At 46.6% G+C, this 1,153,433-nt stretch overlaps 2 protein-coding genes and 1 pseudogene across 9 annotated transcripts; 2 read left to right on the top strand and 1 right to left on the bottom strand.

The window, feature by feature from the left end:
- Positions 1 to 221,562: 221,562 nt before the first annotated feature.
- SYS1 (SYS1 golgi trafficking protein) lies at positions 221,563 to 271,322 on the bottom strand. Of its 5 annotated transcripts, XM_069608178.1 has the most exons (4): positions 271,191 to 271,316; positions 255,220 to 255,398; positions 252,754 to 252,809; positions 221,563 to 222,227 (listed from the first exon to the last, which is right to left on the bottom strand). In XM_069608178.1, the coding sequence occupies exon 4, from the start codon at positions 222,170 to 222,172 to the stop codon at positions 221,702 to 221,704; it is 471 nt and encodes a 156-aa protein (XP_069464279.1). In that variant the 5' UTR covers positions 222,173 to 222,227; positions 252,754 to 252,809; positions 255,220 to 255,398; positions 271,191 to 271,316; the 3' UTR covers positions 221,563 to 221,701. The 5 variants fall into 5 exon arrangements, with proteins under 5 accessions (XP_069464279.1, XP_069464277.1, XP_069464276.1 ...); XM_069608176.1 differs by lacking the exon at positions 255,220 to 255,398 and having other exon boundaries at positions 271,191 to 271,311; XM_069608175.1 differs by lacking the exon at positions 255,220 to 255,398 and having other exon boundaries at positions 271,158 to 271,291.
- Positions 271,323 to 271,734: 412 nt separating this feature from the next.
- Positions 271,735 to 1,098,361, top strand: AFTPH (aftiphilin). Of its 4 annotated transcripts, XM_069608170.1 has the most exons (11): positions 271,764 to 271,958; positions 399,733 to 399,817; positions 461,411 to 461,495; positions 520,510 to 522,398; positions 780,983 to 781,134; positions 781,681 to 781,807; positions 782,804 to 782,860; positions 897,230 to 897,346; positions 964,363 to 964,423; positions 976,732 to 976,855; positions 1,097,230 to 1,098,361. In XM_069608170.1, exons 4-11 carry the CDS (start codon positions 520,542 to 520,544, stop codon positions 1,097,372 to 1,097,374), a joined length of 2,640 nt encoding a protein of 879 aa, XP_069464271.1. In that variant the 5' UTR covers positions 271,764 to 271,958; positions 399,733 to 399,817; positions 461,411 to 461,495; positions 520,510 to 520,541; the 3' UTR covers positions 1,097,375 to 1,098,361. The 4 variants fall into 4 exon arrangements, with proteins under 4 accessions (XP_069464272.1, XP_069464274.1, XP_069464271.1 ...); XM_069608171.1 differs by lacking the exon at positions 461,411 to 461,495 and having other exon boundaries at positions 271,735 to 271,958; XM_069608172.1 differs by lacking the exon at positions 399,733 to 399,817 and having other exon boundaries at positions 271,859 to 271,958.
- On the top strand, positions 1,094,483 to 1,095,166 carry LOC138467880 (small ribosomal subunit protein eS17-like; annotated as a pseudogene).
- Positions 1,098,362 to 1,153,433: the final 55,072 nt, after the last annotated feature.

Raw genomic sequence — 1,153,433 nt, 5'->3', positions numbered from 1 at the left:
GCGATGCGTCTCCCCCGAATGCCGTGTGTACCTTCAGCACCCTCTGCTGATACGCAACTAATGCTACCCCGTCTTCTGGGAATTTCTGCAATATAATTGTAGACATTATGGTAAAGGCCGCCATCCAGTTGTCAAAATTCCTTAATACTGGCCCCTTTTTCAGTAAGCTTTTCTCGTCCTCCTTAATGTCATCTAGTGCCACATTCATCCCCCTCTTTTGACAATCTAACAATGTGAAAATATCAATCAATTCCTCCATATTTTCTCCTTTACTTTGTCATTTATATACCAAGCCATTGCCTTCATTGACCTGACCTGTGCATCTTTACCCATGGTTGGTCTGCCATATTTTGTCATGAGTGGTCCCCCAACTTCCGCCGCTGCCCCTGGTGGTACTGCTCCCGGCGGTGGGTCCCGTGCCACTGGTGCCACTGGTCTCCCTGTTGGCACCACCGGTTGTGGGTTGGGTCCTTGTGGTGCCCCCCCTGTGTTTGGCCCTACTGGTGCACCTTGTGGCGCTGGGACTATTGGTGCCCCCTGTGGCACCGGGACCGGGGTTTCCCTGGGTTCTGCCCCTGCCCCCCCTGCCTTCTCTGTTTCTCCCTGCTCACCACCCCTCTCCATTTTACCCAAGCCCTTAAATGATCCCTTTCTTCGTCATCACTGCTCTCTTCAGTTGAAGAATTCCCTTGCTGCTCCTCCCTGGCTCCCTTATCACGTCTGCTCTTCTTGCCATTGGTTCTGGGCGATTTACCCGAAACCGTGACACAATTTTTTAACATTTTTACTATTTTATTCCCCAGATCATTATTCACAGTACCTTTGTTTTTCTCTTTTCTTTTCCTCCTCTTGGTAGGTGCCTCTGTCTGTTCCTCCAATCTCCTCGACTCCTCTCTCCCCCTCTTCTGTCCTTGCGGTACCTCGTCTTCTCCTTCACTGCTGCTGGGCTCTATGAACAGCAAGGGTGACATTGCCTTCGCCCTTTCTTCCTTCTGCATTATATCCAGCAACCATTGTGCCCCATACTCTTTCTCTGCCTTCTTTGCCCATTCTGAGAATTCTTGGGCCCTTTTTGCGCTTCCTTCCGCCATCCTTCTCGCCTGTCTCGCCTGTCCGCGGCAAAAGTGCTCTGTTCACTTGTGTCCTCGTGGTCCGGCGCACCGCCCTGTCTCCTTATCTGTCCTCTGGCTGGTACTTCTGCGTCGCTCCTGCTCCAGCACGGCTGGGCGAACTCGTAGCCACTGCACTTAGACCGAATTACGAGGATGTGGAAAATGTGTGAGCCCGCAAGAGCAAACGTTTTTCCTTCCCCTTATCCAGGCACTAAGAGCCTACCCGAGAGAGGTAAGCTTTTTACCTGGTTTGTGCCGCCTCTCCTTTTCCTGGCTTACTTATACACCCCAGGCCTTTTGTTCCTTCTTGGGGGCCGGGTTTCCCCCCGGCCCCTTGCTGTTATATTTTGCACCTTCCCCAGATGCTGTTTCCTGCCCTTTCCTGGGCTTTTGTTTCTTTTGGCACCATTTGGATGCCCCTTCCTACTGCTTTCACACCGTTTCCCCCCACCCCACGCCTAAACTCCCAGGCCCTCCATCGGCCCGCATTTCATGTGGCGCGGCCCGGGGCCTTGGGCAGACTTCGTTTTCGAGCAGTGAGACCACCCCAGGTGCAATGTCCGCTCGCCTGCGCGGTGGTAGCGGCTGCTCTCAGAGGGCCACATAAGACTCTGGGCCCACTGGCAGTGATCCATACACTTTCAGGTATTTGACTTTGTCACCGCCCTCACGCCGTGTACAGCGGCACATGTCAGGGGATCTGTATATAAACAACAACAAAAAAAGAACAAAGGGGGTACAAAATCTCTCTCTGTGAGTTCCACCGTTTCATCACAAACCCACACTGAGGTGGAGCGCAATTGAGTGCAGCAGGGGTCCTACCTAGGACAGCAATCTGCAAGCTGCCACTCAGCTTGCTAAAGGAAGTCACACCAATCAGAACACGTATGGGGGATTTCAGCTCATTCCTAGAGCTCTTGTGCACCCTGCCATTGCTACACCATACAAAGCAGACCTCAGAGTGCCACTCGACACTGGATACGTCATCACACCGCTCCTGACTGGGTTGCAGCTCCTACCAGGAGTGATCTGCGCCCTGATACTGCTTTCACCACGCACCTGGGCCCCGCCAAGGGTGCTGGGCATTGCATATTCAGCAGCTAAGTGGAAGAACAAGGGCATTCCTTCACCCACAGTGGAAGCAATAAATTGCACATGCCCACCTAACCTGGCTAGGTGAAGATGGCGAATGAGGACGAAGGTGCCCCTGTGGGTGCCCGAATACCATGCCCATTGATTACCCTTTTGCCCCTCCCATATGCTGATGTCTCTGGAACCGTCAGCCCTAGGTCCCAGGTGGTCCACCTGTGTGAACGCCTGGAACTGTTCTTAGCAGCAACATGTGAGGACAATGATGATACAAATAAGTCAGTGATACGTTATTCGGCTTGCCCCGCTGAAAGTAACATTCTTGAGACACTAAGACCTGCTGACCGGTCATTCAATGCAGCCAAGAAAGCGCTTCAAGAATGCTTCACATCCATTGCGAATCTTGACTACTAGAGGTCCCTTATGAGAAACGCTCTGCAGAAAGAAGGGGAATCCCTGGACCCCTATCATTGCAGACTACGATGAATGTGCATGGGCAGATGAAGAACACAAGATGCGTCAACAGGTAATTCAAAGATGTTCATCCGTTAAACTAAGACTACAAATACTGCGAGAGCCAGGGATAAGCCTGGTTCCGTATTCTAGAACTTGGACGCTACCACAAACTGGAGGATGTCAGGGCAGACAAGATGTGTGTCGCCATGAAGTCAACCAAGCTGGTAGAAGCCTGTGCCTTAGGCCGACAGCATTTCTGGAAAAACAGACAAATGTCCACCATGGAACAAGAAAGAAGAGCGAGGAAGTGAAATCACCCCGTGTCCCAACTGTGGCCATGACCTACCCCACTCTAACGACTGCCCGGCAAAAGGTCACACCTGCTGGAGAAGTGGGATTAAAAACCATTTTGCTCAAGTCTGTCATGCACCATCACTGTCAACACACTTACAAGGACAAGCAGGATCAAGACAGCAAGCTCAGAGACAGACATGGAAGGTTGCACTAGTCGAAGAGCCACCCCCAGACGAAGAACAGCTGGTGGAGGAGGAAATAGATGACGAAGATGTGCTCTTCATTTCCAGCATGTCTGAGCTGAAGGCATCATAACGACACCAACCTAAATGTACAGTTCACATTTGTAACTCCCAGACTCCCGTGATGATCGACACTGGGGTGTCCCTAAGCGTCATGGCAGACGAAAATTACCGCAGATTGACAGATGCTAAATCCCAAGAGAGAAACACAGGCATAAATATATACCTTTGGGGCGAAGTTCCTGTTGCCACTAGAGGGTGTCCTCATAGCGCCGGTTCTATATGAGGACACCAAAATCAGATCAAGATTCTTTGTCACCAAGGTGAGCAAAATCACAGTACTAGGATGTGCCACAGCAGTTACACTGCATATTGTAAACTTGGCCATCGGAGTGTACGTGCAGGACATTCAATCCCAACTGACCAGATATGCAAAGGTGTTTGCAGGCATACGAAAGTTCACAGGAGATCCTGTCCCCCTTCACATTGACCCAACGGTACAGCGGACATCACTAAAACACAGGCTGGTGCCGTTCCATTTAAGGGCGATGGTCGAGAAAGAACTCGAGAACCTGGTCTGCATGGACATTATCGGAGAAGTAGAAGGGCCGACTACATGGGTCTCCAAAATTGTGATCTCCGGCAAAGCCAAGCAACCAGACTCCATTCGAATATGTGTGGACGTGTGCCTCCCAAATAGAGCAATGAAAAGGGAAAAACACATCACCCTAATGCTTAATGACATCCTACCGGACCTACAGGGGGCAAAATTCTTCTCAAAGCTAGACCTGCAGTCAGACTATCACCAATTGGTGCTGGACCTAGCATCCCGCTACATTACCACGTTTACTACACACCGTGGTCTGTATAGATAGAAGCACCTCAATTTTGGCATTTCCTCAGCTGTGGAAGTGTTTCAAAACACGATTCGCTTGTGCACTGGCAGGGCTGAAGGGAGCCATCAACATAAGTGATGACATCATGGTCTACTCCAGCTCAGAAAAAGAACATTTGGAGAGGCTGGGAACGTCCTGGGTTGTATTCGGCATCTGGAGCTCATGCTGCATGAAGATAAATGCATATTCAGGGAAAGGAAATTCGACTTCTTTGGATTCATGTTTCAGGAAGACAGATCTCCCCAGACCCTGCAAAGGTAAAGGACATCCAGGAGGCAGGACCTCTCCTCTAATGCTTCGGAGGTACGCACCTTTCTTGGTATGGTCACATACTGCGAAAGATTCATACATAACCTCGCCACCTTGTCTGAGCCGCTTGTAACCTCACCGAGAAGGACTGCATCTGGAGATGGACTGCCCTGGAACAGAGCGCCTTCAAAGAAATTAAGAACGCACTCACAGAGAATGACACCATGGCATTCTTTGAGCTGAATAGGAAAGCTGAAATCATTGTGGATGCCAGTCTGTTTGGTCTTGGGGCTGTACTGACACAGCCTGATGACTGTGGGAATGTCCGTCCAGTAGCATTTGTGAGCAGAGCCCTATCTGCTATGGAACAGAGATACTCGCAAATAGAGCACAAGGCCCTAGCTGTAATCTGGGGCTGCAGACATTTCCACCTTTAAGTATATGGCATATCAGTGACAGTGGTCGGCGATCACAAACCCCTTCTCCCAATCATGTTTGGCTCTTCCTCCAAACCTCCTGCTCGGATCAAGAGGTGGCTACTCGCCCTGCAAGAATATGACCTTGAATTGGTGTACCGCCCCGGAAATGCTAACGCTGCAGATTACCTTTCCCGACACCTCATAGAGGCGAAGGAACTGGTAGAGGACGATGAAGGAAAAGAGACAGAGGAGTTTCTACATACCTTGCTGTCAGCGTCAACACCCGTCTCAATGCCCTCGAAGAGATACAATAAGCGTCAGCAAATGATGACTACTTCCAACTACTGAAATCAGCAGGGACGCGAGGAGAGTGGAAACGAGTTCTGGAGAAGTTGAACAGGCACACGTAAGATGCAAGAAGAGTGCTTGAACAAATGTGGCGGGTGAGGACCGAACTGCTTTACTGGAGTACCGCCTCCAGAGGCCATCGTCCAGCGATGCCCAAGGGGACTGTTGCCAGATCATTCAATCTGTAGCCCTGGAGTGATTGATGAAGAACTTGTGCTCGAAAGAAGGAGTAGAGCAAATGAGAGAGAAAACATCTGGAGGGGATTACTAGACCAGCATTTGGAGGGAGGAGACAGGGTGCTGATGCGGTCCAGGCACCCCATAGGGAAAATGTCCGTGCCCCATGAACCTACTACCATGGAAGTGATAAGGACCAAAGGTACCATGATTACCGCCTCAGATGGCCAAGCGACAGTAACAAGAAACTCCAGCTTTTCCTGGAAAATTGCGGATCCAGCGGATGAGGGAGGCGGTGACAGTCCCAACAATCAGCGTGGAGTGGATCCCCCATGTTGGCCAGGTCTAGAGAGTGAGGAATCTGATCTAGGCGAACCGGAATCCAGCGATGGCAAAGAAGAGCCAATAGACTAGGGGTGGGAGGTATGAGTTTGAATGAGGAAGAACCCGGATGTGAAAGACGCTATCCGGTGAAAGAGCGCCGCAGGCACCCAGCGCACATGAAGGACTTTGAGGTCAACCTCCCTTGATATCGACCTTAGGTTGTCTTATGCCATTGGTTATTTTTAATGTAGTCCTTTTATGGACCTTTTGTTTTTACCTGTTGGGGATATTGTAAGAATGCCCTGTTTGTATTATTTAGTTATGAAAAAGGAGGAGGGTGGTGCGTGTTCCTTTAAGCACCTCGTAACGTGCCAGGTCACGAGGCAGAGTTAATAAATAGGGCCGGGGCGAGGCACGGGGGTCAGTGCACACAGGCACCTGAAGCAGTTAAGCTGGTGTCCGTGTGAGTCAATGACGGGTGGCAGGCCTCATCTAGACACAGCACCCACAACAGACAATATATGTTCCCTAATGCAAACTGCGGACGTTGATTTCACTTGTTTTATCACTGACATTGCATAATATGAGCCATACCTTGGCACTCACTAATCTGCAATCATATTCACTGCCACACAGCAAAGAGCTGAAGCAGTGTGAAATGGGTCTGTGATAAAGGAAGACATTTTACAAATGCCAATTTTTGGATTAAGTGACCCAGCTTTCAGTTTATGAACTTTCTAAGGTGATCACGAGAATCAGTCAAGCTAAAAAGTGTGGCTTCCATAGTGAATATAAGCGTGCCCACAGCCGGTGCTTCCGTGTTCATTCTGCGGCAGACAAAGCAATACAGGGCGTGCACATTGTCAAGGGTAATGTTTTATTACCCTACGTACAGCAGAACTAAGAAAGGCAGCCAACACTGAGCTGAAGCCCTAAATGACTACTTAAAAAGTCTTTAAACTTTGTTTTATCATAGTCACAGGATCGCACCCTTAAGGTGTGACGACTTATTTCAGTTGGTATGGTTGGCATGTAAATATCGTTCATGTTTCGTAGGTATGGAAATTCAAATTGTACAATTGTGTTTCCCCTGACCATTTCCTAGTTGATGTGAATAGGTCGCTTCCATATACTCCCTGCTGCTCTGTGTACAGCGCTTCATGTTCCAGATGCTCCTGCTATTGAAAAATGTTCCCTGTAGAGCCTTTCCCTGTCCCTAGGCCCATCCTCTATCAAACACATGCACTCAGTGCTGGACTTTGGGCTGGATTTCTCCCGAGAAAATACCATGTAGCCTTCATTTGGTAAATCAGTTTAGTGGGTTCGGATGCCGGAATTCATTAGGACCATGGTCAAAACACTTAGTCACAATACCTTTTGAAGATCTGATCAGGATGCCTGTGAAAAGACTTGCTAGGATTGTACTCTGCAGGAAATATTGTAATAAAGCTTTTCAGGTTTAAAAGGTGTGCACCTTTTCTACTATGACACCAACATTATGGGAAACATTCCTCTCTTTGGTTATAATGCGGGTGTTCATGATTGATCTTCTGAGACAGAAAAAACGGATCTGCGTGATCTGACTGCGGCTGATTTTCCCACTGTAATGAAGGCCCCAACTTATATACATAAAGGTTGAATCAACAGCTGAATGAAGTGGAGACCCCCCCCCACTTAAACCTAACCAGAGAAATTCAAAGGGATTTATGTTGTGACAATTATGCGAAAATGGGGTTTTATAATGATACAACATACTAGAGTTCAAAGGCATTGTGTTTATAAAGTCGAAAATGGCATGACCATGTTGTAGAAAGGTGGCAAAGCACAGAATGGACAATGAGATATTCTATACATGGACATAACGTGGCTTGGAGCCATGGCAGTCGGACGTGCTCTGTGAGAGCTCCCGGCTGGTGCCACGTCGCCATCGAAAATGCCCGTGTGAACACCAGATTTAATCGATCTACCCGACCGCGACCGAGAGCTGAGTCGCTGCTGCATGCCTGTGCTGCATATCGAAGCCCCACTGATGCGGATCGCATAGATCCACCGACCGCGACGCACCAAGAGGGTGCGGGGAACAAGATGGCGGCCTCCTCCCAAGCCCGACACTGATCTTGGGGCCTGGAGGTTGGAGGCGGAGCGTCCCAGGTGCGGGACTCGGTCTGCGGGAGACAGCGACTTGGCTCCGGCGTCGCCCCTGAGGCTCACTGGCATCCTTCCGGGGCCCTTCTGCACTCGACGAGGGGTCGGGCTCCTGGGGCCCCTCCCCCACCTCCCCTGCTCCGGAGTCCGGCGGAATCGGCAGGTGCCATCCCAGCCCCGCACTCCAACTACTCCGCCGGGGCCGGCGTGCCCAGGACGTGGCCGCGGGCCTCCTCGCTTCCCCCCTCCCTCCTTCCGGATAATCTCAGCGGCGGCTCCCGTCTGCCTCCTGTCTTCGGTGGGGGCGGTACCCGCAGCCGCCGCGTCCACCAACAGGCCGAGCGGGCCCGGAGGAAGGCCAGCCGCAGCGGGCCGGCGTGGACGCAGCCCCCAAGCCAGCAACCCTGCGGGACGTTCCGGGAGGCCTCCAGCTTCGAACCCGGACAGGGGCCTTAATTTAACAGCCGCCCAGGGGCTGCAACGTGGACGCTCCTCGCCGAGCCCCCTCCAGCTGCACCCCCCCCGCCCCTGTCAACGGAGGGAGACGGTCCGAAGCCTGATCCTCCCCCTCAACAGCCCCCACCCTCTCCCCGCCAACTCACAGCTTCAGCGGGCGAACGGCGCCTGGAGCCGCCCGCTCTGGTGTGGACGGGGCCGGCCCGCCTCGGGGCCCACGGAGACCGCATCTTCCAACATAGCTCCCAGGGGGGGGGGGCCATCTCCGAAAACAAAGTGATCCTCTCATTTGCCTTCGTTGCCCGCCGCGGACCATGCGGTGGCCCTTGAGCACCTCAATAACCTCGGCACTCCCCCCCTCGATGCATTGAAGCCGCAGTCAGGAGACTCGGCCTGAGGTCCTGGGGTCCCACTGCTCGAAGGACTCTCCACGCTCCCAACCCTGCAGGTTGTGCCCGCATCGGGGCACCCATCAGCGTCTGCCCCGCACCCCCAGGCTCCTGGACTTCCTTTCGCAAAAACACGCTTCTGGCTCACTTCCAGAGGGGGGAGGCAACCTTTCTAAACCACTGCCACAAGGTAAGGCGGCACCTGCCGCATCTAACCCCACCAGGACGCTCTGCTGCCCTCCGGGCCTGGCTGGTTGCCCCCCCCCCGCCTCTGTCCTAGCTGCAGGGGCTGCTCCAGGGCGACATGTCCAAATCGGGTAAAGCCGCCAAGCAGTCTGACATTTCCACACTTTTAACCATGCCTACTGGGGGAGAAAAAAGCAAGAAGGGTGAGCGTATTGAGGCTGGGGCGGGGAATGGCCACCCTGATGACCAACCATCACAAGCGGTCACGAAGGCAGATCTCCAGAACCTTCTATCGGCCCTCACCAGGGAATTCCATAAGGGCACTGAAGAAGTCAAGACCCAAATTGCCCAGCTGGACAAGAGAGTGGGGGAGGTGGAGGCAAGAACCGAGGAGATTGAGACTACATTATGCGAGCAGAACTTTGAGATCGGAGAGGGAGCGGACAGGATTAGGGCCCTGGAGTGCAGGTGTGAGGCGCTGGAAGCTAGACAAGAGGATGCCGAAAACCGCTCGAGGCGGAACAACATCAGAATCTGGGGAATCCCGTCGGCAGTCTCGGAGAATGATCTCCCATCCGATGTTTCTGATCTCCTCCGCCACATCATCACCCTCCCAGATAACTCCCCCCTGGAGCTGGACAGAGTACACAGGGCTAGACCCAGGCAGAGTCCCAGCGGGGCGACCGATGTCCTGGTCAGGGTCCATTTCTATAAACTCAAGGAGGAGATTATGCAGGAGGCCAGGGCCATGGGTCAGATCCACTTCTGCGACTCAGAGATAGCCCTTTTTCAAGATTTAGCCGCATCTACCCTAGCCAAACGAAGAGCTCTGAAACCCATGGCTGACTGGCTACGGGAACGCAAGATCACCTATCACTGGAGCTTCCCTTCGGGCCTCTCCTTCACTTGGGAGGGAAAACCTCAGCAAATCCCATCTCCACGTGAAGCGGCAGCGTTTATGGACCCGGACATGGAAGAGGGGGTCCCAAAGGGCCCGGCCCGCTCCCCCGAGGGGGCTGTGGGGGGGACTCTCCGCCCCTGGTCCCGGGTGGTCGGTCGACGCAGGATACGCGGCCCTCTGGCAAGGGGGAAAAACACCAATACTCACTGAGAACCCGAACGGCCCAGATCCAAACTTATCCTCATCAAAGCCATACAGCAGCCGCCTGACCGCCCCCTGGGAGCCTAGTCTTTAAACCTGGAGCCTTGCAACCACCTAGCCCATCCGGGTCTCTACGGAGTGATCCTCCAACTTCACAAGCCGATTGGCCGGGGCAGCCGGCGGCACAATCTCTCAATCTTCAAGATCTTCACCACTATAGCATGAGACCTCCTGGTCTCCGACACGGATGGCGTCTGAGGCCCAGCCGACAGCCCTGTTGGTAGAAGGCTGGACTGGATACCTTTATCTGTTTGTTGTTTTAGGTTCTGTTCTAGTTTATGTTTGTGGTTCTCCTTGGTCAGGGGGAAATGGGCTGGAGCTCAGGCGGGTGGCGAGAAGGAAAGGACGGACAAAATTCAAGCTGACGATGCGCGCTCCTCTCTGCTTGGCATCTCCAGGGCAGCGGCGAAGGGGCCAGCCGGATCTTAGGGGTCCCCAGCTCCGCAATCCAAAATCCGCAGGGTAAAGTCTCTATCAAACCCACCCAATAATGTCTCAGCCGGATAGGGAACTTTCGCTCCTGACCTGGAACGTTCAGGGTCTGAATTCCCCCAGGAAAAGGAAGTCCGTGGAGCATAGGCTCACCCGACTGGCACCCGACATCATTTGCCTACAAGAGACTCATCTCCTCAGGAGCGACGAACGCCGCATAACCTTTCAACGCTACACCAAAAGATTCTTCGGCTCTGCGGATCTCAAGAAGAGAGGGGTGGCCATTCTGCTAAGCCGGGACTTACCCTTATCCAATATCACCACCAAGCGGGACCCCGAGGGTCGTTATCTCCTGCTAAAAGGCCTCCTGTTAGAACTTCCCATCACGATAGCCGCTATATACTGCCCAAACACCGGGCAAAGCACATTCCTCCGGAATCTCCTACCAATACTTACCGCCTTCATAGAAGGTCGCGTATTTATAGGGGGCGATTTCAACCTGGCTCCCGACCCAAACCTGGACAAATCGCTCCCTCCATCGAAAGAGGATTTCAGCAAAGCCCTTGCCATGGCGGAATTCCTAAGGGAGACTGACACTATAGATGTATGGAGACTGGCCAACGAGGGAGAAAGGGACTACACTTTCTTCTCCCACGTTCACCTGGGTCACTCACGGATCGATCTGCTTCTAATCTCAAGCATCCTCATACCCTGCGTCGAATCCATCCAAATCGGGCTCAGAGCCCTTTCGGATCATGCTCATGTTGAACCTGAGGGTATCAGGCCTCCCGGACCCTCCCCAGAGACAATGGAAACTGCAAGACCACATCCTATCTGACATCGCAATCAGAACAGAAATGGCAGAAACCCTCAAAAATTATTTCAGGGAAAACACCACCAAAGACTCCTCGCTGGCCACGATATGGGACGCTATGAAACCGGTCATCAGGGGCACGGCGAACAACTGCACAGCTCGACTCAGACGACTTGGAAAGCTGCAACAAGACGCACTTGAAGCGGAGGTGGCAGAAGCGGAAAACATCCTTAAACGAGGCCCGAACAGGAAAGCGAGCCGCATGCTCCAGAGGGCGAAACGCTCCTTAGAAATGCACCTGGCCGACAAAGCGGCCAGGGCGCTAACATACACTAAACAGTTTTACTATGTGCACAGCAACAAAGCAAACCGGCTCCTGGTCCACAAATTAAAAAAGCTACGAACGAGAAACCTCATCCATAGCCTCGGGGATGCGCAAGGGACCCTCCGTTACTCCATCAAAGAGAAAATTGAAATCATGGCTTCCCATCACAGAACGATCATGTCGGGTGCTCCCACGGCCGAAACAGCACAAGCCAAATATCTGGCAGAAGCACATATTGCCGCCCCATCCCCGCAACTTGAGGCCCTGGAGGCCCCCTTCTCGGCAGAAGAAGTCAGTGAAACCATATCTAAATTGAAAAATTCAACCCCTGGCCCAGATGGGCTTACAGCCCAATTCTACAAAAAATGTTCATACATCCTATCTCCCCACCTAGCCACCTTATTTAACTCATTCCTCCTCTCAGGCTCGACCACCCCCTCAATGGAAGAATCAATAACCGTACTCCTGCCGAAGCCTGGAAAGGATCGGAGCCAGTTCTATCACCCTTCTGAACTATGACGCAAAAATCTTCACCAAAACCCTCGCGAACAGGTTGGCCCCCCTGCTTCCATCAATTATCCACCCGGATCAGACGGGATTCATACCTGGCCGCTGCACCCATGATAATATAAGAAGAACCATCAATGTCATCGAATCTGCCAATAGGAGGGGGCAGGCATTGATGGTACTATCATTGGATGCACACAAAGCCTTCGATATGCTTGACTGGGGCTACATCCGAAACTCACTCACACACTTTGGCTTCGGCCCACACTTCATAAAATGGACACTAGCAAATTACCAACATCCCTCCACCAGCCTCAGAATGAATGGAGCTAAGTCCGACCCAATCAAATTCTCAAGAGGCACTAGGCAGGGGTGCCCCCTGTCCCCCCTGGTATTCGCCCTCTCCATGGAGCCATTCGCGATCAGGGTTCGCCACAATGCAGGGATCCAAGGTCTGGCAGTCAAGTCCCAAACATATAAAGCCGCCCTGTACGCCGACGATGTCCTCCTCACCTTAACCAAGCCAGAGGAATCCATGAAAGCCCTATGGAAGGAACTGCTAGACTTCGGGGAAGCCTCGGGTTTTAAGGTTAACCTTACCAAGTCCACAGCATTAAGCATCAACCTTCCTAGCCAGCTACTATTGGACCTGGAGAAGGAATATCAGATCCCCTGGGCCAGAAAGAACCTCCCGTATCTGGGGGTCCAGCTCCCCGTCGCTTTAAGCAGACTATACAGAGCCAACTTCCCGGCACTCCTGAAAGAACTCAAAGCCGATCTCTCACGCTGGCAAAAACAGGAGATCTCCTGGTTTGGAAGAATCACGGCCTTGAAGATGAACCTCATCCCTAGACTCCTGTCCCAGTGTGCGGCCATACCCACTACAATCCCGAAGCAAGAGATCCAGAAGTTACAAAAGAACATCATGAGCTTTATCTGGGAGGGCAAACAGCCGCGCATCCCGCGAAAGATCATGCTCCGGGGTCGGGAGACGGGAGGTCTGGGAGCACCCGATGTTGCAAGATATGCTCTGGCCGCTCAGCTCTCGTCGGCGTTCGCTTGGCTCCCCGCCGCCTCCAAGCCCCGCTGGCTGGAGCTGGAGGAGGCCTGGAGTCCAAGCCCAATAACCGCACTGCCACACCTGAAGGAACCCAACGCAAACAAGGGAATGGGTCCTCTGTCGGCAACTGAAAACACAGTAAGGAGCTGGAAGAAAGCGGCGCAACCATTGGACCTCCGCGGCACGACGGGCCCACTCACCCCGGTTTGGGGAAACCCAGAATTCACCCCAGGCTGTAACCCCAGTAACTTCAGGAGATGGAAAGATGGAGGACTGGAGAGGATACAAGATTTTTATGAGGAAGGAATCCCCCTAGACTTCGAGGCCTGCAAGGCAAAGTTCGACGTGCCGGAGAGCGAAAAATTCAGATACACCCAGCTCCGCCACTGGCTCTCGAGCAAGGAGATGAAGCGTCATGGAAGCAGGGCCCTTACAACCCTGGAACTCACCCTCACAGGCTCCCCGCCAAAGGGCAGAATCTCCACCCTCTACAAGCTCTTGGACAGAACAGACCCATACCGCAAAGAACCATATATGCTGAAGTGGGAAAATGACATCGGGAGGCCTATCGATTTGGAGGAGTGGAACCACATCTGGACAAGAGCAAACAGAAGCTCGAAGTGTGTTTCCAACAAGGAAGGGGCATTCAAGGTATGCTTCAGGTGGTATCGGACCCCAGAGACACTCAATAAATGCAACCCCACGATTCCCCCGGCTTGCTGGAGAGGATGCCCAGACAAAGGCACACTCTTCCATCTGCTTTGGTCATGTCCCTAGGCTATCCAATTCTGGAAATCAGTGCTGGATCACATCAAGAAAATCACAGGTCTCTCCATCCCATGGGACCCGGGCATCGCTCTATTGGGATCAAGCGGGGAGGGCCAATTCCCCCTCTCCGGGCACAGAGCAGAGTTATGCTCCCACCTGTTGACGGCCGCAAAAATCTCCATAGCTAGGCTGTGGAAAAATCCAGAGGGCCCAGCAGTACAAATGTGGTGGACGAAATGCTGGGACATAATCGCAGCAGAAAAGATAACTGCCCTCCGGTTCGGAAACAGAGACAAATTCTCCCAAACATGGGCTCCCTTTTTGGACTACACCCAGAAATTCCCAGGGTTGGCACGACAACCCCCCTCCCTACGATGGATGGACAAAACTGAATAAATACAGAGGGGAAAACGCAGTAGCAGAGGTACAGATTGGCCCAAGATCCCACCGGCTATTAAACCCAGGAATAACGCATCAAGGCCCGGACAATCTGTCGCTCACCGCCACCCACGCATGACCCAGCGCCTAAAGAACATACAAGGATCCCTTCTCGCCCACTTGTAACCTATCACCGCCCACTAGGGCTAAACTAACCGCTTGCCCTTCCCCTTGAACTGTCCCATGACCTGTTATTACTGTTGTTTTGTTATGAAGGACATTGTCCTTGTTGTTTTCCTACTAGTATCTCGAAGCTCAACGTCGCTGCTCGCAGCGCTCTTTATGTTCTCGCTACCACTCGATGCAATGTATGTACAAAAACCAATAAATATATATTTTGGAAAAAAAAAAAATCATTCAGGCTAAAATTGCCTTTAATGAAAATGCATGCAACCAAATGTGGCTTGAACAGAGGGAACTAAGGAGTGCTCAAAGTATGCAATGATGAGATCATTTTAAAAGTTGAGACGTTCAGGGACAATCATGCTATCAGAAACTTGATTTATGGACAGAAACCAGATTAAAGCGAGCCTGGTCGAAACCCTTATCTGAAAGAATCCAGCTGCACAACGATAAATTGATCAGAACACCGGAGGAAAAGACGCATGCCAGAGCGTTTGTCATTTTTGAAGGGTTTAGTCCAATTAATTTTAATTGCCCAATGAGCTAATGTTTGACAATGTAGCTGTTTAAGACTGTACAGGGAAAGGTGGGGGCACTTTGCTCCCTCCAATTTGCTATAAATGTGTCGGTGTAATGCTGAGAGGAGAGTTCTCTTGCAGGCAGGGAACTTGGGCACAGTGTTAGGGCTGCACTGTGTCAAGCTATGGTGAATAAACCCTTATGAACTTAACAGTCTCTGGGCTGATCCATTTGAGGGGTCCTTATTGAATTGTGTTGAAGTATGTGAATCCTGCACCCCAACCTCCTTGAGGTGCAGATACTTTGTCTTAAGGTATTCGAGGGCCAGCCCTGATCCTATAGGCCCATCAGAGGTCATTAGGTCCTCGATTACACCTCGGCCGGAAAGTTTGCATGAGAAATGTGCAAACCACCAAAGGTTCGCACATTTCCCATGCAAACACACGTACACAACACCTACATACACATACGACCCACCCACAACACACCCACGACACAACCCACACCCTCAACGCACCCCCACCCACACCCCCAACATAAACATACCCTACTTACTTTTTTCTTCACACTGAGTCCCTACGGCGTCAGTTCCCTTTCACTTCCGTGATCTTGAACCAGCGCCGCAGGTTTTTTTTCTGGTCTTTTTTTTACGGGGCTGCAGGGGTTTCCCCCGCAAATATATACTGTGAAGTATAGTGAGCGGAGTTTTGCGAGGGAAACACCCGCAGCACCCGTTTGAAAAAAAAATGTTTTCGGTTGTGCTATGGGGGTGTCCCCCGCAACACCCCGCTCACTATACCACACAGTATAGTGAGTGGGGTGTCGTGGGGGACACCCCCACAGCCCCCACATTCTTTCTTTTTTATACTTACCTATAATGCTACCACCAAAGGTTCGAACTTTTGGTGGTTCGAACCTTTGGTGGTAGCATTTTTAGGATTTTTTGTCCATGCAAACTTTTGGATGCGGTCCGTTTGTACAATTCCGAAAAACATTTTTATGGGGAGGTCAGAACAAACTTCCTACTGTGCCACGCACACCACACCGCCACAATGTCGCTAGTGGGATTCCACAGTAAATAATTTCCATTTCCAGCACTGCCCAAAATAAAACATATACAATAGTTAATATAAACTTTGGAAGAAAAAAAATACGACCATGTACCTCTTCCAGCTTTCTTCTCACTTGCCAGGTGAAATATCCAGTGATCAGTTTTGGCAGATGGCCTACAGACACTTGTCCTGTGTGCAAAAGGTTGTTTAAATCGTGCACAGCTTAAACAAAATTGTCTTTCTCTACCGGAAAGCCTCTTCATGGGCCTACTTATTCTCCTCTGCCTGCTTTCAAAAACCTTTTGTTCCCGCTCTAGCTACCTGCTGGACCTTGGCTCCCACCATAACTCCCAGGCCCTGTGCCCCTCAGCTCCTGACCCTAGTCCACAGCTAACCAGTCCATCCCAGAACAGGGCTAACTTCTTCCACTCTCTGCAGTTCCATGTAACACCACCACAACTTCTTAGTAGGGGCGGGCGCTTCATGATGCCAGGAAATCAGCAGTGGTCCACACCATAGACCCCGGAGACTGAGTAGGGAAATAAGAACAGACTCGCCCAATAAAAATACAGTGCCACAGTCCAAGTACGAAAACCTTGAGAAACATACTTGGACTATGAGAAAACTTGTATGGTAAGGGATGCTCTGGGCCACCAACAACCAAGAGGGATGCAGGAAAGAGAAATGGAGAGTGAAGTGTCACAGAATGACTAGTGTCCCCATTCTGAAACCACATCGGGAAAGAAAGACTTCAGCCATAGAACTGATCCACAAGCATCCGAGAACTACAACTGCCAAGAGAATGGATTTGTTGAGAGAAAAGTAACAACCCCATTAACTCAAAGACTTTGTCAAGAACTGATGATTTTTAAGGGTAGAGGATAATGCGTTGTCCTCTTTCATTTAAAGCCCTCCCCCAAGCCCGAACCTGTGCAATATCCCTTCGGCAAGGGGAGTGATGAATGGAGCGGACAGGGGGAGATTGACTGAGAGACTGTTGTAGAGCAACCAGCCAGAAGCTGACCATTGGAGCTCCTCTCCTTGAGCACTCCTATCACAGAGCAGCACACTCGCAGCATTGTTACTAAAATAAAGAACAGTAGAGCCACTTCATGGTGTCGAACCTCTTTATTTGATAAAAACCCAACTTCCACAGCAGCCACTTTCCCTCTGGTCACTGTGACGAATCTGGAGGTTTTGTCCCTTCTTCCTTGGGTGAAGCCACTCCCTCTGAGGCTAAGGAGGTGAGTCAACTAAGGAAACCAATCCCTAGTGGTTTGTGAAAGCAGAACCTCACTCGGAGTGATTCCCCATCCCAGTAAGGAACTTCCTATTACTGAGACATTGGGGGTCATTATGAGGTTGGAGGTAATGGAAAAACGATGCCAGTAAAGAATTACCGGCATCGCATACCGCTCCGGGCTATTCCGACCTAAGAACCCGGTATTAGAGGCACCGCTATTAACGGTGCCTCTACTAGCGGCAAGGGCGCGGGCACAAGTCAGGCAGACATGCAAATACCGGCATTATGGAGGCGCTAATAGGGGATACCGGCATGCCGGCAATACCAGCATCGTGAAGCACCCGTAAACTGCTATGTGCAGTGTTCCCAACTGCCACAGGTGCACACAATCAGCACGGGTGGAGGCAATGGAGTCTGGGCCAGCACAAAAGGAGCACACCCACACACCACACCCCTTCGCACACCAAAATGATTCCAATAGCAGTAGCAAAACTGGGGATGGATGACATGCTTGCATTGCTACACCAGCAACAACAACAACAACAACAGCAGGCACCACAGAGAAGACACAGGAGAAGAAGGAGGGTGAGACAGGCCCAGCATGCCCCATCAGTGCAGCCAGTGGTACCACGCAGGCAGCCCCCAATCCCACGCATCAGACCCAGTCCATTCAAACTAACCCCTGAGCAGATCCACACCCTGTACCGTCTGGACCAGGACACCATCACCACCATCGTAGACATGATACACAACGACATTGTCAGCCTCATAGAAATACACACCGCCATCCCCCCTCTACTGAAGGTAGTGTTGGTGCTCCACTTCCTTGCCACAGGCACATACCAGCACACAGTGGGGCACATGCATGGCATATCACAACCCTTATTTTCTCGCATGCTGAACCAAGTGCAGGATGCCCTCATGAAGCACACAAGTGACTACATATCCCTACCACGGACTCCCCAGGAGATATTTGATACAAAAGTTGGCTTCCATGCACTGGCAGGCATGCCAAATTGTATTAGTGCCCTCGACTGCACCCACGTGTAGTTGGTGGTCTCACATGCCATGGAGGTGGTGTAGCGCAATCACAAGCAATACCACTCCATCAATGTGCAAATGGAATGTGACCCAACCAAAATCATCACACATTGTTGTGGCCGATATCTCAGATAAACCCATGATTCAATGGTCCTGCGGAAGTCCACGATACCACGCTAAATGAACCAACATGCTGAACGACGTGCCTGGCTGCTTGGTGAGTTGCATGGCAAGCACATGGCAGTGTAATGGGGGTAGAGATGCATACTCCACCTGGGTGGCATTGGGTGTGCGACTGGACAATGCCCATACTGCAATTCACTATGCCCCAAAGCATCCCAGACTGAACTTGACACCTGAAATCAATATGAAAGACGTAAACTGCACAACAATGACAACATAGCAGTACTGCAACCATGCCATATTCATCAACACGTACACTGCACATCATCAGACCGTACCCTCTGCAACACAATGCAGCAACATGCTATGAGTATGTCCAATGTAAATGACCGCTGAACAGCACTACACCGGACATGCATCTATGAGTGCGCACAAATGAATCACACAAAGCCAATACACAGATTGTCATGGGCACACCACCACAGAAGCGCAGCATGCCAGCATGAGAACATCAAGCATGGAATGGCAAATCATGATGAGACTGGTGGCAACGGTGCCAGGATGAATGCATACGATTAACTACACATCACATAGATCATGGCAACTACTGCCATAGGCAACCAGAGTGCATGAACACTGGCAAGGAAGGGGAAACCCTGCATAACTTGACGATGCAACCCACACCTGTGGACCATGTGACGTCACACATTGTGGATAGTTGGAATGTCTCCATTCATGCAGGGATATGTGGATGTGAACAACAAATAACTGCAGGCATGTGAGTGATAAGTACAGGTGTCATTTCATGAAATCACTTACACATACCCAATGTTGCACCCATGCAGGTGATGCTGGCTATCCCTTGAAGAGGTGGCTCCTCACCCCTTGTCCGGAACCCGCAGAACAGGCAGGAAGAGGACTACAATTGTGCCCATACCATAACCGTGGGGTGATCGAGCAGACCTTTAGCCTGTTGAAGGCACAGTTTTGCTACCTCAGCAGGTCTGGTTGCGCACTCCTTTACGGGCCTGAGAAGGTGGGAAAGATCACCATTGTCTGTGCCATGCTGCACAAAATGTGCATCCAGAGAAAAGTAGCACTGCCACCTGACATTGACCAGCATGCACCGGGTGAGGATGAGGAAGAGGAAGAAGATGGGGTTGCACGTCAGGTAGGTGGCGATGCACAGGAGGGACGTGCTGTGCGCCAGAATGTGATAGACAAATATTTCTAAGACACATGGATGCGTAAGGTGCCATGGAGGTGGCACTCAGGGCACTGGGTGTGGGGGGGAAATGGACACTGTGCATTGTTAACCAATAAAGCACACATACACAATAACCAATGTCCAGTCGTTTGATTTTTCTTGACACAACGGGTGTATTAAACATGAAGCATATACAAAGTGCTGTAACCCTCCACCCCACACACCCTCTCCCCTTTCCCCCCAGAACGACCCCACACACCCTGGAAGCCCCCACCTGCCCCCAGAACTACCCCACACACCCTCTCCCCCTCCCCCAGAACTACCCCACACACCCTCTCCCCATCCCCCTCCCCCAGAACTACCCCACACCCTCTCCCTCCTCCCCCCAGAACTACCCCATACATGGTGTGCATTTCAATGCAGCATGAGTCTGCAACAGTTGCCATTACCAGACTGCCCCTACTTTCCATGTCCTATACCAGCCTCGGGTGGCGGCAAGTCTGACCGGCGCAAGGTCCACGTGGACCTGCACAGGGGGCTGGTCTGCGTGGAGCTGGCAGAGGAGCACGTGCTCGCTTGCTCCTGTCCCTGTGCGGGACGCTGGACCTCCATGGCATTTGCAATGCAGCTGAGGACCTGCCTCACAGCAGACAACTCATTGCAGATGCAAGTCGTACTCGCCTCTATCGCAACTTTAATGGCCGAAGTGTGTTTGTGGCACTCCTGCCTTGCCAGTGCACCTTCGGTCATGTGCTGTCCAACCAGCGCTGAGAGCTCCTCCCGGCGCTGTTCCATGAGTGCCATTCTCGGCTCTCTGTCCCTGACACCAGTGGAGGTGGATGCAGCATACAGCAAGGATCCCACATCATGTGTGCTCTCTGTGGGGCTCAAGCTCCCTGGCCATGACTCCCCTCCAGACTGCTCATGGCTGCTGGCGGTGGGTGTGCTGTGTGGGGTGAGGTGGGGTGACAGCTGCGGCCTGGGTGTGCCATGTGGTCCGGATGTTTGGCTGTGTACCTCATCGTCTGTCAGGGGTGCTGTGGCAGCTGCTTCACCAACAGAACTGTTGGCAGCAGACAGTGACCCATCTGCCACTGGCTCCTGTGCGGTGGTAGCAGCTGGTGTGGGCACTTTTGCAGTGTCAGTGGCCCTTTGCCGCCCCGATGCTGGAGCATCCTGTGATGCTTTGGCCTTCTGTGGCAGTCCAGGTTTGGCTGTGCCTCTTGATGTAGAAGGCCTGTTGCCTCCTACCGTGCCCTGGCCTTCTTACTGGGTGTCGTGGCCTGCGCCACAGAGTCCTGGCCCTCACCGTCAGATTGTGAGCCTGTGGGGGACAGAGAGAGGGACATCATCAGTGATGGGTCTACATGCATCATGCATATATTGGTATTGATGCAGTTCTACACATTTGAGAGGATTTGGTTTTGGAGTTGTGACATACAGGTTGCTTGCCATATGGGTGGGTCATGCAGGCATACGTCTGGGTCACACATGTATGAGGTGGTGTATGCTGTGTGACGTGCCTTCCAGTTGTGCAATGCGTGCAGTGTGACACATGAAGTTTACATGCTTGTGGGGTGTGTGTCAGGTATGGCTTTGAGGTGCTGGATGCATGTGGATGTGATGGTGCTGGGGACAGCCTATAGGCAGGGTTGTGTACATGTGTGTGTGATGGCCCATGCATTGGCTCATTTCACTGTCATATTTGTGGGAAATCATCATGCTTTGCATTACAGTGGTTTGTGTGGACACTCACCTCCATCTGCCGATGGCGGCGCTCCCCGCTCCTTTTCTCCCACTTCCTCAATTGACTCCATCCCAATTGTCCAGGCACATGTTTCCTCCCAGCGAGTCGTCTTGATTGGTGAGCTTGCTCCACCACATGTTGCCATGCTCTGGCTCCTGTTAGCTGCCAGAATGTTCCTACACATAGGGGCAGGTCTTCCCAGCGCTTACGTACATCTTTCACAGTGCGGGGGTGGTACTGACTGCACTGACTTTACGTGCCACCTCCTCCCAGATCTCCTTCTTCCTCATATTGGCAGGTCGACACATATCTGCCACAACATGACATCCCCATTTTCTGCAAGGGTGTCCGCAAGCATGTTTAGCTCATCCTCCGAAAAACGCACCTTGCGCAGGCACGCAGCACCTTTCTTGAAGTTGGGCCTGCTGTCGTGAGGATGCAGGTCCTGTGTATGGAGGATTGCAATGGATTTTGTTTTTCAAGATGGCCGCTGTGCTCTTTCCCGTTCCTGTGCGATGACGCTACTTCAAGTTCCGCTTATTTATGGGCACTGCAAATAGCGGTCACAGCTATTAGCGGTCACCGCTGATAGCGGTGCCCGCTAATGCCTTTACCATAGATGCCGGTAGTGCTGTCTGTGCTTTCCATGATGCTGCTAAGGAACATTTTTTGGACTTTAGCGGCATGCCGGTAATGTCGTTACTGGCATGGCGCAAAGCTTGTGCATGCAAACTTGTAATAGCCCTCTATTATCAGGCTCTTTACTACACGGACACAGTATTTGCTCCATGACGGTAAGGACTGTTACGTACCTCCAAACTCGTAATGACCCCCATTGTCTGCATACATGGGAATACCAGAAGTGGATCCGTCTGCCAGCTGTGGAACTACAAATAATGTAGGAAATACATTTAAAAAGTTGGCTCAAGGAAATGTTGGTCTTTCAAGGGGCTGGACAATCAAACATATCCCTTTCGTATCTGATAACAAGGATCAAAGGACTTACTCAATTGAATGGAGGAGAGACAACAGGCAGAGGCGAGCCTCCGATGTACCAACGTCATTGGGAGGCAGATCTATGCTGCCGAGTGGAGCCAGTTGTAGCGCAGAGAAGGACCCTGAGGAGGTCCAAAGAGACTGCAGCAGAGATGCCCACAAGGGAGAGAAACTTGGCAGACGGGTTACAGGGCTATGTGGAGTTGGCAAGGCTGAGTAGAGACAACAGAGAGGGAAGGCGGAGAAGGACAGTGGCAGAAAACTGAAGCCACCTCACGGGAGCAGGCCCTGCTATAGAGAAGGTATGCAGGCCTCTATAAGGTATTAGAAATGAAAGAATCCCTCAATTACATATTCGCCCAACCAGACAAAAGGCACAGAAGTAGCATATTGGCATCAAGCGTTTCAAGTGAAAAGTGGGCCCGCCCGTTTAGCATGCCCTTGAGCCCCTATAAATTTGATTGAACCCCTATAAATGTAATGCCCCCAAATATTTTATATATATTTTATATAAATCTGATAAGAATCCCGCTGTAGTGTGTATAACATTTGATAGAGATGTATTTGAGCCTCTTTGCTTTTAATTGAACCCTAATAAATTTTATGAGCCAAAAAAAGTATACACATTTTATATGAATTTTATATAAATTTGATAAGAATTCCATTGAATTTGATGTAAAAAAAAATGAGATATAGATTTACCCAAACCCCTTTAAATGCAATTGAACCCCAAAACATTTTATGACCCCAGTACATTTTATATGAATGTTACATAAAATAACCCCGACCCCCTCAACAATTGGGGAATACAGAAGGACATGGATCGTCAATATTGGATGTAGGGCCAGCTGGTGGGTATATTTTTAAAGTGTACACTTGTACCTTTTAGGGGTGTGACACCTAACCAGGAGTTAAAACCATGTGTTTCTGTTTTTGTCTGCAACCTCTAGCTGATAAAATGGGTGGCAATGAGGAGACAAGCTCTGGCAGACCCTGCAAATACTTACTGTGCTTGCTGCTCAAATTAAATTGAAAACCCGGGGAATCTCAATAATAGAGTGTGTAAGCAATGTATCTCGATAATGGAGACTGATAGTGTTAATGACGATGTGGTCACAACATTTGTGACCTGGGCTGATACCTTAGCCATTCAGGGCTTCACAGCCTTAGTGGTGAAAACATGTTTAAAACAACACAATCAAAAATGATGCGCCGGGCATAAAATTGGCAATAGGCAGCAGGAGGCTCATGAATGTTTGCAAATATCCTATACAGATAAATCACTACATAAAATATGCTGCACGTTGAGAACTAAACGTATTGTAAAAATTATGCATCTAATACAGCCGTCAATACAGCTAAGGGTTGGGAAAGGGGCGGAACAATGAGTGTCTAAAATGTTGTGTGTTATACCAGTGGTATATTAACCACTTTTGAAAATGAAGCAGTTTAAACAGGGGTGTCTGCTGTATGTTAGAAGTATAATTGAGAAAACTGTTTGCAAGTGGGGGGATTAAGTATATTTAAGCCATTACAGCAAAGAAATGTGCATGGTACCCCGTAAACTGACATATGAAGATTGAGAATGTATATAATTTACATGTATTTATGCTTATTTGCAGGAAATAAAAAATGAACACCTGTTGGGAAACTGCCAATTTAATGTGAAACCTGCCGGTGGATGTGCACAGCAATTAATGTTGGCTTCACATAAAGATCAACTATGCAGAATATCCCCAAGGATGTTACGTTACCTGCAAATACCACCATGGACATACAAACGTGAATGTAACAATGTGCTATGTATCGCAAACATATGTTTCAACAGATGCCACCCTACAATGGACATCTACTGGTGAAATCGCTACCAAGGGGTTTTTGAAGATTTAGGCTACCTGTGGAACTTTCATTGAAGCTGGGGGTATAAGACATGCAACATCATTTCCTAGCCGTTAAAGAATATTGACTCATTGTTAGGGATATTTATGAATTTCTATCAGCCACTGACATACTGTGTATGTTTGCTTATCGACACAGTGAATGACAATGACAAAGTGAGTATGAAGTAATTGAGCATACTGCAGAACTTGTAGTCTGATTGATAACCTTAGAACAGTAAACAACCTCAGATATTCAATGTGAATAAAAATCTGATGGTGTAAATCTGAATATAAATTTGATGTTGTTAATGTCAATGAAAATCTGTTGTTTATAAAATGTAGTTGTGTCTTTCTGTCCAACGGCTAGGGGGTAAACAGGTCATGCATAAAGTTGACCAAAATGTATTACGATGAAGGGGTTGTTGGTAGTTATGGAGATGTTGAGGGATTATATCGTAAACTGACAACTGATGGTGAGACTGTGTCAAGGAGTGTCGTCAAGACGTAGCTTTTGGATCAGGACTCCTACGCACTACACAAGCGGTCCAAAAACATTTTAACCAAAGAATGACCGTGGTGTTTGATATCAATCAACAATGGCAGTCTCATCTTATGCATATGAGCCAGTTCCAGGGAGACAATGATGGCTTCTGATATATTCTAGCCATCATTTAGGTCCTATCAAAATACGCCATTTTGAGGCTTTAAAAGACAAGACGTGAACCAGTGTAGTGATGGCTTTTGAATGCGTATTTAACAGCGGGCAAGTACCTGCTAAACTACAGACAGACACCAGTAAGGAGTTTCTAAATAAACCACTAAAGATCCTTCTAAAAATAACACAAACTTTTAAAACATGGATCTGGCATTTCTTCACAGCTCAAAACACCCAAAGATATGTGGATGTGTTACCCACATGCATAAATGTGTATAAAAACATATATCATAGATCTATTCAAACTACCCCCTACCTTTAACAGCCCACAATGCCTTGAAAGTGTGGAAAAAACTGTATGGCAAAAAACCTTTCGAAAAGGAGGCAAGAACTCCCCTTAAAAAGGGTGGTCATGTGTGGATCTTGAAACTCAAGGCAGTCTTTACAAAGGGGAATGAGCAGAACTAAAGCGAGGAGATTTTTATCATAGATGGAGTGGCTCTCTGAGGAGGTCTTTACTTATACAGACTAATCGATTACTTAGGAGAAGATGTTCAAGGTGTTTTTTATAGGGGGGGAAATCCAAAAAGTCAGCAAAGACCAACACAGAGTTTATAGCACAGAAAAATTCATTACTAGTATGAGGCCTTAGGAAACAATATCTAGTGAAATGGCAAGGGGTGGTCTGTAAAATTTAACAGTTTGGTAGACGGCAGTTCGCTAGAGGCCAAAGGTGTATAGTGGAAAAGTCATGGAGACTAAACCTTTTTACATTATGCTCCACAGCACCGTCTCCGCAGATACATGCCCAGGGAACAAAATATCCAACTTCACTGTGAAGCTGGCAAAACCCATACATTTGGAAGGACAATGGACTGTGGTGCTCACAGAAGTTCAATACATATATTCATGGGATACTTTAGGCAGCAAGGACACCACGTTTATCATAAAATTAACCAGCGCTCCAAGGCTTTCACTGGGACGGTTCGCTAAGGGGTACACAGGATCTTGTCAGTCATCAACAAAAGCATATCAACCATATCAGAGAATGATGACACAGTGTTACATCTAGACCTGCACCAGAGGAAAGTTTTTCTCCAGGGGCCAGACGCATCTGTCAGGTTTTCAACAACAGGGAGACTGTGTAACATACTGGGAGCCGTGCAACATGTTGGAAGTAGTAGCCACAGGACAATGGCAAGGCTGATATTAAGGGGGGATTTACATTTTACTGATTTACAGCAATATAGTGGAGTATCAATGGGTGAGGTAGATTTATATACCATTACTTAGAAACGTCGAGATCAGAGGTAACGACAATATTATGAACAATCAATACAGAAGACATGATTACGTCCCTGTGTGTAAAAACCATTTTGACACCATCAACATTCAGATAAAAGACGATCATGGGGAGTTTGTATCATTTAAATATGGACAAATCTGGCTGCGGTTGCACTTTCCGAGCCCTGCAGCTCAAAGACTAATACAACATTGTTACAATGGCCATGGCAAAAAGCTATGTGGACCCCAGGGCTTATATGGAATATTACAGGACCCAGGCCTGCTACGGCGATCAGCCATACTTTAATGGGAGCCCTGTGATGTGTGCAGTGGGACTCGGCTGTATCTTTAGAAGTCTATTTAGACGCGCAAAGCCCTACCTACACCACTGCTTTGAATGAGCTAAACCACACATGAAAACGGCTGCCACAAGTACTGCAAAAGACACCATGCAGAGTGTGACAACATCAGTTGGCAATTGTCTCACCAAACAGAAAAAGTAGGAGCAGGACGCAACAGGCTTCATTTATAGACCTTGTGGGAAGGTTAAGAGGAAGAGGTCCACATCACATCCACATGGCCCTCTGATACCCATCAAGAAAAGAAGCTCAAAGGCCTGACACAGACATCAAACTAAGAAGCGTGTTAACTCTAACACAAACAAAGGCAGTGATATCTCCTAATGAACAATGGCCTTCTTACATGGTTCTTACGTGGTGTGTGTGAAATCTGAGCTCTATCACTTCAGCGTACCACTGACCTAAATCAGCATCGAGAACAGTTTTGTCACGGCGTTGTCACTCCTGGCAGCGCTAACGTCCATAGCCCCCATAGAATTATTTGTATCGGGTTCGACTGACATGTATCTGGTGTAAGGGATCAATAGTAAGACTCGGACACAGTGGCATTATGGTGATTGTTAAAGACTTTTATCTATAAAGTTAAAGAGAGGGTTGGGGAAATTCTACCTATCCCTAACTCTAGGAGGGGTTTCGCTGGCTCAACAAAACTAAGGAACATCTGTGTCAGAATGTCCAAAACAACAAGTTCTTCCTCCTGTCTCCAAATTCTAAACAAAATCAACAAAGTTCTACCACTTAAAGGGGTTCTTCCCTTCCCCTGGATTTCTCTGTGTTTTTAGTGTTCTTCACTTTCACATTGCCATACTCCACAATCTCAAGGGGAATGACTCTTCCCCTGAGTTCCCTCCAGTTTACACAGTTCATCAGCTCAAGATATACGATTTCTCTCTTGATCTCCTTTTGGGTTAAACCATTACACAAACTAACAACTTGATTGCGTGCAAGGCCCAGACTCTGCATGCCTCGTTTACTCTCCTTCCAGGACTTTCTTGCTTGGTCAATTGAGTGCAGGTCCCAGACTGGCTGTATGCCTGGTTTACTCTCAGGGATGTCATTTAGGGGTCACCCGGGATCGCACTTGCGACCCCTGAGCTCTCCCTTGCCAACCCTTAAAAAATAAAATAAGTACAAAAATATATATTTTTTTACAAATTTAATCTCCTGGGCTGTGGCCAATGCCATGTGGCCTTGTTTCTAGAGTGGCTGGCTTTCTTGTTCAGGCTTCTTTAAAATAAAACTGGGGGTTCCACAAGTGTAAGAGCTGTGACCCTAAATAAGAAACAATAGGAATAAGAAATAATTTGTCTTTCTGGAATTCTATACAATAATTGCTAGACTCATTAAAGGTTTATTTCAGGCACATGTCAGGGGGTGACTCACTGATTTAGTCTGTTCTTAAACACCTCAAACCCACAATGCAGACAAAGGGCCTCATTACAACTCAGGCGTTAAGGGTTTAACGGCGCCGTCGGCGCCGTTAACCCTTAACGCCTGATTACAAGTGTCCCTTTGCGGGTTGGTGTTTAACGCCTGCTTTTAGCAGTCCCGCAAAGGGACTTTGGAGCTAATTACGGCACCGTAATTTACGGTGCCGTAATTAGCGCCTTCCCCATTCCCATTATGCCCTATGGGGGCAAAAATGGGAATGGGGAAGGGCAAATGGTGAATGGGGAATTACTCTCCCACTCACCTTGGAATGGGGCGGTAATTCCGCCATCCACCATGGCGGAATCGTAACCTTAGCGGCATGGACCATGGTGCTAATAGCACCATGGTCCTCCGCTAAGGTTGTAATGAGGGCCAAAATCCTCCAAATAGCATTTAGAGTAGTATAAGCATCCAATTCGGACTATGTATTTTTCCTTTTCGCAAGTTGCAGTTATAGCATGTTTTTTTCTGCCAATACATATGGTGATCCATTCTTTTATGAAATGTATTTCACGTTACAGGGATATTGTAACCATATTTTACATAGAGTACTTAGGAACAATCCTATATGACGCCAATTCCTGTTTTGTCAAGGGGTAAAAGGTTGCGTTGCATCGCTTCCCGTGATGTCACTTCAGGATGGGGTCAAATTATATCACTTCATGTGATGTCATCAGAGGTCAAGGGTCATGTGATGACACTTCCACTGCCCCTGGCATTTTGGTGAAATGACATCCTTGTTTACTCTCCTGCCAGGACTTTCTTATTTCATCACTTGGGTGTGGGTCCCAGACTTGCGCTTCTCATCAGTAATCACCTTCTCTTTAATATAGTTTCAAGATTCTTTAATTATACTTTTCATATATTGGGTCAGCGACTCCGCTTAATTCGTCTTAGTCTCTTTTTCACTCCACGTGTGGTGTTTATAAATGTCCCGGCACCCGGCAACCTTGTCCAACAACTAGAGTGCTGCATTTGCTTTCCGGTTCTAGTGATCGTCATTACTCCAGTCCTCTTTCTCGACTCAGTGTTATCAAGCAAAGGGGAATGTAAATACAGTTGGTGATTGGTCATGACTGGAGGTACTACAACCACTCTATGCCATACAGGAATAGGGAGGCAAGTGGGTGTTTCCAGAGGCTAAAGAAACATCAGTGCAATGCCTACATTTGACCTAGTGAGTCTACTCCACCTCCCAGAGGGTTGTCTTCCTTCATGTGGTCCTCCCACAGATAGCCACCCCCAGGGTCAAAGTCAGGTAGCTTCTGCCTTTCCCTGGCCACATGAGGGGGAATTTCCCCCGTGAAGTAGTGACAACCTCGCTAGATTCATCACATACCCTTCCCCTAATGTTACTAGTTACTTCTACACCTAATGGAAAATGGGAAAGGTAATCACATTCCCTTGATCTTTTCCTTTCTTGTTTTCTATACTGAAACAATAGGGCTACAAATCTAGAAACCAGTGCATTACTGGGGCATTGGTCTCTTTCCGGAGACTGATCCAGGTTAGAGGAGAATGATCAGTAACTAACCAAAATGTTCTCCCTGTAAGGTAATACCATAACACGATACAGCCCATTTGATAGCTAATGCCTCGAGTTCAACTGTGGCGTAGTTTCTCTCCCTAGTATAGAGTTTCCGGCTGATGTACAGAATTGGGTGCTCAATGCCATTATATTACAGGGAGAAAACTGCTCCCAACCCAACTTGGGATGCATCCGTTTGCAAAAGGAACTCCTTATTGAAGTTGGCTATCTTCAAGACTGATTTGCTACATAGAATTTGCTTGAGAGTGCTAAAGCAAGCTTGGTCTTCCTGAGCCCATTTTAACTTTTGGGACTCTGCATTATTAAGTTTGTCAGTAAAGCAAGTCGTTATAGAAGAATAGTTTGGTAGACATCTTCTATAACACCCCTCTAACCCAAGGAATGCCTTTAGAGCCCTCTTCCTATTTGGTGTTGGTGTTTCTTGTACCAATTTTACTTTTTATGTTTGGGGTTGGACAAAAACATTCCCCACAAAAGAAAGCAGGTATTTTACTAATGGTTGAGTAGGATGGTACTTTTTATGGTTAGCGGTGAGACCTGCCTTTCTTATGGGTTCTGTTATTTGCTAAAGATTATACATGTGTTCATTCCAGGTCTTACTGTGGATGACTATGTCATTGAGATAGGCGCCACAAAATGTATGGATCGAGTATTTGATCCATCAGTCTCTGGAATATGGTGGGTGCCCCATTGAGCCCAAAGGGAAGTACTTTGAAATCGTACAATCCCACAGGGGTGGAGAAAGCCATTTTTTCTTTATCCTCTGGGTTCACTGATACCTGCCAATAGCTTTGTGTTAATTCGATAGTGAAAAGGTAAACAGCGGAACCCAATCGATCAATCAAATCATCAATCATTGGCATGGGATAATTGTCGAATTGTGATATTGCGTTTACCTTTCGGAAATCTATATAAAATCTCCAGGAGTTATAATGCTTTGGAAAAAGGACTATTGGGCAGGACCAGGGACTCTAAGAAGGTTATGTTATATCAGATGCTAACATTTTCTTCAGCTCCTGTATGATCATACCTTTTCAGTTCTATGGGATTCTATAAGGTTTCAGGTTGACCACCGTCCCTGGGGGAGTACGGCTATAATGAAGACAAAAAAAGTTACTCTTCCAGGATATTACTAAAACATCTGGAAACTGTTCCAGCAGGTACTGGGGTCCTGTTTTTGGTTTTGCGAAAGATTTGAGGTAATTATAATGAATTATAATTGTTCTTTTATAATGCACTCAATACCAACGAGTGTTTTCTAAGCAATTAAGTTATTCTCACCTGTACCTCCTCTTAAACGACTAGTCATGACTACAGATGTAGATTTGACTGGGTCCTTTCTCCTCTCTTTCAAAACGTTAACATGATATTTGGATTTTAACCTGTCTATCTGGCTGAGAAACACGGTAGTTACAGGGACCTGCCTGTTCTAACATATCGTATGGACCATGCCATCTAGACAGCATCTTGTTGGACAATGATCTAAGTGTGGCCTTTTTACCATGGAGTGATTTTTGCTATTCATAAAGGTTTAGAGGACACTAAGAATCGTTCACGAAAGAACAATATTTGAATCTGAGGGATTCCACGTAATCTTGCAGACCAAGAACGGGAAACCTATGTCCGGGACCTTTTTATTGAGAGAACCTGGATGAGTGGACACTGCCAATTCTAAGTATTTCAAATCTTTTTAGTTGGTAACATAATCTTTCATCTTTTTTTGGTCATGTTGCCAAAATACCCTCACTTGCACTGTGAGGTGTGGACAATATATAAGACTGATACCTGGGTTGGGATGACCCAGACTTTGGAAGGACCTTGTGTGAGAGACTCAGCTATATTTTATAAATTCAGTTAACGTTTGTATTTCACAAACATTGTACAAGTAATTCAATATTGAGTTCTGTATTTCTTTATACAAACTTTGTACAATCATCAATGAGTTATCCAAAAAACTGGTGTTTATTTCAAAGACACAGGCTATCTAAAAAGTCCAATGCATTTTGGTCCTTGGGACCATCTTCAGGGACTAAATTCTACAAAGAAATTAAAATACACCATGTAATTGAATACAATTAAGATATTTGTTTCATATCTCTTCTGTATGTTAACATAATAACAAATATTTACCTACCTGTTGTGTCTTTGTTTGTATTGGCAATGCTTTATCAATTGATTTCTAGCAAGCTGTGTTTAGCATGTTTTCCCATGGTCTGTCTTCTAGACCTAGGATTTTCTTTCAAGACATAGGGCCTCATTACGAGGTGGGCGGTAAGGGATTACCGGCACCGGTAAGGGCACCAGTGCCGGTAATCCCTTACCACCCTACTACGAGTTCCCTTTGCAGGTCCTTCCTTAACGCCTGGTTTTACCAGGCATTAAGGACAGGACCCGCAAAGGGATACGAGGGGTCAATAACGGTACCGCAATTTGCGGTACCATTATTTCCACCTTCCCCCTTCCCATTGGGCCCTATGGGGGCTCAGATGGGAATGGGGAATGGTTCTGGTGAATGGGGAATTACCGTTTCCGCCGACCTCGGAATGGACCGGTAATTGCTCCATCCACCAGACCGGAGTCGGAACGTAATGAGGCCCATAGAGTGCAAAATATCTTACTGTCAATATGACTCTCTGTGTAACATGTAAATTCTCTATTTTATTCAGCGACTGTTTAAATATGTGGTGAAAAGCATGATATGCTTCAGCAATTTGTGGTGTCATCTGCCCAGGTCTCCTGTGATAGACATCACAGGGATTAGGATTTTCCCTCTAAATCCTAGAGTGCAAAATACCTTACCATCAATATGATTCTCTGTGCAATATGTAAATTCTATATTATACTCACTGAGTGTTGAAATATATGTGGTAAAAAGCATACCTTGTGCGGTCAGGCATGCTATTCTTTAGCTATTTTTGGTGTCATCTGTCCACGTATCTTGTAATGGACATCACAGGGATTGGCTAGTTTTTTATACAGTATGAGCTAATTGGCTATTTTTTTTGGGATATTCACTTACCTAACTGGTGTCTTCTAGAAATCCGGCCGGCACATGTGGGTTGCTGTAAGAGCAGATTCCTGTTGCCAGCACAGCTTTATTCTTGAAAATGGTGCCAGCGGATGCAAATGTGATGATGCCACCGTCCCGCCATTGTTTTACTGATTTTGGAGCCTGCGCTGGGTTCTGTACCTTGATTGTAGTCACAAGGTGCTGCCATAATGAGTTGTATATATATATATATATACAGTGCTATTATGTGGTGCTCCGTGTTTCAATGTTAATTACAAGGTGCTGCCATATTGAATTACATTTATGTAGCACTTTTATGTATGATGCTGTACACATGTATATGGTGATATGATGCATGTATTTGCTGAAATATAATTATGCCTCAGTTTTGCTTCACAAGTGGTATTACGAGTACTCTTTGGTTTATATCTTGGTGTGATGCTTAAAAGTAGATACAGATGTGTAACAATTCTTGGGCAAGTTGGTATGTTATAATTATGTGATCATGCTAGTTTAGCATACAAATAGTTCTGGCATACAATTTAATCACGCGGATCAACAGTATTGCATTTGATGTTATATAAAGGCTCACATTAGATAGAAACTGTATCAATTCTCAGATAATGACAATTTTTCATCATATGGCAACAGGAATATGATGATACCTTGTTGTCATAATCCTCGTATGGTCAGGCGTGGCGTACGATTCCACTATTCATTACAGTGGTATTTGATGTGATGTCATGCAATGGTTCATGGTACATTCAATTTGCGTTGATTTTGAGATTATTATCATTCTTTTTCACTATCAGCCTGATTCATGTATTATTTGCGCCGAAAAAAATGGGATTTGTGCGCCATTGTGCCCGTAAATCCCCATTTGTTAAACAGGGATTAGCAGGCAGAATGGCGCACAAATCCTGTTTTTCTTCGGCGCAAATAATCCATGAATCAGGCCCTATATACTTTGGTATCATCCTATCATAGCTATCCCTTATTTGGTAAGTTTGGTATGTCGTGGAGTCTTCCTTGGGTTCTGTTTGTAGCTGATTACTTAGTGGGATCTGGGATCTGGGATCTGGAATCTGTTTCTTCACTTATCAATGTTTCAGCTGTGTGTATGCCCCTGTGGGCTTTCTTCTAGTTATGCAGCGAAGAGATAGGATTTGAGGAGTTTTCGAAATAGTAGGTGGTTTCTAGTGTTACATATGTTCTTTGGTAAGTCGTTCCAAGCGTTTGGTGGGAGTTGAGAGAAAGAAGATCCTCTGAGTTTTCTTTTGTTGTAAGATTTCGGTTCCAGACGGCTGTCGTTGCTTGATCTGAGCATCCTTGTTGGATGATGTAGGCTTAATTTGTCTCTCAGGAACTCTGCGCCTAGGTTGTGGATTGCTCTGTGTGTGATGTATATTGATTTTAATGTGATTCTCTGCTTTATTCGTAGCCAATATAGTGTTTTTAGGGGTCCATGGGTTAAAATCGCGGCACAATTGGCCGTTTACACAGACAATCGCGGCAAAAGGCTGTGGTTTTGCCACCGCAATCCATGTAAAGGATGCGGGGGACACCCCTGCAACACCCAGACCCATTATACCATTTAAGGAGAGCGGGGGACACCCCTGCAACCTCCGCTCCCCTTAAATGGTATAACAGGGTACACCTTTACCAGGTCAATCCACAGCATTTTTGCAGCGATTTTTTGCACTGGCGACATTATTGCCACAATTTTATTACTGCATACCGTTTTTAGCGCTGGTGTGATGTGCTCTCTTCGAGGTAGTTTAAGGAGCAATCTGGCTGCCGCATTTTGTATGCGTTATAGTTTTTTTAGAAGTCGTTCACGCATGCCCAGGTATAGGCTATTGGCTTAATCGACTCTGGACATGACGAGAGGGATGATGGTGAGGGTTTTGTTGGCGAATGAGAGGAATGGCAGGATCCTTCTTGCCGCTCACAGGAGAAAAAAGCATTTTTTAGTAGAGTGTTTACTTGTGGCTCTAGAGTAAGTTTGTTGTCCATCAGGACTCCTAGGTTTTTTACAATCGGCGATGGGGTTGGGGTTTTACTAAGTTCCCTTGGCCTGGGAATGCAATGGTTGTCTCCTCTGTTTTTTGTGATGATCATTATTTCTGTTTTGTCTGGGTTGAGTTTGAGGTAGTTAGAGTTCATCCAGTTGAATACCTCGCAAAGGTAGTTCTTGAATGTTGTGTTTTCCTCTTGAGTGTCTTGTATTTTGAAGACTATTTGTATATCGTATGCGTAGTTGTAGAAAGTGAGGCTGTGTCTTTTGATGATCTTGATTAGTTGAGATAGGTAGATGTTGAATAATAACGGGGAGAAGGATGATCCTTGTGGTACACCGCAAGTGGATTCTCTTGGGTTGGATTTGATCCACTGTTGTCTGTTATTCACAGTCCTTCCAATCTCGTGATGAGGATGTCATGGGTAACTGTGTCGAATGCCGCAGAGAGGTCTAGAAGTATCAAGGCGGTACAGTTATCAGAGTCTGCGTTTGCTTTTAGGTCATCCCATATTGAAAGGAGTGCTGATTCCGTTCCTCTCATTGGTCTGAAACCAACTTGAGCCTGGTCTAGTAGGCACTGCTCTTCTATGAATTCTTGGGTTGTTTTGTATATGTATGTTTCAAGCAGTTTAGCAGCATATGGGATGTTGGAGATGGGTCTGTAGTTGGAGAGAACCTCTACATAAGCTGCTGTATGTTTGAGTTGCGGCCTGATGTATGCTGATTTGAAGGATTGTGGCACTTTCCTTGTTGAGATTGAGAGGTTGAGGACATTCCTGTGGTATTCCATGGGTGTTCCTTGTTTGCGGATGGATTTGTATATGTCCGTGGGGCGGGGATCCTCAGGAGAACATGTTTTGTTGCTTTGATTTATCAGTTTGACGAAAGTCTCCACTGATATTTCGGGAAAGCTTCATAGTTTGTTCGGGTGTTCCTCGTGAGGGTAGGTGGGTTCTGTAGTCTGATCTCTGGGTGTGTTTTATATGGTTTGTTGGATGGTAGTGATTTTAGTTTTTGAAGTGGTCAGCTAGGTCATTGCATATTTTCATCAATGGTATTGGCGCATTGTTGCAGCCAGGTGGGTTTTTTATTTCAGTTATGATTTTGAAGAGTTCTTTTTGGGTGTTTGGTGCTTTGAAGATTCGTTGTCGTAATATTTCCTTTTTGCCTTTTGTATTTCCTTTTTGTCTGAGCCGATCTCGTTGTTGAAATTTCAATTAATTTCCAATGTCGTTTTTGATCCTCCATTCTAGTTCCACTTTTTGTTTTTTTATTTTCATGGCGCTCAGTAGTGGAGTGAACCATTTTGCCTTTGATCTATTGCATGAAAGGGTGAAGGGTTTTTCTTTGGCGATTTTGCCAATTGTTGTTGTGATCCAGTTGTGGAGTAGGGTTACTTTTTTGTCCTTCTTCCATAGTTGTTGCTTGCTTTTTGCTGAATTCCAGAAGTTCAGTTAGGTTGGAGTTTTTGATGGCTTCCAGTTTCTTTTCATGGTGATTGGTGGTTTTTCTTGTTGCTTATTTATTGGAGTGGTCAGTATGATTATGAAGGGAATGATGAGGTGGTCGCTTCAGCGTATTTGGATTGGGGGTGCCGTGGCAATTCGTTTTTTATTGGCAAAGATTGCATCAAGTGTGTGCCCGGCCATGTGAGTCGCTCCTTTGACTAGTTGTTGTAGATGCATTGCTGCTAGTTGGCTTGTTAGAGATTTTTCTGTTGCTGTGGTTTCTTCTTCAAACCAGATGTTGAAATCTACGAGGACGATCAGATGATTATGTTCAGTGGCTAGGTTGGTGATTGCCTCCATGAAGACTTCTACGAATGTTGCATCGTAGGTTGGTGGTCTATATGTCAATACGAATTTCAGGTTTGTTTTGAGGTTTACTGATAGGCATAGGATTAAAGATTTGCATTTATCAGTGTTTAAAGGGTCTTCCAATTTGATAACCAGGTGTTCCGTGTGTACTATTTCCTGTCCACCACCTCTTTTGGTTTCCCTTTTTGCTTGAATGCATCTGAAGTTGTTGGACATGCAGTTGTTGAGGGTGATCTTGTAGTTATCGTGCAGCCATGTTTCAGTTACAAATAGGATGTTGATACCTCCGTCGCAAAGGAGATCATAGATTTCGTTAGCATGTTTGGATATTGACCTTGCATTGATTAGATTGCAGTGGATTATTTTGGTCTGGCTTTGTTTATTTGCTGTTTCTTGTTTTGGTTTGTGGATATATCGGGGAGCTTCTGTATTGTCGTTGATTGGATGAAGATCAGCGAAGGCTGCTTCTTAATTGAAGTGGTCTGCTAGATTGATAGTTGGGCTGTTCAATAGTGGTGCTTCTCTATTTATGCTGATTGGTTGAAGATTAGCGAAGGCTGCTTCTTCGTTGAATCAGTCTATTAGGTTAGTGGTTGGGTTGCTTACTACATAGCTTCGTCATCCAGTTTGGTATTCTGTGGGTATCAATAGTGCCCTTCTGTTCTTGTGATGTGTGGAGTGAGGGGGTTGAAGTCTTCCCAGTCTCTTCTTGAGTGTTCTCGTCTTCTTTCTGGCTGTTTGGGGAGGTTCTTTGTTTGTCTCGAGATGTCAGTGTCGTTGAGGTGTTGAGTCTCTGAGATTGTTGCGAGGTACGGTGTAATATATAAGGATTTTTCTCTTACAATGTTTGTCTGTTGATAGCGGTATTTGGCAGAGTGTGTTCTGCAATCGGGGTCGGTTCTACTGGGGGCAGTTGAAATTGTGCATCCGTATTGGGTGTTATATGTTCCTGCTCTCTTTCTCAGCATCCATTTCTGCGTCGGGGCATTTCCGGTCCTCAGTGGCGAGGGCTGGTCTCAGTGCAGAGTTTACAGGGCAGTGGCCATCTGTCGTGTCTTGTGCAGTATTGGTGTTTCCTCTTGTGTTGCTATGCCAGAGTCCTGTCTGGGGCTGTATGCCCTTACCATAGGGTGGTTAGGCGTATACCCATGGGGTTGCTATCCAGATAAGTGGGGGTGCTAGGATCAGGATGGTTCGGTTATTAGGCTATGGGAGGCTATGGGAGAGTGAATGGAGTAGGTTGGGGATTAACAGCTATGGAGGCTGCAGTGTGTTCTCGGTTCTAGGTTAGTCTGGAACTCAAATTAAGGTAGGTATCGATGGAGTGCCCAGAGGTTTGGGGCGACAGGAGAGATGGAGCCTATGTTTCACTAGTGTGGCCCTTTCTAGATAAGTATCAGCTCAGTATTGATATTGATATTGATATTTTATTTCTATCGCGCTCATACATAAGTGTTTCAGAGCACGACAAGGCAAGGGAGGGGAACAGGGGAGAACAAATCCACGATCTTACTAGGCCCAGTGACAATGAGAATGCACAAGTGCATGGGAGAGTGGGAGGGGAAAAGTGCATGGAAGGAGGGAGAAGTGGAAAGTGCGAAGCAAAGGAGAAACAGATAAATAAGAAAGAAAGAAAGAAAGAAAGAAAGAAAGAAAGAAAGAAAGAAAGAAAGAAAGAAAGAAAGAAAGAAAGAAAGAAAGAAAGAAAGAAAGAAAGAAAGAAAGAAAGAAAGAAAGAAAGAAAGAAATAATGAAGGCAACAAACCGTGGTAGTGCAGCCAGCAATTGGCAAGTACTAGGTTTAAGGCAGCAGACAGGGTAGGTCTGATAAGTGCAGGAAGAAAAAGGGGAGGGGCTGTATGGGTACAGATACAGACCCCAGTGCAAGGGGTGGCCCGGAGGCAGTGCGGGAGGGTAGCAGGGTGAACAGGTACCTGGGCCAGGAGGAAAGAGGGTGGCCAGGTACACAGTGCCAAGAGAGAACAGATCAGCAGGGGAGAAGGGGAGAGAAGGCAGAAGAAAAGAAGAAGGTCTTGAGGTACTTCCAGATGAGGTTCTCCTCAAATTTTAGAATGGCAGGGAGGCTGTTCCAGAGGGAGGCCCCAGCCAAAGGCAGAGATCTACCCCCAGCTTGTTTCTTTGAAAAACAGCTTACCCTGAGAGAGTTAGAGGTAGAGGAGCGAAGAGCTTGAGAGGGGAGGTATTTGCCCCAGAAAGCCTTGTGGACAATGCAGAGGGTTTTGAATTTAATCCTTGTATCCACTGAGAGCCAATGGAGGGATTTCGGAGCTGGAGAGATACGATCCCATGGCTTGAGGCCAAGGATAAGTCTTGCAGTGCTGTTCTGGATTAGTTGCAGAGGGCAGAGGGCAGAGAGTAGAGGCAGGTAGATTTAGAAAGAGGTTGTTACAATAGTCCAACCTAGAGAGAACCAGAGCTCGGGTGACCATGACCTTCTGGGGGAAGGAGAGGAAAGACAGAGTACCTCTGAAGAGGTGCAGTAGGAGGTTCTGACTTTTTAGAGACATCAGAGATGTGGGCGGAGAAGGAAAGTGTGGAGTCAAAGATGACCCTGAGGTTCTTAGCCCCGCAGGTGGGGCTAGGAGGGCCAAGGGGGGCGGCCAGAGAATGAGGGGATAGGATAGTGAAGGTGTGCCAATGAGGAGGATCTTCGTCTTGCTGGCATTCAGACAAAGATAATTGGTGGCACATCAACCTTGAATGGCAGTTAGGCAATCAGAGATGAGAAAGGGAGAGGAGGTGGTCGAGGGCATCCTGAAAATGAGTGAGTGTCGTCAGTGTAGCAATGGAAATTTGAGCAGAAAATGGCAATGCAGTGTGTGAGAGTTTCCAGGTATTGGTTGAAAAGCCAGGGCGAGAGGTTAGACCCCTGGGGAACACCACAGGTAGAGAGGAAGATAGATGATAGGAAGGACCCAAGTTGGACCTTGGAGGGTCGATCAGAGAGGACAGAGGTCAGCTAGGCCAGAGCCTGATCAGTGATACCCGGGTTATCACGGAGACGGTTGAGCAGGATGGTATGGTTGACCGTGTCGAAGGCAGAAGAGAGATCAAGGAGGATGAGGACAGAGGGAATGTTAGAGTAAAGGTTGGAGAGCAGATCTTCACAGATGTTCAGGAGAGCAGTTTCCGTGCTTCTGGCATCTCTGAAGCCAGACTGGTGGTCATGAAGACAGCCAACAGATTGGAATGAAGGTTAAGCTGAGAGATGGCCAACTTTTCCAGGAGTTTGCCCAGAAAAGGAGTAATGGAGATTGGGCGATAGTTAGCTGGACAAGAAGGATCAGCTGTGGGTTTCTTGAGAAAAGAGGATGCACAAGGGAGTGATTCAGAGGGGAGGGGAAGGATCCTGAGGCAAAGGAGTGGTTGCAAAAATCAGCAAGAACCGGAGCGAGTGTGTCAATGTGGTCCTTGATGGTTTTAAAGGAACAAGGATGAACCTGTTTTGACAAGGCTTCCATAGATCGGACTTGTCTAGCAACCTCATCAGGGGAGAAAAGAGGAAAGGACAAGAAGGATGGTGGGGGGGTGGCTAAAGGAGGGTCAGCAAGCACAGATGGAGAGGGGAGAGGAGGAGTCGGGTGGAGAGGCTGGACAGGATTTCCTGGGTTTTTGAGATAAAGTGAGAGGCAAGGGCATTGCAAAGAGCCTGGGAGACAAGAGGAGGGGTAGAGACTGCAGCAGGGTTGGGAGGTACGCCCACCCGAGAGAAATTAGGTGATTTGACCAGGAGGCCGGTAGATGGTAGCCACAGTAAGAGAATGGGTAGGCGAGATAGAGAGTCTACAGACAAGGCATTCAAAAGAGGAGTAGGTCTGAGTGGGATTGATAGAGACAGGAATCTACTCAGGAAAGATCAGGGCTACCCCCCCGACACCTGACCGGGAGGATCTGGGTGCGGAACAGATCTTGTAGCCATCAGGGAGGAGAGTGTCAAAGCTTGTGACAGAGCTGGCTGTGAACCATGTCTCAATAAGACCAAGGACATCAAGGTTTAGTTCTTTAAGGAGGCGGCAGATGTCAAAGAAGTGTTTGACAACAGAGCGAGAGTTGAGAGTGGCAATATGAAGAAGGTTGCAAGCCTTAAAGACCTTCCAGGGAGGGTTACAGATCAGAGGTATGCCCTGCAGAGGAGAAAGAGTGTCATGATGCCTACCTCCGGGGACCCAGACCAAGTCCAGCAACCCCGGAAGCAGGCATCGAGTTATTCTAAGCAAGCCCAACAACCCCTGCTAGGGGCTATTTGGGTGCAGTCCTGGCGCCTATGGCGCCAGGCTCATATGGAGAGTCAGTCCTGGCGCCATAGGCGCCAGGCTCATAGATTAAAACTTACCTGATGCAGACCATGCTGCAAGAGCTCCAAGCCAAAAGCGGCTTGGAAGGGACTACTTTACCTAGGGACTATTTTTTTACTCGGGTGGGGCTGGGGAGGAATACTTACCTGGGACTACTTTGGAGGCTATTTAAACCACGCCCGAAGAGCAGCACACGCTTCGCCTTATTCTGCATCCAGCAGCGTAACGCTCACTGTGCCTGCAAGTCTGCATCCAGCCTTCTGCCACACCCACCTCGAGTCTGGAGCTCCTAGAAAAAGGGAGAAAGAAGGAGAAAAGGTTAGAACAAGAGCAATACCTTTGATCCTTACCTGAATTCCCAGTCCATCGCACCTTCGAGCTGGAAGAAAGAAGTTATTTTATGCGCGTCGCCTCGCCTGCTGCAGCGCTGCGCTGAACTCACCGGCCTTCGCAGCATCTTCACATTCCATCGCATCCTTCTGCATGTTCCGCCGCACTCCGGCACCTAAGGGGAAAACAAGAACAGCAAGGTGAGCGCCAAGCAAACGAAGCTAGGTGGGACAGTCAAGTCCGTCATCTCAGAAGTACGCGTCACATTGGTGGAGACCGCAGCTGTCCATTTCAGATCGACACCCCTGTGGGAGCCAGGTGAGCGTAACAGAACGCGAAGCCTACCCACAAATTCCCACCCGGGCATTATGGATACCTCAGAAACTGACCAATTGGCCCAATTACTAGGGGAACTGAGGGCCGAAGTGCATTCCGCCCATCAAGAAACCAATGCTCTTAGGAGAGAACTGATTTCGTCAAAGGAGCGAACTGATGACCTTTCTAGGCAACTACTGCAAAGCCAGGCTGGACAAGCACCCCTACCAGGTCCCGGGGGAAATCCAGCTCCTGTGTCATCGAGTAACCCTGTGCAAATAAACCTACCAGGAAATATTCCATTAGCTCCGCCCGAACGCTTTGCCGGAGATCCCAAAAGGTTCGCTGTGTTTATGAACCAATGCCGCTTGCACTTTTTATGCAGACCTGGAGCCTTCCCAAATGATCAAGCCAAGGTAGCCTTCGTATTGTCATATCTCAGCGGCAGTGCAGCTGATTGGTCAATTCCACTAGTTACTCAGGATGACCCAATTCTTCGGGATTTTCAGGGCTTTCAAATGAGCATGGAAAGACTATTTGCCCAGCACTCCCAAGGACAGGCCCTGAATAACAAACTTTTGTCCCTAAGACAGGGTAACCAGGACCTTCTATCCTACATCGCGACCTTTAATAGGTTGATAGTGGAAACTGGATGGCCTGAGGTAAAAAGAATCACATTATTTCATCGAGGGCTTCGAGGAGAACTCAAGGATGTCTTGGCTCAAGTCGTGAACTCCCCTCAAGACTGCACTGAATATATAGACTTAGTGGTCCAGTTAGATCACAGACTTCAGAACAGAAAGGCTGATCGAGCCAAGTATGAGAATCGGGTGTTGGTCAAAACCCACGCTAACCCCAAAGGAGCAGATGCTTCAGAGCCCATGGAAATTGGAGGGGTTAAAAGACCCTTAACCCAGAAGGAAAGGGAAAGGAGACGGCAAATGCAATTGTGTGTATATTGTGGAACTTCTGGGCATTTTCTACGGGATTGCCCTGTAAAACCACCCAAGATGGTGGTAGGAGCTGCTGATAAAAGCCATATGGAGTCAGACTCGGGAAACGATCACGCCCGACAAGCATAAAGATCCGCTTGCCAAGCTTGAAGAAGGTTACTCAGACCTCGCATTTCATCATACCAATGGTCCTCGTAGATCCAAGGCAGCCATCGCGTATGCACGCAGATAGGGCATACATTGGTAGCGGGACCATAGGAAACTATGTGGACTACGAATTGGCTTCCAGGATGAATCTACCTCTCTGCCGAAAAACCACCTCAGATGTCATCACCACAGTCGATGGAACTGAAATTGCCTCTGGGCCTGTAACTCATTGCACCGCAGAGATGACACTATTGGGTCAGGATGGGCATCGAGAGACTATTGTGTTTGATCTAATCAAAGCCCCACAGTTCCAAATAATACTGGGGATACCTTGGTTGGAAACACATAATCCTTGTATTGATTGGTGAGAGAAGAGTATAACCTTCCCGGATTGTGCACAAACCTGTTACCCAAATAAAAATCGGAACGTAGGCCTGGCCACAGTAACCACAGCAGTCGTGCAACTACCTCCAGAATACCAAGAATTCCAGGATGTCTTCCAAAAAGAACAGGCAAACACCTTACCACCTCACAGATCGTACGATTGTCAAATCGATCTCATACCTGGTGCACAAACCCCTTGTAGCAGGATCTACGCCCTTACGGAACCTGAGAACCTTCACCTACGACAATACTTAGACCAATACCTTGCTAATGGCTTCATTCGCCCATCCAAGTCCCCTGCATCTTCAGCTTTGTTTTTCGTGCCCAAAAAGGAAGGTGACCTCAGAACGTGCATAGACTACCGCGCATTGAACCAGATAACTGTTAAGAACCGATACCCATTGCCTTTGATCCCTGAACTACCAGACCAAGTGAAGGACGCTTGCATATACACCAAGTTGGATCTCCGGGAGGCATACCATCTGGTACGTGTAAAAGAGGGCGACGAATGGAAGACTGCTTATCGCACTAAATATGGGTTATTCGAATACCAGGTGATGCCTTTTGGGTTGTGCAATGCACCAGCAGCCTTCCAATACTTCATGAACGACCTCCTTCGTGAACTCATTGACGTTTGTGTTGTCGTATATATTGATGATATTCTAGTATACTCCTCTTCAGAATCCGACCATGTGAAGCACGTCCGAGCAGTCCTTGAGAAATTGCGCCAGGACAAACTATATGCAAAACTGGAAAAATGCGTTTTTCATGCAACAGAAGTTGAATTCCTTGGGTTTATCCTGACCCCAAGAGGAGTCCGAATGGACTCACGAAAGGTAGACGCAATTCTTAAGTGGCCATCACCAAGTTCAGTTAAAGGAGTACAAAGCATGCTCGGCTTTGCCAATTTCTACCGCAGATTCATCCCAGATTTTTCACATGTTGTACATCCCATCACAGCACTCTTGCGAAAAAATAAATGCTTCATGTGGACTGAAGAAGCTGAAAATGCCTTCCAAGAGCTGAAAGCGAAATTCACGTCGGCACCTGTGTTAAAGCACCCGCGCCCTGAACTTCCATACATAGTGGAAACTGATGCATCAAGTCTAACCATGGGAGCTGTCCTGTCTCAAAAGGACCCTGAAACTGGCCAGCTTCACCCAGTAGCATTTTGGTCCAGAAAGGTCTCGGCACCGAGTTAAACTATGCGGTTACTGACAAGGAGTCATTAGCCATTAAATCTGCCTTCAAGGCTTGGCGGCACTATCTTCTCGGTGCCAGGCATACCATTACTGTGATCACCGATCACCGGAATTTACAGTATTTAAAGACCGCCAAGGCCCAATCGTCACGCCAACTGCGGTGGGCATTGTTCTTTGCCGAGTTCGATTTCGTGATAACCTATCGACCAGGTTGTAAGAATGGTAAAGCAGACGCCTTATCCCAAATAGGGATGGGAGAGGCAGAATTGAACCCAGAACCAGTACCTATAATTTCCGAACAAATGACTCTTGGCATGACTACTCTACAGACTCTAGAGGACATTCAAGTAAAGGTCCAGCAACTCTTTGATCCTACAGCCCTGCAGGACTGGGTAAAGAAAGGCCCGGACTACTCTGTCACCAATGACCTGCCTTATTACCAAGGGCGGCTATTTCTGCCACACAAGGAACTGCAAGAGCTAGTCATTTCCTGTTATCATGATACCATAATGGAGGGGCACCCAGGTATTGCAAAAACTGAAGCTAAAATTAAGAGACAATTCTGGTGGCCCACCTGGCGAAAGGGTATTAAATCATTTGTGATGTCTTGTGGCATTTGCACCCAATACAAAAGTCAAAAGAAAAAAACCAGCTGGTCTCTTACAACCTTTAGACATTCCGCCTACACCAAGGCACACCTTATCGTTAGACTTTATTACTGATCTACCCCCATGCAATGGATTTAACACCATTCTAGTTATTGTGGATCTTTTTTCCAAGATGGCCCACTTTATTCCTTTAAAGGGATTACCTTCAGCTTCAATCCTGGCCAAGGAGTTCCTCGAAAACATTGTTCGCATACACAGATTTCCGTCCGTATTGGTCTCTGACTGGGGCAGTCAATTAATTTCACATTTTTGGAAAAAATGTTGTCAATTGGCGCAAATCGATGTGAGGTTATCGACCAGTCACCACCCCCAAACCGACGGTCAAATGGAGAGGACCAACCAGACTCTCGAACAATACCTGCGTTGTATGTTACATCAGACTGAGAGTAATTGGAAAGACATTCTTTGGATCGCCGAATATGCATACAATAATTCAGTACATTCTGGAACTGGACAAAGCCCCTTTTATACCTTATATGGGCACCATCCTCGAACCTCAGACCTTGACTCACCCCAACACTTAGAAATGTCCGCAGTGGACCATCTGCACGCTACGATTACACAAGCCTTTAAGGAAGCAACTGCAAATTTAAAGCATGCGAAAGAAAAATACAAGAAAGATGCTGATCAACATAGAAGTGATGCTCCACAATACCAGATAGGGGACCAAGTATGGTTAGCCACAAAACATATACCTCTAAAGGGAACACAGACCTTTAACCCCAGATATTTGGGACCTTACTCTATTAAGGCCATTATCAACCCGATGGCTGTCAAGTTGGACTTACTTGCTAATATGCAAATTCACCCCGTCTTTCATGTGTCAGTTTTGAAGCCAGTGCAACCAGGGACAAGACTAACCAAGCCACCAGACCCCATCCTTGTAGACTGGGAACCCGAATTTGAAGTGAAGAACATCCTGGACTCCAAACTGATAAAGTCAAAACTTTTTTATTTAATCGACTGGAAAGGTTACGGACCACAGGAAAGGTCATGGGAACCTAGTGACCACGTTCAAGCACCCCGATTGGTGAAAAAATTCCATCGAAATTTCCCAGACAAACCGAAACCACAGGGAAGAACGACTTTAGGAGGGGCCTTGGGGGGGGGGAGTGCTGTCGTGATGCCTACCCCCGGGGACCCAGACCAAGTCCAGCAACCCCGGAAGCAGGCATCAAGTTATTCTAAGCAAGCCCAACAACCCCTGCTAGGGGCTATTTGGGTGCAGTCCTGGCGCCTATGCCGCCAGGCTCATATGGAGAGTCAGTACTGGCACCATAGGTGCCAGGCTCATAGATTAAAACTTACCTGATGCAGACCATGCTGCAAACTCACCTGATGCAGACCATGCTGCAAGAGCTCCAAGCCAAAAGAGGCTTGGAAGGGACTACTTTACCTAGGGACTATTTTTTTACTCGGGTGGGGCTGGGGAGGAATACTTACCTGGGACTACTTTGGAGGCTATTTAAACCACACCCGAAGAGCAGCACGCGCTTCGCGTTATTCTGCATCCAGCAGCGTAACGCTCACCGTGCCTGCAAGTCTGCATCCAGTCTTCTGCCACGCCCGCCTCGAGTCTGGAGCTCCTAGAAAAAGGGAGAAAGAAGGAGAAAAGGTTAGAACAAGAGCAATACCTTTGATCCTTACCTGTATTCCCGATCCATCGCGTCTTCGAGCTGGAAGAAAGAAGTTATTTTATGCACGTCACCTCGCCTGCTGCAGCGCCACGCTGAACTCACCGGCCTTCACAGCATCTTCACATTCCACCGCATCTTTCTGCATGTTCCGCCGCACTCCGGCACCTAAGGGGAAGACAAGAACAGCAAGGTGAGCCAAGGGAATACACAGAGGCAATACTAGTTACCCCCATAGACTTACCTGATTTTACCACTGGGGGTACTATTCCTCTTCACTGGTCGGCGCAGCTTCCACTGCATCCTCGCCGAACCCCGGCCCCTAAGGGGAAACAAAAGGACAGCAAGGTGAAACAAAGGGACAAACAAGGGGAAACCTCCTCACCACAATAGACTTACCTGATTTTACACCGGAGGCATTATTCCCTGAAACTTCATACTTTCTCTCAGCGCCTGAATAAGGGAGAAAGCAACAGGTTACATATGGACATTATTTTATCGAACTGTGTTGGATAATACAAATCCTTACCTGAATATTAACGGTTGCCATGAGGAACTCTTCGTTAGGGTCAAGCTGCAACCTGCAAGGAATCGGACAGAGTGAAAGTCAGACATTTGAACTCTTATGAACTACATACTTACGGCGTCTTGCCGGGACTCTCAGAGTCAATATTGTTCTGGAACTCACCAATTCCTTCGAGCTAGTGAAGCAACTGGTTATCTACGCGCCCCTGCGCTAAATGCAGGATGGAGAGCTCATCTTTCCAAACCATCAGGTGAGACTCTAAGAGGGGACATCAAAGGTGATCAGTGGGGAGATCAGCGGGAGTGGGGTGGGTTAACGCTAAACTCCACGGGTGGTTAATTCCCTTTCTCCATTTGCAGAAGAATATCCATACGGGCCAAGCAAACGAAGCTAGGTGGGCCAGTCCAGTCCGTCATCTCATCACTGCGCGTCACATTGGTGGAGACTGCAGCTGTCCAGTTCAGATCGACACCCCTGTGGGAGCCAGGTGAGCGTAACAAAGAGCCCTAGGAGGATCAGAGGAGAAGGAGGGCGAGGGCAAGGTGGCCAAGGGGGGAGAGGAGGGGACAGCAGGAGATGAGAGAAAATTGATGAGGCGAGGGAAGCGCCTATCAAAGAGGAGGAGATTGGCCTGAGGGCCTTGGACCATGACAGTGCCATTTAGGTAGACATTAATTGATTTTTCAGGTTCAGTAATTCCCCTGGAGGTGCAGTAATGCACAGAAGGTGCACCTACCTAATGGAATTGTCAGCGGCCAGGCACAAACTCCACACATGCAGGAAAACAACAGATGGCCAGAAGGGTGGAAACAGGACCTCACTCTCAGTGAAAAGCAGATGAACAACTCTCTATAGTATGACTCAGGCCAACTGTCACAGTATCACTACAGTGTGGCCCAGGCTCACATTCACAATAATATAATAGTGTGGTGCTATCTGGGTGTGAATCAAGCCAATATGAACAGTTTCTTGGGGTGTGACACAGGCTAATACTCACAGCACTATTACAGTGTGGTGCAGGCTAACAACAACTGTGCTATCACAGTATGGCACTTTCTAGCTATGAATCAACTCACTGTGAGCGACTTCCAGGGGTGTGACGCAGGCTCATATTCACAGTACTACTAGAATATGGCACTTTCTAGGTGTACATGAACTCAGCATGAACAAATCCCTATAATGTGACGCAGTCTAATATTCACAGTACTATTAAGGTGTGGTGCGGGTTAACATTCACAATACTATCACAGTATGGCACTTTCTAGATGTGAAATCAAGCTAATGTGAGCAATTCCCTGGTGTGTGACACATGCTAATATTCACAGTACTACTAGAATATGGCACTTTTTAGGTATAAATCAACTGAGCATGAACAACTCCCTGCAGTGCAACACAGGCTAGTATTCACAGTACTATTAAGGTGTGGTGCGGGTTAACATTCACAATACTATCATAGTATGGCACTTTCTAGATGTGAAATTGAACTAGTATGAGCAATTCCCCGATATGTTATGCAGGCTAATATTCACAGTACTACTAGAATATGGAACTTTCTAGGTATAAATCAACTCAGCATGGACAACTCCCTATAGTGTGACGCAGGGTGCTATTCACAGTACTATTAAGGTGTGATGGGGGCTAACGTTCAAAATACTATCACAGTATGGCACTTTCCAGATATGAAACAATTTAACGTGAACAAATCCCTGGGGTGTGACGCAGGCTAATATTCACATTAGTACTAAAATATGGCACTTTCTAGGTATAAATCAACTCAGAATGAACAACTCCCTATAGTGAGACGCAGGCTAGTTTTCACAGTACTATTAAGGTGTGATATGGGCTAACATTCAAAATACTATCACAGTTAGGCACTTTCTAGATATGAAACAATTTAACGTGAACAATTCCCTCGGGCGTGACGCAGGCTAATATTCACAGTACTATTAAAGTATGGCACTTTCTAGGTATAAATCAACTCAGTATGAACATCTCCCTGTAGTGAGACGCAGGCTAGTTTTCACAGTACTATTAAGGTGTGGTGCAGGCTAACATTAAAACTACTATCACAGTATGGCACTTTTTAGATATGAAACAATGTAATGTGAACAATTCCCTGGGGCGTGTTACAGGCTAATAATCACAGTACTACTAGAATATGGTACTTTCTAGATATGAAACAATTCAATATGAACAATTTCCTGAGGTGTGACGCAGGCTAATATTCACAGCACTACTAAAATATGGCACTTTCTAGGTATAAATCAACTCAGTATGAACAACTCCTTATAGTGAGATGCAGGGTAGTTTTCACAGTACTATTAAGGTGTGGTGCGGGCTAACCTTCAAAATACGATCACAGTATGGCACTTTCTAGATATGAAACAATTTAACGTGAAAAATTCCCTGGGGTGTGTTGCAGGCTAATAATCACAGTAATACTAGAATATGGTACTTTCTAGATATGAAACAATTCAACATGAACAATTCCCTGCGGTGTGACGCAGGCTAATATTCACAGTGTTATTAAAGTGTAGGTTGGCTTGCTAAGTGGTATGGGTTCCAGGGTAGAGTGATTGCTCTATCCTTCACCCTGACCACTCCTACCTTAATTGTAGCTGCTGTTTGAAGGCTGGCCACTGGCTTCCCCTGCTGAAACTTGCAGACATGACATGGAGCCGCCTTTGTAGGAGCCGTCCTTTGCCTTGGGGCCCTTAGCCGCAGGGGCTGCATGGGCAGAGGCATGCCCGGGTCCGAATGTCTCTTATGGAGGAATGGACCAATAAGGGATTGTGGGAGGGCTGGGAGGAGGGATGGGAGTTTGCGGAAGTGGGCAGGGGGAGAGGGATCAAGAGCACCGATGGCGCTGCTGGTGGTCTTGTAAAACCACCAAAAATTATTTTAGAAGTGCCTCTAGGGTCAAGGTCTTAATGCACAATCACCTTGGACTTTTTGGGTCTTCAAATGGCGCCGAGCCGCATACCTTACACATGGTAGCCTTGGGCTTTGTCATGGTCTCTGGAATGGACCAATCAGGGATCGTGCGAGGGCTCGGAGGCAGCATGGGAGTTTGCAGCAGCGGGCAGGGGCAGAGGGGACAAGAGCGATGACGGTGCTGCTAGTGGTCTTGTAAAACCATCAAAAATTATTTTACAAGTGCCTCTACGGTCAGGGCCTTAATGCACAATCACCTTGGACTTTTTGGGTCTTCCAATGGCACCGAGCTGCACGCCACACACTCGGAAGCCTTGGGCTTTGTTATGGTTTCGGGAATGGGCGCAATGAGGGATCGTGGGATGGCTGGGAGGCAGGATGGGAGTTTGCGGAAGCAGGCAGGGGGAGAGGGGCAAGAGCATCAACGGCACTGCTAGTGGTCTTGTAAAACCACAAAAATTATTTTAGAAGTGCCTCTAGGGTCAGGGCCTTAATGCGCACTCACCTTGCCCTTTTTGGGTCTTTATATGGTGCCGAGATGCATGCCGCACACTCGGTAGCCTTGGGCTTGTTATGGTCTCGGGAATGAGCCAATCAGGGATTGTGGGAGGTGGGATGGGAGTTTGCAGAAGGGGGTTGGGGGAAAGGGGCCAAGAGCACTGATGGCCTTGCTGGTGGTCTTGTAAAACCACCAAAAAGTATTTTAGAAGTGCCTCTAGGGTCAGGGCCTTAATGCGTACTCACCTTGGCCTTTTTGGGTCTTCAAATGGTGCTGTGCTGCACGCCGCACACTCGGTAGCCTTGGGCTTTGTTATGGTCTTCGGGAATGGGCAATCAGGGATCGTGGGAGGGCTGGGAGGCGGGATGGGAGTTTGCGGAAGCGGGCAGGGGGAGAAGGGACAATAGAGCCCTTAGCTGCACGCCGGACACTCGGTAGCCTTCGGCTTTGTTATGGTCTCGGGAATGGGCCAATCATGGATCGTGGGAGGGCTGGGAGGCAGGATGGGAGTTTGCGGAAGCGAGCTGGGGGAGAGGGGACAATAGCACCCACGGCGCTGCTGGTGGTCTTGTAAAACTAACAAAAATTATTTTAGAAGTGCTTCTAGGGTCAGGGCCTTAATGTGCACTCACCTTGGCCTTTTTTTATCAATGAATCTTTCCCAAAATCTGGAGCAATTCCACCAGACATGATGTTGTAGTATGTGCTCACTCTCAAATGTATACATGCATGTATTAGCATAGCTCGTGGCCATGGTGGCATGCATGGATGTCCCCGATACCTGAAGGTAGTGCTGGTTTTTAAATCTGAGATAGGAGTTTTGGGATATAAACTCAAGTAAAGACATGAGGAACTTTTTTGATGCTTTTAAGTCGCTAGCTTATAGTAATAACCATACTACTGATTCCTGTCATTGGGCGTGTGGTATTGAGGTATATAAACTCTGTACATCAGCAGTGAAGAGTATATCATTACAGCTCAAATTCATTATGTTTAGAATGTTCAAAAAGTTGGTACTATCTTTGATGTATGTGTCTGTTTGCTGAACGAGTGGTTGCAAGAATGAGTCAGGATATGTCCCTAATGGCTGCAGAATGCTGTTGGTTACCAAAATTATTGGTCATCCATGTGGTTATAATGTTTTTTTGTGGATTTTGGGTAAAGTGTAGAAGATTGGTATTATGGGGTGTGGCGCTGTGAGATAGTTGTGTGTTCTGTCTAAGATCCAACCTCTCTCCTCTGCGTTCATAAGTAGCATTTCGAGAATGTTTTTTGTTCCTGGTGTTGGATCTGAATCTATAGGGGCATATATGTTCCTATCTTGAAGTTGTGTTTCACATTCATTGTCGTAATCCTCTCTGTTGAGGACAACTAGTCCTACACCTTGGGGGCGTGGCTAGGACGGCCATGTAAAGGGACGTGCTCCGGAGGAGCTCCTTCGATCCTGTATTGATCCTGGGGAAAATGTGTGCGCACGGATGCCTGCCAGCGCTGTGAATTAACATCCGTGACTATGAAGGTGGGGGCCGTACTCTCTGAGCTTTTGGTGCACATGGGATGCACGGACACAAAGTTATACCCATTTGTATAACTGCAGGCCCCGACTCGAAAAATGGAAACAAAATGGCCGCAGGAACAAAGGGATCATCGAGGGTCATGGGCGCTCTGCAGCGATAGCTGATGGAAGGATCAGACGGTACCAGTAATGGATTTCAGGATCCTGTTTTAAGCAATAGACCCAAAGGGGCCGTGGTGTGGAGAAGCGGAGGAAAGAAGGTGGACTGCCTGGGACGCGCTTATGCTTCGCGAGCCGAGTGACAAGATCGAGACAGCAAGACGCCCGAAGAGGCGTGCGCCCGGAGCCCGAATGCGCATAGATGGTAACTGAAGAGACCCACCGCGAACTCGCGGCTAATGCTGGGACCGCAGTGAAGCCAGACTGAACTTGGAAGGTGCCCATGGAGTAAGGCAGAGACAGGGGCCACGACACCGAGAGTGTGCAAGTACGTGGGTGGACACAGCCCACTCTAAGGGTGAGGCGAGCGACCAAGACACACAAGGGCATAGCCGCTACAGCCCTATACTGCCAAGAGTGGTCTGGTGCCACGCAGACCTTTGTGCACGGGGAGGTGCAGCTGGCTTACGCCCAGACAACATGGCAGGATGTCTAATAAAGTTGTCAGACCCAGGACCAAACAGCCCACGATAGAGGCCTACACCAAGACGCCCCCAGGTGCGGAGGGAGGCAAAAGCAAGGAGACCCCCATGACAGAGGCGGAGGCACCGGGCACGATCCAGGAGGTGCTAGCAGCAATTGCAGAATTGAAAGTGGCCTGGGAGACTAAACTGGGCCAGGCAATGAACGAACTGAAGGTGGGCCTGGACCTCAAGATTGGTGCGGTCCAAGAGGAAGTGAACCTGCTGAGACTGGACGTGCAGACGATCGCGGAGCGCACTGGGAACTTGGAGAAGGAGATGGCCCCGAATACTGCGGCGTGCGCCACACATGGATCGGAGCTACATGCCCTCGTGCTGCGGGTGGGCAACCTGGAGGACAGAGCGGAGGAGACGGAAGGGCAGGCCAGACGTAACAACATACGAATTGTCGGTTTGCCGGAAGGAATGGAGGGGCCCAACCCAACAGAATATGTGGGAACCATGCTCCTGCAGGAGATAACTGGCAGGGCGGTGACCCAGGGGTTCGCGGTTGAAAGGGCGCACAGGGCCTTGACAAGAAGACCGCCCCCGGGAACCCTCCCGCGACCGCTGATCGCAAAAATTCTGAACTATCGAGACCGGGAGAAGATACTCTAATTTTTTCGGAAGGGAGGAACGATCGAAAGGGGGTCGGCAAAATCACGGCATATCCGGACTATACGCTGCACGTACAGCGAAGCAGGATGAACTTTGGGTCAGTGAAAAGAAGATTAAAAGAAGCAGGCCATCTTTATATGTTGCTTTACCCAGCCAAGTTGAAAGTGTTCTACAAGAACAAATCCCTGTTCTTTGAGACGCCGAAGGATGCAACGGAATGACTGGATATGCAGGGGCGCCCTCAGGAACCGGATATCCAGATGGGGGCTGCAGGAGATAAGTAGCATGCAGCTGTGTCCTCCTCGGGGACATGGCTAGGACATTGGAACTTGAATATAAAGTTCAATTAAGCTTGTGGGGAGTGCGCGGCAAGATAAGCTGGCGGGATCCGCTGGGCGAAACAACCCTAAACAGATAAGTGGGAGCACCTAGGAGGCATCCCTTGAACCCATTAGTAGTATACCTAGTTAGGTCACTGTTAGATCGGTGACGCCCTGCAGGGTACTAGTCCTCGGACGCCAGATAGGACCAGACGGGGGTGGGCCTGAGATCCAGGGATGGAGCTGGGTATTTGTTGGGGTAGAGTAGGGTGGGGGGAGGGGTTGGGTTGTGTGCAGTGGGGTGGAGTTGGGGTACATGTGGGGAGGGATTGTTGAGGCTGGGAAGGGTAAGAGTCGGTAATCGGGCCATCACGGGAAGCATCGGAGGGAGGAGTGGACTGGGAGAACACTGATTAGATGGCATCGGGTAATCTTAGAGTGGTGACCTGGAATGTGCGGGGCCTAAACAGTTACTTAAAATGCAACAAAGTGATGCTGTATCTAAAAATGATGCGTATTGATATAGCCTTGCTATTAGAGACCCACCTCACTAAGGAGAAGCTCGAGGTGGTCAGGAGAAAATGGAGGGGATAGTGTCATGGGGGCCACGTATTCGACATATGCAAGAGGGGTGGTCACATGGGTGGCACCGCACGTGCCGTTCCAGGTGCTCAGTTCAACAACAGACCCAGAGGGCAGAATGGTGGCGGTAACGGGACTCCTGGAGAACAGAGAGGTGCACATCATAAATTTGTACTCCCCTAACCATGATACAGCGGCTTACTTTAGGTCCCTATACAGTAAGATTAGCCCCTGGCGGGTGACGCGATAGTGTGGGGAGGGGACTTTAATTGTACCCTGAATCCTAGAATAGACAGGTCAGATGACAAATCAGGGAAGCCAGCGCCAGCGGCTAAAGCGCTGGGGACAATGTTGGAAGACCTAGGCCTAGTGGATGTCTGGAGGAAGCTGCATCCATTGGATAGACAATACTCGCACTACGCAGCACCACATGACTTGCACACGAGGCTAGACTATGTGTTTGCAGCGTCCGAGATATTGGGAGAAATGATGGGAGCGGAATATAAGGCTCAGGTATTATCCGATCACTCGCATCTGGTCGTAGAGTGGCAATATCAATCCCCCAGAGAACGCATCCCGACATGGAGACTCAGAACTTAGGTGTTACAGGACGCAGGGTTTCGAGAGGACTTGAGGGAGGCCATAGAGGAATATTTTGAAACTAACACGGGCAGTGTACGCTCTGTGGGTGCAGTATGGGAGGCGTTTAAGGTGGCGGTGCGGGTGGTCGCTATAAATCGAAATCTAAAGGGCTCCAAGGGGGCACTGAACGGCAACTTCAGGAATCAGAAAGAGAGGTGGAAGGTCTCATGCAAAATGAGGAGATAACCCGGGAGAACAGTGCCAAGATAAAAGACTTAATTTATGCAAATTAAATTACAAGAAATACACAGATAGACTACATGCAGGGGGGGATAAGCCGGGTAGATTGCTGGCCTGGCTGTATAAGAGCGAGACCCCCACTCAGTGATTAGAGAGATCAGGGATGCGGAAGGCCGAACCCGTAACACCCAAGAGGGGGTAAATGAGGAGTTCCTCAAGTATTATAGACAACTATATGAGGACACAGGGGAGGATATGAACCAAGACATACTGGGAACAATAGAGGATATAGGGCTGCCCACCCTGGATGACCTAGAACATGCAGATCTGGATGCCCCTGTTACCTCGGACGAGCTGGAAGTGGGGATCCAACATCTGCCCACATGTAAGGCGCTTGGGTCAGATGGGTTGCCTAGCGAGTTTTATAAGACATACAAGCAGGAGCTACTTCAGCCGTTGCTTGACATGTTTAATGAAGCCTACGAGCGGGGGGAATTGCCACCGTCCCTCCGCGAGGCAGTGATCATCCCACTTCTGAAACCAGGCAAGCCAGCCATGGAGTGCGGGTCCTATAGACCCTTGTCCATGCTCAATCAGGACAGTAAAATACTCACAGCAGTATTAGCCAATAGGCTAAAGAGGGTGATTGGTAAGTTGATACACCCAGATCAGACGGGCTATGTCCCTGGTAGGAATATCACAGACAACCACCGGAGGCTGCACCATGTCATTGATTACACCGGGGAAGACACAGGTGAGTTGGCTATCGTGTCGCTATGGTTGAAAGCGACCCTGAAAAGTTACGGAATGGGCCCTGGATACATCAGGTGGGTCCAGAAGTTATATAGCACCCCGGTAGCGAGAGTTAAAACGGGATCCACAATTTCAGAAAAATGGCAACTCAGCAGAGGGACCAGACAGGGATGCCCCTGCTCACCTATGTTATACATACTGACACAAGAGCCGCTGGCAATATGCCTGCGACAACAATATGGGGAGGTGGGGATTCGTACAATAAGTGGCATGCACCTGATATCGCTGTATGCAGATGACATGCTCCTCTATTTGCGCTGCCCGGAGGAAAACCTGCAATATGTACTGGAGGTGATGGATCGTTATGCCACCCTCTCAGACATATTGGTGAACCCCGGGAAGTCTAGTTTGTTCCCCTTGGGAAGGTATAAGAGTGTCCCGTTGGAGGGGCTGCCTATCCTGCAAATACCCTGGCAACCTGAGACATTTAGGTATCTGGGAATAAACATTTACGACAGGACGGAAACTGAGCACGAACATAATACAGAGAAAGAGATTGAGGGAGTTAAAAATAGTATGGTGTTCTGGTCTAGATTACCCCTATCTATGATGGGGAGAGCAGCGCTGCTCAAAATGGTGGTTTTGCCCAGACTCTTAAATTTGTTTGTAAATGTCCCGTATCTGATTCCCAGAAGTTTTTTCAAGAGACTTCATGGTATGTACAGGAGCTTCATATGGGGCAACTCCAGGAAAACAGTAGCCCTGTGGAAACTACAGAACTCGTGTGACAGGGAGGCATAAACTTGCCGAACTTTGAGCTTTATTATATGGCGGGGCAGCTGTTGTTTGTGGCCAGGTGGTTGTCGTCAGAGGACTCGGCAGAAGCTAGACTTTTGCAGGGCGACTTGGCTCCATACTTTCGGAGAGAGACGGTGTGGCTACAAAAGAGTAAACTGGTGGGAAGAGGGAGACTATTGGAGCTGGGTTGGGAGGTCTGACGCAGGATGTGAAGAACGGTGGGTGATCCGGATCCGCTCTCCCAGCAGGTTCCGCTGGTGGCGCTATGTGGAAACGACTCCTAATTGCTTGAAGTAGTCCGTAGATACTGGGAACTGATGGGCTTGGCCACCCTCTGGGATATATGGCAGGGGGGAGGTATTGGAATTCCAGAGTTTGCAGGAGGAGACAGGGGTGCATAGAGGCCAATATATAACTTACACCAGACTCACGAAACGGGTGAGGGAGAGGTGGTCTGAGATGGTGTTGGCGGAAGAACCTGATGCCGCCCTGGAAACGATGTACGATGTTTCAGAGGGCGGGCACGAAATATCCAGGGTATACGAGCTCCTGAGAGCTAAGGCTGGGAAGGAAATGCTTCAACTGAGGCAGGACTGGGAGGAGGAGGTAGGAGGACCCATGACAGAGGGGCAATGGGAGAGAGCTCAAAGGTACCATAAAAAGCTGTCCCGAAATGCGAGACTCCAACAGATCCAGTTGTATGTCACCCATAGGGCTTAACTAACCCCCGGGAAAATAGCCAGGTTTGGAGGCTCGGCCACACAGAAATGCCCCAGGTGTGGGGAGGTGGAGGCGGGGTTGCTACAGATGTTCTGGGCCTGTCGCGAGGTGCACAGATTCTGGGACGAAATAAAGACGAAGATGGCCAGTGGGGGAGTGGTGCTGGATGTGGGGTCGGCTTGGGCATGCATGCCCGGGATTTTTCCCAGGCCACACAATCTAAAGCACATAAGCAAGATGAAGGACCTGGCTTACATCCTGGCCAAGCGCAGGATCGCAATGGGCTGGAAGGCGGCCCACAGACCCAGGGTGGAGACATGGTGGGAGGACCTCCTGAGATGGGCGGAAGCAGAATCAGTAGTATGGTTTGAAGCCGTTCCCCGGGGGAGTGAGGAGGAAGTGCGCCCCTTGATAGCCTGGCGACAATTAGTGACCTCTATGGTAAACCCCCACCAGGTTAACCATGAAATAGAAGACTCAGATGAGTCTACAAGCACTGTGATTCCCAAAAACGCTCCCATAGATGACACGGATGAGCCGGCTCAAGTTTATGGGGTGGGTGGGGAGAGGACGGAGAATAACACTGTATAATGTGATGGTTTGATATTGATTATGTACGTCCCGAAAAGCTGTATTGTTTGTTGGTTTTGTTTGTTTAAAATAATAAAAACAAATAAAAAAAAAAAACTAGTCCTACACCTTTGTCTGCCGGCTTGAAAGTTAGTGTAGTGTCTGAGAATAAGGATTTGATATCTAGTTCTTTCCGGCAGAACTTAATGTGTGTTGGGCATCTGTAAGACAACTGTTGTAGATCCTCTGTAACCATTCTCTGAAATAAGGACACTCGTACATACGGAGGACTTCTTTGTATCAGGAGGGATTCATCCCTGTGAACTTCAGCACCTTTATGCATTATGCAGTGACTTAAGCTATCTATATAGCCTGGATTCGATAAAGGCAGCTCTGCCGAAACACGTGTCATCCACAAAGGCTCTAACATCACAAAAATAAACAGGAATTGATTAATCATCACTACTTGCCATTCCATTATTTTTCGGCGCACTATCAAGGGATAGCTCAACACAACCATTATACATTCTCTGAAATAAGTCAATAATTCAATAATGGGATAAGGAATAGGTGGAATGTCTCGGGAATGTCTCTGTCTCGGTAGGATAGCTCAGGTGAAACATGCTCACCTTGGAAGCAAACAACACAGAGCAAAACAGGTTAAATCCCCGGGTCCACGCTTAGAAACCTCTGGGTATTAAGCCCATTCTAAATGGCCTATCATATCTATCATTTCATTAAAGAGGTGCTATGTGGTTTGAACATCAGTGTTCTCAAAGTTCTGATGGGCAAAGAAAGCTTTAAACCAAAATGTCCTTGTATGAAATAATATATTGAAGCCTACAAAGCTCTCCCTTGGCGCCTCCTCAATTAGTTAATGTGAAGTCAATAATGTTGGTCAAACAAGGTTAGTGGTCTAAAGAGGATATGGTTGTCAAGCACAAGTACTTTCCCAAAGTGTGTGGCTGCCACACACACTAAACGTCAAATTATATATAGATAAGAAAGAATCTCTAATGCGCCAACCTGATTCTTGAGTTGTTTGATGGTGAGTCAATTGAAGAAATAATACATTGAAGCTTTTTGTCAGGATCAAAGAGGAAAATCCAATTTTATTTGTTTGCAAAAATAGAAAGAACAGTTGTGTGTTATATCACACCTTATATTTTATACTTTCATTCAAATTGAAATAGACAATGGATGTGCGTTTTCACAGTGTAGCTTGCAAAGCAACTAATATTTCCAAGTAACTTTGAAAGTAAATAGCTCTCTCAACACGGGTTTCCCCATTGATTGTAACAATGGTTCATCAGGAGAGACAGTGGGTATTCTAAGGAAAAAATGAGAAAAAGAAAAAGAAATAAGAAGAAATAAATAATGAATGTGAAGTTTAAGGCAATCAGTGGGCTATAACAAGTGATTAACAGTTCATAATTAAAGAAAAATTGTGCTATTTAGCTTCAAAAATAAAGTTGTTTACTCACCCTAATTCTTAATTCCAAAAGGTAAATCCTGTTGTATCCAGTATTTGTAGTTTAGGTGGTACTGGAAATCCAATTGGTTCAAAAAGTAATTAACCAAGTATTGTTCAGTGTGAGTCCATGTGAAGACTGGTTCAGGAGGATGATGATTGAGAAAATAGAGGAAAAAAGATTTCTTGAAATAAGGGTATTTTTAGTTTTATTAATGTCATGGAAAATTAATACAACATTTATGTCCTAAATACTCAAAGAGTGGTAGATATTTTGATGTTATATAAAGGCTTGGAAAAAGGGGTTAGGAAATCCTTGTGAGGATGAAGAACTTACCTAAAGTTATAAATGCTCACCGTGATAAGCGTAGAGATCCTGCTGTCCTGTTTGGATGCAGAGCATCTTAGTTATGATCTGAACGTTTTATAGCGGCAAAATTGCAGCAATTAGCGCGATAACATCATGTGCAATGTGCCGTAGCGTAGCGTTATGACGTCATTGCGCACCACATTTTTCGCGCCCATTTTAAACTATGTAAACATGAAAAATGAAAGGGACATTTTCATGTTTTTTTAAAGGTTTCAATTAGGGTTTTAAGTTGAAAATATATATTTTTATTAATTTTTTCCTTCATTTATTGAAAAGGCATCCAATGATATTTAAATCTCCTTCTAAGTGACAAATATTTATCTTTTATTTTAATAAAAAGAGAGGATAAAGATGAGACAAAATAGGTCCTTACTGGTGATTGAGATGTGTTGTGGATATAGATGCATCTAAGATTGGAATAACTGCATAGTGTGTATAGATAGCCATGATATAAGAGACGAGAAACAATTTATCTTATAAACAAGAAGCAGGTTATAATGGGGACAAAATTAGCAAAAAGAGAAAAGAAATTAGAAAGGAGAGATAAAATAAAAAGGAATCCCAAGGGGACAAAGCCCACTCTCCCCCATTTTCCACAACCCAAAGTTTTCGCCAGGATCGAACCCCTGAAACTTCCAGAACTGGATCGACGGAGGCCTCGAGACCCTGGAGCAGCTATACGCTGGAAACGCGCCACGCACCTTTGAACAATGTAAGGCAATGTTTCAGCTACAGGAAAGGGACATATTTACGTACTGCCAACTCCGCCACTGGTGCTCACACCCGCAGACCCTCGGGTGACAGTACGCCCCCTCACTGCTCTGGAACTAACACTGAAGGACCTGCCATCCTGGAGTAGGATCTCAACCCTGTATAGACGCCTCTTGGGGACTTCTTAAGCGCAAGGACACGATGCATGGCCCAATGGGAGGCCGACCTGGGTCACCCGATCGAGGACCAATTCTGGGTAGACATCTGGCCCTGCACCCATTCCTCATCTACCTATGTGACCAACAAGGAATGCGCATATAAGCTGATGCTTCGATGGTACTACCCCCCCTTAGACTACACCACATGAATCCACGGGCGGACCCTTCTTGCTGGAGGGGGTGCTCCCAGCCGGGTTCCTTTTTCCATATGTGCTGGGCTTGCCCAAAGATCCAACGATTTTGGGAACAGTGCCTGGTGACGATCGGACAAATTACGGGGATGTGACTCCCCCTTGAGCCCGAGACGGTCCTGCTGGGGGTCCCGACCCCGGGGGTCTACCCCTGCACTGGAAACAGAGCGAAACTAGTGACGCAATGCCTTTTGGCTGGCAAAATCGTGGTAGCCCACTTCTGGAAGTCCCAGGACGGCCCGTGCATGGCCCACTGGTAGGGTAAACTTTGGGACATCCTGATAGCGGAAAAAGTGACTGCAGCAAGTGGGTGTCTTGCATCGCTTCCAGAACCTATGGGCCCCAGTGCTGGAGTACGACCAACGATTACCCGCCTTAACATTTAAACCTTGCAGCACTCGATGGACTCTGGTAGATCAAGATCCCACCTGATGGACGGGGGCGGCGGTCAACCCTGTGGAGTGCGAGGGCAGGGGGGGCGATGGGGTTTGAGGGGGGGGAGAGAACATGAGCAAAAGAGAATGGTTATTGGTGTGAAATTTTTATGCAATGTGATATGTAAATTGTCCTGCCTTGGTTTACAATAAACATATTTTAAAAAAAGAAAGGAGAGATAAAGTCAAATTTATTGAAAAAAAGGGTTAATGTTAGGAAAGAAAAGAGAGCTAAATTTCACCAGTGAGAAAGAAAGTTTTTTCAAACATCATGATTATAGAACATTTATACTATAGCATATGACTGTCAAATTATAGCCAGTTAAACATCTCTGTGTCACAGTTTAAACCTGATATAAAAGTGTCCATTATACAAATCCATTTGGATTCACATTTTCGTAGAAGAATCTCTTTAGTTCCTCCTCTAGGGGGTGATGAGATTTTTTCCAAGCCAAATATTTTTAAATCCTCAATATTCAATGTTGGGTGGTCTGTGGGGACGTGAACTGAAATGGGAGATCTCAGGTGCATATTTCGAATGGCTCTCAGATGTTGGAAAATTCTGATTTCTTGTTTACGGATGGTACTACCAATGTACAACCTGTCACAGATGCATTCAATCCCATAAATTATATTTTTAGAGTTGCAATTTATGAATTATTTTAATGGTTTTATTTAGCCATTAGGAAGTTGTATTTCTTTTTTGCCATGTTGGACAAGAGGGCAAAGTTTGCAGTGTCCACATTTATAGGTGCCCATGATGGGTTTCTGAAAAAAGGCCTGTTTGATATTTGGTATTGGACTGAGAAAGCTTGGCTGATTAGGCGTTTGATAGTTGGTGCTCTCCTAAAACAGATATTTGGTATAATGTCCAAGTGTTTTTGTAGGCTTGAGTCCGTTAAGAGGATATTCCAATGTTTGGTTAATGTTTGTTTGAGTTTTTTAGTTTCTGTACTGTAGGTGGTGATAAATTTGGTGGTGGTTTCAATGGTTGGAGTTTTGGGTTTATCCGTTAGTAGGAAATCTCTGGTGATCAATTCCGATTTACTGATGGCTTCTTGAACATTTCTTTGATCATAGCCTCTTATTTGAATTTAATTTGGGTTTCTTGAAGGTTATCTTGACAGGCTGAGAGTGTGCTGCAATTTTTCTTGATCCTGAGAATCTCCCCATAGGGAATATGTTTTATTGTGTGGCTGGGTTGATGTGATGTTGCAAAGAGGAGACTAATCCCTGCTGATGGTTTAGTAAAGAGTTTGGTTTGGATATGGGAATTTTCCACGAATAGCTCCAGATCCAGAAATTCAATGTTCATTGCACTTGCTTGTTTAGTGAAAGATAGATTATAGTCATTTATATTGAGATAGATGACATGTTTCCAGTTGTTAAGAGTCTCCTTCCCAAATAATAAGAACGCCGTTGATAAAACAACCCCAAAATGTGATGTTGTTTTGAAAAGATGGATGTTTCCAAGCATGTTTCAGTTTGAAAAAGCCCATAAGCAGATTGGCGTATGAGGGGCAAATTTGGACCCCATAGCAGTGCCTTGGTGTTGAATGTATAGGTTATTGTCGAAGGTGGAGATATTGCTGTTAAGACAAAAATCTAACATTTCAATTATCATATTGTTTTGTTGGGAAAAGGATACTGATCTGGTTTTCAGAAAAAAAAGCATGGAACTTTCCAATCCCTTTTTATGTTGGATGCTGGTGTAAAGGTGGACTACATCCAATGTGACAAAAAGGTAATTTTGTTACCATGGAATCTGGTTTATTTGCTAAATTATGCGCTTTGTATCCTTGACAAATGAAGCTAAACCTGATGCTAAAGGCCGGAGATGAGAGTCAATATATTGCAAAATGTTTTCCGTTATGGAACCTATACTGTTGATTATGGAACAAAAGGTTGGAACATCTTTGTAAGTTTTATGAACTTTCGGTAAAAAATATATGGTTGACATGATGGAATATTTGCATTGTAAACCATGATATTCATTCTCAGTGAGGAGTTCTTGTTCAAACCACATCTTGATTTTGTTGTTCCATTCTTTTTCTAGTTCTGGTATTGGATTAGTAGTCAGTTTTTCATAACAGTCTAAGATGTTGAGCTGTTTTTGTCCTTCTCTTATGTAGTCTTTTCTGTTAATGAGTGTAATCTTACCTCCTTTATCTGCAGCCTGTGTCACTATAGTTTTGTCATCTGCCAAATGTTTGATGGCTAATCTCTCTTCCTTTGTGAGATTATTGGTTGATTTTGAGAAGTGATTCTTAAGGTAGTTGTTTCTGATGTTGTTGCTTACTGTTTTATGAAAGATGTCAATAACATTTTCACAGGAAAGCATGGGTGTAAAGGTAGATTTTGGTCTAAGTTTGGTTTCTTCCGATAGGAATGTTTCTATGCCTTGTTCTTCCAAAAATGATTCCTTTGTATATTGTGAATCTTCATCAATATTGGATAGATCTACTGTATCCTCAACCATTTTTCCGTGAGCTCGGATGGGATAGGAATAAAGACTTTTTCTTTTCTCATTGGTTTTTCTTCAAATATTTTTTTGAGTTTTAGTTTCCTGCAGAATTTATAAAGGTCCAGTTGTGACTGGAAGTAGTATCCTCTATGTGTTGGGCTGAAGGAGAGACCTTTGCTGAGAGCTGATGTCAAAGCCGGAGTCACTTGAAAATCTGATAAATGTATTATTAGGTCTATCTCGCTTTCCTTGTTTTTGAGATCTTGTTTCTACTCCTAGATTTTCTTTTGTGCGGTTTGCTTCCTCCTCTCTTGCCTCTGGGGCATTTGGATGAAAGGTACTTTGAGATTGTTGTTGGTTTGATGATGTTCCACGATAGGCTGTTTTTCCTGAGCGAGAGCTCTTTCTGTGCCTCATAAATTCTGTTTGGAACCACTTTGGTTGGGGTAAAATCTTTATCACTTGTAGTTTCTATATCTGAAGATGAGGGTGTGGAAGTATTACTTGTTTCATTTGGGTCTTTTCCTTTGTTATATTAAAATTTAGACCTGGTATCATATTTTTTATGAAATGTGAAAATTCTGTTGTTTATATAGTCATTCTCATCTCTGATGAAGGTTCTTTGTTTTTCATTTTCAATTCTTTTTCATAGTTTCCAAGAAATTCATCTACAATTTGATAGTTTTTTAATGTTATATCTGGACATTGTAGTTGTTTAATTGTTTCTTTCAGAGTTTCTATGTCTTTGCGTATTTGTTAATGCATTAGTGCCGATTGATTGATAATTTGCACCATCATCTATTTAGATGTGTTAGACAGAAGGTCAACCCATTCATTTAGTGCTGTTCTGTCATCCTCGTCAAATGATGGGAAGATACAGATACATAGACCTCTTGAGATCCGATTAACTTCCAAATACATTCTCCATGTTTTCATCTCCCACCATTTGTTGAGTTCCTGTTTACTAATATTTTCCAATTGTTCAAAAAGATATCTTAAAGATTGATTGTTTTTCAGTGCTGCTGCTGCCGCGCATGATTGGTGATGTCTAAGGAATAATTCTTTGGCTTCAGCCTCTCTGTTGTTCAATGCTTCCTCCATTTTTATTAGTGAATTAATGCGAGGGTCCGCCTGGAGGCTTTTGAAGAACTAGTATGAAATAATATATTGAAGCCTACAAAGCTCTCCCTTGGCGCTTCCTCAATTAGTTAATGTGAAATCAATAATGTTGGTCAAACAAAGTTAGTGGTCTAAAGAGGATATGGTTGTCAAGCACAAGTTCTTTCCCAAAGTGTGTAACTGCCACACACACTGAACGTCAAATTATATATAGATGAGAAAGAATCTCTGATGCGCCAACCTGATTCTTGAGTTGTTTGATGGTGAGTCAATTGAAGAAATAATGCATTGAAGCTTTTTGTCGGGATCAAAGAGGAAAATCCAATTTTATTTGTTTGCAAAAATAGAAAGAACAGTTGGGTGTTACACCACACCTTAAATTTTATAGTTTCATTCAAACTGAAATAGACAATGGATGTGCATTTTCACAGTGTAGCTTGCAAAGCAACTAATATTTCCAAATAGCTTGTGAAGTAAATAACTCTCTCAAGTAGCTTGTAAAGTAAATAGCTCTCTTGAACAGTTGGGTGCTACATCACACCTTATATTTTATAGTTTCATTCAAATTGAAATAGACAATGGATGTGCGTGTTCACAGTGTAGCTTGCAAAGCAACTAATAGTTCCATGTAGCTGTCATGACCCCTGCCCCTGGCCCTAATAGGCAAGGCATTGGGGCTAGGCTACGACCTTCCATCATGGCTTTAAAGGCCCTTCCATCTCTTCCAAGACTGTCCTGGAGTCAGTCCAGGCGCCTTTGGCGCCAGGCTCATATATAAAGTGAGGAAGACTTGAGAACTGGATTTGACAATGCACTTTTGTACAATATGGATGCCCCCGCATAGCGCAGTTCAATGAACCGTGCACTGCGGTCTAGTGTGTTAGGTGTGGTCAGGCCTAGGGATACCTGGGACACCTGGGGGCTATATAAACCACATCTGGGCAGAGAAACACGATTTGCGTTACTCTGCGCTCTGCAGTGTGACGTTCACCACGTTCTGCTCGGAACTTCGCCTTCCTTCCAGGAGCCGCGTCCCTGAAAGAAAGAAGAACATCATCAGTATAACACTTACCTGTGAGTGAATTCTGCTTGCAATCCATCGCTCCTTGGGCCCAGTGAACACAGCATCTCAGCGACGTTCCCCCGATCTTCGGAAAAGCTGCAACCTGAGAAGAAGATAACGAAATAGCATTAGTAAGCGTTTATACCCCAATTCCGGAAACAGCTAAAACAATCGCACGCTTCCCTGTGTTCGAGTCACTCTTGGTCAACATCCATTCCGGGCCATAACAATGACCTGCAATAGAGAGGAAACACAGGTTAGCACACGAAAAGTAAAGAAGCTGTTGCGTGCTACGCAATACTCACCGCTTACTACTTTCTCAGCCAGCATCCATTCTGGGACATCGCAGCGGCCTGCAAGAAAAAAGAGAAAGACAGGTCAGCACAAGAAAAGGCAGATAGAGCCGCGCATCGCGCTTTCACTTACCATCACATGCTTAGCCCCAAGCAGCATGACATCACTAATGAACTCTTCCTGCACATTTAGGAAGAAGGAGAGACATTAACAGGGGCAATTGGAAAGAAAAGGACAATTTGTACAAACCAGCAAACCTACCTTGACAGACTGGAGTCACAGCAGGTCTGGACTCTTAGGGCCCGCAACAGTGAAGCAACTAGGTCACGGTGCACCCACATCAACAACGCACCCCTGCACCGAGAGGCAGGACGGAGAGCGCATCATACAAGAAAGCAAGGTGAGGAGAGAACTGTGGGGAGAGTTGGGTCCACAAGGGAGGTGGGATCCAAACAACAAGAGACAGTAAGATTAAACCAGAAATCCCTGTATTTTAGGCCCGATCCTCAGCCGAACAGAGTCCCAGGGAGGGGTTTGAGATCGCAAGTGGTCCAGTTGGGCTGAGTGGCATCCCCGTGGATATCAGGTGAGCGTTACAGTAGCTTGTAAAGTAAATAGCTCTCTCAAGTAGCTTGTAAAGTAAATAGCTCTCTAAACACGTGTTTCCCCATTGATTGTAACAATGGTTCATCAGGAGAGACAGTGGGTATTCTAAGGAAAAATGAGAAAAAGAAAAAGAAAGAAGAAGAAAGAAATAATGAATGTGAAGTTTAAGGCCATCAGGGGGCTGTAACAAGGGATTAACAGTTCATAATTAAAGAAAAATGGTGCTATTTCTCTTCAAAAATATATAAAGTTGTTGACTCACCCTAATTCTTAATTCCAAAAGGTAAATATTCTTGTATCCAGTATTGGTAGTTTAAGTGGTACTGGAAATCTAATTGTTTCAAAAAGTAATTAACCAAGTATTGTTCAGTGTTAGTCCATGTTAAGACTGGTTAAGGAGGATGATGATTGAGAAAAGAGAGGAAAAAAGATTTCTTGAAATAGGGGTATTTTTAGTTTTACTAATGTCATGGAAAATGAATACAACATTTAAGTGCTAAATACTCAAAGAGTGGTAGATATTTTGATGTTATATAAAGGCTTGGAAAAAGGGGTTAGGAAATCCTTGTGAGGATGAAGAACTTAACTAAATGTATAAATGCTCGCCGTGATAAGCATAGAGATACTGCTGACCTGGTGGATACACAGCATCTTAGTTAGGATCTGAACGTTTTATAGCTGCGTAATCGCAGCAATTAGCGCAATGATGTCATGTGCAACGTGCCATAGTGTAGCGTCATGACATCATCGCGCACCATGTTTTTCGCAGCCATTTTAAATTATGTAAACAGGAAAAAAGAAAGGGACATTTTCGTGTTTTTTTAAAGGTTTCAATTAGGGTTTTAAGTTGAAAATATATATGTTTTAATATTTTTTTCACTTAATTTATTGAAAAGGCATCCAAGGATATTTAAATCTCCTTCAAAGTGACAAATATTGATCTTTTATTTTAATTTTAAAAAGAGAGGATAAAGATCAGAAAAAATAGGTCCTTACTGGTGATTGAGATGCGTTGTGGAGATAGATGCATCTGAGATTGGAATAAATGGGTAGTCTGTATAGATAGCCATGATATAAGAGACAAGAAACAATTTATCTTATAAACAAGAAGCAGGTTATAATGGGGACAAAATTTGCAAAAAGAAAAAAGAAATTAGAAAGGAGAGATAAAGTCAAATTTATTGGAAAAAAGGGTTAATGTTAGGAAAGAAAAGAGAGCTAAATTTCACCAGTGAGAAAGAAAGTTTTTTCAAACATCATGATTATAGAACATTCATACTATAGCATATTACTTGTCCAATTATAGCCAGTTGAACATCTGTGTGTCACAGTTTAAACCTGATATACAAGTGTCCATTATACAAATCCATTTGGATTCCCATTTTCGTAGACAAATCTCTTTATATCCTCCTCTAGGGGGTGATGAGACTTTTTCCAAGCCAAATATTTTTAAATCCTCAATATTCAATGAAGGGTGGTCTGTGAGGACGTGAACTGAAATGGGAGATCTCCGGTCCTTATTTCGAATGGCTTTCAGATGTTCGGAAATTATGATCTTTAGTTTACGGATGGTACTACCAATGTACAACCTGCCACAATTGCATTCAATCCCATAAATTACATTTTTAGAGTTGCAATTTATGAATTGTTTTAATGGTTTGATTTTGCCACTAGGAAGTTGTATTTCTTTTTTGCCAGGTTGGACAAGAGGGCAAAGTTTGCAGTGTCCACATTTATAGGTGCCCATGATGGGGTTTTTGAAAAAAGGCCTGTTTGATATTTGGTATTGGACTGAGAAAGCTTGGGCTGGTTAGGGTTTTGATAGTTGGTGCTCTCCTAAAATAGATATTTGGTATAATGTCAAAGTGTTTTTGTAGGCTCGAGTCCGTTAACAGGATATTCCAATGTTTGGTTAATATTTATTTGAATTTTTCTAGTTTCTGTAATGTAGGTGGTGATTAATTTGGTAGTGGTTTCAATGGTTCGAGTTTTGGGTTTATCCATTAATAGGAAATCTCTGGTGATGAGTTTCGCTTTACTGATGGCTTCTTGAGCATTTCTTTGATCATAGCCTCTTTGTTTGAATTTAATTTGGGTTTTTCGAAGGTTATCTTGATAGGCTCAGAGTGTGCTGCAATTTCTCTTGATCCAGAGAATCTCCCCATAGGGAATGTGTTTTATTGTGTGTCTGTGGTGATGTGATGTGGCAAAGAGGAGACTATTCCCTGTGATGGTTTAGTAAAGAGTTTGGTCTGAATTTAGGAATTTTCCACAAATAGCTCCAGATCCAGAAATTCAATGTTTGTTGCACTTGCTTGTTTAGTGAATGATAGATTATAGCCATTTGTATTGAGATAGATGACATATGTTTCCAGCTGTTGAGAGTCACCTTCCCAAAATGTCCTTGTGAATTTAAATAACTCAACTTTATTGTCAAACAGATTAGAGCTATATGTTGTGACAAAATAAAGTTCTTTTTTGTAACAAGGTTAATTCAGTTTGAGTAAAGTGTCTCTAAGATAGATTAGCCACTAGATTTTCCTGGGGTTCTGTCATGTCGCCACTTCCCGTCCAATGTCCCCTCCTGGACCTTTTAATTGAAGTACTAGAGGAGTCAGAGACAGATCTCAAATTGGACCGGAGACACAGGGTCTGGTCTATTCCAGTTTCAACAGCGCCAGCATCTCCTACCAGATGTCCTAACAAGGGTCCACTTCTCTAAAAGCAAAGAGCTTATCTTCCAGAAAACTAGATCACAACGAGGCATATCGTTCAGACGTAGCACCGTGATGCTGTTCCAAGATCCTGCACAAGGGAACATCCAAAAACATCATCAGATAAAACCACAGACTCAATGGTTAGCGAACAAAGGTTGGAGCGACCCATTCCATATTCTTTTTAACCTTGATGGGGTACATAATCAATCCGCTTCCCTCCAAGCAGTGATTGAGATCTTCAAGAATCCATGTGAAGAACTTAAAATATCAGAAGGTTTGGAATGCAATGCCCCTAAGAGTACCTGGTCCCAGGCGTGCTAAAGGAAGGACAGCGTAGTGACCGCAGGAGACCCTCAACAGACAGACACGAAAGGAGTGGCACTCGGAGGGGCCCACCTGAAAGTACTGGTTGGTGGCAAACAAGGAAATTAGTTCCAAATGATGTCGAACATGTTTATTGTTGCTAGTTATATAAAGGTCCATGGAATCGCAATTTAAGATTCAGTTTACGAGTGGACAGTGCATCAGGAGCACCAACCAAATTTCAGGAGTTTTTGAGCCTGCTGTGTACCCCAGACAGGGTGATATTTTATTATTTTTTGTGTTTATGCCTTTATCTTTTTTTTTAAAGGATACCAGCGCTGGTATTCTAGTAAGATGGTTTGGATGGAGCCGTGGGATCCATGTACATGCGTTGATCGTGGTGGGATGTGTCTCTGCATTTGGGTATTCATTGCGATTATTGTGAGCTAGTTATTGGGTTGAGAGTACCAGAATAGTGGTAATGAAGGGTAAACATGACAGGGTTGGGAGATCCAGAGATTTTGTCAATGAATGTGCAGGAACTTAACTCACGGAGAAAATGAAAGAGTGTACTGTCCAAGCTAGTAGACTAAAAGCTGATATTGTTTTACTTCAGGAAACTCACCTACTGAAAAGGGATTGGCCGAGACTCCACTCCAAATGGTTTCCACACCAATATTTTGCCTCACCATCTCAGAAAAAAGCAGGAGTTACAGTCTTGGTCAGGCCCTACCTCCGCATAGAAAAGCTGAGGGTGATTAAAGAGTAGGTATTTGACCCTCACATCTGTGTTAGGAGTAAGGACATGATCTTGGTCTCAATGTATGGTTGGAATCAGCACCAAGACAAATTTTATGCTCAGGTATTCCCTCATATTGCACAATTTCAACAGGGGACTTCATTGTTGGAGGGGACTTTAATGTGGTACTAGATGGGGGATGGATAGATAAGGTCTCACCACTGACGCAGATATGGTAAAATAATTTTCCCTTAAGGAAGCGATCGAAGATCTACAATTATTGGATATATCGAGGCATCTTCACCCTCACATTCGAGATTACACACTTTTTTCACATGTACATTGCTTTTTTCAAGAATTATTTCTTGGTTTCTCATTCTCTTCTCTCAGGCATCAGCGCTTCCAGCATAGAACTAGCAGTAGTATCGGATCACTCCCCAATTACGATGCATATAGATGCATATGCTGAAGGAACTAGGAAAACCAATTTATGGAAATTGAACGATTCACTTTTGACAAATGTGGCCTACTGCACATCCATTTCAGAGAGGATCTCCTTATATTTTCAAGAAAACAATACAGAAGAAACCTCAATGGCGACTATTTGGGACACCTTTAAACATACACTGTGAGGCGAACTAAAAAGGTCAGCCTCAGTGAGAAAATGAATATTAATGGCCCCGATATTGGAAGCTGAGCACAGGAACAAGATTGGCATTCTCAGTGCAAGAGGGATGGATCTCGGAGGACATACAGACATTTGGAAGTAGCAAGGCTGAATTGAAAGCAGTCTAGGCAGATGACATTCCTCATAAAAGGCTCCAAACCAAACATTTGTACTTTAGTACCTCCAATAAGGACTCACAAATCTTGGCATACAAACTGAGGACCCAGAGAACTAGCAATATAATCACTGGGCTACGGGATGATTTGGGCTGCTTAAATGATGACGAGCCAATTTGTTTGCAATATTACACAAAGTTGTTAGGTGGATGAGTTAGATAGTTCAATCCAAAAGGAAATTATTCAGAAGGTGCACCGTCCCTCGATCTGGGCAGAAAATAGACAGTTGTTTTAAAGCCAGTAACAGTAAATTAGGTCTCCCATGTCATTCGCACCCTTCCTGTTAGTAAAAGCACCTGGTCCTGATGGCTTCACAGCCTTATTTTATAAACAATTCTCAGCAATGTTATCCCCAAATTATTTAATAGCTTCACAGAAACCGGGGCAATTACGCCCACAATGGGGGGATTGTTGCTAACAGTATTAGGCAAGGGATGAAGAGTTCACTCAAAGCACCTCCTATAGTCCCATCGCAGTCCTCAATAATGACTCTCGAATCTATTCTAAGGTTTTAGCTACCCACTTGGCTGGTATTATTCCAGGTATTATTGGTAAGGATCAAACAGGTTTTATCCCATGGCGGCAGGCACCCAACAATATTCGGAGGTCTATAGATGTTATAGAATGGGCAAGACATAGTAATTGGGAATTATCCATGCTCTCCATCGATGCTGAAAAAGCATACGACAGAATGGACTGGGGATCTCTTTTGGAAGTGTTGGGGGGTTTGGATATTGGCCTCTTTTTATTAAAAGTGGGTTAGCCGGGGGGGAGCTGTTGCGCGGCGTTGAAGATGACTAATGTGCGGGCTCTGACAAGGTGGCCAGATCCTGGTACATATTGGCGGGTGCTGAGGACTACTGGTGGTCACATTACAGGAAAGGGGCTTTCATACCTTTCTGCACCGTTCGCCCAACTTAGAGCCCATAGCTCAGCTCCTCTCGAGAGATTCTGCTCCCTGTTTCAGTCCGCTGGCGACCAATGTTCCCGCCCGCTCCTTGGCTCCGGAGTGGTCGGACTAATCCCTGCGCAGCGCCGAGGCTGACGGGCCTGCGGTGGGGGAGGGGCCCACTTATATTCGTTCCTCGATCCTTCTGAATGCTTGCTACCGGGATATTATTTGCTTGCAAGCCCTCTCTCGGACCAGTGATTGGTGCTTCCTCATCCTCCCCCAAGCCCACTGACGGCCTCATTGGATGAATCGGCCTCCTTGGGTCGCCCGCGTTTGTGCAGCCGGAGGGACTGCCTGAAGACGGACTGACGGATGAGGCCGGGGTCGTGGACCGCCGCGGTGGATGTCCGGTGCCAGAGAGCGGGGGGAGAAGCCTGGTGCCGGCGCGTGGTGCAGCGGTACATCACATCGGCAGTGAGTCTCCTGCACCGTGGCCCCTGACACCCTGCGCCCTGCGGGAGGGCAGTCGCATTCATGTCCCTTACACCGCTCAGTGGGGGATGTCATTCATCCTGCACAGGCCTCCTGCAGCTCTCCTCACACTACGTTCGACAGGGGCTCTGGGGTCCCTCACGGCAGGGCGCCCCAGGACTGCTCCCTCATCCTGACTCTCTACTCCTCAATTGGCCTTTCTCCTGGGTGTCACCGGGCCGCCCCCCTTCACCGGTGCAGTTTCTACCCTGCTATCTCATCATAGGAGAACTAGACATAGGGCATTGCCCGATCATTTCCTCCCTTCACCCCTCCTATCATATCTCCCGGTGGACTCCATGGACTTGCTCCTCCTCATCTGATCTGCTGTGTGCTGATGCGGACTGGGGACCTGCTACCAACAGCTGCTTAGATACTGACTAGGCAGCCCACTGTCTTCACAAATGTTTGGCCTGGAGTGTGGGCGCCCTCGCTATGCCTTCAGGGCTGTGCCCCATCATAGGAACCCCTCCACCTCTTTGTCCTAGGTTGACCCTTTCATCCTGCGACCCGCTGCTTACTGCTGGATGATCCCCCCTCCTCTTCCCTTGGCCACTGCATTTACACAACCTCCTCCCTCACATGTACTAATTCTTCTAGCCCGTATAGCCTACTTGTTGGTACCCTCATGGTTGCCACCTGACCATCTTGTTGCAGTGGGAGCAGCTTTTGGAGATCTCCACAACTGGGGCCAGTCTGGCTGACACGTGGCGTGTCACCTGTTACTCCGTCTCGACGATTGACCCTCTTCAGTACTCCTCTTGGTTGTGTCCTTTCAATATTTTACCACTTAAGCTCTCCTACTACTCCTTGCCCTGCTGGCCTGCTCTTGCGTCCCAACATGACCAAGGGAGCTGGGAAAAAACAGAGGTCTATCAAAATGTTCACTAAAACATCACGCAGGCCACCGGATGAAGTACACAGCCACGGTTCATCCACCTCAGTACCCCCTGACCCTGGAGAGCCACAATCAATGATGGATTTCATGCGTGATGGATTTACCACCCTACACTCCAAACTAGATGACATGAATGGCACAATTTCCTCGATAAAGGCTCATATTGAAAAGATCAATGGCCGGGTAGCTGAGGTTGAGACGAGGGTGTGCTCCGTAGAGGATGATCTGGGCTCCCTCAGGGTGGAGGTCTCCTCCTTATCGAGGCAAGTGCATGAGATCTCTTAAAAAAACGAGGACCTTGAATCTCGCTCTAAGCGCAATAACCTTTGCCCATGGAGGACTATGTGGAGCACACCCTATTGTCGCTACTTGATTCACCCAAACTCTCGCCGCAATTCGTAATTGAGAGAGCTCACCGGGCTTTATCAGTGAAGCCCAGGCCTAGCGCACCCCCGCCCCCTATTAGGGCGAGTGTTCTTAACTTCCAAGATCGGGATGCTCTCCTCAGGGCAGCAAGGGCCAAGGGAGACTTTCTACTGGGATCCTCCAGGATTCACCTGTATCCTGACTTTTCAGTGTCTGTCCAACAGGAGTGCAAGACCTTCTTAGCAGTCAAGAGGAGGCTCCATGAGTTGGGTGTCAAATACTCGATGTTATACCCTGCCAAACTGAGGGTCGAACATTCCAATCAGACATTTTTCTTTACAATTCCGGAGGAGGCCTCCAAGTTCATCGAAGAACATTTCCCGGGGTGATGGCGCCCCATCTCCCCATGTTTTCATGGTTGAGTAACTGCTTGTACATTTGCTGGGTCCAGTTGTTTCCTAGCCCCTACTGAGGGGCGGCCCGCTGTTTCACCCATCTGTTCATTACGTCAGTTGCTCAGGTTTGTTGTCTAGCTCCCTATTACAGTGATTTCTCTGCCCTTTCACAATGCTTTGTTCTATGCACCAGGATTATCCTGCATTGGCCGCTTTTTCGGAGCATCACCACCAAGCCGGCTCACAGGCCCCCAGGCGATGATGCCACTGTTTTGGGTTTGGGTGTTGGTAATTCGGGTTGTCATTCCTCTGATTGGGGGAGGGATGTGAGAGGGGGTGGGGGTGGGAGTTTTGTTCAAAAATGCTTGATGTCTAGTGGGGAGGGGGAATTCATGGATGTGGAAAGACCAAACTATACTGGCTCGCACCAGGTCTGCATTTCCCTGGTTTTATGCCGCGGGCGACCTGGTCACCAACTCTGGTTGTTCATTCTGCACCCGTGTCCTAATGGTTAGCAACGACTTATTGTTTATGAGTTGGAATGTGAGAGGGTTGGGTAACCACAAGAAAATGCAACACCTACAGCTCTACACCGAAAGGCATGGGGTTAAAATCCTGTTCCTACAGGAAACACACGCACGCTCTGAGCAATGTCAAAAATGTGCTAAAACTTGGGGATCCCAGAGATATCATACTGATTACTCCACCCAGAACCGAGGAGTCATGACCCTGATTCACAGGAGCATCCATTTTCAATGCAAGGCCTCTCACGCCGCCCCCCCATTGGAGATGTATACTGCTTTATTGCACTCTCAAACACAGGGAAGTTCTATTACTTAACATCTATGGGCCCAATGTGGACAAACCTGAGTTTTACTTGCACTTGGCTTCCCTTTTAGCGGGCTTCCCTATTGTTCTGATCATCTGAGGGGGCGATTTTAATGCCATCCTCGATGTGGATCTTGACAGATCGGGCTCCAAACCCCGTCAACTATCCAAAGCAACCACCACTATTCTTAAATTGCTCCCTCAGCTGTCGATGGTAGATGTGTGGAGACTGATGTACCCCGAGTCTCGTTCATACTGCTTTTACTCCTCGGTACATGGCTCTCACTCACGCATTGATAGGTGGTTGATCTCATGCACACTGGTCAGGAATGTCCCACACCTATCGGTTCTAGCCAGGACGCTTTCCGATCATTCCCCGATGACCATATCCCTAGACTGGGGGCCAGATCTCAATAAAACTCAGCAATGGAGGATGTTAAGATGGATTTCTGAACTCTGTCCTGGAGGGGCAGAGATTCAGAAGGCCAGCCTAGTTTCTTGGAACAGGGTAACCTCTGGACAAGCCAGACCAATCAAGCTAGCAATCGCGGCGGTCAAGACTAGGTCTCAAGAGGGCTGAGGGTGACTGAAAGCCCGCAATGAGCACACAAAGCAAGGACACTTCCAAATTACTCCAAGCAAGTGTTATATTAAAAATATAGACACATTTATTACAAGGCCTTTGCAATATTGACCATAGCAAAGAATCACGATAAAACTCAAGTAAACCAACACATCACAATCAAATACAATATATATACAATACCGAAGGGTCTAAAGAGTTAGAAGCACGAAATATGCAGACCACCTAGATGGGGAGGAAATCAGGCAGTGCAAGTAATCGTTTAGACCCAGTTCGCCTTCAGAGGCCACCTAACTAGAAGGAAGTCTGACCCCTACGAAGAGTAGAGCCTTGTGCTCAAAAGTACCTGCACACGCTGGTGCCAGGGGCCAAGGGGAGTCCCTTCAAGGAAGTCAGGCAGTTCAGAGCGGTGAACAAAGGAGGGTGAACAGATCTCCGCTACTCAAGCGCGGCCTCCACTTGCGGGCAGAAGCAGAGCGCGAGTGCGAAAAAAGGTGTGCTGTTTAACACAGCGAGGAAAAGCTACAGGCTACTGCAGGAGGGCGACCAGTTCCTAGCGTTGCTACTCACCGGTCCCGATGCAGGCAGACCCAGGCTTCTCAGCGTCAGTTTTAGTGCTGGCAGGTTCAGATACGAGCAGGGGACGTCACAGCGTCATGTAGATTCTGCGGCAGCAGAAGTTAGAGTTGAGGATGTCCCAAACGCAGTGAACCCACACAGTTTGTTACCACAGCAGGGCAACGGAGCGGCCGTGTGTATTTCAGCCCAATGAACACTTCTCACTTCAGACCTGGGAATGCCAAGTGTACGAATCGTGTGAGAGTGCTAAGGACGCGGAATACAACACAACCTGACGGCGGTAACAGAGCAAGACTCCTGGGTAAACTGGTCAGTCCACTGGATGGCCCAGAGACGCTTCCGAAGGCTTACGTGCAGGAGATGATGAAGATGCCGAGAATAGTTGTTCCCACTATTCCAAAGGGTCGAAGTACCAGTACAGGCCTTCTCGTTCGATCAGAGGCAGAATGGTTTCACAAAGCAACAGCAGTGCAGAGGAGCAGTCCTTCAGCGGGTCACCAGCGATTCCTCAGTTCAGCCTCGTAGTTGCAGGATACTTGGCTCCTGTATTCCTTCGTTCGTGAGAACTCAGGAGATCGACCTGGTAGTGGTGTTTCCAGCCTCCTCTTATCCAGAGTTCCCTTCACGCCAAAACAGAGGGGACCCAATGGGAGATCTGCTCACAAAACACTCACACCATACGCGGACCTATCACGGACCACGGTGGTCCCAGGCATTCACGACACACTAGACTCTCTGGCACCCAGGATGTGTATTGGGACCAGACATCCCAGCCCACATCCTGGAGGAGCACACAAGGCCTGTAGAAGCCAGCAAAAGCATCTGTGTTTCGTGGGAAAGTACATGCCCAAATAAGGAAGGCCCCGGGTCGGCTTGACCTGGGGAAGGTGAAGGGGGCAAGACGGTCAGCGGGCAGGACAAAGAGCCTCGTGGTCTGGCCATTTTGGGAGCCAGGCCACCATTTTGGGCTAAGCGCGAGAAACGCGCTTAAACAGCCAAAAGGAGCTCAAAACACAAAGAAACGATCGCTGCCACCAGTCCGTCCGTGATTCACTTGCACCATTCGTTAACAATCCAAAGAGAGTGTCTAGGGCCTGTAGAAGACTAGAGACCCAAGAGAGCTGTAACTTAGCTTACAGTGCCCTCTTGTGTCATGTTGCGCGAAAGCTGCAACATGATAAAAGAACTACGGAAAACAACGTTTCCCGGTAATGACTGTCTTAAGGGCATGTCAGTTTCCCTGTAAGAATGGAGCGAAAGCCCAGAGGAGTGCGGCAGAAGGCTGCACTTCTCTGGCAAAGTCTAGATCATGGTGAAAACAACAGCAAAAAGTTTAGGGGTTGCCACATGGAAGGAAAATTACCCACAATTAAGAAATCTTTCCTAACATTCCTAACAGAGGATGAAACCTCTCTCCCTACGTGACACTGCCTTCAAGGCTGAGATTGAATCGGCTATAGATGATTACTTTGCTCTAAACACAGGATCTGTTTCCTCGCACGCCACTCTTTGGGAGGCGTTCAAGGCCTACATCAGAGGCATTGCTATTTCCCACGAGAATGGGATCCTTAAAGTGATCCGGAGGGACCTTCGTGGGAGCGAATCAACATTATCCACCCTCGAGGCCCAATACTCACTACATCAATCCCCCACTACCCTAGCGGACATAGGTGCTGAACTTGATACATTCCGCTCACATGCGGAACAGGAACGTAAATTTCTTGATAGCCCTGACCTGGCTCGTAGGTATGGGGAGGGGGAATGGCCGGGTCGGGTCTTGGCTCACTTGGTCCGCCAGGAGTTGGGCTCCCCAGGCATACTTGCTTATCCAAAGGCCCGATGGTACCCTAGCTACGTCACCACAAGACGTTAACTCCGAATTCCGCTTGTTCTACGAGTCTCTCTAATCTAAGGCTGACAGCGCTACCATAGACGAGGTTGATGCATTCTTAGATGGCCTCCCCCTCTCGACCCTATCTACTGATACCAGCAACCTTTTAGACACACCGATCACGACGGAGATCTCCTTGGCTATTGACTCCTCATCCCCGGGTAAAGCACCAGGCTCAGATGGTCTCCCTGTCGAATTTTACCAACAATACAAACCCTGTCTGATCCCCCATCTTCTGGCGCTCTGGGATGAGTCCTGCGGGACTGGTAGACTGCTCCCCTCCCTCTGTGAGGCCATAATTACTGTCCTTCTTAAGACCGGCAAACCCCATATACAATGCGGATCGTATCGTCCCTATCTCTTATTAACTGTGACATAAAAATGTACGCCAAATTACTTGCCCTGTGGTTGACACCATTCATGACACATATTATTCAACCAGACCAGGCGGGGTTTATTCCTGGGTGCTCAACCTCCCTTAATTTGAGACGCTTGTTTAATATCATCAGTAGAATTAACCCTAAGATTCAAGCGGTTGCCGCCACACTTGATATGCAAAAGGCATTTGATTCTGTATCATGGCCTTACTTGTGGTGTCTCCTCGAGAAGTGTAACTTTGGTCCAGTTTTCTGTTCCTGGGTGGCGCTACTTTACTCTGACCCAATAGCTAGGGTCCGCACTGCGGATAGATGCTCCCCTCCGTTCCAAATTGCCTGGGGCACTAGGCAGGGCTGTCCCTTTTCCCCCCTGATTGTTGCCATAGCCATGGAGCCATTTGCGGATATGATGCACCAATCCCATGCACATAGAGGTCTGCAAACTGCAGGGCTACCAGATATCATTTCACTATATGCCGATGATGTCTTATTGTATATCCGTTCCCCTGCCCTCAATCTAGCTCCAATCCTTGCAGATGTTCTTCACTTCGGGTATAGCTCTGGCCTTAAGGTGAATTGCACTAAATCTACTCTATTCCCCTTAACTGAAGTCACAGTACCCCCCTGTAAGGGTGCGGACGGGGAAAGACCACTCTGGAAACAGATTGTGTTGAAATCAATATAATTTATTAACTTATATGGTTAACCAACTGTGTCTTTCTGTAGGCAGACCGCTCGACACTCCTTTCCCAAAGGCAGTCTTTCGATAAATGAGGGTTTCAGCTTATGTTTAGGGAGACTTAACTGGCCGATGTTTCAGAATGTAAAGTCCAGGGACCAACTCATGGGCAGGACTCTACTCAAGGAAACAGTCATCCCTTCCATTCAAAAGGCAGAAGTGGTAATTTCCAACAGGCTCTCTCTCTCCTTTCCCAAATCTTAATGTGTTATTATTCACTAACCAAGACTTTTAATGTCCACTTCGGCCTTCCTAGTCAGTTCATTTTATCCGCTTGGTAAGCGCAGCATTTTACGTCTTCTCCTCCTCTCCTCCCATGTGGGAATCCTTCCTCTCCTCACCTCCTTGCTTCGTGCTTCGTTTTGCTGGGAGCGGCTGCAGGGATTCCACACTCCTCCTCGGTATTTAGCTTTGCTTCCCAGTCTCCACGAGACCGACTGTCTCCGGAGACTTCGCTCCTTCTTTAACAGTGCTCCGATGACAGTTGACAGATCACGGCCGGCTTCCGCCTACGTTACAAAGACTCCGCGTCAGCTGTCACACGGCCCGGCTCCGCCCTTCCAAGGGTGGGGGCCGTAGTGAGGGAGCGATCGCCGCTCAGCTGTTTGTACACGCGGCATGTAGCGTACACAGCTGACTTTCACTTTGTCGGGGTTTATCGACAGGCTCTGACAAAACCGCTCCCCATCAGGCAAACTTCTCATAAAATATAAACGTGCTCAACAGGAGCGCTTTAACTTCTGGTATTAGTCTCTTTCTCTAATACGCCCACTCATACTTGGTAGGTTCTTCTTGAGAATCTTCTTCCTCCTCATTTCTCTCTGTAACCTGCCGGCCAAACAAAAAAAACGAATAATAACAACATGACCCACGGAAAAAGAAAAAAACAGTATATTCAAGAAAAGCACCTCCTAGGCAATCCTTCCTCTCTCATAGGACCAGAGCCATGTCTTTCCCATGGAGACCCTCCCATAGTGACATCATGACCTCCGTGACATCACCATCCTCTCAGCCCTCCCAGCCTTCCTGGCTGACTGCACCATTACTTAATTGGCTCTGATCTGTGGCTTTTCTCCCTGATTTGTCACATTTGCCCTCCCTTAAGCCCTTACGCTCCGGAAGGGCATGTATCCTCAACAAGAAGTCAGCTTGCGACATTTTACTTCCAGACAGGTGGACAGTCTGGAACGAGCAAGGCTGTAATGACAGGAACCATCTCAGCACTCTAGGATTTGTCTCTTTGTTCCGGGATAACCATACCAGTGGCGCATGATCCGTAACCAGGGTGAACTTCCTGCCCAACAAATAGTATCTCAAGGACTCTATCGCCCACTTTACTGCAAGACATTCTTTTTCTATCGTTGCATACTTCACTTCATGCAGCATTAACTTCCTACTAATAAATAAAACAGGTTGTTCGTCTTTTCCTCTGTTCAGGAAGAGTACAGCTCCTGTGCCCGTTCCGGAAGCGTCTGTGTGTAGATAAAAAGGCACCTTAAAATCGGGGCAATGAAGAACAGCTTTGTCTGACAGGGCGGTCTTGAGTGCCTTAAATGCTCCTTCAGTTTCATTATTTCTCCACTCGCTTTTTGGTGGAGCATCTGATCTCAGCAAGTTTGTTAAGGGAGTTGCAAGAGTTGAAAAGTGTGGTATGAACCGACGGTAATATCCCACAAATCCCAGAAATGCCCTAACCTGCCTTGTATTCGCCGGGAACGGTAACTGCTGGATGGCCTCCACCTTTTCCTTCTGCGGCCTAATGGTTCCTTGTCCTACAAAATATCCCAAATACCTGGTATGGTAGTTTGCAACAATTGTTTTCTTTGGATTTATGTGCAACCCTGCTCCTTTCAGGCTTTGAAAAACTGCAGCTAGATGTTTCAGGTGGTCTTCCCAACTTTGGCTATAAACCACAATGTCGTCCAAATATGCCCCCACGTAACCCTCATGGCCTTTAATCAGACGGTTCATCAACCTTTGGAAGGTGGCTGGGGCTCCGTGAAGACCAAATGGGAGAACGGTAAATTGGAACAAGCCGCTAGGCGTGGCAAAAGCAGTCTTTTCTTGTCCTCAGGGAACAAAGGGATCTGCCAGTAGCCTTTGGTTAGATCAATTGTTGACAGGTACTTTCCCTCACCAAGTCTCTCCAGCAGGTCATCGATTCTTGGCATGGGATATGCATCGAATTTGGATATCTCATTCAATTTCTGAAAATCCATGCAAAAATGAATGCTTCCGTTGGGCTCTGGTACCATCACAAGAGGAGAACACCAATCACTATGTGAGGGCTCCACAACCCCCAACCTAAGCATCTCTTGTACCTCCTTCTCTACCGCTTGCAACCTGGCTTCTGGTATTCTGTATGGTCGTATTCAGATTTTCACCCCTGGATCCGTCTTAATGTGATGGCAGGTCAACGTTGTTCTCCCCGGCACCGAAGAGAACAAATCTGTATAAAGATCCACCAACTTGGACAACTCTTCTTTTTGAACAGGGTTCAGTTGCGGGTTAACATTCAAAGCCTCTTTTCCTACTGCTGCCTCAGAAGTTGGGAGGTACTCAGTCGATCCTTCCTCCAGATTAATCATAGCGACCATCACATCTGGCTCCACCCACTTCTTTAGCAAATTAACATGATATGTCTGAAGCGGGATTTTACTGTTAGGTTGGCGCACTTTATATGTCACTAGCCCCAACACCTTCTCGACAGTGTATGGACCCTTCCAAGATGCCAACATTTTGTTTTCAGATGTGGGTAGAAGCACCAGGACTTGATCCCCAAGTTGGAAACTACGCAATCGTGACTTCTGGTTGTAGTAATGTTCTTGCTTGCCCACAGCTTGTTGCAGGTTCTCACGTGCCACTGATTGAAGCTTGTCCACTCTTGCTTTTAGCTCTGATGCGTATTCCATTAGAGAGATCGCAGGGTGGGCCTGCTCTTCCTAACCTTACTTCAGGATATCTAAGAGAGTCCTCACTGGTCTCCCGAACAACAGTTCAAATGGTGCATACCCCGTCGAGGACTGAGGTGTATTCCTTAATGTCATTAAAATCCAGGACAGCACTCTATCCCAATTCCGTTCTGCGGGTTGTACAGTCTTCCTCAACATCTGCTTTATCGTCTGGTTGTATCTCTCGACCAGGCCGTCTGTTTGAGGATGATAAACGGCCGTTCTGAGCTGCTGGATGTGTAAGGTCTCGCATACTTGTTTTAACACCTCTGGCATGAAGTTACTGCCTCTATCTGTAACTATCTCCTTCGGAATGCCCACTCTCGATATAAACGGGACGAGTACATCGCATATCTGTTGCGCAGATGTTGAGCGTAAAGGAAAAGCTTCGGGATATCTGGTCGCGTAGTCGACCACTACCAGCAGATATCTGTGTCCTCTACTCGTGGGATCCAATGGACCAACAATATAGATTCCTATCCGTTGGAAGGGTTATACAATTAGAGGCATAGACTGGAGCGGAGCCTTGGTTATATTTGGTCGATTCTTTTTTTGGTATTCAGAACACTGCTGGAAGAAGCGTGCTATTTGCCCATATACCCCCGGCCAGTAAAACCTAGCCAGGATCTTCTGCGTGGTCTTTTCTACTCCCAGATGTCCCTCTCCTACTTGCAGATGAGCAACTTGAAGAACAGTTTGATAGTACTTGCTGGGTACCAACAATTGACGGAGGGTTACCTGGTTAGGGCCAATAGTCACCCTATAAAATAATCCATTCTCCTTAAGAAAATGGGGAGTTTTTCCACTTGCATCCTGTCCTGCTGAGTCTCTTGCATGCTTCAGGAGGGGGTCGAGTTCTTGGGCCATACAGAAACTATCCCCTTGTTCATCTAATCTCCAGTTTATAGCCACGGGACACATGTTCTTTGCGACCCATGCCTGTTTTTCCCTCCGTCTCTGGCTTTTGCTCTTCCCTGTCTTACTGGTTGGTGATTCAATTTCTTGGCCATAAAAAAGAGCCTCCTTTAACCATTGATTCTTGACCTTTCGAATAAGACATGGGAGGTCAGGCACATCAAGGCCAATTAACAAGGGTTCTGGCAGTTTAGGCATTATCGCTGCTCTCACAGTCATTTGTTCCCCTGCTAGTTTAACCTGGACAGCCTTGACTGGGTACTCTTTAACATCCCCATGCACACATCTTATGGAGATTCTTTCTTTCAACCTCTCAACTCCACCTACCAGCTCGGGGTTCACCGCCGTCTGTAAACTCCCTGAATCCAGCATTGCTCTGGTAGGACGCCCTTCGACCTCGGCCTCACATGCATAAGGATACGTGACCTTCCGGCTTGAAATGGCTTCATATTGGTTGACATGTTTGGTTGTCTCCAGAACCCCTACCTCCATTGGCTCCGCTTTAACTCTTCTTGGACATAGCCTTGCCAGGTGACCCCAATCACCACACTCGAAGCACTGTGGTCCCTTTGCACTTAGACTCGGGGGTCTAGTCAGCTGGGATGGCCCCGCGCTTTCACCACTGGACCGGATTCTCCCTCCTTCCCAGTCAGGTTTTTTTATCATCGAGTTTGGCCAATGAGAGGTGGATGCAGGTCGGAGGTTCATCCCCGTGTGACTTCCCCTGGGTTTAGGAGTGGAGGAGGAGGGGTAACTCATAAACTTCGCCTGACCGGCCTTCTGATATGCAGAGGCGACATTGACTGCCTGAATCAAAGTGGGCTTATGGTGTTGTCTCACCCATCTTTGCATTGGCAATGGTAAAGCCTTGATAAACTGCTCCAATATGACTTTCTCAGCCACTTCATGGGTTGTTGAGGTGCTTGTTTGCATCCACTTTTCCCCTAGCTCTTTTATCCGATAAAAAAGCTGGTGGGGAGTCTCTTCTGCCATGAGTTTAGCCTCTCGAAATTTGATCCTGTATGCTTCTTCGTCATGACCCAGTCGCTCAAGGACCACCCGTTTCATGTGACGTAGGCTGTGTCTCCTGCTGGGTTTGCCGCCTGGTATGCGCTCTGCATCTCTCCGGTCATCAGTGGTGTGATGTAGTGACACCACTTCTCGGCAGGCCACTGGGCGTTCCTGGCTACCTTTTCAAAATTGACAAAGAAGTGTGCAGGGTCCTCACCAGTAGAATATTTTTGAAGGACCGATGTTGGCACAGGAGTGTGGTTCCTTATGTTGGTAGCTTCCAACAACTGGGCTTGCTGGACCTGCAATGCCTGTTGGAAGGCTTGTCTGTTTGCTTGGGCCTGCTGACTTTGGAGTTGTAGGGTCTGCTGCAACAGTTGTTGGCCCTCACTCAGGGTCTTTATCAGTTCCTCCATCGTGTTCCAGTCTATCCCACCGCTGCCACCAAATTTGTAAGGGTGCGGACGGAAAGACCACTCTGGAAACAGATTGTGTGGAAATCAATATAATTTATTAACTTATATGGTTAACTAACTGTGTCTTTCTGTAGGCAGACCGCTCGACACTCCTTTCCCAAAGGCAGTCTTTTGATAAATGAGGGTTTCAGCTTATGTTTAGGGAGACTTAACTGGCCGATGTTTCAGAATGTAAAGTCCAGGGACCAACTCATGGCAAGAACACTACTCAAGGAAACAGTCATCCCTTCCATTGAAAAGGCAGAAGTGGTAATTTCCAACAGGCTCTCTCTCTCCTTTCCCAAATCTTAATGCGTTATTATTCACTAACCAAGTCTTTTAATGTCCTCTTTGGCCTTCCTAGTCAGTTCATCTTATCCCCCTGGTAAGCGCAGCATTTTACATCTTCTCCTCCTCCCCTCCCATGTGGGAAGCCTTCCTCTCCTCACCTCCTTGCTTCATGCTTCGTTACACTGGGAGCGGCCGCAGGGATTCCACACTGCTCCTCGGTATTTAGCTTTGCTTCCCAGTCTCCTCGAGACCGACTGTCTCCGGAGACTTCACCCCTTTTTTAACGGAGCTCCAATGACAGTTGACAGATCACGGCCGGCTTGCCGCCTTCGTTACAAAGACTCCGTGTCAGCTGTCACACGGCCCAGCTCTGCCCTTCCAAGGGTGGGGGCCGGAGTGAAGAAGCGATCACCGCTCAGCTGTTTGTACGCGCAGCTTGTAGCGTACACAGCTGACTTTCGCTTTGTCGGGGTTTATCGACAGGCTCCGACAAAACCGCTCCCCATCAGGCGAACTTCTGATAAAATATAAACGTGCTCAACAGGAGCGCTTTAACTTCTGGTATTAGTCTCTTTCTCTAATACGCCCACTCATACCTGGTAGGTTCTTCCTGAGAATCTTCTTCCTCCTCATTTCTCTCTGTAACCTGCCGGCCAAACAAAAAAAACGAATAATAACAACATGACCCATGGAAAAAGAAAAAAACAGTATATTCAAGAAAAGCACCTCCTAGGCAATCCTTCCTCTCTCATAGGACCAAAGCCATGTCTTTCCCATGGAGATCCTCCCATAGTGACATCATCACCTGCGTGACATCACAATCCTCTCAGTCCTCCCAGCCTTCCTGGCTGACTGCACCATTACTTAATTGGCTCTGATCTGTAGTTTTTCTCCCTGATTTGTCACACCCCCCCCGACCTGGAGGGTTTTACCTGGATTCAATCAAAGTTCTCCTACCTGGGCACCGAGGTGGCACGCCACTTCGATGATTTCTATGAAAGCAATTATGGGAAATACCTAACCGCTCTCGTGGGGAAGGCTTCAGGCTGGGCGAGACTCCCGATTTCCCTTGCAGGTAGGATTGGGATCCTGAAGATGATAGTGCTTCCGCAGTTACTCTATAGGTTCACTAATATACCCTTGTGGCCTGGTGAGGGCTTCTTCCAGGAACTGACCCGTATTGTTAATTGTTTTTTGTGGCACTCTGGAGCAGTTTGGCTTAAACTGGGGACCTTGTCTGCCCCCATTGATAGAGGCGGGCTTGCTGCACCTGATTGTACCAAATACTGGGTCGTTGCCCAAGCCCAATTTGCCTCACATTGGTTTAACACCTCAGATCCCCCTCCACACGTTAGACTAGAACAGCTGGAGATAAAGGGACGGGATGTCCGATCCTTAATTCTTGCACCTCTACACCCTGTGCGTAACTCTCACAACCCGCTAGCCAGTACATCGCTCGCCCTTGCCAAGATCTGGAAACTGACCAACTCACCCTACCCATTCCATGGTCAACTTCCCCTTTGGAATTTTCTGCTGGGAGTCCCACATATTCCTTCGCCCATGGTGCTCCGGTGGTCCGAGGCTGGTTATGAGTTGGGCCGCGATGTTTTTGCCCAGGATAACTTCCTTGAGTGGCCGGATCTCCCTCTGATGCTACGATGGAAACCGGCTGCGTGGCTCCAATTTTCGGGCCTCTGCCGCGTCCTTAAACTTAGATACCCCGAGTTTCCCACAATACCCCCTGACGATCCCATCCTGGTCGAGCTATGCAACGCGGCCTCCTTCAAAGGGAAGATCTCCAGACTGTATACATTTCTACAAAATAAATCCACTCCTTCATTTGATAAGCAGAAATGCTCATGGGCAGATGACCTAGGGTTGGAACTGTCGGACCAGCAATGGAATCATATGTGCGCCCGCACCCGGGAGGTGTCCTTTAATTCTCGTTTTAAATTAATTCAATTTAAAATTTTGCATAGATACCACTACACCCCGATCAGGTTGCACTGCATGTCCCCGGAACACTCCCACGAATGCCGGAGATGTGGGTACGATAGTGCCACATATATACACATGATCTGGCCCTGCCCCCACCTAGCTCAGTTTTTGGGAAATGGTCTGTACCACACCATTACCCACTCTCCACTGCAATGCCTGTTTCACGAGTTTCCTGGGTTGGGACGGGACGCCCAAAAACGAGCAGGTCTCTGCATGCTCCTCGCCGCACAGTGCATTCTGCTGGCTCCGCCCCAGATCTCCTTCACACACTCAATGGCTTAGATCTGTAACATGGGCATCGGACACTGAGGAAACTTGGTCCAACTAACAGTCTCTGCATTCTAGACCAAGGAACGTATGGTCACTGTTTCGCTCTTACATGGACCCACTGCGAGTGGACTCGGAGGGAACTCTCTCTACACCCTCATCTCCTGTCGTTACTGCTACCTAAACTGGTGTATCGCTCACGTATTATAATCAGCCCTAACTGTATCCTGTGGATTGTCAATTGTATATATATGTTATCGAATGTCTGATGTATTACTTGCATACTCTATTGTCATGATATCTGGTTTTGCTCTCTTCCTTGCTTTGTCGTCAAGCTAAAAAATAAAAGTTGTTTTTTAAAATAAAGTGGGTTAGACAATTTTGTTCATCCTACTACGCGTATTAAACTGAATGGAGCACTGGCGGGACCATTGAGCCTGCAGAGAGGGACCCGTCAGTGGTGCCCGTTTTCATCTGCTCTTATTTGCAGTTACATGTCTTTATAACAACACCTTTTATGTAGAATGCACATATACCGAACTTTTACAATGAAAAAACATAATGAATTTCTTTTTTGGGGGGGGAAACCCGTTTCCCACCCTTAAACACCCACCCCAAACTTTTCACCCCAAAGATTTAAAAAAAAAAAGCACCTTTCACAATTGCCAGGTTACCCCACACCCACATATATTTTCTTTATATTTTTTGTTATAAAAATGTTGTTATATGTGCATGTCTATATAAAGGTTTTGTTATAAAGACTGAATACCTTTGGAACCTCTAGCACGCAGGGTCCACTCATCTGAAGATATTTACGGGATAGAAATAGCAGGGTATCAGCATAAAGTAGTGTTATACGCGGATGATAGTCTCGTTTTCAATGCATGACTGCCAAACCATATTGCCTCCTATAGTCTCCCTATTAGATGCATCTTATCAGGTCTCAGGCTTTAGAATTAACTTTGCAAAGTCAAAGTCAACTATACTTAATATTTCGGAGAAGCCAGAGACAGTAAACAGATTGAAGGAAACTTTTGCTTTCCAATGGCCCTCGTATTTGTATTTGGAGGTCCAGCTCACAGTCAGATATGATCAATTATACTCCAACAATATCCCAGATCTTAAATCATCGGCTAAAACTGCCCTGGCATAATGGTTGAAATCAGAAATGTTGTGGTTGGGAAGAGCGACAGCAAGTAAGATGACATTGTTAACTAAACTACCATGTGCATTCCAGGCTCTTCCAATTTGGATTCCAAAAGGAGTAATCAAGGATCTCCAGAATTACATTTTTTGCTTCTTTCGGAAAGTTTCTAGAGCATATTCTAATGTGGTGAGAGAAAAAGGTGGCCTAGCGGGTCCAGACCTTGAAAGCTGCCTATGTGCGGCAAAGATATCTCCCCTATTGGATAGTAAGTCTGCAGCACAGGCTCCTAAACACTAGGCCAATATTGAGTAATTTATGATTGGGGTTCCCTTACATGAGTGGTGCTGGTGCTCACCTGTAACGAGAAAGAAGGAAGTTTGCTCACTCCATTCAACTGGGGTTAAACTGGATTACTGCGACCGGGTGGCCCGCACATTTTCAGTGACTACTTTTCCGTCCCCCCCTTACATTCATATGGAACACTTTGGAATTTCCTCCGGGTGACATACTGGGAGGCTGACCCGCTGGATAGAGGGTGGGTTGGCAAGATTCGGTCAACTGTTTGAAGAAGGTCAAGAGAAACAACCCAGTTTGAAAACTTGTTTGTAGGGCACCCTCCAGTTAGCAGGATTTCCTCACTCTACAAAGTGCTCAATGCCAGTAGGTTTAAACCACTCCACACATGTATGGCTAAATGGGAAGAAGATATGTACATCCTGATATAGAGGAACTAGCTGGTATAATAATTGGACAAGGTCAGGAAAATCATCCAGGTGTTTGCAATTAAAGGAGAAAAGTTCAAAATGAGTGTACAGGTGAGAGGCTACATAAAATTAACCCAGCGATACCCTCCCGTTGCTGGAGATGCGCACCCCCCCAGGAACACTCTTTCACGTTTGGTGGTCATGTACACCAATAAAGGCATACAAGATAGAGGTACTGGCACAAATTAAAAGGATTAGCCTAGTAGACTTATCAGTTGAACCCTGAGTGGTACATTTGGGAGATGTGACAAATCTAGCCAGGTCATCACTACTTCACCGGGGGAAATCTCCCCTCACATGGTCAGGGAAAGGCAGAATCTCCATTACTGTGACCCAGGGGGTTGATATCTGTGGGAGGACCACATGGGGGAAGAAACACCTTGGGGAGGCGGAGTAGACTCACTAGATCAAGGCAGGGATTTCCATGTTTCTTTAGCCTCTGGTAACACCTATTAGCCTCCCTATTCCTGTATGGCATACTGTAATGTGGGGTAGATCCTCCAATCATGACCAATCACCAACTGTATTTAGATTCCCCTTTGCTTGATAACACTGAGACAAGGAGGAGGACTGGAGAAATGAAGATCACTAGAACCAGAAAGAAAATGTCATGCTCTAGTTGTTGGAAAAGGTTAACAGGTGCCGGGATATTTAAAAACACCACGCCTTGAGGGAAAGAGAGACTCACATCTGCCAACATCAGTCAGGACACCGAAGGGGAGCATGCTGCAGTGCAGAGCGGAGAAGCTGCTGGAGGTGACATCTGGGGTAGTCTGGAAGCGGAAGGCTTGCCGTGCTTGTACCACGGACAGCAGGAGCTGTCAGATGAAGTAGGAGCCAAAGCGGGAACTAGAGAGCAGATGGGACACCCTGGCAGCCAGCAAGCAAGCTGCAGCGAGAACGGAGAGACGCAAAGGATACCGAAGCAGCCGACGGAAACTGGTGATCGTAGAGAACAAGGTTGGGATGCTGGGGTGCTTCATGGCAGATGTCACGTACCGTTGATGAACCTGGCAAGCCCAAACAAGGAAGCTGGAACACCGGTGCTATTGAGCAAAGAGACTAAGACGAATAAAGAGGGGTCGCTGAGCCAATATATAAAAAAGCATAATTAAAGAATCTTGGAACTATATAAAAGAGAAGGTGATTACTGATGAGAAGTGCAAGTCTGGGACCCCCACACCCAAATCATGAACCAATTAATAAAGTCCTGGCAGGAGAGTAAAGCAGGCATACAGCGAGAGTGGGACCTGCACCCAATCAAGACTGCTGAATTTGGAAAAGGGGGAAAGCAGTTCCCCGAATGTGTGGAATATAGGGCAAGGGAGTGTCCCTGCTCTTTTGCAGGTGAAGTCTGTGAACTGTGGTAAAGTCAAGAAAGCTCCGGGGAAGATGCATACCCCTTGAGTCTGTGAATTGTGAAACTGTGATGTCTGTGAACTGTGGAAAAGCTAAGAAAGTTCAGGGGAATAAGCATAACCCTGGAAGTTGTAAAGTGTGGAACTGTGAAATATGTGAACTTTGGAAAAGCTAAGACAGTTCAGGGGCAGAGTCATTCTCCTTGCGCCTGTGAATAATTATTCAACTGAGAAAATTTCAAGGAAAGGGTCATACCCCTTTACAATGTAGAATGGTATAACCCAAAAGGAGATCAAGGGAGAAATCGTATATTTTGAGTTGATGAATTGTGTAACCTGGAGGAAACTCAGGGGAAGAGCCATCCCCCTTGAGATTGTGGAGTATGGTAATGTGACAGTGAAGAACATTGAAAACATAGAGAAATCCAGGGGAGAACCCCTTTAACTGGTAGAACTTTGTTGGTTTCTTTTACACTTTGGAACTTAACGTTGGAACTTTGCTAAGGAGCTGCAAGTGATCAGCTAAAAGACATTTTCCCTTTCAAGTTATATTGAGTTTAGTGTGTGAGGGTCAGGTCAGGAGTTTGGACACAGGGCGGAGAACTTGTTGTTTTGTACATTCTAACACGGACGCTCCTCAGTTTTGCTGAGGCAGGGAAACCACTCCTAGAGTTAGGGATAGGTAGGATTTCCCCAACCCTCTCTTTAATGTTATCAATAAAAGTCTGTAACAATCATTATAATGCCACTGTGTCCGAGTCTTACTCTTGATCCCTTACAGATACGAGGATTCAGAGGGGCAATACAAATTGGTGGCAAAATCCTCTAAGCTGACAACCCGTTTCCTGGTAGCAGTGAGAGTAGAAGTGTCTCAGAACTGGAAAACCCCGGCCACCCCAGATATACAGGATTGATGGGCAAAATGATGGGTTGTAGCAGCATTGTGCAAAATGTAAGCTGCCCTCAAGGGGGAGATGTCGCAATTTCTAGAAGTATGGGGACCTTTTATTAATTCTGTAAGCCAAAATGATCACCCATTTATTGCAACATTGGCTGTTGAATTATTAAGCGTTGAGTAAACACCAGTACTGTTCCGTTTTTGCTTTGCAGAACATTTTATTTTCTTTGAAATGTGATGTAACTATCTTGAGTTATTTGATTCATACAATGAAAAATGATGGACACAGGTGAAAGGAGGTCATTCGCTCGCCCTCTATATTGGGCCTGATTCATGCAACGTTTTCCTATGGGATTCACCATTATAAAACACTTCCATGAATCAGGCCCATAATCTCACCATGGAGTATGTCCATGTGTTGGAATTCCCAATCAAATGTAAATGACAATAAAAAATGTTGCATGTGGTATGGACCTTTAATTTCGTACCCTCTAGTTGCCAGTCTTTCCTTTGCTGTCCTTCCTTTTTAACCTCATTGTGAACCTCTGACCTTTCATTTTTTGTTCACTCCAGTCATTTGGCCTCCATGTTTCAACATGCACTGTTTCTCATTCAGGTAAATGTCTCAAAGAGTCTAGAAACCTTACTTTCAAGTTACAGCAAGATGTGCATCTCTTTTCAATGTGGGGGAGGGAGTGAGTCCACGCACTGCAAACTAAGCTGCATCTAGGACCCTGTGCTTTAGGAGCGTTGCCTATACATTCCAGTAGCAGTGAGTCTCTCATTACTTAGGTTCTCACCGCCTCTATAAACAGTTCCCACACGTTGCAGCATGCAGCGCATTTCCAGTGGTCTAAGTGGTCTGCACCACTCACCACAAACCCCATCGCCACGCCTCTCCCATGCACAATACAAACCCCAAAACACATGTGCCTGCTGTTTAAAGGAACGTCCAGTGCAGTATAGGAACAGTAAAACGTAATTAAAAGAAGTAGAGGAGCACCTCTCCCGACCGCTCCCGTCCACTTCGACCACTGCGTATTTCTCAATACCCAGATTGTCAGTGTTTCTATGAATGGTTCTTCAAGTTCCAGAAGGCAGCTCTTTACTCTCAATGTTCAATCTTTCAATGCCGGTCGCAGTACCTTGGCCTCTTTCTCTGGGTTTCCTCCCACTGTTGATCGCGGTACCTCTCTGTGGATCTCGGGCCCATCCTCCAGACCTTCTCTCTCCTCTTCCTCTCTGCACGCAGCAAGACAGGCATGTGCCTGCCTCCAGCTCTGCCCGGCTGCCCCTAACAATCACCTCCTCTGGTTCTCCTCTGCGCCTTCGTGGCCTTCATCCCTGCACCTACATTGCTAATCACCTCCTCTGGTTCTCCTCTGCACCTTCGTGGCCTTCATCCCTGCACCTACATTGTCAATCACCTCCCCTGGTTCCCCTCTGCGCCTTCGTGGCCTTCATCCCTGCACCTACATTGGCAATCACCTCCCTTGTTTCTCCTCTGCGCCTTCGTGGCCTTCATCCCTGCACCTACATTGCCTATCACCTCCTCTGGTTCTCCTCGGCACCTTTGTGGCCTTCATCCCTGCACCTACATTGCCAATCACCTCCTCTGGTTCTCCTCTGCACCTTCGTGGCCTTCATCCCTGCACCTACATTGCTAATCACCTCCTCTGGTTCTCCTCTGCGCCTTTGTGGCCTTCATCCCTGGAACTACATTGCCAATCACCTCCTCTGGTTTTCCTCTTCGCCTTTGTGGCCTTCATCCCTGCACCTACATTGCCAATCACCACCTCTGGTACTCCTCTGCACCTTCATTGCCAATCACCTCATCTGGCTCTCCTCTGCGCCTTCGTGGCCTTCACCTCTGCGCCTTCGTGGCCTTCATCTCTGCACCTACATTGCCAATCACCTCCTCTGGTTCTTCTCTGCACCTTCGTGGCCTTCATCCCTGCAGCTAAATTGTCAATCACCTCCTCTGGTTCTCCATTGTGCCTTAGTGGCCTTCATCCCTACACCTACATTGCCAATCACCACCTCTGGTGCTCCTCTGCACCTTCATTGCCAATCACCTCATCTGGCTCTCCTCTGCGCCTTCGTGGCCTTCATCTCTGCACCTACATTGCCAATCACCTCCTCTGGTTCTTCTCTGCACCTTCGTGGCCTTCATCCCTGCAGCTAAATTGTCAATCACCTCCTCTGGTTCTCCTTTGTGCCTTAGTGGCCTTCATCCCTACACCTACATTGCCAATCACCACCTCTGGTGCTCCTCTGCACCTTCATTGCCAATCACCTCATCTGGCTCTCCTCTGCGCCTTCGTGGCCTTCATCTCTGCACCTACATTGCCAATCACCTCCTCTGGTTCTTCTCTGCACCTTCGTGGCCTTCATCCCTGCAGCTAAATTGTCAATCACCTCCTCTGGTTCTCCTTTGTGCCTTAGTGGCCTTCATCCCCACACCTACATTGCCAATCACCACCTCTGCACCTTCATTGCCAATCACCTCATCTGGCTCTCCTCTGCACCTTCGTGGCCTTCATCCCTGCACCTACTTGTTTGGCAAGGCTCAGCGGGTACGACATTCAGCACCATAACTGTGCCCCTTAGGGTCAGTCTCTCTGTGGCATTTCACATTGCCTCCATCCTTCATCATTCCGGCTTCTAATTATAGACATCATTGGCCAGCCAGCATCTGTCTCCAGGTACACCCTGCTGCACAGCCACAGACCCTGTTTTCACACTTACTCCCAGTCAGCACGTGCAGGGATTCTCTGCAGCGTCTCCCTCTTAGCCGAACCTCACCCCTTAACATCTCTTCCCGACTTTGTTTCTCCTTCCGTGGCATGAGTCTGCTCGCATAAACACAGACAACAGACTCAGGCATGCCTGATGGTTGACAGTGTTTCACCGCACAAATGTGCAGTTTTGATAAGAGTAATTAGCAGAACACTTGCATCTAGTGAAAAGGGAGTGTAGTCCCCAGATAAGCAGTCAGTGAGAGAATAAAGAGGTTCTGAGATGCCAGTCCCTGGATTCCCTTGTAAGGCCCTTGTGACTATAGTGGACTGGTATAGTGTGAGCAGAAAGCTACAGCTAAGTTAATGGATGCAAAGTCCTTTTTCGGTACAAAAGTTCCCCAAACGCACATGAAAATCATTGCGCAATTGCAAGCGGGCTCTGGACATGTCTCTGAGGCTAGTAAGAGTTCATTGTAATTCAATCCTACCGAGGAGCTGAAACAGAAGAATTGTAGCTAAGCAACCAGCAAACATGTTCCCTAGCGACTACTGCCTCATGAGAGAGCGAGAGGGAGAGAGCGAGAGAGCCATCGCAATCCCACAAACTTTTCAACCAACGTATTTACCCAACAAAGGAAGCTGCCTCAGGCAAGTAGTACTCTACAGTTACATAAGGGAAAACGAAAGCGATATAGCCCTATCCACACACCTTAAAGACTCTGGGTGCATGATGCCAGTGCTGTCCAGGCAGAGGGAGACCCCTGTTATCTGCAGACTGACACAAAACAACGGGACATGGGTTGTTCTCTGCTGTTGGTCATTGCAGCCATAATAAATATTTCATACAATTAGAGCACTTTCTTCTACAGAAGTTTCTGCAAAAGTGTATAAATAATTCCCATCCCTTGTAGCCCTGGTGTTATTTAGTGGGCTCAGAATGTGGATTTCTTTTGTACTGGCCATAAATTAGACAAACAAGGCTGCTTGGGACTGAAGGGGTTACACTCTCAGCCCAGTAGTTCCAGGTGTGATGTCATGCTGTCTGTTTATTGGTTCAGTGGCCCTGAACTGCAGTGTGGTGTGCTTGGCTATAGGCAGCAATAGAGTATCACTTGAGAGACTGGGTGGGAGTCACTGTTTCTTAGTGACTACTTGACTAACAGTTACCGGCATATCACAAGTTGCCGGGCATGCGCACACACACCCACCAGAAATGGTAATGCTGGCATGGCGGTATTACCAGCCTCAGCAGCCATCCGCCGGTATTACTGGCAGATTTGTGCCATTAATACTGATACCGGCATGACACTGCCGGAATAGCCGGAGTCTGGACCATCTGGTATTCCATTGCCGGTATTGCCGGCTGTAGAGTAGCAGCCAACTGTCCCTGCAGAAAGTTCCGCCCCTCTACTACCTGAATGCCGGAAGCCTGAAATTGTGCCATGTTTGACACCAGCAGTTGTGACTATTCCGCATCGAACCTTAGAGAAAAGGTATCCACTAAGAAAACCCTACCTGATGTATCCCTGAAGAGATGACAATCTCATGGAAGAGATCCCGGAAGGAATATGAAAATGAGAGAAAGAGAAGTTGGTGACGTCACAAAAAACAAGCATGACGCATTGAGAAGACTGGCTAAGGAAGAGAATGTATGGACATTATAGAAACTGATGACGAAGTAAAGAATCGAGTACGCTTTCATATGCAAAACGAAGATTGCATGTGTGAAGAGTACCGCAGAAAATGCAAGCCATTTGATAACTGTGCAGATGCAGCAACGCAAGTAATCATAGAAGCTGGCTATACGTAGTGAATAAACTGCAACAAATCCACACGCAGTCAGTGTTTTCTTAGTGCAGCCAAAAACATCCTTTATTAGTTATAAAGTACATGGACAAAGGAAGGCAGCAGCAGTTTAAAACAAAAAAGAAGAACGACGCGTTTCACCCTACTCAGGCTTCGTCTGGTACATATATATATATATATATATATATATATATAGGCTCTGGACATCGGTGTCACAATTCTAGTAAGTTGAAGCCCTGAAGAAGAAGGCTGAAGGCTGTGTCACAGCAGAAAAGCAGGTGAGAGCATGGAAGACTCGACAAGGGCTGTCTGGCCTGGTGTCAAGACTGGAAGCTGCCAAAGACTGGTTATCTATCCTTGAAGAATAGTGAATGTGAGTAACTGAATAATTCCTTGTTAAGGTGCAAAGAAAGAACACCATGAGTGCCAAGTTTATTAATTCTAGACAATTAAATGCAGCAAAATGGGCTGAATTGCGGTCTTCTGTCACGTGAGCCAAGGATGGAAATAGAAGTTGGGCATGCAGTCCGTAAATATGATAAGTGTGTGCCCATACTCCCTTATATTCCCAGAGACAAGAATACATTGCAAGGCCAAGTTCGAAGGCAATCCTTCATGGCAGACGGCATGGGTGATGAGCGATGTTGGGCTAATTGGGTGTGGGGACACAGTCAAGTCCACCTCGTGACACCTGGAGCATGAGCTTATGTGCTGCCAGTGAATAGAAAGTTCCAGAATGGCACAAGTGTCCCAACCAATTGTAGAGGGCCATATAATGAAGGGCCTTATAGTTTGAGAGCCAATGGTGTACCGTATTTCTAATAACTGTTGAAGATGACTTGCACTCTGGAGTTGCTTATTTCTGTCTCCTTTCTCTGTCCCGTGTTATGGTCTGATAATTTTCTGATCTCCTTTTCCCTTCCTCAGCTGCGCCCTGCCGAGCGCCCTTCTAAAAACGCTACTCTGAAACGTACCTGGCACAATGTGGAAACATCTGTGTTGTCAGCTTCCCTCCAGTCACATTGTGTCAGACAAAGTACCTGTACTTTAGCATTATTAGAGGACTCTTGCCGGGTTGTTGCCTGCTAGGCACTGCAAGGAAAAGAATCACATGTTTCAACCGTGGTTTTCGCCTGAACTCAGAGCTTTAAAACTCTGCTGTCGACAGGCTGAAAGAAAATGGCGTGCGGGCTACTTGATCACCGAAAAATCTGCCTTTTGCCTGGCACTGATGTTGTATCAAAAGGCAATTCTGGCTGCAAAAAAATCTTTTTTTAGTAAAAAAAATCTTTTTTTTACGATCAGGATATTCTCAAAGCCACTCACTGTCTTAAATCGGCCTCGCCAGCTGATGCCACCCCGCTACCCTTGCTCAAAGACATTTCGGGAGATTTGATCTCTCACATCACGAAGGGAGTTAACTTGTCATTTCAAGAGGGGTTTATTCCCAGTGCTCTGAAGCATGCTCGAGTGCTTCCTCTTCTGAAGAAGCGTCCCTCAACCCCGGCATGTTCGCAAACTTTTGCCCCATCTCTCTCCTTCTGTCTCTGATGAAGGTTTTGTAAGTTCTTGTTTCGCCCCTTCTTTCATCTTTTCTTGAAACCTCTAGGTTTTTTGATATTGTTCAGTCTGGTTTTTGGCCAGGGAGGGGCACTGAAAATGTGCTCAACTCTGTGCTGGATGACCTTACCCGCCTAGTCGATCAGGGTGGGGTGGGAGCACTTCTTCTGTTAGACCTGTCGGCAGAGTTCGACACGGTTGATCACACAGCTGTCGAACTCTGGCCTGGGGGGGCCACGTTTTGAGCTGGTTCTCAGCCTTCTTGGCTGATCGGTTCCAGTCAGTCTCCCTCCCTCCTTTCTGCTCGAAATCCATGCCAGTGTTCTGCAGAGTCCCACAGGGATCCGCTCTGTAGCCGATTTTGTTTAATATTTATATTCGTCCTCTCCTTGTTCTCATTTTGTTAGATGGCTTTGTTACTACTCCTTGGCTGACGACACGCAGATCCTGGTTCACTTGGTGCTCTCTCATCCTGACACTGCGTCTCGGCTTAGGAGTTGTCTTGAGGATCTAGGCGACTGGATGACTGGTAAATGGTTAGAACTTAACGGTAACAAGTCTGAGGTTCTTGTGGTTGGCACAGCCTTTCCACTTTCTTTTGGGACTCCCAATTTTTGGCCTGTGTCTCTTGGCCCATTTCCCCTTCCATCCCCTTTGGTAAAAAATCTGGGGGTGAAACTTTCACCCTCCCTGTCGATGGCAGAGCAGGTGGGTGCGGTCTGGAAATCTGGCCATTTCAAACTGCTGCAGAAGGTTCTCCCCTTCATTCCCTGTCACTTCCATGCCCCTGTGGTAGCGGCACTTGTCCTTAACACGGCCGATTACTGCAACTCACTTTATTTCGGCCAACCGCATCACTTGATAAATCGGATTGCGGCAGCCAGAGCAATCTTGCACCCTCTGACACCAGCACATCTGTCACCGCTTCTGAGACAGCTTCACTGGCTCCCGATAGAAAAGTGGATCCTGTTCAAATCAATGTGCTTGGCGGTTCGGGGCTTCTACAAGTTAGGGGCTGAGTACCTTCAGGAATAATTTGCTCATTATGTTCCTGCTCACTCGCTCCAATCCCAGTCTGCCCTTCTGTTATCGGTTCTTCATGTTCGACTGTCACGGACTGGTGGTTGCGCCTTTTCCGTGGCAGCTGCAAGGGCTTGAAATGACTTAGCCCGGGCTCTCAGAGCTACTGCCAACCATTTGGCTTTTTGTCAGTCTTTGAAAACCCTCGTCTTTTAGGTGTACATCCTGCTTAACCACTTCCTCATCTCTACTGCTTAGCGCCAAGATGCCCGCAGGCGTATGTGCACTGTTCAAATATACATAACATAACATAACACTAGGGGTCGACATGAGTTGTCCACCTGACTGTTTAGACCCAATCACAACCCGATCCCTTATAGAAAGTATAATGTTCGGGATGGAAATGAGCCTACCCCAACCCCGTAGGCGCTTCCAAACATGATGAATGCCATACGAGGCAATGTAACATACAAGGGGGGAGCAGCCTGCGCCTCCTGGTCCCATATCCAGACCCTGCAGCACATTGAAACATGGTGCATAGCACTAGAAATCCCCATTTTCCGCGACTCCATTTTGTATCAGGCCTAGAAAGGACATGGTGCAGGCTCGTGCTGATCATGTCCCGAGTTCGCACAGGGTCACAGAGCCCAGGTCCTGCACAACACGCTGGCTGCGCTCGAACCCTGTTCCCACGGAAGTCCATATCCCTCTCATCCCTTTAGTGTTGCAAATATTTAGTATCACCTCAAAGAATGTGCCCTGCAAAGAGCGTGAAACAGCACCAGGCTCTGCGCTGTGTCCATTCATCTCTACTATCCTGCCATCAGGACCCTCACCCCGACCCAGCCAGGCCGGAGCCAGCCCCACACCACTCACTCGACCCCCACACCTTTGAATTCTTGATAAACATTTGACTCCCAGGTTCTAACCTCCATAAAGTGTCCACCAATGATCTAAAGCCCACACAACTGTATTTCTCTCTAGCAGTCAAACACATCCCCTGTAACATGAGGTACCAGGAAAGGTAAACCAAAGATCAATCACCGGGGAAAGATGCTGGGTGCGGGAACAGTGGTATTAATTAAGCCCTGAATGTATGGGTCAGTACGACTGAATGTTATCCTCCCCCTCTCCCTGGCTCCATTTCCGGTGCTGCCCAGGTGCCTGCCACAATCAGTGAATAGCCTGTCTTAGTTTATATAGATACAGTGTGTTTTATGCATGCCCTGACCTACACCGCAAGGATGAGCCCAGCTGACCCACGTGCCTCAAGATCAATGGGAAAGAATCAGACAATTACGCCCTGTCATCCCCTATGGAGCAGGCCCATGTGTAAGGGGCCTCCAATGAGTGGCACCAAAGCGTCCTATATGTGTATGATGATTTTCTTGTTTATAACCCCATGTTTACTGATGTAAGACCAGAGCGCTCTTGAGCAGCAGAGTTCTTTGCTGGCACTTGTACCAAAAATCTCAGTTGGCTCACAGTATGTCCATTATCGTTAAAATACCTAGCAACGGCTGACATTCTGTTCTTGTTTCTGATGTTAGACTTATGTTCATTGATTCTGATGCAAATCTTACGTGAGGTCTCTCCAACGTAGTATTTGCCGCTGGTACATCTGATTGCATAAATTACATTCTCTGAAAGACATGTAGCGTGTTGTCTCAACGTACGTTTTTTGCCTGTTCGTGGATGTGTGACCGTGTTGCCTTTAATAATGTTGTTACAGTTCCCACAACTCATACATGGATGCGTTCCAGGGAATTTGTCAGGTCTCGTTGTGGGTGTCTTGTCTTTGGTGTTAACTAACAGATTCTGTAAATTACTACTCTTCTGATATGCAAATGTGGGTGGAGTAGGAAACAGATTTGCAGTTTGTTCGTCACTTGTAAGGATATTCCATCTATTGTGTTTTATCGCTTTGGTCCGCTTGCTTGTATTGAATATTTAGTTACAAAAACCAATTCGGGACTATCTTTCACAGGTTTTTTCACTAATAATTGCTGACGTTCTTGTGCGTCGGTCTTATTACGAGCAGTGGTCAAATCCGTTTCTGGATACCCTCTTATTTGCAATCTTTCCTGTAGCTTCTGCAATTGTAGGTGACAATCCTTGGGATCACTGACTATTCTTTTGATCCTTAACATCTGCCCGTAAGGTAAATTTTGGAGAGTCTTGGGAGGATGAAAACTAAGCCGGTGCAATAAGTTGTTCCGATCTGTAGGTTTTGTGTAAAGTGTAGTGGTTATTCTGTTTGCTTGGATAACTGTTTGTACATCGAGATAATGAACATTAGGATTGCCTATATCTATTGTAAATTGGGTGGTTGGTCGATTCCGTTGAGGAAAATGAGAAATTCTTGAAGATCGTGCTTGCTCCTTGTCCATATGCCAAATATATCGTCTATGTATCTGATCCATGTTTTCAGCTGATGTTTCCATCTTGGGTTAGACAATACATGTGTTGTTTCAAACTGATGCATGAAGCAATTGGCGTACGCGGGTGCCATAGTAGCTCCCATCACAGTTCCTGATACTTGGTTGTAGTATTTGCCATCATATTTATAGAAAGAATTCTTGGAGATAAAGTCAAGTAAAATGATGAGGAATTCTTTATTGGCTCCAATCTCAGTTGTTCTAAGTAAGAGGGCTTCTAAAGCTTGTTGTCCCAGGTTGTGCGGAATACTGGTATAAAGGCTGACTACATCAATCGTGAATAGAATGTCTTCTGAAGTAAGGGAAATAGTGTCTAGTATTTGGAGCAAATGTGTTGTGTCTTTGACGTACGTGCTTGTAGTTTTAATGATCGGTTGAAGAAAAAAGTCTAGGTACGTTCCAAGTGGTTGCAACAGACTCTTCGTGGCTGCCACTATTGGTCTTCTAGGCGGGTTGGTCAAGCTTTTATGGATTTTTGGCAAAGTGTACAAATAAGGCATTACTGGATATGAAGTGAAAAGGTATGCTCTCGTTTTTGTACTAATCCATTGGTCTTCAACTGCCTTGTCTAGGATTTCTGTTAACTTTCTTTTGGTCTCTGGTGTTGGGTCTTGCGGTAGTAGTTTATACGTGTTAGCATCTGACAGTTGTCGTAAACACTCTAAATTATATTCTGATGCATCTTGGATCACCATAGCTCCGCCCTTGTCAGCGGGACGGATGACTATAGAGTCATCGCTAAACAGATTGCGTATTTGTGATAGTTTGCCTCTGCTAAGATTAGATCTTTTAGGTGCTTGAAATTGCATTTTCTTCAGATCACTAAGTACCATTTTTTGAAAAATATCTATTGCCGGTACCTGTATTGGTGGACAAAAGGTACTGCTAGGTTTGAATTCAATGTACTCCGATGTCATAGCAGTGGCAGGTGTTGTACTCTCTGAAAAAATGTCTTTAACTTTAATTTGCGAATAAGTTTGAATAATTCAATTTCCGTTTGGAACTTATTAGTGCTGTAGGTTGGTACAAATTTTCGTAACCAGGACTAATGTCTGGCAGAGGGACTCCCAGGACCCCCCTTGTTAATTTTCATGTTTAAGTAACTTTGGGTCCCACCCTAAGTTACTAGGGGAATACAGACGTGGACCCCTTGCTCACTCTTCTTAGAGAGGCACAGATCCACCCTACTGATGAGGTCCAACCAGACCGAAACACGTGTCTGGGGTTTCTGTTGATACTCTTGTTCAGAGGAGAATTGCATAGCATTTCGGTGCTGTACTGCCCCAGGGCAGGACAAAGACTGATATGTTTGGGACATTTCTTCTCTGTGAAAGATAGCGAGCTAAAGACTCTGGGTACGTTTTTCGTAACGAGGACTAATGTCTGGCAGAGGGACTCCCAGGAACCCCCCTTGTTAATTTGCATGTTTAAGTAACTTTGGGTCTCATCCTAAGCTACTAGGGGAATCCAGACGTGGACCCCTTGCTCACTATTCTTAGAGAGGCACAGATCTACCCTACTGATGAGGTCCAACCAGACCGAAACACATGTCTGGGGTTTCTGTTGGTACTCTTGTTCAGAGGAGAATTGCTTAGCATTTCGGTGCTGGACTGCCCCAGGGCAGGACAAAGACTGATATGTTTGGGACATTTCTTCTCTGTGAAAGATAGTGAACTAAAGACTCTGGGTAAGTCTTTCGTAACCAGGACTAATGTCTGGCAGAGGGACTCCGAGGACTCCCCTTGTTAATTTGTTAGTTTAGATAGATACAGTGTGTTTTATGCATGCCCTGACCTACACCGCAAGGATGAGCCCAGCTGACCCACGTGCCTCAAGATCAATGGGAAAGAATCAGACAATTACGGCCTGGCATCCCCTATGGAGCAGGCCCATGTGTAGGGTACCTCCAATGAGTGGCACCAAAGCGTCCTATATGTGTATGATGATTTTCTTGTTTAAAACCCCATGTTTACTGATGTAAGACCAGAGCGCTATCGAGCAGCAGAGTTCTTTGCTGGCACTTGTATTTTGTACGAGTAAACCCTTGTTATCCTTGCAAACCCATCTCTTGGCTTATTTCCCTAGTGGGTTGTATTTACTCTGGAGTGTGCATATAGAGGGACTCGCCTTCATTTGGTGACCCCTATGAAGTGATTCCTCAGTCCTTGTACTTGCAGCGATATCCAGGTGGCCTCTATACGGATGGGCTGTGCCCACCTACAGTGACCAGTCCCCCAAAACATACATGTAGCAGAAGTGGCTCTTGTGGGTGCTGTCTAGTGATTATTGATTTAGCTTGTTGTTTTAGCTTGTTATTTTAGCTTGTTGTTTTCAGCGTATTTTTTGTATGTGCGGAGGAGGCCCAAGAGGGGCGTGTATGCTGTTTATGAGTGTGTGTTTAAGAAAGAGAAGTGTTCTGAGAATTAAATAAGGTGTTTCAGGGGGGTAAATAGACTTTAAGTAACTGTTTATTTTTTTGGTGGTGAATATTCTTTGACTGCACTGACTGATCACATAGTTATGACCATGATAGAGATGTTCTAAAAGGTGACGGGAAAGGGGGAAAATAGAGCAGACTACATTGTTTTCTTCTAAGGGGAGGAAAACATGTGAGCAAGAACATTACTGACACAACACAGACTCAGCATGGGGACAGACACCCTGCTAGACCCTATATGATGTGATGTAAGAGTTTGCCCCTACACTGTGAGAAGATCAAGAAATACCACAATCAATGGGTAACAGAGACTAAAGCAGAGTGGATGCCGCACTCCAGGCCAGAGGGGGGATCCTTCGATAAGTGTGCCTTAGACCATATGTCTACATACCTGACTGCCAAATATAAGGCGAGGCAACTAGAGAACCGGCAAGAAATATTGGATTTATGGAGAATGTTCGGAAACAGAGGCCCCAGAGAAGGGAGGGATAGCACCATACAATGAGACAGTGACTGACACGGGGGAGAGTGACTAGGGGAAAGAACAAACGAAGAAACTTTACCCATTATTAACGAAACCAGCAAAAGGATACGCAAATCCAACCTATGTGTCTGGGGGAGCAGTTTTAGCAGGTCCTGGTGCAGCCCCAACCCCTTCATATGTTTCACCCCCAACAGTGTCCACCCATACTGGGGTGAGCGCTAGGGACCTTGAAGTGGTGTTGTCCACAACACCCACAGAATTAGCTAGACTATGAGCAGCGTGTGAAGCGGCAAGAGAAACAAAAGTTCTGAAGCTACCCCCGGGCAGCCCTCCCCTTCTGCCCGGGGATGAATGGAAGTCAGGGGACTTTCTGTTCAGAATTGACAGTGCACCCATACAGGCTATACCTGGGGAAAAGGAAGGAGAGACAGATAGCTTGGGGTATGAGAATGTAGGATCCGCAAGGTGGGATGAGGAATACTGAGCGATTTTGATGATACGGAGGAAGGGGCAGTGGGAGGGGTTGAGCAAGTACCCCCGACCACACAGAGAGTAGAACGTTTGTGGGATGGGAGGTTAAGAGAACGGTTTGGGAAAATAGCTTTAGCAAAGAAAAAAAGAAGTGGCCTGAAAACTGGGAAAGTAAAGACAAAATTGCAAATTTCCCTGATCCACAAAGGCGCAAAGCGTCCCCATTATGTTCCTTGGGCACAGATGGACAAAAACAACCTCCTTAAATCCCTCCCCCCACTCACGGTGGGCACGGGGAAATTGATCTACGCATTTGAAAAACACTCTGCAGGGGTACCCCTCGCAATAGGAGACTTCAAAAGCCTGCTAGTATCCACAGTGGGAGATCAGGCAGAATCAGTGTGTGTAGAAAGTAGCAGCAGTATCAGTGACACCACCCCCAGAACAGATGGTAGCAAAAGAGTGTGCCTCCATCACCACACAGGCGAGGGTGGCAGCTGTATGGGCAGACAATGGGCAAGGACAGTGGGGAGGAAACCGACACTATACAGGACCCCAATGGCAATGAGGGCCACAAATCGGGTGAAGTGGATTCTGAGGGCAAATAGGAGAGGGTTTCGGGGGACAGAGACCAAGAGGTTGTGGACAGGGGCAATGCTGGTCATGCGGAAGGTGAAGACACTTTTCCAGAGAATGTCATAGCAGACAGGGAGGGTACTGCAACTACAATCAACACCCTTACGGAAACCCTCACCCCAGGAGCCCACAAAGGCACGCTCATTGATAGATCATGATCCCATACGAAATGCACCAGGCGTACACTCAATTTCCTCCCCAAATCCCCAGCCAATATCACCCGCTGCCACAACAGCAGGTCATGCAACAACACCAGACCCGCCCCAACTCACAGGCCGAGGGAAGCAGACACCCTTTGGCCACTGCACCTAACAGTGCCGAGGACCCCTATCAAGGGGCCACCATAGTAGGAGGCAACCCCTTCTTGTTTCCAGGGACAGACACCTATCCCAACTGGGACAGCCCACAGGGAGCACTTGCATGTCCAGTACTATTAATGACCTTGCACCCAGAAGAGGAACTACTGGTGGGGGCAGAGATAGGAAATAAGCAATTAATCTTCATGGTGGACTCAGGGGCAGAAAAAGCCCTGCATAAGCGAGGGTGATTTCCAGCTATCAGGAAAGACTCTCAACATGCAGGGGTTCTCTGGGTCTGTTACAGTTATGGTTCCATATACATAAGATTTAGATGTCATAATTGGAGGGAAGATCATGCAGGCACTCCTCCTCTATTATGAAAGCTCCCCTGTCAACTTACTAGGGAGGGACTTGCTCAATAAACTAAACATGACCATATCATTCACAGATAGAGGAGTTTATTTATTTTATTTACTTATGTGCATTTTTAAAGCGCACAACTGCCCTAGGGCATCGTGGCGCTGTTAAAGGAGAGCTTACTTGGCATAAAAACAGTGGGTGCTTGGTTAACAGTCATTGCTAATGTTCCAAGGTTACATAGGAACAGTGAGCATAGGTACAATTGTTGGTTACATCATTATTCATGTTTACATTGGCATGTTTACTTGAATAGGATAGTTTTCTGTGCCACCCGTGGCATGTGCTCCCTCCGGGCCATGCCAGTGATACATGCGGTGGCCAATGAGATGGTGGTGAGAGGGATACCTGTGAACCCAGATATGTCCATCTATGGTATTAGAGTGCTTGCCAGAGTGGTGCCCCAGATCACCAGGAAAGAATGGTGAAAGAATGGAGAGTACCTGCTGATTTAATTTTTCGACCTGTAGCACTCTCTGAAGTGGTTGCTGGTACTATCTTGTCCTTAGACCTAGAGAAGTTACAGGTGTCTGCAAAGAGAATTGTAATACTGGGAACCGACATACATGGGTGAAGGTGGCACACAGTGTTATGCATTGGCCCCAATATACCCCTACGAGAACTAACTGATGAGGACTTCTTTGAGGATGACAATAATGATGGATCGATAGTACTTGAGATATGTATACCTTGTGACATCATGGGACAATATCGAAAGGTGTAGAGCCCCCTTATGGCTATTGTTAGTGGGCAACCCCATTCTGTGATGGCGATCTGCAGCACGTTCCACCACACTGATGGCCCACAAATCCACATGATGTAGGGATGCTGAAAGAAGTGACGCCAGTAAACAGAACACTCAAACCAGGTGCAGTGTTGCACAGGGTCAAAAGTACCCCCTGTCCAGGGAAACAGAGGACGGAATTCAGGAAACATTACAGACCCTAGTACAGCAGGGGATTATTGGGCCCTCCACGTCCCCATGTAACACTAATATCTATCTGATCAAAAAAAAAACAGGGGAAGTTGGAGGATGATTCAAGATTTGCAGCCCTTAATGATATTGAACAGAAAGAGTTTCCGCTCAACCCCAACCTGGCCTCCATCCTGTGCAGCATCCCAAAGCAAGCCACCCATTTCACTGTGGTGGACCTAAAAAATGCATTTTCCTCAGTGCCCCTAAACCCAGGTTCACAGTATCTTACAGAATTTACCCTGGGAGGAAAGCAATACGAACACCATCGCCTGCCCCGGGGTAATGTCAAAGCCCCAGTATCTTCAATAGAATACTGCATGAGGATCTTGGAAATATTCAGGTAACCAGCATGATCATTCAATAAGTAGATGACCTACTGGTCTGCAGTGACAGCGAGCAGAGCTGTCGAAGGGTTTCCATTGCCTTGCTCCAGTGTTTAGCTCTGAAGGGGCATGAGGTGGATAAAAGCAAACTGCCATACTGTTTGCCAGAAGTGCTCTACTTGGGGAAGCTCATCTCCAAAGATGGCAAGAGAATAATACCAGATAAAGCCGCCACAGTACATGCCACTCCTAAACCAACAACCATAAAAGAGATGCAAATGTTTCTAGGGCTCTGCAATTATTGCAGAGCCTGGATTCTGGATTATGCAGCATATACCAAGCCACTCCTGCAAGGCCTCAAAGAAGCACAAAAGAGGGAACAACAATTCAGTGGACAGCAGACAAATAATAACTGGATTTAATGACTTAAAGGATATAATTTCAACAGCTCCAGTTCTAGTGACCCTGGACTACACATAGGAATTCTATTGATTTTCACATTCAAATGGCACCCTCATTACCGCAGCGCTAACACAGAAAACCTCCATGGTACTCAAGCCCATGGCATACTATAGTGGCATACTTGATTCTGAAATGCATGGACAGTTTGCTTGCGTACAAGCACTCGCTGCTGCAGCCTTCGCTGTTGAAAAGAGTTCCACTATCGTGATGGGGGCTCAAAAACTGTGCTCTAGAAGAAGGGGAAGTATTCTTTGCTGATGATCAGCGTCCTTTGACCAAGAAACAGGTGAAAAACATGTTGGGGCAGCTGTGGTGCGGTTGGAGGAGGGGCAATACGAAACACTCATCATGAAAAGATTACCAAGGCATTATTCCACACAGGCAGCAGAACTCGTATCACTGATTGAGGCCCTAAGGGCATCAAGGGGATGCTGTGTTACCATTTACTCAGACTCTGCATATGTCACCACCACTAAGCACGAAGGCCTATCCCGGTGGAGAAGAAAAGGGTTCAGAAGGGCAGATGGCTCCCTGGTAAAACATGCAAATCTACGAAACACACTGATTTCAGCCCTCACAGAACCCTCTGTAGTAGCAGTCATTAAATGTTTAGCTCACACTCAAAACACAGACAAAATATCATTAGAGAATGCCGCTGCCACCTATGCGGCAGCCAAAAAAGCAGCTTACTTTCCAATACATATGGGTGCAGAATATGTCCTAGCTACCCCAGAAACGTCCAAGACAGCAGACACATACACAGCCCTCCCTATAGCACAAATCAGAACAGGATCTATCGCTTAAACGTGGATGCATCCATTCACCCACAGATCTCCTGTGGCGACAGCAGGCAATGGGAAAAGTTGTCATGCGTGTTGAGCTACTACACACAGCATTCAAACAGCTGCATTTTCCATCCCACAGTTCCAAACAACACATTGCTGCTGAGCTTCAGGAAGATTGGTTCATTCCAAATTTGCAGGAGCACCTAACACAGATGGTGGTCCAATGTACCATATGTCAATGTCAAGTGTTCAGCACAGGGATGACATCAAGACCTTTACAGGGAACATTATCCCGCCCTGTGGGCCCTTTGCGTGAGCTGCACATCGATTATGCAGACATAGGAAAAAGGTGCAATGAGGCACGATACCCAATTGTGGTGGTGTGTCCATTCTCACGATGGATGGAAGCAGGCCCATGTGCTCACCCTGATTCCAAGTGTGCCACGTAATTCCTTGTAAGGGAGGTCTTCCCCCGATGGGCAGTATGTGATGCCCTATGATCGGACAACGGGACTCACTTTTTTAAACAAGTGGTTTCAAGGTAAGTGACAACCTTACTGGGGATCAAACACAAAAAGTGCTCCATTTACCACCCACAAGCGAATGAAGTGGTAGAAAAAAGAAACGCTCTCCTTCAAAGCAGACTGTACAAACTATGCAACACCCTAAAAAAGAATTGGGTGTACTGCTTACCCCTGGCATTGTTTCAGTTGCACACACAGCCCAGCTAGGACCACCACCTGTCCCCCCACTAAATAGTGACGGGCCGGCGCATTGGAGACACCACTGTCCTCAGTAATAAGAGCATCAGATGCTCACAGAGCTGCCACTATCTTAGGAGAGGAATTCAAACAATACTTCACACAACTCACACGTTCGATAAGATGCATTTCAAAACAGATCGCACCCCCTACACAGAAGACAGAGAAACTGCAACTACTTCCCCAACTGCCACCACCCCAACCCAACCTTTGTTGCCGGAAGAGTGGATCTATGTCAGATGTTTTGTCCAAAAATGGAACACACCCATATTCCACGGACCATATGAAGGGGTGTTTTCCACCCCTCTTTCAGTAAAATGGCTAAGATATTGGATCCACCTCTGAGATGTTCGCAAAGCACCAAGCAACACCACACAAGGCATACTGACTGAGAACCACAGTACTACCTCGACATAAGTAGCGCTACGCCAACTTTATCTGTGCATGTGAAATGAGATAAAAAGAACATGCATTGCTGCTAGAGCATGGTCTACAAAAAATTCAAACTCTCCCTCTCTTTCCATCTCTCTTCTTCTCTTTCTTTCTCTCCCTCCCTCCCTCTCCTACCACCCCCTGTTCCCTCCCTCTCCGCGGGTCTGATGAGCATGGAGATGGCACCACTGAGAGAATGTTCACATGTAGATAGCAGTAGTAGAATTAGCTGTGATTGTGGTTTGCACTTCACAGCAATTATATTTATGTTTTTAATGTTTGCATTGGGAATTTATTGGGGGACATCTTTTATCTAGGCTGAGCATCTAAAAGAAGGGGACAGGGGGCAAATGGACATGGGATGGATACAGGTGGACCTGGAATGAAAAGTTTACATCGAAATAAGACGAGATGTCCCCAATGTTGCTACATCAATCTTAATTGTAACTGAATTGTAACTGAAATGTCACCAGATACCCCAAATGCCACTTCTACACCCTCCCTAGTATTTAACTCCCAATAATCTACCTCAGTACCTAACATGTTGTTTATCTCAGCCCCTGACATGATTAAAGTTTTTTTCCCTTACTCAACCCTGAACGAGAGTATGAATGAAAGCACGTACACCTCTGTAGTGAATATTGAGCAATCTGTCGTGGTGGCAAACCACACAATGTATAATATCACAAATGCCACCTGTAGCAACTCCTAATCCATATTGTGAAATAGTTTAATGTTTCAGCTACTAAAGCTACATCTACAACGTTCGTTGGGTAACACTAGTATTTCTCAAGGAACAGTGTCGGGGGGATGTTTCCCTTGCATAGTAACAGAAGGAAATGACAGACACGGCAGCATAAATATGATGCATATCATGGTTTAGGATTGGATGCAGTGGAAGACCTTTGCCATCTCGAACATTCGAACAGTTGGTACTCCGATATGAGCGTGATGGAAAGGCGAACGACTAATGGGAGTTGCTACATTTGCTCCTTAATACTGCACGCATCTGGGGCACCCAAGGTTTTAGTACCACATGAGGTAGCATTAGTAGAAACACAATGGGGGTCATTACAAGGTTGGAGGTAGCCATGGTGCTATTAGTGCCATGACTACCCCTATACCGCATACCGGGTCCGGGTTCCCTGAATGGGGAATTACCAGGCTATTCCAACCTTGGAGGGCCCGGTAATTCCTCATTCAAGGAACCCAGACCCGGTACTTCCTCATTCCCATTTGAGCCCCCATAGGGCTCAATAGGAATGGGAACCATGCTAATAACGGGCCCGTTATTAACGGGCCCGTTATTAGCATGCTGGTCCTTTAGCGGCTCCCACTAAGGGCACCTGGTAAAACCAGCCACCCTTAGCGGGACCCGCTAAAGGACCTCATAATGTGGCAGTAAGGGGTTAATGGCACCGGCACCTTTACCGGCGCCGTTAACCCCTTACTGCCAAGGTCGTAATGACCCCCATGTCTAATTCATCTTCCTCTATGTAGGGTAAAAGGCACTTTTCAGGCATGAAGCGCCCATCTACAACTCGCTGATCCAGACAAACCGAAAATGCAAAACAAGTTCCACCAACTCCAACTGTTTCAAAGAAGTGCACCTACCTAGCCATACAAGGAGCAAAGTATATGGACAATAAGTGGCAAGAAACAACTCTCATGTGCAAAGCAGAAGGACTTGTCAGATACCCAGAAAAACACTAGCCCTTGTAGAACAAGCATGTGCGCAAATATGGACAGAACATGTTGCAAAACTGATGTGGATCACAGCAATTGAGAAGCCAGTGAAAGTGCACCAAGAAGAAAACTATGAACTGTCTCCAAAGGGTCAAACAAACGATGCAATCGAACACTGCTCGTTCCAGATCTCCGAAAAGGCACTGCAGTGCTGATGAAGTCTCCTTCCCATCGAGCACCAGTTGAGTGAAAAATGCTTTCTGGGGACCCTCCTGGGCCTGGCTTCACCATCTTTGTAGGCCCTTGTCCCAGCCCCGCACCTGCTTGCCTCCCCACCGCTCCACTTCCCTCTCCCTCCCTCTGCCTGCCTCCCAACCCCTCCCGTGATCCTGATTGGCCCCCTGCCTCCATCATGCTCTGTGTAATCACCACGCTTCACCCCCTGGCTGCCCCTTAACATTGAGCACCAGGTGAGTGAAAAATGCTTTTCGGGGACCTCCTAGTCCTGGTTTCACCATCTTTGTAGGCCCTTGTCCCAGCCCCGCACCCGCTTGCCTCCCTGCAGATCAACTTCCCTCTCCCTCCATCCGCCCGTCTCCCAACCCGCCCCGTGATCCTGATTGGCCCCCTGCCTCCACCATGCTCGGTATAATCACTGCACTTCACACCTCGGCTGCTCCTTCCCATCGAGCACCAGGTGAGTGAAAAATGCATTCCGGGACCCTGATGGGCCTGTCTTCACCATCTTGGTAGGCGCTCTTCCCAACGCCGCACCTGCTTGCCTCCCTGCAGCTCCACTTCCCTCTCCCTCCCTCTGCCTGCCCAACCCACCCTGTGATCCTGATTGCCCCCCTGCCACCACCATGCTCGTTGTAATCACAGCGCTTCACCCCTTGGCTGCTCCTTCCCATCGAGCACTAGGTGAGTGAAAAATGATTTCTTGGGACCTCCTGGGCCTGGTTTCACCATCTTTTGTAGGCCCTTGTCCCAGCTCCGCACCCACTTGCATCCCCGCAGCTCCACTTCCCTCTCCCTCCCTCCGCCCGCCTCCCAACCCACCCCGTGATCCTGATTGGCCCCCTGCACCACCATGCTCGGTGTAATCACCACGATTCACCCCCTGGCTGCTCCTTCCCATCGAGCACCAGGTGAGTGAAAAATGCATTCCGGGACCGTACTGGGCCTGCTTCACCATCTTTGTAGGCCCTTGTCCCAGCCCTGCACCCGCTTGCCTCCCCACAGTTCCACTTCCTTTTCCCTCCCTTCGCCCGCCTCCCAGCCTGCCTCCCAACCCGCCCTGTGATCCTGATTGGCCCCCTGCCTCCACCATGCTCGGTGTAATCACCACGCTTCACCCCCTGGCTGCTCCTACCCATCGAGCACCAGGTGAGTGAAAAATGCTTTCTGGGGACGTCTTGGGCCTGGTTTCACCACCTTTTGTAGGCCCTTGTCCAAGCTCTCCACCCGCTTGCCTCCCTGCAGATCCACTTCCATCTCCCTCCCTCCGTCCGCCTCCCATCTAGACATATTTGTGCATGTTAGCAAGTTCCACACTTACATAGAATTTTGAGGTTTAGTATAAACCACATTAGATAGAATTGTGAACATTAGTCTGCGTCACATCTAGAGAGAACTGTGAATGATAGCATGTGCCGCCACACTTAGCTGGAATTGTGAACATTGCCCTGCGTCTCATCTAGATAGGATTGTAAATGATAGCATGTGCCACACTTAGCTGGAATTGTGAATGCTAGCATCTGCCACACTTAGATGGAATTGTAAACATTAGCCTGTGTTGCATCTAGATAGGATTGTAAATGATAGCATGTGCCACACTAAGCTGGAACTGTGAACATTAGCCTGCGTCACATCTAGATAGGATTGTAAATGATAGCATGTGCCACAATTAGATGGAATTGTGAATGCTAGCATCTGCCACACATAGATGGAATTCTGCCCATCAGCCTGCGTTGAATCTAAATAGGATTGTAAATGAAAGCATGTGCCACACTTAGCAGGAACCATGATTCTTAGAACATGCCACACCTAGATGGAATTGTGAACATTAGCCTGCGTCACATCTAGATAGGATTGTGAATGATAGCATGTTACACACTTAGCTTGAATTGTGAACATTAGCCTGTGTCGCATCTAGCTAGGATTGTAAATGATAGCATGTGCCACACTAAATTGGAACCATGATTCTTAGAACATGCCACACCTAGATGGAATTGTGAACATTAGCCTAAGTCAAATCTAGATAGGATTGTGAACGTCAGCATATGCCACACCTAGATGGAATTTATGAATGCTAGCATGTGCCACATTTAGCTGGAACCATGATTGTTAGAACATGAGACACCTAGATTAAATTGTGAACATTAGCCTGCGTCTCATCTAGATAGTATTGTGAATGATAGCATGTCCCGCACTTAGATAGAACTGTGAATGATAGCATGTGCCACACTTAGATGGAATTGTGAATGCTAACATGTGCCTCACTTAGATGGTATCATGGACATTAGCCCGCGTCCCATCTAGATAGAAATGTGAATGTTAGCATGTCCCACACTTAGATGGAATCGTGAACACTAGCCTGAATCGCATCTAGAGAGGATCATGAATGTTAGCTTGTGCCACACTCAGATGGAATCGTAAACACTAGCTAGCCTCATATCTAGATAGGATTATGAAGGTTAACCAGAGGCCCAATCAGAATGAATAGTGAATGCTAGCAAGTGCCACACTTAGTTAGAATTAAGAAGGTTAGAAGGTACCACATTTAGAATAATTGACACCATTAGCCTCTGCCAGACCCAGACAGAATTGGGAATGATAGGAAGTACCACACTTAGATATAATTGCAAATGTTAGCATGTACCACACTTAGATAAGATTGTGAACAACAGCCTGCATCACAACTAGATAGGATTGTGAATGTCAGTCAGTGCCACATCTAGATATAATACCGATTGCTACCCAATGCCACTTCTAGACTGCATTGGGAACACTATCAAGGCTAAGATTTAGATTGAATTGTGATTACTAACATGCTTCACATATAGATAGGACTTTGAAGGTAAGCCAGTGCCACATTTGGATACAGTTGTGAATACTGGTACATGTCATATATAGAAAGTGTTGTGAATATCAGCCAGTATGGGATCCAGATAGAAACGCAGAGATATTCATTTGGATACAGTTGTGAATACTGGTACATGTCATATATAGAAAGTGTTGTGAATATCAGCCAGTATGGGATCCAGATAGAAACGCAGAGATATTCATTTGGATACAGTTGTGAATACTGGTACATGTCATATATAGAAAGTGTTGTGAATATCAGCCAGTATGGGATCCAGATAGAAACGCAGAGATATTCATGTGCCACATCTATAAAAATGTGGAAATGTAGCACATCACTTCTAGACAGCGATGCCAATAACCAACCCACTAACAATTTCACCCCTCTGCATAAACCCCTCATACTCTAACCAAACACAACCACAACCATAGAGCACAACAAACCACACAAACTTCACTACACTGCAACAACAAAACAAATCACACACAGACTCGCACAACAGCACACAACGGCTACCGACTGGAAAGCACCCAAAGCCCAGTGAACGGTGTTAACTGGGCTGAGGCTGCCAACAGCACATCACTGCTCTCTTGCACTTTTTCCGCTTGTTCCTACTAACTCACCCCCTTCCCTTTTCAGAGCCACCAGAGTACCAGGGGACCACTCCGGTGGTGATAGTGTGCAGTATAAATATCCTTTAACATTAACATTACTACTGGGTCTGTGGCCAGAAAGCGTACTTGCACCTTCCGCAACTTGGAGGGGCTACTGTTCGCTTGCAACGTGTTACGTTCACCTGTCTCCCACGGAGGCGCAGGTCTGGTTTGGAGTGTTGTTGCTTCTTCTATGGTGAAGCACAGGACCCGGAAGATGGACTGGACCGGACCTTCGAATCTGGCTTGTCGGGCTCGCAGGAATATCTTTCTGTATGTGAAAAGGGAGTATTAACAATCTGCAGGGGAAAGTATAAGCCTCCCGCTCCGTTCTCACCCCTCTACGAAACCCTCCTGCGACCCCCACGTGAAGTCTCACCTTAGGGTTTGAAAGGTTGAGCTCTCCATCCTGCTTCTCATGCAGGGGCGCATTGTATCCAGTTACTTCACTGGGATTTTGATTGTAGAGGGTTCAAGTTTTGTTTTCCCGGTATAGTACCGTAAGGATTCTGTTAAAGAGTATGATTACTCAATAATAATTGTTTGTTGTCTCTTTTTCAGGTGCGGAAACTATTCCGAGAAGAGCTGTGGAACCGAAGAATGAGACTCTGGTGAGCTTGATGAGAGTTCTCCCAGTGTCCTTGTATCAATGCGCTCACTAACGCTGATGTCTTTTTTCCCCATAGGGGCCGGGGTCCGGAAATGCCTGGATGCGGCACCGACCCGAAACGAAGCTCAATCCAGAAGAAATCAGGTAAGTCTTTAATGGGCGTTAGGGTAATGTCTTTTCATGCGCCCACTAACGCTGATGTCTCTTTTTCCCCATAGGGGCCGGGGTCCGGAAATGCCTGGATGCAGCACCGACCCGAAACAAAGATCAATCCAGAAGAAATCAGGTAAGTCTTTAATGGGCGTTGGGTAATGTCTTTTCATGCGCCCACTAACGCTGATGTCTCTTTTTCCCCTTAGGGGCCGGGGTCCGGAAATGCCAGGATGCGGCACCGACCCGAAATGAAGTTGGAATAACCCAACAGGTAAGCTTTGTAATGGAAATTAAGGTTTCCTTGTTTTCTTTCCCCTCTCACCTTTATTCTTGTCTTTTTCTCCCTAGGCGCGGTGATGTGGCTGCGAGTCCAGATGTCGCCGTAGAACGTGGTGGTACCTTGTACAGGTGAGTGAGATGCGGCGCTGCAGCGATCGATGCGATGTGCTTTTAAATGGATGTCTTCCTTTTAAGGACCGTTGGCGAGATGTCTCCGGAATGCGGATTTAGCAGGTAAGGACTCTTCTTTACCCTTTTCTCTTCTCTCTTTGCAGGTGTTCCAGGATGCTGGCAGGAGTGGCAGAAGACAGAATGCAGGAGCAAACACGGTGAGCGTCCAGCTGCTAGATGCAGAACAACGCGAAGCGTGAATTGCTGCTTGGGCGTGGCTTAAATAGCCTTCAAAGTAGTTCCAGGTATGTATCCTTCCTCTCAGGTATGTATTCCTCCCCTGACCACACCCGTGTGGTTAAGTAGTTCCAAACATAAAGTAGTCCCATTCAGGCCTCAGAAGGCCTGGATGTTGCAGCATGGTCTGCATCAGGTAAGTTAACACTAAGCACCTTTAACACAAAGTCCCCTTTTATGAGCCTGGCGCCTATGGCGCCAGGACTGTGGCCCGATATGAGCCTAGCGCCAAAGGCGCCAGGACTGAGTCCAAAGAGCCCCTACTTGAGGCTGTTGTGATTTCCCTTGAAGACATGATGTCTGCCTCTGGGTTAGCTGGGTCTTGTCTGGCACCTTGGAGGAAGGCATCATGACAGTACCCCCTCCCAAGGCCCCTCCCAAGGTTGTCCTTTCCGGGGGTTTCGCCTTGCTTGGGAATTTTCGGTGGAATCTTTGCACTAATCGCGGGGCGTGTATATGGTCACTTGGTTCCCAAGATCTTTCCTGAGGTCCGTACCCCTTCCAATCAACTAGATAGAAGAGTTTTGATTTTAACATTTTGGAATCCAATATGTCCTTACCTTCAAATTCTAATTCCCCATCGATTTGAATTGGTTCAGGTGGTTTGCTTAGTCTGGTTCCAGGCTGCACCGGTTTTAACAGTGATGCATGAAAAACAGGATGAATTCGCATGTTGGCTGGTAGATCGAGTTTAAAGGCCACCGGTTTAATTATAGCTTTGATGGGATAGGGTCCAATGTATCTGGGATTAAAAGTCTGCGGTCCTTTGAGAGGTAAATGCTTGGTTGCCAGCCACACCTGGTCTCCAATCTGGTACGAAGGTACTTCACTCCGATGTAGATCAGCATTTTCTTTGTATTTTGTCTTGGCTTGTTGCAAATGAGTTGTAGCTTCCTTGAAGGCTCGGGTTATAGTAGAATGCAAATGATCAACTGCAGGCATTTCCAGGTTTTGAGAAGGGTCTAGGTCTGAGGTTCTAGGATGATGACCATACAAGGTGTAAAAAGGGGTTTGTCCTGTTCCAGAATGTACAGAATTGTTATATGCATACTCTGCGATCCATAGAATATCTTTCCAGCTGTTTTCAGATTGATGCAACATGCACCGAAGATATTGTTCAAGGGTTTGGTTAGTCCTCTCGCTTTGACCATCGGTCTGGGGGTGGTGACTAGTGGATAAGCGTACATCAATTTGTGCCAGTTGGCAACATTTCCTCCAAAAATGGGAAATAAATTGGCTTCCTCGGTCTGAGATTAATATGGATGGAAAACCATGCATACGAACTATGTTATCCAGAAATTCCTTGGCCAAGATGGAGGCTGAAGGTACCCCTTTTAAAGGGATAAAGTGGGCTATCTTGGAGAACACATCCACGATTACCAAGATAGTGTTATATCCATAGCAAGGAGGCAAGTCGGTAATAAAGTCCATTGACAAGGTGTGCCAAGGGGCCGGTGGAATATCCAAGGGTTGTAGGAGACCGGCTGGCCTCTTCTTTTGACCTTTATTTTGGGCACAAACTCCGCAAGACATCACAAAAGATTTTATGTCTTTTCTCCAGGATGGCCACCAGAATTGTCGTTTGATCTTTTCCTCAGTTTTTGCGATACCAGGATGTCCTTCCATTAATGTATCATGATAGTGAGCAATGACCAATTCTTGCAGTTCTTTGTTGGGCAGAAATAACCGCCCCTGGAAGTACGGTAAATCGTTATTAACGGAAAAGTGTGACCTCTTTTGAGTCCATTCTTGCAAGGCTGTGGAATTTAAAAGTTGTTTAACTCGAGTTTGAACGTCCTCTATAGTTTGTAAAGAGGTCAAGCCTAAAATTCTTTGTTTGGGTATAATTGGTACTGGTTCTAAGTTTGAATTTGTTTCATCCATTCCAATCCGGGATAAAGCGTCCGCTTTGCCATTCTTGCAACCAGGGCGGTAGGTGATTATGAAATCAAATTCTGCAAAGAATAAAGCCCATCGGAGTTGGCGGGATGATTGGGCTTTGGCCGTTTTTAGATATTGCAAATTCCTGTGATCTGTAATCATCGTAATGGTGTGTCTTGCGCCGAGGAGGTAATGACGCCAAGCCTTGAAAGCAGACTTAATAGCTAGTAATTCTTTGTCGGTGATTGCGTAATTGATTTCAGGAGCCGTGAATTTCCTGGACCAAAAGGCTACAGGGTGTATCTGGTTAGTTTCTGGATCCCTTTGAGACAACACAGCACCCATGGCCAAACTGGAAGCGTCGGTTTCAACAATGTAAGGGAGATCTGGGCGCGGATGCTTCAATACAGGGGCGGAGGTGAATTTGGTCTTTAGGCCTTGAAAGGCCTGTTCTGCCTCAGGAGTCCATTCGAAACGTTTATTCTTCCGTAAGAGGGCTGTTATGGGTTGAACCATTCGAGAAAATTCCGGGATGAATCTTCGATAGAAATTGGCAAAGCCAAGCATTCTCTGAACCCCCTTAACAGAGTTAGGAGATGGCCATTTGAGGATGGCGTCCACCTTTCGCGAGTCCATTCGGACTCCTTTAAGTGTCAGGATGAATCCGAGAAACTCGACCTCTGTGGTATGAAAAACGCATTTTTCAAATTTCGCAAACAGGTTGTGCTGGCGCAATTTCTCTAGAACTGCCCTGACATGTTTTCTGTGTTCGGATTCCGAGGAGGAGTATACCAGGATGTCATCGATATATACGATGACACAAACATCGATAAGTTCCCGAAGAACATCATTCATAAAGTATTGAAAGGCGGCAGGTGCGTTGCATAATCCGAAGGGTATCACCTGATATTCGAAGAGCCCATATTTGGTGCGGAATGTAGTCTTCCATTCGTTGCCTTCTTTTATACGTACCAGGTGATAAGCTCCTCAGAGATCTAACTTGGTGTATATACAAGCATCTTTTACCTGGTCAAGAAGTTCAGGGATCAGAGGCAGAGGATAACGATTCTGAATCGTTATTTGATTTAGGGCGCGGTAGTCAATACATGTTCTAAGGTCGCCTTCTTTTTTCGGCACGAAGAACAGAGCTGAGGAAACAGGAGTCTTTGACGGGCAAATAAAACCATTGGCAAGATACTGATCTAAATACTGACGCAAATGAATGTTCTCAGGTTCAGTAAGAGCATAAATCCTACTACAGGGCGGTTGAGCATTGGGTACCAGGTCGAATTGACAATCGTACGACCGGTGGCGAGGTAACGTGTTCGCCTGTTCTTTTTGAAAAACGTCTTGGAACTCTTGGTATTCAACCGGTAGTTGTATTGTGGTGGAAGTTACTGTGGCCAGACCCATATCTGGATTTCTTGGATAACAAGTCAGTTCACAATCAGGAAAGGTTATTCTCTTTGCTCGCCAGTCAATTCGAGGATTATGTGTTTCTAACCAAGGGATTCCTAGAATTACTTGAAATTTTGGGGCCTTGATTACATCGAACACAATTGCTTCCCGATGTCCATCCTGTCCCACTAGTGTCTTTTCTGTAGTGGAATGTGTTACCGGCCCTGAGGCTATTTCGGTTCCATCTACTGTAGTAATGACATCCTTGTTAACTTTCGGACGGAGAGGAAGATTAATCCTGGAGGCCAATTCACGATCTACGTAGTTTCCAATAGCTCCACTGTCGATGTATGCTTTTATAGCATGCAACCGCTGAGGCTGTTTCGGGTCCACGAGCACCATTGGAATGACAAAATGCGAGGTCAAAGAGTCTGTTTTCAAGCTCGGCAAGCGGACCTCTACGCTTGTCGGGCTTGACCGTTTCCCGAATCAGGTTCTATTAAATTGTTGTCTGTGGCTCCAACCACCTTCTTAGGTGTCATTACCGGGCAGTCTCGTAGAAAGTGACCCGAAAGCCACGCAATAGAGACATAGTTGCTTTTGACGTCTTCTCTCTCGTTCCTTCTGCGTCAATGGTCCTTTAACACCGCCGATCTGCATAGGTTCTGAAACGTCGGTACTCTTAGGGTTAGCGTGAGTTTTGATCAGCACTCGAGTTTCGAACTTGGACCGATCTGCTTTTCTAGTTTGCAGTCTGTGGTCAAGTTGGACCACTAAGTCTATGTATTCTGCACAGGCTTGAGGTGGATTTACTACTTGAGCTAGAACATCCTTAAGTTCTCTGTGCAGGCCTCGATGAAATAGTGTGATCCTTTTATTTCCGGGCCACCCCGTTTCTACAACCAGCCCATTAAAGGTGGCAATATAAGATAAGAGATCTTGGTTACCTTGTCGTAAGGATAGTAGTTCGTTGTCAAGGGCCTGTCCCTGAGAGTGTCGAGCGAATAATCTTTCCATGCTCGCCTGGAAGCTTTGAAAATCCTGGAGAATTGGGTCATCCTGACTTACCAACGGAACAGACCAATCGGCAGCACAGCCACTGAGATAAAATAATACAAAGGCTACCTTGGTTTGATCATTAGGGAAGGCCCCAGGTCTGCATAGAAAGTGTAGGCGACATTGGTTCATAAAAACGGCATATTTCTTGGGGTCCCCCGCAAAACGTTCAGGCGGGGCCAAAGGCATGTTTCCAGGTAGATTGATTTGTACCGGATTATTCGAAACCATTGACGAGGCATTACCCCAGAACTAGGTAAAGGAGTTTGTCCTGCTTGACCCTGCAACAATCGTTTGGCCAGGTCATCAGTTCTTTCCTTGGATAAGATTAATTCTCTTTTGAGAGCATTAGTTTCCTGGCGGGCGGAGTGTACTTCTGCCCTTAATTCCCCCAAAAGCTGAGCCAGCTGGTCTGTCTCGGAAGTTTCCATAGCGCCCGGGTGGGAAATTGTAGGTAGGCTTCGCGTTCTGTTACGCTCACCTGACTCCCACGGAGGCGCAGGTCTGGTTTGGAGTGTTGTTGCTTATTCTATGGTGAAGCGCAGGACCCGGAAGATGGACTGGACCAGACCTTCGAATCTGGCTTGTCTGGCTCGCAGGAATATCTTTATGTATGTGAAAAGGGAGTATTAACAATCTGCGGGAGAAAGTATAAGCCTCCTGCTCCCTTCTCACCCCTCTACGAAACCCTCCTGCGACCCCCACGTGAAGTCTCACCTTAGGGTTTGAAAGGTTGAGCTCTCCATCCTGCTTCTCATGCAGGGGCGCGTTGTATCCAGTTACTTCACTGGGATTTTGATTGTAGAGGGTTCAAGTTTTGTTTTCCCGGTATAGTACCGTAAGGATTCTGTTAATGAGTATGATTCTGCAATAATAATTGTTCATTGTCTCTTTTTCAGGTGCGGAAACTATTCCGAGAAGAGCTGTGGAACCGAAAGAATGAGACTCTGGTGAGCTTGATGAGAGTTCTCTCAGTGTCCTTGTATCAAGGCGCTCACTAATGCTGATGTCTTTTTTCCCCATAGGGGCCGGGGTCCGGAAATGCCTGGATGCGGCACTGACCCGAAACGAAGCTCAATCCAGAAGAAATCAGGTAAGTCTTTAATGGGCGTTGGGTAACGTCTTTTCATGCGCCCACTAACGCTGATGTCTCTTTTTTCCCTTAGGGGCCGGGGTCCGGAAATGCCTGGATGCGGCACCGACCCGAAACAAAGATCAATCCAGAAGAAATCAGGTAAGTCTTTAATGGGCGTTGGGTAACGTCTTTTCATGCGCCCACTAACGCTGATGTCTCTTTTTCCCCTTAGGGGCCGGGGTCCGGAAATGCCAGGATGCGGCACCGACCCGAAATGAAGTTGGAATAACCCAACAGGTAAGCTTTGTAATGGAAATTAAGGTTTCCTTGTTTTCTTTCCCCTCTCACCTTTATTCTTGTCTTTTTCTCCCTAGGCGCGGTGATGTGGCTACGAGTCCAGATGTTGCCGTAGAACGTGGTGGTACCTTGTACAGGTGAGTGAGATGCGGCGCTGCAGCGATCGATGCGATGTGCTTTTAAATGGATGTCTTCCTTTTCAGGACCGTCGGCGAGATGTCTCCGGATTGCGGATTTAGCAGTTAAGGACTCTTCTTTACCCTTTTCTCTTCTCTTCTCTCTTTGCAGGTGTTCCAGGATGCTGGCAGGAGTGGCAGAAGACAGAATGCAGGAGCAAACACGGTGAGCGTCCAGCTGCTAGATGCAGAACAACGCGAAGCGTGAGTTGCTGCTTGGGCGTGGCTTAAATAGCCTTCAAAGTAGTTCCAGTTATGTATCCTTCCTCTCAGGTATGTATTCCTCCCCTGACCACACCAGTGTGGTTAAGTAGTTCCAAAGATAAAGTAGTCCCATTCAGGCCTCAGAAGGCCTGGATGTTGCAGCATGGTCTGCATCAGGTAAGTTAACACTAAGCACCTTTAACACAAAGTCCCCTTTTATGAGCCTGGCGCCTATGGCGCCAGGACTGTGGCCTGATATGAGCCTGGCGCCAAAGGCGCCAGGACTGAGTCCAAAGAGCCCCTACTTGAGGCTGTTGTGACTTCCCTTGAAGACATGATGTCTGCCTCTGGGGTAGCTGGGTCTTGTCTGGCACCTTGGAGGTAGGCATCATGACACAATGCTACAGTCGGCCCTACTGGTAGTACCCGAAGGACACCATAAGGGAGACCCTTGCCTGACGAAGAGCAAGCAGTGCCTGAAACCACAGAAGTAAAACCCACTATGCCACCTCCATATTCCGTATCCTCCCTGAAAAAGAATGCCATGATCGGCTCAAAAGAAAAAAGCAGTCATCAAATTACCTGTCTCAAGATTCATGCACAAATACCTGATGGATATAAATTGTACAGCTCAGTAGAGACATTTTTTGCATCCTTAGTGCCCAGCATCCAGACAAGGGCCAACACCAGATGGCTCCAAATTGTTGGATGGGAATTGATCCAGCAGGCAAATGAAACTGAAGGAGGGTTCAACGTCATTTAGGTGGAATTAAGAGCCCTTAGACTAATGACAATGCAGAATAGGTACGTTCCCAACTTCTTGACAGCAATGGAGGGCAGTGTTTGCAAAAAGATCAGGAGTTCATGTTGCACATTCCTACCTTCTGAAGATGCTGAATATGGGACACTATCACATGTCATTGCAGCAGTACATGAACTTGGGGTAAAAATGAAAAAAGAATCTGGGGTCCAAGAAGAAGATTGGTTTACTATGGCTTTCAGTTGGGTCCATTCATGACTCGGAACATTGGTGAAAATGCTGGTCCCTATCATCGTGGTGATCTTGGTGATTTCCTGCATGTGCCAATTGGGTCTCTGGTGCTGTGCCAAAGCAGTACCTAATAGTGCAACGATTATGTTGACAATTGAGAGATTTAATAATAAAGTACCTCATGATACACAGGAAGTAGAGATCCAAATTGAGCAGGACAATGACCCCAAATATTGCATGGTAGCCCACCCCATGGGTGATGAAGTAGATACCCTGTACCACACCACCATTGTGCTTCCCTCAGAACCCAAAAATTACAAGGAAGTGTGGATAGATTTAGCAGGGGATGGGGGGTGCATATACATGACCTGCACACCTGAACAATATGTGCAGCACGGGCAAAGTTTAAGGAGTGTCTTTAGGGCATGGATGCCCATAAAGGGCACACCGGCATGGTATGAAGCAGAAAGATGTGCAAATGAGAGGAAATATAGGGGTGGTGTATTTGTTACTGTAGAAGTAACAAAAGGGGGGAGTGTTGGGACCTAAATGAGCCTATCCCACTCCCCCAGGTGCTTCCAAACAAGACAAATGCCATACGAGGCGATGTAACATACAAGGGGAGAGCACCCTGCATCACCCGGTCCCATACCCAGACCCTGCAGCACATAGAAACACGCTGCATAGCACTAGAAATGCCCATACCCCGCAACCCCATTTTGTATCAGGCCTAGAAAGGACATGCTGTAGGCTTGCGCTGATCATGTCCCAAGTTCGCAAATGGTCACAGAGCCCAGATTCTGCACAACACACTGGCTCCGCTTGAGCCCTGTTCACACAGAAGTCCATTTCCCTCACGTCCCTTTAGTGTTGCGAATATTTAGTATTGCCTCAGAGAATGTACCCTGCAAAGAGCATGAGACAGCACCAAGCTCCACGTTGCATCCATTTATCTCCACTAACCTGCCATCAGGTCCTTCACCCCCACCGAGCCAGGCCAGAGCCAGCCCCACATCACTCACTCAACCCCCACACATTTGAATTCTTGATAAACATTCAACTCACAGGTCCTAATCTCAACCAAGTGTCCACCAAAGATCTAAAGCCCACAGACTGTATTTCTCTCTAGCAGCCACACACATCCACTGTAAAATGAGGTACCAGGAAGGGTAAATCAAAGATCAATCCCCAGGAGGAAGATGCTGGGTACGGAAACAGTGGTATTAATGAAGCCCTACATGTATGAATCAGTATGACTGTATGTTATCCACCCCTCTCCCTGGCACCATATCCTGTGCTGCCCAGCTACCTGCAACAATCAGTGAATAGCCTGTCTTAGTTGTTTAGTTAGATAGATGCAGTGTGTTTTATGCATGCCCTGACCTTCACCACAAGGATGAGCCGAGCTAACCAACATGCCTCAAGATCGACGAAGAAGAATTAGCCAATTACAGTCTGGCATCAACTATGGATCAAGCCCATTTGTAGGGTGCCTCCAATCAGTGGCACCAACGTGTCCTGTATGTGTATGACGATTTTCTTCTTTATAACCCCATGTTTACTGATGTAATGCCAGAGCGCTCTCGAGCAGCAGAGTTCTTTGCTGGCACTTGTATTTTGTACGAGTTAAACCTGGTTATCCTTGCAAACCTATCTTTTGACTTATTTCCCTAGCGGGCTGTATTTACTCTGGAGTGTGTGTATATAGAGGGACTCGCCTTCAATACTTAGATGTTCCCCGTGAGCCAACCACAACCCCGTAGGTTTTCACTTATTTTCCACGTAGTATGACATCACGTATGATGAGTTTTTGCTATAGAAGCATTGGTTTTTATGAACTGCTTCGAGAGAACTTGTACGACGTCCGTTGATGTCCATTGTAACTTCCTGTTTTAGACAATTGATATTAAAGCAGTAAACTAATCTAACTAATAATCAGACCTTCCTTAGTTGGTCTGATTATTTGGTGTAAAGAGGTACTCTGCAGCCCATCTACTGCATGATGCGCTACCCGTAAAGGGCTCTAAGCTCACGTGGTAGCAGTGGTAGGATGGTTCAGACCCATCGATTAAGTTAGCTCCAGAATTTCAGACGATCAGACATCCTCCACCATCTAGCCAGACGATTGTGGCGTTTCCTGTGGAGAGCGGGCGAATGGAAATCTTGCAAGTAAACTGGGCAGGTAAGCAGGGTCCATCTTTGACAAACTCCCTACCTTGTTCCCACAGGCGCTCTGTGGATGGAAGGCAAAAGTGGTTGGTTGGAGGAGGGGATGATACAGAGGGCCTTGAGTCAAACGAAAGAATGGTGAGTAGACTGAGGGGAATGGCAAATATTGTGTGGAGATAAAAAGAGAAGCACCCAAGAGCCTGACCCAAGGAGGTCGAGAAGAGGTTTTTTCACACTCCAGTAAGAGTCATTAGGCTACGTGTGAATAGGTTCATATAATGAGACGATTTAAATCCGGTGACAGAATATTTGAATAGTGTCGAGAGAAAAAAGGGTGATCACAGAGTATTTTTAGTAAATGTGTAAAGTCGACTAGTCTGTCTGTTTGTATTTGTGTTGAGTTAAGGTGTTGAAAAGTGATATATGTTGTAAAGAAATTGAAACAAAGTTAAAGGGACTATCTAGGGAAGTGGTTGGTACCAATCCAGAGATAGACAGAGATAATTGGAAAGGTAGAGGCTTGAGCAGCGATTTTTGGAGCACGCTCATATTTTCTGTTTTAAGAATATTGAAAAAGTGGCGAAAGTATTGTATAAAATCTGATAACTATTGACAGTCAATTGAGACCCGTCACAATGGGAGACATTCCCCGATGCATTTATGTAAGACATTGCCAAAGCACATGCCCAAGCTCAAACAGTATAGTGTGGAATGGGTGAAAGGCATGGCAGATAAGATGTTCATGCCGGGCCACAAGGGGGATCACTGTCAAAAAGTGTTATTGCAACACATGGCCACATACTGGCACGCTGCTTACACTGGAAGAAATTGGAGAAAAGGTTAGCTATTCTAGAGCTTTGGAAAATGTACCCAGAACAGAGAGACGATCCGCCATCTGAGGAGTGGATGCTTAATCAGTGTAATGAGGAAGGTGTCGAGCCTTCTGCTCCCCTTACCGCGCCTGAAGTGAAAGGCGCTAATACGGGAGAAATAGGGTTATATCCTTTAAAGGAACTGAAAGCAGCAATGGGGTATACTCAACCGATATACGAACCGCCCGCTTATAGCAGTGACGATGGTCCAGGAAGAGTATGAGAAAAGGGGAGATCTTCAATATCATACAAGATAAAGAAGAAAAGAGTGAGTGATCAAACGTATCGGCAGAAATAGAAAGAGATTAAAAGATGGAAAGGGGAAAAGGACAAAGCTGACGAGGTAGTGCTCGTGCAGAACGAATGGATGGGAGGACAGATATTACTCAAGCTAGATGGGAAAAGCATCAAGGAAGTAAGGCAAAGAGAAGATAAGGATGAACAGGATAGAAAAGACAGAGAACAAGAAAAGAGGATGAAGGAAGACGAGCATAAAAGAAAGAACAGGGAAAAGCTAGAACAGATGTATCAAGAAGAGCAAGAGAAGAAAGAGGAGTGGGAAGAGGAGCAAAGAAAGTACGACAATAGGCAGGGAACAATAGAAGATAGGGATAGAAAAGAAAGGAAGAGACAAGAAGAGGAAGTGCAGAAATTAAGGGACAAAAGGATACAGAGACGAATCGAAGAGGAAGAAAGGAGAGTAGGAGAGAGGAGAGAAGTGCAAAGGCAAGATGAGGAAAGTATTAGAAGGAAGGCAAAAAAACAAAGAGAATTAGATAAAGAATTAGATAAATTAGATAAAGACTAATTTCGAAGAGAACAGAACAGAACTAAGATAAAGAGTCAGAACGAAAGAGTCTCCTTGTCGGCCTCTACAACGACACACTCATCAAAGGCCTAAAACCAACAAGATGCCAAGGAGATCTCTGTCCCGCCCCAATCATTCAGGAAGGCGCCAAGGACTTGGCACCCTTCATTGCTACCCTGATCAATTCCTCGTTCAAGACCAGTTCAGTCCCCCACAACCTCAAGAAGGCCAGGGTTATGCCTCTTTTTTAAAAAAACATAGACCCAAATATACCTTCCAACTATAGGCCTATCACCCCTGTCCCTTCCTCTTCAAATTAGTAGATAGAGTGGCCTATCTACAAATCCAGAAACACTTGAAGGACAATAACTTACTTGGCCTCAGTCAATCCGGCTTTAGGCTGAGACATGGCACAGAAACAGCCCTCTTGGACCTCAAAATCCAAATGGATGAGGCCAAGGATAATGGTAACCTGGCCATGCTCCTGCTGTTAGACCTATCTGCAGCATTTGATCTTGTCGATCACCAGATCCTCACAGATCATTTGAGCACAGCGGCTGCATTCTCTAGTAATGCTTCTAACTGGAACCAGTCATTTCTCTCTAATCGTACAACCAGGGTCTTCACACCCTCAGCCTCAGCCGACCCTATCACCATCCACTAAGGCATTCCACAAGGCTCTTGTGTCTGGCCGATGCTTTATAACATCTTCACAAAATTCCTCTTTGGCCATCTTGATAATTTGGGTGTCACATACACGAATTACGCTAACGACACCCAAGTTCTCATTACGTTGACAGGGTGCTATGAAGATGATTCTAAACTGATTAATGACATATACTTGGAGATCCAGGCTTGGATGGCAAACCACTGGCTATGTCTCAACGATGAGAAGACGGAGCTCTTAATCGTTGGTTCACAAACACGTTTAAACAAACTAGACACTCGATACACATCCTCTGACATCGATGGGAACTTTATTAAAGTTTCCAAGGAAATCAAAACCTTTGGAGTCTACTTAGACTCCACCCTCTCACTCAAGAAGCAAGCGAGTGCCACCGCCTCCACTACTGCTTACACCAACAAGCTGATTAACGCTTGCAAATCATTTCTATCACCTAATAGCTGCATTATGCTAGCCAGGGCCTTAGTACTCCCCAAGATCGACTATTGCAACACCCTTTTTCTAGGTTCCTCTGAACAGAACCTCAAAAGACTTCAGGTCTTACAAAATAACGCCTTGAGATGTGCGTTGAACATCCCCAGATCCAACCACATCACCAGCTTTAGACAGGAAGTCCACTGGCTCCCAGTGCGCGATATAATTTCCCTCCCCACATTAGTCATTACCCACAAATGCCTATCAAACTCGGCCCCTGAGTACCTGTCGGACACATTTTCCAAACACCAATCAGCCAGGCCCACCGGAGCCCTGTACTCGCATTGCCTCACTATACCGAGATTCAAACTAAAAAGAGCTGGAGGAGCTAATTTCCCGGTACTGGCCGCCAAATCTTGGAACTCCTTTCCTCTCACCATCAGAATGGAACCCTCTCTCTGGACCTTCAGAGCCAAAGTAAAGAGTTGGCTCTTCGATAAGAAACACTAACTGATGGCCAATTTGCTCTACAAAAAACATAGGCGCATGTTCAATTCTTCGGTATCACTGTATGTAACACTGTCTGCTTGGCACTGTCACCCAAACTGTAACTTCCAGCGACTCTTCCATAGGATCACTTGCATTTATCTACATTCCCGACCATGTTGTAACCGCCGTTCGTACAGCACTTTTTGTTTGTTGTAATCTTTTGTATGCCTGTAACTCTATCTTAAGTTCCAGCGCCCAGTTGCCCTAGGGTTCAGTGCGCATTACAAATAAATAAACTAAACTGACCTAAACTAAACGAAGAAGGAGACAGCAGGACTTTGAGATTAGCCTGACTCAAATTGAGCCAGCACGGCAAAGCCCAGCAATACAATGGGACAGACTAGAAGAGTTCCTTCTGTTAAAGGGAGCAACATCAGGGGCATCTAGAGTAGCATTAGAAGAAGAGAATTTTGACATAGGAAGTATCGGAGATAGGATCAATAAAGCCTGTCAAGAATTAAAGGAAGGTAGCAAATCTGGAAACCGAAGGAAGGGAGATCAGTCCCTAGTATTCCAATCACAAAGTGAAGAAGAAAATCCATTTAGGCTTGAGCACAGAGCCTTGTCCGTAAACAGATTGACTTCAGATAAAGTCGAAGGAGATGAGAGTTACACTATTTGAGAACTAGACATGTCAGATGAGGAAAGAGAATCCTTCCTTGGGGAAGAGGGAGGGAGCAGGTATGCCCCTGAGGATAGCCTGAAGACGGACAGAGAAGTAAGATGGTCCAATCTTGAGCAACCTAAGGATAGGACGCCAGATCCCATAGCATATCCAGAGCATTCCAGAGGACAATCATATAGTGAGAAAGGAGAATCACTGCCATATGTGAGCAGGTTACGATTGCTACCAGCGAAGAGACGGGCAGGGACAATTGTCCCCGCCATGAATAGGCAGACGATGGGCGCAGACTTCAGGTTTACCCAGTTTCCCTTATTGGAAAGAGGGGGAGCAAGACCACAGTATATTTCATGGCCAACGATGGATAAGGATAATTTAAGGTGAAAACTCCCGAGTTTGACGTCGGGTTCTGGGAAATGGATATATGAGTTAGAAAAAATGACAGGAGGAAACACATAGGCCATAGGGGACATTAAGGTTCTCCTGGCAGCTATTCCTGGGGAGAGAGCTGATGACATATGGAGGAAAGCAGGCTATTCAGGTGCGACAGCACCAAATGCATCTCATGACGGAGCGCCATTCCATAATTGTGGAGCAGATGTTTGGAGGGCTCTTATGGTGCAATATCCCGATACATCAGATATGGGTGCAATTCTGACACGTAAGATGAAAGAAGGTGAAGACCCTATTGCTTACATTCAGGATATCCAAGAGCGTTGGCAACTTGAAACACGGGAACCATGGGGAAAAACAGTGGCAGTATTTTACCACATTCTATGTCAGGGATTGCCCGAGCAAGTGCAGAGGCAAATGAAGAAACAAGTGGGAATGGAAGCAAAGCCATGAGCTGAAATACAGTTGACGATAGTGCATCACTATCGGCTACTACAGGAGAAAAACAAGAGGAAAGATGAGGCTCGGAAAATAGAGGAAGCTAAATTAGTTCAGAAGAAACTGTCCAAAATTGCCATGGAAGGGGCGGTATTGACAAGCAGAGAAGGACTGGGAATGCAGCAAGCAGTGGGTGCATCAGAGGCGAATAATCAGTGCCAAATGGACCAAGGAGGAAATGGGTTCATGCAATGAGGGAGAGGTATGGGCTATAGAGGAAAGGATGGATTCCAAAACAATCAATTTGGGTTTCAAAATGCACAGTATGAGAATCAGAATGCGCAAGGAGAATTCAACCAAGGGGGACTAGTCAGGCGGTCTCCCCCTGTTTGTTGGACTTGAAGGATGACAGGGCACATTGCACACATATGTGGGAGCCAAACGAATGTACAGAATGGCCAATTCTCAGGAGGAGGGACAGTTTATCCTCAACCATATAGTGCACAAACTAGGGAAGGGTTTGCCCAAGATCAGACAGTGGGCCTCATTCCGAGGTTGGTGGTAGTCATGGCGCTATTTGCACCATGACTGCCACCAATAACGGGTCCGGCACTGGTCTAGTTCAATGGGGACTTACCGGTGAGTCCAACCTTTGCGGGACCGGTAAGTCCCCATTGAAAATGCCATTCCCCATTCTCATTTGAGCCCCCATAGGGCCCCCCATAGGGCTCAATGGGAATGGGGAGGGCACTAATAACAGGCTGGTGTATGTCAAGCCCGTTATTTGCACCCTGGTCTCTTGACGGGTCCCGTCCACAACGCCAGGTCAGACCAGGCATTAAAGGAGGGACCCGCTAAGGGACCTCGTAGTAGGGTGGTAAGGGATTAATGCCACCGGTCTCCTTACCTTACCTTGTGTGTCAGACACAAGCGCCGTAAATGTAACAGACACAGCAACCAGAGCAAGTGGAAATGAATCCACCACAAGGGCAGTTGCAACATGCCCCCATGCAGACACAGTAGTATAAAAACACTGGACAAACATTGACACCTAGAATAGGAGGTGCCACTGTGGTCGGAGGAAATCCCTTCACAGGTACGGGGGTATACATGTACCCACCATAGGACAGCTCACAGTGTTACTTGATGTGTTCAGTACTATCAGGGACACCTGACAAGAGGAACCAAGGGTGATGTGACGATAGGAGGCAAATCTTTTTCTTTTCTAGTAGACAATGGGGCTACTCGTTCATGTATACAAGAGGCAAAACATCCAATGTCGGGAATTGCCATGAATGAACAAGTGTTCTCTGGAGCTACGAGTCAAATTACTTTTACTGATGAATTACCAGTTTCTATAGAGGAGTGTGACATGTCTCTTCTATTGTTGTATTCATGACAGACACCAGTTAAGATTTTGGGAAGAGATTTGATGACAAAACTTAACATGACGATTTCATTCACTGACAAAGGAATAGTGTGTTCCACTCCCAGAATACACTACTTACATGTGGGTGCATTCATACTGGTGTTCACGGGGAAAATGGCTTTGCGAGGTGTTCCAGTAGAGCCAGACGTTTTTGTTTATGGGGTGAGCATTTTACTGACATGGCTACTTGATTTAGTGGGGAAGACTACATTCTTGTTCAGACCCCAGATACCTATGGGCAACGAGGGGGTACAGACTATCCCTATAGAATTAGAAGCAGCCATAGTAAGAAGAGAAAAGGTGATGCTCGTAGGAACAGATGATGAGGGTAGACCATGGAGAACAGTAACAGCTCTCAAAGAAGGGTACAGGTTGACTGACATTGCTGATGATGATATGTTTAGAGAAGACCCAAAAGACAAAGTGGCGTTCTTTATGAGCATTACATATTGGATTAGAATAAAGGAAAGGGAAATCCCACAGCGAATGGCAATAATGTGGCAGCGGCCAGCATTTTTTGAGGAAGACTACGAGAAGGTGCCAAGTGCCCTATGGACTACAGGCCCTTATGACATAGGATTATTAAAGAGAATAGGGGAAGTCAAAACAAATCTGAAGCCAGAAGCGATTTTACCTCGAGCAAGACAGTATCCCATGTCTTGAGAGGCTGATGAGGGTATATATAAGATCATTTCAGCACTGATGAAACAAGGTATTCTGGTGCAATCAGAATCATTGAGAAACACTGCAGTGTATCCTATCAAGAAATCAAAGGGAGTGTCGTGGAGATTCATACAAGACATGAGACCAATTAATCAGATTGTAGAGGCAGAGTTTCCTCTAGTTCCTAACCCGACAACGATACTATGCAGTATCCCAGTGGAAGCTCCATATTTCACGGTGATCGATTTGAAAAATGCGTTTTTCTCAATCCCCTTGAAGACTTGACTTCATTTACATTCTGCCAGACTCATCTGAAATACACTAGGCTGCCTCAAAGGTACTGTGAATCTCCATCAATCTTTAACAGGGTCCTCCAGATGGACCTAGGCAATGTTGATTTGAAAAGTATGGTAATAGCATACGTAGATGACATTTACATTTGTAACTCCACTGAAGATGAGTGCAGACAGGACTCAATTCAGTTGATGACTATTTTAGCAGACAAAGGATACAGGGTAGACAAGGAGAAGCTACAGTATTGTCAAGAAGAGGTGTTATACATAGGACAGTTGATTTAACATGAGGGCAAAAAGGTGACACCTGAAATAGCTGAGGCGATTATGAAGACTGCAAAACTGCACACAGTAAAAGAGATGTAACCATTTTGGGATTATGCAACTATGTTAGAGCCTGGGTGGTTGACTACAGTTCCTACACAAGACCCCTTTTGCAGGCTTTAAAGAAAGCACAAGTGAATGAGGTTAAAAGAGAATGGACTGAGGAGATGAAGGAAGAGATGAAGGAAGGGTTTGAGGAATTGAAAAAAGCAATTTGTACAGCTCCTGTTTTGGGAATTCTCAATTATGCGGAGGAATTGTACTTATTTTTTCACATGAATGGGACAGTCGTGACAGCAGTACTGACACAGGGGACCACAATGGGGTACAAGCCTCTAGCGTATTACAGTAGGATCTTAGACCCAGTTATGAAAGGACACTTCCTTGTGAACAGTCATTGGCAGCTGCTGCGTTTGCAGTTAAGAAGTCTACAAGCATTGTTATGGGCTGCTCTATGACTCTCTTTGTGGAGCATGCTCTGTTTGTCATTTTAGAGAAACCCAAAGGTACATTGACTTATCAGAGAGCCTCAGCCTATGAAGTAATGATATCAAATCCAACGATCAAAATTGTCAGATGTAAAATAGTGAATTCTGTCACATTGTAGCTGAACCAGTAGAAGAAGGCGATCATGTGCATGACTGTGCTAATTATGTTGAATTCTATGATGATATACCTCATGCGAAAGAAAATGCGTTGTCAGGAAGGGAAATTCTCTTTATTGATTGTTCTTCGAGAAGTGATCAAATTAGTGGAGAAAGGCAGCTATATTGAAGCATAGAGTAAATGATGAGTTTGAAGTTGTAGCAAGTGCTAGGCTACCATCTCACTTTTCAGCGCAAGTGGCAGAATTGGTAGTGCTCATTGTCGCTCACGAGAATCACGAAGTACAGGAAGTGATGGTGTACAGTGACTCCACCTATGTGACGTCAACCATACATGCAGGGTTAGCCTGTTGGAAAAGGAGGGGCTACCTCCGAGCAGACGGCACTCCAGTGCAGCATGCATCCTTATTGGACAGGCTTATTAAGGCACTACAACTCCCAGTAGCCATAGCGGTCATTAAATGCGCTGCTCAAACTAAGCGAACAGATTTTTATTTCTTGAGGGAACAAAGCCGCAGATGCAGAAGCCAAAAGGGTTGCATATTCTCCAGATATCTTGAGTTTTGAAACTCTGAATGTCAAGGAGCTGGCAGTCATGACTATGGTAATGCAAGAAGGGTTTAATCATTTGCCGAAGACCCAATTAATGGAGATTCAAGGGAGTGCGCCGCAGGAAGAGCAGGAGCTATGGAAACAGAAGGGGTGTTCTTTATCCCCCTCAGCAGCATTAAGGCAACAGGATAGCATGGGAAAGCTGGTGATGCCAGTAGCATTGTTAAAAGTAGAGCTTGAACAGCTGCATTACCCCGTGCATGTAAGTAGGGATAGTCTTGCCACAATGATTCCAGAAGACTAGTTGTGTAAGGAAAAAGGGGCTGCCAAGGTTGCAAAGTGGCTCAGGGACAGTTTTCCCGTTCAAAAACGGGTCAAAGACTACATTTCCCATGAGCCATGAGCCTTGGGAGTTCAGTCGGGCTGGCGCGTGTGCAGGCTCGCTCACGCTATTTAAGGCCCTCCCCGGCCTGTGTTGCCTGTTGGTGATTGCTGGCATGGCAGGCACGGGCCAGAGGAGAGCAGGTGTGCAGGTATTCTTGGAAGTCGCTGTACAGGACCCGGGCCATGCGGTGAGGTGGCGTGCTCCAGGAAGACTTGTTCCTCATTGGGGGACAGAGCAGATCACGGCAGTGTGTTCCATCCAATGCAGGATTAAGCATTGCCTGGGGTGCCCCCACAGGCTTCAGTTAAGTGCTACGGGAGTGTGAGGGTGATTGGTGTGTACATTCAGTCGTTACTATGCTACGACTCGCACAGTGTGTTGTTCTTTGGGCAGTTCACATCCTCTCGCTGTAAAGACTTGTAAGACATGTATGTGTTTCCCTGCAGAAGGGAGTCTCATGATCTCATGCTGGGCAAACCGCAGGAAGCAGAAACCTAGTGCTCTGAACATTAGAATGTTTTGGGGACATTTTCATATAAAGAGTGTGAGGGACGCTTATGTTTGTTTGTGGCTGCTTGCTCTTGTCCCATTCATGTTTGTGGCAAGCCGCTTATGTTCAGGGCATTTCTATGAGTAAACCTTTGCCTGGTGACACAACAGGAGGGGTAGGAGTTATTCTTATGGGAATACCACACTGCTGCAAGTTATCATTAATTGTTGCCTTGTGCATTTGTCCATTTCATGTTGTACGCTGCTGCAGTTATCTATGGGCCATCGCTAACTCATTTATGTGCTTATGTTTGTTGCTGGCAGTGTTGAACAAGTGAGGAATACATTAGTTGTGAAGCTATATCCTAGAAGGGTGTTAGCTAGGGTCAGGAGTAATAGGAGGTGTTGCACAGGTCTAAACAAGTGTGTTCTTAACAGGTTGTTTCTTCCCGTATGTTCCCTATACCTATCCATTTCAAGAACCCTAACCCTCTTTCCGGTGACCCTAACACCCCCTACCTAGCCACAACCTCCCCCTAACCGTCTTCCCCCCATTGGCTGCCTTGTGGTACCTGTATATGCTAAAATCAGGAGCCCGTGCCAACCAAGGTGGGAGGGGTCAACTACATTTGGCTTCCGTGCCTAGGAAGGAGTTGTGTGATACTCCAGGGGTGTGACAAGTTGGTTCCAAATTTGTTACAACATGTTGCATTCTTTGTAGTGAATTGCATAGTGTGTCAAATGTTTAGTGCTGGGCATGCACTGAGAAAGATTAGAGGAGTAATACCTCGACTGAATGGTCCTTTTCCACATTTAAATATTGATTATGTTGACATGTTGCAAGATTGTAATGGATATAGGTATCTGATAGTGGTGGTGTGTCCCTTCTCTAGGTGGATCGAGGCAGGTCCGTGTACACACCCTGGCGCTACTTGCTCAGCAAAGTTTGTAGTATGTGAAGTCTTTCCAAGATGGGGTGTGTGAAGTGCTGACATCCGATAATGGGACACATTTTGTTTATGTTTGTTTATTGAATTTATTTAGCGCTTTAAGCCATTTTGTCAATGAAGTGTTCAAGCAAATAGGACTATTATTGAGTATTAAGCACAAGTTTACTTCTGCTTATCATCTGCAGTGAATGGGATATGTGAGAGACTCAACGGCCTCCATAAAGAAAGGTTTGCCAAGATCAAGCTAACTTTGGAGAACGGATGGCTATATTGCCTGCCCTTAGGTTTATATGCTCTTTCCAACTCCTAGCCCCCCTGCACTGGAACTCCCTTCCTCTTGCAACCCGCTCTACCACCACCTTTTCCTCATATGCCTTATGGAATCAGCCTGGTTCAGACCACCTCACCCCCTCATGAACTACTAACAGGGAGGTGAATAAGAATGCCTCTTACACCTTAATCGAGGAGTGGAAGTGATGCGAAAACTACAATGAAACTGTTAGGTGATGAGCTGCATAAATATTTGAAATGTATGACCGCTCGCATCTCACTCATTTCAGATCAACTCAAGCAGCAGAGGGCTCGGTATCAGAACACAAATGAAAACGATCCAGCAACCGAATCTCCTAAACTTTTATTAGCACCCAAATTGTTGGTTGGAAACACCATTCTGATTAAAAATGTCACTAGAAAGTGGCACGAGCCATGGTTTAATGACCCCTTTTGCGTTGAAAATATAACCCCTCAGCAGTAAAAGTCCAAGGCAGACGAGCTTGGCTTCATTTGAACAACGTAAAATTGTACACCAGCGACACCGCCCATCCTACTGTTGCCCATCCAGAAGCAAGACAAGAAGAAGAATGACAGCGTGTGCAGACTTGATCGATGACAAAGAAGAAGGAAGAAAGAGAAACCAACTAGCTGATAATGCAGATTTTGTATGTGGACTAAGGTTCAGTTGGACACTCCTTATAGATATTATAGTAGGAGTGCAAACCGTTGCTGCGAGCTTTAGGAATCTTTTGGAAATTAACTTTAGAAAAATATTGATGTATCACAGATATGCCTGAACTTGATTTCGATTTCGAAGATTGGACACGAGAGCAATATCCAGACTTGTTTCTCACTGAGTATCTATTTGGTAAGCCCCATGGTGCTAACTGACAGGGATATGCAAAGGCTTACATTTTCTGTTTTCATGTTTATCCTTCAAGCTTATCCTGCTCTTTTCAGAAGAGACAATGATGTCCGCACTTTTTTACAGGATCCTAAGAATGGCCATGTAATCAGGAGACTGCTCATAGCAACAGTAGAAGAGATATTGCAATTGCAGGAGTAAAAAAGTATGTTTATCTTAAATGATCAAAGTAGAAATGAGGACTGATGAGGCAAACACGATTTTAGGGAATGAGCAAGCCCGGCCAATCCCAGGATGGAGAGACAAGTGGATGTCAATGGTATTGTGCATAGTATGTGCCTGCACAGTTCTACTCTATGCCTTTCTATTCCTTCTTCTCCACAATCGCTATCACATTAGTACTAGTACTTCCACTAAAGTAGAGGCCTCCATGATTCTCCCCACTACGGGAACTATTTCTGATTTGTTTACTTCCACTGAAGCAGAGGCCCCTACGATTCCCCCTGCTGGGAGAACTGTTTTTGACTTGCTTCATGAGTATTACACAACAAAGCATACATTTGGGAGACACAAGAGAAATGCAAAGAAAGATAATGAAGGCATAAAACCCTTATCTAGATAATAAAGCACATTTGGGTAATAACATGTGGTATCAACACATGAAAAAGGTGGGAGAGAGAACATCTAAGGAGGGTTGCTACATGTGTTCCCTAATACCTTATGTTTTGGGACCCTCTAAGATATTCATAGCCACAGAAGTATCAGTGAAAAAAGCCCATTGCCTGGAACATCTCGCACTTTGCCTGACAAGAGGACAGTTCCAAGGCAGAACAGCATCCATGGTGTGGATGGATAAAGCAACATCTCAAAAAGAAGAAAATTATGTGCAAGATTTAAACACAAGAGAGAAGCCAGAAACAAGGCATCAAATAATAAAATATGAACAGCCTGGAACAAGTGGAGCAGGAATCGAGATTGAAGAAAATGAGATTCTGCAATGCAAAGATAAGAATGGGAAGGAAATACGAGAATGTTGGAAAAGAGGTCAACTACAAATCAAAGGAACAGTGCTTACTCACGAAGGTTGGGCTGATGGACTGGTTGTGTGCAAAGCAGCAGCATTAACCAGACAATGGGAAGCAGTTGTGGCAGATGCAGAAAAAGAATGCGAAGATCAATGGCCAAAGATTGCAAGATTGTTGACATGGGTCGATGATAAAGGAGAACCATTGCAGATACTACCCCTGAAGACTGCGTCCTTATGTTTCAGAAATAATGGTATGAGGAAAGTTGGAGAGAATCGCCATTGTGGCCGAGTTTTTGATGTACCAGCCATGAAGGAAGAGACAGCCGTCCTGATGGATCATTATTGGAATAGGGGGTCCAGAGCCTACATGAAGCTGCCCAAGGACTGGGGAGGGACGTGTTCCTTGGTGCTCATCCATGTTCCTGTCCATGTTCCTGCGTTAGTGATTCCTCAGAGTGACCTGAACATTAGTGAATTAACGAAAGCAGATGCCCATTGAAGGGCGAGAAGATCGCTCGAATTTCTCAATTGAACAAAGAGGGAGAATTATTTCTCAGCAAAATCAATAGAAGGAAGCCTTTGATGCTATTCCACCTGGCACAGGTTGTTCAGCAAGACTGCCTCAATATTTACGATTATCTTTATGCCTGGGATCCAGACGTAGCCAACACCAAATGGTTACAGATTACCAGATGGGAACTTCTGCAGACCATCAACACCAACATACAGGGATTCCATGCTATCAGGGAAGAATTGAGGGCCATAAGATTAATGACCCTGCAGAACAAATATGTCCTTGACATGATCACAGCGATGGATGGAGGAGTTTGCTCCAAAATCGGGCCATCATGTTGCATGTTCATGCCTTCTCATGATGATGAGAATGGGACCTTGACAGAGGCCATAACGTTGCTGACAAAACTGCACAACAAGATGGAAGACGAGACAGAAGACATAGCAGATGACGGATGGTTTCAAGTTTCTTCAAGCAGTATTAGTGATGGTGATGTTTGTATTCTGTGGGATCAAGATAATAATTACAGAGTGCAAGAAGACAGCGAAGAAGCAGTAGGAAAGAAGATGATGATCGATGTTGAATAAGGGTTTGAACCCAAGGAATTGACAGATGAAGATATCAGAAAATGCATAGAGGCCAGCATCGCAGCACCTGAGGGAACGAAGTTCCTGTATCAGAAGAAACACAAGAAGTATGTGGGACGATAGGTCTATTGTAATCCGAATGGACAGTGCAGATACATGACCTGGAGTCTAGATAAGGGAGTAATTTAGATCTGCCCCCCAAAGAAGTTCTTCTTCAAGAGAAGAAATCAAAATGTGGAGAATAATTAAGCTGTGGTCGATGAATCAGCCAGATGAGGGAGTGTAGAGGAGCAGCCAACTGCCCCTGCAGGAAGTCTTGCCCCCCTACTACCTGTATGCTGGAAGCCTGAAATTGTGCTATGTCTGACACCAACAGGTATTCTGCATCGAACCTTCGAGAAAAGGTACCCATTAAGAAAACCCTACCTGATGTATCCCTGAAGAGATACAATCTCATGGAGGAGATCCCGAAGGAATATGAAAAAGAGAGAAAGAAAAGTTGGTGATGTCACAAGGAACGAGCATGAGGCACAGAGAAGACTGTCTGAAGAAGAGAATGTATGGACCTTATAGAAAATGATGACGAAGTAAAGAATTGAGTATGCTTTCATATGCAAAACGAAGATTGCATGTGTGAAGAGCACCGCAGAAAATGCAAGCCATTTGATAACTGTACAGATGCAGCAATGCAGATAGACAAAGTAATCATAGAAGTTGGCTATATGTAGTGAATAGACTGCAGGAAGAGCATATATATACATATATACATATATTTATATACTACAAAAAAAACTTTGTTGAGGGGACGTTATGGTTAAGTTGCCCTAACAAAAACCTGTACACTTCACTAAAAAAAAAAATATTCCTCCTCCCCTTTATGCTTCAAATTAAAACCGAAAACCCCCTGAAATTCGCCAGTTATGGTAAAGTAAGCCCCAGCCCTGCCACTGAGCGCCTGTTTGCGGACGCGGTTGGACACGATCAACATTACCCAAAGAGGTGGGGGATAGCTGAAAATGTACTATTGTCTTACACAAAAAATGTGCAACGTAGAAGAAGGACATAAAGATAATATAAGTAGTAATATGTATATATGGAAACCTGAAGCTGGGAAAAGAAAACAGCACATTTAATAACCAAGTAGAATAAAGTGAATAGTACCATAAAAAAGAAAGGATGCCTCCAGCGTAATCACTTCATAGAAACTCGGCAGCCTGGATAGACAGTGGACGGACGCAGTAGGACGAAGGGACATTACAGCAAAAGAGTGAGTGCAGGTCACTTTTTTATATGGGTGATGTTTTTTGTGGTATGTGGTGCACAAATAATAATTTCTTTCTGTTGTTTTGACTCAGAAATGGCTAGTACTTTGGAGTGGCCGGAGGAGTATTTCCCGCATGGGGAAATGTCTGAAGCCAGCGACAATAATGGTACAGAGTGCTCTGCATATGCAAAATAGTGACCAGTATTTTAGAGGCATCCAATTTATGTATTTTTTTTTTTAACAGACCAGGAAAGAAAAGAAGAAAGGGCAACAAACGGGACAGAAGAAGACAGGATAAAAAGGATAGAGCAGAAAATGGACATATTGAGCGACAATTTTCAAAGTTTACGGGACTTTGTGGTGGACTGTGTGAGAGGAAATGTTTGTTATCATTGCCCCACCTGCCCCCCTGCTTCTCCATCCCCAAATCTTGAACAGGAAAATAGACGTTTTGATGAAATATCCATCCCTTCTTCCCCTCACAAATCTTCTCCTCATAACCAGCCCGTGTTGAATCCTTATTTCCCCCATATTTGTTTCAGTGTCTGCTTCCCCCGGTATTTCTTTAGAATGATGTGTGTGTGTGTGTGTGTGTTTGAAATGTTTTTGTACAGTAGTTGTAGAGAAAGGGTTTGTGTGTAGAATTTTTTTTTAAAAAAGACGTAAAATGTTCGCGAACAGCGTGCCTGTTCGACCTATCCGCAAGGAATAGAATGTGGGTGCTTTCTAATGTCAAGTAAGACGGATGTGATGTGTGACTGCACCATCTGTTGAAATTGTGCATACCTAAACAGAAAGGGGTGTCCAAAGGATATACTACCTCGGCGTACCGCTTGGAAACGAGATAATACATGTTCGTAGAACACACTAGATGTCTGGAATGGATGTAAATGAGGAAAATGGGAGTGTGCGAAGGACAGTATAGCGGTCCGCATCGGGCGCAGCCAAAATGGTGCCGTCCGTAGAACAGGCACGGTGGCCGGCAAGTTCGTAGGCAAACAAAATGGAGTTGTCCTAAGGACACTGGAACTGTCCGTACAGTGAACATAGCATGCGTGCACATGCGCAGTAGAAACGTACATATTGCAAACATCACGTCTGTTCCTAACTGTCCATCTCACATGTGTCGCACTTTGAAGTAGTTTGAGAACCCGAACACTGTCCGTAGGAGACTTGTGCGCAAGCGCACGTTTGATTGTTTGCATTTGCTGATCAGGGGACTTTCATTACTGGGGCGGATGTGTTGAGGACGTCATCATGTGACCGCACCTACGCTGAGCGTGGGGACTAATTTCCGCGGTTGGTGTGCTTCCTCAACAATACAAATGAACTTGTAGACACAAGGCAAAGTATTGTAGAGTGTGAAAATGTAATTTCACACATCCTAAACAATAGGCCACCTCAGGACTTGCTGTGTAAAATTTGTGTACCGTTTTGTAGGGATGAAGACGGACACGAGGCACACCCCTGCACCCCTACAAAAGGCCACACCCCGAGCGCATCTTCATTGTCCTTCTAGCTATAGCAGATTGAGGTGTGTTGCCTTTACTGCTGTAGTGACCAAAATGAAACTAATCGGTATGGCTTCCATGGCTGCTGTTGGGTCATTAGCCTCTGCACCACCCCCAAACCCGCCACCACCACCACCTCACCAAGGGCCTGCAGAGAGATATATGGCTGAGGATGTAGAGATCGAGGAAGAAGAGGAGGAAGAGAATGAAGTGGAGGAACTCTGCACTAGGAGCACTCGGCAGGAGTCGTGGGTGTGGCGGTTGTTTTCCATTTATGGGAAAGTACCAAAAGAACGTGCAAACCTGGTGAAGTGTAACCAGTGCGAGGTGGTGTTGAGTCGCGGGAGATTTGGAGTGTACAGTTTTGGTACGACAACCATGAAGCGACACCTCACTCCGTTCCACACTGCAGACATTCGCAAGGTGGTGCCATGTGAAGAGTGTAGTCGTTTGAGTTCCTCCACAGCATCCTCGGTATCCGATCCTCCCACCACAAGAGACACTCCTGTGGGGGAGCGCCTCCCTCTAGCTGCCTCACAAGCCATTCGCAATGCTGTTGACCCTTACCTTTCAAAGGTGACAGTAGTGTGCACATATTGTGACGCAGTACTCTGCAGGGGGGAGAGTTTTCGAAGTGCTTTTGAGGCTGCAGTCACCGAGCACCAGAAAATCTGCTCCTTACCTAAATAAAACACACCCTAAATCTTTCTCTGTTCAGTTGCCCTTTTTTATCCCTGTGGCTGGTGTCCCTTCCTTACTCTCCTTTCGCCTCTTCTCCTGGTGTGCCGTGTGCTGTTAAGCAATGAACGTAAAAACAACAAAAGTTACACAAAAGGCTCTTTTCAGAGCCGCCTTTTTCAGTATAACAATAGAACTATGAAGTGATGACCGTAGACCCCTGCGGAGTGCTGAAAAAGTTTGTGGATAGTCATAGAGGAAAAAAGGGAGGGTGCAAGCAGAGCAAACGCAATAAAGTGTACATTGGGAGTAAGTGGCAGCTCTGAAAAGAGCCTTTTGGTGGTGTGTTGTGTGGGGCAAAAACAGTGGATTGGGGAAAACGGATTGTCAGATAGGTTAGTGTGATTGCAAAAGAGGTTGCAATGCATTTTGTACTTTGCGAAGAAAAATCTGATTGCCAGCATATGTGAGGTGGACTTCATCTCTGCGGAAAATGAAAGTGCTGCGAAACAAAATGTTTTCATTGTGGAAAGAGGACATGCCAACATCTCTTATAAATGCACACACAGCCTTATTCACATTGCGTCTCGCTTTCTCCATTTGTGGACCAAACGCAGAAGAACGCAGCCAAATTTGTCTTTGGGCAATACGGGAAAAAAGTATTTGACAATTTGGAAACATGTCCATGAGCTTCGCGAGTCCTTCCTTCATTGCAAATTGAAAAGAAATTCCAGATACATGGCCTAAACTGTTCCACAATGAATGATCAGTATATCTGGAGGACGCTCTGTCAGTAAAGTAACACAAAGAGGTACCAAGTCCAGCCATCTCATGCCGCGCACGCCATGCCAGTGCACTTCTGCATGTGGAAATCCAAGATTTGTAGATAAACTGCAGCTTTCTGCATGCACCTTCAACCAATGTATCCATGAGTCTCCCAAAATCCAGATAAGCTGTTTTCGAGCATGGAAAGCCATGGCTGTGTGGTGTCCTGTGAGGGAGAAGACGGTCTTACTAAAGTACGTCGGTCAGAACACACCTACTGAACTTTATGGACCAATCCCTAGCTCCGCTCATTCTCATTTACATGCGGCTCCACCCTTGAATCCCCGGTGGTGATATGTGCTGGCTGCTAACTACCTCCATGTTCGCGGACATGTACAGGATCAGAGCGTGACGACGGTACAGTAAAGTACTATTCCCCTTTTTCTCTGAAAAGAGCCGTTAAAAAAAAAAATTTGGCCAGATACCGTACAGACATCTGGTATTTTATGTATTTTTTTGTATTTTTTGTTCTTGCTTTAGTCTTGCAAACATTACAGAACCTTCTCTAAAGCAAGCCTTACATTCCAAAAGAACATTGCATTTCCCAAAGAAGATAGCGCAACACTATCTCCTTCAAAGTAATGCGCATTGCTTGAAGCAATGTTATCGTGGCTACCAAAAAACATACCAACTCGTAGCATGAATGCACGCATGCCGCAATTGATGATACACCGCCCGATGCTTTGATCTAGACAGAAAACAGAAGTGTTGTTCCATTGTACTCTTGGGAGTATAGCAGAAAAAATGACTTTCGTTGTTGGGAAGATGTCATGAGTGCTTCAACCAACTGTGCCAAATCTGCCAACAAAGTACGTGAAGTCAGGTATCCCAAATGGCAAGCACCGTAATGCAAAATTACCACATGAGGAGTGGTCATTCTACGCATGTCTCTACAAACTTGCAGAATTGCCGCAGCATTGGCATCAGTGTCAGCCCTCCACACCACCTCCACTCCTCGCACATCGAAATGGTGTGCCACATGTCTACTCTCGGCATAGTGTTGTAAGCCTTGCACAAAAATGTCTCCAAGCATCAAAACCCTGACCCTCTCCACCTCTGCCATCTTCAGTGTGTGCACCGTCTTTCCACACAAAAGAGTAATGTGAACATCTGATTGGCTGATGCCGACAGTCACCTTTCCATGCAGGATTTGCAGTAGAAACCCGTTTGTGACAAGCCCTACCAGCGGACAAGGGTTGCCTATGTGCGGCACGTAACTCTTACCCAGTCCTTCCACCCTTTCTGCAGTGGTACCAAAGCGAGTCCCTCATTGGACACAACTAAGCGGTCGCATAATCATCCACCAATCAAATAAAACATCGCTAATTTTAACTCTGTCATCAACATTGCGCACTTCAAAATTACTGTCGATGATTCTGAATGGAAGTCGAATACCATTGCAAAGCACCTACTTCACAAGCTACTGTGCAAGGATTGAGAATTTCTACATACAGCTCCATACATGACCACATGCATCAGTATAGAGTACAGGTATGTATATTTTAATCAGAGAACATGTGGAAGCCGTATGATTTAAATTAGACAAAGGGCCTCATTACACGGAAGGCGGTAATCCAGGGTGCTATTAGAACCCTGGACCATGCCGGTAAATTACTGGCACCGCCTTGGTGGAAAGGGGAATTACCGCCATATTCCAAGGTTGGCGGGGCGGTAATTCCCATTTCCACCATTGCCCTTCCCCATTCCCATTTTTGCCCCATAGGGCATAATGGGAATGGGGAAGGAGCTAATTACGGCACCGCAATTTTGCGGTGCCGTAATTAGCACCAAGGTCCCTTAGCGGGTTGGTTTTTAATGCCTCCAAAAAGCAGGCGTTAAAGCACCAACCCACTAAGGGACCTCGTAGTAAGGAGGTAATGGATAACGGTCACCGTTACCATTAACAGTGGCCGTTAACCATTACCGCCTTCCGTGTAATGAGGCCCAAAATAATGCCGCTAAATGTCCATAGGGAATACATAACAACGCTCCCCCTTTAAAGTGCAAGATTGCCGATTTGTCATTCACAAATTGCACGACTGCTTACTGTCTTCCGCATAACCTGTACATATGTTGCAAGCATGCCTATTTACAGCAGACCTCAATTTTGTATGTGAAAATATGGGAGTTCTGTACTCTGTACGGCCTACATCTGCTACTTGCAATGTGTTTGTATGAGAATAGTAAGCGCTCCCGATTGCAGTGCTGACATTTCCTTCTGAGGGTCTCCCGATTTTTCGACATCGTGCTTTTCATTAACAAGTACAAAATGTTTCCCCATCTAGTACTTTGTCCTATCACTTACAAATCTCTCTCCTGTGCATAGAACACTTTGTAAAGAACAAGGCATTTCCATACCCTTAAAAGATTTAGTTATTTTGAGGGACTTTCAAGTACCATATTGCAAGTACTATGCAAAGATTGCACAGAGTGAAGTGAAATGTGCACGTGCACTGGGTTGAAATATGAAAGTTCAATCCTCTGACGAAATAAGCACAAGTAATGTCTGCAGTATCATCACTGCTGCAAACACACAAAGTAATTGATTTTGTTTTTTTTAATTCGCAGTGAAGACTACTCTCCTGAGAATCAACAGCATCTACACTGCAGACGACATATCCGAAGAAACCTGGTCATCTTGCACAAAAAAGTAAGTACAGTACAACCTTTATATAGTAACTACTCCTTAAAGAGGCTGCGTGGGTTATTTGTTTATTTTGGGCATCAAAGCAAGCATTGATTTGTAAACCATTCTACCTACAAATATCCTTTTCTTGAACAAAGAGTAACAGGCAGAATGGCTGACAAACCCCTGTGTGTTTGGTACTGAAATAACATAGGTAATCCTTAGAAGGTTAGATTGTGAAAAGAAGTGGCTGTAGCAGGTTTTTGGCATTTCGGTTATTATTAATGGTTCTCGTCACAAGTAGGCCACTTTGTACTCTCATCTGAAGCACATTGTAGTAGTATAGATACAGTAAAGTAGCCTTACCAAATGATTGTTAGAGTTCACTGTACGTTGACACACCATGACAAAGAGCTTCCCCATCAGATTTATGCACACATGCACACTGCACACATACATTGGACAACAGACCAAAGTATATTTTTTTTCTCAACAGACACCAAAGAATGCCTACCAAAAAGCAACTGCGTAGAAAAGGAACGCAGAATTAGAGCAAAGAAAAATAGAGGTTCCCAATGTAAGAATCCAGCTGTTGTAGAGTTTGTAGAGAATCTTGGTACAAACCAGCTAAAGCAGTTGGGTAAGATAATAAAGGAAGTCTCAACTACCGAAACTGTACCTCCTCCTTCAAAAAGTGTCACAGAACACAGAAATGTTGTCAAAAAAACGGCTGCCAGTACAGCTAACAATGTTCCTAATAATCCTGTTAGTGTAAGAAGAACCCATAGTAAAAAAAGTATTTTAGGAAAAATGTTTCATCACAGAGTCCTTCAGAATCTACTAAGAAGAGGACCAAAATCATCCTCACCCCTTAAAACGTACCGTAGAAAGTTATTTCTACAAGCACTCGTGGACAGTGCAATCCTTCTCAAAAGGAAGGTGTTCATATTAGTGTTAAATAGGATGAAAGCACTAACAAAACTAAGTACCAAACTACAAAAGAAACTCAGCAATAAACGGAATGTGAACAAAAATAATTTCTTGCAAGTTTGTGGTGGTGAATGGAGTCACACAACAACCACAGAGCCATATTTTAATGAAGAAGCATGCAAACATAATCAAACAAACACAATTGCCATCCATAGCTGTGGACGAGGGTATGAGAAAATCAATACTACCATCATGGAACACACTGCTTGCAAAACTATCTCCTGAAAACTCAGAATTACCTCTCGATTCAGCAGAACCACACCGTCCAGTATACAAATGGCCATGCACATCAATGTGTGCCATTCCAAACAAAGCTTTCAAATCTTTACGTCAGTTCCTCAATCAATATGTAAGGTAAAGACAAAAGTAAAATGAAAGTGCTGCAAAATATGGATATTTGTGCAGTGCGGAAAGAAACAGGATTAAAATGACATTCATTAGCCTGCATTTCTGGGCCTATGTGCAAAAGTACCTTCCATGATATCAAAAGAATATCAGTACATCATTCCAATGTAAGAAATTTAGTGTATAAAATATACTATGCAAAAAGTCCAGCTTCAGAATTAGGCAATTTAAATACCACTCTTCTGCATGGTACACCCAAATACTTACAAGAAGAAATGGACCGTATTAAGTATTTTGGAAGTGAGAGCCACGTAGAAAATGCAACAGTTTTAGAACATAGTAGCGACAATTCTGCACATAGCAACCTTCTATTACACACATAAAGAAAAGAAATAGTAAAATTTAAAAGGTCATCGGCTGAAGTACCAAACCATGTGTGTGTGTGTTGCCGCAGAACGTTTTACAAAAGGAACACAAAAAATGTGGACGTAGCATACAAAATAGAAAACAATGAAGACTCTAAATGGGTTGAATTAGCTTTGTACCTTTTAGCTGAAAACAAATATGAAATAACTGAACACCTAATATGTTACAGTTACTGTACTGCAAAATCAGACAACAACCACACTCCTCCACGTGCTATTACAAATAATTTGGAATTGTTTCCATTACCAAAAATCCTGCAACAGCTCAATTTGTATGAGAGCATAATAATTCAAACAGCTCACCCATTTCAAGCAATTATACGCCTTCATCCAAAAACAGCAAAATTACCTTCCTCTGAATTGCTGAAATACATTTGTGGCAAAGTAGTTTACTTGCCATTAGATCTAACGTAAAAAAAATGTACACACTCTAGGAGTGGAACGTTCAATAGAGCATTCTTTAATAGTCTTGGTAAATGGAGTACCAACAAAGGAAAAACAAATTTGGCAACAATTATTGGATTTACAGAAAGTTAAACAAGCATTGCAATATCTAAAAGACAATAATGAGTACTACAAGGAAATAAATATTGATGAAAGCTTAAGGCCAACAGCTGAAATAATTCAAGAGCCAGCAGCCACTGGACAATTTGAATTTCTGGATCCAGCTACAGTATCCACTCTTTTGGACCATTACACAATTCATCCATTGCATTCCAATGAAAGCATAGATGATGCAATAGAAACTTACCAAATGCGACAAACCAAAGGGTCACCAATGAGTATTTGGGAAAAAAATATAGAAGCACATGCTTTTCCACTGCTATTTCCTACTGGCAAAGGTGGAAGATACGATGATAGACCCACTCAGATTGGGGCATCAGAATACCGCTCATTGCAAATGTATTTGCAAGATCCCAGATTTAGACAAAATGTGGAATACATATTCCACCTACTCTTTGAAAGTGAATTAGCAACACTATGTTATGGAGTTGCACACATTCTTAAATCTGGAACGCGCTTTCAAAATATGTCAGCTACGCAGTTAATACAAAAAGTACAAGAAAAAGATGAGGTTTTACAATCAAGTATAATAAATTTGTTTGCAAACATGCATGGTACAAAGGAATACTGGTTCAGATGGCACGGAGACGTGCGTTGCATGATCAGAAATCTTGGACCACCAACTTGGTTTGTTACGCTAAGTTTTGCAGAATATGCATGGGAAGATTGACATGAGTTCCCACGCATAGCAAACAGCAACAAAAACAACATAGAAATATTAACACCTGGAGAACTTTGCTCTCTAGATCCAGTTAATGTCTCAAGATAGTTCCATCATCGTTTCATTGCAATGCTACACTTTATTTGCAATAAAACTGTTCCTCCCCTTGGAGAACTGCAACACTTCTTTTGGAGAAAAGAATATCAAGCGAGAGGAGCACCACATATTCACATGCTGTTATGGATCAAAGGTGCACAGAAATTTGGGCACGACAGTGATAGCACTGTTTTGCAGTTTATCCAAAAATATGTGACATGTGAAATCCCTTCACAACAGACACATAGTGAGCTGCATGGGCAGATTTTACAATTTCAAGACACAAATGTGGCAAATATTGTCTCCGCAAATACAAAAACAAAGATAAATACTACACCAAATGCCGCTTTGGTTTCCCTAGACCAGTTACAGAAACAGGTGAAGTAAAAAATTGCATGTCTTCAGTTCGACATAGTGTTAAAGGTAAATCACCTAAAAACACGTATTAGATAAAAAGAAGGGAAGAATCAAAATATATCAATGATTACGATGCAATCATTGCCCTATTATGGAATGCAAACATAGATGTGCAGTACATTGCAGACAATTCAACTGCTGTTGCACAATATGTTACAGCCTACTTAACAAAAGCAGAAGAAACAGAGCTTTAAGACCTCTGGGATGACCTAGCATCAGACAAAACATTATCACAGAAATTGTGCAGCCTAGGCATAAAAATGCTCTCTCATAGAGAATGTGAGGCCTATGAAGCAGCACATCGTTTAACTGGCACTGCTTTGTATGGAAAATCAGACAACATAGTATGGCTCAGTCTTGGTCCTGCAAAATCTAGAAAAAGAGTGCTAAAATCATATGAGGACATAGAAACAATTGCCAGAAATGATCTCAACAGCCAAGACATTCTAAAAAACAATTTACGGGACACATACTATCCGAACAGGAGTACCACTCTGGAAAGCATGTGTCTAGACCACATAGCTCAAACCTTTGCATACAAAAATAATGTAAAACCCAATGAAAGCAAACGTAGATATAGAGTGACCGATTGTGAAGGGAGCTTAGTGAAACTTAACAAACAAAGCTTAATTAATCATGTGAAATTGTCATTAAAAACTCCTCAACAGAAAGATCTATATTACATGTCTCTGTTATACTTTTTCAAACCATGGAGAAAAGAGGAAGACATACTAGATACTTATGAGTGCTATGAAGATGCTTTCAAAGCAAATGAAAGCACTATCACCGATGTGAACTTTACGCAGTACAAAACAATGTTACACAATGAGCAGCAACAGGAAGAAGAACTTCAGGCCCAACTAGATAAAGACTCTTCCAACAGTAGTCAACCTTCTGTAACAGGAAGTCAAGAACTATTAGGACAACCACTAATAGAAAATGAGGCTGAAGTAGCTATGGCAGAAGTAGAAAACACCATGTATCAGTATGAAGAAGATACAGAAGACTTAACTGTACAACAAGCAAAACTTAACAACAATCAGCGCACCATTTTTGAAGACGTAACAAAACAAATTGTACATGGTATACAACACGGAAATAAAGAATGTACCTGCCAATATTACAAACCTATACTGTTGTACGTCAGTGGTGAAGCTGGATCAGGGAAAACATTCTTAATCAAAATCATCAGCAAGTTCCTTCAACAATTGACAAACAACAAACTGTCAGCTGTTGTTACAGCCCACAAAGGTTTAGCTGCCTACAACATAGGCGGTGTGACTTTACACTGATTACTACTGCTTCCAGTAGAGCATCAAAATAAATTAGACTACTACAAACTTTCTGCAGAAGCTGCAATGGAATTACGTAGAGTATTGAAACAAATGAAAATGCTACTAATAGATGAAGTGAGCATGGTCTCCAACCTAATGTTGGCTTTGATTCATCTCAGATTGCAAGAAGTACTTAAAAATAATAACGAAGAACTCTTTGCAGGGACACACATTATCGTTTTCGGAGATCTTCTACAATTGACACCAGTGAAAGGTCAACCGATTTTTAAAACCTTAGGCCACAAACTCTGCGGGAAAACTGTTGGTAGCATAGGTAATGTTAACCTTTGGCAACATTTCCAATACAGATAATTAACTGAGAACAAGCGGCAATCTGCAGTTCTCACTTATGCCAACATCTTAAAAAGTATTAGAGTTGGTGTATTATCACAAGAAGCACAAGCTGTATTTAAAAACCAGCATATACATGCACTTTATGGCGATAATGCATGTGCAACTGATGTTATGGAACAAATAGCGCACAGAACTGTCAATTGCATGGCCCTAATGCCAACTCTTGCAAGCTGTTTCAAATTCAATGAAACAATCTTAAAGAAAGAAATTCAAGCAATAATAGAAATTAGCGCCACAGACAAACTAGACGTACATGGTATGACAGTACCCATGTGTGAACAAGCCACAACAAGACTAAATAGTTTAGAAAATTCAATCTCCAACACAGCTGGGTTGGACAAAATATTGAAATTATCATTAAATTGTAGAGTAATGCATAAACGTAACCTTGACGTAGAGAAAGGGCTAGTTAATGGAGCACTGGGCACAGTTGTTGGCTTTCAATCATACCCACGTGATAGCAACATTCAGTTTGTAAATATTCACTTTGATAAAGTTTCAGAAGTGAAAAGGATAGGGCGCTCAATTTCTCGATTCCTTCTCTTCAAAGACATGTATGTACGTAGAGAGCAATTTTCTCTAACTCTTGCCTATGCAGTTACAATTCATAAATCCCAAGGTCTTACCCTAGAGAAAGCATTGATAGGTATAGGAAACAGAGTGTTTAAGGAAGGCATGAGCTACTTAGCATTATCACGCTTACGTACACTTGACAGTCTATTGCTAATAAACTTTGATTCAAGTAAAGTCAAAGTTGATATTCCTTGCATTCTAGAATACAATAGATTGCGTTCACTGTACACCCCTCATCTGAAACAATACCCTGTTCCAGTTAAAGTGAAATGTGGTAAAAGAAAAGTAAATGAAACAGAAATGCAACAGAATGCAACAGCAAATTCCGCAAAGAAAAGAAAAGAAGCTAAAGTTTCATCAATTGCCGCAAACATAGAAGAACCTATTAGGGAATGTAAACCAGGCGCGTCGGTAAAGAAGCGACAGAAAAACCGAAAAATGCACTCAGATACAGAACTTGCTGGCCCATTCAAATTTACAAATGAAAGTGGCGTAAGTTGCTATGAAAATGTAGCAATGAATATTCTATTTCAATTGCCACCAATTGTTAACAATATTTACCTGAACAGTACAGACCAATTGTGCTTGCAAATGTTAGTGCTACATAGAAATGCAACAAGCAATCCTGACAACACATACAGTGTTCATGGAGTAAGGCAACAATTGGACAACTGTGCTGGAATGGTGAAATTCACTATGAACTCACAAGAAGATCCACGAGAATTTCTAATGTACATACTATTAGTATTGGAAAACAAAAGCATACCTGTAAATGAAATCTTCCAAATTTCATACATGTGGAAACATACATGCACTCTCTGTAGCAAAGTGATACAGGAAGAAATCCCAAATGAGCGATGTGTATATTTCCATACCAAATAGTGAGAGCATTCCATTTCAGCAACTTGTACAAAATGCAAACCATGGCAGATTATGTAGTATTTGCAATTCAGACAATCGCTCCACCTTACTGATACAATCACATAGTGCCTACATAATACTTATACTTCTACGTTATAATGCAGATGGCACCAAAAACAACTGCAAACTGACTGGATTCACACACGGTCAAGTATCACTTGGAAAGAAAACCTTTACAACAGTAGGAATAATCTACCATGCAGGAGCTACAACCAGTGCAGGTCACTACACTGCATACATTAAAAAGAATTCTGGACGGTTTGAATGTAATGATAGCACCATTATTCTAAAGCACAGGTTGCCAGCTAACCTAACATATGCGTATTTAATGTGCTTGAAGTCAAAATGTACAAAATAATGTGTACTTTAAGATTGTCAACAAAGTATGTGAAAGACAAGAAACAGTTAGAATACGCCCACAGGTATCTCACTACCCAACAGGATGGAAGAATGGAAGAATGACACAAATAAATGATTATCACAGATCGTTGGAAACAAATGCAGAGGTAGAATACATCTATAGATATCTAACTGTTGTTAAAAATCGGCAGGAAGGCAACAAAGAAAACATTAATGGGAAAGATGGAGGAAACAAGATACTGCATACATTAAAAAGAATTTTGGATGGTTTGAATGTAATGATAACACCATTACTCTAAAGCAGAGGTTGCCAGCTAACCTAACAAATGCGTATTTAATGTTCTTGAAGCCAAAATTTATGAAATAATGTGTACTTCAAGATTGTCAACAAAGTATGTGAAAGACTACAAACAGTTAGAATACGCCCACAGGTATCTAACTACCAAACAGGATGGAAGAATGACACAAATAAATGACTATCACGGATTGTTGGAAACAAATGCACAGGTAGAATACGCCTATAGGTATCTAACTGTTGTTAAAAATAGGCACGAAGGCAACAAAGAAAACATTAATGGGAAAGATGAAGGAAACACAATATAACAACGACACAAATGAATGAGTATCACAAATCTGTAGGAACAAATGCACAGTTAGAATACGCCTACAGGTATCTAACTGTTGTTAAAAATGGGCAGGAAGGCAACAAACATAACATTGATCAGATAGATGAAGAAAACACTGAAAGGAAAAAATGAAGTAGTTAGTACCATAGGAAATGAAGGTTTTTTTTAATCCGACAAGGATTTTTTTCCCCAGACCCAAGGATTAGAAAAGCAAACACAGAAACTGAGCGCAATGCACAGTACACTGGTTTGTAAACTAAATATGAGGGTAAAAAAAAAAGTTAACTGACTATTATGCAATGTAGTAAATTAAATAAAAATGCAAACACTAACACACCTTTTTGTTTCATCACAGAAATAGAAAAAGCGATACTTCCGCCAAGTACGATAGCCAATTTAAAAAAAGTATGTGGATTCTGAACAAAGTAAGGAATAAGTATATTGGCAGGCATTTTCTACACAAGGTAATCTACACATCTAATCTATGGTAATAATATGCTGCAGTGCCTGTAGGCTGCCCTTCCATCTTCGGTGAGTAACCTACCACCTACGCCTTACAACCAAGGTAAAAGGAGTATAGTTCCTATCCACAACCATCGCTGCATATGGAAACCATGGTCCTTGTAAATTAGCTGCTTATAAATTTACTTTTCGGACCATCGTCTGCAGCCATGAAGTTAAGACACTAGGGCATCAACAAAACTAGCACATTCCACCACTCCCATATTGACTTGTAACTCCACTGCTTATGGCTTCAGTCTTGCGTGCATGGGCTTTAGCCATGCACCCAAGAGTGCAGGGTCTCCCCACAACCACCTTGGTGATGTGTGGTAGTGGGGGTTATTCTATAGGTGTGTTATCCTTCAGTACCTCTGCCCAGTGGCTTCCCTCCTAGTTTTATGTCTGTAGATCTTACATGGGATGGGTGTGCAGTGTCTTCCAGGTCTAGTACTTACCACTTTGTTCTTGGTTGCATGGCCTTCGGCCATGCACCCAAGACTACACGCACTCCCCACAACTTTCCAATCAAAACGCAACACTACGGGTGTATGCATGGGTGGCACATGCGGCGTTGGTTGTGGTCAGAGCCTACATTCTTGGAAGTAAGGCCTTCGGCCTTCGGCTGACGGCCATGCATCCAAGACCCTAGGCCCTGGCCACAACCACCGTAGCATGTGCCACCCATGGTGGCGTACTAATGAATATAATAATAGCCATTTCAAAAAATAATGCATTCATGGCATGTTGTCAATTTCAATTTTCCCTAACACCACACGTGTCCTTACAAATGTAACAACTCCCCCGTGCACTGCACGGGCTGAAATACTGGCCTTATTGGACCTCTCATTGTCTGTGCGTACAAGGAGGCCATAGGACATACATCGTTAGGTAGGTATAAGTGTATTATTGGGTGCATGGCCTTCGACCTTGCACCCAAGAGTGCAGGGTCTCCCCACAACCACCTCAGTGATGTTTGGTAGTGGGGTTTATTCTGTAGGTGTGTTATCCTTCAGGATGTTTGCCCAGAGGCTTCACTCCTAGCTGTATGTCTGTGGATCTTACATGGGATGGGTGTGCAGTGTCTTTCACGTCTAATACTTAGCACTTTGTTCTTGGGTGCATGGCCTTTGGCCATGCACCCAACACTGCACGCATGCCCCACAACTTGCCAATCAAAATGCAACACTACGGGTGTATGCATGGGTGGCACATGCGGCGGTGGTTGTGGCCAGGCCCTAAAGTCTTAGAAGTAAGGCCTTCGGCCTTCGGCCGACGGCCATGCATCGAAGACTCTAGGCCCTGGCCACAACCACTGTAGCATGTGCCACCCATGGCGACATACTAATGAATATAATAATAGCCATTGGAAAAAATAATGCATTCACGGCATGTTGTCAATTTCAATGTTCCCTAACACCACACGTGTCCCTACAAATATAACAACTCCCCTGTGCACTGCACGAGCTGAAATACTGGCCTTATTGGACCCCTCATTTTCTGTGCATACAAGGAGGCCATAGAACATACGTCATTAAGTAGGTATAAGTGCACTGTGCGTACAAGATGTCCATAGAAATAACATAATGACGACTGACCCCTAGAACAAATGCATTGATCACCCATATCTTAAGACTGTAGCCCCCCGCCACAACCACCGTAGCATGTGCCACCCATGGTGGCGTACTAATGAATATAATACTAGCCATTGGAAAAAATAATGCATTCACGGCATGTTGTCAATTTCAATGTTGCCTACCAATACGCATGTGCTTTCAACAGTTACAAATTTCCTGTCCACTACATGGACTGAAGTGTTACAAATTTCCTGCCCACTACATGGACTGAAGTGCTATCGATATTACACCCCACATTTACTTTGCGTACAAGGTGTCCATAGAAATTACATTATGACGACCGAAGAACAAATGCATTGATCACCCATGTCTTACTGTCTGAACATTTCCCAATGCTCTGTGAGACAGCAAAATAGTTTCATGAAAAAAGTATGTGTACGCTGGTTGTTGCTCCACTTTTTGCGGATCCAAGATGTCGGGCGCATCCAAACCATCTGACGCAGAACACATCTCACAGCAGCCAATGGGCAGAGACGTTGCGTGTCCGCGGTCATGACGCTAGCCCCTTAGCCAATCGGTATCTTGTTCGTCGACCGAACAGGGAAGTGTGACTGCAGAGCGAACATAGATATCACAAATTATTTCAGACCCACTTTTTGATAATTATAAAGAAACATACTGCACGGATGGTGACCACGCTTTCTGGACCAAGCCCCTGTACCTGCTGCAGATTTCGTCAAAATCCGTCCAGCGGTTTCACCTGTAGCCATACGCAAAGTTTTTCCCCCATTCAGTCTATGGGAAAAAAAGATGTTTTGGGACCCCCCCTATAAGTTTGCCCCCCCTGGCCCAAACATCTCCAAACTTTGCAAAAAAATTCAGGGTGGCCCATATACTGCAAGCAAAGTTTGGTGAGGATTCGTCCAGGGGGAGTGGAGTTACAAACCGCCCAAAAAGTGCTCTTCCTATGGAAACAGCAATTTAACCATAACTACACAGCCACTAACGTGGCCGTGTAATATATGATTTGGACATCAGTGTCACAATTCTAGTAAGTTGAAGCCCATGAAGAAGAAGGCTGTGTCGCATCAGAAAAGCAGCTGAGAGCATGGAAGACTCGACAAGGGCTGTCTGGCCTGGTGTCAAGATTGGAAGCTGCCAAAGACTGGTTATCTATCCTTGAAGAATAGTGAATGTGAGAAGCTGAATCATTCCTTGTTAAGGTGCAAAGAAAGAACACCATGAGTGCCAAGTTTATTAATTCAAGACAATTAAATGCTGCAAAATGGGCTGAAATGCGGTCTTCTGTCCCGTGAGCCAAGGATGGAAATAGAAGTTGGGCATGCAGTCCAGAACTATAAGTCTTTGCCCGTACTGCCTTATATTCCCAGAAACGAGAATACATTGCAAGGCCAAGTTCAAAGGCAATCTTCATGGCAGAAGGCATGGGTGATGAGAGATGTTGGGCTAACTGGGTGAGGAGATACAGTCATGTCCACCTCCTGATACCTGGAGTATAAGCTTACGTGCTGCTAGTGAATCCAAAGTTCCAGAATGTGTGCCAACCAATTGTAGAGGGCCATATAACGAAGGGCCTTATAGTTTGAGAGCCAATGGTGTACTGTGGTTCTAATAACTGTTGAAGATGACTTGCACTATGGGTGGGCATGAGTTGTCCACCGAACTGTAGAGACCCAATCACAACCTGATCCCTTATAGAAAGTATACTTTGATGTTCTCCTGAGTCAACCACAACCCCACATAGGTTTTCGCTTGTTTGCCATGTAGTATGACGTCATGTATGATGAGTTTTTGCTATAAAAATATTGTTTTTTATGAAATGTTTTGTGAGAGCTTGTGTGGCGTCCGTTAATGTCTGCTGTAACGCCCTGTTTTAGACAATTCATATTAAAACAGCAAACAAACTTTGCCGTCTTCCTGAGTTGGCCTGATAATTTGGTGTAAAGAGTTACTCTTAATCCCATCTACTGCATGAGGCCCTGCCCGTAAAGGGCCCTAACGTCGTGGCAATGGTAATTCCGTATGGTCCGGCCTCCGGCAACGGTATCACCGGCAACAGTGTTTCTGCTGATTGTACTTGGCCGGAATGGTCAAAGTGCCGGTAAATGCAATTACCAGTACCTTTACCGTATACTGGCAATCTCGCAATGAGCCAGAATGACTTTACTCATACAGAAATGCCTTATAAGCTTCATAGCTTATAGGAACTTGTGAGAAACAGTGGGATGTTGTGAACAATAATAAGAACATCATTCAAACTTATATGACACCCAAATATGTATTTTATTCTTAAAAAACATAGAAGTTTGAAGTAGGATTAATATAAGATTTTATATGATTCTGATAAAATACATATAAGAAAATCATTCAAAATGTGTGTATGGGTAGGAAATGTTGACAGGATGGGGAAGCTGGGACTTTCTGGGAGAAGGCAAGAGGATTGAGTATGTACAGACATAGTTCAGGCTAAAGTCTCAGGTTCTGTCTGATCTTTAATATCTTCACCAACCCCCTCCTCACCTGATGCCTTTAAGGTAGGGGTATCGTCTGTATCTGTGTCCCAGGAGTCATCCGAAGATAGCTCTTTCCTTCTCTCTCTACAATTATCACTGGGCTTCATACACGTCCTTTTCCCCTGTTTGGAGTGATGGGAGCCCACCCTAGGGCAGGGAGAAGCTTTGCCGAAAAACCCTGGCAGATGGTTATGGCTGAATGGACTACGAATCGCAGAATGCACCGTGTAGTTGATGAAGTGTTCTGTGATATCTCCGGGAGAAGTGCTGAATCCTTGGATAACACGGACAGATGGAAACTCAGAGACTGGAGGTGAAAAGGAAAGGAAGCGTGGCGTGCACCTCGCGTAGGATAGAACAAGCGTGCACAGGGAAGAAGGGGAATACAAGAGGTAGGCAAAGTAGAAGGCACAAGGAGTACAAGCCGTCCGAGAACGGCAGAAACAAAGGGTATGCCTTTTGGGAGCGGCAAGAGAGAAGACACACACACAGGAGCGCTGGATTACCTTCCGTAGCACTGGAAGTTGCAACGCGAATGCGTTAGTCGCTTCCTGGAAAATAAAGGCCGAAATGACTTCAGTCCGCAAGGCACTCCTGGGAAAACTAGTCCTTCCTCTATTGCTCATGGTGACATGGCCAGCAAGCATCAAACGTCTAGACCGCGTATAGCGTTCTCAGGGAGTAGTCCTTCCTCTATTTCCTCCATAATCTCCATGGCAGGCGAGCTGTGAGTTTCCATGGTAGGCGAGTCGTGACATAAAGACCCAGACACAGAGGATTTCCTCTGATTCATGTCTTCCCTAGTGGGGAGGGAAGAATCCAATCACATAGTGACAGGAAAATCAACATTATGTGGGTTAAGGTATAGTGAAAGAGGACCCTTACGGAGGGACAGCTCATGTATTTAGGTATAGCTGAGACAGCCAGGAAAGCAGAAGAATGTGTTATGCCTTGATGACAGATTACCTGTTCGGATGAGGGTTAGAAATAATCTATACCTAGGTAGTGACTGACGAAAGGTCAAGAAAGAGGTGTAAGCCCTTCAGCCAAGGGCATTCCTGTAGCCCTACATAAATCCAAAAAGCGGTATGATGGAAAACGTGGGAATTGCAGCACGATATACCTTGATAGATATCCTTGATCAAAGTGTTTCCCCATAGGCAGCAACCAACAAGAGTTGCATAGGTTTCTTCCATACCCCTTGGTAAGACTGGGAAGCGATTTGATTTAGCCCTGTGTGTGGATGGCAGCACAGGAAAGGGTTGCCCCTCGGGCAGCCAGGTTTAAGATGAATATTAATTATTAATTTAATTCCTAGTTGTCTTGACAGGTGCCATGTGGGAAACAACTTATTGGCATTTTGGGCCACTGCTGGCCGTACCCGGAGGGTCTCATGCACCTTATCATCTTTTTAACCTTTGAAACTTGTAAGTGAAACTAAATTTACTAAATATTTTCAGGAGAGGGTAGGAAGATTAGGATAGACAAGTGATAGTGGTGGAGGGGCAGGGTTATGTGTGGGGAAACAGGAGTGTTTTGAGGCTCTTTCTGAGAGAAGTGATGGAGGGTAAAGTGTGGATCTGAATGGTGGGGTGTTTCAGGCTCTGGGTGTCCACTGGGTAAATGCTTGATTTTGTGTGCACGTTAGTTGACAGAGTTGGATGCATAGGAGATGCAAATTCGCGTGTCTGGTGTTTTGTAGTGGATGGCTTTGAAAACAATACCAAGTCCTTTGAAGGCAATTCTCTGGCGTACGGCGGAGCCAGTGGAGCTGGGCGAGAGTTGAGGTGATGTGGGAATGTTTGAGTAGGTGGAGGGGTGAGTGTGGTATGGTATTGAATTTATAGAGCACGAGCTAAGGCCAAAAGCCATCTAGGCATAAAAGAAACAGACAAGAAAATGAAAGTGTCAGGAGACGCCCAAAAATCAGAAAAGTTCATTTTTACAGAAGCTTGCGAAATTAAAAATGATCAACAGTATCGCGGAGGTGCGCAGGAAGAGAATTCCACAGAGCAGGGGCCAGGACTGAGAAAGAACGTCCCCCAGCCCGAACCTGGTGACATCTCAGAATTATCAACAAAGTTTCTGAAGAAGATTGAAAAGTTCTGGCAGGCCTATAAGGGATCAGTTTAGAGCGAAGATAGTTAGCAGAGGCATTATGAATAGCACAATGTGCAATACACAATATCTTAAACTCAATACGGCTCCTTATGGGAAGCCAGTGCAGCTGGCACAGCCGACCTCAAGAGTGAGAAAGTCTTGAGGCCCCCAGAGCCAGCAATCTGCAAACGCTGAAGTAGGAAAGATGGTTAGCCCAGGTAGATGCCATTGCAGCAATCCACAAACCCCACAATGGAAGAGGTTGCTATCATGGGAGGGAGAAAAGGCAGAATTTCCTCAATACCTTCAATTTAGCGAAACCAGCATGTCAGACAGAGGAGATTTGAGCTTCTCTCGAACTGCAGGGAAGAGGTTTCACCCCCAGACTCTTAACTGATTTAGTGGGAGAAGGACAGGGGCCCAGAGAAGCTGGCCAACAGTCAGCACTCCAGGAGGAACTGGGACTGGGGGAACCCACCACAAGAACCCATGTTTAGTCACAATTCAATGTTAACCAGTTGATAGCCATCCAATTCCCAATAGAAGACAGACAGTTCTGTATCTTGGAAGGGGGTCCATCAAAGGGAAATTGAGATGGAAAAGAACTTACGTATCATCTGCATAGGTGTAGAAATGTACCCATGTTCTGCTTTAAGATCAGCTAACATGCGCAGATACAAATTAAAAAGAAGGGGAGACAGGGCAGAACCTGAGGAACACCACATTTCAACGCTAATGGGTCAGATTTGAAGGAAGCAGAGACACTGTCTGAAAACAGTCAGAAAGAAAGGAAGAAAACCACAAAAGAAGACAGCCAGATACTGACTCTTTCCAGACAATGCAGAAGAATCCCATGATCAATGGTATCAAAAGCCACGGAGAGGCAGAAATAAAGGAAGAAAACCACATAAGAGGACAGCCAGAGATACCGACTCTTTCCAGACAATGCAGAAGAATCCTCATGATCAATGGTATCAAAGGCTGTGCCGAGGTCAAGGAGAATCAAAACTCCAACCTTGCTGTGGTCCTGAAGCAGAGCAATATCATCAAGAATGGAGATCATCGGAGGCCACCAGAGGGCGCACAGGCAATGCCAGCTTGAGTGCCGTGCTCCTCTGTGGCTGGGCTGTTTAGGGACATGAGCCACCCCCTCATAGCCCACCCCCCAAGAGAATATACATATAGCGATTTTCGAAGGGAGCCCCTGAGGCACCCCAGGGTGAAATCTTGGAGTACGTCGACCCTGCGAAGTGGGAGAACAGGCGCATCCAGATCAGGCCGTGCAAGAGGAGGAGCGCACATGGAGGATACAGCCCCACAATGGTGGCTGGGAGCCAGGCGTGAAGCGGACAGGCCCGCCAAACCAGTGTAGGCCCAGGTGGGGGGAGAGGGTGAAGACCCCACCCCCCCACTCCCCTACCCCCGAGATAGGGCGAGAACAGAAGGAATGACATGAGGGCAGGCTTCCAGGTTCCCACACCGTGAGGTCTGGCGGGGCGAGCCGGTGAGGACAACGCTGGGCGAAGGAGAGTAGGAGAGTGCACCGTTGCCGACTATGGAGAAGATCCCTGTGGCCTCCGACGAGGGTGAAAGAGCTACCGGGCGGCCCCTGGAAACGTGGTCGGTGCCATTGGCTGGGTGCCTCTGGGCCGCCAGGAGACTGCAGGACCTACTGCAAGGTGAGGAGATCGGGGGGGAGCAGGCGAACCCCCCCCCTCGGGAGGACCAGAAGAACCCCTGACGCACTCTGGGCGCCCCACTCAGTGAAAGGAGGGGCCTTCACACAGCGTGAGGGAAAGGGAAAATCGAAGAAAGTATGTGCAGTGTCCGGAAGACAAACTCCCCAGTGGTCTCCACAGGACCTTCCCTGGCGGCAGTGGAGGGGGTGAAGAGCCACTCTGTGTTCAAGCCTGAGTGGGCTGTCCCCAGGAGAGTCAACAGAAGGGGGCCTGGGAGCCCCAAGAGCACCAACGGGGCCAAAGCCTCTAAGGACAGTCTAGCAGACGAGTCAACTGAGGGGAGGAAGCAGGACGGCCCCCCTCATTCGAACAATCTCCACATAGAGGTCCCGCAGGGGAAGCCCCCCCCCACTCTCCAGTACATCCAGGCTGAAAAAACTCCTGGACGTACAGAAAACACCAACTGGGGCTGCCCAAGCACCACAATTGGCCCTGTCCTACGCAGCCTAAAAGAGGGGGCAGGGTCATCCAGGGGAATACAGCCATTTTGGCTGATACCAGGCAAGGGAGACAGCAACTCCTTGCGCCTGCTGGGGAGCACCCAGAGGGGACACTCCCCCCTCCACAAAATGGGAAAATAGAATCTCGGGATTGGTCAAGTGGATCCCCATACTCCAGAACAAGGACCTACGAAAAGAGGCGGACCCCCGCAAACTAAAGACCTCGATAACCCTGGAGGAGGAGGAAAGGGAGCACCCCCCTGCAGCAAGAACACTCAAGGATGGGCAGAGAAGCGGGGTGCATAAAGGTGGGCCCTACAACCTGGGGGGCGACCCAGGACATAACAACACCTCCTGCCCAGCGGATTGAACTGCCACAATGAATCTGGGTGGGTGGTGGCCCGGGGACAGGTGCCCGCCCCGAGGGAGCCCCAAGTGGAATATACCCTGACAGAACAGTCCAAGTAAGGAAACTGTCCACCTCTAACCCCACTGGGGCCACATAGAAGCAACCCCCCACAGAAACCCATACTGTCATGAGAGAAAGTTACTAGAACTATCTACGCCAGAGCTAAATATCCCAGAGAATAGACAGGAGACCACATGAACTGGAGAGAGGCCTTGCAGGGATACCGCTTTCACGGAACAGGAAGCAACCAGGATAACCTGGATCAGAAAAGGGGACTAGTCCTACCGGGAACTGTTACGATGGATCCTTCAGCAATGGAAAAGGGCTTTGCCACGGTCCTACAAGAAATTAATATTGCCAATAAAATGGAAAAGATGGACCAAAGGGTGGCCAAGGTTGAGGACAGGCTACTACAGCTGGAAATGAACCAATCGTCGTCCGCGACCCAGGAAGCGCAAATAGATGTGAGGTTGGGGGCTCTGGAAAAAAGAGACGAGGAAAGGGCCAGGCAAATGGATGACTTTGAGAACCGAGAAAGAAGGAATAATCTTCTAGTTTTTGGGGTTCCAGAGGCGGAAGGTGAGACGGAAAGAGACATATGTCGAGTGGTGAGAGAAATAATCAATCTCCTCTTTGCAAATGAGCTAACCACCAAGCCACAATAGATGGGGTGCATAGGGCAGGAGGCAGAGCGGGAGGACCCCGGACCATCTTGGTATGCTTTCATTACTATACAGAAAAAACTAAGATGCTAGAGGAGGCCAGGAAAGCTCTGGATATTTCGTACAACAATGAAAGGATATCGATCTTCCAGGGTCTTTCTGCATACACTAGGGCCAAACGGAGAATGTGTCACCCCCTGACCCAATGCCTACGGGAAAAGAGAGTACGCTACAGATGGGGCTAACCGTTCTCCTTGACGTTCGAATAGATGGGGCAGAAAACAACCCTGGTCACAGAGGACGATATAAGAGGAGCAATTCAAGATTACGTGGAGGACCCAAACGCTCAGAGGTGGCCCACAGGGATGGTGGCAGAGGGGGCAAGTCGGCCGGAGAGTCCAAGAGACAGAAGAAAAATGATGGGCTTCAGGAAATTCAAGAAGCTAAACATGCCACCCCGACAACAGACAGAGGGTGAAGTATCCCGAAAGGATGAGGGGCGAGAAATCCAAGACAGCTACAGAGGGAGGGAGGGAGGAGGATTCACGTTATAATGTGCTGATTGCGATCTCTTGGAACAGCAAGTATGAGGGGTGTTCTGAAGGGATAGTTTGACACGGGTGGAGAGGGTGCTCAACGGAAAGAGTGCATCTAATGGCAGTCCGGCACAGGCAGGCATGCTGGTGGTCCGGTCAAATACCAGGAATGGTTGAACTAAATGGCTGGGCACCGGGGAAGGGGGGAGGGAGGATGGAGGGAGTTGGGGCCAAACAAGGTGGGGGTAAGGAGGGGGGGCAGTTGGGGGTATGTTTAAGTTTTACTGGGGGAATGGGGGGTGGAAGGGTGGGGAAGTGGAGGAGATCTGGGAGACAATGGTTTGGACGACATCCTGAGGACACTGGCCAACGTGAACCCTGGTTTAGAAAATGGTTGAATCTCCACTGGTGAGGGAAGTGGGCTCCCTAAACGTCAGGGGCTTGAATAGCCCCACCAAAAGATCCCTGTTAACAAAGGCATTTTGCCGGGCAAAATTGGACCTCTTCTTGCAAGAGACTCACTGGGCGAGGGGGAAAGAACCCAACCTTCGGTGGGGGGAGGGATCGTGGAGGTCATATGTGCATTACACAAGATCAAAAAAAGGGGAGTGGCTATCCTATTGGCGAGGGAGGTGGGCTTCTATGCGGAGGCAATGTTGAAGGACCCGGAGGGGCGACACTTGTTGGTGAGGAGTACTCTACAGGGCACTCCACTGACTCTGGTGGTGGTGTACGGCCCAACGAAGGCCAATCGCAGTTCTGGGTGGGGGTGAAGGAGATGCTCCAACTACTTGTACAGGGCACAGTGATAGTGGGGGGGATTTCAACATGGTTCTGGACCCCGTAATTGACAGGAAGAGACTGGGGCCCCACACCACCCGGGTGTTTGATGACCTAATGGCACAAAGGTTTCGCAAAGTCAACCAGGACCTGGGCCTGGAAGACTCACTCTCAGACCGTAGTGCTGGTGACCCCCACACACTTACTACTCTAAAATACATGAGTCCTTCTCAAGGATCGACTACATCCTTCTTGATGTATCACTGCGCCCATACGCTGCAGGCCACACAGAAGATCCAGTCCCTTGGTCAGATCACGATTTGGTCTGGGTTTCGTTAAAGGGGGGATGGAACCACAATCGGAGGGGACGTTGGAAGTGTAACGATACCTTGTTGAAAGACGAGGTGACTGCAAAAACGGTATTAGAGAAATTAGTGGAGTACTTTGAACTTAATGACAATGGGGAAGTCAGCGCACACACGCTGTGGGACGCCTTAAAGGCAACCATCCAGGGAGTCCTTATTATGTGCCCAAAATAAAAGAAAGAGGGAAGCCCAGGAGTAGACCCTATGAGAAAGAATAAATAAACTTCAACCGGGGGGGTCGCCAGATAGGTCCCTAGACTTAGACCGGGTATCCACTCTGGAGGAATATAGGCTTCAGCTGAAGGAACTTTTGCTGAACAAAACGGAGAGGAGTCTCTTGTTGCTCAAACAAAAATCATATGAAAAGGGGGATAAGGCTGACAAAATATTGGCATGGAAGTTGAGAGCGGCCCAGAAAAGTATTATGGTAAAAGCGGTTAATACTGAGCCGTGTAAACTGGGATATGACACAGCAAGAATTGGAGAGGCCTTTTGTCAATACTATGAAAAACTGTACCAATCAGAATATGGGGGGGGGGTGATGCCCAAATTGAGAAATGTTTACAATCTATCCCGGTACTGCCCCCAATAGCAGAGGAAGAGGTAGAGCAGGTGATTAAGGGGATGAAGGGAGGAACGTCGCCAGGGGACGATGGATTTTCAGTGAAATTCTACAAAATGTACCGTTCTACCCTGGCACCACATCTGGCGAAAGTGTTTAATGAGGTCCTTGAGGGGGAACTCCTACCAGAAACAATGATGGGGGCCATAATAGTAGTCTTCCATAAGGAGGGAAAAGATCTGATTGAGTGCTCCTCCTACCTGCCAAAATCGCTCCTTAATATTGATGTTAAAATCCTGGCGATGGTGGTTGGGAAAAGGATGGAGGGAATTATGCCTATGTTGGTTCACGAGTACCAGGTGGGCTTCATATGGGGACACCAGGGAGCGGATAATATCCGAAAAACATTGGACTTGATCCATTACGCTCAGGAAGCGGACCTAGATGCAAGCCTGCTCTCAATAGACTCTGAGAAAGCATTTGACAGAGTCGAATGAAGGTACATGGCACGTCTCCTCCAAAAGATGGGCTTCGGGGTCAACATCAGAAAATGGGTAGCTGCATTGTACAGGGTCCCAACAGCTAGCATCCAGGTAAATGGGGAGCTATCAACCTCGTTCTCCCTCTCACGGGGCACAAAACAGGGGTGTCCTCTTCCCCCCTGATATATACACTCACAATGGAACCTCTCGCGATAGCAGTGAGGAGTCACGCAGGTGTCAAGGGTATAAAAAGGGGTGAAGTGGAATTTAAACTCTCACTGTTTGCAGACGATATTCTGGCTTACTTGGTTGAGCCACGCCGATCACTCCCCCCTCTCCTGTCTTTAATACAATCTTTTGGGCAATTCTCAGGGTTAAAAATTAATAAATCGAAATCAATGCTGCTTCCGGGCGCACTACCCTTTGCTGGACTCGCTGGATAAGTTCAAGGGGATTAGTGTTGTGCGGGATTCCATCCGTTACCTGGGTGTCCTCCTCACCAGGGACCATTCGAGGCTAATCCCAGCCAACTATGATCCTGCCATGGCTGAAATCAAGTCGGACATGAAAAGATGGGGTACTATGATTCTGTCATGGTATGGTTGTATGACGGCAGTGAAAATGAATGTCCTGCCGAGACTGCTCTATCTCTTCACAGCACTTTCCACATGTATCCCTGATCAGACCTTCAGAAAGCAGTGTAAGACTTTATCTGGCAGGGTAAAACCCAGAGGACTAAGAGAACTGTCCTCACCCTACCCAGGGAGGAGGGGGGGGGTTCAGGTTGCCAGATGTTCACCTACATTTCTATATGGCCCATTGAGGGTCATCCTAGAACATATGAAGGAGGGGAAGGGCACCTACTGGGCCTACCTAGAGGACTTGGACACTCACCCCCTTAAGGTGCAGGACCTCCTTTGAGCTCCACGAAAAGCAATCCCGAATAAATTACTGAATCACCCAACATTAGGGGTGCTTTGGTCCATTTGGAAAGAGGAGGCTCAATCCAACCATCTGACAACTTGGCCTTCTCCGTTCACTTCACTCTGTGGTCCTACACTTGGGTTGGGCAACAGGGGATTAGAAAATCCTCAGGCCTGGTCGGATAAGGGCTTGGAATGGGTGTGCCAACTGTTCAGAGAGGGAGAATTCCTAACATACGAGGAAATGGTGGACACTTTGGGCCAGAGGACTATTTCCATATTTGAATATCTTAGGGTGAAGGGCATCCTTTGTGATCAGACCTGGGGACAAAAATGTAAGCGATCCCTGACTCCCTTTGAGAAAATGCTGGACTCTGCAGACTCGAGACAGGGGATGGTGTCTAATATATGTAAATTATTGAACACCAATAATTGCCAGAGAGGAGAGGGTTCCGCAATTATTGGAATAGGTTGGCAGGGGAGGTCCTCTCGGAAGAAGTGTGGAGCAAGATTTTCAAAATGGCCTTCCATGGAAATCTTTTTACAACAGACATGGAACATTACCTAAAAATTTTACTGAGATGGCACAGGGACCCTCAGAAGTTATTGAAAATGTTCCCAGGGGTCTCGCCCAAATGTCCGAGGGGATGCGGTTTGTTGGGTACGAGGGAACATATGTGGTGGCAATGTCCACAGATTCAGAAGTACTGGGAGAGCATGAGAGGTTGGATTGCAGAAGTCATCGGGGAAACACTCCCACAGGACCCTCTGATGATCCTACTGGGTCTCCCCCCAAGAGACTCGGACGTATATAGATACACCAGAATGTGGCAAACAATGCTGAGGGCGGTGAGGGTGGCTGTGGCGCAGAAGTGGAAGACCCCGGAGCCCCCGTCAAAGGAAGACTGGCTGAGAAAACTAAAGAATATGTTCCTCATGGACAAACTAACTGCTACGGTTAATGATGACTCGAGCACATTTCGATCAAATTGAAATGGGGTGAGACAATCATGGGGATGGGAAGTACACTGAAACAAGATGGCCGACCAGGCCCCGAGAAGTGAGGAGGAGAGCTCCATAAATGTAAAAGAAAGAGAATAACGGGTTGAAACTTTTGCAGGACGGGGGCCCACAACCCCGCATACGGGTATTGAATCACAGACCATTAAAATAACTAACTTTGGCCAAATCCTCAGGCACAAACGACAAAGCTTGCTTGAAGACCTAACTCAATTGTACACTATTGTTTGACAATCGCCAGGGGTTTCAGTTCAAGGAAACCCCAGTTGGGATGGATGGGATTAGGGAGAGGGGCGGACTAGTGAGTCGTCATGAGAATGCTGTGAGAGTAATAAAAATGGATCCTGTGGGCATAGTTGTTGTTTGATAAAAATGCTAATAAAATCAAAGTAAAAAAAAAAAGAATGGAGATCATCACTGAGTCAGTGCCCATGTGTGGTCTAAAGCCGGATTGAAACGGGTGAAGGAGATACTGAGCTCTGGCTGCTTCATTTTGTATGGCTTGCACGGGGGGGCTAGTGTGCTGTTGGGGGGTCCAGGAAGGATAGCTTTGCCATAGCCCAGCTTGGAGAGTACCAGTGCTTGGACAATAGTGCAGAAGACGTCAGGAGGAAGGATGTGTCGGATCTTTTATAGGAGGTGTAAATGTAGGTTGTACACTTTGGTGATTGCAGAATATGATTAGCTGTATAACCCTAGCTGTGGTACCTGTTACAGATGGCCTCAAGATCCCACCAATTCTTGAAGACAGTTCAAGGAGGATTTTTATTTTCAGAATAGTAAAGTGCTTGCTAAAGCCCACCCTTCTCTCGCTTTGTGTTGGCGTTCCCTAGTCACGGCGTTCCTCAACCCCAGGCTTCAAAGTAGAGATTGGTAACTCCTATTGTCTACGAAGCTAGTTGTGATGGACTAAAGGCAATCACTTTCTCTCTATAATTCCTCTGGGAACCATCTATGTGGAGCCTGACCCAAGTTTCCCAATGCAGTATAATGTAAGGGTTGGTGGTGTTCCAGACACAGATGCCCCCATATGGTCATTTTTTCCACACCCTTGTTTGTCTCTCCATTTGTCTCTCTCTCTCTCTCTCTCTCTCTCTTCTCTCTTCTTACTCCTCACTTCTACTCTATCCAGGTCTCTCCTCTCTTTCCCTCACATTATGTATTCCCTCTGTTTGATGTTCCTCTCTCTACCACCTACCTTCACCTCAGATCTTACCCTATTCTCTCCTTTCTACTCACCAATACTATCTCTGCTCCTCACTGCTACCAATCTCCCCTCTCTACAATACTTTTCTCCCATCTCTACTCCTCTCCCCATCTACTCCTTTCCCTCCTCTACTGTCCACCCACACCTTCTCTCACATACACTCATCTTTAACTTCCCCAGTCACCTTCTCATTCATTCTCTACTCCCCCTCCATTAGTCCCACTCACATATCTTGTACCACACTGAAACCACTCAAGGTACCACTTTCTCCCACCAATCAATGCCTAACCTTGCAGACTACTCCACACTCTTCTACACAATCCTTCCTCTGCTTGGTCTGTGTGTCCTCCTTCTCCTCCCAGGACTTCAACCAAAAAAACACACAGCTCTATTTCCTGTCAACTTTCATAACTCGCCCTTCCCTCTCCATTGACTCTCTCCCTCATCTAATTCTCTGGACCAACCGTGGGGTTTCCTTTCCCCAGGGAAGGTGTTACAGGTGAGAAAAATCATTAAAGGCTTATTAAGCACCACCCTGTTATTTGCATGCGGGTCCGCTGGTTCTTGACAATGGTGGCCTGCTACAGTGAGAATCAATTACACTGCCCCAGTTTGTGTTAGGTCTTTCCAGCATTTGCAGAATGACGGTTTGGCAAGGGGACCACTCTGTGGCCCCATCACAGGTATGAGTATTGTTTTTTGGGTAAGTGCATTGAGGTTGCTGAAAAGCTCTGTGATCTGCTGACACTGGAGTAGTTTCCCCTTTTTGGTCTGTGTTGTGTAGCATTTTGTCTCTGTTGAGTTGCCGTGTGGGCTGCTTGGTGGTCCTGCAGCACTTTGTCTCTTCCTCAGTAGGGTTGCTCTTCCACCACTGGGCATGATGCTTGTTCAAGTCCTACATTGCAAGAAAGAGACTGTCCAGCATTGTGCAGTACAGGTATGGACACGAGAAAGTGGTACTCATTTCAAACATGCAGGCACAGGTAGAAGGGACAGGGGCTATGGTCGCACTTTATCGAAGTTGATAGGACTCCGACAAAATGCACTAACAGTAAAATGTCTCCTCAGGTCATACTAATATTATTCCATCTTATTTGATTTGGCATGTGGAGGGGTTACAATGGTCTAAGTGCCGCTTACATCACAGGGACCCTGCTTTTCGATAATTGAATCCACCAGTGATTTATAGATTGGTTATGCATTTATATTCAGAAAATGTGATCAATGTTACGTTCAGCCATTAAATAAGGAACGCCAATCACGCTGTGGATTGTCCTGATTTTGTCTGGTGTATTGTTGACCACAAACTAGGAGGTATGTGTTTTATAACCCATAATCCAACAGGTGGAGGTATTTTACATAAACCATAAATGCCCCAGAGTCAGAGTCCACAAGAACCATCTAAATGGGGCAGAAGTAATTGAACTCAGTTCCTACCCATACTTCCCATGTACCCGGTAGTGCGTTGGCTCGGGAAAGCATCTAGCCCGAGTTCACACTAAAAAGGGGGATCTTTAGCAGGAGGGTGTTTGCACAATAATGTGGGTGTTCTGTTTAGTGCCTCTTTCATTAAATGTGTTAAAGACACAATGCGCATGAACGTGCTGCTGAAGGGGTATGTCACACACTGTCCTAGGAGAAAGATATAAATATGTGTTTTAATGCAATATACAGCACACTTCCTGAGAATAATTGGCTAAAAAACAGAGTGTTTGCAATTGTTTGCTATTAGAAATGCCTTGTCACATTGAAAACATGTCCCACTGGTTGCACAATGTAGACCAGTGTAGACACATAATAACATTACAGGAAAGCATGCCAGGCCACATTTAGCCACTTTTAGACATACCTAGACTGGTTGCACACAAATGCCAGTCGAAGCAATAACACTCATCAAGAAGATAGCACACATCAAAGCCCAGGTCTCTGTGGTCCCTAACAACATGGCCAAACTCTTTAAAATCTACACGGAACTGGTCAATCCTGTTGCGTTCTACACCTCTCCTGTTCCCTCGCAGGCCCTCTGTATGGCTCTGGCCTCTCACTTCTCTGCTAAAACTCAGGACATCCTGTCCACTATCTCCCTCTTCCTCTCCATCTTCCTCTCTCTGACTCCATTTGGCCATCTCTACCTCTCCTCCTCCTTTCTCCTCTTTCTCTCTGACAACACCTGACAAGGTTTCTAGACAAGTCTGATCCATGAAAGTGTCATCCAAACAGTTGCTCCTCTGCTCCTCCAGAACCATCAAGGACCACATTGACACCCTCTCTGCACATTGGCTGATTTCTGTAATCACTATTTTACCACTGGAATGTTCCCCTATCCCCTTAAATACGCCCTTGTGCACCCACTCCTCAAGAAGCCGTCTGCCGATCCTACCTGTCCGGCAAACTATCGCCCAATCTCCATCACCCCTTTCCTGGGCAAACTCTTGGAAAAAAGCTGGCCATCTCCCACCTTACACTCCACATTGAATCTGTTGGTTGTCTCCATGACCATCGGTCTGTCTTCAGAGCTGCCAGAGGCAAGGAAACTTCTCTCCTGAACAACCGTGAAAATCTGCTTTGTAACCTTGATTCCAGCCTTCCTTCTGTCGTAATCCTCCTTGATCTTTCCTCTACTTTCGACACAATCAAACACGCCATCCTGATCAATCGACTATGTGAGAACCTGGGCATCACGAATCAGGCCCTGGAGTGGCTGACCGCATTCCTCTTGGACTGCTCCTCCCAGGTCCAACTTGGTACCTTTCTCTCTGCCACCTCTCTCTCTACCTGTGGCATTCCCCAGGGCTATGTCCTCTCACCCTGGTTTTTGAACCTCTACTTGGCCCCTTTGGCTCACCTGATCTCTACCTTCTCCTCTAACTTTCAGTGTTATGCGGATGGCACTCGGCTTTTCTTCAGGCTCCTCTCATCTCTTGCTCATTCCTGACTGTCTATCCATGATTCACGATTGGTGCACCTCCAACATATCTACCTTACTGGCATTAAGATGGAGATACTTCACATTGGGACTCCTGCCCCTGTTTTTCCTCTCTCACTCTGGCCGCCACCTTGGGCCCTCTTCCTTTTCTGTCATCTTCGACTCCACTCTATCTGTCTCTCCTCTCATCTTGGACGTCACCAAGAAGTCCCACTCACTACCAGCTGCTCCTCCTCAAAGGGACTCTTCCCTTTCTCACTTTCCCCCAGAAGCTCAATGTCTCCAGAGCCCTGTTTCTCTCTAGGCTGGACTACTACAACAGCCTCTTTCTCAAGCTGCTTCCTCTACTCTCCGCCCTCTGCAACAAAATCCAGAACAGGATGGCGAGACTTATCCTTGGCCACAAGCCCCGGGATCATATCTCTACAGCCCTGAAATCTCTCCGCTGGCTCCCAGTGGTTGCAAGAATCAAGTTCAAAACCATTTGCACTGTCCACAAGGCTTTCTGGGGCCGGGCCCACACTACATGAAATGCTCTCTTCCAAAATACCTTTTTTCTTGAGCCCTTCTCCAGCTACCTCCAATTCTCTAAGGGCTAGACGCTTCTTCTGGCAGAGAGTGGGGGGTAGATCTCTCGCCTCTAAAGATGCCTCCCTCTGGAATGGCCTCCCTGCCCCTTTCACACTTTAGCAGACCACCTGATGTTCCGGAAACAGCTCAAAACCATCCTCTTCTCCTCTGCTTTCGCTCTCTCCATCCCCTGCTGACCTACCTGACCTACCTGCCTGCTGGACCGACTGGTTGCTTGGCTATCCTCAGAGTCTCACTGAGTCCAGGCTCTTTCTTAATCAGTCACCCTTGCACTGCCTCCAGCCTACCACACACTTAGGGACTGTAACTGTAACCCTACAGTCCCTTGTTCTCCTTGCACTACTCAGAGCCACACTGCCCTGGCTGCACTTACTCAGAGCATTACAGCCCTGTTTTCCCCTCCCTTCTTCCTTGCACTTCCCCCCTCCCTTTCCCCTTGCTTTTCTCATTCTCGTACTTGCACGATTTGAATGACACAATGCCTAGTAAGATCATTTGTCTTGTCCACCCTCTATCTTCACTCCAATGCTTGCCGCGCCAAGAAACACTTGTGTACAGGCGTGTTATAATAGACTTGTATCATATCATTTTATCACAGATGCTCAACAAAAATATACAATGCTGCAGTAAGAAATGGCTAGACTGGCAGCACGCAAATGCCAATCTAGCCAGGTAATTACACTTAGTGGGATTGCTTTATCAGAAATGTGCAGTTAAAAAAAAGTCATACCAAGCTGAGGAATAACTAGACTGGCTGCACCAACATGCCTCCCTAGCCACTAATACCACATATCATGCCTGCTTAGCCTGCACATGGACAACCATTATGATTTATCGCACAATCCCACCGCCCACACATCCCCTCTCCCTCCCATGCCCTACCCCAACCTCCAAAATCAGCTCCTTGGCCCAGAATTACCATTACCTTCATGTCCCTCTTCCTTGTCCCAGAGCTTACATTTGCGGCCCCTTGCCTCATAGGTAAGTACTGGGATGAGGAAGAATGGGATTAGGAGTAATGAAAATACAGGTAGCTAAGTCAGGCATTACCTCCATGTACTTCTACCTCATCCCAGTGCTTGTGTATGAGGCATAGAGCCTCATACAGAAGTATTGCCTCATACACAAGTACAGGGACAAGGTAGAATAGGGCTAGGAGTAATGACGATTACCAATAAGTAATTAAGGCATTAAATCAAGTAGGGGCGTAACAATATTCAGTTGACTGGGCTGCAGCACTCATCCCCAGAAATGTTGGACTATGCTGACTCAACCTGGCTGACCTTCAGAGCAGTTGCCGGACAGAACGGGACACAGATGTTAAATGGCACCTGGTTTTCGCTGTTAACAAGGGCCTAGCAGTTACTAACATAAAGCATTTCACTGTTAGTACCTGCATTCAAATGCCACATTTTTTAGGCAATTGAAATTGTGATGTGTGTTTAGTACTTTCATGCCAGGGAAGTGATTGGAAGGGTAGAAAGGGAACAGGAGACCGTTCATTCTCTCAACTGTTCATAAGTGGGTGCTTTCACACTTAAAGGAGAGAGTTAACTGCTTGTAACATTGAAGCTGCACTAGAATAGTCTCATTAAAATGTGTAAAGAAGTTAGATGCCCCCACACAAATAAGTTTTCCTCCCCCACCACCCGTGAAGTTAGCGCCTCTCCCAACATTTGAAGGATCACCCCCCCGAAATGTAGGTTTTGTTGCGCTCCTGAATACAAGCACAAACACCATTCACCATAGACAAGCATGCACACCCAGTCATCCTTACATTTCAGTGTGCACTCTTTCACCATACAGGCACACCCAGGCAGCCATTCATACATTTAAGTGTGCCCCCTTTCACCATGAAGGCACACCCAGGCAGCCACCCATACATTTAACATTTAAGTGTGCAACCTTTCACTATACACGCACATGCGCACACCCAGTAACCCATACATTTGTGTGTACCCTTTCACCATACACTCACACAGGCAGCCACCTCCACATTTAAGTGTACACCCTTTCAAAATACACTCAGACACGCACACGTCATGGGGTTGAGGGGGGCTCTATTACTTCAAAAAGAAATTGGGCCTCAGTATAAGTTTGCCGGTCCAGTAACAATGGTACCGGTAAGCTTGCGGGTATCGTTGTTGCCAGACCGGCAAACGACAAGTTCTGCTCGCGGGTGCCTTCCTGCCCACCAGGTCTGACCTGGCAGGCGTACCGGCATGCGCAAGCAGATCATGTCGGACGCACCGGCACCATTCTGAATGGTGCCGGAGCATCCAAGCTCCCCATTCCCATTGAACCCTATGGGGATCAAATGGGGAGCATTTTATTCCAGCGCACGCGAATGGGCTATTACCGGGTCCGGTGGGGCCGTAATGACCCAGTAATTACCCATTTGTGGGTGCCGGAAAAAGCGCAAGTTTGGCGGCAGCCTGCCAGCTTTACCGGCAAGGCTACCGCCAAACTTGTAATGGGGCTGATTGTTTCTTTTTTTAAATCATAGGGCTTCCCCACCCCATGAGATGGAGGCCTCCAGCCTGGGGTCTTCCATGTCATGGGATAGGGGGAGCCCTCGGAATTCAAAAATAAAGTTTCATTTTGTAGTCACTCTGTCTTTATAAAGATTATTCCTGTTACAGAAATAATTTCTTTATGAAGGCAAAGTGATTTCAAAAAGAAGTTAAAAAAAAGATTTTGAAAAAAAAATAAAATCATTTTTTTTTCCAAGTGGGGCCCCCTACCAGGACATGTGCTAGCGGGGCCCCCCGCACAACGGGGGACGCGGGGGCCCCTGTTACGCCAGTGATCAAACGTATGTGAAGACACAGCTGTCGCAGGTCCTAGTGTGCAGTGTTAGACAGGAGGTAAAATACCCCAAGCTGATGCAGGGCAAGAAGTGCAGATGGGAGCTGTGGTGCAGGCCGCAACTGGACAGGAGGAGCGCCCACTGCGGAAGGTCCATGCGGCGGACAGCAAGCGCAGGTACCAAGTGCTGATCCCACTCCTCGTAAATAGTCTGTGCAGAGTAACACAAATGACACGAATAAATCCTATTAATTCCTTCTCCACAAAACCAAAAGGGAAAGTTCTCTCACCTTCTGCCTGCATTGTGCATTACTTCCATTTCGAGCATCTATGCCACAGCCGTCTTGTGGTAAGACCCCCGCGGGCGCCATATGTAGTGTTACCTGGCGCAGCCAATGCCCTTGTTGGGGACGTCTGTGTCTGCAGAAGAAGAACGGAGAATGAACATATCAACACAATCGCGTGTCTTCGCACACGTGGGCAAGACGCTCTGCCTACTAGGGCACCTTACCATTGCCTTTCTCAGTTCATCTTTCATGTTTGTTTTTTTCCAGTAATGTTTCTCAGGTGAATGAAGCATCCAACACATTAATCTAAGCAGGGACGTCATTTCACCAAAATGCCAGGGGTAGCGAAGTGACATGACACGACCCTTGACCCCTGGTGACATCACAGGAAGTGATGTCATTTGACCCCACCCAAAGTGATATCGCGTGATGCGCTAGAACGCGACCTTTCACCCGTTGACAAAACAGGAAGTGCTATCACATAGCTTTGTACACTACAAGAAACATGGTTACGATATCACTATAATACAAGAATGGATCGCCATATGTATCGTGAAGATCAGTGTGTATAGGCCCATATTACCAAATTACTGTGAATGCAAGCAGACGTCCATGACCAAATGATAATGATGTGTTATTATATAGCACTTACCCTTAAGCGCTTTATCTAGAAAAAATATACACCCGATATCACCCAACCTGTGTTGGTACTCGTTTATCGACCTCAGAAGGATGAAAGGCTGAGTTGAGGCATTTAAGAACAGACTAAATCAGTGACTCACCCCCTGAAGTGTGCCTTAAATAAAACTTTAATGATCTAGCAATTATTGGGCCTCATCACGAGTCTGGCGGTAACCCTTAAATGCAGCGGTAGCGCTATTACCGCCACATTTAAGGGTCTGCCAGATCATGGCTTTGGCAGATTTCCCCCCAGCTCTGAGCTGGGGGGAAATCCGTGGCAAAATTGCTGATTTTTGGGGCGATTACCGCCGGCGGGAAATCCGTCGGCGGTAATAGCGTGAATTTTCCCCATTGGGCCCAATGGGGAATGAGGAATTCCCGAACGGGCCCAATGGGGAATGGGCAATAACCCTTCCGCCAAACCCGTGATCTGGCGCTAATAGCGCCGGGGGGTTTGGCGGTAGGGCTATTACCGTTACCGCCCAACTGGTGATGAGGCCCATTGTATAGAATTCCAGAAAGACACATTATTTGGTATTCCTAATCTTTCTTATTTAGGGTCAGTGCTGAAAGTGCTAGACTTGTGTCACTCCTTTTCTTCTTTTTCTTCTTTTTTATATAAGGGGCTTTAACAAGAAAGGCAGCCACTCCAGAACTAAAGAGCCACATGATGCTGGCCACAGCCCATGAGCTTGCATTACAAAAAAAAAAAAAAAAACCTTTTCTCTTTTCTTTTTTTTTCTTTTTTTTTTCTAGAGGTCGCAAGGGAGACCTCAGAGGTCGCAGTTGGACCCCTAAATGACGTCCCTGAATCTAAGGATTTTTATTTGTCATTGTAGAAATACATCACTGTTATTAAACAGCTGCCTGGGCACTGACTTTGCACATAAAAAAAGCCTGCCATTTGTATTTCATCCTTTCCGCGCCTTGAAACACTTGTGTATAGGCGCGTTACAAATGCCATATCATATCATATATCTTCCAATTCTGCAACCCTGTTGCTGTGAACAGTGAAATTGGAGGGGAAAAGTCTTTGTTAGTGCAACGTCTCAACTCTGTTAAAGGTCCTTAACGCTCCACATGTTCACATTTATTTTAAAATCTGGAGGAAAAGAAAAACATTTTCCTTCTTTTGCAACGACAACTCTGAAGGCAAATGCTCCATATGCGTTTCTCGCCCGATTTAGTGTTGCGTCTCTGTAAATTACATAAACTGTGTGTAGGTAAGTGGCTGCCAGCGGCCCATCATCACAAAGAACAGCGGTTGGCCAACAGGCAGGGAAGACAACCAATGGTTACGGATGCCTGCAGTGTGTCCAAGAAAATGACATGACCGCATATAATCCATGCAATTTAATCCATGTAACCTATTCCTGTGCACCCCCCCGCCCCGCCCCCCGCACCACCTCCCTACCTCCTTAACAATGCGTCGCGTGTCATTAGGTACTAGATGCATAAGTGTATCTGTGCCAACCACGCGACTGTCGAGATTTTCCAATTGCGCGCTGGGCCAATACTTAATGTAAACAATTCAACTACAAGTCCCAGAGTCCAGTAGTTAACATAAGGATTGGCTCGAGGTGTCCTGAATTTGAAATAGCTACTTGGCTTCGTGCTATGCAGTGAATCATTTATTTCATGTAGACATTAATCTGGATTTTCATACAATCCTTACTTTCAAAACCTTTTGGCCGAGCTATAAATTGGCGCACATTGTGAAAGGTCTGTATTTACACAACTCTAGTACATTTTCGTCATTTTCTCTCTAGTGCTTGCCGGCTCTGAAGAAGTTCAGTAATCAATACTTTTTTTTGTGTTCTACCTTTGTGCAGACGAAAAGCGCATTGTGTATCCCACACATTGTTGCATTTCTTAGTATTGTTAACACATTCAACACTCGCTTGCGGCTCTCATGTGTGTTTTTTCCTATTCAAACGGCAATCTCCCCCTTTTTTTTTTCCAATGTAACCTCTTTCTTATAACCACGAATGTCAACATACTTTTGAGCACCGTCATTTTTTTTATTTAGTGTCCAGCTACTTAGAAATGAAACTACTTGAAAGTAATGCAGCCATAGGTGTGGTAGTTTGCAGAGATCGCAAGTGGCCCATTGTCACGTGTGAAATAAACCTGTTCTTGCTTTTAGGCTAACTTCATATTAGTCTGTCACATGTAGTCCTGCGTTTATATGTACATGGCTACAAAATGGCATGTGAAAATACTTTCCCTATTGAGAACTCTGTTTTGGCATGTTTTTAAGAAACAGGATGGTGCATGGCCTGATGGCCCTGGCTGCTCTCCTCATCTCTGCTGCCTTGAAGCGACCTAAAACTCTTCCACCCCGTCACATCACGTAAGCCCAGTGGGGCTACGATGGTTTTGTGTGCCTTTTTACTGTAGGACAATGGCCGCCTCCTTCAACAGCATCTGTCGGCATAAACAGTGCTCTCTGAGCCCACACCCCTACACAGCAATTGGCTGCATCTCTGAATGTATGGGCAATCCTGAGAGCTGGACCCCAGTCCAAAGGTCCACCCTCTAAGCTCCTGTTACCGCCTGTCCGTCCGAGGCCGCTGTGCCGGCAACCCCCTCCTTTTCTCTACTTCTCTCCTTTTGGGCTTACTGCACAAAATTACCAAGACTCGCTTTTAAGTGGAAAAGGTTGCTTTAATGTAACAGGCCGCAGCTCACAAAACCACTAACCTCCCTTGCCTTACAGAGTAAAATATCCATTTTAACAATTGTTCAACAAATAAATAAATAAACAATTTCAATTCCCCAACAAATTAATAAATAAAGAATTTAAATGTCCCCCTTCCTGTTCCTTGTTCCATCCCTTCCCCTTAAATTCCTCTCAACCTTGTAGTGATAAACAGTACCCGCACCTGCCTGGGATCTAGCCCTTTGTGCAAAGTAAATCACCCCTAATTACCTTCCCACACAAATAAGGTCTAAGACGCACGATGAACTCTGTCTGGAAAAAAGCCAATCACACAGAATATATGATGCTTGCATTTATTATCTACAGTGTCTAATGAGAACTAAGCAGCAATTTACAATAATGTGGAAATAGAAAGTGCAAGCTATATAATGCCAATTATCAATCACAGATGAATATGCAATTATTTGGTTTTACGCTCTAATAAAATGTAGATGAAGGTACGATCTGATCACACCCAGGACCCTCGTCGCTACAGGTGCCCGGCACTCCTCGGAAGAGGAGGGGAGGACTGGCCAAGCCCCCACAGTCCTACACCAGAGCGGGGATGTGATGCTAGGAGTCTCGGCCCAGATAGTGCACAGCTGGTCATCCAGGCACTGTTCTTCTTGGTACGCGCGTCTTTCCAACAGCCCAGGATGAGTCCCCCCTTCCCTGGTCCAAGTATAGTTCTCTTATTAGGAGCTGCACGTCAATCATCATGACGTGTCAGCTCTTTGAGAAGCTTCTATGTTCACCCTTCCGGGCAGTAAACATGTTTTCGCTTGGAAAGTTACAAGACTGGAAACAGCCAGTCTTGGCTCCCAGGCTTCGGGCACTGTGTTTTGAGACGATCTGACATTCTTGCCTTATCAGTACACCTGACTCGCAGAGCGAAGACGAGCAAAGCTGTGCCTGGCTCCCAAGGGCTGCGTAGAGCCTCTTGCAAATGCTAGATGTTTTATGTCTTCAGAAAAGGCCTTTGCAATTAACCCCTTGCAAGCATGCAGGCTCACCCAGTTCGAGAGGCCTGGTTGATGTCAGCATTTTCCTCCATGCTTCGAATAGGCTCTAATACACACAAGATAGCTCAGTGGGTTAGTGAAAATGCAGGTTACTGCAAGCGCCTAGCAGCTTATCACGACTATCCTTCACCTTGCTTTCTCACATCTTCTCCCCGAGGCCATGCCCCTCCTTCTTCAATACCTGTTCCACCTCTTTGTACCCCGGGGTAGCCTGTTTGTTCAAACAGCACCACCCCCCTCCTTTACTGCGCAAGTACCCCATTGTGCTTCCCACACCGCTCCTCCAAAAGGCCATGTCCCTGGCACCAGAAAAAACCCTCCCCAACCCAACTTCTCCTCTACCTCCAACTCTTTACGATATCCTCCACAAGCAAGCGACCTACCATCCCAGAGGTAATACATGTTCCCCAATAACGACAAATGCACCCCATCCTCCCGGAATAATGAAAAATCCTTGTAAATTATCTCCAAGTACGGCAACGTTTGCACCTCATTTCTCTGTTAATCTTTTTCCTTGTCCTTTCTACTGCACCTTCCTTCACAGCCCCCGTCCATACTCTTCTTGGCAATAACTTGGTCAAACCAACCGCACCGTGGGCCCTATCTCCTTTAACCAACTCAGGTCCCTTTTCATCTTTTTTAGCAGTGACACCCCCGTATCCTTAACTAGATCGTTCTCCCCTGCATGCAAAATTATTGCCGCCGGAAACCCATGACGCACCCTCAAACCAGCTAGCATAGGCAGCAGTTGGTCCCACCTTACCCCGTACCCCACCATCTCACTAAAGCAATGTTATAGCTACATCCCAATTGGGCCCCAAAAATTATTTTTGCTGCATCTTTCCCTCTCCATTTCACTATGGAGTGTCCACATATCGAGATATGCAGCAACTCACCACTCCTCTGTGCCACATCTGAAAAAGAAAGAATTTTATGAGTCTTTTCTCCACCAACTGCGTTAGCCCCCCCTAATCTTTCCTTTATTAACTTGCTCCATTATCCAGTTCTCTAATATATCCCTTGTATTTTGCCGATTTCCATCGCCCCAACTCTTAACCTTCTCTTCATATAGACCCATCCTACTACCTTCCGATGCCGCTCCGATCCTAAAAGAATGAGTTCTAAAATCTTATTCTCTCTCCCCCCAAAGCCAACAGAGCCCTCCTCATGACCCCCAGAACTTGAACTGCCGTCACCTCAGACTCATGCTGGAATACCAAACCCTCTCTTCCCTTACATGTTTCCAGCCACGATGCTCCCACCTTCACTGGACACAACTACCTCTATCCAGAAGCACCCAAAAGCCCTTTCCTTTCTGATCCGTCTTAAATCTGCAGATATTTATGTCTATGCCTAGTTCTGATAAGTGTATCTCTTCCCACCATAGACCTTCTTCACTTCTTCTCCCCCCTACCAGTTTTGACACCCTAAATTCCTGCAAAGAACAACCAAATAAAACCGGTCAAAATGATGACCAGCGCACCGCCACACCCCCCCTTCCCCCAAAACCTTGGGCAACCTCACAACAGGGCCGCTGAAACTGGTCCCCTGCTATCCTTTCCCTTTACATATTTCTTTATTATTCTTTTTCTTTTGAAACACACCCTCTTGCCCTTAAAGCCCATGGCCATCCACTCACTGCACCCCGCCATCACCTGCCCACCAACCCACTGATGCCACCAACAATTTTGTTCTGAAAACCTGAAACTTCTCTGATGCTCCCCTTGTTATTATTTCTCTTTATTTACTTATTTACTTTCCTTACCCACTAAGAGACCTAACCCGTGTGGTGTAAATGCATTACGTATTCTTGCGGACATCGCCCTGTTCTCCTCTATCCATCATATGCTCTCCAATCAAGTACCCCCAACGAATGCCACAACTAACCCTTTTCGTTCCCATAATCATCACTTCAACCGCAAACTTTCTCCTCTCCTCTGCCAATCCATGTGATACCTTATAATCCTAAACCAAACCGAACCTCATTTTATTTGGGGCCAGCATATTGAACAGCATTTCCTGGCTATCTACCCACCAATGTACCCTTGTATGAGTACTCACCTGTACCCACCACAACCATACCCAATGGCTCCCGCTGCTTATCCTGCACCCTTCCTTGTTGCTTCCTCACTGCACCGGGGGCCATACCTGCTCCCTCCGTCCATGCAGTTATTCCCCCACGCAGTAACTCCACCCTTCCTCATTTTGTCAATGTAACCCTGTGTTCACCCTTGTCAATACTCTCTCTCACATGCTGTCCCCCCTTCCAGCTTGCCATACATGTGTCTTCTATCCATGCCATTTAATTTGCACTGCCCTCTGTGACACCACATCCCTTCCTCTAGGCCACTGCGCCCCCATGTTCACCCTTGCAAATGTTCCATATCATCGCTGTCTCCACCACTGCACCAGGGGCCGTCCGTGCACCCGTCCATTCCGTTCCATCTCAACGCTGTTCCCACCCACTGCAACAGGGGCCAACCATGCACACTCGTCCATGCTGTTCAAACCGCAAACCCTGATACTTCACGTAGCATCACTGCCCACTTTATCCCCTTTGCCCTTGTGTGCCGCTCTTCATCCGCTCCTTCACACATGCGCAAATCCTCTGATATAGCCCTTTTGCACCCCATTTGTATTCCTTTATTTTTGTAAATCCTCAAATCCTTTCCCTTCTTTTCCTTATACTTTTCCTCCTCTTATTATTATTATTATTTTTTTTAACCATCCTCACCGCCCCAGTGTCAAAACGTATAACTCCACACCGCTACAATGTTCGTCTCCTCCCATTCCTCTATCCTTCACTTTCTCCAACTTTCCCCTTTAAAATGACATTCTCTCCAACCTTGATCACTCGAGTTCCCCCATTGGTCTACACTGGCATAGGATACCCCGCATTCTTTCGGTGCACTGAAGTAATTCACTTACATGCCCTCCAACCATGGTAAATGGTAAATTAGTCTGAATTCTTCCACTGCCTTCTTAGGCACGACCCCCAAAGGGGACACGACCAAGTCACCCGACAAATCCTCAAACTGCCCTACCACTCTACCCGCTGCCACCTCCTTGTGCAGTTTCACTCCACCACTTCCAAATTCTCCCGAGCAGACTTCACATTTTCCACCCACCGCCACATCCTCGGACCCTGATAACCCAACTTAAAACCCTCGCAAAACCCTTCCCCCAACATCTTAGTCCCTTCCCTATCTGGGTTAAAATTGAGCCACTCTACCAGAACGGCAACTTTAACTGGAGTATAGGCCTGGCCCCACAATTCCTCGCCCTGCCCCACGACCCCTCCCTCTGTCACCTGTTTGAAAACATTGTGCCGTCCCGCACATTGGCTACACTCGTGTCTAAATCTGCACACCGTTTTCGTGCAGCTTTTCTTTTTGAATACCCAGCATGGTGCTGAAGGCTGACCCCTGCCTTCTCCCTCCTCCCCCTCAGAGGCAGGGCGACCATGAAAGGGCCAGTAAGGCACAGGTAAAGCACTTGCTGTATGCAGCATTGGTGCTTAATGCATAGGCGCCATCCACTGTAGCCATAGGTCCATGGCGATCTCTCCCCATACCGCCTGGCTGTCCTCACCCATCCTTGCCCTAAAGTCTTCATTGCATCTCACCCATGCAAATCCCACAAAAACCCGTAAATGCTTTTCTTATTACGTCCATGTATTTTAGCAATGCTACACACCTCTCAGGGAACCTTTCACAATAAACACTCGCATATATAGTAAATGTTGATGTCCAATTTTCAATTGTCACCGGTACCCTTGGTCTTGCGGCCAACTTCTGCTCTTCTTCCTTGGACCCTTCTTTCGCTCTCACCTCCCTGTGCAAGAGTTTAAAAACATCCACAAACTCCCAAGCCCATATTTTGTGTCGCCCCCCATCAGATGCGCGCCCAATGGCATTGTGATGCCCATATAAGGCATCCTCTTGTCCTTCTCTGCACCTTCCACCGTCCTCTTCTTAGGAACATCTACCAACCCTTGGGTCACTGGCTCCGCCACCTTGTCCGTTTGTACTTCCACCGAGGAGACACTTCTTTCATTCGCCCTCACCAATGCCCTTGCAGACACCCTCTCCAACACCCCATCCCCCTTTGCCCCAACCCCCGCCACTGTGTGTCCCCCTCCTAGTACCCAGCCTGACCCATGATGCTGACCACTCCCTTTCTTGCTCACCTCTTCCTGCCTCGCCGTCACCTAGCCGTGTCATCCTGGCCTCCACACCGACACTTCTCCTATCTGATAAACAGGCTCATGCTGTGGTCACAACAATCATCAGCAGAGTCTCCTGGCCAATCTCCCTGCTGTCCTCTCACACTCCTTCTACCCCGCCCAGTCTTCCCCTTCAAGCCTTACACCCCTCTGTGCCTTTTCTCTCCCCCGGAGCTCCCCTTGCTCCTGATCACCCCAATGCACAAAATTCTCTTCCACCAGTTCATCCTGCCGTTAAATACCATTCCTGTTACGAGCGTACGCTTGGGCCGGGCAGATCTTCTTCGGGCGAGCCTGGGGCATCCACCCTGATGCTCCTGTGACGTCTTCTCGGCGGGTCGCGCCAACCCCTTCCTGCTTTTCTCTTCTTGGGTGAGGGGCCATACTGCGCCCTCTGGTCTATCCTCTTCCACCTGCCAGAGGGGCCGCTCTCAAAACCTCTCCTTCCACCTCCTCTGTAACCACGGGGGCCGTACCATTCCCACCGCATACCACCCTATTTTCCGGGGAGGTCATTCCATACCTTCCCCTCCTTCATTATCTAACAGGGATAGAGTCCTCCTTCTCCCACCTGCACTCTTCTGCAGGTATTTCCCCCCCCCCCTCGGCCCCTCCGAACTGCCACCCCTCTTGGGTCCAAGCCGACCTTCACATCATCACTAGCCCATCCTGTGCCCACCTATGCCCCCATTCCTCCCCTGCTAGCAACCTCACACTGCTCATCAACTCCCGGCCCGCTACCTATTGACCCGCCATCTGCCCCCCCACTCCTAGTTGACCACCGGGGTATATTCTTCCTACTCTTTCTGGTCCTTTTGTCCCATACCTCCCCCTTCCCTGTGGCTGGGCTGCAAGCCACCACTGCAGTGAGGGACCCATCCGAAGCCTCTCTGCAGCCTCCCCTCCCCGGTCCCATTTTCCCCCATAACTTCAAGAACTACCCCTTTGATCCCCAGTGAATAAAGCTCAGCGTCTCCCTCAAAACTTGGGCGTCCACCAGGCCCCCAAACCCCACACCCTGTTGTGACATCCTGCTCCGGTGGTGAAATTAGCTTAAACAAATTCCCCGGCCCCTGCCGCACCCCAAAATATATATCCTCCTGAACCTAGGTATTTAGCTCTCCCTGCACTGCCTTGTACGTATGACAATTATAAGTGCCTGTCTATTAACTTTTCATCTAATGTTAAGAACCCTGATGGCAGTAAGGGGCCTCCCCCACTTGTAGTCAGAAGACTCCTACTATTTCCCTCCTGACCGAGAGAAACTTAATTGCTGCAATACCTAACCTAATATTGCGTCGTCAGTCCAAGCCACTCCACTTCATTATAACATTTTGCTCCCCCACCCTACCGGCAACTGGCAAGCAGCTCTAATTAATCATGTGCTTGCAGCAAAAATAGCTCTCCCGCACCTGGGAGTGTGACACAACACAGTTTCTTCCTTTAAAACCTGCTTATTCTTTTTTTTTAATTATTATTATTTATTATTATTATTATTTTGTTTATTAATTTCCCCCTGCCCCCCACAACCAGGCAGCACCAGGCCTGGCCCTTCTGCAGAAAAAACACCCAACACCTCCTGTCCCTGTGTGCCAAAGGAAGGGAGGGAAGCCGTGTACCACACTGCCCCCTAGTGGCCAAAGCAGTGCACCGCACTTCCAGACCAGAGGCAGCCGTAAGAATCCCTAAACACGACAAGCCGCGACCTGCAAGGCCACCCTGGGCCCTACTAAGAGCGCACCCGACCCACCCCAACCCCACCCCACTAACAAAATTGTCTTGGACCACAAGGAGCGTGCAGCGGAAAGCCCCCAGACCTAAATGTTGGCCCAGAAAATGCAGTGAAGCAAAGGGGGCCCTCACTCACAAGCACAGGTAACTGGGGGAGTGTGGGGGCAGTGTTTTATTTACAACACTGGCGAAATATAAATCTTTATATATATGTGTATGTATGTATATATATATATATATATATATATATATATATAAAAATATATATATCCCACCTGCCTGTGTACCCAGCCACCAACCCCTGTCTCAGGTCAAAGCAACCAAACGCCACCCAACCGTCAGGGCCCCACGGCAGGGAAGGCTTGCAACTGGACAAATGCGATGTCCTAACCGACGCTTGCTCTCAACCCTTCCCTGTCCCCTATATATCCCCACAGGGAGGTGCTCAATGAGCAGGCCAGCTCGCTGGCCTGTGCAGCGGCCAAAAACACCACAGGAGGGAAACTCTTGCACATTCACCCATGCCCCCCTTCTTCGCCGTTGCCCCTCCAGATCGGCCCCAGCCCTCCATCTGCAGCTGATTGTCTTCACAATCCAATGACCGCAAGAAAGGTAAGCGCTGCGGCCTTGGCTGCATGCGCGGAAACCTACTACCCCTACACCTACCAGCGGCTCCTCCTCATTTTGCCTCCTTTGCCCTCTTATCCTCTGCCTTGATCCCACAATCCGTCTCCTGTGCCTTTATAGTCCACACCTCCTGGTCTCTGCCATCCTGTTTCCCTGATTACTGCCTGACTTTCTTCTTGCTCCATGCATCTCCCTCCTTGCTCCTGATCACCGGTATCATGGCCTCTGGACTTTGTTAGCACTTGCTGTTACCTGTACCAACTTGCCGCTGTTGCTGCTCTCATGAACCTTTTGATCCTGTGACTCTCCAGCCTTATACTGAAGTTGGACTCCTTCACCTTTCAACTGCGATGCTGCTGCGGTTTCTGTTGCTTACCTGTGTGCTCAAATGTCCTCTTTTTCCTGCCTATTCCTGCAAATGCCCTTTTGGTTTTATTCCTGCTACTGTTTTCCTTCCTCTGCTCCTGTGCATCTGCTTTTCCTCTCTGTCCTCTGCCCAGGTTTGTGAGTTTACTGATGGTTCTGTCTCTCGTCTCCCTAATCTCCTTCCAATCCCACTGCCTTCCACTGTTTCTACCATACTGCTGTTCTTTCTACACCCTCCATTACTCCTTGTGCTCCCTGTACCCTTGGATTCTCCCATCCTGTCCCCACCTGCACCTTTCCTCACCCCCTCCCTTGAATTCCTTGCACATGCACGATCCTATTTGACACCTCTTGCCTGTGTGCCCCTCCTTTACTTGCACTCCCCTCTCCCCCTCCTTTTCTCTTTTGCCTTCCTGTTGCTACTTTTCCCCTGCACCAACAGTTGGCCTCCCTCCTTATGCAAAAGTTGGGTTATAAACCATCATTACAGTAAGGTCAGTGCCGCCTGGATGATTATGAACAGACTCATCCTAAAAAAGGGATTCTAGGAAATGTTGCCATCTAATTCAGTCTAATTTGGCCAAAGGTATGTACCACAGAAGGGTCTTGTTGGGCAACATTCTTTAAAGGGATGGTCTAGTAAAAATGTTTATTTAAAAAATAGATAGGCCACATAAAAAAAAATACTAGCATCCTCCGTTTTAAAACTTCCTATGTAAAATTTTGAGTTATTCAAGCTCAAAATTCGAAAAAGCAAGCACAGGGGCGCCGCCATTTTGTGAAATGGAGGCCCTCCTGTGCTGGCTTTTGCGGCACTAATGAAGGAAAAGCCAGCCAGCTGTAGTAAACAAAGTCTACCGCTAGGTGGCTTTCCCTTCATTAGTGCCGGGACTCGGAGGATGCGGACCGGAGACCAGAGCAGGAAAGCTGCAGCTGAATCTCGGTAAGTGCTATTTATTTTTTTTACAAAAAATAAGCACTAGCTGCGGTTTTTTTTCTAAGTTTTCCGGGCTGGAGGAGCCCAGAAAACTTAGAAATAAAACTGCAGCTTTAAAAACGTATTTATGTTTGCGGTCGCTTTTGAAGCGACCGCAAACATAAATACAACGTTAATGTGTTTGAAAACGCTGCGGTTTTAAAACCGCAGCGTTTTCCAACACAACCCCGTTGTGTCTGCCTGAATCTGCTTTTCCATTTGGGGCTCTCGGGCTCCCTGTGGGGAGCCCGAGAGCCCCAAATGGTAAAGCAGATTCAGGCAGACACACTACGCGGCATGTAAACATAACCGCGTGTGTTTCTGCCTGCTGTGGCTTTCACTTTGGGTCTCCGGTGCTCGAGCACCGGAGACCCAAAGTGATAGCCACAGCAGGCAGAAACACACGCGGTTGTGTTGGAAAACGCTGCGGTTTTTCTTTCCAAGTTTCTCAAGCTCCTACGAGCCGGAGGAGCCTGAGAAACTTGGAACGAAAAACCGCAGCGTTTTCCGAAACAATAACGTTGTATTTATGTTTGCGGTCACTTCAAAAGCGACCGCAAACATAAATACAACGTTTTTAAAGCTGCGGTTTTATTTCTAAGTTTTCCGGGCTCCTCCAACCCCGAAAACTTAGAAAAAAAAACGCAGCTAGTGCTTATTTTTTGTAAAAAAAAATAAATAGCACTTACCGAGATTCAGCTGCAGCTTTCCTGCTCTGGTCTCCGGTCCGCGTCCTCCGAGTCCCAGCACTAATGAAGGGAAAGCCACCCAGCGGTAGACTTTGTTTACTACAGCTGGCTGGCTTTCCCTTCATTAGTGCCGCAAAAGCAAAAGCCAGCACAGGAGGGCCTCCATTTCACAAAATGGCGGCGCGCCTGTGCTTGCTTTTTCGAATTTTGAGCTTGAATAGCTCAAAATTTTACATAGGAAGTTTTAAAACGGAGGATGCTAGTATATTTTTTTTTATGTGGCCTATCTATTTTTTAAATAAAAATTTTTACTAGACCATCCCTTTAAGCATTATCATTGGGTAAAACACAGGACTTCCCATCGCCTCTGATCTGTAGGTCTATGGTTAATACAGAGGTAGGGCAGCTGGTCAGGGACATGGATTTGTCTCTGGTAACAAAGAAAATTGACCACTCCTTGGTCAGCTGGCCCTGATGGACTCTGTAATGTTATCTTTAAGAGCGATCAAGAGTATTGGGCAGTGGTCCTGCGGCAAATGTTCACGCATATCTGTGAGACGGGCAAGATTCCTAGGACTTGGCAGCAGTCCATCCTTATCCCGATTCATAAGAAGGGTCCCCAGCATTTGCCAGAAAATTACAGACTACTGGAAATGCTGTACAGTGCCTCTTAAATATTTGCGATGTTGTTACTTGAGACACTGACAAAATGGGTAAACAAAATGTGCCCTTCTTAATCTCAACCAGACTGGATTTAGGAAGAACTGCTCTAAGAGCTACCCCTTGTGGGTCTTACTCATGTTAATTTCAGATACTCTACTGGCTCCGGATCAGGCACTGTACTTGTGTTTTGTAGACTATAGTTCTGCATTCGACAGTGTATATCGCGGGCCATTATGATCTAAATTGGAGAGTTGGGGAATAGACGACTCTGTTCTCTATTTCCTAAAGCTGTTTTATACAGACACCGAAGTACATATTCGCCTTTCACAAACTGGCAATCTGGGCACTCCTATCTCCACAAATGGAGGACTAAAGCAGGGTTGTGTTTTGGCCCCCACACTTTACAATCTGTATGTCTCTGATTTTGAAAAATGCCAAAGAGCTTTCAATAACCACCCCCCTAGATATGGCACTGAGGACATCCATTGTCTCACCTATGCTGATGACAATGTCATTTTTGACCGCACAGCCGTGGTGCTGCAACATTCTTTGGAGGCAATGGCTGTCTACGGGAGAGAACATGGTCTCAAAGTAAATACCTCTAAGACAAAAATTATGACTATTAGGAAGCAAGCGTACAGCGCTCCCAAATTTTGTCTGGAAAATAGATGGCCAGCCCCTAGAAAAAGTTGCTAAATAGAAATACCTGGGCATGACAATTAAAGCCTCGAAAGATCAGTCTCACATTGGATAGTCACCAGCAAGGTATGGAATAAATTGCTAGCTCTTAGGAGCATTGTCAATAGATTAGGTGGGGGGGTCTATAGAGGCCAAACAGAAGGTCTATAAGCAGTCTATCATTCCAGGGATCATGTACGCCCTTGAGCTACTTCCGGAGAGCTCTGTTGGCTGGCTGGAACAGCTTGAGGCGAAAATCCTTCGCTCAATGCTGGGCTTGCCATGCTCAGTACCAGTGCAGGCAGCCAGGTTAGAGCTTGGCCTATAGTCGTTGACCTCATTGTGGAAACTTGCTGTCTGTCGGTTGTGGGCCAAGATCACCTTGGATGTTAACTGTGATCTAAATCTTTTCAACCATTCAGTAGAACACTCACGGAGGGTGACCCGGAGTATGAGGTTTCAGGGCTTGAGAAAACTGTGATGTCCCATTTTTCAGCTATTGGACTCAGTGTTGTCCCTACTACAATGATCGAATTTCATCTAGCTAGAATTGAGAAGAAGACACAAGCCTATAACCGGGCTTTGATTACTGACCAATTGGCATTACGCTCCAGATACGTAAAATTCACCCATCAGGGCTTGCACAGAGATATCCCGCATAGATATCTGATTAAATATTGCTCACCTGGATCGGTACATTTTATACTTTATTTAAGGTTTTATATCCTACCAGTCCTGGCCTATACTGGGGCCTGGACGGGAATACCCTGAGAATCTAGAACTTGTAGGATCTGTGGCGCTATATTGGTGACTGCCCGGCATGTCTTGACCCAGTGTCCTAGACTGCAATCTATGTACCACAGGGAGTACGTGCCTTATCGAAATGTAAGCTCTGATCAATTCTGAAGCCTTCTGTATGGAGCATAATCACTTGGCCTCACTGCGATGGCGTACTACATCTGGGAAAAGGTGAAATTCAGATTAAGTGTTTGAGTTCCTTTGTTACTGTGGTCACTTTTTTCCTATATGTAAATGTTTGCAATGGATTTGATTAACTATTTTATAATGCAAAATGTGTGTTTTAATTTGTCTGTAAATTATTTTTATGTTTTTATGTAGTGTGAAAAGGTTAATTTACCATGTGAACTTAAATAATAAAAAAAGAAGAAACAAAACGTAGAGGGGGAGCAGGGGAAGTGCAGGTTAGGACGGAACAGGGGTGAGGAGTAAAAACAAAACAGGAGAGACAAAGCAAAACAACTAGGCCAGAGACTATTTGGATTGTGCAAGTGCTGTAGATAGAGGGGGTTGGGGGGGGGGAGAAAGCCGAGGAGGAAGAAAGAATGATAATGAAGAGACAGGCATCAAACACAGAACAAGAATGCTGGATAGCCGAAAGGGGGTGTAGGGTTGGGGAAGGCATCAATGCAAGGAGAGGGAGGCTAGAAAGGAAGCAAGACCAGATGACAATAGGGAGTCCTGCTTCACTACGGTGGCCCGTGACATAACACAGAGCAGCCAGCCTAGAGCCAGCAAGACCGGCACTCAGAACTCAGCAACCAGAAGCACAATAACTTACCCCTGGGGCTTCCAGCATTGGAGGACAAGTTAGCATCCAACCTCGGAATCGGCATCTTTCTGCCTTTGAACACTATTATCACAATCAAAAGGGCAACCAGAATCTCAGCCTTTGCCCTAGGATTATCAACAGAGAAACAAACCCAGAGGCCCAGATGAAGGCTTTTCACCAAGGAGCCGAAACGCCTGTGGTTCAAGCATAAGACTCTGCTAAACTATCCACCCAAACTTCTTAGGGGGCGTCTCCCCCTGGCGTAGACAAGCGGTTTGGTACTCTGTGGGAATATTTTTAACCCACCATAGAGCTGGCTACTTGAACTAGTCCCAGCCCGACAGCTAGCCTAGAGCTACCAGATTAGCCTGTATTCTCTACTTTGTTTCTTTCTTTTCCTGAAGACAAGGTGTATGAACACATCCTCACTTTGGATTAACACAAGAGAACATGTGTATAGGAATACTGTAGAAACTGTGCATACTACTGCCCCTATATGTGTGAACACTGTTACTGTGTCTTTTTGGTTGTCTTTCTACAAAAACATAAATATGAGGTAATATTTACTTCACAAACAGTACTAACACACCCTTGATTTATACGCTGTGATGTGGTCTAGTACTGTTTAAAACATTACAATATTCATACTCTGTTCATTTGTTGAAATATGAATATAATAGGTGTAAATCCAGTCAGAGGACTGGACCTGCTAAATAAAAGCAGGTTTTTCTGAGCACGAAAGTGGTTTCCAAGATGTGTGTATGAAATCTAGTTCTAGAGTAAAATAACCCTACTATTGGATACTTAGCTTACTCTTGAAGCACTAATTGTTAACGATAACTGATACAACACAGTAAACACTCCAATTAAGATGAGAGTATATAACATTTGATATGTGGTTGGAGCCCCCACTCATAGGTACTTGCATAACTTTTAATAAAGGGGAGTATTTACATAGTGTACCATTCATGAACATGAAATCCAAACAACTAGAGTGTCTACTATTGGACCATGTATAAAATACGTTGTTTGAGGTCAGGTGATGAACCGGTAAATCAAATTCTGCCAGCAAATCCCGCCATTTACAACCCAGGGTTATATGCTTCGATCTGTTTACTGCTTTCCTGATAGGCCATGCCTGCCCATGATCTTAGCAGTCCACATTAAAATCCTGGCCACCAAAAACCTACCCTTTGGGTGGTGCTGTTGCCAACAGCGAACAATATTAATAAGAGCCACCTTCAGCCCTGTGGTCTGCATGCCCGCAGGTGGATCGTACAAAGTGATCACTAGCAAATTCCCACCCCCAAAGGGAAGCCCAGTTATTTCTCTCTGTGTTTTCATGTTAAGCACTTGCACTCTATGAATTGTCTCGCAACCTAGTAGGAACGCTTTTTTATTGTTTTTCACTCCTTCTCTTCACTCACCCCCCCCTCTCTCCTGCGTTCGCTTTATATCACTTGCACGTTTGGAATGTTTGAAGACCTTTTAAGAACGTTTCTATTTTTGTTTTATACCCTTTCCTTGTCCCTTACCTCCTCCCCCTTGTTGTCTTGATGCACTTTGAAACACATTTTTGTTGTATAGTGCGCATTACAAACAACCAATAAATAAAATTAAAATAAATAAAACACCTATTGCTGTGAATATGTGCCAAGAAATAGCAAAAGAGTAGAGGAAAGCGATCAAAGTTGATGAAACAAACATTATGTCATTATCTCCATGTCGTTTTCGGAAAAGTGGAATTCAGAGACGAAATGGGAAAAAGGACTTCTAAGATGTAGTTTTAAAAGAAATGGTCATCAAACAGTTTTTTGATTTTTCGAGAAGCAGTAACAATAATGCACATTCAAATAATGAATCGTTCTTGCAACAGCTGCTTATCCACATCCCCATCCCCGAGTCTGCACACAAAGACTTATCATCCATTGATCATCAATCTAAACATTATATTTAAATAACAAGATCCCCATTGATCTATGAAAGAAAGTAGGCCTAAAGAGATTAGGAGACAGAACATCAAACGGGACTCCATCTTAACCATTTTGTATGATTCACAGTGAGCTCGTCACCAACGTAACAGAGAGAACTCCCCCATGCCTCAATTTATCTTCTGACCTTCTTAGTAATCCATATACACATATGCACGGCCCCACGTCTTGTGGGGTATAGTGCATGCCAGTAATCCTCCTTCAGTTATCTTATAAATGCCCCCAACTTCTCCTGGAATCCGTCAGGGTAGTTCTCTACACCTGCAAACAATCATTCCACGGAGAGTATGTGCCATACTTTGTGCCACCAGACATTTATGTGCTGTAGGTCAGGTGTAGTCAACTGTGCCCCAATGTTTCGTTTAACCACCAGTAAGAGTGTAGAGATAATTTTGCAGGTGACCGCATGCACGGTTTGTCTCCCAAAAGCAGCAATCTCAACAAAAGCAGTCCTGGATCCTAAGGTACTTGTAGACCTATTATGTTTTTGATGGCCTGAATAACCTCCCTACAATATACCTGGATTTTGGGACAGTCCACCAGATTTGCAATACTGTGCCTGTCACATCCCCTCCAGCAGTTGCTCATGGCATCACTTGAGTATTAACCCTTTATTACAGGGGTGATGTAGTTTAAGTATATTAATATATAATTGGTTTCTCTGAACTGTAAAAAGGTTGATGAGAGCTCAGTTTCTTTCCAAATCCTTCCTCATTGATGGAGCGATATTTTGGTTTTGAATCTCCCATTTCCCCAAATTGCCCAATTAGCGAAAATCGTCCCCTTGGGAGTACTGGGGGTGGCCATAACTTCCACAAAGGGCAATATGTTTCTTATCACCACCTGTTTTACCTTCAGTTGCAGCATCCAATGGTGTAATTGCACTTATTGTAGTCTATCTCCCTCTGTTAGGTTAAACTCTTCTTCACACTCTTGGAAGGATTTAATTTTCCCTGCTCTAAACACGTTGCTAATGCACCACCCTTTGCCATTTCTCCAGCAAATAAAGAAACCCTTACCCCAGGCAGGTGAGAAGTTTGCATTTGCATGGATGGGCGTGAGGGGGGAGGGAAAAGTGGTTAAGCCACTTAAGCCTATACACAAGTGTTTCAAGGCACAACGAGGCAAGGGAGGAGGAACAGAAGGGAGACAGACAATGGTCCTATTAGGCCAGGTGTCATTCAGATTGTGCAAGTGCATGAGAAGGGGGAAGGGTGAGAGTGCGGGGGGGGGTTAGGGGGAAGGACAGTGCAGTACATGGAATAAAAGAATAATTAACAATAAGTAAAAGTACGGCCAGCAGGTGGCAAGTGCAAGTGCAGACATCAGGTATCAAGTGCTGGTAGTGGGAATGTAGGGATACAGAAAATAGTCCCCAAGTGTGGGCGGTTGCCAGGAAGGCAGTGCAGGTGTGTGTGACTGGCAGGGGAGGGACAGGGGGGGGACCTGGGCCAAAATCAGAGGGTGGCCAGGTAAACCAGTGCGGTTTCAGCCAAGAGGTCAGCAGGGGAGAGGAGAAAAAGCAGAAGCAAAGAGAAAGGTTTTGAGGTGCTTCCGGAACCAGAGATCATTCTCCTCAAGTTTCAGTGAGGCAGGGAGGCTGTTCCAGAGGATGAGGGCGTGGGAGGGGTCAACTCTTTTTTGGGTACCACAGTGCTCTCCATAATGCTACTCCTCAATCCACTTCATCAGTTGCTCTCCATTATATTTCTGAGTCTAATTTACACCATTCACACAAAATTCTAATTTGTGCTGCTTGGTGATATTTCTGGAAATTGGGAAGAGCCATTAAAAGTGTATCTATTTTCACTTCTATGTTTGTATGTTATTGGTTTAGGGATCCTCGTTTCTGTAATGTAGATGTAGCAATGTCCTAGAATAGTATGCATGAGTTTCCAAATTCTAAGGGGCCATATTGTCTAGCTGCCCTGATGAGTGTCACTCGCGCTGCCGTCGGGATTTACAATCTTTGGCCGCACTGTGAGCTCTGTCCAGTTCCTGGTCTCCAGCAGGTCCACTAAACAGTTCCTTTTCTACCTTCTTTCAGAAATGTTAGCCTCATGTTTCCTCTCCTTAACCTGTTTTCCAGGTCTACACGTCTTGTCGCCAACTACTTGGTCAACTGTGATAAGGACTGAAACCCCTCCTGTGTTTTTGTTATCCTTTCCATCACACTGTTCTGTGACGTCTACTCTTTCCCCCAGGTCTTGCATCTCTGTTCTAAGCTCTGTGATGCTTTTATGGACCTCATTCTTGAAATTGACCATTTCTTGCGTTAAGGATTCTGGAAATGTCTCCACTGAGGACAGCAGGTCCTCTCTGGTAAATGCCACAGGTGTGGCAGGGGACAGAGGGTCTTTGAATCTGTCTTGGGACTGGGGTGCTCCTGAAATACTTTGGTTTGTAAAAACATCTCTATTTTCCCCTTGTTTTGCTTCTTGGCTGATTTATTCATGGGTTTACCACAGTGTGTGGCCTATCTGGCCTGTGAGTATATGTGTATTGGGGGAGATTGTTAAAGCAAGGTGCCAGGGAGCTCTGGTTGGGCCCTGTCTTGAAGGTTCTCTCCCTTAGGAGGATGGTAATCCTTATGAAGTGCTTTTGTGGCAAGATAAATAAGTCTCTCAAAACAGTTTCCAGACATTTTATTTAACAAGGATAAATTGTCAAACAACTGTTCTTTTCCTGCTCTCGTCACTATTTCAATGGTCTTTTCCATCTCCTTGGATTACTCTGCTTGTCATCCTTATTCCCAGTACCTTCTCAGCCCTTCTTCTGAAGGGGGTTGGAGTGCACTCCTGGGTGACTCATGCCAGGTTGTCATGTTGAGGGGCACCACCGCTCAGACCACGCAGCAGAGGAATGCATGATTTGGTTGGCTGCTTGGATTTGCTCTGTCCACATCTTTGTGCCGCTTGTCTCTCCAAGGAGTGGGGCTATGCTAGGTGCCGCATCAGTGTGCGCGAGTCCTCATCTTATGGTTTGTAGAGTACTCCGTGTTTATCTGACTGCATTCGCCCCTTCTGCCCTTCGTACGTGAGGTAAGACTTCAGATTCTTTGTCTGTCCTCTGATCTGGTGGCTCCCCTCAGTTCAGTGGGTTTCTGTCTGCCATCACTCATTAAGCTTCCAGATTAACCCTTACACTGAGGTTTACACCAGATTAATTGATAGCAGCTACATCTTCTCTTTCGTCAAACCCTGCCTCCCTGTCCACCTCTGTGAACCCAGTGTGGTCTTAGTTTTATGTTGTCAATAAATGCAATTTTTTTAATTTACTATGCCTTACTTTCTGGCAACTGTTTTCTTCTCATCACATCTTCATGGGTCCCTGCCCACTGCACCTTACAGCCTGCTTTTTCCACCTCAGCCAATTTCCACATGAAGCCTTCAGGGTTGGCAACCATCAGTCAGTGAGGGTTTCTGGAAAGACGGAATCAGTCAGTCTCATTCCAGGGGATCAATCAAAGCTCACCTACTTTTTAGTCATCTTGGTCCACCACCGACCACGGCCACTCTAATGGACATTATTAACAGAAGTAAAATACATAAGAGGAGTATGCCACGTACATCAATTGCCCATTTCTTGGAGCACACAAACACATTTAGCAGCCAGTATCTCGTATGGCAAGACCAATAACATCCTGGGCGATGGCAGATTTCAACAAATCCAGGGCAATGGTTTGCAAGGAATAGGGCTACTTCTTTGGGCGTAGGATGAGCCGCCTTATAAGTAGTTTCACAAGATAGTGTTTGGTGGAGCTACCAGGGAGGCACTTTGGGTTACCCAATGCATAAATAGTGAGACAGAGAAGGGTATGTCATGGGAGCAGTTGCAGGATTGGTGGAACCAAGCAGAGAGGGAACATTATCTTCGTATGTGGTGGCAGTGAACATACCAAAGAGCAATCACCTTCACAACCTAAGGTGCAGAGATATGCCTGCATAGGGAAAGGAGGCAAATGGGCCATCTGCAGGTAATAATGTCATTTTGGTGGCAGAAGCAGTGACCTTGGTTAAGTGGTAACCAGTTAGTCAGTGGGAAGGAGAAGGTACCAGAAGCATAATCACTGTGGATTCAGGAAGCGGGAGGCTTGTGGTGAAGGTGTTGATGGGGAGGTGAGGGGGGGGCACAAGTAGACAGGTCTGCACGTATGTCATCTGGCACTTCATTTAGGTGAAAACTGCTGTTCTGGCATGAGGGCTGCAAGGTTGCAGACATTCTGGATGAAGCCCCACAGGTGGATGGAACAAGTGTGGAACAGCAGGATGTCAACCAGCCAACAATGGCTACTGTTGTCTGCGGCACTGACAGGCCAACATGAAGATATTCCAGATGTGGACACATGGGACAGGGGACCTAGAGGACCATGCAGAAAGATGGCATTTGGAGGGGATGATTAATGTGTGTGATAAGAAGGAATGAGATAGAGACAAGGAAAGGCACGTTTGAAAAGGCCCCTAAAAGTGGAGGCATAGAAGGATGCTCAGGGCAGGGGGAAGTGATTGGGTAGGGTTGGTATAAAGGAAGCATGGGTTTAAGCAGATTGACAAGGATGATTGCTGGTTTGCGAGGGTCCAGGAGTGGCAATAACAGGAATAAGGATAATGTAATGGAGCTTGTGTTATGCTCACCTGGATCCCACAGGGGCGTCGGTCGGACCCGGACAGCTGCGGTCTCCACCAACGTGATGCGTAGTGCAGAGATGACTGTTTGGACTGGCCCGCCTAGTTTCGTCTGCTTGGCCCGATGAAGTATTCTCCTGCAAGTGGAGAAAGGGATTTAGCCACCTGTTGATTTTAGCAAGGACCCCCAGCTGCTCCCGATCTCCCCACTAGTCACCTGTGATATTTCCTTTTAGTAAGCTCACCTTATGTATTTAAATGAGGAGCTCTCCATCCTGCTTGGCATGCAGGGGCGCGTAGACACCAGTTACTTCACTGGCTTGAAGGTACTGGAGGAGTTCCGGCTATTGACTCCGCGGCTTATAAAGTTCAAAACAGTTCAATATGTCCGATGTTCACTCTTGTTTCATTCCCTTTTTAGAATTGCACTGGGTCCAAAAGAATATTGCCTGGAGGTAGCTGATGGCGTTTGGGTAAGAGTCTGTATTTCCCCAACACTGTCCGGTAAAGTTGCCTGAGTTTAATTTGTTCTTTTCTTTCCCTTTATAGGTGCGGCATATGAAAATGTGGCCTGTTAAAGGGTAATGCCTCCGGTGATAAATCAGGTAAGTCTATGGTAAGTGATGATATTTGTCGGCTTCCAGACTCACCTTGTTGTTTCTTTGGTTTTCCCCAGATGCTGGAGTTCGACGACGAAAAAGATGGAGAGAGCGTCGAGTTTAAAGATGCTGTGGACTGGTGAGCATAACGCGGCGCTGCAGCTGGCGATGCGACGCATGTTGGAATAATGTTCTTTCCAGGCTCTGAGACGTGCTGGGTCCGGAATCAGGTAAGGAATAAAAATGATGTTCGTTATCTAACCTTTTCTCCTTCTTTTCCCCTTTTCCTAGAAGGTCCGGATTCGAGCCGGACGTGGCAGAAGACTGGATGCAGGCTTGCAGGCACGGTGAGCGTTACGCTGCAGAATGCAGAATAACGCGAAGCGTGTGCTGCTGATCGGGCATGGTTTAAATAGCCTCCAAAGTAGTTCCAGGTAAGAAGTTCCCCAGAACCACACCAGAGTAAAAAATAGTCCCTGTAACAAAAAAAGTCCCATCCAAGCCTCACGTTGGCTTGGATTCAGTTGCAGCATGGTCTGCATGAGGCAAGTAATGTCTATGAGCCTGGCGCCTATGGCACCAGGACCGATTCCTATTATGAGCCTGGCGCCTAAGGCGCCAGGACTGAACCCAAACAGCCCCCAGCCAGGGCTGTTGAGGTTTTGATAAATATCCGGATGCCTGCTCCCGGGGCTGATGGACTCGATCCGGATGCCCGGGGGTAGGCATCATGACAGCTTGTGGGAGTACACGAGAATGGAAAGTATTACAGCTGGGTCATCTACAGAGCAGCTAAGGAAGTGAGTGGTTGGACTACCCCCACCAGTGATCCCGGCTCTTCTCCCCCACAGGTGAGGATGCAGATAGTGGTGTTTAGGGAGTTACATGAAGAGCAGTGTCCAGCTCACACTGTAATGGCCAAAGGATGGGCAGTTAGAACATGTGACTCAGGCAGACAATGAAGTGATGAAGGGGTTAAGGAAATTATGATAAACAGAGAATGGTCTGAAGAAGAGAAAGTGAAAGTGAGCAGTGTGTGTGAGCGGTCGCTGCCATGGAATGGCGATGAAAGGCATCAAGTACAAGAAAGGCAAAGCGAAAAGATTGGGGGATGTGATGTTGCAGGAGGATCCATGGTAGTGGACCCTTAATGCTATGAAGAGTCAGACCTGTGAAAGGCAGTTGAAAAGAGAATTGAGGGAGGGGAAAAATATAGCAGGTCATGCAGGCAAAGACAGTGTTTTTTTATAGGAGCAGAAGTATGCTCATGGTGTGTGGGTGTGGAGCTAGGGAGGGAGTGGTCAGCAGAGAAGCTGTCCAGGCTACTTACAGGTAGGGATTAGAAGATTTGATATGCAAAATTATCATTCCCTACAGAAGATTGCTAGCAATTGTTTAGCATTCTTTTAGGATTGGAGCAGCAACCAAAGAAGAGATTGGGTGCTTCAAGTGATTGATTAATGTAGTTGGGTAAATCATTTCTGGAAAATAAACATACGAACATATGGATCACCCATTCAAGGGTAGTGGCCAAAAGAGACTTTACCATACCAGCACGAATATGGTGAATATACCACTGCATGATCCTTGAGCCCATTTTTAACAAGACTAAAGAATGCCCCCAAAAAAAGACCATGTTTGGCAGAGGTGCATATCTGGGATAGGTATTGAAAAAATATAGAAGGCAGTGAAGAGGCTGTGTTGGATAAAGTTTCATCCACAACCTTTTAAATGGAAACAAATAACCACATGAGTGGTCCAATTACTTTCCTGTAACAATCTTCATGCTGAGACAAACTCTTTCTCAACACAATTCCAGTGGTATGTTATTGGATTTTATATTACTCTCTGCTAACATTTGCATGGTATCTTGGTGTTCTGTCAGATTAGTGGGGAAAGACAGCAAATGCAAGGGCGCTTTGTTTATCTGTTATTCTGTATTCAGTTACGAAGTTCCCACAGTACTTTGTGTGTGTCCGTTTCTAGGTGGTTCACACCGACAGCACGTGAAGTATCAGGGTTTAGAAGAGGAGGGCTTTATGTATGTAGCTGTTGGGATGGAAATTAACCTCTCCCACCGACCTAAGAGCTTTAGAGTAAGGCGAATCCCATAACCACACTTGCGATGTACCAAGGGGAGCGGGCGTGATAAGAAACCCTGCACAACCACAATATTAAATATAACTGCATTGATTTAGTGTGCACACATAAGGAAGCACCGAGTTCTTGTAGTTATGGTAGAAACATTCGTCCCTGCATGACCGTGCAGTAAACACAGGCCCGATGAAGAAACCTGAACCAGCCCAAGCACTGATCGTAGTAAGACCCGCGCTACCAATTCCCATAGAAACGTCCCTTTGTTCCTTAACTGTTGTGAATACTTGTTATTCCAAGAAGGAATCCGCCCTGCAAGGCTGCAAAACAGCACCAGGCGCCTCACGGTGCACATTCATCACAGCCAGGCCAAAGGCAGACCTCCAACCCCCACCCAGCCCACCAGGAGTCATGACACTCACAACTGCCCTAGTCCAAGACCCTTGAATTCCGCGATAGTAGTTGACCTCAGACCACCAACCATAAACACAGTGGTCATAAAAGCAATAAAAGAAAATGACCATTTCACCTTATTTCATAATGACACACTTTGTAATACGAGGTACAGGGAGGAATAAATTATAGTCCAACGCGAGGGTGGAATCTTTGGGTGCAGATAGTGCGATATGGAATGAGAGAAGAATGTGTGGGTCAGCATGATCCTAAGCCTCCCCTAGTGCCAGTCCCAGAGCTTCCCAGGTGCACATCATAATGATAGAGTAGCATTGTTTTAGAGCAGTAACTAATGAGGAACGTGACCATAATTCCCTGGAGAGATGAGCCCAGCTGACCCCACGTGATGGAAGACAGACGGACAGGGCTGGGACCAATAGCTACCTGGCATCTCCTATGGAGAAGGCCGCCCATGAAAGGGTCTAACCAACCAACCACATGTTTTTTTACTGTATATGTGACATCACGAATGACGATGCGTTTCCTTATAACCTTCTGCTTGTATTTTCCGGCAGAACGTTCTCGAGCAGCAGAGTTCTTTGCCGACCTATCTATTTTTGTGCAATTAAAAATGTGTTATCCTTGCAAGAATCTCTTAGCCTTTTTTCCCCTAGTGGGTTGTATTTTTTTTGATGTGAGCATTCAGGGGCGTGCCTTCATTTGTGGTGGCCCCGACATGGTCCCAGCAACCCCGTACCTGCAGAGATGTTCAGTGACCAGCCCCAAACACACGTACTTCTCAGTAGCCATACAGGAGCCCTATGTGCAGAATCCAGTCTGCTCTTTGGAGAGGGGCACGACTCTGAGGAGAAGTGCAGGCCGGTGTTGTTGGAACCCCATGACAGAAGAGTTCGGGTGAACACGCGCACATGAGTATAGCTTTGCAAGGGATAACAAGTAGGGGATAGATGTATGGGAGGGTGCGAACAGTGTGAACACAAAGAGATTGAAATTGGCATTGTGGCATAGATGTGGTTTGTTTTGTTTGTATTATATGTTTATGGAGCATAATAAGGAAAGGAAAACGGAATAGTAGGGAGCCTCCCCGAGTGAGGGGAGAAGGTGGCGCCACTCGCCACTCCTATTGTTTAACAAAGAAGAACAAGGGAAATACATAGGAGCCCCATATAATTAGAGGGGTCGGGAATAGTAGGGACTGTTATTTTAACTTGTTTTATTCACGTTTGTATTGTGTAGGGAGGAGGACCAGGAGGGGCATTGTGTGATTTTTAGTGTGGGGAGAGTGTGGTTTGTGAGAGTAGGTAGACTGAAAGGAAAACAAGGGGTTGGGGAAAGAAAATCATTTTTTTGGGACATTTTGTACCTAAGGGGGGGGGGAATCAAATGTGTTTTTGACAATATATAAAACTGTGTAGTGCATTAGCACGGGCATAGCAACAGCAAGGGCACAACCAACGCGGCTATGGGAGGAGAAACGCCCATAGAATACACGTGCAAGGCCCTGCCATTGTACTGTGACAGGATCAAGAAATATCACAACCAGTGGGTGACTGGGACAAGGGGCCCCACTCGTGGCCAGAGCAGGGCTCCTATGACACAAGTATTCTGGAACACATGTCCATATTTTTGACAACAAAGTACAAAGTGAAACAATTACAGAACAGAAGGGAAATATTGAACCTCCAGAAGATGTCTGAGGATACAGAGGAGGGGCACACAGTGATAGCAAAGACGCAGGCCTAAGTGAAGATGGGAAGACATCAGCAGGACACAAGGGAAGACCCCTTAGCAGCCTGTCCATTGGTGGGATACACAAATCCAACTTATGTGTCAACACCGGCAACATCCCCACCACCCCCATGTGTCTCCTCTCTGGATGTCGCAGCACATAGAGATGTTAATACAACAGACCTAGCGGTAGCACTGGCGTCGACGAGCAAAGAACTCGCCAGACTGCGGGCTGCACATGACGTGACTAAGGCAGACACACCAGGAGACTGATGAGTTGAAGTCAGGAGACTTTTTATTTAGGCTAGACAACACACCCATAAGAACTGTACAGGTAGAACATGACGGCGAAATGGATAGCTTGGGTTATAAGAATGTTAGTTCCTGTAGGGGACAGAAAGATGGGTGGAGCACGTTCGATGAGGTCGAGGACGATTAGGATGAGGAGGGAGAGCAAGCACCTCAATGTTCCCCTAGACTAGAGAGCTTATGGGGCGGCAGCTTGAGAGAGTGATTTAGCTGGATGGCAATAGCAAGGAAAAAGGCAAGTGCGAAGAAGGGCGAAAGAAGTAAACTAAAAATGCAAATGCCCCCAATACACAAGGGTACTGGGAGACCGCACTATGTGCCATGGACACAGATGGACAAAAATAACTTAATAAAAGGTGCTTCCGGCCCTTACAGTGGGTGTGGGAGAATGGATATATCAATTCTAAAAACAAAATGGAAGGGGTGCCCCAACCAGTAGGAGACATCAAAAGCCTATTGGCAGCCACCATTGGGAATCAGACTGCTGATGTGCAGGTAAAGGCGGGGTTCCCAGGAGTAACTCTGAGTAATAATGCACACGATGGAGCATCCTTTAATAAGATTAGAGCGAAAATATGGGATGCGGTGCGGCGAGAGTTCCTGGACACACCGCACTTGCAGTCTATTAAGCAATGTACCATGGGTGATGATGAAGATGCTGCTCAGTTCATTCTTAAGGTCCAAGAGAGTTGGGAGCAGAAACGGGTAATGCATGGGATCAATTGATACAGAGTCCGGTTATGGGAACAACACAAGTAAAACTGGGAATATATATATATGTTATATATATATATATAATGACCAATGTAGAGTTTGGTCAATGGAAAGTTGAATGTCCGAACAGTTCACCACCACAAGAGGAAGAGCTGGTCAGCACACAGCCCCTGACTCTCCTGCGGTTCCCCCCTCCAGCCACATTGATCACATAATAGACAGCCAGGGAGTCAATGAGCTAGTTACCCAATTGATAATACTTAACCCCTACTGCTACGTATGTCGATTATGATTTTGGAAGACAAAAGGTTTGATGCTTAGTTGGTACCAAGGCTTTGCGCTCCGCACTAAAAGCTTCTGAATTTCCTCATGTTGTACGTTCTGATGAAATCATTAATGCTGCTGGCAATGGGGGTACGTCAATACCCTACTCAGTGTCTTGTCCTCTGCTACTCTAGGTCCTATTTCTGATTAACATGATTGCCTGTTAAGTCAATGTACTCCTGTTAACTTGTTGGGTTTAGATGTATTGGGCAAGACGAGTTGTTCCATATACTGCTTCCAGGAACGTATATTTCTTGACATTCCCACTGATTAGAAATTGGAGGTTTTTTCAACAGGGATTGTTGGACCGGGTTCCTTCCACATAATGGTCCGCACATACAAAAGATGTTGGCTGTATGCCAAACCCATCAAATAACCTTGTCCCGAGCCAAACCCCTTCCATGTGTACTCCATCTCCAGGCAAGCAGAGGAAGGGATTTGCCCAGTTTCTGAAACGCTGCTTGAGCAAGGAATTATTGTGCCCACTTACAGCCCCTGTAATTATCCAGATTCTTCTAATAAAACAAAAACCAGTAAAGAGTCTATCGTTTTGTTCAGGACCTATGTGTAATCAATGCTGCTGTACTGGCCACTTTTTCAGTGGTTCCAACCCTGCCACCATCTTGTCTTGCATCCCAGCCACTGCCACACATTTTACTGTTGTCGCGATGTGCTTGGCTTTCTTCTCAATACCAGTACACCTGGGTAGTCAGTACTTGTACTGATGTATTGCTTCAGGGCCACCCCTTAACCGTTGCAGTTCCACATGCTCCTGCACAAGGGAAAGACTGAGCATGTATCCAACTCCAGACTCACCAAGTAGGAAACGCTTCTTATGCCTGCTACCAAAGTCACTCTTAGCCATTACTATGTTCCCAATACTTAACCTCTGCTCTCAGCTCCTTAGGATGGGGACCCGCATGACTACCTGCTAGTAGTATAAAACCAATTGCCCCCTCCCCATGCAGATTTGAAAGACATCCAACTGCACAACCCTGATTTAATCCCTTTTTGTGGATGTTTCTTGTTTACAGGATTGGGGATGACAATTTATGTCTGGATTTGCCATTATGTTCTCCTCAAAATGTCTAAGAAGCATATGGCCTGCCAAACGTCAAATCCTCTCAGGTAGCCAAACCGACTGGCCTTGCTCAAGCATGCCTTTTATCAAAAGACAAATGAGCAACCATTTACATGACTCCCGGTGTGCTCATGGGGTAGTTCATGGTTTTGGTGTCCTCTGGCAGCAAAGGGATTACCTGACCTCATTGGGCACCCAGACCCTGAATGGAAAATAGGTGTCCGCTCTGCTGCAAGCCCTACTGTTCCCTACCACCATAGCAATTGTCAAGTTTCATAGACACATCCCTTATCAATCCTTTACTGCTGCAGTCAACTCTCTAACTGATAAAGTCGCCCAAAATGCAGCCTTAAATAGGCCCCCGGCTCCTAATTAGGTTCTTATCTGAATTTGAGTCCAAAGGGCATCTATTGCCCCTGCTTCAAGACCGAGCACCAGAGCCTGAAAAGAAGTTCTGGTCTCGACACAGCTGTAAGTTGTCAGCTGACTCACTTTGGCACCTCACTGGTGGTGCCTAAAGTACTCTTACCGTACCTGGCCCAACTGGCACACTCCAGTGGAGGGGCAATGACTGATACTGTGAACCATGACTGGTATGCCCCTATGTTTACTACTGTGGTCCATGTCTTTTGTGAAAACTCTGCCATTTGCTAAGCTCATAATGTGGGAAGAGCAGTAAAAGCCAGGTAGTGCACATCTGGGTACCGGAAGGCCAGTTTTTTTAATATGCAGATTGACCTCATACAGCACCATGAAAGCAAAGAATACAAATACTGCTTCAAGGTAGTGGGCAGCTTCTCTAGGTGGTTGGAAGTGTGCTTATGCTGAAAAGCAGATGCTATTACTTTTGCCAAGAAACACTTGCTTGACTTCATTCCCGGGGCTCAGTTCCCACTCCTCATCGACAGTGATCGAGGTACCCATTTCACCAGGCAGGTGATCAGGGAAGTGTGCAAGGTTTGGCAAAATGGTGACACGACGACAAGACTCTCCAAGATCTGTCGTGATACCGGGTTTAATGGGCCCCAGGCATTGCCCCTTGCCCTGTTCAACATGCGCAATCACCCGCACCGCAGGCATGGGTGGTCTCTTCACAAGATCCTCACTGGGCACCCGATACTTATGGATACCTTACCCCAGTCATATCCTCGCTATTTGAACTTGCATCTGGAAGAGGATGGTCCCAAGTTACTGTTGAGTTCTTTTAACGATTGTTTGTTCTGTCCACGCTTATGTCAAGGCTTCCCTACCTGAACCGGGTACAGAACACTGCCATTTTATACAGCCTGGTGACCTAGTCTACAGCTGCATTCATCAACGGAAGACCGTTCTACAACCCAGCTGGCGAGGACCACACAAGTCATGCTCATGACCTTAACTGCAGTAAAGTGCAAGGGCGTTGCCTACTGGACCCATACTGGAAAATGCAGTCCGGGAGCCAGAGCTCCCAACAGCCACCATGCGGGAACCAATCCATCAGGAACCTGCACAGTCTGAACAGACAACTCCAAGTTCAGAGTGATCAACGACAGCATTGCCTTCGCCCTAGTCCGATCCACCGAACCATCATAAAGCAGGGACAGAGGCCGAATCCTTAACTCCCACTCTACCAGACCACAAAAGTCCTGAATCGCGGCCTGCAGCTGCCGAGCCGGTTCCACACAGTGGGGGTTTCTCCAGGAATAGCTGTTCAGGCTCCTCTGGCAGGAGACCGAGTCTACCCCAGAGTCAACACGGATTCAAGTTCCGCTTCCCAACTCCAGCCCCTCGCCACTGTCCCCTCTGGGCCAGTCTTTTCAGTCCTGGGGAGATTTTGCCTGTAGCTGTGAAGAGGTCCACCCAGACGCCAATGAGCTAAGAGAGAACTGTCAGCGTTTTCTGCAATGCACACACTGAACTGCCTGGAAGCAGGAGATTCTCCTCCCTAATGGGACAGTGCAAAGGCAGGATTGGGAAGACGTGCATGGCGAGATGCCCTCCCCCACAGGATTTAGTACCTTGTGCTACCACTTCACAGTTATCCATCTCAACAGTATGAGCAAAGTGCTTTTGTGGTTATGGTTCTATGGTTATCTTTGATATTGATGACCAGGACACCGAAAACTGCAGATCCAGTACCAAAGACTGTGCTTTTTATTACTTACTGTCTCAACTCTATCTTTTTAAACTGAACATTTGGACTTTTATCACAAACCTTGTTATATAAACTACCCCTGAACCGAAACATCCAGCTTTTGAGACTTTGTACACAACTATGGTGAAACTACTGCATCATGAAACAGACTGCATCAGTGCTGATTTTCTTTGTTCACCTCACTACGATTGCTGCTTTCAACACCACTGGTCACAATTACTTCGGTCCTTCAGCACACCCTTGGACTCACATGAAGAACACATTCCTTACATGGCATGGCAGCATGCCTGTGTGCAGAACATTTCTGAATGCTGGGTTTGTGCACACTTCCCTCATGATTTGATCTCTAGTTTTCCTGTAGCGCCAGTACCACTTAACTGGGGAGATAGAAGTCTACTAGGACCGTCAGCTGGTATCCCAGAGCTGTGGTCATCATTCCCAGATGGGGTTTACTAGTCCTCCAAATTTTCCCTCTCCAGATCAGTTATGATAACCTGCCGGACTTCATTTTTGCGCTACAGCTACTGGGCTTGCTGCGTTATTCAAGCCAGGGTACACTATTCATGGGAAGCAGTAAATGTCAGTATTAGCTTCCATCCAGCACCAGTGTGATCATTTATGTTGCTACCTCTGCATTTAATCCAGGCTTTTCCTTCACTGAATCCAGCTTTGCCATCTACTGCAGTACTGCCTTGATCCATGTGGTCAATGAGTATTCCTTGTTTCCAAGAAGTTGGGGAGAAGGTTATGTGGGTTGCATCTTATGGGTGATACGCAACTCCATAAAATTACCTTCTTCGGCCTGCCAGAGGAGCAGTTCATGGTGGTTTCACTATTCATTATTCGGGTAGGATACCCAATCCCCGGACGGGGTGTGAAATGAAACAGGAGCAATCTAGCGAAACTGCCCAGGCTGTTGGAGGAAGTTGCCCACACCATCCCCATCTCTCTTTTTCTACTGTCCCACGAGGTTACCATTCGTACCATGGTATTCCAAAACTGTATGCTTGGGGTCTCACCCTCCCTCTCCCTCTCTCACCCACCCACTATCTAAAGATCCCATGGCCCTAGCTCCCTCTCTGAATGGGCCGACCTTGCCTCATCCCTTTCAACCTCTTCTTCCAAACTCCTCCTCCTTGGTGACTTCAACATTCACCTCGACACACTTGAATCACCCACCTCTCAGTTCGGGGTCCTATACGACTCCATCTCTCACGATTCTTCCTTCCGGCCCCACTCACTCTACCAGCCACATTCTTGATGCCCTCATCTCTGGTGACATCCCCATCTCTAATCCGGTCACCACCCCCCTCTCCTGGTCTAAACACTCTCTCCTTTCCTCCCACCTGGGGGTCCTGTGGCCCTCTATCCAAGCCACCAACTGAACGGTCAGCCTCCTTTTTCGCCATCATTCGACCGATTAAGCAAGTGTTCTCCACCTTCTTCCCCCACTCATGAATCTCCTGACTGTGTTTGCTAACCTGCACCTTGCCATCTCCAACACCCTTGCCCACGTCACAAGGATCTGCCTAAAACCTGCCACCAAGCACAACAGCTGGTATGACTCTGATCTAGCCTCTCTGAAATGCAAGTGCAGAGTGGCTGAACGGAAGTGGCAAACCTTGGCCCATTCTCCGACAAACTGGCCCGTCACCTGCTCCAAAGGCAATATTGCTTCTCTATATGCTCCAAGAAGCGGGCCCACATAGAGGTCTGCATCTCTGGAGCAACTAACAACATGGTCAAACTTTTCAAAACTGCAAGTAACTCGCCAATCCACTTGCAGTCTTCACCTCTCTCCTCCCTTAGAAGGCTCTCTGCATTGCTTTGGCTTGGCTTCCCAGACTTCACATCCAAAACACAGGACATCATGTCCTCACTCTCCTCCATCCCATCTCCTTTCCCACACCTGCGTCCCCCTCACTCTCCTCCCTCTTGCCTATAGCACCGGATGAGGTCTCTAAAGGGATCCGCTCTATGAAGGCCTCCTAAATAGGTGCTAGCCCAGAACCATCAAGGGCAACATTTCCTCTCTTGCCCCAGCTCTTGCTGACTTCTGTAACCACTCCTTCGCCACTAGCTCTTGCCCTCAAGCCCTCCCTTGTGCACTCTCTCCTAAAAAAGCCATCTGCTCATCCCTCCTGCCCAGCTAGCTATCACCCTATCTCTAGTACCCCCTCCTGGGTAAACTTCCCCAACTGACCTGCCATACTGATCTTGTTGGTTGCCTTCATTAACATCAATCTGGATTCCGGGCATCCAGAGGTACAGACACTGCTCTCCGAAACACCTGTGAAACCATGCTTGCAAATCTAGAGCCCAACTCTCCTGCGGTTTTCATTCTCCTCGATCTCTCCTCTGCCTTTGACACAGTCAACCATTCCATCCTCATAAAGCAACTCGGATACATTCAGCATCACTGACTGGGCACTGCACTGGCTGACCTTCTTCCTCACCAACTGCCCTTCCCAGCGGCAACTGGGCCCCTTCTCTTCCTCCACCACCCTCTCTACCTGTGGCGTCCCCCAGAGCTCTATCCTATCGCCATGGCTCTTCCAGATCTATCTCGGCCCTCTTGCTCACCTGACCTCCTTTTCTCCTCATTTCCAGTGTTACGCCAATGACACACAGATTTCCTTCAAACTTCCCACTCTTCCTCTGCTCTCATCCCAGACTGTCTGTCCGCCATTCAGGCATGGTGTACAGTGAACGATCTCTGTCTCAATGCCAGTAAGAGAGAGATCCTCCTCTTCGGGGCACCTGTGCCCTCTTTTTCCTCTGACCCTCTGGCCACCCTCTTTGGGCACTCTGCCCCCACCATCTTGTGAGGCCAAAAACCTTGGGTCATCGTCGGCTCCGCTCTCTCCTTCAACCCTCACATTATGGACCTTATCAAGAAGTCCCACTTCCAGCTCCACCTCCTCAGAGGCATTCTTCGTTTTCTCACCTTCACCCAGAAGCTCAATGTCTCGAGCGCTGATACTCTCCAGGCAGGACTACTGCAAAAGCCTCCTTCTCAATCTCCCGCTTTCCTCCCTTTGCCCCCTCCAGCTAATCCAGAACAGGGCTGCAAGACTTATCCTTGGCCTCAAGCTCAGAGACTGGATCTCCCCAGTCCTAAAATCTTTCCACTGGCTCCCGGTAGCTGCACTGATCAAATTCAAGATGATCTGCCAACCTGGTGCCTTCCTGGTTGCAGCTCTTTTTCCCCCACATAGCAAGCCCCGCCCAACTGGTGCCTTTTTTCCCCCCCCAACTTAAGGAGGCCTCCAGCTTCTTTTCCTTTGCAGATGTGGAACAGGTGCAAGTGGATCTAGGTCAGATGGCCTAAGCCCCGCCCACCTGCTGCCTTCCTGGTTGCTGCTCTTTTCCCCTACTTAAGGAGGCCTCCAGCCTCTTTTCCTTAGCAGATGGGGACCAGCTGCAAGTGGATCTAGTTCACATGGCCTAAACACCACCCACCTTCTTAGCCCTGCTTCTTCCTTCCTGCTCTTAACTGTTAGATCAAGGGCATCTCGCCCGGGCGTCCGAAGCGAAGGGCAAGAAAAAGGAAATTCCTGTTTGACCTGTCCGGACACAGGGCCCAAACCCCTTCTCAGATAGCAGGTAAGCATGCACCAACATGTGTTTACTCCCCCGGTCCCCACAGACCATCCATCCCCACCCCTTATGCCCCTCCCCTTGTTGCACACGGGTGTTGCCCGTTTGCTTGATTCTTCTACCCAGCTCCCCCTCCAGCCTACTTCTGCAGGAGTCTGTCCTGACACATTCTGGTTTCACCATCATGGTCTTGTGGCCAATGCTGGATTTGACTTTTATAGACTTCATCAATTCACAGTGCGTCACCCTTTCTCAACTCTCATGCCGGACACATCTTGTACCCATGGTGGCCCTGAATCATGCTGTTCCCATCTTCATCTTGTATCCTGGCTTGCAACATTATGTGTTACTACAGACTTCATTCGCTCTCCCCTCTTGCTTCTCCACTCGTTTTGACTGCTTACTCTCTGTTCTCTCCTCTCTTCTCCTCCCCTTACTTTCTTCTATGCACTTACTCTATCAGAATCGTCCCTGGACCTAGTATGATAGCAACCTCATCTGTCTCCTCCCCCCTCCTCTTACTTGTTATCCCCCCCCCCCCAGCACTATCTGAAATGTCGTCAGGCCTAGTACGGTAGTCACCCATCTGTTTCCATTGCCTTCCCACTCTCCCCCTTCCTTATCTATGTCTTAGCTCTTGCATTATCTGAAATGTCATCAGGCCAAGTATGATAGTTAATTTCACATCCTTCCTGTTCATGGCTTGTAAGAATGTCATTGTATTTTCCTCTTTTTCCCTCCCTTGCCTTGAAGGGCTTTGAAACACATTGTGTATAGGCGCTATATAAATAAATTATCATATCCACAAGGCCTCCTGGGCTTGGGTCCACACCATCTCCAACTTTCCCCTCCCTAAAAACTCCCCTACTAGAGCCCTCCTCTAATTCCAACTCTCGGCCTGTCAAATGCTTCTCCAAGCAGAGAGTGGAAGTCCCTCTCCTCAACTGGTGCCTCTCATACTTTATCCGGACCAACTTATGTTCCCAGAAACTGCTAAAAACTCTACCCTTTTCCTTCTCTCTTCCCTGCTAATCACCCCACTGTTGCTGTGACTGGTAGCCCGATCCTCATGAATCTCACAGTACCCCAGGCCCTTCCTCTCAGTCAATACCAGCACCCCTCCCCCACTGCACTGAAGGCCCCTCTGTGGTGGCTCCACATCCCACCTTTGAGTCTCACCTATACCAGCACTTAGCCTGAGGTTCTCCTCCTTGGCTCCCCTTAGCACTCCCCTCCCAGTCCCTCCTAGAGCACTTGTCCACTTCTCTGTCTCCTCTCCGCCCCCCCCCCCCCCCCTTCCCCTGCACTTCTCCTCAATGCACTTGCATGGCTGAATACCACAAGGCCTATTAGGGCCATGACTGTAAATTACTGTTTTTGCCATTGTTATTATTTCCCCTGTTCCCTTCCCGTTTAGCCTTGTGGTGCTTTGAAACCCAATTCTGTTGTATGAAAGCGCCTTACAAATGTGCAAAAAAATGGTTTCAGATATCCTTCTCACCTCTAAAGGGAGCATGTGCTCTCATGAAAAGTGAATGTAGCACTTACATACCAAATTCCAATAGTAATCGAACTAATGTATCCTGCATCTGCCAGCCGTTGCCCTCCATGAGAAGACTGGTCCCAAATGACCTCTCATCCTTGGCCGCTTAACTACATCTGTACTCCATATTGCTCTGATACTCCTCATCTTCCTGAGTGTTTGTTTACTCTTACTCTGCAAAAGGTTTTGTACATGTATCTGAAAGAAATATGTAAAGCCTTCAAGAGGCACACAAATGTTGTACTTAAGGAAAAACCACAAAGAACCGCACTGTCCGGATGTACACTTACGTGATTATGTGCACCACGAATCAGAAAGTGGATGTAGTGAAGGTCTCCTAGGAGGGAATTGTCATAGAAAACATAAATGCTACTATTAATCGAATGCCTGTTATGCCTTACTCGCAAAGCTAAGCTTCACTTGAGTTTGCCATATTGGATCAGGTTGCCCTGTCTCAAACCAGCCTACACTATGCCGATGTTTGCAGGTCTTAATAGAATGTACTCCAGATAAGTGGCTAGAAGCGCCCAGCTTCCTAGATTGCATACTTCCGCTTTGGTCCAGTAAAGCAAGAGGTAGAGCACTTCCTCGCTGGGCGAGAGGTTTGCAGCACATAGAATTAGCAACCTTAAGCTTACCAGGCATTGCCTGGGACCTGCAAGAACTGTAGACTGCGCTAGATTCTGCTGACATGTTTTTTTAAAAAAAAATAATTATCTGAATCGGTCTGCTTCATTTGGCAAAGTACACTCTAGCCAAACGTGAGGACACAGTTGATGTCTATGTACTATATTATGAGAACCATTTCGACCAGGTTGGCGATGACACGCTTCATTTTATACCATCGTGATTGAAAGTGCTATAGCATGCCCCTTCCATAAAAACCCATGTTATGGGAATGAATAAAAGCAATGTATACCAGGGAAGGGTTGGCAGTAAAGTGTTCATTCCCAACACCGGGATTGGGGTGTTCAGTTTGGTCCTGTAGATGTCTGTATGCTGCTTTGCGGACATGCATTAAAGACTCTTCCTGAACTTATTGCTGGATAGTGCATTTTCTACAACAAGGCATAACTTAGGAAGTTTTGGGAATCGTAAAGAGCCATGAGAATTTCCTCAAAGTCTTTGTGAGCTTCAGCCACCAAATATCTAGGTTTGAGTGCAGCAGTGCATAGAATCCCAAACGGTTCATGGTTCCATGACACTGCTTGCCATCCAACAATGCATATTTATTTGCAGCTCAATGTGGCTTCTTTTAGAAGTAGGACCGAGCATGGCCAACACTTGACTCCTTGTGCCAACCATATTGACTATTTATAGTTATTTTTCTCTCGTCCGGTGGTTACATGCCTTACAGGAACTTTCAGTAGCATGTTTTATCACAACCCCATCCATCCTTTGATTTAAACACATTTTAAACTACAGTCCATTTGCCAAGACAGGACTGGGGTCTTTGAAAGTGGCCTCTACACAATCCCTAATCAGCAAATCTGATGGGCACCATTATACCACTAGCAGTATTGACACTGTTACTCGACTAACTGATTTAACATGGCAAATTAGCAACCTTAATGAACCCAAGAGCATTTTGAAGAAGAAAAAGAGCACTTTGGTGTACAATGTTCAAAACAATAATTACAACTAAAAATAAAACTGTGGGAACATTTTAAACTAATTTGTAAATGGACTTCTGTTGGTCAATTACAAACTTATTATTTGAGATTCGACTCCCTTTACTTCCATGATCGAGATTTACATTAAGAGAGCAAATTCAACAAAGGGATTTTATGAATGTTGTGCATTAGCAAATAGTTACTACAAGAGGAGAAACGATATTTCTAACCTATGATTTTTACAAAAATTATATATATATATATACATATACACACACACATCTTAAATCCAATATATAGTGCATGTATTAGTGAGAGTAGTAGAATAGTGCATGAAAATTAAGCTGGTATTTTATTTTAGCCTTTTTGCCTGAAGTTATGGCCAGGAACCTACACACTGCTGAGTGAAGTTATCCAATGAGGAGATGAACACTCAGCCAGGGAGGCCGGTGTCATAGTTGGACACCGGCTTTCTCATTCAAAACACCCAAGTCCGTGTAAAAACATGCATGAAAATCCAAGCATAAAGGAGGGGACGACTCATTAGATGACTAAGCAAAAACACAGCACATGCTGCTGTCGGGCATGAGGGGCAAAGCCACCATTCACTTTCCACTTAGAAAGGGGTGCTGATCGGGATGCAGGTGTAGATAGTAACTGAATGAAACACTCAGACAAGAGACCAAGTTAAGAAGTCCAGGAAAATAAAGTGGGGGTAGAAAGGAGGAGAGGGGCGCAGAAAAAGAGCTGGGAGAGACCTGGCTTTGAAAGTGCACCAACAGGAATTGCAGGCAACCACCTGGCATTGTTTCCTTAATGCTGAGAATCTTGATTGACCAAGACAGCTAATCCTACTAAGACGTGTATTGTGGAGGATCAGGGATAACAAAATGAAAGACTCAAGCAATTAATTAGGTTTCTGCACCTTTTCGATCTCAAATGGCAGACTGAAAGGCATTGCTATTATCATCTCACAATCCAAAGAAACAGAGATGGGAACTAAATTAATTTGAATGCATTATATATGCATAAGGCACACTATGCAGCAAGACCGTACCTTCATTTTTTTTTTTACATGTGTCCACCGAATGAACACAGCAAGGTGTGTCCAGAGAAGTGGTAGTTCGGATGCTGGTTGAACGTGAGCTGTAGTTGGAGGGGCAGCAGGGGGGGGTACATAAAGACTACAAATATATTCTGGCACACTTGGGGAGGTGTGGACTTCTAGCCAATCAGAGGGCTGGATGTGCAAGCCTTTACCATGAGGTAAGTTACACCTTGAACACTGATTGAATATGGACTCAGTGTGATATCACATTCAAAGTGCTACTGGTAATTAGAACATCCAACTGTGTCTTGAACAAGATGATTGACTAATCTGCGGGCTATACAAACAAGTATAGCCCGCAGATTTTATATAGCCCGTAAATCATATGCTCTGCTTACCTCCGACGGCATTATAGCCCCAAGTTAAATTGCTGGCGTTCAATAGCCATCGCTGCCACCATCACCACACCACCATTCGGTCTGTGTCTGATTATGCACCAGCAAGAGTTAACTTGCTCGTTGCTGTGCATGCGTGCCTGACAGGGCCGCGATCCCCCCACACAAAAGCAAAAGGAATTAAAGACTCTGTAAAGAACGAAACAACGTACCCTAAGCAAACCGCTACAGACAAAGGTAAAAGAAAATTAAACGTTTCTTACTAATGTCATTTTAAAACTCAATATTTATGTGCAAAACCACAGTTGCATTTCTTATTTTATATTTCAAACATATTTGAAGTTTACACCTGCATTCCCCTTCCTGCAAAAAATAAAATACAAATGCTGAAACCTACACATACATTTAACATTTGAAATCTCCACCTGCCATACTAACTAGCTGCCTGGTTAAACAAAACAAAAAATCCTTTCACCTGCATGTAGTTTCACCATTTAGATACTCCACCCTACAATGCTAATTAGCTCCCACTATCTTATATTAAAAAAGCCAAACAAGTAAATGCCTGCCGCATAGCAGTTTCTACTTTGTGCTCCTGCACTCTGTGTATATTTACTAAAAGCACAGATGTCATTTAACCACCTAGGAAACCAAACCCTAGACTAGTGGCTCAAGGAAGAACATGAAGAAATGCAGGAAACTATTAAAATTCCAAAAATACATTGTCTCTCAAATGTTGAATTAAATGCCCTAGCAATCAACAGATGGGAGGCCAATAAACAAACTGCACCAAATGGGCAACCGATCTATTCAAAACCTGCCTAGCACAATTCTAATTACCCTTGCATTTTGAAGAATTTCCACTACTGAACAACTTACTGCAGAAATGTTACACAGAAGTAAAAAATGCATCAGGCTCTGAATATCAGCCCGCAAGCCTCATGTAAACCCGGACTGGCCTATATAGCCATCTAAACAACCCCCCCCATTTTCACGAAATTTCAACTTGATGCATGAGGAAGACTTCCAGAGTGCCAACAATGGCTTCATTTCCATCATTAAAAAAGCAAGACGTGAGTGCAAAGATCAAACAACCCACAAACCATACATCACCGAAAATGATCTGCACACACACTAAAAAAAAGAAAACAAGTGGAATCTTCAATATAGATCATCCAATAACTCTGCAATATAAAGCGTGGTACGATATACAACTACATTTTACACAAAGGAAGGACAACATGCCCTACCAACTGATGCTTTCTGCATTCGCACAGACAAAACCGGCCGCAAATATGCCACATTAACATTCAATGAAACTAGAAAATAAAACATCAATCCATCACTGAAAAAAAAAACAAGATGCTCTTTGTGGTGCAATGTATTCCAGATGAGGAGGATTGCCCCATTAAATCTTTGCAATTCTATCTCCAAAAACGACCCCTAAACGCACCAGGTTTCTTGGTCCTGACTAAGAAAATGTCAATTGCTGAGGCCAAACTTAACCCCATCTGGTATACCTGCAGACCACTTGGAAAAAATACAGTGGGTTAAATGATGCAAACAATCAGTAAAAAAGCAGAATTATCTACACCAATCACTCCTTGCACGCGACGACTACACAGATTTGAGCCAATGCAGGTCTCGAAACTCGTCACATAACGTCCCTTACTGGGCACAAAAATGAATCCTCAATCAAAACCTACTCGACCCCACAATATTTTGAGAAAAGGGAATGGTCTGGACTTCTACATAATGTGGGAAAAGCAAACAACAAATCTTCAACCTTCTTTACTACCACAACACTAGAGACAGATAAAGCTACAACAACCAAGAAAAGGCAGTGTCCTGCACTGACACAAATCACAGACCAACCAACTGGAATAACTTTACCAGTTGAACTTCCAAGGACATCATCGAACCCTAATTCTCTTACTGCCATCATATACACTCCTGCAACCAACACAATGAAGAGATTTCCTAAACTTTCACATAAAACAGACCAACTAACTAGAGAAACTTTACCAGATCTACCAAACAACATCTGTCCATGATTTTCTAGCTACCACCTCAACCCCAAATTTGAACAACACTGGAATCTCTAGTCTTGTTCTACATGGCCAATTTATTAACTGCACCCTTAATTTGTATGGCAGCAGACACAAACCTAAAATAGATAGTTTTCTTTACAAAACTACCCTTTCCACCCGCTAAGCCTTTGCCCCAATAGAAACTGACAGCAACATTTAGGTTTCATTTATCATTTTTTTCTAATTTAATTGAATACTTGGGCAGCTCTGGCCATACCAGGCATTATGGTGCCACATATCTAAAGTCCCTCGAGTCAGTCTTCAGGGCCCATAATGCCCAGTATGACTCTCCCTACAGGTCTATAAAAGCTATAGCGGTTACAATGAAGGAAATCACCCAGCCACACACCTCCACAGAAGAGACTTTTGACAGATCCCAAATTCGCCACTTAACTAGACATGCATTTTGCAAATATTGCTCTACTGTGAAAGCAGAAAGTCTTTTTTTTAACAAATTATCAAACATGGACTCTGCAACTGCATTTATTAGCGGTTTGTCGAGTAAAAGATGACAGCCAAAACCTAGGAAGAAAGGAAACGATAACGCAGCAAATGTTACATCTGCATCTTTTTGAGCACACTGTCCACTGCTCAGAACAAACCAGTTCGACAGCTAATGAAATGTGAGGAGATTCATGTATTTCTAAGGTATCAGCCTTCAAGAACATATAAACATTTAGCATATATAAGAAAGAGATACATTCCAAAAAAATACAAGGAACACACACACACTGTAAATACAAATAATAAAAAAAGAGAAGTCTTTTCCGTGTATGGAATGGGGAAAACATTATGAGGCTGGAGAAACGAATGCAATTATGATGAATACATTTATAGATTTTCTCTAAAGTAGCTAAAAAAAGAAAAGAAATAAAGACAGAACACAACTAGCCCCAAAGGGCTGAAACATTAAAGTTTAGTTTCGAATTGTAGCAGTCCACAGTGGGAGTTCATTTAAAAAGAAGTAAACTCATTAAACTGACTTCTGAGCAGCGATTGAAGAGGTGCAGAGAGGCAATTCCATGTGAAAACAATTATATATATATATATATATATATATATATATATATATTAATGTACATAAATATACACAGCCCGCTCTGGGCAACATTTCCAACTCCAAAGACATTTCCTATCGAAAACAGCAATGCCAACTAGCTTCACGCACCCCCTCGGATGACAAAGGAACCAGACCCACTCCACCCTTTTCTTCATGTCCATGTAATAGGCAAGGATTCCCTGCATGTTTTAAACGTAGGTTTAGAAACATGCGCGTAAGGTTTGGGTGGCACATTGGTACAGTGCCAGGTATATCACTAAAAGCAAACACTTTCTCCATCGTGCCCTCTTCTCCCATGGTATGTCCACACCATTCCCCGGGCCTTCGCTTCGGACTCTCCTCCCAACCCCCTCACGCTCCAACCGCACCAGTGCAAAGTACTCATTCCACTTGCATCTCCCCCATCTCTTAACCCTGCCCGCTGTGCAAAACCCAACGTAATATCATGTGTGGTGGGGAAAACGACAAACCAAAATCAGCCAATTTTGTACGATTTCAGCTGTTTGGGAGGGCGCAAACGGTGAAGGAGGCTCTATAAACAGAAGAAGTCCAGCCACAGATGGTTAAGAACCTTTACGTGCAGGGGAAAAAGCTCATCTGAAATTTAGAAAAAAGTTGCAGATCATGGCTCATGGAATAGTAAGCTTTAGGCCACCTTTTCAATATCTGGTGTCTGGCGTTATGTACGAGGGTCTATATGTGGAGGATGGCCATAAACATATCTCCACTATTCATGGTAAAAAACATACACGTCCTTCAACGATGCCATCTGTCGCAGGGCAAACATCTATTCCCCCTGCCGCTGGCATGTGCTACATGCGTGATGAAAGGAGCCTTTGTGGAATCTTTGAAACCCTGAAACGCGAAATAACCAGTCACTATTTATTAGCAATCACACACAAAGTCGTAGGAATTGTGTACTTTTCAAACGAGAAGAGTGTAGAAGATAATGCCAAAGTGGATTATAAAAAGTGCTGCAAGACCCCAGCGTGGGAAAAAAAGGGAGGGAGAAACTAACGGTTTCTTCAGATTAACATTGTGTGTAAATTAAACTAGACACTGCTACTTCTACGAATTAACCATACATCTTTCTAAACCGAGTTTAGGGTGAGAAAAAGCTTTTCAGAAAAAAATAATTCTCTGTATAACCCTTCATAATTTATGTATGAAAATACAACGGAAGTCACAGTATTTACCAGTGAGTTTAGACATACGATTAAACGTTTGCGTCGCCATTGGCTGAAGTTTGACTGCGCTCAGCAATTCGACACATGATGCCACTGTGGGTAAAGGACCATCTTCTAGTGCCTGACTTTATAACTTAAGTCACCCACATGCATATTTTACACCCGGGGTACCTACATCTTATGCAATGAGTTAAAGCTACAGGAAAAACGTTTTGACTATTGAGAGGTGTCGGCTCTCATTTTAAAGTGCAAGTATTTATACGGAAAAAAAATCCCTAGAGCAATCAAATATAAATTACACAAAAACGATGGTATGTGGAAGTTTGAAGCAGGTCCCATCTTTCGAAGGTGAGAATACCAATTGCCAAGTAGAGTTCACAATTTTCCATTAGACCTCTATCAACAAGTCGAGGACTTGTAATGCCCCTTTACCAGCCAACTAAATACAGATATTGCAAAACGGATTTCCGACATAGGGAAACAGCATGGTTTATTGGTGCTTTGCAAAGAAAGCCTGGAGAAACTGTTCAGAAAATCCTGGCAACAGCAAACACTTTTTGACAGATAAAATCTCTTCGCTCAAATCCCATTTGCCTTCATTGTTCTGCACAAAGAAATCAGCTAGACGTCAAAGCGGCTGGAGGAAAAACAAACCCTCCATCAAAGTCGGTCACTTGTAGATGCTACGCTTTGGATAAAGCTGATCTCTGAAGGCATCACCCATCCAAGGCCACATTAAGGTCAGGCAGAATTTTCATATTAAGAGCCACGCAATGGTCCAGGGTTCTACTTCCATCATTTGTCAAAAGATTTGTGGCATGATTTAAACCTTTGTCTTTGAGGTATCAGAAAGAGTTAAAACAAAAATAATACATTGCATACTGTAGAGGCGACTTAAAATAATTATGAAAAGATCCAGTTTCAGCCGTTGAAAAAAAGAAAAATACTGTAGTGCTGGCTGTATATGCCATCAGGCCAGTAAAGAAGTCCAGTCTAAACGTTGGATTTGGGCGCAGAATTTAAAGGGATCTCATTCAGTTCGGTCCGCATGCAGAGATATTCTCCAATCACTGCCATTAGAGCAATACAGACAATATTCACAAGCCACCAGGATAAAGTAGCAGGGAAGTGAGAGTTGTAAATCCAGCATCCCAACAGGTGGAAAATGTGCACAGTTACTGTGAAGTCCAAACACTGCTTCCCTCTACGTATAAAGTACAGTAGGCCAATGGCACACGTTAATGCATTGAGGATAAAAGCCATGATGGAAAGTCTACCAGACAGTGACGAGAAGCCCAAAATGTCATAACTGAACATCTGGTCCAGTGAGGGGCTGTTTTGGACCAAACTGTCCACAAGCGCGATCCAGAGTCCAAGTGAGCTGTAGTAAACTGCTTGCATGAGGACGATCTGAGATATAATGAGGACAGGATCCCAAATGTAACTCCTGAACTGTCCCACCATGGTCACGGCCGTGGGCGATTGCTAGACCTCAGGTGGTAGTGGCCGCCAGTTTTTGCTGAATAGAAGGAAGAAACAAAAAAACAAGTTTAAAATAAATACTCCAACGTCTGAACAACATTTACCAACTAGGATAAGTCAAAACTACAATTATCAAGTAAATGTGCATTACCGAACAACTACATTTTTTGCTATATGTCAAGGTTGAAAAGGGATGCTAAGCAATGGCAAGTTCCCACGGTGTGGGAACTCCTGTCCCCTGCATGCCATCGCTGGCCGAAGTACAGCCAAACCATTAGGTCTAAAGTTAGCAGTCAATTTTTACAATTGCATGCCATTAATATCATGTTAGGTCATAATGTAAATTCAAAATCACATGAATACAGTTAATTGATCAACAAACAAATTCTTTTGTTCTCTCAATTGTTTTTTTCTTTTAATGTGGTACCCAAAGCGTTTCGAGTGGGAACACTCTTCATCAGGGGGTTTTTATGTACAAAGTTCAAACTGTTTCTCAAAGAAAGAAAAGGGAAAATAATTTCAGTGCACCATTACTGATCAGAGCATTCGTTCTTATTCAAATCATATATGCTTATGCAGCGATTCCATTTCATGTACATAATAGTTTAAATCATCCAAGCCTGTTAAATCACCTTTTATATCGCAAGATATCGGCAACGTGCCGTAACTGTGTGTCCCAGACTAACATTCTGCAATGCCTAATCTTCAGTAAGTCACCCAAACTGAAAAGATGTAATAAGAATCCCATTTAGCAAGCCAACATCTGTCATAACTGGATATGAAGTTATATTGACTCAGCCAGGGGAGAAATCTCACCTTAAATTACTGGGAAAGAGATTTTGTGTCAAGAGAAAAATACAGGGCCTTTCTGGTTCTTAATCTGTTGATTCTTGGAACCGCCGTTCTGTGGAGTTCATAAATGGCTATGTTTCAGCAGGTTGCATCATCAATGTAGGGAACTAAATGGTTAGAGGGCTCAAAGGTACTTACCGCGGGTTATGCAGTCCTTCATCTGTCCTAAGTAGCGTGTGTTTTGCTATTCTCTCGAGCGGAAGTTTGTCATGCAGTAGCGATCTGTAATATTAGTATAGGTGAGGACTAATGAGTATCACGCTCGAATCTGTGGCCGATTGATACACTTGTATTCTTACAAACTGTCGAAACCGGCGTGGGCAGGGTTCCGCGGTAGAGGGCGGTAGCCGCGTTGCTAGGGTCCATGGTAACCAAGTATACAAGCCGCGTCTAATGTGATGACGTGAAGGAAAATGTCTAAATAAACCAACACTGATATTCGTCTCTGTATAATTGCATAAAATGCACATGAAGTTATTTAAGTCATATGCATTTCATGCATTTATACGGAGACGAGTATCAGCGTTGGTTTATTTAGACATTTTCCTCCACTTCCTGAGGTCATCACGTCAGATGCGGCTTGTATACTTAGTTACCAAGGACCCTAGCAACGTGGCTACCGGCCTCTACTGCGGAACAACTCCCACGCCGTTTTGGACAATGAACTGTAAGTCTCCGATACACTTTCTCCAGTATTCCATCAGCCACAGAGTCTAGCGTGATATTCATTAGCCCTCACCTATACTAATATTGCATATCACTGGCGCATGACGTACTACGACTCGAATAGCAAAACACACTGTACCAAGGACAGAGGAAAGACTGCATAAGCCCCGGGAAGCACCTTTGAGCCCTCCAACTATGTAGTTCCCTACATTGACGATGCAACCTGCTGAAACCTAGCCATTTATGCACTCCACAGAACAGAGGTTCCAAGAATCAATGGATTAAGAGCCAGAAACGCCCTGCATTTTTCTCTCAATACAAAATCTCCTTCCCAGTAATTTAAGGAGATTTCCCCCCCTGGCTGGGTCAATGTAACTTCCTATCCAGTTATGACAGATGTCAGCTTCCAAATTGGGATTCTTTTTACATCTTGCAGTTCGAGTGACTTACTACGGAGTGTTACCTAGATCTTCTGAGATCAAAGGTGATTTAACAGGCTTTGGAGGATTTAAACTATTATGAATATGAAATAGAATCAATGCATAATCATATATGATTTGAATGAGAACAAGTGCTGGGAACAGGAACAGTATACAGAAATTATTTTCCCTTTGAAACACAGTTTGAACTTTGAACATAAAGACCCCTGATGAAGAGCGTAACCGCTCGAAACGCATTGGGTACCACATTAAAAGAAAAAAAACCATTGTGAGAACAAAAAAATGTGTCTAAGTTTGTTGATCAATTAACTGTATTCATGAGATTTTGAATTTACATTTATGACCTAATACGATATACAATTGTAAAACTTGACTCCTAACTTTACACCTAATGGTTTGGCTGTACTTCGACCGTAGATAGTGTGCAGGAGACGCGAGTTCCTACACCCCAGGAATGCCATTTTTTGCTTAGCATATCTTCACGGCCCATGTGCCAGGGTCGTTACTTCTCCCCTGCACCTCTCATACTACCAATTACATGAAACCAGTTTACAATAGACAATAACAGATATCATCGATAAGGGAGTGCTTTGTATACCTGAATACCAGATGTCAAAAAGGGAGCCATATTAAAATATGGTAGACATCACAAAGAACGGGCTGCACCTCCTCCCATAAATGAGATGGAAAAAAAAAAAAACACGACATTTTCAGGACTTTATGAAACTTTTTTCACAATAAAAAAAAAATGTGGCTTATTAGCATAACTAGAAGGTCCTAAGCATTGCAATGTAATCAAACAAAAACGGATTAGCTATGAAAAGGGAGTTGCATACATTGGTCAAATATCAGCTAGAACCACCAGAAAGCTGTGGTTATCATACATTACAACTGTAATGAAAACGTGCATGATAATTTGTAACTATTAAATGTTTCCAAAAAGTGCAATCCATCACTTATATCAATTCCTGGGTCGATCTAAAACGCACACCGAAAATCACAGGTTCCCAGCACGGTCCATTTAGCTTAACCTAGTCATGAAAAGGACTGAAAGCAAGACTTTCGCCAATTCACAGGATTGAACTTATCGTTGAATTTCAAAATGTAAATGCATCTTTAGGAAGTGAAACACTAACTTTCAATATAGATTGGGCCAAGTGAAAAAGGCTGGGGGAGTAAGAGCGAGCTGTGAAGAGGGAGGTGGCAACCAAGGACAGTGGAGAACGCCTGCTTTTGCCCGCTCTCTAACTTTCTGGTCCTTAGCTCAATCTCCCTCCACTCCACTGCCATCCATTGACGATGCTCTTGGGAAAAAGAAGAAAACAGAGGTGGGAGGAGGGGAAATGTGAGGGGAAGAAGGGGTTAGCAAGAGAGCGAGACAAAGTTAGGTGTAGGCCCTTCTTATACAAGCGTTACCTTTGACGATGTCATTTCATGCTAGGCATGAAATTACCCATTCCTATAGTAGTATTTTCTCAAGAGAGAATCAGGAAATTTGAGTGGGTAAAACTAAGCAAGCCGAAACCGCACACCGTGGAGAAATCCATTTTCTTTTCCAGGATCAGCGTAAAGTAAATTCTGGATTGGCAGAAACAAAGCATTTCTATTTCATTTTCCGCGGTTTGCTTGGGTTTGAAAGGCAAGGAAATCTGTGCACAGGAACTGAACAGCTCATCATAGTTTTCATGATCTTTGAGGTGCAATTGCTAGAGCGCTGTAAGAGGACCAAGACTGTTTGAACCAACACATATCCAGTCACCATGTAGGCTCAATGGATCCCAGCAGAAAGAGACCTTTTTAAGTGGCATAGCCCAGACACCAGGGGAAGTGTGCGAATGATTCCTCATGAGAAAACAAAAAAACTCTAGTTAGCTCTATGACCCCTAGTAGAGCACAGTTAGAAGTCAATCTTTGCCAAATCCATCGACAATGAGGCCTGCCTTATTCATGGAGTTTCAATGTCATGCCTGCATAATTTAGCCGTGGTGATGCATAGTAAACTATGAGAAACACCATAAGCACTAATAACCATTTGTTTGAGACAGGTCGATTGCTTGTCAACTTGGTCAGGCTTCTGAGAGGTACTCACTTGAAGGCATGACCGTACAGGATACATTTGTAGCCCTCACTGGGGCCTTGTCCAGACAGAAAAGAAACAGGTTTCAAGAGAGACTAAATCTAACTGACATCAAAACCTCTATGAGCCACCATAGAGGACAAATGGTGTCAGACACTGTCAAATACGTTTAATTTTATAAAATGTATATGGCACGTTTGCCAAAGAGCTGTATGGAGTAAGTACAGTACAAATAAATGTTTGACCAAAAATAAAATGATAGTTTTTACAAGAATGCATCAAGAAGGAGGTAGTGAAGGAAAGAAGATGTTCTTTAAATAATAAAGGAAAATTGCCAGGGGGCAAACAGCACAAACATGCAAAGAAAGAAAATTCTAAAAATGCTGGGGCGCAAGTAGCTCAAATAATCGCAAGCAATGCACAAGGCGAAAAAGGGACACAAAAAAGAAACTGAGATGAATACTGTAAAATGCGTGAAGGATTAGATCAAGAAACCAAAACAGATAGGTGGTGCCAGGCCATGAACACACAAAAAAAAAATAATACATAAAAAAAAGAAAGAATCCAATTGAGAAACGGACCCCAGTAGAGAGCCATAAACTGGAAGAAACAGAGGGCACATGCAATGGAGCGAGAACATATGCTCGAAGCGGAGCAGAATAGTCAAGGTGCAAGAGGATAAGGGTGACAGTAAGTAGTTTAGTAGCCTGAACATTGACGAATAATTCTCAAAATATTATAGAAAAAAAAAGTTAGCCAAGCTGGCAGAACGTGAAATATACAGAGAAAGACAGACAAAGGATACAAAAAGAACTCCCAGATTAAGATGTGAAAAGTGCGAAATAAGGAAAAAAAGACTGAGGAAGGGAAATTAGAAGAGGATGGTGAAGACAGAAAGGAAAAAAAAGATTAGAGTTTCAGACGCTTTAAGGTACAAGCATCCATATTTGGATGGCCAGGGGCAGGATGATAGAGGAGAAGGAAAGACAAAAACCACTGAGAATCATCCATGTAGAAATAGAGCAGAGTAAAAGAAAATTTCACAAGTATAAAAAGAGGAAATAAACGTAATGGGGCAACGACTCAGCCTTGGGTGATCCCATTTTGAAGTGCATAGGAAGAAAAATGACCACTCCAAGAAACTGAATAAGAAAGAGATAGGAGGTCAACCAATGAAGAACAGTAGCAGAAAATCCTAATGAAGAAAGTGAACAACGAATGGTACACCGTGTGTAGAGCAGCAGAGAGATCAAACAGACTTGATCGTCTAACATGACAAGCTGAAAGTAATTAATTAGTAGCACATAAAAGAGCAGGTTTGGTAAAGTCCAAAACACGAAAACTAGATTGGACAGAATAAAGCAGGAAATGTTGGTCAAGACTGGACGACAATAGCATGCAGACAACTCGAGAAATTTAGAGTGGAAATGGCAGAATGGAAACAGAAGGTAATAGACATTTCTTCTGATGGTTTCTTTAAGATGGGAAGAATAGCAGCCCGTTTGTACAACGAGGGGAACGTTGCATGCAAAGGACATACTTTGTGGTATGGAATTTAAAGCAGATAGACTTTGGGATTTATTAAGGACCGCAGGAAAATAATGAGGGGGAGGAAAAAGTTCAAATGATCTGTTATGGATTGAGATTTTTCATCATTATGTGCAGACTGCATCCAACAAACAGTACACCGGGGTCGGTGAGTTGGGTCTCAGGAGGTTGCTCTTTCACACGTAGGAGGAATCTGCCATTGGATGGCTAGCTAACCTAATTGGCCCCATGGCCTGTCCACAATGAACATTTTAAATCTTAACATGAATGGCACCTCATCACAGATTTATTTTTTAAGTTGTGTTCATCTGTACATTGTGTCCATCATGAGAGTTAGGGGCAGGGCAGAACCTAAATACCCCTGTGAAAAAGCAAGCCAGTCAATGACCGAACAAGCCTGGGGACAGAGGGTCAGCTGCCCAACCTTACTGGTTGGCCACTAGGACTGCCATTCAGCCAAAGCGTGTGCCCCCCTCCCCCCCACCCCCCAGAGGAAGCCAGAGTGCTAGTTCAGTAGCCTAAACCAGATCAGACAAACATCAACTGGCGAGGTGGGCTCACAGAAAGCCCACATGGTCAGAACACCCATTTTAAGGCCCCCTTGTGGTTGCCTAGATTAAGGGAAGCCATATGAATCAAAAATGACCTGGAGCTGGATTTAAATGTTTCTTTTTAAAACATTGGTAAACCCCAATGGCTACCAGAAAAAGCACACTGGGCTATGTGCGAAACCAGAAGGTGTCTCGCCCACTAGTCCCCAGGGATCTGTCATCCAGGTGGCCACAACACGGCCATCGCTTTTGGATCCAGTTCCTGCGGGAGGATCACGTGGGTGAGGGCTCTTCGGGGAGCAGGACACCAGATGGAGAGACGCGCTATCCCCTTCACCCCATCCTACCAAGAAGGATATTCAGGAACTCTACCCCCACCCCCTTTTATAACAAATACTTTCACACGGACAGCCTGCGATGAGGGACAAAACCCGAGCCGTATATACCCGACATGTCCCAATAAAATGGTCAGGCAATTACTGACCATCACACATACCTAATTTCCATTAAGCTTCCCCATAAGGATAAAAGGTGGAGCATGAGAGCACACACTGAGCGAGGCAAGGCACACAAGGAAACAGTAGTTCCGAGATGGCAGTTTAACGAGAGAAGACAGACGGCAAAATAGAAGGGAAGTTCCCTTGACCTTATCAACAAGAAACCGTTATTTTCCTGAAACCTTGTGCATAGAAAGCGTAAGACCAGCAAACAAGGTTGAAGAATCCTGCATTGTGTGTCAGAGGTACCCAGGGCCCTGCCGCGCCATTCAAGGGTAGAAGGAATAGCTGCTTTTGTACTGTCCTTGCCTCCAAGAACAAAACAGCATCAGTGAATTCAACACAGGCAGCGAGTAGGGGAGACCGATCTGTGTTGAAGCCAAGGTATGAAGCAGCAACACTGTATGCCGAGCGCTGGAATTAACAGAGAGCATATCAAGAAGAGAGAAAGTAATTGTCTGTCAATCGAAGTAGTCCTGCGACAGGATGAGCAAAATCCTGAGCACAGTCGAAAGTCTGATTTCTGAAATAAAGAAAGCTTGGAAAAGTAGAGAAAGTTGGTCCGAGCCCGGTGGAGGGAGATCAATTGAAAGCTTTGCGTTAAAGTGGGTCTTAGCCAAGGTGGCGCTGTTGAGCAGCCCAAGATGGCTGCTTAGCTAATGAGTTCCATGTGGTTCGGCAGAAATCCGCCAACATCTGCGCAACACGGCATCTCTGCAGGCCGCCATCGGCTGGAGTTGTTTGGGACAGTCTACCCGATCGATCCTGCAAGTTTCACTTTGTTTTGCCCACTGGGGGCCTAACTGTTGTGCCTGTTCCTGCGGCTGCCTGTTCGCGAGCGGCTTCCCCGGGACGCGCCTGGCTGCCCCGGCATTGGATTCTACGGGACCTGGCCCTCGGCCTGGCGGGACCGGGACGCCCAGAACACATCTTCATCGGCACTGGGCGCCAGGACCGGGCCCCGACGCGGCTGTGTGGGCCCACGGCCGTCTGCGGGCTGTTGTGGGCGGCGCCACAGGGGGTGTGTGGCTAGGGTTGGCCCGGCGCCGGAGTGCGGCCGCTATAACCCCCTCCCGCCTCCTCCCATCCCATTGCAGCCGGAGCCCCGGGGTGGACGTGCGCCGCGGGTGATCCCCACGAGCCGGGGCTCAGGCGAAGATACTCGCTGCATGAGCGCTGGGCCATGTCCCAGGCTCCAACTGCTTCCAGGTGAGGAGCTCAGGGGTGCGGGGGTGGGGGGGAGGGGAGAAATCATAACACACACGGCCGCAGAAATGAGGCTGTGGGCCGCTCCATAGTCTGCTGAGGAGCTCCGACACACACCGGGCGTTGGATTGCCTGGGGCCCTCACTTCAGTGCAGACCTGTATCATCTGGGGGAGGGATGCATGGCCTAGACACAGGTTCCATCCTGTCCATCCCGCATTCTCTGCTGACTCCTATCAAGAGCCGGTGTGGACCCCTGCCCCCCCCCCCTTCTGGCCTTGCCTGGACACAAACCAGGGCCCACCTCCCCTAGGGGCCACACAATCACCAGGCCTGTGCTAAGAGGGCCGCGGCCTCCCTGAGAGAGGGCGACTTCTGCACACTGGCCCCTGGGACTGGCGTCCACCCCACCCGGAGCTACTAGGGACATTTGCCTTCACAGCAGCGGGGGCCTGGAAGGCTTGGTATCATTATCTGGAGACTGACCAGATCCTCCCGGCCCTCATCACCTGTTCTCCCCACGGGCGCTTCCCGCAAATCGCATTGACATCCACCGCCATCTAGCATGCCGAACAAGCAGAGAGGGAGCGCCAAGGGGGGAGCCATGGATAAATTTGCAAGGGCCATCCCCAGGGCTGAGTCAAGTTCACCGCCATCCTTGCAGGAAGAACCTGAGGCGGATGCCAACACTGGAACATCGGGCCCTGACCTCACCACTCTCATGGAATCGATGGCTAAAAACTTCGCCTCCTTCCACGAGAAACTGGATGACATAAATGCCAATGTCGCCTCACTCAGGACACATGTAGACCAAGCCGGGACCAGAATTACAGTGGCTGAAAGTAGGATCTCTACAAATGAGGATGACATACACACTTTGCAGTCCACTGTTGCATCCCTGTCACGAGACATGAAAGCAGTGAAAGCCAAGTGTGACGACTTGGAGTCACGCTCCCGCAGAAATAACCCACGCATTATCGGCGTTCCCGAGAACGCACTCAATGGGCGCATTGAGGACGCTGTAGAGAGCCTACTCAACAATCTCCTGGGCAATCTGGCTCTGTCACCACATTTTACAGTCGAGCGCACCCACCGTGCGTTGTCCCCTCACCCCATCATCGCCAGGATTCTAAACTACCGGGACAGAGACCTCATCCTCTGCCTGGCACAGGAGAAAGGGGACTTGCGCTTAGAGGCCAACACCATCAGGATTTTCCCCGACTTCTCAGTCACGGTTCAACAGGAGAGACGCCAATTCCTCGGTGTTAAAAAACTGCTCAGGGAGCGCAATGTCCCATACGACATCCTATTCCCGGCTCGATTTAAACTTACCCACAACGGAAAACTCTACTTCTTTACAGTCCTGGACGAGGCGGTGAAATTCAACGAGTCGGAAATACCACTACACAATCCAAGGAATGACCCCGCCGACGCCATATAGCCTCAGACCACCCTGCTCGAAGATGCCCACACCATCTGGTGATCCTAGACTCACAACGCAACCATGTTAATGTTGTTCTTTGCCCAGTACTGATGCCTCCATGCTGCAAGTGGCCGGCCACCGACTATGCTCCGGATTGGTGTAACCAATTCTTCTTGATGCGTATGACCGCCACTTGCATTGAACTCTCCTACATCCGCATCCTTTTCCTTATGTACATGAGTACATGTTTGCTCCGGGGGCCGAACCCTGGATCCGCCCACCGCAGAAACCTACTGTGGACAGCATCCGCTGTCCGTCTCTGATGTTCAAGTAGCCGACCACACGGCAACAGCGCACCTCGCTGCATTTGCAAGGATTCTGTTTAGTTTTGTTTGGTTGCCACTACTGCTGGGCCCGGTTTGGACCGTGGAAGGGGTACGCCCACGTTGAGTGCTGGCTGTCGACCTACGGTGGAATGGTGGCATTGACTTAACTGAAGCCACCTGGGCTTGGAGAAACGTTGGCACTCATGTTGGGGGAGGGGGGGGGGGGTTACACTGCAAGTTGTGGGTGGGCAGTGAGGGTGGGTGGGGTGGGAGGGCAGCAGAACGGGTTTGTTGTGTGTTATGGGGAAAAATGGCAGAGGCGATTTGGCAGACCACAGTGCATCGGGATGCCCCTGTGGGGGTGGCCTCCGTCCAGGATTCACTATACGACAACTGTGGTGGGATGTTACTTGAATCACTGACATGCCGGTAACGACGATATCCTGGAATGTGCGGGGCCTAAGCAACAACACCAAGGCTCATAAAATCATGGCGTACGCCAACAGACACGGGTGTAAAATACTGCTTTTGCAGGAGACTCACTCAACGGGCCCCCTGACCAAAAGTATTGCTCCGACATGGGGTCCACATAGATATTTCACCTCATATTCCATGCGGGCTAGAGGACTGGTAACGATAATCCATAAATCACTTAAGTTTGTCCTCCACAAGAGCTACATAGATCCCAAGGGGAGATACAATGTATTACATTGCGCCATAGCCAACAGGGATTACCTGCTGGTGAATACATACGGCCCCAATGTCGATTCTCCCGAATTTGTGGACCAGGTGGTGTATATATTACTGGGATATGGGGTGCACATCATCTGTGGGGGGGGTGACATGAACTTTATATTGGATACCGCGATGGACAGGACTGGTACAGCCCCTAGATCCCGGTCTGGTGTAGCGTGTAGATTGCTGACCCAAAGCGCAACACTTAACATCCACGACGCATGGAGGGCCCTACACCCGCAAGCGCGAGAGTTTACTTATTATTCGTCAGTTCACGACAGCTCCTCCAGGATCAACATGTTTCTGTTGTCGGGCCCCATGATGGGAAAGGTAGTGGAAGCGCGGATACTTGCGCACACACTGTCCGACAGTTCGCCAATCTTGGTAACCCTGGAACTGGGGACACCCGCCCCTACTATCAACACATGGCGCTTCAAATCATCCGCTCTGCGGGACATAGTATTCAAGGCGGACATCCTCGCTGACATTCAGACTTACTTTGAACACAATTTGCCTCAGTTCACTACCTTTGGGGTCCGCTGGGACGCTTTCAAAGCATTTATCAGGGGGGCATCCATCTCTAGAGAGTCGGGAGTCCTTAAATCCATAAGAGCTGCCCTATCCCGCTCCGAAACTAAACTACATGACCTGGAACGTGCCCACCCGGCCTCGGTCGACACAAGTGTCCTCTCCCAGATCAGCAAGGAGCTCAAAACCTTTAATGAACAGGCCACTAGCGAAGTCCAGTACTTCAGTCGTCCACAGGCTGTACGTAAATAGGGCGAGGGTGACAGACCCGGCAAAACACTAGCCGCGCTGGCAAGGGGGGGGGGGGGGGGGGGAATGGGGCCACGCCCAAATAACCTGTGTCAAGGACAGTCAGGGGGTTAAAAAGTGGTCCGATCAGCAGATCATTGAGGTCTTCACAGGCTTCTACTCTGAATTATACTACCAGCCCACTGAACATAGTGACTCCCAGATGCGCGAGTTCCTGGATCAGATACCCACCACCATAGTCTCCCATGCCACTAGAGACCAATTGGATTCCCCCATCACTCTGAATGAAATAGTCGAGGCAATATCCAGTCTCCCTAAAGGCAAGGCCCCGGGTCCCGACGCGTTAACAGCTGAATTTTATCAGGAGCACGTGGCAATATTGGCCCCTGAACTGCTCGAGGTGTGGAATGAGTCACTCCGGCTAGGATCCCTTCCCCCCCGACACTCCGTGAGGGTGCCATCACGGTCCTGCGCAAGCCTGGTAAGCCTAGCAATGAGTGTGGATCCTACCGGCCCCTTTCATTGATGAACTTGAATACTAAAGTATTCGCTAGGGTGATCGCTAACCGCTTCCTGCCCGTGATGTCCTATATGGTACATGATGACCAGTCCGGCTTTGTACCCGGGAGATCTACCTCCCACAATATTAGAAGGCTTCTCAATGTCATGGCACGAATCGATCAGGGGGTGAGTGAGGTCGCAGTCACCTTGGACGCCCAGAAGGCCTTCAACATGGTATCGTGGAAGTACATGTGGCTGGTCCTTGAGACCATGGGCATAGGACCCAGGATGATCACATACATTAAGTTACCGTACACCTCCCCGGTTGCCAGGGTCCGTGTCAACTCCCAAACTTCCGATCTGTTCCCTCTCTTCAGAGGAACCCGTCAGGGTTGCCCGTTCTCCCCGATTCCGTTTGCCCTGGCTATCGAGCCCATGGTGGACTATATTAAGCAACATCACTCACGTAAAGGAATACCGCTACAGGGGGCCCCAGAAATAATCTCCCTCTACGCAGACGACGTGCTTCTGTTCGTCAGAGACCCTGATATCCACCTAGACCCTATCCTGCGTGACATCACTCGCATCGGTACATATTCCGGTTTCACAATCAATTATGCCAAATCCGAACTCTTCCCCATCACGAGCTCCACAGCGCGCCCTGATACCAAGCACCCTCTCCGTTGGTCCCCCGACGGGATTAAATATTTGGGAATCCAGGTGTCCCTGACCAAAGACACTCTCCTGGCTGGCAACTACTTGGCTGCTGCAGAACAGGCTGAATCCAAGATAACGCCCTCTCCCGCTGTCCCTAGCAGGTAGACTCACACTGGTAAAAATGATACTACTCCCTAAACTGCTGTATATACTCACACATGTACCTGTCTGGCCTGGTAAGAAATATTTTGCCAACCTCCACAAACTGTGCGCTCAGTTCCTGTGGCATTCAGGGGCAGTGCGCAAAAAAATGGCTCGCTATGACACTTCCCTATGAAAAAGGTGGTTTCACTGCCCCAGATATGCTGCAGTACTGGATCGCAGCACAGGCACAATTTGCTTCCTACTGGTATTCCCCCCCCCCCCCGCCCCCGACCCCCATGTCAAGTTGGAGGCCCTCGTGGCATCCAATACCAACATAATGTCCTTAATATTACATCACCAATACAAACCGGACTCACCTATTGACCCGGTTCGGACCACTGTGTAGGCTCGGGGACGGATATTCGCCACAGTTACCGAGGAACACCCGTACTACAAATGGCTCCCCGCCTGGCACTTCCCCGGGCTGGAACCCACAAATGACATGGCCCTGGCACGACACTGGCAGTCCCTGGGATACGAGGCCCTGACCGATTTTTATCCAGATGGCCAATTCATCACACCGCACACCTAGAAGCCCAGCCACTCAGGGTCACCGTTGGAGCACCTACAATTTTATAGGCTCCGTGCTGCCTTCCGCAATTCTTAGAGAGGCACAGCTCCTCCCTACTGATGAGGTCCAACCAGACTGAAGCACGTGTCTGGGGATGCTGTTGGTACTCTTGTTCAGAGGAGAATTGCCTAGCATTTCGGTGCTGGACTGCCCCAGGGCAGGACAAAGACTGATATGTTTGGGATATTTCTTCTCTGTGAAAGATAGTGAGCTAAAGACTCTGGGTAAGTCTCTCGTAACCAGGACTAATGTCTGGCAGAGAGACTCCCAGGAACCCCCTTGTCAATTTCCGCAATGCCTGACCTGGGTTTCCCGCTGAATACCCCCCCCCCCCACCACGAATCCGCTGGAATCTCCTACATCGCCAACTCTGGTGGGGCCCGCGGGGTGGTATCCTCATTGTATAAACTCCTCCTGACTTCTTCTCCACCACAGCCTTCTGGGGCCTGAGACAACTGGGCGTCCGAACTGGAGTTGGAACCCACCGACCAACTGTGGACGAAAATGTGCTCCCACACTTAGAGTTCCCTGAACTTTCGCTACCGTACTATTCAGTACAAACTGTTGAACAGGTTATATTACACCCCATGCAAGATCTCCAGATTTGCTCACTCCGACCCAAGGTTTTGTCCCCGCTGCAGTGCAGAGGATGCGGGCCATCTGCACATGTTCTGGTCCTGCCCGAGGCTGGTGGCATTTTGGGACGAGATCCTGAAAACTCTGTCAGAAATATGCGACATAGTCGTTGACCCTGACCCACTGGGGGTGCTGTTTGGGGTGTGGGGGACTGAGGGACCTAGAGGGGCCGCAACATTTTTAAATGTCAGCTTTATAATTGCCAAGAAGTATGTATTGCAGAGCTGGAAGGTCCCCCCCCCCCCTTACATTCCAGAAATGGCAGAACTTATTGACATGGTCTCGGAACTGTGAGGAGTACCACCTCACTACCTTCCCGGCCCAAAAACATCTGGACCCCCCCCTTTAAAGGGATGGTCTAGTAAAAATGTTTATTTAAAAAATAGATAGGCCACATAAAAAAAATATAATAGCATCCTCCGTTTTAAAACTTCCTATGTAAAATTTTGAGCTATTCAAGCTCAAAATTCGAAAAAGCAAGCACAGGGGCGCCGCCATTTTGTGAAATGGAGGCCCTCCTGTGCTGGCTTTTGCTTTTGCGGCACTAATGAAGGAAAAGCCAGCCAGCTGTAGTAAACAAAGTCTACCGCTGGGTGGCTTTCCCTTCATTAGTGCCGGGACTCGGAGGACGTGGACCGGAGACCAGAGCAGGAAAGCTGCAGCTGAATCTCGGTAAGTGCTATTTTTTTTACAAAAAATAAGCACTAGCTGCGGTTTTTTTTCTAAGTTTTCCGGGCTGGAGGAGCCCGGAAAACTTAGAAATAAAACCGCAGCTTTAAAAACGTATTTATGTTTGCGATCGCTTTTGAAGCGACCGCAAACATAAATACAACGTTATTGTGTTGGAAAACGCTTCGGTTTTTCTTTCCAAGTTTCTCAGGCACCACCGGCTCGGAGGAGCCTGAGAAACTTGGAAAGAAAAAACGCAGCGTTTTCCAACACAACCGCGTGTGTTTCTGCCTGCTGTGGCTATCACTTTGGGTCTCCGGTGCTCCCAGAGTTATGTTTACATGCCGCATAGTGTTTCTACCTGCAGCTGATTTCCCATTTGGGGCTCTCGGGCTCCCCACGCCCCAAATGGGAAAGCAGCTTCAGGCAGACACAATGCGGTTGTTTTCCGCAATGCCGCGTTGTGTCTGCCTGAATCTGCTTTTCCATTTGGGGCTCTCGGGCTCGAGCCCGAGAGCCCCAAATGGGAAATGCTAAATGCTGCGTTGTCTGCCTAAATCTGCTTTCCCATTTGGGGCTCTCGGGCTCCCCGTGGGGAGCCCGAGAGCCCCAAATGGTAAAGCAGATTCAGGCAGACACAACGCAGTTGTGTTGGAAAACGCTGCGGTTTTAAAACCGCAGCGTTTTCCAACACAATAACGTTGTATTTATGTTTGCGGTCGCTTCAAAAGCGACCGCAAACATAAATACAACGTTTTTAAAACTGTGGTTTTATTTCGAAGTTTTCCGGGCTCCTCCAGCCCGGAAAACTTAGAAAAAAACTGCAGCTAGTGCTTATTTTTTGTAAAAAAAATAAATAGCACTTACCGAGATTCAGCTGCAGCTTTCCTGCTCTGGTCTCCGGTCCGCGTCCTCCGAGTCCCGGCACTAATGAAGGGAAAGCCACCCAGCGGTAGACTTTGTTTACTACAGCTGGCTGGCTTTTCCTTCATTAGTACCGCAAAAGCCAGCACAGGAGGGCCTCCATTTCACAAAATGGCTGCGCCCCTGTGCTTGCTTTTCCGAAGTTTGAGCTTGAATAGCTCAAAATTTTACATAGGAAGTTTTAAAACGGAGGATGCTAGTATTTTTTTTTATGTGGCCTATCTATTTTTGAAATAAAATTTTTTACTAGACCATCTCTTTAACAGCCATCTTAATAATCTAGACACATCCTCCTCCGGAGACAACTCATCGCAATCATCTTTGTAAAGTGCCACAGCTCTAGACGTTTTTTTGATGCCGCTCCCATGACTTCCAACATGTTATTGTTGAAAATGCACCACTGTAATCAGTTGAATATGTATTTTGCTACTCCTGGCTGCTCTGATGTTTGTGTAAGCTGTTCACATCTGCCTTCAAAAATAAAAGTGAAAAAAAAAGTGGGTCTTACCCCGGCAGAGGGGATCCAGGGTGAACAGTGAATCACCCAATAAATTGTACATGTGAAATGATGAGATGAAGTTTGTCGTGTTGCATCAGGCCCTCTGAAAAAAGCGATTTTGAATGGCAGAGACCGTGGCGCAGAAGGCCCTGATGTTGAGGTTTTTAACTGCATCCTCATGCTAGAGAAGCCAACAAGTGTGCCAGGCTTGAATGTGCCACCTTGTCCCGTGCTTAAAGCGCAGGGAAGGGGAACCAAAGGCTTGAATATCCTGACATCATTTCTTGAGCACTTTTCTTTTGCATAGCATGGTTTCCCACACTGTTTTTATTCAGAAGTAAGGATTGGCAGAAGGTTTATTAATATAGGCCCTTTATTTTGACAGACTTGACTAGGACTTTGTTATTATTCGATGGTCGTAGCTTGCTGCAATCTTTAGATTTAAGATTAGATGGGTGTTTTTCAAACACAATTGAAGTTCAGTAAACACCCTCGAATTGTGATCACTTGTGTCTTACTGTTTGATACCATGCCTTCCTTACAGCTACCAATGCGGTTAAATGGCTTGCCACCATGGTGAAGGTAAAAATAAAAAGCACCATCAACCTATTCCCTAAAACCAATTTATAGTGCCACAATTGCACCAAGGCAGAAATCGTGTGTCCGAGAGGCCACTCAGTGTCACATATCTTGTATAAGGTAATAAGGGACACAATGGCAGGGGAGCTTCTCCTCTGGCCATCATAAAGATATTAACAAAAAACTAGGGCAATGCAAAAAGTGGCCACAGAATCCACAAAATAGCAAACCTGGCTTAACAGTAGGTAGAGCACTAAATGTAGGGGAAGGTAGTTGGGGTGGGGGGGGGGGGTGCAGGCGTCACACATTGAACCGAGGTGCAGAAACTCCCAGTGTAACTGCAATGCACAAAAGCTAAAGATGAATTTTGGTTCTGCTTAAAGATGCTCCAACTAAGTTTGCTCTAGTTCCACAAAAAGCTCAGCCACCAAAACGCCGACCCTTATTTCTAAATCAACCTCCCACCCCGAAAACCACACATGACATTTAAAGAACGCTCTAAGCTACCATCATAGCAAGTGCTCCAGATAAGAATTTCAGATGGGAGTATTTCACTCCACATATTTAGAATTAGGGAGCAAATGCAAATTCAAGAGAGTAAGAATTTATTCTCTCTTTCACAAGACGTAAAACGTATCTGGTGTTTGGAGGAGTCCCAGCATACAACCAGTAATAGAAATGAGCTGATACATGACTGCAGACCTTGACTAAACAATCAACCAGCACTGAGACAACTGGACCATCAAAGGCCGTGGGGTGAGGTGCGGTAATCAGCACAGTGGAATGGTTCCTGATCCATCAGTGTGCCAAAAGTCATGGAAATGCACAGGGTATGCTTCAGCTTGGACACACTATACCCATCAGCTTGCACGTGCACTTAAGCAGCAGTTTCTGGTCAAGTCAGTGTGGAGAAAAGTCCAATGAGGCAAGAAAACGAAAAGAAGCAGAGGTGATCCTAATTAGAATGCACAGAAAGGGCCAGTCCAGAATATGCACTGCGCCTGCAACTGCATGAAGCATGAATAGCCCCATTTCCTGGCTTGCAAAAAATTATAATTTACACAGCCTTTGCTAGAATGAGAGCCAACCTATCGAACAGTTGAAGTCTCATTGTATTATCAGCACTGTTGCCCTCTTATGGCAGAGTGCAGAAATCTGAAAACTTTTCCCCATAACAATTATTTTGGTTAAACCACATTGATGTCTTTTACTGTTGTATGAAATATTTCTTGAGACCTATGGAATGTGCAAGCAGTTTGCGTTGATGACCCAATTACATTGAGAGACTCACCCCCCCCCCCCAATTGGGTTTTCTCCCCTTTGGAATTCAGTGACAGCAAGGACTCGAGATCATCTACAAAATATAGGTTCTTCTGAATGACTTTGAAGGTTCATGCAACAATTGCGGGGAATCAACCATATTTAACAATGATTGTGACCACGTTGAGGGTTACCAAACCAGATCTAGAGCTTTCAATAACAGGAAAAAAGCGGACTCTTCCTTGGCAAGTGAATCTCAGATAATAATCAGATCTTTGCATCAAGTGCATTAACCCATGGGCAATGCAATTCTAGACAGATACCCAGGCAAGGCACTTTCAACTGTACATATTTGTCTAGTCTCCAAAGTCTTACCAGGTGCTGGAAAGCAGACTATAGAACCGCTGCAATCTGTAGGCTTCACTTTATACTGCTATCCCATTCCACTCAAATACGTATGTCACCTGACGTTTAACATGTCTTAAAGGCATAATCAAAGATTAGAACGATGAAAGGCTTAGCTAGCGTTGAGGGCCTAGACCCTGTTACCTGCAGGATGTATGCATATCTGTGCAGCTGTCCTAATGCATTTCAAACAGGAGTAGGATTGTTCTCAAAATACCTTTGCTTTCAAGGATAGTGCAATAGAATAGAGCACATTTTCTGGTGGTGCTACCTACCTTCAGAAAATGCAGCTCATGTGAAGACCTTGATCCATTCTATGTAGCCCGACATACGGAAAGGAAATTCAGGAGTGACACTGAAGAGTCTGTTCACAAAGCTCGCATGGTGTGCCCCCTTTTGGCCCATGCCATTAGGCACAGCCCTTTGGCCGCAGAACCCCTTTTGGCATAACCACAGTGACATGCAAGTTAATTTGGCGCGAGAGTGATTTGGCCACTAAATGGTGCTAAATGTCAGGATTTGTACTTTAAGTCACTGCCTTCTCCAACGAGACCTAGCATATTTTTAGCAGAATAGACTACTCCATTCGTAGTATGATTCATTTAACATTTTAAATTCTCAGCCGTATAAAAGTTGCCATATTGTAGACATTTCTACAAATCTAAATGCTGCAAGATACTAAATCATATTTTTGTTGAATAATCAGCCCGTCGTTGTGTACAGTAGGGATATCTCTGGGAGCTGCAATTGTAAAAATTGATCTTTGAAAGGGTTAATCTTTGCACCAGTGCATGGAATCCTCAAAGCTGTTGTCACAGGTCTCAAATTGTCTCTGCTAGAGCGGTATGTGAAAAACATCCGTAATATGGCATTGAAGGATTGCATAAACCAAATAATGAGCATATAAAAAGGGTGTCTAAACAGACTCATTGCGGTATGAGGCCTTTCCCCACTACGCACTGGCAGATCAGTGAGAACTGAGATGCCCAAAACATCAGAGTGAGGAACACTAGAAGGGTCACTATTTATTCCTACAAATGAATTCAAGCTCGCTAAGATCACAAACCGCATTCTGCATGCCGAAGGTATCGCCCAACAATGCAACCAAGTGGTTCTTTTTTCAAAGTGGAGCATTTACATTTAGGAAGGTTTGAGCATCTTTTGAATACACCAGTGTTAGCCTTGTGTCTGCTTATTGACAGGTGCCCAGAGTTCAAGTACTGTATCACACTAAATATGCTAATATTTTCTGCAATCAAATGTAAACATGCAAATTGACAAGGGGGGTACTGGGAGTCTCTGCCAGACATTAGTCCTGGTTATGAGAGACTTACCCAGAGTCTTTAGCTCACTATCTTTCACAGAGAAGAAATATCCCCAAACATATCAGTCTTTGTCCTGCCCTGGGGCAGTCCAGCACCGAAATGCTAGGCAATTCTCCTCTGAACAAGAGTACCAACAGCATCCCCAGACACGTGTTTCGGTCTGGTTGGACCTCATCATGTAGGGAGGAGCTGTGCCTCTCTAAGAAGAGCTAAAGACTCTGGGTAAGTGTCTCGTAACCAGGACTAATGTCTGGCAGAGGGACTCCCAGGACCCCCCTTGTTAATTATCAAATGTAAACATGCAGAATAGGCAGACGCACAAGACGTCCAGTCCAGGACTTGCCCACTCCCCTAATCCCTCCATCATGGTCCACACATAGTCTTCCCTCTGACAAATAGAATCACTGCTTCATAAAACAATTAGCAGCTGGGATTTATTAATTGTGGTAATGACGGTGCCGGTTCTTCTGTGAACCCATTCCCGGGAATTGGGACTTCCCGAATCCACTGCCCGATATCCTGGGCCGCCAGGACTTGTATGTCCCGATAGCACCGGGATATCAGTCTGCGGATTCGGTGGTACGAGGACGGCGGCAACCCGCCGGTAGCTCTGGGTGGTTACTGCCGTCCTCGTAATGAGGCCCACTGTTATAGTACGAGTTCTGCAACAAAAAAGTATCCCAAGAGAAATGATAATACAGATTGATCTCAGATTCTTAAATACATAAAACAAATCAAATAACCATGGTTGCATAGATGTGCTTTAATTTAATTCTCAGTCATTGGTACAAGATATGTTAATAATAATGTATAACATTTGTATACACGTACACTTTTTTCCATTTGCTTTGTGGACGGATCTGGTAAGGAAACCACTTTGGAAGCAGCTTTAGGGGTTGGTTAATGCAGAGTGAGTACTGGCAGAATGATTGTAATCCGTTTTTGGGCTGGTTTAGGTATCCTATTGGAGTGGTGCGAGTGGTTTTCTTCAATCGTTTTTGGTGAGCACTGTGTGCTAATCTGGTGGGTTTGTCTAGTGTTTTTTGTGGCTTCTGACCCTGTTTTTCAGTGCTGGCCTACATTCAGAGGGTCCAGTCCGTGGGGTGTAATCCTTTGTTTGTGCCTGGCCTTTTCCCAGTCTCACCCTCTCCCACTCTCCCCCTCCAACTCCAACTCCAAACCCACACACCTCCCCAGATTGGTACGTCCACCTAGTCATAAATGCCACACTTGGATGGAACTGTGAATGCTGAGTAGGTGCCACACTAACAAATAATTGTGGATTTTAGCAATTGCCTCACTTAGATGGAATTATGAATCTTAAGTAAATGCCACACTTGGATCGATTTGGGAATGTTAGCAAGCACCACACTTAGATAGAAATGTGAACCTTAGCAGAAGCCACACTCGGATGGAATTGTGAAAACTGGCCTGCGTCGCATCTGTACAGGAATTTGAGTGTTGGTGGATCACACGCTTGGATGGAGTTGTGGGTGTTGGCAGGTCACGCACTTGGATAGAATTGTGAATGCTAAGCAAACATGGACTCTCAAATCTAGGTACAGCCTCCCCTTTCTCTATTGTAAGGTGAAACATAATGTATTGGGATACCTGGGCCTCTCTCCCGCTCTGCAGGACTCTTGAATCTAGATGTGACCTCCGTCTCTGGCAGTTATATGTTGAGACCCACCTATTGTGGAACCTAGACCTTTCTCCCACTCTAGAAGACTATCATATCTAGGTATAGCTACCATCTTTATCTGCTATATGGTGAAACTTAGTGTATTGTGCAATTTAGGCATCTTCACAGCTTTGCAGGACACTAAAGTCTAGGTATGGCCTACATCTTTGTCTATTGTATGGTGAAACGTGGTGTATTGTGGGACCTGGGCCTCTCTCACCGTACAGAAATCTCAAAATCTGTGATAGTACTATGAATTTACTAGTCTTCATCACAGTCAGAAAATTGCTAGAAATGATTAGCATTACGTTGGCTCACACAGAAAATTGTAGTTAGGAACTATTATCATTGCACTGAACCAAACATAGAAAGTGCCCACTGTGATAGTACTTTGAATCTACTAGTCTGCATCACCTGCCTGTGCCATTCTCCTACAACTGGTTTACTAGGGTTCATGCTATGATACCGATTTATTTACATGCTTAGGAATTGTTCTTGCAAGATTGATTCAGATCTAGTAAGCTACCTTCTCTCACATCTTGAAAGTACCCCCTCTGATGCATGCGCTGAACAATTAGAATTGCCCTCACAACTAGACAATTCCGTAAGTTTCTTACCTAGGTTTTAAATCATACCTCAACCAACACGCTCACCTTGCATATCACTACACGTACTCTCTCCTCTACACCATCACTCAATAAGAGTGCAGCTATACCCCTCGATCAATTTCAGCCTAGCTGCTCACATACGAACATTAACAAACACCTCATCATTCTATAAAAAGCAGCTATACCCCATGACAAACAGGCCTAGCTGCACACCTAAGCGTCCTACAGGCCCAACGCAGCCAAAACCCTTTCCTGGTGTCCACCCGCCAGACTGCACACATTCAACTGACATCAATACTGGTTTATAGTGATATTTTCGAATGCCATTTTCTCAACACCAAATTTGCAGAATTTTTTTTTCCCCCCCCCCGAATGTTTTTTTTTAATTTTATTTTTAAAATGGGGGTTTCCCCCAAACCCCTGTTTTTTATTTACACTTTTTTTTTTTACTAACGAAACCCAAAAAAAACAAACAAAATAAAACATTCGAAAACAAAAAAAAATGTTAAATGTTTGACATAATGGTCATTTGAAAATATGTTTCCGAAAATATGACCCGGTACCATCAATACCACCACCAAGATTTAAATCCTCCAAGATCGGCGGTAACAGTTTCCCTGTGAAGGCCGCCAAACTTTGGAACTCACTACCAAACGAGCTGAGAGCTGATCTACCCTATCCACTCTTCAGAAAGAACCTCATCACCCACCTTAATCTATCCGAAGACTAATTCCCTTTCTTTAAACTGTTGTACTACATGACACCCCACCCTTGAGTATAAACTTCTGTATATTAATATGTAAATAAATCTCCTGTACATTTACTATATATGCATACCACTATATACCTTTGCATATTACAATGTAAATAACTTTGCCGAAATGTGTAATGGCACATTCTTAGCTTTACTTCTTGTCTATCTGATTTGCCTTTGTATACGGTTTACCATTATGCAACTTTGTAAGCTTTGCATATCCTTGCTGCGCCCTGCTACCTTTGGGTCCGGTGCGCTTTACAAATTCAATAAACCTAAATGCTAGGATGCAGCTACCATCAGGCAATTACATCAGCTGCACACATAACTGGTGCCCCCAAGCACCCTACGACACCTTATTCTCTCAACTGACCTGGACTACGGTCCCCGAGGGGGTTCAACCTACCAGCGCTTTGAGGTCATAGAAATTATATATAGAGCGCTATATAAATGCCAAATAACAAGTGACTCATTAGAAACTCACTTTCTTTACTCATTGCATACAGCATCTTTGAGTGATCACTCGGAGTAAACACTAATTTTAAAACGTGTCATCCACACGCATTTATGTGCTCAGCGTGAGTGCTAACAGTCAAACTAAATGTTCTCAGGCAGCTCAGCGACGTTATGCAGCATAACTTTAAATACAAGCCATTCTCTGTGTGCAGGAAAAGGAGGATTTACCTGCAACAGCGATGCGTCCCTCTCCAGTAATTGTGCACCAAAACATACTGGTGCCCATAGGTCCCTGTGCTCTGCTGGCCACAGCCAACAGGGCGTGCCAAAAAGGGGAGTTACACTGAATGAGCTGTGCCAAACCATCGAGCACGCTGAATGGCTCGCACCCAATCATCATGATCCGAAACTCGCATGGGCAGAACTAATGATGCCGACCCCAATGCCATCTACTGGTGGAAAGAGGAAGATCTTAATATTGTGACAAGCTAGTGTAAATGTATGCATTGAAAAATGAAATGTGCCGTAATTGCAAGAATGTCATGCGTAAAAAGGGGCAATACGCCCCTTATCTGGAGGGCTGAGATAGAAATGTACAAGATGAAGACAAATTCATTTATCTTTCCAACCTAAACAGTTAATTGCCCACGAGATAATTCAACATGTGGCAGCTGCTTATATGGGATCTTACTATATTGAGGAATAGAACAGAAGGTCAGCTCCATAGGCCAAAATGGCTGTGAAAATGGAACACAGATGGGGTTGTCTTTTCCAATACCACAAATTTCGTTTGGGGGTGGGGGATACACGTGTATACATTAGCGTGATGTGCAAATATTAGGAGTCAAGGATTGCCCTATTGGGCCCACTAGTTCACATCACAGTGAAAGAGCATGTAAAGACAATGCAGACTTTTGCTTCCACAAGTTGTGTTTCCATTGGTGAGGAATGAAGAAATCAAAGTTAACTAGCCAAACACATGAATAGCAGTAGTGGGGAAAATAGATTCAACATATATCTGGGTATCTATTCCCAACCAACCAAGGAACAAATGGCAATGGAGATTACATAACCAGAACAAGTTTATATTGGCTTGCAGGTGAAAGAAAGCTATTGGAACACACCCATTATTATAGGAAAGTGGGAGATGCCCAACGGTCCCTAAAATACATATATGGCTTGGAAAAGGCATATTGGCATCTGGAAACTGGGACAGAGGCAGGGTACGGTTGTGAAATACACTCAATATGTGCCAAACGACAAAGGGAAACACGGATTTACTGAAGGAGAGTAAACTCTGGGAGCTTTACTGAATATCAACACTGGATTCAACCCTAGAACCTCTGATGCCTTCATCTTCTCTTCCTACCTCTACCCTCCTTTCATCTTTGTGTCTCAAACAGTCTTATTCATAAGCAACACATGTTGGACTGGATGATCCTAGGCAGCCACCTTCTCTATAGCTTTAAAAGACACGGTCTATCCTAGTGGGGACTAGGTAAATCATGCCATCACTAAACTTAGGATATCCCAAAGCACATCGAGCCGTTCATGCATCCAGACTATACATTCACAATTTCATAATTTTCATCTCTCCACTCACTCTTTCCCTCAATTCCGACTATCCCTTTTTCTATACCTAGCCCATCTGTAAACCCTGATTTTAATTTTCCTCCAGCAAATTAAGTTCTGGTGATCCGTGGTTGGGGACAGAGTACGCCCTCAAATCTCAGACAATGATAGGCACCATTATGATGGCGATTCCATGCAATATAAAAGCACAATAAATTAGAGGAGTCAAGTTCATTTAATTCTGGCTAATAATCAGAAATAGGTTTGTTTTTATTTACTTTGAAGGAATCTTTGTTGCCCGATATTGTGCAACCTTTCTCTACTGCGTTAATTACGTAGCATACATCCATTTTTCTTCTGTAGGGCAACAATGTGCGTAGCCCTTTAGACCAATAATGTCTCTAAAGTCATTAAGTCCCATATATATTGGCAGATCACCTGCTGCATGAGGGTACAGAAAAATGAATGAATCCAGGCAATACAAAATAGTTTGCAGTCAGATATAGTTTTTCATTTGGAGAAGACATAGGCAAGTTATATTTTCTTTTTATGACAATGTAACTGAACATATCTCAAAGGTTTGTATAGATAAGTGACATGTGGTACAAAAAGAACCTGGCATTCGACACTTTCATTAACGAGACAGAAATGATCCAATTGTGGCTTAGAAACAGTCATATAATTGGCATGATGTGATGGTAGAGAACCAACTAGGAGATCAGAAAAAGAAAGGACCTAAGCATGTAACGTGCACTGCAATATTCCCTCCAAGTCAGGCAGTATATCTAAGCCGTTGCAGCATATAGCCATCCAACAAGGGTATAAATCAGGCCAGTACATGGAGATGAAATGCTGAGGAGGGGAAAGAGGCATGACACCATTAAAGTGTGCAAGCCCACAGACGGACAAGAAATACAAATTCTGAGAAGAGGATACAAATAAACAGAAGTTGAGTCCAGCAATCTTCACCAGTAACCTGACCAACACACCACTTCGTCCCTGTTGCCCTATACCCCCTAAAATCTGTTTTATAAGTAGGGCAAAGGAAGTGAAATTGTACATGGACTACAGTTTCAAGCTATCTTGTGGATCCTGAGGAGCAGTGAGGATCCTGAGGAGCAGTGACAGAATGTAAGTTGGTGAGGGTGGGAGAGCCTGCTTTTTATTAAACTATAAAAGCAAAAAGCAATTGGGTTTCTAAAAGCGAGATCTGCTAAATCGGACCCCACTCTCACAATGTTCCAAGACAAAAAGCGTATTCCAATCATGTGCCCTGTCGTGTCAGCCCACTGGCATCCTAGCTGCCCTGCAGTGCCAACAGAGCTGGGTCAAAGGTCACATGTGCATTTCTGACCACAGTTGCTGAAACACAACTTTCAGACAGAGATGGCCTTTTAACTGTACGCACCTCTGGTTCAAAATAGCACAACTGTGTACCCCAGCAGCAGGTTAATATATTTAGACACAGTGGCTACTGAGATTACACAATTATACAGCCACAAGCATTTGCTGTTATTTATTGTCAGATTGGTGAACGACGACTCAATCATGACAGGGCCAGGTGTCTATTAAGCGGTCTGAGTTGGGAGTACCCACAACAACCACTTTATCATCTTCCTGAGAAGGGTTCTCATCTTCCTCTAGGGAACAGGAACACTCATTTGGAGTTCCACTGGGAATGACAAAGTTACTCACAGTAATGACTACCTTTCTTCTAAGTCCATAGTCCCTTTCTCCCCCATACTTGTGGGACATTCCTTCCATCGGAACGGGACCAGAGCACTTTTGAAGAATCAAAAATTACTTTTTTCCTTATGCAGGGCCATCATACGTGACCCCGCCTTCCTGAGCTACGCCCGGCACATCACCCGTCAGTCCTTTTCTATCGCCAAAGTCGAAGGACCATTATCAAAATAGAGGATACTGGTTAGAGGGGATGGCGGGCGTATGGAGGAAAGTGGCCTGTGGACTTAGAGTAAGGTATTCACTACAGTGACTAACTTGGTCATACTCGCACATCCCGCCCACTTTCCTTCATACTTGTGGGAGATTCCTAAGCACTGACCAAAGGAACTCTGGGTGTATGGAAGGGTCCCCCATAGGAACACATTGTTAAGAACTGCCTGGCCAAATTGGGCATCAGAACGGGATCTCAGGTCAAGACAATGTCTGCCAAAAGCCAAAGGGGAAGCCCACGTAGCAGCCTTGGCTATTGACTCCCAAAGGACGCATTATTGGAAGGCAATAGCAGCCGCTTTGCCACAGACCAGACGTGCATGAATGCCCTTTGGGAGCTGAAGGCCTGGAGTTTTGTAGGCCTCGGAAATACATGAAGCTATCTAACGAGAGATGGATGCTTTCAAGGCTGGTTTCCCTTTTGGGTCACCAAACGTAACAAAGATTTGTGAAGAACTTCACAGTTTGCCCTTTCTGTTGTGGTAAAACTTCAGAGCACGTCTGACGTCTAGGTTGTGTAAAACCTCCACGACATCAGAGACCGGATTCAGAAAGAAAACTGGTAAAGATAGTGACTGGTTTTAATGGAATTCAGAAACATTTGGAAGGAAAAAAGGAGCGCGAAGCACAACCTTATCCTTGCAGAAAATTAGGAACAGATGCTCGATAGAGAGCTTGAAGCTCGCTTATTCTTCTCACAGATGTTACTTCACTGAAGGCGGCCACATTCTAGGAGAAAAAAAACGTGAGCTCTGTAGTAGCCATTGGATCAAATGGCTTGTGACCCAAAGCGGTAGGGACCATGTTTCGATCCCATTTTGGGTGAAGAGGCCTGACTGGCAGAAGCCAGTGAAATGCCTCTTGATTACCGAGTTTGTCAGAGAAAAAGAGCAATTATCTGTAGAAAGATAAGCTGCAATGGCTGCCAGATATGTTTAGATATAATGAACAAGACACGGTCAACAGAAAGCCATTTACTTTTGTACTGTGCTCCTGTAGAAGGCTTATGCGCCTCCTGCATTATGACCGCGTGGATTGAACCACCATTTTGTCACCTGCTGAAGTGATGTGTGTCACAGGTTTTAGCGAGGCCATTGTCACTAGAGGGATTGTAGCGGCTTTTTAGCCCCTTGACGGGGAACCTCGGCAGAGTCGGTTGTAGCCGACCTGGAGTGCTTTTCAGCCTTTTTGGTTTTTGCAGAAGAATTAGCCCTCAGTGAGGGATCCTCGGCAGGCCGTTGCTTGAAGACTTCAGGCCTTTGCCCTCTTTCATTGCCCCCTCAGCAGGACTGGCACAACCACAAGATTGTTTGTGGTAAAGCTTAGGGTCATGCCCGGTAGCCAGAGCTCCTAAAAAAAGGAGCACCTCGATCCCGCTGGTCTTTGAAAAAGCATCCGATTGGGGATTCTCTTGGTTTTACCCCGGTACCTTAAGTCACTTGGGATGGATGGATGGATGGATGGATGGGACGCGGATAGATGAATGAACGGTTGAATGGGACGGATAGAGGGAATGGATGGATGGAGCAGACGGATGGGACAGATCAATCTGATGGATGGATGTGATGGATGAATGGATTGATTGAACGGATGTTCACGTGCCTCGTCTCGGGCGCCTTAAAGATAACCATCATATCACATTGCTACGCTTACTCTCTACTAAACACCATCATTCAACTAGATCACAGCTATACCCCCCACCCCCCCTCGATTATTTCGGCATAGCTGTTCACGACCCCATGAACACCTCATCACCCTAATAAAACACAGCTAGCCAAGCACATTCTGGCCTAGTTGCACACATATGCGTCATTCAGGCCCTAAGCAGCCAGAGCCCAGTCTGGGTGTCCACCCACCAGACTGCACACATCCAACTGATATCTTCGGCACCTCACCGAATGCTAGGACGCAGCTACCATCCGGCAATTACAACAGCTGCGCACATATCTGGTGCACCCATGCACCCTACGACACTATCTCTCTCTACTGACCAGAACTACGGTTCCTGAGGGTGTTCAACCAGCGCTTTGAGGACATACCAAGGATATATAGAGTGCTATATAAATGCCAAGTAACAAAACATAACCTGACAGCAAACCTCCTAGGCTTAGTACGTTTAGTCCCAGACTGAGAAACTTCAGGAATCTCCCACCCTTCGGCTGAAGCAGGCCCAGAAGCGTTGGGCTTAGGCTTAGCCCATTGATGGGGAATGTCAGAGGAATATCCGGTCTTTGTGGTCCCATTGATCTTCTGTGATGGTCTGCAACGCCTCCAGATGGGACAATATACATCCTCCCACTGGAGTGGGACCGATGGAAAGCATCATGAAGAACCTCGTTTGAGAGCACGACCCGCGAGTATAAGCTGCTTTAGCTGGGGTTTGGCAAGGACCGACAAGGATTTAGCCATTTGCATGCTTGCCTTCGGTTTTTGTGAGCTCCTCATCAGTTGAGGAGTGGAACAGATTGGCGGGAGAGGTCTACGCCAACCATAAGGCCCTGAGCGGAAGTGGACACATGATGGGCCGCGGCCTTCAGCAGGTTTTGAGCCAGAACTTTGGCATCGGATAAGCCGCCCTTTGAGCCCGTCAGGAGGAATAAATTCCTGAAACTCGGCAAGTTCCTTCCACAGCTATTCAGCATTAGCCTGTTGCAGCTGAAGGGCTGAATTGGAAAATCCTCTTTGCCCCCACTGTCAAGAAGCTTCTCCTCTTTGGAAAGGACTCGGGACGCTGCCGTGGAGGATGGCTTAGCCTGGAGCGTAGCTGCTGCCACCACCGATGAGGGGAGTGGACATGCAGTCAAGGAGGTGTCTTTCGACGCGTGTAGTGAGCGTCAACTTTGTTTAGGTGCTGCCCGGAATGAGGTTTTTCCCCCAGACCTTTTGGGCTTTGGCCAGGACATCCTATTAAAGGAAAAGGCTGGTGCGCTCCTGCAACAACAGAGTAAAGGCTCCAGAAAGTACACCTTCATGTGGAGTGAAAGGTTTGGGTATTGGAATATCTTGCAACGCCATCATATCCACAACACTGTTGTAAAAGGTTCTAATAGAGCAGGGCGGGTCATCACTATCCTGGTCCGCTTGATCTTCATCCAGTGCGGCGGGAACAGAATCCTGATCCGCAGCATGTGGCACCTCAGTCCCAGAGGGCATACTGGACTATAAAACAGGAGTCTTTTGCACAGGTGACAGTGGAGTTAGTGCAGTTAGGGGCCCCACTGAAAGTGGGGGAGGAGGCACTATAGGGACCGGCAGAGGAATTGCCGGAGCAGGTTGCGGTTCACGTGGCTTAGGATACATTTCCTTGAATAGACCCTTAACCCCTTAAGTGCCAATGCTCGTCCTTTTTGCATAGACTTGCATAATAGCCTGGCACTTAAGCGGTTAAAGTATGCCTCCGTAGCATCTGAAACTTGCCAAAAACAGCATCCTCAGAAGAAGGCCTAGGCACTGGAGCGGGTAGAGGCCGCTCTAAAGGGGCATACCCCCAGGATTGCAGAGAGGATGGTTGCCAAGATGGCACTATTTTTACAATGGCTCAACACACTGTGCGATACTGGACCTTCCTACTACATGGGAATATGTATGATCAATACACCAAAAAAGGTCCTCTGGCAAATGTCACTACTCGTGTCCCCCCACTGCCCCTTCTTAGAAGAGTTTAAACCAAATAATAGCTCTTCCAATATGGATCAATTTCCTTCCAAAATACAATGTTATTATACAGTTCAAAAAATACATTTACAAAAGAATACATACCATATTTCACAAAATTATTAAAAGTCCATTAACAACATTGAACGTCAATTCGTATCAACAACTCAATTCATATAAAACAATTGATACACAAAATTATGTATTGTCCCCCATTGATTTGCCGGTCAGTATGACCTGGTACTACACAGCGTCGATCATAATGACTCCCAAGTCGCGCTATGTTTTTCGTAGCCCAACTTATAGGATTCTGTCCTGTGTGGCTTGAATTTGCCGGACATTCATCAGGGGCAAATCTGTGTGCACCTCAACTTAAAATCCTGTGTAATCCTGAGGATCCCTATGGGAGAAAAAGACACAATACATTCTAAGTGACTGGTCTTGTAATTAGACCTACCCCTTTCATCCCTCCTATAGGGGAATCAGGTTAGATATACATTTCTGTATCTGATTGTTAAGGCTGTAGATGCCACTTCCACCACAATGCAAACTTACGTGTTGCCGACTTTCCAATTTCAGGATGGAGGTCAGCTTGTCCCGTTAGGCCTCACCTAGAAGGATAAAAGCATCATCCACTTACACTGCAATAGTGTATATCATGTATTTGTAACCACTCTTATTCCTGCATTGATAAGCAAAAAGGAGACTCTTACCATATAATGAAAGACAAAAATAAAATCTGTAGATTAGTGCCGTCTTTAAGTTGCAGTATACTGCTAGAACAACTTCTAGTTGTGGCATCCCATTATTAGCATCCTGGGAACAAACTCCAAATAGCAGGTCAAGACCCCAGTACACTAGCGTCTTTTCTTAGGAGGCCTGCAAATATCCATAAACTAATAAGTGGAAAGCCCAGGGGACCAACATCTATCTGGATTTCTATTTCCCTATTTCATGCTAGGAAATCTTACCCTTTCCACAGTGGAACTCATCCTCGCTGAAAATCGCGGGAGAAAACCTGCACTTCTGCATTCAGTTAATTAACTATGCAATGAAGTAATCACGTTACGCGGCGATACCAATCCACATCGAATCCCGGCCTGGAGGCTATCAATTATGTGGCTGCTGTACTTGAAAAAAATCCAAAAAAAAAAATCCAAAAAAAAAAAAATCACAAATTGTAGGGAAGGCTACGGGACTTCCTTGCTCCCCATATGTGTCTCCATTTGGTTTAATGTCACCATGAGATACAATCTCCCTCGTTTTCACATTCAATCCATCCTATTCCTCCCACAAATGTTCGTGGACATTTAAATGGACAGGATTTTGAAACATATCCTCACACCAACACTCTCAAAGAGGCAATATTGAGCTGATCTGGCATCTTATCTACCAATTAGCAAAGTTAAAACACCATTTTTAGAAGTGCAATAATTGCCAAAACATTGTACCCCAAACCAGCCTGCAACACAGAAGGCTCAGATCTTAATACATATTGTATAGCGCAATACCATTTTGACATTTAGTAGGTATAGTCCTCAAGCAGTAAAAAACACATCCTAATACAAACAATACAAGTAGACAACATGCATGAATGTCTCCCCATCACACCCAAGTGTATTCTATGATTGATTGACAGTGAAAGCCTATGTTACATTGTGCCATTCAATATTCTCATCGAGTCCTCTTATGTGGCTCTGGATCAGGAAAATATGTTTCTGTTCAAGGTTTATCTATTTTCTGTTAACATCTTCCTGCGATTTCATCTTTATTTTTGATAGGATGGTCCAGTCAAATTCAGTAAAGGCATGTTTCTTCTCCGTAAAATGCTTAAGGGTGCCAAATCGATTTTATTTTTAACGCAACTCCTGTGTTCAATCATTCTTGTCTTGCATTTTTATATTCGTCTTCCCAATATAAATGCAAGGACAAGGGCAATTAATTATATAAATAACATTTTCTGTATTGCAATTAGTGTACTCTTTCAACGGTTCCAGGTCATTTAATCGCCTGCAATTTCATCCCGTCATTTCAACATGTACCTTCCATCGAAAATGCTCATTGTTTATTTTATTTTTTTTGGTAGTACCTTCAGTTTAAATATAAAATTGTCCCATGAATTGAAAAAAAAATGTGTCAAAGTTAACTGGATCCACATATACCAAGGGAGCCGACGTAGGAGGGAGCGAGACTGACAGTTGAAACCGAGCACACCAATTCTTTGGAGGGAGGAAAGGATTCTTATCCACATAACGTGGAAAAGGCTGCTCGGTGCCAACCGTTGAGAATGTTGCTGTGAGAATTAGTCAAAATGGCATCCGCGGACTGCGGGGGTTGGACCGCCATTTTGTTACTGCCTGAGGTGAACTGCGTCATAGGTGTCAGTGAGGCCGTTGTCACCATAGGGGTATCAGGGGACTGATGTTCCATTTTAGCCCTGTGACATGGAACCTCGGCAGAGCCAGGGTGCTAGCAGATCTAGCGTGCTTTTGCGACCCCTTAGAGACTGCTGAAGAAATAAAAAAGGTGTTTAACTGCCTCCTTTGCCCCCTCAGCAGGATCGGTTAGACCACAGGCCTGAGTGTGGGAAGGCTTAGGATCACCTCCTGCAGCCAGAGCCCTCGGAGCTCCCCCCCGATCCTCAGGGGTAACCGCGGTCCGTTTTGTTTCCTTAACGGAAACCTCAAGGCGAGTCTTGGTACACTTAGTTCCAGATTTGGAAACCTCAGGAATTACCCCTGTGAAAACAGCTGCAGAATTACTGGGCTTCACCTTAACCCCCAGGTGGGGAACCCCAGATGACGATCCGGTCCTGGCAGCCCCCTTAGGGAAGGTTAGATCCCTTTCACGACACCTCAAGGGAGATCCCTGGTACCTGAGCCACTTTGGCCCCTGCCGGAACCAGAAGGTCCCAGGAAGGAGTCCCCTGGCCAGGGTGCCTACAAAGGAAGGAACTTACTTTTTACTTCAATAAACTGCTGTAAATGTGGAGGATTAATCTGCTGGAACACCTCAACCCACCTGACAAGTTGACACTGGAGTCCCCCGACAGAAAGGGAGTCGCAGTAGAATCAAGAGTCCCACCGGTGTTCCGGGCCCAAGCACTCCAGAGAGTGGGGATCCTCCCTCGCGAAACGACGTACACATGAAGAACAGGACACAAATCCCAGACGCTCTGGCATAGACAGAAGAAAGTGGAACTGGAGCAGGAATATGAAGGACAAGGGACAAAAAAGTAATTATTGATGCTTCAAAAGTGCTCTGGGTGGGCCAGGGATGTTTATTGGTTGTGTGCATTTGTTAGTTTAATTAAAAGTCCTATTTTTAATGGAGCTTTGGTTAGACATGCTTTTATTTTAGAACCAATGAACTGCATATGCACTGACTCGCAGCAGTATAACCTGCCTTTGGCTTAGGTTACCAAATGAGGTGAAAGAGGTATATAAATCGGTTGTGTCGTTTCACCTTTATTATTTCGACCACTGCTGGTTGTGTAGAAGTGTGGGGCTGAGCGGGCCCATTACCCACTACTTATTACCTGTAAAATGAGCACTTTGTGCTGTCTAACATGCATTTTGCTTGCAATATACAAAACTTCCGCTTTAGGAAAGCTACCCGAGCAAAGAAATGTGCTTAAGTAATCTTGGTGGCTGTGTTTCTGAAGTTGAATATGGATGTTGGCCAGTAGCAGAAACATCTTAGTAAGGACATAATGAGGCACAAGCTTGGAAATGTTGGAGAATCATAGGTGCAGCTTGAGAAGGGCTTTCCAGACGTACGCTGTTATTTGGTTGACCCAAGCTGATAGACCAAGACAACTTGAAAAGTAAGAAAAGATATCCGATTACTGGAGTTTCTCTCAGGGGGAGGAGGGGAATGACAACACTATCCTGAAGAATCCACATCCTACGAGGCTCTGTTCAAAACTTTGCAGCTCAAAGATAACCAAAGATCACTACCTGCGCAGAAATTCTCATAAGCAGTGCGACAAATCCTGGATGTCGTCAATTCCCCCCTAGAGAAGCTCCTTCCTATGAGGCCAGGGAGGTGAGGCCGCTACCAGATAGTCCCCCTGGGAGTGGTACTCAGCGGGTGGATCTCATGGCAGAGGGAAGCCCCCCCATGGGATAAGTGACAACCTGGGGAGAACATGGTATGCCCATAGCCCACCTAGCCCTATTACACCTTCCTCACCAACCACCTACAAGACCATTCCTAGTGTTCCTATCGATCGATCGATTTCCTTAAAACTAGTAAAGTAGGAAGAACTGGGTCGAGGAAGAGTGTGTGCTCCTCAAGGGACCTATATGCCTAGGTACTGAGATGTGGAAAAGACCATCTGACCCAATGCAAGACCTCAAGATCAGGACTGAGATGAGGAAGAAGTGCAGAAGAATAAAGAGCACCTCTGTAAACCATACTGAGCGGTCTATTCTTTCTAGACTTCCTATTGGCTGAGACACATCTGAAATAGAACAGGGATATTCAAACAGAGAGAGAAAGAGAGAGAGAGAGAGAAAGAGAGAGAGAAATCCTCCATGGAGGAACTGGGAGTGGCAGAGCCCCGGGGAGGACCCGAATAAAGCAATCAAGGAGCTAATGCTTACCCATTGGCAGACACGTACCAGAGAGCTCCACTGTGGTTGGGTGTGTCTGGAAGCAGGACGAAGAAGCACCAGCTGATAGAGAGCTGGAAGGCAGGGCCCACCTTGGATGCAATGCCTGGAGCAGGAAGCCGCTGCAGAGCTTGGACGGGGTAGGAGGTATCCGAACTGGGGCGAGAGACCCAGAAGCAGCCGACAGACCGGTGAGCAACCAGAGGAGGTTTGGGAAACGAGGAGGCTTGCTGGGAACCCGCCCCCCTCCAGAGAGATTATACCACAGTGGGACACAGGTCTGGGACCCGTATCCAATAAGGAGTGGCATTTAGAGTAATTTTATTTCTGGCAGTGCCTGGGAGAATGGGAGACCAGGGCTGCCTAAACCACGAGCGAAAGAAACCAAAGGGTCCTGGGTCCCAAGAGAAAGAAACCAAAGGGGTCTGGGACCCAAGAGAAAGAATACCTGGCAGGATAGTGAACCAGGTACAATTACAATTATTGAGAATCAAGGAGAGCCAAGAATGAATTGGGATCCACACGTAATAACGAACGGCCTCCAAAATCATCATCATAGTCACAGTACCTTGCAGGATAGTGAACCAGGTGCACTGTAAACATGATTATATGGCATTTATAAAGTGCCTGCCTTCGGGCTCCCCAGCACTTAAGGGTCTGTATCTGCAACCCTACCGTCCCTTTTCTCTGCACGCCACTCGCTGGCTGCGCTTGCAAGCTAACTGCGCTTCCCCCTTCCCCTCCTCGCCGCACTTGCACAATCTGAATGACACAAGGCCTAGTAAGATAGTTATTTTGTCCTCCCTCCGTTTCCCCCTTCTTGTCTTGTCGCGCCTAGAAACGCTTTTGTACAGGTGCGTTATAAATGCCATATCATATCAATGTCCACCATGGAAAGGGAAAACATACTGTTTTCCCCTTCCCTGGCAGCCATTTTAAAAAAATGTTTTTGGAACAGAAAAAGGAACAGAAAAAAAAAAAAAAAAAAAGAAATGTGGGCCCCAGGGCTTATTGCTTAAACAGTGATTAGGGGTTACAACATCAAGCCCCAGAAAACGACAGTAAGCCTCAAAATGTGCACTCACCACTAGACACTGAATAATGGCAATCGACTCTAGGCGAATAAGATATGGTGTGCTGTGTTTATGTTCATGACGGAGGTGGCCAGTGACTTTATGTATGGATTGTAGCCTACACCTTAACAATTTTATCTCCAAATATAGACATACAAAAAAATAATCCATGAAATGCCCAGAGTGCTGGCAATCAATTAGCCTAAGACAGGGGGTCTACAACCTTTGGCTCTCCAGATGTTTTGGACTACAACTTCCATCATTCCCAACCAGCTTAGTTAATAGCCGGACATGGGAGGAATTGTAGTCCAAAACATCTGGAGAACCAAAGGTTGCAGACCCCTGGCATAAAGGGTAACAACCCGAACAAAATTCAGCCACTCCAAGCCGAAAACAGAGGTGTCAAAAAATACAAACAAATCCGGCAGACACTCCACCCCCAGAAAATAGATTACCATTGCAAAAAGCCATCAACTTGAAGGGGGGGGGGGGAGGGGCAAATACGAAATATCCATGGGAAACAGGAGACGGCCCTGCTTCCGTCATTACTAAGCCGTTAGGCAGTTCAATATTGAGTTGAAGGTCCACCAGGGATACAGGCCAAGACAGAGGTTATATACTTACTTTTCAGAACTACCAAGACATTGACCACGATGTTCAAAAACATTGTGCCCCCAAGCATCAAAACAGAGACAGGTCAATACTCAGTAACTTCTAGTCCTGTGATGCAGGAATGAGGAGCACGGCTGACTTTGAACAATCATCAGAGAGAAAAGGCATACATGGGCCCCATTGAGAAATCTGTAGTAATGTGGCAGAGTGCGCACAACTCCAAAAGAGCACAGATCATATTGCTATACTTGGCCATTCAGCCAACATCCCGGGGTCTAACAATCTACCAACAGAACTACCCAACAAAACCCCCTGTGCTACAGTGATAGGACTAATACTCAAAAATACATAAACACAAAGACCATATGAGTTTGTCACCTCAACCTAGGACAACCCCGATTAAAATGTGGCATTGTGGTAGATAATACGATATATGGCGTTTATAACGCACCTATCACAGGTGTTTCAAGGCACGAGGCTAGGGAGGGGGGAACAGAGGGGAGACTGACACCTGGCCTAGTAGGATCGTTGTCTATCAGATCACGCAAGTGCATGGGTAGGGGGAGGGGAAAGTGCAGTACATGGGAAAAAGAATAAACAATAAGTAGAAAACGGCCCATTGGTGGCAAGTGCAAGGATAAGTGCAGGCATCAGGTGGTGGTGGGACTGTTAGGGATGCAGAAAATAGTCCCAAGTGCAGGGGTTGCAGGAAGGCAGTGCAGAGGTGCAACTTGCATGGGGGAGGCTGGAGAAAGAGTACCTGGGCCCGAGATGAGAGGGTGGCCAGGTAACCAGTGCCGAATCAGTTTCAGCTAGGAAGTCAGCAGGGGAGAAGAGGAGAAAAAGCAGAAGCGAAGAACAAGGTTTTGAGGTGCTTCCAGAACCGGAGATGGTTCTCATCAAGTTTCAGGTAGGCTGTTCCAGAGGGAGGCCCCAGCCGAAGAAAGGAGATCTACAACCAACGTGTTGCTTGGAGAAGTGACTAACCTTGGGGGAGTTGGAGGCGGATGAGCGAAGAGCTCGAGAAGGAATATATTTAGGCAGAGAGAGTTGAAGGTATTGAGGCCCTAGGCCCCAGAAGGCCTTGTGGACAATGCAGACGGTTTTGAAATCCTTGCTCCCACTGGGAGCCAGTGCAGGGTTTTCAGTCCTGGAGAGATACGATCCCTGGGCTTGAGGCCAAGGACAAGTCTTGCAGTCCTGTTTTGGATGAGTTGCAGAGAGTAGAAGTAGGCAGATTTAGAAAGAGGCTGTTGCAGTAGTCCAGCCCATAGAGAACCATAGCTCTGGAGACAGTGAACTTCTGGGGGGGGGGGGGGGGGGGGGAGAGGAGAGGAAAGGAAGAATACTTCTGAGGAGGTGCAACTGGTAGTGTGACTTCTTAGAGACGGCAGAGATGGGAGGAGAGAAGGAGAGTGTGGAGTCGAAGAAGACTCAGAGGATTTTAGTCTCACAGGTGGGAGCAGAAAGAGGGCCAAGAGAGGCTGGCCAGAGAGTTCCCCCCCATTTCAGGTTACCGCCCCCTTTCTGTGTATAGGCCTCCATGACAGTTTGTCGTCCTTTTCCTTTCCGACCTTTCTCTGCCATTGAAGAGCAATTTTCGTGCCCAGCTTATTTGGCAATCATTGGTCTCTCCACTCTTCTTGTGAGGGTCTTAATCTGAGGGTCTTGATCTGCACTCCATCTAAGGCCAGCGGTCACCTATTGCTTTCCACACTCTAGGAGCAGGCTCTTCCCATCTTCTTGCATCTGCCGACACTGCTGTTCCAGTCCTGCAGCTCTTCACAATGACAGTTACTGTGTGCCACCAGTGTCAGCGCTCCTGAATACCTGTTGCGCCTCTATGTCTGTGCTGGAGCTGCGTGTCTATGTGCCACGGCTGTAGCTCTTCCGTGGGGTCAGAAGCGTGATGGCACTCTGGGAAGGTGGGTTCAATCTAGGTGGTGTGCACCCACTCACTTATGCCTGGGGTTGGCCAGGTGTTTGCCCCCAGGTCCGGCCAGGCCACTCTCTGGCGTATGTCCTGCTGTCTTTGTGGTGTCTGCCCAGAGCTTACAGGCCGCAGTCCGACCAGGCGTCAATCTGGCCGCCGGCCCTTGCACGCCAGCACGGCCCACCCAGTGTTTGTGTCCCTCAATTGCCTCCCGATGGTACTCCCTCTCCTCATTTGTGCGTTTCAGTCGCTGCGGTGGCGAGGGAGACAAAGATGGGCAAAAGGCGGGCGGGGGAGTCAGCTGAAGTCTGCGAGTTGGGTCTCGCAGTTGCGTTTGCACGAGCCACTGCTCTCTGTAGTGAGCTTGCGTGCTCCGCGGTTCGTGTTCTTCTCTCCCTCTGTGTCGGCTCAGCACTGCTCACAGGGGGGCGCTCAGTGTTGTGGCTGCCACCATGTATAGGGTCGCACCAACTAGCCACGTGGGTTTCCACTATATGTAAGGAGTGTCTCCATTCAAGCTTCTGCGTGCACCCTTTTTCGGCAGAACATTCCCTGGCAGCACAAGTCTTTGCTTGCAAACCTATTTTTGTAGAAATAGTTATCCTTGCAAGAGTTTCTTGGGCCTTTTTTCCTAGCGGGCCTATTTTTTCTGGTGTGAGCGTTTAGGGGCGTGCCTTCTAAACAAAGAAATAAAACGTATGAGGTCTTGCACTCAGTACTATACTTTTAAACAACTCACTTAAACTCAACACTATCCACACTAATGTGGCAAAACTTTAGTCAGAGAGCCCTAAACATAGCACACCCTATAAACTTGGCACTTGTCCATGCAGTAAAGTTTGCTAGTCATAAAAATAAGAACCAAACTGCGAAAGAACATACATGTTAGGGTAGAACACCAAAATTCCCATAAACCCATTAGGTTTTGTATCGCGCTATCCAAACCGGCCCGGAGGCATACGAGCGCATACGATAATACTTAAAAAAGAAAAATCACAAATGAACAGCGGACCTCACAGAGGGGACCTAAAGTCCCAATAAAACTGCTTAATAGGGGTGCTACTTAAAAAAGGTACACCTTAAGCTTCTTAAATTTAGCCAAGGATTTTTTCCTTCTGAGCTCATGTGGGATTGAATTTCATAGTCTGGGCGCTGCTGTGTGAAAGGCACACTTCTTGGTTTTTTGCCAATTTAGCTGTGTGTACCATAAGGAGGTTAGAATTATCGGATTTCTGATTTTTACCGCAGGTTTCTTGGTGATCCTTTCTGCAATATATTGTGGGTTTGATCCCTCTAGACATTCGTGGACAATAGTGAGCACATGAAGTGGATCCTGGCTTTCACTCACTGGGAGGCGGTGTAGACCCCTCCTAGCCTCAGACTTGATCTTGTTATTTTAAGTCCAACAAGTGCATGGACAGCACCATTCTGAATAACCTGTAGTATGGCGATTCGTCGTTGTTGGCTCGTATCAGCAATCTACTACAATAGTAGATCTTAGAACCCATTATAGCTCTAGCGATAGTCTCAGTGCTCTTGACGGAGAGGTATGGTTTTATGTGAGTTAGTAGTCCGATGTAATATGATTAAGTAGACTTACATGCATTCTCATATTGAGATTTTGGTCAAGATAGACTTCTGCGTGTGCCGCCCTAAAGGTGAGTGGAGTGGGCGAGCTGGGAGGGGTAATGTAGGCCGGGGGGGGGGGGGGGGAAGCACAGTGATCCATATTATCACTGCGCCGCGCCGTAACTGGTGTCGGCATTTTCAGCCGTCGCAGTTACGGCGGCGCAGTGATCACATAGATCCGTCCATTTAAGCACAAGTACAACGTCCCTAATTTGCCAAAAGACCCTCCAGCTACATCATTCAGATGGCGAGTTCAAAATGTCATGGCAACACCCCCACCTACCCTATCGGCACTGAAATTGTTCAGCTGTGCATCACAAATGCAGCCATCGCCCACATTAGAGCAATTCGCACTCCTATCACCGGGCCTTGCGACATCCCTAAAGCAGACCCGACCCACATTTGCTGACCTGGCCTGCAACAGGACTCATTCGCCGCTCTCTCTCTCTCTCTCTCTCTAAACAGAGGCCATTAGGCACAGATAGGTAAAAGTTCCAAAAACAGCCCATGACGAGCCACTGATGTCGGAGAAAAAAAAAAGAAAAGATTTTACTAATTTTTATTTTTAAAAACACAAAAAAACCCCCAAAAAAAACACCCTGCAACGCAGCCGCACCATCTTCAAGCACAGCCCAAACGCCAACAGTTGCTGCCGCACTCTCGCGTGGACAACTTTGACAGAGCGCACAGGCTCCCCAAGAGAGCTCTGCTCCAGCACGGCCATGCCGAAAGTGCGACATATTTCACCATACAGGAGAAACAAGTCGCCATTGCCTGATATCGCTGTAGAAAAGGCAATTTCTATGCCCCTGCTGATCACCAGGACTGGCGAGCTAACAGCACCACGAGCATCCCAAATGTGCTCCACAGCCTCGGCGTGGTTGCCCCCAGCAGAATAGAAAATGCCTCGCCTAAGACGTAGCCACTGCTAGACAGCAGACTCCACAGACACTGGACTGCCCTCTGCAGCCACTGCCACTCTCCTTGGAAGTGCCGTTAAACTGTCACTGGAGAGAGAGAGATAGATAGAGTCTCCTCCTTTTGTGGGGAGCAGATGTCCTCTTCCAAAACATTCCTGCCTTCTGCTGTGTGCCTTCCCCCCAGCACAGCCTCGGTCCACAACTCAGATAAGTTCTTTTAAGTCTCTCCGCCAGTATTGCGAGTAGAGTATACGAGTACAGAAGACACTGGGCCTCCAGAGAAGCGCAGTAACTTCTTACTAGTTAGGTCTCAGTACAGGTTGCATACACTTGATTCAGGAACAAAGTTAAGGATATTCAAGTAGAAGACTGGGAAAACATCCACCGGCACCCTATCTCTCAAACAGGCCACCACTAACTGCCACTCTTAGAACACCAGCAGATACACACACTCAACATTCCAGGAAAGACTGATGACACCACATGCACACAGTCCAGCAGGCAAAGAGGGAAACGCTACTCCCAACATAAACCTATATACACTTATGTATGTTCACCTATGTCAGTGCAACTTCCAGATAGGTCTTCACCAATATCTTCTTCTCTGACCAGATCTATGGACTCCTCACCTCATTCTATGCTCTCGCCTTACACATCCTCTCCCATTAATGGTGGCAACACATCCTCTCCCATTAATGGTGGCACCGAACAGGAAGTTCTCTTGGCGGGCTTCACATCTTTCAGGTGTATCATTAATGTCCATCAGACAGGCACTATCTTGGATCAGGGTCCTCAATCCAACCTCCTTCTCTTTGACCGGCGCTTGCCATGCCTCATCAACTTCTTTCTCACACCTGCTACTTCTTCCTCCACTCTGTCACCCCTCCTCCTACGGGTGCACCACGCCCATGTACCCCTCCTCTGAAAACCTTCAATGGTGGAGACCTTTTGCATCTTGCTACACTTGATACTCGTTCTGCCATCAAACACTCTGCTGACATCTGCCTCCTCCTTGAAGACATTGACCTTGGTATCCTTGCCCTTACCGAGACATGGTTCAATGCCAGCTCAGTCACTGCTTTGGACTACCTTCTCCCCAATGGCTAAGATCATCTCCAAGCATCGCCCTAATCATGCTGGTGGTGGAGTTGCTCTGATCTTCCATGAGTGGGTTCTTTCTTCCCTCATACTCACCCAGCCCTACTCTTCCTTTGAAAGCCTGGTCTGCAAGCCGGTCATCTCCTTCCTCCTCACTGACCATTGCCACTACCTACAGACCTACTGGCTCGACCACGCTTTTCCCCTCTGAATGGGCCAATTTTTCCTCCTCTCAACCACTTCTAAACCTCTTGTGGGCGATTTCAACATCCACTCTTCTGCGACCTCTGCACCTCGCTCTCCCTCTCCATTCTCCCTTCTGGTCAAATCCACTCGGCTGGACACACTCTTGGTGCCTTCATCCACACTGATCCCTCTCCACCCCACTCTCCTGGTCAGAGCACTCTTCTCTCCTCTGGGTCCTCTCGACCCTCTGACCGCACCTCCCCCAAGCCTTCCTACCTCAGTCAAGAATATCCACCCAAAGAAACTATGGTCTGCTGCTGCCTTCGCGTCCATCTTCACTCCCCCTCTCCACACTAAAGACTCTACTTCTGACGTTGCTCTCAGCAACCTCCATCTTACCATTACTAATACCCTTGACGTTCTTGCCACAGTCATGAGGATCCGCCTGAAACATGCCTCCAACCGTAATTCCTAGTACGACTCCAAACTTGCAACCCGGAAACGCAAGTGCAGAGTGGGGAACGGAAGTGGCAGGCCTCGAGCTCTCCCTCTGACAAACTGACCTGTCACTTGATCCAAAGGCAATACAGACTCTCCATCCGTGCCAAAAATAGGGCCCACATACAGGCTCGCGTCTCTGGTGCATCCAACATGGCTGAAATCTTTAAAATCTGCAGGGAACTAGCCAACCCTTCCGCAGTCTCCTGCTCACCTCTTCCCTCCCAGTCCCTCTGCAACGCACTGGCCTCACACTTCACTGCAAAAACTCAGGACATCCTGAGCACCCTTGCGTCCCTCTCACCCCTCCCCTGGCCCCACCTCCTATAGGTTCCCATCCTCCTCCTGCCTTGCTCTCCTGACACACCTGATGAGGTCACCAGAGTTGTCTGCTCCAAACAGGTCTCCCCCTGCTCTTCCAGAACCATTAAGGACAATATTGGCTCTCTTGCCCCCAGCACTTGCTGATTTCTGCAACAACTCGTTTGCTACTGATCTTTCTCCTTCTCCCTCAAGCACTCCCTTGTGCGCCCCCTCTTGGAAAAAAAAAAAAAAAAAATCTTTTGCAGACCCATGTTTTCCAGCTAATTATCGCCCCACATCCATCACCCCTTTTTTTGGAAAACTCTTTGAGAGCTGGTCTTCCCCAAACTGACCCAGCACACTGAACTCGTTGATTGCCTCCACGGCCATCAATAGGGATTCCGAGCATCCAGAGGCATGGAATCTGCTCTTCTGAACACCTGTGACAAACAGCTCGCATCTCTCGATTCCAACTATCCAGCTGATCTCTCCTCTGCATTGGATACGGTCAACCACTCCATCCTCATAAAACGGCTCCATGATACCGTAGGGATCTCGGAGTGGGCACTGAGCTGGCTGACCTCCTGCCTCAGTGACCGTCTGTGCCAGATCATTCTGGGCGCTTTCTCCTCCCTCACCTCCATCTCGACCTGCGGCGTCCCCCAGGGCTCCAACCTTTCTCCTTGGCTTTTTAACAACTATCTTGCCCAATATATATATTTATATATAAGGCGCTGCATGCCCATAGGCCTCAGAGTGCTCAAGAGACGGATGAGAGAGAAGAAGCATCAGTGAGTTAGATCGAAATTCTATTCAGGTAGATTAAAAAGTAATGTCTTCACAGGTTTCTTAAAGATATAAAACTGATCGAGATGTTTTAATGTTCAAGGGCAGAGCATTCCATTCACGTAGAACATTAAATTCAAAGCTGCAGTCGCCAATGTTTTTTAGACGAGTTCTCGGCTGATTAAGCTGGAGTTTCTTAGGAGCGTAACCCTCTGCAAGATTATTTCCTCACCAATCTATCAGTGAGGTAGTGCGGCGCATTAGCATTTATAGGCGAGAGAGAGGTTTTTATGCCAGATTCTCTGCTTCACCGGAAGTTTCTTCCTAAAAGCAGTAACATGATCCATTCTAGACAAGCCAAATACTGCCCTAACGGCTCCATTCGGAACAGTTTGTAGCCGATTCAGGTTTCCTTGAGATGTCCCAATCAATAGAGTATTGCAATAATCCAATCGCGAGTTTATTAATGAGGATGCCAGAAGAGATCTGTAAGTTAGTGTAAGGTATGGCCTGATCTGATGCAATAGTTTGGTTACATGTCCACAGGATGAGCAGATTTGCGAGACCTGTTCATTGAGAGGTTGGCATCCAGAATCACTCCCAGGGTTTCATATTTGCTCACAGGAATAACATTACCAGTCACCTCAAAAGATTCATACTGCTGGGCGAGGTTCAGGACTCGAGCCCATAAGAAGCTCTGTTTTAGAGTCATTGAGAGCCAATTAATTTAATGCACTCCAAGCTTGGATTTCAAAATAGATGCAATTGACAGGCTCTACATCCTTCTTATAATTGACAAAGAGCTCAAAAGGGATCTGGGTGTCGTCGGCATAATTTGCTAATTGAACAACACGATCCTCAAGAAGATCAAGAAAAGGTCTGATATAAATATTAAAAAGCAAGGGGGTCTAAGCTACAAGCCTGCGGAACAGTGCATTTGTTGGAAATAGCTTTGGCTTGAATCAGCTGCTGCTCTAGAAATTATGTGACCCAGAAAAGACGCAATCCAATTTGCTGCATTCTCAGAACAATTGGAGACAGTTAAAGTCAGACTGTGGTCGATATCAAATGCTGCTGAGAGATCTAATAATAATTGCAGCGCAGAAGGTCTTTCAATAATTCAAATATTTGATTTGAGGTCCAAAACAGCAGTCTCAGTGCCATGCTGGGCACGAAAATCGGATTGGAGAGTTTATGCTCCTCAATAAATGTCTGCAGCTGCACACAAAGATTTTCAATAGATATGGCACGTTAGTAATGGATCTATAGTTTAGGTAAAGAAAGTCCTTTTTCAAAAGGGAGGAAACCCATACCTCCAGAGCTGCAGGTACTGTGCCCGACAGGAAGGAAGAATTGTTCATTTTAGTGATCCACGGTAACAAAACATTCATGGAACCTTTTAATATATCAGACGGGCAGGTGTCACCAAGGCAAGATGTGGATTTCATGGTAATCATAATCTCCTTAATCTCTTCTTCGGTACAAGCATGAAATTCAAATTTCAGAGGATTAACAGACGAGATGTTATCTTGGTGATTTGCATTGATAGTATTTTTTGGTGTCAAGGTTGGCCAATTAATTGGTAACAGCTAAACGATGACCAGGTATTTTGTGTATAAATTCATCCTGAATTTGTTGGCACCAGACAGAGTACTTGGAAATAAGCGGAAAGGAGGATGTATGATTTTCAAAATCTCTACGAATTTTAAATAATTCTTTTGAGTTAGATTTAGCATTATCAATGCAAGCATTATAAAAGTTATGTTTGGACTCAATTATAACATTCTTGTACTCTTGGACAGATGTTTTACATTTTTCCAAGGTAATCAGACATGGGTTCTTCCTCCATTCTCGCTCATATGTTCTTTTAATTTTTCTTACTATAATCTTATCACAGAACCGGGTTTTGTTAGTAGTTTCAGCTTTCATCATCTTCGTTTTTTCCGGGGCCAAAATATTGAGTGTCATTGATGGCAGATGATAAGTGGCTGATTAGCTCAAACATATCACCCTTGTATAAGTCAATATCACACAATTTAGTAGACCTTGCTTGCACACATCATTTCCACCTTTTGCTCAAACTTCCAGTGTTATGCAGATGACAACTCTTCTTCAAACTTCCCTTTGATCCTCTTCTCACTTCATCATTCCTAACGTCCATCTGCCAGCCAGTTCTGGTATACTTCCAATGATTTCTGCCTCAATGCCAGCAAGATTGATTCTTTCCCTCACTCTGGCCATCTTCTCCTTCAGCTGGAGCCAGAAACCTTGGAGTCATCTTCGACTCCTCCTTCTCCTTCATCCCTCACATTCAGGACCTTGCCAAGAAGTCCCACTTTCAACTCCACCTCCTCAAAATAATTCTTCCTTTTCTCACTTTCCCCCAGAAGCTCAATGTCTCTAGAGCTCTGGTTCTCTCTAGGATGGACACTGTAATAGCATTTTCCTTAATCTACACTTGTCCTCTCCAAGACCCCTCCAGCTGATCCAGAATAGGGCTGCAAGACTTATCCTTGGCCTCAAGCCTAGGGATTGCATCTCTCCAGCGCTAAAAACTCTCCACTGGCTCCCGTTTGCTGCAAGGATCAAATTTAAATCCCTCTGCAGCATCCCCAAGGCTGTCTGGGGCCAGGGACCACTCTATCTGCCACTCGCTCTCACTAAATACTCTCCCTCCAGATCTTTACGTTCCTCAGGCACCAACTCTGTGTGTTAAACGCTTCACTAAATAGCAAGCTTGTGGCAAATCTCTTTGCTCAGCAGGCTCCCTCCTATGGAACAGCATCCACGTTCCTCTCCGTCTTGAGCCGGATCTCCTCAAATTACGGAAGCTCCTCAAGACTTTGCTTGTCATCTTCTGCTTCCCTTCCTCCCTCCTCTGCTAAACCTCACAGCGGCCGAGATGAGTGACCAGGGCCCTTATGGGTCATGGCCTCCCACACCCAATCACCTACAACCTCTGCCCCTCCGAGCGCTTTGCCTTGGCGCCCACTGACCTGCACTTACCTATTTTATTGGTGGTATACCACTCCACCTAGGCACTGACAGCTGCTCACTCCTTAGCACTTCCCAACTGATGCACCTAGCACTTACCTCCTACCCTCTACCCCTACTCTCTCTCTCTCTCTCTCTGCACCTGCACGTTCTGAATGCTCACAAGGCCTAGTATGTCCGCTTCTATCTTACAGTGGTGTATCCGATTTTACTCCCATGTTACCTCCCTGTAGCACTGTGGGCGCTTTGAAACAATTTACTTGTTGTATAAGCGCCTTACAAGTGCACAATAAATAAAATGAATAAATATGAAGATTGGTTGCATAGTTTAGTGATCCCGTCAGACAGGGAAAGAGTCTCCCATCACGTGCAAGAAATGAGTGAGGAGGCATGAGATGTGGGGTACCTTTAAGAAACTTTATGGATGATTAAACTGGAATGTGGTGCACGGCCATGTTCATGTCATACACTCCATCCACGTCAGCCTGCTGTATGAAAACACAATCAGTGGTACCATTTTACACCACAGAAAGTCTTGTTGTGCAAAAACATTATCCCGCGAACCATACGTTTCCACATGCAATACGTTTTCTTTGTGCTGGAAATGAGGAAAAAAAAAGTTTACCAGGGAACCCTCTCCTATATATGGTACTACTTCCAATACAGTTATTGCGACATCTTCCCTTCATAAACGCTGAGACCGTTGAATACAGGGGAGTATCCAGCATTGCAATAGTTGGGGGGAAAGAGGGGGACAAGAAAAAGTCCCATTACTTTTTGCTAACATTAGTGGCAGATGGAATTTTAACCCATAACAAAAAGAATAAAACCTACGAATCATTACAGATGCAGGAAACTCATCTGTTGGAGCGCTGTCCGGGCGCTCTCTGGAAAAAAAAAAATATAGGCAAATCTTCTAATGTGCCCATGGATTGCACCATGAGAAATGGCTTCACAAGTGGCATCATCAATCTTTGATACTTGGAGGCACCATGGAAGGGACTTTAAGTAAGCCAAGTGGCAAATAACTTTGGGGCGCAAAATACCTAAATTGCAATATTACTATATATGGAGCAACTCTGTAGTCATTACAAGGGTACATTTCTTTCGCAGTTTGGATTTTATTTTTATGACTAGCACACTTTAGCGCATGGACTTTTAGGTGCCAATTTTATAATGTGGGCTATGTTTAGGGCTCTCCAACTTAAGTTTTAGAAGTATGCCACATTTAGTGTGGATACTGTTGAGCTTAAGTGATGGTATGTTTAAGAGTATAGTATTGAGTGGAAGACCTCATGTTATGTTTTATTTCTATGTTGTGAAGGCACGCCCCTAAACACTCACACGAGATAAAATACAACCAGCTAGCGCAAAAGACCCAAGAATCTCTTGCAAGGATAACAAGTTTTATTTCTACAAAAATAGGTGCGCAAGCAAAGAACTCTGCTGCCTTGGAAAGTGCTGCCGAAAAAAGGTACTTGCAGAAGCTTAAAGGGAGACACAGCATCATGAGTTACCTCAATACAGATATTACAGTTTTGCTTTGCATTTCATGTGCTTAAATAATACTTCATTTATAGCAATGCCCTGGAAGCAAACCGCATTACATAATAAAGTAGCCTGCCATAATAAACTAACTATAAACGATATACACAGCAATATAATTATGTTAATATGAGTTTAACAAATGCCCCTTGGGTTTTAAAGCCATAGTTATTATTTCATAAAGCATGCCGCATTATGTATACTTCTCACTTCTGATCACTTCCTCCCATTCCCATTTCTAAAGGGACAAAAGTCCTGACCAATAGTCCACCTCCACCAACTGCCAACAGTGCCTAATGGCTCACATTGAAATGCTCTGTTGACACAGAGCACTGTGAGAGCCCCTCTGCTGCACGGAGCTTCTTGGGACATTGTCCTGGCAGCTGGACACCACGCCCGTTCGGAACGGGTAGGGTGTCCCGCTGACAGGACAATGAGCGTGCTGAACAGGAATTGCTGGCACAGTGGCCTACATACCGACCCTCTGAAGTTATTTTGAGGGCCGGGTATATGGTTTGCAGTGTACCCTGCAGATAGAAACAGTTTACGGCAGAGCAGTAGTGCAGCCTAAAAAATCGACTCCCCTACAAATGACAGGCCATCGTTTATGAAGTAGATGTTTGTCACTAGCGCTTGAGGGATGTGGAGCGAAGGTGTTTGGGCACACACAGAAGTGGACTCCTTTTTTAAAGGCAACCCTGAGACACTCAGGAGAGTCCGCCCATTCCACGAACCAGCAAACTCCCTATACAGCTATTGTTCTCACCTGGAAGATGGGCTAAATACACAAAGTTCAGACCTTGATCTTTGCTGGTTACGAATATCTTGGAGTATGTTACTCGTTTCAGGCCGGGTCCCACATCTTGTACAACCCGATAGTTCCACAAGCCACAACCAAAGGCACGGTCCACCTGCCGAAGGAAATGACGTGTTCGCGCAACAGCACAGACGTACACAACCTACTCAATCGTTGACTGGATAAGACGTTCCTAGCGATCCAATCAAAAGTTAGCCCGTTCTGGAGGGTTGGGCATTAATGCTAAATCCAGCAAACTCGAAGACGGACTCCTTATTGTCCGGGAGATATGTCAGCTTCTCCTTTTTACAGCAGTCTAGATTGCAAACATCAAGTGCGCATGGCGTAAACCGTACACTGTTTGGCAGCCATGTAGGAGTCAGGCAACACCTACCAACTTTATCAGTTTATTTGATTAGATTGTCGATCGATGAGGTATTGGCAACTCCGAAGTGTCAGTGATAATACCCATAGAAGATGCGCAGTTCCGTGTGTGTAGTGTCTTGTCTCCACTGCCAGCGTTGCCGGAAGTGATGCGGCGCAGGTGACAGCGCCGCTGCGGCCGATGGGATAAGCGGACAGGGAAGCTGTAGGAGGAAGGTGCCGGGCGCGAGAACACCTCCCCGCCTCCACACCCACCCCGCGCGTAACTCCCAGCTCACTCCGTGACGCACAGAGTGTCCGGATGCAGCTGTAGAGTGTATCTAAAAGGGCCCGCGATGCGCACCCGGCCCCGGAGCGGCGGAGGCGGAGGAAAGTTGACAGTGCCAGGTGAGAGCCGGTGTAGTGAACGAGAACCTCTCCTTGGGGAAATCCTTAGGGATTCATGCTTGGAGTTGCTTGCTCTTAAGTGAGGTTAGGTAAGGGCTGCAGGTGTTTGCCTTGGAAACCGAGGGGCAAGGGACAGGGTTTTAGTCTTGTGTGATGTGAATTACTGAGAGGACAGAGGTGTTTGGGTGACAGTATACCGCCTCTCCTCTGACCGCCTGCAGCCACTATCGCTGCCCCTGACCCCCACGTCGGGCATGTTCGCTCTCCAGTTCGTTTCCCTCAGGTGGCTGGTGATAGTTTCTCCGTGCTCGCGGTATGTTCTCTCGTTACCTCTGGGTAATGCCTGTATTCGTTGTTGACATTGGAGGTTCCTAGCTACAGTTGGTGCCAGCTCACCATTGAAGATAAGTAGAGGTTGGGGCCTTGAGCAAGCATGCATACTAATCGACATATTTCTCAGTGAACTGAATGTTAGCGCTGTGTAAAACACTAACACTTAATTGGTCTTTAAAAGCTCTGAGGTGACTATGTTTATTTTTCAATTAAAAGGTAATCCCAGGGTTGCATGCGAGCTTGCCCCCCCCCCCCGCACCTCTAAACCTGTTAAACGGAGAAATCGAACAGGACACCAGTTATTACTCCACAGGGTCACATTTTTGTTGCTTCTTATGCGACGCTTGATGGTTTAATCCGGTTACGAATAGATACGATTGTGTCCACGTTTTCAGAATTGGTCAACGGAATAGAAATAAAAGGCTGAACGATCAAAACTGTATGACAGACCAGACCGGCTGAGCCCCCAGCGAGGAATGCTCTGTAACAGAGTTGTGTGTGTGTGTGTGTGTATATATATATATATATATATATATATATATATATATATATATATATATATATATATATATATATATATATATATATATTTTTTTTTTTTTTTACCATTTATTTATTGCATTACCTAACTTCTGGTCGTTATAAGGCAGCGGCGGAACCAGCACGGTCTTGGGGATGCTAAAAATAAAAACAGTTGCAGTCAGAAGGGGAAAGGGGCGCTAAAGCAAGAACCTGTCAAACCTCACACCTGTGAGAGCACATGTTGTTTTAAGCAATCGTTTAATAGCATCAACATTTGTTTAGTGGCAGAGGACAGAATCCATCCCATACCCATTTCCCTCTAGGATGAAGCCAAAGACTTAATTGCTTAAAGGGATGGTCTAGTAAAAATTTTTATTTAAAAAATAGATAGGCCACATAAAAAAAAATGCTAGCATTCTCCATTTTAAAACTTCCTATGTAAAATTTTGAGCTATTCAAGCTCAAAATTCGAAAAAGCAAGCACAGGGGCGCAGCCATTTTGTGAAATGGAGGCCCTCCTGTGCTGGCTTTTGCTTTTGCGGCACTAATGAAGGAAAATCCAGCCAGCTGTAGTAAACAAAGGCTACCGCTGGGTGGCTTTCCCTTCATTAGTGCTGTAGGCGGAGGACGGGGACCGGAGACCAGAGCAGGAAAGCTGCAGCTGAATCTCGGTAAGTGCTATTTATTTTACAAAAAATAAGCACTAGCTGCGTTTTTTTTTCTAAGTTTTCCAGGCTGGAGGAGCCCGGAAAACTTAGAAATAAAACCGCAGCTTTAAAAATGTTGTATTTATGTTTGCGGTCGCTTTTGAAGCTCGGAGGAGCCTGAGAAACTTGGAAAGAAAAACCGCAGCGTTTCCCAACACAACCGCGTTGTCTGCCTGAATCTGCTTTACCATTTGAGGCTCTCGGGGAGCCCGAGAGCCCCAAATGGTAAAGCAGATTCAGGCAGAAACAATGCGGCATTGCGGAAAACGACAGCATTGTTTCTGCCTGAATCTGCTTTTCCACGGGGAGCCCGAGAGCCCCAAATTGGAAAGCAGATTTAGGCAGACAACGCAGCATTTAGCATTTCCCATTTGGGTCTCTCGGGCTCCCCATGGGGAGCCCGAGAGCCCCAAATGGGAAATCAGCTGCAGGTAGAAACACTATGCGGCATGTAAACATAACCGCGTGTGTTTCTGCCTGCTGTGGCTTTCACTTTGGGTCTCCGGTGCTCCCCTTGGAGCACCGGAGACCCAAAGTGATAGCCACAGCAGGCAGAAACACACGCGGTTGTGTTGGGAAACGCTGCGGTTTTTCTTTCCGAGTTGAGCCTGAGAAACTTGGAAAGAAAAACCGCAGCGTTTTCCAACACAATAACGTTGTATTTATATTTGCGGTCGCTTCAAGCGACCGCAAACATAAATACGTTTTTAAAGCTGCGGTTTTATTTCTAAGTTTTGCGGGCTCCTCCAGCCCGGAAAACTTAGAAAAAAACCGCAGCTAGTGCTTATTTTTTGTAAAAAAAAATAAATAGCACTTACCGAGATTCAGCTGCAGCTTTCCTGCTCTGGTCTCCGGTCCCCGTCCTCCGCCTACAGCACTAATGAAGGGGAAAGCCACCCAGCGGTAGCCTTTGTTTACTACAGCTGGCTGGCTTTTCCTTCATTAGTGCCGCAAAAGCCAGCACAGGAGGGCCTCCATTTCACAAAATGGCTGCGCCCCTGTGCTTGCTTTTTTGAATTTTGAGCTTGAATAGCTCAAAATTTTACATAGGAATTTTTAAAACGGAGAATGCTAGTATTTTTTTTTTATGTGGCCTATCTATTTTTTAAATAAAAATTTTTACTAGACCATCCCTTTAACTTCACTTTTAGATGGAACACAGCTCGCAACGATTAGCAAACCTATTTGGTGATGCTAAACATTCTCAAAATTGCGGTGCAAGATGGATGTTTTGTGCAAACGGTAAGGGCGAAATATTGCCCTCTGAGGAAGACCAGTTTATTGTGTGCGTCTGTGTAATAACTTGCGTGTTTCATGTCTGAATCCTGATAAGACTATTCAGTGCTCCAGATGGGGTGAGCAGGTGGGAGTATTGTACTCCCTATTTTTTAAAAGTTGTGTGTACAATTATAATTTTTTTTTTATGGGAGTACAAATGTAAGTCCAATTTCCAATGGGAGTATTTAATCCCTATATGGGGCATTTGTCAGATGTGTGTCTGTCTGTTGGAAATGTTCAGCACACTTCCCAACATGCTACAAACCTGAAATTTGGCATGTCGGTAGGTTCCACACTGTGGACAATATAACAAGTATAAAATAAACTTTGTTTTTATTTATTTTTTTTTTTTAGCGGTCTACAATACGGCTCTTCATGCTGTTCTAAGTTCATTGATTCTAAAGTTCAGCAGTTCATTGTTTATAAACTTTCCACGCTATCAACATTCTAGCTGACATTAGCGGCACTCCCTTTTGTAGTAATGTGCGTGACGGGGAAACAGTGCATGTCTCTTAAGTAGTGTTCGCTATGATATTTTATGTCCTTTTGTAACGCGCCTGTACGCAAGTGTTTCTAGGCGCGAGGGGGGGGGAAAAAGGACAAACAACGATCTTACTAGGCCTTGTCATTCACATCGCACAAGTGTGGGGAAAAGTGCCAAGGGGGGTTGCGGGTGAGGAGAAGTGCAAGTGACTCAATAAGTGCTGCGAGAGGGTGGCTCTTAAGTGCAAAGTGAAGACACTGTAGGGTCACAGATGCAGACCCTTAAGTGATGAGGGAGCCCAGAGGCAGTGCAATGGCAACTGGACATGCAGGAGCATGGGCCCGAGTTCAGGGGTGGCCCGGTGACCAGTGTTCAGAGCTATCAGGGACATTAGCAGGGGAAAGGAAGAGACAAAGCGGAAGCGTCTTGTGTTGCTTCCGGAACTAGAGGTGATTCTACTCAAGTTTGAGAGAGGCAGGGAGGCTGTTCCAGGGGCAGGCAACAGTCGAGGAAAGGGATCTTCCCCCAATTCTCTGCTTGGAAAAGCGTCTGACCATCAGAGAATTGGAGGTGGATGAGCGGAGGGCTCGAGAAGGAAGATGTTTAGGAAAAGAACGTTGGAGGTAGTGTGTTCCCAGGTCCCAGAAAGCCTTGTGGACGATGGCAGGGTTCTTGAATTTATTTGATCCTTGCAGCCAAAAGGAGCCAGTGCAGAGATTTCAGAGCTGGAGAGATACGATCCCTGGGGTTGAGGCCAAGGACAAGTCTTGCAGTCCTGTTCTGGATGAGTTTTAAAGGTCGAAGAGTAGACAGGCAGATTTAGAAAAAGGATGTTGGAATAGTCCAGCCTGGAGAGAGAACCAGGGCTCTAGAGACAGTGAGCATCTGGGGGAAAGTGAGAAAAGGCAGAATACCTCTGAGGAGGTGCAGATGAAAGTGTGACTTTTGGAGACGTCGGATGAGAGGAGAGGGTGAAGTCGAAGATGATACAAGGTTCTTATCCACACAGGAAGGAGCAGGGCCCAGGGTGGGCAGCCAGAGAGAGAGAGAGAGAGAGAGAGAGAGGAGAAAGGAGTGAGAAGGTGTCTCAATGAGGAGGATCTCGGTCTTGCTGGCATTAAGGCAGAGATCATTTGCAGCATACCATTCCTGAATTTCGACCAGACAATCTGGTATAAGAGAAGGAGCAGAGGTGGCTGAGGGGAGCCTGAAGGAGAGCTGGGTGTCACCTGCATAACACAAAGTTATAACAGAATGTAGCGATGCAGTGGGCCAGAGGGGCCAGGTAGTGGTTGAAAAGCCAGGGAGAAAGGTTAGGCCTCTGGCGAACACCACAAGTAGAGAGACAGATAGAAGCGAGGAAAGACCCCAGTGAGAAAGGTGGTCAACCAGGACAGGGCCTGACCAGTGATGACCAGGTTGTCACGGAGGCGATTTAGAAGGATGGCATGGTTGACAGTGTCAAAGCAGAGGATAGATTGAGGATAATGAGGAAAGGTGGAAGATTAGAGTCAAGATTAGAGCACACATTTCTGTGCTGCTTGCAGCTCTTAAGCCAGCCTGGTGGTCGCGGAGACAACCAACAGATTCAGTATGCAGATAAGCTGGGAGATTGCCACCTTTTCCAGGAGTTTGCCCAGGAAAAGAGTGATGGAGATTGGGCGAGAGCCAGAGAGGAAGGATCGGCAGAAGGCTTCTTAAGGGGGGGGTGCACAAGGCAGTGCTTAAGAGGGGAGGGGGAGGTTCCAGTGGCAAAGGAGTGATTACAGAAATCGGCTAAGGCCTGAGCCAGAGTGTTGATGTGGTCCTTGATGGTTCTGGGTGAGCAGGGGAGAACCTGCTTTGGCAAGACTTTCATAGATCAGACCTGTCTAGAAACATCGCCGGGGTGAGCAGGAGAAAGGAGGAGGGGAAGCGGCCGAACAGGGCAGTGGTGGCAGAGGAGGAGCAAGAGGAGGTAGGGAGAGTGTACATGATAGCCTGAGTTTTAATGGTGAAATGAGAAGCCAGGGCCGTGCAGAGGGCCTGGCAGGGAGCAGGCGAGGTAGAGACTGCAGCAGCATTGGTCAGCTCCTTGCAGATTTCAAAGAGTTCGACCGAGTTGTTAGATGCTGCAGAGACGTGACCTTGGATGTAGGCTCTTAGAGAGGATTGATTGATTGTTTATTTGTATAGCGCCTATACACAATGTGTTTCAAAGCGCTGTACTGCAGAGAGTCTGTACTGCCTTTGGAGCAGTCGGCAGGCCAGTTTGTCAGAGGGTGCGCCTGATGCCCTACACCTGCGTTTAAGGGTGGCGAGGTTGGAATCGTGCCAAGAGTTGCACTTGGAAGTGGGCTTCAAGTGGATCCTCATGACAGGGGCAAGGACAGTGTTGGAGATGGGAGAGGTGAAGGTTAGACCGGGCTGTGTCGAGTGAGAGTCCTCCAAAGGTGTAGGAGGAGGAGAGAAAGTAGCGGCAAAAGCCTCCACCGACACACGCTTCATGGGTCAGATCACCGAGAAGGTAGGTGGCGGTGCTAGGAACGGCTCGACCAGAGGGGTAGAGCGAGAGGCGGGAGTAGAGGAGGAAGTGGTCACTCTGAGAGGGGATTGATGATAGGCTTAGAGAGGCGGAGGTCTGAGGAGATCAGAACATCCAGGGTGTGCCCTGCAGAGTGAGTCGGGCCAGAGGGAAGAATAGAGAGAGAGAGAGAGTGGCAGAGATTGCAAAAGAGCCCCGAAGAGGGGTTGGTGGCATCCTGGTAGATGCTCAGGTCTCTGAGGAGAAGTTGAGAGGTAGAGGCAGAGGGAGGGAGGAAAAAACGCAGCCCACCCAGAGAGGAAGAGGGCGACCTGGCCAGGCAGCCTGTAGATAGTGGCCACAGTGAGAGAGAGGCCATGAGAGATGGAGTGCCTGCAGACCAGGCATTCAAAGGAGTAGTCCTGCGTAGGAATGACAGAAGCAGGGATCCAATCTGGGAGAATCAAGGATACCACCCCACCGGGACGGTTAGTTCTGGGTTCTGAGAGGATCTTGTAGCCATCAGGAATGAGAGTGTCGATTATGTCCATCACATCGTGGCAATTCTCTCATAACTACAGAAACTTCATTACCCACTGAAATTGTTGAATGTATGCCATCTCAACAGTACAAAGCTTACATGGTTCAGCTGTACAGGTATGGGTACAGCACTTCAAGCTTGCACGCTTCAGCCCTAAACATACAACACTTATGTTGAAGTCGCTGCTGCCTCGGCTGTGGATCGAGACACCAATAATGTTGCTGCACAGTCTCAGCGCTCCTACTCAAAGTAGCTGGAACTGGTTTACGGGAGTCATGCTTTTTTCATGGTTGGCTTTATGTGGCTTGCTCCAGAGTTGGAAATGAAGTGCATTTTTTCACACTAGCTCCTCAAGGAAAGACTAGCAATATTGTCTACAAAGAAGCATTGGTTTAGTTCATTAAATAAACTTCAAACTAGAAATGAAGTAGGAATTACTGTGCAAAGCATGGGTACACCTGCTAGTAAGCCGATGAAAATGTTTTAGCTGGAAAACGAAAATATTCTTATATTAGTTCTTTGCACCTCGTTATTCATGTACGTTAAAATGCACACGCTTACTTCTTCTAATCGGGCAGTAACAATAGTTTCTTCCTATGTTACAGCGTGCACTACTGGTACATGCAGCTGTGTAGATTAAAGCATGGGGCATGCTCTTGTGTCGGGTTCCTATTTATTTTTTAGGATTATTCGCCTATTTTTAGTGAGTAAAAGTGGCCGATACACCCCTTCTCTGTAGGGCTGAGACTACTCAATGGGTTAATGCACCGGCTGCAGCAATCTGTGAATCCAGCAGTTCCTTGTGAGAAACTAATAGGTTTGCAAGAACTGCGAAGATCTGCAGTTGCCTCATCACCCCGACAAGGTGAACTGCTTGATTCCCATCATAAGTAAACCAACGCTGACACTTGTGCTTACGTTTATTTTTCCTCCGCTCATTTGGGAGCAGTGAGGCAGTTTAATATATTCTGAGGCCTGAGTACACAAAGCAGGCTGCCATGCAGGAACTTGGAACAACATTGGGTGATCACTGATTGCCTAGCCTCTGACCCGCTTTTAAAAAATGGTTTTCTAGCACCCAAAATTTGAAGTTGGCTCTGCCCATGTTTGGAGGAATACTGTGCTTAGTTGATTCAAAGGTGGGTGGTGGCAGGTAACTTGTGATACTTGAAAAAGGTGCAACTTGAAGCAATTGGTCTTCATTTTTGTATTTTCTCAATTGCATGGGGGTGAGTGATGTTGACGGTTATAGGGTTCAGAGTTCGGGTGTAGACAGAATGACATTTCCCTGTTATTTCTTTTTTGTTATGCTCCTTTTATCTGAGCAAGGTTATGGTGATGTGTTGACTGCAATGGTGATTTTGTCTTCCATGTGGGAGGCAGTCTATGATGACTGCTTTTTATATGATGATGAAACGTTTTTTTAAAAGTTATATGTGCTTGTAGGTGTACCCTTTGAAGTTAGTGTAGGGGTGTTCTATTTATGGTGACTGCTGAGGCAGGCATTGATAGAGGGGGTGCTGTGTAGTTCAGTGAGCAGGGATGTACTTTGTCCAAGTGATGTAGCACCAGGGCTTATATGGTGGATCCGAAGCTGGTGTCTGGCAGGTAGGTCATGATATTCCACAAAGGGGGTGAGTGGGTGGGGTTGTGGGGGGTAGTTGTTCCCATGTCTGTGTGTATTGTGTTTTTTAATTTTTAGAAGTGTGCCGGTCTACATGGCACCCCAGCAAAATGGCGCTTGATGTCCGCTATGTGGTGAAGCCCTTGAGATTCATGGCATCCACCAGGTTCTGGATATGGGAGTGTTGGGTTTTGCTAAGGAACAGGAACAGTCTGTGTAGTTCAATTTGAGGTAGGCATTGGACGTTCAGGACTGGATCACTTTTGTAAGTGTTTTCATGGAATTTTGATGTTTTTCTGTGGAGTCTTCGGTATAATAATGATAAATTGTGGTGTTGCACACTTCAAACAATTTCGAGGTGCTGTCGGTACATGTTTGTCACTTCAATGCATTTCTCTCCATAATGTCTCCTCACTATGTTCTAGTTTCCTCACTTCGGTTTTGCACACTTTGCTTTGTTCTTTCTTTTTTTGTTGCGTCTTCTAATTTTATGGCAGCAGTAAGAAGTGATTAAGTTCACAGCAGGCTTTCCTGACATCTGTATCCTAACTCACGCTACACCTTTAGCACATAAGTGCTCTAAGGGGCTAGTTTTAGGGCCTATTCTAAAGCGTGGGACACTTTGACTATTTTTCAGAAGCTTGTTGGGACAAGGGTACACAATGTTGAACAATGGAATTTCCCATCAAAACCTCTGGTCACCCTAGATGGAATATGTCTGGGTGTGATAAAGCAGAAGAGCAATCACCAGTGGAAACATTGGGGCATGGTAGTCTGACGTGCGAGCAGATGAAAGTGAAATTTGCGTTCATGCTAAAGCAGGGTGTGCAGTGGTACAACCGTTGCTTTATAACAATGTTCCTTTTGCTTTTTTCTATTATAGGAGTCGCAATAAACAATTCATGACTCACATTTTCTGAAAACATACGTGGGTGTAAATTTCACAAATAATTCCAAATATGAAAATAAAAACACCATCTGGCACCTTTATGAAGCCCAGAGTGCAATACTTTTATCAGATTTCCAACAAATGTATCTCGGATTCCCCCCTTTTTTTTCTTTCTATTATTTTCAGCCTTTCAGTTTAAACTTCTAATTTGACATTTTGTTTACCCAGACCTTTGATATTGGCACAGCAGATTGAGACTAATGTCTGGGTAACCAAAATGTCAACGTGGACTATGTAGAACATTATCTTGTCTGCAACTATTGCTTTATTGGCTTTAACAGCTTATCTTAATCGTCTATAAAGAGGGCATCACATGTTATAACGGGAGCATTACATCTCTGAACTGTGCCAACCTATCTACACTCACCCCAAAAATGTCTCACCTATGCACAGTTGAAAAAATCGTGTAACTCTATATAACCCTCTTTTTCGTTTTACAGTTTCAACACTTATCTTACTGACATTGCGCATTGTTTGCATCTATTAGTGTTAAGAATACCCTTCCGTATCAGTTTGTCTTGAGGCGTTTTTAAGAATGTATCCCACTACAAAATGTGTATTTGTAAATAACTAATTTCTTTTCCTGTACATGGTCCTAACTACTTCAAATTGTCAGGAATTACACTCTTGTATTTATTGTAAGACCTCACTTTGTGGATCAGTTTGGATACACTTTATAAGCCAAGTAATTAAGGTTGAGCAGGGATTCTGACAGCTGTTTGAACTGCAAATATCCCCATATCCACAGAGACTTAACTAAGTTCGCTATGAAAAAATGTGGGCAAACATATGATAATACATGAGAAATGAGCAGTAAGACATCAAAGCACCCCCTAGTTGACTATACGCCTCTCTTGGAATGTTATCAAACACAAAAAAAGGAACGAATAAGGATCAGGAAAATAAATCCTTATGTTTGATGCGTTGGTGGTGAAGAGAAATGAGAAGACGACATGCTATAAAAACAGTCTTACGAGGATGCAGAAAAAGCAAAGATTGCAGCAAAGAAATATAGAACCTGGTTTACCGGTTACCAACAGGAATTAAATTGAAACGACTCTGAAAATATGTTGAGTCCTCTTGCGGGTAAAAAATCTGAAGATTCTGAACTCTGGTTAAAAAAAAAAAATCTGGATCAAATGAGATTGATGCCCAACAAAATAACGTCTCGGAAAAGATTTGAATAGAGCATTTTTCATCTCTGTCAACTCCGGTGGCGTCTACTAATATTCCATGGGAAATACCGAACAAGATTAACAATATTCGATGAAAATTACAGAGTCTTAGCCCGTCAGCGCCTGGGGCTCTCGATGTACTAACTAATGTAGTCCTCAAGGAAAATTGGGAGGAATGGGCACTTTTTATACATAAAGCGATTAAAAACATCACCAAAAGCCATGTGATCCCCAGCTCTTGGAAAACGGCAACAGTTGTTTCCATCTTTAAAAAGGAAAACCTGAGAAGCTCTGGACCTATTACATTGCTTGATGTGATTGGGAATGTTGGCTCTCTATTGCTGCAGAGAATCCATGAGTGAACCCCGAAAGAGGATTGCAACAACCCCTTTGAAACGGGGTTCGTAAACTAGATCGGCACAGTGAATATTTTTCTCCCGAGTATCCTAAAGAGGAGAGTTGCTGAAGGCAAACAAAGAATCTTAATGGCCTTTGTATACCTCGTTCAGGCATTTGACTAGATGGACCTTGAACAATGATGGCAAAAAGTTAAGTCATCAAGACTGCCTGAGGCCAACCTTGGATCCTATAATTGCCCTCCACTCTGGTACATTAGTTAGAGTACGTTTAAACAGGACATGCACTTTGTCATCTGATATATTAACAGCTAGAGGTGTTCAGCAAGGATGTCCTCTTGTGCCTTCCCTGTTTAATTGCTACCTTACAGACTTAAAAGGACAACCTCCACTTGTGTGCCGTCTGCATTTTGACATCATCCAGCAGGATCCTGGTGGCCCTGCTACCCTCCGCACTCCATCGGCAGTCTGGAGGATGCCGCACTCGCCACCTGCAATGAAGGTAAGCCATGGGGGCTTACTTCAGGAAAGCGCGATCAAGCGCAAGTTTTCGACTTGATTTACCATTAGACCCTTAAATCATCGCGCTGCGGAGAACCCGCTGCACCTTTTTAATAACTTGTTTGATCTGATGAAAATTGCCTTCTGCTTTGTTACATTGCATTTGCACTGCTAATGCCTGGCCATTCCATCATGCCGCCCGCACCGGAGAGCCTGGTGCCTTTGTTCTTCCTCGTGTTGTTGCTCCTGATTGACCTGGCTTTCAGTCATCCCAGCCTATGGGAAAAGGTGGCAGGCTTTGCCGGCCCTCCTCAAGGCCCACTCCAAAGGCCCCTGTCTGCTACAGGTATGCTTCCCACCTTCCCTGGTCGCCTGTGATGCTGTGCGTGCCCCTAAAACATGGGGTAGGCTCCGTGCATTTGCCACTATATCTGACTTTTGCATTTATGTGCCGCGGCTGCCCTGCAACATGGGTTAGGTTCCATGTATTTGCTCACCTTGCATCCTCTTTTGCACTTTGCGTGTGATAGTTTACCTCTGTATGTTCCGCTATGATGTAATCACTGTCTGCGCCTCTCTTCTGTAACCTGAAGCACTGTAACCAATCCCTTAAGTACAAGCGCATAGATATCTACCGGTTTGGTGCGCTATATAAATAATAAATACAAATACAAATTAGTCTTCCTTCAGATCTTTCCCACTAAGCACAGGAGGAGTCCGACTGACGCATCTCCTGTATGTGGATTATCTAATCCTCATAGATCTAAATGCGGCAGGTCTCCAGCGTCAAATCTAAGCTCTTGAGAGATATATCAGAAAAACAACTTGGAAATAAATAAGGAGAAAAAGAAAATATTATGCTTCGAGAAAGTGCAAAAAGAATAACGAAAAACTAGAATGGTATCTAGACTCTTCAAAGATCGAGCAAATAACATTTAAATATCTATGTGTGACACTGAGTAATAGCACAGTGGAGGTCGCGGCGCAGGTCTCTTGTCACGGCCCATACCCTAAAACATCAGGTACAGACCAACCTGCCTAAGGCGTTGGGTCCCATGGGGGCCTTAAAGGCCCCAAAGGATCTCGCAGGGGATTCCTGGACTCGGTGGGGAAGTCCTCATTTAGATTTATAATCCTGCGCAAGGCCGCTGTCACCTGAAGGCAGCAAATCCTCAGACTCTCAATACTTCGTCATGCAACCTTTGTCCAGGAGGTTCCGCCCCTGCAGAATATAAAAGCAGCAGGTTAGTTGTGCAGAAAACTATACCGTGTGGAAAGACTTTCGCATAGCACTGGCGCAAATCTTACCTAGGGAAGCCAGCTATCAAAGGACCTCGCTCCTTCTTGAGCACAAAGAAGAAACCTGTAAAGAAGGGTACAGAGTGAACTTTTACAACTTGAACTCTTAATCTATCCATACCATTGGAATAAGACTTACCATTGAGGCACAGTTGTCTGGAACTTAATAGGATCAGTGAAGCAACTAGATCCTTGAACTACTACGCACCCCTGCGAACAGTGGGAGGACGGAGAGCCTGCTATTCATAACACAAAGATGAGCTATAGCAGTGGGGGGTGCAAGAGGACGCCACGGGAGGCGGGAGTTGCCCTCATCCATCTGGTTGGGTAACCTGTGATTTAACTTTCTAGGTAAGCCTGCTTTCGTGACGAAGCCAGTGAGGAGCAGAAAACACCACTCATCACCGGATCGTCCAGCTCTGTTCGGCGCCCCGGTGGAGATTAGGTGAGCGTAACAGAACGCGAAGCCTACACACAAACCTCTACCTCTGTGCCATGGAAACCTCGTAGACTGACCAATTAGCCCAGCTTTTGGGAGAACTCGGAGCAGAGGTGCATTCGGCTCGACAAGAGACGAACGCTTTACGAAGAGAACTGATTGTGGCAAAAGAGCGCACCGATGATTAGGCCCGACAACTACTCCAAGCTCAGGCTGGCCACACGCCGTTGCCAAAAATGGGGGAGGCGGGATCAGTCCCAATCCAGTGCAAGTGGTCCTTCCGGGAGCCATACCTTTGGCTCCACCAGAACGCTTTGCGGGCGATCCTAAGCGGTTTGCGGTTTTTATGAACCAGTGCTGTCTACACTTCCTATGCAGACCAGGGGCCTTTCCGAACAATCAAGCAAAGGTGGCCTTTGTCCTTTAATACCTCAGTGGGAGTGCAGCGGATTGGTCCATTCCACTAGTGAATCAAGACGACCCCCTTCTTCGAGACTTTCAGGGGTTTCAGCAGAATATGGAGAAGATGTTTGCTCGGCACTCCCAAGGCCAAGCTTTGGATAACGAACTGCTCTCTCTTCGTTAGGGAACCAGGACCTGTTAACTTATATTGCGACTTTTAACAGACTAGTGGTGGAAACCAGTTGGCCGGAGGAAAAAAGGGTCCTGTTATTTCATCGCGGGTTGAGAGGCTAACTAAAAGATGTCTTGGCTCAAGTGGTCAACCCCCCTCAAGATTGTTCAGAATACATTGACTTAGTGGTACAACTAGATCATAGACTGCAGAACCGGAAGGCTGACCAAGCTAGATTTGAGAGTCGAGTGTTTGTGCGTCCAAAAAATACCACCGCCAAGACTACAGACACATCAGAACCCATGCAAATTGGAGGTGTGCGAGGACCACTATCTAAGTCCGAAAGGGATAAGGGAAGACAACAACAATTGTGCCTATATTGCGGCACAGCAGGCCATTTCCTCCGAGACTGTCCAGTGAAACCACCCAAGTAGGCAGTCGAGGTTGCTGATAAGGTTAGCACCGAACCTGAGTCGGAAAACTACTCAGCCCGGCAAGTGTAGAGGTCCGCTTGTCGAGCGAGAAGAAGGGTACCCAGACCTCACATCTAGCCTTGCCAATCGTCCTCATCAGTCCCCAGCACCCGTCTCGTATGCACACGGTCAGAGCTTACATCGACAGTGGAGCTATAGGTAACTATATGGATCAAGAATTGGCTTCAAGGATGAGTCTGTCTCTTTGCCCAAAGGCAACGACTGATTTAGTCACCACCGTCGATGGAACAGAGATCTCTTCTGGTCCTGTAACGCACTCGACGAGGGAGATGACGCTGTTGTGCCAAGACGGACATTGAGAAACCATTGTGTTTGACTTAATCAAGGCACCCCTAAGTGATTCTGGGTATGTCGTGGTTAGAAACACATAATCATTGTATAGACTGGCGGGAGAAGAGGTTGACCTTCGCAAATTGTGCTCACACCTGCTATCCAGAAGATTCCAAGGCAATTGCAACAGTGACAAGTCCGGGAGGTCAGCTACCCCAGGAATACCTGGACTTCCAGGATGTTTTTCAGAAGGACCAAGCCAACACCTTACCACCCCATAGACCGTATGATTGCCAGATCGACCTAATACCCGGAGCTCAGATCCCATGCAGTAGAATCTACGCGCTCACGGAACTTGAAAATCTTCACCTAAAACAATATTTGGACCAGTACCTGGCTAATGGCTTCATTCGTCCATCCAAATCTCTGGCGGCCTCGCCCTTATTTTTCGTCCCCAAAAAGGAAGGAGATTTAAGGACTTGTATCGACTACCGCGCATTAAACCAGGTGACAATAAAAAACCGGTGCCCCCTGCCTCTAATCCCGGAACTGCTGGACCAAGTAAAAGAAGCTCAAATTTACACTAAGTTGGATCTTAGAGGTGTTGGGTGTCCTGACCCACGTTTAAGCTATCATGCCACAACATTTGGTGCTGTGGGCTTAGAAAATTCAAGATGGCGGAAAACCCACATGTGCGCCGAAATCCAGGAAAGCTGCGCAGTTTGTGCGCACACCAAAATGGTTGCATCACTTGCCACCCACCAGTGCGAGAATGAAAGGCCGGGTTGCCATGAGGGAAATGAGTTGCCAAAGGAAAAACAGTAGCGCCGGTTAGCTTCAAAGCGCTTTAAAACCACCATTGGCCTACCCGCACAGTAGTCTGAAACCATTGGGAATGGCAATGCTGATTGCCAAATGCAACCTAGAATGGTGGGGAATTCATTTCTTAAATCTCAAAAATGGGTGCAGTACCAGTACTCACCACTATCCAAAAGCCGGCATTTTAAAACCACACCAGATTTTACCTTTTTGTGTAAAACTGAATGAACCCAAAGCAGGCTAAAGAAAGACTTACTGAGAGGTGGATACAATGTAAAGTGATATTCTGAAGTGACTTGAAGGTTTATAACAAGACTGGCTGAGCTGTGGATTGCAGCAGTTTAAGTTGCACTGGATTTAAAGACACTAAAATCGAAAATGTTTAGATTAAATGAGTGACCTATGTTTGGTGTCACATGCCTTTTGTAACTGTTTAAATGTCATAGTTTTAAACTTAGAATCAGCCTTCTAGCTGCATGTGTAAAATTGCAAGTTAATTTAAAAAGCAACAAAAAACATGACAGTTAGCTGAAAGTCTGGTTTAAGGAACTGAATTCTGCCTGGCAACTACCCCCATCAGGAGTGAAACTTGAGTCACAGCTGTGTTCCCAGGCCTAGCTGCCCTTTTGCTGCTCACACTAAGGATATGCCATCTATCTGATAATTGAATTACCTGTGCTCTACAGGAGCTCTGAACAAAGCCCTGTCCTGGCTCAGGCAAAGGTTTTATTGGCAGGAGTCGTAAATGGTCGTAAAAAGTGGCTTCCTCCTGAGGAAAGGGGAGGGGCACTGCCTGCGAGAGCAAGCTGGCTTGGCGGAACTGGATAAACCAGTATTTCTACCTTGTGCTGAGAGGAAACCACACCCCTTTGGAGCCAGAACATAACTCTAAAAAGATGAATAACTCATAGAGCAGACATGTGAAAATTTTATAAATGATACCATAATTCTTGTGATTTTTCTGCCCACATTTTAAGAGGTTTTTCGACCCGGTGGCATGTTCAGGGGGGTGTTAGCGGAAAAGTGGATATTACTCTAAATGTATGCATGTTAAAAATCTGAAACTTCATCAGTTAATGTCCATACTCCCTGCACACATGTATGTAAAGTTGGGTCAATGTCAGAAAGTGAAAAATCAGTTAAAAAGTCAATTATGTGCCATTTCTGAATGCAAGCTCTTAGAAACAGCAGATTTGGACAGAGACATGGCTAAATTCAGCCACACCATGTATATGTAATTTCAAGCAACTGTGTAACTGTGAAATATGTCTTTTATTATCAAATATAGAATATGTGCAATCTGACAGAGGAGTGTCCTATCTGCAAGCCATAAAATGACATCACTCTGACACAACTTAGCTTCGCCAATCAAATGATAAATGGAAGTTTGACCAATTAGAAGCTGAGAGAGAGGTAGGGTCAGTGATGCTAGAACACACCCACATTCTAAACACATAAAAGCAGACAGACAGGACAGATAGGGACCTTCAAATCCATCTGCCGCTGGAAGCTCTGCCGGAAAAATCCATACTTTACCTCCATCAAACCTCCAGAGAGCCAAACTAGAGACTTCAATCTATCCAGAACTAGAGACCCAGACCAGAGAACCAGAGAGAGCTGACCCAGATCACTGTGAAGTGCAGAGACCAGAGGCGAGTCTAAAACCCTGACCAGATCCGTGATGAGGCCCATTTCACTCAAGAATATAGTGTGAGTACCTAGAAAACTGTGCAGAACCAATCTCCTAGTTAAAATAATATAATTCAATCCTATTTTAATCTAAGTAGAACTGTCTCCTAACTGTCACCTGTCATTTGTAAAGCTGTCACTTGTCATTTTCTAGTTGCATGCTGCACTTGTCATTTTGAACTTTAAAATTTCAAATCTGAAAAACGACCTTCACAAAATCGCTCATATCTCCGCAACCGTTTGTGCTAGAGACTTGCAATAACTTTCATCTGAAAGGTTAGAATCGTGGCTTTCCTACGAACCTAGAACCGCATTCCTACCCCTTATAGTTTTACCGCAATCGCGGAACACGCATTCGCGTATTTTACCGCGATTTGCAAATTTCTTCACATGTAAAAACTGCTGCTGCTTGCCTTCCATTTGCCAGAAATTCGTTTAACCTGCTAACTATCCCTGCATCATTGCTAGTGTGAGCCTGGACTAACATTAACTAGATACCACTCACCCTGAACCTCTGAAAGGGAATTAAAAGCATTTCCAGCATATTTCTCATCCATTGCTAGCACATATCAAAGCATTTGGGCCTGTGTTTTCAAAACTCCTATCTGTTTTCTGTAAGCGTGCTTGGGGGGATTGAACTGAATTACATTGATTGCATTTCTGAGAACTGTGTGCTTTCCTCCCATTTCCTTGCATTGCATAAAGAGGGGGGGAGTGAATAGCCAGAGAAGAGTGATTACATTGTTTGGTTGAAATCATATTGAGTATTTTATGTACTGCATTCATTGAATATTGCATCCACCTGAGCTTACATAAAGCATCCTCTACCACATTATACTTTTGTTCCTATTTACCAGTGTGCTACCTTATCCATTTCATGTCAACTCATTAGTGATTATAAGAAGTGTGCTAGTGCCAGATTCTCCGTTGTTGATCTTTATCATATCAGATTAAGTGTGCTATTCAATTATTAATTTATTATAAAGTGTGATATATATATATTTTAAATTATCAAATAAACCTTTTAAACTTGCAAAACAGAACTACTTCTTGGCTCAGTGGGGTCAGGGGATTCCAAGAGAGGGGTGTTATATAGGGGTAGTCATCCAGAACGCATGAACTGGACATAAAGATATATCAATAAGGGTTTTCATTCAGTATTCTACACTAGGCGTTAACTTAGCTGTAGTGCTGAATTGAATCCTCTTACAAATTGGGGGCTCGTCCGGGACGTTGGGTTAGATTTACCATTTGTGCAGCTTAATACAGTGTGCGAACTGACGGGATCCATACATCCGGTCGGATCACCACGCTGCATTACGCTGTGAAGCATTCCTCAAAAGGGACACTCCAAGAAAAGTTCTGTTCTGCAAAAATAAAATACAAACTTCTGTAAGTCAGGACAGAGACCAATCTCTAGAATGACGACCTTAGTAGACATGAAAATAGCCAGAGAGCACCTCTTGCATAAGCTATTTGTGAGAGGTGAATGGACCGAACAGGGCCAGGATGTGTGGTTGCAGGCCATCACACAACAGGTCACTGAAACAGGGTCAGATATATATAGAGATCAGGGTCCCTTACATGTGGCCCTGAGTGAACTATATATGGCTCCTAAAGCCAAAGAGGAACACAATAAGATTGCCAGGATAGCAGCATACCTGTACCTATATATGGGAGACATGCAGGATAGATGTGCTGAAAGCCAAAATCTGGCAAATAGGCAACAGATGGCATTACAGAAGGCCCAATCTGATCTGGACTCTTCTGAGCAGAGGCTGCAGAGGAGCCAGGAGGCAGAAAATGATAGTAGGCAATATATCATTAAAATAAAAGAGGATATGGGCATCCTACAACAGGAAAAGACAGACCAGGATACCCGATTTCTGGCCCTGCAGAAGGAGCACCAAGACAGTTTGGACTCCTTACTGCAGAACCAGAAAAAGCTGGAGCAACAGATCAATTTCAACAGGGCATGCACAGAGCAGGTAGCCACCCTGCAAATCCAACTAGACAGAGAGAAAGAGGAGAGCAATAAACTGATTCTGAAAGACCTGGATACCCAGGCAGAGTTTGATGAGGAGCGCCAAAAAGCTGGTGCCCTACAACGGCAAAGGGACGACCTGGCGGCACAAATGCAGGCTCTTAGTCAGGAAAGAGACGCCATAGGCCAGGAAGTCTGCCACTTAAAAAAGGAAATTGAAGAAAATCACCTGGCCCTCCAGGGGTTGGGTGATCTCCAAAAAGAAAACCAGAACTTGGTAGAGCACACCAGAAGGGTGGAAGATGCTCTAGCAAGAAAGGAGCAGGCCAATAGGGACATTGCCCAGGAGGTAAACCTCCTGCAGCAAAGACTGGCCCAGTTCTCCAGGACCAACCAGGAAGCACAGAGGGAGAATGAGGTCCTCTGTCAACACAATGATAGGCTCCAGCAACAGGTAGCGATGCAGGAGAAACTGATAGAGTCGAGTAAGGCCTTAACAGAGGAACTGAAGGCACAAATGCAGGCTCTTGCATTGCAACAGGGAGCAGGGGCGGATAGAGATGAGGTTCGCTGGGAAATGGAAACTCCGGAGCATAACCTCAGGAGCCCTAGTACCAGAGGCCCTCATACCTCTCAGTCCCTGGACTCTGCCACCCCCATGTCCCCTGGTGCACATGAGCACAGGGCCACAGGGATGGCAGATTACTATCCAGCTAAAAGTATGGGGCTCATAGGCCAGTACCACTCGGGAATGGAGGGGTGGGCATCCGGGTATGGGCACCCAAGTACAGTACAGTTCAGTGGGGAACCCCAGGAGAGTAGGCCCATTAAGGGCATCCTGAAAACCTCTGCCCAGTTAGGTCAGTGGAGGGGGTACCCATCAAATCCTGGCAGCAAGGAGGAATCTGAAGACTCCTCTGAACTGCGCAGGACACAGGAGACCAGGTCCCCACATTCTGCCAGCCATTCCCAGGCTCGCAGAATCCGGGAAAACCTGGACGATCAGACGGGAACCTCTGGGAGCAGTGCCTCTGAGTCCGAGGATGAATGGACAAGGGTTACCCGAACCAAAAAGGCCAATAAGGCAAAAAGGGCCTTGCTTAAGGACCCCTTAAAGCAGATTAAGGCGATCAGGAGCGTCATCACGCCTTACCATAAGAACGCTAAGTATTCTGTTTGGGAGCACTTAGAGTTGTTTGAACAAATGATGGAGACTTTCCATTTGAAGGACAGCCAAAGCTGTATTCAATATGTAAAGTGGACATTCTCCCCGGAATACTCCAGTTTCTTTGCGGGGCTGGAGGACCAAAATCATTTAAGATGGTCCACATATAAGGCGGCCATCCTGAAACATTTTTCTGTTCACAGAAATCCTCAAGAGGCTCGCAAGGCAGCCTACAATTTGCAATGTGGGGAGGATCAGGCCCCACAAGAATTTGTGCAGGAGTTAAAGCGTGCTTTTGCACAGACCACAAGAAGGGTGCGCACAGATAGTAGAGAGTTCATAAATACGTTTTTCCATGCCTTGCCCAAATACATCATGACCCAGCTCGTGAGGGATTTTCACGAGAAAAGATCCTTAGATTGGGTCATTGAACAGGCTACCCGGATCTATGAGGTGCAGAAACCGATAGATAGCAAAAGTAATGCCCAGAAAAACCCCAAAGCCAACAGCACCCCTGCTGCTGCCAAGGTGGCAGAGGTAAAGGTCACCCCCGTTTTGGATTTGGAGATGGGGGGGCCTAAAAACCTACCTGCACCTAATAATGCTAGGCCCAGGAGGTCCTCGGGTCAGTCACAGACAGGGAGCCAAGGAGGCAGCCCCACAAATGGGGTCCCTCGCTCTCCTGATTATGTAAGTCCCCGTTACAAGGGAAATCGACCCATCCTGGGTTATGTGTGGACTCCTCCAGCCCAAGGGGGGGGGATCCAGCCAAGCACCTAACCCAGGGAACTTCCCTCCAAACTTCCCACAGGAGGGCAGAAATTTACCAAACCCTGGGCAGAACTTTTTCCCCAGATATCCACCCGACTTTCAGCCCCAAAACCATCCATCCTTCTTTCCCCAATTCCCTGAGCCCAGACCACTGAATCCGGGAGAGGGGAGGCCAAGGGTGGAGGGGTACCCAAATCTTCCCAACCCGGGGTATTACCAGAGGAGGGACAGCTACCCTTCCCGGGATCAGCCCAGGGGAGAAAACGGGGCCCCGTATCAGCCTGAGCGGGTTTCCCAGTTAGAGCGCCAGGTTCAAAACATGGCGCGGGATCTGGGTCACATACTGAGGGCTCAGCAGAACCCTCAGATCGGCATGCCGGCGAAGAACGCGCCCAACTCTGGACCTGGTGCTCCAGAACAATGACGGGGGCAGCACCCCGATAACACACCGGTTCCCAGGGAGGAGGCACAAAGGGAAGGGGGGTGTAAAGCCTTGGAGGAAGCTTCCTTCCTCACTTGTAAACAGCCCCTAGAAACCCAGGAACCGGAAACAAAATCTCTGGCCCCTGAAAGTCTGCCTCCTAAGGAGCAGAGGGGGGGTAGGAGAAACAAAAGACCCAAACAGACTCAGTTTCAGGAGGAGGTACAGATCTTCCAATTTGAGGGAGAGGGATCCTCAGAGGATCCTGAGAAAAGGATCTTCTCCTTCAGAGAGGGGGGAACTCCTCCCAAAGAAAAATGGGTCCCTAGGAATGCAAATCCAGACTGGGGAGATGTGGAGACTGAGCTACCGCCGCCCACCATCTCATCCCAGAACCAACAGCAAGAAAATCCCCGGGTTCAAACCCATACTGGGGACTGCCTCCAAAAAGGGGGGGGCGGCCCAGAACTGGAACCAGGGGAACCCACAATGGCTCTGATCTCCAGTTGCCAAATTTTTCTTTCAGATTCCCAAGACTCTCCACAGAATTCTGCCCAAATCTCTTCGCTAGCAATGTCCAAAACCAGAAAGTTAGCCCACCAGTTGTCCAAAAATGTACATTACCTGTGCCCCCTTGAGGAGAAGGAGGGAAGATATTATGCCCCGGTACAAGTACAGGGGCAGGGTACAATCTCGGCACTGGTGGACACTGGATCTCAAGCTACCCTTCTGTCCAGAAGGGCCTTTGACGAACTGAATGCAGGAAGGGGAGAGAATTACCAAATTCCTCTCACCTCTCTTCCGGGACAACTACAGAACTTTGACGGGAAGGAAATTCCCGTTGAGGGGACTGCAGACTTGGACATTAAAATTGGGCGACATAAGTTGAAACACCCGGTCATAGTTGTGACCCCGGAGGGCACCCCTTGTTTACTAGGGAATGACCTCCTGAGAAGGTTGTCACCCCTAATAGATTGTGTAAACAAGGTCCTCTGGACCCAGACTACCCGACTACCCGACCAATAAAATTAAAACAGAGTGTCAACCATGTTAGTTTAAACGGCACATGCCACATGGTTGAACAAAAATCTGACCAAGTAGAATTTCACTTCCAGAACAACCAGATTCCAGACGTGACAGTAATAGCAGTAGGACAACAGACTAGTGATGGGGGGTCCTCTCTATTTCTGAAAATCAACCTTCCTTCCAGTTTAAGGTGGTATTCCACGCTGGAAGGAAACACTCTGAAATTCTATACCAATCCACAATCTGAAACTCCCACTCCTATAGTCCAAAAAGATGTGAAATCAGCTCAGAGCCTGGCTGATATTCAGCAAATTGGAAAGCAGTTGTTCATCCCTGTTCAGTTAAATGATGGGAAGGACTCTGTTCTCGCTCGAGTGTGTGTGAACAACGGTAAGAGCTTCATCAGCGAAGCCATGTTTCGCCAACTCCCAAAAGATCCAGCCATTCCCACCCTCAAACTGATAGACAAATGGGAAATGGACCTGGAAGCACCTAATTCCAAACATCTCCTGCCAAGCAGGTGTATGCTCAAAATCTCCATTGGCAACAAGAGCATAGTCCACAATTGTTGGGTCGTGCGAGACGTCCCTGCCGCCTTTTACTTAGGCAGTGACATTCTCAATCGCTTTGCCATTAGTTTGGACCTAATAAACTTCAAAGCTTGGTCCCGATTAGCAGATAATCCCATGGGCTTTGATGATCCAGAAAAAGCATTTAGGTCAGCTCAATTGCTACCTTATGCAGTTGAAATTCAGGTTAAAGAGGAAGTCACCATCCCAGAAAGGACCCGACAATTCTCCCTGGAAGTGAAAGTTAAAAGGGGACAAGAGTTGAAAAACCCTGATGCTTACATACATCTAAATGCTTCTCTCCAACAGCAAGGGTTGGGGGTAAACCCAACACCATTAGTCAACATACAACATGACACCATTCCAATAGAGGTGGATAACAGCGACTTAAAGAGTATTACTCTAGCCGCAGGCACCATTATGGGAATGGCGGTTGATGACCGACATTTCTCCATTGATCTTAGAAATGAACTGTTAGGACCAATCCCCAAGGACTGTGTTGACAGTGACAGTGAGGACAATACAACACCAGACAGGATTTTCACCCGGCATGGGGGGAACTTCCTGGTGTACACTTCCTGCCCCTATGGTAAGGGAAGATGTGACGTGTGACTTCAGGAGGGATGAGGTGATTTTCCAGGTTCATGAAGGCTGCCTTGCCCACCTGAAGCCTCCGGTCCAAATCGGCACTCTGACCAGGGACTTCTCCACCCAGCTGGAGGAGGCCGCGGAGATAGCCAAACCAGAAGTCTTTCCAGGCATCAGGCAGATGGTGGAAGAGAGAGTCAACCTAGCTGATGCCTGTGTGACTCTGGAACAAAAGCAAAAGTTGAAACAAGTTTTCTTGGATTTCCAAGATCTCTTTGCGGTAGACTCATATGACTGTGGTCGCACTGACATCCACACAACAACAATCCCCACGGACCCTGGCATGACTCCTGTGTTTGTGAAGCAATATCGCTTGCCTCTCGCATCATTGGAGTCCCTTACTGAAATAATTAAGAACCTTGAGTCCCGGGGAATAATCCGTCCAGTCCACAGCACCTTCAATAATCCGGTGCTGGGAATATTGAAGCCAAACGGCCAGTGGAGACTCTGTGCCGACCTCAGGGAGCTCAACAAACGGGTCCATACTTCCCGATGGCCTCTGCCCTACATTGACCAAGGGCTGGCCCAGATTCAGGGGTCACAGGTATTCACTGCAATAGACCTGACCAATGGATACTGGACCGTGCCTGTCAGCAGGGAGGACCAATACAAACTGGCTTTTACCTTTGGGGGCCAGCAGTACACATGGACCCGGACTCCCTTCGGATACCTCAACTCCGGCAATGAATTCAACATTTTTCTACACAAGGCCATGCCCGACTTGGGTGCAAGGGGTAACCTGGCTTATGTAGATGATGTCCTCATCAAAAGCTCAACTGTTGAGGAACACATAGCGGAGATCCGTTATGTTCTGACACAGTTGAGGGCCGCCGGAGCAAAACTTTCCTTTCAGAAAGCACAGTGGTGTAAAACCCGTGTTAACTTCTTGGGGCATGAGATTACTCCTCAGGGTCTTTGTCCCCAGGAAAAGAAAGTGGAAGCACTTCAGAAACTGAAAGACCCCACAACTCTGCGGGAACTAAGGAGCCTCCTTGGACTGACTAATTACAGCAGAAAGTTCATTGAGGGCTACGCAGAGATCACCAGACCCCTGATTCATCTCCTAAAGGGGGGGGTCAAGTGGGAATGGGGTCCAGAACAATCCGAGGCAGTAAGACAACTCAAAAGAAGCCTCTCACAAGCGCCTTGCCTAGCTTACCCTGTCAGAAACAAGGAGTTCTTCCTGGAGACAGGGTTCTCTAATACGTGCTTGACGGCCGTATTATACCAAAAGTATGACAAGGTCAATAAAGTAATCTCCTATTCGAGCAAAACTTTATCCTCTGTGGAGGAAAAATTCAACGATTGTGAGAAGGCACTCCTGTCAACGGTGTGGGCATTGAAGAATTACCGCCCGTTTATCCAGGGGGAACACATCATAGTGGAGACTCCACACCAGCCTCTGCAATATCTCCAAAGTGATAGAATCCGGACCGGAAATGTGAGTAATTCCCGAATTACTTCCTGGATTCTGTCAATGCAAGGCTTTCCTGTGGAGGTCAGATATGGCCAAAACAAGAAGAGTCCCCTCGCGCAAGGTCTGGCTGACTTGCATGATTGTGCCAGAGAAAACTGTCTCGAGGACGAAAGTCTAAAAATAAAGGACAACATGGAGGCATACCTTAATTCCCCCCACAAAGTCTTTGAAGAGGACAAGTGTGAGGGAATGCCCACTGTCTATGTGGATGGATGCTCTTACCATGTTGACAACAACGGGGAGAAAGAACTGGTGGCCGGCGTAGGGAATGCATGGGTGAATGAGTTCCCAGAACCCTCCGCTGGATACAAAATTGGTCCCCGAAGTAGTCAGGTGGCAGAATTGATGGCTGTGCATCAGGCCATCCTCACTGCTGTCCAGCATCAACTCCACGAACTGGTCATAATCACAGATTCGGATTATGTACGGAACGGGTTCGTGGAGCACCTGGTTAATTGGAAAACCAGAGGCATGTTATGTGCTAACAACAAACCCTTGAAACATGGGAAGTTGATCCAAAACATTGATGATCTGGTCACCTCGAATGAGATGACCATCTATTGGGAAAAAGATCAAGGGTCATTCCAAAGTAGAGGGACCAGACAAAACTGGAAATGACTTAGCTGATCAGCTGGCCAAAACTGGGGCCATCCAAGGGGATCTAATTGAGATTGAGTCCCTGTTGGGGGAAATCCAGGTCACTGCTATCACTAGGTCCCAGACAAATGCTCACAACGACCTTTCAATTGCACAATGGAGTAAGGAGACCCCTGATGCTGATTTAATTACAGCTCAGAGGGGGGATCCAATAATTGGTACATTTTACCAACACCTTGAGGACCCTGAGAACTTTCCCCTGACGGATACCGATTACATTGGGAAAGAGGACCTAAGAGTGTTGATGAAATGTCCAAAAATGTTCCGGATCCAAGACGGTTTGTTGGTAAGGAAATCCAAAGCTGGCCACGATCAGTGGGTGGTTCCTACCTCATTCCGAAGCCTGATGTTAAGTCACGCCCATGATGCGGCCACTGCCGGTCATAGGGGGTTTCACACAACATTGGAAATCTTAAGAGAGGTTGCATACTGGCCACACATGGGGCAGGACCTCGACCAATACTTGAAGGGGTGTCTTGTGTGTGCACAATTTCAGCCATCATCCCTCACGCACCGCGCGCCTCTCCAAAAGAGGGGGATGACACTGCCATGGTCAGATTTACAAATCGACTTTGTAGGCCCTGTGATTCGCTCTGCTAGGGGGAATAAGTACATGTTGACTGTGACATGCTTGTTTACCAAGTGGGTGGAATGTCTCCCAGCCCCAAACTGCAAGGCAGAAACGGCAGCTGCCTTGATGATTAACCACATCTTTTCCCGTTTTGGTCTACCTCAAAGGATTGAGTCAGACAGAGGTAGCCACTTCACCAGTGAAGTAATGACAAAGATGTGGGAGATACTGGGGGTCAAGAGAAAGCTGCATATTGCTTATAGACCAGCTTCTTCTGGGGCAGTAGAGAGATATAACCGGACAATTGTGAGCATCTTAAAAAAGTTTGTGGCAGATTCTGGGCCAAGTTGGGATATCCGATTACCTCTGGTCCTAATGGCTATCAGATCTACCCCTTCATCTGCAACCAAAATGTCACCATTTGAGTTGATGACTGGGCGCAAGATGGTGCTTCCTCAGCATTTGCTCTACAGGACCCAAGAGCAGACACTGATAAATGCCTCCACTACTCATGAGTATGTAGAGAATTTAAGGAAACACCTCCAACATGCTTTTGCTTATGCTCAGCGGAATCTAGAAAGATCGGCTGATAGCATGAAGACCCATTATGACCTGAAAACTTCCAGGAAGGAATATCAGGTGGGAGACCGGGTCTATCTATACAACTTCCAAAGGAACCAGGCCACGCAGTGCAAATTTTTGCCTACATGGAAGGGACCCTTTGAAATCATAGACAAAATCTCCCCTGTGGCCTACAAGATCCGCATCCCCAAAGGCGGTTCGGCAGAGGGGGAAGACAAGTGGGTCCACATAAACCAGTTGAAGTGTTGCCATCCCAGGCACGCTCTGCAACAACTGGAGGAATCCTCTGGAATCCTAGCGGGTACTGTCTCAGACTAATTCAGTTCCAATCATAAAACATACCACATCTAGTCTCTAAAATATTGTGATTTGCATGAAACTGTCTCTTAGGTATACTGTTTTTTTTCAAAATAAGAATGTAATGTTTTGTTATGATGAAATGCATATGCTGCCCCACTATCTCAACAGTGGTGGAAAAACGTCTGAGTAGGTATTGCCGCTCTTCCTTTGTCGTCCTAGGAGAAGGAAAACCTGAAGACGGGCCAAGGAGGGTGATCCGGAGACCGGGAACGAAGATCCAATGGGCCCAGTGGACCGCCCAATATTCCCATCAGGACCGGCGAGGAGAACCGATCGATCAGTACCGGATGGAGAAGAAGATGCTGAACTGTGCCATCTACAGAGTAGGAAGAAGATTATGCAGACAGACCGGTGCGTGGGTCAAAACCCTTGGGCACGCGACTCCCCATCGACTCAAATTCAAAGTGCTGTCGCGTGGGGGGGCTTGTTGGGTGTCCTGACCCACTTTTAAGCTATCATGCCACAACATTTGGTGCTGTGGGCTTAGAAAATTCAAGATGGCGGAAAACCCACATGTGCGCCGAAATCCAGGAAAGCTGCGCAGTTTGTGCGCACACCAAAATGGTTGCATCACTTGCCACCCACCAGTGCGAGAATGAAAGGCCGGGTTGCCATGAGGGAAATGGGTTGCCAAAGGAAAAACAGTAGCGCCGGTTAGCTTCAAAGCGCTTTAAAACCACCATTGGACTACCCGCACAGTAGTCTGAAACCATTGGGAATGGCAATGCTGATTGCCAAATGCAACCTAGAATGGTGGGGAATTCATTTCTTAAATCTCAAAAATGGGTGCAGTACCAGTACTCGCCACTATCCAAAAGCCGGCATTTTAAAACCACACGAGATTTTACTTTTTTGTGTAAAACTGAATGAACCCAAAGCAGGCTAAAGAAAGACTTACTGAGAGGTGGATACAATGTAAAGTGATATTCTGAAGTGACTTGAAGGTTTATAACAAGACTGGCTGAGCTGTGGATTGCAGCAGTTTAAGTTGCACTGGATTTAAAGACACTAAAATCGAAAATGTTTAGATTAAATGAGTGACCTATGTTTGGTGTCACATGCCTTTGTAACTGTTTAAATGTCATAGTTTTAAACTTAGAATCAGCCTTCTAGCTGCATGTGTAAAATTGCAAGTTAATTTAAAAAGCAACAAAAAACATGACAGCTGAAAGTCTGGTTTAAGGAACTGAATTCTGCCTGGCAACTACCCCCATCAGGAGTGAAACTTGAGTCACAGCTGTGTTCCCAGGCCTAGCTGCCCTTTTGCTGCTCACACTAAGGATATGCCATCTATCTGATAATTGAATTACCTGTGCTCTACAGGAGCTCTGAACAAAGCCCTGTCCTGGCTCAGGCAAAGGTTTTATTGGCAGGAGTCGTAAATGGTCGTAAAAAGTGGCTTCCTCCTGAGGAAAGGGGAGGGGCACTGCCTGCGAGAGCAAGCTGGCTTGGCAGAACTGGATAAACCAGTATTTCTACCTTGTGCTGAGAGGAAACCACACCCCTTTGGAGCCAGAACATAACTCTAAAAAGATGAATAACTCATAGAGCAGACATGTGAAAATTTTATAAATGATACCATAATTCTTGTGATTTTTCTGCCCACATTTTAAGAGGTTTTTCGACCCGGTGGCATGTTCAGGGGGGTGTTAGCGGAAAAGTGGATATTACTCTAAATGTATGCATGTTAAAAATCTGAAACTTCATCAGTTAATGTCCATACTCCCTGCACACATGTATGTAAAGTTGGGTCAATGTCAGAAAGTGAAAAATCAGTTAAAAAGTCAATTATGTGCCATTTCTGAATGCAAGCTCTTAGAAACAGCAGATTTGGACAGAGACATGGCTAAATTCAGCCACACCATGTATATATAATTTCAAGCAACTGTGTAACTGTGAAATATGTCTTTTATTATCAAATATAGAATATGTGCAATCTGACAGAGGAGTGTCCTATCTGCAAGCCATAAAATGACATCACTCTGACACAACTTAGCTTCGCCAATCAAATGATAAATGGAAGTTTGACCAATTAGAAGCTGAGAGAGAGGTAGGGTCAGTGATGCTAGAACACACCCACATTCTAAACACATAAAAGCAGACGGACAGGACAGATAGGGACCTTCAAATCCATCTGCCGCTGGAAGCTCTGCCGGAAAAATCCATACTTTACCTCCATCAAACCTCCAGAGAGCCAAACTAGAGACTTCAATCTATCCAGAACTAGAGACCCAGACCAGAGAACCAGAGAGAGCTGACCCAGATCACTGTGAAGTGCAGAGACCAGAGGCGAGTCTAAAACCCTGACCAGATCCGTGATGAGGCCCATTTCACTCAAGAATATAGTGTGAGTACCTAGAAAACTGTGCAGAACCAATCTCCTAGTTAAAATAATATAATGCAATCCTATTTTAATCTAAGTAGAACTGTCTCCTAACTGTCACCTGTCATTTGTAAAGCTGTCACTTGTCATTTTCTAGTTGCATGCTGCACTTGTCATTTTGAACTTTAAAATTTCAAATCTGAAAAACGACCTTCACAAAATCGCTCATATCTCCGCAACCGTTTGTGCTAGAGACTTGCAATAACTTTCATCTGAAAGGTTAGAATCGTGGCTTTCCTACGAACCTAGAACCGCATTCCTACCCCTTATAGTATAGCGAATTTTACCGCGATTTGCAAATTTCTTCACATGTAAAAACTGCTGCTGCTTGCCTTCCATTTGCCAGAAATTCGTTTAACCTGCTAACTATCCCTGCATCATTGCTAGTGTGAGCCTGGACTAACATTAACTAGATACCACTCACCCTGAACCTCTGAAAGGGAATTAAAAGCATTTCCAGCATATTTCTCATCCATTGCTAGCACATATCAAAGCATTTGGGCCTGTGTTTTCAAAACTCCTATCTGTTTTCTGTAAGCGTGCTTGGGGGGATTGAACTGAATTACATTGATTGCATTTCTGAGAACTGTGTGCTTTCCTCCCATTTCCTTGCATTGCATAAAGAGGGGGGGAGTGAATAGCCAGAGAAGAGTGATTACATTGTTTGGTTGAAATCATATTGAGTATTTTCTGTACTGCATTCATTGAATATTGCATCCACCTGAGCTTACATAAAGCATCCTCTACCACATTATACTTTTGTTCCTATTTACCAGTGTGCTACCTTATCCATTTCATGTCAACTCATTAGTGATTATAAGAAGTGTGCTAGTGCCAGATTCTCCGTTGTTGATCTTTATCATATCAGATTAAGTGTGCTATTCAATTATTAATTTATTATAAAGTGTGATATATATATATTTTAAATTATCAAATAAACCTTTTAAACTTGCAAAACAGAACTACTTCTTGGCTCAGTGGGGTCAGGGGATTCCAAGAGAGGGGTGTTATATAGGGGTAGTCATCCAGAACGCATGAACTGGACATAAAGATATATCAATAAGGGTTTTCATTCAGTATTCTACACTAGGCGTTAACTTAGCTGTAGTGCTGAATTGAATCCTCTTACAGAGGGGCGTACCATCTCGTAAGAGTTAAAAGGGGGACGAATGGAATACCGCCTTCCGCACTAAGTATGGACTCTTTGAATATCAAGTGATGCCCTTTGGGCTTTGTAATGCCCCAGCAGCCTTTCAATATATGAACGATGTCCTTCGAGAGCGATCAATGTTTGTGTCGTCGTATTATATATTGACGATATCCTGGCATCTAACACATTTGCCTATAAGACCATATATGTAATTCTAAAAGTCCACAGGTGCATTGCACCATATAACCTGAAAATCCCTCAAAAATGTTAACATATTCAATATTTGGATCTACCTTATCATGACATTCAATAATATGTCCATATTAACCTAAAAGTCCATGGTGCGTCCATGCGTGCACCTTAACCCTGCAAATACTGAAAACTGTTAAACACGTCATGAATCCTTAACAAAAGTTGAAACCACATGTTGCACTTAAACATACCCCATCACCTTCACTGAGATCTACGGTTTGCCCGCAGAAGTATCCTTCGTCCGTGACAGCCATTGAAACAGGAGGCATTGTTTCTTCCATGAAACACTTTATCTTCTTTTAAACCGATGCTTGCATTCACACGCGATTCCTAAGGGCTGATTTACATCTCCTCATAGAGGTATTTCCGCATTACGCCATGCCGTCGGGGACCTACGCATGGCTCTTCCTTTAATGTACCATCACTCAGACAGGCGCTTCTCCAACGAGATAATAACATTAAACATCACCGCATTCAGCTCTTCGCCATCTCCCATCAACATTCCAGCACGTCATCATTATCTTGACAGCTGTTGAGCCAGAAAGAGCTCCACCATGGGACATTTTGCAACGTCCCATCCTGAAAGCTAACTGCCATTCATGGAATACTGAACCAGCAGGGTTCCATGCTTACCTCATACATTCTACTGTCTGCATCAGTGCACTTGATGCAGAGCAGCAACGTCCCAACACAAGATACTACAGTAAGGATATCAAACAATTTTGTGCTTTCATGTGGCATTTGTACTCCGAACAAGGCCCAGAAAAAGAAACCACCTGGTCTACTGCAGCCTGTAGATGTTCCACCTACACCCTGGCATACGTTGTCTCTTGACTTCATCACAGATCTACCTCCCTGTAATGGTTTCAACACCATATTGGTGGTGGTGGACCTGTTTTCTAAAATGGCCTATTTCATTCCGTTAAAAGGTTTGTCCTCCGCTTCAATTTTGGCGAAAGAATTCCTAGAACAAATTGTCCAGATACATGGATTCCCCTCCGTCTTAGTCTCAGATCGGGGCAGTCAGTTTATCTCACAATTTTGGAGAAAATGTTGTCAGTTGGCCAAGATTGACGTAAGACTTTCGACCAACCACCATCCCCAAACGGACGGTCAAACTGAAAGAACCAACCAAACTCTGGAACAATACCTAAGTTGCATGTTGCATCAAACTAAAAGCAATTGGAAAGACATTTTATGGATAACTGAGTATACCTACAATAACTCTTTGCATTCCAGCACGGGGCAAACTCCATTCTATACAATATATGGAATGCATCCACGAACCTCAGAACTCGACCCACCTCAACACTTGGAAATGCCTGCCGTAAGCAGTCTACACACAACCATTACCCAAGCCTTCAAAAGAGCAACAGAACATTTGAAGCAAGCTAAAGAGAGATGCAGGAAATTTGCAGATCAACATAGGATTGAAGCTCCGAAATACCAGATTGGAGATGAGGTTTGGTTAGCCTCAAGACATATACCACTAAAAGGAACCCACTCATTTAATCACAGGTATTTGGGACCATACACCATCAAGGACATCAACAACCCTGTGGCAGAGTAAAACTGGAGCTACCTCTGAACATGCAAGTCCATCCCGTATTCCACGTCTCCCTGCTGAAGCCAGTACAACCAGGAACTCGGATAACGAAACAGCCAAGACCCATTTTGGTAAATGGGGAACCAGAATTCGAGGTCAAAGACCTTTTAGACTCCAAGTGGGTCAAATCAAAACTTTAAGTCATGGGAACCAAGTGACTTTGCTCATGCACCACGCCTAGTGAACCGTTTCCATCGAAACTACCCAACCAAACCCGGACCAGTGGGACAAACCTCCTTGGGGGGGGGGGTGGGAGGCGGAAGGAGTGCTGTCATGGTGCATACCCCCAAACATCAGGTACAGACCAACCTGCCTAAGGCGTTGGGTCCCATAGGGGCCTTAAAGGCCCCAAAGGATCTTGCAGAGGCTTCCTGAACTCTGTCCTGGCGCCGTTGGCGCCAGGCTCATACTGCCATCACCAACATGGCATGCTTCAAACCCAATGAAGCATGTGTAAACCAATCTGAAGCAGGCTGAAGGGATTACTTGCCATGGGACTAATTGCTTGGGTGTGGTTGCTGGAACTACGAAGACTATATAAGCCACACCCTTGATACAGAACACACTTTGCGTTATTCTGCACTCCTGCAGCGTAACGCTCACCGTGTCTGCAGCTCCAGGCCAGCCATCAGCCACGCCCGTCCAGTTGTCTCGAGCTACCTGCAAGGAAGAGTGAGAAAAGAGCAGAACAAGATACTGACTCTTCATTGGAATAAGACTTACCATTGAGTCACAGTTGTCTGGAACTTAATAGGATCGGTGAAGTAACTAGATCCTTGAACTACTACGCACCCCTGCGAACAGTGGCAGGACAGAGAGCCCGCTATTCATCTCACAAAGGTGAGATATATAGCAGTGGGGGTGCAAGAGGACGCCACGGGAGGCGGGAGTTGCCCTCATCCATATGGCTGGGTAACCTGTGATTTAACTTTCTAGGCAAGCCTGCTTTCGTGACAAAGCCAGGGGGGAGCACAAGACACCACTCATCACCGGATCGTCCAGCTCAGTTCGGTGCCCCTGTGGAGATCAGGTGAGCGTAACATCTCTTTACGAGAAAAAACAAAGGCTTTGGCGATCCAGGCGAGTGTCATGGACAAAAAATATGGCAGTTTTTCTATACTTCCTGTCCTGAACTTCTATAAGGGGAAAGTGGTACCAGTTGTGATGCTCTGGCCGAAATTTGAGGGCTTATTCTGGAGGAGTGTTGGGCTAGCCAAACTCGACACTTATTGCAAAAGTATGCAGAGAACTGGGTTTGCTATCATTGCAAGCCGTGATTGATTGGAATAGTCTAGGCGTGTTTAGGAAAGTTTTGTCACCAAAACGCCCGAGAATATTTTGAGATCATAACTAAGGAGCTCAAAGGGGGTGCCAGTAAACTCCTGAATTGTTGGGTGGAGAGAAACCGAGCAAAACCTGTGGAAATGGGCTGCTCAGACGAAGATCTGTGCTCAAACCCTACAAGAGTAAAAAGGAAATTTGGTGATCACGACTGGATTGGTACACAAGAAGCTGCATCGTTTTATCAACTAAGAACGTGCATCATCTTACCAACTAACTGCAAACCTTCCATGGGTTTGTAACAAATTAAACCAGCCAGCGACCTACTAAGTAAAGTTCCAAAGCAGACCCTTCCGGGAAACCTTCTTAGGACTAGATTAAACTTACTTCCTACTAAAAAGATCCTTGCAAAGAGAGGAAAAAAAGGACAAAGTGAGTGTCAATTCTGTAAGGAATTGAACGCAGTTCAAAACGTACCTATTGCTGGATTGCCTGGGTGTGGCTGAGTTTAAAGAACTCTTCCTGGAATATCACTTTTTAAAGTGTCAGTCGTATACCACAGAGAAGTGGTGAACAGCTCTGTTGAACGGAGAAAAGACATCAATGGTGATTGCTGTGGTATCGTTCCTAAATAAGATTCTCCCACGTGAAAGAGACAATTAAGAGAGATCTAATGGAACCAAGGTGCTGGAAAAAAGAAAGTAGCAGGATTAAAGAATCTTTAGATGTGATGTCAACTGATCTATGTTGACAAATGAAATGTACAATTGAAAATTGGAAAACTAATTTTGTAAAAATTGTAATTCAATTAAATCCAACAATACAAAATAAAAATATCCCCCATATCTCAAATACTTTTAGGCCGTATGTAACAGAGTTAAATATCTGAATAGGAAACCTTTGGGATGTCCTAAACCAGCTTTTTAACAGATGTGGGTGGTTTGTACATTTGTTAAAGCACTAAAGAAATCGATGGCTATTTGAGATACAACACTTCTAATGCATTTGTGTTATGCAAGTTTACAACTGATATATTTTGGAAATCTAAATAAACCTTGTCTTTCAAAACCAACTTGAGCATTTACTATTACATTTTATTAAATCGGCTACTGTTCAACCTTTACGAAATGGTGCTCCACACCCACCCCCTCTTACCCCCTTCAGCGTTACAAACACATGCCCTGTGCAAGCATCAGTATGGTATGAAAGTGCAAGCGGAGAATACTGTTAGTGGAATAAGGGAACCCAGCTCTAATCCACGTTTGTCATTTAACAAAGGAAGTTCAGAGGCTGAAGTGGTCGATCACCCGACTGGGGATCAGTTCACAGCCTCCAACCATGAGGGAAAAAGCATCTGGCCAGCAGAATAAAACTTTAAATCCTTCTTAAGATCTCAGTTAAGATGCTGCTGTCCAATCCACGGACAGATGTGGAACAGACGAGGGGAGGTGTGCGCCAGTTGCCACAGCAGCGCATGATCCCGACTGTCTCCCATGTTGTGAAACATAAGCAAGTGTGGTCGAAGCCCAAAGCTTGGCTCATGTTTATGTAGAGAAGCTCAAGAGAAATTAGTCTCGGATAAGTCAGAAGCTCGGGGCGCTGGTCGACACTTGGCAGGATCTGGACCACCAGAGGCTTGGTCTGTGCCCTATTATCTTCAAATCAGTCTTCGAGGAAGAGAGGAATGTGTCACTCAATCGACAAAGGATATTAGTTTTGTTAGCCTCGATTCCTGCCTTAAAGGCCATTTCATCTGCGGACATAAAATTAGTCGGATGGACACCATCTGGGGAAATGTACGATACATTTTCCTTTTGAGGCTCATTGGACTATTAGCGTCTGCCAGGAAGATCTCCTCCTGAGTGGTTTTGAGACTTATTACCCCAAAGGTAGGGGGAAGGGGGTCAAGACAGAATGTGGGAGAACTTTAAAGTGCTTTTTCAAAGAAGGTCAACAGAGGGAGATGGATCAAAACACTGCTTCAAGTTGGGAATGGCTCTATAGCTCTTTCCCGTTTTCCACAAGAATGCGACCAGGCTTCTGATTGGCTCCTGGAACTCCAGAGGCCAAAATTCATTCTCAAACGTGGATTTACGATCTGTTCAGAGGGTCTGAATTTATTTTCCTACAAGAAACTTGGCTAAGAGAATCCCCAACCGTTGATGGGTATATTTCTCTCGGCACCCATGCAATGAAGGGTGACATAGGGCGTCCAAGGGGTGGGCTATTGTTGGCGGCCAAAAACAGGATACAGAGTGCCCTATTTTCTCAAAGTAAAGGTCGAGGCCCTGCAGATGACAAAGGTATTAGATATCCTCAATGGCACGAAGGTCGAGACACTCCTCGCAAACATCTATTATAATCCCCTCACTGAGGTACTTGAGAGCTTTTATAAATAACATTGAAAATGCCCTCTGGGAAGAAGATGGGGGTGGGGTCATTGTTTTTAGGGGGCGGGGGAAGACTTTTTAACTGCAAGTGTTTGATTACACCAGGGGAATTTGTACAATTGGAGGGGAGCGAAACAAACTGTGCGAGTGTCATTTCTATGAAAAAGGGCCAACATTGGGAGAGTGCTTTTTTTTGTCACAATGGGTATTTAGCCAATCCAACTTATTAGAAATGGCACTTTAAAAGCCACTCCCGCCTGGTCAAACGCCATCTCCTCCTCAATAATGGACTAAATTTTCATCAAAAACATCGATTTTTTTTTAACAATGGTGGGGGGTTTTGCATTTTGCAATCTAAGCTGAGTGACCACTCCGTTCTACTCCTGACGATTCAGCCCGTCATTCCACTACCCAAGACTGACTCAATGGGTGAGAGAAATCCAATACTTCTGGGGGAGAGGGCCGCCTATCCCAGCGAAGTAGGAATGTGGGGGAAACAAATAGTTGGCTGTTGACATGGTGGTCTGAGTTGGGACCCTTGGAAAAGATGGGGGTAACCTCTCCCTCCTCCTTCCATGAAATTTTACAGAGGTTGGAGGGGATAGATACAGTGGCAGCCCCCTTGGACCTCATATTGAGGGTAAAAGTAAAGCAATTGAGCAGGAGCTAGTTGAGAAGAAGCGGGCATTGAGAAAAGACATGAGGTTCGTAAAGAAGTCCTTACCTGAGAAAGTTGAGCATTCAGTGATAAAATCACTGAAGCAATAATACCGGTTATGGAACGGACCTAAAATACGGAAATATGTTCTTAAGAACCAAGTGATGCTGTCTAAGCTTGTCAAAGACTTTCAAGCCATCAGGTGGACCTTAAATAATCAAAATGGGAACCAAGCCCCATGGCAGAGTTTAGGGGTGGCAGAGGCTGAGTGGGTAAACTTCTTTTAGGATGAATTCAATGGCGGCCATAAGCTACCTGATCAAATTGGGGTGGGTCTGCCCCAAGTAGCACACTGGAAACCTCCATTCGATAAGGAAGATATCGAAATGATAATCGGTAACTTAAATAATTCATGGGCAAGTGGTCCAGACGGGGTAACTAACGAGGTTTTGAAAAATAAATCGGCATTATGGATGGATATTCTAAGCAATTTATTTCAGCAAGAGGCTAGACCAGGGAAGTGCCCCACCTCGTGGTGTGAGTTATCCTGATCCCCATTTTCAAAATTGACACCACATCTAAGGTCTTTGCAATTATTATATTGAAAGAGTTCAGAACCTGGGCTGAATCTACACATCGCTTTCACCCCCTGCAGGCAGGTTTCAGGAGAGGAGTTGGCAAGCTCCGGAAAGGCCCGACTCTTCAGGCATGCCTTTCTGTGATCAATGGCACTGCTCCCAAAAACCTTATGTAGCGGGCCGACCATTGACCTCTAAGTAACCTTTAATAATGTGGATCTCGACTTGGAAGTTGGCTAGCTTGGGCATAGACCCAGGTCTTCTGTCCATGATTTGTATGTTCTATTCTAATAACTCTACCAAAGTGAGACTTGACACCATGGGAGATTTGTCCAGACTTATCCAGGTTATGACGGGGGACCGCCAGGGCTGCGTGGTCACGGACACTTTTTTAATTTTTTTTACCTGTACATAACAGACCTTTGGGTGAGGCCATGAAATGGGGCGGGGGGAGGTTTGCCCCTAGATGGTTTGACTTGCAAGTGGGATGCATCACATATACTGATGTTATTCTGGTGGATTACACTCGGGCAGGGTTGCAGCGATGTTTGACAGGATTAACAAACTATCTGGCCGAGAATCATTTTACAGTAAATCCGGCCAAATCATGTGTCCTGTCGTGCACTAGTAGAAAAAACAGAGTTACACTTGGGAAATTAATCACACCCTCATTCAGAAAGTTGAATGTATCAGCTAGTAGGGCTTTGCAGTCTCCCATAAAGGGGAAACTGAGTCGAATAAGACGGGATGAGAGAGAAAGTAGTGGCATGCATGTCATTGGCTAAGGCAGTGAAACGTAGGCTCTGCGAATTTTCATTGTATCCCGTAATTTAATTCTGTAGGGCTAAGATTACACCAATCGTTCTTTGTGGGTGCAAACTCGACGCACAGCAGGCATATCAAGTTTTATGACACTCTGGAAGGGAGTATTGTGAAGAGAGCATTGGGCCTCCCTATCGGCCTTATTAGGCTGGAGTTGGGACTTGTGTCCTGGTGGGCGTGGTTGATGAAGCAGAGCCTTGCGCTATTTTTTTTCAAGATTTACAAAAGTAGAGAAGCCTCATATCGACCATCTTTATGCCATTATTGGAAAAGGTGTTAATCCCTTCATGACCAAGTTTAAAAAAAGGTGTGAGCTCTTTATGGACCAATTGGGCCTGCAGGACCCCGTATCGGATGCAATTCTAGAAACCAAGTTTAAAAGTTGGGATAATTTGGAAGACTTGCAAGATCTAGGGTGACTAAAAATAGCGGACAAAAACTACTGGAAACCAGACTGTATCTTAAAAAAATCCTGTTAGCTAAACTGAGATTTGTATCTCTGGTTTAGACTTAACTGCTTGCCAACTTTAGAAGCCATCAGGCTTAAATTGGGGATTTCGGATGAGCTGCGTCCCTGCAGATTCTGTGGCGTAGAAACAGAGATTGAGGCATCTGGTTCTCTTTTGCCCCCGGTGGATGGACAGTAGGATTGCTTCCTTCGAACCCTTCATAAATTCGTCGAGTGCCGTCATTTCTGTCGATTTCTGGCATCGCCTTATGATGACCGCCGAACTGTCATTTACACTGGCACTTGTAAAATTGGTGGCGACAATTTTTGACGTCCGCGATAGGCAAGCTCTGCGTAAGGAAATGATCGACAAATTCAGAATCTACTTTTATTTCTGTTCGGCACCAACGCAGTTATAATTTGGTTCTTACCTGACACATTGATCATATGAATAGCTTAGTATTTGTATGATTCCTCTTTTTTTGTTTCTTTTCTTTCTTTACGAGAGCAAAAGCAGTCTTTGGACATTAAACTCTGTATTACTTTGAGGGGGCCTGCCGACGATTGTATACATGTTAGAACAATCAGAGTTGTGCATTGCAATTCTCTTCCTTTTTTATCTTATTGTTTATTTCTATGCTCTTGGACAATTTGATTTTGTTCAACTATATAAAAGTACTTTGTGTACTATAAACATTAAACGTATTTAAAAAAGACACATACGCACTGAAATACCAGAGTTGGAAAATGTATGTTTTGCAGTTTGGAAGTAAGACAATTATAATACGTCCATGTGCAAGTTATTGTGAATCTCAGGATTGTTCCTTCCAAAAGGAATAGCTAAGGCATATAAAATGCAATTATGGCGATCTTCATGGGGTTGCGCCATAATACCCTACTTTTTACATTGTTTCCAACCCACAATATCTCCTCTCTGGACGGCTAGTGTAAAGTATTTCAAAGGTTGGGAAGTGGGGGTAGGGAGGAGATGCTGTTGAGTGGCTACAAAATGGCAGCAGCCTGAGAGAGCTCAAATAGCCTTTGATTTATCATGGTCTTCCTGATACTTCTGGCCCCAATAGCAGTGTGGCTTGGCGATAAGAAATGCTGCAGCATTTTGCCGTGCTCACCCCAGTGAGCCTGCAGGTGTGGCGCCACACCCACCCCCATAGAAGCAGAGAGGAGCAGCAGGAGGGCTGCGATGCAGAGATGACGGGCAGCTCTGAGAAGCCAGATTGCAGTGATTGCAGCTCTGTAAGGGAGGCCAACTGAAGTTGTGGGTTCCTTCCATGACGATTGTGAATACTCCATGTTTGCTGACACCCTCTCTCATAGTTGGAGGGAGATGCACGGTGAGGAGTGAGTGGTGCAGCATTTGACTTTTATTGCAGTAATGAACCTCCGCACCCCCACTTGGGCCAGATGAGACGTGAGACGCCTCATTAATATGTATACAGCCATGGGGGATAAGTGCACTGAGGCCCTGTCGCTGGGAGGATTGGGACATAGCTGTGCAGAATCTTAATTAAGTAGATCCGGATCCAAACCTTGCTGAGGAGACTCGCGCAAAGCACCACCCCTGCATCTCACTAACCTCAATGAGATCTTAACAACCAAGTGGAGTCAAAGGCAATGTAATTCCCTGTGCCACTGGGGAGGGACGACGAGACCATTCTGGGAAGCTTAAAGGAGTGGCTGCATGGCGCTCAACACAAGGACCCAATGTCATGCGTGGTGGCCTGGCGCTTGTTGAATGGATGGTCAATCCGCCATTGAGCCGGCACATCACGTTTTTCCAGAACATGTGGTGCCGGTCTAGTCATTTCCAAGATGGCTGCCGCCAACCCCAATATATATTAATCCTGAAGTAGCTAGCCGACACATTGCAACCCATGCTTTTCGCCCAGGGGTGAGACGCTGTCTTAGGTTCCCTCGCTCTCCTGCATTGCTCTCTTCTTTGCCCTGCTTGCTTCCTTCCACCTTGTTCTTTCCCTTTGCTGTTCCGGATCGCCATCAGATGGAGCTTCTGTCCCTCCCCTTCCCTCAGCTCGAACAGCCGCGGTACCCATGCTGCTCTTCTTATTCCTCTGCACTCCGCAGCAGCCTCTGACTGCAGTTCATTCTTCTGCTAGACTTCCACTTCCCTTGGCTCTCTGCTACAGCCAGGAGGTCCTCGCACTCCATGGCTCCCACGACTTTCTAGACTTACCTCAGCCATCACGTTCCAAAGCTCACATTGGACCACTCGTCATTTTGGAATCTTGGGCTGGAAATCGCGTTTGAAACTACACTCCCATGGGTTTTCCCCCCTCCCAGACTTTTCCCCCATTTGGCTACCTCAGAGAAGGGGCCGCTAGCCCGCCAACTCGCAAGGCAAGCATAGTGGCTTACCTCCGAGGTAGGCCATATCTCATCAAGAAGAAACGTGCTACGGGAAGGAAGAAAGGGAGAAACAAGGAATCCGCTTCCAGTCCTGAAGAATCAGGTGAGGGAAAAAGAGCTTTTGTTAGAACTGAGTGACGAAGTCGACAGCGTTGACACCAGATTGCGAGAGATAGAAATAGTGCAGTGACTGGCAGGGGAGACGGGAACCGTACCCTAAACTGTGACATTTGGAGGGGAGACTGATCAGTACCCAGACCCGATCCCCGGCACTGAATGGGCAAAATCTCTGCAGTCTTTTTCTGACCCGAGGAGAGGGCTTGATAACTTGCACGTGTGGGATTTGGTGATTACAACCGGTCGCTTCCAGAAGTGGCCCTACCCACCACTAATTATCTACGGCTGTGAATTCTGAGTCTACTACACCGCTGAGTAATCTGGTGAACACTAAGAAGCAAGGAAACATGACCATTTTGCTAGACACACGGCAGCTGCAACATCCCAGCCTCTAGAACTGGGCCCCTCCCAACTGGATGTCTCAACTCTTACCAGACATTGCTTGAGCTCAAGAACAGCACAGACAATCTTGGTGAGAAAATTGATGCCCTCACCTGTAAAGTCAATGTCTCCGCTGTACATGCCAAGCTCTGCCAAAGGCGGAGCAGAGGATTAGTGACGTTGAGGCCAAAGTTATCGCTTTACAGCAAGCGGTTGCTCTCCTCCAACAAACGGTCAAGCAGATGGCAGCTAAGAATGACGACTTGGAGGGTAGTTCCAGACGGAATAATGTGCGCATCCTCGGAGTGCCGGAGTCGACCCCTATTGAGAACATGGAAAAGTTTGTGAAGCTGCTCCTCGAAATCCTGGGCAAATCACTCCCCACCACCTGATATCAAATGTTCCTGGTGGAGTGGGCACATTGCTCCCTGCCCGCCAGGCCCCCTTCTTGGAGCTCCTGAGCTACCCATTATTGCACAAATCCTTTAATTACTGAGACTAGGACGTGCTTGGAGTCACCAGAGAGAAAGGTGAGCTGCGTTGGGGCGCAGCAACGATTTGATTGTTCCCTGACGTTAGCCCGCAAGAGCAAAGGAAGACTTTCAAAGAATACTTTACAGTGGAAAGACATCCGATACGCAATGTTATACCTGGCTATTTTCCGGGTATAACGAGCACAGACCGCAGGAATGAGTGCTCAACCGGTTCTGAGCCATCTTATTGGCTAACATCCTTCAGAGGTCGGTTAACTGAATATCGACTGAGGTATAATAATCAGTGTCTAGATGTTGGACGAACCATGTATGAAGCGCTACATAAAGTTAAATGCCTATCTGGATGATCACAGGGACAGGTTTTGCTCAGTCTATTTGAGCTACAAATGTAACTTTTGTTTGTTTTTGAACAGCGCTGAGTCATGTTTTGGATGTTTTCATTGTAGCATTGAAGAACACCTGTGATTGGTGTAATGACAATTGCTCACCCTTAAAATAAGACTCTGCGGCCACTGACTATTTATAGTAATGTACCCCATTGACTGCAAGGTTGAATGGATGTAAACTAGACCGTGCATAGTCATCAATTTACACACTGTTTTTATAATTGCAGTGTAAATTGAATTAGAAGTGTAAAAATGATCTGCCTCTGCATGATTGTGCACACAGCACCGGAACTCTGAAAAATACAATTGTGCAATACTGGGTTGCTTTCACTAGAGAAAAAAAGTATAATTTGTTGCAAATATTAATTCTCAATTGCGACTTAAGATGGAAAACTATTAATTTTACAATCCTAAAATGCTAGGAAAATATGCACAGTGCTTCTGTTTGCTCCATGAGCAGAAGCCGAATGCAAGTAAACCATTCCTTTTATCACCTTGTACAGTTTCTTTTTTTTGAAAGGCTTCAGAGAAATACATTCTGTTTCAGAGGCTTTTATCCATGGCTTGCAATAACATCCATGTCGCTAAAAATCAAAAGGAGCCTTCTGGTTTCTGTCAAGTAATTTGACCTTTGCACTGCCCTCTGCTCTAAACTTGTGTGTAAATGTACACCGGAAAATAACAAAGCTGTTGTATTTTTACAAGATTTTCATGCGTAAAAAGGCCTGGTACGCACCTTATCTGGAGGCCTGCTTACATCTGTGGATGTTACTTGAACAGTAACATAGTGAGGTAATAAATGGGTTTATCAATGAGAACCCACAATAATATGTAGATGGGGGAACTCAAGAAAAGGAATAGATAGAATCGATAAAGTAGATCTCCCAGATGGTATGACTTGGGGAGGAATGTGAGAGTTTGCAGCAGTGGGGATTAAGTTATGTGGGGAGGGGGTAGGCTCTCGAGTGAGAGAATTTTTAAGGGATATTTTGAAGACCCCACCGTGGAGATGGATTTCATGTCTGTTCGGAGAGTTCCAGTGATGAGGAGCAAGTAACCAAAAAGGGGCGGGAGCATAAGGTAGCACATTGGGGTCGTGGGATAGAGCGGTTGAGTATGGCTGAGGAATGAAGTGTTAACAGATGTGTTGGCATATGGCTATGGGATGCATGGTTGGATTTGTATACAAGGAGATGTTTGGTAAGAGCAGTGAGGTGGTGGGGAGGACTATTGACGGATCTGTGGGAGATTCGGCAGGAAGTTGGGTCACTGCAGATGTGCACCACGCTGTGTGGTGGGGAGACACGTGATCAGCTTGATGGGAGACAATCCAGGTGAGGTCTGGACCCTTAAGGCGTGGGAGAATAAGTATAGAAAGGAGGAATGAGTGGTCCAGTTTTTTTTTTTTGTTTTTTTTTCTCTACACCTTTTATTGGCATTTGTAAATTAAAAAAAAAAGCTTCACCATTCTTTATGACATACTGTTAAGGTATACAGGGGAGGAGTATTCCAGGGTAGACCGGGGGAGGGCAGTCACGGGTCAATGTTACAATGAGAGCGGTGGGTTAGACAGCTATTCTCTCAGTCCGGGGAGGAGCTAGACCATTTTCGTCTGCCAGCAGAGAGATGGTGGCTGCCTGGCTACTCCGGGAAATCTCTGCACATAGTCTAAAAATGGGGTCCAGATGCTTTAAAACTTGTTTCTGTTGCCAAAGAGGAGGGCTGTGATTTTCTCGGCTGCAGCAATATCCCAGCACTTTACCCACGACACATGGATCGTGTCGATGGGCCCTGCGGGAGTTTCCACAGCCTAGCAATTGAGATTTTAGTTGCAGTAAGTAAGTACGTGCAGAGATCCGCCAGATTGCCTGTCGTCGGGAATTGTCCCTGTTCTGTCTCTCCCTGCAGGACAATTCCCAGGTCCCACAGGATCGTTCGGCCTGTGATAACTCTGATCTGTTCCAGGACCTCCCTCCAAAACCTTTCCGCTTTTGGGCACGACCAAAGGAGGTGGAACAACGTTCCTGTGTTCGCGCAGCCTCTCCAGCAGTGTGGCGTTATGGTGGGGTTGGATTTGTGTAGAATGTCGGGTGTTCTGTACCACCTATAGCAAACTTTAATTAACCTCTTTATTTGTGACACGTTTGGAGGTGTTGTGGGTTCTCGCCCAAATGCGATTCCAGCTGGTCATGTCTAATTCTCGATCTATATCTCTCTCCCACCGTTTCATATAGGGCTCCTTAAAATCAGGATCTGCCCTGTCCAGTAACCTATACAGGGTCGAAATCTTCCCCCTGGGTGGGGTTGCGGTTAGTGTGCGTTCCAGCACTGTAAGTTCTCTGTGCCCATGAGCTCTCATCGAGCCGTGTGTCGGCCAATGTCGGAGTTGGGCGTAGCGGAACCTCTCGCATTCCGGAACCTGGAATTTCCTTTTGCAGTCCTCGAAGGTGAGTAGGGTGTCCCCATCGTAGAAGTCCGCCACTCACTTCAGGCCGCCCGCCTTCCATTTGGAAAATACTTTTTGCCCTCGTCCTGGGGTGAAGTCTGGGTTCTCCCAGACCGGAGAGAGCGGGCCCATCGTCCTCCTGCAGTTCCATTTCCTGGCCACCTGCTTCCAGCTATTCACTGTGTTCCTAGTCGTCATGAGGGGCCCGGCGTTTTTGGGATGCTTAGGCCATGTGATATGTGGTCCACAGTTTTAAAGGATGGAATAGTGAGGGAGAAAGAATGATGGTTGGCTGAGTTATTGGGAACAGTCAATGTTTTTCAGTAGAGGGCTTGCAGTGGCAACTTTGTAGCAGCTGGAAAAGCGGGGCGAGATTGTAGAGGGAAAAGGAATGAGTAGAGGTCGGTGGAGCCATTTCTCTTAAAATTGGGGAGAAAATGGATTGATGGGGGACAAGGGAAGAACTGACAGGAGGATGGGGGAAACTGTTTGCTTGGTGTGGGAGGTAAAAATTCAGAGAAAAGGGGCATGGTGTGTAGAATGTTGTAGATGGGTAAATGTATAAAGGGCAAACCTCTCCAGAAGGGGCACCTTGGCACTAAATTGCCTTTAAAAATGTAATTGCCCAAAGCATAGCTTACAGAGAGAAAAGGCTAGGTAACTTAATTTATCTAGGAAGCAAAAAAAGTTTAGGTTCACCAAGTGATCTTCAAAGGAACAAATAAGAGCGCATATTCCACACTTTTGCATCTTGAACTAAACCTCCCTCCCACTTATGATATTTAAATTTCGGGATGACCAGCAGATGCTGATCTATGTTGTCTATTTGGTTTTATATTGTAGCAGCAGACTTCTAATGAAGGAAGGTATTACGATTTTTGTACTAAACACATGGATTTTATGAATGTGCGGACACCAACCCCAGAAGTTTTAATCCTGGAGTGATGTCACTATGGTATGTGTGGAGATGGTGATGAAACTAGCAGGGAGAGTAAAGAAGCCTTTCTATATGAAGCTGTTATTTCCTCTTGTGGTGCCTCCGCCACACGCATATGCTAATGGCCTTAGGGTTTTTCTTTATATCACACCAGATAGAGGGTTTCCCAGTTCCATTGTTAAAGTCAATGCTTGCACTTAAGAACTGGGAAGGCGTGCCCCATTAGTTGCTGACTTAAACATAGTCTGCACAGATGGACGCATCTATATTGGAAAGGTGTGTTATAACCATCTTGCACAAATTATTTACAAAGTTTTTCTATGTATTATGAAACCATGTGTTAATATGGTAAATGAGTTGTGTATGAATGGTTGAGTGCGTGTGAGAGAGGGAGGAATTGCAATGGAGCATGTAATTGAACATATGTTTGAGAAAATCCTTTGTTTTTGTACCACAAAAATGTCTGAAATGTTGAATTAAAATTGTCATGAGAAAATAGTGAATGAGTAGCGGGTTGCCATGCTCAATCCAATGGTCCATTTGGTTGTACATAGATTTCTCTACATGTCTTGGAAACAGATTGTCTTGTGATATTGGAGGGCCATGGAAATGGAGGACCGACTTTCAGGACTATACAATGGGCTCTTTTGTTGTGTGGAGGTGGGAATTGCATGCCGGAAGACCTTTGTGGACCTCTTTGAAAATATGGGGTTGAGTGTCTCGAGCGTTTTAAGGGGAGCAGAACTGGGGGAGGAGCAGCTAAACTGGCTATCGGGGTTAGGATGGGTTGTTTCTTCTTGCGCAAGAAAACTGTTAATAAACATTTGCCTGTCCATCTGCCGAGAATTAAAAACTGTGAATGCTGTTTTTTTGCCATGTTAACACTTTAAACTCCACAAGTTTGGCCTCTAGCGGACAGTGAAGTTTTTAAAGAGTTGACGAAATATGGTCTCGGTGACTCAAAAGAAGCAATAACCTGGCAGCTCTTTTTGGATATTTTGTAACATAGCCTGGCTCTTCTTATAATGAAGCAGTAGATGGCACAACTTGCTACAAAGGAGTTAATCAATTGGACCTTAACTGAAAAGGTGACATAGGCCAAACATCTTTTGAGGGTTTCTAATGTGAAAAACTGCTTCTAGGTGACTTACAAATCTGAATCAAACCATACTGCTAAGTTACAAACTGTTGTTGAGGACGCAGGCAAGGCGCTAACGACCAATAGCTGTTACACCGGGTCTTGACAACATGCAAGTAAATCATCTGATGGCTGATTATTTTCATCCGAGAAATGCAGTTTCTTGCAAATAAAAATTTGTTTTCTGTCTAAGCTGCAAGTGATTTGCATGTATCCAGTCCATTATCTGCTTAGTACAAAGTTAAACAGTTGTCTTCTTCTGAATACCTAAGACAAAGAATCACTTGGGTGTCATCAGCATACATATAAGAAAGCATCCCAGAGGCACGGATCAGATCCACCAATGGCTTCATGTATATTTTCAATGGCGGAGGATTTGTGGAAGATCCCTGTGGTAATCTGCACTCAATAGGTCTCAAAGTTGGAATGGTGGCTGGGCGACTGTTGATTCGTTTATTCAAGAAAGATTTAATCGATTCCCAATCCTTGCATCTTAAAGTTTTAAAAGGTGCCCCAGCAAGATGATGTACGGTATCGAAGGCTAGAGATGCTATTCCAGTAGCAGCAACTGAAGCTGATATGCAATGCAGCCACCACCATAGATCCCATGCTTTTATGTAGGATGCAGTTCCACATGCACCTCAAAACGACGTCACCACAGCCTCCAATTGTTTGTCCCATCAAACGGCTCCCATATCCAGGCTCCATTTACTGGTTCTGCAGGATCCAGATTCTGCTTTTTAAGCAGAGGATTTACTGCTGCTAATTTGAAACGGTCCGGTACCGACCTAGAGGCTAATGAGCAATTGATAACTTTACTTGGATGTACTATTTTAAATGATCATAGGTCCCTATACGCCTAGCTGGGTAAGGATTGTGGGGGCAGCCCGCTGGTGTCTGATTGAACATAGTTTTAGTAGGGAAGTCTGTCACTCTTTGGAGAGAGTCGAGGGCTTTCATGGAAACATAATCATTTCGAGCACAGACTATCATGATAGCCCTCTGGGGGTGGGGGGGGGGGGGGGTTATAGAGGTTGATAATTTTCACCTAAACACAATGGAGCCTTCTTTTCATAGAAAGTTTAAGTTGGAATAATCATGCTATTTATAGCCAGAGGGTAACTAACTCCCTAAGCACCCTAAATAGACATTTGCTTTTTTTGAGCTTTTGAAGATGTGCTCTGTACAATAGATTTTGTAGATATGCAATCCCATGTATAGAACTGATAATGTGATCTTGATTGATGTCCCGCTCCACTATGCGATGTTTTAATTACCTTATGGTCTTCTTCACCAATCTGAATTGAATGTTGTACCATGGTTTACTTTTCTCCTGGGCCAGCTACATTGACTTCTTTTTAGTTGGAGCCAATTAACTTATTATTCTTAAAATGTTTCCATACAATATGGCCAGAAGTTAGTTCGAGGGGTCCTGACTCGGTATCCCTATATTCATATTTTTTTATTTTTTTTATTTCGTTTTTCAAATTTCAACATAACAAAGGTAATACAATCCATACTTGCATATACAAGTTGTCGTCTTAAAGATGCAACCATCCCAGCCTTCCCTGTCCTTCCCACCCCTGCTGCATCATTGTCAGGGTCATGCGTTTTTATAATACAAATGGGCTTGCCTTCAATTCAGCCCTTTAGAAGGATCAACCTGCATTCAGCAGCTTTACAACTTTGTCAATCAAAGTGGTCATCATTCGGGACCCAAATAAGAATCACCCCCCCCTGTTATGAAAACTAAGTTGAAGACAGCTTTTTCACACATCGGGTGGCTTTTAGCCAGAAACAATGGTGAATTTAAATGGCAGGTGCTAAAATGTTCATTGAATATATAGCACATTCTGTAGACGGAGAGCGAGTGCATAGCTTGTTTTGAAGAATATACTTTGGCTTAACTAAAGTCCATGAAGTTGTGTCTTCCTGTTCTAGCAGAGAGCAAAACAACACGGTAGCTTCCTGTTTCAACTGCAAACAGTAGATGCAAGTGCTGACTTCGCACCATTTGAGGGTTACATCTGATAAGGGGCCAAGAACAGGAAATAGGCAGACGCATGAAGCATGTCTGCAATCTTCAGTACTATTAAGCGAGTGATCGATCTATCTTTTCACTGAGCTAAAGCCCATTAAACATAATGAAAGCAGCCACTGAGCGAGTACGAAGCTCACTAAGAGGTGACCTATTTAATGGTTTGTACATAGAAGATCATATTTTCACAAACAAGCAAAGTGACACTCTGAGCGTGAAGACTTAACCTTCCAGACAGCGGATAGGACTTGCACACTGGCAGCGAGCCCAGGTCCCTTCTTGCGTATAAGGCGTGAGCAGAAAGAGGATGGAAGGGAAAATCGCCCATCGAGCAGCAGACTCACTGAGGCCAGCAGGGCTGGGGAAGAGTCCATAGCAGTGGCAGGAAGGAGATAGCCAGACCCAGCTGAGCACAACTCGTTAAACCTCAGAAGGCACGGTTTTGTTTGCAGCACATTCTGCTCTAAACGTGAGGGAAAAGTGGGGGCTTGATGAATGAATTCAGACTGAAGGCGTGTAGCATAGCATGTTGTAGCATAGCTCCCAGAGTACACATGCTGCTAAACTGAAACTACCACTTGTTCTATGTACCTGTTCACATATCCTCTTTGCTCACATAGCAGTCTTGTTCATTGGTGTTATGTTACATTATGTTTGCTTCTACTTTGGTTTGTGTGATGCGAATAAAAACCCTTAGAAGATAGGGTATATTATGTTAACCTCTCGTGTCAAGTGTATGCTTTAGAGTAATGTTCCAGAATGGTATTTCTGAGTTCAGGAACTTCACAAATTCCTGGCTGTATACGGCTAAACTTGTTGGTAAGCACACAAACCTAGGCAGGCCTGCCTTCTAGTACTAGGACACAGACTGGGGTGAATATCTGCATGTAATGATGGATGACCACGTGTCTGTTTTCACAGCCTCAAACAAGGTGGAGAGAAGGGACTCGTGGTCCAGCTTAATCCTAGGCAATCCCGTCAGGTGGCACCCGCAACAGATGGCATGTCTTAGCATTACTAATAGTTAAATAACCTCATGCCCCAGTCACGATAAATGGACCGGGCACATTTAAAAAAAAAAAAAAAAAAAGCTTTTTTAAGCAAAAGTGATTAGTTGGGTACAGAGGATGACTCATCAGATCAACACTCCCAACCATTGTAGAATGGCAATGTTCCAGTGGCTTCGAGCATCTCACTGTCGGCAGTTTATACCAACTTTGCAGTAGCCAAGCTAGGTGGGTTACCGGCAGAATTGCTCTTTACTTACTTAAAAACCCCAGCTAACCCCCAGCTAACAAGACAAATAACATCTATGCAACTCTCCTGATAAGGGGAAATTTAAACGCCATGCAAGATCATGCATACCAGTTTCCTGAATTGACCTTAACACACACATCATGTGTAGTGGTTTGGAGGTAATCTAGTTTATCCTCGGACAAGTGCTAGGCATGGACCACTGGCCACACCCAACCCGTCACTAGAATTCTTAGCCCGGTTTCATTAAAACCGTAGAGGCCCCTTTCTACAAACGGACTATCAATTGCTAGCTACACGCTTTGACACAGTGCGTAACATTGCAATATGCTGCGGAGCAAGGCTTAGTGCCTGCTCAGCAGCCACAAGGACCGATACACAGGAGGGGTGCATCTACAGACATTGAGAATTATATTAGGGTCTTGCACTTTCAGAAATGAAGACCTAACCGAGTGGTATTCATAGAGGCTAGGACAGCTGCAAGCCACAGCATAGGCATATGGCACTAGCCATGTTCCTTCCATTTGGCTGCACACTGCCTTTAGCGAGCTGTGACAGCTGAATCTCAATTTATAGCTGGCTTTCTTTACAGCTGATAGGCACGCTATTAATCACAACGCTAGCATTAATATTAGCAGACAAATCAAAGTGATTTTACCGAACCCAAGGGTTTGACTTTTTTTTTTATTTCCCGCAAATATATATGTGGAGGAGAACCCTACAGCCTCCCACCTCCACATATATATTATGGGAACACAAGGCACTGCTGTTGCCATGAACCTAGGCCTATCCCTGGTATCCAATAATTATCAAATGATTGAGAGCATAATTCTACCCTTATTGAAAGGAGTGCCTGCAAGGTTAGAGGTTCATGGAAAATTGTCCCAATTAAATGAGCAAGAAAAAATTGAACAATTTGGGGACATAGTGACATCCACTTATCAATCGCTAGGCAGGGATCACGTAGGTAGGAGACCTGCAGAGGCACAGAAAAAGGTTAACAAAGATGGCAAGCCGTATAAGGAAACGCACCACAAAGGGAGACCCTCAAAAGGACGGGGATAGTTTCAAGGTAAAAAGAGTGGTAAACCACAGAGGCGACAGCCTTCGGCAATGGAGGAAGAAAAATATCCAGCGCGGGAGCCAATTAATGGGAAAGGTACAGGAGATGGGGATACCATGCAGTGGCAAGGCACTGACGGGGGTGAACCATCTTTCGGTAAGCCCAAGGGGCAGTCCCATTTTAGACCAACTGACTATGATTTCAGAGATGGTGAAAACACATGAAAAGTGCACAAAAATATTGCATTGATGAGAGTTCATCTCCTTCCTCACGGGCAAGTACGACAGACTGTTATAAAACTGAGGGGCAGGACGTGAAAGTTGAGAAAACGCAGCAGCCCTACAAGCTTCACAGAATGCAGAGTCCACGCACTCGTCGAATTGTTCCCAAGACTAAACGACACACTGATTGGATCAAGGTCCTGTTAGACTCTGGGTCTGATATTTCCATATTTGAATGTGGCCACAAGGCACTGTTGGAGCACACAAAGGCACACAGAAATGCACAAAAAACTACACCCACTGGGTAGACCTTAGCAAATAATGAAATGTATTTTGTAACCATTCATCTGGAAGGTGAATATCCCAAAGAGATTGAAGCACTGTTTTGGCCTCAGTTACACATCCAATATAGGGGACTTTTAGCATGTCAAGATTGGCCACCATTGTATGAGACCAGTACAGAGAGGGAAAGAGTTGGCAATGCCTGCCTTTTCAAAGGAAGTGAGTGGGGAACCAGTGCAAAAATATGTATGAGACTGGGAAGCGCTGGCAGAAGAGCAGCAGTTTAAAAATAATGTAGGGCATGATCGGGAATGTCCAGCACATGTGATTCCAGTACTGAAACCACCCCAGCACAGAGGCATTATCCAGTTAAGCCACAATCGGTTGCCCACACGCCAACCATAGTGGACCAACTAATGGACCAGGGGTTAATTATAAAGCAAGCAAGCCCACATAACAGTCCAGGGCTTCCCGTTAAAAAACCTGATTGTACTTATCGTTTTATTGGGGCTTTTAGAATTTTGAATGCACGCTGTAAAACAGAGGCAGTTCAAAACTAAGAGTTCTAGACTTCTAGCCAATTTACATAGATGCAAATATAAAACCAACTTTGATCTAGACAATGGGTATTTCACACAACCTTTAAGTGTGGGAAGCCAGAAATAAACTGCATTCACTTTTAAGGGAACGCATTTCCAATTCACTAGAATAACTCAGGGGTATAAGAATTTGCCCAGCACATTCTCTTATTTTATTTTTTTAGTTTCTTTTTTTTTAAAATTTCTTTATTGGTTTACAAATGTAACCAAACTTCCAACATTATCAATGCAACAGTCGAATGCTTCCATCATTAATTCCCACCGTCCCCCCACCCCCACAAGACCACGATCTGTTCCTCAGACCTCGCTGTGCCAGCTTTCGAGCTTGGGCTGCCTGGGTCATCTGAGGTAGTTTCATCCACGCTGGGATGGAGCAAAGGCACCGTCCGCGCCACCCATTGGTGCAGATCTCTGCTGTTGTCCAGCCTCTGTTCCTGTAGCGCAGTCTCGCATTCTAAGATTTCGGCTGTCGCCCACCTCAGGAGGTCCCACCACCACTGTGCCATTCTTGGGTTTTTCGGGCTATTCCATCCCATGGCTATGCGTCTTTTTGCTGTTAAGTATATTAGGTCCTTGAGCTTATTTAGAGGCTTGTTTTTTCTGTTTCGTTTGTATCTGCCCAAGGTGCAAGCCGTTGGTGTCTGCACCTCCACGTCGATGCCTGCCCCTGCCACTTTTGCTGCAACTTGTGTCCAAAACTCCTGTATCACTGGACATTCCCAGAACATGTGAGTCATAGCAGCCCTAGGTTCGTTACATTTGGGGCATACCTGGATCCCCGCTCCCCCAAACCTTGATTGCTTCTGTCGTGAGGTATGCTCTGTTAGTTATGTAAAACTGGATGAGTTGCAGGCGTGCGTTCCTGGAGATCGTTTTGTGATAGTGGGTTATTTTCTCCCATTCCTTGTCATCAAATTCTAGGCTCGGTTCATGCTCCCACTTCGCCCTGCTTTTGAGTTCATGTCTGGTCGTACCCTCCGTTAGTGCCCCGTAAAGTCGAGCTGTTTCGTGACCCCCTTCAGCCACGTTTAGCATGGTTTCGATGACCTTGTGCTCTGTTACCAAGTTTGTAGCTTCTGGCCATCTGTCCACCATGCTCCGCACCACAGCTCTATGGAGCAAGAACTGCCCTGACGGCAGTCCCGTGGCCTCGTTGAGTTCAGCGAACGTTAGGATCTCTTGTTGTTGTACTGGGTCCCCCAGTGTCACCACTCCGAGGGGGTCCCATTGGCTACATGTTTTCTGTGTGTCCCCAGGGTCTATTAGCCATGATGGCTGCTATGGGGATTTGTGGAGAGTACGGGTCTTCTACTCTCACGGCTTTGCAGGTTCGTCTCCAAAGCTGGGTCCCTAGCTTAAACAGGTATGGGCTGTTTTGCAGTGCAGCAGTCGGGACCCAGAGCAGGTCCCTAAGTAGCAGCCGAGGCAGGGCTGGTTGTAAGTCAGGTGTCTGTTGTAGTTTCATCCGCCATCCATTTCACTATATGCTTCAGCTGACTTGCCAAGTAGTACAGTTCAAAGTAGAGGATTTTCATGCCTCCCCTTTCATAGGGTCTCTGTAGTGTCTCCAGCGCCACTCTGTGTCTGCCTCCCTGCCATAGGAACCATCTGCAAATTGTATTTATTTCTCTGAAGAAGGGAGGGGGGGATATTGAATAGGACGTTGGTGAAATTGTGTAGTAGCCGGGGCAGCACCGCCATTTTGAGGAGGCCAGCCCTCCCTGTCACAGAGCGGCATTTTCCCCCAGAAGTCCATTGATTTCTCCGGGGCGTCCTTGGCTCTAACAGTGTTGAGAATATGTTCTGTTCTGGGGGTTTGATGTATAGCGATTCCCAAGTATCTGAAGGAGGTTGTCTTCCATTGGAGGGCCATGGGCGTGGGGGGTCCGTATTCGTTGCCGCACAGTGCTGCGAGGGGGTAGAGGCAAGAATTGTCCTTGTTAATCTGGATCCTGTGTATCTGTGGAATCCGTCTAATGTTTCTAGGATATATGTCAGTAGGTGTTCTGGATTGTGTAGATATAGTATAGTAGCGTGTCTATCTCTATGCCCCCATCTCCATATTCCTGTCGTAGGTAAGCTGCTACGGGTTCAATGGCCAAGATATATAACATGGGGGGGATAGTGGGCATCCTTGTCTCGTGCCGCTATGGAGGGCCCCTCTATTGGAGTATGTTTTATTTGTGCGTACCCTGGCAGTGGGGTTGGTGGATACTAGCTGGGTCCATTTCAAGAAGGCAGACCCTAGCCCCATTTTTATCATGGTGGCGTACAGCCATTTCCACTGTACTGAATCGAAGGCTTTGGTAGCGTCTAGGGACGCCACTGCGTATTTCTGGGGTCTGTTTTCGGTGCTGTATATGACGTGGTGCAACCTGCGCAGCTTTTCTGTGATGGAGCGCCCAGGCACGTAGCCCGTTTGATTCTGGTGTATCAGTAGAGGATTACACAATCTCTGCGCTAGCAGGGCCGTTAGGATCTTGTTATCTACATTTAACATGGAGAGGGCCTGTATGAGCCGCACTGCTTCCCTCATGGTTTCTGGAAGGGCGCCAATCTCGTAAGCCTCATTGAACACTTGGGCCAGTGAAGGGGCTAGGGTATCCTCATAAGTCTTGTAGAATTCTCCCAGGAGACCATCCGTGCCCGCGTACTTTCCGGACGGCAGGGATCTAATGGTTGCCATCACCTCTTCAGGTGTGATGGGTTCATCTAGGGCTTCTGCCATCTGCGTGTCGAGTTTGGGTAGCTTAATGATGTCCAAGACATCGTCTATTTCGATGTCCGTGGGGGATTTGGAGTTGGAGGTCTTGGTAGAACTCAGAAAAGACTGAGTTTATTTCTGTTTGCGTGTGCGCTGTGGTGCCGTCTGCTTTGCAGATGTGACTGATAGGTGTCCGGGGGGGGTTTCCCTTTTATAAAGCCAGGCTAATAGTTTCCCGGGTTTATCCCCTATGGCATGGGTTCTCTGTGTGTTTAGCGTAACTTAATTTCCCCAGGGCCTCCCATTGAGTTAGGCAGGTTTGTCTAAGTTCGATCTCCCTCTGCAAGTGTTCTGGGGTTGAGTCGGCCTTCCCTTCCAGATCTCCCAGCTCTTTTGGTGCGTTCTAGTGAGGCTATGATGGATCTTTGGGCACCTCCCTCAGTTGCTATCATATCCCCCTTATGACCACTTTGTATGCTTCCCACACCGTGCCTATACTGTTCAGGTTCGACTACCAATATTCCTCTGTGCTTTCCCATGTGCTTGCGGAAGGCTGTGTCGCTCCTGAGCCTCCAAGTGGGCACTGGGGGCCTGGGTGGGAGCACCTCCCTGGTAATGCCAACAGAGAATGGTCAGATAGCATCCTGGGCAGATAGTGTGCGTGTGTCCCCAAATGTGGCCTGTTGCTCTTGGCTCACGATTATGTAATCTAGCCTGGTGTGGACTGCGTGCGGTGGGGAGTAGGAGTATTCCCGTTGTTCCGGGTGATGTTCCCTCCACAGGTCTTGGAGTAGAAGCTGCCGAGTTAGTGTAGTTAGTATTTTGGGCGGGTATGTTTGTCATCTGATCTGTCCTTGCGGGGATCAAAAGTGGAGTTATCTCCCCCCATATCATAGTGCTATCTCTGTAAGGGCTAAGGCGTGAGTATAGTGAGCGAAAGAAGACTGTGGCATCATGATTGGGTGCGTAGGTGCCGATTAGACATACCTCTTTTCCCTCTATGGTGCCGTGTGCCAACGCCATCCTCCCCTCGTGCGTTTTAGTGCCTATTAACTTGAGGGGAATGGTCGGGCTGATCCAGATCAGGACCCCTCTGGCATAGGCAGAGTAAGAGGATCCTATTCGGGTTCCCTGCCAGGTCTTGGCAATTGCTTCGAGTTTTTGAGTGTTTAGGTGGGTCTCTTGGAGCATGGCGATCCCAACCTTGCATCTTTTTAAATATGCTTGGATGCGGCGTTGCTTAACAAAGCTGTTCATGCCTCTGACATTCCATGTCACAATTTTGATTTTGTCAGCCATGGGTGCCGGGTGATTGGACGTTAGAAAGAGGGTCTCTCAAGGCTGTTCTTCCACTGTACTGTTCATGAGAGCTCCATGTGTTCTTGGTGTTTTCCCCCTTCAAATCCCCAACTTTAGTGCCAACTCCCACTTTCTCCCCCACACCCCCAATAACTTTAAACTCCCCAAACAAAAAACCGGGTCCATCGAGGTTACCCTCATTATGACTATCCTGTTTCCGCTATGTTTGACCGCACATGGTCTCCTGGTGCCCTATGGGCGGGTATATATACCCCGATAACTTCTGGGGGTAGAGGGGTGTTCGTCTTCGGTGTCGCTCATTTAGGAATCATTCCAGCTGCGCTTGACTTTGGCCATTTTGTTTGTGTGCCTTGTGGGTTAAAGGTCCTGCTTGCGGCCCTATCCTATGACTCGCCACAACCTCCGCCTTGTCTGATTGGCGTCTGGGATCTGCTCCCCGTCCATCCCTGCTCGGGCCTCTGCCGGGGTGTCAAAAGGGCCTTGTTGTTGTGTATCACCTTTTAGTCTTGCCGGGTATAAGAGCATGTACCGGAGTCCGGCCTTTTTCAGTCTGGCTTTTGTGTATGTAAATTGTGCCCTCTTCATCTGGACCTGGAAGGTGTAGTGCGGGTAGATGGCTATTTTCGCAGAGTGTCTCTGTATTTGGCCACCCGATCTGGAGTAGGCTAGAATGGTCTCACGGTCCCTGTAGTTAAGCACTTTTTCTATCATCGGTCTAGGCGGGGTATCGGGGTGGTTTTTTTGGTGAGGGATCGGTGGGCTCTTTCGATCGTGAAGCCTTGCGAGAGTTTTTCAGCCCCTACGTCCTGTAGCAAAAGGTTCTCTAAGTAGTTTGTGGCGTCTGATCCTTCGATGCCCTCTGGCAAGCCCAAAAGTCCTGTCCTAAAGGTTCTTCACCCTTTGCTGCAGCACGTCCACATCTTTTAGGAGCTGTTTTAGCTTCAGTGTTTTCTCGAACCTGGACTTCCAGTATGTCGGTCCTGCAGGCAAGGGAGCGAACGTCTTGTCGTAGTAGGCCCAGATCTATGGACACTGCGTCGATTTTATTTTCCATTGTTTGGAACATTTTGATGGCCTCCAGGATCTGAGTGTTGCTTGGTTCGGTTGTCCCCTCAGAAGGATCCGGCGGCGCCTCGGAGGTTGTCGTCTTTGCGGTTTCAGGTGCTGTGGGGCCTCCAGCAGTGTAGGTGTCCATGGTGGTTTGGCGCTGTTTGGCCCTTGCTCCTTTCGTGGACATCCCAGCCAGATTGCGGCGGCTTCCCTGGGCCTGCGCTGTGTCCCAGGGACGGGGGGTGTCTGTTAGACGGGGCACCTCTTACCAGTGCCCAGGGCAGGCCGCTCGGCAGTATGTGCACGTTCGTGCTGCGCTCGTCCTCAGTGCCCCCAGGCTGTAGGGGGGGGTTGGGTGGCGCTTAGGCAGCGGTCAATGCACAGGGCTCTGCTCCACCGCTCGCCTCTTCTGTTTCTCGCTTGCCACAGCTCTCCAGCGCTTGTCCGTACCCCTCCGGAGCGGGTCCCCGGCAGTGACTCTGCGGGCCCCTCACACGGCCGACAGGGCACTGCCTCTTCCCGCTCTTCGGGTGTTGCCTCTTACGCCGGGGGGGGTCCTCTGCCGGTCTTGACCTATGGATGTGCCTTTTCCGCTCTCAGATCACTTTGGAATCTGTGGGCCTCCGGTCCGCTCGGCCGGTAGCGGGCTGGGGCCACAGCTCAGTTTCAGCGCACGCAATGTTACGTGAGCTAATTCATGGGAGCTGCCATTTTGGGAGCGTCTCCATGGTGTCGCTTCGTGAGGTGTCTTGATCCCTGCAGGGCGTTCTCGGTCACAAAACTCTGTTCGGAGCTTCCTGATGTCGTCTGCGACGGGTCTGGTAGCTCATGGGTTTCTAGGTCTTCTGCGGTGCATGAAAAGCAGCTTCTCGTGAACGCATCGCACGGAGCTCACCCAAGACGCGTCCTCCTCACATGGCGATTAGCCACGTCCCGGCCGCCCAGCACATTCTCAAGTAGAATACAGAGCTTGCTCGTAGACCTTCCCAACTGTTGGCAACATGAAGATGATTTTTACATCACCCATGAGAATCTCAATGAGCACTTACAACAAGTAGACTTGGTCATTATTCACACATACCTGATTAACTTGAAGAAATTGAGAATAGATTGTGAGGTTACTGTCTTAGGGTTCACTCTTTCAGATGAGGGCAGAGGCTTGTCAGAAGATTTTCTTGAGGTGTGCAATGATACGGTCGCCTAACACACTTTATGCAATTTTAGTGCCTTTGAATTTTTTCAGATTTTATGTGTAACTTTGAGCTGGTGAAACCATTGTTTGCTTTGATATGATGGGCTATTTATAACGCGCTAGAGGCTTCTAAACGCGGACCCAGGGATTGAACCCATGTTGCTCTGTGTCGTCTTGCTTTCAAGGCGAGCACATTGCCCCTCAGCTATCTTCCTGAGACTTTGATAAAACCGAATTTCAAAGCAGCACACTGCTTGCCAGAACACAGTCACATTCTGCACCATGTGTGTTCATTAATGACTCAAACTGGTCCTTTGTAGGACCGAGATACTGAAAGATTGTTGGTGGGAGATGATGCTTTCACATGCACGGTTTGTAATCTAGGGGAGATTAACCCAATTGCATAGATAGCGTGACCAATACAAAGGCATTGCATACTAGATGGATTAAATGGTCAGCGTCTCAACATGCTCCAAATGTAAACTATCATTCTAAAGCAGCATTGCAAAGAATGAGTGGATTGATTGTCCGACACCTCAATGCCTGAAATACCATTGTTTGATTTGTTCCAAACATGCTGCTGCATGTGCAGCAGTGGTAGGACATTTTACACGTAAAGAATAATTTATATACACCGATATTGTAACAAAGCATCAGGGAGACATGTCTACCCAGACTGCAGAATTGCATGGATTGCCGCTTGCATTGCGCCAAGCAGACTCTGGGAAGCCCACACTAGTAGTTTCAGATTACATTGTCGGGGCTTACGAGACCGATTTGCATTGGTGGATTCAAAGTTACTTTAGAGACATTAGGCATACAACTATTGCTTCCAGGCAACTCTGGAAACAAGTTTGGGACCTTAAACAGACTTACCCTTTGGTATGGGTGATGCACACAAGAGCAAGTACTAAAGGGCACATAAGAGCGCGCAGTGAGGAAAAACGATAGCAGCCGTAACTCGCTCAGCAATTGCAATGGATGAGGAAATAAACTAGGCTTGTTTAGGTATTGTACCTAGGCCAAAAGGTTTCCCAAGTAATTACATTTATGACGTTCAGAATAATAAAGCAGTAGTCACAGTTCCTATGAAACAAGGGGATCCCATTCAAAGATGAATCCCGAATGGAGCAGACAGGGAGAAGCTGATTGCAGCCACACATGCTGGACTTGCATCTAACCATTTTGGAGGTAGTGCAACTGCACAGCTACTCCTTGACGGTTATTGGTGGCCAGGATTAAGGCAACAGGTTACATAGCAAACTGACACATGTCTGAAGACAACTGTGGACAACAGCAAAAAAACCTAAAGAGATTCCTTTGAGAAAGGCAACCTCGCCTTTTGAGATTCAATATCTGGCTCATGTAGGCCCACTACCAGCAATAAATAATTAAAAGTATATTCTAGTAATAGTTGATTCTTGCACTAGGTTCAAATGATGATTCCTCAAACGAAAGCAGACTGCATATCAGTCATACAGTCACTCCAGGGTGTAGTAGCCATGACAGCAACTCAAACGCTCCATGCTAATAATGGTTCAACTTTCACAGGGCAGGTCCCTGAGGAGGGCATTTGAGGCGTGGGGATTAGACGTGCGCTTTTCTAAACCCGTATCCTCCAGAGATGGAATAGGCTGATGGGATGGGCAACCACTCAATAATGTTGTGTCTGACTAAATGCATCCTTTCAGTGGGGGTAAAAATGTGCATCTAGTTTGCAGAAGTTTTAACTAATTTACAACGCAATCTCTATGCAACAGTAAGACTCTGCTTGAACTCTTGTTTGGGAGGAAAATGTTTATTCCTGCTCTGCACACTCACCCCAACACCCTATTTAGGCAAGAACAGCTGCTGGCGACAACGCTACTGAGGGAATCCCTCCAGGTGGAAGCTGCTGAGGCCAGTCCTGAACACTTTCAAAGCAGGAGATTGGGTCCTGGAGAAGATCCATGATGAGACTCTGTTAGACCCGTCTTACAGACCACCAGTGCAAGTAATCCGAGTGAAAGGTTCCAGAACTGCTGTCCTACCCGCAGTACTACCCAAGAGAGGTACCAGGCAAGTTTCTACGGATCACCTGAAACCCGCTCCACATGGTCACCAGTGTTTCCATGCAAACCTCCTCTCCCAGGCGAGGAGGCCGCAGAAGATGAAGGGATGGAGATCCAACAACTTATGATGATTAGCATTCAAGGTGAGGAAGAATATGCTACTCTTGATTAAAACGCCACAATTCAGGGAAGTACTGCAGGTCTGCCTATATGGAAGCAGAAAGCCTTTCTAGTTGCTAACGTAATGAGAGAATTCTTGTGGACAGACTTTCTGAAACGGTGTTATAAAATGCCAGCAGTATATTTCCTCCTAATGTGGCTCAGCCTCACTTTGTTTTTCATCTCGCTGGCATTTTCTGAGCAATGTTTCCACTCCACCTGCAAGCAAAGAAGTTGTTCTAAAGCCTTTAAGTTATTCACACATGTTAGAGAAAAGAGAGCTCCAAGAGCCAGGAACTCCAGCCTTCGATACAAAGGTTTCCTCTAACCGTGGGTCATGTGTGGATGCCATTGTTTAAGATATTTAATGGCCAGCCAAGCAGCTGCAAGTTATTGATATTTTATTTATATCGTGCTCATACACAAGTGTTCACACATTTTCTTTGATTGATGAATCCAGACTGTTTGCACCCAGTAATCCTGTGTCAAGAACATACAGAGAACTGTAAGAACTAGGCTGCAGCCATTTGTGCAAAATACGTTGTTTGACGTGTTTCATGTTGAGGATCTCCATGAAATGCGGTCTCATGTGTGTTATGTGCGATATTACAATGCCTTTTTACTTTTTACTTTTCCTGTGGCCCAAATAAACTTTCTGGGAACACTGTGCAGTGCCTTTTCAAAACGATAGTCCTGAATTCCAGGCGCAGTTCTCATATATTTCACTGAGACCATACCAAGCAGGGAATTACATGTTTGAAAATCAGTATAACTTCCCTCAAGCGCCACATAATGCACAGCATATGTATGTTGCAGATTCAGTCATTTTTGACAGAGAATACTTTTCAAACATGACTGAACAAATGTATGGCGGGAAGCTATCCCTCTATGGTCTACTTGGGGGCATCAGGTTTGGGAAATCAAGGTGTTCACATGTGGACATGGCATGTAGATTCCCACATTTTATTTTAATTATTTTTTTTAATTATAAATTCCTATATTAGTTCCAGATCACTTGCAGTAATAAGAACTTGAGCTTCTACCCAGACGGGAAGAAGGTGAGTTCTGGAGTGCGTCTTATAGAGAAGCAAAAGAGCGCAATGGCACCAAGCATATTACTTATGCATCAGGGAGACCTGTGTTATGGGCAGATCAAGCAAATGAATGCAATAAAAGAAAAGGAGGAACCAGTGTGGGTCCATATAGGGCTTGGAATTCCCATAACACTTCCTGATACAAGTTATATCAGTAGGTAAGCTGTGCCAAGGAATGCATTTGCAGCATCACCTTAGTGAGGTGCTACAATCGCTAGATTACTACATAAAAGAAGAGAACTGGAAATCTATCATGCAGTCAGCTACTGTTGTGAGGTGCTCATAGAGTCGGCGTGTCAGGAGAGCAGCTACCTGCACCACCTCTGACCCTAGAGTACATTGTGAGGTGGGACAAGCGCCCATGAAAGGTAGAACTTACACTTGGTCACAAGTAATAATGTTAAGATTTCATGCTCCTGTTTCTAATGATTAAGCGCTAGAGCAGGGCTTTTATGCACTAAGAGATGTCATTACAGATGTAGTGGGATTGGTTCAAAATGACTTATGATTATAAGTGACCAAGAAGCCGCAGGAAGTCTTTCTTTGGTAACAGATTTTCTGGACACTGTTAGCAGAGGGGTCCCAGATTGGAATGTAATTTCATGGCCAGAACAAATATATGCACTTAACTTGTCCAAGGTTGCAATACTCCAGGCTCTACGTCCTTGCTGCTTTGTGTACTTAGAGTTTTGCAGTTTCATCTGCTTGGGAACCAGGCGTGACTAATTGGATCTTGCATGGTGTGTTAAATATTCCCCTTCAGATGACACCTTCTATGGTATGTCAGTAACTGCATTCCTGGGGTAATGTGCACTGGTTAATGACACTTGGATCAGGGAAGATTGGTGTGTTGTATTCGCTTGCATGTGTGTCACCGTCAAGTGATTTTGCAATAGGGGTTCCCTATCTGGTCACTAAGTGCTGTGGGTTTATTCGGAATCCACCTAGACCATCCCAATTGAAATCTCTCCACTGGCCTAGTTTCAAGTTACGACCATTAGAATATCCAAGATTGAGCTTGCATATGGCACGGTTGCTAAACATGCATCTAAAGGTGTGCGGCATTGAAAGCTCAAGGCACACTACGCTGTGGTCAGACAGATTGCATATCTATTAGCCTCTGAGGACACGATAGAAGAGGCCATGCACTCTTTATTTGCCAGCTCACAGTTGAGTGGGCTCAATACTGTTGTTTTTGTGGTTGTAGCAGCTGCCACAAGAACTCTGCAAAAAGTGCTCCACACCTTGGACATGCTCATTAAAACGCTGACTTATTCGCTAAGTGCGTGGGGTTGTGGACTGCTGCTCATATTTGGAACCGGTCTTGTGGGTTGCTGCAGAAACGGAGTCATGGAGGGTTTCAACATGAAGTTTTTTTGAAGCAGCTCGTTTTCGGTTCAGAGCTGAGCTATGCAGACGCTGGGCTACCGGCAGTGTGCTCAATTTCAAAAACATTTCATTTTGTCATTGATCAGGAAGAAGTCTACAACATGCTCTTCGCTTTGGCCTGTGTGATGTGAATAAAAGCCCTTAGACGATAGGGTGTAATATTAAATATATTAACTTGATAACTTGTGTCTAATGCATCAGAATCGTATTTCTTAGAGTTGAAGAACTTCACAAATTCCTTGCTGTATACGGTTAAACTTGTCCTTAAGCACACACACACCTAGGCAGGCCAGTCTTCAAGAGCTAGCACACAGCCTGGGGTGAATATCGGTATGTAACGTCGGGTGACCACGTGTCTGATTGCACAGCCTCAAACGAGGCGGAGATAGGGGACTCGTGGTCGAGCTTAATCGTAGACAATCTTGTCAACCCCACCCCCTTGAATAATTCGAATACATGAGCCAACTCCAAACCAGGCCATCATTTAAGCATGGTTTCTGGGCTATTTTTATGCAGGGGCATTTCCTGTAGCAGTGCAATAGAAATCTTCCTGTGCCTAAGCTAATTGTATACAATTACTCTTAGCGTAGCCATTCAATCCCCTAATATTCTGCAACAGTATCCTTTGGTCAACCCCATCATCAATCAATGCAGACATAGCACCCCCCTTTATCTCTCTCCCCCCACCACTAACCACGTTGCACTTCAGACCATGCTGTGAGAGGTCAGCAATGAGAGGCAGACACAAAGTTGCAGTGGCACAACCTTGTTGACTTCAGGTAGCCCTTGCACCAATTTCCGTTTTGTTCAAGCTCCTTCCGTCAACCCCTCTTACAATGTCTCTTGGCAATGCTTGTTCCATGTTTTCAACTTCTGCCTCTTTGTTTCTTAGTGTCTTTTGGCTAATGACAATACTGTTTTCAGGGGAAATGCACCATGTTTGCCCTCTTGTACTGTACATCTACTTGGTCGGTATTCAAATCTTTCACTTCAGTCTTTTGACTTATGGCAATGTGATGTTTCCCCAAATTGGTATCCCTTCTAAGAGGAATTGTACCACTTTTGCTCTTGTCCTTTAAATCTACTTGGTCAGTGTTCAAAACGTTCACTTGATTGTCTGTGTGCCTGTCGAAACGCCCCAGGGTTACCACTTCCACTGGGCCATATCACTGGTATCTCCTGGTGTCTCTGACCTGTAGCACTTTGCAGCGGCACAGTCTTGCGTCGGGAATGGTTTCGGTAGCCTGTCAAACCCTCTCTCAGCTCCTCTGCCTGCCTCGTGCTTTCTTGCCAGTAAGGTTGCAGTCGCTTAGTTTGACAGCGCAGTGGCCCCCCTTTGCGGCTGCCGATGCCTTGGCGGTACTTCCCTGAAGCCCGTCAGTCTCCATTGGGTCTCCCGCCACTCCAGTATGTCAGAGTGACCAGTGGCAGTCCGGGAACACCTCCTTTCTTCAGCCAGATTCACTCCTGTGCGTCTGCCCCTCTCCGCAGCTTTACTTCTTGATCGCAGTTCTCCTTCAACTTATCTCTCTCGTCCGCACGTGTTTCTCTGATTTTAAATGTCTTGCGCAGTTAGTTGAATACAAACTGGACCGCACCTCACTCTTGGTATTACTGTTGATCCTCATTGACTCTATACTGCTCTTCTTCTTCGTCCCAGTACTTAACAGGGAATTGAAGTCCAAAGGATTACCATAGTGTTTGGAGTTCTTTAGTTGAACACCTGTGTCTACATAACATCATCCGATATTAAATGAGTTTTAGAGGGGTTATGCATGTGTGGACGATGATTAAAGTTCTGCTTAAGATTTTTCTAAGAAGTCGGTAGACCTCACAATTGAAGGGTTCTGAATACTGACAGCAGCCCATTAGAAACTCTGGAATTAGTGTTTATTCTTTCTCTGTCACGGAAAGAATAGTCTCTCCCTTGTCTGAGTCATCACCTCCCCTCGACAGCCATCCCCTCCCATGTCATACACCTTCAGAATTCTACCCCTACGGCCCGAATGATGGGATATCTTTTTAATGATATTTTATTTATATAGTGCCTATACACAGTGTTACAAATTAGGTAGCGGCTGCCTTCCACTGGCCACATGGGAGGAGATGTTAGGGGATCAGTGATTGACGCCACAGGATTCATCACAATGCATTCCATGCACATTCTCAAGCAGTCTCTATGATCATAGTATCCAGCAATGCACCATGAAACCCAATGCAAAAGAGATTCATAAACATGCCTTAAAATACCTGGCGCACCCCCAACACGCAACTTTCACTCCACAGCTATTCAAGGTATCCCCTTTTACTAACCCTGACCCCCGCTTGGCAGGAGCGACGATGCGTGCACCTCGGTCCACACCAAGGACCGTCAAAGTGCTTGTCGGGCTGCTGCCTGGTCAAAGCAAGCCAGAAGTGCCAGGTATCGACCACTGGCACCAGCTGCCAGCAATGAGTAGACCGTCTCCAGTCTAAGCCCCTAAAACTATATTCTAGCAGTCGGCGTTCATGTACAGTACGAAATAGGTTAATCCACGTGGTCCCAGTGTGATCCTTGTAGCAGCATCAGCCACAACATTCTGAACTGCACAACGCCTACAGCTTCCCCCAGTGGTTGATGTCGATTACCTCCTGAACACACCTGGCTATCCCCATCTCAACTTGCCATCTGTAACTCTGGCACGATCAGCAAGGTTCACAGTCCTTGTTCTCATGACTAGTGTCCACAGCTGGATCCTGAAAATGCTGTTGGACAAGCCAACAGTGCTCCCAATCTGGAGTCTCAAACCAGGATTTCCCTTTGTAAACCACCCACAACTTTTCCAGGTAACTCAACATATATTTTATCTTGTTGCCTCAGCCTTAACTGTATCATATTGTTTACATCTCTTTTTTAACCAGTGTGGTATAAGCTGGATATATCACCAAATCCGACCCCCCCGCACCCCCTCCACCCACCACCTCTTATTTTTCATCCCAGTCTGGAAAAACCAGAGAATGTACTCTATCTTTGCAGTTGAGAATCTTGGCATTGGTCATCCTTGGCTGCACCCCAGGGGAGCCTCCTATCCAGTGCCCTATGCAGTCTCTCTACAGCAAACCCCTGTGATAGTTTCTCTGGCCCCAAATCTTACAGCAATATGTTTTCAACAATTTGTTGGGTCATTGTCTTCATCGCCTTTGTTTTAATTGCATCCATCTGTTCGCCAGCTTTGTCTCGGAGGCACTCGCCCTTTCCAACAGCGCACTGAGCTCCTGCCACAACAGTGAGACTTCAACCCTCCCACCCCCTTCTATCCTATCATCTGTTCAGAGAGGACTGAAGGATGGCTATCCCACTCAAAATGAAATTTTCTTCTGGGGATGGGTCCTGCTGTGTGGGTTTTTCTTTAGCCATCTGCTGTCTGGTCCCACTGCTCGGCCTCTTAATACAGCTATCCCTCTTTGCTTGTTTACAACATGGGTCGGGAGGCCTGCATAGGCTTTGAGTATATTAGCTAGAGTATTTCACAAAGCTGGGAAATCTTTAGGACCCCGGTGTATCTCACATAGCAGTACTAAGCACTCCTCTCAAAGCCAACTCCCAAACGAGCACCACTGTCGGCAACCTTGCCGGTGTGGTCCCTGTGGTTTCTCTGGCCTCAAATCACATAGGCCCAGTCAAGTGGAGAGGCGAGGTGAGCAAAAACACCTGGTCTGGGAGCAGCTTTGAGCACAATTAACGGCCTGTGCTTTCGATGACCCCCAGGCATCCAAACCCTGACCCACAAATGGTCTTCCCCCCCCCCCCCACCTAAGGGAGGAGAAATCACACCTTGCATCAGATCTTCATCACCAAGATCTGTGTTGCACCGCGTGTATAATATGCACGCACTTCCAGGGAACGGCTGCTAAGATGGAAGTCCTCCTCGACTCTGTTCCAGTCAAGGAAAAAGAGGCTGCAGCTAGATTTGACAGATTTATATAGCATTACACCTGGCAGACTTGACTGCATTTGGGCGCAGATGGTATAAATAAACTAAATCCCCCCCACCTCATTCCACCATAATTTAAGAGGGGAAAGCAGTCTAAATTAGCACATTTAATTAAACGGTGTGTTCCACAATGCTAAATCGCATAAATGTTTAAGTTTGCATTGAAGAGTTCCAAAGTCAAGAGCCATAGACCACGGAGTGCGGGTCCCCTATGGAAATACATAAAGCTGGTTGAACCCGAAGCAAAACCTTATCTGCAGAAGCGTATAACTTGGGTGGTACTGTTCGAACTTCTGGGCTGGATGTGATGGTGCAAGACCGTGAAGTCATTTGAATATCAGACAAAGGATCTTAAACTAAAAGATAACGTCTCGACTAAAAGTAAAGTAGATTCTGTAAGTGGAGTTGTGATTAGAACCAGAGGATGACAGAGAGACTACCCTAACACGGGGACGTTGTCTCACTATGTTGCACACTAGGCACCTGCTCCAATCCAGCTCTTCTCTTTGGAGTCCCACCTTGTTTCGCTCGCACACAGCTTTTTAGCTGTAGTCCTTTTTGTCTTTGGGTGTACTACCTTCTTTTCACCTTTACACCTCGCTCTACTGCGTCCTCCCCTAGTCCTTTGTTCTGCGTTTCCATCCCTCCACTTCCTTTTATTTTCTCCTGGAGGTTATCCAAGGTGTCCCTCCTCACTTCTTTCTGACAACTCATTTTCAGCTTCTGGAAGTTTCTCCACCTCATTCCATGCGTCCTCTACCCGCACTTCGTTACTAGCCTCTTATTTTCTTACCTTTTTTCTTTCCTTGTCCATCTCTTCACTTTTCTTGCATGGCTGTTTTTTCTCTTCTCCACTTTCTTCACCCCTTTGGGAACCTCCCTTGGAGTAATTGAGTCCTACTTTCCCTCTCTTCACCCCCCTGGGCCCTTTCTTTCCTCCACTTCTCTGGAATTTCCTCCCTTGGCCCTCTTGTTCAATTCTCCCCTCCCCCCACATGGCCTGTCTTTACACGTCCTCCTGGAGCCTCCATGCAGCATTCTGTCTTCTTCTTACCCTAGCCTTCTAGGTTTCTATTCTTGGCTCATGCTCTCCTCAGTCTCCTGATTTCCCCAGGCGCCAGGGACTTTGCTCCAGGCAGCTCCATCCCTAGCTGCTTCCCTTCTCTCTCCAGCCAGCACTGAAGGAGCTCTTTCCTCCTACCACAACTACCTACTAGTCTTTGAGGTATTATAGTTATTCTCCCACCACACCCCCATCTGGTGGAGTGGGAATCTGGTGGTGTGATTTTTGTATAGGGAGCTGTGAATCTTCGTTCTCTATGCTGGGATAGGTTTGAACGACCGCTTTGAAAGCCATGTCCACTGTATTTGAGTTTCTAACTCCCTCTTCTTTTTGTAATCTCCCTTCCACCTCATTCCCCCCCCCCCCCCATCCCCCATGTGGTAGAGCAAGGTTAGGAAAGAAGGGTTTTATAAGCAAGAGCCAAAACCAGCTCCTGGTTTTCTGGCATCACGCAGTAAGCTGCTGCATGGGAGCCAGGAGCGAATACACAACGATCTGCAAATATAGCTTCCACATGAGATGCGCACTTTGACTTTTTGGCCATTAAGTACGAGCCTTTACGTTTAAATGTGTGCTAATTCTTCTTTATTAACCTTCTCAAACACTCAATGTCACACATTCGTTTTTGTATGGTACCATTTGGCCTTGGGAGTCAAAGGTAGCTCCTGTTGCTGGTTTCAAGCTTTGCAGGCTCTGCCAGGGTAGAAACAGGAGCTAGATGGCTCTCAGCGATGTCGAACCTTGAAGTGGAGCGGTTTAGCAGGAGTTGGCCCAGTTTGCTGTAGATGTGATGGACCTAAGCAGGAATTGTTAAGAGGCAGGTCCGAGTCAGGACAAGGAGTATGGATATAGGAGAGGACATGTTTAAGTGCAGACGCACCTTTGGGGGATATTCAGAGAAGCGTGGAGTTGGGAAGAAAATAGTAGTAGAGTACCTCCGCAGTGAGTAATGGTGACTTGCTTGTAGATTTCAGCAGCTGTATCTTTTGCAAGAGGAAGGAGAAATGTAGTGTCCATGCCAAGGCAAAACAGGTATTGCCCTTAGGACCCATTTTAAATGGGATGTCAGGTGCCACCACTTTTCAATTTGTGTACCATTAGCCCTTTTTGTCCATAATGGGCATCTCGCCTCCTTTTCCATTCCTGGTCTCTTCTGCATTTTTACTCCAACTACTTTTAGTCGAAACCTTCTCCTGAATACAAGTCCCTTTGACTCAACCATCCACCACATCATATATCACTACACCCCAAACTTGCATCCCATTTCTGTCTCTATTGCATGCTGGTCTTTTACCTTCCCCTCTTGGGCCCACTTTTTACTGCCGCTGCCTCTTGTCTTGCTGCTTTGTCGTTCTCCCACTTCGTCCATTCTATGCTGCCTCTCCTTTTCGTTCAATGCCATGTGTCATCTTTGTACATTGAGAAATTACTTTGCAGGTTAGAGGATATTTTGTACGCTGATTGGCAACAATAGAAGACTGTTTCCCTACCCTTGTGTTCTTTGCGGCTTTTACAATTATTTTAAACTTTCTTTTTATTTATTTTTTTAACACGGTTTTGCCTTCATTGTTTTTACATTGAAATTATTAAGTACTGAATGTTACATATGCAAAATGTTTAGAGAACAATTTCATAGAAACGTACAGTCAAGTGTCACGTTGTGCTGCCATGTTGAATCTAACATGGAAAACATTTATTTTGCAAAGCACTTGCCTGTTTAAGTGCATGAACATATTTGAAAAACGATTGCTCTAAAATGTAGAAAAAATTCTGTGTGCGCGTGTTTTTTACTGTCAAATATTGGCCTAATCTCAAATGGGAGTTCCTTCTCCATCACCCCATTGCTACAAAACATTCATTAACCTTTTCCCCTTCAGAAATGAACCATTTACGTAGTGCCTTTTTTTTTTTTTTTTTTTTTTTTTTTTTTTTTTTTTTTTTTTTGCTTGAATTGGTATGATTAAGGATACTACCTTCCATGGGTGTATTGCAAAAAATGTGGACTTTTCTCAGCATGAAAGTTCAGTAGTATGATCGTGGATCCTGTGGATGAGCATTGGTTATTGGATGGACTATATGTATGGAATTTTGTAAGGGCGCGCTCCTTAATCACCTCAACCCAAGCGGTCCCACTACTTGGTCAAGCGCATGTTTTGTACTTGAAGCTAGTTTATTGTACTGTTATCCAGGCACCAGTTAGATTGTACTGTAGAACCAAACTAACCCAAGTCTCAACAAGCCACATAAGTTGACATCTTGTATACATTTTTGCAATGGTTAAAACACTCCAAGACACTTTATTACAATCCGCCCCCACATGTGATTGGACAGAAACCTCTTAAAAGAAATCCCAGCTTTCTCAAATTCCTACATTCTCATTGGCAGCTCTTATCCTCCGAACTATCATTCAGCTCCTTTTGTAGAAAACACCTCTTCTTAGGATTCGTTTGTGGTGGGTCATGACATCCTTATTCAGTTATACTTGTGTATGCAAACATAATTCATTATTAGCAACTGGCACAAGACTATTTTTACTTTAATTTTTAATTGCACATGGTTTGCGTAAATATTTCAAGCAATCTGAGGAAGGCTGGGTAAATAGGTTCATGAGTTAGCGATACTATCTCATTCCCCAGCTCACTGGTTTCATTGTAACAGAATCTCTAAATAACTGCCACTTTATCGTACATAGTACATCTGAAAATAAAATTGAAACTCCTAGTTGGGCATAGACTCACCCTCTGTTTTACTGATAGCCAAAACAAATAGTGAAACCCTTTGTCATGCTCCCATGCAGCAGGAGATTACCGCTGCCGTCTGCGATATTTATCCAACTTTAAAACTCCTAGGCAGTTGCTGCAGTGAAAGTTGTGAAGTTACTTATTCAACCACCCCCTGGCCTCTGAAATCAGTTTCTCAACAAAGTTCACTTTGCAAACCACTCTGACTGACGTGTTTTGATTCATTTGTAAAACGCCCACTATATTGAGATTCATGAATTCCCCATATATTTGTATCACTGTGCATGTATGTTTAATACTGTTTCCTATACCAGTCCTCTTGCTTACGTATACATTAGTACATTAAAACCCTTCTATGTCTTAGTTTCCATGTACTTCAAAACAGCATATGTTTGAATCGCGTTTGCTACATTTGGTGGTTCAGCTATGTTATCTTTCTGTGCGCATGCAAGCTAATATGTATCAGCTATCTATCTATAATTTGCAACATCGCGCTAAGTTCCCCGCATCCCCAGTCATCAATACGGCATGCGCAACATGAAACCCCTCGTAAACATCTTGGGGAACCTTCCTGACCACCCCAACAAAGGGCTCTATCTTCAAGGACTTGGTGTCCTTGGGCTATGCTTTCAATTTTAGGTGGTGCAGGACTAATGAAACACATGGATAACATCAGCATTCCACTGTAGAGAAATTAAATCTATAGATGACAGATTGGCAAGACACTCAAGCCTATGATAATGCTGATGTGGTGCTCCCTACCTGCCCCCACTAACAGGAATCCTTCTCCCTAAAATAAGTAGATGGCAGAAAAACGTGAACAAAGTAGACTAGCCCAGTATTTTAAAAAGCAACTTTCGACTAGTGTGTGCTTTCCATTTTGGTATTCTTTGATTTTGAGACTCTGGGGTCAAAATTGGAATAAATGGAGCAGGAGCTTGACATAGCTCCTGGATGTCGAGGATTTCCTAACCAGGACTTGCTCATCATGGCCCAGGAGCTATTTGTCTCATGAACTAGGCCAGGACTGAGTATGTTTAATGGAGGACTTAAAATGAGCATGCAAGTAGGTGAATAAACGTGCAGAGGTTGAATAATGATACTTTTCTTTAGTGAGCTAAAATTGAGAGGAGTACAAGTCAGAATAGCCACTCTGGATGGCCTGAACAATGGTGGAACGTGCTTTCCCACCCCCTAACTTTGGTCTGCAGTCAAATGCATACACCACATTACCCTCTTTCTGTTGCTAGATTGTAGTCTTTTGCTTTATTCCCGACTGGTGAGGGTAAAACGAGGGGTGGGGGAGAAATCCCCCGCTGCTGCCCCCTCTTTCCAGGGACATAATGAGAACTCTTCTTTTTAAGGGGGTGTTTTTCATTGCATTCTGGGGTGTAGGATGTTTTAATCCGGCAACATCTAATTCTGTGAATTTTCGACCCACGCCCAATTAAGTTTTTTGTGAACATTGGGCCCTAAATTTAACTATATTGATTAATTCCTTACAGCATCCCTCCCCTTTCGGGACAAGATACGCCCAGAAGTTCTAGTTATTAGAACAATAGAAATTGATTGAATTAATTTAAATATGCACAAATTATACATCTATGAAACGGAAATATCAATGGTCAAAACAGCATTATTATGGAACATATCCTTTTAAGCACACGCATAACCGTTTGCATTATCCTGAGGGCGCATCTCCCATACGCCGAACAGTGTATGAGGCCTCTGGATAAAAGTGCCATTTTATAGAAAATTAAATCTGAAACTTCCCTGCCTATATAAATATTTCTACTTCTTAATTGAAACTAACCCCTGATGAACCTGCCTGGAATTCAAACTGTATTGTAGAAAACTCCAATTGCAAGACAAGCTACTTAATATTCATGTATGCAAATGTTTGCTAAATTTCCTTCAAAGGTTTAAGTATTCATTTACCATCTTCAGTGGGCATATTTAAAAGCAGGAAAATTTGTCGGCAGTTCACCATTTCACCCTTTTCTTGAATAGATCAGCACCACGAACCAAACTCTACTTGGTTGTGTGACCAGGAAATTTACTTAAATTACTTTATTTTTGTAGTTATTGTGGTGAACCAGAAGGAAACCTCTGACTACATGTGGTCATGATTTACAAATTATATTTAAATAAAAACCAAAACACCTAACTAACCCTATCACTATGAGGGAAGTTCCCTACTCAACAAAAAGTAACACTAAGGGTGCTTTTTGAGTCCAAATAAGTCTGCTGTCTGAAACCTAAGTGGCTTACTGGCTCTACTACTTTAGAAAAATACCAAACTGAAAATAAAAACAGGCTTGTTCAATAGCCTTGGTATGGACTTCTGCCTGACCCAATTGTAGTTGACTTATTCTCAGTCTTTAATATTCTTGTAGATTATCTTTCCAATTTTAGTACTAAAATCCTTCTCGAAAATCCACAACTATCTTCTGTAAGGTTTTCCCTCTTCCTCCGATAGGGAAAGAGTTTCTTAAGTTGAAACACTTGTGTTTAGGTGCATTATAAATGCCATATCATAAATGTTCCAATCCCTCTAGAATGACTTGACAATGCACTTTTTTCTTTCCGACCTTCGTAACGTTGGGACGTCCCAAAATCTGTTTGCTCTGTGGTTAAAAAGTCATCTCTCAGTTTACACTTTAGCTTGGGGTTCTTGTCCAGTCGAATAACACTGATCCCCGTGATTTATGCACTATACTGTCTGTGTTGCAGAGTATTCTGTTTTTCCTTTACTCAGTCTGAACATGGGACGTGTCTCTGTGCTTTCTTGACACTTGTGCAGATCGGCCTTTTAATCCCCTTAACCCAAAGCCGGCCTTCCACTTAATCGAGTGCACGGTTGTACGTAAAGCAAGTTTAGGGACTCGATGGTTCTATAGAATCAAATTAACCAGAGTCTCCCTGAACCACACAAGTTGACACTTTTTTTGTTTTTTTATATACATTTTGCAACAGTTAAAATGCTGCCATATATTTTATTGCAAACCACCCCCCATGCTTGGTCAAAACCTGTACAAAATAAATCCAATCTTTCTCCAGCATTGGATCTTTCATGGATTCAAATGCTTAGAATATTCCCCGTCGTCATGCTGGGAATCCTCAGTAAATTATATAGACCTTTACCATAGGAAAAATTTTGACACTTTTGTGTCCCATCTACGTCGTTTTGCCCCCGCGGCTCCCTCAGATTTCAACCGTCTTCCAAAGTAGTGGGATTACCTCGTATCTGCTATTTTTGCTAGGTTGGGCGTTCTTTTCCTTTGAAAATGTCTGGAAAGGCATTGTTTCGTCCGTGTGCTACATGCGGTCTTAAAGTGTATGAAGTTCATGGGCATATGAACTGTATTTACTGTCTTCACCCTCATCATTCGGCCGACACGTGTGTGATCTGTCAAGGCTTCTCCCAGAAGACCCTGAAGGACCGCAACAGACGCCTAGTGACTTGGCTCAATGACGGGGCGGGTGCGTACCCTGCATCGGAGGTAGGCTCTACTGCCTCGAGATCGAAAATCTCCGGTGCCCCCTCACCCCCCCCGACGAAGAAACCACATTCTTCGGAAAAAAAACCCTCTGATAAACATCCTGCGAGGGACTCTTCGAAGAAAACGTCCTCTTCGTCGTCCTCATCAATAAAGGAGAAGAAATTGAAATCCTCCTCGGGAGTCCACCATGGCTCTACCTCGAGTCGAGTGTCATCAGCCCACAAACCGAGTTCAAAACCGGCTAGTGCTCCACAAGGTTCTGCGCCGAAACCTTTGTCGACAATGGTCAGATCGTCAATGTCTTCTTTGCCATCTGTGCCTGCCCTTCCTGCGATCACTTTGGCGGGTCAAATAGCGGTTATGGAGAAGGGTGGGTTGGCTGCCGGAAGTTTTCGACCCGATCTTGCTGATCTTGCCTGAGGCCTTGTTGCAGCTAGAAGCGGCCCTTTCCATCTCGTCGGCGGATGGATGACCGTTGTCCGATCGTACAGCCAACTGATCTGGGGTTACGTGCAATCAGTTCGGGGGAACCCCCGAGTGGGAGTGCCATCCCAACCGCCTCTTCCTTGCTGAATCCCCAGTCTCTATTGTCCTTGGAGGTGTTGAACACGTTACAGAAGCTGTTACAGCGTCTGGACACGCAGTTGCCTCACACTGGTGTCCCGACGGTACCGCAGGCTACGCCGGTCATCGCCGAACCAGGCCCGGCTCCTCGCTCGACGACCAGAATACCTACAACTTGCCCGGTGGAGGAGGATTGTTCTCGCCCACACTCGGAGGAGGGAGAACTGTCGGAGTCGGAACGTGAAGGGTCCCTTTCAGACGTCTCATTGCCCCCTTAACGGACCCCACATGGGAGTCGGATGCGGAGTTGGAAACTCCTAAGAGCCCGGCGCAACCATCCCCGCCAGATGACATTGGGGCGTTCCATGCAATGATGGGAAAAGCGTGTGCGGAATTTGGCCTGGCGCCAGAAGAAGTGAAGATAAATTGTTTTCTTTTCGATCATATGGGCAAGAGAAGGAAATCGATGTTTGCTATCCCCATTTTGGACCATGTCTGGCAAGAGGGGTTGAGGACAATGCGTCATCCTTTCTCAGAACCAGCGATAAAAGGTTGGTTAGAAAAGAAATTCAAGGCTCCGGAGTGAACCCCCAAATGCTTGACGTCTCAACCTTCGCCAGATTCGGTGGTGTCCGCTGCTGCGGCCAGAAAAGCGAGGTCGCAACACAAATGCATGACCCCGCCGGACAACGATGCCAGGAGACAAGACGCGTTTGCAAAGAAGGTATTGTCAGTCGGTGCGACAACAGTGAAAGCAGCCAACTCCCTGACCATTATGGCACGGTATGATAGAGAGATGTGGCATCGCTTGGCTCCTATCTTAGACCATCTACCAGAGGAAGACAGGAAGTCCGCTATGCTACTAGTACGTGAAGGGGAAGAGGCTTCCGATCACTCCATAAATATCTGTCGACCTGGCGGAGGCCGGTTTTAAACAAATCAATAACGGCGTAGTGTTTAAGGAGGCAAGCCTGGCATAAGTGCACGACTTTTCGACCAGAGGTGCAATACAAAGTGCTGGACATGCCGTCCGAAGGGGAACAACTGTTTGGCAAGAAAGTGGATGAAGCCTTGAAGGGCATGAAAGAAGACTCTGACACTGCTCGGTCACTCAGAGCCCTCCAAAGTGCCAGAAATGTTTGTTCCTTTCGTCCTTTCAGAGGTGCTTCCGGAAACTCCCGTTTTGGATCACCTAGAGACCGAGGTTTCAGTCGGCCCTCCTACTCAGGCTACAGACGAGCAGCCCAAGCTACTCGTATAGGCAGAGATTACCAGTCCTCAAGAAGGAGAGGCTCCTACTCATCGTCGCGAAGGATCGACAGGCGAAAACCCAGAAATGACATGTTTCGAGACGTCCTGGGGGGCAGAGTGTCGCGTCGAGTGGGAACGCATAACAACGGACCAATGGGTTTTGGACATGATAGGTCTGGGTCACTCCCTACAGTTCAAGGACAAGCCACCACACATCCCGCCAGTGTTCTCGCCACAATCCCATCTTCAGATACTGGTGCAGGAAGTGAAGCTTATGTTGCAGAAAAGGGCTATAGAACTGGTCCCAGTGGCCGAAAGAGGAAAGAAAGTGTACTCCTGTTACTTCGTGGTCAAGAAACCCAATGGAAAATGGCGTCCCATTCTAGATCTATGGGCTCTCAACAAGCTGCTAAAGAATCTAAAGTTCAAAATGCTTACTCTGCAAGAGGTTATCCGATCGATACAACCGGGAGATTTTTTGTCGTCGCTAGACCTTCAAGACGCGTACTTTATTATCCCGATGCGTCGTCGACGCAAAAGATTTCTGCGGTTCGTCGTCGGGCGAACCCACTATCAGTTCAAAGTCTTCCCATTCGGCCTAAAATCGTCTCCCAGGACGTTCACGAAATGTTTGGCACCAGTGGCAGCCTGGTTACGGAAGGAAGGTCATCATGTGGACGATTGGTTAGTAAGGGGATTATCTCCGGAAAGGGCACGGGAGAGTCTGAATGCTACCATGTCCCTCCTACAGCGCTTGGGCTTCGTAATAAACTTCGAAAAGTCCTCCTTAACGCCATCAAGGTACTTGGTCTTTCTGGGGGCGGAGTTCCAGACGCAGACAGGATTGGTAAAACCATCCATCGAAAGAGTTTGGAAACTATGACACAAGGCACCGGAATGGAAAGTCGACACCAGAGTGTCGGTGAGAAGCTACATGTCCCTGCTGGGGACCATGGCGTCCTGTATACCCTTGATCAACAATTCTCTTCATGAGGCCCATTCAGGAATTCTTGACGGATCGATGGGCACAGAGTCAAGGTCGGACAAATTGACCATCAACAGCAAGCTTGTGCAGGCACCTCAGTGGTGGAGAATCTCCAAAAATCAACAAGAGGAGTGCCCTTACTGGAACCTGTGTTCCACATGACTGTGGTGACAGATGCTTCTCTGACTGGATGGGGCGCTCCTCTGGATTCCCTTCAAGTTCAAGGTCGGTGGTCATCGGAGTCCAGCCTTCACATCAACGTGCTGGAGTTAAGGGCAGTGCGTTGGGCCCTGAAGTCTTTTCTGCCACGCATAAAGGGATCTGTTGTACGGATAGTGACAGACAAAATGACAACAATGTTTTACCTGAGAAAACGGGGGGGTACTCGCTCCAGGACTCTGTCGACCGAAGCCCAGGAGATCTGGCATTGGGCCCTCCACCACAGGATATATCTATTGGCGTTCCACTTACCAGGAGTCAAAAATGTGCAAGCAGACTCTCTCAGCAGAGAGATGAATCGACTACACGAATGGGAATTGAACGTCCAACAACTAAACCGTGTCTTCGAAACGTGGGGTCGTCCGGCTCTAGATCTCTTCGCGACGAGAGAGAACAGGAAGTACTTAGAATACGCGAGCAGGAGGCCACAGCAAGACTCACTGGGGGGAAGCGTTCTCCTTCCCGTGGACGGACACGTTTTTGTATGCGTTTCCCCCCCGTTTCCGCTCATACGTTGGATGCTGCAATGGATTCACAGATATCCATGTTGGGTGATCCTGGTGGCCCCGTACTGGGTGAGACAAGTGTGGTTCTCCGATCTACTCCATCTTTCAGCAGCGGAGCCCATGAAGTTCCAGAGGATCCCGAACCTTCTGTCTCAGGACAAAGGGGTGGTTTGGCATCACGACCCGGACAGCCTCAGTCTAACAGCCTGGCTCCTGATTTCTCCGAGTTTGGTACGTTAGCAATTCCACCGGACTGTCGTCGCATTTTGCAAGCTGCAAGGGCGTCGTCCACGAACGCTTCGTATACATACAAATGGAAGAGATTCTGTATTTGGTGCGGGGATCAGCCAGGTTTGCGTCCACTTCACATCACACCGGAGCAACTTCTACCATACTTGCTACTCCTTGCTCAAAAAAGTTTGTCTTTTTCATCGATAAAAGTGCATCTGGCGGTCATTTTGAGATTTACTCGGAAGAGACATTCAACTCCATTATTTAGTGACCGGTTGATTAAACATTTCATGAAAGGATTCTTACGAACTTTTCCTCCAACGAAGAAGTTTCCTCCGATCTGGAGTCTTAACCTGGTTCTAGCAGCACTAATGAAGGCTCCTTTTGAGCCGATGTCATCGTCGTCATTGAAATTCCTATCATGGAAACTGGCTTTTCTGGTGGCTATTACTTTGGCTAGACGTCTGTCAGAAATACAAGCGTTAGTGATCGATCCACCATATTTTAGGTTTTTCAAAAATAAAGTCGTGTTGGCTACTAATCCTCATTTCATTCCTAAAGTCGCTACCATGTTCCATAAACACTCTTCTATGGTGCTACTGAAGTTTTTTTCCAACACCTTCGTCTGCTGCGGAGAGGGCTCTCCATACGTTGGACGTGAGAAGGGCTCTGAAATTTTACCTCCATCGCACTCAAAATCTCAGGGACACAAGACCGCTATTTGTGGCCTATGGCCCTTCGGCTAAAGGTAAAACAATCTCAAAACAAGGACTGTCCCGCTGGGTGTCATCTACCATTTCTGTTTGCCACTCAAAAGCTGGGAAACCGCTGGAAAGACGTCCACGAGCCCATTCGACGAGATCTGCTTAATCGTCTGCGGCATTGTTGTCCGGGATTCCGCTGGGAGATATGTCAGGCGGCTTCCTGGTCGGTACCACATACGTTTACCCGGCATTATTGCCTCGAACAACATGCTGAGGATACACAGATGGGTCGTGCAGTCCTACGGCCCCTGTTTCAATAAGTTAGGCCCCAATAACGGAGGTATATCCTTCGGCTAATGTACTTTAAAGTGTTGTTTTTTTTTAGCTGTTCATGTACTTTGATTTGAAGTTTAGCCATGGTGAATTTGCATTCTTGGTTATAGTGTTATTGGTTTGCATACACACCTCCAACTATGGGGCATACTGCTGTACAATCTATTCTAAGCATGTGAATCTGTCATGATCCTTGCTTCCAAGGGGTCAGGACTTGCCTCACATCCTTGGAAGCAGGCCCATAACCTTGATCCTGGGTACCAGCCAGTCCCTATCGGGACCTTTTGGTCCTTGTCCTGGCGCCAGTGGCACCAGGCTCATAAAGATGACCGGTCCCGGCGCTGGAAGCGCCGGGCTCATAATGCTTAAGAGTGCTTGAGTGGACCTACCTGCAGCAGACCATGCTGCTTACTTACCAGCTCGATGGTCTTCTGATCCTTCTCTGCCTGGAACTACTTTTCCTGTCTGAGTAGGGCAGGAGTCACTCCCTGCAATCAGAACACAGGAACTCTTTTCTTACCTGGGCGAGGCTGTGGAAGAAGACGCCTAAGCACTACAGAAGGCTATTTAAACCACACCCGATTGATGAAACATGCTTCGCGTTATTCTGCATCTGCAGCAGGACGCTCACCGTGTCCGCTCCAGTCTTCCTGAGATTCTTCAGCTCCAGTTCCTGGGAAAACGAATTCCTTACCTGATAGAGATCCGATCCTCAGCTGCACCTGCCAAGACAAAACAACAGGTTAGCAGAATTCAATTCGAGAGCAGCGCTCTTACTAACCAAATACGGCGGCATCTTCCAAAGCCTTCCGCCGGCATCCATCTAGCAAAGCTCTCTGCATCCACGATCTGCAAGGACAAAAGAGACATTAAGGCGTGCTTTTGAAACAAACAGCAGTCATTTTACTTACGTGCACCGCGCTTCATCTTCTTCGTACATACGCGCTTGCACGATCCTGGGCACTTATTCATCAGCGTCCATTGCACCTAACCCTGCAGGACAAAGACATTAGAAAGGGTGACAGCAACCGGTCATCTTTGCTACTCACCTGCTCGCCGCATTATTCCTCTACAATTTCAATCTTGACACCCTGAGACTGAGCAAGGGACTAAATTAAGGGTGCTCCTGTCATGATCTCTGCTTCCAAAAGATCAGGACTTGCCCGACTCCCTTGGAAGCAGACCCATAACCCCGGTTCCGAGTGCCAGCCAGTCCCAATTGGGACCTTTTGGACCCTGTCCTGGCGCCAGTGGCACCAGGCTCATAAAGATGCCCAGTCCCAGCGCTGGAAGCGCCGGGCTCATAATGCTTGGGTGGACTTACCTGCAGCAGACCATGCTGCTTACTTACCTGCCAGTTGAACCCCTGATCCTCTTCTGTTTGGGACTACTTTTCCTGTTGGGTGGGGCAGGAGCCACTCCCTAGGTTCAGAACACTGGAACTCTTCTGGAAAGCAGGAACTCTTTTCTTACCTAGGCGTGGCTGTGGAAGGAGACACCTAAGCACTACAGGAGGCTATTTAAACCACACCCGATGGATGAATCTTGCTTTGCGTTATTCTGCATTCTCTGCAGCAGAACGCTCTTCGTGTCTTCTGCTTCTGATCCTGGGCCTAAGGGAACAAAGGCTTACCATCCTGGAATCCAGTCTTCAGCAGCACCTGTAAAGACAAAGAAAGAACAGGTTAGCACTACGGTCTTCAGTGGCAGCGCATCTCTTACCTGGTCCATCGGCTGTCACCAACGCCTCGCGCTGCATTCCGGCATCTGAAAGACAAAAGAAGGTGCGTTTAAAGACATTGGGCAACTTTATTACTCACGTGCCATTACTCCTTCCCACGCCAAATCCAGTGGGTATTCCAGCACCCTTCAGCTTCTCTAAAGCTCCGAACTTGTACCTGCAAGATAAAAGGGACAGTTAGTGCGCATCGTGAAGCAGGCTACAAGCGCTGACTTACGTGCTTCCAGGCGCTTCTATTCCTCACGCGGGTTCGATCCTCAACTCTCATCAGCCCGCCATCCGCCATCGCCGGAACCCTGCAAAACAAGAGATATCATTACAAAAGACTTTTAAGACATTTGAAGTGCCCAGAACTTACCGTTCGTGCAGTTAACGACGGACAGCAGTCCTCTGAGGTCAAGAGGCCTGCACCCTTATCCAGTGAAGAAACTGGTTACGGCACCCTGCCCCGAGGCAGATGGAGAGCTCGGCGTTCACTTACCTAAGGTGAGGGTGTTAACCTTTGGGGTTCTACAGGAGAAGAGAAAGGGAAGAGGAGAGAGGCACCCAATAACCCCAGTTCATTAATCCCATATTTTCTATCTGCAGACATCTTACTCTTCGAGTCAGACATACAGTGCACAGAGGTCCAGCCCAAAGAGCCAACCGTGTGTTACACATCACCTTTGAAGATATGGCATTCACCCAGTCAAGACCGGCGCCTCTGCGGGAATCAGGTGAGCGTTACAGCTCCAATAACTATCAAGAAACCGCTCGTGCGGTAAACAGCGGTATCTTCCAACATCAACCTCTGCAATCAAGAGGATTGTCAGTGAACCAGTGAAGTAACTGGTACTTGCGCCCCTGCAAAGACGCAGGATGGAGAGCCCGGCTTTAATATATCTAAGGTGAGCAAGCCACGCCCTTGGTTCGAATAAGAGGACAGAGGAAGGAGAAGTTCAGTCAATCCAGTTCCTAAATCCTTGTTCTTCCGTCTGCAGACGCCTCACTCTACACGTCCGGTACATCGTGAGAAGGGGACCAGCCCTAGGAGAAGGCCGAGGTCTACAAGTCATACTAGAAGACACGGCGACAGCTCAGTCCAGCCCAGCGCCTCCGTGGAAATCAGGTGAGCGTTACAGAATCCATGAAAGATACCAATGCTGGAGAAGGGAATAGTTTCTTACCTGTAACTCCATTTCTCCAGCATTGGTATCTTTCATGGATTCACATGCGCCCGCCGGCCTCCCCTGGCATGCAAACCAGATGTCCCCCCCCCCCAATACTACTTTGGGGGTCGAAATCTGAGGGAGCCGCGGGGGCGGGGCTACTTATACCTCTGCGTCCGAGTGGCGCAGGCGTACGCGGCCCAAAACGACGTAGCTAGGACACAAAAGTGTTGCAATTTTTCCTATGGAAAAGGTCTATAATTTACTGAAGATTCCCAGCCTGACGACGGGGAATATTCTAAGCATGTGAATCCATGAAAGATACCAATGCTGGGGAAATGGAGTTACAGGTAAAACTATTCCCTTCTCCAATTGCCCCCTTCTTATTGGTCGGTTATCTTAACTACCTTCGTCAGCTCATGTGTACAACACGTCCCCTTTTAGGCATTTTCCGTGGTAGGGCATGACATCATCTCGGTGTTGCACATTCACATATAAACATAATTCATTACGAGTCCGAGCTGGCCTGAGACAATGTAACCCCGGATATAATTGCAAATGGTTTGCGAGAGTACTTCAAAAATATGGTGCGGGGAAGAATAAACTGGTTCCCTTTGAACTGGCAATAACCAGCTCACTCTGCCTCCCCTCCTGGCCCCCTCACCCCGGCTTGCTGATGTCCTCGAAACACTTTAATCTAAACGACTACCAATTCAACACGCATGGCCTCCGGTCACATCCTGAGAAAATGATCGAAACCCATGCAGTATCGATCAACTCTGGCCTCGGGCTTCCCTTCACCCCAGGTTTATTTCTGGTCAAAAGCAAATGGTTGAATCCCCCTGGACAATAAATACAGAGCTCCCATTCACTTAAAAGATTGCATCTTCCTTCTGTGATGCTGCCAACCCATAAAAAACCCAGGCCACACTATCTGCTTAATGTCTTTGTTACTCATTAGTTGTCCTTCAACCTCCAAACCCTGCAAGGCCAGTTTTTCCCAGCCACTCTGAATGCACCTCACAAACCCTAACTGCACATTTATGAAAAGAGCACGCTACATATAGATTTGTAAATTCCCCATATATGTAGATCAGTGCATGTCTTCACAGTGGGTTCTTCGTGACAAATCCGCTTCCTTGCATGCGCCTTTTGAAGCTCCTATCTGCCCAGCTTCTAGGCCTTTCGTGGCACACCATGCCCAAATTGTATTTATATTTCATTAGCAATTTTGACATTTATCTTGCGTGCAAATCTTAAATGTATAAACTTAAACGCAAAGTAACACTTAAAGTAACCAGTTTCCCCACTCTCATTAACTACACTGGATACATATAAAATTGCGACATCGCACCAATTTCGTCGCTCCCCCAGTCACAAACATGGCACGCGCAACGTGAATCCCGGGCCTTACCTGACCCCTCTGCCCCCAACACATTCTTGGTGGGTACTACAAATTTGATGAACAGTTTCTGTATCTTTTTGCACTCTTATTTAGTAAGTGGTGTGTGCCCGTCTCACTCTTAACTCTGCATAAGATGTTGGCTATTCTAGCCTTGTATTACATTGTTTATATCGCATTTCTCTGAGGATAAGATGGGACGCATGCCTGTTAAGTTCTCTTGACTGTAGTATTGGCGGCTATTCCAGCCTTTAAGTACAATGTTCGTATTGCATTGCTTGCTCTCTGGCTCAATGGGGCTGTGTGCCAGCTACAGGTAAGAAATCAAAAACAAAATGTATCTGTTTATGCGCTCTTTGAAACCAGCAGCCATGTATCTTGCTCGCCTCCACATGTCTAACGTTCCTTTCCCTGTCAGTACCTTTCGTGGCGGGAAAGATGCCTGTCGGCATGATCTCGAGATTTCGGGCTCCTCTTTACTTGCGAGTCTCGGCGTTGGCGGCTGAACACCAGACCCACCACTGCTCCGTGCTCATGCCACCTGGGAAGACATTTGTCTATCCGTCCTCTGTCTTGCCTTGACCAGAGCTTCTTGCTCGGTTAAGGCACCCGCTGTTCAGCGTCCAGCTGGTGGGTTTCTCGTTTTGCTAGTCCCTGCTGGCTCTGCTGCTCCAGGACATAGGTGCTCCGGAGGCTCACCTCTGCGTAGCGCATGCGTTTCTCCCACCGCAGGAGTTCCCTGTTCATTCACAAAATGCTTGCGTCTTACATACATCATTGGATCAAATGACATGTCATCTTCCTTAATTATGACACTCGGGCGAGGGTCTCCATTACCTTAAGCCAATAGTGTCACAGAAGGATCCTTTTGATAGTTTTAACAGGGAATGCCACTTTTCTTTCCTACATCCATATATGCAGAAAGGGTAGGTTTGACTGAGAGTTCCATATTGGAATAGGAGTCCTTGTCCCACAAACCCTTAGAGAGGGTCTTGCATAGCTGGCTCACCTCCCTAGCCTCAAAGCGGGTGGCTCTTCTCTGGGGAGAAGGGACAAATTGTCCAGATTCGTCACAGTATGCACACAATGAGAGACCCTTTATTCTTGCGTGCTTGCGCAATGCACAGAGGAGTCATGGGGAAAGTAAGGGGGTGGGTTCTCACCATATACAGACCATAGAATCTATTTGATGAAATCTATAATTCCAGAAGACCACACGCTTTTGAAATGTTTTCTAAGTTCCTAAGGTGTACGGTGAATTTATATACCCCCACCACTCAGTCCTTACAAATGAAAGGGTCCAGGATTTAATCTATTGCTTTCAGGGTATTCCCCCCAGAATTATATTTCCCTTGGTACTGTGCTTGCAAAGGGATTTCTTTTGGCTCTCGCACGTTAACACCCTCTTATGGACTGGTTTAACTCTCCATCCTTTAGAACAGGTGGGCATCAAGTGGTGTCGGCTTCACTTCACTCTGGTTCCCTTCTTTCTGAATTTGGGCCGGTTTGCTGTCTTTCCCACTGAAGAAGGCCTAGCTGACCTGGATTTTCACAATGGAGAAGCCAGTGCGAATTCATCAAGACAAGGACTATGAACTTAGTTTTAGCAATGATGGAACAGTTCCTGTTGGCGCAAACCTAGTGCAACCACACTGTTGTGATCCCTGATATGACAAAGTACGGCAGCGGTGATGGACTACTACTGGGTTTGTGGCCGACAAGCCTACTTGCACCTCCCGTGCTTCTGGAGGGGCAAGTGTTCACTGACCACCCTGCACTCAGTGCTCTTTGTAATTCTGGAAGAACACTAGAGGGGAGAAGAAATGCCTGTCGAGGTGCCAACAACCACTCCAGCACCTAAAGAAGCAGAAGGACACTTGAAGATCACACAAGAATTTGGTATGCTGCCAGAAGGACGATTTCAAGAGCGGGGAAGAAAGATGAGATAGAACTACATATCAAGACTCTTCCGCACTGCTCAGAGGGATACCTGATGAGTATAGACTTTTTAGCTCAGCAGAGACTCCTCTTTTTTGACTCCTGGGGTACAAGCAGCTACTAACGCCAAGTGGGTGCAGTAAGTTCGATGGGAGCTAGTCCAGCAGGCCAATGACACAGAGAATGGTTTCAACGCCATCAAAGTAGAGCTCCGTACATGGAGACTCATGACGATGCAAAATCATCGCTACATGTTGGATTTGCTAAGAGCCATAGGAGGAGGAGTGTGTGAAAAGTTGAGAAGCAGCTGCTGCACATAAGTACCCCTGGAAGCTGCTGAGCAATGGGTCACTATCCCATGTCATCGAGGCTGTGCAAAATCTAGGTGTTCAAATGAACAAAGAAGGTGGAGTTCAGAACACGGATTGGCTATTGCTTGCCTTTTATTGGGTCCCGTCATGGCTGGGGGCAGCAGTAAAAATACTGTATTCTTCTTGGTCCTCTTCTGCATGTGCCAATTCGGTCTCTGATGTGTCAATATAGTTAATAATAGTGCAAAGATGATGCTATCAATTGGGGTATCTAAAACATCTTGCCATACAATAAACAGCGAAACTCAAACTAATATCTCTAGGTTTGTAGATATGTCGGGTGGGGATGAGTTTTTTACTGTAGAATTAACAAAAGGGGGGAATGTTGGGAAGGAGCTAGTGTCTTCCCGCATCCCCAAGCACTTTAGAATTAGGCAAGACTTCTCTTGACTGCTTCTACACACTACAAGGGACCAGGGGGAAGGAAGGGCACTGGGAAAGCGCTCTCGTACAAATCTAATCATATTCACAGACCCGGGCAGGCTCTAAACGAAGGCAGCTATTATTTAAATATAAGGTGCAAATAACTATTGGCTGAATACATACATTTGTAAATGTTGAATCATTTGCAGTTCTAAAATCTTAAGCACGGTAGTGGCAAGCGCTCTGCTGGAAAGAATGCTGCCTGTGCTAAAACTAGACTACAGACGGTGTTTGTGCTTGCACTGCCAGCACAAAGGAACTCACCGTCTGTCAAAAGCTCATGCAGGCTAAGGGTCGATGCACAACATGCAGAATTATGAAAATGCGGTTTAAAGGAAATTACAGGACCAGATTAAAACACGAGTAGAATGACGGGAACATGTTTTTATATATAAATGTTCATAGGTAGCAAAATGAAGAAAGCATGATCTACAGTGTATTTTTTGCATAGGCTAGCAAATGTAAAGTAGCATCTCCTGACAGAAATCGCTGACAATGAAGAAAGGAAGACCTTGCAGCATCCCTTGATGAAGCCATGCCCTTATCCAGTGACACAACTGCAGCAAGCCATGAGTATATAAGCTCCTTCGTGGCTCCAGTTTGGGAGGAGAAAGGAACAGATGAGCGAAAGAAGACCTTTCAGGGAGCAGAGTTCTTTGCTCCATCCTCATTTCTGTAAAGAATAAACTTGCTATCCTTGCAAGATGGACTATTGGCCTTACTCCCCTAGAGGGGTGTAATTTACTTTGGTGTGAGCCTAATTAAGGGACACCCTTATAATTGGGGCCACACTCACAGCTTCTCACAGTATGCCGCTATTAATACAAAATGGGTCCAAAAGGAAGGTAATCTCTTCCATTCGCCTTTTGGTTGTCATCCATTCTCCTTTCCCTCCTTCATCCCATCCCTCACAATCTGTGTCTCTGTGTGTGTGTGTGTGTGTGTGTGTGTGTGTGTGTGTGTGTGTGTGTGTCCCGTTCCCATCTCTGGCGAAATCCGTGGATGGCTCCTCCCCCTTGATTCCAACAGTACCCCCAAAATGAGACTTCATTTCTGTATGCCCATCCAGGACCCCATCCACTGGCGTGAGGGGACTCTGAATCAGATCCTTCCACCTTTCTGCTGTGAAAATACCATTTAAACTAAGGTACAGGGATACCGGTAGTTTACCTATGCCTGGGTCCTCTTCCAGTTCTTGATGGCTAATGAATTTCCCTCCCTTCCACAACTGTCCCACCTGAGCGAGCGCTCCTTCAAACCATGACTTGTACCTCAGGAACTCTGGTATAGCATCTCTTTCCGGTGGAGCCCAAATATGGCTTATCGGGCAAGGCCATATTGTGATTCCACCCATCCTTCCTCCCATGTTCTGCACTGCCCAGTAGACCCCAAGAAATGGATGTTCTCGAATTCTCCTCGGGAGCATCTCCTTAGGTACCCAGAGCCATTCCCCCACCTTAGCTGGGAGCAGGTGTTGGTTCTCAAGGTATACCCACTGCCTCCCGGGGTCCTCCCTCAAATGAGGGACCATTGCCTGAAGTTGTGCGGCCCTGTAATATCGCATTGGGTCTGGGAGCCCAACGCCTCTGCAATCCTTTTGGCAATATTATTGTCTCATATCCCACCCTGGGTTTCTAATTCTGCCAGAGGAACCTTAAGATCCGTAATTTGACTTCTTTCAGGAGCTCCTCTTGGGCACGGACCGGCAGCATTTGGAACAGGTACAGTACTCTGGGGAGAAAGTTCATCACATTGAACCTCCCCATCCATGACAGATGTCCCTTACCCCATGTAACCATTTCAGTAAATAATTTGTCAAAGAGGGGGAGGGGGGAGGTAGTTAGCCCGTGCCAAGTCGTCCCCGGGTTTAACAATGGCGACTACCAAATATTTGCTGTTGAGCTATACCTGCGACCCCAGGGGCTCGAGTACCTCAACATTCCTAAAATCCTCTGCGGAGAAGGGAAAGACTTTTCTCTATTGACTCTAAAGCCTGAGAACCGCCCATACTCTATCATAAGGGCAGCAGGTACAATGCTGGTGAGGTTTGAATGGTGCAACATTGTGTATAGTCCAAGTTTGAATTCCCTATCTCCCACCCCTATGCCCTCCACCTGCTGTGCTAACCGTAGCCGTTCGGCCAGGACTTCGTCGTTGCAAATAGAAGAGGCGAAAGAGGACAGCCCTAAGAACTTCGAGAGCCGCCCGTTAAGTCACCCGTGCCACCGGAGCTACATAGAGCACTCGTATTCCTCTCAAGGTCTGGTTCCCAAACTTCTGCAAAACCCCTTATAGAAAGCGCCAGTCCACCCATTCAAACGCCTTCTCGGCATGGAGGGCCACCGGGTAAATGCGGTGTCTTAGGCTAGGTGTCGGCCCCCTGCCTACCCTGAATAAACCCCATCTGATCTGATTGAACCAATTTTGGCAGGAGGCCATCCATCCGTGTGGCCAGCACTCGGGTGAAAATGTTAGCATCGACATTAAGCAGCGAGAGGGGACGGTAGGACCTGCAACATTCTGCATCTCTACCCGCCTTTGGTATAACAGTTTTAAGTGCCCTCCCAAAAGGAGGGGCCCTCCCTGTGGTCAAAATGTGGTTGAAATGTTACACCAGACGTTGGGGAGCGATCCCGCAAAGGTCTTATAGAATCTAGCTGTGTACCCATCATCTCTATGGGCCTTCCCCAATTTAAGCCCCCCTATTGCCCTCAGTACCTCCTCCTGGGTGATATGCTTTTCCATTTTCACATTCTCACTACTTTGGAGACGGGGAGGTATCTTTGCCACAAGTATCTACGCACTTCCTCCTCATCTGTCCTATCCTCTGCCCCATAAAGGTGTTCATAAAATGTGGCAAACTCCTGCGTCACCTCCCCTGTCATTGTCTGCAGATGTCTCTTTGCATCACGAACCCTAGCTACCCACCTCTCTGCCCGTTGACCCCTAAGCCTGGCCGCCAATAAAGCTTTAGCCTTATCCCCTTTCTCATAGTACCTTTGTTTCAAAAATTGCAGGCTGGTAGTCCCCTTCCCTGCTTCCAGTTCTCTCAGTTCCTGACGCCTCTCTCTAGCTACCCCCAAGTCCTCCTTCCTCTCCCCTTCCCCTTTGCCCTCCGATCTCTGAAAAATACAAATATGTTCCCCCGAGTGTTTCGGCCTCTAGGGTCCGAATTCTTTTTTTGGCCACACCCTCTTTAATAATGAGGCTCCTCCATGTCGCCTCGGCCGCCTCCCATGTTATGCTTGGGTCCACCTTCCTGTGTCGTTAATACAAAAGAATGCATGATCGCCTCCTGCATTTTTTCTGCAAAGACTGCGTTCTTCAGCAGAACGTCGTTGCATTGCCGCAGCGATTCCCGAGGTCTCAATCCCATCCGTACGATACCTGTTTCCACCATATCCTGGTCAAACCAAGTGACTGGAGAGTGATCACATGAAATGGCCCTGCTGACGCTTCCCTGTCGCAAGAGCCAATAGTCAATCCTAGTTCGGGAACCATGAACAGGGGAGAAGATATAGCCCCTTTCCACAGGGTGACATTCCCTCCATACATTTACCAGCCCCTGGTTCAGCATGTACCCTGCAAATCCCCCATCCATTTCTCCTACTCCACCACCTGCAGAGTCCTCTCCCCACTATAATCCATAACATGATCTGCACACATAATGAAATCACCCCCAGTAGCAGGAGGCCCGCCACCTGGCTGAGTATCTCCCCCATGGCGACCCGTAAAAAACTACATCTGTCCCATATTGAGGCAATACATTGTCATATTTGATATTTCTGCATTAAACCACTAACTTCCTAAAATGGCATGTTCCTCACAAATGATCGTGTTACTGATCGGTTCATCAGATTGCTATTACACGACAAATCAATGGATGCTATTCTCATCTCGACACGGCATGTGATGGGTGTTCAATAGATTTGTCTTTTACTAACTAATACTTTTACACAGCAATTCCATTTCCAGCTCTGAACAACTGGCCCTCTGGCACGAATGATAGGACATGTGACTCATTAGCATGCAACGTTTTTTCATGATGATATTCATATTTGCCTAATTTACATCTTTGACCTATAGCAAAGAAAATTGATTTACATCCATCTGATGGAGCCTATCATCCTGAACATTTAAAAACAAAAGAACTGACAGTTCGTAAGTTACAAGCAATAAGGTGAAATGCAATCCAAATTTAAAATTCATAAGGCAGTTTTTTTTCCACCTCTCCCACTTTTTACAATATTAAATTACATCTTCAGTTTCTGGCTAGAACAGCCAAATGGTATCATGTACTATTCTTTTAGTCTCAGGACTGGGGCATCTCAGGACTGGGGCATTTATCCCCATGGTAAATGTACACGGCTGGCGGCTGGAGAGGGCTGTTTATAACCCAGTCACACTGAGTGATTCCAGCATCAGCCTCTTGTAGTCGGTGTGCATTTTCTCTCATGAGAGGTCTGGCTGATTGAAAGATCAGAATATTTGTGAGGGGACCGCTGCTCATCCCCTTCCAGAACAAATTAGTAGTTTGTTTAAGGGGATTTAGTCAGACCGATGGCGGTTGTAGATGGGTACCATTTTTATTTTGGTCTGCATGGTTTTGCTTCATGAAAATAAATGCCAGGCAGTCATCCGCTTTTATGGTCTGCTTCAAAGCCAATGTTCATACCTTTCTCTTGGTAATGCAAGACATCCTCCTTCCTTTAGTTGGGAGGCCATCTGGCAGTTTAGGCCTCATTTCACTCAGGTTGGTTTCATTCACAGTTGCAGCCTTTAATGTTAAAATAATTTTTCCCATTGCAATTATCATTTTAAACAGAACAACATTACCATTAGTTCTTTGTAATAAAAGTATTTCACAAAGCATATCTTCGTGATCTGTGTGCTTTATTCTAAGCTGATTTTCAATCTTGTACAGGGACACTGACTCCATGCAAGACCCAAATTTGGCTTTTTGTTTTCTTGTGTCATGCTAGAATGTTCATCTCTGATTGAACAGCTCTTCAATAATTTGCTGGATTCCTTCTGTTGCACAGCAATTCCTTTTTGTGCTTTGTCGAATAATGTTGATCATATATTTTTATTGTAAATGGGCTGCAAACTGCATATTTATTTGAGCCCCATATTTTTCAGATGCTGTGCGCAGGCCACAATTTGCAAGTTTTATTTTGAGGAGGCACGGTCTGAGACTATGAATCATCGGGGGCATTTCCATGGCAACCAATTCTTGATCTCATTTCCTTTTCATATGCTTCTGTTGATATTTCTGATTGTGGGAGGTACGATAACAATTGTTCTTTAATTTCCTGCATGCTACATACATGCTTAATTAAGCGTGTTGGCTATATTCCTAAATTATTGGCGCCGCCTATTATTAAAAAAAAAATATTCCTCAACTAGATTTAAGAGAACGTATGTATAATCTCCTTTATTTGTATCCCCAACTGGTATAGGGTACAACCAGGCATGGGTCCGTTGCTCGCTGTTGCATAAGGAACCAACGCATGTTTGTCAATGATTCAACACTTGGTATTATGTGGGTGCTGGAGCTCAATCCAGATTAGTCTGTAGGTAAACCCGTTGTGGTTCATGAATACCGCACTTTCAAATGGATTGTGTCCTCCCACGTATTCCTCATCTTTTGACACATGTTGTCCAGCTTCAGCGGAAAACATTTTCTTGGCAGAAGGTGCTGTGCGTTGACTTGAAGACCTCTGTCGAGGATGATGTCATCGAAGGCATATACAGCACGTGCAGCGCCCGTTGGCTTCAGTTCCGTTTTTCTGCGATAGCCATAGCTTCGAAGAAATACGGTGCGCTTCACATCTTGTGACGTCTTTGCTAAAATTTCGAGATCGAGATGCCTTCGTCATAGACTCAGAGTCTGGTTTTAAAAAGTGTTGGGATTCTCCTCTCCTCGGAGGGGCGATACTCCTCGTAGGAAGAAGGGCAAGTGTTCCAGATCGAGGAGTGCCGCACACCACTCTTCTTTGTCCTCGAAGAAGTCAAAGAGAAGGCACTGTAGGTCGCCTTTGCCATCGGACAATTCCCCAGAAAGAGTTGCTTGGCCGACCAAAAAATCCACTCCGGCCGAGTGGGAGGCCTTCCGAGCTGAGATGCTTAACATTTTTTGAAAAGCAAACGTCAAGCCATGCTCCTACTGTGCCTTTGAAAGAAGCTGGGAAGGAAAGGTCTCGACCTAAGGACCGCGCTGCCTCGAGCCCGGGACGAAAGCCCGATCCGCATCGTGAGACCCTGAGGCCTCCATCCGATGTGACACTGAAGGATCAATCGAGCTATAAACACAAATGGAGGTCGTCGACACCTTCAGCTTTGCCTCTGCCTAACTCTCGACATCAAAGCCAGCTGTGCCATCTTTGCCAGCTGCGCTGCCGACGCAAAGCGCCCCAGTCAAATCAATGGTGCCAATAAAGAAAGCATTGACTACTCAAGCGTAAAAGTAACTACTGGCAAAACCTATGTTCCACTACGTAGGAAATATTAAGTCTTTCTTCAATCTACGAAGAACAGTCTGAAGAGGGCTCCGTTTGGACTACAATATGGTACGCCTAATGTACCTGGGAAGTCTAGGATGAAGGACCTCCATGATAATCTGCAGACTGTAAGTGGGGGGTGAATATGTCGCCTGAACCAGAGGCTGGGGAGCATGCAGAGGCTTCCTACAGGCAGCTCATGTCAAAGGTGGTGGATTACATTGGTTGGAGTAGGCATCCATTACCATATGTACAAGTTGACCTTACTGATATTCTAGACAAATGTCCAGTCCGATCCCATTTTACCATTCCATATTGCCGTACAGAAAAGGGTGGCAGTGAACTGGTATGCACCGGAGACCAATTCCACTGTTAATAAAAACTGTACAAAGAAGTACTGCCCTTCCAGTAGTGACCCGACTACTTAGCAAAATAACCCACTCCGGAGAGTCTGGTGGTGCTGGCAGCTACTGCGGCATCAAAGCAGGCGGTGTACTCTACCATCCCTCCTGATGGGGACCACAAATGTGTAAATGGATGGGCAAGGAATGTGTCCTCTGTAGGGAGCATGGCACTAAAATCTGCCAACTCAACTTGTGCCCTCGCAAAGTTTACGTTCACTCTATGGGACTGCATTTCCATGGCAGCAGCACACAAGGGGGATGAGAGACAGCTTCTTAGCCATAGGTGGAGATGGCAAAGAGGCCATGTGCAAGTCTCTTCAATCGGGTTTGGATTCTTCTGATAGCATCAGCAGAGCCATGGCTACCCACACCGTTATGCACAGGTTTGTGTGGTTGAGGAAGTCTGGTTTTGCACCGGACGTGCAGTCCCGACTTCTCAACATGCCTTTTGATGGGTCTCACCTTTTTGGCAACAAGGCTGGCGTAGTCTTGAGGTTGCAGACCTCAAAGGCGGCAGCCAAATCATTAGGTGCAGCTTTTAAGCAACCTCAGCTTTTTCGACTTAGTGGGCAACTTTGGTGGGGTACATCTTTTCACTGCTACTCAGTTGGAAGGGTGAGAGGAATGGCCAGTCAAAGGGGCCAAAGAAAATGTCCTCGTGTTGGAAGAGGTACAAAGCCAGCTCAAGAAGCAGCTTCCTTACCCATTAGCAGCTGCATCAGGCGCCTCAAAACACATTTCAACAGTAGGGGGCAATGGCTGGACGTTACTTCGGATGCTTGGGCTCTAGAAACCGTGGCCCACGGTTACTGCCTTTCTTTTATAAGAAGACCTCAGAACAATCCACCGGGGAACTTCTCTTTGAGGATTCATGATCCGCTCCTTGTGCAGGAGATTTTAACCCTGTTAGAGAAAGGTGCTATAGAACCAGTGACTGTAGCAGAGAGGAACAAGGGATGGTATTCCCCTTATTTTATAATACCCAAGAAGGACGGAGGACTGAGACCCATCGTGGACTTGAGATACTTGAACAAGTTCCTCAGGAAGGACAGGTTCAAGATGGTCACTTTGACAGATCCTTCAGGCCCTGCAACTCCAGGATTGGTTGGTGCCATTGGACCTTCAGGATGCCTATTTTCATGTGCCAATCCATCTAGAGCACGGAAAATACCAGAGGTTCGCAGTTGGTGGTTCTCATTATCAATTTCGAGTTCTGCTGTTCGGGCCAACCTCTGAGGGTTTTCACCAAACTGATGGCGGTGGTGGCAGCGAGTCTCAAGAGAGGGAATTCACATCTACCCCAACCTGGACAATTGACTGTTAAGGCCTGTTCTCCCGAACAAGCCAGAGATCATCTCAGCCGTCACCTGGCACTGTCTTCAGATTGGGCTTCTCCCTCAATTACAAGAAGTCCCATATGTTGCCTTCTCACAAGCTCCAGTTCACCAGAGCTGTACTAGATACATCCCTGGGAAAGAGCTTGCCACATGAGATGAGGGCTCAGAACATTCTTCAGATGGTTACCAAGTTTCAGAATGCTCCCAGTCTACCGGCCTTCGATTCTTTGAGAAGGTTCGGCCTCATGGCAGCCTACATTTCTCTGGTGCCAGAAGCCCGCCTGGGAATGAGATCCCTTCAATGTGCTCTAAGAACTCAATGGTCCCAGTTTTCAGGAAAGCTGTTGGACCTACATCAGGTTCCAACCAGGGTCACACAGGATCTTCTGTGGTGGGCCTGTGACGACAATATTACACATATATCCTGACATAACTCTAGCATGGACATAAAACTATTAAGATGTAACTGCGGTAGTATATTGTAACTTTAAATATTTGCTCTGGTCACTGGTACCCTCCTGTAGTTGTGCAGACTTACTGAAAACAATAGTGTCTTAGAAAAATATTGGTTATTATGATTAATTCAAAATACCCACCCATAACTCATTCTATCCCTCTCAAGTTACCCCAAATAGTAAATCCAAGCTTTGTGAAAAGAAATGACCATGTGATTATTGTTCTGTTGTTGCACTTACTTATTTCATTCCACATTTGTCATGTTTCTGTTGGGTAATCCACAACTGCTCGGAGTCTCAACTTCAATGTATCTTAAATATATTCAGTGCTGTAGGAGTACAGTATTTGTATTACATGATTTATGCAAAAGGCGGCCTAAGAAGGGACTTTGCATTTTCATTGTGCATTCAGTTGCATTGCTCCTTTCAACTAAGAGTGGTGGTTCATAGGTAGCCAATGACCCTAAATCTTTGAAGCAATAGACTGTGAAATATCTCTCTGAGAAATTTAAAATCTGTGCTCGGGTGAATTCCAGCTATGATTGACTATATCCACTGTGACTGGTGCCAGAGAGGGCTGTGAACACTGTTAATTGAGCAGTCCATGCTCGATGAGTCTTCCTCTTGTGTTTTTTTTAAGTTCTTCTTTCCATGTCAGTGCTTCAGAGTTATTGACAAAACAGTTTACCCATCCAGCTCTTCATGTGGAGTGAAAAGTTGAGCCTTATGGCTATGGGAGAGGGTGCAATAAACCTGGCATACATACGTGTTTGAGGTTTTGCGCTCTTTCCAAAGGGAGATATAAATACGCTCCCTTTTCAAAATTTCCTGAAGTGCTTCAAAGCAGGGTTCATAATGATGCTAGCCACTATCCCCTTTCACAGTACAATCTCCTTACCCATAGGGTATTCAGGACATTTTGATTCTGAGTACTTGTTTGGTGAATAGTAGGTTAACATGTGTTGCACCAGAATAGCTTGTGAAGGTGACCTGTTGTGTTACAGTTTGTACCATAAATAGGATCTGGACTTCCATAGGCAGCACATATAGTACTTAAACGTCCTCTCAACCAAACTCTTCATAATGGAAGTCAATCTAGCCAAGTTTTGAGTAATCTGTAGCGTTCTTGCATAACTTGATAAGGTCACCAGACCAAGCTCTTGAAGTTTGGTTTGTCAGGATAAAGCTAACATGAAATGTACCATTAGGTGTTTGATTAGACACATATTCACGTAGACCTTCAGGATTGTTTGTAGATTTAGAAATCACTCCTGATATTATGAACTGGAAGATTTGGTTACAAAGTACAACTTGCCTTTTATTTTTTTTTCTAGTTTTGTTTCTCGCTTTGTGGATCCTTGGTCGATGGTAATTTTCCTAATCCAAGCACTTCGGAGAACTGGACTATCATTGGCTTACTTTAATTGTAAAGCCATGCTTCTATGATGAACTGAGTTGTAAAATATGTAGCAAGTGATCAATTCCACACTATTCTCTTATTGGAAGTGAGCCCAGCCTATTTAATCATTTCCACTCCTACCCAATTTATATTGTCTTGATAAACAATGGCTGCTGCTTTGGGTGTTCCCTGAAAATAACACAATTCAAATGGAAAAGTCCACCCGTAAGCAATGTGCGTAACTGTTTTGCAGCACAGAGCAGCCAGAATAATTAATTAGTCCAGCTTTGCCAGACCCCTTATAGATGTCCATTTGCCTACTTGGCATACTTGGAGTCGAGTACAATGGGCATTGAAACATCACTAACTTCCTCAGTTGAGTAATGGGATGTTTTGTAGCCATATATGTTAGAAACCTGCTTTAATGTTGTGTTCATGTATTTAATATTGGGCAAGAGACTGGCAGCTTCAACTTAATACTAACTTTACTCTTGGACACGTTTTGCTCATGGAATACAGAATTCAATTTTAGTCAACTTTCATAAGCAATGCTGCCTCAGAGCCTATTCTGTGAGAAGATATTGATGCCCACGAGACGGCCCTCCCTGCTTTTCGTCAGACTGCCAAAAATGAAAGTCTCTCGGTGTGCGTCCTGAGGAAATAAGTGGCCTCCCAAAGTAAAACAGAAAACCTACAATAGGAATGTTTCTCGCCTTGACATCTATCTTTCCCAACCGCCCTTTCTGTGAATCTTGTCTACATGGGAAGTCCTAGCTGGGCATCGGAGACGCAGTGCAAGTCGTAAGGGAAGTCGGAGTCCAGGAAAACCTTGATGGGACAAGCAGTTTATCTTATTTCTAGAGTACCCAACATAACGTGGATGTGAGGGCAAAAGGGGAGTGTATTTGGTCCAGTGTTCCTGATAACATATGGATATATGATATGATAGTTTATTTGTATAGCGCCTATACACAATGTGTTTCAAGTGCAGAAGGGGTGTCCTTAGTTGTAGGAGTATGATCACATGTGAATGTGCAAGGGGTTTCAGTTAGACGAGCGGAAAGTAGGAAAAAGACCAACGGCAGAGCTGAAATTAAATCTGTTGGAATCCAAGAAGCTGCAATGTCCAAACAGGTCCATGAGTACCAAAGACCCATGGAGATAATTCTCTGTATCATGTGAAGGAACGCACAGCATCGGGATGCTGCACGGCATCTGGGTAGAGTGCTTCATCATACAACTTGGCCGCCAATTATCGTGTGCACCATATTTTCAACTTGCTGAAGATCCCTTGAGATGGTTTTCAGGGGGCTTGGCAACAGATGGGTAGGGTGGGCCTTTTCCCCTTACAATCACTTTAGGACTTTGGTTCCTGAAAATCGGGCTACCCCATAGGGTACAGCTGTTTGTTCTGGAAGGAGGGTGAAAGAGTCTGCAGCTGGCTGCATTTTTCTCACCGCTGAAACTATTTACGGACAAATTCCTTCTGGAGATCTAGCTAGTTTGTGGTTTCTTTTTTCTTTTTCTTCCAGAAATCAGTTTGTCGTTGGTAAATTGACCTTGATTCAGAATTTCTTTTTAAAAATGTTTTTATATTTTTTTATATATAGGTTGGGTTTTATCACTTTAAGGGGCCAGAAGGAGGAGACTGACAACCAGGTGGCATAGTAATTGCTATAGACTTTTATTAGTCAAAATCTAGCTTTCCGTATCTCTTAGAGGGGGTTCCCTGCCTCAACTAAAATACCAAGGGTGTCGTCGGAATGTCTTTCAAAATCTATGGTCCACCGTCCTGTGTCTAAAGCCCTGCTTCTGTCCCTTACACTTAGAAATAAACTAAAGGTTATGCCAATGTTCTTGGTCCAGGAGAAGCACTCTCTTCTCCTGGACTAGGTATCGGTTCTGGTCGTGATTTGCCTTACAAGTTCATTACCAGTGGGATTATTCCCTTCCCTGGTCCACGTATTTCACAAAAGAATTGCCAATCTTGTAACACTCTGTATCAGAAGAAGCTGTTAGTCATCCCACGGGTAATGACACCCTTCCCTTGGTTTCTTTACTTGATCTGTTCCGCTTGTTTTATCTACCAGGAGAATGACTCCCTTCTGGTATTCAGGTTTTCACTGGTCCCCACAAAACCAGGGGGAATGACTCCCTTCCCATGGCCTCTACACTTTAGGATTTCCTAGCAACAAAGTTAACACAAACCTAGGGTCCTCGATCCAGGCTTTCCCCACTATGGCCCACTTGCCTGCCAAGTACTGCCATGAGGACGATATTTCAAATTTGTCGTCTTAGCTGCAGGTCCCAAAGCTGTTTCCCTGCTTCGTTTAGTTGACGGGCCTGGTTTACTAACCTGCCAAGCACTGCCACAAGTAAGATGCACTTGCTTTCTTATTCTCTTTTGGTGCGAGTCCTCCGCGTGTGTGTGTTTCTATTCTGTTCCATGGTCAGACTTGGTTTACTTGCCTGCCGGGTACTGACATAAAGATTAGTCAGAGTATTCTTTATTCTGTTTTTTCATTTCATTTCAAATTACGATTTCTTTTTTGATAAAACATTTTATTGGTTTTTGTCGAAACATAACATACAAATAACAAAAGAAAAAACATATTAAGTAAAATAACAGGGTCCTTTCGTCTTAATTGGTTACATTTTAGCATAAGTCCTACATGGCTCACACCCACAAAGACATTGTCAGTTAAACTCATCCCACACTGCAGGTACGCCTCAGTGGGTGTTTTCCCACTTCTGCCAGATCTTACTCGGCTTCTCGGGACATCCCCTTGCCTTGTGTTATCTACGATCCATTGCAATGCAGATATCCACATCAGTTGTCCATTGTTCGTATTCTGGTGTTACAGTGGAGCCCCATAATTGCGCTATGTTTCTTTTGATCAGTGCGACAGTGGTGGATAGAAACAGTTTCTCATATTGTGATAGTTCACCTTCCTCCTCCACCCCCAACAGTAGTAGTTTCGGGTCTCTGAGGATCGTTCTATTCATGACCTTTGACAACTCATTGCAGCACGCTTGCCAGTATTGCTGGATATGAGTGCATTCCCACAGGATATGGAAGAAGGTTCCTTACTCTGTTTTACAGCGCAGACATTTTGGGTCATTACTCTTGCCCCATTTGAATAGTGCCACCCTTGGGTGATTATATCCTGTGTAATATTTTTATTTGGATTAGTCTGAATCTGGATGATATGGCTATCTCCCGGGGGAACATTAACGCGTTGACCCACTCTTCTGTAAGTATGGGACCGGCATCCCTTTCCCATTTCGCTTTCAGACTCGACAGTTTGTTCGTAGCAAAGGAAGTTATGGCATTGTATAACACCAATGTTACTTTGTCTTTGATCTGCTCTGGGAATAAGTTGCATTCTATTGGTGTATATTCTGGCATGTCGGTCAAGGCAGGGAGTGGACCACCAGTGCATGCTTCAACTGTGTATAGTGGTTAGGGGTGTCATGGTATTAGTTTTATGACGGTACGATAACCTTCTTGCCAAATGACGGTATATCATGGTTATCGCGGTATAGCAGGTGGAGTTAGCTAATCTTAACAAATATTTTCTAAAAGATCATAAACTGTCAGATTTATCATCACAAACAAAACCAGGCACCCAGAACCAGAATTGGGCTTTTCAAACATACTTTCCACTGAAATGTCACCCCTTGCTTCCACCAAACACACGTGTGGAGAGGAGGAGGGGAGAGCCCTGCTGCGACTGGCAAAGCAAACTTAATAGCTTTTCTTACGTGGTCATTTAGGCTTTTGGCTCCCCCACTAGCTACTGGTGAAGATGAACATGTTGCCATCTTGATAACCTCCACGCCACAGATCAATCGAGGTTGATGGTAGTATACGCGTGTGCGCATGAACACACACACACACACACGCACTCTCTCTTTATGTGACAGCCTTTAGTTTACTTGCGGGCCAAAAGGTGTTCAGTAAACACGGACATGTCACCTTTGGTATGGCAGCAGTGAATACCCACAGAGATGAGTGAATTTTGCAGTGTGACTTATTATATGTAAATTCAGTGATAGAACCAGGGAAATCCCCCATTGTCATATGTTTAGCAAACATTATCCATTATAAATATATAAACCCCAAAGCCGCCATCCCAAAGTAAACCCTTTTCCTTCTTGGCACTGTATTTATTCTTCCTATTGCTAACATATTGATTGTGTCAGGCATGTGTGGTTCATGGAATGGCATTAAAAACTGCTCCAACTAAAACTACTTGGCAGATGGCACATCCAACAGTGCAAGACCAAGACTGCACAGCACTTGCTTTCTGCAGCCTTTCCAAATCAGACTGAAAAGCACACTTAACGGTATAAACGGTATACCGGTATAAACAATGTGACGGTTATTATTGGTCAATTAAGTGGTTCACGGTATCTTCAACGGTATACCGTTATACCGTTACATCCCTAATAGTGGTATTGCTCATTCTGGGGGAGATTGAAACTGGAAGCGAGATCTACAAATGGGATTGCATTGCCGTCTTTCACAGTGTCACCTATTTTTAATATCCCTTGGCTTGACCATATGGGCCATCTGGGGAGTTTGTTCACTTCTGGGAGGTTTCTGTTATCTCGTAATGGTTGCACTGGAGTCAGTTTTTGTCCAAATTGACATATTTGTGTGTGCCATCCCATATTTGCGTGATGTGTGATAACACAGTTGGGATAGTTGTCCTATTTCTTTTTTTTTTTTTGCCGTAAAGGTATCTCATGATGGGTCTTTGCATTCTATCGACCTCAGGTAGCCTATTGTGTGGTAGTGAAGCATCTCCATGGAGTTTGTTTTCAACTGCCATTTGGTTGGCCCAATAATATGTCTGTAAGCGGGGCAACCCTATCCATCCCTCCCATATGGATCTTTGGAGGGTTGCGATGCCAGGCGTGGGTGGCCCCCTCCCCATAATAGTTTTCTGAGAGTTTGGTCAATTTTCTGCAACTCACTTTGTGGAATGTACAGAGGAGTGTTTTGTAGTATGTATAAGAAGCGGGTTAGGGCTATCGCCTTAAAAAGCGCTGCCCTACCTAGTAGTATTAGTGGCAGGGATGTCCAATGTCGGACATCTTCTGCGAGTCTCCTCGCCACAGGATGTAGGTTTTTAGATACATAATCGTTGAGATTATTTGTGATTTGAATGCCCAGGTATTTAATTTGCTCCCTTTCTACTCGATAAGGGCAGTCAGTTGGCACTGTATCTGTGTCGGTTCCGAGTGGGAACAGTGTGGATTTGTACCAGTTGACTCTCGGACTGCTGAAAGCCCCATATCTCTCCAGCAGTTGTCACCACACTACAGGATACATTCGGGTCCTTTAAATATATCAGCAGGTCGTCTGCATATAAGGACAATTTGTCCTCCCAGCCGTCTGTCCAACGGAATCCTTCCCATGTCTTAGTGGATCTCAGCAGTTCAGCTAGGGGTTCTATCGCCAAGGCAAAGATCATGGATGACAGAGGACAGCCCTGTCTTGTCCCCTTCCCTAGTTCAAAGGGGGCTGATGCATATCCATTTACTCTTGTCACTGCCTGTGGAGCTTTGTATAGAAGCTTGACCCAGCTCCTGTATTGCTGGCCAAAGCCCATGTGTCGCATTATCTCCCAAATCGCCTCCCAGTAGACTGAATTGAAGGCTTTTTCGAAGTCCACTGCAAGCAAAGCTAAGGGGCCCCTGAGAGCAGATATCCTCTCCAGCGCTGAGTGTAGCCTGTGTATATTCATTCGGGTGGATCTCTGCGGCATGAATCCGCATTGGTCTGGATGAATCAGCGTAGATATGGCCTGTTGTAATCGATTGGCCAACACTTTTGCAAGCAGCTTGGCCTTGCTATTTATGAGGGAGATGGGCCTGTATGAGCTACATTGGTCCGGTGGTTTATTTGGTTTTGGAATCACTATTATGGTGGCTTTCCTAAGATCTGGGGGGAGGGAACCCTGAGTGCATGAGTTCTCGTACATCCTCAACAGGTGCGGAGTGATCTCATTCGCGCCGTTCTTCTTCCATACTTCGATCGGGAGGCCGTTTGGTCCCGGGGTTTTGCCGGACTGTAGCTCTGACATGGCTGTGGTTAACTCGTCCTCCGTAATGTTCTGCTCTATAACAATTCTAATTGGCCCGGCTTAAGGGTTGGGAGTGTAATGTTTTCTCAGATCGAGATGTCAATGGGGGCTGATGGTGCTTTTGTAGAGCTCAGCGTAGTAGGCTGCAAAGCCTTCTGCTATGTCTTGATCTGACTCTAGTGGTCTAGACTCCTGGGCTATGATTCTTCTTACCTGCCTGAGGACCTCATCCCTGTGTTCCAGCCATGCTAGCATTTTTCCCGCTTTATCCTCATCTCATACACCCTGGCTCGTATTGCTTGTGGGCCTGCTTCGCATTGTCTAGCGCTGTGTTTTGTAGTTTACTGTGCTAATTGGAGTGTGCAATGTGTTTCTGGTTGGTCAAGGGTCAAGTGTGTTGCCTCTGCACGATTCACTTGTGCCTCAGCATCGTGTAATGCTTTTAAATGTTTCTTCCTGTGGGCCGTGGACCAGGAAATAATTCTGCCTCTAAGCACTGTCTTATAGGCCTCCCAGAGTGTCACCGGATCATCTATTGAGCCCGTATTCAATTCAAAGTATGTCTTCGTGATGGTTTGGATTTGTTCACTAGGTCTGGGAAGCCTAGGTAGTAGTTATTCAGTCACCGGAGTGGTGGGGGTTTCGGTCTGCTGGTTCTGATCCCTAATATCGGGGGGGAGTGGTCCGATACACCTCTGGGAAGCAATTGTGCCTCATCTACTAAATGTAGGTCCACTGCGGGGAGGAAGAAATAATCTAACCTTTATAGCAAGGAGTGAGCTCCAGAGTGATATGATTATTCCCTTGCGTTTGGGTGTACATTCCTCCATACATCTCGGAGACCCATGGCATCAGTGAATGTCGAGTTTGGTGTGTATGGTGGGGTTTCTATTGCAGACGAGCTCTGTGTGCATGACTTCGTTGAAGTCTTCCCCCCCACGATCATAAGGTCTGAGTCTCCAGTGATTTTGGGTGCAATGTCGTTGGTGGAGTCAATAAATTTGGGGGTGCGTACATCGCTAGCATTGCTATGGTTCGCTCCCCGAGCGTCCCCGTTATATACACAAATCTACCTTCCGTGTCTTGGGTGACAGCCAAAAGGATGAAGGGAAGCCTCTTATGTATCAGGATTAGTACCCCGCGGGAGCCCATGGTGAACCCGTAATGCTATACGTTAGTTACTGCGTTTTAAATAAGGCTGTCTGAGCCCGCCAGTTGTTTCGGTTAGGAATACAGCGTCCGGGGAGTGGCGGTTTAACAGTTGTAATACTAGGCATCTCGTAAGGCCGCTTCTGAGCCCGTTTACATTACAGGTCATAAGCCTGATGGTTCTAGTGTCATTCCTATTGGTGGTGGTCATGATTTGGGGCAGGAGCAGGGTGTCTCTCCTAGTGTTTGCACACACAGTGCCACATTTCTGACTGCTGCGGTATTGGTGGGTGTGTTATGTTTCCAGGCGGTGTGTACTGCTTGGGAGCCATGATCATTCGCTAGTGTGTTGCACCTTGTTGGCACACAGCGTCGTGTGTAGTAACTCTTAGACCCAGTGTGAACCCAAACATTAGAACTTTATCAAAAACTTTAACCATGAACTTTCTGTCCCCCCCACCCTATACTTCGCCCTTCTCGAAGCATCTATCGCCCGAACCTTAAACAACTGCTTATGCCTGCCAAATGGCTGACGATCAAGTGAACAAATCCCCTGTTTGGTGTTGGACACCAAGAACAAACTGTGAGGGGGGGGTCCTCCTCCGTGGGTGCCGCCAAACAGTCTTCCGACCACATATGGTGTTTCGAGCTGTTTGTTGCGCTCCTGTTTACCCATTATGTTGCGGAAGGTGCGTGCTGCTTGCTAGGTGTTCGTCGTTTGTTGTCACCAGTTCTCTGCATTGTGTGGGTGCTCCATTGGTCGTAGTAGTGGTAGTAGTGGTGGTGGTGGTTGCCTCTCTTGCTGCACTCATGGGTTTCTTTGCCTGTTTCTCATCGTTCTCCAGTCTCCTTCGACATGCTGTTCCGCCCATCTCCAGGCCTCCTTTGGATTCGGGAAATGAACCGTTGTTCCCTGGTGTTATATTTTGAGTTGAGCCGGGAACAGAAGGCCATATTGCACGTTGAGAGCCTGCAGTTGTTTCTTTAACTGATCGAAGGATTGTCTCGCTTTTTGCACTTCCCTGGTATAGTCGGGGAAGAAAGCAATTTTCGCACCATTGTAAGTACGTGTGTCCTTGGCTCTTGCTCTCTGGAGCAGTGCGTCTCGGTCTCTATAATTGAAGAGTTTCACGATCACTGTTCGAGGCAGTGCTCCTGGGATTGGTTTTCCAGAAGGGATGTGGTGGGCCCTCTCAATTGAAAAGAATTTTGAGAAGGAGCCCGGTTCGAACATGTCTGTAAGCCATTGCTCTAGGAAAATCTCCATGCTCGGGCCTTCTGTATTTTCAGGTAAGCCAAGGATCCTGACATTGTTGAGCCTTGATCAGCCTTCGCTTTCATCCACTTGTTCTGCAATTGCTTTTAGGTCTAACTTGACACTGTTCAGTTGTTGTTGTAACTCCCTTATTCCGTCTTCTGCATCAGAGATGTGCTGTTCTGCCTCCCCAGTTCGGGATGTTAGCTTTTGTAAGTCATGACGTAAGAGTGGCACATCCATGCTTATGCCATCCATTTTTTGCTCCATGGAGGCGCGGGAGTCTGCAATGGCTCCCATGACGTCTTTCAGGGAGGTTGTTGTCTCTGGGCTTGAGGCAGTGTCGATAGAATTTGGCCTGTCCTGGTCCTGCATGACCATTGTAGTGTATTGATCCATTTTGGGCTGTATGGAGTGCTTTTTCACCTTGTCTTTGCCCATGATAGGTTAGTGCCACAAGCTTATCGGGTATGATCAGTCTTTACTCGGTGGGGCTTCTTATTTCTTTAATGCTTTTCCCAAACTGTGCTGACAATCCCGGGGTAGTTCAGGGAGGTCGTCCTGTTCCGGTCCATTAGACGCCAGTAGCACCGGTCTCTCGCTTGCGTATCAGCTAGTTGCTGATGGCACTGGCGTAATTTGCAGTATTCAGAATGCAGGTGTGCTATTAGTGGTACCATGACTCGCTGTTTACCAGGCTTCGCTCCTTGAGCGGTGTCCACCTCTGCGGCGGATTTGGTTGGAACACTGTCGCGATTCCCCCTGTGGTCTGGCTCTCCTATGGAGGCTACTGTTGGAGCAGGGCTGGGGTTCTCACGTGGGTCGGGCCATCTCCTGCGTTCTGCCCGATTCGCCCCCACATAATGACCCTTTTTTGGGATTTCAGCTGCTAGACCGGCAGGGAGCTGGGTGGCGGCCAGCAGAGGTGTACGCTGGTCTATCAGTGAAGGGGGGGGGGGGGGGGGTCCACAGGGTCACATACAGTCCCAATCACAGCCCTTTGATCATTACTGCTTCGGATGGTATGCAGTATACACTTCCACTCGCCACATCTGCTTACCACATCCGATTGCCGCCGTTTACGGTGCACCTCTTTGATTTGCCGCTGAGTAGAGCAATATGATTGTGGGGCTCAGCGCGGCCTGTAGGGTTTGCCACTTCTACTGCACGGGCTGTGAGTCCACAGAGGGCATTAGTGGCCACTTCAACACCTGCTCTCGTTTCTGTTCCCCTCTCGTGCTTAGCTCTGCATGTTTTCTATTTCTGCTGCCTGTGATGTTGCAGGTTGTGAGGTAGTTTAAGGTTGCTTGGCTGGCGGGGCGGCTCCAGGGTTCGTTTGTTTGCAACTTGCGTCGTTAGCACGTCCGGCTATTGTGATTCATTGCTTCAGGATCTGTCTCACCAGTTTCCAAGTCCAGTTTTTGGACATCTAGCAGTTGGGGTACCAGTGATGGCCCTGTGCAACCAGTGATAGTATGGCCGCGGGCTCCGCGCGATTGTATCCTCCTCCGCCTCACTGCACCAACAGGTCTTGCGGTCCGTTGTTTCGGCTGAATTATGGCTGGTGTCAATGTTCAGGGAGTTTTAGGCAAGTGGATCTTGGACCGATTCAGGTTGTTATTGCTGGTGGCTGGTCTTCCAGCCGTGGCTTCGTATAGTTCTCCTCTTCCCCGCCACCCTGGCCGCCTCTATTGTGCACACTGCGGGTACCTCCCCACTCACCCGCGTCGGGCTCACCGCCAGTCTGCCGTACCTTGTGTTCGGCGAGTGCTCTCTTGTTCGTCGGGACTGCCTCTGCTTCTGTTCTATGCAGAGTGTAAGTGGCTGGTGTGTTCCGGAACCTTTTCCCGAGCCAAGACAGCGTGAGTCATACACAGGTGCTGGGAGTGTAGGCTTCCGGCTCCTCCTTCAGCCCGCCACGCTTACCAGCGCTTCTCCTTTTCACGAAGGTTTGGTAGACGCGCTCAGTCTTCGCGGGTTTGCCGTGAGTTTCTTCCCCTTTCAGTTTGTGCCCCGGGTCGTGTACATTCGCCTGTCTCCTCCGCCAGTGCAGCCGAGTCCGCAGGATTGCAGCCTCCCGGATCAGATGTCCGACGTTGGTTCACGCTGCTCTTCTCCCCTTCTGCTCGTGCACCGGGCAGGAGGGGCAGGCAGCGGCTGGTCGCTGACCTCGGGGCTGGGTCACCGTCCTGTCTCGCTTCCTTAGCAGGAACATCCCCTTCACCACAGCGCAGCGCGCCTCAGGCCTGGGGAACACAAGATGGCCATCTTGGTTAGTGTTACTTCCCTTATTTCAGCTCCCGGCATCAGTTGGACTATCGGCCTCCCTCAGCCACGAAAAACCAGATTTGTGCGCTGGGCTTTCCACCATCCGTACGTTTGCTGATCTTGCGAGCACCATGTCGGAATCGGGCTGGATGTTGCAGGATTATTTGGCGGCTCACGGAGCAATGCATCTTCACGTCTGCATTGCTACGCAGTTGGCCACGCCCCCCAAAATTATGGAATTTATGATCTCCTCTCTTCAGAAAGTCTTTCCTCATAATCTTCCCATATGTTTTTCTATGAAGGGGGATCCTTTCATACCCGTGTTATTCTTGGTTTCTCTTTCTTTTATTTGTGACATACGACCCTCTCGTATCCCCACCAGCTGCCCCGGGGCTCCTGCTACCATCCAGGACCCTCATCGGGCTCCTTTCTGTCTTGGGTCTTGGACTCTGGTCTTCCGCTGCTTCCCTGCCTGGCTTCCCCCACTTCGGAGACACCGCAGCTACTGGCATTCTTTAGTACTTCTCCTGAGTTGGACTGTGCAGTTCGCCACCTTGTTCTGGTTAGGTAACTGCTTTGCCAGCTACTGGCTCTGTCCACCCAGCTTGGACCTTGCAGAGATGCTTCTGACCCTCACTGTCCCGGTCTTTCGCCTCTAGACTCTTGCAAGCCGGACCATGACCTTCCTGACGGCTCCTCCGAGGATGACTTGACCACCTTGTAAGTCCTTCTTTCCTTTTTATGAAGAATGAGCATTCGATTTATCTTTGCCTATTCAGGTTCTCACTGGTGCTCTTCACCGTTCCACACCTCCTCCTTGTCCCAGCACTTAAGTATGTCTTGTCTGGGTAGTCCCTTCCCTTGTCTCAGTAGGAGTTAGAATTTCAGCCCTACAAACACATCTGTCTGGGACATGGTACGCAGGTTTGTGGATTTGGGAGGTGTATAGGGTGTGGGGGGTGTTTTGGAATACAGCGTTCTCCTTAGATGTTTTCCCCTGTCCCCAGAGGGAAAGTCTCTTCCCATGAGATCCTTCCGCCAAGTTCCACCTCCTTGGGGTCTATTGGGTAGCGGCCTCACCTTCCTGCCCTCATGGGAAGGGACGCCCCTTCCACCACCCCGTCCCCCAGGAGAAGTGACGACCTCTCGGGGATTCCTCACATAACATATAGATAGGCTAGTTTGCCCATGCTTACAAATAAAGCAGAGTGAATTTCATACATTAAGCCCAATGCGCACTATTTCTGTTCAATCAGTGCTTCATATAATGAACATTTCGGTTCCCTGTGATATTAACAAATAACAAACATTTTTAAAGAAAAATGTGACTGAAAAATACAGAATATTTTTTGTTTATTATTTGGTGAGGTCCCCCTACTGTTTCCTTGTTTATATCCCCAACCTCCTCCCCACCCGTTTTAACTATCTCTATCTGATTAGTTAACAATGTTTATTTTTCTTTCATTTAGTATCATCACTGCACACCAACATTTCTTGATCTATTCCTGCTCTGAAAATTAGCCTTAATAGGCTCTTAGCAAAGTGAACGTCTATTCATTGTTGAGAAGTAGGATCCTTTTCATTTGTCTGGATCAACTGAACAGAGATCCTAATCCCAAACCTTGGGCAAATTATTAGGTACCATGTTGTCCTTTGTACAGTCGGTTTGGGAACATTTATTAATTGTCTAGCTTTTTATTTTATCATACAGATCTTCTGAGAGAGAAAAAGGGGGCGGGGGGGGCTAGGATTCATCTTTACAGTCCTAAAGAAAGATTATAATCGTGCTGGCTCAGACTCCCTTACCTCAGAGCTTGACTTTGAAACGTTTTACCAAAATATTGGTTAGCATGTTGAGACGGTCTCCAGGAATCCAGACTGCCCTTGGTGTTGTCTGTCTTGGAAACGGATAGATGACTGGCTCTCACCTTTGCAGGCAAGAGTCGTGGTGTATTATTTTCAAACTTTTATTAGTTTATGATTGTGGTGAATAGCTTATTCTTTATTGGTTTATAGTATTGTAGAAAACCTGATCCTCTTGTAAAATATAATTGCTTTTGGCATTAAAGGTTTAACCTCCCATTAAATGTCGGGACAATAGACTTCTACTTCACTCCCTCCGTATGCACTGCTTTGGGAGTGTGGCGGGGAAGGGGTGCCACACGTCTGCACACATGTTTCAATGGCAGTTTTGGATGAGTGCAATTTTAGATGAGTGCAGCATTTTGTGGGCACATGCACATGGCATAAAGCTATGATATTGTCAATATGATGCTGATCTGTTGGTGTTGGATGTTAAGAACAACCATTGATAGACTAGGCCAGAATGGCTGGGTTGAAAAGGCCACGGTTACTACGTCCAAAAGAAATCTAGGAGTGCAGGGGCTTAAGAGACTGCTTCCATTCTGACTGGTAAGATTTTACTTTGTCTTCTAATGCACATGTGTGTGGTCTACCCATTCTTGTGATGCTCCTTGTATGGCATCTGAATGAAGGGTTCTTTTCTTCGACCCCATACCACCCCTCCTTGGCACTTGGTAAGCCCCCCAGACCCCTACACCCACCTTTCAGGGAATTTTGCTATTGGGTTCTGGGTTTGTCTCCTTTTCCCTTTGCCCTGTCTGGCTAGACACATCATGGGTTTAGCATAGTTATGTGGGTTGGCCATTAGGCATGCTGGGTGAAATCTGTGCTTTATTCCTTTCAGACAAACCCTTCCCCTGCATTTCTTGGATGTCTGTGGGAATGATGAAAGATTTCCTCTGCTATAATAATGTCAAAAATAATTTAAAATCCCAGAAAATGGGGGTGAGGGAGGGAGAAACCTCAATATTCAAGGCTGGAATGAGGTGAAATGTCCAGAAAAGCCATTTCGATGAATTGGCTTGCAATGGAATTGCTGTACTGAGTTGGACACTGGGTGAGGTGGTTTGACGTGAGATGTAATAACATTTTTCCCACATAACCTTGCAGTTTTCTATTTTTGTTGGTTCTTCTGGTGCATAACTAGATTTCAGATGCCAATCCTCTTGCTTTCTTCTCCTTTACAGTCATCAGAAATGCAATTGATTGTGTCGGCGAACTTGAAGGGAAATAAAGGAAGGAAATACTTGATCAAACAGGGTGCCATTCCATGGCAGACCTACGATGGTGAATGATTAACAATGTTTTTTTCTGTATTTTTGTGCCTTGTGAAAAACCTGAAGGTATTTCCCCACCCATTCTTCCATTCAGGTGGCCTGGGATGGGCCATCTCTTTTGGATCCCGACCCAGGAGGCGGGCAAGGATCGCCTGAGTGGAGGGTCACTAGGGGTTGGGGAGAAGGACGCCCAAGGGCGACGCATTGGAATTTCCCCCAGTCCCAAATCTACCCCAACCTACTCTCCCTCCGCCTTTATGGGGGTATTTCCAATCTCACCCAGACCCATTTTCAACAAATGCTGTGATGAGGAAGAGGCAATTAAGATTAGTAAAGATTACCCATAGGAATAACATGGGGTTGGGGGGATGAGAAGAAGGGAAACCTACCCTTATACTATAAAGGTGTGTTCTGACACAAATGGAGGAGCGAGTAGGAGAGCGAGTAAAAGAGTGAGTTGGGAGGAGAGCCGAGACGCCAGAGCTGCCCAGCACTGGAGGCCAGAGACCAGGACGTTGAGAGACTGCAGTTCGCCGAAGCGTCGCAAGGAAGCTTTGTCTCCAGGAGCCAAGAAGGGTCTGTGTATGGGAGCAGCGAGGCGTGCTGGTCCCCCTGCAGAACCTGTGAATGCAGATGCTTGTTCCCCCTGTTTCAGTGAGTCGGCCCCCGGAGAGTCCGGGTCGCAGGCGGCGTGACCCTGACCTCGGCTTCACAACGGCTCTTCGGTCCGAAGTGCAGAAGTGAGCCCGGTGACTCTGAAAGCATTGCAGAGCCGGTTTGTGACAAGCGCAATACAAATTAACATTAGAAACGTGTAAGAAAGATGATCGCGTTTGTGTGAGTGTTCGATTGACGTTAAAAGGGAACACTTCAACCAAGGAAATGATACATGTAACAGTGTAAGCGGGAAACTGGGGAAACGCGCATGTGTGAAATAATAAATGGAATAAAGTTGGACAATGTAGTGATCCTAGTAAAAAGGGCAAGAGGCACGAGAGGAATTACTGTAAAAAGGGTGCGAATGACCAGGAAAGAAAAACTAGTGCAGTGTCGCATGAAACAGTGGGAGAAGCATGCAAGAGGCACAAATAAGTGAAGGAATAAAGGACCGTGCAGGAAGCACCTGAAGATAAAGTCCAAAGGAAAGTAAAAGTAAGAACAGAGGGCCAAAGGGTTGATGTGGTTGCGCTGAGGAAAAGCAAAGTACCTGGCGTTTTTGCAAGCCTCTGATTCTACCCCATTAGGGGATGGTGTGTAAGAAAGACTATAAGGAAAAGGTACATCACGAACAGCTGAATTGATGTTTGGAACTCGAGGGGCCCACGCCCTGTGAAACCAAAAGGAACTGTGATCTATTTTGTTGTGAGTCAAAATCTGCAAGAGGCCTCAGCTTGCGGAAGGGAACTCTGAGGTGCCTATTGAGGAAAGTAACTCGGGCACTGAAGGTATTTGAAATATGTAAGGGTCCTGTGGAGAAGGTCTGACTAACAGCCCTGTTGAGTGAACCATTCTTTGGGACATTGACCAATTTGCACCTGGTGAGAAGACCACTTGAACCCAACTCTGGTTTAGGCATTTTTGTTGAACCACTATTTTTCCTTTTGCAGAAAAGTTCCTAACAGATTTTTGGGAAGCGTGAGGGCAAGCATAGGTTTAGACACAGACCAACTTTTATTTTGGCCTATTGGACAACAGCAGCCATTAGAAACGTCAGTTAAGGGAACCATCCTTTTAGAGTTGGGGCCAGTCAGGCATTCTACCAACCCCAGAACCTTTAGTGAATAAAGGTTTTAAAACCAATGCTTTTGAGTCTGTGTCTCTCTTGATAACATGCCTCTGTCACAGCTACAGACCACAACTTAAATACTAGCAATAATGGGTAAAGAGACAGTCAAAACTGCTTAGCCTCACTAGGTGTCATGATCACCAGAAGGTCCATTGATTTGAAGAGCAAGCTGTACTGGCCTAGTAAAACCCTTCTGTCAAAGTGGGGCAATGGGGGAACATATGAAGTCCAATGCTGAAAAACTGCAGCATCTCCATGGTGACAATGGTTATTGCTCCGCGGGAGCACAGGACTGAGAAGTTTAATGCAACCTTTCTACACAGCCCCACACTACTAATATACCAGCAGTAATCCCAGTCATAAAGGTGGAACGGACACATCCTAACGGGTATACCACCTTATTCTAAGTATGGGGCGAGGGTAAGCTGGGTTACATCTAAGCTAGCTCACACCGCTTCCTAAAATCATAGTGGTACCAAAATAAAAGCCGGTCCAAACGAGATGCTATAGAAATGATAATGTAAATTCTCTAAACAAAAACATAGCCTACCCCTGTAAGTAAAACACAGAGAATGCAGACTTTGGAATAAAAGGGATACTGTGGTATGAAGATGATGGTGCACAGGCAATAATTGCAGCAGCTATATCAAGTTTACTGAATTCTTTTAAAAGGATTGAGTGGGTTCTTACTAGTAACTAGGGATGTTTAGGCAGACTAGAGGGACAAGACTGCTTCAAATACCCTTCAATGCTTGTCCTTGGGGCTCAGCAGTATTGAGCCAAGCTTCTAGGCACTTTCAATGGGTCAAATCTGCATTGACTTTTTGAATCTGCTGTTTCCAATGGATTGCAGTCGACAAGACATTAGTCTGCTTGAGACGGGCCAGCAATGCAGTGATCATATCAAATCTGGTGTTACGGGGACCTTCCCAGGCAAAAGCTAAGTCCTTTGTTCTGTACTTCCCAGCCAGGAAGGGTTCTGGCGAGCACTTGCGAGTTGTCCTCTCCTCCAATGAGCAGCAGGTTCCTCGGTACTAGTGGTATCGGCTTGCAGTTAATCTTTCAGTATCCCATTCTGGCAAGAGTTCTATTCTTAAAGGGCTGCTCTTCCCAGAAGGCCATTCAGCGGAAGGGACTCCCTGTCCTCTATGGAAATAAAACCACAGGCTTCACCAGAGAAAATGAACCCGCAACGCTGGTCCAATTTCGATTCCAGCCTCCCTGTATCTCTATTTTGGCAGCAGAAATCGGAGGACCTTCAACCAAGACTGCATTATGCTATTCCCATGAAAAGAAGGCAGAGCTCCTGAGCTCTCCCGCGGCTTTGGCACATCCTTGGGGATCGGGAGGGGGTATGAAGGACTGGGGGATCGAACCTGAAAGGTAGATTGGCCAGAACCATCTGGTTATGAGGGGAGCCTATGGTAGAGTAGATTTCCCAAAAAGTGAGCACATTTTCCAATTGTATTTTTCTTTGGTACACTTTAAAAAAAAAAAAAAAAGTTCAGACTTGCCAAACGGCCATCGTAGTCTTGTAACAACCATCTTGCCTTTTTGTGCAAAACATTTAAAGTAATGCACACGTCTTTGGCTGGCTCAGCAGTGGTCAGGCTTTTAAGCCTTCCAAGTTGCCAAGGAGGAGTCATGAGCCTGTGCATGCTCAATCGATTCACACGAAAACTGGGAACCATATCCCTTCTATTTATTTCCCTTGGCACGAACAGCCAGCGTCTATAGAAGGGAAGGCTGAGGGAAACTGTGGGTACTTTTAAATGAGGGTGGCTTTTGAACCATAGCTACTCTGGGAGCAAACCGCTACATTAGGATTTCTGGATGTTGAGGTTTGCTAGGAACCTTCTGGCAATGATGATTGTAGTGGTCTGTGAGGTAGGACTCCATTTAGTCTGCGGTTGGGCTCTTCATGAAGTTTATCTGCATAATCCATCTTTGGCTATCCTTCTCAATCTGAGCTGCCGTTACCTTGTGAGTTAATAAAGGGATGCATGAAGATCTTTGGAACAAACGGTGTAGTCTGATTACCGTTTCAGGTCTAATTTGGCCATTTTAGCCTTTTTCATCAACGAGTGCAGCTCCTCTGTTATTTATTGGGTGTTTTGGAGAGTCCAACTGCTATCTTATGGCGGCTTCAAAGCGCTTGACGTTGGACATTAATGTTAAACAACATAACGAAACAAGAGGCACGAACACAGCCCAAGGGTGCAGCAGAAAATAATTGCATCACTATCAGGAAGTCGGCAAACCTAACAATTTAAAAGATTAAGGAAACAAAGATTTTACATTTTTTACTAGAAATCGGTAGGAATTGTGGAATGTCAACTGTGAATGCTCGGTTGCCATAATATGACCTAACGTTCGACAATATGAAAATGAGAAACTCCCTTTAAAACAGAGCGAGAAATTCAAACTTGGTTACACAATTGCAGTTGGGGGGATGAATTAAAAAAGGAAAACCGCAAAGTGCGGAGCATGGTTAGATTTAGGTGCAGTTAAGGGGGAACTAACAGTCCAAATAGGTGCTTCTGCGGGCGGAGGGACGCCCACGTAAAAGGAAGGTGTACGTCAAATGGTTAAATTCAAGGTTGCAAATTATAAGTATTTGATATATGCAGATCTCATAATGTTTGCATTTCTTTTAGTTACTAATTTGATGTTCTAGTACTATGTTTAAGAAAACTCTCGATTTTGTTTTTTTCAGAACTTTGCCTTTTATTTTTTAATCACATACCATTCTGGCAGGCCATTACCACACGCTAGTTTACTTGGTCGAAAATATAATGGTGTTAGGATTTATTGTTCCCTCTCTTCAGAACAGCCGGTTTTTTTCCCCCCTGGAAATTGGCTTTCAGAAGAAGGGATTGTTCGTGCTTTAATACAGAAGTTCAACTTTGTGGTAGACTTGGGGATTGATGTTGATAAAGACCTTGCGTTTACCTGTTATTTCTTTAAAGATGGAGAAATATTAGTTTCAGAGCACTAACCTGCACTTGTGCCATTTTTTTTTTTTCTTTCCTGTTCTGTTCCAGTTTTACCTGTACTCGAGCCTGTGGGAGAAACCAAGCTTGCATATCAGTTTAGGCAAGTAGCAAAATGGAAACTGCTTTATTTGTCTTGTAAGATACAAGACCAGGTGCAACTTCACAGCACTTTAACTGAGCACAACCTGACGTTCCCTCCAGACCTCTTTTTATAGGGCACTTGTCAGGTGACCAATGCAAAACCAACTGGAATCTCACAAAACCTTTGAAATGGGCCTACACCGGGGGAAGAAGGCCTCCTGCCTCATGAAATCTCCTACAAACCTGTCCATAACGGTCTGTAGTCGACCCAGGTTCCTCTGTAGGTACCAACTGAAGGTGTTTACCCACCCCGCCCCACCTCTCATGACACATCCTTATCCTCAAGCACTTGTGCTTTCTGTTTTTTTACTAGTTTCTGGATGTTTTCAAAAGTTCTTGCCATGATAAAGTGTCTGCCTGCTATTTTTGAGTTGGTCTGCACTTGTCAAATAGCACAATATAAACCTAAACGCTCACTGTCCAAGCCAAATACCTAGAATGCACACAATAGAAATTGAGTCCGCTTGAATAAGCCTTTTAGTAGAGCGAAATGGCAATCTCACAATGTCGTGAAGTCTCATTAAAATGGACAAGAAACGAGACCTAAGCAAACCATATGCCCACATGAACGAAATGAAGATGTTATTTAGTGTAGGGACTGTTGTGTTATGGAGTTGCTGCCCCACAAAGGTTTGTTGGTGAATGTGCAGTTTACAAACCCTTATAACCTATTAGTAGATTTCCATCAACCTATCCTTTTTCATCCACTTGTTTACAAGCATGGAACTAGTAATGCCCAAGAGGGTACAACTTGCTCTGAAACACTTACAGCAGTGGCACTATTCAATGTAAAAGCACAATTAAATCTGTATGAAGTTTCAGATAAACTTGTAATAGCATAAAATGGCAAATTCCAACAGCCCTCAAAATATGCACATGCTTAATATTTCATGCATATATATTGACCCTGTCTCTGAGGTGCTCTCTTGAGGAAGAAGCACTGCAAGCTCCGTAGTTAATCCAGTCTTTGTGCAATCAACTAGCTTTTCTTTCACCAAGAAGATAAGAATAATTCAGTCTGATTGATTGAACTCTGTTAACACTGATCGGTTATGCACATTAATCTCGTCTCCCAAAAAATGTTCAGCTACACCAGCCCTTTGCTAACACGTTTTGAGAAGCTTACTGTACAACAGCTGCTATAACTAATGGCTAGACGGTATTGTACTAGGTCCTTCAGACCTGCCTAATCCTGGTCCGGTCAGAATTTCAGAGATCTTCCCTTGTTGGTTGCCCCAAAATTGATTTCGTCATTAATGCTTCTTTTAATGTTTTTTTCTGGCTTAATCCTATACTTGAGCTGATGGTACTCGCCTCTCCACTTGACGGAAAAAAAACTGTCCAAATGAGTCCTACTTTCCATAATCCCATGTCAGACTAAGATAATGGATAGACTGTATCGTCCCTGTTCAATTTAAGACCTTTTGTGGTGAATTTCTCCTTTCCGGTTGATCTTTAGGCCTGCTTCCTTCCTGGTTGGAGCACAGTCTGTGGTAGTGTATGTCTTGAATGACCCAAGATTTATTGTAAATGGTGGCAGAGCTCTTAGATCTTTTAGCACCTTCAAGCATCCAACTTTGCTGGGATGTTTTATTTTGACTGGACATCGGGTGAGAGTGAAGAATTGATTGGCATATATCCATTTATTTCTATACACTCTAGTTTATGCTGTGACAATTCGCCCATTTTTTAATGGATCTGGTGCCTGTTAATTGCCTAATGGATCTTCATTCAGTCCCATGCTTTTCATGCTTTATAGGAGGACATTCATTCTTTTGACCAACCCTTGTACGTGCATGCTGATGACTGTCATCTAGCCAACAAACGAACAATCTGACTGTCTGGGATCAGCATCTGGACTCTTCGGCACATGCATGCATAGTGGGGGTGGGGGGGGCGGCTTCTGGATGAACTTGAATCGCTTCAAATTCAATGCCATCAAAACTGGCGTACTATGTGGCAATCCGAATCCAGTCTTCTGCTGATTAACAACTGCATATCTAGCACATCCAGTTCCGGGATACTGGCCTTTGCTGCCTGTCAACCAGCCCCTGTATGCAACCTAGGAATGACTGTGGACTTTCTCTGAATCAGCAGGTCAGTCACGTCTCCTGCTCCTGTTTTTTCTGTCTGCAAACTGTGTGCCAATTTCTACTCGTTCTTCCACAAGATGCAACTGGTAAATGCATTTATTTCCAGCCGACTTGATTTCTGCAGTTAATCGATTTAGGACTTTTAGCAACAAATCTGCATAAGTCGGATGTATGAACAGTGGGATGCAGGGAACCCATAACCCATATCCCGGGTCGAACAATGTAACGCTTCACAAATTTCAACATGCAGCAGGGAATCCAGTATAGGATAACACATACAAACTCGGGGAGGACGGTTATTGATAAGGGGGTGCCTCATTCTGGGTCATATCAGTGGGTGCCGATAAGAGTTCAGATGAGGGTGTTCACATATACAGAAGCTGCACATTCTGGGGCATCAAGCGCATATATGCCACCTCCATATTTTGACAGTATGCTACATCAGATAACGCAACCTTAATTTTAGGGGCTGGGGTCTTCCACTAAGGCATTACAACCCTTTGTCGAGCCAGCAGGAGCCCTACCAATCGACAAGCAAACCCTGGTATGGGATAAGTAAATCCTAGCAGTGCCACCACTGGGTCCATTGGAATTAGTTATTTTATAATATGAAGGACCCCCACCAGAATGCAAATATTGAGTATCAAGCCCACCCCAGATTAACAAAGTCTGCATGTGGTCTTTTACAACTTGACATTCATGAGACATACTGGTAATATTTTTGCAGTTTGGCTAAGCTGTAATACAGCTGATGGATGAAGTTGAAATGTATCAGTTTATACTCGTCATTGAGTGAGACTTTTAGTCTGGCCAATGATGTACAACAAATCCTCCTGCGACATGTTTACGCCAAGACATCCCTCCCACTTATTTCGCAAGGATATGACCTAATCTGGGCATCTCGTATGAGCCTTTCTGATATATTCAAGACCATACGTTTCCCCCTAGGTCTGAATAGTGTCCTGCAACAGCGTAAATGTGGGTGGCTGTGACGTTAATGTTGGAAATACCGCAGAGTTCATATGATTCTGAAATTCATAAAGATATCCAATGAGGAAGTGTCCCCTCTAGGTTTGAAGGACTCTAAGGTTAAGAAGACCCCCTCTGGAAAAAGTGTCCAAACATGATTAATCTCGGTCTAAAGCGAACTTGTATATATGACCTCTCATGTGTTGTTCTTATCCCCCTACGTAGTTGACTAGCAACAAAGGGGAGTATAGGATACCAACTCGTAGCTTAGCCGTAAATCCGCCTCCAAGCTTCAATCGTGCATGCATCTATGTTTATCTCATTCCGCAGCAGATCTGGACATGCTATTGCTCCCTCTAGTTACACGTGTGGTCTGCCAGTCCTCTCTAGGTAACACAATGTCGGCTAATTTGCCCTCAATGCTAAATAGTATTTCTCATTGACTGGAAGTGCAAGGCCTCCTTTGGTTTAAGGCAACGCCAACTCATCCCATTTTATTCTTGCTTGTTGCCCCTTCCCAACAATATTCCCCTGATAGGGGGCAGGGAAGCATTCAAGCAGAACTAGAGGATTGTTTAGAAATGGGTATACAAATCTAGGGGTGGGGGAAGAAGAGGCTACATCTTTATCAAGGCAATCCTTCTAATCTGGGATATTGGCAGACCCCCTCCACCTTTTGAACTTGTATCTTATGCTTGTCTATTGATCTGCCATAATTCTCCCTAAATAGCAGACCATGGTCTCTCGTGATTTCTATCTCTGGGTATTTAATGTTGTCCGTCCCTTTACCATCTAAATCCCAAGTCCTCTTTGAATGTAGGAGTGCCATCTGTTATAGGGAAAATCAGACTTCCTATGATTGATGCATAACCCAGAGTGCTCCCCAAACCTGTTAACTTGTTGCATTATAGGGGTGATATTTAACTGCTGGTCTTTGATAAATAACATTTTGTCTGCATAGAGCGATCTGAGCAGTTTGTAGGTGTACGCTCTATATGCTTCTGTCACAACAAGGCCACTGAGCCAGGGTGTTCCACCGCGTCTCATTTATTTATATCCTCGCTGTCTGGGAGTTTATAGAACCACAATCCTGGAGCCAAATCTATTTCCCAGCCCTAATTGATTCATGACTGCAAATAAAAATGGCCTTTCTATTGTATCTAATGCCTTTTCAGCATTTGGGAGAACTGCAATAGCCCGGAACCTCCTGTTCTATCGATTTTTCAGTAATCTGAAAAACCTCCCTGGAATAAAGGATGATTGATCGGCCAGTGCGAGCGTTGGAATACAAGGCAGAAATCTATTCACCATCAGCTTGCCGTACAATTTAATGTTTGACTGTTCTCTGACGGTAGCACGCACAACAAGCCTTCACCTTTTATAGTTTGTGGTTTAAAGTAATCTTAGCTTCATTCACGCCTAATAGAGGGTTCTGTATTCAATAGTTTCTAGGAATACTTTTTTAAATTCAACAGTTATTCTGTCTGGTTCGGGTGCTTTTTTTTCTCATCCCTGAATTTCTGTAATTCTCCAGCATTGGATCTTTCATGGATTCATATGCTTAGAATATTCCCCGTCGTCAGGCTGGGAATCCCCGGTACATTATATAGACCCTTTCCCGTAGGAAAACTTTTTTGACGCTTATGCGTCCTATCCACCTCGTTTTGTATCATGCGTGCCCGCGCCGTCAGGACGCCATGATATAAATACAGGACCCGCCCCCGCGCTCCCTCAGATTTCAACCTACTTTCAAAGTAGTGGGATCCTCGTGGTTACTGCTAATCGAAATTAGGTTGTATTTTCGCTTCGGCGACGTTACATTCTGGAAAAAATATGTCCGGAAAAGCTTTATTTCGTCCTTGTGCGACATGTGGACTCAAAAAAGTCTATGAAGGTGATGCCCACATGGATTGTATCTACTGTCTCCACCCGCACCACACGGCGAATACATGCGAGATATGCCAGGGTTTCTCCCAAAAAACCCTTAAAGACCGGAAAAGAAGGTTGGTCGACTGGCTTAACGACGGAGCGGGTGCCTATCCGGCATCAGAAGTTGGCTCCACGGCGTGCAAACTCCTTTGGCCCAAGGGGTGTAAAGGGGTGTGCCGCGTACGGCATGTCACGCGTCGAGCCTCCCTCCCCCACCGCCACACCAGCCGAAAGTGACGGGGTACTTCGGATGACCAAAAGTCAAAAAAGCGGACTCTGGTCTTGCTACATGGAATACACCCTGCGACAGGGGCGTACAAGCGCATCGCACTAAGCACACAACCCCTATGCCAATTTCGACGCCTTCGTCGAAAAAGGCGAAAGCGTCTACGGGTCTGCCGAAAACTTTGCCTGTTCCCTCGCATCGTTCAGATCCAAAGCCTTCCCTGCATCTTCAGCAGCGTATTGCGACTGGGCAATCAAAACAAACCAAGGGCGCTACTCATAAATCTACACGCGTTGAAGTTCGGGAGCCCGACGCTTCAATGATTTCCAAGGCCTCAGTAGGCCCGAAAACTACGACTGGGCCTCTACCTGGAAAACCAACCACTAGGCCTCCTGGTGCCACGGACAGTATTTCTACTGCCGACAAATCGGAGCCTTTGTCTCACGACGATTCAGTGACTATCCAAAGTAGCATCGGAAGAATCGCAGCGACGGTGGGCCTTATTCTGGTTCCGCCTGAAGTGATGGGCCAAGCCACGGAAGATTTCGGCGGATTTGGTCCCCGATTCCGATGACACTTGCGTAGATAGCCAAGAGCCTCTCTCCGACACCCTGAGAGGTTCCTTACGACGCCACAGTGCGGAGAACGTCGTTTCTCCTCGCGTAGGCTAGTTTGAGTCCTCTAAATGGACTACAGATAAGTTCGAGGGTTATATGGATCGGCTGGAGCAGAGTATGGGTTCTTCTGATCATCCTCACCCGAAAAGGGCTCAGGTAGACCCTAACCCCCAAATTCAAGAAGTCCAGTCTCTTGTTTTCCAACAAGAAGACGTGGTCCATATGGACACATATAGAGACCTATATAATGAAGAAGCTTCTTTTCTCGAAAAAATATGAGGAAGATTAACAGGATATGACAGACAACTGGGAGGAAACCCAGCAGGAAGGTCCAGAACCTTGGACACAGCAAGATCAGGACACTGATATTTTGTGCCTAGACTCTCCTCCGTCCACCCCAGCTCGCCAGGCCTCCCCTGTGGATGACCAAATGGCTTTCAACTCCATGTTGAAAAAAGTAGCTGAATACTTCAAAATTGGCACTGAAGAGACGGTAGCTGAGCAGGATTTTGTGGAGGACATTATTAAGGAAAAACCTCCGGCGAGTCAATCCATCCCCCTCCGTAACTCTGTTAAGTGACGGGTAGCTCCCTCATTGGTCACACCTGCTCAGACACGGGCTGTGAACCCGAGAGTCGAAAATATTTTTCGGCATTCTCCCTCCGACCCTCTGTATATAAAAGGGCATGCCATCCCAGACTCACTGGTAGTGACTACCACTCGAAAAAGGGCAGGGGTACCCCTTGCCACGGGAGAATCACCACCGGACAAGGAGTCTAAAAGGTTGTATGCCCTGGGCAAACGTGTCGCATCAGCAGCTGCATCGCTAATAATACTACGCTATTAGCAAGCTATGCAGATGCCCAATGGAACTTGCTCCAAGAAGGCCTTCAGAAGGTTCCTGAACCCGCCAAGACAAAGCTTCTCGCCATTGTTGCGGAGGGAAGACTTGTTAACCAGAATGTGGTGAAGAACACCCTGGATGCTGCAGAAAAAGCAGGCAGGTCTCTTGCACAAGAGACTCTTCTGAAAAGACACGCATGGCTGCGTACATCGGGGTTTAGACCTGAGACTCAGGCCTCCCTCGTTAATAAACCCATTGAGGTGACTAACCTCTTTGGGAAAGCAGTGGATGAAGCGTTGGAGACAGCCAAAAAGGAGCATGAGACTATAAGGTCTCTGCACCAAATTACACAGAAACCCTCATCCCAGAGGGGTAATAACTGTCGGCGTTCCTTTCGAGGACAAGCCCGTGCTGGTCAAAACTACAGCACGGGTAACTTCCACACAAATGAAACCTCTGGAAGCCCCACTTACTACCCCTCAAGGGGTCAAACGCGGCAAAGGTAGAGGCAGAGGCCCCAATCCCAGAGGAGCCACAGCCTCTGGTCAGAAATGACCACCAAGTCCAAGTCCCCTCCCATGTCTCCCCGGACAGGGGGGGGGGCGATTAACAACTTTCCTCAAGGCATGGGAGGGGATAACTTCCGATCAGTGGGTCTTAAAGACGGTCGCCCACGGTTATTGCGTGGAATTCGCCTGATCGCCACAGTTCAGATCACGGCGCCTTTCACCGGACCATCTGGACATCCTGATCCAAGAGGTGGAAGCACTGCTGGGAAAGGACGCCATAGAAGCCGTCCCTATTCTTCAGGTAAACGAGGGTATTTATTCAGTGTACTTCCTTCTACCCAAAAAGGATCTCACCATGCATCCTGTTTTAGATCTGCGCCCAGCAAACAAGTTTATAAAACCCCAGAAGTTTTGCATGGTAACACTGCAGGAGGTGATACCATTGGTGAAACCCGGGGGACTTCATGACAACATTGGACATGAAAATGCATACTTTCATATTTCAATGTTGCCAGCGCACAGAAAATACCTAGGGTTCATGATACAGGACAAACCCTACCAATTCAAAGTAGTCCCCTTCGGCATCGCCTCGGCGCCAAGGGTGTTTACCAAAGTCCTGGCAGTGGCAGCAGCACACCTGCACAGACTATCAATCCCAGTTTATCCTTACCTCAACGACTGGCTCATTACGGGGGACTCGTTCGACGCTTGTTTTTCGAACACCCAAAAAACAGTAGATCTACTTCATTCTGGGTTTTTCAATCGACGAAAAGAAATCCAGCTGAGTCCCAAGCCAAGTAAAACAATTTCTGGGAGCGCTAATTCGGACGGAAGACTGTCTTGTCTTTCCCTCCAGCGAGAGGGTTCAGAACATGCTCTCTCGGATTCCTCAATATGTAGCCAGTCGGGAGGTGACGGTTCACAAAGCCATGCGTTTGCTAGGGATGATGGTGTCATGTATATACTTGGTTCCCCACGCGCGGCTGCGCATGCGTCCCATGCAAGAGTGGCCCAGTGGTGTCAGGCCAGCGGACAATGGGAAGATCTGGTAGTTGTCTCGCTAGCCCTCGTTCTCTCTACAGTGGTGGTCAAGAGAGAACCTCTTGAAGGGGAAGACCTTCACCACCCCTGCAGTGGAAGCCACTCTCACGACAGATGCATCTCTCACGGGGTGGGGAGGGCTCACCTGCTTCAGCAGACAGCACACGGAGTGTGGTCCCCTCCAGTGGCGTCTAACCATATAAACTTTCTGGAGCTATTAGCAGTGTTCAAAGCATTGAAAGCCTTTCAGGTGCAACTGCAAAGGAAGACAGTGCTGATCCTAACCGACAGCACTACAGCAATGTATTACCAGAACAAACAGGGAGGCACTCCCTCTCCAGGGCTATACAAGCTGTCCCAAAACATCAATAACCCAGTCTTCTGGAGATGATCGCAAAGGACAGGGCAGAGGTGGAGTGCGGTCAATGTTAAACTGCTAATAACGATTTGATTTAAGCATAGAAGATAACGTACGCTTGTACCTGAATATTCGCCTTAACGGCGTAAATCCTTTTGAGTAACATTAATCTGGATATAGGGATTATTTTCCCCTTGGAGTGCATTTGGGCTTGCTGTGTAGCAATACACAGCCCTGGTTCTGCTCGATTTTCTCTGTCCCAAGTGGCCTTGTGACGTCAGCCCGCTTGCACCTGAAATATCTGTTATATTGCTCCCTAATCCTTGTTAATACACATCCCCCCCCCCGTAATTCTTTTGTTTTATAAATTGTAATGGATTATTCAAACCGACCTGTGCACCCCTATACCTCACTTTTCTTCCTCATTACAACTCACCCGGTATGGAAACAACGGTGGCGATAAACCCGGTGCCACCGTTGTAACCATACCGGGTGATCACGACTCCTGCAGGCGGAGGTATCAATCCCGCCAGGTCTGACCAGGCGGGTTTAACACCGCCCGCCTGCAGGCGGACGTGGAAACACCGGCACCATCATGAGATGGTGCCGGTGTTTCCATGGTCCCCATTCCCATTGAGTCCTATCGGACTCAATGGGAATTTGGATTTACACCATTCCACCTCCGGAATTCCCGGGTCACCTTCCATAATACACAGGAAGGTATGAATGAAGCTAGTAACATGAGTGGCCGATTTGTAGACAGAGGCAATAAGAAAAAGATGTAGTAATGGCTTATAATCGTATTTACAAAAGAGGCGGGGGGGACGTGTCAAAAGTCAAAGTGCCCCAAAATGGAGACAAGGAACCCATTGGATTCATTAGCAAATTCAGTAACCAAGCGAATGAAATAAGACTGATCTTACAAAAGCATTGGTCCATTTTATGTGCTGACTCGGATATAAGGGAAAATATTGGTGCAAGACCTTTTGATGACCTTTGGTAAAGTAATCTCTAAAAGATTTAATATCTCCTAGTATGGTAGATGGGTCTAAACATCCTGAGAATTGGCTCCATGATTGTAACCAGACAATGGGTTTTAGTAAATGTAATAATTGCAAAATGTGCAAATATGCAGAAAAAAAGAGGCATGATCAAATATGGAGATAAACTCAATAAAATCTGGAAAATTAAACAGAAAATTACTGTAGCAAAATTTGTAGTCTATGTAATAGTATGCCCATGTAATTTAATGTATATTGGGTTAACCATTTGCCATTTGAAATTGCGCATTTTGCAACATTATAGAGCTATTTTAAACTTATCCCTTGGCTACACATTTTATGGAAAAACACTCGAGTGACGCCACGAGAATTGGGTTCTTTGCACTAGCCCATGTTCCTCCACACTAGAGAAGTGGTAATAGAGAAGGGACATTGAGGAAACTGGAATCAAGACTTATTATTACATTCAGTACGAAAAAACCTAATGGACATCATTCTGGTGAATACACCTGTTGGGAGACTAATATCTGAGATCACATTAGTTAGTACCCCTTAGTAGCCAGTAGTCCTCATCTCAGTGTTATTTGGGTCTGGAATTTAATTTGGAATGTGGCATTACTTGAGATGGAACGTGCTGCTTACATTCATGCACTTTGGCACTTAGACACTCTTCTATTATGATTCCATGGACCTGCTATTTTGCATATGCATTTAGCAATATGTTACATGAGGATATTCCATTACTATATATGTTATGGATATGCTAGATTGTCTAATGCTTAGATTTGAGATGCAATGTGCTGCTGATATTGAGGCACTTTAGCACCTGGACATTATGGCTATAATTCTATGGATTTGCAATCTGCACATGCATCTGACAATTATGTTGTACATAGACATTTATTGTTACATATTTTATATATATGCCAATAGATATGATGCCAAGATAGGAGATAACACTGGCTGCTGATATCCATGCATTTTGGCACTTGGACACTTTTGAGCGAAGACACTATAGATTTGCAATTTGTACATGTGTTTGTTAATAAATATGTTCCATATGGACATCATATTGCTACATATTTTAAAGGTTGCAAGTATGGATCTCTTTAGGTGACACCTACCCGTGCATTATGGAAATTTATAGTGAATGCTGGTGAAATGGTAAACACTGATTGTTGGCCCACTTGGGCGGCATTTTGAAAGTCGGAGCAGCTATTTTGGGAGATTCGTAAATGTTGCCTGCAAGCCCACTTGGGCGAAACTGAAACGGAGATTGCGATCTTTAAAACGTCAACACGCTTGGCCTGGATGGGGAGATTAATAGTTGCCAGAAATTTGTGTTCATGCTCCAGTATTTACGAGCTTTGAGCAAGTGCATTCCAAAAGACACGCCCATTTGGGCTTAATATTACCGCAAATGTACGCATGCATTACTAGAAAAGGAAAGGGAGGTTTGTTTGCTGCTCCTAGCTTGATGGTGACGAGAGGTAAAGACTGCCAGAGCCGCTGCCATGCAGGATGCACTGCATCGGTTTTTTAAATTGAAAATGAAGGTTTTATCTTGTGGGCTAATAAAATATAAATTGTGATACATTAACAGAAAAAGAATCACAAATTTGTCACATCAATCAAGAAATAAAAGATGAATAGAGTGATAATGAGCTGACTTGGACTAAAATGACTAGTACAATGGGGGTGGCTTGGTTTAACCGCATTTAAAGGGGAATATGAATAGGTCACATGACCGGAGTCATTTTGTCTGTTTCCGGTTTGATGAATTTAAAAACAACCCGATAGCTTTAGGCTGCAAAACTAGCCTGACGAAGTCCCATTGAAGGGATGGAACGCGTGGCAGATGAACAGCGGCTTTGAATCTGTATCACCAGTTCTGTAAATCCATGCTTACTCTATTGTTTTATGACTGTTTTATAAATAATTACGTTTTAGCACTTAAAGGGATCGAGTGCTTGTGGTTTTTTGGCTGGATTTAGAAGTTTGTGTTAAACATCTTGTCACACTCTTCTTCCAATTCAGCATTGTTTGAATACATTAACTGTATATAATTTGACTCTTGCACTGTTAATGTGTGTTGCCACTGTGGACATCTGAACATTTTCCCAAAAACGTAACGCCTTCTCTTTCTTTGATGCTAGAGAAGGATTACGCTTTGTATGAACTTTATTTCCAGACTTCTTCTAAGGGATGTTTAAGTTGGCGGTGTTCTAAAAGGCTATTCATAGTCTTAAGGTACAGCGACTGTTCCACACACCATAATGTACCTACACTGTGTTCCTGTGCAGGATCTTTTCCATAATTCATTTCACAGATGTGAATTGAGCAGGCTTGCAAGGAGGGACTAATAAAAGCCTGAATCTGCAGTATATGAATGTTACAAAGTGCAAAAAAGTAAATTATTTTTGTATTTCAGTTGTGAAGTTAACACGTAGCTTCAAAATTTAAAAGCATCAAATGCCCAATTTTGTGTAGTCATTTGTTCTTCTTTGATGGAGGACTTCATTTTGCGACTGATACAATTTTCTTTTTTCACTACCATCGACCTAAAGCTAATAAAATACATTGTGATCGACAAGCTCTCTACTTTCGGTTGGTTTTCTAATGTATTAGGCACTGCTAATCGGATTGGTCTAAGAAAATATTTGTTAATCCACACAATAGTCTCACCCTAGATCAGACGTCCTTCGAATCCCTGCACAGTTGCTTCTCATCGCTGCATATAGGCCATCCCTGCCAGATATGCAGCTTAATCTTTTGCTCCAGTGGCTCAAGGTTTTCCTATATTGTATTTCTTTTGTGTCGAGAGGAGGTTCCCCCATCTGAATCAAATGGTGATGGGTTAATTTCTTTTTCAAGCAAGTAGGAAATTTCTATCATTCAGAAATGAGTCGTAGTTTTTTTCCTTCATCTGCCACTCGAGTGTTGCATTTCTTTTATGCTATTTTTCAACATTTTGTATACTGGCCATGATCTCCCAGCATGAAGGTACGAAACCTTAGCGGCTGTTACAAGACTTATTTCTCTTCTCCCATGTAACATTCTTGGAGCACAGGAATGGACAATTCCATTAAATTTCATCCATCTCTATTTCTAGATTTAATTCCACGAACATGCAAGATATCTGAATGCCTTTGACACTACAGAGCTCAAAATGGTTCACCATTGACGATACAGATTGGGTAAGTTAGTTTTGTTTTGTTATGTCCTGAGCAGCCATTGATCATTGTTGCCAACTAGTCAGTCGGCCTTGACTGAAAAGGTGAAAGCTAGCAAATAGCACAGAAGAGAACTTGGAGAATGACCAGTGATGACCTGGGGCAAGGGTGGCCTGGTTATGGACTGAGTGAGGAGGGCTGGCTTATTAAAGGGACAGCGCGCTCAAAAATGTTGTCCCGATCGTAAAGGGGCATGTGTGTTTGAGCATACTGTGATCAATCGTAAAAAACTTTCCTATGCATCTTACCTTAGTTTTCCTCACTTTTACACATGCGAAAACAAGGGTTTGGCATGGCCGTCTTGTGCTAATCTTATCCGTTGCTGCATTGCCCGAAGGTTGAGTGCCCCTGCAGCACTAAATCATATCACCCTGAAGCTTCCATCACTATTCCAAACAATATGCTCCACCTATTTTCATATTGTTAGTGGACAGCGTAGCCAAACGTGCCCAGTCATCACCCACGTCATAACATCAGTTAACGCAGAACCCGGAAGATCAACACACATATCCTCACAGCGCGTCCCAAATCAGATTTTCAAACAATAATTGTAAAGAAAACATCAATACTCTATTTTGCAAGTGCTTTTATCAAAGAACGCTCCAAAAACCAACCACATTATCAAGTGCCACTGATTGAGACCAATAGTTGTGTGTCCTTAGGCTCCATTTTAAAATGACGCACCTGGTATCCCTTACGGGTGAAGATGTGGATTCGACCCATCGGCTTCTTGCTACACCTTAAACAATGACAGGTTGCTCCTTGTCGCTGGTACCGCCAAAGGGCATATTGGTCCCGGTCGATCGTCCCACATAAGGGTAAGGCAAATCGAGGCATTTAGGCGTATATGCCATTGTTGATTTGAAGAAGTCATCCCATGGCAGCTGAAAACTATGGCATTCACAGAACGGTACAATATATCTGTGTAGATATCAGAATAAAAATATATTTTAGCATCCGTTCTTTATTCAAATTCATCCTGTAATTCTGCACCGGATGAAACCGAATAACTAACACAAACCACCCACAATGAACACACACGAAGTTGACTTAATTGCCTCATAGGGCGTGACTCCATTCCCGCCCCCCCTCGACCCTAGATAGGGATGTGTGGTGTGGGCACAGAATCAACAGTCTTAAGTTATGACGAGAGGCGTCTCAGGAGTTCGGCCTAGCGCTTTGACAGCTCTGAGTGTTTGCACTTGTCACAATTGACAAAAATACAGCCAGAAAATGTTGTGTGGTTCGTTTTGACTCCTTATTATCAAGCTGACGCTTGAAGGTAGCAAGTCAAAATATTTAATGTCACTTCTGTTCTCTACCAGCTTTGATCATCATTAAACCTGCTATGATAACAGCAATAATAACGTAACATACTACCCTATATATAGAGAGCGTTATTGCATAAGCTAAAGTATGATTCATGTATAACAAAGTACAATTCATCATTCTACAATGCCAACTTGAGCAATCATGGAGTTCATGTTATGCTCGTCTAAGCTATGCAATAGTATGATCAGGAGTCGAGTGACATAATTAAACACGCTTTCAGTCTCATCTATGCAAAACAGTTCAACCTGCACACTTAAACTCACGCTTTCCTGGCCTTGCTGTTCGGCATGCAAAGTGACCAGCAAAGTGACCACAACCTGCTGCTTGGACCTGTGATGGAAGGCTCTTCCCAACCCCAGAATCTGGTTCTTCCTCTCCGTTAGTCTGTTGTGCTTTACAAACATGATCTAATCTCCATAAACTATGTGCGTCATTTCCTGGGCCTGGAAAGAATGTCTAGAATCTGAACCTGCTCTTGTGCTTTCATTTGCATTGCTTATATGGTGCATCTATGTAAAAAAATGAAATGACATGTGCTGCTATGGACCCTTGATTCATTCCATTAGAATGAATGGGCTTCCACTTGGCGAACAAGCAAAGCGCGGTGTTCGCTCCTAGCTTTTTGGACACTTTAACCGCACATGTATAGTTTGGTATCGTGCTTCCCGTCCATGGCTGCTTATCGGCGCCGAAGCATCTCTTGACTCTGATATGAGCTAGTCTAACACGGGAAGTTGCCACTTGTGTTTGGCTTTCTTCTGTTTGAAAGGGGGAACTGTTCACCTTTAGCTGACCCTAATGGCAAGTGTCTATCAGTTTGTAGCTAGTGTCTGGTTCTGTCTTTTGAAAGCCACGCTCGCGTTGTGTGTGAATGCGTGCTTTCTACCCAAAGAACATCCATAGCTTATTGCTATGATGGTGTCCAAAACCGTGTGTATTTTCAAGGCATTATATTTTCCTACCGCAAGTGCCTACATGTGTCTGTTGCCACTAACTCGTGCATTTCCTGCCTTGGCCTCTTATCTGATTTGCCAGGTGCGAAACTTAGCCGTTGAAGATGAGAAGCTGCTATTCTGTGGTTAGCCAGAGGAATTAATCATGTCGAGTTCATTGCACGGAACAAGCTATGCGTTTGCGCTTTGCTGAACCCACAAGCGTTATTCATCGGCAATGTATCATCTACAGCAAATGCCTACCTTTGTCTGTTGAATTTTCTCTATCGAAAAGCGAACCAAGTCCCCTTGGAAAACTTTCTGCCCCCCAGCCCTTTCAATAATGCAACTTTAATTGCACACCCTGATATTCCATGGGACAAAGTGGTTTAGATACCACTAGCCTACACACATGTGTGGTTTTGGGTCGTCTATGAGCAATCGTCACAATATGCTCCAACGAACAACCATTTCAGGCCAAAAATCTAATCCTTTACTAGTTCCTACTTAAACTAAACACAAATAACAATTATTTGACTTATGAAGAAACTGCGAGTTAGGCACTCGGTTTTTTAAATATGGCGCGGTATACGGAACAACGTATTCTGTCCCCTATTTTCGTCAAATGGCATATTTGAATGTCGCTGAATTTTCCCATATGCAAACAGAAAAATGTCCCCTTTTTTTTAATCGCAAAAATATGATGTATAGTTAAACCAACATTATGTTAGGTAGTTGAATTCTCTTGCCGTAACGCGCAGTGTCCGCACTAAACTTGCATATATTGAAACTAAATGTTCCAATGTCCACTCTCAACACAGTAAATGTTATCCTTTTTGCGGTATTCCACAGCTTCTGTCCTTCTAGCCTGACGATAGCTCCCTTTGGTCCAAGGTCAGAACAATTGAAGCTTGTTTTCAGCATGGATGTTTGGTAGGCTTCTTTTTTGTGAAAGAATGCCACAATATTAAAACATACCGGTCAAGATGCCGGAGTGTGAACTGATTAATGTATTCTATCCCCACAAGCATCACACGAAGTGACCTTCACTCCATGGAGCAATGAGCACAGCTGGCCCATGTGGCATTTTGAAAAACCCAAGAAAATTAAACCAATTGTTGACTGGCATCCACCAATGCCGTGCAATCTTGAATACTGTCTCACCCATCACTAGTGCAGGTTATGAACCTATATGTGATGTAATTCACAGCGCTGTGGTCTTTCCATAGGCAAAAGCATTAAATCTGAGTCTCAATGTTCACAAAGAGCAGCTACCTTTCGATGATTATTTGAGCCCTGCAATCTCTTTGCTTCTTTGACGAGAGGTTTGTATTCATTATGTTGTGAGCATAACATGGGACACTATCTATACCACCTGAGGCAGCCCTGTTTAAGTTCAAGCGTGACAGGTCACATTACTTGCCCATACCAGGTTAGTGGTATTCATGATCAGACTAGGCCTTGTGTCAATTTGCTGTGCGTGTGCATAGGGTAAGCGCGGATGAGCGTTAGACAATTTTTCTGATTCACTCCCTGATTTTCGAATGCGTATCCAGGAAAACTTACCCTTGTGCTCAACATTGCAGTAGTGCGCGAATTCACGCAATCGCGACGGTCAAGCAAAAAGCGTATCTTCATGGGAAGGCCGTAGCAAGTCAGGAAGGGGCCTGAGGCGATTAAGAATTGGTTCCCACCATTCCAGTAGGGTGTGTCCTTGGCGGCAGAACAGTTTTCGAAATCTGAAAACAGCTGCTGAGTGCAGGCCAACCCAGCCAACATAGAATTCATTTGGTAGACTCTATCCGTTGTAACATGAATCTCAGCAGCACGTAGGGCCTCCAAACCGGGTTCCATTACCGGGTTCCTGCAATGTGAACTTACCGGGTCATTCCAACATAGGAGCATCCAGTAAGTTCTCCTTGCAGGAACCATTCCCCATTCCCACTTGAGCCCCCATAGGGCTCAATGGGAATGGGGGGAGGTACCAACGGGCACATTAAAAGTGTCCCGTTGTTACCTCCCTCTTTCCCTCGTGGGACCCGGAAAAGACGTCTAGTTTTACCAGACGTCTGATCCGGGTCCCGCAAAGGGAACCTCGTAATCAGCCCTGACAGAATGAAGGGGGCCGGTCCCGTACTGGCCCCCTTATTCCGTTAGCTCCACGGTCGTAATGAGGCCCATTGTCTAAAATTGGCACAGTATAAAACTATGAATTGTATTCTCCATAACGGTCATTCGAGGAGAGTTGGACCTTGGGGTGTAATATTCAGTGACAGTTACTTTTCGGTTCACAGAGCAGGGGAAGCCATGACTTCAAATTAGTTTTTGGCGACAGTTACACAAGTAAAACCCATGCTACATGGCTCTGAAATCCTCATGTAACCTAGGATTCTTTTTGTGTCTGTCCAGAACAGACCACAATATCATCTGATGATGTGTATATGTGCGTTCTAAATGCCATAAGTGCTTCAAGGCTCGCCGAGGCAAGGGAGGGGAGACCGAGGGAAGACGGAGAAGATTTTACTAGGCCAGGTGACAATGAGATCGCGAAAGGTGGGGAAAGGAAGAGGGCAGTGGAGTGCATAGGATAAACAGTCGAAATAAATAAATAAAAGAAGACGACAAATAAAAAGCAAGGCCAGCAGGTGGAAAGTGCAAGGGTAAGTGCAGATAACCAGTGTCAATTGCTGGTAGGGGGCAGTTAGGGATACAGAAACAGTACCAGACTGCAAGTGTCGCCAGGGGGGGCAGTGCAGGTGGGCAACTGGCAGGCAGGGGACCTTGGGCCGAGATGAAAGGGTAGCCAGGTCAGACGGTATCCTGGCAACCGGCTCCGTTTCAGACCGCAGATCAGCAGGGGTATAGGAGGAGAAAAGGCAGATCGAGATAGAGGAGAGGAAGGACCCAAGTTTGAACAGGGAGGGTAGATCAGAGAAGAAAGAAGTCAGCCAAGCCAGGGAATGATCAGTGATACCCCAGTTATCACGGAGACGGTTGAGCAGGATGGTAGGGTTCACCATGTCAAAGGCAGAGTAGCGATCGAGTAAGATGAGGACATAGGGGGTGAAGGAATCAAGGTTGGAGGGCACGTCCTTGGGGATGTTCAGGAGAGCAGGTTTCTGTGAGTCTGGTGGAAGTACACGAAGCATCCAGTTGGATGTTAGTCTCCAATAAGGAGAATTTCACAAGGAGACTTGTTAATTAAGAGGCATTAAGTAAACGTTAATGATGACCTTGGACACAGTGGAAGGAGGCCAAGAGTGCCACCATTAATGGGAGAAGAAGAGAAAGGAGAGAGCACAGAGACCATATGTAGATTCCCTAGCTGTGGTAAGGGAACAACGGAGTATGTCGTTGAGGGTTTGCCTTGAGTTAGCACAGGTATAGGTATCCGCGATAGGGAGGCCTGGGTTGGAGACCAGGATGTCTTTCGTAAACTTCTTCCTACCAGATTTAGTGAGCAAGCAGCCTAGTCGATAAACAGTTACAAAAAATAGGAGACAGAGAGCACCATGGAGTTGGTAGGCAGACGGAAGAAGAGTAATGTTGGACGCAACTGGGAAAAACACAAGGGAAGGACACAGGGAGGGGTGCATGCAAAAGGAAAACTGTCACTGTATGGAAACCTACCAACAACAGGCACTTATTGCCAAAAACCTGACAGAGGATACATTGGAAAATGACATTTTGGACACAATGGTGTGCTATATAGAGCTATGGAGAACCCAGAAAACACACACATCAAAAGACTGAAATGGTCTCTTGAGTAAAAAGGGGCCCACTCGCAGAGGTGTTGAAACATAAAACACTGCTAAGGCAGAACATTCTGGAAGTTATGGGGTTGACACAGGTCAGTCGATTGATCATTGCTATGAAAATCTTACCCAGCATAGGCTTTCAATGCCAGTGCTAAGCACTGCATATGTCGATGTGGTTTGGGTCTAGAAGTAGGGTTCGACAGACACCAAGTCTTAGTGTCCCGTTTACTGATGGCAACAATCCATTTGCCCATCAGCATTTCAACAACTGAAATGGGCAGGGCAGCACGGTTGTGCTAGGGCAATTCCATTTTCAAATATATCGCTGATAGCAATCGCAGACGTGTCTTATGGTTCGAGGAACATTACTATTAATGAAGGGAAGGTGAGAGAAATACACTAATGAATCATACTCCAAATTTAATCTGCATAATTAAATACTTTTTAATACATTTTGTTGCATTGATATTGAGTGTAATACCATTCATTTGTTGAAGTACAATGAAAACCCATTGGGGAACATATCAAAAATGTTCTGATGCTTGTTAATCTGCTTAGAATCACATGCTGTGCATATGGTCCGACATCCAGTGGTAACCGCAGAGTATTGCATCTTGTCTTTCGGGGACCGAAAGGGGACGTTGGCATAGGCGTGTCTGAAACACTATCCCTATTGTGACGTCTAGTACCCAAAATCCCTCACGCGCTAAGTTCCCTTAGATTGTTTTTTTCCACCCAGATAACTGGTATCCCTATAGCGGAGCTCTTCATGAGACATACTGAATTGTCGGTTTTATTCCCCGTTAAGTCACTTCGCCCATCAAGAACATCTTCGACGAAGACTACGGGGGAATCGTCTACGGCTGTGGGTTCCGGCACCTAAGATCCGGCGTTCGTACTTCCACGTGGTCTGGCCTTCTGGCCGGCCTACACATTTTGGAGAGTGGGCTCGGGGTTTGCCATACTGTTATGTCTTTCCTTTTATCCACTGCTTTCCTTTTTGGTCTGGTCACCCTTCCCTTCTGCTATGGAAAGGACTGCATTTAGATTCTGCCCTGTGTGTAGGGTCAGATATCCGTGAAAAGACGAGCACACGTCGTGTAACGCTTGTCTCCCCCCTAGAGCACGACGAGAAGCAGTGTTCGGCGTGTAAACTCCTAAAACCGTTAAGGAGCGCCGGTTGAAGCGGTGGGCCGCGTACGGAATGTCATGCGTGGAGCCTCCCTCCCCTGCCGCGACACCAGCCGAAAGTGATGGCGGTACATCGGATGACCAAACGTCCAACGCGGACGTTATAGACCTTGAGGCCTCAACTCCGGTCTTGCTACAGGGACCACACCCGGTGACGGGGGTGTACAATCGCACCGCACAAAGCACACAACCCAAGCACCATCCTCGACGACTTCGTTGAAGAAGGCGAAAGCGCCAACGGGTCCGCCGGAAACTTCGGCAGTGCCCACAGATCGGTCTGATCCGAAGCCTTCCCCCGCATCCGCAGCAGCGCATGACTGGGCATAGCAAACATAACAAGGGCGCTACTCCCTAAATACACGCGCCGAAGTTTCTGTACAAGAAACTTTGATGGTTTCCAAGGCCCGTACAGGCCTGAAAACTACAAGTAGGCCTCTACCTGAGAAGCCATCCGCTGACCCTTCTGGAGCCGTGGAAGACCTTTTCACTGCCGACACATCGGAAGCGTTGTCTCCCGAAGATTCGGTGACTAGCTGTAAGAGCATCAATAGGATTGCTACGGCGGTGGGCCTAGTTCCGGTTCCGCCCACAGTTATGGGCCAATCCGCCGAAAATGTTTCCACGGATTTGGAAGACGAGCCCGAAGACTCTTAAGAAGAAAGCCAGGTACCCCTCTCAAGCACCCTGAGGAGATCCTCTCAACGCCTTAGGGCGGAGAACAGGGTTCCTACTGAGCTAGGTCCATTTGGGTCATGGACCACGGAGCAATTCGAGGGGTGTATGGATCGGCTGGAGCAGTTTTCTCAGGGTTTCTGATCAACCTCAACCGAAGCCGAAAAAAAACTCTGGTAGACCCTAACCCTCAAACACAAGATGTCCAACACCTAGATGTCCAACACCAAGTTGATTATCAAGGAGATGTCCAGATGGACACGTATAGAGACATCTATACAGAAGAAGGGAGTCCTCTTTTCTGGACAACTATGGGGAAGATCAAGGAGCAACAGACAACTGGGAGGACACCCAGCAGGACGATCACAACTCTGATATTGTTTGCCTCGACTCTCCCCCATCCACCCCGATTCGACAAGCTTCCTAGGTGGATGATCAAATGGCTTTCAACAACATGTTGAAAAAAGCAGTGGAATTCTTTAAAATTACCACGCTTGAAGCCTTGCCCGAACAAGATTTTGCGGAGAACATTATTAATGAAAAGCCTCCGGCAAGCCAGTCTATGCCTCTCTTGAGCTCTGTAAAGAGACGGCTGGCCCCTTCCTTACTCACACCCGCTCAGACTAGGGCTGTGAACCCAAGGGTCGAAACTTTTCCGACCCTCCCCCACCGACTCGCTTTATATCAAAGGACACGCATTCCCAGACTCGCTGGTGGTGACCAACGCTCACAAGAGAGCAGGGTTCCCGTTGCCACGGGAGTCACCCCCGGACAAGGAGTCCAAAAGGTTGTATGCCTTAGGCAAACTGGTTACATCGGCGGCAGCCTATAACGTCCCGATTGCCAATAACGCAACGTTACTAGCAAGCTACGTCGACGCCCAATGGAACCTACTCCAGGAAGGCCTTCAAGAGGTTCAGAAACCAACCAGAGCCAAGCTTCTCGCCATTGTCTCGGAGGGTAAACTTGCCAATCAGAATGTGGTAAAGAATACCCTGGACACCGCAGAGACAGCAGGCAGGTCTCTCGCACAGGGTACTCTCCTAAAGAGGCACGCGTAGCTGCGCACGTCGGGCTTCAGGCCTGAGACCCAGGCATCCATTATCAACAAACCCATCGAAGAGGCCTACCTCTTCGGGAAGGCGGTAGACGATGCGTTGGAGACAGCCAAGAAGGAGCACGAGACTATTAAGTCGCTGAACCAAATTTCCCAGAAACCCTCTTCACAGAGGGGCAGTAATTCTCGGCGGTCCTTTCGAGGACAAGCCCGCGCCGCTCAAAACAATTTCGGCACGGGCAACTTCAACTCCAGTCAACCGGCTGCAAGCCCCACTTACTACCCCCAGAGGGGTCAGAAGCGCGGAAAGAATAGAGGCAGAGGCTCCAATTCCAGAGGAGCGTCAACTTCGGGTCAGAAATGACCACCAAGTCCAGGTCCCCTCCCATGTCTCCCCGGTCGGGGGTGATGAACATCTTTCCTCAAGGCATGGGAGGGGAATAACTTCAGACCAGTAGGTCTTAAAGACGGTCGCCCACGGTTACTGCGTGGAATTCGCCCGACCTCCACAGTTCATACCGCCAAAACATTGACGCCTTTCACCGGAACATCTGCAGATCCTGATCCATGAGGTGGAAGCGCTGCTGGGAAAGGACGCCATAGAAGCCGTCCCGATTCTTCAGGTAAACGAGGGTATCTATTCAGTGTACTTCCTTGTACCCAAAAAGGATCTCACCATGCGTCCTGTTCTAGACCTGCGCCCAGCGCACAAGTTCATAAAGCCCCAGAAGTTTTGCATGGTAACACTGCAAGAGGTGATCCCATTGCTAAAACAGGGGGACTTCATGACAACATTGGATATGAAAGATGCATACTTTCATATTTCAATGCTGCCAGCGCACAGAAAATTCCTAAGGTTCGTGATTCAGGACAAACACTACCAGTTCAAGGTACTCCCCTTCGGCATAGCCTCGGCGCCAAGGGTGTTTACCAAGGTCCTGGCAGTGGCAGCGGCACACCTGCGCAGACTTTCATTTCCAGTTTACCCTTATCTCGACGATTGGCTCATCACAGGGGACTCGTTCGACGTTTGTTTTTCGAACACCCAAAAAACAGTACTGTTCAGCCTGGGATTTTCTACCAACGAAAAGAAATCCAGTTTAGTCCCCAGCCAAGTAAAACCGTTCCTGGGGGCTCTAATTCGTACGGAAGATGGTCTAGTCTTCCCTTCCAGCGAGAGGGTTCACAACCTGCTCTCTGTTTCCTCAGTATGTAGCCAGTCGAGAGGTGACGGTACGCAAAGCTATGCGTTTGCTAGGGATGATGGCGTCTTGCAAATACTTGGTTCCCCGCGCGCGGCTGCGCATGCATCCCATGCAAGAGTGGCTCAACAGCCAGTGGTGTCAGGCCAGCGGACAATGGGAAGATCTGTCAGTTGTCTCGCCAGCCCTCATTCTCTCTCTGCAGTGGTGGTCGAGGGAGAACCTCTTGAAGGGGAAAACCTTCACCCCTGCAGTGGAAGCCACTCTCATGACAGACGCATCTCTCACGGGGTGGGGCCCTCACCTGCTTCAACAGACAGCGCACGGAGTGTGGTCCCTTCAGGTAGCGTCCAACCATATAAACCTATTGGAGCTACTAGCTGTGTTCAAAGCATTGAAAGCCTTTCAGGAGCAACTGCAAGGGAAAACAGCGCTGGTCCTAACCGACAGCACAACAGCAATGTATTACCTGAACAAACAGGGGGGGGCACTCCCTCTCCAGGGCTATCTAAGCTGTCCCAAACCATCTGTATATGGGCTCTCAAACACAAGATGTTCCTGATATCCCAACATCCCCGAATCAAGGTGACTGGTTCCTGGTGAAGAAGGGGAGTCGGGGGTGGGAGGAAGTAGGGAGCGTTGACCAATTTCCCCGACCAAGTTATCCAGAGACCCTTCCCCTTGGATCGGTTCTGGGGGTACCTGGAGGCGTAATCTTGGCATTGGGCGTTCTCCTGAGTAGCGAACGAGTCGATCACTGGAAACCCCCATTCTGCGAAGACATTGGATGCAATGTCTTTGTGCAGTCACCATTCGTACTCTTCTGGCAGAGGAAAATCTCTGCTGAGTACGTCTGCCAGACGATTGAGTTCCCTGAGGGAGGCAAGAAAGCCTAACACACGTTATTGCTATGCCAGCAAATAGAAACGTTTTGTCATCTGGTGCAGTTCCAAAGGCATCAATCCCTCGCCTTCACACATTGTGTTAAATCTAACCCATCTGTTGGACTCTGGGTTAGTCTTCAATTCCTTAAAGGTTCACCTAGCGGCGTTGTCAGCCTACACCACCTCACAGCAGAAGGTGGTGTGGTGGAAAATACCTGTGATTAAAGCCTTTATGGAAGGGGTTAAAAGAATGGTTTTAACTAGGCTCATGGGACCCCCCTTTGAGCCTATGCATAAAGCTAGTCTGAAAGACCTGACTTACAAGACAGCCCTTCTAGTAGCTATCGCTTCTATCAGAAGAGTTGGCGAACTACAGGCCCTCTCGGTTTTGGACCCCTTTGTTACAGTCCACAAAGATGAGGTAGTTCTGCGCACACATCCCAGATTTGCGCTGAAATTTTTTTCGAAGTTCCATGTGAACCAGTCAATCGAACTACCCACGTTCTTCCAGAGACCTATTAACATGGCCGAAAGAAGCCTTCACACATTAGATGTGCGCAGGGCAGCCATGTTCTACATGGATAGAACTAAACCACTGAGGAAAACTAAACCATTCTTTGTTTCAGTGGCAGCTGGTAGAGAAGGGGACCCTGTCTCTAAATCAGCAATATCAAGGTGAATTGTCAAATGCATCACACTGTTATACTCTTGCAAAGAGAGAACTGCCCTTCAAGCCTAGAGCACATTCCACTCGAAGCACTGGGGCATCCATAGCATTCATTGCAAATGTTCCCCTAGAGTCCATTTGCAAAGCGGCAACCTGGAGTTCTGTACACACCTTTACAAAAACACTCATTCTAGGTCTGATTCTCAGGTGGGACAAGCAGTACTAAGACATCTTTTTGCTACTGTTCCTTCTCACAGCCCACTTCCAACTCCGGGTACTGCACGCTAGTCTATGCACAGCGTGTGATTCTAAGCAGATTAACAAGCATCAGAAGACATGCATTACTTACCGTAAAAGCATTTCTGATTGTATCTGCTTAGATTCACATGCGCACTCCCTGCCTCCCTGCTCGGGATGGAAGGAACATAGACTTCTTACTACTTTCTCTCTTCATGTACTCACTCACTATAGCTTTGGGCTCCCTCATGGCAGAAAAAATACAATCGGAGGGACCTTGGCGCGTGAGGGATTTTGGGTACACGACACGACACGATAGGGATAGTGTTTCAGACACGCCTATGCCGACGTCCCCTTTCGGTCCCCGAAAGACAAGATGCAATACTCCGCGGTTACCACTGGATGTCGGACCATATGCACAGCATGTGAATCTAAGCAGATGTAATCATCAGAAATGCTTTTACGGTAAGTAATGCATGTCTTATTGTGAGATATTGTGAAAACAGCTACTCATTATTTATATGGGGAAGTCGACTGTTCTACAAGTACCTCTTTAGGTGGACAGGACTCGTTTGCAATATTTTGTGGCACTGTATGTGTCCTAGGAACAACATCTGGATCGATTCTATTAGTATGCATGGCCAACGCATTCAATGTCGAATCTTTCACAAATTCGATTTCTATTTACTGGTATATTGGCTTGGCCACCCATTGTTTGCTTCGTTTTATGAAGGCCTTGAGGTAAAAGCATCCCGAAATTGTTCTGCAGTTTGCTTATTCCCTCCCAACGTTCTCATTGTGCGCAAGTACAGCTAGTCTTGTTCTGGTACATACCGTCTATGCTGAAATGCAACCTTTTGGGCCTGTACTTTAGCCACATATTGTGGAACACCTCCAAATCTCTGGTATGACAGAATTCTGAGAGTCCCTTCATGTCTCTTGAAAGCGTTTCATCGTATAATATCGCCTCGAGAGCTTTGTGTGGAGGTGAACATGGCACCAACCACTTCTTTTTGCGTTCCTGCTCCTCCGATAAAGGTCCATGTGCACATTAGTGAAAATGTTGGTTTTCTGTCCATGATTGTACGTTGGACCAATGGTGCATCAATGAATACTATTTTTAAAGTAGAATTGCTACAGACCATCACAATTTTTGGAACTCCACCAAAGATGGTTGCTGATGGACTGATACCATTAAGATTTTTTCCGAACCCTTTTTTTCTACCAGCAGCTGTAATTTTTTTGACTGATTTGGTAACGTGCCATACATCAAATTGATGACGAATGTGTGGAAACTGCTCTCGCATGGTCCTGTGTGTCATGATCTCTGCTTCCAAAAGGTCAGGGTTTTCCCAACTCCCTTGGAAGCAGATCCATAACCCAGGTTCCGAGTGCCAACCAGTCCCTAACGGGACCTTTTGGACCCAGTCCTGGCGCCAGTGGCACCAGGCTCATAAATATGCCCAGTCCCAGCGCTGGAAGCGCCGGGCTCATAATGCTTGGGTGGACTTACCTGCAGCAGACCATGCTGCTTACTTGCCTGCCAGTTGAGTCTCTGATCCTCTTCTGTTTGGAACTACTTTTCCTGTTGGGTGGGGCAGGAGCCACTCCCTAGATTCAAAACACTGGAACTCTTCTGGAAAGCAGGAACTCTTTTCTTACCTAGGCGTGGCTGTGGAAGGAGACACCTAAGCACTACAGGAGGCTATTTAAACCACACCTGATGGATGAATCTTGCTTTGCGTTATTCTGCATCCTCAGCAGCAGAACTCTCATCGTGTCTTCTGCATCTGATCCTGGGCCTAAGGAAAAAGGCTTACCATTCTGAATCCAGTCTTCAGCAACACCTATAAAGACAAGAAAGAACAGGTTAGCATTACGGTCTTCAGTGACAGCTCTTCACTTACCTGGTCCATCGGCTGTCACCAACGCCTGGCGCTGCATTCCGGCATCTGAAAGACAAAGGCTTACCTACTCTTCGTGCGCTCCGGAGGTCTTCACACTGCATTCCGGCATCTGAAAGACAAAGGCTTACCTACTCTTCGCACGCTCCGGAGGCCTTCGGCGCTGCATCCCGCATCTGAAAGACAAAACAAGGTGCGTTTAAAGACATTGGGGAACTTTAATACTCACGTGCCATTACTCCTTTCCACATCCAACCCAGTGGGTATTCCGGCACCCTTCAGCCGCCCCGAACTTGTACCTGCAAAATAAAAAGACCGTTAGAGCGCATCGTGAAGCAGGCAACAAGCGCTTACTTACGTGCTTCCAGGCGCTTCTATTCATCACACGGGCTCCATCTTCAACTCACTTCAGCCCGCCATCCGCCATCGCCGGAACCCTGCAAAACAAGAGACATCATTACTAAAGACTTTAAAGACATTAGAATTACTCGAAACTTACCGTTCGTGCAGTAAACGACGGAGAGCAGTCCTCTGAAGTCAAGAGGCCTGCTCCCCTTATCCAGTGAAGAAACTGGTTACAGCACCCTGCCTCGAGGCAGATGGAGAGCACGGCGTTCGCTTACCTAAGACATCTTACCCTTCGAGCCAGACATACAGTGCACAGAGGTCCAGCCCAAAGAGCCAGCCGTGTGTTACACATCACCTTTGAAGATACGGTATACACCCAGTCAAGACCGGCGCCTCTACGGGAATCAGGTGAGCGTTACAGAACGCAAAGCCTACCACAACTCCCGTCCAGGCGCTATGGAAACCTGGGATACCGACCAGCTAGCCCAGTTACTTGGGGAACTAAGGGCAGAAGTGCATGCAGCCCGTCAGGAAACGAACGCTCTAAGAAGGGAACTGATTATTTCCAAGGAGCGAACAGATGATCTCGCTAGACAATTGCTACAGTCACAAGCCGGACAGACCCCGTTACCCGCATCTGGGGGAAATCTTCCTTCTACATCCTCTATGAATCCAGTGCAGATCAACCTACCTGGGAATGTACCTCTGGCTCCGCCCGAACGATTTTCTGGTGACCCAAAGAGGTTTGCAGTATTTATCAATCAGTGCCGGTTGCATTTCTTATGCCGGCCAGCAGCCTTTCCAACTGATCAAGCTAAAGTAGCTTTCGTGCTTTCGTACCTTAGTGGCAACGCGGCAGACTGGTCGATCCCTCTAGTAAATCAAGATGATCCGGTCCTCCATGATTTTCAAGCTTTTCAGCTCAGTATGGAAAAACTGTTCGCAAGACATTCACAGGGGCAGGCCTTGGACAATGAGCTTCTTTCGTTGCGACAAGGTAATCAAGACCTTTTGGCTTATATTGCGTCTTTCAACAGACTGATAGTGGAAACTCACTGGCCTGAGGACAAAAGGATTACGCTGTTTTATAGAGGTCTACGCGGAGAGCTCAAAGATGTGTTAGCCCAAGTAGTGAATCCCCCACAAGATTGTTCGGACTATATAGACTTAGTCGTTCAAATAGATCACAGACTGCAGAACAGGAAGGCCGATCGTTCCAAGTTTGATGCTCGAGTATTTTCCAAACCGCCAACTCCTTCCAAAGGAGTAGACTCCGGGGAACCCATGCAAATAGGGGGTCTGAAAGGTCCTCTAACACAAAAGGAGCGGGAAAGGAGAAAACAGTTGCAATTATGCCTCTATTGCGGAAACTCGGGGCACTTTCTTCGAGACTGTCCGGTGAAACCTGCCAAGAAGGCAGTAGGAGCTGCAGTTACCAAAGTTACAAACTCTGAGCAGGGAAACGACCTCGCCCGACAAGAATAGAGGTCCTCTTGCCGAGCGTGAAAACCAGTTCCGTGGCCTCGCATTTCGTGATACCTATGGTCCTCATTAGCCCTGATAATCCGGATCGATTACATGCAATTGAAGCTTACGTCGACAGCGGTGCCATCGGCAATTATGTGGATCATGAAAGGGTTTTGAGGATGAATCTAACTCTTTGTCCCAAGGCTGTAAAGGACGTCATTACTACGGTGGATGGTACGGAGATAGCCTCCGGGCCAGTAACGCATACCACTCAAGAAGTGACGCTAGTAAGTCAAGATGGACACCATGAGAATATCGTGTTCGATGTGATCAAGGCCCCTCAGTTTCAGATTATTCTAGGAATACCTTGGTTAGAGAAACACAATCCTCTGATCGATTGGCGAGCAAGAATGGTCCAGTTTCCAGAATGTGTCTCTACTTGTCACCCTCCACCTGGTGTTGCACTGGCAGCAATTTCTTCAGAGACTCCCCAGTTACCTCCCGAATACCTAGAATACCAAGATGTTTTCCGGAAGGATCAGGCTAACTCTCTACCTCCTCATAGGTCTTATGACTGCCAGATCGACCTGATACCTGGATCTACTCCTCCTTGTAGTAGAATTTATGCCCTCACCGAGCCTGAGAACCTTCACCTTCGACAATACCTGGATCAATACCTGGCAAATGGGTTTATTCGTCCTTCCAAGTCCCCTGCTTCTTCAACTTTGTTCTTCGTTCCAAAAAAGGAAGGAGACCTTAGAACTTGTATAGATTATAGCTCCCTGAACCAGATCACCGTTAAGAATAGATATCCGTTACCTTTGATCCCTGAACTCCTGGACCAAGTCAGAAAAGCATGCATATATACAAAGCTGGATCTTAGAGGAGCTTACCACTTGGTACGAGTAAAAGAGGGCGATGAATGGAAGACGGCCTTCCGCACCAAGTATGGGCTATTTGAATATCAGGTCATGCCCTTCGGACTTTGTAATGCCCCGGCCGCCTTTCAATATTTTATGAACGATGTCCTCAGAGAGCTCATAGATGTGTGTGTTGTTGTTTACATTGACGACATCCTCGTTTATTCTTCATCGGAATCTGAACATCGGAAACATGTGAAAATGGTCCTCGAAAGATTGCGTCAACACAAACTTTTCGCTAAGTTGGAAAAATGTGTTTCAACGTGACTGAAGTTGAATTCTTGGGATTCATATTATCACCTGGCGGAGTGCGTATGGATTCAAAGAAGGTCGATGCAGTTCTCAAATGGCCATCACCATCCTCCGTAAAAGGTGTGCAAAGCATGTTAGGCTTCGCTAACTTTTACCGCAGGTTTATCCCCGAATTCTCTCGAATAGTCCAGCCCATCACTGCCTTGTTAAAGAAAAACAAACGTTTTGAATGGTCTACCGAGGCGGAACAAGCTTTCCAGGATTTGAAGACTAAATTTATCTCTGCACCAATCTTAAAACACCCTCGCCCCGAACTCCCCTACATCGTGGAAACTGATGCTTCAAGCCTTGCCATGGGGGCAGTTCTATCACAAAAGGACCCGGTAACCAATCAGTTGCATCCCGTGGCATTTTGGTCCTGCAAATTCTCGCCTCCTGAAATCAATTACACGATTACTGACGAGGAACTTCTGGCTATCAAGTCTGCCTTTAAGGCTTGGCGGCATTATCTGCTGGGGGCCCGACACACCGTTACTGTGATTACGGATCACCGAAACCTGCAATATTTGAAAACCGCAAAAGCCCAATCCTCTAGACAACTCCGTTGGGCATTATTCTTTGCCGAGTTTGACTTCATAATTACCTATCGACCTGGTACAAAAAACGGTAAAGCTGATGCCCTTTCTCGGATGGGAGTGGAAGAACACTTGATCAACCCTAAACCTGTACCAATCATTCCCGAACAAAGAATTCTGGGTGTAATCGCCACAGAATCGATAGAGGAAGTTAAGGATAAAGCCAGGCAACTTGTAACTCCAGCAGACATACAGAATTGGCATCTGCAGGGAAAGGACTTTGCAGTAAAGGACAACTTATTGTATTTCCAAGAACGATTATACCTACCCAGCACAGATTTACAGAAAAAAGTAATCTCTTGTTATCACGATTCTTTAATGGAAGGACATCCCGGTATGGCCAAGACCTCAGAAAAGATCACGCGCTACTTCTGGTGGCCGTCTTGGAAAAAAGATATCAGAGACTTTATAATGTCCTGTGGAGTATGCGCCCAAAACAAGAGTCAAAAGGAAAGACCAGCAGGCCTCTTACGCCCTATTGACATCCCACCTCGCCCTTGGCATACGCTTTCTATGGACTTCATCACCGATCTACCTCCATGCTCCGGATACAATACGATTCTAGTAATCGTGGACTTATTCTCCAAGATGGCGCATTTCATTCCGCTCAAAGGCTTGCCAACAGCAGCAACTCTGGCCCGAGAATTTCTCGAAAACATCGTCCGACTGCACGGTTTTCCTTCGGTTCTAATTTCGGATCGAGGTAGTCAATTTCTCATTTTTGGCGAAGTTGCTGTCGGTCGGCTCATATTGATGTGAGACTATCGACCAGTCACCACCCTCAGACCGACGGACAAACCGAGAGGACCAATCAAACTCTGGAACAGTATTTACGCTGCATGCTGCAACAAACTGAGAAAACTTGGAAAGACATCCTTTGGATAGCCGAATGTGCCTACAATAACTCTGTCCATTCGGGAACTGGGAAAACCCCGTTTTTTCTTTTGTACGGCAGTCACCCTCGAACCTCGGAGTTGGATCCCCTCCAAGATCTTGAAACACCAGCAGTAGACTACCTGCATTCTACAATCACCCAAGCCTTTAAGGAAGCTGTTTCTCACCTTCAAAGGGCTAAAGAACAATACAAGAAAGGAGCAGATCAACATCGGAAGGAAGCCCCTCAATATCAAGCAGGGGATCAAGTCTGGTTATCCACCAAATATCTACCTCTAAAAGGGCCACGCACATTCAACCCAAGATACCTTGGTCCCTATTCCATCACTACCATAGTAAACCCAGTAGCGGTCAAGTTGGACTTGCCCCCGCACATGAAGATACATCCGGTCTTCCACGTCTCTCTATTAAAACCCGTGCAACCTCAAACCCGACTAACCAAATCTCCAAAACCTATCCTAGTTGATGGAGAACTCGAGTTTGAAGTCAAAAGCATTCTGGACTCCAAGATCTCCAAATCTAAACTATTCTACCTAATTGACTGGAAAGGCTACGGCCCCCAAGAGAGATCCTGGGAACCTGCTGAATATGTCCACGCTCCTCGCCTAATCAAAAGATTTCACCGAACATTTCCTGACAAGCCAAAACCCCCGGAGAAGCCCGGTTTGGGAGGGGCCTTGAGGGGGGGGTACTGTCATGATCTCTGCTTCCAAAAGGTCAGGGTTTTCCCAACTCCCTTGGAAGCAGATCCATAACCCAGGTTCAGAGTGCCAACCAGTCCCTATTGGGACCTTTTGGACCCAGTCCTGGCGCCAGTGGCACCAGGCTCATAAATATGCCCAGTCCCAGCGCTGGAAGCGCCGGGCTCATAATGCTTGCGTGGACTTACCTGCAGCAGACCATGCTGCTTACTTGCCTGCCAGTTGAGTCTCTGATCCTCTTCTGTTTGGAACTACTTTTCCTGTTGGGTGGGGCAGGAGCCACTCCCTAGATTCAGAACACTGGAACTCTTCTGGAAAGCAGGAACTCTTTTCTTACCTAGGCGTGGCTGTGGAAGGAGACACCTAAGCACTACAGGAGGCTATTTAAACCACACCCGATGGATGAATCTTGCTTTGCGTTATTCTGCATCCTCAGCAGCAGAAGGCTCATCGTGTCTTCTGCATCTGATCCTGGGCCTAAGGAAAAAGGCTTACCATTCTGAATCCAGTCTTCAGCAACACCTATATAGACAAGAAAGAACAGGTTAGCATTACGGTCTTCAGTGACCGCTCTTCACTTACCTGGTCCATCGGCTGTAACCAACGCCTCGCGCTGCATTCCGGCATCTGAAAGACAAAGGCTTACCTACTCTTCGTGCGCTCCGGAGGTCTTCACACTGCATTCCGGCATCTGAAAGACAAAACAAGGTGCGTTTAAAGACATTGGGGAACTTTAATACTCACGTGCCATTACTCCTTTCAACATCTAACCCAGTGGGTATTCCGGCACCCTTCAGCCGCCCCAAACTTGTACCTGCAAAATAAAGACAGTTAGAGCGCATCGTGAAGCAGGCAACAAGCGCTTAATTACGTGCTTCCGGGCGCTTCTATTCATCACACGGGCTCCATCTTCAACTCACTTCAGCCCGCCATCCGCCATCGCCGGAACCCTGCAAAACAAGAGACATCATTACTAAAGACTTTAAAGACATTAGAATTACTCGAAACTTACCGTTCCTGCAGTAAACGACGGACAGCAGTCCTCTGAAGTCAAGAGGCCTGCTCCCCTTATCCAGTGAAGAAACTGGTTACAGCGCCCTGCCTCGAGGCAGATGGAGAGCACGGCGTTCACCTACCTAAGACATCTTACCCTTCGAGCCAGACATACAGTGCACAGAGGTCCAGCCCAAAGAGCCAGCCGTGTGTTACACATCACCTTTGAAGATACGGTATACGCCCAGTCAAGACCGGCGCCTCTACGGGAATCAGGTGAGCATTACACTGTGGAATTCGAAACGTGCCTTTCAGTGGCTATCGGGGCCTATTTGCATTCCCATCGATTGAAGATGTTCAATGGATTTCATTAAACCATGTTTCTCCATGGCCACAGAAGTACATTCAGACACCTGCACTATCTCCAAACTCAATTTTTTACTTTCCATGACTTGAAAGTGGTATGTGCAGTACTTTGCTGAAAATCCTGGGCTGTCACACTGTCTGTCGCCGAGCTAGCCAGAAACGTTTGCCAGAGAATGTGCTTTCAATTGACATCTGTTCAATTTCCCAGGCTTGTCTAATAGTGGGGAATAATAATTCCCTTTTGATATTTGTAGTACTGGGTTTTAGCAAGGAACGTCACTCCCACAAATTGACAGAAACTGGAAATCTTACAGAAAGTGGTCCGGCTGAAAAGTAAAGCTGCTGAACATAGATTTCCATCTGGCACTTTGCCCAGCATCGGTTGAGCGGACCATTAAAATGAATTATGGAGGTGGCACAGCTGGCTTGGATTTTCAGGATAGTGCCTTGTAATACGCGGGACACATTCACCAATGGCTACCTGCATATGTTGTCCTTCAATGTATGGACACATTTCAACTTCAATCTCTAGCAGTCAGCTGTCAAATACAATGTATTTTTGCTCCTTTCAGCCATTTGTCTGGCATGAATGTGGTTTTGACTCGACTGTGGTGGACAAATCGCCAAAACTAGGCAAACTGAAGTCGATATATTTAGCAAGTTCCTCCGTCAATTGCTTTGAAGCTTCAGTCACTGTTATTTCAGGTTGTGATATTTGCACACTAATTGGAGAAACTGTTAAATCAAATGTTTCTTGGGTGGAACATTTTTGGCAGGTGTAGATTGTGTCAAGGGGTCTGCGAGGAATTGCAATGGATCTTCATTGTATTCTGTTTTATCTTGTCGAGTTGTCACATGGTAGCAATGGTCCATGGACACTTTGCAGGGTTTAGCGATCACATTCCATTCAGTTTCCGTCCATTGGGCATAAGCATCATGAGTGCTTATTGACTCGACCACGCTGTGCCTCAAATAGTAGTTGCTCCGTTGTGAAATCTGTTTGGCAAGCAACCTCTTTGGTTTCATTTGTTGTCTGTCTTTATACTTCTCTTCTTTCTGGGCCTCTAGGAGATGTGTTGAAAAACATGCTCAATGTATAGCACACTAACCGCACGTAGCACTTTAAAAACAAAAACATATGAATAAAATGCCAGTCTAAAAACGTCCTACAAAACAAACTTGTTTGGTGGTTACCCTTTTCTTGCTTTTCTTTGAAACCGTGGGATTCTCTTCTGGTCCATGTGCCTCCTCTTCTAATTCAACAGCTCGTGTACATTACTTGAATCCGATATTCATTAAAAACATAGTCTATCATACTGGAAATTAAAATCTTTCTTGGCACAGAGCACTTAGACACATAGCCTCAAACAGTGTACATGATTTAATCATAATATATATATACGATTTTACAGAACCTTCCGAGATGTCACATGTACTTGATGCAAGATCACTGTGGAAAACGTACTGACTGTAATGTTGCCCTCAAACTTTTTTATAATATATTCTGCATTAGGGAGGAAGTGTAACTTTAGAACCAAAATCCTAAAATTTTGAAACTGTGCACGGTCAGATGCATTTCACTCTCTAATAATATCCTTTGTAGGATTTACTTTGATTCTTGCAAGGGAACTGTAAATAGGCATACCTCCTACTCTGGAGAAGTGATTGTAGTCGAAGTTGCAGCATCCCCCTGTAACAGTACTTGTTTTAGTACAGATGAAAACAGCGAAATGGTACGGTGACAAACCGATGAAGACGATGGTACATATAGAGGGCGCACACAAACATTTTCATTTAATTTGAAATTGCAGGCATAACACATTCTCATAAAGGACAAGTACAGTAAAATGACTTGATAGGCGAATGAACTTGATGTTGACTCCGGAAAAGAAATTGATGCAGAATCTTGCTCCTTCAGTTTCCGTGCATTGTCGAAAAAGTGGTACAAGGGAAAATCACAGTTGTATTAGATATGAGGGCAGATTCAACGCTCGAATATCACTTTGTGCATTTCGGTAGGACTCACCATTGGGACACTGGACGTGTCGGTGGTTTCGTCACTTGAGAGGGTCTGTGCTTTAATCACTGTGCTCTACGCAAGAAAAGGGACAAGTCAAGCAACAGATTACGAAAACCTAATGCGACTTTTAAAGGGCACAATGGCATTATTTTATAATGGTCATAATTGCTTGATTTATTAGAGGACCAAGAAAGCTGGGACCGATGTAGTGTATTGAAATCTAGTATAGTACACTATGGTAGCTATGGAAACTTTAGTAAGACACTTTTGAAGTATACACCGAAAGCTCAAATCCGTTCATGAAGTTACCATTTCAGTACCCTACCAAATTTAGATTGAGAGATCATAGATAGTACTTATTTAAGCAGCCCATTGTCCTACATAACAAACACACACAGCTAATTCATCATGCTGGATTTACCAGAGGCTGCATGTGCATAAATTCAGTTGGAATTGCATTTGGAAGCAATTTACGAAGAATTCGGAGTTGACGCTGTTTTGTATACTCGGATCGTTCGTACAGATCGTTGGTAAAGTGCTGGCTGCAGATGTGGAATAGATTTGCCCTTGCGTCCTTCAAGACATCCTGGGCTCTACTTTCAATCTCGTCCACCGGAAAACCACAATATTTAACCCATTTTCTTATTAAATCAATATCCTTCGGGAATGTATGCAGGTCCATGCCCGTACGTTTTGCATGGCTCATAGAAGGGCAACTGAGAACCATACAAGCAGGCATTCTTAGTCTGTAAGAGCTGCATAAAATATATAAATCATTAAAAAAAATACTGTATGCATGTGATTGATGTAATTTTATTTCAGATCTCTATGCAATATTATTTTTACTCAAAGAAGGAAAACCTGTGTAACACTGTCGAATGAACACAGCAATAACTGTCTTATAGAAATGATTGGTATACCGCAAATCGTAACGTGTTACTCGTCAGTTGAATGTTCTTTCAAGCATCAAAAGGGAACATGCATACAAACAAGGACTGTGAGAGATTCATTTCTATTACAATGGACATTGATGCAATGTTCTATTTTTTTAGATCAAAATACTTGAAACAGACAACAGTGAAGTCATTGGGCTAAATGAACATTACAATGCTCGGTATAATTGGTTAAAAAAAGTGCATCAGCAATCGATGAATATAGAGAAGTAAATCTGTGACCTACCACCCTTACCTAAACAAACAAGCTGATTAAGCAAGCAGGGGAGCAACAATCCAGGTAATAAGTTGCACAACTAACAGATACCTTACTGAGGACAGAGATGTACTCCTGTTAAATGTCAAGGTGTTTATAAAGGATTAGAAAAGATGGGTGTGTATGTGAATGTGTGACGTGTTTGTTGCAGAGTCTTGCCTAGGGGAGCCTGGAGACAACGGGTCTGGGGAGGCCATGAGAACAATGGTCACCGTGCAGAAGAACCTGGGTATCACTGATCAGGCCCTGGCTTGGCTGACCTCCCCTCCTCTCCTCTCCTCTTCCTGTTCAACCAATACCTGGCACTTCATGCCCACCACATTGCTGCTCTCTGCCCCAACTTTCAGTGCTATGCGGATGACGCTCCACTAATTTTCAGGCTCCCTTCCACCACCTCTTCTCCTTCTCTCCTCTGTCTACCATCCAGGAGTGGTGTGCCACCAATTATCTCTGCCTTAATGCCAGTAAGACCAAGATTCTTCTCATTGGCATATCTGCTCCCACCTTTCCTGTCACTCTCTGGCCAGCCTCTCTTGGCCCTCTTCCTGCTCCCACCTGTGAGGCTAAAAACCTCCAGGTCATCTTCCACACTTTCCTTCTCTCCTCACTTCTCTGACGTCTCTAAGAAGTCTCACTACCAGCTGCACCTCCTCAGGTATTCTTCCTGTCCTCCTTATCCCAGAAGCTCACTGTATCCAGAGCACTGGTTCCCTCTAAGCTGCAGTACTGTAACAGCTTCTTTCTAAATCTGCCTGCCTCTACTCTCTGCCCTCTACAACTCATCCAAAACAGGACTGCAAGACTTGTCCTTGGCCTCAAGCCTAGGGATCGTATCTCTGAAATCTCTGCACTTTCTCCTAGTGGTGGCGAGGATTAAGTTAAAAAACCCTCTGCATTTGCCACAAGGCCTTCTGGGGCCTGGGACCTCAATACCTTCAACTCTCTTCCTAAATATCTTTCTTCTCGAGCTTTTCGCTCACCCGCCTCCAACTCCCTCAGGGTCAGCGCCTCTCGAAGCAGCAAGTTAGTGGTAGATCTTTCTTCTGCTGGGTCATCTCTCTGGAACAGCCTCCATGCCTCTCTGAAACTTGAGGAGAACCATCTACGGTTCTGGAAGCACCTCAAGACCTTCCTCTTTGCTTCTGCTTTCTCTCCTTCTCTCCCCTGCTGATCTCCTAGCTGAATCTGAAACTGCACTGGTTACCTGGCAACCCTCTGATCTCGTGCCCAGGTCCCCTTCCCGCCAGTTGCACACCTGCACTGCCCTTCTGGCAATCCTTGCACTCAGGGGCTGTTCTGTATCCCTACAGCCCCTACTAGCACTTGACATCTGTTGTCTGCACTTACCCGTGGACTTTCCACCGGCTGGCCGCACTTATATTTATTGTCTTCATTTTACTGTTATTCTATGTACTGCACTGCCCCGTCACCGTTCCCGCCCCCCTACATTCCCCCCCCCCAAAACTTGCATGATCTCAGTCGCCTGGCCTAGTAGGATCGTTGTCTGTCTTCCCTCTGCCCCCTCCCTTGCCTTGGTGTGCCTCGAAACACTTGTGTATAGTCACATTATAAATGCCATAAAATATCAAGTGTATATGGTGTTTGGCATGTTAGCTGTTCACACCCACCCAGCCCACTTCCGAGTGCATGGCCACAGGTGCAAAATGCCATTGATACTGGAGGGGGGATGGATGGGCATGAGACGAGCGTCAAAGGCCCTGAACACTGCTGAAAGGAGACCCACTTTTGTGGATTGCAGGGTCGGGGTCTTGAAGAGCGAGGCCTGGAGACAGTGGTTCTAGGGAGGCCAAGAGAACAATGGGCACCGTGCAGAAGAACCCTTTTGAAGTGTACAATATGTGTGGCACTTTGGCCGTTCCCACCCACCCAGTACCGGAGTGGGATATAATGGAGGGGGATGATTTGTTGCGGACGAGGTGAGTGTAAAAGGGCACCAAACGTTCTTTTATGTCCTTCATAAACCATTGAGCGTGTTCTTGTTCACTGAATATACAAAACAACTGTTTGTATATGCTCATTTGTATTTTATTTAGTTTGGCGACAAGAGAAATGTATCCAATTTGAAGACTCAATTTATTCATCAGCGATCGATCAAAGTTAGGACAATGTAGGAGACAAACATGAAATAGTATTCGTCTCAGTGGTCAAAATGACATCACACCTAGATTACACTTACTCGTTACTTGGATTGCGAGGGCAAACTGTTGAACGAAGTTCGTGCAGAAGCAGCATCATATTCCTCAACACTGACCTAGTGAGGCAGACTGCCCTGAAGTCCTGCACCTCGGTAACGCATAGCGGAGGTGTCTTTTTCTGATTTGTAGACAAAGCATCCAGAGTTTTCTTTGCTGCAGCAGTTCTCCACCTCGGTTGGCATGACCTTGCAGCGATTGCAGGTACACCAGGTAGAAACGTCTTCCATGCGTCTAGGCTCAAGCCCATGCTCCGGTGATTAATCTTCCAAACTATCGTTCATTTCCATCCTGTTTCCGCATTTTTCTCTCTCAATTATTTCCTCCCGGGAATACTCAGGCTCTTACTGGTAGGGCTGTATTTCTGCCATTATACGACACATTTTTAAATGAAATACAAGTAACGATTGAAATCAATAGTAATGCTCGTGTAAGTATCTGTTTGCTGGACTTTGTGCTAACAAAAGCAGCTGAAGAGAGCAGAAACGAGTCGCAGGCAATCCAAGAAAAGACAATGAAATGATTGAAAAAGCAACTCTGATGTTGTCTGAGAAGGGGTCTGTTTTATACTTATTGAGGAAAGAGGTGTCCAGCCATTGCCATAGAGACATGTCAATAGCTTGCGCACAGAAAACCTTGACACGAGACGTGCATTCGGCTTTGTGAAAAGGGGCGTAAGCACCTAGTGATGCCAGCTTCACGGGCGGGGGATATGATTTAGTGCTGCAGGGGCACTCGACTTTAAGACGATGCAGCAACAGAAAAGATTAGCACAAGATGGCTGTGCCCAAACCCTTTTTTTTGCATGTGGTAAAATGAGGAAAACTACGGTCGATCAAAGTATGCTGAAAAACACATGCCCGAACGATCGAGACAATAACATTTTTGAGCACACTACCCCTTTAAGGAGTGAGGTGATAGTTGAGTCAGTGGCAGCGACAGGGAACAATTCCAGAAAGGTTACAATTTCCTAAAATAGAAATATATAGCGCTAGTTACTGTCAAAATGTATCAAAATATTTATCAAAGGAAAACGAGAGCTCTTTTCTTCAAAGAAGTAAAGTGGGTGTGAGTATTTTCCATAAGTCTCATTTATGCATCTATTCAGGCAAAATCGCAATGCAAATATTTTAACATTTGAACTAGTTGCTTAGCTTTGTCATTGACATTTTGACAAGCCTAAAATGTTCAATGTTGTTGGATCTGGTTGAAAAATGCAATTTTCGAGGGGATTGGGTCCTCCGACGTATTCCATATGTTTGACAGGTAATCACTACAGCTGTGCTGCTTTGGAAAATGTTCGGCATCTGCGTCCTGCGGCGATGGCGTCGATGCGCCGTCCCAGAGGACCTCCTCCGACGACTGACGTCACCCGATGTGATAAAACGACGCACGGCGCCCGTAGCCTCAGTTCTGTTTTTTCCACGAACGTGTTCGCTTCGTGAATCTCGGTACGCCTCGACTCTTTGGAGTTTCTGTTGTAATCTTCTTGGTTCTTTGAACCTATTCGGTTTTGTGAAAAAGCCTGTTCGTGACGATGTCTACCTCGTCTTCAACCCAGCGTCCGGGCTTCAAGAAATGCAGGGACTGTGGGTCCAAGATGTTGGTAACGGACTCGCACGACGCCTGCCTCTGGTGCCTCGGGGAGGCCCACGACACGGACGACTGTGTCGACTGCCAGTCGCTCACAGCCAAGGCCTTGCGGGAGCGCAAGAAGTTGTCAGTAAGGTAGGGTGTCTAAGCCCCGGAAGTCGAGGTCTGCGGGGCTTTCGACGGATGATTCGAGAGGCGACTCTCCGCATCTTCATCGGAGGTCCAGTGGGTCTCCTTCCAGGAGTTGGTCTCGCCACTCCTCTGCCTCTTCGAGGCATTCCCGGAAGCGCCGGCATCGGTCGCCTTCCCCGTCCTCTTCCGAGGACTCTGCCCGTCGGCGGGTCGCTTATCCCACCATGCAAGCGACACCAGAGGAATGGGCTTCCTTCAGGAAGAGGATGTTAGCGATTCTCGAATCGCAGGGCACCGGTCCGTCCGCGCCTCCGAGTGGGTTCGGTCGTGATCATTCGAGAGACACCGCTCGCAAGCCTTCGGGCTCGGGTGGTCGGCACGGTTCGCAGGAGAGGTCCCGCTCGGACAAGGGTAACCGTTCTCGCCATGCCCGTTGCAGGTCCCGGTCCTCGACGCGCTGACGCGTGATCCTGTGCAGTCTTCGAGGAAGACGTTGACGCCTGTGGCGCCGAGGTCGTCGACGGCTGCTCTCGAGGCTCCGCCTCCGAGGGGGTCGTCGACGCTGTCGGCACCTAGGTCGTCGAAGGACACGCTCGGAGCTCTGGCTTCGAGGCCTCTGTCGACGCCGTCGATGCTGGCGGCGCTGAGGCTGACGTTGACGCTGATTCACTCAACACCGATCCGGCGCCCTCAACGCCTTTCGTGGCGGTGGTGTCGGAGGGTCCCGTGGTACAGGGGAAGCCCCTAGAAAGGCTCTGGCTAAGGTCAGGTATAGCTTTGGTCCCCAAGTGTCTCCTCTCACCTCCTGGAGTACATTGCAGAGGGTGATGAGGGCTTGGTTCTGGTGCCAGATGAGCTTCTCTCGGGCCATTAGTCAATTTGATGACCTGAGGCAGTCACTGCATGATGCCAGTGGACTGGACACCTCTCCGGAAGTGGAGTTTTGTAGGCCTGAGCCTGGCACTCATGCCGATTCTTCGTACCGGCGCCTTATGTCTCGGGTCACCGAGTACTTGGGATGGTCGGCTTACCCAGGGGAGTTTGTTCAGGATGATCTTACGGACATCCTCGATCTTGGTCCCCCCACTGACCCTGTACTGCCGTTTCATATGGCTCTGCAGAGAAGGGCGGCGGCTTGGACTGCTCCGGAGAGTCTTCCGGCAGTGGGCAAGTCTTTGTCGCGAAAATACCGTCCAGCCAGTAGCTACCCCTGCTACTTGCACCCCACTCCGGAGAGTTTGGTGGTGCAGGCGGCTACGGCCCCGGCAAAGCAGGCGTCGTATCCTGCCATCCCTCCGGATAGGGATGACAAACGTTTTGATGGCTGGGCGAAGAAAGTGTTTTCTTCAGGGGGTATGGCGCTTCAGGCGGCCAACTCCCGTATGTGCCTTGTCTCGTTTCACGCACATTCTGTGGAACTGTGTTGCATTAGCGGCTGAACATATTCCTGAAGGGGGCGAACGGGATGGTTTCCTTGCTATGGTCCTGGATGGCAAGGATGCCATGTGTGAGGCCATTCAGTCTGGTTTGGACATGGCAGATTGTGTCAGGCGGTCCATAGCGGCAAGCAGGTTTGCGTGGTTGCGGAAGTCGGGGTTCGCTCCTCAGCATGCCCTTTGACGGTGAACATCTTTTTGGCAGCAAGGCTGACGAGAGCCTTGAGAAGTTGCAGACCTCCAAAGCTGCAGCAAAGTCGTTGGGCGCTGCAGTTCGACAACCTCTGCCTTTTCGTCCTAGGGGACAACAATGGAGGGGAGGTTCCGTTCGTTATTACTCATCCTTCAGTAAAGGGAAAGGAGCGGTCAGTCAAAGAGACCACCGTAGGAGTATGAGAGGTGGAAAACAGGGTACTTGAGGTGCCAAAGCCGCTCGGGCAGTTGCCTCTTGCCCTCAGGCAACACCGCAGCCGCTAGCACTCAGTCATGAGGCCATGTCCCATGGTTTGCCAGTTGGGGGAAGGCTGGCGCAGCATCTGGTAGAGTGGCGTGCCATTACTTCAGCTGTGTGGGTTCTGGTGATCGTAACCCACGGCTACTGGCTTCCCTTTTGGCAGAGGCCTCACGACAATCCACCTGGGAACCTCTTTGAAGAGTCCGGATCCGCTCCTTGCGCAGGAAATTCAAGCCCTGCTGGAGAAAGGCGCCATAGAACTGGTGCCTGTAGCGGAGAGGAACAAGGGATGGTATTCCCCTTATTTATTTCGAAGAAAGACGGGGGATTGAGACCCATCATGGACTTGCGCGGTTTGAACAAACTCCTCAGGAAGGACACGTTCAAGATGGTTACTCTCTCTCAAGTTCTTCAGGCCCTTCAACTTCTGGACTGGTTGGTGTCTCTCGACATCAAGGACGCTTACTTCCATCTGCCGATCCATCCCAAGCACAAGAAGTACCTGAGGTTCGCGGTTGGCGATTCGCACTCTGTTTCGGGTCCTGCCGTTTGGATTGACCTCCGCCCCGAGGGTTTTCACCAAGCTCATGGTGGTGGTGGCAGCGCATCTCAGGAAAGGGGGGATTCACGTGTACCCCTACCTGGACGATTGGTTGATCAGGGGAGCTCACCCGAGCAAGTCCTGGATCATCTGTCTGTCACCTGCCACTCCCTTCACAAGCTGGGCTTCTCCCTCAATTTAAAGAAGTCCCATTTGACGCCAACACAGCGGCTCCAGTACATCGGAGGAGTGCTCAACACATCCCTGGGGCTGTGTTTTCCTCCCCAGGTGAGGGCTCTTCACATTCAGCAGATGGTGCACAAGTTTCAACTTGCCCAGACGCTCCTGGCCTTCTTGTTCTTGAGTTCTTGAGGTTGCTCGGCCTCATGGCATCCTGCATTCTTCTGGTGCCAGAGGCTCGTCTGCGGATGAGATCTTTGCAGTGGGCTCTCAAGATGCAGTGGTCGCAATCTTCCGGAAGGATGTTGGACCCTGTTCAGGTGCCGCTCTCGCTCGCCCAGGACCTTCTGTGGTGGGCCGTCGAAGGCAATCTGATGAAGGGGGCTCCGTTTTGGCTTCCCTGGCCGGAGGTGACGATTGTGACGGACGCATCCCTCACGGGATGGGGAGCTCATGCCAACGAGTTGACAGTCAGCGGTCGTTGGTCTCTGTTGGAGTCCAGACTCCATATCAATCTGTTGTAGCTGAGGGCCGGCGGGCTAGCCCTGAAGGCTTTTCTGCCGACTGTACAAGGAAAGAGTGTCCTGATCCTAACGGACAAAACAGTGGCCATGCTCTACCTCAACAAAAAGGGGGGGGCAGGGTCACTTCCTCTGTGCAGGGAGGCGATGCAGCTCGAGTTCTGGGCCATCCAGCAGGAAGTTTTGATCTCGGCTGTTCATCTGGCCGGAGACTACAACGAGACGGCGGATGCTTTGAGCAGGCAGAGCACGATCTCTCACGAGTGGGAGCTGGGTCAGGAGATTCTCCTGGAGATCTTAACCCTTTGGGGGACCCCTCAAGTGGATCTCTTCGCTCCAGTGTCGACCGGAAGTGCGAAAGGTTCTGCTCGTGGGAATTTCCTCCAAAAGGAGCCTTAGGAGACGCGTTTGTGGTGGAGTCGTCATTCCCACTGCTGTACGCATTTCCTCCAGTCCCCATCATCCCGCAAGTACTGCGGAGGTTACGGAGGTTCAGTTCCCGGATGATCCTCATTGCTCCAGCGTGGGCCTGGCGGACGTGGTACCCAGACCTTCTCGACTTGTCCATCTGCCCTCCACGTCGTCTTCCCTACCGAGACTATCTGCTCTCACCGGAGGGGGGTCAGGTTTTCCATCCAGAGGTCAGATCCCTCAACCTTCACGCTTGGCTTCTGAAAGGTTGAGGAAAAAGGTTTGGGATCTCCCTGAAGACGTGTTGGAGGTGTTGCTCTCGGCCAGACGGCCGGCAACAAAGTCTCTGTACCATTGGCGTAAATTCTGCGACTGGTGCAGAGTCAAGAATGTGGATCCTTTTGAATGTGGCATTCCCATGGTTCTGTCTTTTTTGCTTTCTTTGGCCCACAGGGGCTTGCAAGTGGGTACCATTAAAGAATACCTGGCGGCGCTGTCCATATTTAAGCGCTCGTCTGAAGAATGTTCCTATTTTTAGATTCCTTTAATTTCTCAGTTTTTGAAAGGGCTCACTAATGTGTTCCCTCCGTCACCTTTTCTGGTGCCCGGTTGGGATTTGAACCTTGTTCTGTTTCTTATGGGTGATCCGTTTGAGCCTTTGCATTCTTGCCCTTTGAGACTGTTAACTCTTAAAACTGTGTTTTTGGTTGCGGTTACTTCCGCTCGCAGAGTGAGTGAGTTACAGGCACTTTCAGTTAAACCACCATTCACTGTGTTTCATGAGGACAGGGTTGTCCTTCGAGTTCTTCCTTCCTTTCTTCCGAAGGTGTTTTCGGTATTTCATTTGGGTCAGAAGGTTGTTCTTCAGGCATTCTATCCTCCTCCGCATCCTGGTAAGGAAGAGGAGAGGCTCCATAGGCTTGACCCTAGGAGAGCGTTGAGCTTTTATATTTCACGCATGTCCCGGGTCAGAGTGGACGATAAACTCTTTATTGGTTACGCTGGAAAGCGTTTGGGACAAGCTGCGACGAAACAGACTTTGTCTCGTTAGATTATTTTGTGTTACCGCTTGGCGGGTAAGGACCCACCGGCTGGCTTGCGGGCCCATTCTACCAGGAGTATGGCTGCATCTACTGCCCTACAGAGGGGTGTTCCTATTCGTAACATCTGTGATGCAGCCATCTGGGCTTCTGTACATACTTTTGTACGTCACTACTCCCTCGATTCCATCCGAGGACAGGATCTGCCCTTTGGCAAGGCAGTCCTTTATTCCGCAATTTGATTGGGCATGCTAAATTTGTGTTCCAAATTATTTTCCCACCTCCTTGCTTTGGTACTGCTTTGTCTGTCAAAGACATGGAATACGTCAGAGGACCCAATCCCCTCGAAGAACAAGTTACTCTCTTACCTGGTAACGTTCTTTCGATGGGATGGTCCGACGACGTTTTCCATATCACTCCCTCCCTACCTTCCCCGCTGCAGAATTTCTTATGCAATTGCAGCTTACGTTTCCGCAAGGCCTTGTGTGTCTGACTGGGAGAAGACTGGTGGCACACATTCTGGGGGAAAAAACTACTACGGGCGTTCTGCGTCCTACTTATCACATCGGAGGACGTCGGCCGTCGGAGGAGGTCCTCTGGGACGCCGCATCGACGCAGACGCTGAAAATTTTCTGAAGCAGCACAGCTGTGGTGATTACCTGTCACAGATATGGAATACATCATCGGACCATCCCATCGAAAGAACGTTACCAGGTAAGAGTAACTTGTTCTTCTCATTTTGGAAGTTTTTTTAAATTTTTGTAAAGAGGCAGTGAGCTGCAGCCTTTTATCTACTATATGAAGGTTTGCCTTTTTTTCCCTGCAAATACTTTGAATGCAAGAATCCCAAACATCTGTTGAGTAATGGATTTGTGATGATGCAATCAAGTATTGATCTGGGATCTTTCAGGATCTTCATGGGATAGTGTGCTTTAGCTTTAGAAAATGGACTCTGCATTTGATACTTTGTGCCAGGAAAATCAATATCTTAGTTGGCTTGCCATAAAAGACTTCCTCGCTCTTTCTTTAGAATTCAACATAAACCTGTTTCTGCATATGCTTTCTTGGTTAATAGAACTTTCATCTCCACCCTTTTGGAAGGTTGCAGTGGGCATGTAGTATATTTTGGCTTGAACCTCATTTGGAGTTTATGGACCTAGACTATGCACCTCAATAGCATTCGCTGTCCAGGTTTTCTGCTGTTAACATTATTAAACCTATATAAAGGGTAAAATGGAATGTCAAACTAAAAGTGACATGCATCCTTAGCTCACCCTTGATAATCCAGGCCATCCGTGTTCATGGAATATAATTGAAACATAAATGCAGTGTCCATTTAGATATAGGGGTCTGCAACCTGTAGCTCTCCAGATGTTTTGGACTGCAACTTCTATCCCTGATGGGTTGCTAAGGAGGATTTCGTCAAACCATGAATCCTTGTGTATGTGAATGATTACTTGGCAAATAGTATTGTAGTAGCAATGTGAGATTAAGGACGAGCAAAGGTTGAATTCTTTTTGCATCTAAGTTTCACAGCATGTAAGACTTGTTATTGTTTTTATATTGATAATTCTTACTCCTTAATTTGTGAATTGCTCAACGTTTGAGACTTGGTCCATTGTGTGAGCATCACTTCTTCGAAAAACGCCCCCCAGGTGATCCTCCCTCATATAGCCGCTCCCAGTGTTGGGTTCAGGTAGCGGCTGCCGCCCCCTGGCAACATAGAAAGAAGTAGAACTGAGAACATTGCTAGATTCATCACATAGGACTTTGGGGAATCCCAACACCTCACAGAATGAAAAGATGGAACCATTTAAAGAGTTTAAGCAATCCAGGAGGGTTGCAATTGTTTGCATTAAACTGATTTTCTTTATAAAAGGGAAAAACTGAAACGTTTAATTTTGTACCAAAAAGAACAGTCCTCCATTGGGAAAAGGAGAATTTTGTGTGAATTCAAGAACAAACCTAGTATAAACTGGGTTGGACATAAGGCACGCCGCGGCTCGTGTACTAAACTTTTTTAGTTATGTTTTTTCAAGAGCGGTAGGGCCAATTAGTTGAATAGGATTTTCATATGACTTTATTTTGGACTATAACATCAATCCTTCGTTTTTAATTGGCTAGCTAGAGAAATTCCCTCCTAGAAATGGGGCAAGTTAGGAGTTTGAGCCCTTTATTTTTAATGGAATCCAACATGATTCCCACTCACCCGCATCCTTCTGGTTCACCACACCATCCAATAATCTTTTCCCTACTGATGCAGGATTCAACTGCTGACAATATTTAGCTTCCAGGGGCCTATTTTCCTCATTCAAAGCCTATTTCTTTTAGCAAGGGCAAAAATTGCATCCAGCGGTATTGTTGCTCCAAATGCCCAACTATGTACCCGCCCATTGCACCTCGGTCCTCAAGAGTTGACGTTCCCTCTCCTCTGCCCCTGACAATACCAAACTATATATTCCAAACCATGATGGGAAAATGTACTCCGTGTGCATGACGAAAGATCAGAAATTCCAGAGAGGTCTAAATAAATACTCAATTATTATTAAATAAGGTGACTCATTGGTTACGTCATACTAAAGGCTGTTTAGCAGTGATACGCTCAGATGTTATTGATGCTAGACGTTGCCCAGACCCCACACACTCCACCTATGATTATATTCGATTGGTATTTACTTCAGAACAGTGATTGCACAGTCGCCTAGCTATAGGCTACTGCACACTTCCTCCTTTGGATTCCCACATAGAACTGTGATCATACCCTGCCCCCTCCTTACCACTGGAGGCTGTTTCTATGGGCCAATGCACAACTACTGGGTATCTCATTGACCGTAAGGTGGAACCGGAGTTTTGTAAGAAAGAAATCCTGAGGGAAGACTCAATCCACAGGCTAGCTGACCTATCCGAAAGGTTGTCTTTTATATGGGTGCATGTTGGTCTTGGATCTTCATGTAAAATGATTGCATTTAAGTCCCTTGGTCTTGGAAGGGGAGATGAGTGGGGGGGGGAACGTGCAACTGTCCTAACTGGTGAGAATTAATGCTCTTAAACCAGCCGTGGCAACTCCATCTAACCTGTGCTCTGATGACCTTGCTCTCTAATCTGGTTTATCCCAGACCTCCAAGCCTCTTCTTCGCTTCCCCCACACAAATGCCCTTTAACAAACTGTCCTTACTGCAGCCCATTCATACGTACTTAGACCGGGCAATGGATGTTTGTGTGAGGATTTCCTGGCCCACCCAGCGTTCAGAATAATCACCATACAGAGCTTATTTGATTAAATTGTAAACGTAGAACTCTAAGAAGGTGACCATGATCCCATCATTGCCAAATGACCTCTACTCTCAATTGGGCTTGTGATCAACCTCCTTATTGCCTACCCAAGAAGATAGCGCAAACCATTAATTTAAAAGCTGTTGGATGTCAGAAGACACTGACATTTTCTCTCCTTCCAGCAAAATATTTTCATCTTACTTCTCCTGGAAGAAAATGCTACATGTAATGCTGTATTATCCCCGCTTTATTTCTATGATAAATTAGTTAGGCTATTGCATTTGTTTGCTAGAATTGGAAAAGTAAACAAGAAACCAATTAACATTAAAGGCTGGTTTGACAATGACTGTAGGAAAGCTACATTTGGTATTTTACAGGAACTAAAAGCTACTAAAGGAAGAGACCCAGAAATTAATCTGGAAATTAAAGGACTATACAAAATGTATTGAAAGAAAGCTGATTATACTAAATCTCTTTGAGTATCCCTTATTGATGCAGCTGGGCTACACAAGGCTAGAGGCTTTTAGTTTATAGTCCAGACTGGCTCAAATCCTGAAAACTGCCACCTATCAAATAATATCCCAGTCCAGGCTTTGCCAAATTTTCAGTCCCTATATTTTTAAAGAGGATATTATGAATCCGATTGAGTCAATTTGTTGAAAGCTTTAATAATCTGACAAATTACCATGCCTTGCCTGCTTATCCTTATTGTCTTCACCACAATGCAAGTTGAGAGGACTTTCCTTTCTCAACAGAATAACAAACCCCCTGGCCATGATAATCTACCAGCAGATCTCATGGAGTAATGCCAACATCTGGGTCCCTTTTTTTAATATTAAAATGTTTCCAGCAAAATAAATGGAACAGATAATTTTCCCTACACGTTGGTGCAACAATCTATAAGAAGGGCAATGGAGAGAACATCAAACTACAGACCATCAGTAAGTCATTTGGTTAAAAAAAGCTGCACCAAAAGTATTGTTTTCCTACTGGAAGAATTGGTTAATCACCAAATTCCCTCAGTAGCCCAGGCAGGTAGTCCGCAAAGGTGTGTCAACAATAGGCCAGTCCTTTAGGCTGTTTCAGTTTGGCACATTTCAGGAGAATAAGAAAGGCCAAACTATGTACTTTGCTCTTATCGATCTACAGACAGCATTTGACAGTCCTCTCAGTTACTTGATATGCTCCAGCTTCTGCTCAATGTATGCATCTCTATGCAACCTTCATAAACCAATATTATGCAAGAGTAAGATGGGGCCCAAATGGTGAATGCTCTGACCCGTTAAACATCAATGTTGGAGTGAGGCATGGGTGTGTTTGCTGCTTTGCTTTTTCTCCTTTTATATGTTAATGCCATTGCCATTGCCGTTAACAGCTTGACAGCAGATGCCCCTTCTCTAATCAAAAATAAGTGGCGTTTGTTGTTTGCGTGTGACTCTATACTTTCATCTAAACCCCCATCTGCCCTATAACCACAACTCTGCTTTTTCAGCTATATGTAGGCACAAGAGCTTAACCAGAGCTTAACCATTAACATATCCAAAACAAAGGTTATGGTATGCCAACCCACGGGCCCTAGCCTTCATGCCCCACAAAAATTATTCCTAAATAATTTGTATCTAAATTTTGTCCTGGCCTTTGAATACCTGGAAGTCACTATTTCTAATAACCTGAAGTGGACTACCAGGTAGACGAGAGCAATTTAGCAGCGAAGCGGGGTGGCGGTGTTGCAAGCTTCTCCTCCCGTTTTGGGCTGCAAATCCACCTCAAACGCTATGAAAGTCTCTATAAAAGCCAAGCAATCTTAGCGCTCATGTTTGGAGCAAATCTATGGGGCCATGTGCCATGCTCCAAAATACAGGTGACTGAGAATACGTTTTTAAAACGCTAAATGTTCCTACCCTTTAGTGCACCCTCTAATCCTGTTTCCTTAAAACTAGGCATAACCGAGGTTAAAATGAAGTCTTGTTGAAACCCTTGGTCTTTTGGCGCAAGGTATGGGATATCGATTCATTAACTCTCTATATAGAGGGCATCCATGGTGTCCTGCAGTCTAATGGAGGAAAGTAACTGCCTTGGTTCAAATTTATTAAGCACATGCTCTTTGAGATAGGCTTGCAAGTTCTTTGGTATGAACTGTCCAAATTTGGTGCACTGTCTAAAACTATTCTAACAAATTGTTTTAAAGACTGGGTTTTAAAAGAAAAACTAGGTTCATGTTTCTCCCTCCACTTGTCATCAAAATGCATGTCAGTAAAAACTGCATTGCTTATTTACATGTCAGTTTTATATAAAGTTGCTAGATGCACATGGCTTAAACAAATTATGATCTCATTGCAGCCAGAAGAGAAGCCGCCCTCTTATTGAAATCAAAAAATGCTATGTCTGTGTTCTTTGCAGGATCAGCATTTTTAACAAATGCCTTTCTTAGGAGAAAGAAACCTGAGACTAATTGGCCAATGTTCTATTATGGTGATTTTATTCTTGAATCTGAAACTTCAGGCATTAATTGATAATGTACCTTTTTTTATATCCTGCTTTTTGTGAAATCCTTTAAATGCTTTTACGGTAGAAACCAGAATAAAGCTTGATTGAAAAGTATGAAGAAACTAGCAGCCTCTGAAGGATGTTTAACAATCGGACTTTGCAAAGCTGGCTGCATAAGAATTTGCAGAATACTTACTGTAAGGTTGCAGAAGTAAGGCTCAGACACAATGGTGGGATATTTTTTGGGTAGAAAATTCTATTGATCAAGAAATGGTTGGAAAAATGCCTCTATCCCTAAAACCAAGAGGGGTTTCCCTGCCTCAAAGAAAACTAGTGAAATGGTTAATGTCCAAAACTAAAAAGGCTGTCGCTGGTGTCTCAAAAGCCTACCTCTGTCCCCAACAAAAATAACCTAAATCGACTGTGCAAGGATTCACTTCCAAAAAGAGTGTTCATTGTAGTTTCGACAGAAAAGTTTCCAGTCTCTCAGGTAATCAAAACGGATTAAATAAACAATTTTAACAAAACATTCCAAGGCTAGGGTTGTGTTCCTTTGCCATGGACTTCCTGTTCTACTTTCCTTCCTTTTGGGCTCCTGATCCCCATGTCCTCTTGGGTAAATGTCACTGGATAATTTTCAAGACTATGCGTTTCAGATCCACAGTTATTTATCCCACCAACTTGGCACACCTCCCTAAAAAGCATTAGATTCCTTATAATTAGTCCTTTTCAGTTCCAGGGTTCCTGACTCTTATTCTTAAACTCTCATGTGTGTGCGGTTCACAGAGACTCAATGTTCTGAACGGCTTGGTTTACTGTCCTGCCAAGCAACTGCCCTCTCATGGACTTTCTTTCACAGTGCCCCAGGACCCTCTTAGTCTTTGTTACTTTAGGCTTTTGTGTCTCATGTGGGTGCGGGTTCCAGATTCCCGATGTAGTGTTGTATCCGCTTGGTTTACTCCCCTGCCAAGCATACAACTCTTCCTTGTACATTTCTTTATCAATTAGGGTCCCATACCCTGGCTTATACAACTTGCATGTGGGTGTGGGACCCAGGATTGCAATCTCTTCTCAGTGGCCAAGACCCTCTCATTCCAGCTTCTGCTTTCACCACCTTTCTTGCCCGGACCTCTAGCACCTCTCGGTTAACCCACATAACCAGTTTTTCTCTTCCGTGCAGGTACCAACATTTCTTGAGCAGCTACGTCCCTTCTCGAGGCTCTGGCAGCGTTTAGGTAACCAGCGGGGTCTGTGGCAGCTCTGCAGACGTCTGACTCTTTCCAGCTGTAGGTCCTCGCTGTGTCTCTCTCTTCCCCCTCTCAGGCATTTTGCAGAGGTTCGACTCGGCAGCAGCCTGAGTAGTCCTTCCGTCCTGGACCATGTTCGGATTCTCCTTCTCTGTTCACCGCTTTCCTTTTCGGCCCTAATCTGCTCGCCTGGTGCACGACTACCGCAGTTGCACCTTGCACAGGTCACTCTTCGCGTCTGATACCGAGACTGCTCACTCTGTTTCTGTGGAGATCTCCTCGGACTCCCCGGCCATCATCTTCACAGTACTTGTTTTAGTAGGATATGTAATATACTTTTGATTCTCTGGCATTTTAGTCTTGTCAAGTAGATTAGGTTGATTGACTTGACAAAAAAACACACCGGTTCTATCTAGAGAGGGGGTAGGAGGATTTGGCATTGGAGAAGGGGCTGGGTGTGTTGAAGCAGGGGTATGCCGTGTTTTGACACTGGGCTTCCCAAATCCTGAGAGTGGCTTCCTTCCCCATGTGATCCTCCCTCAGTGCACCACCCCCAGGGGGACTATTGTACCCTTGCCCTATTGGAAAGGACTCACCCTAGGGAAGAAGGGACGACATCCATCGATTTGACACACTACCTACCACTTCGCTGTGCAGGCTGCATGATACGATTGCTTCTACAGTATTTTTTGTATACTCTAATTCCTGGTCTGCTGAAGGAAAGGTTTTCACGGTGGCTCCTTACTGCAAGGACCTCTAATTGGTACTCAGAATGGTGGTGTTAAATCAGACTAGAGCTCAGCTCTTCTCTTAATGCCCACCAACAGAACTTATTTTTCTTGTTGCTTTTTCTCTGTTAAATGGTAAAGCAAATGTAGCCAATATTTGAATTTGTGATTGTTTTTTTCAATACAGATCGAACAAAGCCCAGTTCTTAAGTCTGGTGTTGATGGGTTATGTAGTGCTTACGTTTAAACCCTTTCTTTAACTTCATGTGATTGACATTTGGCCAAGTACTTCCGAGTCATGATTTATTTGGTGCAACATTGAAATGGATGAATAAAATTTTGTAGGCGATTGAGTTGACCTGACTATTTTTATAACTGGTAATACTTGGGTTGAACGCCTTGGGATAATCTTTTGAAGCCAGTTAAGTGGTGTAAGGTGGGGCCAGCCCCATTATTGCACTTGTTGCTGCAGTCATCTAATTCGAAGAGCTCATATAGTTAGAGAGCAAGACCCTGCATCATCTACAGTTTGAGATAGCTGGACATTCTTAAACTGGCTGTGCCTTTACCTTCTGTCCATTATTGTAACTGTAAGTATGGAGTGAGCCAAGATTTAGTCTAATAATTATTTCCAGTCTTTCCCAGACTACCCACTTTAGCACCCAATTTTCAAGACCTCTTTCAGTGGTCCCATTAAGGATAAGTTAGATGGTTGTATCGACATGCCAAGAAGCTGATGGTTGTTAGGAAAGATGTTATTTATGTGCAATTTTACCTCCATTTATAGACCCCCCAAAATCTTTTGCTTGTGTGTGGCTATCCTAACCTGACATTTTCCAGTGGAGCCCAGCCTTCAGCTGAACTCCCCTGGCTTTTGCTCACTTGTTATGGGGAAACTGAAACGTCTTTCAGACTCAGTCCTGGGGAACATTGTTTCCATTAGTCTTTGACTATGTTGCCATCTTTTGTGCACAATGTACCTTCCAGTACCGTGTACTACTGGGGTCCCTTCTTTTTTTTTTTTTTTTTTTTTAAATATATTATGGCCCTGGAAACTCTGAAATTATTTTTTGTTGATTGTCCGAGTGTGCCTGGGACGAACTGGTGGCAGCAGTTACTCTTAATGTATTTCTTCTTTTTTTATTTTTTTTGTATTATTTTTAAGATAAACAGTGCAAGAACAATACTTCTTTCAACAAGCGTTACTTCCCTTCTCATGTTTCTGTCATTGTGACTGTTACTGCCATCCCCTTTATGTCCCCTCCCTTACTCTTCCCCCCTGTCCCCAACTTCACTCATCTCTGGGTTGAAGGGCGGGAGGGGGGAGTCTTGGCTAAACCAGAGTGCCACGACTTTCGATTGCTTCCCGTAGTTCCCCTTCATCTTTTCGTTCTTTTGCAAGTTAGGGAACCCCCTTCCCTCTGACCAGGTCCTCCTCCCTCCTTCTCTTATCCCTTCAATCCCTTGTCTGTTCAGGGGGGGGGGGGGGGGGGTTTAGATCCTGAGTGGATGCCAGCTCATTCAGCAACTGCCCCAATCTACCACTAGTGTGTTTCCCCTTCCGGATCTTTGTTTAGATATTCCACTTCGGCTAGGCCCCATCTGCGTATCTCGTGTAACCATTGTTTCACTGATGGACCTGTTTGGCTTCTACCATTCTATTGCGATTCACCGCTTGGCTAAGGTTAGCGGGAATCGTGCCATTTAATTTGTTTTTGTTTCTTTTTGCTCCCAGCAGAAGTCCCCACAGGCACACCTCGTGGGTGCATTCATATCTACTCCCCAGCAGGACATTTACTCTGTCCACGACCTCTTCCCAGTATTTGGATATAATCGGGCACCCCCATACCATATGCCAGAACCCAGTGTGATCCTCGCTGCATCGTGTGCATGTATGTGGTACCGCGTGATTCATTGTGTGAAGCTTCTCTGATGTCTGATATACTCTGTGTAGGTAGTAGAATTGATTGAGCTGGAATCGTGCATTCCTAGATGTCTATTTAACCTGTTCTCACTTCTTTTCTGGGATAGGCGCTCTCGAGTCCCTCTCCCACTTGTTCTTAACTGCTAGTTCTTTGGCCTCCCTCACTCTCTGCAGTGCTCCATACATCTTTGAGATTTTACCCCCACCTTTCCCTAATTCCAATAGCGTCTGTATCAATGGATGCTCCTCTGGCTCCCCTGGGATACAGTCCCAGATTGCTGCCACCCGTCTCACCACCTTGGAATACGTGAGGAAGTGACCACTTGTCACATGATAAGTTTTCCTCCATTCCTCGAACGTCCGCAATTTGCCATCTCTGAAGAGATCCCCTAATGCAGTGCATTCTTTCCCTCAGTGTTTTGAGACCCATGTTTTACAGTGCCATCCTAAATTGTCAAACCCAATTGGCAATCCCCTACTTTATAGTTCTTTAGCCCGCGCTTTCTTTAGTAGTCCCCCCTCCCCCATACTGCTTGTACCACTTTAGACCACTGTGTCCTCTTTACCCCCATGTATCCCCAGTCCCTGTCTCTCTGGAGTTATTTCCCCCCCAGCAATCCTGTCAGCTCCTCGCCCAGCCCAGTTTGCCCTCGTGCCACAGCCTGTAATTGTGCTGCCATAAAATATAGTTTTTTTTGTTAAACTTTGGTTTTATTGGCAATTTTTCAGAAAAAGAAACAATGACAACACCGGGAGCAATATGAATATCACATTTAACATCATCAAACCCCTGGGGTCTCCCTCCCCTCCCGCCCCCTCTCCCCCACCTCCCCAAACCCGCCCCTCCCCCCAGATCAGTGTCCCATCGAAAAACCAACCGCAGGAGTTGTCATCAATACTCGTAGTTCGGTGCCTTGGAGCTGTGCTATGCATTCACGTAGATGCTGGCTTAGATGGATCCGCTGTCTCCCGGGCCGTGCATTACACCATTGTCCATGAGTGGTACTCTCTGGGCTCCATCGCCCTCACGCCCCATGTTGTCTTCATAATGTCAGTGAGCGTCCCACCCCCATGCCTGGTAAACTCCATACCAATTTGCCTGGAAGACGCTCGATTCGTTGTTTACCATGGCTTTCAGTTTGTCCATAAGGAACATGTTAAGTTTGTTTTAGCCAGTCTTCCTTAGATGGGGTCTCCGGGCTCTTCCACCTTTGCGCTAGGGCCACTCTTCCTGCTCGCAACATAGTCTTCCAGATTCTTGGGTACCTATATATTTCCGCCTCCTCCGGTGGGAGGCCCAACAACATCGTCAACGGATTGTGTGGGAGTAGTTCCTCAGTGACCTCTGCCATCCACCCCCGTACCTTCTCCCAGAACCACCACATGTGAGCCCCCGTCCCCACTTAGCCACATCCTCTTGGGCATCTGCGGGAGACCCCCCGAGAACATCTTGGATAATTTCAATGGGTCTCTATGCCATCCCTGTAAGATCTTAAAGTTGTGCTCCATGTCCGACGTGAATAGGTTCCCATGGAATGCTATTTTAAATACACTGGACCATGCGTCCTCCGAGAGAGCCTCTCCCGCCAAGTTATTCCAGAACCCACGAAACCCTCTCCTCCCTTCCAAGTTAAGTGTTCAATATCTGGTACATTTTGGATACTACACCCTTCCTTGTTGTGGCTGTGTCCAGTAACTTTTCGAAGGGGGTCAACTGTCTCCGCAGGTTCAGGCCCCAAGTCTGGTCACAGAGGATGCCCTTCAGGCACAAATACTCAAAGACTGAAAGAGACCCCCACCCAAACGCGTCTCGCACCTCCTTGAACAGTTGCCCCGCCCATTCCAACCCCCATCCGACCAGGACTGGACATTCCTGAATCCCCTGCTACCTAGTTTGAGCGGGTGGCCCCAGAGCGAGGACATCGGGGAGGGCCATGAGGTAAGGTGTGCTGTTGTGGGTCCTTCCTTCCAGATCGACCAAAGTACTCCCACGGTTGGGTGGGTCCGCAGTCTATTTGGAATGTGTTTATGCGGCAACCACAGAAAGTCGCATACTTTCAGAGAGTGGGCATCCATGTCCTCCAGATAAGAACAATAGGTGCCCATCCCCTCCTTCATATGCTCCAACAGGACCCTTAGCTGGGCGGCCCGGTGGTAGAGCAGGAAGTCCGGCAGCCCGAAACCACCCTCCTCCCTAGGTAACGTTCGAATGGCCTTCCCTATCCTCGGGTTCCGCCCTTGCCATACAAACTCTCGGACTGCCCTCTGTAGGCCTGCGAGAAGGGATCGGTACGAGAAGAAGTACCGGGTCCCGGACGCGGCCCCCTTGTGCCTTCGGGCACAGCCGACCCCGGACTCGGTCGTCTCCGCGGCGGCCATGAAGAAAGCGGGGGAGGCTTTGGCCTCTACGTCAACCTCTTCCCCCCGGGACGGCAAGGGAAAGAAATTGGACATGATGGGACGCAGTCATCTCATCTCATCGGCAGCGACGACGATTAAGGCTGCCAACGCCTTGGCTATCGTAGCCCGCTGCAACAGGGAGTTGTGATACAAGATCGCCCCCCTGCTGGACTTCCTACCGGACGACAAGAGGGGGGGGAGGCCCTAGAGATCTTGCAGGAAGGAGAAGTGGCATCGGACCATGGCATACGGACATCGCTGACACTGGATTTCGCCAGTTGGGCAACGGCGTGTGCCTTAGACGGTGTGGATGGCTCAAGGCAACGGACTTCCGACAGGACGTGCAGACCAGAGTTTTGGACATGCTGTTCGACGGGAGAAACCTGTTTGGGAAAACAGTGGACGATTCCCTACAAGCCATCAAGACGGACACGGAGACGGGCCGGGCTCTTGGTGTTCTCCAGCAACGACGGCCGCCCTTTTGGAGCACCGGAGGCAAGCAGGGTGCCTCTAAAGGTTCCGGCGGCGGATATTCCACCTACCGTCAAGTGGCCCGTTCGTCGTCACAGGAAGCCTACAGGGGACGAGGCAAGTCGGGCGGACCCCGCCGTCGTCGCCAGGTAGGACAAGGCGGCAAAGCCTTGTCGAAGCAGGACTGAACCGGCCGTGGGGTCGGGCCCCCACCGAAGCATCCCGGTGGGAGGCCGGCTGGTGAACTTCGTCAGCGTGTGGGAGTCCATCTCCACCGACCATTGGGTGCTGGACGCCCTGGCCCAGGGTCACGCGCTCGAGTTTCTAAAGTGCCCACGCGTCCCCCGTGGCCAGGAAGGAACATCACGTCCCTCAACTTCTCTTGGACGTAAAGGCGATGCTCGAGAAAGGCGCCATCGAGCTCGTCCCAAAGGGGCTTCGGGGCTCCGGAGTTTACTCAAGATACTTCCTTGTGAAGAAGAAAGGAGGATGGTGTCCCATCCTGGACCTACGACGACTTAACAAATTCATCAAGGCGCACAGAAGTTCTGGATGGTCACCCTCCAGCACGTCCTGGGTCAGCTGGAGGAGGGCGATTTCCTGTCGTCGTTGGATTTGGAGGATGCTTACTTCCATATCCCCATCCTAAAGGGACACTGAAAGTTTCTCAGATTCGTGGTCCAAGGGCGTCACTACCAGTTCAGAGCCCTTCCCTTCGGATTGAGGTCGGCACCCAGGGTGTTCACCAAGTGCCTCGTGGCTGCGCCTGGAGGGGATCCACGTCTACCCCTACCTGGACGACTGGCTCATCCGAGCAAAGACAAGGGAGCTCGCCGCGGAGCACACGGCGAGGACGTTCCAACTAGTCACAGACCTGGGATTCTCCATAAACTACGCTAAGTCCCACCTGGTGCCTGCGCAAGACGCACTGTTTCTGGGAGCGAAACTCGACACAGTGGCGCTTCTGGCCTCTCCGTCGGAGGAAAGGACGAGGGCCATCTTGGGCAAGGTGCAGCGGATGCTGGTTGCGGACGCGGCCAGGCTGAGGTCCAACAAATCCCTCCTCGGAATGATGTCTTCTTGCATTTATCTCATCCGCCTGTGCAGGCTTCGGATGCGCCCGTTACAGGAGTTCCTGGACGCTCGCTGGATCCAGACGACGGGCAGCTTCGAGGACAGGATCACACTCGACGAGAGCTTCTGACGAGCGATCCGGTGGTGGGGCACCCGCGCGCATCTGACGGCGGGCATGGACTTCCAGACCCCGGGCCACCAGAAGACAGTGACCACGGATGCCTCCCTGGAAGGGTGGGGAGCGCACACTGAAAATCTGCACGCGAGAGGCCTTTGGCTTCCGACGGAGAAGTCCCTCCATATCAACATCCTGGAGCTCCGTGCAGTGTTTTGGGCCTTCAGGTCCTTTCTTCTGTCCCTCAAGGGCAAGGTGGTGAGGATCTTCACCGACAACACCACCACCATGTTCTACATCAGGAAGCAGGGCGGTACCAGATCCCCAGCCATGTCCAAGGAGGCGCAGGATCTGTGGCATTGGGCCGTCGCCCAAGGGATGTTTCTGGTGCCGTTTCATCTGGCAGGAATAAAAAACACCATCGCCGACTCGCTCAGCAGAGAGCTGCGCTCGTGCCACGAGTGGGAACTACGACAGGATCTAGTGGACCGCCTCTTCCGACGTTTGGGCACACCCCAGATCGATCTGTTCACGACGGCGACGAACTCCAAGTGCCGGAGGTTCGCCAGCAGGTTTCCCCAGCCGAGGAGCATGGGCGAAGCTTTCTCGTTCCCCTGGGAGGGCCTGTTTCTATACGCGTTCCCTCCATTGCCGTTGCTGATCCGGCTCATCAACCAGCTCAAGAGGTCACGGTGCAGGATGATCCTCGTCGCACCTGCGTGGCCGAGGCAGATATGGTTCCCGGACCTTCTGGACTTGTCAGCGTCCCCGTCAATCAAGCTGCCAGTGGACGCGGATCTTCTCTCCAGGGAAAGGAGGCGCCATCCTCCATCACGACCCGAAGTCGCTGAACTTGCAGGCCTGGCTCCTTCAGCGTTAGAGTTTGGAGGATACGACATACCGGCCGACTGCAGAGAGGTTCTTGCAAAGGCCAGGGCGTCCTCAACTCTTAAATGCTACGGACACAAATGGAAGAGGTTCTCTGTCTGGTGCCACGCACAGAAGATCAACCCTCTACGGATTGCGGCTCCTCAAGTACTGCCGTACCTACTGTCGCTGGCCAAGCCTGGACTGGCGCACGCTTCCATCAAGATTCATCTTGCTGCGATCTCCCGATACACCAGAACCACGGGACGGATGTCTTTGTGGTCTCATCGTCTGGTGAAAGAATTCATGAAGGGACTGTTCAGGTTGTTCCCGCCGGTGAAGGCCCCGGCGTGGGAGCTCAACGTGGTGCTGACCAAGCTTAGGGGGCCTCCATTCGAGCCTCTGCACTCGGCTCTGTTGAAGTTCTTGTCGTGGAAAACAGCGTTTCTTGTGGCCATCACAACGGCGGGTGGGAGAGATCCAGGCCCTTCCCTGCAAGCCCCCATACTTGACTTTTCACGACACGAGGGTAGCGCTCAGGACGCACCCCTCCTTCATGCCCAAGGTGCCGTCGGACTTCCACCTCAACGAACCCTTGGTGTTGCCTGTTTTCTTCCCGTTGCCTTCGTCGCCGGCTGAAAGGACTTTGCACTCGCTGGATGTGGCTAGAGCGCTGAAGTTCTACGTGGACCGCACGAAGGGTTTTCGGAAGACGTCACAACTTTTTGTGAACTTTGGACTTGTCAATCAGGGGAAGGCTCTCTCAAAGGCTTCCATTTCCAGATGGCTTCCGGCTGTATCATGTACTGTCATCGGTTGGCAAACCGACCTCTGCCCGGCCGTCCGAGAGCCCATTCCACCAGAGCGATCGCAGCTACCACGGCGTTCCTATCTGGTGTGCCCCTGCTGGACATCTGCAGGGCTGCTACGTGGAGGTGGACGCACACCTTCATGAAATTCTACTGCGTCGACCGGGATTCCAGGGAGGAGTCCAGGGTCGGCCAAGCAGTGCTGCGCAACCTGTTCGCCTAAGGTGAGCCTGGTGAGAAGGTAAGAGATGCTTAATGTTGAGTTGTTGTATTGCTTAATGTTGAGCCTGTTGCCACCTCCCGTGGTTGTGCATGTGTGTACTGTTATGTATTCTTTTGTTCATGAGCATGTGAATCTATACCAGACCCCATGCTGGAGAAGGAACAAGTTACTTACCTGTAACTGTTGTTCTCCAGCATGGCTCTGGCATGGATTCACATGCGAACCCTCCCGCCTACCCCTCTGCGGCTCTTCACTTGGTCATACTGCCACTTCACGTGCTACCAAATCTGAAGATGGCTGCCAGAGGCGGGGCTTAGGGAGATGGCAGTCATTGGCTGTGGTCAGTATGACGCAGAGATCAGTGATTGGTTACTACTACGAAAGACCGATCAGAAACGAAACTGATACTGATTTTTCTTTACCGAGGATTCCCAGCCTGACGACTGGGAATATTCATGAGCATGTGAATCCATGCCAGACCCATGCTGGAGAACAACAGTTACAGGTAAGTAACTTGTTCCTTGCTCAATCAAGTGTTCGATCCATCATAAAACGGCGGATGAGAAAAACAATAAGGTATGAAGGAGAATTCCATTGGTCAATTGACCCGGTTCGCACACGAGTATAGAATCCAAACCCTTATTGATTCATTGTCAAGGAATTTCAGGACCGCTTAAGAGAAGTATAGTTTGAAGATGAGGCACAGCCCATTAAGGAAGCCAAATGGTCATGGCTTCAAAAGGCCATCCAAGACACCAATCATGGATTTATGAATAATGCCCAGTCACTCTGCAACCATACACGCTGAGAATCGCATGCCTGGAACAGTCAATGGTTTTTGCATCTTATGAACAAAGAGAAGGCCCATAATTTGGAGATATACAAGCATACAATCTAATATTCGTGCAAGAAACCTGGATAACCTCCCAACCAGTATGGCCAAACTATCAAATATGTTCGGTACCTGCCATAAAACAACCTAAAGGGAGACCCATGGCAGGCCTCTTGCCAGCTCTAAGAATGGACTTGCCTGAAAAGCTTTCCTCATGGTCTACTACCCACCCATGTTTGCAACTCCTAAAATTTGAAGTTGATGATCTTCAACACCCTATGGCTCAGATGGCAGCGATTCTTAACGTGTATGTGAATCCTGTCATAACTGAGGAGGCTTTTCTAAATCATGTTGGAACTTTTTGACAGCGAACCTACCATTCGAATGATGAGCATTGTAGGGGGCCTAAACACGCAATGTCTTACACTTAATGATGCTTCTATAGCACCAAAGGTGATCAAAAGTCTGAGAATTGTGCTTGACAGAAATATGACACTTCTGAATGGTGGCAGTGAGGGGGCTATTCCCCCTCGCCCCACCTGGAAAAGAAACCAATCGCAGGATTTTATTGATTACACCTTTTGTCTCCCATTTCTTTTAAATTTAGTTTCTTGATTCACTATCACTATCGTCCTGACCAAAGTAAATGACCATAACATATTAGATAAAACATGTGCTTCTTTTCCTGGGCCTCTGAGATGCTACTACAATTTCCTGTGCAATTAGAAATCGCCTCAAATGGACAGTAGCTACATTAGACTACTAAATAAATTGTGTTAAAATGAAAAATTTGCAACAGTTGCACACAATCAAGTAGATGACTGTTAACACTGTCTTTCTTCACTCAGGCTATAGATTAAAAGAATTATCCTATCGACCTGTATGTGTATGATCTCATCATTAAAAAAAGAAAATTACAAAAGAGAAGCGATGTAAGCAACATCCAAGCCAAAAATTGGGAACAACACGAGAAAATAGTTGCGAACATCAACACCAAATATAAACATTTTGTAACTCAACAGAAGTTTCTCAAAGTGAAAATGAGAAGATGCTACAAGTGATAGCGACCTAATCAGGTGCCCACACCTGGAGTCTCCTAAAAGGAGCAATAACTAGCTCTCCATCATACATGTTGAATGCTATAGAAGAGTAAGTGTGGGTTGAACATTTCACTGCACTGTTCACTGACACAGATCCCCGAACTTGGAACCTCCACAGTATAATAATCTTGGTGCTAATTGTGTGATAGGTATCTGATATACGCGAACAAATTAAAAAAACTAAGCTCTTCCAGAGCACCTGGCCCGGATGGCATCAAATGCAGTCATAAAAGCGCATCTAGAACAATGGTCACTGATACTTCATGAAATATTCCTAAAAATAGCACGGACGGGACTCATTCAATCATCCTGGAAACAGTCAATCTTAATACCTGTGTTTAAAAAAAAAAAAAAAAAAAAAGTAGCTCGAACTCAGCCAGCCAATTATAGACCTCTGGCACTCGTAGATACTCCTCGGGAAAATGTACGTGAGGATGCTTCTTGGAGACCTGAGCCAATGGCTCAAGACAAATAACATGGTTGACCCTAATCAATCTGGCTTTGTCTCTGGAATAGGCACAGCACCAAACTTGCTAATGAAATCAGCTTTGAAGCAACACGCGATAATGAACAAGAAATTGCTATGCATTGCGTTCATGGTTTACACCCTAGCTGGATGATATATATATATTGCTCACACAATCTATCCCCACATATTCTGTGCTCAAGCAAGGCTGCATATTCGCATCCACGCTGTTCAACTTTTATATCAGATAGTGTCAAACATCTAGACTCTACAAGACCCCCATCCCCTAATCAATAAAAATAGATTGGCGCAGCTTCTTTATACAGATGATCTCATAGTGATGGATCAAACTCCCATTGGCCTTCAAAGGGCGCTCACCGCCCTGGAAACGTATGCAAGAAATTAGAAAACAATACATCCAAATCTAACATCCTTTATAATTCAAGGTGGCAAAACTAGGACATTATTGGTCCATTGGCAAAAACTAGCTCGAACTTGTCAGAGTGCAAGTATCTAGGAATAAATATAAATGATTGCAAAGCGCAGTGCTTTAAGTGGTGTACGAAAGTGAGGGGGTGCCCTTATTTGGGGGTGTGGCTTGCCTGATGGGCGTGGTCTAAAATCTGAAGGCGTGGCCTAAAGAAGAGCATGTCAAAATGAACAGGGGTGGAGGGGCGCTGTTGAGCGCCGAACAAGATGGCCGCCTGAACGTGACTCTCCGCGGCAGGCAGTCACAGTATCCTCTTTTGCGGCTCCTTCGATCCGCACTGGACCCCGAAGGGCACGGCACGATCGAGGACGATCCGTGCTCCATCTGGATCGAACCCCGGCGGTAAAACGGGGCCGAGGACCCCGAGATCCAGTCATCTCTCAGCCCCTCCCCCACCTGCGAGGTGGCTTCGCGCCGACGTCCTTCCTTGGCTGCGGGACATACCGGGCCTCTCAGATTGCTGGAGCCACCACAAGCTCCAGCGAGGATCCTCGCCCACCCCCACCAGGGGTCACTGACTGTGGGGCCTCCCCCGGAGCCCGGACCCTGCGCTTCCTGCCATCGCGGAGGGGCGGCACAAATACTGCTGCGGCCGCGGCGCAACCCGGCACCGCCTCGTGGTGTGTCCTCGCCGCCGCTGTGGCCTGGCCCTTCCCGGACTGTGGTCCTGCTCGCCGTGGGGGCCGACGGCTGGAGGCACCCCCGGGGACACTTCTACGGAGGGGTCGAGCTGCGGTGCCCCCCTGGACGCCTAGCACCGCGCTCCCCCTGCTGACACACACTGTAGGGCCCCGGGCTTAATAAGGTACGTGGAGCGTGGGGGTAGGGCCGACCTCAGTGACTTGTGGCCCACCTTGCTGTGTGCTGGCGCTCTCGCCCAGCGCAGTTGGCCTCGCCCTGGAGTTGCATCGCCTGGGGGCACCTCTCTCCTGCGGATCTGGCAATTGACCCAATTGACCCAGTCACCCACAACATTATTATTATCTACATTGAGGGACCTCATGGCCTGAAAATCCCCGGGATTTGGTTAATTCTACATCGCTGTCCTGGAGTCTCAACCTGTCCATTTCATTGGGGGGCCGGTCGGGGCTCTTCCCTACCCCCTCCTATAGGCTCGCTTGAACTACCACCCGGCTCCCGCGGTGGCCACTACACACCACTGCTCTCGGCCCCTGGGTCGCTCTCACCTAATCTCTCCGGGCTTTTTCTTCACAGGCCCACCGACCGCCACGGTCCCAACATAACGGGCCTACAGTCGCTGACCTTCTCTCTGAAAATCACGTCCCGTGAGGTTCCCATACCTCCCTCTCTTGAGCTGCTGGGACCCCCCACTTACTCTATTGGAACTCCAACCTTGCCAGGATGACCAAGGGGGCCTCAAAGAGACAGAGCTCCATCAATATGTTCGTGAAGTCATCGGTAGGCCGCCAGAGGAAACCACCGAGCAGGCTCCAACGGCGTCATCATCTTCCACAGCTCCGGAGCCCCAAGACATGATGGATTTTATCCGGGAGGGCTTCACCGCACTCCACTCAAAACTAGATGACATGAACGGCACTATATCCTCTATCAAGGCCCATATTGAGAGGTCGGATAGCCGGGTGGCGGAGGTCGAGACAAGGGTGGGCTCCGCTGAAGATGCATTGGGTGCTCTGCGCTCCGAGGTCATCGCCCTTTCCAATCGGGTCCTCGATGTGGAAAAGAAGAATGAGGACTTGGAATCCCGATCAAGGCGCAATAACCTTTGTATCATCGGCGTTCCTGAGAATGAAGTTCATGAATCAATGGAAGACTTTGTTGAACATACATTGCTGACACTCCTCGATTCACCCAAACTTTCCCCGCAATTTTCCATAGAGCGTGCGCGCCGAGCCCTAATGGCTAAACCCAAGCCCGGCGCTCCTCCTCGGCCCATCATAGCCCGTGTGCTGAATTTTCGTGACCGCAATGCCCTCCTCAGGGCCGCGAGGCTCAAGGGTGAGCTCTCACTGGGCGGTGCGAGGATTCACCTCTATCCGGACTTCTCGGTGGCCGTTCAACGTGAGCGTAAGACTTTCCTGGCGGTAAAACGCAGGCTGCGTGATCTCTGTTAAATACGCCATGCTCTACCCCGCCAAACTCCGTGTAGAACACGCCAACCGGGTGTTGTTCTTCACTCTTCCAGAAGAGGCCTCCAAGTTCCTGGACGAGCATTTCCCAGGCTAATACCCCCTCTCTGTCCAAGGTCCTACTGCTACCCTCCAGCCCGGTCAAGGAGGGCCCGCACCCTGCCACCTTCCTATACCGGAGTCACACTGGTTTTCTATTCTGTAACCTGTTTAGAATGTTCATTGTCATTAATATGTGCCGCATTAACATGTGCAATATCTCCGCCCAAGCTACGTACAAGTTCTCACTGTTGGCACTTTTCATCTCACTTGACCTGCCGTGCCTGGAGAGACACGGCCAATTCGGCCTACAGGCCCCCAGGCGCTGATGACTTTGGTTTGGTTTTTGTTGGGGGTTTTGGGATTGCCATCCCTCTGTTTGGGGGGGGATGTGGGTGGGGGTGGAACATGTTGGGGGTTATCTTACAAAAAGCTTGGCGTTGGCAGCAATTACGGACCGCAATGTGGTACTCAACGACTGTTATTGCAGGGTGGCTAAACTGGCCCATTGGCTATTGGTACTTTCTCTGATATATTTTCTCTCGCATCAATGTCTGGGAGCGACTTGACTTTTATGAACTGGAATGTTCGGGGGTTGGGAAACTACAAAAAGATGAGGCAGCTACTGTTACTGGCCGAGCGTCATGGATCCAAGGTTCTCTTCTTACAGGAGACGCATGGCCGCACGGAACAGTGCATAAGATTTGCCAAATCATGGGGCCCCCACAGATTCTCCACCGATTTTTCTTCCCAAAGCCGCGGGGTCATGACCCTCATCCATAAGAGTCTCAAGTTCACTGTCATCTCCTCACACATAGATCCCTCAGGGCAGATATGTACTGCTTCATGCTATGCTTCAAAATAAGGAGATAGTCCTGCTGAACATATATGGTCCCAATATAGATGATCCAGAATTCTATGTACAGGTCACATCCCTTCTCGATAGCTTCCCCCTTGTCCCCATCCTCTGGGGGGGGGATTTCAACACAATTTTCGATGTAACCCTCGATAGGTCTGGGTCCAAGCCTCGTCAGCTCTCTAGAGCAGCCTACGCTGCATTATCGTCCCTTCCCCGTCTCGCCATGGTCGATGCATGGAGGTTCTTTTACACGGATTCCCACGTTTATTTTTTCTACTCTTCGGTCCATGACTCTTACTCCCGTATTGACAGGTGGGTGATCTCCAATGTTCTGGTTAAGAATGTCATACAGCTACAGATTCTCCCCAGGACCCTGTCTGACCACTCTCCTGTGACCATTACCATGAATTGGGGACCGGATCCGGGCTGTACCCGACGTTGGAGGCTGAAGCCTCTTTCCCTGCTAGACCCGGAATTTTGTTCTGAGCTCGAGCTATCTATCGAGGAGTTCTTTGAGATAAACACAGGTTCGGTAACATCACAGGCCATTCTATGCGAGTCCTTCAAGGTTTACATTAGAGGGATGGCACTGTCGAAGGAGAACGGTGTTCTCAAATCGATCCGTAGAAACCTCGCAGAGAGCGAATCCAAATTATCGACCCTTGAGGCTCAATGTTCACTCCACTCCACTCCGGGAACCTTGGCTGACATCGGGTGGAGCTGGATACGTTCCGATCCCTGGCGGAGCGCGAACAGAAATTCTTGGATAGCCCTGGCATGGCGAGGAGATACGGGGAGGGTGAGCGCCCTGGCCGATTTCTGGCGAGACTGATCCGTCACGAGATGGGGTCCCCGCATATACTTGGGATTGAGAGACCGGACGGCTCTATGGCTGTCGCCTCACAAGACATCAATAATGAATTTTTCAAGTTCTATTAAACCCTATATTCCAACTCTGATGAGGTGCCGGCGGTGGAGATCGACTCCTACCTCGATACCCTTCCTTTGACGACTCTCTCCGGAGTCCGCGGGTTCTCTTGATTCCCCACTTACGCTTGAGGAACTCTCTGATGCGATGGACTCCTTATCCTCGAGGAAGGCCCCCGGCTCGGATGGTATCCCAGTTGAATTTTATAAGCGCTACAAACGACTTTTGCTTCCTCACCTGTTAGCTCTCTGGGAGGAGTCGGTTGAAGCCGGGTTATTTCCCCCCTCACTCCGTGAAGCTACAATTACGGTACTCCTTAAACCTGGCAAATCCCCCTCACAATGCGGTTCATACCGCCCGCTCTCACTTATAAACTGCGATGTAAAAATATTTGCTAAGGCACTGGCACTCCGGTTAGCTCCCCTCTTGCCATCTGTCATCCATCCGGATCAGGGGGGCTTCATCCCCGGTCGCTCTACCTCCCTGAACCTCAGACGTCTCTTTAATATAATTAACAGAATAAACCCCGAGACACACGCGGTAGCGGCCACCCTCGACATGCAAAAGGCGTTTCATTCGGTTTCATGGAGGGACTTGTGGCGGGTCCTGGAGAGCTGTAGGTTTGGTCCCTCTTTTCTCTACTGGGTCAGATTGCTCTACTCCGACCCCGTGGCTAGGGTCCGTACAGGTGACCACTGTTCCCCCCTCTTCGGGATCGCTAGGGGGGACGAGACAGGGATGCCCCTTCTCTCCTCTGATCTTCGCTATAGCAATAGAGCCCTTCGCTGACATGCTCTGTCAATTCCACGCACATAGAGGACTCCGTACTGCAGGTCAGGCGGACATAGTGTCTCTATATGCCGATGACGCTTTGTTGCTTATACGCTCTCCCTCCGTCAACTTGCTCGAAATCTACACTTTTCCGTCTTACAGAATGCACTCTTTTCCCCCCCACCCCCCGGACACCCAGGGGTTCACATGGGCTCAGTCTACTTTCACTTATTTGGGGATCGAGATAACGCACCATCGAGCGCTGACATTCAACGAGAACTATCAAAAGTATCTCACACATTTGTCATCTAAGGTTCTAGCCTGGGACAAACTCCCAATATCCCACGCAGGCAGGATAGGCCTACTGAAAATGGTGGTGTTGCCCCAGTTACTCTACAAGTTCGCTAACATCCCCCTGTGGCTGGGGGGTGGTTTCTTCCGGGAGCTGACTCGCACGGTCAATTCCTTTCTCTGGCTTTCGGGCACGGTCCGCCTTAAACTGGACACCTTATCTACCCCTATGGCTTATGGGGGCTTTGGTGCCCCTGACTTGTTTAAATACTGGCTGGTATCCCAAATTCAATATACATCCTACTGGTTTGACGTAACGGTCCCCCCCCCCCCCCACATGTCAGACTCGAGAAACTTGCGGTCTGTGACCGTAACATTCGCTCCCTGTTGATACAGCCCACCCCTCTGGAGCTGGACTCCCAGAGCCCGGTTGCCTGCACGTCCCTGGCACTGGCCAAAACATGGAAATTATCTGGTACTGCTCACACCTTCCATGGTAACCTCCCTCCTTTGGAACTTCCTACCTGGGGTCCCACGGGTGCCATCGGCCATGGTCCAACGCTGGGCTGAGGCGGGATATGAGCTGCTGCGTGATGTGTTCGATCAGGGAATATTTGTCGAGTGGCCCGACCTCCCATTGCCCTGGAGAAGAGGCCGGAGTGTGTGGCTCCAATATTCATCTCTTCGCAGGACCCTTAAGCGTAATTATCCGATGTTTCCGGCTTTACCACCGGATGACCCTATCATTGAGGAGCTCACCTCCCCCTCGCCCACTAGAGGTAAAATATCTAGACTATACACCATGCTGCAATCCAGATCTATTCCAGAATTCACTAAGCTGAGGCGGGCGTGGGAGGTGGACCTGGGTGTTGAAATGTCTGATGAGCGCTGGGCGCACTTGTGTGATCGCATACACCAGGTGTCCTTCAACTCCCGCTTTAAATTGATAGTTTAAAATCCTACATAGGTTCCACTACACCCCGATCAGATTGCACCACATGTCTAGTGATCACCCCGCTAGCTGCCCTAGGTGCGGCCATGATGCGGCTGATTACATTCATATGATTTGGTCCTGACCCCACCTTTCACAGTTTTGGGAGGCGGTCTGCTCGACGGTGTCGGCCATACTCAACTACTCCATCAATCCCTCCCCGGTGGTATGTCTCTTTCACAACCTCCCAGGCCTCCCCTGGAACTCCAGAAAACTAGCGGGCCTCTGCCTGCTTCTCGCTGTTCGTTCCATCCTACTGTGCTGGCTTCGCCCCTGGCCTCCCACACACGCCCAATGGCTAAGAGCAGTCACGTGGGCTTCGGCCTCGGAGGAAACTTGGTCTCACCTACAACCCACTGACTCTAGGCCCAGGAATATCTGGCTCAGATTCCGATCTTATATGTCAGATCTGAATGTGACACCAGCCACATCTCCCCTAGCCACCTCTCCCCACCGACCAGGGCTCTCGCCTCCATCATAGCTCCCGGACTTTTTGTTGTTTGTTATAAAAGTGCCCAATAGCTGTGTTCATCTGTGATGTAACTCCTGTTTACCTGCACTGTATATTTATTGTACTTGTATTGTACCTGTCTGGCGCTGTTCGCCTGTCTTTTTTGCTGCCACGCTAAATGAATAAAAAGTTAAAAAAAAAAAAATGAACAGGGGTGTTCTCGTCTACATCCTGCAACACTGCTGGTACAACCAAAACGTGTGTTCCTGGGCAAATCATTTAATTGCACTGTTGAGGGTGAGGCTTTTTAAAAAGAGAAAGTTGACTGCTTTTAATATAAAATACAAGCAGTCCCTACATTCGGGGAGGGGGGCCTACCAACAACTTTTTTTCTCGGGGGATTCGACATAAAAAAAATGTGTATACCACTGCCATTGCCCAATGCGGCCAGGGCATGGTTGCAGAGCCCAGCGCCTGAACGTGGGTCTGCTGCTGACACAGTAAGGTGACAGGTGGAAGATGTTGGCTACGAAAGCGCACTACCGGGGGCTCTCATATCCCCCCACCCCAACAAGGAAACAGAAAAGTTTAAAATATGGTTCTGTCTTTAAATGCACTGGGGTGTCCTCTGGAGTGAAGGCCGTGATGCCTGCTCGCAGGGGGTGTTGTGTTAGAAATAAGAGACGGTTATGACTGTGTGAGGAAGAGAGCGTGGGAGCAGGGGAGGAGCGGTGTGTGTGTCTGGGTTCTGCTATAATGGCCCCTAAAATAACTTCCTAGGCTCCCTCCTTCCTTCCCCCCCCCCAACGTACTTATTCTGACATCTGTCTCTGCCCCCGCGTTGTCCCTCTCCTGTTGAGCGCTGCCGCCCCCCAGTGGTCCTGCTTCCCCTGTAGTCTCATCATGGGGTTAATGGGTCAAACATTAACATCCTTTTGTCTCCACTCCTGTTGTGCCTGTTAGACTCAGCCCTATACTGTAAATTTCACAACAGGGAGTGGAGACAAAGGGGTGTTAATGGTGGGTGGGGACGCTGAGCTGTGACTAACAAAAGTGCCAGCCAGCCCAGCTTCCCGCAAACTCGTTTGGGCAAAGCTGTGACTGCCCTGCACTTCTGTCAGCCACAGCTGACTGCCTTGATGACGGCGGGCTCATCTCACGTCGTGGCTGCGGCCGTGGCGGGACAATGATCTGCTGTCAAGGGGTGGGACCAGAGGGCCCCGGTAGGGGCCCGGCTCATCCTGACTTTTTGGAGACTGCCGGGGCCCAGCCCCAGCTGTCCCCGGCCCACTTAAAGCACTGGCAAAGCGGATACCCCTTATAAAGATGAAATGAAACACAAAACACTCATGTTATGCTCTCAAGCAAGAATGATCTATCGTAAATATGGCATATTCACCTTCCTACCAGTACTCCTGTTTTATGAACAAAAAGCAATCCCTGCATTAACATATGGTGCCCTATGTAAACCAGTCGATACTCCTCCATACTGGGACTACCTTGAGGGTCTTTTTTGGAAGACGATATTAATGTTACCCAAGAGCTTTCCTGTTTCCATAATCCGCTATGAATTCGGCATCACATCGCTAATAGCGGTAGTGGATTGGAACTCCCTTTTACTCTATGGGAAGTGCTTAATGAAGGACTCCTTTGATTCCACTAGTGTCTCCCTTATATCGCAGACGTTTGGGAATAATGGAAAAGATATGATAAATGTGTGGAAAGACAGCTGTATGGAAAATATGGCTGAAGCTGACACACTAGTACATCTTGACAATAAATCTAAATCGTGCCAAAAAAAAGTACTGGTTTTACGATTGGTCCAACACAAGATTTCAGTGCGAGCAATATCAAATCTGTAAAACTGGCATTTTCATCCCAAAATTGATTAATAATGATCTTAAATATCTGCAGAGGTTTCCGGATGTAGGCTATCACTCTAAAATAATGAGACTACGTTTCAATCTATAGCCAGCAAGAGTGGTAATTGCAATTCGGTGTTAAGATTGTGATGCAATGAATGGATGCAGATTCTGCAAGTCAGATAGTCTGGTCAAAACTTCGGAGCATTTAATGGTGCATTGCAAGGCACTATCCAGCCTAAGACTGGAGTTTCTTTTTCAGGTTTTTTAGTAAATATCAAATTCTAACACCCAGCATGATGTGGTCAACAATTATGGAGTAATCGAAGCGGTCTACTGTGGGCAAATCCCTTGCAAGCTAAAAAAACAAATGCACAAAACAAAATGCAAAAAGAAAAAATGAAATGGAGTGCTTGGGTGAAAGGCAGTCAAAACATCTAGCAATGTGTGAAATTAAATGCAAATATTTAGATGGCCAGTAAGACAAAACAAACTCCGAGGCCGTTTTATTTAAGGTTTTAAATCTTGAATGACAAATGATACCTACTATGAGTTCGTAATTTTAATTGATGAATTTGTGTTTTACCCACTTAATGACGTCCTGCAATGTTTTATTTTTTAATCTCAATTTAAATGTTTTGAACTGATGAATGCAGCTTTTATAAACAAATGTACAAATTTATAAACTAGTTATTTGAAAAGTTGTAATTGCAACTGAAACAAATAAGTCGGTCCTTTTTCCCTTTAGCCGAGAGGCACAGGTACAGGCTGAGCATCTGGAAGACTTGTGGATTCCAATAAAAAAAATACCATGAAGTACCTGGGGATACAGATACCTAGGAACCTACTTGAATTCTACATGGTTAACTACCCCCGCTGCTGCATAAACACTTTGGGGACATGGAGCTGTGGTGGAGGTTTACCTTGACATGTCTCGGTAGACTGTATGCAGTCAAAATAACACTGCTTCATAAAGTATTGTACTTTTACCAGGCGTTGCCTATTGCAATGCCATACTCTAATTTCGCAGAGATGAAGTAACGAATTAACAAATGCATATGGCATGGACAAAAACGGCGGGTGCCTTATAGGATGCGGATACAGCCAAAGAAATTGGCAGGGGTAGGGTTTCCAGATATGCGCACATACTATAGGGCAGCCCAGTTCAGGGCGCTGATTCCCCCCCACACCCGCAAGAGTGGATGCGCAGAGGCCATGGGTGCTCATAGAGAATAATACTCTGAGGAGGTCAGTCACTCTGGAAGAATGGCTCTGGGCGCCTCGGATGGCAGTTCCCCTGATGGTACATGGGCATCGTATTATTGACCTGCTGTGGGCATTATGGAGAATCAAAAGGGAAATGGGTGGAGTGCGACATGGCCGTCCTCATTGAGCCACAAGCAGTCTACGAGTGGCTATAGCAATAGAGGCCCATCGACGACTAAGCTGCCGACGAAACCTGTATCGTCCACGACACTTCAAACCTCGTCATCAGCCTCCACAAAATAATCGTCGACTGAGTCCCATCACTCGTCCACGAAGATCCCATCGATGGATAAACAGTTAACCGTCGACGAAGTCCTCGTCCACGAAGCCACCGTCGACGAAGCATACAACGCCGTCGATGAGTCAATTCCTTCGACCACGGAGAAAACAAACTCAAAACAACCGCCGCAGATGCCACTGTTACACCATCGAATTTAAAAACCGTGCCTCCTATATTAGAGACTCATGAACCAACAGGAGCACAACTATCTCCTTTAAGAGAGATGGCCGAACTCCCAGACCTCATTCTTCAGGAGGAGTTTTCAGACACAGAATCAGTTGGTGAGCAACCCTTTCTCACCCCCAAGGAAAACCGTCCTCCTGGCAACCAACTAGAGGAACCCGCCGATCCTTACGATCCAATACTCATGGAGTCGATGCAAAGGATCATTGACGAATTCAACAGACGTCAAACGGAAAAGAAGTCATCCTTACCGAAAGAGGTAACCCCTCCACAGAGGAACATCTCACCTCTACATGGCACACCTAGAGTCTCCTTCCAGGAGAAGGCCACATAAAAGGGCACGTTCACCTGAACCTCCTTGCAGATCCAGGAGCAGCACGCTCAGTGCTTCACCGACAAGGGTCCCATCTCCAAGATCATCGCCTAAGCCAAGATCACCTGTTCGAGATCCTACAATTATATCTTCAACCGCATCGGTCTCAGACTGGCAAGAAGATCCTTTCAGGGATTTTTCATACCCCGAGGAAGGGGAGATTACACATGAGCCTGACACTTGTAGCGAATGGGACCATTAGATAAGTGAAAAACCTACAAAGAGAGAGACTCCAGGAGATTCTTCACCACCGGACGATTTGGTATCTTGTCATACCATTATCGGCAAAGCTGCAGACTTATTCAATTCTTTACTACTAAACTAGATATCAGTAAGGTTAGGCCCAAGTGATAAAAAAGCATTGGTGGTGCAGTGCTAGGGGCGGAGCTTGGGGGGGGTGGCATGAATTTGTGTGGATATGAGTCATTGAAGTTGAGCGCGGCAGCTCATTTATTTTTGTTTTTCTTTTTGAATTGCATTGTAAAAGGCTCCGGTACTATCCCTGCAAGCAGGAACTTCCACAAGTATGGACGAAGGGGGAACTATGGACTAGGCGTAAAGTAGTCCCTACGGTGAGTAACGTTTTCAATCATTCTGATTAAAGGTCACTTAGATGAGTAAAAAGCAATATTGATCAATGTACCCTGTTTTTTTATAACTTGAAAGTTCTGCACTGAACTGGGAAGGGATTCTGGAGTAACCTCAATGTTGGAGTCGTAGGCCAAAGAAAAGCTTCGTAAACTGCACAGGTAATCCTAACCCGTCCTCAGATTGCTCCTTTTATGCAGAAAAAGGAAGACGAGTGGTGGGCAGACTGTCCATCCTGTTCTCGGGCGAACTTCAATCTGGATTTTCACAGTGAATTTCTGTATGCTTGTAAGGGGAACCTGACCGACTGCTTGCTTTATATCAAACCAGAGGGAAGATGCCCGTTATTTTTGGGTATTCAGTTGTCACCTATAAGCCAAAACTATTACATTACGTTACAGCTGGGAAGAGGCATGCGAGGAGAGATGCCGCTTGTACGTGGCGTTTGGCTGTTGACCCACGCGTTGACTGGCCCATGGCCTTGCTTATCGCTATGGCCATTCCCATCCACTTCCTGCCTCTCACCACCGAAAACACATCCTCCTGGGATCTCTTTGAGCTAAATTTCTCAAGACTTCCCATCAAACTTTGTGCTTTCCAGTTTTTTGTTTTCAAAGCGGTCAAAGTTCAATGGAGCTGTGGGTTTAATACAAATGCCTTAACAAGGTCTTCCTTCAGACACTCTATTTATAAGCACTATGCGTGTCCTTTACTGAAGCACTGTTATAAACCAGCACTGGCAAAGGCAACAGTTTTGCTTTATGTATAAGTACTAGGCATTTGACAGGTACTGCTATTATACACACCGTTTTGCATTTGCTACCGTCGTTGGCCAGTGAATACCACTACAGCATTGCCTGGCAAATGCCTTTCCCATGCCTGTCTAACTAATATACAAATTGACAGTGAATTGAATGAAGCTGTTTTACAAACGTGCAATTGTTTACCGATACCTGTGCGGAATGATCCTGCTCACCCAAAATAGTGTTCAGTCTGGGTGCATATAGCACATTTTCAAAGCTATTAGACTTCTAAAACTACGAGTGACATATCATGAATAATATATTATCATAAATGTGTCCTGTGGTAGGATACCTTTTTGTTGTACAATGTCAAAACGATTTGCTTTGTCAATGCTCGTTTTCTTTGTTTTTAAGATGAAAGTAAAGGTCCCTTCAGTGATAACTCCAAGCTAAACATGAAATAAAACTTAAAACTGCTTGGATGAAAAAGTAAATTCTCACACAACTGCGACAGTCATTGCGGGGAATTAGTGTTAAAACGTGAAGCACGGTAGTCCTTCCCCCATCACCAGATTCTCTTGTAAGTGGTCCCTCGCTCCTCGCACCAACGCACCCATTATTTATAAGCCGGTGAAGTTCCGACTGCATGCAGCGGTAATTCAATCCCTCAGACGAAATGGAAAATGAAGGTGTGTGTCTTTATTTTCCTTGAAGTTGAGTGATTGAATTACTGCTCCGTTTGTAGTGAGGCTCTTAACAGTAGATTGATAGTTGGCGTAATGGCAAACAACCAGTGTACTGTTTGGGTCCGCAACGAGCTTTTTTTCGTTTTCATTTACTTTTATCATGCTCCGTGTTGATTGATAGTCTTGAATATACAAATTCATGTGCATACAAATGTAAATACCGTAAAGCCTTCAGTGCTTAGGAGTCTGTTTAAATGAGTAACTATTAACAAGTAGAACCAGAACAGAAGGGTTAGCCTTGGTAAATGGTGCACAATTTCAACCTAAAGATCATGAGAAGTTCGTTTTTTTTTGATTTGTTAAATTCAAAAATACTCACTGACTGCACTCTTTAGAAAGGTCTACTACCCCGTCCGCCCCATTGTGCCCACCTTGGGTAATCATTTAAGGTGGTTTTTAAATAGTCCCCCAGTGTTTAGTAGTCTTTGCAGGTATTCTAGGTAAATCCTACTTGTTGTCCACTGTCTGTTTCCTTCTTTTAGGTGTCACACTCTCTACCTGTATGCCTCAGGGCCCGTTTGTTTTGCGCGGTACAAATTTAACAAAGTAAAGTTAAATGTTCAGTAAGGGTAGTTAGTCTATATTAAATTGGATCGCCACCCTACCTCTTGTTCCTCCCCATAATGATGCCCTTGTTTAGCAGGAACAAATGTAATGTAAAAATCCTTACCCACTACCCTTTCATAATTTAAATAGACTGTGATTTGCATGCAGATAATAGCCACTCTCAAAAGTGTACAAACATGATCAGCAATTTTATTTTTGGGTCTCCCAAATTTCAAACATTCAACAGCAGAGCATGTATTTTGTTCATTGCATACAATTTTCAGAGTTTTTGCATTTGTTTTTGTATTTTGTAAAGTTCTTTCTAATCCCCGGTACTTTCGATCATTTGCTTAAATAGCAGGGTTATAATTTTTTCGTTTCACCCTCAACTGGTTACTTTTCAGATGGCAGCACTGTTCCATCTCGTTTTCTTTGCAGCCTTGCATGAGCAGGATCTCCCATTGATTCTAGGGATAATGATCAAACTATCCATTTGACCTTGTTATATTTTGCAGTGCTTAATTTGTAAGAAAATAAACGCCACCAATATAATTGGTGTTCAGGCTGCAAAGGCCACTGGTTCATTGAAGGTTATGGATGCATGGTGTGATTTACAGCTACCAATCAATATAACATATTGTTACTTGAAAAAATAATATAAATAATTGTTTCTTTAAAACACATTATCGGTAATATTTTGCTCTGATCCCATGAGTGGCAAGTGGAATATTTTAACAATCTTTCAAAAGAAAATAAGAGCCAACACGCTTTCTTTCTATGGTAAATTATTGGACCAAGGCAGGCAAAATTATGACTGGACTGATGAACGTGCCTTTCAAACACTGCAGCAAGATTGTTCCTTGGTTTGGCGCTCATGCTAGGCACTTTCACTGACCTTGCCTTGTTGTGGCTGCTGGCTGGTGACTGTCCTGTTGTCAACCCACTTTGCTGGTTATTACAGTAGAGAATTTGCAGCAACGTTAAGGAGGTTGATTGCATGGCCAGCATCACAGCCCAACATTGTCACCTTCTAACTCATTGTTATTCAGGAAAATGGATAAATAGCTGTGCCCTGACAACCTGGGTTATCATGTTTGTGAAAAACAATGAGCAAAACCAGGATGAAGAGATCAAGATCAGTGCACACTGTTTTTATATTACTCGAACTGACTGACAGTTGAAATAATAAAGTTTCCATAACATCACAGCACAATCAAGCTAGGATTAGAAATAAGTGCCAGGGCTAAGCCCTGGCAAGGCCCCCCACAAATGAAGCACTTATGTGTTGTCGTATAATAACGGTACAGTGTGAGCAAGAACTGTATTTTCCAACTTGTATTACTTTGTACACCTCCCTTTTCCTTACTGGGAAACTACTGCAGTGATTCTGTTCCAAGTGAAGTAAGTTAATGTTTCTTAACCTTAAGACAAGCGATTTGCTCTCACAGCGGCCAAGGTAGATACTGTTCCCAAACTCCAACTGAGAAGACTCAAATCCATTCAGTGTTGTGATTTTATAGAGAATGATGTGCGCAGGAGGTGTTTCCATGAAGTTTTCATCACTGAAGAGATGTTGTCCTAGTGACAGGTCTTGTTTTTCAAAACCTATAACGGATCAGGGCACGCACCAAAGGACTCCATACAGGATGTAGTATTGCAGGGGTTCTCATGTGTAAAGATGAGTACCTCGGTTTTGCTAGTTTTGATTTTTAGTGAATTCTTTTCCATATCATCTAATCTTTAATGTGGTTGGATATTACGTTTACTGGAGAAGACCCGGTCACCAGAAACCTTTACTACAATTTGTGCATGTTCTATGTAGTTCATGAATCGAAGACAGTTCTGTCCAACTGTCCCGTGTAAAAATCATTTAGGCAAGAGAATGATGACAAACACAGTGGAACGCCACATGTCGCAGAGATGAAGGGGAAAGCACCTACATTGAATGAGTGTGTAAAAGAGGCAATTCGGGTTGCGGCTGACAGGACCTGAAATGGCCTTATTCCAGGATTCTTGCTTACCTGATCCACATTGGCTAGCCTGCCTGCTTGGAGGCTTTCTCCAAAGAACAAATGAGGAGCTCATGTCCCTGAAGTTGCAGAGCACCTGATGGGATCTGGTGGTGCCTCTCAAATGCTGTGGGAATGGTGACTGAGAAGTGAGCGGACAGGGAAGTCATCCCTGTGGCTCCAGAATATGTGACTTCTAGTGCCTACCAGGACACTTGGGGGGGTGGGGGGGGGACCATTGTGTGGAAAATGAGTGGTGGAATGAGCAAGATCTCTGGGCCTGTAGTCAAGGAGCAGGATAACTGAAGTCGGAAGTGCTTTGCTCTCTTGCTTTAGTGGAGCTCAGGTAGCAGGTGGGGAGAGTTAGAACTAGGTTACTCTTGCCTGCTGGGAGCACAGTTGCCTGAGAGGGAAAGATTAGAGTGATCTCTGGGACACCAAAGGTGGGTTACTCCTCTCACATGGATAGCCCCGCATCAGGCACCAAGAGAGTTGGTGGAACTAGTGGTAAGGCCGCACAATAGAGACCTGGATACTTGGACATTAATTGAACCCAGGAAGCAGAGTGGGATAGGCTTTGAAATGTGCATCATCCAAAGCTCTGTGTGTTGGGGCCCTTTCTCACTTTATGCCAGTGAACTGTGTTTTCCCACACTGCCACCATCAAGGCCTGGGGTTGCAGGCCCCACCTAAAGGATGCAGGCAGTCCTCAAAGATGAATTTAACAGAATGGGAGAAGCTGCAGCAGACAACCTGAGGCCTTAATAGAATTTCTTTGGGCATGAAGGAAGATCACTCACTTGTGTAGAATATTTGCGCATTTCTTCTTGCAGAGGGCAGACAATTACTGTGATTCACACTTGATAGTCTGGCTCTGGTCCACCATCCCAAGAAGCCTTCTGTAATTTGTCAACCAGAAACCTTTGGCACCAGTTCTTGGCTGAGCCTCCTTGAGTGAATTGGTACTAAAATCCAATAAATGTTTGGAATGCTTAATACCTACCCGACACTCAGGCTGTGATTCTGTGCAGCCCTTGAGCGCATCTCTTGTAACAATAATGAAGGACACCTCCTACTTTGCCTGTTATCTTTAAAAAATGACATTGATTAAACTGGAAGGATAGCAGCAGCATATTTACAAAAGGCCTAGACACAAATTAATGTGAATTCATGGGAGAAAATGGGTCCACACGCAAGTGATTTAAAGAGGACCTTTTGAACACACTAGCAGAGCTTGCTGATGCCAAACTAGCATGATGGACCTGGTTTGCACAATGAAAAACCTCAAATTGACATTGTAGAGTGAAGGCCTGAAGCCGAGTGGAGGCGTTGAATCTTGTGGGCTGTAATTAAGCAAATGTTTTAAGACCACCTTACCGGACATTGTTCAAAATGACCTGATTCTTGTAAAAGGGCATTCACTAGGTCTATTTTGTCAAGTGTGGTGGACAAGATTTGGGCCCCTTCCCGAGGGCTCCCACTGCATCAGCCTCAGTTTTCAGCAAATGAGGATATCAAACAGACTGGTGGTAAACCAAGCTTCTTGTATTAGACAGCATACAGAGTGGTGAGCTGTTGAGCAGGGCAAGTGGCCAGGCAGTCGGCACACAGTTATCCCGGGACCACCCCTAGAGCCCAGGTCACCTAGTACATCATAAGCAATCACTAATATATTATAGCTCTTTCACAATGGGGGTGTTACTTGGCACCATATTAGACATTTGGCAAGAACTGTCGACATCTCACTTGTCCGCTTGACACACAACCTTGCAGGGACATTGTGTTGTATTATGGATCAGCGACATTTGCAGAAACCCTACTATTGTCTCCCATATATGGTGCTAATGCTATACTTGTAGAGAATAAGCGGAATATAAGGTCTGATGTGTTGTGGGCATGTCCGGGGTGCTGCGTGTAAAGGGAGGCAGAGGGAAGATCTGATGCCTACATGTATGAGAGAGAGCCTAATGTTGTATAGCATAACAATCCCAGCATAATATCGCATCACAGTCCTGCCACATCAGCCCCTGTTTGGTCGTCCCTGAGACAGGGCGTAGATCACAGGTTGGATGATTGTAGTATAGCATCAAAGACGCCCATTACATTGGTGTATAGGCACAGGGATTGTCACAGAAAGGATGCTGCTTCATATACATAGCTTGTCCACTTCTAAGGTCCTAATTCAACAATTCATACAATTCAGTGTCTGACATGTGTCCTAAAACCTCTGTAATTTCCTGGTTATCGGAGCAGTCCTTTGAGTAGAGGGGTCTCTATTTCGAGTGGCAGCAGCCTGGCCTCACCGGGCAAGTGAGACACCTGTATAGCACAGCATGACAGAAGGCAGTGACTAAGAAACACTATAATTGCAAAGGCTGCAATTATAATAACAATCATTAAAATACCATGTATAATGAGCCCTGTTAATCGAGTGTTTTCAATCCAAGGTAACAGTGAGCCGGCATAACCTTTGTTTATACTGTGTAAGGTGGTACCAACCCCTTCGAGGTGTTTTATGACATCCTCAACCTTGGAAGAGTTATCGGGTACCCAGGTGTAGCATTCTAGCCCTATCATTTTATAGGTACCCCCTAGGGCAGCTAGTAAATAATAGAGCGCCATTCTATTCTGGAGGACCATGGTTCTGAGTGAAACCTGTTGGCTTTTAAGTATCTGTATTCCTTTGGCAGTGTTGTTGGTTACCTGTTCGAGGAGGAGTGATGGGGCATGAAGTCTGGCCCTGTTGGTGGTTGTGCCATTGCTCTGGATCGGGAACCCTAGGAGGCCTTTGAACAATGTCCAGGCATCTTGTTTGGATTGTGTGGGTGGTGAGTAGTAAGCTTCTGGAAAAAGGGACACGCAACAGATTGCTGGGTGAATGAACCCAATGGTGCACTGACCAGTTAGCTGGTAGCCATTGGTAGGCGCTAGCACAAATATAACCCTCTGTGGGTGTAGAGTGCTATTATTATAAAATTCTTATCTTATGACAGCTGCGTCATTATAGGTGGTGGTAACACCACTTCTGTTAAGGACATAGGTTGCTGGTCTATTACCCGTTGAAGACAGCGTGCCGATCGCGGTAAAAGAGATCAGAGCATGTACACTAAATGCGGTCGGTATATTGGGAGGCAAGTTATTGGCGTAGCTGGGGTAGACTAATCCCTGGGGAAAGGGATGGGCCATATTGGAACAAGAAGAGTCCTTGATCAGGAGGTCATAACAACATTCAGCAAAATGGAACAGGACGGTGATGAAGGGAATCCCCCACTGGCGTACATAGAATTGTCAGAGCATATATAGCAAACTGAGGCATTCATTAGGTCAGCGTAGACCCAAGAGAAGTTAAGGAACGTGTTGGTGTCTGGATGTAGGTTGGTGGATGTAGGGTGCAGCAGAGCAAATATTATGGTAAGGAACAGCAACATGTTGTACACAGTACATATTCAATAATACAGCCGTATTCCTAGCTTTAGCAGTGCAACCCTAGAGCGATTGGGCCCTTATGCCCAAAAGTTCCAAGTGTGGGTTGTTACAGGACCCGGTAGACAAGAGAGACGATGATGCAACAGTTCTGGATCTCTGCCAGGATGATGACAGATGCGTAGAGCTGGAAGATCAGTTTGCACTGCTGTGCACATTCAGCTGGCCTCAAACTCCCTTGGCTGGAGAACTTGTGCTCCTACACACCAGGTGTCGCTCCAGTCACGTGACTCGTGCATCCAAACCAGGAAGTGTATAATGGATGCAGGCAAGCGGTTCCATTACTCTGGTCTGTCGCAGCGACCAGAAGCGTTTTCAGATTGCGGCAAGGAGAAGTTGGTGGCCTTTAACACGCGGGCTCTAGTGCATCGCAATTTTGATTTCACGCTACAATGGGCACCTTTTGACTGCACTGGGTGACATGGCCACATTGGTCTCTTCCTTTCTACTCCACAGCATATCACTGAGTACATCTGTACCGGCTAGCACAAATGAATCTACGTGAAGAATTGGTTGCACCTCATGTTCTCACCGCAGGACTCCATTTGAGACTCTTATAGACTGCAGTTCCACGCCATGCGCTCAGTTTAGTTGATACATTTACACTCCCTTTCCTCTTCCTGGTTGTAAATGCATTTTTGTCCCCCTGTGTATGTGCTTTCGGCTTACTGGGTTTTGTTCCCCTTTTCGGATGATATATTTTCCATGTCTGAGGAAGTGATGGTGAAAACAGAGGGAGCACAGTCTGCAGCACGCAGGACAGGAAGGGGGTAAATCGGGGTGTACGTGTCTGTTAAGAGAGTGAAGGACTGTTTGGTGTGAGGGAGGATGCGGATAGGGGGGGAGTTGGGTTAATTAATTGACTATGCCTTTTTCTTTAAAAGGAGTAAGAGGGCCGCCAGGAGGGGGAGGTCATGCCACAAGGGACGGAGGAGACTGCAGGTCACAGGCCGGAAGAGGCGTTCGTCTGGGTGTATTAAATGGCCCAGGAAAACTGTACAGGTGGGCTGACGTGAATGGAAGCAGAAGCGACAGCTGAAGACTAGAGTTGCTGCACGCGAGGGAGCGGGTGAACCTGCCGAAAGATTGCAGTGACTGTTGGGGAAGTCGGAGGCCAGTGCCACGCGTAATGCCACCCACAATGAAGCAGGTGAGGCTGCCAAAAGGGAAAAGGTGGTTGGGGCAGAGAAAAGGATGAACTCTTAAGCGGAAGACCACCACTGTGGGATTTTTTCATAACCGGGACAGTCTTGGCCGGACCTTTACAAGTAGCGGACCACCATAGGAGAAATGGGACACTGGGCAGGGGTGAGGTAACCACCGTCCTACTACCAGAAAGTTGTACTACTTATAAGTAACCGTTAAGAAATCAAAATAAAGAACCGCGTACAACTTCCCTTGAGTCTTGCATGCTTTGTAATAAAACCAAAGGATTGACACCATGAACAGGGACCAAAGCCGTGTTCGCAAGGCTTGGTTGTCACAAAGATTGGGCTAAGTATTGGTTTAGCTTTGAAAAATAGATAAAGAATACAACATTTAACCAAGTATGGGTCACTTAAAATGCTGTTAATATTGGTTTTGCATTGAGTTGGTTGGCTGCAATCATTGTTTGTTTTTTGTATCATTGATAGAAGCACAACACCTGTCCAAATATTTACCATTCTCTTTTGCTGCCCTGAGTAAGGCTCGGCCCCTGGAATACCCCAGGTGGATGCAGCCGAAACCCGATTTGGCATTTTTTTTCTTTTTAAAATGTTTTCTTTTTAGGTTATGGACAACTTTGGGTGTTGTATTTTAAGACACCGTTTTCAGGTGCTGGGCCAACACACAAGTATGGCCTAATGTGTATGTCGTTTGAGAGATCTGTGATTGGGTTTTCAGTTTCTTTTTTTCTCTTTGCACAGTTTTGTGTCTGTTGATTTAGTGCACAGGTTGGTTGACTCTATACTGTTGGTGAAGATTCTTTCTGCTTCTCTAGCTAGCTTTGTTCTTTCGGGCAGGGTATGCTTGATGGTATCTTACATCACATGTGGTGCGAGACCTTATTTTAGAGAAATGTGCAGTTTGTTTTTGTTTGGTTTTTCCAATACATTTCCCTGAAACTTTAATCATTTTATTTTCTATTGTGTATTGTTGATTTAGTACAAAGAAGAAGAATAATATATTTTTATGAAAATCTCCTCTGTGAATATTCAAAACTCTGTGAACCATCAGACCTGTATGGATTATTTTGGGCCCTGCACTCCAGGTGCGCAGCGTTATGGCTGCTTGGTGACAGTGCGCCACCCGTAGGACACAAGGGTAGCAAAAACATTTGAGCGCAATGGGTGAGATGGGGGCTGCGCTCTGCAAGTTGTACCTCGGTACAGTTAGGAGAACTTTGTTGAGGAGTGCTGGATGCTGAGTCACCAGTGGTTTAGCTGCTGGGGACCCCGATGAGCAGCTGCAAGAGGGGTCTTTCTCCTGTACCCCTGCAGATTGCCCCTTTGCTGTGACTTTGGTGCTGGCGGAAGGCAGGTTCTTTGTCCTGGACCTTTTCCTTTTTTTGTCTAGTGGAGGTGCGGTTTTCACACACTGGCTGCGGTGTGGGTTGTCAGCAGGATCTGTAAAACTTTTCCTGCGAGGATTCAGGCATGATTTTCACTGATGCCATTTCAGGACCACCAATTTCCCCCCCGGCTGGAGGCTGTGGCACAGCGTTTCAGGTGGTCGAGATAGAGCTTCTTGAATTTGCTGGAAGTGAGAACTACTAGCATTTGTTTTTTTGAAATGTGACGCAACCAGACCATCATTCAGTTGGAAGTCAGAGTTCAGGGGAAGGTGGCGGAGTAACTGGAATTCTCATGGGCCTCCCCATGAGTATCTTATGAGGGGAGAGGCTATGCACTCCATTAAGAGTTTCTTGGGTCCATGCGAACAAGAGGGAGGGCATCGGGCCATTTTAGGCCCGTTTCTTGGCAGACCTTGGCAAGGGGGAGCTTCATGTTGAAGTTTCGGCATTCCACTGCCCTGCCGATTGTGGGTGAAAACTACAATGGGGGTGCTGGAGGATCCCTAAGGCACTGCAATTGTTCTGTACATTTTCTTCAGTGAAATAGGTGCCTCTGTTAGAGTTTATGAAAACTTGAAGGCCAAAACGTGTGATGAACACTTTGAGCAGTTTCTTGGCCCCTGTAATGGAATTGGCATATTTACTGGGGTAGGCCTCAGTCCATACAGAAAATGTGTCCGTAATGACAAGGAGGCACACTTTGGTAAGCTTATGAAGTCTATTTAGGGTTCCATGTAATAATGTCGCCACAAAAATCTCGCCATGCAAAAATATCGCTGCAAAATGGCAGTTTTTTGTGGCGACATTATTGCATGGAACATGCGGGGGACACCCTGTCCCCATATATATGGTAACCCATATAATATCGCTGAAACCTTTTCCCGGCGATATTATTTACGGCGACCATATATATGGGGATAATATTACCTGATGCCCTATTTAGAGATTCCCAAAGTAGCCCTAAGGGACTTCATGCGCTCCTGGAGTGGTTTTCACAGGCTTTCCAGCGTTGAATGTCAGACACGGTTGGTCAGTGAGCACAGTATACTGAGCAATGGCGTGCTTGGAGGCAAACAAATAACCTCTGAGGTCATCTTTCCTTTGCTGGAATGGGACACCGAGTGAGCAACACGTGATATATGGTAAGGGAGCTAGTGGGGCCACTAACTGGCCTGTTATCACGCCATAGGTGATCAGAGAAACAAACACTTTAGTGATTTTCCCAGTCCTGTTTCTCTTCCTTGGCGTCGGGGGGGGGGGGGGGGTGGGCGGTTGCATCTTGGAGGTCCGCCAAGACAGAATGAGATGCTAGGGGGTCCTCAAATGATAGGAGAAACAGCTGCACATAATCAGGAGCCGAGGGCTACGGAGGACTGATTTTTTTTCCTCATGGCCATCAGCCAGCGCATTACCCTGCAAGGTGCTGTCAGAAAGTAGAGTGTGGGCCTTGCACTTCACGGTGGCCAACTCAGTAGATAGCAAAATTGTACTAAGCAGGGCTTCAACATAGGGTGCATTGTGAATGGGCATACCTTGTGCAGTTCGGTAACCTGTTTCCAGAGGGTCCCGTTGTCGCGTGAGATACCAAAATCATAACATGAAGCAGTGTGTATATAGTGGCTGTGCGTTGTCTGGGGATGGTGCAAGCCCGTGTGAGGGCAAAGAATTCAGCAACTTGCGCTGATCGTACTGATGGGAGCTGAAAAGCTTTTAATACTTCATAGGAGGTTCAAAAGGCAAAAGCTGCCTGTATACTACCTGTTGAATCTCTAAGGCGAGACCTATCATCCAGGAGGATCAGGTCTGCATTGGTGAGGGCGATATCCATTAGGTCTGTTCTTGGTGATGATACAATATCAACCACTGTAAGGCAGTAGTGCAGCTGACCGTCCTCGGGTGTAGGCAGGAGGGAGGCCGGGTTGAGTGGGGCACATCTGAGTGATGTTGGTGGCAGAGAGGAGCAGTTTTTCATATTTGGTGAGATGTGCAGCAGACAGGTGTTGTGTTTTACCCCTGAGGAGGAGTGCTAATGCAGAGTGGCACTGCTAGGTTTATGTGGTGTCCTAAAGCGATGTCAGCTTTTGTAAGAAGGGCAGCAGCTACCGCTCTGATACATTTGGGAAACATGAAAGCAACCGGGTCTAACTGAACTAATATAGGCTTCCGGGCATTGTAGGTCCCTGTGCTTCTGTGGGAGTACACCTACGGCATACCCCCTCTCTCTCATATTGCAGAACAGGGTGAATGAATTAGAGTAGTCCGGAATGGTGGAGCAATGGAGAGGGCAGTCTGATATTGGTGAAGGCTGTGGAAGAATCAGGAAACTGTGAGCTTGTCAGGCTGGGAGTCCTGTAGTATCTTCTGAATAGGTGCTACAGTAGAGGCACAACTGAGGATACAGGGGCGACAAATTGCTAATTCCTAGAAAAGAACGCAGCTGCCTTTTTAGTAGTGGGCGTGGGACATTGTTAGATGCAGGATACTCAAGATAGGCAAGGCACCTGGCAACATGGGAAATGTGTCCTAGGTAGCATACTGTAGGCAGGCAGAGCTGCAATTTTGCTTTGAGCACTTTCAGCAGTGAGAAGCACTTCAGAGTTGGCGATGGAGACCTGAAAGAAAGGTGATGCTAACAGGAGGTCATCCATGTATTGGATCATAGTAGGCCCTCCCGGGATGGTGACATCCCAGAGTTCTTCCTGCAAAATATGGGACAATAGAGATGGGCAGTCAATAAAGCCCATTGGAAGGGACATGTAGGTGAGCTAACATGCCTTGTAAGTGAATGCAAAGAGATCGAGTCCTGGTGGATGGGGACAGAGAAAAAGGCAGAGGCGAGGTCAATGCAAGTGAAAAATTGGCTGTGCGGTGCGATACAGGAGAATGGTCAGGAACCACCTGATGTGAGGTATTACCGCTTTTATTAAGTGCGTGCAAATTGTGCGCAAAACTGAATTTGCCTGTGCCCTTTTCACAATTGGGAGAACCAGAGTATTGCCAGGGCTAGTGGTGTAGTAGAGGATGCTCTGATCAATGAGGGAAGAGATGACTGGCTTGCTACCCTCTTCTTTTCGAGGGGATAATCTGTACTGTGGCACACTTGACAGAGGGACCTCCCGGATTGAGAGTAATGCGGACAGGTTCAACAGAGAATGTGGCCTACCTCATTGGCATGTGCCACCCGGAGGGCCACTTGCACGGAGTCAAGAAGTTTTGTACCTGTGTAGCTTATGCGAGCGCGAGAAGTGCAGGAAGCTCTGGGTGAGTGGGTTGTTGGAGGATATGATATGGCATTTATAACGCACCTGAACATAAGTGTTTCTAGGCGCGACAAGACAGGGAGGGGAACAAAGAAGGATAAAATAACGATATTACTAGGCCTTCTGTCCTTCAGATCGTGCAAGTGTGTGAAAGAGGAAAGGGGAGAAGTGGCAGGGGAAGGGGAGGGGGAAGTATAGTTAACTCAAAAGTGCAGCCAGCGGGTGGTTCGTAAGTTAAGAGAGAAGGGACTGTCGGGTTGCAGATATAGACCTTTAAGGGCTGGGGAGCCCGGAGGCAGTGCAAGATTAACGGACATGCAGGAGCCTGGGCTCGAGTTCAGAGGGTGACCAGGTGACCAGCTTGCAGAGCAGTCAGCTGCACCAGCAGGGGAGAGGAAGAGAGAATGTGGATGCAAAAAGGAAGGTCTTGAGTTGCTTCCGGAATCGGAGGTGGTTCTGCTCAAGTTTGAGAGGCAGCAAGGCTTTTCCAGACATGGGCCCAAGTCGAAGAGATAGATCTGCCCTCAACTCTCTGGTCTGAGAAGCGTCTGACCCTCAGATTTGAGGTGGACGAGCTGAGAACTCGAGAAGGAAGAGGTTTTGGAAGATAAAGGTGGAGGTAGAGTGGTCCCAAGCCCCAGAAAGCCTTCAGAGTGTCTTGAAGTTGATCCTTGCAGCCACAGCGAGCCAGTGAAGAGATTTCAGAGCTGGAGAGATACAATCCCTGGGCTTTAGGCCAAGGACACCTCTCGCAGTCCTGTTCTGGATAAGTTGGAAAGGTCTAAGAGTAGAGGCAGGAAGATGTAGAAAGAGGCTTTTGCAATAGTCCAGCCTAGCGAGGACCAGACCTCTGGCGACAGTGAGCTTCTCTGGGAAAGTGAGAAAAGGAAGAATACCTCTGATATGTGCAGCTGATAGCTTGACTTCTTTGAGACGTTGGAGATGTGAGGAGGGGGTGGAGTCGAAGATGACACCAAGGTTCTTGGCCTCAAAGGAAGGATCAGGAAGAATGCCCATAGTGGGCGGTCAGAGATAGAAAGGAGTGAGCGGGTGTCCCAATGAGGGCGGATCTCATTCTTACTGGCATTAAGGCAGAGATCATTGGTGGCACATCGTTCCTGAATGGCGGCCAAACAGTCTGGTATGAGAAGAAGCAGAGGTGGTGAGTGGAGCTGGAACGAGAGCGGAGTGTCATCTGCATAACATTGAAAATTGGAGCAGAAAGTAGCAATGCAGTGAGAAACAGTCAGCTTGTCTAGATTGTGGAGCCTCTAGATGAATATCAGGAGGACAATAAATGGTACAATGTGTGTTGCATAGCAGATCAATACCCAACAGATTTGCAGATGAGCAAGGGCTTAACAGAGGCATGATGGAACCAATAGAAACAGACAAATCATTTGATACAGAGTGTGGAATAGTGGTGCCAGATATCCCAACAGCATTGGAAATGTCCTGTGCGTAACTTGGTTGCTCACAGCATTGACCGCCTGGCACCAGTGTCAAACAATTCACCTGCCCCTCTCACATTTGAGAGAAAGACCAAACCGGTCCAGTGGAAGCAGAGCAGCAGACAGCACAACAGGGGTCTGCTGCCGCAAAATAATTTTGTAAATAGTCAGTGCTTCACCTGTATTCCAGGCTGTTACGGTTTGGTTCTGGCTCTCGAACATAGAAAGTGAGGTGGCGATTGGGACACAGGGGGTGGTGCAGGAGATGGGGGAGGAGGGGAGGGCTCTGGAGGTTGGTGCTGGTGGCATGACAGCTTGGTGGGGGGTCCCTCTTGTGTGGAGGAGGTGGTCTGCGGGGTCTCAGGAGAGGCGAGCATGTTGTTAGTTCATCTAAAAGGTCTCCAGGTGGTGCTGTAGGTGCTTCTGAAAGGAAATCTTTATTGGTGTCTGCAGCAACACTTGGGTAGAGGCCTCTTTTGAGTGCGTTACTGTTTGGCTGGCCGGCAGGCCTTGGAGGGATGCTTGTACTGCTATTATTTCTCTAGCTTAGCCTGAGGGTTCCTCAGCGATCAAGTCTGACTGTCCTGCAATCTGTCTGTGAACACGCGAAATAAGCCGACCACTGACCATCAGACATCTTGGACTTTCTTTGTTCCAAAGCCTTGTGCAAGACAGCAACGTTATCTGCATGAATACATGAAGGCATTTGCCCCTACTGCAGGTGTAAGTGTTGTTGTGATAGCCCAAAACCCATTGCCCAGTCTAGAAATCAAGAGCGGGGAGACGCAAGGGGAGGTGGGGCTGCAGATAAGAGGGGTGGTGCAATCAATCTGCCGGCAATTGATATTTACCGATGGTGACAGCGTAAAGACAAACCAGAGAGGTGCTATCCAAGGGGAGACTAAAGCAAGCACGGATTGATAGTTTGCTGAATATAAAGATAAAGTAAGACACGAGGAACAGGGTTGCCGGAGCAATAACATTTGGCACCCAAATGGCAAAGGTCCATCAGCATCGACTCTTTAGCAGAAACTAGAACACAGATCTAGACTGCAATGGTCCGAGCGTTGTAGGAAGAGCAATGGAGGAGGGTGCCAATCACGAAATTGTACTTATGCAGGAACATTTTTCCCCTTTGTATGGAAGCAAAGCATGTAGGTATGTCTGTAGCATGGACAGGGCCTTAGTGAATTGTAGAAAAACATTCTGGACAGTGCCCACAATATATCCCAGAAAACAGTCATTTCATCAACCAAAAAATTACTGACAAGTAACCCCAAGGGAATATGTAAATTCCCTAAACAAGGCAGCTTGCAGGCATAAAATTAAAGACTTCTGGCATATGCCGTCTGGGATATGTGTGGTTATGACATACTACGGCGACCCTTTGAGTGGCAAAGGGAAGCCACAGCATGAAGAAAGTCCAAAAGAACCCAGCGGCAGAGAAAGAACACACAAGACATACCTGTTGGCTGCAAACCACAGGATTGCACAACAATCTTCCAGTGACGTCCCGCTGAGAAAGCACTCCTAATAGGCAACCAGGGGCAAATGCATCAGAACCTGCATCTGATCTTGGAGGCCATGCAACAACACACCTGGACACCCTAGTATCAACCCCCACCCCAGTCACAAATTGTGGCGGCACACAACCATGGGTGCAGTGACTCTGAAACTCACTCAACCTAGAAACTGCAGTGTGTCTCTATAGTTTGAAAACCAGAAATGGATTGTGAAATCACACAGTGGCCCTATGATTAATCGCAAGAAAACGCAATGAGGATCGAAACCTCTTCAACCAATGTGCGAAACAAAATGAACAGTTACCCAAACTGTTAAACCAAACCTAACAAAATGAGAATCAAAACATCCAATGCAACAAGCGTTACCAAACTTAACAGTAGTAGAAACAGAAGCAGTTTTAATCAGAACATGAGAAATGCACAGCAATGCTATGTACACGATAAACTGTGTTTACAAGAAAGGCCCTTTACAATAGAACTACACACAGACTTCAATCTGTAGTTCAGAACTTGTCTATCATGGTTTTGTTTGGCGTGAACATTTTGTGGAACCATTGGCTTCAATATGAGTTGTGGCTGCCTGCCAGCGCTTCTCTGCATTTAGATCGAGCTGCTCTGATACAGGGAAAAGGGAACATTCTGTGCCTCTGCGACTGCTCTGCTACAATATAGGGCACCTATCTGTTTACTTGACTGCCAAAATACTGTACATTGACTCGTAATCCTAAAGAACTCTCAGAATATGACAAAAAAACCTAGTCACACGATGGCTTGCGGCACTAATTCATGGTGACTCGATTCGCGCTCTACACTGAAGCCAGCACACAGCGCATAGAAGCAAAACAGACAGACCGTAGACCAACATGATGAATGCGACCAGAGATGAAAATATCTGCGGAGCAGCCACCTGCTCATTTACAGACAAATGAGTGAGAGTGAGTGAGCGAGAGAACGAGAGAACACAGCATTGCAAATCAACTTTTAGTCAAAATAAAGCGACAGAACATGTATTTTAATGATCAGTCAGGGGATCGGGTTCACTGCTGTGCACTACGCTGGAGATTCTCTGCAGACCTCTCGAACCATTTGGCAAATTTGCCGTCAACGGGTGTGCCGTGCTTATAAGGGCGCCCTCCAATGGTGACGACCTTGTGTTATTTGTTAGTTTTTCTTTGATACAAAAAAATAGAAACCTGTATTTGCGCCCTTTGCTATTGCTCTTTGTTATATTTCAAAATGTAGAGAGAAACTCTGGTTTGCTGAATTGAACAATTTGTTATTTGTATTTTTTCTTCAAAACTGGATTTTTGTTTAGTTGTCTGAAAAAACAAAACCAGAAAAAAATGGATTGTTTTTTTGAACATTTTCACAACCTATATTTATCAATAATATTGGTTCTTGATTTTCAAAGAAGATTTGCATTGCATTATTCAAACAAGAATAAAAAAAAGAAAAACCAATACTTTGTATATATTGCCCACATACTAGCATGAATGCACAAGATTTATGTGCTTAGTTTAAATAACATTATGAAATAAAGAGGCTCCAAAGGTGATGTAATTTGAAAGAGCACTCACTGTTTTGCTATTGCAGTTTTTTGCTTCTGAGTATGCTATAGTTGTTTGTTTGACAAAAGCAACAATTGCGTGCCGTAATGCTTGTATCTTTCACACTCTTGCTTCACAAATGATGATTTCAAGGCACGGTCTAGAAAGGATGAAAACCAAAGTGTTTTCTAATTAGAAATGAATGTTTGTTCTTTTTACTATATTTGTTATTTTCTATGTTTTAGGTTATGCTTCACTTGAAACCGCTTTTACGGCGTTGGCGCTAACTTTTAAATTTCTATAATAATGTTAGATGGTGCCTTACCTTCATTTGCTTCTGGTGTTCCTTTCGAATACGTGATTCTCGCGGCATGATAACCTGCATACTGAATCGGGAACTTCCGTATTTCTGTTGCTACAGGATCGCGGTCATGTGAAAAAATGTCACGTGACCGCTTTGCTACGAGATCACGTTCACGTAAAACATTGATGTCACGTGACCGCTATTCTTCTATTTTGGATTGGGGCAATGTATAATAGTGATTTTTTTCGTTAGTGATTAGATAGTCGATTCTATCGAAACATTTATACATTTATTGTAGTAGAAAATATATTTATTGAACCACATATATTATGAAAAATGCTCCCATAGTTCTATTAGATAATTGGTACAATTTCGGTCATGTTTAACATGTTGTCACGTGACCGCTGAGTGCTCTAATTATAGGGCATTTTCAGTGGGCCCTATTTTGTGTGCTTGCGTTTGGGCTGACTTAAATTTGTGTGGTGCACTACAAGATAAAAAATAGGTAAACAATTGTACTTTTTCTTGTCTCTGGTGGAGCACTTGAGTCTTTTTCCTGTTCTATGGATGTTTCCTCTCTGGCTGAACAAAAGTAATGGTAGTAGTAAATCATAGAATATGTATATGTTCAGTATCCGAATTCAAACCTGTATGGCAACTGTCCAGTGTACATATCCAGTAGGCTTCTCTGGATCTGAGAATTTTCTCCAGATTGCCTTCTCTTTGTGGCTTGGTTATCTTCTCTATTCCAAAGAACTTGATTTCCTTTATTGGTTTATTTGCATGTTCCGTCATGTGGTGGTAGCCTAATGGGTATCTAATGTCATTTTTGCTAATAGCTCTTAAATGTTCTTGTATTCTTGTTTTGAGTTTCCTTGTTGTACTTCCTACATATATTTTGTTACACATGCACGTGATGGTGTAGACTACTGTTTTGCTATTGCAGTTTATGAAATCCTTAATTTTGTACTTCTTGCCATTTGGCAGACTAATACTTTTTTTTCCCATTTTCCGAATGTGGGCAGTTGATGCATGTCCCACATTTGTAATTTCCTTTGAGTGACTTTTTGTTCCATAATTGGGTTAGGCCTTTTTCTTTTGGAAGCGAGAAATGTGAATGGCTCAAGATATCCTTTAGGCTTTTTGCTTTCTTAAACGTGATGTGGGCATCGTCCTCGATGTATTCTGCTAATTCTTCGTCAAGTTTGAGGATGTGCCAGTTTTTCTTCAAAGTTTTTTGGATTTCCTTAGCATTTGCGCTATATGGAGTAATTAATATAGGTTTTGGTTGTTCTTTTATGTTCCTTGCTTTTTTGTTGGTTAGTAGTTCTAATCTTGATTTACTTTTTTTTTATAGGTTTTGTTCAAAAGTTTTTTCGTGTAGCCTCTTTTTTGGAATTTATTGCCTTTTTTGCATGTTTTTCGTATTCCAACAGTTCTGAGCAGTTCCTTTTTTATTCTCAGGATTTCGCTATAGGGTATGTTAATAACTTGATGTGGATGATGACTTTTTGCATGCAGCACTGTTTCCAGCTGTTGGTTTGACGTATATTGTAGTTTGTATTTTTCCGTTTTTGACATATATATCTTGGTCCAAAAATTGGATGGAGTTGGGACTTTGATTTCATGTGAATTGGAGGTTATATTGGTTGGTATTGAGATAGTCGACATAGTTGTTTAATGTTGATATATTTCCGTTCCAAATCATGAGAATGTCGTCTATATATCGACCCCAGAATATGGTGGTGTTTGATATGGTAAAGGCTTCATGGGTCCAGGCATATTCTAATTCGAAATGGTCAACATATAGGTTGGCGTATGATGGTGCAAATTTGGCTCCCATGGCCGTCCCCTGTTTGTCTATATACTTGGTTGTTAAATAGAAAATATTGTTATTTAATGTGAAATTTAACATTTCTAGTATCATCTCATTTTGTCTGTAGTAAGAGACTGATCTTGCTTTCAAGAAGTAGTTGGTAGTTTCCAGACCTTTGTCGTGTAGTATACTAGTATAGAGAGAGGAGACGTCCAATGTGACCAAGATAGTCTTTTTCCCAAAGGATTTCTTCATTTTGTTGTATAACATGTTTGGTATCCTTTATAAATGAAGTTAGGCCAAGTACTAGAGGTTTCAGGTGTAGATCTATATATTTGGATAGTTGCTCTGTAATAGAGCCTATGCTGTTGATTATTGGTCTGCAAGAGGGAAACATTTGATATGGCTTGTGCATTTTTGGGATAAAATAAATGGTGCCCAGTAGATTACTGAGAATCTTTCTCTGTGTCTGTCAGTAAACTTTGTTCCGACCAATTTTTTAGCATTGATGTCCATTCGTTACAAGTCCTGTTGTTGGATTTGTCTGTAATTTTTCATAGCACGGTTCCTGATTAAAGTGTTCTTGCACTGCTGCTATGTAATCTGTGGTATTCATCAATACTATGTTTCCTCACTTGTCTGTTGTTTTTATGGTTATTTCTGGATTCATTCTTAGTCTCTCAATTGCTTGTTTTTCTTTCCATGTAAGGTTGGGTTTTTTGTTGCAAGATAGGTTACTTGAAAAGTACTTTGATCTTAGTTCACACAGTGTTGCTTTGTGAAATAGGTCTATAACATTGTCTTGTGCTAGGATCGGTACAAACGTTGATGTTGGCCTTAGTTTTGTTTCTGCACTCAAATCTGTGTCGATGTTCATTTCTTCCATGATCTTTTCCAAATTGTAAGGGTCATCCTCTTGTGTTAAGTTGAGAAGGTTCACTGTATTTTCTATATGTTGGATTGTTAGTTCTGATGGAACTTCAATATTTGCTTTTTTCTTGGTTGCACTTGTTTGGGAAAAATGTTTCTTCAATTTCAGCCTTCTGCAGAATCTGTATACGCCTGCATTGACTGTGAAGTAGTCAGATTTTGTTGAAGGGCAAAAGGACAGGCCTTTGTTGAGAATGTTGATAAGATCTGGTGTTGGCTCTAATTTGGAGAGATTTACCAGTTTTCTTGTGTGGTTGTTGGTTCTTGGATCTTGTTTTCACTCCTTCTCTTATTGATGCTGTTATTTGTATTGGTGCCCCTGCCCCTCCTTGTCTTTGTTTGTTCATTGTACCTTGGTTTTGTTGGTTTCCGGAATATTGTTGACTAGTCTTCATATTATTGTATTTGAGATATTCCTCTAAAAAAGCTGAGGATATTGTTTCTACATTGGCCTCTAATGTGGGTTACAGAAGAGTTGGCGGTTCAGTTTCTGTATCACTTGAAGATTCAATATCTGAAGATGGCTGTGTTGTTTCGCCATGCGATTGTGGTTGAGGTCAGCCCACAGCAAAACTCCTGCGCAGTTCGGCGAGAGACCATGGCACCATTCTGTGATGGCCAAGATCGCGCCCTTTCCCAAGGGCGCCCTCTGCATCAGCCTCGGTGTGCAGCAAATAAGGAGATCAGACAGACTGATGGTAAACCAAGCTTCTTGTATTAGATAGCAAATATACAGCATACAGAGTGATCGGCAGAACAAACAGCATGACAAGTGCACAGGCAGTTGGCACACAAAGCTCTCCCGGGTGCACCTCTAGAGCAAAGGTTATGTAGTATATCATAAGCCATCACTAATATTATAGCACTTTCACAATGATGGCACGATATTGCAGACATTTCTCAAGCACTGTCGTCATCTCACTTGTGACCCAGCATTGCAGGGACATTGTGTTATGGGTAAGTGAAGTTTGCAGAAACCCTGTTTCCCTTATAAGGCCTACATGTATGGGAGAGCCTAATGCAGTATAGCATAACAATCCTAGCATAACATAGCATCTCATAACAATCCTAGCATAACATAGCATTGCACCACAAACCTGCCACATCACACTGGAGCTTGTCGCCCTTCGGGATGTCCTAATAAAATGTCCTTGTATAGAATGAGGGCAAACCTGCTTAAAGCATTGAGCAAAACAGACTATTGCTTATCAGTGTCAATCGCTGCAGATATTTCAAAATATAGCAACTTTGAATCTACAAGAAATTCATGCATTGAAACCAATAACTGATTAACTCCAGCAAGTAAACGTATAATTTATGAGTGGAAGTTTTTTGGGGCTGATCATCACATGTGAAGGGAGCAAGTTTGCTGCACCAACTTCGGGCGGTAGCCTCATCGGCACAGGTCTGAAAGAATGTATGGAAACAAGGAAATAAGCAAAGAATGGCAAATAGTCCTGATGCAGCGGAAAAACCTACAGGGGAAGCGTGTGCGAGCGATGCTCCTTCCACATACTTCGGCTTCTTGAAATGCCTCTTCATAATTATGACTTTCATTTTGAAACTCAGTCTAGTGGATATCGGTGCTAACCATATCATACACTAAAACTGTTTGTGAAAATGTTATATACACCTGGGAATGGATGAGCTGTTAATCAAGCTCGGTGTAGGCCTACTATTAAATTAAAGAAGAGGTTCCTTTGTGGGATATATGACCTGCCCATTGTGGAAAGGGAAGTTTCACTCTGCAAGTGAAATGTTGGTGGGTGGAGTGTCTTGGCAAGGCTTAGGTTCGAGATATGATAGTGTCCCTGTGCTGCTCTGTGCGTCCTTTTACGGCTGGTATGTGATATGATGTGGCATTTATAACGCTCCTATACACAAGTCTTCCATGTGGTCTGGGAAGCCCTTCTTGTTTCTGCTTGTGGCTCTGCAGGGGTGTTGTCCGTTCTTCTAATTTTAAGGGGGTGATGCCTGGACTTCTTCAGAGAGTCCCAACTTTAATGTGCTTTCTGATGTCAGCCCTTCTGGAAGAGTGCTTGACCCACTTCAGCGTTATGCATGTGGTATAGGGGTAGCATTTGCCTCCGGATCTCCCTGCGGTTGCTGTGTGGGCCTCCTGTATCCTAAGTTGGGTGACTGGTGGTCGTCCGGTTTATCCTGCTTTGACTGCTCCCCCCCCAGATTGTCGGCTTTGGGTGGGTTTAACTTGTTATGGCCCCTGTAATATTCCTGTGTGTGGTGTAATGGTATGAGCCCCCGCCCCTGTTGTCCTATGTTGGCACTGAGCGCACTCGCGTGAATGCCGTTCTACTAATTGCTGCCCACTTCGTTTCGTTTTACTTCCGTGGGTTGCTGTGGCTATGGGCGCCTCTCAGATGGGCGGAGAGGAGACCTGTCGTGGGATTCCCTTGGGGCAGTTGTGCAGCCTATTGGCACTTCTGCAGGGTGGGAGCTGTACCTTTTTTATATTGCGACTTCCGGTCTCGTTGTTCTGCCCTTCCGCCTCAGTCCCTCTGCTGCTACGCCAGGCTCCCGTGGGGCTGCGGTTTCTTTCCCCACCCACGCCGATCCGGTATGCCGCGTGTTGTGCTCCTCACTGTTGCCGGTCCTGTTGCTGCCACATTCTGGGGGTGATTTGCATGTAACTGCCTTCTGGAGCCTGGACACAGATTGTTCCCCGCACTGCTGTGTCTCTGCTATCTGCTGTTCTGGGGGTGGTGGCTATCTCTTCAGCCGCTCCGCACTCAGCTCGGTCTTGCTGATCTGTGCGGGTCCTTCCCCCGCTCTTGTCCTCATCTCGTGCGGTCCCTCTTTCCCTGTATGCCTGCAGACCTTCACTTCTCCTATCCGGAGTTGCCTCACTCTTCCCGACTGCTGTTCCTTTTTCGTAGCATATTGCAGTGGAAGGGTGGAGGGGTGCGGGGGTGGGGGAGGCCTTTACGGTGTCATTTCTCCATGTGCTTTATTGTAGTTTCATGCCGTTGCAGCCCTGAGGGAGAGACGCTTACACACGTCTGCTTCCACCGGCCGCCATCTTGAAGTTCTAAATCCCCTTCTGTTCAGAAAAAATGCACCTCTGATGAGCCGAGAGATTCTCCTTGTCGAAAAAGATCAAAGAAATCTCAATCCAGAAATTAGTCCTTCATCCTCCAAGAAGTAGAAGAAAAGACGTTGTAGGTCTCCTACCTCGAGTAACTCCTCACCTGAAAGAATCGCATGTCCAACAAAGTCTGATTCGCCAGCAAAATTTGAAGAGTTTCTGAGAGAAAGGATGAAAATCTTAGAGAAGCCCCTACTCTCTCAGAAGAAAGACCATGTTCTGGTCGCTCTGCAAGAAGACAAAGGGAAGTCTAAAGCAAAACCCTGTGCACCCTCCAATCCAGGACGCAAGCTTGACGATCGAGAGCCTTTGAGGCCTCGAAAGAATGACCTGTGTCTTGACCTCAACCGGTCAAGAGTCCAGCCCTTCAAGGGCTTTGTCGAAGACCACTTCGATCACAAAATCGGTTTCATAGACTGCTTTGACGTCGGAACCTTCGACAACCATATCAAAGCCATCGACACTTAAGTCGAAGACTCTGACTTCATTGGCCACGAAGCCTACTCCGAAGACTTTTTTTGGAGCCATTGAAGGCAACACAAGAGAAATCTTATAAACCACTGCCACAGAAAAGATTTGTTCAAATATTTCTTCCATTTATGAAGAACAGGAACCATTTTACGATGATCCAGCACCGTTTGGCTTTTGGCCTTCAATATGGCATCCCAAGTGTGCTAGATGAATTTATTTCAGAGGAATCTAGACTTAAAGACCTTTATGAAGATCTAGTGTCAGCCAGTGGTGTTAGATACACTTCCTGAGACGGAATTTGGGAAGCCAGATCCTGCAGATCACGCTGATGGCTCATACAGAGAATTGATGAGCAAAGTAGTGGAATTTTTGGGATTGAGTAGACTTACTCCTCCTTTTCAACAAGATGACTTAACAGACATATTAGACCACAGTCCACAGAGGAACCCCATTTTGCCCTTCCATATTGCTTTTCAAAAAAGGGTTAAAACAATTTGGGAAATCCCAGATTCTAATTCTGCAGTTAATAAGGACTTTCCCAAAAAATATAGGCAATCGAGCAGTGACCCAGATTATTTAACCAAGCATCCGACTCCGGAAAGTTTGGTAATCCAGGCAGCCACATCCACAAAACAATCTGCTTATCCTACACACAGGGATGATAAACAGGTGGACGCTTGGGCGCGGAAAGGATTTACTGCCGGTAGCATGGCTTTAAAATTGGCAAATGCCACTTGGGCCTGGTCTAAATTTTCGTTCATCCTGTGGGATTGCCCATCAATGGCGGCTGACCACATCTGCAATGGGGACGATGGAGACGGCTTCCTGGCTATCAAGGATATTAAGAAGGCAATGTGCGAGTGCCTCCAGTCAGCTCTGGATACCTCAGATAGTATTAGTAGATTCAGTACCATGCTACATAGATTTGCGTAGTTGAAGTCTTGCACTGGATGTGCACTCTAGATGACTCAATATGCCTTTTGATGGCTTGAGGCTGTTTGGTAGCAAGGCTGATATAAATCTGGAACAGCTACATGTCACAATCACACTTTAAAGGAAAGGAAGAGAGATCGACACTCTTCCCCGAACCACAGAAGCCAAATGAACTCGACCCTCCCACTGTGGTTGGCACAGACGCCTGATATATAAAACAGGTCGCCACGTGGCAGCCAATGGGGGGGAAGAGGGGTTATGGAGAGGTTGTGGATAGGATGGGGAATCTAGGAACACCGGAAAAAGGGTAAGGAACTCCTACTTTGGATGGGACCGGGGAAACACCAGGAAAGAACCCTACTCTGTCCAGCATGTAACACTGTCCACGTATATAACCTGACTTCCTACCTAGTACACCTTAGTACATGTACTAACCCCTGTTGGTTCACAAGAAAACACATCAGGAAGCAACATGATGACAACAAACATTAGGAAAACTACCCATCATGATAGACAAGACACATGGCCCTTCGGGGAGCAAAGCAACATATAACAAAAATGATTTCCCTCCTGTACTAGTTTTCTGCACCAGTGAAGATTTGGTGAACTTGGTAAACGTAATGTCCATGTATCATATTGAGTCTTTTGTCAGTAAATCGTTCATTACTCAGACACTCATTAAAGATGCAGATTCACTATTGCTTGATACACACTGGGTTTGCCCAGCACAACCGTAAATGAGTGAACACCCTGGATTTCCCAACGCAGCAGTACATGAGCGCATACACTGTGTTTTCTCAGCACAACATTCCAAAAACGTTTGCCGCTACTTATCTTATGTCTGGGAGCCCCTCGGGACTTCCCAGACGCGACCCGCTGTAAATCACTCCCAACAATGTAAGCAATCACTATGCATTTCCCCGTACTTATCTTTGGTCTGGGGAGCCCCACGGGACTTCCCAGACAATGACCGTAAAGCCGCGATCCTTATCAGCACTCTCCTGCTCCTTCCGAAATGTGGCCGTCTGTAGTTCATGCAGTCTTGCTCTCCATCGCTCCTCTCCGCACGCGGCCTGCCTGCCTCCACGCTGAATCAGAATAAGCCACACCTGCACGCTGCCATTACCAGTTAATATGCTGTTCTTAATCCCAGACAGCTGGCCAAGCGCGTGCGCGTGTTGAACTACACGCAGACCCAGAGAATGCTGGGAATTGTAGTTTCTAGACCTTCCCAGCTTAAGAGGCATATCTAAACACTCCTCGTCTTTGCCAGCCCTGAATCCTGACACTACAGGTCTCGAAAGTGGCGGCTAAATCTTAGTGCTGCCATTAGACAGCCTCAGCATTCCTACTCTGGTGCATCATCTTGCAGGGGGTAAGTCCTTTCATTTCTACTCCTCAGTTGGGAGAGGACAAGCCAGTCATAAAGGACAAAGAAAATGCCCTTGTGGTGGATGAGGGAGAGGTGTTAAGTCAGCCCAATCAGCAGCAGCTATTCCCTCAGCCGCCTCGAAACCTCTGAGGCCTTAATCCACAAGACCCTAGTTGGAGGCAGGCTGTCATAGCATCAGAAAGAATGGCAAGACATTACTTCAGATGCTTGGGCACTGGAAATGGTAGCCCAGGATTACTGCTTTCCTTTACTAAAAAGGCTACTGGAGCATCCACTGGGGGGGGGGAACAGCTCATTGAAAATTCCAGATCTGCTCCTTATGCAGGAAATTTTGACCCTGCTAGAGAAAGGTGCAATCTAATCTGTACCTGCCGTGGAGAGGAACAAGGGTTGGTACTCCCTGTATTTTCAAATACCCAAAAAGGATGCAGGATTGAGACCCATCTTGAACTTGTCCTTCCTGAGGAACTTGTTCAAGTCCAAGGTGGTTACCCTTCCTCAGATCATTCAGGCCCGCCAACTCCAAGACTGGATGTTGTCATTGGACCTTCAGGATGTTCATGTGCCTGTCCATCACAAGCACAGACGGTACAAGAGGTTCGCAATTGGCGGTTCTCATTATCAATTTCGAGTTCTGCCATTCGGGCTAAACTTTGCCCCGAGGGTTTTCACCAGGTTAATGGCAGTTGTGGCAGCAGGTTTAAGGATAAGGGGATTCACCGCTACCCCTACCTGGACGATTGGCTGATCAGGGCTCATTCTCCCGAACAGACCCTGGAACATCTCAGCGTGACTTGCCACTTTCTCCACAAACCGGGCTTCTCCCTCAATTACAAGAAGTCCAATATGATACCGTCTCAAACATTCCAATTCATCAGAGCAGTCCAGGATGCCTCCTCAGGAAAAGCCTCACCACCAGAGTTGAGGGCTCATCACATTCTGCAGCTGGTCACCAAATTTCAGAGTGCCCAATATCTTCTGGACTTCGATTTGTTGATGTTGCTTGGCCTCATGGCATCCTGCATTTTTCTTGTGCCAGCGACTTGTCTGCGAATGAGATCCCTGCAATGGGCTCTCAGGACTCAATGGTCCAAATTCTCAGGCAAGATGTCAGACCCTCAGGGTCCGAGCAGAGTGGGACTGCGAGAACAATATTCTAAACGCAGAACCCTTTTGGCAACAATGGCTGGAGATAATAGTAGTGACGGATGCCTCACTCACAGGGTGAGGAGCCCACACCAACAATCTGACAATCAGCGGTTGTTGGTCTTCATTTGAGCCTAAACTACACATCAATCTTTTGGAACTGAGGGCTATCAGACTAGCGATGTATGGAGAGACAGAATGTCCTGATAATGACGAACAACACAGTGGCCACTTACTACCTCAACAAGAGATGAGGCGCGTAGGGTCACTATCACTGTGCTGAGGCAATGTAGCTCTGGTTCTGAACAATGCAAGAAGGAATTTGTAGCAGTTAATCTAGCCGGAGAGAAGAACACGGCAGTGGATGCTCTGAGCAGACAGAGCATGGTCTTCCATGAGTGGGAACTAACTCAGGAAGTCCTTCAAGAGATTGCCATTTGGGGAACCCCTCAAGTGGATCGGTGTGTGACTAGTGTCAACTACAAGTGCAAACTGTTCTGCTCCAGGGAATTTCCCCCAAGAGGAGCTTGTGTTCATAGTGGACTGGGAGTTTCCACTCCTGTATGCGTTTCCTCCAGTCCCTGTCATTCCTCGCGTGATCAGGAGGCTGAAAAAGTTCAGGAAATCCATTATCTTAATTGCTCCGGACTGGGCCAGGAGGACATGTTATCCGGACCTTCTGGACATGTGCATCTGCTCTCCAATAAGTCTTCCCCCAAAGAGAAGACCTCTCAAGAGGGAGAGGAGAGGAGGGTTGGGCTGTCCAGCCAAAGATCAAAACACTCAGCCTTCACGCATGGTTACTGAGAAGCTGAGATATAAGGATTGGGACCTCCCAGACAACGTAATTTAAATTTTGCTTTCAGCCGGAAGGCCAGCAACTAAATCCTTATTAAATCCTTATACCTCTGTCGTTGGAGCAAGTTCAGCAGCTTGTGTAGGGATAAGAATGTGGATCTATTTCATTTCGATACAGTCAGTGTTATATTTTTGGTTATAGGTCAAAGGATCGACTCAAAAGGATTGAATGACAAAAGGGTGGAATCAAAATGACTGAAAACAAAATGTTCGAAAAACTATTTTTTAACATTTGGGGGGATCCCCCAACCCCTGTTTTTGTGGTAAAAACTTTTTTTTACCTATACGGAAACCCCAAAAAATATATATAAATTAAAAAGAATTTGACCTTTTTTTTCAGTCCTATTGCTTCAGCCCTATTGCATTCGATCCTTTTGTAGTCGAAACTTTGACCGGACACCATATTTTCTACTTCACTTAACACTTTATCTGTAGCCCCAGATTTGCTATCTGGCAGTGCTTTTGATCTTCAAGCGCTCATCAGAAGAAACCTCATACTTTAAAGTTCCTTTTAATCATTCCGTTTATTAAAGTGCGTCTTCCTACTCCCTTCCAGGTCCATGTTTGGGATTTAAATCTTGTTTTAAAATTCTTAACATACATCCCTTTTGAACCCATGCATTAATGTCCATTAAGACTATTCACACTAAACTATTTTGCTAGTCGCAATAACATCAGCCTGCAGGGTGAGCAAATTGCAAGCACTGTCTTGTAAACCTCCTTATACCGTCTTCTATACGGATAAGGTGAATCTTCAAGTAAAACCTTTGTTTGTACCAAAAATAGTCTGACTTGTCCCAAAGGATAGTTTTACCAACATTCTATCCACCTCCTCATCCTGGAATGGAGGAGGAGAGGTTACATAGACTGGATGCCTGGAAGGCCCTCAGTTTTTATATCTTGCGAATGGCCCAAATTCACCAGGACGACCAATAATTTATCGGGTACACAAGTCATGAATTGGGAAAGCAGACTCTATCTAGATGGGTCTAGTCAAAATCCCACAGAGGGTCTAAGAGCTCACCCAACCAGGGGCCTGGCTGCTTCTTTCGCCCTTCAGAGAGGAATACCAATTAGACATTTGTGCAGCCACTTGGTCTACCATACACACCTTTTGTAAAACATTACTCCCCCAACCCTTTTCTATTCAAGAGGGAGCTTTTGGGAAAGCTGGCTTGCACTCTGTCCATGATAACTGCTGAAGACATCTAAATTATTTTCCCACTTCCTAGACTGTTACTGCTTTGCGAGGCTATCAAAAGATGAGGAATACGTGGTTACGTGGTTACACGGTTCCTAGTGACTGTTTCGACAGTCAAAGTTTCGATGGAATGCCAAAAGTTCCAACACAAGTGGCAAAAGTTTCAAATTATCTTTTTTTTTTGGGGGGGGGAGCGAACCCTCATATTTTTCCTTTTTTAACACTTAACTATACTAAATTAAAATAAACTCTTTAATATTAAATAAATTCAAAACTTTTTTTTCTGAACTTTTAACATTCGAAACTGTTTCGAAACTTTGACTGGACACCGTATTACACACTACACTCTGAGTCTTCTAAGGTCTCAGGAGGTTACTAGTAATTCTTTTATACATGCAAAAACAGAACTGAAACCAAGGAGCGCTGCGCTTGCTACATATACTGCGGATGATGTTGACGGTTGGACGGAGTACCTCGAGGGTCGCCTTCATCAACTCTACCACACAGCGCCCTCTGTCGAATGTTTTTTGAAGCTGGAAGGATATTTATCAAAAGGTGAGGAATACGTGGGAGGAACATCCGATCGAAAAGGTTACCGGGGGTAAGTAACTTGTTCTTCTGTAGCCGTTTCAATGTTTTTGGTTTGATATGGTGACACCCATTATCCTGTCCATCTGAACCAGCATTGTACTGGGTGTGGAGGGGATGCATGTGCTAACCAGAAGTAACCTGAAAATGCCCAAAACACGCCTCGTCCCCAACATAAATGGTTGTAATCAAATATTTAGCATCTACAACCCACCATCATCCACTTTGTTGTCTAAGAAAATACCATAAGTAATCCCCCCAACCATGGTAAAACACCGCCCTCTCACCTGAATGTCTGTGCCATTACCCAGTACAATCTTTTTCACTTTCCTACCAACACAAACGCAGGGACGTCATTTTAACTTAAAAATAAAAAAGGTGCTCCTGGTGTAGCGGGGTCTCCTGCGACAGGGTTCCTCGTCACACCAGGTCTGGTGGTTCCCGGCCCAGTCCTCACCCATCGGGGTGAAGGCTGGCCCAGGGAGGCACTCAGTAGGGGTTGGAGCTGATTGTGACATGTGGCACATGTCACATGCCACATTCAGTTCCAACCCCCTTCTCCCTTGGCTTCCTTGCAACTCACATACAGGAAACAGGAAGTTCTTGCAGCTTCCTGGCTCCTGTTTGTGAGCAGCACAGAGGAGCCTAGGGGGCCTGGAAGGACGGACGGAAGCTGCAAGAAAAAAGTCAGGGCTTATTGTTTGTAATATAATGTGTGTTTTACATGTGTGTTTTGCATGTGTGGATTGTATGTATGTGAATGGTGGGTGGGTGAGTGAGAAATGATGTATTTCTTTGAATATTCTGGGTGGGTGGTTGTGTGCCTGTGTAGATAATGCAATGAGTGGATGGAAGAGATGGTGTGAGTGACTGGTGGGTGAATGAGCATACATGTGGTAGTGTGTATTTTAATGTTCTGCGTGGGGTTTGGTGTGTGCCTGTGTGGTGTATCCAGTGTGAGTGAATGCGAGAGGTGATGTATGGGTGAGTGGCCGGTGGGTGAAACGGGGGGAGAGGTGTGTGTGTGTGTGTGTGTGTGTGTGTGTTGCGCTCAGGGAGACTGGGGATTGCTGGACATTTTTTGACACATCCTTTATTGACTTTGCATGTTTTACTGGTGTTTTTGGGCAAAGGCAAGTTTGTGCCCCGTTCCCTGGCTACACTGGCATTTTGGTGCAGTCAGTCGAGCCATTGCTTACTGTGGCATGACATTTATTATTCAGTATCTTTTTAAAAAAGCAAGCATGAGAAGAAGTGTTACCTTGCTAGACTGATGTTTTGGTGCAGTGCACTGTATATGCTTCACTGTAGCATGACATTTTATTAACTGAGCATCTGATGAATCGAGCAAGATGGGTGTTTTTAATGGGTCTAGACTGGCTTACATTGGAACCAGATTGGGCAGGTTTTCATATTGTGACATGTCACTTTCGAATGGATTGTGTCCGCTCACATATTCCTCATTTTATGATAATATATAGATCTCTCTAGCATCGCCACTTCTAAATTAAATTTTTTTGACCGAAGGCGCTTTTTGCAGATTCGCAGCATCGAGGTCCTTCGGGGGTCTCTGTCGACCGCTGATGTCATCATCAGCATGAATGGTGCATGCAGCGCCCGTTGGCTTCAGTTCCGTTTTTCCGAGCTTACGATTCGAGTAATTGCAGCACATTTCAGTTTTTCCATGAGAAAAATGTCTTCATGTACTCCTTCAAAACCAAAGTCGGTTTTAAAAAAAAATGGCATGACTGCGGATCGAAAATGTCCATCACGGTTCCTCACCACATCTGCCTGTGGTGCCTGGGCTCCAGGCACCATACGGACGACTGTGGGGCCTTTCAGGCCATGACAGAGAAAGCTCTCGGGGAGCGTAGAGGTAAACTGGTGGTGGGGGGGTTAGCATGGAAGTCTTCTTCGAAGCGGGAGAAAAAGTTCAGCGAGTCCAGAGACTCTTCCCAGCATAAAGTCAGAGGTCCCGATCGAGGAGTCGATCACTGCAATCTTCGTCTTCTTCCTCTAAGAAGGCAAAGAGACTCCATAGGTCTCCTTTAACCTTAAGTGATTCCTCCACAGAGGTTATCAGATGCCAGACGAAGTCCGATTCCCCGACAAAGTGGAACGCATTTCGTTCGGAGATGTTGCGAATTTTCGAGAATGCAGACTTGACCCCCGTCGAAAGAAATGCACAAGAGCCATGCTCCGATTGTCAACAAAAGGGAAGTTGAAGGCTACAACTTCGAAGCCGTGCTTAAAGCCGGTGCCAACGTCGAGAGTTCTCGACCCAACGAGAAGTCGTCGAGAGGATTGACAAGTCTAAAGCAGAGACCTATTTTGATTTTGGTTTCAACAAAAAAGCACATTGCGACGAAGACCTTGATGACTTTGTCGACTCCGTCGGAGTCAGAGCTGTTGGCACCAAAGTCGACACAGAGTAAACTGGATCCTTTCATCATGCAAGACCAGGTTTATAGACCTGTCCCTAAGAAAGACTATTTCAAGTCTGTCTGCACTTTATGAGGGAGATCAACCCTTTGAGGGTTCCCCTCCTTTTCGGCTGCAGTTTTGCACCCCCAATGTGCCAGAAAAATGCATGATTTGTACGACAACAATCTCCAGTCGGCTAGTGGTTTGAATACCTCGCCTGAACTGGAATTTGTCAGGCCTGATCCCTCGTAACACGCGGATTCATCCTACAGAAGGCCCTTGAGTAAATTCACTGGGTTTATGGGGTGGAGTAGACCACCTCTATCATACGAACGCGATGACATGACCGACCTCTTGGACCAGAGTCCCCCAAAAAGTCACTAATTTACCATTCCACATGGCCCTGCAGAGAAAAGTCACTGATAATTTGAAGGTAGGCCTGCAGTTAACAAAAACATTGCGAGAAAGAACAGGCCTTCCGGCAGTGACCCAGAATACCTGACCAAGCATCCCACTCCTGAAAGCTTGCTAGTTCAGGCAGCTACGTCAACCAATCAATCGGCTTTTCCTTCCATCCCCTCAGACAGAGATGACAAGAGGGTAGATGCCTGGGCACGTAAAGGTTTCACTGCAGGCAGTATGGCCTTAAAATCTACTAATGTGACTTGCACTGTATCTAGATTCACGAAGAAAGAGACTGCTTCCTGGCGATCATTAAAGATGGTAAAGATGCAATGGGAGAATGTCTCCAGTCATGTTTGGATACTGCTGACAGCATCAGCAGATTCATACCTGCTAGCACGCTATTACACAGATTTGCGTGGTTGAAGTCCGGTTTTGCACTAGACGCGCAGGCTAAACTGCTCAACATGCCTTTTGACGGCTCAAAGTTGTTTGGCAGCAAGGCGGATGAGAGTTTGGAGAAGCTGCAGACGTCGCGGTTAAGCCCCTTCGTGCTGCCATTAGACCACCTCAACAACCCTGTTCAGGCTCATCTTCCTGGAGGGGTAAATTCTTTCGTTTCTATTCCTCAATTGGAAGAGGACAAGCTGGACAAAGGGGCCAAAGAAGATTCCCTCATGGTGGACGAGGAAGGGGTGCCAAGTCAACCCCCAGCAGCGTCAACCTTAGCTAAGCCACTCTGAGGCCTTGACACACAAGACCTTAGTGGGAGTCAGAATTTCTCAGTATTTGAACGAATGGTGGGGCATTACTTTAGATGCATGGGCACTGGAAACGGTAGCCCAAGGTTACTGTCTTCCCTTTAAAAAAAAAAAAGCCTCCGGATCATCCACCGGGATACAACTATGTCAAAACTCCAGATCCGCTCCTTGTGCAGGAAATTTTAACATTGCTACAGAAAGGTGCAATAGAACATGTACCTGTAATGCAAAGGAACAAGGGTTGGTATTCCACTTATTTTCTGATTCCCAAGAAGGAAGGAGGGGTTGAGACCCATTTTAGGCTTAAACTTGAACAAGTTGCTTAGGAAGGACAACTTCAAGATGGTTACCCTTCGCAGATCCTTCAGGCTCTCCAACTCGAGGATTGGTTGGTGTCATTGGACTTTCAGGATGCTTACTTTCATGCGCCAATCCATCTCGAGCACAAAGTACCTGAGGTTCACGGTTCTCACTATCAGTTTCGAGTTCTGCCATTCGGGCTGACCTCCGCCCGAGGGTTTTCAACAAGTTGATGGCTGGTAGTAGCAGCAAGGCTCAGGAGAGGGGGGGAGGGGAATTCTTGTCTACCCCTATCTGGACGATTGGCTGATCAGGGCTTGTTCACCTGAACAAGCCCAGGAGCATCTCTGTATTACCTGCCACTCCCTCCACAGACTGGGCTTATCTCTCAATTACAAGAAGTCCAATATGATACCATCCCAAAGACTTATTCATTTTAGCTATCCTGGATACTTGCTCGGGAAAAGCCTTGCCACCCGAGGTGAGAGCTCAAAACATTCTGTAGATAGTAACAAAATTCCAGAATGCTCAGCATCTTCCGGCCTTCAATTTTCTGATGGTGCTAGGTCTCAAGGCATCCTGCATTTTCCTGGTGCCAGAGGCCCGCTTAAGAATGAGATCCCTTCAATGGCCTCTCAGGTCACAGTGGTCCTAATTCTCAGGCAAGATGTCAGACCAACTGCAAGTTCTGAGCAGAGTTGCTCGGGACCTTCTGTGGTGGGCTTGCAAGGGCAACCTCCTCAAAGGAGAATCTTTTTGGCAACCATGGCTGGAGATAACGGTAGTGACGGACCCCTTACTCACTGGGTGGGGAGCCCACAACAACGATCTTACAGTCAGCGGTCGTTGGTCTCCATCTGAGTCCAAATTACACATCAACCTTTTTGAGCTGAAGGCAATCAGACTAGCGCTGAAGGACTTTCTGCCCTCTGTACGGGGAAAGAATATCCTGATAATGCCGGTTAACACAGTGGCCATGTACTAACTCAACAAGAGATGAAGTTTAGGGTCACTACCACTGTGCAAAGAGGCAATGCAGCTCTGGTTCTGGCCAATTCAAGGAGTCTCTCTCTGTCCAGCAGATCACCTAGCTGGAGAGCAGACACTGTGGCGGACACTCTGAGCAGGCAGAGCAGTCTCCCACGAGTGGGAACTAGCTCAGGAAGTGCTTAAAGAGATCTTCACCCTTTGGGGAACCCCTCAAGTGGATCTGTTCGTGGCTGGTGTCAACCCGAAGTGTGAACAGTACTGCTCCAGGGATTCTCCTCCTAGAGGAGCTCTAGGAGACACGTTTGTAGTGGACTGGAAGTGATCACTCCTGTATGAGTTTTCTACAGTCCCGGTCATTCCTCAATTAAACAGGAGGTTGAGAACGTTTGGGAAACGCATTATCCTAATTGCCCCGGATTGGGCCAGGAGTACGTGGTACCCGGACCTTCTGGACATGTCCATCTGTCCTCCAATAGGTCTTCCAAGGACGGATTTTCTCTCGCAAGAGGACGGTTGAGCTCTCCATCCAGTGGTCAAGATATTTAGCCTTCATGCATGGTTTCTGAAAGGCTTCTGGATGACATGATGGATATTTTGCTTTCGGTCAGAAGGCCAGTAACTAAATCTTTTTACAGTTGATGTTGGCGTAAGTTCAGCAACCGGTGCAAGGTTAAGAAAGTAGATCTATTTCAGTGTGACCGACCATGGTGCTTTCTTTTTTGTTACTTATGCAATCTGGAGCCCCAGATTGCCTCCATTAAGGGATACCTAGCAGCGCTTTCCATTTTCAAGCGCTCCTTAGAAGAGGATTCTTATTTTACAATCCTGTTGTTTGTACAATGTTTGAAGGTACTTATAATGTACACTCTCCAGTTCCATTCAATGTACCTGTTTGGGACCTAAACCTTATATTAAAGTTCTTGACATGTATCCCACTTCAGCCTTTAATTTCATGCCTTTTAATGCTCTTGACATTAAAGACTGTTTTGCTTATCACACTAACATCAGCTCGCAGGGTAAGTGAGTTGCAGGCTTTCTTGCAAACCTCCTCCGACCACTTTCTATAAAGATAGTCATTCTCAGGTTAACCTTATTTTTTACTGAAGGTAATCTCGGACTTCCATTTGTCAGAGAAAATAACCTTGCCAACATTCTATCCACCTCCTCATTCAGGTAAAGAGGAGGTGATGCTGTGTAGACTAGACCCCAAAAAGGTCTTTAAGTTTTTATATTTCAAGAAAGGCAAAATTCCTCCAGGTTGATCAACTTTTTATCGGATATACTGGTCCCAAATTAGGCCTTGCAGTCACCAAACAATACCCAGGTGGATTATCCTGGCCATTGGCGAATGTTATAGATTAGCGGGTAAGGACCTGCCAGAGGGCTTAAGGGCTGATTCCACAAGGGGCATGGCAACCTCTGCGAATCTACAAAGGGATGCCCCAATAAATATTTGCTCAGCGGCCACTTGGTCGACTATCCATACATTTGTTAAATATTACTGCCTGGATTCTTCCTCCAGTCAGGGACGACTTATTGCGAAAGCCATCCTCCATTCGGTCCATGATTAAGACCAAATTAATTGATACTCCCAACTCTAAATTGTTACTGCTTAGGGAGTCTATCATAAGATGAGGAATATGTGGGAGGACAGAATCCATTTGAAGAACAAGTTACTTGCCCCTGGTAACGTTCTTTCGATTGGATGTTCTTCCCACGTATTCCTCATCGCCCCTCCCAGCCTACCTCGCTGTACATTTTACGTGTCATTACACTCTACGCTTTCTGAGAGAGCCTATGGTCTTGGGTACGCCTTAAAGCGAGCATAAGTATGGTCTTATATGGGAATACTAGCATATTTTGGTGGAGCCAGCATGGAAATGTATGGGCACAGCCAGCATAAACATGTTTTTTTATGCTGGCATATATTGCAGGGTCCGGCATGATAATGTATTGGGAAATGCCTTGTGCACTTTTGGTGAATTGCATCTATTGTACTTTTTTCTTGATTTACCCAACACCCTACAAAAACGATTGTTGGCCTTTTACCCACATTGTTGGCCTTTTACCCATATTTTCCCAACAATTGTGCTGTTTAATGCACCATTTTAACCCATTATTCAAACCATTTGCTCTGGGGAGGGAGAAGGATCCCTCCCCAGCCCACCCCCACCCGTGCCCCAACCAACCCATTTTCATTAGTTTTGGCTCCCTCGCTATGCTCAGTTGCAATCACATACTTGTGGCTTATCTTTACACCTTTGGTGGCTGGTATATTTGTGGACCAGGCACTGCCCCCCTTCTCTCTGTTGCGTTAAAGATTTAACCTTTGAAAAACATTTACTACTTTGACTTGCAGTAGTGCATGCCCCTGCAACAGCGTAACCATCATGGACATTGCGCATACGTGGTGGTCCAATCTGGCCTGCGGTGTCGTGCCCTGTGCTTTAAGGAGCTTGGGGGTGCAGGGGGCCCACAGCATGGCTAGCAGGTGAGCTGGCAAATTTTGTGCTACGTTATTGGGCACCACTGCGTATGACCAAGGGTTAGTGTGCAATGCACGCCTTGAAGTCTGCCAGCGAGTCCCTGGGTGAGAAGCAACTTGTGGGCGTTTTAAATTTTAAATAACTGTGGTGTTAAAGATGTGTGTGCAGCAATGATATTAAATTAAATGGTGTTTTTTTTTTTTTTGGTTTTTTTTTAGTCCTTTGGCACCCAGTATTACGGTTGGGTAATAACTATAGGGGGTCATGGGTATATTGAAAGAACCTTTCCCAGGTATTATACTCCAGCAAATATAACATGATCAGGTGCACTCCCCTCTGTGCACGCAGACCAGTCTAATGGGTTTCTTCTATCGTAGTGGTAGCTGACTCATAGATCTGACACTAAATCCTGGTCAATTTAATTTTAAGGCTTTGCTTGTGCAGCATTTTTCTCCTGGCTAAACAGCAGCGCACGCCTCTCCAGGTCAGTGCTTTTCTGGCTTGTTTAACACAGCAACGCCACAGATAACACTTACTTCCATGTCCATTGATCTATAGAGGTCGTACACTAGCTGTAGCCTGCGTTACAGATTTCGGTTACCCTGTTAAAAATACTGCATTATGTATGTTTTACATATAGATCCCACATCAAATCTGGAAAATGGCATTCCCCAAATGTGCAAGGAGGTGCTAGCTTCCCCTTCATTACTTCCAGGCATTGGAACTCTCTCCCACGTGCTCTTAGCCGAACAGTCACATCTCGCCTTCCGCAAAGCAATCAAAACCAGACTATTTGTGTAAGACCTCACCCAGCTAATCCTATGTGTCCGAATACAAACAGGTGTATCCTACTGTCATTGAGAAACAAAGCGATCCATTTTATGGAAAAGAGGATGTTATGTAGAATTTCAGAAGTAGCTCTATTCAAGAATCCAATTGTTGTAATGAATGATTCATAACCAAAATGGCAATTTCAATGATTAGCATATACAAATTCAATGATTCCTTTTTGTTAAAAGAAAAAAAAAATCTTTTTGTTTGTGGTTGGCCCAACACGTTTCAGTTTGATACTCTTCATCAGGGCCAGCAGATTCAACAAGTTTCACATTTATCTACAAAAAGGAAATTATTCAACATTTAGATTTCATTGTGAAAAACGAATATTTCTACGTTGTGTGTATCAAAAACTTGATATTCAAAGAAAATTGATAAGTCTCAAAGACATCCTGTCTCAAATATACATTAGATCCTAATTATGCATAACCATAGGTGTTGAATTTGACTATAAACTGTTGGAGCTACCTGCTGTAGTAGTATTCCTAGAAAATATGGTCCAACGTAATTCTTAAACATTTTTTTTACAATGACATGTTTCCAAAAAAATCTTTAAATGTGACCCCATAGATGGATCATAAAGATAAGCATGCTCATGTCCATAGTAGGTGTGTAGATCACCCAACAATAGAAGGGGTTATTCAAAGAAATGTTATATATCTTGTAGCACATTTGTATAGAGCAAGAACCATACCTAAAAAAAAAAGGTAGAAGAGGATGGGGTCGGTTGAGGTATTACTTAAATGGAAAGGTGACGAGCGTCAATACATGGGAGATTTTTCCCATAGCCAGACTAACCGAATGGTTATTGGAGGACTATGCTAGCAAAAATGTGTTTAAAAAGGATTAGATGCAAAATACAATCCTTGCATCCATAGAGCGTACTTGATAAACTAAGTTACATTAATAATAGAAATAGTGGGGCTCATTTCTAAAAAAAAATGCATGGTTCTAAATGGGCAGTACTAATAAAGTGTGTGCCTCTGCAAAATTGTAAAACCTAGGAAGTAACTGCAAAGGGGACTCACACTACTTCTAATGGAAAAAGTCAGATGATGTAGAAAACAGGATTAGCTCGCATTCAGCGTCAAATGGCGTCAGTATACAACATTGAGGTTCAAAGTCTCCTCATGCTGCTGAATTAGCTGTACTTGCTCTCCCAATCTGAAAAAAGCGAACAAACTGGGTTTAACAGTTGTATTTCTATAGAAATCACGGCTTAAAAGAAACCTTCCTAACAGAAAGCATGACCCATTCCAGACTTATCTGGAATTTCACAATGATTTGTAGACTAGAACTCTCGGACAGATTCCTGTGTAGATACGATCAGAAGGCGCTGCTTTCTATCCTTACTACTGTGTAAATGATATGTTTTTTTTTAACTATGAAGTCACCCGCGCATGTGTGAGTGACGTTGAATGTGATCTTAAGCATGTAGGTGAGTAGCTCATCACTCGTGCTGATGCGAATGACGAGCCTCTAATGATTCATCAGCGGGAAATATCACGCGCGCATACACGATAGACATCTCTATTTTTAAAAACAATTGTGAGTAAATGGTGCGCGGGATCGGGTTTATAAACTGGATAGTGAATATTTGTATAAATCAACAAAGGCAGGAAATTGCCTCAATGGGATAATAACAGCCAAATATTGTTGGTTTTAACAGAATGTAAGTGATCCTCATATTAAGAGTGGTGATTTTGGAAAAAGTAATCAATGTCAAAATGAGGACACTGTAGCAAATATTTTGAAAGAACTGACATAGTAAACTTGTCTAAGTATAGTAATTTATAACAGAGGCCAGATTCTAAAAGATGAGGAATGGCATTAGTTTGATAAATAAACCAATGAAAAAACATTTTATGTCTTGATTTAGTAGAATATCCAGATTGATAACCCACAGTTATATACATACACATTTGGAACTTTGTTATTTTACAATGTGTACTGATATTCAATTAACTGACCCATTTTAGTTGGGTGTACAATCTAATGTTTAATCAAGTTCACTATAACTATGGTAGTTTTATAACTGTGTTCTACCATCAAGATGAGGCATGGGTAGCTGATAATTAGGACACACTAAGGACCTACAGACCTACAAAAGTGTGTGATACTAAAAATCGAGCAATTGTTGTAGGAATGGATCCAGATTGTGAAGATAATTTGAACACACCATTAACAGTCTAGGAGTGTGTGTATTGCTGAACATAAATCAAACTATTTTTATAGAAAGGGGCCCCGATAGTAATCTTCATTTATTCCTAATGGGGTCATAGCATCCAATTTGTTTAATCCAAAACCGTTCCCTTTGGGCTAGCAGTTTAGGTAAGTTGCCTCCTCTGTTTAGTGGACGTAAAACCTCCAGCACTAAAAGTCTCATTTGCGATACGTTGTGCTTCATATCCCGAAAGTGTCTAAACACTGGGGATTTACAATTTTGTGACCTGAGACACGATTGTCCACCTGTCGTTCACTTTTCTGTTGGTTTTGCCAACATAGTATTTGCCACAAGGGCAACAAATCGCGTAAATGACATTCTTTGTATCGCATGTGGCAACGTTTTTTAGCATGATCTTCTTACGAGTGTTGGGATGCCGGATATGGTCTCCTTTTATCAAATTATTACAATGTAGGCAAGCAAAGGTACCTACTTTTGGTCTACATAAAGTCGTCTGAGATGTTGGTTTTGGTTTTTCAGCGTTAATCGGTTGATCTCTGAAGTTCCTTCTCCTTTTGTATGCCATCATTGGCGGATCAGGGAACAATTGTGTCAAGGTACTGTCAGATTTGATTAGGTCCCAATTCTTGTGTATAATTATTTTTATTTTAAAGCTCTGGCTCGAGTATTTAAGCGTATGGATCAAGCTTTTCTCTTCTTTCCTTGAATTGCCTGAAGTAGTACACTTCTGTCATGTGCTTCTGTACGTATAATGGCTTTGTCAATTATTTCAGGAGGAAAACCTCTGTCCACGAACCTGTGTCTCATGTAGTTACATTCCTCCTGCAGTATGTCGGTTTCAGAAGTGATTCTTTTAAGCCGCAGAAGCTGACTATAGGGCGAATTGTCCTTCAAATGTTTTGAGTGATGACTTGTATGAGGTAGGCAACTGTTCACATCTGTAGGCTTTCTGTAGATTTTGGTCTTAAGAGTAAGACCTGTTCGTTCCACCGTTGCATCCAAGAAATTCACGGGTTTTCCAATTTCCATTGTGAAGCTAATTCTTTGATTGCAAGTATTCAGGTAGTTCCAGAATTCCAAAGGTTCTGCTTCTGTGCCCATCCATATCCCAAATATATCATCAATATATCTCTGCCAACATTTTATCTTGTTGTTCCATAGTGGATTGTCTAGTACATGGGTTCTTTCGTAGTGATACCTAAAAATGTTAGCATAAGTTGGGGCCACTGAGGTCCCCATAGATGTTCCTGGAATTTGAAGATCATATTGACCATTATGTCTGAAATAGTTGTTGTACAGTATAATGTTCAATAATTCCAGAGCAAAGTTTTTGGGATATTTACTTGTCTGTGTGTTAGCAAAAAAACATTCAAGTGCTTCAATTCCTTCGGAATGGGGGATGGAAGTATATAAACGATTCACATCCATTGTGAAAAGTAACAAGTTCTCCTCCGTAAGTAGTAGTGATTGCAGTATTCTCAGGAAATGGGTCGGGTCTTTGAGGTATGTGGTGGTGGCTTGTACCGATGGTTGAAGTGCTGTATCAAGATAAATAGCAAGCGGTTGGAAAATACTATCTGTCCCTGCAACTATAGGGCAGAAAGGTGGATCATTCAGATTTTAATGGATTTTTTGGAGCCCATAAAACACTGGGGTTACAGGGTATTTCTGAATTAAATAGTCTGCTGTTTTTTCAGTGATCCAGTCCATTGTCGCAGCTTTGTCCACAGTAGTTTTGATGATCTTCATGATGCCTTAAACAAGGTCACTGTCCAGTGGTGTATATGTAAGAGTATCCTCCAGGAGTTTGGAGCAGCCAATGTCATAAAGTGAAGTGTCCATCAGGACTAGAGCTCCACCCTTGTCTGCTTGTTTTAAAGTTAAACCGTTGTCCTCTGCTAGTTCTTTAATTAGTTTCAGTTGATGTTTCCGGATGTTACATTTTTTGGGGGGAAATGTACTTGAGGCATTTCAGATCTTTGGTAGTTTTTTGTTTAAACAAGTTTATTAGTGGGTGGTTGACCTGAGGGTGTAAATTGCTTTTATTTTTCATCTCTAGGTATTTAGATCTAGAGTAATTGTGAGAACATTTGGATCTTTGTTTCTCGTATATATCCAGCCTAGGTACCAAGGCTGAGTTTTTCTCCCCTGCACCTAGAACTTAGACAATATTTCAATTAACTTGAAGTCTGTTTACCTTGGTGCGCAAGTGTTTTTGCCTGTTTTTTGTTCCTATTGACATTGAAACATCATGTGCAGCTTAAACTTGTAACCCTATGCTGCTATATTACATGTGAAACCAATCATGCATATCTAAACTCAAGTATGAGCTAATGCAACAAAGACGTTTTCTCTGTAAAGTAACTAAGCCATTTTCTTGCAACTTCGCTGCAATGCCTCCGGGCTGCTTGTGCGCTATATAAATGCAAATAAAATAATCGTGGCCAAATCATGCCTCTCTGCCTCGGTTCTTAAATCTGGCTGAAATAAGAGCAACTGGAAACACACTTGCTAGATGCATCAAAAAAATCTGAAAGTCGTTTGCCATCACTTCCTGTGATGTCACTTGGGGGTGGGGTCAAATTACATCACTTCCTTTGATGTTATCAGGCGGTCAAGGGTCGAGTGATGTCCCTTCCACTACCCCTGGCATTCTGGTGAAATGACATCCCTGCACAAACGTGCTGCTGTGCACAGCTCAGCTGCGTGAGAGCCCCTCCCCCTCTTAGCTTGTACGAGTTCAGTAGCGGGACTGGGTGACTGAGGAGGTGCTGCCGAGTGCAGATACTGCGTATGTATCCTTAGTACTTCGGAATTGATCCTCAATTTACCAACCTAGTATGGATGAAAGGCGGAGTAGGGCTTGTTGGTATTCGAAACGGCAACCGGCTAAACACGCATGCATAGATTTAACTAGCCTGTGGGCTACTAGAGCAGTGCCGAAGTGCTGCAACATCTTCTGAAGTAAGAACACCTTTTCCAGGAATTATGGGACAGTGTTAGAAGTCGGTGAACTGTGTAGCTGGTAGTTTGAACAAATATTAGACATTATCCACCATGGCAGATCAAATTCACAACATATGCCACCAGAATACCGCCTCAATTTCTAACGGTTTTATGTACTTTATCAGGTGCGATTTGAAAAGGGCAGAGAACAATTGATGAGTAATACGATGCTGCAATGATATTGTTGATATTTTTATTAGAAATATATGAAAGGATGAGAGTTGACACATTAATATTCACTTACTAAAATTACACATACTCTTTCAATATTTTCAAAAAGTCTCCTTGTAGAGTCCATGCTTGTTTGATGTCGTCTTTGCTCTTAAAATCCACATACTCCAGAAGAACCTCTGAAATAGCGATTCCACCAAGTACATGCATGGTATACCACAGATTGCACCATTTATTGAGACTACATAAAAAGTAAATTTATATGATTAAAGACATAATGGATGAAGCTCTTAACAAATGTTCATATTAGCTTTGAGACTGGTTATTAGCCATGGCAGTCCCCCTTACTTAGGCATTGCAAATAGCCTGACTGCCAACCACATGATACCAGGCTTGCGCATGTCTGTAGTTTAATGAGCAAAGTGCAAGGCAACATGTGTGCGTCTTTTTTTTGTTGTTGGTCAAAGTAGAATGCTTTAATTAGTTACTTCACTGTGCAGCTACAACTTTGAAACAGTGTCCCTTATTTAAACTGCACAATTCGGAAGACATTTTACCCAAGATTGCACCTTGGGCACTAGTCTGTCACAAAAGGAATGATTTTTGCCATTTGCGAATGTGGGCCACTTTTTCATTGTTGACGTGCTCGTTTTTAATCTCCCATTCCAGACCTCTGTAATACTCCTAATAAGATTAATTCACAACCATACATACTAGACCAAGATTCATCCATATTACAGGTGACCGATTGATGGATGGATGGCTGTCCTGTGTGATCGATATAGGCGGATATGGGATAGTACATTTTCAATTGAACAGAAAACTGTCAGTTCCAATGGTGGGAGTACAGTAATGTTTCACTTATATTTTAATGCTCTACTCAGTGGGGGCCAGTGGTCGAACAGTGCCTTGTAGTTCGTACATCATGGGGATCCGAATATGAAGACTGGAACTTGTAAGACCTGATGCCCTAAAGTCCTTTTCAAGACTGATAAATTGCTGAGGAAGATGCCCCACAACGATCTAAGAACACATGTCTAGACAAAAGCAATGTGACTTTAGTTAACCCAGCTGACAATGGCACCAAGTTGATATATCATCCATCCAAGTAGGAAGAGGAATGTCTTCTTCATTGCCACTGTCTTGAACCTGCCGTTCTTGTTCTGCCATTTTATCATCCGTGTACTACATTACGGGTCAAACCTCGGTGTGCAGACCATCAATGGTGAAGTTTAGAGGGTAGGCCAAAAAAATAATTTGGTGTTCATGACAAGTATGAAACAGTATAGAATAACCATATACTATAACTATCTCAGAACACTCTAAGAAAACCCACAGCATCGCATGGCTCTTTTTTTTTTTTTTTTTTTTTTTTTTTTTTTTTTCATTTAAACCGTGCAACTGTCAGTCCTTGAAACTATTGCACTTTAAAGGTCCAGCTGATATCTCAAGTCGCACTCCCACTGGTCTTAGTTGGGAAAAATAATTGCGGCTGCCAGAGGGTGTGGTGGCATGACGCGTTTCACAATGATCCCGTTGCATGTTCACATAACATGCACACTTACTAAAATGCATTTAAATAGGGGAGAAATCTATTGGTCATTAAACATTTGTCTGTCATATAGACATCACATGTTAAGAGTTCAATAGACTCATATGGTCTATGTATTTAAAGCATCACACAATGGCAGCCATCTTGGCATGTCTATTGCTAAATGTATTAGATATGCATAAATTATATATACATCGTTTTTAATGAGGCGTTTGATTTAAGTTCTAAGAGGCATCTAATTTACCACAAAGCCCCCGTCTTTGCCGTTCTTGTATTATTTTATATAGTATTTTGTTTATGAATTACATATTTTCAAATGTCAGCACAGCATGTCATGTGGATCCCCCGGTGTTGCCAGACATGTCCTGCAAATTATAGCCAACCTCATCCTAATTTTTTAAGTTGAATACTTTGTAATTTCAATGGCGTAAGCCGAAAATGCACTCCGCTTATATGCGACTGCTCACGATGGCAGAAAGAAACAATCGGAGGGACCTACGTGCGTGAGGGATCATGGGTATAGGGGACGTCACACTAGGGATAGTATTACTGGCACTCCCTATTTCGACATCCATTTTTGAGTTTCGAAAACAACTGTAATACTCTGCAGCTTTTACTCGATGTCGGGCTATGCATAGCATGTGAATCTAGCAAAACAGAAAGGGGATGGCTGGAAGGTTTTTAATTAATCATAACCAGGGGCAAAGTTCTGGGCAACCCTCCAGACCATTGTTTTTCAGCCTGCCAAGCCATTACAGAAGGGGAAAAACCATATGCAAATCAGGCTTGGTCCTACCTCAAAAGGGGCAGTCCAGCCCGAACTGCTAGGTCACATCCCTTCTGCATGAGACCACAAGCTTCCCCAGACATGTTTCAGCCTTGTTGGCCGTCATCAGTGAGGAGTAGCTTGGGTCTCTAGGCCCGGCAGACTCGGGACCCACGTCTGATTTGCATATGGCTTGGACCCCTTTTGCGGTGGCGCAGACGGGCTAAAAAACGGTGGTGTGGAAGGTTGCCCAGAGCGCAACGCCAATGGTACAGATTCATTCAAAACCTTCCACTCATCACTTTTGTGGTCATAGCATGTGAATCTAAGCAGATACAACCACCAGAAATACGATTACGATGAGTGATGTATTCCATAGACCTACATCAAATATGGGATGCATGTCACACATGGTTGCTATTCTTTTTAATTTGTTATTTTAGTAAACTGCACTACACTCGAATGTGCCCAAAATAATTCATTGCATGTGCGTAACGCCTGAGCATACTGGGTTGCTGTGATTGTAAATTGTCAGCTTGTCATGATAAAGTATCATGCATTATGGAACGTTTACTGATCAGAGCCGAAATGGGCTAATAACAAAATAGTGCGTATGCCAGATGTTGTATCTTTCATCCATTGGTGAATGTGTGCAGAATAGCCCCACCACATTGCAGTTCATGCACAAAACACTCATGGAACAATATTATGCTCCACATATCTTATGAATGAAAAGTGATTTACACCTTTCAAAATAAAAGTTTAAAGTGCTTGCGATTTTTGCCTTTTTTACCCTAACTAGGTTAACTTGTATGCTCAATGCACAGAAGCAATAAAGTGTAATGTGCTGTAAACCTGATGGAAAAAAGGGGGTGCGGGAGTTACAATCCCAAGCAGCATATTCCTAAGCATGAAACCTGACAAAATATGAAGATTGTGCATCATATGCATATATACAGTACTGGGTATTTCATATTTGGAATGCTGTTCTTAAATATCCAGTACGAAAATCCTTTAGTCAAGTACGAAAATCCCTTAGACAAGTATATACATTAGCGGTACCATGCAGCGTTGCACGGGTCTGTAGGTGACCAGCTGTTGGGGGTCTGATATAGCCTTGTGTATGTTTTGTGTCATAACTTTGTATTTTTGAAAATTTTGTAAAATCTTCAATCTCTGAAAATTGCTCATTACTGATAGCACAGGGCCGGACCCCGCTGCATTGCTATGCAGGTTGGATGGGTGGGGTTAGTCAAATTTCACTATCGTCGGTACACCACAGCCTGGTATGCCGGCCTTGGGCCAAAATTTCAACCCACCAACTATTATAGGGCTGGAGCGGACACCCGAACATACACACTTTCACAAATATATATATATATATCTCAATATGGTTTAATGATCTTCTATGTACCCAGGGCTCTCTCAGAAACCATTTATTTGCCTTCTGCCGAATTGCAGTCTGGTATTTGTAGTCTACCAGACAAGATCAGGGGGTGGAGGGGGTTATGCCACTTAGCTCCCTGGCCTCGAGGTAAGCGGTGCCCAAATTTGTCTGCAAATCCCTTTGCTTCCTGTGCCCTAGCAGTCGTTCCCACTCCTTCCTGAACTGCTCAGGCCTGACCCGTGATCGTCCGACTTGCCTCTTAGTATGCGCAAGCAGGGCAGCCCTCTGGCTAAGGGCCCAAGGCAGCCCCAAATAGGCAGCCCAGGTGTCTGCAGGTGTCAGCAGGGGAATCAGGCAGCCACCCAATAACAATCCTAGCCTAAACTGCCACTGATATCCTCAGTCCTCCGTCGCACATATAACCCAAATCAACCCGCTGTCCCCCATTGCCTGGCTTCCACCAAACGCAAAGCCCAAGAAACAGGACATCCGTGTGTACCCACATAAAACATCAGTCGCAGTGGCAAACCCTGCCTGTTCCCCAAGTAGCAGCCATCTATTCCTTGCTTCCACCACTATCCATCTAGGTGGTTGCAAAAGCATAATTCTACCTGCGGCCAACAGAAGCTGCTCGTGACAGTGTCCAGGCGTACCAAACAATTAAGTCTGCCAGTGTCAGATGGGGATGCAGGGAACAGGCAGCAGTCAACCAGCAGCGACAGAAAAAAGTGGGGTGTGGACAGGGGCGTCCAGCAACGACTGTGCCCACAAACTGGCCCACCTCTCTCCTACCTTTACTATCCCTACCACCAAATGGCTGGTAACGTGCATGTACTCGCTTATATTTTGCAACTGTGGCCCCACATAGATTCACTGAGCTATGAACTGTGTTGCCAAGCCATTCCTCACATCAAGAGAACTATTAGCAACCAATAGTTGGACCTTACTCTGTGCTTGCTAGAGAAAATTGCATATATGAGCCAGCACTGCTTCTAGGCTGAATTGTAAAGTATTATTGCGTCGTATGTAGACAGAATTGTAATAGTTTGCGACAATCTATTGTATAAGTTAGCTTTATCTTGCATCTGACCCGATTGTGTAAAAAAAAAAAAACTAACCCAACTCTAAAACCTGAACCTTCTGCATACAATTCTCATACAGAAACACACACAGCCTCTTCTCTGCACAGACACCTGCACATATTTCACCAAATTACAACAGACAAACCACACATAACTCTCCACAACAGCATACTGGGAAGTAGCACTGATGCAGAAACCGCACTTAAGCTCAGCGAGCGGTGCAAACCAAACTAAGCTGCCAACAGGACATCGCAACTCTCTCCTTTTCCCACTATACCCTATTAACCCCATCCTCCTCCCCACCTGAGGACCACTCTGTCGGTGACCGTGCGCGATACAAATACCTGTAATAGTAGCAATTTTACACTTTTGGCTTAATGTAGTCCTACAAGGATTTATATATTTAAATCACACTATGATATGATAAGTCATTTATAATGTGCCTGTGTACAAGTGTTTCTAGGTGCGACGAGGGAAAGAAGACGGAGGGAGGACAGGACAAACTATCAGACTCGGCCTTGTGTCATTCAGATAATGCAAGTGCAAGAATCAGAAGTGCAAGGGAAAGGGAGAGTGGTATTGCAAAGGAGAGGGAAGGGGAACAGGGCAGCAAGACAGAGCAGCGAGATATGATGGGCCTGGAGGCAGTGCCGGGAAGACTGATCAGGAAAGAACCTGGTACCCAGTGAGACTCTGAGGGTAGCCAAGCAACCAGTCTTTGCAGCTGACGGGTTGGTCAGGAAGTCGGCAGGTGAGGGTGAAAGAGAAAGCAGAGGATAAAAAATGTTTTGAGCTGCTTCCGGAACTTCAGGTGTTCCAGATCAAGTTTTAGAGGGGCAGAGAGGCCATTCCAGAGGGAGGTACCTGCGGGGCAGAGATAGCTTTCCCCTACTCTCTGCCTAGAGAAGCATCTGGCCCTTAGAGAGTTTGAGGTAGCTGAGTGAAGGGCTGGAGAAGAAAGGTATTTAGGAAGAGAGTTGGATGTAGTGCGGGCCCCAGCCCCAGAAAGCCTTGTGGACAATGCAAAGGGTCTTGAACTTGATCCTTGCAGCCACCAGGAGCCGATGTAGAGATTTCGGGGTTGGTGAGATACGGTCCCTGGACTTGGGGCCAAGGAGAAGTCTTGCAGTCCTGTTCTGGATTAGTTGCAGAGGGTGGAGAGAAACGGGGGCAAGTTGAGAAGGAGGCTGTTGCAGTAGTCCAACCTAGAGAAAACCAGGGCTCTGGAGAGACAGTGAGCTTCTGGGGGAACGTGGGGGAGGGAAGAGTACCTTTTGAGGAGCTGAAACTGGTAATGAGACTTCTTGGTGGCGTCCAAGATGTGAGGAGAGAAAATGAGTCGAGTCAAAGATGACACAAAGTTTTTTTTTTGCCTCTCAGGAAGGCGAGGGTAGAGGGCCCAAGGAGGGCGTCCAGAGAGGGAAAGCAGGAGCAGGGGTCCCAATAAGAAGGCTCTCGGTCTTACTGGCATTAAGGCACAGATTGTGGGGGCGCTCCAATGCTGAACCGCTGATACTGTCAGGAATGAGCGAGAGAGGAGGCTGAGGGGAGCCTGAAGGAGAGCAGAACCATGCGTATAACACAAGTTTGAGGAGAAGGTAGTGAGTGGGGCCAAGTAGAGGTTGAAAAACCAGGGTGAGAAGATGAGTCCTAGGCAACGCCACAGGTAGAGAAGAGGGGTGGTGGAGAGAAAGCAACCAAGTTCTGCCTGGGAGGGTGGTCCAAGAGGAAGGACAACCACTCCAGTGCCTGATCCATGATGGCCAGGTTCTCATGGAGACGATTGATCAGGATGGCGTGGTTGACCTTGTCAAATGCAGAGGAAAGATCATGAGGATGAGGACGGAGGGAATGCTGAAATCAAGTTTAGAGAGCTGATCATCACTGTGTTCCGTTCCTCTGGCTGCTATGAAGCCAGACTGATGGTCATGGTGACAACCAACAGATTCAGTGTGGAGAGTAAGCTCTGAGATGGCTAGCTTTTCCTGGAGTTTGCCCAGGAAAGAGGTGATCGAGATTGGGCGATAGTTAGCCGGACAGGTGGTATCAGCAGAAGACTTCTTGAGGAGAAGGGTGCACAAGGGAGGGCCTGAGGAGAGGGGAAGTTCCAGTGGCGAAGTGATTACAGAAATCTGCCAAGGCTGGAGCGAGGTTGTCAATATGGTTCTGGAGGAGTAGGGGAGCACCTGTTTGGATGAAACTTTCATAGATCGACTTGTCTAGAAATCTTGCTGGGTGTTGTCAGAGATGAGAAAGGAGGAGGCGGGGAGAGCTGGGCAGAGGGGGGCCAAGAAAGAAAGAAAGAGGAGCTTGAGGACAGGATGTCCTGAGTTTGAGGTGAAATGCGAGGCCAGAGTGATAGTGCCTGGGAGGGAACAGGGGAGGTAAAGACTGCAGCAGGATTGGCCAGTTCCTTGCAGATTTTAAAAGTTTGTCTATTTTGTTAAAAGCCGCAGAGTAGCAGGCTTCAATGTGGGCTCTCTTCCTGTACAGGTCAGTCTGTATTGCCTTTGAAGCAGGCGTCAGGCCAGTCTGGCAGAGGATGCGCCCGAAGCCCTCCACTTCCTCTCAACCATCCTGCACTTGCGTTTCAAGACGTGGATGTCCGAGACATGCCAAGAGTTGCACTTGGGGGTAAGCTTCACCCGGGTTCCCAGGACTGGGGCAAGGATGTCCAGGGTTTTGGGGATAGATGCAGATTAGAGAGGGCTGTGTCAGAGTGTGAGTCAGCTGCAGGAGGAGCAGAGAAAGTAGAGGCAAAGGCATCTACTGACACACGTTTCAGGGGCTGAATGACCACAAAGCTAGGTGGCATTGCTGGAGTGGGCTTTGCTTGAGGGATAGAGTTTCACGTGAGAGTAAAGTAGAAAGTGGTCAGTCCAAGAGAGGAGCAGTGAGGGGGTTAGAGAGGGCGATGTCTGACGAGATGTGATAGTCCAGAGTATGTCCAGCAGTGTGTGTTGGACCAGAGGGCAGAATGGAAAGAGGGAGCATCTTGCAGAGGTTGCAGAAAAGCCAAAAGGAGGGATTAGACTCATCTGGATGGATTTTGAAGTCTCCAAAGAGGACAAGTTGAGGGGTAGAGACAAAAAGAGGAGAGGTCAGCCCACTCAGAGGAAGAGGGCAACCTGGCTAGGTGGCTTGCAGATAGTGGCCATAGTCAGAAGCCAGGAGTGGGGGGTCTACAGACCAGGCATTCAAAGGAGGAGTAGGCTTACATAGGAATGACCAAAGTAGGGAGCCACTCAAGGACAGATTAGAGCTTCTCCACCTCTGGGTCGGTTGGTTCTGGGCTCGGAGAGGATCTTGTAGCTGTCAGGGAGGAGTGTGTCAAAACTTGTGACCGAGTTGGCCCTGAACCATGTCTCGGTGAGAGCGAGGACATTAAGGTCAAGCTCCTCGAGGAGGTGACTGATGTCCGAGGAGTGTTTGACAGCAGAGCGAAAATTGAGTAGCAACGTGGAGCAGGTTGCCACATTTGAAAGACTTCCGGGGTGGGGTACAGGCTTTAGGTGCAACCAGGCGAAGTGGAAGAGGGGCCAGAGAGTGGGCAGAGGTGGAAGCGAGGGGTGATGAGGAGCCAGCAAGGTGCTAGTAGGAATAGCAGGAAGATGAAGGAAGTTGATAAGACGCGGTAGATGACAACCAAACCGGAGGAGATTGGGCTGAGAGCCCTGGACCAAGACGGTACCATTCTGACAGACATTAATGATGACCCTACTATTGGAAAATATGGGGAGGATCCCGGAAGAGGGAAGATGGCTGTGAGGCCAGGCTGGCACCAAGTCCATTCCGTCCTCTAACGTTTGCATGATTGATGGCGGTGCAGCATCACCAATATTCATAGGCATACATTCCATTGTGTGTTGGTAGAGGGCAGCTCCTGAGGAAGGTAGGATTATCGACCAATCTCCTCATGACGCATGAAATATCCTTCCGCAAATGCATTTTAAGCAAGAAATACTTCACATGTTTAATGCTTCCAGTGTTTTACGTCCATCAGGAGGTAATTCCAGATTCCAGGAGAACTAGTTCCTCCTCTGTGCCAGAGTCTCTTGATTCGGGCAAGGATCTTTTTATTCGCTCGTGCAGATGCGAGTCTTCTTCCAGGGTGGTTGACCTCTAGGGAGGCTGATAAGTCCTTTGGTCCCCTCGAATCGGTGTGTGACGCACCATTGGCTATTTGTCTGGGGGTCTAGAATATCTTCCATATTTTTAAAAACACTGATGAAGCAGGCAGACTAGGAAAAGAAATGCCCATTACCAGGTCCAACCTTTTTATTATAACCTTTTTTGAGGTTGGCAAGCTTGCTCAAGTATTTGGTTTCCAGGATTTTACTCAGGTTGTCATGATGGGATTTAGTTTGCCTTGAAAAATTTCACTACAGATTGCTGGGTTTAAACAGTGAGCAGCGTTTATACTTTTCCAGCATATTTTGTTGGAACATTTCCTCTCTCAGGTTATTTTCTGGTGTTCATTACTTTTTTTTTAAAAGTCCAATGCCATTTTTCTTTAGCGCATTTTCTTTCAAGGGGAAGGGCAGTTGAACTACATTTGTATATTTCACTTTAAGATATATTTTCCCTTACTGTGCATATATTCATGGCGGCTAGCTTTTGATTTTCGTTATGGGGTAAAGTACCTGGACATATGTTCTTGCAGCCGTTTTTATTTCTCCTATTCTGTGTTGCTTAAAAGCGGTTAGTTGGGTTGTGCAATGTATCACAAGTCACCAAGAGACCAGACGTAAAACAAGAGGCTTGTACCATGCTGCATAACCAAAGTGTGTGATCCATGGCAAATCCCGCTGCACTTTGCCTAAAAAAAAATCAGTCTGATTGATAAATGTTTTTGAGCGATGGGTTACAAGTGTTTTTAAATGGGCACGGCCAGTGGTCTGGTAGTGTTCGAAAATGGACAAAGGGCACGTCTGAAGGCCATGGCTAGTGGTCTGGCAGTTTTCTAAAATAGGCCGTGCCCACTCGCCATTTCCAGTGGTGCGGAAAAAAGCTATGGAATAACGAAACCGTTTAATTCAAGGAAAAAACATTGGTTTCAGGTATGTTAAAATGAGAACTTATTACTATACTGTGACGAGGAAAGCATAATCCCAGAAACTGTGGTTCGGAAAGAAAAAGCATATATCACTTTTAAATTAGTCCAATCCCTGAAGAGGTGGAAGAACGTAACTTAATTGAAAGACTAACGAAAGAGTTCCAGAGAGAGGAACACTTTCACGTCAGCTGTGGAAAGCTCCCGAGCTGCATGATGTGAACCAGAGAGAGAGACTGGTATGCCAGCTGGGGAGTTTCCCAAGCTGCATACACCGAACCAGAGAGAAAGATGCTGGAACCCGCGAGATTCAAACTTGTGCAGCGTTCCAAACCATTGCGTTGAAACCAAGGGCAAGCAGAGAGCCTGAGAAAACTGAGTCGGAGCCCAACTCAAGGTGGTAGCAAGACCAGGGACAAGAATCCTTGGTGGGACAAGTGTTCCTGCAAAGTTGCCGATACCACTGACAAATGGAAGCCAAAGTTTGTACGGTCAAACGCTAAACAGCCGCGTTACCGTGAAGCAAGTAGAAACCACAAGCAGACACTCTCCCCAAAGAGGAGAGACGCTGACGGTCTGCATCTAAATGGGGAAATCTGGAGGACAGGGAAGACACCCAAAGAATCATTATTGAAACCAGTTAACTCGTCCCAGTACAAAACTGAAGGATTTGAATAGGAGAAAGAGAACCCAAGCAAGAGTTTAATGCAAACAGTCACAATTCACTTTTGCATTCGCTCATACATCGGATATGTTGACCTTCGATATTTCACACTGGGCCATATTTATTTTTTAGCATCCGAGTGTAAATTGTGCAATTGCCACATTTGTAAGATCCCGTAGGTGCCGGCACTTGCTGCTGAGATTGCTTTTGATAGAATTCTTTAAGTGACTAAGACTCCATTTTTGTTTCAAAGTGGGTGCTTTTCTACGGGATCTTACAAATGTGGCAATTGCACAATTTGCACTCAGATGCTAAATGGTACCAAACAAATTAAATTGCCAACTGGGAGAATGCAAGACATCAAACAATTCATCAACTGCAAAAGCAAATATGTGATTTATGCAATACAATGTTTGTACAATAAGAGAATTAAAAACTTGCATTATGGAACACTTCAGACCAATTAAAAATGGAGATGCCAGATATCCTATGGCTACCCATTGTATACAAGAACACAGCCAATTAGACATTAAGGACATCAAATTCTTTGGCCTTGAAAAAATTGAACAACCAGAAAGAGGAGACCACCGAGAACTTTTACTGCGGAGGAGAGAATCGAAAATGGATCTGTATTCTGGATACATGCCATACCGGTTTGAATACAGAACCTGAGATGGCCTATTGGCTTTGAGGGAAAGGAGGGAAAAAATGTGTAAAAATGTGCAATTTCATCTTTAAAAATGTTTTCTGTGTATGCTTACTTGCACTATATTCATTTCCTAATGCACAAATTTGTAGTTCTGAACTTTAACCTAAAGTGGGTCTCAAGACCACCCAAATATTGGTCAAATCAGAATATTTGCCGGGTGCTTAGAAAAACACGCACTTACATAATGGTACGTTTGAGAGTATCAAAATAGAAACACGATTTCTAGAGTTCTAAAGAGAATCGGGTACAAAAATCACTCAAACACCTAGAAGCGCACACTTAGTAGATCGAAAATACACCATTCCAAAATGGCTACCGCACGCATTGACACGTATGACATCACAGTACGCAAACGCGATGGCGTCATCGCGCGCTATGGGCCATAAATAGCGAGAAATCGAGTTAGCAAGATCCATCACAGATCCTGAAAGCATCAAGGTAATCGCACCTTGTTGTAGGTGACAACCTTAGGACAAGAAAAAAGGTAATATTCTAACTTCCTCTAGCCCCATCCTTTTCATTCTATTTTCGTTCGTTTTCTTACCTCTGATTTTCTGAATAGTTGGTTCAGAATAACAAACATGGGGAGGTTAGGTAACACTCCAGACAGCACATGTCAATACTTCTATTTTTAAAAATAAATCCCTATGTATATAGTGGGCTAATAAGCTTTCTCTTTCTTTTTGAATTGAGGTTTAGCAAGCAGACTGAAAATAAGGGGTTTAGTAAATAATCAGCCACTATGTGCACTCCTTCACAGATTCAACTTTCCAGAAATATCAAAATGTACCTTTTAAAAAGTGAATAAATAGCACAAGATAAATATCATCTAAAACCAAGAAAACAAACCAGGGTGAGTAGACTTATTTATTTTGAGGAAAAGGCCCCCTTTCTTTAATGTGATGTGTTTTATTGTGTTAATACTCTTATCATTTTAGAATATGAAACGAATTAGAAAATGTGTTTTTTTTTTTTTTTAAACTTTCTTTTGGTCTAGAATCTCTCCTTAGGAACCACAGCTAAAGTTGTGGGGAAACACGTGTTGGGAGATTTAGTGCAAAATACTATAAATCATGGAACTGTACATGTGTATGAAACTAATACATGGTAAACCACAACTAAGCACAAAACTGTGCACAATGGAATTATGCAATATCAACCGTGCATATGTTTAAATGTATGAAATGAATACATAAAGAATTATATAGATATCCAAAATAAACCTACCAAATAATAGTGAAAAATTGACAAATGTATTCCAGGGATCGCATTGTATATGAGTACCAAACATATGACTAATAACTTATGTGGCCTATGTAAATGTAAACCTAATATACTCTTCTACTAATCCTAATTTTGTTAATGCACCTGCACCATAAATTCTCCAATGGGTACTGCTCTCCTTAACAAATACCTCACTTTGCATACTGCCTGAATAATCCACCTCTAGTCTATTTTGCACCATCCTTTCTACTTCTGGGCTCTTGTTCTGCCTCCACCTCCTCTGGCCTTACCTAAACGACCCACACTCTGCCTTCCTTCTGTTTCCTTTCATACTGTGATCCTGCTGGTTCTGTTTCGCTGCCCGCTTTCATTTGCTGCAGTGCTAACCTGACTCTAGGCACCAGTCTGCTGATCTTTTCCCCAGGAGGTAAATTACACAGATGAGGTGTTTTAAAAAACATCAAGAGCCTCCCCTTTCTCCATCACGGCTTTCCACAGGTGTTTTGTTGGCAATTCAGTTTGGGGAGTGTTTGTGTCTGTCCTGCCTCCCTACAGTTGCTCCTCACTCCGTTTTTCTGCTGGCCCCTTCACCTGGGGTCAGTCTGGTTTGGATGTCTCATTGCTGTTTGGCAGGGAAATTCCAAGTCCTCCGGTCTTAGTTTTCGAAGTTGCTCCCAGGTGCACTTTGAAAGTTTGTATTCTGAAATGGAAAAGAGAAGAGCTCCCTCATCTCCCACCAGCCCCCGCCCCAGACAGGTTCATGAACTTGTCACAATTATTAGCAGCATTGTTTTAAGGTGAAATGCAGACACTTTCTGCAGGGCTCTGCAATCGGGTTCAACATTCTCTTTATAAATCCGTTTCACTTTTAGTCCTCTCTGGGATCATCGAGCCTGACAACCTCCAGAGGGCTTGATTCCCATTTTGAGTTAATAAGTCACAGGCCATGCTTTTGGCAGCCCCCCAAACCAGTTTTTAAGCCTGCGTAACATTGCTGAAGGGGAAAACCATATGCAAATTGGGCTTGTTTCCACCCCACATTTCAGTCATTAGTATGCCTTCTCCCAGGGTTGGTAACCCTGATTAACTCATCAAGAGCTTTGTGGGTGACTGTTCTCCATCGGTTGTAGGCCCTCAACATAGCTTCATATTAAATGCTGTGCATTGTGGCGAAAATCGCAGCTTCCTAGTGGAACTTGTTTACTTGCTTCAAAAAGTCTATTAGACAACAAGTCCAAAATTAGGTGATTTATAAAGCGGCTGCTCCCATCCTGGCCCAGAGCCAATTGTGGGAATCTCTGGGGAGAGTTGGGAAGGGACAGGTTTGTAATAGATTGGTCCATAGCTCGAAATTGGGGATTGGATAAGCAGGAGCTACAATCAGCTTCTGGATATCGAGCAGTAACTGGTAACCAGGAGCTACCACTGGGAACGAGGAGTTAGCACACAGTATTACGCAAACCTAACTTCAGCATAAAATGCAAACACATTGTATCCATTATTTATGACCTTGTGCTTTAAATGTCATACAGATGTGTCACCCTGTTTCTTTTTAAATTGTTCCAAATGCACAGAGTTGAATTTGCATCATTGTATTTGCTCTGCATTAGTTGTCCTGGGGAGCTAAAACTAGCTTCTGTAATGGTTGGATTTAGCCTCTTCTAAGCTATAGGCAGGATCTACGTAGCTCCCGTCTCCCCTCAACCTTGTGCCTTGTTGGTCCGTATGTAACCAAATTGGGACATCATTGAGATTATCCTAATAAGCATGCTAGCTAGTTAAGTACCCTATTCATGAATTTGAATTCTATGCTTGACTATAGATCTTTTATTATGCAGGGCACAATTGGAAATTTCATACCAGGTTTTGAGTTCGACAAAGCTCTGGTTTGGCAGAATTGGATGGTTTTTTGATTGCCAATGGCTCCTCACAAGGTGAAATAGGTTTGGGTTTTGACTGGTAGGTCTACTAATGAAGACCACTTTTGGCACCTTCTTTAAAAAATGTATGTGGGTGTGGTACTGTCCTAATCAAGGTTTTAACCTGGGTTCAGGTGGTATGTAGCTTTCATTAGTAGAAGCAAATGTGCAGTTCTCGAAGTAAAAGTGTAATGCTTTTTTCGAAAGGTCTCCAAGTCCTAGAGCAGGTTTCTGATGAGCTGAGTAAATGCTAGATAACCTTGGTAACTAGTTAATGTTTTTCACAACCTGCAGCCATGCATTAAATACCATACACACTGTTTTAATTTGACCTTGCAGTAGTTTTATTACGCTTCTATTAAGATGGTCTTAACTTATGAAAAGCCATGTATCTATTTTAAGATGTTTTCTGGAAAAACCTTTTACTGTCTTATTTTACTGTTGTAAGACTCATGGAAATCTGTTTTTTTGTTTTTAGGTATACATTAACATATACAAGCAAGCTCAAGTATGGAACCAGATATTATTCGTATGTACTCTTCCTCCCCTCCACCTTTGGACAATGGAACTGAAGATGACGATGATGATGAATTCGGAGAGTTTGGTGGATTCTCTGAAGTGGAATCCTCAGCAGTCGGGTTTGCAGATTTTGACACGCATGATTATCCTAATTCTAAGGAGGAATTCATACCTCCCAACCATTTTATCCCAATTCCTGGTTACTCCGATGGTAATGGCTTTTCTTCTGGCAAAACAGATGATGCCTGCTTTGCAGAACTTTCTGAGCCTGCTAGGGTAAAGTCTGAAATATTTGATACTGTTACGTGTAATGATATGACTCCTTCAAGAACTTTAAATTCTGCATTTGATGGCAGGACAAGTTCAGTCTGTGTAACAAAAAGAGTGCGACAAAAAGAATATTTTGTCAAACAGGAACGCATCTCCCCAGATGCTATTGGATCAGAGGCAAGCCTTTCTACCCACGACCAGGAAATAAGTAACTGTAATGGTAATAAAGTACCATGTCTAGAAATTCTTACAAATGGTTTTACAGTTTTAGACTCTGTGAACACTCAGGGAATAGAAGATCTGGACATTGTCAGTAATGTTAAGGGATTAAAGACTATTCACACTTGTAGTACTGAGGATAGTGTGGACACCGTACCTAGCAAGGTGTTTGACGGTTCCACCACTGTTTCAATTAAAAGCACTATACTGTTGGAAGAAACAAAACAGCAAGCACATAAAGCATTGGATGATGAAGTGCCAAAGAGCAAGGAAAACGATATCCTAAACCAAATGAGTGATGGAAGCCCTCAAAGGGTAATGTTGGTTCATGGAACTTGGGAAGATAAGTCAGAGCTGGAACCTGTACAACTTTCCCTTTCTGAAGACAATGCAGCATATCTTGAGGTAAACAATCCTGAGCTGCAGAATCCTTCCTCTTGTGGGAATGGAACTACTATTGGGATTGGCCAACACCCCACAAGTTCAAAGTCAAAAACTGAAGAGCAGGAATTGGAGAGTGTTGAAGGTATGGACAAGTTTAAATCTGAAAACAAAATTAGAAAAAATGTTGAAGCGGATGTTTCCATGATGTGTAGTTCTACAAATATAGTAAATGATTCTCGAGATAGACTTGAACAGGTTCCGACCAGCAGCAGTGTTCACACAAACATTGTCGAACTGGATGATTTTGGAGGTCTGACGAACAGTGATATTAACAATGACTTTACCTCTTTGTCTGTCACCAACGTTCATGATTATAACAGAGGCATTCCAGCTATACCTCCCCCTACTGTTGGAGATGCACAAATCTCTGAAGAAGTTATGTTTTTGGGAAGCACTTCTGAGCAGTTTCGACATGTCGGCAAACCTGAAGGGGCGTTTGAGTTTGCGGATTTCAGTGCTGATTTGCATCCTGAGTTCCCAGACTTTGATATGTCCAAGGAACAAATGTCTGATGCCTTGTCAGACATACATGGCATTGATGGTACCTTTTCTGATGTTGCAGTCATGCCTTCGATCCCTGTGGCTAAAGAGGACGATGTGGCGTTTGGGGATTTTGATTCTGTGCCAAAAAATCAAGGAGGTGACGTTCAAGATTTTCATGATTTTGCTGATTTTAGTTCTGCCAGCTGTGACCAAGCTGTTGAATGGAATGCTTTTGACGATGTACAGAAAGGGAGTTCTTGGGCAGCCTTTGCAGATGATTCTTTAAGTAATGTGGAGGAGCCCTGGCAGCCACATCGGACCGAGATGCCTTTTGTGCGTTGCACTGACCAAGTCGGTAAGAAGCCAGTTTCATCCACTTCCCATGAAACGGATCCCACTGTGCCTGGTCAAGATTCTGCAGCTGTGCTTCAGGTACGGTTTTCTTTATTTTATACGTTCATGTCAAATAGTGTTGAGGTATGTGTCGTCTCTTTTCACTTAGTGGCAATCCCTGATGTAACACTCACTGGTATTCACTCATCCTCCCTGCCCACCCCCCAACGTGTGACACGAAACGCAATGTTTATAGTTGATTTTCTTTTATTTAAATAAACGAAAATCAAAGGTGGTCCCCTTTATGGTGGGGAGGCCACCATAATCAGCACAATTTTATAATTCACCTGCCTATGACATCTCGTTAAAAAGGTGATGCACACTCAATTGTTGAATCAGCTGCATATATTCCTGAACATCTAATATTCCTAAGTAACACAATTCTATTTCATTTCCTTACATGCCACTTGTTGGCCAATATATTCAAATAATTCTAGCAGTTTTATTATTAGGAAATGAATGTGATGAACAATCGCACATTTTATAGCATTTGATTTTCTTCAGTGACAGTAACAAGTATTGGTAGCAGCAAAAGGTTGCATAAATAGCAATACCATCATCATTCACTAGAAATCAATCCCCATGTAAATATTGTGCTGTGGGTTGCTGGTATGTGCATGAAATTTGAATGTAAGCTGTAATGAAAGGCATATAATTCTGCAGGTTTAGACTCTGGATGCAGCGCTATCTGTTTGGAACGCAAAGGAAATTGGTTCACCCACCCGACACTTTGATGGTCTAATTCAGGGATGAATACCTCTCCCACTTCACTTTGTAACTTGGGCCCCACTAGTGTAAAGGCCTTCCCCCTACTGTGCAATGTCAAGAGAAAGGAGAGAATGTAATTTACATTGAATCATTTTCTACAGCTTAACTCCCTTCCATATCCCAATGTCTCTTTTTTAAATATCTATGGCCTTCACAAGTAGTTACTGAACAATTCTCTGTTGGGTTATTGAACGTGGCCATTCGATTCACAGCCTAAGTGTTTGACGACACCTATGAGAACATTCTGGGTACAATTTGATCGAATTTAATTTATAAAGAACTGCACTTTAGCTGCACAGGTATGTTATTGGTTCTACACTGTGCTGACAAACGCTATTGGTTCTTATTGCAATGAAATCTCACCTGGCATGGAGTACAGTTTGGAAGCAAAGTGTACTTCCACTAAAATATAAAAAATAATGTATTTGAAATGGGCTCACCCTAGTGGTAGTCCCCATCCCATTTCCTTTCCACTCCAGGGACTTGACTTAGCACAATGATTCTAGGCTACTTATCTAATTGGGGAATTTGTTTTATACTAATTTATAATAGTTCTTTAAGGCACTGTGCCAGAATGGACCCTCATGAATTTTTCAAAGGAACTTCCAGTCTGCTTCTCCTTGCTCTTTGAATGCAGGTCTGTTCCTGATACAAGTTTCCACATGGAGAATTCCTTTTCATCTCTAGGTGTTATCCATGTTCAGCACTCCTTCATTTGGAACACGTATTCCCCCCTTCTTGGAAGTTTTCAAAATCCCAGCTCTCCCTCATCCCCATGTGTTTCTACCTTTTTGTAGTGGTCATTTTAAAACTGATGCATGCCGGCAACAACACATCTCCTAAATTCCCACAGGTGTCCCAACAAAAACGTTACCATACATGTGTCGGTGCACTTACCTGGCCGCAAAGGGAAAATGCTAAACCACTGGTACGCCAGAGGGCCTAGGAAGGGGAAATTCTTGCGCAAATCACCTTAGAATGTATTACCCACAAGACCCGGAAACGTCCAAAATGTGGAGAAAACTAAATTGTCACCAGGAAACCACCAAAACACATCAGCAACAACACATGTCCTACCTTTCGAAGGGATTGTGTCCTCCGACGTATTCCTTATTTTAGATATCTCTTTCCAGCTTTGCTGGCCTCGGAAATTTTTTTCTCTAGAGGGCGCTGCGCATCGACGTCCGCCGAGTCGATGTCCCTCGACAGCCGCCACGTCGACGTCATCCTGCCTAAAAAGGCCGCGTGCAGCGTCCGTTGCTCAGTTCCGTTTTTCCATGCTTACTCAGTGCCTCGAAATATCGTTGTTCAGTTTTCGTAGAGAATTAATACAATTTCCTCGAGATATTCGATCCATACTCGATGGCTTCCTCGTCGGAACCGACGACCCCTCGGTCCGGCTTTAAAAAATGCCGAGACTGTGGGAAAAAGATGTCGCTGACTGACCCTCAGAGTTTCTGTGGTGTTTGGGAGCTGAACACCATTGTTCGGAGTGCGAGGATTGTATGTCCTTGACAGCTAAGGCCCTGAAGGAGCGTAGGGGGAAGCTGGAAAAAGGTAAGACTTCAAAAGCTTCTTCTTCCTCGACGAAGTCGAGACATTCGTCTCCTCGTCACCATTCGCGCTCCAGGTCTCAAAGCGGGTCCCATCACTCCTCGAGATCGAAGCACTCGAAGAGGAGACGTCGAAGATCTCCTTCTTCGTCCTCTTCCTCTGTTTCTCCTAAGAGAATCCCTTGCCCCACGAAACATAGTTCCCAGGCTGAATTGGAGGAATTCCGCAAAAATATGATGAGCGTCTTCGAGAAAGCGGCCTCGACCCCCTCGAAGACGGGCGCGAGCGATGCTCTGGTCGAAAGACCCGAAGGTCTAAAACGCCGCGAGTCGCAGTACCCGGCGAAGGAAGCTTCTCGAGTTGCGTCACGAACCCTCGAGTAAAGGTATGACCTCGAACCCTTCTTCAAACACCGGCGTCGACGCCAAGGAAAGTCACGGTTGCGGCGCACCCAGTGGCTATCCCCAGGTCTTCGATGACGATGGCGTCGAGATTGTCGACATCCTCAAGCAGAATCCCAATTCTATCGAGGACCTTGAGGCCTCCGCCTTTGTTTTCGACGCCACGTTCGAAGCCTTCGGCGTGGACGACATCGACGTTTTCGAGGCCGATTACAACAAGTTTGGCACCCTCTGCCTTGGAGATGGGTTTCACACCCTTTGTGAGTTCAGACCAATTGAGAACTATGTCCTCAATTATGGAAGAGGGAGAACTATCTGACCAAGAAGAGACATTTGAGTTGCAGGGATCTGCAACCCCAGTTCAAGAGGAGTTATCCTCAGAGGAACGCAGATTAAAGGAACTCCATGATTCCTTACATGAGGCAAGTGGGTTAGACACTTCCCCTGAGGTGGAGTTTGCTAGGCCAGACCCGGGGGAGCATGCTGAAACCCCCTATAGAGCCTTAATGGCCAGGATCACAGAATTTATGGGGTGGTCAACACCTTCACAGGCTTTCCAACAAGATGACCTCACAGATATTCTTGCTAAAGGTCCACAGGAGGATCCTGTAGTGCCTTTTCATAAAGCTCTTCAAAGGAAAATCATGACGTACTGGGAAACCCCAGATGTCGTCCCGGCAGTAAATAAAAAACTGTCTACTAAATACAGGGTATCTTCTGCAGACCCAGAGTTTTAGTCCAAACACCCATCCCCAGAAAGTCTGGTGGTACAGGCAGCATCTTCTACTGACATCAAGACTGCTTACCCTACCGTCCCACAGGACAGGGACGATAAAAAATATGATGCTATGGCAAAGAAAGTTTTTTTCGGCATGTAGCATGGCGTTAAAACCTATTAATGCTACTTGCACCCTTGCTAGATTCAGCCATACACTTTGGGAGTGTGCTTCTACAGCGGCTGACTGCATCCCGGAGGGAGAAGAAAGGGAGGCGTTCCTAAATATCATACAGGACGGTAAAGACGCTATGTGCGAATCCCTCCAGACGGGCATTGATTCGGCTGACAGTATCAGCAGAGCAATGGCGGCAAGTACAACAACCAGGAGATTTGCTTGGTTGAGAAAGTCTGGTTTTGCCCCAGATGTGCAAGCCACGCTCTTGAACATGCCATTCGATGGCTCTTCTTTGTTTGGGAAAAAGGCGGATGACCGTTTAGAAAAACTGCAAACATCAAAGGCAGCAGCAAAATCCCTAGGTGCTGCAATCCGTCAGACACCTTTTCGTTCCACAGGATCCTCTGCGAGAGGCAAGTCCTTTCGCTTCTACTCCGCATTCGGAAGAGGTAGAGGATGACCGGCTCAAAGGGGACAAAGAAGAACTACCCGAGGTGGACGGGGTAGATATTCAAAAGCCGCAGCAAAAGCAGGTGCCTCTTTACCATCGGCATCTGCATCAACCGCCCCAAAACCACTCTGAGGACTTCCCTCACAAGACACCTGTAGGAGGCAGGTTAACTCAACATCTGGCGGAATGGCAGGCTATCACGTCAGATGCTTGGGCATTGGAGACAGTTGCACAAGGTTACTGCCTGCGCCTCCTACGCATACCTCAGAGTCATCCACCGGGGGATCAGCTCTCAAAAAGCTCCAGATCCGCTCCTCTTGCAGGAAATTTTAGACCTGCTAGAGAAAGGTGCCATAGAACCTGTAGCGGAGAGGAACAAGGGCTGGTACTCCCCTTACTTTCTCATTCCAAAGAAAGACGGAGGACTGAGACCCATCTTGGACTTGCGAGAATTGAACAAATTCCTCAGGAAAGACAAATTCAAGATGGTAGCTCTTTCTCAGATCCTTCAGGCCCTTTAGTTCCAGGACTGGTTGGTATCTCTGGACCTTCAGGACGCTTATTTCCATGTGCCTATCCATCTCAAACACAGGAAATACCTGAGGTTCGCAATTGGCAACTCTCATTATCAATTTCGAGTGCTGCCATTTGGGCTGACCTCCGCCCCGATGGTCTTCACCAAGTTAATGTCGGTAGTGGCTGCAAGTCTAAGGGGGGAAGGGATTCACGTCTACCCCTACCTGGACGATTGGTTGATCAGGGCTGTATCTTCGGAACAAGCTCAGATCCAGCTAAATCACGTTTGCCACTCCCTTCACAGACTGGGCTTCTCCCTCAATTTAAAAAAGTCACAAATGATACCATTGCAGAGACTCCGGTTCATCGGAGCGATCCTGGACACTTCCCTGGGAAAAGCCTCGCCACCAGAGGTGAGGGCTCAAGATATTCTACAGATGGTTACCAAGTTCCAAAATGCCCAACGTCTCCCAGCCTTCGACTTTTTTGAGGTTGCTAGGCCTCATGGCATCCTGCATTTTCCTAGTGCCAGAGGCTCGCCTGAGAATGAGATCCCTCCAGTGGGCACTGAGAACTCAGTGGTCACAATTCTCAGGGAGAATGACAGATCTTCTTCAGGTTCCCGACAGGGTGGCTCGAGACCTTCAGTGGTGGGCCTGTCAGGAGAACATTCTGAAAGGAGAACAGTTTTGGCAACCCTGGCCGGAGATAACAGTCACAGATGCCTCACTCACGGGGTGGGGAGCCCACGCCAACGACTTGACCATCAGCGGTCGTTGGTCTCCATCGGAGTGCAGACTACATATCAACCTGTTAGAGCTGAGGGCCATCAGACTTGCGCTGAAGGCGTTCCTGCCATCTGTACAAGGAAAGAATGTCCTGATAATGACGGACAACACAGTGGCCATGCATTACCTCAACAAAAGAGGAGGCGTAGGATCACTACCTCTGTGCAGAGAGGCGATGCAGCTCTGGTTTTGGGCAATCCAAGAAGGAATTTCTCTATCGGCAGCACACCTAGCCGGAGAGAAGAACTTGACAGCGGACGCTCTGAGCAGGCAGAGCACAGTCTCCCACGAGTGGGAACTAGCTCAGGAAGTCCTTCAAGAGATCTTCGCCCTTTGGTTATCCCCTCAGGTGGATCTGTTCGCCACCAGTGTCAACAGGAAGTGCGATCTGTTCTGTTCAAGGTTATTTCCCCCCCGAGAGGAGCTTTGGGAGACGCGTTCATAGTGGACTGGGAGTTTCCGCTTCTGTACGCGTTCCCACCAGTCCCTGTCATTCCTCAAATGATCAGGAGGTTAAGAAGATTCCGGAAAACCATGATCCTAATTGCCCCGGATTGGGCCAGGAGAACGTGGTACCCGGACCTTCTAGACTTGTCCATCTGCCCTCCAATTCGACTTCCACTCAGAGAGAATCTGCTCTCACAGAAGGGAGGTTCTCCATCCAGACATCAAAACCCTCAACCTTCACGCTAGGCTTCTGAAAGGCTGAGGTACAAAGATTGGGACCTCCCTGATGATGATATGGAGGTGTTGCTTTCGGCAAGGAGGCCAGCAACAAAATCTTCATACCGCTGCCGTTGGAACAGATTTTGCAGCTGGTGTAGAGAAAAGAATATCGACCCCTTTTCATGTGGTACACCAATGGTTTTGTCCTTCGTACTCTATTTAGCAAATTCAGGCCTTCAAGTAGGCACCATCAAGTGCTATCTCGCAGCGCTATCCATCTTTAAGTGCACTGCGGAAGAACCATCCTATTTCAAGTTACCCTTGGTAATACAGATGATGGGCACACCTTTCGAACCACTCCTCTTGTTCGTTAAGATTTCTTACCCTTAAGACTGTTTTATTAATAGCACTTACATCTGCTAGAAGGGTGAGCGAGTTACAAGCTCTTTCTTGTAAACCCCCTCATACAATCTTTCACAAAGACAAAGTTGTTCTGCAAATGAAGCCTAATTTCCTCCCAAAGGTGGTTTCTGAATTTCATCACTCAGATTACCCTTCCATCTTTCTATCCTCCTCCTCATCCGGGGAAAGAGGAAGAGAGGTTACACAGGCTAGACCCAAGAAGGGCTTTAAGTTTTTACATTAGTACACTGGCTAGGATAAGACAAGCAGACCAGCTGTTTGTAGGCTACGCAGGTCACAAGCTGGTGTTACCGATAACTAAGCAGACCATTTCCAGATGGATCATTCTAGCCATTTTGGAATGTTCTAAACTGGCAGGGAAAGAGCCCCCTCAAAATCTTAGGGCTCATTTGACTAGAGGTATCACAGCTTCATCGGCCCTCAAAAGCGGAGTGCCGGTTAGAGACACATGTGCGGCTGCCACATGGTCGTCCGTCCATACCTTTACACGGTTTTACAACTTGGATTCCTCCTCCAGTCAAGAGACTAGGTTTGGAAGGGCAGTATTGCACTCTATTCATCAATAAAAGGAAGCATGAAGTCCCACCTCCAATAACAGAATACTGCTATGGGAGCCTATCTAAGATAAGGAATACGTCGGAGGACACAATCCCTTCGAAGAACAAGTTACTTCTTACCTTGTAACGTTCTTTCGATGGGATGTTCCTCTGACGTATTCCTTATCGACCCTCCCATCCATCCCCGCAGTGCTACTTCCCTTGTTGTTGCAGCTTACGCTCCTTCAGGGTGATTAGTCTAGTCCAGAAAGAATTATTGTGGGCAACAAAACGGAACTGAGCAACGGACGCTGCGCGCGGCCTTTATAGGCAGGATGACGTCGATACGGCGGCTGTCGAGGGACATCGACTCGGCGGACGTCGACGCGCAGCGCCCTCTAGAGTAACATTTTTCCGAGGCCAGCAAAGCTGGAAAGAGATATCGAAGATAAGGAATACGTCGGAGGAACATCCCATCGAAAGAACGTTACAAGGTAAGAAGTAACTTGTTCTTCTCTGTTACCGACGAAAACAGTTCCTCGCATGTGTGGGAAAAGTTGTAACTGAGCCCAGCTGGAGTTCCAGGACAGCCGGAGTGTTGGCCCTGGCCCTGAGTGCCTGTCTCCCATGTGGGTTGACCGTCCCCAAGCCCAGCGGCAGTCCTAGGGAGCCCCAGAAAGGTCCACATCCCTCCCCGGAGTAAAAAGCTCTATCTCAGCGCAGCTAGAGTTCCAGGACAGTCAGGGGTGATGTTCCAGCCATGGGCGCCTGTCTCCCATGTGGGTCGAACGTTCCCAAGTCCAGAGGCAGCCCCGTCAGGGTCCCCATCCCTACCCGAAAGGAAAACCTGTAAAGCAGCCCAGCCAAAGGTCCTGGTGGTCCAGTGGGGATTACTGGTCGAGAATCAAACGATCCTCGACCAGCAATCTGCTTGTGCTTTGGAAAGGGGAGAGGGGAGTGTTGCCCCTTTCCAGCGAGCCTCACTTGGCCAAATCGGGGAAAAAAATATCTGTGCAGGACGCGAATGCGTCTCTGCTAAACTTACATGCTGAAGCCCTTTGGCTTCCGCATGTAAATTTCATTTCCCGATGACGGCACACGTAGCGTCTGCAAACTTCATCATGGCAACCCCTAGCCACGGAAGGGGAAAGTACTCCCTTTGACAGCCTGGGGGTCGGATGCATAGAGGGAGCAGCAGGGGGGGCAATTCGCCCCACCCCTCCCAAAGTGAGCAGTGCAGAGGATGAGGTATCTCATCCCCCGCACTGGAAACATAGTCTGGAGGACGAGATACCTTGTGCTCTGCACTTAAGAGGTTCGTATTTGAAGTAAATGTTTGCATATAGTGCAAGATGGGATTTGTCGGTGGATAGACTTTGTTTACATTTCAGAAATAGTTGACCAGATTTATGAAACAATAGATCTGTTTATACGGAAGAATCCATCAAACATCAAAACACTATTTCATAAAACACATATTTATAAAAATATTCAGAAGTAATACATTTCATTGAACATCGTGCTGCACACAATAAATGAAACGGTCATATACAAAAAGTTATAAAATCCTAACTACATACATTGTCCACGTACCCATATATTAGTTGACATTTTTTTCTAAAACACAGCAAAAAAGCACAAGTAGCATTAATTCAATTTGCAGACAGGAGGAAGCATAATGAAGGACGGTATTGTACAAATTGGCAGTACCTTAATACTGGGAGAATTTTGTCCTTTCTTATTGTGTCCTTTCTTATTGGTGAATATGTGGGGCAAAACAAAATGTAACATATCTTCTGCAGCTTCATTAGAAATGGGGCATCTAGTATCCATTGGCTGACTCTGCCATTTTGCGGTTATCATTTTTATTGGGAAACAATTAAATCGGCATGTGTTTTCAACCATCTATCCTCGATCCTATCATTCCATATTAAGTAATCCTGGATAGAATCTATGGTGCTAATTATGGCATGCTTGCAGTTAGCAGTTGTGAAGAATTCACTAGATTCCCATTTATCTTTTACATAAAAATGAAATGTATCTTTAAAATATTTTAGTTGTGGTTTTATCCAACAAAACCGGTGACAAAACAGTGCTTGTGCATTAATTTGGGTAAAACTGGTTCTAATGTAACCCAACCAGGGAATTTTGGACACCCTCCTCTTCAAGAGCTCTTTGATGTACTGCGTGAGGACCACCTTGGGTTTTGACAAAATGCGCAACCAGTGGAACACTAGTTCAATGCACCACTCATCTTCGAGGAATCCTATACCCAGTTCCATATGTAGCTAGTGAATTATTAGGTGCAGATCTTGGTAGTCCTTCTTTTTTTTTTTTTTTTTTTTTTTTTTTAAACAAAAGATTTTTCTATGACTTGTGGCTCTGACAGATTGGAACTTCCCCCCCAAAAGTGTGAAGTATCATATCCAGTGGTTGACCTTTACACATAGATTTAAAACTGGTTATTCCCCCTATACATTGTTTCATCCTTGATTGACTGTTTTTAATATGGGTAGCGTTTGTTAGTTCTGGGGAAAAGCGCATTCCAAGATGGTCAACTTCAAATACCCTTGGGATGACCACGCCATTGCTTATAGTTCGATGCATCTGGATAGTTTTTTGCCTCCACCACAGGCCAGAACTGATTTTGCCACATTTACTTTTAGTTCAAGGTTGTTCATAAATTGTGTAACCAGCAATGAGTTTTTGCAAAGCTCTGTGTTCGTGCTATGAGGACCGTATAATCCTTGATGCACGCCTAAATTTACATTACAGTTGCCTTCACAATTTCCTTTGTCTCCACTACGTACATATGCCTGTTGTCTGTATGACTAGCTATTAACATGTTTAGCAATTCCAAGGGGAAATCTGAAGACTGAGCACGTTCCATAATTTGACCCGATCAACTTTATCGAAGGCTGTGCTCCGGTCCATGAATGCAAAGAATATGGGCTCCTTTTTTAATATGGACTGAGTAGGCAGCCAATAAATAACGGTTAAGTGCTTGATCACCTGTTCCCAGGCCTGGTCTAAATCAATATTGTATGATATATGATATGATAGGTTATTTATAACGCGCTTAATACCCAGAGGTTTCTAAGCGCGGACCCTGGTATCGAACCTGTGGTGCTCCCTGTTCTTCTGCATCCAAGGTGAGCACGCTGCCCCTGAGCTATCCTCCTGAGATCCGTATCTGTAAGGATATTGTTTCATATAACCCATTCCTGTTATCTTTCAAAAATTGTAAGTGGTGTCTAATAAGAATATAGGCCTGTAGGACAAGAAGGGGGGGAGGGGCTCCTGTCACCTTTTTATACATTGGAAAAAATAACTGCTAACTTTCATGATGGTGGTGAGGGGCGTGGGGGGAGATATCGTGTTAAACTCCAGAATAACATTAAAACTAATTGTTATAAGAGGTACACAAACCTCTGTCAGAACTTGGAATAGATCAGCCGGAATTGCTTTAGGCCCTGGAGAACAATTGTGTGCCTGGGCAACAGTGGCCAGCATCACCGTTTCCGGTTAGAATTTCCCGAACGTTTGTACGTAACATTTCTTCTGGTTCTGAGGTTCCTCCATAGAGCTTTGAGAAATGGTCCACCCATCCCCTATCCTCAGCGGTTGTCTGTGTAACCTTGAGAATGCGTTTATGTAACTGGCCATTTGCCACCAATTCCCCCAAGTTTTTTTGGGAATGTTTTCAAAGAGGACGCCTCCAGTAAGCCCTTCCAAACCAAATCATCCATGTCTAATTTCCGCCTTCCCAATGTTGCTTTATAAAAAGCTCTTGCCCTAATTATTTCTAATCTAGTAGATTCTGCATTCTTTAATGTGGCCAAAAGTAACTCTTGCCTACTTGCATACCGTATTAAACCAACCCCTCCCTACATTTTGACTTCTTCAGTGGTTGGTCTTTCTGAAAGGTTTTTGATATTTTCCCTAATAATTGAATACAAGCGTGAAGGATATCTCTGAAATCATTCACATTGCCCAGAATAGACATAAGCAAAGATAGGTTTAATGTCATCTCCTGGTGAATTGAAGATATATTAATCTTGGCACATGTAATTCTTCTCTTGCCATTCGAGGCGACTTCAACATTCTGGAGGTGCATTAGGCATTTCTGACTTCAGTTGTCGTTCCATTAAGAGAAATATGGACAGATCCCTTCAACGTTCATTAACTCTAAATTCTTAGCTATAATGCCACTGCCTTACAGAAATACAAAGATAGTCAATTGTGGGGGAGTCCTGCTCATTTAGTGGGCAACCAGGTATATCCGGATAGACTCTGCCATTTACCAAGTGTAGGCCCCATTCAATTATTTACATATAAACTAACAATCCATTCTCACAGTTGCGAGGCTCCTGCATTTGCGTGTCGGGAATCCCCAGCGAGCAGTCTTTTGCTTCATCAAGAATCCCTATGGGGGGAACACATTGCCAATTGTAACTTTAAAATCTTCCCCCAATTACAGGAAGGTATTTGTTTTTGTTAACACGTTGCCCTCTGTATCCTCTTTAAATCCAAAGAGCGGGTACTCTTTAAATGCAAAGAGGCGATTATGCTGATGAGTGTTAGGGGCTATTCTAAAAATTCACTATCGGTATGATTTCCCCAAAATTTTAGGTGAAACTTAACATCTGGAGATAATTATAAGGTAGACAGTATTTTAAATCTATTGGTGAGGGGTACCATCACCCCTCTATGTGCTGCTTACTGTATTTGAGTGGATTTTATTTCACTGCCCCTAGAGGAGGCTCCCAAGCTCATTGCCTGGGTAGGTAATCTCCTTGCCTTCAGGTTTGCAGAATGTGTTATCGGTGGGGGCTGGGAATACCTCCATTATAATGGAGATTTAGAGGAAGGAAAAGTAGGTGGATAAAAAAGGAACATGGTACCATTCTGCTTCTGTAAGCAGAGCTGTTCTATTTGGAACAGTTGCTGAGATTAGAATTAGTTGGATATTGGGGTTTGAAAAAAAGGGAACGCTACACAGTCCCATTTGATTTGTTGGAGTCTGGCCTACCCATTCGACTCTTCTTGCCGTAAGTATTCCTTGGAGGCCTATAGCGGGACCTGTCAGATTTTTGTTAATCCAATTGCTAGCCTTACTAATCAGGCAGTTGTCTCCTTATTCCCCCGGGATGTCAGTTATCTCAACTAATGGTGCTGCAGCTGGTGGAAGATTGAGTATCACCAGGGCTTCAATGCTGCCACTTGTATTTGGGCTACCGCTGGGACATGATTCTATTAAGTGCAGAGTATGCTTTCTTGTCAGGCAGATAGCTTCCTTAACACATATTGAATTCACCCCCATTTTTTCATTTACCTCAGTGGGTCTACTGCATACCGATAAGAATTCTCCCTGGAATGGCTTTTAGGGTGCCCAGGTATTTTACCATTTAGGTCTGCCAGCCTTTTTTAAATATTTCTTTTTGTATCCTCTATTATTGCCAGGGAGGTCAATATTGTTTGTTACAAAGGCCAGAAGGGATTGTCATTTTATTTTCCAATATCCCTTGCAGAAATGTAACTTCCCCTCTTGTATTAGATCAGTATCTACTACTACAGTTTCTTCTTCCTTAGCCATTGCTGATGTTTCAGAAGCCTTTTCTTTACCCAAAGGTGTACTTCTTGTGAAGGGTCTAAGGGTGAGGTTTGGATGTGAGGAGTATCCTTTTTGTCATCGGCTAATCTCCGATTCCTATAGCCCATAGGGTTGCCATCCACAGAAGAGCTGGGGGTAGTCGGATTTTCCTTCTCCTTAATCTGCCCAAGATATCCCTCACCCATGGGTCTTTCCACTTGTTGATTGGCTATTTGATTAGAATTAGGAGGAGTTCAGTTAGGGTTTTAGTTGGAGCCAATGAAACATGCTAAATCTTGCTTTGGGTTGCAGCTTCTATGGCTGTATCAGGTACACATATGTACCCCTACCCCAGGACCTAGATGGTCTCCCTCTTTGCCATCCCCTTTATATCTTGAAAATATCAAGGTATCAAAAAATATACAGAGGCGCTATTACATTCTGTGGTTGCAATGATCTAAAAGTGTATATACTGTTTTGCCAAATTTGGGTGTGATCAAAGGAGATTCACTTGTTTTCACATTTTCCTAAACTAGTGCAGAGTGTGCCACAAACTATAACTTTGTCCATGGTGTGTGTGTGGGTGTGTATATATGTATATGTATATGGTAAAAAAACTTTGTAAAGGGACGTTATGGTTAAGTTGCGCTACTAAAAACCTATGAAATTCAGTAAAAACCTTTGTTAAAGCGATGTTGTGGTTCAAAGTAAAACCGAAAAACCCCTGAAATTCGGAAGTTATGGTAAGATGAGCAACCATAACTCAAGCCACCGTGCACTGCTAACACTAACACCCAGGACATCAAAGATGACATCAGAAATGTCATTGATGACATCACATGTCTGGCTCTCCCTTTTTTCCCTTTACTGACATATCTAGGCCACATAGTTTTCTTCAGTAACAGTCAGGAAGTAAAAATTGAAAAAGTACTATATTTGTAGACTTAGGGTCAAGTCACATCATATGAAACATACATAGCGGAAGACACAGGCTTGAAAGAGAGCAATCCTTTCTGTGCATGAAGATAATCATTTGGGTTATCAGCACTTTCTCAGTTTTATTTTTATTACTCTACCTTCCCTGTATATGCTCATATTTGTATACATTATACGCACTCTCCTTTCCTTTGGGTGCAGTCACATCATGTGATACACATACATATGGTAAGTAGCAGCTTTGAAACCGAGCAATAGTTTGTCTGCATAAAGACAATCAGTTAGGTTATGAATTCTTTCTGCTACTACTGCTTTTTTGTTTACTTGACTGTCCCTGAATATACTCATATTTGTATGTGTTGTTGTCTCTTTGTGTTTTGTCTGTAATAATTATGTATTAAGTGGGTTTTATTATCTACTTATTACATGTTTCACAGTACGCAAAACTCTAATAAGAAAGCAGTTATTTCACTATTCAACATGGCAAGATTATGAATATGGCACCTTCATCATGTATGCTGCACACACTGCCTATGTTTCTGCATGAGTAGCTTAGTATACTGGATAGAACTTCATAATAGAATGCTATTTATATCAATGCATTGCTTAATGCACTAATTAGGTCATGATATTTATCCCAATGATCCTTGACAGTTTTTGGTCAGCATTATAAGAATCCCTTGTACAGAATTTTCATGAAAAGTAACTGCACATGTGATGTCATCAGTGATGTCATCAATGATATTTGTGATGTCCTCTTTGATGTCCTGGGCGTTCGTGTTAGCAGTGCACGGTGGCGCGAGTTACGGTTGCTCATCTTACCATAACTGCCGAATTTCAGGGGTTTCTCGGTTTTACTTTGAACCATAACGTCCCTTTAACAAAGTGTTTTCACTGAATTTCTTAGGTTTTTAGTAGCGCAACTTAACCATAACGTCCCTGACTTCATATACATGTAACATAGAACATACTGAACCCCCACGTAGTGATTTTGATGTCCGTGGACTACCGCCATGTCCACGGCCATATCGAGAATCTGAGCGTGGTGAATGTAAATTTAAATAGTGCCCCATTTCCCCTTTGAAGTTGGCTCTGAAAAGAGCCTTTTTTTTTAACAGATGCTTGACCTGTAATTTTGTATTTTTTTTTCTTGTTTTCTTTATTACTTTACTCCTAAAATCTTCACATAACCTTCTCCAAAGCAACCCTTACATTCCAAAATAGAAAGGCATTTCCCGTAAAAGATAGAGATGCCATCCTATTTAAAATTAACAGTATTACTGGCATCAATATTCTCATTATTACAGAAGAACATACCAGCTCTAAGCATGAAGGCCCACATGCCTCGGTTAATGACACACCTAGCAATGTGGCAATGTTTTGCTGAGGACAGAAAAACTGAACTATTGCCCCATATTGCCCTAGGTAGTAATCCAGAAAAAATTACTTTCGCATCTTCATTACGGCTTGAACCAAGCGTTCCAAATCAGCCAACAAAGTAGGGGCACTGACGTTGCCCAAATGGAAAGCACCATAGTGCAAAACTACCACATGCAGACTGTTCATCGTGGCCATATCCTCACAAACTTGTAATTCCCTGTACATTGCAATCAGGCACAGTGCTCCACACCACCTCCACTTCTTTCACATCGAAGTTCTTTTCAACATTCCTGCATCGCGCGTACTGTTGTAAACCATGCACAAACATATCTCCAAGCACCAACACCCTGACTTTCTCTACTTCTGCCATCTTCACCACACAGTCTCAACACAAATCCACAACCTCGACATCTGATTGGCTAATCCGTACAGTCTTCTTTCCATGTTGGATTTGCTGGAAAACCCCGGATGTAGCACGCCTTGTCCACGGACAGCCGCGGTGTCTGCGGACCGCGTAACTCTTCGACACCCCTTCTACCATTTCCACTTAACTCTCTGTGCCATTCCCTCATTGCATACAGCTAAGCAGTCACACAATACGAAGAACGTCCTCAGAACACCCCCATTTTGTTTATTTTCGAACATTTCAGGACAATTATCATTTCATTATTCAACATATTAACATTACAAATATTATACTTCATCTTGTACGCTGCACACAATGCTATGTTTCTCCATTAGTAGCTCGGTATACTAGATAGAACCCCATAACAAAATGCTATTTATATCAATGCATCGTTCAAAGCACTAATTACAGTATATTTATTGCAATGATCCTTGACACTTTTTTCGCAACATTATAATAAAAACCCCTAGTACACATCAGTGATGTCATCAATGACATTTGCGATGTCATCTTTGATGTCCTGGGTGTTAGTCTTAGCAGTGCACGGTGGTGGCGCGAGTTATGGTTGCTTAGCTTACCATAACTGGCGAATTTCAGGGGTTTTTCGGCTTTACTTGGAACCATAACGTCCCTTAAACAAACTTTTTTTATTAGCACGCAAACAATATACAAAGATGTAGTGTAAACAGCAAGTTCTCACAGATGGCTTTACACAGAATGTTGCAAAGTAAGCATTTATGCTCGTTCACAGTGAAGGTCAGCTGCTTCCATTTTTTTTCTCGCGGCCCGGAGAGGCCCACGACTCCCAGTATAAGGTTCTATTTTTTTTTTTTACCTTGACAGAGATTGTGCTGAAAGACTTCTTTTGAAGAAGTGTAGCAAAAACGTAAGACACGATAAAGATGAAATTTCTGAAACGAAACCACTTTTGTATATTATATCCCTTTGAGAAAGATCGTTGGCACACGCGGAGTCGTATTTTGGGACTGCACTACACTTGGACAATGGAAAATTCAATTATAATGTAAGTAACCCTTTAGATTATTTTATACCGGAATATAATAAAAATAGCGTGGTATTAAAGCCCGGTCAAGTTGTACTTCTTTGTTCAATGTGGCATATTGTTTTCTACCGCGCACTATCACCGCCAAATTGATCCCCTGTCGTTTAGAGGGCTCTGAAAAAGGCATACGACACAGGGTGGGTTAAATGGGAAAATATTATTTTATTATTAACATACTACGTTGGACTATCTTCGCTAGCAAATAGTTTCACGCCCTAATAAATAAAATTAATATTTTTAATAAAGATTGGCTGGTGACACTATTTTATGTTTTTTAAAACGGGTATGTTGCCCCATTTTGCCAATGTCACGACTCCAGCGGATGGATTTTTCAACTGCCAGGTGCAGCTCCATGTAAGCAACTTCATGACCCTCACCATTTTATGGGACAATCGCCAAGGAGCGGCTAGAAACAACATACCAACCATTATGGTGGTCTAATGCCTCGTTGTTGGAGCAACCTTCCGATTATCAGTGCAACCATTTACTGCTTTTATCATAAACCAACAGCCTATCTACCGCAAAGGAACAGCGCATGGCTCAAAATGAACTTTTGCTGATCGACAGCAGAGACAATTGCAAATCGCTGAATACTCACTAAACATTTCATGTGAAATAAATGTACTTTACCAAATGTACAATCCTGCTGTTTACTTTTAAACCACAGTTTCATATTCCGAATTGTAGCGCACTGTGTTTTAAGCTGATCTAACACCCTCCCTCTGTACCGCAAAGGAACATCGCGTGGCTCAACATGAACTTTTGCGGATCGACAACAAAGACAAATGCAAATCGCTGAAGTCTCTAAACATTTGATGTCAAATGTACTTTACAAAATTTACAATCTTGCTGTTTGCTTTTAAATCAGTTTCACATTCCGAATTGTGGCGCGCTGTGTTTTGACATAATGTGTGTTGTCACCGGGTTCTGTAAAGTCGCGTAGGACTGGAGACGACTTTGGCGCGTTTGACGCACCCTGTAATGTCACGGTGAGAGGCGGGGAATATGAATGCTTTCATAATGTCAGGCTTAGGGGCGGGAGATATGATTTAGTGTCGCAAAAGCAAGTCAGCCAGGTCAATAGCGCCAGTCATAGGATTATCACATAATGTCGGCGCACGCCAGCCTGATTTATCTTTTCTTTAGTGGACAAAAAGTCAGGTGAGGCCCATAGGAAATTGTACTATCAGCGGACAAAAGGAGGGTTTGTAGAACACTTTCAACCTGACAACGAACAATACAAACAACGTTCTCAGAACACCCCCATTTTCCGTAATTGCAACCATTTCGGGACACCGCGAGTGTTCTTAGAACACATTCAACTAGACAGATTACAATACGGACAGCGTCCTCAGGACACCCCCAGCTTGTGTATTTACGAACATTTAAATACACCGCAAATGTTTTTAGCTCAATTTTACCTTCCTTGCCAACAAAAAGGACACATACTCCGTCCTCTGAACAGCCCACCATTTAGTTTATTTACAAAATGTCAGGACAGCCGTGTTCTCCACGACAAATCGAACACAACAAAAGCGTATAGCACATAAAAAAACAAAACATTGAACCTATCTCATACTTCGCCACCACCCTCCCCAAACACTTACACACCAACACACTCCACTAAATGAATCCAAGTTTCACCGCGCTGTACGCGGTAGACGGCGAATACAAGATGGAGGGCGCCACAGAAAATCTGACGTGCTCCACGCCGTCCAATCAGCGAACATGTCGCATGTCCGTGGACATGACGCAAGCCCATGGGCCAATCGGGGTGCCGTCCGCAAAGCAAAAGAATATCACTAATCTTTTTGCCTTACATTCTGGTCATTTTTTAAAAAACTACTGGACGGATTTACACCAAATTTGCAAAAACACACTTTCGGGACCAAGCCGCCGCTCCTGCCGCAAATTTGGTGTAAATCCGTCCAGCGGTTCGGGCTGTAGCCGTGCGCAAAGTTTTTTCCCATGATGTCTATAGGAAAAAACAGTTTTGGGACCCCACCTATAACTTTGCCCTCCCTGGACCAAACCTCTCCAAACTTTGCAAAAGAATTCAGACTGGGCCATATACTTTTTTTTGCAAGTTTGGTGAGGATTCGTCCAGAGGGAGCGAAGTTATAAGCCACCCAAAAAGTGCTCTTCCTATGGAAACACCAACTTAACCATAACTACATGGACGCTACTGCGTCCGACATCTAGTGGAAGCTGCGGAGTATTAGTTTGTTTTTCGAAACTCGAAAATGGGCGTCGACACAGGGCGTGCCAGTAATACTATCCCTAGTGTGACATCCACTGTACCCAAGATCCCTCACGCGTCTAGGATCCTCAGATTGTTTTTTTCCGCCATACTGGTCGGAAGCATTTTGCGGAGTCCCCTAGCCTTAGCCATACTTTTGCTAAAATATTTAATTAGTTTACATCCTTCCCCATCCCAACTTCGACACTCGACGCCGGCTGGAGAAGAAATCGACCGTCGGCTGCTGCATGACGGATTTGGGCCTCGGAAGGCCTCTGGCCTCGGCCCGGGCTTCGGAAGGCCTCTGGCCTCGGCCCGGGCCTCGGAAGGCCTCTGGCCTCGGCCCGGGCCTTGGAACGCCTCTGGCCTCGGCCCTGCAAGTAGGGAGAGTGGGGGGTTGGACATAATCTACACTCTTGGTATATAGGTACACCTTATACATTTCCTATACTTATCAGCCCGCTGCCTCAAGGTGCGTATGGAGGGTACCCCTTTTCAATTCTGCCCCAAGTGCAATCGCAAATACCCTTGGGTCGACGGGCACACCGCGTGCAATCTCTGCTTGCCGAGGGACCACCCCAAAGGAAACTGCAGAGCGTGTAGTAGGTTTAAACCTAAGACACTTAAGGACCGTTCGAAGCGTTGGGCCCACCACGCCAGGCAGGCGCCCATTGCAGCGGAAGGAGCCTTCAGCGATGGCAGCGACGCCGTGCTTTCGGACGGCGAGGGCATTACGGCGTCGAAAGACAGCCGAGCGCAGGTCCCCGACCTCGGAAGGTCGTCCGACAGGGCGGCTATGGGGAAGACCCCAGGCGACACAGGCGCTTCACACACCACTCACACTAAACACAAGAAGTCTAACAGACTCGGCGACGTCGAGTTCTCGGAAAGAGGCACAAACAGAACGGTCCAAATCGGTGTCCTCTGGGCGTCCGAGATCGCCGCATGACTCCAGGCAATCGTCCACTCTTGCCAAGAGTGCCTCGCTCCCTAGGCTAACAGAAGTTCGATCGTCGGAAGACGAAGACGACTTCCACCCCCAGGCCGCACTCCAGGAGTCGGAGCCCGCAGACAAGATCAGCGCGGCCCCATGTTCGAAGGACAACGACTCTACCCCCGATCCTCGACGACAGGTGTCGAAAACCTCCGGAGCCACAAAGGGACAGGGAAAACACTTTTCCACTCACAGGGAGGGGGGAAAACAGCAGAAGAAGCAGCCTTTGCACTCTTCCACACCTGTGAAACACTCCTCTCCTCCTAAACCGGCAGACAAGACCAGGTCTGCTGATATTTCAAAAACCAGCAGATCTACTCAAGATAAATCTCCAAAACTTTCTGAGAGTCATTCCCAGTTCCACAAAATGGTCCAGTGATGACATAGAAAGGGTCATGTCAAGGATGTCTTCTTTGGCAGACTTTTACGATAAAAATCCAGACCATTTCCTTTCATATGATCCACAAGGGGCTACACCCTCAGGCTCTAATGATCCTATCCCCTCGAGTAAGAAGCCCCGGTTTGAGACACCGATGAGGTCTACAGACCCCTTCGAGGTACAACCATACTCACGGCCATACTCACTGTATCAAGGAGAGACTTCATTTGGTGAGGACCAAGATTTTGGCATGGTAGAAGAGCAAACCGGGACAGGCTACTATGGGGATGATGACCAAGAAGAGGAAGAGGAAGACCCTGAAGCCTACAGAGAAGGAAGCCCCGGTTACCAACTCCCCTGTCGATAACCAACCCCTCCTGAACGAGGTTCTCGCACGTGCAGCAGAACATTTCCATATTGACACCCACGGGTCCAGGAGGAGAGGGACTTCGCCGAGGAGTTAGTGGGAGAAAGGAGGCCGGTTGCCCAGACCATCCCTATCCTTAAGTCTATTCAGCGACGAATAGACCCGGCCCTGGTGAACCCGAACCTCACCAGAGCAGTCAATCCCAGAGTTGAAAAACTTTTCAGGGCAGCCCAGTCTGACCCTCTCTATATAAGAGGACATCTGAAGCCGACTCCCTAGTTGTCACTAGCACTCGTAAGAGGGCTGGAACACCCTTGTCATCGTCCGAAGCTCCTCCAGACAAGGAGAGCAAAAAACTATATGGTTTAGGCAGGAAAGTAGCCTCAACGTCCGCCTACCAGGCAAGGATTGCAAACTCCACCACCCTGTTGGCCAGCTACAACTGCCATCAGTGGGAAGAAGTCGCGGCACTCATAGCCTCTGCACCAGAACCCCAAAGGGCCAGTTAGCACGAATTTCCGCAGAGGGTGGAGCCGTGTCTGGTTGCATTTTAAAAGCAACTTTTGACGCCGCGGACAATGCAGGCAGATTGATAGCAGAAGGTACTGTTATCAAGAAACATGCGTGGTTACGGCAGTCTGGTTTTAAGGCAGAAACCCAGGCATCATTGTTGGACAAACCGGTGGAAGCTGATCTGTTTGGTAAGGCGGTCGAGGACGCGCTGAAGAATGCCAAGGACGAATACGAGACCCTCAAGTCCCTTGGCCAGTTAACCAATAAAACCCCTAACCACAGAGGGAATAGTAATTTTCGTCGCCCACGCGGCCAAAATTCCCAGAGAGGATCTAACTATTCCCAGGGGCAGGGTACACAGTGGAACAACAACAGCCAACAGTCTACCCAGGGTTACGGCAGGGGTAATAGGAGAGGACGTGGTAAAGGCAGAGGCAGCCCCAGTAAAGGAGGCGGCATGCCTCCACCAAAGCAGTGACGCTCAGTTCAGGGTCCCTTCTCACGCAACCCCAGTAGGGGGACGCATTTCCAACTTCACCCAGGCTTGGGAAGGGATCACATCAGACAGATGGGTGCTGTCAACAGTATCCACAGGGTACTGTATAGAACTACTGCAGCGTCCCCGGAACCATCCTCCACGACAAAGAGTACACTTTTTAGAATATCAGATTCTCCTCAAGGAGATCGCCATTCTGCTAGCAAAGGGCGCGATAGAACTCGTCCCGAGACACCAGGTAAACAAGGGTATTTATTCAACTTACTTCCTTGTGCCAAAAAAAGATTTGACAATGCGCCCAGTATTGGACTTACGGCCTGCCAACAAGTATGTCAAGCCCCAAAAGTTTCGTATGACTACGCTACAAGAGGTAATCCCCCTCCTAAAAAAGGGGGATTACATGGCTACCTTGGATATGAAAGATGCCCATTTTCATATTTCCATGTTCCCAGTGCACAGAGAAGGTACTTGCGCTTCAAGGTGGACAGTCGGCACTACCAATTCAAGGTACTGCCCTTCGGGGTAGCTTCGGCACCAAGGGTATTCACCAAGGTACTGGCCGTGGCGGCTGGACACCTACGCAGGGAGGCAATCCCGGTGTACCCTTATCTGGACGAATGGCTCGTAACGGGGGAAACCCCAGTAATTTGCAGGACAAACATTCAAAGGACTATCTACCTCCTCCACGAATTAGGCTTCTCAATCAACGAGAAAGTCAAGCCTGGTACCAAGCACCTCCAAACAGTTCCTAGGAGCAATCCTAGATACTCAAGAGGGGTTGACCTTTCCTTCAGAGGAAAGAATTCGGAATATACTACTGCAAATTCCGCAATATCAGTCAGGTCACCAAATAACGGTACGCAAAGCAATGCGTTTGCTGGGCATGATGGCGTCATGTATTTACCTGGTCCCCCACGCGCACCTGTGCATGCGTCCCATGCAGGAATGGTTGGCGAAACAGTGGTCTCAGGCAAGTGGTCAGTGGGACGATCTAGTGGTCGTTTCGCCGACACTAGTACAAAGCCTTCACTGGTGGACAAGAGAGAATCTTGCACAGGGAAAACCCTTTTACGATCCCGAAGTACAGGCAGTGGTCACTACCGATGCATGTCTGACGGGGTGGGGAGCCCACCATCTCCACCACACAGCTCAGGGTCTCTGGTCTCCCTCAGTCGCCAAGAACCACATCAACCTGTTCGAGCTTCTGGCAGTATTCACAGCGCTTCAAGCGTTCGAGCCCCTCTACTAAACCTGTCAGTGCAAATCCAGACGGACAGCACAACAGCCATGTTCTACCTGAACAAGCAAGGAGGGACTCGTTCACCAAATCTGTCGAAGCTTGCCCAGAAAATCTGGATATGGGCACTCAGACGGAACATCTTCCTGTCATCACAACATGTTCCAGGGGAGCTCAATTCCCTAGCGGATGCTCTGAGCAGAGACTCCCTCCCAGAGGAACACGAATGGGTTCTACACAGAGAGGTCGTAGAAAATATCTTCTCTCTGTGGGGTTTCCCCACTATAGACTTATTCGCCAAAAGCGAAAACAGACAATGCCCAGGATTTGCATCCAGGTTCCCCCAACCAGACTCCCAGGGGAACGCCCTGTGGATGAACTGGCCAGGGATGTTTGCGTACGCTTTTCCACCAACTCCTCATCAGGAAGGTGGTCAACAAGATGAACAGAGTCGATGATGCTCGTCCTAGTTGCTCCCATGTGGGCAAGACAACCGTGGTTCCCACACCTACGCAGGATGGCGGTGTGCGAGCCCATCAAACTTCCAGCCTGGTACAACCTACTGTCCCAGCACCAAGGTCAAACAGTGCATCAGCAACCCAACTCAAGGAACCTGGCAGCATGGCTCCTGAGGTCCTAGAGTTTGGACACCCCAAATTACCACAGAGGTGTATGGACATCCTAAAGGAATCTAGGAAACCAAACACAAGCCACTGTTACTTTGACAAGTGGAAGAGATTTGCTATCTGGTGCCAGAGTAAACAAATCAACCCAGTTGATTGCACTCCTTCCACTAATGTTACATACATGCTCCACCTGCTAGATGCAGGATTGGTTTTTAACTCACTGAAAGTACACCTGGCAGCCCTGTCGGCATACAACACTTCCCATAACAAGGTCTCGTGGTGGAAAGTACCAGTAGTTAAAGCCTTCATGGAAGGAGTAAAGAGACTTCTCCCTCCTATTTCAAACCCACCTCCAGGGTGGGACCTTAATGTGGTGCTATCTAAGCTCATGGGCCCCCCTTTCAAGCGCATGCATAAAAGCAGTCTCAAACACCTGACTTATAAAACGGCCTTCTTTGTAGCTATTACTTCTATAAGAAGGGTCAGTGAAATTCAGGCTCTGTCAGTGCAGGATCCCTTCTTTACTGTCCATAAAGACAAACTGGTTTTACGCACACACCCTAGGTTCTCAGCTAAGTTTATATCTAAATTCCACGTAAACCAGTCCATCGAGCTTCCAGCTTTCTTCCAGCACCCTCAAAGCTCGGCTGAAGTGAAACTACACACCCTAGATGTGCGTAGGGCGGTCCTCTACTATGTAAATAAAACCAGAACGCTAAGGAAAACAGATCAACTGTTTGTCTCCGTAGATACAGGCATAGAGGGGGATCGCGTCTCTAAAGGTGCCATCTCGAAGTGGATTATTAACTGTATCCAGCTGTGTTACTCACTCTCTGAAAGAACTCTGCCTTTCAAGCTAAGAGCCCACTCTACTAGAGGCATTGGGGCCACTCTGGCGTTCATTGCAAATGTATCCCTTGACACCATTTGCAAAGCAGCTACTTGGAGCTCTATTCACACTTTTACTCAGCATTACTGCATTGACACCCATTCCAAGGCAGATACACAAGTGGGACAAGCGGTTTTAAGACACTTATTTGCTCATGACCCTTCTCACATCCCACCTCCTTCAGGTACTGCTCGCTAATCTATGCACAGCATGTGATCTAAGCAGATTCCACAAGCCTCAGAAGGGATACATTACTCACCGTAATCGTATTTCTGATGCTTGTATCTGCTTAGATTCACATGCGACCCACCCTTCCTCCCCTCAGAGAAGGCGCATGGTTGCTTGTAGTCCTACCTTTCTATCTATCTGCTTGGATTATCTGTACTCCCGCTACTCCTCATGCTACCTCGTGTCAGAAAAAATACAATCTGAGGATCCTAGACGCGTGAGGGATCTTGGGTAGTGTGGACGTCACACTAGGGATAGTATTACTGGCACGCCCTGTGCCGACGCCCATTTTCGAGTTTCGAAAAACAAACTGTAATACTCCGTAGCTTCCACTAGATGTCAGAAATACGATTACGGTGAGTAGTGTATCCCATATATGTCTGTGTCTCTCTGTGTCTCTGCTTAGATCACATGTTCTGCATAGGCAGACATCTAGTGCAAGCTGCAGAGTATTAGTTTGTTTTTCGAAACTCGAAAATGGGCGTCCACACAGGGCGTGCCAGTAATACTATCCCTAGTGTGACATCCACTGTACCCATGATCCCTCACGTGTGTAGGACCCTCAGATTGTTTTTTTCCGCCATACTTGTCTGAAGCATTGCGCAGAGTTCCCTGGCTTTAAGCCATCTTGACAAAAAATCAATATTAATTTCTCTGTACTTTCACTCCCATGTCGAGACATCGAAGATCGACGCCGGTCCAAAGAACAAACAACCGTCGAGAGCTGCACAACGGACTTTGGGCCTTGGAAGGCCTCTGGCCTCGGCCCTGCAAAGAGGGAGAGTGGTGGGTGGAAACCTACTCTACACTCTTTATTTCCCTACACACACTAGCCCGCTGCCATAAGGTGACATATGGCGAGTACTCCATTTAAATTTTGCCCCTAGTGCAATCGCAAGTACCCTTGGGTTGACAAGCCCACCACCTGTAATCTCTGCTTGCCGAGGGACCACCCCGAAGCTAACTGCTGAGTGTGTAAGCTTTTTAAAGCTAAAACACTCAAGGACTGCTCCACTAAACATTGGGCCCACCACGCCAGGCAGCTCGAGGCCATGGAAGCGGTGGACGCCTCCAGTGATGGCAGCGACGCCGCCCATTCGGACGGCGAGGGCACAGGGGTGTCGAAAGACACCCAAGCGCTAGTCCCCGACCTCTGAGGATTGTCCGGCAGGGCAGTTATGGGGAGCGCACCCAGCGACACGAGCGCTACCCTTCTTCTACATCTAAACACACAAAGCCCAACCGAGACTCGACACTTGTGTCGAGTTCTCGGAAGAAAGAGGCACGTAGAGAGCGGTCCACCGAATCGGCGTCCTCTGGGTGTTCCAGGTCGAGATCGCTGCACGACACACGGCAGCCGTCCAGTTGCCAAGAGTGCCTCGCTCCCTAAAGTAACTGAGGTTCGTTTGTCAGGAGACGAGTCCGACCTCCATCCACAAGCCCCACACCCAAAGTCGGCTCCAGTAGCCCGTTCGGCGTCTGCCTCCAAGTCCCGACGTGCGCACTCTAGAGAGAGAAGGTACCCCTGAATCTCGATGCCTGGCGTCCAAAGATTCCGAAAAGGCCAAACCGTCTGGGAAACGCTCTTCCACTCACAGGAAAGGGGACAAACAGCAGAAAAGGTCTACTTTTTCAACTTCTGCACACCACGTACACAAGGACGAACACAGGCCGTCGTACAGGGACAAATCTAATACCCCTGTCCCTGTGAATTCACCCAGGTTCACCCCTCCCACTTCTTACGATATGAGATTAGAAGAGGAACCTCATCATGAGGTTGTCATCCCCAGTTCGAGAGAATGGAGCACTGAGGACATGGACAGGGTGGTGAGGAGAATGTCTTCCTTAGATAATTTTTATGAATAACATCCTCAGCATTTTCTTAGGTATACCCCTGACAATGCTACTCCTTCAGGATCCAAGGACCCCCAGCCTCTTACTAAGAGATCTTGGCTTGATATTCCAGCTAAGGGACTGTCTTCAGACCCTTACCATATTCAGCCTTACCAACAGTATGAGGATGACCCGGACGTTATGGTGCTGGGCGACCAAACTGGGGTTGAGTATTATGGAGATGACGAGGGCCAGGATGAGGACGACGAGGCGGAGGTCTACAATATGGACTCCCCGGTTAACAAGGAACCACAGGTTTCTGACTCCCCTATAGATAACCAGCTCCTTCTAAATCAGGTCTTGGCTAAAGCTGCAGAGCACTTCCACATAGATATGAAGGGGGCGCAGGAAGAGAGGGACTTTGCAGAGGAGCTAGTGGGGGACAAAAGACCCATTCCTATTCTCAAATCTAATCCAATGTAGAATTGATCCTTCCCTTCTCAATCCTAATCTCACTAAGGCTGTGAATCCCAGAATTGAGAAGATGTTCAGGGCCGCCCAGTCAGACCCTCTTTACATAAGGGGTCGGCTCAAGCCCGACTCCTTGGTAATCGCCAACACCAGAAAGAGCGGGGACGCCCATCATAATCATCGGAGGCTCCCCCAGACAAGGAGAGCAAAAGAATCTACTGTTTAGGAAGAAAAGTAGCCTCCACTTCTGCCTACCAGGCAAGGATCGCCAACACCACCACTCTCCTGGCAAGCTATAAATGCCACCAGTGGGAGCAGGTAGCTGCTCTCATTGACTCCGCACTGGAACCACTAAAGGGTAAGTTGGCCCAAATTGCGTCGGAGGGTAGAGCCGTGTCCGGTTGCATTCTGAAGACAGCCTTCTTTGACGCTGCAGATAATGCAGGACGGTTCATTGCAGAAAGCACTGTCATTAAGAGGCACGCTTGGCTAAGACAGTCAGGGTTTAAACCCGAGACCTAGGCAACCCTTATTGACATGCCGGTGGAACCGAATGTCTTGTTTGGCAAAGCGGTAGAGGACGCGCTAAAAACTGCCAAAGACAAGTATGATACTCTAAAATCCCTAGGACAGTTGACTAATAAGCCCACTAATCAACAAGGGAATAGTAATTTTCGCCGCTCACGCGGACAAAATTCCCAGAGGGGCTCAAATTATTCACAGGGACAGGGTACATCATGGGATGGCAACCAGGAGACTACCCAAAGTTACGGCAGAGGTAACAAGAGGGCCCGTGGTAGAGGCAGCCCCAGCAGAGGCGGCGGTACGCCTCCCACAAAGCGGTGACATTCCGCTCAGGGTCCCTGCCCATGCATCCCCAGTAGGGGGGCGCATTTCCAACTTCACCCAAGCATGGAAAGGGATCACATCGGACAGATGGGTGCTGTCCGCAGGATACTGCATCGAACTGCTAGAGCGCCCCCACAACCACCATCCACGTCAAGATACATTCACTGGACCACCAGAAGATCCTCCTTGAGGAAATCGTCAATCTTTTGGCAAAGGACGCGATAGAACTCGTCCCGGGCAACCAGGTAAACAAGGGTATCTATTCAACTTACTTCCTTGTGCCAAAACAAATTTGACAATGCGCCTAGTATTAGAAGTACGCCCTGCAAACAAGTATGTCAAGCCCCAAAAATGTCGCATGACTACTCTCCAAGAAGTAATTCCCCTCCTAAAAAGGGGGGATTACATGGCAACATTGGACATGAAAGGTGCCTATTTTCATATTTCCATGTTCCCAGCGCACAGAAGATTCTTGCGCTTCAAGGTGGACAGTCAGCACTACCAGTTCAAGGTTCTGCCCTTGGTATAGCCTCGGCTCCAAGGGTATTCACCAAGGTACTGGCGGTGGCGGCAGCACACCTACGCAGGGAGGCAATCCCAGTGTACCCTTACCTGGACGACTGGCTCATCACAGGAGAAATCCCAGTAATTTGCTGATCAAACATCCAAAGAATGATCAACCTCCTCTTCGAACTGGGTTTCTGTATCAACAAGAAAAAATCAAGCCTGGTGCCAAGCACCTCCAAGCAGTTCCTAGAAGCTGTACTAAACACTCAAGAGGGGTTGGCCTTTCCATCAGAGGAAAGAATTCGGAATCTACTCCTGCAAATTCCTCTATCAGCCCGGTCGCCAGATAAGGGTGCGCAAAGCGTTGCGTTTGCTAGGCATGATGGCGTACTGTATTTACCGGGACCACCACGCGCGCCTGCGCATGTGACCCATGCAAGAATGGTTGGCGAAACAGTGGTCTCAAGCAAGTGGTCAGTGGGACGATCTAGTGGTCGTTTCGCCAACACTTGTACAAAGTCTTCACTGGTGGACAAGAGAGAATCTGTCAAAGAGGAAACCCTTTTACGACCCAGAAATACAGGCCGTAGTCACAACAGACGTGTCCCTGTCAAGGTGGGGAGCACACCTCCTTCAACACACAGTTCAGGGTCTCTGGTCTCACACAGTGGCTCAGAATCACATCAACCTACTAGAGCTTCTGGCAGTCTTCAGAGAGCTTTGGGCGTTCGAACCCCACCTAATCAACCTGTCAGTGCAGATCCTAACGGACAGCACAACCGCAATGTTTTAAATAAACAAACAGGGGGGGTCACTCGTTCGCCAAATCTGTCCAAGCTTGCCCAGAAAATCTGGATATGGGCACTCAGACGGAACATCTTCCTGTCATCACAACATGTTCCAGGGGAGCTCAATTCCCTAGCGGATGCTCTGAGCAGAGACTCCCTCCCAGAGGAACACGAATGGGTTCTACACAGAGGGGTCGTAGAAGATATCTTCTCTCAGTGGGGTTTCCCCACTATAGACTTATTCGCCACAAGCGAAAACAGACAATGCCCAGGATTTCCATCCAGGTTCCCCCAACCAGACTCCCAGGGGAACGCCCTGTGGATGAACTGGTCTGGGATGTTTGCCTACTCTTTTCCACCAAACCCTCTCATGAGGAAGGTGGTCAACAAGATGCACAGGGAATCGATGACGCTCATCCTAGTTGCTCCCATGTGGGTAAGGCAACCGTGGTTCCCACACCTGCGCAGACTAGCAATGTGCAAACCCATCAGACTCCCGTGCTGGCACAACCTACTATCCCAGCACCAAGGTCAAACAGTGCTTCCTCAACCCAGCTCAATGAACATAGCAGCATGGCTCCTGAAATCATAGAGTTTGGACATCTCAACCTACCACAGAGATGCATGGGCATCCTAAAGGAATCCAGGAAACCAAACGTGAGGCACTGTTACTTCGATAAATGGAAAAGATTTGTTATCTGGTGCCAGAATAAGCAAATCAACCCGGTTGATTGCACTCCTTCCAATATTGTCACCTACATGCTCCACCTCCTGGATGAAGGTTGGTATTTAATTCACTAAAGGTACACCTGGTGGCGCTGTCTGCCTACACCACCTCCCACAGCAAAGTTTCATGGTGGAAAGTACCAGTGGTTAAAGCCTTCATGGAAGGGGTATAGAGACTCCACCCTCCAATTTCTAACCCACCACCAGGATGGGACATTAATGTGGTGCTTGCTAAGCTCCTGGGCCCACCATTCGAATCCATGCATAAAGCCAGTCTCAAACACCTGATCTATAAAACTGCCTTCTTAGTAGCCATTACATCCATAAGAAGGGTCAGTGAAATTCAGGCTCTGTCAGTGCAGGATCCTTTCTTTACTGTTCATAAGGATAGATTGGTTCTATGAACACAACCTAGGTTCACACCAAAGTTCATTTCAAAATTCCACGTTAACCAGTCCATTGAGTTTCCGGCCTTCTTCCAAGAACCCAAAAGCTCTGCTGAGGTGAAACTACACACTCTAGACGTGCGAAGAGCGGTCCTCTACCATGTAGAGAAGACCAGACCGCTAAAGAAAACACACCAACTGTTTGTCCCCGTAGATACAGGCAGAGGGGGAGATTGCGTCTCTAAAGGTGCCATCTCGAAGTGGATAGTCCATTGTATCCAGCCATGTTACTCCTGTTCTGAAAGAACTCTGCCTTTTACGCCAAGAGCCCACTCTACAAGAGGCACAGGGGCCACTCTGGCTTTCATTGCAAATGTACCCCTTGACACCATTTGCAAAGCAGCTACTTGGAGACTGTTCACACTTTTACTCAGCACTACTGCATTGAAACTCATTCCAAGACAGATACTCAAGTGGGACAAGCAGTTCTAAGACACCCGTTTGCTCATGGCCCTTCTCACATCCCCCCCTCCTTCTAACACTGTTCGCTAATCTATGCACAGAATGTGATCTAAGCAGATTCCACAAGCCTCAGAAGGGATAGATTACTCACCGTAATCTTATTTCTGATGCTTGTATCTGCTTAGTTTCACATGCGCCCACCCTTCCTCCCCTCTGAGAGAAGGCGCATGGATGCTTGTAGTCTTATCTATCTGCTTGGATAATCTGTACTCGCGCTACTCCTCATGCTACCTCATGTCAGAAAAATACAATCTGAGGGGCCTACACGCGTGAGGGATCATGGGTACAGTGGAAGTCACTAGGGATAGTATTACTGGCACGCCCTGTGTTGACGCCCATTTTCGAGTTTTGAAAAACAAACTGTAATACTCCGCAGCTTCCACTAGATGTCGGCCTATGCACAGCATGTGAATCGAAGCAGATACAAGCATCAGAAATACGATTACGGTGAATATATATATATATATATATATATATATATATATATATATATATATATATATATATATATATATATTATTATTAGCAGGCGTGTAGTCATGGCTAAGTTGCTAAACTTTAGGAAGAACACTTTTTCGGCGGCTTATAACTTTGCTCCTCCTGGAGCAATCCTCACCAAACTTGGCAAAAAAAGTATATGGCCGGCTCTGAATCTCTGCACCAAGTTGGGTGAGGTTTCGTGCAGGGGGGGGGGGGCAAAGTTATAGGGGGGTCCCACATTTTTTTTCTTCCATAGACTGGGGAAAAACTTTGCGCGCGGCTACAACCTGAACGGCTGGACGGATTTTAACCAAGTTTGCGGCAGGCCTCCCCTTGTACCCAAAAGCCTAGGGCTTGGGCACCACCCCGCAAATTGAATGCTTCCATGCACAGAGCTACTCGCATATACTTCATTTGGGGGTAGCTGCACAGGCGACTATCCTATTTTGGTCAGTGCAGGCGAGCTGCAGTGGGGATGGGGAGTGCATTGGATATACTGTGAGGATATTTCCAGTCAGTGTACTATGTTGTATTGTCTTCAAAGTCCCTACTTCTGTGTGTGCATGAATAGGGGCCTTGCACCTAACAGTGCGGCCAGTGGTTGGAAGTAGGTGTGAGTAAGTTGTCATGTGTGGGTCTGTTGGTGTACGCACTATTGCCTTCTCGTGGATGTGCAAGGACTAGGTTCTTGGGTAAATTGTCAGAGGCCATAGGCCTCCGCATGTACCCAAGAGGCTAGGGCTTGCTCACACCCTTGCTTCAAGGAAGGCCATTACGACATTGAGACATGGAAGGATTTTTTACTTGCACACTTTTGCTTTATGGACCATTCACGCAGCTACTGACATACTGCATTGGTGGTGAGGTGCACAGGGGACTAAATATTTAGGTCCGTGCAGGGAGACTGCATTGGGGATGGGAGTGCACTGGAGATGATGATATTCGCAGTCGGTCTACTATATTGTGTTGTAACTGCAAAGCCCCTACTGCCTTGTGTGCATGGCTATGGCCCTTGGCCCTAACAGTGTGGGCACTGGTTGGAAGTAGGTGTGAGAATGTTGTCTTGTTTGGGTCCGTCCGTGTACCCATACGTACCTGTAGGCAGGGAAGCTCTGTGGCCACGTGTTCCCATGCATGCATCTATTGCCTTGTAGTGGGTGTGTACTGGGACTAGGCTCTTGGAGGCATGGGTGTAGGCCGCCGCATGTACCCAAGAGGCTACGGCTTGGCCACAGCCTTGCTTCAGGGAGGGCAGTAAGACATTGGCACATGAGAGGATTTTTTACCATCAGTTTTGTGGTATGAACCTTTTGCGCAGCTACTCGCGTATACTTTGGGATGGGGAGTGCATTGCAGGCAATATGTGGGTATTTGCAGTCCATGTATTATGCTGTGTTGTGCCTGCAAAGGCGTACTGGCTTGTGTGCATGGCTAGGGCCCTTGAACCTAACAGTGTGGCCACTGTTTGGAAGTAGGTTGAAAAATGTAGCCTTGTTGGAGTCCCTAAGTGTACCCATGTGTGCTGTAGTTGGGAAAGCTATGTGGCCATATGGTAGCATGCACGCCTCTATTCCTTTCTAGTGGGTGTGTTGAAGGAGTAGGCTCTTGGGTGCATGGGCGGAGGCCGTAGGCGTCCGCATGTACCCAGGAGCCTAGGGCTTGGCCACAGCCTTGCTTCAGGGAAGGCAGGCAGACATTGGCACATGGAAGGAATTTTTTACCATCAGTTTTGCGATATGGATTTTTTACGTAGGTACTCGCCTACACTTCATTGGCGGGCAGCTGTAGAGGAGACTATTTTTTTTTTGGTGAGTGTAGGCAGACTCCGATGGGGAGTGCATTGCAGACAATGAGGATTTTTGCAGTCGGTGCGCTATGTTGTGCCTCCAAAAACCCTACTGGCTTGTGTGCATCGCTGGGACCCTTGGACCTAACAGGCTGGCCAATGGTTGGAAGTACGTTTCAGAATGTTGCCTTCTTTGGGTCCGTTCTTATATTGATCTGTACCTCTGGCGTACACTCTTGGAAATATGTATGTCTCCTGTGGGTGCTCACTATTACAGAATGGTTGTGCAGGGCACTTCGCAGTTGGTACACCAGTAGAGGTAGCGTGAAGTGCCTGCACTTGCATATGATGTGCGTCATTGGTCTTGTTGACATTCAGGGACTGAGATGCCACCATTTGTTTCGTATGGTGTGCCTCTCAATACCATGTGCTTTGAGAGTGAATGAAGGTATTGTGACATGACACAAGTTAATCAGCATTACACATGTAAAATATGGATAGTGTAAAGACCAACCCACATACATTTGCAGCCGACAACACTATCAACGCTGTTAAGTGCAGCCAAATACAGGATAGTGCAGCCAAATACAGGATGGCAAGCCATCTGACTGTTAGCTTTGTTTTGCTTACTTGTTGAGATGGCCAACGAACACGGTTGGCGTTTCTACTGTGTGAAATTGTGTTGTGCGCATTGCTTCTAATAACTAAATGTGTGTGCGGCATGCACCATCACAGCAGTCACTGGCGTCACTGACTTTACTTGTGGACAGTCGTTCCTCACGGTGTGCACTCTAGGTATTTTCTTTATGTGCGTGCCAAGTGCAGCGCTCTGTCATGTGAGCTCCGGAAACGAAGAACATGAGCAAAAGCAGGCATATGCCACAGAGCATACAGTTCCAGAACATTTCCATAGTTTAGTAACACCAGTGAATTGTTGGAATTGCTTTATCTTGCTAGAGATTGTTAACGACATGTAAGTTGGCTGCATTCACCCCTTTGTTTTTGCAAATAAAATTCTGTGACCAGTGCCGTCTGTGCACTTCTGTACTTCTGTTCTCGTCTACCAAGGTGGGAAAAGGAGTACTTACTGGTGCGTGGTGGGCCGTGTGGAACAGCATATTTTCTTTGAAAGGTAGTCGAGGTAGCAGCTGGTGCCTCTGGGATACCTTACAGCATAAAGGTTTGCAGGTTGGTTCGTATTGCCGGAACCGCAAATGGACATACCGGCCCATATCGGTCGGGCCAGATAACGATGGAAAAGAAATCGCTTATGGTAATCTTCCAGTGCTTTGGTCTACCAACCATCTATTGGAATGTGGAAGGGGTGGCATGCGCAGTAAGGTCCAAGATATCTGAGAAGAAAGAGGAATAAAAGTAGATGTAATTAGCCATTATTAGTGGCACCGTACAGGACAAGACTTTGCGGGAAGGATGTCATGATAGCTGGCTGCCTCCTGGACCATGTACTGTTAGTGAGTTGCGTCATATGTTACCCCACTGTCTTACTCTGTTTTGTAGGTGATACTGTGATTGTACGGCTCCAAACAAGCAAAATGTCTTGGAAATGTTGCCACCAGATGCCCTTTTGCTGTTTCCTTTAGAGTGTGTTGTTCGACCCGTGGCACAATTTCTGTCTGCAAAGAAAGTAAGAAAACCAGAACTCTCATGGGGGTCACCTCGGCTTGCTGGAGAATGGAGGAGCTGCTTTGCTAAGATGTGCGTGAATGAAATGTGAGCTGTCTGTTTGTGCAGGTTGACCGCTGTGTGCATCTGTGGCCGTTATAACGTTCAGTACACTGAGGGTGCGTAGACCTAGTAAATGTGTCAAAGGGCATAGAAAGGGCAAAATATGGAGTGTAGCAATGCACGAGTGAACAGAAGGTGTTGTTTTAGTCCATGACTTGTGTTCCCTTTTCGTCTTTCCCTTTGTTTGCATTTGCAGGGGGTGGGGAAGAATGGTAGCAAAAGGAAGTACAATCACAGTTGCAATTTACGGGGAATGGTGGCCACATGGCACTGTAACTGTGCGTCCTTACTGCCGTCACAAAGCTCTGTACAATGACAGAGAGAAAGTGTGCGGTAGAGTAAATTGATAAAGAAGCATACAGAAGAGCAGCTTAATACTTTTTTTTCGTAATACATGTGATCTTCAGCAAATTCCATGCTTGTATTGGGTGGGCGACAAATGGCAGTGTATGGCATATGGGATCGTTGCACACTACCTTTGGGGCACATGGGCAAAGCAACTGCAGTGTAAGTTATGTTTCTTTTTTTGCTATACTTCAATACAATGTATGACCTTGGAGCTAAACCATGCTTTCCTTTCAAGGCTTTTACAATGAGTGTCCTAACCTATGTTAGGTTTCACTTTCCGGAGTATATGCTGGGGGTGAAAAAAAGAGATCAGCCCGCCACGTGTTTCGATTGTAGCATGCATTTCTCCAGCATGGGGTCTGGCATGGATTCACATGCTCATGAATATTCCCCGTCGTCAGGCTGGGAATCCTCGGTAAAGAAAAAATCAGTATCCGTTTTGTTTCTGATCTGTCTTTCTTAGTAGTAACCAATCACAGATCTCTGGGTCATACTGCCCCCAGCCAATGACTGTCCTCTCCCTAAGACCGGCCTCTGGCAGCCAGCCTCCAGATTTTTACCGCACGCTCAAGTGTTGGGAGTCCTCGTGCTTTAGCTTTCAAGTTTTTGCTGCGTTTTCGCGCTTTTTCAGGAGATTTTCTCATTTTTTCGGTTTAATCGAGCCTCAAGCTCCACCGTTTCTACTTCCGATAACGGGGATCCGTTTCGGAATTCTTCTGCGCCCCTCAAGGGTGAAGTTTTCGTCAAGTTTATGCTTCTTGGAGGATTCCGGAAGATCTGCGGCCTACCTCAACGGACATGGCCCAGGACAAGGGAAGCTCGACGCCCGGATCCAAGCTGTTCAGGTGCTGGAGCGTTTGCGATGTCTCTACTGCCTTCATGAGGACAAGACTCACGTGGAGAAGGACTGCGCGTTCTGCAAGAACCTTTCTGAACGGACCAAACAAGATCGTTGTTCCTGCCTCGCCGCCTGGCTGGAGAAGGGCACATCAGGTGAGAAGGCGAAGAAAAAGTCTAAGCGGGCTTCTAAGTCCTGTGAGGGCGCCCCGGCGATGGGGGCCCAACAGAAGGCCAAGCACCGCGAGTCCGCGGGCACCGGGAGCGCTGAAAGGTCAGGCTCTTCGGCTGCCAGGAAGGGCGCGACTTCCCCGGCACGTTCAACCACGAGCCAGCGCTCTGGTTCGGGGAAGAGGAAGTCCCAGTAAGCTGCTGGAGCTGCCCCAGTCGATCTCAGAGGGGGAGCGAGGCGCTGATTTCCCCCCTTCCCCCCCCCCCCCCCAAGGCGAAGGCCCAGGACACACCTAAGGTGGTGTGAGGGCTTTGATCCAGCCGGCAAATGCCTCTATCGAAGTGGTGACTGCGACCCTGACGAAGCCGGCTGAGACTACGCCAGTGGAAACGGTCTCTGGGCCCAGAGTATCCCTGCCACCGCGGAGGGAATCCTCTTTCCAGCCCATCGTTAAGACCCCCCGTGAAGTTCCCGGTGGAAAAAGAGGGGGGGGCGGTGGCCATTAGACTCGGAATCAGCCTCTGAGGAGGATCTGGTGGAAACCGAGAAGGGCCTCAACGAGATGTTCGAGAAGGTTCGATCCCAGGGGACGGTCTCCGCTGATGTGATCGAAGATAGCGACGATGGCGACGAAGAGGGCCCAGTGGAGCGGCCATCCTGTCCGTCGCAGCCATTACCCGAGCCCCAGGATAGCTCGGCGGCCATTTTGTTGGCAATCCAATCCTTATGTACCGAGATAAGGACGAGATTACCACGGACCCCGACGGAGGATCCAGAACCAGGCCCGTCGGGAAACCCTCAGAACAAGCAGAGGAGAATCCACCCCTCTGCCCTTCGTGCCCGCGAGGCCGGTGGACCCCTCATCCCCCTCGTCGGACCCTAGAGAGGATACGGCGACGGATACAGCGACGGGTACAGACGACGACGGCAGGGATGACACAACGGACATCCCGTCATCACCCCCCCTTGGGCTTCTCCAGCCGACGAAATTGGCTCCTTTCATGCCATGATAACCAGGGCATCCGAGCTCTTCCAGCTCTGCCCTGAAGAACAAAAAAAGGAAGGGGTTTCTCTACCAATGACGAGAGGCCAAGAGGAAGACGGTCCTCGCGGTGCCTTTGCTCGACTACATCTGGGACGAGGGGCTTGCTATCCTCAAGAACCCTTCCACTACACCCGCCAAGAGGGACAGGTACGAGAAGAAGTACTGAGCCCCCGATGCCGCCCCCTTGTGCCTCCGGGCCTAGCCCACGCCGGACTCTGTCGTCTCGGCAGCGGCCAAGAAGAAAGCAGCGGTGCGGCGGCTTCAACTTCCACTTCCCTGCCGGACAGCGAGGGCAAGAAGTCCATGGGACGACGAGTCATCTCATCGGCGGCGACGACGATTAAGGCGGCCAATGCCTTAGCGATCGTGGCCCGCTACGACAGGGAGCTCTGGTTCAAGATAGCTCCCCTGCTAGACTTCCAACCTGACGACAAGAGGTCAGAGGCCCTACAAATTCTGCAGGAAGGCGAGGTGGCGCCGGATCACGCCATAACGGTGGCAACGGACATTGCCGATACCGGATTTCGCCAGCTGGGCAACAGAGTTTGCCTCAGACCGCGAGGATGGCTCAAGGCGACAGACTTTCGCCAGGACGTCCAGACCAGAGTATTGGATATGACATTCGACGGCAACAACCTTTTTGGTAAGGTGGTGGACAAGTCGCTCCAGGCCATCAAGACTGACTCGGAGACGGCCCGGGCCCTAGGGGTACTTCAACAACGACGGCCCTTTCGGAGCTCCGGAGGCAGACAGGGTGCCTCCAAGGGATCCAGCGGTGGCTCTTCCACATACCGCCAGGTGGCCCGCTCCTCGTCCCAGGAGGCCTACAGAGGTTGCGGCAAGCAAGGGGGATCCCGCCGTCGTCTCCAAGGCCAAGGCGTCCTCCAAGCAAGACTGACCCGGCCGGCCGTGTCGTCGGGCCCCCACCGAAGCACCCCGGTGGGAGGCCGACTGACTAAGTTCGTCAGCGTGTGGGAGTCCATCTCCACCGACCGTTGGGTGCTGGACACCCTGGCCAACGGGCACTCGCTGGAATTCCAAAAGTGCCCTTGCATTTCGCCGGTGGCCAGGAAGGAGAATCACGTCCCTCAACTGCTGTTGGAGGTAAGGGCGATGCTCAATAAAGGGGCCATCGAGCTCGTCCCCGGGAGGCTCCAGGGCTCTGGAGTGTACTCAAGGTACTTACTCGTCTGAAAGAAGACAGGCGGTTGGCGCCCCATTCTGGACCTGCGTTGGTTAAACAAATGCATCAAGGCGCAGAAATTCAGGATGGTCAACCTCCAGCACGTGCTGGGACAGCTGGAGGAGGGCGACTTCCTATCGTCGTTGGACCTGGAGGATGCTTACTTCCACATCCCCATTCTAAAAGGACACACAGTTTCTCAGGTTTGTGGTTCAGGGACGCCACTACCAATTCAGAGCCCTACCGTTCGGATTAAAGTCGGCACCCAGGGTATTCACCAAGTGCCTGGCACCAGTGGCGGCGCGGCTGCGCCTGCAGGGGATCCACGTCTACCCCTACCTGGACGACTGTCTAATCCGGGCAAGACAAGGGAACTCGCCGTCGAACACACAGCGAGGACAGTCCGGCTGCTCACGGAACTGGGGTTTGCCATCAACTACCCCAAATCCCACCTGATTCCGTCGCAAGTAGCACTGTTTCTGGGAACGAAGCTCTATACAGTGGGGCAATTGGCCTCCCCGTCAGAGGAGAGGACGAAGACCATTCTGGGCAAGGTGCAACGCCTGCTAGCCGCGGACGTGGCCAGGGTGAGGTCCATTAAGTCCCCCCTCGGGATGATGTCCTCATGCATCTATCTTGTACCCCTTTGCAGACTTCGGACGCGTCCGCTACAGGAGTACCTCAACGCCCGCTGGTTTCAGGGAACGGGCTACTTCGAAGACAGGATCCCTCTCGACGAGGAGTTCCGTCGGGCGATCCTATGATGGGGTACCCGTGCTCACCTCACTACAGGCATGGACTTTCAAACCCCGGCGTTTCAGGAGACTGTTACTACGGACGCCTCTCTGGAGGGTTGGGGGGCCCACACTAGAGTTCTCCACGCAAGAGGCCTTTGTCTCCCGGAGGAGAAGTCTCTCCACATCAACATTCTGGAGCTCCGAGCAGTGTTCTGGGCGCTCAAGTCGTTCCTTTCGTCCCTCAAGGACAAAGTGGTGAGGATCTTCCCCGACAACACCACCACGATGTTCTACATACGGAAGCAGGGGGGCACCAGATCCCCAGCCCTATCCAAGGAGGCCCAGGATCTGTGGCACTGGGCCGTCGCCCAGGGGATGTTTCTGGTTCCCTTCCACTTGGCAGGAATAAAAAACACCATCGCCGACTCATTCAGCAGGGAACTGCGCTCATGCCACGAGTGGGAACTACGTCCGGACCAAGTGGATCGGCTCTTCCGACGATGGGGCAAACCCCGGATCGACCTTTTCGCGACGGCGATGAACTCCAAGTGCCAGAGGTTCGCCAGCAGGTTCCCGCAGCTGAGGAGCATGGGCGATGCTTTCTCGTTCCCCTGGGACGGCCTGTTTCTATACGCATTCCCTCTGTTGCCGTTGCTGCTCTGCCTCATCAACCAGCTCAAGAAGTCCAGGTGCAGAATGATCCTCGTCGCACCGGCGTGGCGGAGGCAGATCTGGTTCCCGGACCTTCTGGACTTGTCAACGTCCCCACCAGTCAAGCTGCCGGCGGATGCAGATCTTCTCTCCAGAGAAGGAGGCGCCATTCTCCATCACGACCCACAGTCGCTGAACTTGCAGGCCTGGCTCCTGCAGCACTAGAGTTTGGAGGGTACGATATCCCGGCTGACTGCAGAGAGGTTCTTGCAAAAGCCAGGGCGTCCTCAACTCTCAAGTGTTACGGTCATAAGTGGAAGAGGTTCTCTGTCTGGTGCCGTGCACATAAGATTAACCCTCTGTGTATTACGGCCCCTCAAGTACTGCAGTACCTACTGTCGCTGGCCAAAGCTGGACTAGCTCACTCCTCCATCAAAATATATCTGGCTGCCATCTCCCGATATACCAGGACTACGGGACGGGCGTCCTTTTGGTCCCATCGCCTGGTGAAGGAATTTATGAAGGGACTATTCCGATCGTCCCCACCGGTGAAGGCTCCTGCCGCGGCGTGGGAGCTTAATGGGGTGCTGACCAGGCTCATGGGGGGGCCCCATTCGAGCCTATGCATTCGGCGCCTTTGAAGTTCCTCTCATGGAAGACAGCGTTCCTCGTGGCCATCACCTCCGCACGACGAGTGGGAGAGATCCAGGCCCTATTTTGCAACCCTCCATACTTAACTTTTCATGACACAAGGGTGGTGCTGAGGACGCATCCCTCCTTCATGCCCAAGGTGCCGTCGGACTTCCACCTCAACTAGCCCTTGGTGTTACCAGTTTTCTTCCTGTCGCCTTCGACGCCGGCCGAGAGGACTTTGCACTCGCTGGATGTAGCTAGAGCGCTGAAGTTCTACGTGGACCGCACAAAGAGTTTTCGTTAGACGTCACAACTGTTTGTGAACTTTGGGTCTGTGAATCAAGGGAAGGCGCTCTCGAAAACTTCCATTTCCAGATGGCTCTCCGGCTGCATCATGCACTGTCACAGGTTGGCAAACCGACCGCTGCCTGGCCATCCGAGAGCCCATTCGTCCAGAGCGATCGCTGCTACCACGGCGTTCCTGTCTGGTGTGCCCCTGCTGGACATCTGCAGGGCTGCTACGTGGAGGTCGACGCACACCTTCAGAAGATTCTACTGCATCGATCGGGACTCCAGGGAGGAGTCCAGGGTCGGCCAAGTAGTGCTGCGCAACCTGTTCGCCTAAGGTGAGCCTTGTGAGGAAGTAAGAGTTACTTATTGGTTGTAATGCTTAATGTTGAGCCTTTTCTACCTCACGTGGTTGTGCATGTGTATACTGCTATGTATTCTTTTATTCATGAGCATGTGAATCCATGCTAGACCCCATGCTGGAGAAGGAACAAGTTACTTACCTGTAACTGTTGTTCTCCAGCATGGGTCTGGCATGGATTCACATGTGAACCCTCCCGCCTACCCCTCTGCGGCTCTTCACTTGGTCATACTGCCACTTTGCGTGCTACCAAATCTGAGTGTGGCTGCTAGAGGCGGGGCTTAGGGAGAGGGCAGTCATTGGCTGGGGGCAGTATGACCTAGAGATCAGTGATTGGTTACTACTAAGAAAGACAGATCAGAAACGAAACTGATACTGATTTTTTCTTTACCGAGGATTCCCAGCCTGACGACCGGGAATATTCATGAGCTTTTGAATCCATGCCAGACCCATGCTGGAGAACAGTTACAGGTAAGTAACTTGTTCCTTACGAATGTTTGCAGTGCCATTACGGTGAAGGTAGTACGATGTAAGAGTAGAGATGATAGTGCCGTACACATGATGCCGTGAATGCAGGTAAACAGGTTATGTATTGTGTGGAAGAAATGGCACCCGATGTCAACTGCAGTGCCTAAGGGGTAGGTGGGTGTGTTGTGTGGGGTTAGTGGTACGTGGATGTAGGTTTGTATGCATAGTTGTACAGTGCAGCGGCAATTGTGGTCAGGGTGTAGATTGAGTGCATGGCTGGAGTCCCTACACTGTACAGGGTGTAGTGAATCGTGTAGGGCGTAGGAGCAAGCTGCGTAGTCTAATATAGGTGTGCATTGGAAATGGTGACATTGCTATGTGTATAGCAGAAATAAGTTCACAAGAGAAGAATAATGGCAATCATTGCAGACTTACTGTTTGGATTGAGGAGGGCCTGTACTGTACTGTGCTTTGTGTTTTGAGTGTGAAATGTTGTGGTCCTGGTTGCTGCATTATCTGTGGAAAAAGAGAACATGTTAGAGTAGGAATTTCGTTAGTTTGCAGTCCACTACATAGTATACATTTTTTACTTTGTGGACCATGAGAACTAGTACTTCCTAAGTATTATGCGTTGAACCAGTGTACTGTGCAATGAGCACATTTCCTGTGTTCCTGTGCATAATCATTGGGTCTGTGGGTGGAAAAATAATCCACGCTGGATTAAAAAGAAAAAACTTCAAAACGTATTTGCTACTATGGTGCACAATGAATGATAGTTACCTTTGGAGTGGTTACAGCACTTTTTAAAGTGTACTCTTAAGTAGAAGGAAATGTAAGGGTTTACGATTTGTGGCCTATAAATGTTGGTATGATGGGTGGCGTTGTATAGCAGGTGGTATTTTGTAAATGTTTACCTGCTTCTTTTTTGTACCACTGTTTCTTTATGCGTTTGGTTGCTGTTGGTGGTTTGCAAGTATTGTTGCATAGTACTGTGCTAGTGCAGAATTCTGACGGTAGTTACGTACCTGTTGGCGTATTGTAACTGCTCATACTTTGGAAGTGTTTTACAATCTGTTTGTAGCACAGTATTTGTTGGAGGTTGAGTTGGGTTGTTTGAATGCTGCAAATAACATTGTCATATTCTGGTTGCAGTTAGATACCAGGTGGCGTATTCAAACTGTTTACAGTTTCCCATTTGTAAAGCGTGCATTTAGAAGGTTGTGCATTCCTGTTGCTACTTGGACATCTGTGTACATTCTGAAGTGGTAGTGTTCCATTATGTTTTTGTGATGATGGGTCCATATGTCTTGGAGTTGTATGACTATTCTTGGAGAGCTGGTGACTGATTTGCATATGTGGTGGTGTCTGAGGTTACTGAGGATAGTTTTGAAACCTCATACTTAGCATTTACCTTTCCACGTATCCTGTGGAAAATACTGCTACTGTGATTTGTGTGCACGTATTGTTTGCGAGTGTGTATTCATTGGGTTCTTTGGGGATAGAAATGTTCTACACGCACTTTAGTGCATTTTGTCAATGCTTGCAGTATGCTAAGTTGCTTTAGGTCGACGGTGTGGAAGGAATTATTTTTTTTTGTCCACTTACGAAGGTACTGGTTTATTGCTGGGGAGTAAGGTATAGTAGGTTTGTAAATCAATGAGTACATTTTGGCTCCAAGAATATTAAGTAGGCATTTTACAAGATTTGCAGGTAGTCTCTGCTTTGGACTGATGGAAGTATCATTGCATTCCCACCATGACCATTGCTTTCTAATGTATGCAGTACAGTGGCCTCCATTGTTTGATTCGCCTGTGTGGTAGATTATGGCTACTGTTGTGAAGGCTTTCTTGCCAAGTGATACCTGTCTCTGTGTGAAGGCAGTAAGTTTGCAGTTGTTCTTGGTTCCATCGGCATTGTATCTCGGGAGCATCAATATTACCTATTGACTATGTGAGTGTATGTCGCATCGAATGAATATCAGAATTGCACGACGTACACAACAAGCTACCAGTTGTTGGAATGGAGTCAGTTAGGTATTGATAAATACATGAAGCATTCGTTAGGGACTTGTTCCTGAATTACATGGTTGCACAGAGTGCATGTATGTTTCCATATATAGGAAATGTGAAAGATTCCATTTATGAGTGTTTTCCTTTTCAGTATTTGTAGTAAGTACTTTAGAAATTCCTGTGGATCTTCTTGGTTTAAAGTGAATTTCATCATTACAGCACTGTAGTTCAATTCTTGCCTTATTTCTGAGACACTGTAAATGGTGTCAAGATTACTTGCTGCATTTCTGTGAAGGACGAGCATTTGGCAAACACAACTGGTCTGCGCCATTTAAATAAATGTTTGGATGGATTGTGTCCTCGCGTATTCCACATCTTTGACATGTAATGTCCACAGCTGTGCACTTCGGAAACTTTCTCAGCAGATGGCGTCCTGCGTCGATGTCCCTCGAAGGCCTCCTTCGGCGTTGTCACTGGATGTTACAAATAGGACGCACAGCGCCCGTAGTCTCAGTTCTGTTTTTTCTGCGAACCTGTTGCTTTGTGAAACTCGGCACGCCTTGTTTGTTATCTTTATTGCAATGTCTTTTTCTTCGCCCCCTCCGACTCCGCGGTCTGGCTTCAAGAACTGCCGGGACTGCAAGTAGAAAATGTCGATCACCGACCCGTATCGCATTTGGTTTTTTTGGTGCCTGGGCGAGTCGCACAACACCGACGACTGCTCGAAATACCTAGTCGGTGACTGCCAAGGCCTTGCGGAAGGGGAAGATCCAGGTAGGTAGGGGCACTAAGCCTGTTAAGTTCCGAAAATCAAAATCGTCCAAGGCGGTTTCCACCGACTACTCGAGGGGCAATGCTCCACGTTGGAATGAGTCCCAGGGATCTCGGTCCCGGAGTGGTTCCCGCCATTCTTATTCGTCGTCCCGGCACTCTAGGAAGCGCCGTCACTGGTTGCCTTCCCTTTCCTCCTTGGAGGATGGTGCCTCGAGGAAGGTAGCACTCGACTCCGGAGGAATGGTCTGCATTTAAAGAACAAATTTTAGCGATTTTTCAATTGCAGGGCACGGGTCAGGGTCGCATCTTCTAGCGAAGTCGGCCAGGATCTATCTCGTACTGTGACTCGCACGCCTTTGGGCTCGGGTCCATGACACGACTCACATTGGGAGCCTTTGAGGTCCCGTACAGACAAGGGTTCGAAAAGTCGCAAGAGGCGTGCTTCTAGGTCTCGGTCCTTGTCCCCAGCGAGACCGCAGCAACCTGACGGCTCGATGCCGGCGTCTACTAGGTCGGTGCGTGTCCGTCTGACATCGACGCTTTGCCATCGTATCAGCACACTGCGCCGTCGCCACCTGTGTCAACGCCAAAGCCTTCAGCGTTCACGACATCGAGGTTGTCGACGCTTTCGACGTCTAAGCCTTCAGGTAGTTTGCGGGCAAAAATACCTGGAGTACCCCAACGTGGTGGATCCTCCTAGGAAGGTTACGGCGAAGTCTGTGAGGCCTGTTTTGGACTCCAGGTCCTCTTCTGTCACCAGACCTGGGTTTCAACTCCATCTGGCTGACATTTATGAAGAGGAAGAATGGTCTGAGTTTGAGGATCCTGGTGAACTTGAAGCTCCACTTTTTTTTCTGGAAACAGTCAGTTGGAGGAGTTGAGGCAGACCCTCTATGATGCCAGTGGGTTGGACACTTCCCCGGAAGTGGAATTTGGTCGGCCTGAGCCTGGGGCTCATGCAGAGTCTTCATACCGGAGGCTCATGGCTAGGGTCTCGAAGTATCTCGGCAGGTCCAGTCCTCCTGAAGAATTTGTGCAGGATGATCTAACGGACATCTTAGATCAAGGTCCATCCTCTGACCCGGTTTTACCATTTCATTTTACAGAAAAGGGTGGCAGCTGCTTAGCAGTCCCCGGAATCTCTTCCGTATGCAAGGCATAAATTAGTTTTCTGTACAATGTAAAAGGTTAGCTGCATGAATGGACACAAATAAATAGAAATTATAAAAAGGCTCTGAAAACGGTTGGTCCATCTGTCTCGTGCAGGTGGTAATGTGTAATAAAATCATAATCCTAAAGTAAAGCGAGCTCTGGAGGCTAACTACAGAGTTTGGCATCGCAGTAGATCTGTAGATGCACTGACTGGATCGACCTATTGATCACTACTTTCCTTAAGCATCTGGTTTGCTTTGTGTATTCATTAAGTAAGAAGAAAGACTATGCAGGGTGGATTGCGTAGCAGGCAGAGAACTGGGCAAACTAGGTGGAATATTGTAGTTTGTGGTCATCTCACTATCCAGGTACCTGGTATAAAGCAACAAGGTGATAATATAGAATGTCAAGGAGTATGGGTTCGCTTATGGGGCGAGCACCAGTTGCAAGATGTATGTAACCTGCAGGTTACAGAACTAGGTTTTCCATCAAAATCATTTGACAATGTGATCATGTACATTTTCCAAAGTGGTCCCTCGTCAATATGATGCATCTTCCCCAACAGAATGAAATATAATTGACTAACCTAAAATTTTACTGTAAAGCATGGAGATACTGTAATTATAATGGCTTACATTTTAGGAATGGAATTGCACCACTGCCTTTTTAAAAAAAAAAAAAAAAAAAAAATGGCACATACTGGTCTTTGCCAGGCAGGATATAGAAAGCTTAATGTTGTATCTGACCATGCATTCCCCTGTAAGTGGCATCTCCTGGCAACTGTAATGGATATGGCAGATATCGCTGCAGAGACACTCATTTCAAATCCTAATAAAGCGAAGTTGAAATTGTGGCGAATGGATTGGATTCGAACTATTGAACAATGCAAGCAGCATAATATCTATTTGTGAAATTGCAAAAATAGATAACGAATTTAAAATACCACAGCAATATTTATTGAAATTCCCAGTGCCCGAATATAGACAGATCTATCTGCGATTTCGATTTGATGTGGTTAAGACAACACAAATAATGGCACAACGTCGCCTAATAAAAGAATGAGTCTTGCTCTCGATTCTGCAATATATCGACGTGCAAGGAAGACCCTACGTCATGCTCTTTAAATTTTATTTTGAGCACTGCATCATTTTAACATCAAAAATTTTGTGGAAAAGATTGTACCATTCGAAATTAACTATGGTTCAGGTGGCAATAGCCAAGTTTATAAAACAACTCGAAATTGAAGCATGGCTGAAATAAATAGATACTTGGGCAATGTGCTAGATCAATTTTGCCACGGTGTGGATCATGATTCATGAATTGTCATTTTAAGATTGCAGTGTTTAGAGGGCGCTAGAGGGCCAAACAAGTTGGCCGCATCCTAGTGAGCTCCCACACGGCCTAAAATTAATCCTGCCTAATCCTTGTCAATCCAGATCTCCTCTGCCTTGACAACGGCATTTCCACCCGGCCAGAAAGTTCCCCTACTGAGACGCAGAAAACCAGAGCCAAATCGCACGATCCCAGAGTCTCCCGGACCTGGGATCGCAGGAGATGAGTGGGCCCGCCGGAAACCGGAAAGCGCAGTGACAATCCCAGCCCGTGAGCAGAGCGGCAGTGTGGGGACTGCGGACCCCTGCGGCGGATACGCGGGTTGATGCCGCGGTGAGCCCCCAGTCAGCAGCGGGCTTGAAGCGACCGCTCCCGCCCCCCCTCCCCTCCATCATCCTACAGCGCCAAGGGTGCCAGTGCACCATCGACAGGCGAGCCAGAGGGAGAAATCCGCAGCCCCGGAGGACACAGCCGGCGCTGCTGCCTCCTCGCCAGCACCCGAGGTACGCTGGGCGAGTTGGAGGCCGGCGCCGCTCCTGGAACCTTCCCCCTCGCCCCCACAACCAGACCCGAGACGCGGGGTGGAAAGGCCCAGGTCACAGAGCCGCGGCGCTGCAGCCCAGAAACCACGCATGAAGACAACTCCTCCTGCATCCAGAAGACCCGGGAGAGCAGCCAGTGGATACCGCCCGCCAAATAAACAGGTACGGGGCGCGCGTGAGGGGGTGGGGGTGCAGACAGCTCCAGCCAAAAGTTTACCATCCTGAGCACCCGCGAACTCGGAGCACCACAACCCGGATGCGTTGAGACCACGCTAGGACCCCCACCCCTGATCCATCCAGCTCGATCAAAGTCACACATAAATTCCCCCCCCCCCTGGCCAAAACAACCAGTCACTTGGACCCTCGCAGACTGGCGACTTGCGGCAGGCCTGGCCGCAAGCAAGTCTCTCACAACGGCCCCTCCTCCAGAGGCGCCCAATCCATAAAGACCCCCGCACAGACCTGGCGACCTGAGGAGCCCACTCAATCAGTCCCCAGACTCCGAACACCATTCTAGAGCGCACAAGAGGAGAGGGCAGAGTGCTGCTACAATCATATGCTATTCTCTCCGAAATCCCACCCTATGACTCTGGAAACTACGACTGCCCCCCAGGAGGGCAACAAATCGTGATCTCCCCCCAGGCAACTCAGCCACAACACCAGCTAACTCGAACCTCTCCTCCCAACTATAGTGGAGAAGCGGCCTTCACTTCACCCCCAGCGAAGCCCAAAAGAGCAGGCTACACGTGACTCTTGCTCCAGAGGTGGTGGAGCTCCCAGGTCTCCAAACACTAACAGTGAGCCCATATATACTTCAGTGGAAACAGTCTAAGACCAAAGTCAAGCTGCACACGCTAGCCCCACAGACGCATCAGGCAGCGAGGTGACCACCACACTCTCCGTAGCATAAACCACGCTCCCCCGAGGGGTAACAACCTCTACGTTGCCACCGCAGACCAGAACTGAAACCATCACCACAACACAGCAGGCTCAATGGGGAAGACAGATAGATCACAAAGGAAACAAAATTTTCGAGACAGGCACTGCCCCCAAAATTACAAGAGGAACCAAAAACCCCCACTGAACTCCAAATGGAAGAAACGACCGCCTCCACTGATTCGGTCTCGCTTCGAAGGTCTCGCTTCGAAGGTGGATCTCCTCCAGCACCGACTGGACACTCACTCTGAGAGGTTCAATGTGGTGGAACAACGTGTGTCCAGCTTAGACGATGGCACAACAAACCTGGAAACAAGACTCACTCAGTTAGAATCCCAAATGAAAACTACTACCGCCAGGTGTGAAGACTTAGAGGGCCGTTCCCATAGGGACAACATCAGGATCGTCGGAAGTGGGAAAAAACCACCTCGGAACGAAGATGGAGGACTTGGTCGAAGCACTGTGTACCACTCTTTTTGGCCACAAAGCACTCTCCCCCCTCTTTGTCGTGGAAAGAGCACACCGGATCCCCTCCACTAAACCCATCCCGGGTGGGCCCCCCAAGCCAATAATTGCCAAATTACTAAACTACAAGGACCGAGACTCCATCCTCCGCCTGGCCCGAGAGAAGTGGGAAATACAACATGATGGGAACAGAATCCACTTTTCCCCAGACTTCTCGCCAACAGTCCAATCCCAGAGAAAGATCCTTCACATCCACCCGGCAGAGGCTCAAAGATAACCAGATCACATATTCAATGCTGTTCCCAGCTCGCCTCAGAATCCAGCACGGAGGAAAGGTCCACTTTTTCCAAGCTCCAGAAGAAGCTAACGAGTTCCTAGATCAGGCGGGCTGCTCCAGACCTAACCCCACTCAGGCGCGCCCACAAAGAGACCGGAGCAGAAACCCTCCATAAACCAAATCGAAGACGATGGCACCAACACTAAGCAGGAAAAACATCTCATGTTCCGGAGAATATCGTTGCAGATAGGCACCCCAAGGCCGTGCACCATGGGAAGCCACCAGGGCCCCTTGCTTAGCAAGGTCAACGGGAAGCCCTGAACGCCCCTTGCACAGCATTTGTTTGTTTCACAGTTGTTATTGGGAGGGATTGCAACCGACAACCTGGAGACCCCAGGAACCGTCTCCTGCAACAGTTCACTTACGGGCCAATTGGGGGTTGCCCGTTGAAAAAGTTCACCAAGTGTAGGGGGGGAAAAAACTGCGCTGCCCACCCCATACCTCCCGCCGACCCTCCATCCCTCATCTCGCCACCAGCAAGACAGCACCGTCCAGGAAATAATTTTGCAAACAGCGACCCATTCGTTGGATCAAAGTTAACCTCAACAACACTGACTGATAATGGCCGAACAAAAGGCAACATATACCTTAATCCGCTCCATTCAAAGTCGCAACCTGGAACATAAGGGGGGGGGGGGGTTAACATCCCGTCCAAAACACGGAAAATCCTACAGTACTTGAGAAGACATGAGGTCGAAGTGGCTATGATCCAAGAAACGCATCTAATTCCCAGGAAAGACCACATATGGCCCAAGTCTTTGGGTTGCCACAGATACTTCTCATCATACTCGTCCTACTCCAGAGGCGTTGCAATCTTAATTCACAGAAGGACCAACTTCCGATTAATCAACACAGCGAAAGACTCCGAAGGTAGAGCTATCTTGGTGAGTGGCATCATAGCAGGCAAGAAGATAACCTTTGTCAACTCCTACGCACCTAATGTGGACGGCCACAACAATTTTGGCTGGGTACTATCTCATCTCCACCCAAGACACGACCACAACAATCTGGGGAGGTGATATGAACACGGTCCTCGACCCGGTCAGAGATAGATCACGGACCGTACCATAACCCAAATCTAAAGCCAGCCTTCAAATAGCAGAAATCTGCAGAGCATTTGATCTAAAAGATGCATGGAGAGCGGCTAACGGAGATCTGCAAGACTACACCTTCCACTCAGCGGTGCACAACACGAGCTCTAGAATCGACTACCTATTCACCTCAACAAATGGCCCACTAAAGAGCGGCCCATGTCACATCCTCCCAATAACTCTCTCCGACCACTCCCCAATAATCCTCAGCCTCAACTCCTCCCACCCTAGATCCACGCTGCAACGCTGGCGCTTCAAAACCGGCTCCATGCAAGACTAGGTATTCGTTACCGAATTGAGAGAAGAGATTAACACATTCTTGGAAGCCAACATAGGTTCAGTCCCCTCCGCCAGCACGATCTGGGAAACACTAAAGTGCTTTACAAGGGGAGTCTGCCAGGCAAAGGAAAACTGCATCCTCAAACTCATCAGACAGGAGCTGGCAGCCAGTGAAGATCTTCTTAAAAACCTCAAGCGGCAAAGCACGAGCTCAGACGACCCGAGAATAAAGGCCGCCCTGAAAGAGGAACTGCAGAAATTCAACACCACGGCAGAACGAGAAATAAAATTTCTAAACCGCGGCAGCCAAATCAGGTAGTACGGCGAGGGACAAAAACCCGGTGCCCTCCTAGCAAATTTAATAAGAGCCGACCGCAGGCTGACTCCCATCGAAGGTATTCGCAACACGCAAGGAGTGCTAATACACACAGACAAAGGAATGGCGGAAGAATTTAAACTCTTCTACCAAGATCTCTACAGTACCAAGCACAATAGAAACTCAAACACTCCGCTAGAGTATCTAGAATACACAGTTATATTGGGTCGAAAGTCATCTACGAGAGCCACTCGACGAATTGGTCACGCAAGAAGAGATCATAGAGGCCATTAAGACTCTTCCGAACTCCAAAGCCCCTGGCCCAGACGGCCTAACCGGGGATTTCTATAAAGCATTTGCGAATACCCTAGCCCCCCTCCTGGAAGCAGTATACGAGGAAGCTCTAGAAAAGGGTGCCCTCCCTCAGTCCACCTGCGAAGCCAACATCGTCCTCTTGCATAAACACAAGCCTCCAGAGGAATGCGCATCCTACCGTCCCATTTCCCACCTCGACAATAAAATACTAGCGAAGGTACTCGCAAACAGATTGATGCCACTGATGCCTTCTCTGGTACTCGCAGACCAGGCAGGGTTCATACCTGGCCGCAACACGACCTTTGGAATCGGGCAATTTGGCGTCATGGAGGCACTAGATCCATCCCAGCAAGCAATTGCTGTCCTACTTGATGCCGAGAAAGCATTTGATTCGGTAAAGTGGCCATTCCTGTTCACAGTACTCACCAGGATGGGTCTGGGAGCACCCTTCATTAAACTGGTATCCCTCTTGCACACCAAACAACAAACCAACATCATAGTGGGATCAGCAAAGTCAGCTACCATCAACCTGCAACGAGGTACCAGGCAGGACTGCTCTCTATCAGCTCTATTATTTGCCTTGGTAATGGAACCACTTGTCTCTAACCTTCGGGAACAGCGACAACACAGGGGACTCATCATAGGACCGCATAAACTTATCATTTCCCTGTATGCGGACAACGTTGTGGTGTTCATACGTGACCCCGCAGACAACCTGAACCCGGTCATGAGAGAGGTGATCAAATTCGGAGCAGCCTCCGGGCTGAAAATCAACCAGTCAAAATCTGTAGTGTTCCCACTGACCCCGGCGACTAAACCATTTGTGGACGACTTCCAGTTTACGTGGTAAACATCCAAGGTTCGGTACCTGGGAATACAAATGTCACAAAATCATCAGGAAGTGTTCCATGACTATGAAGAAGTCGCCAAATCATTGCTTGAGAAAGTGGCTCGTTGGAAGACCCTACCACTAACCCTCTGGGGAAGAGCCTCCCTAGTTAAGATGGTGATCTTACCGAAGCTTCTATACTTATTTACCAACATTCCCATATTACTACCGCAACCCTTCCTGAAGAGATTGGAAAGCATGGTCCTCGATCTACTATGGGCGGGCAAACCGGCCAGAGTGGCGCACTCAACAATAACTCTCCCAGTAACAAGCGGAGTTCTAGCTCTTCCAGACCTAGAGAAATACTTCTGGGCGGCACAGGCACAATTCCTCAGCTACTGGTACTCTACATAGGCAGTCAGACCTCACGTGCAGGTGGAACGGGCCCTAGCAACGCCCAACCTACTGAGTTTTGTCATCTTTGGCCGGATCCCCGCCAACAACACCATGAATGTAGTACTATCGACGTACAAAATCTGGAAGAAACTCGCCCGAAAATGAGGTGCAAACAAGGGACTCACCCCTCCTCCCCGTCATATTCATACCCGGAATCCCGCTGACATCGGAAAGGGTGTTCCATCAATGGCTGGAAAAGCTTGGTATAAACACCTTAGGAGACCTCTTCACTGAGGGCAGCTTCCTAACTCCAGAGCAGGCGGAATTGAGAGGCGGCACCACAGCGCTCGACACTTTCATCTATTTCAGAACTAACACACATTACAAGCACTCCTACCCAACTTCCCACGTCAACCTCCGAACTGGCAACTTCTACATAACGTAATACAAGCGCAGGGAGAAGGAAGGCTGGCCTCACAAATATACAGAGCCATCATCACCGACACGGCCTCCAACAACTCCCGAGCAAAAGCCAGATGGGAAAAGTCCCTTAGTATATCCATCTCAGAAGAAGACCGGTCTTTCATCCGTAAACAAACGCCAAAAATTGCTCTCAACACACGCCTCAAACTAATCCATTTCAACTTCCTTCACCAAACCTGTTATACACCAGCAAAAGCGAACAAACACCACCCTGAATCACCCTCAAAATGCGAGCGATGTGGGATAACGTCAGCCGATTTTTGTCTACCTCGCATGGGACTGTCCCAAACTGACTCCGTTCTGGAGCCAGGTCCTGGAGATAACTGGTGCAATCATCGGAGAAGCTGTTCAACCCGTCCACACGGCGGCCCTAGTGGGAATGACAAAAATGCTATTGGCAACAATAACTAAACTGGCAGGCCTACTGTTAACACTCGCCCGTAGGGGAGCCACCATAGCCTGGAGTCAAGGCCCTCTCCCCACAGTCTCCTCCTGGTGTAGGGACATCCTTTACTGCCAGGATGTCGAAACAGACTTCGTCAAACTACTACCTCTCCAAGCCCGCCCACCAGACATCTGGGGCCCGCTGATACTGTTTCTGATGAAGTAGGCCGAGGAAGCCCCAGCCTCCCCAGCCAGCACTCAATAAACAATGACCGCGCTTTTGCTAACAACTCAGCCCGGCACCCCGCATCACTCTGAGACGAAGAACTGGTTAGGTGCAGAATATACCAGCGAAGACACTAAACTCTATGGTGGAGAGGGGAATGGGAATGGCGCAAAGTTAATTCCACCCTAATGTGGGTGAGAAGTTGTATTGTGTTACGAAAAATCAAAAATAAAGGTTTTTAAAAAAAAAAAAAAAAGATTGCAGTGTTTAGTTTTATATATTGAATTAAGTCTGGCATTTTATTGATACTTATTCACTGACTATTTTACATGATGTTAAAAATATGAAATTTGTTCTATTATTTTCTTTCTTCATGATCATTTTGATATGTCTTTTTTGTGAGGAAAAAAAAATAGAAAGCTTAATACAGGTATCATCCCAATTACTACTTTTGCAATTATTAGAAACAGAAATTCTTCCTTTGCACTCCAACACATGCCTTTGGCACCTAAGAGTGGAGGGGATGATAACTGCTGAACATTCCATTGGCACTTGAAGTGAACAGAGAAAAGAGGGTGACGAGAGCACTGAGGGAAAGAAGAATGCAGGGTGTGCTTTGCTTTCATTGAAGAGGGCTACTTAAATAGCTAACTTTGCTACACAAGTGTCCATTTGATTAGCAAATCTAGAGAGTTGCATAGCAAATTGCTATGCGACACTGCTTATTTTATGCCTTGGGGTGTTAATATATCTTTGTCAAAGAAATACCGCTCTTCTGTTAGTGAACCCAGCTATTTATCTCTTCACCCCACTCCCGCGAGTTTGGTAGTTCAGGTGGCTACAGCCACCTCGACACAGGCAGTGTACCCTACCATCCCTCCAGATAGGGACGACAAGCGCTTCGACGGTTGGGCCCGGAAGGTATTTTCCGCTGGGAGCATGGCATTGAAATTGGCCATCTCCACTTGTGCCTTGGCAAGGTTCTCACACTTTGTGGAACTGTTTCTTTAGCGGCTGAGCATATTCCCGAGGGGGAAGAAAGGGTTGGGTTCCTTGCTCTCATGCAGGACGGCAAGGATGCCATGTGCAAATCCCTTCAGTCGGGTTTGGATACGGCTGACCGTGATAGCCGATCCATGGCTGCGAGCACCGTTATACGCAGATTTGCGTGGTTGCGGAAGTCAGGTTTTGCTCTGGATGTGCAGGCCTATCTTCTCAACATGCCCTTTGATGGCGCACATTTGTTTGGCAGCAAGGCTGACGAGAGCCTTTAGAGGTTGCAGACCTTGAAAGCTGCGTCTAAATCTTTAAGGGCAGCTGTGCGTCAACCTCTGCCTTTTCGTCCTAGGGGACAGCAATGGAGGGGAGGTTCTTTTCGTTACTACTCCTCCTTTGGTAGAACGAGAGGGGCCGCCAGTCAAAGGGGCCAGCAAAAAATTACATGTGATGGTCGGGGAAATCGTGGTGCCAGAGCCGCTCAGGCAACTGCCTCTTTGCCTTCAGGCACTACCGCAGCCGCTTCCAAACAGCCATGAGGCCATTTCCAATGATTCGCCGGTTGGGGGCAGACTGTCTCACATCTCCAAAAATGGCGAGCCATTACTTCAGATGCGTGGGTGCTGGATACCATTGCCCACGGCTACTGCCTTCCCTTCCTTCAGCGGCCTCACGACAATTCACTGCGGAAACTCTTTGCAGCTTCCGGATCCGCTCCTTGCGCAGGAAATCCTAACCCTGCTGGAGAAAGGCACTACAAAACTGGTGCCTGTAGCGGAGAGGAATGAGGGATGGTATTCCCCTTATTTTTTGAAAAAAGAAGCAGGAGTGAGACCCGTCATGGACTTGCGTTGGTTGAACAAACTTCTCAGAACGGACAAGTTCAAGATGGTTACTCTTTCTCAAGTCTTCTAGGCCCTTCAACTTCAGGATTGGTTGGGGTCTCTGGACCTACAGGATGCTTACTTTCATGTGCTGATTAATCCCAAGCACAGAAAGTACCTGAGATTTGCGGCTGGCGACTTGCACTTTCAGTTTCAGGTCCTGCCATTCGGATTGAGCTCTGCACCGAGGGTCTTTTCCCAAGCTAATGGTGGGGGCAGAATATCTCAGGCGAGGGGGGATTCCGGTCTACCCCTACCTGGACGCCTGGTTGATCCAGGCGTGCGGTCCCGAGCAAGCATCGGATCACCTCGGTCTCACCTGCCGCACCCTCCACAGGTTGGGTCTCGCTGAATTTCAAGAAGTTGCATCTGACACCTTTCCAACAGCTCCAGTACATCGGGGCTGTGTAAGACACGTCCTTGGAAGTGCTCGCCTCCCAAGGTGAGGGCTCATCACATTGTGCAGATGGTGGACATGTTTCAACATGCCCAGAGTCTCCCAGCTTTCGAATTCTTAAGGTTGCTCGGCCACATGGCATCCTGCATTTTTCTGGTGCCAGAGGCCAGGCTGCGGATGAGATCCCTGCAATGGGTTCCCAAGATGCAGTGGTCAGTTCTCAGGCAAGATGACGGATCCCGTTCAGATTCCACCCTGTCTCCCAGGATCTTTATGTGGCCCAACGAAGGGAACCTGATGAGGGGGGAACCATTTTGGCAACCGTGGCCAGAGGTGACTGTAGTGTCAGACGATTCCCTCAAAGGATGGGGCGCTCATGCCAACGACTTGACTGCCAGCGGTCGTTTGTCTACATCAGAGTCCAGACTCCACATCTATCTGTTAGAGCTGAGGGCCATCAGGCTAGCCCTGAACGCTTTTCTGCCCTCTATACTGGGGAACAGTGTCCTGATAATGATGGACAACACTGTGGCCATGCATTACCTCAACAAAAAAGGGGGTAGGGTCACTCCCGTTGTGCAGAGAAGCAATGCAGCTCTGGTTCTGGGCCATCCAGCAGGGAATTTCAATCTCAGCAGTTCATCTGGCTGGAGATGAAAATGCGGCAGCGGACGCTCTGAGCAGGCAGAGCACGATCTCTCACGAGTGGGAGTTGGCTCAGGAAGTGCTTCAGGAGATCTTTGCCCTTTGGGGAACCCCGCAAGTGGATCTCTTTTCAACCAGTGTCAACCGGAAGTGCAAGAGATTCTGCCCAAGCAAATTTCCTCCAAGAGGAGCCTAAGCAGACGTGTTCATGGCGGATTGGTCATGCCCACTGCTAAATGAGTTTCCTCCAGTCCCCGTCATTCTTCAAGTGTTGCGGATGTTACGGAGGTTCAGTTCCAGCATGGTCCTCATTGCTCCGGATTGGGCCAGGAGAGCGTGGTACCTGGACCTTCTAGAAATGTCCATCTGCCCTCCACGCCTTCTTCCCTACCGAAAGGATCTGCTCTCGCGTGGGGGGGGGGGGTGAGGTAAGGTTCTCCATCCAGGGGTCAAGACTCTCAACCTTCCCGCTTGGTATCTGAAAGGTTGAAGTATAAGGATTGGGACCTCCCGGATGACGTGATGGAGGTGTTGCTTTCGGCCAGGCGGCCTGCAACAAAATCCCTGTACCGTTGGCGTACGTTCTGTGACTGGTGTAGAGGTCACAATGCTGATCCTTTTCAGTGCTCCATTCATATGGTTTTGCCTCTCACTTTCTTTGGCCCACAGGGGCCTTCAAGTGGGAACCATTAAGGGTTACATGGTGGCGCTGTATCTTTAAGCGCTCGTCTGAAAAATGTTCTTACTTTAAGAATCCTTTGATTTCTGCGTTTTTTAAAGGACTGACTAATGTATTCCTGCCGTTTCCTTTCCTGATGCCAGTTTGGGATTTTAATTTGGTTTTGAAATTTGTCATAGGTGCTACGTTTCAACCTTTGCACTCTTGTCCTTTGAGATTACTGTCCAAGACTCTGTTCTTGGTTGCGGTTACTTCTGCTCGCAGAGTGAGTGAATTGCAGGCACTTTCATCTAAGCCACCCTTTACTTTGTTTCATAAGGACAGGGTTGTAATGCGGGTACGTCTCTCTTTTCTACCTAAGGTAGTCTCTGAATATCATTTGAGTCAAAAGGTGGTTCTTCGATCTTTCTATCCTCCTCATCCTGGTAAGAAAGAGGAGTGACTCCATCGGTTGGATCCTAGGAGAGCTGAGCTTTTACATTTCTAGGATGTCCTGGGTCAGAGTGGACGATCAACTCTCTGTAGGATATGCTGGACATCAATTGGGCCTGGCTTTTACAAAACAGACCTTGTCCAGGTGGATTATCCTCACCATTACGGAGTGTTACCGATTGGCGGGTAAGTACCCTCCTGAAGGGTTGCAAGCTAATTCCACTAGGGGCGTGGCTACTTCCACACCCCTTCAGCGGTGGGTTCCCTATTAGGAATATCTGTGATGCAGTCACATGGGCTTCAATACACACCTTTGTTAAACATTACTCCATAGATACAATCCGTGGTCAGGATATGGCCTTTCAGAAGGCAGTTCTTTATTCTGCAATCTAATTGGGTACTCTAAATTCTTTTCCCTCCTCCATTTACTGGTAGTCTGTCAAAGATGTGGAATGCGATGAAGGACACAATTCATTCGAAGAACAAGCTACTTACCGACTAGTAACGTTCTTTCGATTGGATGTTTCTCCAACGTATTCCACATTGCCCTCCCAGCCTGCCCTCTGCAGAAATTCCTACGCGATTGCAGCTTCCGTTTCTGCAAGGCCTAAGTGCAGTCAACAAAGGCCTTTGAGGGACATCGACTCAACGTCATCGACGCAGGACGTCCTCTGCTGAAAAAGTTTCCAAAGTGCACAGATGTGGACATTACATGTCAAAGATGTGGAATACGTTGGAGGAACATCCAGTCGAAAGAACGTTACCAGTTGGTAAGCAACTTGTTCTTTTCCACAGTTGCTGGAATTTGGAATAGAACATTCATGGTTACGTTTGCATAGCAATTAACACCTGTTGTATTGGAACATTTGAATGGGCTAGGTACTTCTGTGTCTGAGCACTTTGATTGAAGGGTATGGGGTTTCTTTGCAGAGTCATTTCTTTTGTGGGTCGAGTTGGATATGGTTCTTTTTTTGACTCCTTTTGTATGTGCTTTTGGTAGTTGATGTAGTATCAGTTGCTTTTAATTTCTTTGATAGTACTGTTGCCAAAACATGTACAACTTCTGATTGAATGAGCCTTCTTTTCAAACTTTTTGGTTTCTGAGGAATAGGGTATATTTTCAGATGGGGTGTGTACAGTGCACAAAGTCTATGGTACTCTATGATACAAGGAATGTCTGCACTGACTGCAGTTGCATCAAAATTCACTAGATCAAGTCCTTCCAGTTCACGTAGCCGTGACAGTGCTGTATAACTCATGCCTTCTTTAAAGACTGTGCTACCAATATCAATCAATGCTTGATCTAAGGTTAGACCTTGCAATTTATGAATAGTCACTGCATAGGCTAGTGACAGAAAACTGTTCTCTACGTACATAAATGTCTTTGAAAAGATGGAATCTCGCCTTTGTGTCCTATATTTTTGACTTCTGAAAGTTTGTCAAACTTGATGTTTACAAACTGAATGCTGTTGGCATAGGTGTTGGCTTCCAGACATAACCACGGGACAAGTGCTCCATTAACTAAACCTTGCTCTACGTCAAGTCAATGGTACGCTTTAACATAACTCTACAGTTGACAAATAATGAACTTTTCTCTAAACCAGCTGTGTTGTAGATAGTCATCTATGTTTTGTAGTCGTACAATGCCTTGTTGACACATGGGTATTGTCATACCGTGTACGTCCAGTTTGTCTGTGGCATGAATTTGCACTTGTGGTCGTTTTTGTTTTTGCAGCATTGTTGTATTAAATTGTGCACAGCTTGCTAGAGTTGGCATTAAGGACATACAGCTGATAATTTTCTGAGCTAATTTTTCCATGACATCAGTAGCACATGTGTTCTGCCTGTACAGCTCATGGATGTGTCTAGTATTCTACTGGAAGGAGTAGCAATCGGTGTAGTGTGACTCCACCTATGTTGTAAGCAGCCAAACCTGTAGGGGCGGTTACATCAGCAGAAAGGTTGTTGTTAATTGTTGGAGGTATTTACTGATGTTTTTTTAATTTTTTACCTGACCCAGCTTCTCCACTTACATAAAGCAGTACAGGTGTGTAGTTGTCACAGGTGCAAGTTTTACTTTCGTCCTTTATGCCATGTTCAATGGTTTCACTTACTTTGACAAAAAGGTACGCTGTTTGTTGTTTAGTTGGGATTTCAGTACTGCCAACTCTTCTGCACAGGGCTCATACTGGAGCATAGTGGTGGTTACTTCTGTCATGGCTAATTCTGCCTAATTTGCTATGAGTGGCTTTCCAAGTGGTTCTTGGTTACCTGTTTGAAAAGGTTCACTGCTCTCCCAAGTGTCTACATTTAGTTGTGCTTGATGTTCTTCTTGTTGGTGTTCATTGTCCAATATGGTTTTGTACCGTGTAAAGTTTTCATCTGTAATTGTGCTTTCACTGGCATTGAAACCATCTTCATAGGAGGTGTAGGTGGCTAATCTTCTTTACTCCATGGTTTGAAAAGTTGCAGTAGAGCCATGTAGTACAGTTTTGTTGAGTCTGTACTGACAATTTCATATGATTAATTAGGCTGAGTTTGGTAAGTTTCACCAGGCTGCCTTCACAACTTTCCACTGTGTATCTACCTTTTTCCTCATTTGATTTAATGTTCTTTTGTATGCAAAGTTTTGGGCTATCGGGTACAGACACAAGAGTTCGGGTAGTTTGTGTCCATTAGGTTCTTCAAAATGTCCTGGCAGTTGGGGTCGCTTTTGGCTATTGTTTGTATGTCTTCGTACGATTTAAGTACTCTTTTTTTGGATGCAGCAGGACCAAGGCTTAGTCACACTGTAGATTTCCCTTATAAGGCGGTGCCGGTGAAACGGTCAGCAGGTTCGTAGCTGCCACATTCTCTATGGGACAGCATTTTAATGCCAAAGCTGTAACATTTCTGTGCCAATGATATGTCATTCCAGAGGTCTTTCAGCTCTTTTCTCTGCTTTGGTTAAGTCGACGGTGACATGACATATGCAACTGCAGTGGAATTGTCTGCAATATACTATACATCAACATTAGCATTCCATAGGAGGGCAATAATTGCATTGTAATCATTGATGTACCTTGATGCTTCGCTCCTTTTTATGCAGTATGTGTTCTTAGATTTTCCTTTCACACTGTGTCGAACCGAAGACATGAAGCTGTTTACTTGGCCTGTTGAAACAGTCTATGGAAACCAAAGCAGCATTTGGTGTAGTATTGTCTCTGTTCTTATATTTGTGTCGACAATATTTGCCACACTTGTCTTTGGAATTGCAAAATTTGTGCTCGTAGGTCACTGTGTACTTTCCGAAGGGATTTCGCAAGTGACATATTTGTGAATGAACTGCAAAACAGTTTCATCACACTCCTCACCAAATTTAGGAGCATTTTTAATCCACACCAGCATGTGGATGTGTGGTGCTCCGCTGGCTTGATATTCTTTTCTCCAAAAGAAGTGTTCCACTTCTCTGAGGGGAGGAAGTGCTTTATTACAAATGAAGTGGAGCATGTCAAGGAAGCGATGATGAAAGTAGCATGAAACATCTGCTGGTGTTCATGTCTACACTGGTTTTGTTTTTGTTTGCTTTGCATAGGAAAGTGTGCAAGTCTTAGGGACCACTACACACAATTAAGACTACAAGTGGTAATACAAGTTCACCTTTGGTACAAGCCTGTACTATGTTAAAGTGGTAGCAGTAGCGGAGCAGCCAGGCTTATCTCAAGAGAATATGAGCAGTAGCAGAGATTACACAAGGCGACCACAATTACTGCGACTCAAGCAAACACTGACTCATGGTTTCAGGTAAAAAATAGAAATACATTTATTTTTAACCCATCCGTAAAACACAACACGTCTATGAATTAAAAACCACACTGCAACCAACCAATTCTCTTGGCACAGAATAGCTCAAGGTAAGTACCTTATGTTTTGGCGGACCGGTGTTGCGAAACAAGACGTTACCGGGCACACATATAGATCACTTTTTGACAGCTTGGTCGTATTAAAGAAACGTGTATCCGCGGTAAGAAACGTTACCGGGGCCAAACACACTTAGCACCTGGGCTAACTAGAGAGAGTTGGGGGCAAAAATTATATGCAATACTTTTGTCAAGGCAGACCGAATCCGAGAACACTTGCTGACAGAAATTCAAAAGTCAATAGGTCGGAGCCAGTGTCAAGTGGAACCGGGTTCCTGTTGCTGAGGATCACACAGTCAGACAGTTCAAAATTCAACGTTGCCAGGAGTACTTGGATATCGTCGTTGGAGGAAGCAAAAGTTATAAGAAGGAGAAAAGACACGGGCAAGCCTTGGAAGAGGAGAAAAGGGATTCACCCTAGTTATTCAGGCAGAACACAGTACCTTTTTCTGTAAAGAAGTTGGTGCCATGGCAGTTGTTCTGTTGGTTTCCTACAGACCCACAGTTCCTGGAGCTTCGGTACGAAGGAGGACGTCTGGAGGGGTCTGCACCACACAGGGATGAAGCCAGCAGCAGCGATGGCGAAGAAAAGGTGTGCTCCTTTAAAACAGGAGAGGCTCTTCAGATGGCTATCCGGACCACTAGAGCAGTGTGCAGCGATCTTGACCACAAAGGGGATCCTCTGGCTATGGAAGATGAGCTGGGTAGCCCCACCAGGCTCAAGGGAAGAAGACTCCGCACTGGATCTTCTCTGGTCGTCGAAGGGTAGATGGCTCAGGACTGCAGCAGGGCTTCACCGGGACGGGGTAGTTGCAGCAGCCGGCCTCTTCTCCGCTTCTCTTCGAATCCTTGTAGTTCCAGTGGCGACTGGCTTCTAGCCCAAGAGACCTGCCTTTCATGCGAAAATCCCCCATTCACACAGCCTGGCTGTCAATCATGCATCAGGGGGGTTGTCCAGCCCGGACAACCATCTCAGCCAATCACGGCAAAGTGCGACTTGGGTTTCCTAGGATACTCTTTGCAGGGGGTGACTACACCCCTCCCTCACATTCAGCCCACCTAGATACCCAGGTTCCCAGAGGAGGGCTTCTTTGTAGAAGCCCGCCAAAAGACAGTAAACAAAGAAGGCAAACCTGGTTTGCTGCGCAAAGTAAAACACAAGAAGAACTTTAACAAAAAGAGATGGCGAATAAACCAGACAGGAGCCAAAAGTAAGAACATTTGGTCAAGTGGGTTTATGTTCGAGGCTAATATAATAGCCTAAAACAATACCAGGTTTATATAGTATAATAGCGGTAGAAAGGTTAGGGTAGATACCACTGCCACCAGCCAAGTCTAAATGTTAAAGGAGCAAAACAAGGCTCTAGGAGGTACAGATAAAAAGGGATACGGAGTAACCCTTTCCAGTACCCCATGTAAGATGGGGTGTACTGGATCTGTGGTTAAATGACTAGGTACAGTTAATGGCAACTTTACCCTTTTCTGGGGGACAGTAGTCGGCCTCAGAAAATGGAGTCGGTGGGAAGTCTAAAATACAACCCTGTGTCACTGCACTGAAGGTGCTGTGCAACACACAAAAGGGGGCTACTGAAGTGGTGTACTCCACAGTCCACAATCACAAAAACAGATGAAATACACATGGCAAAACGGGGATAAGAGTGGGGGAAAGCTCACTCTTATCAAGTGCAAATAAATAACCCCAGAAATCCAGCAAAGCTGCTGGGGGACTCACTAGGTGAGGGAAATTAGCCATAAAATGATAATTCTCCCTAACACTTCCCATGCATACTCTGCACAACTTAAAGTGACATACCATGTGTGTGGCCCAGGGTTGCGTAGCATACACCATACATCTGAGTGCCGTCAGAACCAGTACTCTTTCGTACCACGCTTGTTAGCCAAGAGATTTGTAATACTTTACTGTAAAACTTTGTCCTTCTCTTGCACCTTTTGAAGTAGTTGTGTAGTAGACATGTTTTAAAAATGGGAACCTGGTTTTAATGTGTGGGCAATTCCATATCATAGCGATGCCAGTTCATTTTCAAAGTGAGGTGGAATATGTACTCCATGTTCTGTCTAAATCTAGGATCTTCAGAATTCATTCATAAACAGCGATATTCTGATGCTGTTATTTGTGTGCCTCAGATCTTCCACCTTTCAGGAAGAGTAGAGGAAAGGCTTGTGCTTCCACACTTTTTTCCCCATATACTGATTGCTGCTCCTTTTGGCTTTTTTATTTATTTGATAATGTGCTCCGAACCCTCGGGTAACTGGGCGCAGCAGCGATAAGTATACTTTAAGCTTAGTTACAGAAGTTTTAAAAAGTACAATATAAACCAGGACCTTAGTCACCGCATGCAGGTTACAGAGGTGCAGGGGTGCTAAAGATCACAAATTGTGGACACCTAGTGCAGCAAGACTAGTGGCTAGGTTACAATATATATATATATATAATATTCAAAATATACAGTGGGTACAGTAATGCAGCAGTAAGAAAAGATATAAGTGTTAAGGAACGTAGTTTACCGTGAGGCAGCGATGGGTCCGGATTGGGCTGTTATTAGCGGTCATTTGTAGGTAGCCAATTTAGCATGTTACGTCAACATTTTTGGTAGGGTAGTTCTGATCTACGGGAAGTGCATTCCAAGATGTGGCCGCTTTGACCGGGAAGCTGGAACCGCCTGCTTTAGTTCATTTGAATCTCGGAATCTCAAGAAGGTGGGCATTGGCTGATCCTGTTGGGCGTGTAGAAGTTCTCCTATTTATTCTGTCAGGTATGGGGGTGCTATGTTGTTCAGGCACTTGGAGGTAAGGGATAGTTTTGAGAAGGATCCTGTCCTTTATTTCTAGCCAGCGGGCATCTCTTCTGAAATTGGAGATGTGTTCTCTGTTAATGTTTAGGGCTGCTCTTAGGACGTTATTTTGTAGTCTTTGAATTTTGTCTAAGATGTATTTGTTGGCGCTTAAGTACAGGGCATTGCAGTAGTGCAGTTTGGACATTATTTGTGCATTAGCAAGTGTGATGCAACTGGTTTCAGAGAGAAATGGTCGACCGGCTCGAATAAGTTTACAGGTATAAGCCGTCGAGGATGCTAGAGAGTTGACCTGTTTGAGTGTTAAGGTAGAGTCCAGGTAAAAACCCAACGTTTTTACCACGGGCATAAACTTAATTGTGTTGCCGTCAATGATGAAACAAGCGTAACTGGAGCTAAGCTTGTTTAGGTTGGACTCTGAGCTCAGGACCAGGCTCGGTTTTATCCTCGTTCAGGCAGAGTCCATGGTATGCCATCCATGCCTGAATGTGGAGGTATATCTTGTTTATCAAGGCTGTGTCCTCGACAAAGTTGCCCGAAAGGGGAATAAGGATCTGGGTGCCGTCTGCATAATTAGTGTAGGTGACACCCAGTCTGTCAAAGGGGCTTAGTAAAGATGTTATACATAGTGGATGAGACGCAGGAGCCCTGTGGCACACAACAGCAGATTTGGATGAGGTCTGTAGACGCTGATGGGGAGAAGATTCTCATCGTGCGGTTCGCTAGAAAGGACTGCACCCAAGTTATAGCATCACTTGAAAAATAAGCAGCCGGCTCAAGGTGTTTGCATAGGACTGCGTGGTCCAGCAAGTCGAAAGCCGCTGATAGATCAAGGAAGAGTAGCATAGGTGTTTTCCCATTGTCCTTCAGCTCATCAATTTGGGTCTTGAGGTCTATTAATGCCGTTTCTGTACCATGTTGTGGACGAAAGCCATACTGGCGGGATCCTAATAGATGGTTTGCTTCAAGGTAATCCTGGATTTGAAGGTAAGCTACTCGATAAATTATTTTGAGGAGGAAGGGGACTGTGGTGATGGGTCTGTAATTAGTTGGGATAGCATGGTCTAGAGTTTGCTTTTTCAGTAGTCGGGAGAACCATGCTTCTTTAAGGTTAATAGGCAGTGTCTGTCCTGAATAAGGCGTTAATGAGCTTTGTAATGAAAGGGGCTAAGTCTCTAGCAGCATCCTTTATAGTTTGTGCTGGGCAACTGTCGCCCTGGCAGTTTGAAGGCTTCAAGGAGAGTATTATTTTTTTAGTCTCTAGGATGGAGATTTTGGTAAATCTAAAGGGAGTGATGGATCTATCCGATGTAGTAGTAGGTTGCGGGGCATTCTGGAGCAGTAAGGATTTTTTGTTGGCTATTTTAATTTGGAGGGATGCGATTTTATTTGACAAGGCGTTTTGGATGTCGGTGCACCATTGCTTATCTTTGGGGACATTATCTATGGGGGGCCTGGAGTCTTCCATTTCGTGTAGAATGGAGAATAGTTCCTTGGTATTGGAATTGGTATTGGAATTGGCCTTTGATATTCTGTCATTGAACATGTTCTTTTTTGTAAGGATTATTTCTTTCTTATATATGTTAGCAAAGTTGGTTAGCTTAACTTTATTCTCGTTCGTGGGAGAGTGACGCCACGTGGCTTGTAGTTTTCGTTTTTGGAGTCTAAGTTCTTTGAGGTGAGGGGTGAACCAAGCATTAAGGTGTTCTTTTTGCCTACTTTTGCGTAGTTTAACAGGTGCAATGGTGTCCAGGGCCTTTGTCATAGTTATTAAAGACCTCCACTAGGTGGTTGGGGTCAGCATTGCTGTCGAGTGCATTGATTGATGGATGGATGGATGGAGGTGAGGCAGTCGTTTTTCTACTGTAATGTCCTTCTTGTGGTTTGGAATGGAGGTCACATGGCAGTGGCTTTAGAGCTATGAGGTTCGAGTGTGGAGGAGAAGCTGATAAGGTGGTGGTCGGTCCAGGATTGCGGGGTGATGGAGATATTACAATTCAACTTGGCCACCCAGTTGAGGACTATTCCTTTAATGTGGGTCAGGGTAAGAACTTTGTGCGAGTCCATGATCCGTCAGTATGGCTGCTACTGATTGGGCATGTTTGTTTTCATGGTCGGTGAAGTCCAAATTGAAGTCTCCCATCAGTAAAATCTGTGAGGATTCTTTCAGATTGTTGGCTAGAAGGCTAGATAAGTCCTCCTCGAAGGTTCCCAGTGGACCAGGGGGTCTGTATACCAAGTGAATGATTAGTGCCCGGTTACTAGATATGGGTAATTTTGGCTGCAAGCACCTCGCATGAGTGGTATGCCGGTGGAGTGGCAAGGTTAGTTTTGGAGATAATAGCAAGACCACCTCCCCTGGAATTAGATCTTTCTATTCTAAGTATATGGTAACTATCGGGAATGGCTAGCATAAGGGCAAGGCCTGCTGCATCGTGGAGCCAGGTTTCGGTTATTGCTAAAAGGTCCATGTTATCATAAGAAATGGTGTCTGCAATTTCTGTGGCATGTGCCACAAGGGATCTGGCATTAATGAGAGCTCCTGATAAAGTTGAGGTGATGCTTAGTTTGTGTGGGGGAGAATGTTTGATTTTGGGCCCGTTAATTCTGGTGGGAGTATAAATAGATGGTGCCTGCGAAGAGTTAAGTGATCTATGCCTATTTACCTGCTCAGGTCTGATCGTAGGGTCCTGAACTAGAGAGATGGCATTGAGTTCAGTGTGTTTTTTTTTTTAATGGAGTTACTGTTAGACTTTGATTCATAGAGCTGGGGAAGTCTTGATCTTAGTCTGTTATTTCTCAACTGAGTTGGGCAGGGTGTGAGCTTAACAAGGGCCATGATGGTGTAGAGGCAAAGTAAAAATAGGAGTGGAAGATTCAGCAGGATTTTTTTTCTGTTCATGGCTATATGTAGGGCACTTTGCTGAGGGAGGCTAATCTAGCAGATATTGACGAATCACAAACTGTCTAATAGACTAGAGGTAATGCAGTGCACAAGTAGACTGGGCAGATTTAAGCAAGTGGTGCACAAATTGGGCTAATTTGCTGGGTAATGCAATGCACAATAGGACTGGACATATCTAACGTAGTTCACAGTTCGGCTAGTCCACTAGGGTGATACAATGCACAATTAGCCTAGGTAGATCTGCACAGGTGGTTCACAAGTTAAGTTGATCCACTGAGGTAGTACGGAGCACAAACTACTAGGTTAATATAATTTGGCGATTCAATTTATGAAGCAGTTATGCAGTAACTAAGATAGGTACAAATGCAGTGAGTAGCAAAGGAGAATCGGTTATCAGTAGTGATTTATATGGATGCAATTAACAGAGGTACAGGATAGATGGTGTTTAGCACATGCAGAGAACATGAAATGTCAAAGTGAGCGGGCACGCTTGGGCCATGCTTCAATCTGAGGTTTAGTTTTGAAATTGTATGGACTTACTGCGAGAGAACGAAGTTGTGCAACTAAGGGGGTGCAGCCGTATGTGGCAAGGCAGTTTATGCATTCCGGCAAGACTGGGAGAAGGAGGATGCTGGGCGGCGTATCCTCGCCTATTCGCCGGATTTGCACGGTCAACAGTCAGATGTGCCTTAGGTCGTGCCTTGGTGTCAGGCCGGCGCTTGCCTGCCGGCGTATGCTGATTGGTCTAAGAGGAGATGACCAGCCAATAGGGAGAAGGAGTACACAGCTGATCATAATTGCTTGCCACATTTGATGTTTCTAGTGCATTGTGGATGGTGTCTTTGGAGTGGAGGGGGTGAATTGTATAGTGGTGTAAAATATTGGAGGCTGTACTAGGGTCTAGATGTTCAAATTGGCCACTTGTTGAGGAGTCCTGAATTATTTCGCTTGTTTCTCCCAGGTTTTCTTAAATGTTTATTTCCTTAAAGTATTCACTGTTTTCTTTAAGGCATTGCAATGCTTCCCTAACTTTGGTTAAGTCCACTAGTTGCTGCCAATTTCTTTTCTTTTGTAGGTACACCATTTACCAGGATAATCAAAGATTCTTGTATTGGCCTTTGGACTCGCTAGAGTGTTTACATTTTATTTGAGATCTAATGGTAAATAAACTACTTTACCACAAATGCCTCTTAGTAATTCGGTGGGAGGCAATTTTGCAGTTTTCGGTTGAAGTCGGATTATTGCTTGAAATGGGTGCACTGTTTGGATTATAATGGTCTCATACAAATTAAGCTGCTGCAGTGAGTTTGGCAGTGGAAATTGTTCCAAATTATTACTAATTGCCTGTGAAGGCCTTTGGTTATTGTCAAGTTTTGCAGTGCAGTATGTGCACAGTATGGAGGTGTTCATAATTTCGGATTTGTTTTCAGCTATAAGGTACAGAGCTAATTGAAGCCAGTGGGATTCCTCGTTGCCTTCTATTTTCTGCATTATATCTATAGTTTTGGTGCCCTTTCTATAGAAAGTTCTACGACAACACACACATACTTGTTTTTGCATTTCAGCAGATGTGCTTTTGAACTGTTGTATTTCTTTTCGGTATGCATGATATAAAAAGTTGATAGCTGCACTGTTGTCGGTACTGTTGACTGAAAATGCTGGAGTTAGTAAATGCTCTTCAGTTCCACAATATTTCCTTTGGATGTGCTCTATTTCATCGAGCACTTGTTTGGCTGTACTGTGTAGGAGAATATCGTTAAAATGTTGGAGTGCGAAAGCTGGACTTTTTGATAGTACAGTTTGTAAACTAGATGTGTTACTGTTGAATGGTGAGTTGCTAACATTTTGTTACAGTGGAAGGTGCTTCTTTTGCAAGCAGGTCCAGAAATACAGGCTACGGAATGTCCTCGTATTGCAGTGTAGTTGCGCACTGGACAGGAGTTCATAGTTTTTAGTATTTTTATTTTGTTGTTGCCTTTGACAAACTGAGGAATCGCTGCAAAGATTTGATTAAGCATTGGCAAACGTTACACATTGATGTGCTTCTTTTCACACCCTCGTCCACTCCGATGTAAGGCAATTTGGTTTGTTCTTGTTTGTATGATTCTTCATTGAAATATGGCTCTGTGTTGGTGGTGTGACTCCACATACCTGTACAGATGTAGCCAAAGGTATCAATGCTGACATTGCGTTTGGTTCGAAGTAGTGCTTGCAATTTACCAATTAATCTTGTTAGTGGTTTCATTATGTTCAAAATGACTATAACCAATTTGTTTCATGTGCATTTCACGGTCTAAAAGAGCTTCTAGGATGAGTTTTCTGCTGTATGTTTTGAGGGTTGAGCGTGATTTCTGCCCTCTATAGTTCTGAAGGACTCTGTGGTGGAACTTTTTTTGTAAAATTACTTTTTTAGAATGCTTGCTTGTGGTTACATTACCATTTATTTGTGGTCTCTTGGCAGAAGTGTGCGTTGCACTGTACTTGGTAGTTTTCATTTAATTCTCACATTTTGACAGATAAACTACACTGCCTTTACTGGTAGATGCATCCGTTTTTCTTAATGAGTGAATTACCTCTTCTCCTTCAACTTTCTGTTTACGTTCAGCTTGCAGTGCATGGCTGCTTTCTGTGTTTTTAGGTTGTGTGGCTCTCTTTCTGCGTTGCTTTCTACAGAGTTGCAGTTTGGTAGGCGTGTAGTAGCTTTTGGCGAAGAAAGGGAAGAGTGGGTGTGCAAAAATTGAAATGTATGTGTGCAATGTGCATGAGTGGGTCAAGAGGAGGGTAGGCATTTAACGAAGTGTCACTGTGCAGTGGTGTCAACTTCCGGTTGAGGACAGTATCTTACTATGTGGGGATTAGTCTAATGGTGGCGACATAAAAAACACTGATCACCTGTAGAGGTGTCATTAGTAACAATGAAGTACATACTGGTGGATGGCCGCACATCTATGTGCTCCAATACAACAATAGTGTACTTTTCTAGTAAGACATTCAACAGTATGATGGTATTGTACGCACTTTGTTGCTTGCTGAGGGTAGGTTTATTGCAGACTGTATTTTGAAGTGTACACTCCAGTGGCTTTCCGGAGAGAGGTGGGTACTGCACCTGTATAAGAATATGGTAACAAAATATGTTAGCTAATGGCATAGTGCTTACATTTGTGCAATACATTCTTCAAAACTATAGGGGATGTCTTGGCAGGAAGAGGAAGGGAGAGAGTGTGTGTGTGTGTATAAATGGAAGGGTTGCGACGTGAATGGGCACTTGGGAGCATAAGCATGTTTAAGGGGCTAGGTGGGTTATTTGGGAGTGTATTGTGTGACTTGTTATGAAACACGTGTGTGAATCAGTGTAGGCCTATTTACTTTCAAAATGCAGTACTTCGCATTGTGGAAGGATGACAAAGGTGCGTAAAGATGTACAGAGTGCAAAGTAGAATGTTTTTGTGTGCATTTGCATGTACTACTTTGGATATGTATGCTTGCTACATGAGTGCATGCATTGCTTTTGGGCTTTAATTTCCTTATGCAAATTTATGAATGTTACTGTTGTGTATGCACATACATTTTTTTATTGCGTATCTACTGTTATCTGACGTGCGGCAGGAATCTGTTATGCTTGCAATGTATGCACTTGGATTAGTTTGGCGGGAAAGGCTGCGTGATCATTTTGTGTGCGATTTTTACAAATTTGATAGGTGCGTTAATCGGGAAACGCATTGTAAAATTGACAGAACAAAAGAACAGAGTAACAGTTTCCATATACCAATTGCTGTTTTGGGCAAATGGCAACTTTGCCATCACCAACCACTGTTGGAGCCATTTAATGGTAGGTGATGGGAGAAATAACAGTACGATTTTTGATGAGGTTATGGAAATTCACTGCTAGGTACCCTGTTGCTACGAATTTATAATACAGTTGCTACTGTACAAAAATAGTAATAACTACTAGGCATGGTAATGGGTAGCGATGCTGTATGTGGGTGCAGAACTCTTCGATTGTTTTACAGTACTTTCCTGTGCAGGTGCTTTTGATTTACAGGACATTTGACCTCTGCGTGTTTAACGGTTGCTATGGGCTGTTCAATAGATGTGCGAGCGTTAAATGCACAATTCTTGGATGTAATTGGTGGATGTGTAAGTAATCAATTAACAGTAGCCAATTAGGGAGTGCTGGTAAGAGTATTGGAAAGGGAAGGACTGGCCCTGCTTTCCTGGGGTGCTGCCCTCGCGGTAGTTGGGCAACGCGCACGTGCTGCATGCTGTCCTTATTAATGTGCTCGTCATGGAAATGGGACTACAGATGATCGATTCTGGTGTATGTATGCTTTTCTCTTCCATGCTAGGATGTTCTTCTGTGCCTATGAAAACGGTTTTGTCAGTGGCGTTGATTATTTTGTTCCCCTATTGCAATTAGTCATCTGTTGCACTATCTACAAGGTACGCTGCAGACACTTGTGTAGTAATGTAAGGAGGAAAAGCAGAGGGCAAACCCTAACAAGGAGCACACAAAAAGGTGTTTCTTTACACGTCGCTTTAGCAAAATTAGAACAAAACACTTCACATCTTCCACCAAGACACCCATTTTCTATGATGCTTAAATGTTGTGCAGCCCCCCACTGGGCAATATGCTTGCGAAAGCCGCACCATTTGGAGGTGCGCACGTGCTACATCTGGGTCTTTTCAGCGTGGCTGTAATGGAAATGGGACTGTGTAGGAGTTGGGATTGGTAAATTTGATTTCCTGGGGTGTGGTGTGTAGCAACAGATTGTGCCAGAACGTGTGTTTGCAAATAGGATTGGCAACGGGTATGGTTGTGCCGTTCAGTAGGCGGACTATATGGCTTTTGGTCGACTCCTGGATACATTGGGTACAAGTTTACGCAGAACGCTGTGCACTGGCAGCACACCTTGGGTTCCATAATGTCGATTTGCACTGGCACGGAATCCGTGGGATGAAGTGGGTTCATGTGGGTCCTCTTTGTGCCAGTTTTGTGACGCTCGCTCATCCAGACATTATTGTTCATTGTGGAGGGAATAGTTTAGAGCAGGTTAGCGGCATTTCACTGCAGTTTGCAATGAAGGAGACATTTTGGCAACTTGTGGAAATGTTTCCAATTTCTTTCTCGCATTGCCCAGAGACAGATGTGGCTGCGTTCTTCCTTGTGTGGGCCACAAATGGAGAAAGCGCAGTGCAATGGGAACAAGGCTGCTTGCGTCTTTTTGCGCGACGTTGGCATGTTCTCCGTCCACAATGAAAACATTACGTTTCGTAGTACCAACATTTTACGTTCAGATGGAGTTCATTTGACTGATGCTGGCAATGAGCTGTGCTGTTTCTGCGTAACATCCAAAATGCAGTGCAGTGCTTCCTGCAAGTCTAGCAAGTATTTACCTTGTGGTTGTTCACTTCTAACGTTGCAAACACATACAGCACAAAAAGGCTCTTTTCAGAGCCACCACTTCGTTTTGCAATTGCATACAATGCTTTTGCTGGAGTCCCGCCGGCCATTGTTGCCATCTCTGTACGCGGCACTCACTTCTTTCAACTTCTATTTTTCAACGGTGCAAGGTGGGCCCCCCCCCCCAAACCCTCACCTCTCCCTCTCTTCTGGTTCTGTAGCATTTTCCCTGTTATAAGACACGCCACAAAAGCCAGCACTGTAAGGGAGATTTGGCAAAGGGTACCAATCACGGTGGTAAGAAATCGTACATGGAGAGTAGAAGATGTGGGGTGCTCCTCACTTGGGTAGGGGGCACTCTTTGTCATGCTCCCAGACCAAAGCCTCAAAAGCACTTCGAAAATGTTCCCCACTACACAGTACCACGTCACAGTATATGCACAATACAGTGATTTTGAAAGGTACAGGTCTGTTGTGGGGTGTATGTCTTCCAAGGCTTCTTGTGGGACGCGGTGGCCCACTGGAGTGTCCCTAGTGGTGGCAGAAGCAGATGAGGAGGATGCTGGAGAAGAAAATAACCTACTGCCTGCTTGGAAGGGGACAACCCTCCAAACAGCTGCCTTGTGGTACACTTTCAGGTGCTGCCGCATGGAGGTGGTGCTGGTGCTGTACAAGCCAGGTTTTCCACGACTGAGTACTCATTCAGTGCATTGTACCTGGTTTGCACAAGATTTTGGCACATCTCCAACGGTCCTAAATAGTTTCCACCCCCACGACTCATGCTGGCTGCAGGCAAAGGGGGTTCCTTCTACTTTATTCTCTTTTCCTTTTCGATGGCCCTCCACATTATGACGCTTGTTCCCTTGCTCAGGACCTTCAGAAGGAGCTCTTGGTGGTGAGGGCGTGGGTGCTCCTGAGTCAGAGGTGGTAGCAGAAGCTCTGGTGGCAATTACTTGGAGAGGTATTTTGCAGGCACATAATTGATGAGAAAGCAATTTCTGCACGAACCAATGTGCACCACCTCTCTTCTCTGCAAAGCCAAACAGGGATTGCAGCACACTTGGGTGTGCCCTTGTATGAGTGTTGTGGAGTACGTGCCACCACAAAGTGGGCCCCAGTGTTTCCCTACAATACCTACATGCAGAAGGAAGAGTGTAGTATCTCTGTAAGGGCACACTATCACTGTAACACTCCATACATTGCAGAAAATTGTCCTTTTGATGTGCACATATGGCTCGTGTCTGCCAAATAAGGGACCGTGTGCAGCATAGTTCCTTTACCATGGTGACGTCGCCATTGTTCTCCATTTGGACGCCTGTCTGCGGGACGTATATTGCCCGTAGTAATTTTGTGGCCACGTGCATTGCTCTCTTCTTGCCATCCCCCAACTACTTAAATGTACGGCACACGTGCATTGAACATTTGTACATAAGCTTGGTGTGAGCACGATACAGTAGGGGGAATGTTTACGTGCAAAGGTACTCGCAGGACGTGGGTGCACGCTTCCACCTACAACTACATCACACGGTTCTTCACATATCATGACCACGGACGGTGTTACCAGGCGTCGCAGGACGAGATACGCATGTGTGCAGTTGTGCCACCGAGGAACGTACAGTCCTGCAACTATTCACAGGCCATTCTGTGCATGCAAATATGCGACCCGTACTGGCGCTCTATGGGTGCGTTCATTGTGATTGCGCATAGGGCAGCCAGGTGCGGCAGTCGGATGACTCCTCCATTTTCCTCACTTGCAATCATTCCCACTAGTGCTGTGCCCTTCACACTTACAATGGCCTTCTTAAAGTATAGGAGAAGGCAAATATACAATCAGTATATATTAACATATCAATGTTTATTAGCAGACATTCATAGCTACTATTCGGAAAGGGAAGAGGGACCAGAAACGGATACATATACTGGGGATTTTGCCATTTGAACAAGCTGCTGGTGAGGGGAGATGGGATTGAGTTCTCATCAAAGCGTCTCTCATGACACGCAATTTGCAGGGATGCGGGGGCTGGGAAAGGGGGAAGGCGGGCATGTGCAAGTGGGGCAGTGATATCTTATTTTCCCCATAATATGTTCTTCTACAAAAAATGTCAAGGCGGCAAATTGGAGGAGCAATTCGTCCATTTTGGTGTCCAGACGGTGTACTTTTATATGTCCAGCGTTTACTTCAGTTTCGGTGGCCGTATGCTGCTGTGGAAATGGCACCGCTTCTGGTGTACTCCTTTGTATTCCCATATGTTCTGTTAAAGGACAAGAAATGTGGTTAATTTACATAAAGCACTACATTGTAATTGTCTTACTCTTGCCACCGCGTCCCCTACCTATAGGGTTACTATGCTCACTCATTTCGTCATGCGGGAAATTCTCCTCCAGCCCTTCTAGGGTGGTAGCCATTGCTGCGCACAAACAGAAAACATCATGTTTTCCTACTATTGTACACTACCGGGCCTGTGCACTTACAACACAAACTTGTGTACTCACCACGTTGCAGTGATGTTCTGCTCTCGGTAGTGGACGTCTCACCATCAAAGGACGAAGAGTCAGAGATTGAATCAGGTGTGCAGTAACATTAATGAAGGCAAGCAGTACTTCTGTTGTTGGTGCTTTCCATTTTGCTACATACCCTATGCCTTTGCGCTCTTTGTTGCGAAAGTACAGACTTTGTACAGCTACTCCATTTTCCCCTTCCCATTCACTCACTTGCTGCTGTTTCTGTTTTTTGTATTTGCTGCATGTTACCACTTTTTATGACCACCCCTCCCTTTCTCGGCACATTGGACTCCACCCGATGTCTGCAAATAGAATCTGTGTTCCTAACCACTGTGGCTATTAGCACAGAGCCACCGGCTTCAGTATGTTGTACAGTACATCTATACAAACTAAGCATATCCTGTTAAAAAGTAATGGAATTTAGTGAAAGAAACATTATTAAAGGAAGGCTATGGTTCAGTTGCGCTACTAAAACCCTATCACCTTTCCTGAAAAAACTGATGAAACAACGTTATGGTTAAAGCGCCCTACTAAATACCTATGAAATTCACTAACAAAAATCATTGTTAAAGGGACGTTGGGGTTAAGTTGCGCTACTATAAAACCTATGAAATTCAATGGAATAACGTTCCTACAGGGACTTTATGGTTACAGGTTTAACCGAAAAACCCCAGAAATTCGCCAGTTATGGTAAGGTATGCAACCATAACTCGCGCTACCACTTTGCACTGCAAGGACCAACACCCATGACCTCAAAGTTGACATGACAAATCTCATTGCCAAAGCAGTATATGGGTCCTGCTGAATTTTTGGGGGAAAGTTGGGTGGGGTTTCGTTGAGGTGAGGCAAAGTTATAGGCGGGGTCCCAAATAGTTTTTTGTCCCCCATAGACTCAATAGGCAAAATCTTTGTGCACGCCTACAGGCCGAACGGCTGGACGGATTTTAACCAAATTTGCGGCAGGAGCAGGGGGCTTGGTTCCGAAAGCGTGCTTTTGTGTTTTTGTTGGAAATCCGACCAGTACTTTTTCTTGAAAAGAACTGAAATGTAAGTCTCAAAAAATGTGATATATCTGGCTGCGCTCTGCGGACAAAAGTCTCATCGGCTTGCAGTACGCCGGAATGTCAGCAAACATTGGGCGTGGCCGGTGGTTGGCTGGAGGGAAGCGTGCTGTGCATTAACATTTTTGGGAAATGCTGCCATGGTTTATCGGAGGACAGTGCGGCGCGGAAAGGGCCTGGCAAACATACTTTACGCCATGTGGTGGTTGGAAGAAGGAATGGAAAGTGTGGGGGAGTGAGAAGTGGGTCATCTGAGATGTTATTGGGTGGAAGAAGACGGTGGTGTGTCTGCAGTATCCGTGCGTACTGCGGCAATTTGCGGGTCCCGCCACAGGCGACTACCATGTGTGGGGAATGTAGGCAGCCTTTGTTACGGCAGCTCGTGCCACAACCTCTTACCATGGTGATTGGTGGCAACTCAATTGCAGAAGGAGAGTGCATTGCACATGACATAAACATTGTAACCGAGCGCATGCTATGCTGTGTTGCGTGTGGAAAGCCCGTAGCCCCCTTCATGCATGGCTGGAGTCCTTGCACCGATAACTGAGCGGTTGAAGAAACAGCCACTTCACATTTTGCGTGGGAAAGGTCTCCCCCACAGCCCCTCTCTGTGCACAAAAAACAGGAGGGTACTACTTGGTCAAGACTAATGCATCCCACCCATCAAAGTAAAACTGCATCGAAGTTTGCAATTCAAATGAAACAATACACCAACGCACAACAAGCCTTGTGTTAGGGTTTGCAAGCTAAAGGGTTGGAAGAAATGAATTCGGAATAGGATCAAGAAGATAATGACTACAATCTGCAGGGAGAGGAGGTGGTACATATTGAGGCCCCTTCATTTTACATGACTCCGTTTGGGTTAATGTGGGTTTAATGGACACTGTCCAAAATTGCGACTTCCCATCAAGAAAGGCATGGCATTCTTCAAAGAAAATGACAGTTCAAATTGGAGATCCCCTCTTAAGGCACCTCGGGGAGACCATTTACAAACAGGTGATCTCTAATGAGGAGTAAACTGAGGGCAAGTAACCACAGGGTGCAGATGACCCCAAAGAATCCAGTGTTATTCCTTGGATTCCCCAGACAAAGAGCCACCAATTGGACATTCCTCTACAGAGGATCACTGTTCTTATAAAGCCCTATTAAAAATGGCAGCTTCAATATCCACCATCAGAACACGGGACACTAGGGACGAAAGACTTTGAGATGCAGGAAGAGCAGTCCCATTGCCCACTGCATTCCGCTGTTGACTCTGTCAAGCAGCAAATTAATGCAACACTACAGACCATAGTCTCTGTAAGAGCTGTAAATGTATGGCTAGACAGGAAATATAAGCTGCCACCTTCCGACCCAGCTTATATTGGAGGACACCTGAGTCAACTGTCCTCTCCAGGGCTAGAAATCGATGGCGGGACATCCCCCAGAGAAAGAGAAATACACACTACGCCATTAGATGTTAGTAGCTATCTCTGCAGCTTATAGTGTACGCATGTAAAATACATCTGTTATGGCACAGTACAATTGGGCAAAGTGGGACCATTTTCCCACTAAACAAATGGCGTCCATCATACAAGACGTGGAGCAAACCATTGTACATGAGGGACAATTTTCTGCAAATGAGACCATTAAAAATGCCCTAGGTGTGGTGGAGATGAACAGGTGGCAGGTACCAGGGGAAAATGTCTTAGAGACGCTCTTGGCTGTGTTAGATGGTTCTGCATGAAACCCAAGCAACCCAATTGACAAGCCACTAGAACAATCCTTCGTCTGGCAGATCAGTGAAAGATGCCCTATAAAAGTGCCCAAAAAAAGTGTACCACCTTTAAGCCTGTAGGGCAATTTACGGGTTACCCAGATTAACACCATGGGTCTTCCTCTAGTTGAAGAATGTTGCTGGGCCAATAGCCACAAGGTTATGGTGCACCCCAGCAGATCTCCCAAGACGTGCAAGAAATTCTGGATAAGACTTGTCTGGTTTCCCATCAGCTTTCTAAAAATCGCAGTGCAGATCTAGGTTTCCTAGTATGTACTAGGGGGTGCATCCTTCTCCTAAACAGCGACCCAATCGTGTAGGTACCCTCTTATGTTATCCCTGTAGGGGGAATGATACCCTATTTTGTCCCTAGTGATCTCCCATGCATGGACAAGTGGGTGTTGGACACTGTAAGATGGGGGTATTGTGTCACGTTTCTTGTCAGAGCTGTTCAATATACGACCCAGGCACCATCACATACCTATAAAACATGTCACTCTCTTTTTCAAAGTCGTCACTGTCCTCCTATAAAAAGGGGCCGTTGAGGCAGTGCAATCTCATGACAATAGTGCAGCAAGATCAGTATTTGACCTTTAGGCCATCAAACAAGTTTGTCAAACCTCAAAGGTTCTGCATGACCACCTTGCAAGAGAGAATTCCACTTTTGAAACGGGTTAACTTTATGGCACATGAAAGATTTGTATTTGTATTTTGTAATAGCGCACCTGGCTCAAAGGCATCTGGGCGCATTTCTTAGGTTACAGTAACATAGTATGCAGCAAAACAGGAAAGCAAAGAGCATATACTTTCAAAATACAAGATATTTACAAAATAATTATACAATAATTACAAGATCAGACACAGTGGCGAAGCCTTGCAGCGCAAGGTAACAGAAGCAGTGTAGGTAACAGAAGCAGTGTAGGTTATTATGGCCAATAAGACAGGTGGAGGCTTTGTGTGTCTTGTGCTTTGAGCCACAATTTAGCTTTATTCTTGAAAGAATGGAAGGAGGGTTCAGATCTAAGTGGATTGGGAAGCGAGTTACACAATTTGGTGGCAGGAACTGTCAAACTGCCCCCCCCCCCCAAGCTTTCCGAAGCTTGAACCTTGGTAGAGATAGACAGTGAGGCTTGGGCTGCTCTACGTGGGCGGCTGGAGTTGTGGGGTGTGAAGCGGTTCACCAGGTATTTTGGAACTTGGTTGGCCAGACATTTGTATGTGGGTTTTGAAGGAGATTATTTGGGAAACTGATAGCCAGTGTAGGCTACGTCTGGTGTCAGATGTGCTGGTTCCTCAGAATATTTAATTCTGCCTGATAGCGTTGTTTTTTGTTACCCATAGCTTGCTTAGGTTCCATTGACTAGTCCCCAGATAAAGCGCATTGCAATTGTTAAGTTTCGACATGAGGGTTCTGGCAAGGATGGCGCAATTAGCCATGGTAAGGGATGGTCGTCATGCTGTAATGAGTTTACATGTGTAGGTAGATGCTGAAATTACGGCATTGGTTTGTCTAGTAAGAGATAGGGTTGAATCGAGATAGATGCCTAGGGTTTTAGTATCATTGGATACCTTGATAGTATTTCTGTTGATGAAAGATTTGAAATCTGGATCTAATCGGTTTAGTCTGTGGTGGGAGCCCAGGATGAGTAGCTCTGTCTTATTGTCGTTAAGACAGAGCCTGTGTTGTGCCATCCATGCCTGGATGACCTGATGGACATCATTTAAGGCTTTGGTGTCAACTGTGTGGTCGCCGGTGATGGGGATGAATATTTGGGTGTCGTCTACGTAGTTGGTGTAGGTGAGACGCAGGATCCTTGACTGACCCCGCACAGGACTGGTGAGGGTTCAGCGGAGGCAGAAGGAGAGAAGACCTTTATGGAACGATTTGCCAAGAAGGATCTAATCCAAATGGTGGCTTTGTCTGGAAAGTGGGCTGCAGATTTGAGATGATGGCAGAGAATTTTATGGTTAACCAGAACAAATGCTGCTGACAGGTCTAGTAATAGTAAGAGGGCCAGCTTGCTGTTATCTTTCAGGTCCTCGATTGGAGTTTTTAAATCGATAAGGGCAGTTTCCATTCCATGCCTCGGTCGGAAGACAGATTGTCTGAGACAGAGTAATTTATTGGATTCAAGATAATCCTGGATCTGCAAGTAGCTCGGTCCAGGATTTTAAGTAAAAAGGGGACGGTGGTGATGGGCCTGTAATACGTAGGGGTGCTCGGGTCTAGGAATGGTTTTTTGAGTAAGGGGATGACCCATGCGTCCTTAAGGTTATCAGGGACGATGCCTGTGTTGAATGAGGAGTTTATAAGGGCAGTGATAAAAGGTGCTAATTCATGGGTAGCCTCCTTAATGATGGGGGCTGGGCACGTGTCACCCTGGCAATTGGATGGTTTGAGTTTACTGATAACGTTTTCTACCTCTTTAGATAGTGGTGAGAGGCTAAAAGGTGTGTGGGTGTGTGGCAGAGGGATGGTTTTTCCAGTAGGAATGCTGAAATGCAAGTCAGTCAGTAAGGTGCTTTTTTTGGCTTTTATTTTTGTTTATTTGTCGAAGAGCGCTTTTTGTATATTGGAACACCATGTACTGTCTTTAGTACAGGTGGGGCTAATGGTGATTCTAGTTCTTTAAGTATCTTTAAGAGCTCTTTGGTGTTGGATTCCGCTTGCAGAATACGCCTGTTATCAGTATCTTCTTTTGGCTTGGAAAATTGGCTCTTTGTAGTTGAACGAAGCTATGATCAGGTTGTCCTTGTTCGCATCGGAGGGATGGCTTTTCCATCGGGCCTCACCGTTTCTCTTATCTTTGCATAGCACTCTCAGGTGTGGCGTGAACCACGTGTTGAGGTGTGCACGAGGTTTAGGTTTCCGCAATTTAATTGGGGCAATAGAGTTCATGGCTTTGAGTATTGTTTTAAAGTATCGACTAGGACTGTGGGGTCCGTACACGACAGTGAGACATTGTTTAAAATGGGTAGGATAAGGGAGAGCAGTTTCTCCCTTATGCCCCTTTTATTTCTAGTGCTGATGGAAGGTGCAATGTTCCGTTTAGAACATTGGTTATTGGCTTTGATGTTGAAGGTTATCGTATGATGATCTGACCAAGCGCATGGCGTGTTTGACACTATGTTGATGCTGCAGTTCAGATAGACGAGCCAATCAAGGGTTCTCCCCTTGTTGTGAGTGGGTTCCTGAATGCGATGGGGGGGGGGGAACCTTGATCAGTTAAAGTACAATGTCCAAAGCTTTATAGTCGATGGGATCCTGGAAACCAAGATTGAAGTTCCCTAGTAAGATCATTTGTAAATTGGGGTTGGTCTTCGCTTCTAGGAGGGAGGTGATGTCATCTGCAAAGGTGGTGACAGGTCTTGGAGGCCTATAGATAAGGTGCAGGGTGGTGGTTTGGTTGGGTGAGAGAGGTAATTTGACAGACAGTAACTCTGCTGATGGAATCTGCTGATTAGGGTTGAGTCTAAGACCAAGGGAACTTCTGTAGATGAAGGCGATGCCTCTGCCTTTAGATTGGTTAGTATTACAGTTGCATCTAATGTCATAACCATTAGGGATGGCTAGGGAGAGTAGTGGTCCAGCTGCTTCGTTTAACTAGGTCTCCGTAATGGCTAGGAAATCTAGGTTTTGGGCTGTGATATCTGCAATATCCACAGCATGAGCAGTGAGCGACCTGGCATTGACAAGGGCACCCTTGATCCAAGTCTCCATAGACATGGATGATTTAATAATGTTGATGTTTGAGGAGACTATGGGGGAAGGGGGGTGTTCTTGATATCTGGTGACTTCGGTCTGTGGGTGAGGATTGCAGGAGTAGAGGGTGATTTCGCTGTGGTAGTGAGCAGGTGTGATCGGGCTACGCGAGAGAATCTGGCGCCTAGTCCGAGGTTCCGAAGATGCAAAGTGCATGGTTGATTGGGGGTATGTTTGGCTGCAAAGTTTTCCAGCCCTAAGGCAGGAGAGTTCAGGTATGGGTTAGGCGGTAACGCAGTAGATGTGGGCATGGTACTGATACTGTGCTGAAGGCAAGGAGTCGGGAAGGTGGCGGGGGTAATGCTCTGACGGTGGCGGACTAGAACTAGAGTTGCGAGCTGATCACAACCATAATGAGTTTAAATTGCACACTAGTGGTGGGCTGGAATGATAAAACACTATTGATGTTGGGGAGTGACCAGGCCAAAGATGATGTAGAGTGGCAGAAGTATGCAACATAATAGATAAGGCATGTACATAGTGAAATATAATCTATACAAGTGGACAGATCAACTTAAGACAAATGGGCAGTGCAACGACCAACAGCATATAGTCAGATTAATGGAGGTGCACAGATAAATAGGAGTCAGTCTATTGGGTGCTCAAGGCTCTACAATGCAAACCTAGATCAGATGGGTCCGAACATAGTAGTGGCTGAGGAGCACTGGCGTTCAGCTATGATGCATGAGAAGCAGTTAGTAGAACACAAATGAGTCAGCTGGGGCTCAATAGCAAAAGTGGTCAGAAAAACATATTGATACTATGAGACATATCAAATGCATTCTCCTAGGATATAGTTGGTCAAGTTGGCTCAGAAAGGGTGTTCAAATATAGAGGAACACAATAAGTACGTTTGGCTCAGATTAGCTCAGATCAGGCAAAAGGATACAATGGAGCACAACAAGTAGATACTGCTAGGTCGAATTGAGTAGGGTACAGATAGGTCATGTGGAAACAGGATAGCAGAACAATTTACTCAATTGTGAATTACACGGTGTACAGAAACGGATTCAATTCAGTGAACGAGGGAATGCAGTGTGCTGACGGTTAGTTCACACAGATGAGGGAGATACCAGTGGAGAGTATCGTGTCAAAGTCAATAGATTGGGATTTATGACGTTAAGTATGTAGGAAATGTCACCAAAAACGGGGAGTTCGCTGATGCCGGGTATGTGGGCTTGAGGTCTGTAATGAGTGAGTAAATATACACTGGAACAGGGAGCACACCGAGGAGGATAGAGTGTTGTGTGGGGCTCTCATGGTGTGCTGGGTACTGTAGGTGTATGAACCTACTGAGGCGTTGCAAACCGCAAGCTAAGCGCAGTATGCCTACTCCTCCAGCACGGGAGATGGTGTGCGGGCTGTCGCTTTACGGAAAGGTGCCTGCAAATGTGCATATACCAGATGGAAGGGATATTAGGATGGACGCTCACCTTCAGAGTACAGAGTCGTGACTAATGGCGGCGAACAGGAGGCAAACAGCCTTTTCCTCTGCCTTCTCCATAAGGCCAGCTTCCGCCTTACAGTGCATCCAATAGGCTGAAATACAGTCTATAACTTAGAAACCAAGGCAAGCAGCCTCGGTTCCATGCCGCGTTGTCGGCCATTTTAAGGTCAGGCGAAGACTCAGAGGCAACGCAGCAAAAGGTGAAATTAATAAAGAGGATATATTTGCTGGTCGTAGGCATTCAATAATTATGCAGCAGGTCTCACCCTGTGTGGATGCTGGAATCCGATGCAGGTCCAGCGCTGAACCTGATGCTGGATCCTTGTTATAATCGAGTTTGCTGCTCCTGCACGAGAGGAGAGCTCCTGCCCACTCCAATGCTGGTGATGGCACTTCTGTGAGGAGCAGGAGGCAAACTGGACCTTTCCTTGGCCTTCTTTGCAAGGCCGGATTTCGCCTTACAATGACTCCAATAGGCTGAAATACAGTTTGTAACTTGGCAACCAAGGCAAACCGCCTCGGTTCCATGCTGCATTGCGCCAGCCAGTTTAAGATCAGACGAAGGCTCGGCGGCAACGTGGCAAAAGGTGAAATGAATAAAGAGGATAGATTTGCTGGTCGTGCTTCCCAGCCATCGGTTACTTCTGGTTCAAGGTGGACCAAAGCCATTTTCAAATCAAGGTCCTTCCTTTTGACATAGCATCAGCATAACATTAATTCACAAAATGACGATGTGGTTGCAGTACATGCGCACAGACTGAGAATAAAGGTATGCCCCTACCTGGATAATTAGCTAATAAAAGGGAGCATGGCTTCCTGGGGTCTTCTCAACACCTATAGAGCAATCACCCTTCTCCACAACTAGGTTTCTACATAAACTCTCAAGTTCAGTCTAGCTCCCTGTAACATCAAGCGATTCCTGGGGAACAGGACTTAAACACACCCACGTTTATGGATTTCACATCTCAAGAAAGAGTGCAAGCTCTTCAGGCACATCTACCTTTTATCAGTCACACCTGTACATGACAGTGCAAAGGTATAGAAATGCCTACAAATGATGACTTCCTGTGTACCTCTAATTCGATTTCACCATCTGTACATGAACCCACTCCAAGAGTAACTTGTCATGTAATGGTCTAACCTACTGGCCAACTGGGACAATCTAATAATCATTATATCTCAAAGGGTTTGTATTAGCCCTAAAGTGGTGGACTCCTGCAAACATGGTAAAGGGCAGTCCTTTGGAAATTAACCTGTGCAAGTGACCTAGCAGATGCATCAATTTTGGGATGAGAAGCTCACTGCCAGTCTCTTGCAGTAGAGGGCAGGTGGGCCATTCCTCAAGACACTCTTCACATAAATATATTGTAATTGTTGACGGTGAAGCAAGCACTTGCAGCTTCCAAACTCTTCCCCTCCTCAAGAGTGTTCTAATAGGAATAGACAACACAGCAGCCATGTTTAACATTGCCCAACAAGGTGGGACATGCTGTTCAACATGGTCACAAATATCCCGGCAGATCTATTTGTTCATGAAGGACATGTGCATAGAAGCACTGAGTGCATTGTACGTGAAATTCCCTGACCGATTTCATTTGATGCCCAACTCCTCCTACAATAAATGGTCCATATGGAGAAACTTACATTGGTACGCATTTCTTCCTCTTGTGTGGCAGGGTGTGGAAATCGCAACTCTCCTGCACATATCAATGCAGTTGCTAACCAACTACACCCAATTGACAATATGTTATTACAACACAATCGTCAGAGAACACCTCCCAATTCACAAACAATGAACTTGGCAGCTTGGCTCCTGAAGTCATGGAGTTTGGTCACTTGTATCTGCTTCAACGTTGTATGTATATTCTTTGTGAAATAAGAAAACCAAACACCAGAAACTGTAAATTTAAGAAATGACTGGATTCATTATTGGGTGCAAAAGAAAACTAGTGAGCCCTATTTGATTGCAGTACTGAAGACATTACCTTGATTCTTTGTTAGAATATGGGTTAGTGTACAATTCCCTTAACATTCACTTAGCTGTTCAGACAGCATACACTACCTTACAACATAGGGTCCTGGTGGAAGGCTCCATTTGTTGGAGCTTTCATGGAAGCAGTAAAACTTGTATATCCACTCCTGATACGTTTTGCTCAAAGTTGGCATTTGAACTGTTTTGTGTATGGACTCATGGCCCTCTCGTTGAGCCTATTTCTAAAGCATTCCACCTTTTCTACTTGTACAAAGTAGCCTCCTAATAGCCATCACATCTATTGGAAAAGTCAGTGAATTCAAAGCTTTCGATAGATCAACATTCGGTTGCAGCCCACAAAAATAAGTTGTACGTAGAACACATGCCACTTCAGTTGGTTGAACTCGTACACAGGGAGAAGACAACTACATACACTTGACGTTCTTGGAGCAATTATTTTTTTTACTTGGACTGCAAAAAGGCACTGATCAAATCTAGACGGGTGTCTTTTGCTCCAGGGTGACTGCATGATCGGTTTTATGTGCTGTCATTAATGCTCCATATTGTACACAAACCCCTTGCATTCACTCTTAATGCTCTCTCAGCAAGGGATACTGGGGCACTTTCGCTTTTATTGCAAATGTTTCTTCAGATGCTAGTTTCAGAGCTGCCCCATGGATTTCAGTGTATAGGTTTACAGAAGATTTTGAGATGCAAAAGCACTGGTGGATTCACAGGTTGGGGCCATACTAAAGCACTTCTTTACCATTGTTCTTCAGCTCACCTTTCATCTTAAGTACTGATCACAAGTCTATTAAACCAATTCAGTCCTTCAAAGGCATGCCTTACTTGCACAGTAAGACTGTGGTGCTGAACCAGGAGCCACACCGTACTTACATTGTACGATGTAGGCAGTTGTCCTTTGACCAGGTTGAAGCGGGTCTGGGACAGGCATTGGGAGGAAAGGAGGGATGGCTCGGAGTGCAAGAAAGGAGCACGAGTGGAGCGCCAGCGTGTAGTGAATGGGATTCGTGACTGCAGAATGAGCAGTACACTAGAGGGTAGGCTGCTCTAAATCGGTTTCACAATGCTGAGAGAATAAAGCATTGGAAATAGCATGCTATCCATCTAGGGAACAATCTAGATTGTAGATTTTGTGGTGGCGAAGAAACATATGAAACCTTTAAGCATTTGGTGACAGTATGCCCATATTTTGAAAACAAGCGCGGGTTGTGCTTTAAAGACCTGGGTGTTGGCACCACTGGGGTGTTTATGGATGTGTTTTGGTGTCATCTGATGTGGGGCACAAATGTATCTTATTTTGTGCTTGAACAATTTCTTTTACATTTTCTCATCAAACAATTAAATATAAAGATTGGAACCAGTAATGTGTGATTCTATTTTATCTTTGATGTGATGGTTATTTTCTTTGCATTGTATTGTATTTATTGTATTTTATATAGCGCTTTTATCCAAAGCGCTTTACATAGAACAAGAAGTAATACATTATGAAGCAAAAGAATACAAAACATGAATCATGAAAACATGAATCAGAGAACAATGTGAAGAACAATGTGCCATGAACAGACAGTAATATAGGCATGCATGTAACTGGATAGAGATTATAATTAGCCATTGAAAGTCAGGCAGGTGACTGGAGGAGGTGGGATTTTAAGGATGTGCGGAAGGAGTAAGAGGTGGAGGGGCGAGGGAGACGGTTCCAGTGGAGTGGAGCAAGAAGTTGGAAGGAACGGAAACTGGATTGTGCACAAGGGGCAGGTAGGACAGTGAGTCGGAAGTGGTTGGCGGAGCGGAGAGAGGGAAAATGGAAGGAGAGGAGAAAAGCAAGGTAGGGGGAGGGTAAGTCCATAGAGCGATTTCAAGACGAGACAGAGGAAGTTGTACTTGAGTTGAGAGTGGAAGGAGAGCCAGCCCAGTGAGTTAAGGGAAGAAGAGATGGAGTTCTGGTGGGAGAGAAGACCGAGGGAACGGATGGCAGTATGATGTACAGATTTAAGAGGGGCAACCGGTGAGGAAGGGAGACCGAAGAGGAGCACAGAGCAATAGAAAAGTCGAGAGATTACAGAGGAAATTAGAAATTTGGTGGCGTGGAAGGTGAGAAAGGGATGGATTTTGCAAATATTTATAGAGGTGGAAGCAACAGGATCGGAAGGTAAGGGAGATATGGTGAGTGAAGGAGAGGTTGGAGTTGAGGTGGAGACCAAGATTTTGGGCAGAGGGGGGGGGGATAGGGAGGTGGGAAGAGAATGGAAGGAGGAGGAGGGAGGGTAGTAGCAGGAAAGAATAGAACTTCAGTTTTCTCAGTGTTCAATGTAAGAAAGTGGGAGGACATCCATGATTTGATGGCAGTGAGTCAGGATGAGAGTTTAAGATGTATGTCTGTATGTCGGGGGTGAAAGAAAAAGCTTGAGTGTTGGTGTAGAAGTGGTGAGATACATCAAAGGCAGAGATGATGGGAGCGAGAAGAGAGGTGTAAAGAGAGAAGCAAAAAGGACCAAGTACTGAGCTTTGAGGGACACCATAGTCTAGAGAGCAGGATGGGGAAGTGCTGCCGCTCCAGGATACCGCAAAGGTGCGGTTGGATAGATAGGAAGTGAACCAGTCAAGGAGGGAGCTACAGAGGCCAAAAGAGGAGGGAGAGTCGAAGTAAACAGTGATCAACTGTGTCAAAGGCAGCAGAGAGGTCAAGGAGAATAAGGTCAGAAGAGTGTTTGGAGTAGCGGGCTGTGAGGGAGTTAAGGACCGAGGTGAGGCCAGTTTCAGTTCAGTGGAGGGGGCGAAACCCTGATTGGGTAGGAGGGAGGAGAGAGAGGTTAGAGATGTAAGCAGAGAGTTGAAAGTAAACAAGATTTTCAAGGAGCTTGGATCGGAAGGGTAAGAGAGCGATGGGACAAAGGTTTGAAACGAGCTGAGGGTTTGCAAAGGGCTGCTTTAGAATGGGGATGATGATTGCTTGAAGGCGGGTTTGTGGGAGGGGCGGAAGGAGGTGAGAGGGGTAGAGTTGGTCAAGACTGGAGGAGAGAGTGGACGTGGCCTCATTCACAGAGAGAGAGAGGAAAAATGAGTGAGGGAGTTCATGCAGGTGTCATAGAAGAGTGAAGAATTAGTTACGCAGGTCACGTTGGGAGAAGGTGGAGGGAAGAGAGGGAGGGGGGAAGGGAGACAGAGTAAAGGATGGTCGGACAGATAGCTAGGGAGGTCAGATACAGAGGAAGCCGTGAAAGAAGAAACAAAGATTAGCTCCAGAGTGGAGCCAGGAGTGTGAGTGGATGGAGTAGGGAGAGGGGTGAGTAGGTAGGAGTCGTGTATTGAGAGGAGGGGTGGAGTTAGGTGAGTGGTGGAGAGATGGAGGTTGAAGTCGCCAAGCATGATCAGAGGTGTAGGACTAGGCGAGATGACTGATGAGGTGGTCAATGTCGTAGAAGGATCCAAGTGGCCCGGGTGGACGATAGATAATGAGAAAGGAAATGGCGTGTGGTGTGGTGAACATTTTATACATGTATTCGAAGGAGGGAAAGTCTGTAAGAGGTACATGACAGGGGGCTGATGGGAACTTTGGGTGATGTAGTAGACCAAAGCCACCACCACAACCGGTGGTGCGGGGCGCATGGGTGAATGAGGAGGAGGGGCAAGTGAGAGAAGCAGGAACTGTAGTGTTGTGTGGAGGGACCCATGTTTCAGTGATGCAGAGGAAGTGAAGGTTTAGATGCAGAAAAACGTCCAATACAGCAGTGGTCTTGTTGCATAGAGATCTTGCGTTCTATAAGGCAAGGTCAATGAAGTTGGAGGTGTCCACTAGTTGGCGATATGAGGTTGTGGTGTCAAGAAGGGGCAGTAGGGCGGTGCACCAGCAGGGGTTTGGGGGTTGAGTGACTGTAGAGTGTGGAGATGGTCATGGAGATGAAGCACAGTACTTTGAGGGAGGGCCAGACAGTAGATCAGGGTGAGGTGGAGGAAAACTGAGGGGGCAGGTGAGGGATGCCACATGCCTGAGAACCCTTAGGTGCGGAATTGCAGTGAACAGCGATGTCGTAGGTAGTTTTGCTTCGCTGTAGATTCGCCTGGAGTTGGGTCTTTCAAGGCATGTAGCGGGGGATCGGGGGGTTGACAGTAAGGGTGGTGGACTCGGCCGAGAGTTCAGGTTGTCTGATGAGAAGATGCACCTGGTGGTAGTGGGTGGGAAGAGAGGTATGAGGTGGAGTGGGGATTTGGATTGAAGCAGACCAGGGTAGTTGGGGAGGAGCCGAAAGCTCTTCCGGTTGGTGGGGCAGGGCCAGGATAATTATGGGCTTATAACAGCTAGGGAGGAGCTGGAGAGCTGGTCAGGTGGAGCAGGGACCAGGTTGAAGTGGTTGAGGGGGAGAAGTAGGAGGCCCGTCCTGAATGTTTGATTCCACAGGACTATTTGAGTCTTCAAAGAGCTTGCGTTTAACCAGGGTGTGAGGAAGCTGAGTGAGGTTGGGACCCCAGGTCTTGCTTACGTGTGTAGACCGGCAGGGTGATGGAGCAGGATAGAGGGTATGCTGCACATTACATGGAGGTTGAAATGAGCACAAAAAAACGCAACCCATATAAACGGCTTCCTTCCTTTAGGGTATAGAGCTGTCTATGACATCAGCCTGACATACACAATCCACCCTTTCTAACTTCAGGTAGGCACACAAGGTTTTTTAAAAAATATACATATTTTAATGTCTATCACATTGCATTTAAAACCATCATAAAAACGATCATACATTTGTAAACACAAGTGTTGTGTTTGTCTCTACTATACACCATTTCATTGAAATCAGTATGCTTTTAAACACATTCTGCCGTGTTCTTATACACGACTCTTGCAAATACCCACAAACCGGTGATATGTACAAGATATGATATAATCCCCTTTTGTAAGGAACACAGTGTGTCAACACTCAACATGTGTTTCTGGAATCTATACAGTTATTCAAATACAATTCAAATCAATTATCTTTTGTATTTTCATAGATTCTGTCTTCAGGACACATTTTCTTTCATGTCACGCAACCATGCTATGCGTGTTGCATACTACGAGCGAGGTATTCCCTCACAGATCTACAAAATTAAAAAAAGACAGACATACATATAAATATCTTGTGTGTACTTTGTGTAATGCATCAACAAGGCAAAAATGTCAAATACATGTTCTAACTCATCGTTTACAAAAAAAAGGAACGTGTCCCTGACTATAATTTCATCAGAGTACTCTCTTCAACAACCTCTTTTATGTTGAATATATACCTTTGCCATACTTATTTAGAACATCAACCAATTTTTCTTTTTACTTGATACTATGTTAAAAAGGTCTTTTTTCTCATGGCGCATTGCCATCATCGCAAATTCTAATACAACAACCCTGAATATCTATTTCTACTGGGGTGATCTCAAATACCTCTTATTTTCACTTTTCCCTTGAAGAAATTCTTCTCAATTTCAGGGATCTGTCAGTTCAGCAAATATTCAGGACTGCTGTCTATCTACAGTAAAACACACAATGCCACAAACGAGTTATAAACCCGTCTCTTTTTAAATCGTCTGCCTTGCCCCTTCATCACTGTCTTACCAAAAAGCTCTAGGCAAGGCGAGTGCATCGCAGCATATATTCATGATTTTATTCAACCGATTTTATTCAACCGTTTTTCTTAATGGCCGTCGGTCATCGCAAAGGAGGTCCCAGATAGTTAAACTTATAACAACAACATTTCTAATGTGAACAACACCCCTCACTCTGCCTTCTTGTGTATGTTGAAAAATTCTTTTTTACCTTTTCTTTTACAGCAAGTTTATTCCGTCTCGTTTGCCTGCGCGCGAGTGTTCGTCTGAACCGGGCAATCGTATCAGCTGGTGTCACATGATTATCTGCCCTATTCGCGTGATGGCGCGGTAGACTACTATATTCCCAGTGGATCATGGGGAAATGTAGTGTGCATCACAAAACTATATCGCCAATGCCCAGATAGCCTCAAGATAGCGCATAGAGAAGGGGATTACATCTACAACCCATACGACTAATAGTCTCGACCACCCTAGTGGCATAGTTTTCATACAGAGTGGCACAGCCCTTGAGCAAAAGTACGGCATAGTGTGTCTCAGTCTAATGTGTAGGTTAAACACAGTATGTGAATTTATCAGTTTTCATATCCAACTTCGGGCATGGATGAAGAAACGACCTATAGGGCATACATATGGGAGGAGACACACATTAAAGTATGCTATTACTGTGTTTAACGACCTACTTTCCAAGGAGACCTACACGCGGTAAAAGAAAAGGTAAAAAATAATTTTTCAACATACAAAAGAAGGCAGAGTGAGGAGTGTTAACATTAGAAATGTTGTTGTTATAGTTTTAACTATCTGGGACCTCCTTTGCGATGACCGACGGCCATTAAGAAACACGGTTGAATACAAAAATTCATGAATATATGCTGCGCTGCACTCGCCTTGCCTAGAGTTTTTTGCTAAGACAGTGATGAAGGGGCAAGGCAGACGATTTAAAAAGACGGGCTTATAACTCGTGTGTGGCATTGTGTTTTATTGTAGATAGACAGCAGTCCTGAATATTTGCTGAACTGACAGATCCCTGAAATTGAGAAGGATTTCTTCAAGGGAAAAGTGAAAATAAGAGGTATTTGAGATCACCCCAGTGGAAATAGATATTCAGGGTTGTTGTATTAGACGTTGTGATGACAAAGCGCCATGAGAAAAGACATTTTTAACATAGTATTAAGTAAAAAGAAAAATTGGTTGATGTAAATAAGTATGGCAAAGGTATATATTCAACATAAAAGAGGTTGTTGAAGGAGAGTACTCTGAAATTATAGTCAGGGACATGTTCCTTGGTTTCTTTTTTGTAAAAGATGAGTTAGAACATGTATTTGACATTTTTGCCTTGTTGATGCATTACACAAAGTTCACACAAGATATTTATATGCATGTGTCTTTTTTTAGTTTTGTAGATCTGTGGGGGAATACCTCACTCGTAGTATGCAACACGCATAGCATGGTTGCGTGACATGAAAGAAAATGTGTCCTGAAGACAGAATCTATTAAAATACAAAAGATAATTGGTTTGAATTGTGTTTGAAGAACTGTATAGATTCCAGAAACACATGTTGAGTGTTGACACACTGTGTTCCTTACAAAAGGGGAATATTGTATCTTGTACATATCACCGGTTTGTGGGTATTTGCAAGAGCCGTGTATAAGAAAACGGCAGAATGTGTTCAAAAGCATACTGATTGCAATGAAATGGTGTATAGTAGAGACAAACACACTTGCTTTTACAAATGTATGATCTTTTTTATGATTGTTTTAAATGCAATGTGATAGACATTAAAATATGTATATTTTTTTAAAATCCTTGTGTGCCTACCTGAAGTTAGAAAGGGTGGATTGTGTATGTGTCAGGCTGATGTCATAGACAGCTCTATACCCTAAAGGAAGGAAGCCGTTTATATGGGTTGAGTTTTTTTGTGATAGATTGTAGTCCTTTCCCATACGGCCCCTAAAAAAGAGGACAATACAGCTCTGGTTAGCTGAGGTTGAAATGAGCAGACGACTTTTGGGCTGTGGAAGGGCCCACAAATTGAAGTACATTACTGGTGGGAGATGCGCTCTGGATGCTATAAAGAGGGACCACAAGTTGTGGTGTTATACTGGTGAGAGGTGTGCTCTGGGTGAAAACAGTTAGGAGTTGTGCGGAGTAAGTTTAATGTGAGAAGAGAATCCCGAGTAGGAACATTGCTCAAACTGGGGGTCGCAGCGTAGGTTGAGTCGGAGTCCAGGGGGGAGCAAAGAGTGGGTCGTAGCGATGGAGTAGGGAAATGATGGAGCGAGCGAGCCAAGTGTCCACTATAAAATTGTAGAGTTGAGCCGGTGGGAATTGCACTCTGAAAGAAAGTCGTATGCTGCCGCACTGAGTAAGTACAGTGAGCCTTGGGAGAATGGAGCGCCGAATGAGTTGGGCGCCAAGGAAATGGTGGAGCGAGCCAACAGTCTCCTGCAAGTTGTAGAGCAGAAACAGTGGGAAATATGCTCTAAATGAGAGCAGAATGCTGCTTTGAGTGAGAACTTGGTGAGTGCTAGGATAGCACTGCATAGATTGAGTTGTGTGCCAGGGAAGTGAAGAGTAGATCATAGCGGCGGCGAACAGCAAAGTACTGAAGCGAGCCGTAACAGACTTTGAGGGATCCCGTTGCTCTGCTCTTCTTACTAGTGGCATCTATTACAGCTGCTGTGCAGGTGTGCTGCTCTTATTACCAGTGGTGATTTTTATAGCGGCTGTATATTGCCCTGCTCTTCTTGACGATGGTGACTTTGACAGCTACCGTTTGGTTGACCGCTGCTGGGCCCAGTGGTTCTTAGTTGACGGGTAAGAGCGCAGATTAATTGGAGGCTCCAGGGAGAACGAGGAGTGTGGAGGCAGGGAGCAGGGGAAGGGCTGATAACAAGATGTGGGTGTTACTGGTGCTCTTCTTACCGGTGGTGACTGACAGCTGCCGTGCCGGTGTCCTGCTCTTCTCACCAATGGTGACTTTGACAGCTGCTGTGCGGGTGACCGACGCTGAACCCAGTGGTTCTGATTTGACGAGTCAGAGCGCAGACTTATTGGAGATGGAGAGCGGGGGGGTGCAGGGGGGGAGGGCTGACAGCAAGCCATGGGTGTTAAGAGGATTGCTGCCCCCAGCACTCCTTACCGGTGGTTATTCGGTAGACTGCCGTGTAGGAGGACTTCTTAGGGTGATTTTGTGCTTCACTTTCCGGATGGGAGTTAACTGGAGCAAGGAGGAGGAGCAGTAGTCAGCCCCGTTATGCTGTACAAGCCATCTTGGCACGAACGTGGCAGGAGCGGACAGAGCTTCCAAGGATTCGTTCTGACAGATCGGCTCCGCGATTTTTGAATAAAAGTCATCCAGTGATGCCCGGCATGATCAAGGGCATAAACGTGTATTCTTCGTGCGGGCAAATTGCGGTTTAAATGGTTATCTTCGAGGGGATTGGGTCCTCCGACGTATTCCATATCTATGACAGTAATCGGCACAACCGTGCTGCTTTGGAAAATTTTCGGCACCTGCGCGAAGACGTCGATGCGCCGTTCTCGAGGACCTCCTCCCACGGCCGACGTCACCCGATGTGATGAGTAGGACACACGACACCCTTAGCCTCAGTTCTGTTTTTTACGCGAACTTGTTCGCTTTGTGAATCTCGGTACGCCTCAACTCTTTGGAGTTTCTGTTCATCTCGGTTCTTGGAACCTGTTTGTGTACGATTTCTTTGTGAAGATGTCTACATCGTCTTCCACACCGCGTCCAGGCTTTAAGAAGTGCGGGGACTGTGGGTCCAAGATGTCGGTCACAGACTCGCACAACGCCTGCCTCTGGTGCCTCGGAGAGGCCCATGACACGGATGACTGTGTCGACTGCCAGTCGCTCAGGTCGAAAGTGTTGCAGGAGCGCAAGAAGTTATCGGTAGGTAAGGTGTTCAAGCCCCGGAAGTCGAGGTCTGCAGGGCTTTCGACAGACGACTCGAGGGGTGACTTGCCGCGTCGTCGTCGAAGTCCAGTGGGTCTCGGTCCCGGAGTCGGGCCGGAAGCGCCGTCATCGGTCACCTTCCCCGTCCGCACCCGAGGACTCTGCCCGTCGGTGGGTCGCTTACCCCACCAAGCATGCGACACCGGAGGAATGGGCTTCCTTCGGGAAGAAAATGTTGGTAATTATCGAATCGCAGGGCACTGGTCCGTCCGCGCCTCCGAGTGGGGTCGGTCATGATCAGCCGAGAGACGCCGTTCGCACGCCTTCGGGCTCGGGTGGTCGTCGTGATTCGCGGGAAAGGTCCCGCTCGGACAAGGGGAATCTTTCTCGGCATGCCCGGTCCAGGTCCCGGTCCTCGTGTTCGAGACCGCGTGAACCTGTGAAGTCTTTGAGGAAGACGTCGACGCCTGTGGCGCTGAAGTCGTCGATGCCGTCGGCGCCCAGGACGTAGAGGGACACGCTCGGTGCTCCGCCTTCAAGGCCTATGTCGATGCTGTCGATGCCGCGTCTGTCGTCAACGCTGATTCGCTCGACGCCCTCAATGCCTTTCTGGGCTGTGTTGACAGGGGTACCCCGTGGCTCGGGGGAACCACCTAGGAAGGCTCTGGCAAAGGTCAAGCATGGCTTTGGTTCCAGTTCTGTGCCTTCTTACCACCATCTGGAATTCATTTCAGAGGTGGATGAGGGCTCTGATGATGGCACGGTGCCCGACGAGATTCTCTCGGGCCATGGCCAGATTGAGGACCTGAGGCAGTCCCTACATGATGCTAGAGGGCTGGACACCTCTCCAGAGGTGGAGTTTTGTAAGCCTGAGCCTGGCACTCATGCCGATTCTTCGTACCGGCGACTTATGTCACGTGTCTCTGAGTACTTAGGATGGTCTGCTCCCCCACCTTACGGATATCCTCAACATTGGTCCACCAACTGACCTGGTACTGCCATTCCATATGGCTCTGCAAAGAAGGGAGGCAGCGGCTTGGACTGCTCCGGAGAGTCTCCCGGCAGTGAGCAAGTCTTTGCCGTGAAAATACCACCCAGCAGTGACCCCTGCTACTTGTCCAAGCACCCTACTCCGGAGAGTTTAGTGGTGCAGGTGGTTATGGCCCCGGTAAAGCAGGAGTCGTACCCTACCATCCCTCCTGATAGGGACGACAAGCGTTTTTTTTTTTTAATATAGTTTTCATTAGCATTTTTTAAGGTTATTACAACAAAAATGTCATTTCAATTTGGTACCATTCCCAGAAAAAATGTTCAAACAATAACGCTTATACATCCACCCCCCTGACCCAGGATACAACCTCTCCCCAATATGACTGCACCCTCGGGCAAGACCACCACATGTGCATGTAATCTCCTTGTTTCTTTCGGCATTTCCAGCAGTGTGGGTCGTAGCCCGGGCTCATTCCGGCTATCAACTGTGGAGGATAGTGCCATCTGTGTAAAACATTGAGCTTGGTGTCTGTACTGGGGGAAGGTCGTTGAGCGGTGGACCCGGATGCACATTTTAGTCCACATTTTATCATCTATTGCCATGCCCAAGTCTTTTTCCCATTGTGTCCGTGCTGGGGGTGGATCCCTGGGTATCGAGAGCAAGAGACGTTTGTACAAACGGGATATGACCCCCCCCTGGAGCCCTGTGTGGAGATGATTGTTTGCTCGAAGTCTGTGAGTTCCCTCCCGAGTTTGTCCCCCCATGAGGGTTCAGAGAGGACTCCCTTCAGTTGGAGGTAGCGAAAAGGTGAGAGCTTGCCCAGCCCCAGGGCTTCCTTCAGGTCCAGAAGGGGCATGAAGGAGCCACCCACCCACAAGTGGCATGCCCTAACAAGGCCCGCCTCATACCACCTCTGATATGCGGCCGGCTCCGCCACCTTGGCTATGAATGGTGGTGCCCAAATGCAACTTAGTGGGGAAGGCCAGGTTGTGAGCCATCTAGAGTAACCCCCCTCCTTCCAGACAGACCCCAGGACACCCAATACCGGGTGGTCCAGAACACGCCTGCGGATGTGTGCTCTGGGGACCCACAACCACTCATCGAGCGTGACCGGGGCAATTAACCTATTGTCCAGTGCTACCCACTGCTTTTCTGACCCAGGGTTGAAATGGTCGACCAAAATCCTCAGCTGGGAGGCCCTGTGGTATGTATCGAAATCCGGGAATCCCACCCCACCGTCTTCCTTGAGTCTCGTTAGGACGTCATAGGAGATCCTATGTCCCCTCTCCTCCCCCCCAGAGGAACCTAAGCAGGGTGCGTTTCATTGACTGTAGGAACGCGGCGGGGACCTGAGTGGGGAGCATCTGGAAGAGGAATAGGAATTTGGGAAGCGCCACCATTTTGATCAGGTTGAGTCGTGCCATCCACGAGAACCCCGAGACCGCCCACCTCTCTACATCTCTTTTGACCTCAGTCCCCAAAGGGGTGAAATTGCTCAGGAAGAGTCCCTTTGGGTCAGGTGTGATTTGGATTCCCAGGTGCTGGAACCCCTCTCTCTGCAATTGGAAGGGAAGACCCTCCACATACTGTGTCTGGTAATCGACCCCCCGCCCCATAAAAGCCACAGATTTGCCCAGGTTGACCTTGTACCCCGAGAGGCTCCCATAACGCTCCAGTGCCCGCAACACATGAGGGATCGTCCGTGTCGGTTTAGTAACATAGAGGAGAGCGTTGTCGGCGAACAGGCTGATCTTACAGTGGGAGCCGCCCATCTGTACACCAGTGATAGCCTGATTGTTGCACACCGAGATCACCCAGGGTTCCATGACAAGGGCGTATATCAGGGGGGATAGTGAACAGCCCTGTCTCGTTCCTCGCTCTAGGGGAAAGGCTTCTGATTCCAACCCGTTGGCGGCCACCCCAGCCGTGGGGGTGGAATATAGTGCCGCCATCCATCCCAACCATCTCTGGCCCATCCCTATTGCCGAGAGGACCTCCCCCATGAAGGTCCAACTCACCCGGTCGAAGGCCTTTTCTGCGTCTAGGGACAGCAGGAGGACCCCCTCGTTCCGGGTTTCCCTTGAGTGCAGCACATGGAGGGTTTTGCGCATGTTGTCCGAGGCTTATCTGTTTAATATGAAGCCCTTCTGATCTGGGTGAACCAGGCGGGGCAAGCATTTCTCCAGGCGAGTGGCCAGGATCCTGGCAAATATTTTAGCGTCGAGGTTTAAGAGGGAGATGGGTATGTAGGAGCTGCGTTCTGTGGGGTCTTTTCCTGGCTTGGGGATTACCGAGATGAGGGCTTGTAGGAATGTGGGGGGGTCGTCTTTTTGTTGCGGATGTAGTTGAACAATTTGGCTAAGGGTTCCGTCAGCATGGGCTGGAATTGTTTATAGAAATCAGCCGTATACCCATCACCCCCGGGGGCCTTCCCTGCTTTAAGTGTCTTGATAGTTGCCTCCACCTCCTCCACCGTTATGTCCCCCTCCAAGCCTCTCAACTCGGCCTCCGATAAGCGGGGTAGCCAGTGTTTTTCCAGATAGGCCCCGATCTCCTCAGGCGATTACCCCTCTTGTTTTGTGTACAGGTCCCTATAAAAGGTTGCAAAGGAGCCCACTATCTCTGCCTTTTTATTGAGAGCCATGCCCTCCCCATCTTTAATGGGTCCAACCCTCCTCTCCAGTCTACAACCCCTAGCTCTACGTGCCAGTAGGGTCCCCACTCTATCCCCCTTTTCGTAGTACCTTTGTCGCGTATATCTCAATTTCTTGACCACCTCCCCAATGAGGACCGTGTGCAGAGCCTGGCGTTTCTCGCGCATTTCCGATAGGAGGGCCTCCCTGTCAACCCCCTCTTGGGTAAGCCTACCCCGCAGGCTTTGTGTTCAGCCCGTATCTTGGCCTCAATGAGCCCTCTCTCCCGCTTACGCCTAGAACCCTCGGCTATAAGGAGACCACGAAAGGTGGCCTTCGCCGCCTCCCACACTGTCGCCATATCCGTCTCCCCATCGTCGTTTATCTCAAAATACTCCTCCATTTCGCCTCTCAGGAATTCCCTGAAGACCGGGTCCCTCAGGAGCGTATCATTACACCTCCACTGGGCCGACCTGGGGGATAGGCGGAGCGACCAGTCCACCACAAGAAGCTCATGGTCGGACCATGTTATTGCCTCAACCCTCGTGGCTGTAGCCACCCCACTCCGAACTTTAGAAGTCAAAAGGAAATCGAATCTCGTGTAGGTGTCGGGGGGGGGGGGGGGGGGGGGGGAAAGAATGTGTATCCCCCGGGCTCCGGGTATGCTGCTCACCAGACGTCCTCCCAGTAGTGTTCCCTCAGCAGGGTCTGGAACGTTAGGTTGTCTTTGGTTATCCCTTTCGGTTCAGTTACCCTTGCCGTCCACCAGTCCAGCCCGGGGTCCATTATGAGATTGAAGTCGCCCCCCAGTATCATGGCCCCTTCAGCCCATTCATCCATTATCCCCCGGGATTTGGGTTAGCAAACCTATCTGGCCTGAGTTGGGAGCGTAGAGGGTGGCTAGGGTTATGCGTTCCCCTTCGTATGTACCCTTAATCCCCAGGAACCTCCCCGCCCCCCCCCCTGGTTTCTGTATTAGTAAGGTGGAGTGTTTTGCTCAAGAGAATCCCCACGCCTTCCTTCTTCGAGCTTCTGTGGGAGGCCCAGAAATTGTCACCGATGTCCTTCCCCCTGATGGGTGATTCCTTCCCCTGTCTGTAATGGGTTTCTTGGAGAAACAGCACCATTAGCTGCTGTTTGCGGAACATATTACTGGTCAGAGACACCTTGTTTTGTGAATTGAGGCCCTTGACATTGAGTGTGCCTATCTTGCCTTCAACCATTGTCGTGTAGGTAGTCCATCTCTAACTTCACCGTAGTATAATGCTTACGTATGGCCCACTGTAAAATGAAAGATTCCTTTTTGGACTGGCTAGTCCCCCCACTCCCCCCGTGGACCCCTCTAAGCGTTACCAATCTGGCCTTGATGATGGTCGTTCTCCCCTCCTTCCCCTTCCCCCTCCCCCCTGTCTTGAGGCGTTCGTCCATGTCACCCGATCTCCTTCGGGGACGGTCAACGAACCACCAAGGACTCTACCCCAGCCCCGGGTAGTGTAAACGTGTGGATAACCCATTCTCTTTAAATAAATCAGAATAAACGCGTGTGAACCTTAAAACCAAACTTGTGAGACGTAACCCTACTCCCGCGGTCCCCCGTGTCCCCAAGCGCGGGCCCGACGCGGAGGTCCATCGAACCAAACAACAAACATTATGAAAAGTTAGTCACTTCAGGTGATCCTCAGAGGCCGATGATGGGTGCCTGTTTTTTGAAACTTGCGCGCCCCCATGACCTTGGTCTTGCCACTGGGCTGTCCCAGTCTGTCGGGGCCCCGCGGTGGATTCCTGGCCTCACCCCCAGCTCCACCGGATGGACCAGCACAATCTCCCACCAGGTCACCAGTGGTACGCAAGATGATGTCCTCCGTCACCAGATGGTGTCTTTCCCCTCACCACTCGAATGCCAGGTAGAAGGGGTGGTCCCAGCGATATCTGACCCCCTTGCCCTGTAGCCATCTGGTAAGGGCTCCACATTTCTTTCTCATTGCGAGGGTGAGGGCTGAGAGGTCCTGGTAGATTGCCACCTTAGAGTCTCCGTATTGGATATCACCGAAGTGCCTCGCCCTCTCCAGGATCCTGGCTTTGTCCCTACAGTAATGCAGTCGGGCCAGCACCGACCTCGGGCCTCTACCACCTCTGCCGGCTCGATGCACCCTGTCAAATTTAATCTCGATGTCGGCCTCCGCCCCCATGACGATTCTTTTGTCGTGGACCTTGCCTTGCAGTGCCTGAGGGCTCTCCCCTTCGGATTCCACAAGGCCAAAAATACGCAAGTTGTTCCTCCTTTCCCTGTTCTCCATGTCGTCCACCTTGAACCGTAAATCCTCCTCCCTTCGATGTACCTTCTGGAACCTGGCCTCCATTTGCGTCTCCAAGATCGCAGTGGAGAGCTGGTTGTTCTCGACTCCCTCCACGCGGTCTTCCAGGGTGGTGACCTTAGTGGTAAGGTCGGCCAACTTAGCACCCATGTCGGTTCGAATCCCACGGATCCCCTCCAAGATCATCTGGATGTTATTTTGGATGGCCCCCAGGTCGGGAGGCGGCACCGATGGGGATCCGGCGGCCGTTTTGTCCCCTCCGGCCGCAAACTGATACTTGGAAAGGGCCTCTTTCCAACTCATGGGATCTTGGTTGAGGCAGAGTGTGTGAGGAGTGTTTTCCGCAGGGGGTATGGGGCTTCAGGCGGCCAACTCCATTTGTGCCATGTCTCGTTTCACGCACACTCTGTGGAAGTATTTCCTTGGCGGCTGAACATATTCCCGAAGGGGATGAACGGGATGGTTTCCTTGCCATGGTTCAGGATGGCAAGGATGCTATGTGTGAGGCCGTTCAGTCGGGTTTGGACATGGCAGATTGCGTCAGCCGGTCCATGGTGGCGGGCACCGTGATACGCAGGTTTGCGTGGTTGAGGAAGTCGGGGTTTGCTCCTGATGTGCAGGCCCGGCTCCTCAACATGCCCTTTGACGGGGAACATCTTTTTGGCAGCAAGGCTGACGAGAGCCTTGAGAGGTTGCAGACCTCCAAAGCTGCAGCAAAGTCGTTGGACGCTGCAGTTCGACAACCTCCTTTTTCGTCCTAGGGGACAGCAATGGAGGGGAGGTTCCTTTCGTTATTATTCCTCCTTTGGTAAAGCGAGAGGAGCTGCCAGTCAAAGGGGCCACCGTAGGAGTGCCAGAGGTGGAAAACAAGGTACTTGAGGTGCCAAGGCCGCTCGGGCTGTTGCCGCTTTGCCCTCAGGCACCGCCGCAGCCGCTTCAGCTCAGTCATGAGGCCATGTCCCATGGTTCGCCGGTTGGGGGAAGGCTGGCGCAGCATTTTGTCAAATGGCAAGCCATTACTTCAGATGTGTGGGTTCTGGAGATCATAACCCACGGCTACTGTCTTCCTTTCCGGCAGAGGCCTCAAGACAATCCACCGGGGAATCTCTCTTTGAAGAGTCTGGATCCGCCCCTTGCGCAGGAAATTCAATCCCTGCTGGAGAAAGGCGCCATAGAACTGGTGCCTGTAGCGGAGAGGAACAAGGGATGGTATTCCCTTTATTTTTTAATTTCCAAGAAAGACGGGGGATTGAGACCCATCATGGACTTGCGCGGTTTGAACAAACTCCTCTGGAAGGACAAGTTCAAGATGGTTACTCTTTCTCAAGTCCTCCAGGCCCTTCAACTTCAGGACTGGTTGGTCTCTCTCGACCTCAAGGAAGCTTATTTTCATGTGCCTATCCACCCAAAGCACAAGAAGTATCTGAGGTTTGCGGTTGGCGACTCGCACTTTCAGTTTTGGGTCCTGCCGTCCGGTTTGACCTCCGCCCCAAGGGTCTTCACCAAGCTCATGGTAGTGGTGGCAGCGCACCTCAGGAAAGGGGAGATTCAGGTCTACCCCTACCTGGACGATTGGTTGATCAGGGCGTGCTCTCCCGAGTAAGTCCTGGATCATCTGTCAGTCACCTGCCACTCCCTCCACAAGCTGGGCTTCTCCCTCAACTTAAAGAAGTCCCATTTGACACCAACTCAGGGGCTCCAGTACATCGGGGTAGTGTTCGACACGTCCCTGGGGCAGTGTTTTCCTCCCCAGGTTGAGGGCTCGTCACATTCAGCAGATGGTGCACAAGTTTCAACTTGCCCAGACTCTCCCAGTGTTCGGGTTCTTGAGACTGCTCCGCCTCATGGCATCCTGCATTCTTCTGGCGCCAGAGGCCAGGTTGCGGATGAGATCTGGGCACTCAAGCTCCAGTGGTCTGGTCCTCTGGCAGGATGTCAGACCCTGTTCAGGTGCCGTCTTCGGTCGCTCAGGACCTTCTGTGGTGGACTGACGAAGGCAATCTGATGAGGGGGGCTCCATTTTGGCTTCCCTGGCCGGAGGTGACGACCGTGATGGACGCATCCCTCACGGGATGGGGAGCTCATGCCAACGAGTTGAGTCAGCGGTCGTTGGTCTCCGTCAGAGTCCAGACTCCATATCAATCTGTTGGAGCTGAGGGCCGTCAGGCTAGCCCTGAAGGCTTTTCTGCCGACTGTGCGAGGAAAGAATGTCCTGATCCTGACTGACAACACGGTGGCCATGCACTACCTCAACAAAAAGGGGGGGACAGGGTCACTTCCTCTGTGCAGGGAGGCGATGCAGCTCTGGTTCTGGGCAATCCAGGAGGAAGTTTCGATCTCGGTAGTTCATCTGGTAGGAGACGAAAACGAGACGGCGGACGCTCTGAGCAGGCAGAGCGCGATCTCTCACAAGTGGGAGTTGGCTCAGGAGATGCTCCTGGAGATCTTCGCCCTTTGGGGGACCCCTCAAGTGGATCTCTTCGCCTCCAGTGTCAACCGGAAGTGCGAAAGGTTCTGCTCGCGGGAATTTCCTCCAAACGGAGCCTTAGGAGACGCGTTTGTGGTGGAGTGGTCATTCCCACTGCTGTACGCGTTTCCTCCAGTCCCCGTCATCCCGCAAGTACTGCAGAGGTTACAGAGGTTCGGTTCCCGGATGGTCCTCATTGCTCCGGCATGGGCCCGGAGGACTTGGTACCCGAACCTTCTCGACTTGTCCATCTGTCCTCCACGTTGTCTTCCCTACCTAGACGATCTGCTCTCACTGGAGGGGGGTCAGGTTCTCCATCCAGAGGTCAGGTCCCTCAACCTTCACGCTTGGTTTCTGAAAGGTTGAGGTATAAGAATTGGGACCTCCCTGAAGACGTGATGGAGGTGTTGCTTTCGGCCAGAAGGCCCGCAAAAAAGTCCCTGTATCGTTGCCGTTGGAGTAAGTTCTGCGACTGGTGCAGGGTTAAGAATGTGGATCCTTTTGCATGTGAAATTCCCATGGTTCTGTCTTTTTTGCTTTCTTTGGCCCACAGGGTTCTTCAAGTGGGTACCATTAAAGGTTTCCTGGCGGGGCTGTCCATATTTAAGCGCTCGTCTGAAGAGTGTTCCTATTTTAAAATTCCTTTAATTTCTCAGTTTCTGAAAGGGCTCACTAATGTGTCCCCTCTGTCACCTTTCCAGGTGCCCGGTTGGGATTTGAACCTTGTTCTCAAGTTTCTGATGGGTGCTCCGTTTGAGTCTTTGCATTCATGCCCTTTGAGACTGTTATCTCTGAAAACTGTATTTCGAAGGGATTGTGTCCTCCGACGTATTCCTTATCTTAGATAGATAGAAATCCTTCAGCTTTGCTGGCCTCGGAAAATTTTTTTTCGCCAGAGGGCGCTGCGCGTCGATGATCGCCGAGTCGATGACCCTCGACGGCCTCCGTGCCGACGTCGACGTCATCCTGCCTATAAAGGCCGCGCGCAGCGTCCGTTGCTCAGTTCCGTTTTTCCGCGCTTCGTTGTGCCTCGGAACACCGTTGCTCAGTTCTCGTCAAGATAACGTATATAATAACTACTATTTACCTCGATATCGATGGCATCCTCCTCCGACCCGACGACCCCTCGGTCCGGTTTCAAAAAGTGCCGAGACTGCGGGAAGAAAATGTCGTTGACGGACCCTCACAGGGTCTGTTTGTGGTGTCTGGGAATCACGCACCAGAGTTCGGAGTGTGAGGAATGCCTTTCCATGACGGCGAAAGCCTTGAAGGAGCGTAGGGGGAAGCTCGAGAGAGGTAGGTCAACTTTAACTTCCTCGAAAGCTTCTTCGGTAGAGTCGAGACGTTCGTCTCCTCACCATAAAAAACACTCTCGATCTAGATCACGAAGTGGCTCCCACCACTCGTCGACATCGAGACACTCGAAGAAGAGACGTAGGAGATCCCCTTCGTCATCTTCGTCGAGTTCTCCTGAGAGAGTTCATTGCCCCACAAAACGCAGCTCGCAAGCTGAGTGGGAGGAATTCAGGAAAAAGATGCTAAGCGTCTTCGAGAAAGCGGCCTCGTCCCCCTCGAAGACAGCTGAGGGTGATACCCCGGGTAAAAAACCCAAAAAATCTAAACGCCGCGAGTCGCAGTACCCGGCGGAAAAGTCAACCCGAAAGCGCCTCGAGCCATCGGGAGATAAAGCATCATCGACGCCATCGTCGAAAACTCCTTCGAAACAGAGGTCGGCGCCATCGACGCCGTTGTCGAAGGATTCATCGGCGCATCAGTCGATCGAGTCGACGCCGACGTCGACGCCGATATCGACGCCGGTGAAGGAAAGAACCACGGCTACTCCACAGCCAACGGTTAGACAAAAGACCTCCGACTCGACGCCGAGAACGTCGACGTCGTTCTCGAGCAAGACTCCGATCCTTTCGAGTTCTTCGAGGCCTAGTACACATTTCTCGACGCTTTTCACGGCGCCTTCGAGTACTTTCACGTCGGTGTCGACGACATCGACGTTTTCAAGGCCTGTGATGATGGCTCCTTCTGCATTGGAAATGGGGTTTATACCATTCCAAAAACCAATGTATCCCCCTTTAACCTCGATTTTTGAGGAAAGGGAGGATTCAGACCAAGATATTGATTTACAGAGGACCACATCACCAGAGCCAGAGACTTTCGCCTCTGAGGAAGGAAGATTAAAAAATCTTCAGGATGCACTTCAGGAAGCTAGTGGCTTGGACACTTCTCCTGAAGCAGAATTTATCAAACCAGACCCAGGAGAACATGCGGAGACTCCATATAGAGCTCTGATGTCTAGAATCATAGAATTTATGGGTTGGTCTGCACCTTCTCCTGCCTTTCAGCAGGATGACCTCACTGACATACTGGACAAGGGCCCACAGGAGGATCCTGTGGTTCCATTTCACTCTGCTCTACAGAGAAGGATTTTGACAAACTGGGAAACGCCAGAAATTATCCCGGCAGTAAATAAAAAACTGTCAACAAAATACAGGGTGGCTAGTTCTGACCCTGAATATTTGTCAAAACACCCTACTCCTGAGAGCTTGGTTGTACAGGCTGCAACCTCATCAGGCAGCACATCTGCATACCCCACTGCTCCGCAGGATAGGGATGACAAAAAGTATGATGCCATGGCTAAGAAGGTTTTTTCTGCCTGTAGCATGGCGTTAAAGTCTATTAACGCGACCTGTACGCTCGCTAGGTTCAGCCACACCCTTTGGGAGTGCGCTTCATCAGCGGCTGACTGCCTCCAAGAAGGAGAGGAAAGGGACGCATTTTTAAACATCATCAGGGATGGTAAAGATGCGATGTGCGAGACCCTACAAACTGGCCTAGATTCTGCTGACAGTATCAGCAGGGCCATGGCGGCAAGTACCACAATCCGCAGGCATGCGTGGTTGAGGAAGTCTGGTTTTGCCTCTGACGTGCAGACCAGGCTTTTGAATATGCCCTTTGACGGTTCTACCCTCTTTGGAAAGAAGGCGGATGACAGTTTGGAGAAACTGCAAACGTCCAAGGCAGCAGCCAAGTCATTGGGAGCTGCTATCCGTCAGAATACCTTTCGTCCTTCGGGATCATCGTGGAGAGGACGGTCCTTTCGTTACTATTCCTCATATGGAAGGGGCAGGGGACGACCGGCTCAAAGAGGCCAAGGAAGATTTACCCGTGGTGGACGGGGTAGGGGAAAGAAAGCCGCACCCGCAGGAGCAGGAGCCACTTTACCTTCGGCAACTGCATCAGCCGCTTCAAAACCACTCTGAGGTCTCCCCTCACAGAACACCAGTAGGGGGCAGGTTAACTCACCATCTGACGGAATGGCAGGCTATTACGTCAGATGCTTGGGCTCTGGAGACAGTGGCCCAAGGTTACTGCCTGCCCTTCCTACATATCCCTCAGAGTCATCCACCGGGGAACAACCCTTTGAAGCTTCCAGATCCGCTCCTCTTGCAGGAGGTTTTAGACCTGCTAGAGAAAGGTGCCATAGAACTGGTACCTGTAGCGGAAAGGAACAAGGGTTGGTACTCCCCCTACTTCATAATACCGAAGAAGGACGGAGGACTGAGACCCATCTTAGACTTACGGGAATTGAACAAATTCCTCCGAAAGGACAAGTTCAAGATGGTGACTCTCTCTCAGATCCTTCAGGCCCTCCAGCTTCAGGACTGGTTGGTATCTCTAGACCTCCAGGACGCTTATTTCCATGTGCCGATCCATCCCAGGCACAGGAGATACCTGAGGTTCGCAATTGGCAGCTCTCATTATCAATTTCGAGTTCTGCCATTTGGGCTAACCTCCGCCCCGAGGGTCTTTACCAAGCTAATGTCGGTTGTGGCTGCAAGTCTAAGGAGGGAAGGGATTCATGTCTACCCTTACCTAGACGATTGGTTGATCAGAGCTGTATCTTCGGAACAGGCTCAGAGACAACTAGATTATGTTTGCCACTTCCTTCACAAGCTGGGCTTCTCCCTCAATTTAAAGAAGTCACAGATGATACCATCACAGAGACTCCAATTCATTGGAGCAGTCCTGGACACTTCCCTGGGAAAAGCCTTGCCACCAGAGGTGAGGGCTCGAGATATTCTGCAGATGGTCATCAGATTTCAGAATGCCCAATATCTCCCAGCCTACGACTTTCTGAGGTTGCTAGGCCTCATGGCATCCTGCATATTCCTCGTGCCGGAGGCTCGCCTGAGAATGAGATCCCTCCAGTGGGCACTGAGAACTCAGTGGTCACAGTTCTCAGGAAGGATGACAGATCTCCTTCGGATCCCGGTCAAAGTAGCCCGAGACCTTCAGTGGTGGGCCTGTCGGGAGAACATCCTGAAAGGAGAAATGTTTTGGCAACCATGGCCGGAGATAACAGTAGTCACGGATGCCTCACTCACGGGGTGGGGAGCTCACGCCAACGACTTGACCATCAGCGGTCGTTGGTCTCCATCGGAGTCCAGACTACATATCAACCTGTTGGAGCTGAGAGCCATCAGACTAGCGCTGAAGGCTTTTCTGCCGTCTGTACGGGGAAGAAACGTCCTAATAATGACGGACAATACAGTGGCCATGCACTACCTCAACAAAAGAGGAGGCGTAGGCTCACTACCACTGTGCAGAGAGGCGATGCAGCTCTGGTTTTGGGCAATTCAGGAAGGAATCTCTCTATCGGCAATTCACCTAGCCGGAGAGAAGAACTTGACAGCGGACGCTCTGAGCAGGCAGAGCACAGTCTCTCACGAGTGGGAGATAGCTCAGGAAGTCCTTCAAGAGATCTTCGCCCTTTGGGGAACCCCTCAAGTGGATCTGTTCGCCACCAGTATCAACAGGAAGTGCGACAGATTTTGCTCAAGGGAATTTCCCCCGAGAGGAGCTCTAGGAGATGCGTTCGTAGTGGACTGGGAGTTCCCACTTCTGTACGCGTTCCCTCCGGTCCCTGTCATTCCTCAAATGATCAGGAGGTTGAGAAGGTTTCGGAAGACCATGATCCTAATTGCCCCGGATTGGGCCAGGAGAACGTGGTACCCGGACCTTCTAGACATGTCCATCTGCCCTCCAATTCGACTGCCATACAGAGAGGATCTTCTCTCGCAGAAGGAAGGTCAGGTTCTCCATCCAGCCATCAAGACCCTCAACCTTCACGCTTGGTGTCTGAAAGGTTGAGGTACAAGGATTGGGACCTTCCGGATGATGTTATGGAGGTGTTGCTTTCGGCCAGAAGGCCGGCAACTAAAACTCTATACCGCTGCCGTTGGAACAAATTTTGCAGCTGGTGCAGAGAAAAGAATATTGAACCCTTTTCTTGTGGTACACCTATGGTGTTGTCATTCTTACTTTACCTGGCTAATTCAGGCCTACAGGTTGGCACAATTAAGGGCTATCTCGCAGCGCTATCAATCTTTAAGCGCACTGCAGAGGAGCCTTCATACTTCAAAATTCCATTGGTAATACAATACCTAAAAGGATTAACTAATGTTTATCCCCCGAAACCTTTTCAAGTTCCCTTATGGGATTTAAACCTAATTTTAAACTTCCTAAAGGGTGCCCCTTTTGAACCACTACACTCTTGTTCATTGAAGCTTCTCACCCTCAAAACTGTTTTGCTAATAGCATTGACATCTGCTAGAAGGGTTAGCGAGTTGCAAGCCTTATCGTGTAAACCTCCACATACAATCTTTTACAAGGACAAAGTTGTTCTTCAGGTGAAGCCTAACTTCCTCCCGAAGGTAGTCTCGGAGTTTCACATCACTCAGAAGATTATATTACCTTCTTTCTACCCTCCTCCTCATCCGGGGAAGGAGGAAGAGAGACTGCACAGGCTGGACCCTAAGCGAGCCTTGAGCTTCTATATCAGCAGATTGGCTAAGATCAGACAAGCAGACCAACTCTTTGTAGGTTATGCAGGACATAAGTTGGGCCTTCCAATAACAAAACAAACCATCTCCAGATGGATTATTTTAGCCATTCTGGAGTGCTACAAATTGGCAGGAAAGGAGCCTCCTCAAAATCTAAGGGCTCATTCTACCAGGGGTATCGCAACATCCTCAGCCCTTCAAAGAGGGGTGCCAATTCGAGATATATGTGCGGCTGCCACATGGTCGTCCGCACATACATTTACCAAATTCTATAGCCTGGATTCCTCCTCTAGTCAAGAAACTAGATTCGGCAAGGCTGTGTTACACTCTGTCCATTCTGGAAGGGTAACATAACTTTTATTACTCCCGCCTCCAGTCACAATACCACTGCTATGGGAGTCTATCTAAGATAAGGAATACGTCGGAGGACACAATCCCTTCGAAGAACTAGTTACTCTTACCTTGTAACGTTCTTTCGATGGGATGTTCCTCCGACGTATTCCTTATCGACCCTCCCATCCATCCCCGCAGTATGACTTCCTGTGGGTTTGCAGCCTATGCTCCTTCAAGGTGATTAGTCTAATCCAAAAACATTACTGGGGACTACAAAACGGAACTGAGCAACGGACGCTGCGCGCGGCCTTTATAGGCAGGATGACGTCGACGTCGGCACGGAGGCCGTCGAGGGTCATCGACTCGGCGATCATCGACGCGCAGCGCCCTCTGGCGAAAAAAAATTTTCCGAGGCCAGCAAAGCTGAAGGATTTCTATCTATCTAAGATAAGGAATACGTCGGAGGAACATCCCATCGAAAGAACGTTACAAGGTAAGAGTAACTAGTTCTTTTAGTTGCGGTCACTTCAGCTCGCAGTGTGAGTGAGTTACAGGCACTTTCAGTTAAACCACCCTACACTGTGTTTCATAAGGGCAGGGTTGTCCTTAGAGTTCGTCCTTCTTTTCTTCCGAAGGTGGTGTCGGAATTTCATTCAGGCCAGAAGGTTGTTCTTCCGGCATTTTATCCTCCTCCACATCCTGGCAAGGAAGAGGAGAGGCTCCATAGGCTTGATCCTAGGAGAGCGTTAAGCTTTTACATTTCACGCATGTCCCGGGTCAGAGTGGACGATCAGCTCTTTATTGGTTATGATGGAAAGCGTTTGGGACAGGCTGAGATGAAACAGCCAAAATAATCCAGCGAGACAAAGTCTGAGTGTTACCGCTTGGCGGGTAATGAACCCCCCCCCGTGAACCCCCCCCCCCCCCGTCGGCTTGCGGGCCCATTCTACCAGGGGTATGGCTGCCTCTACTGGGCTGCAGAGGGGTGTTCCTATTCGCAACATCTGTGATGCAGCCACCTGGGCTTCGGTACATACTTTTGTACGTCACTATTCCCTCGATTCCATCCGGGGGCAGGATCTGGCCTTTGGCAAGGCGGTCCTTTACTCCGCAATTTGATTTGGCATGCTAAATTTCTTTTTTCTAAATTCTTTTCCCACCTCCTTGCATTGGTACTGCTTTGGGAGTCTGTCATAGATATGGAATACGTTGGAGGACCCAATCCCCTCGAAGAACAAGTTACTCTCTTACCTGGTAACGTTCTTTCGATGGGATGGTCCGACGTATTCCATATCGCTCCCTCCCTACCTTCCCCGCTACAGAATTTCATATGCGATTGCAGCTTACGTTTTTGCAAGGCTTTGTGTGTCAGACTGGCAGAAGACTGATGGCACACGTTCTGGGAAAAAACTACAACTGAGTCTATGGGCGTGGTGCGTCCTACTTATCACATCGGATGACATCGGCCGCCGGAGGAGTTCCTCTAGGACGGTGCATCAGCGCAGGACGTAGACGCCGAACATTTTCCGAAGAAGCACAGCTGTGGTGATTACTGGCATAGATGTGGAATACGTCGTCGGACCATCCCATCGAAAGAACGTTACCAGGTAAGAGAGTAACTTGTTCTTCTGCATGATTCAGCCTGAGGGGAGACGCTGGGTCAGGCTACTGTTGCTTCTGCGCCCCCTGGTGTGGTTGTGTGCTTTCTTTCTATTTTTTTTAAATTTTATAATATGCATATATTTTAATGTTACCCTTTTCTTTTATGAAATACAAGCTTTGTATTCTCTGTTTATACTATTGTTGTGTAAGGTTTCTTGCAAACCATAAATGCAACAATAAAAAAACAAAAGAAATAGAGGTAGGCTACAGGGAAAAGGAAGCGCCTGCATAAGAAAAACTGCAAGCAAGTATGCGAGTGCAGCAGAGGTAGGTAGCTGAAAGGGCTAGAGCAGAAATCCGGACCAGTGGCTTTCAGCGAGGGAGTGCTGGCATTGGGTTCAGAGAAAGAGAAGCAAGGAGGGAGGAAACTAAGGTACCTGGTACCAGTGCAACGGACAGACCTTACTGGGCAGTTGAGATCCACCATTGTATGCTGGCGTGTTATTTATCTGCTAGGGGGAATTGCCTCCGGAGATGGAAATGTTTCACCATCTTAAAGGATCCTCGCTGCTGCCATCTTGGAGTAGTGTCTTCGCCTGCATCACCAGCGGATTGATTTGGAATATACAGGTTCTGACACCTGTAATCTTTGTTGTCATCCCTGAAAGTTCACCCAATATTACACATAAATGACCTGAACATTCATGAAAAATGTTATCAAGTTTATGCAATTAAATGCCTAAGTGATGCTAAACAAGGCTTGTTTTTTGCATGGTGGGGGTTTTCACGTAGTGGCTGAAAAATTCCCTATTTTGCCCACAAGATATCAAAATGGTCTGCTTCGATTTTCAAAAACTTCATCGGGCAAACTATCGATTCAGTTTTTTGGCCTTACAAAGTAGGTTTCTGTACATGTGCAGTAGGCGCAGAGGCTAAAATAGAATACAGAAAAACACACAAACACACCTCTCGCCGCAATAAGTCATGCACAGAAGGGTTGGAGTGACAAAACCAAATGAAATGTAAAATGTTTTGTGAATTGATCATTGTTTTGTGAAATGTACAAGATGGGCTGCACCCAATTAAGAGAAGGCCACTAGGCATGCTCAGGACCGCAGGAGCAAAATTAAATCAAACCATTTGCAAAAGAAAAAACATTCCACAAAACTCATTAGATGATCCACCAAAACCAACACATTAAACAGAAACTGAAACCAGCACATACTAAAATTGTAATGTTTGTTTTTAGAATATAGTAATAGTTCCAATATATAACTTAAAAGCATACACCCTTGCTTATCTCCCAAAAGCCATGTTACTACCATCTTTGTCCAACATTTCTGGCAAAAAAGGACTAGTCGGTCAATACATTATTCGGATTGATTAATCCATAAAACAAAAATACACCATTAGCAATCCAACAAAATTCCCATGTTGCCGTAGCTATTCAGTTCATAGATAATAAAAAGGAGAAAAAATAATATAGAACAACCATCCTCATATTATCCATGTCATTAACACTCCAATTTGTTTAGTCAAATAGCACGTCTATGTCATGATCTCTGCTTCCAAAAGGTCAGGGTTTTCCCAACTCCCTTGGAAGCAGATCCATAACCCAGGTTCCGAGTGCCAACCAGTCCCAATTGGGACCTTTTGGACCCAGTCCTGGCACCAGTGGCACCAGGCTCATAAATATGCCCAGTCCCAGCGCTGGAAGCGCCGGGCTCATAATGCTTGGGTGGACTTACCTGCAGCAGACCATGCTGCTTACTTGCCTGCCAGTTGAGCCTCTGATCCTCTTCTGTTTGGAACTACTTTTCCTGTTGGGTGGGGCAGGAGCCACTCCCTAGATTCAGAACACTGGAACTCTTCTGGAAAGCAGGAACTCTTTTCTTACCTAGGCGTGGCTGTGGAAGGAGACACCTAAGCACTACAGGAGGCTATTTAATCCACACCCGATGGATGAATCTTGCTTTGCGTTATTCTGCATCCTCTGCAGCAGAACGCTCATCGTGTCTTCTGCATCTGATCCTGGGCCTAAGGAAAAAGGCTTACCATCCTGAATCCAGTCTTCAGCAACACCTATAAAGACAAGAAAGAACAGGTTAGCATTACGGTCTTCAGTGACAGCTCTTCACTTACCTGGTCCATCGGCTGTCACCAACGCCTCGCGCTGCATTCCGGCATCTGAAAGACAAAGGCTTACCTACTCTTCGTGCGCTCCGGAGGTCTTCACACTGCATTCCGGCATCTGAAAGACAAAAGCTTACCAACTCTTCGCACGCTCCGGAGGCCTTCGGCGCTGCATCCCGCATCTGAAAGACAAAACAAGGTGCGTTTAAAGACATTGGGGAACTTTAATACTCACGTGCCATTACTCCTTTCCACATCTAACCCAGTGGGTGTTCCGGCACCCTGCAGCCGCTCCGAACTTGTACCTGCAAAATAAAAAGACAGTTAGAGCGCAACGTGAAGCAGGCAACAAGCGCTTACTTACGTGCTTCCAGGCGCTTCTATTCATCACACGGGCTCCATCTTCAACTCACTTCAGCCCGTCATCCGCCGTCGCCGGAACCCTGCAAAACAAGAAACATCATTACTAAAGACTTTAAAGACATTAGAATTACTCGAAACTTACCGTTCGTGCAGTAAACGACGGACAGCAGTCCTCTGAAGTCAAGAGGCCTGCTCCCCTTATCCAGTGAAGAAACTGGTTACAGCACTCTGCCCCGAGGCAGATGGAGAGCACGGCGTTCACTTACCTAAGGTGAGAGCGTTAACCTTTGGGGATCTACAGGAGAAGAGAAAGGGATGAAGAGAGAGACATTCAATAACCCAGTTCCTTAATCCCATATTTTCTATCTGCAGACATCTTACCCTTCAAGTCAGACATACAGTGCACAGAGGTCCAGCCCAAGAGCCAGCCGTGTGTTACACATCACCTTTGCAGATACGGTATACGCCCAGTCAAGACCGGCGCCTCTACGGGAATCAGGTGAGCGTTACAGTCTATGCACCAGCCTGATTCAGATTTCTCATTTGGCTACCATAAAATGATACTTCATGCATGATCTAATACACCCCCCTTTTGATTTAGTTTCTTATATAATGCAGTTCCCTTGATAAACATCATAAGTTAATCGTACTTATTAGGTCTGCAGTATTACTTGATACTATTATAGTTTCTTTACTCCATATTCCTACTCGACATGCATTTGTGTCTTTACTTTGATGCTCCATTAGGTATGAAGTAGGCCTGGGCAATATATTGAGTTTTGGAGATGTATCAATATATTTTCAAAATCTATATAGGATGCGACGATATTGTTAACATTGAGATGTATACATGTACATTACATATGCCACAATTTCTTTTACAGTTTGATATTTACACAGCTATGTATTCTCAAAGAGGAACCCTGTATTTGCACTTTATTTTGATCAATGTCTTATAAAGGTGTTTGTGACATCTCACATGTAGTTGGTTGCTTACAACCGAGCATTTAACCTGCATAAACAATATCGAGATATATATCTTATATTGCCATTCAGCCCAAGAATATCGAGATATTATTTTTGGTCCAAATCACCCAGCCCTAATATGAAGTAGGAGTCCAATATGCACAGTGGCCACCTGGCATGAGGATGTATAAATAAAGCTGGTCTGTTGCCCAAATTCTTTTATTTTTTAATGTATTTTTCATAAAGTGGAATCGCTGTTTTTGAGCGTATATGCTTATAAATTGGACACAAGATAAGGGCACGTGATAACGTCTCAATTTCATGCGAACAGCGAGGACAACGAACCTCAAACATCATTCCATTGCCATCTTTCTGTAACCGTACTAAAATGTGAATGTTTTAATCTAGCTCTAGTGATGAAGTATCTATCTTCCTGTCTAACACCAATCAGTTAATGTTCCAGCAAAAACAGACTTGTTACAATTGCGTGAGATAAATTTGCAGGTTTCATCATTGCACAATTTTCTTTAGAATGTGAACTGGTTTCCAGTTATCGCCTAGCAAATATTTTCCATGCTTGCAAATTCATTCTCGGATCTCAAACCACTGGAGCGCATTTATTTTATTCCATATGCTCTTTATGTAAAGAATCCATGAAATCACATTTGGGTTATTCGGTTTCATTACAACCTGCATCATTTCTCTTATGAGCATGGCCTCCAGGTTAGGTTGATGTCCAATGCAGCATGGGCGCTAATTTTAACAAATCTAAATATTAAGTACCCATTTCCTCATGCATGGCTTGGGTAACCCCAATCATTTCCAGTAAAAAAACTATTTTTAAAATGTGATGTTCATATTTTGCAGGTCCCAGATACCAGCACCATAAACTGTTGCCTGTACAGCATTGGCGTTTACACCTTCAACCATGCATTCAAAGGTTGAATATTCAGGTGGTTTGTAATTCTAAATATTCATGCGAGTGCCTGTCCCCATTGAAGCCCTGTTTTTATAAGTGTTCATCCCCTCTCAATTTATCTGTGAATGTCCTCCAACGATAATTAAACATATGCACTCTTGAATTCTCCTATCAACTTCAACATTTATAGGGTTTTAGCCATTTTATCCAAAGACCATAACAGAAGAGTTAGGAACAATCATCTTAAGTACTCTACTACCCATAAAATGTACATACGTTTGAAGGATAATTTGGAGGGTCTTTGGTCTTCTTGCTATCATCACATCATTGTCCGTGTATGAAATGAGAACCATGCAATTATTTATTCATGGTACATCAGGTGAAGTTGTAATGAGAGCCTCCACGAAAGCATTAGTATACAGATGAAATAAAATGGTGTTCAGCACACAGCCCTGGCTTAGAACTCAATTTTATATTACTCAATTTAGTGCACTTGCCAGCTTTTACTATTCTGCTACTTTTGTATCATTAAACAACATAATTAACAATTTTAAGACCCTTGGAGGAATCCCCATTTTCATCAGAATTGGCCATAATTTCTCTCTATCCACCAATTCAAAGGCTGTGCTAAGGTCCATGAAGGCCAAGTAGATGATTTTCCTTCTTAATAGTGGATATTTGGTTACCAGTCGGTACAAATTTAAAGCTTTATCAGTAGTTCCCACCTCCCTGCTAAAGCCATATTGTGGCCTTTTTGGCGATCATGAGGCTGCAAAATCAGTCATGACAAAGGCATGCAGGGATTGGGGGTGGGGGGGGTCAACCCACAGATGCAAAAACATAGACAACTACAGATGTTGAGGGTGGTAAGCGTCGGCACCATAAAAGAAACGCACAAGAGTCGTAGGTATCCCAAAAGCAACTATATACAGGAAAGTGGGTTACTGAACTTTCAACTTGAAGAGCAGTTAATGAGACCTACACAGAGGGAGGTTCAGTACGTACTGTAGCAATGCAGCAGAAGGTCCTAGTGGCCATATCTGAATGAGAAGTGGATGGATGATGGTGATAGAAGCATGAACAGGTTTCATGGACCGGTTTGAAGCCGGAACACTGGTGTTTAGACCAATTCAAATGTCTACTACATCACAGAATATTCACTGTCATAAAGAATGGTACATGAAGGGCTTAAGGAAACCCTGTTGGCAATTTTAACTTTCATGGAACATGAAAGACCAGGAAAAAGACGCACAGAAGTGTCGGATTTGGAACCATCACAAAAGGAAGCAAGATCAGAGTTCCAACTGGATATACAAGTTGACCAATACCCGGATCACCATGATACAGGAGATGCTGATCAGGGGTATCCTGATTATAGTTCCAAATGATTGTCATGTTGTCCTCAAATAAGACCCACCCCTTACTCACGTCTTTTCCCACATAGGACAATTTACCAATACACAGACCCGATTAGCAGGGCTGCAGAGCGTTTGGGAATCCTCACCCAAGTGCCAGAGGTGAGTGTAGATTCCATTGAGAACATTTCTGAAGAGTAAAAATATATTTCTAATTCTTCCCTCACTAACCTCTATTAAAAAGGATCACTCCCAACTTAATAAAGCCAGTCAACCCTAAAGCAGTTTATCCCAGGGTGGAGATATGATATAAACCTTCTCCAACAGACCCAATATTCATCAACGGTCATTTAGCATCTGACTCTTTAGCTGTAACTACTGCCGGACAAAAATGTAATGTACGCATGTGGGTAACGGAATATCCTCCAGATAGGGAGACTACACACATTTAGTCTTTAGGTCGTAACGCGGCAACTTCTGTGGCTTAGTGTCACCATAGCCAATGCTATGGCACTCAGTCAGATATAAAATATCCCAGTGGTAGATCTGGTAGAATTAAGCAAACAATGTACTGCAGAAATTCAGTCCACCCTCCAGAAAATAATCAAGAAGGGAAAGAAACTGTTTAGCTCTTATTAAAAATGCACTTAACTTCAAGAATTGTCAGGGTTCCAGTTTGCAGGATCTGTAGTTATCGAATGCCATGCATGGCTGAGGGGGTTCAAAGCAGAAACCCAACCAACTGTGCCAGTAGAGTAGTCCCAGTTCTTTGGTAAGGCAGTTAATTGGGTGGTAAAAAGGACGAGCAGGATCACTATACCCTTAAAACTCGGGCAAATTTTAGGAAAGAATTTTCAATCGAAGTTACCTAGCTAACCAGCAGTCCTTTTGACCCATCTTTATAAACAACCATCTATTCAGCATAGCCAGCCAGCGGGTGCAAGTCGGTAAACAACCACAGCACCACCCACATCCCTCAGCCTTGTCAACAACGGAGTGGGAAATCGAAGAGGGAAAGGAAAAACCACACAAGGAGTGACCTTTACCTCAAAGCAATAATTTAAAGATAAAGGCCCACTACCATGCCACACGCATAGGGGGACGAATTTCATTCACTGATGCTTGAGAGGAAATATCAGATCAATGGGTGCTGGACACAGTAGCCAAGGGTTACTGCATAGAGTTAGAAAATAAATACCATGCAATCCTAATCAAAGCCCTACTGCATTTACTTTCTAGTACCCAAAAATGACAAAATAAAAACCATATCTAGAACTCTGGACATGTTTGTAAAATCTCAAAACTTGAGAATGACAGATACCTTCGGGTTAGGTGCTCTCTATAAATAAATGCTTCAAGAGGACCTTCAGCTCCTCGAAAGATTCATACTTATTTTCATTTTACCAGGTCACAGGATGTTTCTAAGGTTAAAGGTTGGAACACACCCATTATTGAGGTTAAGGTGCTTAAGGTAGTAGTAGTAGCAGCTCCCCTGCACCTCCAAAACATTGGTCTACCCTTCTCTGGGTGGTTGGCTAATTACGGGAGAAACACAAGCAAGTTGCTGTTCAAACCAAGACCGTACATCTTTTATGCCAACTAGGTTTTAAAGTAACAAACCAAGTCAAGCCTACAATTTCTCGGAGCATTCCTAGACACCGAACTAGCAATCGCATACTCGTCCCAATAAAGAGTACGGGCAATTTTAACACAAATTCCCTGCTATCAGATCCGTTCCCAGTCAGAAGGGTAACAGAACTCCCACGGATTATGGCTTCTTGCATCTACATAGGCCTTGTAGGCATGTTTAAATATGTGTTCCCCCCATACAACAGTGGCCTTTGCGGCAATGGTCACAGGTGTCTGGCAGATGGGACGATCTAGTGGTGTGATCAAGAGAGATTAGAAGTGCTCTGCATTAGTGGACGAATTCAAACCTCTTAAAAGGCAGGCCATTGATGAATCCATCAGTACAAATTAAGATTAGCACTGATGCCTCACTGCTCGACTGAGTGGTGGGGGCTTCATTTTCAAGAGCTTACTGCACAGGGCTATGGACACAAGAAGAAAATGCAACACACAAACGTGTTGGAACTCCCAGCAATAATAGGATGGTCCTGTTAACTTTTCAAATGAGACTCTACTACAGCAGTTGACTGATCAATACAGTCAGTACCGCAGCCATGTCTTGCATAAAGCAGCAGGGCAGGACAAACTAAGTGACTATGTTGCTACTAGCACAAGTTATGGGGCACTAGGCATCAAGAGAGGAATGCACATTCAAGCACATTTTTTCCCAGGAGATCAGAATTTCCTGGCTGACAACCTAAACCAGGTGCTTGTTACGCTCACCTTGTATCGACGGGGACGCCACCCAGCTGCCGGAACCCTGGTGCCCTCCTCGGTCGCTCCCGGGTATTATCAGCGGGGAGTTCTTTCTGGAAAACAGGTGGGCAATGTTCAAGATTGAGCAACTGGGGAAATAACCACCCAACACCCGGTATGCCCGCAGCGCCTCCCCGGGCCTTTCCTCACCTTGTTTTGGGCTTTGGCGAGCTCTCCGTCCTGCCTTCTTGGCAGGGGCGCGTTGTCCTCTGTGGGCGATTGCAATCGAGTTACTTCACTGATGCTGCCCCTTTGAGTCTCTCAGGTAGGTCTTATTACTGTTATTCTGTAAGCCTTTCTTTGAACTATTAATGATGTCTTTTCTCTCCCAGTAGGTGTGCGAGAGTCCGCTGTGGGCCGTTGGCTGGATTTGGGCTCACCTGCAAGTGATGGTGTTTCGGGAGCGCCTCGATGCGGTAAGTGGGTGCTATACATAGCGCTATGGTGCCATGCTTCTGCTAACCTGTTGTCTTTTATTCCCATTGGCTGCTGCGTTCACCGAAGCAAGAGGCTCCTAAGCGGTGCTGGTCGATGGGCGACTTGAGAGATAAGTTGCCGGCTCTGATGTAAATGTCTAATGTCTCTTTTCTCCCTTTTGGCAGGTTCGAAGATCCAAGAAGCTTGCTGTTCCTTGGGTGCTGATTGCAGTCTGCGGTGGAATCTCAGGTAAGCTGCTGAAAATAACGATGTCCCTTTGTTTTGCAGTGCTGGCTTTTCGAGGTTCGAATATGCTGCAGAACACGATGAGCGTCACGTTGCTGGAATGCAAAGTAACGCGACGCGTGTACTGGAGTTCGGGTGTGGTTTATATAGCCTGCAGGCATCCCAGGTATCACAGGGCCTGCCACACCCAAAATGCTAGACCGCATGGTTGTTTAGGAACTGAGCCATCTGGAGGCATCCATGTTGTTGCGCAATGCCCTTATGGGCCCTGATTACTGCTCTAGCATATGAGCCGGGCGCCAAAGGCGCCAGAACTGACTCCAAGAGTCTGGGGGCAAATGTAAAGGCCCTTGAGGGCCTGATGGGGGGGGTAGAAGTAGCCCACCTGGCCTGGCTATCCAGGCTTAGGGCAGGGATCATGACCGTGCTTAATCAAAACCATTCGTGGGAAATCAAAACATATGCACTGAAACAGAATTTTCAGATGTGTGGTCTGTCAACAGTAGATCTATTTGCAACAGCCCATAGCCTAAAGCGCCCAAACTTTGCATCCAGTTACCCAGAGAAGGGGTCACTAGGGGCTGCTCTATGGATAAATATGCTCCCCCTGCCCTCTCGACACATTTACTGCAGAAACTAGTACACAACTCAACAAACTCATGACTATAAATCCAATAATACCTGTGAGAAACCTGAGGGTATTCTCCCGGGCAGACCTCACAAATCCCTTATTCAGGTTGCCTGGGAAGGGCCGATGCTCTCAGACCCCTACCCTAGTGGCAGACGAACACCTGAATGGGTGAACTCGGGGAAATGGCCCCAGGTGAGACACGGTATTATACCGGGAAAAGGACAACGAGATCTCTGAAGTTTTTGTAGGCCGTACTGCATCTGCCTCCCTTCCTCCCATTGAATCTCTTACCCAAATCCCATAACTCTGTATATAACACATGCTCTAGTATCCCAAACTCTGTTGCACCCACAAACTCTCTCTCCACGCTCAGTTTTCCGGTTTCCTAACCAAATAAGCCCAATCGTTCTTCTCCACGTCCCGCTACTTATTCTTTTCCGAAGACCCAGTCTACTTTAACAAAACACTACCATTCCCACAGTACCCCCGGTTTATTTCATGATAATCCCGGTCATTCCTGTCTATCTAACAAATCCTATCAGTACCACCCTTCTGAGTTTATCAAATCCCCTGGTACAAGGGTTGTAATCCCATATATCACCTTTTCCCCATCCTACCCAGTAGGATAATTGGACACACTAACTCCTCCCTTTTCTGACTCAAACACTGTCTTACCCCCACGAAAGACAAACTCCTCCCTTTTCTGACTCAAACACTGTCTTACCCCCACGAAAGACAACGCACTAAAACTGTTTACCTGACAACCCAAAGGTCAGGAAAGGTCAGTCAACTGACCAGAACCTCACACCTGATGGCCCTTTCCTTTCTCCACAGGGATAACAGGAGGTGCGCAAGAGCACAATACGAGCAAGGCAGACCGCACGACGAGAGCTAACTCAGCACGGCAGTTCAAGAGGAGGAGATAGACTATGCAAACCGAGAGGGTGACAAGGAGAGAAGCGACCTTGCCCTTAGTGAAACCTCTGCAGGAGGAATCTTAAGACTGCGAACAATAGCCAGCATATGTTGCAGCAGATGTCAACCGTAAACAAGGCCCTCCTCTGCTGATAACCAAGGTGGGGAGAGACGCTCGCCTCACGAGAAGAAAGCCAAGCAGTTCATCACAGCCGGTGAGTCAAGGGAAGAGCCAATAAGAAACTGAACTGTGTTGAACGGCAAGTAATGTCTAATTGAACTGTGAAAATACAAAGGACTGTTGCTACCAAAAGGGTAAAACCAGCACAGCAGAGTCCGGCACCACATGGGTGCTCACTCGGGAAACGCTAAGCGATTCTACAGTTGGTTAAACTGTTTCCAGAAGGCCTTGGGAAAGGCGAGAAAGAGGTCAAAGTGGTCATACAGGGGTTTAGTAAAATCCTCAGTACAGTTGAAAGTCTTTGACCGACAGATGATTGTGAAGCTAAGGTAAGTGAATCCCGTGTCGTGAGAGTTGATTGAGAAAATATAGGATTAACTAAGTTGGCAAGAGTGAATCCGAAAAAGGGATGCCGATCAACAGGGGTGAAGTCTAAAGTCCAGATATACAGTGTGTTTACAAGGGTGAGCCCGGCAGAGGGAAGTCCACAGTGAGCTGTTTAAAAAGACATTAAGAATCATGAATATTGCAGATGGTATTGAGTTAGGAAGACCAACATTCGAAAAGGGTCTGAGCCCGGAAGAGGGGGAACCAAGGGGTCACCAGCCGTCACCTGAGGACTTGTGAATGCCAAAAGAGAGAGCGTGTAAGTGAGGGAGCGGTGAACTCGACCTGGTATGAAGGTAACATATTTTTGAATACAAGCAGACCAAACCCATTGGAGGGAAGCTGATACTCGCGAGGGGTCTGAGCCCGGAAGAGGGGAACCCAATATTGAGGAATTGTCACTCAAAGTGCAACCAGAAAATAATTTTTGCTGAACTTTCCTTTAATATTTTGAACCTGTCAGGCGAGAAAACATAACTACTGAAGGTTCTAATAGTAAGAACTTTTTGCAGAGCTGGCCCAGAAGAGGAGGATCCAGGCGTGAAAGGTCATCGCCCAATGTGCATGCAGAAAGGAACTTTTGTTAATTGTTTTGAAACACATCAGGTCCTTGAAGATAAGCTACTCAACCAACGAAGGTCCTGATGGATGAAGGGTGAACTGTTAGCTCATGCTGGGAAGGCTCAAGCGTGTGCTGTGCTCCAATCCTCCCTTGTACCTTTCATGGGGAAGGGGGACCCCAGCTACTACATCTTGACATTCTTTGTGAACACTTCCTTCTTTCTTATGAACATTATTGCACACTTGTTTTTGTTTAGCGAAAGGAATTGGCAATGGCTTTTTCTTAGTATAGGCCCTTTTATTTGACATGACACCACTAGGACTGCCTATTTTTTTGATGGTTGAAGCTTGCTCCCATCTTAGATTCAGGTTTAGATTAGGCATTTTTCCAACCTACCTATACAGTTCAATAAATTGCTTATCTCTTTACTGTTGCCACCATGAGTTCCTTACACACCAATGTCGGCAGAAACTTAGTACCCCACCTCCTGACTATGCCACTTAAACCTACTGTCATGCTACTTCCAGTACGAAATTTACTGACGCAGCAGCACGCACAACGAACACACACATGCCCGCAAACCATTCACTTGTCAGTTTGGCTCCTAAATTTCGGTCCCTTACAATTGCAAGCAGGGTATATGGATATATTAAGTTCAGAAAACCAAATACTAAACGCTGACTTCAACAAGTGGAAACAATTGGTCATATAATGCACAAATAATCATATCGACCCAATTGACGGTTTACCTGCAGACCATTTTATTTAGCTCCTGTATCTCTGATTTAGTCTAGAACTTCCTTAAAGTGTGGTAGAGTGCAACCAAAAGGGCAGGCCAAAAGGAGGTGGTTTGATCTCGCTTGTACGACCGCTTAAGAAGCCCTCTTGAATGTTCTAAAATCACTGACTATCTCAAGAGGGTAGATTATCCAGGCAAAAGCTCATTATCGTTCAGTGGTTGAGAAAAGAAAAATGGAGTTTGAGTAAGAGGCGTGGGAAGGTTTCTTAGAGGCATCCAGGACAAAAGAGACTAAAAGATTTTGGGAATTTGTAATGGGAGGGGGGGGGCTTGTCTACAAACCATCAGAAGGCCTAAGTGACGCCCATGTGGCAGCGGAAGCATTTGCATCCCTGTTTGGAGCTAGTGGAGCATCAGAGGATGGGAGGAATAGCACCTCAACATTACGCTTTAAAAGCAGAGATGTTTCACTGGCGATACGGGCACAGGCCTGTAACTGGGCTCATGGAACAGATGCGATACCAGCGGACTGGTTTCTTGACCAAATTGATATGAGCACCGGTGCTGACCATAGCTTATACCGCCTGCTTAATGTATGGCCAGCTTCCACCATCATGGCAATGGGCCATTATTTTTCCGAGCTTTAAAAAAAGGAGACCCCACTAGCCCGATGTCATTTTGACCCATATCCCTCTTAAACGACACCTTCAAAATCTTTGCAAGGGTCTTGCTGGGGCATATAGAGTCCTGGCTCTCAGAAGGGTCATTTCTTTCTGATATTTAGTTTGGGGCTAGGAACTATGGAACAGGGTCTTAATCTGTAATCTCCTAATCTCCAACTCTGTGTTCTGCAAGCGAGAGGCAGTTTATCTTGCTTTTATGGACCTAAGCACGGCCTTTAACAAAGTTGATAGAAAAAGGTTGTGGGCCGTGCTCGGGTCGTTGAGGTGTCCAGAAGACATATTGTGTTGAAATTCATATGGAAAACAAGGCTTGTGTTCGCATTGGTCCGGGGGTTGGGGGCAGTGCACAGAGTGTTTTGATGTCGGGTTGGGGGTCCAGCAGGGTTGTGTGTTGGCGCCAATACTGTTCATGCTAAATATCAATAGGCTTTTTAAGGCCCTGGTGGGTACCAGAGTGGACTGAGTCTGGGTTGGAGGGCTTTTCCGGTTACTGGCATGTGCCTATGATGTGGTTTTAATGCCCAGAATGTCAAGGGGCCTACGGGCCGTAAGTGATGCTTACTCAGCCTTTATGAATAGCCTAGGGCTAATAATTCCACCAAGTCAGCATTGATGATGCAGGAAGGAAGAGGCCAGCTAAGATGCGCCCTATGGTTTGTAACAGGGAAATCATCCCAAGGGTCAAAGCATTTCAGTACTTAAGGGGATGTGGGGGAGAGCAGATTTTCAGAGGCAGTCACGGGCAATGCACACATCAAAATAGTCTCTGAAAATTAGCCTGTATACAGCAGGAATTTCCCTTTTTTTTATTTTTTAAGTACGTGCCAGGGCCAGCCCCTGAAACCAGTTTGGAAGGTTTATGCAGCCCAGACGAAGGTGGTCACTTTATTTTGAGCTCCGTTGTGGGGTCACACGAAGGTGGCGGAACTACAGGTGAAAGAAAATAAATTTGGATGGAGTTTTGGGAGGATCAATGGGCTGCCGCAGACTTTTTTGGCTACGCCTATGGTCAAATGAGCACACAACTGTATGCCATTTTATCATTAGGAGCATTATGGGTAAGGAAAGCTGCCATAAAATCCCCCGGCTGACATACGTGAAGGAGTCCTTGCGCACCAGTAACGTTCAGGTTCTGTTCCCTCAAGATGCATTGCTGTCCACTATGCAACTGAGCGCCAACAAGCAGACACTGTATCGGGCGGGCACAGGAAAAGAATGAGAACATAGAATGCGCAACCTACTCTAATAGTCAACACATGCTGATAAGTAGGGTGTTTGATATCCAACCCTACCTTTTGTGGAGCCCGAAAAAGAAGGAAAGATGGCTCATAACATGGGCAAGGTTTGACTGCCTACAGCTAAGGGGAAATACGGTAAAGCGGCCCGGCTTCGCAAATGATCCCAGCTGGTGGGGCGGCGAGGGAAGAGACCTGAAGCATTTTGTACTGTTCTGTCTGGCATATGGGGATGTTCGACGGTCCACCATTTTGAAGGTGGTCAAGATCACTAATATTCACCTATATAGGCTGACATTACTCTTCCTTTTGACGGCTGAGTTTGTGCTGACAGTCTGGGCTCTTTTGTCCTATTTGAAGAGCTATGTACCTGAGTAAGGGGTTTTTACGTGAATAGAAAATGTTTTCACTGTTTTAAGTAATTTGGTCTTCATTTGTTGTATTTTTATCTGCAAAATGCCCTGACCATGGTAATGCTGTGTTTTAAAATGTGATGTAATGGCTATTGTTGATCCTTTTTTTATGTGTGATGTTTCTGTGTTTAATGGTTGTTTTAATACGAATAAACCTTGATAGATTGAAAGTGCAACTGGCAGCCTATGCTGTATCCCAAAACAAAATACCCTTGAGGAATGGTCCTGTGGTTAATGCTTTCATGGAGGAGGTCAGACTGATTCACCCACCAGTTGCTCATCCACCTCCCCTACACACAGTTCTGTAGAGACTCATGGGTGCCCCCTTAAATGAATCTACATACAAGGTTGCATTTCCAACAGCAGTCACATCCATTAGAAGAATAAGTAAACTAAAGGCTCTCTGTCACGAAACCTTTTGTCACTATTCACAAACAAGTCGTTCTGAGGCCTGTAGTGAACCAGGAGGAGGAGTTGGACTAAAATGTGACATGTTCAAGGGTGTTTATTTAAATAAGAAAAATGCTTATCTAACCCTACCTATTAAACTTTTGGAGCTCATGAAATGTCCAAAAGAAATAGTTTAGTCCAAACCCCCTTAGTATCTGGCCCTACCACTTAGAAAAACATTACCAAAATATAGACTAGAGCAATGGCCTCTAGTCTGGGGTTCTTCTCAGCCCAACTACTGTGATCTCTTTCCAAAGAAGTTTTTAAATGTTAGCCAATTTCTCACAACATGGTCTTCCAGCCTCTCTGCCGGTTCTGAATGGCCAGTCTTTAGTCTTAATGCACTCCTGCCAGATTGCTTTCTTTACATGGAAAAAGGGTCTCTTTAATGCAATGACTTGGTGTTTGACAAAAGCTCCTATTTTGGATTTGAGCATGGGAACCCTTCTGGTCCTCTTTGTTCCCAGTCTTACTCTATGTGGATTTTATTTCCAGGGCTCCCCAAAGTCCTTTGGCCCTCGACTCTGCTTGCTTCAGCAGGGCCTCGGTTGTCAAGCATTTGAGTTTCTTGGCTCCCGTAACACATGTGCTTCCCCAGCCTTGACTATCAGTCTCTTGGTTTCCCAGGGCTTCTCAATGCTCTTTGGCCCTTTGGTGGGCTTACTTTAGCGGGCCCTCTGTTAGGTCTCTGCCCAGATCTATCATGTAAGTTTTTCTGGCTCCCATAACCTTTCTGGTTTTCCATTCTCTGATAAAACAGCGGAGCTACCTCTCTGGGAGCGTTTGCTTCCCTTGACTTCCCTGCTCGGCAGCTGATTTGCTTCTCATGTGGAGATCGGGGATCTGATCTCTCTGCTGCAGTCTGGTCTTGGTGCCTGGTAACAGGCCCACCACTGCTTCTGTGCACTCATGCCACCAGGTGAGATGGTCTCCTTGCTGTCTCTCTCTCTCGCTTGACTTCAGAGTTGTTGCCAGCTTTCTGGTATCTTGCTAGCGATCAGCTCGCTCTCCACGCTACCGCCTACTCTGCTCTGCCCCTCCAGCTTGCCCTCCTTTCAAAGGCTTGCCTCTGCGTAGGATTCCCACCCCTCTATTCCATATTTCTTGTGGTTTTATTGACATCATTTCAACCGAGTGGTGTGGTGTTCCTCTTTGACTGTGGAGTTCAGGTTAGAGCCAGCATTACCTGAAGCCAAAGAGATTGAAGAAATGTCACTATTTGGGGAATCCAAAACAGGTCTTTCCGATTCCCATGTAGGCAGACAATGTATTCTGGACACGGAGTTCCTTACAGGAATGGGAGTCACTGTCCCCAAGGGGGGAGTCCCTCCCAGGGAGGTCCCACTTTCCCAGACCCCTAACGGCGGGCCTTGTTTAGCGGGCTCACCTCCCTAGCCTCAAAGGTGGCGTCTCCCCTCTGAGGTGAAGGGACAAACAGAGATTCATGACAGAACTCGTCCTCATTTCTTGCCTGAATACATTTCATAATTCCACATCAATCTGGGAGAATGAGCACTGCACATGCTAGATGTTGGTAGGGGATGTAATGTTTTTTTTTTTGTTGTTTAAATACTTTTATTGCTTTTTACAGATAACCATTTACAATTATACGCCATTACCCAACCGAACAAAAACAATTATAAATTTGGTCAAATGCTTTTTTCTCCCCATCCCTACTCCCCCCTCCCGGCCCACGTTACACTCACCACTTCTACCTTCCTTCCTGAACAATTTTCCCTGAGGCAGAGCGGCTATACATTGCCTCACCCTACCACCCTCAGAATCCTTGTTTCTCTTGCTCGTTTCCTGCCACACCAGTTTCCACATTAGCCCATTTCAATAGATCTCTATACCATCCTTGAGCAGATGGTCTCATCTTTGCTTTCCAACTCATTTGCATTCTCGGTTTAGCCAGTATATGCGCTAGGTCCTTTAGTTTGTGAAAATCCTTGTCTTTTCTTGGCCTAGGGGAAGCCACCCAAGGGGATCGCACATCCAAAGTAATTTCTGCTCTGTTCATGATTTGAGCCACTTCTCCCCAGAATTTACTATCGCTACACATGTCCAAAACATATGCGCCATCTCTACATTCACCATCCTGCATTTCGGGCATTCCTGGTCAAATTTAGCTATTGTATTTGGGGTCAGGTAAGCTCTATGGGTCACGTATAGCTGTATCTGTTGGAACCGTACATTTCTCGACATCGTTTTGTGGTATCTTTGCACTCTACCCCACATCTCATCTGAGATGGGCTCATCTGACATGGGCTCGCCCACCTCCCGTCTCCCACTTCTGCCTGGTTTGTACCACCTCCTTGCTCAGCTTAGTCATTAACAGCTCGAATATGTGGGAGACCTCATGTCCCCCTTCCGACGCATCGTAAATGTTTCTATGACCTCTAAATTGGAGATGACTCGCCATGTAATAGACAGTTTGATACCTCCCTGTTCATATGGGTTTTGCACTTTCCACAATGCTACTCTATTTCTCGCATTATGCCAAATGAATCTCCTGCATATACCCTGTACTTTCATGAAAAACTTCTTCGGTATTTCGTATGGAATATTCACAAAACAGTGTAGCAGTCTTGGCAGCACTACCATCTTTAATAATGCTGCATACCCCATCATGGACAACGGCAACTTAGACCAGAAAACCATATTCTTCTCAACCTCGGATACGTCTTTCTCTGTGTTTATGCCTATGTTCTAGTTCAGAGTCATGATATATACCTATCCCCAAGTATCTGTTTCCCATTTTATTGGCAGTACCGGCTGTCATGATCTCTGCTTCCAAAAGATCAGGACTTGCCCGACTCCCTTGGAAGCAGACCCATAACCCCGGTTCCGAGTGCCAGCCAGTCCCAATTGGGACCTTTTGGACCCTGTCCTGGCGCCAGTGGCACCAGGCTCATAAAGATGCCCAGTCCCAGCGCTGGAAGCGCCGGGCTCATAATGCTTGGGTGGACTTACCTGCAGCAGACCATGCTGCTTACTTACCTGCCAGTTGAACCCCTGATCCTCTTCTGTTTGGGACTACTTTTCCTGTTGGGTGGGGCAGGAGCCACTCCCTAGGTTCAGAACACTGGAACTCTTCTGGAAAGCAGGAACTCTTTTCTTACCTAGGCGTGGCTGTGGAAGGAGACACCTAAGCACTACAGGAGGCTAGTTAAACCACACCCGATGGATGAATCTTGCTTTGCGTTATTCTGCATTCTCTGCAGCAGAACGCTCATCGTGTCTTCTGCTTCTGATCCTGGGCCTAAGGGAACAAAGGCTTACCATCCTGGAATCCAGTCTTCAGCAGCACCTGTAAAGAAAAAGAAAGAACAGGTTAGCACTACGGTCTTCAGTGGCAGCGCATCTCTTACCTGGTCCATCGGCTGTCACCAACGCCTCGCGCTGCATTCCGGCATCTGAAAGACAAAGGCTTACCTACTCTTCGCATGCTCCGGAGGTCTTCGCCCTGCATTCCGGCATCTGAAAGACAAAAGCTTACCAGCTCTTCGCACGCTCCGGAGGCTTTCGGCGCTGCATCCCGCATCTGAAAGACAAAAGAAGGAGCGTTTAAAGACATTGGGCAACTTTATTACTCACATGCCATTACTCCTTCCCACACCGAATCCAGTGGGTATTCCAGCACCCTTCAGCTTCTCTAAAGCTCTGAACTTGTACCTGCAAGATAAAAGGGACAGTGCGCATCGTGAAGCAGGCTACAAGCGCTTACTTACGTGCTTCCAGGCGCTTCTATTCCTCACGCGGGTTCGATCCTCAACTCTCATCAGCCTGCCATCCGCCATCGCCAGAACCCTGCAAAACAAGAGATATCATTACAAAAGACTTTTAAGACATTTGAAGTGCCCAGAACTTACCGTTCGTGCAGTTAACGACGGACAGCAGTCCTCTGAGGACAAGAGGCCTGCACCCTTATCCAGTGAAGAAACTGGTTACGGCACCCTGCCCCGAGGCAGATGGAGAGCTCGGCGTTCACTTACCTAAGGTGAGGGTGTTAACCTTTGGGGTTCTACAGGAGAAGAGAAAGGGAAGAGGAGAGAGGCACCCAATAACCCCAGTTCATTAATCCCATATTTTCTATCTGCAGACATCTTACTCTTCAAGTCAGACATACAGTGCACAGAGGTCCAGCCCAAAGAGCCAACCGTGTGTTACACATCACCTTTGAAGATACGGCATTCACCCAGTCAAGACCGGCGCCTCTGCGGGAATCAGGTGAGCGTTACACCGGCAGCTTATGTATGGGTCTTCTAATGCACCGTCCCAAGGGGAATAAACTCAATTTCTGCGGATGAACCGTTATGCCCGATAGTGCGGAAAATTGTGTCGGCACATCCAGAACAAATTGTAGGTTCTCCTCCGGGTGCTGCAGATACAGGCGCATATAATGAAATCAAATGTCTACCTCCCGTAGTGCTTATACCCGCATTCCTGTATTCCTTCCTCGGTATACTGCGAAAGGCTCCAGCGATAATATGATGAACATCGGAGACCAGGGGCAACCCTGTCTTGTGCCCCTACCCAGCTGCCACTGTTCGGAAACAATTGAGCCCGTCTTGACCCTTGCTACCGGTACACTGTACAACATCTGCACCCATTTGATGTATCTGGGCCCGATCCCTTATTCTTCTAGGACTGCTAACAGCCAAGGCCATTTAACTGAATCAAACACTTTCACTGCGTCTAGCAACACTATCATCATTGCCTGTGATCCTTTTTGGGTGTAATCAACGATGTGATATAGCCTACGCAAATTATGGGTTATATTCCTGTGCGTAACGTGTCCGGTCTGATCTGCATGCACAAGTTTACTTCTCAGTTTCAGCCTATTCACCATGACCGTGGTGAGAATCTTCGCATCTTGGTTAAGCAGTGAGAGGGGTCAATAGGATCCGCAGTCTGCATCCAACGTATTTGGTTTGCGGAGTTGAATGGCTGCTTCTCGCAGTGACTACGGCAGCCTGCCTACATTTAGTGCCTCAGTCAACATTTCTAATAGTGGGGGAAGAATCTCCACTCTATATGCTTTGTTAAATTCTCCAGGGAGCTCATCGGCCCCTGGCACTTTATTGGCTGGTAGACTCTTAACCATAGTCCTACTCCTCTAACGTGATCGGAAGATCAAGGCTGTCTCTTCGAGACTGGGGAGAGTTTCATTCAATGCTTCCTGTATATCCAACTCATCTCTCTCACCAGAGTCTTCATACAACTGCAAATAATACTCATAGAAACATTTATTCACGCCCTCTTGGGTCTCTTGTAACTGACCATCCATCCCTTTCATTGCCCTTATTGTCTGCTGGGAGGTCTCATACTTGTATAACCAGGCTAACAGTCTGCCTGTCTTGTCCCCTTCCACATGCTGTCTCAATATATTTCTTATAACTCAGTTTGCTTAGCAGTTCCCAGTGATCTTTACTCTCCTTCTGATTCCTGGACACTTCTTTGGCCTCCTCTGGGGATCTATTACCTTTGTGCATAATAATTTCTAATTCTTCCTCAATCTTTTGCAAATCATGCATTATAACCTCTTGCATCCCCTTTGTTTTGGCAATGGCTGCTCCTCGCACCACCACCTTAAAGGCTTCCCACAATGTCCCAGCCAAGCGCACACTGCCGGTGTTATGTTCAAAATACTCTTTCAACTCCACCCTCAGATCCTCCAAAAAACGGATGTCCCTCAGTGCCTCCACCCTCAATCCCCCACGTCGGGATCCTGATCCTGGGGTGGGGTAAACCTGCCATGTCACAACCAGAGGGGAATGATCCGACGGCACCCTGGGTTTGTACGCAGCAACTGTGACCTCGTGTAATCTTTCTCCACCAGTGAACATAGTCTAGCCCCGTGTGTAGGTCCGGTGGGGCAGAATAATGCGAGTACACTCGAGCTTGTGGGCGTTTTGCCCTCCACACATCTAAATTGAAAGGCGTCCAACAACGTACGTCGTGCTTTAGCCATGAAGGTTGGGGTGCATAGTCTTGTTGTCCGACCTGTCTATCAATGGGTCCATAACACAATTAAAATGCCCCCCGCCTTATCACTGTGCCATCTATATATGGAGCAATCTTCGGGTATAGAGATCTGAAATAAGCCAGTGTCATGGTTCGGGGAATATACATTAAGAACACAAATGTCTTTACTTTCCAGCAACCCTCGTAACAGTACGATCCTCCCGTCTTTGTCTGAAAAGGACTGTGTGAGTTTGAATGGGACGTGTGGTGCTATCCAAATAAGAACTCCTCTAGCATAAGTTGAGTAAGCCACCTCCAGGGTCGTACCAATCCATTTCCGCTTAATCGTGTTCTGCTTCTCTTTCATTGGGTGGATTTCCTGCAACCACGTTATGTCTATTTTTTGTCGTCTCAAATAAGTCATTACCCGGTTCCTTTTCATGTTCAGGCCCCTTACGTTGCAGGTTGTTATTCTAAGTTCACCCATCTTCTCCAATATTGTCTTCCCTCTTTCCATCCAATATTCTTGTGCTTCTGCCCTGTGGTTTGTGTCTGTAAGCCTCCCCATCCCCCCCCCAATGACTACCCCAACACCCCTTATTCTCCCCCACCCCGATCCCCAACTTTTGCCCAGCTCCAAAACTGAATCTCAGGTGCCCCCACTTCTCCCCCTTTCCCCCGCTCATTGCTAGTACTCGGAGTGTAGCAGGAGGCTACTGTGCTACCAGTATCCTAACTAACCTAACTTTTGGAAATGGGCGATTCCAACACCACACATTCCTATGTGGCTCATGTGACTCCTGCATGTCGTTGGCAACAATTGACATAGTTACATAATTCAAATGTCTCTCCAGCCACATCTTATAACAGCCCATTGTAACATTAGAAAGCACGCCAAAACCCCCCATCACAGCTTCAGTTATCACTTCCTTCTGCGTCTGGTCACGCTGCTTCTCAGGCATGTTCTGCGAGTCCAACCATTTGTTCACATCGTCGGGGGTCTCGAAGAAAAAAGTGCGGTCCTTATGAAACACCTTCATTTTTGCCGGATACAGTAACATATATTTGAGATTGGCCTCCCGCAGTGTCCTCTTCACTGCGCCATAACTCATCTGCTGTTCCGGATATACTGTGATAGTCGCCCATGCTCGGTCAATGGTACCGCCTTTTCTGAAGTGTTCCAAGATTCTCTCTGTCCTTATGGTTCAATATATTTGCGATTATCGCTTGTGGCAGAGCTCCCTGAGGTGGTCTCATCAGTGCTCTATGTGAACCCCTGTGAGCGCAATCCAGCAACTATCTCTTGCAGGAGCATGTCCTCTATGTAGTTGGTCGGGTTCTGTCCCTCCTCACCTTCTGGGAATCGGACAATCCACACGTTATTTCTCTGTGCCCAGCCTCCCAATTCTTCTGCTCTGTTTTCCAAGTTTTGTACTTGTTTCAAGACAGAGGCTTCCTGAGAGTTGTCCTTGCAGCTGTTAGTGTTGGCTTTCACTTCCTTTTCCAACACTCCTGTGCATTCCGACAGTGTTCTGACGTCTTGTCCCAGGAGGTTCAGGTCTATTTGCATTGCATCTATTTTAAACTCCAGTGACATCTTCAGTTCTGCTATAGCTGGCAGTATTTTTGTCCAACCTTCCTGGTGTGTCCACTTCGCATGTCTTGTGCAATTATGTTTTCGTGTTCTCTCTCTGGCAAACATGTCTAGACTGTTTCCCTTTACATTTGCTTGCTTTAGACGTCATTGTAGGAACGCTGTGCCTTGGAGTCCCCCTTTGATTCTGCGTATTCGCAGTGCCACCTCCCGACCGTTGCTGTGCAAGGTTTGAAATACTGTTCGTATTGTGTACTCCGGTGTTTCTCGTGGTCAGACCTTAGCAAGTCTTTCCACACTTTCGCCCTCTTTATTGTCAATACCTGCGAGTTTTCAGTTCCATCTCTGTAGTCAGGAGCTTACAATACACACTCTGCTTGCGTTCCACACTTCTCTGAAACGTTCTGTATTGTACAGCCTGCTGTTCAGGTGCGACCGAGGCCCCTCCTAGCTGCAGGTTGTTGCCTGACTGGTGTACCCGGATTTACCTATCTTGCTGGTCCGGGACTCACCCTACAATGGGTCCAGCTCCAAGGCAAGGAACCTGCCGCTGACGACGGAAAAGCACAAAGAAAAATGGGGGAGGCAGCATGGTAACCGCTGCAGGGTCCTCTCCTAACTTGTTCCCTCCCCCCTGGGAAAGGGGAGGGGGCGGAACGGCACCAAAAGCACCACGAAGGGCAAAACAAAGGAAAGGGGCGGGGTGAGCCCGCTTTATAACAAGCAGGGGCCTACGGCAGAGACATCCAGCTCCTGCGTAGGACCCTGCAGACTCGCCGTGCCGAGAGGAAGGATTTCGTTCACCGGGCAGTTCCTGATCCAGAGGAAGAAAGTTTCCAGTGGGGTTGCTGAGCAGGAGGCCATGAGAATTCCCAACCCAGAGGAGGTTTCCAGTGGTGGTGCGTGTTTCAGCGTGGCGGAACTTCGCGGCAGCCAGGAATGGGTGGCGGGTAAGGAGCAGGGTTAGATGAATGCGGGGCTCGGCACTGGGGGTCTAGAGCAAGTTATTCCAAGGGTTAGAACAAGCGCTAGTAAAGAGTGTGCTTACCCTGCTGTTTTAAAGTTGAGGGCGTTGTGCAGCGATCACAGGTTGGTGCTAAGGCAGCAGGTTTTCAGCATGAGGAAACCAGGGTTGAGTAGTGGTTACCCAAGGGGGCTGGTTCGACGGCAGCAGGGTACGGCCACGTTGGCTACAATAGACCTACATCGGTTACAGGGAATAAATGGAAACCGCGCCAATATTTTGTAAACCAATTTGATAGACGGCGTTCTCGTGTAAACAATATATCGATAAATGCATGAAGGATAATTCGGCGGGGTATTCATGAAGACGCACATTGTCGGTGGCTAAACAAATCATAAAGAAGTGAGCGCTTTACTGTCCAACCGTTGATTGGAATGTGGCGCAGTCTGAATAACGGTGCAATCGCGTTTTCCGTTACCGTTTAATAATGTTGATGACTGGTAGTAGGTACTAGGGGAAATGTCCAACCCGCGTCACTAAGAGGGCTGTCTTTTAATGCGTTATGGTTGGGTATGGCGGGTGCGTGAACTGTGCGTGTACATCAAAGGGGTTTACGAGAACGGAGACCGGGGAGCGGCACGCATGCTGCCGCATATATGGCGTAGGCTACCTGCAAGGGATTATTGGGCACCGTTACATACGTTGCACATGTAAGGAGCGATTATAGATATGTCTTAAATTTAGGAAGGCTTGATTTACTATGGGGGGGACTCGTAGTTTTACATCCGTATGGCACCGCGCTGCATCTGGTCTTCTGGTGGTAGGGGCGTAGCCACTTAAGACGCCACTTTACGATGGCCGCTGGCATAAAATTGGGAGCGGTTATTTTTATAGAAGCGGTGGTAAGGTGCCTGTACAACGAAGGAGGTGGCGTGGTATTGGTAGCTCTGTGGGTAGGGAGCCATGCCATGTGCGGTGCGGCACAAGAATGTCGTAACTGTTGGGACAGTGAGGGTTTAATGCGCATGGTCTTTTCGCTCATCCGCTGTTAACAACAATGAAGTGCTACTAGAAGAAAGCTGTAGTGATTTTACCATGAACGGTGCCCGCACCACTTCCGCAGGCTGCTTTTCGTCTTGCCATCTGCCCCAAACTGAAGCATTCCCAGTACTGCGGCAATCCTGTGGGGGGAAACCGGAACACGCGGTCATGGTTTGTTTCTGACTACTCGTTTGAATACCTGTATTCATATGTTCAAGCCAAGCTCCTCAAGGGTTGAACGACTGAGTGGAGACACCGGGCTAAGAGCCAGTGAGATCAGCAAAAGTAAAGCAGAAAGTCTCTCCATTATTCCGTTCGGCACAGTCCAGAGAGAAGAATCAATCAAGGTTTAGGTCATAACAGTAACGGGGAGATAAAGGTGTCGCAAAAACAACAATAGGTTCAGTGTTAATTTAGCAGAGGTGTCAGTTGGTATTTCTGACTGTCCTGTAGTTTGCCATCCCACAGCCATACTTGCCAACCCTACAGAGTTAGGCAGTAGGGTAATGTTTGTTAAAGCTGTCATACCGCCTACAGATTGCAGTGACGGATCCGATTGCTTCTAACGTGGCAGGTACTTTATGTAACTCTAAGGCAAGCCCCAGCACAAAAGCATACATCGTGTTAATTAGTCTCTGTACAGTGGGGTGGCAGGTGATTACTTCGAGTTGGTTCAGACCAATCCACTAACCTGACAGCTGCATGACTCTGTCCTGCACTCAGGCCGTTACAAACGTTACATGAACCCCCAGTGTATGCAAGTGGCAGACCGTAACACCATCACACAACATCTGCCTTTCAGACTAAGGGGGGTATCAGTCTCCATGTTGTCAGTGTTCAACTTGCACTGCAGGAATACATATGTATTGCCCTGGCGGCTGCTACGGAGCAGTGGCAAATGTGGCCTACCAGCCCTGTGTGATTACCTTCTGCGAATTGTACCCATACACAAGTGTCCACAGGAGAATGTATGCACATTATGCTAATTTAGAACGTCCCCATGCATGTGTTCACAGGAGGGGATATGCAACATGATGGTCATTGATAACGCCCCCATGCAGAGATATGATGAAAGAACTATCCATTGCAGTAATTTTGAGGTGGCGTCTGGTTCGGGGAGTGTTTCAGGTCACCGCCAGGGGGCTTGGTATATTGGCCGTTCAGCAGCTTTGAAATTGCGGCCCGGCCACAAAGGGTTGTTGCATGGCAGAGTTATGGTGGGAAAAGAAGGGTCTTTGCAGTAGTTAGGAGCAAGGGTGAGGTGCACTCCCTAAGCAGGTTTGACTAGGGGAATAGAGCGACGGCCGGCACTGGTGGTGCAGAAATGGGAGCGGGGGAGCACTTTCAATGAGCACCGGGGAGCAGCGAGATACACGGGGACAATCAGTCGGTCTGGTAAAGGGATAAAGGCTTGTTTAACGATAGCTTGGTACCGTAGCATCAAGGTAGTTGCGTGCGAGCAAAGGGGTTGCACATCATTTTATGGGCCAAATATGGGATCCTGCATTCAGGAGGAGCCAGCTACTAGGTGCGTTCACAAAAGAAAGTGTAGGCCAGGTCCATGCAAGGGATGGCCAGGCGTGCTGCCGGCAGGTGGAAACGAGAGGTACATTCAACAGAAGCAGGCGCTTGCATGGAGGCAGCAGAGGCCTCGGGAACTGTGCAGCGTTTACAGAGAGGACGGCACCTCTTCAAAGGCAGGGAGAGCGAAGGGGCGAGGCGTGCTTCTCCCTAATGGAGACCCCTGTAAAGTGGCAGGGATTCGTGTAGGGTGAGGATGCAATTAGAGCCAAAATATTAGACTGGGTACACAGTTGGTAAAGGGTATTAACTGGGGCTGTGGCGAGGAATCGAGCACCTCCCCAGAAGCTCTGGGGGTAAGCCAATGTGTCGGTGTGGGCACGTTTGCCGGATATGGTTCAAACGCGGTAGCGGAAAATAGGACAGTACGAAAAGGGAGAGGGAGAAGCAAAGAGGCCTGTGTGCTTCGACCAGACGATGTAAGAGGCATTTAGCTTCCCGGGCGTATGACTGATGGTACAGGTTGTTAATAACAAGAGTACAACCGCTAGACCAAAGGAAATATCAAATCAGAGTATCAACGGGGGTGAGGTGGCTGCACCCAGTTTGGGGGCAAACCATCTTGGGGGCGAATTAAAGGTTATGTGGACTATTGCGGTGCCCAGTTTGGGCGCACAGCAGTGCAATTTGCTGCCGGGGTCAAGTCCTAATAATTAAAGTGGGGGGAATCATCAACGAATACAATGGGAGGTGACATCACCTGAAATTAGCATGTCAAGATGAAATATGCACATTTCAGTTTAGTTGCGTTACATAAATACCCAACTTGAACGGGGCGAATGGCAGTGCCGTTCAGAAATCCACACACACACAAAACCAAGAGAGGATGTTTTTGTCTAAAAGTGTGTTGAAAACAATTAAAGGGTGCAATATTCACCCCAAGAACCAATACAAAGGGGGTTCCCCAAATCTCGCAGTAGCGGAATGGGTCTTTTCACCGTCACTTGTTTGTAATTTTCACCATGTTATGTAGTGCAGTGGGGAAGTGCTGGCTGCAAACCTAACGACTGTGGTTCAAGGCCCGTACCTGAAGGGCCTAATTTGCTGAGATAGTGGGCAAGGAAGACATTTGGGGGCTCGACGTGGCTTCCGGAGCGGGTTTGAGCAAGCAGGTCAGCAAGGTAGGCACTGCCTTTCAGCAGGCCAAGGTCAATGGAGAATGTAGTAATTGTGAGAGCAGGGCTTGGGGAGCGGTGGCCTTGCTAACAGGGTACAGTGACGGTTGACCCGGGGGATAATATGATTGACAAAGGGGTGCCCAGGGGCCACGTGGCAGCCATTGTCGAATCTACAAGGTAAATCGGGTGAGGCATCATTTTCTAGGGTATGGCGTCTTAACAATAGGAGGGGGTACATCATTGGCACTGGGAGTGTGACGGTAACTTAACAAGGCAACAAAGCCGACTCAGCCTTTATCCCTCCGGCGTCACTAAGCAAGTTGCAGTGATCATGATTCATGGTGTAAGCAGCATTGAAAAAATCCGGCAAAGGCAGAGGACGCCGCTAGGGGCAGGAACGTGAGAAGAGGGGCAGAAGGCATAGGTGGTTTGAAGGGCTAAGACAAGGGAATAAAGGCTCAACTTAGTAAACCGAAAGGGTCTTGCTCTACTCTCGACCTGCGCCTCCTTCAGGGCGTTTCTGTGGGTATATCGGACCGGAAAAAAATGTGATTTAACATGCTGTTCCCTCTACTTCTCATTACCAGCATTGAAAAGGAGGAGGAAGCGCATCGTTTGGACAGTGGGGCATTCATTATTTCAAGGGCCAAGGTAGGCCGGACACCGCAGCAAGAGGAGCTGACGGCCGGCAAGTTCCGAATTCAGTGGCACGGGGTGCCAGGGATGAAATGGGCGCAGCTACAAGGGCTGCTGGTAAAATTGCTGGGTAGGCAGCAAAAACCAGATGTGCTGGTAATCCACGTGGGCAGGAACGATTTGACCTACTTGGGGAGCTGGGTCTTGGGAGGGATATAATGCTCTCTTGGCAGGAGATATCAGCACAACTGGGTGAAACGGAGATCGTGTGGTCAGAGGTGGTTCTCGGGGCAGAACTGAGCGGTCGAAAATTTGAGGAAAAAACTGAATGCTGCCATGGCAAAGTTCTACAAGGGCAGAAGCTTTCAACAAATCAGACATGGATTGATCAACTTAAAAACCTGGAGCTGTAAAAGGAAACAGGAAGGGGGGGGAGCCACGGTGGGTGGTAACCCACCTAGTGGCGTGGCGGTGTTTGGGCGACCAAACACAAATGACAGACTCCGGATGAGCCAGAAGGAAACCGGAATGGGTCTTCGCTCTTCCGGACCAGGGCCTCTAGGGGGGGCGTCTGGTGGTAACAACGAAGGCTCAGCTTCCCCCAAAAAAGAAACTCTGCTCTCCCCACCCACGGACACCTGCATGGGCAGGATAGGCTCAGGCACAAATGGTTGGGAGAGTTGGGCCTACTATGGAAACTATACAAAGGTATAGGGAAAGCAGGTGAGGTCGGACACGGAGCAAGCGTCACACTTACAGACTGGAGTTCACAAAATGTGTACAATGATTCTGTTATGGAAATAAAACTGCGGCTAAGTTTGCCATTTGAAAGTACTGTCTCATGCCAATTCTTTGCTTACAAGGTGCAGCAAAGGAACAAGCGAAAGATGGCTAATGGGTGATGAGGGCAAATGGACAAATGCAGGGGTTATGTCCATGCCCTGTGCCAGCGAGTCTGTATATCCCAATGTCTTGCCCTGCGAGCTGTTACTACAGGAGGACCCTCTTTGTTGTGTGATCCGGGTCTGCCGCACACCATTTAATCAGCAATCCTTTGGCGTTGTGCCGGTCTGCCATCCTGCCTCCTTCCACCGGCTTCTGTTTTGGCCGTGCGCCTACTGTGTGTGCGCGCTGTGGTTAACCTCATATGCGCTCCTCACAGTGCCTTGTTACTACCTTGCTAATCTCACCCTGCACGGCAACCTTCATCCGCTCTGACGCTGTCTGCACCACCTCACAGACACACTTTCAAGTCACTGGGTTTGTTTACTGTAAAGGGCTGCCCAGCGCTTCAGTTCCTCGGGGATAGATTGCCAAACTCCTCTCTCGTTCTCAGCGGGGAGCGCCTGTGTTCAGTATTCCGCATCCCTTTTGGGCACGAATGCCGCACCGTCAGCAATGTCAGTTTCGCAGTCGTGTGTAGGCCGGCTCCCTCCCCGTGTCTCTTTATCCGACACAATGTTACTTCTGTTCCCACCTCACACCGGAAATAGCATGATGCTGTTCGAACGCACCGTCACTCAGCTGATCATGAGAAACTGTCCATTTTGCAGTGGATTCTCTTTATTCCATCTATTAAACGGGGTGTCCTGGGCATCAAAGTACTCCACCGCACAGAACCACTGCGATTAGGTCCAGTGTCAGCTATCACTTTTCCAGAGCCTACCCCGCGGGCAAACCTTGGAACTCCAATGTCGATCAGCGCGTACACTGCTCAATCGTCCGTTGCTGAAAGCTACTGATCCTTGGGATTATCCCGCTTTTTGTTGCCGGCAGTATTCCTTCTTTGTTAGTCGGTTCTTGGGTCTCGCATCCACTAGTACGCTCCCGGTTAGTGACCGCGATCTGCCTCGTGGTCTTCTCTTGCTCTCCCAGTGCCATCTTTCTCACTGCAAACTGGGCACTTCAAACTTAGAACGCCCACATCTCGTTCTATGTACTGCGAATTCCACCGGTCTTGCTGCCGTAGTATTCCTTGGATGTTCACACGACTGTGGCTTTACTTAGAGACTTCTCTGTCGGCGTTAAACACTGCATCTTGTCAGGATAAAAGATTGATCCGCAGGAGCACACAGCGATCACAGCCTACTCCGTGACCATGTAGTCGCACTCCCAGGGATGTCATGTTTTACCTCAATTAAAATAATAATGAAAGACAAGCCCATTTTGCAGGGGGTAGAGATGGCCCAGTAACCAAGGCCACATTGCTAGATGGATTGTCCCGCTTATTCAACTCTATTATACACTAGCACATAAAGACCACCATTCACACCAAAAGCCCACTCCACACGTCGCACAGGAGTAAAATAGGCTTTTCTTGATAACGTGCCATTGAATGAAATATGTGCAGTTGCAATCGTTGCACAACTACACTGTCGATACACGGGCAAGAGCTGATGCACCAGACTGGTCAAGGGGTACTAAAGCATCTCTTTTCTGATATATACACGCTGTTCACCAGCCACCTTTAGGTGTTCCTAGCTAATCCGTACAAAGCATGTGAATCTAGCAGATTCACTATTTCCCAGAAGCAGACCTCATTTACACAGTAATAATCTTTTCTGTGGCTTGTACCTCTTAGAATCGCATACACCCTCCCAGAATCACACACGCCCTCCCTGCAAGGAAGCAACAGGTTTAGTGCGAAAGATGAACTATGATCGTGCATTTGCAACACACACGTCCTATCAGAAAAATATTCAATCTGAGGGCGTTGACACGGGAAGGATCCTGGGTGCCTGTACACACAGAATTCGGCTACTGTGACACCCATGTTTATGCCGTGTTTTTTTTTTTATTTGAGAAAATCTGCAATACTCGGAGCCGACCACTAGATGGGGTATGCTACAAGGGTGGAAATAGGGTTGTGTAGCAGGAGCCGACAGTTGCTCCTGGTTGCCTACCTAACTCGGGAGCTATTAAAGCAGACAGTTACTGTGCTGCATCCGCTTACGTTCATCAGTTGTCAATGGGTGGGGACCATACCCTTACCAGCAACACAGCACAGCCTAGGTGACAATTGGGCATATGTTCTGAGTGGGAAATGCACCGCAAAAGTTAATTGTTCTTGGTGAGACCCAGGGTGCATCTGGCACTGGATGCTGCAGGTTGGCACCCCGTTTTCACTTTTCTTTGCTCTGGGCCGTGTTCCCCTGATCGAACCCATTCTAAGGTGGACGCATTAAATACAGAACAGGACATCGCAACAAACTTCCTTTAATCACTCTTTGCTGTGGCAACCCAGGCTTTGTGAACTCTACACGCAGCACGTTTGCACAGCTTGCATGCTCCCACAGACTACGAGTATCAAGCCAAGACTCCCTTCCATTGGATGCCAGCTGTCTGTGCTACAGACAGTCCTCTCTGCCATTACACGTTTCTTCATGGGTGAAAGGCTGCATAGTGGAGTTAATTCTGTTGATTGAGGTGGATGGTGCTTCGTGTGATTGCATGAAGGACCACAGAACAACATTTCATGCTTTTGTTTGTGTTGGTGCTTTGTCACAAATGGCTAATGCATATACACCTGCATACACCTGCATACATTTGCCTCATTAACATAGTCTGCAGCGACTATGTGCCCCCTGTACTATTCCATACTATTTCATTCTGAACATGGGGAACTACAGAAATCGCTAGATAATCTGGACTCTAGGCTAATATTTTTACCATCTATGTAGAGTTAGTGACCATCTCCTCAAAGAATGTTTAGGAAAATAAGTAAATTGGGGGGCTTTGAAGTTTCATATGTTCAAGTCTTCTGTGCGAATGGACAAATGCCTCCTAGTTCTCACCCCAGGTTCCGCTCGCACAGCAGATTGCAGTAAAACCGATTCGGCAAGTGTTTCTTTGCAAAGACTTGGTGCATGTAAACTAATGAGCGGTACAAGGCATTTAATGTGTAATATTGCCACATGTCCAGTGCATTGCACAGACTGGGAAATGTCTTTGTTCCTGTTTCCAAGTGCCTTTCACTCGGTATTTTCTTACGGCTTTGCCGTAGATGGATTGAAAGCATACCCCTGAACATCCCATTCATTTGACCACACCAATCCCTCTTCCCTCTTGCACACTCACACTTACTTGGTACTTTCGTTACAATAAGACTATCGCTCTGTACCGCTTTAACATGTACTGTAAGTGCCGATGACCATACACTGTTTGAAACCAAATACTGCCTTGGTTATAAATTATAAAGACTGATGCGACAGGTAAGATCCTGAATCTGATAGCGAGATTCAAGGCCAGTGTCTACTGATTTCAAGGCGTGATGACTTCCGTTAGTAACACATGCCCTATGTGGTGTCCAGGTGTAGAATGTTTAGGGAGGGTTTGTAACAGAGGTGTACTGTTAAAATTCCTGAAAATGTTGCATTCTAAAGAGGATCCTTTTTGTAACCTATATTCGGCGAAAGAACAAGATCCATAAAATATTTTGACACCACCGTGTCAAATCTCCCTGCTGAAAGCAGTCCTAAATGAAATTGAGCAGCCATTGCTAACATACAAGTGTCCCAATCTATCAGGATATGGAGCACAGATTTACTTTATCACTCTCTACACCTAATGCGCAACCACTGCTAAGGGACAGCCTTACACGTACAGCTGGTTTCAAATTGGTGGAATTTAAAACATGAAAATCGCACTATAATTTGTGTAATCTGTCGACGGACTGATTCGGGAGGCCTGCTGCAAAACATGTCGCCGATCCGGAAAGCATTCCTGCTCCCAAAACTGGTGCCGATAGTGTGTACATGTTAAATTAGTGATAGTTCCCGATTGTGTCAGGGGATTAATCCTGTTGCAGAGGACCATGTGTTGGAGCTGGGCAGCAAATTTAGAAGCCGGTATGGGGGGGAAGGGCTTGTCAAATGTCTCCTCCAGTCTGCTTTAATGCGTTCGGAAAAAACACTTGTCTGCAGGAAAGATGACAATTGGCCCATGATGTCGGTCGCTGGTATTCTTGGAATAGTGCTCTGCTGCCATCTGGTGGCAATAATGAACAATTGTACTACACAAAGACTATATGGCAGGTGCTGATATCGGCGTCTGCAAACAAGTGAGAATCGTTATCGGGCGCTTTGTCAATCACACCAGGAGCTAAGTAGCTCTCAGCGCTCGTCAATTTCGGTCCTTGATGCTAAGCATAGGAGTCGAAGCGGATTCAAGCCACAGCAAACTTTTACTGGGTGCGCTTCTTCTTCTTACTGATAGATTTGTACCCATCAGTGGTGATTTTTGGATACGGAGGCTTGAGCCTCATTACTCCATCTTCTCGGGTTGAGTATGTAGTCGTGGGTTAGTATTCTTCCTGGTCTGTGTGGTCTTGTCACAGTAGGGCTGGTTTCACAGGGTCTTTGCAGTGAATACCTTTTCAGAAAATGCTTATTCGTTATCCTGTCCAGGTTTTCCGATCCAGAACAGAATGTTGTGTGTGAGGGAATATTAACTTTATTTTTTTTAATTGTACAATTCTTTCAACTTAAAAGATGTGGGCTCATAGACAAGGTGCCTCATAAATTCTGTCCGGGTTATACAACTAAATTCTAGTGGAATGATATTCACCAAGTGATAATGATGAAACTAGTTGTCGGCCTTCTAATGGATTTGAGCCCATAACAATGTTGATAAAAGAACAGTGGGTGGATTACGCTATAACCCTCCAAGGAGACCAGGAGCTCTCCATTGGTTGAGGAATTGCAACCCAATGTGGAGTACAAGAAGTGTGAGTCTTCATTAAAATCAAATGGGTGTAGATTTCGATGCTGAGAGAGCAAGAACACATTGTCCTGCACAGTTAATCCCCTCATGGCCTACATGAGTGATCTATCTTCTAAAATACATTTAAGCACATTAGGGGGAAGTAAAGCAAAGCCAAAGTCGGCAAGAAAAATGTCAGGGTAAAATGCCCTAAAACAAATGCATGTCTCTTTGATAAATAGAATGTGTATCTTTTGACTTGGAGGCCTTGGTCACTTTGCCATAGAGGGAGAACATGCATAAGATTTCAATGCCGAAAGGTATTCAGGTGTCAAATACATTCTTTAGTAAGAAAACACTCCTTTAAGTAGCACCCCTACCCCAAGGTAAGAGAGATGAAGTAGGTGTACAGTAGGAACACTTCATAAATGTACAACTTGAAGACTATTGTCTCGTAATATAAAACTCTGAGGAAGCTAAAGAGCAGACAGTTGTCAGGAGGCTAAATGTAACCCAAATAAATACATGAATGAAGGGGCCCTAGCAAAGGTACATAAGCGCATCATACACGCCCAGTACAGATCGCTTTAAAATGTCTACATTTACTCCCATTCATGATTGACGCAGAAGACCAGGGTATATGGACTGATTATGTTATGGATGCTCCAAGCTTATTCGGTCCTCATGATCTAACAGTCAGCGGTGAAGGATCATGGGAGTTCTAGTCCAAAACATCTGGTGGTCCATGGTCTTAGTAACCATGCGAAGTACATTCTTTCTGTCAATGATTATCAAAATGGCTTTTTTTGGCTTTTTATTGTACTGCCAATATGTTATCCAAATGCAGCAGGTTCAAGACGAAGATGTCTTTCTTGTGGAAACTGGACTCCACAAACGGAATACCCTCCACAGCTTGTAATGGCTCAAATAAAACCACACTGAGAAGAAGTTGCTGTCAACAGTAATTTTTGACCAATCAATTGAACAATAGCGAAGAAATATATGATCATCCTCTCGTTCCTTTCTTAAAGTCCAAAACTATCGTCAAACGATGCAGCGGCCAGGCCTTTTCAGTAGCCAGCCCTAAATTGTGGCAATATCTTCCTCTTTTCTTACAAAAGATCCAAGATTTCAATCTTTTCAAAGCCCACCTGAAGACTTTCTTGTTCAAATAGGTAGTGTTAATCCTTCCTTCAGTATTTGTAGTGCCCTGATTCCACTAGTGAGGGTCTGCGCTATATAAATAATTGATTATGGTGGCTTCAACAGCATACCCTTTTCATAGAAGCAGCCAACTGAACAAAGAGTACAGGGTTCAGCATCATTACAAGATTGCATAGTCATTTCATCAGTCTGAGTGCATTGAAATTTGCATAGGAGATCTGGACCATATTGATTTTCATGCAAAGTTCAGAAGGTCTGGGGAAAGGATGCTCGGGAAGAGGAGCCACTACTGCTAATTGGGGGTACTCTGGACACCTTACAACTACATCACCCAGTGGGAGGTGCTGTGGAAATTCTTCCACTCAGTAGGAGAAAGTAACAAGATACCAACTGGTGATTGTCACAGTTTTACATGGTTTCTGTGTTCAATTGATGGCAGACCATGAAAAATCCCACTACACCTAATAAAGACTAAATCTGACGATTTACTCGTGCTAAGAAGGTAGTAATTTCCCAGTACAAAAAGGAGCACTGGAAATGCAGCCTTGTAAGGAAAGTGAGAGCAGTGTCCGTTCAACTTAATCTTATACCAAGGAAAGACAGAACAGTACACCCTATTCTGCATTTTGAGCCGTTAAACAGATGGTTGAAGACTCACAAGTTCAAGATGACTACTTTACAAGATGTCAATCCAAGAATTCAAAGCTGGTTGCAGGGTTCGAAACAAGAGATCACCATTTCACATGAATTGGAAGAACGCAAGTGGGTGAAGAACAGGCAAATCTGAATAACCCTGAACAGGTCGTGCACACCAGAAAGTAGAAGTACCTATCGGTGGTGTATACTGTGCAATTCACGATCATGAAAATCTTGAAAATATAAGTGGCCGTATCTTTTAAGGTATGGATGAAGAGCTCTAACCTCCCATAACACGGGCACCAGCGCTCTCTGGCACATTTGGCCACTACTTTGACCCCAATTTATCGCTGGAATGTGCTGGTCACAGTTGTCGTATATTTATCATTTCGCCACTTGATGGCTTCTTGTCATTCAATAGGGAGTGAGGGGGGGTTGACGCATGTGCCTGCCCTGGCCACACACTGCGAAGAAGAGTGATGTAGATTACTTTTCAATCATAAAGCTATTCAATCACATAAACATTGCATTCAGTGACATTTATGAAGACCATGTTGATTGCCTCCCTGGACTACCGTAATAGATTGAGTAGTTCATCAGGCATGAACCCTGGTACCCAATTAACTCGGCAGTGTGTCGATCAGCTGCACCAATGTTGTATTTGTGCATGTGTTGGACACGGATTGTACTGAATTTTGTTATTTTTTGTATTAATATGTACTTTTTTATTTGGTGCTTGAAAATGCTTTCAGTATTTTTGTTTTTAGGCATTCCCCTCTATTTTCACTGTACCGGTCCTACACATAGTAAGCGCAGGGACTGCATTGAATGCATTAAGTGAATGGTAAATTTAACACCTGAGCCATTGAGATGTGATGTAGAGGTCATTTCAAGTACATAGCCTTTCAGTAACCTGAGTGGATTTGAGGTTGAACATTGTCCTATTCTACCAATGTTAGGTTGGGGACCGTGGTTTGAGCCCCTCAACCTGCTGGGCACCAAGTTTCAATCCTCTGCACCGATATGTTGCCATGATGGTAGACACTATTTAATCTGCTGTTTTTGTTTGTTAATGTATCCTTTAAAAAATAAATAAATAAATATATATATATATATATATATATATATACACTCTCTCATGCCAATGTTGGTGTAACAACTGCATTTTGGGCCTGGCTCCAGGGGTATGGGACTAATGGTGACCTATCCACCATCTGCTCTGTCTGCCATTAACTCAATCTCCACGTAGCAGGGAGTACACCCTAAGCCGCCTCCCCCTACTCCTTTACAGCAGAATTCCGAGAGATACTTGGTAGTATTTAAGCCATCCATTAAGGGTAATTTGGGCTGCCTGACAACCCATATTCCAGGCTGATCTTCAATGTGCAGCCAGAAAGAATGTCTTCCCACACACTCATTTGGAGTGCAGAAGTTTTACTTCATCAATGCTGCAGGCATTACATATTTGCCTATGCCTCCTATATACACAAAGCTCCCCTCTAGTAATAGCCTTTTGTGCTATGCGCCTAGTACTTCCTTAGGTTGGATGAAGTTAAACTGGGATCCTTTGTATGTCCGTCTGAATTTCTAGGAAGGAAAATGTGCAAAACGACCATAGTACTTTATATTAAACCATGGGGAAAGATGTTTAGAAATCAGAAGCACTTTTTCTCTGTTCAAGTATGTAGAGTTGTTATGCTTCCGTTGTAACATTATTCTAATATGAATATTGTGTTTCATTGCAGTGCTTGGGCAGAGCATAGGCTAGGCTGACCATGACTAATTCCACCTAAAATGATTTCTTCAAGTCGCGCTCTTCTGATTCAATGAGAACCGTACAAGATCTGGTCTTTGATCAGAAAACACAATCTGAACATGCAATGGCTCATTGAATTAGTCTAATGCTTATATTAATAAGTGGCTATTCATTTGTTAGGGTCCATGTCATAAAGATGCATTGTCTGCTTTCTTCCGTGCCCCAGCTCCCTCACTTTATGGGTGCACGCCAAGCACCTCAGAATCGGTTGTCCCTACACCCCACTTGTCATGATTTTTGTTAATAGATTGTGCAGCCTGAAGTGTTATCTGTGCCTATTAAACATTGTGTACCTTTTTGACGGAGGCTGCTTTACCACAGACTTATTTTAGGATAATCTCCTTTTTCGAGCTTCTGTGCCCTTATCCCACTCCCACCACATCCCTTGCTACCATGACGATCATTGAAAGCTTTACATGAGCCAAAGCCCAGCCATGCCCGCCCCCTCTGCCACACCACCCTCACCCTACGACCATCAAAGTGAATACTTCACATTTGTTTTATTGGATAAACGTTGCAGGCAAAAAAACAATTACACATTCCATACATTAGTCACAGCCCCAGTCTTTTAGATGACCATTGGTAGGACCTTCTAAACGTGAATTACCATGCAGCAAAATGGCCTCAAGTTTTCCTTGAGGTGCATCCGCTCAGTGGCCCTAATGGGGATCATTAACTGGACTCTGTTCGAGGATCTGCAAGACACTGATGATGAAAGTCAATGATGAATTTCCTTCCTTATTATGATAATTTCATGACCAACCATTTTATTTATTTGAATTTTTATAAAGTGCTACATGCCCAAAGGTCTCAGAGCGCACATGGAGACAGACAAGACGGATTAAAATAGCAAACTGATCAATCAGATGATTTTAACTAAGCAGTGGAGTCAGTCGGGAAAGAGGTTGAAGAAATAGGTCTTCAGCCTTTTCTTAAACTCGGTTGCCGCTCTGGCTTTTACCAGCCTAAACCTAGGCTGCACAAGTCTAAGTTGATCCTTGGATCTGAGGGTGTGTGAGGGTATATAGGGATTTAGGCGGTCAGTGAGCTATTTTGGAGCTATATTGAGTACACACCTGTGAGTGGGTGTAAGAATCTTATGTGTGACTCTATGCTTCACGGGAAGCCAGTGAAGTTCCAACCTGGAAGCTGTTATGTGAGCCTGTTTATATAAGCCAGAAATGGCATGAGCAGCTCCATTCTGAGCGATCTGTAGGGTGGATAAGTTGGACTGGGAGCATCAGCTCAGGAGACTGTTACAGTAGTCAAAGCGGGAATTGACAAGGGCAGAGGCTAGAATGGATGTACTATTGTGTGACATGAACAGCTGGATATTGCAGAGCGGTTTATTGAGGAGGCCACAAGAAGACCGAATAGGGGCGACATGCTGATTCATTGTCAGTTCGTAGTCCGTGACACCAAGGGTCTTCACCTTCTTAGCCACAGGGATAACCGTATTCGAGGTAATAATGCTGTTATACTTCAACGGTAAAGTTTGGGGCCAGATGCTACAATCAGTAGTACTATCTTTTTAGTGTTGAGGGCCAGAGAATTGATTGCCATTCAATCATGGATAGCGGAATAGATGGTATTAAGGTCATGTAGGTACTGGGCGTACAGGCCTGAGAGTTTCATGACGACCCGAGTGTCATTGGCGTAGTTGGTGTACAGGACACCCAGGCCGTGTAGAAGTCTCAGAAGGGGCATGATATAGAGGTTGAACAAAGGGGGTGAGATGCAGGAGCCCTGAGGAACGCCAAATGCGACAGGTGCCGAACTGGAACACGCCTCGCCGATGGTCATTCTAGCATTACAAGGGCCTAGAAAGGAAGTGACCCATTGTGAAGCCATGGTAGAACAGCCTACTATGGATTGCAGTCTCTCCACCAATAGAGCATGATCCACTAGATCAAACGCGGTGGATAGATCGAGGAGCATTAAGAGTGCTGGTTGGCTGTGATCACTAATATTCAACAGGTTTGCTTTAAGATAAAGCATGGCAGTCTCAGTGCCATGTCTGGCTCTGAAGCCTGACTGATGTTTTCCAAGGATATAGTTCTGTTCAATAAAGCTCTGGAATTGTAAGTAAGCAACCGTGTCCAGAAATTTGAGGAGAAACGGGACATTGGTTATGGGACGATAGTTTTCCACAGACATAGGATCAACGTTGTCTTTCTTCAAAAGCGGGGTGATCCATGCTTCCTTAAGGAAGAGTGGCACGGACCGCTCGGCAAATGAGGTTAACTAGCTTAGTCACCCAAGGACGTAACACATCAATACAACCAATGAAAAGTCCGGAAGGGCAAACATTCCCCTGGCATGATGTGGGTTGCATGCTAGTGACTATCTGGGAGATGACCGTCTCAGTGCTGAGTGTAAGTTACAATGAAGATGTGTTAAAGGCTGTGGGGAGTTTGGGTTCAGGAGAAGCAGATCAGGAATTCCTCACCAAGTTACGTGAGTTCCTAGTATTCTGAATGGAGCTTTGGTGGGAGGAGACGTTATCAGTAAAAATGTATGGATTGACCGACACCAGTCGGCGTTCTTCACAGGTCCAGCCATGGTGCAAGGCTTTCCTTTAAATTCATTAAAGATGGTGAACTGTTCCTTTGAGCTGGATTTAGTTTGTACAATCCTAGAATTATAGATAGATAGATTTGGCTTGTATAATGGCTTCCTTGAACTGTTTGACCACAAGTCTATAGGTGGCCACGGTTGTAGATGAGGGATTTTTATGCCAGTAACGTTCGGCTGACAGTTTGTGGTGTCTAAGGTGAAGAACAGTGTTAAACCCGCACTTGTTCAGTGTCTCAGTATCGCAACCTTTTATGGATACCAGCACCCTCCGAAGCAAAGCCATGGAGATGTGTTTTGGTCAAAGCTTAAGCATTTTAGTCCTTTGCTCGTCCAATGGTGCCTATACACAAAATGAGGCCAGGTATCTGCAGTCTTCAAACTATGCCTTTCTTACCATCCTTAACCTCATTTGTTCTGACTGCATTTCTATACTCTAAAGAGACCACTGTGTCTTTGTTGTCTGTGTTGATTAGTGAGGATTAATTGTTGGAACAGTTTGGTTGCAAGGTGTACTCTAAATCAGCCTTACCCATGAGAACGACTAATACTTATGCTCTGTTGGTTGTAGCCAACCGAGAGATTATGGTGGGTGATTTCTAGCAGGACTTCATTTATGGTCAGAAGGCAGCTTTTAGGTTGCTTTTAGGTTGCTTTTAGGTTGCTCGGGGTCTCCTAGAATCCTCCCTCCATCACTTGGCTATGGCTAGCCATGGTTTGCCTGAGGGTAGATATGCACTACTCAATGTGGATGAACGAGTTCATAGCAAATGTGCAGGATCTCCCATTTGTTGCAATACTCGATGAATCAACTGATGAAAAAATTAACAAAAAAGCCCGGCACTTAGGTGGCCAAGTCCCTGGCGGTCTTATTGAAACCTGGCTGAAAAGCATGCTGGCATTGTCAAAGTAGACATTACTCCATTTTAGAAACTTCACAGGCCTTGGAAGGTTCATGGCCAGCCGTGTCACGAGCTTTGACACTCTCCTCCAAGATGGCTACAAGAGCCTTCCTGCACCCAGGTCCAATCGTTCCTAGATGGGGTGTTCCTGATCTTCCCTGAGTTGACTCCTGCCACTGTCATTCCTACGCAGGCCTAATCCTCTTTCGAATGCCTCATCTGCAGGCTTGCTCTCCTAGCCATTCCCTTACTACTGGGAAGATCTGACCAGGTGGCTACTATGGGCCACCTGGTCAGATCTTCTCCTTCCTCTCTGAGTTGGCGGACCTCTCCTCTTCCCTCCTTGTCTTGACCACTCAACTCCTCCTTCCTGGAAACCTTAACATTCATCTGGATGCTTAATGTCCTTCCTCTGGACTCTTTCGTGACCTCTGCAACTTTCTCTCATTCTTTATCCCCCCCTCTGGCCCGACTCTCTGCAGGGCACACTGCATCTTCTGATCTCTACAGACCTTCCCCTTTCTATCAATCTCACCACTCCTCTCCTGGAGTGATCACTTTCTTCTTTCCTCCCAGCTCACTCTCTCCACCCCTCAGGCTAAACCAACTCCAGCACTGCCACCTACCTTCTCGGTTAGCTGACCCATGAAGCGTGTCAGTTGAGGCCTTCGCCGCCACTTTCTCATCCCCACCACCCCCCTTCGGCTGACTCGCACCCTGACACAGCCCTTTCTATTCTCCACTCTGCTATATCTGATACTCTTGATGCTCTTGCCCCTGTCATGAGAATCCGCTTGAAGCCCAAAGCCAAGTGCAATTCCTGGTACGACTCCGACCTTGTCACCCTAAGTGCAGGGTGGCTGAGCAGAAATGGCATGCATCCTGTAGATCCTCTGACAAACTGTCCTGCTGCCTGCTCCAAAGGCAATACTGTCTCTCTGTCCGCACCAAGAAGAGAGCCCTCATCCAAGCCCGCGTCTCTGTGGAATCCAACAACTCGGCTGAACTCTTTAAAATCTGCAAGGAGCTGGCAAATCCTGCTGATGACTCTGCTTCCCCTGTCCCCTCCCAGGGCCTCTGCACGGCCCTGGCTTCCCATTTCATCTCAAAAACTCAGGACATCCTGTCCTGTATCTTACTCTCCTCCTACTTCTCTTCCTCTGGCTGTCTGTGGCCACCTCTCCTACCACCTTCTCTGCCTCTCCCCTGTTCTCTGCAGATGACAGTTCTAGACACTTCTGACCTGTGAAAGTCTTGTCTAAGCAAGTTCTCCCCTGTTCCTCAAAAACCATCAAGGGCCACCCTCTTCTTAAGAAACCCTCAGCCGGCCCTGCTAACTACCGCCCAATCTCTCTCTCTCTCTCTCTTTCTCTCTCTCTCTCTCTCTCTCTCTCTCTCTCTCTCTCTCTCTCGGAAAAGCTGGGCATTTCCCAGCTTACTCTTCACACTGAATTGGTGTTGGCTGTCTCCACGACCATCCGTCTGGCTTCAGAGCTGCCAGAAGCACGGAAACTGCTCTCCTGAACATCCGTCAAGACCTACTCTCCAACCTTGACTCCATTACCCACTGTGTCCTCATCTTACTCGCTCTTCTGCCTTTGACACGGTCAACCATGCCATCCTGCTCAACCGTCACCATGATAACTTGGGTATCACCGATTAGGCCCTGGCTTCGATGTCCTCTTTCCTCTCCGATCGACCCTCTCGGGTCCAACTTGTGTTCTTCCTCTCCTCTAGCTCTACTTTGGTGTTCCCCAGGGGTCTAACCTCTCTCCCTGGCTGTTCAACCAATACCTGCCACGTCTTGCCCACTGCATTGCCGCTCTCTGCCCCAACTTTCAGTGCTATGTGGACGACACTCTGCTCATTTTCAGGCTCCCTTCCACCACCTCCGCTATCCAGGAGTGGTGTGCCTCCAACGATCTCTGCCTTAATGCTAGTAAGACTGATATTCTCCTCATCAGCACACCTGCTCCCTCCATTCCTGTCACTCTGGTCGGCCTCTTTGCCCTCCTCCGACCTGTGAGGCTAAAAACCTTGGTCATCTTTGACTCCACTCTCTCCTCACATCCTCACATCTGAAGTCTCTAAGAAGTCACACTACCAGCTGCACCTACTCAGAGATAATCTCCCTTTCCTCTCCTTCCCCAGAAGCTCATTGTCTCCCTTGCTCTCGTTATCTGTAGTTTAGACTACTGCAACAGCCTCTTTCTAACTCTGCCTGCTTCTACTCACCGCCCTCTGCAACTCATCCAGAACAGGACTGCAAGTCTTGTCCTTGTCCTTGGCCTCAAGCCCATGGATGGTACATCCCCAGGACTGAAATCTCTGCACTGGCTCCCAGTGGCTGCGAGGATTAAGTTCAAAATCCTCTGCATTGCCCACAAGGCCTTCTGGGGCCTGGGACCTGAATACCTCCAACTCTCTTCCTAAATATCTTCCTTCTCAAGCTCTTTGCTCACCCGCCTCCAACGCCCTCTGGGTCAGTTGCTTCTCCAAGCAACGAGTTGATGGTAGATATTTCTTCGGCTGGGTCCTCCCCTTGAATAGCCTCCCTGAAACTTGAGAAGAACCATCTCCAGTTCCGGAAGCACCTCAAGACCTTCCGCTTTGCTTCTTCCTGTCCCCCTCTCACCTGCTGATCTCCTGACTGAAACTGCACTAGTCACCTGGCTACCCTTCGATCTCGGGCCTAGGTGTCACGACCCGTGACCCAGAACACCACTGGCATGGTCACATGCCAGGTAGGGTTAGGGCTCGGGGTTCATTTGGGGCCCCAAGGGCCTTGCATTTTCACCGGGGACTCTCCTGGAGTCAGTCCTGGCGCCTTTGGCGCCAGGCTCATATTTGGAATGGGACTTGAAGGGACTACTTTTTATGTGTAGGCTTCCAGCCAACAGGGAGACACCCACAGTCTAGCCCCTAAGAACCACACTGTGCGGTGCAGAGTTTTGGGGTGTGGTAGCCCGGACTACTTTACCTGGACTACTTTACAGGGTAGGCTATATAAACCACACCCAAGCTAAGGAACGTGCTTCGCATTATTCTGCAGCCAGCAGTGTAACGCTCACCTTGTTCAGAGACCAGCACCCGGTGTTCCTGATATCGAGGACCTGCAGAGGAAACAAAAGAACATAATTAGCAGTTCCAGTTTACCTGCAGTCTTCCATCCTTCGCTCCCAGCTGCTCGCGGTCTTCCATCCCGTTGGTAGCATCTTCAGGACATCGCGCTCGCACCGGAACGAAGCACCTGGAGAGGAGAGAAAAAGGGACAATGTTAAACAGGTTATTCCCGGCAATCACAGCAGCAACCAAAATCTCCTCCCCTGGCTGGGCATATCTTGGCCGGTTCCGCTCTGGAAATCACTGCACGCCCAGAAAGACCATTGTAACCTGAAAAGGAATGAAGAATACAGGTTAGCCCAAAAAGACATTAGCGCTCCGCACTTCGCGCTCAACCTACCTTTCTTCATACGCTCCGCGTCAATAAATCCCGGCAGGAGCCGAACCCAAGCAGCGCACCCAGCAAACCTCTGCATACCTAAGGGGGAAAAAATCAGGGAAAGACATTAAAGAGGTAAGTTCGATTATTGCAGTCTCTGAGGGCCTTTGCTTTTCTTTGGGGCTATTAATGGCTATTAAAGACACTTGAATGGGTTGGCACCAGTGAAGTTAACTCGGTCACTTCAACCCGCAGGAACTATGCGCCCCTGTGCAGAAAGCAGGACGAAGAGCACGCCAGACATCATAACAAGGTGAGGAGGGGGCCATCAGGTCGAGTCCAAAGGGCTGGTGGGAGGAAACGAAATCTGTGCATAAGTCCAGTCCTCTTGTGTTTTCAGGTACACCTGCCATAGAAGACGACATCCCGAATCGAGTACATCGGGGGGGAATCCGGCAACCAGGGCATACAGGTGTCCCAGTGGATACCAGGTGAGCGTAGCACTAGGTCCCCTCCCCCACCAGATGCACACCTGCACTGCCTCCCGGGCAATCCCTGCAACTGGGGGCTGTTTCCATATCCCTACAGTCCCCACCAGCCCTTGACACTTGATGTCTGCACTTATCCCTGCACTTGCCACAAGCTGGCTGCACTTTTACCTACTGTTTCATTTATTTTTTGCTCTCTATGTATTGTACTGTCATTCCCCCACCCCTGCACTTTCCCATTCATCCCTCCCATGCACTTGCACAATCTCAAATTCACCTGGCATTGTACGATTTTGTCTCGATCTCCCTTGCCTCATCGTGCTTTGAAAAACTTGTCTTAAAGCGCGTTATAAATGCCATATCATCAAGGTCCCAGGAGCTCCGGGCACAACAGCCACCTTCTGGCAATGAATGCAAACTGGCTTGCCCAACTGAAAAAAAATGTTCCCTACCCCCTCAGTAACAACCTCCTGATCCTAAACTGTAAGGGTGACATCAGGAGCCACAGTTCACCGGTCTGTGGCAGGCTGGCTCTTTATGTTCACACTTAGCGACTTCTCTTTTCAGACCTATGGATGCTGTTTGGTTTTGGAGCTTCTGGCTTCCACTCCACTGGTTCCCCTTGCTCTACCGTGCCTTCAACTAGCGTCTCCCACACTTCTTCAGGAACTGATGAAGCTCCTCCAAATATAGGCAGCAAAATTAGTTCCTCATTTGGAAATTGGATGGAGTTACCAGTGAAAACATTTCTATTTGAAAGTGTCTAGACTGGTGTAAAAAGTCACTTGCCACCTCATTTCTGCACATAGTGAAGAGTCTAATCTCGCTCGCCATTGGCTAGTGGCAAGTGCAGATTGAGCCTTAGTTTTACTAATCACACATATTAAAACAGGCTGATCTTTTTTTTAAACCTTAAACATCCTCCAGAGAGACTCAAGATGATTACAAATGTGCACAGTTCATGGAATCCCTGTGCATGGGGGTGATTGGCTATGTTCTATGGATCTGAAGGGCTCTGAGCCATATGCAAGTATTTGGAAGCCACATAGCAATTTTCTTTGTTTTTACAGTGATCTATAATTTCCAATACAGGGTCTCCACCCCTTTGGGGCTGCACCCGGCTGCATGAGTCATTAACTAGATAATTCCATTGCAGATATGTTTTGATCTGGGTGTGGGGAGCACCTGGATGATAGGCGATTTATACCAATTCTCTGGATTTGGAAACCAGTGCTCTCTAAGCTCTTCTTGATGACCACCTCAACCTGAGTGCTCCAAGTCATATTCCAGATGTCCTTAACAAACAACATACAAGGATGGATAGGTTTTACCATATTTTCTTATGTGTAACAATAGTCTTCTTGGCCGGTTGTAGTGCATGTGCACTGAAGGGTGCCGCTAGGGTAGAATCAACAGTCCCCCGTACTCTCTAGCCCAGACGTCCCTTTTCCCAATTAGAAGTTTCTGAGCCCTACATCTAAAAATGGTATCCCCCTACTATTTGAGTCTACACTGGTTAAAGAAGGGCCTAGAGCCCTTGGCCTGCTCAGTCTCTCTCCCTCTGAGTTTTCTAAAAAGGCCCTTTTCCTAGGTTGAGCTGGATGCTCCCAGCATTTCATGCTGCTCTCTCATGCTCTTGTTCTCACCAGTGAGTCTCTCTCCCACGTCTGTTGTGCTTTGGGATTTGGTGGGACAACTCTTAAAAATACATAAGCCTCATCCCCTTTTCCGTTTTTGCTGCATTTTCTAAGCACCAAGCAGGAAAGCAACAGTCTGTTGTGCAGGCTCTCTGTTCCATAGGTTGTTAATGTCTATTTCTTCTTTTCTGTTGTCGTAATGAATGGAAGCTTCTGTGTGAATGCTGGATATTGATAAGCGGTTGTGCACTGCTGTGTTTCATACCCTCAGGATTTCTTGGCAGCTGCCCAGGGGTCTTCTGAATGGTTGTTTCTGAAATGTCAAGCTGTAACTGTATACCTGAAAGCCGGGTCTGGGAGCATTCAGGGACTTCCACAAGAGTTTCTGGTGTGCAAGTCCGACCCTGGTAGATGGGCGCATGGAAGAACCCCCTTCAAGGGGACCTGAGCTTGTACAACAAAAGGCCATAAGGTAGACAGTCCTCCCAGCACCATTTATCTTCTGTCACCCACCCTAAACGTGATGCCAGGTCAGTGCGAGCAGTGCATGTGTGACTGGATGAGAGACCAAAATAGGTTTTGCCTATGGATAGTCCAGAATGAAGCTGGCACCAAATTATATAAGCAGAAGTAAGATTCAATAAAGTAGCCGGGCCAGAATAAGTGTGGAAGGAGGGTAAGCAAGGGAAGACTCTGAGGTCAGCTGGTCAAGGCCTAGGATAGGGGAACACAGGGGAAACTGATCCAGGAATAAGGAAAAGAAAAAGGCTGGGCAGAGAACTACCACAACAGATACTAAGCTTCTCTTCAGAGAAAAGAGCATTGACACTCCAGATGTCCAGAAATGCCGGTGCATTTGGCTGCAACCGTGTGGAAATGAGGTTCTTCTGGCCATCTTCCTTCGTTGCCAGTGGCAACATCCATGCTTGGTGCAAAGTGCATGCAGGGAACGAAGATGCTGTCCCCTAAGCATGCACACGAGGCCCAACATGGTGGTGCCCGTACGTAGGGCTGCCAGCATAGTAGACTTGTTTGATCCTAATCGCTTCGACCCAATTGCCACAACTGGTAGAGCTGTGAGTAAGTGGACTCTGTGGCATTATGGAAAAAGAGAAGAGATCTGGCTAGCAAGTTGGTTGTATGGCATTTTAGTCAAGATTGTGGTACCAATATGGTTACACCACACCACAGCACATATTTAGAGGAGCCATGGGCTCTGCCCCCCGAATTCAATCACCCTGATTGGGGTAGGATCAGTACTGGCAACTACTCTGATAGGCCATCTTTCCTAGGTTGGGTGGTGTCCCTTCTCCCACTGGACTCTCCAGTCACTGATGCGGACACATACCTCCACCCTTTCTACCAAGTGTCAACCTCCCCCTTTTTACTTTCTAATTTTGAGCAAAGTCTTTGGGAGGTCTGGATGTTACACGCTTGACAGTAGTCTTGAGGTGTTTGTTGAACAGCCTGAAGTCTGTGCCCAGAAGCACTTGCTCCGATAATCTGGACATGTCTAACATTGGGATTGTACGTTTTGCCCAGCACACTAATCTTAAATTTGGGGGAAGGGGTATAAATCCAAATCTGTTTACTCCCCACAATCTGTGAGATGGGTCCGGGAGATGGCTCATCCTGGGGCACTAGGTTTGTTCAGATGGCTGTTCTACCCCCCAGAGTTTAATGAGGCCAATGAGTGTCGCCCTTGGATTTTCCTCCCTCCCACGTCCTCTCCCTCCCTCCCCACGTCCTCTCCCTCCGTCCTTCCTCTCCCGACCTCACACTCCAATACCTAGCTGCACCATCCGATTCTACTCTTTTCTTCCACTACTACTCTCCTTCGTCACGCTATTACTCTCTCTCCATACTAGTACTATTCTCCACTCACGCCTTCTCGGTCACTCTGTTCACTCATTCACTCCCTACTCTGCCTCTTAGTTCTACTTGGATGCTTACACTCCAACCCAAATAGCACTTTCTTCCACCAGCCAATACCTCGCCTTGCATACTCATTTCATAATTCTCCTTCTCGCTCCTCTGCATATTCCTTCATCCACCTGGTCTCATGTACCTCGTCCTCTCCTCCCTTGACCTCAACCAAACAACCCACAACTTTCCTGTTCCTTTTAATCTCCTGTCCTAGTCTTGGGCCATCTAACGGCTTGCTTCTGCCCAGGGGTCGGGTTACAAACGTTATACCTCAATGGTGGCCCTCTATGAACAAAGTTTGAGTACACGTGCCTGCTATCATTCGATAATTACAGTAGTTTGTTTAACCACTTAAGGGTTTTTCCGCCCAGTGCCAAGCCCCTTTTTTGGTGATTTGGATATGTCCCCATTCAATTCCTTGTAACATTTGTTACATGTGATATCTGGGCCAAATTTGGCCCTTTTTCTTACCGCTTGTAGGCGGTCATAACACCACCAAGTTTGCTGTATGGGGGTTAAAGAAAATAACCAAAAAGAGAGCAAATTTTGAGTTTTTCCAGGAAATGCCAATAAAATAAAAGAAGCCTGTGGTTTTTGTTTTTCCTTCTAAGAGCTAGGAACAAATGGTTTGCTGTCCTGAATCCACCATTCTCCAGCTTTCAAGAACAGGTTGAGTGGAAACCAAAAAAACATTTTTATAAGGTTACCATCAGTTTTGTGAGGGTTAGGCGATTTGTCCCTTTTTTTCCAATAGGACATGCGTGGACAGGTTGGAAGAGGAGGGTAGGAAAGCTGAATGGGAAGACAGAAAGGCATACATTTCTGAAAAGTAGACCATATTCCAGGTTTCATTTACGCAGGTAAGGCAACAACTATGTAGGTAAAATTCCCATAGTTTGGGGAAAAATAACAGGAAAAAAAAGATATGTGCTGAACATGGTTGGACCTGTAAGGTAATGGCTTCTGTGAATATTGAGAAAAGCAATACAGCGCTGCATTCCCAAGCCAAAAACTGAGCCATAGTACACAGGATTTTTATGCTGACAGCCTAAACAGACATACTTAGCATGTGTAAATAAGGAAACCAAATGTGGTGAGGAATGTCAAGCATATATATATTTTTTAAAAGGGGCGCAGGCAGACCTTTTGCAGGATAAGTGACTTGTGCAGGTTACAAAAGCGGACTGTGCCTAAAGCAGTGACTAAATGTAGGTTACATTTGGGAAATGAAAGGGTTGTGGAACAAAGTGCAGTAGCAAATATATGAAAACGTTATCAAAACCAAGAGAAAACGAATGTCCTACCTTCTTACAGGTGTCCCAACGAAAATGGTACCTCACGTGTGTGGAGAAGGCCAAACCACTGGTTCATCAAATGTCCTGGGGAAGACTGGATTTGGCTGTGTGGACAACCTACAGATTTTGGCTTGGGGTGTTGCAGCCACCAAGGAAAACTGGGAACCCCATGCATTTTTGAAAAGACACCCATAAACAGAGGTCTGTCTTGCACGAATCGACTTACAATTTACCCACAAGCCGCAGCAACGAACAGAATTTAGGGAAAAACAACATTATCAGACATTTGCCACCAGGAAACCCCTGAAACATGCCACCAACAACACATGGCCTACCATCCTACGTTCCCACAGGTGTCTCGTCGAAAACAGTTCCTCACGTGTGGGTCCACCTACCTGGGCACAAAGGGAAAAGGCTAAACCACTGCTTTCACCAAAGAGTTTGGGGAGACAACCGTCCTATTTGGGCCTGGGGTGTTGCAGCCACCAAGGAAAACGGGGAACCCCTTGCATTTCTGAAAAGATACCCGTGGGAATCCAGAGGTCTCACTTGCACAAATTCGTCTAGCATGTATTACCCACAAGGCCTGGCAAAGTCCAGAATTTAGGGAAAAAAACAATGTTCAGACATTTCCCACCACGAAACCACAAACACACCGGCAACAACACATGTCCCACATTCCCATAGGTGTCCCGATGAAAATGGTACATCACATGTGTTGGTGTACCTACCTGGGCGGAAAACTAAGTGTCGACCATCCACAAGTCCAACGGCAGTCCCATGGAGCCCGAGCAGGGTCCCCATCCCTACCCGGCGTAAAAAGCTCTAATGCAGCACAGCTGATGTCCCAGCCATGGACACCAGTCTCCCATGTGGATTAATCATACCTAAGCCCAACGCCGGTTCCGAGGAGGACTGGCCTGGAGGAAAATTCTGTACCTCAACCCAGTGAGAGCTCCAGGATGGTCAGGGGGATATGTCCCAGGCCTTGGGCACTCGTCTCCCATATGGGGTGACCTTCCCCAAGCACAGCCTGGAGCTACGGCTGGGCTGTTACAATTCTTCCCTCCAGGAAGGGACTGGGACCCTGCCAGGGCTCCCCGGGGCAGCTGTTGTACTTGGGTGTGGTCCATCAAAATGGGACACAGGCACCCAAGGCCGGTAACATCACCCTGACCATCCTGGAGCTCTAGCTGGGCTGCATTACAGAATTCACATCTGGGAAAGGATGTGGACCCTGCCGGGGCTCCCTGGGACTGCCGCTGTGCTTGGGGACGGTAGATTCACATGGGAAACGAATGCCCAGGGCCAGGGACATCACCCTGACCATCCTGGAGCTTTGGCTGGGCTGCATTACAGAATTCACCTCCGGGAAAGTATGGGGACTCTGCCGGTGCTCCATGGGACTGTCGCTGTGCTTGGGGACTGTCGACCCACATGGAAGCAGGTGCCCAAGGTTGCAGCCATCCCCTCCGACCATTCTGGAATTGTGGCTGGCCTGCGTTACAGCTTCTCCCACTGGGAAAGGACAAGGACCCTGCTGGGGCTCTCTGGAACCGCCCCTGGATTTGGGGGACGGTCAGCCCACACGGGAGACTGCCACACAAGACCAGAGACATCACCCCTGAACCTCTTGGAGCTCTGACTGCGCTGCATTACAGAATTTCCTTACGGGAAAGGATGGGGACCCTGCCAGGGCTCCCTGGGACTGCCACTGTGCTTTGGAACAGTCAACCCACAAATGGAGACAGGTGCCCAAGGCCAGAGACATCACCTCTGACCATCCTTTAATTGTGGCTGACCTGCGTTGCAGCTTCTCCCTCTGGGGAAAAAAACAGGCACCCTGTCGGGGCTCTCTGGGACCGCAGCTGGGCTTTGGGACGGTCAACCCACATTGGAGACAGCTGCCCAAGGCCAGGGAGTTCCAAAGCACAGTTGCAGTCCCAGGGAGCCCTGACAGGGTCCCCTTTGTAATGCAGGCCATCCAGAGCTCCAGGATGGTCGGGGGGGGGGGGTGCTGTCCCTTGCCTTGGGCGGCTGTCCCTAATGGGGGTTGATGGTCCATAAAACCAGCAGCGGTTCCAGTGACCCTCGGCAGGGTCCCTGCCCTTTCTCAGGGAAAGAAGCTGTAATGCAACCCTGCCAGAGTTCCAGGGTGGTAGAGTGTCATGTCCTGGGCCTTGGTTGGCTGTCTCCCATGTGGGTTGACCGTCCCCAAGCCCAGCCTGGAGCTCTGGCTGTGCTGCGTTACAGCTTTTCTCTCTGGGGAGGGCTGGGGACCCTGCTGGGGCTCCCTGGGACTGCCACTGCACTTGGGGATGGCTGATCCACATGGGAGACACCTGTTCCTAGGAAAACACTAATGTTCTGCTGGCATGGGGCACTTTTTGGCCCCCAGCCCACCAAAATACCTCCCCAGACTGCCCACACCACCAACAATCCAGCCCCAGTCCCACCCACCCCACTGACAATGGGCCCTAACCGTAGAATTAAAAAAAACGACTTCTATAACATAGAAGCTTCTCGCATAAACAAAAAAACCCCCCTGTAAACAAAACAAAAAACATTCATTTTCTGTGGTCAGCCCAGCAAAAACAAATCATTACTATTCCGCTCTGATTACCGATTTCCCCCCCCCCCCCCAACTCCACCTTTCAAGCCATCCCATGTGTTCTTGTGACCATCACCCCCCCCCCCCCCAGTAAAAACACGTGCCCCTTCCTAGGGGCAGATTGGCAGATTAAACTGACAATCTGCCCCCAGGGAGGGCTATATGAGATGCCCCCCCATCCATTTGCAAACATTCCTGGTGGTCTAGTGTGCCCCCCACAATAACTGCACCTAAAAAAGCTTTTTTTAAAATGTTAGCCCCTTCCCTAGGGGCAGATGGGGCCATTAGTGTGCCTATCTGCCCCCTGAGTGGGAAAAACATATTGTCCCATGCTTTAGGGGCTGGGGGGAGCCCCACTTCAAAACAGATCCCTGGTGGTCTAGTGGCATTGCTGGACGCGGATCAAGCGATCCACACCCAGCAATGCTTCAAGGAAGGTGTTGTTGGAAAGGGGAAGAGTCTCTCCTTTCCAACGACACCTCCCTCAATCAAAACGGCATAGAAATGCCTGAGGTCGAAGGGGTGGGGGGGGGACTTAACTTCCATTTCAGTGCTGCAGCTAGAAATGGCTTCCGTGGTGAAATTTACATTCATTGTCATGTCAGTGCGTATTATGCACACTGACGTGACACTGAAATCAAGCCCCCGGACTGTGAGGAGGAACCTCCTCCTCACATAGCCGGGGTTGGATTTAGAGTTTGTGCGATTGCTGCTTTTTAGCGATCGCACAAACACAAGTGCCAAAAAGGATGAACGATCTCGTCCTCGGCACTGGAAACGTAGTGCTGAGGACGAGATAGCTTGTCCTTGGCACTTAAGGGGTTAAGCTGTATCCAGTTCTCACTTTCGTTGAAAAAATGTAATTCGTGTCCGGATTGTTTATTTGGGACTCAAACTGTTCTGTCAATGCTGAGGTCATACTGGCGAATTGCCAATTTGAGATGCAGATGTCTGTAGTTCATCATCTCTTGGGTTGCTCTCGTGTTGCGGGTTGTACTTGGTAACGCACTTATTCAAATTCTCCAGCATTGGATCTTTCATGGATTCACATGCTTAGAATATTCCCCGTTGTCAGGCCGCTAACCCTCGGTATATTTATTAAGACGTTTTCCATTGGAAAAAATTTGACACTTCTGTGTCCCATCTATGTCGTTTTGGGCCGCTTACTCATGACCCAATAGGACGTACAGTATAAATAGCCCCGACCCCGCGGCTCCCTTCAGATTTCAACTGTCTCCAAAGTAGCGGGAGCACCTCGTGTTTTCTACTCTTTACAAGGTTGAACTTTGTCTTTCTTTCCCAATGTCTGGGAAGGCGTTGTTCCGCCAGTGTGCCACGTGCGGACTGAAGAAAGTCTACGAAGGAGATGGGCACATGGATTGCCTTTGTCTTCACCCGCATCATTCTGCGGACAGCTGTGAGATTTGTAAGGGATTCTCACAGAAGACCCTGAGAGACCGTAATAGGCATCTGGTGACGTGGCTGAATGAAGGGGCCTACCCTTCATCGGAGGTAGGATTGGCGCACAGTCTGACATCGAGGCCTAAATCTCCGATGATTCATCGCCGCTCTGTGTCTGCAGAGCCTCCGGCGAAGAAGCCACGTTCTGCAGAGAAACGTCCTTCGCTAGAAAAACATCAGGCGAAAGAATCTTCTTTGTCATCGAAACAAGGTTGTGTGGACCAGGACCACAAGGGAAAATCTTCCTCTTCATCTTCGTCAAAAAGACAGAAGAGACCATTTTAAGACCTCTTCCTCAGGGGGACCATCACAGGTCTTCCTCGAGTAGAGACTCGACGAAGCATAGGTCTAGCTCAAAAAAGGTGGGATCGCCTAAAGAGCCTGCGTTACAGCCACCGCTGTCGTCAACGGGACTTCCGTCATCGACAGGTTCATTACCACCGGCGCAGGCAATACGTGCAGTAGCTTCGTCAACCCCGGCAGCGACAGTTGAAAGGGCCCCGAGATCGTCGAAGGTGGACCCATCAGAGGTTTGGCAACTGGCAGTGTACGATGCAGTCCTGCCAGGTACCCTGTTACAGCAGGAATCAGCATTCTCAATATCGTTGATGGAGGAAGACTGCAAACTACTTGCTTGTCCTACTGATTTGGGCTTGCAAGGTGTTGGCTCATTTACGGTCTCGGGAGTGCAAAGTGTCCCCGTTCATCGTCTTTGTAAAATCCTCAGTCGGTGTTATCCTTACAGGTGTTGACCATGCTGCAGTCCTTATTGAGCCAATTGGACGTAAGGTTGCCCTCTATTGGTACACCTCCAGTGATGCAGGTGATGCCTGCCGACGACGAGCCAGGTCCCGCTCCGCGGTCAATGTCAACGACCGGGTTGCCGCCCTCCCGTCCGGTTAGCGAGGAGCCTCCCCGCTCACACCCGGAAGAAGAGGAGATGCAGGATTGTCAGACCAAGGGCCTAGAGACTTTCTCAGACATTTCGTTGTCTTCTTCGAGAGATCCTACATGGGAATCAGAGGCAGAAATGGAAGGTCCTAGAAGCCCGGTCAACTGTCACCGCCAGATGACATTGGCTCATTTCACGTGATGGGCAAAGCCTGTATTAAATTTGGTCTGACCCCAGAGGAAGAAAAGAAGGAATGCTTCTTATTCGACCATATGGGGAAGAGGAGGAAGTCCGTCTTCTCGGTTCCTATTCTGGACCACGTCTGGCAAGAAGGCTTGTGAACAATGCGCCAACCATTTTCGGAACCTGCAATCAAGGGCAGGTTAGAAAAGAAGTTCAAAGCCCCTGATTCTACTCCTAAATGTTTGACCGCGCAGCCCTCCCCGGAATCCGTAGTGTCGTCAGCGGTGGCCAGAAAAGCCAGATCTCAGCAGAAGTGTGCAACGCCTCTGGACAGTGAGGCTAGAAGGCAGGATGCTTTTGGTAAAAAGGTATTGTCAGTGGGTGCAACAACAGTCAAGGCGGCTAACTCTCTGGCTATCATGGCGAGATACGACTGTGAGATGTGGCATCGTTTGGCCCCCATCCTGGAACACCTGCCGGGGAGCACAGAAAAACAGCCATGTTACTGGTCCGTGAGGGGGAAGAGGCGTCAAACCACTCTATTAACATCGCTGTGGACTTGGCCGAATTCGATGTCAAGCAAATAAATAACAGATTGGTATTGAGAAGGCAAGCCTGGCTGAGATGTACAAACTTTAGACCGGAGGTCCAATAGAAGGTGCTCGATATGCCATGTGAGGGTGAGCAGTTGTTTGGGGGGAAAGTGGACGAAGCCCATAAAGGCATGAAGGAAGATTCAGACACAGCAAGGTCGCTCGGAGCCTTACAAAGTGGTAGAGCATTTTGGTCCTTTCACCGCTTCCACGGAGCATCAGGGAATTCCCGATTTGTGGCATCCAGGGACCGGAGTTTCAACAGGTGATCTTACTCCTCCCAAGGTTACAGATGAGCTGTCCAAGCGACACGAAGAAGCCAAGACTTCCAGGCCTCAAGGAGAAGAGGACAGTCTTTGTCCACCAAAGACACGCAGATAAAGTCCCAACAATGACGCGTTTCGACGAGTGGGAAAGTATAACATCAGAATGTTGGGTGTTGGACACGGTGAAACTAGACCACTCTTTGCAGTTAAAGAAGGTACCATCTCACATTCCACCGGTGTATTTGGTGCAATCCCCATCTTCACATATTATAGCAGCAAGTGGTGCTTATGGTGCAAAAACTGGCTATAGAATTTGTTCTGGTGACTGAGAGGTCTGGGAGTTTACTCCCGTTACTTCGTGGTCAAAAAACCCAACGGCAAGTGGCGACCCATTCTGGACCTTCGAGCTCTCAACAAAACTCTACAATGCCTGAAGTTCAAAATGCTTACGCTTCAGGTTATCCGGACTATACAGCTGGGGGATTTTCTGGCGTCGTTAGACCTGCAAGACGCAGATTTTCACATACCCATGCGTAGACGACACAAAGTTTCTAAGGTTTGTAGTAGGTCAGAGTCATTACCAATTCAAAGTGCTTCAGTTCGGACTAAAATCGTCTCCCAGGATGTTTACAAAATTCTTGGCTCCATTGGCAGCATGGCTCCAAAGAAAAGGTCATGTTTACCCTTACCTGGACGATTGGCTGGTAAGGGGCCCGTCGCCGGGAGTGGCGCAAATGCAGCGGTTAGGCTTTGCAGTCAACTTGGAGAAATCCTGCTTAGCTCTCTCAAGGACCTTGGTGTTTTTGGGCACGGAGTTTCAAACTCATTCGGGACTAGTGAAGCCTTCCTCGGAGAGAGTGCAAAAACTAAAACAAAAAGTGAAGGAGTGGAAAGCTGGCACCAGAGTGTCAGTCAGGAAATACATGTCACTGCTGGGGGCCATGGCATTGTGTATCCCGTTAGTGAACAACTGTCGTCTCTTCATGAAACCAATACAGGAATTTCTGGCAGACCGATGATCTCAAAGTCGCGGTTTGTGGTCCGACAAGTTGAGCATCAGCAGCGAGCTTCTACAAGCGCTTCAGTGGTGGCAGCTATCGGACAATCTGACGAGAGGGATGCCCCTGCAGGAACCAGAATTCCAGGGGACTGTCGTAACGGATGCATCGCAGACAGGATGGGGAGCCCATCTGGGATCTCTGCAAGTTCAATGGTCCCCAGGAGAGTCGACTCTCCACATCAACGTGCTGGAGTTAAGAGCGGTACGTTGGGCTCTGAAATCATTTTTACCACGCATATGGGGATCCGCGTAAAAATATTAACGGACAATACAACAACAATGTTCTACCTCAGAAAGCAAAGAGGCACTCATTCCAGAATGCTCTCGAGCGAAGCTCAGGAGATATGGCGTTGGGCCCTCGAAAAAGAAATAAGCCTAATTGGATTACCACCTGCAGGGGTGAACAATGTACAAGCAGATTCTCTCAGCAGAGAGATGAATCAACTGCACGAGTGGGAGTTGAACGATAAACAACTGGCGAACATCTTCAATGGGGTCATCCATCTCTGGATCTTTTCACAATCCGAGAGAACAAGAAGTGCAAACATTATGTGAGCAGATGGCCACAACCCGGCTCGCTGGGGGAGGCATTCTCCTTCCTGTGGATTGGCAAGTTCGCGTATGCGTTCCCTCCGTTTTCGCTCATTCGACAGACCCTCAAGTGGGTTCACAAATACTCATGTCGACTGATTCTAGTTGCTCCTTACTGGGCGAGACAGTCGTGGTTTTCGGACCTGCTCCAGCTGTCGTTAACAGAGCCAGAGAGGTTCCAGAAGACTCCGGACATTCTATCCCAAGACAAGGGAGCAGTTTGGCATCACAACCCGGACGCCCTCTGCCTGATAGCTTGGCTCCTGACTTCTCCGAATTTGGGGCCTTGAACATTGCCTCGGATTGCCGCCGAATTGTAGATGCAGCGCAAGCTCCTTCCACGAATACTTCATATGCATGTAAGTGGAAAAGATTCTGCATGTGGTGCAGGGATCAACCGGGGTTGGACCCCCTAAATATCGTGTCAGAGCAAGTTCTTCCATATTTGCTACACTTAGCGGAAGGAGGGTTGTCTTTCTCCTCCATAAAGGTTAATTTGGCAGCCATTTCAAGATTTACTCGTAAAAGACATTCAACTCTGCTGTTCAGCGATCGACTGGTTAAGCATTTCCTGAGAGGCTTATTTCAGACCTTTCCTCCAGCCAAAAAGTTCCCTCCTAATTGGAGTCTGTCTGGTGCTGTCTGGACTGATGAAGGCTCCTTTTGAACCAATGTCATCGTCATCCCTAAAATTATTGCCGTGGAAAATGGCCTTTTTAGTAGCTATCACTTCAGCAAGAAGACTGTCTGAGCTGCAAGCATTGGTGATTGATCCCCCATACTTGCATTTTCTCAAGGACAAGGTGGTATTGGCAACCAATCCTCATTTCATACTAAAAGTTCCAACGACATTCCACAAGCATTCTTCAATTGTGCTGCCAACATTCTTCGCGACGGCCTCTTTTGCGGAAAAAGCTCTCCATACGTTGGATGTGAAGAGAGCTTTGAAGTTTTATCTCAGTCGTACTCAAGATTTTAGGTGTACGAGCCAATTGTTTGTGGCTTATGGTCCGTCGGTAAAGGGAAAACAGATCTCCAAACAAGGACTAGCCCGCTGGGTGTCGACTATTGCTTTTTGCCACCCTAAGGCAGGCAAGCCTCTGGAAAGACATCCGAAGGCTCACTCCACAAGATCCACCTCGTCATCGGCGGCATTGTGGTCCGGAATCCCACTGGTGGACATCTCTCAAGCGGCATCCTGGTTGGTGCCTCATACATTTACTCTGCATTATTGCCTAGAGCAACAGCATGCAGCGGATGTGCAGATGGGGAGAGCAGTCCTGCGACACCTGTTTCAGTAAGGTAAGCCCCACATAGGGATGTATCCTCCTGTCAATGTACCATGATTGAGCTTACTGTCGATGTATCATCATTGGGGTTTTGGATTGCTAACTGCATGTGCGACTTTGGTAATATTGGTTTGCATTGCACACCTCCAGTTTAGGAGTACTTCTATATAGTCTATTCTAAGCATGTGAATCCATGAAAGATCCAATGCTGGAGAAGGGTGTAGTTTGTTACCTGTAACTCCATTTCTCCAGTGTTGGTAGCTTTCATGGATTCACATGCGCCCTCCGGCCTCCCCTGAATGCAAACTTGAGATGCCCCTACTACTTTGGTGTTAAAATCTGAAGGGAGCCGCAGGGGCGGGGCTATTTATACTATACGTCCTATTGGGTCATGCGTAAGAGGCCCAAAACGACATAGATGGGACACAGATGTGTCAAATCTGTTCCAATGGAAAACGTCTTAATAAATATACTGAGGGTTCCCGGCCTGACGGGGAATATTCCAAGCATGTGAATCCATGAAAGATAGCAACGCTGCAGAAATGCAGAGTTCCAGGTAAGAAACTACTCCCTTCTGTGATACAGGTATGTGGAAAGAAGACATGGTACTTGTTTCAAATATGCAGGTACATGTAGTAGGGGCACGGATTGGGGCTCTCAACTCCTGCGCCACGCCTCTGGGAATTGGTAAGCCTCCCACTCCAGGCTGAGGGGTCCCCGTTCCTGCTTAACCGGGTTGTACATGTCCTAGCATTCGATATGAACAAAACATAGTACTCAAACAGAATCAGACTCCACTGTATCAAACCCTTCTAATGAATGAAACCCTGCAATAGGTAAAACCCAATATACTCCCATTCAGTATCAAACGCTACTGTTTATAATCCTTCCAATTACAATAGAAAATGAATGGCACCCTTATTACGAGAAGAGCTGTAATGGGAAGATAATGCACACATTTCTAGTTATTTGAAGAACAGGGATGCCGATTTTGACCAGAAATGTTTTTCAATAACACATTTACAGATGGCGGGGGCATTACTGCGAAGTGTGCATGTACTATATCACAAAGAGGAGAACAAGTGATTAGCCAGTTTGAGGGTGTGAGCAAAGCGAGACACAGGCTAGGGACAAAACAAACAAACTGGTAACATTATCCTAGAGTGGACGTGCGAGTGATTCAAACTAAATATACCAAATGTATATTAAGTGGCTTCGTAAGGACTGGTGGGGACAGGTAGGGAAGAAGGTGGAGAGGGCAGGGAGAACCCTGCCTGAAGTTTACGCAGAGCTTTGCAGTGGCCCACAGACAGGCTGTCTTTGGTTGTGATGGGCAGCCGGTTCCAATAGAGTAGGGTGAGTAATGAGAAGAGTGGAAGCAAGAGGTGGCACAGGGCTTGCCTGGGACAGTGAGGTTGAGGACAGAGAATCAGAGGGAATGAGCTGGTAAGAAGACAGATGCAATCCGTTACTGAGGCGCAAGATTATTGATGGTTTTGTACACTAGAAGAAGAAACTTGAAAAGGGAGGGGTTGTGCATGGGTGCCAAAAAGCAGGGTTTTGGTAGGTAGAAATGGGGGAGGATCTGGCTAGGTTATTGCAAGTGTAAGTAGCGAAGTTGATTTTGTATAGAGGGCAGAAGGAATAGAGCAGAAATCCAAGGAGCAGCACATGCAGTATTATTTTTCTGAGCACAAGGTTGGCAACTCAGTTTTTTTGTAAAGTGGTTTGCTAAGACATCGACACATTTTTCAAATTTTGAGAGGGATGACGAGCAAAGGTGGTGACAGTGATGAATGGTTGCAGCGTGAGGCCTATATTAAAGGGGACCCCAAAGTTGGAGCCTTGTGCAAGGAAGCAAAAAGGTCAGGGAGGAAGAAGCTGGAAGGGGGCTGGGGTGGGCAGTGATTGACATTGTAAGATGGTAGAAAGAATGCATCAGTTTTTAAAGAGTTCAATATGATGCAGTGGGGAGCCATCCAATGACTGATTGCAGAGAAGATCGTTTATAATCCATTCCGAGATGGTGGAGTTGAAGGAGTTGAGAGAAAAAGATTTGAGTGTTGTCAGCAAAGAGTTGATGGCGAACGCCAAAGGACGAAAGGAGTCTTCCTAGGGCAGAGCTATAGAGGGTGAATAGCAGAAGTCGAAGAACTGAATGTTTGGGGACGTGGACAGGCAGAGGGGTGAAGGAGCAACTTTTCAGGTAGGAGGCAATCCAAGTAAGAACAGATTAGATTTGTGGAAAACAAGGTCCTGGAGAGCAAGGCTAGAGGAGTGGTTGATTATGTTGAATGGTGCAGAGGGGTCCAAAAGGGTTTATATAGAAGAGTTTGGAGTGTTAAGTATCAAAGAGCAAATTGGAGACTTGCAGGAGTGCAGTTTCGGTGGAGTATTTTCTACGGAAGACAGATTGAATTATATCTCAAAGGCCATTATCCTAAAGTTACGTAGTGATCAGGTTGAAGAACACCAAGTACCTTTCAATAATGTGGAACGAAGGAAAACGTGGACATTTGTGTCAGCAGAGGGTTTATTGCAAAGGGTTAGGTTAGTTTCAGATTTCAAGGAGGCAGTTAGGCTTCCATTGGTGAGGTATTAGAAGGTTAACGAGCTCCGATATGAGGGCAGGTGGTTAAGACTAGGTTGTTTACTGTTTGAGGTGAAAACCTATCAACCACGCAATATGGGGTAGTGCTGTGAAAGATGGATGCTAATTAAGTAGGAGCGGTTGGGGACAAGTAGTGGAGTAGAAGGGACAGGGGAAAAGATGGTAGAGAGTTGGAAGGTATGAGGAAAGCTTGGTGGAGTAGATGAAGGTTTGCGTGGTGATTGTGGCGGGAGACAAATAGCTTTACGAAGTAGGATTCGGCAGTGTCCAGAGGTGAAGGCATCAAGAGAATGTTTGGAGGGTAGGAGTACGTTTGGGTCTGTGATTGTGGTAGGGTCGACCCATGTTTGCTTTGACGGTCTGGATCTTAGCTGTTCGAGGGCAGAGATGGAAAGGGAGTGCCTATGCCTGCAGGATAGTGTTGATCAAAGGGGGAGTCATAAGTGTATAATGAAAGTGAAAATGTACAGTCAATGGGAGAGACCGGTCCTCACTTCATTAAGTTTAGGGACAAGAGTTCTGTTTACCTACAGAAATTGGAAATGGAGGAGTTTATAATAGGGGGAATAAACCGTTAAGAGGTACAGAATTAAGTGTAACAACTTAACGTATCTGGTGTAGATAAGATATGGCATTTAAAACGTGCCTATACACAAGTGTTTCAAGGCGCGATGAGGCAAGGGAGTGGAAACGGAGGGATGCTGGACAGCGATCCTACTACGTCAGGTGACAATGAGGACCTTGTTATGGAGTCGCTCCATTTTTCTTGGTCTTTGGGAGTCAAAGGGGGAGGGTGGGCCACACAGTTGCCTTCACCTGTTGGGATCTTTTCTGTTTCATTCGACGCGCATCACGTTCTAAAGTTTCTGTCTGCAGAGCTTTTTGAATCGCATGTTCAGCTTGTTGTAGAATCTGTTGGTCTCCTTTTAGATCTGTGCAGTTGAATTGAGTGGGGTATTGTCAAATTCTGTGTTCAGGCTTCAACTCGCACTAAAGATGCAACGTTGTCTTCACAGCAAAAGTTCTCCCATGCACATTTCTTATTGTTTTCGGTTTCAAGTGCTTGCATGTTTAACATTGGTTCACTTTATGGGTGATGGATATGGTCTACTGTGACTTGATGGTGGATATGGCTGCTTTAGGTGAACCGTGATTTTAGAAGTCGATGTCCAGTCAGAGACTGGGTTCATTGAGAGTGAACATTGTTTTGTGCAAGCTCTAACTACCATTGTAAGAGACCTGTTCTAAAATTTTCTTTCTTTCTCCCCTTTTGCATGTGGCTGTCATTGCAGTACTGTATGTACTATATATTAATAAAAGTCAAAATGTGGATTTGTGGCTTTGCGAAGCATTGTTTGTTATACAATTCCACAGAGTTTCACTAATTGCACCAAATTGTGCATAGTTACCTTTCACGACCCTCCGGACATTACTGGCTGCATGACATTTAGGCACTCAACCCATTTCCCCGGATTTCAGAACCTTTACACGTGACATAGTTGCCTGAAATCCGCAAAACATGAATCTGACACAAACAAAACTCAAGGTCCCTATTGGACCTCAAATCACGTTTCAAGGCCCTGGGATGCATAGGTTCTGAGAGATTTGCACCACACCAGGGTGAGTTGATGGGTGGAAAAAGCACAGAAGGTCCCAGTATGCAGCATCGCACCAACTCTCACCGCTCCCCAAAGTCTGCTCCGGGGTAGGTTAGCCAGCCACACGCACCCATTCTCATTGCAGTTTACTTCAGGGTGCAAAGCACATCAAATCATCACAGCGACCTACAAGATCATTGATTTTCAACAATTATGTCCGTCTCAGAACCTGTTCGCGAACAGGTCCTTTTTTGCTAGTATCTTAATTGTTCCAGTATGCTGGCAGGATGCCATTTATAATGCAGCAGCTTCACTGCTATCTATGGCACTCATCCAGTGGGCATGTCCTTCAGCAAGAACCCACCGGGATGTGTTGATTGTGTATACGTTACGTAAAATCAACATTTGCAATATCCGCCAACACTATGTACCCTTAGCCACAATAGAAGACGCTCTGGGTAATGTATTGGAAATTAGTTTCCATCCAAAGACTCCACGAAGTCACCCGTTATTTGAAGGTGCAAATAATGCTTCTAGCGGCCAGGTCCATTGAAAACTATCCTGGTGAGAAGAGTGGGAATTAAATCACAGAGAAGGGCAGCAGCCCAGCAAGGGGGTGGGGCACCGGTTCTTCACAGCTGTGACCAAAACCGTTTTACAGTGACACTGGATGTTTTTGCACTGTATCAGTATTGAGAACAGGTGACACGTGAACTTCTACTGTACCTTAAAGCAACTTGCAGTAGTCACCTGATGAAGTTCCTCAGCTATCAACACCATGGCCTAACTCGATGGTTCATGTTTTAAACTGTACACACGTTTGCCTTAACATTATGCGATTCGTATGTTAAATATATTAACTGAACGTTTTCACTGGAACGAGTGCACCCACAAATATTTTGATAAAATAAGGCACCAGTGGTGTCCCGCCCTAAATCAACACATACATTTTCCTTCAGTTAATATTCAAACCTTTGGATATGGTCCTAAAGTTCAGTATTAATGGTACAAAAAAAGAACTAAATAAAGTACTTTTGGAGCAGATCAAAACCTGGTGTCCTGTTCAATGGGTGATTCACTGGTATAGAGCACTGATTCCCAATTGATTTCTGGTGCGCCAGGCGAGTGCCCAACCCCTGCTTCATCAACTTTATGGGACTTGACCGGAGTTTGATACTGTCTATTGCATAAGACATCAAAGTTGCACTCTAATCCTCACAATTCATCCGTGTTCTGTGTGCAAAGAACATGCAGGTGCTTCGACTCCTTTTGAATGATGTGGTGGTTCAATAGTAGCATCTTGGAAGGATGGGTCTGAGGTGTGTACCGAGATAACTTGGGGGAAAAATAGTGCCAAGATGCGTTGGTGAGATGCTAGTTTTTGCTGATTTTAAAAAGAAGACATCAAGATGTACAGATGTCGCTCTCGAGTAAAGAAGGTGGTGCTGAAGCAAGACCTATGAGGATATATTGCTGATGCATTAGTTAAAAACATAGGTGATGCTGTGCTGCTGTGCCCTAGCAATTGCTGAACTTATCACTACTAGAAGCCTGCTAATGAATTTCGTCAGTTGGTGCCGAGCGAAAGCGATGCTGCCTTAAGTGTTCATAGTAGGGCAATCAGTGGATATGTGCAGTGAATATATGTGGCACTTGGTTTGCAGTGTTGATGTAGTCAACAACTGATATTGTGAATGCCGCCAAATCCAATCCTTTAAGTGATGTACACATGACTTTCTACTGCTAATTGAACATCCTGCTCCTGGAGTTAGCATTATTCTGATAGCCATCTCTTTTGCAGAAAAAACTGCCCATATCAATCCCACATTCTTAAGTTTACTTATGAGGTTTTGCAGTGCATCTTTCCTCCAGCTGCAACTTTTAGGTGTGCAATATATTATACAGCCGAAGTGTTATTATTTTTAATGAAACCTCACGCAACATTATGTGCCTTATATTCATTCCACATTCATCCAGTGCATTTTTGTTAATTCTGTCTGTCTGTTCTTAGATTTGTTTGGTCGTTGTGCTGAATTTCAATTCCAAATGTTTTTCTTCTCATTGTTTCAGAGCGCTTACCTTTGTGGGAGCGTTCACGTTTACACATCTATTCTGAAATCATCCTTCATCCCCTTCACTTACCTGCTACTGTGTGAATTAATTTCCTGTTCTATGTACAATTAATGACTGTATTCTAATGTTCAATTACAAATATAACATTGCCGTATTACCGAATGGCACAATAGATTTGTAGATTTGTCATTATGGTAGCTTATTTGTATTGGTTGGATGTTAAAAGAAAATAGACTACATCTAATTACTTGCATTAAACTTGTGTTTTTTTTTTAATTCCCTTTCCTATCAGAAAATCCTATTGTGTATATCATGTTTCCAATTAAAATGAAAGGTGTTACTTTTGTAGTAAACAGAACTTCGCCTCTTGTCTGCAGGGATTGAATGGTCTATCCCCTTGAAACATACTATTTGTAAGCCTGGATGCAGCTTTTTGTCTGGTCTCGACTTACTGGAAGTATCTTGTTTCCTCAGGGTAGACATAGGACTTTACTGAATGTGTGCCTTTTTGTTATGGAGAAAGTTACAATGATTTACTTTATGCGTTACATCATTTTGTATTGTCTTGCTTCTGTCCCAAATTATTTTAAAATCTGTATGCAAGGTTTTTTTCGGGTCATTTAAAAATGTGAAATCCCTTAAGTGCCAGGCTGTTATTGAAGTCTATGTAAAAAGGACGAGTATACTCGTCCTTGGCACTTAATTTAAAGATTTATGCTGGACTCTAGTTTGTGATGCAATGAATGAAATACAGAACTACACACTCCAAGCTTTGGTCTTCATACTATTGATTGGTTATATAGTAGATTTCAAATAGCTTTCCTTTACAATGAATGACATGAGTTTGTGTCAACGGAATGTGTGATGAGTCCCTTTTTTTTATTAAGTGACGTTTTTATTTTGTAGTCCATGGTTTCTTGTAAGACTACACATCATTGAAATTATTCATCTGGATTCTTCTAGTTTGTGTTTATTAATTTTATAATCCATCTCATTTTGTAATTGCTTTGCTTTTTAGCATGTGGTATTATGAAATTTGCTGTATTTTGATTCATTTGTTGCTTTTATGAATTTCATTCCAAATAAAGCATGTGGATGACTATCCACCAGTTACTGTCCTAAAAAACGCTTTCCAATTGCTGCCCCCTGAAATAATTCCTGCCGGATTCAGTTGAGAGACTATCACAAGAAACTGTCTAGGAGACATGGGTACAGTCCCTTGAAAGAATGTTCATTTAATACTGTGCTTTGAGGTACAATGCACATTCTGATGTGTGCCTTGACATACTGCTCTTTAGAATTTTCATACTGCTTCTTTGTCTTCAGCGAGTGCCCCCAGATGCCATTTGCCCAGCAAATAATGGGCTATCAGAAACTGTCCACCAGAGCTCAAGTCTTCAGAATGCATACAAGATTATGCACCTTTAAAAAAAAAAAAGGCATCCAAGCCCGTACTTCACCCAATGGTTGGATCCTGCGTTTGCTATGTGCACCTTTTTGTTTGACCTTGTCTTATTGGGGCCTTCAGTGGGACGGAGGCAGTGGTCACACAATGGCAGTGTGCAAACTTTTTAAAGGATTATGCAGAGATTATGGTGGCAGGCTACTTGATCAGCTATCCGTTATAGATTATCTTTATCAATATTTGATTTGATCCTCAACAAATATGTATTTACTTCATAAATAAATCCCTGGTGTCCTACCTAATTTAATAGCATGAATTGTAAATTTTGATTCAACTAAAACGACTGAAGTAAATGGAGAAGGCAAAGTGTAATTTGTATCAGACCAAGGGTTCTTGCTATCTGAGTAGCCTTTAATAATAATAATTTAGCATTTATATAGTGCTACAAACCCTCCGGTATCTGAGCGCTGCTTATTATTACCCATGGTGTGTGGTGCTCATTTATCGACATCGGGAAGGATGAAAACCTGAGTTTGGCCCTGCCAGGTTTCGAACCTGCGTTAGCAGGCTCTGCACAGATGTCAAAGCGAGCGCTCTACTCGCTGTGGTATCGGACCAGCTTTGTAGAGGTCTATTCAAAAGAACCGACTTTAACTGTAGTGTCCTTCTGTACTGCTATTTAGCTCCTGCTTCTACTCTGGAAGAGCCAGGTTAGCTTAACCAACCGCTTCTAGGAGCTAATTTTGGTTCCTCGGGCTGACTGGTGCCTTAAAACATGCATATCTGACATTAACATTTGAGAATTAAAGAGTTGAGGCACATCTAGGACTCATTTAAACAGAATGGATCACACATAATGGGCACAAGGTTTGTGTGCATCATGTGGCAGTTAGATTAGTAGTGCACTGTGAACTTACTCCTGCCTCGTAGGTGAAGACTGACACCCAGGAGCTGGTTTGAGGTCCTGCTGAACAAACCACCATTTCGAACCCGGCATTGGCTTATGTTGGACGTGAATATTTCTTCTTTCTCGTTGGTACTTGATGGCAGTGTCTGCTCTCCATTCCAATGTCTGCCTTGTTGTCTCATTATGATAAGTAATGCTGAATGATTTGTGGTTCCTCATGGTGGGATCTTTGTTTTCCATTATGAGAGTGCCTTATTGCTCCTGCTTGCATGGTGGTGGTTGGGGTTTGAGGGCTCAGGTTTCAGACTGGAGGATTGTTCCTTAAAGCAATAGTCAAGTGTGCAATGTTGCTGTCCAACAACACTGGAGGGGACAGTTTAGGTTGTATTCACATGTTTTAAAATATAAAAGGAAATCATGAAGAGGCGGACAAGAGGACCAGCAGCGCCAAAGACAAAGTAGGTGTTCATGTTCCAAATTACATTTTACAGCACAATCATCTTGCATCGAGCAAAGCTGTATTATCTATCATATTTTGGATGATCATGTTCTAAAACCAAATGTACATTCTCATTTCACATATGAAACCAAGGCTGTATAACTTGTATTTCATAATTTATTAGGATAAGAAAGTTGCCTTCTGTGTTCCTCTGCAAGGTATTGTCAAGGGAAAAATAATGGGGGGTTGGGGAGAAGTGGGGAGCCAATAGCTTTGCCTAGGTTGGCAGTTCACCCAGCTTGCTTGCAGCGATCTCCCCATGTACCCTGTATTTGTATTTAATTTGATTTCTATAGTGCCTTCGCAAAAGCACTGAACAAGTTTAATAAAAATCAGTACAATCTCTAAATCAGCAAACAGGAGGATTCAGTCAGTAATTGGAGAGAGCAAATGGAAGATGACTTTGTAAAGAGGGGGTAAAGCGAATAGATGGAGGAAGAAGAGTTCCAATGCTTTGAAACGAGAGGTGGCTCAGGGTGGCCAAGGAATTGATTCTAGCAATGCAACACACGGAGAGTAAAGTGATAGTAATGGAGAGGAATAGAGGGGTGAGACCAAGGAGGCACTTAAAGACAATTGAGAGGAAATGGAAAAGATAACGCTCGAAAGGAAGAAGAGACTAGAAAGCAGGGACGAGGACATGGAGGGGCCTGAGGGTTTGGAGAAGGGAAGATGTATTAATGAATTATAGACGGAGCAAAGGGGAGCAAGATGAGCTGCAGGAAGACCATTGGGGGGGGGGGGAGCGGAAGAATAATCAATACAGGGGAGGCGAGAGGTAATGAGAAGTTTAGTTACGTGGTACGAGAGCTAGGGGCCGCCACAACAGATATTAAAAGCATACCGCAGGATCAGGCAGTGTTTGAAATGTGGAGAGAGAACCAGAGAGAGGGATCAAAGATGGCTTGAGGAGAACCTCAATTTTATTAAAATGTTTTTATTGATTTTCCAACCATCCACAAATTACAATTCAAACACCACTCCCCCCCACCCCCGCCCCCACGACGCCCCACTTCTAGTGTTAAGAGTCCTCTTCTTACATTCCAGATAGTCACTGTGGGTTCATAGAATGTCCAGTGTTCTAATTTTGTAGGTACACCATTGCAGCATATAGTCACTTTGTAAGTACGACAGGAGCGTACCCCAATCCTGTTTAAAAGCTTTATGATTCCCTTGTAACTTGGTAAGCAACTCATGGTGCCAACAGTACAGACAGACGCAAGTGATCACAGTTCAAGGGTGTTTATTAAACTGTATAGGTAGGTTAGAAAAACTCCTATTCTAAACGTAAATCGAAGATGGGAGCAAGCTTTGATCATCAAACAAGGCAGTCCTAGTGGTCAAATAAAAGGGCCTATACTAAGAAAAACCTATTTTCATTCCTTACGCTAAATACAAAAGAAGTGTGGGATAATGTTCCTAAGAAAGAAGGAAGTGTTCACAAATAAGTCTGGGTTCAAGGTAGGATTCTGGAGCACAGCACACACTTGAGCTTTCCCAGCACGAGCCAGCAGTTCTGCTCTCAGCAATCTGGGCGTTCAGTGGTTGTCTCTTCAATGAAAATTCTCTGGCCTCCTTGGACCTGATGGGTTTCAAAATAATAAACAAAAAGTTCCTTTCTGTATGCACGTTGGGAGATACCTTTTCACCCCTGGATCCGGCTGCCTCTTCCGGGCTCAGACCCTTCTGTTATGGTAGCTTTCCTTTGTCTGGTTTACCGTGGCTTTCAATGCAGTTTTGTCTGTGACATTGACAAATCTCAATGTCTTTCAAGCAGATCACTGTGGACATCTCTCCTTCAGGTTCATGCTTGCCAACTTTGTCTTCAGTTTTTACGAGGCAGGATTCACTTCCCTTAGCTTCACAATCTGTCGGTCAAATGCTTTTGACTGTACAGAGGATATTACGGGACCCCTGTATGACCACTTTGACCCCCTTTTATTACCTTTCTCATGGTCTTCTGGTAATGGTAGTTTCAACAATCTGGTAATTGCCCAGAGGTTACTGAGTGAGCACCCACGTAGTGCCGGACTCCTCTGTTGCTGGTTTCCCCCCTTTCGATCAATGGTTCTTTGTACTTTCACAGTTCAATTAGCCGTTTGCTACTTTTCATTCAACACAGTTCGGTTTCTTATTGGCTCTCCGCTCGACTCACCGGCTCGGATGAACTGCTTGGCTTTTCTTCTCTGGAGTCAAGGTTGGTACCACAGAAACAAGTGTCCCTCCCCAGGTTGGTTATCAGCGAAGGAGAGTCCTGTGTACTGTTGACATTTGAGGCAACACCTGCTGGCTATTGTTCAGTGTTATGATTCCTTCTGCAGAGGTTTCAGGAGCATTGGTCGGAAAGGGCAAGGTTGCTTCTCTCCTCATCACCCTCTCGGTTCGCGCCATCTTTCTCCTCCTCTTAAACTGCAGTGCTGAGTTAGCGCTCTCAACGTGCGGTTTGCCTTGCTCGTATTGTGCTCTCGTGCTCTATTTTTATCCCTTCGGGGAAGGGAAAGGGCCGTCCGGTATGTGTGATTTTAGTCAATTGCCTGACTTTCCCCTGATCCTTGTGTTGTGATATGTCAGGCAAGGGGCTCGGCTCGGGTGTTAGGCTGTCGTCCTTCGTGAAATGTGAAATTGTTCGCGTCGGAAAGGGGGCTGGTTAGCGTGTTTGTGTATCCTACATGTTAGGTTAGAGAAAAGGTTCATAAGAAGGGGATACCGCGTTTCACCCGGCAGTGTCCCACTTCCACTCCCTGAGGACCCCCATCCAGGTGATCCTCTCACTGGCCCGCCCCCAGGATCTGGATCCAATAGCGATGGCTGTGTTCTGGCCACCTGGATGACTGATCCCCGGGGACAAGTCAGGGAAACACCTTAAGGTTTCTCACACTTGTAAGTAACTCATTCCAATGCCACAAACACCAAACTTTATGAAGCCACTCTTAACTCGTTGGGACCTGTTTCTGTTTCCAATGTTGAGCTATTGCCAATAAAGCTGCTATTATAAGGGTCATGAAACCACGGTTCTGGGATTTGGTTTAAGCCCTTGACTTTGGGGACCCACATACCACACATCCACACCCTCTTTTCCATTTGCTCCACCTCTTGAAACATCCCATGCAACTGCTGTTTCACATCCTCCCAAAAGGGTTGCAGTACAAGGCAGTCCCACCAAATGTGCCCTCAGTCCCCCACAGTCCTACATCCCCTGCACAATTTCCTGATACCAAACTGTACATTGTGTTCAGCTTGTCTGGCGTGTAGTGCCACTGAAATAAAACTTTAATCCACATCTCCCTCATCCAGATAGGGCACGTTAATTTCGGGATGGCTTCCCATAGGTGACCCCAGTACTCCTCAGGGATAGTCTCCACTAGTGTTTTCCCCCATTTTTTCCAGATACTTCCATTGAGCTATCTCTTCAAGGTCATTTAAATCTAAAGAGTAGCTGCCAGTTTCCCTTGATCCCGTGTGGGTCATAACATATCCCTCAAAATGGTGTCAACTGTCTTATAGCAGCAGCTCTAATCCGTGGATCGTTCAGCCAATGTTTCAATTGATTATACTGAAACCTGTCCCTTTTCCCAGATCACGAGTGCACTCATTGAATGTCTGAAGGGTCTGTCTCTTAAACATATCCCTTATTTTATAGCATCTAGCCCTTTTCCTCTCTTTAAACACCCTTTTTACCATTCCCGGAGGGAATTCCGTGTTCACAAACATTGGGAAATACGGAGATGGGTTGTCGGTGAGAGCCCCCCCACCCCCAAACCAACTAGTTCACTGACCCAGGCATTAGAATGTCTTTTATATTTAGCCACAAAAGCCCTGATGGGTATGAAAATGCCACTGCCCTATCCTGTCGGGCCCGACTGTCCGCAAACCACTCCCACACAACCCTCAATGGAGCTGCCTCGAAATATTTATAAAAATGGGGAAATCCCATGCCCTCTTGATTCCTCAGTGCTGTCAACGTAGACATTTCCACCCTCAGTGGTTTATTGCCCCATATATAAAGAGTTTTAGCGAGGGAGCAAAAAAAAGACCTTTGGGACCTTAATGGGCAACGCTTGCAAAAGATACTGTAGTCTCAGAAGCACTTGTATCTTTATTGTAGTCAGTCTTCCCAACCAGGAAATTGTTAGTGAACTCCATTTCATAAGATCGGTTTTAATCTTGGCCAGTAACTGAGGGTAATTTGCTGCAAACATCTGTCCCATCATTCTGGTGAGGGTTATTCCCAAATATGAAATTCCCTTATCAATACTCAATTGCGTTTGGGAACTCAACCTAGTCAACATATCTGGATTGACAAACAAGTTTAGCATTTCCGACTTCTGTCGGTTTACTTTTAACCCTGACACTAAGCCAAATCCCTCCAGTTACTTCAGTGCCAGCAAAGAGATTTCCGGATTTGATGGCATTTGCTGACAACATATTGGTAGCACTATTACCTTAGGCTCTTCCCCCTGCCATAGCTATCCCGTTTACCTGAACGGTTTCCCGGACCCTGGCCAGCAAGGGTTCTAAATATATGGTGTACAGTAATGGAGACGAAAAGCAACCTTGTTTAGTGCCCTGCCCAATAGTCACCTTATGAGTGTCCCATTAACTGCTAACCGAATTGTTGGGGAGATATAATTTGCCCTAACCATTTGAATATACTCCTTACCGAACCCCTTAACCTTCATTGTACCGGATAAAAACGACCATTCAAATGGATTGTTCCTCCCACGTATTCCTCATCTTTGATATATACATCCAGCTGCTTGGTGCTGCCTCTGAATTCTTTTTTCAGTAGAGGGCGCTGTGTCGAAGTGTGGTTGAGTCGATGTCCCTCCTGAAGCTTCTGTCTCGACAACGATTTCACCACCGGTATAAGTAGCACGCGCAGCGCCCATTGGCTTCAGTTCTGTTTTTCCGCGCTTCACAGCTTCGGTAACGTAACGTCTCAATTTCCAGTCAGAAATTCTTTGATAGTCTTCAAAACATTTTCCAGTGTTAGCCCCGATATGGCATCTTCATCGGCGTCATCTACTCCTCGGTCTGGTTTTAAAAAGTGCCAGGACTGTGGAGCTAAAATGTCTGTCACAGACCCGCACAGGATCTGTCTGTGGTGTTTAGGATCTAAGCACCTGTCCTCAGAGTGCGAGGACTGCTTGTTGATGACGTCCAAGACCCTGAGGGAACGTAGAGGGAAGTTGGGGAAAGGTAAGCCTCTAAAATCCCCTTCTACCCAGTCTAAACGTAAATCGTCAGATGAGTCGAGACAGATGTCTCCTCGTCACAAAAGATCAAAACGCGCTCGCTCTAGAAGTGGCTCCCACCATTCCTCATCTTCGAGGCATGGGAGAAAGAGGCATCACAGGTCAGTCCACTTCATCATCCAGTTCTCCTGAGCAAATTACCTGCCCCTCTAAGTCTAGTACCCCAGCTCAGTGGGAGGAATTTAGACTCTGTATGATGGTGTTTGAGAACGCGGCCTTGCCCCCCTCAAAGACACCTAATCGAAAGACATAAACATAATTCAGGATCACTATGAAACCCTACCTCACCAACTCAGGCCCGCTCAAACAGCCCCCACTCCAACAAACCCCTCCAACCCCTTATTCTCCTTCAGAGACATCACTGAACCAGAAGTCATCAACCACCTTAAACACCTTAAACAATCCATGTGCAAAGGGGACATCTATCCACCTAAGATAATCAAGGACTGTGCCGACTCCCTCGCCCCGCTACCGACAGCCTTCATTAATGCCTCTTTCAGAACAGGCATTATCTCTGCAAGTCTCAAAGAAGCCTGGGTACGCCCCCTCCTAAAAAAAACACCTTAGACCCCGCACAGCCCAATAACTAACGCCCCATAACCACCGTGCCTTTCCTCCTTAAAATCTTGGATAAAGCTGCCCACAGCCATATCCAACACTTCCTTGAAGCCAACGCTATTCTTGGGAAGACAATCTGGCTTCCGCAAAGGGCACGGCACTGAAACAGCCCTGGTAGACTTAAAAGACCAAATCACTCAATTCATGGATAAAGGCAAGCCAGCTCTCCTGTTAGTCTTAGATCTCTCGGCCGCCTTCGATCTTGTTGATCACAAGACACTTACTTCACACCTCACCCACTCAGCCAACTTTTCCAACGATGCAGCCCTTTGTGACTGCAATGAACGTATTCTGCAATACAGCTAGTGCAGCCCCCACCACCATCTACTGTGGAGTCCCACAGGGCACGTGCACAGCCCCCACACTGTACAACTTGTTCATGAAGCCCCTCTTCGACAAGCTTGATGCACTTGGCATAGCGAATACCAACTACGCTGATGACACTCAAGTACTCCTACCACACTCCAGCTCTTACAACCAAGACGCTGAAGCACTTCATCTAATCGATGCCAATGATCCAAGCCTGGATGGCGGCCATTGGGGCCAAGACCGAAATCATCCTTCTTGGTCAAAAAGCTACCCTAGCTAAACCCGACAACCTTTACTCCAACTTCACCATAGACCACACTATCATCCCCGTCTCCTCATCAGTGAAGACCCTAGGGGTGTACATAGATTCTATCCTATCCATGACAAGGCAAGTCAGCGCCATTGCCTCTGTCTCGGCCCACACCACGAAGCTCATCAACCCGATTAAACCCTATCTATCCAAGCCCAATTGTCTGTCAATAGCCAGAGCAACTATTGGCGCTAAATTAGACTATTGCAACGCCTTCCAAGCAGAACATATGCAAAAAATCTAAACTGACTCCAAATCACGCAGAACAACTTTAAAAGCTAGGCAAGTAGCACATTGGCTCCCTGTTAAAGAGCGCATTACATTAAAAATCCTCACCCTCGCACACAAATGCCTCACCCTCTCTGCTCCGTCATGCCTATCAGAGACTATCACAATATCCATATCTATATGACACACGAGAACCCGCTGCTCCAACCAACTGTACACTCCCCATATCAACAGGGCCAAAGCAGGTGGGATCGGCTTCCCCTATATAGCCGCCAAACTCTGGAACTCGCTCCCTACAGATATCGTAGCAGAGAACTCCCTCCCTGCAAATGTATTACCCCTGCAACTAAGAATCATTCTGTAACATGCACCACAATGCCCCCAGGCTGTTTGCTTGCTCTACAAATGCACCTCCTCGAGAGCGATCTATTCCCTCGAGTCGAGAGAAAGCCTCCTCCAAACATCAAAAATTGACATCACCACCATCGAAGACCTCAACGATAACGTCTAAGCCATCGCTGACATAGTCTAAACCTTCGAAGCCATCGACAATTGTGTCAAGGCTATCAACGTCAACATCGACAATTTCGCTGTTGTCGGTTCCCATTATGACACCTATAGCACCTTCATTTGAGAAGACATATACACCTCAGCCTCGCTCTGAGTATTTTAAAACACTTTCTTCAATTTATGAAGACGCAGAGGTTTCCTCTGAGGAAGAAAGGCCATTTGGACTGCAATACAGGACACCTTCTGTACCGGATGAAATCGTATCCGAAGAGTCTTGTATAAAAAAAAAAACTTGCAGGAGTGTCTTCAAGTGGTATTGACACTTCTCTTTAAGTTGATTTTGGTAAGCAGATCCAGGAGATCATGCTGAGGTGATGTATAGCCAACTTATGACGAGAGTCATGTAGTATATGGGTTGGTCCAGACCCACACCTGTTTTCAAACAGGACTACTTAACAGACATACTGGACAAGGGACCACAGGAGGACCCAATTGTCCCATTTAATCAGGCTTTACAGAGAAGGGTAACTTCTAATTGGAAAATACTGAGGTTGTTCCGGCTGTAAATCAGAAGCTTACAGCCAAATACAGAGCTTCTAGTTCCAACCCTCTGTATCTATCAAAGCATACCACACCAGAAAGCCTGGTAGTGCAAGTGGCCATTTCTTCAGGAAAACAGAATGCTTGTCCCACGATCTCGTAGGACAGCGATGATCAACGGTACAATGCTTTGGCCAAGAAGGTTTTCTCGGCCGGCAGTATGGCGTTGAAATCTGACAATGCCATGTGCACCCTAGCAAGATTTACCCACAACCTTTGGAAATGTATTTCTATAGCGGCTGACCATATCCCTGAAGGGGAGGAACGAGACGGGTTTCTTAATCTTGCCAAGGATGGGAAGGACGATATGTGGTCGCGACTCTGTTGACAGCATCAGCAGAGCGATGGCGGCTAGTACGGTAATCTGCAGGTTTGCTTGGTTGCGTAAATTGGGATTTGCCCCAGACGTGCAGTCCAGGCTTCTCAACATGCCCTTTGACGGCACGCATCTATTTGGAAATAAAGCTGATGAGAGTTTGGAGAAGCTGCAAACGTCCAAGGCGACGGCATAATCCCTTCGGGCTGCAATAAGGCAAACTCCAAAAAGCCCCACAGGTGTGCCCTGGAGGGGTAGGTCCTTTCGCTATTCCGCATTCGGAAAGAGCAGAGGACAGCCAGCTCAAAGAGGATGCAGAAAATTTCCCATGTGGTGGACGTAGAAGAGGTACTAGAACCACGACATCGGCGGCTGCCTTAACTTTAACCACTGTGTCAGCCGCCCCAAAACCTCTGAGGTCTTCGTGCACAAGACTGCAGTGGGAGGCAGGTTAACATAGCATCTGACAGAATGGCAGGCCATTACCTCTGATGCTTGGGTATTGGAAACAATTGCCCATGGTTAATGTCTACTTTTTTCTGAAAAAACCTCAGTCGTCCACCGGGGAACAACTCTCTGAAAGTTTCAGATCCGTTCTTTATGCAGGAGATTTTAGAGAAAGGTGCTATAGAACCAGTACCTGTAACGGAGAGGAACAATGGTTGATACTCCCCATATTTTCTAATTCCCCAAGAAGGACGGAGGATTGAGACCCATCTTGGACTTGTGAGACGTAAACAAGTTCCTCAGGAAGGACCACTTTAAGATGGTTACCCTTTCTCAAATCCTTCAGGCCCTCCAGCTTCAGGATTGGATGGTATCATTAGACCTCCAGGATGCTTACTTTCATGTGCCGATCCATTTCAAGCACAGAAGGTACCTGAGGTTTGCCGTTGGCGGGTCTCATTTTCAGTTTCGGGTTCTGCCATTTGGACTGACCTATGCCCAAAGGGTTTTCACCAAGCTAATGGTTAGTAGTGTCAGCGAGTCTCAGAAGGGGGATTCAGGTCTACCCCCTACCTGGATGATTTGGTTGATCAGGGCCAGTTCCCCATAACAGCTCCTGGAACATCTCCACTCCACCTGTCACTCCCTTCACAGGCTGGTCTTCTCCCTCAATTTCAAGCAGTCCCACATGATACCATCACAGAGACTCCAATTTATCAGAGCAGACCTGGATACCTCCCTGGGGAAAAGTCTTGCCACCAGAGGTGAGGGCTCAAGACATTCTGCATATGGTCACCAAATTTCAGAGTGCCCATCATCTCCCAGCCTTCGATTTTCTGAGGTTTGCTCGATCTCATGGCATCCTGCATTGTTCTGGTGCCAGAGGCTCGCCTGAGAATGAGATCTCTCCAGTGGGCTCTCAGGACCCAGTGGTCCTAGTTATCAGGAAGGATGTCGGATCTCCTACAAATCAGTCACACTGGACCTTCAGTGCTTGGCCTATCTAGAGAACATCTTGAAAGGAGAACATTTTTGGCAACCACGGCCGGAGATATCAATAGTGACGGATGCAGCACTCACGGAGTGGGGGGAGCCCAAGCCAACGATTTAACCATCAGCAGTCGTTTGTCTCCATCGGAGTCCAAACTACATATCAACCGTTTAGAGCTGAGGGCAATCAGACTAGTGCTGAACGCCTTTCTACCCTCTGTACGCGGAAAGAATGTCCTGATAATGATGGACAACACAGAGGCCATGTAGTACCTAAACAAAAGAGGTGGTGTAGGGGTCACTATCATTGAGCAGAGATGCAACGCAGCTCTGGTTCTGGGCAATTCAAGAAGGAATCTGTCGGCAGGTCACCTAGCCGGAGAGAAGAACAGAACGGTGGATGCTCTTAGCAGGGAGAGTACAGTCTCCCACGAGTGGAAACTAGCTCAGGAAGTCCTTCAAGACATCTTCACCCGTTGGGGAACCCCTCAAGTAGATATGTTAGTGACCAGGGCCAACAGGAAGAGCAAACTGTTCTGCTCAAGGGAATTTCCCCCGAGAAAAGCTCTAGGAGGCGCATTCGTAGTGGACTGGGATTTTCGACTTCTATATGCGTATCCTCCAATCCCCTTCATTCCTCATGAAATCGGTAGGTTGAGGATGTTCGGGAAATTCATGATCACAATTGCCCCGGACTGGGCTAGGAGAACGTAGTACCCGGACCTTCTGGACTTGTCCATCTGTCCTTCAATTCATCTTTCACAAAAAGAGAATTTTCTCTCGCGATTTGAGCGTCGGTTCTCAATACGGATATCAGGACTCTCTGCCTTCACGCATGGTTTCTGAAAGGTTGAGATACAAGGATTGGGACCTCCCAGACGACGTAATGGAGGTGTTGCTTTCGGCCAGAAGACCAGCAACCAAATCTTTAAACTGCTGCCACTGGAATAAGTTCTGCAGCTGGTGTAGAGATAGGAATGTCAACCCTTTCTTATGTAATACTCAGATGGTGTTATCCTTTCTATTACATCTGGCAAATCTGGGCCTTCAGATTTGTACCATCAAGAGTCTCCCATTTTAAAATGTCTCTAGTAGTACAGTTCTTAAAGGGTTTAACTAATGTTTACCCTCCTACCACGTTCCAAGTCCCACTTTAGGATCTTAACTTGGTTTTGAACTTCCTGATCAGCGCTTCTTTAGAAACTCTACATTATTGCCCATTAAGGCTTCTTACTTTAAAAAGTTTTTGAGTGGCAGTTACATCAGCCCGAAGGGTGAGTTACAGGCTTTATCCTGCAAGCCTCCTCATGTTTTTCACAAAGAGTAGTACTCCAGGTGAAGCCCACCTTTCTCCCCAAGGTAGTTTTCGAATTTCACATTACTCAGAAGATAACATTACCTTCTTTGTATACTCCACCTCATCTGGGAAAAGAGCAAGAGAGGCTTCACAGGCTCGATACTAGGCGTGCAGTGAGCTTCTACGTTTCTAGTTTGGCTAAACTACGACAGGATGACCAATTATTCGTGGGGTATTCGGGCCACAAATTGGGTCCAATGATCACCAAGCTAACTATCTCCAGATGGATCATCTTAACTATATCAGAATGTTACAAACCGGCAGGAAAAGACCCTCCAGAACATCTCAGGGCTCATTCGACCAGGGGTATTGCAACTTTGTCTGCTTTGCAAAGCGGAGTTTTGATAAAAAACTCATTTGTGCAGCTGCCACCTGGTAGTCTGTGCACACCTTTACTAAATACTACAGTCTAGATTCCTCCACAAGCTATGATTTTGCTTTTGGGAAAGCAGTGTTGCACTCTGTACATAAGTGATCACCTACATTTTACTCCCTCCTCCAATTTAAATAAATAAATAAATAGCAGTGAATTGAGTCTTTGACGTTTTCTCTATCAAGTGACACCTGTGAATATTATTATGTTTGTCTCTGTGGTATGAACCCCGATTGGTCTTGTCCTATTAGTTCCGGCAACAGTTCAGTCAACCTGCTTGTCAAGATCTTTGTATACAATTTGGCATCGAGATCAATCAGTGCTATTGGCCTACAAGAGCTCGGAGAGGTGGGGGTCCTTTCCCTGCTTAATAAGCACTATCATATTGGCTTCATTCATTGTCTGTGTAATATGTCCCCTTGACTTGAAGGTATTAAATAAGCTTGTAAGCCGAGGGGCTAATAAATCCTGATACTGTTTATAGAAGCCCTCTGGGTACCCATCCGGGCCGGGCGCCCTATTTTCTGGAAGGGATCTAATCGCTTTTCTCTCACCTCCTCTTCTCTGATGTCCTCATCTAGTATCTCTTTCTATCTCAGAGTTGTGGAAGCGAGACCCCGTAAAGAAATTCCTCCTGCTTAAAACTCGAGGGGTTGTCGGATGTATACACGATTTGGTAGTACTCACAAAATATTTCTCCTATTTCCTCGACCAGGCCTTGCCTCTCAACTGTCTACGCAGAAGCTGATCAGCCTTGTTGGCTTTCATATAATACCACTGTTACATATGTAGTAGCGCTTTCTCTGCCTGCTTTGTACCAAGCGTCTCTAATTGACCCTGAATATGCCTCGTAGCTCTCACCAATTTTTATTTTGCCCCTAAATTATTTCCTTGTGAACCTCCTTTAGTTTCCTCTATAGCGCTTTCACCTATTGCTGTCTGTTTTTCCCTAGCTGCCTTGATTGTGATCACCTGGTCCCTCAGTACTGCCTTAAATGCGCCCCATACTATCTCTGGTGTAGAATCTGGGGTCTCATTCTCTGCATAATAATGTTTTATCTTTTCCTTGATTAGCTCGACCTGGACCTGATCATGCAGTAATTCTGATGGGAACTTGCACTTCCCTCGACTCCTGGGAATAACCCAATGTAATCGACATTGACACAGGGGCGTGATCCGCTAGGGATATTGATCCCACCGCCACTTTATTTACTTTTCCCACCAAACCTGTGGAAGCCCAGATATCTTTCCTGGAGAGGGATGAATAAACATGCAAATAATACATTAATCCCTGTGCCTGTCCCTTTACTGCTCACCACTCACAATGGAGGGCCATCATAGTGATTTTGTAGCTTAAGAGCCTTGGAATGTGCCATGGTTTGTTGTGTAGATCTAGTGCTTCTGTCTATATGAGGCTCCCACTCCATATTGAAATCCCCTGCCAAGATGTGCCCTTTAGCAAACTCCTCCAGAAAACATCCTGACCCGTATTGGGGGCATATATTGTGGCCAGCGTGATGTTCAAATCCAAAATGATGTTCATAAACTGAGATCTCCACATCTCATCTAAAAGGGTTTCCACTAACCATGCAATGCTGTCAGCACCCCTGCCTTCTTTTCCCCAAAGTTTGCCTGATACAAGTGAGAAAAAACCCTTGATCCTCAAGTTCCCTCTCACTTTTGCGCATATTGGTTTCTTGATACATCATAATATCCGGTCCCCCCACCCAGCCTTCTAGCTTCTTCCTCCTTCCTCTTGACTGGGGTATTGAGTCCCCTTACATTAAACGGCAAGATCTTGAAGGACTTCCCCATCATTGTGGTCCCTGAATCTCCTCCTACCCCTTGACCATAAAACCCTCGTACTTCTCCCTCCGAAAACTTCCCCCCCCGGCCCCTCTCAAGCCCCCCGTTTCTCCCAACAAACCTGTAACACCCTCAACTTGAATTCCCCTCCCCCATCCATCCCCTCCCCTGAGGAAGGCCAAGGATCCTAGGATCGCCCGGATGCATTGTCCGCCACACCTGGCCCTCGATATAACCCAGAGAAACATTGTGGGGGATACTAAACCCAATTTAGGATTCCAAGCCCCACCATCCCCTCTTGGCCCCATGGGCCGCAATCTACGTAGAAACGTGTAAGTCTTACCCCAACACTGGGGTTCAAAGTATGTCTGCTTTTTCCTCCTGCAAAAGTCCATCCTAATATATGGTCCACCGATCTGGGTCCGCCTCTTTACTTCGAATCTTACTCCCTCCCCCCCTTTGCATTTCGATAGTTTTACACTCCCATGGCTTCTTGTGCCCTCGTTCTCCTCTCGGTTGCCCACCTCGGATGTCTGCACTTTCTTCCTGTAATTTAAAAATCTGTTCACCGTCTTTGCAGGTTGTAATCCTATGTTGGCGTCCATCCCAAATAAAAAAGGCCAAAGGGGAATGTCCACTTATACCGGACTTGTTTCTGGGCCAACATTTTTACCACAGGGCCCGTCAGTCTCCGTTTTTGAAGTGTGGATTGTGCAAGGTCTTAGTACAACTGAACTTCCTCTCCATTGATTCGCACCTGACCCGTTGTCCTCGCCATCCTTGGGATCTGCTCTTTTTGACCATACAATGTTATTGCCACTGGGTATCCCTTGATCACGAGCCCGGTTCCACTACCCTCTGTGGGCCTACTCTATGTATGCGGTCCACCTGGATCAAATCTTCATATTTGCCAAGATATCTGCAAAGAGTTGCTGGACTGCACCCTTCAAATCCTTGTCCACCACTGACTCAGATTCTTTATCCTGATATTTGATCTGCATGAGCGGTTTTCCAGGTCCTCACTGGATCTCCAAGTTATGTGACAGGCAAGATAGGTGTTGCAAAGCTTCGTCCTTCTGCATATCCTCCTCCATATTTTGGACAACATTTTCCAGAGTATCTGTACTCTTCTAGCTTGGCCACGTCGATTTTTAGCTCCCGCACAGTTTGCTTCATTTCCTCTTTCAAAGTCTCAGACTGGGGCTGAAAGTACGCCATAAACCGGTTCTGAAATTCTTTGAACCAGCTCTGCATATCCTCTTTGCGTAGTGCCATTGCCCCTTCCTCCCTAGTCCCCGACGTCAATGGAGTTTGCATGACCGGCCCCCCGGACCCACCCCCGCTTCTGGTCTGCAAGGAAATCTCTCACTTGGGAGGGTCTTCTGGGCTGGGCTGCCGACACCGCCCCCCTTGTTTTGGAAATATGGGCACAACTGGGTACTCCCTGGACTGCACTGGCTATTGGATCCTGCGCACTCCTTTACTGATGGAGCCTTTACTTCCACCAGCCAGTCTAAATCGGTATTCTGGAAACACGTTAAGTGGTGAATCCACTCCGCCCCTTCTAGTTCATGATTTCATGGGACTCACTTTAAGGCAACGTAATATAAGTAAGAGGGGAGGACCCCCTCTGGGCTCTCCTGATTGCCAGGGGCACCTTGTAGGCCCATGGCGTCTTCTTGGGGGCAGTGGGCCTCTTCTGGCTTTCCTCTGGGCGGATTCCCCTCTGAAATCCTTTTGTATAGTAGGGTGGGTACCTGTTCCTTACCCTCCTCTCCTCCAGCCACATGTACTGGGCCTGCTTCCTGGAGTTCCGCTCCAGGTTAGTATTTCCCTCTGCTGTGATGTAGTGTGGCCTGTTGACTCCCTTGCCTGCTCGCTTCTCCTCTCTCCACCTCCTGCACGGGACCCAGGCGCTGCCTTGTAGCCGCACTCCAAATTTCCCGAACCAGGGTACTTTTCCTTATCGCACCACACCCTGGTGAGATCTGTGCCGTCCCTCCCCCACCACGCGTCAGAACTTTCTCTTCCTCGCTGCAGGCTTTGCCTGTCCCTCGCTCCACATGCTGCTTCATGTAACTTCTTGCAGCTGCCCAGCACAACGCTTTACCCGCTCGGCTCTTAGCGTTTTCCTTCTCCTGCCACGTCTCTTTGATACAGAGTTTACTCCCTCCTTGACCATGTTGCTTTACTTTTGGCTTCAAATGCGGCCCGGTGGGGGACAGAAATTCGCGCACGTCCTCCTTCACTGGCCATCATCTTGGAATCTCCGAGAACCTCGATTTTAGAAGGATTGAGGAAGAGGAAAGGGGAGGACATGAAGTTTAAAATAGCAGAGAGGCAGGGTCCAGAGTGAAGTGTGATTTGCGTGCCGTCATCGGCATGAAGATCGAATGAGAGATTGTAAAGGGAGAAGAGCCAGGAGAGCGGGACAGTTTTTAAAAGCAAGGAGCGGACCAAGTATAGCGCCTTGGGGAAACCCCATGGAGATGGGGACTTGGGAAGAAGTTTTGCTAGTCCAGATGACAGAATTGTAGCGATGCAGAGATGGAATTGAAACCATTTAAGCACAGAACCAGAAAACCCTAGAGAAGTGAGGGTGGAAAGAAGAACCGAGCGGTCGACTGTATCAAATGCAGCAGAAAGGTCAAGAAGAATAAGAAAAAAAGAGAGCTTAGTGATGGGTGCTGAGGAGAGCATTGGAGACCTGCACAAGGGTAGTCTCAGTGCAGCGAGAGGGGCAGAAACCAGACTTGAGTGATGGAAAGAGGTCCGATTGGAAATGTAACTCAATACCTGAGCCACACAAGTATTTGATGAATCAAAAAATGTACAGTAAGCATTGAAAGTGCTGCAGGTTTGAGAGGGTTGAACGTATCATGTAAAGCCTAAATGATGATCATCTCCCATAGAAATTGAATATTCACCTACCCTCCACTCACAAGAAAGCCTGTAAAAGAAGATGCACAACTTTACATGACTTGTTTGAAATAAATGTCAGCCTTAGATATGTTTACCAAAAGCAAAGACTTCCGATGTTTCTGAACTCCAAAGCAATCTACAGCATACATCCAAGTTTAGGTGGGGGCATCATTGAAAAAAGTTGTTTTATTCCCTTCGAACACCAGAAATCAAGGCAATTTTGTGCAGTGGGGCAATATAAGAATGACTGATCGGATGTAGGTTGGGTATTGTGACTGGTCAGAAATGTGAGGCAGACGACTTGATAAAGGTTTTTCACAAGACGCCATTTTATTAACTTAAAAGGGTGTGATAAACGCCTCACTTTCCCTGAAACTAACATGGGTTTCCCTGCCTATGAAACTAAGACTAAAGGAAACCACTCTAATAAAAAAGGGTATCTGTCCCTCACTTATACGTGCAACAAAAGCATTTAAGGTATTCAAATGGCCGTTCAGATTCAACAAAATAATAATTGGAACCAAATACTCTTGAATCCACAGTCTGATCCCCCGCCCTAGAATTAAAGCAGACTTCCAAATAAAAGTTAATTCCAATAGTTCGAATCAAATGCATTGTGTCCTTCCACGTATTCCTCATTTTATTTATGATATTTATCTCTCCAGCTGCTTCTGAATTTTTTTGACAGAGGGCGCTGTGTGTCGTGGAGTCGATATCCCTTGAGGGAGCCTCCGTTCAATGTAATCGTCAGTATAAATAGCACATGCAGTGCCCGTTGGCTTCAGTTCCGTTTTTCCGAGCTAACGCTTCGAGAGAATTACGGCACGCTTCAGTGAAAATAGTTATTTTCGTTTAAAACATTTCTTAGTCAACTCTATTGACGCCCAAGCCCGGCTTTAAGAAGTGTCAAGACTGCGGGTCGAAGAAGTCTATCACCGACCCCCACCGCATATGTCTGTGGTGTTTGGGTTCCAGGCACCATACCTGTGACTGTGGCTCATGTCAGACGATGACCGAGAAGGCTCTCACGGAGCGTAAAGGTAAACTGGCTGTGGGGTGGTTAGCTTTAAAGTCGCCTTCGAAGAGGTAAAAAAAAGACTGAGTCGAGGGATTTGTCTTGACTCAAAAAATCAAAACTGTCTCGATTGAGAAGTCAATCGCGCCCTTCTTTGAAGAAGACCAGGAAGAGGCGTCATGAGTCACCTTCGACCTATAGTGAAAATCGAAGGCTGGAAGATGCTGGTCAATCTGGAATTTGGTAACCATCTGCAAAATCTGCTGAGCTCTCACCTCGGGTGGTGAGGCTTCCCTGAGGAAGTAGAGGACTGCCCCAATAAATTGGAGTCTGTGGGATGGTATCAAGTGAGACTACTTGTAACTGCGGGAGAAGCCCAGTTTTTGAAGCGTGGCAGGTTACGCTGAGATGTTCCCGGGCCTGCTCGGTTGAACGTACCCTGATCAGCCAATCATCCAGATAGGGGTAGACTTGAATTCCCCCCACCCCCACCCCCCCCCCCTCAGTAGACTCGCTGCCGCCGCCACCACCATCAACTTGGTGAAAACCCCTTGATGCGGAGGTCAGCCCAAATGTCTGAACTCAAAATTAATAGTTAGAGCCACCAACCGCGAACCTCAGGTACTTTGTGCTTGCGATTGATTGGCACATACAAGTAAGCATCCTGAAGGTCCAATGATACCAACCAGTCGTGAAGTTGGAGAGACTGAAGGATCTGAGAAAGGGTAACCATCTTGGACTTGTCCTTCCTGAGGAACTTGTTCAAGTTTCTTAAGTCCAAGATGGGTCTCAATCTTCAGTCCTTTTTGTGGATCAGAAAGTATGGGGAATACCAACCCTTGTTCCTTTCAGCTACCGGTACATGTTCTATTGCACCTTTCTCTAACAGGGTCAAAATTTCCTGCACAAGAAGTGGATCCGGAATTTAGAAAGTTGTTTCCCGGTGGATGTTCCCGAGGCCTTTTTGGAAAAGGAAGGCAGTAACCTTTAGCCACAATTTCCAGTGCCCAAGCATCTGAACTAATGCCCCGCCATTCGTTCAGATGCTGAGTAAGTCTGCCTCCCATCAGGGTCTTGTCGGTCATGGCCTCAGAGTGGTTTAGAGGCGGCTGATGCAGCGGCTGAAGGTAAGGCTGCCACTGCACCTCTCCCTCGTCCACCACAAAAGAATCTTCTCTGACCTCTTTGATCGGCTTGTCTTCTTCCAGATGAGGTGAAGAATCGAAAGGACTTACCCCTCGAGGAAGATCAGCCCGTATAGGGTTGTTGAGGCTGTCTAATGGCGGCGCTAAGGGATTTAGCCGCCGCCTTCGAGGTATGTAGCTTTTCCAAACTCTCATCCCCCTTGCTGCCAACAGCTTCGAGCCATCAAAGGGCATGTTGAGTAGTCTAGCTTGCACATCTGGTGCAAACACAGACTTCTGCAACCACACAAATCTGTGTAACACTGCTTGCCACTGTGGGTGTGCTGATGCAGTCTGCAGTATCCGAGCCTGACTGGAGACATTAACCCATTGCCTCCTTACCATCCTGACTCGTTGAAACACTTGATTTTTCGTCGGATCCAGAACTTTCTAGATGCAAAACAGTCTTCAAGTTCTTTCGAGGATTTTATCTTTGACTTCCCTTATGATGAGCGACTGGGGTATGGCTCTTCTGCTTGTCCTTCGAGGGGGTTGAGTCCGCATTCTTGAAGATTTGCAGCATTTCACTACGAAATACATTTCGTAGGACATCCAATTACCTCCCAGGTCTATGCAAGATTTAACTGCTTTTATATTTTCCTCTTTGCTCTTCTCTCCTGTTCACCAAAAACCATAATCTGCGATTTCTCTGTATTGATTATTAGATGCAGCCAAGGTAAATTTGCAGGGCATCAAGCTGTCTCTGTAACCCTATTGCAGTCTGGTCCAAAATTACGATATTGTCGGCATAGAGTAGTCTTCCGATATCAGTGTCCGCCAACTTTGGAGGAAAACAACACATTTGTAGGAAGGCATTATCCTTGTCTGTTGTAAACCGGTTGTAACGCACTGGAGCCAACGGGCATCTTTGTTTAACCCCGATGTTTATTGGGATCAATTCGGACAAATGCCTTATTATCCAATTTAACTTTGATTGACGTGTCTTTGTGCAGGCCTTTGATATTGTTCAGTATAATTTTCGGACACCTCCATGCCTCAAGTTTTTCCCATAGCAGCAATCTTTTAATTGATTTGAAGACCTTCAACAAGTCTATGAATTCTTTTTTTTACCTTTGCTCTGTACTGCTTTTGCTTTTAAGAGGTTTAGTATAAAGATGTTAGCAGAGGTGCCAATGGCCTTTACAAACCCCGCCTGCCATTTACCTTGATGACCCGTACTCACTCCATTGTGACAATGCTTTTAACAAGATTGACACAAAGATTTTTCCTGCGACATTGAGCATTGCAATTGGGCGGTAGTTGCCCAGGTCCGTTCCAAGTCCCTTTTTCAAAATCGGGACAACTACCGCTGTCTACCATGTTAGAGGAATTTGTGCCATTGCCAGTATCCCTCTTTATAGATGATGCAGATAAATGGCCCACAGTTCCAGGTTTTGTTTCAGCTGCACATTCGTCAGCCCATCTGGGCTCGGCGCCCTAGAGTTCTTCGGCCTCTTTATTAACGCTTCAATTGTTGATATTTACAAGTCCAACATCTTGGCTTCCATGTTGGGGTAAACCGGTTGTACCAAAGCTGCGTGTTCACTTTGGGGTATCTACTCCTCCTCATCTTGGGCATTTGTGTAAAATATGACCCAAGCCGTTGCCGAAATTGGGGCATCCATTTGATTTATTGTAGCCCGTATTGCCGTGGTGGTCTTGGCTTTTATGTTATCTAACATGCGCTGTGCATCTTGATTTGTCATTATCTTTCTATGTACCTTTAGCGAATTCGGCATCTTTGTTTTAATTTGTGTATTACCTCAGTTTTATTGTTTGAATTGCTCTGTTTTACACGCGTTATTTGTTTTTGTAAGAGCTTCTTCTTTTCCACGATCTGAATATTGTATGCATGCTTGTGTGACATTGATATCCGGACACCCACCCTGTTGTGTTCTAAATTCTTGAAATAACTGGGTATAGCTTATGCCTTTATCTATATCCTCTGTGGCGGATTTAATTAAGTCCATACATTTTTCAGTCAGCCTTAGCAACGTGTTTTGTTAAGTCTATTTTGGCCGAAATTTATCCTCACCTTTGCTTTATATATCACTGATGTCTCTTTATTTATGTGATTACAAACCATTCTTGGTTGGTAATTATCACTCTTCTTGGTTTCATGAACCTCCATGCTGTCAATAATTCTGCTCATGTCTGAAACGCTGATGTAATCCAAAATCTGTGAACTCGTGGTCCCCTTTCAAGTCGGTTTCCCCAGGATGATATCTTTCGTTATCCCATTCAGGATGACAGTCTCTAGATTGTAGAGCCTGCCTCCAGGTAATTCCCCTTTTTACCTTGTTAGATGATGCTGTAGTTTCTTCCAAAATTGGCTTATCACCATCAAGACATGAGCAGTTTAAGCCGCCAACAATAATTATGGGTGGATCTCTCCACTTTACTCTTTCTTCATCGATCCATCGATCAAATGCACCAAATCATCTGGCATGTTCTTTGTTCTGGCATCTGCCGGATTACAGTAAATATTACTATTATAAGGGTTCTACCCTTTTCTGCTGGTTCATTCTGGCAGCCTATTGCTAACAACTGCACGAATGGCGTGAGGTGGTGGCTATATATTTTCCACTCTAGCTCATTTTCTATTGCTACCATTAATCCACTCATCGTGCACCCCAACTGGTTTTTAAAAGCATGGTTTAATACCACCCAATAACCCTCCATTATAGGAGTTTCTTATAGCCATACTTCATGGAAACACAGTATGTCTGTTTCTGAAATTATCTCCTCGCTCGCTTGAAATAAGTGAGACAAACCTCTTGTGTTACAGTTCAGGATGGACCATTCCGGTTTCATTTTTGGCATTGGATGCTATTGTTTCTGCATTTACTCCACCAACATACCCGCCAGCCATCTCCAATTTGCCAAATCTCCATTGGGTAATGAATTTTGGTGGTATGAGTCTAAAACTTTCTCCTCTTAGACTTCCTTCTTTTAGCCCATTTCCAACAGATTTTGTTTTTTATTCATCTTCGCCTTTCTTTTTTCCCCCTCTGTTAACTTACTTATCTCTTCCTCTTTACTTTCTCACAGGTCGAACCCCATGGGTCTCAGATGGTGTGCTTCCTCCAGCAGCTGCTGTTTTATTAAGTTAGAAGCTAAGTGTAATTACACTTTATCGGTCTCCTTTTTATCTGGGAACTCTACCGATCTCAGGTCTTTAGGTGACACTAAAGAGTTTCTACATGGTGGAACAGCCTTATCACATTTTCTCTGTTCATTATTAGTCCATCGTCCTGATAGAGAGAGCTCTTAGTGTAGTGTTAAGTTCTTATCAAGATCCTTTTTTTCTGCACCTCCTCACTTCTCCCCATCTGTTACTTTTTTTAGGTGGTAAAATTAGGGACCCCTTTATCCTTGGCTGTGGATTCTTTTAACCTTCATTTTCTGTGGTAATCTCACTCTGCGCTTTGTCTACAGACGGAATTTTGTTAACTGGCATTTTCATATGTTCAGTTGTTTTTGGCTTTCTTTCGGTCTGGACCTTCTTTCGAGCCGATTCTTGTATTGCCACATGTTTCACAAGTTGAACCCCTTGTGATAGTTCTATTTTACCTTTATTCTTCTCACTTTTTCTTAACAATTCCATTTTAGATCGGGCGTTGCCTTCCTGGTCATTCACACTATCCTCGTCTTTAGCAGAGGTCTCTGCTTCCAAGTCTTTGTACCTGCTGGGATATTTAGGTGCTGGACTATCCTCCAGCTGACTGCTCTCTTCTTCTGAAATACTATAGGTCGAAAGATTCATCAGGTCACCTTCATCCGAAACTACTATGCTGATCTCTTCCTGCACTATATTGGTGTCCCCGATAGGTTTCTCCATATTAGTTTTTATCTCCTTATTCGTTTTTCCTACTGGCGCTCCTGTAGCCAGACTTGGAATCGAAAGGTTTTTAATAAAAGACAGACTGCTATTAGATTTCAGTTTAGTCAAAATGGTCTGGATTTTTGGTTTCTTCATCAGCTCTGTCTTTTTATTGATCACCTTGTTCCTCAGGACTGATTCATTTATTTTGGTGCTCCTTGCATTTCCTATTCTTGTTATATCGCTAGACAATTTGGGCTCTTGGGTGTTTTTTGCAAACATTTTGCAAATTTTTAATATTTGAATATTTGCGTTTAGACATATCCCTTCTTCCCCTTCACCCGGTTTACTGGGAGCCAGTTCAACTTCATTATCACCCCCTCCCCGTCCAGGTCGTCACCCCGCAGCCTCTTATTGCACAAGCTTGCCTTCTCATTTGTTGGCCTAGCCCTTGATAATCCTCTTCCTGCCCCTTATGCAAAGGCTGCTAACATTCTTCTAGCCTTTGATTTACATTGCCTTTGTTTTGGGTGCCTGGATATTTCTTAATTCCATCCTCATTTCGTCCTGATTGTAGGGGCGTAGGGGTGGCGAACTGCCTTTGATTGCTCAGGCTCATAGGGGCCATGCTAGCATTACTTTCCATTATAGGGTCATTTCCTTTATCATCTTCAGGGTGGGCGGGGGGGGACCCTGTCCAAATGATTATCTTGACAATCTTCTTTCTGTTTTTTCCTTTGATTGGATCCAAAATGCCATGCAATAGTTGGATCACCCCAGCCGAGCTGTTGTCTGTTTTTCTGAATCACCATAATGAAGCCCTCCACAAACGTCAATTTAGAATTGACCATCGTTAACAATGTGGAGTGATCTTTGACAGTTTCATCTAATCTCTTAGTTTCATAAATGGTGACATAATCGCTGTTAACGTTGCCACCAAATTAAATACCTTTTCTTCCAAGGCAGCTGCTTTATTTGATCGATCTGACCAATCCCTCTGGTCCTCTTTTAGTGCCTCAGCCGTGGAAGCTACATCTTTCATCAAGTGACTTTTCCTCTTGTTTATCTCGAACTCCTCATCCCCCCTCTGGAGTTTGCGTTCCCGAGGACATGACACTGACATATTCATCTATGTCCATGTAGCTATGCCTAATGCTCTTGCCAAGAATATTCTGATCCTAGTTTGTCATTATGCCTGAGGTTTCCAATAGCAGTTCATCTGATATTTCAACCTCCAGCGATCCTTTTCACCACTTTCGGCCGATTGGAGTTAAAGTAGAAACGCCTCCCACTTATCTCTCCACCGAAAGCCATGGAAGCCTGTTTCCAACTGTTCTTCTCCAGTGCGTCACCTCTTGGTTTATTATGTGAAGAGGTACCCAGACTGAAGTTATTGGTGCCATTATTCTGCCACCAGCCAAGCTTTCCCCAATCCGTCTGGGGTTTACCCTCAGGCTGTTCCTTCTGATCTGTCTGTAATTTCAGTCTCTTATTTTAAGTTTCTTTCATCTTTTCCAATGCTCCCTGGCGCTGGTCACTTATCAGCAGGGGGCTTATCTACAGACCCAATGCCTTAACTTGATTCGCCTCTCTACTTTCTTTTTCTGGAAATGTTTTGCTCCCCCCCCCCCCGTCCCCATGGGAGCACTAGTTGCAGATGCATCCTCCATCCTGTTACTCCTTTTTAGTTCATTTTCTTGACGGTGCGGCGAGTATGAGCTTTTAGGCCCTGTATCTTCTACTGGCTTCATATAGACTAATGGCCTACCTGTACCCTTGCCATCCGGAACATGCATTGACTTTGTGTACTCTAGAGATCCCAGGCCAGACGAGCTCTCATTACCATGGTTCCCGGTTGTGCAATTTTTATTTGCTGTTCTGTCTTGTAGTGTCCTTACATTGTTTAGCCCAATAGCTTCTACTGCCTCTTTCCCCTTTACCAAGAGGCCAGGACCCAACACACCCCTTTCACAATCCATCCCCTCCTTTGGGGGATCGGGGTACGCTGCCCTGCACGCACCTTCTCGGCACGCACATTTTAGTGGACGATGCACTCCTGGGTGAAGCTCCCCACTCGTGGGCTCCATTTCGCTGCAGTGCAAGTCCAATGGCACTGTTGTACAGCACCCAATTATGACAATGACATTTATAGGTACATTTGAACCTATTGTGCAGTTCTCCATTGGTTCACTTTTCTGAGCCTTGCTGCTCTCAGACTGGGACACCAGCACCATCCAAGATCCTATTGGGTGCTGATTTCGCCTGCCGGAAGTCTCCGGGCTCCCCAAGGCTCCCCCACTTCCTGGTTCCTCGTTTTATCGGATGGTGGTTATTCCAATTGCGACCTCATTCAGCAGCGGGGGTGATTGCTGAAAAAGCGCACGTTCCAACATTACTTACAGCTGCGAATAACTTTGCTTATGGTGTGTCGGGGGGGGATCAAAAGGAGTCTCCCGTGCGCACCAATAAAGATACTGTTCACTTTCTAACACGCTTCCCCCACAGTAGACTCCCCCGGGTATAGAGTCCACCAGGTATGTGCCATTTGGAATTAGATATGAGTTAAAACCAATCAATAATCCTGCCGTGTTTGTTAAACCTAATCTCACCTCGCCTGCGCCTATGCCTTCTCCTCACTGTCACGGCCCTTCCACCGGCGTGGCAGTCACGGCGGGAATTCCGTTAGCAGGAGTAGTAGAGTAGTAGAGGGGGGCTTGCTCTGCACTGGCAGGCTTGCTGTTCACACACAGCTCACACGCCGTAGAGGCAGTGCCACACTGCGGTCGCAGATCAGAGCTGAGTTCGAGGAAAGGACCTTGCACGTCTCTCAATGGATCGTCAAGTCGCACTGAACGCTGCAAAGCTACGTTAGCCGCTTCCGACAATCCAGTCCCAGCCAAACAGCAGAATTGCAAATTGAGAGACACCAGAAACTGTGGCTGCAGTAAATACAAATTCTGCAAGGAAGGACAGACCATCCAGCAGTGACCCGGAGTATTTCACTAAGCATTACCGTACCAGACAGCTTGGTGGTTCAGGCTGCTACATCTACAAAGCAGTAGGCTTACCCATCCATCCCTCCTAACAGTGATAAGAGTGGATGCCTGGGCAAGAAAAGTTTTCACTGCAGGTTGTATGGCATTGAAGTCGACAAATGTGACTTGCACATTATCTAGATTTATGTTTACCCTGTGGGACTGTGTTGCTATGTCGGCTGATCGCATCCCAGAAGGAGGGGAAAGAGACTGCTTCCTGGCAATCATCAAGGATGGTAAGGAGGCAATGGGTGAATGTCGCAAGTCAGGTTTGGATACTGCAGACAGCATCAGCAGATCCACAGCGGCTAGCAGTGTTACGCAGATTTGTGTGGTTGCAGAAGTCTGTTTGCACCAGATGTGCAAGCTAGACTACACAACATGCCGTTTGATGGCTGGAAGATGTTGGCAGCAAGGCGGACGAGAATTTGGAACAGCTGCATACTTTGAAGGCGGCGGCTAAATCCCTTAGCGCCGCCATTAGACAGCCTCAACAACCCTGTTCGGGCTGATCTTCCTCAAGGGGTAAGTCCTTTCGATTCACCTCATCTGGAAGAGGACAAGCCGATCAAAGAGGTTGGAGAAGATTCTTTTGTGGTGGACGAGGGAGAGGTGCAGCGGCAGCCTTACCTTCAGCTGCCTCTAAACCACTCTGAGGCCTTGACCCACAAGACCCCGATGGGAGGCAGACTTACTCAGCATCTGAACGAATGGCAGGGCATTACTTCAGATGCTTGCGCACTGGAAGCTGTGGCTAAAGGTTACTGCCTTCCTTTTTCAAAAAAGCCTCGGGACCATCCACCGGGGAACACCTTTCTAAATTCCAGATCCGCTCCTTGTGCAGGAACTTTTGACCATGTTCGAGGAAGATGCAATAGAAGATGTACCTGTAGCAGAAAGGAACAAGGGTTGGTATTCCCCATACTTTCTGATCCCCAAAAAGGACGGATGATTGAGACCCATCTTGGATTTAAGAAACTTGAACAAGTTCCTCAGGAAGGACAAGTTCAAGATAGTTACCCTTGTTCAGATCCTTCAGGCTCTCCAGCTTCAGGACTGGTTGGTATCATTGGACCTTCAGGATGCTTACTTTTTTGTGCCAATCCATCTCAAGCACAAAGTACCTGAGGTTCACGGTTGGCGGTTCTCACTATCAATTTTGAGTTCTGCTATTCGGGCTGACCTCCGCATCAAGGGTTTTCACCAAGTTGATGGCGGTGGTGGCAGCAAGTCTCCGGAGAGGGGGGGGATTTCACGTCTACCCCTATCTGGATGATTGGCCGATCGGAGTTCGTTCACCCGAGCAGGCCCGGGAACATCTCCAGCGTAACATGCCACGCTTCAAAAACTGGGCTTCTCCCGCAGTTACAAGAAGTCTCACTTGATACCATCCCACAGACTCCAATTTATTGGAGCAGTCCTCTATACTTCCTCAGGAAAGCCTCACCACCCGAGGTCAGAGCTCAGCACTTTTTGCAGATGGTTGCCAAATTCCAGAATGACCATCATCCGTCCTTTGATTTTCTGAGGTTGCTCGATCTCATGGCATCCTGCATTTTCCTGGTGCCAGAGGCTCGCCTGAGAATGAGATGCCTCCAATGGGCTCTCAGGACTTGGTGGTCTGAGTTCTCAGTCAGAATGTCAGACCACCTGAATTTCCTCCAAGCGGAGCTCTAGGGGGCGCTTTTGTGGTGGACTGAGAGTTTCCACTCCTATAAGCGTTCCCTCCGGTCCTCGTCATTCCTCACGTGATCAGGAGGTTTAGAAAGTTTGGGAAACCCAGGATCCTCATTGCCCTGGATTGGACCAGTAGGACGTGGTACCCTGACCTTCTGGACATGTACATATGCCCTCCAATACGTTTTCCACAAAGAGAGGATCTTCTCTCGCAAGAGGAAGGTCTGGTTCTCCATCCAGAGGTCAAGACACTCAGCCTTCGCGCATGGTTCCTGAAAGACTGAGCTACAAGGATTCGGACCTCCCAGATGATGTAATGGGGATTTTGCTTTCGTCCAGAAAGCCAGCAACAACGTCTTTGTACCGTTGCTGTTGCAATAAGTTCAGCAACTGGTGCAGGGATAAGTATGTGGATCCCTTTCTATGTGACACACCTACAATACTTTCCTTTTTCTTGAATTTGGCAAATCTGAGACTCCAGATTGCCACAATTACGGGTTACCTAGCGGTGCTTGCCATTTTCAAGGGATCTTCAGAGGAGGATTCATATTTTCAGATCCCTCTGATTGTTACGTTTTTGAAAGGCCTTACTAATGTATATCCACTAGTCGCTTTCAGTGTCCCTGTATGGGACCTCAATCTAGTGTTTTTAACATGCATTTCCTATGAGCCTTTAAGTCTCTCTTGACATTAAAAATAGTTTTGGTTATTGCAATAATGTCAGCCCTCAGGGTAAGCGAGTTGCAGGTCCTTTCCTGTAAACCTCCACATATGGTATTCCATAAAGGCAAGGTCATTCTCAAGTAAAGCCTTTTTTTTTACCGAAGGTAGTCTCTGACTTCCACTTGTCACAAAACATTACATTACCAGCTTTCCTGCACTATTTATACTGATGACTTCGAACGAAGGCCCTCGAGGGACTTCGATTCAACGACACTGTACACAGCGCCCTCTGTCAAAACAATTCTGAAGCTGGAGAGATAATTATCATAAGATGAGGATTCGGAAAACGTGTGAGGAAAATCCTGTCAAAAGAACGTTACCTGGGGTGAGTAACTTGTTCTTCTACTTCAAAAGACAACACACAAAGGTTTTTGCCTAATATCCAAGTTCTAATTCCAATAAAAAGTTCTTTTGCTTTTGGAGGGTTGCACTTGTTGTGATTGTATTATAAACCAACAAAGTTCATCATACTTCCAATGAATATTTCAATAGGATGTCCCTTCTTTTTACATACTACACATTTCTTAATGTACAACACCATTTTTGTTAGGATGGTTTTACTGTAGTTCATCAAACACATTAGTAGTGTTGCCACTTTTTCACCACAATGTAGTATTTCAATGTCTTCTTCCTGGTTCACTAACTTGCCAGGACTACCACTAACATTCACTTTCCTGGTGTACTCTCCTGCCAGGATGAATCTCCTAACACCACTAGAAGTACTCTGCGGTGTGGTCACTTCAAAACATCAGTGAAGTCTTTGACTTTCAATAACGTTTCACAAGTTCTTACAACAGGATGCGGTTTGTTCGAATGATTGGCCACATGCAATGCAGGTTATGTTCCTCCCCCCATTGAAACTCTCCCCATGGACAGTAACTTTCCTGCCAACTCTGGATTTATAAAATCACATCAGGTAACCTGTTAGTTTGTGAAGATATCATGGCTTTGTCGTCTTCTCCCCCGCGGCCGGGTTTCAAGAAGTGTCGGGACTGCAGTTCCAAGATGTCGCTTACGGACCCGCACGATGCCTGCATCTGGTGCCTCGGTGAGGACCACGCCATGGATGATTGTGACGATTGTTAGTCGTTAACATCGAAGGCCTTGTGGGAGTGGAAGAAGCAGCTTTCTGTTGGTAGGGTTTCCAAGCCCCGAAAGTTGAGATCCGCTGGGCTTTCGACCGACGATTCGAGAGACGACTCTCCGCGTTGCCGGCGTAAATCCAGGGGGGGTCTCGGTCCCGGAGTGGTTCCTGCCATTCCTCTGCCTCTTCTAGGCCCTCGCAGAAGCGCGGTGACCGGTCGCCTTCCTCGTCCGAGGACTATGCCCGTCGGCGGGTTGCTTGTCCCAACAAGCACTCTTCTCCTGCGGGATGGGATGCATTTCGCACGGAGATGGTGATTTTTCAGTCGCAGGGCTCCCTTCCGATGGCGCCTTCAAAAGAAGCCGGCAGGTGACGTGCTAGAGCCACCGCTCGGGTGGTAGGTGCGATCATCGGGCGCCTTCAAGGTCTCGATCGGACAAGGTGGATCGCTCTAGTCATGCCCGCTCCAGGTCCCAGTCCTCAACGCCCTCGAGACCGTCGGAGCCTGTGAAGTCTTCGAAGAAGACGTCGGCGCCATATCCGTCGAGGGACTCCCTCGAGGCTCCGCCTCCGAGGAAGTAATCGCCATCGGTGCTGAGGCCGTTGAAGGACACGCTTGGGGCTCCGCCCTTGAGGCCTGTGTTGAAGCCATCGGCGCCACGCTCGACGTAGATGCTGTCGACGCCCTCAACGTCTTTCGAGGATGCTTTATCAGAGGTACCCCGTGCTTTGGTGGAAACCCAGAGGAAGGCCCTGAAGAAGTCGGTGAGACTTGTCTTTGAGCCTTTTTCTGTGCCCTCCTCCAGGGATTTATTCCAGCCTCTGGATTATATTCCTGAGGGGGGTTTGGTTCCGGATGAGGTTCCTAATGAAATATTGTCTGGTCATAGCCAGATTGAAGACCTGCGTCAGTCTTTGCACGACGCCAGTTGTCTTGATACCTCCCCGGAGGTTGAGTTTGGCAGGCCTGAGCCTGGTACGCATGCTGACTCTTCGTACAGGCGGCTGATGTCGATGGCGACTGAGTACTTGGGGTGGTCTGCGCCACCAGTAGATTTTCTGCAGGATGACCTGACGGATATCTTGGACCAAGGTCCACCAACTGACCCGGTACTGCCATTCCATGTGGCCTTGCAAAGAACGGTGGCGGCGGCTTGGACTGCTCTAGAGAGTCTCCCGGCAGTGGGTAAGTCGTTGCCGAAAAAGTACCGCCCAGCCAGTGGCGACCCCGGCTACTTGTCCATGCACCCTACTCCAGAGAGTTTGGTGGTGCAGGCGTCTACGGCCCCAGCAAAACAGGCGTCGTACCCTACCATCCCTCTTGATGGGGACGACAAACGTTTTGCTGAAGAAAGTCTTTTCTTCAGGAGGGTATGGCTTTGAAAGCAGCCAACTCCGTGTGTCCCTTAGCACATTTCACTCACACTCTGTGGAATTGTTTCATTAGCGGCTGAACATATTCCCGAAGGGGAGAAACGGGATGGCTTTCTTGCCCTTGTACAGGATGGCAAGTATGCCATGTGTGAATCTGTTCAGTCGGGTCTGGACGTGGCAGACTGTGTCAGCCGGTCCATGGCGGTGAGCACCGTGATGCGTAGATTTGCGTGGTTGCGGTTTGCTCCGGATGTACAAGCCCGGCTCATGGGATGGGAGCTCATGCCAACGAGTTGACAGTCAGCGGTCGTTGGTCTCCGTCGGAGTCCAGATTCCATATCGAGCTGTTGGAGCTGAGGGCCATCAGGCTAGCTCTAAAGGCTTTTCTGACGACTGTGCGAGGGAAGAATGTCCTGATTCTGTCGGACAACACAGTGGCCATGCACTACCTCAACAAAAAGGGAGTGGGGGGGTAGGGTCACTTCCTCTGTGCAGAGAGGCAATGCAGCTCTGGTTCTGGGCCATCCAGCAGGAAATTTCGATATCGGCAGTTCATCTGGCCGGAGACTAAAACGAGGTGGCGGACGGTCTGAGCAGGCAGAGCACGGTCTCTCACTAGTGGGAGCTGGCTCAGGAGATTCTCCTGGAGATCTTCGCCCTTTGAGGGACCCCTCAAGAAGGATCTCTTCGCCACCAGTGTCAACCGGAAGTGCGAAAGATTCTGCTCGCGGGAATTTCCTCCAAGAGGAGCCTTAGGGGACGCGTTCGTAGTGGAAGGGTCCTTCCCACTGCTGTACGCGTTTCCTCCAGTCCCCATCTTCCGCAAGTGCTGAGGAGGTTTCGGAGGTTCGGTTCCCGAATGATCTTCATTGCTCCGGCATGGGCCCAGAGAACGTGGTACCCGGACCTTCTCGACATGTCCATCTGCCCTCCACGCCGTCTTCGCTGCCCTCCACGCCGTCTTCCCCATCGAGACGATCTGCTCTCACGGGAGGGGGGGGGGGGTCAGGTTCTCCATCCAGAGGTAAAGTCCCCCAACCTTCATGCTTGGCTACTGAAAGGTTGAGGTATAAGGATGGGGACCTCCCTGAAGACGTGATGGAGGTGTTGCTTTTGGCCAGAAGGCCTGCAACAAAGTCCCTGTACCGTTACCGTTGGAGAAGGTTCTGCGACTGGTGCAGGGTTAAGAATGTGGATCTTTTTTCATGTGCCATTCCTGTTCTGTCTCTTTTGCTTTCGTTAGCCCACAAGGGTCTGCAAGTGGGTACCATTAAAGGTTACCTGGCGGCGCGGTCTATATTTATGTGATTGTCTGAGGATTGTTCTTACTTAAAGATTCCTTTTAATTTTGCAGTTTCTGAAAGGTCTCACTAATGTGTTCCTCCTCCTCTCCTGCCCCCCGGTCACCTTTCCAGGTGCCCTGTCGGGATTTGAACTTGGTTCTAAAATTCCTAATGTGTGCTCCATTTGAGCCTTTCCATTCTTGTCCTTTGAGACTGTTGACCCTTGAAACTGGTTTTCGAGTGGATTGTGTCCTCCAATGTATATCTCATCTTAGATGTATTCCATCCAGCTTTCATGCTCTTTGGAATTTTTTTCGGCAGAAGGCGCCGTGCGTCGATGTCGTTAAGTTGATGGTCCCTCGAAGGCCTCCGTCGAGGGTGACGTCATCGGGATTCAAAAAGTGCAAATCGTGCGGGTCAAAAATTTCAATCACGGACCCGCATCGAGAGTGTTTGTGGTGCCTCGGAGAAGGCCACGACATGGAGGCCTGTACGAAGTGTCAGGCGATGACGGGGAAGGCCTTGCGAGAGAGGAGACGAAAGCTACAGGTAGGTCAAAAAACCGATCGAAAAACCTCTAGCGTCGAGTCGAGATCACGTGAGGAGAATTCTCCTCGACGCGAAAGGCATCGATCGAGGTCCCGTAGCGGTTCCCATCGCTCTTCGTCAAAAAGACTGAAGAAACAACGCCACAGGTCTCCCTCCACCTCGTCGTCGAACAAGTCTCCAAAAAAGATTAAATGCCCCACGAAACATTCTTCTACTGAAGAGTGGGAAGCATTCAGGGTCAAAATGATGGAGGTGTTTGAAAAAGCGAAGCCTCGGTCCGCGCCTTCTTCGGAAGCCGGTCGGGAGCGTCATCGCTCCGACACTCGCGCGCCCTCGAGCCCGGGTGATAGAAAAAGGAAGGATAGGGAACCTTCCAGGACACCGAGTGAAAAACGCTCGAGTCGACCGCTCGAGGTCATCGACGCCGTCCGAGACCCATCATACCTCGAAGGGAAAATCTTCGAAGGTCGCCTCGATGCCCTCGAAGCAGACCTTGTCGACGACCACAATGTCGTCGACACCGTTATCGACGTCCACGCCGAATCCCTAGGTGCCAAAAGCTCCAGCCAAGCCAAAGAAGCCAGAAAAAGAGAAGGATAAGGTTACAAAACCTGTATAGTCCTCAGAGCCAGGTACCAGACCTCTTCCTCCTCCTCTCCCAGAGAAGGTTTTCAAGCCTCTCCCCAGAAAGGAGGTTTTCAAATCCCTGACCTCAATTTTTGAGGAACAGGAGAGATCTGATGAGGAGAATGTACCTTTTGGGCTGGAATATGGCACCCCAAATGTCTCAGAATGCTTGATTTCAGAAGAAAGCAGAATGAGGGACTTGGTAGAATCATTACACAATGCAAGTGGCATTGACAAATCTCCTGAAAACAACTTTGGCAGACCAGAACCAGAAGAGCATGCCAGTCCATCATACCGTCAATTAATGGCAAAGGTAGTAGATTACTTAGGATGGGCTAAACCATCAGCCCAATTCATTCAGGATGATTTAACAGATATATTGGACCATGGTCCCACCGAAGACCCAGTACTACCCTTTCATGTAGCCCTGCAAAATAGGGTGGCCAAGAATTGGGAAACTCCGGATTCTATTCCTTCGGTAAATAAATCCCTCACCTCAAAATACCGCCCGGCCAGTAGCGACCCCGGCTATCTGTTGAAACACCCAACTCCCGAGAGTCTGGTCATACAGGCAGCCACAGCTTCTAAAAAACTTGCATACCAGTCTATCCCTCCAGACAGGGACGATAAGCGTGTGGATGGTTGGGCACGGAAGGTATTTTCAGCCGGGAGCATGGCATTAAAATCTGCCAACGCCACATGTGCCTTGGCAAAATTTTCGTACACTCTTTGGGAGTGCATTGCAATGGCGGCGGAGCACATACCAGAAGGGGAAGAAAGGGAAGGGTTCCTAGCCATCGTTAGAGATGGAAAGGAAGCCATGCAGGAATCCCTTCAATCTGGATTGGACACTGCAGATAGTGTAAGCAGGTCCATGGGCACTAGCACAGTAATGCGCATATTTGTGTGGTTACGGAAGTCTGGTTTCGCACCGGACGTACAGAACCGCCTTCTGAACATGCCTTTTGACGGGTCTCACCTTTTTGGCAACAAGGATGACGAGAGCCTTGAGAGGTTGCAGACCTCAAAAGCAGCTGCCAAATCTTTAGGAGCTGCTATTGGGCAACCTCAGCCTTCTCGTGCGCAAGGACAGTCATGGAGGGGAAGATCCTATCGTTACTACACCTTATATGGAAAGGCGAGAGGAATGGCCAGAAAAAGGCCACTCGTGGTAGACGAGGAAAACGTGCTAAACCAGCTCCAGCTGCAGCCTCTCTGCCGTCAGCGGCTGCCACATCCGCCACAAAACCGCTTTGAGGACTTGCATCACAAAACACCTGTAGGGGGCAGGCTGTCACAACATCTGCAAGAATGGCAAGCCATTACTTCAGATGTTTGGGCTCTAGAAATACCCCAAGGTTACTGCCTTCCTTTTATAACGCAACCTCAAAGCAATCCACCAGGGAGACACCCGTTGAAGTCTTCAAACCCGCTCCTACAGCAGGAAGTTTTAACCCTGCTGGAGAAAGGTGCTATAGAACCAGTACCTGCAGCGGAGAGGAACAAGGGATGGTACTCCCCGTATTTTTTGATCCCCAAAAAGGACGGAGGACTGAGACCCATCTTGGACTTAAGAAACTTGAACAGGTTCCTCAGAAAGGACAAGTTCAAGATGGTTACCCTTTCTCAGATCCTTCAAGCCCTTCAACTTCAGGTCTGGTTGGCATCATTGGACCTCCAGGATGCTTATTTTCATTTGCCGATTCATCGCAAACACAGAAAATACCTGAGGTTCGTAGTTGGCGACTCGCATTCAGTTTCGAGTCCTGCCTTTCGGGTTGACCTCCTCCCCGAGGGTCTTCACCAAGTTAATGGTAGTGGTGGCAGCGCACCTCAGGAGAGGGGGGATTCATGTCTACCCCTACCTGGACGATTGGTTGATCAGAGCGCGTTCTGCCGAGCAAGCACTGGATCATCTGAAAGTCACCTGCCACTTCCTCCACAAACTGGGCTTCTCCTTAAATTTCAAGAAGTCACAGATGACACCTTCCCAACAGCTTCAGTACATATGAGCTGTATTAGACACATCCTTGGGAAAGAGCTTGCCTCCCAAGTCAAGGGCTCAAGACATTCTTCAGATGGTTTCCAAATTCCAAAATGCCCAAAATCTCCAGACTTACGACTTTTTAAGGTTGCTCGGCCTCATGGCATCCTGCGTCTTTCTGGTGCCAGAGGCACACTTGAGGATGAGATTTCTTCAATGGGACCTAAAGACTCAGTGGTCCCAGTTCTCGGGTCAAATGACGGATCATCTTCAGATTCCGAACAAGGTCAGACAAGACCTTCTATGGTGGACCTGTACAGAGAACATCCTAAAAGAACCTTTTTGGCAACCATGGCCGGAGTTCACAGTAGTGACGGACGCCTCACTCCTGGGGTGGGGAGCTCATGCCAACGATTTGACAATCAACGGTCGTTGGTCTCCATCGGAGTCCAAACTACATATCAACCTTTTAGAGTTGAGGGCAATCGGACTAGCGCTGAAGGCCTTCCTGCCATCTCTCAGTGGAAGAATGTCCCGATAATGACGGACAACACAGTGGACATGCCGACCTAAAGAAGAGGTGGTGTGGGGTTGCTACCCCTGTGCAGAGAGGCAATGCAGCTCCCTGAGCAACTTCTTGACCCCGAGGAATTGGCACCTCTCCTGCTGTACAGCTATTGAAAAGTCAGGGAAAATCCTAATGGTATTGGCCTCAAATCGTAGCTCACCCTTCTCACGTGCCAGGCAGAGGATAAGGTCTCTGTCGCGGTCGTTTAGAATTCTGGTGATGATGGGCCTTGGAATGTCCCCTGGTTTGGGGCGCGGTGAGAGGGCCCGATGGGCGCGCTCCGCCGTAAAGTAGGGCGAGGGGGCTGGATTGCCAAGGAGATCTTTGAGCAATGTTTCAATGGCGTCTTCCATGCGGCCTTTCGGGGGGTTTTCGGGAACACCAATGATTCGCAGGTTGTTTCTACGAGAGCGCGATTCCAAGTCGTCGCACTTAGCTTTCACACTTTTCATGTCACGTGATAGGGAGGTGACCGTGTTCTGCAAGGCTAAAATGTCATCTTCGTTTGTCGAAATTCTGCTCTCCGTGTCGGAGATTCTGGTGGCCGCTTGGTCCACTCGTGTTTTCAGGGAGGCCACATTGGCGTTAATGTCATCCAGTTTCTCGTGGAACGAGGCGACGTTTTTAGCCATGGTTTCCATGAGTGTAGTTAGATCGGGGGCAGTTGCAAGGGGATGAGGGACCGGATCTGGTTCCTCCTGTAAGGATGATGTATGGGCGGATTCTGACCACGGGACACATTTGGTAAATTTGTCCATGGCTCCCCCTTTCAAATTCCCTCTGGATTTGTTGGGCATAGCCAGTAGAATTTCCGATGAGGCAAGGTTCACAGTTGAGCTGAGAAAGCAGGGCGGAGGTGCGGGGATACTGCGCTTGTGGCAGGGGAATGTTAATGGAGGCCAAACACTCAGCTGGTCAAAGGGGGAAACCCAGGTACAGTCAGGAGCTCCAAGCAAGGAGGCGCTGGCGTGTCCAGCAGCCACGGTCCACAGAGGCCCCCTCAGGCGCAGGTGATCTGGGCGTAGCGACCCCTTCCAGAGCGTAGGCCTGGGCTCCGGGCCTCTCAGGCGGCAAGACTAGGTGATCTAGGCCACAAGTGACTCGGCTCGGGTACACGCACCCCCCCCCTCCCCCCCTCTCCTCACCTGGGCGTTGGTGTCCGGATCAGGAGCTGCAGATATCGGGTGGGCAACCAGGCTCCTGCCCAGTCACCCCGCAGCCCAGTGAGGACAGGGCCCCAGCGCCGCCACGAGGGAGAGCAGCAGAGTTATCCCGGGGGGGTATGGAGCGAGCGCTGCGGCACAGTTGTGAGGGAGAGGGGTGGGGCCGCGCTCCAGCACAGGCCCCCCACGGTGATCGCCGGTGCTGTGGTGCACCCCAGGGAGGGGCGGCCGGAGCCGATGGTAGAGACCCCCTCACAGGGGGGGGCGCAAGGTAGGCGCCGCGGAACTGGTCTGTCGATGGAGGGTGGGGGTGCGCTCCAGCGCAGGTCCACGCAGCAGCCGCCCGTGCTACAGCGTACTACAGGAGGGAGGCCGCAGGCGATGACGGATTCACCCCCCCAGGGGGGGACTGGTGTAGGCTGCGAGCTGGAAAGCCCCAGGCAGTGATCAGGGGCCGCGAGTCTCGTGCCCAGTATTCACCGCCGGCCTCTGAGATCCGGCAGGGAGGAGGAGGCGGGAGCCGGACGCGTGCGAAGGCCCAGACAGGAGGCTGCCAGTCGGCAGAGACGCCCGATTCGTCTGGTTCCTGGGACCGTTTCAGGCTGGGTTTGCTGTGGCACAGGCAGAAAGGTCGCCCAAGTGAATCCAAGAAGTATTGGGCTGCAAGGATATTTAATGCCGCAGTTGATGGCGGATTTCGGCCGGAGCCCCACGGAGCTCAAGGACTAGGCAGCCATCTTGGGCTGCTCAACAGCGCCACCAAGCTATACTTTGTATATTTAAAATATCTTTTCATGATTTGTTGTGATTCAGAATACCCAGGCTAACCTATTGCCATTACTTGCACTCAATGACGCTCCCCTACTTGGGTTATCTATAAAATTGAATTAAATGATATCAAATCGATTGGGCATGCCGATCCAAGAAACGCTGCTTTTGTGAGGCTACCTGGTCATCTGAGTATGTGAGTCTATGTGCCCTACTTAAACCTAGTATTGCAGTTTCCACTTTTTCTGAAATCTCATTTCATTTTAGATAATGATTTGGCACTTTTGTATGATTACATAATCTGGTTTCTTGATTATAGTGAACCTCTATTCCATAACTTAGTTCCTCCAAATTTTGACATTTCATGGGTCAATCGTCCCAGTTCTGGGAAGAACGGGTTGCTGGGGGCATGGGGGACTCTGCTTTATAAGGCGCACTAGCTGGGTTACCCGGCGTTGGCCGTGTCTTGATCAAGTGGTGTCTCATGCGCCCTGGAGGATGTTGCTCTTGTCTGCATGTCTTGCTTCAGTTTGCTCTGCCATCGCATGTTTCAGTCACTTAATGGCTTCAGCACATTTGAGAAAATATCCAAGAAAGATTGATTGTGCTCTCTTCTCGTGAATGAACTTAGTAAACTGTACTTGCCATTGCCCTTATTTGAAGTACATTCTTTTTTTATTCCCTTTAAAACTGCTTTAATTAAACAGTTTCGAACTGTATACAATAGTAATACATTTTAAAAGAATAACCAACATATCGAACATTTTGCTTCAGACACTACTCCATATTTTGCCATCTAATACCTAATGTAGTGAATTGGGGTGAGCATTAGTAAATGAGGGTGTCTACGGAGTACGTTTCTTGCATCCAAACATAGACTACAAGCTTGCCCTAGACAATTGAGGAATCCATGCAAAATTTGTTAGCAGTGGGTTTCAACAGTGTGGATTGGTATAGCCGGACAAACATACACACATACAAACATTTAGCTTTATATATAAAGATTTTGAGTTTACTCCCCTCCCATTTTCCACGTGGAACTCTGGGTCTGATTTTTGAAACGTGGACTTTGCAAGCATATGCTCTCAAAGTTCCTTTAACTGGACTTTTTTTTTCAAAATTCTTGTAAAATAATAGTTTCTTTTTTTATAATGAAGTGAGGCTTCACACTAAAACTTTGATACTCTGAGATCTTAATCTGTGGATGCACTGCCTTAATCTGGAAGCCAGTCGGCTGAAGGGCTTTTATTTAACATGGATCTGTTTCTCCATGTTATGTGCCCACGCATGTAAAAGATCTCTGCTTCGATTTTTGCCAGGGAATTCTCATTTCTTGAGGTTTATAAAAATCCATGTTTCTTGGACTGATCACTTTATCACTCTTTAATGTTATTCGGCTTCAACTAAGTATACCAAGCTCATCCCAGGGCCCCATGTTAGCTTACTCTGAATAAGTGTAAACTCTTATCCAACCACTGGAAATAAAACCTTATTTAATGTACTATCTTGGTTTGTCAATTTTCTTTAATCTCTGTTAAAGTAACAAGATTTACTTCTCTACCAAAACATGTATTGCTATTAACAATACGTGTTAATTGCTTTATAGTCCTCGAGAGGTGTTGCCACCTGGAGTAATGACCCTTCCCCAAAACGTGGTGGTAGGTTCCATGATAATAACCCTGCCTATAAGGCTTTATTAATGCAGTAACAGATGCATGAGCAGAGTTAAGAAATAGTTATGTTACTTTGCATTTATATAGCGCCTTATGTACCATTAGTATGATCTCAAGGCGCTTGTAGGTTGAACGCCCTCGGGAACCGTGTGTGAGTGTGATTTTATCCAGACTGATTCCGGCTGCGTTAGGCCTGAGGAGAACGCTCTAGGCTGGCATGTGTGTAGCCAGCTGTGTTTAATTAGGATGATGGGGAGTATGAGGCAGGTGTTGATATGAGAACAGCTATACCGAATGTGTCGCTGTGTTCTATTTGAGTGGTGGTGTATAGAAGAGAGTAAGCGTGGAGATGTGATATGGTGGTTTACATTAGGTGCTTGTGATTTGGCGCGCTCCAACCATTTTTGTACAGTGTCCATTCCATGCTCTCAATCTGCTCCATGCTTTCCATCCGTTGCATGTACTCCCTCAGTGCTATGCTTTCTATCTATTCAATCAGTTCCATGTATTCCTTCTCATGCACTTCGTCTGATCTATGCATGTTACGCCCTCATAATCTGGTCCACATACTTAGTCCGTTCCACCCATTTCGTCTGTTCTAACCACCTTGTCTGTTCTACAAGCATCATCTGTTTTGCCCACTTCATACGCACCACACTCTTACTTCATACGCTCTACACGCTTACTTCATACGTGCCCCCTCTCTCCAACCGCTCCACACTCTTCGTCCGCCCTACGTCCACTTCATCCGTTCAAGCTGCATTAACCGTTCAACCCAAGTCATTCGATGCGTCCCATGCACTCCATCCGTCCCATGCTCTAGATTTGTCTATTCCATTTGTTCCGTTTATTCCATGCACTCTTACATTCGGCGCCATCTATCGTTCCATACACTCAGTCATCCATAACATGTATCTATACACTGTCATCCATAACGTATTCATCTTTTCTATCCTCTCGTCCACGTTATTCCTCTCGTTCATTTAATTTATTTCATCCATTTCATTAATTTCAACCACTTTACTGCTTTCATACAATTTGTTCCTTTCATCGACTTTACTCGTTCTATTCAGTTTGTCAGTTTTAATTACATTAGTTAGTTTTTGATTTATTGTTTGGATCATGATGCTAGATTGTTATTTGTGATATAGAGGTTTTGGGATAAGGTCATTGAATTGCTGTTATCCAATTTGAGTTAAGAGTCGATTTTAGGGGAAGAGCCATGTTATGAGTAATTTGCGGAAAGACATGAGGTCCTCTGTGAGTCGGATGTGGGTTGGGAGTGCGTTCCACAGAGTGGGGGCCAGGGCTGAGAAAGATGATCCACCTAACCTGACTGAGTTTGTTTTTGGTATGACTAGGGGGCCGGCAGAGCTTGATCTTAGAGTATGTGCAGGATGATAGCGTTTTAGTTTGTCTTGAAGATATTGAGGTCCGGTTTTATGCATTGCTCGGTGAAAGATGCATAAGCTTTTGAAGGTCATCCTTCGGGCAACCGGAAGCCAGTGCAGAGTTTTGGGGTGATGTGATCTCTTGGGCCAAGCGCTAGTAGTAGTTTGGCTGCAGCGTTTTGTGGTTTTTGTAGTTTAGTCAGTTGGTACGTGTGGACTCTGCGGTAGAGGGGGTTAGCATAGTCCAGACTTGACATAACAATTGATTGGACCGCGGAGAGTCTGTTGGGAAAGGAGAGGTATGGAAAAATGTGCCTCAGTTTTAAGGTGGTAGTGGCAGGACTTTGAGACGTTGTTGACTTGGCGCGAGAGGGTTGGGTCTGAGTCTAGGGTGCAGCCAAGGTTTTTTACTGAATTAGAGGGTGTCGGCGAGTTGCCCATGGCAGATGGCCAGGGTAGTGGATGTGGAAGAAGACTGGGGTTGCCACATATCATGATTTCCGTTTTGGAGAGGTTTAGCAAGACGTGGTTTGTGGTCATCCAGTGATCTATGTCGAGGAGGCGAGGTTGGGTTGGCAGTTGGGTTTTGAATTCAGGAGTTTTAGAATTAGTTGAGTGTCATCGGCGTAGTTGTAGCACAGGATATTGTGCGAACGTATTATTCGTGGGAGGGTGGCCATATAGAGGTTAAACAGGAGGGCTGACAGGCATGCTCCTTGTGGAACTCCAGTGTTGACTGGTCGGGCTTGGGAAGAAGAGGCGGAAAGTACGGTTATTTGGTTCCAATTATTGAGGAAGGATACTATCCATTTGAGAGCGTTTTCCCAAATTCCTAGGGAGTGGAGGCGGTCAAGGAGGTTCGAGTGGTTGATTGTGTCAAAGGCGGTGGATAGGTCAAGAAGGATTAGTGCGGCGCATCCCGCAGAGTCTGCAGTGTTTTTAAGGTCATCCCAGAATGAGGTTAGGGTGGTTTCGGTTCCGTGTTGGACTTGAAGCCTCATTGGGCGGGGTCTAGGAGGTTGTTGGCTTCGACAAAGGCATTTAGTTGGGAATAGGCGGTGCGGTCAATGAGTTTGGCAAGGAACCTGGTGTTTGAGATGGGCGGTAGTTTTTAGGCTCGAGAGGGTTGCCACTGTCTATAAGGCTTTATTAATGCAGTAACAGATGCATGAGCAGAGTTATGAAATAGTGGTGAAGATGGCCGAAAGCTAGCCAAGAATAACGTTTAAAAAAAAAAGAGGTAGTTGAAGAATAAGTGAGAGGTAGTTGAAAGATGGAAGAAATGACTGCAAAGAAATGTGAAATAAATGGGAAAACAATTTAAAGGGAATGTAAAGGGAAGAGCCACCGGGGGTGGAGTGAATTGCAGCATAACCTTTGCTGTGCACTGAACACTGGATGAGAACGGTACCTGACCCCCCTCCCCCCCACGATAAATCCCCCCTCCACACCTCCAAGTGGTGGAGGCAACAATTGATTGTGTGTCCCATAGCCTTGTAGTGTACTTGGCCCAAATTGGAGGTGAATCGGCTGCCTACACACAGAGAAACTTGTTTTTCTAAGGGGTGAGAGGCTGCATGCAGGGCGGCTGCATGGGAACCCTAGCACAGCTCGACCCAAAGCGCAGGCTGTAGAGCGCGTCTGGGTGCGGCCGGCTTGCCACCGGAACTTGAGCAGGCAGCATGGGGGCCCGACACCAGGGCCTGGGATGATCCGCAGTAGTTTCCATGTGAGTAAGCGGTGCAGCAGCCCATGGCCCTCCTGCAGACTGCAGACAGTGTATTCCCAAGCTGGGGATGCTGCCTCTGAGAGCTCAAGGAGGCAGCTGGAGCATTGGGATCGGAGAACTGCTTGGTGTAGCAGCTCCCTATCCTTCCACCCAGGGTTTTCAGGTTAGTCCGGAGTGGGAGAGGGTCCTATCCAACTCCTGCCTTCTGAGAGGGCTTTTGGAGTGCTTTGAGGGCCGACTCTGGGACGGTGCACCAGCCACACCGAAAGACGCAAGAGGATCGCTGAGGTCCTGCACTTGGTGTAGACCTAGTGGCGACCATCGGATACTGATCTCCTAGAGCACCAAGAGAAGGCTGGCTAGCCCGGCAAATGTGTGGATCTCGGTGCCGAGGGTTGAGAGTTACCATCTAGAGGCAGTAATCTGGCAAGAGGGTCAGGGAGGCTCCAGCAAGTTTGATACAAAGCATTTCCAGTCTGGCCTGTGGGTGAGCAGTGTGGAGCCATAGTGGGGCCCTCAAGGCATTGACGGGTCCCTGACCTGCAGTCCTTGCCAACAGCACCTTTTTCATGGAGTGGTGAATCCAAATTGCTGTGGTTACATGGGAGAAAAAGCTTAAGGTTATCCCAAGATCTATGCAGCAGCCCTAGGCAACACCACCTGGCATCCAAACATTGCTGAGTGCCTGGTGGGTTGGATTTTCAGTTCGCAGAACTATGCCACGAGGTTCTGAGAGTTACACCGCAGTGCAGGGACCACTCTGGTCCTGGCAGAGTCCGAGAGGATATTAGGAGTGGCAAGGGGTACACAGATATTCGTGGGGAATGAGTTGGCAGCTCTCGTTCCAGAAATGTCACTTTGTGAGTCCGCCTGCATTGTCCCTACACACAGTGCATAGAGCGGCAATGGCGGATTACATGGTTGACTAGAAAGGACATAGGAGCCCTCCTCGAAGAGATAAGGGGCATGCGAGCAGACATTGACCACAGGAGAAGCTAGATAAAAAGGTGGACTCAATTTAGGATAGATTTCAAGGTTGGAAGCGAACCGTACCTCGATCGGACACCTTGGAGATCCAAGTGGAAATGAGACTTTCAGAGGTCTAAAGAAGGGAGGAAGAGCTAACTCTGAAGATGGAGGACTTTGAGAACAGGCAACTCTGCAATAGCCTCAGGTTCTTTGGATTTCCTGAAAAAGGAGCAAGAACGGGCCATCATATGGTATATTTATGGTGTGATCAGAAAGTAGTTCGGGTATGGTGCGATGACTGAACCAATGATCGACAGAGCACACTGGGTGGGATGGGGATCGCAAGACCTGCACGCTGTGCTTGCCAGTTTCCATTATTACATGGAGAAGGCGAGGATACTTGAGAAAGTGAAAAGGGAAGGCTCAGTCATGTAGGACAGCGCACAGGTAGCAATATTCTAATACCTGTCAGCGTTCACTATCTAGATGCCGGCTGTGCTCCCCTCCAACTCATTGGCTAAAAGGAAAGTAGATGAGATGCTGGTGGGGCTACCCCTTTTCCATTGTGTTTGAATACGAGGGTCATAAGTACAAAATAGTCACTGAGGATATTGATGGGACACTTGGAAGAGGGCTCCTTCTGGGGAACACTGAAAAAGGGGAAAGCAGGAGACTGCATAAGAATATCGGGATCACAAAGGTTTAAGAAACTAAACCCCCCCCCCCCGTCCCAGCGACAAAAGGAATGTCCATGTTGGTGGTCCACTGGTGGTAAGGCGTTGTGAAGGGGGGGAAAAGCCACAGATGTGGCAGTGTGAGGGGAATTTGCCTTGCCACCTCAAAGGGTGGAGGGGGGTGCCGTGAGAATCAGGGGGCGGGGGGCATGGAGGGAGGGTCGGTTTATTTCCATCTACTAGAGAACTCGGTTGTGTTGCCGGGTATTGTTTCAGTGGTGCATTTGGGGGGAGGGGGGCTTAGAAGAGTTTGCGTAGCAAAGTTTGTATTCAGTGATCGACCAACTGCTGGTGGTTTGGTCATACGTCACACTGTTGGTGGTTCAGGAGTGGAAGCTTGGGGGGGTTTGGTGGGGGGTAATGGGGATGTCATAGTTGGGAGTGGACCTTTTCAAATGTTTGTTAGAACTGAGCCATAGCCCAGCTTTGAAGCAGCAGAGATGTATACAAGGGAAGATGGGTCTTTATGGAATGCAGGGAGGTGGTTTTCAAAGTGAATCGTCATTAGGGGTACTGGAATTAATTTAACCCTAGGCTCCTTAAATGCGAGAGGGGTGAACTCGCCAACTAAAAGGTCTCTACTACTAAGTTCCAGGGAGCGAAATTGGATGTCCTAATGGTACAGGAAACTCACTGGTTGAGGGGTAAAGAACCAACCGTAAGGGCTCATAAATACAGTGGGGGAAATCTACAGTGCTTCAGTTACATCCCACAAAAGGGGGTGGATGGCAATATATCTTTCTCCAGCATGGGGTCTGGCATGGATTCACATGCTCATGAATATTCCCCGGCGTCAGGCTGGGAATCCTCGGTAAAGAAAAAACCAGTATCAGTTTCGTTTCTGATCTGTCTTTCGTAGTAGTAACCAATCACTGGTCGTCATACTGACCACAGCCAATGACTGCCCTCTACCTAAGCCCCGCCTCTGGCAGCCATCTTCAGATTTTTACCGCACGTTCATGTGTTTGGATCCTCGTGCTATTGCTCTCGAGCGTTAGTGCTATTTTTTTCACGTTTTTTCTCATAAACTTCGTTTTTTTCAGTCAAAAGAGCCTCAAGCTCCACCGACTCTCCATCCGATCAACGGGGACCCGTGTCGGATTCGTCCACGCCCCTCAAGGGTGAAGATTCGTCGAGCTACGCTTTTGGAGGACTCCAGAAGTTTCTCAGGCCCATCTCGGTCATGGCCCAGGAGAAGGGAAGCTCGACGCCCGGAAAGCTGTTCAGGGTCTGCCCTGGATGCCAGCTGCAGAATGTCTTTAAGGAAGACGAACACTCCTTTTGTCTTTACTGCCTACATGAGGACAAGACGCACGTGGAGAAGGACTGTGCGTTTTGCGGCAACATGTCGGAGCGGACCATGAAGGACCGCCATCAACGTCTCGCCAACTGGCTGGAAGGGAAGCGCCCGTCCGGTGAGAAGAAGAGGAAGAAATCCGAGCGGTCTTCTAAGACCTTTGAGGACGCCCCGGCGACGGGGGTCCAACATAAGGCCAAGCACCGCGAGTCCGCTGGCACCGGGAGCGCCGAACGGTCGGGCTCTACGGGTGCCAGGCAGGGCGCACCCTCCCTCGGCACCATCAACCACGAGCCAACGCTCTGGGTCGGGTAAGAGGAAGGCCGAGCACCCGGCGAAGCTCCTGGAGAGGCCCCAGTCGAGCTCGAAGGCGGAGGGGGAGCGAGGCAGTGTCCCCCCCTCAAGGAGAAGGCGGTGAGCGCACCTAAGGTGGTGAAAGCCTTAATCCATCCGGCCAAGGCCTCTATCGAGACAGTCGCGGCGGCCCTGGCTCAGCCTGTGGAGGCTACACCAGTGGTGGCGACCTCGGGGCTCAGAGTCTCCCTGCCACCGCGGAGGGAGTCCTCTTTTATGCCCATCGACAGGACCCCTGTGAAACCTCCGACGGAGAAGAAAAAGGGGGGGCAGGAGGTCGTCGTGGATTCGGCCTCAACCTCTGAGGAAGAACTGATCGAGGTCTTAAGCCACGGCGTTGGCGTGGAAGAAGACCAGCCCGTCGGGAGGGATCCCGACGCAGGAGACGACTACATCGTCGAGGGTACCGACGGGGCCCCTGACCGCCCGTCGGATTCCCCTCTGCCAGTGCCGCAAGACAACTCGGCGGCCATTTTGTTGGCTATACAGTCCTTCTGCTCAGAGATAAGGACGAGACTGCCGTTACCAGTGGAGGAACCACTCCCGTCGGGGGACCCGGAACCAGGCCCTTCGGGCAGCCCCCCTCCTAAGAAAAGGATGATTCACCCTCCACCTCCTTTTCAGCCGTCGCGCCCGGTTCAGCCCTCCTCCCCGTCCACGACTCGAGGGGATGATACGGGAACTGACACGGCCGCGACGGGTACGGACGACGAGGTGTACGACGAGGATCTGCCGTCGTCTCCTCCCACCCGGGCTTCCCCGCCCGACGAGATTGGATCTTTTCACTCCGTGATCGCCATGGCATCCGAGCTCTTCCAGCTCTGCCCGGAGGAGAAGAAAGAAGGAAGGTTTCCTTTATCAGCGGCGCGAGGCCAAGAGGAAGACGGTCCTCGCGGTACCTCTACTGGACGATATTTGGGATGAGGGCCTAGCCCTCCTCAAGAACCCATCCACGACGCCGGCTAGAAGAGACCGGTATGAGAAGAAGTACCGGGTCCCGGACGCGGCCCCCTTGTGCCTCCGGGCACAGCCTACCCCGGACTCCGTCGTCTCTGCGGCTGCCAGGAAGAAAGCGAGGGGGGGGGGGGCACGGCCTCCACGTCGACTTCCCCGCCGGACGGCGAGGGAAAGAAATCGGACACGATGGGACGCAGTGTCATCTCGTCTGCAGCGACGACGATTAAGGCGGCTAACGCCTTGGCTATCGTAGCCCGCTACGACCGGGAGCTGTGGTACAAACTGGCTCCCCTGCTGGACTTCCTACCGGACAACAAGAGGGCGGATGCCCTGGAGATCTTGCAGGAAGGTGAGGTGGCGTCGGACCACGGCATCACGATTGCGACGGACATCGCCGACACTGGATTTCGCCAGTTGGGCAACGCGTGTGCCTTAGGCGGTGTGGATGGTTCAAGGCTACTGACTTCCGTCAAGACGTACAGACCAGAGTCCTGGACATGCCGTTCGATGGGAACAACCTGTTTGGGAAAACAGTGGACGATTCCCTTCAAGCCATTAAAGCGGACACGGAGACGGCCCAGGCGCTCGGGGTTCTCCAGCAACGGCGGCCGCCCTTTCGGAGCGGCGGAGGCAAGGGTGCCTCCAAAGGTTCCGGCGGCGGATTTTCCACCTACCGTCAAGCGGCCCGTTCGTCGTCTCAGGAAGCTTACAGGGGACGAGGCAAGTCAGGCGGACCCCGCCGTCGTCGCCAAGGAGGTCAAGGCGGCAAAGCCTCGTCTAGGCAGGATTGAACCGGCCGTGGGGTCGGGCCCCCACCGAAGCACCCCGGTGGGAAGCCGGCTGGCGAGCTTCGTCAGCGTGTGGGAGTCCATCTCCACCGACCGTTGGGTGCTGGACGCCCTAGCCCAGGGCCACGCGCTCGAATTTCAAAGAAGGTGCCCGCGCGTCCCCCCTGTGGCCAGGAAAGGGCTTCACGTCCCTCAGCTTCTCCGGGAGGTAAAGGCGATGCTCAGGAAGGGCGCCATCGAACTCGTCCCAAAGAGGCTTCGGGGCTCCGGAGTTTACTCACGTTACTTCCTCGTGAAGAAGAAGACGGGAGGATGGCGCCCCATCCTAGACCTACGACGGCTGAACAAGTTCATCAAGGCAAAGAAGTTCCGGATGGTCACCCTCCAGCACGTCCTGGGGCAGCTGGAGGAGGGCGACTTCCTGTCGTCGTTGGATTTGGAGGATGCCTACTGCCATATTCCCATCCTAAAGGGGCACTGAAAATTTCTCAGGTTCGTGGTCCAAGGGCGTCACTATCAGTTCAGAGCCCTTCTCTTCGGTCTACGGTCGGCTCCCAGGGTATTCACCAAGTGCCTTGCACCAGTGGCGGCGCAGCTGCGCCGAGAGGGGATCCACGTCTACCCCTACCTGGACGACTGGCTCATCCGAGCCAAGACGAGGGAGCTCGCCGTGAAGCACACGGCAAGGACCGTCCAACTTCTCACGGACCTGGGATTCTCCGTGAACTACGCCAAGTCCCACCTGGTACCCGCGCAAGACGCACTGTTTCTGGGAGCGAAGCTCGACAGTGTCCCTTCTGGCCTCCCCGTCGGAGGAAAGGACCTGGGCCATCCTGGGCAAGGTACAGCGGATATTGGTTGCCGACGCGGCCAAGGTGAGGTCCATCAAGTCCCTCCTCGGAATGATGTCTTCTTGCATCTACCTCATTCCCATGTGCAGGCTCCGAATGCGCCCGTTGCAGGAGTTCCTGGACGCGCGCTGGATCCAAACGACGGGCGACTTCGAGGAGAGGATCACACTCGATGAGAGTTTCCGACAAGCGATCCGGTGGTGGGTGGGGCACCCGCGCGCATCTGACGGCAGGCATGGACTTCCAGACCCCAGGCCACCAGGAGACAGTGACCACGGATGCCTCCCTGGAAGGGTGGGGGAGCGCACACCGAAAATCTGCACGCGAGAGGCCTTTGGCTCCCGACGGAGAAGTCCCTCCATATCAACGTCCTGGAGCTCCGTGCAGTGTTTTGGGCCCTCGGATCCTTCCTTCCGTCCCTCAAGGCAAGGTGGTGAGGATCTTCACCGACAACACCACCACCATGTTTTATATCAGGAAACAGGGCGGAACCAAGTCCCCAGCACTGTCCAAGGAGGCGCAGGACCTGGTTTCTGGTGCTGTTCCATCTGGCAGGGATAAAAAACACCATCGCAGACTCACTCAGCAGGGAGCTGCGCTCGTGCCACGAGTGGGAACTACGGCAGGATCTAGTGGATCGCCTCTTCCGACGGTGGGGCACACCCCAGATCGACCTGTTCGCGACGGCGACAAACTCCAAGTGCCGGAGGTTCGCCAGCAGGTTTCCCCAGCCGAGGAGCATGGGCGATGCTTTCTCGTTCCCCTGGGAAGGCCTGTTCCTATACGCGTTCCCTCCACTGCCACTGCTGATCCGGCTCATCAACCAGCTCATGAGGTCACGGTGCAGGATGATCCTCGTCGCACCTGCGTGGCCGAGGCAGATATGGTTCCCGGACCTTCTGGACTTGTCAGCGTCCCCGTCAATCAAGCTGCCAGTGGACGCGGATCTGCTCTCCAGGGAAGGAGGCGCCATCCTCCACCACGACCCGAAGTCGCTGAACTTGCAGGCCTGGCTCCTGCAGCGCTAGAGTTTGGAGGATACGACATACCGGCCGACTGCAGAGAGGTTCTTGCAAAGGCCAGGGCGTCCTCGACTCTTAAATGCTACGGACACAAATGGAAGAGGTTCTCTGTCTGGTGCCACGCACAGAAGATTAACCCTCTAAGGATTACAGCTCCCCAAGTACTGCCGTACCTGTTGACGCTGGCCAAGGCTGGACTGGCACACGCGTCCATCAAGATTCATCTTGCTGCCATCTCCCGATACACCAGAACCACGGGGCGGACGTCCTTGTGGTCTCATCGTCTGGTGAAAGAGTTCATGAAGGGACTGTTCAGATCGTTCCCGCCGGTGAAGGCTCCGGCCCCGGCGTGGGAGCTCAACGTGGTGCTGACCAAGCTCATGGGACCTCCGTTCGAGCCTCTGCACTCGGCCCTGTTGAAATTCCTGTCGTGGAAAACAGCGTTTCTTGTGGCCATCACCTCCGCACGACGAGTGGCAGAGATCCAGGCCCTATCTTGCAAGCCACCATACTTGACTTTTCACGACACGAGGGTGGTGCTCAGGACGCACCCCTCCTTCATGCCCAAGGTGCCGTCAGAATTCCACCTCAACGAACCCTTGGTGTTGCCTGTGTTTTTCCCGTCGCCTTCGTCGCCGGCTGAGAGGACTTTGCACTCGCTTGATGTGGCTAGAGCGCTGAAGTTCTACGTGGACCGCACGAAGTGTTTTCGGAAGACGTCACAACTCTTTGTGAACTTTGGACCTGTCAATCAGGGGACGGCTATCTCGAAGGCTTCCATTTCCAGATGGCTCTCCGGCTGTATCATGTACTGTCATCGGTTGGCAAACCGACCGCTGCCTGGCCGTCCGAGAGCCCATTCCACCAGAGCGATCGCAGCTACCACTGCGTTCCTATCTGGTGTGCCCCTGCTGGACATATGCAGGGCTGCTACGTGGAGGTCGACACACACCTTCACGAAATTCTACTGCGTCGATCGGGATTCCAGGGAGGAGTCCAGGGTCGGCCAAGCAGTGCTGCGCAACCTGTTTGCCTGAGGTGAGCCTGGTGAGGAGGTAAGATTTCTTAATGTTGAGTTTGATGTAATGCTTAATGTTGAGCCTTGGCCACCTCCCGTGGTTGTGCATGTGTGTACTGCTATGTATTCTTTATTCATGAGCATGTGAATCCATGCCAGACCCCATGCTGGGGAAGGAACAAGTTACTTACCTGTAACTGTTGTTCTCCAGCATGGGTCTGGCATGGATTCACATGCGAACCCTCCCGCCTACCCCTCTGCGGCTCTTCACTTGGTCATACTGCCACTTCACGTGCTTCCAAATCTGAAGATGGCTGCCAGAGGCGGGGCTTAGGTAGAGGGCAGTCATTGGCTGTGGTCAGTATGACGCAGAGACCAGTGATTGGTTACTACTACGAAAGACAGATCAGAAACGAAACTGATACTGGTTTTTTCTTTACCGAGGATTCCCAGCCTGACGACGGGGAATATTCCTGAACATGTGAATCCATGCCAGACCCATGCTGGAGAACAACAGTTACAGGTAAGTAACTTGTTCCTTCTAGCCACCTGAGCTTTAAGGTTTAAACTGAACTGATCTTGAAGGCAGCTGTGTTTTCATAAAGGGGAAGTTGCAGGGAAGTCCTGTGATGCTGGGATCAGTCTACTGCCCAAAGTTAGTTCACCTGCCATTTGTCGAAATTGAGGCTATTCATCATGGGACCCCTGATAATTGAGGGAGATTTCAATATGGTACTATACCCAATCAAAGACCGTAAGAGGATGGTGGAGACCCCGGCGGCCCTGATGAGAGACAACACTTCCATGTAATTCAGCAGGGTGAATAAGGAGCTAGGCATCTCAGACTCTGTAATTGAACCAGGGATGGGGGACAGACCAGACCCTTTACATATTCTCAGATTCATAACTCCTGCTTGAGAATAGATATAATATTAGTCAACAATACTTTGAAGGGGCAGGTAGTAGATTCCCAGGTGGCCCCGTTCCTTTACTCTGACCATGATTTGTTGAGTATTGTGTTGGCGAACTGGACGGCCCGAATGCAAACGGGCAGATTGATCTGCAATGATGGTCTCCGTAAGGACAGGGAAGTTGCGCAGGCCTTTCTCACTGACAGAATATTGTGAGCATAGCAATAATGGCAAGGCGGGGTTTCAATCACTATGGGAGGGATTTAAATCTAAGTCCAAAGGCCACTAGGCGCTGTGAATTGCTTAAGGATATGGTTACAGGTCTTGAATGACATCGGCTTTGTTACATATTTACACAATTATACACAAGTCTTGTATGACACTGATTTTGTTGCATAGTTATACATTTGCACATTATTACATTTCCTCGTTGCAACATATGGCAATTTAGCGTTTGGTCTATGAGGCAATGTGGCTAATGAAGGGGGTTGGATCTAAAGAGTAGAGTGTTTTCCTAAATGCCCAAAAGGAGGTCTCATTTGTCAGTTGGGTAAGCAGGGCATTCCACAGTTTAGCTGTTATTGCTGGGAAACTGGAACCTCCGACTTTGCCTTATGAACCTAGGGGGTAATAAGCAGATTTGTATAAACAGAGCGGGTTGGTCTATTGGAATGGGCTTTGCAGATGAGGTTACTAAGGTATTTTGGTGCCTTGTTCGCAATACATTTGTGGGTTATTGTCAGTATTTTAAATTTGATCCTATCATGGACAGGCAGCCAGTGGATGCTCCTTCTGATAGATGTGTTCATGGTTTGGAATATTGAACACAGCTCTTATAGCGTTATTTTGTAGTGTTTGTAATTTTTTTATATTTCTAGTACTTGTTCCTGCAAAAAGTGAAATACAGTAATCGATCCTGCAGAGTATTAAGGCCCTGGCCAAGGTGATGGAGTTTTGAGGAGAGGAAAGGTCTACTGGCTCTTATCAGTTTGGCCGTGTAAGCTGCTGAGGAAACGACAGCATTGACCTGCCCATTTAAGGTGGGTGATGAGTCGATATAAATCCCCCAAGTTTTTATTTCGTTGGCCACCAGGATGGTATTGCCATCGATGATGAATGACTTGTAGAGATGGGGGAGGTTGCTCAATTTGGTTTTGTTTCCGATGAGTATAAGCTCCGTCTTATCGTCATTGAGGCATAATTCATTGAGGGCCATCCAGGCCTGGATTGCGAGGTAGATTTTGTTCAGATTTTTGGAGTCTGTCATAGCATCCAGTGATTGTAATGAGTATTTGGGTATTATCTACACAGTTTGTATACGTGATGCCCATTTTATCAAGTTTGTCAAACGGGAGCTTGGTAAATGCATTATATAGTGTGGGTGATGCACACAAACCTTGTGGAACACCACAGATCAGAGAAACAGCAGGGGCTGCAGAAGTGTCCAAGAAGACCCTCGTGGTCTGATCAGATAGAAATGATTTAATCCACTTGATGCAATCTTGGGAGAATTGGGCAGCGGTCTCAAGGTGTTGGCATAAAATGTCATGATTGACCAAATCAAAGGCTGCTGAGAGATCTAGTAGGAGGAGGATGCACATTTCACCTTTATCTTTGTATTGTTCAATTTATGTTTTCAGGTCGAGTAGGGCTGTCTTTGTGCCATGGCCACTTCTGAAGCCTGATTGTCTTAGGCCCTATAAGTGATTGTCCTCTAAGTATTTTTGGTTCTGCAGATAGGCTGCGTGATCAATTATTTAAAGTAAAAAAGGTACTGTAGTGATGGGGTGGAAATTAGTAGGGATATTAGGGTCTAGTGTGGGTTTTTTAAGCAAAGGTAGAACTCAGGCTGTTTTTAGATCTTTCGGGACTGTTCGTGGTGAATGAGTTATTAATGAGGCTAGTAACAAAAGGTGCAAATTCAACTGCACATTCTTTCACGAAGGTTGCAGGACGGATATCGCCTTTGCATCTAGAAGGTTTTAGACTTTTGATGATGTTGATGGTATCTGAAGTTGTAAGTGGAGGGAATGTGTATTTGGTGTCCCATGGAGAGTGTAGTTGGCGGGGTTTCGTTAAGGCTAAGTTTAGATTTTTTTAGATCCATTTTCCTTTGTAATAGTGAGATTTTGTCAACTAGCGCATTTTGAATATTGGAACACCATAGTTCATCTTTGACAGAGTGATCTGGAGTGGGTGCTGGTGATTCCAGTTCACAGAGAATGGTGAAGAGCTCTCTGGTATTGGATTGGGCAGTTAAGATTCTCTGGTTGTAGAGTTAACTTTTAGATTTGATAATTTCTTTGTTGTAGTTGTTAGCTAGAGTCTGGAATAAGCTTTTATTTGCTTGAGTTAGTGATTTTAGCCATTTGTTTTCAGCAGATCTTTTTAGCACATGCAAGGCTTTGAGTTCCTGGGTGAACCATGGGTTGATATGAGCCGAGGGTTTGACTTTTTTTACATTTTCGAGGGGCAACCTATTCAATAGCTTTCGGCATAATTTCATTGTATTGGCTGACCAGGATTTGAGGGGTCAAGGATCGGGGTGTGGAGTGGTAACCTGTTGTCTCCGTTAATATTTTTTAGAGTTCTTAGATGGAGCCGTAAGTGTTAGCGGAGGTTGTTTTAGATTTTTGATAGTACTGATGGTGGTGTTGTGATCCGACCAAGGGCAATGGGATATTGGATTGGATGTTAGTGATGCAACTGGTGTCGGCTAGCCAGTCTAGGGTATGTCCTTTTTTGTGAGTAGGGCCAGAAATCCTTTGTGTGAATCCTTGGGCTTCCATAGTGTTGGCCATGAGAGCTGCATTTCTAGTGGATCGTTCAAGCCTAGATTGAAAACGCCCATGATAATCACTTTGGAGTGTGGTTTAATGTTGTGTGCCAAAAGTGTAGTGATGTCATCTTCAAAGCTAGAGATAGCACCTGGGGCCTGTAGATGATGTGAAGTGTAAGTGTGCAGGTGGGTGTGAGGGAGATTTTTAGGGGGATGACTTCACCTGTGGTGAACGGGGGTTCAGAGGAAATTCTTATGTTCAGTGCATTTTTAGCTACTAAGGCTGCTCCTCCTCTTGTGGTAGTTTTATCTTTTCTGTAGATGGTGTACCCTTCTGGGATGGCTAGGGAAAGAAGAGGTCCTGAGGCTGCGTGGAGCCATGTTTGTTACTGCTAGGAAATCTAGGCCATTCGTTTTTATAGCGTCTGCGATGTCCAAAGCATGAGCCGTGATGGATCTGGCATTAGTGAGTGCACCTTTTCTTAGTAAGGTCGTGTTAGTATTAGTAGGCTGCTTAGTGGGGATATCTTCAATGTGTTTGGCATTGTTAGCTGTGTTTGAGATGGATTGGGTAGTGGTGTGGGAGTTGAGTTCTTTTGTAGAATCTAGACTGTTAAGAGGGGTTGACTCGTTGGTCTGGGGTTTTTGTTGGTTATGGAGGGCAGACGTTATTAATTTATTCGGTCGGAATTGTGGGGAGCGTGCAGATAGTTTGTCTTCTCAAGAAGCCTGTAATGGGGCAAGAAGGCAAAGGTGGCGTGTGCGTCAAATGGCGATGCTGAGGCTGTACTAAAGTGACTCTGTACTGTCATTGAGGATAGACGATGGTACCTTGTGGGTCCATATGCTGGCAGTTAGGTGGAGAGGTCATAAGGTTGAGGATATGGTTTTGCATAGTCCTTGGACAATAAGTTGTCAGTTGAAGGTGGGAAGATGGGGAAAGGTGCAGTTTTGAGGAAAGGGGCAGGGCAGGGTATGGGGTGGTGACGATCGCATCGTAGGCGGGCTAGTCCCTTACCTATTTGGATATATGCGCCTGCGCAGCCGGTCATATCCATGGCAGGACTATGGAGGTGTTTCCATAAGAATGTAGGCTGATAGTGACAGTAATGTGAGCACAGGTGACAGTATATGGGCTGAATTGTCACTGACTACAATGAGCACTATTTTCAGGGGCAGTTGAGTAGAGTGGGCAGATTAGCGGCCAAATATCGATGGGCGCCTGAGTACCGAATCCTACCATGAGTATACCATGTAAAGGGCCAGCTGAGGTACTAATCCTTGGGAAGCAGCTAAATGCAAATTTCAGCGTGAGACGATGAACGGGTACCCTTCGGCGGGATACAATACTAACAAGAAGTACCGATTGCAGCATAGAACCGTCAGTGGGTGCATCTAAGGCAGATAACAAAACAAGCACTATGTGCTGATTGCAGCATGGGACCATGTGTAGTCATACAAGAAACAGGTTATAGTACAATAGTAGCGATAAGTCAGTCATCAAGAATAATGGGTGATAGGTGGCAAGTTACATCAAGGATTACCTTCAACTGTTCAATGGGTAATAACCAGGTGGTGGTACAAAGAAAACATTGGTGCAGCTGTTCAGTACTCCGAGGTAACACGGTAAGTAGCAAAGAAAAATATTACGCGCTATAGAGTGGTAGAATGAGGCGAGCAGTTCTATTGCTCTAGTACTGATACTAGGGTAGGCCAAGTAGCACGATACAATGAGAATAGAAGTGCGCTGGTGGACTTGCAAGGGTATGCTGTATTGGGCTAAGTGCATCAAAGACAACTCAGCATTAAGATTACATTAATGCAATGGGAGGGCACCATAACAAAGCATGAGGTAAAGTAATGCAGGCAGTCCTATGGCAGTGATTGGTTAAATGCACGTGGCTCAGGTAAGGCGGATTTACTTAGTGGTTACCGGGTGCGGTCGCGCAGAGGTCGGGTAGAGCAGATGGGCGTGGGTGGGGTAAAGGAGGCCTGTAGCTGCAATTGCAGCTGCAGGTGTTGAAAATGGCAATCGGGGCATTAACAAGGACAGGGGTGGTGCCTCACAAAGATGAAGTAAACATGTTTATTAGGCTAAGGCCGATATGAAATGCATTAGGCACGTATGCTGATCAGTGTCTGGTTGCCGTATGCTGGTGATTCTACTGTAAGCAGAGTAAGCTTACTTGGTTATCCGATGTAGATTGAGATATTAGAAGCATGCTTGACAAAAGTACAAGACCGGGACGATGACGGCATAGATTAGTGCTATCGGTAATACGGTGTTCATTAGTACCGTACTGTTGGCGCTATGTATTGTGTTCATATGATGGGAGGCCTGTAGGCGGGAAGATGTGGTGACTTAAAGTATGTGCTGACACAAGATATTGTCGGTTATGCCAGAGCGGACAGTTTGTCCAGATCGTAGGTCGCAAATTGGTGACAGTTATAAATGGAATTGTTTTTGTGTGGGCAAATGTTCTGTTGACGCAAATGTCGAAGGTGAGCTCTCATTGAATGGCGGATGGCGGAATAAGAGTAGGTGTGCGCCAGACTTGCGATCCTGGCGCAGATGATATGAATGGTTGGCTCATGGAAGGCTTCAGATGGTCAGACGTTGGGGAGGTTGGGGGGGTTGGTGTTTCAGTGTAGGAGCTCACCTGGATTGTAGGGTGCAATAGCTCCAGGGCACTCTGAGGCGAACAGGGGCAAACAGGTCCCTTGGTGCGGGCCTTCGGTGGTGGGCCGGCTTTGCCTGCCGGCTAACGGATTGCGCAGCTAAGAACTGCTGGTGCCCAATCGGGATCTCTGGTGATATTGCCGAGGGGTTAGCACTCCAGTGCGAACAAGTCAGCCATTTTAGAGTGCACTTTCAATTTGGAATACCCTGAGTGCAGTTAACTTAATAACGAGATAGCATAGTTTAAAACTATTTTGGCGATCTTGTTGCTGTTGTGGGGCCGTAGTGATGAGATCACATTCCGTTATGTCGATTATGATGGGAAAGGTATACACACAGCTGGTTGCTCACAGGCACAGATGCAAATGCCCGCATGGGTTTACCTTTTAGGTCTGGGCCGCAAGGATGCACTGGCTCCAGCCAAGTGCTCCTTAGCGCAAGGAGACTCCTTCCTGGTGAGGGACAGTGCGGATGCAGAAGGGGGGCCGACACGATCAGGAAGCCCATAAACTTGATGTATCAGACCAGAGCGACGGACATAGAGGCAAGTCTGATAACAATACTCTGAGAAGGCCTTTGATAGGGTTGAATGGCTATATATGTCAAAGGCTCTGGAAAAAAGGGAGTTTGGCGACATTCAGAAATGTGTTGCCACGTTGTACAGAACCACTAGAGCATATATGCAAGTGAATGGAGTGCTCACCGACCCCTTTAGATTGAGGGGAACAAGGCGAGACTGTCCCCTATGCCCACTATTGTATGCAGTAGTACTGGATCGGCTGGCAATTTTCTTTTGGTGGAATCCGAATATAAAAGGGATCAACTGTGGCGGAATAGATTTCAAGCTTTTGCTATTTGTGGGTAATATTTTGGCATTTGTGACAGACATATGAACCTCGCTTTGTCCCGAAGCTGCTCAGATTTCCTGGTTTGGGTAGCTTTCAAGGATTTAGATTAACACTGATAAATCCTGTGTAATGCCATGAAGCGCTGGAATGTTGTCGCTTGACTCTGCAGAGAGAATATTGGGGATGAGAATAGAAAAGTCTATTAATTATCTGGGGTATTACTCATTAGGGATACATTTGAGCTGGCAAAAGCTAATTTTGACCCGATGCTGGAAAGGCTGCGATCCGACTTTCAAAGATGTGACCTAGTGACATCTTGGTACAGTCGCATGAACTTGGTGAAAATGAATGTCCCGCCCCATTTCCTCATCTTTTTGCGGCCCTTTCGACAATTCTTCCGAATGTTTCTTCAGTAAGTTGAGTGCTCACGTGTCTAAATTCATTTGGCAAAATAAAAAGCTGAGGCTTAAAAAAATCAACTGACCCATCCGAGGGAATATGGAGGATTTGGTCTCCCAGTTTTCAATGGCTATTATTGTGCTGCACAACTGGGAGTAATGATAGAACATATGAAGGTTGACCTCTGAACATACTGGTCCTACCTGGAAGACTTAGAGGCTCATCCTAGAAAGTTGAGCGATGCATTATGGGTGCCACTCAAGGACATCTCTCAATTTATGGGGGAACACCTAACCCTAGGGGTGTTGTGGTTGACGTGGAAAAAGAGTAGGGTGAACGAAAAGCTGTGCTCATGGCCCTCCCTGATGACTTGAGTGGTGTCCCCCGATCAACTTGGCTCAGCAGAATTTCCAACTTTTTCAACAAAGGTCGGATTCGGGGTTGGAAAGACCGGGTGAACTCTTTCATAATGGTTGATTCTCGACACTTGATTGATTGATATTTTATTTCTATCGTGCTCGTACACAACTGTTTCAAAGCGTGAGAAGACTTGTTGAGGGTAGAGCTGCCGCATTTCACTATACCAGTTTTTGATTATATACGGTTGAAAGGAATATTGATGGCACAGAAGTGGCAGTAGGTCTTCTCGAGGGATCTCGCACCCTTCGAAAAGGTACTAGAAACAGCGATGAGCAGGACAGGTATTATATCAAGGCTGTATAAAGTTCTTAAGGAATGGGAAAGATCTATAAGGTAACGTTCCATGGGAGCCTATTTACTTCAGTATGGAACATCATTTTAATGTACTCCTAGGGTGGCCTAGGGGGCCCCTAAAGATCACTAAAATGTTTCCAGGTGCATCTCCCTTGTGCCCTACAGCGTGCAGCCAGGTGGGATCTCTGGCGCACTTAGGGTGGAGATGTCCAAAGGTGCAGATTTTTGGGGAGGAAATCTTGAGCTGGATCAAGGATTTCACTGGGGAGCAACTCTCCCTGAACCCAGTACAGTTACTGTTTGGCATTCCCTTAAGAGACTGGGACGAATACAGATTACCTAGGATGTGGGAGTCTATGTTGAGAGCTGGTAGGATAGCTATTGCCCAGAAATGCAAGAACAAAAGACTCCTGTCGAAAATGGAATGGGAGAAAAAAATTGTGAGACACAATGACAATGGAGAAAGTGACAACTATAGTCCATGATTAACTGGGTTTATATCATGAGGAATGGTGTAACCTTGGTTGCTAAATGGGAGGAGGGGAGACCATTGTGAAGATAAGGGGTATGGGAAGTTGTCAAACCTAGCGAAACCAGAGCTAGAATTAGGAGGAGGTGGTCAGAGGTGCTTTGGAACAGGGAAGCACGGCAACTGTGGATTTACATCCTGGGACATTGTGTCTTTGGTGTTTGTAAGGGGGGTGGGATCTGAGAGTAGGGGAGCCGAAGGAAACCTGCTGGCTGGAAAAACAATTTATTTTTTCATATAGGTCCTATTCCTAATTTTCTGCGGACTTTATAATGTTGCTGGTGTAAACTTTTGTTACCCTAACAGGTAGTGTAATGGTAAGTGGGTACGGGTGGAAGGGGAATGTCATTGTTGGATTACTTGTACAGGGTAACTGTGGAGTAATGTACGATGTTAAAATCCCAATAAAATGTTAGTTTAAAAAAAAGACAATGTAAAAAGTGAGACTAGTAAAGCAACCTAGCAAGAGATACAGGATTCAAAAGAAACAATCAGAAACAGAGTACAAGACCTGGCAAAACAGCAATAGAAAGTCAGTTTGGGGAAAAAGCAAGGTCTGTCATCTTTCAGTTACTCCATTCATGTGACTGGACTTCTAACTCCTGGTCAGGGGGTGGTTCTGACACACAGGAGCGATTTCCAACTCCTGCTCCATGAATTCCAAGTTCGACCCCCTGATTTAATAGTTTTACTCAGTTCGGCCTGATATTTCATGCTTTTTGTGGATGACACCCATATTTGCATCACTACTAATGGCCTTAACCATGATTTCACTACTTGAATCCGCTGTCTCCATGAAGTGTAATTGTGGATGCTTAATAACGGACTCCAGCTTTAGCCAAGTAAGGTGGTCATCCTTTTAGGGACAGAAAGCCGTAGCAGCCGACTCGGGTTGGCTGCCTCACTTGTTTGGCCTTCTTTCTAGTTATTTTTATAAAATAAAAAAGTAAGTCGATTAACAAACTGAAAAATGATCCTTTTTCAGACTTTGCTGAAAAAGATTGCCCCCTACGTAGATAAAAATGATGACCCCATTTTAGTAAGGGCTTTTATTAACTCCAAATTGGAGTACTGTAATTCTCTTTACTTGAGAATCTGTGACTACCAGTTGACACGACTGCAAAGGGTTCAACACACTGCAATAAGCCTTTTTTTTAACGTGGTTAGGCTGACCATAACGCATCTTTTCATCAATCTCTTCACCGGCTCCCAGTTCAACATAGGATTTCGTTGAAGGTGTTTACAGAAGTCTGATTTGAAAGGTATACACTCATTTTGTGGTCAATCCTCCGTTGATGACAACCAAAATGAGATGACCTTCCACCATTTTTAGAATATACTGGCATACCATGATTAACCCTGCATCTGGGAACATGCACTCCACAGCATCCCATGATGTCTACATTTTGGCAAGACACTATGCATGCAAATCATCGATACATGCTGCATGGAAATGTTTTGCATGGAGTGTTTACTGAAAAAGTTATACTCCAATGTCCCGTCCCCTTTCCTCCATACTTATGGCACATCTCTCTGTCCTGTGGGACGGGACCGGAGCACTTTGTAAAAAGCATCCAAAATGTGTCCTTCCTCTTTCTTGCGCAGGGCCCAGCACGCGGCCGTAACCCCGCCCACCTTTGCTCCGCCCGCGCATCGCCCATCAGTCCTTTTCTCCGCTCGTTCGGGACTGGATGCACTTGCATCCGCGGAAGATTTTCTTCCCTTTTTTCCTCTCTGGCTCTTGCTAGCGGTCGTGTACTAGCCTGTCTAGGTCGTTCAAACTAGACTTTCCAGATTGTTCATCGTGTCACCGACGCTTCGTGAGGGCGGATCCCCATCATCTTTGTTTAGAGTGTTTGGGTCTGGATCACCGTTGGGACTCCTGTTTTTACTGTGACTCCCTTTTGGTCCGGGCACTTCAGTGTTGGTTGGAGCTGTGGGAGGAGGTGTTCCGACAGACTCCTCCTTCGCATTTTCAGGCGTTCATCGACAAAGAGAAGAAACGCCCGGTAAGTTCTTTACTTTTCAGAGCACCCTGGCCGGGGGTACATTTCTGGGTTCCTCCCGGGCCAGGAGGGGTGTTGATCGCTCTGTCACCGGGGATTGCCCTGAGGTGCCCGTTGGGTCTAATAATTGTACCAGAGTTTTCTCCGAGGGTCTCCGTAAGGGGCCTGTGGATACCGGAGCACGCTCCGAGGCCCCTCTTGTGGGGGCTGCTTGTAGGCCCAGTTCTACTGAGTCGTGGGGTACAGGAGCTCGCTCTGAGGCCTCTATCGGCTTCCTTCAAAAATAAGACTGGGGTGCGCCCCGAGGCCTTAGTTGGGCTTGGTGTTACCGAACGGATGTTCGAGGCCTGTGCTTATAAGGCTGTTACCGGACCTGGGTCCGAGGTCCCTCGTACAGAGGCTAAAGCTACCAACATTTCTGAGAGGCCTGGCAAGGCCTGATCGGTGAAGGTTGTTTCCCACCGTTCCCGCACTTGCGGCAACACCAGATCTGTTGAGGGGGCAAAGAAGGAAAAATCTTCTTTTACCGGCAGTGCTGAGGTTCTTCCTGGGAAGGCTAGTTTGGCGATTGGTATGTCGCAGAAACATTCCAGGCCACATAGTACCGGTTGAGCCGAGGACCCTTATGTTGAGGCTAAAGTTAAGACCCCTGATCCATCAACGGGGACCCCTGCCTCACTTCCTCACGTGCCGCAGTGCCTCTCAGATGGGGACAAAATGGCGCCCGTTCCCGCCACGACCATGGCGGCCATTTTGAGTGCTACCCCTACAACTACGCCATCAGCCTCAGGTGTAGGGGTTGGTTCTGTGGGTGAACATAGTCCCTTGTGCGCATCCTTTTTCGGCCAGTTTATGACTGGAACGCTCGGATGCCCTTTTCGCACAATGTTTAGTTGCCTGCGGGGTCGGCACCTTTGATTTATGTGGATACGTCGGTGGAGGGGCCGGTGTGGCACCCTTCCCCGTTACGTCCCTCGAATTATTCTCCTCATGAGAGGCCTCCTCTGGTTCCAAAACGGTCCCCAAAGGGCTTTTTAGGGAGATATGTCCGCCCGTGCCTCCGTCTCCACCCGTTCCGGTGGTTCCACCGGCACCTCCCTTGCCTACGGTGCCTTCTCCGACTCTTCCGCCTTTGCCCCCATTGTCCCCCATGGACAAGGCAGCACCCACAGGATCCTGACCTGTCGGATGACGCGCAGGGCGATCAGGACAACGAGGACCTGCCCCGCTCTATTAAAGCTTTTCATGACTGGGTACTGGACATGATGTGCTTCTTGGATGTTTCTGTGCCCGAGGCACCCACTCCGCAGGAGGGCCTGCGTTCTGGGGCGTACACCGTGTCGCCCTTGGAGCGTACCGGCCTGTTCTTGCAGAAGGACTTCTGGCCGAGGACTGCAGGGTCTGGGAATAGCCACACTCTGGACTTTTTGTCAATAAAATTGATGCGCGATACAGGTTGCATTCTTCAGAAGAGGTGGCCCTGTCATCTTGCCCGCCCCCTTCCTCTACGGTAGTGACTGCGGCCACGTTACAGTCCAGGCCTGCAGCATCCTCTTCTACGACGGCTACTCAGGTTCTGGGAAAGGAAAAGCTCCTTGACTCCCTTGGGAGGAAGATTTTCGCCAACTCGGCCTTGCAGCTTCGGTAGGCCAATGCCGAGCTGGTGTTAGCCGGGGGCTAATATTCGGATGTGGAAAAGTCTGTCGGAGTTTGAGGGGTTCATCCCGGTCGAGAAGCTGGAAGACTTTAAAGCGGGATTATCTGACGCCAGGGTCTTGGCCCAGGATCTCCTGGAGGCTGCGCTCACCACGTAGACACCTCGGCTCGGGGCCTTATGCTGGGGGTTGATACCTCACGACTGGCGTGGCTGCATGCAACCACGTTTTCAAAGGAAGTACAGGACAAGGTGCTGGACCTTACGTTTGATAAGGAGCTCTTTCATTCTACAACAGATTTAGAGCTGACCAAGACGAAGGATAGCACACAGACAGCTAAGACTTTGTCGGTCCTGGTTAAAACCCCCTTTGAAACCCAGAAACCGCTGTCCCAGAGTCGGCACTCCTCTGGTTTCAGAGGCTTCCTTAATCGGAAATCTCGTAGGGTGGATACCCCTTTGTGGAATAACTGCCGGAGGCAACAACGGACTTGGTTTTTCTCCCGCTCCTCACCCTCCTCCTCAGGTTCGGGTGGCCATGCCACTGAAAAACCTGCAAAATAAGGGTTTTCTGCACTCGCACGAGACCCCGTTGGGAGGACGCAATGCGTCTCATTAGGAGGCGTGGCAGACCATCACAGAAGACAGATTGGTCTTGTCAGTCGCTCGGGCAGGCTTCCGCTTACCTTTACCCCCTACCCCACCCTGCAGCCCTCCTTTCCAGCTGACTGGATCGCCCTCCCTGAAAGCTGAGGTTCAGAAACTTCTGGACCTCAGAGCTGTAGAACCCGTTCCCCTTGGGGAGCGAGGGGAGGGCTTCTACTCCCGGCTGTTTACGGTGCCCAAACCCAACCAGGTTGGCCTGCGCACCATGCTTGACCTTTCCCAGTTCAATCTTTCCCTACCCCAAGAGAAATTCAAGATGATCACGCCCAGCCAGATACGGTCTTCCTTGCAGATGGGCGATTGGCTCAGCCTGGTGGACCTACAGGATGTGTATGTGCATATTCTGATTTGGAATCCACACAGGAGATATCTCCGTTTCTCTTTGGGAGAGGAGCACTTCCAGTTTCGAGTGTTTCCTTTTGGCCTCAGCTCAGCGCTGCGTGTACTCACGAAGATGATGTCGGTGATTGCGGCCTATCTTCGTCAGCAGGGTATCCATGTGGATCCGTTTTTGGACGACTGGCTCTTACGCAGCCCTAGCCCGTTGAAATCCGCGTGCAATATTCAGTTTCTCCTCCAGCTCCTGTTCCATCTTGGGCTATCGGTGAACTGGCGGAAATCTTCCATGACGGTCTCGCAGGACTTGATTTTCCTGGGTTTTCGCTGGAACACGATTGACTGCATAGTGTACCTGACCGGAGACAGAATGGCGGATCTGTTAGCCACGTGTCGGATATTTGCGCAGTCGGAGAGCATGTCGGCCTGATGGTTCCAGAGGCTTCTGGGCCTCATGGCCTCGTGCGTGTTGGCTCTTTCCCTTGCTCATCTCAAGATGAAGCGGACTCAGTCGGCTCTTCAGAGTTCTTGGCGTCAGCCTGTGGATCCGGACTCCAAGTTGATAATGATTCTGGCTTCCATGAGAGTGGACCTGGAGTGGTGGTCATCTCTCAGCAACCTGTCGGTGGGTGCAGGGTTTCAGGACCCAGCCCCTACAGTGACGATCACAACGGACTCCTCCCTTCTGGGGTGGGGTGCGACGTTGGATCTTCTTCAGGTCTCGGATCTCTGGTCGCCTCAGGACAAGTTCCTCCACATAAATAATTTAGAGCTTCTGGCGATCTTCCTAGCGCTCAGGGCGTTCAGACTGATCATTGCCAACAAAGTGGTCCGCATACGAACAGACAATGTGGTGTCGATAAGCAAGGGGGAACCAAGTCTCCCCCTCTCCTGGACCTGTCTGTCCAGATTTGGGAGTGGGCTGTACTTCATGGTGTTTGGCTGCTTGCAGTGAACATCCCGGGCCAGCTGAATGTCACAGCGGATGCCCTCAGCCGGCGACAATGGTCAGCTACGAGTGGGAGTTGAAGGCGTAGGTCCTCTCATGGATTTTCCTGCGTTGGGGCACACCGGAAGCGGACATCTTCAATACGCCGGTAATTAAGAAGCTCCCTCAGTATGCCTCCAGAGGGGGGCTGGGAGCCTCCTCTCTGGGGGATGCTCTCGAGATCCCATGGCACAACATGAGAGCTTACGCCTTCCCGCCTCTGCCTCTAGTTCACCGAGCAATTTGCAAGCCGAGGAACTCGGTGAGCTGTTCCCTCCTACTCATAGCCCCGTGGTGGCCGGCCAGGTTTTGGTTCTGAGAACTTCAACACCTGTCGGTGTTTCCACCGATCAGGTTGCCAGTGACTCCCGATCTTCTTCACCAGGGGGAACAGCAGCTGTGGCACCCCTCCCCACAATCGCTCAGCTTGGCGGCATGGTGCCCGAGTTCAAGTCTTTAGAACATCTTAACTTGTCTGCGGATAACATGCCCATTATCCAGGTAGCCAGGAAACCCTCAACTAGGTCCCAGTAGAGAAGCAAATGGCTCGGGTTCTGTCACTGATGTTTGGGAAAGCAGTTGGGCCCAAGGGGGGCTACGATTGACACAGTGCTGTCCTTCGTATCCTTCTTAACAGAGTCAGGTGTCCATGTTCTGTCATGCAGAACTTACCTTTCAGCGGTCTCTGCTTACCTTTCTACGGACCAATGCTCTTACTCTCTGTGTAACCCAGTGGTTAAGAGGCATTTTGCAGGGGGGCGCTGTTGCCCACGGGAGATGATGGCCGCTCCTGTGTGAGTTCCGGAGTGAACCAGGGCTGTAATGCAAATATAACTGTTCAACGGGTCCGGTTCTACTTCTATGAAACATGGATTGAATGGCAATCACTACTGAACGGGACTGCGAAACCTGGAAGCCAACGGTGAACGACTCTCCGAGATAAAGCACTATACGATCTCCACGGAAAGCAGGGAACGGAGCCTGAGGTCGAGCCGGAACTCGAGGGGTGGAGCCCGGCGGAAGTAGGCGCGCTCCGCACCCTGGACATCGGAGGCCCATCGTTATCGGGCCTGCAGCGGGTGCTCCGCTCCTCGTAGACCGCCTGCCAGGACCCCCGGTGGCTCCCATTATCCCCCCCCCTTCTGGCACCGCTGAACGGCTGGTGCTCGGCCCGTACCCGGCGGCGAGAACAACGCAAATAAGTGGGGCGGCGAGAGGGTGGTGGCAGCACTGCACTAGGCACAAACCCACGGCCCCCCGCAATATATTTGGGGCGAATTGAAACATACACGGCAGACAGAAACGTTTAGAAAGAATTTTGATGATTGGTGCATGGCACACAGTGTATACGAAGGCGGGAGGTGAGGCCCTTCAGGGACACTCCAGAACAGTATCCTCACAACTAGCGACCAGGGGGCTTTTGCGACAGACCGTATCGAGCTCCTACCACAGCACTGGTGCTGCGACACCCAATACGCACTACCTGAAACTAGCATGTTGACATCGACCCCACCCTACCCCCTGACCCCCTCTCTCCTACCCCCCCCAATCACTGATGAGACTTGCCGCGAAGCAAGTGCTGTGTTAACCTGATCAGGCCTGCTGTGGCCTGTGCACACTGGGAGCCACAACCACACATTGCAATTGCGGCCATATGCCGATCAGAGAAGGCAGAACCCGTTAATCCTGCTGAACAGCCGATCAAAAAAGGGGATAATGCCCAAGAATTTTGGTCATAAGAAGAACAAGGGAGCTATCGACAAATGCACCACGGCTATCCAGAAAGATCCAACACCCGAGATGGAGGAGGTAACGATCCCGCTCGACCAGCAGGCCCGCCGACCACGTTGATGGACCAGCAAGCGGTCTTCCTCGCAATGCAACAGGGTTTCGCAGCACTGAACGACGAACTTAACGGGATCACCGCAAACGTGGCGTCCATTAAAACAAAATTGGACAAAACGACAACGCGTATAACGGAAGCAGAAACAAGAATATCGGGCACTGAAGATGCCCTTGAAGCCCTGAAAACTACAGTATCCCCGATGGCGATCGAACTAGGAACGGTGAAGATTAAATGCGAGGACTTAGAAGCGAGGTCAAGACGCAACAATATTCGCATAGTGGGGGTGCCGGAGGAAGCTATGAAGGGCTCCAGGGAAAAGGGAATTGAGGCCCTCCTGTGCACACTGCTGGGGGACCCTGGTTGGTCACCAATGTTCATTATTGAGTGGGCTCATAGGTCTCTGGCCCCGAAACCGAAGCCGGGAGCGTACCCTAGACCAATCATAGCCCGTGTGATGAACTACAGGGACAGGGACCTGATACTGAGGGCGGCAAGGGAAAAGCAGGAGCTGAGATGGGAAGCCAACGTTATACAGATCTTTCCAGACTTTACACTGGCGGTGCAACAAGAAAGGAAGCAATTCAATGGGGTTAAGAAACTGCTCCGGGAACGGCAGGTTCAGTACGCCATGCTTTACCCGGCAAGACTTAAAATTCAATATCAAAACAAGATCCACTTCTTCACCTCTCCCGAGGAAGCCGCCAGCTCCATACACATATCACCACTCCGTCGAGGAACACTGAAGTTAATGAACTGGAATAGTCTTCACGGGTGCACATTAACAGAATGTTCAACTAATGATGCAGGAGTCCTGTAACATCGGCTCCCCTATTTGGGGGCAGCCCTATGTGGGGGCGGGAATGTCTCAATAAGTGCTATATGCTGCATTGCAATGTCCCCCGCTGGCAATAACAAGTGTGAGAGCAACGTATGGAACCGGTTACCCTTATTCAAGGTTTAGAAAGGCATAGGCCCTGGGAATCGCCGCAGGTCCCCCCTGTAGCAGGTGCACATGCAGTTGGAGGGGGGGAAAGGTTGGGATCCTAAAAGCACAGTTGAAGTTAGGGGAACTGTGAGGGAGGGGGAAAGTTTGACACGTTGGGCAGGAGTTATGTTATGGTGGGGAAGAAAGTAAAAAGCACACAGGTAATGTACACTGGAAACTTTGAAAGTATTGTAAAGCAATATTCGTAAACACACATTCACGATCGTTCTGTGTGGAATGGCTGAAACAGGCATTGATGATATTAAAGTAATGAGCTGGAATGTTCGAGGTCTAGACTCCAGAGTTAAGAAACGGAAAATTATAGCATACATTGACAGACTCCCAAGATTCTCTTCCTACAAGAGACGTACATTGGGCCACAACAGGAGGGGCCGCTGGTTCCGAATTGGGGAACACACCAATATTACACAACTTACTCGAAAAACGCTAGAAGTACAGCAATCTTGTTACACAAGACCTTGCGGTTCACGTGCAGAGAAGTTGAATGTGATTCTGGGGGGAGATAGGTGTTAGCACATGGTACTCTACGAGATAAAGAGATAGTCCTCAACATATACGGGCCGAAAATAGATGACCTGGAATTCTACTCTACAATCTTCGGGAAACTGGCAAACTACCCCACAGCCCATTTGATATGCGGGGGGACTTTAACACCATTCTTTTTTAATATTTTTTTTTTATATAGTATTTTATTGTTATTAACATAATACAGTGGTCACAATAACAAAGCAACAAGCAAACAAAAACAACTCCAGACTGTCATAGTCGTTCACAATCAGAAAAGGTACCCAGAACATCAACAGTTGAGCGATCACCTCATCACATGTAATAATGTATAATATGGTACAAGCATAAAACAAAGCACCCAGTGCACATTCCCCCGCCTGTACATGGGACACTCAGGCCACACCTTCCTCCCACCTGTCCCATATTTTCGACGCTTTGTTGGGACAGCCTCGCGCCGAGTAAATCCTACGCTCCATCATAGCGCATATGTCCATATCTAATTTCCATTGTTCCAGCGTTGGGGAGTCAGGGGCACCCCATTTCTGCGCTATATTGCGCTTAATCAGCCCCATCGCCGTGTGTAAGAGCAATCTTTCCCACTTATTAGTTTCTATCTCATCGGGCACGCCCAGAAGCAAAGCCCCTGGGTCCAGTGGTATGGTGCGAGTCAGAACTCGGGAGAGTTCCCTACAGCATGCGTTCCAAAAAGTTTGTATCTGGGGACACAGCCACAAAATGTGAATAAAGGTCCCTTCCCCATCCCCACACCGCAAACAGTTTGGGTTAGAAGCCCGTTTCCAGCCATATAGACGTGTCCTAGGGTAATAAACCCGATGTAGTATTTTCAACTGCACTAGTCGAAGCCTAGAGGAAATGGCGATTTCCCGGGGATGCATAAGGACTTGTATCCAATCCTCAGGATCTATCACCCCCACGTCTACTTCCCACTTTGCCTTTAGTTCATTCAATTCGGGGGTAGCAAAGGAGGATATAGCATTGTAAAGAATGGAAGTGCATTTGGTAGGGATATGCGCCGGAAGGATGTTACGCTCTATGGGGGTATAGTCCGGTAACTGTGTATCTGCTGTCAGGTAGGGTCTCAAAGCATGGGCGAGGCGAATGTAATGGTAATGTTCCGTATTCGGAATCTGGAATCGCAATTGTAGGTCATCAAATGAGGCCAAACCCCCCTGTGTAAGCATATCCCCAATCCTGGCAATCCCCGCGTTCACCCACCTAGGCCACGGCTCCAACTTCTGGGTCTCAGCTAGGTTGTTGTTCCGCCAGAGGGATTGTGCTCTAGTAGCTTTATTTTCCCACCCAATGAATCGGTGTGCCTGTCTCCACACTGTGATCATATGCGTAGTGGTTGTGGGCGGGGAGGTTCTCGAGAGGGGCTGATAGAGGAGAAGCAGGGGGTCAGTGTTGCGCATGGTGGCTATCTCAGCCCGTATATGGGGCAGGTCTCGGTCCCCGTGGAGAAGGTCATTAATCACCACCAGTTGTGATGCCCAGTAATACGTTTGAAGGCGGGGAACTCCTATTCCTCCCTCCCAAATGGATCTTTGAAGTGTAGTTAACGCAATTCGTGACTGGCCTCCCGCCCATATGAGGTCTCTGAGAAGTGTCTCCACTTGGTAGAACTCCGAATCGGGGACTTTAAGTGGAGCATTTTGAAGGACATAGAGGAATCTAGGGAGGGTCATCATTTTAAAAAGTGCCGCTCTTCCCATAAGTGTCAGGGGGAGGAGTTTCCAGTGCCGGACATCAATAATAAAGCGGTCTGTGATTGGTCGGAGATTGTTCTTTATATAGCTTGTTAAATCCCCGGATATCCATATTCCCAGGTAACGAAACCCCTGTCTTTCCACCCGGTACGGGCAGTCCTGGGGGATTGCCTGTTCCCCACCCTTCACCGGAAAGAGGATTGATTTCCCCCAGTTGATTCTGAGTCCGCTGAGTTCCCCAAAGCGGATTAACATTTGCGTTACAATGGCAGAGGATGTTGATGGGTCACCCAGGTACACAAGGAGGTCGTCCGCATACAGGGATGTACGATCCTCGTGTCCCTCCGGCCATCTGAATCCTCTCCAGGCGGAGTTTTGGCGAAGCCAAAGAGCTAATGGCTCGATAGCAAGGGCGAACAAAAGAGGGGACAATGGGCATCCCTGTCGCGTACCACGGCCCAGGGGGAAGGACCCAGAGGACCAGCCATTCACTCTCACTTCCGCCTTGATGTTAACATAAAGTAGCTGCACCCAGCCTAAATAGGCCTCTCCGAACCCCATGCGGCGCATCATTTCCCAAAGGCAGTCCCATCGAATGGAGTCGAACGCCTTTTCAAAATCGATTGCCAACAAGGCCAAGGGTTCGTTTATAATCGGGGATCTCTCCAATGCTAAGTGGAGGCGGCGCAGATTCATCCGAGTCGATTTGCCAGGCATAAAACCACATTGATCCGGATGGATCAGGGAGGATGTGACTAACTGCAACCGATTCGCTAATAGCTTAGCAAGGACCTTAGCTTCCCCGTTAATCAGCGATATAGGTCTATAAGAAGCACAATCATGTGGAGGTTTGCCAGGCTTGGGAATGACCACAATAGTGGCCTTGCAAAGATCTGGTGGGAGGGTACCCTGTTCCCGGGCAGCTAGAAACATCCTATGTAGAGGAGCGGCCATTTTGTCTACTCCTAACTTCTGCCAAGTTTCAACTGGGAATCCGTTCGGGCCCGGTGCCTTTCCCGACTGGAGCTGAGACAGTGCCTCTGCAATCTCAGCCTCTGATAAAGCAGAGTCCAGCTGGTCCCTCTGTTGCGCCGAAAGGGTCGGCAGCGTCACCTCATCCAGGAGGCAGGGGTTTAACGGTGAGGTCGGAGCCCGATACAAATCTGCGTAAAACTCTGCGAAGGCCTCGGCAATCCCAGAGTCCGAGTGTTGGGTGTCGCCCTGTGCCGTGACAATTTCCCGGACATGGCGCTGCCCCTCGTCTCTCCCCTGCAACCACGCGAGCAGTTTACCCGACTTATCCCCAAGTTCATACACCCTCGCCCTAGCCTGCCAATGGGCCTGCTTGGCGTCATCCATCGTTCTGTTACGGAGGCTCTCCTGGGCGCGCTGGAGGGATCGGTGGGTCTCGGGCGTAGGATCGGATATGTGCTCAATCTCCCTGTTTCTCACTTCCTCTTCGGCCTTTAATATTTCCCGGAACCGGGTGTTTCTTTTATGTGTCGTCCAAGAAAGGATTTCACCCCTTAGCACTGTTTTATAGGCCTCCCATAATATCACGGGGCTGTCCACCGACTTCTCGTTAATTTCGAAATATTCACCAGAAACTTCCTCCAGGCGATCTATCAGTTCCGGGCACCCCAGATAATAATTGTTAAGTCTCCACGTTCTAGGGGGAAGGGGACCCTGCATACGCAATTCAACTAAGAGGGGGGAGTGGTCCGAAATGCCCCGGGGGAGTAAATCTGCGGACATTGCCCTGTGGAGGTCGGTATGTGGCAAGAAGAAGTAGTCCAGTCTGGACATGGAGCCGTGAGCGCCGGAATGGAAGGAGTACTCCCTATCAGTCGGGTGTAACTCTCTCCATACATCTCGGAGCCCAAGGGCCGATGCAAAATTGGCCAATCTAGTCGAGGTGTCAGGGTTGCGATTTCGGAGATGGGAACGGTCAAAGTTATCATTCATGGTATCATTAAAATCACCCCCCAGAATGAACGTATCAGGATGGTGTTTCCCTATAAGGGTAGTAAGATCGTCCAGTAATTCCTGTCCCAACCCAGGTGGGGAATAAATTGCGGCAATGGCCATCGTCTGACCCCAGATGGTCCCCATGACGAACACGTATCGACCCCTTGGGTCACGCTCAACCAATTGCTGAGTAAATGGAATGCGCTTGTGTATCAGGATGAGGGTGCCCCTGGAGCCCATTGTGTACCCCGCCTGAAGGGCAAGGTGGTAATTAGTCCTCTGAAAAAAGGCACAGTGTGATCCGGCCAGGTGGGTTTCTGTCAAAAGGGCCACATCAGGGGAGTGTCTATTTAAAAATTGCCTAAGCAGGCGCCGTTTAATCCCGGACCCCATCCCATTCACGTTCCAGGTGAGGAACTTCAGGGATTTGGTGCGTCGCATGGGTGTCCCGTGAGTCTGTGCACAGGATATCTATCACACATGCCGGGGGTCTGTACGATTGTAACAATCAGTGAGAGATGGTGGAGTGGTAACTTCGACCAAAGATAGTGGTTCATGTCCCTTATAACCATATGACAGTCTTGAAGTAACAAACAAACTTTCAAACATTCCCAACTTACCCCCACCCTATACTCCACCCCAACACGAAGTACCTGTCGCCCAAACATAGCTGGACCTTCAACTTAAGGTAGCAGCTCAAAAACCCAGACCCTAGAGCCGGGTCTAGATGAACAAGAAAGAGGGGGGGGGAGGGAAAAGGAGAAGGAAAGGAGGAAGTTCGGCTAGGGGGGGGGTTTTCCGAGGCTCCTCCAGAGTCCCCTCCCATGCACCAGTGTCAACATCTTCCATGGTGGACTACTCATGCGTCCGGCTTAAGAGTACAGAGAAAGAATACTTCAGAGCGCTATTACTGGGCCAAAGGGGCGACAGTCCGGTCAACGTTCTCGCTGATCTGCATCGGGGTCCAAGACCCCCTGTCCATTCCTCTCCGGGTTTCCCCTCGGGGAGGCGTGCCTGGGCCTCGGTCTTCCTCTCGGTCTCCTCGGTCTCGCAGTCCAATCACCTTCTATATGGGCCTCCGCCCATTTCCATGCCTCTTGCGGGTCGCTGAAATGAACCGTGGTTCCACCATGATATATCTTCAGTTGAGCCGGGAAGAGCAGGCCATATTTCACATTTAGTTGGGCCAGCTGTCTCTTGAGTGGCTCAAACGATTGTCGTGCCCGCTGCACTTCTCGGGTGTAGTCCGGGAAAAAGGCGATTCGGGAGCCGTTATGGGTGATCGAGCCTTGTGCCCGCGACAGTTGCAGGAGGGCATCCCTATCTCGGTAGTTGAGGAAGCGGGCGATGATAGTACGTGGCGGGGCACCCGGGGGTGGTCTACCCGCCGGCATTCTGTGAGCCCTCTCCACTGAGAAGAACTTTGAAAAGGAAGTGGCCTCGAAGATGTCTACAAGCCACTGCTCCAAGAACAGCTCCATACACTGTCCCTCCTCCCCTTCTGGCAGACCCAGGATACGGACATTATTGCGACGGGATCGCCCCTCTCCATCCTCCACTCTTGATTCAAGGGTCTTAAGGCGGTTTAAGGCCTGGGACAATTGACGGTTAATCCCGCCTATATTATCTTCCACTTCAGAAATACGGTGTTCCGCCTCTCCCGTTCTAGAGGTTAGCTTCTGTAGGTCGTGGCGTAGGAAGGAGACGTCTGCCGCCATGCTATCTATTTTGGTCTCCATGGAGGATCGGGAATTAGCAATGGCCGCCATTACATCATGGAGAGAAAGAGAGGCCTCCCCATTAGGGGAGTTCGGTCGCGTTGCTGGGCCCGCCGGGGCCGGGGTGGTGGCGACGGCAAATTGGTCCATGCTGCTCTGTGTGGAGGGTTTCTTCTGCCTTTCTTTCCCCATAGTTCCGGGGAGGCGTGGGGCGTCCGGCACGGTAGGTCGAACAGTGCTAATTACGCCCTTCCGGATCTGCTCCGGTGTATCGTGTCGCAGCCCCGCAACAGGCCAGGTGGAAGGCCTCGGGGTCCTCCAAGCACCTTCCAACACGCAGGTCCCACGACTCCACCGTCTGTATGGGGGGGGAGAGTTAATCCCACCTACCTCTAGCACTGTCGGGCCAGGCCGCTGCCGTCCTCCACCACTGGGGCTGGGTCGAGACAGCCCAAGAGCAGGAGCCGTTCGTCCGGGCGACCTCCGGTTGTAAGAAAAGTCAGTGTCCGCTGCGTGTGCCGCACCGTACCAGGCCGCTTCAAGCCCCAATCAGACAGGAGGTGGTCTGCCCTCAAGCTCCGGTGGCCATCTTGGTTTCGCAGTTCGGGGCCCTCGGCCTTCAGTAAATTGCAGATTATGGCCCTCCCAACGGGCAGACGACGGCCCGGATTTCAGCCGATCGTAGCCCACAGCTTCACGGGTACAATCGTGGCGTTGATGTCGCTCGATGTCCCCAGGAATCAGGATAAAAGTACAGGATTGTGTCGGCGCTTACGGGAGCTCACTCGGCTCACGTCCGCATCGCTCGCGCGCTAGCCACGCCCCCTTTAACACCATTCTTGATGTGAATATCGACCGTACTTCGACACAAGTGAGAGCACTGTCCAAAGCAGCACAGACAATTATCACTCACTTGGCAGATTTGAGACTGAAGGATGCATGGAGGACTCTACACCCCTCTGTGAGAGGATACACATTACTCCACAGTACACGACATGCACTCCAGGATAGATGTTTGGTTGGTGGATAACACAGTATTATCATGGGTCACAGATACTCCCCAGGACATACTCAGATCATTCCCCCATACTGATGGCATTGCGAATACACGACGCCGCGGTAGGCAGGCCCCCATGGAGATTCAAACTGGCTGCACTACGAGATCTGGTCTATAGAAATGCAATGGACCAGCACATACAAGAATACTTTGATCTCAATGAGAACTCAGTGTCCTCTCTCGCGATATTGTGGCAAGCATTTAAGGTGTACATTAGGGGCGCATCCATATCAAAAGAAAGTGGCATCCTCAAAGACATTAGGAATAGATTGCCACGACTAGAAGCGCAAATAGCATCAATTCAAGCCCAATATGTGCTTACTCCAACACCACAACTCACTTTAGATCTAAAGAACAAGCTAGACGAATATACGGAGACAGCAGACCAAGAGATCTGCTACTTTGACAAACTGGCGGCTGCACGCCGCTACGGAGAGAACGAATGCCCGGGGAGGTTGTTAGCCAGAGCAGTGAGGGAAGAAAGTGGATCAACAGATATCCTATGTATACAAACAGTGGACGGCTTGGTCACCACCAATCAGGGTAAGATACGTGACACATTTCACGCATTCTATGAAGAACTTTACTCACCTCAATCCGACGGTACGGATGCGGAGATTGAACATTACCTCTCCCAAATCCCAACGAGATTACTGGCGGAGGATACCAGGGCGTTGTTGGAGACTCCGATAACTGAGGCGGAAGTTGTGGAGGCAATTGAGGCCCTCCCCAGCGGGAAGGCCCCTGGCACCGATGGCCTTAGTGCAGAGTTCTACAAGGAGTTTAAACATCTATTAGTACCCAGACTACTGGCGATGTGGACCGAGGCCCTAGATAAGGGAGAGCTCCCCGAGACCACAAGAGAAGCAGTAATAACCCTACTGCTTAAATCAGGGAAGCCCCCGGGTGACTGCGGGTCTTATAGACCTCTATCATTAATTAATATGGATGCAAAGGTCTTGGCAAAGATACTCGCCACTAGGTTAACACCTTTGATGCCATATATGGTCCATGAGGATCAGGCAGGGTTCATTCTTGGCAGGTACACGGCCACTAACATCAGAAGATGCCATGAGATCCTGACTACAACACCCTCAGATCAGCAAGCCTTAGCCGTGTCACTAGATATGCGCAAAGCATTTGATACGGTATCCTGGCCCTTCCTGTTCAGGGTCTTACGAAATTATGGGTTCGGTCCAAACTTCCTGAAATGGATACAATTACTATACACAGGCCCCCAGGCCAGAGTTAGAGTTAATGGCACCCTAACAGAAAAACTCGGAACTACGAGGGGGCGCTAGACAAGGTTGCCCATTGTCACCATTACTATTCGCCCTAATAATAGAACCACTGGCGGACATATTGAGGACTCGTTACAGCGCATACGGGCTAAGGATAGGGAGTAAACTACACGTTATAAATCTATACGCAGACGACATTTTGCTGTACCTAAAAAAAAAAAAAAAACAGACAGAACATTGGGGAGGGTCCTGGCAGAAGTAGAACGATTTGGTAGATTCTCGGGCCTACGACTTAACCCCAACAAATCAGAAGTGTTCCCCATTACTGAAAACACGAGTAAACCCCAGGACCTGCATGGCCTACTGTGGTGCCCGACACACATTCTGTATCTGGGAGCGTGTATTGCTAGGACGGCTCAATTGTTCCGAGCACTAAACTATAACCTGCTGGCAGACGCTCTATGTATGAAGTTAAAGAGTTGGAGTGCTCTCCCCATTTCCTTGATGGGTAGGGTCGCTTTAGTGAAAATGATAATTCTCCCAAAGCTTTTTTACTTATTTAGTACGGTACCAGTCTGGCCGGGGCGGGCCTTATTTAGCAAGATGTCTAGCGCATGTGTCTCATTTGTGTGGGGTGGTCACGCTAGGGTGAGCTGGAGGGTAATAACTGATGACTACCCAAAGGGTGGTTTGATGGCACCGGACCTCAAACTATACTATTTGTCTGCACAGGCCCAACATGCTGCCCAGTGGGCTACAATATTTCTTAACCCAGCGGGCCCTGTACCGACCCAGCCCGAAAAAGAGGCCGTGTTGGCACTCCACCAACTTACGAGGCCAACTCCCAAGCATTATAACACCCTGAAACCATCAAAGGTGGTGACTACGGAATGAGCCAAAATAGTTGAGATATTTGACACGGATAAGATATACTATCAGAGTATGCCGCTCTGGGGTGACCCCCAGACACCCTTCAGCATAGAGGGGGGAAGTAGCCCGCCATTGGTCCTCCCGGGGCATATCACAATGGGGTCAACTGTTCACGGATGGGCACTTTATTCAGTGGGATGATATCAAGGACGTAGTGGGGAATTTGCACGGGACCAGACAACAATATTCCCGTATACGAGCAGCCATACAAAGTATATGTCCGACATTTCCTAATGAACCAACACAGAACATGGGATTGGGATATATGTTCACGGGGGGGATCTCAAAAGATAATGGCGTCGGCACTGAATAAGATTATACTCCAAACACGCCCGATAGAGCAACGCACAACTAAGGCCAAGTGGGAACAAGACTTGGGAGTGCAAATTGAAGACGATGAATGGTCCCGACACTGTGCACTCACCAAACAGATTTCATGTAATTCTAGATACAGGTTAATTCACTATAAGATAATACAAAGAACACACCACACTCCTATGAAGCTCAAACGCATATATCCGACCATGACTGGGAACTGCCCGGGATGCAATGCTGAAAATGCAAACATTTACCATATGTTATGGGCGTGTGTAAAACTGAGGGGATATTGGGAGGAGGTGTGTCTGGCATTAGATGGGATGGCAGATTAACCAGTGGAATGGACCCCACGGATTTGCCTGTTGGGGGTAGTCGGGGAAAATGAACCCGATATGGCGGAAACTGTTGAACTTAAGTCTGCTCCTAGCCAAGAGGGCGATTCTGCTCAAAAGGAAAAGTGCAAATCCCCCAACCAAGGCGGACTGGGACAGAAACATGGCATGGGCAAACAATATGGAGGAACTATACATAGACTCGGTACTGCCTGTTTCCCGGCCAAAGAATATATGGGAAAGATACAAACTGTAACTACTTGAAAAGACCGAGCAAGAACACTCTGACTCTGAACAGTAATTGAAATTGTACAATGCATGAACAGATCAGTATTACAGCTAAGTGTTTGTATTAACTGTGTGCAACAAAAATAAAGAATTTAAAAAAAAAGAGGCATTTTGCAGGCTTGTCACACCTCTATCCTCCAATTCGTAGTCCGCACACGTTGTGGGATCTAAATGTAGTCCTGATGGCGTTGTGCCATAAGCCTTTTGAACCAATGGCCACGGTGGACCTCAAGTACCTATCCTGGAAAGTGTCCTTTTTGGTCGCCGTTACGTCAACAAGGCGGGTGAGTGAGCTCCACGCCTTGTCAGTGGAGCACCCCTTTTTGGTCTTTCACAAGGATAAAGTAGTCCTACGGACAAATCCTGCTTTCCTGCCGAAGGTAGTATCTGAGTTCCATCTGAATCAGTCGATCTCCCTTCCGGTCTTTTTTCCGAACCCTACCTCAGAGGCAGAAAGGGTTCTGCATTGTCTCTGTCAGAAGGGCTCTTAAATTCTATCTGGACATAACATCCGAGCTTAGGAGTTCTTCTCAACTATTTGTGACCTTTGGTAACTCTCAGGGTAAGCAGGCATCTAGGGCGACTATTTCCCGGTGGATCGCCGCCTGCATTACGCAGTCTTTCACCGTCGAAGGGCTGAAGCCTCATAAGAGTATTCATGCACACCTGGTGCGGGGCAAGGCAGCCGTGGTTGCTTTTCAGAAATGTGTCCCCTGGGAGTCCATCGATAGGGCAGCTACTTGGGCCTCCCCATCTGCTTTTTGTAAGCATTATTGTCTTGACATGAGCTGATGGTCAGTTTGGCCAGGCTGTGCTGAAGCACCTTTTTCAGTAAGGGGTATTTCCATCCACCTGTAGTTCCTGTTAGGAGTGCTTGGGAATCTCCCATAAGTATGGAGGAAAGGGGACGGGACGTAGGAGTATAACCAGGTTACTCACCGTAGTGACCACCTTACTCCTAGTCCATAGTCCCCTTTCCTCCATACGCCCGCCCGCCGTCCCCTCTAATAAGGTTCCTCTGTTATTGCTAATAGGTCTCTGACCTGGCGATAGAAAAGGACTGATGGGCGATGCGCGGGGCGGAGCCAAGGTGGGCGGGGTTACGGCTGCGTGCCGGCCCCGCGCAAGAAAGAGAGGAAGGACACATTTTTGGAAACATTTTTGATGCTTTTTACAAAGTGCTCCGGTCCCGTCCCACAGGACGAAGAGATGTCCCATAAGTATGGAGGAAAGGGGACTATGGACTACGAGTAAGGTGGTCACTACAGTGAGTTACCTGTTTAAACCTATTCAGGGAGGAACACTAAATCAACCTCCATTTTAGTGTCATGAACTTCACTATTCTAAATCATTTAGGAACCTTAGAAAATAGCCCCACGTGTTGGATTGTAGCATTCTTCCCAAGGTTCATTTTGTATGTCGCAAGTAAATTATTTTTATTTAACTGATGTTCTATGGTACAAGCTGCCTTCTTACTTAGCACACTTGGCCTTGCTACCTGGCAATTGGCCTTAGCTTTAACATACAGCCTTGTTGCCTGGCAATGTTTGCTGTGTTCTCTTCAATAGTACCATTACATTAGGATACATTAGTACATGGGTGGGCGCAGCAGCCAATCAGGTTGCTCAGATGCAAGACTGACTCTCATGGTCCAAGCCTGCGTTCTGAGCAAGCTTTAAGCTGTTTGCATGTGCTGCTATCTTGCCCCTTGTTCATCCCCCACCCCTGGAACCACTTCCTGTCTCCCCTTCCACATACCATTTGTTTCACTGAGCTACAGTGATGCTTTGTCGCTCCGGCCCGCCCACAAAATGGAAGAGGACTCCCAAATGGAGCCCTTCTTTCCAGTTCCATGATGGCCATATTGGGCAAGTATTTGGTTACATATAACAGTCGGAGACCACACAACCCTTTACTTGAACCCAATAAATTGCTACCAGCGCCCCGGTTCCTAGACCCTGGGTGCTACTAGCAAGAATGTGTGCGCAGGCAGATACGGCACCTGGGCCCATCGTTAATGCACTTGCTTCTCTCAGGCCTGAGCCGTTACCTTCTGATTTTTGCCTTCCAGCGTGGGTATAATTGCTATAAAAAAGCTAGTGGCACCTGGGGGGGGAGGAGCAGCAGCAGCTAGTCAGGTGGGCTGTACCTGCAGGTTTAAGCATGCGTTCGTTCCTTGACCCCACAGTCTCCCCTTTTGCCAAGTATTTTTCCCTTGCCTACTTTTTTGTCCTCACTTATGGGTCCCCCCCCCCCACCTAGTTTGCACATCCGCTGCTTCCCACTTGCCTGTCAATGCTCTCCTCGTCATGCCGCTGTCAGCTTGGCAATATAACTGGGAAAGGTAACTACTCCGTTAACTAGTTCCTCTCACCTCATTCATTTTTTGTAGTTTGTTTTAAAGGAAACGGTGCGTGTCAGAAAAAATGTCCCATTTCCTTTCACAGAAAATACTATATTCACCCTGCACACTATATTCACCCCGCACACACACACTGTGGGGTGTTTATAGTGTTAAAGACGCTGGCTGATGCGGACCCTGCCCAGTGTCGGCCCTTGCTTCGCTCAGAACTTCCTTGGCTCAGGCTTGTGGGCAGCTACTATCCCAGTCCACCCCAGCATAGGGTCGTAAACTCTACATCATTACAGCATTTGGAAACGGCAGGCATCGGGTATGAAGTTCACCATTAACCAATGTATTGGTTGTAGATTGTGCTAAAAAATGTCATATTGTTGTGCTGCAGAACAGCTAAAGAGATTTATGAAGACTCTTTATTAATGTTACTCACTGATTACAGACCGCAAACCTTAACTAATTACTGTGGTTGTGATGCATGCATTTCTATATACTACCTTGGATTTGTATGGCTTCAGGTTTCTCTTACTGTTCCACAGTGATGATTGTCTATTGCACAATACAAGCCGTGGGGGAGGTTAAATTAGAATCCAGTGAGAGTGTGTGAAATAAGGTGCTGAAGTGTTTCAGATCAGAGTAAAAAAGCATTTTATTTTTCACTTGAAATCTTTTTTTAAAACACACCCCAATAGAAATTCAAGACTATATATTTTTAAAAAATGTGAAAAAATAATACACAGACCAAATAAAGATGCGTTGTATCGCACTCAAAAACCTCACAAATAATAAAACATGACCTAATTTAAGTATAATGCTCATCGAATAGACCTGACCCTGCATGTTTCAGTCCTTCATACTGCAAATGTTGGACCTTCCTCAGGGGTACCAAGAACAAGATGATGTGGAAAAAGTAAAGTGTCAATTCAGAACACTGAATCCCACGGATGGAGTTAATAAAGCTCTTGGTCTGATGATCGAAATCCCGACACAGTTCTTCAATGTCCTGCAACCATAGATCATACTAAAAAAAGGAAGACCTATAGGTATAAAACCAAATCACTGAAACCTCACCATAAAAAACACTCCACCAATTGAGAAATCAAAAATCCACAAATGGACCATAACACATGCTTCCAACATAACATACCTTGTATATCTCTGCTGTACACCTCATTTGTAGTTCATTTTGGTATCAATTCAACAAAATAATGGTCACTTGTATATTTATATGCCCGTACTTGTGGGATATGTTAATACTAGACTGGTTCCGATATACCTCTTATCAGGGTTGTGGTGGTTGAGAGAGTTGGCAATGCATCTGAATGTGTGCGCATGTTTTTTTGTTTGTTGCAGGCTTCTTTACTTGGTCGCCTGGAGCGAATATTTCAGGTCTGTTTTCCTTCCGTTCTTCTCCCTGAAGTGGAAGAAACGGTCACGACTCTTGAGGTTTTGTTGGAGCATGGAGAAGTCCTGGCAAAATCGGGAGAGTCCTCGGGAGACAGCGGGTAAGCTTTTGAATGTGGTAAACTATTTGAAACTATTATCGCTTCTAACGGATAGGCAACAGTTGTTCCCACCATTTTGCAAAGTGTTCCATCCCATTTCGCTAACAATTGTTTGCAAGTGATTTTTACTTGATTTCGTTGGCCATATTTTCATTCACTACTTTTTCGGTAATGGGGGAAACTGCGTTCAATTTGACAGTATATTTTGTAAGTCTTCCCTGTAGAAATGTTGTTGTATCATTCTGTTTTCAGTGATGTCTGCCATTACCAGGTTGTAAATTAACACCAGGTTTATTGCTTATTTAGTAAATTAATAGGAATGTTGATCATCTCTTGAGTACGCAGGCTGTTATCTGGCTATTATGGCCCCTCATTTTACAACTACAATAATTTTACTGGCAACAAACCAACCATTTAGCTCTCTTGTATACGCCGAGTTGATACGCTAATAGGAATTACTAATGCAGTGGTCCTGTTGGGACCAGAATCAATGTTCAGGCCGTGGAGTGCCATGTTTGTTGATCTTATTTGTCATGATACACACAGGAGACAGCTGGACGTGTGGCTGGAGCTGCAAAATATCCATGATGGCTATGGGTTAAGGTACCAGTGGGGTGGCTCCCACAGCAACAAAATGCTGTTGTGCTCCCTTGGAATCGACATCAGGAATATTGTAAGTATACCATCGAAATGGCACTATTAAAGCTTTCTCGTCATTTAGAAGCCACTACCTCTTAATAACCAAATGATAAAACCCATTACATGTTTTAAAGGAATTATTTGCATTTTAAAACACTGAAAGCTAAATTTCCATAGCCATTTGAAAGCCCTTAAACTGTTTACAATAACGGACAAATGCTAAAGAAATGGTACTGCGAATGTGGCAAAGGCTGTATTTTCGCAGCAGGTAGTGGACCCCTTTTCCACAGTTTTTATATTCCTGGCAAAATTACAGCAGACGGATTTGGTGTGCCATTTTAACGTGCACTTCTAGCTATATCGCATCATTCCACATTCCTGGGTGACTGCGTTTTACCAATTGAGATTTCAGCATACTGGCATTCCCATATTGTTTAAGATTTCAGAATATTTTAAATAAATTATCTGTAACAAATGAAGGGATTGTTCATGAAATATCCTTGATTTTAAATGTTATTTAGAGAAGTTTTTCTGATTGTAAAGATTTAATCAGATACTCTGTTTTTCGGGAATGGTAAAATCAATTCAGGTGGTACATATTTAAGCAATATGACCCGAGCGGCGGGGGCATTACTGACTCAGGTAATGCCCCGGGGCCCATAGTTATAGGCCTGAGCGAAGCGAGCAATTTGTAGTTGCCAAATTCACCACTTGGGCAACTACAAAGCCCAAGGTATTCCATGTAGTGAAGCTTGCAATCCACTGAACAAGTTGGGTGCACGTTAAAATTGGCACAGAACAGCTGGCTCGCTTACAACAGTTTGCTAAACTGCACCTTCATTGGTGAGCAGAAAACGATGTGCAACAAATCACAAACAGAATTGTCCATCATTGTTGTTTTCCCTTGCATAGTCAATACGTGCTTAAGGAACATCCGAAATGTTATGTTTCAGAGTTTGGTGATGCGCGTTTGTTTTTCAGTAAAGGTGTATACAACTTAATATTTCTAAGTCATTTTCGTTTCCCACAGCTATTCACAGGTAACAAAAAGCAGCCGGTTATAGTGCCAATGTATGCATCTGGACTGGTGAGTACGGTTTTAGCTCTACTTATTTAATATGTTGGTTTGCTAGTTATGCATATACAGTGCTGGAAAAGGACAAAATGTACTATAACACCCCCCTTCGCACCAGATGGGGAGGTGCGTGCAGGTCTAGGGCCAGATTGTCATTAGTGGTGTGGGTGGGACTAGGGGCAGGGCATGTTAAGTGTCGAATGATGTGCATGCCCCGACTATATCATACTGGCTGCTTTGCATAAAAACAAAGTGCATTTTGGTAACATAGGAATGACCACTAAGTTATCCAAGTCTGTGCTAGTAATTCAAACATTCATTCCTTCTGAGCATGCAATGCACACTTGGAATTGTGCTAAATTCCTCTGTCAGAATAGTCACCGGGACAATTAAAATGTGTGCAACGCATGCAACATGTATACTGCTTTGGACAGTTACATTGCTTGAGTTTGGGCTGTTGAGCAACATTACTACTTTCAGATGCAGTCTGCGAAATTGTTGCATATCTCAACTGAGCTGTACGACGCACAGAAACACTGCGTCTTTATGCGTGCAGCTGAGTGGCGGTATGCAAAAGCACGGTAAACAATCTCCCCCGCTCCCAAAGTTGAGGGGGCCTGTGTCTGAGACACAGCAAGACTTACAGCAGTTAGTTGAACGGTGTGTTTCAGACAGAGAGTTCAGGAGACTCTCAGCAGTCTGGGGCAGAGAGTTTTCTCAACTTGAAGGGGGAGGGTTGGGCCTCGTGTGTACATGGAACGGCGCTCCGGCAAGTCAGTTTTTGCCAGAGTGTAGCTCTGTCTTGTTCCTTCCCAATTCCTTCCCTGTGCATGTATAGTATTAGTGTAAGTACAAGTGAAGAACAGGAAATGAAAAAGGGCGTTATCTTCCCTTTCTCCTTCCCACATTGATTTTATTCTGAAAAGTGAACGATTCAGTGTATGTCCAAAAATGTAACAATAATGCTGATGTGCGTTGACTGCAGCCTCATTTACTAGATCTGCTTAAACTGTCAGTAGTCACCTGTTTTATGAAGACCCTCTGTGTGTTGTGTTGAGCTACAGGATTCAGCAAGTCGTTTGATCCCTTTAAAGTTTTACTACGCATGATGATTGCCCTGAATTCAAGCAAACAAATGGATCTCTGTAGTAGTAAAACAAACGTTGCCTTCAAAAAGAAAGGAACATGCATAGGTTATCTATTAAAACCAAAAAAGAAATGTTATGATAGTCTAAGGCAGTTGGCCACAATTCTCCCCTGAGGATATTTAATTTGAGGCTTCATGAGCCGTCCAGCACCCTGCGACAACCTTCTTTATTTAAACCCATTACAAGATTGATATAGTGACATGCTATTTTTAATCAAGAATACAGATTTCTAACGTTTATGCCGCAAACCAATTAGCATTCATGCTGGAGACAATTATACTAATATAGAAACTATTATATTCCCTATCCTATCGGCTAACAAGGAAGTTGTAAAGAGCATCATAGAACCTCAGAATGTTTTCAAGTGGTCTAGAAATAAATTGTTTTCTAAATTTAAGAATAAAGTCTACAAGCTATACTTGGGATATACTTGGGATATGTATTGCAATACTTCGTTCGAGGACTTTGATCCATCTCTGGCAAACTTTATTTGCAGCTTTTATGAATGCCTGGTTGTAAGATTTCAGGCCAAAGCTTCTTTAAAAAGCCACAATTCACTCCCTTCTTCAAAAAATGTTTTTAGATTCCTCAGTGAACTAACTAATGTACTATATAGTTTTCCCTTACAGCTGCCCTTAAAGATGCAGCTTTTCTGGATGAATGTGCAGTTTTGGCCTTTCGTCACTTTGCCTTCTGTAGAGGGATGGATCCTGCACATGTACAAAGTTGAGAGTAGCCTTCTAGGCATTTTGTATTAAGTGAAGGTATCTTTTCAGAAATATTTGTTTTTCTACATTTTTTTTCCTGTTACAATCTTTGACACCCTAGGTCACCCCTTTCCTCATGTCACAATCTGCTTTGGTGTTTGGGATGGTTAAGTTGCCCAAGATTTGTTCTGGCCCTCCTTGAGTAGGTGTATGACTAGCGTTCCATAGGGAAGATTCAGTGCCTTCTTGATGTGGTTGACTGTGGAGTATACGTTCAAATGTCTATGTTCAGCCCCTTTTACAAGTACTGAACTGCATTTAAAGTTCCACCCCTCTTATGATAAAATGCAAACCCTAGTCAATCTCACTTGGCCAGTACTGGATATTTTTACTGAGATCAAAAATATTCTGCAGCATAGTCAAGAGTTGGTATTGCATTTTGCATATGTTTGAACTATGTTGGTTTTTCACACTACGCGTACACACCAAACAAAAGAGAACCCCCAGAAGCTTTTCCCCTCAATCCTGCTGCAGTTTCCAGGTCCCCACATTACCATAATTGTTAAGACCGAGCATTGTTTTAGATTCTACCATTTTGATGGTAAATATGGCAGCAAATCTTGGCTGTGGAAATTCATTAATTACTTGAAGGTAATCGCTATTAACGGTAGGAGATACAATATTATACGGTAAGTATTGTGACAAGTGGTTGCTGGAAAGGGCACAATATTGTTATATGCTCTTAGTAGTAATGTCCCATCTCCTTCCTCCATGCTATTTGGAAGTCATCCCTATGGGGAAGGGACCACTCTGTGTAGTAGTAATTGAAGTGTAACGGGAGCATGCACAGGCATGGTGCTGCCTCCTCCCCTCATGCGCTCAACCACTCCCAGCCACAAGTCCCTTTCTATCCATCGGATGGGTACCTGCAGTGCAAAGATAGTTTATTTGCAGGATTCTCCTACGCACCATTCTTCAGGCTGAAGCCATTGCTGGAACGCCTGTGCGCACACTGATGAACTTTCCTTTGCGTCCTCCAGGAGTTGACTGACCTGGTTTGAGGACATTTTTCTGGCAACTGCTCCGGATCACTTTAAGACCTATGTCAAGTCCAAGAGGGTGAGTATAACTCCATTTACTTTGGCACCTCAGACGAGCAATTACTTCAAGGCGTTTCCCAAAGTGGGCCCATTGCAATAAGCCTACCGTTACTCGCCTCAAGGCAGCTGAAAAGACTTCTATCAGTGCCTTTGCAGAGGATCCGTCTGGGTCTAATGCGGGTCTCGTCTCAAGGGAACCTCCGTTTTCGACGAGGCTTGTACCAGGGACTCGCATCGGTCAGAATCCTCATAGACTCTGCTCATCAGGCAAACATCCAAGGGCCTGCCGGCACAGTAGGCCCCGCTCCTCAGATCACTGCAGGGGGCAACACAGCCTCTATGGTGTCCAAGACCCTACCTCATCCCTAGCAGGCCATGGCTCTCCGCGTCAGTCTCCTGGATCGGATTGTGGCCTATCTCTGGGTGACGCATCTCCAGATACGTCCGAGCACATGCCGTGTGGTACAGATAACGCTTTCATCCTGGCTCTCTCTCCTTCCCATCTGGTTTGTTACGCCTGCATCTGCAGGTGGGCCGGAAAAAGCTGGATGCAAAAAATAGCTGCTGTCACTTGAAGAAAATTGAAGGTGTAGGGCCTATGTCACGCGTGCGTTCCTTGGCGTGCCCGGCTCACACCTTACCCCTACGTCACCAATGCTCCAGACCCAGTTGTTTTCCACCTACTGGCGGGTCTGAATTTTGCTGCACTCTGCGAATCCCACCTGTTTGGGATGTTACTTTCTGCTGTCCATCCCTTTTTCATTAGCGATTGGTCATTCATTTTAATTTTATTTTTTGTGGTGCTTTCCTCCAATGCATGCCGTATACGACAGGATTAAAACCGTGCATCCATTGTCGGAAGCAATTCTCGGCGGCCAATCCCCATCATGCCTGCATCCGGTGTCTGGATATAAATTACCCAGTGAGAACCTGGGTTTTTGGACACTTCTTCGGTACCAGTCCCAGCTGTGACATCGAGAGAAGACTTCATATGGAACTGGGAGGAGGCCTACATTGGTAAGAGGGAGGGGGACCATACCTTGAGGGGAGGTACGTGTTTCGGCACCGGCCTTTGGTACCCATGGGAAGACTGTCTCCTCAGTTCTGGGTTCTTCACAGGACCGTTTTAGGGGGAACCCTCGCGCAATTTCACCTGACTACCCATGGGTGTGAAAACTCAAGTACCTCCACATGGGAGAGGATCTAAAAAGAACCTCCCGGTACCGGAAACATTGTTTACACTGGACAAAAAAGTTACGGTACCAAGGAAAACCTCTTCTGCCTCAGTAATTGAAACAGGCAACGGTTTCTTCGAAGAGACGCATGCCTCAGGTGTTGACTCGGTACCTTCTGATTCCCCTGTATCTGCTACAGCAAGTAAATCTTCCAGTACTTCGGTACAGAAAGATAACATCCTTGGTTACTGCCTTTGAACCCTTGAGCTCCTTGGTATCGAAGAAGGCACATAAGTCCTCTCACAAGAGGCAAACACATTCCCACTCGAGATCCAGTCCGGTAGCACTTCTCCAGCTGTCCTAGGCACCGAGGGAAAAGGTCCTTCATCTGCTTCTCCGGGTCTAGATTAGAATGTAGAGGCCTGGGAAGCACAAAGTAAAAAGTCTTACACTAAGGCTACCTTGCTACTCAGGCAAGTAAATACTGCTACAGTTTTAGCCAAATTTAATATCTTTAATTGGGAGAACCCGGAGTGATTTACTGTTCTGCTCCCTCAGGAGGCCTCTGAGTTTTCCTTTTGGACTTCAGGCGGTAGAGTGGCGGCTATCCAACAGCTTCGTTGTTGAGGACTTCAATGATTGAACAGCCAGAGCAGTCACTAATGCAGTCTGCATGCGTAGACATGCATACTTATCAGCCTCTTCTCTACACCAGTATATTCAAGAGAAAGTTCTTGACCTTCTTTTTGACGCAATAACCCTTTTTGATCCCTCCAGTGATGAGGTACTTCACAAATGTAAAGCCATAGTCACTGTTGCTAAAACTATTAGCTCAATTTCGGTGAAACAACCGTATCAAACCACATCCTCAAGGGAATAGTGGCCCTTCTACATCCACAAAATCATATTCCTCTTCTAAGAAGAGAAGATCTAGACCTAAATCAAAGTCGGGCCCTCGCCTACCAATTCTTCGCAAGACCAAAAGAAGTCTGTTTGACTTCCCACGGATGTACATATCTTTTAGCAGGAAGGGTTTTCAACTTTCTTCCTCATTGGGAGAACCTCACTCGAGGCACAGGTTTTGAGTATTTTTTAACACGGTTACCGTCTTGCCCTTCCTGCTATTCTCCCATCCTCTCCACCTAAGTTCCAAAAATCATCCCCAGAGCTCCTGGTCAAGATTCAAAAACTTCTATCCTTGGGATCGCTAGAATTGGTTCCTCAAGAGGAATTAGGTCGGGTTTTATTCCAGTTCCTTTATTATCCCAAAAAAGACCTTCTGGATTCGGCCAATTGTAGATGTCTCAGATCTCAACCAGTTTCTGTTAATCAAAACCTTTTATATAGTTACCATTCCTCATTCTAACCTCTCTCCAATTCAACGATTGGATGGCATCTATAGATCTACAAGATGCTTATTTTCACATTCCCATCTTTAGAGATCACTGCCAGTTCCTGTGGTTCACCATAGGAACGTATCATTTCCAATTCACATGTCTGCCCTTCAGACTCCATTCTGCATCAAGGCTATTCACAAATGTTGGAAACAGTAGCAGCTAACCTTCGGTTAAGGACAGTACATCTATATCCATACCTAGACTGGCTTCTAAGGCCAGATCTCTGGAGGAATTGCTTCAAAAGATGCAATTAACATGCCACACTCTTTTCAACCAAGGGATTTCAATAAATGTGGCAAAATCCAAACTCATTCCTTCGCAAAGGATTCAATTTCTAGAAGCGGTATTCAATACTACTCTACGGAAAGCCTTCTCTCCCCCGGAAAGGTTGATTACAATTCAGCAAGTCATCTCGGTTTTCAAACACATCAGCTTCTAACAGATTGGTGGTTTCAAAGACTCTTGTGGCTAATGGCCTTTTGTATGAATCTAGTTCCCTTGGCAAGGTTTTTGTATGGGAACAGTTCAGTGGCATCTTGCCTGCAACTGAAACAAACTACTACATTCTCAAGACATGGCCTTTTGTCTTCTCAAGAAAAAGGGACTACATAAATGTCCTGTAACTAAACCATATTTTTCCCTCTAAAATCATTTCTTCCCTCTCCAAGGAAAGGTGGTTAAAATTCTCACGGACAATACCACTGCAATGTTCTATGTCAACAAGCAAGGAGGTACTTGTTCCCTTCCCCTGTGTCTCCTTGCAGAGAAGATTTGTTATTGGGCCATTCAGAATCACATTTTCTTGTTGGCCTCCCATCTGGAGGGAAAGAAGAATGTCCTAGCAGACAGGCTAAGCAGGTTACAGTCTGCTCTGCACGAGTGGGAACTGAAACTGTAGCGAAGAAGATATTTCAAACGTGGGGCCATCCAGCGGTAGACCTCATTGCCAATCAGCACAACACTCTTATGTCCTCAGTTTACGTCAAAGCAGGGTTAGGGTCTTCAGTCCCTGGGAGATGCCCTACACCTGGACTGGTCTAACATAGAACTCTACGCTTTACCACCTCTCCCACTGATACACAACATTGCTCAAATTCAAGATATCCCAGAATCTTACAATGATTCTTATAGATCTGGTCTGACCTGCCATATTTGTTTTCCAGACCTCCTGGAGTTAGAGAGGACCTCCAGATTGTTCAAACAAGCTTTATTCAGCATTGTTAACCATAAAAGCAATATTACAGTTAAAACAGTTAAGCAAGCTTAGAATTCATAAACAGCCATACAATACACCAGGTATTACAATTAAGAAATCCCTTATTAAATCTATAGTTTCATTTCTAATGCACACATTTTGCTCTTAACAATGCTGTGTACGTTTTGCAATAAAATAGATGTCATTCGGATCGATCGTACTCTTACAGAATGTTAAATTTGCTTTGATTTGCCTTACACCCTTTAACCTAAAAAAGATGGTCAAGGTAGCGTTTCCTAAGTCCCGGTACACGGGGCACAAAAGTAGAAAGTGCTTTGTTTCCTCAGAATCGCTGCAGATTTTACATTGGGTGTCAGAGGCTGTAAAAAGGGCTACTTTTAGTGTATCGATGCATAGTTGAAAAAACAGGGCTCGGGCATACCCCCAGGCGTTCTTCAATCTAAATGGGACTCAAAGCCCACATTTCCTTTTACCAATAAATATGGTACACCAGTCTTCAGTGCGGCACATGCCTTGTAAATTTTCCCAATGAAATCATCATTGCACTTAATTTGGGCCACCTTCTTCGAGATCATCAGCAGCCTCAGTCCAAAGGGTTGGTAAATTAAGGGCCTCAAAGCCTTTACGAATGCTCCTCAACCATGGGAGCGAATTTGACAGAAGAACGCTTTGCAGGCTCACAATTGCTTTCCTGTATTTAACAAGCTCCGGGGTGATCCACAATCTAACGCAATATTTTAGTGGTCTACTTGCTGCAATGTCACTCAGAGGCTTTGTCACATTCCAGTCTCAAGCTAGCCATTGGGGCGCCCTGCGGTTACATAAGTAGTGAGCTTAAGAAGTGGTTGTCCAGCACATTCATTTGTACGACTACAGAATTACCCCATAATTCAGCCCCATAGGGGTTTGCTGCCCAACCCTTGCTCTCTATAGATTAAGAGCAAGGGAAATTGCACCCTTTCCATTTGTGTTAACGTGGCGAATTCCACTACTATGCTTCTCTAGGGAGGTCACTGCCTTCGCACATTGAGCTGTCCATGTGACATCTTCCGTGAACCTAATCCCCTATTAATCATAATATACCATCTCTAAAATACACTCTTCTGTTAAAATCTTCAAATTGATTTTCTTACTGTTTTTAAGGCCAAACACCATTGCCTTGTTTTTTTCGGTTAAGCTCCATCGAGAGATCTTCGCAGATTTCAATGAAAACTCTACCGAAAAGGTGTCGGTTGTTTCCCATCCCAATCCCCACCTCACAGAAGCACCATTATTAGAATAAGGGATATAATGCAAGACCGCAACAAATTTGGTACACCCTTGTTTCGCAAAACAGACCACAATTTACATCTTGACACTGTCAAATGCATTCCTTAAGTCTTCGAAGACCGCATAAATCCTAGGATATTGCAAGGTCTCAGAATCTGTAGGTTTGTCACTCACACTTTCCTTCCCACTAGCCCACTCCTCACCTGATGATTCTGTGTGGGTCTTTACGGATTCGTCTGATGAGCTTTCCGGCTTTTCCCTCCAGGCTGTCTTTGTCGTTGTCTTGACGATCTTATTCTTCTGTTTGACGAAATAGGAGCGAGCTCCCCCGGAGGCCACCTTGCCTATAAGCAATTAACCCGGCAGCGGGGAACTCCGGGGAGCCCACCCCAAACCAGGGAAAAGCCTTGCCGAAAAACCCTGGAAGATTGTGTAGCTGTAGCTGGCAGGAAGTTGTTGGCGTGTGTCCGTACTTCAATAACCAGCATGCACTGGTAAGTGTTCTTTGTGAATAGGTATTACGGTCCAGTGCGGAACAGCACAAACAGTACAGTACTCCAAAGAACTTGGACAACGAAGAGTTCCCAGCAAAAAGGCGTCCGATGGCAGATAAGACGCTGAAGCAGGTGTGAGTATTAGAAGGCAGCGCAGAGCGCGTAAAGCAGCGGAAGCAGATAACAGACAGGAAAGCGGGATAAACGGGAGTAGGAAACCGCGAACAGCGGTAACGGAAAGACACGGGCAGACTAACAGGTAAGGAGGGCACAGGAAACGCAGAGTAACCACTGGAGGCAGAGCACAAGCGAGGTGTACTCACGTCGGCAGCAAGAAAGTGGCAACGCACAGGTGTTCTCCATTTTCCGGTACTTGTAGGCAGTACAACAGAAAGACTAGACCGCACCTTGCAGTTACTCGGAGTCTAGTCCTTCTTCCATATCGCCCATCTGCTCCATACTTTCCAAGGGCGATATATGACACAAGGACACATACTTTGCCAGACTTCGTACAGCTGGAAGCACTGGTGACTGTTCCAATGCCAGGCTGGAAACCGGCATGTAGATGGTTGATGGGATTGCCTTTTCTGGTCCAGTACTGTAGACTGTTCAGCAGTGTGCGCATGCATATACCTTCACAACTGCATGTAACAGCGAAATCGGTCTGTAAATCCCAGGCTTCTTATCTCCCTTGTTATACAATGGTATTATAATTGCCTCTCACCCTGATTGGGGCACATCACCCTTCCTTGCAACATAATCAAATACTCGGGTAAGCAAGAGGGCCCATATCGAAGGCTCATCCATTAACAAATCGCTGAGAATTCCATCTGGCCCTGGGGGTTTCCCACTCTCAAGCCCAATCATGGTCTCCTCCACCTCAGCTGTTTCAATTTTAGTGGGCCCTCATCGTGGTCACTACCACTCTGCTGCTCTGGTAAGACACATGGCTCGTCCTGTCCTTTCTTATACAGATTTGCAAAAATGGTTAAACCGTTCGGTTGGAGCAATCGGACTACAGACCGGTCCTACCAAAGTCACTTCACGCCCCCTGGACCAACCTCCAAAAATGTACCTGGTTGCCACATTTGCTATAAGACAGTTTGCCCTATTTGTTTTTAAAGTATTGTGCCTTTTTTCACAGCCACAACAGCCTTATACTTTGTCTGCAGGTTCTTTAAATTACACATGTCAACCACTCCTGCATTTGTAAGACAATTTAACAAATTCTGTTTTGCTACCAAACAGTCTTCACCGATCCACCTTCTCCAAATTGTATTTCCTAATACTGCTAGCTGGTTTGGTGAAGTATGACGACAAAGTCTTCACCATGTCACAGTATTATTCTCTAGGGTTATGGGGATTAGAGTCACCCAGACAAATTCCTTCTATATGTTGAGCAACGCTCGCAAACATTTGTGGTTCAACCACACTGTGGTGCAATTAAGACCATTTGACCACCTGCCTGTAATTGCCTATAAAAGTAACTGAGCTCCTCCCCCTCTTATCCCCACATGTTTGTCCCACCCCAATCAAACCTTAAAAAGCAGCTTAGTAGGTGGTGGTCACTATCTGATAGTCGTATGACTTCCATACTGATAACCACATCTAAGTATATCACATTTAGCAGAATATAATCCATTCGTGAGCTACCCTGTGAACCTTCGTAAGTTACTGATGAAGGCTTGTCTGGGGAGATCCTCCCATTGCATGAACAGAAGCCCACCACATATAATAACCTAGCAGCTTCAATAGCACCCGGGTGTAGCCTAATGTGTTTAACAGACTCCAATTTTGGAATCCCAAGTGCTACATCCTGGTCATCCCAGAGACCATTTAACACATCTATTGGCTCAAACTGCACATTGAGGTCCCCAATGCTGTGAATTTAAGGGGGTGCATTTTTTTAAATATCCCCCATCATTTGGCACATGTTCCTAAGGCTTTCATCGGGTACACCATCCCTGCCCCGGATTTCCCCCCCCCGCGCCACCCGATTTTCTGTTATTAATGTAATAAATCAGTATCTCCTTCCCCTTTGGGTTAGTTGCTTCCAAACACTGTAGGTCATTTGAGCCTGTTGACAACACTTTAAATGACAGATCCAATGTTTAACTAACTAAAATGGCCAGTCCTCATTTGAGTCTGCCTCTAGAGCCTTTTGTTGCACATAAACAGTACTATCTAAACCCATGTAGCTCCCGTTATCAAGGGATCTATTGTCTCAAATGAAAGGGCAGGTTCTCAATCCCTCCCATCAATTATTGAATTTGAAGGCTTGGTTCCCAAAACATTGCCTTCTCTCACTTACAATGGTCAGAACAAAATCTAACAACGTCAGCTTCCAGGAAAGTTTCTACAAGGAAGCAATATCATAGCAAATGGATAAGATTCTGTCCCTGGGCCCTGGACGGCAACCTTAATCCTCTAGAGGCTTCCATTGATAACGTCTTGTCCTTCATGTCTCATGTAGTTTCTACGGGTGTCAAAGTAGACACTTGCCAACATTACCTGGAGCATACCTAAACAGTGAGCAGAAGTCTGTTTGTAGGCACTTTGAGGGCATTATACGTTTACATCTGCCTGTTCGTGTACCACCACACCAGTGGGACCTCAACATAGTTTTGTCAGCTCGAATGCAAAAACCATTCGAGTCTATGGCATTATGTGAAATAGAACTTAGTAGCCATTGCTTCGGCTAGGAACCTTGTATAATATTCCATAAAGAAAAAAGTAGTCTTAAGTACGGTCCCCTCCTTTCTACCAAAGGTGGTTTCCGATTTTTCATTTAAATCAAGAAATCTGCCTTCCTGTTTTTCTTCCTAGACCTCATGCTTCCACGGCCGAGGAGACGATGCATAATCTAGACGTTGTAAGACTCTAACATTTTATTTAGATAGGACCAAACCGTTCAGGAAAGCAGACTGCTCTTCATTACTTGTGGTGGTCCCTCTCCTGGAAATAAGGCAGCTAAGCTTCCATCGCCAGATTGGTTGTCTCCTGTATCTCGAAGGCTTATGATATGAAAGGGATTGCGACCCTGCAGAGACTTCAGGCTTGTTCCACAAGAGCCAAGGCAGCATCATGGCCTTTACTAGGCATGTTCCCATTGCAGAAATCTGTAGAGCTGCTACTTGGGCGAGCGCACTGTTGCCTTTTGCAAGCACTGTGCTATGGATACATCCTCTAGAAATAATGCTAAATTTGGCCAAGCGGTGCTCAACGACTTGTTTGCTTGAATTCTGTATATGCTGTCTTCTCCACCCTTACTTATTTTAAGGCTTTTTAGTCTGGTCCCAACCAGTTGGGACGGAGGGAGAGCCCGGATGAAAGAGAATTTAACAATTACCTTCATAGTGATTCAGGTTCTTGGTCCGGGCTCACATCTTCAAAACACCCACCCACCCAGCTATCCTCAATAGTATTTACTTAATGTACCGCCATCAGTGTAACCAGGAACTGGGTGTGGAACGTTGGTGACGTGTCGGTAAGGTGTGGGAGTGGCGTGCAGGGACGCACGCATGACATAGGCCCTACACCTGCCATTTTCTTAAAGTGACAGCAGCTATCTTTTGCAGCCAGCTGTTTCCGGCCCGCCTGCGGATGCAGGCATACCCAACCAGTTGTGAAGGAGGGAGAGCCCAGACTAAGAACCTGGATCGCCATGAATGTAATTTTCCATATTTTTCATTGGTGCCGTCTGGTGCTTCAGGGATCCCACCTTTCCTCCATCAGTATAATGGTCACCCAGTGTGAGAAGGTATTCTGCCACTCATCTCTGTGCCTTTCAGCAATAGGGCCAAGAGATCCTCACCAAAAACCTCCACTCAATTAAGTCCCTCATCAAAGAAGTGCTGATTCCCGCTCCACATCCATTGGGACCCCATATTCAACCTGCTGTTCCTCAGTGACATCAGAGGTGCCACTGCCTCCTCAGTCATGGTACACAGGCACTCAAACCATGGTTCCACCTCCTACTCTGCACCTGGAGGATCCACTACTTCCTCCCCCGCCTGGTCCTACGGACAACGATGATGTAGCAGACGACCAGGGTGAAGCTTCGAAGGACAGTTAAGAGGGTACCCTGCATTCCAATGTAAGAGTACATGGGGATTCCCGTCCCGGAACTCTACAGACAGACCAAGGGGTCCTTTCTCCAGTCCCTTTGAGAAAGGGCACAGAGGTACGTTATACACCTTCATTTGGATGTGGGGGGAGAGGCCTAACAAATTTGGCAAAATACAGCTTTGGTCCAGCCAGTAGCAAAAAGTGTATATGAGGTACAGTACTCTCCCAGTGGAGAAGCTTTGCGTGATGGGCCATCCTCCATCTCACTCCATGATAGCAGCGGCACTCTTTTGGGAAAAGCAAAGGATAAACTAATTCATCCCCTTTGCAGAATCTTCTAGGGCGGGAACTCTTCCCCCAGCTTTATGCAGGCCAATGCTTAAGCGTTTATGGCACGAGGCAATCTTAAGTTCTAGAAAAAGCTGGGTGAATAGCCTGCATAGAAGCACAAGATTTTATGAATGGACCTGCACGGGACATGGATGTAGGTGTGTCAATTAGGCGTCAAGTGCTGCCCAAATCCACCAAGTTTCAATCTGGCATCCAGGAAAGTGTGGAGGTATATTAAAAGAAGAAACGTAGGGAACTTTTTGGGAAAATCACTCTTTAACCTCCGCGACTTTAAATCTATGTAACAATTCCAATGGTGTTGCAATGGTGTGTGCAGGAAACGGAGACTCAGAATTCCCCTACTCCGATTGTAAGATTAGATAAGGAAGACTGCACACATCTATTTACTGCGCCACAATTTGATTTGAATGAGTAACACTACTTATGTTGAAAATCGATTTATTGAAAGCCCTTCTTCGATAACACGTGTTTCGGCACATTCCCTGTGCCTTCCTCAGATCGGGGCAATGTTTCGATTTTCAACATAAGTAGTGTTACTCATTCAAATCAAATTGTGGCGCAGTAAATAGATGTGTGCAGTCTTCCTTAGCTGTATATTAAAAGAATGATGCAAAGTATTTGGCAGCTCTTACCAAACTCCGTTCAAAGCCTGGGTCTTCGGAATTATTTCACAGGCTTCGTGATCCCTGGAAGAGGCAGGACAGATCCGAGTGCTCCTTGAATGAAGCGTCTATGCCCCCTGATCCTCTCTCCACCCTCTACCCATGCCCCCTTTTCCCTGGGATTCTTCTACCAGCCTTGTCCACCTCCACGCCAGAATCAAAACAGTCAGTGATGGAAGGGTGCCGATCCACACCACACCAGTAGGTCGGGTACGTAGTCATCTTAGACTGTGGAGACCAATAACCTGCAACATCTGGTCCTTATCGGTGGTACACATGGGCAATTACCTTCATCTTTCTCCCAATCCTCCATCTGGCTTCATCCCCTCCTTCAAAGACCCTGACTCTTTCACAGTAGATATGTAAACTGCTGCTCATAGAAGCAATAGAATGGGTACCTCCCTCAGAGGAGTTTCATGGTTTTTATTCAAGGTTCTTCACTGTTCTGAAGAAATATAAGGCTGGCCTGTGGATGGTGCTAGACCTTCCCCCTTCAACCTTTTCTTACCCCAAGAAAGTTCAAGATGATTACGCCCGCTCTCATGCGATCATCACTTCAGTCAGGCGCCTGGTTAGTAGCTGTTGGCCTGCAGGCTGCCCATTTACACGTCACCATCTGGCCGCCTCCCTGCCGTTCTCTACAGGCCCATATGGTCATAACCACTGTGAGGGGGCACGAGTTATGCCACAAGCAGGCTCCCACCATAACCCTGAGGGCCTTAAAACCACTGCAAAAGGGCTCCTGGCACAAGACACCAGGCTCATATGTAGGAAGGAAGGGCTGTTCAAACTAGGTCCCATTTATGTACATGGGCCTTTAAATCCAACATGGAAGCACCCACACAGTCTAGTTCTAATAACCAAGCCATGCAGCCTAGTGTTTTGGATGTGGCAGCCCTGGAACTATTTTCCCTGGTACTACTTTACCTGGGCTATATAAACCACACCCTGACTGCAGAACACGCTTCGTGTCCAGCTCCTGGTCTTCAGCATCTTCCTGTAATCCTGCAAGAACAAGATTTATTCTGTCTTACCTGAGAAAACACCACCCAGCACTCAGCATCTCAACTGGGCTGCAATCTGTGGAAACGTAGTGAAGAAGAAACATCACTCACCTGTGAGTACTAGCTTAAGGACTTCCGGCGAACCACTACCACAGCTGCTGTTCGAACATTGCGACCTGCAGTAACAAGAAGGGGAAAAACAATATTAGAACGCGCACTTCCAAAACATCGAATTCCATCAGTCTTAACTGAATTCCATCGTGCTACGCCACGCTTCCATCCAGACCACCACAGCAACATCTGCAAAGGAAAAGAGACATATTCAGGTTCGCTTTCAATATTAAACAGCCGCACAGCTCTGTTCTTACCTTAGCGGATTCCGGGGGCCTGTTTTTCATCACGCTCTTTCGTAGCACCACAGCGGCCTGTGAAGAGAACAAGAAAACACATGTTAACTTTAAAAGACAATAAAGGCGGCGCGCTTTGCGCTTTCTTTTACCTAGAAAACTTGCCTCTCCATCCGGCACGGCAGCATTAAGACCTTTGCACCTGAAAAGGAGATAGACATTAACGAATTCCCACCATAAACAGAACAAAGATTTACAATTAACACACCTACCTGCCTACCAGCAGATTTCGGGTCACAGCAGGCCTGGGCCCAAGGAAGGCCTACTGCACCAGTGAAGCAACTCGGGCAGCTCGCCAACAAACGTCAAGCACCCCTGCACAAGAAGCACAGGACGGATAGCTCACCCTACAAATAACTAAGGTGAGAAAAGAACCCAGTGGGAAGGGAATCGGTCAGAGGGAGTTCAGATTCACCCATTAGAGACGGGAATCGCAAATCCTCCCTTCTGTAATTGCAGATTCATTATTCAGCACTGGGCAACCACGCATCCACGGTTCCAGATCTCGGAGCCTTCCAGACGCCCCCGGGGATATCAGGTGAGCGTAACACACATCATTATCGGTACAAAGCTTTGACCTTCGGCCTTAGCTCATCCCCAAGGGGTGTTCACCAAGCTGATGACATTCCTACGCCTGAAAGCCATTCACTTGTATCCTTGCTTGCACGACATTTGATCAGAGCCCAGTCTCCAACGCAAGCATCGGAGCACCTGCAAATCCTCCTAGATCTGATGTATTCTCTGGGCCAATAGGTAAATGTAAATCCTCATCCCGCTTCGGGAGAGAATTCATTGGCTTCATCTGTTATTCAAAGCTGGAAAATGTTTTCCCGATGGAAACCAGAATAAACATACCGGAGGCGCGCTCATTGTGCATTTCTCACGTGCCGACAACTTGGTGGTTCCTACTTCTGTTGGACTGATGGCAGCATGCGTCTTGCCGCTACCTATGGCCAGGCTGCAGATTAGACGCACTCAGCTACACCTGTTGGTGACCTTGTCCCAATTGTCAGGCATTCTAGTCGAAGCCTTGTCCATTCTATCATGTCTGCAGAAAGGTCTGCTGTGGTGGTCCGACAACAGCAACCTGCGGATAGTAACTGCTTTTCAGGACCCACTGCATCATTTCACCATAGCAACCAACTCCTCCCTGTCAGGGTGAGAAGCGACTCTGGGAGGCCTTCACATCCACGACATGTGGAAGGAGGACAACGCTAGGGACACAAACGCCTAAGGCAGCATTCCTAGATCTGTATGCTTTTCTGCACATGATGGCGGCCTCCAGGATGTTGATTCTGATGCACCTTATGGTAACAATGTTTTAAATCAACTGAGAGGCACCAAATATGTGAAGCTGTGTTCTCTAGCAGTGTTGTGGAAATGGGCAATGAGCCACAACATCTTTGTGCAGGCAACCCACCTGTCGGCGCATAAAAGGCCCAGATGGACGAGCTCAGCAGGAAATCTGACACCAATCACAAATGTGATTTGAGCTAACAAGTTCTGAGGAGATATTTACTTCAAAGGCCACCCCCTTGAGGATCTATTCGCTACACAATTGAAAAGCATAATGCCGCATGTAAGGGAAGAGGGATAGGTACACTGGGAGGCATGTTGTCGATATCATGAAACAATCTGTTTGCATATGTTTGCGACCTGCCCCTCTTTCCTCTGGTTCTGATGGTCTGACAGAAATTCAGAGCCTCCAGCCAGACAGCTCTCCATTGGCCACATTAGCATTGGTTCTCAGACCTACTGCTTATGGCAAGAGTAACCACGTCTCCCTCTCACCCTCCTTCCGATCCTTCTTCACCAACAGCAGGGCAAGGTGGTTCATCTCTGCCCACAATCTCTTTCCTTGGTGCTCTTGCTCCTGGAAACATTATCCTATGGCCACTTGGGGTGATCTCGTGACAACCTCGCGGTGATGGGAGTTTCCAGAAATCCTTCCACTAGCTCTGAAATAAGGGAAACTGGCTTCATTTCTGCCAATGGCTGCTGGACAAGTAAGAAGATCCCCTTCAGGCATACATAGACTACATATTTTCTTTGTTTATCAAACCTGATTCGAACAGGGACCCAAGTGTCTTCATACTGAACATACCTTGCCACGATTGGGGCTTAACACTCAAATGAGGACAGTCTAGTCTTTCACTAACTCAATAATGAAATGGCACTTCAGGGGGCTGGTCCATATGTTTCTCCCCACTCAAGGTCTGATTGTGAATTGGGACCTGAATCTTGTTTTGAAGGCCCTTGCACACAAGCCATTCAAACCAATGGCATCTATTGATTTACGTCTGGTCACTTGGACCACTACCCTTTTGGTTGTGATCACTTAAGCCTGCCTCATCGGCAAGCTTCAAGCACTGTTGAGGAACCCTACCTCCCTTCTCACTAGGACTAGGTGCTCTTGTAGACGCATCTGTCCTTTTTACCGAAGGTGGTTTCTGACTTCCATATAAATCAATCACTTTGTGGGTCTGCAAAATAAACAGCCAATCCGAATGGATCTTGAACAACCTAGGTGTTCGAAAGGGCCTGGAGGTTCTATCTCAAGAGTACTGGGCCTCACAGGTCTTCGGACAGGCTATTTGTCACCTTATATAATAGAGAGAACTGGATTTGTTGTGGTTCACTTTCGAAGGGATTGTGTCCTCAGACCTATTCCACCTCTGACAGTAATCACCACAGCTGTGCTGCTTTGGAAAATATTTCTGGGTCCTGCGTCGATGACATCGATACGCCCCTTCGAGGACCTCCTTGTTACGCTCACCTGGTATCCACAGGGACGCCACCCAGCCGGGTTACTCGCTGGTATACTTCTCAGCTTTTCCCAGATGTGGTCTGTGGGGAAGGTTCTGCCTGAAAATACAGGACAGTGTTCAAGACTGACCAACCGGGGTAAGTATCCTCCCTCCCTCCACCCCTGTATGATTTCAGCCCCTCCTGGGCCCTCTCCTTACCTTGTGGTAGAGTTAGGCGTGCCCTCCGTCCTGCCTTCTTTGCAGGGGCGCGTTGTCTTTCGTGGGCGTGTGCGGTCCAGTTACTTCAGACGCCGGCCCGTTTGATATTGTTCAGGTAGGTCTTATTGCTGTTCTTTCGTATTGTTGCTATCCTGCATGCCTTTCTTTGTTTAAAATGTCTTTTTCTCCCTTAGGTATGCAGAGCTTCCGCGTGGCGAACTGGCTTGGTTGAGCCCTGCTGGTAAATGATTGTGCATTAAGAGCTCTCTGATGTGGTAAGTAAGCGCTATGCGCAGCGCTGCAAAGTCTTGCCTTTGCTAACCTGTGTTTTCCTTCCTTGTAGGTCGCAGTGTTCTTCAGCGCGAGTGGAATGTCCAGAGTGGTGCCAGCTGAGAGGCGACCAGCCAGGTAAGCCTTTTGAGCAGGTCATAATTTGCAAATGTCTCTACTCCTTTCTTTAATGTTGCCTCTATCTTCCTCTTTCAGGTCATTCTGTCTGGGAGGTGTGCAGATTCGAGGAAGCTGTTCTCAGGAGCTGCGAGTGGCTAAAGATGAAAACTGCAGGTAAGATGCTGCTGCTGCTAATGATGTTCCTTTTGTCTCCTTGCAGGTTCTCCTTCTCCGAGGTTCGGGGGGAATAGCTGGACACGGTGAGCGTCACTTTGCAAGCTGCAAAGTAACGTGAAGCACGTTGTCTTGCTCAGGTGTGGTTTCAATAGCCCCAACAAAATAGTCCAGGTAAAGTAGTCCCTAGGCTACCACACCCAAAACACTAGACCGTATAGCTTGGTTCCTAGGAACCAAGCTATGTGGATGCCTCCATGTTGGCTGACAGTACAATAAAGTAGTTCCCAAGCACATTGTTTTTCATTGTGTATGAACCTGGCGCCATAGGCGCCAGGACTGGCCCCATGAGGGCTTTTGAAGAGGATGCCAGGGTCTAGAGGCCCGAGTCCTGACTCCACCTGGCCAATGGGTTTACCAGAGGGGGTTTTGGGCGAGGGTCGTGACACTCCTCTGCCGTCGGAGGATGTTATATTTAGGACGCACGATGCCCGTAGCCTCAGTTCCGTTTTTTTTTTCCGCGAACGTGTTCGCTTCGGAATCTCGGCGCACCTCGATTCTTCGAAATTGGTTGTTTGTGAAATATGGCATCATCATCTTCTACCCCGCGGTTGGGTTTCAAGAAGTGCCGGGACTGCGGTTCCAAGATGTCGCTTACGGACCTGCACAATGTCTGCCTGTGGTACTTCGGCGAGAGCCACGCTACGATGACTGCAATGAATCCCAGTATTTGACATCGAAGGCCTTGCGGGAGCAGAAGTTATCTGTAGGTAGGGTTTCCAAACCCCGTAAATCGAATTCCGCTGGGCTTTCGACCGACGATTCGAGGGGTGACTCTCCGCGTTGGCCTAAGTCCAAGGGGTCTCTGTCGCGTAGTGGTTCCCGCCATTCCTCTGCCTCTTCTAGGCACTCGCGGAAGTGCATTCTCCGGTCGCCTTCCCCGTCCCCCTCCGAGGACTCCGCCAGACGGCAGGTAGCTTGTCCCAACAAGCATTCATCTCCATCGGAATGGGATGTATTTCGTAAGGAGATGATGGCGATTTTCAAATCGCAGGGCTCCGTTCCGTCCGCTCCTTCGAGAGAAGCCGGCAAGGAACACGTTAGGGCCACCGCTCGCACGCCTTCGGGCTCGGGCGGTCGGCACGATCATCAGGAGCCATCTAGGTCCCGATCGGACAAGGTAGATCGCTCTAGCCATGCCCGCTCCAGGTCCCGGACCTCGACGCCCTCGAGACCGTTGGAGCCTGTGAGGCCTTCAAAGAAGGCATCGGCGCCATGTGCGTCGAAGGACTCTCTCGAGGCCCCGCCTCCGAGGAAGTAATCGGCGCCGAGGCCGTCTAAGTACACGCTTGGTGCTCCACCCTCGAAGCCGTTGTCGAAGTCATCGGCGCCTTGCTTGACGCCGATTCCGTTGACTCCTTTTGTGGAGGCTTTGCTGGAGGTACCCCGGAGGACGGTGGAAACTGAGGAAGGCCCTGAGTAAATCAGTGAGGCCTGAGTTGGCGCCTTTTTCTGTGGCCTCATCCAGGGATTTCTTCCAGCCTTTGGATTATATCTCAGAGGTGGATGAAGGGTCAGATGTTCCTCCTGAGGTTCCTGATGACCTTTTATCGGGTCATAGCCAGATGGAAGACTTGCGTCAATCCTTACATGACGCCAGTGGTCTGGACACCTCTCCGGAGGTTGAGTTTGGCAGGCCTGAGCCTGGTACACACGCTGAGTCGTTGTACAGGCGTCTCACGTCGAGGGTGACGGAGTACTTGGGGTGGTCTACTCCACCTGTGGATTTTCTGCAGGATGACCTTGCAGATATTTTGGACCAAGGTCCATCCACTGGCCCGGTGCTGCCATGTCATATGGCCTTACAAAGAAGGGTGGGGACGACTTGGACTGCTCCGGAGAGTCTCCCGGCAGTGAATAAGTCGCTACCGAAAAAATATCGTCCAGCCAGTGGCGACCCCTGCTACTTGTCTACTCACCCCCACTCCGGAGAGTTTGGTGGCGCAGGCGGCTACAGCCCCAGGAAGGCAGGCTGCGTACCCTACCATCCCTCCAGATAGGGACGACAAGCGCTTTGATGGTTGGGCGAAGGTGTTTTCGTCTGGGGGTATGGCTTTAAAAGCATCCTACTCCGTTTGTGCCCTGGCAAGATTCACTCTCACACTGTGGAATTGTGTATCTTTGGCGGCTGAACATATTCGCGAAGGGGAGGAACGGGATGGTTTTCTTGCCCTCGTTCAGGATGGCAAAGATGCCATGTGTGAATCCGTTTAGTCGGGTCTGAACGTGCAGACTGTCAGCCGGTCCATGGCAGCTAGCACCGTGATGCGCAGGTTTGCGTGGTTGCGGAAGTCGGGGTTTGCTCCTGATGTACAGTCCCGGCTTCTCAACATGTCCTTTGATGGTGACCATCTTTTTGGCAGCAAGGCTGGCGAGTGCCTTGAGAGGTTGCAGACCTCCAAAGCTGCAGCGTAGTCGTTGAGCGCTGCAGTACATCAACCTCCGCCTTTTCGTCCTAGGGGACAGCAAAGTAGGGGAGGTTCCTTTCGATACTACTCTTCCTTTGGTAGATCGAGGGGAGCTGCCAGTCAAAGGGGCCAACGTAGGAGTACCAGAGGTCGAAAGCAAGGTACTCGAGGTGCCAAAGCCGCTTGGGCAGTTGCCTCTTTGCCCTCAGGCACTGCCGCAGCTGCTTCCGCTCAGTCATGAGGATATGTCCCATGGTTCGCCGGTTAGGAGAAGGCTGGCGCAGCATCTTGTAGAATGGCATGCCATTACCTCAGATGTGTGGATCATAGCCCACGGCTACTGTCTTCCTTTCCGGCAGAGGCCTCACGGCAATCCACCGGGGAAGCTCTTTGAAGAGTCTGGATCTCCTCCTTGTGCAGGAAATCAAATCCCTGCTGGAGAAAGGCACCATAGAACTGGTGCCTGTAGCGGAGAGGAACAAGGGATGGTATTCCCCATATTTTTTGATCCCGAAAAAGGACTGGGGATTGAGACCCATCATGGACTTGCGTGGTTTGAACAAGCTCCTCCGGAAGGACAAGTTCAAGATGGTTACTCTCTCTAGAGTCCTCCAGGCCCTTCAACTTCGGGACTGGTTGGTGTCTCTCGACCTCAAGGACGCTTACTTTCATGTGCCGATTGATCCCAAGCACAGGAAGTACCTGAGGTTCGTGGTTGGCGACTCGCATTTTCAGTTTCGGGTCCTGCCGTTCGGATTGACCTCCGCCCGAGGGTCTTCACCAAGCTAATGGTTGTGGTGGCAGCATATCTCAGGAAAGGGGGGGATTCACGTCTACCCCTACCTGGACGACTGGTTGATCAGGGCGCGCTCTCCCGAGCAAGGTCTGGATCATCTGTCGGTCACCTGCCACTCCCTTCACAAGATGGGCTTCTCCCTCAACTTAAAGAAGTCTCATTTGACACCTACCCAGCAGGCGCCAGTACATCGGAGCAGTGCTCGACACATCCCTGGGGCAGTGTTTGCCTCCCTAGGTGAGGGCTCATCACATTTTGCAGATGGTGGACAAGTTTCAACATGCCCAAGTCTCCCGGCGTTAGTTCTTGAGGTTGCTCAGCCTCATGGCATCCTGCATTCTACTGGTGCCAGAGGCCAGGCTGCGGATGAGATCTCTGCAGTGGGCTCTCAAGATGCAGTGGCCGCAGTCCTCCGGCAGGATGTCGGATCCCGTTCAGGTGCCACCCTCGGTCACCCAGGATCTTCTGTGGTGGGCCGTCAAAGGCAATCTGATGAAGGGGGCTCCATTATGGCTACCATAGCTGGAGATGACGATCGTGACTGATGCTACTCCTATGTCCCATAAGCTTTCCTCGATACTTATGGGACATTCCTCCGTCCTGTGGGACGGGACCGGAGCACTTTATAAAAGCATCCAAAACATTGCAAACATTTTAGTTCTTACTCTCTTTCTACGCGGGGCCTGGCACGCGGCATAGCCCCGCCAATCTCTGCTCCGCATCGCCCATCAGTCCTTTTCTCCGCTCGTTCAGGACTGAACGCACTTGCATCCGCGGAAGATTTTCTTCCCTTTTCTTTCCTCCTCTCTGGTTCTCGCTAGCGATCGTGTACTAGTGTCTGTCGTTCAAACTAGACTTTCCAAATTGTTCTTCGTGTCACTGACGCTTCGCGGGGGCGGATCCCCATCCTCTTTGTTTGGGGTCCGGACCACCGTTGGGACTCCTGTTTTTATTGTGATTCCCTTTCGTTCTGGGCACTTCAACGTCAGACATACTCCTCCTTCGCATTTTCAATCTTTTGTCGACGAAAAGAAGAAACGCCCGTTAAGTTCTTTACTTTTCAGAGCACCCCGGCCGGGAGACATCTTTCCGGGCTCTTACTGGGCCGAGAGGAGCTTCAACTGCTTTATCACCGGGGATTGCCCCGAGGTGCCTTCTGGGCCTAATAATTGTTTTCTCTGAGGGTCTCTAAGGGGCCTGTGGCTACCGGAGTACGCTCAGAGGCCCCTCCTGTGGGGGCTGCTTGTAGACCCAGTTCTACTGAGCCGTGGGGTACCGGAGCTCGCTCTGAGGCTTCATCGGCTTCCCTCAAAAGTACTGGGGTGCGCCCTGAGGCCTTGGTTGGGCTTGGTGTTAACGAACGGATGTTCGAGGCCCGCGCTAGTAAGGCTGTTACCGGTCCTGGATCAGAGGTACCTCGTACAGAGGCTAAAGTAACCAACATTTCTGAGAGGCCCGACAAGGCCTTATCGGTGAAAGTTGTTTCTCACCATTCCCGCTCTTGTGGCGACGCACACGACGATCAGGACAGCGAAGACCAGCCCCGCTCTATTAGAGCTTTTCATGACCGGGTACTGGACATGATGTGCCTATTGGATGTTCCAGTGCCCGAGGCACCCCCTCCTCGGTAGAGTGTGATTTCAGGGCCCTTCATCCTGTCTCCTTCAGAGGGTACCGGCCTGTTCTTGCAGAAGGACGTTTTGGCCGAGGTCCATAGGGTCTGGGAAAGGCCTCACTCTGGACTTTTCGTCAATAAGAAAATTGATGCACAATACAGGCTACATTCTTCGGAAGAGGTGGCCCTATCATCTTGTCGGCCCTCCCTCTTCCATGGTGGTGGCTCGGGCCAACTTTACAGTCGAGGCCTGCAGCATCCTCTTTTACGACGGCTATTCAGGTTCTGGGAAAAGATGACAAGCTCCTCGACTCTCTTGGGGGGAGGGGAGGTGGGGAGATTTTCGCTAGCTCGGCCTTGCAGCTCCAGCAGGCAAATGCAGAACTGGTATTAGCGGGGGCGAATATGAAGATGTGGAAAGGTCTGTCGGAGTTCGAGGAGTTTATTCCGGTCGAGAAGCTGGAAGACTTTAAGGCGGGTTTATCCAATGGCAGGGTCTTGGCCCAGGATCTGCTTGAGGCTGCGGCTGATCACGTCGACACTTCGGCTCGGGGCCTTATACTGGGTGGTGATACCTCTCGACAGGCGTGGTTGCATGCCACCAAGTTCTCAAAGGAGGTGCAGGACAAGGTGTTGGACCTGCCATTTGACGGTAAGGAGCTTTTCCATTCCATATCGGATGTGGAGCTCACCAAAACGAAGGACAGCACCCAGACAGCTAAGTCCGTCCTGGTTAAAACTCCTTTTAGGACCCAGAGACTGTTGTCGCAAAGCCAGCCCTCCTCTGATTTCAGGGGGTTTCTAGACCGGAAATCCTGCAGAGTGGATACCCCTTCGGGTAATTCCCGCTGGAAGCAGCAACGGACTCGGTTTTTCTCCCGCTCCTCAGCCTCCTCCTCAGGTTCTGGTGGAAACACCACTGAAAAGCCTGGCAAATGAGGGTTCTCCACGCTCGCACGAGACCCCGGTGGGAGGACGCATTGCGTCTCATTGGGAGGCGTGGCAGACCATCACCGAGGACAGGTGGGTCCTGTCAGTTGCTCGGGTGAGCTTCTGCTTACCCTTACCATTACCCCCGACCCCACCCTTCAACCCTCCTTTCCAGCAGTCTTGGTCGTCCTCCGTAAAAGCCAAGGTTCAGAAGCTTCTGGACCTCAGAGCTGTGGAACCCGTTCCCCTTGGGGAACGAGGGGAGGGCTTCTACTCCCGGCTGTTTACGGTGCCCAAACCTAACCAGGCTGGCCTGCGTACCATCCTAGACCTTTCCCAGTTCAATCTTTTCCTACCCCAAGAGAAATTCAAGATGATCACGCCTGGCCAGATACGGTTGTCCTTGCAGATGGGCGATTGGCTCAGTGTGGTGGACCTTCAGGATGCGTACATGCATATTCTGATCTGGAATCCACACAGGAGATAGCTCAGTTTCTCTGTGGGAGAGGAGCACTTCCAGTTTCGAGTGCTTCCTTTTGGCCTCAGCTTGGCGCTGCATGTCTTCACAAAGATGATGTCGGTGATCGCGGCCTATCTTTGTCTACAGGGTATCCATGTGTATCCGTATTTGGACGACTGGCTTTTACGCAACCCTTGCCCGTTGAAAGCCACCTGCAATCTTCAGTCTCTCCTCCAGCTCCTGTTCCACCATGGGCTGTCGGTGAACTGGCGGAAAACTTCCATGACGGTCTCTCAGGACTTGGTTTTCCTGGGTTTTCGCTGGAACACGATCGACTGCAGAGTGTACCTGACGGGGACAGAATGGCAGATCTGTTGGCCACGTGTCAGATGTTTGCACAGTCGGAGAGCATGTCGGCCTGGTGGTTCCAGAGGCTTCTGGGCCTCATGGCCTCGTGCATGCTGGCTCTTCCTCTTGCTCGTCTCAAGATGAGGCGGACACAGTCGGCTCTTCGGAGTTCTTGGCTTCAGGATGTGGATCCGGACTCCCAAGTTGATAACGATTCCGGCTTCCATGAGAGTGGACCTGGAGTGGTGATCGTCTCTCAGCAATCTGTCGGTGGGTTTTCAGGACCCAGCCTCTATGGCGACGGTCACGACGGACTCCTGCCTTCTAGGGTGGGGTGCAATGTTGGATCTTCTTCAGGTCTCAGATCTTTGGTCGCCATAGGACAAGCTCCTCCACATAAATCTGGAGCTTCTGGCGATCTTCCTAGCGCTCAAGGCATTCAGACCTATCATTGCCAACATAGTGGTCCGTATCTGCATGGACAATGTGGTGTCGATGTATTACATCAACAAGCAAGGGGGCACCAAGTCTCCCACTCTCGTGGATCTGTCCATCCAGATTTGGGATTGGGCGGTTTGTCATGGTGTTTGGCTACTTGCAGTACACATTCTGGGCCAGCTGAATGTCAAGGCAGATGGAATCAGTCGGCGGACGATGGTCAGCTACGAGTGGGAACTGAAGGCCGAGGTCCTCTCATGGATTTTCCTGTGCTGGGGCACTCCGGAAGTGGACCTCTTCGCTACAGCGACAAACAAGAAACTTCCTCTGTATGCCTCCAGAAACGGGCTAGGAGCCTCCTCTCTTGAGAGGGGGGGGGGGATGCTCTCGAGATTCCATCGCACAACATGAGGGCTTATGCCTTCCCGCCTCTGCCTCTGGTTCATTGGACGATTTGCAAACTGAAGAACACGGTACACTGTTCCCTTCTACTCATAGCCCCGTGGTGGCCGGCCTGGTTTTTGTTCTCAGAACTTCAACACCTTTCGGTGTATCCGGCGGTCAGGTTACTGGTGAGCCCCGATCTTCTTCACCAGGGGGAGCAATACGTGTGGCACCCCTCCCCACGATCGCTCAGCTTGGCGACATGGTGCCTAAGTTGAGATCTTTAGAACATCTTAGCCCGTCTGCAGATAACATGCGTATTATTCAGGCAGCCAGAAAACCCTCGACAATTGACACGGTACTGTCCTTTGTATCCCACCTAGCAGAGTCAGGAATTCACGTTCTGTCATGCAGAATTTATCTTTCGGCGGTTTCTGCCTACCTATCTACGGACCAATGCTCTTACTCTGTCTAATCCAGTGGTTAAGAGACATTTTGCAGGCTTGACGCGCCTTTATACTCTGATTCGTAGTCCGCACCCATCGTGGGATCTAAATATGGTCCTTTTTGGTTGCTGTTACATCAGCAAGGCGCGTGAGTGAGCTCCAGGCTTTGTCGGTGGAGCATCCCTTCTTGGTTTTTCACAAGGATAAGGTGGTGCTAGGGACAAACCCTGCTTTCCTGCCAAAGGTGGCCTCTGATTTCCATCTGAACCAGTCAATCTCCCTGCCAGTCTTTTTTCCGAACCCCGCTTCAGAGGCGGAAAGGGTTCTGCATTGCCTGGATGTTAGAAGGGCTCTTAAGGTCTATCTGGACAGAACATCCGAATTTAGGAGCTCTTCTCAGCTGTTGGTGACTTTTGGTAATCCACAAGGTAAGCAGGCCTCTAAGGCGACTATCTCCCGATGGATCGCTGCCTGCATTACGGAGTTTTACACCGTCCAAGGACTGAAGCCTCCTAAAGGTATTCATTCACACTTGGTGCGGTGCAAGGCAGCCGCAGTTGCCTTTCAAAAATAGGTTCCCTTGGAGACCATCGCAAAGGCGGCTACTTGGGCCTCCCCATCGGCTTTTTGTAAGCATTGTCTAGACCTGAGCTCAAGATCAAACTGAGCATCAGGTCAGGCTGTGCTGAAGAACCTGTTTCAGTAAGGGGTTTTCCATCCACCCATAGTTCCTGTAAGTAGTGCTTGGGAATCTCCCATAAGTATGGAGGAAAGGGGACGGGACGTAGGAGTATAACCAGGTTACTCACCGTAGTGACCACATTACTCCTGGTCCATAGTCCCCTTTCCTCCATATGCCCGACCTCCGTCCCCTCTAATAAGGTTCCTCTGTTATTGCTAATAGGTCTCTGACCTGGCGATAGAAAAGGACTGATGGGCGATGTGCAGAGCGGAGCTGAGATGGGCGGGGCTACGGCCGCGTGCTGGGCCCCATTTAGAAAGAGAGGAAGGACTACACTTTTTGCACAATTTTGAATGCTTTTACAAAGTGCTCCGGTCCCGTCCCACAGGACGGAGGAATGTCCCATAAGTATGGCGAAAGGGGACTATGGACTAGGAGTAAGGTGGTCACTACGGTGAGTAACCTGGTTAATTCCTCACGGGATGTGGAGCTCATGCCAACGAGTTGACAGTTAGCAGTCGTTGGTCTCCATCGGAGTCCAGACTCCATATCAATCTGTTGGAGCGGAGGGCCGTCAGGCTAGCCCTGAAGGCTTTTCTGCCGTTTGTGCGGGGGAAGAATGTCCTGATTCTGACGAACAATACAGTGCCATGCACGACAACAACAAAAAGGGGGCGGCAGGGTCTCTCCCCACTGTGCAGAGAGACGCTGCAGCTCTGGTTCTGGGCCATCCAGCAGGACTTTTCGATCTCGGCAGTTCATCTGGCCGGAGACGAAAACGAGGCGGCGGATGCTCTGAGAAGGCAGAGCTCGGTGTCTCACGAGTGGGAGCCGGCTCAGGAATTTCTCTTGGAGTTCTTTGCCCTTTAAGGGACCACACAAGTGGATCACTTCGCCACCAGTGTTAACCGGAAGTGCGAAAGATTCTGCTTGCGGGAATTTCCTCCAAGAGGAGCCTTAGGGGACGCAGACGTTTCCTCCAGTCCCCGTCACTCCACAAGTGTTGCGGAGGTTCGGTTCCTGAATGATCCTCATTGCTTGAGCATGGGCCAGGAGAGCGTGGTACCCGGACCTTCTCGACATGTCCATCTGCCCTCCACACCGTCTTCCCTACCGAGACGATCTGCTAACTCTCGGGAGGGGGGGGTCGGGTTCTCCATCCAGAAGTTAAGTCTCTCAGCCTTCATGCTTGGTGTCTGGAAAAGTTGAGGTATAAGGATTGGGTCCTCCCTGAAGACGTGTTGGAGGTGTTGCTTTCGGCCAGAAGGCCTGCAACGAAGTCCCTGTACCATTGCCGTTGGAGAAGGTTCTGCGACTGGTGCAGGGTTAAGAATGTGGCTCCTTTTTCATGTGCCATTCCTGTGGTTCTGTCGTTTTTGCTTTCGTGGGTACCATTAAGGGTTACCTGGCTGCGCTGTCCATATTTAAGCGCTCGTCTGAGGAGTGATCTTATTTAAAGATTCCTTTTGATTTCTCAGTTTCTAAAAGGGCTAACTGTGTTTCCACCGTCACCTTTCCAGGTGCCGGGATGGGATTTGAACTTGGTTCTAAAGTTCCTAATGGCAGCTCCGTTTGAGACCAAAGATTCTTGTCCATTGAGACTGTTGTCCTTTAAGACTGTATTTTTGGTTGCGGTTAATTCTGAGTGAGTGAGTTGCAGGCACTTTCCGCCAAGCCACCTTTCACGGTGTTCCATAGGGACAGGGTTGTCCTTAGGGTTCGTCCTTCTTTTCTTCCGAAGGTTGTGTCGGAATTTCATTTGAGCCAGAAGGTAATTCTTCCTGCGTTTTATCCTCCTCCGCATCCTGGTATGGAAAAGGAGAGGCACCATAGGTTGGATCATAGGAGAGCTTTAAGTTTCTACATCTCACGGATGTCCCGGGTCTGAGTGGACGATCAGCTCTTTGTTGGATACGCTGGAAGGCGTTTAGGTCAAGCTGTTTCTAAGCAGACCTCGTCCTGTTGGATCACCTTGACAATCTCTGAATGCTACTGTCTGGCGGGAAAGGACCCTCCGGTAGGCTTACGGGCCCATTCTAGTAGGGGTGTGGCTGCCTCTACTGTTCTGCAGGGGGGGTGGTCCCATTCGTAATATCTGTGAAGCAGCCACATGGACCTCTGTCCATACTTTTGTAAGACACTACTCCCTGGATTCTATCCATGGGCAAGATTTAGCCTTTGGTAAGGCGGTTCTCTATTCTGCAATTTGATTGGGCATTCTAAAATTCAAAATTCTTTTCCCACCTCCATACGTTGGTACTGCTTTGGGAGTCTGTCACAGATGTGGAATACGTCGGAGGACACAATCCCTTCGAAGAACAAGTTACTTTCTTACCTGGTAACGTTCTTTCGATGGGATGTTCCTCCGACGTATTCCACATTGCACCCTCCCAGCCTGTCCCTTTACAGAATTTCTTATGCGATTGCAGCTTACGTTTCCGCAGGGCTTTCTATAGTCATACTGGCAGAAGATTGGTGCCACACGTTCTCGGAAAAAACTACAACTGAGGCTACGGGTGTTGTGCATCCTACATATAACATCCGGTGACGTCTGCTGTCGTAAGAGGTCCTCGAAGGGGCGTATCGACGCAGGACATAGACGCGAAACATTTTCCGAAGCAGCACAGCTGTGGTGATTACTGTCATAGATGTGGAATACGTCGGAGGAACATCCCATCGAAAGAACATTACCTGGTTAGAAAGTATCTTGTTCTTTTAGCCTGAAAATAATGTTAAAGTATTGCAACGTCTCCATCAATGCTAGAAGTTGGGGACACGGTCTGATTCATGCATGGCAAGCGAGGCAGAGAAATCTTGGGCTAGGATGTCAAGCTTCTTCTGTTTGCATGTGTAGAGTTCCTCACCTGTCTTTTAGAGAGAGAATTAGTTGGCATTAGAATTAGTTTGCATGAATGTTGGGCTTTTAGCTTGAAGGATAATATCTGGTTTTCTTTGTTAGACTGAGAAAAATAGGCCTGTTTAAATTTTAGTTGTGAATAGGAGGTGCCGTCTGCATCCAGGGCCATCATTTTCATTTTAGGTAGTATGTCTTTTGCAGGCGAGCTGTAGAAGCTACTTAAACCGTCCAACAGCCATCTGGGATATTCGAATTCAATAGTTCCACCCCTCTCTTCAACTTCACACCAGTCTCTCATGATGTAGTACTTAGTACTATATCCAAACTCGAAGCTTCCAACTGCAAAGGAGACCTTTTTCCGGGGGAACTGAATTAAATTATGTGCCCCTACCCTCACACCTATAATTACCAATTTTGTGAATGCCTCCTTCCACACCAATAAGGTCCCAGGCAGCATCAAAGCGGCATGGGAAACCCCCCTACTGAAAAAGCCCACCTTGGACCCATTAGTGCCCACGAACAACCGGCCTATAACGACTGTCCCCTTTTTACTTAAAATCATTGATAAAATAGCCTACAACCAAATACAAACCCACCTCGAACACAACAACCTACTAGGAGCTAGACAATCTGGCTTCAGGCCTAACCATAGTACGGAGACAGCCCTGTTGGATTTGAAAATCCAACTGGACTCTATCAGAGATTCAGGCAAATGAGCCACCCTACTGCTACTGGACCTATCAGCAGCATTCGACCTAGTCGACCATGGTAAACTGTGCGGCACTCTAAAAAAGATTTTAACTTTTCCAACAACACCACCCAATGGATCAAATCCTTTTTAACGGGACCGCACATGCAGAGTGGCCATCGGAAATCATGCAGCGAACCCTATCATCTTGGTTTGGACTCCATAGATCGTCTGTCCGGTCGTATTTGTCCTCTTTTTAGGCATGCATTGCAGCAAGTTCCTGGGACTTTCACTGCATACGCCACTTAGCCCATTCAACGATATGGGAGTTTTCACAGGAGTTTGTCCACTGTCAAAACTGCACAGCAGGCACATTTGTGTATGGGCGTCTGGTTAGGTCCCTTGACCCTTCTCTCTGCTAGTAGGTTCGAATGCCGCCAATTCTCCGGGTATATATAGGGTTCTCTTTCTCCCTGCCTGTAATACAAAACTGAATGAGTTTCCCGTGAAAAATAAGCGTCTCTATCGTCAATATTTTTCCTTTCAACCCAACCCTTTAAAACCCATATGTGTTACCTTTAAACATTCCATTCCTTCTACTCCTCAAACTATCCAGAAGAGACCACTTCACTTCAGCCCTAAAAACACTACACTGGCTCCCAGTAAAACATTGCATCACCTTCAAAACAATGTGCATAACGCACAGGGCAATCAGCGGACAGGAGCAGAATTCCTACAAAAGAAAATAAGTCTACAAACCAACGAGACCCCTCCGATCAAGCAACGAAATCCGCCTGGAACTCAAACCATACCTTAAGAAATAACTTGGAGGCACCTCCTTCTACCACTTAGCCTCAAAAACCTGGAACAACATCCCAAAAGAAATAACAAACACTGTAGATCACCTAAAATTCAGGAAATCACTAAAAACCTGGCTCTTCAACACCACAGACTAAATCTGGAAACCGGAAAAAGGATGACTAATCCGGAAAGGACACTGACATCCCCGACCCGAGAAGGTAGCTCCCACGGCACCTGGACGGGTGACACCGGATAGATGAACACAGGCGGCACGCACGAAGACTTAGCCAACTCCCCCAGACAATCCCACCAACACCTTTGCCCGTCCCTTAGTTACCGCCAGGTACCACAGTGGTGTGGAATTGTCGAGATATAGGCAATCACCACTCTACCTGAGAGGTTGACATTGGCAGGTGCACTGGCCACAGGAGCATGAAGGGAGGATAAGGGTAGCTATGAGAAAGCATGTTAGAGGTGGGGACCAGAGGAGTGAGGAACCTTGTATGCCGGTCGGATCCAGATCAGGACAGAGCCGCACCAGGGGAGACTGCGCAAGCCGAGCGCCTGAATTCAGGATATAGGCGCAAACTAACCAACCCTACTAACAATTTCCCTTTCTGCATACACCTCTCAAACTCCAAACCAAACGCAACCAAACTCTACAGCACAACAAACCGCACAAACTTCACTACATTTCAACAACAAAACAAAAACGCACATAGTCTTGCACAACATTACACGATGACTACCGGCCGCAAACACCCCAGGCCCAGCCAACGGACCCACCGGGCTGAGGCTGCCAACAGCACATCACTGCTCTCTTGCACTTTTCCTGCCTCCTCCCACTAACTCAACCTCCCCTCCTCTTTCAGAGCCGCCAGAGCGCCAGGGGACCACTCCGGTGGTGATAGTGTGCGGTACAAATGTCCTTTAACATTAACATATAGTAGTACCCATAGGAGTCCCCGAGGGATCCTGCCTCTCCCCCACCCTCTATAATACATACACTAAACTCCTATTCTCGGCTCTTGACAATATGGGTGTTATCTACACCAACTTTGCAGATGACACCCAGGGTGTGCAGTCATAATGTCGACTGCAAAAAAGTCGAAAACAAAAATGTCAACAAAAAAAATGTCGGAAAAAAAAAATAGAATGTGTTCTTTTTTATTTGTATTTCTTTTGGGTTTGGGTAGTAAAAATAAAACCCCATTTAAAAAAAAAAAAAAAATTGGACATTTTTTTTTTTTCAACATTTTTGTATTCAACTTTTTGGAATTCGACATGATCACTATGAACCGACGCCCAGATCCTCATCCCCATTACAGGGGACTTTACCCAAGACACCTACACCATCAACAAAGTATACTCAATAATTCAATATTGGATGGCTCTAAACAGCCTCAGCCTCAACGATGAGAAGACCGAGGTCCTCATCGTGGGCTCTCAAAAAAGAATAAGCACCCTCCACTCTGACTACTCCCATATCAACATTGACGGCACACCAATCGCAGTTCTCAAACAAGTCAAAACTCGTTTATATAGATGCTAACCTCTCTATGCACAAACAAATAGCAGCCCTCTCCTCGTCCACAGCCTACACAGCAAAACTCATCGCACTCAGTCACCAATTTCTCACCCCTACAAATTGCATTACCTTGCCCTGATCCTAACGAAATTGGACTACTGTAACATCCTCTTTCTAGGAACCACTAAAACTAACTTAAACAAAATTCAATTGCTACAGAACAAAGCCCTTAGAGCGCCACTAGGTATCAAGAAATCCAAACATATATCTAGTATCAGAAGAGAAAATCATTGGCTGCCAATTGAAGCAAGAATCCTCTTCAAAACACTTAGCATCGTCCATAAATGCATCTCCAACGAAGCACCCAGCTACCTCAATAACACTGTCAAGAAAAACATTTCCAGCAGGACTCTTAGATCTAGTAAACTGGCCCTCTTGGAAGTTCCTCAATATAAATACAGTAGAGCAGGAGGTTGCAGTTTCAAAGTCCTAGCCCCATCGCAATGGAATGCACTACCCCTCAGCATCAAAAACGAGCACTCCCTACTAAAATTTAAAAAAGCCCTGAAAACCTGGCTATTCAATAAATATTAACCCTAACTAATCCTACTCTACCTCAGTAATCGAACACTACAGGCTTACCTCCCTTCATTGAGCTGATAAATTAAATCCAGTACCTATGGCCCTTAAGTATCTCCATGGGGCACCTTCAGACTAGTTCCTATTGTTTTAAACGAATTGTGATCTGCTATTTTGACCCACTGTAACTTAGTACATGAAACTTGACTTAGACTCTATGTGCAACGTTGGTATAATTGCTTTGATTTATTTGTCTGTAACTGCAACACTGTATAAAAAAGTGAGAATTCATCCGCCATCTTTCGCCATGATACCCTCGGGTCTGGGCGAGTAATAAATAAATAAAAAATAGGTTAGCAGCTGGTTAGTCACCCAGCAGGCAGTGATCAGTTTTGAGCAGGATCAGGTCCTGGCAGATGGCTCCACAAGCTGTGCATATCAGAAATACTGGGGCCTTTTTTGATCTAGTCTGAAACATCCTGCAAAGAGTTTATTGCTTGCTAGTACTCTGGGTATCTGAAGAAAAGCGTGGAGAAATCTGTGCAGTTTGAGGTGAAAGTACTCGCATCCTTATGATCTGGGGTGCTGATAGTTACTGTCGGAGTCGGCATTAGGAGTTCTGTTGCATCGCAAACAAAGCTACTTCTGAAGTGTCCCACTACGGAAACACTGGCCCAGCTCTCCAGTTGCCTAGTTCCTAGATGCAGGAGTCACAGCTTAACATCTCAGCCAGATTTTCCCAGAATTTTCTACCAGTACACCGACCTTGTGTCAAATGGCGCAGCAGCACAGTAGTATGCCTTCAAGGATAACTATTTCATTGCACCTTCTTTCATAATGTAAAACATTGCTATTGTGTTGTATGTTTATAGCTTTCTGACCTTATGAGTAAACAGCATTGCTGTAGGTTCCTGACACAGAAGACACTTGTCTAAATGCAAGGTAAAGGATCACCTTAGGCGTCGTCCTTGAAGCAATGTTCCCAGGGTCAAACACTGTTAGCTTTGCTGGTGTCTTGGATATTGCATAGAAAATGTGGGTAATGGCGTTGGCAGAAATACCACCCTGTGGAATTGCGTGAGCCCCTGTATCTAGCACAGTATTGTATGGATTATATGTATGGATTATATGCCCCTGACTGACCCCATTCCTTTGTAGTGTCTTTATCCACTTTAAGATCCCTTAGCGTTTCACCACTCTATTTCCAAACCGGACCACACCACTGAATGGCATATCCTATACTAGACTTGACCTCTGGTCTGAAATTGATCACCTTCATCCAAGCCTGTCTGCATAAAACTGCTCTGTTTGCATGAACTCCTGAGTCCGACACATCCTCTTGAATGTCTGTTCCATGGTGTGATATGCTATCACCATAGACTTTTTATTACAACAATGCCGACTAGGCCCAGGGTGGCATTCTATTGCAGTTTATTTTTGTTTTTTAAATATAAAGCCGATTTTGAGAGTCTGGCTGATCCACAACACTGCAAGTACTTTTGAGCTGTTGGCAGTCTGACAGCTAAAGTCTTTGATGGCCAAACATGTATATATGCTTGGATATTTACAAAAGCTTTTTTTGTTCTCCAGCATGGGGTCCGGCATGGATTCACATGCTCCTTCCACGTAGTCAGGCTGGGAATCCTCGATAAAGACAATCAGTTTGTTTCATTTCTGAACTTTCTTTAACCGAACAACCAATCACTGAGCTCTGGGTCATACTGCCCCCAGCCAATGACTGCCCTCTACCTAAACCCCTCCTCTGGCAGCCATCTTCAGATTTTTACCGCACGTTCAAGTGTTGGGTGTCCTCGTGCTTAGCTCTCAAGCTTTTACTGTGTTTTTTCACTTTTTGGAAGAGTTTACTCTATTTTTCGGTCAATCAAGCCGAGGGCAGATTTCATCTAGTTTCTTCGTGGAGGTTTCCAGAAGATTCGTCAGGCCTGTGCCACGTGGACCATGTCGGAGAAGGATTCAACCCTCCCCTTTCAAGCTTTGCTCCGTCGGCGGCTTACACAATGTCTTCTCGGACGACCAGCATTCCCAGTGCCTTTACTGCCTGTACCCAACGCACAGGAGGAAGATTGTGCGTTTTGCCAGGAGATGACTGCTCGCACGCTGAAGGATCCGCATAGGCGGTTGAAAGAGTGGCTACAGGCCAAGGCCCCTGCTCTGGGTGGGTCCCAGGATCATACCTCTTCTTGTTCCAAGAAAGCTGAGCGGGTTTCTAAGACCTTTGAGGGCGCCCCTCCTGCGCGGGTCCAACAGGAGGCTAAGCACTGCAAGTGGACAGCCACCGGGAGTGCCGTTGCGGCAGGTTCCTTGGCAGCCAGGGCACGTCCGACGTCGCCAGTGACTTCAGTCACAAGCCAGCGCTCAGGATCTTCGTACAAGAGGAAGTCTGACCATCAAGGAGAAGCCCAAGACCAACCTGCTGTAGAAGGCCAAGGGTGATCGGGGCACTGACCCTCCCCCTAGGGAGAAGGCCATGCAGGACAAGGCGTCTGGGATGACCAAGGCCAAGCAGGACAAGGGACCGCTCCTGACCGTGAAGGCCCAGGTACACCCGACAAAGGCCCTGCCTTCCATCTAGGTGGTGGCAGAGTCCCTCTCGAAGGCAGCTGAGGCGGATCCGCAGGGCGCACCCCCAAAGGCAAGTCTTCATTCCAGCCCATAGAGAAGACCCAGGATAAGATGATGCCAGTCATCTTCCCGAGACCGTCCCCGCTGGATGCGAAAAAGGGAGTGGGGGGTGCGGAGGTCCTCCAGGGCACAGATATCTCCTTGGAGGAGGAACTCTTCTACCTGCAGACCATCCAGGAGGAGGAGAACATTGGGATCAGGCTGACGAAGGCCACAACGACGAAGATACCGTCGAGGATGACTGAGAACCGCAGGTCGTTGAGGACCTTGGCTCTCTGCCTATGCCCCAGCTTCTGATTCCACCACCGCTGCAGCTGCTTCCCCCTCCTCAGCAGCTGCCGAGAGACCTCTCTGTGGACATTCTCTCTACACTGCATACTCTGGTCTCTGAGATACAGATGAGGATGCCAGTTGCGCCAGCTGCCACATCTGCGGCGCCGGTGACGGCCGGGACTGTAGAACCCCCGGCCAAGAAGATGAATACACTCACTGCCACCTTGCCACCCTTCGCCGCCCTCTTCGCCCCTTCCCCCAAAGAGAGGAAACGGATCCTGACACAATGGGCACGGACGAAGACAGTGTGATGGAGGACCTCCCATCGCCGCATCCCAGATCCTCCCCACTGGACGAGATAGGCTTGTTTCACGCGTCAATCTCCAGGGATTCGGCTTGCTCCAGAGGAGACAAGAGAGCTTCTTGTACCAGCACCGTGAGGTGAAGAGAAAGACCATCCTCTCGGACCCACACCTAGATGACATTTGGGACAAAGGATTGTGCTTCATGAAGAACCCTTCTTCTCAAGGCGATTACTCTTTGCCGGGCTGTAGAAGTACAGGGTACCGGACTCTGCGCCCAAGTGCTTGCAGGCCCACCAGTTGCCGGACTCGGTGTATTGGCAGCGGCCAAGAAGTCGTTGGGCACTTCTCCAGCATTGGATCTTTCATGGATTCACATGCTTAGAATATTCCCCGTCGTCAGACTGGGACCCCTCGCTACACATATATAGCCTTTTCCTATAGGAAAACTTCTGACACTTTTGTGTCCTATCTACGTCCTTTTAGGACCCGCCTACGCATGCTCCGTAGGCCGTCCCAGTATAAGAGGCCCGCCCCCGCGGCTCCCCTTCAGATTTCAACCGTCTCCAAAGTAGTGGGATCTCCTCACGTTGTCTTACTATTTTGTACAAGGTTGCATTACTGGAATTTGAGTAAAGAAAATGTCCTCCCTGTCAGGAAAAGCGCTGTTCCGTCCATGCGCGACGTGCAGCTTGAAAAAAGTTTACGAGGGGGACGAACATATGGATTGTATATATTGCCTCCACCCTCATCATTCGGCGGATAACTGCGACATATGCAAAGGGTTTTCTCAAAAAACCCTCAAAGACCGGAGTCGACGACTGGTGGCATGGCTGATGGAGCGGGGGCCTACCCCCCTTCGGAGGTAGGCTCCACACAATCTGCGAAAACATCACGCCGCGCTACCTCGTCGGAACAACCGGCGAAGAAATCTCGACCGACGGAAAAAGAGTCGTCTGGAAGTCACTCAACTAGAGACTCCTCGTCAAAGAAATCATCTTCATCAAAAAAGCATGAAAAGGAAAGGAAATCCTCCTCGGACGATCATCATAGATCGACCACGAGCCGAGAGTAGAGTAAAAGCAAGCCAAGTGTGGAAAAGGCGGGACCGCCAAAACCACCTGCTAAGTCACCGTCGTCAACGGCGGTCCAGTCTTCGGCCTCCACCCTGCCACTTAAGCAGGTGGCATCCACCGTCCCACCGACAACGGCGTCGACGATGGCCTCGTCGACAGGGGTTCTACAGGAGGCCTGGAGGCCTGAAGTTTTTGATCCGATCGCCCCGGATACTTTACTACAAGAACAGGCTGTGTCGCTGTCCTCGGAGGACGAGAACGAGAGAATAGCTGGCCCAGCAGACCTAGGGCTACGAGTGGCTGACAAGTCGTCGACGAGGGGATCCGTTATACCGGTATCTGCCCCTCTTCTCAATCATCAATCTGTTTTGTCGTTGGAAATTCTGTCCACGTTTCAGTCTTTGTTACAGTCGTTGGACCAGAGACTACCTCAGGCAAACCTGCCACAGTCACCCGTCGACGAGCCGGGCCCGTCCCGTCAACCAACGCACCTACGCACGCCAATCTCAGCACTGGCACAAGAGGAAGGTCAGCTGCCAGATTCGGAGTCTGACGGGGGAGCCATGTCGGATATCTCATCATCCCCCTCCAGGGATCCATCCTGGGAGTCAGAGGTGGAGTTGGAAACCCCTAGAAGCCCAGCTCACCCGTCCCCTCCGGACGATATTGCGTCATTCCATTCTATGATGGAGAAGGCATGCAAAGAATTTGGTTTGTCCCAGGAAGAACAGAAAACGGACTGTTTTTTGTTCGACCACATGGGTAAGAGAAGGAGGTCTGTGTTCTCGATACCAATACTAGACCATGTGTGGAAGGAGGGGTTGCAGACAATGCGTCACCCGTTTTCAGAGCCGGCAGTGAAAGGACGCCTGGAAAAAAAGTTTAAGGCTCCAGAGTCTACCCCCAAGTGTTTATCCTCCCAATCAACGCCAGACTCGGTGGTATCGGCGGCAGCGGCGAGGAAGGCGAAGGCCCAGCACAAGTGCACGACTCCGCCTGAAAACGAAGCGAGACGCCAGGATGCCTTTGGCAAAAAAGTGCTATCCGTGGGAGCGACCACAGTAAAGGCCGCAAACTCTCTGGCAATTGTAGCCAGATACGATAGGGAGATGTGGCACAGGCTAGCTCCGTTGCTTGATCATCTTCCGGAAGAGCATAGGAAGGCAGCAATGTTACTTGTCCGAGACGGTGAGGAAGCCTCAAATCACGCAATAAACATCGCGGTGGACCTCGCTGAGTCAGGCTTCAAGCAAGTCAACAATGGGGTCGTATTACGACGACAGTCATGCCTTAAGTGTACCTACTTCAGGCCAGAAGTACAATACAAAGTTTTAGATATGCCCTTTGAGGGAGACCTTCTTTTCGGTGAGAAGGTGGACGAAGCCCTAAAGGGAATGAAAGAGGACTCGGACACGGCACGTTCATTGGGTGCCCTCCAGAGTGGCCGAAGCTACAAGTCTTTTCGTCCCTTTAGAGGGGCTTCAGGTAATTCAAGATTCTCTGCGTCTGGAGACCGATCCTTTGGCAAATCGGCTTACCCCTCCCAGGGATACAGACGTGCCTCCCAAACGGCAAACCGTCACCGGAACTTAGACTTCCAGGAAAAGACCATCATATCCGTTGTCGTCGAGAGACAAGCAAAATAAAGATCAGCAGTGACATACAACACACCGTTCTGGGGGGAAGAGTGTCAGCATATGTCGACGAATGGGAACCAATAACGACGGATCAATGGGTGCTGGATACTATAAGAAACGGACACTCTCTACAATTCAAACACAGCCCTCCGCACATTCCACCTGCGTTCACCGCTCATTCCCATCTGAAGATACTGCAACAAGAGGTAACACTCATGTTAGCAAAGGGCGTGATAGAATTAGTTCCAACATCACAGAGAGGTCAAGGAGTCTACTCAATATATTTCGTCGTAAAAAAGCCGAACGGCAAATGGCGCCCCATTTTAGACTTCCGCGATCTCAACAAGTCTTTAAAGAGCCTCAAATTCAAGATGCTCACTCTGCAGGAAGTGATCCGCGCCGTTCAAGAGGGGGATTTTCTAGCGTCCCTGGATTTACAGGACGCGTATTTCCATATTCCAATGTGTCGGAAAAACAGGAAATTCCTAAGATTTGTAATAGGGCGGACTCACTACCAGTTCACGGTTCTTCCTTTTGGGCTCAAGACCTCCCCCAGAACGTTCACGAAATGCCTGGCTCCAGTAGCGGCCTGGCTAAAGAAGCAAGGCCACCATGTATACCCATACCTCGACGACTGGCTGGTAAGGGGATCCTCCCCAGCGTTGACCAACGCAAGTTTACAAGCCACCATGCAGCTTCTACAACAGCTGTGATTCGCCATAAACTTCGAAAAATCCTCTCTGCGGCCATCGAGAACGCTGGTGTTCCTGGGGGCACAGTTCGAGACCCAGTTAGGGCTAGTGAAACCTTCTCTCGACAGAACCTCAAGACTCAATCAACAAGCGTGCCGACTACGGCGAAACACCAGGATCTCAGTGAAAAAATAAGTTTCGGTCCTAGGGGCCATGGCAACCTGCATCCATCTGGTGGAAAACTGTCGCCTATTCATGAGGCCAGTCCAGGAATTCCTCGCAGACCGATGGACCCAGGCTCAAGGATCGTGGTCAGACAAGATAACCATCGACGACGACAAACTGCTTCGGACCCTTCAGTGGTGACATAGTTTCCACAATCTGAACAACGGTGTACCCCTACAGGAGCCGGAGTTTCAGCGAACCATAGTCACGGATGCGTCCCTAACCGGATGGGGAGCTCACATGGGTGCTCTCCAAACGCAAGGTCGCTGGTCTCCAACGGAGTCACTCCTACACATAAATGTGTTAGAGCTCAGAACAGTACGATGGGCCTTGAAGGCATTCCTACCACACATCAAGGGTTCACGAGTACTGACCGACAATACAACGGCCATGTTTTATCTGAGGAAACAAGGAGGGACGCGATCAAGAACTCTTTCCATAGAAGCCCAGAAAGCATGGCATTGGGCATTAAAGCACGAAATTTCCATCGTGGCTCATCACCTCCCAGGAGTGAGGAACTCCCAGGCAGACTCCCTCAGCATAAGCATGGCCCAGATACAAGAGTGGGAAATGGACACAGTTCACCTGATGAAAGTGTTCGAGAAATGGGGTCACCCCCCTCTGGACGCCTTCGTGACCAAAGACAACAAGAAATGCGAGCAATTCGCAAGCAGATGGCCTCAAGAGGGTTCCATGGGGGAGGCATTCTCCTTCCCATGGACGGACATGTTCCTTTATGCTTTTCCCCCGTTCCCCCTCATACGGAGGACAATACAGTGGATACGCAGATACAATTGCCGGGTAATTCTAGTGACACCATACTGGCCAAGGCAACCGTGGTTCTCCGACCTGCTTCACCTGTCGCTGGAACATCCCATAGCGTTTCCGAAAGTCCCGAAACTACTATCCTGGGACAAAGGCACAGTGTGGGATCACGACCCGGACAGTCTCAACCTTACAGCCTGGCTCCTGACTTTTCGGAGTTCGGTGCTTTAGACGTTTCGGAGGATTGTCAAAAAATTCTGCAGGCGGCTAGAACCCCTTCTACAAACAAATCTTACTCCTATAAGTGGCGGAGGTTCTGTGAATGGTGTAGAGGACAACAAGGCCTACAACCGTTGTTGGTGACGCCGGAACAAGTTCTACCTTACCCACTCCTCTTGGCGGAGAGGGGATTATCCTTCACATCGATAAAGGTGCATCTGGCGGCCATCTCGAGGTTCACAAGGAAGAGGCAGTCGTCTCCTCTATTTAGCGACAGACTTGTGAAACACTTCATGAGGGGTTTATTTTGAGTTTCCCCCCCCCCGGTAAAACGTTTCCCCCCGACTTGGAGTTTCAACACAGTGTTGGCAGGCTTAATGAAACCGCCTTTTGAGCCTCTGGCCACGTCCGACATAAAATTCATTTCGTGGAAGTTGGCATTCTTGATTGCTATCACATCAGCTAGGAGAATCTCGGAATTGCAAGCACTGGTCGTAGACCCGCCATACCTAAGATTCTTTAAGGACAAAGTAGTCCTGGCAACTAATACTATGTTCGTCCCAAAAGTTCCGACAGTGTATCACAAACACTCGTCCATTGTTCTCCCTACTTTCTTCGCCACACCATCATCTGCAGCAGAAAAAGCTCTTCATACCCTGGACGTTAAGAGGGCTCTGAAATTTTACCTACATCGTACACAGGAACTCAGGTCTACTCGACAACTGTTCGTCGCATACGGTCCGTCGACGAGCGGAAAAGCAATCTCTAAACAAGGATTGGCTCGATGGGTCTCATCGACGATTGCGTTTTGTCACTCTAAGGCCAGAAGGCCACTGCAAGGACATCCTAGAGCCCATTCTACAAGATCGATGTCCTCCTCAACAGCTTTATGGGCAGGAATTCCGCTGACGGACATATGCCAAGCTGCGGCATGGTCAGTGCCCCACATGTTTACCCGTCACTACTGCCTTGCCAGGCAGCATGCGGACGAGGTACAGATGGGAAGAGCTGTCCTGCGCCATCTGTTTCAGTAAGGTAAGCTCCACGCTGTGGAGAATCTGTTGTCTACCTTTTTAATGACAGTATACTTTATGTGGGTAAGGTTATATGAGTTAACTTATTCCTACTGTACATATGCATTGTGTAGTATGGTGAGGGTATATTACATTACATTCTCACCGCCGTCTCAAGTGTTACTGCTATACAATCTATTCTAAGCATGTGAATCCATGAAAGATCCAATGCTGGAGAAGGGAATAGTTTCTTACCTGAAACTCCATTTCTCCAGCATTGGTATCTTTCATGGATTCACATGCGCCCGCCAACCTCCCTGGAATGTAATGTATTTGATAAGTTTAACCCTTCCTACTTTGGAGGGGCCGAAATCTGAAGGGGAGCCGCGGGGGCGGGCCTCTTATACTGGGACGGCCTACAGAGCATGCGTAGGCGGGTCCTAAAAGGACGTAGATAGGACACAAAAGTGTCAGAAGTTTTCCTATAGGAAAAGGCTATATATGTGTACCGAGGGGTACCAGTCTGACGACGGGGAATATTCTAAGCATGTGAATCCATGAAAGATACCAATGCTGGAGAAATGGAGTTACAGGTAAGAAACTATTCCCTTCTTCCTCGGCAGCGTCCACCCCTCAGGACAGCGAGGGGAAGAAGTTATATGCCATGGGACGACAGGTTATCTACTCTGCGGCCACGACCATCAAGGCCGCCAACCCCCTCTCCATCGTAGCGTGCTACAACCGGGAGCTGTGGTTCAAGATTGCTCCCATTTTTTATTTTAGTTTTTTATTTATTCCAACAAACAATACAAACCAAACTTGCAGCGCATGAGTTAACATTTACATTTATACATTGCATATATGTGTACACTGCTTCCCTTATCCCACCCCCCATTCAAGCCTATCCCTTCTCATTTTCTGTTCCTGAATCCTGTGATAGGGTATCCCTTTCCGTGGATTCCGTTGGGTCTCTTATTGACACAAATAACTCTGCTACTAACAATTTCCAGGCCATCAGGGTCTGTCTCCTCCCCACCCCCTTCCCAGCACTGCTCGCCTCTTGCCACACCATGGTTTCTCCCTCCGTCCATTATTGAAAATCCTTCCACCATACCTCTAGTCGTGGTTTGTGACACTCCTTCATCCCATGGCAATTCTCCTCTTTGCGAGCTCATATGCTAGGTCTTTTAGTTTGCTCACATGCTTCAGCTTGCGTGACCTAGGGATCCCCCCTCCCCCCCGTAGGCAGGCCCACACTGTATCGATCACCATCTTAACCCCATTTTCTGCTAGTTTATGTGCCACTTCGCTCCAGAAGCGCTCGATAACCGGGCATGGCCAAAGAATATGCACCATATCCGCATTCTCTTCATCACATTTAGGACATGCTTTCCGCCCCGCATTTTTAAACCTAGATATTCTCTGGGGTGTCATATACGCTGTGTGTAATATACAGTTGCATCTGCTATAGTCTTGCGTTCCTCAACACCGTCTTATGGTACCTTTGGGCTCTTTCCCACATCCCATCTTTCATCAGGACCCCCACTTCCGCTTCCCATTCTTGTCTCAATTGTATTACCTCCTTTCCCACTTTAGACATCATCTTGTATATTCTAGATATCTCATGTCCTCCCTCTGCTATGTCATATATTACATCTATGGTAGCGTCTGGTTCTTCCTCCAACACCACTTCAGGCCACATGCTCTTAATTTTCTGCACCACTCTGTGGTATGTAATATACTGGCCAGCATGCAACCCAGTTTCGTCTCCCAGCACCTCAAAATCTAAAATGGTCCCCTCTTGCCAAATATCACCCATTGTTGCTATGCCAACCGGTTCCCAGTGGTTCCTGATTATCATCCTCAGTTGCTCTTCACCACCTGTCAGTGCAACTAGTGGTACCTGTGGGGAACACTGGGTCGGCATGGCATGCCCTACGCCACATCTTCCACCCAAGCACCATCATCTTTGGGCACCCTTCCATTTCCTCCCTGGGCAGCCACATAATCTCTCTTAAATGAAATGGAGCACAATCGTGTCCGAACAACCTTGATTCAGAGGTCGCCTCCTCTGAGAGCCATTTAGTGACATACTGCAGTTGGCCTGCTATATAATAAACCTCAATTAGGCAATTTTATCCCCCCTTTCTCATAGAAATTCTGTAGCTTCCAGAGGGCCACCCTGTTCCGTGTGCCATGCCACAGGAAATCCCTGCACATACTGTCCAGTTTAATGAAGAACTTCTTTGGTATCCAATGCGGTATATTCCCAAAGTAATGCAAGAGCCTAGGCAGAACCACCATCTTCAACATAGCCCCCCGTCCCATCATTGCTAGGGGTAGTTTCACCCAAAACCTCAAGGAATTTTCAATGTTCTTAATGGCCACCTCTGTGTTACGCTTATGTTCCTTTGCTACCGTGTGGCATATATCCACCCCCAGATAGCGAAAAGTGCTGACCACCCAAGGTATCTGTAACACCGGCAGTTGCTTCAACAGGGTCCCTTTATATCCACCCAATGGAAACCTGCTAGATTTCTGAGGGTTCGCAGCTATACCAGACAACTCCGCATATCTGTCCATCACCTCCAATATGTATTGGAGGTTTTCCTCCGGGTGGCGCAAGTACAGCAACATGTCATCCGCATATAGGGAGATCAGATATCGTTCCCCTCCCACTGCAATGCCTATTGTATCATATTGTTGTCTCAAATATATGGCCAGGGGTTCCAGAGCCAGAATATAGAGCATAGGAGACCAAGGGCATCCTTGTCTGGTACCCCTGCGTAGTTGCCATCTTTCTGATATCACTGCTCCTGTTTTGACTCTGGCCAGCGGTTCACTATATAACAGTTTAGCCCATTGGAGGTACCCAGGCCCCATCCCATAACTAGCCATGGCTGCCAACATCCAAGGCCACTTGACCGAGTCGAAGGCCTTTATTGCGTCCAATGACACAATTGCCAACTCCCCTTCACTTTCGTTTCCAATGACTCGATGAAGTCGTCTGTGATTATTCGATATGTTCCTATTCGGGACACAGCCCGTCTGGTCGGGATGTATCAGTTTCCCAATAACCCTCTGCAGTCTGTTCGCCAGAACGGCCGTCAATATTTTGCTGTCTTGATTCAGCATTGACAGGGGTCTATATGAACCGCAGCTGTGCCCTGGCTTGTTAGTCTTGGGAAGCGGTATTATGATTGCTTCCCTAAGTGACACCGGCAGTCTGCCCAGCTCGTATGCTTTGTTCAACATTTCTAATAGTGGGGGGGAGCACTTCCCCTTTGAATACTTTATAAAATTCACTAGGAAGTCCATCCGCCCCAGGGGTCTTGCTAGTGGGCAACTGTCTCACCACCTCTTCTAACGTGACTGGCGCATCCAACTCCTCTTTCTTCAGCACTGATCTGTGGCAATCCTATATTTTCCAATGTTTCCACTATCGGTGCGCAGTTGCTCTCCCCTCATCCCCATATAATAGCCTGTAATAGTCTACAAACTCCTCGTTGATTCACTTTTGGGTATTGATTACGCTGCCATCTTCCCTTGTTATTATTCTAATCATGGGTCTGGGGGTCTCTCTTTTATACAGCCATGCCAAGATCATTCCCGGTTTATCCCTTCCCGCATGCAGCCTCTCTGTATATTTTTGGTAATTAAGGTTACACAGTCTTTCCCATTGTTCTGCACATTTTTGCTGCGACCTGAGTACCAGGTCGGTGTCTACCTTAGTATTATCTCCCCCTCTCAATGCCCTTTCCAATTCTTTTTCTGCATCTTATAGGTCAGGCAGGATCCCTGAAGATCGCTCCCATCCTGTACTTACTCCCTGACGACAAGAGGTCGGAGGCGTTGGAAATTCTGCAGAAAGACGAGGTGGGGTCGGACCACGCCATCACGGTGGCCACGGACATCGCCGACGTATGATTCCACCAGATGGGCAACAGCGTTTGCCTTCATCATCGTGGCTGGCTCAAGGCCACTAATTTTTGTCAGAATGTTCAGACAAGGGTTTTGGACATCCCCTTTGACGGAGACCATCTCTTCGGGAAGGCTGTAGATGAGTCTCTACAGGCCATCAAGACGTACACGGAGATGACACGTGCCTTGGGCACTTCAACAGCGACGCCTGTCCTTTTGGCCCTCAGGAGGCAAGTCCCAAGGATCTTCTAAAGGTTTCGGCGGGAGCTCCTCTTCGTACCGCCAGCCCTCCCATTCCTCGGCCCAGGAAACCAACAGGGGCCGTTCCAAGGCTTTTGTAGTAGGTTGTTGCCAGAGACCCCAAGGCGGCCCTTCGATGTCCAAACAAGATTGAACCGGCCGTGACGTCTGGCCCCCACCCATGCACCCCAATGGGAGGCTGGCTGGCTAACTTCGTCAGTGTGTGGAAGACCATCTCCACTGACCGTTGGGGGCTCTCGCCTACGGGTACACCCTGGAATTTCAATGGAAGTGTCCCTGAATACCACCGGTGGCCTGGAAGGAAAAACACATCCCTCAGTTGTTGCTGGAGGTGCGTGCCCTACTAAAGAAAGGAGCGATAGCTTGTCACAAAGCGGCTCTGGGGCTCCGGAGTGTACTCAAGGTATTTCCTCGTTTAAAAGAAGACCGGGGGGCTTGAGGCCCATCCTCGACCTCAGACGGCTAAACAAATACATAAAGTCCCAAAAGTTCCCGAATGGTCACTCTTCATCATGTGCTCGGACAGCTGGAAGAGGGAAACTGTCTGTTGTTGCTGGTCTTGGAGGGTGCGTACTTCCACATCCCGATTCACAGGGGACACCACAAGTTTCTGTGCTTTGTTGTTCAGGGGAAGCATTAACAATTCAAGGCCCTTCCCTTCGGATTGAATTCGGCGCCAAGGATTTTCACCAAGTGTCTGGCGCCGGTGGTGGCGTATCTGCGACTACAAGGGATCCACGTCTACCCTTACTTGGACTGCCTCATCCAGGCCAGCTCAAAGACAATCGCGGTCGACCACACAGCGAGGACTGTCGGCAAACTGATAGATCTGGGGTTCTCAGTGAACTATGCAGAGTCCTTTTTGTTTCCATAGCAGGACTCGCTGTTCCTGGGATCCCGGCTCAACAGTGTCATGCCTGGCATCACCGTCGAAGGAGAGAGTGGCGGCCATCCTGGGAAAGGTGCAACGGCTGCTCGATCTGAAGATCGCCACGGTGAGGACCATCAAGTCTGCTCGGCACGATGTCGTCATGCATTTCTCATCCGGCTCTGCAGTCTACAGATGCGGTGCGGGTCTACAGGAGTTCCTCGACTCCCGTTGTATTAAAGTGTCAGGAAGCTTCCAGGACAAGATCGCTCTCGACTAGGGGTTCCGTCGGGCGATAAGATGGTGGGGTGTGCGCTCTAATCTTACCGCATCAGGAGACGGTAACAACGCTTCCCTGGAGGGATGGGGAGCCCATACCGTAAGTCTTCACGCCAGAGGCCTGTGGCTGCCAGAGGGGAAGACATTGCACATCAATGTTCTGGAGCGTTTGGCGGTGTTTTGGGCCCTCAAATCGTTCCTGACGTCCCTCAAGGGCAAGGTGGTGCGTGTCTTCAGACAACACCACCACCACAATGTTTTGCATACGGAAACGTGGAGGCACCAGATACCCTGTGCTCTCTAAGGAGGCGCAGGATTTGTGCCACTGGGCCATCGCCCATGGGATGTTCCTTATCCCGTTTCATCTGGCAGGAGTGAAGAACACGGTCGCCGACTCCGAGCAGGGAGCTTCGCTCTTGCCACGAGTTTGATCTTGAAATGGGGCAATCCCCAGATCGACTTGTTTGCGACGGCGCCGAACACCAAGTGCTGGAGGTTTGCCTGCAGGTTTCCCCAGCAGGGGAGCATGGGGATGCATTCTCATTCTTTTGGGAAGGCCTCGTTCTGTATGCGTTCCCTCCATTTCCGTTGTTGCCTCGAGTCATCAGTCAACTCAAACGGTGCCAGTGCCGTAAGAGCCTCGTCTCACTGGCTTGGCCGAGGCAGATCTGGTTGCCGGACCTTCAGCATGTCGGCGTCCCTACCAGTCAAGCTGCCAGTGGTCGCGGATCTTCTCGTCAGGGAAGGAAGTGCCATTCTTCACCACGATCCAGGGTCTCTGAACCTTAAGGCCCTGCTCTTGCAGCACTAGAATTCGATAGCTACGATCTCCCGGCGGACTGCAAGGAAGTTCTTGCCAAGGCTAGAGCATCGTCTACTTTGAAGTGCTATGGACTCAAGTGGAAGAGATTTGCCATTTGGTGTTCCCAGAAGATCGACCCACTGAGGGTCAAGGCTCTTCAATTAGTTCCATATCTGCTGTTGTTGGCCGAATCGGGACTGGCTCACGCCTCCAAGGTTCATCTGGCTGCGATCTCCCAGTACACCAGATCGCCAGGACGACCATCTATGTGGTGGCACCGATTGGTCAAGGGACTTTTCTGCTCGTTCCCACGGGTGAAGGCTCTGGCCTCGGCGTGGGAGCTCAATGTGGTGCTTACTAGGCTCATGAGACCTCTGTTCGAGCCTCTGCATTCTGCACCACTCAAGTTTTTGTCGTGGAAAACTGCTTTTCTCGTGGCAGTCACCTCTGCACGACGAGTTCCAGGCCCTCTCCTGTAAACCACCTTACTTGACTTTCCACGAGACAAGGGTGGTGCGGCGGATGCACCCCTCCTTCATGCCCAAGGTGCCGTCAGACTTTCTTCTAAACGTGCCCTTGGTGTTACCTGTGTTTTTTCTGACACCTTTGTCGCCGCTGAAAGGACTTTGCACTCGCTGGATGTGGCTAGAGTGCTGGAGTTTCCGGAAACCTCAACTTTGTCCCTGTGAACCATGCGAAGGCCCTCTCCAAGGCTTCCATTGCCAGGTGGCTCTATGGCTGTATCACCCACTGCCACCGGTTGGCAAACCGACTGCTGCCTGGCAGTCCGAGAGCCTATTCCACCAGAGCGATCACTGCTACAACGGCGTTCCTGTCTGGGGTGCCCCTGCTGGACATCTGCAGGGCTGCTACGTGGAGGTCAACACACACTTTCACAAAATTCTGCATCAACAGGGATTCCATGGAGGAGTCCAGAGTCGGCAAAGCAGTGATGTGCAACTTGTTCTCTTGAAGGTGAGTCTGGTGAGGAGGTAAGAGATGCGCATGTTGAGCCTTGCCACCTCCCGTGGTTGTGCATGTGTGTACTGCTATGTATTCTTTATTCATGAGCATGTGAATCCATGCCAGACTCCATGCTGGAGAAGGAACAAGTTACTTTCCTGTAACTGTTGTTCTCCAGCATGGGTCTGGCATGGATTCACATGTGAACCCTCCCTCCTACCCTGTGCGGCTCTTCTCTTGGTCCTACTGCCACTTTATGTGCTACCAAATCTGAAGATGGCTGCCAGAGGGGCTTAGGTAGAGGGCAGTCATTGGCTTGGGGCAGTATGACCCAGAGCTCAGTGATTGGTTGTTTGGAGAAAGACAGTTCAGAAATGAAACCCTGTGTTTTATTTTTCTTTACTGAGGATTCCCAGCCTGACGCCTGGGAATGAGCATGTGAATCCATGCCAGACCCATGCTGGAGAAAGTTATAGGTAAATAACTTGTTCCTTTGTGTGACTTTTGTTTAAAAAAAAAATGCATACCTATCCCAGGGTGCTTTAGGTATTTTGTGATTCATTCATACAACTCTGACATATGACGGATATAAAGCTCTTTGGACATTCTTTTCCCCTGAAAATGCTCTTTAATATGCAAAACAGTCAAAACCTCATTGGATTTATTGGTGCCACTTTACATTTTCTTTTGAGTTCTTTCTAATAAATACACACGTACTGTGTTAAGCAATCAGTTCTATATTGAAATACATAACGTGCATTTTTTTATTTTTTTTTTAAAAAAGCGGGTTTGCCCTTCAGAAAATTAAAGGTAAAAACTATGCATCATTTTGCAATATTAAACGCATGTTTATGCTTAAGTCAAGAACAGCGTTCCCACAGCTTGCACTAAAATGAAGATCAGAAGCAAGCACTCATTTCCCACCCCTCCAGCCCTACATTTCAGAGGTCTGTGGCCACTCAAAAGGCGCAAGCATTAAATAGGTCATAGAGAAGTTAAACTGGCATAGTAAATCTGAATGCGCAAGTACATCTGTTTAAGAATATTCAAAGCCATAGAAGGGTGAGAACAAAAACCGCGTGCCAAAGGTAAACGCTGTTTCACAGCTGCCAATAAGGTGTCCTGTAAAGATATCCATTCAGCCATCTTTACAGAAGGTGCTCAGTGCTAAGCACGCAAGTGGCATCCGTGCTGGGTTGATCATGCGTCTTTGACATTCTACCTCATCCTCGGTACTGCCAGGAGAACTCCAATGCATAACTGTGATGCTTAAAAGTAATATTTACATTAAAGCTGTATTTGAAATGCAAGGTAGGACGTATACTGTTAAACAATACTTCAAACAGCAGGACATCTTTCTATACCCACAAATAGCAAAATGATCCTTTGTTGTACATTCCAACCAACTCTACAGCGTTGACAAACATTTTAAATTACATTAAAGGCAATCTAGCAAGACCCATAGCCTAAACCACACCCACAAAGTTAATATTGGGCTGGAGTGCCCGATCAATTGCTCGGTTTTACTCTTGGAGTGTTGGGTATTTTGTGAAATTCCACAAACCGCAGTGATGTAAATAGTAAGTACCACTGTATATGTTATAAAGTGCCTTCATTGTGCAGCTATGATGTTGCTTCCCACACATGAATATTCTGCGTCGCCCTTATCCATTACTTTACTGTGCGAATGCACAGCAAAAGAATCTTCTCCAACTGTCTTTACTCTACTGAGGTGTTTGACCAGGAATAGTTTACATACATTTGATTTTGCCATATTTTAATGGCGTTCCAGCTCAAGAGATTGGAGGTGCATCGGCTGCAGCAGGTTACTTGCCTTATTTCCATTTTGCCCCCTGAGCTTTAACTCATTTTGCCCCCTGAGCTTTAACTATGGGAAGGTGGTAGAGTTCTTTTAATTCACATTTTTAATAAGCTGTTCCTGTACCACTTGTATATATTTCATAGGTTAACTTTACCATTTAACAAGACCGGATGTAGAAATGTAGTTATGTTGCATTAATATAACAGATGTGCTTCTCAGAGTGGTTTATCTCACAAATTGCCTGATTTCAGATATTAGCATTGCAACCCAAATTCCTTGCTCCAAGCTTCTCGCTTATGTCCAGTTGGCAGACAGCTTTATGGTTTTAGCCCTTCCTCTAGGAGATTGTTTTCGGACCTAACCAAAAGTAGACAATTACCTGTAACACTAACCTGTAGTCCACTCAACTGTAGAACACACTGCTTTATGAAAATTTTGGACAGCAGAGATCTGAAAACACTCTTTCAAATAACATAACATAGAAGATAGAGAGGAAGCAATAACATTCTCATGCCTGCAACCTTAAAGACTTCCTTATAATCTTATAGAACAAAAATGGGGGTGAAGGGGCGTAGTTTGGACAATGTGGACAGTTGAAGGGGTGAAATCTGGTGAAGTTGTTATTTTGTTATTCCGCACCATAAAGCGAGGTGGTGATATGGCATTTATAATGTGCCTGTACACAAGTGTTTCTAGACAAGGAGGTGGAAACAAAAGGAAGACAGCACAGCGATCTTACTAGGCCTTGTCATTCAGTTCACGCAAGAGCAGGAGGGCTGGGGGAGAAATGCAAGAGGGGGGGATACAGTTAGGCTACTTTTATAAAGGTAACCAAAATGCTGCTACAGAAAAGTTTATAAGGATACATTGTGCTTAAAATGGGCTTGTGGCAGAGGATTTCTTTCGACTGTGTTTTTTACATTCTCCAGCATTGGATCTTTCATTGATTCATATGCAGTGAATATTCTCCGTCAGGCTGGGCACCTCAGTCACTTTAACCTAGTGTTTACCTATGGAAAACTTTGACACTTTAGTGTCCTACCAACATCCTTTTTGGGTGCTTTAGTCCCTGTTGGGGAGAATTCTCATAAATGGCTGATTTCCCTTACCTAATGAGTCCCTCAGCAGCTTTGCTGGATTTCCAGGGTTTATTTTTTGCACCTGGTAAGATTGAGCCTTTTTCCCACTTTTACATGTGTTTTGCTGTGTTTCTACTTTTTGTGTGATCTTGGGCAATGGAGCCTCACCTACTCCAAAGCACAATTTTTTCATGTGTGTTACACAGCACCTTCAGTGCAGTGACACAGGGTTGTCTTTGAGACTTCCCACCGACTCCATTTTCTGGGGCTGACTACTGTCCCCCAGAAAAGATAAAGCTGCCATTAACTTTGTTAGTCACTTTAAACCACAGACCCAGTACACCAAATCTTGCATGGAGTTGTCATGATGCCTACCCCCGGAGCACCAGGCCAGGCCAGCACCCCCGGGAGCAGGCATCATGCCCCCGGGTAAAAGCCCAGCGGCCCCTTATTGGGGCTCTTTGGACTCTGTCCTGGCGCCGTTGGCGCAAGGCTCATGTTGGACATCAGTCCTGGCGCCATAGGCGCCAGGCTCATAAAGGAAGGTGTTTTGTGCACTTACCTGATGCAGACCATGCTGCAAGATTCAGGCCTCCCTGAGACCTGAAAGGGACTATTTTTTCATTGGGACTATTTTGCCACTCTGGCGTGGCCAGGGAAGGATACTTACCTAGAACTACTTTGGGGGCTATTTATGCCATGCCCAGACAGTAGCTCACGCTTCGCATTGTTCTGCATCCAAGCAGCTGAACGCTCACCGTGTCTGCTCCTGCATCTGGTCTCCAGCCACGCCCGCCTCGATCCTGGAACACCTGTAAGGAAAGAAGAGAAGAGAAAGGTGAAAACCAAGAATTTTATCAAACTTCTTACCTGCATCCGGAACCTTCACGCCAGCATTCCTGTTCCTGAGAAAAGACTTTCATTTAAAAGCACCGCGTTGCTCGCTGCAGCGCCGCGCTTCACTCACCTGTCCTCGGGAGTTCTTCTGGCTCCACCGCGACTGTCTGCACCGGTCGCCACATCTCTGCGCCTAGGGGAGAGAAGAAGAGACAAAAGGTGAGCAGAAGGAACATATGAGGAAAGCCTAATTTTCCGCCATAACACTTACCGGTCTTCTGTTGGTGGACCATTCCTCATTTCGGGTCGGTGCCGCTTCGTTGGCAGGTACCGCACCCCGGCCCCTACGGGGAAAGGACAAAAGACAATACTGGAGGAATATAAAGACATTAAGAGGGATCGCCTCCATCGCTAACTCACCTGAATTTACCATCGGCAATTCAATCCCTCAACGCATCGCCTTCATTCTGCACCTGAAATAAAGGACAGATCACAGGTTAGGAAGGCAACAGAAAAGGAGGCTCAACACTTGAACTTTTGTAATCTTCATACTTACGGCGTTCCGCTCGGAAAAGACGAGTGGATTTTGCCAGCGCCATTCTGAAAACTAGTGAAGTAACTGGACTAACACGCGCCCCTGCACCGGAAGCAGGATGGAGAGTTCATCCTTTCAAACCATAAGGTGAGCTTCAACCGGGGATTTCGGAGGAAGTTAGAGAAGAACAAAGGGGGTAAGGGGGGAGCAAGCACACTATTCTGCAGACTGGTAATCCCCTTTCTCATCTGCAGAAGGATATTCCTACGGGCCAGACAAGCAAAATTTGAGAGTCCTGTTCAGTCGGTGTTCCGAGTTCTGCGCATCACGCTCGAAGAGGCCACAGCAACCCAGACTAGACCAGCGCCTCCGTGGGAGTCAGGTGAGCATTGCAGCAGTATTGGAAAGGGTTTATTCTTATCCCTTTTTGTCTTGTCTCTTGGAACATTGCTTCGCTCCCTTTTACATCAAGACTTGGCTGGCGGCAGTGTTAACTACCCTATTTTCTTATACTGCGGTTATCTTCAATAACCATGGTATTGTTTTAGGCTATTATATTAGCCTCAAACATAAACCCGCTTGACCATATATATATTATTACTGTTCCGGCTGGGTTTATTCGCCATTTCTTTTTGTAAATTTCTTTCTCGTGTTTTACTCTGCGCGCCAAACCAGGTTTGGTCCCTTTGTTCGCCGTCTTTTCGCGGGCTTCTGCACAGAAGCCCTCCTTAAGGCGCCTGAAAGTCTGGGTAGGCAGAATGTGAGGGAGGGGTTTTAGCTCCACTGCCATGGGTTCCCTTGGTAACCCAAGTTGCACTCCTGTTTGATTGGCTGGGTGACTGTCCTTGCCAGGACAGCCACCCTGCTGTGTGATTGACAGCTAGGCTGTATGAAGGGGGGGAAAACTGCATAAAAAGCAGGTCTCTGGGTCTGGAAGAGCAGAGTTGTCACTGAAACGAAAGAACCAACGAGGAGCTGATGGAAGAGGACCCCTAGAACGACTGAACCGCCCGGGGAAGCCCTGCTGCAGGTCCAAATCTTCAGAATCCGGCGACAGAGAAGATCCTCCAGGAAACTTGTTACCTTGAGCTGGTGGTACCAACCAGTTTGCCCAAACTTCAAGCCTGGAACCCTCCTCTGGTCTAATTCGCTGTACAGAACTACAGTTTGCCGGATAGCCAGGAAGGTCGGACCGTGCTTGGGTTATAAGGAGCGCACCTTTTATTTGTTTCTTTGCTCTGCTGCTGGTTTCTTCCCTGGGTCGTGCTGGACCCTCCAGTCTTCCTACTTCTTGTCAGTCCGACAGTCGCTTCAGGAACCGTGAGCCTGCAGGAACGTCTGCTTCAGCTACAGCTTCCTCTCTGTTTTAAGGTACTGTGCAAATCCGGTTGTTCGTTTCGTTCAACCTCGGGGAAAGTGTTTGAAATCTTTCTCCAATCCGGGGGCTTGTCCTTCTCTTCTCTTTGAACAAACTTTTCTGCCAACCAACCTCGTCCGGAATCCGTGGCACGAACTTTACTGCAAACTACCCTGAACCGTGTGATCTTGAGAAAAATACTTTTGACCTAGTGACTTTGGTCTTCGGCCTTTTTTCCAGATTCTCATTGTAGTTCCTCTTGCTCAATTGCCCTGAGTTCTAACCTGTTGATGTGGGTCCATTTTTATTAACTTTCTTTCCATCCTTTTTAAATTGCTGGAGTGCCATTTTGCTCCCACTTAATTTTGTGAGCTTAACTTGTCCGCAACTTATTGGGAGTTGTGTGGTGTATTACGAGTGTGATTTTTAACTGCTAAGAATAGTGAAATGTTATACAAGCGAAGAGTAAAATAAATGTATATTCTTTTACTTGAAAACAATGAGTCAGTGTTTGCTTGAATCATAGTAATTACTGTCCTTTGTGTAACTATTTGTTACTGCTCACTTACTCTTGAGATAAGTCTGGCTGCTCAGCCACTGCTACCACTTTAACTTTGAAGTACAGGCTTGTACCAAAGGTGAATTTGTACTGTCACGTGTAGTCTTAATTGTGTGTGGTGTTCCCAAAGGGTACTGCATATAATTCTGCCTAACACTGGTGTGCAGCGGTGAGGATCAAGTATAGTAATTACACATAGAGTGATTCTATTACCTTGGATCAACTAACCACAAGGCTAACATCACAAAAAAATCAATATTAATCGGGTCTGATATGGAAAGCTTCAGTCAGGTGACCCTCCTTAGCTACACTGCTAATTATCTAAGAAATCTGTGTGAAGAAAGGAAACTCTCTGCCAAAGGCAAAAAGTCTGAATTTATTGAAAAGTTTTTTAAAAATCCAAGTCTGGGGAGTGGGTCTGAAATGCCCGACTCTCCAGCAAATGTGGAAAGTATTGAGGATGATATACATGTTACTGGTGAGTTGGAAGAGGCAGATGTGTCTCCTAATGTAGGCCTCTCTGCTCCCTTGCCTGCTCAGCAACCTCAACCCTTGTCCACTGGGACCCCCACAGTCCCCTACACTCGGTCCTGAATTCATTGCTCTAGAGAAAATGAGGCTTGAACTGGAATTCAAACATTTAAATGCTCAAACTGAACAAAAACACAAAGAACTTAAGCTCAGAGAAATGGAGTTGAATCATGAACTAGAAATGAAGATTATCTCATGAAAATGCTTCTCTCCCAGCGTCATCTAGGTCTTCTAGTCCTAAGAGACCCCTTATGCCTAAAGAAAGTGTGTGTATGTATGAGGTTAAGCTTGATATTTTTGATTAGTTGGCAATGTTTGAATATAACCATGGTATTCAAGGTCTTGCAGGGAATCAGTTGCTTCCCTGGCTCTTCTCTAGGCTACCCACTGTTACAGCTGATGTTGTGATGGAGTTGGGGGAGGTGGATAGGCCGGATAATGGGTGTGTGAAGATAGCTTTAATTGCTAGATTTGGGAAAACCCCTTCCCAGTACCTTAAGAGGTTTAGGGCCCTCAAAAAGCATGATGGTACCCCTTGGGCTACCTGGGTATGGGAATGTTTGAAAAACCTAGATGGTTTGGTTAAGGGTTACAGAGTAAACACTTATGAAGGAATGAGAAATCTTGTTATGGTGGAGTCTATTTTTGATGCCTGCTCTCCTGAGCTCAGACAGCACTTGGCTGATTCTAGGGAGATAGATCAAAAGAAGCTAGCTAAGGCTCCTGACTTGTGGTTTGCCAACAGACTACTCACAAGGAATCTGGGGCTAATCAGAAAAAGGATGAGGGGGAAACAGCCAAAGAAAGATAACAAAGAGAATTCTAATACCTCAAATCCAAAAGAGGGCCACAAACAGCCTAAGGGTAAGCCACAAGGGAAACCGAATCAGGCTAGTGCACCATCTGGACCCAAACGAGATGGAGGTCAGAACAAACCCCCTTTCATCAAGACATTTGTGAAATGGTATGTCTGTGGGTCAACTGACCATGTGAAAGGTGATCCCAGATGTAAGGACAAACCGTCAGGGGTCCACACTGTCTCCTTAGCCTTCTCCCCAGAGGAAGAAGTACCTATGGCAAGTGGAAACCTTCACCTACTGGCTGATGAACCCATGGGAGTTTCAACTAGTGTTTCTTTAGTGTCACTGGGCTTGTGGGAATAATAGAATTTAGATGTCTATAATTCCATCCCAAATAATACTAAATACTATTATAAAGATAGTATTCTTGTGAATGGTCAGGAACCCCCTGCCATCAGAGACACTGGAGCCAGCATAACTGTGGTGGATGAATCATTTTTCAAGGTGGAGGATGTTGCTAAGGCACCCAAATGCCTCACCAAGTTAGCTGGAGGCCCTGTGCAAATTCTTCCCCAATTACCAGCTTTCATCCAGTGTAATGATGACTGTTAAAATACCTCTTAGTGTGCAGAGTGAGGTACCTTGGAGAGTCCTGTTGGGTTATGACCTGAAAACTCTTGGAGTTGTGTCAAGCACCCTCAGTCCTCCCAGTAAAAGGAGATAGGAGCTCACTAGGTCTGCAAGGGAGAGAACCTTGAGAGGCTCTCCAGAGGAGTTTATAGAGGAAACTATCACTCCCACTCCACAGGAGTTGCTCATTGCTGTTTCTAGGAAAACGGAGGCAAAGGGGAAACCCAAGACCTCCTGGAAAAGGCCAGACAGCACCCCATGCTACCAACAAGGACATCATCAAGATTGTCTAAAATCACCCCTGTGATTCCTACACCTTGCTGAGGCAGAGTGTGAAGTGCAACCTTGTGTGGCTGGGCCAGTTTCTGAAGAATCCGATCTGGAAGAAGACACTGTCTTAGTTTGAGATCTTGACCCTGTTGACCATCCTCAGCTGCAGTCTTTAATGGCAGAAGGTGGACCCAACAGGGCAGACTTCAGTAAAGGACAGAGAGAGAGTGTCCTACTCTTGAAGGTCTTCGACAACAGGCTGCTAACCAACTTGATGGGCAAGAAGGTGGGAAGCACAGGTTAAGCTGGGAAGATGGCCTCTTGTACAGTGACCCGACTCAGTGCACCCTTGGGGATGGCAAAAGAATTGTAGTGCCCCTTGCCAACAGACTCCAGTTCCTATAGTTAGCCCATGATACCTTTGGCTGGTCACTTGAGTTTCAAGAAGACCAAGGAAAGGCTTTCCTTATACTTCTACTGGCCTAAAATGGGTTCAGAAGTTGACAAATTCTGTAGGAGCTATCACACTTGCCAAACCTCTGGCAAGAGTGGAGCCAAGAATGTCGCACCCTTGTACCTCTCCCAGTGGTGGGAGTTCCTTTTGAGAGGGTGGGCATTGACATTGTCGGTCCCCTTGGCACTCCCACATCTTCAGGGAACAGGTTTATCCTGGTTGTAGTAGACCATGCTACATGATACCCAGAAGCCATACCTGTGAGAACTGTTACAGCTCAGGCTGTGGCTAAGGCTCTACTTGGTACTTTTACCAGAGTAGGGTTTCCTAAGCAAGTGATATCCGACAGGAGATCCAACTTTGTCCCACTACATGCGAGCCATGTGGTAAAACTGTGGTGTCACCTACAAGTTCTCTACAGCCTACCATCCACAGACAAATGGACTGGTAGAGCGGTTTAATCGTACTATGAAGAGCATGATAGGTGCTTTAGAAGAACCACTTAAGAAAAAGTGGACCTTCTACCGCCATGCCTTTTCTTTGCATATAGAGAAGTACCTCAGGAAAGAGTTGGTTAATCCCTTTGAACTTCTCTATGGCCATCCAGTCAGAGGTCCATTGGCCCTGATCGTGGAGGGGTTGGAGAGTGCTTCTTCCCCCAAGCCAGTCAGAGTGACTATATGAAAGGTCTCCGGAGGAGAATGTCACACATGATGGCAGAAGCAAGGCTCTGGTCAAACATTGGCATGACCAGAAGGCCAGCATGGTAAAGTTTCCTCAAGACCAGCAAGTATTAGTTATGGTGCCAGCAAGGCAGAGGGCCTTGCAGGACAAATGGATAGGACCCTTCAAGGTTTTGGGCAAACTTGGAGAGGTGAACTATTTGGTGGACTTAGGCAGACCTAAGGAGGCTCCCAGAGTCTTTCACACCAACCATTTAAAGGCTTATGTTTCGAGACCAGAAGTAGGAGCTTTGCTTCTAGCTTCAGCTCAAGAGGAAGAGGAGAGTGAACCTCTAACTGACCTCCGCAGAGGCCAACCTTTACATGAAAATATAAGAGTTAATCTCTCGTCTCAGCTGACTTCTGAACAGGAGGAGTGCAAATTTCTGTTGAATCAGTTTGCCTCCCTGTTTTCACTATCACCAGGCTTGACCCCTTGGGGCCAGCATATTTTCACTGGTGACTGTTTACCTGTCAAAAGCAGAGTTTACAGAATGTCAGAACATGTGAGATCCCACATGAAAGGAGAGGTCAACAAGATGCTTGATCTCAGGGTTATAGAGCCATCTACAAGGCCATGGGCTAGTCCAGTTGTTCTAGTACCAAAGGCAGGATCCAAGGAGTGGATTTTCTGTGTGGAGTATAGAGCTCCAAATGCAGTCACTAAGAGACAGATGAACTGGTGGATAGACCTGGTTCAGCCAAGTACCTCAGTACATTTGACCTAACCTCAGGCTATTGGTAAATAGCACTGACAGACCATGCCAAGGAGAAAACAGCATTCTCCACCCCAGCAGGCCTCTCCCAATTTAAGGTTATGCCTTTTGGACTAAAGAATGCACCTGCTACATTTCGAATCAAGTTCTGAATGGGATGGAGCTTCTAAAATGGTCAATCTGCCTGTAAGGGTTTGATTTCACCATTGAGACAGAGCAGGATGTTATCATCAAAATGCTGATGGTCTCTATAGGATGTTTTTAACCGACTAAAGGTAGAGATTCATCCAGGAGTGGATTAAATCCTCCTGTCCCTTAGTCTAGGGGAACTGGGAAGGAGTGTTAGAGCGAATTCTCATAAATGGCTGATTTCCCTTACCTAATGAGTCCCTCAGCAGCTTTGCTGGATTTTCAGGGTTTATTTATTTCACCTGGTAAGAGTGTGAGCCCTTTTCCCACTCTTACATGTGTTTTGCTGTGGGTTTCTACTTTTTGTGTGATCTTGGGCAATGGAGCCTCACCTACTCCGTAGGACCTTTTTGTTCATGTGTGTTACACAGCACCTTCAGTGCAGTGACACAGGGTTGTCTTTGAGACTTCCCACCGACTCCATTTTCTGGGGCTGACTTCTGTCCCCCAGAAAAGATAAAGTTGCCATTAACTTATGTTAGTCACTTTAAATCACATACCCACTACACCCCTTCTTACATGGAGTATTGGAAAGGGTTAATTCTTATCCCTTTTTGTCTGTCTCTCTTGGAGCATTGCTTCACTCCCTTTACATCAAGACCTGGCTGTTGGCAGTGGTAACTACCCTATTTTTTGCACAGAAGCCCTCCTTAAGGCGCCTGAAAGTCTGGGTATGGAGGATGTGAGGGAGGGGTCTTACGACCCCTGCCATGGGTTCCCTTGGTAACCCAAGTCGCACTCCTGTTTGATTGGCTGGGTGACTGTTCTTGCCAGGACAGCCACCCTGCTGTGTGATTGACAGCCAGGATGTATGAATGGGGGGAAAACGGCATAAAAAGCAGGTCTCTGGGACTGGAAGAGCAGAGTCGCCACTGGAACGAAAGAACCAACGAGGAGCTGATGGAAGAGAACCCCTACAACGATTGAACCGCCCAGTGAAGCCCTGTTGCAGGTCCGAATCTTCAGAATACGGCGACAGAGAAGATCCTCCAGGAAACTTCTTCCCTTGAGCTGGTGGTACCAACCAGTTTGCCCAAACTTCAAGCCAGGACCCCTCCTCTGGTCGAATTCGCTGTACAGAGCTACAGTGGGCCGGATAGCCAGGAAGGTCAGACCCTGCCTGGAATATAAGGAGCGCACCTTTTATTCATTGCTTTGCTCTGCTGCTGGTTTCTTCCCTGGGTAGTGCAGGACCCTCCAGTCTTCCTACTTCATGCCACTCTGACAGTCGCTTCAGGAACCGTAAGCCTGCTGGATCTAACAGGAACTTCTGCCTCAGCTACAGCTTCTGCTCCGTTTTAAGGTACTGTGCAAATCCGGTTGTTCGTTTCGTTCAACCGCGGGGAAAGTGTTTGAAATCTTTCTCCAATCTGAGGGCTTGTCCTTCTCTTCTCTTGAAACGAACTTTTCTACCAACCAACCTCATCTGGAATCTCTGGTATGAACTTTACCGCGAACTACCCTGAACCGTCTGATCTTCAGCAAAAGAATTTTGACCTAGTGACTTTTTTATCTGATTCTATCATTGTAGTTCCTCTTGCTCAATTGCCCTGAGTACTTACCTGTTGGTGTGGTTAAATTTTTATTAACTTTGTCTTTCCCTCCCTTTTAAGTTGCTGGAGTGCCATTTTGCTCCCACTTCATTTTGTGAGCTTAACTTGTATGGAATTTATTGGGAGTTGGGTGGTGTATTAAGAGTGATTTTTTTCTTTTTTTTTAAACTGCTAAGAATAGTGAAATGTTATACAACTGAAGAGTAGACTAAATGTATATTATTTTACTTGAAAATCTTGAGTCAGTGTTTGCATGAATCATAGTAATTGCTGTCCTTTGTGTTACTATTTGACTCTTGAGAAGTCTGGCTGCTCAGCCACTGCTAACACTTTAACTGTGTAGTACAGGCTTGTACCATAGGTGAATTTGTACTGTCACTTGTAGTCTTAATTGTGTGGTGTGTTCCCAAAGGGTACTGCATATAATTCTGCCTAACAGTCCCCACCAATAGGACATATGGGCCCGCCCCCGCGGCTTCCCTTCAGATTTCAACCGTCTCCAAACTGTTGGGATCACCTTGTGTTCGTTGTGTTTTTTGCACGTGCGTGTGCTTTTTGTGTATTGAGATGGCTTCTGGGGCTCCGAAGAAGTCTGTTCCGGCCCTATTTGACTTGTGGGTTGAATGTGTATGAGGCTGACGGGCATATGGATTGCCTCTACTGCCTTTACCCTCATCACTCGGCTGACTCTTGCGAGATCTTTAGAGGGTTTTCGCAAAAGACTCCTAAGGACCGCAATCAGCGGTTGGTTTGTTGTCTTAATGAAGGCACCTACCCGGCCTCGGAGGTGGGGTCGGTCTGTAGCCTGTCCTCCGATCCGCCTGAGCAGTCGGCAGAACATAGCCAGGTGGCGTCGGTCGAGCCTCTGGCTAAGAAACCTCATCCTGCTCCTGTGTCGGAGGTGGGGGAAGAGCGGTAGATCCTCTTCGAGTGAGCAGCTGTCGAAGGGGGCTTCTTTGTCCAAGCATGGTCGGTTGGATCGTTCCCAAGGGTCTGGCGGTAGGCTTGAGAAATCGGCATCTTCGGGAGGACCATTGCTGGTCGTCCTGTAGCAGGGAGTCCAGTGCTGCAAGGTCGCCTGCAACATCTACACCATAGGTGGAGTTTCTGACGACGTCTTCATCGACGGGGGTTCCGTCGCCGGCGGTTGTGTCATCGGCTACGGCGACAACAGTGTTGGATAAAGACCTCGTCATCGAGTATGGACACAGGTGGTTTGTTGCTGATGAGTGGGGCTTGGCAGTCTTCCGCTTTTGACTCGCTTCTGCCTGACACCATTCTACATCAGGACACGGCAGCTTTTACGGTGTCCTCGGAGGTGGACAACGAACAAGAGCCAGTGTTGGGCCCGTCGGCCTTTTGGACTGTAGAGTGTTGGACCATCGACGTCGGTGGGTTTGGGTGCTGGTCCTGCTAGTTAACCAGTGCTGAACATGCAGTCTATGCTGTCCACACTGCAATCATTGTTAGGCCAGCTGGATGCGAGGTTGCCACCGCTGAGTGGGGTCACGGTGGGGCCTGTCATGGACGCTGCTGGTGTTCTGCCGCGTTCGTCTGCCACGGCTGGGTTGCCGGTGCCGCAGCTGGTGCGTGAAGATCGTCCACGTTCGTTCCCTGAGGGTGAACTGCCGGAATCGGAGCCAGATAGTGTGCCACGGCACACCATGTCTACTGGTTCATCGTTGCTGACGAGGGACGATGCGTGGGATATGGACGGGGAGGTGGAACAGCCTCCGAGCCCGGCACAGCCTTTCCCGCCCGATGATGTTGGGTCGTTCCACGCCATGATGGCGAATACGTGTGTGGAATTTGGGCTATCCCCTGAAGATCGGAAGGAGTTTACTGTTCGATCACATGGTCAAGAGACAGAAAGCGGTATTCTCCATGCCGATTCTGGACCATGTGTGGCAGGAGGGCCTGCGCACGATGCGGCATCCCTTTTCGGAACCGGCTATGAAAGGGGGACTGGAGAAAAAGTTCAAGGCCCCGGACTCTACCCCGAAGTGCTTAGTGTCGCAGCCCACTCCTGAGTCTGTGGCGTTGGGGGTGGCCAGCCGTAAAGCCCAGAGTCAGCAGAAGTGTTACTCCTCCGGGCTGCGAAGCCAGGAGACAGGATACCTTTGGGAAGAAGGTTTTGACTGTTGGGGCGACGACGGTGATGGCGGCCAATGCCTTAGCGATCATGACACGCTATGATCGTGAGATGTGGCATCGGCCAGCACCTATTCTGGAACATCTGCCAGAGGAGCACTGCAAGACCACCATGCTTTCGGTGGTGAAGGGGAGGAAGCTTCCAATCACAGTATTAATATTGCTGTTGACCTAGCGGAGTCCGGCTTTAAGCAGATTAACAATAGGGTAGTGCTGCGTTGCCAAACCTGGCTTAAGGGCACAGACTTTAGCCCAGAGGTCCATTATAAGGTTCTTGACATGCCCTGTGAGGGGGAGCAGTTGTTTGGCGAGAAAAATGATGAGGCCCTCAAAGGGATGAAGGAAGACAGAGATTTCTAAGTCATTGGGGGCCTTGCAGAGTGGGCACTCTTTTTTCGCTTCTTTCGACCATTCCGGGGGGCTTCGGGTAATTCCCAGTTTGCGTCTACCAGAAACTGGGATTACGGGCGATCAGGTTATTCCTCCCATGGGTATCGGAGATCGGTGCAATCAGCGCAGAAGAGTCGAGACTTTCAGGCCCAGCGGAAGAGGGGCGCACAGCCCTCCACCTCTAAGGGGAGGCAGGCTAAACCCCAACAATGACTGCCTTCAGAACAATCTACTGGGGGGCAGGGTGGCGATGCACGTGGACGAGTGGTGCAAGATTACTTCGGCCCGTTGGGTGTTGGACACGGTGCGTCTGGGCCACTCGCTGGAGTCCAAGTGTTCCCCGGTTTCCATTCTTCCGGTGTGCCTTGCAACCTCACCTTCCCATCCTACGGCAGGAGGTAGTTTTTATGCTTCAGAAAGGGGCTATAGAATTGGTTCCGGTGGCAGAGAAGAGGGCAAGGTGTCTATTACCGCTACTTTGTAGTGAAGAAACCCAACGGCAAGTGGTGACCCATACTGGATCTTCGGGCATTGAACAAGACTCTGCAACGCCTGAAGTTCAAGATGCTCACTCTTCAGGAAGTTATACGGTCGGTACAGCTGAACGAGTTTCTGGCGTCTTTGGATTTACAGGACGCATACTTCCACATTCCCATGCGTCGACGGCACGGCAAGTTTCTGCGATTTGTCGTAGGAGAAGATCATTACAAGTTTCGGGTACTCCCGTTCGGTTTAAAGTCATCCTCCAGGAAGTTTACTAAATGTTTGGCACCAGTGGCAGCGTTGCTCCAACGGGAGGGTCATCGCGTATACCCGTACCTGGACAACGGGCCGGTGCGAGGCTCGTCACCAGGGGAGGCGCAGGAAAGACTGTGTGCTACCATGCAGCTGTTGCAATGGTTAGGCTTCGCCATAAACTTCAAGAAATCCTTTCTGTCGCCTTCCAAGGACTTGGTGTTTTTGGGGGCAGAGTTTCGGACTCAACTGGGACTTGCGAGAGGGTCATGTAGCTCCTGCAAAGGGCTAATAGACTATGGTCTAATTTTCATACTTAATGATCTTGGTATCAAAGATAATCCAAACATTCTTCCTTGAAAAACCAAAAGATAATATAAGAAAATAGAAGATAGAGCTAATGTTATAAATAATTTCAGTTTTTTATTGAAAAAAGGACATGAATTTTTCAAAAATCATATTTGCAAGTTGTCATTCAATTTTTGTGAAAAAGTGCAGATAAAAAATTGGAACACTAAGATTGAACAATTAATGAAACACAAACCGTATGTAAAATACATGTAAGCAGAGGTATAAATTAACAGGTCTGCCAGGATTGCACAATAAATGAAACGCAAACAAAATGTAAAATAAATACATTAGTGCAAAAGTGTAAATTAACTTCACAGGTCTGCCTACGTAAGCTCTTCACATTTGTTAATGTCGGACGAACGGTCTCAAAATGATGTTGCTTCCGGAAGGTTAGGATTTCAACAAAGACCTGATTACATTTCGGCGGGTCACCTGTAAGGCTGTTGATGTAAAAAAAACGCCTTCCTCTGGGCAAAGTAAAAAGTAATAATCCCTGCAGGGAAGCAGACAAACAAAAATACTGAATATTCTATACAATAGGCTTCCTATACACTTCTATATAGACTATCTTCAGTTGACAAGGTGCATAAACAAGTTCTTCAAAGGGCTTGACATGACTACTAATTTGACTTATCCAGAAAAGGAACCTTACCCAAATAAATGTGGGGGGGGGGATCTTCTGGACAAGATTTTCTGACGCAAAAATCACCTCAGTGCCAATCAGGAGCACAGGCGCCTAGTGAGTGATCAAAACCAGTACTCATCTGTGAAACCTAGAATTCAAAATCTTTGTTTAGGTTTGAACGCAAAACTAATGCCTGAATGAATTTAAAAGGGGGACAGGCAGATGCCTACCTTTGTGGCAATGCTGCTGAGATACCCATTCAGTGATGAAATTCTAAAGTAGTAGGTTCGCCATTGGAAACTAGTGTTGAAAGCAGTTATTTAGCAGCGTTTAATCTGGTAGGAAAAATAATAAACTGGTATTAATGCTACACATTCAAAGGTATCTAAAAAATTACAAAGAAATGGAAGAACAATGCAATAATGCTTACTTCTCTGGATTGTCTTGGTGGGTGGAATCAATTTCACTAGATGCCTGCCAGGTGTCTAATAACATGTTAATAAAGGTAAGCAACTTCCATATGTAGTTAGGAGACCTGCGGGGAAAGCAAATGAAACTCCTTTGAGAATTGTGGTTAAAGAATTCTGTACAGAGTTCGAAGCAAATTAACTACCACAGGAGGCGAGGCACTGTGCTGGCATGAACATTCGAGAATGAAAATTAAGTTAAGGTGTGGCGCAGTGTGTCCACGGAGTGAAGCCAGGACACTTACCCGCGGCATTGAAGGAGAGAAGCTAAGCGAGGGACGCTGTAGCCGGGGAGAACTAGTTAACTCGGGTGCTGCGCACAGTGTGTGTTCTAAAGCAGCTTGTGTGAACCTGATAGGTTGTGGGAAGCACACACACACCCCCTCGGGGCGTGAGCAGTGCTTGTATCATGACGTGGCCAGCCCTGATGGCGTCTGCGACACACCCTTACTAGGGGTGTACTGTTACAGGAAACGTGGTGTAACGAAGGCCATTTGGAGGCATGTCCGTAAAAGTGCAAAAAGAATGGAACATCGCGCTAGCAAGGAGGCTTGAATGAGGTATGAATGCGCCTCCGTAAACAAATGCCGTACTGATATCAGGTGATGTGTAATGGACGTGATGAGTCCAAAGGCGACACACCATCCAGCGTATACCGTTACGCATGGCAGTAAGTTCCTCTGTTACGGATTGAATTAGGCGGCAAACCTAATGGCAGTATTGCAAGGGTATTCAAAATGGGAATACAGAAAGTTGAAGTCAAGATATTGCAGAGTGCTACCATAATCGTGCAATAGTGATACCAATCTGAGAAACCAAAGGTCAAAAAGCGGTGATATAGCAAGAGTGTTGCGTGAATCATTCATGGAGTACAATAGTATGGCCAAACTGAATGGAGCAATAATGGAGGCTAATAGGATCACAGAGCTCGAGTGTAAATGAAATTACCAATGAGTGACCCTATGTTTTAGTGATCATTTGGTATTATAATGGTGAAATGAATTCTTCATTTAGTCAATGTGTGTGAGTTCCCAATCGAAAAAAATCCAACGTGCTTCTTTCTCAAGTAAGCTTTTGGATGTGTTGGTTGAATCTTATTGTTTCCAGCATCCACCATAGCATGGCCTTAGGTGAATGTTTCAAGTCCATGTAATGGTTTATGGGGGGTGCCATGATAGTTTTACATCTAATGCGGGAGCGATGTTCTGATATTCTGATGTGTGCTGCTCTGCTGCTTTGTCCAACATACCTTAGTCCGCAAGGACATTCAATGCAGTATATCACTTTTTTTGTTTTACAATTTCTCAAGTAAGTCTTTCATCTTTTTGGTAAAGGCGCATGCCGTGCATTTACTGCATGGGTAGTGCCCTTTGGCCGATCTCCGATCCCACAGACCTGTTTTAGGTAACTGTTTGCGAAAGCTCAAGTGTACCAGTTTGGCTCGAATGTTTGAAGCTCTTTTGAGAGCGAAGCGAGGTAGGGTTTCCTCAGGTAAATCCAGTTTCACATTGTCCCAGTGTTTGAGAATTATTTTTTTAATTTGAAAAACTTTAATGCCATGAGTCAAAACGCAGGCCATTTTGCTGTTCCCAGGCTGCTGAGTTTTTGTGATCAATAAAGAATCGCGGTCTGTAAAGCGTGCACGCTTGCGTGACCGTTTGATAAGTTTCTTAGGGTAACCTCTCTCTTTCAGTCTGGTGTTCTCCCTGAGATGACAAGGGTGATCACTAGTTTTGCGGTGGAGACAACATTTAAGTGTTCCATCGTCATGCTTAATGAACTATTAGCGTTCCTTTCCTGGCTAAACCAGATCGATACCAACATCCAATCACTCTTGAACACTCGAAGAATCAAGTCATCTTCTTGGAACTTACCATTAAGCACGACGATGGAACACTTAAATGTTGTCTCCACCGCAAAACCAGTGCCAGGAATACACTACTGCGCTACATTAGTGATCACCCTCGTCATCTAAACCCAGGATGACTATAGATATTTTGATAAGTGACTTATTTAGTAAAGAGGGTCTGTCTGGTGACATGCCAGGCACCTCTACCTGGAACATATTTGCATAACTATTTCTAGGCGTCTATTGCTTTCTCGAGTGTATTCTGCTGAGACTTCTGGCTCAGTGTCTCCACTTCTGTTTGAGTTGTTACAATATTATATTTTGACATTACAATATTATATTTTCAGTTTTATAACAGTAACGTATGTAAATATGTCCTATGTAAAGCACTTTAGATTAAAGTGCTGTATAAAAGACAAATGATCTATATTTAGATACTGTCCTGCTTATGTAGAAACCTAGCTTTGACCTTACTTGATTCAGCTTTCATCAGTGTAATTCAATGTATGTAATTGGCACATATCCATTTCATTTCTAAAGATGCTTACAGCTTGGTATCCATACTTGGCCTACCTTGGGAGTCCCTTGACAAAAGCACAGTGGATATTATTCTACCATGACGCCTTTGCATGGTTTCTTTAACAAAATCTCATTGTGAAGTGAGAAAATGCAGTATGTGCATCTAATACCCAGTGGCATAATTAACACTGAAGATGCCAGGTGCTACGCACTTGACATCTAATTCACCCTAAACCGATGTGTTTCAGACCTGTGCTAAGGAAACAGAATCTATCTGCTAAGACTTCCACACTACAATGACTTTAACAGTAATATATAACCTATATCAACATATGTCACAATGGGTCTTTTTGCATAGGACGACTCACCAGTGTTAGTCCTCCATTAGTTAGGATTCACTTCTTTGGAGCATATTCAATTTATTAATCTGGTGAAGTCATGGCTAGAGATGTACTTTCCCAGCTTTTGTTGATTTATAGGTTTTTCATTTTGGAAGATTACAGAGTTGGAAAGGTGATATTCCATAAATAGTGTGTAACAGGACAGATTCCATTCATTAAAGGTTATACACTGACATCTTGTTCATTTAGTGGGCTAGCTATTGCCCACAGTTCTCTACTTCACACACTTCTTTGTTAACTTTTTATTAGATTAGTATCTGGGAATGTACAGACCTTTTTGTATTCAGGGAGGTTGTGAATCCATTAGAAAAATACAGATTTGAGAACTACACTTGAAAGTAAACTGTTTTTTGTTTTCTTTGATATTGAATTGTTTAGAAGTTCATATTGGTTTAAATGATCAAACATTACTACCTGAGGAGAGTTAAAGGAGTTCTTAGCTCCCATATCCCCCCTCAAACCCCCTGTCCGAACTCTCTCTGCCCTGACCCCAAACTATTTCAGGTTCAATTTTAAAGCAGATATTGTTTAGATGTGCAATCTGAATGACACAAGGCCTAGTAAGATTGTTGTTTTGTCCTATCTTTGTTTCCTCCTCCTTGTCTTGTTGTGCTTAGAAACACTTGTGTACAGGGGCGTTAGAAATGCCTCCATATATCTTAGATGGGCTGCAGAACCCAGAGATTTTGAATGCTTTTCGTTGGTTTATTTATTTTTAGTTTCTTAAACTGCGTTGCCGGAGTCTGGATTTCAAGGGCTCAGTGCTTTTTGTTAGTGCAGTGTGTTGCCGAGATGCAGTGCCTTTCCAACTCAATGAGAGCTAAAGGGTAACAGTGAGCCAGCTGTATTTGGAATCTGATCATGATACGCAGGCTAGAAAACTGAGAAGTTAGGTGATCTACCTTGGACCCTTAAAATTAACACCTTCCCACGTTTTAAGGAGGTCTAAGGGACTGACGGAAAGAAGTTATTCTCACTTCTGGAATTCAAAGGCTTTCTTGTAGGAAGCATTCTGCCTCCCCTTCTTCCCCGGTTATCTTATCCTCTTCTTGGGCAACAAGTTGTATTTAGTGTCCGCCATGACCATCCAGACATTCCTCTGAAACCTGTTTTTTCTAAGTTGAGGTCACCCCGTCCATGTATGTCGAAAGCTCATTGAATGATGCCACTCCAATATTGGGAAAACTGATATTGTACATCTAGGTGCACCCGAAAGCACAGAGGGTAGGTCACCCTGGTCTTTCCAGCTTTCATCAAATTTGTTTGGGGCAGCGGCTGTTTGGCAAAGTATTGCATTCTTCTTGCTAGGGACAATACCAGGTGTCAAGTCCTAAAAATAAAAAGTGGGGGCCTGGGGGCGGGGGGGGGGGGGGTTGGGTGCTCATCAACATACGCAATCGATGTGACCTCACGTGAAATGTGGTAATTTCTTTCAATTGGCTTTGCATAACCATACAAATTGCACAGGATAAGAGGCATTTGCCTTTTATAAAGTCAACATACATAAAAAACCCAGAGAGGATATGTTCTTCTAATAGTATTTTGACAACGTTAAAAGGTGTGCATGGTTTAAACTCGAAGAATCAATACCAATGTTTTCTCTTAAACATGCATTCTCGAAATTTGAAATTTCAGTTTGTTTGCTAATTTTCATCAGTTTATCTGGTGCAGTGGTGAAGTGCACCACTTGGGAACCGTACAATTCACAAGTTTATGAAAGACAGGAAATGTTTGCTCATTTTACCCGCAGTCTCTAAAATACTCAGAGGGACCGCGTCCAACCTCTGAAAAAAGTGGATTGACTTGTCTACCCGCATGTACCCTCGACTTGAGCTCTGGACCCTAGAGAGTGTAAGGTTTAATCTTCTGGGGATTGGATGGAAGTGGAGGACCAAGTCCAGTGGCTAATCAGTTTTCCTTCCATCACTTCTCATCCCATCACTGCCACTGAAACACTACTTCTGCTTCACATCCTTTGAGGAATTTGCTCCTACACCAAAGATAAGGGAAAAGCCATTCTTCCCCACGGCAAGTTCTACTTCAGAGGAGTGGGAATGTGTTCGGTCTACCATGCTCCACATTAATCAGGCTCTACCTTTCGTCTTTGTTCTACATGCACAATCCCAGCCTGATGCGGCTTCACTGGATGGTGGAGTCTCAAGAATGTGCCTTCACTGCACATCTCTAGTTTCTGTCCTGAGCTTTGTGGTTAGATATGTGCCACTGTCACCTGTATTTTTCGTGCCTGCTCCTTCAGTGCTTTTTTTCACTTTTAGCCCTTTGTCATTGGGGCCTGCATAGGTAAGCTAGGTGCCCTGAAACAGGAGGCCCTCACCAGGTCTTTGACAGTCGCCTCTTTCCTGCACACTTTGACTCAACGTTTGGCCTGGAACGTAGCAGGAACCTCACTTTTTGACACAATTGAAGAACTGCTGGTCAGGGATTACTTGATCAAGCTCAAGGGCTCCATGACTGAAGTGGCCTCAGCAACTCCATGATTTGGAAATGGCATTTCCTTCCTCCATTGGCAGCGAATAAAGGTATTTCTCCAGCATTGGTTCTTTCATTGATTCACATGCTCTTAAATATTCCCTGTCAGGCTGGGAATCCTTGGAAATTAACAAGGGGGGGGTCCTGCGAGTGCCTCTGCCAGACATTAGTCCTGGTTACGAGAGACTTACCCAGAGTCTTTAGCTCACTATCTTTCACAGAGAAGAAATATCCCAAACATATCAGTCTTTGTCCTGCCCTGGGGCAGTCCAGCACCGAAATGCTAGGCAATTCTCCTCTGAACAAGAGTACCAACAGCATCCCCAGACACGTGTTTTGGTCTGGTTGGACCTCATCAGTAGGGAGGAGCTGTGCCTCTCTAAGAGTAGTGAGCAAGTAGTGAGTAGGGTCCACGTCTGGATTCCCCTAGTAACTAAGGGTGAGACCCAAAGTTACTTGAATATGCAAATTAACAAGGGGGGTCCTGGGAGTCTCTCTGCCAGACATTATTTTTGGTTACGAGAGACTTACCCAGAGTCTTTAGCACACTTTCTTTCACAGAGAAGAAATATCCCAAACATATCAGTCTTTGTCCTGCCCTGGGGCAGTGCTGCAACGTCAATGTTGGTTAAAGCCAATTTCAGGCCGAGGCGGTCAACATGCCCTTTGACAGCACCAACCTCTTTGGAAAAAAGGTTGATGAGAACCTACAGGCCATCAAGTCTGTCTGACACTGAGACGGCAAGTCTCTGGGCACTCTGCAACAGCGTCGCCAGTCTTTTTGTTCAGGTTAACCAAGATTCTCCAGAACTTCGAGGGGCTTCAGATCCTCCTTGCACCTACAAACATCCCAGACCTGTGCTGCCCAAGAGGGGTGTAAAGGTAGGTATCCACCCTACAGAGGAATCCAGAGATGGCCTGAAACCTCCTCCAGAGTTAGATTCCAAATCAACCTTTGTCAGACAGCAGTCCCAAAAGTTCCCCTCTCTGGGTGACCAGCTTCACGCCTTGGAGGAATCCAATCTGGACCCCCAAGTTGATATTTTCAGAGATAACTCGGATGAACTTGATCAGGATGTTTTTTACTCATCGGACTACAACCAGGGAGGTCTTGATCCTAGCTACCACGACCCAGACTGAAACCCTGTGGATGAGGGCACGTGGCACACCCCATCAGATCACCCTGATACCGACATCATTTTCTTGGATTCTCAGACAGTCTCCCAGCCTAGAGACTTGTTGCCTATTGACGACCAAATAACATTCAACGCTCTCTTAAAAAAGGCAGGACAGTATCTAAATCACTTCAAGATCACTTCAAGATCACTACACACGTAGCTGTCCCTGATTCAGACTTCATGGAGGATATTCCTAAGGAGAAGGCTGCAGTCAGGCAGTCTATTCCTCTGTTAAACTCCATCAAAAAGCGACTGGCCCCCCTCGTTTCTCAACCTTTACTCACGCGGGCGGTTAATCCCTGCATAGAAAAGATGTTCCGTCAAGCCCCTTCTGACCAGCTTTACATCAGGGGACACACCACTCCAGACTCCCTTGTTACTATGACCTACAAAAGGGCAGGATTACCACTGTCCAGGGCAGAATTTCCTCTCCACAAAGACTGCAAAAGGTTTTACGCCCTTGGCAAGCGAGTTATTACCTCTGCGGCATACTCGACCAGTATTGCCAACAACACTACATACCTCACAAGCTATAGCTTGTCCAGGATGACCTTCAGGAAGTCTCGAGCCCACTCGCACCCGCCTCCTGGCTGTGGTCACAGAGGGAAGGCAAGTCGCACAAAATAATCTCAAGAATATTTTAGACTCTGCCAAAACTGCAGGACGCGTCCGTGCCCTGGGAACCCTGCTCAAACTTCTTTAATCAACAAGCCAGTGGAAGAAGCTAACCTCTTTGGGAAAGTGATTGATGATGCTTTGGAGACAGCTAAGAAAGAAGGGGAGATCCTAAAGTCATTTAACCAAATCTCTTAACCAAATCTTGGCTATGCCCTAAGTCCAGCACAGCAATTTCAACACATGCTAGTCCTCTCGAGGGCAGTCTTTATCTCTCTCGCCATGTACAGTACAGCTCGGGAGGATCCAACTGGGCATAAAGTCAAGGTTCCTCTGTTAACTTCCAGCCCCAGCATAGAGGTTCCCATCGGGGAAAGGGGAGTGGTAGAAACTCTGTCTAGGGGCTCCGCCTCCAAGCGACTCAATGGTACAGGTCCCCTCCCACTTGTCCCCAGTCGGGGGTAGTCTAGCATATTTTGCCCACGCATTGGAAGGGGGGGGGTCACGTCAGATCAGTGAATTCTCAAGACAGTCACCCACGGGTACTGCATCGAGTTCCTCCGACCACCCCGCTACCATCCACCCAAAGTCAGATAATTTATCAGTCCATCTGCCTATCCTGTTGGAAGAGATTCAGGTCCTGCTGGAAAAGGGCACCATCTAAGTCGTCCCACTTCTCCAGGTAAACAATGGTATTTATTCAGTGTACTTCCTTGTACCCAAAAAGGATCTAACCATGCGCCCTGTTTTAGATCTGCGTCCTGCAAGTATGTCAAGCCACAAAAGTTCAGAGTGACAAATCTTCAGAAAGTAATCCCACTGCTGCAGAAAGGTGATTACATGGCCACACTGGACATGAAAGATGCATACTTTCATATTTCAATGCTGCCAGTGCGCAGAAAGTACTTTAGGTTCATGATGGAGAACGCACACTATCAATTCAAAGTTCTCCCCTTTGGCATTGCCTCAGCCCCAAGGGTGTTCGCAAAGGTACTGGCAGTAGTGGCTGCTCACCTGCGTAGACGGTCCATCTCCCGTGTATCCCTACCTCGACGACTGGCTCATAACGGGGGACTCGTTCAGAGCATGCCTAGCAAATACCCAGGTGATGCTAGATCTCCTATTCAGCCTAGGATTCTCGATCAACGAAAAGAAATCCAGCCTGGTCCCCAGCCAAGTCAAACAATTTTTGGGGGCCCTGATTCGGACAGAAGACGGGCTCGGCTTCCCCTCAGAGAGGGTTCAAAACATGCTGTTCCAGATCCTTCACTATGTATCCAGTCATCTGGTTACTGTTCGCATGGCCATGCGGCTATTGGGGATGATGGCTTCCTGCGTCTTCCTAGTTCCACGCGCTCGTTTGCTCATGCGCCCCATGCAAGAGTGGCTCTCGAGCCAATGGTGTCAGGCCAGCGGCCAGTGGGATGATCTAGTGGTTGTCTCGGCAGTCCTCATTCTGTGTCTGCAGTGGTGGTCAAGAGGAAACCTTCTGCAGTGGAAAACATTTACCACCCCTGCAGTAGAAGCCACTCTAACCAGACTCATCTGTTGGAGTGGGGGGGCACCGCCTTCAATTAACCATGCACAATGTATGGTACCCATCAGTAGCATCCAATCGCATACATCTATTGGAGCTACTTGTTGTATTCAAAGCCCTGAAAGCTTTCCAAAACTTTCTAAAGGGGAAGATGTTCCTGATCCTCAGACCGCACCATGGCTATGTACTACCTAAACAAACAGGGAGGCACTTGCTCTCTGGGGTTATCCAGACTGTCCCAAAACATCTGGGAGTGGGCACTCGAGCAAATGTTCCTCCTCAATTATCTTCCAGGGGAACTCAATCTTCTGGATTGCCCTTACCCATAGAGCACGAGTGGCGGTTGCTAGAGCACATTCTACTCTGTCTTTACAGAATAGGGTTTCCCAGAGAGTGACCTGTTTGCAACTCTGGAGACCACCAAATGCTCAGACTACGCCTCCAGGTACCTACAGACGCGCTCCAAGGGGAATGGTCTCTGGATAACCTGGTCCGGGAAATTTGTCCATGCCCCTCCCCCAACTCTGACCCCAGTCCCCCCCCCCCCCCCACCGCACCCCTACTTTCCCCTGCTCGACAGGCTAGCGCACAAGATGTGCCAGGAACAAGCTACAATGATTCTGGTGGCACCAATGGGGGCCCGACAACCTAGATTCTCCCATCTCATGAAGATGTCGGTCTTCCCTCCGATGAAACTGCCATGTCCTTACAACATGCTCGAGACCAGTGGCACACTTTTCACCCTTGCCTCCAAACACTCAATTTAACAGCCTTGCTCATGAAGTCTTAAAGTTTGGGTACCTTCAACTTCCACATAGATGCATGGATATACTCAGGGAAGCACGTATACCCAACACTAGACCTTGCTACTACAACAAGTGGAAACTTTTTTTCTGGTGCAATACTAATGTCAATCCTATTGACTGCTCCCCTAGAGATATTGTCCTCTACCCAAAACACCTGTTAGACTCAGGACTTGTTTTTAACTACTTAGCTGCTCTTGCTGCATATAACACATCACAGAGCAAGGTTTCATGGTGGAAGGTTCCTGTCATTAAAGCCTTCATGGAACGGGTGAAAGTTGAATTTAGAAGTGTGCCCAATAGCCCCTCATTGAAAGTTGAATTTAGAAGTGTGCCCAGTAGCCCCTCATTGAAAGTTGAATTTAGAAGTGTGCCCAATAGCCCCTCTGTGAATTTAGAAATGTGCCCGACAGCCCCTCTGTGAATAGTTGAATTTAGAAATGTGCCCAACAGCCCCTCTGTGAATTTAGAAGTGTCCCCAGCAGCCCCTCATTGAAAGTTGAATTTAGAAGTGTCCCCAATAGCCGCTCATTGTAAGTTGAATTTAGAAGTGTGCCCAATAGCCGCTCATTGAAAATTGAATTTAGAAGTGTGCCCAACAGCCCCTCATTGAAAGTTGAATTTAGAAGTGTGCCCAACAGCCTCCTTGTGAAAATCGAATCTAGAAGCGTGCCCAATAGCCTTGCATGGAAAGTTGAATCTGTGAAAAGTTGAAACTAGAAGTGCTTTTAGAAGTTGAATTTAGAAGTGTGCCCAATAGCTTCTAGGTGAAAGTTGGATTTAGAAGTGCGCCCAATAACCTCTCTGTGAATTTAGAAGTGTGCCCAATAGCCTCTGTGAAAGTTGTATTTAGAAGTGTGCCCAAAATTCCCTCTGTGAAAAGTTAGATTTAGAAGTGCATTTAGAAGCCGAATTTAGAAGTGTACCCAATAGCCTCTCTGTGAAAGCTGAATTTAGAAGTGTGACCAATAGCCTCTCTGTGAAAGTTGAATTTAGAAGTGTGCCCAATAGACTCTGTGAAAGTTGAATTTAGAAGTGTGCCCAATAGCTTCTGAGGGAAAGTTAAATGTAGAAGGGCGCCCAATAGCCTCTCTGCGGAAGTTGAATTTAGAAGTGGGCCCAATATCCTAATAGTCTAATACCGTGCCTGGTTGAACCGACTAATCTCCCTGATAAACCTCTCTGTACAAAGTAAATTTTAGATTCATGCCTAATACCCTCCCTGTATAAAGTCGAATTGAGAGAAGTGTGCCTAATAGTCTAATATCCCCTCTATACAAAGGTCTATCTAGAGAGAGACCTAATATCATCTCTATACAAAATTGAATCTAGAGGTAGACCTAATATCATCCCTGTGTACAGTTGAATCTAGAAGTGCACCTAATAGTCTAATATCTGTGTAATGTAGAATTTAGAACTGCGCCTAATAGTCTAATATTCCATCTATACAAAATTGAATATAGAGGTACACCTAATACCATCTGTGTGCAGTTGAATTTAGAAGTGTACCTAATAGTACCTAATAGCCTAATATCATCGCTGTGTACAGTTGAATCTAGAAGTGTACCTAATAGCACCCAATAGCCTAATATCATCTCTGTGTACAGTCGAATCTAGAAGTGCACCTAATAGTCAAATATCATCTCTGTGCAAATTGAACTTGGAAGTGTACCTAAAAGCGTGCCCCCACTGAATTTAGAACTACAATTAGAAATCCCTCCTAAATTCCACCTAAAAGCTCGTACCAAGCATGAGTACACCGACTCCACCAGAGCTTGTCGGAAATTACCACTGTGGACCGCCCCCACTCCCCGTTCTGCCTTCCCTCCCGTCCCCTTCCCAAATCATCCCACCCTCCTTCGCATTCCCTACCTTTCCCCCTCTCCAAAAACACCAAGCCAGAGGGGCATGATGGCAAGCCAACCTCCCCAAGACCACTCCTCCCCCGAACTCCGCCACCGACCATTTAACGTTAACCATGCCCGCTCCCCTCACTATCATACCAGGCACACCCCGCCCTGCAATCATCCACCCCCCGCCTTGCCCACAAACCCTGTCACCTTCCCCCCACCCCCCTGACTGCACCCTTTCCCCTGCCTAAGAACTGCACGCCTAGCCCTAGCAAGAACCAAAGCCGCATCCCTCTCCCCCTCTTACCCACCTACCCTCTCTCACACTCCAATCGCAACAAAGAAACTAAAGAGGAAACGTACCTGGTCCCCCTCAATCTCTCAGCACTCTTCGCCTCCCTTGTCTCGACCCACAACCTCATTCCCCCAATCACCTCCTTCCCCCGTGGCTTCACCCTTCCTCAAACCCCTCTCCCTCGATTTCTCATCAACCGCAACTCCTAACCGCCTACACCCCACCTTCAAATCCACTGAACCAAACCCGATCATCCTAACACACGCAGCCGCTCGAAGCCTGCCAATTTTTCTGCTCACCCACTATTCCCATCGATCATCATCCACCCTAGCGCTCTCCCTCTCCAGCTTCCACCCTCTCTGCCTCCACCCCCTTCCGCTCCAGCTCCAAGACCAACCTCGCCTACCGATATGAACTGCATCCTATTTAATGCCCGATCCGTAGCAAAAAACAGACACTGCATCTTTGACCTCCTCGCCTCTGACAAACCAGACCTGGTTTTCATCACCGAAACTTGGTTCTCTGACGACTTCACCCCAATCGGTAATGAAGCCTTCCCCCCCTGACTACTCCCTCATCCCACTGAACCGTCCCTCCAGAGAAGGGGGGAGTAGCATTCGTCTTCAAGTATCTCTTCCACGCCTCAATCATCGACAACCAACCTTCCATTCCTTCCTGCAAATCTCTCCTCGTTAAACTATCCCTCTCCTCGTCGCTCTCACACAGCTTCCTAATAATCTACAGGCTCCCTGGCTACGATAGACAATTCGCAAACAACCTCTGCGACGCTATTGCCACCCTTCAACTAAACCATCCAAACCTCACCCTTCTTGGAGACTTCAACATATGGCTTGACATCCCCGCCAACTCTGACACACTCTCTGGTTGACAGTTTAGACGCATTTAACCTCCAACCTCACATAAATGGCCCGACTCACTATAAAGGACACACTGGATGCCATCTTTAGCTCCAACACCCTGATTCATTTAACCCCCCCCACCCCGATCATCTGGTCCGATCACTTCATTCTCTTGTTCGCCATTCGCTCACCTGACCCCCTTCCCGTACTCTAATCTGAACCTCCGAATTTATGCAAAAATGTATGCAAATGCTGGAAAAAAACTAATAATCGTCCCGGACCTAGCCGACGCACTCCTCCAGTCTCCACCACCTACCTGCTAAATCAATAAACAACTAACCCCTGACGCCTTTGACTCATGGCTCGACGCATCTCTGATGCGGCTCACACCCCCTTGCAAACCATCAACCCGCCGTGGCCTCTTCCCCAGATGGTTCACTCCTGAGTTGAAGACCAATAAACAACTATATAAATACCTAGAACGCAAATGACAAAAAGACAAAACCCAGGAGACCAGGGCCACCTTGGCCCGACACCTTTATCAGTACAAGGCCGAAATTCGGAAAGCAAAAAAAGCCCACTACAACTCCCGAATCCTAAACTGCAAAAACCCAAGCAAAGAACTCCGCCACGACCATCCCGACCTCCTCACAATCACTGTACGACTCACTCTCCCTCCACTTTTACACCACGGCTCTCGAAAGAACAAATACTCTAACCACCAAACTGGCTCTCTTGCATCCACCAGGCAATTCTTCCCCCATACCGGCCAGCCCAACAGCCGCGACCACTATGCAACCAAGGTTCGAATCCTTTAGTCCAATATCAACAGAGCAATTTCTCAAGCTTCTATCTGCCCGCAAACCATCTGGCTCGCCACTGGACCTTTGCCCAGCCACAACCCTCAAAGAAATGTTCGCTTCCACCTATGCAGGAGAACATGCAAGATCCATCAGAAATGCCTCCCTTTCCTCTGGTATCTTTCCCGATGCATTCAAAACGGTTCATGTCAAACCTCTAATTAAAAAACCTTCCCTCGACCCTCTTGAGCCCAAAAACTACCGCCCCATCTCAAATACCAGATTCCTTGCCAAACTGATTGACCGAACCGCCTACTCCCAACTAAATGCCTTTGTCGAAGCCAACAATCTCCTAGACCCCGCCCAATCAGGTTTCAGAGCCCGTCACGGAACTGAAACCACCCTAACCTCAATCTGGGGTGACCTTAAAATGACAGCAGACTCCGCGGGATGCGCCGCACTAATCCTTCTTGACCTATCCGCCGCCTTTGACACAATGAATCACTCAATCCTGCTAGACCGTCTGCACGCCCTAGGAATTTGTGGAACTGCTCTTAAATGGATAGCTTCATTCCTCAAAGATGGTACCAAATAACGATACTCTCCACCTATACCTCCCAAGCCCGACCAGTCGACACGGGAGTCCCACAAGGAGCATGCCTATCCGCCCTCTGTTCAATCTCTACTTGATCACCCTCCCACCAATAATTTGTTCACACAACATCCTGTGTTACAACTACGCCGATGACACTCCACTAATTCTAAAACTCCTGAACTCAAAACCCAACTCCCGACCTGGCCTCCTGCCTCCATGACATAGAACTCTGGATGACCCGAAGCCACCTCTTGTTAAACCCCTCAAACGGAAATCATGGTATGTGGCAACTCCGAACTTCTTCCGCACCCACTACCCTGGCCATCCGCCATGGGCAACTCACCGACCCCCTCCAACTCAGTGAAAAATCTTGGATGCACCCTTGACTCTGACTTAACACTCGCGCGCCAAGTCAACAACGTCTCAAAGTCTTGCCACTACCACCTTAAAACCCTTAGGTGCATCTTTCCATACCTCTCCTTTCCCAACAGAGACTCCGTGGTCCAATCAATCGTTCTATCAAGACTGGACTACGCAAACCCCCCTATACCTCGGAGTCCACGCGTACCAACTGAATAAACTCCAAAGGACACAAAACGCGGCAGCCAAATTGCTACTCGCGCTCGGCCCAAGAGACCACATCTCCCCAGCCCTTAAGACGCTGCACTGGCTTCCAGTAGCCCAAAGGGTGACTTTCTAAACCTTATGCATCTCCCATCGAGCACTGCATAAAACCGGACCTCCATATCTTCAAGACAAGCTAAGACCCTATCACCCCCCATGCACCCTAAGATCAAGCTCAGCTGGCCTCCTAGTCATACCAAAGACAAACTCAGTCAGGTTAGGCGGATCATCATTCTCAGCCTTGGGCCCCCACACTATGGAACTCACTCCCACCCCACAGCCGCCTAACTGAGGATTTGACGTCTTTCCGCAAACTGCTGAAAACCTGGCTCTTCCCCTAAAACCATCCCGTACCAATCTAACCCAAACAGACTAACAGCATCTCAATAACGCCAATCCAACAAACTACCTGACGCGAGAAATTGACATCTAATAACCCCTAATATAAACTAGAATGACAACCAGAATTAAATGAGTAAAGTAGATCAAAGCCGTGAAATGGTTAATAAGAGTAAATCATACAGACACAGTAAAGAGATTTAAACTCCTGAAATGGATATAATGCATGAGGAGTGAACGAAGTGAATGACGTGGATGAAATAGTTAGAATGGATGAAGTGTGTGGAACAGATGAATGTGCTGAGAGGAAGAATGAGTGGAAGAACAGATGACTATATAGTTTGAGGTGTGTAAATCGAATGAGTATGTAGATCGGATGAGTGTATAGAATGGATGAACATGTTGATGGGATGAGAGTGTGTAGAGCGGCTGAGTGTGTAGAGCGGGCGAGCATGTAGCGCGAATGAGTGCATAAATACAGAGAAGCGAGTAGAACGCAGGAGTGCGTAAAACATGAATGTACAGAACGGATGAGCGTAAACTGGATGAGTGTGTAGAACAGATGAGTATGTAGAGCGCATGAGTGTGGTTAGCGGATGAGTACGGAAGTGCGGGGAGTGTGTAGATCGCTGGAACAGATGAATGTGCAGACCTGGCGAGTGGCTAGAGCGGATGAGTGGCTAGAGCGGATGAGTGGATAGAGCGGATGAGTGTAGAGATGAATATATAGAACAGGATATTGCTGTTGAATGCGCGGAAAGCACAAGTGCATAAAGTGGATGAGTACATAGAGCGGATGAGCGCGGGGAGCGGATGAGCGCGTGGACCGGATGCATAGAATGGATGAGTGCAGGGAGCGGATGAGTGTGGGGAGCGCGGGGAGAAGGTGAGTGCGGAGGGTGGGTGAATGTGTAGAGCAGATGAAGGTGTAGTGCACGCGAGGGGATAAAGCGGACAAACTAGAATGGATAAGCATGTTGTGCGTAGAACGGATAAGCATGTAGAATGGATGACTACGGAATGCATACAGAATTCGGGGAGCAGATGGATGAGCGGAGCGGGATGGATGAGCTGAGCAGAAGAATGTGTAGAGTGGAGGACTGCATAGATCAGACTAGTGGGTAGGGCCGGCAAATATATAGAACAGACGAGTGCATTTGAGCGAATGAGTGCGCAGTAAGTGTGAGGGCATGGAGCGGATAGGGGTGCCTGGAGCGGATAGGGGTGCCTGGGTGCATGGAGCGGATAGGAGTGCACGAAACGGACTGGAGCGCACAGAATTGCGTGACGTATATAGTATGGTTTGGAATGCAGAGAACATAAGAAAGACCATATAACCCATCATATCACACCACCACGCTTACTCTCTCCTTTACACCACTCAACTAGAACACAGAGATACTATGACACCATTCGGTATAACTGTTCTCATACCAACATCCGCCACACACTCCACATCACTGCTGGTTACACCCCCCCCCCCAGCCAGGCGTTCTCCTCAGGCCTAACGCAGCCACATCCCGTCTGGATAAATCCTGCCAGAACGAACACATACTCCAGATCTCTCAACCACCACACCTACCGCTAAGAAGCAGCTATTACACGAATACCGCACCAGCTGCACACACACCCGGTGCTCACACACGCCTTTGACTCTCTCTACTGATCTGAACTTCGGTTTCCAAGGGCGTTCAACCTACCAGCGCCTTCAGCCCATACCAATGGTATATAAGGCGCTATATAAATGCAAAATAACATAACATAACATGACAAAGGACTTCCCCCTATATCCAATACAACTCCCGGATGGGACTTGAATTTTCCTACCAGATTAATGGGGCCTCCCTTTGAGCCCATGTACAAGGCTTGCCTTAAGGCTCTCACTTATAAGACTGCCTTCCTGGTGGCCACTTTTAGTCAATTTCACCACTGTGGTACTGAGACGAGGAAGATGCATATGAAGGATCAGGCATGTCCAGGTAATTGGTTTAATGAGGGTCAGACAAACTACTCGTACCTGCAACCTATCGGGAGGCTACTGATGCTTAAAAGCAGGCCCCAACAGCACAGCAGAGATAGCCTGCCTGGAGAGAAGGTGGCAGATGTGTTGCGAAGAACAGGCAGGAGCAGGACCGGCAGAGAGGACGCCGTGGGTTCCCAAGGGAGGAGAGAGGTGCTGCGACCTGAGCGGGCCGAGAGAGGAACGAAACCCCAGCGATTGCCTGTTACTTGTTCCCAGCTGGAGCTGGGGAACGCCGAGAACTCCTATTGATGCCGGACGCTGCCCGAAGGTGAGTGCTGCTCGTTGGTGCTCCCAACGCCTATCCGGGAGTACAGGGCAGGACGAACAGCACGAAGACGCCCGGCAAAGCAGAGCAGCCCTGGTGAGTGCAAGACAGTGAATATTCCTTCTGGGGTGAATGTAAAACATTTACTGAGTGCGGGTAAGCGAAAAGCCCATAATGAAGGGTCTTTGAACCCAATGAAGAAACAAGGAATCCTGAATAGGTTACCATATGTTTTTGGGGAAGTACAATGAAGGAATAATGAATCATGAAAAAGGTGAAATACAACAGTAAACATTGAATACCGAACTAAACAGAAGATATGGAAATCATTTGAACTTGTAGCACACATGGTAAACAAATAACGTACTTTGTTGAAGGAAGTGAAATTTGGTAAGGGCATTAAGAAACAAAATTAAAGCGGTCTTGAATATTTATGAACTGAATGAAAAGCAAGTGTAAAAGACAAGTGGTTGACCTCAGAGGGGCAAGGTGAATGCAGGGTGATGGAGGAAGTTATACACTACCGAACCAGGTGCATGCAATTAGTAACAAAGCCAAAAGACTGCCAGTGTACAAGTGGCGATTAATCCCCAAAGCTGCTATAAAGAAACCACAGCAGACATTACATGCCAACACTGGTGCTAGATGGAAAACCAGTTTTAACCAGGAAGAACTTGAAGCATCACAAAGTGCCAAGAGTTCTCGGTTGTGTGACCTGTAATGGGTGGACCGTGTGGTCCAACTACTGAGCCTGGACCGCGTAGCCCAACTTGAGAAAGAGCCAAGAAAAGCCCAAAAGACAAAGACTGTGTGATAGAAGTGCTGAAACACCTGCTTGATACGAGTCAGAAGGAGTGTAAAGTGAAGCTTGCAATATTGATAAAAAAAGCAAGAGACTTGAACTGTGTTGAACTTGGGGAAGGGAACCCTGAGAATTCCTGGAATAATTAGTCTTGGGGAAGGAAAACCCCAGAGTCCCCTTTCTTTGTGGAACTATTTGAACTTTGGGAAGCTGAATCAAGCCTGGGCTGGAAGAAGCTCAGAACTTTAAAAAAAATATATCTTTATTTAATATTTTCAGAACAAATATATGCAAGAATACAAAAGTGTACATTTTGAACAATTTATTTATTTTATTTATATATATTTGTAAAGTGCCAAACTGCCCTCTGGCATTGTGGCGCTGTTAAGAATAAAATAAGTGCATTAGAAGTCATACATACACACACACATGTTGCTTCATACAAATCCAATAAGTGCTTAACAGTGGCTACATAGATTGGTGGGCAAGTATATGGTGCCAGCCTCATGTTGCATGGTGGCAGCTACAAACAGTTGTGTGGTCAAAAATGAGTATGCATATACAGGTACCAACCAAAAGTTGCAAGGCGGCAACAACGTATATATGCGTGGTCAGGTCAATGGGTACATTTGTGGTGCCCGGCAAGTATACAGAGGGGGGCAAGCTACACATGGGTGCATGGATAGTGTCAACATAGAATAGCATGGGGCCAGTCCTGTATTGGACGGTGGCAAGTACATAGGTTTCTAATGAACGGGCAACAACGTGGAGCAAGTCTCATGATATGACGGGCAGCTACAGGCACTTACTGGGGTGGTGGGAGAGGGGTTGGCACAGGCTATTAACTTGGGGTGGGGGGTGAAGTGCAGACATACCAGGGGCAGCGGAGGGGCTGGGGGGTGGAGTGCAGACATACCAGGGGGCAGCAGAGGGGTTGGGGGGTGTACATGCATACAGGCGGCAGCAGAGGGGTAGAGGTTGGAGTGCAGACATACAGGGGGCAGCAAAGGAGTAGGGGTGTTTACAGGCATACAGGGCAGCGGAGGGGCAGGGGGTGGAGTGCAGATATACAGGGGGCAGTGGAGGGGTGGGGGTGAGGTAGACAGGGCCTTAGGAGCATGCCTTGTGAGGAGTGCAGGGCAAGCCTGTCGGCCTCAACAGAGGCAAGAAGGCGCATTGGTGCGAGAACAGGAAGGGGCCATCTTTGAATGGCTGGCCCTCGTGGATCAGGCAGAGGCCAAAACATGATGCACGCACAGCAGACCATGAATCTGCACAATAATTCACAAAATTGCATGCAGCAGATGGTTAGTCACACCAATAATTGTAGCAAATGTAAAAGTCAGCCGCGGCGGCATCATGCGCTGATCAATTGAGCCCAGGAACGGCTTACCTGCAGTTCAAAATGCAAGTGCGCATTGCAGGTCCTCCAGATGCAAGTGTGGAGGCTGTCGTCTGTCCGCTCCGGTTGCCGTAGTGCAGGGAGTGCAGCAAGTGAGAGAGTGAAAAAGGGTACAAATGAGTTATTGTGTATCCTAACATAGTCAACTACTAAACATCACATATGCCCCACAAATTACTTATAGATTAAATGTTTCCATTCTCCTAGGGGCAACAATCCTCATTCCTAAATAGTGTCAAAATAACCACAAAAACAATTACTGTATTTTTCGCACTTAAACAAAAACACAAAACAAACATGTACACAAACAATGACAAAAACAATACCTTCTCATTTCCATTTCCTGACTGTCTAGACAAGTGTATTAGTCCATCTGATGCTTCACTGCCATATAAATCATTAAAGGGCATCCAAAGGGTCTGATAAGCCTCTTCCGTACCATTTCTTTTAAACATGACCCATTCAAAATCAGATAATGTCAAAGTATCATTAATCCAACCCTCAATTTACGGCTTCTTCCTGGTTTTCCATACTCAAGATCTGCTTTGCCGCTATCACGAGTACTTTGTCAATCCAACTCCCATACAACGGAGCAGTTCTACAGCGCCCATTATTCTAGAACAATAGTACCAATGGCATTCTTGGAAAACTGATAGTAAGGTCACATCCAATCTGTCCAATACTTGGCACCAGAAGGTATGCACTCAGGAACAGTACCATAGTATTTGAAATAAAGTCCCTTTCTCTTTCCCACATCCCAAACATGTATCACTATCCACCAACCCTAATTGCATATGCGCTCAAGCATCCAATACAATCGCCCTAATATTTTTTTGATGTACAAGTCTTAGCTTGAGGTCTACCTTACTTTTGTATCCTACCTGCCACATGTGCCTCCAATTCCCTTCAGTAATAGTACATCCTAAATCTTATTACCATTTCTTCAGCAGATCACTCCATGATTCAACCAATAAATTATTCTCAGGCATGAGGTTTAAATATGCAGAGACCGCGCGTGGCGATAGGGAAAAGATAGTCCAACCTGCCGGCTCTTTCTCTATTGGTGTAGATAACATACTCAGTCTGAGTCAAGAGATATATTAATTCCCTAACCTATTCCTTTCCCTTCGGTTCAAGTGAAAAACCTTCTGGAGCTCTTCGAATGACAACATATGTCCATCACGCATTGAATCCCCTATCTTTTAAGATGCCCTTTGAAATCCAACTTCGCCAATGTAGGGTCTTGTTCGCAATCTGCAATGCAGGATTGTGCCAAATAGATGCCCTATAATTTAGAAATAGATTCCCATTGAAATTAATTAACCACCATGTCATCAAATCCTTAGTTTAATAGATGGCAATTTAACAGCCTCTTTAGGTAGGTACTTCATAGAAAAAATACTACTCAACTGAAACTGTGAAAGAATATCCCTCTCTATTGTCAACCAAATTGGTTCACCTTCTACCTCTGCAGTCACATAAAGGGCTGCTTTTTTTTAGGATAAATCCCCTATAATAGTTTTCCAAATTTGGATACCCTCCTTGGTACCTCGCAACAGGATAAATCTTGGCATCTTTGGAGCCTTTTTTTCTCCCCAAAGAAAGTTCTGAAAAACTATCAATTTCCTTGATTTTTATTTTTCTTCGAGAAGCTTAGGGGTTTCTATTGCATTATGTATAGGACCTTTGGAAAAAGGGACATTTTAATTGTATAGATCCTTGCCCAGATCCCTAATTCCAACCGTGTCCGCTTCCTAATGTCTCAAGATTTTCCACCAATTTAACCACAATAAATTCTACCATCTTTCTTATATCTTTGGTAAGAAAGACCCCTAAATATTTTACATGCATCTCAGACCACTTGCAGTTCCAGCCAGCAAAATCTCCCCTCCTGCAATCGTGGATAGCGGGAATACCTTTGTCTTATCCCAATTGATTTTAGAACCTGAAGGCTTACCCACCTTTTCGAAGATTTTCTTTTTAGAATAACACTGCACTCTTCTGATCCGAGAGGACCACCACCATATGATCAGCATACGAGAGCACTTTAACCTCTTTGAGCCCAAACTTCAGCCCTCTTATCCTTTGTTGTTGTGTATCGGGGTTACTAATGGCTCGAAGACAATATTGACTCGAAATGGCGATAATGGACAGCCTTGTCTCGTTCCCCTAGTAAGGTTAAATGCATCCGACATCTCATTTACCCAAAAACGCTCCTTTGCAGCGTTCTGCAGACAATGCATCATCCCCACAAATTTACTTCCACATTCCATTTTCTCCATCGTGAATTTCAAGAAAGCCCAGTTCACCCTATCAAATGTTTTCTCAGCATCCAGAAACGCAGGAGCAGTAGTTATAGGTTCATTGAGATGAAGACTTGTATCTACAAGCGTCTTCATAAACCCTACCTGGGACTCGTGACTTATTTTCCCAATACAGCTATCCAGTATATTTGCCATTATTTTTGCAAAATATTTTGCATCAACATTTAACAAGGATATCAGCCTATAATTTCTGCACTGGCTATTGTCCCTCCCCTCTTTGAGTGTGATCATGGCCTCAGTCATTGATTGATTGAAGGGAGGGAGTTAGGCCAAAGAAAGAATTAAACAGCTTGCATAGGATGGGAGCTAGAAAATGATTAAATTTCCTATAGAAGTCCAATGGCAAGCTGTATAAACCCAGAGATTTCCCTAATCTTGAGTTCTTCAGTTGCCAATAAGACTTTCACTTCAATTTCTGCTTCCAAAGACCTATTGTCATCGGGCGTTAGTTTCTTTATGTCTATGTGCTCAAATAATCCCTCCAAATCTTGTTGTGAGAGTGATTCTTACTCTGTATATAATTTCTCATTTTTAAAGCTTGCACATAGCTCAACATTCTTCCATACTAACTGGCCACTTTCATTTTCGATTGCTTGAACAAATGATCTCCCTCCCATACCTTCAACTTATTTGCCAACAGTCGCCCACTCCTGTCACCACCTTCCCAATATTTTTGCCTCATAAAGAAATGAACCCCGTTCTGCCATCAAATTGGTTGCACTTGCTAAGGTTTCCTGGACATTCATCTCAATCCTATCCGTAGCCCTTCCCGATCGAGCATACGTTTGCTGCAAACTTGACAACTTCACTTCCATCATGTTCATTTCATCCAGAGATTTCTTCCTAAAACGCGACGTTAGATATATCAATTCACCCCTGATCGTTGCTTTAAAGCTATCCCACAACATTCTTTGATCGGTGGAACCCTCATTCACCTCAAAGAATTGGGTCATACTGGATAAAATTCCTTCTACTACATCCCTCTCCTCTAATATTCCTGTCTTCAACCTCCATTTCCGAAAGGACAATGCATCTATATCCATCTTCAAACGAAGGCCAACTGGCGCATGATCCGAGATTTCCCTCTCCCTAATATTAACATCCAGAGTCCTACGCCTTAGTGATCAATATGTAATCCAGTCTGGAAAACGTTAGATACTGGAGAAAAGAACGTGTATTCTCTTACTGATGGATGGCTCTCCCTCCATATATCAACCATATCAAACCTTTGGAGGAAAAACTCAAACCCCTTGCATGCATTCATTTTGGTATACCTGCACAAACTGTCTAACTTGTGGTCACGAATACAGTTAAAATCGCCCCACAAAATGATTGTATCCCCATGCATCTCACACAGAAGTTTTGAAACACCGTCAATGTATTTTCCTGACTAGCACGGCCCATAAATACACCCTAATGTGATTAATTCCTCCTTATATATTATATCCGCAAAAACCATTCGACCTTCTCCATCCATTACTACCTTAGCAACCTTAATTTGCAAACCTCTCCTAAATAAAATACTTACACCTATAGACTTAGTTGAGTAGCAATTAGACAAGTCTTTGATACCTCGAATTAGTCAGCCCTTGTCTAGTCTCTGCTACTAAATGTCTCCTGAAAAAGAAAAAGAAAATCCACTTATGCTCTCCATAACCTCACCATCACTTTTCTCCTCTTTCGAGGACAATTCAAACCCTTTACATTCCACGTCACTATAGTCCTATCACTCATTTCCTTCTCAAACCAGCATCAATTTTTCTTCACCAATAAGATATTAATATCATTCACAAATACAACCTTACCCATCTTATACAGCAATTATAAACGAGTATCTGGATTATATGGATTTTCACTGTAGGAGCATCAGAGTCCTCCGAAGTCAAATGAAGTAGTCTAAGCAAACCATCAGCATCTACATGTAACATTGAACCAGACATAAAAATCTAACAGCAACAGGACATAACAAAAAAACATAGAGCAAAATGGCATAGCAACAACAAACAAAGTTAAAACCTGGCAAAAACCGCCTAGTGGCCATTGAATAACAATCACCTCTGTACAACCCATATTCCAACCCAATCCCTCCAAGACCGTGCCCGCCAAGTCACACTATCAATAGATTAAGTTATCTCTCCAAATATAAGAAATAGAAACATCTTCTAATTACAATAATTAATTTATCTTCAAAAACAAACTCAAGTAGGCTTCAAATTTAAACTTCTAAAACTGAGTCTCTTCATTGCACATACTTATTTGTTCCTGACACTAGAGCTATAAGTATCTCCCACCCCTTCCTAACCACCCTGTCCCCCTATATCATTATCGAGAGTAAACCTCACTAGCAAGTTCCAATGTTTCATTGAATTATCACGAGATTAGCAACATGTGCTCAGCCACATAGCTCTCAATCTGTTCACGTAACTCAAAGCATGCCATATCTATCTAAAAAATGTATTTCATTGTCATAACTGCCCTCTAGGGTCTAAATTAACCATCCTCTAATAGCCGTTGCCTAGAACATCTTAATATCCTTATTTAACAACCAGATTTCCTCACCATACCCTCTGTTATATCACTGACTCTTGAGAGGCGTGCAAGGAATTATTTGAGGACTAGTACATTCAAAATCTCTGAAATAAATGGCTCCTTTTTCCCTATTCCAGATACTTCCTAACCCACTAACTATGAAGCCTATCACCCAACCACATTACTATTCCAACCACCAGTTCGCCAAGACAACAAAGGCACATTCTTCCCTCCCCCGCCAGTAGATGAGTCTCACAGAACTTGAAATCGACCCCAATTGAAGGTCTAACTGAGATGTCTCAGCTCTGTAACAATATTATATACCTTACCTCCTTGAGTTGCAGTTTAAATATTAGTAGCATCGCACTAAATGAAATATAAATCCATTAAGAAAGTAAAATGGAGCATTGTGCTCCTTCACCATCTTAGACATTCAGACCAAAGCAATAAATGCACGTATTTGAATAGCATATCATTAGTTATACTGTACACTGCCCAACGGTAGGGTAGTAATTCAACAGCATTGCAAGCACATAGATATGGGCACATGAAACCCCCATCCTTTGGTGGCCATCTACAGCAAGCAGTAGAATCAGTACAAGCACTACACACGCTTCCAGAGCTACAATACTGCGACATCACTGCATACAATAAGACTATCTGGCATATTCGGATCACCAGTAGCTGACCGTCTGTCACTGAACAATGTGCTGCGACCACAATGGCCACCAACGAACAGTCGTACCTTCATCACGCTTCAGGCGACTGCATACATTATGTTCACGGTCATGTTCATTGCACACTTACAAGAAAGCACACCCACTACGGTACACAACGAAAGATACATACTGTGTATTGAGCTTGCGTCTCCTAAAGGAATGTAGCATGTGAAGGGAGACCGCGCCACACAGAAATCCACATGACCAATGAAGTTTACCTCCTGCCACAGCCTTTATGAATGTCATACGATCGGATCCGGCCATAAAGTAATAAATCATTCCAAATACATTGAGGGGCCGGGGGATGAGTTACTCACTTTCCGCAATCTCCATTGTCGTCATGTTGACTACGCTGCATATCAGAGTGCTGGGTCCTTTCCTCTTATGACGTTTTCCAAAGGCTGTCTTTCGTGTGCATACTTTAAATAAATACAGTCTTGAAATGGTTCCAACAGTAGCTTGAAATTTCCTGTAGATATTAGTAAATCCAAAAAATAACAAAAAACAACAATAAAATAAATGTCAAACACCAAATAAAGGTCAAACAGCAAACAAACTCAGAGTAGTAGACAGATTTCTAACGGCCATCATCTTTTCTTCTTTGACACAGATCCAACTCAATGGATGGGTGCTTCCTCCATGGGCTGGTGGTCCAGATCTGTGAGAAATGTTTCAGCCCCCTGATGATCTGAGTGCACTTGAACATTTAGCACTACTCAAGATCGACGGGTAAATCATGTAGTATTTCAAGTGCTTGTTCCTCGCCTTCTCCTTGGCAATATCAATGGCTTTCCTTTTTTCTAGAACATCTCAGCTTAGATCCCAAAATTCTATGACGACCTCAGGACAGACCACCTTTCTCCATTGCTTTTTTTAAATGTATTTGTTTCTTTTGGTGGTGCCATCCCTCCACATTGTATGTCTTAGTTGTGAGGGCAAGTATACGTTTCGGACACAGACTTTAAGTTGAATTTACTGCCAGATCCTTAGTTTCTTTAGGTGGGAAAATCCCACCTTAGCATAGGGCAAGTTAGGCCTTAATCCATCCTGACAGATAAAATAAAGTCCTTTTTGATAAGTGCCTCTGTCTTGTTTCATGATGCCTTCACATTATGCAAAACATAATAGGAGAAAAGTATGAATTGGGGTACCAGCATGTGAGATGGCAAAAAGCCAAAAAATATCAACAATCCAGAAGACAACGCATAGATAGATCGATCCTGGAGCCGAAGTGCACGCAACGCTAAGACCTTTAAAAATACTCCAATGCATGCAGGAGAATTGGACGTGATGGCGTCATCACACAATGTCAGCGAGTGTCACGCAAACGGGACGAAGCAAAAGCAGAAGCCTGAAGGAAAAATAAAAGCACAAGACCCAAGATGGGAGGGTTTGGGGCGGAGGGGGGAGGGGCGAGTGAAGCCAATGATGTGTTGTCTACGAGTGTAAGAATCGACTGTGAGAGATATCGAATGCACAAGAATATAAAGTAGCTGGACATCATTCCATCATCTTTACAAGGCACAGCATCCTGTTACCCACTCCAAACTAAAATAACAGCCCTGTGTCCCCCAATTCATAACCAATGTGTCTCATGCATTCCTGTTCTGTCATTTGCTTCTTTGAATAGCCTGGTGGCATCACATGCATAAGGATGATGATGTCGCCATGACGCAGCGATTTATTGCAGTAAAAGGATGACCAGAAAATTCTTCCTAATGTAAGCTGCCTATTTACCACCATAGACCCTACTTGGGTGATTTCCTGCGCCATCTTTGTAATGACTCACAGCCATTGATCAGTGCCTTCTCCCAGATGTATTTTTCCTTCGACTCATTGGTGGCACAATTGCCAACTGTTGCCATATATGGTTGAGTGTTGAGGAGAGTGACTGGACTAAAGTAAGTGCTACATCCTAAACATTCCATGTGGTGTGTTCATTTGCACACAAAGCTATGTTCTTATAAAAGGGCATACACAGCATGAAATGCTATGGAGTTCATGCTCATTGAGGCAGGCTATGTTCTGCCCTTAGACCAGGGGTCTACAATCTTTGGCTCTCCAGATGTTTTGGACTACAATTCCCATGATGTCTTGCTATTGACTAGATTAGGGATTGTGGGAGTTGTAGTGCAAAACATCTGAGGAGCCAAAGTTTGCAGACCCCTGCCTTAGACTATTCTTTTGAGGCGGTGCAATCATTTACTTTCCCATTTCCCACCCAAGCTTCAAAATTCCTGGCAAATTATGCGAGTGCCTGTGCATTTGATGACGTTCCCCGGTAATGGAGTGCCTGAACATTTGATGTCAATCCCTGGCAATGGTGTTGGCTTGTGATGACAACCGATGGTATATGGTAGCAATACCTGGCATGTTATGTGACTAACAGAACAAATGATGGTAGCACCTGTGTGTAAGATTCCTAATGAATGTCAGATGTCTATAAAGGTCCATCTTTGTCAGTGTTTGTTAATTCTGCATGGACAGAAAATTATCATTATTTGGTTTTACTGGCAAACTTAAATCTATTGATGTTCGCTTATGCCTACCCTACTTTATTCCTCTGCTAACCTATCTATAGTCTCTTCGTGGAGCAGAGCAGAATGGCCCTTCCGCCATGAACAACATCATCTTTCAAGTTGTCACTTTTTGTTTTGAAAAGAATTGCAGCCACTAATTTCAAGCTTTCTTGTTACCATGGTACCTCTTCGGCTTCCGTCATTGGGAGAGAGCATCACAAGACCAATCCCCTACACATTTTTATTTATGATAAAGGGTGCATTTGACATTGGTTGTCACAGAATTACAAGCCTCTCATCCTCTGCTGCATCGCTGTGCAAACTAAACATGCCAGCAATATCTTTTTAATAAATTTGAACTTCTATACCACCCTCCACGCTCTCTAAAAACACGGCATTGTTTTCCAAAACTGCCCCCTTCTCTGGCCTCCCAGTCAAATACAATCCCCAGTCCTTTTCCAACCGAGCCTTTCGGCCTCATTTCGACCTCCTCGCCATCTTACTTGGCCTCAAGGTCACCTACTTATTTACCTCCATGATTCTCTCTGTGACCTATGAGTTACCCATGTCCCATCTGTAAATGGCAGGAGTGACCTCATTCTCACATCTGCAAACTATAAAAGTTACCTCCTCCCTTATATGTTAAACGCTTGATCTATTATGCTGTAGCACTTGGAACCCATTCTTATATGGCGCTTTTATTTCTGCTGGTCAGGTTATTATTGTCCCACCACTATTTTGTTTGTCACCAGAACCGAAAATTGCACACGGAAACTCATTTATTTACAATTTTCAATTGAACACCCCCCAGCCTCCTAGAAGACCAGTGTACTATGTCCTAACTTTGTAAGTCTTCTGCAGTGACCTGCGCACCTTCATGGTGTAGTTGATGAATTCCTACCTTCTTACATAAGACCTTCACCTCCATGGCCCCTTCTTTCCGCACTCTGTTGGTGAGTACCAGCCATATAGCCCCACTCAAACTCTGCTTGGCAACAGTAACTAGCATGCCGGAGGGCTATCTGGCCATCTCCGCTGCAGTTGTCCTAGATCGCCTTTACCAGCCTTTTTTTAAATGCAAACCATTTCTTGAAGGATCTAGTCCCAACGTTTATCGCCAATAAATCCAGTCTGTTTTTCACCCTTTCCAACTCCCTGACCATGGGCAGTGATTGGCTGTATCGCATATCTCTCATCCCTGGCCTTGGTAACTATGCTTCATTGACAAGCACCCACAAATACTCGAGTAAGACCTTTTTTCATGCAATATTTTGTTTCTGCAAGGAATTTAATATGGACATATACACCTTCAGAATAAAAAATGAATACACCATAGTCTGATCATATAAAAAGTCATTAGAATGGTTGTAATTCAACAAATGTTTACATCAGTTTGCACAACAAAATTAGGAACTGATATTTAGTTGAATAAAGAATCGAATGAGCCATAATGAAGTGCAGATGAAGACATCCACTCCTGTAATAAAAAGAAGCCAAGCAATGCATACAGGCGCACCAACAATTCTAACCACCATTTCCTATCCGCATTTAAACATACACTTCCATTCATTCATCCTGTGGGTAATTTACTTCACCTGCGACTGCACACAGGGCTAGTAACTCCTCCCAAGGGTTTAATGCACCACAACGCTTTCTTGGGTAATGCACAGTATATTCCTCAAGGTGGTTGGCTGTCTGTCTAAATACTCACCTGCCTATTCCACAAGTGTGAACACCGATCCTTACCATCCTCCTCATGGCACCTTCCTTCCACAAATGTTCTGAGAACACAATTATTGAAAGCCGCAACAACCATTTCACTGCCTGTTGAAGAAACCTTACTGTTACCGTCCGCCCACTTTAATGCCATCATTCCCTTTCCTTTAATCCCAGCTTTGTTGCCTCCATGGTGGCCCCACCGTGCTCTGACTCCATGGCCCCACCGTGCTCTGCCTCCATAATGGCCCAATCTGAAAACACTGGGTGCCAAAAGCCTTTGGGGCGAGTCTGACCTGCTTAGTGCAATTGTTTTGGGGGGTAAAATCGCCAACGCCTTCCGGCTCTTCAACCGCTGCTCAGCAACATGCCTCCTGCTTTGCTCATTTCCATTTTATCCCTCAGCTTCCACACTGGTTAAATACTATCACTATGTATTGCTCATACACTGACTTTGCGACCACCCCACCCATCTGATCCGTCTTAGTGAACAGTCGAAAACCATCTTTCGGTACATCAATTGCCCCAATCATCCCCAGTCCGTGCAGACACTGAACGTTCCTTATAGAAGAGCAATGAAAACTACCTTTAAAAAAAAAAAAAAAAATTGACTAGATGTCTAGGGGATTTATAGAGCCTGAATTTTTCTGGGAAGCAACAGAGCGGGGTGCATTGGGGACACCCCAATGGGTTTCAGGTATGATGCGCCGTGGAGCTGGAAAGGTGAGAGAGGGATCCAGAGGGGATAAGTAGGGTTGAGTGGAGCGATCCGAGAATGGTAGGATTTTTTGACGAGTGGGGTCTCCAGGTCCTTCCTGAAATGTAGAATGGAGAGGGAAGTTTTCTTTTACTTTACATTTCTCCAAAGACAGGGTGCATAGCATGCAAAGGCCTGCTTCCTAACTTTTCCCTCTGGCATGTCTTTTTTTTAAATGTATTTTTTAAATGTCGTTGACCTCCGTGGAGGGTGAGTTTCTCAGGCAGCAAAAGTGGCGCTTTGGCTGTGACTGCTTTGTAGGTGATGCGTGCTGAGTTGCATCTGAAGCATGCTTCAGGAGATAGCGAGTGTATCTCATTGCGTATGGGGATGATGAGGTTAGATGTTCTTAATTGGCATAATCATCACATCTGTTCATTTGGATTTTACGTCGTTCGAAGTAAATGTATACAATCCAACAAGGAGCTGATAACAAAAACATTCCTCAAATTTAAAAGGATAAGATGAAAATCCATATTTAAAAACATCCGACGGTGGGGTATATTGAAAGGCCAGACTGCATACATTAAGTGTGCATGAGCAAAGAACAAAATAGTATTATAAGTGTAAGGTCAAGATATTTAAATAGTCAAAACATCCAGCTAAACTGCAAACGCCACAGGTCTGCTATTAATTTTAGTCCTCTTAATCTATGCTGTGGCCAAATAAAGTGCATAAAGCAAAGGCAATATCGATGGTCTGTGCTGACAGTAAGAATAAGTGTAGGTCTTTAATGGTATGAACCACTCGCCTTGAGGGAATATTTATAATGTTCTAATATTTTGGGTAAAACAGAATGAAGTGAAATAGATTCCACAGCACCACATTCACATAAAGGTGACATCCATGATTCTTGCGGTTTACACTATGTATAAGTAACTTCTCTCAAGGGTGAAACATGAAATCTGACCTGGGTTGGGAGAACCCTATGATGGTAGTTCATAACCTCTCCAGTTGATCATTTGTGACACCAACACTAAGGGCTAGTCGGCGATGTATCCTTTTAGTCCTGTGAAACGGTGTCACGCAGCGTGCTGGATAGAATTTATTGTTCGAGAGTACGGTCCGTCTACTTGAAATTCTTTGTTTAACAATACATGTACTCTGTTGCTCTTTTAAGCAATGTGCTGGTTGTGCCACCAAGATTAAATTGGCATAAGCTCTGGAAATGTAACTTTACAAATATATGTTTTTCCTCATATCTAAATATCTTATAGAATAACTGCAATATCTATTTTGTATGCAATGGAGATCTTTTTCTCATTATACAGACTTGATAAGTCAAATACTTGACGAGACAAATATTCCAAAGACACTTCAAACTCTTGCATAATCTCTTCTACAAAAATATGGGTACATCAATTATGCTATCCAGTTCTCTTATGAAACATGTTGACAAATGTATGCATGTTTGCATATAATGCAGTGATCTGCATCTCAAATATTCACACCCAGAAAACATTTGTAATCAATATTTTCATTATTTCAAATGAAAGTGCTAAGTAATTAAGCTTCTTGAAAACCGACATGTTTCGGTTCTTGCTGCGCTTATTTTGGAAACCTTGTTGCACCTGTCGCTAACGGCAACGCCCTTTCGAAGTCTTCCATTGTAAGATGGCTGTCTGCATGTATTTCCCACTTCCATCGTCTGGCCAACATGCCCCTTCCAGGAAGACCAAGAGCACATTCACCAAGATCCATGGCGTCTACTAGGACTTTCCTGTCCAGTGTTCCCCTGCTTGAGATTTGCAGGACAGCCATGTGGAGGTCAATCCGCACCTTCACAAGGGGATTACAGGGAGGAGCCCTGAGTTGGCCAGCCAGTGCTTCTCAACCTGTTTGCATGAGGTGAGTGTTCCAGAGAGGAGTTTGATTACTTCTGTTGCGCTTGCCTCTACCCATTTTTCTGGTTGGGTATATGTGCTGCTGTATAATCTCCAGGAATGACTCTCCCGCCTACCACTCTTTTTGGCTCATACTGCCACTTCACATATGATGCCAAATCTGAAGATGGCCACCAGGGGTGGGGCTAAGGGGACCTATCTAATTGGATGTGGTCAATATGACCGAAAATTACACTAATAGAGCACTAGAGTAACAAACAGTTTGAAAGTTTAAAGATAAACTGCTTTAATGTTACTGAGGATTCACAGCCTGATGGGGAATATTCAAGAGCATGTGAAACCATGAAAGATACCAATGCTGCAGAAGAGTTTATAGGTAAGTAACGTATTCCTTCTGCAAAGCGGGGCACAGTACCCTGGATGCCTTGATCCTAAAAAGCCCCTGAAGTGGAGAGGAAGGTCCTTTCCCTCAGACATTTGGAATGGGTTGCCTCCAGTTCTTCCCTTTAGTGAAGTTGCTAACGGATCAGATCATGTCTGTGTGGTAGAAGCAGTCTTTCTTACCACTGGTTTCTAAGGCTTGTGAATAAGAATCGCATTGCCCCTTTGGATTGTTCCTTTGTGTCCATCCTACCTAAGCATCTGGTTGTTCAGGTCGCTGCTGTGGGAGCCAGGCCCACAGCCTTTCTGTGGCCCCTTACGGAGTCAAAAAACATTCTGCTCTCTGGATGTGGGACATGAGTAATGCAGGCACATATCTTCCCCCTGATATGAGAGTACTATTTCAACAGCTAATGATTGATGGGCAAGTGACTGCAGCATCTGCTTACATCTGTCCACGATTTAGCTGACTGTGTGATACAATTCACGAACACAGGACCTGTACTTGTATGCTTTGCTTGGCTGAGAAGTCTGGATTTTCCAAGGTGTCCAGTGTCTGCAGTCTAAGCTGTTGGCCATGCTTTTGGTAAAACAGAAAGGTGATGGCTGGAAGGTTTTGAATTAATCATAACCACGGGCTAAGCTCTGGGCAACCCTCCAGACCATCTTTTTTCAGCCTGCCAAGCCATTACAGAAGGGGAAAAACCATATGCAAATCAGGCTTGGTCCTACCCCAAAGCTTTTGGTGCCATATATCTCTTTAGGAGAAAACAGATGACACTGGATGACAGATTAAAGAGCAATTCTGAAGAATTGTCCACTTTTTCTGCTGATTGCACTTCTGTTGCTAGATCACGGTAATGTTCTAGGCAAGCACTGTTCATCTGCTTTCCCAGCAAAACCTAGGTTTTTCATTTTCTTCCATCTCTTGCCTTTGGGGGCAGGCGCCATCTTTCATACCTTGAATAGTAGTATGGAACCTCATACTGTTGGGTGCTGCAGAGGATCTCCCACAATTAATATCTCCCTTCCTGAAGAAACCCTAGACACCTTCTCATGCTTGTTCTGTGTCCCCTGTTAGAGATTTTCCAATTTATCCTAAAAGAGGCTTTTGAACTTTTTCCCATGTCAGAAGTGGCCCAGGGTTGGTACTCATGGAATTTACTGCTTAACAAGAAAGGTGTTGGACTAGAGGCTGCTAAGTAAATGTCTTCAGATTGATAGGTTCTGGCACAAATCCTTCAGGATTGGCTCATAAACACAGACCACATATTTGCCTTTCTGTACCTTGATGATTTGCTGTTGGCATGCTCTTTTTTTTTTTCTTTTTTTTCTTCGAACTGGCTCCTGAGATTTTGGAAGGACATGAGGTATAGTTCTGTTTGAATCTCTAATCTTGGTTAAACCTTCCAAAGTCAGTTATTTGGCACTGTTCAGGACACAGATGCTCATAGTATTCCTGCAGGAGAGTTTGGACTATCCAATATGTGGTGCAGGAGTTCTGGCAACGCACAGAAATCCTGGTTTAGGTTTTTCTCAATCTACTGAGCCCATTGCATCTTACTGGCTTAATCGCCCAGACTGTAATTACCTTTTGGCCTCCACCCACCCTTCAGCATGCATCTCCAGATCCTTATTCTTGCAGCACTCTATTCTACCTTTTCCCTGACCTTTTCAGAATCTCCCCAGAAACGCCCCATCTACTCCAGTCTTCCTTCTGCCCTACCCTCACCCCACTGCCCTTGAAATTACTCTTAAGAAACATTTTGGGTTACAGTCGTGCTCCTGCCCCCTCTAAACAAACATGCCTACTAAACTCTGCCATTGCTGCTGCCTTCCTACTGTACTACGATTATATTATAGAATACCCAATACTGTGACAAAAACATCCTTCCTCTCCGACCACTTGACTCCCACAACTATCAGCTTGCAGGCATGCTTATCACAGAAACCTGATTCTGCATCAATGTCACTGCCGGACTTGCTTCCCTACGCCGACTCAAGCTACTTTCACTCTCCAACATTGCAAAGAAAGTTGCACAAACAACCTGATATCAATGCAAAGGGCTTTCTAACATCCTATGTCCTACATGAAATGTTTCCTTAACTTCTCCAGCATTGGATCTTTCATGGATTCACATGCTTAGAATATTTCCCGGCGTCAGGCTGGGAACCCTCGGTATATTTATGAAGACCTTTCCTATTGGAACATTTTTTGACACTTCTGTGTCCTATCTGTCGTTTTCAGGCTGCGTACGCTTGACCCACTAGGACGTAGGGATATAAATAGCCCCGCCCCCGCAGCTCTCTTCAGATTTCAACCGTCTCCAAAGTAGCGGGAGCACCTCGTGTTTCTACTTCGGTACAAGGTTGAGTTCTACTCTTGACAGTTTTTTCTTCGTGAAAATGTCCGGAAAGGCGTTATTCCGCCTGTGTGCCACGTGCGGACTGAAAACAAGGAAAGTCGTCTTCTTCCTCTTTGTCGAAAAAAGGGAAGGATCCTTTGAAGACCTCCTCCTCAGGGGACCATCACAGGTCGTCCTCGAGTAGAGACTTGAAGAGGCATAAATCTGGCTCAAAAAAGGCGCGATCGCCAAAAGTCTGCGTCACAGGCTATACCATCGTCTACAGAGATTCTGTCGTTGATGATAGGGTTGTCGTCGACACAGGCAATGCCTGTAGTGGCCCCAGCGAATATGATGGCGACATTGGACGTATCCACGTTGACCTCGTCGACGGTAGAGCCTCCAAGGGCGTGGCAGCCGGAGGTGTACGATGTGGTTCTGCAGGAGACCTTACTACAGCCGGAGGCGGCCTTCTCAGTATCATCCAGGGAGGAGGATCGAGAACAGAAGGTTGGCCCAGTAGATATGGGGTTGCAGGCAATTGCATCATCAACGATTTTGGGCGGGCAAAATGTCCCTGCTTCGTCGTCTTTATTGAACCCTCAATCTATATTATCCTTGCAAGTGCTGTCCACTCTACAGTCTCTCCTGAAGCGGTTGGATGAGAAGTTACCCCTCGTAGACGCACCTTCGGGGATGCCGGCGAGACCTGCCGACGACAAACCGGGTTTTTCTGTGCGGGTTACGGAAAATCCAGCCTCCCGACCAGTGAGCGAGGAACCACCACGCTCATACCCGGAAGAAGGGGAGTTACAAGATTCAGTGTCGGAACCAGAGGTATCCTCATCCCCTTCGAGGGATCCTACATGGAAGTCGGAAGCGGTTATGGAGGCACCTAGGAGCCTGGCTCAGCCATCACCACCGGACGACATTGGCGCTTTTCATGCGATGATGGGCAAAGCCTGTATTGAGTTTGGTCTGAGCCCTGAAGAGGAAAATGAGTGCTTCTTGTTCGACAATATGGGGAAAAAGAAGTCTGTCTTCTCAGTTCTCATTCTAGACCACGTCTGGCAAGAAGGTTTGAGGACCATGCGCCATCCGTTTTCACCAGCAATAAAGGGCAGGTTGGAGAAGAAGTTCAAGGCTACAGACTCTACGCCTAAATGTTTGACCGCTCAACCATATCCAGAGTCAGTTGTGTCGGCTGCAACAGCTAGGAAGGCCAGATCGCAGCACAAATGTTCTAGCCCTCTGGATAACGAGTCTAGAAGACAGGATGCGTTTGGAAAAAAGATTCTATTTGTAGGAGCGACAACGGTTAAAGCAGCTAACTCGCTGGCAATTATGGCAAGGTATGATAGGGAGATGTGGCATCGTTTGGCCCCTATCCTAGAACACCTCCCTGAGGAACATAGAAAGTTGCTCATGTTAGTCCGGGAGGGAGAAGAAGCGTCGAACCACTCGATTAACATTGCCGTGGATTTGGCGGAGTGCGGGTTTAAGAAAATAAACAGTTGTTTTGAGAAGGCAGGCCTGGCTGAAATGTACTAACTTCAGACCGGAAGTCCAGTACAAGTTACTCGATATGCCATGTGAGGGTGACCAACTGTTCAGAGAGAAAGTCGACGAGGCCTTGAAAGGTATGAAAGAGGATACGGATACGGCCAGGTCGTTGGGAGCCCTACAAAGTGGAAGGGCTTTTTGATCTTTTTGTCCCTTCCGCGGAGCATCAGGAAATTCCCATTTTACTGCATCTCGAGACCGAAACTTCAGCAGGCCATCATACGGCTCCCAAGGATATAGACGGGCTGTCCAGGCAATGCGAAGAGGCCGAAACTACCAGGCTTCGAGAAGAGGATATTCATCGTCCACAAAAGACAGGCAGTCAAAGTCACAACAATGACATGTTACAGGACGTCCTGGGAGGAAGGGTGGCCCGTCGCATCGACGAATGGGAAAGTATAACAGACCGCTGGGTATTGGACACGATAAAACTAGGCCACTCTCTGCAGTTCAAGGAAACGCAGTCACAAATTCCACCTGTGTATTCGTCGCAACCCCATCTTCCCATGTTACATCAAGAAGTGGAGCTTATGCTGCAAAAAGGGGCTAGAGAATTCGTTCCAATGGCCGAGAGGGGCCTGGGAGTTTACTCATTACTTCGTGGTCAAAAAACCCAATGGCAAGTGGCGACCCATTCTGGACCATTGGACCCTCAACAAGACCCTAAAAAGATTAAAGTTCAAGATGCTTACGCTTCAGGAGGTCATACGATCAGCACAGCCGTGAGATTTTCTGGTGTTGTTAGATCTACAGGACGCATATTTTCATAAACCGGTGCGTCGAAGACTCAGAATATTTCTGAGGTTCGTAGTCGGTCGGAACCATTACCAGTTCAAAGTACTTCCTTTCGGACTAAAGTCGTCTCACAGGACGTTCACAAAGTGTTTGGCTCCAGTGGCAGCGTGGCTTCGAAGAAAAGGTCATCATGTTTATCCGTATCTAGACGATTCGCTGATAAGAGGCTCGTCGCTGAGCATAACTCAAGCAAGCCTAAAGGCCACCATGCAACTTCTGAAGCACTTGGGGTTTACGATCAACTTCGAGAAATCCTTGCTTACGCCCTTAAGGAACTAGTATTTCTGGGCACGGAGTTCAAAACCCAATCAGGGCTAGTGAGGCACTCCGTGGAAAGAATTCAGAAACTGACTCAAAAGGCAAAGGAATGGAAAGTGGGCACCAGGGTGTCAGTCAGAAAATGCATGTTGCTGCTTAGCACCTTGTACTCCATTGGTGAACAGTTGCCGTCTCTTCATGAGGCCGATACAAGAGTTTCTGGAAAACCGGTGGTCCCAGAGTCGAGGCCTCTAGTCAGACAAGTTGAGCATCAACCACTATCTTTTGCAGGCACTTCAGTGGTGGCAGCTCTCGAACAACCTGACAAAGGGTATGCCCCTGCAGGAGACGTATTTTCAAGCAACGGTAGTGACGGATGTATCGCTGAAAGGATGGGGAGCTCATCTAGGGCCCCTGTAAGTTCAAGGTCAATGGTTCCCAGCGGAGTCTACTCTTCACATCAACGTGCTGGTGTTAAGAACGGTACGTTGGGCTCTGAAGTCCTTTCTGCCGCGCATACGAGCATTGGTTGTCAGACTACTAACGGACAATACAACAACAATGTTCTATCTCTGGATGCAAGGGGGCACACGGTCCAGGATGCTCTTGAGCGAAGCTCAAAAAATATGGCATTGGGCCCTCGAACAGAATATCACCATAATGGCTTACCATCTTCCAGGGGTAAAGAATATACAGGCAGATTCACTCAGCAGGGAACTGAACCAACTGCACGAGTGGGAGCTGGACGATGGTCAGCTAGCAAGTCTTCAGAAAATGGGGTCATCCATCCCTGGATCTGTTTGCTGCCCAAGAGAACAAGGAGTGCGCACGGTTCGCAAACAGGAGGCCACAGCCCGGATTGATGGGGGAGGCGTTATCCTTCCCGTGGACGAACAAGTTTGCTTACGCGTTTCCTCCGTTTCCACTCATCCGGCGGACACTCCAGTGGATTGACAAGTGCCCATGTCAGGTGATTGTGGTGGCTCCTTATTGGGCATGACAGTCGTGGTTCTCAGATCTACTGCAACTGTTGATTGCGGAGCCAGTGAGGTTCCAGAAGATTCTGAAACTTCTATCTCAAGACATAGGAATGTTTTGGCACCACGATCCAGACTCCCTCAACCTGAAGGCCTGGCTCCTGACTTCTCAGAGTTCGGGGACTTGAACATTCTCTGAGTGTCGACGAATTTTACAGGCAGCACGAGCTCCATCTACGAACGCTTGGTATGCAAGTAAATGGAAAAGATTCTGTATATGGTACAGCGATCATCCGGGGTAGACCCCTAAAACGTCAGAGAAGAGCAAATTCTGCCACATTTATTACACTTGGCTCTATTAAGGTTCATTTAGCTGCCATTTCGAGATTTACTTGAAAAAGACATTCACCTCTTTTCAGCGATCGACTGGTGAAGCATTTCCTGAAAGGCCTTTTTTGACCTTTCCAGCCAGCTAAGAAATTTCCACCAAACTGGAGCCTGAATCTAGTACTGTCAGCACTAATGAAAGCTCCGTTCAAACCAATGTCATCGTTGAAGTTTTTGTCATGGAAAATGGCCTTTTTAGTAGCCATTACGTCGGCAAGAAGGCTTTTGGAATTACAGGCATTGGTCATTGATCCTCCATACCTGCGGTTTTTCAAAGACAACGTATTGTTGGCAACCAATCCTCACTTCATTCCTAAAATGCCGACGACATTCCACAAACATTCTTCTATTGTTCTTCCAACATTCTTTGCAACGGCTTCTTCTGCGGGCGGGTAAAACTCTCCAGAAGTTGGATATAAAAAGAGCTTTGAAGTTCTATCTCATTTGTACTCAAGGTTTTAGACGTTCAAGGCAACTGTTTGTAGCTTATGGACCTTTGGTAAAGGGGAAGCAGATCTCTAGACAAGGACTGGCCCATTGGGTGTCGTCGACTATTGCTTTTTGTCGCTCTAAAGCAGGAAAATCATTGGAAAGACACCCAAAAGCTCATTCAACAAGATCCAACTCGTCATCGGCGGCGTTATGGTCTGGAATTCCATTGGTGGACATCTGTCAAGCGGCATCATGGTCGGTTTCGCACACATTTACTCGGCGTTATTGCCTAGAGCAACAACATGCGGCAGATGAGCAGATGGGGCGAGCGGTCCTTCGGCATCTGTTTCAGTAAGGTAAGCCCCATATAGGGGTATACATACACTCGTCATTGTCCCATGTTTAGTTATTGTCAGTGTACCTTGATGGAGGTTTTTCGTATACCCAACTGCATATGTGGCTTGGATAGTTTTAGTTTGCATTGCACACCTCCATGTTAGGGGTACTGCTGTATAAGCTATTCTAAGCATGTGAATCCATGAAAAATCCAATGCTGGAGAAGGGAGTAGTTTCTTACCTGTGACTCAATTTCTCCAGCGTTGGTGTCTTTCATGGATTCACATGTGCCCGCCGGCCTCCCCTGAATGCAAACTCTAGATGTCCCCTCTACTTTTGGGGTTAAAGTCTGAAGGGAGCCGCGGGGCGAGGCTATTTATATCCCTATATCCTAGTGGGTCAAGCGTACGCAGCCCGAAAACGACGTAGATAGTACTCAGAAGTGTCAAAAAATGTTCCTATATGAAAGGTCTTTATAAATATACCAGGGGGTCCCAGCCTGACGGGGAATATTCTAAGCATGTGAATCCATGAAAGATACCAACGCTGGAGAAATGCAGTTACAGGTATGAAACTACTCCCCTATCAATTAATAACCATAAGCCAGCCAGAGAACATTGGTACATATCACACTCCATGCTTATAGTAGATAGCCAAAGGTAAAGCCACCAACCCGCACGCATCTGCAATCATACACCACTTCCCGATGATATATTGCACAACACCTCTACCATTAGACTGCAGTTATCCTAAACAGCAAAAATGTGGTCTAGCTGGACACAGGAGCTCTACTACTCTTGTCAATGTCCAAGCACCCATCCACTTGCCAGCTCGATATGGGTAGCTAGCAGGGAGCGGACCACCCCTAACCAACTTCGCTTTGGCCAATATGCACACACAAATTCTAAACTCCTCATCAATTTTCCCAAACCTTGGACTATGGTCCCGCACAGCATTTCACCAACAGTGCTTTGAGGCCATACCAATGGGATAAAGACCCTATACAAATGACACATTCCAATACAGTCCCCTTTGTGCTACTCTCTATCATTCTTGACCCCTCCAACCCCCGCCCCCTATGGGACTAGGGATGACTACCCGGGGAGAACGCAGAATTTCCACACTGCACCAAAACCTCTCTCATCCTCATACCCTATATGGGGCACACTAGTTCGCCACACTTCCATCTATTTGTATGGGGTAGATAAAACAACCCTCATGAGAAAAACTTAGACGAGGAAGGGTACGGATTACCCACCTGAAGTGCACTGGAAGACTGGGATGAGGAAGAATCCAACTAACCCAGTAGAGATTGACCATGGCATTACTGGGACAAAGAAGTTCAGAGCCATGAGGAACGCCCCGCGTAACCAAAGTAAGCGTTCCAATTAATGTGGACTCTATAAGCATCAAAAGTAAGGAGGGACTCAAACAGTGTTCAAACCTGTATGGAGGAACCAAGAGAGAAGTCATCCCTGGTGGAGCCTGGACAGTGAGAGCCGGAAAGCAGAGGAATTCAAAGACTGCACCTGGGATGCTTACCGACCTGCTGGGAAGCTTCTTCCCTGTTCGCCGATGTCGTCAGCCCGGAAGGGGCCAACCTCCGGAGCAATTAAGACCACTGGATGTTGCGTTCAGAGGCAGACACGCTGCCAGCGAGGATCATAGTGCTGCAGAGTTGCTGCAGGATATGGAAAGGCGAACCAAACCTGCAGAAACCCGACCAGAGACACGACCAAGTAGCACACCACCCGGAGAATGTAGACCAGGCCCTCAAAGGTTACCAGTGTTGCAGGAATGCTTGGTGGGGCTTTGGAAGTTTTCAAGAGAGAAAGTTACTCAGTTGAGAAGAGCATCACAAATCCTCTTCATCAGCACAGTACTTCGCAGCGGGGTGAGCAAGGCCATCCAGAGCAATCTGCACAGCATCTGTCAGGAAAGTGAACCAGGGCTGCCAAAGGAAAGCATCAGAATCCTGCGGGCCTGGGACCCACACATACAGGCCAGTAAAACCAGGTGAAAGGAAGACCAGGGCAAGAGAAGCATTCCTCCTGGTGGAGTAGACCTGTGAGAATACAGTAGCAAGATAAGGGAGATAGTTTCTTGGTACACCAAAGCCAGAGGATGGGAGTGGTACAACCCCACCCACCCCACCCCCCTTCTCCCCTGGCATTGCAAACTGCCTCACAAGGGTAAGGGAGATATTCCCCCTGCTACAGTGAAACTGCAAGCCAAAAGAGACCAGAGGAAGGAAGACCTACACCCTGGCATTGTATACCATGAAGCAAAGCAGAAGAAGTCCCGGGGAAGGCTCTGTGAAAATACTGTGAAAAAGATACCTGCAGAAGTGAAGGCCTACTCCAGGAACCCAATAGTGATGAAAACTGTGGGCAATAAGGAATGATGTTTGAGTTGGAACTTTACCTTTTGAGTTTGGACTGAGCACCACAAGCTGGAACTTTTTTTTTTATCTTGTAAAGGATCTGAGACGTGGGGGAAGGGAGTCATTCGCTCAGGCGAAGTTCACACCTGCAATTGGAGCTAGAGTCCATTGTCCAGAAGAAGGGAGCCATTCTTCTGGACCAAGAAAATCCACTACCGCTTTAGTATTAGTTACAAGTGTGAGGGGGACAGAAGTTGGCATTTTGACACTCGATGGTGGACTGTTTTCATTTACTTGGACATTCGGACAGAATCCTTCGTAGAGGCAGGAAAACCCCTATTAGAGTTGGGGGACGAGGGGGCCGAGTTTTCCTCTTTATTTTGATTAAATAAGTTTATGCCAAGAAGCATGCCACCGGTTTCATTCTCCTCTTGCACCCTTACAACTGTCACAAGCTTAATAATTTGTGTATTATGATCACAAAAATGGAGTGTACCTTCTCCAGCATTGGATCTTTCATGGATTCACATGCTTAGAATATTCCCCGTCAGGCTGGGAATCCTCGGTAAATTATATAGATCTTTTCAATAGGAAAAATGTTGACACTTTTGTGTCCTATCTACGTCGTTTTGGGCCGCCTGCGCCAGTAGGACGTAGAGGTATAAGTAGCCCCGCCCCCGCAGCTCCCTCAGATTTCAACCGTCTTCCAAAGTAGTGGGATTACCTCAAGTATCTATTTTATTAGGTTGTGCGTTCTTCTTCTTCGACTATTTCTTTTTGAAGAATGTCTGGAAAGGCGTTATTTCGTCCGTGTGCTACATGCGGTCTTAAAGTATATGAAGGAGACGGGCATATGGACTGTATTTACTGCCTTCACCCTCATCATACGGCGGACACTTGTGAGATCTGTCGAGGCTTCTCACAAAAGACCCTAAAAGACCGCAACAGACGCCTGGCTACTTGGCTCAATGACGGAGTGGGTGCATACCCAGCATCGGAGGTAGGCACTACAGCCTCGAGATCTAAGTCTCCTGACCCCCCTCGTCGATCAGGGTCGGCGGAGCCTCCGGCGAAGAAATCGCGCTCATCTGAAAAACGCCCCTCGGAGAAACATCCTGCGAAGTCCTCCTCTTCACATAAGGCTTCGTCTTCCTCCTCATCTAAAAAGGAGAGAAAAGACTCATCAAAATCCTCCTCAGGAGACCGTCATAAGTCTACCTCGAGTCGAGAGTCCTCGTCCCACAAGTCCAAGGTCAAAAACGGCGGGAACGCCTCAAGGCCCTGCTCCACAGACTTCATCGACGACGATCCGGTCGTCGACGCCTGCTTTGTCTTCGGCGACGGCTCTTCCAACGGCTATTTCGTCGGGTCAAACAGCGCCTATGGAAAAGATGTCATCGTCGACAGTGGCCCCGTCGGTGGGATGGCAACCGGAGGTTTTTGATCCGATCCCGCCTGAGGCCTTGCTGCATCCAGAAGCTGCTTTCTCCATCTCGTCGGTGGAGGATGACCGTGATCCGGTCGCACATCCAACCGATCTGGGATTACAACCAACTGGTTCGGGGTCGCTCTTTAGTGGAAGTGCCATTCCAGTTACCTCTTCCTTACTGAATCCCCAGGCTGTTCTGTCCCTGGAGGTGTTGAACACATTACAGAAGCTGTTGGAGCGGTTGGACACTCGGTTACCTCAGCTTGTCCCAACAGTGTTACAGGCCTCGCTAGTCGACGAGCCAGGCCCGGCTCCTCGCCCTCCATCCAGAATTCCTACCGCTTACCCAGTTGAGGAAGATCGTTCTCGTCCACAGGAAGGAGAACTGTCAGAGTCGGAACGTGAAGGGTCGGGTTCAGACATCTCGTTATCCCCCTCAAGGGACCCTACATGGGACTCTGAAGCAGAGATGGAAACTCCGATGAGTCCGGCGCAGCCATCACCACCTGATGATGTGGGTGCTTTCCATGCCATGATGGGTAAGGCATGTGCGGAGTTTGGCCTAGTCCCAGAAGAAGAGAAAAAAGATTGTTTTCTGTTCGATCATATGGGCAAGAGAAAAAAGGCGATATTTGCTATCCCCATTTTAGACCATGTCTGGCAGGAGGGACTAAAAACCATGCGTTACCCTTTTTCAGAATCGGTAGTAAACGGTCGATTGGAAAAGAAATTCAAGGCTCCGGAATCGACTCCCAAGTGCTTGACGTCTCAACCTTCGCCGGAATCAGTGGTATCTGCCGCGGCAGCCAGAAAGGCAAAGTCGCAACACAAATGCACAACCCCGCCAGACAGCAAAGCCAGGAGACCAGATGCTTTTGGGAAGAAAGTGCTATCGTTTGGAGCGACTACAGTTAAAGCAGCCAACTCCCTGGCTATTATGGCCAGGTATGATAGGGAGATGTGGCATCGACTAGCTCCTATCTTGGACCATCTGCCAGAGGAACACAGGAAGTCTGCCATGCTACTCGTATGTGAGGAAGAAGAGGCCTCCAATCATTCCATTAACATTGCTGTCGACCTGGCCGAATCAGGCTTTAAGCAAATCAACAATGGCGTAGAGTTACGAAGGCAAGCCTGGCTTAAGTGCACGACGTTTAGACCGGAGGTAGAATATAAGGTAATGGGTATGCCGTGCGAAGGAGAACACCTGTTTGGGGAGAAAGTGGATGAAGCCTTAAAGGGCATGAAAGAAGATTCTGACACGGCTCGTTCCCTTGGAGCCCTCCAGAGTGGTAGGAATTTTCGTTCCTTTCGTCCCTTCAGAGGTGCATCAGGTAACTCCCGATTTGGATCATCTAGAGACCGAGGTTTCAGCAGACCCTCCTACTCTTCCCAAGGCTACAGACGTGCAGCCCAAGCTACTCGTAAAGGCAGAGATTACCAAACCTCCAGACAAGGCGCCTACTCCTCATCGACGAAGGATAAACGGGCCAAAAGCCAGCAATGACAACTTACAGAACGTCCTGGGGGGCAGAGTGTCTTGTCACGTCGACGAGTGGGCGCGCATAACAGACCAATGGGTTTTGGACACGATACATCTGGGCCATTCTCTACAGTTCAAGGGCAAGCCACCACGCATTCCACCGGTGTTCTCAACGCAGCCCCACCTTCAAATACTAATGCAAGAGGTGACGCTTATGCTGCAGAAAGGGGCTATAGAACTGGTCCCGGTGGCAGAAAGAGGACGGAGTGTACTCCTGTTACTTTGTCGTCAAGAAACCCAATGGAAAATGACGTCCCATTCTAGATCTACGAGCTCTCAACAAACTGCTCAAGAATCTAAAATTCAAGATGCTTACACTCCAAGAAGTGATCCGTTCGGTACAACCGGGAGATTATTTGTCGTCGCTAGACCTTCAGGGCGCATACTTCCATATCCCGATGCGTCGACGACACAAAAGATTTCTACGGTTCGTCGTCGGACGAACCCACTATCAGTTCAAGGTCCTCCCATTCGGACTGAAATAGTCTCCCAGGACGTTCACGAAATGTCTGACTCCAGTAGCAGCCTGGTTAAGGAAAGAAGGTCATCATGTGTACCCTTATCTGGACGATTGGCTAGTGAGGGGATTGTCTCCGGAAAGGGCACAGAAAAGTCTGAATGCCACGATGTGCCTCCTACAACGTTTGGGCTTCACAATAAACTTCAAAAAGTCCTCCTTATTGCCATCAAGGACCTTGGTCTTTCTGGGGGCGGAGTTCCAGACACAGTCAGGACTGGTAAAGCCATCCGTCGAAAGGGTTCTGAAACTGCAGCAAAAAGCATTGGATTGCAAAGTCAACACCAGAGTGACAGTGCGAAGGTACATGTCCCTACTGGGGACCATGTCGTCCTGCATAACCTTAATCAACAATTGTCGTCTCTTCATGAGACCGATTCAGGAATTCTTGGCGGATCGATGGGTACAGAGTCAAGGGCGTTGGTCAATTTATGCGACCATCAACAGCAAACTCGTGCAGGCGCTTCAATGGTGGAAGTTTCCATAAATCTGACATAAATCTGACAAAGGGAATGCCCATGCTAGAACCGGTGTTCCAGTTGACCGTGGTGACGGATGCTTCCCTAGCTGGATGGGGAGCTCATCTGGATTCCCTACAGGTTCAGGGGCGTTGGTCATCGGAGGAGTCCGACCTTCATATCAATGTGCTGGAATTAAGGGCGTTGCGTTGGGCCCTGAAATCCTTTCTTCCACGGACAGGGGAAGAAAGGGATCAGTTGTACGGATTATGACCGACAACACAACAACAATGTTTTATCTAAGGAAACAGGGAGGAACTCGCTCCAGAACTCTGTTGACCGAAGCCCAGGAGATCTGGCATCGGGCCCTTCAGCAGAAGATATATCTATTGGCGTTCCACTTGCCAGGAGTCAAAAACGTGCAAGCAGACTCTCTCAGCAGGGAGATGAATCGACTACACGAATGGGAACTGAACGACCAACAACTACACCGTGTCTTCGAGAAATGGGGTCGTCCGGCCCTCGATCTCTTTGCAACGAGAGACAACAAGAAATGCCCACAATACGCGAGCAGGTGGCCACAGCAAGACTCACTAGGGGAAGCGTTCTCTTTCCCGTGGACGGACAAGTTTCTGTATGCCTTTCCCCCGTTTCCGCTCATACGTCGGACGCTGCAATGGATCCACAGATATCCATGTCGGGTGATCCTGGTGGCCCCGTACTGGGCCAGACAAGTGTGGTTCTCCGATCTACTCCCATCTTTCAGCGGCAGAACCAATGAGGTTCCAGAAAATCCTGAAACTTCTGTCTCAGGAGAAAGGGGTTGTTTGGCATCACAACCCCGACAGCCTCAGTCTGACAGCCTGGCTCCTGATTTCTCCGAGTTTGGTACGTTAGAGATTCCAGCCGACTGTCGTCGCATTTTGCAACCGGCGAGGGCGCCGTCCACGAACGCTTCATATTCATACAAATGGAAGAGATTCTGCATATGGTGCGCAGGTCAACCAGGTCTGGTCCCGCTTGATATCACCGGAACAACTTCTACCATACTTGCTACTCCTAGCTCAAAAAGGCTTGTCTGTTTGATCCATAAAAGTGCATCTGGCTGCCATTTCGAGATTTACTCGGAAAAGACATTCAACTCCGTTATTTAGTGACCGGCTTATTAAACATTTCCTTAAAGGATTGTTCCGAACCTTTCCTCCCGCAAAAGTTTCCTCCAAGCTGGAGTCTTAACCTGGTTCTGGCAGCGCTGATGAAGCCCCCTTTTGAGGCGATGTCATCGTCATTGAAATTTTTGTCGTGGAAATTGGCTTTATTACTTCGGCTCGACGACTGTCAGAAATACAAGCTTTAGTGATCGATCCACCGTACTTGAGATTTTTCAGTAATAAAGTCGTGTTGGCTACTAATCATTTCATTCCTAAAGTACCTACCATGTTCCATAAGCACTCTTCTATAGTGCTGCTGACGTTTTTTCCAACACCTTCGTCGGTTGCGGAGAAGACTCTCCATACATTGGACGTGAAAAGAGCTTTAACATTTTACCTCCATCGCACTCAAAGCTTCAGAGACACGAGACAGCTATTTGTAGCTTATGGCCCTTCGGCTAAAGGTAAACCGATCTCAAAACAAGGACTAGCCCGATGGGTGTCTACTATTTCCGGCTTTTGAGTGACAAAAGGAAAACCGCTGGAGAATTGTCGAAGGGCCCATTCGACGAGATCCACTTCGTCGACGGCATTGTGGTCCGGAATTCCGCTAGGAGACATCTGTCAGACGGCTTCCTGGTCGGTACCACAGACGTTTACCCGGCATTATTGCCTCGAACAGCAACATGCTGAGGATACACTGATGGGTCGTGCAGTCCTACGGCACCTGTTTCAATAAGGTAAACCCCAATTAAGGGGTCGCATCCTTCGGCTAATGTACTTTGAAGTGTGATGTTTTCACTGTTAACATACTATAAGGTGATGTTTTGCCATGATAAATATGCATTATGGTTATGGTGATATTGGTTTGCATACACACCTCCAATGTTGGGGGATACTGCTATACAATCTATTCTAAGCATGTGAATCCATGAAAGATTCAATGCTGGAGAAGGGAGTAGTTTCTTACCTGTAACTCCATTTCACCAGCATTGGTATCTTTCATGGATTCACATGCGCCCGCCGGCCTCCCCTGGCATGCAAACCAGATGTCCCCCCATACTACTTTGGGGCTCGAAATCTGAGGGAGCCGCGGGGGGCGGGGCTACTTATACTTCTACGTCCTAGTGGCGCAGGCGGCCCAAAACGACATAGATAGGAACAAAAGTGTTGCAATTTTTCCTATGAAAAAGTCTATATAATTTACCAAGGATTCCCAGCCTGACGGGGAATATTCTAAGCATGTGAATCCATGAAAGATGCCAATGCTGGAGAAATGGAGTTACAGGTAAGAAACTATTCCCTTTCAAAACATTCCTGTGCACTTTGTAGCGGAAATATTGGGTAGCTTTCCATACTCTGAGTACCTATTTCTATCTGCCATATTTGTATTAACAGAACCAATTATTTTGGTTCCTTTATCTGCTACAGAAGTTTAAATATATGAATATCACCATATTGAAACGCTGTGGTCTTGTATAGTATTGCTTTATACTTTTCTTTTTCTTCAGGGCATGTTGGAGCCTACAAAAGAACCTTTAAAGCCAGTATCTGCTGCAGAGAAGATTACGTCAATTGGACATACTCCTCCTGTATCACCAGAAATAACTCCTCCTGATCAGTTGCAGGTGAATTTGATGCAGAAGGTTTATGAAAAGATGGTGATTTTTGAAGAAACAGATTTATCATTTTGATGTATAAAATCTCAGTGTATCATTCTGTTTGATCACATCATCAGGAAAGTATCTTGTAGGATTTTAGTTTTTTGTTCTACTTTAAGGTGTTGGAAGCAATCGTTGTTCTTTAGCCCTTTATTGTCATCTGTTATAAAGAAAGTCAGGACAGTCTTTGAGCTTTTGTAGTTACCAGGTGTACTGTATTAAAATGAGTTGGGCTATGTTTTCTGTCCTAAACAATGCTTTCTGAGGTTTCTTTCCCACTGTTCTAATTCTGTGAGGCGGGAATGGCAGGAAACAAGAAGCTGACACTGATGAACAGCTGAGGGGCGCAGAGGGTTTTGCTTGTGTCGGAGCGGGGAAGGGTGCTGGGGTGGTACAACATGCCAGATTCGGAAAGGTACCTCCCTCGGGAAGGAGCACTGGCTTATACTGTTAGGTTGTCGGGGAACCCAGGCTTAATTTCATTGGCTGACGCCTTCTCCCTGGTTGCTAAAACTAGATTTGTATCCATGAAAATATAATCTTGTTGCACAGAATTCCATTCTTTTCATCCTTATGCTAGTTAATCATACCATCCCAAATTCAGAGCTTTGAGATGCATGTACCTAGTTTGAAAATTCTGGAATTAAATTACCATTATTTTGTCTGGGCCACTGAGTAGGCATCCTCTCCATTGTAAACCTCTACACAAATTATTGCTTGCTTATTCTTGCAAATGAATATCAGCAACCCCCCATTCAGCTGTGTAAAATATGCCAGAGTCAGTATGTCAGGAAGATTCTGAAAGAAAGAAATCTAGAATCTGCCACTTGGAAAGCTAAGTATACATAGAAGTTGTGAATTATTGCCACCTTTTTAACATATATAATTTGTTTACTACAGGATACTGTTGGGTTAGGAAGTTTTAGTGAAATGCAGCTTTAGTCATTTTGATATGTTGATTAATGATGCAAGGTAGTCTGTCAGGATATTGTGAACTCATGTGTAGATTTAGAATTTGTGGTTAGTGTATTAGTGTTGGGTATTTTTTCAGTGGTGTTTCCCCCAACACATGTGCAACTTCAGGAATAAGGATACTCGGGCCATTATATTGTGGGTGTGCCTGGGTTCATATTGTGGCACTCACTGGATTTCAGGTCATATCGACCGGGCAGCCCTTTGTAATTGTATGCACTGTAGGATTCCTTGAAAATGTTAAGTTCCGAGACTTTGATATCTCTGAGTGACTGGTGTGCAGATACTTGGCCCAGCTCAGCCATTTGTGGCATGTGTCCAGTTCCTTGTGCTGGTCTGCTGCGGTCTCTAGTGGGGATTGTTGCACATAGTCCGGCAGCCCCTGTAAACTCTATGAATGGCCTCTACTATTTGCTGTGGCACTAGAACCCTTCGCAAATATTTTTAGAAGGCAATTTAAAACGGATGGCATTGTGGTAGAGTGATATACACACTTTGTATCCCTGTATGCGGATGATGTACAACTATATGTACGGGAACCACACCTGCACATGCTAAACATCCCTGGAAACCTTGGGAGGCTGTCAAAGTTCTGGATTAATAACGCGAAGTCGACTGTCTTCCCGCTAACAAACCACACAACACTGGATGAACTGGTGGGAAACTGACTCCTTTTGATACCTAAGGATACACATCCACCACACAAAGCCAGATAAATTCCAGTACAATACAGGAAGTACACTCGCTGACATGGAGGATACTCTGATCTTCTGGAGGAGGCTTCCTCTATCATTGATTGGGGGGAGTGCGATATGCGATAGATGGTGATCCTACCTAGGTTTTTGGACTGATTTTGCGATCATTCCACGCATGATTAAAACAACTTTCTTTAAGCTCTTGGATAATAAACTGTCAGTTTTGGTGAACGGGAGGAAGGCGCCGGGTAGCACTGCATACATTATGTCCGACATACCAGGAGGGGAGTGCTTGCTCTCCCCGATTTTAAAGTCTACTTTCTAGCATCCCAGATTCAACATGCAATTAGGTGGGAGTACGTGTAACATGGAAAAAATGGGACCTTAATCTGGGGGTCATTGGTACAGTTAGGGGTTCGAGTTGCTGTGGAGACACATGAGGACATAGTGCATGTAGTGCAGCTGGTGTTGAAGTGCGTCTGTACTAAGCTTCATTTGAAGGGGGTACAGCCCATGCATTCCCATAAGGGCAGACTAAAAACTGGAGACAATAGTCAGGGATTTAGGAGATGACAATGTGCCAGGGCTGGCTATTCCTTGCTAGGGGATCTATTTGATGGTGGGCAGATGCTGTCTTTTACCAAATGAGCTGAAAAATTCCTCCAAGTGCCGACAGGACAATTCCCTAATGTCGACAGGGTGTTCAAGTCCTTAAGGCTTAAGTGGGAATCTGTAAGAGAGCAGGCCCAAGTGACACCATTACTGCACACCATATTGGGCATGGGGAGGGAGAGACCTTTAATATCTGGGCACTACAGGATAGCAAGACCCTAACCCAACTAAAGGTGAAGGCGAAATGGGAGAAGGGTGATTATAGGCAAGCCGCTGGAAGGGGGGGGGGGATTGTCCAAGATTTGCTTGCAAGTTAACAAAGTATCAAGGAGCGCCAGGTTTAAACCAATATAAATCAATGCCCTACATCTAGTCTATCTTACCCCTCACAAATGACATGCAATAAGCCAGAGTAATTCCCACAGATGCCCAAAATATCAGCAAGAGTCATTGGGTTTCTGGTATATGTTTTGTGAGTGCTCCGTGCTCAGACGGTTCTGGCAATGGGTAATCAAGAAGGTTAACCTTGTGAGGGAACGGTTTGAATGTACCCCTAAAATGTCTTTTGTCAGGAATGTTTCCAGGAGGGAAAAAGAAGAAACGGAAAAAAGAAATAGTCTGCGTGATGGTGCTACTAGCAACAAGGCTGATGGCAATATCCTGGAAATGTTCAAAGGGACTTGTACTTGAACAATGGCTGAATGATGTACAGAGATAGGTAACCACTGTTGAAACAGTTTTTGCAGAATAAAAGGCGGGAGAAGGGCAGCGAGATAGAAATGGATTGGGGAATGCTACTAAATTAATTTGAGTCCTTTCCAAACTACAAGCCGCCATGAATCTGAACTAATACACTTCAATGCTGCATGATATGCGTGGGGAGAATATTATTTTCGGTGGCGACTTCAATTGTGTCCTTGATTGCAAAGTAGACCGTTCACATCTTGCAGATATACTTGTTTGGGGGCAAGTAGGGAGTTTTGGAATTCTCTACAAGGGTTTGATTTGGTGGTTATTTGACGCATCCTGGGGAGAGGGAATACTCGTTTTATTGTCCGGTGCATGACTTGTATTGAAGGTTTGACTATTTCTTGATTTCTGGTAGGCTTATTGAAAAGACTGCTATTGTTAATATAAGGAGCGTGGGCTGTCTAATCATTCCATGATTGATTTGGGGTTGGCCTTAGTGGACACAAGATCTACTTTTTTTAGATGGCGCCTAAAGATATTCGTATTGGAGGATCGTCTAGTTCTTGAGTATTTAGTGAACTTTATTACTTTATTTTAGGAGAATAGAGGTTCGGCTGATGCTTTGATGGTTTGGGACAGCTTTAAGGCAACGATTCGTGGGGAGCTGATCAATTGGACGTCACGTTCTAGAAAGTCTGGGTTGGATGACTTGAAGCGTTTGAAAGGGAAACTTGGGGGTTTGCAACAACTATGTGTTGACGAGTGTGGATGACAAAGTGAAGATGGACAGGGCTGAAGGAGGCTTTGAAATGAAAGTTGATATACCGGCAGAGATGGGGTTGTTCTTTATGAAACCGAAATATTGGGAACATGGGGCTAGGGCTGGTAGGCTTCTGGCTAATAAATTGAAGGTGTGGTGCAAAGATCGTATGTTCAGAGGGTTGAGACTGAGCTTGGCGTAGCTGTGGTGAAAAAGGTAGATGTTTGTGAATGTTTTCAGTTTTTTATGAGTCTTTGTATACTGAGGATTTGGTTCCGTCTAGATCTGACCTGGATGATATTTTGGATAACATTGATATTCCTAACCTGTCTGCGGATGGTTACAGTTGCTCTGGATGCTCAGGTTAGTGTGGCAGAAGTTTTAGTGGCCATAGAACAACTTAACTTAATACTGGTAAATCTCCGGGATCAGATGGTTTGCCTGTGGAATTTTGTAGGTCCTTTAGTTCTCGACTGGCACTGTTCCTCTGTGAGCTATATAATGGCTTTCTGTTGGGTGGAGTATTTGAGATTCCCTGATAGTGAAGTAGAAAATACTTATTTGGATGCCCAAAAAGCTTTTGCTCGAATTAATTGGATGTTCTTGGATTGTACATTGCATAAAATGGAGTTTGGTGCAAGTTTTTTGAGAGCGGTCGGTGCCTTGCATTAGTCTATTATGGCAAGGATTTGGGTGAATGGCGAACGTTCGTCCCCTTTTCTTTTATCTAGGGGTACTAGGCAGAGGTGTCAGCTGTCGCCTTTTATTTTCAAGCTGCCTTTGGAGCCTTCAGCAGCTTATGTTAGGCAGGAGCGGGGGTGTTCAGGGCTTACGGGTAGGGGAATAGGGAGATTAAGGTTCTATATTATGCAGACAATATGACTGTGATCCTAACTAACCCAAATAGAAGTGGGGTATTGTTAAAAAGTATGGATGTAGATCGTCTATCGAGTCATAAGTTAAAGTGGGAGAAATCTGTGGCTTTTCCTCTTCATGCGTCCATTCCTTGAGGGGCCTTAGTGTTGTGGAATTGTCAATGGACGGATTCAAGTGTTAAATACTTTGGGAGTCTATCTTCTTCGGGATCCGAGGAGGATTGTTGAATTTAATGTAAATAAAGTTGAATTTAATGTAAATAAATTGATTGAGGCACTCCTGTTTGATGTTAAGTAGGGTCAGCTGACTTTGAATCTTCAGGCTAAAGTCAACGCCATTAAGATGGTATTTTTGCCTAAGGTATTCCATCATTCAGTTCCTCCTGTTGACATTTTCGAAGAAGTTACTTTGGCGGATTGATAAGGTTTTTCAGGGATTTTTGTGGGGACAGGGCAATAGACCTAGAATTCCGCAATACATTCTAGTGCGCAGTGTACGGGAGGGTGATTTTGGATACCCTGTTCTTGAAAACTATGATAGGGGTTTTTTGTTGAAGTCTGCTCACTTCTTTGCTGAAAGGGGTGCTTCTTCGACACTTCGGATGATTATAGAGAGGGATAGGATTTCACAATATGCTTTGGGAAATGTATATTCCATGGGAAAGATGCCCAGTTTAGCTACTAAATTGCCCTCCATTGTTGCTGCCAGGACTGCACTTGCGTCATGGATTGTTAGTAATGGTCAGAATTTATGGATGCATTATAGGACTTCGCTGTGGCATAACCCTGGTTTGCAAATCGGAAATAAGACCTTGTGTTGACGCAGTTGGATTACGAAGGGGATTCTGAAGGTTGGTGATATTTGGAGTGATGTGCGAATGGTATCTTTGCTTCTTAGTTGTAATTTTGGTCTAGAGAGGAGAGAATTCAGGATGTATGCAGACTTGTAGGCTCTTTTGTCAGACGGGTGATGGATGCTCCCATGAGGACTAAACCGGCGGCTTATTTGTTTGATTCCCCGCTTCGTATAGTTTTCCACCTTCTTTAAGATGATGCCTATGAAGGTTTCAGATTGAGACATGCTTGGGCTGATGAGTTAGGATAGGATATCTCTGCCAAGGAGTGGGATTGTATTTTGAGGGTGGGTGCCAAGTCAAAGTTGGACTTGTATTTTTGTGATTTGCTCATCAGAGAATACTGGGTCGCCTGTACTGGACTTCTGTACAGATGCATGGGTTAGGTATGTTGAATGACTAGTCTTGTTGGGGTTCTGGTCCGAGAAGAGGTATGTTGTTGCACACGTGGGATTGTAAAGGGCTATTGACCTTTGGACGGAATTGTCACAGTTTGGGTGTTTTTATTTATTTTTCCACTTATAAAGCATACTAAGCCCATGGGCATTAAGGCGCTTTTACATAAGCCAGTTGCACATGTGAGAAGCATAGAGGTCAAATAAACATGGTGTTAATTTAGGAATTGACTAACATTCGTGTTGACATTCGTGTTGCAAGGGAAGGAACAATGTTAGTCGGAGTCGGGTGAACAGCAGAGGTTTTAGTGCTTTCCTGAAGGTCAAGTAAAACTGTTCAGCCTGGAGAGTGGGCGGGGTGGGAGTCGTTTCCACTACTTGGCAGCAAATGTTGGGAATCTAGATCCTGCTGCTTTTTTGTAGTTTTGAGTGTGATGTTTCCGAGGTCACCTTTATCGTGGTCCCGCTTTTGACTAATTGGAGATGTAGTGTAGAGAAGCCCCTCAACAGTCGCACCAGAAAAAATTCAACCCACTAGGGAAATACACCCAGCACACCTCTTGGAAGGAGAACAAGGTTTATTTCCACAAAAGTAAAGATGCTGCAGGAAAGAGCTCTGCTGCCACGGAACGTTCTGGCAAAATCGGCACGTACAACACATTGAAATGGCACACTTTGTCATTGATGTAAGTTACACATCCGAATGGCTGGTTGGTTTGACCCTATACAATAGGCTACCTGCTCCATAGGGGATGCCGGGCCATTGGTCCCAGCCCCTTCTGTCCATCTTTTTCCACGTGGGCTTCTCCTCGAACCTCATCGGGCACGAAACTGCAGTAAATGGCTCATTGTGCGGAAAAAAACAATGCATTCTCCATCTCTAACCTAATGTGCACCTGGTACTGCAGAAAATGGCTAAGAGGATACTTCGAGGTCACTAACTCACAAACCCCAGCTCGATTCCAGACACGTCAGCGCCCTTCCAAAGCTCCCTCCCCGCACCTCGCATCACAAATCACGTGACCCAATGGTGAAGGCGCTGATCCTTCTTTCTGATCTTTTCTGATCGGTTGTGGGTCTAAAAGCTTCATGGTCGTGGTCTGGCTGATACCTTGGAATGCAGGGGTTTTGGGACGGGGCATTTGGGCGCTGTAACTTAGCGATGGGACTGGTGGAGGTTGGAGGCTAGTGCCCTCCTTGTGGGATCTATTTTCACGGGGAGCTCTGAGCCCCCTCATGGCCTTGCAGAGCGCATTCCTCCTAGGCTACAAACTGGCAACATAAGACAATGAAAGGTTTATGAATCTCTGCAGCTCTGGTCTTTCTCATCCATACACATGATGCAACCTATTCCCGCAGGCATTTTCTATGTTCGTGTCCTGGGCCTGCAATGATGGCTCCATCACAGATTTAGGTCTTGGATTTCAATATGGCTGCTATTTGTCTAAAATGGCGTTTGATTCCCAGTGTATTCTGAACCCAAAGCATGCACTGACCTACCCACATTGTGACACCCCTTCCCTGTGTGCCCTTTCTGAGCCCCTAAAATACACTCCCAGGCCTCTGCCTCGTCCGAAACCGCTTGGGGGCCTGGAACGATCGTCCCCGCTTGCCAACAGTAGTGTGGCTCTTAATTTTGGTTGCTGGATAGATAAGGTTTTGGCAGAGGCAAAGCAAATTTTGAGAGTGCGGAAGATGAGGAAACTGCTGATGGCGGAGGGCTGGTTGTCTGATTTACAGACTTTGTCCAGTTATGAGAAATATGATGCAAAAAACAGAATCGGGTGGATCTTTGTTTGGAAATGTGGGGGCCTTTTAACAAGCTACATGGCTGGGGGGAAGGGGGTTTGCAATGGTTGGTGGGGTATGGGTGAGAATTTATTTTGGGTATGTGTGTGAGAATGGTGGGTGTGTGTATGCTTGAGGTATGTCTTACTGTCTTTGTGTTTTTTTTCATTTGTGTTCATTTTGCATTGGGTTAATTGTATATAGATATTTCCTGATTAATCGTATTGCGGTAAGGTTTTTTGTTTCCTGCATTAGTTATTTCTGTCATGGATATTGCTTTACTTTCTATGGCATTACTTGTTGCTTTTGTTCCTATGTTTGGAATGTGTTTTTGAAAATGTATAAATAAAGTTTTTAAACCAAATCAGTGCTGTCACAGTACTAAGACCTAGTCATCTGAGCAATAAAAAACACTACTTGACCAACTTAAATCGCCAACAAACACTTTAGAAGATCTTTTCAAGGTCCAAGACCTTCAAGGATACAATCCCTCTTCTGTCCTAATATAACCTTATAATGAGCTATGCTGCAACCTATCAGCCTTTTTCTCCATGCAGAATTCAGCAGTAGGCAGCAGATCACATTTACCACCATCGCACATGCCTCCCTCTATTGCCGTTATTAAGTTCAATACAAAACGGTTCTGCAGTGTCAGAAGTCTGATTGCACGCATCTCTGGACTGTCCCTTGATTTTGGGATGTGGTGTTGCTCCCCCTCAAATGTCAGTCATGGTTTGCGAGGTCTTAATCAGTTCACGTTTCGAGGGGATTGGGTCCTCCGATGTATTCCAAATCTATGACCGTAATCACCACAGCTGTGCTGCAGTGATTACTGTCAGATATGGAATACGTCGTCGGACCATCCCATCGAAAGAACGTTACCAGGTAAGAGAGTAACTTGTTCTTCTGTCAAAACGGTGGCTGGATGTACTGTTTTGCACCGAACTATATGAATGTGTGGTCTGGACAGCATGATCTCGTACAGGAATGAACACTGTAGGGTCGGTGTATATTTGGATCGTTCCAGGATGGCAAATACAGCATGCTCCACATACGATGTCACAAAGCGCCCCTTAACAATTGTGGAGCTTTTTTCAATTGCAAATGCGGCAGCAGCAAGTGTCTGTCTTGCATGGGAACTGGCCTGGCATAACTGAGTCTAACACTCCGCCTTAGTAGGCCAATTGCTTGTGGCCCATTGTGCTCTTCTGCGTGAGTACAGCAGTAATCAGTTGAAAAAATGTAATTGTTTATTTATAGCGCGCTTAATACCCAGAGGTTTCTAAGCGCGGACCCGGGGATCAAAACAGTGTTGCTCCGCGTCATCTTGCTTCCAAGGCACGCATGTTGCCTGCGAGCTATCCTCCCGGAATGAGAAAACAGATAAAACTCTTGCTTGTAGTCAGGGGTGGCGAATAATGGGGCAGTGGATATGACTTCTTTGAGGTCATTAAGACTAGTGAGCATGTCCTCCTTCCATGCAATCTTGTGGTCATTCATTTGAGCCTTCTTAAGGCCCTGCAACAGGGGCCTGGTATAAGACATGTAGTCTAAGATCCTGGCTCTGCAGTAATTGCATAACCCTAGAAATGTTTGCATTTCCTTGACAGTCGTAGGATGGGGGGCACTGCGCCCAGAAGCGGTGTGGTCGGGTATAATTTTCTTTCCATGTACAGATATCGGTTGGCCCAAATAGAGCACTTCTTGGAGACCGCATTGCGGCTTCGCCTTGTCTACCTTGTACCACTTGTACGCTAGTAGCGGAAAAAGGGTGACCAAGCCTTTCCTGCACTGTTGCTCATTGTTACTGCAAACTAGCAGATCTACATACTGAATGATGGCACTGGGCACCTGAATGTTCCCTAAGTCAGCATGTAGTATTCTGTGAAGATACTTGGGGAGTTCCAGTACTCCTGGAGAAGTCTTGTGTGCTCTACGCACATTCCCCCATACGTAAACATGGTGAGGTACTGCGAGTCGGGATGCAAGGGTATGGAAAAGAAAGCATTCTTGAGATCCACCACAGTGAAGTGGTGGGTCACCTCTTTGGGGATGCTGCACAGATTTATTGCAGGGTTTGGAACTACAGGAAATTCTGCCTGCACAATGTCATTCAAAGGGCAGAGATCTTCAACTCTCTCCTTTTGCCTTTTTTATCAGATAGCCATGTTGCATGGGCAGGTGGAAGGTACAATGATTCCCTGCTTTACCAGTGCAAGAATGGTGTCTCGTGTTCCTTCCTCTGCTTCTTTGGAGAGCGGATACAGTTTTGCTTGAGGAAATACCGCCCCTGGAGTGAGTGATTCGAACTGAAGCCACTCTCTGTAAGAGCCCTGCATCGTGAGCATTAGTTGTCCATAATCTCTCTGGTACTTGGTCTAAGTCTGTTTCAGTGAAGGGGGGCAGGGCAACAAGGGCTATCGAGGAACCTAGGGATATTGCACCATAATGTCACAGAGGACACAATTTCTCCATTGTCAACCCGATCTTTAAACAATTCTGCATCAGTACGCCATTTGCAACCATCAGGGTCCACCCCTACCACAACAGTCCTTTTGGCTGGCACCACTAGACCCTGTAAATCTAGGGACAGTATTGTTCCAGCCACAAGCTCCAGGGTCACCACAGGTCGAAAGATGAAGTCAGATGTCACACGCCAATACACCTTACCAATCTGGGGCACTGTGTCGAGGAACCATGATTCCATACACACAAATTTCTGGGTTCATGGGGATGCTGCGAACCACCACGTCTGCACCTTTGGCCTGTATTATGACCATCGCCCTCAAGGCGCTCATGCCTGGGGTGGCGCATACCACCCCCTGATCTGTGAAGGAAATGGTTAGGTTCAGTTTGCTCAACAAATCATGCCCTAAATAATTTATTGGGGAGGATTCTGAGTACAATAAGGGTGCACGCACCACTTTTCCTCCTAGTTTGATAGCTACCTCTTCTGTGTAGGGAACCGTGGTGACATCCCCAGAGAAGCCTTGCAAGTAGAACGTTTCACCTGATAGTGTGAGGGTTCCCTCACTGATGCATGATTTGTTGGCACCCGTGTTGCCCATGAAGATGAATTGCATTTTACCTATCTTAGCGCCCATCAAGGGTTCCTTGTCAGGGTGGCTAGTCCTGGACAGGACTGGGCACGCGAGAGCTTTCTGTGGGCTCTCCTAATCAGGATATGTATTGGTGCCTGGGAACCTGAATGGGTTGCTCCCCCCCCTTTCCCCCTGATAAGGCGCTACTGTTCCGTTTGGCACTGCATTAGTTGTGGACATTTGACCTCGGTACAGGGGGTTCTGCTGAGCCACTTGTTTGGCATTATGCAGGTTCTGTGCCTGCACGTGTGGGGGCCTCAGTGGTAATTGGGTAGAAGCCTGATGAGGTATAGAGGTGTCCATCCGGGGTGGGAAGGAATAGGACTGTGGCGGTGCATGGCAAGGGTGGTTGTATGGGTTGTATCCCACTCCCCTTCCTACTTGGGCATTCTCTTGCAAAATTTCACACAACTCCAACATTGAAGGTCCCATACCGCCTCAGGGTCCCATTCCACTGAAGCGCCCCCTGCTCCCTCTTCTTGAAACCCTCTGCTTCCCCGTTGCGGACCTCCATGTTGCCATTCAGGATACTGAGACTGAGGTCCGTCCCCACTTCCCCTTTCCTCCACCTGGCCAAACTGCTGCTATTCTCACATCCGTGGTTGCTGCATCCTGCTGCGCCTAATCTGTCTATGCGTTTGCCATTACCACTCTTTGAATTGCTATTTTAGCACATATTTTAAGCAACAGTTTGCTTCCTCAGCCTGCAGTCTCTGAGCCGTTTCCTTTTCTCGTTCTTTAATACTGTTACAAGGGTGTATAATTGTCTGAATTTTGCCCCCCAAAACCCCCTTCGCCCACTGTCGTCTTGAGCACTTTCTGAACTTCCTTCGCCAATCCCCTCTTAATAACAAAATAGAAAAGAGGAACTGATCGTTCTCCAGCATTAGATCTTTCATGGATTCACATGCTGTGAATGTTCCCCATTGTCGGGCTGGGAAACCTCAGTAACTTTAGTATAGTAGTTTTCCTATGGAAAAAACTTTGAGTGTCCTATCAACGTCATTCTGGGTGCCTTAGGCCGCACCAATGGGGCATTGAGAGTATAGCTCTGCCCCCATGGCTTGCCCTCAGATTTCAACCGTCTTCCAATCTGTTGTGATTACCTCAGCTTTCAGTCTTTTTCCAAGAAAGGTGGTTTTCTAGGTAGCGTTGTCATCTTTGGGTCCGAGGAAGTTTTTATTCAGGCTGTGTGTGGCGTCAAGAATGTGTACGATGGGACGGGCATTCAGAGTGCTGCCTGTACTGCTTTCATCCCAATCACTAGTCCTGCCACTAAAACATCTGTCAGGAGTTCTCCCAAAAAACTCTCAAGGACAAACACGTGGTTGGTTTTCTGGTTGAACGAGGGTGCCTATCTGGCTTCAGAGGTCAGCTCTTCCCACGGGGGCAGGACTTCCACTCCCTTGGCCAAGAGGTCGCCATTGCGCCAGAGGGCTAGGTCAGAGGAACCACTGCCTAAGGAACAGCTCACAGGTGACCCCAGGCCTTCATCTGCTTTGGAAGCCATGAAGTGTTCTGCTGCACCGGCTTTGTCGAATGTTGAGGGGTCACATATTCCCCCCTCTCAGTGCTCATCTGCATCACACTCCGAAAAATCGAAGGAGAGGGGTCACACCAGCAGAAATCTGCGGATCCAGCCCGCAAGGCTTCATCATCTGAGAAGGAGAAATCAAGGCCTTATTCTTCCTCCTTGTCAACAGAGGTCTTTGGAAAAGGACAAGCAGCACTCGTGAACTTCCCACAGGTCGTCTTCGGGCCATGAGTCATCGAAGCACAGGTCCAGGTTGTCATCCAAGCGGCCGCCTTCTCCATCTACGGTGATGTCGGGGTTGCAGACCGCGTTGACGACTCACCCCTCGTCAACTGCTATGCCGATGACTGGTTAATCAACGACTCTACCAGCGTCGACAGCCCTGCCATCCACTGTCCCGTCGACTACCATGCTGTTGACAACTGCTCCGTCGACTACCACTTCATCGACGACTGCTCCATTGTTGATGGCGAAGACTTAAGGCCCTGACGACGCAGACGTCCAATTATGCTGCGTGAGGACATACTCCAGCATGACATCACCTCTGACTTTGGGGCTCCAGTCTATGACAAGCGTGCAGCTTTGGAATCGGATCCCGAAGAAGGGGGTTCAGATCAACCTTTCCTGGATCCATCTGTTTTGTGCCTCCAGCCTTCACTTCCGTCCATGTCAGCGGGTCTGGGCTCTGTGCGCCTCAGTATCCACTCATCAGCCCACACTCATTGCTCTCAATGCAAGTGCTCACTACTTTGCAAGCTCTCCTAGGGCAATTGGACGCCAGGCTCCCAGTCGTTAGTCCTGGTAGTGCTAAGCCTGCCTGCCGCGCCTCCTCAGAAGGATGCCTCTGATGCCTTCTGCAACCAAGGGCCTTGCCGCAGGATGTCATCCTCGCCTAGACCTCCATCTTCCCCTAGAATATTTACTCCTCCCCGAAGGGATCAGGAGGAAGCGGAACTTGATGATTCTGAGCAAGCCATTGCTCCTCAGGACACTCTCCAAGGTTCCTTCTCCCAGAAGGGCAGACACCTGGGATACAGACATGGACCAGGATGCTCAGAGTAGTCGGGTCCAACCATCTTCACCGGATGACATTGGTGCCTTCGATCCCATGATGGGTAAAGCCTGTCACGAATTTGGTCTCATCCCGCAGGAGGAAAAGGACTGTTTCCTGTTTGACGACATGGGGAAAAGGAAAAAGGCGTTTTTCTCAATCCCTATAGTGGATCATGTATGGCAGGAGGGGCTTCGTTCGATGAGGCACCCGTTTACAGGGCCGCTTGGAAAGGAAGTTCAAGGCTCCTGAATCCACTCCGAGGTGCCGTACGTCGCAGCCTATCCCATACTCGGTTGTTTCTACAGTGGCTAGTAGAAAGGCTTGCACCCAGCACAAGTGCACCACTCCTCCCGATAATGATAACTGTAAGCTGGATGCTTTCGATAAGAAGGTCCTCCCTGTCGGAGCCACTACAGTAAAGGCTGCCAAATCGTTGTCCATCGCAAGGTACAACCGTGAGATGTGGCACCGCCTGGCACCACTGCTAGACCACCTGCCCGAGCAGCAGAGGAAAGAAACTATGCTGTTGGTGCGAGAGGGGGAGGAGGCATCGAACCATAGTATAAACATTGCTGTCGACCTGGCGGAGACTGATTTCAAACAGATTAATAATGGGTTGGTTCTCTTCGCTGCACCAATTTCCGGCAGGAGGTTCAACACAAGGTTGTGGACATGCCTTGTGTGGGGGAACATCTATTCGGGGAGATGATCAACAATGCTTTGAAATGAAAATGGACTCTGATACAGTGCGGTCCCATACAGCCCTGCAGGGCAGAAGATCTTTTTGCCCCTTTTACTCCTTTTGTTGCGTTGCTGGAAACTTAAGGTTTTCGGGTTCTCGAGACAAGGGATACGGTAGAACCATCTACTACTCCCAAGGGTACAGGCTTTCCTTCCAGGCCGCCCAATGGAGCAAGTAGTACCAAGGCCAGAGGAAAAGGGGATCCTCCTCCTTCACAAAGAGGCCGTCCATGAACACCTCAACAATGACCGTCAGATGGGCAGTCAGCTGGGAGGGAGGTTGGTGTTGCACATAGTGACTTCAATTATAACTGACAGATTGGTGCTGGAAGCAGTCCAATACGGCCACTCGTTGGAGTTCAGGCGTTCACAATGCCCTATTCTCCGGTAAAAACATCTCAGGCTCACCTTCACGTCTTGTGTCAGCAGGTTCGTCTCATGCTGCAGAAAGGGGCAATTGAGAGGGTTGCCCCATGGGTGAAATGAAAAGGTACCTATTCCAGGTTTCTTTCGTGGTCAAGAAGCCGAACAGAAAATAGTTCCCCATTCTACATGTGCGGCTGATAAACAAGAACATAAAAGACAAAAGTACAAGATCCTAACGTTGCAAGACATTATAAGGGCAGTCCAACCAGAGGAGTTTTTGCCATCTCTAGATCTTGAGGACGCTTACTTTCACAGAACTATGCATCCAAAGCATCGAACATTTCTCAGGTTTGTGGTGGGCAACAGCCAATACTGGTTTCCGGTTCTCCCTTTTGACCTAAAGTTGGCTCCCAGGACTTTCACCAAGTATCTGGCTCCGATGGCAGCTTTCCTCCTCCGGAACGGACACCACGTTTAGCTGTACCCAGACAACTGGTTGGTCAGGGGGACAATTTACCAGCGGACGTTGGCGTCTCTCAACGCCTCTATGCTCCTTCTGCAACGTCTGGTCTTCCACATCAACTTCAGCAAATCCTGTCCTGCACCCTCAAAGGAGTTGGTCTTTCTGGGAGCACTGTTCCAGATGGCTCTCAATCTCGTCAAGCCATCGAAGAGGAGGATAGAGAAGCTCTCGTCTCTGGCGGACTCCTTTTCACCAGCAACGTCGGTCATGGTCCGCTCTTTCATGTTTCTCCTCGGCACCATGTCATCCTGCATCCCACTCATTCCCAACTGCCGTCTCCTAATGCGGCCAGTGTGGGAATTTCTCACTTCCAGGTGGACCCAGGGCTCCTGGTCGGACAAGGTGATCATCTCACGATCTCTAGCAGATGACCTACAATGGTAGACTCATCCTGTCAACGTCCAGTAGGGCATGCCCCTGGTGGAAAAAGATTTTCAATTCACTATCGTGCAGACGCCTCGCAGACCGGATGGGGGTGCTCATCTAGACCAGTTCAAAGTCAAAGGCCTGTGGTCTCCCACGGAGGTCTCGCTGCATATCGGTTCCATGTCTTCAAATCGCTGCAAAAATGGCTGTGGATACAAAATCACAGCAGAAATGCTGTGGTTTTGCCACCACAATCATGTAAAGGATGCGGGGGACACCCCCGGACCCAGTAAACCATTTAAGGGGAGCGGGGACCCCCCTGCAACCACTGCTCCCCTTAAATGGTATAATGGGGTCCACCTTTACTGGGTCAAACCACAGCATTTTTGCCGCAATTTCTTTTTTTTTTAATTTATTTTTTTTTTACTGGCGACATTTGTGCCGCAATTTTATTACCTGATACCTGCATATCAACGTCCTAGTGCTGGGAGCAGTACACTGATAAGGAAAACAGTTTAGATGATTCACAGGGTCCCCTGCAAAATCATTCTGGTGGCCCTGTTCTGGCCCAGGCAGTCCTGGTTCTCTGACCTTCATCTAGCGAAGAACAACACTCTTTGCCTGGGTTCCCAGCCGGATCGTCTCTCTCAGAACAAGGGGATGGTGTGGCATAACAATCAAGGCTCCATAAACCTAGCTGCATGGCTCCTGACCAATCGGAGTTGGGCAACCTAAATATGTCTCTGGATTGTCGCCGCATTTTGGCTGCGGCAAGGGCTCTGTCTCCCAACGCATCATATGCCTGTAAGGGGAAAAGATTCTGCCTGGTGTTGTCAACAACCTGATCTACAGCCATTGCCGGTGTCACCTCAACAACTCCTTCCTTACCTTTTGCGGTTAGCAAAGGATGGTCTCGCAATCTCATCTATCAAGGTTCACCTAGCAGCGATTTTCAAGATTCACGTGAAAAAGGAATTATACGTCTCTTTTAAGCAATGGATTACTTAAGTATTTCCTCAAGGGTCTTTTCACGACTCTTCAAAATCCCCCCCCACCCCCACCCCCGAGGAAAAAGTTCACTCCTATTTGGAGCCTCAACCTTGTGCTCTCAGTGCTCATAAAAATCACTGTTTGAGCCTGTCTACGGCTGCGAAAAAATTTCACATTGAAGGCAATTTTTCTCATGGCTGTTATGTCCTCCAGACGAGTATCTGAACTGCAGGCTCTGGTCATTGACCCTCCATATATGCACTTCCTGAAGGACAAGGTTCTTCTCTCTACAAATCCGCACTTCATTCTGGGGATTCAATCAGACTTTCACAGGAATACTACTGTTGCCTTCCCTGGACGTCAAGAGCTTTGAAGTACTGTCTGGATCGCACAAAGTCGTTCAGAGCATCCAAGCAACTTTTTGTGGCCTTCGGCCCCTCTAATGAAGGGAGGCTGATTTCTAAGCAAGGCATCTCACGCTAGGTGGAGTCAACTATTTATTTCTGCCACGCTAAAGCCAACAAACCTTTACAGTCTGATCCTGGGGGTCACTCGACCAGGTCCACAGTGACTTTGGCAGCTCTTTGGGCGGACATTCCGATCAGAGACATTTGCCAGGCAGCGACATCGGCAGTGCCCTACACGTTCACCAGGCACTACTCTCTGAATCAACAGCATTCTGAGGGCGTACATATCTCCTACTGCCAAAGGAATCCCTGCTGTCTGCTTTTCAAATGCCTATATCTACTTCCCAGCCCCCGCAGTGAGGGGCGGCAGTGTTTTAATCAAATAATTTGTATCCATCTGAACCCAAGTGACCTAATGTTCTCTCACAGGCTCTTTACGTAATAATGGCAGCTGCGTGCCCAACCCTTGCCTTGCTTTCTGTCCATCACTTCCCTTTTTCCTTGCCACTGCTACCCACCTGAACCTGCTCCTCATTCGTGGTCCCCACAAGCTCTCTACTTTCAGTGAAACCTCTAGTGCTGCCTGTGCGCCGCCCCCTCCTCATCCTCATCCTCTAACTCCAGTGTCCCATTCTCCTTCCTGCATGTCTCGGTCTGCATCCCTGTCTGACCTCACTGTGCCATACCCTACACTTTCCAACCTTGATCGCCACCCTCCCCAATATGCACATTCTTTATTACGGTAATATCCAGTCTCAACAAAATATCCCCAGCACCCCACTTGTCAAAACCACAACCCAGTTTGCTCTCCCCCCCTCCTTTACTGCCATCAAATGAGCCAACTCTGCTTGAGTTGTTCCAACTCCTCCTCTAACTCTTTCTGTGGTTTGCTCTCTGGCGTAATAATGTTAGGTGTCCGTCGATATGGGGCTGGGGCAGTGGTGGGTGTGGGCACATATGTTGGTTTTGTGTATCCCGTAGCTGGGCGAGTGGGTACAGCCTGCCTCTAGGCGGGGACTCCGGGGCTTTATCTGGCGCTGTTGTGTGCACTATATTTGAGGCGGCACCGTTGTTGCTCTATGAATTGCACCCATCAGTGTCTTCTATATCCTCTATCATTTTCCCCAGCTCTGAAATCTCCTTTCTCTTTGAAGTGTTTTACCTTTATATTTGGCAGTTAGAAACATGCTCATGTGTTCCAGTATCCCTCTGTTATTAGTGCCCTGCTGCAGCCAGAGGCGGGGCATCCCGCCTTGTCTCTGCCACCCACTGCCTGTGGTATTTCTCTATTTTATCCCTATAAAAGGGCAAGATGCTATACATATTCATGGAAAAACGCCTTTTATTTGAGCGCTAAGCACAATTTTCTTAACTATGTAACTAGCAGTCCTCCATTTCCACCTCCCAGTCCTCTACCTCTGTCAACACCCCCAACCTTGCAAAACACACTCACAGCCAACACCCACACTACTTGTAGAGGCCCCCTCTTGGCCTTCACCTACTATACAATAATTTTTCAACACATGAAAACAACAATCCAAAACAATAAACCAAATTAACAGCCACTACTTTGTCTCCTTACCCCACCTGAAATATACTGGGCACAAGCTTCTGAACTCTATAATTATACAGAGCTCCTACTTTGCCTACTATATATTTATGTGCACCCCTGCAGGGTTGCACGATTGGGACTGGTCGCTGCAGGTGGGTGATGCCCCTCCAGAGATGTGGCCTGGAAGCCTTCGTCTTCGCAGCGGTGACAAGAGTCACCAAAAATATAGAGAAGCCCCTCCACACTCACACCAGAAAATTCAAGCCACTGGGGTAAATGAGCCAGCACACCTTTTGCAAGGAGAACAAGGTTTATTTCCACAAACGTGAAGATGCAACAAAGAGCTCTGCTGCCACGGAACGTTCTGGCAAAGTCAGCACAGACCACACATTACAAAAGTGCACAGCTTCATCAGTAATGTAGTTAAATAAGTTACAGATCCGAATGGCTGGTTGGTTTGACCCAATACATAGGCCACTTGCTCCGTAGGGGATGCCAAGCCATTGGTCCCAGTCCCTTCTGTCCATCTTCTAACATGTGGGTTCCTCCTCGCACGTCATCGGGCATGAAGCTGCGGTTAATTGCTCATTATATGAAAAAAACAATGCATTCTCCATCTCTAACCAAATGTGCATTTTGGAAAGAAGAGCAACACTTTGCGCGCCAAACCTTTTTTGTAATTGGACAAGACGAATACAATAGTCACTTGTTTTTCATGAAAATGCATTTATTGAAGTGTTCTGGCAATAAAAAGATTAATTGAAAGTGCATTGTAATGAATAGTCCTAAGATGAATGGTCTTCTACACGTGTTTCTCCAGCAGTGTTAATGCTGGTTCATCAGGATGGGTTTCAAGGACAGTTTTCGAGTTTTGAATACAGTATCAGTTGTACTTAATTACAAGTTTCAGTTTTGACTCTTCACGAAAAAAAAAAGGTGACTCAATGATTGAGTCTGGTGCCACCGTACAATCTTCTGAACCATGTTCTCCCTCCCAAATACTTTGGTTGTTCAGGCCCTCAACCAAAACACTCACTAATCTATTTAATACCTGCAAGCCCATTGACTCTCGAGACCTTTGCCTACCCAAACTACTCAAACCTTTTGACCCACTCATCCAGGAGAACCTCCGCTCTCCAGTCAGCACCACCATCACAGAGTGTGTTCCAAAAGAACTCAAAACATGCAGTAGTCCTCCCTCTTCCAAAGGAAGCTTGCCTCAATCTGCCAGAGCGCAGAAATATATACCTAGACTCTCAGATCTTTTTCTCAGTCTATTTCTGGTGAGAGCTATAATCTCCCTACTTTCGCTTTAAATTAGAAGCAATAACTTACTTAACCGCAATCCGGTTTCTGCTCTGGCAGAGGAATAGTATCTGCCCTACTGCCACTCACCAACAACCTCGGACACTAATGGTGCCTGAACCTTAATCCTTCTCAACGTCTCTTGCTTTTGACAGTTGAGCATGTGATTCCAATGAGGTGCTTGGCTTGTGCAGGGTTTCAAAACTTAATGCTAGCTTGGATCAAATCCTTTCCATCAAACCACACTTAATCAATTTCTTTATCTTTTGGAAATGGAAGATAACAGCCTTTACTTCACCAGTGCGGATGAACCCAAATACTCTTTGGACTCTGAGACAACCTCATCAAATCAGCCACCAACTTAGATTTGGTGATGAGTTCCAAAAGTATGAATACAAGCAGACTCCAGTTCAAACCTTCGAAAACTGAGATTCTTTCAGCTCTGATCCCCACTATCCTGAACTCTAAAAATATGGCCTCAATCCCTGGGACATGTCCCCCACTCCAGTGCCAAAGTTCTGTATCCTAGGAATTGTCATTGTTACTTTGATCTAACCATCCATGCTCAAATCGTTTAATATTCAAAAACTGCATCCTCAGATCACCGCGTCTTCATCAACCTCTTATCAAATAATAACAAAATCGCCATTGCAACAGAATTTTCCTGGGCCTCCCCATGACCCAAATGTACAGGCTCCAACTTGTCCAGAACACGGCTGCCTCCCTCATGCTTAGCCTTTAAAAGCACAACCATATTGCACCAGCAATTGGATCACTCCAATGGCTCCCTTCGAACAAAAAAACAAATTCAAGGTTGTATGCTTTGTGCACCGTGCCTACTATGGTTCTGGCCCCATTTACTTTTGACGAAATTCCAACAACACATACCATTAATCTCGCTGAGATATTGGACAAGAGACTCCTGTTTCGCCCCAAACTCACCTCAAAGGGAATGTATCCTCCCTTTCGAATGGATTGTCCTCGCACGTATTCCACATCTTAAGATATCTTAGTTTCCAGCTTCATCTGCTTCAGAAAAAATGTTCATCTCGGCAGAGGGTGCTGTGCATCGACATGGTTGACCCAATTTCCCTCGAGGGCTTAAAGTATGTATATGTGTGTATGTATGGCTTCAGTTCTGTTTTTTCCGCAAATGCCATAGTTCAGAATTGCGGCATGCTTTAGTTTTTGTCTGAAGACTTTTCAATATGGCCTCATCTTTGACACCTACACTTCTTCAGGAGACCGGCTGTAAAAAGTGCCTAAAATGCGGCACCAAGATGTCCATCACGGACCCGCATAAAATATGCATATGATGCCTGGCCTGGAGAATGAAACATCAGACTTTCGATCCTATCAGTCGATGACAGGTAAGCCTTAAAGGAGCGTAAAGCTAAATTGTCAGCGGCTAGGATTGCCCCAAAATCCCCTTCTAATCCATCGAAATGTTGCCGAGAGATTCATCTCCTTATTAAAAAAAAAAAAGAACGAAGAAACAATCTCACTCCTGGAGCACACAATCCTCTTCATCTTCAAAAAAAGTCAGAGAAGGTATAGATCACCCCCTTCTGCTGCTTCTTCCTTGTATGCTTCTCAGGGATGAAGCTTAGTCTGCCCGACTAAATCCTCTTCAAAAGATGAATGGGAATATTTTAGAAAACAGATGGTTAAAATCCTCAAATGGCCCGAACATCCTCGAAACACAAAACTTGTCATGCTCCAGTCGACGACAAGCATAAGGCCAAGGCAAAACCCTGCATGCCCTCGAGCCCGAGTCTTAAGCCTAAAACTTCTCAAAGATTCTTCACGTACTCGATGGGACGAGAAATCGTCCAAGACTCGGTCGAATCCCTCGAAGCATAAGTCGAAGACTTAAGTCATCGATACCATTGATGCCACTGACGTCGACACCATTGATGCAGAGATAGTCTATGAAGTCTAAAACCAAGACCTTGACGTCAGCTGTGGAGTCAACGACGCCTTTACCACAAAAACCTAAGCAAAAGGTTTTTAAACCTTTACCTAAAAAGGACGTTTTCACTCTTTAACTTCAAGATGAGGGTTATGAGACATCAGATGAAACCCCACCCTTTGGTCTTCAATTGGATACTACTAATATAAATAAGGATACGCCTAATGTCCCAGAAAGTTTAATCTCTGAGGAAACTAGAGCCCGGGAGATGCAGAATACCCTACAAACTGCTAGTGGTGTTGACACGTCGCCTGAATTAGACTTTGGGAAGCCAGATCCAGCTGATTACGCTGATGCATCATACAGATGACTAGGGTTATAGATTTCTTTAGGATGGAGTAGGCCTGCTCCTCCATTTGAGCAGGATGATCTTACTGACATATTCGACAAAGGTTCACAAAATTATCAAATACTACCCTTTCATGTGGCACTCCAAAACAGAGTAATGACAAACTGGGAGGTTCCGGAAGCTAAGCCTGCAGTTAATAGAAACCTTACCAGAAAATACAGACCATCCAGTCGCGACCCAAGTTACTTGTCAAAACATCTGATACCGGAAGGTTTAGTGGTCCGAGCTACGTCTGCCTCTTAACAAGCTGCGTACCCAACTATCCCTCCCAGATGGGGATGATAAATGTAGTGAAACCTGGGCAAAAAACATTTTTTCGACTGGAGGCATGTCATTAAAGTCTGCCAATTCTACATGTGCACTGGCAAAGTTTACATTTACCCTGTGGGACTGTTTAGCTATGGCGGCTGATCAAATCCCGGAAGGGGAGGAAAGAGAAAGCTTCATGTATCTGATAACAGATGTCAGTGAGGCCATGTGTGAAGCTCCTCGATCAATTCTGGGCTCTGCTGACAACATCAGCAGAGCCATGGCGGCAAGCACTTATATACTCAGATTTGCGCGGTTGAGGAAGTCTGGATTTGCCCCTGACGTTAGTCTAGACTCCTCAACATTCCCTTTGGCTCTAGACTCCTCAACATTCCCTTTGGCTGTCATTTATTTGACAATACGGCTGATGAAAGCCTTGAAAGGCTGCACACCTCAAAAGCATCAGCCAAGTCTTAGGTGCTATCAGGCAGCCATAGCCATTTCACCACAGCAGATCTTGGAGGGGTAGGTCCTTTTGTTTCTGTTCCTCAGTTGGAAGAGTGAGAGGATGAGCTGGTCAAAGAGGACAAAGAAGAGTCCCTCGTGGTGGAGGGGGGAGAGGTGCAAAGCCTGCCCAAGCAGCGGCTTCTTTACCATCAGCTGATTTAGCCACCTCAAAACCTCTTAGGTCTTGACTCACAACACCCCGGTGGGAGGCAGACTGTCACAGAATCTGAAAGAACGGCAAGGTATTACGTCAGATGCATGGGCATGGTTACTGCCTCCCCTTTATACACAGAGCTCGGGATCATCCACCATAAAGCCATTTGCAAAATGTTCCAGGTCCTTTCCCGTTGCAGGAAATTGAGCCTGCTGTTGAGAGGTGCTGTAGAACTATTACCTGTAATGGGGAGGAACAAAGTATGGTACTCTCCCTATTTTCTGATTCTCAAGAAGGGCGGAGGACTGAGACCCATCTTGGAGTTACGATATTTCAACAAGTTCCTCAGAAAGGACAGGTTTAAGATGGTCACACTTTCTCAGATCCTTCAGGCCAGTATTGGATGGTGTCATTGGACCTTCAGGATGCTTACTTTCATGTGCCAAACCATCACAAGCACAGCATGTACCTGAGGTTTTGCCGTTGGCAGTTCACATGATCAGTTTCGAGTTCTGCTATTCGGGCTGACCTCTGCCCGAGGGTTTCACCAAGCTGATGGCGGTGGTGGACAGTCTCTGGAAAGGGGTGTTTAGGGGATTTCTCATAAATGGCTGATTTCCCTTACCTAATTTGTCCTTCAGCAGCTTTGCTGGATTTCTAGGGTTTATTTTTTCCATCTGGTAAGATTGTGAGCCTTTTTCGCACTCTTACATGTGTTTTGCTGAGTGTACTTCTACTTTTGTGTGTGATCTTGGGCACTGGAGCCGCACCTACTCCATAGCACCATTTTCTTCACGCGTGTTACACAGCACCATCAGTGCAGTGACAGGGTTGGTTGTCTTTGAGACTTCCCACCGACTCTGGGGCTGACTGTCTCCCAGAAAAGATAGTTTCCATTAACTTCATAATAGTCGCTTTAAACCACCGACCCAGTACACCCGATCTTACATGGAGTATTGGAAAGGGTTAATTCTTACCCGTTTTTGTCTGGGTCTCTTGGAGCATTGTTTCGCTCCCTTTACATCAAGCCTTGGCTGGTGTCTGTTTTATCTGCCCTATTTTTTTATACTGTGGTTATCTTAAATAGCCATGGTATTGTTTTAGGCTATTATATTAGCCTCAAACATAAACCCGCTTGACTAAATATATTTTTATTATGGTTCCGGCTGGGTTTAGTCGCCATTTCTTTTTGTAAATGTCTTTCTCGTGTTTTACTCTGCGCGCCAAACCAGGTTGGTCCCTTTGTTCGTCATCTTTTCGCGGGCTTCTGCACAGAAGACCTCCTTAAGACACCTGAAAGTCTGGGTAGGCAGGATGTGAGGGAGGGTTCTTGGGACCCCTGCCATGAGTTCCCTTGGTAACCCAAGTCGCAACTCCTGTTTGATTGGCTGGATGACTGTCCTTGCCAGGACAGCCACCCTGCTGTGTGATTGACAGCCAGGCTGCATGAATGGGGGAAAACTGCATAAAAAGCAGGTCTCTGGGACTGGAAAGGCAGAGTCGCCACTGGAAAGAAAGAACCTACGGGGAGCTGATGGAAGAGGACCCCTACAACGACTGAACCGCCCGGTGAAGCCCTGCTGCAAGTCCGAATCTTCAGAATCCGACGACAGAGAAGATCCTCCAGAAACTTCTTCCCTTGAGCAGTTCGCCCAAACTACAAGCCAGGACCCCTCCTGTGGTCGAATTCGCTGTACAGAGCTACAGTGGACCAGATAGCCAGGAAGGACAGACCCTGCTTGGGTTTTAAGGAGCACACCTTTTATTTGTTGTTTCGCTTTGCTGCTGGTTTCTTCCCTGGGTAGTGCAGGACCCTCCAGTCTTCCTAATTCTTGTCAGTCCGACAGTCGCTACAGGAACCGAGAGCCTGTAGGAACTACCAGGAACGTCATCTCAGCTACAGCTTCTTCTCCGTTTCAAGGTACTGTGCAAATCCGGTTGTCCGTTCCGTTCAACCACTGTGAAAGCGTTTTAAATCTTTCTCCAATCCGAGGGCTTGTCCTTCCCCTCTCTTGGAACTAACTTTTCTACCAACCAACCTCGTCCGGAATCCGTGGCACGAACTTTACCGTGAACTACCCTGAACTGTATATTCTTGAGAAAGACTTTTGATCCATTGACTTTGGCCCTAAGCCTTTTCTAGCTGATTTGATCACTGTAGTCTCTCTTGTTCAATTGCCCTGAGTACTTACCTGTTGGTGTGATTCATTTTCTGTTCACTTTTCTTTCCCTCCCTTTTAAATTGCTGGAGTGCCATTTTGTTCCCACTTCATTTTGGGCGCTTAACTTGTCTGGAATTTAAGGGAAGTTGTGTGGTGTATTAAGAGTGTGATGTTTAAACTGCTTAGAATAGTGAAATGTTATACAACTGCAGAGTAAAATAAATATATATTCTTTTACTTGACAACCTCGAGTCAGTGTTTGCCTGAATCATAGTAATTGCTGTCCTTTGTGTAACTATTTGAACTGCTCGTCTGGCTGCTCAGTCACTGCTACCACTTTAACTGTGTAGTACAGGCTTGTACCAAAGGTGAATTTGTACTGTCACTTGTAGTCTTAATTGTGTGTGGTGTTCCCAAAGGGTACTGCATATAACCCTGCATAACATGGGGAGGATTCATGTCTTCCCCTACCTGGACAATTGGCTGATCAGGACGCGTTCACTCGAACAAGCCCTGCAACATATCGGCATACCCTGCCACACTCTCCACAGACTGGGCTTCTCCCTCAATTACAAGAAGTCCCACATGTTACCATCTCAAAAGCTCCAGTTCATCAGAGCGGTCGTGGATGTGTCTTCAGGGGAGGGGGAAATCTTGCCACTCGAGGTGAGGGCTCAATACATTTTGCAGATGGTCACCAAATTTCAGAGTGCCTAGCTTCTCCTGGCCTTTGACTTTTTTGAGGTTGCTCGGCCTCATGGCATTCTGTATTTTCCTGGTGCTAGATGCTCACCTGAGAATGATCCCTTTAATGGACTCTCAGGACACAATGGTCTCAATTCTAAGGCAGAATGTCAGACCTACTTCAGGTTCTGAGCAAGGTCGCACGGGATCTTCTGTGGTAGGCCTGCAAGGACATTATTTTGATGGGGGAACCTTTTTGACAACCATCTCCGGAGAGAACTGTAGTTATGGACACCTTACTCACGGGGTTGGGAGCCCACGCCAGTGATCTGACAGGCAGCGTTTGTTGGTCTCCATCAGAGTTGAAACTACACATTAACCTTTTGGAGCAGAGGGAAATCAGACTTGCGCTGAAGGCCTTTTGAATATATTGTGTCCTCCAACGTATTCCTCATCTTTGTCAATGTCCAGCTTCAGCTTCTTTTGAAAACTTTTTTCAGCAGAGGGCGCCCTATGTCGATTGCGTCTAGTCGATGTTCCTCGAAGGCCTATGAGGGTGACGTCATCGGAGAGCATCTATAACATGTGTGGCGCCTGTTGACCACAGTTATGTATTTCTGTGACAGCATTTGCTTCATCTAACAAGAATCGGCACGCCTCATTGACTCGTTTTGGAGAAATTCTTCGAAAATCCTTCGATATGTCTTCATCTTCGACACCATCAACACCAAAGACCAGTTTTAAAAAATGCCGGGACTACGGGTCCTAGATGTCACTTACCGACCCGCACTGTGTCAGCTTGTGGTGCCTCTGGTAGGATCACAACACGGCCAGTTGTTCAAAGTGTCATTTCATGACAGGAAAGGCCTTGAGGGAGCGGAAGGGGAAACTCCAGGTAGGAAGAATACCCAAATACCCTAACCCTCGACCTGCTAAGCCTTTGACCGACAAGTCGAAAGGAGACACTGCTCGGAGGAAGAAGGCGAAGCGCTCTTAGGTCTAGGAGTGGCTCCCACCATTCTTTGTCGGCGAAGAGGTTGAAGAGGCGGCACCGGAGGTTGCATTTGGCGACTTCTTCGTCCGACGACTCACCCCACAGGGTCGCATGTCCCACAAAGAAATCTACCCCAGCCAAATGGGAAGCTTTCCAAAAGGAAAAGTAAAAAATATTTGAATAACAAGGTCATGCTCCTACCGAGCCTTCAAAGCAAGCCGTTAAGGATAAGTCTAGCTCAAAATCCTGTGCGCCTTCGAGCCCGGGAAAACAGCCCGACAGACATCGGGAGCCCTCCTTCCGATGAAAAGCAAAAAGAGAAGTCTAGGTCTAGTTCCTCGACCATCAAGACCCTCAGTGTCCTCAATGACTGCCAGGCCTTTGACGACAGTGTCTTTGACACCCGTCGGGCTCTCAATGTCGATAACTTCGAAAATAGCTACGCCACATACACTTGCTGTTCCATCGAAGCCAAGCGCCCTTCCTCAATCGGCTCCAATAAAGCCTTCAACGCCATCGAAGCCTACAATAACTTTATCTGAAAAAGTTTATACGCCTTTACACAGAAAGGAGTTTTTCAAATCGGAAGACTGAGACCCATCTTGGACTTGAGATACTTGAACAAGTTCCTCAGGAAGGACACGTTCAAGATGGTCACACTTTCTCAGATCCTTCTGGCCCTCCAATTCATTGAACCTACAGGATGCTTATTTTCATGTGCCAATCCATCTCAAGCACAGAAAATACCTAAGGTTCGCAGTTGCCTGTTCTCATTATCAGTTTCGAGTTCTGCCTTTCGGGCTGACCTCCGCCCCGAGGGTTTTCACCAAACTGATGAAGTGGTGGCAGCGAATCTCAGGAGGGGGGAGGGGGGGATTCACGTCTACTCCTACCCGGACGATTGGCTGATCAGGGCGCGGTCTCCCTAACAAGCCCAGGATCATGAGTCACCTGCCATTCTCTCCACAGATTGGGCTTCTCCCTCAATTACAAGAAGTCCCATATAACACCTCAACAGCTCCAGTACATTGGGGCTCTTTAAGACAGGTCCTTGGGAAAGAGCTCTCCACCTGAGGTGAGGGCTCAAATTTTTCGGATGGTTACCAAATTTGGGAATGCCCAAGATCTTACAGCATTCGATTTCTTTAGGTTGCTGAGCCTCATGGCATCCTGCATTTTACTGGTGCCAGAAGCCCGCCTGAGAATGAGATTAGTGGGCTCTAAGAACACATTGGCACCAATTCTCAGGAAAAATGACAGACCGACTTCAGATTCCACACAGGGTCTCACAGGATCTTCTATGGTAGTTCTGCAGGGAAAATATTCTGAAGGGATAACCCTTTTTGGCAATCATGGCCAGAGATTACAGTAGTGACGGATGCCTCACTCACGAGGTGGGGAGCCCATGCCAACGATCTGACAGACAACGGTTGATGGTCTCCATCGGAGTCCAAACTACACATCAATATTTTGCAGCTGAGGGCAATCAGACTAGCGCTGAAGGCTTTCCTGCCCTCTGGGGAAAGAATGTCCTGATAATGACGGTCAACACGGTGGCCATGTATTACCTCAACAAGAAAGGAGGTATAGGGGTCACTAACACTGTGCAGAGAGGCAATGCAGTGCTAGTGCTGGGCAATTCAAGAAGGAATCTGTCTCTAGTGGCAGTTCACCTGGCCAGAGAGAACACGGCAGCGGACGCTCTGACCAGGCAGAGCATAGTCTCCCATGAGTCCAAATGAGCTCAAGAAATCCTCCCAAGAGACCTTCACCCTTTGAGAACCCCTTAAGTAGATCTGTTTGCGACCAGTGTCAACTGGAAGTGCGAGCTGTACTGCTCCAGGAAATTTCCCCAAAGAGGAGCTCTGGGTGACACGTTCGTGGTGAGCTGGGAATTCCCACTAATGTGAGTTTCCTCCAGTCCCTGTCATTCCTCATGTGATCAGGAGGTTGAGAAGGTCTGTGAAATCCAAGATCCCAATTGCCATAGATTGGGCCAGAAGGACGTGGTACCAGGACCTTTTGGACATGTCCATCTGCCCTCCAGTGAGTCTTCCACAAAGAGTGGACCTTCTCTTGCGAGAGGAGGGTCATATTCTCCATTCAGAGGTCGAGACACTCAACCTTCAAGCATGGTTTCTGAGATATGACATGATATGATGGGTTATTTATAACGCGCCTAATACCCAGAGGTTTCTAAGCGTGGACCTGGGGATCGAACCTGTGTTGCTACGTGTTATCTTGCTTCCAAGGTGAGCATGTTGCCGCTGAGCCATCCTCCCGTGACAAGGTTGAGATGTAAAGATTGGTAGCTCCCAGATGACGTAATGGAGATTTTGCTTTCAGCCAGAAGGCCAGCAACAAAATTCCTATACCGCTGCCTTTGGAACAAGTTCTGCAAATTGTGTAAGGGAAAGGATGTGGACCCTTTTCAATGCGATACACCTATGGTGTCATCTTTTTTGTTACATTTGGCAAATCTGGGGCTCCAGTTTGGAACAATTAAGGGTTAACTGGCAGCACTTTCCATATTCAAGTGCACCTCGGAGGAGGCATCGTACTTAAAAATACCTTTGATAACTCACAAATGTTTTCTCCTACACCTTTCGAAGTCCCAACTTTACACCTTAATTTGGTCTAAAAGATGTCGACGTGTGTTCCTTTTGAGCCACTCCATTTCTGGCCACTAAGATTGCTAACTTTCAAAACTATTGTTAGTTAAGATAACATCAGCCCTCAGGCTGAGTGAGTTGCAGGCCTTATCTTGTAAACCTCAGTTTACAACCTTTTTAAAGACTACGGTTGTGCTTAAAGTCAAACCCTCATTCCTACCTAAAATGGCATCGGATTACCATTTAGCACATAAAATTGTGCTTCCAACTACCTCATCCAGACAAGGAAGAGGGAAGACATCCTAGACTCCACCCAAGGAGAGCTCTAAGGTTTTCAAGAATGGCAAAATTAGGCCAGCATGACCAACTCTTCATTGGGTATGCAGGACATAAACTAAGTCTGTCGGTTACCAAACAGACCTTATCCAGATGGATAGCACTGGCTATTTCGGAGTGTTAGACTAGCTATGAAAGATCCTCCAGTAGGCTTAAGGGCTCATTCTACTAGGGGCATGGCAATGTCCTCTGCCCTTCAGAGGGGGGGGGGGGTGCGATAAAGGACATCTGCAAAGCAGCTACCTGGTCTACCATCCTCAAGTTTAGAAAACATTGTTTGCATACTTCTAACATCTAACAATGAGGGAAGATTTGGGAAGGCAGTTCTATGCTCATTCTTGACGAACATTAACTCTCAAATTCTTACTCCCTCCTCCAAAAGAACCTAATAATGCTTTGGGAGTCTATCATAAAATGAGGAATACGTGGAAGGACACAATTAATTTGAAGAACAAGTTACTTACCCCTTGTAACTTTATTTTGACTGGATGTTCTTCCCACATATTCATAATCAGCCTCCCAACCTACACCACTGTAGCATTTCCGAGCTTTAGACCTTGCACTATTTTAAGGTCTGAACTACCCCAACTCCCTTACCCACCCCTCACAAACAATTGCCCCACTCAATACCTTGCGCTCAGGCATCCCTGTGTCTCTCCCCCTAACCCCTGTTGCTTTTCCTGGGGGCTCAGGTGCAACAGGTGGATACTCTACAACTAGTATCCAAAAAACAAATTCACACTACTGGGAAGGTCATTCCTCTGCAGTCTGCTTCTGGTGGTGCATGCACTGCTGTCTCCTTTTATGCATAGGTATTGACACGTGTGGTCTATGTGCTAGGTCCTTGTCCATTGCAATATGACAGTCGTGCCGGCTTCATCCCTGCGGCAATCTGCAGGTTATTCATTGTCTCATCGCCTGTCGTCTGCTGGACCTCTTCAGATGTTAAGTTATCTGTTTCAATCCAAGTGTGAGCATTCTCTGCCTTTGCTGAACACCTTCAGTCTTGTTGGGTGCGGTAACATGCACTTAAGGTTTGCTCCTTGCAACCTTCTCTTGACGGAGGTGAAGTGCATGCTTTGCTTTTGCACCTGCAGGGTATAATTCAGGTTCACGGTTAGATTTGCTGATGCTTGTTAAATTATGCCTCCCTGCGAGAATCTTTTCTCTGTCCTTATAATTGAGTTTCCTGGCTATTGTAGGCCGTGGTGCGGCCCCTGCAGGTGGCCTCCTGGACAGGGACCTGTGACCTCTTTAAACCGTAAAGCCCTGGGTGAGGGGGGGCCAGGGCCTATTTCTTGAAGTAACATACTCTCAATATAGTTGGTGGGAATCGCGCCCTCTTCCCCTTGAGGCCGTCCAATAATTCTCACATTGTTACGTCTAGCTCAGCCTTTTGCATCTTAAACTCTGTCCTCATGGTTCCGCACTTCCTGTTGCAAAATAGATACATCTCTGGAGGTGTCCTTCTGGCTGGCTGCATTCACCGCTACCTCCTTTTGCAGTGTCCCGTGCACTCCGCAAGCACCCGAACTTCTTGCCTCAGCAGGTTCACGTCCAGGCGAATGGCATCCATTTTATTTTGTAAAGCAATCCTCAGGGCCGCAATGGCGTCCAGGACCTGTTGATCTCTCTTGTTACCATTTAGGTCTCCTTGTGTTGCTAGGGCTTTCGATACAGCATTGTCCGCCATGTTGGTGGATTCGGTAAAAGTGTCCAATGTCGGCTGCTTAGACTTATTCTTTTGTGACTTGGACGCCATCGATGAATCGTACTTGGCCTGCGAATTCGCTCCTGACCACCTGCTTGGTTACTTGCTCCTGCCTCAGGGGGCCGGCTGTTGCTGCCTGACGGCTGGCCAAACAGTTCCGGGGTGGCTGGGTGCCGCCCGGATACTCGAACAAACTTTGTTACTGGGCGGCGTCCTTGTACTTCCACAGTGCCTGCTACCCTTGTCTTCCGGAGTTATCCAGACCCCCTGCATGTGTGCCCAGCCGTGATGCCTATTTTGATTAGCCGCCTTCAGGAGCAATGATGTTTGCGTGCTGTCTCCTTTGCGTGTGCCCTATGAGGTGTAAGGCAACATCTGGGTCTGTTTGCAGCCCGACTTGCCTCCAGGAGTCCCACAATAGTTTGCTGGCAGTTATTCCTATAACCCACTTGGACCCTCCTCTTTTCAGTGTCCTCTGATAGCCGGTGTCGACCTCCTGTACATGTATGTTCTCACCCTTGCCCGGGTGTTGCACCTTTCTTGGCATTTTTTCGCCGTTTCAATTCCCTTTTTATTGTTGAGGTTGCCCATGCAGTGCTGCCTCTTTCATAGCACCTCGAGGCAGACAGTCTTATTTGTCCCAGTCGCTTGCTTGTCTAAGGTTCTCCCTTGAACCATTGTTCCATGAGATCAGGCGGGTCAGGCACCCCACCCCTCTTGTGGGCTGTCTTTGTGTGGATGTGGATTGCACCACAGTTGGTAGCACCTTCTTCGTTCCGTCTGGCAGGTATGTGCTCTCTCTGTACACCTGCACCCCAGAGCTGCACATTTCCCTTTTTCCCGGGACGTGGCAGACCCTAGTTTTATGCCTTCTGTGCCCTTTTAGGGGTACAGTCTGGCCTCACAAGGTCCCTTCTATGGTTAAGCCTGTTGGTTATTAATGTATTTCTGTAATCTGTTTGCAGCCCTTCCTTCACTCTCCTCTGCTGCCACCCTATGACTGTAGATTGCTCTCCAAACTGCGATGCCCGCTGTTGTCCAGAGGTTTTAAGCTCTTTCCTGTGTACCTCCTTTTCAGGACTCCTGTGGGAAGTTGGTCCTTTGGTTGTGTTTCGAGTTCCATGACGTTTGCAGCTCTGAAATGAAATGTTGCATGAGATAGTCAGTAAGAATACTTTGTTACAGTGCTCCGGTGCTCCAGCGTTCCTCCCCACTACTACGCTATATTGTTGCGAGTAAAATGTTCTGCTCTATGCTTAGCCGTACTTGATGTACCCAGGGGTGTGTGCGTCTGATACTGTTTGCGCTTTGGGGATGTGTTGTGCTTCGTGTCGGCCTCTCCGTTCAAGTTCTGATATGTGCCCCCTACTGCATTTTGGCAGCGATCTCACAGCTCTATGTGAGCGGGTCAGGGGGGAGGGCCGGGCCACTTTACGACCTCGCCTCCTCCCTCTTCCTGCGCTTTCTGACGGTTTCCCGCAGCTGTACTGCACTCAGCCGCTTCCTTCACCCCGCCGGCTGCTCCTGTCTTTCTTCTTATTCGGTTCACTATTGGTTCAGCCTCTTCAGTATAACTTCGCGAGCCTCCATTATTTCGCCCAGTCTGCGCTTCTTGTGACTGGTAATCACACTACAGACCCGGTCCCGCACAGCACCACACTGGGCATCAGCCTCTGTGCAGGGCACCTTGTTGAGCTTTGTTTGGCATAGTCCTGGTTGGGTCCCAGTGACTACCATCTTCCGTCCCCTCGATCTTCCTGACATCTTCAATTGCATATAACTTTCCGAGCAGCACACCTCCGATGCCAAGGTTTTATCCACTCCATGCCCACTGCCTTCATGCAGCTGCTGATGATTCCTGGAGTGCTTACACACGCTATGGCCATCTTTGCAGGCCCGGATCAGTCAGCATCACCGGGAGCTATTTAGAAGAGCTTCCTCACAACATGGCTGTTAAGCCATGCCCCTCATTAAAAAGTTAAACTCCACCTTGGAGACCTCATACAATTCTACCTGTACCATCGGGTAGTGGCACCTCTTGTACTGGTTGCTACACCAAAACTGGTGACCATACCACTTGTACTCCCATTGCCTCCTTCGATGCTAGAGCATTAGGCCGCATGGAATCCTTGACTGAACCAGATCACAGTCCTGGCAAAGGGGATTCTCCTGGTCCAGGATGGTCCAGAGGAATACTTTCCTTGAGACACACTTGTGTTTCATGAGTGAATGCTTGTTTTGACATCCGTGCTGGCAAACGGAGGATTTGGCTACACAGACATCAGTATTCAAAAGCGTTTCTGGAGAGGCCTATAAGGCGTAGAAAAAGCTTCACCCTGCTGTTCCAGTGAACAAGCAGATGATTATTACAGGCCGCCCTCCTCAGAGAAGACCTTAGCCCACACATGTTAATACATTAGCTTGCGTGCTGCTTAATATCAGGTTCATAGTCGGACATGTCACTGAGGTGGCTGATTACATCAGTGACTAACATCGATATCTGTGCCATTACTGAGACCAGGCTCCATCCTGCTGCCGGTCCTGCCATTAGCTTAGCCATACCTCCTGGCTTCAAGATCATGCAGGCGACTGTCAACCTGGGATAGCAGGGGGGGGTGCCATGATTTATAGGTCATCCTTGCAGCTTTAGCAGATTGCTAACAAAACCATAGCAGATTGTGTTTTTCTTCTGCCAAAGCTCACAATGGATGCTAAAACCACCATTAATATTGCCCAGTTTATCCCCCACCCCGAATGCTGTGCCTGACTTCCTCATGCATTTGAGTTATACTATTCTCCCTCTTCTTAAACCAACAGCTAAATTGCTTTTGCTAGGTGATATGAATTTAGGCCTTAATGACCCAGTGGACAAAATGGCTCGACATACTAGTGCCACACTGACGGCACTAGGTTTCTCCCACTGGGTGGCCACAAATAACATCGACTTGAGTCTTGATATTGTCTGATGTGCACTTTGCTTTTACTTTTGATAATGCCTGGTATAGCAATCAAGACCCCAGGGTCTGTGTTAAATGTAGAAACTTGTGCAAACTTACGGCAGCTGCCTTGGAACCATTTATTTTGCCCCTACTTAAGGACTCGTCTGACTTCACGAGCGCAGAGGATCTGTCGGAAGCCTACCGGGATACACTGACCAAGGCAATGAACCAATTTGCTCCAGAAAAGTTGTCTTATTAAAAACAAATCCAAAGCCTGGTTCACCACTGGGACTCAGACTTAAGGGCCTCAATAAGAAGGCCTTCCTAAATTGGAAGAATTATCCTTCCATTGCTAACAAATCCGATTACTCTATTGCTGCCAAACAGTATGAAACAGCCATCTATGAGGCAAAAAGACTGCTCTATGACAGCAGACTCTCTGAGGCACCCTCTAATACCAGAAAACTGTTTAGGATCTTAAAAGAACTTGAGACCCCGTGCCCCATCACAACGGAAGTCATGAAAGACACTGATTGATGTACCAGTATACAGAAAGCAATGAGAGGGAAAATGGAAGGGATCAGAAATAACACCAAACTAAGCCATACCACTCCTGACTCCACGCAAGATGCCATGATTTGTTATCTTCGCCCACATATCAATGCACCCTTCCCCTTTAAGGAGATATCAGAAACTGAAATGGCAGCAGTAGTATCTAGCCTCAAGCCTACCACGTAAGGGGAATATCTGTCCTCCAGTGATTAAGGCCTGTGCATTACAAATAATCCCTATTAGAACTAAATTTGTTAACTATTCCTTTCAAGAGGACACAGTACCGGAATACATCCAACAGGCATGGATCTCGCCTCTACTGAAGAAACCATCACTTGACCCAGCCCTACCGGAGAACGATCGTCCCATTACGAACATACCCTTTCTCCTTAAAATCGTGGACAGGGTGGCATATATTCAGATTCAGGGTTTGCTGGAAACTCACAATCTTCTAGGATATAAACAGTCAGGCTTTAGAAAATCACACAGTACTGAGACTACGTTATTGGATCTTAAATTCAATATCCTGCACCATTTTGAAGGAGACAGCACAGTCCTGCTTATGCTGCTTGATCTGTCCTCTGCCTTTGATCTAGTGGATCATGATATACTGATCCAGAGACTTTGTAATACCGCATTTCTTTCTCCCAAGGCAGCCAACTGGGTCAGATCATTTCTTTCTGGCCGAATGGCTAAAATTTTCTGTAATACGCCATGGCAGAACGCTACTTGGTGACATGCGGGTTGCAACAGGGGGCATGTATTTTGCCTGCTCTATTTAATCTTTACTGCTCCAATTTTTTTTTATTATTCTTTTTTATTGTTTTCATCATCATAATCGAAAACAGGAGAAAAAACACAGAAATGAACACAAATCAAGAGCAGCATCCAACTAAACTACACCCCCTGCCCCCACCATATCGCCAATGGTTCCCCCACCCAGCCCTATCCCCCGCCACAGATTATCCATAAATGTCCAAAAGCTTAAGTCTCTGGGGGCACCATTGTTCCCTAAAGTCCCCTTTCAAGTATGCCAGCGTCTCTCTGCTGGGAAATTCTCCAGCCTGTTGTTTACTGTATAAGATGCCCATTCCATCGAAACTATGTCCCACATTTTCCTTAACCAATCTTGCTCCGTCTGGATCGTGGGGCTCTTCCACCTCTGAGCGATGAGGGCCATCACGGCCAACGTGAAGATAACTTTTGCCTTGGTTCTACCCTTCCCTTCTTCCTCGCCCCCCTAACCTCTCTTCCCCAGGAGAATCTCCCGCGGGTCCTGATTGGCCTGCTCCCCCAGGATCTGAGAGAGGGCCTGCGCTACCCGGCTCCAGAAAGGCCTAATGACGGGACAGTCCCACCATATGTGGGCCGCTGAGTCCCTTTACCCACATCCCCTCCAGCATTTCGCCTCAGACGCCGAGTACATCGCGTGCAAGCGAGCCGGAGTATAATGCCAGCCATACAAATATTTATACCATGCCTCTTGCATCTGAGTCCCCCTCGCCACCCTTGGGATCAACTTCCAAAGCCTCTCCCAGTCCTCCTGTCCCATGCCGAGCCCTGGTTGCTGCTGCCAGCTCCTCATATACGCCCATGTGGTTACTGGGCCTGCCTGCTCTAGTTGTCTATACAGATCCGAAATCAACCCTTTGGAACCCTCATGAGTGGTAAGAAATTGCTCAAATTGTGAGAGGCCCTGCGTCGCTGCCTTCCTCATTTCCCCAGACTTTACCCAGTGTCTAATCTGGAAGTAACAATGCCTCTACCGTTCCCCCACCCCAAATTCCTGCTTGCATTCCTCGAACGTTTTCACTTTCACCACTAAACATATCCCTCAGCGTTCTGCAGCCCCCTCTCTCCCACTGTGCGAACGCCCCTTGCTCCAGCCCCGGTGTGAAGTCCCCGTTATTAAAGATTGGGGTGAATGGGGACGGAAAGGAACATTTTTATCTAGTATTTAACATGGGTATCCAAAAACCACTCTCTGATCACCCTTAGTTGAGCGGCTTCACGATAACGTTGAAAGTCAGGGAATGCCAGGCCCCCCCTCTCTCTAGAAGCCGCTAACAGCCGCCTGGATAAGCGCGGCCTCTTCCCCTCCCAGATTAACTCTTTGGCCGCCTTATCTAGTCTCTTGAAAAAACTTTCCGGGACTGGAAGAGGGATAGCTTGGAAAAGATACAATACTCGGGGAAGCACCACCATTTTCAGGACGGCACCCCTTCCCAACCAGGACAGTCGTAGAGCGCCCCATCTTCTTAAATCTTTCTTGATAGCCGACAACAGGGGCTCCTAGTTGGCCCTGCGCCAACCCGCCAGAGAAGTTGTGATCCTAACTCCCAGGTAACGCAGCCCGGTAGGGCTCCACTTAAATGGGGAGGTTGCCTGCGTCTCTTCCGCCTCCTGCTTCCCTAGGTACAGATTCATAAGCTCCGATTTCAGAAAATTGACTCGCAGGCCCATAATTTACCAAATCTGGTCAGTAGTTCTATACTTGCTCTAATGGAAACCTTAGGGTTCGTGAGGGTGAGCAACATGTCATCGGCGAAAGCCACTACTTTATGCTGCCTCCCCCCAAATGGTATTCCCTGAATCTCCTCTGCCTCACGAATAGCCAAAAGCAGTGGCTCCAAATATATTGCGTAAAGTAAAGGGGAGAGGGGGCAGCCCTGCTTCGTCCTCCGCCCCAATCAGAACGGCTGGGACAGCTCCCCATTTACAAGGATCCGCGAAGTGGGGTTCTTATAGTTAGCTGAGACCATTCGTATAAATCCCATACCCAGGCCCATCCTTTCCATCACCTGAAATAAGAACGACCACTCCACCCGATCGAACGCCTTTTCGGCGTTGAGCGCCAAAAGTACCGCCGGACGTCTTGCACGATTTCTCCACCAGGTGGGCCACCCTTCTGATATCAGCAGTTTGCCTCCCCACAGCAAAGCCTGACTGGTCCTGATCGACCAAAAGAGGTACGTGCCTTTCCAGGCGCTTCACCAGGATTTTGGTGAAGATTTTTGCCTCCGTATTTATAAGGGCAATTGGGCGGTACGAGGTACATTCCTCAGGGTCCTTCCCCCGCTTTGTGATTGAGAGACATTTTTGCCTGCTCCATCGAGGGAGTAATACCACCCTCCTCACCAAACGTGTTAAACAATTGCGTTAAGTGCGGAACCAAGAGGTGGGAGAAAGCCCTGTAGAAGGAGGCCGAGGTAGCCATCGGGTCCAGGAGCCTTGCTGAGGGGAAGCGTCGCTATTATGGCCCTAACCTCATCCTCTGTAATTGGTCGGCCTAAATCCTCCCCTTCCTCTCTGGATAATCTCGGGAGAGGGAGGCCCTCCAGGAACTCTCTCTGCGGCAGAGTGTGCGGCCTCTATGAAGAATACAATGCCCCGTAAAATTCTACCAACCTCCCCTTTATCTCTTGGGCGTGGGTAGGCCTCTTTTCCCCCCGCATCTTTAATTGTAGTTATAACATTCTGCTCCCTTTGTCCTCTCAGGAGGCGAGCTAGGAGCGAGTCTGCCTTATTGGCCTTGGCGTAAAATTTTTGCCTGACCCTGAGCATAGCCTCTTCCGCTTTTTTAGTGCGCAAGATCCCGAGCTGGCCCTCTGACAGCCTATATTTCCTATGTCATCCTGGTTGGGGTCCCCTGCACGCACGCCCTGGCCTCTTCAACCTCATTTTCCAGCTGAGTTTCCAGGCCTCTCAGTAATCTACTTCTCTCCGCCTTCATAGCGATGATTTCCCCCCTCAAGGTCGCTTTAAAGGCATCCCACCTCACACTCTGGCTTGTGTCCTAACTGTTATTCCTCTCGAAGAAGTCCCGGATTCTGTCTCCTAGCTCCTCTCGCAATACCTGATCCCTCAGGAGCTCCCCCGGGAACCTCCAACTCCATACCCCTGGCCTACGCCTCCCGAGCTGCATATTCAGTTGCACCACCTTGTGGTCCGCTATCCCTAGGGGGCCCACCTCCACCTGCCCCACCAAACTAGCCTAGATCCAGATGTAATCAATTCGGGACTGTGTTCTATGGACATCTGATAGAAAAGTAAATCCCTCTTCCTCGCCCCGTATTGCACGCCATACATCGCACAGCCCAGCCTCCTCCCATTTCCCCCTCAGCTGAGGAGATGCAATGGCGCCACCTCGTTCCCTGTCGTGCTGGGACCGGTCCCCTTTCCTATCCCAGGCAAGACTAAAATCCCCCATCACGATCACCTGTCCCCTAGCGAAATTTTCTAAGGTGCCCAAAGTATCCCACAAGAATTGGTCTTGGCCCACATTGGAGGCATACACCGAGGCAATAGTATATTGAGACCCCAATATCTCCCCTCTTACCATAATGTATCTTCCATTGTTATCCCTGAGGATATCATGGGGTCTAAAGTTAACTCCCTTCCCAAAAGCCAGGGCGACTCCTACCCCCCCCTTTTTTTGGGGCCCGATGCAAACAGTATCAGTGGGAAGCCCCTCAGGCGCAAGCGACCCTGGTCCCGCTTTTATAAATGATCTCCTGCAGTGCCAGCACATCTGGCTTTTGAGACTTAGTAAACAGCTCCAACTTAGTGCGTTTGAAGGGGGAATTCAGTCCCCTCACATTATGCGTCAACCACCTGAATGCTGTATAGAGGAGCAGCTTGCCAACCGTACCCCCATGTTAACCTTACCGTGCCTCCCCTCCACCTCCTGGGGAAAGTACCGACCTCCTCCCCTTACCTCTACCCCCTTCCTTTCCATTCTTCCCCGCCCAGAGCTCCATTCTTCTCCATTGGCAACCATGGCGCCCCCCCGCCCCCTCCCAACCCTCTCCCCCTCTCTCCACCCGTAAACTCCAACTGTGGGTGAGAACACCCCCTGCCCAGTCCCTCCCTTCCCCTCTGTCTGTCTCGCCCTCCCTCCCCAACCTAGGGCTAGGACTCCCGCTTCCTTCCTCCCTCCACCCACTAAACCAGAGCAAATTACCCCTCCGCTCCTTCCCCTTCCCCCTACCGGGCCACATCGCCCTTGCTGATCGCAAAATGTTGCTCCCACTTCCCCGAGCTCCTCTACCAACCTTTAGGGTCCACCACCCCTTGCACATCAAGATCCAAATAAGGTACTCCCCTTGCTGCCATATTCCTCCCTCCGCCCCACTCCCTCCCCCTTCCTGCAGGGAGCTGCTGTTCTCTCTCGTGCCCTTCCTCCTCTTGTCTCCCACCGTGGACCATTCCCACGGCCTCTGCCTTGGCCTGTTGTCTCCGGCTCGCCTTGCACCACTCGAGGGATCCTCCTCGAGGTCGATCCGCAGCAAAGCAGACCCCTCCTGGACAGACGTTATCTGTTTCTGTGAGCCTTCCCAATCAAATACAAGGCCGAATGGAAATGTCCACTTGTAGCTAACACTGCGTTCCTTCAACACCTTCAGTACCAGCGCCATCTGTCTCCTCTTGACTAGGGTGATATTTGCCAAATCTTGAAATAAAGCTATCTGTTGCTCTTTGTACACTATTGGTTCCTGTTTCCGCGCGGCCTGGAGAACAGCCTCCTTTTGTGCGTATCTAGCAAAAGCAGCTAGTACATCTCTCGGTCTCGAGGTGGGCCCCTTAGCAGGCCTATGGACGCGATCTAATTCAATGGCATCTGGGCCCGCTTCTCCTTAAATGTTCGCGAAGATACCCTGAACCTCCCGTTTCAGGTCCCTGTCTGAGACTGACTCCGGTAATTGCTTCACCCTTATATTGATTCTTCGCGACATCCTCCATCAGAATCTCAAGGTTCTGGGTCGCTACATCAAGGCTCTGTATGGCTTCACTATTGGCGGTGGTGTCCTTTTCTATTTCCTGGAGACCCCTTTCCAGAAGATCAGTCCTTTCCCCCAGTTGCGTAGGTCCCGCTTGATCTCCCCGAGAGCCTCATTGAGATCTGTCCTCAACAACTGAAACTGATCTTGGAATGTCTTAGGCAAATTGGCATGTAGCACCTGGATCTCGCTCAGTACGTCCTGTCTAGCCGCCGGGGACGGCTCTTGCTGTGCCCCCTCCGTCGCTCTTCCCTCTTCCGATTCCTCAGCGCCTCCATCCGAGACCTCACCCATATCCTGCACCGACCACAGCGAACGGAGGTTGCCTTGGACTCCCGTAGGTGCTGCAATGCCTTCCCACTTTTCCCTTTATGGCGTGTAGCCATCTGTCCAAACTATGGCCCGCTGTGTGTGGGCTGGCTCCTCCTTGTGCTTGACTCCCCTGTGTCCCTCTGGGGTAATCCCTTCACCAGGTGTGTCTACGTGGGACGGCCTTCCAGCACCGCGCCTGCCATGACTCAGTACCCCAACTGGCCTCCTTCCCCTCCTGCCTCCCGACACGCCACCAAGCTTCCGCGCTCCAAAAGTATCTCAGACCGGTGTCCACACCAGGGGGCCAAGAGACCATGGGAGAGGCCCCAGCGCCAGTCATCTTCAGATACAGGAATCAGTAGGGATCAGTGAAATAGCCCCAGGTGGCACCCCTCCCGGGTTCAGGCATGCACCAGGGCTCACAACAATATATGGCTCTCCTATGCAGAGGGCCCCCGTCTGCAGGTTAATGTGCTAATACAGTCACTGAGGCAAGGGGGGTGATCTCAGCCCGCAAGTCTCCCGGAGGGAAGCCGGGCTCTCCAGGGCCGTGACTACCGCCGCTTCATGGGCCACCACATCCAAAAGAGCAGCTCCCGCCTCCCGCGCCTTATTCTCTGCTGCTGGAGGTCTAGGGGCCCGCCCCCCCGTGCCACTGCTGCCCCCGCTCACCGCTGCTTCCCAGAGCTCCAGGCAGCCTCACTCCTCCTCTCCACGCTCGGGCCGCTGCCCGCCGTCCTCCTGGACCGCTCCTGCTTCTCTTATGACCGTCAGGGAGGGGGGGGGGCCTGCCCGAGGCTGCCAGCAGTCACCTTCCGCGGCGGCGCCCCCTCCTCTGGCGGGGCTAGTATTCGGCCGAGGCCGCAGGGCCACACCGCACTCGGCCCGCTGCCCACAAGCCTCCACAGGGCACCGAACCTGGGCACTCGCCTACCGCAGTCCCCGCAGGCAAGCACCTTCCACCGGCGGCCGTCCAGTACCCCCCCCCTCTCCGGCCTCACTCGGCAGCCGTCAGGCGGGCGCACTGACTCCCTCCCTTCGCTGGTCCGCCAAACCGTCCCGGGCCCGCCGCGCTACGGGGCACAGCCTTTAAGAACCCCGTCCTCTGCGCACCTCACAGTGCACTCCCGTAGGCGCCGGGAGCTTTGCCACTCCGCTCAGGAGTTTCATAGTTAGCGTGGTGGTGGACCGCTCTGTGACTGCTCCGGAGTCGGGAGCCTCGGACAGCACGTCTACTCCCTACTGTCTGCCATCTTGGAATCCTCACTGCTCCACTTTTTAATATGCTGGACAGGTAGGGAACCCTGTATGCCAGCTATGCTGACGATACTCTGTCCGATATGTCTCACTGGGGCCTACACTAAAGACACTATCTCCGTCAATCAGGTCTTCGATCACATTGAATCCTGGATGAAGGATAACCGGCTTGCACTGAACGCCAAGAGGACAGAGTTGTTGTTTGCAGGCACTGCCGGGAAGACAAAAAACATGGGGATGAATACCAAGCCTTTAACGTTGCAGGATGTGAAATTAAGACACTTAACAAAGTGAAGACCCTGGGGGTGGTGCTGGATCAGGAGCTCTCTGAGACCCATCAGTGGCCTAATATCCAGCAGAGGCTACTATCTGAAATTGCTGGCCGAAATCTGGCCCTTTCTGAGTAAAATCAATTGTGCGATGATCGCATGAGTGATTATCAGGGCCTGCATAGACTACTGCTCTAGTCTCCTTTAGGGTGTTGGAAAAGGGGAACTGGCCAGACTAAGGCCATTCAAAATAACGCAGTAAGAGGTTGAAGGTCTTAAAAGATCAGACCACTTCTCTACTGCCAGACAAAACCTTCATTGGCTTTCAGTGGAAAATAGAGCGGTTTTCCGAACACTGCATCACTCACCAATGCCTGCACAAAGAGGTCCTTAGATAGTTAGCAGAGAAATTGGTCCGGCTGCCAGAAAGAAGGGTCCTACGATCCAATAACTTGAATCTTCTGCTTATCCCCAAGGCGAAATTGGACGTTGTCGCACAGAACTTTTTCCCACACAGCTCCTAGGCTCTGGAATGAGCTTCCACCCGATCTGAGAGCCTGTAGCTGCTTTTCTCAAATTCAAATGGGCACTAAAGACACTTCTCTTCTGCTAAACCTTTTCAACGTCCTCCTCTGCCCTGATCTCTGTACTTGATTTTCTGTTCTAACAGTGTCTCCCTGCGCTCCTGTGCCCACAGACCGTGTCTATGCGCATTACAAATAAAAATAAATAAATACTTGGAAGACTGACTGACCTGTGCTTCCAGTACAAAGAGCCCTATACACTCACATTGAGCTCCTGCACACTTTTGGTTTATCCCATCCACCAGAAAGTGGTTCATGGCTCCCATACAGAGACTTCAGCAAAACAATAGGTGATGCTGGAAGGTTTACAGTTAATCTTAACATCTGGCATCGCTCTGAGCATTCCATACAGAGACTGAACTGTTTGCGGCATGTCTAGAAGTGGTTTGTATGGAGTATGGCAGCTGGTTTACTAAACTTTAATTGAGGCATCAAGTGAGTCATTTGGGTCTTCCTAAATATATGTATGTCATCAGTGCAGATAAGAAGAAAAAAAACATGTGATCATAGTACTGCAACATGTGGGTTTGTTTTTGTAATTGTTCTCTCAGGAGGCTAATAAATCAATGTAATGTTTCTTTGGACCATGCTTTTTAATTTCTGACCTGACTAGGTCAGGCGTTGAGGTTGAATCAGGTAGTATGTGTCTGTGTCTGGCAGTGCTCTCCACTTTCCTGCTACTGACATTTTTTTGGGTTCCAGTCCTTTGACAGACTAAACGAGCCACTGCACTTATGTGTATTTGGGACCCCCTCATCCTATTTGGGAACCTAACATAGTTTTCAACACATTAGCTCATAAATTGTTTGAGCTCAAGGCCATTGGAGATTTACAGGTGATTGCATTGAAGAATGCCCTATTCTCCAGCATGGGGTCTGGCATGGATTCACATTCTCATGATTATTCCCCGTCGTCAGGCTGGGAATCCTCGGTAAAGAAAAAATCAGTTTCAGTTTTGTTTCTGAACTCTCTTTCTACAAATAACCAATCACTGGTCTCTGGGTCATACTGCCCCCAGCCAATGGATGCCCTCTACCTAAGCCCGTCCTCTGGCAGCCATCTTCAGATTTTTACCACATGTTCAAGTGTTGGGAGTCCTCGTGTTATAGCTCTCGAGCTTTTACTGCGTGTTGCATTTTTTCGAAGAGTTGAACTCTCATTTTTCAGTCAATTCGAGCCTCAAGCTCCACCGATTCTTCTTCAATTAACGGGGACCCGTTTCAGAGATTTCTACGCCCCTCAAAGGTGAATTCTTTTTTTTTTGTCGAATTTCCCTTCTCAGAGGATTCCAGAAGAGCTTTGAGGCCTACCCACATGGACATGGCCCAGGACAAAGGAGACTCGACGCCTGTTGGATCCAAGCTGTTACAGATCTGCCCAGGATGTGGACTGCAGAACGTCTTCAAGGAAGACAAACGCTCCTGGTGCCTCTACTGCCTGCACTCCAACAAGTCGCACATGGAGGAGGACTGCGTTCTGCAAGAACATGTCCACCAGGACCATGAAGGACCGTCGTACACGACTCACCAACTGGCTGGAGACGAAGAGCCCAGCAGCAGGTGAGAAGAAGCCATCTGAGTGGTCTTCTAAGACCTTTGAGGGTGCTCTGGTGGTGGGGGCCCAACAGAAGGCAAAGCACTGCGAGTCTGCAGGCACCGGGAGGACCGTTGCTTTGGGCTCTTCCGCTGCCAGGCCGGTCGCAATGTCACCAACGCCGTCAACCATGAGCCAATGCTCTGGCTCTGTGAAAAGGAAGTCTGAGAACCCGGGTGAGCTTCGGGAAAAGCCCCGGCTGATGCCGACGGAGAAAGCCAAGGGGGAGCGAGGCAGTCTCCCCCCACGGTGAAGGCCTCCGACGCACCGAAGGTCGTGAAGGCCCAGATTCACCTGGCTAAAACCTCGATTGAAGGAGTCGTGGCGTCCCTGGAGAAGCCTGTGGAGGCAACCTCACTGTAGGCGACCCCAGTGGGGACGGCCTCCAGGCCTAGAGTTTCCCTGCCATCCCGGAGGGAATAGTCTTTCCAGCCAATCGAAAAGACCCCCGTGAAGCCCTGGGCCGAGAAAGAGGCGGGGTGCGGTAGCCCTCCGAGGATGAACTGTCTGTCGTCAAGGTGGACCTGGACAAGAGGTTCAACGAGGTCAGGGCCTGCAGGAAGGATCCCAACGAGGCGGACATGGAGAGCGAGGGTGGAGCCTCTGCTGACACCCCCGTCGCTACCGATACCAACACCGCCGGACAGGTCGGAAGACATTTTGGTGGCACTGCAGACCCTGTGCACAGAGGTGAGAACAAGGTTGCCCTTACAGGCAGCGGACGATCCATCAGTGCCTGGACCTTCAGGGAGCCCTGCAGCCAAGCGGAGGCGAGTCGCCCACCCCCCCACTCCACCATTCCATCCTTCACCTCCATCCCCTCCTCCGAGGGACGAAACAGCTACGACGGGGACGGACGACAGCAGAGACGACGGAACAGATCTCCCATCGCCCCCCTCCCCCGGCTTCCCCTCTTGACGAAATTGGCTCATTCCATGCCATGACCGCCAGGCCCTCAGAGCTTTTCCAGCTATGCCCCGAAGAGCAGAAGAAGGAAGGATTCCTTTATCAGGGACAGGAGGCCAAGAGTCAGTCGTACTTTTAGACATCTGGGACGAGGGACTGGCCCTCCGGAAGAACCCGTCCACGGCCCCTGCGAAGAGGGACCGGTATGAGAAGAAGTACAGAGTCCCAGATTCCGCTCATATGTGCCTCAGGGCGCAGCCGTCCCCGGACTCTGTGGTCTCTGCGGCGGCCAAGAAGAAATCGGCAGGGGCGACGGCATCTACTTCCACTTCCCCACCGGACGGCGAGGGGAAGAAGCTGGACGCCATGGGATGACGGATCATCTTGTCGGCAGTGACGACCATTAAGGCGGCCAACGCTCTCGCTATTGTAGCCCGCTACGTTAGGGAGCTGTGGTTTAAAATTGCCCCCTTCTGGACTTCCTCCTGGACGACAAGAGAGCGGAGGCCCTCGAAATCCTGCAGGAGGGTGAGGTGGCTTCTGATCACGTCATCACGGTAGCCACGGACATTGCCGACACTGGCTTTTGCCAGATGGGCAACAGCGTTTGCCTACGCCGGCGCGGTTGGCTCAGGGCCACCGATTTCCGTCAGACCAGGGTACTGGACATGCCCTTTGACGGGAACAATCTGTTCGGCAAGGCAGTGGACGAGTCACTGCAGGCCATCAAGGCGGACACCGAGACGGCCCGTGCCTTGAGCATGCTTCATCAGCGAAGGCCATCCTTTTGGACCTCCGGAGGCAAGTCCCAAGGTGCCTCCAAAGGATTCGGCGGTGGCTCTTCGTCATACCGCCAGGCAGGCCATTCTTCGTCGCAAGAAGCCTACAGAGGCCACAACAAGGCCTGGCGACATCGTTGCCAAGGGGCCCAAGGGGGCAAGGCCTCGGCGAAGCAGGACTGAACCGGCCGTGACGTCGGGCCCCCACCAGAGCACCCATTGGGAGGCCGGCTGGCAAAATTCGTCAGTGCATGGGAATCCATCTCCACCGACCCTTTGTTGCTAGATGCCCTGGCCCAGGGGCACACTCTGGAGTTCCAAAGGAAGTGCCCAAACTTTCCACCGGTGGCCAGGAAACCAGATCACATCCCACAACTACTTCTGGAGGTACTAGCAATGCTGGCAAAGGGCACGACAGAACTCGTCCCGAAGAGGCTCCGGGGCTCCGGAGTGTACTCAAGGTACTTCCTTGTCCGAAAGAAGACAGGCGGCTGGCGGCCTATCCTGGACCTCTACCGCCTCAACAGATACATAAAATCCCCAAAATTCCGGATGGTCACCCTTCAACACGTGCTGGGACAGCTGGAAGAACGGGACTTCCTGTCGTCGCTGGACCTGGAGGATGCATACTTCCACATCCCTATACACAAAGGACATCGACAGTTTCTACGCTTCCTGGTCCAGGGGAGGCACTATCAGTTCAAGGCACTGCCCTTCGGTTTGAAGTCGGCGCCAAGGGTCTTCACCAAGTGACTGATGCTGGTGGCGGCGCGGCTGCGCCTGCAGGGGATCCGCGTCTACCCCTATCTGGATGATTGACTCATCCGAGCGAAGTCCAGGGAGCTCGCCGTTGACCACATAGCGAGGACTGTCCGCCTGCTCACGGAACTGGGGTTCTCGATCAATTTCGCGAAGTCCTGCTTGGTCCCAACGCAAGACGCCCTATTCCTAGGGGCCAGGCTCAACACGGTGGTGCGTCTAGCTTCACTGTCGGAGGAGAGGATAAAGACCATCCTGGGCAAGGTACAATGGCTGTTGACTATGGAAGTAGCCAGGCTGAGGTCCATCAAGTCCCTGCTCGGCATGATGTTGTCATGCATCGACCTTGTGCAGCTTGTGGATGCGGCCACTGCAGGAATTCCTCGATGCCTATTGGATACAGGTGGCAGGAAGCTTCGAAGACAAGGTCTCCCTCAACAAGACTTTCCGTCAAGCGATCCAATGGTGGTATGGGTCTTCACCGACAACACCACCTCGATGTTCTACATCCGGAAGCAGGGTGGCACCAAATCTCCAGCTCTATCCAAGGAAGCGCAGGATCTGTGGCACTGGGCCGTAACACAGGGGGATGTTCCTGGTACCCTTTCATCTGGCAGGAGTGAAGAACACCATCGCCGACTCGCTCAGCAGGGAGCTGTGCTCTTGCCACGAGTGGGAGCTTCGGCAGGATCAACTAGATTTTCTTTTCCAATAGTGGGGAAGTCCCCAGATCGATCTGTTTGCGACTACGACGAACACCAAGTGCCAGAGGTTCGCCAGCAGGTTTCTCCCCAGTCGGGGAACATGGGGATGCATTCTCCTTCCCCTGGGACGGCCTGTTCCTCTGCGTTCCCACCGTTACCGCTGCTACTGTGGCTCAACAGTCAACTTAGACGGTCCCGGTGCAGGATGATACTCATCGCACCGGCGTGGCCAAGGCAGATATGGGTCCCGGACCTTCTGGACATGTCGGCGTCCCCTCCAGTCAAACTTCCAACAGACGCGGATCTCCTCGTCAGGGAAGGAAGCGCGATCCTGCATCACAACCCAGGATTGCTGAACCTGCAGGCCTGGCTCCTGCAGCACTATAGTTTGGATGCTACGATATCCTGGCGGACTGCAAGGAGGTACTTGCCACGGCCAGGGCGTCATTGACTCTTAAGTGCTATGGACATAAATGGAAGAGGTTTTCTGTCTGGTGCCGTGCACAGAAGATCAACCCTCTACGGATTACGGCCCCTCAAGTCTTGCCTTACTTGCTGTTACTGGCCAAGGCGGGGCTGGCCCATGCCTCCATCAAAATTCATCTGGCAGCTATCTCCCGCTACACCAGAACTCCGGGGCAGTCATCGCTGTGTTCCCACCGGCTGGTGAAGGAGTTCATGAAAGGACTGTTCCGATCGTTCCCGCCGAAGGCGGCGGCCCCGGCGTGGGAGCTCAACGTGGTGCTGACCAGACTCATGGGTCTGCAATTCAAGCCGTTGCATTCGACACCGCTGAAATTCCTGTCGTGGAAGACAGCGTTTCTTGTGGCAATCACCTTTGTACGACGAGTGGGAGAGATCCAGGCCCTCTCTTGCAAACCGCCGTACCGGACATTCCATCAGACAAGGGTATTGCTGAGGACGCACCCCTCCTTCATGCCCAAGGTGCTGTTGGACTTCCACCTCAACAAGCCCTTGGTGTTGCCTGTTTTCTTCCCTTCGCGTTTGTCGCTGGCTGAGAGGACTTTGCACTCGCTGGATGTGGCTAGAGCGCTGAAGTTCTACGTGGACCGAACAAAGTATTACCGGAAGACATCACAGCTGTTTGTGAACTTTGGCCCTGTGAGCCAAGAGAAGGCCCTCCAAGGCTTCCATTTCCAGATGGCTCTCCGGCTGCATCATGCAATATCACGGTTGGCAAACCAACCGTTGCCCGGCTGTCCGAGAGCCCATTCGACCAGAGTGACCGCTGCTACTACGACGTTCCTTTCTGGTGTGCCCCTGCTGGACATCTGCAGGGCGACTACGTGGCGGTCAACACACACCTTCACGAAATTCTACTGCGTCGACCGGGATTCCAGGGAGGAGTCCAGAGTAGGCCAGGCAGTGCTGAGCAGCCTGTTCACTTGAAGGTGAGCCTGATGAGGAGGTAAGAGATGCTTAATGTTGAGTTGAAATGCTTAATGTTGAGCCTTGTCACCTCCCATGGGTGTGCATGTATGTACTGCTATGTATTCTTGTATTCATAAGCATGTGAATCCATGCCAGACCTCATGCTGGAGAAGGAACAAGTTACTTACCTGTAACTGTTCTCCAGCATGGTTCTGGCATGGATTCACATGCAAACCCTCCCTCCAACCCCTCTGCGGCTCTTCACTTGGTCCTTCTGCCACTTTACATGCTACCAAATCTGAAGATGGCTGCCAGAGGAGGGGCTTAGAGGGCAGGCATTGGCTGGGGCAGTATGACCTAGAGACCAGTAATTGGTTATTAGTAGAAAGACAATTCAGAAACAATTCAGAAACGAAACTGAAACAGATTTTTTTCTTTACCGAGGATTCCCAGCCTGACGACAGGGAATATTCATGAGCATGTGAATCCATGCCAGACCCATGCTGGAGAACAACGGTTACAGGTAAATAACTTGTTCCTTATTTGCTCTTTTGATCAGCTAAAAGATGAGCATCAGGCTTTGGCTTTGCTTCAAACCCATTCACCATTTTTCACAAGGAAGGGGTGTTCCTGTTTTCTAATCCTTGATTCATTCTAAAACCTGCCTCCGACTTTAATTTCATCCAGCTTATACATTCCCTCATTATGTTGCCTCATTTATAGAGGCAATGGTGGGCAGTCCTTAAAGGAATGGCCCTAATCCACACAACGAAACCGTGAAATTAAAAGGAGCCATGAGTACTTCATATATTTATGCAAACTCCTCTGCCTCATATGTTTGTGCTTTTTACTCGTAGGTCTTGGTCATTCCATAAACCTCTTCAGGGGAGTTGCTAGGTCTGGAAAAGACCCGGGGCTAAGCTGATGTCGGTACTGTTGGGACTGGGGGGGGCTAGCTAGTCTTTTGGCTGTAGCTCCTGAGATTCTATCCGGGGCTACAACCAAAAGATCAGGGGCTATAGCCCCCTTAGCCCCCCCCCCCTAGCAACGCCCCTGAACCTCTTCTATGGGACACTAATAATAAATGTAGTAGACACTTTACCTTGCACATACTTCATTTCAAACACAAACCTGTCGCTAAATACATGCTTCCACTGGTGCGAATGTGCTATTTAAGGGTATATGCGTCCAATTATGCCCGTTTCCCACAAGGCACTGATTTATTGCTTTCCATTCCCTGGCACACCTCGCTGCCTGCAAAAGCCTCTCATAAATCACAAGGCAGGCGGACATATGTCCCATAAGCGCTTTCCCCCATTTTGCACCAGAATAGAAAGCCTGATCAGAATTGCAGAACGTTTTCCCAAAATTGAAGCAATGCAGTATTTTAAACAGTTGTTAATTGACATTAAATGCTCTTTCTGCATCCTGGCTGAGACGCAAGTGGCGTTTCATGTGGGATTTTGTGTGGTGCAGAATGCCGAGGACCAGTCCACATGCTGCCACTCCAATATTTAATAAACCCAGTTTAGTTCCCATTCAAAACTTCTTTGGACACCAGCCACATCATTTCCGCCCAAATCTTTCAGTATTTTGGCATCTAGGTTTCTGACCTAGGCTTGAGTGGTAGTTGACACAGTACAGGGTATCTCTACCAAGTTTTTAAAACGATTACTGAGCATTTCGTTGCCGGCCCCCACCACCCCTCGAACCCCCCCCCCTCCACTCCACCCCCCACAACCAAAATCAGGAGGAAAAGCGTTAGCACATTTTTTGGGGAATGTTTTCTAAAAATCCACTCTACTGCCATCTGGACATGTTCATTTTCCAGATTTAAAGGAGCCTCTGCACCTTGCTTCCATTGATATTTTGTCATCCACCCGTGCCTTCCAAATAACAGGTCATTTTGGAATTGAAAGATCATCCAGGATGTGTTCTGCTGCCGCCTTGTCAATAAAGTATTCAAATGTTCATTTCCATCTATGCATTGGTCTATATATGCTGACATGGCTTTGTTTGGCCTCATCTGGCTTGGCAACGCTTTGTTCCTTCTGTTGTTTGTGTTCACAGCCCTTAAGCCTCCGGGTCAGTGCTGCGCTATATAAATCCATAAAGTAAAGGAGGCTGTACAAAGAGTTGGGGGCAGAGTTCTGCAAAGATTTTGTTTATAGGTCACGAGTCCCTTGTATTCCAGTCGTTGTCGAGAATGGCATGAATTGTTGGTCTGTTTGCTAAAGCCACTCTGAGCCACCAAGAGTTTGCCTGCTTTTACACCCCTTCTAAACACATGGCTTTCATCTAAAGGAGGAAAAACTGTTTGCTTTGCACGGTAAACACTAAACTGATATTTTGCCTTCTCTAGTCTGCAGATGACCTTGGTCTATACCGGATTGCTCAGTTTCACCCACCAATTGTCTTACTGTGTTCAGTTTTTCGTTTTACTTCTGATGTCTAGCTTTTTAGCTTCTGGGATTTTTCCTTTATGATGAAATCGACACAACTTCAACTTTCATGCTTGATACTTGTGGTGCCTTGCAAGAAGATATGTTTCTTAATCCATTCCACTAAAGCAGTGTCCATAAGGGGATCAAGCTGCCAGCGTCCTGAGTTATATATAAAATGCGTAGTGGAATTGCTGTGCTTGCCATGGCTTTGTCTGAAAGAGTAATCGTTGTTAATATTGTTTTTTATATAGCTGTTCATGCAGACTCCTCCCAGATCGGGGATCAAATCCATGCTGCACTGCATCTTCCACTTCCCGAAGCAAGCATGTCGTCCATGACCTTTACACGTTCCTGTAGTGTAATAGCACTGATGTCTGTGCTTAGTCGACCGCTTACTGTATAGTCTGGTATTTTAAGCACCAGTTTCTTGGAGAAACGCATGTTCTCCCATGCAGTAGAATTGAACAGCCACAATACAATATTCATGCCTAGATTCCTTTTGAAGTTATATAGCACTTTCCTGTCTCTGGGAAAGATTGAATTAGTCCTATGGTCCCTGCTTAGGACTTTCTTCAGTTATGTCCCCACCCACCAAACTATTGCATATCTAGTGTTCTCGAACACTCCCTCCAATGGATGTAAGCACTTCAGATCCTTTCTGACACTTTTGGGTGCAGGAGGACGACGAAAGCACAGACCTCCATGTTTATCTGATTGCACTGTTTCTAGAGGACTTCAATTTTGATGATGCAGTGATAGTTATGCATAAGGAGTTTCTTAAACCAGAGGCAAGGGTTCTAGTGCTACTGACTACCTTACATCAGCAAGAAGTTGCCCTTCTGAATATGTATTGACCAGCTGAAGAAAAACCAGGGTTCTAGTCTGATAATAAAATGCAGAGGGGAGATTTTAATGGGATTTCGCAATATAAAAGGAAACTGCCACCCAGCTATGAGATCTTACAATAATACTAAATGTTGTCAATATATGGAGGACCAAATACCCCCGGGTGGATAACTACACATTTTATTTTCACCCCAAGGTGCTGCTCCCTGTCTGAACATGTGGTTTGCACCAGTAGTACAATATCCCAGATATATGGTACTGATATCCACCTTGTTGAATTGTCCCAATTGATCCAACAGCTGCCAAAATGGAAGTGTAATCTGGGATTCTGGAATATTGAAGCATGTTGGAGGGACTTGACAAGATGATCAATGACTTCTGGGAAATAAACTTCAATGACAAGTTGCATGTAGCTGTGTTCTCGGATGTGCAGAAGGCATACTTTCAGTTCAAAGACCGTTCATGTCTCTATGGTATATAAATTGCAACTTATGTAGACCAAGGAGGACACATGTTTGAAAAAATCCAAAGCCTAGCTGCCAGAAGAGAAAGTGTGCAATTCTGGATAACGTGGGGGTAATTCTGAGGCACAAACCAAAGGAGAACCCAACATTCCAAGCCACAAAATACTTTTTCCATATGCAAATCTAGAATTCTTTTACATTGCAGACAAATTCTGTTTAACTAGATTTACTTATTACATATTCACATTAATGGTTTATCTGCTGTATAATCGTACTTACTGTTGCATGACCACATATTTTGTACAAATACAGACTTCTCTTACGTTTACACAGAATAATTGCTGCATAGACCAACAGCTGTCATACACTGGTCAGTTGAATAGTCGGAATGTATTTTACATTCCGGAAAAAAATATTGCACAACTAGTACCATTGATCGCATAATCAGACCATAGCAAGACCCTTCTATATCCAGGCTTATTTACTACTTCGGTTGATTGTAGCACAGCCGGACCCAACTTTATTAAGACAAATAATTGATAGCCATTTTATCTGTTGCACACTCATATTCAGCTGCCCATCCTGTTAACCATCTTAACCAAAAATTCACTACTTGCAAAACATCCATTGTTAACCAGACCATGTGTAAATAGATCAGACTGGAGAACCTCATGGGAAAACGTGAAGCATCCAACGCCCACATAGGGATCAAAATTGAATGAGCGGGAGCTAAAAGAAGCTACAGGATATCCAGCAATAACCAATGACCAAGAGCTACCACTGGAGAAGGAGTAGCTAGTTCATAGTGTTGTGCAAATCGAACTTCCACTTAAGATGTAAACATGTCCTTTATTTAGAACCCCTTAAACTTTAAATGTTGCATAGATGTGTCCTAATGTTTATTTAAAAATTATTCCAAATGCCCACAGTTAAATTCACATAGGTTTGTTCAGCGTCAATTGGCCTGGTGTGCCAAAAGTAGCTCATGGTTAATGTTGGTGTCAAGCTAGCCAGGCTCATCTAGGCTACAAGCAGGAGCTAAATAGCGTACTTCTCCCCTCCATTTCGAACCCTGCACACCAGAACCGAAATCAGAGCAGAACACCGGATGACCAACTGTGTTCCATCCACAACTGGCTAAGCACTGCCCAGGACACTAGATCACCAAAACAGCCATTCAAAATTCCACAGAAGAAATCGGTATCCAAGTTGTTTACACTCAAGCTTGAATCGCACACAAAAAATCAAAATCTAGAGATGACCTACCTTTCTAAAGACTGTGGCCAACTAGCTGCAGTAATGCAGAGCGGAAACGGTCAAAGCAAAATAAATTCAGTATCCATCTAATCTGCTCAATATGGCCAGAAAGGTCTGCCCAATCATCAAGAATAAAAAAAAAAATCTGCTGCCAACACTGTGCCAACATTTATGCAAGAACACTGCTACTCCATTGCGACACATTTCAGCAACACAATTCAGCACATCTAGGACCACCTGGACCAGGAAGGACCCACCCTCACATTAGCCAAATAGGAAAGTACCAGCGATGGAACACCCTACCCTAACATTTAACAGCCTTTTGTAAATGCCACCCCCACCCCCGCCCTCCCTCTGACGTCAACTCCAGGAACCCAGCTGGCTATCCAGACAATCTGTGCCCCATCCAAACATTTAAAGAATGATATTCAGTAACCTCGACTAGTCCATGCCTGCCTAGCCCTTCTCAATGCCTCCACCTAGCAAGGTGGCATCCCTTGTATGTTTTTAAAACCGCCTTTATCAACCCTCCTGGAAAAAAATACAGCCAACCAAAACAACCTAGCAAACTACTGCCCAATCTCCAGTACACCTTTCCTTGCCAAAATGCTTCCTTGAAATTCATCTTTCAAAGTTATGAGAATACTTTGAGAACAACCTTCATGAGTCACAACGCAGGTTCAGATCATCTGGAAGGAAGTATTCAACTCCACTCAATGGGACATACTAAGACTTACTGAAAAAAACTGGAAGGCATTGGAGTAAAGACTCTCCATTCGATGGATCGGCTTTTTGTTAACCAGGCTAAACCAAGACCCCTTTCATATCATGCCCCATCCACGTGACATGCACAGTACCCCAAGGATCCAGTCTCTTGTCACTCATTTTCAGCATAACCTTTACTCCACGACTGGATCGCAACAACAGCGCAGATCTAAGTGCTTCAACTACACAGATGACACATGAATCATTACAAACGCTCAACTCTGCCGCACCAGACTTCAGCACGTGCCTTGCACACATCAATTTATGGCTGACCTCAAACAGACTTAGCTGAACCCTTCCAAAACCAAGATCTACGTTATAACACCACCTAACCCAACATGCAATCTTTTGGCCAAACCTAATGGACTCTTCACTTAATCTGTGAGGAACCTTTCAATCCTAATGGGTAACAACTTTTTAGTCTAGAACCACATGTTAAAGCCATCATAAAGAACTGCTTCTTTCAGCTCCATACCATCGAAAGGTGAAAAGATATGATATGACTACATCAACTGTGCACTGCACACAATCTGCGGTCTCCCAGTCTTAGAGGATTCAGCTAAAAACACTATTCATCACTCGCCATGGAAGGGGCTCTGAATCCATCGCAATAGATTTAGAGACCACATAATATTGAGAGGACTATGATCCAACAACAACAAGCAAAGTAAGTTTAAGCAAAAATGCTTCACTTGCCTTCAAGTGTCGGGTCAGGATTCGACCAGTTCCATTGATGTACATCAATCAACCACCCTCCCTAGCTACCTTTATCTTCCTACAAAAGCATCAACTCTCAATACAAGAATGCCATAATCATAGCCAAGTCAGCCTCCTACAATGATAGAATTACTAACGCAAGTTCTGAATCTAAAGAACTCTTTGCCATTTTCAAAGAACTCTCCAAACCAGCTAACAGATCACAAGACATAGTCAAGGACCAAACCTGGTGTAACTCCATACAATCTGCACTATTGAACAAAATCGAACTCCTACAAGCTAAAATCAAGGAGCACCACAAAAACCTGTCACCACCTTGAACCAACCACCACGACTGACCACCAGCACAACCCCAGTTCAATGCCCCCTCCAGCCAAAGCCCCCATAACCCCCTTCGAATTCAGGGAAGTAACAGAACAGGAAGTCATTGAGATAATGAACAAGATTAAACCTTCCAACTGCAAAGGAGACCCCTGTCCAGCTAGTCTCATCAAAGACTGCACCGAAACACTTGCCCCCTTTCTCAAATCCTTCTGCAACGCCTCCTTTAGCGCTAACACAGTTCCTGACAGTCTAAAAGAAGCCTGGGTACTCCCCCTTCTAAAAAACCTACGCTTGACCCAGAAATTGCTAATAACTACAGGCCCATTACCACCGTGCCTTTCTTGCTCAAGATTCTGGATAAAGTTGCCTACACGCAAATCCAGGAATACCTTGAAACGAACAATATCCTAGGTAAAAGACATTCAGGCTTCCAACCAGGTCACTGGACCGAGTCGGCCCTACTCGACCTAAAAATACAACTTGGGGACATCATGGACAAAGGCAAACCGGCACTCCTTCTCCTACTGGATCTGTCCGCCGCCTTCGACTTTGTCAACCATGATATTCTAGGCATGCACCTAAAATATGAAGCACATTTCTCACCAGAAGCCATCTCCTGGGTGGCCTCATTTCTAAATGGCAGACTCATGAAAGTCTTCTCAGACACTGCCTCAGCTACCCCCACCATCATCCACTGCGGCGTCCCTCAGGGCTCCTGCACTGCCCGACACTCTACAACATATTTACCCTTCCACTCTTCAATGATCTCGACCGTCTCAATATAGCGTATACTAAATATGCGGGCGACACGCCGGTACTACTCCCACTAACTGGGACCTATGAAGATGTGACAGCCCTAACCAAAATCTACACACCATCCAAACATGGATGGCTGCAAACGGCCTCTGCTTAAATGGGGATAAAACCGAGATCCTCATAGTAGGGACTAGCAAAACTATCAACAAAGTCCCCCCTCAATATAAATCCTTCAACATCGATAACTCCATCATCACAGTCTCCAAGACTGTCAAAACCCTAGGTCTTCACCTAGATGCCTCACTATCCATGGCCCGACAAGTAAGTCAACGCTATAGCTTCTGCCTCAGCGCTCACCACCAAGGTGATCAACGCAGTCAAGCCTTTCCTCTCCACTAAAAACTGCTTATCCATTGCCAGGGCCACAATAGGTACCAGACTGGACTACTGTAATGCCCTTTTTCTAGGCACCTCTATCAACAACTTTAAAAAACTTCAAATCACGCAAAATAACGTGCTCCGGGCAGCGCTGACCATTCCCAAAAGGGAACACATCTCGGAAGCAAGGAAAAACGCCCAATGGCTTCCGGTAAAGGAACGCATACTCTTCAAAGCCATGGCCATCACACACAGGTGCATCACATCAGACTCCCCACCCTATCTCTCAGAAAGATTGTCCCTCAACACATCAAACAGACCTACCAGAGCACACCGCGCCAACCAGTTGTATGTTCCCACGTTCAAAAGAACCAGAGCTGGAGGGTCCAGCTTCCAATACCTCGCACCCAATAATTGGAATGCCCTGCCAACTTCACTAAGGAATGAAAAATCATACACCACCTTTCGAAAAAATCTAAAAACCTTCCTATTCCAATAAAGCTTCGGAACTAACTTGCACAGCTATGCCTGCACTGTAACCTTAGCATAGTATAACTTTGATTGCCACTGTCATTGTACCACTGCTAGTGAATGCTGCTAGTGAAAGTCAAATTGTGCAAGGAAGCCTGTGCTGCTCTTTAATAAAAAGTGGGCAGTTTGATAGCAAACTTATGTAATTGGACTAGCACACTTTTTTTTTTTTTTTTAGGGGATGATTGCCGAATTTCACCATCATTATCACTAATCCGTCCTCCAATTCCTCACTTTATATAACCATATCCATGGATTCTGTAGATGCAGTCCTCTACACAAAGCCATTTTAATAGCAGAGATCACACATCCCTCTGACGTGATTGTGTAGGTAGTGAAATAGCTAACAATGTTAGAGGTGCAATCTCTTTGCATAATATAGCCCACACTACAACCACTTGCTTCTTTTTTTTCTTTTTATACAGAGAACAGGTTTGAGTAAGGCCATAACCGAGTTGGCCCCTTTAGCCTGCCTTCTTGGACACCCTGCCAAGCGACTTGAGATCACTGCTGTCATGAACAATGAACGCTACTACTCAGACAGCAGCCTTGAAGCAAGGTGTTAATGCCTTGGGTTGATCATTTGCTATGGTTGCCACGGTCCTCAGGATATTACATCCATCTGGTGACTTTACTACCTCTCCCCATGATTTTCTAAAAGTGCCTGATGTGCTACAAGGTTGACCTTGTAGCAACTCGGCTATACTATTTGTGTTGTATTTATCTTGACACTGCCACCAGTGTCATAGCTACTTGAAAACTATACTCATTTGCAAACAGCACAGTGATGGATGGATTCCTGGTATCTCGTAAAGAATTCTTCTCTAAAATGCTGGCAGAATGCATACGATACTTGGCCTTGGCCTCTGACTCCAAACTACCACAGCAGGAATGGAAAAGGGCCTTTTCAATAAAAGATGGAGCGTTTGGTAGTAGTCTGGCGTGTCCCCGGACCCAAGGGGAGGTTCCATTTATGTCTGTATCCTCTGGCACTTACTGACATTAAACCTAATAACTGGGAATTTTGGGAGGCTTGGAACAAGAACAGAATTGCATGACACTTTCAGAAATTATTTTACATCCTGAGCCCCTTAACTGCTAAGGGTTTTCCCTCCCAGTGTTGAGCCCTTTTTTGGACATTTTGATATGTTGGCATTCAATCCCTTGTACATTTTTTATTCCAAGTGATATTCTGTTCAAATGTGCACCCTTTTCTTCCCACATGCAGGTGGTCATAACATCACAAGGATTCGTGTTTTGCTGTTGCGGGGTGCGAGATAATACAAAAGTGACCACATTCTGTGTTTTTTTTTTTCCAGAAAATGACAATAAAAAGATGTAAAAATAAGCCTTTTTTCTTATTTGAAAGAGCTAGGAACAAAATGTTTGCAGTTCTGATTTCGCCATTTTGCAAGCTTTCAAGAACAGGTTGAGCGGAAGCATAAACAAGGTTTGTGTACCTTCAGTTTTGTGAGGAAGGCAATTTTCCCTTTTTATTTTTTTTATTTTTTATGGAACATGCTTGAACGGAATGGAAGAGGAGGGTAGGAAAGCTGAACCGAAACACAGAAAATAGATGCTATTTCAAGTTCAGGAAAGGGGTCATCTACGCAGATCAGACAAGGGCCATTTACCCAGAATTCCTGTAATTTGCAAAATAATTGCAAAAATGACTGGAATGTGCTGGACATGTTAGCACTTGTAAGGTAATGGCTTCCATGAATATTCAGTAAACCAATGCTTTGCTACATTCCCCCCAACACTTCTAGTTAGGAAATCAAACATTTTTCTCAATGTTTCACAAAACGAGCATACCACAGGCCAAAAACCAAGCCATGGTACACAGTATTTTTATGCTCACGAACTAAAGTGATCTACTTGGCATTTCGAAAATAACAAAAATCAATGTGGTGAAGAATGCCAAGCATACATTTTTTTTTTTTAAAGAACAGAGGCTGACCTTGTGAAGGATAGATGACTTGCACAGCTTACAAAAGCGTGCAGTGCCTAAATCAGCGACTGAATTTAGGGCACATTTGGGAAATGAAAGGGTAGTGTAACAAAGCACAGTAGGAAATGTATGAAAACGTTATCACAACCAAGAGAAAAACTGAATGTTTTACCTTTCTACCATCCCACAGTGCCATAATTGTCCCGATAAACATGGTACCGCACGTGTGGGTGCATTGTCCCTGGTCTAAAAGGAAATGGCAAAACCACAAGTATGGCAAACACTCTGGAAAGTGTATTGGGCCTTGTGGGCAGCCCATAGATATAGGGCTACGGAATTACTCCCACAAAATAAAACAACAAACCCCCATACATGTTCGGAAAGACGTATGTGTGAATTCAAATACACCAAGCAGGTATTGTTGGCACAAGAATGTTCTACCCAGAATGCAAGGCAAATGCACAAAAGTGGAAAAAATAGTGTTTTGAGATTTGCTACTGGGAAAACACTGAAATGCTCCACAAACAGTGCATGACCTACCTTCCCACGTTAAAACAAAAGTTCACGATAAAAATTGTACCTCCCATATGTAGGTCCTGTCCTGCCAGCATGGAAATGCTCAGTGAAGTGGGTATTTGGGCTTGCTGCAAGCACATTAATTGAGGGCTCTGGCATCACTACCACCAAGGAAAGGTGGGAACCCCATGCAGTTTAGGAAACAGAGAAAACCAGGGTAATCCCGATACAGCTTTTGTTGATCGCATAAGAATCACTTACCTAGAATGCACGACACATGGAAAAAGTTGGAAAAATACAATATTGTGATGCAAATAACATTGAAAAACCCCAGAAACGGGTGGGGAACAATAATTTTTACCTGGCCACATTGCCACAGGTTTCGCGTTTAAAACTGTACCTCACATGTGGGTGCACTGGCCGAGTCAGAAAGGGAAAGGGCTTAAGGACAGGTATGGCAGGTACTCTGGGGAAAACCAGATCGCTACTGTATTTAGCCTTGCAGGCATTTAGGTCTGGGATGTCGCAGCCACCAAGAAAAACGGGGAACCCCATGTATTTGGGAAAAGACATCACAGGAAATCCAAAGAGGTCTCACTTAAGTGAATCTCGCTCGAATGTATTATCCAGCATGCCCAGCATTTGGGAAAAAACAACATTTTTAGATATTTGTGAGCAGGAAACCACCGAAAAACACGGGAGACACATCCTATCATCCCATGTTCTCACAGGTATTGCGATGAAAATGTTCACGCGTGGGTGCGTTGATCTGGGCGCAAAGGGAAACTGCTGAACCACTGGTACACTAAACGCCCTTGGAACACCAAATGCATTATGGGTTTGGCCTTGTGTACAGCTCACAGATTTGGTCCTGGGATGTGTCGGCCACCAAGGAAAACGGGGAACACCATGCATTTCTGAAAATAGACTAGTTAGAATACAAAGAGAGCTCACTTGTGTGAATCGTGCTAGAATGTATTACACAGAATTTCCATAGAAGTCCAACATATAGGCAAAAAAAACAATGAGATTTGCGACCAGGAAACAACCGAAACATGCTGGCAACACAGGTCCTACCTTCCCACGTTCCCAAAGGTGTCCAGATGAAAACCTTAACTCACATGCGTGAGTGCGCTTGCCTGGGCGGAGAAAAAGTGTAAATCATTGGTATGCCAACTGTTCTGAAAAAGCAAGATTCATCCTTCCCCAAAGATTTGGACCTGGGGTGTCACAGCCACCAAGGAAACCAGGTAACCCCCTGCCTTTCTGGTGTGAGGGGAGGCATGGTATCACAAGTCAATAACCATGGCACTAGAGCTGCAAGTTTAACTTTCAAAACCTTTATTGATGGTTTAAAACGGGTTGGAAAACTCCTATCTTGCACTATAACTAAGATGGGAGTATTCTCAACCATCAAACAAAAAGAAAATACAGTTCTAGTCAGCCCAATAAATGTGTAAAGGGAATGTCTAATGCAAAAAGGAAAATCCGTTTTCAAAAGAAATGTCAATATGGCCGAGTAAACTCCCTTCCCCACATTTTGTAGCACAGGGTAAGGTGGCACACTTAGACCTTGAACACACACTCTAGCTTTAGACACAAGGATGCAGTTTGTTTTGTGGAGCAGGGCCCACTTGGCCTTCCACGAAAAGTCACTAGTTTATCCGCTGTACCTCTCGGCTTTCTCTCGCTCCGGCCCAGGTCACCTTTTAGGTGATAAATGTGTTTCCTTATGGTTAACACAATTCAGTACAGGTTTCCCATCACTGGGCTCAAACCTTTCTACACAATTTGTGGGGTTTCCCTTCCCCAAGTTTCAATCACACCTTCATAGACTTCACTCTGTCGGGCTCCAGCCTCTTTTCACTTTCTTTCCGCTGTCAAAGACATTCGAAACTACAAGGCTTTTGCTCTTACCTCTGCATGACCACTTCGACCTGCTTTCCTCAAACGTCACTTTTTCTCTCCTACACCAAGTGCGCTTGGGGGAATGTAATTTCGAACACAGTACTTATTTCAAAGATCTCTCACATCCCGGTTTCCCTCTGCCAGGATCAAACCTAACAGTTCAAATCTTGCATGTCAGTTTCTTTCTCTTCCCACCGCTTCTACAGCATCAGACATTTCACAAAGACTTTTCATTGGGCAATCTCCTTTCGCTGACCACTACGTTACTTTATCTTTAAATCACAGTTCTTTGCAAGGCTTTGCTTTCTCTCGCACCTTATGGGCATGCACAACCTTCATTCGTCGGATACTGTTGCTGTCAAGTTTCATTTAAAACAGACCTGACTTTCATTGCCTTAATCAACTCAGCTGTGTTAGTTCGTTTTCTTCTTTCGCAGGTTTTATCCTGAAGTCAAGGCCGGTATCAAAACTGCCTCTGCACCTCCCCAACTCTGCCAGTCACCTGGGAGGGTGGCTTGAATCCTTGACACACGAGGTTTGTCTCTTCTCTATAGACTGCGCCCAAGTCAGTCATTTCTTTCTTCCCTTCTTTAATAACAGAATTTGTTCACTTAACTTCTCATGGATATCCCTAGGTTGGGCTTGGAACTCCTTTACTTTTCACACGGGTCTCCCTCAGCTAGGCTCGACACTCCTTTTACTTTGCATTATGTGACTTGAAATCCAAAGATTTTTTTTCAATGTTCTTATTTCGCTCCCACTTCGCCAGCTCCCCTAAAACCGCATTCTGGCGGTTTCTGGAGATGCAGGTTTTAAATGGGATATTTCTCCGAGGTCAGGGTCTCACCACCTGCCCCTCAAAGACCTGGGATTTAGTATCTGACCCAGGGGAGGAGTTCTGGCTTGGGCACTGCCCGAAAACCCCAGCTGCCCCTGGTTTGGCTCCCTGGAGACTGAGCTGACTCACCATACTTCAGCCTTCCATACTACAGGCTCAGTATTTTGGCAGTCCTTATTCCTCCAGGCCTTCGAGGGTTCCTTCAGCTACAGTTCCTTCCTCCTGACCTCTGGGCTTACTTCAGCATCCCTAGCTCGCTCAAAGTGTGCCTCTGTGCTACATCTTTATACTGTCTGGGAGAATTAACAGGAGTTGGGTTTGAGTGGTTGTCCAGCCCTGCCGGACTCTGCCTGACCTGGTTAATGGGACAAGATGGAGACTGCCCATAGGAATACATGGTACGTTGGGTCCTATGGGTAATCTTCATAACTCCAGTTTGCCTCTTCTTCGTCCCAGTGGTTTTGGGGAAAACAGTGGGGAGGAATTATGGGAATTGCGTTTACGAGTGGTGGTAGGAACATTATAAAAAATGCTGTTAGGACAACAAGCTTGGTGCTGTAAAATATGGGATGTGTTGATTGGGGAGGGGGCAATGGTATAGGATTCAAAATGGTGTTTGGTAGGAGAGGGAATGTCGGGTAGGGAGGTGTTAAGGAAAGGGGGACACCATGTCTCACCTTGGGACTCCTCCCTCTCTGGTCCCCTGCCGGAGTCCAGACCCAGCAGCAATAACCCCTCCATAGCCACCGACAAAAAGAGGATAGCAAAGGGGATTAATGGGGGGGGGGCATTGGGTTTTTAACACTGAAAAGACACCCATGGGAATCTAAAGAGACATCACTTGCGTGAATCTCGCTAGTATTTCTTTACCTGAATGCACGGCAAAGTTGTAAATGTAACTAAACAAATGCACTATGTTCACATTTTCCACTGAAAAATGACCGAAACGCTTGCAAAACACCATGTCCCAAATTCCCACGTTCACACAGATGCCTCAATGAAAACCAGACCTCACATCCGTGGCTGCGCTAACCTGGGTGAAAAAGAAAAGGAGTTGACCCTCACAAAGCTCATCGGCAGTCACATGCACCCCCGGCGTTGTTCCCGTCCCTCCATGGAGGAAAATGCGTTACCCCGGCCAGCGCTGTAGAGTTGGACAGGGGTGCTTGCCCTGGCCTTGGGTGCCTGCCTCCAATGTGTGTCGAGCGTCCCCAAGCCCAACGGCTGTCCCTCCCTGGAGCAAAATGCTCAAGCGTGGCCTGGTCAGAGCTCTAGGATGGCTGGGGGTGCTGACCCGTAGCAGCGGCCCTGGGGAGCTCCAGCAGGGGGGATCCCTGTCCCTTCCTGGAGGGAAAATCAGTAACACGGCCTGGCCAGAGCTCCAGGACAGCTGGGGGATGGTGTCTCCCATGTGGATTGACCATCCCCAAGCCAAACCCAGTCCCAGTCCCAGTCCCCGTCCCGCTCCGGAGGGAAAAGCTCTAACGTGGCCCGGTCAGAGCTCTAGGATGGCTGTGGGTGCTGCCCCCTAGCGAGGAGACCAGCGGGGTTCATGTCCCAGGGAAATTCTGTAACAAAGCACCACCTCCCTCCCCACCAACGCCCCCCTCGGCCAGAGCTCCAAGATGACAATATCAAATGTTACCCTTCCCCAGGGGCAGATTGCCAGGTTATACTGCCGATCTACCCCTAGAGTGCAAAAATTACATGCCCCGTCCCTTTTGGGTCCAGAGGGCTGCTTATCTGGTAAGTGGCACCCTCCCCTAAAAGGAATCCCTATGGGTCTAGTGGCCATTGCTGCTCCCCGGGAGTGGCAAAATGGTGGAAAATATCCCCCCATGTGTGTCCCACCCCTGCCCGAATCATTTCCTTGGTGGCCTAGTGGATTTTCCTGCTTCCCATGGGTGAGAAAATGTGACCTTAATCCCATTGTTGTCTACCCTCATGGAAGCAGCGAGGATGTGCACCTTATTAGGGATTCCTGAGGGGGCTGGCCCACAGGCACGGGGCCAGCCCCCTGATGCCTCCAAATGTGCCACTCTATATAGAGCGCTATGTAGTTTTGCCTTCCTTTTGGGCAAATCGGTGCAAACCAGCATCAATTTGCCCCCAAATAATTGGTTATTTTGTAGAAGGCAAAACGTTTGGGGTCAGCCCCCTGCTACCACCACATTTACCACTAAATACATAGTGGTCTGTTTGTTTTGCCTAATTAGTGGGCAAATCGATGGGAAAAAACACCACTTTAGACCCCACAAAAGAAGACAAAACAACTTTTTGCTAACTTTGTGGCAATTAGGTGGGGGTCTGTTAGGTCTGTGGGTGCCCCCACCCACAAAATCAATTTCCTGGTGCTTCAGTGGTGATTGCTGGCCAGTATTTACAAATTACAGTAGTCCTGGAGGCAGAAAGAATAGGTGGTGTGGTTGGTTAGTTTGGATAGGGCCTGTGGGGTTGGTGGTGATGGGCGCACTCCTTCCATTGCTAGTAGGCAGAGTTTGAAACTTGTGTTGAAGAGTTCCGCTGAAGAGATGGCTTTGATGGGTAGAGGGAGCTCATTCCAGGAGAGTGGGGCAAGCAGGGAAATGCAGGTCCACTGGGCATGGCCACAAGTCGACTCACACCCTGTTCATTTTATTATTCTAACTAGGGCTTTATGTCGAACTCTGTACACAGTTCACAGTTGGCAGAGTAGGACAGGCTGTATCCCGTGCAGGGGACTTGTGAGTTAATGGCTGATGGATGTGCTGCAGTCAGTGACTGCTAGGCATGTACTCAAATTGCTGCAGTATATCATTTGAAAAAGGAAAGAAATATTTGAAATCAAAATAGGTACAGTTATGGTTATCCTTCCAAGCTTAAGAAACGTACTTTGGAGGGATGCTATGGTTCACCTTCCATTTTGAAAAGCGCACAAATTCAGTGGAAATTCATTGGTTAAAATGATGCTATGGTTGCAACGCAAAACTGAAATTGGCCAGTTACGGTTAGCAAAGCAAACTTAGGGTGCCATGTATCATGCATCACTAATGGAACACATTACTCTTTGCAAGGGCTGACTTCTTGTATGTATTTGCTATTGTTTTTTCACTTGTAATAGAGTAACTGCATTGCCATTTGGGAAGGCATATAGATTCTCTAGGTTAGCAAAACGGGAACTGTAAATATACATTAGATGGTCGTGGGTGCTTGGATGATATTAAATTAGGAATTTGACTAATGTGAAGAAACTTTTGGGTCGATATCTCTTTATGCCTCCGCGACCTGGTTAATTGCAAAAATGTGTGCTGTCGCATTCGTGTGTCATAGAACGGAGACTTTGAGTTCCTCGACTCTGTTTGTTAAACTCAAAAAACTAGCTGCTGTGACTGCACCTTATTACTGCGCCAGAAGAAAATAAGGCTGAATCCAGGTAGGGTTATGTGATAGGAAGGTTTAATTAAATTGCCCTATAGATTACGCGTGTTTTGGCAAGGTGCCTTTCTCAAATCGGGGCATATCTAGGTCCTTACGTATGCATTAAAAAAACACCATATTCCATGTCACATTGCAAAGATCAAAAATGGGAAAGTCAAGAGAAAAGTGCAGTCAGCCATAACATAGAAAAGTTCAGCAATTGACATATTACCCATATGCATTTCCATTAGAGTTAAAAAATGACAGAGAGAAAGGGTGGAGGATAGGGGAGGATGAATAGGGTTAGAGAAAATCGGAGATCTACAAAAAATGAAAAATGAGCGAGTGGTTGTGATGAATCCATTTTGTGCTAAATGTGCAGTAAGGTAAAGGGTCCTTTCTTACCCAGCATTGTTTTTTGTAACCATTACTGAAGATGATCCTAAATTAGGTATTTGTTGTGCACCTCTACAAAGACTATTGGAAAGCATCTTAAGTAAAGGCTGGCCTTAAACGAGGATGAGGTGTTGAAGCCCTGGCTACATTTTAAATGCGAGGTAAGTAATACAATTTAATAACTGAATTAATCCCTGGTCAGTTCTTTTTGAGGTTGCCTTCTGGTATTGTTTTGCAGAGTACTCTGAATTATGAAGTTGCTGGTGATTCTTTTTGTAAATGTTGCACTGTAAGTTTAAATATATCACTCTTTCAACGTTTGCTGTACCTAATGTGGGATTTCCATCTTCTCTCCTGTAGGAATCTCTACCACCTGTCCAGTTTGACTGGAGTAGCAGTGGCCTTACTAACCCTTTAGATGGTACGTCTCTCCATCGAACCTCTAGCGCCAGACCTAAGAAAGCTTTCAAGTCCAGACAAACTTCTCTTTTCTGACTTCATTCAGTTTGCTTATCTTTCAAATTTGAGGCTTTCCTTCTGATCCCCTCTGCTGCTATGTTGAAACAATACACTTTAAATGTTTCAAGTGAGCTGTCCGTTTTTGAATATATTTAAGGTATTGTGATCAATAGATTACCATAAAATGTACATATTGCTGATATTATAGTGAAGAATTTTTGAATTGCACAGTATTGTAACTCTGGAGTCACCTGAAATTCTTTTCAATTCAAAGCAATTGGGTTGTTTGCAGACCCCATGTAGTTTATGCTATTCTCCCATTGCATGATAGCGTAATCGAAAAGTTACACCTTTGACGTGCTGGCATTGACAAGTGTCCAAATCCGTTTGCACATCAGTAAATGGCGAGCGGCAAGAAAGAGAAAATCACAAACTGTTTATGCTTAAGTGCAACGCAGTGTCTCTTCCATTTAGTGAATTAGCGTATGATTAATTAACTGCATTCATGTGTCTGACTAGCTTAAACTTCATGGGAAGCAAGCAAATATACCCTATAAAAAGCAACATTCATTTACAAAATGAATTAGTGTTGACTGTAATGTGTGAATATTTCACCACCAATATCAGTACCATGCTGTTCATTGGTGTTTTCTAGCATATTAGTTTGATCTTCCAGTACTGTCGATGAAACCCATGCTAGATATGTACTAGACAACGTGATTAAGTCTAGATGGGATAGTCTTTTTTTTCTTCGCATGTCTGTCAGATCACCTTGCTTTCTTCTAACAAGCAACCTTTTTCAAACTCTTCAAACAATATGCATATTAAAGGGAACAGTCCTGTTTGAGATTTTATGTTGAGAGCCCAGAGAAGCATAGCCCATTCCATTTTTCTATGGAACTTAGGACATTGACGGAACATACAGTAAGTGTAGAAAACTTACAAGTTTATAGTAGATAAATATGAACTGATTTGAGACTTATCAAACTAAATTTAAATGTGTAATTGATGTGCGTTCCTTTTAACAGCATTATTTCCCTTTGATAGTGCAAGGTGTGTATCCTTCCTGGTTGTTTGTTATATGGTTTTCCCGTAACTCTTTAATAAAGGCTTTGTTGCATGTGACAATCGGATGTTGAACATCTGAGTTGTACATGACGCTATGTGCTTTCAGATACTAACTGTGAACTTTGTGGTGATGTTTTTTTTGTTGCTGCATACTAATATTAACATGCATGTTAAAGTATGTATCATGCTCGTTTTTACATACATCTTTCCCTGGGTTTACCTTCTGTATGGCTGCCTACCAACATTGTCACTGAAATTCAAGCTACTGGAGGTTTCACCCTTCTGAACCTTGATTTCTTTGGGCCCTTGGATGAGAGTGGCTCTGTGACCACCGCCACAATCCCAGGTCAGCAGAATGTTCGAACTAAAAGTACGATCACGTCATTTGGCTTTCCTATAAACAAGAAATGTGCATTGTGCTGCTGTCTCTTCTCTGTTTTCTCGCCTGTTATAGAGGAAAATGGTTTGGCTAGCTTTGATGTTTTAAAAAAATAGAAAACAGTTTCAGTCCATAAAACTAAAATTCAATAGGAGTCACTGCTACATGCTGCATAATCTCATTGAATAAAATGACAACAAAATATACAATGTTCTTTACGATTTTCAATGTTTATGATGGTGAAAAAAAACATGTGCTTAATGGTTTGCTGGTAGTACTGATGTTTTCTTTGCAAAACATGGCATATGAACAAAGCTATCATTGCTTTATTTGTATGTTATGTGCTAGGAAATGAAACTAATATAGCAATGACCTCAATCCCGTGATAGTTATGTGAATTGTGTGTGTTTCTAAGACCCAGGTCACTTCCTCCTGTTGAGTGAGCCATTCCCCCAATATGGGAGGGTACCACATCATGTTGGTTAAGCATTAAGTGCACTGGTTTTAAAATTTGGAAGCCGAGCTGACTCGCATCCGCCTTCTCCTTTGCATCTGCCTCCTGGTCCTTTGTCTCTACTTAAAGGGACTGGTTGTACATTTGCACAGTGTGAGTGTCCCCCAGTACACTCTTGGGCCTTTCGGTTTCACTTGCAGTTATGATTTCCCGCGATTCCTTTTCAGCAAGGACATTTTGGGACCAACTAGCCCATTGGGCACATATCTGTATCTGCACCTTCAGCATCTGTCCGGATCTGAAGTTGGCTAGACCTTTTTACGCAAGGACCTCAGAATGGGAGGGGATCAGCAAATGGTGCTGTAAGCTCTTCACATTTAAACTGTCTACTGGGTGATGCTTTCACAGCCTAAAACCAGACTCCAAACAAAGATGCCCAGACAGTCTAACATTGGTCTTGCCAAACCTCACACTGCCAGCTTGGCATGTTCTTGCCCAAAATTAAGCGTATGGCTTGGCACAGAAGCTTGCTATGAACAAACGCAAAAGTCTAAAACCTTTACTGGTGCAGTTGATTAACCACATTGCTCTTCATCAGGGTGTGTTTTCTTAGCCATGTCAAAAAAACAAATTTATACCATGTCAAGTATGAAACTTGGTGTCTCAGAAACTAGCATGCACCTGCATGCAATACATATGGTTTAGTGGCTGTAGGAGGATCAGCTACTGTGGAAGCACCCTGGTTCCCTGAGGATCAAGACTGACCGCTGAGTGGATAACGTTCTTGACCTGCCTTGTTTCCACTATCCCTTAAACGGGAAGCCTGGTCATTCTCTCATCTTCTGGCTTCAGGTCTTTTCCACCAATTGTTCTGAAGGAAGGGAAATCTTGCAAAACTGTTTTCTAATTTGACAGTGATCTTTCACGAGGTATGCAGTGGCAGCTAAAAAGTTCCACTCAGGAAAACTCACTTTATTCCCTCACCTATACTGTTAGCTGAAAACCTAAGCCTATGGTATGTATTTCCTTGCTGCAACAGCCCCCTTCTGGTATTTTCTTTCAGCTCCCTTAACCTTTTCAAATTCCATTAGGACAACCTCTGGTAAATGAGATGGGCAGTCCAGGTTGCTCCTATTTGCCTATACAGCCCGGGCCTCATCCTCCATCTGCAATGCAAGCTCGAACTCTGGCCACCGCTGCTACAAACTCTCTTGATCTTGGTTCACAACAAGTAGCCCACCATCACAGAGCACTTTAGTTACCAGGCTCTTTTGAACCTTTCAGAATGTGTACTTGTGTTTTTTAATCCCTTTACTGAAAATCACTTGGGGCCCCACCTTTGCCTGCCTTCTCTGGCCCCTACTCTACCATCTGAACCTTTACCTACAAAATCAAAAATTAAAGGCAGTGCATTAAATAATGGACGTAATAGAAAATCAATAGCTCGGATGCAGTATACATACTGTGACAAAACCGCAAACTCATTTTGACAAATTGAATGGACTTCATTGCGCACATACTGGTCTCTTTACGTCTTTTTTTAAAATCGCTTTTACAGGCATTTGATAAAATCGGAATTTCATCTTTTTGCTTAAAGTTTCATCGCCCGTACCCTGTTAATATGATCTTTAAAACCTTGTTATCTATATAATGTAAGCCACCGAGTCCTTCCTGTTAAAGTACATGGTGGTCTGGTCATCGTAAGCCAAGATTCGGCCTCCGTGAAGATTTTGAACAGTGTGTTGCTTTTTGTCGCTTACCCAAAGCAATCCCATAATCTGCAGCCAGGTTAAAAAGTCGTCTTCTGCTATTACCAGATGTTGCAATGAAATTGGGCACAGATGAAAACTGGAATGGGTTTAAGAAGACTATCTGTCTAACAATGGATGACATCATAATCGAATCAGTCTTCAAGACATGAAAGGCTCTTTCTCCAAGTTCTTACACTCAGTTGTACTAAATACCCTCTGAAAAACCCTACAGTTTTTCATAGTCCTCGACCCTCTTTTGCTGACGGTTCTTGCAGAAAATCTTCACTCCTACTTTTTTCAAAATACTCCTTTGTATCCTGAGAAGGCATTTAACAACCTGTAGCTAAAGGTGGCTTGTTGGTACTAACTGGCTTGTACCCAGAACTACATGACTCTCACTATCTTTGTTACATATGGTGAGCCCCGATACCAGATTACATTTGTGCTCGTGTAGTCTGGTCGGAGGCAGCGTCTAAAATTCCAGTTTAATTGGCCCTGATTTACAAAGCATATATGTGTAGATGGCTTCAAGCTTTTTGTAAGGGTTATTTGTACAGGTTTGCTGAGAAATATTTATGGCTATATCATTTCAGCATTGTGCAGACTCGCTCCATCTTTGATTCTGAATGCTTATACTCCTTGTGGTGGCCCTTGTATGTGTAACCCTACTTCTCCCCTTTGTTGTAACTTACTGACTCCCCTGCCACTAACTGTGTCTCTGACCTCTGTATGTGTGGGGGGAAACTGAGCTGGTGTCTGAAAATGGTACACTTTTATGATGGCTTAAACATGTATTTCATTGAAAGTATTGGAAGAAAGTTTGTATAATTTCTTTTTTTTTTTTTTTAGCCATTCAACCCCAATAACGTGAAAAACGAATGTCTTTTTTTCATAGCACAGCTCATGTTTTTTAAATGTAAAGTGAGCACAAGGGGTAATGAGTTGCATCGATATTCCGGAGCAGCTGTTCACTTTTGTGGTGATCTCAAAATTACAACGTTTTTTAAATATTCATTTGAATGTGACACCTGCCAGTCTCATGTTTCAACAATAAACATATAAAAGAGGAATTCGAGGGGATTGGGTCCTCCGACGTATTCCATATCTATGACCGTAATCACCACAGCTGTGCTGCTTTGGAAAATTTTCGGCTCCTGCGTAGGTGACGTCGATGCGCCGTCCTCGAGGACCTCCTCCGACGGCCGAAGTCACCCGATGTGATAAGTAGGACGCCCGTAGCCTCAGTTCCGTTTTTTCCATGAACTTGTTTGGTTCGTGAATCTCGGTACGCCTCGACTCTTTGGAGTTTGTTGTTCATCTCGGTTCTTCGAGCCGGTTTGTGTACGATTTCTTCGTGAAGATGTCTACCTCGTCTTCCACACCGCGTCCGGACTTTAAGAAGTGCGGGGACTGTGGGTCCAAGATATCGGTCACAGACTCGCACGACGCCTGCCTCTGGTGCCTCGGGGAGGCCCATGACACGGATGACTGTGTCGACTGCCAGTTGCTCACGTCGAAAGCCTTGCGGGAGCGCAAGAAGTTATCGGTAGGGAAGGTATCCAAGCCCCGGAAGTCAAGGTCTGCGGGGCTTTCGACGGGCGACTCGACGGGCGACTCTCTTCGTCGTCGGAAGTCCAGTGGGTCTCGGTCCCGGAGTCGGTTTCGCCATTCCTCTGCCTCTTCGAGGCACTCCCGGAAGTGCCGTCATCGGTATCCTTCCCTGTCCTCATCCGAGGACTCTGCCCGTCGGCGGGTCGCTTACCCCACCAAGCATGCGAAACCAGAGGAATGGGCTTCCTTCGGGAAGAAAATGTTGGCGATTCTCCAATCGCAGGGCACAGGTCCGTCCGCGCCTCCGACTGGGGTCGGTCGTGATCAGCCGAGAGATGCCGCTCGCACTCCTTCGGGCTCGGGTGGTCGTCGCGATTCGCCGGAAAGGGGAATCGTTCTCAGAATGTCCGGTCCAGGTGCCGGTCCTCGACGCGCTCGAGACCGCGTGAACCTGTGAAGTCTTTGAGGTAGACGTCGACGCCTTCGAGGCCTGTGTCGATGCAGTCGACGCCGCGTCTGTCGTCGACGCCGATTCTCTCGATGTCGGCGCGCTCAGCGCCCTCAACGCCTTTCGGGGCTGTTGACCGGGATACCCCGTGGCTTGGGGGAACCACCTAGGAAGGCTCTGGCCAAGGTCAAGCATGGCTTTGGTTCCAGTTCTGTGCCTTCTTACCCCCATCTGGAATTCATTTCAGAGGTAGATGAGGGCTCTGCTGATGGCACGGTGCCTGACGAGATTCTCTCGGGCCATAGCCAGTTTGAGGACCTGAGGCAGTCCCTACATGATGCTAGTGGGCTGGACACCGCTCCGGAGGTGGAATTTTGTAGGCCTGAGCCTGGCACTCATGCGATTCTTCCTACCGGCGACTTATGTCACGGGTCTCCGAGTACTTAGGATGGTCTGCTCCCCCAGGGGAGTTTGTTCAGGATGACCTTACGGATATCCTCGACATTGGTCCACCAACTGACCCGGTACTGCCATTCCATATGGCTCTGCAAAGAAGGGTGGCAGCGGCTTGGACTGCTCCGGAGAGTCTCCCGGCAGTGAGCAAGTCTTTGCCGCGAAAATACCACCCAGCCAGTAGTGACCCCTGCTACTTGTCCAAGCACCCTACTCCGGAGAGTTTGGTGGTGCAGGCGGCTACGGCCTCGGCAAAGCAGGCGTCGTACCCTACCATCCCTCCTGATAGGGACGACAAGCGTTTTGACGGCTGGGCGAAGAAAGTGTTTTCTGCAGGGGGTATGGAGCTTCAGGCGGCCAACTCCATTTGTGCCTTGTCTCGTTTCACGCACACTCTGTGGAACTGTTTCCTTGGCGGCTGAACATATTCCCGAAGGGGGTGAACGGGATGGTTTCCTTTACATGGTTCAGGATGGCAAGGATGCCATGTGTGAGGCCTTTCAGTCGGGTTTGGACATGGCAGATTGCGTCAGCCGGTCCATGGCGGCGAGCACCGTGATACGTAGGTTTGCGTGGTTGAGGAAGTCGGGGTTTGCTCCTGATGTGCAGGCCCGGCTCCTCAACATGCCCTTTGATGGGGACATCTTTTTGGCAGCAAGGCTGACGAGAGCCTCGAGAGGTTGCAGACCTCCAAAGCTGCAGCAAAGTCGTTGGGCGCTGCAGTTCGACAACCTCCGCTTTTTCATCCTAGGGGACAGCAATGGAGGGGAGGTTCCTTTCATTATTACTCCTCCTTTGGTAAAGCGAGAGGAGCTGCCAGTCAAAGGGTCCACCGTAGGAGAGCCAGAGGTGGAAAACCAGGTACTCGAGGTGCCAAGGCCGCTCGGGCTGTTGTCGCTTTGCCCTCAGGCACCGCCGCAGCCGCTTCAGCTCAGTCATGAGGCCATGTCCCATGGTTCGCCGGTTGGGGGAAGGCTGGCGCAGCATCTTGCAGAGTGCCGCGCCATTACTTCAGATGTGTGGGGTCTGTAGATTATAAACCACGTCTACTGTCTTCCTTTCCGGCAGAGGCCTCGAGACAATCCACCGGGGAATCTCTTTGAAGAGTCCGGATCTGCTCCTTGCGCAGGAAATTCAATCCCTGCTGGAGAAAGGCGCCATAGAACTGGTGCCTGTAGCGGAGTGGAATAAGGGATGGTATTCCCCTTATTTTTTGATTTCCAAGAAAGACGGGGGATTGAGACCCATCATGGACTTGCGCGGTTTGAACAAACTCCTCTGGAAGGACAAGTTCAAGATGGTTTCTCTTTCTCAAGTCCTCCAGGCCCTTCAACTTCAGGACTGGTTGGTGTCTCTCGACCTCAAGGACGCTTATTTTCATGTGCCTATCCATCCAAAGCACAAGAAGTACCTGAGGTTTGCGATTGGCGACTCACACTTTCAGTTTCGGTTCCTGCCGTTCGGCTTGACTTCCGCCCCGAGGGTCTTCACCAAGCTCATGTTAGTGGTGGCAGCGCACCTCAGGAAAGGGGGGGGGATTCATGTCTACCCCTACCTGGACGATTGGTTGATCAGGGCGCGCTCTCCCGAGCAAGTCCTGGATCATCTTTCACCTGCCACTCCCTCCACAAGCTGGTCCCTCTCCCTCAACTTGAAGTCCCATTTGACACCAACTCAGAGGCTCCAGTACATCGGAGCAGCGCTCGACACGTCCCTGGGGCAGTGTTTTCCTCCCCAGGTGAGGGCTCATCACATTCAGCAGATGGTGCACAAGTTTCAACTTGCCCAGACTCTCCCAGCGTTCGAGTTCTTGAGATTGCTCAGCCTCATGACATCCTGCATTCTTCTGGTGCCAGAGGCCAGGTTGCGGATGAGATCTTTGCAATGGGCACTCAAGCTCCAGTGGTCTCAGTCCTCCGGCAGGATGTCGGTCCCTGTTCAGGGGCCGTCTTCGGTCCCCCAGGACCTTCTGTGGTGGACTGACGAAGGCAATCTGATGAGGGGGGCTCCATTTTGGCTGCCCTGGCCAGAGGTGACGATCGTGACGGACGCATCCCTCACGGGATGGGGAGCTCATGCCAACGAGTTGACAGTTAGCAGTCACTGGTCTCCGTCGGAGTCCAGACTCCATATCAATCTGTTGGAGCTGAGGGCCGTCAGGCTAGCCCTGAAGGCTTTTCTGCCGACTGTGCGAGGAAAGAATGTCCTGATCCTGACGGACAACACAGTGGCCATGCACTACCTCAACAAAAAGGGGGGGGGGGCACGGTCACTTCCTCCGTGCATGGAGGCGATGCAGCTCTGGTTCTGGGCAATCCAGCAGGAAGTTTCGATCTCGGCAGTTCATCTGGCAGGCGACGAAAACGAGACGGCGGACGCTCTGAGCAGGCAGAGCGCGATCTCTCACGAGTGGGAGTTGGCTCAGGAGATTCTCCTGGAGATCTTTGCCCTTTGGGGGACCCCTTAAGTGGATCTCTTCGCATCCAGTGTCAACCGGAAGTGCGAAAGGTTCTGCTCGCGGGAATTTCCGCCAAACGGAGCCTTAGGAGACGTGTTCATGGTGGAGTGGTCATTCCCACTACTGTACGCGTTTCCTCCAGTCCCCGTCATCCCGCAAGTACTGCGGAGGTTCGGTTCCCGGATGATCCTCATTGCTCCGGCGTGGGCCCACAGGACGTGGTACCCGGACCTTCTCGACTTGTCCATCTGTCCTCCACGTCGTCTTCCCTACCAAGAGGATCTGCTCTCACAGGAGGGGGGGGGGTCAGGTTCTCCATCCAGAGGTCAGGTCCCTCAACCTTCACACTTGGTTTCTGAAAGGTTGAGGTATAAGGATTGGGACCTCCCTGAAAACGTGATGGAGGTGTTGCTTTCGGCCAGAAGGCCCGCAACAAAGTCCCTGTATCGTTGCCGTTGGAGTAAATTCTGCGACTGGCGCAGGGTTGAGAATGTGGATCCTTTTGCATGTGAAATTCCCATGGTTCTGTCTTTTTTGCTTTCTTTGGCCCACAGGGGCCCTCAAGTGGGTACCATTAAAGGTTAACTGCTGGCGCTGTCCATATTTAAGCGCTTGTCTGAAGAGTCTTCCTATTTTAAAATTCCTTTAATTTCTCAGTTTCTGAAAGCGCTCACTAATGTGTTCCCTCCGTCACCTTTCCAGGTGCCCGGTTGGGATTTGAACCTTGTTATCAAGTTTCTGATGGGTGCTCCGTTTGAGCCTTTGCATTCATGCCCTTTGAGACTGTTAACTCTGAAAACTGTATTTTTAGTTGCGGTCACTTCCGCTCGCAGAGTGAGTGAGTTACAGGCACTTTCAGTTAAACCACCCTTCACTGTGTTTCATAAAGACAGGGTTGTCCATAGAGTTCGTCCTTCTTTTCTTCCGAAGGTGGTGTCGGAATTTCATTTAGCCAGAAGGTTGTTCTTCCAGCATTTTATCCTCCTCCACATCCTGGTAAGGAAGAGGAGAGGCTCCATAGGCTTGATCCTAGGAGAGCGTTAAGCTTTTATATTTCACGCATGTCCCGGGTCAGAGTGGACGATCAGCTCTTTATTAATTACACTGGAAAGCGTTTGGGGCAGGCTGTGACGAAACAGACTTTGTCTCGCTGGATTGTTTTGGCTATCTGAGTGTTACCGCTTGGCGGGTAAGGACCCCACGGTCGGCTTGCGTGCCCATTCTACCAGGGGTATGGCTTCCTCTACTGCCCTGCAGAGGGGTGTTCCTATTCGTAACATCTGTGATGCAGCCACCTGGGCTTCGGTACATACTTTTGTACGTCACTATTCCCTCGATTCCATCCGGGGGCAGGATCTGGCCTTTGGCAAGGCCGTCCTTTACTCCGCAATTTGATTGGGCATGCTAAATTTCAGTTTTCTAAATTCTTTTCCCACCTCCTTGCATTGGTACTGCTTTGGGAGTCTGTCATAGATATGGAATACGTCGGAGGACCCAATCCCCTCGAAGAACAAGTTACTCTCTTACCTGGTAACTTTCTTTCGATGGGATGGTCCGATGACGTATTCCATATCGCTCCCTCCCTACCTTCCGCGCTACAGAATTTCTTATGCGATTGCAGCTTAGGTTTGCGCAAGGCTTTGTGTGTCAGACTGGCAGAAGACTGGTGGCACACGTTCTGGGGAAAAAACTACAACTGAGACTACGGGCGTCGTGCGTCCTACTTATCACATCGGGTGACGTCGGCCGTCTAAGGAGGTCCTCGGACGGCGCATCTACGCAGGACGCAGACGCCGTAAATTTTCCGAAGCAGCACAGCTGTGGTGATTGCTGTCATAGATATGGAATACGTCGTCGGACCATCCCATCGAAAGAATGTTACCAGGTAAGAGAGTAACTTGTTGTTCACCACCATAGGTTTAGCAGACATTTAATGCCTTTTCATGGCTGCTTTGACAGCTGGTTTTACTTTGCACAACTTTGTATGTAGTGTGCAGAACATGCAGTCTCTCAAAAGTGGAGTCAGCACTCATGTGAAAGAATGCTATGGTGAGAAATGGTTGTTTTTAGTTTGTAATTTTTTTAATTTAATTGCCTGTCTGCTCAGTGCATTTGAAATTCACATCATATACTATAAAGCAACTGGGACTCATTTGAAATGATTGCACCTTATGTTCAATCTTGTGCTTAAACGAGAGTAGAAACCAGTAGGGCATTCAGGTAGAAGTACTGCAGCTCTAAGGCAAAGCCCCAAGTTTTATTTCGATGTATAGGATCGCTATTAGGTTTAATCAGTCGGGTCGGCAAGTAATATTACATATAAAAATATTGATGCGCACCTAGACGCTTAATCCTGTTTTAGTTTTTGGGTAAATTGATCAATACTATACTATGTATGGGGATTTTCTTTCATTTTTCTTCAAGGTATTGAGATCCTGGTTTAGAAGGTGTTGGCCGTTGCTTTCTGTTAGATTTAATTTCAACAAAGCTTGAAATATTTATCATTTGTTTCTGGGAAAGTCATATGGTTCTTGAAATTTGCTGTGTTTGGGGTGTTTATTCTGTTACGCTGGTTTGGAGCTTGCTGTGCAATTTGGTTGGCTCTTTGATCATTCTCCATTAAGTTTCCTTCGAGTTGGCAAGACCCTAATGTCGTGCTTAGTCTCCTAACACATACGGCAAACATTGATTACTTGATCTATGCATTATGAAGAGGTTTGGCTAATTGATATTTCAGTTTATATGCCTGAAACAAGCCAATTGAACTCGCACGTTGCCATATTCCTTTCACACCGACATTGACAGAGTGTCACCTGCACCAGTCATCTTCATTGGACCTTCTCAAGCAGGGCCCAAAAAGACCATTTACATGGTGACTGAATACAAAGAGGACACATGCCTTGCTAATCCTGCACCATTTAAACAAGGACATCTTCGGCTCTGATCTGTTCCCTTTTAACATGGGCTACATTGATGAACATAAATGGTATTTAAAATGTATACCATAATGGGACATCTAAAGCTTTTGTAGTTTTTTTCTCTTTTGGAGGCGGGCCTTTCTTAACTATTTGCTATTGCTTGTTGCTTACTTCTGTAAACATCTGTGACATTGTTTTATTTAAAAATAGTAGCACATTCTCTGCAAGTGCCTAAGTTTTTGAATTGGCTCTATGTCTATTACTCTATCCTAACACAATCCCATCGTGATCAAGCCCCTCATGTGTTAATCACCTAAGGTATATGCTGCGTGCTCCATGATTGATTGGGTTGTCCTAATTATGCACTGTGGTGAAGTATAGATATTTAAACACATGGATACATGCTGCATTATCATAGAATTATCAGCAAATATTCTATTTTAGCAGCCCAAATTGCTGTATTATCTGAAAATTAGTAGTTTTTTTGTTTTTTATTTTACAATTAAAAAATGTATAACTTTGCTCTGTATAGTCCTGCTGCAACATCAACCCTTGTGCCACCTTGTGCAGGAAGTCTAACTCCGAAATGCAACTGTAAACAACCTGCATGAAGATAACCTTTGTAATATATACCCATCCACGAGTTCCAGAATATTTTGCTCTATATAGTTCAAATGAAGCAGATGTTTTCAGCAGAAGCCTTTTGTATTTTTAGTGGCGTGACTTGGAGTGATTCTAATATTGCAAACATTGCATCCTACCATCACTGACTATCATTTTATTCCATAAGGTGTGGATCCAGAGTTGTACGAGTTGACCACTTCACATCTGGAAAGCTCCAACAGAAGCAGCAAAGTGACAGATGCATTTGCGAAACTCATGTCGACAGTAGAGAAGACAAGCACATCTACAAGGTAAATGATCATTACTAGTATTTAGAACTAAAGGTTGTATATTTAAAAATGATAAATGCTGTTCAGAGTGGTAGGGCAATTTCTTTTTAATACCAAATCACCTCTATCTGGGCGATCCCCAGCATTTTTGCTGGACATCTGGGCCTTTTTCTTGTTCTCCTCAATGAGGGCATCCTTTTCCCATCATTCATTCTTTCTGCTCTGACCATGGGACCCATGTTCATTGCGTTTTTACTTTGATTTATAGAGCCTTGCTTTCCTCCATACTTTTTAAGGCATCTGTGTTTCACTTTTCCAGTACACAGCACCTTTTTGGTTCCATGTGTTAATATCCCAGCAAAAAATTGTAATATTTTTGGTGGGGATAATATGTAGGGATAACCCCTTTTGTGCATTGTTGCCGGGAGCCCTTTTGGGTCTCCTTTTTATATTCTTTTATTTTCCCTAAGAACTACTATTCTCAAGGTTAGGGGGATACTGGTTATCCTTCTTAGCTTTTCCTTTTGTGAGATCAGCCCACAACACCACGTGGAGTACAGGGGGGTTACCTTGTATCCCCTTTTTCACTGCTCCTTTAACATTTCTGTTAGTGGCAGGCATACACTTATGGCTGGTGGCCTTGGGGATGATCTACCAACATTGTGCAATCTTTACCCGGAGGCTGTCTCCACAGCTGTGTTTATGCAAAGAATGGTCACAGTTGACCCAAAATCGTGGCTTTTCTTTTATAGCCATTTCTTGTGTGCTTGTCCCTGTCTTGGTCCTTATTCTGCCGTTCGGGGTGGGGAGGTCCGGGTTTGAGTTTTGTCTTTGGCTTGAACCCTTTGTGTAGCCCGCCGAGGCTCCAGTATGTCTGCGAGGACATGAAGCAAGGGAGGATCCCGAAAACCCTGCTATTCTGTGTCTTCTGGTGTGCTTGAGAGAAACTAGTTCCCATTGGGGGGCTGGCTTTCCATTTTGGACAGCCACCTGCTCCTTTCTATATACTGCAAGGAGAGTGCATAGAATGAGTGTGAATAACTGATAAAAGGCAAGGATCCAGTGGTTGACTTGTCTTCTGCCTCAGGAACAGAAGAGCCCACTGCTGTCCCGACACACTTTTCAAATTGACAGAGGAGCTCCGAAGAGGACAACTCCTTCCCTTTGGCTGGTGGGATCAACAAACCATAAGACGACCTGCTAGACGAGCCATCCCTGATGTGCTGTGACCTTCCTGGGCTGCAAACCGCCAATACCCAGGGACATCCAACCATATTGCAGTGCATCGTTTTCCTGTGAACAAATCCTCCCAGTACTTTGGCGAGCTCCAGATGGACCTCCAGAGACAAGATCCACCTTCTCAAAGTCCCTTCACAAGAGTGCAGGTCTGAAGAATCAAGGCAGATTGACTGGGGAGTAAAAGTTCATCATTGAAGCCTGTGGAAAGGTGCCAAAACTGCAGATCGACATTGGAGCACAAAGAATCCTTTCCTGTGAGTCCTTTGTCCCGACTGCTGCACTGACATCCTTTCCAGAATCCCTCCTTTTGTCACCACGACCAAGGAACAGGAGACCAGATCCACTGCTGCTGCAGTGAAAAAATCAATCTGCCTCTCCTGCACAGCTCTTCAGGTACTGTGGGACTTGTGGTAGTACATACCTCAAGTCATTCTGTTGCTCCTTTGCTGCTAGAGTGCTAATTCTGTCGTTTACCCATACTGTTCACCCAGGCCGAATGTGTGTGTGCGCGCGCATAGGGAGCCTTTCCCAAGATTCCTGGAACTTTTTTTCACTTTATCATTCTGAAAGTAAAACATACAAGAGAAATGTAACATGTAATGGATATGTACACCAGAGATATGCATTCAAATTGTATAATACTTATAATAACAATTAACTAAACTGAACCAAGCTTGAAACCAACATTTTAAAACCTGAACACACTACCACAAATCCCTCTCTACAGTTGAAAGTCAAACATCCCAAAACAAAAGACAATACAACACCAACAAACACAACTCACAATATGAAGTACGAAAATAACCCCATCCATCCAGCCAATAAATGATGCATGTAATCGGTGAACATCAACTGTACAATTAATTGAAAGGACCCCAAGTTATAAGGTAATGCTCCTCCCTCTTCTGCTTCGTTAACCTTTTTGACCCACAAAAGCATCTTACTTGTAATTTTAGAATCCTCCGGGACTTTGCCTATTCTGCTGCTGTGCCTTGCCTCCATTACCTCTAATCTGACTTTGAAGAACCCGGATAGGGATGGACTGCTAAAACCTTATTTCCTCTGAAAAGTAATTCAAGGCTGAAGTATTGCCCTGCTATGGTTGGTGTTAAACCTTTTTATTCCTACAACAGAACATTTTCTGAGTTTCTGTAACATTACTTTGAGCTGTGTTCATGTATCTCTGTTCATGAATTGTATAATTTTTCACTTCTGGTTTACCCACCTGAAGTATTGCATTGGTTTTCCATTGTGTTTAGTTAAAATGGTACCTGCTTACCTGAATAACCTTACCTTGTGTATATACAATAAATATCTATTTCACTATAACTACAAGTGTGTAAGAGTTTCTTCCGAACTATGTATTTATTGAGTTCATTGTACTTAACTACACATCTCCCTCATAAGATGAGCCTGGCTGCTCTGCCATGCTACCAAAACCTTTAGTACAGACTTTTACTAGAAGTTGGGGTCTGTATATCAAGGGATTGGTTTATAAAGTCATACCACAGGTAGACTTTAGGAGAGCAAAAAACTTTTTTCTTGTAGAGTTCATCTATGACCACTCCATTCCAAAACCGATGTAACCTTAATGGGCACTGTTTCTGCCATTACCATAGGATAATTGAACACATTTTGATGTGAGGAAATCCAAGCTGGAATGTCCATTCTCATGATAATGGTGGAATAGTGCACACTGATATTACTAAAATGCTTGCAGGGCTGGGATTGCTTGTAGACAATCACCTAGCAAGCCCCTTCCCATCTGCAGCAAACAGATGGAGGAATCCCCTGCTCTCATTTCAGCAAATACCCCAACCCTGCTCCATTTCACTCTTACTCCCAGTTGCAATGCATTCCAATACATGTTCGAGTATGGGTCAGGCACAAACCATATGAAATGGTTAAGCTCTGCAGCCAACTTAACAGATCTAAATGGATAGCAGATTGTGCCACACAATGACATTGTCACGATTGCTTGTTGTGAGAAGCGATCTAAATTGGGATAGACATTTCCTTTAGCTATACAAACTGATGGCTAAATGCCATGTTGGCCACAGTTCACATGAGGGCACCTATTTTCTCATTTTCATAATCAAATCCAGTTTGTAGCTTGTTGTGGGCATGTTCCATCATTTTTCATTGTTCCCTTTGTTTTTTTTAAAAACCAATAAGTGATATAGTTAAATAGTCAAGACATTCTAAAAACAGAAAACCTTGTTGCACTGGTGTTTACCTTTTTATGTATAACAACAAAAGTATGTCCTGTATTTCAAAAGAGCTGAATAATAAATTCTTCTTAAAATGAATTGTTTTTTAGCACCATACATTGCAGCCATGAGGTCTGTCTGAGATGCTATGGTTCTCTTTTGGTCGAATGTATCACCCATTCATGTTCAAATGCAACCAATCCTGTATTTTCAGTGGCATGGACTTAAATTGTCTCTTCCAGCGTGTATATTCATTGGTAAATTGTGCTTTGCATTTTAAGTCACCTCTTGGCCCTATGTCTTTGTTTTTCGAATATTATCACTGATGTCTACCCTTCATTGTTCCTATGAAAATATAATGTCTTGGTACAACGGGTTTAACGCCCAGTGAAATGTACTTAGTTTTCTCAACCGATGAAAATCCTATTTATTGTACTTTTCTGTATTTCGCGTTTGTAAACATTAAAAAATAATTGAAAAATTGACTACCTTAATTGATGGGAAACAATCTTTCCGATTCTAATTTAAAATGACGGGGCTCAAGATGTAATTTGACCTTTGCAAGTTTAAATTGAAGAACTGTTTTCAGGTGTGTATTTATGTATTGTTTTACTTCTGCTATTTTGAGTGCTGGCTGAGAAAAGTTCTGAATTGTAATAAAAGAAAGGCTTTGAAAATAACTTTGTTCTTTGCACCATACAATAGTAGAACTGTAATCCTCAAATGGATCCTTTCTTTATGTAAAGTTACCATCACAATACATTTTTTGAAATATACTTCTTCTGTTGCAATGCCCTAACCAACCTTAAAATTGCAGCACTCTTCTTTTAATAGTTACCTTTTGACCAAATGCATAGCTAATTTTCAGTCTATTTAATTTATATTTGTACGCCAACGGTACCTTGCTTAAATATACATTTCAATTGGCTTAGGGGCTTTCAGTTAAGAAAACTTGAAGTTGACGGAAGTCCTCTGTATTTTTTGTTATGTTTAAAGTTACTCCACATCTTTCTGTAATGATGCCACAGCACAGTGTGCACAGTTTTTAAATGTAGTGTGCAGCTAAATATACAATATAAAAACAAATCCCAATGCAGAGTAGTTCGTGCATATTCACAATGAGCTACTTTTCAAAAGCTACAACACCAGATGACCATTTTTAATGTCAATTCAATAAATGAGGCTAAAAAGTAATAGGTTTTTAAATACCAGCATTAATCTGAGGCAAGAGTAGCTACAAGTTAACAATTCTGCAATAATCTTACAGTAATGATTTCACTTCCATTCCACCTTAATCTGTGAGACAATCAGAAGATAAGCGTGCCTGGCGTGCCATCCTTTCCAGGTGTAATAAGCTACTGCAAATACTACAGGGAAAGCACATTTTGTCCTTTCTATGACTTGCAAAACGTTTAGCCCGAGCTTCCTTAAGTAATGGTTTTAGCCAAATATCCATCAGTCCACTATAGGTGTGCACAAAAATAAAACCTAACGAAATATCTCCTGGGATTTCTCATGTTTGCATAATCACGTGCACGTTTCCCAGGCATGCATGCCCCTCCATTGCACACCTAAGGCTACAATGCTAATTCCAACCGTTTGGTAACATGGTGAATTTGCCATGTAGGTAGCAACAGTAGAAGAGGCAGCTTTTGGTGCCAGGGAAGGGGACCGATGGGGCGCCAGCAGGAGGCTTGGGGCACACTGGACAACGGGGAGGAGCCAGGGTGAGCAGCAGCCACCCTGGCTCCGCCACTGGGTATAGAGATTGAATATATGAAAGATTCTTGCTTCTTTGGTGGGACACACAACCTCTACTTTTTTTCTGCAATTTAAATAAGCAGCTAATCTGTCGTCTAAGCGTGGCAGGGCCAGGATTCGGTTGTCCTAAATCCAGAAGGCTGTCTATACTTTAATATCCTATGTGTCCCTCTCTAGAAACTGCCATGCACAGCAGCTGTAGGGTATCTAGCCGAGTTGTTAGAACAAAGAGTAAACTAAGCCCAGCTTCCTACTGCCTAAGTGCTTGCGTGTGTTTTTTAAATATCGGTTTAACACACCTTTTCACCCTTAAGAGCATTTGTCCGATGAATGTCAGTTACTCTACACCCAATTCCTTATGCAACAACATTAAATGTACTTGCAGGGAGACAAAGGAGTAATTTAAGAAAAGAAAAAGTTCTCTGCTGTGTGAAGTGGACTTAGATTATCATAATCACTGCATCCGGATGACATACAGGGTGCTACAAACTGCTTTAACATGGTAAGCTCTGAGTGGGTTTTCAGAGTGCCCCAAATTTCCCTTTGAAACATCTCTGGATCTCTGCTGCCTGTCTAAGTGTATATGTACTTTTGCTAACTTGTGGGGACCATTTACCTTAAAGCTTCAAATCTAATTCTTAAATATTCATACCAGAGGGCAGTTTTTAATTTAACCTGGTCCATGAATAACATGTCTTGGGACCTAACTAGTACCCATTACCACTGCTTTGGTTCCATTAATATGAAGGTCTTCGAGCACAAAACTCTTAATGTCTGTACTACCTTTTTCCTTACCTTCTCTGCGTGCAACAGTATGACTGTGTCATGCACAAAGAGGAGTTGCACAGCCACACGTCCCTTCTTTGGGGGATCGGGTCCCACCTCCTCCAGCCACCCACTGGCCCCATTTAAGTGGTAGAGCTGCATACTGGTCCCAATTCTTTTGAGGTAGCACAAAAACAATGGTTTTATAGGAGGGTAGTAATTCAAAGACATTCATAAATGCAAAGCTAAGTATATGAATGCTCAGACTCAAGAGAAAGAGGCGGGCCACCCGGCTCAGCGTAACTCACCCTGGGGAAGAACACCCTGTCCCTATCGGGGGTGCCTATTCCTGGGTGGCACGTGGTTTATCGCCTATCTAATAGTAATAGAGGAGAGCACTGTCCCTAACCTTCTGTACTAGTGGCTGTGTCTGGTAGCAGACAAAATATCCAGAAATAGCAAATATTGATGGTGTTTTCCAAATGGGTGTTGCAGCAATGGACAGAGCTGTGAATTAGATTCTGTAGCTGCTTGATCTAAGTGAAGAGAACCTGGGAAACAGGTCAACTAATTGTATTCCATCTGAAGTGTACAACTTTAATCTAGCCCGTAGGTCACAGTAGTTGGAATGCAAAAAGTACAAATGGAAAACCCACTAGCGAACACTATGGTTAAAACAGCTGAAGAGCTGAAGGGCTAAAAGTGGCTCTTATAAAAAAAAAAAACAGCTCACTCTGTGAATGTGAGTGTGCAAGCAAATAACTAGTCAGATAGTATCTCTCTGCTAATGTGGGAGATATCAATAGTTGGTCATGAGAGCCCTCATGACCATAGTGCTAGACTGGTTTCAGTGGCATAGGTGGATTAAGCCATCTTCATCAGCACTGTGATTCCAGCTGCAAAATGAATTATAGAAGTTTACATTTGCTGAACTGAAGGTACCATTGGGAGGTACTGGCGTCTCCTGTAGGTTGAGAAGAGGGGGGGGGAGGATGGAGTTAGGGACCACTCGGCAACAGCTTGTGAATGCCTGTGGGGGAGTGGTGGTCATCCTTCATCTGAGGGAGCAAATTGGAAACCAAATAAATTGGCCAGAGAATACAGGGGTAGGTTGAAGGGGCCTGCACACCAGTGAAATGGGTCTCGCCGTCACAAGTAAGAGTGAGGAGGGTAAGGGTAGTGGAAGGGGTGGACCAAAGCCCCAGGGTGGTGGTACTAAGGCACCCCGCTCTGGCAAAAAGCAAGCTGGTTGGAGTTGGTGGTACAATGGCTGCAAAGTGCAGGTGGAGCATACTGTGCAGTCAGCTGCAATGGGCAAAATTACCTCTTAAATGGAAGCAAGGAGGAGCAGGGCAGCAGCTCTTTTCAAGATTTGTTTCAAACAGCTGCAACAACAAAGGTAAATGCAGGTGAGCACAATACTGTTGTGGGGGGATGCCAGTAAGTGTAGCAAAAGCTGGCTGGGTATAATGTACCTTCTAAATTCAGCTGTCTGCTCTGTGCGTGCCGTGTGCTGTACAGCAGTGTACAGCTCTGGAGGCGTACGTGTTTAGAAATGCCCAATCGCCTATAAAAATAAAACAAAAGTGCGCTCGCGTCATTGTGATGTCTAGGTAACGTCCTGTTGGAGTGGTATGCTCAATATTAAAAAAAAAGCCCAATTGCCTCCCAAAACAAAACCAGAACGCGGTTTTTGAACTATCTGTCCCTGTAGAAAAACGGAAGTCATATGTAAATTGGACATTTACTCTACCCAGCGTTCCTTCGTTGAGAAGCAGAAGCAAAAGTATCAAAGTAGGATGGAGCCCACTCTTAAAGGGATGGTCTAGTAAACATTTTTATTTCAAAAATAGATAGGCCACATAAAAAAAATTACTAGCATCCTCCGTTTTAAAACTTCCTATGTAAACTTTTGAGCTATTCAAGCTCAAAATTCGAAAAAGCAAGCACAGGGGCGCCGCCATTTTGTGAAATGGAGGCCCTCCTGTGCTGGCTTTTGCGGCACTAATGAAGGAAAAGCCAGACAGCTGTAGTAAACAGTCTACCGCTGGGTGGCTTTCCCTTCATTAGTGCCAGGATGCGGACCGGAGACCAGAGCAGGAAAGCTGCCGCTGAATCTCGGTAAGTGCTATTTGTTTTTTTTACAAAAAATAAGCACTAGCTGCGGTTTTCTTTCTAAGTTTTCCGGGCTGGAGGAGCCCGGAAAACTTAGAAATAAATCCGCAGCTTTAAAAATGTTGTATTTATGTTTGCGGTCGCTTTTGAAGCGACCGCAAACATAAATACAACGTTGTTGTGTTGGAAAACGCTGCGGTTTTTCGTTCCAAGTTTCTCAGGCTCCTCCGGCTCGGAAAAAAACATGTCTGTCAAATGCCCAAGACACTATAGACCTTTTATTCAGCCTGGGAGTCTCCATCAACGAGAAGAAATCTAGTTTAAACCCCAGTCAGGTCAAACAATTCCTAGGGGCTCTAATTCGACGGCCTAGTCTTCCACTCCAACGAGAGGGTTCAAAACATGCTGTTTCAAATCTCTCAATATGTAGCCAGTTGAGAGGTGACGTTACGCAAAGCTGTGCGACTGTTAGAAATGATGAGTCCTGCATTTATTTGGTTCATCGCGCGCTTGCGCAGGCGTCCTATGCAAGAGTGGCTCAACAGCCAGTGATGTCAGGCCATCGGACAATGGGGCGATTTAGTGGTTGTCTCGCCGGCCCTCGTTCTCTCGTTCTGTGGTGGTGCTCGAGGGAAAACCTCCTAAAAGGGAAATCCTTCCCCACCTCCACAGTAGAAGCCACTCTGACTACAGACGCATCTCTCACAGGGTGGGGAGCTCACCAGCTTCAACAGACTGCGCACAGAGTTTGGTCGTCAGATGTAGCATCCAACCACATAAACCTGTTGGAGCTGTTAGCAATTTTCAAAGTGCTGAAGACCTTTCAGACACAATTGCAAGGAAAGACGGTCCTGATCCTCACAGACAGCACCACGGCCATGTATTATCTGAACAAACAGAGAGGCATTCACTCTCTAGGGCTGTCCAAACTGTCCCAGAAGATTTGGAAGTGGGCTCTCAAGCGCATGTTCCTACTGTCACAACATGTTCCAGATGACCTCAATCTTCTGGAAGACTTACTCAGCAGAGATTGCCCATTACCCATGGATTACGAATGGCGATTACACAAAGACATTGTCTCCAACGTTTTAACAGAATGGGGCTTCCCAGAGATCGACTTGTTCGCAACTCTGGAGAATGCCCAATGCCAAGATTATGCCTCCAGGTACCCCCAAAACCGTTCCAAGGGGAACGGACTCTGGATCACATGGTCAGGGAAATTTGTTTACGCTTTTCCCACGACTCAACAAGATAGTGCACAAGATGCACCAGGAACCAGTCACAATGATATTGGTGGCCCCCATGTGGGCCCGCCAACCCTGGTTCGCTCATCTGATGGAGATGTCCCTATCTCCTCCAATGAAACAGTCTTGCCCAGTTTTGTCGCAAGACAAAAGGGGAACATGCCCACAAACATTGAATTTAGCGGCCTGGCTCCTGAGGTCATAGAGTTCGGGCACCTACAACTCCTTCAAAGCTGTATGGACGTACTCGGGGAGGCAAGAAAACCTAACACACGATATTGGTATTCTAGCAAGTGGAAACGTTTTGTTATCTGGTGCAACTCTTGGAGTATCAATCACATTGACTGCTCTCCCACTCATATTGTTTTGTACCCGACTCATTTACTTGACTCAGGCCTAGTCTTTAACTCGCTTAAAGTTCACTTAGCTGCTCTTTCAGCCTACACTACACCACAACAAAAGGTGTTGTGGTGGAGGATACCAGTTATTAAGGCTTTCATGGAGGGAGTAAAGAGAATTCACCCTCCCATTTCTAACCCAGCTCCCGGATGGAACCTAAACATGGTGTTAACAAGACGTATGGGGTCTCCTTTCGAGCCCATGCATAAATCAAGTCTTAAAGATCTTGCATACAAAACTGCCTTTTTAATAACCATTACTTCCATTAGAAGTCAGTGAACTACAAGCGCTCTGTCCTAGACCCCTTTGTAACAGTTCATAAAGATAAGTTCTGCGCACTCACCCTAGGTTTACATCTAAATTAATTTTAAAGTTCCACGTGAACCAATCCATAGAACTACCAACTTTCTTTCAGAACCCTTCAAACATGGGAGAAAGAAGCCTGCACACACTGGATGTACGCAGGGCAGTCTTGTTTTACATGGAAAGAACTAGACCATCTCTAAATGGATTGTCAAATGCATCACTCTGTTTCTCTCTTTCTAAGAGAGAACTGGCCTTCAAGCCTAGAGCACATTCTACTCAAGGCACTGGGGCTTCCATAGCGTTCTTTGCAAATGTTCCCCTAGAATCCATTTGCAAAGCGGCAACCTAGAGTTCTGTACACACCTTTACAGAACACTATTGCCTAGACACTCACTCTAGGTCTGATTCTCAGGTGGGGCAAGCAGTACTAAAATGTCTTTTCTCTACTGTTCTTTCTCACATCCCACCTCCAACTCCGGGTACTGCTTGCTAGTCTATGCACAGCATGTGATTGTAAGCATATTTACAAGCATCAGAAGACATGCATTAGACACACCCATGTCGACGTCCCCTTTAGATTCTTGAAAGACAAGATGTAATACTCTGCAGTGACCATTGGATGTCGGACTATATGCACAGCATGTGAATCTAAGCAGTTACAATCATCAAATGCTTTTACGGTAAGTAATGCATGTCTTCAGTGTGTAGGAAGAATTACCATGGTTTCTCATTAATGTATTGTATTGAAAGAAGATGTATTAGCCTTTCAGTCCCTCTTCCGCTGTTCTATGTCTGTGGACTGCATTTCCTGGACTGCCCAGGAAACTGACTCCCATCAATGGGGAAGAAAATGAAGAGGGGGCTGAAAGAGGAGGCCCAGGATGGGTGAGAAGGTGAGAAGAGGGTGTGGGACAGGAGCGGAGACCTGGCAGGGGGCTGGGAGTAGGAAAGTGATGCAGAAAATACATTATTCTGTTTGTGGGGGGACAGGAGGCAGGAAGGCCCAGAAAGACACCATAGCACTGGTTTGGTGGGTGAGGGTGCTGTTACCCTAATTTTGGTGATTCGATTTGCAACAGTGGAGGCTCACGGATTAGTGGGGTATTGTGACATTCTAGGTGTGGGCATGGCAAACCGGTATTAGTGTGTGGTCTACAGTTGGGAGCCAAGTGTGCACACCCAGGAGCAAAGTCCCAAAGTTGAGCATCCAGGTCATACACTGTCACCCGTGGGATCCCTCAAGGTTCCATCCTCTCCCCAGTAGATATCAATCTGTGCATGGAACCCTTGGGAACTATCCTAAATGACCCCAACATAGGCCTCGATCAGTACCCTCAGCTGTACCTTAAGGTTGGTGGCCACCTGGACATTGCTAGTCACTGCAAATGTTTTGCTACAATTCAAACATGGATGTCAAACGTGTACTTTGTCTCCTACACTGGCTCCCTGTAGCTAAGCTCATCCACTTTAAGTCTCTCTGCTTGGTTCATCATGTGTTTTACTTTAGAGGTGCTGAATATTTACAGTTTAAATTTCATCCCCACATTCCTGTTCTGAGCTCGGCCCAGGCGTGTCTGATCTTGATTCCTCGTGCAAATTTTGCACGTATTAGTGGTTGGGCGACTTGTATTGCTCCTGCAAAAGAATTGAATTCCTTTCCCATTGACACTCCGCTCTACGAAGAATCACCTGTCATTCAGGCGGTCTTTGAAGACCTATTTGTTTTAATAAAACAGGTTTCTGTGAGTCTTTCAGATTTTTGCTTAGAGCCATGATGCCGTTGGGCGAATGTTGTACTTTAAGTTATGACATAACAAATGCGTACCTCAAACTGAACCACCAAGACGGAATTATTCCTCTCCTGAGCCCCCACCAAAAGAAAACTTTGGCCACAGTAGCTGGAAGATGTGTGCCTGGAAGGATGCACCCCTCTGAAGGATGTCAAACTCTGCCAAATCGTAGGGTTTGTTATTGAAAGTAGCCTTTTCTGGCTGCAAATCTCGACACTCCACAAAATCAAACTCCTCACCCCGTCATGACTTTCATGCAGTGGTCCAAACATTGTGGTAAATTCCCTCCCTGCTGAGCTTCCAACCGCTCACCTGGCCCCTCTCCAGATTGCCCACCATGCTGCAGTCCGCCTCGTTAGAGGTGCCTGCAAATTTGACCATATTTCTCTAACACTTCATGAGCTTCGCTGACTGCCCCTCCCCGTCAGGATTTTACTTAAAAATGCATGTTTTGCCTACAAAGCAGGCTCTAATAAAATTCCAACATATTTGGTGGTTAGACTGCACACATTTGGATGCTCTCCTATAGCAAGCCTATTAAAAGGTTGAAGTCTAAGCTAGCCCGTAAAGAGCAGACTCTCAAGGAGTCTTTCTCCTTTCCTGCTTGGACCATCTGGAAATCATTCTTGGCATAGGCTGGAAATTACCCCACCAATCCCAGAGTTCCACAAAATACAAAAAACGTGCCTCTTTCAACACCACCAACCGGACAAATACAAATCCCTCTCTCCCTCCACCAACAGTATGGTGCTTCTGTGTACAATGCCAAACCCAATGCCTGCACGCTCCTATTTTAAAGCGCTCTGCTGCTCTTGAGATTCCCTCAATAAATGATAAATAAAAATAGATGGTCACAAAAGGGACATGGAATTGGTGCAATGTGGAGGGGGTTAGCCTCTACCCAAAGTGAGGAGCACCTAGAAGCAAAGTGCAGAACTTCGAACCCAAATGAGCTGGCAGTGCTTCTTAAAGTAAGATGCAGCAGGGAACCACCACAGATAAATGACAGTGGGCTCAAAGTACTGTGGGGGGTGCACCTGGAAGTGAAAAATCATGCAGGCACACCTAGCGTAAAGTACACTGAATGCAAAACACAATGTGGCTCCAACTACAGCTGGGCCCTTAGGTGAAAAATGCAGTGGGACACTAGAAGAAGAATCAATGGTTGGGTAACCCCAAAGGGGCATATGCCCGATCGGTGGTTGCCTAGAGGTAACATGCAGTGGATACCACATTCTATCTAGACTGAAAGAAACCGTGACAGACATTGCATGCCACCATCAACTGCTTGTAATCCTTTTTCACACAACATGCACCTTTATGCATGCCTTCCATTTCTAATTACCAAACGCTTTCACCTCTTAAGTGGCATAGTGGTATGCTATAAATAGCCACTCCCCATTACTCACTGCTTTCTGCAGCTACACCTTAATATGTTTAAATGCAAAACAAAAAGACCAACCAGTGCAGAGCTTTTCTGAGTTTGACGGTTATTCTCGTAGTGCTGGGATCTGTTTATATCTGCAAGCTCATTGATGTATGGAGTCTAGAGCATGGGCCTTTGAGTTCCCGGATTTGAGGAGACTGGCTTTTACCTGATTCCGATTCGCGGTCGATACCACCTATTTCCTGAAATCAAAATTACATATCTGTATAAAATCTGGAGAACTTTGACAAACTGATACTCACTCCTCATACACCAGATATCGCAATCAACCTTTGCTCAGCTTAAAATGGTTTCCCCAGTTCTTCTTTTTTCAAGCCAATTAATCCCCATGAAGGTCTTTAATCTCAGGCATGTTGGATTACTTAATTTTTTTAATCTGTTTTCCCAAATGGGTCATAAGAACACTACGGAAAATTCAAACATAGTAGCCGTTATTCTGCTTAAAGTCTCCCAAATATTCCTCTTTTCACCAGCTCTGTACAACTGCACTCACTGTTCTAAAACTAGTATTCATCAATCTGTGTATATTGAAAGAAGCCCACTGGAGCAGTGGCACTAGATTCTTGATTAGAGGAACATCCTCATTATCTGCCATACTGTATGTTATGCTTGTTCAATCAATACCTTATTCTGGCCACCTAGAAACGTTTTCCTCTCTGGTCTTCCACTCATGCAAAGTGTTTCTAGGCAAAGGTGATCAGACTTGATTTTGCAACAAATGGTCATCTGTTTAAAATTCCTAATGTGCGTGTTTCACTTCCAACTCTTTAGTATGGGATTGCTCTCTCGGTGGGAACTACCAGGGTTGAAGTAGTTCAGATAGATATCGATGCAGGGGGAGCTGTGGTTGTTTTGAAGTCAGTCCAGTAAGTGTGGAAGTTGGAATGATTTGTTGAGGTGGATGGAGAGGGAAGTGAGGTTGATAATGGGGAGTGGGTGTGAGGGGGGGAGCAAGTGAGAGAGACTGCTTCAAAGGATGGGATTGGGGGTTATATGGGTTTATTAAGTGTGAGTGAATCTTTATATATGATGGCAACGCCACCAGTTTGTTTGTGTGGCTGATCTCTGTGGTGGATGTGATAGTGTGGTCTAAGCAGGTCAGGGATAATGGGTGCATGGTTTGAGCCATGTTTATGTAAGGAAGGGCATTTCTGGCTAGTGTGTGTTAATGAGTTTATTGATTTCATGTGTGTGAACATGTGACGAGGGGCAATTAAGCAGAATGCAGAAGTATGCAATTAGTTTCATTGGATTGCTGTGGAGGAGTTTGATTTGAATGTTTTTGTGCTTTGTGTCATGTTTTGTGGCAAACGGGGGCTAACGTGGAACAGAGTGAAAAAGAAAAAAGATAATTGCAAGAACCCTTGACCCAGTCGTCAGCCCTTTGCTCTGGACGCCGGGGTGAGTGGACATATTTCATCCTTACTTTATTCTGTAAATAATTTGATATAGCACACTCATACCAAAAAGGTGTTCAGTGCTTTGACAGTTTAACAGAAAAAGATAAAACAAGGAATACAAAATAAATAGTTGTAGGAAAATCGATTCATTATACAATTTTAAAATTGCAGACATACAATACATGACTAAGTAACTCGGTTTAAAAGCAAGCACACATAAATGATATGCTGTTCTAAGGTAGTAATAAATGCATCAACTGAATATGGGGAGGCAGGGAATTCTGTATCTACAGGGAGACAACAGAAAGAATTGATGAAGCACTCGGCTCTCTTCAATTTTGGTATAGTATGTCGCAGGCATCCTTTACTATGGGTAGAGCAGAGGCATAGCCAGGATTGTTTAACAAACGGGGTCTGAAGCTAATGCAGTTGGGCCCACCACAGTGACATCTGTAAATGCCCACAGCTGTGAGAGAATTTACAGATTTTGTGTTGGCCTTGCCCAATCAGGCCGTACCCTGTCTACGCCTCTGGGGTAGAGTATGATTGAAGGGACATCTTGCTAGCCACATAGGATCATTGACTGTTAATTGATGATAATTTTGAGTTCTTCATCTAGAAAAACCAATTCCATCTTACTAGAGGTCATAGTAAAGCTGTGTTTATGTTCATTGTTATTGAGTCTGTTGACATATTCAATTGGGACCGAATTTCTTTTCGCACTTGCGATGTATAGTTCTTCAATCTATAGCCCCCCCCCGCACCCCCGCCATTGCTAGAAACCTTGAACTACTCCAATATGGCCACCAAATAGTACTAGCTCTATTAACAGCCAGAAGCCATTCTAGTCTTTAAATCACTTGAGATCTTTTTCAATCACGTGATTGAAGTGCAATGCATATAATAAACAATTGAGCATCTTCTATGTTTATTACCAGCCTGAGGAAGTCGGTGAGGACGGAATGCGTGGCAATTCTACTCAGTTCTAGATGAGTATTATTGTCTTGTTCTAGACATGCGTTATTGAACTTTTATCATTAATTGCCTATATTGGTAAAAATAAACTTTAACTTTTTTCATTTCTGTAAAACAGAGTGCCGGGGTTTTCATTACTCTTTGCAACTGTGTAATTTGACCGCTTCATTCAGTGGCTAACATTCCCAGTTCTTTTTCGGCAGCTTATAACTTTGTTCCCCCTGGAGGAATAGTCACCAAACTTTGCAAAAAAAAGTACATAGGGGGGGGTCCATAGGCTGAATGGGGAAAAACTTTGCGCACGGCTACAGGCTGCATGGATTTTCAGCAAATTTGCGACGGGAGCGGGGGCTTGAGTCAGAAAGCATGCTTATGTGTGATTTGTGGCAATCATACCAGTACTTTTGTTGCAAAGAACTGAAATGTACATCCCAAAAGATTTGTGATATCTGGGTCCCATTTCCCTATTCGCTCCGTGAACCGTAATCTCATTGGCCTGCGGTACGCCGTGATGTCAGCTAACATTGGACGTGGCCGGTTGTTGACTGGAGGGAAGCGTGCTGTGCCTCAAACGTTTTGCGAAACGCTGCCATGGTGTATCGGAGGACAGTGCAGCGCCGAATGGGACTCACAAACCTACATTATGCCATGTGGTAGTGGGAAGAAGGGAAGGAGAGGGTGGGGGGAATGAGAGGTTCATGTGATATGTCAGTAGGTGGAAGTAGACGGTCGTGTCTGCAGTACCCACAGGCGACTACCTTGTGTGGGGACTGCAGGCAGTCTGCATTACAGCACCGTTGCTGGTGAGCGACCTGTTTCCATGGTCACTGATGACACAGCAATGTATACAATGTTGGATCCATGGGTGTGGGGATTGGTAGCACATCGTACAGTGTTTACTGCATGCCTGCACCTCATGGAATGACCCGTCATGTAGCGTATCCACTGGGTGCAGTGGTGGAGTACTATAGGTGCTTAGAAGTGGTAGGGTTGCATGGTATGTACCTGGCCACTCGTTCACCTGCATGACTGTCATGTTCTGCTGGGTGTGGGCAAGACCTACACTGGTGGGGGCATGGCAAAAGGCCGTAGAACAGGCACCGAAGAACCTAGGCCTGCACCGTAGCCACGGCACCAGAATGCAGGCATGCAGTTTAAAGTATGCATGTCTCCGAGGGAGGTGAAGTTTAAAGAATGGTGTGGCAGAAAATTGTAAATGTGCTAGAAGAGCACAAGTAAACTGATATGCATACAGTACCAAATGGTGTACATTATTGCACGTATTGCACAGTAGGGAGCCACATGTCGCCATTTGCCTTTGGTATGGGTTGCCCTTTATACCACCCATCGTATGGTACATTTGTGGATTACGGCATCCAGCAAATGTTCCCATTCCTGGTGCCAATATGTTGTGCGGGGTCTGGGCAAGGCGTACACTTTTGGTTACATGGCCAACGGCCATGCACTCAAGAGAGTAGGGCTTGGGCACATCCAGCACCACATAAATCCGCCATACAGGGTTAACTCTGCATCTCTCTGAGGGTGGTTACCTTTGAAGAGTGTTTGTCAAACATTTTACACTTGGTGGAAAAAGCAAAGAGAGGTAATATGCGTTCACTAGCACATGGTGTAGGTCAGTCAACATGTTGTACATTAGAGACCAAATTCTTAATATTTCCGTTTGCTATGGGTTGCCCTGTACAGGACACTTGCTTGAAGAAGTGTCTTAACACATTGCGCCATGAGAAGAACTCGTCAGAATCACTAAGTACACGTGTACCGCGAGTGTGTAACGGTACGTCTTCAGTGCTGTACAGAAATTATAGTTTTCAATGTAGTGGTCTTGCATGTGATTGCTACATGCTTGTGTGCCTATTTCATACTACCCAATGAGGGAGTGTTGCAAGTGTAATAGTGGAAACGGAAGAATGACTCTCTGGACCTGTGGGGATTATCCAATCAGGTGTGGAGGGTGTGGTTCACAGGAAGGGGCGGTAACATTTTCACCCAAAACTCGATGCCGTGAGGTTGGCAGAGATGGCGAGACGCAGAGTGCTAATCGTGAGTGATACCTTTGTCCAAGATCTGCACATGTATGCTGTGGAAAGAGGCTCTGCTGCTAACTTTCAGTTGGAAGGAGTGGAGGCTTTTTGGGGCACAGTCTGAGTGGGGTTTCGGGTGCATGGATCTCCTTTGCACATGTGTGGCCTCTGTCAGTACTGTTGATTTGGTGGTTGTGCATTTTGGAGCACTACATTTGGGGTACATGTCGTGCTCACGTATGCTCGCTCACTGAAAGGAGTTGATGATAGCAGTGGTGCAGATGTTTCCCACTGCCAAGGTGAATTTCTCATCGATAACACTAAGAGGAGCATGGGATCATGCCGGTGTAATTTGTCCACAGCCAGAGGTTGGGAGGTGTTGGATAAACAGAAGCATGTGTGACTTTATGTGCAGTGCTGGGATATTCTGTACCGACTATGAAAGTATTAATAACCAGCAAGATTTCCAGTGGTTCCAAGGAAATGGCATTTTTTTAACCTCCATTGGCAATGCTGTTTTGTTTGCCACTCTGCACAAAGTGTTGCAGAGAATCCTGTAGAAATGTAAGGGAAGCGTTGGCCTTCAGTCGATGTCAGCGAAAGAGTGATCACACAAAAAATGTATGCACGCACGTACATAACAAAAACACGACATAAAAAAAAGAAAATAAGTATTTTCAGAGACCGTACTAAAGACACAATCCCTACCCTGTTTTACATTCGCCACCCAGTCACCCCCTTCCCCTCCTGTTCCTAGCACGGTAACTCGGCGGATTCCGCTGCACTTTGAGGATTAGACGTGCCACGTCTGACTCTTTTCAGGATGGCGGCTATGTCATTGGCACTGTGGAGGCTAAGGCATTGTGCAATGTGGTTGCTGGTTGTGGTGTGTACACAATCACTGTGGCAGAAGGTCTGTTTGTACTTAGAAATGTAGGAGGCTATGGTGAAAGTGTGCAAGGGAAGTGGCAGGCATCCCGTTTGTATGCATGCACTGCACGCACTTGCTTAACGTTGCTAACATACATTCAGTGCTGCTTTTGTGGGAGCACTTTTCCAACATTTGTAGTATATGATTACAGTGGAAAGACAATTCTGTGAAGTCTACAAGGTACGTGGCAGGCATCCTGTTATGAATGCAATGTGTGTATCATATGATATGCTGTGGCATTTGTACCGCGCTTACACACAAGTGTGTGAAGGCGCGATGAGGGAAGGCGGCACAAAGGCCAAACGGAGACATTGATCCCACTAGGACAGGTGACACTGAGTGCACAAGTGAAGGGGGAGGGCAAGTGGAGTACATGGGAAGAACCAAAAATAGCAATAAGTGCCACTAGGGCCGGTGCTGGCAATTGCAACGATAAGTGTAGACATCAAGTGGTGGTTGGACTGTTATGGTTACAGAAAACAGTCCCTAAGTGCGAGGGTTGGCAGAAAGCCAGTGCAGGGATGGAACTATCGTGAGGGAGGTGGCCTGGGGCACGGATTAGAGGATGGGTAGGAAACCAGTGCACAATCAGTTTTAGGCAGGAGTGGGCAGGGGAGAATGGGTGAAAAAAAAGCAAATGGAAAGGTTTTGAGGTGCTTCCACACCCTAAGATGGTTCTCCGCATGTTCTAGGGAGGCAGAGAGCCTGTTCCAGAGGGAGGCCCCAGCAGAAGAAAGACATTTACCTCCAACTGCTTGCGTGCAGAAGCAACTGACCCTGAGCGAGTAGGAGGCGGAAGATGGAAGAGCTCGAGCAAGCAGATATTTAGGAAGTGAGAGTGGAAGATATTGAGGTTCCAGGGACCAGAAGTCCTTGCGCATAATGCACAGGGTGTTAATTTTATTTTATGCAGCCACTGGGAGCTATTGCAGACATTTTAGTCCAGTAGAGATACGATCCCTGGCCTCCAGACCAAGGACAAGTCGCGCAGTCCTCTTATGGATGAGTTGCTGAGGGTGGAGAGTAGAAGCTGGCAAATTTAAAAAGTCTGTGGCAATAGTGAAGCGTACAAAGAACCACAGCTGTGCACACGCTGACATTTTGGGAACTGCCTTTAGGTTGGTAAGACACATTAGCGGTGGCTTTGGTGCCATATTTTTACGATTTATGTACGAGATGGGTTAGTGGCGAACACAATTCTTAGCATTGTCGGAAGGAGTTCCTGTTTCACTAATACACTGTATGATATGGCTAAATGAAAACGTTGCAAGCAGATACCATTGAAGTGGCACTTCATGGTAGAAGATGGGGGGGGGACACTATGCTTTTTGAAAACATAATGGATGCTTAGTGGCAGATATTGTGCGCAGAGTCACTTATAACAGAGTTGTAAACATACAGCCAAAAAAAACGTAATAACTTTTATTTTGCGGTGATGGGTGTTCATGTGGATGAATGTGCATGCACAAATCCTGCAATGTTTCACTGAACTTTCCACTGGACGTGCTTTCCAATAACAGCACACTTGCAGGCTCAATTTGTAACGGTACATATGACGTCTTGTGGAGAACTGACAGTGTTGGATGCTGACGTCTTGGGTGGCATTGGTGGATGCGTGTGACTACTTAACAATGCCCATTGAGGGTGCGGTGGGAAGAGGATAGTGGAAAGTGAAGGACTGTTAGTGCTTTACTGGGTCGTGGCCCTCCCGGTACTTTGGGAAGAGCACGTACCACATTCTGCACTTCTCACCATGCTGGACAATGGAAATGGCACCGTGGGGATTATCCAATCGGGTACTGAGGGTGTGGGTCACAGGAAGGGGCAGTAATACTGGTATTCATTACTGTGCATAGTGACGCTGGCTACATGGAGAAACGCATTGTGTTCACTTTGGGTGATGCCTTTGTGCTAGATCTGCACAAGTATGCCCAAGAAAGACACTTTCATGCCAATTTTCGGTTTGAAAGCAGTGGACGCATTATGGTGCGCTGTCGATGACCTCAGTTTAGCCGATATGCATGCACTTTGCAGAGACCTGGCTAGTTCCGCTACTGTGCATGTTATCTTCATGCACTATGGCTGCTTGCATTTGGGTTACGTGTCTTGTTTACGTTTGCTCCCTCGACTCAAGAGGCTGATGAATGCAGTGAAGAGGCTTTTTCCCACTGGCCAGGTGGTTTTCTCTGCCATACCACCAAGAAGAGTATGGACCACTTATATTGTCTGTTGTACCCAGCCAGCGGCTGCAAGGTGTCTGATTAACAGAAGCATGTCTGATTTAGTGTGCTCGTGGCATGTTTTTCTCTAACAATGACCTCATTAGTTCTGCAAATGCGGAGGTCTTCCAATCAAATGGCATTTAGTTGTTGTCCATTGGTAATGGTGTTTTGTTTCCTCATCTCCACTATGCACTCAAAGGGTTCCTGTAAGAATCGGAGGACGAAAGGAAAACGCACAACTCTATGAAACCGAAAACAAGCTCTGTGTGGAAGCAGATAATAAAATAAATTATAAAAATAAAAATAACACAACGGCTCTTTTCAGAGCCACTCCTACAGCCGAAAGCCCTTACCCTGGTTAACATTTCTTCGCCCACGCACGCAGCACGAAAGCTGCATATTTTTTTCATTACTCTGTGGTGAGGCTGGCAGAGATGTCGAGACGCACAGTTTTCATAATGGGTGATCCCTTTGTGCTAGATCTGCTCCAGTATGCCGTGGAAAGAGGCTTTAATGGCAATTTGAATTTGGAGGAAGGGGAGGCTTTGTGGTGCAATGTCTGTGCGTAGTTTCGGACCCCTCCAGAATATCGACGAGTGGCCACTTGCGCTACTCTACACGTCGCTGTGGTCGTGCACTAAGGAACCTTGCTTTTGGGTTCCATGGCTTGTTCACGTGTGTACCGTCAAAAGATGATGAAAGCAGTGAAGCACTTTTTTCCCACTGCGAAGGTGCTTTTCTCATGTATAACACCAAGTCCAGTATATAACTATTCCAATGAATGTTGTCGTCTGCCAGAAGTCCGAAGGCGTCTTACCAACAGAAGCATGTGTAACTTCTTGCATGCTGCTGGGATGTACTCCTGTGCGAATGACAACATTGGTTATCGATATGTGCACCTTCTCAATGGAAATGGCATTTCTTTGTCACCCAGGGGCAATGACATTTTGTTTTCCAATCTACAGGCTGCACTGAAGACGCTATCGTAAGAATCTGTGTCGAAGTACAACAAACAACCACTTTTAAAAACCAAAATATATTTTTTTCTGAAGAAGCAGCTTTAAAAAAAGAAGAATACAAAATGGCTCTTTTGAGAGCCACCACTGCAAACGAAATCCCTTACCCTGGTTGACATTTACTACCCCACTCACGCGTGCACAGCACGATAAGTCCGCAGACATTGCGATAGATGCAAGGTTTGCATGTGCCACATCCGGCCCTTTTGCAGATGGCGACCATAGCAATGGCCGTGTGCACGCTACGGCATTCCTGAATAACGTTTCTGGGTGTGGTTTTTACGCACAACCTGTGATACAGTGTATTTGTCGATACAAATGCAGAGTTGTGGTTGTGGCTGTGAGCTTCACGAGCCACAGTACTGTTTTTGGAGGAGTTCGGAATACATTGAAAGTGAATGGAACACACTGTGCATTGGCTGGTCGTTTTGGATTCTACTATGTGGATTTGAACTGGTATGGAGTACCTGCAATGCAGTGACTGCTTTTGGTTTGTGTTTTTGAGACTTTGGTGAAGCGCAATCATGCTGCCATTATTATTCTTCTTTGTGGAGGGAAAAGTGCACAATATGCTACCGGAGTTTCCATACTCTTTGCGATGGAGGCACTTGCCCAGGTCATGCGCATGTTTCCGATCTAATGCATAATTTTGTGTTGCATTACGCAGACACCGATGTGGCTGCTTTACTTTTCATTTCGTCCGGGAATGGAGAAAGTGCAGTACATTGTGAAGACGTCTATTTGTGCTTTTCCAACTCTGAAAGCAGCTATTTTCATTGAACTTTTTTCCTCTTCCAGTTGCTTTCCATTTATTTTGATCTTGTAACACACCACACAGAAGGAAAGGAAGGCAGAGCCCGGTACGGAAGGGCCACCACCTACAAGGATAACATAGGGGAAGTGCACAAAGAGGGAAATGTTGGGTGGCCCTCACTTAAATAGCCGTCAGTCATTGTCCTGCTCCCAGACCGACCCTTCGCAAGCACTTCCAAGTACTTTCCATTTGTAGAGTTGCGTGTCGCAGTACATGCACAATACAATGCCCTTTGCCAGGTTAGGGTCTGCTGTGCAGCCTATAGTGTGCAAGGATGTTTTAAGGATCTGCTGCCATACAAGACTGTTACTGTTGGTGGCCGGAGCAGCTGTACAGGATGATGTACATGAAATGATCCTAGTGCACTGTTGGAAGCGCAGTACCCTGCCACTGGTGTCTTGTGCTTTGATTTCAGTTCTTGTTGCATGCAGTACAGACATTTCATGGTACACCATTAGCTGTAGGACCAGTATTCACAACATGAATACATTCTGAAATAAAAGAATGCTTACTGGAGCAGGAAGAGAAGTATTCAGTGAGACCCATGCGACTACACTACTTTTCTAACCACCGCTGATATTCTTTGTGCTCCGAAGAATGTGCTGTTTGTTTACTTCTCGTTACATGCACTTTATGTGAGTGATCAAGGCGCACCAGCTTTGCCATTTTGCAGACTCGCTGCAAACTGTTACACCTGCAATTAAATGTTTACTCCAACTCTACGACCCGCTGGCGAACCCTTGACACGTTCCGTCACAGTGCTCACTGCAGGGACAGTGTCTGTTTCACGGGTCATAGAAAGCACATCAATCAAATTAATGCGATATTTAACACGCCCACCGTACATTGGAGGTTGCTATTCCTTGTTTTCCAGTGGGCCTCATAGAGCCAAGCGTGCTGCAGCCGTACATTAGTAGGTCTGTACAGCAACCCACGCTTGAAATGCCGTAGCCTAGCGTATGAATCCGTAGGCCTGGCAGCAGGGGTGGTGTTACCAGCACACAGAGAATGCCCTACGCATGTGAATATCTGCAACAGACGTGCACTCCAACAACTACTGAAACGTGCATTGGAAGATGCGGCCAGTACTGGAGTCCTACGGAAACTTGCATTGTGATTGCACATACGCCAGCCAGGTGCGGTCTCCCTAGGAAACCTCCATAGTACTCCCCTACAGCCATTTAATACAGTACTGTGCGCCACAGACTCGCCATGCCTTGTTAACAGAAATTAGAAAACCACTCGCACTCTCTCCAACATTTAACACGCACACCTTCAATTTCTAAGATACACAGACACTATTAACAAAGGGAAGGAGTAGCACAAATTGATACATACACAGGGGAAATTGCCATTTCAACAAGTTCGTCATGAGGGCAACCAAGGATTCCATGCACAAATGTTAACGGCACGTTATGGTTCAGTTGCTCTACCACAAACCTTTCACCTTCACAGAAAACACTATGCTAAAGCAACGCTCTGGTTACAGTGCCCTACTAAAAACCTACGAAATAAATAAACATTTTTTTAAAGGCACGTTATGGTTAAGTTGCACTAGTCAAAACATTTGCGATTCAATGGAAAAACATTGTTAAAGGGACGTTATGGTTACAGGTAAAACCGCAAACCCCCCAAAAATTCATGAGTTATGGTAAGATAAGCAACCATAAATTGTGCTACCATTGTGCGCTGCAAGGACCAACACCCATGAAATCAAAGATGCCATCACAAATGTCATTGATGACATGACTGATATCACGTTTGCCTGCCTTTTTTCTGTGCAGTTACATATGTACAGCAGATGCTTTTCTTCACTGACAGTCAGGAACTGAACATTGAAAAGGTAGTATATTTTCATGAACCTTACTTACCCTGCTTATGTCCTTACACCACTTTCCTTAGGGTCCAGTTACAGCATATAGCACATACACATAGGGGAAGATGGAAGACCAAAGCACAGCAAGCATTTCTGTGAATGAAGCCATCAGTTATGTTGTGAACACTGTGTGGTAGAGCTGCTGTTTTTGTGCTTACTTTACTTTCCCTGTATTTGCTTATGTTGATGTGCTTATATCGCGCTGAAAGCCCGCATGCATCAGTGCGCGTGAAACACAAAACCGAGGCAGCCTATGGACAAAACATGCAACATTTTCTGGAGGTACTATTTTAGACCATACGCATGGGTAACAGTGGCTTATTTAAACGGGTGAGTTTTGAGATGACTCTTGAAAGTCTGGAAGTTGTTTTCCAACCAAAGGGTCAGGGGCAGCTTGTTCCAACGTTGCACTGCCTGTACTGGGAAGGATTTCCCCATGCCACGTTACTCAACTGAAACGTGGCACATTCAACCAACCATGGTCTTCTGATCTAAGAGACGTCGACGGAGTGTATCTAGAGAATCGTTTCTTCAAATACATAGGAGAAATTATTTGTGCACACAGAAAACTATGCTATAGTGCCCTTCGAAATAAGCACAATCTTTTTGTAATCGGCCGCTTTGCATGTTAATTTTTGTAGGTGAGCATATTCAATGAAGCACAGACTGTCGGTAGTGACAACATCACCGACACGTCCAGTATAACAATGTTGAGCCACACAGACTTGTTGAAGTTCATATTCTTGAGAGTTGGATCTTGCCACATATCTCATGCAAATCTAATTTTCCCTTTACCACTTCGTGACAATGCACTGAAAATGAAGGAGCACGATTCTGCATCCATTTCTTTCCCGGAGTCGACAACTTTGAGCGTCTATCAGGTAGTTTTATTTTGCTGTTCAATTACAGAAATGTAATATGCATGGAATTTTAGATAATATGAAATGGTTAACGTATCCTGTCGTTTGTTTACATGTTTCATTTCGATTCCACATCTTTGACATGTAATGTCCACAGTTGTGCACTTCGGAAACTTTTTTGGCAGAGGGCGTCCTGCGTCAATGGCGTCGGGTCCATGTCCCTCAAGGGCCTCCCTCGAGGACGACGTCACAGGATGCTATAAATAGGACGCACGCCACCCGTAGCCACAGTCCAGTTTTTTCCACAAACGTGTTTACTTTGTGATACTTGGCGTGTCTCGTGTGTTTGCTTCATTTAAGATGTCTTTCTCTTTGACCCCTCCGACTCCGCGGTCTGGTTTCAAGACCTACCGGCACTGCAAGTCCAAGATGTTGCTCACCGACCGCCCACCCGCCGCATTTGTTTGTGGTGCCTCGGCGAGTCGCACAACACCGACTGCTCGAAATGCCAGTCGCTGACTGCAAAGACCTTGTGGAAGGGGAAGCTCCAGGTAAGTAGGGGTTTGAAGCCTGTTAAGTCCCGGACTTCCAAGTCCAAGGGGTTTTCCACCAATGACTCGAGGGGCGACTCTCCGTGTCGGAAGGAATCCTGGTCCCGGAGTGATTCCCGCTACTCGTCTTCCTTGTCCCGGCACTTGCGGAAGCGCCGTCACCGATCGCCTTCCCCGTCCTCCTTGGAGGATGGTGCCTCGAGGAAGTTTATGTGCCCTACAAAGTCCTAATGGCGATTTTTGATTTGCAAGACACTGGTCCGGTCGAGCCTTCTGACGAAGCCGGCCTGGATCGGTCTCGGTCTGTGGCTCGCACGCCTTCGGGCTCGGGTTCACGACACGACCCACATCAGGAGCCATCGAGGTCCCGTACGGACAAGGTTTCGAAAGGTCGTAAGAGACTTGTCTCTAGGTCTCGGTCCTTGTTCCCAGCGAGACCGCAGCAACCTATTGAGGGCTCGGGGCCGGCGTCGACTCGTCCGGCACCGTGTCTGGCCGATTCGGCCATCAACGCCTTGCCGACATACGCCTGTGTCAACGCCGAAGCCTTCAACGCCTTCTGTAATTTTTTCTCTGAATTTGCTGTTGACGTACCCAGACATTGTGGATCCTCCAAGAAAGGCTACCTCGAAGTCGGTGAGGCTGGTTTAGGCCTCCAGTCACTCTTCTGTTCCCAGAACTGGGTTTCAACCCCCTCTGGATGATATTTTTGAAGAGGAGGAAAAGTCTGAGGTTGAGGAACCTGGTGACCTTGAGGATGCTCCAATTTTTTCTGGGGACAGTCAGTTGGAGTTGAGACAGACCCTCCATGCTGCAAGTGGACTGGACACTTGCATCATGGAGGGATTCGGGATTTGTGGAAGTCGGGATTTTCTCCGGATGTGCAAGCCCGTCTTCTGAAGATGCCCTTTGATGGCGCTCATTTATTTGGCAGCAAGGCTGACGAGAGCTTTGAGAGGTTGCAGACCTCAAAAGCTGTGGCAAAGTCTTTAAGCACCGCGGTGCATCAACCTCCACCTTTTTGTCCTACGGGACATCAGTGGAGGGGAGGTTCCTTTTAGTTTCTACTCCTCCTTTGGTAGAATGAGAGGGGCCGCCAGTCAAAGGGGCCAGCGAAAAAGTACCCGTGGTGGTCGGGGAAATCGTGGTGCCAAGGCAGCTCAGGCAGCTGCCTCTGCTGCAGCCGCATCCAAACAGTCGCGAGGCCATGTTCCATGTTTCGCCTTTTGGGGCAGACTGTCTCAGCATCTCGAAGAATGGCAGGCCATTACTTCAGATGCGTGGATTCTGAATACCATAGCCCACAGCTGCTGCCTTCCCTTCCGTCAACGGCCTCACGACAATCCACCGGGGAAACACTCTTTGAAGAGTCCGAATCCGCTCCTTGCGCAGGAAATTTTGTCCCTGCTGGAGAAAAGTGCGATAGAACTGGTGCCTGTATCGCAGAGGAACAAGGGTTAGTATTCCCCTTATTTTTTTATCCCAAAGAAAGACTGGGGATTGAGACCCATCAAGGACTTGCATTGGTTGAACGAACTTCTCAGGAAGGACAAGTTCAAGATGGTCACTCTTTCTCAAGTCCTCCAGGCCCCTCCATGTGCCGATCCATCCCGCACACAGGATGTACCCGAGGTTTGCGGCTGGCGACTCGCACTTTGTTTCTGGTCCTGCCGTTCGGATTGACCTCCGCCCGAGGGTCTTCACCAAACTCATGGTGGCGGTGGCAGCGTACCTCAGGCGAGAGGGGTGGAGGGGGATTCACATCTACCCCTACCTGGACGATTGGCTGACCCGGGCGCGCTCTCCCGAGTTCGCTTTAGATCATCTCGGTGTCACCTGCCGCACCCACCACAGGCTGGGCTTCTGCCTGAATTTCAAGAAGTCGCACCTGACACCTTCCCATCAGCTCCAGTACATCGGGGCTGTGTTCAACACGTCCTTGGGGAAGTGTTCGCCTCCCAGGGTAAGGGCTCATTACATTGTACAGATGGTTGACGAGTTTGAACATGCCCAGAGTCTCCCGGCTTTCGACTTCCTAAGGTTGCTCGGCCTCATGGCTTCCTGCATTTTTCTGGTGCCAGAGGCCAGGCTGCGGATGAGATCCCTGCAATGGGTCCTCAAGATGCAGTGGTTGCAGTTCTCCGGCAAGATGACGGATCCTGTTCAGATCCCACGCTCTGTCTCCCAGGACCTTCTGTGGTGGGTGAACGAAGGGAGGGGCAGGGTCACTCCCGTTGTGCAGAGAGGCAATGCAGCTGTGGTTCTGGGCCACCCAGCAGAAAATTCCGATCTCGGCGGTTCATCTGGCCGGCGACGAAAATGCGGTGGCGAACGCTCTGAGCAGGCAGAGCAGCGTCTCACGAGTGGGAGTTGGCTCAGGAAGTCCTTCAGGAGATCTTCGCCCTTTGGGGAACCCCGCAAGTGAATCTCTTCACCACCAGTGTCAACCGGAAATGTGAGCGATTCTACTCAAGGGAATTTCCTCCAAGAGGAGCCTTAGGAGACGCGTTCATGGTGGATTGGTCATTCCCACTGCTGTACGCGTTTCCTCCAGTCCCCGTCATTCCTCAAGTGTTACGGAGGTTCGGTTCCCACATGATCCTCATTGCTCCAGATTGGGCCAGGAGAGCGTGGTTCTCGGACCTTCTGGAAATGTCTATCTGCCCTCCACGCCGTCTTCCCCGCCGAGAGGATCTGATCTCGTGGGGGAGAAAGGGGGGGGGGGTTCGATTCTCGATGCAGAGGTCAAGAGACTCAACCTTCACGCTTGGTATCTGAACGGTTGAGGTATAAGTATTGGGACCTCCCGGATGACGTGATGGAGGTGTTGCTTTCGGCCTGGCGGCCTGCAACAAAATCCATGTATCATTGGCGTTAGTTCTGCGACTAGTGCAGGGATCACAATGTTGATCCTTTTCAGTGCTCCATTCCTATGTTTTTGTCTTTCTTGCTTTCTTTGGCCCACAGGGGCCTTCAAGTGGGCACCATTAAGGATTACCTGGTGGCGCTGTCTGTCTTTAAGCGCTCATCTGAAGAATGTTCTTTAAGATTCCTTTGATTTCTCAGTTTCTTAAAGGGCTGACTAATGTATTCCCGCCGTCCCCTTTCCAGGTGCCGGTTTGGGATTAGAATTTGGTTTTGAGATTTCTCATGGGTGCTCCGTTTAAACCTTTGCACTCTTGTCCTTTGAGATTACTGTCCTTCAAGACTGTGTTCTTGGTTGCGGTTACTTCCGCACGCAGAGTGAGTGAATTACAGCCACTTTCAGCTAAGCCACCCTTTACTGTGTTTCACAAGGACAGGGTTGTACTGCGAGTATGTCCTTCTTTTCTACCTAAGGTAGTCTCTGAATATCATTTGAGTCAAAAGGTGGTTCTTCCATCTTTCTACCCTCCTCATCCTGTTAAGGAAGAGGAGCGTCTCAGTCGGTTGGATCCCAGGAGAGCTCTTAGCTTTTAAATTTCTAGGATGTCCAGGGTCAGAGTCGACGACCAACTCTTTGTAGGATATGCTGGACACCGATTGGGCTAGGCTGTTAACAGACCTTGTCCAGGTGGATTATCCTTACCATTACGGAGTGTTACTGGTTGGTGGGTAAAGACCCTCCTGAAGGGTCGCAAGCTCATTCCACTAGGGGCGTGGCTACTTCCACCGCCCTCCAGTGGGGTGTTCCTATTAAGAATATTTGTGATGCCGCTACTTTGGCTTTAATCCATACATTTGTAAAAAATTATTCCCTGGATACCATCCATGGTCAGGATGTGGCCTTTGGAAAGGCAGTTCTTTATTCCGGAATTTAATTGGGTATTCTAAATTCTTTTCCCTCCTCCATTTACTTGTACTGCTTTGGGAGTCTGTCAAAGATGTGGAATGTGTTGGAGGACACAATCCAATCGAAGAACAAGTTACTTACCAACTGGTAACGTTCTTTCGACTGGATGTTCCTCCAACGCATTCCACATCGCCCGCCCAGCCTGCCCCTCAGGAGAATTTCCTATGCAATTGCAGCTTCCATTTCCACAAGGCTAAATGCAGTCCAGCAGGCATCTGAATGGTGTCAAACGTTCTGGGGGAAAAAACTGTGCGCCCCATTTATAACATCCTTTGACGTCGTCCTCAACGGAGAACCTTGAGGGACATGGACCCGATGCCATCGACGCAGGACACCTTCTGCCGGAAACGTTTCCGAAGTGCACAGCTGTAGACATTACATGCCAAAGATGTGGAATGCGTTGGAGGAACATCCAGTCGAAAGAACGTTACCAGTTGGTAAGTAACTTTTTCTTATGGGTTTTTATTGATATGTACCATTGACTACATCCAATTTTCTGTTCAATTTCACTGTGTTCATCCATACTAAAACAATTACTGTGTTACAGGGTGATGCAGGGACTTCGACTACAATTACATCATCCTTCGGAGCTGGTCCAGAGGTATGCGTACTGACAGTTCCGTTGAATGAATGTATTTCCTACATCTGATACTATTAGACAGTGACATTGTTATAAACAAGCATCTTTTGAAAATTTTACCATTTCAGTTCTAACATTACAATTCCTACCCTAGTGCCGAATACAATGCAAAATGCCTGAGTGCAACATTACAAACAGTGGGTTTCACACAGTGATCTGAAATCTAATACAATAGCCATCAATCAGGTGAAATTCTAAATGTATATTTTGACTAAATGACGTACACATTTTACGAGGGTATGTATGTAAGCGATGTGTGCGAGGAAAGAATTTGATTTCAAAAACGACTTTTAAAAAAATGTATATTCTCTTTAATGGATGTATACAAGGTCAGGAATTAGAAGAGGAGGCACATGGATCAAAGGTGGCGGATCAGCTTGCTGGTGCGTTCGTTACAGTGAAGAACACGGTTTCACTGAAAATCAAGAAAACAAGGGTAGCTAACAAACAATTTTGTTTACAAAAAGTGGCTTGGGCTGGTGTCTTCATAACATTTTTGTGCTAGATAATGTATGTTGGATTTACATTGAATATGTTTTTACAACCCATCTCCTAGAGTCCCAGAAGAAAACCAAGTATGAAGAGACAGAAAACAAATGAAACCGAAGATGCTGCTTGCCAAACAGATTTCACCATGGAGCAACTACTACTTGAGGTGCGGTGTAGTCCAATCAAGCAGACTCGAGATACTAATGCACCATATGGCCAGAAAATGAATGGAATATATCCAGCGAAACTCGACAAGATGAAGTAGAAACTGAATATAAGGAAGATTCTTTTGAATTACTCAGTGACCACTTCACACAATCTACACCCACAAAAAAGGGCCATCCAATAAACAATCGACATTGATGGTTTCTCCAATTTGTGTGCAAATAAAACAAACTGAAACAGACGCTGAAGCCTCAATGCAATTGACTGAGGAAATAGCCAAAGATCTCAACTTCAGTGTCCACCACAGTTGAGTCACAAACCACATTCATGCAGGACGATAGTCTAATAAAGGAAAACAAGTACATTGTATTCGACAGCTGCCAAGTACAGATTATACTGAATCTGAAATGTGTCCATCCAGTGAGGGGAAAATTATGCGGGGAGCCATTGGTGAATGTGACTAGTGTATCACAAGGCACTAACCTGTAAATCCAAGCCAGCTGGAAATCTACTGTGTGCATCAGCTTTACTTTTCAGTGGCTCTACTTTTAGTAAGTTGTCCAGCTTCTGTCAATTTGTGGGACTTCAGTTCCTTACTAAAACGCAGTACTATAAATATCAAAGAGAATTTGTATTCCCCGCTATTCGTGAAGCCTGGAAAATAGAACAAATGTCAATTGAAAGGACATTCTCTGACAAACCGTTCAGGCTAGCTGGCGAGGGACAGTGTGACAGCCCCGTATTTTCAGCAAAGTACTGCACATACCACTTGACATGAAAACTAAAAATAATAGTGGGTTTGGTGATCGTGCAGGTGTCTGAATGTAAATCCTCAGTTTCCATGGAGAAACATGGTTTTATAAAATCCCTGGAAGATCTCCTATCGAGGGGAATGCAAATAGACCTAATAACCACCGACAGACATGTTTCAATAGCCAAGGCCATGCAAGAGCAGTTTCCAAACATTCGCCATAATGTGATGTATGGTTTTGCCAAATCAATCAATAAAAAAATCACAGCTGCTGGTAAAAAAAAAAGGCCCGGAAAATATTTTACACTGGTCCCAGTCTTTGAGAAACCATCTTTGGTGGAGCTCCAAAACTTGTGGTTGGTCTGTGGAAATTCTACTTGATAAATGCCACTAATTGATGCACCACTGTTCCAACATTCACTCATGGACAGAGAACCAGCATTTTCACCAATGTGCACATGGACCTTTATCGGAGGAGCGGGAACGCAAGAAGTGGTTGGTTCCATCTTCACCTCCACACAAAGCTATTAAGAAGGTAGTGTTTGATAAAACTCTATCAGCTATTCCATGAATGTGTATGTCCAACACAGTCAAAGTGAGATCTTTCACAAAATCGAATTCCATTTCCTGGTATATTGGCTTGACCACCCATTTTTTGTTTTTTTCGTAAAGGCCATTGTGTAACGAAGCATCCCATAGTCCTCGATTGTTCTCTCCCTACTTTCTTGTTATGCGCTAAAACCACAAGTAAAGTCCGATATTGCATCCAGTCTATGCCGAAATGCAATCTCTTGGGCCTGTACTTTAGGCACATATTGTGGAACACCTCCAAATCTCCCGTGTGACAGAATTCTGTAAGTCCCTTCCGATCTCTTGATAGTTTTTCAACTAACCTTTTCTACCCCTCCTTTTTGCCTCTTCCTCCTCTTTACTCTCTCAGAAGTACAAAAGGTTCTATTTATATAGTACAAAATGTATTACTGTCTGCTTTTCTATGTAGCTAAGCTACGATCATTCAATGTAACAAGCGCCACGATGCTTTTAAACTGCTGTGCGCTCTAATAAATAAAGGGGTGTCAGTGTTACCAAAATATATGACCACTCCTGATTAGGTATATGGGAGGTGAAGTCGAGTTGGTGCAGGGATATGGTTTGGGGACCAGATGCGCTCAAAGGGAACAGGGGTCATGGGTTCAGGGGACCGCGGCCTGGCAGGAGGGGGTTGGAGATGGCATGAGTCAGTGAGCAGAGACGGATTGTGCACTAGGGTTGGAACAGGGCCTGCTCTGACATTCTCGTACAAGCACATCTTGTCAGGGCTCGGGACTCGCTACTTGCAAAAATGATTTGCTGATTTGCTTTGAGAACAGGAGACTGGCTGAGCTGACTGGTGTTTGGTGCTTGCTGTGTGAGGCGCTGGGAGAGTGAGCTGTTTACCAGATGGACACTAAAATAAGGCATTTGGAAGTAAACTAACCTGTTTGCATAAAAAAAAGTAAATCACTTGAAATTTGGCGCGGCATTGGTGGATACCAGCAAACCATTTTTGTTTTTCAAAAATATTTCAGATGCCACTGTGGTCTGCAAGGCTATTCGCTCACATTGGAAGTGAAGAATTTAGCTTGTGAGCTTTGAACTCCCACATATCCTACACTGTATAAGGTTTGATTGTTTTTTGTCCTTGGAAGAAAGGGAGGATTCTGAATGGAATGAATGAAGGGAGGTGTGTAATACCGTGAAATATGATAAGGTTCATCATTGCAAAACTGGACAAAGGAACAAATAATTTCATTTTATGAAAATTCGTTGATCTGAACGGAGTCTCTGAGTTACGCCAAGAGAATCAAAATGCTGAATATTATCTACATTTTACTATAGATGATTTTATAGACGAATGAGTAAAGGTTTCATTATCTGACCGTTATTGCTGGCTTGCATTGTAATGGGTTGTTTGAGACATACTGCAACGACATGCAAAAACAACCTGTGTGTGTACTTTTCTTTGTCTCGGGCAAATGGGAAGTCGAGCACCGAAATGCACGTAGTCCACATCTGGGTTACCCCAGGTTCCACCAAATACTATGCTAATATTCCATTAAAATGCCATCTGTGTTCTTCGAATTCTTCTGTCAACTTCCTCATCACATTGCGAGCTAAACATACCCCATAGCACTAACCTCTCAAGCACATTGTAGACTCCACTTTCCACAATGTTGTAACGCTCACCTGATTCCCGCAGAGGCGCCGGTCTTGACTGGGTGAATGCCGTATCTTCAAAGGTGATGTATAACACACGGTTGGCTCTTTGGGCTGGACCTCTGTGCACTGTATGTCTGACTCGAAGAGTAAGATGTCTGCAGATAGAAAATATGGGATTAATGAACTGGGGTTATTGGGTGCCTCTCTCCTCTTCCCTTTCTCTTCTCCTGTAGAACCCCAAAGGTTAACGCCCTCACCTTAGGTAAGTGAACGCCGAGCTCTCCATCTGCCTCGGGGCAGGGTGCCGTAACCAGTTTCTTCACTGGATAAGGGTGCAGGCCTCTTGACCTCAGAGGACTGCTGTCCGTCGTTAACTGCACGAACGGTAAGTTCTGGGCACTTCAAATGTCTTAAGTCTTTTGTAATGATACCTCTTGTTTTGCAGGGTTCCGGCGATGGCGGATGGCGGGCTGATGAGAGTTGAGGATCGAACCCGCGTGAGGAATAGAAGCGCCTGGAAGCACGTAAGTAAGCGCTTGTAGCCTGCTTCACGATGCGCACTAACTGTCCCTTTTATCTTGCAGGTACAAGTTCGGAGCTTTAGAGAAGCTGAAGGGTGCTGGAATACCCACTGGATTTGGCGTGGGAAGGAGTAATGGCACGTGAGTAATAAAGTTGCCCAATGTCTTTAAACGCACCTTCTTTTGTCTTTCAGATGCGGGATGCAGCGCCGAAGGCCTCCGGAGCGTGCGAAGAGCTGGTAAGCTTTTGTCTTTCAGATGCAGGAATGCAGTGCGAAGACCTCCGGAGCATGCGAAGAGTAGGTAAGCCTTTGTCTTTCAGATGCCGGAATGCAGTGCGAAGACCTCCGGAGCATGCGAAGAGTAGGTAAGCCTTTGTCTTTCAGATGCCGGAATGCAGCGCGAGGCGTTGGTGACAGCCGATGGACCAGGTAAGAGATGCGCTGCCACTGAAGACCGTAGTGCTAACCTGTTTTTTCTTTGTCTTTACAGGTGCTGCTGAAGACTGGATTCCAGGATGGTAAGCCTTTGTTCCCTTAGGCCCAGGATCAGAAGCAGAAGACACGATGAGCGTTCTGCTGCAGAGAATGCAGAATAACGCAAAGCAAGATTCATCCATCGGGTGTGGTTTAAATAGCCTCCTGTAGTGCTTAGATGTCTCCTTCCACAGCCACGCCTAGGTAAGAAAAGAGTTCCTGCTTTCCAGAAGAGTTCCAGTGTTCTGAACCTAGGGAGTGGCTCCTGCCCCACCCAACAGGAAAAGTAGTCCCAAACAGAAGAGGATCAGGGGTTCAACTGGCAGGTAAGTAAGCAGCATGGTCTGCTGCTGGTAAGTCCACCCAAGCATTATGAGCCCGGCGCTTCCAGCGCTGGGACTGGGCATCTTTATGAGCCTGGTGCCACTGGCGCCAGGACATGGTCCAAAAGGTCCCAATTGGGACTGGCTGGCACTCGGAACCGGGGTTATGGGTCTGCTTCCAAGGGAGTCGGGCAAGTCCTGATCTTTTGGAAGCAGAGATCATGACAAATGTTTTCTCTGTGCTTCCGTTGTTTCACGTTTGTGTTCATCATTAGTTTTCACACGATGTACAATTAATGGGTACATTTATAAATTTGAATAAAGAACTGCCACTGAGACACCTTTCTGTTATGTTTTCTACACAGCTACATCCTGCCTTTCTGTGAATGTCATTGATTCCACATACCAATTGATTACTTCTTTAGCCGGCAGCTGCAGATAAACTTAAATGGCTAGATCACAATGACGCTGTTTTGGGACGATCGCCCTGGGCCGATATGCCCTTTCGCAGTGCCAGCAATAAGGAGCAACCTGACATAGTTTACGGTGGCCTAGCGCCAAGCTGATGCTAAAGCCTTGCAATTCACGGATGCGTACAATGCACTTCTTATACCCAAAAGGAAAGCTGTGAGACTCAGGATAAACATTTGTGGATTGAGAACAAAGAAAGAAATTACCAATGTGGTTGAATATGGCAATTGGCGGATGTTCTGAGTGTTTATTGTGAAATAAAAGCACATATTAATTGCAGAGTATTGCAGTTTCCTTTAAAAATGTGTTGTAGTCAGAATTGAGACGCGCTGTGTTGTGAGAGGATGTGTGTTGCTATTCCGGGTTCTGCGTCAACTGACGTCAACATGTAGGTGATGACTGGGCGCGTTTGGCTACGCTGCCCAATAACATCATGGAGATAGGCGGAGAATATCGCTAGGAATGGTGATGTCCGCCTCAGGGGCCAGGGATATGATTTAGTGCCACTAGGGCAGTTCACCTTAGGGCGATGGATAAACGTATAAGATTAGCACAAGATGGCCACGGTCTGCTGCTTGATTTCGCATGTTTAAAAGTGAGGAAACCTACAGTAAAGGTGCATAGAAAATGTTTTTACGATCGATCAACGTATGCTTAAAAACACATGCCCGAACGCTCGGGACAATAATATTTTCGAGCGCACTATCCTTTAAGCCAGATTCACTTGTGGTCACCACAACTCGTAAGAGTGCCGGACACTGTTGGCCTCGTCAGATGCACCCCCAGATCTCCCTCCCACCCCCACCCGAGAAGGAGTGCGAAAAACTGTACACTATGGGGAGAAAAGTAGCCACTTCGCCAGCTTTCCAGACAAGGATCGCCAACAATTCGACACTTCTTGCAAGCAATAACTGCCACAAATGGAACGAGATAACTACACTGGTAGCTTCTGCTCCCGAACCTCTGTCACAATTGGCCCTGGTAGCAGCAGATGGCAAGGCAACATCCAGCTGCCTCTTGAAAAACAACCTTGATGCCCCAGACGATGCGGGCAGAATTATTGCTGAAGGGACCATCATCAAAGTCTGGCTTCAAACTTGAAACCCAAGCTAATCTCCTTAATATGCTGGTGGAACCCAATGTCTTATTCGGGAAAGCCGTAGAAGACGCGTTAAAATCCACCAAGGAGAAATATGATACCCTAAAATCTCTAGGCCAGCTGACAAACCACCAGGGCAGAGAGGCGGAAGCAATTTGCATCGGTTTCATGGCCAAAACTCGGAGAGGCTCGGGTTACGGACAAGCCCAGGGCTCTTCAGGGGGAACTAGGGTCAAGCCTCACAGGGATTTCAAAGGGGCCATCGCCGATCTCTTGGCCGGGGGAGGTCTTCCACATCCAGAAGTGGAGATACGCCTCCTAAACAATGACCGCCCGCCTCAGCTCCCCTCCCATGCCTCTCTAGTAGGAGGGCGCATTTCACACTTCACGCACTCGTGGGAGGGAATTGCCACAGATAAGTGGGTGCTATCAACCGTGGCGGGAAGTTGTTTGGAGCTCATCCAAAAACCATCCAACCATCCCCCACGTCAAAGGAAGTCGTCGAAGGAAGAACATCTCATCCTTCTCGAGGAAGTCACCACGCTGCTGCTCAAGGACGCCTTAGAGGTCGTACTAGAGAACGAGGTAAACAAGGGTATTTATTCAACCTACTTCCTTGTGCCAAAGGAAGATCTATCTATGCGCCCAGTGTTAGACTTACGCCCTGCAAACACTTAAGTAAAGCCACAAAAATTCTGCATGACAGCGCTACAAGAGGTAATTCCTCTGCTAAAGCGGGGGGGAACTACATGGCAACGTTGGATATGAAGGATGCCTATTTTCATATTTCAATGTTCCCAGTGCACAGAAAACTCTTGCGCTTCAAGATAGCAAACCAGCACTACCAATTACAGGTGCTGGCCTTCGGAATAGCATCTGCCCCAAGGGTGTTCACCAATGTACTGGTGGTGGTGACAGCGCACATCTGCAGGGAGGCAATCCCAGTCTACCCCTACCTGGACGACTGGCTGGTCACAGGGGAATCACCACATCTTTACAAACAGAACACGCAGAGAACTATAAACCTTCTCTTCCAATTGGGCTTCTCAATAAACAAGAAAGTCAAGCCTTGTGCCAAACACAAAACAGTTCCTAGGAGCTATCTTAAACACGGAAGCAGGGTTAGTCTTTCCATCCATGGAAAGGATTTTTTAAAAAAATAACGGCAAATACCTCTGTATCAAGCTGGTCACCAGATAAGCGTAACCAAAGCAATGTGTTTACTAGGCCTGATGGCATTGTGCCATGGCATTGTGACACCTGGTCCCACACGCATGTCTGTGCATGCGCCCCATGCAGGAGTGGTTGGCGAAACAATGGTCTCAGGCAAGCGCTCAGTGGGACGATCTAGTGGTCGTTTCGCCAACTCTAGTACAAAACCTGCGCTAATGGACAAAGGAGAACCTGTTAATGGGGAAAACCCTTCCATGGCCCAGCAGTGCAAGCAATCGTTACAACAGAGGCATCACTCTCCGGGTGGGCAGCACATTACCTTCACCACACAGCACATGGTCTGTGGACTCACATGACCGCACGGAACCACATCAACCTGCTGGAACTCCTAGCAGTATTCAAAGCGCTTCAAGCATTTGAACCGCAGCTGACAAACCAGTTGGTTCAAATACTAACAGACAGCACCACTGCAATGTTCTAGATCAACAAGCGGGGGGGGGGCACACACTCTCCAAAACTGTCCAGGCTGGCACAGAAATTATGGAGATGGACACTCAACCAGGGATGTTTCTATCCTTGCAACATGTTCCAGGGGTATGCAACACTCTAGCAGACTCTCTGTGCAGAGATCCCCGTGCAGAGATTCCCTACCAGAGGAACATGAGTGGCAACTAGACTCAAGTGTCGTACACCACTTCTTCTCACAGTGGGGGTCCCCCACACTAGACTTGTTTTCTACACGAGAAAACAAGCAATGCCCAGACTCTGCATCCTGGTTCCCCCAACCAGACTCGAAGGGGAACGCCCTATGGATGAGCTGGATAGGGAAATTTGCTTACGCTTCCCCCCCCCCCCCCCCCAAACTCTTAATGAGCAGGGTAGTGAACAAGGTTCACATAGAACAGATGACGCTCATTCTAGTTGCTCCTATGTGGGCAAGACAGCCATGGTATCCACATCTGAGCAAACTGGCGATGTGCGATTCCCATCAAAATCCCATGCAAAACCAACTTAGTGACCCAGCAGAGGGGAACAACAGTACATCCTCAACCACACTCAATGAACTTGGCAGCATGGCTCATGAAGTAATAGAGTTCGGACATCTCAATCTACCACAACCGTGTATGGATCTCCTCTAGGCACGTAAACCAAACAACAAACGGTTATTTCGACAAGTGGAGAAGGTTTGTAATTTGGTGCTAGTCTAAACAAATAAACCCCATAGAATGTACTCCTTCCCACATTCTAAATTATATGTTCCACTTGCTAGACTCGGGGTTAGTATTCAACTCTAGGTTGAAGGTCCGCCTGCCTGCCTTCTTTATCAGCTCACACCACCTCTCAAATTAAAGTATTGTGGTGGAAAGTGCCAGTCATTAAGGCATTCATGAAGGGCGTAAAGAGACTCCACCCTCCAATTTCTAACCCTCCGCCAGGCTGGGATCTCAAAGTAGTACTCGTAAAGCTCATGGGACCCCCCCCCCCTTTGAGCCAATGCATAAGTCAAGACTTAAACACCTGACATACAAGACTGCCTTCTTAGCGGACATTACTTCCGTAAGAAGAGTTAGTGAATTGCAAGCATTGTCAGTGCAGTACCCTTTCTTTGTCATACACAAGGACAAATTTGTTTTACGTACTCGCCCTAGGTTTTCACCTAAATTCATTTCCAAATACCACGTGAACCAATCCATTGAGCTGCCAGCCTCCTTCCAGAATCCAACTAGCTCAGCTGAGGTAAAACTCCATACACTAGATGTACGGAGGGTGGTCCTTTACTATGTAAACAAGACAAGACAGTTTAGGAAAACAGACCAACTCTTTGTCTCCATAGCAGCAGGCAGAGAAGGAGACCACATTTCCAAGAATGCCATCTCCAGATGGATAGTCAAATGCATACAACTATGCTATTCATTATTAAACAAGGCACTGCCTTTCACACCAAGAGGTCACTCCACAAGGAGCACAGGCGCTGACATTTATCGCAAATGTCCCCTTGGACATTATTTGCAAAGCAACTACATGGAACGCAGTACACCTTTCACTCGGCACTACTGCATTGACACTCATTCCAAAGCAGATACACAGGTGGGACAAGGGGTTCTAAAACATCGATTTGCTGCTGAACCTTCTCACAACCTACCACCTTCTCCCAACACTGTTCACTAATCTATGCCTAGCATGTGATCTAATCAGATTCCACAATACTCATAAGGGATACATTACTCACTGTAATGGTATATCTTATGCTTGTATCTGCTTTGACATGTGCCTACCTTTCCTCCCCTGAGAAAAGGTGCATAGATGTTATGAGCTTCTCTGATACATATCTGCTTGCATACACATGTACTCACACTACACTTGATGATACCTCATGTCAGAAACAAAACAATCTGAGGGACCTCGACGAGTGAAGGACCATGGGTACAGTGAACATCACACTAGGGATCATATTACTGGCACGCCTTGTCGACGTCCCTTTTCGAGTTTCGAAAACAACAACTGTAATACTCTGCAGCTTCTACTAGATGTCGGCCTATGCCTGGCATGTGAATTTAAGCAGATACTAGCCTCAGAAATAAGATTACGGGGAGGGCGTGGCTTGCGCGCACAGCAAATGGCCGCCTGAAGGGAGCGCGCCGGCTCGGCCAGAAAATCCTATGTCTAAATATCCTTCCTGAACCGTTCTACACACGTTGGAGGAGAAGATTCCTGTGGCGGGGGGTCTCTTACACACACCCTCAAAAAATCGGACAAAACCGCAGCTGGACTGCCGAGAAATCCTAATCGGAAGAAGCACCGGCAGGGGAGAGGCAGCGTCGCCGCCCGACGGCTCCGCGGCAGATTCACTAGAGGCCGTAGGAAGAGCAGGCCTCAGTGGGGGAGGGGCGCGGCGGCGAGCGGGGAGTCACGGAGCCTCCTGGAAGAGCCAACGTCGGCCCGGTTTCGCTGGGTCGGCGCTCGAGGAGAGCCCCGCTGCTGTACGTGCGGAGGGCACGCCTGTGGGCGGGCTGTCGTGGAGCCGGTGAGCGCATCGGCGCGGGCCCCGGACCCGGCCGCCCCCCTGTGGGACCGGACCCGGCCCGGCGGCGCAAGTGAGTGAGACTCCCCGCCGCCCCCCCCCCATCCCTTACAAGCATAACACGCGGCTCAACAAACACGGCAGAAGCCACGCTGCGTAGGCGCGGGGAAAACACCACCGGCCCGGCGGCGCAAGTGAGTGGACCCCCCCATCCTTTACAAGCATAATACACGGCTCAACAAACACGGCAGAAGCCACGCTTCGTAGGCACAATGTGAAGGCCCAGGGGGACTATTCTGGGACAGTGCAACTAGCCCCCAACCAACCTTGCGGATCCAATAACTCCCCGAGGGGGGCACAACAACATAAGCCCGGGTGCACCGGTGAGTCGGCCTGCTGAGTACCCACATGTATTGGACTCCCCAAGCGGCTGGGACAGGGCAGCCTGTCGGCAACACCTGTTCAGACGGGAAGAACAAGCGGAGGGGAACAGATATCCAAACCAAGTAGCGGATACACGAGACATAGAACCCCCATACTGTTTTGGTCCTAGTCAACAACGCATTACGTGGGAGGATACAACCCACTTCAGGGACGCTCATCATCCTATATGGGCCGCACTGAAAAAAAGGGTGCAGGAGGCAAAAAGGTTGGTCCAATGGACTCCTTTGCTAACTCCCAATCATGCGGGGTGCCTAGTGGGTCACATCAGCCCCGGACAGGCAGGAAGATGACCCCTTGGAACGCCTGGCGACGCTGGTCCAGAACGGGTTCATGGCTGTCAACGTCAAGCTGGACGATATAGTGGCAATGATCGGATCCTTGAAGGCCAGAGTGGAGAAGGAGAGTTCACCAATAACGGAAACGGAGAATAGAATCAGTGCCAGTGAAGATACAATATCCCAACACGGCCGAGACATAGCCCAACTCCAGATTGAACTGCGGAAAACCCAGAGTAAATCCAGATCCCGCAGAAACAACATCGCGGAGACCTTCGGCAAGGGGGACATGGAGCGGCAGGTGGAACACCTTTTGAAAGATATCCTTGGTTCTGAATCTCTCTCGGAACATTTTCTGGTTGAAAGGGCCCACCGCATCCTGGCGCCACCGCCGAAGCCCGGGGCACCGCCTCGTACCATGATAGCACGCATCCTTAACTATCGAGACAGACGCAATCCTCCGGCTCTCCAGGGAGAAAGGCACGTTGTACTTCGAACACAATAGAATCCACATTTACCCCGACTTTTCTGCTGGGGTGCAGGCACAACACAGATCCTATGAGCCGGTGAAAAGACAACTACGGATGCGGAATGTACCTTATGCCCTGATCTTTCCCGCGAAGATCAGAATCCAACATGGAGGTAGGGCCCATTTCTTTGAAAACCCCAAAGAAGCCATGGCATACGTGGAGGCCTCTATCCCTCTACCTCCCAGGGACAGGGCACACGACAAAAACGCCGGTAACCAGCCAGGAGCGGAGGGGCTGGATGCGGCAGACTGAAGGACTTGTACCGTCTAAACCATGCCACGGGGAAACATGATTCAGTAGAGAGAACGGCCTGGACGCAAACTTAATGTAGGTCCGAGCCGTGAGCCCCCGATAAGGTGGCCAGATAGCGACAGCAGCTACCCTCAGGAAAGCTCCAAGTTTATTTCAGGGGTATGCCCATCGGGGAAGTCCCGAGTGTTATTGGGCAACATCGTCAGGTTGGGGTAGATTATGTGGGGAGGGAGTCAATAAGTTGTGATAAAACTCATTCTGTTGGGATCTATGGGAATCATGTAGGGGGGAGGAATTTGGGGAGCCTGGGGAGCCCAGTTGGAAGGGTGTTACAAGTTAAAAGTGGTGGTCACAACGCTGCACATGACATTCGCCCGGGAAAAACCGGAACAAGAATGATGAGATTAGCACACAGCTATGGCACGTGCCGGAGTAAGAGATAAGGGACTGAAGTTAAAGCTCCTTACATGGAACGTTAGGGGTCTGAACAATCAAGCTAAGTCAAGAAAGCTGGGAGCCTACATTACTAGACATTACCCGCAGGTGGTCATGCTGCAAGAGACTCATGCACTCCGCAAAGTAAACACGGCCTTCTTGAAGAACTGGGGACACAATCGATACTATACAGAATACTCCACACAGGCGAGGGGGGTCCTAACCCTTATACACCCCTCTGTTGGCTTTCGATATGGAAAAAGCAAAGTGGGTATTCAGGGACACTTCGTCATAGTATGGGGGAGTATAGCGGGAAGGGAGGTGGTGCTGGTAAACACATATGGGCCGAATCTGGACGATCCCGATTTCTATGTGAATGTGGTGCATGAAATAGGATATACGGGAATTGAACAAATTTTGTTGGCGGGGGTGGGGGCGATTTCAACACTATCCTTGATGCTACGTTAGATCGCTCCAGTACAAAGCATCGAGCACTCTCTAGGGCGGCAGAGATGCTGTCACAAATTCTGTCACAAATGGCACTGGTTGACTCTTGGAGAACACTACATCCACGTAGGAAACAATGCACATTTTATTCATCGGTGCATGACACCGAGTCCAGAATAGACTATTGGTCGATTTCTTCAGGCCTCATGCACCAGATAGACAACTGCGAAATACTTCCCCGTACTTTTTCAGACCACTCCCCTGTAATGATGACAATCATACTAGGAAGCATAAAACCCCCAGCCAGAAGACTCCGTGGTAGCGGAGTCATTACATATAGAGGTAGGACATTTCCTCGACATCAACAGGGGTTCAGTGAATAGCTACCATACCCTGTGGGAGGCGTTTAAGGTATGGGTGAGAGGTATACTGCTTTCTAAGTCCACAGGTATGTTGAGGGCAGTTCGGATAGAGCTGGAGGAGGTGGAGAAACGCCTGGGGAACTTGGAGGCTAGATACACTGACAAACACGATAATGAAATCCTCTCAGATATCAATCGTAACTTGTTAGAATTCAATAAACTAGCTACCAGAGAACGACTGTATATGTCAACCCCTCATAGAGCACGTAGATATGGTGAGGGCAACAGAACAGGGCGCACCTTGGCCAACTTACTGAAAGCCGAAAGGCAACACACACCGATTTCCAGTATACTGATGGTGGACGGTTCAGTGGTCACCAGTGAAGACGGGATAAATAGAGAGTTTACTCGGTTCTACTCAAATCTCTATTCCAATCAAGACTCGAAATCGCCCGAGGATGTGGAGGCATACCTCCACAGCATCACTCTCCCAACGCTGCCCACGGAATACAGGCTGGCATTGGACCAACCCTTGACCACTGAGGAAATCGCTGATGCGATCAAATCATTGGCCAACGGTAAGGCACCGGGCTCAGACGGGCTTGGTGCAGAATTATATAAGGAGCTTAGCGAGGAACTGACCCCGGTGTTACTGTCGGTATGGGAGGAGGCTGTGGAGGTGGGTACCCTTCCCCCATCAATGAGAGAAGCCATAATCACAGTATTGCTGAAGCCTAGGCGACCATCCAATGAGATGTCCTCTTATCGACCCCTATCCCTGCTTAACTGTGATGCTAAAATATTTGCTAAAATCCTGGCCACTAGACTGCTTCCTCACATGCCCACATTGATACACCCCGACCAGTGCGGCTTTATCCCTACTAGATCGACGGCCCTCAATCTTAGGAGGCTGTTCGGTATAATGGCCCAGATAAAACCGGAAGCCCAGGCAGTAGCTGTTTCACTTGACGCTGAAAAGGTGTTTGATTCGGTATCATGGCTTTACCTGTTCAAAGTGCTAGGAAAATTCGGTATAGGTCCATACTTTCTGAGATGTGTCGGTCTGTTATACTCGGACCCAGGAGCCAGAGTACTGACCAACCGCGTGCTGTCCGACTGGTTTAGGCTGGGTAGAGGTACGCGGCAGGGATGTCCTTTCTCCCCTATATTGTTTGCCCTCACAATGGAACCAGCTGCGGCAGCAATCGGGGAACACCAGGGGCAAAGGGGCATAACAATGGCTGGCTTGACCCAATCAATATCCCTATATGCAGATGATACATTGTTATATATTCGAGAACCAGATGTACATTTAGGCCCTGCGATCGAGACAATACATGAGTTTGCCGAGTACTCGGGCTATAGAACCAACAGGTCTAAATCCGAGATATTCCCCTTAACCCCCGCCACGAGATGTCCGGCCAACACATATGGTCTGCAATGGTCCCCCACCAAGATGAGATATCTGGGAATAGGTGTCGGTTGGAGCGACCTCTCTCTATGCTGACAATCACGACCAGCTATTGAGTAGCATATCTATCAAACTCAGATTATGGACACGACTCCCCATTTCACTCATTGGTCGAGGGGCCATACTAAAAATGGTAATACTCCCGAAATTGCTATATATATTCACTAATATTCTGTTGTGGCCGGGGGTACAGTTTTTCGCAACCCTTCGATCCTTGGCGGTGGAATTTGTCTGGGGAGGGAGCACAGCCAGAATGAAATGGGAAAAAATGGTGGAACCTTATGACAAAGGGGGAATAGCTGCCCCAGATTTTGAGTTATACTATCTAGTGGCGCAGGCCCAATTTATCAAATACTGGTATGATGAGCTAGATACCTCCCCACACATTGTTATCGAAAAGCACGCTGCTCTCCCCACCGATATACGGTCCATAATCTTTAATAAGAAACATAAAGATGACTGCCCATTCCACCCGGTTAGTATTACAGTACACGCATGGTCTAGACTCTTCCGCAGGCTCGGGATAACAGCTCCTTATTGCTCAGAAGCACCCTTCTGGAACTTCCCCGGTATAGCACCGTCCTATGACCCGGGTATCCGCACAAACTGGGATCCAGATGGGGAATTTAAACTCCGGGACATATACCCTAATGGCAAGTTCATAACTTTGGAGGAATTTAAAGTAGGGATGGGGAGGGATCCACTGAAAATATTACAATACCATTGCATGCGAATGTCTTCTAAAGCTAGATGGCCTCTGTTCCCGGAGGAACCACCCACCCACCCATGCCTGGCTGTGCTGCCCACCCGAGGGGGGGGTTAGTGTCTCGGGGCTGTATGCAGTTATGCAGGTAAATACACCCACAGCAAATAAGATCAGATTGTCATGGGAGACCGACCTGGGAACCACGATCCCAGACGAGAAATGGGGGGAAGTATTGTGCTTTAACCAAAAAAGTTTCCATCAATGCAGGTCTCCGCCAGATCCAATTTTAAGGTGTTAAACAAGTTACATTACACCCCCCAGAAGGTAGCGAAATTTACACGAGATGGCTCAAGCAGGTGCCTGAAATGTGGGGGCGAGCAGGCCGACTCATTCCACATGTATTGGAGTTGCCCCCTCATACACAAGTTCTGGGGCGAAGTGGCATCCATCCTAGAAGATATCACACAGATCCCGGCGGACCTAACACCCCAGAAATATATATTTGGTGACATTGGCAAGACCTCGGAAGTGGTTAGGCGATTATTCAATGTAGCATGCGCAGTGGCTAAAAAATGTATACTGCAACAATGGAAAAGTACAAACGTCCCGAGCGCAAATCACTTCCTTAAAGAATTGGCCTATGTCAATGAGTGTGAGGAACAATACGTAATGTCCTTGCCAAGTCCATGCAAACCCAAGAACATATGGGCTCTATTCAGGGTATACCTGTGTGTAGCGGGGTCGGCTGGAAGCAGCCCGGGGGGGAACTGTTAATGTACCAAGTGTGTAGAATCGTTAAACTGTAACCAAGTTCCGATATTGGATAAATGAAATGTGGAATGTTATGGAATGTCATGTTGTGAAGTAAAGTGTACCACCACAATTGATAAATAAAGTTTAAAAAAAAAAAAGAAATAAGATTACGGTGAGTAAAGTATCCCATATATAGGGCCCGCGTTAGCAGCCCAGTAGTTTTGGTTAGGTTGCTCAACCCATAGGAAGAGCACTTTTTGGGTAGCTTATACCTTTGCCCCCCTCGATGAATCCTTAAACTGCAGAATAAGTATATGGCCCCTTCAGATTGATTCTGCGAAGTTTGGTGAGGTTTCGTCAATTGGGGGAAAAGTTATAGGGGGATCCAAAAATGTCTTTTTTTTCATAGACGCAATGGAAAAAGAAATTTGCTCACGTCTACACGCCAAACCACGACGTATTTTTGACAAATTTGTGGCAGAAGCAGCGGCTTTATCCCAAAAGTGTACTTTTGTAAATTTGGTGTAAATCCTTCCAGTAGTGGTTTTGAAAATGACCCAAAAGTAGGCTATTAAAAAATAGTGATTTCTGGGTTTGGTGCGCAGACTCACTTCACTGTTCAGTCCAAGGACGGGCATCCGATTGGCCTAAAGGATGACGTGATGTCCGCGGACATTGGACGTGGACACTGATTGGATGGTGAAAAAAAAGCATGACATGTCACATTTTTGGAAACGCCTGCCGCGTTGGATGCGTGGACCGCTGCCGTTGTCCGTGAACAACGCGGTTAAAACATATTTTTAAAAAAACACATTGCACTTGTCAAACTCCTCAAACAATCTCCGGGGTGATGAGGATGGGATAGGATATGGCCGTAAGAAGCCAGAAAACGGTGGTTTTTCATCCCGAAGCCTGCAAACAGTCTGGGTACAGTCCTGTGATGTTCGCAAACACTTCAGATGTTTGGGGACATCTTTGTCCATTTCTGCATTACAGGGTTGGTGGAAAGCAGTTTTTGGATGGCTTATAATTTTGGAGCCACTCAATGAAACTGCATGACATTTTTGATTTTGATTCTAGACCAGATTCTGAATGGTTTTAGAAAGTGTGGAGCTGTTTTGTCAAGAGGGAACAAAATTAGAGGGGCGGCCCAAAATATTGAAAAGGCTTATAAATGTGGTGCCATTTGACGAATCTGCACAAGTTTGCAAAACGATTTTAAATCTAGATATAAATGTTTTTGCAAAGTGTGGTGGGATTCTGTCAAGAGGAGACTAAATTAGAGGGGGGGTCTCAATATTTTTAGATTGCTTATAACTTTGTTGCCGTTTCATTAATGTGGACAAACGTTTTCAGAAAGATTATAGACCCAACCTTGAATGTTTGTGCAAAGTCTGAATGGATTTTGACAAGTGCGGGCCAAGTTAAATGTCTATTGTATGTACATACATTTTGAAACTTTTGAAAAAATAAAACCTGGGTGGATTTCCAGCAAACTTGTGCTAGGAGCATTGGCTAGGACCTTAAAAGCATGGTTTTGCAAATGTGCTTACGTTTTATTTTTTGACAAGTGTCATAATGTAGGTACAAAAAATAGCGATATACCTTTGGTGACTGAGGTATGGGCAGTGACTGTCTGGGTCGTGCCATAAGGTCATGACTGGGACAATCTGGCCATGACCACGAGGGACGACCAATGGGGTTAAAGTGGCCATGCCCACCTGGGACCGGCTATGTGATAAAACATTTTGAAAGTAAGTGCGATAGGTTTGAAAGGGAAAACAAAATGTGCTTCTGGTAATATGGTCATAGGGGTCTCTATTCTCCTTCAAGCTGCCATGGAATGGAAAGAGGGGCTCTGTATGGAGTCCCGCCTTCTCTTTCCATGGTGGCCACCTTGGAAAAGTATTGTCCTTCTTACAGCGGGATCCCGCGCACGTCCCAGTGTAGGAAGAAAAATACTTTGTTTTTTGTCTTTTTGATTTTTTTTTTTTTTTAGCACCCCGGGTTACCGCTTTGGGAACCCAGGGTGCTAATGGTCTTCATCCCCCATTGCAGGGGCTGGAACGGGGTGAACGGTCTAAAGCCCTCGTTATCTGCCCTTGCTTTGCTCTGGCCAATAACTTGGGCTGCCATGCTGTTATCCCCATTTCAGCCCCTGGAACGGAAGATGAGCGCCACATTATTCCCATTAGCATAACACAAAATGGTCATGGAAATGTTCGAAAATCTTATTGAGTCTATGTACTTTACTGAGAAATGTAAAGTAGATGTAGTCTATAAGATTATTTTATTTTAGTTCTATTTTTTAACTGTGAAAGGTGGTTCCTAAAGGAACCTTTCTTTGTTTTGTTTTTTTTATTTTGTTTTGTGTGGGAGAGGTTAGAACATAAGTTGGGCAGGGAAATGAGGGAAGAGGCATCAATCTCTAATATGGATAGGCAGGTGGACATGGGAAGATGTTACGCGTGTTATTTCTAAGGTAGGGGGGCAGTGTTTCTCCTGCTCCTTGATTACAGCTTCAAACACACTTCGAAATTGCTCCCTCCTGCAGAGTGGTGTATTGCTGTATATACAGAGTACTGTTGTCTTCGAAAGTTATGGATCAACAACCTCTTTTATTGCTTGAAAGGTAGCTGGTGGCATTTTATGTCCCACAGAAGTAGGCTGTGTGGTTAAGTATTGGTTGAGGAAGATGAGGTGGAGGAACACAGCCTACTACTTGCTAAGAAATTAACAACCTTTCTGAGAGCATTGCAGTGGTTTGATTTGGTGTGGCGGTGCATGGTGGTGGTCCTGTAGGAGTACTGGCCGGGTAGTCCGCGACTTTCGCTTTGTTAGCTTTAGTCTTTGGTACATTCCAAACAGCGGTAAAGAATTGCCACACCCATGATTCTTTCTGGGCGCTAGAGGTAGGCACTTCCTCTGCCTCATCTTCTTGGTCTTCATTGTCTTTGAAAGTACTTTTCTTTTGTTGGTCCTCCAGCTGGGGGTGTGAATGGAAGTAGCTGATGCCGTTTTTAAGACAAATATCAGTGTTGATAATATTCTTCCAAGTATGTGCTTTGTACTAGATTGTTAATGGATAATGACTAAGAATAGGTGTAGGGTCCATTTTCAGCTTTAAAGTTCCTAGATCAGTAGAAAATGCTTTTCCAAACTGTCTGCGAAGCATGGACCGGATGCAAAGTGATGGCGCATTTGCGGACACGTCCTCATGCTAAGCGTGTGATCATGTGACACTGTCTGGTAGGTCAGTGATGTCAGACAATCCCGAACATCGGCAGGTTTAAAAAAAGTGGAAAAAGTTGCTAAAAGCGTATTGAAGTGTTGGGAAATGGCAGAGTGTTAAGGTGAAACTTTGTAAATTGGTCAAAAATGTTGCTTTATTGGGGTAAGTATGATATTAGTAAGTTGCAGAAAATTAGCATTCACTGGTAAACCCATGAAATTCACTGAAAAAAACCTGGTTAAAGGAACGTTATGGTTAAGTTGCACTAATAAAAACCTACGAAAATCAATGAAAAACCATTGTTAAAGGGACCTTATTGTTGCACGTAAAACCGAAAAACATCAGAAATTCGCCCTTTATGGTAAGCTGAGCAACCACAACTCGCGCCACCACAGTGCATTGCTAATACTAACACCCAGGACATCAACAATGACATCACAAATGCCACTGATGACATCACATGTGAAATTATTTTTAATGAATAGTCCCTACAAGGGGTTGTTTATAATGTAACAGGATGTCGGGGGTGATCTGACGAGACCTATCATGAACTACTTAATCTTAAAGAATGTACTCATCTAAACAACATTGTATTGGTGGTGTTGTTAATACATAAACCTAGGCAATGGCTGCAGCGTGCACCATAGAAGTACAATATTTATAATCTTGTAATTTTGGATAGTAAAATAATGAAGGCTACCTTATCAGAGTTTGTAACCATAACGTCCCTTTAACATGAATTTCATAGGTTTTTATTAGTGATACTTAACCATAACGTCCCTTTAATGTTTTTTCAGTGTGTGTCAGCAAATTATTTGTTGCACTTGGGAGGACCCATGTATTTTGGTCGTTTGAATTTTAAAGGATTACCATGTGTTTGGTGAAGATTACAATTTTCCCTGTTAAAAAATAAAGGAAGGTTATTTTGGAAAACGAAGTGTGGACTTGGACGTAAACATTTTTTCCAATTTGGATTTGATTGGTGCCTTACCAACACTGTGGAGAGTGCAGCTCAAACTTTCTGGCATGAGAATGGCAGCATTTTGAACATATATATATATATATATATAATTAAATCTTGAACTCCCCAATGGAAAACACCGGTAAGAGAGTCGCACTCACAGGTATCTGAAGTTGATGGGTTCGGCAGTTGTGAATTCCATAAGAAACCTCCATGTCTACAGTTTGTCAGGTTAAAATCACTTTTTTAGTCATGTGTTCACATAAAAAATTGTTTCTTCCATTTTGCACCCAGCAAGATCTCGGGAGGCAGAAGCAAATTGATGGCGTGTTTCGCTACTCCTGATACATATACACACAAAGTATAAGACGCACAACATGTCCAGGACCACACTCGTACTCAGTCTTGTAAAATACCCCAAACTCGCACGGGAAAGTTAAAAGGTTTATTTATTCATTAAACACAATTGAATACACAGCAGAGGCTGTGTATTGCTGCCTTCTAGTGGCTTGATAACACATTCATTTGAATATTAGGACACAATCTATATACATTCTCTAACTACACTAGTCCTCTTTCAATGTTGCTGTCACATATCCTTTCGCATTTACTATGTTATACATAGCCCCCATGTTGTAACTTTATCCGATATACTTTAGTAACTCCATGCCAAAAAACATTTGAGCCCACATCTCAAAATGAAATCATGCAATTATACACAATAAAATTGATGGTTCCTACTCATGGCATTTCTCAATCTGCATTTCATACAATCTAAGAATTAATGTAAAATTATACCACATTGTGCTGCGTGCACGTATATTATTATAGGGGTGTTAATGTAGCAATCTCAAACACGGATAATGTGCTTCAGGTATTAAAAGAGCCATCGTGCATAAGGAAGCTCTCGTGTTGCATTAAGAAAAGTTAGACATACAGCTTATGCCCCAAATTAGCACAGAAAATTCTCCCTATGGGATTTTGGTTTGCATCGTTAATTCAGAGCAAATCTTGTGGGCAGGTTGATAAACCCATTCACACGAACCATTTAGAACCTATTTTCGAATGTACATAGATATATGGTATAAGGTGCATATAAACCCTGTCTGAAGGCCTCTTTTATCCAGCGTTAGATCTTACATAGATTCATATCCTAAATCTTCCCCATAAACGGAGTGGGAATCTTCTTTGACTTAAAAGCAGCACACATTTGAAACTGCAGTCACTTTAGTGTTAGTCGTTTTAGATCATCTTTCCCCATACCCAAAGCATATTCTCGCTTGGCTCCACCACTGGAGCCCAGGGGAGTTGCTAAGTCTGGAAAAGACCCGGGGCTAAGCTGATGTCAGTACTGTTGGGATTGGGGGCTAGCTAGTCTTTTGGCTGTAGCTCCTGAGATTCTATCCGGGGCTACAACCAAAAGATCAGGGGCTATAGCCCCCTTAGCCCCCCCCTAGCAACGCCCCTGCTGGAGGCCATCTTTTGATTTTGTGCTTCATGTTCAAGTGTAGGGAGTTCTCGAAAGGTCTCTATTTCAAAGTTCTACATACTTTTTTCTATGATTTTTCAACAACTTTTGGATATTTCTGGAAAGCTTTAGATAAGTACTTTCCTATTGTGGTGGTTTGGCAAATGTTCCAGCCCTCGTGCTGCTTCTAGGGAGCTCCCTGCTACCTCTGGTTGTGCATCTTGAAAAGAAAGTGGTAATTATCTGTGTGCCAACTGATTTCCATATTATCCAAGATTGGTTATTACCTATTTTTTGTAGTACATTCCAAATTTACCAGTTCCAATGATTTCTTTTTGATGCACTGGTTTTATTCATTCAATGTTCGAAACAGTATTTTTCTTATTCTCTACACTTGTTTCACCATTATTATTTAAATGGATCATCAGGAGAGCTTCTACTTAAACAAACACATTATGTAAAAATGAAATGATGATTAAAATTGAAACCTTAAACATTTTTATAATTCCTCCATATAGTTTCCCATGTGCATTTATATCAAATATCATTCTTACCCTGTTTAACTTTCATTCAGTTTCCTGCTAAAGTCATATTTGAAATCATTCAAGTTTTCTTTTTCCACCTTTTTTGTAAATCATAGGGTTAATGAACCTAAAATTGAAAATAACATCAGATGTTTTTACATCTTTGGCGTATTACCCACCTAGCATGCTATTTGCAGCAATTTATCACAACCTAGTAGCCCAGTTAGAGGCTAAATTGGATGCTGAGCACAATAAAATCTACTACACTTACCTAATTTCAAAGTGGCAAGATGATCCATTTGTCCCCAAGCGCATGCCGCTATTCTGCGATACACGCTGGAGTACAAAATAGCGGCCATTTGTTTACTTGGCGTCATGACATCATGTATTCCTGTGCAATGACATCACTACGTCTAGCAGCCATCTTGGTTTGGCCGTTGTGTAAATGATTGATTAGTGTTGCTTTTGCTTTCCTTTTTGGATGTTTAACCTGACCGCAATTTTAATCATCATGCATGATGTGCTTGACTGTAAATGTCTGTTTGAAGGGATTTGCCTTAATTATTTACTGTAATCTGACCAAAGTACCTGAAATTACGTTTGTATATTAAAATTACCTTTATTTTGGGGCTGACTTATATACCATTTTAAATATAAATTTCGATTATGCAAGCATACTGCAAAGTTCTAATATGTCCTATGTGTATGTTATCTGTCCTATTTCATAAACCTTGATAGGATAACATTCATTATTCAAGATAAACATACTGAAATGCTTTTTTTCAGAAATACATTTTTTTCTCTACTTTCTTTAGAACCAGTTTGCAATCAATTTACAGCCAATTGGACATCTCATTTCACTGTTTAGACCAGCTTGGCATGTGTCCATCACACACATCCATGTCGCCTCTCTTCATCTTAACAATTCTTCTCCATGTCCTCCTCGTGGTGGCATATTCACCTTCTCTAGTCTCAAAAATGTTATATTGTTCACTTCTGTTTCCGAATGTTCCAGTATTCGTACTTTTAGGGCGCAGATTGTACTCCCAATATAGAATTTGTCAAACACACGCTTCCATACATTACATATTTGGTGGTACAATTTATGAATTGAGTAAGGTTCTTGGTCCTTCTATTTTGGTAATGTCAAACCTTAGTGCCATTCATGATTTGTGGGCAAAGTTTACAATTGCCACAACATGTATGGCTCCCTGTAGGTTATTTCAGGTTTAGTAGGTTGCATAAATCCTTTTTGTTCCGATTTGAGAAAACCTGGGCTAATACAGCCATATCAACCCATGAGACCACTGCGATCATGCGACAGACGACATCTGACTATCCCTCACTCTGGTTTTTATAACTAGAGGTGACAGAAGATTGCCGTCTTTGGTCCCAGGTTGTGGAATTCTCTGCTGCTACCTTTAAGAACTATGAGCTCACGTCTTCAATTTTGCCAGGCACTGAAGACCTTCCTTTTTAGGCAGATGGCCCCATTTCATCTGGGATCCTTCTCGATTTCTCTTATCTACCTTCAGTTGTGTCATCTGTGCCAATAGGTTCATTTTGTTTGGTGCGCGCTATAAATATAAAAAAAATCAAAAATGAAATTAATCATATTCTAAATTGTCGATGACTTACGAAAAGCTACAGATGATTTTTACTCCACATACCTTGTAACATTGTCATCAATTCTAAGGATATTGCAATGTTTTTTTTTTTAATTGCTTTGATTTGTGCGTCTGTACTAGGTTATAAAATTGACCTGTGTATTTTTGTTGCTTAATTTAGGTTTGTCGGTTAGTAGAAAATTCTGAGACTTTTTTGGCTTTCTTTACTGATTTCTATAAATTCTTCAATTTGTAGCCCCTAAATTGAAATTTACTTATCATTTCTTTAACATGTTTCTCATACGTTTCATCCAAACTGCAATTCCTTTTTATTCTCAATCTCCCCATACGGGATGTTGTTAATTATATGGTGCGGATAATTACTTTGGGCATGTAGTATACTGTTACTAGCAGTTGGCTTTATATAAAGAAACGTTTGTATACTTCCCTCTTGTTTATAGTTCCAGATCCAAATATTGTATTTTTTCCGGACTGCTTTCATTGTAAGTTTGATATTGTATTATTATTGTTTAGATAGTCAATATAAGTGAAAAGTATATAAGTGAAAAGTGTGTATCTTTCTCCTTCCCAAATCATCAAAATGTCATTGATGAATCGCCCCCAGAAAATTACCTTTTCAATAAACACCTGTTGTTTCCACGCATGATTGATTTCAAAATGCCCCATGAATAAGTTGGCGTAAAAAGAACATTTTGAGCCCATAGCTGTAACTTGCAGCTGACAATAGTTGATTATCAAAGCTAAAGATGTTATTTTGGGCACAATTTAGCATTGATATCATTTCATTTTGTTTATACAATATAGATCTCATTTTCAAAAAATATTCAGCGCTCTTAATCCCCACGTCATGTTGTATACTGGTATAAAGAGAAACATCATCAAGGGTAACAAATCTGTAGCTTTGTTCCCATGGGATTGATTCTAATTGTTAAATGGCATGTTTAGTGTCACAGATGAATGATGCCAGGCTTGGTGCCATTGGTTGTCCTAATGTATCAATATACTGTGATATTCTCTCCGTAAGTGACACAATTCCATTTATGATTGGACTACGTGATGGAAATGTTGTGTTTTCTTTATGTATTTTAGGAAGTGATGATGGTTGCCATTACAGGATATATGTTCAAAAAGTGAAATTCATCTTCCCCTAATAGACCTTCATTGGCCAATGCTTTACTCTTTTCTTGCCATACTTTTTGTAATTCCGGCAGTGGATTTTGAATTAGTTTCTGGTAGCACTCCTCATTGTTCAAATGTAGATTTGCTTCTCTGACATAATCTATGCGGTTCATAAGTACTATTCATCCTCCCTTGTCTGCCATCTTGGTTACAATCTCTTAGTGTTTCTCCAACTGCTGGATATCTTGTTTTTCTTTTAAAGTTAGATTGTGTCGTTTTCTCAAATGTTTATTGGCAAGGTAATTCTCTCTCAAATCCTTGCAGATCGGTTTTTGAAATAAATCAATGACATTGTTCTCTGGTAAAGAGGGTATAAACTTAGATTGAGGTTTAAATGTAATTTCTTCAGATACATTTGTCTATAATTCCTCAGTAAATCTATTTACTCTGGGTTGAGGCCTGTGAAAGGTGACGCCTCACCCCACCATGGCTGATATAAAGAAAATACTTTTCAAGGCATATTCCGCCTTCCACTTTAAAAGAAATCTACGTGGATGACCAGCATACTGAGTGGATATACCCAGAACGCATCTACTTGTGTACCATCTTGAATAAGACTCTGAAGGTCCGGCACAGGATGTTAGTGACTTGGCTTGATGAGAGGACTGTTGCCTCACTTTGCTTCCCTTTGGAGCAATGCTTTGCTCTGCCACAACGGACCAAAGGAGCGTACTCCGTCTTCTAAGAGGTTGAGCTTCCACAAGGAGGCTTCCCGTCGGACAAGGGTGAATGAAAGGCATAGCACTCTCACTCAGACTGGCCTGAACAAGGCAGTCTACATACTCGAGTCCTCACATCAGCAGGCTTCGTCCACAACGGCTGAGTGATTGCTTCGTCAAAAGGTTCTTTCAACTACCTTTTCGACCCCTCCCCCTCAGCATCCACAATGAATTTGTCCATGAATGACTCGGTCAGCGCCCTCTTCGACGGCTCATAAACACACGTCTTTGTCTGCTTGTCAACGTCCTCGGCCACCACTCCGCTGACTGCCTCATCAGCTACTCTGTCGACTACTACTTTGTCAACCGTTCCGTCGACAGTTGTTGACCAACAAATTCGCCCTGTTGACTAACAAGCCTTCTTTGACTACAGAAACCTTTTCGGTGATCACTAAATCTTCCACTGTTTCTATGGCTCGTACTGCCTGAGCGTGTACTCTGCCACTTCTTCCAGCTCTCGTGCACAGTGGAAACAGCCATTGTTCACACTGGCTCCTTACGCATTACCTCTGCTGTTCATAGTCCTTCCCAGGTACCGCAGGAGGACATTTTAGGACATTTTACACACTGATTTTGAGTGCCCAGAAGTTGTTTTTCAAACGATGCGGATGGGGCTACCCTTGTTGACACTGACCTACCCACTACCAATCATGCAGCCACTTCATGCACCTTGTGCGCCTGCTGCCCCTCAACCAATGCCTACTGCCAGTTGTGAGGGGCCAGCAATGAGAGGCGGACACAAAGTTGAAGTGTTTTCAATATTCGCCATTTTATTAATCGTAAGTGGGGTTGGAAAAAGGCCTATATTGCCCTAACCAAAAAGGGAATGTGCCTACCTATCAAACTAAAGCAAAGTGACCTTGTGCCCAAAATACATCTGACCCCCACAATAACATACAAAGTAAGAAAAAAGGTACAATAGAATTTCTGTTCTCACTTCCAAAACCATATTGATACTATTTCAACAGTCATTCTTGTCTCCAGTGTTTAACTTCCCTTCCCCTGAACTGCTTCAGGAAAAAGTATTTTGAAATGGTCTGTTTCATCAAAGTTCCAATAAAGGTAATGACAATGGCTCTTTCACTGCTGTTCTCTTTAAGATGAAAAAGCAAATGTTCTTTTTACCATACAGTTTGAAATGTATTAGAGAAAAATCTTTGCCAGTCTTTAGGATGGCAAATATAATAAAGTTCTTTTTCAACAACGCGTGGATTTCCTGGCAGGAATTCCTCTACTGAAATATTCAGCAAAAGTTTCATTGGAACAAAAACTCCTTTTCAACACAACCTTGAATTTTGAAGGCATACTATTTTTTTTTTTTTTTACATAAACCTTTACAAAATTAAAACCGTTACAAGTTTAAAACCATTAGACAATGAAATAAAATCCAGTATTGGCATTTCAAGAGTTTTAAATACAACATATGCTTCTAATATCAAAAGAGAGAATGGCAGAGTAAGAAAAGATGCAGGAAGAACAGATAAATAGGCTTGCCAATACAGGTATAATATCCTACATTTTCAAAAGCTATTTACATAAGCTTCTTTCCACTGGAAATATTCTCTTCATTAAAGACGCTAATATTTATAATTTTGCCTATAAGTACTTGAGAAATAGTTCATACCACCTTTAATCCAAATTTAATTTCGAATCAACCTGAGAAAATCAAATCAATTAAATTCAAATGTAACTATGAATTTAAATAAAGCGCCTTGGAGAAAAGAGTAGAGGCCAGATTACTTAACACCATTCGAATGTTTTAGTTGAATCAACCCACATACATCAGACAAAGTGGACTGAAGCTATCTTTAAGGCCACAATGTGCCATGGAGCATATCCCACGATATGGACTCTAGATCAACTCTTTCAATGTTGCTTACAAATTTTCCAAAACTTGAGATACGATTGGTTCTAATTGCGGTACATTCGAGCAACAAATGTCAGTTTCTTTATCACTTTTACAAAAACTACAAGGAATCAATCCTCTGGGCATAACCTCTTATTACCAGTATTTCGCCTGTCTTTAATACGTTGAACCTAAATCTCATATAGCCATTTTGCCGGATGGTGTCCAGAAAATGAACCAAATAAGATTCTTGGGTGCCCATTTTTTTGTAGTGAGATACCAATTGATGATACAATTTGGAATGTGTCACTTTCTACTTTGTATCAGCCCGATTAGTGTTTTCTAATGACCTTTTAACTCTCATAGGATTTCAGATGAGTTTCCCTCGACAGACTTGAGTTTTCTAAAGTATTTATACTAAAGTCACTTAATTGAGACAAAGAGCGATTCCGGGGTCCCTTCTGTGAGGCCGCTTCCCAACTCAGAATACAAACTACTTTTCGTATTTATGAGAAGTGTTCTGTATAAATAGGATAAATGTCTCCATTCAACTATACTGACAATTGATTGGAGAGCAAGCTCATACCTCATTGCTGCTAGAGGGATGTACTTCGGCAACCAATAGAATAATGTTCTCCAGATTCTTTACTCCATCTTGTGTAATTCTGCCATCATCCAAACTGGGAACAGTTCCAAGCCATAACACATTTTTGGAATTATTTTGACAGTATAACAGCGTAGTAATGGACAAAGTGAGTATTTGCAAAATTTAGAGTCGACTTTTCTCATTTGCAATATCTGATAACTAGTCTTCTCTGACAGATGTTGACGATATTGATGTTTTTGGGGATTATCGAATAATGGAAAACCTAGATATCTCATTGAGGACCTTGTCGCTAATTTGTCATGGTTCAGACACGATGCATATCCAATGGGTTTTTTGCACTTGCTTAATCGCATTAATACTATTTTTTTAGCGTTTATAACCTAGCCATTAGAGATAATATAGTTGGAGAATACTGTTATCAAATGTTGCAGACCTTTCAGTGTATGGTCAATGAGTAAAAAGTCGTCCGCATACGCACACCAACATAATTTGAAACCTTCTATTTTAAAAGATACAAAAAGAGTCACTGCTTCTATCTAGATTTTTTCCTTCATCAGAGACGTAAAGATTAAAAAGTGCAGGGGCGAAAATGCAGCCTTGATGTAATCCGTTCATGGTTTTAACATAGAGGGATAAAAGAGACTCTGTTCAAACGCACTTGGACTGAGGAACCTCTGAATTCCACCAGGAAGCCCTAAACGGAATAGTTTATTTTAAAATAGTTTTATTGGCATTTATAGTTATACATTTTTTATTATTTATCTTTTCGATGTATCATCTTTGCCATACGTATATGTGATAAGTTCAACAACAGGTTATACTGTAACAACAACAAATAGTCTTCTTCGCTTGATTTGCATATGGGGGCACTCATCCTTTCACTTAGTCTCTGAGGTACAGGAAGTCACCTTGTTTACTGTGAGCAAGTAAATACCTAGTTGGTTTTCCTTGTTAGGACATTCTAGTGCCTAGTGTTCGTAAAATATCCCAGTTGTGGCCTTTGTCCATTCATGGGGATTTGTCGTCTGATGGGTGGAACATGCCCCCAGTTAATGTTTTCCAGGCCTCGTATGCAGGGCTCAGATCACCTACAGCTTTGGACACCCCATCGCCGCACACTCTAATTGCCCCCCAGACCAGTGTTCCAGTTCACTGTGCCATCTGGTATATTGTGGGCCTCCGCTGTCTTCCACGCCATTGCAATGGACCTTTTGGCCAGTATACATGCCATGTCCATAAATTTGACCACATGCTTAAATGTACTTATTCTCGGGTATTCTTCGATGTCCATTTTTATCTCACTATCCCAGCCTGTCTACAAGATTGTTCTTTCTTGTCCTAAACGGAATAGTTTAGACCATAGGAGAGTGTGGTCTACTAAGTCGAAGGCCAAAGACAAATCCATAGCTGCAATATATACGGGTGTGACGTCTCTACTCCATGCCTTCTATTGTGTTAGTGTTACAACTAAGCCAGCCGCCTCTGTTCCCACTACCTTTCTGAAAGCAAAATACTGGGTTGGCAGGATAGAATTATGCTCTGACCATTCCTCAAGTTTTTAGAACGAGACCTGCAAAGATTTTAGAATCTGCATCCGACAGTGCGATTGGGCAATAATTTAGCAGAGCTCCGGTCACCTTTTTTTTTTAAAAAATATATATTGGCACGACATATAAAAAGTGTCAAGAGGTGGGATGCATCTAAATGGGATAATGTCGGCAAATAATAAAGCCAGAGCTTTGGCCCACATGTCGGGATCGGCCTTGAATATAACATTCAGCAATCGGTTAGGTCCTGCAGCTCTGGAAGAGCTGGACTTCTGCATTTGGAGAATGATATCCGATGCTATGAAGTCGCAGTTTCGATGTTTTTGCCTAGCGGAATCAACAGCATCAGAAGTCAAATTTCTTGCAGAGTATAGGGTGCCGAAATGTCCTGCCCAGATTTCCTCAGGGATACTACTTTTATTGCTGACAACATAGGTTCACTACCTTGAGCCACTTTTTCCGTTTTTTTTTTGTACCCCTTCCTTCTCTTCCTGGCGAGGCCACGTTTAAGTAGCCTGCACACCTCTATTGCATATATGTTTATGATACTGGACTTAATTATCAAATGCATAGGGAGTAAATAACTCATTTTTTATTCCTGAGCACCTTATTGATTTAGTAATCCACATGTCAACATACTGAGAGAAGTTAGAGTGAAAAGAGACTGCTTAGTATCGAGCAAAGTACCATTAAGTTCTGAGACAAAGACCATATTTCGTTTGTGCACGTTTCCGCTGTGCCAGGCTATTTTGGTTTTTTAACTATTTAATTCCAACTTGGCAGAGTATTCACTTCTGGAATTTCTTTCCAAATGTGAGCACATTACTTCCAGAATGCAATGGTCACTCAATGGGGTGTTTCTGATATTAAATGATTGACTGGCTTTTAATAGATATTGGGACAGAACTATATAATCGATTGACGAAGCCCTCCTACCATCAGTGCATGTTGTTGGATGCATGTCTTTACCCAATATAGCATTGACGGAGGATAAGCCCCAGTTTTGGAAAAAAATGGAACCATAGCTGACCATGCAATTGCTTTCTGCTACTTCCCGGAGGCCCACCTATGATCTGGTTTTTACCCGCCTTATAGAGAGAAGTCAGGAGCCCCAAATCCTGCTCACACCAGGAGGTAATAGTAGTGGCGTATGGAATTTCGGCGTTTAGTTCGCCCATGACAGCGATTTGCAACCCCGAGAATAATATTGCTTCTATGAGTGAATTAATGTTCTCAATTATTTCTTGCAGGTTTAATTCAGGGTTCCAATAAATATTTAGGAGGAGAATGAATATAGGAATGGGGCGAACCTTTACCTCCAATACAACGCCCAAGACACATGGAGCTATATGGAAACAATCAATAATATGTAAGTCTTTCCATTTTATTGGCGATCAGAAGCCCACCTGAGGGACGTCCCCGCACACCCTTTTTAGCCAGTTCAAAGCTGAGATTGAAACCATCCAGATGGAACGGAGAGGTCATCCAGGTTTCCTGGATACAAACGATCACGCATTTCCTTATTCTCGCTTAAAGTTCAGCAGAGGTGCTTAAATGTGCATGTCCGCGAGAATTCCAGGACAATGGAAGTTCTTTGTTTTAGCTAAAGATTTAGAGTTTTTAGTTGCGATGGAGTTGTGCAAAGTTAGTGCCAACCATCTCCAACTAGGGTCCTACTCTGTATTCTTTTTCAAAGGACTCATGGATCATCCTTTCCAGCCCGAAGAGTAACTGCTGGTTCCTCTCGCTTCCAGACCATGATTGAAGGGTTTGAGGCCAGGGCTAAAAATCAAGATGTCGTACCCCAGCTTGTTAAATTGATATATTTCTGACAGTATAGTGTTGTATACGGAGTGGGAGTGAAAACCAGGCAGACATGATCGTAGCGATACGGATGTAAGAAGTCCACTAGTTTTGTTTCTGCAGAAGAAAGAAGCCTCAGCGAAGGGATCTCATTTAATAAAGCCAAAACTCTCCATCTGTTTAATGATTCTGGTCCTTCGTAACCAAACATACACTGGGATAACACTGGGGTCATGGCAGGGTTGTCCCCATTGGAACAGCATTTAGTTCACTATGGAATACTGAATTTGTGACCTTGACAAGCTTATCTGCCAAAGGCATCGACCTTAGGTTCCCCTCGTTGTGCTCTGTGTAGACGCTCGTTTACGACAATGTTTCCAGATGAAACAGAGGATCCAGAGGACCAGATGCGAGAGAGGTCAACAATCTCTTGACCCTTTGGGAATCTGAGTTGTTGTGATCTTTCTGCCTCGACCCCTCATTATCTAATTCCTGGTGGGAGTTGCCCTTTCTCCAGCATGGGGTCTGGCATGGATTCACATGCTCATGAATATTCCCTGTCATGCTGGGAATCCTCAGTACAGAAAAAAATCGGTTTCAGTTTCGTTTCTGATCTGTCTTTCTTAGTAGTAACCAATCACTGATCTGTGGGTCATACTGCCCACAGCCAATGACTGCCCTCTCCCTAAGCCCCGCCTCCGGCAGCCATCCTCAGATTTTTACTGCACGTTCAAGTGTTGGGAATCCTCGTGCTGTAGCTCTCAAGCTTTTGCTGCGTTTTCGCGCTTTTTCAAAGAGAATTTCTCATTTTTCGGTTAAATTGAGCCTCAAGCTCCACCGTCTTTACATCCGATCAACGGGGACCCGTTTCGGAAGTTTCTACGCCCCTCAAGGGTGAAGATTTTGTCGAACAACGCTTTTGGAGGATTCCAGAAGTTTCTGAGGCCTACCCCGGACATGGCCCAGGAGAAAGGGAGCTTGACGCCCAGGAAGCTGTTCAGGGCCTGCCCTGGATGCCAGCTGCAGAACGTGTTCAAGGAAGACGAGCATTCCTTATGCCTCCGTCTTCACGAGGACAAAACTGACGTGGAGGAGGACTGTGCGTTTTGCGGGAACATGTCGGAGCGGACCATGAGGGACAGCCATCTTCGTCTCGCCAACTGGCTGGAGGGAAAGAGCCCGTCAGGTGAGAAGAAAAAGAAGAAATCCGAGCGGTCTTCTAAGTCCTGTGAGGGTGCCCCGGCGACGGGGGCCCAATAGAAGGCTAAGCACCGCGAGTCTGCGGGCACCGGGAGCGCCGAACGGTCGGGCTCCTCGGCTGCCAGGCAGGGCGCACTGTCCCCAGCACCATCGACCGCGAGCAAACGCTTTGGCTCGGGTAAGAGGAAATCCGAGAACCCGGCCAAGCTTCTGGAGAGGCCCCGGTCGACCTCGAAGATTGCGGCTGAGGGGGAGCAAGGCGGGGAGCCCTCCCCCAAGGTGAAGGCCACGAGCACCCCATCAGTGACTAAGGCCTCTATCGAGGAGTTTGCGGCAACCCTGGCGCAGCCTGCGGAGGTTACACCTGTGGTAGCCAGAGTCTCCCTGCCACCTCAGAGGGAGGCATCTTTCAAGCCCATCGAAAGAACCCCCACGAAGCCCCCGGCAGAGAAAGAGGGGGGGGGGGGGGCAGTGGCCGTTTTGGATTCAGACACAACCTCAGCGGAGGAACTTGTCGAAGCCCCTGAGAGCCACGACGCGGGCATGCAGGAGGACCAGCCCATCGAGAGGCATCCCGACGAGGGAGACGACGGAAGCGACGGCGGCGTCAACGGGACCCCAGACCAACTGTCGCGCCCATCGCAGCCAGTGCCGCAGGACAACTTGGCGGCCATTTTGATGGCAATTCAATCCTTATGCTCTGAAATAAGGACTAGATTGCCGTTACCCCCGATGGAGGAGCCGGAGCCAGGCCCGACGGAGGAGCCAGGGGCAGGTCCGTCGGGAAGTCCACCACCCAAGAGGAGAAGAACACATCCTCCTGCACCCTTCCAGCCCTCGAGGCCTGCTCAACCCTCCTCCCGGTCCAAGGTCCGCAGGGATGACACGGCCACGACGGGCACGGACGCTCGATGGGATTGGATCCTTCCATGCGATCTCCAGGGCATCCAAGCTTTTCCAGCTCTGCCCCGAAGAAAAGGAGGGGTTCCTCTATCAACGTCGAGAGACCAAGAGGAAGACTGTCCTCGCGGTACCTCTACTGGATGACATCTGGGACGAGAGGCTCTCCCTCCTCAAGAACCCGTCCATAATGCAGGCAAAAAGGGACCGATACGAAAAGAAGTACTGGGTCCCCGACACTGCCCTCTATGCCTTAGAGCACAGCCGACCTGGGATTCAGTCGTCTCAGCGGCGGCCAGGAAGAAGGCGGGGGGGGGCATCGACATAGACTTCACCGCCGGAAGGTGAGGGAAAGAAGCTCGATGGGACGATGAGTCATCACGTCAGCGGCGAGGATGATTAAGGCGGCCAACGTCCTGGCTATCGTTGCCCGTTACGACAGGGAACTTTTGTATGAAATCAATCCCTTGTTGGACTTCCTGCCGGACGACAAGAGGACAGAAGCCCTGGAAATCCTGCAAGAAGGCGAGGTGGCGTCGGACCATGCCATAACGGTTGGGACGGACATCGCTGACACCGGTTTCCGCCAGTTGGGCAACAGTGTTTGCCTCAGACGGCGCGAATGGCTTAAGGCGACGGATTTATGCCAGGATGTACAAGCCACAGTGTTGGACATGCCCTTCAACGGGAACAACCTGTTTGGGAAGACAGTCGATGGGTCCCTGCAAGCCATCAAAATGGACACGGAGACTGCCCGGGCCCTGGGAGTTCTCCAGCAACGACGGCCGTCCTTTCGGAACACCGGAGGCAAGCAAGGGGCCTCCAAAGGTTCTGGCAGCGGCTCCTCTACCTACCGTCAAGCGGCCCGTTCCTCGTTGCAGGAGGCACCCCGGTGGGAGGCCGGCTGGCGAAGTTCGTCAGCGTGTGGGAGTCCATCTCCACCGACCGTTGGGTGCTGGATACCCTGGCCCAGGGGCATGCCCTCGAGTTTCTAAAGAAGTGCCCATGCGTGCCGCCCGTGGCCAGGAAGGAAAACCACGTACCCCAGCTGCTGCTGGAGGTAAGGGCGATGCTCAAGAAAGGTGCCATAGACCTCGTCCCAAAGAGACTTCGGCGCTCTGGGGTCTACTCAAGATACTTTCTCGTAAAGAAGAAGACAGGCGTTTGGCATCCCATCCTGGACCTGCGGCGACTGAACAAGTATATCAAGACTCAGAAGTTCTGGATGGTCACCCTCCAGCACGTGCTGGGACAGCTGGAGGACGATTTCCTGTCGTTGGACTTGGAGGATGCCTACTTCCACATCCCCATTCTAAAAGGACACTGGAAGTTCCTCAGGTTTGTGGTCCAAGGACGGCACTACCAGTTCAAGGCCCTCCCGTTCGGATTAAAGTCGGCACCCAGGGTATTCAAGTGCCTATCACCGGTGGCGCCGTGGCTACGCCTGCAAGGGATCCATGTCTATCCCTACCTGGACGACTGGCTCTTCCGAGCAAGGACAAGGGAGCTTGGCATAGAACACACAGCGAGGACCGTCCAGCTACTCACAGACCTGGGGTTCTCCATCAACTTCCCCAAATCCCACCTGGTCCCTTCGCAGTTCGCTCTGTTTCTGGGAGCCAAGCTCGACACAGTGGCACGGCTGGCCTCACCATCCGACGAAAGGACGAAAGCCATCCTGGGCAAGGTGCAACGCCTACTAGCCACGGACGTAGCCAGGGTAAGATCCATCAAATCCCTTCTTGGGATGATGTCCTCCTACATCTATCTGGTACACCTGTGCAGACTTCGGATGTGTCCACTGCAGGAGTTCCTCGACGCGCGCTGGATCCAAGCGACGGGCAGCTTCGAGGACAGGATACCTCTCAACGAGACCTTCCGACAGGCTATCCGGTGGTGGGGCACCCGCACTCATCTGACGGCGGGCGCTGACTTTCAGACCCCAGCTCACAAGGTAACGGTGACGACGGATACCTCCCTGGAAGGGTGGGGAGCGCATACCGGAAATCTCTTCGCGAGAGGCCTTTGGCTCCCGGATGAGAAACAACTTCATATCAACATTCTGGAGCTCTGCGCAGTGTTTTGGGCCCTCAGGTCCTTTCTTCCATCCCTCAAGGGCAAGGTGGTGAGGATCTTCACCGACAACACCAGCACAATGTTCTACATCAGGAAGCAGGGTGGAACCAGATCCCCAGCCCTGTCAAAGGAATCCCAGGAGCTGTGGCACTGGGCCGTCGACCAGGGGATGTTTCTGGTACCTTTTCATCTGGCAGGGATAAAGAACACCATTGCTGACTCACTCAGCAGGGAGCTGCGCTCGTGCCACGAGTGGGAGCTACACCAGGATCAAGTGGATCGACTCTTCAGGCTGTGGGACAGGCCCCAGGTCGATCTCTTCGTGACGGCTATGAACTCCAAGTGCCAGAGGTTCGCCAGCAGGTTCCCCCAACCGAGGAGCATGGGCGATGCTTTCTCGTTCCCCTGGGACAACCTGTTCCTCTATGCTTTCCCGCCATTGCCACTGCTACTCCGGTTCGTCAACCAGCTCAAGAGGTCCCAGTGCAGGATGATCCTCGTCGCACCGGCGTGGCCGAGACAGATCTGGTTCCCGGACCTTCTGGACTTGTCGGCGTCCCCACCAGTCAAACTGCCCGTGGACGCGGATCTTCTCTCCAGAGAAGGAGGCGCCATTCTTCATCACACCAGAAGTCGCTGAACTTGCAGGCCTGACTCCTGCAGCACTAGAGTTTGGGGGGATACGATATACCGGCCAACTGCAGAGAGGTTCTTGCAAAGGCCAGGGCGTCCTCAACTCTCAAGTGTTACAGACACAAATGGAAGAGGTTCTCTGTCTGGTGCCGGGCACAGAAGATTAACCCTCTACGGATTACGGCCCCTCAAGTGCTGCCGTACCTACTGTCGCAGGCCAAGGCTGGACTAGCTCACGCCTCCATCAAGATACATCTGGCTGCCATCTCCAGATACACCAGGACAACAGGACGGGTGTCCTTGTGGTCTCATCGCCTGGTGAAGGAATTTATGAAGGTACTATTCCGCTCGTTCCTGCCGGTGAAGGCCCCAGCCCTGGCGTGGGAGCTCAACGTGGTGCTGACTAGGCTCATGGGGAACCCGTTCGAGCCTATGCATACGGCACCGTTGAAGTTCCTATCGTGGAAAACAGCTTTTCTTGTGGCAATCACCTCCGCACGGCACGTGGGAGAGATTCAGGCCCATACTTGACTTTTCACGACACGAGGGTGGTGCTCAGGACGCACCCCTCCTTCATGCCCAAGGTGCCGTCCGACTTCCACCTCAACGAGCCCCTGTTCTTCCCGTCGCCTTTATTGCTGGCCGAGAGGACTTTGCACTCGCTGGATGTAGCTAGAGCGCTGAAGTTCTACGTGGACCGCACGAAAGAGCTTTCGGAAGACGTCGCAGCTTTTTGTGAACTTTGGACCTGTGAATCGATGGAAGGCTCTCTCAAAGGCTTCCATTTCCAGATGGCTCTCCGGGTGTATCATGCACTGTCACCGGTTGGCAAACAGACTGCTGCCCGGCCGTCCGAGAGCCCATTCGACCAGAGCGATCGCTGCTACCACAGCGTTCTTGTCTGGTGTGCCCCTGCTGGACATCTGCAGGGCTGCTACGTGGAGGTCGACGCACACCTTCATGAAATTCTACTGCGTCGATCGGGATTCCAGGGTCGGCCAAGCAGTGCTGCGCAACCTGTTCGCCTGAAGGGCCTGGTGAGGAGGTAAGAGTTGCTTAATGTTGAGTCTTTTGCCACCTCCCGTGCTTGTGTGTACTGCTATGTAATCTTAAATTCATGAGCATGTAAATCCATGCCAGACCCCATGCTGGAGAAGGAACAAGTTACTTACCTGTAACTGTTGTCCTCCAGCATGAGTCTGGCATGGATTCACATGCGAACCCTCCCGCCTACCCCTCTGCGGCTCTTCACTTGGTCATACTGCCACTTTACGTGCTACCAAATCTGAGGATGGCTGCCGGAGGCGGGGTTTAGGGAGAGGGCAGTCATTGGCTGTGGGCAGTATGACCCAGAGATCAGTGATTGGTTACTACTAGGAAAGACCGATCAGAAATGAAACTGATACTGATTTTTTTTCTGTACCGAAGATTCCCAGCTTGACGACAGGGAATATTCATGAGCATGTGAATCCATGCCAGACCCATGCTGGAGAACAACAGTTACAGGTAAGTAACTTATGCCGAAACACCCAAGGGCCCTCCCCTCCACTGTTTAGGCTGCATTGAATCGTTGGTGGATATCGCCATTTACTATGTGGACTTTGGTAGAGTCCTGGCAAGTCTTAAAGCCAGACCGCGGAGTCAGTGGGGTAGACGAAGACATATTTACAAAGAAAACACAAGGTGCGCTGAGTTCTCGAAGCAAACACATTTGCAGAAAAACTGAACTGAGGCTATGGGCGCCGTGTGTCTTATTTATAACATCCGGTGACGTCACCCTCGACAGAGGCCTTCGAGGGACATCGACGCCATCGCTGCAGGACACCCTGTGCCGAAAAATTTCCGAAATACCACAGCTGTGGACATTACATGTCAAAGATGTGGAATACATAAGTAACTTGTTCATCTAGGCCATAACCTACATTTTCACAATCAGCCACCTCTTCCCTTATTACGGTTCTCCAGGTATTACGTGTGGGTTTGTTCATACCTTTACCCATGTTTATTTTATGGTTTCTGGATTCTTTTTCCTGTTTTCCCCTCCCTTTAAACCATTGCACAACACAAGCATCAAGTTCCTTTCCTGCAAGACTGCTTTCTTGGTCGCCATCCCCTCTTTCAGGAGAGTGGGAGAGATCCAAGCTTGATCTTGCAAGCCACCCTACCTTGTGTTGCATAAATCCAAGATCATGTTGCAAATGAACCCCACTTACATGCCCAAAGTGCCTTTGTCATTCCATCTTAATGAGCATTTGAACCTACCGGTCTTCTTTGGCACTTCTACAGTATGCTTGCTGCATTCTTTAATGTCATGCAGGCTTTGATGTATTATGTTGCTCGAATCAAACGGTTCCTTAAGTCTTGTCTGTTGTTGGTGCCTCACAATGGCTGTCAGCTTGCATCGCCTACTCCCACTGCAACTTTAACTGGCTGCTTCCTAGCCAGCCAAGAGTACACTCCACAAGGACCATTTCTTTCACCACAGTCTTCCACTCGTGTCCCGCTGTTGGTTATCTCCAGTGCGGCTATGTGGAGGTCTGTCAAGACCTTCACAAGGTTTTCCTGTGCAGGCAGGGATTCCATAGAGGAGTCCAGGGTCGTCCAAGCTTTGCTTTGCCATCTGTTTGCATAAGAGAGCTTTTTCCTGAAGGTGAGTCTGTATCCTCTGCCCATTTGGCATTGTATGCTTGTTTATACTGCTTTATAATCTATTCAAACAGCATATGAATCTATGAAGAGTCCAATGCTGGAGAAATAATAAGTTACTGCTGTGTAACTTCTATACTCCAGCATTTGTATCTTTAATAGATTCACATGCTAACTTTCCGAATATGGCTCTTCGAATCGATTGTCCTCCCACTTATTCCTCATGTTAGATATTCCTATCTTCTAGCTTGTTGCTTTGGAAATTTTTCACTAGAGGGCGCTGTGCTCGAGGCCGAGGCGTTGAATGTCCCTAGAGGGCAGCCGTCGACCATCAACGTCGTCCATAGTATAAAGGGCTCGAGCTGCGCCAGTTAGCCTCTGTTACGTTTTTCCGATAGCTTGATTCGTGACACGAGAACGGCGCCTCAGTTCTTCAATCGATTGTCTTCATTGCCGAATCCTTCCATGTCTAAAACTGGCTTAAAAAAAATGTCAGAAAGAATGGAATACATTGTCGATCACCAACCCTCAAAGAAATTGTCCCTGGTGCTTGGGCCCTGACCATCGGGTCGACGAGTGAGGTACCTGTCGTGCGATGACCAACAAGGCTGAAGGAACGTAGAGGTAAACTGGGGGAGGAATCCTTGAAGTCTTCTTCGAGAAAACTTAAGGGATCGAGGGAATCGGATGGGAAGTCTCGACATAGGTCGAGGAGATCGAGAAGTCGCTCGAGGAAATTTTCCTTGTCTTTGTCAAAAAAATCTAAGAGGCGACACAGATCTCCTTCTTCCTCCTCCTCCTCCTCGGCGGACACAAGGGTAATCCCTTATTCTTCCAAACATGATTACCTTGAGCAATGGGAGGCTTTCCGAACCTCCATGTTAAAGATTTTCCAGAATGCGGCCCAGACCCCCTCGAAGAAACCGCGTAGAGACCATGCCCCGACTCACTCCAAAAGTGACAGAGGGAGGTCAAAGACGAGGCGCGCGAGATCAGACGATAAATCGTCGAGGGTGTCATAGGAGGATATTTGCCCGACACATTGTAAAAAATCAGACCTACCGGTGCATAAATCGGAGGTAACATTGGGCAAGATGGCATTGGGAACCCACCCGCTATCGATATCCATGTCGAAGGCTACTTCGCATCCTTCGAAGCCGACCTCTAAGTCGGAAGATGACGTTGACACCTCCCTCAATGGCATTGAAGCCTCCTTCAACGTTCTCTAAGCCAGCATCGATGACCTTGAAGCCTTCAATGCCATTATCGAGGCCATCGCTAATTCCGGCGCCAAAATCGACACCCTTGTTGAAGCCAAGAGCGATGATACCGGTTGAAAGTGTTCCACCCACAGCCTAGACGGGATTTCTTCAGATCAATGTTTTCAATTTTTGAGGAACAATCCTCTGAGGAGGATGTTACTCCGGCTAGCATAGAATTTGGAACAAGGGAGGTCCCAGAAGAATTAGTAGACCCTAATTTAAAAATGGCAGATTTAATTGAATGCCTTCAGACGGCCATTGGCCTGGATACCTCCCCAGAGGTAGATTTTGATAGGCCGACCCTACAGACCATTCAGATGTAGGGTACAGAAACTTGATGAATAGAGTAATTGAACATGGGATGTGCAGGGAAGCAATGCAGCTCTGGTTCTGGGCAATACAAGAAGGAATCTCTCTGTCGGCAGTTTACCTAGCTGGAGAGCAGGACACCGCTGCGGATGCTCTGAGCAGGCAGAACAGAGTCCCACGAGTGGGAACTAGCTCAGGAAGTCCTTCTGGAGATCTTCGCCCTTTGGGCAACCCCTCAAGTGGATCTTTTCGCGACCAAGATCAACCGAAAGTGCGTTCAGTACTGATCAAGGGAATTTTCCCCCAAGAGGAGCTCTAGGAGACTCATTTGTGGCGGACTGGGAGTTTCTGCTGCTCTACGAGTTTCCTCCAGTCCCTGTGCTTCAAATAATCGGGAGGGTGAGAAAGTTCAGGAAAACCAGGATCCTAATGGCCCCAGATTGGGCCAGCAGGAAATGGTACCCGGACCTTCTAGACATGTCCTTCTTCCCTCCAATATGTTTTCCACAGAGAGAGGATCTCCTCTCGCAAGAGGAAGGTCAGATTCTCCATCCAGAAGTCAACACGTTTAGCCTTCACGCTTAGCTTCTGAGAGGCTGAGATATAAGGATTGGAACCTCCCGGATAACGTAATGGAGATTTAGCTTCCTGCCAGAAGGTCAGCAACAAAGTCCATGTTGCGGTGTCGTTGGAACAAGTTCAGTAACTGGCGCAGAGACAAGAATGTGGATCAATTTCTTTGTAACACTCCTATGGTACTCTTTCTTGTTATATTTGGCCAATTTGGGGCTTAAGTTGGTACTATAAAGGGGTACTTAGTGGCACTATCTATTTTTAAGCACACCTCAGAAGAGGTTTCCTGTTTTAAAATGCCCTTGCTTATCCAATTCCTGAAAGGGCTGACACATGTATACCCTCCGACACCTTTTCAGGTACCCGTCTGGGATCTAAACTTAGTCCTAAAGTTTCTTACATGTATACCTTTTTGAAGCACTACATTCTTGCCCGTTAAGGCTTCTTACTTTGAAAACAATCCTGCTAGTGGCAATTACTTCAGCCCGCAGGGTGAGTGAGTTGCAGGTGCTCTCTTGTAAGCCTCTTCACACCATTTTCCATAAGGACAAGGTTATCCTTTGAGTCAAACCTTCTTTCTTACCAAAAATAGTCTGACTTCCACCTGTCACAGAAAATTACTTTACCTTCTTTCTACCCTCCTCTGCATGCAAGTAAGGAGGAAGAAAGATTGCACAGACTGGACCCAAAAAGGGTTCTCAGTTTCTGCATCTCCAGATTGGCTAAATTTCAACAATCTGGCTAACTTTTTGTCGGATATACCACGCACAAATTGGGCCTAGCAGTATCAACAAAAAAAAGCTATCCATGTGGATAATCTTAGCGATCTCTGAATGTTATAAATTGGCTGGAAAAGAGGCTCATTCAATTAGGGGCATGGCAACTTCAACAGCTTTTCAAAAGGGTGTCCCAGTGCAGGACATTTGTGCAGCGGCCACTTGGTTGTCCATGCATAACTTTGTGAAACATTATTGCCTGGTCTCAACATCATTTCAAGTGGGTCTTTTTGCTAAAGCAGTCCTACACAATGTGCAGAATTACCTTTTTCTATCTAATACTCCCACCTCCAAATTCAGACTGCTACGGGAGCCTATCTAAGATGAGGAATGCGTGGGAGGACACAATCCATTTGAAGAACAAGTTACTTAGCAACTGTAACGTTCTTTCGATTGGATGTTCCTCCTGAGTATTCCTCATCGACCCTCCCAGCCTACCCCGCCGTATAGTTTACGCCAGTTGCACTCGAAACTCCTTCAGAGCCAAAGGTCGATAAAGCCTGGTCAGCTGATGCGTTAATAAACGTAAAAACAGAACTGAGGCTAACGGGCGTGGCTCGAGCCCTTTATACAATGGATGACGGTGATGGTCAACGGCTGCCCTCGAAGGACATTAGACGCCTCGGCCTCTAGCACAGCGCCCTATATTGAGAAATTTCGGAATCAGCAAGCTGGAAGATACGAATATCTAAGATGAGGAATACGTGGGCGGAACATCCAATCGAAAGAACGTTACAGTTGGCTTGGTTAATCTTGCCACTTTCACCTGCACTATGCTAATCTGAAGATGGACTCCATGGGTGGAACTGAGGGAAAATCTGACTGCAGGTTAAGGGGAAAGATAATCCAAAAAGGCTCAAAGAACTCTAAAGTGACTGCAGTTTCAAATTGAAATAAACTGTTTTAATGTTATCGAGGATGATGGGAAATATTCAAACAGCCTGTGCATCGATGAAAGATTCGAATGCTGGAGAACAAGAGTTACAGATAATTAACTTGTACCTTTTTTGTATAAACTTCCCAAGCCAGGCTGGAAAGGATGCACAAATATTTAGCCCTGCTAATGATCCTAGCCTACGTTTCATTTTTGTAAGTTGTGCACATAAGACCTGCATGCGTCAAAGCACTGAATACTTGTGAAAACATAAGTATCAAAGTAATGAGAAAGGTATACATAATAGTACATACTAATATAGTTCAAACGCATAGTAGTCATCCGAATACTTTTCTCCAAACCAAAATTATCAAAGATTTCCTAACTATAAGATAGTTAAGATTGTAACTAAAAGAAATGTTGAGTTGGTTTCATCAAGGACTGTTGCATCTCTTCATAGTGCCATATTTACTAAATGTAGGAACTTAATTCTAAATTGTGATCTACAAATGCATTGAATTGGGAGTGTGAGCATGAAGAGCCATATAATAAATAAATAATAATAATAATTTAATCATGAAGGGGGAGCCACTGGAATAGTTTTGCAATTGTGGTGATGCGCTCAATTTTCTTAGCTCCTGCTGCAGCCCTAAGCTTGGATGTAGCATGCCTTCAATGGAAATCGGGGTGGATTTTGATTGCTCAGCTGAAAATGTGTTTTTCTAAAGACTACATTGATTAGAAGGAAGCTCAATTCGAACATAATGCATATTATCAGAATGAGCTGATCTTTGGGTGACTAAACAAAACCAGAGTTTCAGTAATCTATACATTTTGGAAGACTACTAATAAATCACCTGAAGGCTAAGCATACTGCTGCCCATTAGAAATGCTGACATTAGGCTCTCCTTTATCGCTACAAATCCTTGGAGACACCTATGTGAATGTTCATGTGGTGAAGGCCTTCCGTATAGAAGTACTTGGACTACTTTTTTTCAAATCCTATGTATATATAGATGGAATCGAACCCAGATTGTGCAACCTGTTGGAAGTATTTTCCCAACAGGATTGCTCTGTGGAGGGGGACCCTGCTTCAATTATCATGGTGCTTTCCAATCTTGGCAATGGAACGTATGAAGCAGCCAAGTATACTCTCATTGGTCCTTAATTAGGTCTGCAGGATCTCTACCATAATCCTGGCACAGCATCTTCAGGAAGTACTTCATTGCAGGTTGGCTTTTTGAAACGTCTGATGATCATTGGTCTATTATGCCATGCACTCAGAATTTCTGCATCATGCTATTATCTGTCCAGTTCAATTGATGAATGGAAAAATGTCTCTAAATAAACTGACTGCAAGAATGGTATAGTATAGCCTCCTGTTGTAATAGATTCCTTCTTCACATAGATTACTCCTCTTTGATGTAGATCTTCCTGTGGCAGCTGTTCGCTGACATGTTTCCAACCATGAAGGGGCATCATGTTGATCCGTGTTGGCTTTGCTCAAGACATTTGGGCACCCTTAATGCTGGACATGACATTGGGCAGTATATATGGAGCCAGCAGCAACCCGTAACCTTTTTCTTCTGCATACTCTACACTGCTAAGAAACACGCTTTTTGAATTTTTGCTACGTAATGCTGAATTTTTATTAAGACATGCCGAATCCCTCTTTAACCCCTGCAGGGATTGTGTGTGGCAGATTTCGGTTTGGATCCCCACAAGATGTGGCTATATTACCTTGGGATATGAGCATGTTGAGGATGACTGCAGATCGTGCCAATCCATGCATTCATTCTAACGCCCTCCGGGAGCGTACCTCAAAACTTCACACTGTTATCCGTAGTGTTGGGAAACATACTCTTTCGAAGACCTCCGCTCCAAAACCTTCTTTCAAGAAGGTGGTCACTTCCCTCGTGTTGATGACGGTAAAGGGGGGGGGGTGGAGCACAACAACCAGTTTGATTCACCCATCGCATCGAAGCAGCCCTCTTTATTTTCCTGCAGACAGAAGCGCAAACACTCTCTCTTCAGGAATGACCGTCTGACATTATTGACCAGCGTCCCCCTAAGGAAACCCCTTTTGCTCTCCAACCCAGAAGTTTCTACTCCAGTCATCGTGGTGTGGGTGAAACTATCTATGCCTGATGTGGACTGAGAGATTACCTAAAAGCATCTGCTAAGGATGCAGATTTCTCCAGCTTTGATCTTTCATGGATTCACATGCTATGAATATTTCCCATCGTACGGCCCGGAAACCTCGGTAACTTTATTATAGTGGTTTTCCTATGGAAAAACAGACACCTTGAGTGTCCCATCAATGTCTTTATGGGTGCTTTAGGCAGCACCAATGGGACGTCCAGTATGTATAGCCCCGCCTGCGGCTTCACTTCAGATTTCAACCGTCTACCAAACTGTTGGAATCACCTCCTTGTTTGCTCTTGCATTTGTTCTTTTTCTGCAGTTTTGCTGTTTGCAGTGTGGTGGTTCTGGGCCCCGCCATGTCATCTGTGGGACCGAAGGAATCGTTGTTTCGGCCGTTTGCTACCCTCTAGCCTTAAAACCGTGTATGATGGGGACGACCATGTGGACTGTTTGTACTGCCTGTACCCCAATCACTCCGCCGACAACTGTTCCATCTGTCGAGGGTTCTCCCAGAAGACGCTCAAGGACGGCAATCGGCGGTTGATTTGCTGGCTGAATGAGGGGGCCTATCCAGCTTCGGATGTAGGCTCATCCCGCTGGGGCAAGACTTCTACTTCTTGGACCAAGAGGGCACCAGCACACTAGAGGGCACGCCCGGCCAAGCTGACAACGCGCACAGGGGCCAGGCTGGCCTCAGATTTGGTTCCGGTTGGCGTGTCCGAGGTGGCCAAGAAGGGGGCGACTGGTGTGGCATCGAGGCCGGACCGCCTGAAGGACTTTGGGGGCAGGGCTGGAAAAAAAAGGACTCGTCTCACAAGACCTCAACACCAGACAAGAAGTCCAGGACTCATTCCACCTACTCGTCGCATAAGAAGTTGTCTTCTACGGAGAAACGTCACTCTTCTTCGGGCCATGAGTCCTCCAAACACTGTTCCAAGACTTTGTCCAGAAGAGCCTCTTCTCTGTCTAAGGATGGGTCGGTGCCGCTGGCTATGCTGTTGCCAACAATGTCTTCTTCGGCAACAGCACTTCCGCAGGCGATGGCGTTGATGGCTATGGACCAGTCAACGACCCCACAGTTAGCGACTCCGTCGACGACCCTGCAATGGACGACCACGCTGGTGATCCAGGCGGCTCTGTTGCTGGTGCTGACTTTGTCGACATACGCCCCGTCTAAGGCATCTATGGGGGTGGAAGGGCAGCAGCCTAGGGGACAGTTGCTGGTCGATGTGGAGCCCCCGTCGTCTAGAGATTCGATGTGGCCGTCAGTGGTAGCGTTCACATCAATTCTTCCGATGGATACTCTACAACATGGGCCCTCCTACCTATGAGTTGGAGTCTGACCAGGAAGAGGGACATTCATTTCTGGATCCTTCGGTGTTAGGTCTGCAAGCGGTTCGCCCGTCCATGTCTGGGGGAATGGGGGGGTATCCCGCCTCACTACCTTTTCCATCGCTCTGCGTTCGGTGCTCTCCATGCAGGTGCTGGCGATGCAAGCGCTTCTTTTTTTTTTTTTTTTTTTTTTTTTTGGCCATCAAGAAGCTGAATGGCAAATGGCACCCCATTTTGGACCTGCGTCCACTCAACGATGTAAAACGCCAAAAATTCAGGATGCTACCGTTGCAGGGCGTCATTCGCTCGGTTCAGCCGGGAGAGTTTCTGGCCTCGTTGCATCTCGAGGGTGCACATTTTCACATCCCCATGCACCCCAAGCACTGCAAGTTTCTACGGTTCATGGTTGGCGAGACTCATCAGTTGTGTGGGTCCTTCCCTTTGGCCTAAAGTCAGCCCCCAGGACTTTCACCAAGTTCCCGGCACCGGTGGCGGCTTACCTCTACGCAGAGAAGGACGTCTTGTGTATCCGTACCTGGACGACTGGTCAGCAGGCAGCGGACTCACTCAGCGCAGCTGTACGCCTGTTACAGCGTCTGGGCTTTGCCATCAACTTCGGAAAATCCTGTCTGTCGCTTTCCAAGGAGTTGGTGTTTCTAGAAGCTCGTTTTCAGATGGGAAATCAAGTCAAGCTAGACCAGGAAAAGATCGAAAAGCGCTGTCCTTGGTGGGTTCATTTGCACCAGGAACCCCAGTCCTGGTCCGGTCGTACATGTCTCTTCTCGGCACCATGGCATCCTGCATCCCGCTCATCCCGAATTGTTGTCTGTTCATGCAATTTACACAAGAGTTCCTCGTTTCAGTGGTCTCAGATCCACGACTCCTGGTCCTAAAGGGTGATCATCTCCCCATAACTAGCCAAAGCCCTGCGGTGGTGGAATCGCTCAGACATCCTCATAAAAGGCATGTCCCTGGTGCAGGAGGAGTTATGGTATACCATTGTCACAGATGCCTCCCAGGTTGGTTGGGATGATCACCTGGACGAGTTTCAGGTGAAAGACCTGTCGTCCCCCAGGGAAGTCTTGTTACATATCAATGTTCTGGATTAAGGGCAGTTCACTGGGCTCTGAAATCCTTTCTTCCCCTCATTCAAAACTCAGTGGTTCGGATTCTCACCAACACCACAACCATGTTTTATCTATCCAAGAAGGGGGGGGGCACACATTCAGGGCTCCTGTGCCAGGAGGCTCAAGCCATCTGGCACTGGGCCTTAGCACACAGGGTTCAGCTCCGTGCATTTTACCTACCAGGGATTCAAAACATTCAGGCAGATGCTTTCAACAGGGAATCCGTCCAGATGCACAAATGGCGGTTGAAGGGTGAGCAGGTGGCGAGGATATTCGAGAAGTGGGAGGGGACTCCTCTGGACTTGTTGTCGCCAGCCCCGAAAACAAGCAGTGCAGTCTCTTTGCCAGCCAAGTGTCTCATCCGGGCTCGAAGGTGGATACGTTCTCATTCCTGTGGACAGGCCTGTTCACCACGCCTTCCCTCGGATCAGAACTATTCCGATGATTCGCAAGGTTCCATGCAGGATCCTCCTGGTGGCTCCGTTCTGGCCCTGGCTCACTTCACCTAGCAGTGTGGCTCCTGACCACTCTGAGTTCGGAAGTCCGACAATTCCTCAGGAATGTCGCTGCATTCTGACTGTGGCAAGGGCGCTGTCTACCAACACATCTTATGCCAGGAAGTGGAAATGATTCTGTGCCTGGTGTTATCAGCAGCAGGGCTTGCAGCCGTTGCAAGTTTAGCCTCCACAACTCCTTCCTTACCTATTATGTTGGCAGAAGAGGGTCTGGCATTGTCCTCTATCAAGGTCCACTTGGCAGCCATTTCCAGGTTCTCGTGGCAGCGCAACTCTACGTCTGTTCAGTGACAGGTGAAACATTTCCTCAAAGGTCTTGTCAGGACTTTTCCTCTGGAGAAGAGGTTTTCTCCGGTCTGGAGAGTCAACTTGGTTCTTGCGGCCCTCATGAAACCTCTGTTTGAGCCTATGTCAACGGCAGACATCAAATTTCTTACGTGGAAGGTCGTGTTTCTGGTGGCCATTACCTCTGCCAGGGGGGTCTCAGATCTGCAGGCCCTGGTCATTGACCCTCCATACCTTCATTTCATGAAGGACAAGGTTCTCCTCTCTACGAATCCTCATTTTATTCCCAAAGTTCCCTCAGACTTTCACAAAAATGCTACAATAGTTTTGCTAATGTTTTTCCCTAAGCCTTCAACTCCAGCAGAGAGCGCGTTGCATTCCTTGGATGTCAAGAGGGGATGTTGAAGTTCTATCTGGACAGGACTAAGTCTTTCAGGACTTCCAAGCAACTCTTTGTGGCTTTCGGCCCCTCCAACAAGGGGAAGCCGATTTCAAAGCAAGGTATTTCAAGATGGGTGTTGTCTACAATAACATTCTGCCACAACAGAGCCAACAAGCCTCTACAATCGACTCCCAGGGCTCATTCTACGTGAGCCACAGCGTCGTCTGCGACGCTTTGGGCAGGCATACCGCTCGGTGACATTTGCCAGGCAGTGATGTGGGTGGTGCTGCACACGTTCACCAGACACTACTGCCTGCATTAGCACCATATGGAGGATGTGCAGGTTGGGCGTGCTGTGATTCAACGCCTGTTCCAGTACGTTAAGCTCTGCAGCTTCCGGGGTTAGACTTTTGCTCATATGTTAATGTTCCTTTTAACTGAAGGTTGATCTTTCTGTGATGGTGGTGTATATTGCCTCTCGTATGAGTTATGTTTGCCTGATGTGCACCGCCAGGTCTTTCTTACTGCTTCTTGGTCTATTCACAGAATGTGAATCCATGAAAGATCCAATGCTGGAGGATGGAGTAGTTTCTTACCTGTAACTCTATTTCTCGAACATTGGATCTTTCATGGATTCACTTGCTGTGAATATTTCCCCGTCGTCAGGCTGGGAAACCTCAGTAACTTTAACTTAGCGTTTTCCTATGGAAAACGTCGACACTTTAGTGTCCTCAACGTCCTTTTTGGGTGTTTTAGGCCCCACCAATAGGACGTCTGGTATAAATAGCCCTGCCCCGCGGCTTCCCTTCAGATTTCCACCGTCTCAAAACTGTTAGGATCACCTTGTGTTTCTTCGTGTTTTGGCATGTGACTTTGGTTCGTGGGTTAGGATGTCATCGGTAGCCCAGAAGTCTTTCGGCCTTGTGCTACCTGCGGCATGAATGTGTACGAAGGGGATGGTCATATGGACTGTCTTTACTGTCTCTACCCCCATCACTCGGCAGATGCCTGCGAGATATGTCGGGGGTTTTCGCAGAAGACCTTGAAATACCGTTATCGACGGCTCATAGGTTGGGTTAACGAGGGCATGTACCCGGCTTCTGAGGTGGGTTCGGTCCGGGGGAGCCATTCAGGGAGAGCGGAGAAGTCAGCAGAGCATTGCTGAGCGGCGTCGGCAGAACCCCCTGCTAAGGAGCATTGGGCAGGGTTGTCTGCGTCAGAGGTGGGGGAAAGGCAGCAAGTCTTCGTCTAGGCCGCATCATTCGAAGGGGGCGAGTAGCTCTTCATTGTCCAAGCATGGTCGGCCGGACAAGTCAAGGGGTCTGGGGGTAGGCCCGAGAAGTCTACGGTGTCAAAGACCTGGTGAAGCCGAAGGAGTCTTCTTCGAAGCACTCGTCGTCCATGGACCATCACAAGTCTTCGTCCAGCCGGGAGTCTTCGAAGCACTGTTCCAGTTCTTCCAAAAAATCTGGGTCTCTGGTGAAATCGAGCCAGGGGACGTGGTTCCGACGAGCTTGTCGAAAGGTTGTTCCGCCGTCAACGGTAGTGCTGCAATCTACAGTCCCTCCGTCATTGATGGTGTCGTTGGTGCCGTCCACGACTCTGACGGACAGTGGTCCACTGCTGTTGTCACTGATGGAATCGGAAGGGTTGTTGACAACAGGTGGGGCGTGGCAGTCCGCCGCCTTTGAGTCCATCCTTCTTGAGAACATTTTGCAGCAAGATCCAGCTAAGTTTTCTGTTTCCTCAGGAATGGAGGAGGAACAGGAGCCGTTATTTGACCCATTGGCTTTGGCCGCCCCTTTACCTGTTGGTTAACCAGCAATCTCTGCTGTCATTGCAAGTGCTATCTACGCTTCAGTTTTTGTTGGGGCAACTGGATGCAAGGTTGCTGCTTCCTCCGGCACGGTTGCTATTGCCTTTGGGGTTGGGCCGTTCACGGTCTCATCCTGAAGAAGGCGAGCTACCTGAATCGGACCCTTGGAGTGTTCCGCTGGACACCCTATCTACTGTGTCGTCACCGATGAGGAATGATGCATGGGACACGAACCCTGAGGTGGAGCAGCCCCACAGTCCGGAACAACTATAGCCTCCGGATGATATTGGGGCATTCCACGCCGTGATATCGAAAGAGCGTGTCTGGAGTTTGGGCTGGCACCTGATGAGGAACGTAAGGACTGCTTTCTCTTCGACCATATGGGCAAGAGGAGGAAGGCAGTCTTCTCGGTACAGATTCTCGACCACATGTGGCAGGAGGGCCTGCGCACAATGCGCCACCCGTTTTCAGAACCAGCAGTGAAAGGTTGCCTTGAAAAGATATTCAAGTCTCCTGAGTCAATGCCTGGTGTTGCAGCCCACGCCCAAGTCTGTGGTGTCAGCGGCTGCCGGCCGTAAGGCAAGAAGCCAACATAAATGTTACACCTCTGGACAGTGAGGCCAGGGAACAGGACACCTTTGGAAAGAAGGTCTTGACAGTAGGGGCCACAGCTGTGAAGGCCGCAAATACCTTGGCAATTATGGCCAGAAATCAGCTGGCCCAGATTCTTGAACATCTGCCGGAGCAACACCGAAAGGAAGCAATGCTGTTTCGAGAGGGGGAGGAGGCCTCCAACCACAGCATCAATATTGCTGTGGACCTAGCAGAGTCAGATTTTAAACAAATTAATAATGGGGTGGTGGTCCGGCGGTAGCCTGGTTGGAGTGCACAGACCTTCGCCCGGAGGTCCAATATAAGGTCATCAACATGTCCTGCGAGGGCGAACACTTGTTCGGCGAGAAAATTGATGAGGCCCTGAAAGGGATGAAAGAGGATACGGGAACCGTTAAATCCTTGGGTTCCTTGCGAAGTGGTCGCTCTTTTCGCTCCTTTAGAGCTTTTCGTGGAGCCTCTGGGAATGCCTGGTTTGCCTCCAGCAGAGATCGAGGTTACGGGTGCTACAGCAACTCGTCTCAAGGCTTCAGCGATCAGTCCAGTCTGCTCAGAAGGGCAGGGACTTTCATGCTCAGTGAAAGAAAAGTTTGCAGTCCTCTGCGGCTAAGGGACGGCAAACAAAAGCTCAAGAATAACTGCCATTTGGACAATCTGCTGGGGGACAGGATCTCAATCCATGTCGACGAGTGGCGAAAGATATCAGATCACTTGGTGCTAGACATGGTGCGTTTTGGCCACTCATTGGAGTTCTGGCATCCTCCAGTCCCTATTCCGCCAGTGCATGTGCTGCAGCCTCATCTTCCAATCCTGCGGCAGGAGGTGGTTCTCATGCTAGAAAAAGGGGCGATAGAAGCAGTTCTGGTTGCGGAACTGGGCCAGGGGACCTACTCCCGGTACTTTGTCGTGAAAAAGCCCAACGGCAAGTGGAGGCCTATTCTTGATCTTCGGGTGTTGAACAAGAGTCTGCAATGCCTGAAGTTCAAGATGTCATCGTTCGGTGCAGCCGGGGGAGTTCCTGATGACGTTGGATTTGCGGGATGTCTATTTTCACATCCCTATAAGGTGGAAGCACTGCAAAGTTCCTGCGTTTTGTGGTTGGAAAGGAACACTATCTGTTTCGGGTCCTCCTGGCCTGAAGTTGTCCCCCACGACGTTCACAAAGTGTCTGGCCCCGGTGGCGGCCTTCCTCCGGTTCATAATGTGTACCCCTACCTGGGCGATTGGTTGGTGAGGGGTTTGTCACAGGAAAGGGCACGAGCGTCTCTCATGGCGACCATGCAGCTTTTGCAATGGCTGGGATTTGCCGTCAACTTCGACAAATCGTATTTGACGCCATCCAGAGTTGGTGTTTCTCGGTGCACAGTTTCTTACCTGGGAAAATCTGGTAAAGCCTTCCAGCGAGTGTGTGGAAAAGTTGCGGGCCAAGGCAAGCGAGTGGTGAACGGGCGCAGTGGTCTCGGTCCGAGGTTACATGCCACTGTTGGGGGCCATAGCGTTGTGTATCCCTCTCCTTCCCAATTGCCGACTGTTCATGAGGCCGGTGCAGGAGTTCCTCACAGACAAATGGTCGCAAAGTCGAGGATTATGGTCTGAAAAGTTGGTGGTCGACGAGGGCTTGATGGACGCCCTTCGCTGGTGGACATGCACAACCAATCTTGTGAGGGGCATGCCCTTGCTGAAGCCGGAGTTCCAGTTTACGATCGTAGCAGACGCTTCCCAGGTAGGGTGGGGGGGCGCACCTCGACAAATCACAGGTGTGGGGCCTATGGTCTCGGGTGGAGACTGTTTCATATCAATGTGCTCGAGTTGACCGTGGTACACTGGGCCCTGAAGTCATTTCTTTCGCAGATGAGTGGTGAGTGTGTTAACGGACAATACCACCACGATGTTCTATTTAAGGCAATGGGGGGCACACATTCCAGAGTCCTCTCAAAGGAGGCGCAGGACGTTTGGCATTGGTCTCTAGCTCAAGGAGGGATTAGCATTGTCGCTTTCCATCTGCCCGGAGTTCTGAATGTTCAAGCGGACATGCTCAGCAGGGACGCCAGTCAGCTGCACGATTGGGGGCTGAAGGAGCAGCAGGTGACAATAATCTTCCTCTGTTGGATTTGTTTGCTATGAGGGAAAACAAGCAGCGTCTGGAGTTTTCCAGCAGGAGGGCTCATCCCAAGTCATTGGGGCACACGGTTTAGTTCCCTTGGACTGGCCTCTTTGCATATGTTTCCCCCGTTCCCGCTCATTCGGTGGACCATCCAGTGGATTCGGAAGAACCAGTGCCGATCGATTCTGCTGGCCCCGTTCTGGCCGATGCAGATGTGGTTTTATGATCTCCTTCACCTGGCGGTGGAAGAGCCGGTTCGGTTGGGAGCGGATCCAGATCTCCTGTCTCAGGACGACGGCAGAGTGTGGCATCACGATCCAGCGTCTCTCAGCCTGGCGGTGTGGCTCCTGACCACCCAGAGTTCGGTCATCTTGGAATATCCAGAGAGTGTCGACTGATCTTGGAGGCAACAAGGACACCTTCCATGAATGTCTCGTATGGTCATAAATGGAAGAGATTCTGTTAATGGTGGAAGGGTCATCCTGGTGTTGAGCCTTTGGGCGTTTTCCCCAGCTCAGGTTCTCCCGTACTTGGTGCAACTGGCAGAAGGGGGCCTGACTTCATTATCCATTAAGGTGCATTTGGCAGTGATTTCTAGGTTCACGAGAAAGCGCCATACTGCTCCTCTGTTTAGTGATCGCTGGTGAAACATTTTCTGAAGGGGTTGTTTCGGACATTACCTCCGGTGAAGAGGTTTGCACCGGTGTGGAGCCTGAATGTAGTCCTTTCGGGTTTGGTGAAATCTCCTTTTTAACCCATGTCGAGGGTTCCCTTGAGGTTCCTCTCGTGGAAAGTGGCTTTTCTAGCGGCGATTACCTCAGCCAGGCGGGTGTCAGACTTGCAACCACTGGTCATTGACCCGCCTTACCGAACGTTTATGAAGGACAAGGTGCTCCTGGCCGCTAACCCGCACTTTATCCCAAAGGTGCTGTCTGCATTTCGCAAACTTGCCTCTATTGCATTACCCTCGTTCTTTGCTAATGCATCCACGCCAACGGAAAAGGCCCTGCATTGTCTGGACGTTAAGAAGGCCCTTAAGTTTTATCTGAAACGTGCACAGGACTTCAGGAAGTCAAAGCAGCTGTTTGTAGCATTTGGGCCGTCCAACAAGGGGCAGTCATTCTCCAAGCAAGGACTTTCCCACTGGGTTTCCTCTACAATTTCGTTTGGTCACACAAAAGCTGGCAAGCCTTTGAGTGGTGCTCCGAAGGCTCATTCTACTCGGTCCACGGCGTTGTCAGCAGCGTTGTGGTCTGGAACACCGCTGGTGGACATTTGCCAGACAGCCTCCTGGGCGGTGCTGCATACCTTCCCCAGACATTACTGTCTGGGGCAGCAACATGTGGAAGATGTACAGGTGGGGCGTGCGGTCCTCCAACACCTGTTTCAGTAAGGTAGGCCCTGCAGCTTCGGGGTTCTTTTTATTTGCTATATCACTTGCTGGGTTTGTTGTCTCATGTATGTGATTAAAACTGTTTGTTGGTTTGCCTGTGACACACATTGCTTGTACTGCTATGTAATCTAGTCACAGCATGTGAATCCATGAAAGATCCAGTGCTGGAGAAGGCAGTAGTTTCTTACCTGTAACTCCATTTCCCCAGTGTTGGTATCTTTCATGGATTCACATGCTCCCGCCAGCCGTCCCTGCAGGCAAACCTGGGTTTGGGTTCTCTAATTTGGAGGTGAAAATCTGAAGGGAAGCCGGGGGTGGGGCTGTTTATACCAGACGTCCTATTGGTGGGGCCTAAAGCACCCAAAAAGGACGTTGAGGGGACATAGTGTTGAAGTTTTCCATAGGAAGACGCTAAGTTAAAGTTACCGGGGTTTCCCAGCCCGACTGATAAATATTCACAGCATGTGAATCCATGAAAGATACCAACGCTGGAGAAATGGAGTTACAGGTAAGAAACAACTCCCTTCTCCAGCGTTGGTATCTTACATGGATTCACATGCACCTCCCCCTTCAGGCAAACATCCACTTAAGGTGCCCTCTGGGTTTGGAGAAGTTAAAATCTGAAGGGAAGGGCGTGGCTATATATACTGGACGTCCCATTGGTGCTACCTAAAGCACCCATAAAGACGTCGATCGGACACTGAAGGTGTGGACGTTTTTCCATAGGAAAACCACTGTATTAAAGTTACCGAGGTTTCCCAACCTGACGGGAAATAATCACAGCATGTAAATCCATGAAAGATACCAACACTGAGAGTCCTGGGAGACGTTTTAATGTCTTGAAAGTCATGACCAAGTCCTAGCCTCCTTTAGCAGTTATTCCTTTAAGAAATGTCCTTCCTTCACTCACTGTGGCAGTAGTCAGATTCTATCCGATAGGTTTTCCAAGAGGGTAGTGTTTCCATGGCCACCATTCCCTCTGCACACGCTGTCTCCAAATCATGTCTACATTTACCCATGCCATTTACATTTAGTGGTGGAGTTTGTACAGCAGGGAGTGGCAGCACATCACTTCAGATACCTAGGGCTTACAGGTTATGTCTCGGGGCTCCTGACTCCTGGTCATCCAATGCCCAAATGACCACCTTCATGATCTCAAACCGCCCCCTCCTCCAGGCTCTCTCCTGCTGGCTGAAATTCGGCAACTACTTGCGGAGAGTGCCAAAAAGCAGGTGCTTGTCTCAGGGAGAGGAAATGGGCTAGCTCTCGAACTGCAGGGCAAGCTGATGTCACTGGATCTTAATGGCATCTATGTCCTTGTGCTAAGGCATCTGAAGCCACGGGCTGAACCACCTGCACACACCCATCATCTGATGCAAAGCATGGGCTTCTTCCGGAACTTCAAGAAGTCGCACATTAATGTTTTATAACAAGCTTAATACTGGGTTTCAGTCTCTTGGCGCAAGACTGTGATTGGAACCTATGTTGCTCTGCGTTGTCTTGCTTCCAAGACAAATGCGTAGACCCGAGCTATCCTCATGCCATTCCATTCTCTCCACTTCCTCTCGGTGGTTGACCTGCTCAGGAGGGTGTGTCAGTGCGAACATTGTGTAGAATGGTGCAAGTCCCAGCCTCTGCCTTTCTGCGTTTTGAGTCTCTTGGCATGCTGCATCTTTGTCATGCCTGAGACCTAGTTACCCTTGATCTTGTTCAATTGTTTCTTTGCGGTCAGTGCTCTCCGTTTCAGGGTAGCATGACAGACTTGTTGCAAGTCTCGATCACAGTGTGGCAGGATCTCATGTAGTGGGTCCAATGAGACAATGTAATAGGAGGGATACTTTTTCAGCATTCTTGTCTTCTTGGTGGATTGATCCCCGAAGGATTGTGGTGCTCATTTGGGCTATCAATGCGCCGGCCATGGTCCCCTGCAGATGAGGTAGCACATGAATCAGCTGGGACTTTGAGCCTTCAGATGCGCCCTTGTTGCTTTCCTTCCTTCCATCCCTTCGCGTTTGGTCGTTCCTGATCTCACCGACAACACCGTGGCCATTCTTTAACTTAACAAGAACAAGTGAGGTAGTGGTGGATTGCATCCTCATCGAATCGATACAACTGTGGTTCTAGGCTGTCGGCCACAAGTGGGAGCGCTGGCGCAAAGTTCTGGGTGGAATTTTTGCATTTTTGGGGGGGACCCCCCCGGACCCCCCCTCGGATGGACCACTTAGCCTCTTATGTTAACAGGAAGTGTAAGTTGTTCTGCTCCAGGGAATGTCACCCCCTGGGAGCTTTGGGAGGGGCACATTCATTGTTGACCAAAACTTTGCTCTCCTTTATACATTTCCAGCCGATGCCTGTAATTCCGATGGTTGAGAGATTTCAGAAGTTGGGGGTTCATCATGATCCTGCTCACTCCATACTGAGCCTGGAGAACATGGTACCCTGGACCTCTGGACATATCCATTTTTCCTCTTAAGTCTCCCCCAGCAAGGGTGGACCTACTTTCCCACTTGGGCGGGCTGGATTCTCTGCCAGGGTCTCAGCATCCTCAACCTTTGTTTGGCTGCTGAGCGGTTGAGGTACAAGGAATGGAATTTGTCGTTTAACGTTCTGGATGAACTCCATCCTGCCAGTAGGCCAGCCACCAAAACCTTCTATGCTTGAAGGTGGCAAACGTTTTCGGCTTGGTGCAGGGAAAACGTTCTGTACCCTTCGATCTCTTCAACCACTACTTTTCTGGATTTGCTGCTTTCTGTGCCAATTGGGCCTGCAGATTGTCAGCATAAAGGGGTAGCTGGCTGCCATTTCGGTCTTTTAGGAGGACCACCTAGTTGGGCTAATTTATTTTCCACCCCAACGCTTATACAGTATTTATAGGGGTTATCTAACCTGTCCACACCAGTTAATTGATGTGTTGGATTTGAACCTTAGAGCCTTTACTTTCATGTTCTTTGCGATTGCTCACCATTTCGTAGGTGCACTGCCTGGGTGCTATCGCTTCTACGAGGCTGATGTGTCTGAGAGTGAGACCGACCTTCCTTCCCAAGATCATGACTACCAGATAGATCTCTCATTGATTATCATTGTGTTTTCCACCCTTGACCTGATCCATCGAAAGTGGTGGAGTAGAGATTGTACCATTTGGACTCCGTGAGGGTTCTCAGCTACTATGTCTCTTGGCCCACAGATATTAGGAAAGATATCCAGCGATTCATGTGTTTGCTGAAACCCCTGCATCAATTGCTGTTACTAAGCAGATCTGGCTGGGAAATAAGTGCCTTAAAGTCTCGTGGTAAATTCTACAAGGGGCTTGGTGGTGACCTGTAGGGATTTCTTATCTGGTCAGGATGCTTGCTTTGGATGTGGGGTTGTCCAGTTTCCTGGTATAGGTGGTGTTTTCTGTAGTGCATCATAAGTCTCAAAGCCGAGGAATCTGTGGAAAGCAGGAATCAATTAGAAGAACAAATTACTAACCTATCAGTAATTTTCTTTCCGGGGGGGGGGGGGGATTAGCCCCCTCTCCCACAGACTCATCATTGCCCTCCCAGCCTACGGCTCATGCTTGTTTGCTCTCCTCCTGCTGTGGTTGCTGAGCTTCTGAGTTCTATAGGGAAAAATGTGGACCAGAGGTTATGGGGTGCTGTTAAGAGCTTATATTCGCCCCTGATGTCACATCTGGTGTTAGGAGCTCTCAACAGCTGGGTCAGTGTCCAGGGGACTACCTTCACTGGAAAATATTACTCTAAAAGCAACTTGGAGAATTTTGGACATTGTTTGCATTTGCCTTGAGACCATTTTTATTTAAATGTACAAAATGCACACTTTTTTATTGACTATAATAAACCCCAATAGCAATCATATTTACAGTAAGTTATGTAACTTTAATATAGCTTTAGGAAAAAAAACTATTTCACCTTTGACTGTAAAGTTGAGTTCAGATTTTGTGGGCAACAGTGCAAGTCAACCAGATGGTTTAGTTATTTAATATTTAATAAGTGCCCTTAGCATGTGTTTTTTGATGCAAAGTATTGCATCTCGTTTTTCTATTCGAATTCAACAGGGGGCGTTACTGTAACACTATCCCTACTCCATGTGTACAGGTACCCATGACGCCTCAAGTGTCAATGTGCTCAGACTATTGATCTGCTTTCTGGTTGGATGCATACATGCAGAGTTTAACTTCAGAGAGAAAATGTTATTTGTTGCAGCTGCTGTACGCAAACTCAAGGTCAAAAACCACTTCATCAAACAAAGCAGGCGATTCTGAGTGACTAGACGTCTGTGCTCAAAGAAATCACACGGACAGGTGCATAGTAGGGAGAACAAATAACTCCTAAAAATAGTCTGTAGAATGCCTCTATATCCACTCCACTTCCAAAATATTAGCTCCTTCATACTCCTCGGTGCCCATGGAGCATTGCCCTTTTAACCTTGCCCTAGCACCTCCTATATTCCCCAGGCAGTACACACCGTTTGTGCAACAGTTGTCTTCCAAGAGATTATAAGGAGGAAAGGTGTTGACCGTGCCAGCTCCTCAAACCTAACACCCTGAAGAAGCACATATAAGAACGCTGGATAGCAAATGCAATGCAGGCTAACATCTCAGTGAGTCTACTACTAAGTCAGAAAGGCTTGAGGTTGAGGAGGCCAGCATGCTTTGAAACAGAAATCGTGAAGGTTTCTAATAGTGGAAACATTGGTTTCCTCATAACCAACCCCACCTCAGTGAGGCAGATGTTGAGTCATGCTGTGGAGAATGCACCTGGCATCCAAAATGCTGCCCTTACAAAATGTAAGCCCAAAACAAGAAGTCTTGCATGGAAGCCTCGACGCAAGTGGCAAAATGTGTTCTTCAAAGATGTACAGTATTTAAGAGGGCTGCTCAAAGTCTAGCTGAGCACTTGACATATGCAGAAAAACATCAGAGGGTGCTCAACAAAATTGGGCTTCGACCAAGGGAGAGATACAACTTCAAAAAAACCTTTAGCTCAGTACATTCCACTACTTAAATCAATTAAGAGGCACCCCAAACCCTGGCCAACCCAGTACTTACTAAGGATGTTAACCATCGTAATTAAAAGAAATGTAAGCCTGCACCTAGCAACGCAGCATACATTCCTGAACAAGTAGCCGCAGACTCACTGTTGGGGACTACAAGTCGGAAAAACTGTAGAATGCTGTTGTCTCCTCTTCATAATCAGAGCAAAAATATGTATGTATTCGCAAGGAAAGTAGCCATGTGAGGTATGCATTGCTAATTGATTGCTTTTATTTATATAGCGCTTTATACCAAGGCGCTGTACAGTGGAACAACAAAATACAAAATAACTTTTAACAATGAGCAAAATTTACATCATGAATCATTCAACAAAACAGTGCAAAGAGCAATTAACTTAGGTGGGGGGGTGGAAAGGGGAGAGGGAAGAGGTGGGGGGGGAGTAGGAGATGGACAGGGCGAGGGAGAATGGAAGGGGAAAAGAGAGGAGTAGGAGAGGGGAATCAGATGAGGGTAAAAAGAGGGGGGTGGGAGGAAATGAAGAGGGCAGAGGAGAAGTTTTCAAGGAGGAGAATGGAGGAGGAGGGATTTAAGGGAAGTGCGAAATGAGGTGAAGGTTGTGGTAGAGCGGATTGTAAGAGGGAGCGAGTTCCAATGCAGGGGTGCAAGGAGTTGGAATGAGCGGAAACGGGAGGAAGCGCAAGGGGAAGGAGGAACAGTGAGAAGGAAATGGTCAGCGGAGCGAAGGGAGGGGGAGTAGAAGGAGAGGAGGGAGGAGAGATAAGGAGGAGCAAGACCATGGAGGGATTTGAAGACAAGGCAGAGAAAGTAAAACTTTAGTTGTGAGTGGAAAGGTAGCCAGCCAAGGTGAGAGAGCGAGGAAGAGATGGAGTCACGGGAGGCAAGGAGACAAAGGGTACGGACAGCAGAGTGGTATATGGATTTTAGAGGGGTAAGCTCATATGCGGGAAGGCCAAAGATAATAGAGGAGCAGTAGAAGAGGCGGGAAAAGATGAGAGGAAATTAGGAGTTTGGTGGCGTGGAATGTGAGAGGGACGGATTTTGCGTATATTGTAGAGGTGGTATCGGCAGGAGTGGGAGGTGAGTGAAATGTATTGTGAGAAGGTGAGAAAGGAGTCAAAGAGAACGCCTAGATTACAAGCTTGGGGGGAGATAGGGAGAGTGGAGGGAGGAAAGTGAATGAAAGGAGGAGGGGAGGGAGGGGGAAGAGAGTTAGAGGGGAAGAAAAGGACTTCGGTTTTATCAGTGTTAAGAGAGAGAAAGCGGGAGAACATCCAGTTCTTGATAGCAGTGAGACAGGAGATGAAACTAATGAAACTGCATTAGTGGCAAGGTGCAACAGGGCACAGTGGGATGAGGTTGATGATCTCTTGAAATGTCATAGATTGCAAAAGAACCACTCTGGATCTCAGACGCGGTTCATGGGTTTTTATTGATCTCTTCCTTGGTCCTAGCGCTGTCCCTCTCGCCTTACTTGGCACCTAGAGACTTATTTACCAGAAGGCCGACTAGGCATAGGGCGGCAGATTGCTAGAGGAGCGGAATTGTATTGCAGTTTTTTTTCAATTTTCTGGTTGTCATGTTTTAATCATAAAGCCAATTTTGTTTCTCAGTCTGGCTGATCCACAACACTTCGCGTAATTGGCTCTTAGCAGTCATTCCACTCTTGACAGCTAAAGTCTTTCCTGGCCAAATATATGATATTGACAAAAGCTTTATTGGTAGGGTAACTTTTTTTTGTTTTTTAAAGACAAGGAAATGCATACCAAACCCAGCATGCTTTAGGTATTTAGTGATTCAGTCATGCAACTCTGACATATGACAGATATAAAGCTCTTTAGTTATTCTTTAATATGCAAAACAGCCAAAACCCCGTTAGTTTTATTGGTGCCACTTCACATTTATTATAAAGAACTCCAAAGATACACACATACACTGTGATAAGTAATCACTTTGATATTCAAATACACATGACATACATCTAGTATTGCAAAAATCAGGGGGCGCCCTTCAGAAGAGTAAAGGTTAAAAATGTTTCATTTTACAATATTAAGTGCATGTCTGTGCTTAAGTCAAGAACAGAGTTCCCACAGCTGGCACTAAAATGATGTTCTGAAGCTAGCCCTAATTACTCTCCCCGGCCCCACATTTCAGAGGTCTGGGTCCGCCCAAAAGGTGCAAGCATGACATAGATCATAGAGAAGTTAAAATGGCAGAGTGCATCTAAATGTGAAAGTGCATCAGAACACCTGTGAAAGGATACCCAAAGCCACAGAAGTGCGAGAACAAAAACTTTGTGCCAAAGGTACACACTTTCACAGCTGTAAAGGTGTCCTGTAAAGCTATCCATTGAGACATCTTTACGAAAGCTGCTCTTTGCCAAGCAGGCAAATGGCATCCCTGCTGAGTTTATCCGGGGTCTTTAATGGCATTCTGCAACACGCTCAAGACTACCAGGAGACCCAACTGCAAAGTATGTCACAATGAATAACTGTGATGTTTATAAGTAACCTTTACATGAATTATATTTTAAATACAAGGCAGGTCTTTTACTGTGAAACATTACATCAAACGAGAAGCAGGACATCTATATCCACAAATCCCAAAATGTTCTTATGCATTGTACAGTCCAACTAACTCTACGGAGTTGACAGTTTAAATTACCTTAAACTCAAGCTGGCAAGGCCCATAGCCTAAATCACACCCACAAAGGTAATATTGTGCTGGAACGCCCAATCCATTGCTCAATTTTACTCTTGGAGTGTTGGGTATTTTGGAAAATGACACAAACAGCAATGATGTAAAACGCATGTACCACTTCATTTGTTAAAGAAGGTGCCTGTATTGTGCAGCTACGAGGAATGCTGTTACGCCCCACACATGAATGTTCAAGGTTGCCATTATCCATTACTCCACTGTGAGAATGTGCTGCCTAAGTTTCCAAGAACCTTCTCCAACGGTCTTTACTCTACCCAGGTGTTTAAGACCAGGCAGAGTTTACAATTTTCACTTGGGTTTTGCCATAATTTAATGGCATTCCAGCTCAAGGGATTGGAGGTTTCGGCTGCAGCAGGTAACTTGCCTTATTTCCATGTTGCCCCCCGGCTCACACCAGAGCTGCAACCATGTGAAGGCTGTGGAGTTTTTTTTATTCAAAATGTGTGTAAGATGTGCCTGTACCACTTGTATATATTTCATAGGTAAACTTTACCATTTGACAAGCCCGGATATAGAAATGTAGTTATGTTGCATTAATATTACAGATGTGCGTCTCAGAGTGACAGCAGGCAATTTGTGAGAGGAACCAGATATTAGCATTGAAACCAAAATTCCTTGTTTCAACCTTCTCACATTTCTAGTTGGTAGGCTGCTTATGTTCCGATTGCTTCCTCTAAAAGATTTTTCGGACCTAAACAAAAGTAGACAATTGGAGGTAACAAGTACCTCCAATGCACTCAACCGTAGAATACACTGCCTTCTTCAAATCTTCAGTAGCAGGGATCTGAAAACCCTCTTTCAACTAACATAACAAAGATGATAACCGGCTTGAATTAATAGAGGGGAAGCAATAACTTTCTAATCCCTGCAACCTTAAAAAGTCCTTATAATGTTAGGGAGCCACACTGGCGGACAAAATGGGGGGTGAAGGGGCATAGTTGTACAACGCGGACAGAGATTTCTGAAGTGGCGGAATCTGGTGAAGGTTCAGAGGTGGAGTAAAGTTTGGGGTGGGGGAAGCAGGCACTTATTTTGGCCTAGGGCAGCAGAAAACCTAAATACGCCACGGTTGGCACCTCTACCCTAACCCAGGCGCCCCTGACCCAAAGTTGATCCCACCATCTCATTTCCCAAGGATGAGCACAGTCAGTTTTGTCTCCTCTAAAAAAAACTTCAGGACTTCTCAACTTTCCCTACCCTAGCCAGTTGTTAGTGTTCTACTTGGATTTGGGAATTGTGCCGTACAGACATGCTGTTAAATTCAGTTCCTCTCCTATCATGCTCACTCTTTCCCATTCCTACTGTTCCCACTCTTCCCCCCCTACTACTTTTCTCCTCCCTCCAATCTTCTATCGCTCTGTCTTCCACTCCTAGGTCGTGCCTCCGCCCTTTGTTACTCCTCCCTCCTGCCATACTACCACTCCCTCCTGCTTCACTACCACTCCTTCTACCCTCTTCCCTACCATCGCTCCCTCCTCCACATTACTACTCCCACCAGCTCCTCGTCTTTCACCCCATACTATTCACTTCACATTCATTCCCTACACTACTTAATCTAACAACACTAGCGTGCACACACATACCCAGAAGTACCACTTCCACTCCTTAGACAATACCTCACCTGCTCCTGAAAACTCATCACTCTGCTTCTTTATCCTCCCTGCTTATTTCTTTGTTGTACACATTCTCCTCTGATCTCACCAGTATAAGCCACGCTTCCTGTTGCCTCCTTACATCCCCAGCCTTTTGGTATTGGTATTCTGGCCCTGGCTAATCTGGCCCTGTCTTGCCCCACTAAGTGTGTATTAGAAAAACGAAAGGTCGTAAGTAGCCCTACTTTTTTCTATGTGGGTCTGATTCCAGTGCCTACTGAGTTAAGTACAATGAGGAAGCTGTTCTGGTGTTTCCCCTTTTGTCCCTGGTTGTCTAGGGATTGCCTGAGTCCTTGCAGGTTTTCCCCCAGCAGCACTGTGCAGTCCTTCTGCTGGCCACGTATGGATGTGACTTCTCTCTGTGACTTTCTCTTCTCTCTGGGGCTCGCCTAGTGTTACAGTGGATGATAGCTTGGATGCCACAGCTTCCTTGTCTTTGTGGGTTTCTCCCTGTGTAGCTGATCATTGCTGTGGATAGATGGTGGTAGGGCGTTGGCTGTCTTAGCATGAATGCTGGATCAGGATTTCACCCCATGTTTCTTATTCAACCCGCAAAAACACTGCCAAGCATCTTGTATTGGAGGCATTGCTTGAGTCAGAGATGAGCGGCTGGGACATAACCGGCACTAGGGGCGGTGGGGGGGGGGTTGGGTAGGAATTTGAACCCTTTCAGTTGCCATCATCATCATGGTGAAGACTGGCTCTGGGCTTCTCGTTTGGCCTCCCACACCCAGCTGAGATGGGCTATTCTTCCCTCGTTGACAAGACCGGGCTACCTGCCTTGTCACAGGCTAGTCCCTGAACCACAAAAATCAGCTATAAATAAGATGATACTTTGGGGGCTACCAATCTGCGAATGCAGTCATTAAACATTAATTGGATTCAGTGAAACTGCGGCTTGGCTGGTAGCACGGGCCACAGTTCTTAATCAGGCATAGCTTTAAAGTTCAGGGATCCAACCTGAACCCACAGGCAAACCCCTCTTGAAATGCCTGCAGAAGAAACTCGTCGGTTTGGGAAAGCATTGGATGAAGCTCTTAAACGAGCAAAAAAACGAAAGACAATTAAAAAGAAAAAATAAATGGGACAAATGACAAATCTAGTTGGCATACCTTTTGTATGCAACCGTATTCACAGTCCACATGTAAATACTCCCATCTAGCTGATAGCAATACATGGTTTTCCAGCAAACCAGTTTCTCAGCAACTCCAAAACAGACGTGGCAGAGGTCACGGTAGAGGCCGAACCGCCTGAACCACAAAACAGACTCAGCAGTGCAGGTCCCTTCCCATAGTACCCCAGTGGGGGGCGAGGGGCGTCTACCATCTTACTTTCACACATGGAAGGGAATAACAAAAAAAAAAAAGTGGGTGCTATCCACTGTCAAGGAGGTTTGCTGCTTCGAGTTCTTATGAAAAATGCTCAATATGCCTCTAAGGTGCAGAAATCTGCCTTAGATCATGTTGCACTACAAGAGCAGATACAAGCTCTGTTACAGAAGGGAGCCATTGTGGAGGTTCGTCTAAATCGGGTAAACCGAGGAATGTATTCTCTATACTTCTTGATCCCCAAAAAAGACAGGACACTTTTCTAGAATTAAGGCCTATAAACCACTGTCCAGCAACACAAATTTTGAATGACCGTGGTGGCAGCTCATCTGCGCCGCAACGAATCTCGGGGTACTATTATCTGGATGACTGGCTAGTAACAGGGAAATGGGCAAAACAGTGCCTACTGTCCATGCAGAAGACAGTCAATCTACACAGTTTGGGGTTTTTCGATCAAAGGGAAGTCCAATTGTCTTCCAAACTAAAACACACAGTTCCTGGTGGCCCTGCTAGACAAGTGATTTACATGGCCGATCACCAGATAAGTCAAAAGTTAAATCGCTCCTCGGCATAGTGGCATCATGCATCTTCGTAGTTCCACATCCATGCCTCACTTTGCACCCTATGTAGCTGTGGTTAGGAGAGAAGCAGTGGTCTTCGGAGGGTGGCGTAAGGAACAATAAAGTGGGGGTCTTGCAAAAGCTGGCAGTAACGCCATCCCTCAAATAGGGGACAAAAGAACATGCTAAAAGGAAGATTGGTTGTCAACCCACCAAACCAGTAATGATCAAAACGGCTGCATCCATGTCCGGCTGGGGACGCATTGTCAACACTTCACTGTCCAGGGGAAGTGGTAGGAACAGCAAGCCAAACAGTGAAATGTATTGGATCTACCATCTATCCAGATGACTACTTGGTGCTCTTTTCAAAACGTCCTGATGAGGTGGGGTAAGGTGAAGAGTGAAAGCATCCTCATCAACACAGAAAACACCACAGATATGTTTTATATCCACAAATAACGCAGAACAGATTCAATAGTGTTGTCGCTGCTTGCTCCAAAACATTTGGCAGTGGTGTTGTAAGAGAAACATTCACATTTAAGCACGACATACTCTGGAGGAACACAATTGTCTAACACAGTTTAAGAACCACTGTAGTACAGAAACAGGAGTGGGAACTCATTAACACCAGAACACTCAGATCTTTGCATGGTAGGGGTCATCCAACAGTCAACCTATTTGCAACAACAGCAAATGCAATCTGCTGATGCAATAGCAACCACAGATAACACACCAAACTCCTCAAATAAACAATTCAGCAACTTTGCTCCAGAGGTCACAGAATTCAGCCATTTACAATTTCCCACACCAGTTACGGAAATATTGAAGGGCGCCAGAAAGCCACACCAGACATTGATACTTCAACAATAAATGGAAGTGATTTGTAATATGGTGTACACAAAAGCCGATCAGTCCCATTAACTGCTCTCAAACAATCTTCATTGATTACCTGCTTCATTTGCCTGTCTCAGGTCTGGTATACAGTTCACTAAAGGTTCATTTGGCAGCATTATCATCATACACAACACAACAATATCTTGGTGAAACGTGCCAATTGTCAAAGCTTTCATGGAAGGAGATATAATGCATATATCCATATATCCAACGATGGCATGCTCCGCACCATTTTGGGATTTGAGCTCTGTGCTATGTAACCTTAAGAGTTCCTCCATTTGAATCGATGCACAGAGATTCTCTTACAAAGCAGTGTACCTCATTGCCGTCACTTCCATCAGAAGGCTAAGTGAGCTACAGGCATTATGTGTCGTAACAGGTTATCTGTATGCACAATCACAAGGTTGTTTAAATAACACACCCAAAAGATCTCAAAATGTCACATCAACCAGTCCATCGAACTGACCGCTTTCTTTCGAAACCCTCAAAATATCAGTAAAAGGGCAACATGTTGTGGAGGAACAGAATTGTCTAACACAGTTTAAGAACCACCGTAGGATAGGAACAGGAGTGGGAACTCATCAACACCAGAACACTCAGATCTTTGCATGGTGGGGGTCATCCAACAGTCAACCTATTTGCAACAGCAAATGCAGCATTAGCATCATACACAACACAACAATATCTTGGTGAAACGTGGCAATTGTCAAAGCTTTCATGGAAGGAGATATAATGCATATATCCATATATCCAACGATGGTATGCTCAGTACCAGTTTGGGATTTGAGCTCTGTGCTATGTAACCTTAAGAGTTCCTCCATTTGAATCGATGCACAGAGATTCTCTTACACAGCTTGCATATAAAGCTGTGTTCCTCATTGCCGTCACTTCCGTCAGAAGGATAAGTGAGCTACAGGCATTATGTGTCGGAACAGGTTATCTGTATGCAAAATCAGAAGGTTGTTTACATAACACACCCAAAAGATCTCAAAATGTCACATCAACCAGTCCATCGAACTGACCGCTTTCTTTCAAAACCCTCAAAATAGCAGTGAAAGGGCACTGCATAAACTTGATGTCTATGTGGCTGTCCTGTATTACCTCAGTAGAACTAAAGAACTTCGACAGACTGACCAGTTCTTTGCTTCAATGGCAACAGGGCGAGGGGGAGATCCGATCGGTCAACCATTACCAGATGGATCATTTGTGTATGCAGCAATATTACACACTATCTAGCAACTCTTCCTTTTACTGTAAAGCACACTATACACTCAGTGCCCAAGCAACACTAGCTATAATTGCTGATGTACCGCTGCAAGAAAATTGTAATACAGCAACATGGAGCTCAGTACACACGTTCACAGAGCTCTAATGTGTAGACGCTCAAGCAAGAATAGATTTGAGTGGGACAAACAGTTATGCAACATTTGTTTGCATCTGTCCCTTCAGCTCACACACCACCTCCATCAGGTACTGCTTTCTAGTCTATGCAAAGTATGTGAATCGAAGTAGATTCACAGGCCCCAGAAGATTTACATTACTTACCTAGTAATCTTCTTTCGAATTAATTGTCCTTGCACCTGTTCCTCATCTTTGATATATCCAAGACTGCTTGCAGCTTCTTATGGATTTTTTTCTGATGAGTCGTGCGCCATGCAGCATCTTCGACGGCCTCCATAGCGCCCCTCGCAGTGACGATGCTGTTGTATGAAGCATATGCGCTGACAGTTACCTCAGTTCCGTTTTTCTCCACATAACTGTGTGCATTCAGAGCCATCGCCTCAGCAAGACTTAGATTGTGTTTTCATTTCAGTCAAGTTCGACTGCATTTCGACATGTCCTCGACTCTGAAGACTGGTTTTAAACGGTGTTCAGACTGTGGGACAAACATTCCCATAACAGACCCTCACTGTGTCTGTAGTGTTGGGGGATCGGCCACAAAGTGGACAACTGTGGCTCATATCAGTCCATGACGGTCTAGGCCTTGCGGGAAAGGAAGGGGAAACTTGATGCAGGTAAGCCCTCGTCCATATCCCCGTCCAAAAGAAAGTTGTCCTCCGAATCGAGGGATGTATCCCCGAGAAAAAGCGTCCGAATCATCGGAGACGCTCGATGGATATCTGAACACTTGTGTTCTTATTACAAGAAGAGTATGAATCGCCACAGATCTTTGTCTTCTTCCTCTTCTCCTGAAAGTGTCTTTCCCTAAGAAAATATTGAATGCTTGACATTTTTCAGCGGCAAGCTCCTCTGAGTGCCCGTCTCAAGGAGTAAGGGAAACCAAGCCAACCCTCCGTGTCTGAGAAGACCAGAAGGGAGTCTCCTTGTGCGCCTAAGGGTCCAGGAAGACCTTCCTCGACGCATGTTGAAGGAGTCTTCGACACATAAGACAAAGCCAGTGTCTAGCCCCTCGATACAGGGGAAAAGGTGTCCTGATAATGACGGACAACACAGTGGCCATGCACTGCCTCAACCAAAGATGGTCACTGCCCTCATGCAGAGAGGCAATGCAGCTCCGTTTCTGGGCACTTGCAGAACAAATCACTCTTCTGGCAGTTGATCTAGCCGGAGGAGGGTTTATGGTCAAACCATCGATTTCAAATGCATCGAAATGCATTTCCATCCTTGCAAAAGCATTTGATGCCTTTCCATCGAAATACTATCTTTTACATGTAAAAGTGCATTTCCATAGAAACCAGTCCATCAAATTTCTAAAGTTTAGATGGATATGCACTTTTAAATGTAAAAAACAGCATTTCGAGGCATTTCTTTAACGTTCAAATGTTACATGGAGCTGCCCAGTGCTGAAATCTTCAAAAGATTTTAGCACTGGCCAGCTTCATGTAACAGTGCATTATTTTGTGGCAGGGGGTTCCCCCACCTCAGCCACCCAACTCCCAAAACACCCCCCCTAACCCAACTCAAACCCTAGACCTAATTCTAACCCTTGCCCTACACCTTAACCTAACCCTAAATCTACCCCTTCCACTAACCCTTGCCTTACCCCATACCATAACCCTAATTTTAAAATAAAAAAAATCCATCAAATTATATTCAATGAAAAGGCATTTTGATGGAAATGCTTTTCTTTGGATGTAATTCGATGGAAATGCATTAGATGAAACTGATTTCGATGGAATGACCAGATACCCCGGAGAAGAAAACGTGGCAGCAGACTCTGAGCAGGCAGAGCACGATCTCCCACGAGTGGGAGCTAGCACAGGAAGTCCTTCTGTAGATCTTCTCCCTTTGAGGAACCCCTCGGGTGGGTCGGTTTGTGACCAGTGTCAACCGGAAGTGTGAGATGTTCTGCTCCCGGGAATTTCCCCAAAGAGAAGCTTTAGGGGACGCGTTTGTAGTAGGCAGGGAGTTTCCACGGCTGTACAAATTTCCTCCAGTCGCCATTATTCCTCATGTCATCAGGAGGTTGAGGAAGTTTGGGGAAAACTCTGATCTTGATTGCTCCGGATTGGGTCAGGAGAACGTGGTACCTAGACCTTCTAGAGATGGCCATCTGCCCTCCAATTCGTCTTCCCCAAAGAGAGAACTTACTCTTGCAAGAGGGAGGTTGAATTCTACACCCAGAGATTAGGACCCTCAATCTTCACGCCTGCTGTCTGAAAAGGGTTAGATATAAGGATTGGGACCTTCTGGAAGACGTGATGGAGGTATTGCTTTTGGCCACAAGACCAGCAACTAAATCCTTATACCACTGTCATTGGAATAGGTTTTGCAGCTCGTGCAGGGAAAATAAACATGAACTTTTGCATGTTAACTTTGCCATGTTCTATAGTTCATGCTCCACTTGACCCATTCTGTGGCGTCGGTGTAGGGCTACTTGGCGGCACTGTCAGTTTTTAAGAGATCTCTGGATGAGGGATTGTACTTGCCTACTCCCTCTATCGTACCAATATGGGACTTGAATCTAGTATTGAAATGTCTTGTGGGAGCTCCTTTCGAGCCCTTGCATTCCTGTCCATTGAGAAAGCTTTTTTAGTAGCTATCATGACTGCCTGCAGGGTGAGCTACAAGCCCTGTCTTCTAAGCCTCCTTTCACATCCTTTTTCAAGTACTAGGTAATTTTGAGAGTTCACTTTGAACAACGTATAGTATTACCAACTTTTTATCCTCCTGTATCGTATAGACCCTAAAAGGGTGTTAAGTTACTACAATACACAGGCAGCAAATTATTCGCCATGATGGACCAGCTCTTCATTGGATACGCTTGCTAAAGATTAGGTTTCGAAGTCAACTAGATGGAATGTTGTGTATAACGGAATGCTACTCTCTGGCAGGCAAGGATTTGCCTCAAAGGTTTGAGGGTGCTTTCCACTAGTGGGGTTGCTGCTTCTTCGCTGCTAGAAAGAGATGTTCCGGTGCACAGCATCTGCTGAGCAGCAACCTGGTAGTCCCTTCATAGTTTCAGTACATTTTACTATATAGACTTTATCCGGCGCGGAGGCCAAATTTGGCAAAGCTGTCCTCCATAATATCAACAAATAAGAACATTCTTGGCACCCACCTGCTAAAACAAACTGCATTGGGAGTCTATCAAAGAATACGTTGGAAGACACAATTTATTCGAAGAACAAGTTACTTACCCCTGGTAACGTTCTTTCAACTGGATGTTCCTCCCATGAATTTCTCATCGCCCTCCCATCCTTCCCCTCTTACTTGCCTAGAATTTCCATGTCTAACACCTTCCGTTCTCGCAACGCAAGGTTGTCTCCTCCTATGACAGAGCATGCAATTAAAGGAGGAAGAAACTAGATCTGAGGTAAGTCAGTGTGCATGCTTCATATACCAGCATCAATCTCACGGCGAGGGATGCTATGGAGGCGGTCAAAGACAGTGACTTGACGCACAACTCTTTGAAAGGTATTCTGAAGAAAGCTGCAAGCAGACTTGGATATATCAATGATGAGGTATACGTGGGAGGAACATCCAGTCAAGAGAATGTTACCACGGGAAAGTAACTTGTTCTTCTGCTGCTTGCATCTGCGTAATCTAATATGCCGGGTGCAAAGGCATAGTACTATAATTCTGTTTATATTTTACTTTAAAAACTCATGTACTAACCTCGGGTCCGAAAAACAATCTTAGGATGTTGATGCAGAATGTTACCCGGGCGCGTAGAGTAGGGATAGTGTGACAAAAACACCCCTCAACCCCCCCTTTTTGAATTTGCAAAGAAAAACCAGATGTAATACTCGGCACCAACCGCTAGATGGCAGCCTATGGTAAATGTGACTAGTTTTTTAATCTTAGTTCTTGAAATATAAACCCAGGCAGCAAGGGGCGTTCTTGTCACACTATCCATGTCCTACATGTACTGGAGCCTATGATCCTTCATGCATAAACGTCGTTGGATGCTTTCTTTTTCTGACCTGTATGAAACGGAGGTAAGACTTAGGATTAATTGGACTTTCTCATTGCTTCCAAGTGGGGAAGCAGGCTGGGTGCATGTGACGAAGCAAATTCAAGCCACAGAAAGACCATTAATGGTTAAGAAATGTTTGTCGTCTGAAGAATGCGAATCAGCTTTGGTTTATGCTTTGTGGATGTCTGTGTTGGAATAAGGCACAATTTGTTTTTTTAAAGGTTTTATTGGTTTCAAAACTAATACAACATGTAAAAGTAAAAAGACACCTTTAACAGTATCACATTAAAAATGAACACATTTCCCAATATTGCAAATAAAAGATATGTTAGCATTCCAAATCAATTAAACAAAATCAATTATCCTTTCCCCCCCCCAGGTTAAAGTACAGGAAAGTAATAACATAATGTCTTGGCCAGGAATCTCACCAAAATCAGCTAACATCTAATCCCGTAATACCCATACAGGTTTTTACTTCTTTGTTGTCATCAACTCTTAACCAGGCCCAAGAGAGGAATTTGCCTTCTGGCCGATTAAGTCCACAAATTTAAGCATTCCCGAAGTGGGGCCGATCTTTTGCCCCATTAATAGCCAGTCCCAACGCTCCTCTATAGTCTCGCCCATGGTCAAGTATGTTCCTGTATGGGAGGACCTCAACTCAACGAGATCCGGACATTCCATTGCGATGTGGACCAATGGTTCAATCTGATTCGTATTTCCACAGAATCTACAATAACCTTTCTCCATCTCAATCTGATGGCATTTCAACAAGACCTCTTGCGTGGGCATAACATTAAATACACATCCCATCAAGAGATCCCTGTAGTGTACGGAGGGGAATTTTCAAAGGTAAGACGGCAGATCATTTTGCCTCTTTATTTCAACCCACAATCTAAAGTTCAAGGGGTTGATGGTTCTTGCCTCACTCGTTTGAATCCAATCCACTCTCTTGAGTGACTCCTTTATCTTGAGGGGGGTTGACCTTCAACAAATCAATGTCCACCTCACAATTGTTCAGAATCCTCATCGCGGCTTCAAGCCACAAATTGAGAGGTATGTTAATTGGTCTATTTATTGATCTTAAAACAACAAAGGGGACAGACCCCTCAGTTATGATGTATTTTTGATATAAGGAAATCACCTTCCAGCGAATTGTGGCAGCCATTGAGGTTAAACACAATGCATGTTGGATAGAGGCAATTGGGAGGGATTTAGAGTCTTATACGCTGCGCCCAAAGTATTCCCTCCATCAATGGCCACACTTTTACACTCGTATCAAGCACCGTTTCGGCTCCATATGTGACTACCTGTATAACCATTTGCGCCCCATAGGGCCTATGGATGGCTGTTCCCTGGTTAGAAAGGTTTCAGAACTTATTTTGCAGCTGTTCCAACTGGGCACTTTCCTTTCTTTTTTTTTAAATTTATTTTTACTCTCAGGTATGATTGTTTCTACCAGCTCTAACCAGCATTCCTCAACCCTCCATGTGAAAGGCGCCCTTTTTTTTTCTTTTCGCCAATGTCCTGATCAGAAATTGAGATTTGTTTACGTTCATTTTCATTCCATTAGCAATTAGATATTTATTAAATACTGAGTTTCTATGCTGTAGACCTATAGCCGTCTGATCGAGAGACTATATCGTCTGCATACAACAACCATCAGAGCTCGCAGCCATTCAGCTGAGGTGGAAAAGCTTGAATAGCTCCCTGCAAGCTTCCAGCGTCTGACAGGTAGAGGCTGAATCACAAGGGTGCTAGAGCACAACCTTGTTTAAGCCCAGAGAATGTTTTAATATGTCCAGACTGCAAACCCCCTGCTCCCAGTCTGATCTTTATAGATGTTCCAGTATATAGAGCCTGAATGTCTTCCAGGATATCAGCCGGACATCGCTAGTTTTTCAACTTGGTCAAACAGTCTATTCCGATTTACCCCATCAAATGCTTGATTTAAATTTAAAAGTAAGTTGAGGACAAATAGATTTCAAAATGTCCCCACACCTTTAATGAAGCCTGTCTGTCTGGGGTCAAGTATAGCCGACCTAGTCGCCCAGGCAGTCAAGTCTTGCAGGACCACAGAGGAAAAAGCTTGCCAAGTGAGTCAAGTAGGGCAATAGTTCTTTGGTTCTCCAGCATGGGGTCTGGCATGGATTCACATGCTCATGAATATTCCCCGTCGTCAGGCTGGGAATCCTCGGTAAAGAAAAAACCAGTATCAGTTTCGTTTCTGATCTGTCTTTCGTAGTAGTAACCAATCACTGGTCTCTGCGTCATACTGACCACAGCCAATGACTGCCCTCTACCTAAGCCCCGCCTCTGGCAGCCATCTTCAGATTTTTACCGCACGTTCATGTGTTGGGATCCTCGTGCTATTGCTCTCGAGCGTTAGTGCTATTTTTTCACGTTTTTTTCTCAAAAACTTTGTTTTTTCGGTCAAAAGAGCCTCAAGCTCCACCAACTCTCCATCCGATCAACGGGGACCCGTGTCGGATTCGTCCACGCCCCTCAAGGGTGAAGATTCGTCGAGCTACGCTTTTGGAGGACTCCAGAAGTTTCTCAGGCCCATCTCGGTCATGGCACAGGAGAAGGGAAGCTCGACGCCCGGAAAGCTGTTCAGGGCCTGCCCTGGATGCCAGCTGCAGAATGTCTTTAAAGAAGACGAACACTCCTTTTGTCTTTACTGCCTACATGAGGACAAGACGCACGTGGAGAAGGACTGTGCGTTTTGCGGCAACATGTCGGAGCGGACCATGAAGGACCGCCATCAACGTCTCGCCAACTGGCTGGAAGGGAAGAGCCCGTCCGGCGAAAAGAGGAAGAAATCCGAGCGGTCTTCTAAGACCTTTGAGGACGCCCCGGCGACGGGCGTCCAACATAAGGCCAAGCACTGCGAGTCCGCTGGCACCGGGAGCGCCGAACGGTCGGGCTCTACGGGCGCCAGGCAGGGCGCACCCTCCCCGGCACCATCAACCACGAGCCAACGCTCTGGGTCGGGTAAGAGGAAGGCCGAGCACCCGGCGAAGCTCCTGGAGAGGCCCCGGTCGAGCTCGGGGGGGAGCGAGGCAGTGTCCCCCCCCCTCAAGGATAAGGCGGTGAGCGCACCTAAGGTGGTGAAAGCCTTAATCCATCCGGCCAAGGCCTCTATCGAGACAGTCACGGCGGCCATGGCTCAGCCTGTGGAGGCTACACCAGCGGTGGCGACCTCGGGGCTCAGAGTCTCCCTGCCACCGCGGAGGGAGTCCTCTTTTATGCCCATCGACAGGACCCCTGTGAAACCTCCGACGGAGAAGAAAAAGGGGGGGCAGGAGGTCGTCGTGGATTCGGCCTCAACCTCTGAGGAAGAACTGATCGAGGTCTTAAGCCACGGCGCTGACGTGGAAGAAGACCAGCCCGTCGGGAGGGATCCCGACGCAGGAGACGACGACATCGTCGAGGGTACCGACGGGGCCCCTGACCGCCCGTCGGATTCCCCTCTGCCAGTGCCGCAAGACAACTCGGCGGCCATTTTGTTGGCTATACAGTCCTTATGCTCAGAGATAAGGACGAGACTGCCGTTACCAGTGGAGGAACCACTCCCGTCGGGGGACCCGGAACCAGGCCCTTCGGGCAGCCCCCCTCCTAAGAAAAGGATTCACCCTCCACCTCCTTTTCAGCCGTCGCGCCCCGTTCAGCCCTCCTCCCCGTCCACGACTCGAGGGGATTATACGGGGACTGACACGGCCGCGACGGGTACGGACGACGAGGTGTACGACGAGGATCTGCCGCCGTCTCCTCCCACCCGGGCTTCCCCACCCGACGAGATTGGATCTTTTCACTCCATGATCGCCAGGGCATCCGAGCTCTTCCAGCTCTGCCCGGAGGAGAAGAAGGAAGGTTTCCTTTATCAGCAGCGCGAGGCCAAGAGGAAGACGGTCCTTGCGGTACCTCTACTGGACGATATTTGGGATGAGGGCCTAGCCCTCCTCAAGAACCCATCCACGACGCCGGCTAGAAGAGACCGGTACGAGAAGAAGTACCGGGTCCCGGACGCGGCCCCCTTGTGCCTCCGGGCACAGCCTACCCCGGACTCCGTCGTCTCCGCGGCGGCCAGGAAGAAAGCGGGGGGGGGGGTGCGGCCTCCCCGTCGACTTCCCCGCCGGACGGCGAGGGAAAGAAATTGGACACGATGGGGCGCAGGGTCATCTTGTCTGCAGCGACGACGATTAAGGCGGCCAACGCCTTGGCTATCGTAGCCCGCTACGACAGGGAGCTGTGGTACAAACTGGCTCCCCTGCTGGACTTCCTACCAGACGACAAGAGGGCGGATGCCCTGGAGATCTTGCAGGAAGGTGAGGTGGCGTCGGACCACGCCATCACGATTGCGACGGACATCGCCGACAATGGATTTCGCCAGTTGGGCAACGGCGTGTGCCTTAGGCGGCGTGGATGGCTCAAGGCTACTGACTTCTGTCAAGACGTACAGACGGAGTCCTGGACATGCCGTTCGATGGGAACAACCTGTTTGGGAAAACAGTGGACGATTCCCTTCAAGCCATTAAAGCGGAGACGGCCCGGGCGCTCGGGGTTCTCCAGCAACGGCGGCCGCCCTTTCGGAGCGGCGGAGGCAAGGGTGCCTCCAAAGGTTCCAGCGGCGGATTTTCCACCTACCGTCAAGCGGCCCGTTCGTCGTCTCAGGAAGCTTACGGTGGGAGGCAGGGGACGAGGCAAGTCAGGCGGACCCCGCCGTCGTCGCCAAGGAGGTCAAGGCGGCAAAGCCTCGTCTAAGCAGGATTGAATCGGCCGTGGGGTCGGGCCCCCACCGAAGCACCCCGGTGGGAGGCCAGCTGGCGAGCTTCGTCAGCGTGTGGGAGTCCATCTCCACCGACCGTTGGGTGCTGGACGCCCTAGCCCAGGGCCACGCGCTCGAATTTCAAAGAAGGTGCCCGCGCGTCCCCCCTGTGGCCAGGAAAGAGCTTCACGTCCCTCAGCTTCTCCAGGAGGTAAAGGCGATGCTCAGGAAGGGCGCCATCAAACTCGTCCCAAAGAGGCTTCGGGGCTCCGGAGTTTACTCAAGATACTTCCTCGTGAAGAAGACGGGAGGATGGCGCCCCATCCTAGACCTACGACGGCTGAACAAGTTCATCAAGGCACGGAAGTTCCGGATGGTCACCCTCCAGCACGTCCTGGGGCAGCTGGAGGAGGGCGACTTCCTGTCGTCGTTGGATTTGGAGGATGCCTACTTCCATATTTCCATCCTAAAGGGGCACCGAAAATTTCTCAGGTTCGTGGTCCAAGGGCGTCACTATCAGTTCAGAGCCCTTCCCTTTGGTCTACGGTCGGCTCCCAGGGTATTCACCAAGTGCCTTGCACCAGTGGCGGCGCAGCTGCGCCGAGAGGGGATCCACGTCTACCCCTACCTGGACGACTGGCTCATCCGAGCCAAGACGAGGGAGCTTGCCGTGAAGCACACGGCAAGGACCGTCCAACTTCTCACGGGCCTGGGATTCTCCGTGAACTACGCCAAGTCCCACCTGGTACCCGCGCAAGACGCACTGTTTCTGGGACACAGTGTCCCTTCTGGCCTCCCCGTCGGAGGAAAGGACCAGGGCCATCCTGGGCAAGGCACAGCGGATGTTGGTTGCCGACGCGGCCAAGGTGAGGTCCATCAAGTCCCTCCTCGGAATGATGTCTTCTTGCATCTACCTCATTCCCATGTGCAGGCTCCGGATGCGCCTGTTGCAGGAGTTCCTGGACGCGCGCTGGATCCAAACGACGGGCGACTTTGAGGAGAGGATCACACTCGACGAGAGTTTCCGACGAGCGATCCGGTGGTGGGGCACCCGCGCGCATCTGACGGCGGGCATGGACTTCCAGACCCCAGGCCACCAGGAGACAGTGACCGCGGATGCCTCCCTGGAAGGGTGGGGAGCGCACACCGAAAATCTGCACGCGAGAGGCCTTTGGCTCCCGACGGAGAAGTCCCTCCATATCAACGTCCTGGAGCTCTGTGCATTGTTTTGGACCCTCAGATCCTTCCTTCCGTCCCTCAAGGGCAAGGTGGTGAGGATCTTCACCGACAACACCACCACCATGTTTTACATCAGGAAACGGGGCGGAACCAGGTCCCCAGCACTGTCCAAGGAGGCGCAGGACCTGTGGCATTGGGCCGTCGCCCAAAGGATGTTTCTGGTGCCGTTCCATCTGGCAGGGATAAAAAACACCATTGCAGACTCACTCAGCAGGGAGCTGCGCTCGTGCCACGAGTGGGAACTACGGCAGGATCTAGTGGATCGCCTCTTCCGACGGTGGGGCACACCCCAGATCGACCTGTTCGCGACGGCGACGAACCCCAAGTGCTGGAGGTTCGCCAGCAGGTTTCCCCAGCCGAGGAGCATGGGCGATGCTTTCTCGTTCCCCTGGGAAGGCCTGTTCCTATACGCGTTCCCTCCACTGCCACTGCTGATCCGGCTCGTCAACCAGCTCAAGAGGTCACGGTGCAGGATGATCCTCGTCGCACCTGCGTGGCCGAGGCAGATATGGTTCCCGGACCTTCTGGACTTGTCAGCGTCCCCGTCAATCAAGCTGCCAGTGGACGCAGATCTGCTCTCCGGGGAAGGAGGCGCCATCCTCCACCACGACCCGAAGTCGCTGAACTTGCAGGCCTGGCTCCTGCAGCGCTAGAGTTTGGAGGATACGATATACCGGCCGACTGCAGAGAGGTTCTTGGAAAGGCCAGGGCGTCCTCGACTCTTAAATGCTACGGACACAAATGGAAGAGGTTCTCTGTCTAGTGCCGCGCACAGAAGATTAACCCTCTAAGGATTACGGCTCCCCAAGTACTGCCGTACCTGTTGACGCTGGCCAAAGCTGGACTGGCACACGCGTCCATCAAGATTCATCTTGCTGCCATCTCCCGATACACCAGAACCACGGGGCGGACGTCCTTGTGGTCTCATCGTCTGGTGAAAGAGTTCATGAAGGGACTGTTCAGATCCTTCCCGCCGGTGAAGGCTCCGGCCCCGGCGTGGGAGCTCAACGTGGTGCTGACCGAGCTCATGGGACCTCCGTTGGAGCCTCTGCACTCGGCCCTGTTGAAGTTCCTGTCGTGGAAAACAGCGTTTCTTGTGGCCATCACCTCCGCACGACGAGTGGGAGAGATCCAGGCCCTATTTTGCAAGCCACCATACCTGACTTTTCACGACATGAGGGTGGTGCTCAGGACGCACCCCTCCTTCATGCCCAAAGTGCCGTCGGAATTCCACCTCAACGAACCCTTGGTGTTGCCTGTGTTTTTCCCGTCGCCTTCGTCGCCGGCTGAGAGGACTTTGCACTCGCTTGATGTGGCTAGAGCGCTGAAGTTCTACGTGGACCGCACAAAGTGTTTTCGGAAGACGTCACAACTCTTTGTGAACTTTGGACCTGTCAATCAGGGGAAGGCTCTCTCGAAGGCTTCCATTTCCAGGTGGCTCTCCGGCTGTATCATGTACTGTCATCGGTTGGCAAACCGACCGCTGCCTGGCCGTCCGAGAGCCCATTCCACCAGAGCGATCGCAGCTACCACGGCGTTCCTATCTGGTGTGCCCCTGCTGGACATATGCAGGGCTGCTACGTGGAGGTCGACGCACACCTTCACAAAATTCTACTGCGTCGATCGGGATTCCAGGGAGGAGTCCAGGGTCGGCCAAGCAGTGCTGCGCAACCTGTTCGCCTGAAGTGAGCCTGGTGAGGAGGTAAGATTGCTTAATGTTGAGTTTGATGTAATGCTTAATGTTGAGCCTTTGCCACCTCCTGTGGTTGTGCATGTGTGTACTGCTATGTATTCTTTATTCATGAGCATGTGAATCCATGCCAGACCCCATGCTGGAGAAGGAACAAATTACTTACCTGTAACTGTTGTTCTCCAGCATGGGTCTGGCATGGATTCACATGCGAACCCTCACGCCTACCCCTCTGCGGCTCTTCACTTGGTCATACTGCCACTTCATGTGCTTCCAAATCTGAAGATGGCTGCCAGAGGCGGGGCTTAGGTAGAGGGCAGTCATTGGCTGTGGTCAGTATGACGCAGAGACCAGTGATTGGTTACTACTACGAAAGACAGATCAGAAACAAAACTGATACTGTTTTTTTCTTTACTGAGGATTCCCAGCCTGACGACGGGGAATATTCATGAGCATGTGAATCCATGCCAGACCCATACTGGAGAACAACAGTTACAGGTAAGTAACTTGTTCCATCAGCCCTATCGCCCTTGAATACCCGGACAGCCAGAGCCTCACGCCGTGATTCCGTGATCTGTCGTTTTGCCATCACCTGATTAAACAGGGATACTGTAAAAGCCGCCCAGGCGTCGGGATTACTTTTCAAGATACCATTGGACACACCATCCGACCCAGCCTCATGGGAGGAGCTGAACTTCATGATCATTGATCTACCCTCGATACCATCAAATTCAAAGCTCCATCCCTTTGGTTTCGGGGACCTTTCCAGTAAGTTGTGTGTGCTCTTTCCTGCAAATATTTCAGTATGACTAATCCATCCCTCCTCCGTAACACCGCCCATCAAATTATCTTTCCTGATGTTTCCTACATTGATGAGCTCCCACATATTTCGGGAATTCTTTCCACGAACTGCCCTTAACATCGACTCAGCATCATGCTGGGCAAGTACAGATTTATGTGCTTTGACCCAGTTTTTATAGGCCTGCCTATGTTTCTTAACAAGTATTTCTGAATCAATTGGATTCAATTGCTCGATATTTTTCACCTCCGTCGACAGGCCCTACCGGCTCTAAATAGATCATAGTTAGACATGCTTAGGGGTATGATGGACTCTTCGCTCCCCCCCCCCCTTTGTCTACCCTTTGTAGGATCCACTCATACGCAGCCCACCTTTCATTAGACATAATGCCATGTTCGAGCCAAGATGTTAAGCAGGGAACTTTGGTTGCTGGAATTCTCACTCTGTTCATACCCTCATTAAGCTCGACCATAAGCATAACATTATGGGTTTGTGAGCTCCCCGGGACCTGTATAATGATGGATAGAAGATTGTGGTTGCTCTGTGGCAGAGAAATGATCTGAACTTTCGATACCCTCCCTCCCAGATTAGATGAGACAAAACAATAATCCAGGCATGTAATTTTGAAAGGAACTTGGGGTTGGTCACCCTAGGTTACCTGGGGGCAACCAGACGTGGACTCCCTGCTCACTGTGCTTAGAGAGGCTCAGCTTCACCTCACTGATGATGCCCAACAAGGCTGAAACACGTGTATGGGGTTGCTGATGGTACTCTTGTTCAGAGAGGAATTGCCATAGCATTTCGGTGCTGGACTGCCCTTGTGGGTGGGACAAAGACTGATATGCAAATGGATATTTCCCATCTGTGAAGGTACAGTGAGCAAAAAGCAATGGCTGCGAACTCTCAATGTGGTTAATAACCACTGAACAGGTTATCATGCCTTGTTCTTTCGAGAGAGGGGCGCCTGCTACCTTTTTTGTAATACTGCATGGGTTCCATTCCTGCAGGTGGGAACACCAGGACAGTCACCATTGGTTTGCCCATTCAACATCAACAGTTCCCGTGTTTCCACGGGTTATCCCCTCCAAACATTCCAAGCGCAGATGCTGGCCATCTTTTGATAGTAACCGGATATTAGTCACCACAAATCAGGATTTCCGGATTTTCAAACTGTATTTGAGCTTCATCAACCTTCTCCATAATAAGGTACACACACCTCCCTGCTTGCAAGTCTTTAACTCCCCGATAGACATTTATCACCAGGAGATTAACCTTTCCATTTGAGTTAAATATCTCTGACAGGATTTGGATGTTCGGGTTGGGTGTGAAGTGTTGACCAATTTTAAAGCCCCGACTTACTCTGGAGTGAGGAGGCCAGAGAAGGGGCGACCCAAAGATCCCTTAAGGGCAGGATTCAAGAAGACCTCATAGCCATCACATGCTGGCTTGTCCCTGAGTCAGGTCTCCTGGAGGCATACTATATCATAGTCCCCAAGAACGTTCCCTTCTTTCGTGAACAGGAACTCAAAGCCTCGGCTGTTCCATGAATCCACCCTAAAAAGGTCAGTAGGATTTTTCTTGCCAGTCTATCTTCTCCTAGGTTTGGCCGGTGCCCCCACCAGCCAACTCAATCATGGGGATCTACTCCTGTATTTTTTGAGGGATGCATTATCAGGCTTCTGCGGCATTCCGCAATCATTATTCCTGATTGTAAATTTCCCCAGGGGCCACATTTCTTTCATCAGTACGCTTTTAAGTGATGGTATCGGCTCCCCCGTATCTTTACTTTCCAGGATTTCCCAACATACAGAGGTGTTTAAATGCGAGTCTAGTTTCTTAAATTGAGTGTTCTGAGAGTTTGCCCCACGGTTTTCTCTGAGATCATATCCCAGAGATAGCAGCCGTTCACTTTGTTCCATCAACAGTCTTTAATAAGGTAGGATTGTAGATGCAAAATAAGTCCTCTCGGTCTAAGGCACAATACAGATTTCCGTTATCTAGCTCTAAGCACCAAGCCAGTGTTTTTCTACCTGCCGCAACCCTTCCTGTAGTAAACTGTCAATGTTATTGGAATCAAATTTAACGTATGCCAGTCATGTATTCTGTTCTCTTAGGAGATGGCTGACCTTTTTGTTGCTGTTAGTTTATGTACCTTAGCAGACTGCTGTGTTTGGCTAAATTGCTGATTTGAAGGGTTTCATTAATACTGGACCATTCCTGATGCTGCTCCCAAGGAGCAAACCCCTAACCTACTTTGACAACATAATCCCATCCTGTGATCTGACAGTCCCCCTTGTATGACGTGTATGCCTGAGAATTTGACCACGTTACAAGACATTCTTTTAGACCTCCTGTGTTGCATTGATGCATATGTTTGCAAGTATTAAGTGTGACTGACTCCTTCTCCAGCATGGGGTCTGGCATGGATTTGCTTGCCCATGAATATTCCCCGTCAGGCTGGGAATCCTCAGTAAAAGACATGGAGGTACGTGTCCTCTAGGTCCAACAACGTCAAGCAATCCCCTTTCTCCAGTTGGCCGAGCATGTGCTGCAACATCACCATCCTGAATATTTTGAGACTTCGGGTACTTGTTCAGATGGCACAGGTTTAGGATGGGTCTACAACCGCCCGTCTTCTTTCTTACCAGAAAGTATTGAATAGACTGCAGAGCCCCAGAGCCATTGGGGAACAAGCTGTAGCGGCCCTTTCTGTAACATGGCTTGCATTTCTTCCAGGAGGTGAGGAATGTGAAGCTCCTGGCTGGGAAACGGTGTAAACGTGGGCACTTGCGTTGGAACTCCAAGGTATGTCCCTGGGCGAGAACGTCCAGCACCCATCTGTTGGTGGTGGTGATCTTCCACTCGCTGACAAACCTTATCTGCCGTCCTCCTGCAAGGGTGCATGAGTGGGGGCCGGTTGTCTTGGCCGTGAAGGCTTGCTTGGGTGCCGGCGCCCTACCCTGCGGGCAATGTTGACCTCTGCTATCGTAGGCCTGGGAGCGACCCCTGCAGGCTTCCTGCATGGAGGATTCTGGAGGTTACCTGTATGATGTGAAGAATCCATTGAATTATTTGCTTGATTTTCCCCTGGAGGAGTGTAAAGAAGACGAGCAATGCTGTTGAAGAGTGGCAAGGGAATGTGCCGTCTCTGTATCTGTCTTTATGGCTTGAAGGAATTCTTCGACTGCCTTCCCGAACAGATTTTATCTGTCAAAGGACATGTCGGCACCTTCTGATCGTCCTGACAAAGGATTCTGGCCTTCAACCATCCTTGCTGATGAAGGCCAGACTCTGTTCCCCATCTACCGGAAACCTCTCTCTGCGATGTACACTGCCACCGTAATGGCATGGTCCGACGCCACCTCTCCTTCCTGAAAGGGGGCGAGAGCTCCCAATTTCTTGTTGTCAGGGAAGAATTCCAGGATCGTGCCTAGCTTGCACCAATGCTCCCAGTTGTATTGGGCCAACATAGCCTGATAATTTGCCGCCTTGATTGTGGATGACGCTGTGTAAATGACTCTTCCATAGCGTGCATCTTCTCGTTGTATGGGGGAACAGATGATGAAGTTGTTAGCCAAATGTTTCCTTGTGGCAGCCGACACTACAGAGTCTTGCGACAGTTGTGACCTCAAGCACTTGGGCGTGGGGTCTAGCACCCTAGATTTCTTTTCCAACCGGTCATGTTTGGTTGGAACCGTGTATGGGTTCTTCATAAGGGCTATGCCTTCCTCCCAAATGTTATCCAGAAAGGGTACACCCATGATCATCTTCCTTTTGGACTATCGTCGCTGCTACAAGAGTCCCTCTTTCTTGGTTTGCTCAGGCACCAACTGGAACAGCTCAGAAGCCCTGGGGATTGAGTGGAATGATCCCACTTCATCTGGCCGAGAGTCTCTGAGGGGCGTCCCGGTGAGGTGATTTGTCTGCCGGGACGAAATCCTCATCTTCGTCTGTCTCCATGGCCTTCTCTGTACCAATGTCTGTGCGTATCCGGGCTCGCTAGTGGAGTCGGGGCCTGGCATGATGGTGGAGGAGGCTGAGGTTGATCGGTGGCCAGCTGCCCCACAGGTGTCTCTGCTGGGGACAACCTCTGCTGGATCTCTGTCACTAGGGTGTGGAGAGTCGACGGATAGGTTCCTCGGTTCTGGAGGGAACGATGGAAAGCTAGGCACTGCTCTGCCATCCTCGTGGGGCGTATGTACGGACTCTTGGTCGTCATCGTCCGTGGATGCGATGTCCATCGGTTGAACACAAACCTTGGAAGGCTGTTTTGGGGACGACTTGCCCCGCCCCCATCCCTCCTTTTTCCTCTCTGAGGATTTTCAACTCGGATCTGCACTGGTGTCTTCCACCCCACCCCCCAGGGATGCTTGCAGCCTTTGCTGCTGCCTCGGCAGCCATGTTGTGCCGGGGCTGCAGGGATACCCTTTGCGCCGTAGGAGCCATACTCGTCATATCAGCACCTTCCACTGCTGTGGTCGTCACAGCAGGTGTCAACGAAGTGGTCGACCAGGACTTTGGCTGCGCCAGTGGGGCCTGCTGGGGGCTGCGCTGCCTTCTTCTTTTCCTCCAGCCTAGGCTTATCTGATTTCTCCCGTAACTAGACCGAGGTGGATGACTTCCTCTTTCAGAAGTTCGATGGCAGGCTGGCTATGGAGGCAGACGGCGATGGTGATCACGGCCTATCCAACCTGGGACCTGCATCAGCGGCGAACCCGGTGGAACTGTCCTTATTTTTGACTCCCAAGTATGGGGCGACTTCAAAGGACCAGAGGGAGATCGCTCTTCGGACCGGCCGGGCATGGTTGAGGCATGACCCTGCTTGGAGCACAGGGCAGAGGCCTTGTTCGAATTGAGCGAGGCAGGAAAGACATTGTAGATGTTGGTACTCCATGAAGATGTTCCCTAGCCTGCATTTGGTGCAGGGCCGAAGAGGGTCATTTCCTCCACGCCCTTTGACCATGACAGGGGAGAAAAAGAAGTCTGTCCAAAACGGCCTTCCAGAAACTTCACCCTTGAGGGGCGCAAAACTTCACCAACAATGGGTACCCGTTGCTGGCCGATGAGGAAAAAGCACACAGGCTCTGGTGGAAACAAAATTCTAACTTTTCTGCAAAATAACTTTGAAAAAACTCAGAGAGCAACTCTAGGTCTCCCAAAACTGAAGCGTGCAGTAGAAATCTGAAGATGGCTACCAGAGCCGGGGCTTAGGGAGAGGACTGTCATTGGAAGAGGGCCGTATGACCCAGAGGACAGTGATTGGTTTAGAGGAGAAATACAGTTTTAAAGTGAAAGTAAAACTGTTTTTTCTTTTACTGAGGATTCTCAGCCTGACAGGAATATTCATGAGCATGTGAATCCATGCCAGACCCATGCTGGAGAATGGTAGTTACAGGTAAGTAACTTAAACCATCTTTGCATTGCACTGCAGTCTGGAAGACTGACTGCAGTCTCAATCAATGGATAATAATTGCGCTCCTCTCCAGGCTTCTTGATGCCCCACGTATGTGCACAGTGGTACAAACGTTGGAAAAGGGTTAGGACATTTGTGCCACCATTCTGCCTTTAGGCGAAAGGTACTTGGCCCATGAAGTGCAACTTTCTCTTAGTAGGTCTTGTCCTTCAACAAGCTTATCTTTTAGCTCTGTATCCTTCCTTTCTTGAAAAATGTCTCTTGTTGACGGATCAATAAATGATTTCCTCAGACCCTGATTGGTAGCAGACATGGCAGTCTTTGCTCACTGGATGGAGATGATGATTACAGTTCCAATATTTTAGATATTACCCTATGATCTTATTGTTTCTACAGTTCAATGGTTTCATGGTCGATCTTCACATGGCGTGTTTCATTTAATACATTTGTAAACCACCAAATATATTCCTACATCTTTAAAATCCTAATGGATAGCATTTAACCAGATCCATTTCCATCTGGTGTGGTTCATCCAGTTCAGTTATCCTTTGCATTCTGTAGTTTTGATTATAAAGGAATAAATACCTGAAAAAACGATTTGAAGAGCAGCTATGCTTTAAACCTCACTTGCAGAGTTTAAAGCTATGATTCTTATGAATTTGAATCCCTAGTGCCGGAATCCAGGAGGCCCATTTTCTCTTAGCTTCTAAAGGTAGTTACTGTGTGTTGCAAATGGAATTAAATGTTTTGCCATCTTGTTGACGTATTGCTTTCGACAAACATATGCATCAGAGATGACGACTTACCAAACAGTCTGCAGAATCGCTCATAGTCTTCAAACTATTGAGTGATAAAATATTCTTCCTCAACATTAGTTTTACTTTCTGCATATACCTGGCCAAGACGTAGAAACTGCTGTAGTTTAAAGTGTCAGCGATTTCTTCATTTAGCTTCATCTGGAACTTTTATCATTTTGGAAGCGCTAGATCCATGCATAATGTATATTCACTTCTCTTCTACCAGTCTCGTCCAACATGGGATGTGTGAGGACAGAGACCATGAAAATGGCTGCCCAGGTCATCATAGGAAAATATTACTCCCGTCTGGGCAATGACTTCCACACCAACAAGCGGGTGTGTGAGGAAATCACAATCGCCCCCAGTAAGAAGCTCTGGAACAAAATTGCAGGATATTTCGCCCATTTGATGAAGTGTTTCCAGATGGGCCTGGTCAGAAGCGTCTCCATCAAACTGCAGGCAGAGGAAAGAGAAAGGAGGGATAACTGTCCCAGAGGTCTATGCCCTTGACAAGAAGATAATCGAAGTGGACAGACACCCAGAAAATGCTGAGTTTAATGGTCTATGATGGTCTGGCCATCCTGCAAGTTACACAGCCAACTGTGGGGATGAAATTTAAACGGCCCCAAAAAAAGGGTGTTAATTTCCCATGCACCTTCACGGATTGCCATATATTTTTCTCCAAACGTACTTAAAACCCACCTCTTTCCTCCACACTCTCCTTCAACCAACCCTTCACTGGAATACCCCAACATGATTGTACCAGTACTGTTATTTTACCATATAAAAGACTGCATGGAAGCGTATGCACCATTGCTAAGAAACCAATGCTCCAACTCTCACAAGACGAACCGTTTCAATGTTAGTATACAGGAAAATTAATGCAATTAAATCCATTAATCTTTCAAGCTTGTGAAAGGAGATGCTTATCGGTCTGAGTTACTGTGTCATCATGTACACATCTTTACTGGAAAAAACAAACATTGGTTTGGGTGTCAATGGCAGCGATCCATTCTTGTATACTGTACCAGTTTAAGACCCCCAAATACCAATGCAGTAGCCAATTGTTGTGATATTTCGTGTCTAGAAAGTGTTTGGCATAGAGTACATTTACAACATACTTCATTAATCTATCCTGTTGCATTTCGAACCATTAGCAGCCAAAAATCAAATCTTTCCATACATTTCCATTTCCAGTAAGCTTTCATGCCATTTATAGGAAACTAAAACAGGGAAACTAAAAAAGGCACTAATCTGTAGCTGCCATTTGGTCACTTTATGATTACTTTGAGAAATCTATAGTCTTCTCCTCAAGTTTAATGTGACAATGTATGGTGTCTGAGATGGGGGGAAAAAGTCCTGCAATCCATTTTGGCATTCCTCACTTCTTCCATGCCTGGCTCAAGCATTCAGGAATTACAAAAAATACAAGATATGAGGTCAATTCCCACAGCCTACGCACCTCCTAATCTACGTTTTCCTCTTTTTATTCAGGATTGGGTTAAGCCAGGCCCTTCTTAGCCTCACCACTCGAAGACCGAAAGAAGAAGGGTATTAAATTGCTTCCTCCCACAGGAATGCAAGCCTTCATGGATGGAGTTCTTTTGTCAAACCCTATGGACTTTACTCCAAGTTGACCCGCAGTATTGTTTACCCGTTTCTTTGCTTGTATTTGAGAAGGCATATTCATTAGTTTGCAGCGAAAAGTAGGAGCTGTAAAGGATAATGGTTGCACTGTTCTCTGCCTGAGAGTTTTGGGGCATATATCTTGGCTGGTCCGAGCCACCATTCATAAAACTGCCTATCCACCTAGAACACTCCTTTAAAATACAGCATGGCTTCTGCTGCTTGCCCTAAAGTAGTAATACTCTCTTTAATCAGTTTTACACATACATGCTAATATGTCCATACCATTCAGGGGATGCTCATCCAGTTGTTTTTCCTTTTCATTCTTGTACTTGTAGTGCTAGATTTATATTGGCAAAATCAAACCTACAAATCATGGAACAAATGTTGGAAAGAATGTATTTTACTTGCTTAAAATATTTCACCTGTCAGAGAAATGTGTTCTACTGCTTTTCTATTTATGCCTCAATATAGTGGCAACATGTATCCCGCCGGCTCAATGTTTTCTTGTTGGTCTTAAATTCTCTGTTTGACAGATCACCAATTGGCTAGTGTCTCCGACCTCCAATAAGAACTGTCAAGCGGAAAATAAACACGAGTAGCCTATCTTTCAGCAACAGTAAAAAAACATTTAACGGCATAGGAGAGCAGTCTCCAAACCTGCCACATGTGCATTCACTTCCTTCTTAAAAAGATCCTCAATGTTTCAACAGCTGGAACAAGTCGCTGCCTGCTATCTTTCAGCACCAGTTTCTCGTTCCATGAGCGATACGCCAACAGTTGTGCGATTATCCTCTTTCAGCAAACACCGAAAACCTAAATGAAGAGGTTTCAAGTAAAACTGTTAATGATTGTGTTTACATTTTTGACCCTTGTCTCGTCATTTAGACACCACTCATATGTTTCTTCAATAAATTAAGTGGTTTTGGCATGTAGTTGTGACCAGACTTCCAGGTCCTATCGCCTCAAATTCTGTATTCTGTTGGTTAGTATGTTCAGTCCATTGTAGCATATGCTACATAATCACCCCTTGGCCAACACTTTGGACAGAGTGGTTGGTATTCATGGGGGCTTATGACATTTTCACACCCCTTGTTAGAAAGATAACATTTGATACTGGTGTGCAGAATAATAAAATGTATTTGTTTTAACTTGACTGTCACTCCCTTGTTTTAACGCTTCGTCACAGTTGACACACTAACATAGATTATGCGTTTCATGCATTTTCTTGTTTTCACCCTTAACAGGAAACCTAAAAAGGAGGAGCATCTTAGCGAAGAGGCTGCCAAGGTGATTGCTAGCCTCCCTGATTTATCTTTCATGCATGCTAAGGTGTTGATGTTTCCAGCCACATTAACCCCTTCAACAAGCTGTCAAGAAAAGGTTGACTGAACATGTGAATTGAACTTTTTCTATTCATTTCCTTTCCTCTGCGAGTTAATAAAAGCAATCTTGCTTACAGTTTTTAAACAATCAGTTGATTTGTTGGTAAGCCGCACTCTGTTATACATAGTATTGTATATTTACATACTGAAATCCTACATTTATATTTCAACATAAAAATGTAAATAATTGGTAATATGAAAACACTTTTGAAGTTTTTCCCCTTCTCTTATGCTGGGGTGCATAAATTTGTTTTTTGTGAAATTCACTGACTCTGTCCTTCATATAAAATTTAAAATCAAACCACACTCTGATACAAAACCTCTCAGCTTTACTGCCTGTTGGGACATTCAACATTATGGCATTTTCAGTTTCCATATTTGTACTGAAAGTTTTGTTTTTCTTTTCTAGATGTGTTGAATTCATTCTGTTACATTCAAAAGCCTGAAAAGTTATGTTTGTGTGCATTTTTTAAACCGGCCAGGGTGGAACCCAAGTAAAATGTATTTTTTAGATGGGATCGCTTTGAACAATGGATTATGGTTTACTTTCATAGCCTTGTTCAAGGAGACTGATATATGGCCTGCACTTTGCTCATGTGAGTTACTTGGCAGATCACAGGCAAAACATGATTTGTGGCTCATTAGTATGTTTACTTTAATCAGCTTAATTTACGAATGGAGGACCAAAATGAGAGGATTGTATATTATAACTTTTACTGCATATGGTTTATTTTTGTTGTACCACTATTTGTCTGTTCTGTTTCTTCATTGAGGATTTTGCACAGTGTAAAGCGACATAATCATAGATTGCTATGGTTTAGGCTGTACATACAGTAAAACTATGGGATATAAATGTTCCAGGAAATTCCTATGGAAAAAAGAATGATATGTAGAAGAACCTCTAACAAGGTTAACGTGCATGCCCAAGGTATTTTGAGATTTAAGTGTGTAAATTTCCTTTTAGCTTACACAGAAATAAAATCATTTAAATTAAGTTGTGCTGGTCTGTCTTCTTGTTGCAGTTTTAAATGTTTTTGTTTTGTTTGCTCATTCCCATCGTAGGGCATCTAAAATCTATTGACAATGTGACGACATGTTTACCCCCTGTCCATGTGATTGTTTGACAGATGAACATTCATTGCAAAATATTGGATTTAAACAGATTGCGTGGTAGGTCTTGGATCAAAAAGATTGATATACGAAAATATATGCATCTGGGGTCTTATTTGTTTTTTGCAAGATGAATGTTTATAACATGCACCCTTTCAGTGATTTGAGGATGACTTGTGGATGTTGGAAGAAACAAGTTTTCGATAGTTAAATATTTTTCTGTAACCCATTTTATAAGTCACTATTTGGCTAACCTATACCCAATTAGAGTATTCTATGATATTGTTAACTCAAGATGCATATTCCATGCTGCTTAGCAGCATGATTGTGTATGCTCTTGTCATATAATTAACTTTTTCTTTCAAACTTTGTGACTTACCGCATACATTTTGAAACATTTTCCCTCTCCTTTCACATGTTGACCTGAACCATGCTCCTCTGCAGGCCAGTATGGTAACTCAATGTAGTGTTCAAAATAGCTATTTAGCTCCTGCCTCTAGTCTAGGAGAGCCTGGTCAGCTTGGAACCAACAACTACCAGGAGCTACTTTTGGCTCCTCCGGCCAACTGGTGCTTTACAAACATGTATATGTGAGAATAAGTTGGAATATTTTGGAATGTTAATAATTGGGACACCCCGATTACACATTTAAACACAGTGGATCATACATAATGGGCAAAAAATGAATGTTGCATCTCCTGGTTGGCCTATGGTAGCTCCTTCAATTGAAAGTGAAGCTGCAACTTTGCATTTTACTATGGTTGTGCTTCCACTGTTTTCCTGTCAGGGCTAGCCTCCCAATATACCACCAATACATTGATCTAGGTTTGGTTTCCCACCTACAATTCAAGTTCTAAGTGGCAGGTGAAACTACAGATTTAAAGGACGGGTGCTTTTTGATGATCAAAGATTCCGGTTTTGTTGATGCATCAGAATCCAAGGAACTTTGAGAAGAAAATCTGCTGGTAACTGAAGGTGAATTAATTATGAAGACGTCATGTACAATCTTTTCAATGAGGAACACCAATTTCTCCAGCATTGGATCTTTCATAGATTCACATGCTGTGAATCTTCCCTGTCGTCAGGCTGGGAATCCCTCGTTACTTTTAATTTAGTATTCTTCCTATGGAAAAACGTTTGACACCTTGAGTGTCCGACACACAACGTTATGGGTGATTTTGGTCCCTACCAATAGGTTGTCCTGTGTAGCTCCGCCCCAGCAACTTTCCCTCAGATTTTAACTGTCTTCTTAGCTGGTAGGATTCCTCGAGTTCTTCTCTTCACATAGAAATCTTCTTTAACCTCCAGAAAATAAACATTTTCAACAAAATGGTTAATCCGGAACAACCGACCCTTCGGCATCGACCATGAATATGGATAACGTTGGATCCATAAAATACTTATTCAGAGCCTGCGGTACGTGCGGCCTAAAAAGCGTTTGAGGTTGACAGGCATGTAGAATGTATATACTGCTTATACCCTAATCACCCAATAGAAGAATGAAAAATCTGTCAGGGTTTCTTTCAGAAAACCCTTAAGCACTGAAAACGTATCCTAATTTGCCGGCTAAACGAGTCGGCGTACCGGGCATGTGTGGCGGGCACGTCAAGGAGTGGGAGAGCTACCCCTCACTCTGTAAAGCGTTCGCCATCAAGCCATGAATCCAGGTCGGAAGAACGACGTACGAAAACACAAAGCACATGGTGAGACAAAATTGTCTGCAAGCCATGGCCAGGTGGCCAAGCAACCCCGGTCTCCTCCTCGGAAGAAACTGGTAGGCCACGAAGGCTTGTGGTCCGTGAGTAAGCAGTATTTGGAAAATTAGTCGGCGACAGTGACGATGAACAAAACTGGACCATCGTCCAAGTCTCATACAAGCAACCTGGCAAATCGCCATTGACTGCCACGAGGCAAAAAGCCCCTCCAAAATGGCCGCCCGCCATTCTTCTTCCTCATTGCTCTGTACCATACCATCAGGCCCTGGTACCTGTTGCCATTGGTTGCCAGCCTTGTATTATCACCCAATCGCGAGCCGGCAGGCTGAAACCGACCCACACGCAAAGGCACTCGCAATAAAGCACCTTCCTGTCGTGAGCCTGTCTGGAGCCGTTAGTGTCTGGCGCCAGGAGTCCTGCTCACCCTTCATCTCCATGCACGCCGTGGTGTTCCTGTTACTGCTGGGTAAGCAGTGACTTCCCACTTTTATCTACTTCTGCTCTGTCTGATTCCGTCTTCACGTTGACTGTGGCTGTGTTACCCCTAATCGCCAGTTCACCTGCAAGCTTTGCATCTGCCCGCTCTGAGCCATTACATTATGCCCCATATGCGTCACCTGTAAAGTACCCATCGGCGGCTCCAGTCATCTCCTCTTACCCTATGGGCCTTATTGGCTGTACAACATTGCCAACTAACATTGCGCCATGCCGTCCATCTTGAGGCTGCGCGCAACATCCTCCTCTTACTGTCCAACCGGCACTTCCCCTCCATGTTTCTGAAGGCGTGTGTTTATTACTTGCTCACTCTGCCATTGATCTAACGTTGCTCGCTGTGTTTAAAGTTTCCTTGCAATGACATGCGCATTTTAACACTGTTACATAACGTTGATTGTATTACCCCAAACCAAATGCATTTAACTTATAGCTATAAAACGACCGTAGCGGCCTCGTACAGGCTGTGCCAACCTAATTACTGCGGCTTGGCACCATGATATATACGATCCTAGCTGCCTCTAACATGATATACAAACATTGCTAAGTGGCTTACTACGTGCTCTGCCAATCTCTCTAAATTCCCACGGACCTGTTGTGCTAAATGATTCTGCTGTCTTTCTGATTGTGCTGTTTGTGATCCCAGTTGCCTTGCATGTGCCTTCTGCGGTTAGTCAGTGCTTTCCTGGGCTGGCCCAGTCATATTTAGCTGCTCTACTATGTGTTGCTCCTAAACTTTTTAGTTGCTGCTTACGTGTTTGCCAAATTGACTCTGTTGCCATGTGATTGTGATTTTATGACATGACCTCAGTTGCACCCATATATTGGTACAAAACGAACAGTAATTGTCTACTATGTTCATTTTGAATGTGATTTAAGCACATGACTTTAACACTTACACAAGGGTACATAACGTATTTTAAGTTTAGGCCTAATAGATTTCTCCACTTTAGCGCAATAATTTACGTTAAAGGACTGTTCTTGACATTACATTATTTTTGTTTCTTGTGCCCTCCAAATGCTTAATATGCTCCTGGGCTATTCAGCATTACCCTCACAGATGCTACACACACACACACCTCACCACATTAGCCTGGGAATCTTTGCATATTGCCCACTTACAGCTCCCTAGCTCCACCACACCCATCTGCCCACTGGCAGGATGACTAATCCTGTTAAGTCGCTCCTTGAATCAGCCACCACAACAGATAATCTCTCAAAGCGGCACTGTGGGATGGCTCCAGGCTAGCGACACAATACTTAGTGACCCACTCACACCCACTAATCCTCATCTAGATTCTCCCGACTTACGGCTTAAACACTTCGCTAAGAAACCTCGACCCAATCAACCTTGCGTTTTGCACCTGAGAAATTACAGACTGGGCTTTAGAACTCCCTGTATCACCAGTTGTACGCAGGAACCTTACACCCCTATCAAATTACCTACTTCAAGTCAGTCACTTTGAGCCTTCAACTTCTCACTCCAAACCTACTCCAAACATCCTACCACATAGTCCTAAAGTTACACCTATTAAGGGCATGCTAAACAATGCTATGTTCCTCCCTGCGCATGCATTGGACATTGCAGATCTTATTAAGACTCAAGATCTTGATTTTATCGCCATAAGAGACCTGGCTCCATGCAGCCTCCAGACCACTTCTCTCGCTCGCCAAACCAACGGATTACTCTATCACTAGATGTGACCGTAATTCCTCTCAATCTAAAGGGAGCGGAGTTGCCTTTATCCATAAAAATTCACTTGGTTTTAGAGCAATGCCAAGCCAAAAGTTTCCTTCATCTGAGACACTTTCAGTCAAGCTCCCCATCTGTCCTAATCAAACTGTCACCTTACATCTCATTTACAGATCGCCTGGCCCGACAACTTCCTTTGGGGAAGATATCACATCCCTACTATTAGAGAATTCAAAAACCAAATTGCAAATTATCTTACTGGGGGACTTTAACTTGGGTTTCCAAGATCCGAACAACCCTTTGGAGGCGGATCTTGAGAACACTTTAACTGACCTGGGGTTCTCACCACATTTTTGAACCTACTCGCATCAAAGGGCTGACACTCGACTGGTTAGCAGACTCCAATTGCAACATTAGCCTTCAGACCAATGCACCATGCGCTTGGTCAGACCATCATACTGTCACCTTCAACATAGAAGCTACTCAACGCCCCAATCAACCTATTGCTCCAGCCATGCCCACTAGAAACAAAAGGGATATAACTAGAGACAAACTTCTCCCACTGATTCTTCCCTCCCTGAGCACAGCGGGCGCTTCATGCTCTGACCCCTCGATTCTAGCAGAAACATATCATGTTATGCTCACAGCACTGAACTCAATCGCCCCTATCAAACTTAGGAAATCTAAACCCGTGCACACCTCAACACATGGTTCACACCTCTTCTGAGAGTGCTACGAAAAGAAAAAAGTAATGCTGAAGCCCGCTGGAAAAGTCATCCTTCGGATTCCCATAAGTGCGGTCTTGTCTTATAGCTTCCATGAACTACAAAGAGGCCATCTTCCAGGCCAAAAAAAGACATCTTCAACAAACGATAACACAAGCAGAATCTAACACTAAAGAATTATTTAAGATTCTAAAGGAACTTCAATCGCCTGCTACTCCCCCTGATTCCTGCATTAAAGACAGCATATGGTGCTCTAATATACAGAAAGCCCTTTTGGACAAAATTGACAACCTCCAATCTAAAATCAAAGCTAAGCAAAATTGTCTACAGGCTGAAAAGCATCTCAACACTCCTACGTCTGTATTACCACAGGCCACTCCTAACATCAAACCTTTCAGGTTCTCCCCACACTCTATCGCTGAAGTTGAATGTATCATTAATAAAATCAAACCTTCCAATTGTCAAAGTGATTCGTGCCCAGCTCCCATTATCAAGGAGGCCTCACATGAGCTGGCACCATTCCTTACTGCCTTTATAAACTCATCATTTAAAACAGGTATAGTACTGGACAACCTTAAGGATGCTTTGGTTATACCTTTGCTTAAAAAAAAAACCTCCCTTGATCCCAGTTTACCTAGCAACTACAGGCCTATTGCCACCATACCATTCATGCTCAAAATATTGGACCATGCTGCTTACCTCCAGATCGAGGACTATCTGGAAGCTAACAATCTTCTTGGCTTAAGGCAATCTGGCTTCCGGCCCAGGCATGGGACGGAAACCTCCCTTATCAGCCTTAAAACATAGATTGAGAAAGACAATGGGGAAAATAGCCTTGCTATTATTACTTGTGGTCTCAGCGGCCTTTGATTTGGTTAATCGCCACATCCTTTGCCAGCACCTCATATCAGCTGCTCACTTTTCAGACACTGCCACCGTCTGGATTAGATCCTTAAGCAACAGATCCATGCAGGTTTTCTCTCAGTCAGCATCCGCTGAGCCTGCCCCTATCAACTGTGGCATTCCACAAGGGTCCTGTGTGTCACCAACACTTTATAATGTGTTTACTAAACCTTTGTTTGATGCTCTTGACTATCTGGGTGTCCCATACACCAATTATGCCGACGACACCCAGATACTCATCCCCATCACGGATGATCACACTGTGGACACTAAAGCCCTGAATGTCGTCTACCTGGTTATTCAGGCCTGGATGGTGCAACATGAGCTTTGCCTCAATGATGACAAAACGGAATTACTTATTCTGGGCTCACACCAACGTCTTAATAAACTTGACCCTTCCTTCAAGTCTTTCATCATTGATGGCAACGTCATTAAGGTCTCTAAGGACACCAAAACCTTATACACTTTCACTATGCAGAGAAACCAACGCTGTCAGCTCAGCATCTGCATATACATGCAAACTTATTGCTGCATGTAGACCATTTCTGACTACCCCAAATTGTATTACTTTGGGTAGAACACTTCTCATGCCCAAGATTGATTATTGCATCGCCCTCTAGTAGGGACTAGTCAATCCAACCTCAACAAACTGCAAGTCATTCAGAACAATGCCATTAGAGCAGCATTAAACATACCAAGAAACCACCAAATCTGTAACCACAGGCGTAATTTACATTGGTTCCCTGTTGAGCATAGAATATCCTTGAAAACACTTGCCCTGACTCACAACTGCCTTGCCAACCAGGCACCCATCTGTTTAGCCAACCGACTTACACCACACACTTCCACCAGGCCTATGAGAGTTGCCCAAGCCCACAGTTTACACCTCCCTAGGTTTAAATTACAAAAAGCTGGTGGCGCCAGCTCCCCGGTCCTTGCCTCTATGCTTTGGGATACCCTGCCCAATGCCATTAGAACTGAGCCTTCCTTACAAGTCTTCAAGAACAAAACTAAAGGTTGGCACTCAGCACAAAACATCTGAGATGCTTGATGTCACACTACGGCTTCTGCCACCCTGTCTTTCACCTTAGAACGCTGCTGTGTACAGATAACTCGTGCACTCCTCTTTGCATCCTTTCCTTGTATGTAGATAATTTAACTTCTTGCACATATTTTCTTGTAACTTTCTGTATTACTATGCTCTACTGGCCAGAGGAACTGTTTGCATAACATTTGTGCCTGTACTTGCCGCATACTATTCTATGCTGTATATATGTGTCCTACCAGAGCCTTTACCTGCATGTCTATTGTAAGCTGGTTGAGCCCTCTTCTCCATGTATGTAATCGTAACTTTGCCCCCTATGATATGCGCCTGATGCCCTTGGGCCCGGCACACTATATAAATAAAATACAAATATGGACAAATCGTCCACAAAGACTCCATATTCATTGGCGAAGAAGAAACCCTGCTCGTCATCCGAGTCCCATTCTCCCCAAGAGGGTTATTGATCCTCTTCTGACAAAGAATCGTTAACGGCACATCCGTCGATGACTGTATCGGGACACTCATTGACGGCCCACTCATCGACGAAAAAATGAAAATCGTCATGCACCAAGAAAATATCTAGCGAGTACCCACATACCCGCCAACAGATTTTTCTGCAGTCCCAACCACGCAACATTCTGAGCAGCCTATATCACTGCTGCAGGAGGAAAGCGTACTGTCCTGTGCTAAAGGTATACCAAGAGCCTCAACAGAGCCAAGGCCATTCCCGCTAGGTGTATCGCCCATAAAATACTCAGAAATCGTGCATGATGAAATTCTGCAACATGAGTGTCAGATTTCGAACCTCCAAGGGAGGAGCGCCCAGATGTCGCCGATTCGGATTCTGAAGAATGCACCGTGATCTAATCTCACTCACAGGACAGGCCTTGCGTTCGCCCCCAATCAAGAGGGGAAAGAACACCAGTAAGGCAGCAAAGCATACCCTTTGGTTTTCCGGCTACACCCTCATGAACACCAACGTACCCACTAATTAACCCACAGTCTCTATTATCCTAGCAAGTGCTTTCAAATTTGCACAGTCTATCGGGGCAACGAACACCAGGCTGCCACCACCGCAACCTCAGGTGATCCCTCAACACAGAGGAGACCAAGTAGCACCAAGTCAGCAGGCCCAAATGCTTCACGGAAGAGATCAGGGGCATTCATCCCGGGGCAATGCCTGCGTTCAGCGCACAGGTCTCAATCTCTTCCCAGCCACCTCCTCCACGTGGAAGTAGTCTACTAATAGGCGAACAAAAGGAAGGAGAGCTGGTGGACACAGACCTGGACACGGATCCAATGGACATGACCTCCTCCACCACATCTGATTCCCCTGGCCAAGATGATACCTGGGATACAGATGATGCAGACCAAGAAATGCAAAGTAGCCCAGAACAGACTTCCCCACCAGACTAAATTGGAGCTTTCTGCATCATGGTATCAAAGGTGTGCCAAGAATTTGCGTTGACACCGGAAGAAAAGAAAGACTGTTTTCTTTTTGATCATATGGGAAAATGCTGAAAAGCTGTTTGCTATACCCATTCTAGATCATGTATGGCAAGAGGGATTGCGAACCCTGAAGCATCCTTTCACTGAACCCGCAGTAATACGAAAGCTCGACAAAAAGTTCAAGACACCAGACACGACCCCTAAATATCTAACCTCTCAGCCCTTGCGTAGTCAGTGGTGTCAGCGGCGGCTAGTCGCAAAGAGCATTCGCAGCACAAATGCGCTATGCCCCCTGGAAAACAAAGGCAGAAAAATAGATGCTTTTGGCAAAAAGGTACTCCCCATTGGGGCAACAACGGTTAAAGCAGCCAATTCCCTGGCCATAGTGGCCCGCTTTGACCCCGAAATGTGACACAGGCTGGCTCCCATCCTGAAGCATTTGCCCAAACGGCAATGAAAGGAGTCCATGACAATTTTACATGAGGACGAGGAGGCCTCAAACCATAGTATAAATATTGCAGTGGACCTTGCAGAGACTGGGTTTAAGCAGATTGGTAATGGGCTGGTCCTGAAAAGGCAAGGGTGGCTATGCTGCACCGACTTTAGGCAGGAGGTGTAACATAAGGTTGTGGACGTGCCATTCGAGGGTGAAAACGTTTTTGGTGACAAAATCGTCAAGGCGTTTAAGGCCATGATGGCGGACCCTGATACAGTGCGATCGCCGACGGCCTTACAAGTCGGGTCTTTTTTTTTTCTCCCTTTTCGGGGAGCCTCAAGTCAAACCAGGTTGTCTTCAACAAGAGACTCCAAAGGCTACGCAAGATCCGGCTACTACTCCCAGGGATATAGAAGGAACTACCATGTTTCCCAATGCGCCGGAGACTACCGCCAACCACAATGTAAATGTGGCTCAGCCACCTTGCAGAGAGGTAGGCAGAACAAGTCCCAGCAATGACTGCCCCAAGGAAGCACCAGTATGTGGCGATCAATAACAAAGGACAGATGGGTGGTAGATGCCATCCAACACGGCCATCTGTTGGAATTCAAGTATAAATAAATTCTTACCGTAACAGTGTCACATCCACACTGTGAATCCTTCAGCAAGATGTGCGTCAAATGTTGGCCAAAAGGGCTATAGAAAGGGTCCCCCTGCACTCTATGGGAAAAGGAGTAAACTCGAGATACTTCGTAGTAAAAAAGCCAGACGAAAGGTGGCGTCTGATCCTGGACTTAAGAAAATTTAACAAACATCAAGAAACAAAAATTAAAAATGGTCACGCTACAAGAGGTCATAAAGGCAGTACAGGCACACAAGTATCTAGCAGCTTTGGACTTAAAACGTCTACTTTCACATCCCAATACATCCCAGACACCGTAAGTATCTCAGATTAAAAATCTGGGAAAGGCATTACCAATTCCAAGTCCTCCCGTTCGGCCTAAAATCAGCCCCCAGAACTTTCACCAAATGCCTAGCTCCATTGGCAGCTTTCCTCAGAAAGCAGGGCCCCCACGTCTACCCATAAATATACTGGTTGGTCAGGGGCCCAACACACCACGAAACAGCGACTTTGCTGATGCAGACAAACTCTACTCCAACAATTAGGATTTACGATCTACTACACCAAATCCTGTGTAGTGCCAAGTCTAGTATTCCTGGGTGCATGGCACAAAGCCTAGTGAAACCCTCAACCGACAGAGTGCACAGGTTGATAGATCTGGCACGCTTATTCACCCCCAAACAACTCCTGGTGCCCGGATCCATGGTGCCGCTAAGAACCATGTTGGCCTGCATTCCTCTAATACCCAGTTGCATACTATGCTTGCGACCGGAGCATCAGTTTCTGGCAACCAGATGGTCGCAAACCGAAGGTTATTGGGGAGACAAAATAACCATCACTCCTGTGCTCTCAAGATCACTGAAATGGTGGACAGTGTGCGAGAACCTCTCGAAAGGGATGCCACTGGTAGAACCGACCCAACAACTCTCGATGGTGACCGATGCTTCTTGGGTGGGGAACCCACCTGGGCCTACACTAGACCAAACGCCTATGGACTCCTGAAGAATCAGCCCTGCATATAAATGTTCTGCCGCTGCGAGCGCTCCATTGGGCCGTAAAATCTTTCCTTCCGCTGATCTAAAACTCAATGGAGCGGATCCTCAAGGACAATACCACCACAATGTTTTACCTGCGCAAGCATGGAGGAACAAGATCCAGCACTCTGTCTCTGGAAGCTCAAACCATCTGGCACTGAGCCATTCGCAACAACCTCACTGCAAGCATTCGACCTGCCGGGTATTCGCAACCAGCGGGCAGACACCCTCAGCAGGCACATGGCACAATCCCACAAATGGCAACTTCACAGCAACCAAATAAACAGGATCTTTGCAGCGTGAGGCCAACCTCCGCTGGACCTCTTCACCATAATGTCCAACAAACAATGCAAAAAATGTGCAAGCAGGTTACCACACCCGAGTTTTCAGGGAGACGAGTTCTCATTCCCATGGGCCAACATCTTCGCATATGCGTTCCTGCCAATTCCTCTAATCTGAAAGACAATCCAGATGATCCTGCAGATACCTGTGCAAAATAGTTTTTGTGGCACCATACTGGCCCACACAAACCTGGTTCTCAGACCTCCTCCAGATATCAGCAGACAACCCAATCCATCTGGGAATCCCATGCCGATCTCCTGTCGCAGAGCAACGGTGCAATCCTGCATCACGACCCACGCTCCCTCAAGCTGACAGCGTGGCTCCTGCTCACGCTGAATTCGGCCACCTAGACATCCCACAGGAATGCCAGCGCATACTAGCGGTAGCGAGGACCCCTTCCACTAACAGCTCGTACAACCAAAAGTGGAAAAGGTTCTGCACATGGTGTTTGCAGCAGTCTAACCTGCAACCACATACAGCAGGGTCTTCCTTATTTGTTGACGCTGGCAAAGGAAGGTCTTGTTATCTCCTCCATAAAAGTACACCTGGCAGCAATCTCCAGGTTCACCAGAAGAGGGAAGCCCCCTCTCTACAGCGACAGGCTGCTCAAGCATTTCATAAAGGGGCTTTTTCACACTTTTTCACCAAAGAAAAAAATACTGGTGTGGAGCTTAAATCTCGTCCTAGCTGGCCTCATGAAGCCCTCCTTTCAACCTCTTCAGTGCACATCAAGTTTGTGACCTGGAAGGTGGTGTTCCTGGTCGCTATACATCCTCCAGGCGACTCTCAGAAATACAGGCATTGGTGCTCGACCCTCTGTACCTCAGATTTGCAAGGGACAGTCATCCTATCCACCAATCCCCACTTTACCACAAAAGTGCCATCTGAATTCCACAAGAATGCAGCTATCACGTTCCCTACATTCTTTCAGAACGCCAGCACCCCAGCGGAGAGAGCATTGTACACCCTCGAACAAAGGGAAGGCCATCACAAAGCAGGGTATTGCAAGGTGGATATCCTCGGCGATTTCCTTCTGCCACACAAGGCCAACAGGCCACTACAGACTACAGCCAGGGAGGGCACAGTCTACATACAAGAGACACATCGGCTTTTTCCGCTCGCTGGTCGGGAGTACCCATCAAAGACATTTGCAAGGCAGCAGTGCCCCACAAATTCACTAGGCACTACTGCCTACAGCAACAGCATGCAGAAGATGTGCAAATGGGATGAGCAGTTCTTCAACGGCTGTTCCAGTAAGATAAGCCCTGCACCTTCCGGAGTTTTGTAATTATATATGTATACTTCTGTCATCGGCGTAAGAATGCAGAGTTTTTCAAATCTTTGCTTGGTTTTTCTCCTCCAGACATATCTATTCGCAGCTTGTGAATCTATGAAAGATCCAATGCTGGAGAAGGGAGTAGTTCCTTACCTGTTACTCCATTTCTCCAGCATTGGTATCTTTCATAAATTCACATGCGCCCACCAGCCATCCTCTCCAGGCAAACATACTCGACAGGGGGTTATCCTCCAGCTTGAAGGTTTAATATCTGAGGGGAAGGTGCTGGGGCGGAGCTACACACTAGACGTCCTATTGGTAGGGACCAAAAGCATCCATACCGATGTGGGTGAGATACTCGGTTTTTCCATAGGAAAAGTACTAAATTAAAAGTAACCGGGGATTCCCAGCCTGAGGACTGGGAATATTCACAGGATATGAATCTATGAAAGATACTAACGCTGGAGAAAATGATTTACAGGTAAGAAACTACTTTCCTTATCACATTAGGCAAATTGTTATTTGGTTATCATTTTCATTTCTAAAAGCTTTTTTTTTTATTAACATGGTTTTATATTGAGTTAGTACTCAACATAAAAGAATTTAATCTTCAACAGTTTTTATTGCACATTTTCATTATAAAATGTGTTTGCTTCCTATTATGGTTTATACCTGTTTGCTCCCTTGTGTGGGCCATGTCTGCACCTTATGGGGATGAAGAAGTAGGAATTTCTCAGATGTTTAAGTTCTTATGCGCAAGTAAAATCGGAGCTGAAGACTGAGCACATTTTGACTATATGGTTGGGCGATATTATGGAGCTGGGGAAGGTTCCTTGAAATTAGCTGACTGGTGCATCTCTTAAGGGACCTAGGGCAAGGCAAGAGAGATGGTATCAGAGTGCCTGATCATTTGGTTGGGCAGCTTCATCAGATCGACAGGCCACAGGTTCCCCTATAGCTCCCTAGTTTGAACACAGGTTGTAGAGATCTACAGAAGTCCAGCTCGTAGAATCAAATATAAGTAACATAGCTCAATGGGTAGAACAGCTACCGCAAATGCATAACTGTGAGAAATGGGATTTGAAATACTTTGGTAAGTTCCACCAGTCCTAACCACTTGAAATCCTTTTTCCTACATAAAAGAAACGCACTATGAGAATCACGGAAACTAACAGCACTTTAGATTAACTGAAAAAACCATAGCCACAGTGTGTTGGTGTGATATACAGTGAAAAAACATCCATCTTTTTGAGAATATTTTTGCATCGTCTCTAAAAAAAAAAAAAAAATCACTAGAGCAAATTGACTGAACTAAAGGGAGGAGGTGGGAAGAGGGGTGCCGGAATGAATGAGGAGATGGCAGTATAAACTGCGTTTTAGTGGGGGCTTGCTGTAGCCCACAGTGCTAAACCGGTATGAAAGTAATTACCAAACATGTAGTATTGCATTTATTGTGATGTACATATGCTTAATGTTTGCTTTGACTGCTTCCAGATCTGCATTTGCTACTAGATTGCCTATTGCATGCCTGACAAACGCTGTCCTATACCCCAACGGGAAAAGTCCAAGCTGGTTACTGAGCATAGCACTGTAGCAAGTTAGAATGAGTTTTGAGACGGCACTCGGCATGCCAACCTACATAATGAGGAAGTTTGAAAGGGATACCTGGGGTCTTCATATCTTAATATGCCAAATCACAGATCCTTCAGACACATGGTAAAATATCTATTTGAGAGAGAAGGAGGGGGAGGTAGAGAGAGGCGCAGGGTGAGGAAGAGAGACTCAATCTTACCATGCCAGTGTAAGAAAATTAAATGGGTCCTGTGTGAATGAGGCTTGTGATATGAGCATGAAGTGGACACCACATTATACGGTGTTTCCCAGGTAGGTCTATGACTTCTAATGCATTGTAATGACATTCATTCCTTTTCTCTATGTATTGCTGTGCTCTTATGATTTGCTGCATGTGGTGTCAGATTTGTCTGCCCACTGAGTTCTCTGTGCCCCCTTCACTAACCTAATCCAATTCCACATCCCAGCGCAAAGTTGTGCATACCAACTAACCCATCAACACATGGCAGTTGAACTACTCTCACCAGTTTTTCGGAACATTACATCTCATCCAAATTGCATACCACACACCAACCCAATGATTCCTAGCACCACCTGCATAAGAGGCCTCTATAATCTTGACACAAAACTGCTGCAAACTGACTGCCCATGCAGAGCTAAGGGTATTTCTTGTCGGCATGCAGCAACGCAACAGCAAAGCTATTGTGAGTTTTTGCCTCCCTCTCCCACTCCCCTCACCACCTCATCAACCCTCCCCCTCTTCAAGATTCCCAAAGCGCCAGGAAAATGGCGGCAGAATGCGGTATAAATCCCAATAACATAAGTATTTAACTTACCCTTCAGTTGCTGATGATTAGTGTTGGGGATTCCATGCCGATTCATGATGGACCTAGGCCCTAACAAGTGGTCACCCACTGCTTTGAGAAGTCCCTGTGGCTCACTGTTTTCTCCCTCCAACATCAGTGGGTGAATAGGTTCAAACATTTCCAAAAAGTGAGCAGAAGGACTTTATGCCAAAGCGAGGAAGGGTATTCAAAATGCTGAATGTATTAAGTAATTGGTGTTAAATTGGCTAAAAGTGCACATCTACCCTTAGTATTAAAATCTGACAATTCCATATTAAAGTATTTAGAATTAAATGGGATTATTATATATGGAATGATCTCTTGTTGAATAAAGTTCCGTCAGCTAAAGAAAGATGGTGGATAGTGTTGCAAGGGTTTCTTCATGTAGTAATTTCCCCATACATTCGAGCACTCTTAATACTTGCTTGAAGTTTTAGGTTCTACTTAAAAGCATGAGCATTTGTCAAATATTGCATGTTGGGCAACAGCTTTAGGGTATTTGAGCTGTGGAAACTAGCACTGGCCTCACCAGGTCGCAAGGAAGGGCATGGTCAATTGCGACTGAGTCCAACACCTGAATACATTTCAGGCAACATTCATTTGTACAAGAGATGCTCTTTGAAATATGCTGGGCAGTGCTTGTAAGTAAATGGCACTGGACATCTGCGAACTACAGAAGCAGCTTCCTTTGGTGTATTCTTCATTGGGGCTGAGTTTCCAATCCAGTGCCGCTAAAACAGCATGAAGTAGGCAAATATTTATATTGACTTTATTTTGAGGAGCTTTGCTTTCTTTGCCAGGCAATGGTTAGGTCTGCATTGAAGCTGCAATCATAGAAATCACGTTATTGCTTTGTACAGAGATGGCTAACCAGGTGTTAAAACTTATGGTACTAATCTATGCCTACTTCTGTGTTCATTTTCATCAGCTGCTTGTCCACCTGTTATTCCTCAGGCACCCCCTCTTGCCCTTCCTGACCCTGTTCCCGCACCATCGTCCTACTTTTCCTGCCTTCTCAACTCTTTTGGACTCTGACACTGCTGTCATTCTTGCCCGTGCTCATCCTACAGTCTCCCCTCATGATCATCTCCAATCCATCCACTCTCATTCTGTTAGTTAATCCTTCTCTGATTGGATACTTGACCTCGATCATTATCTCCTTTTCTACCTTTACCTTTCCTGCATCCTTTGAACATTTTCAATCATTCCTATAGTAAAAATAACCTTAATTTGAATGGATGTTGTCCTCCCATGTATTCCTTGTCTTAATATTTTCTCGACCGTTCTGTTTTTCCAACGCAGCTTTCACTTCGAGAGAAAATACGGCGTGCTTTGGTTCGTTAAATAAAGAGTGTTGTGTCTTCACAGTCGACTCCATCGACACCCAAGATGGTTTTAAGAAGTATCAGGATTGTGGGTCGAAGATGTCCATCACTGACCCTCACTGCATTTGCCTGTCTTGCCCTCGCACAGAGCATCGCAGGGAGGAGTGCATATCCTGTCAGGCGATGACTGACCAGGCCCTGAGAGAGTGCAAATTTAAATTGGTGGTGGGTAGAATTCCAAAATCCGCTTCTCTCCTGAAAAAAACCTACTTCGGATGAGTTGAGTGATTTTGCTTGTCGAAAAAGATTGAAGAAATCTCGATCGTGAAGTAGTGCATGTCCTATTCCAGGAAGTCAAAGAAAAGGCATCATATGTCGCCTTCTTCCTCAAATGACTGCTCACCCGAGAGAATAACATGTCCAACAAAAGCCGACTCCTTAGAAAAATGGGAAGTTTCAGAGGGAAAATATTGAAAATCTTCAAGAGAGTCCCCCACACCCTCAAAGGATTGGAAGAAAAACCATGTCCTGTTCGCTCTGCATAAAGACAAGGGAAAGTCTAAGGCTAAACCCTGAGCACCCTGGAGGCCGAGACGCAAGCCTGACTAACATTAAGAGCCTTTGAAGTCTCGAAAGAGTGATGAGGTGTTGAGGACCTAGACGAGTCGAGAGTCCAGCCCTTCGTGGGTTTTGTCAAATACCTCTTCAAAGAAAACAAAATATGTTCCATTGACGCCCTCAACATCGGAACCTTTGTCACCCATATCGAAGCCATCAACGCCTAAGTCGAAGACTTTGTTGCCTTCAATGGTTCTGAAAAAGCATTCGGATTAGACCTCAAGGCCAATGGCGTCACAGTTTACAAACCTCTACCACCAAACTATTTTGTATTTATTTGTCAATTTATAATGCGCCGGAGCCCGCAGGCATCAGGGCGCAGAAGTAGAAAAAGTGAGAGAGGCATAATGAAGAGCGAACAGGCGGTTTACTCAAAAATTATATTTTTCACCCCTTTCCTAAACTTCATACTTTTTTTTCACCACGTAAAAGTTTGCAGAGCTTATTCCATAGGATGGCGGCTTGGGAAGCAAAGGATCTACCCATCCCCCAGACCCACTTACTCCTCAGGACAAATAGACAACCCCCATAACTTGATCTGGTGAATCCGGCAGAGCTGTGGATCTTAACACACTCTTTAAGAAAGCTTGGCGCTTGGCCCTAAAGACATTTGTGAACTAATGTCAGCACCTTAAAATGAATGAGCCTCCACAGAGAGTCGATTTGGACTCCTATGGGAAGAGATTGGTTTGCGTCTGGGTATGTTCTTAACAATACGAACTGCATCGTTTTGCAGGACCTGAATGTGTTTAAGGCTTTTTTTACTGGCTCCCAAGATCGAGGAGTTACATTAGTCTATCCTTGGCATTATTAGAGCACGAACCAGAGTAGAACAATTAGTCTCATACGGCTCGGTTAGTCTTAAGAGTCGCAGAATATGCTGGGTCTTATTTGCAACACTCTGTGTTTGCATCGATGTTCAGTGAGGATTCAAAGGTGACACCCTGAGTCTTGACCTTACCCACGGTCTTGATGACATGATTCTTAATAGAGAAGCCTGGATACTGAGGATCCAATTTGGATCTCGCCTGCGATGAGCATACACCTTATCAATAAACTCTGCATCCTTAGTATACTTGTCGCTCAGTTCAAAGATGAGCTGGGTGTCACCGCATAGTTGGTAGACTGAACACCCACCTGTCCAGGAGATGGCAGAGTGGGCGGCAAAATACCTTGACGATGGAGGGGGACACGCAGGAACCCTGCGGTACGCCACATTGCAATGGTTGGTCAGATGAGCATGCAGTACCCCCAAACCATCCTTGACAGGCGATCAGTCAAAAATGACTTCATCCAGGCCAAACTCCTGTCTGAGAGGCCACCTGCGTTCACCAGCCTGCATGCCAATTTATCATGGTCGACGAGATCCATGTCTGCTGACAGATCTAACATCAGCAGCCCGGCATTGCTTTTATCCATGATCTAAATTGGTAGGAGTAATTTGGTGTGACCTACATATCGGTTTTTCCAGAATTCTAAGGATCTGTAAAGGTTTCTTTGAATTGTTTTCTGCATGCACAATTTGGTTATCGAAAAACATTTTTTTTTTTTTTTTTTTTTAACAAGAAGGGTCTTGGTCCGATAGTCTCGTTTACTTTTCATTTATCCCAGTTAGTCAAAGATTGGTCCTTTATCAAAGCTCTTTCTGCTTTCCTTTTTTCTTTGTTTTCGATTCTGTACGTTGGCAGAGTACCATTTCTGGTCATTAACTTTCTCTCTGACGGATTTAGTGGTAATTGGGGCAACATGGTCTAGCATGATAGAAAAATTACTTTCAAATTCGAAGACCAGATGGTGGGGTGGTCCGAAGTCAAGGTAGCTGCCATCAATGAGAGGAGACAGGTTTCCAAATCCTCTTGACGAATCCTATTCAAGTTTCTGATTGAAACCATTCAATTCAAAAGGGTTTTTTTTTTCTCTGAGCATGATGACAAGACAGTATCAAGTCAAAATTGACGAAATAGTGGTCAGACCAGACGCAAGGTTGACTAGCAACTGGACTTAGTTGCAAGTTTTTACTAGTGACCCAGTCCAGGGTATTACCCAATAATAATTTAGCATTTATATCTTGCTACAAACCCTCTCGCATCTGAGCGCTGCTTATTATTACCCACTGTGTGTGATGTTCATTTATCGACCTTGGAAAGATGAAAGGCTGAGTTTGGCACTCGCTGGGATTCAAACCTGTGTTTGAAGGCTCTGCACTGATGTCAAAGCGAGCGCTCTACTCGCGGTGCTATCTGACTGGCTAATTACGCATCCGAACACCGAAAGCAATTAGGAGGCTGGCCGGGCTGCAATTACAGGGGCAGGAGGCTACTCTATCCAAGTTATATACACCAATAAATCAGCAAGAATCAATACGCAGTGAGATAAAAGCATTAAAATTCAGGCAATATTAAAATTTCAAATCTAGAAGGGAGGTTAAAAGGATTAACAATCAGTAAGCACTTACATTATTGACTAATGGCTAAAAAGCTAACAAATGTTAAAAACCAGTGTCTCCAATTGCAAACGTGCATAGAGATGCAATGTCTAACAGGCTACAGCTACCTTTAAATCTCTTTCTATGAAGAACATGAATCATCTGATGATGATCGCACACCATTTGGTCTTCAATATGGCACTCCAAGTGTACCAGATGAGTTTATTTCAGAGGAATCTAGACGTAAAGGTCTCTGACAAATTACAAACAGCCAGTGGAGTAGATACATCTCCCGAGCTGGAATTTGGAAAGCGAGATCCTGCAGATTATGCCGACAGCTCATATAGACAACTGATGAGCATGGTGGTAGAATACTTGGGATGGAGTAGACCTGCTCCTCCTTGTCAACAGGGTGACTTGAAGGACATTTTAGACCAAGGTCAAAAGTGATCCCATTTTGCCCTTCCATATTGCTTTACAAAAAAGGTTACAACAAATTGGTAAACACCAGATTCTATTTCTGCGGTTAATAAAAGCTTTCCCAAGAAATATAGACCATCAAGCAGTGACCCAGATTACTTGACCAAGCACCCGACTCCATAAAGTTTGACAATCCAAGTAGCCATGGCCACAAAACAATCTGCGTATCCTACCATTGCTACAGACAGGGATGATAAATGGGTGGACGCTTGGGCACGGGAAGTATTTACTGCCAGTAGCATGGCCTTGAAATGGGCAAATGCCACTTGTGCCTTATCCAAGTTTTCATTCATTCTGTGGGATTGTGCATCAATGGCAGCTGACCACACCCCCGAAGGGGAAGAGAGAGACTGCTTCCTGGCTATCAAGGTTGGTAAGGAGGCAGTGTGAGTGCCTCCCGTCAGGTCTGGACACTGCAGATGGTATTAGCAGATCCATGGTGACCAGCACTGTGCTCCACAGATTTATGTGGCTGAGAATCTGGATTTGCACCGGATGTGCACTCTAGATTACTCAATATGCCTTTTGACGGCTCGAGGCTTTTCGTTAGCAAGGCGGATGAAAGTCTGGAAAAGCTACAGACCTCAAAAGCGGCTGCTAAATCTCTCTGTGCCGCTATTAGACAGCCTCAACATTCCTACTCTGGTATTTCATCTTGGAGGGGTAAGTCCTTTTGTTTCTACTCAATTGGAAGAGGGAGAGAGGACAAGCCACTCCTAGAGGACAAAGAAGATTTGCAAGTGGTGGATGAGGGAGAGGGGCTAAATCAGCACAAGCGGCGGCAGCTTTTCCCTCAGCCGCTGCTTCAGCTGCCTCAAAACCTCTGAGGCCTAGATCCACAACATCTGAAAGAGTTGCGAGACATTACTTCAGATGCTTGGGCACTGGAAACCGTAACCCAGAGTTACTTCCTTCCTATTCTAAAAAGGCCCCGAGGATCATCCCGGGGAAAATTCAAGATCTGCTCCTTGTGCAGGACATTGTCACCTTGCTAGAGAAAGGTGCAATAGAACCAGTATCTGCAGCGTAGAAGAACAGTGGTTGGTGGTACTCGTATTTTCTAATCCCCAAAAAGGACGGAGGATTGAGACCCATCTTGGACTTAAGACATTTGAACAAGTTAGTCAGGAAAGAAAAGTTCAAGATGGTTACCCTTTCTCAGACCCTTCGTGCCCTCCAATTCCAAGACTGGATGGTATCGTTGGACCTTCAGGAGGCTTACTTTCATATGCCTATCCATCATAAGCACAGAATGTACCAGAGGTTTGCAGTTGGCAGTTCTCATTTTCAGTTTAGAGTTCTGCCATTCGGGCTGACCTCCGCCTGAGGGTTTTCACCAAGTTGATGGCTCTGGTGGCAGCGAGTCTCAGGAGGGGGGGTGGGAATTCAGGTCTCTCCCTACCTGGACGATTGGCTGATCAGGGCTCGTTCTCCAGAACAGACCATGGGACATCTCCGCGTGACTTGCCACTTTCTCCACAAACTGGGCTTCTCCCTCAATTACAAGATGTCAAATATGATACCATCTCAGAGACTTTCAGAGCTGTCCTAGATGCCTCCTCGGGAAAAGCGTTGCCACCTGAGGTGGGGACTCAACACATTCTGCAGATGGTCACCAAATTTCACAGTGCCCAAAGTTTTCTGGCCTTCGATTTTTTTTTTTATTTAATTGATTTATTTTATTTTTTACAACAAAATGTATTTTATTTTTTAATAAAGTTGCTCAGCCTCATGGCATCCTGCGTTTTCCTGGTGCCAGAGGCTCGCCTGAGAATGAGATGCCTCCAATGGGCTCTCGGGGCTCAATGGTCCCATTTCTCAGGCAGGATGTCAGACCTCTTTCAGGTTCCGAGTAGAGTAGCACAGGGCCTTCTGTGGTGAGCCTGCGAGTACAACATTCTGAAGGGAGAACCCTTTCGGCAACTATGGCCAGAGATAACAGTAGTGACGGACGCCTCACTCGGTGTGGGGAGCCTATACCAAAAATCTGACAATCAGCAGTCGTTGGTCTACATCGGAGTCCAAACTACATATCAATCTTTTGGAGCTGAGGGCAATCGGACTAGCGCTGAAGGCCTTTCTGGCCTCTGTACAAGCAAAGAATGTCCTGACAGACAACACAGTGGCCATGTACTACCTCAACAAGAGAGGTGGTGTAGGTTCACTACCACTGTGCAGAGAGGCAATGCAGCTCTGGTACTGGGCAATTCAAGAAGGAATCTTCTCATAAGCAGTTCACCTAGCCGGAGAGGATGCTCTAAGCAGGCAGAGCAGTCTCCTACGAGTGAGAACTAGCTCAGGATGTCCTTCAAAGATATTCACCATTAGGGGAACCCTTCAAGAAAATCTGGTAACAACCAGTTTCAACTGGAAGTGCAAACTATTTTGCTCCAGGGAATTTTTCCCCAAGTGGAGCTCTAGGAGATGCGTTTGTGGTGTACTGGGAGTTTTCACTTCTGTATGCGTTTCCTCAAGTCCCCGTCATTCCTCATGTGATCAGGAGGTTGAGAAAGTTCAGGAAATCCATCATCCTAACTTTGCCGGATTGGGCCAGGAGGATGTGGTACCCGGACCTTCTGGACATGTCCATCTGCGCTCCGATACGCCTTCCACAAAGAGAGAACCTTCTCTTGTGAGAGGAGGGTCATGTTCTCCATCCAGAGGTAAAAAAACTCAGCCTTAACTCATGTTTTCTGAGACGCTGAGGTAAAAGGATTGGGACCTCCCGGAAGACCTAATGGAGATTTTGCATTCGGCCAGAAGGCCAGAAACCAAATCCTTATACCGCTGTTGTTGGAACAAGTTCAGCAGCTGGTGTAGGGATACGAATGTGGATCGATTTCAGTGCGATACACCCACAGTGTATCTTTTCTACTTCATTTAGCAAATCTGGGGCTCCAGATCAAAACAATAAAAGGTTATCTAGCAATGCTTTCGATTTTCAAGCACTCATCAGAGGAAACTTCATACTTTAAGATCCCTTTAATCATTCAGTTTCTTAAAGGACTCACTGTGTTTCCTCCTTCTTTTCAGGATTTAAATCTTGTATTAAAATTCTTAACATGCATTCCTTTTGAACTCATGCATTAATGTCCATTGAGACTATTGACACTAAAAACTATTTTGCTAGTCTTAATCACAACTGCCCGAAAGGTGAGCGAATTGCAAGCACTGCCTTGTAAACCTCCATATACGGTCTTCCATAAGGATAAGGTTGTTCTTAAAGTAAGACCTTCTTTTCTGCCAAAATAGTCTGACTTTCAATTTGTCCCAAAAGATAGTTTCACCAACTTTCTATACCCTCCTCATCCTGAAAGGAGGATGAGAGGTTACATAGATTGGACCTAGGAGGGCTCTAAGTTTTTTTTTATATTTTACGAATCTCTAAAATTTGCCAGGACGATCAATTATTCATCGGATATACAGGTGTAAATTGGAGTTAGCTATAACAAAACAGACTATATCCAGATGGATTATTCTGGCTATTTAAGAATGCTATAGACTTGCTGGTAAAGATCCCCAGAGGGTCTAAGAGCTCACTGAACCAGTGACATGGCTACATCTTCCCCTATTCAGAGATGAGTACCTATTTGAGACATTTGTGTGGCAGTTACATGGTCTACCATACACCCATTTGTGAAACATTGCTCCCTGGACACTTCTTCCACTCAAGAGGGAGCTCTCGGGAAAGCGGTCTTGCGATAAATGCTAAAGACCGAGCTCAATTCTTTTCCCACGACTATTACTGCTTTGGGAAGCTATCAAAGATTAGGAATACGTGACCGGGCACAATCCATTCGAAGAAAGTTACTTACCCCTGGTAAAATTCTTTCAATTGGATGTTCCTCCCACATATTCCTCATCGCCCCTTGCAACTTACTGTAAACCTGGAAAAGCAAGAACTGAAGCCAACGGGTGCTGCACGTGCTACCCATAATGTGTATGAGGTCGACCATCGGATGGAGGCCTTCGAGGGACATGGAGTCCTCAACGGTACCGCACAGTGTCCTCTGTCGAGAAAACATTCAGCTGAAGCAGCTGAAGCTGGAAGATAATTATCAAAGATGAGGAATATGTGGGAGGAACATCCAATCGAAAGAACGTTACCAGGGGTAAGTAACTTGTTCTTCTCTACTCTCAAACTTCCGACCATTTCCCTTCTGACTTTTCTTTCTAAACTACTTGAATAAGCAGTGCATACACAAATCTCCCAATAGCTAAACACACACTCCCTTCTGAACAAGCCAATTTCTTTCATCCTGCCCATTCAACTGAATCTGCTCTTTGTGCCACTAATTCTCTTCTCATGGCTCTACACAATAAATCTTCGCCAATTCTTATGCTTATAGACCTCTCTGCGGCTTTTGATACAATTGTGCCATACTGTGTTCTGCTCTCAGCCCTGGATATCGCACTTACTGTCTCTTGGGTAGATGATGACTCCTGGCATCCTCACTCTTAGTGTTGTGCAAGGTTCAGTACTTGGCCCCTTGCTCTTTTCTATTTACTGTAAGGAACTCATAATGGCAACATTAAAGACAGACTCAAGTGAGCACAGTTAAAGGGTGTTCATTAAACTGTAAATGCAGGGTGGAAAAACAATGAACCTAAATCTAAGAGGGAGCAAGCGTTGACCACAAAATACACAAAATAAAAATAAGGCAGTCCTCGTGGCGTTGTCAAAACAAGGCCTATACAAAAAAAAATCTATTGCCAATTCCTTGCAACTAATTACGGAAAGAGTGTGGGATAGGGTTTTCAATAAAGAAAGACGAGTTCACAAATAAAAATTCGGATGTGATTGCCAGGGGTCTCCCTTCCCCACGTTTTCAGCATGGGACAAGGTGGGAACTTGGAGCACAGCACACACTTGAGCCTTCTCAGCACGAGCCAACAGTTCTGTATCAGCGATCGGGTTCTTCGACGGATACGTCTCCTTTCAATAAGTTTGAGGGCCTGAAGCATTCAACAAACACAAAGTTCTGTTCCACGTATAGTTTGGGCGATGGCTTCACCCCTGGGTCCCCCTCTTTCAGGCGCAGACGCCTCACCAATCGTATTCCACAAAATAACTAAATTCCTTTGTCAGTGAAGTTCAGATGACAGGTTTTCACCCTTGGATCTCCCTTGTCCACACTCGGACCCCAAATGACAAGGGGGACATTTCACCTCCCCTTGTCTTGCAATATTTCCTGCTTTCACGAATCTTAATGTCTTTTCAAACAATGCAGCGTCCCTCCCTCGATTTGGTTCACTTCTGTCAAAACACTGTTCGTAGGAACTTCAGGCCTTACCCCTTTTCATTAGCATCCCTCTACCGGGTTCACTCTTGCAAACTTTAAGAAACACAGTTAATTATGGGACTTTAGACTTCACCCCTTCTCGTTGGCATCCCTCCGCTGGGTGCACTCTTGCCAACTTTACGAAACAGAGTTCATTGGGCTTTGACCTTGGCTGTCGGCTTGCCTCTGCCAGGTTCACGCTTGTCGACTTTTACCATGAATTCCTCATGGCACTTTTAGACTTCTCCCTTTTTCATTAGCATCGCTCTGCCGAGTTCACTCTTGCTAATCTTCACTATGCGGGATTCACTTCCCCTTCACAATCATCTAAGATTTTTGACCGTACAGAGGATTTTACAAGACCCCTGTATAACCACTTTGAGCTCTCTACGCCTCTTCCCAAGGCCTTTTGGTTATGGTAGTTTCTACCTTTGGGTAATCACCCAGTTTTCTGTGTGATGTGGGATATTTTGACCCATTCCAATGTGCCCCACTGCATCACTTTACATATGGGGAAAGAAACAGCCCAAAATGGATGCGCTGACTCCTGTGCGTGCCAAAATCTGCAAAACCTGTTTGGGTCACAACCAAGAAGGGGTGAAAACAGAGTGATCACTGCAGGAGCATGCCAGTGGACTCCGTTACATTCAACATGGAGCAAAGCAGCAGAATTGTGCTGAAAACCGAAAATGCCTTTTAAAATGTTAGCTTTGCAACCTTCAAAAGTGCTATTTTTGATGCTAGGTCCATTTATGCCCATTGAATCATTGACATTAAAAAGGCTACTGAAATGTCAGGATCATCCAGTTTGGCTCAGAGGAACCGGGCCTCATTGACTGACAGCAGTTCTGAAATGTATCTAAGGAAAAGGCAGTCCAGGAACATGTGTTTTCAGTTCCACTGGAAAAACGTGGCTAAAATTGCAACATGTAACAAAATCAGCTGTGCAGACAGAAACTTTAAACAAAGGCTGCATACATGTATCCAGACTGCAAACAATCCCAGCACTCAAGGGAAAAAATAATGCTGAATCAAATGTTTATGTACTACATAGGAAAATCGGATTTAAAAGAACTGTTAGTGTGTTTTTCCATGAAGAAAGTGCAAAATCGCCTGTTTTGAAAGCATGTTTTTGTTGAAAGGCCTAATTCGTTGAGGAATGTCAAAGGATTGCTAATGTAAGAATCCACCTATAAACTGTGTTCATTTTATATTTTAATGAAAGATGTAGGTTACTTAAAGTAACCCAGTTTGGAGTTAATTAACTATTTTAAAAAAACAATTCTGCCTTGACAGTCCTCAGCCTGGGAAAGATTGACACTTCACTGCTGGCAGGAAAGGACTAATTGCTGCTGGGAGGCCTCACATACTCATGACAAAGAACTCATTAGACATTCATCTGTGGCCCAGGCAAAGGCAATGGCAGGCTTGAACACTCATCCCTACAGGGGAGGGGCAAGATGTTACATTCTCTGGGAGGAGCCTTCTCATTGAACTTCAAAGGACTGGCCATTTGCTCACACTTGGGAAGAGAAAAAAAAACTGACTTGTGAATTTTGGATTTAAAATGCTTATTTGCCACTGAACTTCAAGACATTTATGACAGCCAAAAGAAGTAAACGAGTGAAAAATACATACGTATAAATCTGAACTTAAGCTAGTCATTTGAAGACTTGATAGGATTTCTTCATGCTTAAGGAACTGAAGTTATGAAAAATGAGAAACTTTTAACGCTGCAAATCTAATAGTGTACCCATGGTCTAGGGGTGATTGCACATATATGTACTGAATTAGGAATTGTTAGGCCAAACCATTATGATTAAAATTGCTAAAATTCCACAGAAAAACAGCACCAGGTCCCACTGACTTGAGAGTTGGATGTAAATGTAACCCGCAAAATATGTAATTTATGTGTCTGATTTTATTAGAGGGCATTATTATATAAATATGTATTTGTGGGAAAGTAGAATTTTGGTCCAAATAACTGTGGGAGTTTCACAAGTCACATCATAAAATATGACAACCCTTTCTGTCATCCAAACGGCAAAAAGCAAGGCGGGAACTGTGCCTTTGACCAATCATAGCCTCGTGGGTGTGGGTTGTAAGTCTGCCCCGACCATAAACGTAGTGATGTCATTTGGCAGGATAAATAAGGGAACCTCACAACACACACTGATTCCTGACTCCATCCTGATTTCCGTGTGACACCCTGTTCCTGATTCCAGATTTCTTTACCAAGCCAAGGCCTCAGCATTGCTGAACTCTTCTTCAGCTAGGCCCAAATCCTGAAACCACCCCAAAACCTAAGGGAAATAATTCTGATCCAGTCTGGCTTGCTACCATTCATGCTTGCCTGCTAAAATTTGCCATCCCGCCGATCTACAGTGTCCAGTAACCAGAAGGCCCAATCCAGTCCAGTCCGAGGTGCCCATCTAGTTGACCAGAACTGCCCAGCTGACACATCCTGCCAGAAGTGCCTTCCTGTCTGTAGAACCAATCCATGATGACCAGAGCCCCTGAAGGTCCAATCTCAATTTAAAGTGGACTGTAAGTATCAGTAAGGATCATAGTGAACCATAGCATATATTGCCTTGTCCTATCCCAATCTATAACCTATCCCTTCCCTAACTTAAGAACCTATAATATTGTCTTGCAACTCTGTTTGTGATTCTTAGGGTTAGTGATATTTTCTCATTTTGTTTTTCTTGAACACAAGTCATTAGTGATTTTGAGTAACTAAAGTAATATCTATAAAGAAGGGGTTATCCACCACGTGAAGGGTTACAAGCGGCTGTGCGTAACTGTGGAGATTCACGGGTGGCATTCTTCTTTTTCTTAGCCCTTAATCTAGTTTAAGTAAAATCAACCTGTCATTTTAAACCAATTTTCTGCTTTTCTGTTCTATTTTTAAAAAAAACACCTCTCATTCAAACTTGCATAACTTCCTCAATTTCATAGCTAGAGACTTAATTTCAACTCTGACTTAAACCTAAGACATTGAGCTACATCCACACCTAATAACTGCATCCCAAAACAGTGTATTTGATTGATTTTCTTAGAATTCACATAGGAAAATTTAGGCAGGAATTCACAATGTTACAAAAGTTTTACATGTGTGTTTTCCCATTCAAAGTATTTCCAAACTTCCATTCCGATTCAACGTGTTTACCGTTGCTCATATTATAGCTTATGTTTGTTAGGATCTTTTCAGTGTTGCTCCCATAGAGATTTATATCACTTTAAGGACTTTTTGCACATTTTTCATTGTTTCACACAGCCATTTTCAGATGTCATTTTAAAAGTGTAAAATTTCCCAAACGTCTTTCTCTTGTTTGGCGAGGGAAGATTGTATTCAAACCCTGTACACTGTCCTATATTCCTGAATACCTGCTGCTTACTTACATCTGTGTAGAATTGCTTCCTTGTGAGTTGAGAAATTTGCAGGGGGAAATCATAACTTAAGCGCTATCATTTCACCAAGCTCAAGCTGTTCTTTTCTCTGTGTTTTATCTTCTGTGCTGCTAAAAAGTGAATTCAACTGCCTTAGCTACTTTCTGATTTGTATTGTCACCACATTGGTGATTGCTGCCCCATATATTAAGACTTGTGTTTGATTTGAATTTAAAATAAATAATTATTACCTTTTATCAACCAGCCTGATTCCTGCTCCATTGTGACCTGGGGGTATTTTGAAAAGGGGTGTGATATGAGTGGTATATCACTCAGAATATTGAACCTATAGACACAATAAATAAGTATTTCATTTATGCATTTCATGCTAGGCTGAGACCCGGGTATATTGCCTGATTGAAATCCTTAACAGTGAGCACACACATGGTGCCAGACGCCTCTGTTGCAGGCTTTTCCCACACTTTCTCAATAGTTCTTATACGCTTTCCAAAGTTCAAATTATTAGTTTGGTACTTTTTGTTCAACACAGCCTGGTTTCTTATCGACTCTGTCCCTCGACTCACTGACTGTAATGAACTGCTTGGCTTTCTGCTCCTTCGAGTCAAGGTTGGTACCACTGAGACGAGTGTCTCTCCCTGGCTTGGTTATCAGCAGAGGAGGGTCTCTGTTTCCAATTGCAGAGGTTTCATGTACCTGGTTTGGAAAGGGCAATGTCACGTCTCTCCTTGTCACCCTCTCAGTATTCGCCGTCTTTCGCCTCCTGTTGAACTGCTGTGCTGAGTTATCCCTCACGCCGTGCGGTCTGCATTGCTCGTACTGTTCTCTTGCTCCACCTTTTATCCCTGTGGGGAAAGGAAAGGTCTGTCAGGTGTGTGTGATTCAGGTTAATTAACTGACTCTGCCTGACCCTTGGGTTGGGACATGCCAGGTAGACGGTTTTAACAATAATCCGGTTTTCATTACAGTGAACAAAAATTGTTCGTATTGGAAAAAGAGGGGGTTAGAGTTATAGTGTCCTATGGGATAGGATGGGGAAAAGGTGTCAAAAGAAAGGTGGTTTGGTAACTCAGAAAGATAGGTTTTGCAGGGGTTATGAGACTAACGGGAATGATGAGGATTCTTATCGTAAAATAAACCAGGGGAGTTGTCGGAATCGTAGGGTTTGGTCAAAGCGGACCGGGAGTTCGGGTAGGAACCAGGAAAACAGGAATTCTGGGAGTTGTGGTACCAGAGGCAAATGGGTTGTTGGCTTTACCTTTCTGGGAGGAAGATTCAATGGGTGGAAGGGATGATGAGCAGGAATAGCTTATAAAAGCTTCAGAGACTTCTTTCCCCTCACCATCCTCTCGGTGATGGTCCCACGTCCCACCTGGGGTATTCCCTCGAGCACAACCCTGAGGACTTCTACTGAGGTGATCCGTCCCTACCTGGCTACTTCTAGGGTTGGGATAAGAGAGGGCTAGTTCTTCCCTGGCCACCTGAATAAGGGATTCCTGAGGTCTACTGGGGAAAATACCCTCAGGTTTCTGACATTACACAATTCTTCTCTTATTGGCTCCTTCAAATGCTCGTCCTATTTCTTTGCTAACGATCCCAGATATTTTTTTTCCTTTTCTTTCTGGGTCTCACTTCATTCTTTTATATTAGCTTGTCACTCTGCCATCCAATCCTAGGTGTCTTGTTTCTTGCACCTAAATCCTACTAAAACTGAGATTCTTCTCTTTCCTCTACTCCCGCCCTGGACTCTACCCCTCTTCCCCCTCTTTGTTACCTTTTTCATCCTTGGTCCGCAGCTTTGGAGTCATCTTTGATTCCTCTATCTTTTTCATCTCTCTCAAGCTGCTTGTATCTGAAGTTTCCACCTTCACAATATCTGTGGGATCTGTTTTTCCATACCACTAAACTTCATATTACGTCCTCTGTTTCTCTCGTCTTGACTAATGCACTGCCCTCCAGTTTACCTTCTCACCTTTCCTCACTGCGTTCTGTCTCTTAATCCTGCTATTCGTTGTCTTTCAACTTCCCCCTCGCTCCTCTATCACTTCCTCTCTTCCTTCTCCCCTACGAGTCCTACCTTATTTTCCACTTTCGCTGAATAGTTTTTAAATGTTCTCATGGTCTGACCCCCCCTATCTTTCTGCGCTTGTCTCCTTATACACCTTCCCGTCCCCTCCTCTCATAACATCCTTTCCTTTCGATTACAATTGCATGACAATATGAATACCCTTACATAATGCTTCTGTATGACATTTTATGTTGGAATCATGTGATATGCTTGCATTTGTGAAAAACCTATATTAATTAACATTGTTGTGAACAACATACATACAATTGTAGGATATGTTGCAAGAAATGTGTATGCCCTGATTTGATAAAGCCCTATCCTGCCGAAAAACGTCTCCTCATAAGAGGGCAATTGAATAATTGTGATCAAATAACAATTTGAAATCATCATAGGCAGTCGTTCAATTGTGCTGAATAAACAGCGAGAAGGAACTGCCAGACACAGGAAACATTCAAAAAGGAATGCCAGCTATTGTCTAAAAGATTTCACCAAAGAGGTTATTCAACTAGGAGCACCAAAAGGGCATATCATAAGATTAGTCGAGTAGACAGAAACCAAACATTGTGTACCAAAAAGAAACAAGATACACTGGATCAACAATAAGTGAGTTTTATTACGAAGTACAGCAGTAACCATCTCACTTTAATGAAAATACTTGCCAAACATTGGCGTTTATTGAAGCTTGATGAACATATCAAACATGTAGCAGAGAAACCAACCATCATTTACAAACGCGCAGAGACATTGCGATCAAGAGTTTCACGGTTCCTACTACCTAATATCACAAATACAGAGGAGCAGACATGGCTTCCAACAAATCAGGCTGGATTTAGAAAATGTGGGACATGTTCGATGTGCAAGTATGCACATGGTAAAACTCAGGAATTTACAGACAGTACTGGCAAGATATATCAAATTAAACAAGGCATCAATTGTAAATGAAAATTTGTTTATGGGATCATCTGCATATGTAACAAACTGTATATCGGGAGCACCAAGAGAGAATTGAGAATTAGAAAACGGGAACACATTAACAAAATCGGCAGTCAAGATCCAAGGTTCCCACTCTCTCTTCATTGGCAAACAACGCACCAGATGATGGACAAATCGGAGATGAAATTCCTGGGCCTACAACAAGTGACCCTAGGTAGAAGAAGGGGTGACAGACTGAAAATGTGAGACAGGCAGAAGCCAGACTGAAATGTTTCTTTAACACCACAGTTATGGGTCTGAACTCCGACAACGAAATGGTCTAATTTTTATGATGAACTCAGGATACAGTACTGTAATCTCAGTATTTCTTTTATGATTACTTTACCCCGGGCTTTCCTTTCCATGCCCTAACATACAAATGATCACTTTGAATGACCATAGTCCAATGGAGTTAGATCCACATACCTAAAACATACCCAATGACAGCGTGGAAACCCCCAGAATCAATATGCAATACAAAAAACTCTAAGAACTATAGATTAGATCGGATTGAGATGGACATACGACTTTTAATTGCAGGTTAATAACCTTTGAAGTGACGCTTTTCAAGGGGATCGAGTCTGTAACTATACGCGATGCTAAGGTCCAAATTAATAATGTGATAACCAGATACAGAGGAGGTTTTTTCAAACCACATGGTAGGAATTAATAATGTGTTAATTAGATGCAGAGGGGTATTTATAGCCAATACGGACCTCATTATATTATCGTGAACCGCAATAATTTATCCAGCCAAATGGGAGGAATTACCGCTTGTCACCATCCATAATAATAATCAGCCACTTGGAGCCCAGTACAGTTAGTTCAGCAGGGTTACATTATGCACACATAAAAAACTAAATAGGTTGCAATGTAGAAATAATTCACTCCAATAGGACTGCCACACCAACAGATTCAGTGAGTACGTTCACAACAACGTGCCGTTGCCATGCCAATGGCCGCTGGGAACCACGTTGCCTTGCTGACCTACACAAACAAATTTCAAACATGGCACGGTTAGCGCGCCCGAAGAACAGTTACGTGGAATCACTCTGGATAATACGGTAGGACCCCAGTGAGACCACAATACTGGAATCTGAACAGGGGACATACGCCGAGATAGACCTAACACACAGTCAGCCCATGATACGAATAAGACAGTATAGTTTTCATGCACATGACAGCCGTAGCACTAAGGCTAACAGCAACACGGCTCATGTATAGAATGTTTAAGCCACATAAAATGTACTCAATTCAAACGCATTTGACAGTTTCTGCAGTCAAATGAACAGCAATAAGGTCGGCATGCAGTATTCCTAACGTTTATAATTAATAACAAGGTAGACCTATTGGACATATTCACATATTCAAATTTCAGCATACCTTATGTAATGCGGTGAGATGATACATTGGAACATTGCATCAATCCCATCAACAGTTCCACCGGAAAGAGGGAATAGATAGACATAGCGCAACGAAGACCTGATAAAATCTTTTGTCTTACCTTTAGCTGCACAGGGATCTATCCCAAGAACAAACCACCACAATACTATTTAACAACCAAATTTGGACGGTAAGGCAAGAAAATTAAGCGACCTGTACCAGCTTAACAAACCCAATGCATCGCAACACATGGAACTAATTCTATTTTTGTTAACTATCTCTCCTACACAAATTATTTTCTCTTTGCTTCTCCTCATTCCTAACAATCCTCCTCTGAACCCCAACCTTGTTTTTCTGTCGATTGCAATTGCATGACAATATGAATACCATTACACAATGCATCTATATGACAATTTATGTTGGAATCATGTTGTGATATGCTTGCATTTGTGAAAAACCGATATTACTTAACTTTGTTGTGAACAACATACATACAATTGTAGCATATGTTGCAAGAAATCTGTGCGTGCCATGAATTGGTAAAGGTCTAGCCGACTGACACAAGTGTCGTCATAAGAGGGCAATTGAATAATTGTGATAAAATAACAATTTTGAATCATCATAGGCAGTCGTTCAATTGTGCTGAATAAACAATTTTACGTACTACCAGATTTGGTGCAAGTCTCCAGGAGAGTTCCTTTTTACTTTTGTACAAACTAGATGTTATGTTGTGTTGTAGAATGCAACATGCAGCCTAAGGTTTCTTGGCAATAAGTGCAAAGAACAATAACCACAACTGATTGTCAAAGCACAGATTTTAAGGGGAAGCTGCTTAAATAAGTAGGTTTTGAGTTGACACCTTAATATACAATAATCCTGAATCGGGTGAAGAGATGGGCATAATTGCAGGACAAATACAGAGAAAGAGGACACAGTGTCTGGAATCTCTAAAAGTGTGACTTTCAGTTAAGCGAACTAGAGCAGAAGGAACATACAGGAAGATAAGACTGCACCTATACATTCAAATGGTGGATGAAGATTTATGGCTCAATGGGCCAAGTAAATACATGTTAACTTAATCCCCAACAAGACCAGGAGCCAGAGCAAAGAAAACAAGTGTGCCCTGATCCCATTGCCTAGATCCTGGCACTTGGCGAGCAGCAGCATTCTGTACCATCTACAGCCTTTTAATCAAATAGCTTGGACATCCTATGTAGATATGTTTTCTATAATCCCATCTGGAAGTGACAAGAGCTGTAATAGCTGAGGTACGCAAAACGCTCACATAAATGCAATTCCCTGACACCATGTTGATCTGCCAAGACGGGGTCAGATCTTGTTCAATGGTTATTGCAATATTCTTGATATAATGGGCCTGAATGGGAACATTATACCCATATTAGTAGGCCAGCATTGTGTTCCAATATTAGGGGGCATCTTCACAACAATACCTCATTCTTATCAATGTTCAGCTTGAGCCAGTTAAGTTTCTGGTGGTTTTAGGGTTGAGAGAGGTTATAACCTCTGGACAAGGTGGGCTTACAGTTGTCCAAGTAGGAGTTTATACAGGGAGATGTCAATACATTCAAATTGACTGCAGTTGAGAAGGGATCTTGGTGTGCAGGAAATGTGCCGGGATAGTGAAACAAGAAGATGGAACTGTCTCTTGAATGTTGATTGTGCTTTTGATATCTGAAAGTAGGGTGTTCCAGTGATGATGGGATGAGGGTGTGGAGGTAAAAACAGAAGCAAGAAGATGCACAGGGTGAGTGAGGTTCTTGGATAAAGGGTGATAAAGCACTGCAATGTAGGGAATTCAAGATGCATGCAGCCAGGTTGGGGGAAACGCATGAACAGATTTGAAGACCAGTAATGGAAATGTGTAGGGGGATGGCTGTCTATAGAGGCATTATGAGGAGATGGGACGATTTTAAAGAATTTTGAGTTGCTAAATTGATGATTTTGTCTAAAGAGGAAAAAGAGTACAGAGGAAGGCCCAAGAGAAGGCTTGAGCAGAGTCGATGTATCAAATAAAAATTGAATTTTTGTTTAATGGTATGTGAGAAAAGGACAGATCTTCCTAATGTTCAACAGGCTTTGAACAGATGAATGGTTGTACCATCATATCTCTACAAGAACACCATGATTGTGAGCCTTATAAGGGGGTGTGAGGTGGTTTGAAAGAAAAGGAAATTGTTGAGTAGAGGAATGGTGGGGGCATTAAGCAGGTAGGTGGGTGATGTTGTTCTTGGGGAACTTGAGAACAGGCCAATAAAATGTTATCTGCTGGTTGATAACCAAAAGATAATCTGAGTTCCTAGTGGAGTGGTCAAGGGTGTATTCAGGAAAGAGAATATTAGGGTGTCATTAGGAAAGACATTAGAGGAAAACCAAATTGAGGAGCTAAGCTAAGTATACCAAGGCTGGTGGTGTAAAGGGTAAAATGTAGTGGGATGAGAAATGCGCTTTGATGTCATGCCCCTCCCAATGTGCATACACCAGAGGTGTCAATTTGTTTTCTTCTAGAACATTAACAAACTGAGGTAGGCTGCAATCCATGCAAGTGCAGTGCCCTGGATTTTTGGATTGGTGAGGGCGAAGGAGGGATGATCCACTGTGTCAAAGGCTCCTGAACGATCAATGAGGATGGAGTTTGAGGTTTCAGTTTAGTGACAGTGTACCCTGATTGGAGGTGGTTGCAGCATCAGCGTCCAAGAAACTGATCCTATGGAAAGCCTAATGTGCCAGGATTTCTGTCTAGTGTCAGTGAAGGGATGGGCAAATACTTGTCTGGAACATTCGATTTCAGAGTGCTTGAGGATAGGTGGAGCAAAAGGGATTTTCAAAGAAGTGGTTATGATCCCCTTAGTGAAGAAAGGTTGGAGAGAGCAGATTATAGGGGATGTTTGGTATTTTTTGTTCACAAGGACACGCAACTGGTTGCTTGGCTGTAGAATCATTAAATATTACAAAAATACAACGAAGATTGACAGGTCTTCAGTGAAACATATAACATAGTTTTAATAAGTTAAGGCATGGATAAAACCAGTATTACATCATTAGACAATAGTCAAACAAAAAGAGTATAAGTCCTTTACAAGGTACTAGCTGACATCTGAATATCACAACATATAGCCCACAATGGGATAACATCTGATTGGAGAGTAGAAAGGTGCAACAATGATGAATCACAATTTGCACTAGTTAATACATTCACAGTTGATGATTGTTTTGTTAGACTCTGTTGGTATACAGAGACCTAGAGTCTCGACATGTTTCAGTTCTAAAGTGTCACATATAGAGAACTTTCTTCAGGAGAAAGGTGTTCACATCCAATTCAAATTCAGCATCCAGCTTATGTATGGGTAAAGTAAACAAAGACGACCTGTCAAGTTAAAAAGAGAGAGTCTGTATAAGCTATCAGTCCTAAACTTGGTCTCGGGTAGTTCAACAAATGAACAATGAACCAAAAATTCAAGGATAAAAAATATTACCTTGAAATGGTTCCTTTGGGGGCGTAGAACTCTTCTGATGAATTGTAGGAGGAAAAGTCAGTATTCCTACAGCGTAGCTACAGGAAAAGCAAAGGCTTAGCTTTCCAAGAACGCACACAGAGCACGTGGCTCTCTAAGACAAATTTAATAGGGTAGGGCATAAAAAGGCATCATCAAAAGATGAAAACAAACACAAGCTATGGAGGTATATCGCCTGCAGCGTGTGGGTGGGGTCCCGGCCACCTTGTAAACTTGTCAGTCCTCAAAAGTAAAAGAGGAGAAATCCCCCTGTTGTGGGCACTGCCACTAGCGTAAGGACCTGGCATGTCTGAGGTAGACGGCACACTCCTCATCTTCAAAATATACAAAGAATATAGAATGCTAATTAACATGAAATAGAATGAAATACCTGCGGAATGTAGCATGCAGCGTGGCCAGTGTTACTGTGAAACCGAATAAATAACGTTAAGTGCCAGGGGGACGAGCAGTCAGTCAGTGTGCGCAGACTGTCGGTATAGAATTTCCTTTACAACGGCAGTGCCAGTGGGCTCTCAAATGCGTAAAACTTGCGTGTGAATCAGAAAGGTGTGCAGGATGTAAGGGCCCTCAAGTCGCTGTGTGGATAACCCCTACTGACCCCGGTGTCGGCTTTTCTAACTACAACCGAAGCCGCGGAGCCAGCGTCTGGTAGCCTAGGTAACCCGGCGTCCTGTTAGTCCTCTGTGTCTGTAGCCTGACGCTAGGACCTTTGTGAATGGAACGCGGGCCGCCATCATTGAATGGAGCCCGCCAGGCCCATCCACAATGAAATACGGAATGTCCCAATGGGGTCTGCGTGTGGGGCCCACAAGGGCTGATCAAAATGACAAGGCGTGACACCCTCCATTGATAGGATAGCCCAGAGGGTAATGTGGAATGGCCAGTGCACAGTGCAGTAATTCTGTGCAGTGAGTACATATGTTATCCAAAAGGATTAATTATACCTACTACATAGGCGGTTGGTCCACATCCATACTAATGTGGATAAATAGTATGTCACATGGGAGCGGAGAGGCGACTGCCACATCTGAATCCAGAGGATGTCTAGTATGTCCCTCTTATTCAGGGTACAACTTTAAAGTGTTCTAAGTGTTGCTAAGGTTGCAATAATTAGCAGAAAAACGCAAATATATTACGCAACAAAAATACAGGTGAAAGTCTATACATGAATATATCAATTAGTAGATCTGGTCCTGCAGCTAGGATCAGTGTGGCTATATTAGAATGCCCCTAGTCCAACTTGATATTCTGCCCTCTAAGGGAAACATAACACAAGAGCATTTCTAATTCCTCTACTATATGCTCAAAGGGTGGCTTGTTCATATCCACAATATCTTATGCAATACATGTGTAACAGAAGTGCAGTGTATACTTCCCCCGGATCTTAGTTCGCCCTTCTTAATCAGTGCATGCATAGGGTGCATAATATACAGTTCTGTAGTTACCATGCTTAAACCAGAAATACATGAAAAAATGATTTTATGTAAAAAACAGGTTATCTTGGGTGGTACTCTTTCTAGGATCCCTCACGTAATGTTCCAGAGACCCCAATTATCGTATTGAACATTGGTATTAGGCCCTTCAAAAGACAGGCACTTCCCTAGACACAGATTATCTCGAATATTAGAAAAAACGTTTTTTATTTTGTTCCATTCAATAGTCGTTTAAACCATGAAGATCACTTCTCATTCTGAAAATCATCTCCTGTTCAAGTTTGAATAGTTTCAGGTCTACAGTACTACTGAATTTGAATTGGATGTGAACACCTTCCTCCTGAACAAAGTTCTGTATATGTGACACTTTAGAACTGAAACATGTCGAAAGGCTAGGTCTCTGTATACCAACAGAGTTTAAAGAACAAGCATCAACTGTTAATGTTTTAACTAGTGCAAATTGTGATTCATCACTGTTGCACCTTTCTACTCTCCAATCAAATGTTAGCCCATTGTAGGCATGTTGTGATGATCAGATGTCAGCTAGTACCTTGTAAAGGACTTACACTGATTTTGTTTGACTATTGTCTCATGATTTAATACTTGTTTTATCCATGCCTTAACTTATTAAAACTATTTTTTGCTATATGTTTCACTGAAGACCTGTCAATCATTGTTCTATTTTTGTAATATGTAATGTCTATCCCTTCCCGGATCAGATAGAATGGACACTAATAGCTAGTGCTTTCATAGTGTCCACTGGATTTCCTCCTTTATCCCCATATACATACAGTGGCAGATTGTCACTGGAAATTTGTCGAGTGGGGTTATACAGACGAGTGGCACTCTGGACACTCAATAGGAAACATCAACATGGCAGAAGAGAGAACCCTTGCGTACAGCGACGATTACGCAGCTGCACTTATGAAGGCTATCTCAATTCTGAATCACTCAGATATTGAAGACCTCACACCCCAACCAGATGAATGGGATGAATTGATACAACTCAAAAAAAGACTAATTCGCACTGAACTACACTGAGCTATAATGCTAGAGTATTGCAAAAATAAATCCCTACCACAAGGACTCACTGTATTGAATGAACCCTGCCTATTTCTAGATAATGAAACATTTTGAGTTCAATGGGGCTACGTTGCAAACCGCTGTGGTAGAGACTGGTGGATTTTTATAATGGATAATGCGAAGGAAACCTCTGAGAAAATTGAAATCGATCTAAAAAAGATAGAAGAAAATATGAAGCAACTATTATCACTTGATAATTTCCAAAAAAGAATAGAAGAAATTGGAAAAAAAGATCAAAGATCTCAAAGTAAACAACACACAAGCGCATACAGAGGATGAAAAAAGACCTGGCACGGTTTACAAATGAACAAGCTTTTCCTTGCGTGAATGCCAACTACCAAAACAAATCTCTACAACAGCAAGGGCCTTCGAAAAACAGGAGGGTTCGCTTTCGCCACACATCGTATAGTACCAGCAACGATAGTAGCGATCCAGATGAAGCAAGGTACATTGGCTGCAGCTCAACAAAATCCGACGAGAGGCAGAGGCCAATTCAACAAACGTAGAGGAAATGGTGGACGTCAAGCTCATTGCAGGCCTTTTTTTATACCAAGGCCAGAATCGGAGCACCTGGAATGACGGAACAAAACACACCAGAAGCGGGAATCGCTTCAAGTGAACTTTTCTATCAACCCACCAGTATTGAAGAACAGGTATTGAACAAAGGTCTGGGTTTTGTCATCTCCAAACACAACCCTTTTGAATTCTGCACCGATTTTAACAGATTCCTTAGGAAAATCCACCTCAAAGAATTCTTTTATCAGAAGCGACTGAATCCACAGAAAAGACCGTGAATGCGACTGGTTTGCGCAATCCATCCACGTTTTGCCCGCCGAGCTACAGCCACTCACCAGAATCACTGGTATTTGAAAGAAGAGTTCTGGCTGGCATTGGCAAGCTGGAAGAGACACAACAGAAAACATTGCTAAACCACATTAAACTTGAACGAGATGCTATCCAATCTCTTGCTTCTAATCTACAGATATTGATTAAAAAGGCTGACGAAGGTGGGGCCATTGTGATCCTTAATAAGGCAGACTTTATTAAGGAATGTGAGAGACAATTGTCCAACACTCTCCACTCTACACAATACTCAACGAAGATCCCACTATATATCTCCAACAACAAATTTCCAACAAAGTCTTGAAAGCAGAAGATCGGGGCTGGATTTCCAAACAGGAATCTGATTTCCTTATCAATATCAAACCTACAATGCCACCCTTTTACTGTCTTCCCCAAAATCCATAAAACACTGGTCGACCCACCTGGGAGATCTATTGTAGTGGGGATTAACTCTGTGCTGGAACCTCTGTCGAAATACGCTGACCATTACCTTAACACTTTAAGTGCCATGGGTATTTCCCCCCCAGTGCCAAGGCCTTTTTGGGTGATTTCGGTATGTGGCCATACAATAGCTTGTAACTTTTTTGTTACATGAGATATCGCGGCCAAATTTGGCTCCTTTTTTCCCACATGTAGGCGGTCGCCACATCATCCAGGAATCCTAAATTGCTGTAGGAGGGAGGGTGAGAGAAAATAAGCAAAAAGGGTGTCAATTTTGTGTTTTTTCAAAAAATGCCAATAGAATGATGTACAAAGAAGCCTATGTTTTTTTACTTGTAAGAGCTAGGAACAAATGGTTTGCTGTGCTGAATTCCCCAATTTCCTGGCTTTCAAGAACAGGTTGAGTGGAAACGAAACAAAATTGTGGGAATCCGCAGAGGTATGATTTGCGCAAATCGGCCCAGAATTTATTACCCAGACACCCCTTAAAGTCCGAAATGTGGGAAAAAGAAAACGCATTTTCCGCAAATTTCACTCGGCTCACCCATCAAAACACGCCCCCAACAACACATGGCCTACCGTCCCGCGTTCCCACAGGTGTCCCGATGAAAACGGTACCTCAAATATGTGGGTGCACCTACCTGAGCGCCAAGGGGAAAGCCTAAAACGCAGGTAACCCCAAGTCTGTTTTGACACCTGAATTTCACACTTTCTCAAGACAGGCACACCATACAGATATGGGCCTCGGGTGTTCAAGCCACCAAGGAAAACAGGGAACCCCATTAATTTCCGAAAAGAGGACACCCGTGTGAATCCGCAGAGATATGATTTGCGCAAATCGGCCCAGAATGTATTACCCAGACACCCCCGCAAAGTCTGAAATGTGGGGAAAAAAACCCATTTTCCACTGCACTGTGTCCTCCAATGTATTCCTCATCTTAGATGTATTCCATCCAGCTTTAGCTGCTTCGGAAAACATTTTTTCGGCAGGTGGTGCCGTGCATCGATGTCAAGTCGATGATCCCTCGAAGGCCTCAGTCGAGGGTGACGTCATCGGGTGTATAAATAGCACACGTGGCGCCCGTTGGCCTCAGTTCCGTTTTCCCGCAGTATACGTTGCTTCAGAGATTCGGCGTGTCTGGAGTTCTGTAAGTATAGGGAATATAAACGAATATGTCTTCATCATCGACGCAGACTACAACCCCAAGATTGGGTTTCAAGAAGTGCAAATCGTGCGGTTCAAAAATGTCTAGCACAGACCCGCACCAAAAGTGTTTGTGGTGCCTCGGGGAAGGCCACAACATGGAGGCCTGTACGAAGTGTCAGGCGATGACAGGGAAGACCTTGCGAGACAGATGGGGAAAACTACAGGTAGGTCGTAAATCTGACCGTAAAGCCTCCAGCGGCGAGTCTCCTTGACGCGAAAGGCATCGGTCCAGGTCCCGAAGCAATTCCCATCGCTCGTCTTCGACAAAAAATTCGAAGAAACGATACCACAGGTCCCACTCCACCTCGTCCTTGGATGAATCCCCAAAAAGGATGAAATGTCCCACTAAACATTCGTCATCCGAAGAATGGGAAGCATTCAGGGTCAAAATGATGCAAAATGATGGAGGTGTTCGAGAAAGCGAAGCCTTGGTCCGTGCCTTCTTCGGAAGCCGGCTGGGAGTGTCAACGCTCTGACACTCGCGTGCCCTCGAGCCCGGGTGATCGAAAAAGGAAGGATAGTGAACCTTCTAGGACGCCGAGACGAGAATAGTCAGTCGAGTCGACCGTTCGAGGTCACCAATGCCGTCCAAGACTGAACGCACCTCGAAGGACAAGTCTTCGAAGAGCCCCTCGAAGCCGGCGCCGTCGACAACAGGTATTGCGTTGACACCATTGATGCCATCGACACCTTTGTCGACGTCGACCCCGAAGCCCTCCGCGCCAAAGGCTCCAATTCGGCCAAGCCAGCTAGAAAAAGGGAAAGAGAAGGCTACAAGACCTGTAATGCCTTCAGGACCCATTAATACTCCTCCTACACCTCTCCCAGAAAAGGTTTTCAAACCTCTTCCTAGGAAGGAATTCTTCAAGTCCCTGACCTCAATCTTTGAGGAACAGGAGAAATCTGATGAGGAGAATGTACCCTTTGGGCTGGAATATGGCACCCCAAATGTCCCAGAATGTCTGATTTCAGAAGAAAGCAGGATGAGGGATCTGGTTGAATCTCTACACAATGCAAGTGGCATTGATACATCTCTTGAAAATGTCTTTGGTAGGCCAGAACCAGGAGAACATGCCAGTCCATCATACCGTCAGCTAATGACAAAGGTGGTAATTGCTTAGGATGGACCAGACCACCAGCCCAATTCATCCAAGATGATCTGACAGACATATTAGATCATGGTCCTACTGAAGTCCCAATACTACCCTTTCACGTAGCCTTGCAAAATAGGGTGGCCAAAAATTGGGATACTCCGGATTCTATTCCGCCAGTGAATAAATCCCTCATTTCAAAATACCACCCTGCCAGTAGCAACCCCAGCTATCTGTCTAAACATCCCACTCCCGAGAGTTTGGTCATACAGGCAGCCACAGCTTCTAACAAACTGGAGTAACCTTCTATCCCTCCGGACAGGGACGATAAGCGGGTGGATGGCTGGGCACAGAAGGTATTTTCAGCTGGGAGTATGGCGTTAAAATCAGCCAACTCCACATGTGCCTTCACAATGTTTTCGTACACTCTGTGGGAGTGCATTGCAATGCCGGCGGAGCACATACCAGAAGGGGACGAAAGGGAAGGATTCCTAGCCATTGTTAGAGATGGGAAGGAGGCCATGCAGGAATCCCTTGAATCTGGATTGGACACTGTAGATAGTGTGAGCAGGTCCATGGGCACTAGCATGGTAATGCGCAGATTTGCATGGTTACGGAAGTCGGGTTTCGCACCAGACGTACAGAACCGCCTTCTGAACATGTCCTTTGATGGGTCTCACCTTTTTGGCAGCAAGGCTGACGAGAGCCTTGCGAGGTTGCAGACCTCAAAAGCAGCTGCCAAGTCTTTGGGAGCTGCTATTGGGCAACCTCAGCCTTTTCGTGCACCAGGTCAATCTTGGAGGGGACGATCCTATCATTACTACTCCTCATATGGAAAGGCGAGAGGAATGGCCAGTCAAACGGGCCAGAGAAAGGCTACCCGCGGTGGATGAGCAAAACGTGCCAAGCCAGCTCCAGCTACAGCCTCTTTGCCATCAGTGGCTGCAGCAACCGCCACAAAACCACTTTGAAGACTTGCATCACAAGACACCTGTAGGAGGCAGGCTGTCACAGCATCTTTTTTTTTATTGAATATGGTTTACAAAAAGAAACCTTTACAAATACAGTAAGTAGAAAACATGAGAAAATAAATTTCATTTCATATATACTAAAAAAGATACATAAAGACCCAATTATCCCTTTTTAAGGATGAGAAACACATTACCAATCAATTTTAGATAAAAGAATTCAGTGCAAGCTAAAATGCAAAATAATTTTGCCGGTTAAAAGGCAGCTTCCTTTTACATAACATCAATCTTAGAGAAATAGCAGTAAGATTACAAAATTTCATCATACAGATTATCATACCGTTTAATCAAAGGGAGGATGCATACAGATCTAAAAATGTGATAAATCCAGCCACAGCAAGACCATCTTTAATATTAGAGATGGCAAGACACCTAGACCAGATAAGGTCTTCTGCCCCCAAAATACCCAGGGTATTGAATCTTCCTAGATAAAGATCCCTAGGACCTTTCAGAGCTATGTAATCTAAAAAGAGATGTCGAGTAGATTCAATAACCACAGGAGTATGACAAAACCAGCATAAAAGATCTAAATCACTAATCTCCTTTCTTCTATAAAGAACTTCCCTACTAGGGAGAAGATTCCATCTGAGCTTGAGAAGAAGTGAGCGAAAGTGACGATTAGGGAATTGAGTCAATATAAAAGACAAACTGCCTCTCTTGTGTCAAATTGTAAATGAATAAGAGAAGGGTAAACATGCAATTTTTCAAGGGTGTGACTCCAATCAGCACTAAAAAGGGATTCCTTGACTTTATTGGGGTTTGTTAACAGGGTATCCCTATCTGTGGAAAGATCTGATAGCGTCCTATCACAGAGTTCACAAAAACTAGAAAGATATAGGTTACGATCTAAGGATTCTTTTGCAAAGAGGGTTTTAACCACATCAACATATAGGGTTTCAAGTTTAGGAGAGGGCAAAGCAGAAAAAAGGGTTAGGACTCTACAAAGAATTCTGACTCGTAGAGAGACCAAGCCCAATTCATGTCTTATAGCCACTATTGGGACACAAGTAGGTAATTTCATAATTTTCCTCCAATAAATACCCTCAAGGGTATCCAAAAAGGTCAGAAGGGCTAGATAATGCAGTTCCATTCCATAAATTAATTTTGGGGTCACCTTATCCTTGAAGAAATTGACAATAGGCTTAAATGAAAACATACCATACTTTTTATCAAGCTTAATCGATTGAGAAATAAGCGGGAGCATTTTATGTCTAAGGGAACGTCTTAATTAAATGGCTGAGCCAGAATAAGGAATCCCAAATAGACAATTTTATGTGCTCTGATTGTTTTCCCCACCAATTTTCCAGATTCTTTTGTTCCCCTCTCTCCCCCTTGAGAAGACCATTGTACGAGTTTTACACGGGTTGATTTTTAACCCGTTAAGGGTGGCATATTCTTCGAATTTGCAAATAAGCCTCTGTAGGCCGACTTTAGTATGATCAAAAAGAAGAAAATCGTCGGCATATGCCAACTATGAGAGCCTAAGATCCCCCAATTTAGCATTCACCATGCCTGTATTTCCAAGAAATTCCTCAACATCTGCAAGATAGAGGATAAAAAGGCATGGGGCTAATGAGCAGCCCTGTCTAACCCCGATACGAGTCCTAATCCTTCTGGAAAGTGTTCCTTCAAGATCAATCCTGATGTGGACCCCTGAGTTCTCATACATTGCCATTATCAAGGCGAGAAGACCTGGGGGGATCCCCCAATTTGACCGCTTTCCCCAAAGTCTTGACCTAATTACCAAATCAAAAGCATTTGACAGATCAATTGAGGCAACATACAGAGAAGCACCATATTTTCCTGAGGTTGAATTTTGGAGGGCAGTTAGAATGAAACCATTAAGATTGGTAGAATGGCCAGCCCTGAAACCTGTTTGTTGCTTCGGCAGAATATGATTTCCCTTAATCCAGTCAGTCAGATGGGAGAGAAGCATAGAGGCAAAGAGCTTGCAGTCCGCATCAATAAGAGAGATTGGTCTATCATTTTTGACCAAAGTACTTTGGCCTCTCTTAAAGATGGGGACAATGTATGCCGTCTGCCAACTGGTTGGAACATTACCAGAGTCAATAATATCTTGGAATAACAAACATAATAGTTTTGGCCAAATTTCTGGTTCCGCTTTGAAAGTGTTATTTGTTAAGCCATTGGGCCCAGGGGCCCTTGAGTTCTTAGCTCTGGTAATAAGGTCAAGTATTATCTCATAATCAATGAGGGGGACCCAAGGATCATTCTGCCGCATTGTACAAGGTTCTAGCCCCTCTCCCACTGTGCCATAGAGTTCAGTATAGACTCTGCATCATTTTGTAGCAATCTAGATTTTCTTGATTTGCAATAGTTTTTCTATTTTTGGCGGATAGTTTTAATTTTGTTTTTTTTTATTATCCCAGTCAATGTCGAGTACTTGAAACTCTCTGATATGTTTCCAAGTATATGCCTTTTCATTGGCCAACTCCTGATCAAACCTATGAGAATGGGATTTTTTAGGGAAACCCTTCCTAAGAGAGCCAGAGATACTACTATGGAGAGCACAGAGAAAGCTGTCAAAATGTAAAGTGTTTTAAATACAGCCAATTTCCACGAGAAAGAAGTATGGTTAAACGAGGAGATCAATTTACAGTTAAGGAGATTAATATTGGCAGATGACCAACGTATCCCTGTCCCTTGTCGCACTGTTTTAAGATGGCAAGGACCCCCAATGGGCAATAACTTCATGGGAAACGGAGAGGGAAAAGTAACCACCAAAGACCCATGGTCACTCCATGGGTTAAAGGAAACCTCAACCTCAGGTGAAAGAGAAGACAAAGAATGGTCTACATAGACGTAGTCTATAGTAGACACTGAGAGACCTCTATGCTAAGTAGGGCATGGTGGAAGAGTAGCATCATAGAAGCCGTTGAGGCAGGTTAGCCCAACCAAGTCCAGAGCTAGATTCCAGAGTTTACCCCAATCAAATGTCTGTCCTTGCCGATTATCGCTCTCCCAAACCAAGGCCAGATCATCATATTTGGCCTCGGATGAAATGGAACAGTCAGAGTTAAGATCACCAGCCAAGATCAACTTCCCCGTAGGATACGAAGATCTCCAGGTAAGTACCATATCCATAAGACTTTCCAAAAACGACTCCAGTACAGCAATGCCCTTATGCCAATATACATTAATCAGAAGAATATTAACCATACCATCAAGGGAAGTGACCTCCAAAGCCAAAATACCAAAAGGCGTATCCGCAATAACCTTGCTCCTAAAGCCAAAAGAAGCTCTAGTTCCAATAAGAAGGCCCCCAGAGGCCCTCCCTCCTGAACTGGATTTAGCGCTTTGAGAATGGATAACAAATCCATCAACTATGGGTGGATGGAGCAACCAGGTTTCCTCTAAGAAGAAACAGTGTGAAGCCCTAATCATACATACTGTATCAGTGTTGGTGAAAAGATGAGTGATTTCCCTCGAATTCCAGGAGAGAAAAATAGATGTATTTGGGACCCGAGCATGAGTAGATGGAACAGGGCACTTAGGAGAAAGATCATTTCCACAGACCTGAGGTAACCTGGGCCCAGCTTCTTGCGTTTCCATTGAATCTGGGCGTAAATTGCCTCCGCTGATACTGTGGAACTCTTTCCGGATGGTACACCATTGTAAGGTTTCCCCTATACTCTTCACACCCTCCATATTTACCAGGCGGATGATTAGCTTGTAGCAAGTTTACATCAAAGCCAAGCTGCAATAGGCCATCCCTTTGGGCCATAATTGGTTCTTAAACCACTCTAGATTTCAGAACAATATTGCTCAAATCTACCCGTCCCTTAATGGGGGAAAAAATCCTCTCCATATCATAACAGGAAATGAGTGAAAGAAAGGGAAGTTGATGGAAAATGTTTAATATATTTCCACGATTGAGACGAATAGACATATCCTGACACCAAAGGCTAGTTAGCTGCAAGATATCTAGAGAATCTTTAACCTCCACTGAATGCGGTAAAGAGTCAGTTGTACTTTTAGTAAACTGACGTAATCAGCTTAAAGATCCGTGCCCATAGCACCCCTTAATATGGACCTATTCTGAGAGGCATATGGTCCCAAAGGAAATCTTTCAGACAAATGAAAGAAATTCTCATTTTGAGAGAGTTCGGGGCTAGTAGAAGTGCTTTGATGACCATTAATTAAACCTCCATTTGGCGGCTTGGAATTAGTTAAATTGAGAGTTAGGAACATAGAGGCCCTCCACTGATCTGAATCCCATAACACTCGTCCCCATTGTGGACTCTGTATTGGTCAGGTGTCCATTGGAGTGGCAAAATGGAAGGCTAACTATAGGAGCAGGAAAGGTATTAGGGGCCCCATCCTCGGCCAAGCGCGTAGTTGGAATAAGAACCCCCCCGTAGATGAATTAGTATTAAGAAGCTCCTGAAATAATTGTTTTACCATGTTGAGGTTGACCAAATTCGCCGATAACGGAGTGATAGTAGGCTCAGGGTGGGTAGGAACTGATGTAGATGAAGCATTGCTGAGAGTAGCTAGGGGAACTGCGTCCGAAACGGGTGCTGTCTTCTTACATACAATTTGGGCATCCAATATAACTGGAGCGGTGTTTATAAGCTCCGGTTGAGTTGAAACTATTTTTGGAAGACAGGTAACAGGAGTTTCCTCGGCCCGCCCACTATAGCCAACCTCCACCCCAGGAATATTGTCCCCTGGTATAGGACTAAATACCAAAGGATCAGGCTGACTAGGTATAGCCAGTATAGACAGTAATGAGGTTGTCCAGCAGAGCAGTAGCTACAATTAAAGTAGTGATCACAGGTACTACTAATTCCACCGGATTCTTAATGCCCTTAGAAGTGGTAGGATTTGTTACACGCGTAGGGGCACTTGGCAGAAAAAGATTTTTGAAGAATTGATTAGTATAAGAGTTTATTTGTTTCATATTCTTCTGATTTTTTGTTTTCTTTATTTGTTGGTTATGCTTTTTTTAGCTATATGAGCAAAACCCCTTGACTGTACCGAAACCTTAGTGAGGTTGATAGTGTCAACCGGTTTTCCCAAAGTAAGGTCAGGTTTAGGATCAAATAATGGAACAATATTGTTTCCCTTAAGTGAGTCAGCCATTGCTTGAATGGTAGGTCCTGGAGATAAACCCTTAGAAATTGGGCTTAAGGATTTAGGGATCAGCCCCTCTAGGGCTTTCTCTACTAGGGGCTTGGTAGTTAATTTTGTGGGGGTAGTAACGGGATCTACATCAGGGATACGGCCCACCTGTATGGGCTCAGCCTTCGTAGGGGAAGTCAGAGGAAGTTGATTAGAAATTCCCCTGTCCATACCTTGAAGGGGAGTCCCTGAGGCCCTGTTAATGGGGTCCCCTGGGAGACTATCCGTTTGAACACTTAAGGCTATCTTGACCGAAGGCACTTCCGTAGTCGGGTGGGTAGGGAGAACAGAGTCTGGAGACTGTTTTTTTATTAACGGATGCTCTTCCTTAATAATTTTACCCAATTCTTCAAATCTATCCAGACCTTCCAGCCTGTTCTAGATTTCAGAGAGTAAAAGAGAGTGTGATCTAACCTCTGACCATATATTGTCATAGAGACTCACAAAGGAACTAAGAACCATATTCAATGCAGATAAAGTGGGTTAAGTTAATTTTATTCTGTCATCTGCCTCTTTAAGGGTGTGGTGCATAAGAGACTGGCTAGCATGATCCTTTTGTGAATCTGAAAGTAAACCCCTTTCTCAGAGCCAATTTTCCTTCTCAGTATACTCGTCAATAAAATTAGTGAGTTCTGTTGGAGAGCCCACATACGAGGCATCACAGGTTTGCTGAGTTACATTATTTATGTTAATGGAATTGGAATCCAAATGACTCTCAGCTATTGCCTTATCTGCACACTCTGATACTGATATTAATATCATTATTTCCGGGGTCTTCAGTGTCCAACTTCTACACTACATCCAACAAGTGCATATGATCCAAGGTGCCACTGTTAAAACTGAGTGTGGAGGTTTGATAAGGGTACTAGTGGCTGTCCTTTTTTTTCCCTTGGATAGGTTTACCCTGGGAACCTGTGTAAGATTTTGTTTTAGGGGAATTGACCAAAGGTCTTGTGAGTGGAGTTTTAAACAACAAGGGTTTCAATGTGGATATGTTTGCAATGCCAACAGGTGTATCAGAGAGAGTAACATGAATAGAGGAAGTATGGTTAATCCCCTTACCAGAGGAAAATGCCTTGGGTGATAAATTAATACCGGGAGTACCAAAGTTCCTATCAGCCTGTGGTCGAGGTAGTTATTGCACAGTAGACTCTTTAGAAAGAACAGAAGATTCATTAATGTTCACAACAGAGTCATCCAAAATCAGGTTAGGTAATGGCAAGCTAGGTTGGAGCGGGACAGGGGTTGGGTGCACAGAGTTCACCGTACTAACGTTCAGATGATCAGTGTGCATCTTTGCCCTAAAAAGGATGCCCCGTTCCTCCAAGTTTGAAGCTATAGTGGCTGCCAAACTATCTTCCTGTGCATCTATGGAAATATCTGTTATTGGCTGGGGTGCGTGGGATAATACCCATCAGATTAAGTAAGTCAGTCCTATCTTGCGAATGAATTTGGGCATGAGCCATACATTTTTTAGAAACAGAATCCTCTAGAGTGTCTACTGTTGTATGTTGTGGTTTACATAAAGAAATAGGAATGGGTGTTCCTGATGGAATACAATCTATAGAGGAAAGAGAAAGAGCCAACACTACGGGGAGAGTAGAATCCAGAGAAGCCTCCATAGCTACCTGACTCCTAAGTCCCTTACGTGTCATTCAAACCAGTGGAGAACACGAAGGGACAAAGGCAGAAAACCATCGCGTTTAACAGTGAAAAAATATATTGGTGATAGAGGGGCTCCTAGAGATCAAATCTGTGAACCATAGAGTAGTAAACAATTTTAAAAATGCACTGAATACAAAGGTTAGCAAAAATACATGAAATAGTACAACAAATACAGTTTAAAACACTATAATAGAATACAATTAAATATGGATCTCCTTCAGAAATAGGGATAACAAATCGGAAATGAATATAGCAACAAGTATGTCAATTAATTGTTCCGAATAAAGGGTCAGTATGTAAATAATGAAACCATTGAGTTGAGCAGATCTTGAAAAGCTCCCAGCAATAGTGTAAGGAACGCCCGACAGCTAGAGGAGCGGCCAGAGTCCGACTCTCCCCCCTTACCCTAAATACTGTTTAATATTAGTCTGATAGTGGAGCATAGGACCTAAGTCTGTGTTACTCACAGGGCCGTAGCACAATCGCAAGTCGCAGCAAAACAGCAGCTCCAACCCTTACTGCCTCCAGGGCTTAACGCTGCAAGGGTGGTTGGGCCGGCATTTTGTGGAGGATGTAGGTCACGTGATCTGTCACATGTTCCACTAGGGCTCCGCCCCCTCCAGGAAGTGGATAGAGCAGCAAGAGCTCTGCTCGCAGTGCTGCTGTAGGCAGATCAGCTGTAAACAGGAGCGCATGTTTAAAATGCAAAAAGCGCTCCTTCAGCAGTTCCATTACTTCCGATGTTTGGGCTCTAGAAATAATAGCCCAAGGTTACTGCCTTCCTTTTCTAACTCAACCTCAAAGCAATCCACCAGGAAGACACCCTTTGAAGTTTTCAGACCCGCTCCTAAAGCAGGAAGTTCTAACCCTGCTGGAGAAAGGTGCTATAGAACCAGTACCTGCAGTGGAGAGGCACAAGGGATGGTACTCCCCTTATTTTTTGATCCCCAAAAAGGACGGAGGACTGAGTCCCTTGGACTCAAGAAACTTGAACAAGTTCCTCAGGAAGGACAAGTTCAAGATGGTTACCCTTTCTCAGATCCTTCAGGCCCTTCAACTTCAGGATTGGTTGGTGTCATTGGACCTCCAGGATGCTTATTTTCATGTGCCGATTCATCTCAAGCACAGAAAATACCTGAGGTTCGTAGTTGGTGACTCACACTATCAGTTTCGAGTCCTGCCATTCGGATTGACCGCCGCCCCGAGGGTCTTCACCAAACTGATGGTAGTAGTGGCAGCGCACCTCAGGAGAGGGGGGATTCACATCTACCCCTACCTAGACGATTGGTTGATCAGAGCACATTCTGCCGAACAGGCACTGGATCACCTGAAAGTCACCTGCCACTTCCTCCACAGACTGGGCTTCTCCCTAAATTTCAAGAAGTCACAAATGACACCTTCTCAACAGCCCCAATACATAGGAGCTGCATTAGACACATCCCTGGGAAAGAGCTCGCCTCCCAGGTCGAGGGCCCAAGACATTTTTCAGATGGTTTCCAAATTCCAAAATGCCCCAAATCTCCATGCCTATGACTTTTTAAGGTTACTCGGCCTCATGGCATCCTGCATCTTCCTGGTGCCGGAGGCACATCTGAGGATGAGATCCCTTCAATGGGCTCTAAAGACTCAATAGTCCCAATTCTCAGGTCAAATGACGGATCTTCTCCAGATTCAGAACAAGGTTCGACAAGATCTTCTATGGTGGACTTGTACAGAGAATATCCTGAAAGAAGAACTTTTTTGGCAACCATGGCCAGAGATCACAGTAGTGACGGATGCCTCACTCATGGAGTGGGGAGCTCATGCCAACGATCTGACAATCAGCGGTCATTGGTCTCCATCAGAGTCCAAAATACACATCAACCTTTTAGAGCTGAGAGCAACCAGACTAGTGCTGAAAGCTTTCCTGCCATCTGTCAGGGGATAAAATGTCCTGATAATGACAGACAACACAGTGGCCATGCATTATCTAAACAAAAGAGGTGGTGTAGGGTCACTACCTCTGTGCAGAGAGGCAATGCAGCTCTGGTATTGGGCAATTCAGGAAGGAATCTCTTTAACGGCCATTCATCTAGACGGGAAGGAGAATATGACGGCACATGCTCTGAGCAGGCAGAGCACAGTGTCCCACGAATGGGAACTGGCTCAGGAAGTCATTCAAGAGATCTTTGCCCTTTGAGGAACCCCTCAAGTAGACCTATTTGCGACCGGAATCAACCGGAAGTGTGAAAGGTATTGCTCAGAGCAGCCCTGGGGGATGCGTTCGTGTGGAATTTCCCACTTTTGTATGTGTTCCCTCCGATTCCCGTCATTCCTCAGGTCATCAGGAGACTGAGATGGTTCGGGAACTGCATGATCCTGATTGCCCTGGATTGGGCAAGAAGAACGTGGTACCCGGACCTTCTAGACATGTCCATCTGTCCCCCAGTACGTCTTTCTCAGAGAGAGGACCTTCTCTCACAAATGAAGGGTCAGGTTCTCCATCCAGAGGTCAAAACACTCAACCTTCACGCTTAGTACCTGAAAGGCTGAGATACAAGGATTGGGACCTTCCAGATAACGTCATGGAGGTGCTGCTTTCGGCAAGAAGGCCAGCAACAAAGTCTCTGTACCGTTGCTATTGGAGAAAGTTTTGCAACTGGTGCAGAGAAAAGAATGTCGATCCTTTTCTATGTTCTATTCCGGAAGTACTGTCCTTCCTCCTGTAACTAGCACATAGAGGTCTAAATGTTGGAACCATTAAAGGTTATCTTGCGGCGCTTTCCATCTTCAAGCGCTCGTCGGAAGAATGCTCCAATTTCTAAATTCCTTTGGTAGTGCAGTTCTTAAAAGGACTCACTAATGTGTTTCCTCCTTACCCATTTCAAGTGCCAATTTGGGATCTCATTCTGGTCCTAAAATTCTTAATTTGTGCTCCTTTTGAGCCTTTGCACACTTGTCCATTAAGATTACCGACATGGAAAATTACTTTCCTAGTTGCTTTAACGTCTGCAAGAAGAGTGAGCGAATTGCAGGCACTGTCTTCTGGGTCACCCTATACTGTGTTAAATAAGGACAGAGTTGTGTTGAGGGTTAAACCCTCATTTTTACCTAAAGTGGTGTCTGATTTTCATTTATTCTTAGAGAGGCACAGATCCACCCTACTGATGAGGTCCAACCAGACCGAAACACGTGTCTGGGGTTTCTGTTGGTACTCTTGTTCAGAGAAGAATTGCCTCGCATTTCGGTGCTGGACTGCCCCAGGGCAGGACAAAGACTGATATGTTTGGGATATTTCTTCTCTGTGAAAGATAGTGAGCTAAAGACTCTGGGTAAGTCCCTCGTAACCAGGACTAATGTCTGGCAGAGGGACTCCCAGGACCCCCCTTGTTAAATCTGCATATTTAAGTAACTTTGGGTCTCACCCTAAGTTACTAGGGGAATCCAGACGTGGACCCCTTGCTCACTATTCTTAGAGAGGCACAGATCCACCCTACTGATGAGGTCCAACCAGACCGAAACACGTGTCTGGGGTTTCTGTTGGTACTCTTGTTCAGAGAAGAATTGCCTCGCATTTCGGTGCTGGACTGCCCCAGGGCAGGACAAAGACTGATATGTTTGGGATATTTCTTCTCTGTGAAAGATAGTGAGCTAAAGACTCTGGGTAAGTCCCTCGTAACCAGGACTAATGTCTGGCAGAGGGACTCCCAGGACCCCCCTTGTTAAATCTGCATATTTAAGTAACTTTGGGTCTCACCCTAAGTTACTAGGGGAATCCAGACGTGGACCCCTTGCTCACTATTCTTAGAGAGGCACAGATCCACCCTACTGATGAGGTCCAACCAGACCGAAACACGTGTCTGGGGTTTCTGTTGGTACTCTTGTTCAGAGAAGAATTGCCTCGCATTTCGGTGCTGGACTGCCCCAGGGCAGGACAAAGACTGATATGTTTGGGATATTTCTTCTCTGTGAAAGATAGTGAGCTAAAGACTCTGGGTAAGTCCCTCGTAACCAGGACTAATGTCTGGCAGAGGGACTCCCAGGACCCCCCTTGTTAAATCTGATTTTCATTTAAGTCAGAAAATTGTTTTACCTGCATTCTATCCTCCACCTCATCCTAGTAAGGAGGAGGAAAGATTTCACAGGTTGGATCCAACAAGAGTTTTAAGTTTTAACATCTCTAGGCTTTCCAAGCTTAGAGTGGACAATCAACTGTTTATCGGCTACACAGGAAGGAAATTGGGTCAATCGGTGACAAAGCAAACAATATCACGCTGGATTGTGCTTTGCATTTCAGAATGCTACAGATTAGCACAAAAAGACCCACCAGAAAGTCTAAGGGCTCATTCCACCAGAGGCATTGCCTCTTCAACAGCCCTACAAAGAGGTGTTCCTATAAGGTCCATTTGTGAAGCAGCAACTTGGTCTTCATTGCATACCTTTTGAAGATTCTATAGTCTGGATGCTTCCCAGTCCAAGGAACTGAATTTTGGTAAAGCAGTACTATATTCAGCCATTTAAGGCTATCGAAAAATCTAACCCCTCCTTCAGAGAAATTGTCCATACTGCTTTGGGAGTCTACCTAAAATGAAGAATTGGAGGACACAATCCACTCGAAGAACAAGTTAATTACCAACTGGTAACGTTCTTTCGATTGGATGTTCCTCCAACGTATTCCTCATCGCCCTAACAACCTACCCCTCTGTAGATTTTTCTGGGTTATTGCCACTTCAGCTCTCGCAAGGCGAATACCTGTCTGCTGGCACAATCCACACAGTGCAAAATCTATAGTAAAAGGGGAAAAACAGAACTGAGGCCAACGGGTGCCGCGCATGCTACTTATACACCAAATGACGTTGCCCTCAACGGAGGCCTTCGAGGGACCATCGACTCGATGACATCGACGCACGGCGCCCTCTGCCAGAAAATTTTTCTGAAGCAGCTAAAGCTGGATGGAATACATCTAAGATGAGGAATACGTTGGAGAAACATCCAATCGAAAGAACGTTACCAGTTGGTAAGTAACTTGTTCTTCCGCACATTTCACTCGGCTCACCCATCGAAACACGCCCCCAACAACACATGACCTACTGCCCAGCGTTCCCACAGGTGTCCCGATGAAAACGGTACCTCACATGTGTGGGTGCACCTACCTAGGCGCCAAGGGGAAATCCTAAAACACAGGTAACCCCAAGTCTGTTTTGACACCTGAATTTCACACTTTCTCCAGACGGGCACACCATAGAGATATGGGCCTCGGGTGTCCAAGCCACCAAGGAAAACAGGGAACCCCATACATTTCCGAAAAGAGGACACGTGGGAATCCGCAGAGGTATGATTTGCGCAAATCGGCCTAGAATGTGTTACCTAGACACCCCCGCAAAGTCCGAAATGAGGG

The sequence above is a fragment of the Ambystoma mexicanum genome, chromosome 4q (assembly GCF_040938575.1).
Source record: "Ambystoma mexicanum isolate Mex_15411 chromosome 4q, UKY_AmexF1_1, whole genome shotgun sequence".
NCBI classification, from domain to species: domain Eukaryota; kingdom Metazoa; phylum Chordata; class Amphibia; order Caudata; family Ambystomatidae; genus Ambystoma; species Ambystoma mexicanum.
This window is presented reverse-complemented; position numbering and strand designations above follow the sequence as displayed.

Coding starts and splice junctions, on each gene's coding strand:
- AFTPH (XM_069608171.1), top strand. CDS start 520,542: ATGGAACCAGATATTATTCGTATGTACTCTTCCTCCCCTCCACCTTTG. Junction 781,808..782,803: donor GAATCGACATCAGGAATATT/GTAAGTATACCA, acceptor CGTTTCCCACAG/CTATTCACAGGTAACAAAAA. Junction 976,856..1,097,229: donor AAGACAAGCACATCTACAAG/GTAAATGATCAT, acceptor CACCCTTAACAG/GAAACCTAAAAAGGAGGAGC.
- SYS1 (XM_069608177.1), bottom strand. CDS start 222,172: ATGGTGGGACAGTTCAGGAGTTACATTTGGGATCCTGTCCTCATTATA.